We start from the raw sequence: 1153337 nt of genomic DNA on the forward strand, positions 1-1153337 counted from the left end.
AGGGCGCGGTGAGGTTATTGGGCAACTCAAGCCCGGGCGGCTGGGTTGGAGGCCGTGTTGTTAGCATAGGTCAAAGGTGGACAGCGAGGGCAATAGCCAATCCCTCGGCTCCTTGCCCCCAGCTCGCCGGCGCCCGGGGCCCCTCAAAGCGCACGCTCTGGGCTGGTCGCAGCGATGGGGGGAAGGGAGCAGGTGTATGATTCTCACCGTTCCTGAGGTTCCACGCCACGGAGATCCCGCGAGGCTTTGCCGCTCCAGTGGTCTGGTCATCGCTCCCTGCCCCTGCACCCCCAGCCTAGCCATTCTCGGTAATAAGTGCTTAAAGGAGCAAAGGAGGAAAATTCAAGAAATAGGATCCTCATGTAAATGCAAAACCCTTGTGTTAGTCTCTCCCATGCCCCAACTAGGCCTCCAAATGGCCCTTTAACCAGAATCACTGTTAGATAAATACTTTGACTACTTGTAGTTAAGAGCCAAATAAGTTAGGGCAAAGATAAAAAATGAAGTAGGGCCTCGACGGTCCGGGAAAGGAGAGCCGAGGAGGAGGTCAACAGGATTGGACCTCACAATGAAGGCTGCCCGCTTGCTGGAAAACCACAGTTCAAGATCACTACCGTTCCTATGCTGGTGAGTCAGTGTACATTTGAGGTCAAGGCCAAACTATTTTGCCCCTGAATAAGTATCTAATCATTACTGGGACGAACTGCCTCCAAACCTCTCATAACAGGATTTGAGGTCTTCATGATACAGTGATTTGGTCTTTGATTTGAGTGCCATTTCCATCTGTTCCAAATGGGTAGGCAAACAAGGGCATTGCCTTTAATCTGCTCCCTGATAGGTACAAATTTTATGTTTCTCTTACTTTAGAAATCTACCCTGAACAGATTCTGTTTCAAATAATAAATAAACATGGGGGGAAATAGGAAGGTATTTTAAAGTGCTTTTTCCCTCAATTTTTTCTGGAAATAATAAGCTTATGGAAACTGACTTATTCGTACTTATAATATTCCCCAAACACTGCTAGGCACTTTATATGTAGTTATCTTATTCAATCCGCACATCTACCTTATGTAAATTCCACCTTATTGATTAGAAAACTGGGGCTCAGATCAAGTAGTTGTCCCAGGGCCACACTATTAGGAGCAGGTCAATACTAGGTCAGTACTTTTGTTTAAAGCACATCACTGCCAATTAGAAGAACTAACGCAACTCATTTCTTTTAAGTTTTGTTTGTTTGTTTTGCTCCTGAAAAACTGTCCTAGAGGGACCTGGTTCCCACAATAGTGACTTCTTGAAACTGACTGCAGAAACACTTCTAAGAGTGAAGCATCACCCCTGCAATGTGTTAGGAGCAATTGTTAAGTCAGTTTTGCTCATACAGACGAGCTGTGATTTGATATTGATGGGAAGTATGTAAGTTTTCCCGGGGCTTAAGTCTAACTAGATTTTAATTGGTGTAGGAATCTTTTAAAGTAAACCGACAAAATAATATCACGGCCATAAGAGTTTAGTCCTAGAGGGAAAAAAAGGGGATGATAATCCAAAGCAGCTCTCTGAAGAGATTCATAAATGATGTTATGAGCTTGAATCAAACCTGGACGTATGCACTTACTGTAAGGTTGGGAGGGAGGAATATGTAGGAAGTGGTTTAGAGGGGAAGGAGAAGAAGAAAACTTTTCCCAAAGAAGCTATTTATAAAGACAAAATATAAATAAGCTAAAGGTTACAGATCAATACAAAGGTGCACACTAATTAACAGGTTATTGGTGTAGGCATTTAGGGTTACAGGTGCTTCTCATGTAATAAATAGTTAATAAGGGCCTAATATATGTTGGATGCTGTACTAGACTCTGGGGATATTCATTTCAATAAAGCCCATTTTCTGACCTCAATGAAGCACAGCTAGTTGAGAACACAAATCTGGATCAGGCTTGAAGACATCACTTTATAAACATAATTGCTAGTCTTCACAGCTACCCAGCATGATCTGTATTATCCCCATTCCACAGATGAGAAAACTCAGATGAGAAAGAACAGTAAGTCACTTGAGTTTTCCCAGTTAAGGAAAAGTCTTAATCCCAAATCCTTCTGACCCAGAAGCCCCCGTTGCGGCAGACCACCATGCTGCCTTCCTACCGGAAGAAGCTGTCTCTGCTGTCTCTCATAATCTGAACAGAAATGCACCCCTCTCTAAAATATATGATGCAATGCCTGTGAATTTTAAAATACTGAATTCAGTCAGTTTGTTTATCAAAGTACCCTACTTTTTCACTGGAACCAAGAAAATATAAAAGATGGTTCCTGCCATCCACTGTGGTTTACCTTTTCACCCCTCTACTGCCTTGCATGTGTTAAGTGATCTGCTTTGTTTAATTGAATCTCTGTCCTTCCCTGAGGTGGGCGATTTCAATGTGTGACCTAGAAAATCAAAAGATGTGTATAAAACTGAAGCAGAGAAAACACACACACACGCACACACACACACGCACACACATTTTGGTAGTTACATTTGGAATAACTCTAATCCGGGTTGGAAAAGAGATAGGATGTGGCCCGTGGCCCACCTTCCCATTGTGTGACCAGTCAGAAGCAAGGAGTTGCTTTTACCCAAGAGCTGATGCCAGGGAACAGGTTCTGTAGAACCTGTCAGGGAGAGACCAGCTTCAGTAAAAATAGGGACTAGACACTGAGTGAATTCTGGGAGTGTGAAGGGAAGACAGATAAGAAGAACACCCCGGTGAGTGTCCCAGGGGAATGGACTTTGCTCTCCCACAGAGAAGGACTAGGCTCTGACAGAATATGACAGCATAACACAAAATTCTAGAAATGGCCCAACGTTTAATCACACTCACGAGTTACATCCCCAGCTCAAATCACCTTAACCAACCTGGACCTCAGTGTATCATCTACCACGGATACAGGACGACAAAATTATCCCAGAACGCCTGCCACAGGACCACTACTGTTGATGTTCCTCTGCGTTCCTACTGAGCTAAATATATACATGCAAATCTCCAGGATAGATTTTTGTATTTATTTCAACCCTCAGAAAAACAGTCTGTGGGAGAGAAAGGCTGTTCACAGGAGACATTCAACATGAAACCAATGATCACATCCCTCTGAAATGTAGGACACTGGGAGCAAACCTAATCTCCAAGATGTTTCCACCTCATTTGCCCTCAGCTGTGTAATCAGCTTTTCATCTCAACGTCAGATGAATGCAACTTGCCTGCTGCCACATTTGTCCTAATATAGAGCTATCCTATCAATCAGGAGCTACTCCTCACCCACGAATTTCCTGAAAATACTTAGTGGCAAAATCCCGATCTCTGCAGCATATCCAGGGATCCAAGACACAGAGAAACAAGGCTCTGTGCTGCAACTTTGTCATTTATGTGGGCTCACAGCCTGGGAAAAGATAAATCAGGCCATGGAAAAGTCAGCACTTAAATAACAATGGAAAATACTTACTCAAGCCACCAAAATGGTACTTCTTCAGATGGAGGGGGCTCAGTCTCTTCTGAGGTACCACCCTTATTTATTTATTCCCCAACCCATTCCGAAAAAGGTTTTTAAATGACAAATCCTTGTGACATTACCACGTGTAGGTGAGCGTTGTGGAGGCTGGTAAAATGTTTGCAGACTGACAAGATTTTTTTTTTTAACTTGCCTACAGAAGTATTAAAAATATCTTAAATACCACCTGAAGCACCATATGGAGACATTACTCTCACTTAGCTACAACCATAATTGCATTTGTGCTGTCAGTTTATAGGAAGAAAGCAAGTACTTGAGTGTCAGGATGAAACCATTAACTCACTCATTAATTCCCTGAGAACGCTTAGGTTTGACTCAACAGGAAAAGTCATAATGACTACAGTTCTCTTGAATATAGGGGAGTGACTTGTGAGGGTTTCTTGCCAAGAGATCTTTCCTCCCACACAACAGCAGAACTCGAATTCAGGAAAATCCCACCGTCTTGTCATTAGCTGGCAAGGCAGGCTTGGCACGTAGCTTTGTCAAAGGGTCTTTTGCTGAGTCATGAAAGCCACCAGGATGTACCCCTTGGGGCAGGAGGGAGATAACAGCAGGAGTCAATCACCTGCTTTGTGGCGAATAACCCAAAGGTGATGGGCAGGGAAAAATTCTCCCATCTGGGGCAGAGTTTCAGACAATGCAGCCTAATCATGTTCCATGGCAGAAACTAGCCTAGGAAGGTAGCGGTCAGAAGATTCAGTGCCAAAGACAGCAAGCTCTGCAGAGAACAGCTGCAGCCTCAAAGGAAGGAAAAAAACCATTTTTTTTTTATGATTTTCTTTTTATTATAAGAGAATCACATGATCATTGTAAAGTGAAAAATACAAGAAAGGCACAGGAGAAAATAAAATTGACTGTAATCTCACCATTCATTTGTTTAATCAGCAAGTATTTCTTGTGCTTCTTTCAAATACCAGACCCATTTTTAGGCACTGGGAATGGAAAGGTGAACATACACTTGCTCTCTTTGAGCTTGTAGCGCACAAAGGGAGACAGATGAATACTACAATCACACAAAGGAGAATATCATAATTTACTAGGCTAAGCGCTCCATGGAAAGGAATGCAGCCCCTAAAAGCAGAGTATAAGGGAACCTGTCCAGACTTAGGAAGTGGGGGCAGAGGAGTAGTGGTCTAAGAAGACTTCTTGAGGAGGTGACATTTAAACTGAGATCTGAGAGTTGAGCAGAAATAGATTATTCAGAAGAGGGATGAAGAGTCACTGGAAAAAAAAAGGAACAGAAAGAACAACATTGTGCAGGCTCCCTGGCAGAAGAGAACATGGGGTGTGTTGAAGAACTGGGAGAAACCAGTGTGAATAGACTCAGAGCTAGAAGGAGAGGGTGGGACAGGAGACCGGGGAGGTAGGCAGGGCCAGCCTGCACAGGGCATTGTTGACCTTTATACAAGTCCTTCAAATATTTTATGTATATGTGTACATAATATGTGTGTATATATACAACGTGTGTATATATAAGGTGTGTGTGTGCGCGTGTGTGCACGTGTACATGCATAGTTTAATCATCGCCATCAAACTGTCACATTTCCCTCCAGAAAGTATGCACCAGTTTGTACCCTTGCACTATATGGGGGTCAGGTACACTTCATCTTCAACAACATTCATTATCCTTTTTTAAACTTCAGTGTTTGGCAAAAAGTATAGTATTTAAGTTTTCATTAAAGAGTGAACAAATATTTTTCACTTGCTTCATGGAGAGCATGACTGTCCTCTCAGTAAAATAAGTATGATATTTTTTTTTTTTCAACGTTTTTTTTTTTTTTTTTTTTTTAATTTTTATTTTTGGGACAGAGAGAGACAGCATGAACGGGGGAGGAGCAGAGAGAGAGGGAGACACAGAATCGGAAACAGGCTCCAGGCTCCGAGCCATCAGCCCAGAGCCTGACGCGGGGCTCGAACTCACGGACCGCGAGATCGTGACCTGGCTGAAGTCGGACGCTTAACCGACTGCGCCACCCAGGCGCCCCAAGTATGATATTTTTAATGTCAGTTAAAGGGAGCTGAAATAGCCCCTCCATTGGAGATACCTCTGTCAAAGATTCAACCTGGGTACCTACTGTTCCCTGCTCCTCATCCTTTTTAGCCATTAGTCTTAGTTTATATTAATGCATGAGATACATTTCCTATCTATGTGGCCAATCACATAGGACAGCCCCGAGGGAAAGAGAAAGTCAGCTAAGACTTGTTGAGAAGGGAGAAAAGGGTCGAGGTCTAGGGCTTGATGGAAAACGGGCCAATCTGAGGTAAGGAATAGTGGGACCCAAATCAAGGACCTCACGAGGAGGCTCCATGCCAAGAAGAAAAGGATGACGAGTGGGAAAGTGGGACATCAAACGATTTGAACACAGGTTTGACAGCTTCATTTGGCCTTGGGAGGGCTGTGTTCACTAGCCTGCATCATCTGCACAGAATTACTGGCCTCCCTTCTATCCTCATGTCTCTTCTGCACAAACAGATCTTGATCTCAGAAGATCAACACTGTGATTGAGGGTGTGTGAGGGCTTCAGGCATATGTGGTGTCCCCTGGGACCAAAATCTGCATCTGTGTGGAGGTCTGAGGAGGTGCACGAATGGGGCAGGGAGGTTGACCTATTTCCACCCAGTGGTGCACCAGGATCTGGATAGCAAGGGTGAGGAGAGAGTGCAGAGAGCTCGCTGCAACAACGCTGGAGTAGTTTAACTTGAGAACTTTAAGAAAGGATGAATCGAGAAAGATTGGAAGCACACTGTGCCTTGAATTCTACATACATTTCACTATATAATCTATCTGCCCATAGATTTGCACCATACAAACATGCTAAAGTGGGTTTCCTAGATAAGTTTCCGGTTCTGGCTGACCAAAGGGGTTGGGGAACCCAAACACATTCTCTCTTCTGGTCAACACTGGATTCCTCTTGTTTTGTCTGGCTCATGTTCTGTAAATGAACTTCTGTGGGTCTCAGCTCCATATTTAATGGCATGTCCTAGTCTACCTTCATGGGGGTAGAACCTGTGCAGTCTCTTAGGGCCCTGAGGGTGGAAGATCCCCACACTTTTTTTGCTGTTCTCCTGTCACTGTCTTGAAGTTCTTAACTTTTCAACAAGAGACCCAGCATTTTCATTTTGCAGCAGGTCCCATAAATCTTGTAGCTGATCCTAGCCATCTCCCGTTCCCAAGAGTTGTTTCCAATATTTGGAAATGTTTGGAACGTTTGGAAATATTTGGAAATGTTTGAGATTTCACAGTATAATATTTTGGTTAGGAGAATATATTTGAGCAAGACAGTCCAGGGTTCACAGCTTAGTTCTGCCACTTCCTAACCGTGTGATTTTCAAGATACAGAATTTCTCTAAACTTCAGTTTCCTCATCTGTGCCCACTTCCTAATTTCATTTTTCTGGTTTGTAAAAATTTCATTGTAGAGGCACCTGGGTGGCTCAGTTGGTTATGCATCCAACTTTAGCTCAGGTCACGATCTCGCAGTTTATGAGTTTGAGCCCCGCGTCAGGCTCTGTGCTGGCAGCTCAGAGCCTGGAGCCTGCTTCGGATTCTGTGTCTCCCTCTCTCTCTGTCCCTAACCCACTCACATTCTGTCTCTGTCTCTCTCAAAAAAAAAAATTAAAAAAAATTTTTAAATTTCATTGTAGCAAGCACTTAGCACTCTATTGGCACAATGCATGAGATACCACCAGTACATGATTATGCTGTGCCTATTTTACTTTTATTGTCTGTATTTTGCTATTTAATGAAGACTTTGCTTCTTCTCTCCAATATAAGCAGCAAAATACTTGCCGCTAATTACCATGGTAACAGCTAGTCTAATTGTGTGGTCCTTCAGATGACCATCTGTCTCTGTCTCCATACTCTGCATACCTTTTCATCTGGTCAGTGGTTGTTGAGTTTGTTCACATTGCCTTCTTCTCCTATAGCGTTTTGCAATCTCTTTGTGGCCATGGAATGATAGTTTTTATTCTGCTACTGTAGGTAGAAAGAATAACTCCCAGATTTGGATCTGGACAAAAAATGGCTTCTGAACTCCCAAATCACTCCTAATCCGCTTCATGCACACCCCATGACAGTTTCCATGTAACGCCATCAAGCATTTGTCTTACCCACAGCAGTGTAGCAGTATTTTAATTACCACTTCATATCCCAGAATATATAAGCTCAGATGTAGAAGCTTCATTTAAAACACACACATGGGTGTGCATGTACGCACGCACACACACACACACGCACAGGTAAATGAATAAAAATAGATCAAACTAGAAAGCAAAAAGGGCAGCCAGAGTGTCTTGGAGGTAGTATATTGATGTCTGAAACTCACACTACAATGCATTAAAATTAAGAGGGGCTCATGGATGGGTAGAGGGATAGATGGATAAATATGTGATAAAGCAAATAAGCCAAATGCTTCCTATAGAAACTAGCTGATGAGTATATAAGTATTCACTGTATAATTCTTTCTTCTTTTTTATACATTTAAATTTTTTTGAAAAAAAATTTTAATGTTTATTTTTGAGAGAGAGACAGAGACAGAGTGTGAGCAGGGGAGGGGCAGAGAGAAAGGAAGACATAGAATCTGAAGTGAGCTCCAGGCTCTGAGCCATTAGCACAGAGCCTGATGCAGGGCTTGAACTCATGGACCACGAGATCATGACCTAGAGCCGGAGTCAGACACTTAACCAACTGAACCACCAACACACCCCTGTACATTTAAAAAAAATTTTTAAAAGCGTTGTTGAGGAAAATCTAGTTTGCTAAAAATCGGGAAATGTAATAAAATCCAGATTTTTGCCTTCCTTTAGAAATCTAAATTCTGGCAATACTGAACCTACATTCCAACAAATGGTTGGGGCTAAGTAGCAGCTGCCTTTTCCATGGGCATGAGAACACTAGGCTCCATATCCCTACCATCTCCTGTTCTATTGCCCTAGGTGCCTCCTGAGTCACTCATTTCAGTTTCCTACCCAACTCTCACAGGCATTTGCATTGCAACCTCTTTTTTAAAATATGCATGTGTCAGTGGATTGATTATGGAATGATTCACTCTGTAAAAGTATTCTTCACAAATTCCTTATCCAGAGAATTTTTACATGAGGCTTTTAATGTTCTCCTTCAGCAGATCTATAAATCTCCTGAAATTAAATGTACATGAAAAAAAAAATTGTGCCTGTGTCCTTATGCTTATTTTTCTGGAAAGGTAGCCCATAGCCATCAAAATAATTAAGAACCAACCTAAGTTAAGGAGCTATAATATATAATATACTTTGTTGAGGAAAGGTTGGTCTGCTAAAAATCAGGAAATGTAATAAAATCCAGATTTTTGTCTTCCTTTAGCAATCTAAATTCTGGCAATACTGAACCTACATTCCAACAAATGGTTGGGGCTAAGTAGCAGCTGCCTTTTCCATGGGCATGAGACCACTAGGCTCCACATCCCTACCATCTCCTGTCCTATTGCCCCAGGTGTCCCCTGAGTTGGTTTCGTATATGTATATATACATATACATATACATATATACATATATACATATATACATATACATATATATAACATATATACATATATATATGTATATATATGTATATATATACATATACATATATAACATATATATATACATATACATATATGTATATATATATTGTATATATAATATATATATAAAATACATAAAATATGTTTTAAATTATTCAGATTAAAAACTTTTTTAACATTTATTTATTTTTGAGAGACAGAGCATGAGCAGGAGAGGAGCAGAGAAAGAGGGAGACACAGAATCTGAAGCAGACTCCACACTCCGACTTGTCAGCACAGAACCCAATGTGGGGCTCAAACTCACAAACCAAGAGATCCTGAGCTGAGCCGGAGTCAGATACTTAACTAACTGAGCCGCCCAGGGCCCCCTAAACTATTCAGATTTTTAAAAATTCCATATACACATAACCAGTCAGATACACTGTTACTTTGGGACCCACATTATTCTGGAAAATAAGATACCTGTGTACCTCTTCTTGAACCAGAACCACTCAGGGATCTGAATGTGTAAGCACAAGTGAGCGAGTAAGTGAGTGCATGTGTGTCTAGAAGGTGAGATTCACTGAAGATGAGGGACCAGCACATATAGAGTTCCAAGATGCTGTCTGTGATCCCAGCATTAGAAGTTTAGTTCATGTGCATACACAAGGGCTGGTGATCTCCAGGAAGCTCCACATCTTCTATGTACACGACTCCAGTAGAACAAAGTGATTTGGTGAATTATGTCTTGGACGCTAATGGTTTCAACACTGTCTCCCTCTCCACTTAAGCCCTGTCTCTAAAAACGGCCAATAGTATCTTGCTTCTCTCCAAAACTTGATCCCAGGATTTCCTGAATTTGTATAGATAGTGACAATTTATTATTCTGTCAGTGCTTGCTCACTTATCTTTCCCTCCCTTCAAGAATGTAAGAAGAGATAGTGGTTAAATTCAGTTAACTTTGCTTTTTTTTTTTTTTTTTAATATTTATTCATTTTTGAAAGGCAGAGAGAGACAGAGCGCGAATGGGGGAGGGGCAGAGAGAGAGGGAGACACAGAAACAGAAGCAGGCTCCAGGCTCTGAGCTGTCAGCACAGAGCCCGACGCGGGGCTCAAACTCATGGACCATGAGATCATGACCTGAGCCGAAGTCGACCGCTTAACAGACTGAGCCACCCAGGTGCCCCTTAACTTTGCTTTTTTTATAGGCAATTATTCTTCTATCAGTTTGCCTGACTTTTCCATAATTCTGAGTGAACACAAACACAAGTTAGAAATGGATTTAATTCAACAAACATGTACTGTGAACCTACCATGCTTTGTGCAATGTGCTAGTCTCTGGGGCTAAGCAAATATGACTCAGACCCTACATTCAAAGAACATTTGCTGTGGACACTATTGACTTGATATTTGTGTAAGGTACCCAAAAAAGTATTTAAGGTTATATAATTTTAGAAACCAATGGGGTGCCTGGCTGGCAGAGTCAAAATAGCATGTGACTCTTGATCTCGGGGTCATGAGTTTGAGCCCCATGTTGTGTGTAGAGATAAATAAGTAAAACCTTTAAAAAAAGAAAGAAAGAAACCAAAGTTTTTTTCTGGGAGTTCTTGTATGGATTAGGAAACCTTAATTTATTGGTCCTACGATTTTTGCCTTTCAGAAGTCTCCCTAATCTCTTTTCTCCAGAGTTAGCCACACTTAACTTGATCTCAGGAATATCCTTCCCAGCCAACAGGATGTTCAGGCAGCTGGGACCATAAGAATTTCTCTGACTTGGTGAGTGTGGGAGGCAAGGCACAGAACGAGGGGCATGTCCAGGGGCAAAGCAAACATCAGAGTCAAGTAGAGGTCTCCTGGAGGCATCAGTCAAAGGTCCTGGGCAGGAAGTAGAAAGTGATGAGGAATCAAGAGCAAGATGTAAAGTAGAGGTACCTGGATGGAGGGCTAAGTGGAAATCTAGAGAGATAGTTTTAGGTACTTCAGAAGCTACTCAGAAGGAAAAGAGAATTGTTAGGGTTTGTGGCACATTTATATGTAATTTTCTAGACCTTCAAGTACCCCCCCCCCCATCAATCATTAATATTTGCCATCTCTTCATTTCCAGAACATGAGTGCTTTAACATTAGTTATATCATTTGATCTTTATCACCTCCTTAAAACTCAGAGAGAAAATCTGAGATAAGGCCACAAAACTAAGACTAGGGTAGAGGTCTTTCATTTCAAGATCAGGGTTCAATCCACTATACTACAGCTATGCGCAAACAAGTACTAACATGCTTTGGGGCCAAGGCTCCTGGGATTTTTCTCTTTGGTGCTAATCCTGCTTTTTTAGGGACCAGAATACACATTAAAGTCCTTCCAGGTTGCCCTCTTCTTGTTTTTGCTTACTGCTTTAGTAACTCAACTTCACCTCAGATAACATCAACAGATACCACTTGTACTCAGTGGATTTTTGGATGGATTTCGCAACAGTCCTTCCTTAGGACAAGCTGCTCAGTTAAGTTTTTCTCATTTAACACAGAAGCATCTACTGCCTGGATACCGGAGTCATGTGAGGTGTGAGGATGCTCCTAGCCAGAAAGAAGACAATGCTACCTACTGAGCTGGACCTTATGATTCCCTGTGGAATAGGGAAAACAGGAGCAAGAGCAAGGCACACCTAATGGGAACCTGATTCTAGACCTTCCCATCTATACTTGTTACTGGGCACTGCCGCCTTTAAGCCAGCAGGTGGCTTCGCTCTCTGTTGCAGTCAGAGTGTGTTCCTAAAATGTTGACGGGCCAGCTGTTTTACTAAATGTGATCATTAACAAAAATGCAATTATTTTGTGGCATCATCTCTTAAGTACTATACCTCAAAGGACTAAAACAAGCTCACACCTGGCATGGAGGTAGGACTAAGGTGACCAGATGTCTCTGCTAATCACTGGATTTATTCTCTTACTTGGTCTACTCACCTGGCACCTGTGCTGGCAGACAGACTCATTGGCTCCTGGCCAGGGAGCACATGAACTGAACAACCCTATCTTAAACAATTCTAGTATATGAGAGGGAGAGAAGAGATTAATCCATAGGAAGACAGTCTTAACCCTTAGAATCTCCTTTCCTTTATTTTAGAGATTTGCATAACATTGGTTTAAGGTAGCTTTCTGCAATTTGTTTATCCTTATTATTTTAAACTATAAAACAAGGATAGAGACTTAAGACTCGATTTTGATATAAAATATATTTAAATTCAAGAAAACAGGAGAGGTGGAGAGGAAGCTCCTTGTTTTGTTTCATTCTTTCAATAATTTCCCTCAATAAGCTAATTAATTGGCTTATCTTTGGCCAATTAAAGAGATTAAGCTAATGTAAAAGGGTTTTACAACCTGAGTTCTTGGAAGAAATGACTGGGGAGGCTTATGAGTTTTTAAAAAAACCCACATTAACAAATGACATTTACATAGAGTTAATAGCAGGCTGAAATTTCCTAAAAATAAACCTCTTTTGTATATGTATAAAGTCCCATCACTGAGCTTTTACCACTAGGCAAAAATTTTTATTTTAATTTTTTTTATTATCTTTTTAAAGATTTTATTTTATTAAAAAAATTTTTTAATGTTTATTTTTGAGAGAAAGAGAGACAGAGTGCAAGTGGGGAAGGGGGCAGAGAGAGAGGGAGACACAGAATTCTAAGCAGGCTCCAGGCTCTGAGCTGTCAGCACAGAGCCTGACGCAGGGCTCGAACTCACAAACCGTGAGATCATGACCAGACGCTTATCAGACTGAGCCACCCAGGCACCCCTAAAGATTTTATTTTTGAGTAATCTCTACACCCAACATGGGGCTGGTACTCCCAACCCCAAGACCAAGGGTCATGTGCTCTACTGACTGAGCCAGCCAGACACCCCCAAGAGTTTTTATTCTGATGGTCAGGATCACTCCCTCTTCCTTTCCCTTTATCTTCATAATAATGTCTAAGGGGAGATGCTACCTTTTTGAGCTCTCAGGAGCCTGGGATCTGCCTAGAGATAAGCCTGACAAATGTGCACATTCAGCCCCAAGGCCTAGGGTTTAGACCACACCAACAATCCCTGATGGAGCTGATCTAGCAAATCCAGTTGAAATTTAAATCAGGTGGTCCAAATCCTTCACAAACCAGATTCTGGAGATGGCCCCAAATTGCTAATCTGAAATAAAGTCACTTGGGCCAGAATGATAAACTTCAGAGGACTCAAATTAGTGGAGCTGTGTTCAATTCTGTGTTGTTTTTGTGCTTGGTTTCCTTTTTTGAAAAATGTTTTTTTAATTGTAGTAAAAAGAAAAACCCTGAGGGGTGCCTGGATGGCTGAGCCACTTCAGCATCTGACTCTTGATTTTGGCTCAGGTCATGATCTCATGGGTTTGTGAGATCTGAACCCTGAGTCTGGCTCTGAGCTGATACCACGGAGCCTGCTTGTGATTCTCTCTCTCTCCCTGTCTTTCTCTGCCTTTCCCCTTCTCTCTCTCTCATTCTCTCTCTGTGTCAAAATAAATAAATAAACTTAAAAAAGAAAAGAACCCTGAATAATTTTAGATCAGTAATTATGGATTGTACTAAGGCATAGACCCTGAACATTGGTTTAAAGTGGGAAGAGGTTTAGGGAGGGACAATCTCACCGTGTCAACAAAAGCATTTCCCAGTACCCTCCAGAACCAATGTTCTCATCCAGAGAGCCTGAGAAAATGGCCTCTCAATTAAGATTAATATCAGAGCACATAAAGGATCATGGTTTCATTGAGTATTCAATTATAAGGAAACTCTCTGGTTGAGAATGCCTTCTCAATCGTATAAAGATGTTGACATTCAAGAGTAAGGGGCAAGAAAAAGTATGGACTAGATCAATTTATAAGAGCAGAGTGGAAAGGATCCCTATCATCTTGTGTGGTTGGAAAGGAAATCCAAGAAAAAGGAGCTGGTGGTTGGGTTTGAAAGTATTGTGTGTATGTTTTTATATAACCTTCAGATTAGATCATAGATCACAAAAGATCTCATTTTAGTTGTCGGGGGAAGTCAGTCAAAACGACTGACAGCCCATTCCCTTGACTTTGGAATCATGCTGGAAAATTTTTTTTCCAGTTTTGTTTATCCACTTGTTTCCCTTTGAATTTTTTGGTAAGCGGCATGTAATGAAGATTTACCTTCTTAGCCACATTTGTAATTCTTTCTCTGTACCTCACTCTTACACATTGTGTTTTCAGAAATGTGACTACATTTTGGTTCACTTTAGTCATTTCATCCTGTGTTCTACTGTCAGCAAGCCCTCTTGCTCAACTATAGACCCCCAAAATTAAAGCCAGAAATAGACAAGACTGCTTAACTCATGTTGTAGCTAAAACCCATTGTGCTCATTTCTTATTTCACTTTCTTGAGGCATTGACAAAGATGTTCTGCAATGACTGAAACATTCCAACCAGCAGACCATAAAAGCCCTAATAGCAACAGAATGCCTGGACCACCCCCTACACTTCCCCTTCCCTGCCCATGATCGTGGGCTGAACACAAACCGACCCCATGCATGATCAGTGTTTTCTGCCCGCTCACTTGCACATACCCACCTGAACCTCTCCCGTAACCTCTGGGTGTCCATCTTGTTGGTGGAGAAGTCGATTGTCAAGGCTTGACCCTGCCACCTCCCCCATCTGCTTGCACTGGAAATACATTTCTCCCTTTCTCTTTTCCAAACTCTCATCCATTGAGTTATTGTCTTCTCTTGTGACAAGTTTATCCGAGTTTTTTCAGCAACAGCGTTGGCACACCCAACCAAGGGCTATGCTCCAGACTTGTCCCCCACCTCAGGGTTCCTGGGTTTGAGTAGTTGGCCTCAGCAGCATCACAGCTTACCCATTCATTTCCTGACTTAGCAACTATGATAGATCATTCAGTAAGACTACTTTCATATTTCATACTTAGGCAGTATTAAAAAGAATAATTTTCTATAACAAATTTATTCAAAGACTTCTAGTTCTTATTTTCTTTACATTTGATCTACAAATAAGTCAAACACTCCAGAGTTTTCATTTTGCCAGAGCTTAATATCAAGTCTCTTAGTGCTAATGAAAGATCTATACCCCTGACTATAAATCTTTGTCTCCTCCATTTACCTTCCCTGAATTTTAACTGGGATTCAATTTAATCATGAATAAGAACATGATCACTAATTATGGCTAATGTTTGTTGAAAACCTACTATCTGCCAGACACTATACTTACTGGAAGAGGTGATCTGCTCTGCGCATGCCTGTGTGTTCTTGCTAAGTGTGGCAAGAACTCAAGGCTCTGCCTTGGGGGATGTAGACAACCAAGGCAAATGAGCAGGAGGCTCTGGCTACTGCTTTTGCCCTGGGTCATAAACTTCTTTGTTTCTGGCCTAGGAGCCCATGTCTTTTGCTAGCATCCTATGGCAGGCCAAACTGTTAGTTTGTAAGTAGAGTAAAATTACAGAGCCAGCCTGCAGAGTTCCTAACAGTGTTTTGTTTTGTTTTGTTTTGTTTTTCATTTTTTAATATATGAAATTTACTGTCAAATTGGTTTCCATACAACACCCAGTGCTCATCCCAAAAGGTGCCCTCCTCAATACCCATCACCCACCCTGCCCTCCCTCCCACCCCCCATCAACCCTCAGTTTGCCTAACAGTGTTTTGTATGTTGACTACCACATTTAATCTTCACAGAGCCCCTATGAAATTCTTACTCCACACCTTTCTGGTTACCATACTATCCTTCATCACTAAGTCACTAATTGACCCCACAGTCAATTCTCTTGTCAGAACCCCTACTCCATGTGCTTTCCCTGCAACCACCAGCCAAAACCCACAAAGCCAGACCAATCCCAGTTAACCCTCTCTATGCCTGTGCTGTTGAGAGCAGTCTCTTCATCTGTAGTCACTGAGATTCACAACATACAGCCTCAGCTGAGCCACCTTCACTCTGTCCTGAAAGCACCTCATCTGACTCGTTGACTTTGGTGTCCTACCTCACAGGAAGCATAGAAATTCCCGGGAAGTAACTCCATCAACTCCCCTACACACACACACCCTGAATGGTATGTTTATGGATATGGCCCCCTAACCTCTTTCCTTAAAAACCCAAACATTTCAAGTGAAATGCTTCCCCCCAAACCATGCCTTTGATCTAGTCTCTGTCCATCTACCAGCAGTGCAGTTATGCTTGAATTCTCCTCAGTCATCCTCAGTCATAAACATTCTCAAGTCTCTTTCCCCAAGACTCCCCCAGGATGTTGTACATCTGAAACTAATGTAACATGGGTCATTTGTACTTCAGTCAAAACAAACAAACAAAAAGACTCCCCTAGGATCTCTTCCTCCATTTCTCTCCTTTCCACAGCCAACCTTGCTCCTCCCTACCTCTACTCCTCCTCCGGGCTTCTCATCCATTGCATCACAGAAGTGCTCTGGCAAAATTCAACTACGATCTCCTAACTGCCTAGTCCAGTGGATCACTTTCATCTCCACACATCAAAGTGAGAGACAAAAATTTATCAGGACCAGGGAGGAGCAGGGCTGGGTTGTTTGATCCTGGTTGAGGGACAGCCAGGTACAAGTAACCTTTCAGGGAGTAGCCATGAGAATCAATATCCTGTTCTCACTTTCCTTGCTCTTTATGTCGTATAGGTGCTCATATTGGCTGGTCCTCACTTACTGGCCCAGCCAGCGCTACTGGTCCAGAAGAGCTCTACTGACACCATTCATACAAGCTAACTTCCAGAGCAGGTAGAAGAGGGTGATAGCTGACTGGGAGGGCAGGTAGATGACAAACAGTACAACCCAGTACTGCGTACTGTCTGAGACGATCTTAGTAAACCATAAACCACTTAATTTTTCTCTTGGAGACAAGAAAAGAGAAGGCAACATATATGGCAATCAAAACATGGCACATGGGGCACCTGGGTGGCTCAGTCGGTTACATGTCTAACTCTCGGTTTCAGCTCAGGACATGATCTCAGAGCTTATAAGTTCAAGCCCCACATCTGGCTGTGCGCTGACGGTATGGAGCCTCCTTGGGATTCCTTCTCTCCCTCTCTCTCTACCCCTCCCCCACTTGTTCTCTCTCTCTCTCTCTCTCTCTCTCTTTCTCTAAAATAGACAAATAAATAAACTTTAAAAAAAAACTCATGGCACAGAACCTAAAATTACAGATGAAATAAACAGCTTTAGGTTTTCTCCGTGAACACAGGCAAAACACTTTTTTATTTTTATTTTTTTACGATTTTTTTTTTAAGTAATCTCTACGCCCAATGCAGGGCTTGAACTCATGACCCTGAGATCAAGAATCACATATTCTACTAACTGAGCCAGCTAGAAGCCCCTCACCACTTAAATTTTTAAGATGATTTCAAACCAGGCAATAGCAATTTTATTCTCAAATGATCATATGATGCCAAATGTTAGCTCTAATAGGAATTTACATTTGAAGAGGCTAGTGAACTGATAGGTTCTTTATAAAAAATGACTGTCAAACAGGATTTGTTGGATAATTTTCTTTTTTTTTTTAATTTTTTTTTTAACATTTATTTATTTTTGAGACAGAGAGAGACAGAGCATGAACGGGGGAGGGGCAGAGAGAGAGGGAGACACAGAATTGGAAGCAGGCTCCAGGCTCTGGGCCATCAGCCCAGAGCCTGACGCGGGGCTCGAACTCACGGACCGCAAGATCGTGACCTGAGCTAAAGTCGGACGCTCAACCGACTGAGCCACCCAGGCGCCCCTGTTGGATAATTTTCTATGGAGGCGAGAGTAAAGCAAATTGTTTTCAGTTTGAGTTTAACTTACTTGGGTAATTTTGAGATACTTTGGGATATTTTCATTGTGTGCTTGTGTATGCTGGGTTGTATATAGATAGCATTGAAATCACTACTGTTTAATTTTGTTAAAAACTTATATATTTATATTAAAGTGTAAGGCTCAAATATTCCTTGGATCCATGACTTCCCTTGGCTGTACTCTGTATTTAATCATTTGGCAACCCCTTTCCCCATGTAGTCTGCCAAGGACAGACACCAAATGTAAGAGTGAAAGGTCCTTGAAGATTATTGAGTTTGACACCAAAATTTTACAGATAAGACTAAGATCCAAAGATGCCACAGGAATTACACAAGGCCAAGCAGCAGTTATTAGGAGAGACTAAACAAGAATTCAAGTTCCCATAACACTTAGTTTGCTGTCATTACTATGTCCCCAAATTTGCATGGGGCCACTCACAATGTGGACCAAAGTTTCCCTTGAATGCTTGCCCATTGCTCAGAGACCCATTCAGCTGGAAGCATCATAGACAGGTGCCCACAGCACAGTGCTGAGCATTCAGGCACCTGTGTCAGAACTGGTCTCAGACCCAACAGCATGTGAGCCCTTGGGCAAGCCCTTTTTTTCCATCTGGGCCTAAATTTCCCCTTCTGAAAAAAAAGTGGTTGGGAGGGGAGGAGAAGAGGAAAGTTAGAACAAAAGATTCCTAAGGTCTCATTCATACCTAATTGTGGATAAGTGCTAAACAAAAACTTGGGTTACTCCTGTGGAAATTTGTTTTATGAAAATAATGATGTGGTTGTCTTATATCTGGAGGGTTTTAAATCTCTGCAGATATTCGGGATGCCTGGGTGACTGAGTCAGTTAAGCATCCGACTCTTAGTGTTGGCTCAGATGATGATCTCACAGTTTGTGGGATTGAGCCCCATGTCAGGCTCTGTGCTCACAGCATGGAGCCTGCTTGGAATTCTCGCTCTCCTCTCTCTCTCTCTCTCTCTCTCTCTCTCCGCCCCTCCTTTTCTTGCTCTCTATCAAAATAAATAAACTTAAAAAAATAAATCTTTGCAAATATTCAAGGAGATTCCTAAGAATTACAATTTATCATCTAAGTAGATTATGTTCTTGTTTCTAAAAGAGAAACACTTATTGGACTTTAATAACATCAGATTAGGATCACCAAAGATACATCCTGCTTTCAAAGTAAACACATTTCCACCCAGATTTTAGTGACCTCCAGGACTAAGAGAGAAGGAACTGGCTTTGAATTAATTATGTCTATTTTCCCACATGGAGAAAAATGATAGAAAGAATTATGTGCCCAGGCCCTTCAAGAAGCAGATACTAAAATGTGATTAAACATGCAAAAATGTTATTAGGTGACATGCATATGAGAGAAAATGGGGAGGGAGCCAGAAAAAGTTGGGAGAACAATCAGACTATGACGTCAGTTTGACTACAACTAAAGGATGAGGGAAGGAAAGTTGGGTAAAAGCATCCTAGACTGCCAGGCAGTCCAAGAGAGGTTCTGCAAGGACATCAGGAGTGCTTGAACCAACCTTGGCCATCAGAACAGTCCTTTCTCCAGAAACAGACTTGCCTTAGTCTTATGTGTGCAGGACAAGAGGATAGAGTATGGAAATCCATTCAGAGCTTGCACCCTTGATTTATTAGGTTCTCGTTATTAAAGTCTTTGAGAAACATTCTCAAGGCCTCCATAAATTTCTATTCCTTTGACTTTTTAATATCTCAGGAAGTGTCAGCTCTAGGTCCCAGTTATTATTTTACTGGTCTTCTCTATAGGTGCACCCTAAAAAGAATATGAATTCTAATTCCATAATTCCCACTTAACCTTCTAGAATTAACTTTTTCCATATGTAATGTTGACTTTCTTCATTGGTCTATTTTTTTTTATTACTCTAAAACATGACTGAAAGAACTTTGTAGAAAAATGTATAAGAATGGGTGAGGCTACAGAAATTGTCACAAATATATTCTCACTTATTTGGTGAGTTAGAAGGGAGTAAGTATTAAGACAATATTTTCCTTCATGTCTTGAGAGGTGGGCCTGGCCTGATATTTGCTCACAGCCCCAAATTCTAGGAGCCACCAAGGGTATAAGATAGAGAAGACTCGTGGGAATGGTTGGAAAGAACACTGTCCGTACTTCCAGAACAGTTCACATGTCCACACTTGTGCCCGGCCCTCCCAAGTGTCAGTTTCAGTTCTCTTCGTACTAGAAACATTGTCGAAAGGGTGTTAGAGCCTCTTGTCTAAACTTCTACTATTCTTGTGCATACCCCTTCTGCTCTGGGATGGACTTTCCCTTATTTTGGAGAACTTCCTGCTAATTGCAGGAAATGTCCATGCTCTCATGCAGTTAGTTATGATCAAATTTGAAATCTAGAATCCTCTGTATTTAAAGAAAGTTGCTTCCTCCAGTTGTTCTCTGTTAAATGCCTGGTGCCAGTTTTTTGTCACTAGAGAAATGTGTTGCAAATGGATATAAGCCAATTTGGTCATGCAGACTCTCTTAGGTTCTTTTGTAGCAACAACAACAACAACAACAACAACAACAACAAATATAGTAGTCACTAAGAAGTTGGAAGTGGTCATGGATTAGCAATCCTCAGTGGCTGGAAACAGAACGAATTTGGAATCAAGCCTTAAGTTCCATACATATGGTATAGCCTGTATACCTCATTGGATTCCTATACTCTCTGTTCATGCATGAATAGGGAGTATATTAAAAATATTTTGGCCGGTCTGCCCAACTGCATACCCTTAATTTTACCAGTAAGAGCCAGTTTCCTAACATTCAGACATACTAACTAGCCATTAATTTTGTAGATACAACTCATTCTGAAATTCATTTCATCACCCAAGCTTCTAGTATCCATTGAGTGATAGATAAGAGAAGTGCATGTAGTTGTTGCCTTTAGAGCATAGCTTTCTGATTCGATGCTAGCTGACCCTCGAGGCCAGCTGCATTCATGTTTGGAGTACCAGCTGAAGCTGGACTACAGACGCATGATATCATACCACCCATGCTGAAGTATCCCAAGGATATTCACAGACATTGTATTCAGATGATTTCTCTTTCTCTTTATGGGACCCTAGGGCTCTTCTTTCTGTCAGCACCTCTGCCTGCTGCAGGGGTGTGAGTTGGCCTTAATATACTCAAGCTGTTGACAAGGGATGCTTCCCCTCCCTGGCCTCTCTGTCTCCCCCCACCTTATTCTCCTCCCAACACCACTCTGAGCAAAGCCAGTTAATTTGGCTTTGAGGCCTTGGCCCTTGCTCTTCTCTCTTCTTGGGAGTGCTTTTCTCTTGGCTCCTTGCATACCTAGCTCCTTTAGTTCTCAACATGAATGCCACCTCAACAGATCAACCTTTCCAGTGTACCCCATCTAATTCAGCTGACCCTTCTCCTGTTACCTTTTATGACATCACCCGGAGTGTTTCCTGTATATTGTCTTTCATATGTTTTAATTTTTTTGTTGTATATTGTCTTGTTACTAGTTTGTTGTTTTGTTCCATATCCATTGTCTTGTTTTAAGGGCCAAGAGGCCAGGCACTGCCTTGTTTACCACTGTTGCCTTGGTGACTAGAGTAGCACTTGCACATAGTAGATGTTCATTAAATGTTTGCTGAAGGAACATATATGGTGTCACCAGCACTGGGCATGAGATATGGACTGTATGATCTTTCTCAGGTAACAGTGTTAAACACTTGTCTTACTGGAGTCAGGGTTCTCCTATCCATTTCAGGTCCCAAAGGCATCTTTGGGGACTTCAAAAAACAAATATTCCTTTACATATCACTAGACATTTCATCCTTCAGTCCTAACAAACTCCCTCCCTTCCTGCCTGCTAGAGTAGGATTGCACAGCCTATCATGCTGGATAGGTCTTGCTCCACCATTCGTCTTAAGTTTTTGTGCCAGTTACAGACTACTGACTCTGAGCTTCAAATTCATCCTTTTTTGCCTGCTCTGTGAAAATGGATCATGGCTCCACAAATACTTTTCCTTTTTCCTTTGTCAGTTGGCCAAGTGTTAAGCTTTGTTAAGAGAGGACAGTGGAGAGACATTGCAGGGGGAAAGGCTTTTGCATCCTGGTTCCTGGTTTGCTATGCACAGATTCACTAGAGCCAAGTAATCTTGTAGAATGTCTACTTTCCAAAGGCTGTAGACAGGAGGCACTGGATAAATATTATAGCAGAATAGCCCTAAGTTCCTAAACTTAAATCCTATCACAAGAATTCAGGACCCAATAGAACTGTCATGTTAGGGAGACCTTATGACAAATTATTTGTTAACAAAGTTTCTTCTAACTTGTCAAAATATATTGACATTTTGGCAGAGAATGTGTGCTCCTGGTTTTTCTAAAAAATTGTTCAATTTGTAAATGGCTCAGTTCATTAAAAGGTATCTGTTAAGAGCCCCTATGCCAGAAGTCTTCCATTGGACAATTACAAAAGAAAATGAGATAAATCAGAGCTAAAGCCCTTCAACAAAAGTAGAACAATTATAAGTAACATAGCAAGTGCAAAGGGACACATTGCATCCAGGAACAGATGAATGGATAAACAAAATGTGGTATAAACATGTGATGAAATATTTTTCATCCTTAAAATGCATTTTTTAATTTTTTTTATTTTTGAGAGACAGCACATGAGCAGGGGACAGAGAGAGAATCTTAAGCAGGATCCACACTCAGCATGGAGCCTGACATGGGGCTTGATCCTACAACCCTAAGATCATGACCTGAGCTGAAATCAAGAGTTGGATGCTTAACCCTCTGAGCCACCCAGGTGCCCCTATTATTCATCCTTAAAAAGGAATGAATGAACTTGAGGACATTGTGCTAAGTGAAATAAGCCAGACACAAAAGGATCTGTATGATTCCACTTATGTCAGGTATCTAGAGTAGTCAAATTCAGAGAGACAAAAAGTAGAATGATGGTTGTCAGGGGCTGACAGGAGGAAAGAGTGGGAAATTATTGTTAAATGGGTACAGAGTTCAGTTGGGAAAGATGAAAACGTTCTGGAGATGAATAGGGTTGATGGTTGAAAAACACTGTGAATATATGTTTTAAATAATGTTTATTTATTTATTTTGAGAGAGAGAGAGAGGGAAGGGGAGAGAGAGAGAGAGAGACAGAGAGAGAACGAGCATGGGGGAGGGGCAGAGAGAGTGGGGGACAGAGGATCTGAAGCCGGCTGTGTGCTGACAGCAAAAACCCAATGCCAGGCTCCAACTCACAAACCGTGAGATCATGATCTGAGTCGAAGTCAGGTACTTAATCAACTGAGCCACCCAAGCGTCCCAACACTGTGAATATACTTAATGCCACTGAATTAATACACTTAAAAATGATTACAATAATAAACTTTATGTTATATATGTTTTAATGCAATAAATAAATTAAAAAGTGACATATTCCAAAGTGAATACATAAATGAGCATCTTGCCCTGACCCCTTCCACTTCCAATAACCCACATACACCCCACCCTGCCTGAACCTTATAGATCTTGTGCACATCATCCTTTCTGCTCTGAAACACACACACACACACACACACACACACACACACACAACTCCCATCATTCCAGAATTGTGCTATTTTACCAAATAGGCAGATTACCCACATGCTTTAAGGCGGTGTTGCCCGATAGCAATAGAACATGAGCCACATTGTAGTTTTAAATCTTTAGAAGCCACATTAAAAAGGAAAAAGAAAAAAGTAAAATTAATTTAATGTTATCCTATTTAATCCAACAAATCCAAACAATTATCACTTCAATGTGTAATCAATATAGAAATTTTTTCTATATTTAACTTTCTTTTATTGATCATACTAAGTCTAAGGTGTTCGACACCTCCTTCCCATCTCATTTTGGACTAGGCATATGTCACTAGTGGCTACCGTACTGGGCAGTGCGGCTTTAAGGGCTCCAGAGAAGAATTTTTTTAAAGTGAAACATGTTTTAAAGAATTTAACACTTGGGGCGCCTGGGTGGCCCAGTCGGTTAAGCGTCCGACTTCTGTTCAGGTCATGCTCTCACAGTTCGTGGGTTCAAGCCCCATGTCGGGCTCTGGGCTGATAGGCCAGAGCCTGGAGCCTTCTTCAAAAATTCTGTGTCTCCCTCTCTCTCTGCCCCTCCCCTGCTCTCACTTTGTCACTGAGTCTCTCAAAAATAAATAAACATTAAAAAAATTTAAAAAAAAGAATTTAACACTTGATTTTTCTACAAGGCAATATAGGAGTTATCATATGGAAGATTGTATCTCATTTTGTGATTTTTGACTTAGAATTAGAAATGGTGTGTGTTGATGATATGTTGTTTAATTTGCAGTGTCTTTTTTTCCACGTGGCACCTAATATAATGGCGCATGCTATAATTAGTGACATTCTAGATTCTAAGAAATATCAATCTTACCCCTCAGAGATTCTGGTTCTTCCTCCATGAAAGGGGTAATAAAGGACCTATAGAACAAGGATGTTGGGAGGACTAAGTAAGATAATGTGTGTAAAATGTTTAGCAGCTTTTAGAGGCTGTGTGTGTTTCTTGTCTCACAGCCCCCTTCCATCTTCCATTTCTTTGACTTCTGTGTCTGGCTTCATATCTCCTCCAACTCTGACTCCTTCCATTCTTGTTCACTTGTAACAACCCTTGTGATTACATTGGGCCCACTCAGAAAATACAGGATAATCTCTCCATCTCAAGATCTTTAACTTTATCACATTTACAGGCTTTCCTATGAGGTATATATTTACAGGCTCCAGAGATTAGGATGTGGATACCTTGGCAGGGCCATTCTTCTTCCTCCCACATCTGGAAAGGGGCAAGTTGTTGCTTTACCTGATCTCTATACTCTTTCCATGGAATAGAAAGGACCCAATATGCTAAAGAGACTTATCTTATCAAGGCAAAGGAGGTAAGAGCAAATGTAAACCCAAAGATTGGGAAATTTGCCAAAGCAGTTATAGATACAAAGAAAGGACAAGCAGAATGGGAGCTTTCTACTGAAGTGAAACTCTCTTCTTATGTAGAAATGTCCCTGCCTCTCCTCATTTATTTACCCAATTTGGAAATAAGCCCCCCCACCCATCTTTGCTCAAAGAGTCTGGAGGTTACTGTAAACACTTTTAGAGCTAGTTGTTCTCAGCCTTGGCTGTTTACTGGAATCATCTGTGGTGCGGAGTTGGGAGGAACCAGGGACATGTCAAAAACGTCAGTGCCCCTAAATGAAATCAATCTGGGATTAGGGCCCAGGCACCAAGATCTTCAAATATCCCCGGTGACTCTAATGTATTACTAAGACTGACACTCTCTGGTGTAAAGGAAATAACTGGATTCCTCTTCCACAGGCCCTCAAAATGTTCTTTCTCTTTTCACTTCCTTTACTAAATAATGTGTCACTTTGTTCTGAGTATTTCTGGGAATCACCGGCCTTGAATTTTAAATTTAGGAAGTTTAACCTAGGAGGGTGCTGGAGGAGGTCATCAAGAGGACTCGACCACTAATGACACATGTGCTGCACTGGGCAATGGGTGGCTCCTTGCTGCCCCGTCCTTGGAATGTGCTTTCCACCTGCTTTCCCTGAAGTAGAAGCTGCCTCAAGGACGTCACTTTGAAAGAGCCATGTGTTGTTAAGATCATCTGGATGTGGTATTTCACAGAACCTGCTTCAAATCTCTATACAAACTTTTAAGATTCTGGTTAGCAGTCACCTATGGATCTGGAGTGACTTGACTCTTCAGTCTTTCCTTGCCCTCTGTGTATGAGGGTCAATTTGCAAACCAATAAAGGGCCCTCAGGATTATCTGGTACACTCTTCTTCTAATCCCCAGAAATCTAATCCATTGGAGGTACAAATTTATTGAATCCATCTTGAACTTTCTTGTGTACCAAATGTAAGTGAATAATTAACAATGTCTCTTCAACAATCAGTAATCAAGGAAGCTGCTCTTAAGATTTTCTCTCCTGGGAGAATTTTCTTTCAATATTCAAAGGATTTGTGTAACTCTGTCCTCTCCCTGGGCAGTTTAGATTATGTAAAAGCCTGGGGGAGTTATGGGATTATCATTCCTCCCCTCCCTTCAGTTAGGAAGCTCTTCCTCCTGCATTCTTCACGGATTGAAATGCCATCTCTCTGTTAGTGTTTATATCAAGTGACACCTCCCCCATTAGCTCCTTCCTGTCCTTGATGTAATCTTTTTTGAGCCTCCTTGGCACTCTGTATCCTCTTATTGGTAGTACCTTCATTCTTTACATTAGAGTTACTGAGCACTTTCTTTTTCCCTTGCTAATAGGTTATAAACTCTTTCAAAGTAGGAATTATATAATGAAATGCACAATTGTGTTGTGTTGTGCCTATTTTTCCTAGCACAGTAGCGCAGGCAGGAGGGACATTAAAATTTGGTGAATTGAAATTTTTTTCTTGTAAGGTTGGTCTACAGTAATCTTCCCAGTAAGGCAAGGAGAAGAGATAGGTTTCCCATTTCACAGGAAGTCACTGGTGCATTAGGCTCCAGGCTCATGTAGACTCATCAGTTTCCTAGATCAGAGATACTCACACCATGCCTGGAGAGGTGGGTGGACGTTTCAGCACCTACTCTCAGATTTACCTCTTATTTCCAGACTGCAACACTGAGTGTGACCTGTAGAAAGTTTAAACTGCCATGTGGTTTTGTTTAAAGTTGAGTGCCAATGTAATTCTAGGTTAAACTGGCCTGGAAGGTAAGGAATCTCTTAGCCACCTACATTTGCAGCAGGAAAATTCTAGCAATATTTTCAATATGTGGAATGCGGGGAAAAGACCCACTATGAACATTTCAACTGAGCTTTACAGAAGAGCAACCTGCAGGGGACAGTGGCACCCCTGGGATGGGCTGGAGTCCCTCTAGGTCCAATTTTATAATGGTAACAGCTGTAACATGAGAGTGACATGGCTACATGTGAGAATTGAAGCTTTTACATAGGATTCTCAAGACCCCTTCAGGCAAAGCTGCTCTAATAATTACTTAAGTTTCCCTACTCCTCCCTCAATTCAACACCCTCACCCACCTGCAGGTGACTGTGGCCTTAATATTTCAGCAGCCCCCCAATAAAATCCAGTTCTCCCACCTTGTATTCATACGAAGGTATAAAAGACCCATAATGCCTTAAGGCATTATCCAAAGCATTTTTAATTTTAATTGGAATCATGAAACTAGAAATATAATTAAGCTCCAAAGTAAAATTTCACATAGTGAATGGAATGATACTTGATCTCTAGAGTAACTTTAGGAAAATACGTAGCTGATTACAATTAACTGATTCAATAGTTCAACTAATTAGGAAGACTAATATTGGATTGGGAGATGACTTTGAGGGTCTTTATTACATCTGAGACATGAAAGGCAACTGTCCTGGGGGAGTCAAGAGATGGCCCCTGAGCCCTGGCTCTGCGATTTGCTAACTGGATAATCCCAGGCCATTCACCAAACTATGAAATGAAGACCATATCTAGCAATGTCTGCAATATAGTAGATGATCAATATATGTTGTGCTATTGATAGTTCTGAGCTCCAGTTAAGTCAGCATTTATACTTCAGAGAAGCTTCAGAGTTACGTCTAACCTTGATGTTGAGTGCTAGAATCTGCCACAAAATCAAGAGTCTTTGAGAGCATCGTTCATTGCTTATTTCTTGAACTATTCCTCCTTCACCTCTGCCTTCCAGTACATTTATTGTGCAGTGCCTGGCACATACTAGGAACTCAGTAAATGTTTGTTGATTGAAGCCTTTAAACCAAACTTCTTTACACATTCTTAAGCAACATCTTAAGAAACCATCTGAAGATGGTAAGAATTACAGGAGTATCACCCACTGAGACTCCTGACAAGAAAAAGTGATGAAAGCACTTCCAGTTTCCAGATGGATGCCCTGGGAAAGAGGAAAGGCCAGGAAAGGGCTAAGATCGCTGTAAGGGCTGAAGCCTGACCAGCTTGGAGAAGGCTACTCAAGGGCTATTTCTCACTTATGCAAGGATGTGGGTGGAGTAGTCCATAGAATCAAAATATGTCAGCACAAATGATCTTAGAAAGCATGCAGAAATCAACTTTCAGCACAGAAAACATATGTGGCTTGTATAAAATTAGATAAGTAACAGAAAGACCAGGACCAGGGTCCAAGGCTTGACTCCATATTCAGTGCTTTCTTTCAAGACAACACTGGGGTTTGCAAAAAGATATTACAAAGTGCATTTTTTACAAAAGACATTTCCAATGCTGTGTTTGGAACAGGAGAAATGAAAGAGATAGGCCCCTCCTTAGGACATGGGGTATAATATTAATAGATAAGAGTACTGTTTCACATCAGCCCTCTCTATCAAGGAAATTGATCTTTCCCATGATAAAAAGGATAGCCTGAAACAGTTAATAGGTAATTAAGTTTTAAGATAGGTGAGAAGATATAAGGAGGGTACCTAATCCATTTAATTGAATTCAAGCCTCTAGACCCAAAGAAATTCCATTCAGAATACTGAAAGAACTTGCAGCTGTAGTAACAGGCTCCTGGGGGAGAGAATGATTAGCTACCTTAAAGGAAGGGTTAACTAGCTGCCTGGGGTCAACAATTATTACAAGGCCAAAGGAGATTTCACACCCAAGCCTCTCTGCTTCAGCAGTTTCTACTCTACCAGGTGTCTCTGGCATCTAAAGGGGCTAATCAATTCCTTCATAGAATCAGGGTTTGAATGAAGCAACCAAACCAAAAAAAAAAAAAAAAAAGTAATTGAGCACATGGTAAATCCTGCGTTTAGTATTATCTCTTAATCTGTACAAATACAAAACAAAGGCGATGTAGAGTAAGAATAATTCATATTCAAAAAGGTTAAGGATCTTGGTTGACTCCAAGTACATATCTTTGTTACAACTGCCAAAATGGCTAATGAACTCTCGGGAAGCAGTAACTGTTCAGAATAAATAGGGCCACCGTACTTTGTCAGTCAGACCTCATCTGTAGTATTCTATTCAGCTCGGTAGGTAGGTGTCCAGGGGAGGGTATCTGAGATAATACAATTCTAGAAGCCATGTCATGTGACTGCTTAAAGGACCTGGGAATGTTCTTTTGGAAAACAGAAGGCTGTTCAATTTTGGTGACTAAAATATGACAGAAACCGTATTTTTACTGTGTAGCTTTATAAGAACTAAGATGAACTACTAGGTAAAGACAAACTTTTCTCATATAAGGACAAGGAAACTCACATTAGTTAAATACCCACCATGCGCCCCTTGTTATAGTAGGTGCTTTGTATTATTTTGTTAAAATCTTTCAGAACTTGATGGCTATCTGGGAGGTGGTAAACTCCCAGTTGCTGGAAGTCAGACGTCCAGGCCACCACTGCTCACTTAAGGCAGCAGTAACCCCTTTTCTCCTTCCCAGATTTGGGAATGCCATCTAGGCCCTTCTGGAGCCAGTGTCCTGGTTGGAGGGAGGCTCTCTGGGTGGCAGAAAAGACCACTGGCACTTCTGCAACATAGATTTCTAACACAACTTCAAGGTTCCAAATCCCCACTGGATCGCTGACTGTAAGTATGGGCCTACTATGTCCTTATTTTCCCAAGTTCAGATTTCGTAGCCAGTCTTGAATATTAGGATGCTCCCAGGTCTCTCTAGGATGTATCTGTGGGAAGGACTTGGTGCTTGAGGAGAGCCTAGGAGTTCCATGAACTTATGAGGGATTGCGTGACTGGAGACTGCTCAGGAAGTAATACTCTGGCTATGCATTTCTTGGCCAATTGCAGCTATTTTCTTCACGTACACCTATAGTCATAGAATCATCCAAATACTGAAACCCTCCAGCCTAAGGAATCCTTCTGGCCAATAAATGGTATCAGCCAAGGTACTGGCAGGAACCAGAATTCAACTGGGAGGATTCCAATGAAGAGTTTAATGGAGGGACCATTACAAAGATATGAGCATGGAATCAGCAGAGGAACTTCAAATGCACACTCCAACCTCAAGGCTGTGTACTTGGCTGTCTCCCTGTCAGCCATGCTACACCACCACCCCTCCCCACTCTGGACATCCACACGGCTTCTTCATTTTGTTCAGGTCTTGGCCATTAATGGGACTTTCTCAAGTGAGCATTGCAGCTGCTGCTCCCCATAATTCCCTTCCTCCTCCCCCACCTAACTTTCTATAGCACCCAATATCTCATATTTCTATATTTTATATTATATATATTCTATATTATATATATATAAATATATATTTTTAAAAATATATAAAATTTTATATAAAATTATATAAATTTATATTTTATATAATTTATATATTATATAATTTTATATAAAATTATAAAATATATATTTTATATATTTATATATATTAAAATATATTCTATATTTTAATTGTTTATTATTTACCTCTACTCATTAGAATGGGGGCAGAGATTTTTGTATTTTATTCATTGCTATAACCCCAGTGCCTAGAGCACTACCTTGTCCAAGGAAGAAGCTCAATAAGTATTTGTTTAATTAAGGAATGCTAATTGGACTTACTAGACCTCATAAAGAGAATTGTCCCAAAGTGACAACTGATCCATCTTTCTGCTTCAACTCGCTGATCATGCTCCTGCCCTTTTTGGAGACGCCCGCTGAAATGCAAAGAGCTTTTATATGGCCACAAGAGGGTGCTGTTGATCAGTTTTTCATTTTTTAGGAGACAGTCTGAGACCATTCACCCTCTCCTCCCCAGACCTCAAAAAGAAAAGGTGGGACAGGGTCAGGTCTATAGTCAAAGCAAACATACAGTGTATCTCTTCCATCCCAACATTGCCCTGCAAATGAAGTTCAGTTAAAGCCTGTATCAAGAATGGTCTTGAAAGGACAAGCGGTCACCAAAAAGCAAGAGCCTGAGGACTGCATACAAGAAAGGAGATGCCAAAGGCATGAAAGGAACATGAGGAAGAAGGTAGGTGAAGATGTCTCAGGTCCGGAGGGATCGGAGGAGACATTATGGGTGAGATGGCATTTGAATGAGGATTTGAATGACAGGTAGGTACAAAATCGTGTTTGGCTGATTTTATACACTACTTTCATAGGTCACTTGAACTTTCGGGTAATTTTCTTCTCAATTGAGAATGAGTAACTGTGTGTGTACAGGAAAAAAAAAGAGGTCAGCTTTCCAGGACATCCCACTCCTATAATATATAGCATAGTATAAAAATAAAAGAGCTTTAGGAAGGACAATGTGTTGTTAAACTATGGAATGAAAGCAAGCCTTATATCCACCTCCTGATTTCTTGTTGAAGGGCCTTTGTGCCCACCCCAGAGGGAGTGAGTGTAGAATGTCACAAATGAAGGCATGATTTTTTTCTCTGTTTTCTTTAATATGGAGCAGAGAATGGAAGTACTGGTGGAGGGGAGTTTCTTAACTCTGAGTGCAACTTTTCTCAAAACGCCGGTGGAAACTGAATGTCTTAAGGAGGCCCCCAGACTCACAGACCAAATTCACAGACCCAACACAGTGAACTCTTGTCAAACATATTCTTTATTTGAAAGAGAGCCACTCCAAAGGGAAAGTAAGGGAAGAGAATGAAATGAAGAGGTCAGATGTCCAAGTCAAGGTTCCCACTTCCTTCTTGTCCCATCCTTGACACAGGACTGCAGCCATGTCCCCCTCTCCACTGGGTGTGGTGTGGAGCCCCCCACATCACTTCCGACTAATGTGGTAGAATTTCTTCCACCTCTAGAGTGAGGAAAGGAAGTAAGACCTCCCTCAGCCTCTTCAGGGTGTCCCTACTGATTACCATGGGTAGGACATCCACAAGAAGGTCTGGGTTCGTGTACTGCAGGTGGAAAAGCACATGGCCCAGCAGCCTAATGAAGATCATGACCATGAAGACACCACACCTGAAATGTCTGCAAAGAGACATTCTTGGTTAGTGTGGGGGAAAGAGACAGCCCACGATCCAACTATAGGAGGTGAAACTTACACTCATAAATAACTGGTGAGTTGCTTTCTTTGTAAACTTTTTTTTTTAATTTTTTTTTAATGTTTATTTTATTATTTTTGAGACAGAGAGAGACAGAGCATGAACGGGGGAGGGGCAGAGAGAGAGGGAGACACAGAATCGGAAGCAGGCTCCAGGCTCTGAGCCATCAGCCCAGAGCCCGACACGGGGCTCGAACTCACGGACTGCGAGATCGTGACCTGAGCCGAAGTCGGACGCTTAACCGACTGAGCCACCCAGGCGCCCCGAGTTGCTTTCTTTGGGAAAAACTGATGGGGAATGGAGACACAGAGGATGAGGGTAGAGGATAGGTGATGGCAGAAAAATATTGATGTAGCAGTTAGGAATTTCATATGGCTCTCCTGGTAAGTAAGCCCTCCAACAGAATAGATGTCCATATAGAAAAGCTGGAGATGCAAAAGGAGATTTTCCAGGTACTACATATGAGGCAGGCCTTTTGGGGTTGTCAGAAAATGTTCAGGACTGTCACACATGACCGGTGGCCTTCTTCAGGTCTACTATAGTAAGCCGTTCTAGAACTTGAAATGGGATTGGACATCTCTGACATTAACATCCAGGCAAAATCATTAGGACAGGTTTTTCTTTCAAGTGTCAAAAGAGACCAAGTTAAACAATACAAGATGTGCATGTGTGTGTGTTTTCTTATGTGCTCCCAAGAAAATTTTGCACTGAAATCTAAGGCCTTCAGTCTTCAACTACATTGAAATGTCATAAATTGAAGCTCTTCCTTAAAGTGTCACATGGAACATTTCAGAGTTAGTCTCCTTGTTTCAAAAATTAAAAAAGAAATGGCACAGAGGGTTCAGGTGACTTTTGTTTTCTAAAATTTTACAGTGTACAGTAAGAGAACTGAGAAAATTAATGCATCCTGAACTGTTGTTCCAGCAAAGAGTATAGCAGAGATTATCAGGTTCAGGACCTGAAAAATAGAAAGGAGTCATACCAAGGACCATAAGAACAGGAATTCAAAGTAAAATGCAACCTGCAGTCTTCATCTTGAAGAAATAGCTTCTTTTTCGACCCACCAAGTTCTGCATAACCTGGTACTGAGGAAGGAAGGAAGGGCTGGAAGAAATTTGGAACTGCCTGATGTTTTCTGGTTGGTGGGTGTATTTATCCTTGTTCCTTCTGTCCTGACCAAGTCACTCGCTTCTACAGAGTGAATGGAGCCTAGACTAGCTAAAAATCAAGATTCTACCACTTACCTGTACCAAAAGATTCTCTTCTGTTTCTTAATGATGGTCTTCTCCTATGGGAAGCAATAAAATCCACAGCTGTGCCTGTCCATGTAGTCACAGAGAGGCAGTGTAGTGGGGTGACTAAGAGCCACCCAGGAGTCAGGGGTCAGGCTACGTGGATCTGAGTCCTGACTGCCACTTCCTAGCTGCCATAAGTGCAGCACAAGGTACCAAGCTTCATTATGTCCTAACTCTAGGTTTATTAAAAAGGGGAAGGGATGTGGGGAGCAGGGAGAGAGAAGCCAGGAGAGGAAGGGATAAAATAAAACTCCAGTTTGGGACACGGAAGACATACCATGTTGCTTTGGATGGTCTCTACCAGAATTGACCCAGGTTTCAGTATTTGGGAGGAGTTGTTCTGGGCTTTGAATCTGGGCAAAAAAGATCAGACCCAGGAATGATATTATATAATCTGAGACTGGTGAAAGGTGCTTTTCTAAGTCATACGATATCTATGGTTTATTTCCTAGATTCTTGATAACATTCACAGTGTTCAACATTCAAAACTCATAACTGTTCAACATACAAAGAACCAGGGAAATGTGGTCCATTTTCAAGAAAAAAGATAATCAATGAAAAATAACCCTGTCATAACTCTGATGTTGGGTTGAAACTGCAAAGTCTCACACATGTATGGTTACCTGACTTATAAAACAAGGCACCACTGAAAATGATGTTCTCTGAAATAAATGGTGCTGGGTCATTTGGCTATCCACACAGAAAAATGTGATCTTGATCTCTACCCCACACTATAGATAAAAAACAAATTCCAGATGAATGCAAATCTAAGTGTAAAAGGTAAAATAGTAAAAAAATTCTAGGGCAAAGCATAGAAAAATAGTTTTATGACCTAAAGAAAGCACTAAGCAAAGAATAAAAACAACAACAAAAAACCACACACACACACACACACACACACACACACCCCAAAAACTGGCTTGAGAAACATTTTGCCCTTCAAAGACATCCTGGGGACTTATCAGGGACATCATTTTCTAAACTTACACTTCTTTTTCAAGAAGAAGCACCTCTTTTTCCTTTTCCATCTGTCTCAGAATTTCCTGGTATTTCTTCCCATGGAAATAAAAAAAAAATTGTTATAATGAAGAATTCCCCTATATTTCAGTGCAATGTCACTGACGATTCTCCTAAGACTAACTCCTAATATTCCAAATGGTGCATGCATGAGTGTACACACACAAGTAGGGAAATGTTCTAATAAAAGTTGGGAGATACTGTGATTAGATGGATATGGATATATTTATACATATATACATATATACATATATGTATATACACACACCATATACATATATATGTATATATGCACACACACATATACACATGTACATAACATACTGTAGCTAGATGGATATATATATATATATATATATACACACACACACACACAAACACACATACATACTGTGGCTAGATAGATATCTACAATATGTATATATATAATATATATATATATATGTATGTATATATGCACACACACACACATATACACATGTACATACATACTGTAGCTAGATGGATATATATATATACACACACACACACACACACACACACACAAACACACATACATACTGTGGCTAGATAGATATCTAGAAAATATATATATATATATATATATATATATATATATATATATTCTCTTTGGATTCTGCTTGTATTCAAATCCCATCTCTGATGGTTACTAGTTGTGTTTCCATAGCACATTACCTAACTCCTGTAAACCCGTGTCCTCTTGATCATAATAATATCATCCCCATAGTTTTACTGGACAAGTTACCGGAAAAAAATACCGTATGTGCCAATGCCTGACACAAAGTAAATCCTTAACATACACCTGTTTTGTTAGGGTTTCTATTGTATAAAAGGCATTCTTCCCTGTGGCAGATTTTATCCTAATGAGAAATTAAGGAGTCCACGGCTTTGGAGAAATTCTGCTTCTACTCTGACTTGCCCTTGCAGGTAGTGTACCTTTATGTAGAGGGCCTGGTCCTCACAGAGCTGATGCAAAGATTGGTAGTCGCCCTCTATCTAGAAAGAAAAGAACATTAACAAATCTCATCAGAACCAAGCCTAGGCTGCTCCCTGGGACCCTAACTGGTACACTGGACATTTGTTACCTAGCAACCTGTTCCTTTAAGGGAAAACAAGCACATCACAGAGCAGTGATCTCATCACTCATGAGCAGGAATGGTGTAATTTTGAGGGGAAAAAAATGGTTTGCCCAGGCTGTTGAATGCCTATCAGGTAAAACAGAAGTCTCAGGACACTTAGGTTTGGAATTCGACAATAGTATTCTGAGTATTAGAGGTAAAAGGATGTTTAAGAAATGGTAAAAGCAGTACTTCTAATATAAGCTCTCTTTCCCTTCACCTGCATGTGAATCAGAAATTCATCTGCTGGATGTTCTTATTCCTCCCCATCCTCTGCCTCAAGCTGTCCTATTTCTAAGATCTTTGGGTTTCTCTCCCATTTATATCCTGGACAAAAACTCAATGAGGAGACATTGCCTCTACCTTGAGCAATTCCTTCTCTTGCTTTGCACAGGATTCTGTTGACTTTTGTAGCCTCACCTGGAACACAGCAGAAAGTTAATAGCATTCTTTTATGGAAGGCAAGTGGGTAATGGTCACCCTCTATCCAAACCAGCAGAAAATATGATAAAAATGACTATCATATATTGAGGGATTGAGGACATATTATAGCAAACTAGAATGGACACTATCGTCAGCCCTATTTGACACATGAGGAGACAAAGTCAAGGAGAAATTAAGTGCTTAACTTTAATCATTTTAATTTTTTTAAGTTTTATTTTTTATTTATAGTGTGTGTGTGTCTGTGTGAGACAGAGAGAGAGAGAGAGACAGAGAGAGACAGAGAGAGAGAGAGAGAGAGCAAATAGGGGAGGGGCAGAGAGAGAGGGAGACAGAATACCAAGCAGGCTCTGTGGTATAAGCACAGAACCTGATGTGGGGCTCTAACTCATGAACAAATTGAGAGTCGAGTGCTTAACCGACTGAGCCACCCAGGAGCTCCAAATGCTTAACTTTAAAAGTCACCCAGTGACAGAGCTGACACTTAAGCATCGGTCATCTGACCACCCTGTCTCTGAGCCTTACCATCCTCCTTCCTCTAGCCCCACTGACCAAAGCTCCCTGGCCTCTTTCTCCTTCTCTTTCTCCATAGGGAGTACTCACATGCTGTCTGAATCATAGAGCAAAACAGAAAAACTGGGAAGTAGGGCTCTGGTATGGTGGTCTCAGCTAAATTGCCATATTTGCCACATAAATCTGCAGAAAGCTTCCCAATAGGGTTTCTGTCCTCTATTGGGCATCCACTTCATGCATTCACTCAACAAATATTGTGCATCCAATATGTGACAGGCACTGTTTGAGGAACTAGAGAAACAGGAGTGAATGACATAGACAAAAACTCTTGCCTTCATTGGGTTTATCCTCTAATAGAAGAGAAACATAAAGTGAATTTTAAAAATAAAACCTTTTTGGCCTATGAGCCATGGGTTGGAAAATGAAGATTATTGACAATCTCTATATAATTATGGAAGTCAGCATTCTTATCCTACTTGAACATCTATATCTGTGTGTCATTTAGATCCTAAACTTCTTGGGAGTCCTGATGTGCATTCAGAACATGTGCTCTGTTGACTGATGGGTGATGAGCTCTCTGGAGCAACTTCCTCTGCTTGGATGACATTGCAGTGAACTCTGCAGTTACTTGACTAATTATGTTGTGAATGTCCTATAAGCCATGAAATAAAGTAGAGGGGACAGAAGACATTGGCACCTCTGATAAGCACACAGACATACTTGGCCTGGGAGAGTCCTTGAAAGCAGTTCGGCCCCAAACCTAGAATTGACACACATCTCCCAGAAAATCCCTAGGTTTGTTTCTCTACTCACCTTCAGTTCTACCAACATCTGCTTTAGGGCTTCTTTATCAAGGCCAGTGTTCTTAACTCTCCTTGAAATCTGAAATACCATTCCCAAAATTGTGGACTGAGTGACACAGACCTAAAAATCTGGGATAGTGGCAGACTTTGGGGTCTCAGGGCTAGGGAATGGCGGTAAATTAACTTAGATCTCAGATAGAAGCTTGATAGAAGAGTGTCTCCTTCTTGCTATGGGAGCTGTCTGACTCCAGGCTACTTGGATATACCTTTCTGTTCCCATAAGCCATGAACATGGCCGCACAAGGAGGCAAGGAGGAAGAGAGGGAGGGGAAAGGGGGACAGAATCCTTTGGATATGGGGGAGGAGGGAAAAATCTTTTCTCCTTCCACAGTCCCTTAGCTCTCTCACCAGATCTGTAATCCCAGGGAACAAATGGGGCTGTGAATCAAAGAGACTCACTAAGAGATCCAGTATGTGGCAGAGGGGAGGGAACACACACATTTAGCTGGTTGCACCTTCTGGTCTTTCTGACTGAGGAGTTCAGGAGTTCAGATGATTCTGTCTGGATTCCTAAGAAATGAGCCTCTTTCAAGGGTGGCCCACCTTACCTTCTTCTGAAGCTCCACCACCTTCCTGCCTAGAACCTTGTTGCTTTTTTCCTGTGGAAAGGAAGAGGTAATGGGGATAAACCAGCTCTACTCTGGTACTTTCCCCTTCCCCCTTCTCTAAAATAGGGCTTAAGGATAAGTGCATGAAGGGGGAAAATTGCACTCTGGCCCCACTCAGAGGATCTGGGAACAAAGCCTGGGCCTGGGGCCCCCATGCCAAGCACTTCATTCTCAGAGCAAGAGCACTCTCTTAAACAGCTGTGATTTCTCCAGACACAGAAACAACCATAGATGATGATCCTCTGGGAAAGAGAGAGAGAGCAGTGGCAGACTGCAAGCGAAATGCATCACATGATCCTTTTCTAGACACCTCCTTACCAGCTTTGCTGTCTCTGATTTCAGGTTCCTCAGGGCTTCCTCCTTCTCAGATACAATATGGTTCAACTCCTCCCTCTCGTTGGCTTGTCCTAGTGACAGGGCAGTCTCTCTTTCCAGACTGAAAAAGTCACCCAAGTGTGGATCAGTCATAAGGAAGCTGCCAGCACCCTAGCCTAGGAGGCCACTGCCAAGGTCTCAGGGAACCAGAGAGATTGCCAAATGCACTGGCAATTCAACGTCAGCCTGATGTGGAAACATAATGCAAACATCTATACATAAAGGCTTCTGGGGGCGTCACAATTCATGCTTCAGAATTTAACACACCAAGATTTACCGAGAAAAAAGGAAACCTTCCTCCCACCTTCTTTATTCCAAGGGCCATTCAGTTGAGGAGAAGCCCTTGCCTCACCAACTGCAGAGCCTGACCTTTGAATAGCTTCTTCTTTCTCTTGAATTTTTCTGAGAAGAACCTGATTTGCCTCATCCAGTCTCTGCAGGTCCTTTTCAAGGTCTAAGTTCAGGTAGTCAAGGTTTTGTTTTGTGACTTTTAATTTCGGTATTTCCATCATCTCCTGCCTATAGGAAAATTGTCTTAATTACTGAACTCAGGACAGGAAAACAGAGGGGCCCTAAGAAGATTTCCCTGGTAATCTCATTTATCCTCCCATCTTCTGGTGTTACTATGTCTAAGCAGCCCTGTGTTGTAATTTTCCATGATAAATTGATTTCTACAGTGTTTTGCGTAAAATAAGTTCCTGGAGTCAAATCACAGTTTAATTTTAAATATTATAAATGGAACACATTTAAACACAACGCTTTTATAAGGCAGAAGAATTTTTTTTTTTCATACAGGTAACTATGCTCCAACTTATTAAAAAAAAAATCTTATTTAGAGTGTGCAGAATCTAAGATATACCTATAAAGCATTTAAATATCTGTGAGGGAGAGGAATTTCTTCAGTTCCCTTTTGTTACAGGGAGTTTATTTTCTACCCCAGTCAAGTAGGCACACGGACTGGGTGGGGGGCAGGGATGGGAGTGGATCCTTTCTCCAAATAAGACTGGTTTGCTTTTTGGGTCATTAACCATTTCTAAAAACCCCATCATAGTTTGAGGAAGTCCAAAGATCTGAAACCAAAGCCTTTTCTACCTAGGAAGCCCCCGCCCCATCTCCCTCCCTCCCATCCAGGTTTGAGGAGATAATGTCCTGCACAATGGAGGTTTTCTTCCTTACTGGATTGCTGCAGAGACCCTTCCAAATGCAGATCCCCTACTGAACGTTTTAAATTATTATTATTATTATCCTTATTACTTACACATCATCCAGTGGGTCCTGTCCAACTTCTTCCATTGTGGGTTTCCTAAAATGTTAACACAAACATTTATTACAGAAACATAGCCCCTAATGTTCAACATTGTAACATTGCCCCACACGGGCCCAGGAGGGAGCAGGCAAAAGTTTGACCAGGCAAGCCAGAGCCAAGAAGAGACCCATGCCTTCTAGACCCCTCTGTTTTCCGGGATTACTAAATTCCAGTAATTCAGATTGTGTTTTAACTTAAAATTGCCTAAACAAATCCCCCAAGAGCACAGAAATTTTTCTGTTTTCACAATTTTTCACATTTTGGCTACCTTTCCCTTTCTTGGACTACCTTTTTCCAGTCACAGGTAAAGCACTAAAAGTACTCAAGCCTAGATCTAATGGCAAATGCACTGAGAGTTTATTTCTAACCCAGAACTCCAGGAAAACTTGGAGGAAAGATAGAGAAGAGCCAGAGGGTGCCATAAAGCTGGCTGCCTGAAATTTGTCTATTGCCATCCTAGTTCTAACAAGCTCTAGATGTTACAGGCTGAGTTGATCTTAAAATAGCAGCAAAAACAGCAGCATGGACAACAGAATACTACTACCAGCAGGAAGAAACAAATATTGGGTTCTCAGGGATGGTGTCTCCTAACGATTGCCCCAAAAACGAAAGTTCAGGACTGAAACCAATCTAAGAAAAGTAGAGTTCCAAATTCCCCTCTCCTTTCATGCTCCATCTTCCCTTCCCTTCCCTTCCCTTCCCTTCTCTTCTCTTCTCTTCTCTTCCCTTCTCTTCTCTTCTCTCTAAAGCTTTTTGGCTTTAATTCTCTTTTTAATGCCTTCTCCTACCTCCTTCCCCTTTCATAGCCATCCTGCATTTTCATTTTTTTTAACTACTGTCTTGACACACAAGGCATGCCAGCCTTTGATGATGCCCTCTAAACTCACCGTTCTCTTCCCAAACGAGGTTTCTTCAGTTCCCACTGAGATCTCCAACTGATTGTCAGAACTTTCAGAAAAGGTATGTCCTTGCTGATTGGGTTCTCCCCATATCACCAGACCCATCCTCTCCAGTAGGGTGGGGCAGCATGTCATAGTGGGTAGGGATAGGGGGTGGCCATAGCTCAACATCACCCCTGTAGGCAGCATGGGAGCAGAGTTCAGAACTTCAGGGCAGTTTCAATCTCTTCCTACACAGCAATAAGTTCTAGGAACACGTTTCTGGACACGGGGTAAATCCCTGTGAAATGGGAATCAGCTCTATGGAACACATTTTTTTCCTTTCCCCAAACCCCTGGGCCTAGTGGAAGTTGAGATCACTCTCATTTCTTTTCCTTCACCAACTCCTTGTGATACATGTGAGGGCTGCTGCGCCCAAATCCAAATTATGCCTTTCTCTTTAATGCATCCAAGGGCTACGGGGTAGAAATGCTTGAGAGCAGGCCAGGAGGAATCAGAGATGTCTTATCTATGGGCCAGGAAAGCTCTCACTCCCACTGAATTGGATTTTTGGAGCTGCAAAACAAACTCCTTTATTTTCCCTCAACTGGCACTGCCAAGACATTGGGAACAAAAGGTCTGATGTTTCAAAGATGGAGTATAGGGAGGTAGAGCAGGACAAAGGAAAGAGGAGTGTTGGGTCTGGAGACTTGAGTCCACTGCCTACTCCTTCAGAATCCCCTCCTCATTTTCTGTAAGTTACTGGAGCCCTGGATGGGATTTCCCACACCAGTGTCACTCTACTAAGCAATTCTGGATTCTCTGAGAGAGAAGAGGCAGTGTACAGAATTGGAGGTCAGTGAAGGTGTGTACTTGCATTTCAGATCTGTCCGTTTCTGTCCCTTACACTCAATTCACTCCTCCATGATGTAAATGTAACCTTTTCCAGCTGAATCGTACTAATCTCCAGTCCCTGGAAAGGCCTTATAGAACAGAACATACCACCGTGTCTCCAAGAAATATCTCCCATGCAATATCTGTCATAATCTTATCTATCCTTCTCAGCTCGCTTCAAATGCTGCTTCTACACTTTCCCAGATACCAAGCCCCCAGTCCCATCAGAATTAATCCCTCCAACCTCTGTTCTCCTCTTTTGGTATTTTATATTGTTTCTAGGAATGTGCATTACTGGTGTTTATCCCACAATTAGGCTGTAAACCCCTTGAGAGAGTATATTTTAATCGGAGCCATTCTGATTTCCCTCCCCAGCTGAGCTCCAGGAGAACCATTTACACATAATTCAAAGGGAACGGTGCCGCTTGGAGTTGTTCAAGAAGAGGGCGGCTTAGAAAATGGAGAGTAGAAGGTAGGCTGAGTTAGGGACAGAAAGCACCTGAGTTTCATTCTGTCCTGGCACTTCACAGTTGTGTTACCTTAGGCAAGTTACTTGATCTCCCTGAGCCCAAGTCTTTTGACCTGTGAGATGGGCATTACTCCTACTTCACAAAGTTGTGGTGGAGATTAAATGAAATAATATACGTGAAGCTCTTAAACCAGTGTGGCACTCAGGAGCACTTAATTCTCATCTGTTCTCCAACACTGTGCATGCTCCATTTTTCTGTCTCATATTACCTTTGCACACAGAATGATGCCAAATGATTTTAGAATAAATGAATGAATGAAGGACTCATTGCACTCCCTTTATCTAGAACAGGTGTTATCCTCCCTTTTCTTACACCTGAGAGATTCTCAACTGTACATCCTGATTAGCACACTGTTATTAACAGCACAGTGCACCATAGCAGAATTCTCAACAGAGGGCCATGCCCCCCCATGAGGCTGATCTACAATCATCAGGGATGTAATTCGAAAGCTCCTGCCAAACGTCCCAGGGCAGTAGTTGCCTCGGCTGGAGAATCACTGATGAAGAACATATTCTCTACACCAAACTGCCACTCCCTTTTCCGTAAAGACTCTGCACAAATTCCCCCTCTCCATGATCTCTTCCAACATGAACCCTTCTTAGCTTATTGCTCTAAGTAGACCACATGCACTTTGGAAGTGACTGTGTTTGCCTTTTTGCTTTGACACTAAGAAGCGAAAACACGTTTGAAGCCCCAAATTTTCATGACTATACTAGTCATCGTGGCCTTAGTCCTATTCCCTTAGTCCTATTCTCCTATTCATTTTTCAAGTAGTGCTGATATTAAGTTATTTTCCACTGTTTTGTGTTAAATCTATAGTTCCAGATGATACAGATGTAAGTAAACATAAATACGGACTTAGGAATATAAATACTAGCAAATAGATAAAGATCTGAGAGGGCTAGTGTGTTTGGGTGGCATGGATAAGAACATTTGAAAAGGCGGGCCTACGCCGGCCGACTCCATCTTGTTCTCCATCTTGTTCTGTGTCCTTCACCTTGACCACACCTCCTCCCCTTGAGTAACCCCTCCCTTACCTGCCTAACAGGACTCGGACCCTTCCCCAGGACCCTTCCCCAGCCAATCGGCTGAGGCCATAGCCATTACCTCACCAACTGCCCCTAGGCCCCAATAAAACCTTTGTCCTTTTGAAACTCGCTCTCTTTCCCTGGTATCAATCCCCTGGTAGGGGATTGTGCTCGAGCTAGCTCGAATAAAGGCTCTTTGCTTTTGCATCGGACTCGGCTCCCTAGTGGTCTTTGGGGATCATGAATTCTGGGCATAACAATTGGCTATGGAATCAGACCGAATTGACTTTGAATACCTGCTCCACCACTTCCCAGATGTGAGGTCTTCTTGGACAAGTTACTCAACCCCTTGGACATCAAGTTTTGAATTAAGAAAGTGTATTTGGATCAGTCTGTGGCATATAAGATACTTTGAAAGTGTGGGTCTCCATAGATATAAACTCGTTTTTTTCTCCCACACCCCTAGATATAAACTTTTAAGAGTAGGCACCATGTTTCTTTTTCCTTGGCTAATCTCCATGCAGTGTATAATCCGTGTACGTGAAACACTCACTGTGAATATATACCTAAGTACTTTCTTCCTTGAGATAGTTCCATTCACGTTTTCCTAGCAAATAGAAAGAATAATATCATGTGTCAGGATGACAAAGACTTTTTAACACCTCTTGTTTTTAAAATAAGTCTAAAAACAATCACCTGTTTGGATTTCCTATGGCCCTCCCTTACACCTAGCAGTTACACTGGTAATGGCTCACCAGGGAGCTCTAAGCTTCAGGCTTAAGTAAACAAAGATTTGATGGCTTCTATTTACTGTTTTGAGTTCCGACTTTGTATTCTCAACAGCTTAGTTTTATTGAGAACAGCTCCTGTTTTCTTCCAGTACCTGAGGCTATAGAGGAGACCTATGCTAATTTACATGTCTGCAGAATTCAGTCTTAACCTTTTCATTAGAAATCCCACAAGTCAGAAGGGTTTGTGTTATTATGTTATTTTAGTTTTCTACAAATATCACATCATGGCAAGACAAATTGTTGCAGTGTCAGGAATTAACTCTTTTCTGATTAAGAAGAATTAGTTTTCAATCAGTGGGTTGTATATCTGGAAGAAGACCAAAAATTTAGATTTAATATGTGTTTTTAAAGACCTTACATTCTTTGCTTTCCATACAAATATGTAAAAAATTTAATCTTTTGAGACTTAAAAAATTTTTTTAAATTTATTTTTGGAAGAGAGAGAGTGCACGCACAAGTGCATGCACGCGAGCAGGGGAGAGGCAGAGAGAGGGGGATAGAGGATCTGAAGGGTGTTCTGCTCTGACAGCAGTGAGCCCAACAAGAGGCTCGAACTCAGGAGCCATGAGATCATGACCTGAGCTGAAGTCGGGCTCAACTGACCAAATCACCCGGGCGCCCCTAATCTTTTGAGACTTAGTTGAGAGCCATTTATTTTGCATTTTGTATAACATTAAGACTAAGTTGTCAATCAAAACTAATAGATAAAATAAAAATTTCCTACATCATAAGAGAGAGTTGTTTAGAAAGTAACAGAATTGTACAATCGGTCATCAAAGGTTGTAATACTTGGGTGGAAATATAATGAATGGCATCATCATCAAAAAAGAAAAATATCCCTTTCAACCCACCATGATAAAAAAAAACCTTTTCTCATGATATTCTTACTATCTGGGATAGGTATACCTACTAAGAATTCCTGGATTATTTGTAAGACACTGAGTCATTTAAGATAAAAATAATGACAACATAGGATTCTTGAAAACTCTAAAACCTGCTTTATACTCTGTAATGCAACCTATGATAGGGTGTGTTGAAAGTTTTGCTGGTGTACTGCTTTTTGTATTCAGTGGATTCACTGAAAAAATGAACAATTCAGTTAGTTTTAGGTGTGGTCTAGTAATTTATGTTCAGCAACAAGACCTTTTTAACAACAAAATAATTCATATGTAAGCAATAATCATATACACTGTCGGCGGGATGCAAACTGGCACAATAACCATGGAAAACAATTTAGAGAAAACATCCACTTTGGCAAAACCACTTTTGGAAAACTGTAAATGGCAGAACAGAACACGCACCCATCCTACTCGCCTGTAATCTCACTACACAACATACTCTAAAAGGAAAACCTCTTGCACATATACCCCAGGAGAGAATGTACAATAATTTTTACACAGCAGTGTTAATAGCAAAACACTAGAAGCAATCCAAATGTCCAACAACAGTAGAATGGAGAAATAAGTTGTGAGATACAGCAGAGGAAATAATTTACTATTATACTCAATAACATTGTTGAATCCCCTGAACATAATAGTATAGACTTTTTTTAGTTTATTTATTTTGAGAGACAAAGAGAGTGAGTGAGCAGGGGAGGGACAGAGAGAGAGAGGGAAAGAGAATCCCAAGCAGGCTCCTCGGGGCTTGAACTCACCAACCGCGAGACAGTGACCTGGGCTGAAACCAAGAGTCCAACACTTAACGGACTCAGCCACCCAGGCACCCCTAAACACAATATTGACCAAAAGAGGCAGAATGTATGCATTCTAAATTGAGATATATAAAGTTCAAGGTAGATTAGACTAAACAATGTATCTTAGAATACATATATAGGTAATAAATCTGTTAAGAGAAGCAAGGCAATAATTTTCATACAATTTTCAATAGTGGTTAATATTCTGGAGAAGAGAAGGGATGAGATCAGGATAGGGTACAGAAGGCTTTTGGAGTATATTTTGCTTTCTAGCCTGGGTACATGAGTGTTGACTAGTTATTAGTCCTTAAACCCTCCACATGTGTTTTTATATTATGCTTATGCGATGCTTCACAATAAAGCATACAAAGGAAAGACAGCTGGGTTTGGGGTCCTGATGTCTGAGGTCCCTATAGCCCCAGGGGATATTCACAGTTAACAGCTGAAAGAAGGAGGGTTAGCCCTTCAGCAAAAGGCAATCCCCTGACAGACTTTTCCCCTTAATCCAAATCTAGTGCTGTTCTGTTGAAGCAATCACTCTGGATTTGCCAAAATGGGAAGGTAATGGCAGGCATGGCTTTAAGCAGAAATAGGAAGGGGCACATTTCCAATGGGGGGATGAAATCCACTTGGTTCTGAGGTTTAGAATTTGCAAATTGCCAGTGAGGGGTCTCATATCTGCCAGAGACATGTTAGGCTTGACCCACACTTGTTTATAATTTTTTTTAAGTTTTTATTTATTTTGAGAGAGAGAGAGAGAGAGAGAGCGCATGAGCAAGCGGGGAAGGGGCAGAGAGAGAGGGAGAGATTGAGAATTCCAAGCTCCTCTGAGAGTGGAGCTCCAACTCACAAACCAGTGAGATCATGACCTGAGCCAAATCCAAGACTCGGACACTTAACTGATGGAACCACCCAGGCACCCCTATAATTTTTTTTGTTAGTTGCCAACAACTTTAAAACAGGAGATTGTGTGTGAAAATCTTGAATTTCAGTTCCTCTCGAAAGCTCAAATATGATAGCATTGGCTCTATTGTTAGATAGAATGTTCACTCTCCAGTTCAGGGCTGTCCCCATCAGTCCCTATTGGTTTATACTCAAGTTGCTCATTTACATTAATCCATCTCTGAAGGCTTGGACAACACCTGACTTGTGGGTTCTGTGAGCGACATGAAAATGGGGTCCTTTTGCTTCTAGAGCTCCAGAAATAAGACTGGGCATGGCAAAGGCCAAGGGAATGCCTGTGGAGACTGGGCCCTAAGTTACAAGTCCCTGAAGCAGCAGCGAGAGCCCCTAGGGCCAGCCTGCAAAGATCTGTTAGGGAGGGGCCGGGTCCAGTGGGTGTGGCCAGGGGAGCCCCATGGCTGTCTCTTGGGGCCTCACAGCAGCCTGTACCGGAAGAATGTTGGTAGGGTAAAGAACAACAGTTAACACTTCTCTCTGGCTTTTTCTGGATGGTGGAAGCTCAGGATCCTAGTGTAACACAGGAGGTGGATGGCAATGGGAGGAAGCCACAGAAATAAAGTGATAACTGGGCATCTCATTGCTCTTGAAAAGGTGAGTTCAGAAAGAGATCTGACTTGATAAAGAAAAAGAAATATCTGTTTTGCATTTTGATTACAGTGAAAATGTTCATTCCTGCCTTTTATGTGGTGTTTTACGACTTCCTATTTTGATGGGAGTGAAAAAAGTTAACATATAAACATGTCCCGTCTCTTTCTCTCCTCCCATTCAAGATAGTGACTCTTATGTTTGCTAATTCTCCTCGCTTTCCTCACCCTCCATTTCTTTTTAACAGCCCCTGTCCTTGCACATGTGTAGGAAATAAAGCAAACTGAGCTTATAACAAACAGCTGGGAGAGGGGAGGAGAGGAAAAGTGGCTGTGGCTAGGGTTGGTGGGGGAGACCAGGAGGCAGCAGGACTGGTGAGTCAGTGGGTTCTATCTTTCCTGGAGGGAGCCAGGGGTGAGTACGAACTTTGTGGACCACAGAAAGGTAGCAGTGGGGGTTGCTTGTCATGAAATAAGTAGGATGCCCTTAATATTTAAAATTTTTAGTATTTGGGGTTCCTGAGCGACTCAGTTGGTTAAGCGTCTGACTCTTGATCTCTACTCAGGTCAAGATCTCATGGTTCATGGGATGGAGCCTGCATTAGGCTCTGCGCTGACAGTGAGGAGCCTGCTTGGGATTGTCTCTATCTCCCTCCCTCCCTCTCTCAAAAAGATAAATGTAAAAAATAAAATTAGAGAATAATATTTTTAGAATTTATGACAGGATAAGATTGGAATGGCTGTTGGGTAGGTTGGGAGAGGAGAGACTGAAATCTCAACCTGATGCTGGTACTGAGAGGAAAAAGGATGATGAGGATTTTGGACTCAGGGTTGCCCGGTAGCCTGGACTCTCCAGAGTGAATGGGGGACTTAAGTTAGGTGGGAGGGGCCTGTCCAACTTTAGAACTGGGCAGGTGAAGGAACGGATTGTAATGGAACTGACAAGATTTGGGCAAAGGCCTGAATCCAAAGGGGGTCACAAGGATGCTCATTTCTATACTGCCTACAGGGGTGGGAGGCTCTCCTGGTTGGGAAGAAAATCAGATGAAGGCAGGGAAACCCTGTACTTCATTGCTGCTGGGATCACTAAAAGGTCCTCGCTATTTTAGGGAGGGTATTTCATTAAACGTTTTCCATTCATTTGCCTAACGTGACCATGCCTCACTGCTGAATGGTGGGGATGTATTTATAAAAACAAATGTTGATTTTTATGATTGCCATAATGTCCATGAAGCCACTCTAAGTATTGGAATTCAAATATATTCAAATTAAACTCATTTAAATTCAATGCATATTTGCATAATGCCTATTGTTTATATAGTATTTGAATCTTGCCAATGTGCCAACAGTGTTCTTTATAGCATTTTTCCTAACTCTAGGATCCATTCCAGGATCACACACGGCATTTAGTTGTCATACCTCTTTAGTTCTCTTTTACATGAAACAATTCTGCCTTCTTTTGTCTTTAATGACATCAGTGTTCTGAAAAGTATAAGTCAAGCGTTGCATGGAATGTTCTCCATAGTACCTAATATATACCCTACATATAATCTTCTTAAGACTAAGCTACAGAGAGAAAGAGTGACAATCTTAGTGTTCAAGGGACCTGTGAAATTATTTCCATAATGCTTAATTCTAAAAAAAGTAAACTAATCTACAGGCTAACTTAAAATTAATTTTTAAAAGAGCAAGTCAGACATTACATTTTCATTAGGCAGTTGCTTCCTAAAGAATGGTTTGGAGGGGGGCTGAAGTATATGTATTCAGAAGGTTCCATGAAAGAATCAGAAGCCTGAAGGCTGGGAGAACTTGGATAGAGAGAATTCAGGGTGTCAAGTACCTTATGAACAGGGTGCCTCTCAGTGGCAAATTACATTTTCCAAAGATGACCATAATAATCGCTCTTTATCAAGTGAGAAGTCCCAATCTCTTCTTCTTTGAATTTGGCTGAACTTGTGACTGTTTCCATAAATAGAATGCCATGGAAGTGACCCTGAGTGTCTTCCTAGGCTAGAAATGGCCATGCAGCTTCTTCCTGGTTCCCTTGGAATTCAGCCACCATGCTTTGAGGAAGCCCAAGCAACCCATGGAAAGGAATCAAAACATCGGGCCTCTGGGCCTGGCTGAGCTCCTTGGCAATAGCCAATACCAACTTTCCAGCTATGTGAGCAAGAAATCTTCAAGGTAAGTCCTCTGGCCCCCAGCTGTACAGCCCTAGTTAAACTATGGAGAACAGAGTTGCTACTCCCACTGGGCCCTGCCTAAGTTGTAGATTTGTGTGAAAAAATATATAACTGTTTTAATCATCTAAGTTTGGGATGTGGTTTGTTGTTACATAGCTATTGATAATCATAATGTTGTCAGTCAGTTGTCACATGAGGATGAAGCAAGAAACCAGGAGTGAGGTGCTCAGAATCCTTTTATTTATTTGTTTCCTTATGTATGTACGTATTTATTTACTTACATATTTATTTAATTATTTAATTTTTTAAGAAGTTTATTTATGTTGAAAGAGAGCGGAAGAGGGACAGAAAGAAAGGGAGGGAGAGAATCCCAAGCAGACTCCACACTGCCAGCGCGGAGCTCGAACCCACAAACCATGAGATCATGACCTGAGCCGAAGTCAAGAGTCAGACACTTAACCTACTGAGCCACCCAGGTGCCCCTCAGAATCCTTTTAGATACAAAACAAAAACAGTGTTCTAGTTCATGGATACCACAATAGAAGGGACCCAATCAGAAGAAGTTAAACAGAGGTCTCTTTACATATACTGACTGGATGGACCGCATAAACAAGAAAGAGCAGTCACACTTGAAAGGTTCCAGCTTAAAAACTGTCATAGTAGGCTCCAAGCATGGCTCCAAAGAGTTTTGCTGGATCAGCCCTTCAACTTCCTGCACTCTATCCTAGTCCTTCACAGTAAAGACCATATCCCACCTTTGTTCTGCTTCTCTGCTTTATAGTAACAATTATCAGGCCACTCCCTGCCTTGCCCTGAGTACTCAACTCCCAAGTAATTGAAACTAAGGCTTTTGAAAAGTGAAATGCACAGCAAGAGCCTCTACAGTATAGACCCAGGGTCAGCAAGGACAGTCATAGCCATTGTGCTTAAGACCAGCCCAACTCCACAAGAGTCACTGCGCAAAGAACCCAATCGTGAGTCTATCTCATGAAAATAAGAGCTACTATATAATAAAGACTTCCCAAACGTGGGTTAGGATTTTCTCCCATAGGTGGCTAGCAGTCCCTTGACAGCCATAGAAAGAGCCTAAAATTTGTTAGCAACTCTTTTTCCTTTTCTCAAGTACATGTAGGGTATAGTTGGAAGACTCAATTGCAGTTGATAAGCTGTAATTAGGGACTTATGATTTCCCTAGAGTTTAGGGCCAACAGCTACAGAATCTTATTGGAAAATTTAATTAATGTATTTCCATTAGATTTTCATTTACTGGGGGGGGGGGGGGGGGGGGACCAGAACAGTGATGAAAGGATTTTTATAGAAATGAAAAAAGTTAGGTAAATTACCATTTTTTAAGCCTCATTACAACAGAAAAACACACTTTTAATGCAATCTTGTTCAGTTGAATGAGTAAAAATGCTTCTCTGTACTTTTTCTAAAATTGCCTTTCCTCTTCCTAGGTTTAAAACAAATTAAGACTCAAAAAGATATTCCAGCTTTAGTGAAATTAGTTCATCATGGATTGGGAAAGATACAATCTTGATTATAAAGGGCAAATGGAACAAAGAATACCACGGCTAAGAGACAACATTAATGTCTGATTACTCAAAGGATGAATAATATCTCACATAATTTTGTCCATTATAATAGACATGACTGTACTAAAATATATCCCCACCATTCTACCAAAATGACAAAAATTCTACAAATAAAGATTCATCAATTTTCAGTAAACCTTTTTTGCAACCTGTTAAAATATTATTATTTCTGGGGAGAGTACCATATCAGTTATGATCAGTTATTACAGTTTTATCTCAGACCTTTTGAAATAAAGAATTGCTGCCTTGGAAAGCTGTGGCAAATGTCCTGGGTGAAGGAGGATGCAGGGCAGATACATTTTGATGTGAAAAGGAGTGTAATAGTTTTTCAGGAAAGTCGGTCTTTATGGGATGAAACAGGCATGAAAGTGGAAGTTGAAGAACAGTCTTAAATTACTTTCCAGGGTTAACCTTCATCTTTAACGATAGGAGGAGAATAAACTAGGTTATGATTTCTTAAAAATAATTACTGAGGGGCACCTGGGTGGTTCAGTCAGTTAAGCTTCTGACTTCAGCTCAGGTCATGATGTCACGGCTCATGAGTTCAGGCCCCCTGTTGGGCTCTGGGCTGACAGCTCAGAGCCTGGAACCTGCTTCCGATTCTGTCTCTGTCTCTCTGCCCTTCCCCCGCTCGTGCTCTGTCTCTGTCTCTCTCTCTCTTTCTCTCAAAAGTAATTAAACATTAAAAAAATAATAATTACTGAGCTGAACGTAATGAAAGTTCATCTCTTCTCTATCTCAAAGTCCTTCTGCACTTCTTTCCCTGACAAACAAACGTCTAATCTTGTCTCAAGGTTTCGCTCCTCAGTGAAGTCTTCCTTGAACCTCCAACCCCTAGAGCAATTACCCCATCTTTAATCGCACAGTATTTTGTACACACTTCCTCACAAATGTATAACCCCTGGTAGTACATGAGCCCCTAGAGTTTTGACAGTCTCTGAACAGAAGGGTGTCTAAAGGTTAAGAGATGAAAGAAGAATTGTCCCACCTGTAATTTCTGTGCAATGGGAGAATTCTTTTCCAATTCAAATGCAACCCGTATGTTATTTTTTCCTACAGAGGCTTCAGGAACATTCAGAATAGAGACGGATAGAAAGCATCAGCAGTATGCAGATCGAGCCCCTATTCCTAGTTAATGAGTATATATTGGCAAGCATTTTGCTAAACTTACTTAACAAAGCAAATCTCCTAAGAAGTACAATTGGTGGGGAACCTGTTACATAAAATCTGACCTACACATTTACAAATCAAAAATCAGAATCTCTGAAATTGGCAACAAGTACCCTGATACAAGGAAATAGACTTTAAGACCAGACCAGTATGGTCTGAGCATGGTCCCTGAGTAGGGAGAAGAAGAGTCCAGAGCGGAAGAGAAATAATTTACTAATTTGTAGTAAGGATATATTGAAATTTAATCCGTAAACACCATGAGATAGCATTTTAACTTTGTCCCTTTACTGATCTACTATGAAGCCATACTCAACTGAACAGTAAACTATTGTTTTTGTTCATCAGTGTGAGTTCAGGCAGTCTAGAGCCTTTAATTAATTTTTTTTTTTCAACGTTTTTTATTTATTTTTGGGACAGAGAGAGACAGAGCATGAACGGGGGAGGGGCAGAGAGAGAGGGAGACACAGAATCGGAAGCAGGCTCCAGGCTCCGAGCCATCAGCCCAGAGCCTGACGCGGGGCTCGAACTCACGGACCGCGAGATCGTGACCTGGCTGAAGTCGGACGCTTAACCGACTGCGCCACCCAGGCGCCCCGAGCCTTTAATTAATTTTACAAAAAGTAGAAATAATCTCTCAACTATTATCAGAAATAGCTATCGCAATCAATTCAACCTATTTAAAATTTTAAAGGTAATCAATATCCAGGTTATCAGAATGAGTCCACCAGGTAAGAATTTTTCCTTACAGAATTTCTTCTTAACAAGGCATATTTCTGTCTGAGTGTGCTGTATACCCTCTAAGCATGCATCCTCCCTAATTTTGTATTCTCAATTACTAATATGGTGACTGACATAATAGGCATTAAATAAGTATTTGTTGTAGGAATAAGTGGAAAGGGGTGGCCAAAGCTCCCTTCAGGTAAATCCCAAAGGCAAAATAGTTGAATTCTTTCATGGTGCGTACAAAATCTATCTTGCTCTTAATGAAAAATGTCATAAATAAAACTATTAGTATAAAAACGACTTATATTAAATAGAAGTGGGGGGTTCTTTGGGTTTTTTTTTTTTTTTGCTTTTTCTTTTGCTCATGTCCTCACATCAGTATGTGAACCAAACAATGTGAGTGCTATCTTTTTTTTTTTTTTATATAGCGAATAGGGTTTCTGTAAGTAAAAAAAAAAAAAAAAAAAAAGTGTTCTTTAAGAGAGATGGATCTAAATGGTGTCAGCTAAATTGCTTCCAATTTAGCTTGAAATCCAGAAAATAGATGGTAATGAAGAGAAAGGATATGGATTTTTAGTTCATGCAAAAGAACGCTCTTCTCCAAAGGTACATCAGGTCAAGTTGGCATGCCTTATTTATAAAAATTATGATCGTTGTATCTAGACCAAAGTGAGCCCAAAAAACCCACACCTTTTTCAAACCAAATTCAGGTTTCTTTGGGTTGATGTCTCAAAACTGGAATCTGAATGGGGGGGGGGGGCTCTTAGTGTCAGAACTGCTCTAAGCTATGGAGCACTACCTTTCCTCATGTATCCCTCCAGAACCAGAAAATAGATATTTCCTTTTCTGATAAAGACATATAAAGACATACACCAAAGTCATAGTTACTGCTCGAAATTGGGAAGATGGTACAAACATTATTTTAATTAACGCTTGGCAGCTATGTGTGGTTACACATATTTTTGATTAAAGTATTTGGAACTAGACTGAATGTCAACACAATCAGCAGCTGTCACCATTTATATTTACATCAAGGTAAAATTCTAAGTCTGGGACCACAGAAAAACAATAAATAGGGACAGAAAAGAAAATACTTTTTATTAATTGGTAAATTGAGTTGTACACAGAAATGTCTTCTCAAGTTAGAATCAGAGAAGTGGTTCGTGCAAACATGATCAGTTTAAAAGACCAAAATGCTAAATATCCCAATTTTCTTTAACTTGTTTAAAATAGCTTCTTTCTTTTTTTTTTTTTTTTTTCTAAAAAAAGGTCCCAGTCTCTACCACCATATTTGTCATTCTTATGCAATGCTTTTGGACAGTGATGCCAAATAATAAAATAGTTCTTGAGCTAGAACCAGAAGTATGCTAGCTTGGGGGAAGTCTAACTGGATTCAATCCAAGAGGCAAGAAGGGCCCAGAAATGGCCTGTTAGTTGTAGATGGAACGTCTGCCTCCTGCCATACCATCTGACCGGTGGAGAGAGGGCTGGGTCAACTTTCAGACCTTAATTTTAATACTGTGTTAACTGAGACTCTTTTTATTGCATGGAATGAAGTCTCTGATACTGAGTTAGGAGGACTAAGATGAATCATAAGGATACACAAAAATCAACCCTTGAAGGTCTTTGGAATCTAAGGTGAGTCTATTGGCCACATACTCCTTGCTTTTGCTCTCAGCTGGTGAGGCTTGCCTCTCATGATGTCTCACTTTACTGGGCATATCTATTTCATTTCATCAGATTGTCCCCTTATTTATAAATGAGGAGGCGGGTTTTATTGCACAGGGCTCTTATAAGGATTAATGAGTTAATGCAAGCACTTAGAGCAAGGGTGCACTGCTTTCATCCATCAATTCTTCTTCTCTCCTCATTGTGATCCCCTTTCTGTAAACCTCCTACACTCCCTGCCATCCTCACTCTCAGCTGATGACTTGTTTCCTCCTTCACTATGAACCCACAAGCAATCAGAGGACATCCATACGCTCCCACCACTGCCCCAACTCAGTAATCAGCGTCTGTGCCTCCCCTCCTGGCATCATGGACGTCTTTCTGTAAGCCCTCTCCTCTCTTCTGTACAGGGACACCACACCAGGATTGTTCCTCATTCTTCCCTGGTCCTTGTTTCTCTAGTGCATCGTGCCCATCAGCGTACAAACTGTAATTTCTCCTATCATGAACAAATAAAAAGACTGTCTCTTGACTCCACATCCATCTGGTTACTACCCCATTTACCTCTTTCCCTTTAGAGCAAAGCTTCTAGCAAGAATGGTCTATTGCAATTTTTTTAAGTTTATTTATTTATTTTTGAGAGAGAGAGAGAGAGAGAGAGAGCGAGCTTGAGCTGGGGAGGGGCAGAGAGAGAGAGATAGAGAGAGAAACACAGAATCCAACCAAAGCAGACTCCAGGCTCTGAGCTGTCAGCACGGAGCCTGATGCGGGGCTCGAACCCATGAACCAGGAGATCACGTCCTGAGCCAAAGTCAGACACTTCACCGAGTCACCCAGGTGCCCTGGTCTATTGCATTTTCAATTCTTCTCCTCCCTTCCTATCTTGAAACCATTCCCATCAAGCTCTCATTCCCCCAGCTCTCCGCCAAAGCTGCTGTTAATAATTTTGCAGCACCAAACGCAGTGGTCTCCCATGGCCTGTGTGTGTCATCCGGCATGGTCGACCCCTCTGCTTCTCCTTCACCTTGGCATCCCAGCCTCGGTTTGCTCCGCCTCACTGGGCTCTCATGCTGAGTTTCTGATGCGAGCTTTCCTTCATCTCCCAGCTCTCTGACCGCCTTCCATCTTATATGCTGGCAGTTCTCGATGTATGCCAGCAGGACAGTTATCTCCACTTTTACATCCAATAGGCACTGCAGATTTAATATATCCAAACTGAGCCCCCAAGCTTCCCCCACTGCCTGCTTCTCCCACAGTTTTCTTGTCACAGGAAAAGGCAACTTTATTCTTCTGCTTGCTCTATTGACCTTGACTCCTCTCTTTCTCTGAACCCCACTTCCAACCTGTCAGTAAATCCCAATAGCTCTGCTTTTAAAACATGTCCCAAACTTGCCAACCAATTTTCGCAATTTCCGTGACTACTGCTTCAGTCTGAGTCTCGATTGCCTTTAATCTAGAGTATGGCATTAGGTTCCCATCTGCCCAGGGCTCCTAGTGGTCTGAGCCAGAGGCACCTTGTTGAAAGGAAATCAGAACGTGTCACTCTTTTACTTCCCACACCCAGAGGCTTCCCATTTCACTGTAGAGTAAAAACTAAAGTCATTATAGTGACCTATAAAAAAAGACCCAACACCAACTGGCCCTTCCTTCCACCCATTACCCTCCGCCCTCCTCCTGTCCAGCCATTGTGGCTGCTCAGGGCCTTAGCACTTAATATTTCCTCTGCCCAGAATGCTCCCCCCAACCCAGATATCCATGTGGCTCACTCCCTGACCTTTCTGTGGTGTTTGTTCAAGTGTCACCTTTGCTCGGAGGCCTTCCTGGCTATTGTACTTAAAATCCTACTCTCCACTAGCCTAGCCCCCTTTCCTGCCTTGTTACTCTCCATATCATTGACTCCATATCATTGCTTCCACATAAGAATGGAAGTTTCATGAGAGCGGGTAGTTTGTTTGTTTGTTTATGTCTATGTCTCCAGTGTGTAGAAAAGTTCTTGGAACAACGTGGGCACTCAAATATTCAAACAGTGATTGATGACATATAGATAAATGGTCCCTAAATACCAGCAGTAATTATCACCTTGCTCTAGACCTTCCAGTTCTGCTTTCTTGAGCAGGAGACAGCTCATGAGGAATTTCCATTATAAGAGAACACAAGCTATGCAAACTCAAACTCACAGTTTTTGCCACGGTGGGACTTTTTTTCCTAATTTAAATTCAAGTTAGTTAGCATACAGTATGGTCTTGGCTTCAGGAGTAGAACCCAGTGATTCATCTCTTACATATGACACCCAGTGGTCATCCAGAAGAGTGCCCTCTTTAATGCCCATCACCCATTTAACCCATCCCTCCCACCAACCTCCCCTCCAGCAACCCTCAGTCTGTTTTTCTTGTGGAGCACACCTCAGGCTGCTCAGACTGTTGCTGTCCTATTTAGCACATCACAGTCTTCCCGAGAAGGTGTTGAACTACGTGCTCTGCTTTGCCTCTCTGCCCTGTCCCCGGTTCCTCTCCCACAGCTGGGACCTACCCCAGGTTGAGGATGGGGGGACTAGGGCTGCTGTGCTCAGAAAAGATCAGAGAAATTGATGAAGACAGAAGAGTCTGGAAGAATCACCAGTGTAGTAGTTGTCTCTAAGAGGGTATTTTTAATTTTATGTCTTTTGCTTGTATGAGTTTTCTGAATTAAGCAAATAGAAGGAGGGGCACCTGGGTGGCTCAGTCAGTGAAGCATCCAACTCTTGATTGCAGCTCAGGTCATGATCTCATGGTTTGTGGGTTCAAGCGCCACATCAGGCTCTGTGCAGAGCCTGCTTGGTATTCTCTCTCTCCCTCTCCCTCTGCCCCTTCCCTACTCTCTCTTTCAAAATAAATAAATAAACTTTAAAAAATTGAATTAAAAAAAAACAGAAGGAGAAGGGTTGAAACTTTGTTTTATAATAAATGAGAAAGAAAAGTTAGATTCAGAGATTATTTTTTTTTAATTTTTTCTAATGTTTATTTACTTTTGAGAGACAGAGACAGAACACGAGAAGGCGAGGGACAGAGAGAAAGGGAGACATAGAATCGGAAGCAGGCTCCAGGCTCTGAGCTGTCAGCACAGAGCCAGACGCAGGGCTTGAACCCACAAATCTTGAGATCATGACCTGAGCCGAAGACACACACTTAACTGACTCAGCCACCCGGGCGCCCCAGATACAGAGATTTGTATACCAGCAGTGTGTCTCCAAAATGTGCAGCATAGAAAGTGCCCCCCCCCCAAGAGTGGGCCCTACTGACCTGGAGGCAGCTGTGTCCCCAGAGAGGGGCTGAGATGCATCCATCACCAGTGGGCATTAGGTTCACCCGACTAGTTCCGCTTGCTGTAATGCCATGATTACCACGCAATATTTTGATAATAATGCAGTATCCCATGAAAATCGCCTGTAGGGAGAGGGTGCACTCAACAAACATGAGCATCCATCTTCCTGGTGCTTACATTTTCTTTGTTCAAAATTAATATGGTTCTGAAGATGATCTTTTTTTCAGATCTTGGCTGACCCTTAAAGTCATCCCATTCAAAAATCCACCTTCAGTCTGGCTAATGTGCTTGCGCTCACATGTCCTTGGGGGGATGCCCGCCCTGTGTCTCACCTGGTTGTGAGAAGCAGATCTGAATTTCATTAAACAACTGTAACCAATGACTGGGGTTCCTACAGAAAACCAAATATTTTGTTGAAAACTATGGTAGGCGATAGAAGGAAGACCCCACCAAAGGAAGCAAGCGTGCCTTGTATTGACAGTGTTGAAACCTCACTTTGGTGGATGGCTGCGTGTTAAACATTTATTCCGTGGCTCCAGCTGAAAATTTTAATCTTCTCCTTCTGGGAGAGTGAATGACACGATTTGTGCCTGGCAATGTCTCTGCAACTCTATTTGCATAAAACCCTCCTGGGGAGCTTATTTAAATCGGAATCCCAGGCCCCAGTCTCAGACTCTGATTTTGAGCATCCTCAGAGAGGGGCCCTAAGCAGACCTCGTTTGGTACTCTGTTGTGCACTTGCAAATCCAGGAAGGCTCAGCCCTTCCCCTTGTTCTGCTTTCCTCAGTACATTTCCGCTTTTCCCCCTCTGATCTCTGGCCTGTTTGTCCTGCAGCCTCCCCCGCTCTTAGGGGCTGTGTCTGCCAAGTCTTCTGCACTAAGCTCAGGCTACCTTCTTTGGTCCAGCCTTCCTCCTCAGAGCCCATAGTTTGTGATCATCCTGTCCTTACCTGAGGCCCCCACCAGAATGAGAATAGTGGTTGGGAGCCACTGACATAGGCGACTATATTCGCTTTCAGAGTCCAGAAAAGAAATTTTTTTTAAAAATCTGCGTTTTAAAATAAGAGCCCCAGGAGGTTATGATATACTGTTTGAGGAAAGAGAGTAGGAGCTCTTTGAGTCACACTTTGAGAAACCTTTTTAAGGGTAGTGTGTGCATTTTTCAAACTACAGTCCACTAGTGGATCATGGCATCAATTTAATGGGTCGCTACTAGCATTTAAAAAAAGAAAAAAATTAAAAATTAAAAAAGAGAAAAAACATAATGGACTATGACAAAACGGAATAGATCAAAGTAAAGTACATCACAGGAAATTTAAATGTATTTCTTATTACGGGTTGCAGTTAAAAAAATTAAAAAGACCCTGGTTTAAAAGATAGACTCATTGGGGCACCTGGGTGGTTCAATCAGTTGAGCATCTGACTTTGGCTCAGGTCACGATCTCACAGTTGATGAGTTTGAGCCCATATCAGGCTCTGTGCTAGCAGCTCGGAGCCTGGAGCCTGGTTTGGATTCTGTGTCTCCCTCTCTCTCTGCCCCTCCCCTGCTGATGCTCTGTCTCTGTCTCTCTCTCTCAAAAACAGAAACATTTAAAAATTAAAAATAAAAGATAGACTCAGAAATCAGCATGGACATTCATCATCAAATGCTGATTTTGCCTTCCATACTGAAAAAGTAGGGGCTTTTCCCTGTGTTATGACCATACACTCTGTTGGGCCAGTGGTATCTCAAGTTCAGTGCATGGTTTGCTGTTGCTGTGCTGATTTTGACAGTGGGTCTTTCCCATTGCAATTCCCCAACAAACATGGCCTTCTTATTTTCTAAGCTATGTGGAGATTTAATTAGATACGGCTATCAATCCCCCCTTCATTTAAATAGTATTTATTCAAAGATTATCTTGTAGCATTTTCGATTTAATTCCTTAATGTAACAGTGGAGAGAAATAAAAATCTGCCTAACTTTAACTATTTGTCAAATCATTCAGAAAGGATTTATAGGTGATCAAAAGGCCCAGATAACCTGCATTTCTTATCTCGGCATTGGGGCTGCAAAGGAGGGGTGAGAATGGGCAGTGTGTCTTACTAAGTAGCTAGTGTGATGGCCCCTTGCACCTGAGTGTCCCTGTTCATTCCCTAATATCAAGTGTGGTAATTAAATATATACATAAATTATGTGTTATATGATAGTGTATAGTAGATATATAATTACATAACTTTATCTAGACAAATTGATAGAATCGATTTATTGTCATTTTTTTTTTTAAGTCTGATACTCTATGGCCTCCTGCCTTTAAGCAACCTTGAGGTTCATTGTACCACATGAGAAAAAGATTAAAACTGCATTTTAAAAACTGGGCCAGTTGAATTTCAAATGTGGGGTGATTTGCTTAAGCAATTTAGTAAATTCAAAAGTCTTAAAAGCAAAATTTTATGGAAATAGAGAAGGGATTTCTAAATTCCAGAGTGCCCTTCTTTAACAGAGCAGTGGCTGCTGATCTTAGAGTCTTAGATGGGGAAGCCCTGTGAGACAAGATAGAGAAGTGATAAGCCTGTTTCAACATCTTCTTCAGGTTTGGGGAGGGATGAAAGGGAGTCAAGTCCAGAGGCATTTTCTTCTTTTCTGTAGCCCAAGCCTTGAGCAAGTGGGAGTGTGTGGTAACATTCAAGTAGCTACTGAGGCATCCACAATCCTGGGGTTTAGAGCTGCTTCCCAGGGAGAAGCCTAGAGGAGGCTGTTGGCTTCTTGGGGAGCCATGCCTCACTGCTTGGCTCTACACCCAACATGGCAGCAGAGTGATGGAGCAGAGTGAGCTGACTGGTCAGGCAAGCATGGGGCCGTGCTCAGGGCTCCCAGCTGGCCCCATCTTGCCTTCAGAGATGCCTACGTGCCCTGCTGAAGGGAGGGGAAATGCTGAGGGAGCCGGGGCATCAGCAGGACGAAGAACTCCTATGTGAGGGGTCTTCATGAAGCGTCTGGGACCACAGATTCCAGGGGATGGGTGCCAGGACATGACTTGAAAAGGCCTGGGATGGGCCACACCACAGTGATTCACAGTTAAGGGTGCAGATCAGACAAGCCACACTATAGCAGAAACCATCAAGCCCCCAGAGGACATCCACTGCAGGAACCCAGTAGGCTGTCTCACACAACCCTTAGGAAGGAGAAGAGGTGTAGAGAATCTCTCTGGAAGGCTGAGAGTTTATCCAGGGGGACTGCGTCATTCAAAATCCATGATCTATGCCAGCCATGCAAAGAAACTGAACTTTGAATAATCTGATAGTTTAACTAAAAGGAGATTGTTTAAACCGCAAGAGACAGAAACTTTAATTAGCAAGTTAATTAGTAAGTGTTTCCGGTACCTAGTGAGGGTTTAGGCTTATAGAAAATTAACTACACATTCTTTGTACGTAGAAGGATATAGTTTGTGTGATTTGTAACCCTGCTACATTAGCTGAATAAATACATCTGAAACCCCAAGGAAAGTTCTTTTCTTCAGTTATGCTTTGCTTACAAAGTATGCTTAGTCAGGGAGGCAAAAGGCTGGGTGGACCCAAACTACCCAAATCTCACTGCCTTCCCCATCCATAAGCTCAGGCATCACCATCACCCTTTAAGTTTATGCCATGTGGATGTACCCCTCACCCCTTAGTGAATCTTTCTGGACCTCTTTCTCTTTCCTAACTGCTAAGGATGAAACGATAAGGACATGTGCCATCTTCCATAACTAGAAGTCCAGAGGCTTCAAGCTTGTTGGTTTCAGTGGTTCAACCATGCTACTAGAGCCCTGGTTTTGTTTCATCTCTCTGATCTGTTATCATTAGTGTTCTCTTAATTTTCAGACTGGTAGAGATGACTGAGGCAACTCCAAGAGTGACATGCAGATATAACAATGTCTTGAAGAAGTGAGACAATTTCTTCCTGTGTTTTCCTGAAAGCCTTCAGCCGACTCCTTCGATTCTCATCCACACAATTTGGTCACTAGGCTATTCCTAGCGAAATGCTGGCAAGGGTGACAGAATTACAAAGATGAAGGTAGTTAAACTACCTTCAATAAAATTGGTGTTGCGGGATGAGCAACAAATATCCACTACCCCTTCCTCATTCTTCTGGCTCCAGCAATGGATGATTAATTTCTTCAATATCCCTTGTGGTCTTCGATGTATTCTTGGGGGAGAGGTCCCCCAGCCTCTTCTAAAGCCTTCCAGCTGTTAGTATCATACCACTGGCCTTGTTGAAGCTTCTGGAGCTGAGAAGAGAGAGGGAGGAGCATTAAGTTCTGAGGGTAGGGCAGGGAAGGAACGCCACTGAGGAGGTCAGACTCCAGGAAGCAGCTTGCCATGTTTGTTTGTTTGTTTGTTTGTTTGTTTGTTTCAATATCATAGTCTTTTAAAAAGAAAGAAAAAGGCGGGGTGCCTGGGTGGCTCAGTCGGTTAAGCGTCCGACTTCGGCTCAGGTCACAATCTCAGGGTCCGTGGGTTCGAGCCCCGCGTCGGGCTCTGTGCTGACAGCTCAGAGCCTGGACCCTGTTTCAGATTCTATGTCTCCCTCTCTCTCTGCCCTTCCCCTGTTCATGCTCTGTCTCTCTCTGTCTCAAAAATAAATAAACGTAAAAGAAGAAAGAAAGAAAAAGGCATCTCCCAATGTGGGTGCTATTCTTCCACTTTTGACGCTTCTCGTGCCAAAAGAGTGTCTGCCTCCTGGTCTGGATTCACATCACAAAGCTGTCTCCTCTTAACTTCCATTGTCCTGGCCCAATTTAGTTTCAAGTTTTGATTTTTCCTCACCAGCTTGGCTGACGCTGGTTGCTGATAGGGTCAAACTGTTCCACTAACTGTTCGATATTTACGTGCGTAGAAGATGCAAAGGCTGAAGCAATGGGCAGGAAGGAAGTGGGAGCTGCTGGCAAGTGAGGACTGCAGATCTCAGCTCAGGAGGAAGGAGACTCAGCAGTCAGTGCAGTTCCTAAGTTCCAGGCTGGGTGGGGCTTGCCTGAGGTCTCACTGGTGTTTGAACTCCAGTAATTTGGAATAGAATGGATCAGGCCTTTCATTTTATTTTCACAGAGTACGGCTCACTTTATAGCGACAAAGCTCCAATATAGTCAATTGGTCAACTATCATTTTAAAAGGTTTTTGTTTAATGTTTACTTATTTCTTTTGTGAGAGAGAGAGAGAGAGAGAGAGAGAATCCCAAGCACGCTTCTAACTCAGCACAGAACCCAATGTGGGGCTCGATCTCACAACCATAAGATCATGACCTGAGCCAAAATTAAGAGTCAGACACTTAACCAACTGAACCACCACATACCCCATTTTTTACTTTTTTTAAAATGTTTATTTATTTATTTTGACAGAGAGAGAGAGAGGGCAAGAGACCAAAAAGGGAAAGGGCAGAGAGAGAGTAACTATCATTTTAGTTCCAATGACATAGGTACAAAATAAGCTCCACAGAAGGTACATACATTAATGTAATGATCAGAAGAAAATATTCACAAAAATTATTTTTTTCTAGTTAATAATGTAAAACCTGTACTGTACTGAAAAATTGTAAAATACAACAACACTCCAAGAATAAAATAGCAGTAACTCCAGGGCCACCAGTGCTAATAAACTGCTTTGTCTTAGTCTGGTAATTTTTCTGTATGTGTAAATTTTCCCTTAATACCTACCTGCGCACACACACACACACACACACACACACACACACACACACATATGTATGAGTATTCTATGGATTGGGAACACACTACATACCATTTTATAAATTGCTTTTTTCCACTTAAAAGTATATCATGAACCCTTTCCCATTTCATTAAGTATTTCTCCAGACAAGTACTATTTTTTTTTTCTTAATAACTCTTAGTCATCATGATGAATACATTATACTGGGGAGAACTGCAGGGAAAGCCAGAGGGAACAACAGAGACCAAATCTTGCTTGCTTACCTTGCTTACAGATGAGGACATTATAACGTGATTTGTGTTAAGTACACACAGAAATTAGTGAAAAGGGGGCGCCTAGGTGGCTCAGTCCGATGTCAGCTCAGGTCATGATCTCACCATTAGTGGGTTTGAGCCCCACATCGGGCTCTGTGCTGACAGCTCAGAGCCTGGAGCCTGCTTCAGATTCTGTGTCTCCCTCTCTCTCTGTTCCTCCCCCCCTCCCTCTCACTCTCTCTCTCTCTCTCTCTCTCTCTCTCTCTCTCTCAAAAATAAACATACATTTAAAAAAAAAAAGAAAGAAAAGAAATTAGTGGGAAAAAAAAAAACAGACTAGAGCCTAGACCTGTAAGCTTCTAGTTTCCATTCTAACAAACTGTTAGGTCCGCCTACTCACATCTTCTCAAATTTTCTGACCTTTTATCCAAAATTAGAACCACTCACCTGCAATCAGCAATAGCTGTAGGCCATTTTGTTTTCCCAGGGAAACGGCCTTCGATTGGGTGTCTGATAGAGGATCCTCTTCACAAGTTTTTCTTTGTGGGAGGCTTTCGGTCCAATTATGTCTCCTAGACCCCCTGGGGATCACTGTGAATCCTGGGTGCATACAGGCCCCTTTCTGCCAGGCTTCACACCCAATGCCCAGCCCAACACGGGATTTGAACTCACGACCCTGAGATCAAGGCCTGAGCTGAGATCAAGAGTCAGATGCTCAATAGACTGAGCCACCCAGGCGCCCCTGAATCTGCACTGTCTTCATCCTTCTTTCTTCCCCAGGCCTTTGCTGCTATCCACTGCAATAGATGGGAAGAACCACCACACATACAAAGAGTCATCCTGTGACCAGGGAACACCAGTGAGAAAGACACATTTAGAGAACCCAAGATGAAGTCTGTGGCCATGCATGCGGAATTTGTCCAAAACCTTGACCTCACCTTTAAGAGCCGCCGACCATCTGACTTAAGGTAGTTCAATGTTCTTCCTTTCAGAATAATATATGACAAGTATTTTTATTTCGTAATCGTGGTTGTAATGCAGATTCCCTGATATAGATACCTAGCTGGAGTTACTCATTTAACAAATACACATGCCAGGCACAAAGGAGCCAGTGGTGCACCAGACAGACACGGCACCTGCCTTCATGGATTTGGAGCCAGTGAGTGACGGTTCCTCTTTCTAAACGGATGGGTACAAAGTAGCATCATAGAGGCCATGCATGACAGGAATGGGTAGAGGATGCTGTCACAGCACCAGAGAGGACACTAAAACCAAATTGGGGAGGAGGAGTTGGTGAGGGAAAGTCTCCCAGAGGATGGTTTCTAAGCTGAGACTAGAAGGACCAGAAGGAGTTGGCTAACAAAGAAAGCACAGGTTGGGGATATAGGGGAGATAGGACAGTGGGGAGAATGGCACATGCAAACTGATGAAAGTGGATGCTAAGCCAGTTTCCTGTGCTTAATGAGGCCATGGAGGACTGCTTTTGTGTTTACAAATGTTCACCGCAGCCCAGCCCTGCCCCCACCCTTTCTTTCTTTTTGCTTTCCTTTCTTTCTTTCTTTCTTTCTTTCTTTCTTTCTTTCTTTCTTTCTGTTTATTTTCGAGAGAGAGAGAGAGAGAGAGAGAGAGAACCAGTAGGGGAGGGGCAGAGAGAAAGGGAGATGGAGGATCTGAAGCAGGTTCCACCCTGACAGCAGAGAGCCTGATGTGGGGCTCGAATTCATGAACTGTGAGATCATGACCTGAGCCAAAGTTGGATGCTTAACCAACTGAGCCACCCAGGCGCCCCCACCCTTTTAAACCCTGATGTGAAACATGGAGGTCTTGTCACTTAGTAGACATTCAACTGAACAGAGTTTCAGTTTTGATATATTTTACCGCTAACATTCGGAATAAGCTTGGCTGTACGTTGACAATTAGATACCACTAACTTGAGACCTTTTTTCAATCGAGGTATATTTGACAGATGCTGTTAGTTTCAGGTGTACAATATAATGATTCAGTATTTGTACATATTATGAAATGATCACCACATTGAGTCTACTTAACATCCATCACCACATACAGTTATATACCTTTTTTGCTTGTGATTAGAACTTTTAAGATCTACTCTCTTAGCATCTTTCAAATGTACAATATATTACCAGCTATAGTCACCATGCTATACATTCTATCCCCATGACTTATTTATCTTATAATTGGAAGTTTCTACCTTTTACTCCCTTCATTCATTTCTCCTACCCCCACTGCCCCCCAATGGCAAGCACCAATCTGTTCTCTGTGTCTAGGAACTAGGGTGTTTATTTGTTTTTATTTCTTTTTAATTTCACATATAAGTGAGATCGTATGGTTGTCTTTCTCTAACTTATTTCACTTAGCATTATGCTCTCAAGGTCCATCCATGTTGTTGCAAATGGCAAGATTTCCTTTTTTATGGCCGAATAATATTTCATTGTATATATACCACTTCTTTATCCATTTATGCATCAGTGGACACTTAGACTAATGTTGACTATTGTAAATCATGCTGCAGTGAACTTGGGGGTGCATGTATCTCTTCAAGTTAGTGCTTCCATTTTGTTCAGATAAATATCCAGAAGTGGAATTGCTGGATCATATGGTAGTTCTATTTTTAATTTTTTGAGGAATCTCCATAATGTTTTCCAGTGTGGCTGCACCAATTTACACTCCCACCAACAGAGCACAAGTGTTCCTTTCACCACATCCTCATCAACAATTTTTATCTCTCATATTTTTTATAGTAGCCACTCTAACAGGAGTAGGGTGATATTTTGTGGTTTTGATTTGCATTTCCCATATGATTAGTGATGTTGAGCACCTTTTCATATATCTGTGGAACTATTTTTTCATAAAACAATTCTATTCAGATAGCCAAATGCAGATTTAAAAGAAAATTCCAGCAATTACTTTGATCTCTATCTACTACACTACTAAGATGTCCTATGGTGTACGGGAATACTTGCTACCAGGCTTTTTGTTTTTTTCTTCTATGTTCTTTTGTTTGTTTATTTATTTTGAGAGAGAGAGAGAGAGAGAGAGAGAGAGAGCAAGCACACAAGCAGGAGAAGAGCAGAGAAAGAGAGAATCCCAAGCAAGCTCTGTATTGTAAGTGCAGAGCCTGACATGGGGCTGGATCCTGTGAATCGTGAGATCGTGACCTGAGCTGAAATCAAGAGTCAGACGCTTAACCAACTGAACCACTCAGGTGCAGACTTTTGTCTCCTCTCTTCCCATCAATAGGTCAGCTGTTCCTTCTCACTACTCCTTTTCTCCTCCAATCAGGTGTATGCTTGAAAACCATATAACCATATTTGTTGCAAATGTATGCAATATCAAAGCATGCAGTTTTTGAGTGAGGAACTGTCCTCTGCATAATACATTTCTACTCTTAGGCGTAAACTGTGGGAAAATTTATGATCTTCACCATTTCCAATCATATTTCACTCCTTTTTAATTGTGTTGTAAAGAGGACAGCTTTCTAAATAACTGAATTTCACATAGATAAGAACCTTTGTGTTCTGAACACTGCCCACCTTGTGCCTATTTCCTAATCTGTGGGCCTGAAGACACCAGTGGGGATGCAAGTACAAGGGGATAGCCAATATGGGTCAGAGTTATAGGTAGGGTGACCAGAAACCATATGATCTATGGAGGAAAGGAGTATTGACAGTTCAGACAGTTCTTTTATTTCTAAATGCCTCACTGTACATTTTCCCAAAAGAAGAACATTCTCAAACATAACCATGATATATGGTTATATATAGGCCAGAGTCCAGAAAAGTCAGAGTTCAGTTCGGAAGAAGGCTCCAGAAGCATCAGACTCAACAGCAGAGAGAAAAGCTACAAACCAAACAGACAAGAGACAAATAATTATTCATCATTTTTGTTGTGGTTATGATGTGTAACAAATGGCCCCCAAACTTATTTACAACAATAAACCTCTATTTCTCTATCATATGTTTGTTGGGCCAACTGTGGCTCTGCTTTGGTTTGGCTGGGCTTGATAGGGCTTGTGTAGACTCGGGCGTGGGGTTTGGATCCACATGGAACAGGCTGAGAGAACAGTCATTATCTAAGGCATATGGTTCTGGCAGAGGATGGAAGGACAAGAAGCAAAAGCAGACACAGGTGATGCCTCTGCTTAGAACTTGCACACGTCATTTCCTCCACATGGCCCAGCCCAGAGTCAATGAGTGGGGAAGTCCACTTGGTGAACAAGGGTGAAGGAGGAATTGTAAACAAATAATATATTCTACCACAATAGTTGATAAGAGAAGAAATTGTTGGGAAGAGCAAAAAGGATGGATGCTTAACATTTCAGGATGTGAAAGCACAGACAAGAGGGCAGCTCCCGGAAGCTCCAGGCACATGCGTGACCTGATAATGACACAGAGCTGAGCAGGATTCCAAGCTCAATGAGAGGGCTGTGCATCCCAGCAGATAGGGCAGCCCAGCCCAGAGCCTGCAGTCTTGTGAAAGTGAATCTCACCACTACAGGGCTTGCTTTTTACCTTTCAGCATTCAGCACTTTTTCATCTTCATCAAGCACTAATGTGATTCTTTTCTGGCTGGTTGCACAAATAAAAATTTACCAGCTGGGCCACAATTAAATTTAATTAGATACTTCAACAACAACAAAAAATGTTCAACTTACCTATTACATGTTCAACCAGTCTATCTTAGTCCATGCTTTTCCATTCATGCTTCTTTCCTGAAATTATAGTTTTTTATTTTGCAATCTTATCAGTAATTCTCCACCATGATCATTAAGCAAACGTTTCCAACTATGAAGTTGATGTCATTCACTCTGGCACTTTGACTTGAAAACTCCAAGTAGTCTGAGCTCCTGTATCATACCTACTGAGTTGCCAAATACAGGAACCTTTACCTGTTGAATGCCTCTTCCTTCTTGCGTCTATTCCTGCCACCACCTGGTGCTTATCACCTCTCACCTAGACAATTGCATTACCACCTTGGGAGCCTCGTAAGCAGTTACTACACTCCATCACTACATTATGAGTTTTATTTTTTCTTTTAACTTTTGTCTTGACATAAATTTTGATCTGTAGAAAAGTTGTAAGAAAAATACAAAGAATTCCAGAATACCTTTCACCTGGGTTCCCCAAATATTAAAATTTAATCACATTTCTGTTTCATTCTCTCTCTCTAAATAGGTAGGTGGGAACACACACACACACACACACACACACACACACACACACACACACACACTATATATATATGTGTGTAGCAGTATACACATTACACGTACATGTACATGTCTATATATCCTCATTTCTGAACCGTTTGACAGTTCAGATATATGTCCTTTTATTTCTAAATGCCTCAGTGTACCTTTTCCCAAAAGAAGAACATTCTCAAGCATAACCATGATATAATTATTGAAATCTGGAATTACATTGACACAATACTATTTTCTAATGTATGGACCTTACTCAGATTTTTGCCAATTATCCCAACAATTCCCTTAGCGCTAAAAAAAAAAAAAAAATCCCCAAATCACCTGTTGCATTCAGTTGTCATGTTTATTTAGTTTACTTTGGAATAATTTGTCTTTGTCATTCATGGCAGTAATAATTTAAAGTATACAGGCCAGTTATTTTATACAGTACTCCTTACTTGGAGTTTGATGCTTTCTCACTATTAATATAACTCTTTTTAAATAAAGCTCCAACCTGGCCAGGAAAATACCTTTAGTCACTGCCTGTTACATCCCCAGGAAAGTTCATATTCTCTGGCCTCAAGGATCTGACTGCTCCTCTCTCCAATCTGACTTTTTATACCACAGCCAGACTGGACTACATAGTCTAATATCATCTCTGACTGTCTTTAAGATGTTCCTTCATACTGGATCGTTCTCTCCACTCCCATCTCCCCAGTTGATATGGACCCTTCACTGTTTCCCCAGAGTGAATGCAATTATCACCTGAAACTGTCCATATTTTCTCCCCAGTCATAGAACCATTGTCGCCCTTTATGGGACTTCTTTTGGCTTTCTTTGAGTTTTATGTTATCCCCAGCAAAATTAGGATGGATTATGAAACACAAGTCTATGAACACTTAGAAAAAAAAAAAAGGAAGGAAGCAATCACCAGAAGCGAGCCTCTCACAGTGAGGGCAAGCTCTGTCAGCATAATCTCATCCCCTTCTGTGATAAGGTCATAGGACTAAAGACTCAGGGAAATAATAGAGGCATCCCCAACTGAGCAAGGCATGTGACCAAGACTTACAGTGTGAGCAAGGTGTAGAAATATAAGCAGCTTATTACTGTTGACATACAGATTCCTGGCCTCTGGAGCTCTCCTCCCCCTAAATGTTGAACCACTGATCCCCCAACAACAGGTTCAGCCTTACTCGGAGGCTATCAGGGGATCTAGTCTGGGTCACACTTGTGGCCTGTCCAGCTCTGTATCTGCTGCCTTTTTAGTCCGCTTTCTTGCTTCTGAAACCAAGTCCCCACTAGGTGTCCAAGTTCTGGTAACTAGACCCAGTTCTTACTGGCCTTCTATACTGTACTACTTATCTTTGTTGCATTCTTGATCTTTTATTAACTCTAACACCATGCATCGATCCTACTATATCTTCCCCTGGGAATTGGAGTTCTGCCCATGAACTTGACCAACACTTTTCACGAGATCATAGATTGTTTTCCTGATGCTAAATGTTCCCCTGGATGTGCAAGTATCTGCCCTACCACTCTGCCCATTCACCTTTTAGATCAAGGCCATTCCATTATGTAGTTCTCATTTTTTGCCTTTCCCAGTTGATTACTTGATTAGTGTCTGTTAACATAATTTCCAGATACTGGCTGATACTTGACTGGGTTCTTTCTAGCATTGACGTGCAGATCTGCCTTCTGATGCCAGGCTTCCCCTTTGGCAGGTGTGCTTTTATATGTGGATCCTTTCCAAGTTATCCTAACCTGCCATTCCTGGCCATAAATAGCCATGCTAGCTCTCATTACTGCAGAATGTTAGCTAATTAAACAACCATATGTGTGGGCTATTGATTGCTGGATCAGTGTCAATTTGGCAGGACACCTCTAGAGAATACTGAGGGGCTCTGGATTTGGTGCTACATGTCAACCATTTATTTTAATTTTTTTCAATCAAGGACTAGGAGGAAGGTAGAAAAAACGTTCATCACATTTTGCAGTATCTGTAGCCTGGGGAAACACTGAATATAGACCTTTGATACTTTAAGAATATTCTAAGATTACTATAAAAGGGGAAAGCAAAGAATATAAATATTAAAACTGATCAATGTAAAGACCTTTACTTAGGTTCTAAACAAAATTTCTCAAGTACAGGACAGGAAAAATCTGGCTTACAGTGATTTATAGTTGACAGGCCAGCAACACAGAACTACAAGTAGCTCCTTTTTACACGAGCTGCTTCTCATCCTCTGGGGCTTCACCTGACTTTTCTCTCCTGTCTTAGAAAGTCCTTCCCCATTCCTTCCATCTGCTCAACTCTTTTGTATCCTATGAGACCACTGCCTTCCCTAGGGGCTTTGGTCCTCTTCTGTGGCCCCTGTGTGTTCTCCATCATTGTACTAACCACAGTATCTAAGAGGTAGATGGCCTATGTCCATCTCCCAAAGGAGCTGCGAGAACTCTGATATCTGGACATAGGTCTTCTTCATCTTTGATAGCTAGCGCTTGGCCCAGAGCATGGCACATAGTAAATGTTGATTAAGTAAAGATCCTGGAACAGGCTTTGTCCTCCTAATACTTTCCTCTTCTTCTTGGGGCTCACCCCTGGAAGACAAAAAATTGGTTCAAGTTACCTCTCTGGATTCCACCTCTGAAACTTTGTTTATCCTCGTCTGTTCCTTATGGAAGCCATTTCAATATGGATCTTGATTTTTATCTCAATTTACTCCTTAGATATTAAGTTTCTAAATTTCTCTTGCTTTCTGGCCTGCCCTCCTCTAGGACTTCTATTTTGATTTTATCCTTAGCCTGGGTTCCCAAACCCAGAACAGGAAGCAGCCTTGTTTACTCCTCTGCCCACATGCCCAGATTCTGTCTGGAGACCCATTAAGTGCAAGAGGCATTTCCTTAACTAGCGCTCCCTTGTCCCTGTCTCCCCACCATCACAGACCATGCTTCCCCTGGCCAGGATGATGGCTGGAACAGCAAGAACTAGGGCTTTAGTTGACTTTAAGTATAATATAGATGCTACAAAAGCACATACTTTTGTATAATTCATTAGTAGAAGTATAACAAATATCATGAGATAAAGTAGCCCCATTATACTCCAGATCCAATATGGTCATCATATATACAGATAATAAAAATATAATCCAAAGAAGGCAAACCAGAATGCAGAAAGATTTTCAGTGCCTCTCTGGGAGAACATACAACCTAGGGGAAGATTTATATATATATTATAATATATATACATATATATATATACATGTATATATATGTGTATATATACATATATATGTATATATATATATATAATGTGTATACACATCTCTATGATCTTAACACCCTTTATATAGTGTTATATACTCTGTGTGTGTATATTATATATATATATATATGTGTATATATATATATATATATATACACATATATATATATATAGTTTAATATATATGCTAAGTATTAAGAAAAGATCCTGGATACCAAATATTCTATTGAGCATTTATATACTAGGAGAGAAGTTGGACTACATAATTTCTAAGCTGTCTCTACTATCTGAAATTCCAATCCTATGAACTTCCAGAGTAGCCATTTCAGCCTGTTTTCTATATTTATACATGTAGTTTTCTGATTGGCTACTATACTGCAAACTGCTTGCATACAGGGATATTACGTCCTAATCACCGTTGCTACTCTTATGAGGTTAAATACTTAATATACAGATTTGCTCCATAGATATCTGATGAATAAATGGATGGGTGGATGGATGGGTGGAACAAACAAAAACCATGTGGGTTCTTTAAGGAGGTTTTCTGTGATCTTAAGAAATCCTTTGACTTTTTTCCTCTAATTAATAAAATGGACATTAACTAACAGTCCTACTGGTTTGCAATGCCAGAGGAAATAGCTAATGTATGAATTTAAAGATACCGGAAATACAAAAATATTAGGCAAAACATAGTAAGAGTACTCCATCAATGAATCTTTGTTCCTGTTTCAAATCTCATTAAAATTTGACTTTCTGGGACGCCTGGGTGGCTCAGTCGGTTAAGTGTCTGACTGCAGCTCAGGTCATGATCTTGTGGTTCATGAGTTCGAGCCCCGTGTCGGGCTCTATGCTGTCAGCTCAGAGCCTGGAGCCTGCTTCAGATTCTGTGTCTCCCTCTCTCTCTGCCCCCTCCCCCACTTGCGCTCTGTCTCTCTCTGTCTCTCAAAAATAAGTAAAAACTTCAAAAAAAAATTTTTTTAATGAAAAATGGTTAAAAATTAAAAACAGGTTTTTTTAAATCCCCCCCCCCAAATATAGAGTTTAATAGCAGACATTTAAGGCTTAGATGCATTTTTATCTTAGATTAATTTTTTTTTATACTATGCCACATTCCTTGTAAGAAATCTTTATAGGGCCATAAAACCTTTTTGTGGCATGGGTTAGAACATGTTAACTGAATAATATAGCTTTAGTTATATTACCTAAATTCAATGAGATAAATGAAAAATATGTACTTCATTAATTATCAACAACAATGGCATAAACACATTCTTATTAAGAGTCAAAGCAAGGGGTGCCTGAGTGGCTCAGTCGGTTAAGTGTCCTACTTCAGCTCAGGTCATGATCTCACTGTTGGTGGGTTCAGGCCCCACTTCGGGCTCTGTGCTGACAGCTCAGAGCCTGGAGCCTGCTTCATATTATATCTCCCTCTCTCTCTGCCCCTCCCCCACGTGCACTCTGTCTCTCTCTGTCTCTCAAAAATAAATGTTAAAAAATTCAAAAAAAAAAAAAGAGTCAAAGCAAGAGGTAATTCAATTTTTTAAGAGTGATATGAGTTTGTGCTTGTCCTGGACATCTTTTGAGTTATCTGCCCCCACCCCCATCCTATGCACCCTATTCACAGCTCCAGTTATATAGACCTGTGTGAGTCCCTGACCAAAACTGGATTCATTTCATCACAGACTCTTTCTCCAAAATCTGAGCTTGAAATTAGCTGTGAGGCTCTTTCCTCATAGCAGTGCCCATAACTTGTTAACCTCAATGCTTACTTCTGCCATATTTCCCAGTGTCTTCCAAATAATCAGAGGAAAATTTCCCTATGCATTTACTATTTTTATAATTATCTTTATATTGTGTATGTACATATTATTGAGTCTATGCTGATTACAGTCTCCTGGAGAGAATTAATATTGAGTTAATATTAATTTCATTAACATTTGGGTTGCAAGTTATGTTGGAGGTGGTTTAAGAAAAATAACAGGAAATTTGTTTTAAGACTATTGGGGTATCTAGTGAAATCCAAAAACACACAGCCAGATAATGACAGTATCAAGATTAGAATAATGTTTATTGATTAATCTTGTTGCTTGGACAATTACTGAAACTCTATTACTAAATTTTTTTCTTTTCTCTTGAACATAGTCGTTCAATTAATCTCAGTAATACAGAATCCCTATTAAAGACACCTCTTTTGATATAGTAGTGCAGTAAATATTCCTTAAGTTCTTCAAGATCCCAAATTGCTTTTTGAACTCTTTGCAAGAAATTAAACAGGAACCATAATTAGATGCTTACGATTTCTTCGTTCTGCAAAGTTGAGTTTGTATTTGTTCTATGTGAAACGCTGTAGAACAGAATACTGAACTTCTATCGTAGAGGTAACAGAAGATACACTTTGTGAGAAGAAAGATTAGCTCCATGCCACCAGAGGGCGACCTAACCTAATTTTGTAGAGGTGTGAATCTCAGGAAGGGCGATTTAGAATCTGGAGTGAGCTACAAATTGCTGAAAACATATACTTAGAACAAGAACATATACTTAGAAAATTAAAATAAGCATGCCCACAATCTCCCACTTTTTCCTGTTCGTACTTCATTGTTTCTAAAAATCCAGTTTCATTCATTAAGAACTTATTTACTGTTCACTACGCGCGTGACATTTTATTTCTCATCTTGATTATTTTTAATTCCCGCTATTGCCTCATTGCTGTCGGAGGTAATAACATAACAGAAGTGCTTCTTTAGGTAAAAAGATTATGTAGAAAATAACGCATGACAGTGTTTGAAACTCACTGCCTGGAATTGTAGATGGCCCTGCACCATTCCTAACATATAGGCCCCCAGGTGGGGAGCCTGTCTGTAGAGGCAGGCTTGATTTCAGGGTTGTGAGTTCAAGTCCCACATTGAGTGTAGAGCTTACTGGGGAAAAAAAATTCACTGAAGCACATGTTCCATTAGCTTCCCTGTCCCCCACCACCCCCCCCCCAACTGTTGTTACAGCAAGAGTTCTGATAGTCTTACCCAAATTCCTACCAGACAAGTAGAAAGCCATTTCCTCCTTCTTTGTCAGCTAGTAATGGAAACAGCCTATGAAACAAAACATTTTGTTATACCCTTTCCTGGGCATTTTGCTCTTCTGGTGACATAATCTGCATTCTTTTTAGCTTCTTTGCAGAAGAACTTTTCTAGCATTTTGGCACCATCTTCTAGAACAAGTGGATTGGTCCAAGACATTTTCAGCACCCTCTTGTCCCAACCCCCCGCATTAGTCTGCCTCTTGTGGTGCCAAGTGCATCACTGGTTAAGTGGCAGGTGTTTTCTTGTTTACTTTGGTTTTAATTCAAGCATACACCAGAGCCAACCATTCAATCAGAATTCATGCTGCTCTCTGTTCCTTCAGCGGCACATGAAAGCAGTCCCCAAGCCCTTCTCCAGACAAACATCCTATCACTCCCTGAAATCTGCCCTTTGATTCTCAAATGCAGCTACTGGGCAAGTCACAGTCCCCTCCCTGCTGAAAGATCTTTTTTGGGCCTATGGCTGGCACAGCCCAGCTTGCAGGGGCCTGAGAGGGGGGAGCCTTTGAAGTTAGGTGGCTACTGTCCTCAGTCGGTGCACATCGCACACAGCATTCATCCCTAATAATATCTCATGAAGACAATCTTTCCTGGGAAACAAATCAGGCGGCCGCTCCAGTCTATGTGATAGGCTTCCAAGCCATGTGTCACACTGCAAATATGTGCGCATCAAGGGGTATGTTTTCCTGGCTCCAGACCTGAAAACAAACTCTGTCCCAAGACTTAGTCAACAGCCCAAGGACCCATAGCAAACAGACATGCTGCCCAGTCAAACCCATGCCCTTTCTGCTCCAGCGAGAGGAGCGCCTGTTCAAGCACAAATTGGATCTTGCTGGAATGAAGGGGGATTGTTGCAAATTCATACACAGCAGGTCAAAGTGGAAGCACATTTTCTTTAGTAAATGAGTGGTCGACCTCCCCTTCCTCCCTTTTTCCTCCAACTTCGGGCTTTTTCTGAGAATGAAAAAGAAACAAAACTAGAGCTGTTTTTTCCTTTCCCATTCTCAGCAAGGACTGCGGGAAACGATAGGTCTCTCTAGTGCTTAGCATATTAAATATTAACTACCAAATAAGAACAGAAAGTCCCTTTCCCAGCCCGCTTTTCTGCCTAATACAAAGAAATATTAGCTATATAATAGTAGTTAGCCATATTTTGTAGGTCTTTTGTTGTGCTGGGCACCCATGATAAGGTCTTGCTATACATCACATCATTTAATTTTGACCACAACCATTTCAAGTCCTATTACTATTATTCCCATTATACAGATAGGGAAACTGAGGCTGACAGAGCAAATAGGAAATTTGCTCCAAATCTCACAGCCAGTAAGATGAGCTCTGACTCAGTGCTTGGAACCATACTCTAGTCTGCACTTAAAGGCTGTACTCAAATAGAACATGTGTACCAGTAGTACCTTGAGTTCTATACTGCCAGTCACTTATCCATTGTTCCTCTAAGATCCCAGGCTATAAAGCTGCAATCCTATCCTGCCTGTTTCTCTAACCAAAGGAAAACATCAGAATCTCCTGGACTCAGTGACTCCATGGGCTAATAAGGAAAGGCTCCAGGCTCCAAGTCTCCCAAACTGTTTGGGTTCTAGCCCTTGAGATTGACAGTACGCTTCTTGAGCGATGTGGCAGCTATCTCCTTATTCTAAATTAATACTTCTTGCAGAACTGAAGATTAATAAAAATCAGTCAATAAACTTTACAGAGTGTGTTTTGTGTGCTCATGGTCCTGCTGGGCTCTGTAGAAGATCATAAGGAATATGAAAATGACCTCTGATGTGGGTTTGGCGACTAGCAAATGGGACAGACTTGAGGTTGCATGTCACTCTAAATTGTTCCCAATTCCTAGGGCAACCAGTCACCCCTAGAGGGACATTGTGCTTCATGGTCCAGAAGAAACACAATCAGTGATCCTTAGCAACAGTTTCTTAAGCATTTTTAAGGTTTTAGGATTCCTTATACTTTTTTTTTAACTTTTTTTGATACTTTATTTATTTTTGAGAGAAACAGAGAGAAAGTGAGAGCAGGGTGGGGGGTGGGGAGCAGAGAGAGAAGGAGACACAGAATCTGAAACCTCTCCAGGCTCTAAGCTGTCAGCACAGAGACTGATGCGGGGCTCAAACTCACAAACTGCGAGATCATGACATCGGCTAAAGACAGACCCTTAACTGACTGAGCCACCCAGGTGCCCCAGATTCCTCCTCACACTCTTAAAAATTGAAGACACAAAGAGATTTTGTTTATGTAGATGATGTCTGATGATCATATTAGAAATTAAAACATAGAATTTTAAAGTTATTTATTAAATCTATAGTTATTTTGAAGTAACAATAATATCCTCATTGCATGTAGCATATTTTATGAAAAATAACTACATTTCCCCCCAAATTAGTGAGAAAAATGGCATTGTTTTACATTTTTTCAAATCTCTCTAATGGATGGATGACTTAATAGAAGAGAACATGATTCTTGTGTCTGCTTCTTCGTTTGTAATCTGTTGTGATATGTTGTCTTGATTGAAGTATATGAAGAAAATACAGTCTTATACAGCTATGTAGCTGGAAAAGGAGGACCTAGCAGACCCTGTGAAAGTATTTTGGGACCCTCTAGGGGTCCTCAGACCACACTTTGAGATCAGTGATCTTTATGTAGAGTATGGGCACAGGTGGCTTGCATGGCTTAGCATCTGTCTGAGACCACGTTTGGGTACAGACACAGAAATGTAGTATAACTGTGTAGCCAATTAGGCAGATACCCAAGTTATAGGATTTAAGAATCAAGTATAGGTGCTCCTGCCTCAAAGTATTTCCCTTTCACTAACCCTTCCTAGGCCAAGAGATTCAAATACACCTGAAACTAATATAACACTGCACACCAACCATGCTGGAATTAAAATAAAATTTTAAAATATAAATAAAGCAAAAAAAAAAAAAAAAAGACCTTGAATGCTCCTGTTTACATGTAAATTCATCAATCATCCTTAAAAAAAATTTTTTTAACGTTTATTTATTTTTGAGACAGAGAGAGACAGAGCATGAATGGGGGAGGGTCAGAGAGAGGGAGACACAGAATCTGAAACAGGCTCCAGGCTCTGAGCTGTCAGCACAGGGGCCCGATGCGGGGCTCGAACTCACGGACCGCGAGATCATGACCTGAGCCAAAGTCGCCCACTTAACCAACTGAGCCACCCAGGCGCCCCTCATCAATCATCCTTTAAATAAACCTATATTAAGTGGCATAAATGTGCAAGACTCAGAGCTAGGAACATAAATGTGAATCAAACAGAATAATAGAACACTTCTAGCAAATAGTGCCCTAAGAGAATGGAAAATATGACAAGTTTTGATGGGACAGGAAGAATGGCTGGAAAAGTCTGAAGAGGATATTATTGGCGACTATTTCAGACCAAAGTGGTGGCCAGCATGGTATTACTTGAGGGACATCCATAATTTTCATCTAGAAAAAAAAAAGTAGCTCTGAAAATTCATTTCTTAAAGTTACTCGATTCTTCTTTTAACATGAAAATTCACTTCTCTGAGCTATTCAATTCTTTTATGCTTCCCTCTCCCAAATGCTATAAAGATCGCTGTCAGAACTATTGGACATTCCCAACTATTGGACATTCCCATGTCATTCAGGATCCTGCCAGACAAAAAGAATCAGCATGTTCTGTATTTCTTTACATATCTAGATTTAGATCCAAATTTATACACACATACATGCATATACGCACACTCATATATATACACATATATATTTATATTAATAAAGATCATAGGGGTGCCTGGGTCACTCAGTTAGTTGAGCGTCCAACTCTTAATTTTGGCTCAGGTCATGATCCCAGGGTTGAGCCCCGAGTTGGGCTCCTTGCTGAGCATGAAGACTGCTTAAGATTCTCTCTCTCCTTCTCTCTCTCTCCCTGTGTCCTTCCCTTGCTTGTGCATGTGTGCATGCACTCAAATAAATAAATATACACATATTTATATAAATGCATTGAAAGATTGACTTATGTACTTGTGGGAGCTAGGCAAGTCCTAAATCTGTAGGGCACAATGTCAGGACAAGAAAGCTGGAAACTCTCAGACAAGAGCTAGTGTTACAGACCACAGGCAAAATTTCTTCTTCTGCTAGGAAATCTGTTTCAACGGATTGCATCAGACCTCAGATTATCCAGGATAATCTCCTTTACATACAGTCAACTGATTGTAGATCTCAGTCACATCTGCAAAATGCCTTCACAACAACACCCTGGATTAGTGTTTGATTAAACAACTGGGTACTATCACCTAGGCAAGTTGACACAAAAAATTGACCATCATACCACCTTATTGTGAATTTGTTTGATGGACTTTTCCTTCCTAAAAACTTTTTTGTAATTCTCTTATTAAAAAAAAATTTTTTTTAATCTTTATTTTAGAGAGAGACAGAGCGCAAGCAGGGGAGGAGCAAAGAAAGTGGGAGACAGAGAATCCAAAGAAGGCTCCAGGCTCTGAGCTGTCAGGACTGAGCCCAACGTGGAGCTCGAACCCATGGACTGGGAGATCATGACTTGAGCTGAAGTTGGACGCTTAACTGACTGAGCCACCCAGGGCTGCCCCCCCATCCTAAAATCTTTTTATAAATTAAAATATAAACGCAACCTAGAGACTGAGAAGGATCAAGGGTAGAGAGAAGTACAGAGCAATAAGAAGATAGGAAGAGAAAGCTGGTCCAGTGGGACAGGACTGGAGGAGAGACCAGTATGAAAGTGGAGACATACAAAACATACCACAGGGAGACATACAAAGTCATAGAGGGAAAGACAAAGGACAAGAGGCGGAGGAGGGAAGAGTGACTTCCTGAGGTAAGCTGTTCTCATTGCTAACTTTAAAGTAGGAATTAAAAAAAATTATTATGATTCACAACTCTCGTTTTCCTCACACTTAGAGTTAATGCCATAGCTATGAGAGATTTCCAGGGAAGGAAATATAACTCTAGAGGCTCAAGTGATTTGAAACCAATTAACTCTAGATCCTGGCTAGAGCTGGCCTCTGGGCTAGAACTTCCCCAGCCCTACACTCTTATACTCTTTGTTGAGATAGATTGAGGTCTTCTGAATTTAACCATAGAGAAAATGTGTGAGCTCTCTCCTCTCTTGGTTAAGGTCATATCGGACTGTGTGGGAGGCATCCTTTAAGATGGCCCCCAGTGATCCTGCCCTCTGCATTCACGACTTTTGTATTATCTACTCCTGAGTATGAGTTGGACTTGGTGAATCACTTTTAATTAACAGAATATGGCAGTGATGGGATGTCACTTCTGTGATTAGGTGATAAGAAACTGTGACTTCCATCTTGGTAGCACTTTTCAATCTCTCTCTGAATCTTTTTATGTACTTGTTCTAATGAGGCAAGCTATCATGTTATAAGCTTCCCTATGGAGAAGCCCATGTGCAAGGAACTCAGGGCAAGGAACTCCTCACAAAGGAGCTAAAGCATCAGTCTGACAACCCACCAAGAACTGAAACCTGTCAATAAATATATAAGAGATGTTGGGAGTGGAGCCTTCTCTCGTAAAGCCTCGGTACTAGCTGTCTTGCTTACATCCTGAATGCAGCCTGTGAGAGACCTTGAGTCAGAAGATCCTGCTAAGCCAAATTAGGATTCCCGCATCACAGAACTATGAGATAATAAGTATCGTTTTAGGTCACTAAGTTTTGGGATAATTTGTTATACTGTAACGGGTAACTAATATAGACGGCCTGAGTTTAAATGCTACCATTTATTAGCTTTGTGACCTTGGGCAAGTAACTTGAACTCTATGTCTCAGCTAACTGATTTGTAAAATGTAGACAATAAGAATAATACTGACCGCATAGAACTACTCTCAGTCTAAGTGATTTAATATATATAAACAGCCAAAGAGTGCCTAGCACACAGTAAGTGTTAGCTGGCTACTGCTACTTTTTCTATCATCATCATCATCATCATCATCATCATCATAAGTTTAGGGAAGGATCACTGTGTATATTCCTCTAGAGAAACATGCATTGTCACCATCAGGCAATTGAGACTAATTGCTGTCCCTTAGGGAGCTGGCCTTAAATTTTCAATGTTAACTTCCCAAGCTCCTGCTAGCTGCATGCACTTCTAAATTTGGAATAGCACGTCCACATACACAGGTGGTCCCAGGGAGCCCAGTGCCTCACCGAGCCCAGAATATCCTACAAGATCTGAAGTATTTGGGAAATGTCTTCCACAGCCTTCTTTTCATATTTGATCCCTTTCATTATGATGCGATATGACCCCAGGATTTTTAACACCTGGTCATGGAGTTATCTGCTGAAACGTGGAGAACACCTCTGGTTTCAGGGATTGGTGAGCCATCACTTAAAAAGAATCCTGAGCAAAGGCTGCATCTGCTGTGATCAATTCCAGAATCTTGGAGAGCCTTTTCTCTGAGGATGTTGACTGGGGTGGGTGGAGCGGGGTGTCTGCAAAAGGAAAGACCAAATTAAAGGGTCATTATTGATCATCTCCCTTTTCTTACATGTAGATGAAGGATAATATTTTACCCTCTCTACCTCTCTAAGCTGTCTTATTAGGAATGAATGAATGTATCTAACATACCTGTTATAGCAAAAGGAAGCTTCAAGTAATGAATACCTTTGATTTAAAAAAACCTGCCAAATGGGGACAGATGGAATGTTGGGTACTAAATAAGGGTTGCAATTTTGCAGAAATGGGGCTGAACTCCGATCTCAAGGAATTCTTCCACTCCTAGAGATCCAAGAATGCCACAAATGCACCATCTGTTGGCCACGGTAAGAAAGCTGTCACTCAAATGGATTTCAATTTATTCCCTTTTGTCCCTTCCCAATTTGTTTTCCATAAGCTTGCAGCAGCTGCTGGGATAAATGTAGCCTTAGAAAGAGTTCTTATAGCTGTGTTGACACTAAGGGAGACTAGACAGCCTATAAATACAAGTGCTTGGGATCAGTGTGCAAGATCTGATTTGATGACCCCAAATTTAAAGCAATTAAGAGCTCTTTTTCTTTGCTTGAACCGTAGGCATCAAAGCATAGTGATTTGGTCTAGATTTGAAATCAGATACACTAGGGTGCCAATCCAAGTTTAGCCTCCTCACCTCTAAAATGGTGACAAAAACACCTACCTCACAAAGTTGTTGTAGCTATTATTATGATATTAGACACAGTGTTTAAAATGCATGGTCAGTGAAGCCTTTGAGAGATTGAAAGCTGTATCTGCCTGGGAGTGGTAGTTTTAGGAGACCGGCATCACCACTAGCAAAATCACTTTGCAATTGCAGGATAACTGAGGGATTGTGTTAAGCAGGGGGCCTGGCCCCCAGGCCTTCACCATTGACAGCCAGCATCTAGATCAGGGAAACTCTTGGACCCAATCAGTTTATTGCTACCTCCTGGAAATTCTACCATGGCTGTGTTCTTTTAATTGAAAACTAATCATCCTATAAGGCTTAGTTTAATCCTATGTAATCCAATCAATGGAGCCTATTCTGATTGTCCCAGCCAATTGCAATCTCACTTCTCCAAACAACTTCCGCTCCAATTTACTGGACACTTAGTAAGTCCTAACCTCCTTTGCCAGTTACGTTATAGTCCTAAGCTTATAGTTTGTCTCTAAAACTAAGTTGCAGTTCCTTAAGGATAGAAGTGGATTTTTACCTTCTTCCATTCATTCCCAGTAGTAGGCTATGAACTGTGATCAAAAACTACTCTGTGGATCTCTGAGATTCCGTAGGGGTGATTCAGGTACGTCACCTAGGATGAGAGAACTGGCTTCCCAGTGCCAAATCCTGGACCCATAATCCCTTCTCCCTCCAGTAGGCTTCAGCCAGAAGAGCCTGGCTTTCATCTGTTTGGCCTTCTGACTTCAGTGATGATGATGATAGTATATTTATTAAGCACAGACAAGGTTCTCATGTATCTCCTTTGGCCCTACCACTGTGGGGTACTTGCCAGCCAGGTTTCCAAATGCCTGAGGGCTTTCTCTGGCAGCCAGAGCAGGTGGAAGGACCAGAGAAGTCGCACCCCTGTGAACAGCCTTCAGCCACTGACTAGAGATGGTATGAAAATACCCCAGCTTCCTTATCATTCTGGGGGTGACTCTGAGGTGGGTGTTCCTCACGGACCCCCAGAGTTCGCTTATTAGATCAGGCTCCACTTTCTCATAGTGGTAACTGGTTTGATAACTTACCTCTTGATGGCTTTCCCTTCCCTTCCCTGCCTCACTTCCCCATTATAAGTATTTCCAGGGATCATCTCCCAAATCCTTGTTTCAGGGTCTGCTTCTGGGGAAACCAGACATGAACTCAACATCTGTTCATTACCGATCATGATTCTAAAAGCTTTACAGATATTGACTCCTTCAATCCTTCAGCCACCCTATTAACTTTTTATTCATTTTTTCATTTTGCATATAAGGAACTGGAGGCAAGGCAACGTTAATTGTATTACCTGAGTTTACAAAGTTAATATGTGTCGGTGGCAGGACTCAAAGCACAGGTTTCCCTGATGAAGAGAGTGAAATTTGTTGATCCAGGTAGATATGCTGCCCATTGAGTAAGAATCATAGCTTCCTCCGGAAGTCCTTGGCAAAGCTTCTTTTCTTTCATTAACTCCTGAATCCTGTCTTTGCTTTTAAATGTTTTAAGTCTGGACAACTTAGAGGTGACTTTTTTTTTTTTTAATTTTTTTTTTTTTTAACGTTTATTTATTTTTGAGACAGAGACAGAGCATGAACGGGGGAGGGTCAGAGAGAGAGGGAGACACAGAATCCGAAACAGGCTCCAGGCTCTGCGAGGTCAGCACAGAGCCCAACGCGGGGCTCAAACTCACGGACAGTGAGATCATGACCTGAGCCGAAGTCGGCTGCCCAACCGACTGAGCCACCCAGGCGCCCCCTTAGAGGTGACTTTTTATTGGAGATGTTACTTGTTTCTTCCAATACCGAGCTCAGTTTGGAGGCCAGAGGAGGGGCAGTGCAACAGGGAGAAGCAGTGTGTCCTCGTATCTTGACCGAGTGGCACTCATCATTTCTGTTGGTTCCCTTGCTGGTATCGCTGTTCCCAGGAATTGCTCCTGAATGGTACCTATAACAGGGATGGGGGAGGGGGGAGGGCGAGATAGGGAGAGAGAGACAAGTCAGGAGAAGTCAGGTGGTGTGGAGAAGGAAGGTTAGTAGAGAAGGCCCTAACTTGTGTAATGAATTCTGTTCTAGTCATGTTGTGTTTGAAGAAATGGTGACACATAGTTGGAAATATTCAGCATGTAGTTAGGAAAGTGACTTTGGAACTTGGAAGAGTTGATAAAATGATGTGGGCTTAGAAGTGGTGGTGGCTGCGGTGGGAGTCATAGGAGAGGAGAAAAATTGAGTTGATGGAGAATGAAAGCCTAAGGACGGAATCTTAGGGAATGTCGATGTCTGATGTCCGAATGAGGAAGGGAAGTCGTCAAGGGAGGCAGAGACGTAGAAGGAGAGCCAGGATGGTACTCCCCAAGAATGGGCCCCAAGGATGTCAGTAGTCCCAAGCAATAGTGACTAATCGACAGGGCGAAATACCTCAAGGGTCAACTTGGAGAACAAGGACCAAAATGAAAATGCAGTGCTCAGGATGTGTCTCCTAACCTTTGAGGCCAGAGACTAGAATGTAGAGGTAGAAACTAAGAAGAAGAAGGGTATGGAAAATGAGAAATGCAGGGGGTAAGTCATGTAATTTAGTGAATCAATCTTTTACTTTTGTGAAGGGTATTCTAGAATCACCACAAAATATGGGCTCCACCAGTCCCCAAACCTCTGTTTAAATGTATAATAAATGTTTAATGAGGAATCTTTATGAGTGACCTCAATTTTAACTTTCTGGTTTCTTTTTTTTTTTTTTTTTATTTGTTTGTTGTTATTGGCTTTAAAGACTACTGAATAATCCCTTAGAGAACAAGTTCTTTTTTTTTTTTTTTAATTTTTTTTTTTTAACGTTTATTTATTTTTGAGACAGAGAGAGACAGAGCATGAACGGGGGAGGGTCAGAGAGAGAGGGAGACACAGAATCCGAAACAGGCTCCAGGCTCTGCGCGGTCAGCACAGAGCCCGACGCGGGGCTCAAACTCACGGACCGTGAGATCATGACCTGAGCCGAAGTCGGCCGCCCAACTGACTGAGCCACCCAGGCGCCCCAGGGAACAAGTTCTTTAACTAGTCACTAGAGAATCTCCTCACATGTATTGTTGCTTTTTAAAAGAATTAGACCATAGCACTTAATATCACAACTTGATAGAAGATAGCATAATTATATTTGATGATTAAGAAGATACTCCAGGATCTTGCTGTACCTCTGGGCCATTACCCTGAATTCCATTACAAAGAAGTCAGAGAAAATAAATACTAGATGAGGAGCCAGGAGATCTGGGCTTTAGTCCCAGCTTTCATTAATTTAGTTTACCTCAGAGAGCCTCAGTTTCCTCATCCTAAAATGAGATTGCCTTTATTGGTGATTCTCAAACCAGTACTGATCTCTGATGATGTTTTCATCTCCTTCAGAGCAAAGGAAGGAGGGAAGGAGAGAGAGAGACACACACATTATGTAGTGAGTTATTTAAAAAGTCAAATTTGGGGGCGCCTGGGTGGCGCAGTAGGTTAAGCGTCCGACTTCAGCCAGGTCACGATCTCGCGGTCTGTGAGTTCGAGCCCCGCGTCAGGCTCTGGGCTGATGGCTCGGAGCCTGGAGCCTGTTTCCGATTCTGTGTCTCCCTCTCTCTCTGCCCCTCCCCCGTTCATGCTCTGTCTCTCTCTGTCCCAAAAATAAATAAAAAACGTTGAAAAAAAAAAAATTAAAAAAAAAAAAAGTCAAATTTGTTTATTTTTAATTCTAAGACTTGTCCTTTCTACTGTTATGTTAAAATGGCCTTATCTTTTATAAAACAATGGTCATGGGCATTAGCAGGTGGATTTTTTTACATGTTTATTTATTTATTTATTTTTTTGAGAGAGATAGAGCACCAGCAGGGGAGGAGCAGAGAGTAAGGGAGAGAGAGGGAATCCAAAGCAGGCTCTGCCCTTTCGGTGCAGAGCCCATCTCTGGGCTTGAACTCACAAACCATGAGATCATGACCAGAGCTGAAGTCAAGAGGCAGATACTTAACTGACTGAGCCACCCAGGCACCCCAGCAGTTGGATTTTTAATGTGCTCAAACGGCAACATAAAAAACCAGCAATCTCCTGGTATTGCAGAACATTTTCTCTCAATTTTTACCGGTCCATGGACTCACTGGTCTCAAATGCTATTTCCTCTTCAATTCTAGATTGAACGTAGCAGGTCGAGTTTGGGATGAGCACCGGGTGTTGTATAGAAGCGATGATTCACGGGAATCTACCCCCCAAACCAAGAGCACACTGTATACACTGTATGTTAGCTAACTTGACAATAAATTATATTAAGAAAAAAAGTCTGACTTTTATTTGGATCTCAGGTGAGAGTAACAGGTTCCTCAGCAGCACTGCCTGTCTCCCCAGCTCTTATTAGAATCTGGGGGCGTCCTGCCGTACTTGTCAGCCGGAGTGACATATTGCACAGGGATTTCAAACGTAGAGCTCACATTCCAGGACAGTGGAGTTCTGAATGCCAACAGGAAATTGTGCATCCTGGCAGTGTAGTGAGAAAGAAGCTGGGCTTTGTTAAATTCCTTAAATCATTTTGAAGGAGATTTTACCAGCTCAGAGATACTGGAAATGAGATCTGCTCAGAACAGCCTGTAGAGACAAACTGAACCCAGGTTGGCCGTAGAAACATACTCGAGAACCAGAAGAAACATTTTTTACCTAAATTGTTACCTACGGAAATGTGGGTCTTACCCTGGCACCTGAAATAAATGACACCAATCTCCATTCATTTCCTTCCCACTATAAACCCGCCTATTTCAGCAGGACTATTAAAACTGTACAGCGGGTCAGAGCAAATTGTTGCTAGCAGCAGCTTCAATAAATCTGTGCCTCTGAACTGCAGGAAAAATTAAAATGCAGAAATTAGAAATCAAAGGCGTTGAGTTTAGTGTGAGAATTATCTGATTAACTATACTTTCATAATCCCCTAGATCTCAATCTCATAATGCCCTAGGGAAAACCTGAGGCAGGTGGGCACGGACAGTTCCACCTTCCAAAGGAAGGCATGAATTTCAATATGCCATAGCAACAGAATACATTTCTCATTAAAGATGCAGACATAATACAGCTCAGAATAAAACTTCCTAGGAAACAAACACCAAAAGGCAGTATTGGTGTTCACAGTTAACTTGCAATGCATGAGACATGCCTAAAATGTTTTCTTATTGGGGCAGGAAATTGTTTCCTGAAATCAGGGTCATTGTGGCTTTTTGGGGGGGAGTAAAGGCCTCAGGAAAAGTCAAATGAGAATGAAACTTTAAGAGAGGCAGGAGCATAGACAGACCCGAAGGGCAGGCATTGGAAACCAGTACAAAGGAGGAGGGGGAGGAAGGGACGATCTTCAAGAGCTATCTCAGGATTTTGCACTGAGCACTTTTACACTAAGTCATTTAATCACTATTTTATATCACTAAGTCATTTAATTCTTAAAATAACCTAGTGAAGCAGGTATTTTAACCCCCATTTTACAGAAGACGAAATAGGCTCTGAGAGTTGAGACCACTTGCTCGGGGTCAGGCAATCCTTGAATTGTAGAGTCTTATCTAGGACTCAAATCCTCATCTATCTCATGTTGACCTTTGCTCTATACAATAAGCTCGAGAGGTTAAACAGGCGTTGACCTGGAGGCAATTGCAAATGAGCCACCCTACTGCTTGGTGGCTTAATCTATTGTTTCAACAAACTGGTCCCTGTGGAGACACCCAGGAGATGAATCAGCTCCCTGTATGCACCTCGTGGAGAAGATCTGCCTCCCAGGCTTTTGCTAACACTCAGAAGCTGCCCCTCCTTCAGTGGTTTTGTTTCAGGAGCCTTTCACCAGGGTGTTGTATTAACTTTGACCTTATTATGTAATCTTCCAATCTTAAGGTGTCAGGAAAAAAAGAGACATTTCTATGTGTTTGGCTGCAGGAGATATATCCTTCGCTGTGGATCCTTGCCTGTGTTAAGTGTTGCTATGTCTGTGCCTTTTATGAGAGCTAAATGGATAACATCAAGAAAAGAAAAATGTTTTCTTGTACCTGTCCCCTCCCTAATGAAGAAAGGAATTCAAGGCTTTTTTGGTATGGCTTCCATTTCACTGGACCAAAGAGATACATCAATTTAGTAGTTTTATTGCAAAGATCTTGGGAACTAATGATAATGATTTCTTAACATTAAAAAAAAAAAAAGACTTCTGTAAGTGTGTATGCCATCCTTCCCTATTGGTACCAAATTAAAAGCAGGTGTCCTTTTAAGAATGATTTCTGGGGGCACCTGGGTGGCTCAGTCGGTTAAGCGTCCGACTTCGGCTCAGGTCATGATCTCGCGGTCTGTGAGTTCGAGCCCCGCGTCAGGCTCTGGGCTGACGGCTCAGAGCCTGGAGCCTGCTTCCAATTCTGTGTCTCCCTCTCTCTCTGCCCCTCCCCTGTTCATGCTCTGTCTCTCTCTGTCTCAAAAATAAATAAACGTTAAAAAAAAAAAAAAAAGAATGATTTCTGTTCATGAGCTTGGCTGGTGACAGTATTTTCTCACCCTATCACCAGTAACAGAGCTTACAATTTAAATGCTTGAATACTTGAAGAAAAGGAACAGAAAGGTGGGGTTTTATTTTCTAAAAATAAATCTTCAGTCAGTCTATGGATAGTACTTATGGATATGGTAATGTGTCAAAAAAGATGGCAGCTAGCAGAGGTCAGCTCCCTCACCTCTACAGTTCTTCCATCATTGCCTTTTATTCATTCATTTTTTAACATTTATTTATTTTTGAGACAGACAGAGCATGAATGGGGGAGGGTCAGAGAGAGGGAGACCCAGAATCTGAAACAGGCTCCAGGCTCTGAGCTGTCAGCACAGAGCCCGATGCGGGGCTCGAACTCACGGACCGCAAGATCACGACCTGAGCCAAAGTCAGACGCTTAACCGACTGAGCCACCCAGGCACCCCAATCATTGCCTTTTCTACTTCCCCTAAGTGGAGCCTAAGTCAAGGCAGACCAAAGTCATGAGTGCGATTAACCGAAGAAATGTGTTTTCAACAAACAGATGACTGCTGTTATTAGGAGGTGAAGCTGAAAGGGATATTGAAGACAGATTCAATGTTGTGTAGAGTCCAGCAAGATGGGTAAAGCTTATCTTGATCAGCTGTGGACTCTTAACTTCTGTGTCTCCAAGCATGGTAGATCTCAGTGAGTGACCAGGCTCAGGCTTGCCTTACAAATGGCTAAACCAGCAAAGATTTGAAATTCTTGGCCAGAGTGAAGGGGCCAGGGTCTTTGGCCAGCAAATAGAGTGAAGCTAACTGGCCCTCCTGGAATTGAGTCCACAACCCTAGCCTCATTAACACCGCTTGGGCAATTGACCACCATTAGAAAGCATAGCAAATGACATACTGAATTATGTGACCATGGCCTCTTTAGTATGTTTAAAACTGTATCAATCTTGCTGGTAAAAGACCTATAAGAAGCCCTGTTATGTGAGAAAATCCTCAGGACCAAATACTTCACTTGAGAATCTGCCAGAGGGGAAATAAACACATGAGTTTTATTTCAGTAATAAGGCTTCTGATTTTGTCAAGCCTTTAAGAATTATATATGGAAAAGGTATAGAAGTGCTGAAAAGATAAAAACGAAAAATTTCTAGTTTGGCCCCATAGGCATAAGGTTGTTACTATGTGCTTTCCAGCTGCTGTTGATATTGGCCGCACAGCACCCCGATGTTCAAACGCTGTTGGTTGGCAGGGCTGGCTTGGAACAGCTCAAGCATCTCAAAAGTATTGTATTGCTCTGTGGGCACCTCACTAAAGGTGATGGCTGATGGCTAATGGCTGATGTCTTTCTCTATCAGAGAAAGTGTTTGAAACCTGGGTGGCTCAGTCAGTTAAGCGTCCAACTTTGGCGCAGGTCATGATCTCACAGTTTGTGGGCTCAAGCCCCGCATCGGGCTCTGTGCTGACAGCTCTGAGCCTGGAGCCTGCTTTGGAGTCTGTGTCTCCCTCTCTCTCTGCCCCTCCCCTGCTCACACTCTCTGTCTCTCTGTCTCTCAAAAATAAATAAATGTTAAAAAAAAAATGCAGGGTATGGAGGAGTAAACTTCATATGTGGGGGACATAGGGTGGTGGGGAGGGGGTGTATGAATCTGACTTTCCCCCCGTACCGTCCTAGAAGCAAGGTGGTGCAGTGTAAAAAGTACTGAAAAGTATTAGGCTGGGAGTCAGGCAATCCAAGTCTGGATGCCAGCTCTGTCACTTACCAGATGTGTAAGTTTAGGCAAGTAACTTAACCTTAGTTTATTCTGTCCTAGACTTGATGGGAGAACTAATAAAAAAAACAAACATCAAAGTCTAGTGTCTGAAATCTGTCTACCAACCTACCTACCTGTCTTCTCTCTCTTTCCTTTCTTCACACTCCTTCAGCATTTAGCTATCTATCCCTGAGGTCAAGGATTTTGGCTGTCATAATCAATGTTTTATCTGCAGACCTGGATGAATTGAATCCTAAGGTGGTGAAATAATTTGATTACCCGACTACAGCATAATTATTGATGATTTTGGGGGGAATCTTAGAGAATGGAAGAGGATTTCACATAGAGGTGAATGTCAACTTTCGCCACACTTTAAACTGAAACCGTAGGGTGAGAAACTATAGGCTGAGCCCCAGAATAAATCCTGGACTGGGTAATTAAGCAGCTCCCTTTTGAGCACACCAAAGAAATGCAAGGATCACCAGGAATCCAAGTAGATGTATCATGGTGTTAGATGCTTCTGTTCCATTTCCTTTTTTGGTGGAGTTGTTTGACTGATAAAGCAAGTAGTATCCCATCTATGTATCTTGGTTTCAGTAGAGTATGTGAAAAAGGCTTTTGTAGTCTCCTCATGAACAAGAAGATATTTGAGCTGCAAAATAATATATTTAGAAAAGTTCTTTACCTCTTAAATAATCATAAACAAAAATATAAAATTACCGGAGATGGGATCTAGCGGTATGCCAAAAGTACACCACATCATAGTTTAGTGATAATTAGCACTCTGGATGGCATAATATAGATTCGAAAATATCTTTTTTTAAAAGTTTTTTATTTGGGGGCGCCTGGGTGGCTCAGTCAGTTAAGCGTCCGACTTCAGCTCAGGTCACAATCTCGTGGTCTGTGAGTTCGAGCCCCACGTCAGGCTCTGGGCTGATGGCTCGGAGCCTGGAGTCTGCTTCCGATTCTGTGTCTCCCTCTCTCTCTGCCCCTCCCCCATTCATGCTCTGTCTCTCTCTGTCCCAAAAATAAATAAACGTTAAAAAAATAAAATAAAATAAAAATAAAAGTTTATTATTTGTCTTGAGAGAACGAGAGAGAGAGTGAGCAGGGGAGGGAGGAAAAGAGGGAGAGAGAGGATCCCAAGCTGACATGGGGCTCGAACTCATGAACCGTGAGACCGTGACCTGAGCTGAATTCAAGAGTCAGACGCTTGACTGACTGAGCCACCCAGGTGGCCCTATATTCAAAAATATTTTAAAGGACCAGATAGGGGCAGGAGTTAATAAAATAAATTAAGAAGAAATTTTTTTTAAAGTTGGTACTTAAGTACTCGGACATGGCCAAGACAGGAAAGGTTTGCGTTAGGGGTTCATGTGGGAGAGAAAACAAAACAAAACACAAAAGTCTAGAAATTCTAGTTAAACATAATCCTAATAGGTACCATTGGTGCTGTTTCAAAGCCAGTCGGCTATGAGGCAGCGTGTACAGATTGTCCAAAAACAAGAGGAGAGCACTGCAATCTAGGAGGTAGAAGACAAACTGGAATGCTCATACATTAAAGATAACATGGGCTCTGAAAACCATGCCACAGGTAATGGTGAGGGGGAAGAGGGTGCAGCCAGAAGAAGGGAAGTGTGGATGGTAGGTTACAGAAGGGACCATGACATGTGCCCTCCCATAGGTGGAGGGCTACAGTGTGCAGAGGGTTTGAATGATTCTGGGCAGGCTTCAGGAGAGGTGTGAGGGCCAAGATGTAGCTCTAGAAGGAAGCAGTTTGGGTACAATTTAAGAAAAACATGATTTTTCTTAGCATTTCTTGGTTTTTTTGAAGATGTTAAAGAAATCTCTACACCCGACATGGGACTCGAACTCACAACCCCAACGTTAAGAGTCTCACGATCCACGGACTGAGTCAGTCCGGTGCCCCACCATTTCTGATGTCCAGTAGAAAATGTGGGACTGGAGCTCAGAAAAGGTCTTTTAGGCAGAACCAAAAGAGAGGTCATCCGCGAGGCAGCTGTGAAATCCGTTAGGGTTTCTAGTGTCCTCTGCTACCGTCAGCCCAGAATTGTCACCCATACATCTTCTGGTTACTCTTCATACTAGGTCTGGATCTCTTCCTAGAGCCCCTTCTCTTGAATACTTCCCTTACCCTGGAGCTTCCTGGCCAGCAGACAGAAAGTGGCACCCTGTACCCTCAGCTTTAGCCAGGATCAATCCTACAGCCCCCAACCCTGGAAAACCACCCAAGGCTGGGTGGCATGTCAGCAGCCCAAGGACCTGGAAGAGGCACATACTCCTGTATCCCTTTTAGAGTCCACAGGACTGCACCTAAAGTTTACATGAGGGCTTGGCAAAGAGGAAGGGTTCTGATGCCACCTGACCTCTGAATTTCGAATGGAATGGGGAGCCCCAGAAGCTTCCTGAGGTACAGGGAGCCCTTAATCTGTCGAGCAATAATAGGGGGTTAGTAAAATGTACTCATTAGATTTGAAGAGGAGAAGGGGCTCTCTCAAGGTGAGGAAAGGGCTATCCAAGGAGTTGCAAACTTTGTTATGAATGGGCAGCCACCCTCCATCCTCACTGCACCGGCTCTCTCCCTGCCTCTCTTTAGATTGTAGGCACACCTCTCTCTGCCGTCCTCGGTTGGGGGTCCGAACAACACACTGGGGTTGGAGCAACGCATTCGTGTCCCAAACACACACGCACACACGCGCACGCACACACACGCGAGGGCAAAGTGGGAATAGCGAGAGGGCTCTGACGCCCAGTCTCAGCATGCTGGAGCTAAGCAACTGGCCTTTGTTTGTGAATCGGAGCAGGGTAGGGGGCACCCTCTCGTCGCTGCGGAGCGCGCGCCTTGGCTGGGCGCGCGGCGCGGTGCGGCGGTGTGCGGGGGAGGCCCCACCGCACCCCACCCCCCGGGTCCCGGCGCCGCCCCCGCCCGCTCCGCGCGCTGGGCGCTGCGCTCTCCGCCCGGCCCGCGGCCGCCGCGCACTTGGCTGGGGCGAGAGGCGAAGAGGGGTAGGCGGGCTGCTTGGTTGGCGTTGGCGCTCTGCAGTGCAGTGGAGTGTTAGCCCAGCTCCCTATATGGTCGGGGATTAGCTCGGCGCTGCTGAGGCTGAGCCAGGAGCGGGAGGAGGAGGAGGAAGAGGAGGAGGAGGAGAAAGAGCGCAGCAGCAGCCAGCGCACGCCGAGCGGCTGCTGGGGGAAGCAGAGGCGCCGGAGGCTGGGGCACCGCCGACGCCTCGGGAGCCATGGCCGAAGGGGGAGAAGGAGGCGAGGACGAGATCCAGTTCCTGAGGACTGTGAGTCTCCGCGGCGGGGGCGAGCTGGCGGGCAGGTGGGGAGGAGCGCGGAGCGGGGCGAGGAGGGGCTGCGCTGCGCCGGGTGCCCTATGCCGGGTGCAGGTGCCCGGCGCGTTCTCCGCACCCGCTGGCTGCAGAGGCGGACCAGCCACCCACCCGCGGGGCCGGCAGCGTTAGTGTGGGAAGGGGCACCTTCTCTTGCCTGCCCCTACTTCCCCTACCGCCACCCCCACCCCAGACCTCCACCTCCACCTCTACTGCTGTCCAGGCAACTTGCTACTTGATCCGGAACCTTTGATGCCCAAACTTCCAGCCAGGGTTTGCTCGTGGTTGCCCTAACCTGGAGAATCAGAAGTGGAAGATCTCGCCCCAGAGTCGGTCCGCTCTTCCCCCCCACCCCCGCAACACTCCGCCCCAGCCCCCTGCCTCCTCCGAGGTGCCCCCACGCGCCCGGGAACCGCCAGAAAGATTCAGCGGGGTAGGGGCGAGCGTGGGGAGCCGAGTGCGAGAAGCAGGCGCAGGCGCTCGGTCCCACTCCTGGTATCACTCGGAAGGGAATTCACCCAGCGCTACCCCTGGCACGTTAAGCCCCGAACCGGCAGCTGCTGCTGGAGCGTTACTTGACTGCCCAGAGTGTAGGAGCCGCGGCTTCTGCTGCCTGCTCTCCCGAGCCCCGCAGGACGGGGAAACCCCGGTCTGTGGCTCCGCGTCACTCAGGTCCCCTTCCTGGCACCGGAGGGCGCTGCTCCGCCCCAGATTTTAGGGGAAGTGGCTGGGGGGCGGGGATCTATTGTAGCCACATCAACCTTGCCCCTTAGGAGTTAACTGAAAGCCTTTCGAGGCCGACTACAGCTGGGAGGTGTGGGGGGCATTGAGGTGCGTCCCAGCTCCGATTTAAGCCAGGTGACCTTGAGCAAGTCGCATAATCCGCCGTTCCTTGCCTCAGTTTCCTCTTGTGTAAAATGGAGAAAATATAACCAGCGTTTCAGGGTGATAAGGATTAAATGAGATACTGAATGTCATAATGTTTTGCAAACTGTAAATTGCTCCATAAGTGTTAGATCATTTTAAATGCGCTGTCTAGCTCTCAGGAATTACAATGAAATTCTTTCTTTCCCTCTCCCTCTCTCCTTCTCTTTAAGTGCCCCCCTTCTGACCTGGTCTCTGAAGATCATAGCTTAGGTCTTGTCCCTCTTTTGGACCATTCCCTCCCCTTTTCCAAAGCCCTTGACTTTCTCTTCCAAACATGGTTCCTCTATCAGGGCTGGGAGTCTCATTTGGGAGACTTAAAGGGACCCACCACGCTACTAATGCTACCTTCTGATATTACAGAATTATCCGTTTCTTCATCCTGGATCCAGACCCCCTCCTCATCTCTCACACTGCATTCAAGAGCTCAAGACGGCTTCACATTTGGCCGCTTCTCACAGCCCTTTTGTTGTAAAGCTGCCCGTTCCTTCCAAAACCCTGTGGAATCCCCAAGCTTTCCTTCTAACAGGTGTCCTTGATGTTAGCTGGGTGATACCTCCTGTACTCCGTGTATTGTGTCCTCCTCAATCAGTTGTTTCTTCTGCTTGCTATTAATGATCTTGTAGACGTTGCTGACTGAAGAAATCCCCTTCTGACAGATTGGGTCAGTGTGGAATAGAGGGCTGAGAGGGTCGAGGTGAAATCCTGGTGGTTTTCTTGAGATCTCCACCCTCTGTGTTTCTCGTGGCTTCTGTGGTCACCTTCCCTGACATTTCTTCTCCATCAGGTGGTGTAAGTGGGGGTTTTTTTTGGTATGCCTATAACCAAGACTTACTGTAGAGCAATGGTTCTTAAATTGTGTATGTCTTGGGTGTCCTGCCCCAGAGATGAGAGCAGTTGGGCTCTTTTTAATGCCTATTCGTGGCCTCCTGCAGGGTTCAAGGACCCAGGTTAAGAACCTCTATTGCAGATGTACTGCATGTCAGTTATGGCTTCCAGGGAGAGCTGGAAGTAACCATGGGAGTGAGTGACTTCACATGTGGCATTATTATTCCTCTTAGTAATCGCCTGGAGTGTTTTTTAGGCGTGTTCTTCAGTGACCCTGTGAACATCTTCATCTGTGGTTTATTGGGGGGGGGGGGTGGTGGGGAAATAGGCAATGAAACTGAGATACAGGAAATCAGGTAACTTGGCCATGGTTGCCCAGAGAGTTACTAATGCTCGTCATTACATAACGTTCACTTAAATCCCCACCAGAGCCTGGTGTTGAGCACTACTCCAGAGGCTGTGGTCTTCAGAATGTACTGCCACTGGAACTCCTGCTTTCTGACCTGTGACACTCTTCTCTATATATCCATGAATTAGACACAGTTATTTTTGCAAAACTGACCACCATCAGTTTTGATTCGCACAGAATTTTGACTGCTTTTAGGGGAGTCAGGAATCCCAGGGCTGAGCTAGAAGTAGGATTTTCTCACCTTTGAACATGCCTGGGTTTGAACTCCCCCACCTACCTTTACCTTAGAGTTTGCTGCGTTTCCCCAAACAATATCTTTTAAAGCATTTTGGCCACTTGTCAGTCATGTAATACCTCCTAACCTTCATGTTGTCCTGGACCAGAAGGTGGTTGATACTTGATGATGGAGAAGAATCCTATGTTTGCAACCAAGAACTTGAGGATTGCCATTCCAGACAGCAGAGGCTTTTAAACCTACTTTTAAAAAATAGACCATGGGGCGCCTGGGTGGCTCAGTTAGTTAAGCGTCCGACTTCAGCTCAGGTCATGATCTCACAGTTCATTAGTTTTAGCCCCACCTCGGGCTCTCTGCTGTCTGCAAAGAGGCCACTTCGGATTCTCTGTACCCTTCTCTCTGCCTCTCCCCGACTGGTTCTCTCTCTCTCTCTCTCTCAAAATAAATAAACTTAAAAAAATAGACCGAAGAATAGCACTGTGTTGAGGGTCTGTCAAGTTGTCGGTGGTTATGGTATCTTGTTTATTATGATAGTGACAAAAATAAAAGCAGCTGGAGCTATCAGTAACATGAAATGGGCCAGGATTACTGCAGTGATCACAATAGGTGTGTGTACTGGGGCTTTGGACACTTGCTAGGAGGTGATGTTCACGTTCGCTGCATCCTCTGGTACATCTGAAGCCCATTCTCTCCAAGGTAGGGACAGTCCCTACACAAGGGGTTTGGAAGTGCAAGCACATCACGTAAACTAAATGCTCTTGCACCCCAAACCTTAACCTGACTGTGTAAAACTACATATCCTCTCTGGCCTTCTAAAATCATTGGCAGTCATTCAAGTCAATGAGAGAGAGAGAGTCAGCCAGACAGATAGCCGAAGAATTTTCTTTAAGGCTAAAAATTTCCCTGCCGCTGCTGCTGGCAGTGGCATCATCCTGCCTTCCGATTGTTCTTGCTGACGTCGCCGGTGTCACTGACGTGGCTCCGAAGCTGCTCAGAAGGAGATAAACCTGCCAGCCACTCATCTGAAAGCAAGAAGTTACAGTGAGAGAGGAGTGACAATTACCGTATCTCCAGACGGTTGGAGCGGCTGGCTCTATACCAGGCTCAGAGAGTGCCAGGGAGTAGCTGTTCTCTGCTCCCCCACCTCCCTTTGGCTACAGTTTCCATTGAAAAAGAAAGAAAGAAAGAAAGACCTCCGAACCTCAGCTTGTTGTTTTAAAAACCCCACAGCTTCTCCTTGCTGGCCCCCTCGCCACCACAGAGTTAACTGAAACAGAACTCAAAGTGAGGGAGACAAGTGTTTCCCTGAGTTTCAATTAAAGATTGGTCATAGATGCCTCATTTAGCCCTCCTTGTAGAAAGTTGTCCTCTGTCTAAATTTGCAGCTCTCAAGGGACAGGAGAAGGCATTTGTGCTGAAGATCAAGACAGCTCATGTGGTCTGGGCTCCTCCCTACGGGGTGACTAGGACAGATCCCTGAATTTGAGCTGTGGCACCAAGTGTGAGCCCAAGTCCCTCCACAGCACCTTGTCCCAGGTTGGGAGGACTGTGAACCTGCGCTTGGTGGTTTATAGCTTCTGGCTTGTTTCTCCCCTCGGTGGAGTCCATTCCCGGGGCCACTGCGTGATGCCACTGTCTTGCTTTCGGGAGCTTTCTCTCGAGGAGGGAGGTAGACATGCATGACTTCTTCCTTCCAGCACAGCGTGTCAGGGTGACAGTGAGTAGTAATGGAGGGAGCGTTAGAATGCAGACCCAGATACCCAGGCCTATGCTGTTGGTGAACAGAGCTGGGCTCTCCTGCTGAGTTGGGTTTGATGTTTAAAATGACAGAATTCAGACTATCCTCACAGTCTGGGCCTTCTTGCGTCACTTCCCACATTCCCAGTCTCTTTCCCCTTGGCTCTGGAGAGCTGATCTTATTAAGGAGCTGTAGCGGAATGGCTGGACACCCAGTGTCACCTCCTTTCCAGGGAAATGCCCCAGGGCGGGGGGTGGTGTGTATGAAGAGGAAGCAAGGTCCTTCTCTCAAAGAAATGAACTTGCATCAGAAAGGCTGCATCCTCACCAAGGGGTGGCTCCCACCCACGAGGTACTGATTGCTCACAGCCAGGGGTTGTCCTGAGGGATCTGAAGCTGCCGAACTCCAGGGTCACGAGGTGATGGTGACCGTGAACTTGGAAATACTTGGAATGTGTTGCAGCCTGTGCAAGAGGAGTGAGACCAAGAACAGGTGTGCAGTTGAAGGTGTGACTGATGGAAGAAAGGTGTTTCTGACGTCTGTGCGTATTTTGTCTTATGCTGATATGATTGGTAACAGGATAAAGACACTTCAGTGCAATACGTTTTTCAAACAATTCATTCCTTTCCCATTATTAGTTTAGAGGAAAAACAAATATATTTCTCCCGTTCCTTAGGACTGATCTGAGGAAAAAAAAGTGTTGAAAAAAGGATGGGAGGAGTTTATCTGGAGAGTAAAATACTATGATAATTATTTTCGAAGGGTTTGTATCAAAGTAGATCTTATTATGTCTGTCTGTATTTATTTGTCTCTTTTGCTTGTTTTGTGATCATTTGTTTCCACTCCTTCCTGGGAAGGATTTTTTAATGTCCTAATTCGGTTTTTCCTTTACCTTACTACTTAAAGAGTTTTGAGTTCAGAAGCCACATTTTCTAATGACTTGGGATCCTTTTGAACGATTCTTACCAATATCATTGTGTAGGCAGAAGAGGTCCTGTGTCTTCAGAAACCAGTCCTTTAGCTCCTTTCCCACCCTTCCACAGCCTTGTAAACCCTTCTCGATTATAACTCGGTCTTTAAGCTACCCTTGATACAAGATTTATCCAGTAGGAGTGAAATGTAATAAAACATAAAAAAAAACTGAGCATAGAAGCAGGAATTCTTAATTCCAGACAAAGCTCACTGTGACCTTGAGTGAGTCATTTAAGAAAACAGGTTTCATTTCCACCACTGTATGGAGATAGAATCTGCTTTCATGGCTTCACAGAAGTGTAATGAAAGGCGTTGGTAATTCTAGCGATACCCCAAATGAGAGACAAGGGTGTGTTTTGTAGGATATCCTCATCGTGTGTCTCTTGCATAGGACATCAGCCCTACTTGTGACCGGATCTTGTTGTTGAAAAAGCAACTCATTTTCTCTTTCTCTACGATGCCCCTTGCCACAGGTCTCACCCTCTTCTCAGAGTTGTTACACTGTCTCCAGTGTTGGCTCAGCCCCGGTGTTGGGAAATTACCCCGCTAAAGCAAACACCAACTTACCTCAAGTTATTTGACTAAAAGGCTTGATTGAGAAGGCAAGTCATTTGGTGCAAGAGCCTTCAAAAGGCCAGGCAGGCCCCCAGGATTGCGGCCACCAGACAGAACACTCAGAGTTATTTTTTGCCCTCTCAGAAAATTACCAAAGCTACGACTTCCCACAGGACCACCTTTTATTATTGAATTCCATTTCTCTTCCTTTCAAAGCTACCTTCCTCCTTCTCCCCTCCCACTTCTTTTATGAGCCCCTTCTTCCTTTCCCCCAGAGCGTTGGGACCAGCTTTTCTATGAAGCCAGCCCTGCTTTTCCTCTGGATTTTGCTGCTTCAGTCACGTCTGTTTGGGGACTCAGGGCCGTTGGAAAGTTCCTTTTGGCCGCACCTGGATGAAGCAGATGCTTTTGTGGTGGGAGCCCAGCCAATGCTGAGGCTGCCAGGTACCACTTCTCCCCAGGGAGCCACGTCCAGTCTTCGGGGCTCTGGTGTCCTCTCAGCCATCTTCTTGTTCGGAAGCCGATGGGGTATTTTAGGGACAAAGACATTTCTAGCCACTGCAGTTTCCTTTGCTTCCGTGAGCTTTGCCATCCTAGCACCTCTTCAGTTCAGAGACAGGGAGGAAAAAGTGCTGGCACTTGGTCCTGACCCTGCTCCTGGGAGGAGCCCTGTGAGGTGCCAAGATTATTTTTCCCCCTCTTTATGTCATTTCTGATTCCCGATTGTTAGAAAACAAAGTTCAGATCGGCTCTGAGACTGATGATGCAGTATTCAAAAATAAAAGCTGTGCCTCCTCTCCTCACATGCACCTCTCCCCCTCTCTAGCCCGGAGCACATTGCTGACGCTACAGGAATACACCGGGCTGTTGTCCTCTTCGGCGGGTCGCAGCCCTGCAGGTAGGAGGCACTGAGACACAAGGCTTCCCCCTTTTTTCTTTCACCTTCTACCTCTTTAGGCAGTGGGCTCCTTCTTGATTTCCGGTCTCCCGGCCCCCACAGGGGCTTGTCTACTTGAGGAGGTCTTCTTTTTGTTGGATTCCATGCCCAAGAAGAAGGAAAGCAAGCATTGTATCTTCAAGTCAGATTACAGAGAGATTCAGAAATTTCGCTCAACATGAGCCATCCCCTCTGGGGTGACAGCTGCTTGCTGCTGCTTACTTGAGGAGTACAGAGGAGTCAGGAGAAAGCTCTGGAGACAGAGCAGCTGCTGCCTGTGCAGAATCTCGCAGGCCATCAACAGTTTTTCTACGGAGTTCCGTTTATGTGTGGTTTTATGCTGCAGGAACCAACCAGCGTGATGAGCAAGGCAGCACAGTTTTAGAGGAAGCGCGAGACTGAAAATCTGGGTTGGTGTCAGTGTGGACATGACCCACGTACAGAAGGCTTGCTTTCCTAGTCTGTCTTTGGAATGAGGCATTCACTCAAGAAATGCCCTCTATCAAAATACTGAAATGCAAAATTGTGAGCTCAGCGGGTGCCATTAATGATTAGCATCGTTAACAGCCAAGCAGAGCCAGTTCCTGAAGGAATGGGAATTGGATCAGTGAAAGATGAGAGCGTCTGGGAACATTACTGAGAGGGACAAGCCTGAGTGAACATGCACTGGGTCTTGGGAAGCCCTGAGTAGGCAGAGGAAGCATTAGGGCACAGGAGTCTGGACTCTGGGGCTGCTGGCACAGAAACGCTCCTCTTTATCCACTTATGGCTTCTGATCAGAGGAGAGGAAGCTTTGAGTTACAGGAGACAAAGTGACCAACCTCAGGCTAGGCATTGGAGAGAGCACTACTTGCAACCAGGACTGGTGTACGAAATACTTTGTTTTTCATAGTTCAGAATCAGAGGCAATGGTTAGAATAAGAAAGTCTCAGATTTTTATGAGGTGACTCTCCATCAAGGTGAGAGCTAAGGTGCTGCCAGCACAGAAACGCTCCTCTTTATCCACTTATGGCTTCTGATCAGAGGAGAGGAAGCTTTGAGTTACAGGAGACAAAGTGACCAACCTCAGGCTAGGCATTGGAGAGAGCACTACTTGCAACCAGGACTGGTGTACGAAATACTTTGTTTTTCATAGTTCAGAATCAGAGGCAATGGTTAGAATAAGAAAGTCTCAGATTTTTATGAGGTGACTCTCCATCAAGGTGAGAGCTAAGGTGCTGCCATCCTGAAGTAGAAAAGCATTCAAGGGACAAAAGTCCATTATCCATGATCGTGTTTGTTGATAGGTTGCTCATCATTATCCCAAGGAAATGCTGCAGAATTCCTGAAACCAACTTAGACCAGTTCCTACTGCAAAAAAGGGAGGATGCCAAGGAGAGCTGCCTGTCTCCCAGTAAGAGCAAATAGAAAAGGCTCTTCCTGGAAGGTCCATGCTTCTCAACAGACCAGTGGCAGGGCCTGGCATTTCGTCTCTGATAATTTCACAGTTGAGTTCTCTAATGGGCTTGAGCAGAGAGAGCTAGTCAATGGGACTACGGGAAGAAATGGAAAGTTCTCCATCCCTGGCACATAAATGTGCACGCTGTAAGAAGTATCAATTGGGACAGCTGTACTCTATGCTGTGGACCAGATCCAGACTTTAAATAATGCTAAAACAATGCAGGGGATCCAGTGGGCCACAACTGCACATTGAACCAAGAGCTGAATCCTGAAGGTCAAGTCAAAATAGAGCAGCTACTCCTGGAGGAGTGTAAGCCCCTTATGAGCCCTTGCATCTGTCTGTGATCATCATTGTCTGTCATTCAGGACACGTGGCTGTTGTTCTGAACTATAGCAGTGATCCACCCTCAAGTCGACCTCTCTTCTGTCTAGGCTGGCCAGAAAAGGGGAGTCCAAGAATAAACCATAGCAGTATCTTGAACGAATCTCATTTCTTTGCAAAAGGAATTTTAAGATGAAAAACATAACAGAGTACACCGCGGTCCAGTGGGTAAACTCAGAGCTAAAGCATTTGCTCTATTTGGTGGCATTTCTGTCACCAGATGCTGTAGGATTGTCTGCCCTTCCCTGGGTTTTAGTTCATCCATTTATCAAGGCATGGTGATAATGACTATATCTCAGGGATGCCTTGAAAATAGGATTGAAGGGACTCTGGGTCTCCTCTAGGAAAATGAGGTATGTATATATGGAGGGAGTGGCTTGGAATGAAAGTTGCCTTGTTGCCCAATTACCTTAAAAGGTTCCTATCAACCTAAAGTGGGAGCCATAGACTATACACTCCAGGAATACAAGGGCTTTAAATTCAGTCTGTTCTGAATCCCCAAGTATCTTAACATCACAAACTTAAACACTTTGGGGGCCAGGTAGGTAACTAAATATATGAATCAGGCTTTATTTGCAAAGAGAGGTGGGCCTGATGTACACATTCAGGTAAAAAATTCTTGAACACTTCCAGCCAAGCAAAATACCCCTGCAGCAGGATTGTGAGCTGCTCGCCAGCTTGCAGGCATGGATGAACCCTCACATTTTAAGTGCATAAGCTGCCCAGGATGCATGAATATTTTTATGAGTAGGATGAGGCTCACAATACACATCAAGGTCCTTGGATGAGAATGTCAACATAAAAGACAGTGTATCATTTATCACAGTGCATAAAAGACAGATGGGCAGGAAGATAAATTAAGAGGCTTAATAAATGATAGACTTGATCATCAAAATGAATTCAGATTGTGCTAGCCTTTAAAAACCCTTTAAAATGATCACATGGATATAGATATCATGAAATTTGAAGTAAGCAGGGTATCCCCTCGATGTTTATTGACCAGCTACTCACTGGCCCTGACCACGTTGCTGGCCTTTACATAGATGAATAAGAAAGATATCTTAACGTTTATTGCCTCCATTGCTGGAGGTCACGAGGGGGCTCAGTCTTGTTTTGAGGTAGCAAGGGTATCAGTCATTTCAGATCAATGTATAACAATTAATTTAAGTTTTCTGTAACTCCATGGTCCTAAAATAACTCTTACTAAAATGTGTGACCTTGGGGAGTTTCGTAACTTCTGTGCCTGTTTCCTCATGTGTTAAATGTGAGTGATAATAGTGTCTGTCCCAGACGGTTGTTGTGGGGATTAAATGTGTTAATCTGTGTTAGGTGCCTGGAAGAGTGCCCAGCATCTAATAAGTCCTCAACAAATATTAGCTACTAATACTGTCCCAACAAACAGCATCAGCATTGACATTAGGCATACTAGCTATTCCAAATGTCATTGCATGTTCATTTTATTAAAAAAAAATTTTTTTTAGGGGCGCCTGGGTGGCTCAGCCGGTTAAGCGTCCGACTTCGGCTCAGGTCATGATCTCACGGTCTGTGAGTTCGAGCCCCGCGTCGGGCTCTGTGCTGACAGCTCAGAGCCTGGAGCCTGTTTCGGATTCTGTGTCTCCCTCTCTCTCTGCCCCTGCCCTGTTCACGCTCTATCTCTCTCTGTCTCAAAAATAAATAAACGTTAAAAAAAAATAAAAAAAATTTTTTTTTAACGTTTATTCATTTTTGAGAGACGGAGACAGAGCACAAGTGGGGGAGGGGCAGAGAGAGAGGGAGACACAGAATCCGAAGCAGGCTCCAGGCTCTGAGCTGTCAGCCCAGAGCCCGATGTGGGGCTCAAACTCATGAACTGTGAGATCATGACCTGAGCTGAAGTCGGACGCTCAACCGACTGAGCCACTCAGGCTCCCATTGCACGTTCATCTTAGAGTTGAAAAGTACAAAAGGACAATGCCCTGTGATCATTCTGTGGTCTTGATTCCTGGCATTCTGCTTACCTATAATATGATCAGGCCTTGTGACTAGCAGTGAACCTGGAATGGACATGACCTCAGGAGCACAGATGGATGGGTCATTTCTTAAGTGCCCACTTTGCAAAGCCTCTTGTTACAAGTGAATGGGCAACATGATTTTTGGAGACTCCTAAACACAGACAACTCATCCTTGGTTTGGGGAGATTTTTTTCTTCAACGTATGTTTTAAATGTGGAAATACGCCTTTCTGAGAATTCACTGTATTTTTAGCAATACAAGGTCATCCCACTATAAGGATCTGGCTATGCACCTTCTCGATCCCTTCTCGTGACTAAGGATGCAAAGCATGAACCTAAAGTAAAGCTTGATTCTTATTACATCCTTTGGTGTCCTCTTCTCTGGAGGGTCCTGTTATGGGGAGTGGTCCAATCATCTGCTTCTCACCTTTCCTATCAAACATTATTCCCATCTTTTCTTTCTCTGCTTTCCATGGAATTAAATTGGATAATGTTGGCTATGTAATCCCTATTAACAGTTTTCCTGTCCCTGGATGAGAGTATATGTTTACCTGGTTAAAATACTCTACTTCTTGTCAGTGACAGGTGTATAGGATGTCTACGCACATGGGCTGGCTAATGGCACCTTCGTTTTGACTAGATAATATCACCCTAGTTGGCTCTTTGTTTTCACTCAAAAAGAAGATCTGAAAACTTAACTGAAAACAACTGGGCGAAGTAGTTGGGAAATTTAATTAAAAGAATTAAAGCAACATTTCCCCAAATAATAGAGAATGGTTGGGCTTTTGATTTCCTTAAAGTAAGGAAGCGATTGTTCTTGGTGTTTAATCATGGTGTTTGAACAGCAATATATTTCACTTTTTTAGTTGTGAATAAAAACTAAATTGTATGGATGATCTATTTCATATACTCCAGCCTCAGTTTTTTAATATATAGAATGGTAGAAATCATAACTAATTCTCAGGGAGGGGTCAGGATGAAATGACCAGACTCCAAGATTCTCCAGAGCAAGGCCATATTTTATTACTATTCGCTGCCTCCTTCCTTGTAAAATCTGATAATGTCTGGCACTTGACGATGTCCTCAGAAATCATACTTTATAAAATATAAAACGCTGTAAAGATGTTGCACGTGCATATTAAAAACTGGGCAACGGTGAAGTCTGATTATGTATATATAGAGCTCACTATTATAATCAAATAAATTTAAGATCAAAGTTGTGAATTATTTAATTTTATACATAAATATTATTGTACTGGCTCATAATTAGGCATAATTGTACAATTCACATAAATGACTATAATTAGTATAAATTGTGCCTAGCCAGATCAATCTTTTAAAAAAAAAAAGATTAAAAAAGAACTGAGTATCATAGTTCTTTCTTTCTTCTTACTGACCCTAAACTTGATGGTTTCTCTGGTACCACATACCATTTTTAGATTGCCACCTGTAGTGTCTGTTAAGAGAGTGGTTAAGAGCTCAGAGTGAGATCATGATGTGAATTCTATATTTGTCATTTATAAGCTATTAAACTGTCAGGACAGTTTCTTCATCTCTAAAATGGGGATATTACTAGCTTCTCACAGAGCTGTTGAGATAGTTAAATATGGTGATGTTTGTGGAACTGTCATGAGCACAGAACCTACTCATACTGTGCGTATTTTGTTTTCCGTGCTATACTCTGCGATTTGACATAGTGTGTATTTTAATGGTAGGTCCTACTGCCCAGTGGCTGGGACTCCCTTTGCCATGGCCCCGGCACCCGTGCTCAGCCACTGCTTCAACCAGCCACCTGGGATCCCGTAGCAGCTGCTCTTTCATGATAGGGGAATTGTTGGGGGGGTAGAAGATGCGCTTAAAACTGTTTGTTTACTACAATTTCTAACTCAATTAATTGGAAAAAATAGAAATAGCTCTTCCACCTGCTCTTCGGAAGACTTAGCCAAATGAAAACCTGTGGGTGTGCACGTGTTTCTGCTTGATTTTCTGAACACGTGAATGAAAAGGTTGCAGTCCCAAGTCTCGCTTTTAATGAAAAACAGGAACCTGCGCCTGACCCCCAGCTGTTCGGTAGATGATGGCAAATATGTTGACTGATCCCCAGGTTTTGCTCTGGTCTCAGGTTGTGCTAAGTGCATGGTATTCATGGTCATGTCCTGATGAGGCCTTCAGAATACACATAGGAAGGCAAATAACTCACAAAGCCAGGGAGGCTCCTAGGTCTAGTCTAAACTGCTAAAATCAAATGAAAATTAAAAAGCAGGTTCACTAGAGGCACCTGGGTGGCTCAGTTGGTTAAGTGTCTGACTCTCGGTTTTAGCTCAGGTCATGATCTCACAGTTCGTGGGTTCGAGCCTTGCGAAGGGCTCTGTGCTGACAGCATGGAGCCTGCTTGGGATTCTCTCTCCCTCTATCTCTGCCCCTCCCCTGTTCTCTCTCTCTCTCTCTCTCTCTCTCTCTCTCAAAATAAATATATAAATAGACTTAAAATTTTTTTAAAAAGCAGGTTTACTGGGGTTGTAGAGTCAAAGAAATTTAGGGTTAACCTCTCTCTAGCTCATAAGTTCGGTATATAATATGTCATTGGGGAAAATATGGTCCTTTTGCTCCAGACATCCTTCTCAACATATGACAAGGTACATGGAATCCCTGACATTCAAAATACTCCTGGAGATTAAGGCATTATCTCCAAGGCAAACATATTGTCTGGGGGTGGGGGAGTGGATTTAGATGTTGCTGTATGTGCTCCTGGATTATCAAGTTGTCCAGGAATAACACCTTGATCTGGTAATGTGGCATTCAGGGTTGAAAGATAAGCAATGGTCACCAGGGCACTGGCAGGTTCAGTACCCGGTAGGTAACTTTGGATTTCCTAGAGAAATAGAAAAAGGGAGGATACATTTAAAAAAAAAAAAAAGGCACCTAAAGGATAAATATAAGGAGAAAGAGGCTAAGCATCACTAATTTCATAAGTTTCACCCCATTGTTATTTTGTAGATGCCAGTATCTTAGATGGAACTCAGTGTGTTTCATTAAAGAGGAGTGATTCTACACTGATGTAGGCAAAATGTGTGTCATCATGAAAATAAACCCAATGTTACCATGGAATCATCCAGGCTTGGGGATACGGGGACTAATGTCTCAGTTTCTGACCTCAGTGGCTCATATGAAGTCAGCCCATGAACACTGAGAAATAAGAATGGCCCTGCCATCACACACATGTGTGCCTGACTCTCAGGACCAAACATACACATGGGACATTTCTAGGTCCTTCTGGAAATAGAAAGTGGATATGGGATGACGCCATACATGTGAAACACATATGTGCTCTATATATCTTTGATGCCAATTTGCTAATTATTGATATTTTTGTAGTTTTTGTGTTTCTAGATGTTTGCAAAATGATGCTTATTTGAGAAACAAGAGGTTATTTTGATGTTTTTCCACCTTAGGAAAGATTTGTTATGTTTTAAAATCTCTAATCTGTACCAGGTACAGACCAGTAACCACTCCATATGCCCCTTTATTTCTGTGAGATTCTTGAGTGCTATCAACAGCACATACCAGCTTCCTCTACTGGCATGTGAACCTGCAGATTTAAAGCAAAACTTAGCCAGTGTTAACATCTGCAGATGAAAGAAAGTCATTTTATTACTAGTTCAAATTACTGGATAACTCAAGATTGATTTTTGTTTGGCTTTGTACTTTATGACTTTCATGTCGCTCATCTTGTTTTTACTTTTTATTATCCCTGTTTCTTCTTAGTGCTTGTCCTCCTTTAAAACCTCCTTCTGGACCTTCTTTGGAAATTTCCTTCTGTAGGTCCCGAATAGGACTGTGATGAGGTTCCTCTTTCTTTCTTTATATGAGTGTATTGAGGACTATTTGTTTTGTTTTGTTTTGTTTTGTTTTTCAGTGTCTGAAATCTGAGCTAAATCAGAGCTAATCCCTTTCTAACAGAATCATGAGACATTTATAGCTAGATAGGGACCCGTGACAATCATCTATGAATTTTTGTTTTAGGAAACTGAGATCCTATGTGTTATCCATTCATTCCTTTACCCAACAGGCATTTGTTGAGTGCTTACTATGTGAAAGACACATGCTAGGGGCTGGAGAAGATTTAAGGTGAATTAAAGACACAGTCCTCTTCTCAAGGATCTTCAAGTGTAATAGGGCAGTTTGGACATCTAAAGAATTAACAGTAAAATAGGACAAAGGATGTGTTAAATAAAGGTAAAAGTTACAAACCCTGGAAGGGATAGTTAATTTTGACTAGGAGTCAAGGAAAATTTGAAAATAGGGAGCACTTGAACTGGGTGGGTTCTATAAGGTGTTGGTAGATGGGAAATGTAGTTAAAAGGGCATTTCAGATACAAGGATCATCATAAAGTAAAACCCAGTGTGTGAGAGTCTGTGACATGTTCAGGGAACTATAAAGGCTGGAACATAGGGGTTACATGGAAGGCTTTTGGGAGATGAGACTGGAAAACTTTCTTGGGAGCAAGTCAAGATGATCTGGCCTTTTTTCTTTAGGTAATGGAGAGCTAGCTAACGTACATATAATTTATCCTAAAGATTTCCAAAGATATGCTTATGTTAATTTAGTGCAGCAAGGTTTTGGTAAAGTAGGATATATAGGTTCTGTAAGGATGCTTTTGCATTGTTTTTTTTCAGTTCACAGTTGCATGTCTGATGATTTGAGAATCTAGGTGGCCCTTTAAGGACAAACACAGGCCACTTAAGCAACTGCATGTTTGCAGACTAGACCCCAGATGCGTGAGACCATTGGTGAGGCAGAACATCCACTGATGGGAAACGGGCCTGGCCCCAGAATGGAAATAAAGAAGGGTCTCATGTTGCACCTAAACCTGTCTTCATGGGATGAGGACTATTCCGCAGCTACAAAAGGTGATTTACTTTGCCTCAGGCCAGGTGGTTTGTGGTGACATTAAAAGAAATAGGTACTTCAGGAACATCTAGAAAATAGAAACTGATTAGCCCTGAAGGGCACTTAAAGGCTTTATGGAGGACTGTGGTTGTTAAGTATCAGCGGTGTCCCTTATACCTCAGACTGTTAAACTTTGGCCCCTGCATTCCTGCCAAAGGCCATGGCTTGTCCGTGGAGCACATAAGCCCCCTAAAGGCACAGTGGTAATATGGTGCAACGCTTTCTTGAATAGACATTACAGACCTTACTACCCTGGTTCTTGCCCTTTTGTGACTTACCATTTGGTCACATCCAATACTGAGGAGAAACAGAAGATAGAATTCAAATCAGCACATTTAGATTATTTGTTTAAAATTTTGCTAGAAGTTTAGTGAGGAGCATGACTGCAAAATAATTGATAATTATTGTGGTCTGAACTAAATAATCTGGTACTTGATCATATTGTGCAAATTTTGTTTTGTGGTACATAAATCTCCCTTTCTCCACAAGACTGAATAGCTCTCAGGGTGCAAGGTCTTCTTTATTTAGTTAGTTTGATTTCTCAGGATTCCAATCAGTGCTGCTTCACATACACAGTGGCACAGTGATTTCTTGAATGATTGTATATACACACACACACACATAACACACACCACATCTTTTTTATCCATTCATCTAGACAGTGTGAACTTCTGATGGAACTGAGTCTTTTTCCATAAACTCAGGGATTTGGGGTTTTTATTGTTATTTCTGGTGTATCTCTAATGGCCAACATAGCACAGCCTATGGCATGTTCTGAATAAACCTTTATAGAACAACCTAATAAAGCAGAATGGAGAAAACAGGAGGAAACCTAAGTTTATGTGAAATCTGATACCTTGTGTTTTAACTAAACTCCACCTCTGGTGTCCACCTGTGTGGTATCATCAATTTCCCTGTGTGGGGTGTGATCACAGCTCTGTCCACAACTGCACTTACCTTTCTAGGATGTTTCTTCTATCTCTTTTCAGACTTACCATTGTTCCCTTGTAGATCTGCTTAATGAAGAGGGCCATCCCCCATAGCATCTTTTTTGTTCCCAGTCCTCAGTTATCCCTTCTTACATTCCTTTCTTCAGATCTCAGGTCCTATACTTCACCTTCAGGTGAGCCCTCTCTCTCACTACTCTATATGGGGTCCTTGAAGTGAATGCCCCAGATAATATTCTCTTTGCTTTCATCAAGAGCTTCATTGTAGTTTTGGGGACATTGCATATATGTGGTTATGAGTAAACCTATTTCCCATGTTTCAGTTAAGATTAATCTGTAGCCTTCTTTTCCAGATGTTACAGAGGTGTAATTGTCATCTTGGACTTTGGTTTGTGGATCTAATGTTGCCATTCCAATGCCTGAATCGCTTTACAGCTTTTTATAAACTAAGATCTGGCATCCATTCAAATACATCTAACCCCATAAGACTGCTTTTTTTCCCTCCTCCTTCTCATGCTTACATATTCTCTCTCCCTTCATCCCTTGGTCGCTTATTTTACATTTTTTTCTCTCTCTCTCTCCCTTGTTTTCAGATGCTTCTCCCTCATTTCTAGCTTTCTTCTTCCAATCTTTCTCTGGAAATATCTGTAAGTACAGGTAGAGTTTAGCCCTGGAATAACCATGTAGGCCAGCAGGGCTCCATGAAAGGACACACAAGGTCAGAGCAGTCCCAGTTGTTCCCTGAATTGGCTTTGTGTAGCTGCCTACCAGATCTGCTCTACAAGCTCAGAGGTGGTCTCCTGCCTCCTCCTCTTTCCCATGCCCACTCCCTCCCCTTGACTTAGAGATTTCTGGAAGATGTGTCAAGCTCATGGGATGGTAAATTTTTTTTCTCTAGCGGTAAGAGCTGTTATATAATTCTAGACTCGATTTCCATGAATGGGTCAGCATCAAATATTGAACTTCACCCCCTAAGAAACTAACATTTTTATGTCCCCAGGGAAGTCACTCACTGAGGGACATGAGTGATGCTAATAAAAGTTCCAAAAGATTTATATAAAAACTACAAAGTCAGGCTTCAAATTTACCGGGAGAATGTACTTGGCTCAAACTATTATATATGCAGGGTTTTAAAATTCATTAAGCTGTTTGATGAGTGAAGAATTGATGATGACAAAAGGAAATTGATGTTTCTGAGAGGACATTTGCATCAGGCTCTTTCATTTTAGTGTAGAAGTATTCCACTTTGGTGCATTTTGATCAGAAGCAGAGCATGCATTGTATATTAGAAGCTGGAGCCACACTCATAAATGCTTGCTCTCCAGCTCTGAATATTCTCAATATTCCTTAACATCAAAATATTTTGCCATCACAACAGTATCTGTTTCTTACAGTTTGACAAATGGTAGTCTTTTTTTTTATTCTGATCTTCTGCCCTTCTTTAATCAGATTTTTTTTTCTGTCGAGTTGTGTGGGTTCTGTATATATTTTAGATATTAGCCCCTTATCAGATATGTGATTTATAAATATTTTCTGTCATTCTGCACGGTGCCTTTTCTTTTTGTTGATGATTTCCTTTGCTGTGTGGGAGCTTTTTAGTTTGATGTAGTCCCACTTGTTTATTTTTGCTTTTACTGCTTTTACTTTGTGTCAGATTCAGAAAATCATTGCCAAGACCTATGTCAAATAACTTACTGCCTGTGTTTTCTTCTAGGAGTTTTATGGCTTTAGGTATTAAGTTCAAGTCTTTAATCCATTTTGAGTTAATTTTTTTGTGTATGGTGTGAGACTGTGGTCCAGTTTCCTTCTTTTGCATGTGGTTGTCCAGTTTTCCAACACCATTTATCGAAGAGACTGTCCTTTCCCCATTATATAGTCTTGGCTCCTTTGTCATAAATTAATTGACTGTATATGTATGGGTTTTCTTCTGGGCCCTCCATTCTGTTCCATTGATCTGTGTGTTTGTTTTTTATGTTTTAATTACTGTAGCTTTGTAATGTAGGTTGAAAACAGAAAGCATGTTGCCTCCAGTTTTGTTCTTCTTTCTCAACATTGCTTTGGCTATTCAGGGTCTTTTATGGCATCTTTGTGCTTTAATATGCCTGTTTGGGTTTTGGCTTTATTTTGGGTAGAGGAGGGTACATTTGATTTAGTGCATTCAGATTCACCAGTCTTCTATAATGGCAGAGACCTCACCTCCGTTCCGGGCACCTGCCCTCCCAGGAGCAGAGCACTTAAGTGACAGAGACTTTTGAAGTTTTATGAGAAGAGTTGAGAGAACCTATTTTAAAGGTTGGTGTTTGGGGCGCCTGGGTGGCGCAGTCGGTTAAGAGTCCGACTTCAGCCAGGTCACGATCTCGCGGTCCGTGAGTTCGAGCCCCGCGTCAGGCTCTGGGCTGATGGCTCGGAGCCTGGAGCCTGTTTCCGATTCTGTGTCTCCCTCTCTCTCTGCCCCTCCCCCGTTCATGCTCTGTCTCTCTCTGTCCCAAAAATAAAATAAAAAAAAAAAAAACAAAAAAAAAAACAAAAAAAACGTTGAAAAAAAAAATAAAGGCTGGTGTTCAAGGTTTTCAGCCTCTTTATCCTACTGCATTTTTTTTTTAATACATTAGAGTTAATTTTTTTTTTCTAGACATACACACTTTGGAACCTTTGGAAGAATAATCTTTTAAAATTGATTCACTCTCCTTCAAATATGTTTTATAATGTTCTTGAGACTGGTGTCACATTGGGTTGTCCCCTAACTCAAATAAATAAAATGCAATAAAATGTTTACTGAAAATGCACATACACACAGATATTCTTGATGCTTAGGACCTTATGTACCTTCATACAGTTAAGGCAAAGTAACCTGTCCTGAAATTCATCTCACCTCTTATCTTATAGCTGTTTTAATTTGCTGATGTTCTTATAAAGTAGATCATTAGCTAATTCCACATTTAGGAAGATGTACTGAAGCATAGTCTGGTTTAATTAAGTAATTTTTGGTAGCAAATTAGAAATAGACTCTTAACTAGAAAATAAAATAGACTCTTAATAGTTTAACTAGTTGGTAGCAAATTAGAAACAGACTCGTAGTTTCCTTGATTCACCTAGTGATGACAATGCTTCTAGCTATTTTTCTGTTACAAAAAATACACACAGACAATATATATTTATACGTTAAATATAGTAATTATGTAATTTTGAATACCTATATACCTAAATAATTCTGCTATGAAAAAACACGTATACAACATACATTTATATTTACATATTGAGTGCCAAAAATAAGATGTCCGGTGAAGTGATCTTTCAAGAACAAAGACTAAATAAAAACCTCTATAGACAAAACAACTCTAAGAAAGTTTGCCACCAACAGGACTTAACTAAAGGATGTGTGGTATGAGAAATAAAAATGATTCCAGAAGGAGGGTCTGAGAAGAAAGAAGAAATGGTGAGAAAAACAAAATGAAACTAAAACAAAGAAAAATGGTGAGCAAGTCTGTGTGAAACAATAACATTAAGTTTTCTGATTCCAACTTGATATGTATCCAAAATTTTGAACAATAATAGCATATAAATCAGGAAGGAGGTGATTGATGATAAAGAATTCATCCTTTTATTCTTGTAGGAGGGTAAAGGTATTAATTTTACATTTTCAGTTAAATATGCAAGTTAAAATTCCTAAATTTGCCTCCAAATAAAGGAAAGAAAACCTCTGTGAAAGAAGAAAAAAAATATAGTGGGGAAAATGTCAGTCAATCTAAAAGAAGACAAATTAGAAATACAAAATCAGATGCTCAAAATAATCCAGATCTAGCAATAGTTACAATCAATCAAATGGCCTTACCATCCAGTTAAAGTCAGAGATTCTCAGAGAGATACATAATCAAAAACAAAAACTCAATTATATACAATTTATGAGAGACATACTTAAGACACAGAAACAGTTTAAACAAAAATATTATCAGAAATGAGGGGCACCTGAGTAGCTCCTTGAGTAAGTGTCCAACTCTTGATCTCTACTTAGATCATGATCTCAAGGTTTGTGATTTCGAGCCGTGTGTCAGGCTCTGCACTGACAGTGGGGGGTCTGCTTCAGATTCTGTCTCTCCTTTTCTCTACCCCTTCTTCCTCCCTCTCTCTCTCTCTCAAAATAAACTTTAAAAAATATTATACAAAATGAATAGTGACACTGCTTATCTTCATATGAAATCAGTTCACCTGGAAGTTGTAAAAGATTTCATTGGTGTATTAATAAAGCCAAAATGGTCTGACTACAGGGGAAACTGATAAATCTACTAGAAGACTTTAACACTTTTCTCGATAATTCATTGATTAAGCAATTAGTAAGAATCTAAAAGATTTGAAAGATACAAGTAATAAGACACTACATCCAACAACTACAGAATACATATTATTTTCAAGCACACGTTAAAAAATTTCAAAGGTGATCATGTACTAGACCAGGAGTAAAAATTTCTAAAAATTTTAGAAAATCAGTATCATACAAAGCTACTCTCTCATCAGAGAACAATTTGGATTAGAAATCAGTCACCAAAAGATGACCTTGAAAAAAACCCATATGTTTGGAAATTTAAGGAACACACTTTCTAAATGACCTGTGAATCAAAGAAATCATACTGGATCTGAGAAAACACTAAGTTCAGAAGAGTTATGAAAATACTAACAGCAAAATTCATGGGGTACAACTTAAGCAATGCTTAGAGAAGAATCTATATCCTTCAAGCAGAGGCTAGCAAACTTTTTCTGTAAAGGAATAGTAAAATGTCACTATTTACCATCACAACCGTGGCACCAAAACTCAGCTTTGCTCCTGTAGCACAAAAGCAGCCGTGGACAATATGAAAACGAATGGCTGTGACCGTGCTCTAATAAAACTTTACTTACAAAAAACTCTTGGGCCACTTTTGGTTTGCTGACCTCTGCCTTAATGACTGATACTAGAAGAAGAACATGGTTGTGATAAATGACTAATCATCTCACTTAAGAGCTTACAAAACAAAAAAGCAGAATAAACCTAGCAAAAGGAAGAGGAAGGAAATGATAAAGAGAAGAGCAGAAATAAATAATCTGTAAAACAAAGCCAAAATCTGATTATTTTAAAAGACTGTTTTAGTCTGGGTGCTCTGGAAAGCAGAACCTTGGGTAAGGTCTGAGGTCTCTAGTACTTTTGTATTTGGGAGGTACAAGCCCAGGGCCAGGAGAGATTAAAAAAGAGTAGCAGAAGCTCAGTGAACGGTCCAAGGGTGGAGCATGTTGCCCATCAGCACATTCGCTCGGCCGTCATCTGGGTTTGACAGGGGAGGGGGTTGGTATCCAGCATAGGTGGGCTGTGTGTAAGAGCCAGAGAGAGAAACCTGGTCAAGAGAATCTAAGAATGCACATGAAGCTTGTGTTGCAATACTGATAATGAGGCTTCTCACCATCCGGAAAGACTGTTGTAACACAGAAGAGAAGGCATGAGTAAACAATATGAGAAACATCACTACTGAATCTCTGATATGGCAGGATTTAAAAGATAAGAAATTATGAACCACTTTGTGCCAAGAATTTTGAAAACTTAGGTGCTAGGTCAAATTCTTAACAGAGTGTAAATTGTCCAAACTGATTCAAGAAGAAAAAGAAAATTCGGTTGCTTCTGTAAACTATTAAATGAAATGAATCAGTGTATTAAAAAATTTCTTCTAAAGACCCAGGGTTTAGGTAATTTTTGTAGGCAAATTCTACAACAATTACAAACAAATCAAACAACTAATTATTGTAATCTTGCAAAGTCTTTTAAAAGAGCATGAAGAGGGGCGCCTGGGTGGCTTACTCAGTTAAGTGTCCGACTTCAGCTCAGGTCATGATTTTGTGGTTTGTGAGTTTGAGCCTTGAGTCGGCCTCCATGCTGACACCTTGGAGCCTGGAGCCTGCTTCAGATTCTGTGTCTCCCTGTCTCTCTGTTCCTCCCCTGCTCACACTCTGTCTCTGTCTCTCTCTCTCTCTCAATAAATAAATAAATAAAATAAAATAAAAGAGCATGAAGAGTAGAAATGCTCCCCAGTGGATATATGAGGCCAGTACCACCTTTCCACCAAAATCAGTCAAAGATTATTTTTAACTGACAGTTTTTTTTTTTTTTTTTCCACGTTTTATTTTATTTTTTGGGACAGAGAGAGACAGAGCATGAACGGGGGAGGGACAGAGAGAGGGAGACACAGAATCGGAAACAGGCTCCAGGCTCTGAGCCATCAGCCCAGAGCCTGACGCGGGGCTCGAACTCACGGACCGTGAGATCGTGACCTGGCTGAAGTCGGACGCTTAACCGACTGCGCCACCCAGGCGCCCCAGTCAAAGATTATTTAAGAAAGGAAAACTACCAAGTTCACCTTTCAGTATAGATGCAAAATCCTAAGCAAAATATCTTCAGACTGAATTTATTGATCCATAAAAAAGTTAGCACATCATGACTGTCTGTTGGTATAGCTGCTTTGGAAAACAACCTAGCATTGCCTGTTAACATGGGACAGTTGAAAGTACACATACCCTGGGGCACAGCAGATCATCTAGGTACAGCCTCTGCACTCATGCGTGGACTCATGTGTCCAAGCATGTTCATAATACAAAGCAACTGCAAACAACCCACACATCCGTCAACAATAGAATGAAAACGTGTGCTTACCATATGTATATTCGTATACATTTGTAGAGAACAGTGAAATGAATTACCTATAGTTACCTGCAACAATGTGAGTAAATGTGAACATAATGGTGAAAAAAAGGAAGTCTTTAAAACCTACAAACATTTGGTTTCTCTTAAAAACAAGCAAAACTAAACAATATTATTTATGGGTACATATGCAGGTAGCACAACAATAAAGGAAAGCAAGAGACTGACTGGAACACCGGCAAAGTAAGGATGGCCACTACCTCTGGCAGATGGAGGAGGGGAGCTGGGGGAAGAGGGCTTCCTGGGTGAAGGAGCAGGCCAAGGCCAGGACTGGAGAAGCATGCTGCCGGTCAGTCTGTAGAGCTGCTGGGGTGTGGCCGAGGGCCAGACTGGAAGGGCAGATAAGACCAGGAAGAGCCTTGTCTGAGATCTTTGAAGGGAAGATTTATGACCGTATTTTGGAGAGGATTTTGCAAGAGTGAGGCCAGTGACCAGAGGACTGGTGATAAGCCTTCTGGTTTAGTCCAGGTAAGAGATGATACAAGTGTCATAGAAAATAGTGGCAATCAGGTAGAGAAGAGACAGAGGACTTGAAAGGTACCTTAGAGACCGAATGAACAGGACTGGGTTCTATCTGATGGATGGGAGATGAGGGAATAAAAGAAAGTCAAAGGTAGGTGGCTCAATCAGTTAAGCATCTGACTCTTGATTTCGGCTCAGGTCATGATCTCACAGTTTGTGAGATGGAGCCCCGCATCTGGCTCTGTGCTGACAGCCTGGAGCCTGCTTGGGATTCTCTGTCTCCCTCTCTCTCTGCTCCTCCCCAACTCTCTCTCTGTCTCTGTCAAAACTAAATAAATAAACATTAACAAAAACTTAAATAATAAAAGTCAAAGGTGACCTCAGGGATTCCAGGCAGCATAATCAGAGGGATTATCTGAGCCACAGAGCACCAGAGGTGGACTGTTTTTGTGGCCCAATGGAGAAGAGGAAAGAAAGATGACAGGTTGGGCTTGAGGTATGTTTGAAGCCCTTTTATCCAGAGTGGGTCTGTCCAGAGAGCATTTGGCCACTGCCCTTCCTAGAGACCCATCCCAGGACTACTGGCTGTTCTTCTGGAAAGACAAACAATACTCGCTCTGTGTTACTCAGTCTTCCTTAGCTTCCTCCCATTTAGTGGCTCATTTGAACCCTTATTATGAAGGCTCTCACATCACCATGGCAAAACCATTATACAAGCTGCAGCTTCAGAGAACTTACCTTCTGAGCGGTGTCTGACCTGTGCACGTCGTCAGGGGCTTGAGCCGACGGGACAGCCAGCCCCTCCTGGAGGTTCACTTGTTTCTTTAGGTGTTGGAGGCTTGTTTCAGAATTCGAAACTCACTTAATTAAAATAAAATATTCCTGTCCAGAGAGTCAGAAGATCTGATGTAATGGTCTGCCAGGGCTATAAAATACCACAGCCTGGGTGGCTGAAATGGCAAAAATTTATTTCTCACAGTTGTGGAGGCTAGAAGTGCAAGATCAGGGTGTCGACAGGTTTGGCTTCTCTGAGGCGTCTCTCCCGGGCTTGCAGATGGCCATCTCCTTCCTGTGTCCTCACATGGCCTTTCCTTTGTATGCACACATTCCTGGTGTCTCTTCCTCTTCTTATAAGGACACTAGGCATGTTGGATTAGGATCCCACCCCTATGATCTTATTTAATCTTAATGATGTCTTTAATGCTCTGTCTCCAAATACAGTCACATTGGGGGTTTGGTCTTCAGCATATGAATTTGAAGGGAGGAAATAATTCAGTCCATGACATCTGAGTTCTGTATTTTTTTAAAAAAATTTTTTAACGCTTATTTGTTTTTAAGAGAGAGAACACACATGTGAGTGGGGGAGGGACAGAGAGAGAGAGGGAGACACAGAATCTGAACCAGACTCCAGGCTCCCAGCTGTCAGCATGGGGCCCGATGCGGGGCTTGAACTCATGGACCCTGAGATCATGACCTGAGCCAAAGTCAGATGCCTAACTGACTGAGCCACCCAGGCACCCCCATGATGTCTGAGTTCTAATCAAGACACTAGAGGTCTGAGCTTGGGCAAGTGACTTTTCCTGCACTCCTGTAGTCCTCTACTGAAAATGAACGTGTAAGGGCTAGAACATCCATAAACAATAGGATGTATTAAAATCACTTGTGTGGCTTTTTGAACCAGATGCTGAGCCCCATCTCCAGAGTTTCTGATTCAGTGGATTGGGGTGAGTGAGACTTGGTATGCAAACAAGTTTCTAGGTGCTGCTGCTGCTCTGGGGACCACACTTTGAGAACCATTGGAAAAGCACGATCTAGTCAGCCCTTTTAGCTTTAACACTTTATGATGATCCTGTGGCAAAATCTTACAGCCTTTCTCAAATGGGGTTCCTCATCTGAACCATGCAACCTGGAAATTGATCTGAGTGGCTGTTTTCTCAATTCTAAAGGTGGTATATAACTAGTACCAACCTAGATGCATAGGAAGGGATGCATTTTCACAGGGAAGGGATGTCTTTAGGTCACTAAAGCTCACTTCTCTGTGGAAACCCTGTTGAAAAGGCTGATACTGGAAGCCCAAGCATGCTGAAAGGAATCCAGTGATGAATTTCACTTCCTCAGTGTGATGTCCACAGTCTGTAGGGGGGCCGTAACCCTGTCACTGCTTTCTCTCCAAAAAGGATTTTAAAAAATCAAAAGATGTTAGAGCCCTTAACTATAGAGAACAAACTGATGGTTACCAGTGGGGAGGTAGTAGGGGGGATGGATTAAATACGTGATGGGGGGCACCTGGCTGGCTCAGTCAGAAGAGCACGTGACTCTTGATCTTGGGGTTCTGAGTTTGAGCCCCACATTGGGTATAGAGATTACTTAGAAATCAAATCTTAAAAAACTACGTGATGGGGATTAAGGAGGGCACTTGTGATGAGCACCGGGTGTTGTATGAAGTGTTGAATCACTATATTGTACACCTGAAATTAAGTACTACACTGTATGTTAAGGTGGAATTTAAATAAAATCTTAAAAAAAAAGACGTTAGAGCTCAAAGGGATTGTAAGTCCTTTCTAGACCAGAGTCATAACTTTTTCGGAGGAGGAAACTGGAGTTTCAGGATGATCTGCCCAAAGCCACGCAGCAAATTAGTGGCAGTGCTGGAACAAGAATTTAGGTCTAAGACTCACTCACCTGGCCGGTCCAGGGGCTCTGTACCTCCTTAGCATGATAAACAACTGATTCAGCGGGGGAGGTAAGAGAATTGACAAGGGACTGGATGGGCAGGATGTTTGCTTTTCAGTGGAGCAGCAGGGCTGACCCCCACAGCTGCCAGGGGTGGATTACTTCAGCATTTAGAAAGGGCGGCATATGTTACATAAGCGCTCCTGCCCGGAGCCTTCACTGACTTCTGGCCCCTGCCGGCTGTAAGTTTCTCTGGTCTGGGGTTTAGAAAAGGATTTGTTGCATGGACTCAAAACTCAGGTTTTATGAATTGGGGGGAAAAAATACAAGACGATGCACGCTGCACCCATAAAAGAAATTTGTTTGCCTATTGAAAGTTGAGACGGGTTCATTCTTCTCAGCTGAATGGGGATTTAGTGTTAATTTCTTATAAGATCTCAGCCCTGGATGGCAGTTGTCCTTTGCATATCTGCTTTGAACCAGTTGATATCCACTGAGCAAGGAGTGAAAAATGTATTCACAGGTGAAGTTTCCATAACCTGCAATAGTTTAATAAGTCATTTTCAAGGAAAGCAGGTCTCTAGTTGCATGCACACTAGTGATCTTGTTTATTGTGGTTAAAGCCAGTTTGTATCATTTTCCTCTTTCAGAGTTTTCCTTCCCCAGGATTCAAAATCCAGAAACAAAGATGCTTTTCTTTAGAATTGCATGATATTTATTTGTTTGTTTGTTTGTTTGTTTATAGTTTGCTCCAGCTACCTGAGTTTATTTCTCGGATTTCTGGTTCACATTGCTATTGTAAACGAACTGTGAATTTCACAGCCATGTTCTGAGACTTAACCTCAAAATCATTTCTGAAGGAAAAAGGCATTTCTTATTGATATCAAGCTCATAGCTCAGGAGTTTTGTTCAAACTCTGTCCCCTAGGTCCTTCCTTATAGATAATGTTGGCGGACAAATTGCCATCTGTGATGAGGTTTCTAGGTACAGTCTCTCACCTCCTGACGTTCTAAAGGGGGAGAAGTAAATAAAAGGCCTTGAACAAAACAGAGTTGGTTGTTTTTAATGTTCTGTCTTGCTCCAGTTAATTAAGACAGAAATGAACGTTCACAGCAGAGCTCTTTTTGATAATTGAAATGAGAAATTGGAATCAGGGAGCATGATTTTCTTATCTTCTCACCACCAGAAAGCAGCCATGAGCCAATATATGGCCCTGTATTTACTAGGAGTACAGTATTTTGCAACATGGTAATGGGGTAAGTAAAGAGAATCTGTTTCCATAGGTCCTCTGAAAATTATGAGTTCCTTAAAAGCATAGAGGTGGCTCTTTGCTCCCCCCACAGGCTCCCAGTTTTCCTCAACTGCCCTCTGTTGTCAAATGCAAAATAAAAACCTTTATCTTTTATTCATTTTCTCTTTTACAGTCCTAAAAACACCCCCGTTTGTGTCTCTCTTTGTACTGTCTACTTTGTGGTACCTCCTGCTGAATCACACAAGAGAGTTTATTTATTGCTTCCCCCAATCCCTCATTTGACTTTCCAGATGTTCACACTTGCCCATCTTTTGAATTTTCCAGCCCTTTCCATCTCCAGAGTGATTTGTGATCACCCTTGCCTATTTTTCACTGTCTCAAAGAAAGAGATTGTTCCTATCAGTGGAAAAACATCTCTTTTCCTTTAGTATTATTTCCTATCTGCACATCTTGATATTTTCAGAATAGTTTGCCGTGCCTTATTATACTCAGTCCCCATTGTTTGGATTCCATTTTTCAGAACAAGTAAGTTAAGGACTGAGTGAGAGGTGATCCATTCCAGGAATGGAAGCAGGTTTTTGCTTGGGTCGCTGATTATCTAGCCCAATTGCAGACAGCTTGACCACTTAGTGATTCAGAAAGATGTTTTGGGTGCTTGCAGTTTTCCTATATAGTAGTAATTCTTGACCCTCTCTGGCTTTGGAGCGGTGATTAGTAGAATGGAGAAAGGTTAAGAATTCCAAAGATGGCGGCTTCTGGCAGTCTTATTTGAAGATTCAGAAACTTCCGCACTGGAGGAAAAGTCCTGAAATGCTGTTGCAAGCTTAAGTTCAAAATCGTACATTCACTTGCTGGAATTTTTGTTGTTGCTCTTTGCAAAGCAGCGTTACTGCAGAGTAACGAGAAGTTACCGGTCTGTGTGAGCCAAAGAACGCAAGCTCTTTGCTCTCAGCTCCAATTCATCCTATAAACCTGCATTGAAAAAGGAAACTCCCCTGTTGTCTTCATTGAACAGCTTTTACTTAGCACCAAAATCTGCCCGATGGTTGAACAAATGTGTTTTGGTAACACTGACTTGAGTAACGAAGGGTCATTTCTTACCGCAAAGTATTTTCCAGTATTGACCAGTTGACGGTTTAAGTCCATATCGCTGTATCCACACAGGCAGGTGTTCCCTAATAAAGCTTTCAGTTCATTTGCTTGTTTTCTGTATTAATTCTTAGCAAAGGACTTTTTTTTTTTTCCTGAAAGAAGTTTTGGAAACAGCCAGTTCATATAGAAAAAAACTGTGTTTATTTTCTCAGGCAGAGTGTTTTTTCTAGGTGGTTCTTAAGGCGACTGCCTACAGAATGTTTCTCAAATATTTCCATTTGACTGTTAGAGACTGGTTCTGGGTGAAAAAACTCTTGATGAATATAACAATATAAACATTTTGAAGATGGTTTCTTTTAGACAAAAGGATCTATTTTCAGCTCATTCTACTTTCAGTTGCATTATTGAATCTCCAGCCACTACAGACCTGAAGTGGTTGGGACAGAGATGTGAGTCGATATATAAAATAAGAGACCAAAACATAAAAGTCACTTAATAAGTATAATTGAAAAGCCCTGGGCTTAGGCACGAGTACTCATATGGGATGGCAGAAGTCCTGCTGCTCTAGCTTGTTCTCAGAATTTTATTGCTGCAATGTACCATCCTTTATTGGTCGGAAAGAGGAGTTCAAAGATGTGAAATAATTTTCCCAAATTTGCACAGCTGATAAACAGCACAAGTGGAAACAGCACTCGTGTATCTTGGTTTTGAATCCATCGCTTTTTCACAAGTTTATATGTGATACAAACTCAGGTAAAAGAGCAGGGCTGACTTCACCTACCTGCTCTCAGCAATCCATTCCAGCATTCGATGAATATTAATCGAGTAGCCACCCCACATGATACGCATTGTGCTAGGCACAGCATTAAAACGGCTATTTGGGATGTCGTTGAATGGCTATTCTGTACTTTTTAAGCAGCATTTAGAATTTCTTTTGGACGTATCAAAAAACTCCTAAGAATATAATGGCTGTCACGAGGCAATGCTGTCTCTGTGTCTAGGCCAGGCATAACCACCAGGGACTCAATGGAGCATTTCTACAATTAATGGAGGGCTAAGTGAGATGCCTCTAAGGTTCTTTGCAGCTCAGAAGTCCTGTGGTTCTTGGAAAAGTGAATGTTTTCATGACAGAGTGTTAGATATGGATTGAACACAGGAGAAAGTGGTGTGTAACTTAGGTCAATCATAGGGCTAAGGAGAGAGCCTCAGACTTCATTCTCTGTCCTGCATGGGCCCAGCCTGGGTCCTGGCAGAACTCGAAGGGGAAGGGAACACAACTCAGCCCTGAATTGCCAGCACCTTATTGCCTCAGGCCACATGATATTCAAGAGGAAATACACAATTTTTAGTATTGAAAATTTTTCTTTTTTAAAAAATATTTATTTGGGGCGCCTGGGTGGCTCAGTCGGTTAAGCGGCCGACTTCGGCTCAGGTCATGATCTCGCGGTCCGTGAGTTCGAGCCCCGCGTTGGGCTCTGTGCTGACAGCTCAGAGCCTGGAGCCTGTTTCAGATTCTGTGTCTCCCTCTCTCTGACCCTCCCCCATTCATGCTCTGTCTCTCTCTGTCTCAAAAATAAATAACCATAAAAAAAAATTTAAAAAAAAATAAATAAAATAAAAAATATTTATTTGTTTTTGAGGGAGAGAGAGCACATATGCACGCGTGCACACGAGAGGCAGAGAAAGAGGGAGAGACAGAATCCCAAGCAGGCTCTGCATTGTCAGCACAGAGCCCGACGCAGGGCTTGAACTCATGAACCGTGAGATCATGACCTGAACTGAGGTCAAGAGTCTATTGCTTAACCAACTGAGCCACCCAGGCCCCCCTGAAAAAATTTCAAATTGCGAAATTAATGTGCTATGTTTACAAAAGTTTAAACATTACAAAAATCCATATGTAAGAGTAAAAATCCTTTATCATACAACCCCTCCGTAGTTTGGATTTATATAGAAGTGCATTTTGGAGTACATTTCTCCGGTTTCCTTTGAATATATTAACATATGACATTTCTTAATAAAAATCCAATTATATTACACTCAGTTTGTAACTTTTTAAAACTTATGTTAGATATTTCTCATGTTAGTAGATTTATTTTAAAAAGACTATATAGCATTCTATTGAATGGGTTTATCATAATATTAAACTACTACATTTTTTCTATTTATTTTTTAAAAGTTGTGTTTATTTTTGAGAGAGAGAGAGAGAGAGAGAGTAAAATCATGGGAAGGGCAGAGAGAGAGAGAGGGAGAGAGAGAAAATCCCAAGCAGGCTCCACACTGTTAACACAGAGCCCTACATAGGGCTCGATCTCATGGAGGGTGAGATCATGACCTGAGCTGAAATCAAGAGTCGGACACTTAACTGACTGAGCCACCCAGGCGCCCCTTTTTTCTATTTCTAAAACAGTATTATACCAACCTCTAAAGGATATTGACCTTTCTGTTTAAGATAAAAGTGACAGGTGATTCTTGGAATATAAGAAATAAAAAAAAAAACAAAACCCTGTGTGTGTGTGTGTGTCGGGGTGAGGGAGGCGTAGCTGATCATTTGACATTCTATTGTCCTTATATACTGACTTCAGTGGTTTCACAACAATGCCATTGAAATGAAGGGGGAATATCCTCTCCTAATTATTTGCCTGAATCTTTATATATTTGTTAAGTTTATTTATTTAGTTTGAAAGAGAGAGAACACGAGTGGGGTGGGGCAGAGAGAGAAGGTGAGAGAATTCCAAGCAGGCTCCACAATGTCAACGCAGAGCCCACGTGGGGCTCAAAATCACAAGCTGTGAGATCATGACCTGAGCTGAGATCAGCAGTCAGAGGCTTAACTGACTGAGCCACCCAGGCACCCCCATTTGCCTGAATCTTTAAATGGCACTTGCACCGAAAGTGTGGCAGTAACCCATGGACCTCAAGACTGGGAACCCCAGAAGCATTTGTGGGGGAGTATAGTGGCTTCACCCCTTAACTTGAATAGCTGTAGCCAGGGAAATATGTCACATATTGATACCCACACATAAGAGTCTACTTGCTTTTAACTGCATTAGAACTCCAAAGTTCTTCCAAATGCCCTGTTTGCAGTGGTATCTGGCCGTAATGAGAAATCCTGTTGACATCAGAAAAATTGGTAAGCAAGGTTCTCCTGTGACCTTCTCTTTGTAGGACGCCAGAAAGAGCAAGAGGCAGCCAACATAATTGTGTTGCTTTCTTTGTGAAAGTGCTACAAAATAGCACATTAGAACACAAATCAGTGTTGTTGGTTTTTTGTTTGTATTGGTAAGCTTTATTTTTTGGAAGAGTTTTAGAATTACAAAACAAATTGAGCAGGTGGTAGTACAGTGTTCCCGTATGACTCCCTCCTCCTGGCCACGGTTTTCCCTCTTATTAACATCTTACATTACTATGGTCCATTTATCACAATTCATGAACCGATATGGATACATTATTATTTAAGAAAATTTGTTTTAATCTTTATTCATTTTTGAGAGAGATAGAGAGAGAGCATGAGTGGGGGAGGGGCAGAGAGAGAGAGGGAGACACAGAATCTGAAGCAGGCTCCAGGCTCCCAGCTGTCAGAGCTTGAACTCATGAACCGTGAAATCGTGACCTGAGTCAAAGTTGGGTGCCCCACTGACTGGGCCACCCAGGTGCTCCTGGATACATGATTATTAACTAATGTCCACAGTTTGTTTATATCTTCTTGGTTTTAAACTAATGTCCTCTTTCTGTACCAGGGTTCCATCTAGGAGCCCACATTGAATTTGGTTATCACGTCTCCTTAGGCTCCTCTGGGCTGTGACAGTTTCTCAGACTTACTCTGTTTTTGATGACCTTGACAATTTTGAAGAGTACTCATCAGGTATGCTGTGGAATGTCCCTCTCCTGGAATTTGGCTGATGTTTCTTTCATGATTAGGGTGAGGTTCTGGGTCTGGGGGAGGAGAATCAAAGAGGCAAAGTACCATTTTCATCACATTAGAACAAAGATACATGCTATCAATGTAATTTATGACTCTTGGTGCTGACCTTGATCACCGGGCTTATGGAGCGTTTGTCAGGTTTTCCACAGTAAACTATGCAGAGCCCACATTTAGGGAGTAGGGGGTTATGTTCTACCTCCTTGAGAGTAGAATAACTACATACATTATTTGGAAGTGTTCTGCACGAGAGTTGTCTCTTTTCACCCTTTATTAATTTAGTCAATCATTTATTTAACACAGTGCGGAATCATGGATATGTACTTTATACCTTGCATTATAATCTACTATGACTTTATTTTGTTGCTCATAGTGCTCCAGCTTTGGCCACTGGGGGCTCTTTCTTTTGGCTCCTGTATCTCTTTGACATATCTCCCTCATTTTTTTTTTCTAGCACTTCCTTATCTCCTGGCACCAGCAGGTGCTCCAAACTCATCTTATATCTTCCCTGGCCTAGTCCAAGAATCAGCCATTTCTCCTTGATTAGAGCATGGTGTTACAAACCAAGTTCTAGGTACTGGTTTGCCTGTTGCTACCAGCGTGGTGTTTATTTCAGGTCCTTTTTTACTGACAGAGCAAAAAAATATATATGTGTGTATACTAAGCTTTGGATGTACCTGTATCTCTAACCTGTATGTAGTAATCTATATTTATATTAATTTCAACATGAGTGCTTATTGATGTCTCCAAATCCATCACCACTTGGATCTTTCCAGGCTCTCCCCTTGCTTATCTTTAAATTTCACTCCCACAGTGAGAAACCTGCCTCCCACCACCCACCATCCATTGACTTAATGGTTCAGCTTCAGGTTCTGTCTTCAGTCTTCAGTCCAGTCTAGGGCAGTATCAGAGGTGTTAATCCATACCTTAAGCCACTTAATTAACTTAAACAATTTAATCAACTGGAGTACAGGGCGATGTGCAGTTCATTTTGCCTTTAGTCTTACAGACGTCATTCATTTCCAAGTTAAGTAGTTTAGTATCTTTTTCTCACTCCTTTCAGCGAGGTTGTTTCATACATTTGTAATACGCTTAGATTCTCTTGTCATTGTCTTCAGTCCTCCCTGATGTTTTCTGGTCTCCTAAATGACTTTTTTAATGTGTGTGCATTAAAGTTCACTTTTTGTGCTGTGAATTTCAGTGGGTTTTGACAGCTGCACCATGCCATATATCTACTATTATAGTCCCATGCAGAACAGGTTCATCATTCTAAAATTGCCACGGGCGTCATCCCTCTTCTTCTCCCTCTGAACCCCTGGCAATCAGTGATCTCAGTGGGTCCACAGTTTTGCCTTTTCCAGAAGGTTTTATAGTTAGAATCACACAGTACGTAGCCTTTTCATACTGGCTTCTCTCACTTAGCAATATGCATTTAAGAGTCCGCCATATCTTTTTGTGACTTGATAGCTTGTTTCTTTTTTCAGAGAATAACATGCCATGGGATGCATGTATCCCAGTTTGTTTATCCATCCATCCACTGAAGGACATCTTGGTTGCTTCTGGTTCTGGCAATTATGACCAAAGCTGCCATAAATAATATTCATGTGCAAGTTTTTGTGTAGACATAAAGCTTCAACTTAATTGGGTAAATACCTGAGAGTGTAAATGCTGGATCATATGGTAAAACTATGTTTATTTTGTAAGAAGCTGCCAAATGGTCTTCCAAAGTGGCCTCACCATGTTTGCCTTCCCAGCAGCAGTGAAGGAGTGTTCCCATTGCTCCACATCTTTGTCAGCATTTGGTATTGCCAGGGTTCTGGATGTTGGCCGTTTTAAAGGTTTGTAGTGCTATCTCATTGTTGTTTTAATTTGCATTTCCTATGGCTTGGCACTCTTGCCAGCATTTGGGGTGTGTGTGTGTGTGTGTGTGTGTGTTTTCTGGATTTAGCTATTCTAATAGGTGCAGGATGACATCTCATTATTGTTTTAATTTGCAGTTCTTTTTTGTTTGAGAGAGAGATAGAAAGTGTGTGTGTGTGTGTGTGTGTGTGTGTGTGCGCGCGCGCGCGTGCGCACATGCGCGCGTGTGGGGAAGGGGCAGAGGGAGAGGAAGAAAGAGAAGCTTAAGCAGGTTCTATCTCCCTGTGCAGAGCCCAGACTTGGGACTCTATCTCAGAACTGTGAGATCATGACCTGAGCTGAAATCAAGAGTTGGATGCTTAAGGATGCTTAACTGAGAGAGCCACCCAGGCACCCCAATGTGCAGTTCTTTTTTTTTAAGTTTATTTATTTTGAGAGACACGGGGGTGGGGGGTGGGGGGAGGGAGAGAGAGAGAGAATTCTAAGTAGGCCCCTCACTGTCAGCACAGAGCCTGATACTGGGTTCGATCCCACAACTCTGGGATCATGACCTGAGTCGAAATCAAGAGTTAGACGCTTAACCAACTGAGCCACTCAGGTACCCCCCAGTTTGTAATTCTTAACGACAAATGTTGTTGAGCATCTTTTCATATACTTTTTGCCATCCGTATATCTTCTTTAGATGACTATTCAGATTTTTCACCCATTTTTAATATGCTTGTTCTTATTATTGAGTTTTAAGAGTTCTAAAGTCTTAGGTGTTTTGCAAAATATTTCTACCATCCTGTGACTTGTTTTTTCATCCTAACAGTGTCTTTCATGTGTTGTTAGTTTTATCACGATTTTCTTTACTCTCAGTGAGTAGCTTTAGGGTTGAAACCTTCTGGTGGTAGACAAGATCCGTTGTTCTGATACGGCCAGTGCTTTCTTCTTCCCTTCCTATTTTGATAACTGTTGGTCTAGATTCTCACTGCTGCACACCACACTTTGGAGCCTCTCTTTGTTGACTTAACTAGATTGAAGCTGTGGGGAGGTACATGCATAAAATCTTTGGAGATTTGGGGCTTAGTTTTGGCTCTGTTTATTTTATTACAAACTATGTAGCTTTAAAAAGGTAGCGGTACTATATATCTCTGTGCCTTAGTTACTTTGGATCTTATACTCTTTAAGCTAATAGTGCATGAGATATTATTAAAGCAAAAGCTTTAATGTCAAAGTATTTGATTACTCTCAGTAAGTTCAAAGTTGGCTACTACAATTAGCTTTTAAAGCAGAAGCCTATTCCAGGGTGCTCAGTGGGTTAAGCGTCCAACTCTTGATCTCAGCTCACGTCATGATCTCACAGTTCGTGGGTTCCAGCCCCATATCGGGCTCTGTGCTCACTGTGCCGAGCCTGCTAGGGATTCTGTCTCTCCCTCTCTCTCTCTGCCCCTCCCCTGCTCATGTTCTCTCCCCCAACTCTCTCTCTCTCTCTCTCTCACATACACACACACAAAATCAATAAATAAACTTAAAACAAATTTTAAAGCAGAAGCCTATTCCCACTTCTGTTTATTCATGGTGGTGATTTAGAGAGTCAATGTTAAAGCTTTAACTGGATCATTTCTAGAAAATATGTAGAAGCAATTCCAGATGTCTCACTTATAATGTATCAGGAATTTGTGGGCCTGTTTGCTCTTCTCTTAGTATATGACATATACTATATAGGCTTTGAAATCTTCCCTAGACCTAACATAAGCTCTTCTTTTGAAAGTGCTTCCCCCAAATGAAGAACCTACTGTACGAGGCCTTCTTTTGGTATTTGTTACATCAAGTAGAAAGATTTAGAGCAGCACATCCAATGTTGTTTCATCTTTTTCACTCCCCTAAGGTATATGGGTGTATTTTTTATTTAGTCTAAATTTCAGTGAGAATGGCCTAAGTTGGCTGGAGGGAAATAGGAGTGTAGAACCAAGTCCCCTTTTTGCTGTGGTAAGATATTTCTGTTACTCTATTTGCCAAGGGAAGCAACCGAAAGATTTTAAGGATGATATTGATGTGATTTGATTCATTTTTTGAAGAGATTATTCTTGACAGTGGGTACAGGAGAAATTTTAGGGTGACAAGAGTGGAAACCAGGGAATGGTATTAGGGAGTTACTGACAGGAAAAGCTGGAAAATAGCTTGAACCAGGTGGTGGCAGTGGAGTTGAAGAGAAGGCATCAGAGCTAAAGCGTATTTGGGGGGCAGAGCTGAGTAGACTTGCTGATGGACTGAACCTGACTGGGGGGTAAGTCAGTGAACCACACTGGTTTGCCCAAGACTGTCCCTGTCTTAGGATGGGTCAGTCTGGTCAGGGATGATCCGCTCTTTAAAGTCAGGGATTGGATTCACGTAACATGAAGGTTCTCCGTAGTTCTAAAGTTCTTTGCTGCGGTGATTCTGTGTATAACTCCTGCACAGGAATTTTCTCCGCCATTAATAGAAGATCTAAGGCAAGCTTGGTGTTTTTTTTTCTGGCAGGACCAGGGTAGGCACCTCAGAAGAAGGCATCCCCTCTAGAATAACACATCCCATTCTTATAATGTCTATGTGGAAAAGAGTTCTTTCCTGGTAGGGGAGATTTAGCTTCTATAAAAGAAATACTTTTCTAACTTTATAGCCTTGGGAAATGGAAAGCAGTGACTCCTCCCTCTGAAAGGACTTTGAAAAGTAGGTTGGCTGTCCTTTCATCTGAAGGCTACCCAGAGTCAAAGGAAAGGTGGACATGACCTCCTGACTCCTGGCGTCCCCTTTATGACTCTGGCAAGTGGTTTGATTTCTACAACAAAAGGAGCTGGCATATGTAAAATTTAATGAGTGTTTGCTGTCACTGCCCAAGATAAATATTTACCCTCCGGTTTTCTCAGATACAGGTGGCCTCACTGAGAATGCCTTAGAGATGCATTTGACCTTGCAGCTGTTAAATTCAGCCTCTCTGCAGCATCTGCCAAGCAACCGTGTGCAAAGGAACCGTGTAATAAGATGCCCATTTGTTAGTGTTCCTATCCACTCAGTTCTGATTCTCTCTTTGGAATTGGGCCTGCCCCTCCCCACTTCTGATATAGCAGTTGCCTCCTATTTGCTTTGCGTTCTGCAAACTGTACACATTAGGTGCAAACATTTCGACTAATGTCACACATAAAGCCTTGAACCAACCCATGGAGAAATATCAAGAGTCTTTTCAAATCCTGTAAATGAGAGCATCTTTACAAAAAAGAAAAACCTGCTAAGTGTCAAGTATCAATTCATAATGCAGTTCTTGACTTCTTTTTATTCAGGAATTGCCAGTCCTTTCATCTCCTTTGCAAACTGCTCTGGGATTGATGTAATCAGCTTTATGAGCCTGGCGGGAGGTTGTGGCATAGGAGTAGGGGTAGGAAGTATAGCTTCCCTCTAGTTCTCTCATATACTCTCTATAAGAGAAGAAAATCTTTCTTGTAAGGAATTGTTTCTTAAGGCTTATCTGGAAGCATACCCTTTCCTGTGATCCCCAAGTTCCTTAGCAACTCGCAAATAAAGTAGTTGGACTTCATTGGCCAGTCTATGACAGAGCCACCTTTCAGAGCATTCACCGTGTACCCTGACAGCCAAGGTCATGTCATTAGCTGCTTTGGGCAGGCTTGTCATCCTTAGATCTTCCAAATGAAGCATGGCATTAGGGAAGATTGTGTTTTCAATATTTAATTACGAAGGTTTCTAACTTGCAATCATTCACTGGCAAGAAGAATAAGGCTTGTGGTTTTAATAATAGCTGATATTTATTTAGCATCATATGGTACCTCATTTACAAGCTTCCTACCAGTCCTATCAGGCACATATTCTCATATCTACTGAATAGATGAGGAAACTGAAGTTCAGAAACTTTAAGGTATTTGTGCAGGTTCACATTGCTGATAAGCATTGCTCCTGCAGTGGGTACCATAGGGCAATCAAAGCCATGATGTTTATCTTCAGGCTTCTCTTCTGGCATATTTTCTCATGGAATCGTTTTTAATGTTTATTTATTTTTGAGAGAGAGAGAGGGAGAGAGAGAATGAATGGGGGAGGGGAAGAGAGAGAGAGGGAGACAGAATCGGAAGCAGGCTCCAGGCTCCAAGCTGTCTGCAAAGAGCCAGGCGTGGGGCTCAACCTCATGACCTGGGCTGAAGTCAGGTGCTTAACTGACTGAAACACCCAGGTGCCCCTCCTCATGGAATCTTAAAGAACGAACCTTGAGTCCAGTTGTGGAACATCCAGGGTGTCTAAACCTCTCAGGCTGGTGTTGCTCCCACTGTGGCAGCCCTTTATCACTTGAGCTTCCAGGGGGAAATGGCTGCCTCCCACCCCTGGTCTCCTGGTCTGGGCTGCACTGACGCCAGTGACACTCATCTGTATGCAGAGGGGGAGAGCTTGGTGTCTCCCAGCCCCTACATTGTCCAACTCCCCGCTACATCACCTAGCACAGTTATTGGACTTTCTCCCCTTCTTTCTTTAAGATCCTTCATTTATTCAAAACTGTTACTAAGAGTCTACTTTATGCAGGACCCTGTTGTAGATACCATGAGGAAAACAAAAGGATAAGACCTTCAGCTCGGACATTCAGATGGAGATGCTCGGCAGATAGAGAGCAGAGCTGTATTTGAATTTGGAAGATAGATAAGGACCATGAGTATAGATTTCTGAGTCATGCATTTAATGAGGCTCGAGGAAGCTAAGTAAAGCAGCATGGTTTCTCAGAAAGAGCCTGGAATTTGAAGGGAGAAGGTCTGTGTTAAGAGTCTCATTTCTGCCTCCTACAAGATGCTTGACCTCTGGCAATCTATATAACCTCAACGAAACCCAAGATCCTTTATCTCATAAAACAGAAGAGCTCTCCTCCCTACTTTACAGCATTGTCACAAGGATAGCAATGAAGTATTCTGACATACTTTGTGATGTGCTATCAAAATTTCAGTTGTTATGATTGTTACTGTTGTATAAACAAGGGAGGAAAACAAAAGTAGGTGGGGGTGGATTCATGTTGAATTGACAACTGGTTTACTGGCCGCCACTTTGAAGGTAGGCTCAGAAGTCGGAATTTGAATCCGTCCTTTCCCTATAGACATAGGCAGTGGCACAGATGCAAGAAACAAATGATAGTTAAGAACATATCAAGATAAATAAAATTAGGTATAGAAAAGGGTTAAGTCACTTACTCTGAATCTTGGTTTCTTCCTCAGTAAAATGGAAATGATTATATATACACATCATAGTTTTATTTTGGGTATTAAGTGAGATTTAGAAAATACACACAAAGCTCCTCACCATAGGTGCCAGCACAGAATAACCATGCAAGAAGTCAGCCCCGTGGCTACTGAGAAGCAGCCTAGTATTATGGACTCAAGTTATCTACCCTCTTCTCCCTCTTTTATGTGTAGGTGGTTTATTCTGACAGTGGCTGCTGGCACACAGCATCCAATACATGGCAGGTATTATTGGCAAGAAGTTTGTATAACGAGTTAGTAGTGGAGTTGAAACCCAGGGAAGCTAAATATTTAGCTGGATGAGACCGAGTGGGAATTTTCTATCTGTTTTCTTCCATTAGTCGGGACCAGTTATCTAGACTGGTGGGGTGTTAGGGCCTGCTTCTCACCATGCTGATAGCCAGCAGAGCTGGAGACGAAGGACCTAGAGAAGACAGGTGAACCTGGAATTGCCATAGGTGAGCTATTTATAGGCAAAGGTGAGAAGGAGAAGCAAAAATCAGATAACTTTGCTGGACAACATTGTGTAGGGAAAAGGAGAGATCAGTTCATTTCACTCACTTGAAAGAATACAGGCATGCCTTGGAGATGCGATGGGTTCTAGACCACCACTGTAAAGCAAATATGGCAATGAAGTGAATATTGCAATAAAGCAAGCCAATAAAGTTTTTGGTTTTCCAGTGCATATGAACGTTATGTTGACACTATATTGTAGTCTGGTAAGTGTGCAATAACATTATGTCTAAAAGAAATGCATATAATTTAAAATACTTTATTGCTAAAAAATGCTAACCTGAGCTTTTGTAAAAATATTTTAAAAAATTTGTTAAAAGTTTTATTTATTTATTTATTTATTTAGAGGGAGAGAGAGAGAGAGAGAGAGAGAGAGAGAGAATGAGCAGGGTTAGGGCAGAGAGAGAGAGAGAGAGAGAGAGAGAGAATCCCAAGCAGGACTCTCAGTGCACTCTTAGTGTGGAGCCTGATTTGGGGCTCAAACTCACAAACTGTGGGATCATGACCTGAGTCGGAATCAAGAGTCAGATGCTTAACTGACTGAGCCACCCAGGTGCCCCCATCATGTGACCTTTTAGTGAGTCTTAATCTTTTTGCTGGTGGAGGGTCTTACCTCGATGTTGATGGCTATTGACTGATCAGGGCAATGGTTGCTGAAGGTTGAGGTGGCTGTGGCAATTTCTTAAAATAAGACAACCATAAAATATGCCACATCGACTGACTCTTCCTTTCATGAATAGTTCTCTGTAGCACGTGATGCTGTTTGATAGAACTTTATCCACAGTACAACTTCTTCCAAAATTGGAGTCAATCCTCCCAAGCCCTCCTGCTGCTTTATCAACTAAGTTTATGGAATATTCTAAACTCTTTGTTGTCATTTCAACAGTCTGCACAACATCTTCACCAGGAGTAGATAGATTCCATCTCAAAAAACCACGGGGGCTCCTGGGTGGCTCAGTTGGTTAAATGTCTGACTTCGGCTCAGGTCCTGATCTCACAGTCCGTGAGTTCGAGCCCCGCGTCGGGCTCTGTGCTGACAGCTCAGAGCCTGGAGCCTGTTTCAGATTCTGTGTCTCCCTCTCTCTCTCTGACCCTACCCTACTCATACTCTATCTCTCTCTGTCTCAAAAATAAATAAACGTTAAAAAAATTAAAAAAAGAAACCACTATCTTTGCTCATCTTTAAGAAGTAACTCCTCATCCATTAAAACTCGATCATGAGATTCCAGCAATTCAGTCCCATCTTCAGGCTCCACTTCTGATTATCTTGCTGTTTCCACCACATCTGCAGTTACTTCCTCCACTGATGTCTTGACCCCTCAAAGTCATCCATGAGAGTTGGAATCCACTTCTTCCAAACTTCTGTTATGTTGACATTTTGAGCTCTTCCTGTGAATCATAAATGTTCTTAATGCCATCTAGAATGGTGAATCCTTTCCAGAAGGTTTCAATTTACTTTGCCCAGATCCTCAGAGAAATCACTGTCTATGACATGTATAGCTTTATAAAATGTATTTGTTAACAAATAAGACTCGAAAGTTGAAATGACTCTTTGATCCTTGGGCTGCAGAATGGATGTGTATTGGCAGGCATTATAACAACATTCATGTCGTTGTATATCTCCGTCAGAGCTCTTGAGTGACCCGGTGCATTGTCAATGAGCAGTAACATTTTGAAAGGAATCTTTGTTTCTGAGCAGTAGGTCTCAACAGTGGGCTTAAAATATGCAGTAAATCATGCTGTAAACAGATGTGCCATCATCCAGGCTTTGTTGTTCCATTTATAGAATACAGGCGGAGTAGATTCAGCATAAATTTTCAGGGTCTTGGGATTACTCAGAATGGTAAAAGAACATTGGCTTCAACTGGAAGTCACTAGCTGCATTAGCTCCTAACAAGAAAGTCCACCTGTCCTTTGAGGCTTTGAAGCCAGACGTGGACTTCTCATCTCTAACTAGAAAAGTCGAGATGGCATCTTCTTCCAATATAAGGCTGCTTTTCTACATGGTCTGTTGTTTGGCATAGCCACCTTCATTACTGAGCTTAGCTAGCTCTTCTGGATGATGTGCTCTGGCTTCTGCATTAGCACTTGCTGCTTCACCTTGTACTTTTCTGTTATGGAGATGGCTTCTTTCCTTAAATCTCATGAACCAACCTCTACTAGCTTCAGAATTTTCTTCTGCAGGTTCCTCACCTCTCTCAGCCTTCATAGAATTGAAGACAGTTAAGACCTTGCTCTGAATTAGGCTTTGGCTTAAGGGAATGGCTTGATCTTCCATCCAGACCACTAAAACTCTCCTCATATTAGTGATGTTTTGCTTTCTTAACATTTGTGAGTTCATTTGAGGAGCACTTTTAATCTCCTCCAAGAACTTTTCCTTCGCAGTCACAACTTGGCTGTTTGGCACAAGAAGCTTAGCTTTTGGCCTGTCTTGGCCTTTGACATGTGTCCCTCACTAAGCTGAATCATTTCTAGCTTTTGATTTAACGTGAACGATGTGCGACTTTCCTTTTACTTGAACACTTAGAGGCCATTGTGGGGTTATGAATTGTCCAGATTTCAGTATTGTTGTGTCTCGCAGAATAGGGAGGCCCAAGGAGAGGGAGAGAGATGGGGGAACGGCCAGTCGGTGGAGCGGTCAGAACACACACACATTAAGTCTGCGGGCTTATATGGGCACGGTTTGTGGTGTCCAGAACAATGACAGTAGTACTATCAAAGATCACTGATCACAGATCACCATGATAAATATACTAGTAATGAAAAAGTTTGAAATATTGTAAGAATTCCCAAAGTGTAATGGATGCGTGAAGTGAGCCAGTGCTGTTGGAAAAACGGTGCCCATAGACTTCCTCAAGACAGAGTTGTCATAGACCTTCAGTTTGAAAAAAGAAAACAAAAAACAAAAACAAACACACACAAAAAACCCCACAATTATCTGCAAAGCTCAATAAAGTGAAGCACAAAGTAACGGGGTATGCCTGTGCAATCAAAATAATAATAAATTCATGGGCTTATGGATTCATTAACTTCAGTAAACGTTATAGTTAGGTTGTCGAACAACCAAAGTTTTAACTCCAAAGCAATAATTAGAATGATGGATTGTTGTAAGTCACAGTTCATCAAAAATAGTTTATAAAAGCTATTGTTACAAGTTTATGTAAGGAGTCTTTTGTGTTCATTATATAAGAAGCACTAGGATCTTTCTGGGGGGCTTACTATTAGCAAATCTGAGAATGTTTTTGTTAAAATCTGGTAACTGCTTATTTCTGAAATTTAAATGCATGCAATAGGCCACTGGACTTAAACTGAATAATAAATGATAAACATATCAATAATCTATAAACCTAGTCTGTTTCATTTTATTTTTATTTGAGAGAAAGGGAGGGAGAGAGCACACGAGCAGAGGAGGGAGAGAGAGAGAGAGAGAGAGAGAGGGAGAGAGAATCTAAGCAGGTTCCATGCTCCGTGTGAAACCTGAGATGGGGGCTCGATCCTGCGACCCTGGGATCTTGACCTGAGCCAAAAATCAAGAGTCAGATTCTTAACTGACTGAGTCACCCAGGCGCCCCTTATTTTATTTCATAATGTCTGCCTAAAAAGAGCATTCATATTTATAAATAAATTTAGAAAATTTTGGAAAATTCAGAATTCATTTATGAATACTTTAATAACCTCTCCTTTTACTAACTTTTAGTTGCCATTTTATTTTATTTTTATTTGTTATTATTTTCTTACTGTTCATTTATTTTTGAGAGAGAGAGCATAAGCAGGGGAGAGGCAGAAGAGAGGGGGACAGAGGCTCCAAAGCAGGCTCTGTGCTAACAGCAGAGAGCCCAGTTACAGGGCTCGAACTCCTGAACTGATCATGACCTGAACCAAAGTGGGACAGTTAACTGACTGAGCCACTCGCACAGCCTTTTTAATTACCGTTTAAGAACAAACATGCAGTGCTGTCCGCATCTCCACTCCTCCCTATCACCATTGAATCAGATAATGTTTTGGGTCTTCAGATGAGAAGTATCTTACAAGAAACTTGTGTTGGACCAGATGGGAAACTTCGCTGGAAAGAAGGCTGTGTCCAAGCTGTTTTTACACCAATGCAGCCAGTAAGCGATATTTGAAACTGCCAGGGGCAAAAGACTGCACAACATCAAGGGACACTTTGCTTCTGACTACTTCCTTTTATGCCCGCAGTTAAAGTAATGGAAAGAAGATGCAGTCAGGTTGGGTCCAGATCCTGGCTGAGTGACCACTGACAGCTTAGAAATCTGCTCTGAGCCCTGCTTTCTTCCTTGGTAAAATGCAGATGATAATGCTGACTTCATGGATTAACTCCACGGTGGATCGAGCTACCAGGCCCCCAGAAAGTGCCACGTGGGGCGCAAGCATGGCCCTTGTGCTGGGCACGCCAGGGGTTGGGGCACTACTGTGATCTGCTACCTGTGGTCTCCGTCTCTAGCAGCAGAAGGAAAACATGCCCAGGGTTTCTTTACTGGCAAAATCTCTCTGCTTCTATTTGGCATACTTAAAATTTGACAGTATCTCTAGCTGACCCATAAAGAGAAGGCTTTAGACAAGTTTGAAATGCATCAAATTCAGTCCTGTCTCCACAAATAAAACTCTTTGTTGTGCTAATGTGAAAAAAAAGGCAGCAGAAACGTGGTGACTTGCTTGATTCAGCCCGGGACTGAGATGGAGCTGAAGTCCTGAATTCCTGCCCCCAAGTAATATTCACAAGAATTTTTACCTAGTCTCCTTGTAATGACTTTTGAAGCAAGGGCAGTGGCATCATAGGGAAAGAGGAATTGTTTTAACTTAATTTTAACACTTTGGTAAATTTTGCTTCCCAGCCCCTTTGCAAGTAATTAAAGTTGTGAAAATAGGACCCACTCACAGCCCTTTGGCCAAAAAGAATGAAATGCTTCCTTCTCCCAAGGGATGAGGGCTGTTCTTTTACCACACAGCAGGGATAGGAGGGATAGTCGTAACTCACTGGCTGAGTACTTAATTATGGGCCAGGTGCTATTCTTAGCACTTCTCAGGGGCTTAGAATATTCTAAGCGCATTTCTATTTTCCATAGGATATTCTAAGTACTATTTATTCTAAGCGCTGTTTCAGGTGCTTCGAGGATCCTAAGTATTTTTCAGGTATTTTGAGTGTACGAGGCACTTTTCAGGTTTTTTTCTCAGAACTACCCTATGAAGTAGATACTCTCTGTTCCCCAAATTCACCCTGACCACCTTCACCGTCACACCTCAGTCCAGGTCACTGTCCCCTCTTGTTTGGTTACCACAGTCCTCATAACTGCTGTCTTTACTCACTCGTCTCTCTTCTACACAGAGTGAACAGCTTGATGCTTTTATTTTTATTTTTATTATTTATTTATTTATTTATTTATTTATTTATTTTTTTTTAACGTTTATTTATTTTTGAGACAGAGAGAGACAGAGCATGAACGGGGGAGGGTCAGAGAGAGGGAGACACAGAATCTGAAACAGGCTCCAGGCTCTGAGCTGTCAGCACAGAGCCCGACGCGGGACTTGAACTCATGGACCGCGAGATCATGACCTGAGCTGAAGTCGGCCGCTTAACCGACTGAGCCACCCAGGCGCCCCACACTTATTTATTTTGAGAGAGAGACGTGATGTGAGTGGGAGAGGGACAGAGAGAATGAGAGAGAGACTCCCAAGCAGAGCCCGATGTGGGGCTCGAAGTCACGGAACCAGGAGGTCATGACCCAAGCCGAAACCAAGAGTCAGAAGCTCAACCGACTGAGCCACCCAGGCCCCCAGCCTGATGCTTTTAAAACATAAATCAGATCATGTCACATCATTTTCCTTCTCAGTAAAAGAAGACAAAATAACAACAGCGAACAAAAGCCACCACTCAGGAAATGAAATGAACATATTTCATTCCAAATTCCTCACATAGTCCTCAAAGCCCCTGCAGGATCAAGTCTTCAGTCTTCCCCTCTCAGCCTTGCTCACTTGGCTTCAGCCACAGAACCTTCCCAGACACACTGCTCAACCACCCATCACAGCTCTGTACTTGGGATGCTGGTCCCCAGATGTCCTCCCTCTCCCCCGCTTCTCCTTCTTCTCCTCTCTCTCTTTATTTCCCTTCCTTGAAGGCTCTGCTCAAATGTCTCTTCAGAGAGGCCTTCTCTGACTCGCTATCTCAAATAGTGTCTCTGTCCCTCTCTATGCCTTTACCCTGCTTTATTTTGCTTATGGTGTTCATCACAATGAAGTGAATCTATTTTTATGCATTGATTATTTGTCTCCTCTCTTTAGAAAGTAAGCTTAACTTAATAAAACAGATGAACACAGGGGAAGGGAAGGAAAAGTAAGATAAAAACACAGAGGGAGGCAAACCATAAGAGACTCTTAAATACAGAAAAAAACCTGAGGCTTGCTGGAGGGGAGGTGTGTGGGAGGATGGATTAAATGGGTGATGGGCATTATAAGGAGGGCACTTGTTGGGATGAGCACTGGGTATTGTATATAAGAGATGAATCACTGGGTTCTATTCCTGAAGCCAAGACTATATTGTAAACTAACTTGAATTTAAATTTTTTAAAAAAGGCAGTAAGCTTAATGAGGGCAAGGACTTGGTTATGTTCATTATTGTATCTCAGTGCCTAGAACAGTACTTAGCACATGGCAGTGCTGCATGTAAATAAACTTCACTGAGATGTTATTTAAATACAATAAAAGGTACCCATTTATTTTTTATTTTTATTTTCTTTGTTTCATGTTGTTTTACAGTTCTTTTTTAAAAAAATATATAATTTATTATCAAATTGGCTAACATACAGTATGTAAAGTGTGCTCTTGGTTTTGGAGGTAGATTCCCATGGTTCATCGCTTACATACAACACCCAGTGCTCATCCCAACAAGTGCCCTCCTCAATGCCCATCACCCATTTTCCCCTCTTCCCCCCCCCCAACCCCAACAACCGTCAATTTGTTCTGTATTTAAGAGTCTCTTACGGTTTGCCTCCCTTCTTCTCTGTAACTATTTTCCCCTCTTTCCTTTCCCCCATGGTCTTCTGTTAAGTTTCTCAAGATCCACATATGAGTGAAAACATATGATATCTGTCCTTCTCTGACTGACTTATTTCACTCAGCATAATACCCTCAGTTCCATCCATGTGGCTGCAAATGGCATGATTTCATTCTTTCTGAAAATGTACCCATTTAAACGAATAGTTTGATGAGTTTTGACACATGTATAAACCTCTGTAACCACTATTACAATCATGAGATAAAACAGTTCTTCTTGCCCCTTTGCAGTAAATCCCTGCCCACTGCCCCACTCTAGCCCCAGTCGATCTCGATCTCTTTTCTATCATTATAGTTAAGGTTTGTCTTTTCTATAATTTCATATAAATAGAATCCTACAGTATGTACTCTTTTGTGTCTGGTTACTTTTCTCAGTGCAATGATACAAATGTAAACCACGGATTCACCTGTGTTATTGTGTGTCCCAGTAGTTTGTTTCTTTCTATTACTGAGAAGTATTGCATTAAATGGATGTACCATACTTTGTCAGCTCACCTGATGATGGATATATGGGCTGTTTACTGTCCTTGGCGGTGATGAATAAAGCTGTTATGAACATTGATGTACAAGTCTTCTTGAGGATATATATTTTCAGTTCTCTCTTGTAAATATCTAAGAGTGGCTTCACATGTACAGCAAAACCTTGGTTTGTGAGCATAATTAGTTCTGGAAGGAAACATGCTTGTAATCCAAAGCACTTGTGTATCAAAGTGAATTTCCCCGTAAGAAATAATGGAAACTCAGATGATTTGTTCCACAACCCAAAATATTCGTATTCAAAAATTATTATAATACTGTAGTATTATACAAAACAATAAAGAAAATACAAAATATAAAGAAAAATAACCAATTAACCTACACTTACCTTTGAAAATCTTTGTAGCTGGTGTGAGGGAGACAGGAGAGAGGAGGGTTACTGTGTAGGACGACTTTCACTGTCACTAACTGTATCATTGCTATCTGTTGGCTCAATGGAATTTTTTTCTCTATGGGGGCCACTGTATACGCTTGCATGGATGTTGGCTACAGTACAGTATTCATAAACTCTTGTCATATACCGTATTTAATGTAACTGGCAATAAGGCAGCAGAGGAAAGGGTCTGTATCTGCAGGCAGCTTGACCTAGAATGAAGCAAAGCATTCCTAAGCTTACTCTTATATGGAAAAGCAAAGGACTGTCCATAGGTACTGACAAAAAAATGCAATAGTGCCAGTTGGGGGCATCTTCCAACATTCTGAAAAATCACTGATTTCTGCCAAACATCTTGCCCTGAGACCGAGCATTGAACATGGGAGATCATCACCCACAATCCTGCAGCAAGAGAGAAAGTGAGACAGAGAGAGAGAGAGAGAGAGAGAGAGAGAGAAGAACCATTGGCTCAGTTGTGATCATGTGATGTTCCGTGTCACATATTATTCGTGATAACACAAGACATTCCTCATTTATCAAGTTAAAATTTATTAGAAATGCTTGCTCATCTTACAGAACACTCGAAGAACAAGTTTCTCACAATCTAAGGTTTTACTGTATTTGAATGAGTTTTACAAATGTGAATTGGAACCTTAGAGAAGATAAATGACCTTCCCAAGAACTCATACTCGGTGAGTGGTGGAGCTGGGGTTTGCGTGTGGGTTGTTCAACTCCAAAGTGCCTAAGTTTTGAGTCTTTCCTTGAAGGTTTCTATAGTTCAAGGCAGCTAAAGAGTCTCATACATGCCTCAGAGTGGCCAGCTCTCTGCTCTTGGGTACAGAACAGTAGAATGCGGTTGGGCCAGGGTTGGACACCCACTTTCCTCCTTGATTCCCTTCTTTCTCGACTCCCTTGCCTGCTTCTTGCCCCAGATTCTCTGAGCATAGAGCACTAGTGGTTGTACTGAGGGAAAAGCTGCTGTAGAGGATCTGTTCTACTTGGAGGACATGGCATGCTCCCCACGAGCTGGAGGCTTCTTAGCCTGCGCACACTTGGGGCCCACAGTGCTCACGGACTTGGCTGCAGGTCGTCAGCTGGGCTGGTGTAACTTTGCTACTGCACCTTGCATGTATGTGGTGAGAAATAGACACTAGATCCAGGTTCTCCTATTTGGTAAAGAAGCCATTTTCTTTCTCCCCTGGGACTCTCCCCTGGGTGCTTGCTAAACAAGTAACATGGAAGTATTATAGAGGATAGAATCCCTCAGCAAGCTACAGCCTAATTGGAAGGGGGACGAGCAAGTATACGCTAATGCAGTTTTTGCAAGAACATTACTGGAATAAAACCAGCCGCCCACGCATGGTTTTTCTCCATTCTAGTAGTGTGGGAATTACTTGGCGGAAGCAGCAGGCTAGAGTTCAGGGAAGAGGGTGAGGAAGAATGAATATTGAGCATGTTCATTGTTACGCCTTTTGAGGAGTGGAGCCAGAATGGAGAAAGGTGAAAGAAACTTTCTTCCGGCCGGTATATGAGCTGGTGGTACCCAGTTCCCAGTATGTGAGCAACAATCCTGGGGTGGATTAAAAACACAGATTTCCAAAACCTACCCTCAGTGATTTGGAGCAAATCAATCTGGGATGGGGCCCAGGAATCTGCATTGTAGCATTTCCCAGATGCTTTGAATGTTTGTTGTTAGGGAACCATGCTTTAGAGAAGGAGCATCTTCCTTGTGAGCAGTGTTCCGTGGAAGCCATGAGGTATCTACCTGCGAAGCCCAGCTGAGGCACGTTGGTTCCAGAGCGGGGGGCCATCTGGCCACTGCTATCTCTTCACAGCCAGGCCTGCCTTTCTTTGGGCCACCTCCACAGTATTCCATGGGAGGGGAACCCGACAGGTTAATGTTGTGTTATTTAGAACCTGTTACTCCTGCCTCTTGCGGTGTGTCACCTTTTATTTTTTGTACCGAATGCTCTAGAACTCTGGTAAGTGAGAACTCTCTTTGGCATGTGTTATTGGATTTCTTGTTTGGTGTTTTTGTCTTCTGTTCTCTCTAGTCTCACTGTGTTCCAAAATGAACAGCCTGATGTTTCCCTTCTCCTCTACGTCGTAGAGTTGTTGGAGGGATGAAATGAGATGATGCTTGTGAAGCTTTGAGAACAGAGCCTGGCACACATAACTGCTCAATAAATGCTAGTTGTCATCGTCATCATCATCATCATCAATCATTTCATGAGCATAAACCTGCGCATTTGTATAAATATGTACATATGTCTAAACCCTGTGTTCAAATGCCTTTGTGGGTCCCAGCATGCTTGTTAATGGAGCCTAACTCTTAGCCTGGCAGCCAAGGCTCACCTCAGCCTTCCTGGCCAATCTTAGTTGTCTCTTTCACCCATACAGTGTTTTAATTGAGTGGAATTTCTCAGTGTTCCCTCCACTGCTTTTCCATGTGTCTTCTTCCACTAGACTTCATGCCCTCCCTGGAACATCACACTCTGTGACCATCCTTCAGTGTCTAAGACCGGATACCAAAATCATCCCCTCCCCTCCAAATTTCCCCAACCAGTATTAATATTTTCTTCCTGTGAAATGTCAGGGTATTTCCTGTAGAGTTTATCTCACTTCCCTTATGCCATTGATACTTTCTACCTTGTGAGAGAATCAGAGAATAAAGGCCATGGCTTTAGGACAGGGTGTGAACTGGATACTTCTTTGTGTCCTCGTCCTGTCCTAGCTGCCCCTTCCCCAACACAATGATCCACAGGTGGTGGCATCTCCATGCACACTGGTTCAGTGAATAAATGGAAATATAGCGCACATTGTAAGGGTGCTGTGTTTATCAGTCAGCCTGAGGCAGCAGAGAGAAAGTGCGTAGCTTATGTAGTGACCATCGTCTGTGTTCATCTCTTTCTCTGTTGCAGGGAGGCTTGCTTAGCCAGTGGGGCCTCTGGTCCCAGGTTTCTCTTTTATTCCCCCTCCTTCCTTCCAATTAAAACGTCTTGGTTCTGTGTTAGATTATTGGCTTGCTAACGTTTGATAACTAATTGTTATGAGTATGCTAAAGGTGAATAACAGCTCGAGGGCTCTCTCTTGCATTTTAACCGATACAGATTTCGAGTGCCCCGTTTTAGGGTCCAGGAGATCTTTTGGCTGGTAGATTCTAGCTTGTGGCATGAGGGCCCCTGGGATATGGCAGCAGTTACTATGGTGAGTTTTCAAATCCACATGTGTACTAAGGTGTGTGTGCTGCTTTTATAAGAACAAATACATTCTCTTGAGATACTGGTATTGGTATTTTTTCAAATATATGTAGGCATTACTGTGATGCATAAAAGGACGTTGTTTATTTAAAAAAAAAAATTTTTTTAACGTTTTATTTATTTTTGAGGCAGAGAGAGATAGAGCATGAACGGGGGAGGGGCAGAGACAGAGGGAGACACAGAATCGGAAGCAGGCTCCAGGCTCTGAGCCATCAGCCCAGAGCCCGACTCGGGGCTCGAACTCACGGACCGCGAGATGGTGACCTGAGCTGAAGTCGGACGCTTAACCGACTGAGCCACCCAGGCGTCCCTAAAAGGACGTTGTTTAAAAGAATTGCTGAATACATCACTTTTTGTCAATTTGCATTTTCTAAATCATGAAATGTTAGCTTAAAAATTACTAGTACGTGTTGGGGCACCTGGGTGGCTCAGTCGGTTAAGCGCCGACTTTGGCTCAGGTCATGATCTCGCAGTTATTGAATTCGAGCCCCGCACTGGGCTCTGTGCTGGACAGCTTGAGGCCTGGAGCCTGTTTTGGATTCTGTGTCTCCCTCTGTCTCTCTGCCCCTCCCCCGCTTGCGGTCTCTGTCTCTCTCTCACAAAAATAAAATAAACATTCAAAAAATTAAAAATAATGACTAGTCCATGTTGAACCTAAGTAATTCTTGTTAAAAGAGAGGTTATTGCACTTAAAATCTCTACACTGTGTTGTCCAGTTTGGTAGCCACCAGCCACATACAGCTATTGGACACTTGGGAGTATGGCTGGTGCAATTAAGGAATGATATTCTAATTTTTTTTTTAAAGTTTATTTATTTTTGAGAGGTGGGGGGAGAGAGGCAGAGAGAGAGGGAGAGAGAGAATCCCAAGCTGATTCTTCTCTGTCATTGTGGAGCCTGATGCCGGGCTCAATCCCAGGACCGTGAGATCATGACCTGAGCCAAAACCAAGAGGCAGGCGCCCCAGGAATGGAATTTTAAATTTTATTTAATTAATTTATTTTTTTAAATAGAACTTATTGTCAATTTCGCTAACATACAGTGTATCCAGTGCGCTCTTGGTTTTGGGGGTAGATTCCCATGATTCATCGCTTCCATACAACACCCAGTGCTCAATCTGACAAGTGCCCTCCTCAATGCCCATCACCCATTTTCCCCTCTCTCCTGCCCCCCCACCATCAACCTTCAGTTTGTTCTCTGTATTTAAGGTTCTCTTATAGTTTGCCTCCCTCTCTGTTTAAAACTATTTTTTCCCCTTCCCTTCCCCTATGGTCTTCTGTTAAGTTTCTCAAATTCCACATATGAGTGAAAACATATGATATCTGTCTTTCTCTGACTGACTTATTTCATTTAGTATAATACCCTTCAGTTCCATCCAGGTTGTGCAAGTGGCAGGATTTCATTCTTTCTCATTGCTAAGTAGTATTCCATTGTATAAATAAACCACATCTTCTTTATCCATTTATCAGTTAATGGACAATTTGGGCTCTTTCCATAATCTGGCTAATTTTAAAACTAATACTGGATCCGGCCATTGGAAAAATTTTAAATTATGTTTGGAACAACTTGGATATAAGAGTCTACTTTTTCAACTGTAAATACAGATCACGTATTTCTGATGAAAATATAGCATCTGAATGAAAATATATGGTAAATGGGAATTGTACACCAGATTTCAAAGAATTAGTATAAAAATGTGTAGTATCTCACAGTAACTTCTTACATTGATCACATGCTGAAATGATAATATTTTGGATATATTGGGTGAAAATAAAATGTTATTGAAGTTAATTTCACCTGTCTCTTTCTACTTTTCTTAATGTGGCTACTAGAAAATTTACATGTATGGTTGCTGTCATATTTTTTTGGACAGTGCATCACTACACCATGTCTCTCAGTGGTTAACTGATTCTTCTCAGCATAAACCTGTTCCCTCTCCTTATTCTCTGTATTTCATATAGAGCAAAGGGGATCTATGATTACCTGAAAACAAATGATTAAGCAAAATTACTTCCTTCTCTGCACAACTCATGAGCACATCGTTGCAAGATCCCTGTGTTTCCCATCTGTATCTTTCCTCTAAATCTTCATTTTAACCAGATCATGATTTCTGTTAGCAGCTTGTGAAACCATGGGCATAAGACTGGGAGAAATGCAAGATAGAATAGCATTGGGAGACTTCAAATATTTGGCCCTGTATAGGCAGACTCATTCATCTAGAGAACAGAGTGCCAGCAGACAACGCATTGATGTGCTTTGCTGTAAAAGTCATTTCCTAAGATATAGAAGAAGTGATGAGGCAGACAGAATTCTGTCCAACAAGGAAGACCCAGAATGATGAGCTGGAGAAGAATGCATTACAGAAGAAAGTGAATCTATCCGTAGAGTTCATCAGAACAAAATTAAAGAAGACTAGGCAGAGGGACCCCTAGACTTGAGCACGGCAGACTTCAGAAACGTCAGAAAAAGCAGTAGATGTGACTCCATAGCATCCAACTCTAGCAGGAAAGAGGGTTCAGTAATGTTAGGGAGGTCTTAAAAAGTAACTCAAAAGGACAAAGCTGTAGGTATCCTGCTTTCTGATTTCAAATTATAATACTACCAAGAAAGTACACTATACTACAAACTACAGTCATCAAAATAGTATGGTACTGGCATAAAAACGGACACATACATCAGTGGAAGAGAACAGACAGCCCAGAAATAAACCCACACGTATGGTCAATTAATTTATGACAAAGAAGACAAGAATATACAATAGGGAATGGACAGTCTCTTCAATAAATGGTGTTGGGAAGACTGGACATTCATGCAAAACAATGAAACTGGACCACTGTCTTACACCATGCCCCAAAATTAACTCAAAGTGGATTAAAGACTTGAATGTAAGACCCAAAACCATAAAACTCCTAGAAGAACATGTAAATGGTAAGCTTCTTGACATTTGTGTTAGTAATGTTTTTTTTGTATCTGACCCCAAAGGCAAGGAAAACAAAGCAAAAATAAACAGACGGGACTACATGAAACCAAAAAGTTTCTGTACAACCTAGAAAACCACCCACAAAATGAAAAAGCGACTTATTGAATGGGAGAAAATTTTTGCAAATCATATATCTAGTAAAAGATTAATATGCAAACTATATAAAAAACTCATGCAATTCAATAACAAAAGATAATCTGATAAAAAAATGGGCAGAGGATCTGAATAAACACTTTTCCAAAGAAGATATACAAATGGCCAATAAGCACATGAAAAGATGTTCCGCATCACCAATCATCAAGGAAATGCAAATCAAAATCACACTGAGATCACCTCACAGTACTCAGAATGGCTGTTACCAAAAAGATAAGAAATAACGAGTGTTGGCACGGATATGAAGGGAAGGGAACCCTTGTGCACTGTTGGTGGGAATATAAATTGGTGCAACCATTATGGAAAACAGTATGAAAAGGGAAAAGTTAAAAGTAGAACTACCATATGATCCAGGAATTCCACTTATGTGTATCTATCTGAAGAACATGAAAACATTAATTTGAAAAGATACATGCACCCTCATGTTCATTAAAGCCTTATATAGAGTAGCCCAGGTATGCAAACAACCTGTGTCTATTGACACATGAATAGATAAAGAAGATGTGGTATACATATACAATGGAATACTACTTAGCCATAGCAAAGAATGAAATCTTGCCATTTGCAAAAATATGGATGGATCTTGAGGATATTATGTTAAGTAAAATAAGTCAGTTAGAGAAAGACAGATACTGAATCTAAAAAACAAAACAAACACACCAAACGAAACCCAGACTCATAGGTACATAGAGTAGTGCTCGCCAGAGGGGAGGGGATTGGGGGAGAGTGAAATGGGTGAAGGGGAGTCAAAAAGAACAAACATCCAGTTATAAAATAAATAAGTCATGGGGATGTAACGTACAGCATGGGGAAACAGTACTATTGTATTAACTTTGTATGGTGACAGATGGTAAGCAGACTTACTGTGGTGATGAGTTCCCAATGTATACAAATGTTGAATTGGGATGTTGTACACATGAAACAAATATAATATTGTGTATCAATCACACCTCAGTTAAAAAAAGTAATTCAGTCACCTGCAAATGAACTCAACAAGGAAGAAAAGGAAAATTTTAAGAAAAATTAAGAAATATATCTTCTTTATTTCATTATTGAGATCATTTGTAATTGAACTATGAATGCTTAGGGAGCTTTCTCAAGAGCTAAGAGACAAAGAGAGCACATACTGAAGATGGACAGAAGGACATGTATGACAGAGTAACAGCAATGTGTAAGAACGGTACCCAAAAGGCTGAGGGTTTAGGTCAGCTGATGCTGGTGAAAAATAATGGCAACCTTAGAAGCTATTTTAGTTAGGTTGGTGCAAAAGGAATAAGGAGGGACAGTCTGTATAGACCTCCTCCTTGGTGCCACGGTGCTTATCTTTGTCTTAAGACTGAGAGAATGAACATTAATTAATAACAGAAATTGAGAGTTCATGGATTCTAACCTGGATGAATTATATCCTATGTGATCAAGAAACAGTTGGTGAGATCACTGAATTTTCTATAGAATCTTAAGAGATTGGAAGGATAAGAAAGGCACCCAAGACTGGGGAAGAGAGGTAAGAGTTCCAGATGTACAAAAGAAGGAAGTAGATGATAAAGATTCTAGGTTAATGAGTTCTATATCAATTCCATGCAGTTCTTTAGTATAGATTATGAAAAGGTTGGTTTGTGAAAATTAGAAAGAGTTATCAGTGGTAAGTAAGAGCCAGTTTATGTTTACCCAAAATAAGTCATCTCAGAGAAGTTGATTTTCCTTAATTTTTTAATATTTGGGTAGTGTTTCACATATATATTTACAGTTTATAAAGCATTTACTAAGGTCTCTTATGAAAGTATTGTGAAGCAGACTGAGAAATGTATAGTGAATGATACCAGAATTGTGTTTGTAGCTAATGCCCATAAATAAAGGACATGGATCCTGGGCTGCAAACAGTTTGATCAATGAACTAGGTAAAGTTTTAAAAAGCATGCTTTTCAATTTGTAGATGTCATGAAACTTTCAGGAATAACTAATATATTGGATGGCAAAATTAAAAAAAAAAAGATCTTGGCAGTTGGGAATAATGGGCCTTATCTAAGAAGATAAATTTATATATGAATTAATGTGGGGCCCTGCACTTAGTTTCAAAAAACCTAAGAGAACCAGCAGCAGAAGTACATGTGAATAAGACTTAGTGGTTTTATTTTATTTTATTTTATTTTATTTTATTTTATTTTATTTTATTTTATTTTTATGTTTTTATTTTATTTTTAAGACAGAGAGAGAGCATGAGTGGGTATGGAGCAGAGAGAGAGGGAGACACAGAATCTGAAGCAGGCTCTAGGCTCTGAGCTCTCAGCACAGAGCCTGACACGGGGCTCAAACTCAGGAACTGTGAGATCATGACCTAACCCAAAGTTGGATGCTCAACCGACTGAGCCACCCAGGCGCCCCAAGACTTAGCAGTTTTAAATGGACAGTAAATTCAGTGAGTCAACATTGTGGTGTGTCTGATGAAGAGCTGATGTGAACAATTAGATAGACACAAACTGGGGGAGGGGTTGCTAGGAAAATGACTGGATGTTGAACAGCCTGAACACTGCGAGCTACAGGAAACCATTAGATCCATGGGAGTCTGGAGCCTGGAGCTACATAGTAGATGGTGTTAATGACTTAAAATATGAGAGAGTTTTGCTCTATGAGAGATTTGCTATACATGGTCCAAATGGGGAACAGTGGGGCTCATTGGTAGGAAATGAGGGAGATGAATTTGAACCCCCCCAAAGGAAGCATTTTTCTTTTTCTTTTCTTTTTAATTTTTTAAATATTTATTTTTGAGAGAGAGAGAAAGAGAGAGAGAGAGAGAGAGAGAGCGCAAACTGGGGAGGGGCAGAGAAAGGGAGACACAGAATCTGAAGCAGGCTCCAGGCTCTGAGCTGTCAGCACAGACACAGAGCCTGATGTAGCTTGAACCCAGGAACCGTGAGATCATGACCTGAGCCGAAGTTGGACGCCCAACCAGCTGAGCCACCCAGGCACCCCAGGAAGCATTTTTCGAATAGCTAAGATGGAGTGGATTATCATAGGAGGAAACAAGCCCCCAAAATCTTCAGAGGGATGCAAGGGTATCTGGATGACAATGGGTATATCTGATACCAGAGAGGTCATTCTAGCACTGGGAGTGTAACATTTTATTTCTTCATTCATTTGAATGCTACTGGAGACATTGCAGATAACCTAAGATCTGTGAAAAATAAATAACACACATGATTGTTATTTTTGTAAGTAAATTAGTTTCAGCAGCCAGAGGCTATCATACCTCCTAGTGGTGATCCTCATCAAATCAGAAAACATGTAGTTCATTTACTACCATATGTTAAATTCTGTCACAATGCATTTCTGAAGAAAGTTCAGAAAGTATACAGAAAATAAATAGCCACGAAAGAACTGTGGAAACTTTATCTTTATCTCCTTTGAATTCTCCCTTTTCCCATTCTCTTCCTTTTTACCTCTGTACTTCCTGGCCTCTGTTCTTTACCCCTGGATAATCTTTTTCTGACTCTGTTCACCTTCAGAACTTTTTGTACAGTTGATTTTAGTTTATTTTAAAAATTACTGGGGTGACTGGGTGGCCCAGAATGTTAAGCACCAAACTCTTGATTTCAGTTCTCATGGTTGGTGGGACTGAGCCCTGCGTCGGGCTCTGTGCTGAACAGCGTGGAGCCTGCTTAGGAATCTCTCTCTCTCTGCCCCTCCCCCTGTCTCTCAAAATAAATAAACATTAAAAAAAAGAAAAAAATTCTTTATTTTGAGCTCAAAAATTAAAAAAAATGTTTTTTAAAGTTTAAGGTGTACAACATGATGATTTTGATACATGTGTATATTGCAAAATGATTACCATAATAAGGTTAATTAACACCTCCATTTCCTCACATAACAACCATTTCTTTGTGGGTGCGTTGATAACACAAGCTATTCTGTTAACCGCTTTCAAAATGTAGTACAGTATTGTTCACCATAGTTTTAGGCTATACATTAGATCCCCAGAACTTATTCATCTTATAGCTGAAAGGTATAACCTTTGACCAACATCTCCCCATTATCCCCACCTCCTAGCCCCTGGTAACCACTATTCTACTATCTTTGTATAAGTTTGGCTTTTTTAGATTCCACATATAAGTGAATCTCATATATATATACACCACATTATGTTTTATCCATTTATCCATTGACTGACGCTGAGGTGGTTACCATAGCTTGGCTAGAGTGAATAATGCTGCAATAAACATGGGGGTGCAGATATCTCTTTGAGGCAGTGATTTCATCTTCTTTGGATATGTACTCAGAAGTGGGATTTCTGGATCATATGGTAGTTCTGGTTTTAATTTTCTGAGGAACCACCATACTGTTTTCCATAGTGACTCAGTCAATTTACATTCCTGCCAACGATTCATAAAAGTTCCCTGTTTTCCACATCCTCGCCTACACTTGCTATCTTGTCTCTCTTTTTTAAGAATTCCAGTATAGTTAACATAGAGTGTTACATTAGTTTCAGATATACAATATAGTGTCTTAGCAATTCCATATATCACCTTGTGCTCATCACAACAAGTGCCCTCCTTAATCCCCATCATTTATCTATCCCATCTCCTCACCTTTCTCCCCTCTGGTAACCATCAGTTTGTTCTCTGTAGTGAAGATCTGCTTCTTACAGGACACCTGGGTGACTCAGTTGGTTAAACTTCTGACTTTGGCTGCGGTCATGATTTCACGGTTTGTGATATCAAGCCCCACATCAGACTGTGCACCAACGGCACAGGGCCTGCCTGGAATTCTCTTTCTTCCCCTCCCCTACTCACACACATACATTTTCTTTCTCTCAAAATAAATAAACATTTTTTAAAAAGCATCTGTTTCTTGCTTTGCCTCTCTTTTTTTCCCCCCTATGTTCATTTGTTTGGTTTCTTAAATTCCACATATGAGTGAGATCCTATGTTATTTGTCTTTATCTGACTGACTTATTTTGCTTAACATTATATCCTCCAACTCCATCCATGTTACTGCAAATGGCAAGGTTTCATTCTTTTTTATGGCCAAATAATTTTCCATTATATATATATATATATATATATATATATATATATATATATATAAATATATATATATATGCGCCACTCTTCTTTATCCATTCATCTATTGATGGACACTTGGGCTGCTTCCATCGTTTGGCTATTGTAACTAATACTGCCATAAACATAAGAGTGCGTGTATTTCTTTGAATTAGTGTTTTTGTATTTGGGGGTTCAATACCCCATAGTACAATTACTGAATTGTAGGGTAGTTCTATCTTTAACTTTTTGAGGAACCTCCACAGAGGCTGCATCAGTTTGCATTGCCACCAACAGTGCAACAGGGTTCCTTTTTCTCCACATCCTTGCCAACATTTGTTGTTTCTTGTCTTTTTGGTAATAGCCATTCTGACAGGTGTGAGGTAATATCTCATTGTGGTTTTGATTTGTATTTCCCTGATGATTAATGATGTTGAGCACCTTTTCATGTTCCTGTTGGTCATTTGTTTGTCTTTGGAAAAATGTCTATTCAGATCTTCTGCCCATTTTTAAACAGATTATTATTATTATTAATATTACTTTGCTATTGAATTGAATGCATTTCTTATACATTTTGGATATTAACTCCTTATCAAGTAGATGCTTTGCAAATATTTTCTCCAGTCCATAGGTTTCCTTTCCATTTTGTTGATTGTTTCTTTTGTGGCCCAGAAGCTTTTTAGTTTGATATAGTCCCACTTGTTGATTTTTGCTTTTATTGCTTATGTTTTTGGTGTCATATCCAAATATCATTGCCAAGACAAATAACAAGGAAACCTTTCCCTGTGTTTTCTTCTAGTAGTTTTATAGTTTGGGATTTTACATTTAAGTCTTTAATCCATTTCAGGTTAATTATTATTAGTGGTGTAAGGTAGGGCCCCAATTTCATTCTTTTGCATATGTATATCCAGTTTTCCTAACACCTGTTTATTGAAGAGACTGTCCTTTCCCTCACTGAGTGTTGTATATCCCTTGCCAAATGTTAGTTGATTGTGTATGCAAGATTTTTAACCTGGGATCTTGATTATGTTCCATTGGTCTTTATGTCTGTTCTTATGCCAGTACCATACTGTTTTGATTACTATAACTTTGTAATATAACTTGAAATCAGGAATTGTGATGCCTCCATATTTGTTCTTATTTCTCAGTATTGTTTTGGCTATTCAGATCTTTTGTGGTTCTATACGAATTTTGGGATTTTCTATTTCTGTGAAAAATGTCATTAAAATTTTGGTAGGGATTGCATTGAATCTATAGATGGCTTTTGGATATGGGTATTTTACCAATATTCTTCTACCCATGCACACAGATATCTTTCCATTTATTTGTCTTCATGAATTTCTTTCATCCTTGTCTTGTAATTTTCAGTGTATAGATCTTTCATCTCCTTGGTTAAATTTATTTCTAAGAACTTTATTATTTTTGATGCTAATGTAAATGGGGTTGTTTTCTTTCTTTATTTTTCAGGTATTTCATTGTTAGTGTATACTAATACCACTGAGTTTTGCATATTGATTTTGTATCCTACAGCTCTACTGAATTCATTGATTAGTTCTAACAGTTTTTTGGTAGGGTCTTTAGGATTTTCTTTATATAAGATCATATCTGCAGTGACAGTTTTACTTCTTCCTATCCAGTTTGAATGGATTACATTTCTTTTTCTTGTCTAATTGCTCTGGATAGGACTTCTAGTAGTATGTTGAATAGAAATGGTGAGAATGGGCACTCTTGTCTTGTTTCTGATCTTAGCAGGAAAGCTTCAAACTTTTCAGTGTTGAGTTTGATGTTAGCTATGGATTTGTGGTATACAGCCTTTATTATGTTGGGGTACATTCTTTTTATACCCAATTTGTTGAGAATTTTAATCATGAAAGGATGTTGAATTTTATCAAATGCTTTTCCTTCATCTATTGAGACAATCATATTATTTTTATCTCTTATTTCATTAATGTGGTATATCACATTATTGATTTATGTATGTTCAATCTTCCTTGCACCCCAGGGATAAATACCACTTGATCATGGTGTTTGATTCTTTTAATGTATTATTAAATTTGATTTGATAGTATTTTGTTGAAAATTTGGGTATCTATATTCATCCAGGATATTGGCCTATAGTTTTCTTGTTCTTATCTGGCTTTACTATCAGTGTAATGTTAGCCTTGTAAAATGAGTTTGGGACTATTCTTCCTCTTTAACTTTTTGTAAGAGTTTGTTGGAGTCCTTGGGTGGGCAGGTCTGGTGTCTCAGCCAGCAGGTAGGTAGGCCTGATGCTTAGGTACATGGGGTCAGGCTTGGAGACTGTGATCACTGGAGTGTACTTGGCATTTGGGTTTCTAGTGATGGGCCCAGGTCTGCATGGGAAGACCTGAATCCTGGGTATCTAGAAGCTGATCTGATACTAGGACAGACCAGGAGCCAGTTTCCCAGGACCCAGTCTGCAGGGCTAGTCTGATGCTAGAGCAGACAGGGAGACTAGGTCCATGGAATCTAGTTGGAGTTCAGTTCTGTGGGGGCTAATCTGGCAGGAGCCTCGGGCCACAGTGGTAAGACCGGCACTTGGCCCATCTGGGAGCCTGTATTCATGGGTGCCCACTTGGAGCCTAGGTTTGTAGGAGCTGATTGGGAACCTGAAGCCATAAGAGCTGCCTGTGAAATCAGGCCAGTGCTGGGATGTGTGGGGGCCTGGATTCAAAGGAACATACTGGGAGCCACTTAGGGTCTCAAGAGTTAACCTGGCGGTAGGGTGGGCCAGTGCTGGGGTCTGCAGTGAAATCAGGCACCCACTTCATTTTCTTCTACAGAGAGGCTTCTCTCAGTGCTGGGCTGCCCAGGCATGGTGGAGGGTGTAATGTGAATCTATCTTTCCTACCCTCCTCAATGTGTTTTTTCTTATTTCTGTGCTTTATCCAAGTGCTCACCTGGAATCCTTAGATCTTGTGAAGATATTTTTGTTCAAATTAACGTTTCAGGGATGGGAGAGGTGTTTTAAATGCCTATACCACCATTTCGCTGATATTACTTAAGTTGAATTAATTTAAAGGGTGGGGAACTCTGAATTACTAAAACGATCTGAGCAATATGACATGCTACAACAAATACAGCTCTTCCAGTCATGAGAACATGTATGCAGAATAACCCTGTGGTAAGAAGAAAGAGAAAACAAAGCTTTGGCTGCATGAGGACCATCTTTGATGAACACAATTCCTGGTTTGGTACTAAGGTTGTCAGTAAAGGGGATTTGCTCTTAACAAGTTAAACAATGCCTGCGTACGCCATGATTTAAAAACAAAACAAAACTAAGCCCTTTCTTATGTCTAAGTACAATATTATCAAGTTCTGACTGCTTCCGTATCCCTGAAACCGTGTACCCAGTAGTGATGTCGGTAGATCTGAGGAAAACACAATCCCTTAAGTTCCTAGACTCTGTATGTTGTAAGCAACCCCGGGGATTTCCCAGTCAGGCTCACCATTTTGGAGATGGGAAAATCAAGGCTGACTTGTATAAAGTTGTGTGGCTTCTCTGCGGGGAATGATCTTCCACATTGGAAGCTTTCCTTCACTTTGTTGATAGGACATATTTTCCATAATACATGTATTCAAGGATCGTTAGGAGTATAGGTGGGAAGGGGAAAGATACATTGCTCTGTGCCAGATACTACTTTACACGCATGACTTGTATGAAGTTATTTAATTTTTAAACTGAACTCCAGTTACATTCATATTTTGTTTTCTGCCAACAAATCACAAAAACCCTTTAACTTTGCTCAGGCTGCCTAATCATCCCCTTTGGAGATCCAGCCTCGTTACCATTTCACAAAGATAAATCACAAAAAGACATGAGGAACTCAGCGTAAGGAACAAATTCCTACTGAGTTTGAATTACCTCAGCTCATCCAAATATATAAGTTGGTCTAGATTCTGGGTCATGTCCTGGTTTTGCAGCTTGAGAGTGAGAGTGTGGTCTCCCTTTTCCAATGTTCTTCCTCTCTCTCTCTTTCCCTGCCGGCTCTTTATCCTGAGGCCTGGCTGACCACTTTGCATCTCTCCCTTGAACCTCTGCAAGCCCTGTAGCTAAGAGGGGAGCCAGCCTCCACTTGCCATGGTCCCCATGTTTTCTGTGCAGCCCACATCTGCTGCCTGCTTGGTGTTTGAGGCATTCGTGAGGGCGTCTAGCTGTGACCACAGGAAGTGGTGAGATGGATAGATAAACTTCCTGGTCCCATGTTAGTGGTGTTCAGTTCAGAGATCTTGTTCAGTATAAAATGGCTGCACTACCCCAGTGAGAGACATCGCTCCCCGGAGAAACACAGTGTGTTTCCTGTTCTACCTCGCAGAACACTGTCTCCACAGCATTCTGCCCTCAGCAGTGGCTCAGCTCCTTTGGTATGGAGAGCAGTGGCAGGAAGCCTCTATCTGGTATTGGTGGGACTAGTGCCTGGAGACCTGAGACACAGGCCTTAAGGCCCAAACTTGGAGCAAGGTTGAATAGAGAAGATTTAAATCTGAAGGAATGCAGGGTCCTGAAAGCTTTACCTTCCTCGATCCACCTCGGAATAAGGGGCCTTTTAGTCATCATCAGGAACATTTCCCAAGGTTTGCACGGGGGTGGGGCTGAGTGAGCTCTTGCTTCCTACTGGCACTGTTAGAAGGTCCCTCCCCACTGTTAGCAACCATTTTCTGCTGAGTCGTAATATGTATTGCTCTGTTCCGATACTACTTTGCACATTGGAATTGTGTAAAATTGTTTAATCCTTAAAATAACTCTATAATCCCAAGTTTGCATAAAAGGAAACCGAATCATTGAAAAGTTAAGTCATTTGCCAAAGGAAGTGGCCAAACCAGGCAGTCTGGCTCCAGAACTGAGTCCTAACCACTGTATTCTGCTGTCCCAGCATAGACCTTGTTCATTTCCTCCTTCCAGTGTACTCCTTCCCATGCTCCAAACCCAGCCACTCTCCGGTCCATTAAGTACCACTGGTATGCTTCCACCTCTGTGTCTGTGTTCACTTTCTTGTCCTGGATGCCCTTCATTCTCTCCCTGTTTGTTAAAATGTGCTCATCATCCATGGCTGAGCTCACATGCTGCCTTCATCCATGAAGCCTACCCTTCTCCCTCCGACTGTAATACCTTTCCTACCTCGGTACTCAAGGAGGACCTATAGGACAGAATCCTATTTGTTACCTTCATGGCAAGCATCACTTTGTAATCCCTTATCTATCAGCCTATCGATCTATCTATTGATCAATCTATCAATTGATCTAGCGATCTATCATCTCCATCATCATTTATCTGTAATCTCTCATCTATTGCTCATGTGTCTTCCTACCCTAGTCTATAAAGGAAGGCATCCTGTTTATTTTTCTTATCACTGGATACTCAAAACTCCTTAAGAGAGCTTAGACTCAAATATTTTTTGGGTAAATAGGTAAAGAAATGAACAGACATTTGTACCTTTCCTTTAGTAGCTGTCACATTCTGCTTTATATATTAGCTCTCTTTGTGAAGTGTTTCTCTGCCAAACTTGACTATGAGCCCATTGAGCTCTAAGACAGTATCTTGTTCATCCCAGCATCCATCCCAAACCTGATGGAATGTGCCTAGCACAGAGAAAGGGCTCATCCGAGTATGTTTTTCACTTGGGTTGAAGGGGCCTCATGGCACTTTCAGCCATCACACTGCCATTTATTTGAGTATTTCCAACAGTGTTTGAAAATGCATCTTTTTTCCCCCCTTGTAGGAGCCTTGGTACCATGGCAACCAAATTGGTTTGACTTGGAAGTGTGTCTTAGGAGCTGAAGGCTTTTCCTTCTACCTGCTGCTATAAAAACCATGCACGGAGACACTTTCCAAAAATGGCTGTTGTTTCCATCTGAGCAGATTTGAGTAGGTAGAACCCTTCACTCTGCACCCTCTGACATGGTTTCCAACTGGTCTCTCCACCTCCACCTCTCACCCTGTTACTGATGAGCTATTTTGAGGCCTGTAATCATGATGTCAGAAAACCAATAGTGATCATTCCCATGGTACCCTCTTTGACTCAGAACTCCGAAGTCCAGAACCGTAATACCAGATGTGTTGAGAAAAGCAGCTGGCAAACTGTGCTGCTTGCCGACAGGACCCAGCTGGCCATAAAGAGTGCTCTCAGTTCTTGGCTGTGGTTCTCATCTTTCACATAGGTAATCACTAGTATGGTCCAGATGCAAAATAAACTTATTGGAGTTGTTACATGTGCCTGGTCTTCCATTTTCCAGTGGGGCATTTTATGGGAATTGTCATGCCAGGCTGTTGTTAAGCGAGACTGTGAGCCAGGATGGAGATAGTCAAGTAAAGCAAGTCACACAAAGCATCCAGAGGAACCAGAGGGGGATCTGGAGCCAAGGCCAAGTCTAGGTTCAAGGCAACTGTAGACAGGCAGGGAAGGTGGACGTCAGACGCTGGAAATGAAGATAACTCCTAACAAGAGTAGTAGCTTTTAGAGAGGGTGCTTTGCCGTACTGTCTACCATCTACATCCTATGGAATTATGGGCCCTAGCATACAAGGACCGTGAGGCAGGGATTTTGTTTTGCTTTGTCTCCTATTTGATCCCTAGCTCCAAGAACAGTTGCTGGCGCATGGAGGGTGCTCAGGAAATATTGGATCCACAAATAAATGAATCTAGGAGAGATAGTTTTCTTTTATTTAATATTATTTTGCAACTTCTTTATCAAAAACAATCACACACATTGTCTCACGTGGGATCCTGCAGCAGCTCTTTGGGGGAGTATATTGTCCTGTGTTATGAATGGGGGAACAGGCAGGGAGTTAAAAGGGCCGAGGCACAGAGGTTGCTCAGCTGGAAAGTGGCCTCGCGGGCGTTCAGTTTCAAGTCCAGAGCTCCTTCTGCTGCTTGGAGTCGGTTGCCTCTCGGCAGACAAGACACTGGGGACGTGGAGAGCAGAGACCTCGCTGCCATCGAGCAGGAGTACTCCTCCCCCCTCCCCGCCCGGGAACCAGTGATTGATCCTCCAACTCGGGCAGCACAAAGCTGGAAATGCGGCAACTCCTGAAACCTCAAGGGCTATGACTAGCTCCGTCTGGGTTCTAGATTCTGGCAATGAGTGTGCCGCCTGCAGTGAAGTGAGGTGGGGAGCTTGCGGAGGGTCAATGAGCTGAGCCAGCATGATGGTTGGCTCTCTGCAGCCCTCCTGAGCATTGGCCAGATTGTTTGCTGGGCATTTCTGCCAAGAAGCTGAGGCCTGGAGGGCTTCAGTCGAGGCTTACTCACCGTAGCCAACGAGGCACTGGCCTTCTCGAACCTTCTCTGCCAATGGCAGTCGACACTTGTTGATGTTCGTTCTGTGCCAGGCACTGTGTTCGCTGCTTCGCGTGAGTCATTCCCTTCCATCTTCACATCAATGCCGCGAAGAGATACCATTGCCGCTCCCAGTCTGAAGGTGTCGCTGCCTCTCGAGCGGGGCTTTGTCCGCTCTGCCCTGTACAGAATTTAAACAGGGTGAAGGTCCTCCCCTCATCACGAAGAACCTGCCTTTCACGTTGTGTCTGCTGCTTTTCCCCAGACACTGACGGGCCCAGGCAGTACCTCACACGCACCCTTTCGCTCTCTTCTTTTCCTCATCGCTAGGCCTGTGCTAGCCTCCCACCCATGAGGCTCTCTCCTTTTTGTCTCTTCTCATGATTTAAACCTCCGCTCAAGTTTCAACTCCTAATTGGCCTTCCCGACTACTCCAGTCTGTGTAAAATTGTGCCTTTTCCAAAATCATAAGAATTTTAACTTAACACATTAGATGCCCACGCCTTAGTCACCGTCCCTGTGTTTACATGGGCACCCCATCTGGATTATGCATCCTTTGCAGGACAGACGCTGGCTTGGTCTGCTCAGGCTGCCATAACAAAATGCCATAAATTGTGCAGCTTTAAAAATGGACCTTTTTTCACAAAGCTCTGGAGGCTGGAAGTTCGAGATCAGGGTGCCAGCATGGTTGGTTTCCAGGGAGAGCCTTCTTCCTGGCTTGCAGACAGACGTCTATGGCCACGTCCTCACATGATGGGCAGGGGATGGGGGTACAAGGGAGAAAGAGGGAGAGAGAGAGAGAGAGAGGGAGAGACAGAGCGCAAGCTCTTGGTGTCTCTTCTCGTAGGGACACAGATCTCATCAAAAGAGCCCTAGCCTCATGACTGCATCTAAACTTCCTTATACCTCCAAAGCCTCCTAATACCATCACACTGGGGAGTGAGGGCTTCCACATGAATTTTGGGGGACATTGTTGTCAATAGCAGACCTGACCTCATACTTCTCATGAAGGTCATAGTATCTTTCTGCCATTGCTCTTATCAGCGAATTTACTCAGTGACCCATTCACTTGCAGTTAGTTTCCCAGGGATCGTGGGTTTATGCCGATCATGGTGGTCTTCCCCTTCCTGGTCTCTTTTGAATTCACCAATCAGCATCTGCAGGTGGCTGACTGAGAGCGTCCTGTTCCTCCCCTTCTGTCTTAGGAATACGTCTCCACGTAGTGTTCTTAGATCCCTACTTGTTTCTTTTTCTGCTATCTCTGTATAAATGCCGGAGAAGATCCAGACCATGTGCTGTATTCATTCCTAGTTCACCTACCAGAGGACAGACTTTCAACAAGTGCTTTAACCTCTTTGAACCTTATTTCTGGGTCTGTACAATGGACTTACTACCTATTTCATAAGGCTGCTGTGAAGTCCAACTGAAATAAAGCATGCAAAGAGCCTGGTACAGTAAATGATCTCCCTTTTTTATTTTTTATCTTTTTTTATTGTGGAAAAATAACAGCAGTGGTGATGTACCATACTGAGTGGAATCTCAATATGTGTTTCTAGGCATTTGTCAGATTCTGATGCAATAGTTGCTCTGTGTTTTGTTTTGTTTTTTCCAGAATAAGTTTCCAGGAGCTGACTTGCTTTTTATATGCTTATATGTTTTAAATGACACAGAATCCAAGTAAGAGGCGTCACAGCGCTCAGTTCTGCGGCAGACCACAACAATTAAATCGCATGCCCTTGAATAGGTCCAGGATGATTAAACTGAGGGCCGTCAGTAGTGAACGTGGTGAGGAAAAGGCAGCGCACAGCTCTCGTGGCTCCGTGAAGGCGTAGTTGGCCTTGGGACTGGCACAGAGACTGAGACAGGGAACGGTGTTTTTCCGGACGGGGCGCCCACCCCTGTGAGCTGTGGGGTGCTACCTTCGCAGCAGCGGCCTTCACTCTCAGAGCAGAGTACATCCTGAAGTGCCCTATCAGCTTAATTGATAAGCAGCTTAAATGGTTTGAGAGGCTGAAAACAACATTTCTTTTAAAAATAGCTGAAAGTTCTGACATTACAACCTTTAAAATACAATACGCATCTCAGGGGGATTGAGCAAACAGCAAGGGATTTGGTCCTACTTAGTATCTGTTTCTGACTCCCCAGTACGGAGGGATTAACTCGACGCATGCCTTTTCCCTAACAGCTGCCAGTATTTATGATATTTTGTAAAAGTACAAGACAGATAAAATAGAAGTTAAAACCATTTTTTAAATATGCCAAAGTAGGAAAAGACAGAGACCAGCAACTATCAAGAGTAATTGAAATGTATAGAAAATTACAGAAATCTTATTTTACTTGATGCTGTAAACCACCTTCCTCTTGTACAATGCCTTGAATCAGATTCTGTCTGAAAACAAAATTGGCTGGTTTAATTTATCTTTGTATTTTCTCTGTTAACTCTCCAGTGGAGAAGCTGATCAGTAGCAAAATGTTGAAAACATAACTAGAGGGAAGAAGATAAGTAACAAAAAAAAAAAAAAAAAAAGAAGAGAGAAAACAGTTAATTTCAGATCCTGGGCCCCCAGTATCTGAATAATTGACTCTCAACTATGCTAGGTGCCCAGCTGACTGACATGTAACTAGTTCTAAGCTCATCCCTCATTTAGCCAGTGGCTTCCATAGCACCTGCCCTTCTCTATGATTATATATAGTATATATACTATATTATCACACACACAGCTGCATCCCATCCTTTATGAGTCATGGTCAGTGCTGTCTGTCTTCTTTGCTTCAAGCAGCCCCTAATAAAGAGAAGTGGAAAATATCCGCACATAATGGCATCAAGAAAGATTTCTCACGCACCAGCTCAAACATGCCCCTTTGGGACTCTTTGAATTTGTATCTGCTGGCCTGAATTGAATCTCACTGGGGTTTAAAAAAAATCCACAGCAAAATTGTACCAAATGAAATGGTAGTGTTATAATTGAGAGCAAGTGAAGTATATTACACTAAACAGCCAGTGAAGAGAAATGTAATGGTGATAGCATGTGTTCAGAGCATTTTGGAAGTGTTCCGGAGCCCTTGAGAATATTCAGCAGCTGCTCTCTGCTGCTCTATGGCCATGACCTGAGGTGGGCTTTACCCAGCCTAAATCAAAGCTTGCAGCTTGGGTGCCACTTGTTTCTAAACCAAACCAAAGCAAAACAACAACAAAAACCAACCCAAAAAACAAATGCTGCTTTTATTTTTAAAAAATATCTTGCATATTCATTATAATTATCACATTCTTAAAAGCACAGCTATTTTTTTTTATTCAAGTAAGAAATATTTTATCAAATACGTGTCAGAAGCCAATAGTGTCTATGGAGAGGATCCAGCCTTTGGAATCGGAGTTGGGTTTGACTCCTCGGTTTTTCACTTGTTGGCTCTATGAATGTGGATAATTTACAGAATTTCTGTTTGTTTTCTCATCTGTAAAATGTGGGTAGTAATACCTACTTTTAAGGGATTGTTATATTTAAGTGACATAATGTATATGCGGTAGACTGGATATGTGTTCGCCCAGAATTCCTGTGTCCCCACCTAACTCCCAGTGTGGATGGCGTGGGGAGGTGGAGCCTTTGGGAGCTGATTAGATGATGAGGGTGGGGTCATCGTGAATGGGATTGGTGCTCTTATAAAAGAGATCCCAGAGCGCTTTTTCCTTCCTTCCATTGTGTGAGGTTAACAGCAAGAACGATGTCGTCTGTGGACCAAGAAACGGGCTCTCATCAGCCACCAGGTCTGCCAGCCCCTTGATCTTAGATTTCCCAGCCTCCGGAACTGTGAGAAATAGATTTCTGTTGTTTAGTAGCCACCCAGTTGATGGTATTCTGTTATAGCATCCCAAACAAAGACTGCAAGCAAAGTATTTAGAATAGCGCTTGGCCCATGGTCAGCACTCAAGAAAGGGCTATTGTTGTTACTGCTGTTATCACTGTGAAGTCTTCCCTGGTCTGGGGCTGGAAGAGAGGTTGATTCCTTAGTTGTAAAACAGTGAGATGGAGAGTACACGAGGAAGGAAGCTCTCAAAGAACCTTAAAGCTCCTAAGAGGAAGGAAATTCAGCCAGGTAAAGTGCAGGGGAGAATGAAAGGAGAGGGGCAGAGTTCCAGGGGAAGCCAAGGAGGGAGGTCTCAGGGCTTGAGACTTGAAGACAGGAGTTGTGTTAATAACCACTCTTTGAATCCCCTGCAGTGGATTGACCATCTCGAGAGTCCTGCACACATGTGGGGGTGAGGGAACAAGCTCAGATGCAAGACAAACATTATTTTTTATTGAGATATCTTCGTGAAGTGAAAAGCACAGAGCTTTGGCGTATGGTTTGATGAGTTTTGATCACTGCCTATACCTATGTAACCACCATTCTAATGAGGATATGAAACATTTCTGTCTACCCAGAAAACTCATTTTTGCCACTTTTTTTTGGCAACTTCCCCCTCCCTGCCGCAGAGACCACAACTTTCCCATCTCTAGTATCAGAGTTTTACCAGATCTGGTATTTCATATAAATAGAATCTTGCCATATGCATTTTTACGTGTCTGGCTCCTTTGGCTCAACCTGATGGTTTTAAGATCAGCATCCACGGCATTGGATAGCTCAGTCGTTGGTTGCTTTTAGTTGCTGAGTAGTAGTCTTTGTATGATTATCTCGCAGTGTGTTCATTCTCTGGTGGACGTTTGGGTTTCAATTGTGGGGCTGTCAAGAATTTGTCTACTACACACACTTGTGACTAAATGTTTTTGTGAGCATATGTTTCATTTCTCATGGGATAACCCTTCATAGTTGTTCCAAACTGAGGCAGAGAGGGCGGGTCATTGTATCCCCAATCCAATGTTTCTCTGAGGGAAACATCTGAGGAGAGACTCAGCTGTGAGCCACAACTGTCAGCACCTGCAGCTGGGAGAATGAGGGTCTTGGTTTGATGTAGGGAACCCAGATGGTATACCACAGCATTTGCTCTCCTTATCTAAAAAATTCTCTTCTACTCCAATGTCCTGTTTTCTCCTAGAAGTTCTGTGGTTATTTTACATTTATGTCTATGATTCACCTCAGATTTATTTTTGTATATAGAGTGAGGAGTTGAAGTTTTTTTTTTTTTCTTACATGTAAGCAGTTTTAGCAGCATTGGTTGAAAAGACTTTCCCTATTGAATGTCTTGGTGCCTTTGTTGAAAATCAATTGACCACGTATGTGTGGGTCTATTTTTGGACGCTCTATTGTGTTTCATTGATCTATTTATCCTTACATGAGGTAGTGTTTTGAAAGAAATCTGGCAGAAACCACATTACCCTTTTAGATCAAGAAACTGATTTGGTAGTGTAGGGAGCCAAGGAAAGCAGTATGGAGCATGCAGGTTCATTTAGGCAGATGTAGACAATAAGGGGCCCTAATAATTAAAACCTGAAGTAAATTACATGGTATGTGCTCAGAACTGGCTAGGCTCCTTCATAGTTAAAAGCCAATCTTGAAATCTTACTGACTTGACCCTATAGAAGTTTATTTCTTCCTCACATCACCACCTGGTGTGAGTTGAGTAGCACTTCTGAGCAGCTCTTCTGAGCAATGACTAGGACACCTGGGCTGCTTCTATCTTAAAACTAAGCTATCTGGAACTTACACCTTCCAAGGTTCCCTGGACAGGGAAGAGGAAGCTGGAAGGACTGCACGAGATACTTAAGTGTCCAGCCTAGACGTGCTCACGTCATTTCCACGCCTATCTAATGGCCCCCATACAGTCACATGACCCAACCTAACTGCAGGGAAGGCTGGGACATGTAGTCTTTGGTTGATGAACATACTGTGTCTGCTGCGATGATCCTGGGCAGTGAGAAATTGGGACTGAGGGCAAGGTGGAGTTTGATGATGGTCATTGTGAGAGGCTTTATAGTAGAGCTATTAAATGTATGCTCTAGAGCTGGATTCCTCTAGGTTCAAACCCATCGCTGCCCCATTACTACATGAATGACCTTGAGCATGTCATATACATTACCTGACACCTCAGGTTCTTCATCTGTAAAATGTGATGGACAATAATACTTAAAGGGTTGCCGTGAGAATTTGAAGAATTCATATACATAAAATATAGCATATAGTTTTGCATACTGTTTGTCACAGAATAAGCATTTAATAAATTATGGTTATTATCATGTACATTCATAGAGAACTGTAGGAATTACTTGGAAGTATTTAGATCTAGGGGAGTGGTCTACCTCAGCTTCTCCCTCCTGCTACCTTTCAGTACTTTGCTCCGCAGATCCTGGGAATTCTTGGAGGAACCAGAACATCAAAACTGAGACAGCTCTGTGCCCCCTCTGCTTTATACTTGTAAGTGTTATTTCCTGTGAGAAATGTCAAGTGGTCAGAAGCCATCCATAGCAGACTTTTTAAAGGCTTTCTAGTCCCGGGCACCTTGGGTTGTAGGTATTTTAAAGCTTTCTCTTCATCTGTGACAGAGGATAAGTGGTTGGTGATACAGCTGGTTTGCAGTGACCTCTGATGAAACCCATTGTGTAAATGAGAAGCAGATGAGGAGGGAATACTTAGTGTTGCTTTATGGAATAAACTAGAAAGATGTTTTGTAACTAAGTAGTTGTTGGACTTGTCAGAAGCATTAGAACAGAAAGTAAAAGAAAATGTTTTACTATTACGTTTAATCCAAGTGCAAGTTTTGTCCTGGTTATGGCAAAGGTTTCCTTTTCTTCTGACTGTGGGTAAACTACCCCTGTGGAGGTCCATCTCTCCACACCCGTAAGAGAGAGATGGTAAAAGACAGCAAATCCTGACAGTCTTGTGGTCAGGAAAAAGAACAAGCTCTTCTAGTTACTGCTTGGTAATCAGATAAAACTGGAGAAATGCTTGCCTGTGTCCTTGTAAAACGCTATGGTTGTCAAGAATTTGAAAGATTGCATTATTCCAAAAATGGAAGTGACACGTGACTATTGATGACTAGTCTGTTCCTTATTAGAGTCTAAAAGGAATGGAATTGAAGGGCCATGCTGGGGGTATTGGACAGAACAGACACTAAAATCTGGTTTGAGGTCTGTTTATTAAAAACCTTGTCCTTATTTTAATTAAAAAATTTTTTTTAAGTTTATTTATTTTGAGAGAGAGCATGCAGGAGCTTGAGTGGGGGAGGTGCAGGGAGAGAGGGAGAATCCTAATCAGGCTCCAGACTGTCAGCACGGAGCCAGATGTGGGGCTCAAAGGAACCGTGAGATCATGACCTGAGCCGAAATCCAGAGTTGGAGGCTTAATCGAATGTGCCACCCAGATGCCCCAAGTTTTGTCATTATTCTGTTAGCGAAGTCCACTTGACTTAAACTGTCCTGCTGTTCTAGACTTCAGTGTGTTACTCACCCCATGGAACTTCTAAGTCAAGAAGAGTGGTACTGAGCTGGAGTCCTGGAGTTTTCCGATTTGCACACTGGTGACTTCTCTCCCTGAATACCTTCTATAATGGTAACCTAGCACCCCCAGGTTTGGCAGGGGGACTGACCAGAGTGTATGCTTTTGGAGGCAAGAGGTAGAACTTGAGATGGAGGTACTTAAGTAAGTGCCTATCACTCGTTCCAGGGAAATCCTCACAGCATTCTATTTTAAGGCATTTTCTGGCAGGGAGCATTTATCTTTGACTTCTAAAATTCGTTTAGGCACGGGAAGGCTGCACTAGAGAAGGCTGAGCGATTAACTACTAGGATGATAAGCACTATAGAATTTTCTAGGGAGAGGGCTCAAGATAGCATATGCCACATTGTATGGAGTATCAGAATGCTGGGGAGACCACTCCTGTTACTTGGGCTTCATTCATCTTGTGCAATGGGCCACCCACGTTTACATGCATTGTCGAGCCATACCCTGTGCAGTGTCTAACAGTTGGTACAGGCTGTATGGTATTCCTCTGGAAAACAGGGTATTTCTTTGGAGCCTGCGAAGTGGCACATGTACACTTAAGCTCAGTCTTACAGAGATCCAAAATTGTCTTGAGCCTGAAAGCTGTCTGTTGATCAGTTCTGCTCATCTTAGCATCATGCCAATGAAGACTTTATAGCCAGATGCTTAATAGAGCCAGTGTTTTAGGAAGAAGTGGCTTATTCATGGTTTATCAAATCTGTGCTATTGCCCATGATTTTGACCCTTAGGATTTATGTATGAGCCTTCCTCACCTTGTAAGGATCACATACCTCCTAAATTGTTTCCAGCTTCTGGTGTTTTCTTCAGCCTTCAGTTTATCAGACCAATCTTCCGAAACTTTGTGAACCTTGAGAGTGTTTGCTGTACACAGCTCAGCAGAGGTCCCTTACTGTCCAGATGGAGTCCACCTCCTTAGTTCACTAAGCTCACAATGCACCGACATGTCCAACCTCTTCCTATTAATCTTACAATACTAGAGAGACAAGTGATCGGAAAAATGTCCAAGGCCCATGTGTTACAGATCTAGGAGGCAGATGTATAGGAGTGATGTGATTTGCTCTGTGTTAGACTGGCAGTTGTCACTAGAACCCTGGGAATAGAAGCTCCAGGAGGTCAGAAATTTTTATTTTGCTTACTGCTTTGTCACCAGTGCCCAGAACAGCCAGAGGTTCAATAAATATTGATTGAATTAATTTATGAAGGAGCCAGGCTTAGACCACCAGTCACCAAAACCTTGGTCCAGCCCTCTTTCCACCTCCCTGCTCTCCTCTGCAGACCTCAGCTACCCTAGCTTGATTGGCCTCCAGATGTTTGCTCATAGCATTTTTTCTACCCTGATGGTTCCTCTCAGTGTAATTTCTCCTTCAAGGCTCAGGGCAATTCTGTCACTCCTCAATATCATTGAGAGCCCCAGACCTCAGCTTCTGTTTGTCAGTTGGCCTCCTGTAGTACCTGTAGAACTCATGGATCACTTAATTCAGGCTGCTGTGTGTTGATGTTTGTCTCCCATGAGCACACTCCTGCTTGCCCACCTCCGTACTCTCTGTCCTGTAGGAGCTCTGTTCATTGGTGGCGAGCGTGGCACTGCCATAGAGGGTCCTACTCCATGACTTTCCTTCAGGCTCTTAGAGGCCTCATTCCATTTTCTTTCCAAGTCTCTATTATTTTGCTTTGTTATAGGTCTTCCTTCATCTGTCTCATGTCTTGAGTGCTGGGGCAGGTATCACGATGATTTCCAGAATGCATGGAACACAACGTAGCACAGGAATCAAATGAGTTCAGAAGGGGGAAGGAGGAGCATCAGAATTAGAATGAAATTTGAGTACCTTTAAAAGAGGAGTTGGAGTTGGCCAGACGAAGAAGAGCAGAGAGGACATGACCGGAAGATGTAACCTAGCAGGACCATGTTTTTGGAAACTGCAAGTAGCTTGGTGTGGCCAGAAGGAAGACTACATACGGGGAAGTGGAGCAAATGAAACAAAATATGTAGGCAGCAGCCAGTACCTAAAGAACTTGTCTCCCAAGTATTTCGACTTGATTTTGCATTCATGGCAATTTTGAGAGTAAAAGACAAAAATTCAACATAAATCTCCACAGAAAGGTGCTAATTAAATACATCATAGTTTATATGCTCAGTTGAATACCATGCAAAGGAATATAGGTCTATATGTGTTTATAGGATATAATCTTCAACATAAATTAAGTAAAAACAGTAAAATTATATATGTATTATGTGTGCACACACATAGAAAAATTTTGTGATGCATAAAGTTTTAATAGTAGGAACTCAGGATCTAGAAAGAGTGAAAAACTGACTATTGTATATCTTTTGATAATACTTAAACATTTAAACTTGCATCTGTATTACCTTGACTTAAAAAAAAATTAGTTAAAACATGAGCAGATTTAAAAAATTTTTTTTAAATGTTTATTTCTGAGATAGAGACAGAGCATGAGTGGGTGAGGGGCAGAGAGAGAGGGAGACACAAAATCAGAAGCAGGCTACTGGCTCTGAGCTGTCAGCATAGAGCCCGACGCAGGGCTCGAAGTCACAAACCGGGAGATCATGACCTGTGCCGAAGTTGGTTGCTCAACTGAGCCACCCAGGCGCCCCAAACATGAGTGGATTTTTGAACCTAGAACCTAGAAGCACTTGCCACGTCCAAAAGATTTTCAGTAGGGCGGTGATGTGATCACATAATGAAAAGATGTCAGGACAATAGTGGGGAAAGGAGATGCAAGAAGTACCTGATGGAGGCAGGAGGACCAAGTAGTAGTTGGAAGATCTTGCAGGAATCCCAGGGGATGGGGATGCAGCCGCGGGGTCAAGATCAGGTAGGATGGAAAAAGAGAATATATGAGCACGTCTGAAACTCTAGGACATGCACAGAAGAGAAGAGATGAGTGTAGAGTGGCCACCAGGTTCATATTAAGGGAACTGGCTACTTGCTGTCGCTGGAGAGGGAACATAGGAAGATGAGCCCCCCTCCCCTGCCGCCAAATGGATGCAGTTTTGAGAGCTGTCACAGTTTTGGAATACGTCACATATCCTAACTAGTATTATTTGACTAAGAGGACTGATGGTCCCTGTTGGTGTTTTCCAAAGATTGCCCTCTAGATTTCACACCTGATACCATGGGTTAACAGGAAGCATTTTCATGGAATCTACTGTGTCTAAGTCTTGCCTTCCAAACTGTGCACATCTACCTAAGCCTCTAGTTGTGTGGCCCCAAATCAGAAAAACCAAAGCAACTTTTTCACTGAGCCCCTGTTGATGCAGAAGTAAGTTGTGTCTCCTATGTCTTAAATCATGGTCTTGCTTGACAATCTTCCATTGTGCATGCGTGGGATACAGTTTTTAGACCCGGACTGAAGAACGGTGGCTTGGCTGTTTGTACTTTTTTTTTTTTTTTTTTTAAACCTTCAGAGAGCCCACCAGCCTCCGTCATCTGCCTCTCTAGGCACTTGAAAAGGGTAGAGTGAGGGAAAGGCCCATTAGTATACCAAATAATGCAGGCCATGGGCATCAGGATGAGTTTTGCCTGAATTATGTGAATAATTCTCTGAATCCTGTGATTGTGGACACAAATTAACTACTTTGCATTTGTTTTGACTAATGATTTTCTAAAGGTTGATTGGGATTGATTTCTAGTAAGCATTTAAAGGTAAAGGGGAACTGTGGAAGCAATAGTAAACTATGACTATAATACATTAGCCTTTTCCCCCCCTCCCCACTTAGATGGTACCCACAGGCATAGAAAGAAGAAAGCTACATTGTTCTCTGGGAAATCTGATGTAAAACTAGTTGTTGAGCTATTTCCTTATTTCCCTTCCTTTTCCTCTGTGCTAAGGGTTGTTTATTTTCTGGATTTGTACAACACTTGCCATTTTACTCACAGAAGTGAGAGACTATGTGATTAGTTAATAAGTGTTTATTGATTACTTCTGGGCCTCTTGGCAGAATTGAGTTAGAGCCAGGTGCTCAATGGTAATTTTTTTTTCCTTGTAGAAGATGAAGAAATCTGTTCTCTTTGCTAACAGTGGCAATGGAAATATTCTTTTTTTTATCCCTATAAATGCCAGGATACTTAAGCTTGGCTGATGATTTGTAGCTGAATGATGAGCTGTGTGATTCAAGTCCTCTTGTTGTGTAGCTGCCTCTACTGCTACTTTTACGTATTCAGAGAGGAGACCTTGAAAGTAAAAAGTGCCTCCCTGTCTTCCCATATCCCAAACCAAACCTCAGTGTGAGTTTAAAATCTGAATGGCAAAGCAGAAATACTTAGCTTCTATGGTAATACTGATTGGGGGTAGGAATGACTTGCCTTTATGTCAACAATTTGCAAGAAATGTGGTGACACCAGTGCCCTCTTCTGTCTCTAAAAACGTCTGCTTTTGTAAAACAAAAAACCTATTTCTCCAGCAACAGAGAATTCATGGATTTAAAACAGAAATCCTTAGAAGAATCTTTGTACCTTCTATGTTAATTTTTCTAAGTCGGTGGCATTTCATTTTATTTACATATGAAATTCTGTCCCTTGCTACACCACCCCCCTTGCTTGCTTGATACCTTCCTAGAAGAAGATAGGAATAAAGAATCCTGATCAGTTTCTGCAACTCCTTGACCCTTCATTCCTTGCTGCCTTTGTTTTCCCGTGATTACAACCATTTCCAAATACAGAACGACTGGTAGGGTGTCAGGAAACCCATCCTCTTGGGGAGAAAGGTTTCTATGAATGCACAATATTAATATTGACTCTTGTCATATCTCAAACTGATAAAAGTGTCATGAACCGGTACACCCAAGTCCAGTTGGAATCCTACTAGCCTGGGCTGAGATGCTAATTACTAAAAAGGTAATGGGCAGGATCCTAGTGCTTCTGCTCCAGCTCGCTGTCAGGTTTTTGTTTTGTTGTTTGTTTAAATCATCTTAACCATTTTAAAAGATACAGATCAGTATTATTAAGTATATTCCCAGAGTTGTGCAACCATATCCTGAAAGTTTGCATCACGTAGAACTAAAACGCTATACCCATTAAACAACAGTCCTCATTTCTTCCTCCTCTCAGCCTCTAGCAACCAGTGTTCTACTTTGTTTCTGTGAATTTGACTCCCTACCTTATACAAGTGGAATCCTACAGGATGTCTTTGTAACTGGCTTATTTCACTTGTGTAATGCATCAGGATTCATTCATGTTGTAGCATGTGTCAGAATTTTCCTTTTTAAAGATTGAATAATACTCTGTGTGTATATATTCCACGTTTTGTGTATCCATTCATCCATCGATGGACACTTACATTGCTTCTACCTTTTGGCCATGGTGAATGCTATGAATATGAATGTACAGATAACTCTTCCAGACCCTGCTTTCAATTCTTCGGGTATATATCCAGAAATGGAATAGTTGGTTCATAAGATAAGTTTAATTTTTGAGGAATCACATACTGTTTTTCTTTTGACCTTTTTTTAAATTTAAAATTTTGTTTAATGTTTATTTTGAGAGAGAGTGAGTAAGTGAGCCTGGGAGGGGCAGGGGGGGGCGTGGAGAGAGAATCCCAAGCAGACTCTATGCTGTCAGCACAAAGCCCAGCATGGGACTCAATCCCACAAACTGAGATCATGACTGAAGCTGAAATCAAGAGTCAGAAGCTTAACTGACTAAGCCACCCAGGCGCCCTCCGCATACTGTTTTCCATGGGAGCTGTGCCATTTTACATTCCCACCGATAGCGCACGAGCATCTCAATTTCTCCCTATTTTTGCCAATACTTTTTATTTTCTGTTTGTTGATAGTAGACATCCTGAAGATTTGAAGTGACTGTAAGCTTCTTACTGCTTAGTTCTTATATGAGTAAGCAAGGATAACCAGATATTTGAAGAAAACCTGAGGGGAGAAAAAAGATGAATAGACAGGTAAAATGGCCTCATAGAAAACAGAAATAAAGAATGAGAGAGCAGGTATTTGTTTTTTTTCCCCAGTGATTCTCAGGAAAGTGGCAATAGATAATGCATCCATAAAACAAGACGATCTAACAAAAGGAACAAACAACATTTAACGTGACTTGATCTAAAAAAAATACTGAAAGTGTTAAAGATAATGTTAAGGTGATTTCTTATAAAATAAAGAGATACATTGGTGGAAAATAGGAGATAGAAAGATAAATCCTGGAGGATAAATCCAGCAGAATCAGGAAGAACAGAGACAAGAGAGGGGAGAAAACTATCAAAATATTTTCAGAAAGTTTGCTAAAATTGGAGAGCCAGAAGAAAAGGATTCACTGAATGTCCAGCACAAATGAATAAGACATGATTTACAGAGAAAATACACTGTTACTGAGAATTTTGAAAACCTGGAAGAGAAGTTTCTATGAGCCTCTTAAGGAAGAAAACAAAACATAAAAGCAGGCCACCCACAAAGGAACAAGAATCATAGCAACAAGGGATGTAATACTTTAATAGAATAAAATTTCAAGTGAAAATTATTTTCCATTTAGATTTCTCTGTTAGCAAAACTATCACGCAAGTGTAAATGTACAATGCAGATATTTTCAGATATGTTCTGAGAGGAAGAAAAAAAAGAAAAAGGTAGAATCTTGGAAATAATAATTTCAACCTAAGACTGTAATAAAGAGTCCTAGGATGACAGCTAGGTTGTACTGACTGGTAGCAGTTAGTCATTATTGGAGCAGGAGAAAATAGTGCTTTAGGAAGAAGGTATCCAAGTAGGGATAGTTAGAGGAATGAGTTTCCAGAGATATATTACTACTTTAGATTCCTTAGACAATATAAGAATGTGATACAATCGCAAGAGAGAAAACGAAAGACAACTAGAAATATAAAAAGCCTTACAGAAAGGAGATATAATCATGCTGTATCATTTAGCTCTAAGAGTGAACAGTATTTATGGAGTCATCATTATATAGATAACTGTATTGATTTCAACTTTTAGAATTATAGACAAAGCATGGAACACAGTCGTGGCTACAGAACCTCATGTGAAAGGTCTCAATCTTACACGTAGAAGCATACATATAAACAACAGCAGTTCAGAATCAGAAGCTGAGAGAAGTGGAGGGGGAGGATAAAGGTACTAGAACTGTTCATTCTCAGGAGAGCAAGTAAAGTATTACCTGTAACAGGTGGGCAATGAATGGAGAGACAAAGTGTCTCATGACACAGAAAAAATCTAAAATACTTAATAGATAATATCTAAAATGATATTTACTGAAATGGAGATCATCAGAAAAATTTAAAACAACACAAATAAAAATGGCTGCTACTGGGGAATTAAAAACAGCTGCGATATGATAAGGTAGGGGCTGTAACATTTTATTATAAATCCCTCCTTTATTTTTAGTTTATTTTTAATGTTTTTTTTTTTTGAGAGAGAGAAACAGAGCGTGAGCAGGGGAGGGGCAGAAAGAGAGGGAGACAGAGAATCTGAAGTAGGCTTTAGGCTTCAAGCTGTCCTCACAGAGCCCGATGTGGGGCTCGAACCCACGAGCTGTGAGATCCTGACCTAAGCTGAAGTTGGAGGCTTAACTGACTGAGCCACCCAGGTGCTCTTTGACTACTTGATTTTAACCAATGCATATAATTGTTTAAAATGAATAGTTTTTAACAGACATGTATTAGAACTATCCTACATATGTTTAAACATCTGAAAATAGATCTACAATAGGATTATAATTTTCATAAAATATACATAGAGGCCTAAAGGTACTATGCAGACAAAATAGGTATTTTGTGTGAAAATTGTGAATGATTCTCTTTGTAAAATTTTATTTAATGTTTATACATTGCTCTTTCAAGGATACAGTTTAGTATTTATGGGTTATTATCAGATGCAGCTGTTTTACCTTTCAGAAATATTTATGAAAATGTAATGTGACAATGAATTATATGAGAAAATAGGATCCTATAAATATACTGCCTTGGCATTAAGAAAGGTCACTTTGGCTATAAAAGAGTTACAATGAAGAGGGCCATTTATTTAGGGTTTGCTGATCAGTTTGCAGTTTCTCTCATTTCAGGTATGTAAGTTATTGCTGAAAACACAGTTTATGTTTGTGGTAAATGGATTTTATGTCACTAGATGAGTTGGCTTTATTGCTGGAAATCTGTACTTTTATTCCAAGCAAAGTCTCACTGTGAGAGCCCGAAGAGGTGATCTAATGTGCTTTTCAAAGGAAAACAGTCACTAAGTATAGCTTATTTGCACTGTCTGTTTGAAACTTACAAAATAGGGGCGCCTGGGTGGCGCAGTCGGTTAAGCGTCCGACTTCAGCCAGGTCACGATCTCGCGGTCTGTGAGTTCGAGCCCCGCGTCAGGCTCTGGGCTGATGGCTCGGAGCCTGGAGCCTGTTTCAGATTCTGTGTCTCCCTCTCTCTCTGCCCCTCCCCCGTTCATGCTCTGTCTCTCTCTGTCCCAAAAATAAATAAAAAATGTTGAAAAAAAAAAAATTAAAAAAAAAAAAAAAAAAAGAAACTTACAAAATAAGTTTTTTGGTGAGCTTGTTCTTCTGGCTGGGCCACGACTGGCTTCAATGTCTGCATAATTGGGGGTGCCTTAATCTGAGCTGCTTGTTTTTAATGTTTATTTTTGAGAGACAGAGAATGAATGTGAGCAGGGGAGGGGCAGAGAGAGAGGGAGACACAGAATCCAAAGCAGGCTCCAGGCTCTGAGCTGTCAGCACAGAGTCTGATGCGAGGCTCGAACTCACGAACCATGAGATCATGACCTGAGCCAAAGTCGGATGCTTAACTGATTGAGCCACCCAGGCACCCCTATCTGAACTACATAACACTGACTTCTCCAAACCATTCAAGGGACCAAGTTTCTGCAGAAGAGAATTTATATAAAACTTTCTACTAAGTTGCTTATCTTTATTTGTGGATCTTATGATAGTGAAAATAAAAGAAAATTTAGTCCATTCATCTTCACAACTTCTCATTCCCCCGGGGTGGTAGGTGTTCAGAAAAGAATGAACACAGCAGACCTCTGGCCTTCTTTAGAAGGACCTACTTGCAAGCCTGGCCTGGGGCTGGCATGTGAATTTGGCATTTAACATTCTCTAAGGGGTAAGAGTGGTCTGAGGTGTCTAGACTGCACAAACAACGTGATTATACAGAACACTTGTCTACTTCTGGGAATCTAGAATAGTACATGGCTAGGCAGAGGGTGCTGTGTGACCATACCCCAGTAAACACAGTGGGTACTGAGTCTCTACTGGGATCCCTGGGAAGAAGTTACACATATTATTGCACTGTTAGTTGCCCAAGAAAGAATCACACTCATGTGTATCCCCTCAGAAGAGGGAGAGATACAAGGAAGCCTGGCATTGATTTCTCTGCCTCTGTCTTTTCCTTTTATGATCCAACTGTGTGTTTTTACTGTGTGGCTGTAATAAATCCTGGACTAGAGTACAAGTATATGCTGAGTCCCATGAATCCTTCTAGTGAATTTCTCATTATGGGTGCGTGGTCATCTTTGGGACCAGAAGGAAAATAAGTTAATCATTCCCCTTGTCTCTCATCCCTCCTTAACCACCCATGTCTCTTTGCGACCACAGTATCAAAGATTTAAGAATAGTTCTCAAACAACTCTTCTAACAAAGCACTAGAAGTCCAACTGTTCTGACCTGGTATGCCTCCGCTGAGGGTACTTTTCATTAGCCAACTAATTTTACTTTCGAATAATGTCAACATTTCCTGTTTTTAAACTTTATTTTAGAGAGCAAGACAGCATGTTCTCAAGATTGGGGGAGAGGGGCAGAGGGGGAGAGAGGATGTGAGCAGGGGAGGGGGCAAGGGGGGTTGGGGAAAGAGAAACTTAAACAGGCTCCATGTTCAGTATGGAGCCCAATGTGAGGCTCGATCCCATGACCCTGGGATAATGATGTGAGCCAAAATCAAGAGTTGGGCACTCAACCAAGTGAGCCACGCAGGAGCCCTGAGATTTCCTGGTTCTAGATGCAATTTAAACTTTAAAAAGAATTGGTTACTTTTACTTATTTTGAGAGAGACAGGGACTGCATGAGCAGGGGACAGGTTGGGGGGGGGGGGGTGGTGGGAGAAAATCCCAAGTAGGCTCCACGCTGCCATCCCAGAGCCCGATGTGGGGCTTGAACTCACAAACAGCAAGATCATGACCTGAGCTGAAAACAAAGAGATTAACCGACTGAGTGGCTTAACCGACTGAGCCACCCAGGTGTCCCTAAATGTAACTAAATTTTTGAGGGCTGGACCAAACAGGTAGAATTGATTAGCCATTAAAGGAGTTAAGTAATAGTGTGTCAAGTTTTTCTTTTAACTCCCAGGTGGAATTACGTAGTCCTTTCAGTTTCTTAGGATCCTTGGAACAATTTGATGACTCATAAGGGATTAGAAGAGGGGGCCAGGCTTGTTGATAGTACTCTGGTCCCATTTGTTATCTCTGTGCAGCACTGTTTCTTTAAGCCTCAAGGCTTTTATAAATGCGGTTTCCTCTGCCTGGGACAGTATTTTGCGCACTCTTTACCTTGTTCACTCCTATCCACCCTTTAGCCTTTGGCTGAAAGCTGCTTCCCAAAGGGAACTCTTCTCACAGACGTAGATAGGTCTCCTTATACACTCTGGTTGTGTTCTGCACATGGTCTTGATAGCCTCCATCAATTAGATTCTAACTTGTTAGAGGACCATCTCCTCTGTTAGACTATAAATTTGATGAGAAAAAGGGTGTCTGCCTTGTTAACTGTTGCAGCTCTAGAACCTAGCACAGGGCCAGGCTCAAAAAACAGAACAAAACTAAAACCCTCTCTGTTGAATAAAGGAATGAAGACCCTTCGTCTCATTGCATTGGGGAACCTTTTTGGTCTCATTGCACGTGTCATTGTCTTAGGTTAGATTGACTCACAAGCATGTCTTGGCGAGGTTGGAGTACAAGTTGTTCCTTGGGAAGGTGATCGCAGGGAGTGTTGGCAGGGGGTGGGGAACTAGCATACATGGCCAGGAAGACAACCCAGGGAGAATGAACAGCAGGTTACCCCTGTGGGCAGCTGGGACTCTGTCCTGCTTAGGGCCTCAGATACTGCATAGCACAGGACTCAGGTATTCTGAGAGCTGAGGAATTGGATAATTATTCACTAATTTCCCTTCTGTCTTGTTGGAAGACTTCTCCCTGGATCATTAACTCCATGATACTCCTAGTCTTTTCCACATGAGGCCTTAGCAGGCTCCTGTGGCGAGGTGAGTTTCTTAGGCAAAATCTCAGCCTCCACTGGGATGGTGTTGAGGGGATAGGAGCCGGCTGCCGACAGCATCTGCTATAGTCAGAAACCCAACTGGATGAAAGTGAAGCAAAGAGAATTTATAATTGTGTCCTATGTTGAGAATAGAAGGAAAACATAAAACCATATATATAGATGCAGTTGTTGCCCAAGTATGTTTCAGGACTGTGCAAGAGCAGTGAATTGCACAACATGTAGCGGTGGTGGTGGGAAAAATGTTGCCTACAGTCAGAAACTGAAAACAGGCTCTTTTAAGGACCCTGGGTGGGTGGCTGGTAACACCTGACCTCTACCATAGGGAGCCATCTCCATCAAGAGGGGGGATCCTGGCGGCATTTGCCTCGGACTGTGTGGTTTTGCAGTTGCTTACGTGTTTTCAGGAAACGATTCTGCTAGGTGGGTATTAACAGGTAGAACCTAATAGCTGACCTGACTCAAGGGACTGAAACTCTCCAGGAACAAAAGAAAATGGGAATATTGTATCATAGTCATTTCTTGTTTTCAGAAGTTTAGCATAAATATCAAGTGAACTTTCTCCATACCCACTAACCTTCCCGTCAATGTGATGGTTTTCTTTCTGTGGCAGCATTGTTCTAAAGATGACAGGAACCATGATGAGAACCTGCATAGCACATGTGAAAATGCACCATTCTTTAAGCTGGTTCTGGGAAGAAGGAACCATATAATAAAAACAGAAGGAGAAAAGAAGAAAAATGTGTTGTTCATAGGGAGGGAAGCAGTTACATATTTTGAGAATTTAATAATGAGCCCATTCAAACCAATTACGGTTGAGGTACAATATGAGACCTTTAACATGAGGTGATTGGTAGGACTCAGGATTAGGAATTCTCCATTACATATTTTAGGTGTGGCACATTTCCAGTCTGGCTGTTCTCCGAGCCTCTGTTGGCCACTGGTACAGGATGATAAGCTTGAATTCCAAACCAGGCAAGCTCACTATCTTGGATCCTTGGAGCACACCATATGGCTTTTCCTTGATGGTTTCCTCATCTATCCCAGGGAAAGACACCACTACAGAGCAAGAGACATTGCTAAATGTGCTAGACATGTGCTAGAGACTATGTTAGGTGTTCAGTGTAGTATCTCCTACTACACATAGCAACCCCTAGCGATAGATGTTGCAATCCCCTTTTCAGATGAGGAAACTGAGACCCACAGATCAGCTCCTAGTAACTGGCAGGGCCAGACTCTTACTAATTCCAAAATTTGTGCCTTTGTCTTACTTCTTGTGGTGCAGGTTACCTCTCCATTTTCCTGTGACTTTGGAAAATCAGTTGAAGTGTTATTATCCTCCTTTGCCACGTTGGGAATGTGGAAGGCCACACGTTGAACACCGCAAGGCAGTATCCCCTACCCAGAGCAAAACATCCCTTTATGTGAGCACCGTGGCGACCCTACAATGGGCTGAGACTGTGGACAATAAACGCATTACAACACACACAGAGTTTTTACTGTTGTTCCACATTAAGATATTTTCTACAGAGCTCAAAAGAGACATGGGCACATCAGAGCACGTAGTAATCTGGGTCCAGTGGTCAGAGAGAGACACAATTGATTTTTATTTTCCAACTTCGCAGGCAGTTAAGGGGGCCCACATTACAGATTGTTTTTTTTAAGCCTGGGGTGCAGGGTGGGGGTTGGGAGAAACCTTGGTTTTTTTCCATCCTCACTTTGGCTGCTGAGCTGATTTTCTCTTTAGTGTCTCTTTGGGGTGTTATCCTGTGAAGCGAACTGTGATTTCAGCGGACGAATTCTTGTCTTCATTGCATGAGATCCTTAGCTGAAGCTGCAAACTAATTTGATCCTGAAACGATGCTGTATAGAAAAGCTCATCTTTGAATCTCTGGGGCTTGCACCAACCAAAGATGGGCTGATTCTGTGTTTTTGCAAGTCAAGCTAATTTCCAAATAATGTAGCAACCAGGTAGGGCAATAACATGAGGGAGAGAAATTGATTTTGAAAGCCAATTTTGAGAGATTAATGGAAATAAATTTGGAATTTGAAAGGGAGGGAGAGGCAGACTGCTAGTAGCCTGCTAGTCATGAGAAATTGTAGAAAATACTGTTGTCTGGGTCTCAGAAGCCCTGGTTTAACCGCTATGGTGTGGGGTGCAGCTTTGGCATTGGGATTTTCCAAGCTCCCCAGAGTTTCAGCACCCCTGGGCTAGAAAACAGGTGTTCTCCAAGGATTGTGTCATTGAGATAATTTTTGGAGGAAAAACAAGAAGTTTTGCTCAAATGCATAAAGCAGGGGGCTTTAAGTTCTGATGGTGAGAAACTACTGTTTACCCTCATAGCTGTGCACATATCAAGGTGTGACTTTTCATGTTGGTCACAAACATGAGGATCTAGCTCAAGCCCTTACCTCCAGCAGTGGATGGATAATGGGAAGGTACTTCTAATGCAGAGACGATATTTTTGTTTGTTTTTTTCTCAGATGTAGCTCCTGGAGCACTGCTGTGTTTGTGATAGTTTCTTTAAAAATGAAACTTCGAAATGGAACCCATCCGGGGCCCTTTTATCTCCAACAGCTGCTGCATAATGCAAAGCACAGAGGTAGTTCGACAGTGAGCATTTCTGAATGTCAGGCCGGGCTCTCTGCTGACTGACAGGCAAACCCAGAAAGACTGGAGGAGCATAAAATTTGAGCTGGTGATAGAATCCAGGCCGGGCTCAGTGACTGATGGGCTGCCAGTGACACAGGCAGGAGTTCTGCTAAGTCTTTCCTCTGTAGCTGGAGCCCCACGTTTGTCAGAGATCCTAGAAATCCTATCTGGCCGCTCTGTGTGGTGCCCAACACGGACGTGGTTCACTTGGAGGATCCTGCCTGTTGCATCTCCTCTGGTTAGCCGAGTGATTTATCTTGGGGACAGCTTGCCTTGCAGAGGAGTTCATATCTGTCCCACTGGGGCCTGTCCCCTGTGGCTGTCTGGCCTGAATGAGGGAAAGCGAGACTCTGTCCACCTGTGTTGTCATTCAGGGACTCAGACACGGAGCACTGAGGACTTTTCCAGGGACTCTGGAGGGATGCAGATGTGGTCTGAAGTGTTCTTCTAGTCTGCTCTTGACCCGCTTGAGTAATTCTGAAAGCTGGACTTACTCTGGTCCAGAGCAGTGCATGCACTTGAAACACCCTGCACGGGCCTTTTGGGGACCGCACTCATTCAGGTTAAAAGTCAGAAAGTAGCCAGGTGCGTGGGGAGTGGTGCACCTTCTAACCCCTTCCGTGTTCTGTGGCTGGCACCTTTTGTGGCATGTTCTGTCCCTCAGTGGGCACAGTCACGGTTTTCACCTCTAGGGTCTTCCTCTGGCTTCTGCCTCCCTGAGAGCCATTGCACTTGCTTGTTGGTAAAGCGGTGGGACTTTATCACAAGCTCTGCAACTCAACCCCTGAGCTCCTCTCCCTCCAGGGCAGAGGTCACATGGTCAGCTGGATGACACAGGAGTGAGACAGGCCAGTGTAAGAAACCCTAGGAGTGCAGTGGGGACCATAGGAAAATGGAAGACTGGTGACCCACCTACAGGGAACACTTGCCACTCTGCTCCAGATGGTTGTTGCTGAGAAGGCACTTGAGACCAGAGAGATTCAAGAGGCACTGTAAATGTAGAATATGACATGAAATCTTCTGATTTCCTATTTGTTGATCACAAACTCAGGTTTTTAAAACTCTGAGACAGACAGAAACTTCGGTGCATCACATGGGGTCTGGGACTGCCATTAGTGATCTCTCTCAGAAGCAGCTCTTTCTCTGCCTTTGGATATCTCTAGTCCCCAACCCCCACCCCTGCCTCTCTCCACCCCTCAGTTCTATACATGAACATGTATGAGGGATCTAGCCCCAGTGTTTGGGCTCACTGTTGTTAGTGAGATCACAGATGATCTGAGTCTAGAGTCCTAGGGAGATTTTTGCCTTTCACCAATAGATAACTCATCCCACAGGAAAGAACACTTAGGCACCTTCCTCCTTCAGTCCCTTTTATAGACTTGGAAACCCAGAAGAGTAATGCTTGCATGGCCAAAAACACAAACCAATCTCTTTTCTTTCCTTGGTGAAGAAACTAAGCCTGATACAGTGTATGAATACTATTGTAATAGGGGAAGGAATAGTATCTGCAGAAAAATTGGAGTTAATATATCAAGGGAAGGGAACATAATACGTTTGATTCTGTGATCTGTCAAGAGCCTGATATATCAAATATAATACTGTATAATTATCTCGATTCATTCTCTAGTGTCCCATCAAGATAAAATCCTCAACTTGGGACTTTAAAAAGAATGATCCTTTAAAAGATTAAAGTAGCTTTGAGTAGCAATAAAATTGAATCAGTGATCAAACTCCCAACAAACACAAGTTCAGTACCAGATGGCTTGACAGCTGAATTCTACCAAACATTGAAAGAAGAGTTAATACCTATTATTCTCCAACTATTCAAAAAAAACTGAAGAGGAAGGAAAGCTTCCAGATTCATTCCATGAGGCAGGCATTACCCTGATACCAAAAACCAGATAAAGACACTACAAGAAAAAGAGAACTATATGCTAATATCTCTGATGAGCATAGATGTGAAAATCCTCAACAAAATATTAGCAAACTGAATCCAGTAATACATTGAAAACAATCATTCACTGCGATCACGTGGATTTATTCCAGGGATGCAAGAGTGGTTCAGTATTGGCAAATCAATCGATGTGATACATCACATCAGTAAGAGAAAGGATAAGAATCATACGAACATCTCAATACATGCAGAAAAAGCATTTGACAAAAATGCAACATCTGTTCATGATAAAAACTCTCAACAAAGTAGGTTTAGAGGAAAAAAGTAGCCTTAATGAAAATGCGAGACAGTGTTTACAGAAACTGTTGAAATACCTTTTTTGAAAATACTTGTTTTTTCAGAGATGTATAGATCATTTAGGAGGGGTCAAAGCAAAGGTGACAGGTTTATGTAATTAGAAACTGTCATTCATCCACAGACTTGATGGCTGCCAAGGGTACTGTACCTTAGTGTAGCAGCAGTGAGAGGAACTTGTAACTCTGATAGCTTTACTGTTGAGAACATAAGTTGTCAACTCTGTGAATGGTGTTTGGCAATAGCACAGTCAGAAAATTGGGGCTTGGGGTCAAAGGGGTTAACAAGTAGGTCACTAAAGATTCGATAGTGCTAAAATGTGCTATCCTGGCCGAAGGACTTCAGGTGGTAGATTGATCTTTAGTAGTTCAACTTTGTGTTAAACAAGAGATTTCTCTGTGCATCGATTTCGGGGAGAGGGATTTTCTCCATGCGGTTCTCACGCAGGCAGCCGGGGCTTTGGTCGGCTTCTGTGGGAGTGAGGGGGTGACAGCATTAGGAGCCCTGAGAAGCACAGAGACCACAGAGCACAGTGGGCCTGGACCACCCGCTCTGGAGTGAGAGCCCCAGGGACCACCCCCTGGAGGGGGTCAGAGGTGGTGCAGACTTGACCCATATGCCTACTTCCAAGGACCGTGAAGCCTGGCCCAGAGGGGCCTTGCTCACACAGGCGGGTATAGGCGTCTCTGGTGGCCAAGGTACCTGGTGTCTGTGGGGACTGTCACCTGCCCACAGCATACTAAGAATAGACCTCCTAGGTTGTGCTGACCTCTCTTGGTTCTCTAGGTTGAAGGTTTAGTTTCCCGAACTGTAGCATTATATGTAAATCCAGAATCACGAGGCTTCATGGTAAAGAGCATAGGCTTAGAACCCATTATACCTGGTGCCAAATCCTGGTGTCACCTTTGACCGGGGACCTCCTCTTTCTAGGTCTTTCTTTGCCTGAGAAATAGAGCCACACTGTGGTGAGACTTATGTGACACTGTTTGTATTTGCTCATTAGTTAATTTACAGACATTTACAGTGCTATTAAGATCTGCGTTGTTAAAATGTAATAAATCAGTTGATCTGGAACCAAGCTCGCTCTCTGTGTGTTCAAAAGGATACCCTGAATTGATTCTGGGCCACAGCTGCTTTACCTGTCCCTTCCCAACCCCACAGGCAAGGAGAAAAGTGACATAGCAGATCCTAAAGTAAACCTGAAAGAAAGCTGTATCTATGGCGATTGCTGGTTACAACTGTAACTATAGGAATAGGTGTATATACACATATGTACACATTACATGTACAATCAAATCCGAAGGCTTCCTTTTAAATTTCTAAAATGAAGTAGGACAAACAGAAAAGTGCACATACCATAACAGCTCGATGAATTACCAAAGTCTATACCCCACCCAGTTTGAGAAATTGATGATCAGAATTACCAGAATCCCTCGTGTTACCCTTCCTTCCCCTCACCTTCTTATGCCATCCCCTAAGGAAAACTCTACCCTGCCTTGTTAACACCATGGAGAAGTTTTGCGTGTTTCTGAACTTTATTCAACTAGAATTGGGTATGTATTCTTTTGTGTCTGAATTCTTCCATACAAAGTTAAATTTGTGAGACTCAAACGCATGAAGGCAGGTCTTAACACTAAGGTAACCATAGGTAGTTGTTGATAGTTCACCTTTTCACTCTTGAAAGTGTGTTGATTTGAGCAATAAATTGAATGAGCAGCCCTACCTCCCACCAAGGCAAAGAGGTAAAACTTCCTCCCACACACCCTATGGGTTGCCCTTTTGTAACTTCTTTTCCTCTAAAGCTCACTCCTAGTGATGAAGGTAATTGATTGGTCCTCACAATGTTGTGTTCATCCGCTGGGGGAAAGCAGGTGAGGCTCTGAGACATTTCCCGTTCTGGAGGTCTGTGACAGCTATGGAGGGCTGAGTTCTGTCACTAATCAGACCTTCCTTCATGGAGACTGTTGGCTTTCCTGGGCATCTGTGCAGAACAAGGTAAGGGAAAGGGGCAATTTTGTAAGATGCTGGAGTAAGGGTGCTTGATTTTCTTAACCTTAAAAAAAGGCTTCCATAGTAAGGCTCCTGAATTGGCCTCCAATGGGGAGTGGTATTGCTAAGTTACCATTCAAAGGGTGTTCTTGGATTTTTCATATCCTTTTCTTACTTCTGATCTCTGAGCTACTCATTTGAGTCAATCATAATCACCTAAAGCAAAGGCACCGTGGGAAGGTACATTCTAAATAAATGATTTGCAAGGCCAGCAGCATGCCTTCAAAACTCACTGCCCTCTGGTTACCCTGAAATAACGGTTGGCTCTCCAAGAGATATTTTCTGGTTATCAGGACATGTTAAAGGTATTAAGAACCTCAGGCCAAATATGAACTAATGCTTTTCTTATCTGCACCATGTGAAAGGTATGTCCCTAGAGAATCTCATTTAACAAGTCGGTTGCTCAGCTATTATGAGGTTTTAAAAATAGTTTTGCCTTGTTGGGACAACCGTTTTCCACTGCCCCCACCCCCGTCTCTGGCAAACACCAATCTGTTCTCTATTTTTTTTAGATACTTTATGTAAGAGAGCTCATACAGTGTTTGTTTTTATGACTTACTTTATCTAACCTAATTCCCTCAAAGATCCATCATGTTATTGCAAATGGCAAGATTTCATTCTTTTTTATGGTTGCATAATATTTCATTGTGTATATATATATATCAATTTGATCCATTCATCTATTGATGGACACCTAGGAAAGTGCTTTCTATATTACATTCATAGAGCAGTTTTAACTCCTAAGGATCATTCAAAAAATTAATTTTATCTTTGCAATAATGTCCTTGGTTAGGATGAACATAACTTTCTTGTCTCAGGTGTCTGATTTCACAAGTGCACTAAACATATTGTATACATTTAAGCCATCTGGTAAAAATCCTACAACAGGCCTTCAAAAGATTGTATTTAGCTCTTTCTACCCCCCAAGCTGAACATTATATGGCCATTTAAATGATGCTGTAGAAATCCTGGAAATTCTAGAATTTCTGACCTGTAGCATAATTTTTTACATGGAAAAATGTTCATAACATTTAATTGAGAAAATGGGTTACAAAAGAGTTAGGTTCTGTGTGATGTTGTATGGAAAATAGGATTGACCTGTTTCTTTAAGACAAATTATTTTCCATTGTTAAATCTTTTTGACAAAAAGATACATCTTATGTGTTCCACTCTGATAATTTATTATAAGGATAAATCATATTTGATAGCATCTTGTAATTAATTATGATCTCTCTCTTCCTCTTTCTCAAAGCTATGTCTCAATCACTTAAAGAATGTCTACCAAAATGTTAACAGTGATTATCTCTGGGTTGGGGACTGTAGTGATTTAATTTTATTTTTTTATCCTTTGTGTTTTCCAAATTTTCTAAGTGAACATTAATTTCAACAGTGCCTTTTTAAAAAGATGCAAGGCCCAAGTTTATCCTCATAGAGAAAGATGAAGTTCTTTCCCATGATTATTATAAAGTAGTGGATGGAGAAACAAAACATCTACAAAAATGGTCTGCAGAAATGGTTAAAGCTATTTAGGAAGAGGTTGGCTTCAGGGACAGGGAATAGAAATTAGTTTAAATGTTGTATTTCAAGCATGTTTTCTTGGTTGGAGATACTTACGTATAGAATATCAGGAAAGAGCTTATAAGACCCTACTAAATTCATACTTGACTCTGTGGTTGATGGATTCACAAGTGTTACCGTAAGAGAACAAGGAGACCATAACAGTTTGCATTTTATAGATGAGTAACGGCAGTAAATAGCCCCAATGAAGTGGTACGATGAGTAAATGAAAATGGAATTTAGTTCCTAATTTGATTTTCATTCCCCAAAGCTTGAAGGTAAGTAGGAGGCCTTCATAAACCAGTTGCATCAAACCTGGGACAAGTGCGACCAGTTGTATGGTGTTGGTCATACTTGCCATGCATACTTGTAACTTCTTTTCTGTTTCTTTTCTGTACAGTCTGCCTTGGGTCAATACCCTTTATTCATCAGCTTCACCCAGACCTCTACTTTCGTGCCTGATTCATGTTGGAAATCTAGACAGACTGTTGTTTTTGTTAATACTAGGCTGAACTTGACATGTTAAACAGCTTTGCTAGACTTAGGCCGCCAGCTGTGAGGATGATCCATTCGGTATAAATCTTGCACAGACTAAGAGCAGTCAGTTAGAACTGCCTTTAGGTGGGGGGCGGGGGGCGGGCCTAGGGACAGCTACTCAAGGACTCAGAAGACTCACTGCTGAGATATCAAGTTTGTGTTCTGTCTTGGTAGGACTTGGTGCTGTTGGTTGGTATGAAATCATATGCCTGATAGGGCCAAGACTAATTAGGTTGACCATGGTGTCAGCTGCAGAGATGAGGGCAGTTGGTGAGCTTACCACAGATAGATATGGGTGGGCAGTGCTGGCCTCGGCCGTGAGCCTGCCATAAGTGAACAAGTCCACCATGAATGACAAGACCCAGGATTATTGAATGGCATTTCACTTTGGTGTTTTATTTTAGATTGTGTGTTTATTGTGCAGCAGTATAGAAATGAGTGAGTGGCCAGGATGGCTGATTTGGACATGAGGAATCTTAAAGACTTTGTTTCTGAACCAGGACTCTATAAAGAGGTTTGAAACCCAGTAACTGATGAAAGAGCTTTTTAGCATGTTTTAACTATTGATGTTGGTATATTCTTGATAACTGTGCATAGGTAGCCAATTAAACCAGTTTGTGATAGTGCGTTTTCTGTTTTTAAACTTGGAGCCAGTATCTTTAACAAAATATTTGGGTTTCTGAAAGTAAGCAAATTTAAACTCTAAATAGGATATATGTTTAAAACCATGAAGCTAACTCAAGACTGCACTGAGAAATGCTGACTTTTGTTTTGTTTTTTTTTTTTACTGTTGGTGGATGTCAGATGTTTTTAGCAATCAGAGATGAATTGAAATACTTTATAAGTGTCAACAGTACCTTCTATCTAGTAATGTATATGCCTGATATATATTAAATATAAACATCCTTAGTCTATGAATATGTATACATGTATGCAAGAAATGAAGATGTGAGTCTTTCAGTATGTGTAGGCTTGATGAAATCTCTGAAGATTCTTCTAGGTCAATTGTAAATTTCACCGTAGAATAAGAATTCTGTGACAACAGAACTCTCTGTAAACATGTATGCTACATTGTTTTAAATTAGTGTACTTTGATAAAATATAAAATGAATCATTTTTCTTAGCAAAGTAAATAGTTATAATTTTGTATCCCATCAGCTTTGTAGCTACTAATTCAAGATTGCTGTGTGTCCATAACCTACCAACGCTGAAAATAAATGGTTAAGTAGAAACTATCTATAATCAAGTCCATTGTTCCTCTGATTTCTTCAAAATACCTTTACCTATCATTCCGTTTGGCCAAGTTCTCTACATAAATTCTGGATGGTTTCCAAATTAAAACCAGAAGAGAGGCTCTTAGCCAGCCAAAATTTTAGAGGAGCTGTAAAAAAAAAAAAAAATGCAATTGCCAAAACACATATGGAATATCTTGTCAACTCAAGAGACAAGCAGTTATTTTGTATGGATATTCCTCCCTTGTAATAGCAGACCACATGTTCCTGTTTTTTCACAAGTGTTTGCCTTTCCCTTTCAGGGGTGATGTGGTAGTAAAATAACTGTTAGCTTGCATCTGGAGCTGTGCCTTTTATTAGTAGATATGATGACAGGATGTAAAATCAAAATATTGCTTGCGCTGTTGTTTGTCACATAGACTGTTGACTATAAATGATGAAACATATTGGTTATCTTCAAAGGGAAAGAACTCATTTGGGGTACCTGGGTGGCTGAGTCAGTTAAGCCTCCGTCTTTGGCTCAGGTTGTGTTCTTGCTGTTTGTGGATTTGAGCCCTGCGTGGGGCTCTGTGCTGACAGCTCAGAGCCTGGAGTCTGCCTTGGATTCTGTGTCTCCCTCTCTCTCTGCCCCTCCCCTGCTCATGCTCTCTGTCTGTCTCTGTCTCTCTCTTTCTCTCAAAAATAAACAGACATTAAAAAAAAGGGAAAGAACTCATTCGCTGAACATTTACATGTTTGTGTGCTCATTTAATTTTCATAGTAATTCTAAATGGTAAATATTTACCCATTCTTAATTAAAATAATGGGCCTCAGAGCTGCTAAGGAACTTGGCCAAGGTCACACAGATAGGGGTGGCTGTTATCTGAAACTATCTATAAGTGTATCTGATCTCAAAGCTCAGGTTCCTTGGGCTAGACCATTCTCTTTAGCCATCTGGTTGTTCCTGGCACAATTACTGTTACTGAAATAGTTAATTCGCACAATTAACATACTAACAAAATGGAAACTTACTTATGGAAGGTGTTAGCTACCATAACAAAGTCTTAACACAAATGGAAAATAATTAAAAGTTCATAATAAATTCATAATGTATGAACAGGACTGAAACTGATTTTTGAAAACTGTAGGCTAATTTTTGTTCTTTCTTAGAGTGTATACTTTTCATCTGCACTTCTAATTTATGTTGAAAATCTTTTTGCGTGTGTGTGTGTGTGTGTTTTGGGGGGGGGGGGGTTAAGCTTATTTTGAGAGAGACAGAGACAGTTTGAGTAGGGGAGGGGCAGAGAGAGAGGGAGACAGAGAATCCCAAGCAGGTTTTGCACGGTCATTGTGGAGCCTGATGTGGGGCTCAAACCCACGAAAACGTGAGATCACGACCTGATGCAAAACCAAGAGTTGTAACTGACTGAGCCACACAGGCACCCCTGGTTTTTGTGTTTTTTTTTATTTTTTGTTTTTTGATGTCTGGTACCCTAGGAGCTATCTCTTGGGAAAACTTGGAAGCAGAATGAGAGGAGTATGAATCCTTAAATTAAATTACCTGAGTTTATGTCCTGGGTCTGCCACTAGCTGTGTGATCTTTGTGCAAGTGGCAATGTTTCCACATGCCTCAGTTGTTTCATTTGGAAGGTAAGAGCAATATTACTTCCAGCTTGTTCAGAAAGCCCCAGTGAGATGATGTTTATGGACATACTTAAATACATAGTGTTCTCTGAATCAACGGTTGTTTTTCTTGTACATGTTTGACAAAAAATTTGGTCATCTTGGGTGAGTATTTTTAGGCTGGGAGGTAGCTTAGCACTCTGAGCAAGCAGCCATGGCTAGTTTTCATTCCTTAAGGCCACGGTCCTGGCATCGGGGACAGTGGCTCTAAACCACTCTCCTGATACACTAAGTATGTGGCATGGTTTAACTGGGTGAGATGTGACCTTATAAACTGTCTTGTGTCCACTCTCTAGGGATGTTTCTTAGGCTTTTTAGCTGAGTTATTTGGGTATGATTACGGACCAAAAATAAGATTCTGGGACTCTGGGAGGTTTATCTTGGTTTTCATTGTAGAAAGAAATAGGGCTGAGCAAATCTGGAGAGCCATGAAATCTCTTTGGTATGCAGATATATTCTTTTAACCTGTGTATATTATATGTTACGTACATTCTCTTGTAGACAGCATAGCAGTCAGCTCATTTGACAGACCAATGCTTCTCTGATACTGACAAATATGTGAGGCCTGTGGGTAGTAATGAGGTGTGTTAATGGTGTTCATTCAGTTTCAAATGCTAGAAACCCAACTCAAATAAGCCTACAAAGAGGGAAATTTATTTGCTCATGTAACCGAATAGTCTAGTTGACAGGGTTGGCTTCAGTCCGAGTTGATCTGAAGATTTAGATGATATCATCAGGACTTGGCTTCCCTTGGTTGGCTCTACTGTCCTCTGTTACACATTGAGGCAGATTCTCTCTTTGGGGGCAGGGAGGCCTACGAATGGCTCCAGGCCCATAGCATCCCTAACACTGTCCATCCTGGAGAAAAGAATGTGTGTCTCTCTTCTCAAGTATTCATAGTCTGAAAAGCACCCTTGGTGGCCTCGTTTAGGTCATGTGTTCACCCTTGAACTAAGCAGTGTACCTAGAAGGATATGTTACTCTGGCAGTTTACCCTGAGTTACCTGCTCACTCCTGTGGCTGGAAAGGGGATACAATGGTAGCAGGGGGTTGGGATGGAAAGAGCATCAGTGATTCATCAGAGCACATTCTGTGCTTTGTCATGGATATATGGAAATAATGTCATTGGATGCCAAAGAAATGCTTGCTTTTTTTTTTTTTTAAGTGTTTATTTTTGAGAGAATACAAGTGGGGGACGAGCAAAGAGAGGGAGAGAGAGGATCCCAGGCAGGCTTTGTGCTGACAGCAGCGAGCCTGATGTGGGGCTTGAACTCAGGAACAGCAAGTTGGTGACCTGAGCTGAAGTCAGATGCTCAACTGACTTTCTGCCCAGGTGCCCCCAAAGAAATGCTTCCTTATCACTACCTTCTCTGCTTGGATAGGTGATAGGGGAGGAAAGAGCTTCAAAGAGTGGATCAACTGGTGACAGACCACCTCCCTTTGGCCAGACACTGGGACCTTCGGACGTTCCGGTCCCTCTCAGGAATCCTCCAACTGTTTTTCCTCACCTCTGCCCTCATTCAGCTTCCGCAAAATCTCTGTGATCTGCTCATATCAGCCTGACACTGAAAGTGTTGAGAAAATGAGATTTAATTGCCTCCCAAGAACATGGACACTGGAGACTTTTTCAAAGAGAAGCTTTTAAGAGTCAAGGAATAAAAAATTACCATGAAACGGTGGACAGAGGCTCTCTATTTGGGGGTCAGGCAGCCCTGCCCTGCAAATCCTCAAATAATGCAGTCAGTGTAGCCACCTTGTCTGCTTCAGGCAATAGTCTCCAGCTCTGTGTTCTGACGAATCAATTTGGACATAGCTGAAAGTTTGCTGTCAGGTGGAGGGACTCCGGGTGCAATGGTGAATAACCTTGGGCCAATCCATTGATGCCCTCAACAAATGTTCATTCCAAATATATGTCAGGTTTGAGTCTAGGTTCTGAGGCTACATCAATGAACAAAGTAAAGTTTGTGCCCTATTATATATTCTAGGACAGGAAAGAGAATGATAATAAATAAGCCAGGAAATCTGTATGTCAGAAGAGGAATGGAACAAACTATTGAGGAGAGGCTGTGCATGAGGCCAAGAGGAAGCCTCCCAGGACAAAGAACTGATAGGAGAGAGAGAGAGAGGGTGCCTAGAGATACCTGCAGAGAGAATTTGAGATAGGAGAGAGAGAGAGAGGGTGCCTAGAGATACCTGCAGAGAGAATTTGAGATAGAAAGAACAGGAAGTACGAGGTCCTGAGCTGGGTTGTGTTTGGTGTGACAGAGGAACAGCAGGTATGGTAGTGGGTCTCAGAGGCCACCATGGGGACCTTGGCTGATACTCTGAGGGAGATGGGAAGGCACTGAAGAGGTGACCTGCCATTTCACCTGGTACCAATCCTGTTGGTTAACTCTGATTTTGTGTCATTAGATGAAGTTGGATAGCTTTAGAAACCTTGATCCAGGGAAGTGGAAGAGAGTAAGTAACATACAATTGGTGGAGTCTGTAGAAAACGAGCTTAGAATCTGGAGAAAGGCATTTACTCCTCATGTGGCCATTGGATGTCAGATGAGTCATGCATTGTTACATGGTTACCATCTGAGTTGTTCCTGCAGAGTGTGTATTCTTTTTCTTCCCTTTCATTTTTTTTAATGTTTATTAATTTCAAGAGAGTGAGAGAGAGAGAGAGAGAGAGAGAGAGAGAGAAAGCACATGTGCACAAGTGGGGAAGGGGCAGAGAGAGGTGTGGGGGGAGAGGGAGAAAATCCCAAGCGGGCTCCATACTGCCAGCACAGAGCCCCGATGAGGGACTGAGGGGCTCAAACTCATGAACCACAAGATGGTGACCTGAGCCAAAACCAAGAGTCAAACACTTAACCAACTGAACCACCCAGACGCCCCTTCTTTTTCCCCTTTCTTTGACTCAAGAGAGTCAAACCTGGTAGTGTTATTCTGTGTAGCGTTGTTTGAACTAGAATTGCCAGATTAAAAAAAAAGAAACCCAGTTAAGCTTGGATTTCAAAGAAACAACTTTTAAGTACATCCCAGATGCTGCCTCCCATCCTATATTTTATCCAGTGAGCCTACTGTGCAGAACATAAACTTTAATATTTCAGGTATGGACCTCAGTTGCTGCTTCTGTAGAATGAAAAATGGATTTTTAGGATTTTTAGTCATCTACTCAGTTATCTATGCCTGGAACAATGCTTCTTACAAATGTGACCAAAATCCACTCCTTGCATGGTTTAAAAAAAAAAAAAAGGTAAACATCACTTTTTCATAATGCAACTGTGGTTCACTTTCTGATTACTTTGATTACTAACCAGTGGCCTTTCTGTCTGTAAACACTGAGACAGGCAGAGAATTTCCAGTTACCCAGTTGACTTGGCCAATGGACCAGGTAACTGTATTCTACTTAGAAATACGGGACAGGCCTTCCTGTTCAGAACACCACGCAGTGTCCCCTTTTTGCATCTCTGTCCTCTCTGGCACTCTGTCCTTTGAACACTGCCACTGTGGTCTCTCCAGATTCTCAGCTCTGTCTCCTTTACTCAGACTCCCCTCCCCATGCTGTGGGCAGGAAGCTGGGCCAGCTGTATGGCTCTCTCTCTCTTCATTAACTGATGCCCTATGTCTTGAAAACCATTGTTTCATATATAGTATTTTGTCCTACTTTTCTGTTGCAGGCGGAAGGGAAAATCTGGTCCTTTAATTCCATCTTTATTTCCAAGTTAGGAGTTTCTCACTCCTGGAATTATAGTTATGGCTAAAAAAACAGATGAATTAAGACCCACCTCTGGGAGGAAATCAAGAATTTATCTTGTAGGTTGAAAAAGCCTGGAATGGAGAATTATAACCTGAGAGACTACTAAAAGAGCCAGGGCCCAGTGATCCTGGGATTCAAATCATGTCCCTGCTAGTTGAGACAGTCCAAAGAAGGTATAAACCCCCCAAATGCAGAAATCAAGTTAAAACAGATGGTCTTTCCTTTTTTCTTTTCCATTGTTTGACTTTGAACCTGGAAAAATTGTACATCTCGCCGCATAAACACAATCTGGGGCTCTGTGTACAGTGATAAATGATGCAAGAGGGACTGTCTCGTATAATGCAGTCACGTGGGGAATGCATGTCACAACACTGATTACGCAGATATTTGGGCCTGACCTGCTAGCTCATCAGACTCGGTGGCATTACGGCTCCTCATGTATTTTTAAATAAGTGAACCACCATGCTTTGCTTCTTCAAAACATTTGACTGGAGGGACTCAACGCTCCCTAATTTGGAATCCTTGGAGATGAATTGAAATGAACAGGCAGGTAACCTCCATGGTAGAAATTAATTATTCACTATGTGTCAAAATGTTGAAAATGATTTGTTACCAGTTTAGACAAATTTTGGTCACTGAAGTTCATCTTCGTTATTCAAACACAAGATCAGCTGTCTGTAATGGGTCCGAGAGGAAAAACTTATCAGGTGAAGAAAGCCCAGGACTCAGAAAGCAACGAGTAGTCTGTGTACTTGGCTGCCTTATTTTCGTCTAATTGTCAGGGAGAGTTGGAATTCAGTGTAGACCTCTCAGAGAAATTCTCCACTGTGAATTCTTTCAACTTGAGAGTGCTAGGAATGGCGTGGGCTCTGCACAGCATGGCCGTGGGTGGAGGGAGCAGTGGGACACCATTGCCACTCTCTGTCCCTGGCTTACAAGCTGGCTTCCTGTGGGTGCATCACTTCTCAGCCCCCTATGCCAGGGTTTTTCTTGCTCTGGCTGTTAGAAAGTGTGCTTCCCTAGAGCTGAAGTTGTCTAGCGGAGCCCCTGAGAAAAGCTACAAGATAAGCAGACGAAACTTAAATAATAGATCGTCATGGTGTCTACACAAAGCTCAGCCATCACCTTGGCCTCTTTGCAGTATTAAGGGATGCAGGCAAATATGTTGCCTGCCTTTAAGAGTTACGAAAGGAAGGGGTGCCTGGCTGGCTCAGTTGGAAGAGCACTCAACTCTTGATCTCGGGGTTGTAGGTTCGAGCCCCACGTTGCCTGTGGAGGTTACTTAAAAAGAATTAGGAAAGCAGGTGTTTGTAGCTGCAAGTATCCAAGCAAACAGATGTGTACATTGCATTCAGATGTACATAGCGAGAGAAGTTCGTGTGACCACATGCGACCATGAGAAGGAATGAGATAAAAGATTGGTTACACAGGATACATGCAGGGGGATGATGCAGCACCACCTGTTCTCTGGGCACGCTCTGTCATCAAAATGATTATTTTCTAGTTATTTACTAATTGGACAGAGCCGCCCAAATCTGAATCACATCAACTTTGCCTTAAGAGTGGATCTCCCTTACTGCTCACACACAAAAGACCTTGCGGGGGTAGCAGTGGTTCCATGCTTTCTGAGAGGCTGAGTCTTCACTCGAAAACCATGGTTTTGTGCAGGTCTCTTCCCTTTGTACAGTGAGGATTTTTCCATCACCTTGGCAATAAGCATTGAGAAATAGGGAGAAAACTATCAGAGGCTTGGCAAATGTATGGTCTGTCCTGTCTTTTGGATGTTTTCTGTAGTAATCAGCTCCACGAAGACATTTGAGGGCCAAATTAACCCCCAGGAAAGAATTTGTCACAGTTGCCTGCCAAGAAATCTCATATTACTGTGAATGGAATATCAAATTTATGTTTCCTGTGTGTCAGCTACACCTGCTGTTGCCACTCACTGGGCTCCTTAGTGGATAGTTTCAGAGTTACTAGAATAGTCACTTAGGCAAATAGATTATGAATGTGATTGTTGACATGAAATGGATCCATTTCCTTTCAGACACAGTTATGGGCTGGTGGAGAACGTGGTTTCTGGTGAAGGAATGCACCTTTTCCATTTAACAACCCCTTTGGCCAAGGCTGGGAAGGCCACGGGTGGTTCTGGGCACTGACTTGCTGGTGACCTCTTCCAAATGCCAGAGGTATGTTCCCAAGCTGGATCTGGTCTTTGATGCCATTCCTCCAAGGGGACTGAGCTGACAGCAGAACCCCCAGCTCTCTTTAGGGCTTTGGAAGAGGCAGCAGGTGGTGGTATGTGGGTTTTCATCAAATTACTTGGTTATCACCAGTAGGATCACTTTGTAGCCACCCCAACCAACTATCCACGTTTGTTGGCAGAAGTCTCCTTGCCCTCCAGGGAAAGGAGAGGAAAGCCTTCAGGGCCTAGAGTCTGTCACCAGGGCTCAAGAGGATGGGACTCAAGGCTTTTCTTGTGCTACAGTGGATGCCTGGGTTTGGTAGTATCTCTGAAGCTGAGCAGTGTGGCTAAATCCAGCTCCTGCTCCACAGATGCATTTTCAGAACTGTCCTCCGGCTTGCCTGTTTCACACCCTCCCACTTTGGCAGCTTCCTGTTTGCAAACAGATTTGCTTGTTAAATGGAGAAAACCAAGTGTGTATGCATTTGTGTCAGGAAAAGGAGGAGGAAAGCCAGTCTTCCTGGAGGAAGGCAGCTGGGGTTGTCTTGATCAGGAGAACAGGATTCTGTTCAAGGAAGGAAGATTCCTTGGGGCGCCTGGGTGGCTCAGTGGGTTAAGTGTCTGATTCTTGGTTTCTGCTCAGGTCATGATGTTGTGGTTTTGTGAATTCGATCCCCACATCGGGCTCCAAGCTGACAGTGTGGAGCCTGCTTGGGGTTCTCTGTGTCCCTCTCTGTCTGCCCCTCCCCCACTTGCTCTGTCTCTCTCAAAATAAATAAACTTTAAAAAATAGAAGATTCCATAGGCTGGTTTCTCCACCTTTTATTTTTTTAATTTTATTTTTTTTTTTAATTTAGAGAGCTGAGCAGGGGAGAGGGGCAGAGGGGGAAAGCAAGAATCCCAGGTAGGTTCCATGCTCAGCACGGAGCCCAACGTGGGGCTCAATCCAATGATGAGGCAGTTACGACCTGAGCTGAAATTTGAGAGTCAGACACTCAACCAACTAAGCCACTCAGACACCCCTGGTTTTTCCATCATTTAATTGCTGTGCTCTTTTGAGGATAGGAATCATCTGCCCATCTCTGAATCTGAAAGACAAGTGTAACGGCTTGATAATTAGGATTTTTCAATAGCAATGATGTTTTTTTTTTTTTTTTTGTATATAAAATGACTCTTTTGAAGAAAAAATGAGGCATTCTTGCAACCTCTTGAATTCTGGCATTTTTGCTTTTGGGAGCGGTCTTCATAAACCCTTTAAGAAAAGTAAGGTAGCTTGTTTTTCCCAGGAAACTTGGTTAAAGCACATTTGTATTGTCCACAATATCTTCTCACTGATGTAGAGGATTTGCAGAAGATTTATGTCTTGGGCGAGAGTTCATCGTATTTTAGCCATCTTCTCCAAGGATGAACATTAGATGCTATAGCAAGTGTGATTTCCAAATGCACATGAACTTTGAAACCAGAGTAGAGAACTGTTAATTCCTAGTGGAGGAGCCGTGCTATTTGATAGATGAGATAGTCTTCTATTAAAAATAATCATCACAGTGCAGTATGTTAAGTGCTGTAATAGAGGAGTGTACACATGCTTTGGAGGCACAGAAGATACAAGAGCGGGAATGACCACCTCAAGCCAGGGAGTGGGGAAGGCATTTGGACTAGACTTGAAAAGAAAAGCAAAAATAGAACAGGTGGAGAAAATGGGAACCACATATTCCAGGTATTGAGAAAAGTGTGAAGGAAGACAGACGTGAAAGAGCTGGGCAAAGAGGGTTCTAGCAGAGTTGAGTATGGCCAGGGGTGAAAACAAGGACAGAAAGATGATCCTGGAAAGATAGTTGGAGAAACCGGACTTGACCCTATAGGATATGGTTTATAAGATAAGCTAGTCTAGAGAAGTACTTCATGGAAGGTTTTTGAACAGAAGTGATGTCAAATTTGTGTTTTTTTAAGTTTATTTTATTTTGAGGGGGAGAGAACGTGAGAGTAGTGGGGAGGGGCGTGGAGAGAGAGGGAGAGAGAGAATCCCAAGCAGGTTCCATGTTGTCAGCACAGAGCCCAGTGGGGGACTCAAATTCATGAACTGTGAGATCACAACCTGAGCTGAAATCCAAAGTCAGATGCTCAACTGACTAAACCACCCGGGTACCCCAGATTTGTGTTTTAAAACAACTAGCTCTGGGAGTGCCTGGGTGGCTCACTTGGTTAAGTGTCTGACTTCAGCTCAGGACGTGATCTCACCGTTCATGGGTTCAAGCCTCCTGTTGGGCTCTGTGCTGATAGCTCAGAGCCTGGAGCTTGCTTTGGATTCTGTGTCTCCCTCTCTGTCTCCCCCTCCTCCACTTACACTCTGTCTCTTTCTCAAAAATAAACCTTAAAAAAAAAAACCTAGCTCTAAAAGCAGTATAACTTTCCAAGAAACACAAAGACAGAAGTTCTGCCCAGGAAAATCAGGCATAAGGTGATTGTCAAAAGACATGAGGGCCTTAACTTGAGACAATGGGAGTAGGGATCAGACAAGGGGACACATTCACCAAGTATCCAGATGGTACAAAAAATAAGGTCTGGAAATTGAGTTGCTTTTGGGGAATCTGGGGAATCTGCTGGCATAGGGAGGGCAGAAGCCAGAATGCAATGAGTGAATGGAAGTGTGTGAGTGAATGGAAATAAAGAAGAGGCAGCTGTCAGAATAGATGGCTATTTATTTACAGCAGCTTGAAAATGCAGGGAGACAGAAGGACGAGTAGCCTTTGGTGGGAGCGCATGGGGGTGGGACATAGTCATCCTGCTGCATGTGTTTCATAGCGAGGGAAACTCAGGCTTACGGTGGGCAGGAGGGAAGGATCAAGGAGAGAGAGAAGAGCAAGGGGATAATTAGTGGGGGAAGGTTCCTGAGGAGACATGAGCAGGGGCTGGAAATCTGCAGCTAAAGGAAAGAAGTCAAATTTGAAAAAGCCACCATGGAGAAATTGAGGTTGCTGAAACCTTCTGTTCTATCTCTTTTGGTAACAGGGCACGGCCAACTTGAAATTCTTCATCTTGGAACAAGCATCTTAGAGGTTTAAGTCTTGTTTCTGCTGGCTGTCCACTTTGCTAGACTAGGTGGGGAATCCATTTGAAGTAGGAAAGTTGGTATCGGCCATTGGAGGTGGGCTCTCCATCATGAAGCAAACTCCTGGATGCTGGAATCCACTGACTATAATTATAAACATGAAGCTCCTGTACTCCCCACCCCACTTTTTAAAAATCTGGGCTGTCCTTTAGACTTGTTGGAAAATCTGTAAGGAAATGAAATGTCTTGATGGAGAAGGGGTCTATCAAACTTAATGGAAAGAGTAGCTTTACCTGACAGTATGACCATGTAAAAGACAACCTTCTGGCTTGATTTACTTGCTCTCTAAAACTTAGGCATTAGAACTGATTATTGCCAAGGCTTCTTTTAATTTTAAGATTCCGTGGGGGCATGGTTCTAAGTTGAATTGGTGCCCATTCAATCAACGAGACGTGAAACAAAGAAAAAGTGATACAGCATGTGCTCACTGGTGAAGAAGCTGGTGTCGATGGACTACATATGTATAAAGTCCCCATGTCACTACTAGGCATCTGCAGCACAAGGACATTTTGCCTGCATAAGCAGTGTTATGCTTCAACTCAGAATATATGCCAAGCACACTTGAGAACTTTCATATTTTGCAGCTGAAGTACAACACAGCTGGCCTCCTAAATGATTGAAAGTCCTTCACTCCACCAGAAAAATTAAAATTAAAAGACTGTTATGGTGCCTCTAAGAGAACGGAGAAGCAACCTATAATTATGAATTTATCAGACAATAGGTGACTTTCCACAGTGATCCTTAATGTAGTACCCTAATCGTGCTTTCTCCTTTGGAGAATCCAGCCCTGTTCTCAAGAATTTGAGTAGCATGGAGGATGGAAAAGGAGAAACGGATGTGTTGCTCATCCATTAGGGCCAAAATAAGAAAATGTAATGGGTTTCTCTTACCTGCATCTGGGCAACCGATAGAAGAATCAGTGTCAGGGAGGTGGGTGTTCAGCAGGTGACCTGGGTGTCTCAAGCTCAGGGCCCAGTGTATATGTTTCCACAGGGCTTAATCCATTCCTGTGTGTAACATTACTTACTTGGTGTTGAGGTTGGGCTAATATTTTTATATTGACATAGAAGAACAAGGCAGATCTGTTGATTTCTTGTAGGTCATTCTTTTCGGAGTCATGGTACCTTCACATCTCTTCTTATTCTTGGAACATAATAAGGTGTGGTTTATCATCTTCATTTTATTTATAAGTGAAAACACAAAGAAGTCCATTTCAACAAAAATGATCAGGACAGGTGGAGTGCTGGAATCAGGACTCTGAATGGACAGCATGTTTTTATCCTTCTCTTTAGAAAGAAAGAAAAATCAAAAAAATTAAACTGATGTTTGAGCTGTTTACGTAGGTTTGTTTTTTTTGTTTTTTGTTTTTTGTTTTTGGCACCTTGTAAGAAAGGAATCTGGTTTTGGTGAGGCCCCATGATGAAATATTCCCAGATAGAAGAAATTTAAAAAGCAGATATATTCTGGATTGATTCCTACCATTGGTAAAATGGAATCCTACGCTGCCTATGGCCTATATGTTGCAAAATGGTAAGCTGTCATGCTCGGGGCATTTTTAAGTACCTGTATTGTGCCAGGAAGTTAGTGTGCTGGAGATTGAGGGTATCAGCTGAATAATATAATAAATGACCTATCCCCCTATCATGGTGAACAACAGATATAGCCCCTGTTGTCGCAGCTTACAGTTGAGTGGGAGACAGAAGAAAGTAAACAGAAGATTCAAATTCTATGAAATAAGCTATGATTGCAGTAGTATGTCATGGGAACAAAGGAGGAGTCCCTAACCTCTTGGGAGTAGTGCTTTGTTTTGGAGAATTGCCTTGAAAAGGAGACTAGAAGACTAATGGGTTAGCCAGGGAAAACAACACAAATGGGTTGGGGAGGTCGAGAGGAGGCACTCAGGTGCTGTTCCCTCTGTGTAGAACATAGATCTGGCAGTTAGCAAGATCCAAGTGAGCTGGAGGAGAAACAGTGAGAGCTGATGTTCCAGTGACCATGACTCCTGGTGAGATGGGGGTGAGGCAGAGGCTAGGTAGGGCCATGCTGTGTCAGGCATGCAGAAGGGCCTACGCATGGCAGTCTCTCTGAGCAGAGCTGCTCTGGGTCAGTCACTGTGGGTCTAATGATAGGTTGGAAGGAGATAAGACTAAAGGCTAAGAGACCAGCTTGGAGTTAGTTCACACTCCAGTTTAAAAATCAAGACATGGGGCGCCTGGGTGGCTCAGTCGGTTGAGCGTCCGACTTCGGCTTAGGTCATGATCTCACAGTCTGTGGGTTCGAGCCCCGCATTAGGCTCTGTGCTGACCGCTTGCTCAGAGCCTGGAGCCTGCTTTAGATTCTGTGTGTCCTCTCTCTGCCCCTCCCCCGCTCACACTTTGTCTCACTCTGTTTCTCAAAAATAAATAAATGTAAAAATCAAGACATGGGGGTTCCTGGGTGGTTCAGTCAGTTAAGGGTCCAACTCTTGGTTTTGGCTCAGGTCATGATCTTGTGGTTTTGTGGGTTCGAGTCCCGCATTGGGTTCTGCGTTGACAGTGTGGAGACTGCTTGGGATTCTCTCTCCCTCTGCCCACCACCCCCACCCCCACTCGCACGGTCTCTGCCTCCCTCAAATAAAAAACAAAACAAAAACAAAAAAACCTCAAGGCCTGACTAGGAGAATGGTGTTGAGGTAGAAGTAATCTGGGTGGTTTGGGAAATACTTACCAGGGCTTGGTCACCAGATATGGAGGCTAAGGAGGGGAGCTTTGAGGATGAGGTCTGAGTTTCTGGTTCTGCAAGCCAAGTAAGTGTGAGAGAAGAACTCTGGAGGAGTAGCTTTGAGGGATGACAGAAGACCATGAGTTGCTTTTTGACACCTCTGAATTGTCTGTGAGAAGTTGACAGATGCCAAGGAAGCTGTGGATGTAGGGACCAAAAGCCCAGTACAGCGATCTAGGCTTGAGATGAAGCTCTGAGCCTTCAGCTGAGGAATCCAAGCCTTTGGACTGAGGGGATGAAGTTCCCCAGACACAGAGTGGAGAGTGGATGGAGCAGAGGATGTAGGGGAGAACCCTAAGGCATGTACCAGACAAGGGAAGGGGAGAGGGAACAGGGCACCAGAGGAGATTGAAAAGGCGCTTCGAGGCCAGTCACAAAAGGACAAATCCTGTATGATTCCACTTACACGAAATGGCCACAGTAGGCGAATGCCCAGTGACAGCAGATAGGTTAGTGGTTGCCAGGGGCTGGGGAGAAGTGACTGCTAATAGACATGACGTTTCTTTGTGAGGTGATGAAACTCTTCTAAGAGTGGATGGTAGTGAGAGTTGCACAATTTCTGTGAACATACGGGAAAACGCTGAATTGTCCACTTGGAAAGGCTGACTGGTATGGCATGTGAATTATATCTCAATAAAGCTGACCTGTAAAAAAAGGAGCTTCCATAAATCCAACACCTTAATTACAGGAGAGCGAGGGCTGGAGCGGGGGTATTATAAATAGGTGTCAGCTTTCTCTTCCTTATTTCTAAGGTCTTCAGTGATCAGGCTGAGCCCATCCACTTGACAGAATTGCTGGTGCCCAGAAGATTATGCTTACAATTCAATAAATTAAAAACAGACCAACATGAGAAGGACATCTCATTTCGAAACCAGAAGGCTGTGAAAAGTCTTTTCCTTGGTACAATAAACACAATGCGGTGACCACGTAAAAGGACTTGGAGGCAAGCAAGGCTTTGAATTACCATCATTTTTCACATCCATCCTGAGAGAATAGTGTTATCTTTTTTCTTTTGTATTTACAGAATAAACAGAACCTATTCTTGCAAAAATGGCAATTTAAAAACTTTTAAGTCAAGGAGGTTTTTTTTGTTGTTGTTTTTTCCATAATTGCTTCTATGGGCTTGGCCTCACTCAGCCTTCAGTCTCTCTGGGACCCCACTGAGTTGCACTCTACTTGTTGTTTGTTTTTTTTTTTTTTTTTTTCAATCTCTCAGAGCTCCCCAGGGAGGTAACATGGATCAATTAAATGGAATGGATGCAAGGAGAATCCAGTCCAGCCAATAGAGCAGATATATGGACAGCAGATTTGGGAGAGCCAAACTTGTGACTCAATCTTAGTAATTAGTAAAGTAGGAGTTCCTAGCCCTTACATTAGTAAGGATTGTTTTTTAGTAGTACTATTTTTTTTTGGCAAACTTTTCAAATATAAAAGATTTGTATGAATGCTATGAGAACTGGGAACACAGAGGCTCAGAGGAATGAATAACAGTCCCAGGTTCACACATGGGATTAAGTCAGGGAGCCAGAGTTGAAATGCAGGACTTGAGCTCTCTTGGCCTCACCATCTTTTTTTTTCCCCCAAAGGGTCTGGCCTTTGGATGTGAGAGATGGGGAGCATCTGAGTGAGGACTTAGAAATTGGACTTGCTGAAGGGCATGTGTGAGCCTTAGGACTGGCCAAGCCACGTCCTTCTGAAATGAGCATGTTAAAAAGCCTCTTTGAGGTTGTGTTGAAATGTGACATGACCTTTAGGTAAAATTCTTAGCTAGGCCACTGGGGACTCAATCACAGCAGAGTCCAGCTTTTTTCTTTTTGGAATGCCTCTGAAGACCGGCAAGGTTCCTGCTGCAGTGTCAAGTGGTACCTTGATGAGAGAAGACCCAGAACTCCAGTCATTTCCAAGTGCTGGGCAGGGGCCTGGGTTGTCATAATGAAGCAATGGTGTAGGTTTCTCCTTAGCTTGTTGATAAAAAGACATTCCAGAAAGGCAGAAGGACAGCATTTTGATATTCATCCCTAATTCTCTGTTCTACAGTGGATCCAGCATGCTGGTAATAATAGAGTCTTGTTAGCAAGACAAGAGTAGCACAGGGGAGGTAGAAACTCAGTAAATCTATCTTCAGTAGTGAGTCCTGTCTAATCAGGCCAGGGGTACTAAGTAGACTCCAACTTACAAGTGGTCAGAAGTTTACTTTAAAGCTGGCTGTTAGAGATACGGAATGAGTTTTCCAAAAGAAATGATATAAATGGAAGTTGTAGATAATAAAAAATTGAATAGATCTGGAATTAGCTGAATGGCAAAAGGGGAAATCTGTGGAGTGCAGCAACCAGACAGTCTTGGAGGGGAGAAAGAAAGAGGTAGCTGTGAAGAGGTCTTCATATAACCACCATGCCAGCCATAAAGAAGTAAGCCTGGACAGTAGCATTCCTAATGTTGGAATTATCAGTCCCGAAGGACTAAATGCTCACTTTTAATTAAACTCATGAAGCCCTAATCATGCTGATCAAACTCATCAATCAGTATCAGTTGGCTAACCTTTTTTTTTTTTTTTTTTTTTTTTTAAGAAACCTATCCTTCTGGTGACAGGAAGATCCCATATTGATATCCATTACAGCAGTTAGGTAGAGCATTAGAATAACCCAGTTACCAGATGTATTCAGAAGCAGAACCAAAAATTTGGTAGATTTTAAAGGAGTTGTGTAGTTGCATAAAATGTGGAAGGTCTGCTTGAAAACAGATATATTTAGTGACAAAAACAATCAAAGTACCCACCACTTGAGGTTAGTAGTCGTGGGTGATGACTAACACTTTTTTTCTTCGCCTTTAGATTTTGTTTCCCTTCACTGCAATGCGTCTTCAGTGCATCTTTATGATGGGGCAATTCTGTTTCACTTGGAGCACATTTTCAATAAATTGATTTTCAGTTGCCTTCGCAGAAAACTTCCTCAGGTTCCAAATGGTGTGGACTTTGGACAGTCTCACGGGTATGGGTGGTCCTTTCCAGCTTTTCTGGTTTTGATTGTTTTATTTTTTACATAATACATGGTATTCATACTGAAATTTGGTGTCCATTGAAGGATATTAGAGAAGCACCGATGAGTGACTGACTGCTCCTTAGAATTTGGGGGATCAGAGTCTCTACTCCCTAGCTAAGTGCTGGACTCACTGTCTTTCCCATTTTTTAAAACACCACTTATGGAATACTAGTGCCTGCAGAGAGCAATAAACTGGCATATTTGTTGTCAACAGAATAATGGTAGAATATAGACATGCAGATAAGCAATTAGACTATTAAAATTGCTATTGCAGAAGGATAAATAGTTAATGGACCACGGGTGGAGGAGCCTCAGAAGTCTGGGGAAAGCTTCATGGAAATGAAATTTGAAGGGAGACTGATTAGACTTTGGATAGATGATGAAAGGTGAGTTGGGGGAGTGAGTCCTTTCGAAGCACATGGAACAGCATGGGAAAACAGGAATGGGAGAACTTGGCATGTTCTGGGGCTGAAGAATAAAGTTCTAGAGAGCAACAACAATGTGAGAGATGAGCTTGGGCTTGGACAGGTAAGTAGGAACCGGATCAGGAAAAAACCTTGTATTCTCTGTAAAATAGTTTAAATACTAGTCTGTACGTGGTAGGAAGCCACTGAATTATTTTGAATAGCACACTTGAAAAGCCTCTTGTTCTCCATTCATTTGTCTATGTTGTCATCCTTACCTAGGACAGGAATTAAGTTGGATATAGATCTTCTAGGTAAGAAAGGTTGCATTTATTCCCTCTGGCAATAGTAAAAGAAACTCTGAACATTAGTTTCCCCCGACCTTTGAGGGGAAATTGTTTATTGTGGGTGGGTGTGTGGGTGTGTATACACGCGTGTGTGTATCATAGAATTTATCGTTTTAACTATTTAAAAATTTTTTTAATGTTTATTTTTGAGAGAGATAGAATGTGAGTGGGTTGGGGCAGAGAGAGAGGGAGGCACAGAATCTGAAGCAGGCTTCAGGCTCTGAGCTGTCAGCACAGAGCCTGACATGGGGCTCGAACTCACGAGCTGTGAGATTATGACTTGAGCTGAAGTCCGATGCTCAACCAACTGAGCCACCCAGGTGCCCCTATCATTTTAACTGTTTCTAAGTATAAAAGTCTGTGGCATTAAGTACTTTGACAATATTGTATGACCATTCTCATTTTGTATTTTCAAAGCTTTTTTGTTACCCCAGATAGACTTTCTGTAACCATTAAGCAAAAACTCTCCCCACATCCCCATCCCCTGATAACCTATTTCCTGTATCTATGAATTCACCGCTTCTACATATTTCATACAAGTGGAATCATACAATCTTTGTCCTTTCGTGTATGGCTGATTTTACTTAGCAGAATTCTTCCAAGGTTCATCTGTGTTGGAGCATGTATTCTTTTTTATAACTGAATAATACTCCATTGTATGCATGTACCACGTTATGTCCATTCATCTGTTGAGAGATACCTGGGTTGTTTCTACCTTTTGCCTGTTGTGAATCATGCTAAAGTGAACATTGACCTACAAATATTTGTTTGAATTTTTGCTTTCATTTCTTGTGAGTATATACCTGAAAGGGGAATTGCTGGGTCATATAATAATCCCATGTTTAACATTTTGAGGAACGACCAAAAGGGTTTCCATAGTGGCTGTGCATTCTCACTAGTAATCTACAAGGGTTCTAATTTCTTCACGTTCTTGCTAACACCTGTTATTTTCCTTCTGTTGTTGCTGTTGTATTATTATAGCCATCCTAGTGGGTGGGAAGCAGAATCGTATTGTGGTTTCATGCACACTAGGTTTGGGATACACAAAAGTGTTTTTTAGTGCATAATACCAAGCTTTGAAGACCCTTTTGTTCATGAGGCTTCTTAAAATAAGTATTTCTGGTTTTTCCATACAAAATGATGTTTGATTGTAGACTTAGGTTTCCAAGGTAAGGCTTATACTTGCATTCTTTCAAGTTTTTAGAGTAAGCGAATCTTTGATTCTGCAATACTCTCTAATGAATTCAGGATCAATTTACTGAAACTGCAGTTCCCAGCTCTCTCAGTATGACTGGCTATGCAAGTTCCACTTTCCTTGCCCTGGTTCAGACCTTCCTTGTCTCTGGGCTGGTATAGGGCCATGGCTATGATCTCCCCTTCTCGTTCTAAGAGCGCACACATCACAATCAGACCCTGTTTGGAGTCCCAGCTTGCCACTACTAGCTATGACACTACTAGCTATGACATCTCAGACGAGTCCTTTTTTTTTTTTTTTTTTTTTTAAATTTTTCAACGTTTTTTTATTTATTTTTGGGACAGAGAGAGACAGAGCATGAACGGGGGAGGGGCAGAGAGAGAGGGAGACACAGAATCAGAAACAGGCTTCAGTCTCCGAGCCATCAGCCCAGAGCCTGACGCGGGGCTCAAACTCACGGACCGCGAGATCGTGACCTGGCTGAAGTCGGACGCTTAACCGACTGCGCCACCCAGGCGCCCCTCAGACGAGTCCTTTAATCTCACTAAACCCTTTGTCCCTGCCCGTAAAATAGTGCCTACTTGACTGGCCTATTGTAAGGACAACGCACATCGAGCCGTTAACACATTAGTACCATGCGTGGTACACAGAGCATGCTCAGTAATTATTAACTTGGGCTCGTATTATTCAGCCTACGGACTTACCGCTCCGAAAACTGGATGATGGAACTCCTCTTCTTGAACTACTCTGGAGTTTTACTTTACCAAAACCAAGTTCAGCTGTTTGGCAGTTAGTCCTTTGCAGTCCAAGTTACTAGTTTGATCCCTTACTATGCCTTACCCCTTCTCCTTGCCTGCCTGAGCCACCAGCCAGTATAGACCAGACACATTCATGTGACCAACTTCATGCCTGCTCTTTCCCTCTGCCTGATTGAACCTCATATAAGGAACTTGTCCTTGGCTTGAATGCCTATAGGAAAACCCCTTTCCTGTGAAGCCCTGCCTGGTATGCCAAGCTGGGTTGTGGCTCCCACATCACTGTTACAGCAATTGTCACAAGGATGACAGTCTGCTGTCACAAAGATGTTTTTGCATTGGTCCCCTCTTATCTCATTATCTATATCATACATACTGTGGGGGCTCAATCAAAATGTGAATAGGGAATTACTTAACCTACACACGTCAGTTACAGAAACCAGCCCTGCTCCTTGTTGTCTAGCTTAACGTGGCTGGTTAGGATTGTGGGTAGAATTTCTGCATCTTAAAAGTTCCCTGTCTTTTCATGTGATCATACGGTCATTGGAAGAGACGCCTTAACAGTGAACCATGGATGAATCTTACTTGCTGCTGTTGGTCTCGACAGTGTATTATTTATTCAACAACTCTGTTGAATACCCAGTTTCTGTAAGTCACTTAATAGTCCCCGTAAGGGAGATAGAGAATTGCTTGAGATGTTTCTGTTAATGAGGCTCTCAAGATGAATGTTCTTGCTTATCCTGTGGCTTTGAGGAATGTAAAATCTAGTAGGAGGAATTGTGGTCTCTATTTTCTGGAAAGGCCTTAGGAAACTGTGACTCCTCATACCATCATTTTATTTCCAAAATAACTCCTCCTCCTTGGTTTGTAGATGGGGCCACTGGTAGTCTTGAGTCAGCAACTTGAATTTCTGGTGAAATTTGAAACTAGAGAGACCAGAGAAATTCTGTTGCTTGCAAAGAAGTCCAGAGGGGGATCACAGTAGGAAGCAGTTCAGAAGGAAACATTCAACAGAATAACCCTGTGCTGGTGACAGTCTGCAAAGGGTTTTCTGACTCTCACTGTTTGGTCTCAAGTTGTGCTAGGTTGAGACGCACAATTTTGTCTTTTCTTTTTTTTTCCTCTTTAAAGAAAATGTGTTGCTGTGTTCCCTCATTGTTTATAACCTGCCTCCCCATCTCTCTGAATGTATAATAAAAGCTACAAATTCAGTAGCATTCTTCTGGAAGGGGGAAGAAGTGTGAGTCAGGAGAAAAGTTAAAGCAAAAAGCTTAGACTAAGCATTCTTTTTAAAATTAGACATAAAACTTTGTTCTGAGCTTCTTGACAGTTAAGGCAAAAGAGAATAATAAAGTAACAGGAACTGAATTAACATTTTGGAATACTATTTCCAATCTTTGAAATTACTTAGTTGAAATTTTTTCTTCTATCTTATGAAAATGTGGCAATTGTAGGCATCCACTGTGGACCTTTATATGCTTTAGCCTTGCTTCGAGATTTGAGGTGATGTTGGATGTTGGAAGTAAGGATGGGCTTTTTGTTCCTGAGTTTGAATGATAGTAGGCTACAGGCACTGTTCCACATTTTTTAGTCATTAAAAATGTTGCCCCTGGAGGTGCCTGGTTGCCTCAGTTGGTTAAGCATCTGATTCTTGCTTTCAGCTCAGGTCATGATCTCACGCTTCATGGGTTCAGGGTGGAGCCTGCTTGGAATTCTCTCTCTTCCTCTCTGTCTTCCCTCCTCCATTTGTTTATGAGCTCTTACTCTCATAAATAAATAAAACTTAAGAAAAAACAAAAGTTGCCCCTGGAAGTGGCACCTTGCCTGCCTCTTACTGTTAACAGTGCACTTTTTGTACTAAAGGCAGCTTAGTAGGTACAAAAATGACACAAAGGTTGCATGTTTATTAAAGGCTTTTATATGTATCTAATTGTATTCAACCATCCCAATGACCCTCTACTGTCTCCTTATCATCCACAATTAACAAGGATAAAACTGAGACTTGTAGGAGTTGAGTAAATTAGCAGCTGTCTGGTGGCAGAACCAGGATTGGAAACCCAGACCTGGGATCCTCAAGTCTCTCATTTTTTAAAAATGCATTTATTTAAATTCAAGTTAGTTAACATATAGTGTAGTATTGGTTTCAGGAGTAGAATTTAGTGATTGATTTCTTACATGTAACACCCAGTGCTCATGCCAACAAGTGCCCTACCTACCCTCCAGCAACCCTCAGTTTATTCTCTGTATTTAAGAGTCTCTTATGGTTTGCCTCCTTCTCTTGATTTTATCTTATTTTTCCTTCTGTCCTCCTATGTTCATCTGTTTTGTTTCTTAAATTCCACGCATGAGTGAAATCCTAGGATTTTTGTCTTTAACTGACTGGCTTATTTTGCTTAGCATAATACCCTCTAGTTCCATACATGTTGTTGCATATGGCAAGATGTCATTCTTTTTTATTGCCGAGTAATATTCCATCATGTGTATCTATACCACACCTTCTTTATTCATTCATCAGTAGATGGACATTTGCGCCCTTTCCATAATTTGGCTATTGTTGAGGGGCACATGTACCTCAATGTTTATTGTAGAGCTATCATTTTTAAAAATTCAGTCATGTTCAACAATTACTTGCTGGGTTCCATAGTTGCTAGCTAGATAGTGCCTCTGATGGATATAAGGGTCCAGAGGAAAATATCCAGCAAGTTACTGAACTTGAGTGTTTTTTTTTAATGTTTTTATTCTTTTTGAGACAGAGAGAGAGCATGAGCAGGGGAAGGGCAGGGAGAGAGGGAGAGAGAGCAGGCTCCAGGCTCTGAGCTGTCAGCACAGAGCCTGATGCAGGGCTTGAACTCACAGACCATGAGATCATGACCTGAGCTGAAGTCAGACGCTTAACCGACTGAGCCACCCAGGTGCCCCTAAACTTGAGTGTTTTAAGTGTATGGTTATGTGAGTCAGTAGGTGTCCATTATACAAGTGCAGTAGTATCAAAATTTAATATTATACTCTCTTGAATTTAGCCCTAATCTCATTTTACAGAGCAATATCATAAAATATTTCTGATTAAGGATTTTAAAACATTCAACTGTGATGATGAGTAGTTAGCAATAGAGAAATCCTGCTCATAGCTACAATTTTGTGTGTTTGAGTATTGTCTTTATATTTATGACTAGTATTCTTTTTTCCTTGAAAAATACATTTTGGGGTAAGGATGTAAAAAAAACCCTTATATTTTATTTTCTGAAACTGGATATTGCATGGTAGTGGGTCACTGAAAGTTTATTCATGGCTCTCTGAAATGAACGCTTAGCCATCAGCTACACATCTCCAGATGGGACCAGTCAGCAATCAGCAGCATCACAATGAAAGACAGAGGTAGAAAGGAAACAGGTCCGGATTCACTACTCTAAAACATGAAACTGCAGCCTGACATTAAATAAGTATCATGGCTGCATATCTGTCCCCTTTTCCTGATAGTCATTCTGGATGGGAGCTCTGATCCCAAGGAAGTAGCACAGGGCAGGTCTTGAGTAGACCAGAAATGCTCACGTAGGAAATACTGTCTTGGTGAAACCTTTCTGAAATCCCCTCCCCTTCTAGTCAAAGAGGTCTCTTCCTCACCACCTCTCCCTTGTCAGCCTCAGCCGTCAGCTGTAATATGCTGCTACATATCGTCCATTATCTTTGTAGAGTTTGTTGCTTGAGGGACAGATTGATGTCTTTGTCTTGCAGTAGTAGAAGACGATCTTGATATTCTTGAATAATGTGAAATTTCTAGGTGAGCCTGTTGTTCATCAGGCAGTCAGAACTGTGGTACGTTTCCTTCTTCCCATACATCTCTTTCCATCTCTTGCGCTGCATTAGAGTAAATAAGCTGGTTGCATATGAAATGACACTTAACACGTGAGCACTTGGTAATTAATAATGTTGGACACTATATCAGGTTTAACCAGCTCTGCTCCAAGAAAGATCCTACTTTCCCTTAACTTTATGAAAATTGTCTTTTTGTGTGTAGAAATGGAGATGTATATTTTGAAGCTTTTAATCCGTACCCAAATATCTTGAATGAACAAAAGCTTCTTTATTGCTGAATAAACACCAAAAACAAAACATCTCAAATCTATATATCTAGTCTTCATACATCCATTTTAAGGCAAAATACAATGCCCATGTGGAAGCAAAGCCTTTAAGTTTATTCAGGGATTTTTCTCCTTTCCTTGAGAGGAAGATGAACAGAAGAACTTCTCAGATACATTCCAGTTCTAAGACTATTTGATTTCTTACTGTTTTTTAGCATTCACCCAATCAGACCAAATTAAGTCATTTTTTTCCATGACTTGATTTTTAAACATGAATAATAATGAGTTGTAGATTAGAGGAAGTATTTTAATAAAAAAGTCAAGAGTTGTTAATATGATTCTGTAGCATACCATGTTAGGTTTTTAAGTTTTTTTAAATAGAGATATAATCAACATATATTACTTTCAAGTGTACCACGAGTCACTGTATGTATATATTATGAATTGATCACCAGAATACGTCAGTTTAATTGCCACACATAGTTAGAATGTTTTTCTTGGGTGATAACTGTTAAGAATTACCCTCCTGACAACTTTGATTTATACAATATAGTATCAACTATAACCACCATGTTGTATATTATCTCCTAGGACTTATTTGATAACTGGAAGTTGGTACCTTTTGACCACCTTTACTCGTTTTGCCCATACTTTTGCAACATCTATCAGTGCTTTTGTATTTATGAGTTTTGTTTAAGATGCCACATAGGAGTGAGATCATCCAGTATTTGTTTCTCTCCCTCTGATTTCACTTAGCATAATGCTAAGGTCCATCCATGTTTTTGCAACTGGAAAGATTTCCTTCTTTGTTAGGGCTAAATTGTATTCCATGGTATATATGTCACCTATTTTTTTTTTTTTTTTTTTAATTTTTTTTAACGTTTTATTTACTTTTGAGACAGAGAGAGCATGAACAGGGGAGGGGCAGAGAGAGAGGGAGACACAGAATCGGAAGCAGGCTCCAGGCTCTGAGCCATCAGCCCAGAGTCCGACTCGGGGCTCGAACTCACGGACCGCGAGATCGTGACCTGAGCTGAAGTCGGACGCTTAACCGACTGAGCTACCCAGGCGCCCCTGTCACCTATTCTTTATTCATCCATGATGCTTAGGTTGCTTCCTTGTCTTGGCTATTATAAATAATACTGCAGTAAGCATGGGGGTACAGGCAACATTTCAAATTAGTGTATTTGTTTCCTTTGGGTAAATATCCAGAAGTAGAATAACTGGATCGTATGGTAGTTCGAGTTTTTTTTTTTGTTGTTTTTTTTTAAATTTTTTTTTTTTAACGTTTATTTATTTTTGGGACAGAGAGAGACAGAGCATGAACGGGGGAGGGGCAGAGAGAGAGGGAGACACAGAATCTGAAACAGGCTCCAGGCTCTGAGCTGTCAGCCCAGAGCCTGACGCGGGGCTCAAACTCACGAACCGCGAGATCGTGACCTGAGCCGAAGTCGGACGCTCAACCGACTGAGCCACCCAGGCGCCCCGGTAGTTCGAGTTTTAAGTTGTTGAGGATCCTCCCTACTGTTTTCCATAGTGGCTCCACCAATTTACATTCCCACAAACGGTGCACCAGGGTTCTGTTTTCTTGACATCCTTGCCAACACATGTGATCTTTTGTCTTGTTGATAATAGCACCTCACACCTGTTAAAATGTCTATCTCATTATGGTTTTGATTTACATTACCCTGAGGATTACTGATGTCGAGCACCTTTCCATGAACCTGTTGACTTTCTGTATGTCTTCTTTGGAAAAATGTCTCTACCCATGTTATTAATTGGATTATTTGGGGGTTTTTGCTATTGAGTTGTCTGAGTTCTTTATATATTTCGGTTATTGAACCCCTTAAAAGATAGGATTTGCAAATATTTTCTCCCATTCATTGGGTTGTCTTTTCATTTTGTTAATGGTTTCTTTGCTGTGCAGAGTGTTTTAGTTTGGTACAGTTCCTCTTGGGTATTTTGTAAATTCTAGTGTCTTTGCTTTTGATGTTAGGTCCAAAAAATAATCACCAAGATGGATGTCAGGAAGCTTACCATTTATGTTTTCCAGGAGTTTGGTTTCATGTCTTATATGAAAGATTTTAATCCATTTTAAGTTAGTTTTTGTGTGTGGTATAAGAGATCTAGTTTGATCCATTTAACTGTGACTGTTCAGTTTTCTCAGGACCATTTATTGAAGAGACTCTCCTTTCCCCATAGTATAGTCTTGGCTTTTTAGTCATAAATTTAATTGATCATGTATGTGTGATTTTATTTCTGGATTCTCTATTCTCTGTTTTTATGCCAATACCCTACTTCTCTGATTACTATAGCTTTGTAATATAGTTGGAAGTCAGGAGACACGGTGCTTCCAGTTTTAGTCTTTCTCAGGATTGTTTTAGCTATTCAAGGTGTTTTGTGGTTCTGTATAAATTCTAGGATTATTTTTTCTATTTCTGTGAAAAATGCCATTGAGGTTTTGATAGGGATTGCATTGAATCTGTATTCTGTTTTGCTAGTATGGACATTTTAACAATATTCTTCCAATCGATTGAATACTGTATCTTTTAATTTGTGTTGTCTTCAGTTCTTTGATCAGTGTCTTAGGGTTTTCAGTGTACAGATCTTCTGTGTTCTTGGTGAAATTTATTCATGTGTATTTTTTTATGGAATTGTTTTCTAAATTTCTTTCTGATGGTTCATTATCAGCATATAGAAATTTAACTGATACTGTATATTAATTTTGTATCCTGCAACTTTATTAAATAGTGTTTTGGTGAAGTCTTGAGGGTTTTCTATATATAATATCATGTCATCTGCAAATATAACAGCTTCACTTCTGATCTGGATGCCTTTTATTTCTTTTTCTTGCCTAATTCCTCTTGCTAGGACTTCCAGTACTGTGTTGAATAAAAGTGACAAGAGTGTGCATCCTTTCCTTATTCCTGATCTTAAAGGAAAAGCTTTCAGCTTTTGACTGTTACATATGATGTTAGATATGGGTTTGTCATATACATATAGCCTTTATGATGTTGAGGTACCTTTCCTCTATACCTATGTTCTTGAGTTTTTTTAAAAAAAAACATAAATGGATGTTGAACCTTGGCAAATGCTTTTTCTGCATCTGCCGAGATGATTATACTTTTTATCCTTCATTTTTTTTAATGCTATCACATTGATAATTTGCAGATATTAAACCATCCTTCCATTCCTGGAATAAATCCCACTCACACGATCCTCTTTTTTTTTTTTAATTTTTAAAAATATTTATTTATTTTTTGAGAGAGTGAGAGAGAGGCAGCATGAGAAGGGAAGAGGTAGAGAGAGAAGGAGACACAGAATCCAAAGCAGGCTCCAGGCTGAGGCTATCAGCACAGAGCCGGACGCGGGGCCCCAACTCCCGAACCATGAGATCATGACCTGAGCTGAAGTTGGACGCTTACCCAACTGAGCCACCCAGGCGCCCCTCACACGATCCTCTTAATGTATTGTTGAATTCAGTTTGCTAATATTTTGAGAATTTTTACATCTGTATTCATCAGGAATATTGGCTTGTATTTTTTCTGTAGTGTCCTTGTCTGGTTTTGGCATTAGGGTAATGCTAGCCTTATAAAATAAGTTTGGAAATGTCTACCCTCTATTTTTTGGAAGAGTTTGGTAAGGATTGGCATTAATTTTTCTTTGAATACTTGTTAGAATTTATAGGTGAAGCCACCTGGTCCTGGGCTAAAGTCTTATAAATAACTGAGCTTATAGGGCCCCATAACTGACTGCAATTTGAATATCTGGTGACTTATATTCCCTTAAGCTGTTGAAATTCTTTTATTGTTGAACCTTGAGAATTTCAAGAGCATCATCTCTGTAAGAAGCTTGTCTTTCAGTCATCAGAACGGTCAGTGGCTCCACCATCTTGAGAAATAAACAATACTTTACATTTGGGGATGGGACACTGCAGGAGTTTGTTTTTCCTTTTCCCCCACTCTGATCCTTCTTGTTTTCTACATTACCATAGAATAATTGTTGAAACAGGTAATATAAGAGGCCTGGGAAGCTAATCTTTCAAAGTGACTAAGTGTTTCTAAGAGTTATACCACCAGGGACCCCAAAGAAGTTACAATTTTATTTATGCTCAGTTACTATGGATGAATGTGGAAGTTTGCAAGGAAGACAGAAAAAAACAAAGCTTTTTTTTCAGCCCAGTGAGTACACCATCTTAGTGAAGTATTGTAAGCACTAAGAGTTGTCATATAGCTCAGAAAGATTTAAATATTTTCTTGTAAACTACCTTCCTTGCAGTAATAAATCGAGCCTCTTCTGAGAAAGGTTTAAAAATCAGAGATAATAAATTGCAGGATGTAGTGCTACGGGATTAGCCTTTCTTCCTCTTAGCTTCTGGGAGCCAACCCTGATGATCAGTTTTGAGCTTTTAATGTTGCTCTCTAATTTACTGGTTAAAATGTGCCATTGATGTCACTAATGGTTTCATTGTGCTTTAATGAAGCTCTTTGAAGAGAAGAAACACTCCTCAGAACTATGAACGCTTTCCCAACACTCCATCCTCTCTCAAAACACTATTTTAAGGGACTTCCTCCTTTGTACATTTTCCTTAAATTGATTTATTGAGAACTTTTTGAGGATGTGTAGAAAAATCACAAAAATTCAATGAATAATTTAGAAAGCTATGTATTGACTGAGTAGCTATGACAGTTGGCTTTGGAAGGACAGAAAGCTCTGTTAAATATTGTATGACATAAATAAGATTGCTTTTCAAAAGATGGTTCATTATTAGGGTTTCCTTCAGGAAATAGAAATAGTAGCATGAGACAAAGACATTTCTGTGGCTCTCTACAACACCCTCGGCCAGAAGTTGTATGGAGCACATAAGGCCTTCAGGCTGGATACACCTAGGGTTGGTCTAAGAGAGGGGCACATGGGCAAATGAATGAGTGAGGTTTCCCACCAGTGTCAGGAAAAACAAGGAAGGGGGAGGCATAGATGTGTTGAGAGCTGTGCCTGCTAGAAAGCTCATCAACTGCTGGCAGCCTAAGAAGACAGTATAAATTACTTTCTTATGTCTTCATTTTCTTAGACCCACCTTCCCTATTCCTGCCTAGAAAAATGATTCAACTGAGAGGTTCAGAAAAGAGTAGGTCAAAGTGAGCTGCCTTAAATAAAACTGTTGGCGATGCCACTAGTAGGTGGGAATAGGGGTTCGCTGGGCCTTTCATGCATGGCTGGTAGGACTGAATTGCTGCAGCCCTTTAGAAGGTGAGCCGCAAGTATCTATCCAACCATGCGTTTCTACTTCAGTGTACTTGGCAGGAGGTAAGCATAAGAGTGTCCATTACCAGAGCACCTAGATGGCTCAGTTGGTTGAGCGTCTAGCTCTTGATTTCACCTCAGGTCATGATCTTGGTGTTGTGAGATCAAGTCCCATGTCAAACTCAGTGCTGAATGTGGAGCCTGCTTGAGATTCATTCATTCATTCATTTATTCATTCATTCTCTCTCTCTCTCTCCCCCCTACCCACCTCTCCCCTGCTCATGTGCATGCTCTCTTAAAAAAAAAAAGCCTATTACCAAATAACAGAGGTACTTAGAGGTACTTTAATACCTTCAGAGGTTAACTATGAAGCAGTGAAAGGGAATGAGCTATATCTGTTGCAGCCCAACACAGTAGAATCTCCAAGATGTGCTGAGTGTGTGTGGGGGGGGGATGGTGGGAGTTGACAAGTATGTCTTTTATGAGCTACCACATAGTTTCTGTATGTATACATATCATATATGATACATATATGACACATATATACATATAATAGATATCATATATGTGACACATATATCATATGATATATATCACATATATGACATCATATCATATATATCACATATGTATGTATATGTAAGTTTCATTTACGTATAGTCACACATAGATGGGAGCATATGTATATGTGTGTATAGGTATGTCTGAGAGGAAGCAAACCCATTTTTTACTTTTGGGAAGAGAGCGATAGGAATGGAAAATGACAGCGTTTTCTGAAATGCCAAAAAGACTTAAGTATGTGTTCATGTATCACTGATCTAATTTAAAGCTTAAAACAAAAAGCATTGCCCCTTTTGTGGTGGGACTGGGAAGTGTGCGGGGCCAGGGGAGGTTTTTGCATCATCAGTGGTCAGTCAGCATATTTTATTTATTTATTTATTTAAAAAAATTTTTTTTTTTAACGTTTATTTCTTTTTGAGACAGAGACAGAGCATGAACAGGGGAGGGTCAGAGAGAGGGAGATACAGAATCTGAAACAGGCTCCAGGCTCTGAGCGGTCAGCACAGAGGCCGACGCGGGGCTCGAACTCACGGACCGTGAGATCGTGACCTGAGCCGAAGTCGGCCGCTTAACCGACTGAGCCACCCAGGCGCCCCAGTCAGCATATTTTAGATAACAAACAACTTGACTTACTGCACATAGGATTTCTTTGTACTGCTAAGTACAAGTTACCCTCGCTCAGAATGCTTGTCCTTGCCTGCAGATCTGGCTCCTTGTAAAATGCTAATGTAACAGCTGGTTGTGGTTTACCTCATAGGTGCCTCACAAATATTAATTACGCAGTTTCAGATGAGCGTAAGTTCATGTTCACTTCGTGGCTGAATGAGTTTGTAGAGAAAACCAAGATGAGTGTCACAAGTAGTCGCCTTGAGGATCATAAAAATCATAGGTGCTGATGTAAAAAGAGGACTAGAACAGCCGAAAGAAAGCCAAATGTCTGCTTTTAGTTACGGAACAGCTTGATATCTTCAGAGCACAAAAGATATGATTGAACTACATAAATGTAGTTTTCAAAACAATACACCTACGTTTAACCTGCCAGCCCCCTTCCTGTCCTCACATCATCTGTTGGAGGAAAATTGCTGTTCCAAGATTTTTCTTCCCTCTGGGCTATTAAAGCTTCCTGTCACTTAAGATCATCCCTCCTGAGCTTTGTAACAATGCTGCATTTAAGTCGGGTTTTCAGGTGACTGTGGAACTAGTCTTACGATAGTCAACCATCTCGCCTCAGCTTTTCATCATGTGGGCCACTTATATTCTACTAGATGTGAAGCTCTTTATAGTTCTGATAATCCCACTTGGAACTAATTAGTTTTGCAGTGTCTAGCTTATATCAAGTGAAGATGAAAAATCCATAGAATTCCAACTCTTTGGCCTAAATTAATCTTGTCTTATAACCCTGGAAAAAATGCCTATCATGTTTGCTGCATCAGTTTATTGATCAACTCTTTCACTTGGTTTGTCTATTGCCCCAAACCTGTATTGACCTTTGTCTTCATCAGTCTTGGACCCATGCAAACACTGGGGAGGAAGAAGATAGGAGACCTTCTAAGTCCTTGCTATCTGCTGTATAGATTGGGGTTTTATGTTGTGTATACTCAGGTGTGTGTTCTGTTAGTGTGTATAGAGCATAAAACTGCCACTTGGGACTGGACCCAGGAGCCTCCCCACCACAACCACCACCACTACCCCCTCCCTCACCCCACACACACTGCTCATCTCGCTCTCTTCTATAGGGCATCCATTGTTACAGAAGAGCATCCTTGTGTAATTTTTTTTAAGACCCAAGTATCAGGTTCACCTGGGTGGCTCAGTTGATTAAGCATCTAACTCTTGATCTCAGCTTAGGTCTTGATCTCAGGCTTGTGAGTTCAAGCCCTGCATTGGGCTCTGTGTTGGGTTGTGAAGGCTACTTAAAAAACCTAAGTATCTAAGTCAGGCATGTCTTCCCCAAATCCTTCATTCCATTATTAAACCATGAGTGCACATTTGGAGTTACCTAAAGATTTTCATCCCTTATTTCACTTTATATATTAAGTGCCAAAGCTTGTCTCAGATACTATGTGCTGGACATAAAAGATGAAAAGGAAGTAAAGTTACTCTCAGAGAGTTTAAAAAACAACAGGGAAGATTGATGTGTAGAGAAATAAATGCAGTGATGAGTAAGGGCAAGAAGAGGTAAGAAGTTACTTTTATGTATTCTGTAGCATCTTTTGGAGTAATGAGTTTCACATGATTATAAAAAAATTCTTACATTTTAAAAATAAAATGAACATGGGTGAAAAAGCACCAAATTTAGTAGCTGAGTACATTGCAGGCTGTCCATCTATGTTGATTTCCCCCTCCTTCTCTCATGCTTTAAAATGTCTCATTCACACCTTTGGAGAAGTTGGTATATTTCAGTCATACTCCTTTTGAAATCTTAGTTTCCGGATGGGCAAACTCTTGTGTTTCATTATGAACACAACCACATCCCCTTGATCACTATACTTAATCTTCTTGAATCTTTTCCAGATGAATTCATTTTCAAGTGCAACAATTTTAACTGCACACAGTGTACCATATGTTATCCAAGCACCCTTGTTATCCAGAATTACTAGATAATACTTTGTGCCTTTCCTGATGATAGTTGACATTTTGTTGGCTATTTTTCTAGGCAATACCACACTGGGTCAATGTCTTTAGAAATAGTTTGTGTTGTCATCAAGTCCTCTTTTATTTTTTTTTTATTAAATTTTTTTTTTAACGTTTATCTATTTTTGAGACAGAGAGAGACACACCATAAACAGGGGAGGGGCAGAGAGAGAGGGAGACACAGCATCTGAAACAGGCTCCAGGCTCTGAGCTGTCAGCACAGAGCCCGACGCGGGGCTCGAACTCACGGACCGTGAGATCATGACCTGAGCCGAAGTCGGACGCTTAACCGACTGAGCCACCCAGGCGCCCCGTCATCAAGTCCTCTTTTAAAAAAATGTTTTTTAAATGCTAATTTGTTTTTGAGAGAGAGAGACAGAGTGTGAGCAGAGGAGGGCAGAGAGAGGGAGACACAGAATCCCGAAGCAGCCTCCAGGTTCGGAGCTGTCAACACAGAGCCTGATGCAGGGCTCAAACTCACAAACCAAGAGATCATGACCTGAGCTGAAGTCAGACACTTCACTGACAGAGCCACCCAGGCGCCCCATCAAGTCCTCTTTTCTAAGTTGTGCCAGAGAGAAAGCTCATCAGGCAGTTGGTCGAATATGGATTATTTTTTCAGTAAAAATACTGTCTTGTGCTCCCCCATGGTAAAATTCACTACTTGTTTGTTGATTGTTTGCCAGGCACAGCTTCAGAAGTTGGTTCTGCAAATCACCTCCGATGTATCGTAGATGCGGTGCTTAGAGCTTATTTTAGCTGGGGGAGCTCTCTGTCATCTGCACATAGAGATCTCAGAGTATACCTCAGAAGGTGTTGGAATTCGGTTGAATCCATTTATTCTTGATCATATTTCCATGTCCCTAAAGCCATCTCCTCTGATAACAGAAGAGCAGTGACCAATTTCATGGCAAGATTTTTGAAAACGGGATTTGATGTAGAACCTTGGCAATTTTACAAAACACTGTATTCGTATAAAAATAAATAGTACCTGTCTGTGAGGTACAAAAAATAAAAAGGAACACATGTCTTTGCTATTCAGCTAAAGCAACAAGACATTATAAATAACTGAGTGTCTCTTCCCAATTGTATTCCTCTCCCTTCTCTTTGGTGATAACCTCTGACCAAATAACTCTATTTGTCATTTCTCTTTAGGGTTTGCTACATATATATTTCTCTAAACACATTAGTGTTTATTAAAACATTATTTTTTTCCTTTTTAAAATTTTCATATAAATGGTATCACACTCCATACTCTACTGCAATTTTATTGAGTTTCATTTATGCTGAGATATATATATCATCGTTCCTATTAGTTATCAACTGTTCTGTGGTATTCCAATGCATACTTTTATCACAGTGATTTTATTCTGTCAGAGTTTGGGATTGTGTGTGCGCGTGCATGCACACACTCTAATTCAAAACTGTGCTACTATACACATGCTTGTATGTGGGTGAGAATTTCTACAGTGTTTATATTTAGAGGTGAGAATTGATGGGTCAAATAAGCTGTGTGCATCTTTTTTAATTTTTTTTTTTTTGACGTTTATTTATTTTTGAGACAGAGAGAGACAGAGCATGAACAGGGGAGGAGCAGAGAGAGAGGGAGACACAGAACTTGAAACAGGCTCCAGGCTCTGAGCTGTCAGCACAGAGCCCGACGCGGGGCCTGAACTCACGGACCGTGAGATCATGACCTGAGCCGAAGTCGGACGCTTAACCGACCAAGCCACCCAGGCGCCCCTAAGCTGTGTGCATCTTTATCGGTATCATATAATGCCAAATTGTATTGCAGAGTGGGGCTTATACCAATTTACATTTGCACCATCAATGTTTAAATCCTCCTTATTCTACGTCCTTGCTATACTGGTTTTCTTAGAGGTTTTTTTTTTTTTTTTTTTTTTTTTTTTCTCAAATCTGATAGAATGAAATGGTGTCACATTGTGTCCTTAATTTTTATTAGCATTGAGGTTGGGCATCTTTTTCGTATATATATCAGACATCTGTGTTCCCTTCTTCTTTGGAATTGCTGCTCATGGATTTTTCCTATTTTTATACTGGGTTACTTTAGTTTCTAAATAGTTTGTAAGAGTTCTTACTGAGTACATTATGATTGTTACGCTGTTGGTTATATGTTACAATGATCTCCCAATTTTTGGCTTGTCTTGTTATTTTATCTGTCTTTTGATGAAGCTGTATTTTTTAATTTTAATGCAATCTGATGTATTAGTCTTTCAAGATGTGTGATCTTTCAATTGTTCCTTACGTAAGTGATCATTACTTACATTGTGGTCGCTACATTATGGGCTTCCAGTTACATAATGAGTAAGTCACAGAAATAGAAGGCACGGCATAAGGAATATAGCCAATAGCATTTTAATAGCATTACGTGGTGACAAACAGTAGGGACACTTGGGGTGAGCATAGCATGACAGATAAACTTGTTGAATCACTGTGTTGTACACCTGAGACTAATGTAATGTGTGTCAACTAACTCAGTTTTTTTTAAGCTTAAAAAAATAACCCCTGGGATTGCTGTTGTTGAGTTCTGAAGTGAGGAATCTAGTCTGTTCAGGTGGCTAACCATTTGGCTTGGCATCACTGATTGTAATGATTGATACTTGGACCTCTGTCAATATCAAGATTGTGTGTATGTGTGAGTTAACGTTCTGTTTGATTATAAGGAATAGACTATATTACCTGTTAAACAGGATGTGTTTCATCTAGTAAGTAGTCTGGGGAAAGTAGTTGAGGCTGGCAAGCCATTTAACAGCATCGTCAAGGTCCTGAACGGCTTTTATATGACAACTCTGCCATGCTTAACTTTCCTTGTGGTTACAAGAGGGCTGCTGATGTCCAGGCATTGTATCTATGTTCAAGTCAGGAAGAAGAGAGGGAACTGTAAACCTGATCTTTTTAATTCATTCCCTTGTAATTTTTCAGGAAGAGAAAATTTCCCTGATGATTTATGCCTAAATCATACCATATAAAACTGTTAAATACGCCACCCTTAGCTAAAAGGAGGCTAGGGATTAGAGTGTTTGAGTAGCCTCCACTACGTACAAAAGCAAGAGGGATGGGGTTGAAATAAGTACTGAGTGAACCAACTCACGGGATCTGCCAGTGGTCTATTCCTGCACTGTACTTTTCCATTGGTCTAGATGCTTATCTCAGCCCCAGCACCACATTCCCTTAGTAGAAGTTTTTGTTTTGTCTTTTTTTAGAGAGCGTGCAAATTGGGGAGAGGGACAGAGGGAGAGAGAGAATCCCAAGAAGGCTCCACACTCAGCACGGAGCCCAACACAGGGCTTGATCCCCTGACCCTGAGATCATGACCTGAGCCAAAATCAAGAGCTGGACTCTCAACTGAGTAACCCAGGTGCCCCTACTAGAACTTCTTAAAAGAGTGTTTTTGTGTGGTAGGGCAAGTCTTCCTCCCTTATTCACTATTCTTCTTGTAAGTGTCTTAGCTATTACTCTTTTATCTTCCATACATATAATTTTTTGAATTAACTTATCAGGTTAAACACACACTTGCTGCTTATTGTTGCACTGTAGTGCATTTATAGATCAATTTGAGGACATTGACGTTTTTTACATTCTCTTTTTTATCTTTGATCATGGTCCATTTATTCAGGTCTTTTTTAATGTCTGTAAGGCTTATGATTTTCTTCTGAAATTGATAGATCTAAAAACATAACTAAAAGAATGGAATCGATAGCACATTACCCTTTATGTCAGATAAATATACACTCTTGCCCATAAAACAGTAAACTACAGTCTCCAAGGACTTACGCAAACAAAAGGATACAAATAAAACAAACTAGAAGGTCTTTTCTGTGGGTGCTCTGAAATTGAAGTAGGAATGCAAGTGATTGGGTCACGTGTTGATTTATGGTCAAGAAGTGAAGCTCAACGTTCAAAATTAAAATACAGCTCTTTTAATCTTTCGGTATTATATTCCCCTCTCCCCCTCTTATTATATCTTCTTGTTTTATTTATTTTTGATTTTTTGAATTTTTATTTTTGGAGAGAGAGCACACAAGCAGGGGAGGGGCAGAGAGAGAGGGAGACACAGAATCCAAAGCAGGTACCAGGCTCCTAGCTGTCAGCACAGAGCCCTACGCAGGGCTCGAACTCACAAACTGAAAGGTCATAACTTGAGCCAAAGTCAGATGCTTAACCGACGGAGCCACCTAGGCACCCCTCTTCTTGTTTTATTTAAATCTTCTTGGTTTTGTAACCCTTTACAACTGGGATGTAGGAATACTTTTTGCCTTCTTGGATGTTGATCTTAGAACTAGCTACCTTGTGAAATTCTCAATAGTTCTCTTTGGATTCATGTGGGATTTCTAGGCAAGAAGTTATATACACTGCAAATAATGGATTTTGTAAAGTTTTTATTTAAATTCTAATTAATACACAGTATAATATTAGTTTCAGGTGTACAGTATAGGGATTCAGCACTTCATACAACATCTGGTGCTCATCACAAGTGCATTCATTAATCCCCATCACCTATTTGACCCATCTCTCCATCCACCTGGTAACCATCAGTTCTCTATAGTTGAGAGTCTGTTTCCTGGTTTCCCTCTTTTTCTTTATTCCCCTTGGCTCCTTGGTTTTCTTTCATAAATTCCACATATGAGTGAAATGGTGTGGTCATTGTTTTTCTCTGACTTATTTCACTTAGAGTAATACTCTGTAGCTCCGCCCAGGTCATTGCAAATGGAAAGATTTCATTGTTTTTTTTTTATGGCTGAGTAATATTCCATTGTGTGATATATTTACCTCTTCTTTATCCATTCATTAGTCAGTAGACACTTGGGCTGTTTCCATAGTTTGGCCATTGTAGATAATGCTGGACAACTTTCTTATACACAAGAGTAAATTCAAAATGGATTAAAGACCTGGATATGAGATATGAAACTGTAAAAATCCTAGAGGAGAACACAGTCCTTAACCTCTTACAGTCAATGTCTCCTGAGGCAAGGGAAAACAAAAACAAAAATAAACTATTGGGACTTCATCAAAATAAAAAGCTTCTGCTCAGCGAAGGAAACAATCAACGAAACTTAAGTCAGCCTATGGAATAGAGAAGATATTTGCAAATGAAATATCTCATAAAAGGTTAGTATCCAAAACATATAAAGAACTTACAAATTCAACACCCAAAAACAAATAATCCAATTTAAAAATGGGCAACAGACATGAAGAGACATTTTTCTGAAGAAGGCATCCAGATGGCTAACACACACATGAAAAGATGCTCAACATCCTAGATTAGGAAAATATAAATCAAAACTACAATGAGGTATCACCTTACACGTGCCAGAATGGCTAAAATCACCCCCACCAGACACAGCAGGTGTTAGTGAGGATGTGCAGAAAGGAGAACCCTCTTGTACTATTGATGGGAATGCAAACTGGGGCAGTCAGTCTGGAAAACCTTTTTGTCTTTTGCTGTATTTTACTGCACAATGTTGAATAGTAATGATAGTGGTTATACAGGACTAGTTTTAATTTTCCTAAAGAAATCCTTTCAGTGTTTTATCATTGAATATGACTTAAGCAAGTTCCCTTCACTTCCTAGTCTACTAGAGGTTTTGTTTGTTTTTTGTGAGTTGACATTCCAATGCTTTTTCTACATCGGTTAAGATCATCATATGGTTTTTCTATTCCATTAATATGATCGAGTACATAAATATACTTTCTGATGTTATACCCAACTTAAAATTGTTGGAATGTGCTCGATTATTTTTATATATTTTTTTTATTTAAAAAAATTTTTTTTAACGTTTTTTTAAATTTTATTTTTGAGACAGAGAGAGACAGAGCATGAACGGGGGAGGGTCAGAGAGAGAGAGACACAGAATCTGAAACAGGCTCCAGGCTCTGAGCTGTCAGCACAGAGCCCGACACAGGGCTCGAACTCACGGACCGCGAGATCATGACCTGAGCCGAAGTCGGCCGCTTAACCGACTGAGCCACCCAGGCGCCCCAAGAATGTGCTCGATTATTATTATCATCATTTATCTTTTTCTCTACTGGATTCAGTTTGCAGTTATTCTTTTTTAATTTATGCTAATGAATGAGAGTAGTCTTTATCTTTTCCTATGTTCTTAAGTGGTTTTATTTATTTAGATTATTGAAGTATAATTGATAATGTTAGGTTCAGGTATACAATACAGTGATTTGGTAATTCTGTGCATTACTCAATGCTCACCACAGTAAGTGGAGCCACTATTTGTTACGTGCAATGTTCCCTATGCTATACTTTGAATCTCTGTGGCTTATTTTATAACTGGAAGTTTGGGCCTCTTAATCCACTTTATTTCACCAATCCCCCCACGTGGCTCCCCTCTGGCAACTACCAGTTTTCCATATGTAAGAGTCTGTTTTTTAGTTTGTTCATTTGTTTTTTAGATTTCACGTGTAAGTGAAATTATATGGTTTTGTCTTTCGTTGTCTGACTTACTTCATTTAGCATAACACCCTCTAGGTCCATCCATATTGTTGCACACGGAAAGATCTCATTGTTTTTTATGGCCGAGTGATATTCCTGTGTGTGTGTGTGTGTGTGTGTCTGAGGTTGGACTAGCTCAGTGGTTCTCAATCAGGGGTGGTTTTACCCACCAGGGGACAGTTGACAATGTCTGGAGGTGGTTTTGGTTGTTGCAGTGGGCATGTTGGTAGTGCTACTGACATCTGCTGTAGAAGCAGGCGAAGCTGGTGAACATCCTACAACACATAGGACAGCCCTGATAACAAAGAATTATCTGATCCTAAATATCATTCATGAGGACTTTAAAATGTGCGGGTATCAAAGTGATTCTCCAACATAGCCTCTCCATGTATCTTTTGGGTTTCTTTTTAAATATTCTAAAATTCCAGGTTCCATCCCTATTAGATTCTGTTTCAACTTGGCAGAGCCCTAAAATCTGAATTTTTCAACTTGTAGATGAATGTGATGTAGATGGTCCATGAAATTCACCTTGAGAAGTAGTACTGAATAGACCTAGTGAGAGCATTTTATTTTTTATTTTTTTGTATATGTTTATTTTTGAGAGAGAGAGAGAGAGAGAGAGACAGAGCATGAGTAGTGGGGGAGGGGCAGAGAGTGAGAGGGAGACACAGAATCCAAAGCAGGCTCCAGGCTCTGAGCTGTGCCCACAGAGCTTGACATGGGGCTCGAACCCATCAACCATGAGATCATAACCTGAGCTGAAGTCGGTTGCTTAACCGACAGAGCCACCCAGGCGCCCCCTAGTGAGAGCATTTTAATAAATGCACTTTACCAAGTACATAGAAGGCAAAAAAGGAAAGGAAGTTAGGAGAGCTGCAAACAAACAAGTGCCCAGAGCTCTGAATTCAGGGGCAGGCCGACTTGTCCCTGGCTTGTTCTGGTGGTGGTAACAAGGATTTCTCAAGTTACTTGCCCTTGTGTAGCAGTGGTTTCTTCCCCTTGTTACACGCGTTGCACAGCTGAATGGTTTCTGTCATTACCAAGCACTTTGTGCTCAGCCAGCCACATCTTCAGGGTCACTTCAGTGGTGAGGGTCTGCCATCATTCTGGGCAGGCTGTGAACAAAGCTGAGTGCTATGGATTAAATTTATAGTACTCTTCACCGAATTGATTTATTGCAGTCGTGCTACAGTTAGGGTTAAGAATACCTAGCGGAAATTGCACACCATTTTATTCTCTGTTTGGCACAGTGTTCATTCTGGCTTTCTGACCATCTGTTTCAGCAATGGCATTAACAAATGTCATTTGGACCGAAAATCCATTGGTAGGGATCATCTTTGTATAAAAGGTGTTTTAACTAGTACTTCTGTAGCACTTAATTTCCAGGAACATAGCAAATGATTTAATTTGTACAAAAAACTGATGAGTAGGTGCCATTACTATATTTTTTAGGTGAGGAAATAGAGGCAAAGGGAGAGAAGTAATTTTCCGATGGTCACACAAGCTCATACAAATGGAAACTCAAACCCACACATTTTGTTGGTTCCTGAGCCCATGCTCTCAGCCACTTGACCAAACCAGCTCTCTCATATCTTCTCAAAACTCTGTAATCATAGAATTAATTTTTCAAAAATGCCTTGCTATAGAAGTTCATTGTTTAAAGACTTTTGCTTTTGGGGCACTTGGGTGGCTCAGTTGGTTGAGCATCTGACTCTTGGCTTTGGGTAAGGTCATGATCTCCTGGTTCATGGGTTGTGAGCTCCACGTCAGGCTCTGTGCTGACAGGGCAGAGCCTGCTTGGGATTCTTTATCTTTTTTTTCTCTCTCTCTCTGTCTCTCCCCTGCTCACAGTCACTCTCTCTCTTTTTCTGTCAAAAATAAATAAACCTAAAAAACATAAAGACTTCCTCCGCCTTTGACCGTGCTGCTTTATACATTAGTGCTTTCATTGCTTCTAAAACTTCTTTTTTTTAGTTTCAAAGAAGAATTAGATTTAAGGATTTCAGTGTGAGATGGTATTCTGTGATGCTTCTGACTGAACTAAATAGGGCAGTGAGTTTACAAAGAAGTGACATTTGATAATAGTGATGCTGATAAGAAAGACAATTAGCACCAGAGGTTATAACCACCTGACTATATCAGCAGGTTGCACATGGCTTGGAAATGTCATATTTTACTTATTTCCTTTTCTTAAGCCAAATAGGTTTTAGATGAAAGTTTCAACCATAGTAATAATTTATCTGGAGGTCACGTATCCACTATCTGTGGACATTTAAAATGTAATAATTGGTAATCTAATAATAAGCAAAAGCCTCTGAACAGGCAAAATAGATGCCACAAAGCCAAAACACTAAATTCACATATTTATTCACTGAAAAGGGCCATAATCAAAGTGTATTTGTCCTTAAGTCAAAATTGTTCTGATTGTTTTGGTAGTTAGGATTTCTAGACCACAGCACATTGGAAGGTGGGAGAAAGGAGGGGAATTATAAGCTGTATAAACAAAAGCAAAATATTTCTAGTCAACAGCTAGAAAATGAACCACTCTGTAAGTCAGAAAAATTCAAAGGGTGATGCCCTTGAGCTGTTAAAATAGGCCACCAGACACATTAAGGGCACAAAATAATAATTTAACTTGATTACAGTGAGCCTTGTTATTAACAGTGGGCTAAATTATGTTCAGTATGGGCTGTTTAACAAAGCAAAAGTTTATAATTGACTTAAAAAGATATTAGCCCATTTTTTTTCCCCTGAGAAATTAGATAGAGACCAGCTCCTGATGATAATGAGACTATATCACATCAAAAGTGTTACTTACCTAAAGTGGGAAAGAAGGTTTGACATTAAGAGGAGTAATTGTCTGTCAAGTCCTTTATTGTTTTCAGAAGACCTGGAGACCCCAGACTCTGGAATTGATGGAGCAGACACAAAAGAAACATGTCCAGCTTACTCATTCATTCAGGAATTCACTGCATATGCCTCAACCATCTGCACACAGTAGTGGGATACTCTTAATTATATTTTCCTTAGGATTCCTTTTTTTTTCCTGCCTTCATTTAGCTCCTGTTATCATCTTTGGTGATTTCAGCATCTGTGTTGACAGTTCACCTGGGGTTCCACATAGGACGGCTTGAAAGATCTGTTCCATCCAACACACGACAGTTCCTGGAGGAGGCCCCCATCATATGCAATTGAGTTATGTTATACCCTGTGGGTTATATTGCAGTGATGATTGCAAGGTGCCCGGTGTGCCTGAAATGAATTTGAGGACTTTGTGGTTACCACTTCTTGAAATTAAATTTTTAGTCTGGAGAACCAACTTGGGATTCACAATAATAAAATTCTGGTGGGAGTTGTGTTCTATTTCATGAGCTACTAATGGGGTCTCTGCTCAAAGCTGAGTCCAGGAGGCAATCACAGACTCAGTATAGACAGCTAAGTGACACTGATTATTTGGCCATGTGAGTGGGAAGCTTGTTAGAACAGGAAGTTTTCTTAGCAGCCGCCCCTCAAATTAGCCCATCTGCATTTTAATTTGCTTTGTGAAAATCAGAAAAATTAAAAGTGATTCTTATTTTGCTAATTGCAATTTCAGAGCAGTAGGAGAGTACCTCATTATGCCGGGTTCAGTGTGAAACAGCCATGGTCCCCACTCCGAGGTCACGTTTGTTTGGGGACTACTTACAGAGCGTTGGCCATGTGCAGAGTGTGGTAGGAGGTGGAGGGATGAAGAAGACACCCCCCTGCCCTCACGGAACCGACTTTGCAATGGGGAAGAGCCAAATGAGAAGGCACGTGCATAGATGGACTGTGGCAGGTGCTCTGAAATACTGTTGGTGGGGGAGAGAGGGTAAAGGGGAGGGAGTCTCAGCACTTCGGTTCCAGCCTCATACCCAAGCGGTGGGTGAGCCAGCCACATGCAGGAGCTAGCAGAAGAGCCTTACAGGCAGAGAGAAGGGTCAGTTCAGAAGCCCTGAAAAGAGGAAAGGCTTGTCACTTTCAAGGACATAAGGCCATTGTGTGTGTCCCAGTGAATGACAGTTGAGGTAGAGATGAAGGCAGTGGATGGCTCACGTTGGACCTTGGAGAACAAGACAAGGGGTTTCCAGTTTTTCTCAGAATAAATCCAGAGTCTTGAAGGGTGGTTAGCAGAGAAGAGGGATGATCTTTTATGTCTTGAAAGGATTCCATTTGACTGCTGAGATGTCAACCAGGCTGGAGAGCAGAAGGGAGCAGGGAGGTGAATGAAGAAGCTGTTGACATGGTCAGAGCAGAGGTGGGAGAGCTTGGGCCTGAGTGGGCAGCGAGGGTGCCGTGACATGGGAAGACAGGGTGTGTTTGGAGGTGGCAGCGATAGGAGCTTCTGAGGGACTGATAGAGGGGTGAGGGGAAGGTGGAATCAAGAATGAACTTTGGAGGGGCACCTGGGTGGCCCAGTCAGTTAAGCATCTGACTTGGGCTCAGGTCAGGATCTCACAGTTGGTGGGTTCGAGCCCTGCGTTGGGCTCTGTGCTGTCACCTCAGAGCCTGGAGCCTGCTTCAGATTCTGTTTCCCTCTCTTTCTGCCCCTCCCCCACTCAAGCTCGCTCTCTCTCTCTCTCTCTCTCTCTCAAAAATAAACATTAAAATTTTTTAAAAGAAAAAATAAACCTTGCATAAAGAGGATTAAGAATATACTTATGAAGTGTGCTGAGTAATGTATAGAGTTACGGAATCACTATATTGTCACCTGAAACTAATATAGCACCGTTAATTATGCCCCAATTAAAAAAACTAGTATTAGGTTTGAGGTTTGAACAACTGGGTGAATGGTGTTATTTGCAGTATTGACAAAGACAGTAAGAAATGAAAAGGTTAGTCTTTGGCCTATTCACATTGAAATGCTTATTAGCCATCTGAGGAGAGAAATACATCTTATTTTTCCTGATTGAAGTCCCCTCTAGGGAAGGTAGCAGACACGTGGTGGGCCTAGGGTTTAGTAAACATCATTAAAGTACAGAGACCCTGCCTCTGTCTTTCGGTCTCAGATAATGTGAATTCCCGTCTTTGCATATCTCGTTTCACCACAAGAATAAATACACACACACACACACGTGCGCGGGCACACAGACAGGAAAGCCCTTTTGAGACTTAAGAAATTCAAGGGAAGAATTCAATGAGTATTGTCTTGATACGAGTTAAAAATCAACTTCATCCTTATTTGGTACTGGGATACTGGATTTATACATTTCACAGCCAAAGAAGAAATTTGGTGTATTTTTTGTGCTGTCATAAATGACATTATAAAGTGTTTTAGGTTATATAATGAAGATGAGCCTTGAGATTCTGAAGGTTCTAGGGCCCTGAGGCACCTTATTAGGAGATGTTGTAGATGTGTTTCCCTTAAGCCCGGTACACGAACTCTGAGGAGTGGCTTCAGTGTTGTTGTCCAGAGTAGGGTTTTTAGTGGAGCTAGTTTCTCAATATTCTCACTCGTAATTATTTTCTCTGTGAGAGCTTTCTAGAATGTGAACTAATAATCTTTTTCTGGAACCTGGAGAAAAATGCCTTTAACTTCTATTGGCCTCACTAACTTCTATTTTCCTGACTTGTTCAAATTCGTGTTCTCATGAGGACTGGGCGAAAGAGATTGGAGTAAAAAAAAAATTCTTTTTAAATTTAAGACCTAAGAAAACTCAAGCATTACTCTCCCAGATATGGAAGCTTTATAATAAAGGCCCATGTCACTTTATATGGGTGGAAATTGGTGTAAAGGTAGACATACTATGTTTGTATTAGTTTGCTACGGCTGCTGTAACAAAGGACTACTGACCCAGGTAGCTCAAAGAAAGTAAGTTACTTTCTCGTGGCTTGCAGGCTGGGGCTTTGAGATCAAAATGTCACCAAGGTTGGTTTCTAATGAGGTCTCTCTCCTTGGCTTATAGATGACTGTCTTCATCCAGTGCCTTCACCTGACTTCTCTGTGCTTGTCTGTGTCCTGATCTCCTCTTCTTACAAGGAGACCAGTCATATTAGATTGAGGGCCAACCTAATGACCCCATATTTAACCTCAGTAACCCCTTTAAAGGTTCTTTCTCATAGTGACATTCTGAGGTACTGGGGGTCAAGACTTAAACATGAATTTGGGGGGAACACAATTAAGCTCATCAAAGTATTTCAATCATATTAACCCCCCCCACCAAAACTCTAATGTGGAAGTTTCCAGCCTTTCTTTTAGTATCTTAATGTTGTTAACCACTGTTGACTCCCCTCCATCACACCCACCCCCTGTACTGGTGCATAGGTCTTGTGGTACATCCCCATGCCTCCTGTCCTGCCCTCCCTCTGATCTCCCACACAGCATCAGAGAGATCGGATCCCCAATCTCAATGTTCCTTTACTATTTGACATCCTTTAGTGGTGTCCCATTTTCTAGGAGATAAGATTTAAATTCTGTGGGATGGTCTTTTGTGTTCTAATCCCCACTGTTCTCTGTTCCTCCCAGATTTGCTTCCTAAGTGCCAATCATGAAGTGTTGATGCTTTTCAAAGATGCCTGGTTCCACATAGACTTCTTTGCCAGGAGCGCCCTTCCCTGTCTAACTCACTTTGGAGATGGCAAGTTGTGCGGTGCCTTCGTGACTCTGCTTTGCTGCCTCCTGCTCTGAGAAAGCTTTTCTGCTCTGTCTCCAACAAATGGAGTCGATCACACTCTTTAATCCACCTTATTTTACTTCTCACCCTGTACCATGTTCTTTACTTTTGTCTCTGTGACTAGAATGAGAGAAACGAGGTCAAGAATGGTGTTTTTTAACTTTGTACTCTGGTGTTTAGCCTAGCATGTAGTGAGTGCTCAATAAATAAGGAGATGAAGGATACATAGATGTTAATATTAGCTTGCAAACAACTTACATATTTCACATAGCATCAGTATAGGTAATCTGTTCATTGCTTGGAACTAGATACTATTTTAAATTCCCATATTCTTACTAGATTCACACAGAGAACCCCCTGAGTTCATCCAACCAGTAGCCACTAGGGTGACTAGGTGATGATAACAGGGTACAAATGATCAGTAGTCTTCAGAACTGGAACTGAATATCCTGTTAATTGTAGGTCAGATGCACTATCGTTGCCTGCAAGGACTTCCCTCTCCATCCCATGCCCATTTACAAGGGGCTTTCTTCAGAGCAATATTGGGCTCTTGGACTCCTTAAGACGTCAAGGTTATATTTTGTGGGGCTTTCTGGTCAATGCAGACAATCAAAAGTAAAGCTGCATTGTCCAATATGGTAGTTACTGGCCGTATGTAGGTATTTAAATTTAAATGAACTAAAATAAAATTAAGTCAGTTCCTCAGGCTAACCACATTTCAAGTACTCAGTAGCCACACATGTCTCCTGGTTGCTGTATTGAACACAGATTTTAGAACACTACCATCATCACAGAAAGTTCTTTTGTTCAACATGGCTCTAAAGCTCAGATCACAACTTTCTGTTGTTATTTACTTCAGTAGATAATAATCATAATAAGTACTGTTTCGTATGCACTCACCATGAGTTATACTCTCTATAAAATCTCACTTTGAGTATGTGGAAGCAAAGGCTCAGTGAATTAAGTTACTTGCTCAAGATCCCCAAATTAAAAAGTATCAAAGGTAAGGTAATTATGCAAATACGTTTTATTTCGTTTTATTTTTTTTTAGAGAAATTACTGACTTAATTGATGAAAATTGTCCTGCATTATAGTTTCAACTTGGATATCTTTGACAGAGGAATTAAATAGGACAGAGCTAATCCTGTGAAGAGGTTGTATCTCCTCCTAAGCTGGTTTCAGGTTCCTGCCTCCCATCTACTCTTGGTTCCCATTGCCTGGAGGTGGCTGAATCTTCCACGGAGGGACTCTCTGACTGTGGGCACCGCCTCTCAGGGAAGCAGAATTCTTCCCAGCTGCTAACCACAGGAGAAAGTGGAGCCAGTTTTCTATCCTGACATTTCTTTTAGAAGGAAAGGTTTGAATTTTAGCATTGCCTTTTGCCCCTCCTCCTTTTCCTTACCCAAGTCGTGTTTAATTGGGACTAAGAATAGATAAGACTCAACAGCAGACCCTTCCCTCTAGGCAACCCGGTGCACCATTGAAAAGATGCACCGGTTGAGCACGAAAAGAACCTTGAAAGACTTAAGGAGGCCAATCTTTTATTCATGTTTCTAGGTGAGTTATAAAACATCCTGACCAGGGGAGACTATTGTAGACTTTCTAGAGGAAGAGATGAATATTTTTGAAGAAGGGAACAAAGAAGGAACATTGCAAGTGAGATTTGAAAGTGGCTGAACAGTGATGAAATAAGGAATTTACATAAAATTCTGGTCACGGATAAGTATTTCCACAATGATAAAGTAATGAGGGATCTTTTGCCGAGAGAGCAAAGGTGAGGTTTATCTAGAAATCAAAACACAAATTTTTTTGTGTGTTCTTACTGCCCCAGTGTAGTTAGACTTTTAAAGTAAAGCAGAGAAGAGAGTAAGGGAGCCAAGGTCTTGAAGAAGCTGATTCTGGGCCTCATTAGTTGACAGAGGTGATGACACTTTTGTGACAGACCGGAGCCTGAGGACAAAGGGCTCTATCTTGGTTGCCCATTCCAGTTGATTGTAGGTGGCTGCCTGGAGTGTGAGGAGAGAAACACAAGGATGGATGATCCACACCTCCCACAGGTCCAGAAAGGGAAGTGGTGGGGGCACCTGGGTGGCTCAGTCACATCACGTCCAACTCTTGATTTTGGCTCAGGTGATGATCTCACGGTTTTTGAGTTCGAGTCCCGCATTGGGCTCCATGCTGCCAGTGCAGAGCCTGCTTGGGATATTCTCTCTCTCTCTCTCTCTCTCTCTCTCTCTCTCTCTGAAATAAACTTTTAAAAAAGGGGCGAGGAGGTAGTAGTGGTACAAATGTCAGATATTTGTGACTCTAGGGCCTGACATGAATGTCCTGAGGCATTTCAGTGCTCAGAACTTGTGATTCAGAGTAATGAGTTACCTCTTGATGTGTAATAAAGTACCCCAAACTTAGTGGTTTCAAACATCGGTTATGATCTCCCAATTTCTGTGGGTCAAGAATCTGGATGCAGCCTAGCGGAGTTTGCTGGTTCAGGGTCTCTCTCAAGCTGAGTCTAGGTGTCATCAGGGGCTGTAGTCATTTCAGTGTTGGACTGAAGGAGGATCACTTCCAAGGTGACTGACCTGGCTGTTAGCAGTGACTGGCCCTTGTGAACTGTTGGCAACAGATAGCGGTTCCTGACCACATGGATCTCTCTATATGGGGCAGCTGGTGTCCACCAGAAAGAACAAGGGAGGATGCATAACATGGAAGCTCCGGTCTCTTTGTGACCTAATCTTGGAAGTGACATCACACTGGGTTTTGCTGTATTCTTTTTGTCAGAATGAGGCCACTAGGTCTCGCCATGTTCAGGGGGCAGGCAGGGATTATACAGGGGTGTGAATCACTGGAGGCCATTGGAGAGGTTGTCTGTGGCATAACGTACCATGAGTGGGGGAAGGTTATTGAACACATGACAGAAATACATTTGTTTTCTTGGTAACCTATTTCAAATGTAGCAGTGCCATGTGTTGTAAAAATAACTCCCATGCCCTAATGAAACCTGGAAGAATCTCGACAGTTTCCTGAGGTTTAATCAGATTGCTTTTTGTGATAACACTGGAAGCATGGACGTTTTGACTGTGTGTGTAGGAGTAGATCCGTAACTCCAGAGCTCAAATCTTCGTTCCAAAGACTGGCTGTTCCTGCTGGAGTGAAGGGAAGGTATTCAGCCAGAGGGAAGCATCAAGACAAATTCTGGGAGGAGAGTGACAAAAGGGAGTTGAGGAAATGGAACAGGTTCTGAATGAGGTGGGAGAACATTCAGAAGTATGTTTAAAACTATTTTGAATTTTTGCTTGGGGCAGTTCTACCTGTCCCTCCTAGGGAGCAAATTATCCACAAATTAGTCATTTCCTTCCTCTCAATCCATATTCCACTGCCCTTATTGTGACTGAAGCATGGAGACCCAGAGAGAAGATAAGGCTGCAGCTCTGAGCTAGTTCTGTGGACATCTTAGCAGGAACACTCTTCAAAGGGAAGAATTCCAGGGGCATCACTTGCCGTGCCCCCACCCAAGCAGAGGCTAGTGAGTTCAGGTGTCTGATCATGAATCTGAGATTCTGAGACGCCCTTCTGCACAAAGAGCACGTCCTGGGAAATAATTAGTTCTTGAGTCCATTGGCTGTACTTGATTTGGGAAAACAAGAGCCTGATCGCGAGATTATAACGCATAATTGATTCCTAAGGCTAGATCAGAGGCAGAGAGGGGAGGGACTGGATGCCACCAAGCCCCAAGTCACGTTTGCTGTGGCTGTGCAGGCAGCAAAAACACTCCATCTCCTGCCCTCGTCTCAGGCTGCCCCATGTCAAATGTTTCTGCGGATCAGTGTACAGAGCCCGGGGTGCTGAGACAGAACCGTGGGGAGCAGGGTGGCATTGTCTACTAGTGGACAGAGCTCTCGTCCTCCCTAGTCTTTGTTTGAATACAGCATCCACTTACGGACTACATGTGTAGTCTTTATTCAGACTGCTGAGCCTGCAGGATCCTTATCTCTACAGAAGCACTCAGTCCAGGCTCCCTGATTGTCCTGCCAAGCAGAAATTTGGGTCATGCCCAGTTCACATGCACGTGTAGATGGCAGGAAGGAAAAGGATTCCAGAATGCATGCTCTGAACCACAGGAAACAGCAGTACTCAGCATCTCCTACTCCAGTCCTTCTTACTGCCCCAAGATAGAAGGCCTACTTAGTGACTCTCCAGCTTACAGCCTCCAGTACCTATTCCCATCCCCTCTGATGTTTGCAGTGGTCTCCAAAACAAGCAGAAATAAGATGCCCTGTGGCTCTTATTGGAGACACATGGAGGTGGCTGAAAGTAAAGATGAGGTGACTTTTCCCCTCCATCCATTCCAGCAGAACCTAATTCTCATTTCGTCTCCACCACTGTGTGACTTTGGATAAATGGCGTATGCTTTGAGCCTTCTTGATTTCTCATCTGTAATATGCATATGAGTTTATTGTCAGTATTGAATGACTTAGTATTTATAAAGTGCCTGACATAGAACTGGTACATATTAGACACTCAGTAAATAGGGCTTCATTTTTTTTTTTTGCCCCAGCAGATAGCAATGGCCATCAGTCATTACCTGTATTTAGTCTTGCACCCTCTCCTCCTCCTCTTGCTTCCTCCCCACCCTCATATACCAGCCCATTTGCCTGGTAGAGGCTTTAATATATAAACTGAATGGAGAGAGTGCCCACTGGCCGCATAGCTCTGTTGGAAGTTGTCAGGATTGTCAGAAAAGAGGAGCCCACGTTAAAAAAAAAAAGAAAAGAAAAGAAAAAAAAAAAACACTAGAGAAAAATGCACTGCACATCAGATTTGTTGAGGTGAACAAGCAGGTTATGTTAACTGCAGGATTATTAATGCATCTGCAGCATCTGCAGGGGCCTGCCAGCTTTTGGATGGAAGCGTTGAGAAGATCTAGAAGCCAGAGGTCAAGTGTGGAGAGGAACTGGAGGTGACACAGCAAGCATGATAGGGCCGGGAAAACTGGGAGATTAAAAAACAAAGGCCAAGATTTGGGATCATCAGTATTTGTTATGATTGTACTGTTTCACAGTTCATAGAATGCATGTACATGCACGATTGTGTTACTTCCAATAGCAGTCTCTGACTTGGACATTATTAACTTCGTTTTGTAAATAAGGCCCATAAAAGGAAGGATTTACCCAAAGCTGTGCAGCCAGTGAGGAATCTAATTAGTACTCACTGGGGACTTTGGAATTTGTTTTTGGTTCCTCTTCTGTTAAATAGCCACCACAGACTTAGGCTGTCCAGGGCGCTCAATGTCTGGTGGAAGGACAGGAAAGGACCTCTACTCCAGCAACCAACTAGAACTTGAGAGATGGGCAGAAGTTGGGGTCCTAGCTCATATTTATTTGCCTATTTCCCAGTACTAGAACTGGTTTCAAAGAATGGGAAAGATCCAGCCTTTAGGTGGAGTAAATAGGCAGGCTTGTTTGTGGGGTATGGGTCGGGGCAGAAGGTAAATGGAACAGTTTGTGTCTTTTCATTTGGGTCAGTCTTCGTGATCACCCAGCATGTTGACCATCTATTAAAGGACAGAAACAAGACATTTTCCTTTAACTTAAACCTTCCAAAAGTAGGGCTGATAGAATGGGTTTGGGTTAGTAATCTGTTGGAATTTTATATTGTTTAGGTTTAAAGGAGCATCTCATTTGTCACAAAAGCAACTAACATCACCCCCCTCCCCCCATTGAATCGGCTCAAGTTCTCTTTGTAAATCATAGCTGTAACTTTGGAGACATCAATGAAATATATGTGAAGATCAAACAATTCTATTGTTACAAGGAAACATAAGGAAGTGAATGCTGATTATTCTTAAAGGGCTTCTTAAATAATAGTATTTTGTTAATATTATAGTTATCTAGTGAATGTTATGTGCAACTATGGTTTCAGGGATTTTATATTTACTAACTCATTTAACCTCAAACAATGCATAAAAGAATTATTACTGTTCCCATTTCACAAGCAAAAAAAAAAAAAAAATTGAGGCAAGAAGTTAATAAAGCTTGTCAAAGACTACATAGCTAGATGCAGAGACAAGATTCCAACCCAGCCCATCTGATTTCAGAAACTGGTACTCTTCACCACTCTTCTGGAATGGATTTATATGAAAATTGAAATAGTGAAATCAATCAATGCACAAGACAGACTTAAAAAAAATCTTAATGCTTTAACCATAATTACATAAAAACCTCCAGCAATGGGTTAGTGCCAATAGAGGTTTTAGCTTTCCAAATGTGTAACTTGTAAGATAAAATCTCCATTGTAGCAAAGCCAACAGCACTCTATCTTCTCGCCCCTCTTCGAAGACTCCAGTGAGGTTGGCTGCTATTGAACCAACATTCTTAGGGGCTGCGACTTGAATTGTGGGTTATAGCTTCAAAAGAGAATATACTGAAGAAACAAGTTGTATTTCTAAGCTCTACATAAACTAAAACCTTTATTAGAACATCCATTTGTCAACTCAGATTGAGGCCTAAGAAGGTTAAGTGTCCCCTTAAAGCAAGATTTACAGAAAAACAAACTTAACTATGATTTATATAGCTTTTAGGCATTCTTTATCGATTTATCTCTGATCCTTGCCCAGATGCAGCTGATTCCATAAGATTTTTCCAGCTTTGCTAGTGGTTACCTTTAGCTATTTGGGGACTTTTATATATTGCTCCTCTAGAGCAATCTCCCCATGAAAATTCTGGCATGGCATGTGGTAGAAAGAGACAACATCTGCTTCCATAATTGCCTGGGTGAGAAAGTTCTCCATAGCTATTGCTTGTCCATAAAACAAAAGTCTAAAGTGGGACACAGGACACCTCTGTAGGTTTTATGCAAAAAGGGCCAAGTGGTATAGTATAAAGAGTAGCAATTTAGCTTCCCTAAAAATAAATATCTTATGCAGATGTTGACTAAGCTGTCATACCACAAATGCCATTGTACTTGGAAAACGAGCAGGTGCTGTTGCATTGTCTTTGTGTTCTGCAATAGTGAACACACGGGTTTCAGTTCATGACCTTTTTAATCAGAAAAAAAGAAATGTTGTCTCTAAAGGAAGTATCAGCCTCAGAGGAGCAAACATATGGTGAACCCAGACTACACAACAAATGGTTAACCCTTTGACTCAGTCGGAGAAGAACAGTGAGTCAGACACAGACTTCCATTTTCACCGGGTCCTTTCTGAGGATCCACACTTAAATGACTGGCTCATTTGGAAATGGGAGTGGCTGGGTTCATGTCAGGCTGAGACTTGGTGGGGGGGGGGGGGGGGGTGGCACGGAGAGGAGAGTGGAATTAACCCTGAAAATTGGCAAATGCTCAAAATCTGAACAGGCCTAGTGAGAATTGGACTGGAGGCCAGAGAACATCCCCCTTGGTCTATTCCCTCAGTTCTTTCTGAGGTTGAAAGTTCAGCTGGCAAAGAACTAAGAAGATACTGGAGTACTGGAAAACATGGCTCCCAACATCAAGGAGCTTCCAGTCAAGAGAAGACTTGAAGGCTAAGAAACAGGAGTTACGTGGTTGCTGAGAACTCTAAAATCAAATTATCCAGAGAAGGTTATTGAGGCACTTGCTGGTAAGACTTTGTTTAAGCCAGCCTGTTACTTCTTTACTTGTAAAGTTGGCCTTTTTTTCCCACCTGCTTTCCCATCCATTGTCCTGGCATAACAAATAAAAACTAGGATGTGGTGACTATACTTGTATAACACACCGAGTTTAACTTAAAATCTTGGGCCAGCTAAGCTCAGCCATCCACTGATAAGGCATTTCCTGGGTACCCCCTAGGTGCAAGGTTTTGCTCTAGGCACACAGATGGATCGGACATAGTCTCCATCTTCAGGAATCTTATAACCAGCAAAGGGAGGCAGACAAAACTACCATTGGGGTACAGGCTAGTAAATGTAGTGCCAGAGGCATGCAGGGAGTACTATGGAAGCATAGTGGGATAAGGGAGAGCTTTCCAGAGGAGATGACATGTGTGATGTCTTAGAAAATGAGGAGTGTGATAGAGAAAGGCACTCTAGGCCAACTAAAGGCTCAGATGTCAGTGTAAAACATGGTCCATGAGCAGGTAGCTCCAGGCAGCTGAAGTTTAGTGTTTGGGTGAAGGTTGGTGAGGGAAGGTAGGGACCAAGACTATAGAGAAGAGGGCAGATGAGGGGCGGGGGGGTGGGCCTTGAACTCCACAGAATCTGAAAGTTCTGGAGAGACCACTGGAGAGCTTTAAGGAACGGAGTGAACTGCTCAGAGCTCTTCTGGGGATGTCACTCTGAAAGCATGGAGGGTTAATGGAGAAGAGTGGCACAGAAGTCCAAGTGTGCTAAGCTACTATAGTAATCCTAGGGGTATGAACTGAGGCAAGAGCAGTGGAAATAGGAGGGAAGAAAAGAAAATTCTGAGTGGATATAGAAGGGAGAGGAACTGTGGATGGCTTCAAGGCTTCTGCCAGTGGGTGTGTGGGTGAATAATGGCACCTGTCCCCCATGCAGGGAATGCAGAAGGAATAAGTCTGAGAAAGGAGAAATAGCAAGATGAGTTTTAGATAGATTGCAGTGTGTCAGGGACATCCAAACAGAGGTGATGACCAGCAGCCGTCATTTTAACATAGGGGACTGGTCTCAGGAAAGACTGAGGAGTCACCAGTGAAAGAGGTATGGGTTGAAACCGATGAGTTGGATACAGTCACTTGGTGAATACTCTGAGCAGAGCAGAGGCCTGAGGACAGAGTCTGAGGACTGCCAACTCACAAGTCTTATGGGGGGCTGAATGACAGGTGAGAAGATTGGACATCAGCTGGGAGTGTGATGCCTTAGAAGCCCAAAGAGAAGATTGTTACCAGAAAAGTGAAGAGATTCGTGATATCCATTACCACACAAAGAGGTCAAGAAAGACAAGGTCGGAACATATTCCCTAGATATGACAAATTGGAGGTTGCTGGTGACCTAAAGTGAAAGCAGTTGGCTGCAGGAGCAGAGATAATATCATGCATCATTGATCAAATGGATGAACCCTTGTCACATTGTCACAGGGACAGACCCCGAGAATCCTGGGTATTGGTTCTAGAGAAAAGTAATAGGCAAAGCTATTTACCTTGTTAAAGAGCAGCAGAAATACTTTACTGCCTGTTTATTTGCACATAATGCCATGCTAAACAGTAGAAGGAGAATTAAACACAGTTTATGCATTCATGGAGCTCAAGCTCTTTAGTGCACAAGTATCAAGACTCTCACATTGGGTAAATTGACCAAAAATAATCTTTTTTTAAATGGCTATTTCCATAGAGCGTGTTCTTACAGAATTCTAATCACAAGATGCTTTCAACATCCCAGAGAAGATTGTTCTGTATTCTGTTTGTAAAGAAGCTATAATCCAATCTTGATAATTTATGGTGGTGGTTAACCCTTGGTTTTCTTAAGTTCTTTCTCATAGCTCATTTCAATTTCTGCTATATTTTTAGGGCTAGCCTGTCTCATTCCGACTTCAGTGGATAACAGATGGTTGCCATCTTCCATATATCAGCCCTTCTCATATTTGCAGATGAATAATAAATTTCCTTTCTTCTCGGAACTCCCCAGGCTACTTAGCTCTGATAAGGCCTAAAGAATTGATCTTGCAGAATACAAGAGGATTTCCTCATTAGTGGACAGACTGTTGATAAGCAGAGCAGGCAAGCACATGACAGAGGAGGTTTTTAATGAGAAAGAGAAGTGTGGAAAATACTAGTACATCATTTAGTTGGCTTTTATGGTATTTTTTGGTGCTTTCCATGTGAATTTCTGCCCTGATAAGGAGAGGGGTTTGAACTTCTGTCTTGATGTTTGCATGGATGAATTCCCAAGAGGTTTGGATTCAGTCACTCCCAAAGTGCTTTTCCCCCAAACTTTCTGTGATTCCATGTAGACCATTTTTCCTTCCCTTATCTTGGTTCAGAGGTGTATTTTGCACAGGAGAACCTGACAATGGCAATGCAGGAAGAGTGAGGTCATGAACCCTTGCTTTGGATTTTGCTGGTGGAGATGGATAGTGCTTTTGGTTATTGCTAGTGTGATCTGCTCTGTATGGTTTTAGTGAAGGCTGACTCAGAAATCATCAAAGCCACAATTAGGTGCAACTGTGGGATAAAATACAGGCCTTTCTGTATCATCGATCTGCTTTATACAAAAGGAACAGATACTGATGTTTAACTCTAAATTGACTCAGGTTACAACCTAAAGTTGTAAAAGGTAAGGCTCTTAATCCCCGAAGCCATAAATGTTACATAGTGACTCAAATTTTGCTCGTGTTCAACACCTGGGTGACTACCTATAGATTAGCATGATTTCAAATTTGTATTTGGAATACGTTTACTTGTAAGTCACATGAGTTATTTAACATTGTGGGATACCAACCATACCCATTCCCCACATTTTGGAAAGAAGACTACAGTTGCTTTCCCTGTTTCCAGCTAGAACATCTGTGCCAAGGATAAAGTCAGATTGAAACATAAGAACTTTGGGGCATTGTTTAGGGGTTCTGACTCCTCCCATTGAGAAGGAAATGTACTATTATAGAGATGGAAAGACTTTGATTTCCCACCACGATCTGCCTCTCCACAGCTATGAAAAGGTCCCTTGTACATTTTGAGACCTCTTTGTCTTGGCTGTGAAGCACTTCATGGAACATGAAAAGTGTTTCTCATTCAAAATAGCTTTACATGCTGTTCTTTGAAGTTACCAGAAAGTCATTGTCAGAAAACCTTGTCATGAAAAGGTTTGGGAGTGGGCTGGAGAAAGGAAAGGAAGGACCCACAAGTACTCTAACATAGATAGTGCTGGGTACATAGAGAACACTCAGTAACTTACTACTTGGCTAGTTTTGCGTTTTAAGATCAGATTCCCTAATTTTAGAGAAGTCTGTAAGATACTAGTTTTTCTTGGTGATTGATTTATAGCTGATAGATTGTCTTCTTAGTCCCTGTGTTCAAATCCCACAAGGCAATATTATAAAGGCCTAGAGAAAAAAAAAAGAAAAGAAAAAAGAATTGTGCCATGTTCTAGAGGAGCACACCTAGTGAGGGACCCACAGATGGCAGCCTTTGGTGATTGGAGGGTCTTGGATCAGCAGTGACTTAGTCTTTGGATCCTTGATTAAAAGAAAACGAGAACCACAACAATTGATCGTTCCCCACTTACTTACCCTCTGTTATATCTAAAACTCCATTCTTTTCTCTTGTGATTCCAGACCTGTATCAGAGTGTGTGTCAGCCTCCTCTGGCCCCCCAGCTATCCCCTCTGCCTGGAGTCTGTGGAGGTCTCCATCTTCACTGTGCATCAGTCACCCAGAGAGACCTTCCATACCTGCACCCAGCACCCTTCCCTAGACATTCCCATCATTTGGACTAGAGTAGGACTCAGGAATCAGTATATTTTATAAGTACTTCATATGATTCTTGTGTCATATATGGTTGAGCCCCACTGCTTTACAGCAGAGTTAGATTTGTTTTTTTTCCTATAGACTCCTCAAAATGAGAGATACCCAGGAAAAAATGGTAAATAAAAATGAGTTGTTTCCTCCTTTCTTTCTCACCAAGCCCAGCAGAACTTTGTGTCTTGGATATCTGGGGCTTCCTTTTGCCCTGAAGTGATCTAACACTTATTTCCCAAGTCTCTTGGAGGTGAAAATCTGGGTGGTCCTAGTTGGGGATGGGCCCTGAGGGTTGGACAGGATGAGGCTAAGAGACCAAACCTAGAAAAGTCTTATTTCAGAGGCAGCAGGGAAGGGCATTGTAGGGGGCTTCGTAGGTAGCAGAGATCTGCAACCCTGTCCATATACTTGTACCCAGGAGATGGTAGGATGATGAACGTCAAGATGCTGGACCTGAAACACCAAGATCTTGGGGACCACAGTCTCTGTGGGTAAGAAGGGTAAAAAGTAGAAGATATCTGCCATCAAATGGACCACACATGCTTGGATAATGAGCATATTAATAGCCATCTTGATGGGCTTGAAGACCAGCTGCTTTACTCCAAACTTTATGGACTATATAAATCTCCTTAGATTATTACACAGACCTGAGAAGGGGAAAACTTTCCTAGCTGTGACTGAGTTTGAAATGATTGTATATAGGGATTCAGAACCATTACTATATTTAGAAAAAAAGCCAATATGGAATTTTTTTCATCTAAGGGATATGGAATAAATTTTAGTCTCTCTAACAATAGGAATCAAGCAATCAGGCTCAAATAGATTGACTGACCCCATCTCCTGTGCTTTTAATTTTATTGGGTTTTCATTAGATTTTTTTTAAATTTTTTTTAACGTTTATTTATTTTTGAGACAGAGAGAGACAGAGCATGAACAGGGGAAGGTCGGAGAGAGAGGGAGACACAGAATCTGAAACAGGCTCCAGGCTCTGAGCTGTCAGCGCAGATCCCAACGCGGGGCTCGAACTCATGTACCGCGAGATCATGACCTGAGCCGAAGTCGGACGCCCAACCGACTGAGCCACCCAGGCACCCCTGGATTTTGGTTTGGCAAAGAACTCCGAGGGATTTTGCTGCAGGAGGGCATTGCATTTTATAGGCCTGTTCATAGAATGAGGGGGTTCTAGGATTTTTAGGACGGGGCTTAGGGGCAGCAGTGTGGTAGTGCAAGGAGGTGGGGGTAGTTAGTACCTGGTGGACAGAGAGAGTGGTCCTGGGGCTTGAAGTTGTATTTTCACTTGACAGAAGATCAAGAAACAGATGGTATTTTATTTAAGAAAGAGGCAACTACCCTTCAATTAAAGCCTTCCAGCTGTAACACCTACCCCTTTCCAGCCCCAATAAGGTGAGAAATTGAAAAAGCAGCACCGGTCAGCAGGAGTGGTGTCACCTATGAAGGTACTGAAATGCTTTCTTCACAAAGGAGCCTTGATACAGTGGGGGAAAACTTGGGTTTTGGAGACCTACAGAACTGGATTTAAATCCTCACTTAACTAGCTTTGATGCATTTTTGTATTCCCAGGACCTGGCAGTGCATGACATATAATAGACCAAAACAATGAATACTTAATAAATGAATGAATAATGGATGCCCAAAAGAAATAACTGTCTGGCTCTGGGCAGTTTCTTAACCTGTGTGCCTGCGCTTAAGTGTCATCACCTGTAGAATGGGTATACTGAGAGGTAGAGGAGATTTTTGAGGATTGTATGAACTACAAAGTATATAAACCAGTGCCTGGCGGAGCTTCCTTATATTTAAGTTGTCTTCTAGCCACACACCTTCCCTAGTGCTATAGTTTCACAGATTTGTGATAGGAAGAGCGTTGCTGAATTGAAATCCTGAAGTGTGGGAAATGGTTGCACACGGTAGCCAAATTTCACCTCAGATTTGACTCTGAGCAATAAAGGCTGAACCCTGCCACCAGGGGATGTGTCAAGGAGAATTCCCGTTTCGAGAAACAGGCTTTGCTTGGCTTTCACAGGTCCTCTGTCTCTTCGTGAAGTGAGTCTTAGGATCCCAAACAGTGTCTGGTTTTTGTTTTTGTTTTTAATTGAAGTATAATTAACATGCAGTGTTATATTAGTTTCAGGTGTACAATATGATTCAACACTTCTATTCATGACTCCATGCTTGCCATATTATAATATTATTGGCTATATTCTCTATGCTATACTTTTCATCTTCATGACTTAGGTGCTCTGGGGATTCGTACCTCTTAATCCCCTTTATTTCACTCATCCTCCCATCCACTTGCCCTCTGACAACCACCAATTTGTTCTCTGTATTTAAGTCTGGTTTTTGCTGGTTTCTTTGTGTGTTTTAGATTGTACATACAAGTGAAACCGTATGGTATTTGTCTTTCTCTGACTTATTTCACTTAGGACAGTACCTTCTAGATCCACCCATGTTCTTGTAAATGGCAAGATTTCATTATTTTTTATGGCTGCATAATATTCCATTGTGTAGATACACCACATCTTCTTTATTCATCTATCGATGGACATTTGGGCCTCTTCCATATCTTGGCTGTTGTAAATAATGCCGCGATAAATATAGGGGTGCATATATCTTTTTGAATCAGTGCTTTTGTTTTCTTTGGGTAAATACCCAGTAGTGGAATTCCTGGATCGTAGGGTATTTCTGTTTTTAAATTTTTGAGGAGCCTCCATATTGTTTTCTAGTGACTGTACCAATTTACATTCCCATCAACAGTGCATGGGGGTTCCTTTTTTCTCCACATCCTCACCAGCACTTACCTTTACTTGTTGATTCTAGCCATTCTGAGAGGTATGAGGTAATACCTCATTGTGGTTTCGATTTTCACTTCCCTGCCGATAAGTGATGTTGAGCATCTTTTCATGTGTCTGTTGGCCATCTGTATGTCTTTGGAAAACTGTCTGTTCAGGTTATCTATTCATTTTTAATTGGATTATTTGATTTTTGATGTTGAGTTGTAGAAGTTCTTTATATATTTTGGATATTAACGTTTTAACAGGTGTATCATTTGCAAATATCTTCTCCCAGTCGATAGACTGCCTTTTTGTTTTGTTGATGGTTTCTTTTACTGTGCAAAAGCTTTTGATTTTGATGTAGTCCCAATAGGAATTTTTGCTTTTGTTTCCCTTGCCTGAGGAGACCTATCTAGAAAAATGTTGCTAAGACTGATGTCAAACTATTGCCTATGTTTTCTGCTACCAGTTTTAAGTTTCAGATCTCACATTTAGGTCTTTAATCCACTTTAATCCACTTTGAGTTTATTTTTGTATATGACGTCAGAAAATGGTCCAGTTTCATTCTTTTGCATGTAGCTGTCCAGTTTTCCCAGCATTGTTTATAGAAAAGACTGTCTTTTCCCCATTGTGTATTCTTGCCTTCTTTTGACATAAATTAATTGACCGTATAAGTGTAGGTATCTTTCTGACAGTGTCTGGTTTTGATTCCTGACTGTTGGGTACTCTTGGTCTACAGCTTTTTACTCAGATTTGACCCAATGTTTTGATCCACTATTTGTCCTAAACTTCATTATTTTAACTTGACGCATTTGTGACATGTTTGCCCCACATGGTAGGTATTAAGTATACAACACAAACAAGATGGAGATGAGAAGGATGTAATTCTTGGCTTCAAAACAGAAAATTTCTGTTAAGGGGATTTAGATCAGAAATCCAAGTGTTACAGTGCAGAGAAGTAACTGATAGTTTCTGATAGAAACAAACACTAATCATGGGACAGAAAAAATATCAGGGAGGAAAGAGAAATAGCTCAAACATCCCTGAGTTCTTGTCTCTGTCTCACTCAGATTCTTCTGGTCCTGGATTATATCATGTCTGCAAACCACCGCCACTGAAAACCCATTTGAGTCAATGTATATTACAGGATAGTCATCCACTTAGGATGGGAACTCCAGAAAGGTAGATGTGTGGCCCGTCTTGTTCATCACTGTACCCCAGTCCATGAAACAGAGTCTGACACACTAATAGGCACACAAATATTTCTTGAGTGAATTTATGACTTAATCCTGAATGGAGCTGGGAGAAATTGATGGGTTCATTTCCTCTCTCTCTCTATGTCTCTTTCCCTTCCTTCCTCCCTCCCTCCCTCTCTTCCTGTCTTTCTGAAAGTAGTCCTGGATAGTTCATAGGGCTTTAGCACCATTAAATTATGAAAACACTTCTTTTGCTTTTAAGTGACCTATTTTCAAAGACTTATCTATCTAAATGTCAGCCCATAAATTTCATTACAATCTACTAACTTTATCAAGCATCCTTTCTGAAAAAGGCACAGTGTTCCCTAGCTATTAGATTTTGTATGGAAATTGCTAGATGCTTTGTCGTTGCTTTTGGATTTTACAACGTGTTCAGTAAATTGGATTGATTATGCACACAAGAGTGTTTGTGTCCTTCATGTTGGCTATTTTAGTGTCATTTACTTTTGCTAAAAATCTTAAAGGGGAAAATTCCAGAAAGTAGCATAAGAAAGCATTATGCTAGTAGAAACAATCTCCCTGTTTAGTTTATTTCCCTAAACCAAAAGCAGACAGTACTGTGGCCCTCACCCCTCATCCTAGATGCTATTAGAAGATCTAACAAGTGGTGGGCTACAAGTGGGTGGGCTGTCATGGGTGAGTTGCAAGACCCAGGGAAGGTGTTATACCTCAATTCAGAAGCTGAAGATCCAAGAATCAATGATTTAAAAAAAGGAAATTTACTTAAAGAATAGATCTAATAACATAAAAATGTGGCTTATCATTGCATGGTTTGTCCAGGTCTCAGTAGTGCCATGGTAGAATCAGAATTGGATGCCCTTTGCATGGTTCTCGGGTTACAGTGCTCAGACTGCATGAGGATGGAGACACAGAGCAAACTCATCAGCGTCCATAATGTAAACATGGGAAGTTGAAGTGTCCTGGTTAGATCCCCTTTTTAATATTAGGTTCAGATCAGTGTTGGTTCCAGAGACCTATACTTTCCTACAGTAACTGTATTACCAACCCTTGCTACACCTCTTAGGTTAGACGCTGAACACCATGTTTGCTTTAGTATTCTAGCTTGTTCCCATTCATATTTTACCCTGGCTGATGTGCCTAAAGAAGAAAAGAAACCAAAGAGGTAAGGGCATGCACCTGGGTATGGTTACTCACCCAGTGTGTTCTCACTGGGTGGGAGAGAAGTATTCAAAATACCAACATCGCACATAAAATTTTATAGAAAACCTCCCTGTGAAATTTCCTTGGTACCAACTAGATCATTATTTTTCTGTCCTATGAGAATAGGTAAGTGTTAATAATTGGCCATTATTTCTAGACAAACATGTCACAGGCCACTGCATTCTTCCATGTCTAATAGCAGCATGATCTGTCTGAGAGGGAATTAAATCCCTGTGTAAACCCTGGTGCCTGCTTGTCCCACTAATCAATGTAGAGAAAGGCTTCCCCCTTTGCCCTATTCCTGTAAGTTCCAGAGAGACCAACCCATGGGTGACACTGAATAGATTTTACAGTCAAGCTCCAAACTCTGCCTTCTCAGCAATGAGAAAAGTTATGAAGAGCAAGCAAAACATGCCTTCCAGTTGCTGGAGCAGAAAGGGCCCTGGAGGCTACAGGTGACTCTATGGCTTGTCAGTCCCCTACATAAGCAAACAATTCCAGCTGAGTCTGAGGACTGTTAGATCACTTCCTATAAAGCAACAGAAGGGTGCAATGAAGGTGTAAGTTCTTGTGTCTAATATGAAACAATATGACTAGGCTGTCATTCAGTGACCATTGGAGCGCCTACCATGTACTGGGCACTTTTCCAGGCACTGGAGATGCATTGAGGAGAAAAACTGTGTCTAAGAGGTACGGTTCATTACATTCTAACGAAGGAGGAGACAACTAAGAAATATATATTCTTAGGTAGGCAGTCCTCGCTGGCCAAGAAGGCAGATGAAGCAAGATGGGAAGCGCAGAGTGGGATTGAGGTTGTAATTATATATTGGGTAATTAGGGAAGGCCCCTCTGATGAGAAGACACTGAACAGACACCTGAAGGAAGTGAGGGTGGGAGGTCTGCAGACCTCTGGGAGAAGAGCATTCTGGGCAAAGGAAAGAGCAAGCACAAAGCGTGTGAGGGAAGGTCATGCTTCAAGAGTTGGGCCTCTTCCAAGGAGGCTCGTGTGGCTGAAAGTGAGCAAGCAAAGGGTGATAGAGAGGTTGTTGGAAGGTGTTAGCCCCCCATAGGCCACAGTAAGAATTCTGCCTTTTTCCTGAATAAGACAGTAAATCGCCGGAGGGTTTTGAGGAGTGGAGTGACATATCTCAGGTTTTAAAAACTTCTATCTGGGGGCAGAGAAGAGGTGTAGAGAAAAGATGGGAAACAGGAGTGGTGACTGCAATAATCATGACAAGAAATGATGGCCTGAGCCTGGTGGTCCAGTTGGATCCATCCTGAAGGTAGAATGGGTAGGATTAGTTGCTGATGTGGATGTGAGGTGAAAGAAGAAAAAAAAGGAATCAATAGGACTCCAAGATTTTTTATATATTTTTTTGAGAAGGGGGAGGGGCAGAAAGAGGGGACAGATGCTCTGAAGCAGGCTCTGTGCTTACAGTAGGGAGCCCAATGTGGGGTTTGAACTTATGAACCATGAGATCACGACTTGAGCTGGGACCAAGAGTCGGACACGCAACCTACTGAACCACCTGGGCACTCTGGACTCCGATATTTTTATTTTATTTTATTTTTTACATATAGTATGTTAAAAAGGCCTTTATTTTTATACTTCAAATGCTCTAAATTAATAAAAGTAGTAATTATCCTGTTTTATTTTTTTTTAATTTTCAAAATGCTGAGGAGAGCACCTCATGGTAGAAATACCCCTTTGTAGTAGTTAAGAATAGCTGTCATCTAGAAAGTGCAGATATTTTTGTTGACTTTAGCTACTGATTTATTTTCTTGCCTGAGACCCTAAAGAAGTTGCCATGTCCCGAGACAGACAAGACTTTGGGAAGGACATTCTCAGGGGAGATGATTAGGAGTTGGATTTTGGAGATACTAGAACAACTGGAGATATAAGCTAGAGTTCAGAGGAGAAGTCTAAGCTGGTGGTGATATGAACTTGGGAGTCATTCGTGTACTGATGGTTTTAAAAGCCATGTAATCAAATGGGATCACAAAGGAAGAGAGCGCAGGTAAAGAGGGAAACTCCAAGGAACACCCTGTGAGCCCTGCTGGTAGTGGCGGAGAGGGTAGGGCAGGATGCTAGCCCAGGAGACTGAGGAAGATCTGCTAGTGAGTATAGGAGAAAACCAAAAGAGAGTCTACCCTATGAACCAAATGAATAAAGTATTCCAAGAAGGAAGGAATGATAAACTATATCAACTTTCTCTCTTTGGATCCCAAGATTTCCATTTTACTGCATTTTGCAGCAATCGGTGAGTAGTAAGGAATGAGAGATGGGAACCATCCCTAATTTTGGAGAGATTGGAAAAACAATGGGGATTTTCAAAAGTGTAATCATACTACAACAAAAACAGACCACAGCAACAGAAAAACCCTAGAAGGGTTGTCTCTAGGGACACGATATAATGTCAGCTTCTGTGAGTTGGACATTGGACTAGTTAGCCTCCTCCCTCAGTCTATAACCTTTAGATCCATAATTTTTAAAATGGGATTAAAAATACTTGTATGTCTCATGGGGCCATTGTGGAAGCAGGATATCATAGTTCCTTCTATATGCTCCCCACTATTTCCTTGTTGGCATTCTAGACTATACAAGTAAAGAAATGCAGAAGGATTTTTATGTGAATTTTTTATGCATCAGCAATTTTGTTAATGCTGTTGTTTTCAAACTATGTGATTTGTTCACTAAATTCACAAATAATTGTACTTTTCTACTCTGTGCCAGGCACTATGAAGGGCACTGAGGATTCATAGGGAGATGAGACATTCCTGCCTTCAAGGAGGTTAGAATCTGAGGAAGTAAATAGAGTGATTGATGTTTAGGACATACAGTAGACCACCAGTGCCATTAATACTTGTGAAATAATTTAGGGATGGTCTCATCATTTCAAAAGCCTACTTATTTTTCACTGAAGAGATGCTGTAGGGGTAAATCCTGAGAATGAGCTCTCTCACCCATGTCTGCATATATTTAGTAGGTGGTTTGTTTCCTAACATAGTGTCTGATGTTCAAGATGAGTGGCTGGGACACATCTTCCTCTTTAAAGCATTGAATAAATGGTTATGGATTTTCCTCTGCAGTAATATCTGCGCTTAAATGTGGACCATGAAATCTGCTGGACTGCGCTCCGTCCCATGCGCTCTCTGCTCACGAGCTTCTTAGTATCAGTGATGTGCCCATCTAACTATAGGGCTGTCATCAGCTGCCTAATGATCTACCATAAATAGAGCTGTCAGCCATTTTGTTTTGTCCCAAAGAGTTCTCTGCAAATGACCCAGGGAGAAGAGGGAGAGCCAAGGTGCCCCCAGCCATCAACACAGAACTCCAAACAAGGTTGTCATGACCCTTGGACCAGGAGCCAAGGGTATAAGAAAGAAGCAGTAGAGATAGAATAGGCAAGCTCCATTCATTTTCAAATTCAAGGTTCTTTAGCTAGAGGAGTATAGAAAGAAACTTTGTCAGAGATGACCTGTGATAACATGAAATTTAAGCAAAGAGAGCCAAAGGCTGTATATCCTTGTTCAGGGACAATCACTCAACACCACCACAGACTGAATCTATGACAGGAATAGCTGGCGCTTATGAACTACATAGCTTGGAAGGATGCTGACATATGATATACCTTGGATTTTAATCATTCTTCCCCCTATGTTACAAGTTTGGGGATGACGTACACTCCTTCCAGTGTTAAGTCATGGAGCACAGAAAAATTTTGTTTTATTTGAATTTTAGGTCTCTGGCTATTCTCTATGGCATCGTGCTCTGTGATGTGGTTACTTGTCAACATTGTATGGCCATGTGAGAGGGCTGGTGGCTGGGAGTTACCTATTTTTATCAACAGGATCACCACGGGCCTTAGAGTCAGGGATAGGTGAATTCAGACCTGTTACTAAGGTCAGTCTCTTGGGAGACTGTTGGGCATTATGGTAAATAGGACAGCCTCCTGATTCAGATAATCCTAAGGTTCAAGGTCAAAATCTATTATTTACATGCTGTGTGGTATTAGGCAAATTAATTATCCTCTGTGTGCTTTAATATCGTTATCTACAAATAGAATATTAGTATCTTCTTTACAGGATGGTTGTAAGGACTTAACTGAGATGCTGTGACATGGTGGCACCTAATGACTGCTCCTTAAATATTCATTTCTTAAAATTGCCAGATTCCTCTGATCTTTGGTTTCCTCATTCTTAAAATGGTCGTGTTGTTGTTAATGTTAAATAATCTAGGGGGAAATCTCAGCAATGTGTCTGGTATGGAACGAATAGTTGATATTTTTATCAATAGAAAAGTGACCTTTTCTGGAATAATTATTGTTACATGGGTGAGAGTAGAGAAATCTTTTTTAAATCTGATTCCATATCTTGATCAGTCAACATGTTTTTACCAAACACATTATGTTCCCAGCCTATATGGGGAAACAGTTTTCTGTGCTTTTATAATTTAGATTACAAGGTAAAAAACACATACATTGAATAAATCCTAACTGGATGTATATTGTGCATAAGGCACTATGCTAGCAAGTATCCTGATAGATATAAATATGAACCAGACATGGACCTTGCCTTCAAGGGGTTCAGAGCCAGCTGTGAGAGAGATGGGAGAGAAAGCATGGATGCAGACTGCCTGGATTGGGTACCAGACTCTACCCCTCACCACCATGAGACCATAAGCAAGTTACTTGACTACCCTGTGTAGGGCTCCTCATTTGTGACATGCCGGTGAAAACAGTACCTACACCATAGTGTTGGGGTGAAGTAAGCTTTATTACTCATAAAACACAGTGCCAGTCATACAGTCCAATATCAGTAAATGTTAGCCATTTCAAAATATAGAGTCGGGGATAACTGTGCATGTAAACAAACATAAGGCAAGAGTATGGTGATATTGCTATGGCAATTTGGATGGAGGAGAGATTACTTAGGCTTCATAAAAGAATGTGGCACTTGAGCTAAACTTGGGAGAATAGGCAATATATGAACATGGAAAAATGGCAAATCAGGGCAGCTTTAGAGTTAGTGATTGTGTAAGAATATGAGGGTAGACAGGTGAAGGAACTCGACAGGGAAGAAGTTGGGGGGAAAAGGTCAGAAAGTGAAGGTCCTCATATGCTGGCTCAAGGAGTTTGTATTTGCTATGTGGACAGTGGAGAGAGAGAGCCATTATAGATTTTCAACAGACAAATGGTAAGGTCAGAGCTGTGCCTCTAGAAATAGATCAGAGGAAGAATGCTCTGAGTTGTCTTCATCTCTAGACCTCCAGTCTGTCCTTTCTCTGGCCCATTTGCTGTAGGACAGGCAGGAGGGAAGACTCAGACAGGAGGTGGTGATATTTGGGCCTGGGTTGCCAAGAGGTTGTATGTGTCACTAACAAACATGGACAACATAAAAGGATGCGTAGGCTGGAAATGTACCTTTTGGTTCATTGGGACATGTCGGTTTGCAGTGTTGAGCATGAGTATTTGGATAAAGTCAGGGATAAGTGGAGGTTTGGAACCTTAGAGTGCCACCAGGTTGGAGATACAGATGGTCCAACTACTAATCAGAATAAAACTGGAAGCCTGAAGAATGGATGGGATTGCTAAGCAAAGATGATGAGGACCAGTCCTTAGGTGATCCCTATGTGAAGGAATGCCAGGAGAAAGTGGACATAGGAAGGTTCCATCAGAAAGACAGGAGAACACAGTTGATTAAAGGAACAGAAGAGTTTCAAGGAGGAGAACTTCAGGGATGCTGGACAAGACTTACTTGAGAGATGGGAAGGCAGTAGGAATGGAGGGGAGATGAGGGTAGAGACAGAGGAAAGAACTTACCTGCGAGGGAAGGGAGCAGAGACCTTTTGACATAGTGAGTGGAAAACCAGAGATGCTTATGTGATCTTTGGTATTTCTTGGGGACTTAAGACAGGTGCACCCCTCATCCTTAAGTTGAGAGGGTAGGTCTAAAAAGTCTTTTCATTACTGATTATTGTGCCCTCTGACCTAACCCTTCTTTCCTCTTTATTTTATCTTTGTCTTATAGATGGCAGGGGGAGGAGGTGATTTGATCGTGACTGAGTTGAATCTGTTGTGAGTTCTACAAAGAGGGGAGATTTTATGATCTTGTTCCAGTGAAACCAGAGTTCAAACAAGCCAAAAATGTATTACTGGAAAAAGAATCCCATAAGTTGATAGTAGAACAAAACCCCAGAGTTGTGTTACTTTCTCTATCAAAAAATCCTTTCTCTTCCTGGTGAAGAGGAAGAGAAGGCAGGGCTCTCTAGGAATTGGGAATCAGAAGTTTTGGTGAGGGAAAGCAAGAACAATGAACATAAGAGAACGAGAAAGCAAGAAAGAGAGGCTTGGGTTCATAGAGCCAGATAGTCTGGTTCGGAGTAAGATAGTCTAGTTCTGGATTTTAGAATAGGAACTGTTGTAGGTTTTGACAAGGAGTGTTACGCATAGCGTGTTACTGAAACTGTGCAAGTAATTAGGTCAAGGTGTTCACTTGGAAGAGATTATCCACGTGAACCTTGAAATTAGTCGATATGATGGCTCAGGTGGCAGGGAGAAAGGCCAGGAGCTGGCCTTTCAGACATCAACTCCACTACTCCAGTATTAACTGATCTTGTCTTCTAAAACTAGGTATGCTCTGCAGTATCCTGGCAGAATGCTTTGTCATTGGATGGTAGTCAAAAATGTGTATTGAATTCATACCAAAATGATCAGACTTTGTGATGGTCGTTAAGAATCAGATAAAGGTGGGAGAATTAAGTAGGATGTTGGTAGATGACTTGAGAAGATGTGGAGATTGGCTGTCACATACCTCGAAATTGAAGAGTTTTGGACCTGAGTAGGAGAGCGATTATCTGAATTTGGCATTGAGGGATGGGAGGGGAGTTACAAGAAGATGGAAGAATTTGCAGCCTCCAGTGAGTGACAGGGAGTTCCTTGGAAATGGTACCTTCTGTAAATACCCAGATTTGATTTAAAGCAAAGGGACAAAGGGAGAGAGGTAATGGGAGAAGAGAATGTACATCAGTACAGGAAGGAGTCAACTAGGGAGGGCTGGTAACTGGAGGGGCTGTGGTCTGTGTTTAGGGCATAGAAGATGTGATGTGATGGGTTGGATTAACTTGTTCTGAATGAAACTTGGGTGCAAAGATGACAGTGTCGGGTACTCGAAGGCTCAGGATGTTGGTCTGATGGAGGTTTGTGGAGAATGGTAGGTGCCGCCTGGAATGAAGGCAGGTACAAGCCAGGTCAGCAAGGAGCATCCGGTTCCAGACAGCATGTGGGGAAAAAGGGAAAGCTTTGGGACAACAGTAAACTTGGCTCAGAGCCTCACACCCATCTGTGTGCCACCCAGAGTGTGGACCTAGGAAAATGTTTGTGCCAAGTGCTCCTCAGCAGACAGCTGTTGAGCTAGGGCAAGGTTTTTTTATTGCATTAGCTGACTGGCAGCCTAGCTTATGAGGATGTGAGTTATAGAACGGGGAAGTTTCAGAAGACAGAGAGGCAGCTAATGCCAAGTCAAGCTAAGGTGGTTTGGGCACGTTGGAGTGGAAAGGGCATGGGAAATAAGGTCATGCAGAGACGTACCTTCAACTCAAGTCGAAGAGAAAATTCTGTCGACTTTTACCAGCTCATGAAAAGTCTAGTCCTTAACACACACCTGTGATTTCTAAATGACTATTGTTTGGTTGGCAAATGGTATGTAGGTGGGACATATTTAAATATTTCTCAGTAGGGGGTCCTCTCAACATTTGGGACAGAAAAATTAGGTGTTTTGAGGACTGCTTCTTGAAGTACAGACCTCATAAGTCTCATGACCCATTTTGCAATGCGCATAGTGTCCCTCAGTGATTTTGACAATTAAGAGTACTCCCTTGTTGCCTGTGCCCTTGGGGAGGATGTGATCACCTCTTCCCCCCTGAGGATCTGTGGGAGACTCCAGCTGGGGGAAAACTTGTTTCTCTTCAGAAATTTCACCGAATCCACATTCTGAGAGTAGTGCCATCCTGGAGTTCTGTTCTGCTTCAATTCAAGTGAAGACCATGAATTCTGACTGCACTCTAAGCGGAGGCTTTTTATTAGTGACTCAATTTAATGACGAACAGTGACATTCCAGTGCCAGTAGAAGTGTGAAACTTTTTTTCCCCTCCATATTCTTTTCATATGTCTGTGATTTGTGGCTTCTTATAGTTTCCTATAGCTTCTGACCAATCTCTGGGCACCAGCAGACCTCTTTTGTGGGATCTCTTACTATTCGATCTCTTTATCTTCCCATCAGGTAGAAGGATTTTATTTTTCCACATGACTATGCACATCGCAGACCCCTTTTCAGAAAAGCTGTTTCTGTTTAATCTGACTGTCCAATACTCTGGGACAAACACTAAAATCGGGGGACATGGGGGTGAGACCGGGCAACTGGAGAGCAGTTGCTAAGGAGGAAGCTTCAAGTGGCCTTCCTCTGGTTACTCCTTTAACATAACCACACCTGCAAATCTTTTTGATGTTTGCAATCCAACATTGAGTGGTGGGAGAGAGTGGGTACATAGACTAACAGATTGGAGAAACTGTAAGGAAAATGATTTCCTCTCAGCCTCGGTCAGGACTGTGCGAGAGGTGAGCATGTTAGTGTAAATAGAGGTTGGCCTCATTTCTAGACGATCAACAAGAGGGATGCCATGCAAACAAGGCCTCTGAAATTTCAGCAGGGTTGCTTCTGAGAGTGATGCATAGGAAGGAGGTCCCCTCCTTAAGGAATTCAGAGTGGCTCCTCAACTTGACCTTCACCTCCTCCCTCCAATCTCAAGCTTCAAGGCTTCTCTTGAGCTTCCTTTCCCATATGTCTGAAACCCATTTCCTGTCACCCTCCACAGCTTCCTTCTGTCATCTCTGGCGAATGTGTTACCCACTACATGGGCCCCCGTCCCCCAACAACATGTCTCTTGCTTCCTCCAAGCCTCACACACAACGGACTTGCCCTGCACGAACCCCACCTCCGTCTGATCTCTGCTGTTGTCTCTGTTCCCCCTCAGTCTCGTCTCAATTTTCTGTTCTTATTATGTATTTGGAGATGGCTTAGATTTACTTTCATGTCCGCTCACGTGTTGGAATTGGCTGCTCAGCCGGATTGTGTGCATTTCCTGCACCTCAGAAGCGAGGCTCGTGCTCTAGAGGTGTGGGGTACATGCGTTCCACATACATGTACCTGCACCCACTGACCCCACCCCAGAGTTCAGAGTACTCAGGGGAGGTGTTCAGTACTGCCATATGTTCTCCTTTTCTGTATCATGCTCAAAAGTATGTGCCTCTCGGTGTACGTGATGACGATATAGCAGGGTGACTTGGGGACCTGGTTCCACATGGGAAGGCAGCCCCTCATTCACTTGCACGTGTGTCTCTGTTCTGCCGGCAGGAAGATGAAGTGGTTCTCCAGTGCATCGCAAACATTCACAAGGAGCAGAGGAAGTTCTGCCTGGCAGCCGAGGGCCTGGGAAACCGCCTGTGCTTCCTGGAACCCACTTCAGAAGCCAAGGTAGGATTGATTGCCTGCCCTGCACCTTCTCCCTTGACCCCCCAGGCAGTCATTGAGGGGAAGGAGCTGCAGGGAGAGGAGGTTGAGAGTGATAAGGAAGAAGGTAGAAAGAAAGGACGCATTTGTTTTTCAGATGGGAAGCAGATCGGAAGTAAAATGTGACTCTCCCCAGCCCAGGAACAGTAGGAATCCAGAGCAGCGAAGAATTAGTGGTGCCTTGTCTGTCTGTGTTCCCCAGGACACCAGTGATGCTTTGAGGTCACTGTCACAGAAGAGGTTGTTTTCATATTCCCAGAACACCTTTTTGTGTTGTTAATTCCTAAAGGTCCTCAGTGCGGGTTCTGTACTCTAAGCTGTCATTTATGGCTACCAGGACTCCCAGGTGCTTGGGCCTGAGCTTCACGGAAAGCCCACTGCTCTCAGTTCAGACCGTGCCGAGCTCCTGCGATCGTTACCCCTGCCTGCCCACTGTGACCTGGGGGCAGAGAGGAGTGTTTGCTCTAGTCCCTGCCTGCGTGGTGGCATGTAATGTCCTGTCTCTTCAGCCAAACCTTTTCTTCCTCCAGTTTCAGACTGTCTCTACTTTTCGTGATCTGTCAAGTGTATCCGTGTGCTCAGCAAGATCACCATACTTGGCGGTCCTGGCCAGACCTTTAGATCGGTCAGGGTTCTCCAGAGAAACAGAACCAGTGGGATCTCTCCCTTTCTCTCGATGGGTGGGTGGATGGGGAGATGATGGATTTAAGATATTGCCTCACGCAATTATTGGGTCTGGTAAGTCTAAAATCTATACGACAAGTCAGTAGGGTAGAAACTCAGGGAGAAGTTGATGCTGTCTTGAGGCAGAATATCTTTTCTCCAGGAAACCTCGGTTTTTATTTTTAAAGCCTTAAGGGGCGCCTGGGTGGCTCAGTCGGTTAAGCGTCCGACTTCGGCTCAGGTCACGATCTCGCGGTCCGCGAGTTCGAGCCCCGCGTCGGGCTCTGGGCTGATGGCTCGGAGCCTGGAGCCTGCTTCCAGTTCTGTGTCTCCCTCTCTCTCTGCCCCTCCCCTGTTCATGCTGTGTCTCTCTCTGTCTCAAAAATAAATAAATGTTTAAAAAAAAAACAAAAAAAAAACATGGCGTGAGGCCCACCCACATGATCAAGGGTCATCACCTTAACTTGAAGTCAACTGATTATAGATGTTAATCACATCTATCAAATACCTTCACATCAAAACCTGGATTGGTGTTTGGTTAAATAACAGAGTACTATGGTCGAGCCAAGCTGACATACAGCTAACCATCTTACCCTCCTCACAGAGCCATTTTTTTAAAACAGAAAATGGTTACTATATTTTCCAGTAGGCCCACCGGATTAGCATGCTGTTTCTCCACATGAACATCTACAACACAGACATGCTTGGTGTGGCTGAACACCAGATGTGCACTGTGAAGACAGCATGTCCCAGAAGCCCCTGTCCTCTCCTTCACTGTTGTGCCCTCCCAGGGAGGTCACCAATCCCTGAGTTCAAACATCGATCAGTGACATGTGTGACCAGTGCCAAAAGGACAGAGTCCCGTTAAAATAAGTGGCAGAGAGAAAAGGAAGATGTTTTTATCTTTTTTAAAGGCCTTAGACTTGATTTCCCTGAGGTCTTTTCTCAGTTGCTTTTGTCCTTAGCTAGATATTTTTCTTTTCATTCCCAGCCGTCTGGGATAATAGGAAGATGACTAGATTAGAAGTCAAGAAGTTAATCCTCAACCACTAGCTAGTCATGTGACTACGGGCAAGTCGCTCAACCTTGCTTTCTGTTTCCTCATCTGCCAGATGAGGTACATCCTGGTGCAGTGGAAAGAGCATTGGCCTAAACTGAAAACCAGTGGTCTCATTTTCTAGTCATCCACTGAGTGGGTCATGGGGCAGTGGTTTGGGGCACAGGTTCTGGAGCCAGACTGTCAGATTTGGAGTCCTGTCTCTCACCACATACCAGCTAAGCCGGGATCTTGGCCAAGGTACTTGACCTTTCTGTGCTTAGTTTCTGCACCTGCTTAATGAGAATTTAATAGTAACTACCTAAAGAGGTTTTTCTTAGGATTAAATGAGTTAATACCTAAGAAGTGCGTAGCACACTCTCTAACTATTGACTCCTCATTGACTATTATGATTGAACCTTGTCTAAACCAGATGAAAAACTATATATCCTAACCCGAGAATATTTTGTATTGCGCAGGAATAAAAATAACCCATACCACGCATAAATGCATTTGAGGATGAGAAAATGTCCTTCCTAACACCCACTTGACTAAGTGTCCTTATTTTAATTTTTCATTTTAAATTGAAAACAAGGTAATAAGACTGAAAAAGAGATGTAACATATCATAACTTACTCATCTTGTCACAACTATTTTCATGTGTTTTTCATTCAGCCTCTGTTCACATGCCACCTGTATGTTTTCAGAGTTGTACTCAGAGTTGACGTGTAAGCATTCCGCTTTTTTTTTCCTTTAACATTTTAGCCAGTTCCATAAAGCTATGTGGTCTCCGTGGTTTAAAAAAAAAAAAAAAAAAGTATGTGGTTTTGTTAGTTTTTTTGCTTTTTAGAGTAAATATCCAGGAGAAAAATTAATGGTGTTAGGAGGATGAGCAGTATTAAACTACTTTCCCCAAACGGTATACCAGTTGTCACAGTTGACATGCCCACTATCATAGCATGAATATGTGTCTCTTGTATATACACTATGAGGAAACTGCATCGTGAGTGCTTCTCAAAAAAACAGGGTCGAGTTCATGGAAAGGATAAAGTCTTTAGAACTTCATGTCACCATTCCTGGGAGGTGCCTGCTGGCCGCCATTTTCTGTGGCTTCAGTCTTTCCCACAGTCAGCTACAGCTGTGCACACTGCTTCTGACCTGTCCCCTCCCTTTTCACTAAATATTTCCTCTGATTCTCTACTACCCACTTTCACAACCACCTTTGCTATTCTTAGGTTCTCAGAAGCTAACATAGGTGGTGCAGTGAAATGAGAAGGTGTATTCCCAAGCCTGGCACTGAGCATGAGGCACACACCTCAAACAGCACTCTTATCACCAGCTACAGAGCACCAGTGACCTTGGCATTCCCAGTCAAGGGTATTTCAAGCTAGGTGAGCCACAGAGAGATAAAATTGAGATAAATTCTAAGGAGAAGATACACCTCTAAGAAAGAAGAGATGAGATAAGGTTCTCAAAAGGTATTCTTAATGTACAAGCCCTATGAAAAGGAGGTCACATTGAAACAAGGGGTGAGAGAGTAGAAGAATGGGAAGCAAAAGTACACCAACACTTGGTGTAGACATGGAGACTGTTGAACACTTGGGAGAGCGCTTGTGACTTTCTGTTTGCCGTGGCCCACGCTTCTTTGAAGGTCTCTTGAAACTGCAAATGTCAACAGATGGAAGCACTGTTAATCCACTTCCCTTTCAAAGATGCACAGCTCCAGGAATTAAAAGGTGTCCTCCCTGTTTTACAAGAAAGGTTTCAGAATTATAACCAGAAACCAGGAAACATGGAAAGGAAATGTTGCTTCTTTATTTGATCAGTAACAGCAATTGCTTATTGAGTGCTATTTTTAAGTGGAAAAAGTATTCCCAGGAATTTACTACTTTTCCTCTCATCCATATTATCTATTTTGTATCTACAGCATTAGCTGGGGAAAGGGGATCTTACTTGGTTTAACTTAACATCCAAACTCCTAAAACTCACACACTGCTTGGCACCAGTATGTGCATTAGGGCAGGAACCACTGCTTGCCTGCTGGGAAGTGTCAGGCACACCTGTGGGAATCCTTGCTGCTGAATCCCCCACCCAAGATGAGGCCAAGTGCAAAGAGATGAGGTCCACATCAGGCAGGTATGAGAGTTACCATGGCTCACAAGCCTCATGGACCACAGGAGCCAGTGTTTCTCGTAACAACTCCACAGGCATGGCTTTTGGGGGCCCCACAAAGGACACCACCTCCCAGCTATAAGTCTTTACACTTGGGGAATTGCAAAGATATAGCTTCCTACATCAGGTAATGGTGTCTTCCCAGTACAGACTCAGGCTGCCAGTCAGGGATCATTTTCACTGTAAGCAATGTTCCCTAGTGACGTAATTCACATATCAGTTTTACCAGGTTGTCCAAGAACAAAACTGGACAGTTAACTGAAGGTCAAATTCTCATGCATAAGGAAAAAACAATTTAATAAGCTTTATCCCATAGTATTCTTCATTGATGGCAGTTACTTCATGACTGTGGCCTTGTCGGATGTGTCTGGAACCCCAACACCTTTCCAAATCCTCACTTCGACCTTCCTTAAATATATAGGTCATCAAAAAATAAGAATGTGGGCACTTTTTGGTTAAGATCGATTTGAACACACCAAGCTTTGTTTCACAGATTTTAATGAGGATGAAACACAAATTGCTGAGGGGAAACTTACCCTAGCGCCTTTTAATTTTTTTTTTTTTTTTTTTTTACTTTTTTAGAGAATGAGCAGGGGAGGGGAAGAGGGGGAGAGAGAATCTTAAGCAGGCTTCACGCCCAGTGGGGCTCAAGCTCACAACCATTAGATCATGACCTGAGCCTGAATCAATAGTCCCATGCTTAACCAACTGAGCCGCCCAGGTGCCCCACCCTAGTGCCCTTTCAAAATCAGTGACCTAGCCAAAGTCTTCAGACACTCCGTGTCTCAGAATGAAGTTGTGCCTCTCTGTTGGGTAACAATGGTCTCTCTCACCATGGTTTATTCAAAATGAAAAATCCAATTTCAAATCCAATTTTCAAACTGAAAATTTCCAGGGGAAATTTTAAGCCTATTGTTTTCCACCCCCTCTTTTGAAAAGGAAGAATAGTCTGCTCTGGTTTCTGCAAAGTTGGATAGGCTCTAAAGACCCAGGATTAAACATCTGTGATTGTGCAAACATCATTATGTAGATGGCATAAATGAAGAGAGAATTCTAGGCTAAAAATAGTTTATTTTCTACTATTTTTATTATCTTTAGCTCAGAATAGATTTACTATTTACTTCTAAACAACTAAGCCTGTGCAAATTTGCAGAGAGTGAGGCTCACCCTGAGGTTGTACACTTTTCTTTGAACTTCTGATTGATATTTTAGAGGGTAGTATTCTCTATGGACTTAAGATCTTATGAAAAGCCAAACTATTATAAAACATGCTTAAAAAACTTTCTTGTTATGTAATAGATACTTATAGGTGAAAGATGTGATCTTTTTGTTTGTTTGACATTTATCAGGCATCATGTGCTATATGCCATGTACTACAATGGGCGCTTACATGCTCTCATTTAATTTTTATATCCCTATGGAGCAAATATTGATTTCATTTATGGAGAGGAAAGATACAAGAATTTAGACAAAGTTACGTAAATTCCTGAAGATGATTCATTCTAAACTTGAATCAATACTTCTGTAGTACTCAGCGATAAAGAATATCACAGATCCAACTTAAGGATAAAGAAGCCATATTTCTCCATGTGGTTAGATTTTAAGACTACCTGGGCAGATCTCCATACCCCCTCCCACAACCTTCATGCATCTGTCCTCTGAATGCCTGACATTCCAAAGTTAGAAATACATATTTTGTTTAAATCAAATAGGAACTATTAAAATGCAAATGTTCTGAGAGAGCACATGAAGCAATATTAGATTTCTAGAGGTAATTTTTTTTTAGTATAAATGGCATAATCAGATATTTTCTTGAAATTAAGTTGTTGGAGGAATAAAGCAGATGACTGAGTGCCTCTGTATTGGGATATAAGGCATAGAAACACTGTGAATGTGGAATCGAACATCTACAGCATTGAATTGCAATAGTTTACCTCCCCTCCACCAGGCTCTTAGCACTGAAGATTGTGGTTAAGACAGTGGTTAAGAAACATGACCTTGGACCATGGAGAAAGATTGCCTGGGCTGGTAATTCAGGCTCCACCGCTTAACAGCTGTCTGACTATGGTTCAATGAGTTTACCTTAACCTGCCTCAGTTTCCTCTGCTTGAAAACTATAATCATCTCATAGGATTGTTATGAGGATTCAGTTACATGGGTTCCCAATTGTAAGGTACTTGTAACAGTGCCTGACACACCCCCAAGTGCTTTTTAGGCAATAGCCTTTATTATCCCTAGTATAGATTCAGACATAAATTAGGTCCCCAAGAAGTATTGTTTGACTGAATTAAGTTACCCACATATTGAATTACTTAAATATTTCTTTTATTTTTATTTTAATTCCAGTATAGTGAACATACAGTATTGTATTTGTTCCAGGTGTACAATATAGTGATTTCGACAATTCTATAAATTACTTGGTGCCCATCTTAAGTGTACTCTTAATCTCCTTTACCCTCCGCCCCTGTAACTATCAATTTGTTGTCTATAGTTAAGAGTCTGCTTTTGGTTTGTTTTTTTAACTTCTTAAACTCCACATAGGAGTGAAATTGTATGTTTTTTGTCTTTCTCTGACTGACTTATTTAATTTAGCATTATACTCTTTAGCTCTATCCACATTGTTGCAAATGGCGAAGATTTCATTTTTTGTGTGTGTGGATGATATTCCTTTGTATATAAATACCACAGTGTCTTTACCCATTCATCTATTGATGAACACTTGGGCTGCTTCCATAACTGCCTATTGTAAATAAGGCTGCAGTAAACATAGGGGTGCACATAGCTTTTCGAATTAGTGTTATCATTTTCTTTGGGTAAACACCCAGTAGTGGAATTGCTGGATCATATGGTGATTCTATTTTTAATTTTTTGAGGAGCCTCCATACTGTTCTCCACAGTAGCTGTACCAATTTACATTCCTGCCAACAGTGCATAAGTGTTCCTTTTTCTCCACATCCTCCTAACACTTGTTGTTTCTTCTTGTGTTTTTGATTTTAGCCATTCTGACAGGTGTGAGTTCTATATCATGGTTTTGATTTGCATTTCCCTGCTGATGAGTTATGTTGAACATTTTTTCATATGTCTGTTGGCCATCTGTATGCCTTCGGAGAAATGTCTGTTCATTTCTTCTGCCCATTTTTACTGCATTTGGTGTTTTGGTATTGAGTTGTTGAAGTTCTTTATTTTTGGATAGTAACCCTTTACTGAATATGTCATTTGCAAACAACTTCTCCCATTCAGTAGGTTATCTTTTAATTTCATTGTTTGCTCTGCTGTGCAGAAGCTTTTTATTTTGATGTAGTTCCAATAGTTTATTTTTGCTTTGGTTTCCCTTGCCACAGGAGGCATATCTAGAAAAATGTTGCTACAGCTGATGTCAGAAAAGTTACTGCCTGTGTTCTCTTCTAGGATTTTTATGGTTTCAGGTCTCACATTTAGGTTTTTAATCCATTTTGAGTTTACTTTTGTGTATAGCATGAGAATAAATATTTCAAAGGCCTGGATTTGAGGATCAGCAGGACATTTATGACCATTAAAGTGAAATATTAATGAGAGTCAGCGTGAGTGAGATGAAAAGGATTAAGTAATGAGTGGTTAGTTTTTAAAAAAAATAAGGTGAATCAGTGAGATGTAGATTTTTATTGTTATTGACTTCTAATTTAATTCTGATATGATCAAAAAACATGTTCTGTAGATTTCAATTCTTGGAAATTTATTAGGACTGTTTTATGGCCTAGCATATGGTCTATCTTGCTTAATATTCTATTTGTTGTACTTTCAACAAGTGTGCTGGATAGTGTTTTATGAATGTTAAGATGGTTGACCATGGTGTTCAAATCTTCTGTATCCTTACTGAGTTGTATTTATAAGTTCTACCAATTACTGAGATAGAGGTGTTAAAAGCTATGAGAATTTGTCTATGTCTCCCTTTAGTTCTGTCAGTTTTGTTTCATATATTTTAAAGCTCTCTTAGGTGTGTGTGTGTGTGTGTGTGTGTGTGTGTGTGTGTGTATGATTTTTATTTTCTTGGTGAAATGATCATTTGTCATTATCAAATGTTCCTGTTTATCCTTTATCTAATTGTATACTTTGATATTAACATAGCCATAAGCTTTGTTATACTTACTATTTGTATGATCTATCTTTTTGTTTTCAATTCTTTTATGTCTTTATATCTTTATATTTGAGGCATGTCCCTTATAAATAGCATATAGTTAATATGCTGCTCCTCCCCCTTTCTGCAATCTCTGCTGTTTTATTGGAGTGTTCAGTTCACTTACATTTATTGGAATAATTGATAGTGTTGGGATTTGGTCTACCATCTTACTATTTGTTTCCTTTTGTTTTTTGTGTTTTTTATTCTTTTCATCTTTTTATGCCTTATTTAGGATAAATCAAATATTTTTGTTATCCTATTTTGTCTCCTCTCGGCTTTTTAGCTCTACTTCTATGTATTATTTTTTAGTCATTACTTTAAGGATTACAATATAAGTCCTCAGCTTCTTGGCGTCTCTTTTGATTAATATTATTCCACTTAACTTTTATCCTTTGTGCTATTATTGTCATGCATTTTATTTTTACAAGTTACATAATATGCACTACTTTATTTTTGTTTCAAAGAGTCAGTTGTCCCTTAAGGAAATTAAGGAAAGGAAAAAATAGTATTTTATATACTCATATATTTACCATTTTCAGTGCTTTTTTTTTTTTTTTCAGTCTTCTAGATCCAAATTCCCTTCTGGTAGCATTTTCCTGAAGCCTGAGGAATGTCCTTTATCATTTCTTGTAGTACAGGTCTGCTGATGACAAACTCTCTTCAGCTTTTTTTCACTGACAATGTCTTTATTTTGTCCCTATTTCTGAAGGATATTTTTCTCTGTGAAATCCTGGTTTGATTTTTTTTTTCTTTTATCACTAGTAAAGATGGTGTTTTACTGTCTTCCAATCTCCTTTGATTTTTAAATGAAAAGTTAGCTATTCTTCTTAGGATTCCTCCATTTGTAGTAAGTTTTTTTTCTGGCAGGTTTTAGTAATTTTATCTTTGATTTTAAGCATGTTGAATTCAAAAGCACTGTAAGACATCCAAGAAGAAATAGGCATCTGACTATATAAAACAGAAGTTCAGAAAAGAAGCTGGGATTAATCTTTACAAAAATTCAGAACATCTTTGTTTTTCATTTTGAATGGTTACGTATGAGGGTGGTTTTCTTTGCATTTGTCCTGCCTGGGTTTTGCTAACCTTGATAGATCTTTTGGTGGTGGTTTTATTTGTTTTTAATAATATTTGGAAATTTGGGGGGCATTCCTTCTTAAAATGTTTTTTCTGCCACATTTACTCTTTCTGGTATATTCCAATTACTTATAAATTAAACTGTTTCATGTTGTTCCATAGGTCACTAAAATGGCTGGTTTCCAACTATTTTCCTCCCTGTGCTTCACTTTGAATATTTCCTACTGGCATGTCTTTATTTTAACTGATACTCTCATTTAATAAAAATGTCCCATTGACTCCCTCCAGTGAATTTTTTTTCAGATAATGTATATTTTAATTATAAAATTTCTCTTCATTCATTTCTAAGTTTTAACATAATAACCAAAAATTCTCTTCTTCCATTGTTTCCGGTTTTGCCCTATAAATTAATGTATTTCTAATAGTTATTTTAAATACTAGACTACTAATGCCAGTATCTGGGTTCTCTGTGGGTCTATTCCTACTAACTGAGCTTTCTCTTGATTAGGAGTCACATTTTCCTATTTATTTTGATGCCTAGTAATTTTATTCTGAAGATTGTAGATGCTATTTTGTAGTTGTTACCATTTGTATTCTTCCCCTGAAGAGTATTGCATTTTATTCTAGCAGACAGTTAAATTACTGGTGGAGTTCCTTGATATTGTAGAGGCTTAGTCTATTTTGGTTTTGCTTTTAGTTCTAGAATATAGCCTTTGGTCTTGAGATGTAGCCCTTCTGGGTTTTCATGAAAATCCTGGAGTGTTTCCTAACCCCTTCTAAGTAGCAAGACTTGAACACCAAATTTTGAACTTTAAAACTGGGTAGCTGCTGAAACCTTCACCCATTTTTAGCATTCCAGCTGTTGCCTTCCCTTGGATACTTGAAATGCTGCCCTGTACAGTTGAGTTGGCCAAAAATCTGTATGCTGATTTTGGGTTTTCATCTATAGCAGTTCTGTTCTTTCCAGCATTCTTCTCGTCAATTTCTTTATATTCCGAGAGCCCAAACTCGGGCCTCTGGCTCCATAGCAGCTTTTTTTCCTGAGATCTGTCCCCCATGAAATCTATGAACAGGGGAGTACTCACAGGGGAAAATTTAATGAAATGTGGATATCACTTAATGGGCTTTCCATCTTTCAAGAGTCCTATTCCTTCCAGCTTTAGGTTGCTCTCCAGTGCCTTTAAGCAATTTTTTAAAATTGTTGTTCAGAATTTATAATAGCTATTGTTAGGAGGGTTATTCTGCTGTAAGCTTCTCCACTCTTACCTGAACCAGAACCTCATCATTTAGTGTTCACTACTCTTTGAGCAGTTGAATGTTAAAAAGAAGAAGAGAAAATAGTGTTAAAGCAGAATCTAGGATCCAGGGGTGTTTCCACACTGAGAAACACAAGCATGTTTCTAGTCAAAGAAGCAGGTGGCTCTAGAGAAAGAGACTGAGGTTGCAAAAGATGGAGAAGAGATGGCACTATTAGTGAGGGGATTAAATTGAGTGTAGCTTTGGTATATGCAAAAGAAAAGAGGAGGCAAGGGGATTTTGAAGTAGCAAGGACAGGAGATGAATGTGAAGGGGTCTCTTGTTAGACGAAAACATGAACTTATAAGGGCTGATAAAATTGAATTCAGGCTAACAGAATGCATAGGATGACTAAAGAATCAAGGTGGGAATAGTCAAGTGTCACTCCAGAGTTACTGGCTTTAGCTGCTTGTAGATGGCATGTTATTTAGTGAAAGAAATTTATGTGAAAAGGAATAAGTTAGGACAGAGGGTGGTGGTGGAGCTTATGAACTAAGGTTTGGACATGTTGAATTCAAAGGGCCAGTAAGAGACACAAAAAACTTTGATAGGCATCTGGACACATGGATCAGGACTTCAGAAGGGAGGTTGGGATGGAGATATTATTTAAGAGATACTGGCTTAAGGGGTGCCTGGGTGGCTCAGTCAGTTAAATGTCCAATTTCGGCTCAGGTCATGATCTTGCGGTTTGTGGGTTTGAGCCCCATATCAGGATCTGTGCTGCAAGCTCACACCCTGGAGTCTACTTCAGATTCTGTGTCTCCCTCTCTCTCTGCCACTTCCTTGCTCACACTCTATCTGTCTGTCTGTCTGTCTCTCTCTCTCTCTCAAAAATAAGCATTAAAAAAAAAGAGAGATACTGGCATACGGCTAGTAAACCAAGCTATAACAGTGAGTGGAAATTAGGTGGATTAAGAAGTGGGAAGGCCCAGAAAATGTCAATATTTAAAAGTGAGTAGAGAAAGAGTAACATCACATAGAATGAGAAGGAGCATCCTGTGAGCTCAGTGGAAAAACAGGCATATGTGATGTCTGTGCCACAGAAAACACTTGCAGTGTCAAGAAAGGGGCATAGTCAATAGGGTAGAATGCCACCTGGAGGTCAAGTAATATAAGGATGGAATGTGTCCATAAGATGTGACCTGGAGGCCAGCAGCAGTCTCTGTGAGAGTTCTTTCAATGTAGTGTTGAAGGCAGAAGCCAATTTAGAGGAAATGAAGAGTAAGATGGAAATTAGAAAACAAAGGCAGCTCATGCAGATTATCTTTAAAAGAGAGATAGTGATAGCTGGGGAGGGTTGGAGGATGGAGGGAGTTTTGTAATGGGAAAGACATAAGCGTGTATGAACTTCAGTGGAGAAGGAGGAGGGGATACAGGGGAGGGAGGGGTTGGTCTGCTGTGAAAATTGCTCGTATAGTGGAAAAGGCTGGTGTTAAGGACAGAGGAGGAACTCACTTTGAAGTAAAGGAAGAACTTCTGTGCCATTAAATAGGAAGGAAGAAGGCAGGGATGAGAGTAGATTTGTAGATTTTATGCATTTGGAAAGTGAGCTGCCTGGAGATGAGTGTAGGATTGCTGAGCAGTGTGTGGGCCTAGCATTGGGGGGCCAGTTGAAGTTGGTGAGCGTGAATTTTTGTTGCTATCGATATTCGTTATATGTCCTCTTCCGCAGTCCTTAGCAGTCCCAGCACAGGCATGAAAAAAAGAGGAGAGTTAATTCAGCCAGGGTCAAAGTGTTGCAGGTAAGTGTGATAAATGACAAAGGGATAAGAGAGTCTGGGAGGCTAGCCAATGAAATCTTGGAATTTAAGCTGAATGGTAGTGAAAAGAAATAAGAAATAAAGACTGTAATGAGAGCAGCTGAGTGAATAAGAAAGCACACTGGAAGATAAATGCTATGTTAGAGGTTTCAGAGCAGAGTGGTTTGGTTGAAAACATGATTCCTATGTCTGACCATGAGAGACAGTGGCTGAATTAGAGTATAGAAGATCATTGGTAAGAAGGAAGCAAAATAAATGAGAGGCCATAATAAATGATAGATTATTCATATAATACATTAGTTTTCTATGGCTGCTGTAGCAAATTACCACACAATAGGTGGTGTGAAATAACCGAATTGATTCCCTTTAGCTCTGGAGGCTCAAATCTGAAGTCAGGTTTTGGCAGAGCCATAAGCCCTCCAAAGCCTCTGTGGGAGCGTCCCTCTTTGCCCATTCCAGTTTCTGGTAGCCCCATGTATTCTGTGGTTGATAACCGCATAACCCAAATTTCTACCTTCATCTTCACATGGTCCTTTTCTCTGTGTATCTGTCTTCACATGGTATTTTCCTCTTCCTTATAAAGACATCAGTCATACTGGATTGGGTCTCACCCTACTGACCTCATCTTATTTTGATTACATCTTCCAAGACCCTGTTTCCAAATATAGTCATACTCACAGGTGCTGGGGGTTAGGTCTTCGTGTATTTTGAGAGGACACAATTCAACAAATAAAAATGTCAATGTTCAAATTACCAGTAGTAGGAATGAAAAGGGGCCAGAGAATTCAGTGAAGGGCAGGTCCAGGAAATACACAAACACCAGTCAGGGAGGGAGTGGAGGATGATGTTACCAGGAGTAGGAAGCTTAAAGAAGAGTAAGTTCTCTTCTTCTTAAGTTCTTTAAGAAGAGTAATGATCTAGAGACAGTCCTGGTGGGAAAGGACACAGAGCCTACCTCTTAATCTTCGGTCACCTGAGGTATCAGAGAATGAGCATCCTGTAATCGGGAACTCTCCAAGGGCAGTGGTGTCTTTTGGGAGTAGCTGGGTTTCATGTGTCCAGGCAGTATTCAGAGAGAAGGCAGAGGATGAATGATGGAACATGTTGATTGTGTAGTACACTTTCTAGAAGAGAGAAAGGGCTGAGTGAGGCGATTGGAGGGGTGAGAGCATTAAGGAAATGATCGTACAGAAGAAGAAAACTAACACAGAAGAGAATTTACACTGTGGCAGTTGTCCAAGAAAACAAAGGTGACAGCCTTTGTGGGCTTAGCCTACAGTCTTCTGGAGGATGGTGGCCATTCAGTGGCATGCAGGAAATGGAGGCTGGATACTCATTCTGTTAGATGAGACCTTCTTTTTCTCTTAGCTGTCAGAGGATCTGTTTTCATGGCCAAGCCTTGCTGTCTAACATGTGCAGGTGAACAGAATCGGTAGGAGTATTCTGTACAGTCATGCCTATGTGGTGAGCTGGCCCTCGGGTGGGGTCCTGGTGGGGAGCAGGGTAGGCTCTCTGCATTGGGTGGCTACTCTACATCAGGTTATTGCTGACATTGGGCCAGGCACTATTATTGTTTTGTGCAGGGAGGAAAACAAATTTCATTTCACATTGGGCCATCCATGAATTCACCCAGTTGAAGGGTTAGGGTAGAGGCCTAACTATGATCAGATTCTGAAAAACATGGCTCCAGTTCTTCTCAATTAGCAGCTAAACTATTTTCTTTGAGGAAGTTTTATTCTTACTTCTGTATCCACGTGGAGCCTCGTGCTCTGCTATTTCTAACTGTCAAGAGATGAGAAGGGAAACAGATATCCAAAGAAATAGCATCAAAGTCCTGTGTAACACAGGTCAGGTTTATTAATGCATTTGTCATTTGCTGCTCTGAGGACCTCGTTAAAAAGGAAAAAAAGAAGTCCAATCTTTTAACCCCAAGATCTTTCCTCATCTATATTGTTCACCTTCCCACTTGAGTTATTAATACTGTTGTGATAACTGCTTGTGGAAAAACAAGTCCCCTGTTTTTATTTAAAGACAGTCTGTACCTTAGTGGTGGGAATCTTCACAAGAAAATTTATTCGGTGTGTAAAGTGGCACCAGAGCTCTACTGTTCATTTGTCATTTACTTGTTCACAGTAGGCAAATGGCCCCAGGTGAATTAAGAATAGGTATTAGTCATACCCAGGCACCTCTGCAGTACTTAGTACTTTGCTCTTCAGACCTAATAGCTGCTATTTTGATCTCGATTAGCAGTATTTTTCTTCCTGCATCAACTCCTGAACTTGCTATAATCACAGGGGGGGGAAAAAGCAAGTCTTTGTGATATAATTAGTATCTCTTTTTCATTCATTGCTTTTATATGGAAGAAACATGATGCATTGCATTTGTGTTAGAACTTGAATCTTAAGAACCCAAGCCGTGTCTATGTATCATTTTTATTTCCCATGGGTATTGTAAAACTTGAGGATAAAACTTAAGTCATGATTATGACCTTTTGTGTAATCTTTTGAAGTTATGGACATCTTGATAGTTCACAGACTGAACCATTTCTAAAGAACACCGGATGGAGATTTGAGAGAAGTGGTTTTGTTCTCTCTCCAGCGTGCTGTAAGATGTTAAACAAGATAACCTCTCAGGTCTGATTTTTGACCATCCTATGAGGAGAGGTTTGTAAAGGAAATGTTTAAATTTGTTTTAGAAGTTAAGATTTCCAGGCATTTAAGTTGACATCTTCTCCTTTTCAACAATTTGTGCAACAAGTTTATTCTTTAAAGCTTCATTCTAAATTTTTAACAGTGACCCTGAACAAACAAGAGGAATGGAAAAAATTGTATGAATCCTTTGCAAACAACATTTTGTTGGTTATTCATTTCCTGACATGCAACAAATAGGTGACTTTAAATAATTAAAACACACTGGAGAGTGAGCGTATTTTTGTTCTTCCACGTTTTTTTCAGGGAAGGAGTACAAAGTGTCCCTAATTCAGCCATTCCAGGATTTAGCGGCTTTCTCTGTTAGGATGTTTTCAAATAATTTTCTTTCCTTTTCACTTAAACTCAACTGAGCTTTATCCAAAATCTTTAGAAGATGCAAACAGCTGGTGTAATAAAGCTGTTTGTAAGCCTCTCTCAAACAGTTGGGGTTTTTTGTTTATTTGTTTGTTTGTTTGGTTTTTTTTAGCTATGGAGTGGTTGACAAAAACTCTTTGACCTAATGATCCATTTCTTATTGAAGCACTTTCATCAAGGATTTTTGCCCCAAGCCCTACTTGAGCACTTCAGTCTATATCCTAAGATATTTCTACTTCACAGCAGAAGAGATTGTCATCTCTTTGTGGTGGATCAGGTTTACTCCTGCCTCAGAGCGAAGATCATCGGGGAATAATCTCTAGCCCACCTCTTTCATCCCAGGAGCGGTCACTGGAGACAGAAATTTGGATGCAATCTGGGTCCAAACCATTTAACTCCTTTTACCTAAACATGGGGAGGGTTTTTAGAAATTAATGAAAGCTCTGAAACTGAGTCAACAAAGAAGCCTTAGTGTTATCTATCATTCAAGAAAACCTCTAGTAAACAGCTAAAGATGAATTTTGGTGACAAATAAGCCAAGAAAGATGAGAACTTTTTGATGTGCATGAGAAGGTTTCTGCAGCCTCCTCTGATCACTGTGTAAGTTGAAAACTAAGCGCTGTGGTTTTGCTCACTACCTGGCTTCCCAAGTGAGTTATGTCAAGAATGTTTTATCTTCAAAGATGATAACCCTGGCCAGCATTCAGGGGGTTTGGCACAGACCTCACCCAGAAGGGCAATGCTTCTCAAACTTAAATGAGCATAGTCTTCCATCCCCATCCTTGTCTTGGGTAGGGCCAGAAATTCTGCTTTTATTTTTCTTAACTTCTGTATGATTCTTAGGCAAGTGGTCCTCAGACTACACTTTCAGAAATAGTGCCAGTTGCAGTCCTCAACGTTTAACTAAATGATGGTAAAGTAGCTAGCCAGCTTAGTGTGTAGATGTCATCACAAAATGAAGCAAATCCATGCCCTTGGTTTCATTGGCATCACATTCAAACTTCCCTACAGCCTGCTATGGAAAGTTCCCAGTTGCTATAGTAATGAATGAACTTACTTCTTTCCCAAAGTGTACAAGTTTAATAGGACGCCAAACATGACTTTCATCTCCATCTTACTCATGGAGAACATAAGGACAAATGCCCCTGGAGAGCAACTGGATAATTTGAAGCATTTATCTTTATAGGGTCTTGACAGGCCTTGCTTAGGTCACTGTGAGCCAAGACTTTGCTTTCTGAGGTGTGTCATTGCTCCGTCAGTTTCTATCAATGTGTTCATTGTCTCTAGTGGAGCCAAGTTAACTCAACCATTATGTAATGGAGGTAACTCCTGATTATCTAGTAGGGAAGGGGAAAGCAAAGGCCATAATCTTCCCTGGAACACCTATTCCCCATCCTCATCGTTGATGATGAATCTTAGTAACCTGGGTTAGTTACTGGGCAGAGCTGAGAGGAAGGGAACTCAAGTGATGGCACAGTCACGTGACCTTGAATGGTTGAGCAGAGGCAGTTGTGGACATGGTATTTCCTGGCCAGCTTTACTAGGTGCTGAGTGATGGGTTGGGCTCGGGTAGAAAGAGACCAAGTCTCTTAATGGTTTCTTTGTGTTGATCAGAGCTGGTTCATGCCCTGAGTGAAAGGGATTAGTGACTTCAGTGAGGGAACCTTTGGAGAGAATGAGATCCAATAGATCTTCACAGATCAGTAGCATTTTGTGATTGTCCAACTCATGCTTCCTGGTAGGAAGGACATTATCGAAGAAGACCTAACCCAAGGAGGTAATAGGCCTCTCTACTACCTCTCTAGTGAAGTAGTGCTTAGTTTTATTATTTATATCCCTGTGACTTACTCCATAACTGGAAGGCTGCATCTGCCATTTTGTCCATCTCTCCACTGCCCACCCCCCCCCCCTTTGGCAACTATCCGTTCTCTGTATTTACAGTATGTCTTGTTTGTTTTTAGATTTGACATATAAGTGAAATCATATGGTTTTTGTCTTTCTTTGTCTTATTTCACAATAAGACATAATATCATGATACCCTCTAGGTCCATCCATATTGTCGCAAATGGCACGATCTCATTCCTTTTTATGGCTGAGTAATAGTTGTGTGTGTGTGTGTGTGTGTGTGTGTGTGTGTGTGTGTGTGTGTGTCTGCATCACATATTCTTTATCCATCATCTGTCATTGGACACTTAGGCTGCTTCTGTATCTTGACTGTTGTAAATAATGCTGCAATAAACATAGGGGTACACGTATCATTTTGGATTAGTTTTTGTTTGTTTGTTTGTTTGTTTTCTTTGGGTAAATACCCAGTAGTGGAATTGCTGGGTCATATAGTAGTTCTGTTTTAAATTTTTTTGAGGAGCCCTCATATGATTTTCCACAGTAGCTGCACCAATTTACATTGCAACCTAGAGTGCACAAGGGTTCCTTGTTCTCCAAATCCTTGCCAACATTTACTTTTCATCTTTTTGATTCTAGCTATTCTGAGAGGTGGAAGGTGATCGCTCATTGTGGTTTTGGTTTGTATTTCCCTGATGATTAGTGATGTTGAGCATCTTTTCATGTATCTTGCCATTTGTATGTCATCTTTGGAAAATTTTCTCTTCACGTTTTCTGCCCATTTTTTAATCAGATTATATTTTTTAGTGTTGAATTGTATACTCTTCTTATATATTTTGTGTATTAGCCCCTTATTTGGATATACTATTTGAAAATATCTTCTCCCAATCAGTAGGTTGCCTTTTAATTTTATTGTTTGTTTCCTTTGCTGTGCAAGAGCTTTTTCTTTTGGTACAGTTCCAGTAGTTTATTTTTAATTGTTTTTTTTTAAAGCAGTGCTTATTATTAAGTGAATGTGTTTCTTGTTTATTTATTTATTTTGATCGAGAGTGGGGGAGGGACAGAGAGAGAGAGATTTCCAAGCAGGCTCTGTGTGTCAGCACAGAGCCTGAAGGGAGACTCGATCTCATGAACCATAAGATCATGACTTGAGCCGAGAATGAGAGCTGGACTCTCAAATGACTGAGCCACTCAGTGCCCTGTGAATGTTTTTAACTTACGCAGCCACTAACAGTGCTGACTCCCTGCTGTATGTACATGTTTTAAAATACCTGTGATGGGGCGCCTGGGTGGCTCAGTCATTTAAGCATCTGACTTCAGCTCAGTTCATGATCTCATGGTTTGTGAGTTTGAGCCCCACATCCGGCTCTGTACTGACAGCTTGGAGCTTAGAGCCTGCTTTGGATTCTGTGTCTTTCACTTTCTCTGCCCCTGCCCTGGTCATGCTGTCTGTCTCAAAAATAAATAAACATTAAAAAGAGTTTTTAATAAAAAAATAAATAAAATATCTGAGTACTACATGTCCCCTTGGAAGTGAGGGTATGTGGTACTAATCCTTGCATGTAGTGCTAATCTTTGTCAATGTGAGCATTTAATAGTAGTAGTTTAGCTCAGATGCTATGAGGCAGTTAGAATGGTTGGGGTCTTGGTCTCTATAAGGGGATAAAAGTACTTTTTCCATATTGGCAAAGAATATTTACCACTGTTACTTATCATCACAAACGCTTTTTATAACTGCAAATGTTACAAACATCTGTCCATATACTGCTGCCAAATTTTTTTTTAATTCAGAACTTAGTTTATAGTGATATGCTTATTTCTACCAAAGCAAAAACTTCGTGTCGTGGGTAAAACTAAAAGCTGCATTTCCACATTGGAATTTGGATTCAATTTGAGAGTGGGAAGGCGGCATTAGGAAAAAAAAAAAAGGCAAGCCATTTGAAAGCCAAGCTGTTGTCCTTGCCCCTCATCCATGAGCTCTGTGCCCACTTGAGATCTTGAGTCTATGAGCCTCATGGAGCTGATGCACCTTAGGGAACTGCGCTTCGAGCACCCAGTGTCTCTGTTCTCTCTGTCAGCCTTCAGGTCCAGCTTGGCATTTTCTCTACTCCCGTGGGTTCCTCATAATGCTTTTCTCAACTGTCCCCTTCCTCTTATGTAATGAAAAGGCCAAGAGACACAAATTCTGTTCTGCAGCTGTTGAATACCACTGCTTCGGTAATAAAGAGCAGCCTCATCATGATTTCTAAACTCTTTAGCAACCATGTCATCGTGCAAAAGGGAGGAAGGAGCAAGTGAAATACAGAGGAATGCATGGTTGATACGGTGCTGGTCCATGTTCCTTCCACCAACACTAAAGTAAATCAAGCTTGAGACTAGGCTTTTCTACCAGCCCGCCCCCTCGGCTTTTTACCTTATCCTTTGGTGTTTCTGCCCATCATCTCTCATTCTAACTCCATCATCCTGTACCCTGTGCTCCTCTTCTAGCTGATGTGTGTGCCCCTAACTTCTTCATGGAACATGGGACATGCACAGAGTTCATCTCCTTGCTGACAGGCTACCTGTCCTCTTTCCTGATCTCTACTATCTTTCTGATACACAAGCTCTTGAGAATAACAGTGTGTTTCTTTTGGTAGGCTCCCGCTGAAAACTAGAGATTTTAGAGTCTCTTTATTTATCCACAGACCTTGTTGTATTACCTGTCCCACTCATTAAGGAAGAGTTTTATTTATGGCCGTCTTTTTTAAGGACCATATAAAGAGTTGTTTTTTTGGTTATCTCTGTCCATAAACAGTAGGTATGTTTTGCTGTTCCTCTCCACAGCTTGTTTTTTCCCCCCAGATGCAAGTATTCCAAGTCTCCACCTTTTGGCACCTTTCCTAACATGCTGACCATGCCGGCCAGGGGGAAAAACTTGGCTCAATCAAGAACCAAACCAGCCATCCAGCCTGTCAGCTATGCTCTTTCCCAGCAGGCAGTTTTTATAAGCCAGCTGCCCAGCGTTTTGTCTCTGGTTCTTTGGCTGCCCCTTCTTCCTTATTTTAAAGAACACCAGCTTCACAGCACTAATTTTTGCCAAGCCCTTGGTAACATTCTTCCTAACTGTGCCAGAAACAACTGATTCTTGGCAGAAGATAGGTGTCCTGGACACCTAGATGTTACTTTTGGTTGGGGCCATATCAGGCAAGATTATAAAAACAACAGTCATGTGGATTTCAAATTACCGGGTTATGCATTTGAAAGAAAATTTGATGTTTTGATGAACTGAATTCTTTATGGAAGCATTTAGAATGAGAATCAGCTACTTTCTAGGGACCCGAATTTACTTCTTTGGCCCTGTTGCTCTGAAGTGTCTCTCAAACTGGGGTCAGAGACCTCCTGCTTCAAAGTCACCTGGAATATTCTTTTAAAGTACCCATCTGGAGAAGGGTCCCAGGAATCTGAAATGTTAGCACTCTTACCCGGGAGATTCTTGGGCCCACCATATTTCTGCATAAATTCTTCCAGAACAGGCTTATTTGTGTTAGCTCTTAAGAGAAATCTCTGAGTATTATCAAAAGGATAGTTGATGTTGAAGCTGTTGCTTTCACTAAACATTCTCCCTAAGAGAGGCTAGACTGTGTTGTGTCTGCTGGTCAGTGTCAGTTAAACAGCCAATATCTGGATTCTTCACAGATGGGGCATAGAAACAGTGGTTGTGGGTGTTTTTAGTTCTTCCACAGTTTGGATTGGCATTCTCAGCGAGATTTTTGTCAAAGGATATTTGTCCTGCAATTTAGATGTCCTGCTTCTAGGTGGCAGTGGCATCTCCTTGGCATAGAAGTCATTTCAATACGTGTTCTTTTTTTTTTTTTTTTAATGTTTGTTTATTTTTGAGAGAGAGAGACAGAGAGACAGACAGACAGAGTGTGAGTGAAGAAGGAGCGGAGAGAGAGGGAGACACAATCTGAAGCAGGCTCCAGGCTCTGAGCTGTCAGCACAGAGCCCGACATGGGGCTCGAACCCACGAACTGTGAGATCATGACCTGAGCCGAAGTCGAGCGCTTAACCGACTGAGCCACCCAGGCGCCTCAACAAGTGGTCTTCTTAAGTAAATATTTAGATCGCCAGTGGAAGGTTTTTGTTTTATTTTTTTTTTTTAAGTATCAACACCTTTTTTTTTTTAAATTTTTTTTTTAACGTTTATTTATTTTTGAGACAGAGACAGAGCATGAACGGGGGAGGGTCAGAGAGAGGGAGACACAGAATCTGAAACGGGCTCCAGGCTCTGAGCTGTCAGCACAGAGCCCGACGCGGGGCTACAACTCACGGACCGCAAGATCATGACCTGAGCCGAAGTCGGCCGCTTAACCGACTGAGCCACCCAGGCGCCCCAAGTATCAACACCTTTTTATAACTTGATAAACTTCTCCCTTTTCCTTGCACATTATCAACTTATTCCATGCCTTTTCATGCTCTTGTCTTGGAGTAAACCTTAGGCCAGCACAGCATCACACGCTGCCATTGCTCACCCATGGCTGTGGGTGTTTCTGCTTAGTAAGTCTCCTTCTGCTGCAGCAGTGATTTTCCATGGCTTTCAGTTCTTCCAGGGCAACTCCCTCATCTCTGCAATGAAGATGCACCTAGGGGCACCTGGCTGGCTCAGTCGATTTAGTGTCCAACTCTTGATTTTGGCTCAGGTCATGATCTTACAACTTGGGGAGTTGGAGCCCCATGTGGAGCTCTGCTCTGACAGTGCAGAGCCTGCTTGGGATTTTCTGTTTCTCTCTCTCTGCTCCTCCCGAACCTCTCTCAAAATAAACAAACACTAAAAAAAAGATGCATCTAGAAACAGGTGAATTCTGAGAGTGTCACATTCTTATAGTTGACTCCTCAGGCATCAGTCAGAAGGGAGCTTCTTGACTTCTTTTCAAAGATAATGACCTCTTCCTCCTCTTCCCAAAAAGAATTTTTTCCAATTGTATTATTCAATTTTTTCAGGGACACCTGGCTGGTTCAGTCACAAGAGGGTGTGATTCTTGATCTCGGGGTTGTGATTCCGAGCCCTGTGGTGGGTGTAGAGATTACTTAAAACTTTTAAAACAATGTGTGTACCTTACCACTTACATATAATGGCTTTTGTTGGCAAAAATATAAGCAAAAATTGGAACTTATCTGATTTAAATAGTCTGTGTCTATATTCAGAAAGACCTTCTATTCTTTTATCATAGCAAAGTATTAAAATAGAAGGAATTAAGTTTTGGGGTGCCTGGGTAGCTCAATCAGTTAAGCTTCCGACTTCAGCTCAGGTCATGATCTCATGGTTTGTGAGTTCAAGCCCCACATTGGGCTCTGTGCTGACAGCTTAGAGCCTGGAGCCTGCTTCAGATTCTGTGTCTCCCTCTCTCTCTGCCCCTCCCCAACTCACACTTTGTCTCTCTCCCTCTCTTTCTCAAAAATAAACATTAATTTTTTTTTGAGGAACCTCCACACTGTTTTCCAGAGTGGCTGCACCAATTTGCATTCCCACCAACATAGACCTACCCTATGACCTAGCAGTAGCAGTGCTAGGAATTTACCCAAGGGATACAGGAGTACTGATACATAGGGGCACTTGTATCCCAATGTTTATAGCAGCACTCTCAACAATAGCCAAATCGTGGAAAGAGCCTAAATGTCCATCAACTGATGAATGGATAAAGAAATTGTGGTTTATATACATAATGGAATACTACGTGACAATGAGAAAGAATGAAATATGGCCCTTTGTAGCAACATGGATGGAACTGGAGAGTGTGATGGTAAGTGAAATAAGCCATACAGAGAAAGACAGATACCATATGGTTTCACTCTTATGTGGATCCTGAGAAACTTAACAGAAACCCATGGGGTGGGGGAGGGGAAGGGAAAAAAAAAGAGGTTAGAGTGGAAGAGAGCCAAAGCATAAGAGACTCTTAAAAACTGAGAACAAACTGAGGGTTGATGGGGGGGGGGGGGGGGGAGGGTGATGGGTATTGAGGAGGGCACCTTTTGGGATGAGCACTGGGTGTTGTATGGAAACCAATTTGACAATAAACTTCATATATTGAAAAAAAATAAACATTAAAACAAAAGAAAAGAAAAAATTAAGTTTGTACACATTTTTAACCTTGTTTCATGAGAACAGTTCTTAACACAGACAGGCAAAGTCTGTTCCCTCAAAATATCTACAATCTGCATATGTACATGTTTTTATAATCTTCACATACATATCCTTGGTGGAAACCGGCCCCCTCATGGCCAGAATTGAATTGCCTTTTGGAAGACAGCACTTACATGGTCAGTCAGTCTGAGATTGTGGAACTATGTATGGTCTTTCTTGCCAGAAATCTCAGTTTTACAAAGCTCTTGAGCCCTGATTGTCTCCCTAACTGTAGTCATAGCCTTTGTATTCCCAGTGGCCGTTCTAAAATAGAGAATTCTTTCTGAGAGAGTCAAGAATCTAATATGAAGCCCTTAACTTCTTATTAAAGTATAAGAGTTGAGAGGAGGAAGCATAGGAAAATTCTGCAAGCTTGGTATAGGGATGGCATCTTCTCTTTACAGGAGAAGGGGCAAAGGATCAGTCAGAAAGAGTTGAGTTTGAAATTGGTAATTGAAAAGCCATTTCCAGGGTGTGATTGTGAGGAAGTGTTTTAGCCTTTCTGAGTCTGTTTTCTTATCTGTAAATTGGCTATAATCTTTTCCCTAAGGGTTGAAGTTAGAGTTAAGTGAGAGAATATATATATAAAGAATTCACAATTTCTGGTAAAATTATATAGATGAGTAAGTAGATATAGTTAAAATATATATACGGGTTCTATTTTTGTTTCTCCACTTACCCATGTAAGTTTTACCTAATTCCTTTGTATTGCAGTTGAGTTGCCTCTAAAATAATTGTAAAAACCATCTTCCATTTTCATAGAAATCCAGATACTAGGCAACATCTTCAGATTTAAACATTCACTGTATAACTTCTTTCATTATAATCTATCAAAAACTTAGCAGAGGTGGCAAAGATAGGTTTAAAAAGCACTTACCTGTGTAAATACTTAAACCTGTTTGGGACAAGATGTGGGTGTTAGTTTGGTTGGTGGCTAGTTCTGTCTTTGAAGCATAAACACAATACAAATAATTATGTGTTATCAATAGTAGAGAGGAAGTCCACAAATGAGCTCATGTCTGCTGTAGGTGGATGAGATCATGTCTGTGTAGTGCTTAAAACTCCTGAAATTCAAGCTTACGCATGCCATCTCTGGCTATCTTGATGCTATCCCATGGAGAATTGGTCTTATCCAATGCCACTCTGCACCCAACTGGAACATCTTCTAGAGGAGAGATTAATTTTCTATGCCAGGAGGCTAGGGATGCCTTCTCATTGATGGTCTTTGAGTTAGGACTATATCAAGCCATCATAGGGTGATGGTTATTAGTCTTTTTTTGAGGTGGTGCGGTGAAATGGAACAAACACAATAGACACCAGGCCACTGGGGACTGGCTCTACCTCTGCCTATTTCTAGCAGACATAGTGCGACTAAAGAAATAGACTTCCTTTGTATTCACACTTTTAAATCTACAGCTATGAGAATAACCACGAGCCATATTTATTCTTGGACTAGGCTACCTCAAGCAGCATGAGTAGAGCATGAAGGTAATAATTGAGATACCATCCTCATTAATAAAATTCGGAAGTTTCAAGTCTTCTGAATAGAAATGTCCTATTGGTGAGAGCTGGCTTATCAAGGACCCTCTGCTTTGCCCCCAGCTTTGCTTCTGTCTTGTGGTTCTCCTGTTTTATTGCCCCTATTACTGTCCCATTGACCATACTGAGGCACCTTGCTTTAATATTTTGGCTCATTTGTAGACCAAAATTCTTTGCTCAATTTATGTAATCAAGCCAAAACAGGCCAGAGCTTCAAAAAAATTGTTAAACACTAAGGAATAACAGAAGAAAAATTAAAATGGAAGGTCAAATACATTCCAACATTCTAGCTTAAAGTTTCAGATTCTTATGCAATTAATATACTCACTCTTTGGGCCCCATTTACATGGAATCCCAGAGGAAAGAATGAACTGTCTGGGTCCCTTACTTCCTACCTTAAGACCTATCGTTGGTTGGATGCTTCTGTACCATCTGCCCAAGAACTTCCCACTGGCTATGCTGATTTCTTCATAATGTGGATCAAAGAATGTGAGATGCACTTCGCTCAGCTACTTCAGCTCTGACTACTTAGTTTTGGCCTCTGTTTTTACAGTCCTTACTTCTCCTCCAGATAACTGGAATTAGTAATGGCCTATCCATTGCAGTGGGGCTGAGTCCATATAAACTCATCAGCACATAAGTATAATACAGCCTCAAGCTCATGCATCTAACTGCTCAGTCCTGGGACTGGAGTGGGAGGTATATGTAGAAAAACTAGTAAACAGAAGTTATTCTTTCTCTTTTCTCTGTGCCCTCCCTGTACTGACTCATGATACTTGCAAGTGCTTGACCTTTTCCTTTAAGGAGTTGGGTGAAAAAAGCAAAGTAAAGACAGAGGTTCTATGAAGCTCATAACTTAAAAATGCTGCTTTCATTAATGGAATTGTAAACAGAAGGGAGGAGGGCACCTGGGTGGCTCAGTCAGTTAAGCATCCGACTTCAACTCAGGTCATGATCTCACAGTTCGAGCTCCTTGTCGGGCTTTGTGCTGACAGCTCAGAGCCTAGAGCCTGCTTCAGATTCTGTGTCTCTCTCTCTCTGTTCTTACCCCGCTGGCGCTCGCGCTCTCTCTCTCTCTCTCTCTCTCTCTCTCTCTCTCAAAAATAAATAAAAAGATTTTTAAAAATTTAAAAAAACATAATGTTCTATAAACAGAAGAGAGGAATACACACAAGAAAATGGAAAAAATAACTCTCGCATCTTGTGCGTTGTTAAACAAAAATTTGTGTTTCTTTTTATGTGCCAGGAACTTCTTGTGCACAAAAACTTTCTTGAGGCCAACCTCCAGTCTGGGCTGGGCTTTCCTAATCACAACATTGCTAAGAAGGCTGTGTGTGTTCCAGGAAGTATCACTCATACCCCTCAGTTTAGCATTGAATATTCTCTTTTGCATTGTTTTATAAAGTTTCATGTACAGTAGATGTCTCTTCAAATAGGTTAAAAACTCCTTAAAGGACAGAAACACTGCCTTTTGTCTTTTCCCCACAGCAGCTAGTGCAGTACTGAATGTTGTTATGCTCTCCTAATACCGGCTGACGGCTTAAATGGACATGGGAAAGGAAAGTGAGGTTAATTGAGCTGACTGTGGTGGCTGGGTCTCGATGAATTCTCCTATGGAGAATATATGTTACTTTCGCATATTCCCACTCTTTTCCCAGATGAGCCTTACTCTGCTGACGTCTGTGGGCATACCCATACACAGCCACTCTCCCGTCATCATTCTGTTGGCCCAAAAGGGAGAGTCCAGTGGACAATTTGCCAAGTGTAACTACGGTCTCTGTGGTTCTTAGGATACTTGGTGTGGCTTATTCTTGCTGATTCCTACCCTTTTTACACTCTTTCTCATCCTAGAAACACCTGTTGTCTTCGCCTTTTTCATCTCCTATATCCAACTGATCATCAGGTCTTATCTCTCCTACTTTCTCAAGATTTTCCAAATTCATTCTCTTATTTTCATCTCCGGTGTGATTACTGTAAGTTGTGCTATTCTCACCTCATAACCAGTTTATGGCAACAACCTCGTAATTAGTTTCTCTGCCTTGGTCTAGCCTCCTTCAGACTAGATCCACAATGGTCTTTCAAAGCTGAAAGTTTGGTTAGATGACCTTCAGCATAACTTCCTTTAATGGTGTTCTGTTGCTCTGAAGATAAAGTCCAAACTCCTTGACAAGAGAACTCAGGATCCTCTTGGTCTAATGCTTACTTCTTCCTCAGCCTTACTTCTCACCTCCCTTTGTTTCCTTCCCTCTCCTTCCCCTTCCCCCACTCCTTCCCATCTTTCCACCTCAGTCACGTTAAATTCTGTATGCTTCCTCACTTGTTTTCTTACTCACCCTGGGCCTATCAAAACCTACTTTGGAAATTGTCCATTGGCTTCCCTGATACCCCCCTTGACCACACAACCTTGAAGGGTGGGGAATTTGCCTTATCCTTAAACAAAATAAGAACTTCAACTACACTAGATGTATAAATGAACATTTAAGTGAGTTATTGATGTTTTGATTTCACTGCTCTGTGATGGATAATATCTGACGTTATTTAAGTTTATTTTGAGCAAGTGCAAGGAAGACAGCAGGGGCTGGGCCAAGAGAGGGAAAGAGAATCCCAGGAAGGCTTCATGGTGTCAGTGCAGAGCCTGACACAGGGCTTGAACCCACGAACTGTGAGATCATGACCTGAGCTGAGATCAAGAGTTGGACACTTCACTGACTGAGCCACCCAGGCACCCCTGACATTTATTATTTCTATGTAGCAGACCCTATTTGAAGTTCTTTAAACAAAAAGTGTCATTCTGAGAAGTGGTTACTATAATGTCTCTATTTTATAGATAAGGAAACTGAGGCACAGAGAAACTAAGGTACCTGCTTATCCTCATTAAACCAATAAGCAGTTGAACAGTTACAGGACCTCAGGCATTCCTATGCTAGAGTATTCACTATTAACTAATAGGACCTGTATTTTAATTCAGAGCTATTGATAACATTTCTAGGGGGTATCATTAAGGCACGACCGTGTGAGAACTGGATAAACAGAGAAGTTGAACAAGAGCCGAGATAATGAAACAGTTGGGGAAAGGGTCCAGCCAGGCAGGTGAGTGCTCAGTACAGTTTGTATGAACCCACAGCCACCATGAGCCACATACTCTCAGGTAGTCTTCTAGGACACACTCAATTCAAGAAGACTGAAGTTGAGTACTTGCTCTTTTTTGTACTGGGGATACCAAAAATAGAAAAAGACACAGATTTTTCAAGATTCCCACAATCTAATGAAATAGACCGTACTGCATAAAGAATCCTGTAACCGGAACAGAGTGTGGTTAACAGTGTAGTAGAGGGGTGACAGCCCTCCTTGTAACTGACTCCCTTCTTCATATCCCCCAGAGCTTGGCTAGAACAAGCTAGCACGGTGCTGAGAGCATGTTGTGAGGTGCTAGGTAGAAAAATGCTATGTGAACTTAACAATGAGCTTATCAGATTGCCACCATCTTGGTTTTAGTGAGCCCCAGAAAAAAACATGTTGAGTGCAGTGAGGAAGATGTTACATAGATTTATGGAAAATGGGAAGTCCGTAGGCCTTCCCTTCTTTGACTTTCCATAGCAGAGCTAAATTAATACCTAGTTCCTGGCTTTCTCTGCGCCCTGGAATCTCAAGGTTTTCTGTAGGACATTTGAGAATGGAGTGCGTCTCCAGGCAAAGGACAGGGCTGGGAAGAGAGATGAAGAGCTATTTCAGAACAGATGTCAACAGAGCCCTTCTGTCCGTGCTGAGAATCTGTAAACACATGCCGCATGCCTGCCAGGCAGAGTGACTGAGGCACAGGCTCCAGAGCACAGAGACAATGAGCTGACCTCCTAGGAGACTTGCTCGCTGCAAACAAATTAGCTTTGATGGACGAGTGGCCTTTGCTCATTCTTAAAGAACGTGGAGGTGGGACCTGAGGCCTGTGTGGAGTTTAATTAAGGATGGCAGCTGAGGTAGCAGGTCAGATGGTTCTGTGCTCTGGACTCCGTTTATGTTACAAGTTACTACTTGCATTTTGTTTTCCTCCAGATACTCCTGTTGCCCCGTCTTCTCCCTTGCCACTGCCCACGTGTTGCTCTGTGTGCTGTTAGACCAGGGTGAACTTATCCCCAAGCGTAGGCTCCAGGAAGGGGCCACACTTGAGTGGTAGAGACACTGAACTGTAAGGAAACTGTGTAAGCCAGTGCAGGTACAGTGCTCTCATTTGAGGTGCTTTCTCCCTGTGCCCTCTCTGTCGCATTTCAGTGTGCCCATCTGTACCAGCAGTTAAGTCATGACCACCTTAGGGCTTTTAATATCTGGAAGGAAAAGAAAATCATAATTGGCATGTCTAGTCTCCGTATTATTGGTGGTCCTCCATCAGAATAGATGATGGCAGTGCTGGGGGAGTGCTCCTGTGGACCGGACGCAGGAGAGAAAGAAGGGGGACTTCGAATCCCCTGGTCTCCTGTCAGGGCGGGATCTCTAGCTCTGAGGACTGTGAAAGTTTTTGTCAAAGGAGAGTGGGCTAGATATGGTGGTTGTAAAAGTGAGAGTGAATGTTGAATTAGCCAAAAAGTGCCCTTTAAAGTACCAACCGTAACTGCAGACCTTCCTTAATAGAAAATCTCCAAACCACATGCTTTAGTGAAGAGGAATAAACACTTAAACTCCTTTTGCTTCCTATTCTGGTGACTTGAGATCCGGGTAGACAAAGTGGTGGAAAAAAAAAAAATCTCTGTAAAATTCTCTGCGATGGCACCATATTTGGGGAAACTGAGCTGAGCGATATGTTTATGGTGTAAGGCCTTTAGGGAAATGCTTTATCATACTGTATGCTGCTTAAAATGTTGCTCTCTGTGCTCCGGAAGCCCTTTGTGGACATGACGCTCTGCCCTGCATTAACAGTTGCTTGCTTGCTCAAGTCCCATACAGATGAGTTAATTACCTGCGGCAAGAACAGACTTTGAAAACAAAGCGAGGAATATATATATATTATATATACATATATATATATGTATATATATATATATATATATATATATATATATATATAAAAGCTGTAGTGTCCTGGTAGTTTCTCCTATCATAACTTTCATAAAAAGTTATGCATTAACTTTTTATGCATTAACATAAAAAGCCCTGCATTAACAGTTGCTTGCTTGCTCAAGTCCCATACAGATGAGTTAATTACCTGCGGCAAGAACAGACTTTGAAAACAAAGCGAGGAATATATATATATATATATATATATATATATATATATATATATATATATATTTGAAAACAAAGCGAGGAATATATTATATATATATAAAAGCTGTAGTGTCCTGGTAGTTTCTCCTATCATAACTTTCATAAAAAGAATTGGGCAATTTTGTGTAATACCATAATTCTAGGAAGACTAGGTTTTTAAGATTTCAGAATATGGGGACCCTGAGGAGAAACGTACTTAGTGGAAAAGTCCTCAAAATGGGATAGGGTTACACATTCTTGGCCTGGGGGTCTGCAAACTTTAATGAAGGGAGATAATAGGCCCAAGTAGAACATCATTTTATTTGAGGACATTGAGTTTGGGAAGAGGGCTGAAGAGTATACAAAATGCCTCCAATTAAAGGAAACTTAGAGATTACCATTTCATTATTTTAAAAAAGAAAATGTTGAAGTCAGAGAGGTTATCTGTGCTTTAGTAGCAGGCTGGCTTGATCTTTTAAATTGGAGCTCCATGGAAACAGCTCTACCTGTCTGACTGTTAGACATAAGCTGTTGGTGACTTCTGGCCCTCATTCCTCATTCCTGTTATCCTCTCCTAGTGTCAGTGTTCTCCAGTATCCCGTAGGAAACAAAGGCTTGGCGTGCAAAGTGATTATAAGCTATATTCCTAAGGAAGATGGTATATCATGAAACTGGATTGTAAGCTCCTACAGAGCAATGTCTTTGTATCCTTCTCAATACCCTGTACTGTGTTTTATATAAATGTAATACTTAAATATTTGCTGATTGAAAACATCCTAGTGGTGAAAAATGTCTTTAATATTTCCATCAGTGGCAAGAATCGTGTAGAGTTAAGTATATAGACTTTGGGGACAGACTGCCTGGATTTGAATCCAACTTTGCCAAATAGAAGCCATGACCTTAGGCATGTGACCTAACTTCTCTGTTCCTTAGTTTCCTTGGCTGTAAACTGGAATGTGAATAATTCCTATCATACAGGGTGGTTGTAAGGATTAAATGGGCTAATATATTCAAAGCACCTAAAACAGGGCCTGGCACAGAGAAAATAGTCCGTGAGCATTAGCTATTACTAGTCAGTATGCAGCAAAGGCTGTCTTTAACTATTGTTGAGAAATGTTCCAGAACAAGTACAAATATTAATATCACTGGAGCACATAATAAATTAGAATGATTGTTGTAGGGGCCATCAGTTCTTTTAGTTCTGGACATTTCTTGTTCAGAATTATATTTATATAGCTCTTAATCCCCCTAATGCCCCTTTTTATAGTGCAGCATCCAGGTTTTCTTTTTTCTTTTTCTTTTATTTATGTTGAGAGAGAGAGAGAGAGAGAGCAGGGGAAGGGTGGAGAGAGAGAGAACCCCATGCAGGCTCTGCACTGCCAGTGCACAGCCTGATGCAGGGCTAAAACCCACAAACTGTGGGACCATGACCCAAGATGAAACCAAGAGTCAGACACTCAACCCGCTGAGGCACCCAGGCACCCCAGTATCCAGGTTTTCTTAACAAGTAAATAGATTACCTATCGTGTCACTACTGTCTAGAGCCACACTGTGGTGTGTCCACTGTCCTCTTACAAATTATTGTGAATGATATCTCAGTGGCCCTCTTCCTTTGGTCCTACTCAGGCATCAGTATAGATCAGTATATCTTTACTTTGCCTTCTTCGGCAAGGCTGTATGTGTGTTCTTCTATTTGTACTACCAGCCTCACTGAAGTTGCTCCTGACATCTTGGTCACTGTTTCCTTGAGACTTAGACATTTTCTTCTCCTCATCCTTTAGAATTCAGCTTGAAACCCATCTTAACTTGAATAAGAGAAGGCTACCTTTTATATTCCTATTCATCCATCCACCCACCCACCCACCCACCTGTCACTTTGATTCATAGGCTTTTTGCCCTTGAGATGTTATTGTGTGATTGGTCCCCTACTGATATGAGTAGGTATCCTCATTCTGGTTTTATTCCCACAGTATGTTCCTCCAGATCTCTGCGTCTGCAATTTTGTGCTGGAACAGTCCCTCTCTGTGAGAGCTCTGCAGGAAATGCTTGCCAATACAGGTGAAAATGGCGGCGAAGGGGTGAGTACCTGATTTACATCCTAAATGGGGATTGGGACACACCGTAGCCCAAAAGTACATACTTCATTTCATTCCTCCAGTTTTGAACTGGAAAACCTTAGGACCTTGAGCTGATCCACATAAATCTTTCTGTGTTTGATTTCTTTTATTGATCACCCCTAATCCTGCTTCCTTTGGATTAACCAACGTCCACCAGAAAATGGAAGATATCACCATTTACGCTGCATATGCAGGCCATAGGACATTGAACCTACTCCTTTTTCCTAACCCATGATCCGCCAGAAAATGTGAGAAGGGCGTTGAGATGGAGGGTGCTTGTTGGGCAGTTCTTTTTTCTTGGGAAAGTCTCATCAGAGGTTTATGACTGCCCCAATGAAGTATCCTGTAGAATTCAGTCTTTGCCTTCCGGGACTCCACAGTTTCATTCATGATGAAAAAATATAGAGCTGTCTTGACTTTCTATTGTTAGAAGAATGGTCCCTGACTATAAAACTGAGGGACTGTACTCCATAGCTCCCGTGTCAGAAGGTCTTTGACCACAGACTTCAGAATAATTTTGATTCTTTCCCAAATGACCCACATCAATTTGTATCTATTTATCATCGGGTATTTTAATTCTGTGGCCTGAATATCTCAAATACAAATATCTATTTCCATCCCCCTCAGATATTGCACTAGATGACTATCCTGTCTTCCAGACTACACCAACAGCTTACTAACTGCTTTGGTTTCTTTTATACTTAACCACACATGCACCCCCGTGCTGCCATTCTATTTCATTGAGCTATCCTAATGTTCTTTCCAAAATGCAGATCTAATCATTTTACTTCCCTGTTTTAAAACTCTTTGTCTTCCCATTATCTTGAGAAAAAGTCTAAATTCCTTAACTAGGCAAAAAGGCTTTCTGGATTTGTTCACCCTGCTCACCTTTCCTGCCCTGTCCCTCACCACTTCCCCCCAGGCACTCAGTGTTCCAGCCATATTGAATTCCTTTCACTTCGTCTAACATAGCAGCACTCTTTTGCCTCTGATCCTGTGTGTCTGCTACCCCCTCCTGTTAGAACAGCTTCCTCCTCCTGTTTCTCTGCCCCTGTAAAATCTCTACTTTGCCTTCAAGGAACCAGTTTGAATATTAGATCTATTGAGAAGCCTTTATTGACCCCAGAAGTCTGGGATGGGTGCCCTTGCTTGAGCAACAGGGAGTAAATAGTTCTTATTCTGTACTGTAACTGCAAGTCCAATTTTCTGCATCCTGTACTGGGGAGTAAACTGCATGTAGATAGGAACAATTTGTAGTACCTAGCACAGTTTATTCTCACTTGACTCAAATGAACTCATACATAATAAGGAAATGTGTCCTTTATGGTAAAAGAGATGATGATCATAGACTCAATGGAATCAGTATTTACATGTGGGTCATCTTCCAGCATTTAATGTGATCTTACACAAGTCTTATCATCTCTTGGAGCCATAGTGTTGTCACCTATAAAATTAGAATGTTTAATTTGTTTCTTAGGGTCCTTAACACCAGTGTTTGTGATTCTTCACTCTTGTGGTTTAAAATAAGATGCTTTTGTCAGCCACCCGAGAATAGCTTTGTTTTGTACTGTAGAGCATTAACACAGGTGAGTTTTTGTTCTTTGGATGTTCACTGAAGTCTGTGTTTACTTCCCCCTCTCATTGACCTTAGTACCCATGCTTTCCTCCATAGACATATGCCCTTCAGCTCAGTGGAACAAATCAATTTTTAATTCCTCATTCTTTTTCCAAAACTAACAACTCATCATTTACAGACCTCTTTGGTGAGGAGGAGCTGGTTGATTTGGAGTAGTACCACTTTGAGTTTCAACCAAGATCAGCTAGACTCTGCCTACTTGTGGCCCAAGGATAGAAACTGGGAAGATAGATGCTATGTTAACTGGAGAATTATCTCTTGGGCATTCTTTTATCCAGATTTGGTCAAAAAGTGTATTTGAAAGGACTCTTTGATTTAGCATGACAAAGTACATTCAGAAGTTCTGGTTATAATCCTTCCTCTTCTTTATTGCCGTGCACCTAAGTTACAGTCTTAACTTGGTCTGTCTTAAAGAAGCATACATAGCAATTCATTTTCCGAAGAGAATGTGAAGACTCTTGATAACAGTGACTACTTAGTTTTGGAGCATACAAATAAGACCTACCTTAAAGACCAGCCATGTTGTAGGAGAAGTTTACTCAATAGAATTATATATTTCAGGGGCCATCTTTAATTTACTATATTCAAAAACCAGTACCTTAAATCTTACTGGGTGATTCATTCTCTTTGAAAACTTGAGTCCAAAATAAATGATACACAGTATTTATTACTAAATATTCGTTGATCCCCATGTTGGGTCAGACTCTGAAATTTCCTGTGTGTCATGTCACCTTTTTGTGCTGTTTTACCAAACAGAGACTATAATAGTTTTTTGTCATCTTGACACATTTATTATTATCCTCACCATCATCCTTGACTAGCAATTTTAGAGCTGGAAGGAAGGGACTTGAAAGGGGAGCTGGAGTACAGATAGATGGGAGATGGTACTCTTGAAATTATTAAGACGTTATTATTTGTTGGTGGTTCTTTTAATTAGTCACCTGGATAACAGCTTCAGCTCAGCTACTGTAACCCTCTTGGAATGTTGTCACAATTCCATCTGGGCTCTTGATCTTTACCATGAGAAAGAGTATTTTTATATAACCTCTTGAGTCTGATTGTTTTGCTTTCCTGAAGTGATTTCTGTGCACATTTACTATTAGTACTTAATTTGATTTTAGATGATGATACTCAGCAGGGGAAAAAAAAGAAAAAGAGGAGAGGGAAAAAAAAAAGGAAGTGAGTTAACATGACAGACCATAATGATTCTCTAGGAAGCCTGGGGATGCTTGAGTGGGATGACGCTTCCTTTGTATGCCAGTCCATTCTGTTTGGAAATAGGCATTTACTGCTTTTAAATAGATATTACTTTCACTAATGATCATGACTGCCACCAAATGGGATGCTTTGAAGAGTGTAATTTTTCCTTCTAGCCATAAATTGGTCCTTGTGTGGTGTGTCTGTTCACTGGTGTGCAGCAACTGAACATGTTTAAAAATGACTTTGGTTGTTTGTTTATTCACATGATGAGCGTACAGAAGTCTTTTTGCAAGGATTTATAATTCTGCAGCAATTCCCCTTGCTAATAAAGAAAACAAAGGTGTCCAGCTTTGTTTAACAATAGAGTTTGTTATTGAAGTGTCTGTAGCTATAGCAAGTAGCATGTGGGACCCAGCTTTATGTTGAAAAGGAGAATAAATGATGAGGATTTGGAGGCAGAGAATGTTTGGTGCCCCCAGAGTCCACCCTAGCTAAATTCATCTATGGGTCAATTTGACTGTGATTAAATCCTATCTGATTTTATTCAGGAGAAAATTACCAAGAGACACATGTTGGCCCTGTGGCCAACTAAATGACTGGAGTTTGAGATAGAATCCCTGCATACAAATATTAAAATGCTTTAACATTTTTGATTGATTGATTGGACCTACAGTATATGAAATACCCAGCCACTTTCAGCAGGACATGGCACTAAAAGAGATGTTACCATCTCCCTCTGAGCCCTCAATCCCACCATCCCTCAGAAATTTGCAGTGAGAACAAGTCAGTCTTTAGAATCTGGTAGATGTGTTTTCACATCTGTTTTCAGTCCAGGTGCTGATGAGAGGAGTTAGGAGCCCCTTGAGTAAAGTTTGAACTCAAGCTGTGCCCAGAGTTAGAAATCTTGAACTCATCCAGAATGAAGAAGGCTAGTAGGATCCTTACCCCTTTATTCCTGGGGCCATGAGTTCACACCATTTCTGTGTTATAGAAGGGAAGGGATACCCCGTCATCGAGATTTAGCCTCTCAGTCTGAGATTGTTGCCTTCCTTTCATACTTGTCAGAAAAGAGCCAGAATGAGAATGTATTTTGGTATATGTATGGAGAGGGAACAAGACGGAGGAATGATGTACCCAGTTCTAACTAAACCTCATCCCCATTGACCTTTCTTTAAAGACTACATTTTTTAAAAGAGAGAAATCATTTCATGAATCAAATCTAACAAGAGGCATTAATTGCACCTTTGCAATAGTGCATAAGCTTTCCTTTGGACAAAAACTACAGTCACTTCTGCGTGTATTATCCGGTAAGTCGTAGGATCTGCCCTCATATGCCATAAAGTCAGGGGAGCGAGGATACACCAAAACAGCCCCATTAGGTATTCAAGTATGACCTTCCTTTGCACGATTTGGTAAAAGCCACTACTTCAGGGTCCCCAGGGACCTCCTCGGTGCCCACCCTCGGGACTCTGACCCCACCCCCACCCCAGTGCCAGTGCCTGTCTGTTTCATCTTGGGAATGTTACCCCTGTCTACTGCCTCATTAGTGAGAACAGGATGCCACGGTATTACATTTTTACTTGGCTTGCCCCTGCTTTTTCTTTGGAAGTGAAGAAAAAATAACATTCTGATTTTGGATGCTTCCCTTTCTGTTTTCCCTTACAGCTGGTTGTCCATACCTTCTACAAAAATAATATTTTTGTATTTAAAAACATAACTACCTCTACTGGGCAGAATAACGCTTACATGCAAAAGCCCGGGGGAGGTTATATGTCAAAACTACTCTTCCAACTCTTAAAAACAGAACAAACTGAGGGTTGATGGGGGGTGGGAGGGAGGGGAGGGTGGGTGATGGGTATTGAGGAGGGCACCTTTTGGGATGAGCACTGGGTGTTGTATGGAAACCAATTTGACAATAAACTTCATATATTAAAAATAAAAACCAAAAAACTACTCTTTCAAATCTGTCCGGCATTAGAGTTCATTCAGATTTGCTCCCTAGAGGCAGCCTGTTTAGGGGAGGAACCTGGGAGGCAGGAAGTTTAGGCATCATCCTGGCTCTGCTAACCAACCGGAAGTCTGACTATGGTAAATCTCCTACCTCCTCTGGGCTTTGGTTTCACCAGCTCTTAACTATTTGACACCACCTGGATGCAAGAGACCTGTCCCTTGCCTACGGAGGTTGCCCTGCACCAAGGAAAAGCGTTGCCACTCACTTCATCTGGAGTGTCCTAGTGACTATATGTAGCCCATCACTGATGAGCTGTGGAAATATTAACCTGTTTGTGTTAGCCACTGCTTTTGAGACCCGGCTCCCATAATTTTAGGTAGATTTGAATCCATGTGCTCATTCTCTTTCTACCTTCATGTGAACAAAGGATGTTCGAAACTCTGCCTAAGACAGCACCCCTAAAGCATAAAGTGATGACTCTATAATTTTAATCTTTTTTTTTTTGAATCTCCTATAAATTTTCTTTTGGACGGATATGGGATGTAGTCTGTAGTTTTGACACAGTGTCTTTCTTCAAGGAGCCAGATGCTCTTTTCAGAAATTAAATAATAACGAGAGGCCTTCAAACTAAGGTTTTGAATATGTTTTTTCACAGACCAAATTGTCACGAAACGTATATCACCATTCTTGCTCCTTTTCTCCTCTTCTTACAATTCTCTCACATGTTACGCTATGATTTTAGGATTTTATGCTAATATAATGGATGTTAATGCTTCTCTGATAAGCTGATGGTTATGAAAAAGTATGCAGACAACTCATAATTCATTTTTGAACTGGCCTTTTGATAACATGGTATCCAGTTAAAATATGCCATCTACAAGACCTTAGTTGATGGCAAGAAAGTACCTCTTTGGTTTTAAAAGAAAGTCCAAATGCTTGTTTGCAGTATTTCAAAGAAAAAGAAGTTTGAAATTTGTCTGATGTGGGTACTGACCCTTTTGTTTGGGTGGATTTTTTCTTTTTTTCTTTTAACATTCATTTTTGAGAGATGGAGACAGAGCATGAACAGGGGAGGGGCAGAGAGAGAGAGGGAAACACAGACTCTGAAGCAGGCTCCAAGCTCTGAGCTGTTGGCACAGAGCCCAACACAGGGCTTGAACCCACAGACCATGAGATCATCACCTGAGCTGAAGTCGTATGCTTAACTGAGCCACCCAGGTGCCCCTGGATTTTCTTATATAAATGTAATTATGAAAAAGTGCTGCCCACAAAGTTTGGCTGTAGCATGCTGCTTGCTAGTTTCTTGAAGACACCAGCACTGTACCAGGGGGAAGAAGTGAACACAAACTTCTACATCTGATGCCACTGCTTAACTTCTAGCTCAAATAACCACATACTCACTAGGCGGGAAATCCACCCCCTTTATTCTCACTGTTTTTTTTTTTCTTTTTCCTACAGTAAACATCTGTTGACTCCTCAAATTGCTTGAAAGCTTTTGCAAGAATTTCATACACTAAAATATCCATTTACTGTTTTGTTTTTGATTTTTCTAGCTCAGTGACCTATCGGAATGGGTATGTTATTCACTCCTTTAAATTTTTTTTTTTTTTAACGTTTATTTATTTTTGAGACAGAGACAGAGCATGAACGGGGGAGGGGCAGAGAGAGAGGGAGGCACAGAATCGGAAGCAGGCTCCAGGCTCTGAGCTGTCAGCACAGAGCCCGACACAGGGCTCGAACTCACGGACCGTGAGATCGTGACCTGAGCTGAAGTCGGACGCTTAACCGACTGAGCCACCCAGGCGCCCCTTCACTCTTTTAATATACGTGTACTTTGAATGGACAACCGACGCCAGCTTATTTGTAATGAACTGAGCTTCTCACCGTGTGAGTGTTCAGAGCAATCTCCATTATTTGTGCCTCTGCAATTAAAACCAACCAACAAAAAAAAAAAACCACCCTGTGCACCACACACTTCAATCTTGTGGAATTAGACGTGGCTGCATACTTAAAAATTAATTGTCAAGCAGCTTGTTAAACTGCCACTCTGCAATTAGGAGAATGGGTCGCCTGCGGAGTCATTTACCTCCTTTAAGACGTTGAAAAGTTTTCCAAGTCTCCTTTTTTATTCTGCATGTGGTCTGGATAGCCTGTGGCCATAGGCTTGAACTTGGTGAAGTGACAGAAGTGTGCAGCCTTACCTCAATGCCAGCTTCTCGGTGCTTCCGCTCTCTTCTGGTGCCATGATGCGATTCTAGTTCTGCTTTTCCGTAGGGCTGGAATTCATCGTAAAAATGGAAAAAGCTAGTCGAATGGTCTCTCCCTTTTTCATCCAATCCCCAAAATGAACCAGCAGAAGAATGAAATGTTAATTTCAACAATTAGGAACAACCATTAAGGTTAACTAGCTTTTTACGTTTCTTCATATCCTGAATAGAAGCATTTTCAAGTGAAAGAACCCATAGAATGAATTTTTAAAGTTCCAGAGGATCAAATCCTCCTCCTCTTTCCCGAATATAGTGCTTCAGCTTTAGTGGAATTGCCTTTTCTTGGGGGAAATGTTTTCACTCTGAGTCGGGTGCCTCATATTTAAAATCGATATGGCTGTGCGATCCTGGTGGTGTTTTGCAAATGTGATAACATTCAGCCTTGCTAATGTCACACAAACCCTGGAGTTCTTGCCATTCTTGCTGTTGACATTTGACGCTCTGTTAGTCTAGTCTTGTCGTAATGACCTCAGTCATCTTAGAAAGCTTGAGCTTTTTCTCCATGGCTGAACCAAAGGTCATTTCTCGTGCCGTGTTGTGTTTTCTTACATTTTAATTTGCAATAAAAAATTAAACATTTTTATTAAAGTTTCTTAGAGGAGTGAGGAGGGATTGGGGCATCTAAGCTTTCTCTAGCCCATACTGTTAAGTGTATAGTTGCATTCTCGTGGGGGGTGTTGATGAAAGATTTTGTTGAAGGTTTTAAAAAATAACTGTTTAGTTGGGGGGCAGGGGTAGAGATGGGTTGTAAAAATGGATTTCAGCTGCATTTTTAGAAACGTGTTTTAATTCCAAATGACATTTGAATTGGGGCGCCTGGGTGGCTCAGTCAGTTGAGCGTCCGACTTCGGCTCAGGTCATTATCTTGCCGTTCGTGAGTTCAAGCCCTGCGTCGGCCTCTTGCTGACAGGTCAGAGCCTGGAGCCTGCTTCAGATTCTGTGTCCCCCTTTCTCTCTGCCCCACCCTTGCTTGTGCTGTCTTTCAAAATGAATAAACATAAAAAAAATTTTTTTTTAATGATATTTGAATTTAGGGGAAATGTTTTGGGTTAAAACCCTTGCTTACCTCTTAAAAATGAAGCACATTTGAAATTCAAGAAATCCTGGGAGAATAGAAACCTCTCAGTTTATTTATTAGACTTTTCCTTTGATCATGTAATTTACTTTTTAACAGCTACCAGCGTTTAAATTATATATTTGTAGGGGGAACCGAATGAACTAGAAAAGCCTCCAGCTTATTTCCCTTTCATGAAAGTTTAATGAAAGCACCTATGTAGATATTCTGGTGAAGAAAAATTGTCTTGGTTCCAGAGATCTCAACTGGCATTCCAGTCCTCAGTGGAGTAAAAAACCCTGTTGCTAGCACCCCCACCCTACCATTACAACGGTGTGGTTTTAGAATGGAAGAACCTGGCATTTTGATCAAGTGGAACCGATGGAAAGCAAGAATAAGAACTACAAGATGTAGGGGGCCCTTGGGATAAAAAGGCCCCTGCTCTGCAGAGGGCAGGAATGGCAGGATGCTTCTGGTTTTGCTGGTGCTTGCTGTGCCAATACCCAGGCTGGTGGGAGAGGGAAAAGTGCCCAGCCAGCACGAGCTGGGAGTTCTGGCCTGTGCACTGCCTCTCTCTGCTGGTGCTCTGTCCATCTGTCAGCAAAATGTGGCCTCAAAGCTACATGAGTGGCTCTTTAAAAAAAAAAAGTTTATTAATTTATTTTGAGAGGGATGGGGAGAGGGAAGGGTGGAGAGAGATAATCCCAAGCAGGCTCTGCGCTGTCAGTGCTGAGCCCTACCCAGGGCTTGATTCGGGGGATCACAACCTGAGCCAAAATCAAGAGTAGACACTTTATTGACTGATTCACCCCAGGCACCCGCCCCTTCAGTAGTGGCTCTTAAACATCATAGGGCACTGTGCCAGGACCCATGTCTGCCTAGGAAAAATGATTTGCAAGTCAGCAAGAAAATAACAATGTAGGGATTGTCTCATTAAGGTTACTTTATGAATGGAAAAGTCTACCTTTTTTATTTTCTGTGATTATGTCTTTGTGATGATGGTTATCAAGTGGGTTTATTTATTGATTTGTTGATTCATCGATTCATTCATTTTGTTGAAATTATAGTGATCATGTAGGTGATAGCTTTCTTCTTTAAAAAAAAAAAAAAAGTGCCCTTACTGGGCAAAATGTAAAACTAGCCACTATGTTTATTATCACTTTTGCTCCTGATGTTGAAATCATAGCAGCTTTTGAACTTTTTTAACCCATAAGACCTCTTCTTATGAACTCCAGGTTCTAAGTAGTTTTACTCAAACACCAGACACCTTTTTGGCTTGAAAGCTCTTGGCTTTACAAAACTTCTGTTCTGATGAAACCGAGAGGGTTGGTGCCCTTGCTGGTTGTAGTTCTCTTTCTTGGTGGATAGATAACTCCAGGTCTCACCTCTGTTGCAAGGGGGTGGGGGTGGGGGAGGGATTTTCTGAGTTTCTAGACACTGGTTATGTGCATCCTTTGTGTTTGTTATGGAGAGAAAGGTGGAAGAGGCGGGTTAATAGGAGTGGCCTGCTCCCTTGTCATTAATGATGTGTGGCTGGAGGCTGGGTTCTCTGCCCCCATTTTTCTGCTGCTTATCTACTTTGATGAGGTGGAGGGTGGCAGGCAGAAGAATGGAGATGTTGTTCTAAAGAATGAATTAAGGGCCATTCCCATGTCCGTGTGGCCAGCACCCAACAGGTTTTTGCTGAAGAACTGCCTTTTGGAGTTGGCATAAGAAGGTGCCTCCTCTGCCTTCTTCCCCTGAATCCTGCTGTCGGGGTGGTCTGGGACCAATGATGGGAACTCATGGGAGGACTGTTCCTGAAAATACCTGTTTCCATGGCTCTTGGTGAGATTTTAGAAAACTAAGTTGAATGCAGTACTTTAAAAAAAACTTCTGTGTATATATTTAAATAGTTTATTTTTTTGTAAGTTTATGACTTGGTATTAGGAATTTGTGATTTATTGCTGGGGTCCAGAAATCTTCAAATTTTATCTTACCAATGGGTGCAGGTACTGAAGTGCAATTACTGATGCACCTTTAATCAAGCTGAGAACGCGGTGGCACTGACTCTCTCAAAGTTAATGTAGCACTCTCTACTTGCCATTCTTGCCCAGTGACAGAGGGGAGAGAAGCAGGTATTTTGCCCCAGTAGTCTATAAAACTGTCTGCCCATGATATGACCCTGGCAACTTTATGACCTGCCCTCATGGGGTTTTCCCATAGCAGCTTGAGAAAGGGACATTGTTGCAAACCCTTATCCAGTTTTAGGATTCGTACAAATTTGGGAAATGATGACCTGGCATGGTATACTATCTCATACTCCTATTCTTTCTCTCAGCCTTGAAATGGATCCATTCGTGTGTTTCTAGAGATTTCCAATAATGGTGAGAATGGAGGGTGAATACTTAGCAAGATGCATTTCAGAATCTCTTGCTCTCCTCCAAGTTGTAAATTTTGTGGTGGTGTTGATTGCCTGTTCTCCTCCCACACCCCACCCAGGCAGGCCTGGCCCCCAGGGTGATGCAAAGGGCCTGGGGGCAAGTCTCAGTAGGAGGAGCCACACTTCTCTGACCTCAGGTGATTGACCTGGGTCACCAGGAGGATGAACAACTGCTATTTCCCTGTTTATTACTCCTTGCTGGCAGCCACTTGGATGTATGGAGGGTAAAGAGATAGAGATCTACAAATCCATGATTTTTGTCGAAGTTGGTAGGAGAAACAGTAGGATGGCAGTATTTCCAAGCCCTCTTAAGAAGGCAGTCTCAGGTTGACCTGTTGATAATGAACTTCATTTCCTAGTCTTATAACCCCAATCTTTACCTATGGCCCAGATCCCTCATAAACTCCTTGCTGTATCTCTCCCAAGTGGTGCTACGTAGGCCATGGTTGCTTCACCTCTAACATTATTTACTTCATTTGTAATTTTTTATTAGACTTTTTTAGATTGAGCTGTTCCTATGGCAACCAGGAATGGTGACTTCACTCTGCTGAATCCTGGTTCTGAGAGGTCCAGTTCCAACTGATTACTCCTTTCACCTAATTTTTTGTGCTCACAGGAATGCAAAATACTCCTCAGCCCTGCTGGTCCCTTTCCCTCATTTGTCTGTCTGTCCCTCAGCACTCATGGACTTGTACACTTCTAGAAATATATATTAAACTTAATTTTAATTCTGTTAATGAACCTTGGTATTTTTCTTTTTGCTGACATCACTCAGCATTTCCCCAACTTGCACTGGTCTTTCCAAACTTATCCTCTGTATGAGAAGAATCTATGTATCTGCCCTTCTTGATTTATTTTCCCCTGTAGTAATCTACTAAAATGTAATTCCAACAGAAGAAAAACAGACTTTATTTTCATTTCTTGTATTAAATTTTTCCAGTCTCTTCTTTTGAAGAGTGATATCGCAGTTGCAGTGTCCTGAGAAATGTGCCAAAGTAATCAAGACCTTTCCATCCTTGACATTTACCTATGTTTCATCCAATAAGAGCTACTTGTAATTTATCTTCAGGTTGTAGCACAAACACAGGTATATCCAGTCCCAAATAATCCAGTTTTTATCAAACGTGCATGTGTCTATCCCTCCAAGAGACTTAAGTGTTTATAAGATCTACTCTAAATGTAGTCACTTGATCTGGGAAAGGAGTCTTGGGCTGAATCCACCTTTTCCTCACACATCCCCTGCCCATCCAGAGCAGGGGCAGGCTGAGATGACACCCTACCCCCAGTGTCCCCAACCTCTCTGATGCTAGGGCCACCCGGCTCCTGAAAGTCCAGCTTATAGTCCATGAGACCTTGCACAGCATTCTGTCCCAGATGGAGCCCCTACAGTTTTTCAGAATGGATTTTTTTTAAAGGTAATCGCCATGGTAGTTCATCAGTAAGGGACAGCGGGGGTCACCATGTTAACAAATCAGTGGCAAGGGCCAAACACGTTATCCAGAGTTCTCCTACCACCTAAACAGTCTTTCTAATTTGTGTCCTTGTTTTATAATCTAGTCATTGAAAAATAACATCAATATAGGACTATCATAATTTGAACTGAGAAGACTTGAAGACTGTTGGAAACTCAACTGTACATTACAGTGACCTTTCCTCACAATGTATCATGGCTGTCCTTGTTTTAGTATCATCTTATTTTCCACGTCTCTCTCCAAATACCCTGCATATTCCAAAATACAGTCGTCATTTTCTCTGTGATGCCCAGATCCCTTCTGCTTGGTCAGAGGCCGCACACGTTAGCCTTTGGAATATTACAGCTGATGTTTTTGAGAATATCCTTGCTCCCACATGGCAACAAGGTGGCCCAGACCCATCTTAATTCTTTTGTCACACACATGAATTTGGACAACTGTGGTTCCATTTCATGGGGAATAAGTCAGAGACCAAACTCTGGTGTTGGGGAGGCATACTTCATAGCCTCTGCCATGGCTACTGGAGGAGATATTAGCGTGATACCAAAAGAGAGATTACTTCAAGCATCTTAATGGTACTTCCTGTTTTTGAAGACCATAAGGGTCACAATGGTATCTCCTATGTAATTCCAGCCTCTCAATTTTTCCTGCCTTACGTGAGCTCTTATTAAACTGGTTTTTTTCCCCTTTAAGGTAACAGATTTCCTATCGCCTGTACCTATATTGACTGCACTGTGCTTTCTATATTTAAAAAACACTGACGGAGTACCTAGTATATTCCTTTTCTGTCTTCTGGTTTCATGGCATTGTTGTCTAGGATATTAAAGAAGAACTTCCTTGATTCTTCAAGCTGCAGAAACAGTTATAGATGCATATTGATTAACAGGCAGGGAGAGGTCACCAGGAATTTTTATAGCTGCCTCGGTTCAAGTCAGTCAATCTGTCTCTCAGACTCTGCCTCTCACTTTGGACTTGACTTTCTTAGATAACTATCTGTTTGCTTCTTCTGATTTCTGAGGAACATTAGCTACAGTCTCTCCCAGTCTGTAAGATGTAAGAGTAATAAGCAGAGATCAGCTGCAATATTCTTTTTAAGTTTTATTGAGATAAAATGGGCATACAACACTGTATAAACTTAAGGTATACAGGATAATGACTTGACATACATATATTGTAACATTATTACCATGGTAAATTTAGTTAATATCTACTGTCTCATATAAATTAAAAATTGTTGTTTCCTTGTGATGAAAACTTTTAGGATTTACTCTCACAGCAACTTTCAAATATGCCATATAGCAGGATTACCTATAGTCATATTACACATTACATCCTCAATACTGACTTCTAACTGAAGTTGGTCCCTTTTGACCACCTTTACCTAATTCCCCGTTCCCCAACCCCCACTCTGGTAACCATAAATCTCATCTCTTTCTCTAGGAGTTTGCCTCTTGTTAGATTCCATTATATAGTTTTGTCTTTCTCTGTTTTATTTCACTTAGCATAATGCTCTCAGGGTCCATCTATGTTGTCACAAATGGCAGGATTTTCCTTTATTTTGTGACTGAATAGTATTCCATTGTATATAGACACCACAACTTTTTTAACTGTCAGTGGACACTTAGGTTGTTTTTATGTCTTGACTGTTATAAATAACATTGCAGTGAACATGGCAGTGCAGGTAACTCTTCAACATAGTAATTTCGTTTATTTTGGATAGATACCCTGATATGGCACTGATGGATCATATGGTAGTTCTATTTTTAATTTTTTGGGGAACCTCCATACTGTTTTCCATTGTGATTGCACTAATTTGCATTCCTACCAACAGTACATGAAGGGTACTGATTTTCTCTGCCTCCTCGCCAACATTTGATCTTTTTTTGGGGGTGCGCAGGGGGTACGGGGTGATGATAGACATTTCAACAGGTGTAAGATGACATCTTACTGTGGTTTTGATTTTCATTTCCTTGATGATGAATGATGTTGAACACCTTTCCATGTATCTCTTGGCCATTTTCATCTCTTCTTTGGAAAGATAACTGTGTCCCTTGCTTATTTTTAGTTGGATTATTTAGGGTTTTCTGCTACTGAGTTTGAGTTCCTTATTCATTTTGAACATTAACTCCTTATCAGATGCATGAGTTGTTAGTATTTTCTCCCATTCTGTAGGTTGCCTTTTCACTTTGTTGGTTATTTTGCTGTGCAATTTTTTGATGTAGTCCTGCTTATTTTTTCATTTTGTTGCGTGTGTTTTAGGTGTCCTATCAAAAAATCATTGACAAGATCTATATCAAGGAGCTTTTCTCTGTTTTCTTCTAGGAGTTTTATGGTTTCAGGTCTTACATTTAAGTCTTTAATCCATTTCAAGTTAATTTTTGTGAGTGGTTTAAGACAGGGGTCTAGTTCTGTTCTTTTACATTTAAATATCCAGTTTTTCCAGCATCATTTATTGAACAGGCTGTGTTTTCTCCATCAAGTATTCTTGGCTCCCTTGACAAATATTAGTTGACTGTATATGCGTAGGTTTGTTTTTGAGCTCTCCATTCTGTTCCATTGGTTTACGTATTTGTTTTTATGCCAGTACTATACTGTTGTGATTACTTTATCTTTATAATAAAGCTTGAAATCATGAAGTGTGTTGCCTACTGCTTTGTTTTTCTCTCCCAGTATTGCTTTAGCTATTTGGGGTCTTTTGTGGGTCTATATAAATTTTAAGTTGTTTTTTCTACTTTTGTGAAAAATGTCATTGGAACCTCAGTAGTGATTTCATTGAATCTATAGATAACTTTGGGTAGTGTAGACATTTTAACATGGATTATTCCAACCCATGAATACAGGGTATCATCTTTACATCTGGTTTGTGTCTTTTTTGGTTTCTTTCATCAATGTCATATGCTTCTCACTGTAAGTAACTTTCACCTCCTTGGTTAAACGTAACCCTAAATATTTTATTGTTTTTGATGCTATTGAAAATGAGATCTTTTTATTTTTTCTTTATTTGCTTTATTGTTTGTTGCTTGTCATGTTATTTTGAGTACCAAGCCAGCACATTAGGGTAACTACCAAACCCATTGGGAAATGATTGATTGATGGATTTTTCTCCAGCCATCAAAGGAGGCAAAGGTCAGCACAACTGAAGTTGGAGTTTTGTTTTTTGGTTATATTTTTCAAATTGTGAACCATATTCCATGTTTCTGAGCTGCTCCCCTCCTCCGACAAATGGCTGCTGCTAATTTTAATATCTCTCCTTTCCCTTGCCCATAGAGTTTCTCTTGCAGCTCAAGGGAAGTTGGGTTTTACTTGTCAGTCTTCGTAGGTTATCCTTCCAGTGTCAGTGTGATGAATTTACTCTCTGCACAATAGGGAGAAAAATAGATCCAGTGGTGCTTGTGCCATCCAATTTCTAGCTTTCATTCACAGATCAGCGGAGAAGACTTCTTTTTGTTCTCCTTGACAGAGAGCTACTTGGGGGCAGGAACACTTAGACCTCTGAAAAGTGGGCTTTTGACAGCAGCCATGTGAATAGTACTGCTCAAGTGTTACATGAGTCAGAACACCTCGAAGAGACTCTAACCTTGCAGACACAGAAAAGTAGCATGTTGTAAATAAGGATGCGGGATGCTGTGCACTCTTAAGGGCAGGGGACCGATGAAGCACAGAAGCCAGAGTAAAAACACAGCAGAGATGACTGACTAGGGAGAGGAGTGACCCAGTGGTAACAGCAGAAAAGTAAAAGAACTTCCCCCTAACCTGTCCTTTGCCATGAACTTGATCTTTTTCCAGGCCCAGTAGAGTCCAGGCTGGTGGGGAAGGAGGTCCAGAATGTGAGTGAGGCATATCAGGAAGAATCTAGCTGACCTGCAACATGGTGAAGATGGGTGGATCTGGGGGTGATGATAGTGGGACTCCCCAGAGAGATGTTATAGTAGAGATTTTTGTCTTTCCATCTGCCACATATATGGCAGCAGAGCTAAGAGGCAGAGAGGCAATTTTTAGTTTGATTAAAGCTATCAAGGACAAGGGGTAACAACGATATTTGTTCTTTGCTTCCGTGGGGTTCTAGAGAAATCTAACAGGCAAATCAGTCCCTCGTCCAGAAAGACAATTCAGAGAACAGGGAAGTACTTGCTGACTGTAAATACCATACAGATGACTCAGGAGAAGTCTCCAGTGTGACTGAGAAACCCCAGAAGGGTGACTCTCCAGGCTGGCCATGCATCAGAGCCACCTGAGAGCCCAGGCCATCACAGACCTACCGAATGAGAATCTTAGGGGATGGCCCAAACTTTTATGCTGTAGGGTTTTGGTTTGTTTGGCTTGCTTTGATTTCATTTTTAATGCTCTACCCGTGGTTCTGATTGATAGGTGGGACTGAGAACTACTTGTCTAGCATCAGTCTGTAAGATGTTGAGAAGAATTGTGCTGTGGTTCTCAGAGCAGAATATGGTCTGTGGGCAGATAGTATTAGGGGCAGCTAGTTTCCTATCTTCACACAGGTCCACACATACACAGAACTCTTAGGAATTGGCTTCTCCATCCAAGGCCACTTCATATACTTCAAGAACAGATCAGGCTGTGTGTTTGTTTTGCTTGGATATATGGCCCTGGGCTTGCTGTATGGATATAGAGAGCAGGATGGATTTGATCTCTGTCCAGCAAGATCAGATATGAGGCCAATATGAGGAATATGTGAAAGGGCATCCGAGAGAGGAAAAGAAATAGGTTGAGGAGTGCAGGAGAAAGGGAGGAGGATCAAAGAGCAAAATAGAATTGATTTCATCTTCTGTCTCATAGCCCTCATGGGTAGAAGTGTTTGCACACAGTAGGACTCAACAGTGGCTTTGTGAAAAAAACTTATTCCTATTTTTTCCCTAGAGAAATAGTAGATTAGAGACATATTCAATTTTTCATGCCAAGGTAATCTGACCTTTCAGATGTTAAACTCTTGGTGGAAAATACTCAGTATATGTTACCTTGGATGAAAGGCAATGATTGGACAGAGTGCTTAGTCTTGACCCTATGTGGCCGCTGGTCTGCCATTTCATCAGAGGCCTGATGAATGATGTGTAGGTGGTTGAAATAAAAAACCAGAGCAGTTACTGGAAAACAAATCCAACTGCTGGGGATCTTTTATGTAAAGAATGAGCTTGGCAATGTCAGATTCTTAGAACTGTGTTAGTCAGCTGTGGGATAGAGGGGGAAACATTAATTCAGAGAAAAAAATAATTGCTTCACCTCGTTCCAAAGTATACTTGCCATCAATCTAAATGTCAGTAATACCCTGACAGATACCTCCTGTCAATTTGCTCTCTTAAAAGACACCATAAAAATAAACACGTGTTAGAGCTGCCATTCTGGCTGTCTGGTTTCCCTGGACATCTATGTTCAAAGGAAAGCACGGGTGTATCTAGAATGACCCTGTGCTGAATTGGAGGCATCCCAACAACAGGCTCTTTCTCCTCCGTGGAGAATGGTTATCTTTCTGTTGCACAATCAGTGTTTGTAAAATCCTAGCCCTGGTGGGAACCTCACAGAGTAATTTGGTTTGTTTCCCAAACTCCTCAGATTGGGAGGGAGTGAGGGAAATGGTTATACACATCTACATAGGTTCTCATGGATCAAAAACTTATTTTTAGAGACTTAACAGGAGATTTCTCAGGTCTTTTCAGCCGTGTGTTCAGGGATTACGTGTACACCATGCAGGGACTCTTCTTTCTTAGAAGTTTAAAAATTCTCGTAGGAACTCATGAACTCCGGGTCACCACAGAAGCCCCACCACAGCCCGTGGGTCATGTGAGCCATCTCTCAGACTTCACTTACCAAACTATGTGCAAGATTTGGGCCAGATCTGTGTTGGAGGGGCTTTTTGCTGAAACAGAATAGCTCCCTGCTGTACAGGTTATTGCTGGAGAGGGCGCTCCTGACCCAGAACGTTCTCAAATCAGGCTGTGGCCCTTCATCTTTATGTCCTGAAACACTTCCATGTGGCTGGGAAATTAATGACCTGAACAAAAATGAGATTTCCAGAATCTTCTTACCCAAGAAAAATAATTCTGTGTGCTGCTAAGAGGAGGGCTTGGCTGAATTGAGTGAATTATAAACTGTGGGAATGGTAAATTTGGCATTCATGGTACATGGCTGGGGATGGATTGTGTTCTCCCTACTTGAAGAGTGAAGGAAAGGACGATAGCCTGATTTTATACAAAGCTTTTGGGACATTGCACTCTTCAGTCCTGTCACACGTGGTGATGGGAGGGGGAAGCAGTGAGGGTGTGGGAGGCGGAGCTCCCTGAAATCCCGTCCCCCTGCTTACCTTGCTGCAAGAGCATTAGCAGAAGGAGCAGTGACTCCCGTAGGCTTTCAGCCAACCGGAGTCAGCCTTTTCTCTGGGGGTCCTGTTGTGCCTCACAGCCTCTGACATGTGGGCCTGTGTTTTTGGAAAGGCAACTGGCGAGACTGCCATGATCACTGAACGTGGGGAAGTACGGCTGTCAGATGCCACACCCTCCTCCTCTTTTCTATACTTCATTAAAATTGTTGCATTATTTCAGTTTTTAACGGTGTCCCGAGAGGCCCACGAGCAATGCCAAGAGTATGGCTTCTTTTCAAGTACATTTACCTTAAAGGCCTGTGCTGTCTTGGTTGAGTTGCCCCAGACTCACTTGAAGGATTTCTTATGGGGGAAACCCCTTAGGGTGATTCTTTCCTGAAGGTGTGGCCTTCTGTAGCCAGTGGTTCAGCCTCCTCTGACTAGGAGTTTCGGGTGCATATGCACCATCCCATTATAAATAGAAAATCAAGTTGTCAAAATAAAAGAATGATCCCTTGGGGTGCCTGGGTGGCTCGGTCGGTTACGCCTCCTACTCTTGACTCTTCATTTCAGCTCAGGTCATAATCTCACAGTTTGTGATAACCTATGTAGATGTGTGTGAGAAATATAAAATCCCCTTTATATTTCTTTTGGTCAGCAAAAACATGTACCAATGTTGGTTTTTCTTTTTTAAAAAAAATTTTTTTTTTAATGTTTTTATCTATTTTTGAGACAGAGAGAGACAGAGCATGAACAGGGGAGGGGCAGAGAGAGAGGGAGACACAGAATCTGCAGCAGGCTCCAGGCTGTGAGTTGTCAGCACAGAGCCCAATACAGGCCTCGAACTCATGAACTGTGTGATCATGACCTGAGCTGAAGTCGGACACTTAACCAACTGAGCCACCCAGGTGCCCCCCTCCAACTCTGACTTTAAAACATAAGTCAAACTAATCTGTGCATGTGGCCTCCCATCCCCGGGTGACACTTTTTAAATTTTAATGGGCTACTTAACTTGTTAAAGAACAAAAGTTGTCCCTGTTACCAGCAGTTTACAATCTCAGACCTGTTTGGAAAATGCCCATCAGTTCCTTTGTTGTCCTTTGAGCTCTGGAAGTATTGCCCAGTCCTCTCTCCCCACCCCTTTTAGAAAAGTGAGGACTTGAGAGTTTGGTCAGAGGTGGGTAATGGGCTGGCCTATGACAATAGGGGAAGGTGGGCCTGGAATCTGATGCAGGGGAGGAGGCAGCCTTGGAAGCATGGAAGAGTGTAGGAAGCGAGTCTCCAGGAATCAGGATGGAATCCAAGGTGAAGGTTCCTCAAAGAGCAGTCAGAAGAACGAGTGTGTTTGGGATCCCAGCAGAAGTGACTTTCTGCAGTGAGAGATTTTTTTTCCTCTGGAGTCTGGACCTGGGCCTGAAGGAATGAGGAGGGAGTCAGAGGGGTCTTGGCTAAAGACTTCCTCCCTGGTGTTTCCACTTAACACCAGGGAACAGCTAGTCTCTGGTTTAGTGCCAAAAAGAAGGCCCCCTGCTGTGTGTTGCCATCAGCCCTTCAGGCAGGGAAAGTTCTGGCAAGCTAATGACATCCTTGAGCAACTTAAGTTGTCATGAGGAGACAAAGCACTTTTGTAGCATTCCACGTCTTTAAACACATGCAACGGTTTTTGCCCCCAACACAAATGCGTTTTTTTATTAAAATGTCAGGCTAGTAGGGTGAAAAATTTGGAAAAGTTCAAATGGTTCCGCAGCCAACCAAATGACTAGTTCATTTTTTTTAGATTCTTTATCGTTCTTGCAGATGCATAACAGTCGAAGGCATTTTGCATTATGCCTTTTTCACGGGCGGCATGTTGCACACATTTTTCTGTTTCTGGGAGCCTCTGTGATTGTCTTCTTTAATGGCTATGGATAGAACTTCCTAAAGAAGCCCATGACTTCGAGACACAATTTTTGTTTTGGATATTTAGGCTCTTTCCAGGTGTTTGGTTTGCCTCCATTATAATGCTCTTATCACAACAGGGTGCATACTTCTTTGCTCGTCTTGAATTACTCCCAGAAGTGGAATGACTACAGCAAAGGCTACAGACCTCTTTATGGCTCTTTTATGTATTACCACATTGCCATGCAAGAGTTGTGCTCCAGTGTCCCCTCGTACGGGATCACACCAGCTAAACTGCAGCTCAGACAGCATTGTGTTTTCCCCAGTTTCGCAAATTTAGTTGATATAAAATGATGTCTAAAAAATGCTTTCTTTAATTGTCACTCCTTTCATTACTAGAAGAGATAAAGTCCCTTCCATATATTTTAACTTTATTCCTGATATGAATCATTTATTCATCTCCTTTGCCTTTTTCTTTACTTGAGGCTTAGTTTTTTTCTTACATTTCAACAAGATGTTAACCCATTTGTCACAGTGATGCAAAGTATTCTGAAATCTATTCAGTGTTTGCAGTGTTCTGAAGTCCAGTGATCTTTGTACAATCTTATCTGGTTTTTGTTGCCTTTGAGCGCATCTGTTACTTCAAACATACATAAGTGTTAGCTCTGTAAAGGAATGCTGGACTATTCTATTATGTGCTAGTTCTAGAATTTAATTTTAAAATAAAATATTTAATTCTGTTATCCATCCAGAATCTTTTATATTTCCTGTGGATCTTACTGAATGCTTTTCTGATTTGCTGGTCACATATCACCGAGAAATTTGTTTAATAATCATGCCTCCCCCTGCCCATTGTACTAAAAATCTGTCTTATCACATGCTATACTTGATACTTGTTTATGGACTGCCTAGATTGTGCTACATTCTTCTTTTTGAACCATACCAGAATGAATTAATTTTACTTCACACATTTGCTAAAACTTAGCTCCTTTTCAGAATAAAAAATTTTTTTTAATATTCATTTTTGAGAGACAGAGTGTGAGTGGGGGAGGGGCAGAGAGAGAGGGAGACAGAATCTGAGACAGGCTCCAGGCTCTGAGCTGTCAGCAAAGAGCCTGACTCAGGGCTCAAGCCCACAGACCATGAGACTATGACCCGGGCTGAAGTTGGCTGCTTAACTGACTGAGCCACCCAGGTGCCCGAGAATAAAAATTTCTTACTGCTTCTATTTCCTGGTGAATTTTTAGCAACTCTGCTGAATTCCAAAATATTCCATTAGAATTATTAAAACTGCATTAAATCCGTAAATTAAGTTTAGAAGAACAGGCATTTACCAATATTGGTATTCTCATTGTACACCTTAATATTTCACCAAATCAAATTACATTTTATAGAATAAAGGTTTGTGGTTTCATTCTAAAGGTTTAACTCCTCTAAGTAAATTCCTGAAAAATTTATTACTTTTTTTTTTTTTATCAGTTATGAATAGAATCTTTAACGGTTTTCTTACTGAAAGTACTGAGTTACCTGCTTTTGTTTGTACTGTTAGGGGTACTGTTAGGTTAATGGGGTGTTCGGTTGGTTTGTTTTTACTTATATGGCATCATTATTAGTTGTCAGTTGTATCTGAGGAAATGTAATCGTCCTGGGCACTGTGGAGGGGCTCCAGCCTATCCGGAAACTATTGCTCTGTGACCTTCTAGAAAGGCTTCTTTCTTTATTTGATAGCCTAAAAGTAGAACAGAGTGGGATAGAGAAGAAAAGGAAAATGAAAGCGTGCACAGGCACATCCAACAGATGATCTCATGCCCTACAAACTTCCTAGGAAGGTGGCAACTGAAGCCTTCATGTGTTCTGTGACATTCACCAAGGAGCCTTCCCAGAGCCTGGGGTCCCCAAAGAGGAACTTGGGGTTCCAGATTGGAAAAGAAGATTGCTTAAAATATCTTGAAATACTTACGTGTGGCTAGAGAGAATCACTGTTCCCCCTCTGTGGCCATAACAGGTTTATCTTAGTGGGAGGCAGTGTTTTCTGGTGTCCACCAAAAGAAATGTCAGTAATGTAGTTAAGTTTAAAATTATAAGCAAGAGGGGCACCTGGGGGGTTCAGTTGCTTGAGCATCCAACTCTTAGTTTGGGCACAGTCATGACCTCACAGCTTCGTGGGTTTGAGCCCCGCATCGGGCTCTGCACTGGTAGTGTGGAGCCTGGTCGGGATTCTCTCTCTCCCTCTCTTTCAGCCCCCTCCCCCCGCCCCTCGACTTGCACTGTGTCTGTCTCTCTCAGAACAAATCAACAAACTTAAAAGAAATAAAATACAAGCAAGACAATTGAATTAATGATCCAGTGGAATATTTTTCCTCTGGATGTGGCATCAGGGCCCTTTCCCAGGTTTACCCTGCCCCACCCCCGTGCTGTGAGGTGGTACCACATAATCTCCTCCTGCCGTTTGGGGACAGCTAAGGCCACTCATGGAGGGACAGGACTGCCATCCCAATGCTGCCTCAGAGTCTTGCGGTCTGAATCCCCTGTGAGCAGGTTCATGCAGTCTTCAGTGTACCGTAATACATCCTTCCTGGAATGTTAGTCCAAAAGTAGAGTCAGACTGTGGAAAGAGTTAGTAGAGTTTGTAGTTTGATCCAAGTTCAAATCCCCACTCACCTCTTACAAGCCAGTAATGGGAAAGTTTATCTTTTCCCATCCATAAAAGGGAGACAAAAGGACCACTTGATGTAATTATTATTTATTTCTTCAGGAAATATGAACGAGTGCCTACTGTTTGCCCGGCACTGATAAAAGTGCTGTTGTGGCAGAGAATACAACAGACTCATGAAGCTTATATCCTGGGGAGTAGAGGAGGATAGATACATATCAGAAATAACATGAATTCATATCAGCTAATAAAACATGCCTCAAGAAATAAGATAGCAAACTATGACAGAATAAGGGTGATTTTTCCTTTAGGAAGGGTGATCAGAGAAGGATTCTCCAAATGAGAAATGTGAGCGCCGAACTGAATGAAGCCTGGGAATGAGCCACAGGAATATTAGAGGGAGAGCATTCTAGGCAGAGGGGAACACATGTGCCAAGGCCCTGTGGTAGGAGGGAGCAGCATACTTGTCTGAAGGACAGAGCGGGGGCCTGTGTGGTTAGAGCAGAGGGAGTGATGGAGAGCACGCTCGTGATGTCAGAGAGGTACAAAGGATCCAGATCAAGGACGGCAGGGATCAGCAACCAAGGCCAGCAGCCATATCCAGGCTGTGGCTTGTTTATGGGTAGCCCTCTAGGTAAGAATGGTTTCGGTTTTGAAAAAGTTGGTTGAAATTAAAAAGGACTATATGACAGAGACCATGTGTGTCCTGGAAAAGCCTAAAATATTTACTGTCTTGTCTTTTTTTTTCTTTAAAAAAAATGTTTATTTTTGACACAGAGAGGGGGTTGGCAGGCAGAGGAGGGAGGGGGATAGAAGATCCAAAGTGGGCTCTGAACTTAGTGCAGAGAACCCCATGAGGGATTGGAACCCACACACAGCAAGATCCTGACCTGAGCTGAAGATGGACGCTTAACCGACTGAGCCACCCAGGTGCCCCCTGTCTGGTCTTTTATAGGGAAGATTTGCCAAGTCCTGATGCAGGGTCTTGGAGACCATGGTGAGGACATTGCACTTGTAGGTGTGAAAAGGAGCCACAGTGGATGGGAGGGAGTGCCTGTGGGAAAGTTGAGCGAGAAAGTAACATGATGTAACAGAGTTTTAAAAGGATGGCTCCGGCTGCCATGTTGGCTCAGACTATAAAAGGGGGAGGGGGTGTGGCTGCAGCAGGAAACATAGTTAGGGCACCATTATTACCGTCCTGGTGTGTACCAGGCAGCCTGGCAGGAGGTGGATACTGCGTCCTTGGTGTTGGCAGCAGGGTATAGAACTTGGGTGTAGAATGTATTTCAGAGATGGCACCAGAGGTGGCTTGACTGTGGAGTATGAGAGGGAGAAGTGAGTAAAGGGTGACGCCCAGATGTTTGGTTCCACACTCTACTGTTGTCAAAGGAACTGAATGAATGAATGAATGAATGATCTTTTCTGTCCCAGGGTTTGACGCCTCCAGCTCTTCCACCACTGTGCAATCAGGGTTACCTTCCTAAGGTATGCTTTTGACAGTGACCCTCTGCTTTTAAAAACCTACACCAGTTAAAAAAAGAAAAACAAAAACGAAAAACTACACTAGCGTCCCGTTAGCAGTGGAACAATCATGGCTGTCCATAATCTGACTGCCCTGTACTTATGCCCTCATTTTTTTCCAGGTGTTCCCTTTCATTTCACCTGACCCCAAAACGAATCAGTGAATCATCTGTTGGTCCCCGTGTGTACTTCATACTTTCCACCAACAGGCCTCTGCTCGTGTGTGTGCCTCGTTCTTAGCCTCACTGGTTGTCAACACTCTGACCTGTTAGGGTCTCCCTTTTCAATAATGCTATCCCTCAACACCCTTCTTACCCTTCGAGTCTATTCCAATGCGCCTTGTCTTCACCTCTTTAAACAGGCAGCTTGTTTCCTATTTGCAACATGGTTTTGTTTTCTGGTTTTTTTTTTTACACGAGTCTTTCTAGACCAGACTACCAAGATGGAGACAACATGGCGTACGGTGAAATCCCAACTCTGTATTTGGAACCTGTATGACTTGGAGCACGTTACTTCACCTTTTTTTTTTTTTTTTTTTTTTTTTTAATTTTTTTTTCAACTTTTTTTATTTATTTTTGGGACAGAGAGAGAGACAGAGCATGAACGGGGGAGGGGCAGAGAGAGAGGGAGACACAGAATCGGAAACAGGCTCCAGGCTCCGAGCCATCAGCCCAGAGCCTGACGCGGGGCTCGAACTCACGGACCGTGAGATCGTGACCTGGCTGAAGTCGGACGCTTAACCGACTGCGCCAACCAGGCGCCCCTACTTCACCTTTTAAAGCCTGAGTTTGCATTGCTGAAAAATGGAGATAATGACTACAGTTACTCCACAGCACTAATTGCAAGTCTAAAATGAGATAGTTCACGTATAACACCTTGCATAGTTCTGTGCCTGCTGTATGCTCAGGGCTCCTTAAATCCCTGCTGTATCAATTCACCTTCCTTTAAGAGCTAAGGAAGTATCTTTCTCTCCTGCTTTCCTGGTTGCTTTTTACACTGGTTTTGTATACGGTAGGCAAATTAATATATTATAAAAACTAGAGCAAAACAGGCTCATGTTCTTGAATTGACCGTGAGGTCACTTCCCACCGCTACCACCACCATCCACATCCAGCCGTAGGATATATGGTCAAACTCCTCACATTGTCAGTGGGGGCAATCATTCCTCCCTGGAAAAATCCTGATGATAAGCCACGATGTTCTGGAAAGCACCTACCCATGGTGTGTACCCATAGGAGCTCTCACCGGGATGATGATTGACAAAGCCTCTGCCTCTACTCTGGCAAGCACTGAAGCTTGATCATTCCTTAAGCAGTGGCCCTCAAAATGTCATCCTCAGACCAGCAACATGAGGGTCCTGTCCCCTGGAGCTTGTTAGAAGCACCAGTTCCCGGGTTCCACCCCAGGCCTGGTAGAGCGAGCACAGAGGAATAGTGTCCAGCAGCTTCTGCTGTAACCCATCGATGATGCCCACCAGTGTAACGAGGCACTGCCGTGGCAGAGGGAGGCATCGGGATGCAAAGCCTCCTGTGTTCTTCATGGTGCTGCCCCATTCAGTCCCAGTGGGACACTTGTGCTTCATCTCTCTGCTTTTCTGTTGGTTCCATAATAAAGGCTATGAGGGCCAGGAGATGTTTGCAGCAGTGCCAGAGAAGAGGGGGAACACACGCTCTTGGGTGCCACTTTTTGTGGTCAGCGACGCTGGGCTCCTTTTAAGATGCTTCACTGAGTCGATGGGAACAAAGACAAAGGTGTGACCCACAGTTAACACCAGGACATGTCATTTCATCAGTAGTTCGGTTTGAGACATCGGACTGGTTCAGGAGGGAAAATAGGGAAAATAGCAGACGGACAGGCTGTGGAAATGATTGGGTGTGACTCCTTTTAACGTAGCTGTTGACGCATTTGGAAATACAGCAACTAAAGTTAGTTTGAATGATTTTGAGCAATTCGGAAATAGTACAAAGAACATTTCGTTGCTCCACCATATTAAGGTCTGGGGAGCCCTTAAATATCTCTGCAGTTGTGAGGAAAGTGCAGCCACCTTTTTATATACTTATCAGCTTTTTAAAAAACATGATACCCCGTCTATCATTTTTCTTTTCTTTAGGCTCCTGGTATGACATGAAAAGTTATCTCTTCAACAGAGCAATTCTTTTAATCCAAATAGAGTTGAAATAAAATTACTCCAGACCTTATTATTCAGACCTGTGCCTTCTCTCCATACCACCGGCTTTTGCCTTCTTTGCTCATTGCTCTGAGGGAGGGTAGGCACAGGAGATGACCACACCTCACACTAGCCCCTGTGGTTGCTGGTGTGCAGGTCTAAATAATATTCGGTGCCTAAGAGGTGCTCTTGGCATATAGAAGGAAAATGTTAGAATTTCTCGTTATGATTAACTTTCATCTCAGGCTTTGGATGTTTTTTGTGCATATTTAGGGATGGGGTCCTATGCTGAAACATCTTTTCCTAAGGGGTATGTGTGATCAAAATTATTTGACTGTGTCTCAGGGCAGGGTAATAGGATGGGGAAGGGATTTAGGCAAAAGGTCGAAAAAGCGGATACCAACAAATTCTAGGACTTCTTTGTGGATTTCAATGTTGTCATGTTACCAACTCAGGAATAACGACAATAAATAATAGTTTTGTCTCCTATCATGTACTGTTGGGTTCAGACCGTGGTGGGTGAATCAGACAGATGAAGGGAAAAAGAAGCAGACACAGCAGCTTTATGTTGAGTTGTCTCTTTGCTTGTGCCTCTCCCACTGGGTGGGTTGCCACTGAGTGAACAGCCAAAGTGGAGCTACCTGGGGTGGCAGAGAAGGTACCGAGATGGTCCTGCAGCTGATGGGTCCATTTCTGCACTGCTGGTTGCCCTTTGAAAGTCCTGCATTTCAGAGCTGTCTGCAATGGTGAGATCTGGGTAAATAGGACCCCTTTAAATGATTGGGCAGAAGGCCACATGCCTTGAAGGGAAAAGACCACAGGGCACAGAATGTGACCATATGCCTGTCCCCCAAGCTGCCTTTCTGTCGCTAGGCTATAGTTACATTTGTTTCTCTCTCTCACTCTCGAATGCTTCTGAGAAGTTTCAAAGGAAGGTAAGCAGTACCTATCTCATTTACACGCTTCTCTGGTAGAACAGCTCGGGTTTCTGCTCATCCTGGGCAGGGGACTTTTCTAAGAACAGATTTGGCCCTACACACCCTCTCCCAAGGATGTTGCATGGCTGTGGTCACCAGTCTCCCCCTCGCCCATAGGCTGGCCACTCGCTTCTAGAATGAATTCTTGGGGAGCTTTGCAGTGGGTCTTTCTTTGTAGTCTGTCTTTCAGAATTCTTGTCCTGCTTTGCTCTAGAGGGGGCCACAAGCGGCCCGTGCCGACATTTTTCCTTGTCCTTCCCCACAGGCAGCACAAGGGGGTGGCCACAGGACCCTGCTATATGGCCACGCGATTCTCCTGCGGCACTCCTTCAGCGGAATGGTAAGCACATCTGGATGTCCGCTTTCACCATTCGAGGAGGAGGAAAAAGATGAAGAGGGGAGGAAGTATAGGAAACCAACAAGCATCTAGATTATGTTAACACACAAGTAATTTGGAATGTAAATAATTAGAGCACACTATTGTTTTGCATTTTCTTCATATAACTTACTCATTTTGCAATTAGGTATTTGCCTAATGTCTAACCACTCTCCTCCCCACTCTGGGAAGAAAAAGGACCTTGTCTTTTCTTTTTTTAATTTAACTAAACCTAACCCTATCAAGGACAGTGCCTCATACTAGATGCTCAATAAATATTTGTTCAACTGATGAAGAAATAAACCATGAAATAATTCGTTAAGCATATAAGGGTAACCAACAGAGAAGAAAAATCAAATTAGATTTTTATGAAATTTCTACACTTCTGCTAGCTAACGGAAATGGGATGGTATCCATTGCCTTCAGTCCTGGAATAATTGGAAGGTATTATGTTAATCCAGAGGCTGTAGGAAGATAAGGAGCAAAGCCGTCACAGAAAGCTCATTGAGCTGTAACTAATTAGGGGTCTGGGACCGGAACTAACCAAAATGGTGCTAACTCAGTGTAACATGAGAAAAAGTGTTCAAGTTTTAAGTAAATATAATTAGAAAAATCTGGATACTGTAGAACTTTTGCAGGGCACGTTAAGGAGACTATGGTGATCTCAGTCGAATGTAACACGTGCCAGCTCTAATCCTGTTTGCTTCCATCCCTGTATTGCTCATCGTCACTTGTATCAGTGTAAGGGAGGCTCGTCTTCTTTCTCTGGCCCAAGTGGAAAATGTTACATTAATTCAAGACTTCGTTTTCACACATTTACACCTGCAGTATGCTCACAGTTCATCTCAAAGCTTGAACTGTCAGATTGGCAGCAGGAGCTGCAGCTGGCTCTTAAATAATTTATTTATGGCGGCTTTTTTTTTTTTCTTCCTGAGGAGCGGTAAGAAGTTGACCTTTTCAGCCTGAACATTCTTCTGTTGTAGTCTTTCATGGCAGAGGACAGAGAACAAAAGTGACCAAATGGAAGGTTATAGGAGCAGGAGATGGGGACATTTAGAGGGTGGGGAAACTTTGTATCCTGATGATGTCTAGAACTGAGATGGGATCATGTATCTTTCAGAATCTGGTGCTTATCCATAGGGTAAATAAAACCTTAATACCTCTCTTTTCCTACCTGAACAGACTAAACAAAACCTCAAACAGCACGCCTCTCATGGCTTTGACAACTTGGGCTAAAAGCATGGTAGAGATGTGAAGGATTATGTGATTTATTATTATATTTACTGTCCCCCAGGCCCAGAAAAATTTGGATTCACAGTTAACATAAACTCTCTACTAGCTAGTTCTTTTTAGGAGTAGCTCTGAGAATGAAGCCTGTGACAGAGGATTTTGGACAATGCAATGATTCTCCATTTATCTGTTGCAGAGAAGTAGAAGTAGAACTCAGAAACCACATTTCAAGTGCATATCTGCCAACCAGTTTGATTCTAAGATCAGCCACTGTGCCTGCCAGTAAAGGGGCAAGGAACAGGCCATGGCTTTTTTCCATTATTAAGTTATTTTAAATATCAATGTTAAGTTTTACATGCACATGCATTTTTATAATCGGTGGCAGGGGTTCGGGGCAGGGGGGGATCCCATACAGATTGAGAAGTTCTGAAGCTCATAGAAAGTTTGAAAACCAAAATAAATAGAAGTAGGAGAATCATCATGGTCCATCTCACTGTCCAAAGAGAACTTCAGATATCATTTTGGTGTAATTCCTTTTAGCCTGGTTGCCAGACATTTAAGTTTTGTGTACCTGTTACTTGTGCTGTTTTGCATATGTTCCATGCTATTACACACTCTGGATAAATACTCTTAATGGTAACATATTTCATAAAATGAAGGACCAAAGTTTATTAACTTTTCCGTTATTGTTGGTTGTAGACGTTCCATTTATATTGTCTCCAATTTAAAAGTTTCTCAGTATCTTTGAACTAAAGCATATTAAATATGTTTGAAATATTAATTTCAAACTTATATCTGTTGCATATAGTCCTATAAGTTAAATCACTGGGTCACCAGAGAAGAACATCTTTGAGATTTTAAATATACTATTAAAAGTATATCTCAAATGTGTTATACCATTGAATACAGTAAATGAGCCCTTTATACAGTAGTTCAGTATTGAAATTGACAACTGGAAGCCAACTAGTGGTGAGATGCCAAGACCTGATAGAAGAGTATGACTTCACTAGCATCTGCTCTTGTTTCACAGTATCTAACATGTTTGACCACATCAAGATCCCAGACAGATAAACTTGCCTTTGATGTAGGTCTACGGGAACATGCCACAGGTAAGTCAACGTTCCCAGATCTCCTGTTCACTTGGGTCTTGGGCTAAGGGCTTTTGAGAAGGATACTGAATAATAAGTTCTTCATTGGGGATTCCAAACCAAGCAACCAGTGGGGTCAAGAAATAGGTCTGATAAAATTTAGGGGAATAAGAAAGAAACAACGTGTGATGGAGACATAGTAACTAAGAATGAAGGACAACATAATGCTTTCGCCACAGTCACATACTTTGGGAAACATTGGCTTGTGTTTTGTTGTGTTTTGAGGTCAGTCAAAAATGCTGACAGTCAGGAGGTGGATGCTAAGAAAGGTGGTGACCATGATGCAGATTCTCCCTGGAAACCAGAAATGAAGAAGAGAGGACCAACATAACTATACATACTTAATAGTTACGGTGTCACAGAAGGGTCTGACTTGCTGTGGGTTATTCCATAGACCAGTGGAGCAGTGGGATAGAAGTTGAAAGGAAACACATTTCACCTCAATGAAAAAAACTACTTTGCCATATCTGCAATTATCCAGCAACATAGCAGCTGGCCCTGGGATGTAGGGTGCTCAGTGTGGCTGGAGATATTCATAGGTAATATGACCATCCTTCAAGGACAATGTATATGGAATATCTGCTCCACTTACAGGTTGGGCTATGTATCAATCAGGATTCTTGGTTGCAAATGGCAGAAATTACTTCAGGTTAGCTCAAACTGAATGAGAATTTGCTGGAAGAAGGTTGGGTAGAACCTGCTCTAAAGCAGAAACCCCAGGCCTGGAAAAAGGATAGGAACAAAGGCCAGAGAAGAGAAAACATCCTAGGTCACACTGCAGGAAGAGTCTAATTTGAATACAATCTTTCATACCATGACAGGAAGTTCCATTGTTGGGTAGCCAAAGGGCAAAATTACATGTTGTTCCAAAATTGTGTCAGTTCATAAGGGAATGATCCAGATTGTCTGATTTTACAGATCTAGGGGGAAAAAAATGAAGTTTTAACGATGTGTGCCTGCCATCTCTGCATTGTGCTCAGGGATATCTGAGAATTCCTGAGGAGAAGCCCTGCCTCTCCACTTCTTCTCATTTTTGTACAAAGCACAAGAGTGGGCTCCATGATGCTTTTTCTCTTAAAATGAGATTATACTTGCATTTGATTTGAGGTTGCTTTGTTTTCAGCTAAAGTGTTATTCTTAAAATATAATTTCCTCTAAGGTATTGTCCACCTTTGCTGATAATTACAAAATCAGTGAAATGCCACACTCACTGATTGTAAGTTGGCCACTATATATAAACCAGCTGTCAGTCTTAGAGCATGTAATGGGAAAAGTCCTATACGTTCATTCTGCTGACAGTGGTAGAATAACTTTAGGCTTTTTGAGAGAATCGTTTGCTTTATTTTCTGTGACCCAATCGCTCATTCATTTCAAACTGTTCTATAGAACTGAAACTTTCCCCTCATGGGATTCAATCATATTGGCTGTTCTATCAGTGTCCTCTTATAGAAACATCCACCGTCATCTAGGAGATGTCCTTGGCCTCTCTCCTAGATTCCATGTTTCCTGGATCTCATGTTTTTCTCCCTCATTGGTTTACCACGTCACTTTGGTGGAGCCCATTATCCAGTAGCTTTTACAGAAAAGATCCATGGGAGGTAAATCATCAACTAAGAAGTTTAAATCATGCTTCACAAGTAATTCATAGTATTCTACATTGGAAATAAATTTTTCCTCTGCATCTTGAAGGCTTTCTTCATTTTCTTCTAGCTTAAGGCCTGGCTACTGAGATACCTACATTCAGATTCTCAATCCTTTGTGTATGACCTGTTTATATTTTCTGAGCGCTACTTAAATCTTCTCTTTTGCCCTTCTGTCTAAAATTCCACAGTGATGTGTTTGGGCATGGATCCTTTTTGTTCCAAGTCTCACAAGAATGGACCCTTTTGTGAGTCTCTCTTCACTGTGGTAGGGACTCTGTGGGCTTTTTCAGTCTGAATGCTTGCCTTCCAGCTTTGGGGAATGTTTAATACTATTTCTTCATTAATTCCTCACTTTGTTTTCTCTGTTCCTGCTTTCTGAAAATCTGGTAGATTGGTTTTCTGATTATCTCTTTACTCCTATTTCTAATGTTTCTCTTCATTCTTTTTTTTAAAAACGTTCAAACATTTATTATTGAGAGACAGAGACAGAGCATGCACAGGGGAGGGGTAGAGAGGGGGAGACACAGAATCTGAAGCAGGCTCCAGACTCTGAGCAGTCAGCACAGAGCCCAACACGGGGCCCAAACTCGTGAACCACGAGATCATGACCTGAGCCAAAGTCGGATGCTTAACTGACTGAGCCACCCAGGTGCCCCTCTCTTCATTATTTTTGGGAGAGTTTTTCAACTTTATCCTAAAAGTCTCTTGTTTCTTTCTCTCTCTTTCAAGATACAAGGGTTTTTCTCCAAAGGGATCATTCCTGGACACTTTCATTGCCATTTCATGAATGACACTTTTTCTTATCTGATATGATTAATTATATGAATTTTTAAAAGTTTTCTTTGACTCTCCATAATCTTTGTTTTCTCCAAGTCCCTTTGCCCAGTGTTTATTTTGTTCTTCTCATTCATGTTAGTGACTTGGCTCAGATGTCAGGTGATCCTTGGTGTCCTTTCATGTTTAGGTCAAGGCAGTAAAGCTGACCGGAAGCCCTGAATGTGTGGCTGTGGCTTGCCATCTGTTAAGCCTTACTTTTGGGTAATTGGTCAAGGATTACGCATTTCACTGGAGATGCCCAGACAATAGTATTTTTTATCTTGGGTGGTTGGGCTTCCCTAAAGAGGAATCCTTGGATTTGAGGTGAGGAGAAGACTTAGGATCACAGCTGGTGTATGAGGAATAGAGGCCCAGGGAAAGGAGCTGGGGCTTTACTAATCAGGGCATAAAATGTTAACGATTCTCTATTTTTAGCAATAGTTTTTACTTTCTTGTTTGACAGTGCTTGATATTACAAAACCGTAACTTTGATGGTTGGTCATTGCATGGATTTAACTCTTAATCTTCTGTAGGGTAGAGAAGGAGGGGTCATCTGGCTGTGCTGGGTATAGAGAAGGATGCCAGGTGATAAAAGTTCCTTTATAGCTTTTAGCCAATTCTCCTGCTTTCAAGCCCATCTTCTGTTGCTACCTTCGCAAGTAACTTATCTCCCATTCCAGAGACTTCCTGAGAAATTCAAAGTAGGGATGACCTTATTTCTTGAGATCAACTTCTCCCTTTTCTTACTTAAGGACTTGGGTGTTAGCTTGTCTATGCTGAAAGCATCTGTCTGCTTTCCTTTTGCCAAATTGTCCATTTTCCTTCTTTGCTATGAACTTCTCACCTATTGTCTGAGTCTTTGTAGATTCAGGCCTTTTGAAAATCTCTGATGTTTTAAGTAGAATTACTCACGTTTCAGTAGAATTTCAGGGAGAGTATGGCAAAAAATAAAAGTGTGTAAGTAGCCAGTAGACCCATGAAGTCAGTTCTTAAAGATTTGTAAGTACCTATGATGAAAACATTTTTCTATATGTATTAAAAATACTCAAAAGCGGGGCGCCTGGGTGGCGCAGTCGGTTAAGCGTCCGACTTCAGCCAGGTCACGATCTCGCGGTCCGTGAGTTCGAGCCCCGCGTCAGGCTCTGGGCTGATGGCTCGGAGCCTGGAGCCTGTTTCCGATTCTGTGTCTCCCTCTCTCTCTGCCCCTCCCCCGTTCATGCTCTGTCTCTCTCTGTCCCAAAAATAAATAAAAAACGTTGAAAAAAAAATTAAAAAAAAAAAAAATACTCAAAAGCTTCTGTAGTTTCTGGATTCCAATACTCTCTCCCAAACTCTGTTTTCCTGTCACTGGAAAAAATGAAAATGATAAGACAGTCGAGCAGGTATGGGGCTAAATAGAAACTGAGGTCTGGAGTTTGCACATGTGTGCTTGAGGGATTGTTCTCAGGAGAAAGGAGAATGAGGGACTGACTTAGGGACACTGGTTTCCATGAAGCAATGACTAACTCAAGGAGCATTTATGTAGGAGAAGCCTGTTGGTGGACCATACATCCTGCTTCCAAACAGAGATCCGAGGGAGAGAAAGTTCGAATTGGTGATGACCTCATCCTCGTCAGCGTGTCCTCTGAAAGATACCTTGTAAGTACTTCCTACCAGGCATCTTTTCATTTCTAGAATATTTTCCTTTAGGAAGTAATGGCCAAGGCGAACTGAGCCACAATAGGATGGGTAGGTTAAACTTGTACGTGGTGTACTGGAGAGGTGGTTGGATTCTCTCCTTTGTCACATTCTCATGGGGCCTGGAATTTAACTGTTAGTTATCCTTTCAGAGTAAGATACTGGGCCCATCGAACTCTGCCAAAATGCCCTGAGCACTTTCTGAGAAAACCAACGTGAGCTACTATTACTCTGAATTTCTCACATGGTTTAGTTCTTGTCCAGTGAACCAGCCAAAAAGAATAGGATCTAGGAAAATAAGCTTATGTTGGAGGAATGGAGAATTTAAAATGCTTTCGGCAAATGGGATGTCACAGTGGTTGAAAGATGACGGTGAGATTTTGCACCTGGGGATGAGTGTTAGGCTCCCTCGGGTGTCTGAATATCAGAGAAGTGTCTAGAGATAAGTTTTTAAGCTTCTCAGCACCCGTCTTGCCAGCAGATTTTACTTTGCCTAGAACAAATGCTGGAGTAATTGTTCCCATTTGTGAATTCTCTTCTCCCAGCAAGAACAGACATTGTATGACTTCCTGTTGAATCGGGGATCCAGCTGAGGGGATGAAGTCAACACTTGTCTGCCTCCTCTGTGGCAGAAAACTTCCTCTTCCCTGAAGGAAGTGTCCCCCTTTGAAGCATGCTTCTGGATTGGGTGTAGCAGTCTCCCACAGGCTATGCAGAAAGAGCCTGATGACAGTGAGATTCTTTAACTCAATCCTTGCGGTTTTAGGTGAGCTGCTTCTGCCAGGACCAGGCCGGTTATTTAAAGGATGTCTCATTTCTGTTTCTGCTGCAGCATCTCTCCGTATCAAATGGGAACATACAAGTGGATGCCTCTTTTATGCAAACACTCTGGAATGTACATCCCACGTGCTCAGGAAGTAGCATCGAAGAAGGTGTGCTTTTTTTAATATGCATTCAGCCCTCAGCTTCCAGTCTGTCTTGAGCTGTATATATTGACATTTTCTGCTGCTTCCCAGCTCCTACCTAATGCCTTGCTGCACAGCTAGCATTATTTTAGTCCACCTGAATGTCTTTCTCTGATGTGGGTGTGGATTATTTTCTGTCCTGATTTCTGATTACATGGACATTCCTGACAACATCTTTTAATCCTTTAGAGCCCACCATTGTTTTAGTACTTATGCATGCAGGATTTGGATATGTACTTTTCCTCTCCTGCTGACTTCTCATTTTCATTTATGGTTACTAGTTATCAGTGTATAGGTCCCAGCCACTTCAGTCTTGGAAGAGATTATTTGCCAAGAAGGTGATACTGTTACTATCTCTCCAGACAGGTGGAAGAAGGACTTTCTCTATAATAAAAGTGTGTTTGGTCATTTGTTTCTACTTGTGTTTTTGCAGGGCCATTTCACAATAACAAAATGTTCTCAGTGTTTTATTCTTCCCTTGGAAGTAAGATCCTCAAAGTTTGTTCAACATATCCTATTTCTTGGAGCCGGCAAAGTCAATGCACCTTTCAAGTTACAGAATTAATATACTGGCCTTACCTTATCCATGGGTAGTATTGCAGCTGAGCAGAATAATCAAATGCCAGTGACCCTGTAGGTTATCATATTACATTTTGGCACCTTACAGCAAGATCAGAATTTTAAAGAGATACTCCTACCGTGGCTTTAATCCGATTTTTAATCTTGAGCCCAGTAGTTTCAAACTGGGAATGCCCTTCTATGATGACATGTTTGAAAATAGAGGGAAACCTAAGGGTGTCAAGGCAATGCTCCAGTTTTAGAAGGCATCGTGTTGTAGCCGAATAGTCAGGAAATGACAGATTTTTAACTCTGTCCGCAACTCGTGGAAGGCTTTAAAAAGGCAGGCTATGCTTAGCCCTCTTCTTTTACAACGAAACTAACTCACCACCCTGAGTCTGTTGTTAATGCCTTTCTGTAAGAAATCAAGAAACTGGGGTTCAGTCTTCTTGAAGGAAGAGTCTTGACTGACTCTTCTCCATATTTTTTGTTTTCACTGGAGGAATAAAATTATTTCCCGGTCCCAACAGACAACTTGTGGAGATTAATTAAGGAGTGTTTGCAAATCACATAATAAAGGTCCTTATCGAAGTTTTGAGTGCCCTTGTAATTTAGCCTGGAAAGCTCATCACCTGAGTCATCTGGCCCTGCAGAAAATGCCCTCTCAGCATCCCCTGGTGAGAAGCCCACTTCAGCCCTGAGAGCATAAGTGATCCTCCTCATGACCCTTCTTTCCTGAATATTGCCCTCATAGATTTCAATTAGGAAGAGCCATAATGCACCAGCACTTGGCGATTTTCTGTGTGAATAGAATATTGATTGGAGGAGCCTGAGGACTGCAAAGGATAGATCCAAATGGGGCGTGGCCTCACCATCATGAGATGACCGAGAGGTTAATCAAGAGCATGATCATGGAAGATTTTAATTTTTTGAAATAAATTGGCTGTTAAGATTTACCCTACAGTATATCATGAATCATTTTAATGCAAAAGAGGTTGTACAAGTAAAACTCTTAGTATAGTAAGGTAGAGGAAAATTGGGGAAGGATTTGTGAATATTCAAGGAAAGTTTAAGAAGAACTTGCCACGCCTGGTTAAAAAAAAGTTAACAATGGAATATCACACTGTCCCTGTACAAAATACGTTGATAAACAGCCCTTTCTCCTTTGGCATGTTTCTCTTTCTTACTGTTAATTCAACACCCAGAATACTTCGGTAGTCCCTAGATGATATAGCTGTGTGATTTTTTTTTTTGTAAGTCCTGATGCAGACATTGAACATATATTAAGTCCATATGTCTCCTGAGATCAGACTGGCCTAGAGAATTTTTTTTACCCAAAGTGATAACAAACTTACAAATTTTGCTTTCTTCGTACAAGTAGACCTCAGACTAGAGTCCTGCTCCTAGTATGTTTTTTGAATTAAGGCTCAGAATTTATTTGAACACTAATGGGTCATCATGCACTTGAAGCTCATTGTTTCCCATACATCTTGGAACTCTGTGGCTATTGAGATTCCTTATGCTGAAAGCTAAGTGCTTATCGGTAGTGGCTCACCCACTGTGGGATACTGGAATGTCATTTTGCCACCCCTTGGTGCTGTGGGATGGGCATCCAGATTTTATCTGTGTCTGTCAAATGCATTCGAAAGCCAGCTTCCCCTAAGACAGCTCTTTTTTTATATATATGTTTTTTTTAATATATGAAATTTATTGTCAAATTGGTTTCCATACAACACCCAGTGCTCATCCCAAACGATGCCCTCTTCAATACCCATCACCTACCCTCCCCTCCCTCCCACCCCCCCCCCCCCCCATCAACCCTCAGTTTGTTCTCAGTTTTTAAGAGTCTCTTATGCTTTGGCTCTCTCCCACTCTAACCTTTTTTTTTTTTCCTTCCCCTCCCCCATGGGTTTCTGTTAAGTTTCTCAGGATCCACATAAGAGTGAAACCATATGGTATCTGTCTTTCTCTGTATGGCTTATTTCACTTAGCATCACACTCTCCAGTTCCATCCACGTTGCTACAAAGGGCCATATTTCATTCTTTCTCATTGCCACGTAGTACTCCATTGTGTATATAAACCACAATTTCTTTATCCATTCATCAGTTGATGGACATTTAGGCTCTTTCCACAATTTGGCTATTGTTGAGAGTGCTGCTATAAATATTTGGTACAAGTGCTCCTATGCATCAGTATTCCTGTATCGCTTGGGTAAATTCCTAGCAGTGCTACTGCTGGGTCATAGGGTAGGTCTATTTTTAATTTTCTGAGGAACCTCCACACTGTTTTCCAAAGCGGCTGCACCAGTTTGCATTCCCACCAACAGTGCAAGAGGGTTCCCGTTTCTCCACATCCTCTCCAGCATCTATAGTCTCCTGATTTCTTCATTTTGGCCACTCTGACTGGTGTGAGGTGCTATCTGAGTGTGGTTTTGATTTGTATTTCCCTGATGAGGAGCGATGTTGAGCATCTTTTCATGTGCCTGTTGGCCATCTGGATGTCTTCTTTAGAGAAGACGACAGCTCTTAGTAACAGTTTGCTGATCTCCTTCCCAGCTTCCTCTTTATTCCCCATGGCTGCAATTTGATTGGGATTTTGCCACAAAACGGACACATCAAGATTGTAAGAGCTTATCCAGGAATTTTGTGTTGGATGTATTTTCATCCTAAGCAACTAGAAAATCCTTCCCTTCCTAATACTAGCAACATAATTTTCCTTGTAATGATGTGAATCGACACTTTTCACCCTACATTTTGATGTTGGACTTGCTCATCTCTGAAATTCTATTTAACTTTTGATGTTAGAATTGTTTTGACTTTCTTGGGGCGCCTGGGTGGCTCAGTTGGTTGAGCCTCCGACTCTCTTGATTTTGGCTTGGGTCATCATGCCAGGGTTGTGGGATCGAGCCCCACATGGGGTTCTGTGCTGTGTGTGGAGCCTATTTGGGAGTCTCTGTCTCTGTCTCTCTCTCTCTCTCTCTCTCTCTCTCTCTCTCTGTGTCTGTCTGTGTCTCTCTCTCTGTCTCTCTCTCTCTCTCAAATAAAACAAAGAATTTTGACTTTGTTGTCTTTCCTTCCTGAGGCCAGAATTCATGGAATCTGCCATTTTCCAAATGCTTCTTTCTTGGTGTTTTCTATAACTGACTCAATGCTGTGTGAATTTATCCTTTTTAAACCTGGTGTTCTCATTATTAAATTTCCCGTCAGCTCATAGTAGAATATAATTCTCTCACAGGTTACCTACTTGGTGGGCATGTAGTACGTCTCTTCCATGGTCATGATGAGTGTTTGACGATACCATCTACAGACCAGAATGACTCCCAGCACAGGTAAGCCGATAGCATCATCCTTTTCCTAGGTGTTTCAGTCTCGGGTGACTCAGACTAATCCACAGATGAATTCTGTAAGCCTTGGTCAGTGGACATCAACTGTACCCAGACGTGGTATTGTAAAACAGGAATGGCAGTGCCCTGGAGCTCAAGCACAGGAGTACCTGGCCACACCTGTTGCTTCTTAGGCAAGCAGTTCTGTAATGCTTCCCAGTGCCTTCATTTTCTTTAAGTGCTTCTCTGAGGAGTTTCTGGTAGCATTCGTTGTAGATTGAAGCACCCACTAATCTTTCTAGTGAGTTTGTGCGCTTAACTCATTCACTGGGCGCTTCAAAGGCAGATCATCTCTCTTTTTCCCCTCTCAGGTGCTAAGTAATTGAGGTGGAGTTTGGTGATTTCATTTTGCTTATTACTAAATAGGATTGGAGAAACCAAATAACAGTATCCAACAGGAGCTAGATTTAGCAGGGATGGTGCCAAGGGACACATGTAGATGACACTTCTGAGGGTGATGCTTTCTGTGATCCTCTGCTTAACTCCTCAACAAATTCTTTTCAAAAATTCAAAACCAGGAGATAGACGATACTAATCCAGGTCTTAAATTCATTCTGCAGTGTCCCTTGGTAGCCTGTTGATCACCAAAGGAACAGAGTCCAAAAAGCTTGACCCCTGTAACTATAGAAACGTGGTAAATAATTAAAAAATAAAATTGGATCCAAATTAGGTGGAATTTGTGACAGCAGTGGGTGATCTCCCAGTGGTAATACATTCTATGTTTTTGTGAATTGCCTGTGGGAACCTTGTTAACTGCATTTCTTTTACTTCATTTGACACATGGGATCAAGTCCTCACAACTAAGAGATCCTCTAGCTCAGGCTCCTGCCAAAGGTCACTTACCGGCTGCTTTCAGGTGGCAGCTTAGAAGCCAGGCTGCTGACACTCCCACCAGTGCTTGTTCCTGATCCGATGAACTATAAAAGGACCTTCAGGAGCAGAGCAGTGTGCTCAAACATGTTAATGTGTGTCTTAGAAACCATGCATTGGCAGTATGTATCCCTATTGTGCTGAATCCCTTCCTACTTGCTCTGTCCTCTGAATAGCTCTCCATGGGAACCAGATGTGACCCAGAACACTGTCTAGGACGCATAAAGTACAGACCTGTGGCAAGTGGCTAATTAATTCACTGACTTCCTCCCTGGCATTGGTCCAGTTAACTGACAGTTATCTCTGAGATACGGTGTTAGGCTGACCTAATTTCCTTAGAATTAAGGATTCCCTACCCTAAATAATGTCATGTGATTCTATGCAATGGTGATTTTCTTTTTCTTGATTTTAAATGGTAAAATGATGCAATAGCCCAGGTACTATCTTTTAAATATTCTGCACTAAAGGGAAGATTTGCAGGTGGGTAAAGACCTGAAATTTTAGGAATTTTGCAGTCAGCTACCTCTAAGGTGGAATACATCTGAACTCATTCTTTCTTCCTATTCCAGTTCTTCTTGAAAGGGAATTTGGAAAAAAAGAAATGATAACCTTGTGCATGACCCTTGACCTGCCCTCCCCCCCGCCCACCAACCCCCAACACACACACATTAAATTTGAACCAAATTAGTAGCAGCCTGGGCAGAAACTCTGCTTGGAGAAGCCCACCTTTTGGTGGCCATTCCTGGCGAGTACTTTAACAAGAGCCTGATGAAAAGGAAAGACTGTACAAATATTTGAAAGGAGGTGCTGGGAAGAGTGAAACAGATGGAGAGGAATTTCCCAAATGGCATCCTGAAGCAGGCATGCATGCCATCATTGAAATAAGACAAAGGTGACCTTCCCTTGGTTGAGGATTCTACAGGATCTAATACGTATTTGGGGGGGGGGGGGAGATTTTACAGGTAAAATAGCCTTATCCCTTTCCTTCATAAGGAAGCATGAAGGGGTGAGTAAGCAGCTATTCATTATACTACAACCTGAGATTCTGTGTCAGCGGGTCTCAATCAAAAGAGGATGCAACCTCGTCATTGTCTTGTGGTGTCAGGAAAATCCTCAGAACTGGCCAGGATGGCCAGGAATACTGAAATCTGGGAGACAACAAAGGAATAGGGAATCAAGAATTCACTAAAAGACACCAGCAGCCATGAAGGCGTGCAGGTGATTCCAGAGTGAGGGTGCTGACTTTAGAGAGGAAATCATTTCTATTCCTTCTAAAGCCTGAAAGCACCAGGCCGGGTAGAGTAACAATCTAGCATTCTGAGATCTGGTCTTTGGCTGTGCCTCTGGCTTGTCAAGCACCCTGGGGTAAGTCACTTAACCTGTTAAAGCTGAGGCTAAGCTGTCAGCCAAGCTTTCAAAGTGCCTCAGCTCACCACCCACTCTACACTTCTCCTTGGGTAATTGTCTTATAGAACAAGAACAGGTTGTTTCAACCTCTGTAACCTTACAAGATTAAATGGAGCAGGCTGCCCTCAAGTTTCCCAGGTGGGAGGGACTAACCTTCCAGAATTCTTCAGATGTCAGAGGGAGAGAATTCTGTAACCCTGTGACCTGGGGTGAGCTGCTCCCACCCTCTTCACCCGAGAGACACTTCCAGTCCTGAGTGGGGAGACACATAAATGAAAACCTCAGCAAGTGTGGGTGAGTAGGAGGTCAGCGCAATGCCATTACCATTCTAGGCTTGGCACAGAGACACCTGGGCAGTTAGAGCTCTCAAGTCACACAGGATTTCTTTCTTAATATTTACTGTGTGTTTCCTGATTCCATATACATTTGGACAAGGTTTAGAATGTGTTCTATAATCCCACCACCCAGAGGCAACCACTATTAACATAACATTTCAGTGTTTCTGTGCCATGTAATGTGTTATTCTATATTTGACATAAATATCTGTATTTAAAAAATTTTTTTAAGTTTATTTGAAGAGAGAGTACACAAGTGAGGGAGGAATGGAGAGAGAGGGAAAAAGAGAATTCCAAGCAGGCTCTGCACTGAAAGTGCAGAGCCCGAGGTGGGGTTCGAACTCACGAGTCATGAGATCATGACCTGAACCGAAATCAAGACTTGGATGCTTAACCGACTGAGCCACCCAGACACCCGTATAACATCTGTATTTAAACAAAATTTGGATGGGGCCGCCTGGGTGGCTCAGTCGGTTAAGCGTACAACTTCAGCTTAGGTCGTGATCTCACGGTTCGTGAGTTCAAGCCCCATGTTGGGCTCTGTGCTGACAGCTCAGAGCCTGGAGCCTGCTTCAGATTCTCTGTCTCTGTCTCTGTCTCTGTCTCTCTCTCTCTCTCTCTTTCCCTCTCCCCCTCATGCTCTATGTCTCTCTCAAAAATAAATAATTTTTTTTTAATTTTGGATAAATTCATCTATGAATATTTTTGTGCATGTCCTTTACTTTAAAAAACACATTACCTTTTCACAACCTTTCTGTGACTAAAGTCCTGAATCAGGCTCATTTTATAGATAACAAAGCTCCGTACAGAGCTGTGAAGGGACTTGACAAGGTCACACACCTAAGAGAGTCAGACGGAGGTCTGCCCAACTCCCAAGCCACTATTTTCAACCAACTCATAATGATGTTACTTATTCAGATAAAAAAATAATAATTGCCCATTTTCTCCTCATCTCTACTGATTACCTATTGTCTCAAAATCTAGATCAAGATCCTCGGGGAGCTTGAGTGATTCAGTTGTAGTATAGAGAAACCTTCTGTGGTGGAGGTGGGATTTTAAATTAGTGCAGTTAAATGCAATTAAACGACCAGTCTTGATCTAAGGTCACAAGATTCTCAAAAAGAGCCTGGATTCAGTATACCAGGTAATCTGGGACCACTATTCATGAGACATACTCTTCAACAAGGATAGTTAACTTAAATGGATAGGTTGGTCCCTATTGTATGGCTTGAAAAATAGAGTTTACTGATCATCAGATAAATATCAAGCAAACCCAAATCAAGGGACATTTTGCAGAATACCTGACCACTACTCCTCAAAATTGTCAAAGTCATGGAAAATAAGGAGGGACTAAGAACAGGCCAGAGGAAACAAGGGAGACAGGACAGCTAAATGCATTGTGGTATTCCTGGATTGGATCCTGGAACGGGAAAATAAATATTAATGGAAAAACTGCTGAAATCCAAGGCAAGCCTTGATTAGCTAGCGATGACATAGCAATGTTGGTTTGTTAGTTTTTACAAATGTAGCATATACATTTATGTGTAGTATAGATAACATTAGGAGACAGTGAAACTATACACCTCTTTCTACTGTCTTTGCAACTTTTGTAAACCTAAAATTGCTCCAAAATAAAAAACTTTATTTAAAAATACATCAAAAGATTATCTTTAATAGAGAAAAGGAGACAACAGCACAGTGATAAAATTATGGACACTATAGCAATTGAGCATAAAGCTTTGTTCTGGACTTCCTAGAATAATGGAAGTGAATTCATACTGTACTGTATATATGTTTTAAAAGTACAAATACATTTTTTAAGAGATGGAAAACTACATCAAAGAGCTTAACCTAAAAGAATTGGAGCATTTGGTATCTGTTCTGATGGTTATGTGAGTGATTAGGCTATTTTGACTGTGCAAATGGAGACGTTCCTTTTCATCATACCCCTGACGGTCCATGAGTGTCCATTATCTGCTGTGGTGAGCAGTTCCCTCCCCCATAGCACCTTTTTTCCCTCCTAAGAGGTTGAGACTGGGAAATTGTTCTTCTCTTTGACTCAGCTTTTAGTTTTGCTGACTCTACGAGGGCTTAGAAAAGCGGCAGGGTTTGAAAAATCTCTGCCGGAGCTGTCCCCTCCCCGGGTGCTGATCAGTGTCAAGCTCAGAGGAGCTAATCTCCAACTCTGCTCACAGGAGGATATTCTATGAAGCTGGGGGAGCTGGGACACGAGCCAGATCTCTGTGGAGAGTGGAACCCCTTCGGATAAGGTAATGGAGGGTTTGGGTGGTGCTCTTTTCGTGATTATTTTCTTTTCCTGTACTCTCCATTTTCTTAAATACTTCATTTGTTCCACATCACCTGGCAAACTCTCAAAAGTTCCTTGGCCCAGAGCTAAGTTTTGAAATTTTCCTGAGTTTGTTTTCAAACAACAGTAACACACACACACACACACACACACACACACACACTCTGAAGCCAGAGGACTTCGCTGCCCTGAACCCAGCCCCCAGGTCTTACTGCCCTTGCAGTGACCGGTTTATAAAAGGTGAGCTTGGATATGTCTGCTGAAAGTCATCAAAGTATTTCTCCCATTTGCTTTCTTGAACAGATTCTCTGAAACCCAGCTAGTGTTTCTCTTCTCAGTAGTATGGTTGGCTCCAGTGGAACATTAGCTTTAAATGACAGAAATAGTGGTTGTGATGGCAGGAGGTAGAGAAGACTAAAGCATCACTGCAAATGTAGCAGTGAGGAAAACCGTATTTACCTGACTTGTCAGAAACAATTTTGTACCTGGGGTGGAAAAAACAGGAGGCTGACACTTGAGCTGGGTGCCTGAGTAAAAACATGTGGTCTCCAAACATCAAAGTACAAAGCAGCATCCAGTAATCTCTGGGCTGTTATTTTGCTGAGAGGGATTGCAAGTTAGGCTAGAGATGAACTGCTTGGGATAACAGAGGAGGGAAAGGTGTTTGGTTTTCCTTGTCAGCCTTTCCCACTGGCTCCCTGCTCAGTCTCTCCCTGAATATATATTCATTGTGAAAGTCTCTCTTGTGAGGGTATATGCCTCCAAGGTAGTCTTCAAGCTAATCCGTAGAAATCAGAAGAAAATATTAGAACTTATGCACACAGATACATTTAAATTTTTTACTGAGAACAACTCTTTGGAAGTTTCTGGTTTAAAGAATACTGGTTCTAAGGATCACCCACTTGTTAGCTGGTTCAGGGCATTTGTATTCTCTCCCAGCCCTGTTAAGATGCTTGCAATAACATACTCACATTCTCAGGATATTAATTAAGCCTTGGTTCTTGCTTAATGGACTTCTTTAAAATGTCAAAATAGGTATGTATATATAGTTTCAGTTAAGGTTGTTTATTTCCCCAGAGGTATAACCATGAGATTTTATTCTAACTTAAAAGATAATGAGCTCAGTTGTTCAGTAGATAAGTGCTCCCCAAATACTTACGGTGACTTTTGTTGAATGCCAACATTTTGATGTAGGTCCATCGAAAGGTTTCCACTCAAACACGAGGTCTCTCTTACCTTAATCATCTAACCTTGCTTTATTTTTTTCCACAAAATGTATCCCCTTCTAACACAAATACATACACACACACACACACACACACGCACGCACGCTTCTTTATTCTCTGCCTCTCCCTGGCAAGTGTAAACTGCACAAATATTTTTACTATTTCTCTTAAAGATGGGATTCTTTGTGGTAGTAGAATGTTTGAGTTGAGATAGCACATCAGAGATGACTTTGTTTTCCCAGAAATGAGCTTTCCTTATAAGGTATTCTTTTCACGTGTTTTTATATATCAAGAAACTTCAGAGGAGTGAAGGAAAAATTGGAAGCCTCAGACTTCCAGTTGCATTAAATTGTTGTCTTGTCCCAAGATCATCATCATTGTTGGTGTTCTTTTTTTTTCCTTTTTTTCCCTTATTTTTATTGAAGTATAATTACCATACAATGTTATATTAGCTTCAGATGTACAATATGATTCAACAATTTTATACGTTACTGGATGCTCATTAAGGTAAGTGTATGCTTAATCCCCTTGATGTATTTTACCCATACCCACACCCACCTCCTCTCTAGGAACTACCAGTTTGTTCTGGATTTGAGAGTCTATTTTTGTCTCTTTGTTGTTGTTCATTTGTTTCTTCAATGTCACATATGAGTGAAATCATAAGGTATTTGTCTTTGGCTTATTTCACTTAGCGTTGCACCCTCTGGATCCATCCATGTTGTTGCATATGGCAAGACCTCATTTTATATAGCTAAATAATACTCCATCTTGTGTGTGTGTGTGTGTGTGTGTGTGTGTGTGTGTGTGTGTGTGTTATTAAAAAGGTATGGTGTGTGTATATATGTATGATTATAAGTACACATACTTATTCATCTGTGGATGGATACTTGGATTGCTTTCATGTCTTGGCTGTTGTAAATACTGCAATAAACATAGGGGTGCATGTATCTTTTTGAATTAGTATTTTTGTGCTCTTTGTGTTCTAGTACTTTTGTGTTCTAAGTACCCAGTAGTGTGATTACTGGATCATTGGGTAGTTCTACTTTTAATTTTCTGAGGAAACTCCATACTGTTTTCCACAGTGGTTGTACCAGTTTGCATTCCCACCAACGGTGCACAAGGATGCCTCCTCATTGGTGTTAAGAGAGGCCACAAGAGAAGTACCATGCTGAGTTGTCAGCAGACCTGAAATCCTAAAGCAAGCCAGGAGACGAGTGCTTTGTCCCTTAAGGAAGAGGGTTTAGAAGTCTGCTAGCATGTGGAAGAAAGCACAGGAGAAATATTGAAATAGACATAGTTTTGTGTAAATGCAGTTTCTTGTCTGTTTCATCTGCCCAGTTGGAGTGGCAGTAACATCAGATGGGGCCAGGCTTTCCGCCTCCGGCATCTCACCACAGGCCACTACCTGGCCTTGACAGAAGACCAAGGCCTTATACTGCAGGACCGGGCAAAGTCAGACACCAAGTCCACAGCCTTCTCTTTCCGGGCTTCCAAGGTAAGGTGTGATGAAGTCGACTTTGACATCATTTAAGAGTGAAAGCTCTGAAACTTCCAGAAAGCACTATGGCTGAAAAGAAAGTGGGCTGGAACAAGAAATTCAGCCTTCTGGTAAACACTTTCTTCTTCCATCTTTTGAATTGAGTGTATAGGGGAAGGATCACAGGAATGGGCACTATTGCTCAGAGGCTAATGAAAAATGTTGTTTAATATGTTCTAAGTTGTTTTTAATACTTGGAAACATATGCTTCAGTCCTATAAGGCAATAAGAACATGGAAGCATAAGTTTTAATGCTATATTTGTTTAAAGCAAGGCGGCAATCTCTTTCAGAAAGATGCAGAGAAGACATAATTCTGAACATGACCTCTTCTTGCAGTTATTTGTATTATACAAAGTCACCAGTACCTTCTTCATCTTTTTCCTAGGTTGTCTCTTCTCTCAGCTCTCACCCGTCCATCCCCAACCTCCATTAAAAGCAGACCCTCTGGTAGTTAGGTTAACTGCAACATGTAGCTTTGCCTTCTGATGTGTATATAGGCATCTGTTTTTTAAAGACTTCTTTCTATCCTTAACGTCTAGCTAGGTTTTAACTCTGCATAACTCAGAGCTGGATCCAGTTGGATGGTCAGAATTGCATGCTGAGCTAACTTCTGACAGAGAGTTGGATGCTCTGTCACTTTACGATTGTTCTGGAAAGATCACGCAAGCATCAGAAAGGCTGTGCACAGATGCATGCCTAGTTATCAGGGAGCCTACACCTCCTAATGAGACAGTTCAACATCTCTTTTGGGGGTTTCATCTCTAGTTTTGTTCTTTGCTCTTTTCCAGAAATAGATCTTGATTTGTGTTCCCAACATGATTCCAGGAAGGGGTGGTTGATGATTCTGTTCATGTAGGACTCGGTGTGAAGCTGACAGACGAATTTTCCATGGGCAGCTCAACTTCTCAATGAATCAAAGGAAGACAGTCTTCCACCATTGCCCTTCTTTGAAGCAGGGGGCTCAGACTCGTTTTTTCCTTCTTTTTTATGGTCCCAGAGTCTATATAGGCAGAGAACCTCTTTGGTATATAGGTTTTTCTCCCCAAATGGCCATGTATCAGAGTTAGGCTATTTCCACACCTTTATTTCAAACATTAAAATATATAAACTTCTTACCCTAAATTTTTCTCAGATATCACCTTCCATCTGCTTCTCCTTAAATGTTGTGTTGGCTCCTTGAACTTCATTCTGGTTTTCTGACCATATCTCCTTTATGTTACCTTTATTTAAGTTTTTTAGGGTTGCCAGCAAAAGAAAGATTTTAAATATAAACATATATCTATGTAGCAAAACATTTCAGGCTCCAGGAAGTTGTTTATGGCGGTGTAACTTGCTAAAAACTCAGTGAAACAAAGCAACAAAAAAAGTCCGAAGAATAGAGACAAGCGAGATCATATTCTTCCCTAAGACACAACTTGGACATGGGGTGTAGGGGGCAACAGCAGATGTGGGAAGTTAAAAAAAAAAAATCTGGGGGAAAAATGATTCATTATAGCGGATGACCAAGTAAATGCCTTTCTAAGAATGCCAGCTTGGCTTTTTCTCTCCTTGAGTGCTCTACCGTGATCCCCTCCGCCCATTCTAGATAGGCTGAGCTGGATGGATCTGTGACACTGAGGTCTTTACTGTTTCAGAAGGGGCTTTTCTTACTATAGCAGACATTCAGGTGGCCTTCCAGGCAGCTGGCAGAATCCTGTTCCAAGGGGACTCTTGCATTCCATTCCTTTCTAGGCTCAACCTTGTATAGGATGGCTTGGTGCTTTCCATGGTCTCTGGGGAGAGCCAGAAAAACTCAGAGCACCATAGAGACTCCTTCCACTTGGCACCACTTCTGGCCTGTGAGCACATTTATCCTCAAAAGGCCCATTTCTTATCTCCCCAAGTCCCTCCATTTCTCTGCACGTGGAGGCAAGCAGCTTATGGCTGAAAGTCATCGAGGTACCATGGGGACAGCCAGCCTAGCAGAGCTGGATGTAAAAGTCACCCATGAGTCACATTGTCCTATGCACTTGGCAATGTTGTTACATTTTGGTGGAGTCACTATGTTAAAGGTTTTAAATAACTCCCAGTGCAGCAGTATTTGGCCCAGCTATGTTCATTTTAACATGGAAGGAGCTGGAATTAAAATGACCTACGCTCCATGGCAGGCCAAGATACAGCTGTGCTCCTCCAGATCGGGGCTTCCTGAGGACATTGTGTGGGCAGAGCATCTGGCATCTTAGAATGTGAAGCTACACCATAAGCAGGAATGTATGGAGCACACATGGCTCTGCCATACACAATGTAAAGAACTCTTGGGAGAAGAACACTAGAAATCCCTTGATTGCTCTGGAGGCTCAATTCCTCCCTAGTAAACGTGGTTTTACCTTGCCTGGTGCAGGCTCTTCTCCCTTCAATGCACGCTCCAGTGTGCTTGCCCTCACTGGGGAGTAGTGAGGCTCCCCGCAGAAAGAGACTTTTGGCTCTGTTTCTGAATGGTGTGAGAGCCATTGAGCCATCTTGCCAGCTCTTGCCTGCTATAGGTGCTATGTGATGGAACAGATGGCAGATAGTAGTCTCAGATACCATTTCAGGATCTGGGTGGTGGCACAGGGGTTGGGGGAACTAAGTGGAAAGGCTGAGAGGTGGAGATTCTGTGTCCTTTGTGCCTTTGTGAATAGGATTAAGAGGGTAATCATCTGATCCCCTCTGTATGTTGGAGAATCTAGGAAACAGAAAAAGAGATTCCCAGGAGGGACACTCTGGGCTCATGTGTTCAGGGAAGCACTGGGTTAGCTGAGCTGTGAGTCATTTGGCACTGATGGGCTTCCCACCCCGTGTTCCTGTCTGGCTTCATTAGCCTGTGACAGCTATGACTCCTAAATTGGGGACCATGGAACAGCTGCAGGTGCATGTTAAAATCCTTAGCAGGCTGCCCTTAGGAGGAAGTGGCAGGTACCCTGTGCATCTTGTACACATGGATAGGACAGGGGTGTGACTGAGCCTTCGTGGAAGGTGCTCAAAACTAACACCTGCTGCAGTCATTGGCTCAGATGAAATCAAACCGAGGCCTTCGAGCAAGCCCTTTGAGGCATGGAGAATAATGAGCAGCATGTGATCTTGGTCAGTTTCTCTCCCTCTCCTTCAGCAGCGTGATCCAAATCAACCTGGAGGTCGGGGATGTATTGTTGCCCCTGAACTGCAGCATCACAACTTACTTTTTTTTTTTAACATTTATTTATTTTTTAACATTTATTTATTTTTGAGACAGCATGAACAGGGGAGGGTCAGAGAAAGAGGGAGACACAGAATCTGAAACAGGCTCCAGGCTCTGAGCTGTCAGCACAGAGCCCGACACGGGGCTTGAACCCATGGACCGTGAGATCATGACCTGAGCCGAAGTCGGACGCTTAACCGACTGAGCCACCCAGGCGCCCCAACAACTTACTTCTTTAATGTGGAAGTGGTGTAAGATGGAGGATGGCTTCCAGGTCACCGAGATCTGGCCTTGACTCCCATCTGCTCTCTGTGTGATCTTTGACACGGTCTTACTCTGGTTGCCCCTCATTTGAGGTCTGTCACAAAGGGTTAAGATCCAATCCCTGCCCTTCCATCTTATCTACATCACTTGGCTCACAGTTGCCTTGAGCGCTGGCATGCTAAATATTTACCAGTCCTTGAACATGTTACTTTTTCTCACTGCTAAACCTGGACCTAGAATGCCTTCTACTCCTCCTACACACCCCCGCTCATGAACTCCTTCTCACCCTTCCAGACCAGTGTCCCATGCCTTTTACAGAAGGAGGGCTGTTCCGTTGTCCTCCAGTAGGGCCCTGTTCATGCTTCTGTAACAGCCATCAGTCCCTGGACCGGGAGCCCCTAGATGACAAGGACCACATATGCCCCCCTTTTTGCACCCCAGCACCTGGCACAGTGTGTAGCATGTGGTAAGTGTGGAGATTGCTTCCTGAAGGCATACATGAATGTGGTCACACGCTAAGATAGGCTAAAATCCATTTCATTTTAACCCTCCTCATCTTCATAGAATTATCCTGCCATCACTGTGTAATCATTTTGGATCAGAATACTCTCCCTATAAACATTCAAGCAGACAGATTCATTATTTGGAACATCTAAGTCAAATTTCTGTGAACTTGATTTCACATCATTTCCCCATTGTCTTGACATTGCAAAGCCATTCCCCAAGGATTGCCAGATAATGTGATTTAATATTTTGTCTGGCATAGCAATACTGTCTATTTAGCTGTCATGTCTGCACATCAGTTTACAACACTTTATTCCTCTTGGGGAAGAAGGAATTAGTAATGTTAAAGCAAGGCTTATCACATGTAGCCATTTATTTTAGAGTTATTTTTAATGATTGTACTGTAAGTCTTGAATGGTCGAGATAGAATCTCAGAGTTTGCCTATTTTATTGCATAAGGAAACAAAACTACAATTGTCCCCGATTGGAGGAAATTTTTCCTCAGTGTATTAAACACTAAATTCAGTTTAGTCAGCAATGATCAAATATCTCCTAAGCACTGTGTTCTTGGCCAAACTTCCCTGTCTTTTATTTTTCTTTTAATTTTTTAATGTTTGTTTATTTTTGAGAGAGAAAAACAGAGCACAAGCAGGGGAGGGGCAGAGAGAGAGGGAAACACAGAATCCAAAGCAGGCTCCAGGCTCTGAGCTGTCAGCACAGAGCCCACGAACTGGGAGATTATGACCTGAGCCAAAGTCGGATGCTTAACCGACTGAGTCACCCGGGCTCTAAAAAATCCCTGTCTTTTAAAAACTGTACACTGTTCTCTCTGATGTGTATGGAAAGCATCTCTGTAGACTAGCCTCATGTGCCCTTTAACCTTGGCGGCCTGAATCAAGATGGCAGCTGGGCTCATGGCACATCCCTTAGGAAAACATTGACTCTGATTATTCCAGCCCCTTTGCTTGATCTCCTTCCTCACTGAGTTATCAGTAGGGGAAAGAGAGAAAAGGGCTAGGAGAAAACATCTACCTTAAGATTCAAATATCTAGAGACAACAGTTGTATTTCATTTCAAATAAACTACACATGTATTTTTAAAATTTAAACCAATGATTTCTCAAGTCTTTATTGTTCAAAGTGGACCAAGTAGAGAAGCAGTCAAGGAAAACAGTGGGTGTAAAAAACCTGAGTGTGAATCCTGGCTCTCCCGTTTGCTGTTCATCCTTAATGTCTTTTGTCTAGAAAATGGGGGTGAGGAAGTGTGGTTCAAACGGTTGTTGTGCGGATTCAGTGAGACAAGGAAAGTGGCCTGGGAGTGTTTCCTTATCCACGAAATGGCGGTAGTATTGACTCCCTCCTGGTGGTGGTGTAGGAATTAAAGGAGAAAGACAGGGAAGAGCCCCCAGGAGAAACGCACCTTCCCTAATGCAGCAGACGAGTCTGGTCCGCCCTCCACCCCCACCCAGCACACTGTAAAGTGGGAGTGAAGTCCTCCCACCCAGCCAGGTTCCAAGCGGTGTCTGAAAGTGTGTGATTTCTTTAAAGCCATTCTAAGACCTTATATTTTAGATTAGAAATTGAGAAAAGGACTCTGTTTGTGGACAAGTGAACCCAAAGGCTGTTTCTCAAAGTTTCTCCAGAGACGCCTAGGAAGGAGCCAGGCTAGCCAGGACTTTTTTGATGATATACCCCAGTATCCATGGATGGGTCTCCCCTTCCCACATTTGCTTTTCCTCTGAAACATTTTTGGGTGATTACAGTCTGTTGGAAAGGTACTTTCTTGTTGTCTGTGGACCCAGGCAGTTTAATTATGTCAAATAACAAATTTCACTCTAATTAAAAAACATGAATTAGGACCTTCTCTGTTCCAGATATGCTAAATACTGATGTCATAGCTTAAAAATCACCTGTCTCTAGCCTTGTTTCTTTTCAATCTATAATTCACACTGCTGCTGGAACAGTTATTCTAAGATGCAACCCTGTGTTATCCCCCCGCTTAAAATTCTCAGTGGCTTTCCATTGCCAACACTAGCTTTTCCCAAGAGGTGTTCCAAACAATAATTTTATGAATTTTTTTTTGAAAAGCAGTTTGGCTGCATTACACAGAGTTCAACAGATTTTTCTGTTGTTTGCTTTTTACTGTAAGACTCTTAACAGTCCATATTATGCAAGCACTAATGTTCCCTTTGACTCCTGGTGTAAGAATTAGAGCTTATCCAAAGTCCTCTCTTCCTAGAGAAAGTCTGTTAATTTTGTGAGTTTGAGAAACATGTACCTATGATAACAACGTTCAGAGTCCTTGTTGTTCAAGTCCCTTCCTGAACTTCAGCCACACTCCTTGCCACACTACACCCATTTTATTAGAATCCAGTCCCCTTATTTTCTTTCTCGCTTCTCACTCCTAGCCAAGCTCACTTCAAGTGTCATTCTTACATAAAATCGTCCCTAACTCTCAGGCAGAATGGATTGTTCTCTCTCCAAAACTCCAATTGCACCTTCACTATAGACCATATCCTCTTGCTATCATTATTGGTTTGTATGTATGACTTCTAAGTTGTATATGAGCCCAGAGCCACTTTTTCACAAAATAAATGCATATATTTTCAACCTTTCAACCTTTTCATTATAATTACCTTTAAACAAATGAAACAGTAATACAATTAATACTTAGCTGTGTTAATGGTAACCATTCAAAAACTAATGTGCAAATGAAAAATCGGCTTTGGAATTATACTTGATTTTAGATTCTTTTCTATTACTTACTAGCTATAGGACTTTGACCAAATTGCTCAAATTCTGTAAGCTTCAGTTTTATCATCTATAGAGTAGGAAAAAGGAAAACCAAAGGACGGCTGAAAGGTTTAGAGAAAATGTTTTTAAAGTGTCATGGATAATACGTATCACTGTGTAGATCCTTGGTAAATTCACATGATGGCATTGCCATTGTAGGGTACTTAGCAAAATACTTCGCTCTAAGTAGGTGCTAGACAAACTCTAGTTGCAATTCCCTTCCTTGTCCTTCTAGCAATCTTAAATCATTCTGGAGAGCAGCAACTTAATCATTTAAACCAGGTATTTATTCAACACTTGTGACGTGGTCATGACCATTTCATTAAGAAGTTCTCAGTGGAGACAGGAGAAGATGATGATCCATCAACACCTCTCAAGCCAAGTAACCTATTCCTTCTTAGAATCAGCTCATCATCTAACACCGGGAAGGTTGATGGAGATCAGCAAATTGATGTCCACAGACCAATAAAACAAAAGGAAATTATTTGCAACCTATTTTAAGCACAGCATAGTATGGAATACAAAGACAAGCAAATCCAAGTCTTGCCCTTGGAGAGTTTTCAGTCTGGTAGGGGACAGGAAGCATGCCAGCAAAGGATTCACAGAATATTGTAAAGAGCCTTGACAGGGGAGAAAAAGTGCCATGAGGTCAGAGAAAATGCAAAGGTGGATCTGGGAAAGGCTTGATGGATGAGATGTAAAGATGCAGAGATGAAACGGGGTTGCCAAGCAGAAAGTGTAATGTCCGTAAAGACCCAGAGGAAGGGAATCTTAATGTATCAAAGGAACATAGTCCAATTTGATTAAAGTATATGGTATATATGAACTTTAGAAATGAAAATTGTATCTTATAGGAATTAGGGAATTAATGCAAAGGAGTAATTGGATTAGCCCTGTCATTTAGGAAGAGTCCATTTGCAGCAGTAGATTAAGTGCATATGGGGCCATATTCCAGTGAAAACAGAGGGGAGCATTTGTGCATGCTCACATCAGAAGATCAGGAACCTGCTCTCAGCTGACTCAGGCGTCTCTACCATGGATCACTCTCCTTTCTTTATTATATCCTCAGTGGCATTTATGTTTGGCTTAGGTTGGCTTTTACATTTATTTATTTTTGAGAGACAGAGCACAAGTACAGAGGGGCAGAGAGAGAAGGAGACAGATTCAGAAGCAGGCTCCGGGCTCTGAGCTGTCAACACAGAGCCCGACGCAGGGCTCGAACTCACAAACCATGAGATCATGACCTGAGCTGAAGTCGGACGCTCAACCAGCTGAGCCACCCAGGTGCCCCTAGGTTTTCTTTATTGTTGGCTTGTCTCCATGTCTTAGTTTTTCTTGTTGTTTCTCTGGTTTTTCTTCTAATTTAGTAGTGGCCACTACAGTGACCACCATAGAACTCTGGAAGTAGATGCTGTTTTGTAAAACCAAAGATGCAGAGAGATACCCTATTCTATAAATAGTAATGATCCATTGATTTCAGGCTCTAGAAAAATTAGATCCCAGTATTGCTCTTCTTTTGACAAAGTCATATTTAAATAAACAAAAAGTGAGAAAATGAATGAAGTGACCATAGTCATTGATAGTTTGGGAACATGCACTATTTTAACTGTGAGCTCTTGGCAGTCAGCATAATTACTCATATTTAACAGTTGTAGTGTATATTATTTTATTATATTTTATTTTATTTTATTTATATATATTATTTTATTATATTTTATCCAAATTATCTATGCTTTAGGGAACAGACCAGAGAGGAGAACTTTGCATCAGAATTAGGAATATTTCTGGAATGAAAATAAAGTATCCACTGTTTTGTAAAATAAATGAATTCTTGACCCCCTGCCCATAAAGAAGTCTTAATATATCAGATTCTGTTTTCCCATTGTCTTTTGTTATAAAATCAAAGATAAGTTCCTTTAGAAATGTTCATTTTGAGAAATGTCATATTTAAAAATCCAGCCAGAGTTTCAACGTACCTTTAAAATAAGAGTTTCCTTGTAAAGTATTAACATTGCTGAAGATGATCCTGTAAAGGTATACAAAATAGTTAATTTTGCTGTTAGGAAGGTTTGAAGGAAGAGAAATCAGACCAAAATGAAAAAATATATTTGAACGAAAAATGACTTAGCAATATATATACGTATGTGTGTGTGTGTGTGTGTGTGTGTGTATGTGTGTGTATGTATATATTTTTTTTTTTTTAATTTTTTTTTTAACGTTTATTTATTTTTGAGACAGAGAGAGACAGAGCATGAACGGGGGAGGGGCAGAGAGAGAGGGAGACACAGAATCGGAAGCAGGCTCCAGGCTCTGAGCCATCAGCCCAGAGCCCGACGCGGGGCTCGAACTCACGGACCGTGACATCGTGACCTGAGCTGAAGTCGGACGCTTAACCGACTGAGCCACCCAGGCGCCCCTATATTTCTTTAATATATATTAATTAATTGATGGGTGCTGGATTCTCTGTATTGGGAATCCAAAAGTAATTGAAATCTGGCCATGCCCTTGATTGTTTTGTAGCCTGGCAAAAGTAAAGTGTCATATAAACAAGCATATTTACACTGTGATGGGCTTAAGTGCTCAGTAAAGAAATGAGGCTGTGCTGGGGGAAATACAGCAGGAGAAACTACCTGACCCTCACAGAGAAGGTGGCATCTGAACAGGGTGTTGAAGGATGAGTAGGAGTTTAGAACAGTGGGGAAGAACGGAGCCTCTGGAACTGAACCTCGTGGGTTAAATCTTGGCTGTTTTCAGGGTACCTGAGTGGCTCAGTTGGTTAAGCATCTGACTGGCTCAGGTCATGGTCTCGCAGTTCATTAGTTCAGGCTCCACGTCGGGCTCTGTGCTGAAGGCTCAGAGCCTGGAGCCTGTTTCGGATTCTGTGTCTCCTTCTCTCTCTGCTCTTCCACTGCTCATGCCCTGTCTCTCTCTGTCTCTCAAAAATAAATAAAACATTAAAAAAAAATCTTGGCTCTTTGACTAATTCTTGAGTGACCTTGGGAAAATTATTCAGCTCTCTGTATCTTCGTTTTTTCCTCTGAAAAACTGGGATAGTATTTGTAGCTACATCCAAAGCTGTTGGCAAGAATTCATACATGTAAAGAACTTAGAACACTGCCTTGCACTTGGTAAGAGCTCTGTACTTGTGTGCTATTTGTCCCTTCGTTAAGAAAGAGTAAAATTGTCACAAGCAGAGGGAACGGCATGCTGCATTTTTTATTTTGTAAAAAAATCCAAAATGCTGTCTAGCTAATGGCTTTTACAAATGAGCAATTTAACGCAAGATGTAGAGGAGAAATAGAAGTCGGGTAGAACCATCAAGAGGCCTTGATTAATGAGGAGGGGACAGAGTTACCATGCACCCCAGGTCTGCTTCCTGACTCCGTCTTTGACAGGCACCTCAGCTTGTCACCAGACAGATAACTGATGTGCAGCAACTCCTTTTTCCATACTGGAGAAAAGACTGTAGTGAAACAGAGGTAATTGAAGAATGAAACCCATTGCCTGCAACACACTACTGAGGAGGCCATAAGAGACAGATAATACTGGTTACAAGATTACAAGGACAGCATAGTAGCCACTACCTAATCCACGAATCTGCTTTCTCTGCTGATCTTTAGAAAAGACTTTTATATGTTGTTAACAGATACATTTAAAGCCCTGACTTTGGGAATTTATATCAGGTGACTATTGAAACTACAGAGGATACAACTTGCTGAAAATAAGTTAATTGGCCTGTAAAGTGTTGATTACTATTAAGGTGTCTAAGTCAGGATAAGAAAAGTAGAAAATAATAGTGGAGAATTCTATAAAATCAAAACCAAAGAGAGACCCTACCAGCTGCCTCCTTTCCCCATGGATTTAAGTAATTACTAAAGTGGCTGAAACTTGAAATCCGTTGACTTTACAGTTAACAGCAGCTAAGGGAAGCAAGCCTTTCCGAAATCCTGGCTTGGACAGGCACATCATGATGATCTTGGTAATGGGTTCCCTAGCTGACAAATTCTGCATAGGTGATGTGTTTCATATATTGCATTTCTATTTAATCAGACATGCCTTTGTTTCATTTTCTGTGAAATAGGAAATCAAGGAGAAATTGGATTCTAGTCACAAGCGGGATATAGAAGGCATGGGAGTTCCAGAAATCAAATACGGAGATTCCGTCTGCTTTGTCCAGCACATAGCCAGTGGTCTGTGGGTGACCTACAAAGCACAAGATGCCAAGACCTCCCGCCTTGGACCTCTGAAAAGAAAGGTGAGGCTCACGAAGGCTGTCCAGAATTATTTTCCACTGAACTGGAAGCAAGTAGGCAAGAGCAGCGATCAGGAGAATCAGGCGAACATGATGTTTGTTTACTTCACACTGTTTTTGCTATTCTGAAGAGTTATTCTGTGACAGATTGTACTTCCTAATTGGTTATTTTGACCCCATATTCAGTGCAAGGGGAAAAAAAAGTTAAATACATGGCAAATCTGTGATGAAGGGGGAGAGTTTGTTCAATGCTCTCTAAAAAACCTGAACTAAGTAACTCTTGGTGATATGCTGTTTGGGGATTACTCACACCATTGCTCTCTTCATTTAAGTGGATAATTGAGTTTCTGTGTGATTTTCATGATATAGAGACTAAATAGAATTGCTACAGAGAAAATGCAGATTGCATGATAACAAGCCCACAGGAACCAACATGCAGAAAGAAGAGATCGTGTGCACTGATAGGGTATCCACAGAGAGCACTCAGATTGGAGTGGCCCATCACAGCCGGCTGCATTGGGAAACTGGCTTGGATACGCACCACATCTTTGTCCCAAAAAGTTGTTGTAATAGTTTTCTTTTGATAGGAACCAGAGAATAGATGCCAAGGGCATGAGTTTTCTTGGAAAAAACTCTTTACCAAACACCCGTTTGGGTAGTCAAGGAACCCTAGAATGGGGTTCTAGGAGCCATTGTCCACTGTAGCTTGGGTTTATCAGCCAAAAGTGCAGGTAATGCAAAGCTTCCCAGAATGCAGGTTGTTGTAAGAGGGGAGGTTGGAAGCAAACCTTAAGGCAATAACTTACTTTGGTGTAAAGTAAAACATACCAAGAAGATATCCAGAAATGTGAAACTAAAATTATGAAGAAGAGAGAGAAAATTAAAAAATAACCAGCCACACTGAGTAGGTTATACTGACTAGGTTGTATAGCCCAACAACAACAACAACAAAACCATTTGAAGGCCTCAGCATCCAGGGCATGAGTGCTAAAGGTCCCAGATGGAATGTGGCTATGCCAAGTGAGCCACACCTTTGTCTCTACTTGCCCCTCAGCGTATTTTCTGAGTTGCGGCACCAAGGAGGTGGGGGCTTGTGTTGGCCTCATTGGGCTGGAGAAGACAGATGAGAGAGGAGGTCAGCCAGGGTCTCTGGGACTTAAGAGGCCAGTGTTCTAGGATGGAGGGAACTCTAGAAACATGAACCTGAAATTCTATGTGCAGTTTCCCCTGAAGCTGACCATGGATGGGCTGTGAAGCCAGGACAGTAATAGAAGTCTGCAGCTATGATGGACAAGAGAACAGCAGAGATGTCAACAGAATGACAGGACTAGGGAGGCCAAGGTTGGGGTTCAGGATCCCTCAGATTGGACCAGCCCTTGAAAATACAGTAGGCTTTCAGTTAAATCCCAAAAGGGCTCCACCTCAGGAGTATGAAACTACCCTTGGAGGAAGGGCACCTTGAAGACAGATGCCAAAAACCTATCTATCCTACCAGCCTATCAGAAGAAAATTAAATCCTCTGCAGAGTACAATAATATTATCTAGAGTCTCCACAATTTTTCACTCCTACTAAGGAAATGATGGCATTTAAAGAGGGTGGAATTTGTGGATCTTGGCAATAGCTCTGGATGGGAGGAGACATACTCAAAGGACCCTGCTAACCAGGAGAGATCCCACCTTGAGTTGGTGACTTATCGTGCCTCTCCTTGCATTTCTCTTCCAGGACCATAGTCTGTATATTTATTGAACTGCTGCAGTGTGCATGTGAATTTGGGAGGTCCCTTCAGAAACTCTCTAAAATGATGTCCTAATGTTCGGCCTCAGGCAGGGCTGCCCTGCTCTATTTTGTGAAGAGCAGGTTACATTTCTTTCCAAAAATACAAAGGATATTCAAATCTGTGTTAAGTATTTCATAAAACAAATCGGGAACCTAGAAAAACCAGTGGGAAACAGAGACAGTAAAAAAAAAAAACCTAGAGAATGGCAACTCACCTTAAAGGAAGCCACCTCCTTCCTATTCCCATCTTGGGCTTCTGCTGTCTGTTCTTGGGTCATGGGATTCCTCCGGGAGAAACTGGGCTGCGGTGATCAAAAGGGCACATAGTAAGAGTGTTCTAACAGCTGCATCCCCCCCATTTCTCATTACTTTCTTGTTTGGCTGGCCGTTTTGGATGTGGTATCTGAACAAGCAAAATCTAAGGATTTTGGTCTTTAGAGACCCGAATACTGGGACTGAGGCCAGAGTAAACCTAGTGGCAATATATTGCCGAATCGAAATGCTTAAACAGTTGCTGGGAAGCTCTGACAGGGTAGTTCTGAAACAGTTGGTGAATCCAATACTAAGAGTATCCTTTGCTAACACTTAAGCTAGATGCGGTGCTAAGTCTTGTGTCAAAACTGAACATAAACTTTTGTAAGCCAGTATTCTACTTCCTGTGTGAATTCATTCTATTAGGTAGGACACAATTTCAGAAGGACAAATAATGAGAGATTTTCACGTGGAAAGGAAAAGAAGTTGCTTTGAGCTAACAGTGAGAAAGACAGGGATGCCAGGGTGGCTCAGTTGGTTAAGTGTCCGACTCTTGATTTTGGCTCACAGGTCATGATCTCATGGTTCGTGAATTTGAGCCCCATGTTGGACTCAGTGCTGACGGTGCAGAGCCTGCTTGGGATTCTCTTCTGTCCCTCTCTCTCTCTGCCCCTCCCCACCTCTCCTGCTCTTTCTTTCTCTCTCAAAATAAATAAATAAACTTAAGAAAATAATAAAAATGAGACCAAAATGCTTTTACTAAAGATATTTTATAGAGCTACATGTTCTATTTAATTGACCCCACCCCACACCCCAGGACCTACAAATGGTCTCCCTTCACTTACATCAAGAGGAAACCATGTCAGGAAGTTGAATTAGGATTTAACTCTGCCCCACACCCTAAAACCTTATAAATGGTCTCTCTTCACTCACATCAAGAGGAAACCATGTCAGGAAGTTTAATTAGGATTTAACTCTGACTTGACTCAGACTCAAACCACCCCAGTTAATATCTGCATACACTTGATCCTTTCAAGGGAAAATGCCACTGACTTCCATCTTTAAAGCTGCTAGTCCTGCCCCAGAATTGTATCCTGATGTCACTGGTGATCAATATGTATATTTAGCTTTTAGATAACTGATTTGAAATCAGTAATACACTGCCCTTTATAACAAGTATTCATTGAGTACCTCTTAGATTCTAGGAAACATGCTACGTGATTTGCATGTAAATCATTTAGTCCTCAAAACAACCCTATAAGTCCATTTGATGGTGAAGTTGAAGCAAAGAGAAGTTAAGTGACTTGCTTAAGGTCACACAGCTGGGAAGTAGCAGAGTAGGACTGGAACTCACATCAACTAATACCAGAGCCTATGCTTTCAAACCCCCTCCTTAGCCTCCATGAGAAGCAAACTAAGACCTTGAGCTGCATCCCCATTTGTACAGTCAACTGTAGCTATCCTTCAGGAGGGGAATCTGAGCCTGATCCCAGTAGAGGATCTGTTAACCCAGTAGAGTTTTCTGTCTAACTTGTTATTCTTCCTCAATTTATCTCTGGACAAAAAGACTCTGAACAAAGTGACTTTTCCCGTTTCCAAGGGTAAGTTTTTGTGTTGATTTCAAGAGAAAAATCTATTATAAAATATGTTTTCACCTTTTCAAATTGGCCGTCCTAAGGAATTTACTGTAACTCATACCATAGTAGCACATAAAATTTTATTTTCCTCAAAGCACTGTGTCTCAGGAATGATTCATAGGTCAGTAATAGGGAGTATGGGCAAAATAACTTTGTTAATGTCCCATTTTCAAATGGACCCAGAGGAACCTGGTTGGGGGGAAGGAATACAAGGGATGAGGTAAATAAATACTGCAAGAAAAGTTGACTGTCCAGCTATGGAGTCACGTATAAACGGCCCTGGTTCTTTTGCTCTGCGGGTAGGTCATACTCCATCAGGAAGGCCACATGGATGACGGGCTAACACTGCAGAGATGCCAGTGCGAGGAGTCCCAGGCTGCTCGGATCATCCGGAACACGACAGCCTTATTCAGCCAGTTTGTAAGGTACATAAGCTCCTTCCCTTTATCTGAGAGTTTCTACTCTGTGGCCATCCAGTCCTACCTACCCCTACTCCCTTTTCAATACTTGAAGTTTTCAGGAAATTATTAAACACCAGCAAAGAGTTTTACCACAGAGAGCTTGGGACCGAATCTTATTTCCCAGCAAATGACCTCCTACCACCTTCGCCCTCTGCCCAACAGATGCTTGAGCCCCATTGGTTACTGAGGTTGGTGTCATGAATGCCCAAGGTCTCCTCCAGAAAATTAAGTGAAGACTGCCAAAGCACTTTAAATCCCTTCGGTATTAGTGTGTGAAGAGGGGAGAAACAGATCCACACCCTCCCGTGCTATTGAGAAAAGCTTTCTACATCATTCAGAATCGTTGCTATGGTTTTTGATCCAAGTAGATTTGCATTGAAAGCCTTGTGTTACCCACCTATGGCTGAGACCTAAATGGGAAAAGTAACTGAACTGCCTGCTTGGATCATAATCCCCTGGATGCCGAAACAATGCTGCCAATGCAGAACGCTGTGGATTGTGTTCACCAATTACCATGAGAAATGGATTCTTTTGTAAACAGTGCAGTGTTCCAAACTGTCCTTTTTTTGTAGGAGAATATCTCTAAAGCCAGGGGGGCTTAAATTGTGTGTGTGAATTTGCATGAAATAAGAAAAAAATTTTATGCCTTTACTTTTCCTGTTGGAATAATGTGATCCAAGCAATGTGTCAGTTAGGATATAGGCTAAGCTGCCGTTGTAATTCAAGATACACACTTATTTCTCTTTTAAGTAATAGTATAGGTTAGGCAAGGTCTGGCTCCAGGGGCTCAGGTTCCTTCTATCTTGCTGCCCTGAGATTTACAGGTTCTTAAAGTGCGTCCCTGACCCAGCACAGCAGCATCACCTGGGACTTGTTAAAAATGCACATTCTCAGGTTCCACCCCAGACGTATTGAATCAGACACCTGGGAAGCGGTACCCCCAGAAAATCATGTTTTGATAGGCCCTCTAGTTGATGCTGAAGCATAATAAAGTTTACAAACCACTGCCCTGGAATAGAGGTCTTACCCTTGGCCACATACTAGATTTCTCTGGAGAGCTTTTACCACCCTGATGCCAAGGTGGCATCTCATACCAATTGGATTAGAATCTCTGTGGTTGGATTCCACCTCTAGCTTTGCCTAAAGCTCCCCAGGTGATTCTAATATTCAACACCATTGAGACCAACTGTCCTGCTATATTTTCTTCATCTACATGATCAAAAAAAAGCTTGCTGGCACCATTTCTCAGGTTGCATACTGCCAAAAAAACCCCAAAAGAATGGAGGGTGTGGGGGAAGAAATTGGAAGTGGTGGAGGGCAAGAGGTTTTTTTTTAATATAGGACCCAGAAATAGATCACATTTTCTTGAACTCTACTAGTTAAAACTAGTCATGTGACCACACCTTGCTGCAGGGAGGCTGAGAAATAGAACCTCTGGTTGGTTGGCCATGTTCCCAGTACCACTCAGGGGGTCCTGTGACTAAAGCAGACAAAGGAAGGAAGACAGTTAGGTACTCCTACCGCCGAAGGGAGCTGAGGCCTTCAAGTCAGCCATTCTGTCTGCTTGTGGCCCTGCCACTGGTTTCCTGTGATCCCTGAGCAAAGTGGTTCCTCCCTTCTGTGCCATGCTGTGTCACCTCCCCTTCTTCATAGAAAGGGTATAATATGAATGAATAGCTTGGTATAGGCAGGAAAACATAGCTGTGTGCAAACAAGAGTTTTTTGTGTAGTCTGGACTGTCACCAGAACCATGACCCTAGAGGTTGGATGGCTTTATTTGGTTCTTGGTTCTCTCAAACCCTGCCCCTGTGTCTGTCTTAAAAGTCCCTGGCCGGCCTCATAGATATGCAAAAATTAATTCAGAATGAATCAAAGACCTAACTGTAAGACCTAAAACCATAAATACCGGGAGAAGAAAACAAAGGCTTGAATTTTTATGACCTTAGATTAGGCAGTGGTTTCTTCAATATGACACCAAAAACAAAAGCAACAAAATACAAAATACGAAGCAACAATACATACAAAAAGTATGTAAACTTTATCAAAATGAAAAACTTGTTTACTACAAAGGGCACCATCTAGAAAGTGGGGGGAAAAAGCCTACATAATGGGGAAGAATATTTCAAATCATACATCTGATAAAGGATTTGTATCTAGAATAAAGAACTCTTACAACTCAACCTTGAAAAGACAATTGGGCCAATTTACAAATGGGCAAAGATCTGAATAGACATTTCTGCAAGGAAGATACACAAATGGCCAATAAGCATATGAAAAGATGGCCAGAGCCATTAGCCAGGAGGAAAATGCAAATCAAAACCACAGTGAGAGAACAGTTTGCTCTCACAAGGATGACTATAATTAAAAAGTCTTAATAAGAAGTGTGAGACAGGATGTAGAGAAATCGGAACCTTCATACACTGTTGGTGGGAATGTAAAATGTTAAAGCCATTTTGGAATGCTGTCTGAAAATTCCTTAAAAGGTTAAACATAGAGTTACCATGTGACCCAACAGTTTCACTCCTGGGTATATACCTAAGATATATGAAGCACGTCTACTGAAAAACTTGGACACAGATGTTCAAAACAGCATTATTCATTATAGCCAAAAAGGGGAAACAACCCAAATGACGAACTGCTGAATGGATAAATAAAATGTGCCTTATGCATATCCGTACAATGGAATATTATTGGTCCGTAAAAAGGAATGAAGGACTGATACATGCTATTTGTGGTATGAGTCCATTTATACGAAATGTCCAGAATAGGCAGTTCTGTGGAGACAAAGTAGATCAGTGGTTGCCTAGAGCTAAGTTGGTTGTAAGGGTCAAGGGGAGTGCTGCTGACGGGTGTGGAGTTTTGGTCAAAGCTGATGAAAAAAGTTCTACAATTGATTGAGGCCATGGTTGCAAAACTCTATAAATACACTAAAAACCGTTAAACCACTGAGTTACACCCTTTAAATAGATGATTGTATAATATGTGAATTATATTTTAATAAAGCTATTACTTTAAAAAGTCAGTGGGAGTTACATACCTGACAGTGGGAAAATTATTTTTAAGCAGCTTTATTGGGCTATAATTTACATATCATAAAATTCATCCTTTTAAGTATGCAACTCAGTGAATTTTAATAAGTTTACAGAGCTGTGCAACCATCACCATAATTCACTTTTAAAACATTCCAGTCCCCCCAAAAGATTGCTTATGCCCATTGCAGTGTATATCAGTTCCCACCCCCAGCCTTAGGCAACCAGTCATCTGGTTTGGGTCTCAATTTAACACATTTATAAGTTAATGTATACGATATGTAGTCCTTGGATCCAGATTTTCCCTTAGCATTACATTTTTGAAGTTCATCCCTATTGTAGTACATAAGGGTGTTCTGTTCCTTCTTATTGCTGAAGAGTGTTCCTGTGTATGTGTATCTCATAATACACATCCACATATAAATGTCTGCGTATGTGTATGTATGATTGTGTATATACATACACGTGTGTATAGAGAGATCTATCTATAGGGAGAGATGAACAGACAGGTACAGATGCACCTCACTTTCTGTGTACCCTTTGAGGAACAGTGGATTTTTTTCTATTTTTGCTTATGATCAGTAATGGTTCCATGGATGTTTGTGTAAAAGTCTTTTGATATATATTTTAAATATCAGGAAATGGAATTGCAAAGTCATATGTAACTCATTTAAACATTTTAATATTTTTATGATAAAATATACAAAGCATAGAATTTACTTTTGTAACCATTTTTAAGTATACCATTTAGTGATGTTAACTAAATTCAAATAGTTGTGCAACAGTTACCGCCATCCGTCTCCAGAAATTTTACATCATTTCAAACAGAAATTCCATATGCATTAAGTAATACCTCCCTGGGGCGCTTGCGTGGATCAGTTGGTTAAGCATCCAACTTTGGCTCAGATCGTGATCTCGCAGTTCGGGAGTTCGAGCCCCACATTAGGCTCAGTGCTGACAGTTCTGAGTCTGGAGCCTGCTTAGGATTCTGGGTCTCCATCTCTTTCTGCCCTTCCCCAACCTGTGTGCATGATCTCCCTCCCTCTCTGTTTCTGTCTCTCTCAACAATGAATAAACATGAAAAAAACCTCCCCATTTCCTCCCTTCCCCTCCCCCCTCCGTAGCCCCCCCCCCCCCCACTCCAGCTCCTGGTAACCATTATTCAACCTTCCTGTGAATTTGACTGACTTAATTAGAATCCTACAATATTTATCTTTTTATGCCTTGCTTATTTCACTTAACAAAGTCTTCAAGATTCACTCATATTGTAGCATGTTAGAATTTCTTTCCTTTTTAAGGTTGAATAATATTACGTTGTATGCAAATACTACATTTGGTTTATCCATTCATCCATCAGTGGACATGTAGGTATGTTCAATTTTTTAAGAAACTGAAAACCTGCCTTCCAAAGTAGACACACCATTAGACACTCCACACAGAAATATATAAAGTTCCAGTTTCTCCACATCCTTATTGTCTGACTTTTGATTGTATATATTCTAGTGGATATGAAGTGGTATCCCATTATGGTTTTAATTTGCATTTCCAAAATGACTAATGATTTTTAACATCTTTTCATGTGCTTATTCCTATCTCTTCTTTAGTAAAATGTAATCAGGGCTTTTGCCTATTTTTTTAGTTGGGTGGTTTGTCCTCATGCTGACATTTGACAGTTTTTTGTATCTTCCGGATGCATGTTTTTTATTGATTCATGATTTGCAACTATTTTCTCTTAGTTTGTGGCTTTTCTTCTCATTTTCTTAATGATGTCTTTTGAAGCACAAAAGGTTTAATTTTGGTGAAGTCCTACATGACATAACTTTTTTTCTGGACTGTGCTTTTGGGTGTCCCCAGTCACCAAGACTTTCTCCTGTGTTTTCTTCTGAAAGTTATATAATTTTAGCTCTTATATTTAGGCCGAGGTTGCATGTTGGATCAATTTTTATACACGGTCTGAGGTAATACGAATTGAAATTTATTTTTTTAAGTGGATCCTGTAGATACCTCGTTGTCCCTGTACAATTTGCTGACAAGACCCATCCTTTCCCCATCACATTGCCTTGGCACCTTTGTCAAAAGTCAAGTGACCGTAAATATAAGGGTTTATTTTTGGACCCTCAGTTCTATTCCACTGGCTTTCATACCTGTGATTTGGCCAAAATGATGAACATAGCTTTGTAGTAAGTATTGAAATCAGATACAGTGAATCCTCCAGTTTTGTACCTTTTTTGCAAAATTCTATTGGCTCTTCTGAATCCTTTGAATTCCCATATAAATTTTAGGGTAAAGGTGTCAGTTTTTGCAAAACAGCCTGCCAGTATTTTTATAGAGAATGCTTTGAACCTTTAGACCAATTTTGGGAGAACTTTTATCTTAATTATCCTGAGGCTTTTGATTCATAAACATAGAATGTCTCTCCATTTATTTTTCTTGAATTCCTTTCAGCAAGGTATTGCAGTTTTCAGTGTTTAAGTCTTGGGCTGCTTTTGTAAAATTTGTTCCTAAGTATTTTTTTTTAATGTTTATTTATTTTTGAGACAGAGAGGCACAGAGTGTGAGTGGGGGAGGGGCAGAGAGAGAGGGAGACAGAATCCAAAGCAGGTTTCTGACTCTGAACTGTCAGCGCAGAGCCCCACGTGGGGCTTGAACTCCGTAACTATGAGATCATGACATGAGCTGTACTCAGACACCTAACCAACTGAGCCACCCAGGTGCCCCCTAAGTATTTATTTCTGATGCTACTACAAATGGAATTATTTTCTTAATTTCTTTTCAGATTTTTCACTGCATAAATAATACTGGCATATAGAAATTGAGTTTTTAAAATATCCATCATATATCCTGTGACTTAATTGAAATTTATTATTCTGGTGGATGTGTGTGTGTGTGCACACGCATGCTTTATCTACATAAAGGGTCATATCATCTGTGAATGAAGAAAGTTTTATTTTTTTCTTTCCAATATGGATGCCCTTTCTTCCCATCCACCCCCACCACCACCTCATGACTGCACTGACTAGAACATCCACTATGATGTGAAATCAAAGTGGAAGGAACAGACATCCTTGTTTTGTTCCTGATCTTAGCAGGAGAACATTCAGTCTTTGATTATTAAATATGAAGTTAACTGTAGGGTTTTTATAAATTCCCTTTATTGGGATGAGGAAGTTCTCTTTTTATTCCTAGTTTGTTGAGAGGTTTCTTTCATCTTGAATGAGTTAGATTTTGACAATCTTTTTTTCTTTGTCTATTGAGATGATCATATGGTTTTTGCCCTTCATTAATACAGTTCCATTAGAAGATGTTACATTAACTGAGAATAGGGTGTTTAATTTCTCACTGGTAAGTTGACTTGTCTGTTTCTCCCTCAATTCTCTCAACTTTTGCTTCATACATTGTGGTCTCTGTTGTTACGTGGTTATATGTTTATAATAGGTATATCTTCCTGATAAATTGACTCTTCCATAGTTACAGAACATTTCCCTTTTTTTTCTGTGAACATCTTTTATCTTCAAGTCTGTTTTGTAGAGCCACACCAGATGCCTCATATGCAGATTATGGTTACTGTTTGCATGGTGTAAGTTCTTCAGTCCTCTTACTTGCAGCCTGTATCTTTGAATCTATAAAGTGGTCTTATAGAGAGCATACACTGAATTTTTATTTTTATGTGCTCTGACAAGTGTCCTCCTTTTATTGGTGTGTGTAATCCATTTATAGATAATGTAGTTATTCAAATTGTTGGATTTATGCCTGCCATTTTGCTGATTTTTATAGATCTCGTGTTTTTTCCTCTCTTCCTCTCATTGCCTTCTTTTGTGTTACATAGATATTTTCTAGTTTACCATTTTAATTTCTTTAAGGTTTTTTGGTTTGTTTGTTTTTATTTGGCTACTTTTTTGAGTTATATTCCTAGTGGTTGCTCTAGGAAACTCACTCTGTTTTGGGCTTCTAACACTCCACCTCGGATTAATACTAACTTAAGTAAAATAAAGCAACTTTGCTCCAGTATTACTTTCCTCCTCCTTGTGATAATATTATCATGTATATTACATCTCCATATGTTATAAGCCCAGTTTTATCATTATTTTCTTATCCATTTGTGTTTTTTAAAATATAAGAACAAAAGAGAAATGAATATGTTTATACCATATTTTATATCTACCTGCACAATTACCTTTACCAGTGCTCTTTATTCCTAGATGTGGATTCTGCTAACTGTCTGGTGTCATTTTATTTCAGCCTGAAGGGCTTCCCTTAGTCTTTCTTAGAAGGCAAGCCTGGTTGTCTTGTAAATATTTCTTACAAGTATTTGCTGATGGAACTGCTTGTGGGCTAGATGACACATTCAGAGTTCAGGCAGTTTTAGGTCTGTCCTGGATTTTGCTTTCTGCTTGTACAAAACCTCATATTCGGCCAGAGATGAGTAGATAACTAGGTCCCTCTCCAGTACCTCCTGAGCACATGTGTGGCCTTGCTCATTGTCTACCCCACCTTGTTAGAACTTCTTTGGTCTGAAGCTGGAAGAAAGCATGGAAACAGCCTCAGACTGAAACACCATAGACTCCTACTGTTCTTACTGAGGCTCATTATTTAATAAATCAGTCAATCAGTCGATCAGTCTCAATTTATTGTATGGCTTTGGTCAATTTCCAGAGTCCTAAAACAATTGTTTGAGATGATTTACCCCAAGTTTATCATTATTTTGTGGGAGAGAGGATTTCCTGAGCTCCTCACTCAGCTGTTCTGGATGTTTCCCCTTCAATGCGGGACATTCTGGATTCTCCAAGCCCTAAGATTTTTTTTTTTTTTTTTGGAAGAAAGGAGGACTACTGAAAAACCCATGCAGCAGCGAAGGGGGCTGCAAAAGCCATAGCACTTGAAATTTTCAAGAGCTGGAAAATGAAGGATAAAAAATCATTTGTGAGTAAGTTTCTCCTCTCCTGTCTCTTTTGAGAAACCAACAGAACATGCTGTGTACAGTGGAAGCCAGAAGGACAGGGGGTGGCCTTCTGGGAAAAACACATTAAAGTTAAATTAATAGGGAAGGAAGAAGAAAGAACAATGAGGAAGAAAGGTTGGCGTTGGCTTGTGCTGTCTCATCATCCTCTGGTCAGTTGCTGGGAGCTGTCCAATAGGACAGATGAACAACGTGAGGGGTGAGGGAGTCTCAGAAATCCTGCTGACGAGAAGATATTGCCCAGCTGTCCTGAGTTTAACCTTATGATCGAAACAATACATAAATAGTTGTGTTATGGTAATAGTATGGTAAATATTCAGAATCCCTGGGATTGTACTTGAATTAAACAAAAGAAGTCCTTGGAAAGATCTGAGAAGGTAGTGGGGCAGTGGCTGAAGTAGGAAGTGAAAGATGGCTGGGATAAAGTAGGTACCATTGTAGTTAGTTCTGAATTGAGACATCATCTTGTCCCTATGTCCCTTCTTGGTACATCTGGGCCTCCTCCCTAAGGTTCTGGAGTAGAACATGAGCGCCCTGAAGCCATTCAGAGGTCATGTCTGTTTCCCCACTGCCAGGCATGTGGTATGTGCTCTGTTTTGAGGGAAGGGAGGGATCTGCCTTAGTCCAGCGGAAGACTATTATATTGAGGTGTCTCGAAAGGACAAGATAAAGCAATCGAACGTTGAGAACCCACCAAAAAAATTAGACCCAGAAGGACCCTGGCAATAGTAGATTGTACCTTTCCTATTTTCCAGGGGGAAAGTGAAGCCCAAGAGGCTTAAAAGCAGGCACTCCAGATAGCACATGTTCATGGCATTGACTATAACTTGGGTTTCCCAACCCCTGTAAGTTGCCCTTTCAAACTACAAAATGCCAGCAAACCTCTTGTATGTTTTCATCTTTATTTTAATCACACACTTTTTACTGAACTGGTGTCATTGTTTCTAGTAGAATTAAAATGTTTTTATAAAGGGGGGCAGGTGGGGCTAGGGGACTCTGCAACTGGACCAAACATACTGGGGAGACTATGTTCATTTTTCTCTGAATCTAGAACTGGGAAGTCATTCCCAATTAGGTTTTGTAGTCTCAAACCTTCACCTCATGTCCTCACAGCAGGTATACTATAATATCTCAGATAGTCATTAGCATTCCTTGAGCACCTCCACGGTCCAGAGCACACACTCATGAGAAGGATCTCCCTGCCTGTAATCCACTGGTGTTCTGTCCTTACTGCATGCATTTGTCATTTTTTTTTATGTTTGTTTGTTTTGAGACAGGGGGTGGCAGGCGGGGGGGGGGGGGGGACGGGGAAGAGAGAGAGAGAGAGAGAGCTAGAGAGAGAGAATATCCCAACCAAGCTCCATGATGTCAGTGTAGAGCCCAGTGTGGGGCTTGAACCCATGAACCATGAGATCATGACCTGAGCTGAAGTCAGATGCTTAGCCCACTGAGACACCCAGGCGCCCCAACACTTGTCATTTTTATGTACAAAATTGGAATTGTCACTTCATAAGCTGAGGGCTCTTAGGGCTTATTAAGCCTTTGCTTCAGGCCTAGATAACAGCCTTTTCTTAGCATGTGTCCAGGTTAATATATAACTAAGTTCACTGTAAATTCAAGGAGAAGTCCTTAGAAATTGACCCAAGGAAAAGCCATGACGTTATTTATACATTCCACCAATTCTCAGTCCCCTGGGGCCATGATGCATTTACACGGGGGCTGGCTCCATTTCCCCCTTCCTCTTTTTTAGCCTTTACCTTCCAGAAGGCTCGCCAGTGTACCTGCCAAGGACATGGGAAAATGAGGGCTTATTTTGCCATCTGTGGAGGTTTGTGGTCTCTCTGCATTGACAGGATTTAATAACAAGACTTTTTGAAAAATTATGACAGAGTCAGAAACACAGATTCAGGATAGAAGGATCACAACAGAGAAAGAGCGATGGTGGGGAGGGTAACACTGAGGAGGGAGAGGGACATGAAGACAGAAGGAGAGAAGGATGTCACAAGATGGGGGCGGGGTTGTTGAGAATGAGGACAGAGCGCACACAGAGGAAGTCCGAAGGAGATAACAAATGAGGAAGGGGGAGCTGGTGTGTGAGTGCACATGCATAAAACCTATAAGAGAAAAACACATGCAGAGTCATGAAAAATGTGCAGAAAGAGAGATACATGGAGAGAGAAGACAAAAATACAGATGGAGGGAGAGACCCAGTGATAGAAGCCCTTCCGCCCCTATGTTTAACCTATTCCAAGAAGAATCTGTGATAGTTCCAAACAACCATGAGTGAATAAGTTTATGATTTTTAAATCTGTTTTTACTTTTAAAAATGAAAAAGTGTGGCAGACGGCCACAGGTCATTTCCCTTTATTTATGAAATGGCCTGAAAATCGAAGCAGGTGTTTTCTTCCGTTGTCTGTTGGTTGGCAACCGCCAGTTTGTGGTCATTCCCTGAGTGACTGCTGCAGGAAGCCGTGCGCTGCGCCCCATGTGGGGCAGGTAAGAGCCAGGATCTGGCGGGTGCTTGTCAGGGACGCTGCCTGAAGGCCCGTGTCTGAGCCACGTCCATGTCCGTGTCCGTCTTGTGTTCTTTAGTGGAAACAATCGTACGGCGGCCCCCATCACCCTGCCGATAGAAGAGGTCCTGCAGACCTTACAGGACCTGATCGCCTACTTCCAGCCCCCGGAGGAGGAGATGCAACACGAAGACAAACAGAACAAGCTCCGCTCACTTAAGAACAGACAGAATCTTTTCAAGGAAGAAGTAAGTCTAGAAAATTGAACATCGCGATTCTCTTTGCGTCCGCCGCTAAAACATCCCTGTGATTGCACTTGAGCCTTGTGTGCATGCATGCACGTAGTTATGAAAGAACAAGAAAGGAAGGAAGCTGGGAAGAAAAGGATTAAATAGAAGCCAACCTTCCCTGTACACCCCACCGGGTTACACTACCAATGTACGTTGTAACCGTGCACATTGGCACACTCAAACCAAACTGTATTTGAGAGCTTTGTTGCCACAGTGCATGTGTGTATCCCAAATCTATTGTTACTAAATCTCAACTATTAGAGCATGCCATTGGCTGTGATTCCCAAATTTTGGAAGATGTCAGAATTACCTAGAAAACCTGTTTGAAAAAATACACATGGCCAGGTTCTGCCACTTTGGAAATGACTGAAGAGCTGGTTTGAAAGGTAACAAGTAAAGAGCCAGGTCTGACTTAGAACCTGAGCATCTGAGTCACCAGAGATGGGACCTGGATGCAAGGAAAAACAAACCTGGGACTTGGCGGGGGCTCTGGCTTGGGTTCTGCCTCTGTCCTTGGTTAGGCGGGACCTTAGGTCACATGCCTTCTTTGAACACTGACGTGATGATTTGACAGTAAGAGGTCATGGTCGCCCCCCTGAAGGGCCACCATTCCTGGGGACAGGGCTTATCCCTTGGGCATTTCCAAAGTCATTGGCCTGGAATATAAGACTGGCCCTGCTCAGTCTTCTGATCGAAGCAGACTGGCTTTGGGGACATTACGCCTGAAAGGCTACTGAAACTGTATGTCTTTAAGAACAACTAGGCACAGATGTTTTCACTGGGTGGCGTAGTATTGTAATGTAGAAGAAAAGTAGTTAAAAATCCACTTTGATTTTATTGTCTCTTAATCCTACCCTTTTGCCAGGGGGAGAGGGAGGAAGCAAGCTTGGTTTTCTTTGTGCATCTGAATGGAACTTCCTGAACTCACTTGACATTTGACAGGAAAATAAGAACTATATGTAGGGCTGTTTCTGGGTGAGTCAGAACCATTTCCCACCAGACACAGAGCAAGCTTTTGTGAGAGTCATTCACGCTCCCTCTTGTGATAGGTCCTTAGATTGAGATAATCACACGGGGGCAAACCCGCCATGAGGAAACCGCTAACTCATGCTCCAAATGGATGCCGCATGTGTCTCAGAGGCATAAGAATGTGTACATTGTGTTTTTAGGGGGAAAGAAAGATCGTGAAGGTCTGTTAGCACATTAGCATTACGAGCTTTAAAAGGTGAATGACGTGGGAGGGAAAAGAACAAAAGGCTCCTGCTTTCTCAGGGGCTTTCACTCTTTCCCCCACTCTCCTTCGCAGGGAATGTTGGCCCTTGTGTTAAACTGCATCGATCGCTTAAACATCTACAACAGCGTGGCGCACTTTGCAGGAATTGCAAGGGAGGAGAGTGGCATGGCTTGGAAAGAGATCCTGCGCCTGCTATACAAACTGCTGGGTAAGCACACCCCTGGAGCCTCTCCCTGGGAGGATTTCCAAGGGTGTCTGTGCAAGATCGCCGATCCGGCCTCACTCCTTGGACACCTTTTGTTAACCGGCTGATTCCAGCCCAGCACTGTTCATTCTGTTCGCCAGCAACTTAGTGTACTTTCCACACTTAGAGCAAGAAGGCAGCAGCGAGTGGAAGGGGATTGTGATCAGCCCAGCCTAAACTACCTGTACAACCTTTGACGGTCATTACTCTCTCCGAACCTCAGTCCCTCCTCTTTATTTTTTTTAATAGTTTATTTATTTATTTAGAGAGCACGCATGCACGGGAGGGGCAGAGAGAGAGAACACACATGTGCACACAGGCACATGGGAGGGAGAGAGGGAGGGAGAAAATCCCAAGCAGGCTGCTTGCTGTCAGTGCAGAACCTGACCTGGGGCTCAATCCTAGGAACTGTGAGATCATGATGTGAGCCAGAAACCAAGAGACACTTAACCGACTGAGCCACCCGGGTGCCCCCAGTCCTTCCTCTTTAAAATGAGGGGTTGCATCTATGTGGCTCAGTCGGTTAAGTGTCTGACTTCAGCTCAGGTCATGATCTTGTGGTTTGTGAGTTCAGGCCCTGCATCGGGCTCTGTGCTGACAGCTCAGAGCCTGGAGCCTGCTTCAGATTCTGTGTGTCCCTCTCTCTTTCTGCCTCTTCCCCACTCACACTCTGTCTCTCTCTCCTTCAAAAGTAAATAAACATTTAAAAATTTTTTTTTAACATTTTATTTATTTTTGAGACCGAGAGAGACAGAGCATGAACAGGGGAGGGCCAGAGAGAGGGAGACACAGAATCTGAAGCAGGCCCCGGGCTCCAAGCTGACAGCACAGAGCCCGACGCGGGGCTCGAACTCACAGACCGCGAGGTCATGACTTGAGCTGAAGGTGGCCGCTTAACCGACTGACCCACCCAGGGGCCCCTAAAAAAATTTTTTTAAATAAAATGAGGGAACAAGACTAGAATATGTTTGCAGTGCATTCCACTTTTAGACTCGGGCACTTGCACTTGAAGGACAGTCACTCTTTTCAGCTCCCTGACCTGTCCCTGGCCTCTTGTTGGTTGGTCGTGATTCCTGCCACTTTGGCCTGTTCATTATTTCATTTGGGTGAGTGGGGGGGAGGGGAGACAAAGGCGGGGAGTAAGGAGGTTCGGTGCCCAGCCTTTCCTGTCACAACACCAGTGGGGGTGATGTCCTGGGGCCTGCTCTAACCAGTGCCACCACAGGGCCCAGCCAGCAAGCTACAGGAGGAAGGCAGTGGAAGACAGTATCTGCCCGAATGGGAAGGTAGCCACCGGTAGTTGCTTGGAGATGGTGACAAGGCAGCATTTGGGGGTTTGCTCAGAAGTGTATGTCCCATTAGAGAAAGTCCATAGAAAGTTGAGCGGGCCAGAGGGGAACCAGCAACGTCAGATTGGACCCATTCTCGATGTCGAGGGTCAGGCTGATTGGACTACCACCATTCTGTGTGACGTTGTGAAGTCCCTTCCAACTCTCATACTTTGTACCGGTATGCTCAAACTCAACAGCAATTATACAAAAACAAGCAGTTATTGAGCTTTTCTGCCAAACAGTAGAATATCTTTTTGATCTGCCCAACAACACCTTCAGGGATAGGCACTGTTAACCGTTTAGTCATGAATCCGAAGAAACTGATGCTCACAAAGTCGTAACGTACCCAAGGTCATACATGTAGTATGGGAAGGAATTACGGTGTGAGGCCGCCTGACTCCAGCACCCTGTGCTTAACCCCTTTGCTGCTGCAGACCTGAAAGTGGTTTGGGGGGTCAGACTCAATCCAGCCCTCCTCTGACTGTGGAGGTACAAAGCAGAGGTCCTCAGGAAGACTTTTCCTTCATCCAGGTATCTTTGAAGCATCTGTGAAACCTGTCTTTGAAAACCAACAGCATGAAGAGCATGGGACCAGTGGTTTAGGTGGATTCATTGCAGAGGCCTGTGGAGGGAAGGTTGCTTGGTCTAGTTTGGTGAAAATCTCCTGGCAGCATATTCTCTCCCACCCTTACCAATGTTCTCTACCAGTGGTTCTCAAGTTGGAGCAGGCATCAGAATCAGCTGGAGGGCTGGTTAAAACAGTCTCATCCCCAGAGTTTCTGAATCCTTAGATCTGGGATAAGGCCAGAGAATTTGCATTTCTAACAAGTTCTCAGGTGAAGCATTCTGGCCTCCACAGACCATACTTTGGGAACCCTCGTCATATGCTGATGTGTTTTAGGTATTTTAGAGTTTCCTGTTTTGCAGTTATTGGCCTGTTCGTTTGTTTTTAAAATATTTTTTTAATGTTTATTTTTTGAGAGAGAGAGTGAGCAGGGGAGGGGCAGAGAGAGAGGGAGACACAAAATCCGAAGCAGGCTCCAGGCTCTGAGCTGTCAGCACAGTGCCCAAGGCGGGGCTCAAACTCACCAACGGTGAGATCATGACCTGAGCTGAAGTCGGACACTCAACGGACTGAGCCACCCAGGCACCCTTGCATGTTAGTTTCACCTACCTTTCCAGCTGTTTCACTGGGATGCCTCCCTTTAGCATTGAAAAATAGCAACTCTGTAGCTGGGTTTAAGAAGACAGTGCAAAGAATGGAGTTCTTAAACCAGTAACCAACCAGGTATCTGCTGCTGTGTTCCCACCGCTCTGTTCCCAGCAAGTAGACAGGTGCTTGGTACATAGATTCTCTGGAATAGTTGAGTGAATGGTAGATTTTCACTTTGCTAAGTATAGGAACAACTGTATCAAAGGGCTTGGAAGGGGAAGATGGTTACACACAGTTCCTTTCAGTTGCTAAGCAGATGCTGTGCTTAACAGTTTCCCAAGTTCTTATGCCCATCCTCCTGCCCTTTAACCTACATGTTCCAATGTGTCCTTGTTTGCAGCTGCTCTCATTCGTGGAAACAGAAACAACTGTGCTCAATTCTCTAATAACCTCGATTGGCTAATCAGCAAATTGGATAGACTAGAATCTTCCTCAGGTAAGTGTTCACAGGAAACCACTGAAGAAGGTGGGGTTTTTTCTTTCTGGAAAAAAAATAAATAAATAAAAGTTGTATCTTTGAATAATTCTGTTTTCCCACTGAGGTGTAAGCAATCCTCAAGTGATTACTTCGACAAAGAGAAGGTCCTGAATCTTCCTGGTGTTGCTGTGACTTTATTTAACCACTCTAATCCAGACTTCAGTGATTTCCTTTTCTGTTTCACTTTTCACTTTGTGTGTTTATCTCCATCCCCTGGATCCTTTCATTGCCCCCCACCCAGGCAGTGGTCTCCTACCTGCTGCATGCAGTTCTTTTTCCTTGGGTTTCTACACCCTCTCTGAACATGCTTATCCTGTTGTGGTTAGAAGCAGACTGAAGGATGACATGGGATAGGAGGAAATGATGGTCCTCTGTCCCGCTAAGTCACCCTTGACATCTATCTATAATGCTTCCTGATGACTCACAGAGAATTTGAGCCAAGAGAATGGTTGTTGTTGGTAAGTTAAGTAACTGGGCTGTGAAGCTCAACCATTGGCTTCCTCAGCGATGAGAGAACATGACAGCTGCAGACCCCTCTCTGAAAAGCTAAAAGGTTTTGAAGCTGTTTTCATTGTCCAGAGGTGGCCTGAACTTGGACAGGCCAAAGGAAGGCTCCCCTAAGGTCTATCCACCTACACCTATGTATTCTCAAGCCCCTGTTTTTTCTTCAGTGCCTCCTCCATGGGCCATGTTACATTTCATAATAATTTATGAAAACCTTGAGAAAACCGGAACCAAGGGGAGTGTTTTCAATAAAACCAATAAAGATACTGGCCAACTACTTCCCTTATATTTTCATCATGGTGTGTTACCCTTGTAGGTGCCAGGTTGCAGGGGCACCAGTCAGTGTTTCTTAAGCCTTCCCTTCACAGAGAAAACCATCCAGTGTGCTGAGTAAAGAGGCAAAGATAAACTTTATTTAGTGAGTTTATAGTTTGCTTGATACACCAGTACATCTAAAATGAAAATACTTTCTGGGGTGGTTCCTAGAAAAACTCTTAGGCGAGGAACACTCACAATATTTTCTTTCTTTCATTTATTTATTTATTTATTTATTTATTTATTTATTTAATATATGAAATTTATTGTCAAATTGGTTTCCATACAACACCCAGTGCTCATCCCAAAAGGTGCCCTCCTCAATACCCATCACCCACCCTCCCCTCCCTCCCACCCCCCATCAACCCTCAGTTTGTTCTCAGTTTTTAAGAGTCTCTTATGCTTTGGCTCTCTCCCACTCTAACCTCTTTTTTTTTTTTTCCTTCCCCTGCCCCATGGGTTTCTGTTAAGTTTCTCAGGATCCACATAAGAGTGAAACCATATGGTATCTGTCTTTCTCTGTATGGCTTATTTCACTTAGCATCACACTCTCCAGTTCCATCCACGTTGCTACAAAAGGCCATATTTCATTCTTTCTCATTGCCACATAGTACTCCATTGTGTCTATAAACCACAATTTCTTTATCCATTCATCAGTTGATGGACATTTAGGCTCTTTCCATAATTTGGCTATTGTTGAGAGTGCTGCCACAAACATTGAGTTACAAGTGCCCCTATGCATCAGTACTCCTGTATCCCTTGGATAAATTCCTAGCAGTGCTATTGCTGGGTCATAGGGTAGGTCTATTTTTAATTTTCTGAGGAACCTCCACACTGCTTTCCAGAGCGGCTGCACCAATTTGCATTCCCACCAACAGTGCAAGAGGGTTCCCGTTTCTCCACATCCTCTCCAGCATCTATAGTCTCCTGATTTGTTCATTTTGGCCACTCTGACTGACGTGGGGTGATATCTGAGTGTGGTTTTGATTTGTATTTCCCTGATATGGAGCGACGTTGAACATCTTTTCATGTGCCTGTTGGCCATCCGGATGTCTTCTTTAGAGAAGTGTCTATTCATGTTTTCTGCCCATTTCTTCACTGGGTTATTTGTTTTTCGGGTGTGGAGTTTGGCGAGCTCTTTATAGATTTTGGGTACTAGCCCTTTGTCCGATACGTCATTTGCAAATATCTTTTCCCATTCCGTTGGTTGCCTTTTAGTTTTGTTGGTTTCACAATATTTTCTAAATTACTTGAAGGACCTCTAGAATTGATACTAAACTGGGCATCCGCCATTTTAATTAAGTATTGCTTGGTCTGACCAAGTGAAGAATTCCATTTTACTGCTGCTCCTCTACAATTTTTTCTTTTTTTAACTGAAGTGTAACCAACATACAGTATTCTGTTAGTTTCAGGTGTACAATATAGTGATTCAGCAATTCTGTAAATTACCCAGTGTTCATCATAAGTGTGCTCTTAATCCCCTTGACCTGATTTCACCCATCCCCCACCCACCTCCCCTCTGGTAACCACCAGTTTGTTCTCTGTATTTGAGTCTGTTCTGTCTCTTGTTTTCTTTGTTTCATTTCTTAAATTCCACACATGGGTGCAATCATATAGTATTTGTCGTTCTCTGACGTACTTGCTGCTTCTCTATGTCTTGACGTAGAAGGATCATGTCTTTGTCTAAGAAAGAGGAAGGTGAGGTTAGTGCCTAAGGAAATATCCTCTCTAAATCACAGACTTCTTAGGCCCCAGAGGCTCCTGAAGTCTACCAGAGATGGCTGCAGTCTTTCTTCTGGCTGGAAATATTTAATACATTCAAGGAGCTGATAATATTCTGTCCCCTCAGGATGGTCCTTTCACTTATAATTCAGGTTTCCGAAGTACGGTCGGTTCTGCAGGTTTTTTAACATCCACATGATTTTTGTGGCATTTATACAGGTATCTTGGAAGTTTTGCACTGCATCTTGACTGAAAGCCCAGAAGCCTTAAATCTGATAGCAGAGGGTCACATCAAGTCTATCATCTCCCTGTTGGATAAGCATGGGCGGAATCACAAGGTGGGTGTCAGAAAGAAGAACCCAAACAGGGATGGACTTCTCCTGCTGCTTAATCACCAGTGTGTGTTACTGAGAGCATGTTAACTAGTCTCTTTCTTGGCTCTGATTTGAGGGTAGGGAAAAGAAAAACACCTTGGGAAACGGAGGTTCTGAAAGACACTTCCTGCCCTAGGAGCACACTCCAAGACAAACTGTCACACTGGGTTTTAGAGGTCCTCTCTCTCTTTCCACCAGCTTCACAAGCCCAGCTCATCCATCACCTTCAGCCCTGAACATGGAGCCGACTGCATAAGGTGCTGGGCTGGGGTGAGTGCAAGACCTACCCTGGGGTCTAGGAACTTAGTAGTGGAACAGCTAATACCAAGCTGTAGAAAGAAGATACACAAAAATCAGATCAAAATAGCATAGAAAGTCTTGGCAACTGGCTTGTTATTAACTGAAATCAGATTTACCCTGAGTCGCACCAAGCGAAGGAAGTGAATCTACTTTTTTGCTCATGAGCAAGCAAGAGCACAGATACAAAACAGCTGTGTGCTTTGGGGCCTCGTTTATATCATCTGCGCAATGGAGACAGTGCTACCTCATTTGCTAAGGTAGAAAGCTCCATCAGTTTTTTAGGGGTCTTAAAGTTCTGTCATCTCTGTTTTTACGGAATCATGTGTTGAAGACACCGATTTGCAGGGAAAGTCTATTAAAATATGTTTTTTCCCGACTCTTCAACATCAGCCCCGTGGTTGGGGAGCTCCTGCCCTAATTAGTGAGCAGGCAGGTACCCCAAGGCCGAGAGGGTGTATTTCAAGAGCAGATGACATGAGCTGCCGCGGTTGTGCTCCTGCAGCGACGAAAACTCAGCTTGGTCACTGGCCCTCTGTGTTCCCCATCATTGGGGGGCGCTGCTTATTTGAGACACGTTTCAGGGTGTCCAGGAGAATAAGCCTCTGCAGCATTGCTTAGCTGTGCCTTCCTTAGGAAGCAGAAAAGCCATGGTCCTTAGCATCTGTGAAATTGCTTGGCAAAGAAGAGAAAGAAATATGTGGGGCCTGGAATTGCTTTCCCAAATGGGGTAAATGAAAAGCAGGCATGAGGCTCCAGCATCAGACCAGCGTCTGTATGCTCCGACATGTTCTCTCCTGTCAGCAAAGCATAATAAGAGTAATTGATAAGCACCCAGGAAACACATGGTCTGGGCCATGAGCTACATGCAGATGTCAGGAAGAGCCCTTTGGCTAGAGAAAAGCTGCTGTTGTTTCGTTGCTCCTGGGTCATCTTTATGGTCAGACCACATAACAAACTTCACGAATAACCAGCTTTGTTATGGCTTCTTTCAGCCAAGAGCTACAGAGCATTTAATGGATGTCGCTTGGTGGCGAGTTGATGACTATGCTGCCCATTCCACAGTTGAGAAATCTGAGGCCAGTAAGCTGAAGGACTTTGCTACAAATCACTACCTGCTCTGATAGGTTACCTGAGTGTAGTAGCAGGGCGGTCTTTAATCTTTGGGAGCCAAGGCACTGAGAAATTCCGGCAATGTTGGAAAAGTTCAGGCAGTATGTTACCGGTACATAAAAGCCTCCTCAAGGATATCCCTTTTTTTGTCTCTCGATAGATTTTTGGATGAACGTTGGTTTGCCATGAATTCAGGCCTTCCCTTAGAAATTATCTGGATAACTTTTATTTCCAAAGAGAAATCTGTCTCAAATCATCAATAAAGCTATCACAAATAGAGCTATTTGTGGTAGCTTTATAAAGAATGTGCAGAGTGAAGGCCAGACTTCTGCTGTGACGTTTTCTTTTTGCTTGGAAAATGTCAAGGTAATGTTTTGCTCTCCATGCTGCTCTTTTTTCTCCAGTCGTGGGTTTTCACATGTCTCTGATCTATTCACTTAGTTTTCCGTGAAGATAGTGGCTGAAAATACATAGAAGTAAAAAAAAATGTTTTAATGTTTATTTATTTTTGAGAGAGACCATGTGAGCAGGGGAGGGGCAGAGAGAGAGGGAGACACAGAACCCAAAGCAGGGTCCAGGCTCTGAGCTGTCAGCACAGAGCGCGATGCGGGACCCAAACCCATGAACCGCGAGATCATGGCCCGAGCCAAAGATGGACACTTAACTGACTGAGCCACCCAAGTACTCGAGAAAATACATAGAATTTTAGAAGCACAAAGCACCTCGCAGCTCTCCCAATAATAGCAACAGCAATTATGACGACGACAATAGCTAACATTTGTGCATTTGACAAATGCAAGGTGCTGTCCTCCACATTCCCGTGCATTTTCTTTGTCCTCAGTATGACCCCATGACGTAGCATTGTTATTTCCACTTGTCGGTGGCAGAAACAAGGCTGAGACGTGGGCCCTGACATGTTAAGTCACGTGCCAGAGGCCACACAACTCGTTCACGACAGCCCAGGACCAGACTTTGAGTCTCCCCCCTCAGCATTTAATATTCTTTCCAGTGTTTCTCAAACTGCCGTCTGTGAACATGTTCTTTGGGGTCCACGTGTTCCGGGAGAATATTTTTAATTGCACGTTCTTATTTTTATAGTTCTCTAAAAACAAAACTGCACAGTGAAGAATTCATAATTAGAAGGCATTTTTAGACCAGTAAAGGTTTCTGAGACTGGAGTTTGCACTCCCCCGTGGGCCCATCTGTGGTCTTCAGGGTCGTGACATTTTTCTTTAAAAAAAAAAAAAGGTTTGTACATCTCATGGGTTTGATGAACCCCTTTTTGTACTGTTCCAGCTCTAATCACAGGTTTAGTACGGGAGTAGATACAGTGGTGGCAGTAATTAATGCAGCCTCTAAGATTTTTCACTTGTTAGCTCTCTCCCTGACGTGGAAAGCATTGCCACTCATCTAAAGCATGATCCAATGGAGGTCAGAAAGTTCGAGGGAAAGAACACAATCTCTGGAGTGAAAAGACCATTCTCCGAATGCTCTCTGCCCCTCGACCTCTCAGTGCCTTGACTCGTGCTGAAATCTCCACATCTCCTCACTTCTTGGTTTTCCAGCACCCATGAAAAATTCTGTCTGCCCTTCAAAACTTATTCAAATGCCACTCCTCCATGAAGTTTTCTTTTTTTTTTTTTTAATGTCTAGAGAGAGAGCAAGTGAGAGAATGTGAGCAGGGGAGGGGCAGAGAGACGAGGGGAGAGAGAGAGGGAAAGAGAGAGAGAATCCCAAGCAGACTCCACACTGTCAGTGCAGAGCCCGACGTGGTGCTCAAACCCACAAACCGTGAGATCGTGACCGGAGCCGGAATCGAGAGCCTGACGTTCCACCATCTGAGCCACTCAGGTGCCCCGAGGAAACTTTCTCTGATACCAGTTGGATGTGATCTCCTCTCCTCCATCCTACCACTAGCCCTCCATTCCTTGGTGGTTCTGCTTCACCTATCACTGTAGTCATGTTTGCACATAGATTGCTCTCACAGACTCTACATTCCTTCAGGGCAGGGACCAACTTTTCATTCCTCACAGTGCCAAGCTCATACATTACACATAGCAGGCACTTAATACGTGTTTGTTGAGGGTGTCCTAAATGAATAAAAGCAATGAATGGAGCCAGAATACATTCCCATCTCACCTTGGATGGAAGCTCACCCATATGGACGGGCCTTGTCTCATCCAACAGATGGCTGGCTTATCAGAGCTAAGAAACACACTATGTCAGTAGCACTGGTTTTCTTGTTTGGTGAAAAGAACAATTGGAACATTTTAAGTCGCCCTCTAATTTTCCCATCTAATAATAAAAATAAAATCTGCCCTTTTTACTTGCCCCCAAGCCTATCTTACTCCAAACCTCCTCAGTAGTCACAAATATGTTTTATTTTTATGAGGATTTCGAGCCCCCAATGAGAAAAATATATGGTAAAATGTAACAACTTTGGTCCCAAAAAAGTAGACACCAGAATTGGAGGTTTGGCCTGGGTTACGGGGAAGACAGAACACAGGGAAGCATACCATTAACTCCCACGTAGTTGCTATAGTAGCTCCATGAAATTATCTCTGAGCCCCCGGGCAGCCAAGGCAATAGAGAAGCCTTTCTAGAAACCCAGTTCGCCTCTGCAGCAAGAAAAAAAAAAAATCTGTTCCTCAGGGGCTTCAAAAATCTTCATTTTTCAAATACAGGGCTCAATAAGAAGAATCACAGAATAAGTACCATTAGCATTTTTACAGCTTTTATACAGAATAATTACATTTTAGCATGGAGCTGTTTTTATAGATATAAGCTGAAGGGCAAAATGCAACAGCCAACTGATGTTTCCATGGATATACGATAGGTGTTTATTTTTGAAGGAGAATTTCCACATAAGCCTCTGTTTGGGGGTAGAGACTAGTGGAAATAAAAAGCAGACAGAGAGGATCTTGAATGAAATGTGGGGTCTGAAAAGGAGGACAGCCAGAAGCCAATGACCTCCACAACACGAGCCAGGGACAGTCTCTAGTTGGGCCAGTGTATAGATTAGAGAAGCCTAACTCCTATGACAGCCCAGATTCTTACTAGGAAGATGTATCTTTGCTCCCATCACCACCCTAGGCCAGTCAGTGGGAGGGCTTCAGGCTGTGTGGCCACTCAGGGGAGACACGAGTTCCTTCCATCTCAAGGCTTTGCAGAAGGCAGTGTGCTTTACTCCTTGTGTTCAAATGAAGACTCTCAGCTGGTGAGTCTGGTGTGGGGAGCAGTGGAGGGGAGCAGAGGAAGTGGTCCTAAACACCTGCATTTCTGGCAAGTTGCTAGGTGATGTCCTTGTCATCTTCCCCGGGACCCCTACTTCTGGCTGGGAGGAGAGTGTGAGTGCGCAGAGGACTGTGTAGAAGATTTTTAGGGACCAGGCCTGAAAGCCATGTAGGTCATGTCCATCCGCTTTCCATTGCCCACAACTCAGTCACATGACCCCACAAACTGCCGGGTAGGCTGGGAAGTGGGGCCTCTGTGGGCTGTGGAGTAGAAGGAATTGGAGCTTGGTGAATGCTCGTTCGTGCCTGCCACATCTAGCCACATTTCTCAGAGGCCACGAAGATACTCCCTCTCCCTAAGTACAGATGACCCCCAGGCACAATGCTTGTGGGTCCCCTGTGGTGGGCTGGCCTTGTCTACGTTCCCGTCACCTTGACAGGAACCCACTTAAACCTTTTCAGATAGGCAGTCTGGCCACGTTGCCCTGTTTTACCCCAAGAAAGGCCTGCTAAAACAAAGCCTAAACAAGTCAGCCCCGTTGCTTTCTGGCATTGTTTATTTATAAGTGAGACATTATATTAGGCAGGTCCTTCTCACAGAGCCTTTTTTCTCCTTGCTCTTCCTGCTGGATGGGAATTAAGCTCTGCTGTCCCTCTAGCTATGACTGCAAGGCTCCCGCAGCCGTCACTCAAAGGCAAAACCGATGAAAATGTCTGATAGGCTGGATGATAAGTATTTAATTTCTTGGCCATCTGTGGCTCTTTCCTTAGAATGAGAAATTATCCTCTGGATTTCTAGTTCCACAGTCGATATGTTTCACAGAGTGGGAATGGTAAGAGTTCTCCATTAAACTGCCTTTGGGATTCTTTTCTGCTTGTCCCATAAATGTGCTTTGTATTTATCTGGAACGAAATTGACATTCAGGGAGTCAGGTAGAAAATTGGTTTGTGAGAATTATGGATACTAATGCCAACAACCTGAATTCATCCAACCCCACTAAGCATCGAGTCTTAGTGGCCACTTTGAAAGACTGAAATGTGGCTGCCACAATCTTGTCGGTTATTATTTATCAACTGCCGTTTGCACACACCTCCCTGTAGGGGAGACAGGGGAGAGCAGTGCCTGGCCCAGAACAGTTTCCTCTGTCGATCTAGGCACACAAAATCTGAATGAGAGAGGATGCGGCACAAGGAGACTGTGGCTAGGAAGCCAGGGGCTGGGTTCCCACTTCCCACGCAGCTGGAAAATGAAGAGGTGCAGAGGTGGCTTGGTGGCTGGTCTCATAGGTTCAGGGAACACTTGGGCTCTGGAAGGTTTGCTCTCACTCTAGGAGAGAAGGAGAGCGGGTGAAAGGTTGTTGAATACCATTAGTAGGAATAGAAGTGTCTCTTAACGAACTTTGAGGATATCACAGCAGGAGACCCAGGAACTGGAATCTGCCCTACTGTGTTCTCTACTGACCTATGTGAGGTTCCGCAAGCCTGCTGCCTGTGAGGGACCTTGGTCAAATGGAAAGCTGAGTGCTGTTAGATAACAAAAATTCAAGGAGATTTTAAAGACCTGATTAGCTTTGTTAATCGATTCATGAATCGGGCAGCAACCCATCTAGCAGTAGAGGGGAGCTCCAAAGGGCTGCAGGAAAGGAAAGTCTTTGAAAGGAAGAGAGGAGGTGGGGGGAAAAGGAAATTACTAGCAAAGAATCCATTGTTTTAGGCAAGGTCATCCTCCTGTTGGGAACAGAAGGGATCTATCAGTCAATTTCCTATTGCTGACCGGGAAATCCCCATACTGACTGGTTAAAGGTTACATTCCTAGGGGTTTGAAACTACAATTAGATTAGGTATTAAGTCTTGGCTTACTGACTTGGGACCTTAACCCAAGTGATGCCATTTGGGGCCTGTGGCTTTCTCTTTTTTTAATAAATTTTTTTTTTTAACGTTTATTTATTTTTGAGACAGAGAGAGACAGAGCATGAACAGAGGAGGGTCAGAGAGAGAGGGAGACACAGAATCCGAAACAGGCTCCAGGCTCTGAGCTGTCAGCACAGAGCCTGACACGGGGCTCGAACTCACGGACCGTGAAATCATGACCTGAGCCAAAGTTGGCCGCTTAACCGACTGAGCCAACCAGGCGCCCCTGTGGCTTTCTCTTTAACAGCACCTTTCATGAAGAGCTATGAGTCCCTACTGATCATAGTGCAGGGGGTTTCCAAGGCTGGGCGGGAGCATAAACTTAGCCTCGATGCCAATGAAGGACCTTCCAGGTCCTTCTGGGTCCATGCCCCATTCATGCACGACTCCCAAGAGGGTGTCAGGCCTGGATTTTGTGCTCCAGATGCCTCATCTGACCCTAGTCCTGCCATGGCTGGGATATTAACCCAGACAGTCTGTCTTCACAGCCCATACTCCCACCTGTTTTCACAGAACAGTGATCACAGGTCACATGCATAGTTGAGAGGGAAGGGGCCTAAGGTGAGGGCAGAGGGGCTAGAAGGAACCCAGCTTCGTGTCCCCCAGGGGCAGCAGGCTCCAGCATTGCTCACTGATTTTCTTGGTGAGGAAGGTGTGGTGGCCTTGACTCTGAATAGGTCCCCCCACCTGCCACCAGCCTCCCCTCGCCATTTCACAAGGCCCGCTTCCTTCCTATGTCTTGGCAATCAGGTCCTGCCCACTGTGCCCTCCAGGTGGTCCTAAGGCTTTGTGGGTTGTGTCCTGCTGCAGGTTCTGGATGTGCTGTGCTCCCTCTGTCTCTGCAATGGGGTCGCCGTGAGAGCCAACCAGAATCTGATTTGTGACAACTTGCTGCCCCGGAGAAACCTGCTCCTGCAGACGCGGCTGATTAACGACGTGACAAGGTGAGGCCACTCTCATCATTCCACAGTGTCCATCTTGTTTCCAGACAGGAAAGGAAGAGGGCTGATCTGAACTCCAGGGCTGCATCCCGACGGTTTCCATGGCGAAGTGGGTACATAAGATGACACTGGGCAGATGTGTGCTTTTTCAGGGCCCTGTACACCAGCCCTTTTCACAGGGTTTTAAACGTTTCCCCTGAAGTAGCTGACAGTGGAGAGTATGTGTTCCACCTGAGGGCCAGAGCATTTAACCCAAAGTGGTCTACCATGTTTCATGTTACAGTTAAGTACAGATCTTGTAACTTCTTCGTAACATACTCCCTTTTTTCTTTTAATTTTTTTTTAACGTTTATTTATTTTTGAGACAGAGACAGAGCATGAACAGGGGAGGAGCAGAGAGAGAAGGAGACACAGAATCTGAAACAGGCTCCAGGCCCTGAGCAGTCAGCACAGAGCCCGACGCGGGGCTCGAACTCACGGACCGTGAGATCATGACCTCAGCCGAAGTCGGACGCTTAACCGACCGAGCCACCCAGGCGCCCCTCACTTTTATTTTAATATACCACCTTTTATTTTTTTTAATCTTTTTTTTTTTTTTTTTTAACCTAGCTCAGCTCCTGGATACTTCCAGCACTATTGCGTTGGTCCTGCGTTTATTTTTTTTTAATTTTCTTTCTTTTATTTAATTTTATGTTTATTTTTGGGAGAGTGCAAGCAGGGGAGGGGCAGAGAGAGGGGGACAGAGGATCCGAAGCCGGCTCGCTCTGCCCTGACAGGCTGACAGCAGCGAACCTGATGTGGGGCTCACAAATCACAAGATCAAACCTGAGCCCAAGTCAGATGCGCAACTGACTGAGTCACCCAGGTGCCCCTCAAAATCTTGTAATAGAATGGATGCCCCATGTTGATACTATGGTTTCTTGCATCCTCTGGCACATGGCATTCGAGGTTATCTGTGAAGGCCACGATGAAGAGCATGGGCTCACACAGAATCCTAGCCTGCTGATCGACACGTGCAGCCACATGTGAGTCATGTGAACTCATGGGACTTACATTAGGCAGGCCTAAGTTATCGAGCTATCTTCTACCCAGGCCCACTCCCTAATCTACAAGGTGAGGAAAGAACTGTGGAGAGTAGAACAGAACTGAGCCATCCACACAGTTTCTTTTGGTACCAACCTGGTTTTTCCTGGCCCACCCAAAATGGGATGCAGCTCCAGCCCGGAACAGTAGATATTTAAGAATAGCACTCCAACCAGGAAAACTCTAAATCGTTTGTCCCAAGCTTTTAACCATCTTTCTGGATACATTAAGTCCTCTAGCCCTTATCAAAGTTGGCTAAGAGTGGCTTCTCTTCCCTTCTCCCTTTTTCTGCTGTCTTCAATTGAATTTTTTCAGCTTTATTCATTGAAGTATAATGGACAAACAGTTAAAGGATATTTAAAGTATGGAATATGATGATTTGATGTACATTGTGAAAGGATTTGCCCCATCAGATTAACACATCTGTCACCTCACATATTTATCCTTTTTGTGTGTGAGAGAGCCCTTAAGTTCTTCTCTCTTGGCACATTTCAATTATGCAATACAGTGTTACCAACTGTAGCTACCATGTTACACGTTGTATCCTCCTACGATATGCATCTTATAAGTGAAAGTTTGTACTTTTTTTCTAACCTCTGTTTTTGCCACCCCCTACCTCTGCCCCTGGCAACTGCTTTTCTGCTCTCGAGAAGTTTTGCGTTGTTTTTTTTTTTTTTTTAGATTCCACCTGTAAGTAGTTCCATGTCGTTTTCTTTGTTTGTCTTGCTTGCTTTCTTTAGAGAGGGAAAGAAAAGGAACACGAGTGGGGGAGGGGCAGAGAGAGAGGGAGAGTATCTTAAGTAGGCTCCTTGCTCAGCGCAGAGCCCGATGCAGGGCTTGATCCCACAAACCGTGAGATCATGACCTGAGCCAAAACCAGAGTTAGATGTTCAGCCAACTGCGCCACGCAGGTGCCCCTGGTCTGGCTTATTTCAAATAGAGGTTTCTTAATGCTTTCAAGAGGCCACTGTTACTAGTTATGCTTAGGTGACAAAGCTGCCACTGTGGGAATAGGGGGAGCTTGAACCAATTTCCCAGGAGATGGAACTTGATTAAGTTCCTTCTTCCACTTACAGAAAGACACAAGGATTTATGGTTATGCATTTCTATGACGTTTTCAGCATCTTTTACCCATGGTCGACACTCAGTAAATACTGCTTGCCTTGAATGGAACAAGGAGACGTTCTTTATATTTTTAAAAAGAATTAACATTGTCCTGACACCTCCCACTGAGAACTCGATCAAGTGTTAGAAGCTCTAAGCGTTTCCTATTTTAGAATCCTATGAAAAACACAAAAGTGCTCTTGCCTTCAGTTGACAGTGCATCCTGTGGCCCAGTTCAACCTGCTTGCTGTTGTTTATCTCCGTGCTTCCGAGTCTGTAGCTGCCACCTGTCCCGTGTTCAATTTCAGCATTCGGCCAAACATCTTCCTGGGAGTTGCTGAGGGCTCAGCACAGTACAAGAAGTGGTACTTTGAGCTGATCATAGACCAAGTGGACCCCTTCCTAACAGCTGAGCCCACACACCTACGGGTGGGCTGGGCCTCTTCCTCAGGCTATGCTCCGTACCCTGGAGGTGGAGAAGGATGGGGAGGCAACGGTGTTGGAGACGACCTGTATTCCTATGGCTTTGATGGCCTTCACCTTTGGTCAGGTGAGTACCTTGCCAGAGCTCTGGCCCCTTTTCCCTTGCTGGAGATGATCGAGGCTTGAATTGTTCAAGCTGCGGTGGTCACTTTCTGTCAAAAGGATGCAGACTCAAAAGTCTCAGCTAATTAGAGGGTTAAGTGGAAAGCACATCAGATCTGAAATGAGACTGTCCTGCTTTGCCACCATGACTCTGGCACTTACTTGCAGCTGCGTGATCTAGTGTGGCTCAGTTAACTGTTCCCAAGCTCAGTGACTGTATTTGTAGCATCACTATTGCCTAGGATGTTAAGGGTTATATAGTCAAACCGGGAAAGAGACTCAGCGTTTGTTTACTGGACCTTACAGTAAAGCTTACATACCTTTTGTTTACTGGACCTTACAGGAAGCTTACATACCTTTTGTACATTTTTCCCCTCACTTTATTTATATAATGACCCCTTAATGATAATAAGATATTATTATTAAACATATATAATAATATTATTATTATTAAAACAAGATAATATTGTTTTTAATGTGTACTTATTTTTGAGAGAGAGCGAGCGAGCAGGGAAGGGACAGAGAGAGGGAGACACAGAATCCAAAGCTGGCTCCAGGCTCTGAGCTGTCAGCACAGGGCCTGATGCGGGGCTCGAATTCACGAACCGTGAGATCATGATCTGAGCTGAAGTTGGATGCTTAACCGACTGAGCCACCCAGGCGCCCCAGTGTTCATAATATTGGCCTCATGTGACGCATGTGGAACCACCACAAAGATGTTTAAGTAGTTTATTTACAGTCATGCTGAGAGGGATCCAGATCTGACTACAAGTCCATCATTATGTCAGTGCAACATGTTGCTTCATGATACACTTTACAGAATGCCTGGATCGGTGCTGGGCACACCCTAAATGCCAATCGCTTAAAAAAAAATAAAAGAGTGCCACTTCCTTTTTAAAACTCCACTTATGCTTTCCCCAAGCATATCCATGGCCTGTGCCCGCAGGAATGGGTTAGCTTCTGCCTAGACGAAAATGCAAGGCTAACTTTTAGGCTTTCCCTCAGAACTAGAGCTTTACCTGTTCTTTCTGTTGTCCACAGCACATTGTACCTGTATCTTTTGTGAGACTGTATTTGGGGTCACTGTGTCCCTTATAGAAATCACTTATGTAAGCATGTCTCTTACGTAAGAAACGATGACACGCATTCTTCCCCAAATCCAGTACTACGGAAAAGCTTGTCTGTACAACACAAACCTATACATTTTCTTTTGTAACTGGGAACTATGTAACCTATCACATTTTCCTTTTTCCCTTCACTTTCGGGCCAAAACCGTCACCTGGGGCTCTGATTCCATATCTTACAGTTGGTATGTATTTTCAGCGGGTCGGCATGGGTTGGTTTTTTAATTTTTTGTGCTGTTGTATATTCAGTATAAACATTTAAAAACTTTTAGGAATGGTGTCCACTTACTTATTGATAAATGTATCCTGGATCATTTGTGGGAAGAAAAAAAAAAAATCTCTGTTTTGTGTGTCCCAGGGGACAGTGTGGTGCAGACAAAGGCAGGTGAAAAACGGCAGGATGATGGGTGATAGTGATGTGAAAGCCCTGTCTTGTCGTTCTCTTATCCTCCCAACTTCCCTTCGCCAGTGCCATCCTCATGGGGAGTGACCGTGGATCTTCCCTTCTTGGGTCACGGAGCCACTGTGTCTGTGGCTGTACAGACTGTGGCTGTGATGTGGGTTAGCCTCACATGTCATGAAGTGCTCAGAAAGCTGTCTCCGAGGAAGTGAGTGAAAAAGAAAGAGTTCTTATGCTTACCCACATCTACATCTCCTGAGTTTGGTAGGGTGGAATCTGTGAGGGGGCATGAGCGGGATTGGCTTGACAACATCATTCCCCTACTGCCTGCTGATAGCTGCTCCTCTCCTGCCATCTCGTCACCATCACCCAAGCTACAACTGCATCCCAGGTTACACCTGAAGGGAACTCTGCCTGGGGACTGGTTAAGGAAATCTGGAGGACACCTAGACTGTTGGATGAGGCAAACTGGACCCTTGTTCCAAAGAGAAACTAACCGTGCTCAGAGGAAAAGTGTTACTCAGTCCTTCCCAGATTTTGTAGCACTGTGTGGGGCACTTAGTGGATCCCTTCATAAAATTTGTGGAATGAATACATCGATGAGTCAAAAGACAGAGAAGCCAGGGCATCCGGGAAAGGTTGCCATTTGCATTTCAGAACTCGAACATCCATCTAATTGTGTACCGTTCCTGGAGCATGCCCCATGCTCGTCATCCCTCTTGTCCTTTCTCAGCAGAAGACTGGGAAGCCAGATGCGCCAAGCCCACACCAGTCATCACGAGCAGTGGCCCTTCTGATTGGTGATAGATGACAGGGGAAAGGGACTTGGGACTCAGCGTTTCAAGAGCTGATTGTGGCTCTCTGAACATGACCCACACTTAGTAATACAATGCCGTATAGGTACATTCAGAGAACCTCACCCCCTCAGTCCTCAGCATCTGATGAGATGTGGAGAGACCAGTGTCAACAAGATTGACACGTCTCGTGCTCATTAAAACACAAAGCTTCCTTGGGTTTGGCATCATTCTGAATTCCCCAGCCAGCGCACAGGGAACATATATCTGGCAGAAGGCACTGCGGGTAAATATGCCAACATGTGTTCCAGTTGAAGAAATAAGGTTTCTGTTAATGACTCCCACCAGGACACCACTGTATCTTGGACTATCTGATAATTGTTGGATGAAGAAATGAAATGGAAACAATACTCCAACTTACTGCAGGATGTAAGGGAGGGTGGCTAGGGAGACCTACTGGGAACTCCTCCTGACAAGTTTTCTCCTTTTCCTTGAGATATAAATGCCCAAGTCCATTAACTTTAAACTCATCTGTATGTATGAACTAAGCTACTGCCTCAAACTGATCTTTAATGTACTTATTAAAGCACAGTAGAGGGGTGCCTGGGTCGCTCAGTCCGTTAAGCAGCCGACTTTGGCTCAGGTCATGATCTCGCGGTCCGTGAGTTCTAGCCCCGTGTCGGGCTCTGTGCTGCCAGCTCAGAGCCTGGAGCCTGTTTCAGATTCTGTGTCTCCCTCTCTCTCTGACCCTCCCCCATTCATGCTCTGTCTCTCTCTGTCTCAAAAATAAATAAACGTTAAAAAAATTTTTTTTTAAATAAATAAATAAATCACAGTAGATACTGTCGTTATTGGTAGGAATTATAGTGCCCCTAACATGTAGTCGCTGGAAAGAGTCAAGAAGAAACAGCATGGCTTTGGAGTTGTGCCTGGGTTTGAATCCCAGAACTTCTGTTTACTGATGTTTTTTGATTCTGGGCTCAGAGACTTGGTTTCCTCAGATAAAATGAAGATATATAGGCTCTTATGAAATTTAAATGAGGTAAGGAACATGAAGTTCATGACACGTTAGCTACCCAGTAAATACAATTTCCCATCCCTCGTTGTCTGTGAGGTCCACTGCAATCATAAAGACCATGTCCAGAGTTGTGGGTACCTCACTGGAGACCAGGAGAGCAGCCCATTCTCAGGGGAACTACCTGAGTCCCATGCTGAATGGGAAAGGATGTTTCTTTTTTTTATTTTTAATGTCTATTTTTGAGAGACAGAGTGCACATTGGGGACGGGGGGGTGGGGGGTGCAGAGAGAGAGTGAGGGAGACACGGAATCCAAAGCAGGCTCCAGGCTCCGAGCCGTCAGCGCAGAGCCTGATGTGGGGCTTGAGCTCACAAACCGTAAGATCACGACCTGAGCCGAAGTCGGACGCTCAACCAACTGAGTCACCCAGGCACCACAGGAAGGGAAGTTTCAGGTGACCTCCTGGGATGATGAATGAGCTTTTTCTCTATGTAAGGAAAAAGCACTCCTCATGGGTCTTTTTAGCCACCAAAGTCTGTGAGGCCACTTTCAAGCATCAGCTGTAGATGTATCCCCCATCTTAACCCTCCTAACAGGCTCCTGAGTCAGCTTAGCCACTGGGAGTTTCCTTTGCGAGGATGGGTTCTTTTCTGGTCCTGGCATTGCTTTCCCTCTACTGACATAGCCTTCATGTAGCCTTTTGGGGCTGCCATTGGGATGAATTCGACTCAGAGCTGCCTGTAGTATGTTCCTGGCTGGGGGGACAGTTTCACAGAAAGAAATCTGTCTACGTTTCCCTTTTAATACCTTTTCCCCTTGTGCAGTTGGAATAAGCAGAGGAATCTACCTTCCCGAGTGATAAGTGATGCAGGAAATGAATGGGGTAAAATTGTGTTTCCTGATTTATTATGATGTCTGGCTTTTTAAACATTTAAATCATTTAGCTCAACAATCGCATTTGTATGAGCGGGTCTTTACCTGTCTCCCTCCTGAGATGAGTCCCAGCCCTGAGCTGTGGAGGCACACCCCACTGTGACTCAGACCCTTCCAGCCCTGCTGCTGCTCTGTGAAGAGGACCCAAGGATTGGCTAAAGAACACCAGCATTTCTACGTGTTTGGATCCTTTCTCCTTCCGAATGCCAGAGTGTTTGTGTTTGCATGATAGTGCCAAATTCTGCCGTGCCTGGGGCAGTGGAAATGCTGATGAGTTGCCTACATTACTCATCAGAAGAGGCTAAATCCTGCAGGAATGTGTCCTTGGGTCAATTTGAAGATGTGCAGCCTATGATAAAGTGAGATTTTCCTTTATCTTACAATGCTGCTTTGGAATGGCCTTTCTGATCTTCCCCGGGACCTTAAGGTAGGCCCAGGCCTCTGAGCCAGGGGCAGTTTATTCAGACAAAGAGAGGCTACAGGACTTCCCAGCCTGTTTGGGTGGGCTGTGGCTAGGATTATAGAGACAGACTTTGTAACTCCTTTGCTTTTCTTTCTATGGACTAGCCCTTCTGTTGGTTGTTCTAAAGGGTCACATACGTGAAACATACTTGAAAGTGACTATTTTTGAGCATTCTCTTCACAAAAGGGTCTTACTCATTTTTATTAACTCAATACAGTGACTTTTCGAGTCTCTTTCTGGACTCAGCCCTCAATGCCATGATTCTCCATAGTGTTATTTTTTCATCATAATACCAAAGACATTCCTACAGCATTCTGGCATTCTTCTCTACTGTTAGCCTAGTAATTAAAGTTTCTAGAGCTTCAGAAACAAAAGCAATAATAGTACTTAGTGTGGGTTATGATGTGTCAGGCACGCTTCTAATCCCTCTTTAGGGAATAATTCATCCAAAACTCAAACAACCTCATGACGCTATTCTCACTTGACAGATGAAGAAACTTGAGTTGACAAAGGTAAGTGATTTGCCCAAGGTCACACAGTAAGTGACAGAGCCAGGACTCTAGCCCAGAGAGTCTGGTTCTAGAAATGCCCAGTTATTGCTACATGCTAAACCTTTTGAGTGGCATACAGGACATCAGTCATTTGTTTCATTGAAGTCCTGGGAATAATTACGGTACCTTACAAACAACTCTTAACAACAATAGTGTGGGCAACACGGTACCCATTTTATAGAGGTGGAATCTGATTTTCTGGTAAAATTACATGCCCAGCTTCAGGTAACAAAGACTTGGTATTGAACTCAGCCCTCTGTGATCCGCTTCTGCTCCCTGCCACAATGCCACCTCACTACAGAGCAATTTAAAGGACAAGTATGTTGTTTAAATGTGGGGTACAGGACCCTTCTGAATCATTTGGAGCCTTGAAAGCCCTCATGGGGTTAGAGATTTCTTCTTGTAGATGAGAACAGATTTATAAAACAGTGTGTAAAAGCCATTGCACAATTCCCTTGTTTTCTAGTTTGAGAACCTTCACACTGCTCCCATTTTAAAACTAAATATTACCTTATCAGATGATATTTTATAACATGAATATTGTATGAAATGGGGTTTTTTTGTTCCAATAGACTTCCCAAACCATTGCGGTAAGTAATCACTAAGTACATGCTTCCTATCCAGTAATTATCCACTGTCTCCCTTTAGTTTCTGGATAGTATCAGTCCCAACTCTGTATTCTGCATATGTTTTAAAAATAGGCTCAAACGATGATTTCACTTGGCCTACTGATGATCTTCTACTCGGTGCCCATTCTTTTAGAATAAAGGAGTTTTGTAAAAGGCAGTGGTGTTTACCACAAGGGTATAATTGCTCATCCTGGTTGTGGTTTTCCACCAAGGGAGGGAACTAGACAGGAGAAATGCTCTCGGCTGCCATTCTTCGGGAAGGCACTTGGCAACTATGGCATCTTAAGGGCTAAATAAAGCTTGGAACTCAGCTTCCGATGGCATCAAAGCACTGCTGTAGATGAAGAGTATCCCTCGTGAAAGCTGCTCTCTTTCTTTACTGGCCGAGGCTCTGGCCGACAGGGAAGCCAACAGTGCACTTTGAGCAGCTAGGACGAGAGGGCGCTGGCATCACAATTCAACACTGTCAGTTTGTCCTAGTTTATGTGAGTCTCAGAACAGTAAAGGACCTTCTCATTTGTATTTTTAGCCAGCAAGGATCTGAATACCTTGAAAGTTAGTTGACCGGGGCGCCTGGGTGGCTCAGTTGGTTGGGCGTCCAACTTTGGCTCAGGTCATGATCTCGTGGTTCATGTGTTCAAGCCCTGTGTCGGGCTCTGTGCGGTCAGCTCGGAGACTGCATCCTGCTTCAGATTCCATGTCTGTCTGTCTGTCTGTCTGTCTGTCTCTCTCTCTCTGTGCACCCTCCCCCACTCACGCTCTGTCTCTGTCTCTCAAAAATAAACATTGAAAAAAATAAAGCTAGTTGACCAACCGAGCATTTCAGTGGCTTCTTGGTTTTCCCAAATTCACAGAAATCTCTCGGGATTTTTTTTTCAAATGACTACAGTGATATTATCCAGAAGTTAAACTAAAGGAGAAAGAAACAACTGAAGCAGAAAATATTGGTTTTTAATGTGAAAATAAGAAATACTGAGAATGAGACCGTTGTAGCAAGATTGGCTGAGTTTTAATATAGATTCCTTTCATAACAGACTTGATTATGATAAGGGAGAAAAGATAATTGGGACCTGGGATACCTCAACTCCATAAAAGGAACCAAGAGCCCTCGGTATCCTCAGAGAAATTGGAAAGGTGTCAAACCTCTGCAGTCTTAGAATTTGGCTTAGATTGCTGTGTTTTAAAGGAACCTGTTCCTCATTCTCAGGAATGAAGCAAGGTTACAAAAACCGAGTCTGGGGCTGTCTCAGGCTTATGTGCCTTGCGTACGTTATTTTGTGTCATTGCATCTGGTGTGGTGCAAACAGTCCAAGTTGTGTGTCCAGTCCGGCTGTGTTCTGCACCTACTCCCCAAGCTCCTATCCATCCCCACACCTGCCGCACACAGGTAGGTCTCCTCCATCCTTTTGTATAAACTATTCTTCTATAAGAAGTAGTCTTTTCTATATAGTGGATCTTTGACTCTTGTCCCATGCTCCTGGGCTGATTTGGCACCTTCCTGTATCTTAGAAGCATCACATTGTGTACACCTTCATTCCATTAACTAGACTGAATTGTAATTCTTTATTTGAATGTTTATTTCCCACCAGATTATGGATTTATTAGGAGCAGGAACTGGGTCTTCAGTCCTTGATCCCCAGCCTGGTATCTGGTACCACGTAGAGCCTCGTTCACGTTTGTACAAGGGTGGGGGGAAATACAATATGGTTTTGTCACTTGCCCACAGTAACCAGAAGGAGATACTTAGTATATATTTTTTTATTAAGGATAGTGTAGTAGTTTCACTATTTAAAAAAATTTTTTTTAATGTTTATTTATTTTTGAGAGAGACAGAGACAGTGACAGCTGGGGAGGGGCAGAGAGAGAGAGAGAGAGAGAGAGAGAGGGAGAGAGACAGACAGAATCCAAAACAGGCTCCAGGCTCTGAGCTGTCAGCACAGGGCCCGACGCGGGGCTCAAACTCAAAAGCTCTGAGATCATGACCTGAACCAAAGTCGGCTGCTTAACCAACTGAGCCACCCAGGTGCCCCTCGCTATTTTAAAATCCACCACTTAATTTAGAACCTACTAGAATAGCATTAACCACTGGAAACATTAAATAATTCATAGCTGAGATTATAAAGATTATATAGTATAGATGTGCATACAAAATTTATAAACAACTCACGTACCCATCATAAGGGGGTTTTTAATTACCTTATGGCATATGATGAAGCCATTAAAATGCAGTTTCTAGTGAATATTCCATTATACAATCAGATATTTACAATACAATAGGTAGAGAAAAGTCACAAAACCCACAGAATCCTAGTATGGATGAAAAGTGTGTATGTGTGTGTGAAAGTGGAAGCATTTTTTATTGAGTTACATTTTTTTCTTTGTTTATATTTTTGTATATAATGAACATTTATAATGAATATGTATTCTGTCATCAAAAAATAAGATACATTTTTATAATTTTTGTTGCCTGAAAGTCCATTTTAATACCTAAATTCTGCCTCTTCATTGCTCTCTTGCCAATAGAATTGTAACCGTGGTAGGGAGATGGGTGAGGGAGTTAGGATAATTTGCTTTTAGAACTTCCAGAATGAGATGGTGTGACACAAAAATCCCGAGAGGTGATTTTCTCATGACTGTAAGTTAGGTCAGGCAATGATAAATCATCCTATTAAAGAGATACACAGTAATGACGAAAATCATCAACACAGTGTACAACTGACCCTCTGTTTCACTGCTTATATGAACTAATAGAATTCTTTAAAACAAGTAAACTATGCTGCATAGTTTAATGGCTGGATGACCTTGCTGTTACTCACTTTGATGGCTCCTGCGTCCAGTGCCAGAGTGGCCATATCTTTTACAGGAAATGGAAGAGGGCAAGATCTTTGGGCATCTGAGAGTAAACCCACGCACACACGCGCCCTCACACTGCAGGACCCACAACCAGCAAAGCAATCTGTTCGTGAATTCAGACACCGGGCCAGAATCTGAACACACACTGAGGGGGTTGAATTCATGTTTGTTCTCATTCCTGGCAGTTTCAGTTTCCTCTGAGACTCCTCTCGTTTTGGACTGCCCACTCACAAGCTCCGGAAATCATTTCTCACTGCTCCCCTCACACTGGGAAAGCCAAGTTGAATTGCAAATGCAGAAGCATATCCAGACCTCCTGTGTGCCATCATACCTCCCCACCTCCCACTGTGAGAGCCTTCTCTAGAGTCCCACAACGCCTTCTTGTTCTTTGCTCACCAGGCCGCATACCCAGAGCCGTGGCCTCCATCAACCAGCACCTGCTGAGATCAGACGACGTGGTAAGCTGTTGCCTCGACCTCGGGGTGCCCAGCATCTCTTTCCGCATCAACGGGCAGCCTGTGCAGGGGATGTTTGAGAACTTCAACACAGATGGGCTCTTCTTCCCTGTGGTGAGCTTCTCAGCAGGTGTCAAGTAAGTGATGGCTGTGATTTCATGGGGAGTGGCTGTTAGCCCACCTCCCCACCACTCGTGTGAGCCAGGGAGCAAGGGAGTGTCCCTTACGACTTCCACACCATAAGCCAGACTGCCCCCCACACCCCCTCCCCCGCCAAAATGATGGTGAAAGCAGGAGAGCAATCCAGAATCACTGACTCCGTAGATAGTCATTGAATACCTACCTACCACCAAGGGTTTTGTAATGTCTTCAAATAAGAAGATGAATAACATCAATCTTATGTAGATGCTTGTTTTAATAATTGTTTTAAAAATGACATCCTCATTATTAAAAATTTATAAGATACAGTTCTAAATAAAACAACGTCACAATCCCAACGTGTAACTATAATCTCTGCTATTAGTTTCAAGTCTTTTATTCTACACATTTTGGGAGTTTTTTTTTTCTTTTTCTTTTTTTTTTTTTTTTTGAGAGAGAACGTGAGCAGGAGAGAGGGGCAGAGAGAGAATCTTAAGCATGCTACACGCTCAGCACGGAGCCCAACGTGGGGCTCAATCCCACAACTTTGGGATTGTTACCTGAGCCAAAATCAAGAGCTGGACGCTCAACTGACTGCGTCACCCAGGCACCCCATGAGGCTTTGTTAATTGACATCACACTCAATATGAAGTTTTATGTCTTCATTATTTTCCATTCAGCCATACATAATGAGCCTTTTCCTGACTCCTTAAGGATCCTCCTCAAAAACAATTTTTATAGCCATATGATATCCTTTTATTTGGTTGTCCCATAATATAGCCATTACTTTATTGTTAGACTTTTGTGCTAATTCCATTTTTATCTTTATAAATAAAATTATGATGGACATCCTTGAGCATAACTCTTTTGTCTGCATATCTGTTAAGTTCTTCCTAGAAGTAGGTCAAAAGCTATGAAGTTTTTAAAGTCTAAATTTGTAGGGGTGCCTGGGTGGCTCAGTTCTGAAACCCATGAATTTTTTCATAACTCATTTCACCACAGAGTCTGACCTAAACTCATTTTGTTGTCAAAACTGTCATCAACAGAAATGAGATTGCTTTTAATCTTTCATTTATTCCTCTTCTTTTGAATATTTACAAGCTTAACTCTAGAAATATTAATGTGTTTGATTAAGGGGTACAGCCCCTCACCTGTCTAGAGGTTGTATTTAATACATAATATGTATACTTTCTTTAAAATCTAAAGAATTCTGAAGTCTGAAACACAACTCCAGATTTCAGATAAAGGATTTGGGCCTTGTAGTATTATTTAAAGCAACATATGGGAAAGCCCAACTGATTGAGTCCTCATTAACTTTTACTGTTATGGGTTATTTTTAATCTTTGCTAATTTGAGAAAATTGTAACTTAAAGTTTTAATTTTCTATTTATTTGATTATTTGTGTGGTTAAGCATTTTTAATGCTTACGGTTCTTAGATAGTATTTCAACCCAATATTTTTTATGTTCTTTGCCTATCAGGTATGAATTTCAATGTTTTGTGTGTTAAGACTATTTAAAATACTGCCTTATTCGTTTCAAATCTTTTTTCCGAGTTTACGATTTACATTTTCACACTTAGCTTTATTTTCCTGTCGTTTCTTTGTTTTTCCCTTTTACAAAAATAATGTAAATCAAGGAAATAACTAAGAACCCAAAATTGCACAACCTGGAGACAACCCTATTACCTTTTTATTCATACATCCGAATATTTTTACACTAAATTGAATTTATACTATACAAGCTGTTTTCTACATACTATGGCTAACTAGTGTGTTTGTTGCTCTGCCCCTTTCCTTATACCAGTTGGATGCTGTATTAATTATTTTAGTCTGACAATATATTTTAATGTCAAGACAAGACAGACCCCATTGTGACTCTTCTTCCCCAAGATTTTCTTAATCATTCTCGATCCCTGCTTATTAAAGAGATTACAATAGAATGAGTGGAAAACTAGAATCAACACAGTTAGAATCAAACTGGTTTCCATTGAAGCCCTTGGAAAGGGCCATAAAAGGAGGGGAGTTGTAGAGAGCAGACACTTCGAGCTTGGACCACAAAGATGCCATCTCAGAGCTGCGAGCATCTGAGGGATGGATTTCCAAAGTGATAGCACTGTGATAGTCCTCAGCACCTCAGGTAGACGGATAAAGCAAGACATGCTGATATATTTTTCTAATAGAGGATGAAATTTCAGTTCTGTTTCAGTTAAATAATTTAGAAATAAAGAATTATCCTTTGGAAATGATATTGAACCTTGGGAATTTGACACAGATATGCAAATACACATGGTATGTATACACATATATAGATATGCAACATACACATAAGCTAATGTATGTTTGCACACATAGTGATACAGTATTCAGTACATATACATATTTATAAACATGTTGATGTCGATGGATATAATAAATTTAAATTAAACATTACCATTGTTTGAGATTCTTTTAACAAAAGGAGAACAATGATAGTAAAACCTTACTAGGGCTGCAAATCTACTCAGCACTGTTGCAAGCCAACGAATCTTGTGTCTGCCCCAGGGACTGTATTCTAGAGTTGTGAGTTCTTTATCTGTGTTTCTGTCTGCTGAGGACATACCCATTAGAATTTCATTCCAGTTCTCACGTTTTAAGCGTGGCATAACATCCCATTCTTCGTTGATATCCATAAGAAGCATTTAGAAAACCAGGAGCATTATTGAAAGACAGAGACACTGTAAGCCCAAAGAGAACTGATTGGAACAGAGACCCCTGGCAGTCGGGGGAGAACCAGCACATGTTCCACTGTACATCCTCCCCACTTGATTGCCCAGGAAGAAAGAGAATGAGCAGAAATCTACATATGATGTAACAGCGTTTGGGTCATCCACCTGTTGACTCAGTACCTTCTTCAGAGAAACAAGATCACTCTGAACAGTCACTTCTCAGGACCACACTGGCCTAGGTAGCTAATGGCCTTGGTCACCCAGCATCACTGCCCTTCCCTTCCCTTCTCTTCTCTGTTGGTTTTGACCACATCCCACTCGCTGGGTTTTACTTATTTTCAAGGCAAGTACACCTACTTCTCAAGCATCTCATCTGAGACAAGGGCTTAGCTAGAAGTCAGATCTCTGGAGAAAATGACCTTTTTTAGTGTGCCGGCTTAATGGTATCTAAGTAGTTTGTGTTTAGAGATCAGTACATCCAATCTTGTATGTTGCCTAATGATTTTTAATCATGAACTCATCCATCCAGTCTCCTTCAGAGAAATGAGATAGGATTGTTAAGTGTGTGAATTTATTTATTTATTTATTTTTTTGGTGAGGACTTAAACTGAAATCTCTTGGCAAAGAACTGCAGCTGGCAGGTAAAGAAATGGGCGACTCCACCGTATCCACATGTAGAAGATGGTTCTAGCATCTCCTGTCTGGGACAGCAGGGCATGCAGCCTTCTGAGTGCCCAGGAAAAAGAGAAGCAAAGTTCCAGGGTAGGAAAAATGAGTTGTCTAACCCATTTATAAGGCACAAAACTGGTAAGAGAATTTAAGAAACTGAAGGGTCCAGATGTGTTGATTTGAAAAGTTGTTACCTTAGCTATGAAAGCCTCTTGCTTAAAGCACCTGAATTAGTGGTAAGCTAATGACTGGGACTTGATGTCTTTCAGGCCTCCTTTCTCTCAGGAAAATGTCACCTCTGATATATTCCTGTCTTTGGTTCTCAGAACATAATATGATCTGAAGAGAGATGGAATTGCCTGCACATTTGGGAAATACATTTTACTGAAGTACATTCAGCCCCTTATATGATGTCTTCAGTCATTCCCAGTGCTGGTCTTGTGTTGAAGAGTAGCCAATGGACTGATTTTTATTTGTGAGCAAAGAGGATCAGTATACGAGTACTTACTCTTACATCAACTGGTAAACTAGGATTTGGTGCTGAAACCCAGAAGTCTCTCTATACTACTTTCACTCGGCTGTGCAGAAAGCGAGAGAGAAACCAAGATGTTAATTCCAAATTAACTAAAGTATCTCACTGAAATTAAATATGTTGAATAACACAGTTGATTAGGCGACTGAGTCCTCTGGTCCTCGGTCCTGTGCCAAGTTCCATCGTGAGTGGTCAAGGTGAGGAAGGCAGAACAGAAATGCTGAGACCCACTGAAAGCAGTGCTACATGTTGAAGGATCATACTACTCCCCACAATGTAAATTCAAAAACTACAAGAACAAAACTTTGTTTCTCCTATAAAATATGTGTGTGTGTGTGTGTTTATTTATGAAAATTGAAATTACTATTTTACCAATATAGTAAGTAGAATACTTGCTTGGTTGTATTGTGTCTCTTCCAGCAGGGTACAAGATTATGCCATTCTAGAAAGAGGTCCTTCTCCTGTCATAGAAGCATTCAGAATTGTCTCTCATGTTTATTTTCAACTTTGGTGTGGCTTCTAAATTCGATTTCTCTTTTACAGCCCCATTTCCTCCTATTCACTGGTCTTTACTGAGGTCACAGTCATGAATTTGTGACCCCATAATTATTTGTATAGTTACAAACTATGTTGTTAATAATACCTGATTAAGATGTCCCTGTAAGCAGTCACTGAAAAGCAAAAAATCTTTTTCAATTAGATTTATCCACAGTGAAGTCAAAGGCAGCATGAGTAATTACTAACAAAATCCACAAATCAATATGTGCTCTCTTTTCTAACTATTATGAATGTGCCTCCTTAGGTTTCTTCTCCGTGGGGTTTGTGTGTGGATACTATCCATGCAGTAGGCCCTTAGTGTGACAACACAGTTTGTTATAGGACAGAATTTAGGATGAGGCATGTGTACCTTGCAGACCACCCAAAAGGTTGACTTACTTAAATGCCAGGAAGCCCTCATTAAAAGGCAGTCTCTCCCTGCAATATGGCGTCATGGCGTGAAGCAAGTGGACAACATGACGCGGAAGCCATGACGTATAGTGAAACATATAGTGATATCGTGATTTGGGTGATACTTTCTGTTTCTCAGAAAATGGATGAGTTCATCGCTGTAGTAGAATATGTTTTATAGACATAGTTAAACTTCCCAGAGATCTATTTTAACGGTCTGACATAGCTCTGTTACCGGCCCTTGCTAATTTATAAAAGCAACAATATCCAAAGGTGGTTGGTATTTGTGGTTGCTGTTTGTTTTCTGTTGGTATCCACCAGCCTTGGCTAAAATTCAGGTAACCAACAGCTTAGCTATTTCCAGCTTGCTGTGGTCAATGCTGTGGAAATTATTACTGAGATAAATATACTTCTGTGGAGAACATGATGATTGCCCTGGGCTTTCATCAAACACTGGCCAGAAGGAAAGATGAATGTGGGAACATACATAACTCAGATTGTTTTCCCGTCTTAGCGAGAGGATGCGGTTATGAATCACGACTTACGAGTTGAATTCAGGTCAGCCAAAGCTCATTAATTCTTTGTCCTCTTAACCACAGCCTGTATCCTTTTCTTCTTTGGAACACCTTCCCCGCTGTCTGGGAGAGCTTCACTAGCAGATGAGAGTAATGAGATATTCAGGAAGAGAGACTCAAGTGACGTCACACGTTTGCTAGTAAGCCGTGGATAAGGAAACCTAGTCATCCTTCTGGAGCATAACAAAGCCGTGTCTTGATTTTTACTGTGTTGTTTTTATTTGTGGATCCGTCTTTCGAATCTGGGAACTTGTAATAGGTAGTCTGGTCCCTTCTGCAAATGGGAAAGCCACAATGTCTAAATCTCAAAAGGCTGAATTGAAAATGCTAGCAGGGATTTTTCAATACAATTTTCTCTGTTTTCAAAATCAGTCAAGTAAATAAAAAATTCCCCCACATCTCCCAAAAATCTCAGTACTCCCTGGAGACTCTTATGGAAGCTTTTGCTCATGTTGGAGGCAGAAGAATCTAAGGACCCGCTTACTCTAATCACTTTAGGAGGAAAACCGCCTTTAAGAGCTGATGGAATGTCCTGAGTTCTAGGAAGAATTCCAGAAGATAACAGGTGCTTTAGTCAAAGAGATTAAATTGATTAATTAAGTTGATTTGAAAATCCATTAATGTAGAGAAAAATCCAAGGATCAAGAAGAATGAATCTGAATGAACTCAATTCTCAAATTACCTTTTTTTTTTAAATTTAACATTTTCTGAGGCTGGGAGATTCCGTGGAACCCAAGAAGCAGGGAAGAATAACACCTAGAGAAGAGAGATTTACATCCTAATTGGAAAAAGGATTTAAATGATAAACCTTCAGCGCCAGATGCCAGATTTATGAAAAGAAATAGACTAGTTATTTGTCACTCTGTTGTTTTCTTGCTACCCTCTACATCCATGCTCTGGACTTCTGGCCCTGGATAAGCCCTTCTGCCCGTTCTGTAACCTTTATTGCCCCTTTTAAGAATAAGAACAGTCTTCTCGGCCATATGAAAATCCCATCTATTTGGCTAGAAGGTAACTCAGATTTGTATGCAGTTGATGTTTGAGGCCTTTGTGGTCTCCTTGGAGCCTCAGCCTGGAGCATCTCGAAGCATCTCCCTGCAGTTCTTTTTACACAGGCTTCACCACCTGTGCTGGCTGCTTGCTTCTGGCTGACCCCAAGCCCTATTCTACATACGTTTCCCTCCCCGCACACGGGGCCTCCCACCTCCCCTGCTCACCTCCTTTCTGATCTCTGATCAGTCATTTGCCTCTCGGGGCATACTTCCTTTTGAGATGGCTGACAGCTGACTCATTTGTGGAGTCTGGCCTTCCAGGAACACAGTCCTTGGCCCCGCCCTGAGCAGAAGGGAGCTCTTTCCCTTGAGGTCAACTCTTGCTCGCTCACTCTCCCGCTCGTGCTCTCTCTCACTCTCTGTCTCCCTCTCTGCCTGTCACCGGGCAAACATGTCCCTCACTAGATTCCAGGGGGGCACTTGAAAGCTTCTGAATAGTTCTTAAAGCACTCTTCATTTGACTTCAGATAGGAGAGAACTCCCTGCCTGTTCTCCCTGACAGTTCTCTCCAAATGAATTCTTTACCTTTCTTATCAGGGTGCAGGCACCTGGTAGACTACAGCTGCATTTGTTTCATAACTTTTTGGATGGATCTTCGTAGTGGATCCAGCATCTCACTTCAGGATGTGAAAATACTGGCATCCTCTGATTTATCTGCCTTTGGGACCTCTGCTAAAACTCTAAGAGGGGGAATCCCATTTTAATATCTTCAGATAATTAAAGTGGGTTGCAGGCATTTCTTTTGATTATCCCCTTCAACCCTGCATTTTATCTCTGGGTATTTCCTTTGACGTGGTCAGTCTGGATCTCGCGGAGAGAGGTATGAGGAGGACCACCACTGTTAGTGCTCGTTTGTTGGAGCCCTTCCCAGGCACTGCGGGTAGTGAGGGAAGGAGCCATGGACCGCGGGTGTACCTGGCACAGGTCTTGTCCAGTCCCTGCTGGAGAGCAGGGCTTCTGTCTGGCAGGTCTTTGGAAGCAACCCAGGACCACTCCTTCCACCCACTGATGACAGTGGAAATGACGTTTGGAGACAAATGCTTCAGTGAACAGTACACACTAATTTCTGGTTATGTACATTTTTCCTTTTACTGTTTTTGTGGCCATCAGAGGAGATGAGATGAAGATTTATAACCAAATTATTCTCTTTTTAATAACGGAGTATAAAACCAGAAATGATGGTTTTCCTTATGTTCTCTGTGCTTTCTTGATTTGCTCTCTATCCAGAAGATGATGGCAGATTTTAAAATGTAAGAGAAATTTTAACACTAAACAGAGCTGGCAAGACAGCTCATGAATAATTAAGTCCAGCCAGAAGACCTCATAGGAGATCATTTACTTGTTCTTGGAATCTATTCACTAGTGAGTAACAAAGAATACTCATACCCTTGCTGTACAAGCTCCTGGGCATTCAGCTTCTCACAGGAAGGATGCTCAAGGAGAAGAGGGAGGCAAAAAAAAAATGTCCTACACTCTCTTTTTTGCTCAAAAAGCTCTAGTTCTATCCCACAGTTTCAATATGTCAGTAACACAATCTGCTGTGTTTCAGTTGAATCGGGAAGTTCTCAACCAATAATTTCAAGGCTTAGTCATTATTTCCTGAAGGTTCACTAAATTAGTAACATTTCAGGCTAATGACTCAATTTTGTCTTAATGTCATCGTTCATATTCTTAATACCCATATAGCATGCCCTGTTACGTAACGTTTAATGTAGGAACATCCACAAGGGACAATTGTGGTTCTAATTCTATATCATTGTTTAGTACTTGAAAATGGGAAAGTGGGAGATGTCCTATGATTTCTATAATTAATTTTAAAACAGCATTGTTTAAAATGCTATTTGGATAAAGAATTTGTTTGTATTGGGAAGGAAAAAAAAACTTTAATGTCTCCCACTTGGAAAGAGTTTTATTTTCCAGTTTCATAATTAGGCTATTTCCACAGTCATGATTACTCAGCCAACACTGAGACTCTCTTGCAAGGCTGCCCTACCAGAACATTCTAGTTAAAGAAAGTGAGGCCTGGTGGAGAGTCTTGCTGTGAGGGCTTTGCTAGGTCATAACCCTTCGCCACATATCTCAGTCCCCTGCAAACATGCCCTCACTCCCTCAGCAGTCCCGAACTGTCCTCATTCCAAAGCAAAAATGGGATCTGGCTTTTGCTTTCCATTTTGTCCATCATCACATTGGCTCAACCGATTATCCTCACCTCCCACCATGACTAGTTGGGTGTCTGGTGCCTCCAAATACTCGCTAAATGGTCTGCTAACCTGTCCACATACAGCAGCTAGAAGAGTCTTGTATTTCTTCTTAAAGTCTTTCAGAAGTTTCCTGCCTGGAATACAATCTCATCTTCTTGCCATGACTCACAGACCCTACCTGATCTAGCACCGCACCCTCCCACCTCACCTCATGCCCCTTGGGCTCTGCACCCAAGCTCTTTCCTGCCTCAGGACCTTGGCACATGTCATGCCTCTGCCTAGAATGCTCTTCCAGATTTTAAACTCCTTAGCTCCTCTTTAGTCCACAGGGTTAACTCATGTTTCTTCCTCAGAGAGGCCTTCCTTGACTCCAGTCTAGGAGCCTCCCCTCTTTCCTGAGTTATTTCACATCGCCCTCTTTATTCCTTCCTCGATATCTCCCAATCAGTAATTATGACTGTTTTTCTAGTTGGATCCCTGTTCTGTGACACCAGGGACACTGTAGTCTTTGTTTGTTGCCAAGTCTCCAGTGCAAAGAACAGCAAGTCACATGGGTTCGATCACTCGTTGTTAAATGGAGGGAAGAGGGTGTGAGGGTTGCATGCAGAGGCTATGTGTATATACTGATTTTTCCTGTGTGATATTAGTGTTGACCCTGCAGGGCTACATATCTTTTCATGGTTTTTTTTTTTTAATTTTTTTTAACTTTTTATTTATTTTTGAGACAGGGAGAGACAGAGCATGAACAGGGGAGGGTCAGAGAGAGGGCGACACAGAATCTGAAACAGGCTCCAGGCTCTGAGCTGTCAGCACAGAGCCTGATGCAGGGCTCGAACTCACAGACCACGGGATCATGACCTGAGCCGAAGTCGGCCGCTTAACCGACTGAGCCACCCAGGCGCCCCATCATGTTTTAATTACTTAAAACTGTGGTCATATTTTCTCATTAAGTTAAAGTTGATCTGCAAAAGCTCTCTTTCTTGTTACAAACCGAGGAGAATATAAAGTATCGTTTTGAAATAGTTCACTTTCACCCTCTCCTCTTTGCAGGGATAGCTTTGGGGTGTACCTATAACCCTAACCGAATATATATATATATATATATATATATATATATATATGGCTGAAATGCAACCAGATGCTGAATTAACATATTGAAAGACTTCAGTATACTGGAAATTTAGTGCCTGCATCACTGTGAGCCCCCAAGTGCCTCTCCCCCTTCTGGGAGGTCTCTGTAGGCACTGCTGGAGTGGACTAGAGTGTCAGGCCTAGATGCCAGCAGGGTGGTGGTGCCCCTGAGAAAGGCACTGGTACCCTAGTGCACAAACACTTCATACCTATTTGGCTGCCTATGGCTATGACCGCCTGCTGTTGCTTCTTCAGAGTCGCCCTCGTATGGCTGTTTAGGGGAACTGCAGCCTCTGCAGGGTATCACTTGGCATATATACCATTTGTGCTTAATATTCTGGTATTCATCTTTTGCCTGCATCTTAAAAATTGATGTGTGAGTAATGTCCCTCAAGTAAAAAGATTTGAAGTCCTCATGCTGTAGTTTTAACATGATCTTGTCAGAGAATAATGTCCTTCTCATCACTGCTACTCTTTTCAATAGTCTAGTAATAATATTTATAATGATGATTTGTCTACTAGGGTAAAGAAAAACATTATTTATTTTAAAGAGTACATGAGCAGGGGCAGAGAGAGAGTGAGAAAGAGAATCTTCAGCAGACTCCATGCTCAGCTCAGTTTGGAGCCTGATGTAGGGCTCAGACCCATGACTGCAAGATCGTGACCTGAGCTGAAATCAAGAGTTGGATGCTTAACCGACTGAGCCACTCAGGCACTCCAGGAAAAACGTAATTTTTAAAGTCTAGTGATATTTATGTATGAATTAACTTTTTTAAGAACTTAGCTGACATGGGTCACCTGAGGATCATAGACTGAGAGTTTTCCCCAATGCTTTATTGCATACTTCAGGATGTTCGTTGTACTGAATCGGAGTTCAGGCACTTTCCCACAAAATAATTGCTGGGGGCGGGGGATGGGTAGTTCATCTTGAATGTTCTCTTATCGAGGCTGGGATTTCTCTTTTTAACCTCTCTCTTCCTGGTCTTTCCAAATGGTACAGAGTGCGTTTTTTGATGGGTGGACGTCATGGAGAATTTAAGTTCCTGCCTCCCTCTGGCTATGCCCCTTGCTATGAAGCCTTACTGCCAAAAGAAAAGATGAGATTGGAGCCCGTCAAAGAATATAAACGCGATGCTGAAGGAGTTAGAGATCTGTTGGGTACCACCCAGTTCCTCTCTCAAGCCTCTTTCATCCCATGCCCCATAGACACCAGTCAGGTAAGTTTGAGCAGGCAACCCAGGCAGATGAAATCCTAGGGCTAAATCCTTCTCTCTCTGTTGCCTCTGAACCATTCCTGTCATGCATTCAGTTTTATTATCATGTGATGTGAACAACTGTTGTTTTTCATGTTTCCACCATATGCATACGTTGAGCTCTTTCAGGATTTCCCAGACAAGTTGATCACTTGCTACATGCAAGGCCCTGTGAGGTACAGGTGCAAATATGCAGTATTCTTTGGGAATTCACAACCCACTTAAGGAGGTAAAAAGCAAATGTGCTATTTTTTAAGCCTGAATGTAATAAATGCAAAACGAACAGTATGCACAAGTAAGTGCTAGAGACACCTGTTAGGCTAGAATATTTCTAGAAGTCTAGTTAGTGAGGCTAGAATTCAACCAGGGCCTTTATTAAGCTTAAATGGGGAGGGATGCAGAGCTGAAGTAACAGGAATAGGGTAAGGGTCTAGAAGTAGAAACACAAAGTAGGGACAGGTGGAGAGCTACCCTACCACCCAGCAATTGCACTACTAGATATTTACCCAAAGGATGCCAAAATGCTAATTCAAAGGGGTACATGCACCCTGATGTTGATAGCAGCATTGTCTATAAGAGCCAAATTATGGGACATTACTCAGCCATAAAAATAATGAAATCTTGCCATTTGGACGGCTGGATGGAGCTAGAGAGTATTATGCTAAGGTAAATAAGTCAGAGAAAGACAAATACCGTATGATCTTACTCATACATGGAAATGAAGAAAACAAATGAGTGAAGGGGGAAAAAGAGAAAGGCAAACCAAGAACCAAATTCTTAACTACATAGAACAAACTGATGGTCACTAGAGGAGAGGTGGGTGCGGGATGGGTTAAATAGGTAATGGGGATTAAGGCTTACACTTGGGGTGAGCACCAGGTGTTGTGTGGAAGTGTTGAATCATTGTATTGTACACCTGAAACTAATATTATGCTGTTAACTGGAATTTAAACTTCAAAACAACAGAGGTGGTGATAAATATTCTCTTGTGGCTGGATACTTGGAGGAGGCGGAATGTGTAGGAGAAGAGTTGGAGATAAAACTGAAAGAAATGAGGTGGTATATATGAGGGGAAGGTGCTGATAAACGGACATTTTCTTTGCCTTTCCAGGGCCTCTTTTGAGAGGGACACACTCACAAGCTTATGACACGGGGCATAAACAACAGCTTAGAGTATTTCCTCCACACTGGTGCTATTCAAATCACTATTCTCATTGTTAGGGAAAAATAAATGCAATGGGGTCTTGTCTCTGAGGCACAAGGGGTTAGTAGTTTTTGGAAATATAGCTCTTTTGACCTGTAGAAGGTCTCCAGCATGTTATTTTCCCATAATAATTATGTGACCCTATTACATTCAGCTATGCGCACATGTTGGTGAATTTGCTTCTTAACTCCAGCAAATTCCCATGTGTGAATTCTCATAAAAATTACTGTAAAGCAGCATTTCTCTGCCTGCTTCACAGAGCCTGGTGCGGCACCTTGAAAGTAGTTGGCGTTGAGAAGGTTGATGGGAAACTGGGGAGGAGTTTGTGAGCCAGAGATGATCCTAGAAATCAGATCCTCTGGTGCCTATGTAATCTAGATACAAAGCCTGAGGGCCAAAGAACGAAACTAGCTTTTGCATGGATGCAAGGCCACTAGGGCCCAAGTGAGGAAAGAGCATGAACGTGGTACCTACTTGTCTGTGCCACCCCTCACTAAATAATCAGAAATGTGTGGTAGGAAGGGCTTCCTGGAAGAAGTGGGCCTCAAAAAAAAGGGGGGGGGGTGTTTTGATGAGGGTGGGAAGGAGGGCTTGACCAAAGAGTGGAAAGAGTGTCTAAACGTGCAGAACTGAAGATTTGAAAATTGAAGATCGCAGACAAATCAACAGGCCAGAAAAACCTTTGATGTCAGGACCCAAAATTGAATTTGTATGAACCTTGGAACTAGGGACTTGTTCCCAGGAAATCAAATAATAGGGAAGTTCTCTTTGGAAAGGTACAATTTATTATCTCGAAGGAGACCTTCTAATTTTTTAGAACCTACTATTCTATGAAATTATTATCAAAGGAGAAGTTAAACATATATATGGATAGTCAACTCCATTTTCCCTGGAGCATGGTAACCAGTTTGTAGACCAAATATTGCTGACTGGAGCCCTGTCCTGAGGCACTAACAGTACCCAGGGCTTGAAGCATCCCAGCCCCTGGCTGAACCCAGGCAAAAAGGAGACCAACTCCAGGCAGCCCAGCCCCAGACACCCTAAGGCAGTTAGCAAGCCAGCATTACTCTGCCCCAGGTAGTAACCAATTGAGGTCACTGAAACTATGATTTGGGGTTACTTGTGGAGGCCTTGTTCCACACTGTCTCCCACATTGGTTCCTCCCACATGGAAATCCCTTTGCAGTCCATGATCTCCTAAGGAAAACCTAGTTTAAACAGATTCTCTGGGTTTACCAACAAAGCCCAAATACAGTTATAATTTGCTGGCTAATAATTTTCCCCATTTTGTTCCTTATTGAAACATCATGCCACTTATTAATGTTGCCCTTTTTATAATTGCATTAAGTTGATTTTTTAATGGCTTTAGTTGAAAGCCAAATAGTGATTATAACACATAGTTTAAATATGTTCCTGCAATTTTCCTCCATGATCTCATATACATCACTTACTTGATACACGTTTTTTTTTTTTTTACCAAAAGCAATTTTTTTTTAATTTTTTTTTTTAACATTTATTTATTTTTGAGACAGAGAGAGACAGAGCATGAACGGGGGAGGGGCAGAGAGAGAGGGAGACACAGAATCGGAAGCAGGCTCCAGGCTCTGGGCCATCAGACCAGAGCCTGACGCGGGGCTCGAACTCACAGACCGCAAGATCGTGACCTGAGCTGAAGTCGGACGCTCAACGGACTGAGCCACCCAGGCGCCCCTACCAAAAGCAATTTTTATCCAGAAGCTACCATGCCTCAAAAGAAAAAAAAAAATCAGGATTTTTGTAAATAGTGGAAATACTAATAACCATTGTCATAGAGGGGGCATTGCAAGGGCCAGGCAGGTGATACAGAAGTGAAGTATGTCAAGTGCACAAGCCCTCAGAAACTGCTTCTCAGCTCCAGCTGATGGTTACCAGGCAAAAGTGTGGGTCCAGTGTTTGTGATCTTCCAAGCAAACTAGATATCTGAATTTTTATATGAAATCTCCCATTGCTTAAAAGTTGTCAATGGATTAACGTGGGAATAAGACCTATTATTGTTATTGTTGCAGAAGCAGTAATAATAAATTTTAAAACATAAGAGGAAGGAAAGGAGAAAAAACTTGGGCCCCCAGTTGTACGACCTTTGTGGAGAGATATGAGCAAAGTGCCAGGAAAATACGGAGAAACTCTCCGTGAAGGTAACTGGGGAAGACTTCCCAAAGGTGGGACGTTTGAGCTAAATTGAGAAGGATGGATATTGAGGGTGTGGGGATTAAAACCAGACCTGGACAGCGGTTACAGCAGTAAAAACAGATTTTAGTTAGGAGCTACATAAATAGGGGAAGAGGATCTCCAGTGTAGATCTGGGCTCGGTTCTGAATACAAGAACAACTGGGGCTTTAGAGCCAAGGAGAGCAAGATGGGGAGGTGGTGAAAGCCAATGGAAGAGAAATTACTAAGAGAAGCATCAGCGGTTGGGATGGATTCTTATTAAACTGACCTCCCGGGATTCTGTCTGTAGGCAGGCCAGAGTGATCTGATATCACCTGGAGGATGGTGAGGGAGAAGGAAATTCCATCAGACAAGGAAGTAGGTGGAGGGCTGTTCCATTATCAAGGGTGGTGGATTCTCACCAAACTGATTTAGCAGGATACTTTCTCCAACTGGGGTCTTGAGACCAAGGCCCAAGGATAGAGCCTAGCTGGAAAAAGGGCTCAGAGACCCCCATCTGGAGTCTGGTCTAGGAGAATGTCTTTGTCATCTGCTCTGTGGTGTAGAGGGGTGTGTGTGTGTGTGTGTGTGTGTGTGCACATTTTATGTGTATCATTGGGGAAATGGATAAAGGTGAAGACTGCATATGCAAAGACACAACTGTGAAACAGTGTGATCTTTTGCAGTAATTTCAAAGGTTGGCAAGGATGTGTTTGTGAGGACATGGTGGAAAAACTGAAGGAGGACACTCAATACTTGGTTAACACATCTAGTCTGTGTCTTAGGAGTTCAAGGAACACTTGCAGACACCCAGGAAGTGTTTTGATGTGATTTTATTGTTGTAGACTCTTCACTCTGGTCACAATGCGGAGGGTAGACTGGTCAGGAGTTGGGGGGACCAACTGTGAGGGTCTTGCAATGGTCCAAAGAGAAAATATGAGGTTGAGTGATTAGAGGTGGGAGGCTTTCAAAAAGATGCTTCAAAAATGAACACGATCAGAGGCATTTGTGTGGCTCAGTCAGCTAAGCGTCCTACTCTTGATTTCAGCTCAGGTCTTGATCTTCAGGGTCATGAGTTCACACCCTACATTGGACTCCATGCTGGGTGTGAAAACTACATTTAAAAAAATGAACATGATTGATTTTGTGATTGATCCAATGGGGCTGGGGGTCCAAGTAATACCCCAGAGGGAAGACACTAGGATGACTTCTAGACTCGAAGCAATGGTGGACCACTGAACAAAAAGAGAAAAACAGAAAGAGAAAAGGTTTTGAAGGAAAGAAATGATTTCAGTTTTGAATGGTATATTGGGTTTACTTAGTGGGAAAATCCTGCAGGCAGCTGGAACTGTAAGTGTGAACTTCAGGAGAGACCATGGCTGGAGACATACGCACTTAAGAGTGATCATCTGTGGCTGGGTGTGATCTCCCAAGGAAAGAGCATAGAGAGAGGGGAGGTGAGGCCCAGGGAAGCATTCACATGTCAAGAGCACACAACACAAATATCTCCAAAGAAGACTGAGAAGGGATGGACAAAGGAAGCCCAGAGAGGAAGGAATCTCTGGAAGCATCTGGGTCAAGCAGAGTGGTTTGGAATCGTACAGCCTCTCTTGGGAAGGAGCCTCTGCAAGCAGCCTCTCCTGGGGGACGTGTAGGGAATTCAACTGCGGCACCTCATCCACGTAGATTTTATGTTAGATTTCAGTACAGCCGGTTCGTATACTGCTGATTTCACACTTGTTCCTTTTCCTTTTAGGTGGTTTTGCCACCTCACCTAGAGAAGATCCGAGACAGACTGGCTGAAAACATCCACGAACTTTGGGGAATGAATAAAATAGAGCTTGGCTGGACTTTTGGCAAGGTATGCATTTCAGGGGCCAAGCTGGGGAGGAGGATTGGATTGCCTTGTCACCTGGGGAGGGTTCTCGAAAGACTCGAATGAGGAAGGGAACTGCATGAGCCCAAACTTGCTCCTTCTTACCGCCTTCTGTGTAGCTTTTGCTCCAAGCTTTACTCAGTTATCTAAGCACAGTCAAGGGTGTGGGGGAGGCCAGCTCTGAGAAGACAGAACTGGGGGTTCACTTCCCTTCTTACTTGAAAATGGCTTCCTTCATTCGGGGGATATCAGGCACTGTCAGGTACCTCCTTTAGAACCCTCACATCCCCTTTTCCTCTTCAGAAAAAAGCTGTCCTCTCTTCATCGGGGAGGGGGGGGTGGCGAAAAGAAGCTGATTCATTGTTTTGAATAAGAATTTATTTAATACTGTTTTCAGACATATCACTAAGATTAATAGGCACTCAGGTTACAGAATCTCTTGTGCTAGGAAGCATTTTTCAAAGAGGATGTAAACTGACTTTGTGTTGGGTGATTTGTGTAAGGTCATGTCTGAAGGCATAAGGATAGGTGAGTTCTGAAGCTGCCTATGACCCTGACACCCTCAAATTATGAACATTCCAGCTTAGTTACTGAAAGGGTCCCTGCACTCTAACACTGACTGGTATCGATATAGCTACCGTAAAATAGTCTCCTTCTAGATGACTACGTCTCTGCTGTGTGCTTTTATAACACCACAGACCTCTCCTTTAGAGAACTACTCACAGCTGCAATATTACATTTATTATTATGGTTATTTTATTACTATTCTCTACTCCGTTAGACTGTATTCTTCATGGGCCTGGGGCTATCCTGGCTCACCACTGAACTCCTAAGGTCTAGCTCAGTGCCTACCACATAGCAGACACTTGACAAATGTTTGTTGGATGACTTAATTAGTTAATGTCTGGATCTGTTCTATCCAATACTATAGTCGTGAGCCACAAATGCCTACTGAGCACTTGAAATGCGACTGGTCTGAATTGAAATGTGTTGTAGTTATAAAATACACTGGATTTTGAAGACTTGCTGTGAGAAACTCCTATAAACTGTCTCAGAAATGATTTCTTATACTGATGGCTTGCTAAAATGGTAATATTTTTTATCGTGGGTTAAATATTTTTCTAAGTTTGTTTATTTTGAGAGAGAGAAAGTGCACATTAGCAGGTGAGGGGAAGAGAGAGAGGGAGAGAGAGAATCCCAAGCAGGCTCTGCGCTGTCAGCAAGAGCCCAATGCAGGCTCGAAGTCACAACCCCATGAGATCATGACCTGAGCCAAAATCAAGGGTCAGATATTTAACTGATTGAGCCACGTAGGTGCTCCTAAAATATATCATTAGGATTAATTTCACCTGTTTATTTTTGCTCTTTTCATGTGGCTGCTAGACAACTTGAAATTATAAATGTGGTTCACATTTGTGGCTGACTTTATATTTCTGTTGGGGCAGTGGTGTCTCCTGGACAGATTGTGTAGTCCCTTATAAAGAATGCTGTCCTGCAGCGGCATTATGGTTCCATGAATTTGGGGTAGGCAGGAACATGGCTACCACGTGTAAAATTGTTTCTCTATGAGAGTATGTTCTGAACACAGACACTTGAGTAGAAACAATCCACAGGGCACAAGCCGCTGGCAACTTGGGGACGATGTGTGTCATTTGCTAGAGAGAGAGATGGTCTATTTGCCTATCAGCAAATAACTGTGTTTGTCTTGCCCTATATGGATTGCCTGGGCCATGTTTCAAAGTGTGTCCTTTTCTGTTTTCCGGGGCAGCGCCTGTTGTCAAAACTTAAATTATGTTTTTCTTATGTTGTCACCTAGACACGGGATGACAATAAAAGACAACACCCCTGTCTTGTGGAGTTTTCAAAGCTGCCTGAAACTGAGAAGAATTATAACCTACAAATGTCAACGGAAACCTTAAAGTGAGTGCTGAATCGAATTGAATGTGGACTAAACAGTGAGTGGGTGATTTAATGCCTTATAACTACACTGTAAAGGTATGTCTCTTGCCTTGAAAACATGACGCATTCTGATAAATGAGTGGAGATGGTGATTCTTCATGCCACTGAAGGACTCAGCATAGTAAATAACACATACACCATGGTTGTTGATCACCTCAGATGCAGGTTAGGGTTCTTGCTGTCTTTTAGCAAGTTGACCCTTCTCCTCTCCCTCTGCTACACCACAGAACCCTTCTGGCCCTGGGGTGCCACATTGCTCATGTTAATCCAGCTGCTGGGGAGGATCTCAAGAAAGTCAAGTTGCCCAAAAAGTAAGTGATTTTTTTAATGATCGAAAACTTTCATGCTTCAGTCTGAATTTTTTAGCTGGGAGGATGGGAGGCCCGTGGGCAAAGGCAGGTGATGGCCCCAGATCCATGCCTGCACTGGCAGGGCACGGTTCTCCCAGTTACTTCGACTGTACTGTAAACCCAGACAGAAGTCTGCTGAAATATGAGTGTTTCCAAGCTTTCCCGCTTTTTGCTCCTTCACCTGGGACCTACGCTACTATTGTTACTTCTAAGCCGGGAGGTGCGACACTCAGAAGGTTACCCAGCCTTTGGTCTGTAAGAATAGCAGTTGGCACAGGAGCTCAAAAATGGTTGGTAGCCACAGAAAAGACTCACTCCTCTGGCATGGGGCCAGCCTGATAATTCCTTTGTGGAAACGGTTGTCTCTGCCAAGATTTAACTCGGCCCCTAAATCTGTCTATGTCCTATGCTCTCTCTCACCCATACATTCCTGGAGAGTCACATGTTCTCACACATTCAGATACGCGCTCATGGCACATTCTCGCGCTCAACTGCTTGCTCACCCTCACGTGCACCAGCCTTGAGTGTGTGTGCATTCACACACAGGTGTCCCAGTTACTTAGGAGCCAAGGCAATGCCAGCTTTAATCAAATGCTTCTCTTCCCCGTCTTCCCTGTGAAACTCCCAAGCTGCCAAGCCTCCCTCTCAGAGGCAACTCCAGGTGCAGAGCCTGCCGACCAGACTGCTGGGGTCAGTGCTCAACAGCCAGCACATGTTGACTCTGCCCAAGATCGGGCATCCCAAGAAGGTAGATGAGGGGCAGTATTTAATGCCTGTAGCAGACCGTGCCTCTCACACTGCTCAGCAGTTACTGTGTAGAGGGAGTTCCTGGTCTTGAAGTCATCACATTCAGGTTCTGGCTTTGATCTGGGCATTCGGTGTCCCTGGGGCCTTCAGTGCCTCCAGACTCCCGTTCCTACGTGGCTATGATCAGCTGTTCTCCTTGAGAGTCACTCCATCGTGTACCCTGGTCCTCTCCATTCATGCCACACATCTACCGGGCCTCATACTCCACTTTTTCCCATCTTCACGTTATCTACCAAATTACAGACCATTGAGGCTGTGGCTCCCGGACCGAAGAGCAAACCATGAAGGTGACCTCAAGCTCTCACATTGTCTGATGTCCTGATTTTTTGTTTAATTCCCAAAGTAAAGGTTTAGCTTTCTAAGATGGAATGATCATTCTCTACTAATTTATAAGAAACCATTTGGCTCAAGGTCCTGTCCTTGCCAATCCAGTTGTAACCCTTTCTGTTTTGGAAGTGAGTTGAAGGAGCTGTCGGTAACACCACGGCACACTCAATGTGCCCCTCATTTGTCAGGCATTTGTAGCCCCTCATTTGTAGCTTTCTTAGAAATAAGGCTGGGTTTGCACTGACGATCCACTTTGCCCAGCAGTTTGTGTCATCTGTGACGTGCATTGGCAAAAAGGGTGGTGGATTAGGGGCTTCATCTAAGGACTTGCAATAGAGCTGGACAATTCATTCTACCAAAGGGTAGAACCTGAGACTGTAGCCTTATTTTCATAGCATTCTTACCATGTGTTGCTGGTCTAAAATCTGGTATGGGTCTAAGATCTGGAATATACACACATGTGTATGTATATATAGAAGTATATGTTTTGTTTTGTTTACTTATAGCTATATGATGTCCAATGGCTACAAGCCAGCCCCTTTGGATTTGTCTGATGTGAAGCTATTACCTCCTCAAGAAATTTTGGTGGATAAGCTTGCAGAAAATGCACATAATGTTTGGGCCAAAGACAGAATAAAACAAGGATGGACCTATGGCATCCAACAGGTGAGAAGTACTAAGTAAGCCTGCTGGAAAAACTAGGGGATGTGATCATCCATCAAAATGCCATTTTGCGTTGGTGGGTATTAGATTGGAAGATGGAAGTTGCCCTTGCACTCTGTCCGTCATGCCTCAGTGCATTCGTTATTTATAGAATCACGGGACTGGATGGGATTTGTAATGGTCACACTGACATTAACTCCAGGCATAATTCCAATTTTGTAGAAATGAATAGGCTTACCTTTCCTTTGTTAATCTGGCTCACTTGCGATCATGTTCCCTGTGTGTGTGCCCACTGGCTGCATCTTGCCTCATTCCCTATCTTTTTTGTTGGCATTGTGGAGAGCTGAGCTTTTATGCCACTCTCCAAGGCCAAGGTAAGCTTTCCACAATTCAGCATTACAGCTCAGAAGTGTTTCTGGGTCAGTCCCAGGCATCTACCACTGAAAGTGAAAAGGAGGGGAGCCCAGCTCAGGAGAGGGGCAAACCAGCCTGCCAAGAAGCCTATGCCCCTTACCTTAGCCTCTGCCCACAATTTGTGGGCAGAGTCCTTGGCTTGCACAGGAGACAGCCCCAGAACCAGGGCCTGGCAAGGAATTAGATGGAGTTTAGAGACAAACCAACTCTCCTTTAGTGTTCTTTCATTTCCTTAAATATCCAGGGTACCATCAGGGAAGGTCAGGGGTGGTTGTATGTACACTTGTTTATTTATGCCTGAGTCTCCAACTCTGCACATGTCTGGAAGCCAAGAAGACAACAACTATGGAAACCATGGCAGAATGGGGTAAGGGAGACTCAAAACAGCATGGCAGGCATATTTGTTGATGATGACTTATCACTGCAGTCATTGGCCGTTGTGTTCTTAGTACTCCCTAAGGAACTGAGGAGGTCTCCAATACAAATGTGTGCCTTCTATAATGGACCCACTGTGGCACTGCCACCTTTTCTGATGCTTCTCTGTGAACATAGGTGTTTATCTATCTTGTTTCTCTGTTAAGAGACTGTTGTGAGGAGACTCTAATGGTTTGAATCACGGCATGATCTTCCACAGGGGAATAACTAGGTGAATCCCCACCTGCCTTGCCTTGGGAGTAGAGGTTTCTAACCAATTTCAGGATACTTCACTTTATTCACAGGCTGGCATTATTAAAATGTGTTTTTAATAGCAGACACTTGCCATTTATATTCATTTAATCCTGAAGAGAAGTAGTAAATGAGTATATTGCTAAATATCAAGGTGCTGGGGGAAGGGCTGGTGGATGGATATGAGGAAGCCGGGATGGTGGCTCAGAACATATAAGGTGGACAAGCTCTTGGTAAAGACGAAATGTATTTTCTCAGAACCTCTTTTGTCTGGCTTCATGTAGGATTTGAAGAACAAAAGAAATCCCCGGCTGGTGCCGTACGCATTACTGGATGAGCGTACGAAGAAGTCCAATAGGGACAGCCTTCGTGAAGCTGTTCGCACATTTGTTGGTTATGGCTATAACATTGAGCCGTCAGACCAAGAACTAGGTAACGAGTTGAGATTGTTCATTCTGGTCCCAGACGACTGAAATGTTACTTCTGCAGATATGCTGACTTTGAACAAGTCTAACATGTACTCTTAGAAATGATATTGGTACCAAAGAGCACTAAACAGAATGGTGTATTTTAACAAGAGAGGGGAGGAGGAAGGAGAAAGAACCATGTTTAAACTGTGTGATGAGTTTGTATGGTGAGCACTTCTGTGACCCAGTCCCAGAGGGAATAAGCGATCCTCCAGCATGGCTGAGCTTTTGGGGGTATTTAGTCACAAAACCGAGAAATCTTTATTTCTCTTATTTACCAAACATGTGACTCTCAGCTTACTTTTGGGCCAGGTCATCTCATCTCTAAATTGACTTCTACAACTCATTAAAATCACCAGCCCACAACTGATGAACATGTCATTGGCATCCCAAACCCAATGAGGGACTAGAGGCAAATTAGGTCACTATTATAAGTAATGAAGAGGATGGGTTTGGAGTAAGACAGACCTGGGTTCATATCCTTACTTTCCTCCGTTTATTGGTTCTGTGACTTTGAACAAGTAAACCTTTCTAAGCCTCAGTTTTTCATCTGTGGAATGAAGACCGTATTAACTGACCTCATAGAATTGTTGCTGGATATCATTTCTAAAATATCTACCAGAAAGTAGTCACTCAGTGAATGTACCTTGTATTCTGATTAAGATATGATGATCATGGTGATGATTGTATTATGAACAAAATGCCATGTTGGGTAGCAGGAGGTCTGTCAGTCTTTGTTGTTGTGCAATTCTTGTAAGGAATGCTACCTAATTATTAAAGGCCTGTGTTCTCTATTTACTTCCTGTCCCCTCTGCTCCTTTCCTTCTTACAATAGCTGACCCAGCTGTGGAGAAAGTCAGCATAGATAAAATTCGATTTTTCCGGGTAGAGCGGTCTTACGCAGTGAGATCTGGAAAGTGGTATTTTGAGTTTGAGGTGGTGACCGGAGGAGACATGCGCGTTGGCTGGGCCAGGCCGGGCTGTCGGCCCGACGTTGAGCTGGGAGCCGATGATCAAGCCTTTGTGTTTGAAGGCAGCAGGGTGAGTCTGGGTCGTGTCCACATGTCCCCAGAGTTTTTCTTCTCCAAACATTTCCATAGCAATTGGAAGTTCTGAGTGTCTGAATCTCTGGCTTCCAAGTGAGTCACCACCGTCACTGGCTAATTTAGGTCATTGAGTGATCATTACCTAGTGATTGTCACTTTGCTTTTTGCTCTGGTATAGGGGAAGACTATACACCCAAGTCCTTTCTGTAACTTCCATACCTGCCCTTGAACTTGAGCCCATTGCCTCCATTCTGAAGGAGGTTCCCAGAACACACTGCAGCTAGTATGTAAGGAAATCTTACCACTTTGTCCTCAAGAGAGTTCTGTTTGCTGTCATAGCTGATTGGGTGTTGGGAGACTGTGGCTACCTTTTCTGATGAGCCTATGTAACTCAGTTTCATTTATTTGTAAGACAGATCATTCCTCCCTGTGAGTTGTCCCTGGTAGAGAGGTGAGTACTTTGTAGAGACCAGGTACCAGTTAGGAGAAATTCCTCATGGAGGCATTTCTTTAGCTGCATGGGAGCTTTTAGGACCTCCAGTTCTCTAAGCTCTGGAGTCTTATTTCCTAGGGCCAGCGTTGGCATCAAGGCAGTGGGTATTTTGGACGTACGTGGCAGCCAGGAGATGTGGTTGGATGTATGATTAACCTTGATGATGCTTCAATGATCTTCACACTGAATGGGGAGCTGCTGATTACCAACAAAGGCTCTGAACTTGCCTTCGCTGATTATGAGATTGAGAATGGTAAGTCTACCATCCCCCCCGCCCCCTCGTTCCAGCTCCATGAGTTCAGGGAAAATCCAGGGAGAGCTGGGTGAGCTCATCTGCCTCCTTATTTAGGGTGGGCCATCCTTTACATATTTAAAACCCTGGTGGTGAAGACTAACCCATTTACTGTCATTTTTGAAGAGTCAAGAGCATGGCAATAGTTGGTATAAATGTCAGTTCTGAACTTCCAGATTAACTAAGAAGCTCTCCTGTGATTCCCTGTCCTGCGGCATGGCATGTTAAAGTTTCCCAGCATTACAAATGAAATGCTAATTGCGTGTGGACTCATGTCCCTGGCAGAATAGAAAACACAATGAATTAAAGAATTGTCCTTTCATTCTGATTTGAAATGTCAGTCTGCATGTTTGTGTAATTGAACTTGATGCTTTGATGAGAACCATTGAAACACAAAAGTTGGGCGTAGCTGTTCCCTGGAATGAAATATAATTTATTCTGAAATTCAAACATGCTCTGAAACCCAAGCACAGTTGCACTTATTAAAGGCCCTGAATAGACGTCAGTCAGAACGGTGCTTCCAGCTACATGAAGGAGCAATTGGCGCTTACTTCCTGTCTGTTTCACTACGTTATATGCAAACGTTGGCTGCATATAGGAGAAGGAGCACTGGACTCTGAGTCAGCTGACTCGCTCCTAACAAGCTGTGGCTCCCAGAGAGTCTCGGCTTGACGTCTCTGGGCTTCGCTGCCTTCGTCTATACCAGACAAATAGACGGTAAGAAGTTCCAACATCCTTCCTGGATATAAAACTCTCCAGCAGTGACTTAGTGCCCGCTGTACGTACATCCCTATGCTTGACGCTGTGTCACTGCCATCTTCATGACAGATGGGGATGAGGCAGAGTAGTCGAGAAGGTGGGAGGCCACTCTCCTCCTGTCTCTACTGCTCTCCACTTAGGACATCTTGGGTGGACTTAAACTTCATCTCTCTCTCTCTAAATGATGAGGGCTCTGGCTGGCTCTAAATTTCCAACACTATACAAAAAGAAACCTTTTCCACCAAGAAAGCTAAAAAGAATAGAACTACATAGGTGAGAGCAGCAGAAATACGTGTCACTGTATATATATATAATAAATAAATATTCTCTACTTGCAGAGTTTTTAACAATCTCTACTAAGAGTTTTTTTTAAACAATTCTCTACTAACAGAGTTTCTATAAGTCACTTTCATGATTTTTATGGACACCTCTTTTCTGTATATAACTGTACTCTAAGAGAACTTCAAAGATTTTTCTAAGAGCCAAGTATTTAGGGAAACAGAAAGCTTGCAATTGAGTGTATTTTCCTAGAAAGACAGGATGACTAAAGCCAGGTGGGGTCACATTTTAATGCCTGCCAAAAAGGTTTAAAATCAAGGCCTTAAAGATTCGTGGTTTTGGAGACATTTGGGAAAGAGGTCACCAGCAGAAAGAAATGTTTCTGTGCTGGTTCAGAGGCAAAGCAGAGGAAATGGGGACGTGGACCTGAGGGCAGCGTAGAAGATCCGCCTTCTGACATGGTTCTTAGAAAACAGATACCTGCCTGGTACCCACTACATGCAGTGCTCTCTTCTTGAGGCCAGGAGGAAAAGGAAGAACTAGAAGATTGAGACTCATCCCCTAGGAAAGTAGCTCCCTAAGGTAGAAAGAGTCCAAGGAGGAGGAAACTTGTCCTGGCTCTACTGTGTACGAACTAGGGGAGTTGACTTACCTATGAGGCTTTGGCTCCACATAAGGAAGGGATAAGAATCTTGTGTATTGTGCAGTTAGACGTGAAGTTCAAAGCCTTGCCACTCAAAGTGTGGCCCACTTGTTAGATATGCAGGATCTCAAGTCCCATACCAGACCTAGTGGACCAGAAACTGGTGGCAACAGACCCCAGGGGTTTGCATACAAATGAAAGCATGAAAAGCAGTGGTCCAAAATATATAAAAATACAAGCCATAGCAGTGTTAAGGGGCTCATTTTCTTTTTTTTTTTTTTTAATTTTTTTTTTAACGTTTATTTATTTTTGAGACAGAGAGAGAGCATGAACAGGGGAGGGTCACAGAGAGAGGGAGACACAGAATCTGAAACAGGCTCCGGGCTCTGAGCTGTCAGCACAGAGCCCGACGCGGGGCTCGAACCCACGGACCGTGAGATCATGACCTGAGCCGAAGTCGGACGCTTAACCGACCGAGCCACCCAGGCGCCCCATAAGGGGCTCATTTTCTAGTTGTAACAATAAATAACACATAACTCTGAAAAGGTAATAATTCAAGGCAGTAGGTTAGAAATGGCAAACGACTAATACAGATGGCAATTCCATAAATGCGGTATTAAAACTGGATGTTAAATAAAGAATATGACAGATGCCCACCTCAAAGGAGCCAGGGTGTTCCCCTCTGGGAATATAACTGCAGTAATAATACTAGTGTATGAGTAGTGTGAGTAATAGTGTGGGATCAGGAAACTTCAGGAAAGGGTGGGAGAGTTTGGAAGATTTGTGTCTGGAATTTATAAAAGACGAAACTGGAAAGATAGAGAAGGTACAGAGGACAGTCTCAAATACCAAGACTTGGTATTTACATTCAAGAAATTTGTGCTGTCTAATCTGGGCCAAGCACCCTTGGACTTCACTCTCTGGGGCATGGGAGCTGTTGGAGGCTTTCAGCAGAGGAATACTGTAAAGAAGAGGGATGTTTGAGGGTAACTTTGCTTTTAGAGATCATCTGTGTTGTATTGAAAAAAATGCCTCCTGGACCCTTTGTGTACAGGGACATGATCTGACCTTCAGAATAACAAAGTCTATTATTAGCGAGCTATTTTATAATAGAATTGTACATATTCACATATTATGCTGTAATATTGTATTGCACTTTAATAACACAGAGACAAGGTTAATTGGAAGGCTCTTTCACTTCTGTGATGGCTCAGGAGTCTGAAGAAGGACAGTTGAAAGGAAGTCGCCATGCCATTCTTTGATAATAATAGTCCAGAGGCCTAGAATAGCCCTTATAGCATCTCTCTGCTCTCTGCATAAAGGGGAAAGAGGCAGCGATTCTTGCCTGGAGCTGTTAGGAAAAGCATCTGTTGAAAACAAAGCATTTTGTACACAGTATCTCTCCATAAAGCAAAATCCCCTATGTGCTTCTATTCTGGTCACCAGCATCCCAGCCTTGATTCAGGCCCTTCCTGAAGTGAGAGTTGTGCTGGTGGGAAGTTTCCAGTCCTTTGGTGAAAGAGTGGGGACAAGCATTCTAATTCATGGCTGTTTTCCGCTGGCTTATTTATAAATTGTTACCTCTGTCCTCTTCTGCATCCTGAGTTGATATACTCTTATCTGCCTCATTAGAATTGTCCTCATCATTGTTCCCTACTCTGATCCCTGCCTTGGACCATTACAGCTTTCAGCATTGTCACCTAATAGCATCTGAAAGCTCAGAAGCTTCCCTGGTGAAACCTTTGCGATCAGTCTTCTCTTTTATTCCATTTAGAGGAGAAGAAAATACGATTCTGAGCATCCTGTTAGACCTCAGAATGTGGCGTCTGAATGAGGCTTTACTGCCGGTCCCCTGTGCTGCCTCTCTGCCAGGCACTCCCCTGAGGGACAAACTGCTCCATTAGAGCTTCGGTGTCTGCAGGGACAGCCTCCCGGGCTGTTCCTGCCATTGGCCCATCAGGATTTAACAGATCCCCCAGCTCTGCTGGCAGCTCTTTCCGTAGGTGGCTGATGAAACCTACCTGCGGGAGGCGTCACTGCCATCCACATGCAAGCCACATTGGTGCCAAGGGGTCCCTGCCGTTCTCTCTCCAGATGGGTGCTATGGTTCTGAAAGTGGTTGGAGCAGGGAACATGCAGCATTTGCTGCAAGTCTCGTGACTACCTCCGGGCTGTCCTTGGACTCCATCTTTAGGAGGCTTAGCAAGAAATGAAAACGAATGGGTAAAACACATGCTACTGTGGTGAGACTCTCAGAAACACCAAGGAGGGGCCTGGGCACTCATCTAACCAGCTCTTTCCACGATTTCGTTTTTCCTTTACTGTTAGTGAGCTGCTCTCGTGTCTTTCCACAGCTTTAAAATGGATTGACACCGGGGCCATGGTTTAGATTTTCTAGGGAACCAGTTTCTTTCCAGGGTCCTGAATAATTGAAACATGCCCCCCTGGCTCTCCCTCTTTTTAATCACAGAACTAGTCAGGAGGCCTCGTGATACAAAACTTACTGGAACCTGGAGTCCTCGGCAGGATGTAAATGTCTGTGTTCTGGCATTCCTCTCCTGGAACAAGAACTCCATGCATATCCTGGTTCAAGATAAGGCTATGTGCAAGTCTTCTCCTCCGACCTTTTCAAAAACGTTACCACATTGCATCTATGATGCTGCATATGTGGAGGGGCATTTCTTTTCCCCTTTATTTTTCTGTCCACTTACTTCTCCAGTCTCATTTGAAGCTAGGGGTTAACCGATTTGTGTGCAAAGTACAAACCCCTGTTTGTGAGAGTCATTGCTCACTTGAACGCCATGTGGCCTTACCAAATGGACCTTGTTATCCAGATTTACTCCAGGAAGCCATGTGGCTGCTTGAGAGGTAGCCCTTTTCGTGTAAGGAGCCTACAGTGGTTGGTGGTTGTGGGTCTGCAGTTGCTTTATCTAGAGGCAAACTGCTCAACTAATTAACACTTAGGAAAAGTAAAGAAAAAGTCACAAAGCAAGTTACTATAGATAAGAATTAGCAAGCCAGGCATCCTGGCCTCAGTCCCAGTTACTTGCTCTGGACCGCTTCTCTGGCAGCTTTTTTCACATGCTGGCTCTGCATGCTTACCAGGTGACAGACCTCGAGCAAGTTACCCAGTTCGCTAAGCCTCAGTTTCCTGTTCTGCAAAATGGGCATAACAGTGAGCCGAATCAGCAGAGCGCTAAGCCCAGTGCCCAACACCTAGAAAGTATTTGATAAACATTAGCTGTTGTGGTTTATCATCGTCCCCCCGCCCCCCACCGTGATCTACCAGGCAGAATTAGAAAGTTACATGACATTTTAATGCCTCATGAAAAGGACTTTTCAGGAATGGAAAGATCATCAGCTAGAGCCTCTCAGCCAGGTGGAGGGAACTGATTCACTGGGTTCAGTTATCAGCTGAATATATCAAGTATTCTTCCCCTGGAGAAAGTGCTGGCACCTTATGAGGATTTATCTTTGCTCTTGGTCCTTTCTCGGTTTTCTGTTTTCTGACCCAAACCTTGGACTTAGCTTCTTTTCTGCTGTGTTGCAGAGCTGTCGTGGCTATGCCCACTTGGTCCCATGAAGGTGCCCAACAGTCTTTCCCCACTGCTGTCACATCCATGACCACTGTGGCCATGCCTTCTCTTGTGCTCTGTTTAGCTGGACCCTGTGTAGAGGGCTGTTGCCCTGGAGGGATGGGACTCTGCCCTGGGATATGGCTGCTATTTAAAGCTGGGGCACTCATCCCTTGGAACATTCCCCCCCCCTTCTCTTGCACACTGACTGGCAGCTGACCTATGAGTCAGAGTGTGTGGGATCTTGTCCCATTTTGTCACTTGCCCTTCTCATGACCTTGGTCATGTCCATTAGCTCCTCAAGTCTCCAGTTCTGTCCTCAGTAAAGTGCTGTCTGCTTTGCTGGTAGCTTAGGAATGGGGAGAAGCCCAAGCCCCACAGAAAAAAAGGCCTCATGCAAACATTACCTGTTTTCCTTCTGCATGTATCTCCCGTTGCCAGTGGGTCTGTGACTAGGAAGTTACTCCTGTGACTTGAGTTATTCCGAAGTACTCACTCAGCCCCGCTTCTTCCCACTTAGGCTTGTGTGACTACTGCTCGTACGTTCCACCACTCAAGTCAGTAGAGAAGACAGGTTTTCTTGAGATGCCCTTTCTCTGCTTACCTCAGGGCTGTGCTGCTTCATGATCATGGCTCCAAGACCGCTATAGTGATGGTTTTCTGGGTTATGTTACCCGTTTTAGCAGAAACCAAAGTGCGGTCATGGGAGCAGCGGTGTTTTACAGCAGAACATTCACTGCTCTCTAGTCCAGTTTTGTCCTGTTTGTATACGCACCTTGGGATCAGGATAGTTTCCTTCCTTTACATCTTCTCATAGTGCAAACCAGAGCCCTCTGTCTCAGTGGGGACCCAAGAAATGTTGCTAATAAGCAATGCTCATTCCACACTGGAATCAGATTTCCAAGGGTTCCTTAATTATAGACATCCCCGTCTGCAGAAAGGAGATGGTTTCCTGTCGCAAAAATGCCAGAAGCATAGAACCTGTTGTGGAGGTTGCATGAGTGGGTGCTTATCTGACCTGCCCATCTACCTTCCTAGGGGCCAGGCCACTGGTGTATTCTCAGTCCTCCGTGTGTTGGAGCAGAGGCTTTCTGTATAAACATCACCCTTATTCTGCTAGCATTATGTTAAAGCTCTTTTATTTGAAATGATATTAGATGGTATCAAATAGTGTCCTAAATGAGTTAGTAGTTTCTTAGCTTGTGCAGGATTCACTTTTCACGTATGTGGCTCGTCTACATAGACACTTTGTGACTTAGGTAATGATACATAAGCATGGACTCTAGGAGTGAATTTTGTCCTTGATGTCTATGGACAAAACCTCTTATTGTGGAATGTAAATTCTCCCAAAGTTGGCCTTTAAATTTCCCCTGAAATAAACACTCCTGTCTTAGGAGTGACATCAGTTTTCTTTGTGGGGGCTCCAGTCCCTGTGTTAGCCACCGGCCTCAGAGCCCTTCCTCCCTTGCCGAGTGCTCTAGGGATAATTAGTGCTTTCCCAGCCCTGCTGATTTGTTGGTCCACAATTATGATTTATAAATAGCCCACAAACAAGAACAGCAAACAGTTTGAACCTCTGCTTTGGAATATTCTGCATGGCAGTTTTTTAACATGATGGGATGCAGGAGTGAGCTTGGAAAGAGACCGTAGCCATAGGAGGGGAGGAAGGAACTTCCCATGGCTCCTGCTGGAAGTGTCACCTCCTGCTCGGGTGAGGGCCACAACAGCAGGCTGGGGGTATGGCAGTTTGTAAATAGTATTTTGTAAACCAACAGAGTCCTTGTTAGCATGTAAAACTTCTCAGACTCAAAACGGGAAGAACTGTTAGACTCCTCATTTCACTGGAAGGCACTGAGACGTTAGGCTATTTGCACCAAGTCCTTTAAAAAAAATTTTTTTTTAATGTTTTTATTTTTCTGAGAGAAAGAGAGAGACAGCATATGAGCAGGGAGGGGCAGAGAGAGAGGGAGACACAGCATCTGAAGCAGGCTCCAGGCTCTGAGCAGAGCCCAATGCAGGGCTCGAACCCATGAACTGCGAGCTTATGACCTGAGCCCAAGTCGGACGCTCGACCAACAGAGCCACCCACGCACCCCTGGGTACTAAGTCCTTCTTGAGGCTTCTCGTGTTGTTTTGTTTGGGGCAGTGTTTAAAATTTCCCATGGCCTAATCTCACTTTTAACTAAAGCATAGGTAAAGAATTTTACTTATCCTCTTACTGGTTTTACTTTTCCAGCTGATATTTATTAACACCTTAAGAATAATCTTAAGGCTGTGTGGCTCAGTCGGTTAAGCGGCCGACTTCAGCTCAGGTCATGATTTTGCAGTCTGTGGGTTCCAGCCCTGTGTCTGGCTCTTTGCTAGAAGCTCAGAGCCTGGAGCCTGCTTCCAATTCTGTCTCCCTCTCTCTCTGCCCCTCCCCTGCTTGCTCTCTGACTCTGTCTCTCTCTCTCTCAAATAATAAACATTAAAAAAAAAAGTTTAAAAAAAAAAAAAAGAATAATCTAGGCTGAATGATGGTTCCCCCCACCCAAATAATTTTGAACCAAATTCAGGTATCTTCCCCATACACCAGCAGCAGCCACAGACTCCGTGTGACCTCCTGTTGTTGGAGTCTGTGTGCCAGGAAGAAAGACCAAGGATGGTGTCCCTTGTTTCCTACTGGGACTCAGAGCTGTTGAAGAAGCCAGGGTCTGACTCCCTCACAGCTTCCGGGCTGGTCCCGTGGGCTGAAGCAGGCTCTCCCCCGCCATTCTGCAGGCTTCGTGCCCATCTGCTCTCTGGGACTGTCTCAGATCGGCCGCATGAATCTTGGGATGGATGCCAGTACCTTCAAGTTTTATACCATGTGCGGCCTCCAAGAGGGCTTTGAGCCTTTTGCTGTCAACATGAACCGAGACGTGGCGATGTGGTTCAGCAAGCGCCTCCCGACATTTGTCAACGTGCCAAAGGATCATCCGCACATAGAGGTAATGTTACACGTTGTGGCTGGCCCCGGCAGGGCAGGTGGGCCAAGGCCCTAAGCTCCTGCTAATGCTTGTGTCAACAGGCAGCTGCTTACCTAAGTCCATGCCCTGGCAGCCTCCCAGCCACCTCCTCGGCTGGCGCTCAGGGCTGTAATCGTGGCCACCTTCACCGGGGCAGCCCAGTGGCACCTTACAAATGGCGCCCACCTCGCACGTCCATCCTTGCAGATCAGTCCCCAAGCCTTTGGGCTACTGTGTATCCTCCAGATGTTCCTGCATTGCTGTGGCAAAATCCATACAGTATCCAAAGACCTTAATTGTTGTTTTCCTGAGAGCGTTTGTTACTGATACTCGAGACGATATGTCCTAGACAGAATTCTTGCTCCTAATGTAATGTCTTTTAGACCCAGATAGTTTCTGCTTCCAGCATTTCAGACCGACATGTAGTAGTTGATTACGATGCCCCCATCTTGTAGGAGGGAGTAGGGAAGAGCCAGAGGTTGTAAGAAGCCTGATGAAGGTGCTGGGTGAACATCTACGTGGCTCCGTTTGCCTGTGCCCACAGTGGTTTTTTCATGGGGGGTGAGGAGATGGGTGAGGGGGCTGATGCAAAGTCAGATAGATCAGCTCCATTGAGGCAAGATGCAGTGGCTTGCTTCCACCTGGCGGTAAGTTCTCCTAACTGACCTTCCAATGCAAACCCAATAGGCACCAACACTTAGTCCTCTACTTGTCCCCATAGTCTTAAATAGCAGAGACTTTGATTTCTCTGATTCTTACCTGATGATCAGCACCTTAGAAAGCTGGCTCATAAACTTTTGGAACTAATGAACCTGTTTGACAAACGGATGGAGTCTAGAGACCCTATTAGAACCATCTACAAACCACACGAAAATATGTAAGCACACTCACCCCAGGATAGGAACTATTCTCTAGAATGCTTAGACCATAAGAAAAATATTATTACTATTATTGTTATTGTTGTTGTTGTTGTTGTTATTTTTATTATTTCTTAGTTTATTTCCTCTGCACCCCCTATCACACATTTTAAAAAACCCAGTTTTGATCATTCCTCCTCCAACCCCACCCCTTGAGATGCTGTGCCCCAGTGCTGGGAATTTCCCCAGTATTTTTTTAATTATTATTGTCACTTAAAAAAATGTTTTTAACATTTATTTATTTTTGAGAGACAGAGCATGAGGAGGGAAAGAGCAGAGAGAGAGGGAGACACAGAATCTGAAGCAGGCTCCATGCTCCAAGCTGTCAGCACAGAGCCCGACGTGGGGCTCAAACTCAGAAATTGCAAGATCATGACCTAGGCTGAAGTCAGACGCTTAACTGACTCAGCCATCCAGGCACCCTGGGAATTTCCCCAGTATTTACAGGCACTTCAACCCTTAGGCTGTGATTGGGGCAGGGCTGAGAAATGCACAGGGTGGGAGACAACCCCTCCAAGGGAGCTGTGATGTGTCTTGTCAAGCTTTGGGCTTTCTGCTTTTTCCTTAAATAGCCACTTGCCCACTGACAAAGGAAATCTTTGGAAGCATCTTCTTCTTGAGCTACTTACCCCCTGACCTGAAAGGTCATCCCCAGCAGATGCCATGCTGCATCATTCAGATACCACCACCTCTGTTATACCTGTTCGCCACCCTTGATCTTGCAGAAAACCCAATGAGCGTGTTTTTAAATCTTTAATTTCTCTAGCCAGAGGCAGATCTGTTATTTTGTATGGAGCAGGATCCGAGGAACAGTGAGAATAAGGTTTGGTTATCACTGGTGACAACTTTTATAGTTCACAGAAAGCCATGACATATGAAATATCAATGAAGGAAGGAGGGACAAGGTCAAGGTCGGGCCATCAGGTGTGTCAGGTAAGGACCCATGGTGTTTCCAGGTTGTGAGGATAGATGGCACTATGGACAGCCCTCCATGCCTCAAGGTGACTCACAAGACATTCGGCACACAGAATAGCAATGCCAACATGATCTACCTACGCCTGAGCATGCCCGTCGAATGCCACTCCTCCTTCAGCCACAGCCCCTGCTTGGACAGTGACGCATTCCAGAAAAGGTGAGGGCAAGTCCTCCCACTCTCAGAGGTGCTCATCGTGTGTGCTGTAAAGTTGGCTTTCCATTTTTCTGTTTCTTCTCTTTCTTTTTTTTTTTTTTTAATGTTTATTTTTGAAGGAGACAGAGACAGGGCATGAACAGGGGAGGGGCCAAGAGAGGTAGACATAGAATCTGAAGTAGGCTCCAGGCTCTGAGCTGTCAGAGCCCTATACGGGGCTCAAACTCACGAACCATGAGATCACGACCTGAGCCAAAATTGGGTACTTAACCAACTGAGCCACCCAGGCGCCCTCTTTTTTTTTTTTAATGTTTACTTATTTATTTTTGCAAGAGAGTGAGAGAGGAGGGGCAGGAGAGAGAGCAAAGAGAGAGGGAGAGAGAATTCCAAGCAGGCTCCATGGTCAGTGTGGAGCCCAATGTGAGGCTCGATCGCACAGCCATAGAATCATAACCTGAGCTGAAATCAAGAGTTGGCCACTTAACCAGCTGAGCCTCTCAGGTGTCCCCTATTTCACCCGGGTACAACTGGAACACGTGGGTAGGGTTCTCTCCACTTTCAGTCAGGTATGCATGTGTGTGTTTGTGCAGTGCATAATTAGAGGACCAGTCAAGCTAAACAGGGTCACATCGAGGGGAAAAGTTTGCACTCTTGCTGAGCCCTCTGGGTCCTTAGCCTCCTTGCAGCCTACAAATCCTATGTTTTTGGAATAGAAGGTGCATAAGAGGGTGCAATTGTTGCCTTTGTGAAATTAAAAGCTTCTCAAGGCAAATACTACTGTCTTTGTATAACTGTGGCCAGTGTCCAGCCCAGCAGCTATGTGACTTAGGAGTACTAAGACTTCTTCCCTCCTGATAAGGAATATATATGTTCCTTGCTGTATTTCTTTCCTTTAATGTCTGTTTCTAATCATCGATGTATGTCTGCCTATCTAGAGCTGTCTTGTCTGGGTTGCCTCTAGGGTTTCAGTATCTACCCAACTTTAAACAAGTACAGCTGCTTGAAAGAACAGGACAAGGTATTGAGAGGTATCCCTGCCTATGTTATTTCAGTCTCTTCAACCGCTCCCTAGCTCTCACTTACCATCTGGGCTGAGAGACAAGAGTAACAAGTCACAGTCCTGGCTTATGGTAGCAGATTACAAATGCACAAGTCCCAAGACCAGTTGGGATCACTCGTGTATAGAAAATAGTTTTCTAACCTTGCCTTCATCATTAAAGGTAGATTAATTGCCTGTCTGAATTGTGGAATTCTCTGTACAGCTGAATAACTAAAACATGGATTATCTCCTCCCCCTGCCCCCACCCCAGGAAACAGATGCAAGAAATACTCTCTCATACAACAACAGTAAGTAAATGTTCTCAATTATGGTTTTCATGATTCGATTCTTTGTTGTGCCTGGGAATATGCCCCTTACAGCAAAGATCTATCTAGAGATCCTCCTTAATTGCCAATTACAGTGCCTTTTAATATCCATCTTGATGCTTCCAGAACACAACTCCAACATTTCTCAAATGGGGAAAAGAAAGACAGTTGTTTAGTACAAAGGAGAAGCTCCACCTGGAGCTCTAATTGTGCATCATGGTGTACTTGTGTCCAGTTGCCACCAGGGACCAGTACTGCCTTTCTGATTGAAATGAAAAAGGGGGGGGGGGGCTCCTTAATTTAATCCTCTTGTTTGCTCTTGTGTGTAAACTTCTGTGAATCAACTCTCCCATGTCTCTGAGCAGTGCCAGCAATAATGTTGAAAGCAATCAAGTGAGAAGTATGAGCAGGGAATGGTCCAGATGATGGAAACTGATGTTGGTCTCTTTTCTATATAGCTAGACAGTAGTCAGAAAGCAACACTTGATAATGTCTTTCTTTCTCTCATCCTTCTTTAGCACCTGACAAAAAACGTTTCTTTGCAAGAAATGCATGTCACCTCTTCTAAAAACTTTTTTTAATGTTTGTTTATTTTGGGGGGAGAGAGAGACAGAATGTGAGTGGGGGAGAGGCAGAGAGAGGGAGACACAGAACGTGAAGCAGGCTCCAAGCTCTGAGCTGTCAGCACAGATCCCAACATGGGTCTCAAACTCACAAACTGCGAGATCATGACCTGAGCCAAAGTCGGATGCTTAGCCGACTAAGCCACCCAGGCACCCCCCATGGCATCCCTTCTATAAACTTATCCTGCAACCACAAGCTTGTAGGTTAACTATCATCAGGAAGTCACGGGAAGTGCAGGGTACTACACTGTGTGCATTGAGTCACCTTCCCACTTAATTCCCACGGCATCCCCACAAGAGGGACCATATTATGCACTCTGAAACACATAGAGGACAAATGGCTTGCCCAAGGCACACAGTTAATAGCTGCTGGCGGTGAGATTCAAGCCCCCGTTTGACTGGCTGACCCTTTTGTCTCCTAATCAAAAAAAAAAAAAAAAAAAAAATACAACAGGCTCCAAATAAAAGTAACTTCATTAAGAATAAATGTGTTCAATTTCACAAGGCACGTGATGAAGCAGTCACTTACCTCGTGGTTTAGCTAGTGTCATAGCGTGGTGTTTCAGATAGCGATGCCAGCCAATAACTGCTGTAATTCTCAATACTGCCTGTCGTTGAGCCTGATGGCCACACAGGGCGCCTTCGGCCACCATGTGAGCTGCTGCTTTTACAGCATCTTTTTTAAGACGTTCAAAACAACCACAAAAAATACTTTGGACGTCCCTGTGGAAGTGGAAAGGGCAGCAGAAGTTGTCAACTATTCTCTTCTGAGGGCAAGGGCAGTGCCCAGGAGAGGGTGAGGGTTCTGTGCTGGCCATTCTGAACGGCTGCCCCTGATAGGTTAAATGCTCGATTGTCTCCATGCTAAAGCACACACAAAAGGGAAAAATAGGGAAGGCAGATTCTCTAGTTAGCCTGTCGTAAGTCTGGAGTGTAGTGCAGTCCAGCTCTAGAGCAGTGTGTGCCTTTTAAGGAAGGAGGGCCACGTGGGCTCCTGCATTTGTTCTGTCATGTCTGGCCCCCCCACCAGGGGCCACTCACTCCCCTCTGTGGTCTCTCCCCAGCAGTGCTACTATGCAATCCGCATCTTCGCTGGACAGGACCCCTCCTGCGTCTGGGTCGGATGGGTCACTCCGGACTATCACTTGTACAGCGAAAAGTTTGACCTGAGTAAAAACTGCACAGTGACTGTTACTCTAGGGGATGAAAGAGGCCGGGTCCATGAAAGGTAAGGGGGCTTCCAAGCGGGCAGGGTCAGCCACCAGGCTCCTCACTCTCTCCCTGCAGCTGTCTTCTTTTCCCTTCCACCCAACACCCCAAAAGAAGGAAACATCCCAGTATCTATGAAAAAGGAAAAGTGAAGCACAGGCTTAAAATCCTTCACTAAATAGGCAATACTATGGCAGAAGTGTATTAGTGAAAATGGAGGATAATTCCATCACGGTATCAAACATGACCCATGGAGGCACCTGCGTGGCTCAGTCGGTTAAGCGTCCGACTCTTGATTCTGGCTCGGGTCACAATTTCATAGTTGGTGAGTTCAAGCCCCGTGTTGGGATCTGCGCTGACAGTGCAAAGCCTGCTTGGGATTCTCAACCTCCCCTCTCTCTTCTCTCTCTCTCTCTGCCCTTCCCTCACTCGCACATGCTCGCCTGCTTGCTTTCTCTCATTCCCTCAAAATAAATGAATAAACTTAAAAAAAAAATGACCCAGGAGTAGGAGATACAAATGGACAGCTGGAAGTCTGTGCCCCCTCTCAAACACTTCTCTTCTGTGCGTTCTGGGCAAGCCCCAATTTCGGCAACATCAGAACAAGACAGAGAAAAACCTCTGGGTGCTTGAAAGAAGTCAATTCAGAAGAAATACAAAGATGCACCACATCACATAGCAACTGATAGACTCAGAACTCCTCATCCTAAGAATGTGAAGTGTCTGAAAACATAAAGAACATAAAAGAGATACAGCAAGTTCACGAACAATAACGTAAAGATCTTTTGGGAAAGCAGGTTTTAGGTACACTCAGGCCTTCCCCTGGTCCATTGAGGGGGGAGAGGAGGGTTGAGGGTTGATTGCCACCAGGGAAAGAATCTCCAGCCAGCAGTGCCCCAGAGGTGACCCAGGAGACCATGCCTTACTTCCACCCAAGTGAGACTTAATAGAGTCTTTGCCAAACAGACATGTTTAGAGATATAATAGGTTGTTTTGCAAGCTGACCTTTATCCTTACCAAGTCAGGAACATTTTGCAGGCAGTGTTCTTTAGATGCTACCGGGTCATCAAACACTGGTGACCAGAAAGTTCACTTATAATCACTGTATCGTGCAGGACCATTGTGGGTAGGTGGTTAAGAGCACAGACTCTGGAAGCAAACTGCCTGGGTTTTAAACTGAGTTCCAGGACGTCCTGGGCCATTTAGCCTTCCAGGGCCTCAACTTCCTCACCTATAAAATGAGGATAATAGTTTCAGTCTCATGGAGTGATAGGAGGATTAAATGAAGAAATAACTGGAAAAATGCCTAAAACAATGTCTTGACCCAGGGACTGAATAAACACATTACATTACTACTATTACTAAATGTCCTTTATACATTACAAGACCCAGAATAGACGCTACAAACAGCATCCAATATCTTGTTGGGTTGGTAAGGAAAGCACTTGAAAGCAGTTGACTGAAGTCAGAAGACTTTGCTCTTGAGCCAGGAGAACAAAAAGCTGACGTGTCCATCCCAACTGGGTTTATTACTCGAGTTTGCTGATGGTGCCACACCAGACAGATGACTTCACTTATCTGAGCCTCAGTGACAACATTTATTTTGAAAAGTGACTCGTTAGCATCTGGAACAAGACCCAGTAGATAGTTGGTGCTCAGTAATTCTTAGTTTTTTGTCTTGCACAATAAGAAGTAAATACAGGAACAATGTCTGATGTTTTGAGGAATTTCAAATTTGGCCCCTTTAAAATATGACCGAAGCATGTCACTTCACGTTCCCACCACTTCAGTATGTTAGCAATGGACTTCTGCAGTAAGCATCAATGTACTTGGGACTCTAATCACTGAACGGCAGTAATAGCATGGCTTAAGTTTAACCTGTATGGAAATCTCGCTGTGGCTGTCACTTGTTGGAAGGGGCAGTTTGCACTGGCTCTGCCTGAGGGTCATTCACACTGAGAAACTGTCCCCACTGGTCCCCCAAAGGAGAGGGAGTAGGAGAGGAGGTGAGCGTATGTTGACAAAGGGTCTCAGGGGAGGAAATTATATACTTCTAGAGCTGGAAAGAACCTTGGAGAATTCTAATCAAAGCTTTAACTTCCCAGGGTCAAATCAGGTTGACCCTAGGTGTTTAAAGGAACTGCATTAAAGCAACAGGTAGAGAGTCATGCTCTTGTTTAGCCTGAGAAAAAGCACTTTATGGTACTTCAAACAACTGATTCCTCAGGCATTGTACATCAGGGCTGGGCTTAGTAGAAGGAGACCAAATCATCTGTCTCTTGCCCACAGCCACGTTGACGGGCTCTGAGAATCACCTCTGCCACTAATTTCTCCAAAGCCTACCCAGGATTTGAAATCTCTTAATTAAGGAATCAGGCTTTGGAGCCTTAGTGCCTTTCTTTGGTTATTACTATTGGCTTTTGAATGTAAATGCCTATGATGGAGTCTACACGGTGGGGGTAGGTAGACAGCCAGCTAAGAAAGGCATCCAAGCTGGTATTTGGTGAAGAGTTCAGGGAGAAGAACTCTAGGGTAGGGCCAGGTTGTGTAGGTCAAGGACGTAGTTGGGCATCAGACCACTTGTGACCTAGTTTGCAAGCAAGCCTGGGTCTGCCATCCTAAGGAATGCGGGCCTGAGTTTTCAAGTGCGTTACAGCCTTTTTCACTGACACTGCAGAGTTTTGTTTGTGCCTCTTATACCAAATCCCTGTATAAATCTTTCCGTGGTGGTCACCTTCCCTGTGCCCCCATCTCCGATCTCTGAGTTGGGAATACTACCATCCCCATGATCCATTTCAGAAAGGTGAATTGACGTTGAGCCGGGAGACAGTTACCAAAACATCGTGCTCTCTGGACCAAAGTATTCTGATAGGTTGCCACATCCTTAAATTGAGTGGTCATGTCTGAGAAAATTAGGATGAAGCTGGATGAATGTGTTTAAGAAAAAAAAAAATTGCTGGGTGCTGACTGGAAAACTTCTTTGGAAGGTTTCTGGGGCATTTCGTTCCTGAGCCTTGATTGCACACTGCCCCAGTCCAGATTCTGTGCTTTTTCCTCTCTCTCTGGTTTCCAGCGTGAAACGCAGCAACTGCTACATGGTCTGGGGCGGGGATATTGTGGCCACTTCGCAAAGATCAAGCCGGAGCAACGTGGACCTGGAGATCGGCTGCCTCGTGGATCTGGCGATGGGCATGTTGTCTTTCTCAGCCAATGGGAGAGAGCTCGGTACCTGCTATCAGGTAAGGGTGGCTCTGTGGCCAAGAGAGCAGCATCCCCAGCCTGCGTGCTTGTGGCTCTGCTCCTCGTTCTTCTCCATCAGCATCCCGACCACAGCAGATGGGGTTGAGGAGCCCACGTGGTTCACAAGCCATCGAGGGAAAGAAACAAGAACAAAATGGCTTGGTTTTCTACAGAGGGGAAAATAGGGGAAAGTATTGTTCTTTATTGGTTGATCAGATGTCCTGGTCATCTTTCTACAAGCTAAGAAGGATTTTCTTTGGTGATGGTCTCTAAAAGGGTATTCATCTATTCCATGAACATTTCTTTTTTTTTTTTTTTTTTTTTTTTTTTTTTTTTTTTTTTTTTTTCAACGTTTTTTATTTATTTTTGGGACAGAGAGAGACAGAGCATGAACGGGGGAGGGGCAGAGAGAGAGGGAGACACAGAATCGGAAACAGGCTCCAGGCTCCGAGCCATCAGCCCAGAGCCTGACGCGGGGCTCGAACTCACAGACCGCGAGATCGTGACCTGGCTGAAGTCGGACGCTTAACCGACTGCGCCACCCAGGCGCCCCTCCATGAACATTTCTTGTGCAACTTTTATGTTACCTGTGCTCTATAAGATGCAAAATCTGAAAGGGGAGCAGAGATACTCCTTGCTTTAGGAAACTTCTGTGCTCAAAATACAGACTCCTAAAAACAGACTCGTTTGCCAAGGTGTATTCCTTTTGCAAAAAGGCTATTCTCATTCCTTATGAATTCCTTACAGGATCTTTTAAAACTGCATTTATATGAGTAATGTGTTTCTCTGCTTCATTGACTGTAAGCTCTGATAGAACTATGGGGAAAACCCTCAGTTACACACAAGTAGATTTACCTGTCATTAACAAGAAGCCCTATCTCTCTTAAGCAGGATCTTCATCCTTGATGGCCAGGTAAGCTTGGGAAATGCCACATATCATATCCTGCTTCTGACATTGGCAATGAACATTTGTGCAGGACAACTTGAAAAAATACTTCAGAAAGAAACCTGTCTAACCAGGCATTTCTCATATTACATAACCAAAAGCATTTTTGGCTTGTTTTGTTTTACTTTAACATACATAGTAGTTTTCTAGAAGTCTGGAGTTCTACAAAGCATATCTGGAAAAGGCTAACTTCAGGCGTTAAATTTCTCTGTTAAACCTATTTGATACTCCAAGGTAGAATAGAGATGTGTGGACAAAGAGTGTCATCTGAGTTCAGAGAAGGAAGAGCTTCTCTCCATTGAGAGTGGTCAGAGAAATATTCGTTTCAGAGAAACCTTGATTTAAAGAATGGCACAGGAGATATCCTTATGGAGATAGGGAATCATAAGGTACGTTTTAGGAACAATGGCCACCATAGTATGGGCCTCTGCGGTTATTGGGGAGAAATTCATTTGGAGCTACTTTTTTTTTTTTTTTTTTTTGGGGGGGGGGGGGGAGAAATTCATTTGGAAAAACCGGGAGGTATTGATAGGAATTGAGGAGCTTTTGAAGGTTTCTGACCAGAACAGTAACATGCACAGTGTTTAAGGACCTTTAGCTAATAACTACAGCAGATGAAAAGCATCCCACTACTGTGTAAATGGCTAAAACCCCAGATTCCACAGTCAGCCCCATGTTATAGCCTCCAGGCTGGAAAGCCTCTTGGCAGCCATTTGTCTGCCTTGTGCTTGAAGAGATGGCATCTGGCGGGGAGAGACGGAGTAGCCCCAAGTCTGAATTGTTTGGTGACCAAGAACGGATGGACCAAACCCTTTCTGGGTTTGGTGGGATCTGCCACCTCCCCTTCTGCATCTCCTGCAATGCATGCCAGTCTGTGTGCCTCCCTGTCCTCCTGGGAAAAAGTAAGAACATCACTCGACAGCCTGGCTGGGCAGCCGGAGGGACCTGTCTTTCCAGCAAGAGGCCTTTGCAAAACCAGGCTTTGAGGCAGAAAGTAACCTATTATTCTTCCGGTGCTTTCTCATGATTCCACTCCCCACTCCCCAGCCCCCTGAGAAAATGCTTATATACATTACTGCCGTCCTTCAGAATCCATTAGCTTTTTCCCATTAACTTTTGAAATGAGTTTGACTGAAGGGTCCTCCCTGAGCTGCAGAGAGCTCTAAAGCATCTAATAACTCTGAAGGCTAGTCGGGCTTCGGCGGTCCCTAAATAAATAAATAAACAGCCCCTGGCCTTCACAGCAGCAGTGACTTGCCTGCCTCTGGGAAGAGCCCATAATGCAGGAGGAAATGTCACAACAGACAACAGGACGCCGTGGCTGTTGGTATCCTGACTTGCCCAGTAGTTCCTAGGTCACTTTGGGCTGGTCCGTTGTCTTCTCCCAGCTGCGCGCTGGCACCAACCCACCTCCTGAGATGCCTTCCTCCACTCCGTGCGTACGAATCCTGATTTCCCTGCTCAGTGGCCCCAGTCCTGCGTCCCGCCCAGAGGCATGTTGTCGTGAATGGGATGGTGCCAGGGCTCAGCACAGGAGCCCTCAGGTGTCTCACACCCGGCCAACCCCTTTTTCATTCCAGACAAGACACCAGCGTGTCCAGCCATGCATCTGGTCTCCCGGCAGTGGGATGATTATTATTCTGCAGCCATAGCCATTTTCATTTTTCAATTATCTCAAGAAGAACAGGGCAGCAATATTTATATACTGGCTTTCTATTCAGAAAGGACCAGTGACCAAAATAATGAGAGGAGGATTCTCTCAGACCATGTTTCTAGACTTCCCCATTAAATACTGCTGTGCAGTTTGAAAATCTCTTTCTGCCGCACTTAATTTACGTAATCATGGGAGAAATGAGAAATAAAATGTATGTTCAAGAGATACTCGGTTATTGCCACCCCAGCCACACTGCTCTGAGAACAGAGTCAGCTACAAGACTCAGATTTACGAGAGGGGTTAGCTTTCAATTCAGGCCAGTTCCTATGCCCTGACCTTCACACGTGATCAGAAATAAAATGTCTATTATTGCAAGGATAAAAGAGATCAGCCAGAGATAAAAGGTACCTTAAATAGAAAAAAGGTTCATGGCACTCCACGGCAGCCTCAAATCTGGGCTCACTGCTCCTAACATTAGAATGGAAGCTCCCCTTGGGGCGCCTGGGTAGCTCAGTCGGTTAAGCGTCCGACTTCGGCTCAGATCATGATCTCACGGTCTGTGGGTTCGAGCCCTGCGTCGGGCTCTGTGCTGACAGCTCAGAGCCTGGAGCCCGCTTCAGATTCTGTGTCTCCTCTCTCTCTGCCCCTCCCCTGCTCATGCTATGTCTCTCTCTGTCTCAAAAATAAATTTAAAAAAAAAATGGAAGCTCCCCATCCAGAATGTCACCTCCTAGAGGACAGAGGCCATCTGTCATGCCTGTTGCTGTCCCCGTGCTTGACATAGGACCTGGCACCTAGTAAGTGCTTGCTAAGTTTTTGTTATCAAACCGACCAACTTGGCTGCGAAGCCACTGTTTCAGTTTTTTAATTGCTTCTTAACAAGTGACCGCAGAATTAATAGCTTAAAACCACATACATTTATTATTTCCCAGTTCTGTAAGTTTGGGTTCTCTGCTCAGGTTCTCACAAGGCCAAAGTCAAGGCATGAGCTGGGCTGAGCTGCCTCTGTCTGGAGGCTGTGGGAGGAATCCACTCTAAGCTCATTCAGGTTGTCATCAGGATCCATTGTGGTTATAGGCCAAGGTTCTGAGGTCCGTTCTTCTTTGCTTTCTTTTCTCCTTTCCTCCCCTTCCTTCCCAGAGGTGTCCATATTCCTTCTCACGTGGCCTCTTCCATCTTCAATGCCGACAAGGCATGTCCTATCCTTGTTGGCAGAATTTAGGTGCTTGTGTTTGTAGGTTTCAGGGTCCCTTTCTTGATGGCTGCATCCAGGGGCACTCCCAGTCCCATGAACCCCCCTGAAATCTCCTGTCATGTAGCCTTTCACAGGCTCTGTTACACCATGGTAGCTTCTTTCTCCAACACCAGGTAGAGAACCTTCTCTCCAGTCTACCGAAACACAGTCTTACAAAACGTAACCAAATCAAGGGAGTAGCAATCTCTACACCCTTTTGCTATATTCTATTTGTTAGAAACAAGATACAGGTTCTGGGGACGGGATTGTAGGAGAGAGTGTCTCCCTGGGGGCCACCTTAGAGTGTGTCCAGGATACTCAACATTCCCTAACTGCAAGAGAGTTGCAAGAATTTCCTAATGTCTGAATTTACTTAAAGGCAAAGGACTTTAGTTGATAGAATTAAAGTCACCTTTCTGTTTCCATGGTCTCCAAGTCTCATCAGTGGTCCTACATCAGGGGTGTCTGGGTGGCTCAGTCGGTTGACCATCCTACTCTTGATTTCTACTCAGGTCATGATCTCACAGTTGTGAAATTGATCCATGCTGAGAGTAGAGCCTGCTTGGGATTCTCTCTCTCTCTCTCTCTCTCTCTCTCTCTCAACAAATAAACATTTTTTAAAAAGCTCATCAACATGGGCAGATGATAAGTGGAGCCCCTACTGTCATAAATAAATTCACACACTTCATCTAAGTGGCAGCTGGAAGACAGTGAATCCTACACTATTTAAGGTGAGCTCTAGAGTCATAAAGAGAAGGGGGTTACAGAGAAGTCCAGAGGAACCAAGAAAAAGGAGAGGTTCTAAGAAAAGGAGATAGGTTCTGGAAGCAGCCTCTTTATGTTATCTCAAGGAAGCCCTTGCCTATAAAACAGCAGTTCTCATCTGGGGGTGCTTTTCCCTCATGGGACATCTGGCAATCAACAGAGACTTTTTTAGTTGTCATGACTATGCTGGGGGTGGAGAGTAGTACTGACATGTGGGTGGAGGCCAGGGATGCTGCTATCTGTCCTACAACACACAGGACAGCCCTACAACAAAGAGTTACCCACCCAGCCGAAAGAGTCAGTAGTGCCAAGGTTGAAAAGCCCTGTCCTATGACGCCCTTTGGGCTTGCCTCCCCAAAGTCCTTTTTGCCTTCAGAAATAACACTGAAGTCCTTGCACCACCCTCAGTGATGACTTCCTGAGGGCAGGAGTGACGAATGATGGTGCCACCTGCATGCCAGGTGTCTCCCTGCTCTATGACGAGCCAGGAATCACATCATTCCGTGAATAAAAGCAGGCATTACCCTTGGTGGTATGTTAATAGCTCCCCACGTGTGACTGTCCTGAGTACTGGAGGAAGATTTTGGCTACTGTTATCAGCGAGAGAAAATGAAAGACTGTGGGATTGTTCAGCCCCAAGTCGCGGTGGGGGGGGGGGGGGGCGCGGAGGGGGGGCGGGGGGCAGGAATAAGGTGGAGAGCAGTGACTGCACTCCCAGAAGCACCAGGTCTCAGAATTTCTGAGGAGTAGAGAATGACCCGCCAGGGAGTTGTCCTGTTTCAGCTAGGGTTAGAATGAGGGTGTTGATGAATGCACCCAATGACTTAGCCATCTGTGATTTTGTAATTCTGAGCAAACCTCCATTTGTTTTGGTTTCCAGGTGGAGCCCAATACCAAAGTGTTTCCAGCAGTCTTCCTGCAGCCCACGAGCACTTCATTGTTTCAGTTTGAACTTGGGAAGCTGAAGGTATTGGTCAGCCTCCTCATCCAATGGCTATGATAAAAGAAGGCAGCATTGACCATTAGGGGAAAATTTTCTAAGCCCCAGAAAACAAGGGAATCCGTTCTCACCCAGGCCCTGTACTGGGTGCTGAAAGAATTACTTAATGTTAATATAACCCATCACGCAAGGTTTTAATTAAGGCTGGCAAAGCCTTAAAGGTCTCCGGATTGATTTGTCTCTCTTTAGTTCATACTCACCATATTGGTTATCGTGGGCCATGTTGCATTATCCAGCAACTGAGCATCTCTGTAGTACACCTGTCTTTCCCTTTGAATGCCTTTTCTGCCTTGCCCCAGAATGCGATGCCCTTGTCGGCGGCCATATTTAAGAGTGAAGAGAAGAACCCAGTTCCGCAGTGTCCACCTCGGCTGGACGTCCAAACCATCCAGCCCGTGCTCTGGAGCCGCATGCCCAGCAGCTTCCTGAAGGTGGAGACGGAACGGGTGAGCGAGCGCCATGGCTGGGTGGTGCAGTGCCTGGAGCCCCTGCAGATGATGGCACTCCACATCCCTGAGGAGAACAGGTAGTAGAGGGACCCACAGAGGAGGGGGCAGGCCTGGGAGGCAGGCAGGAGAAGGGGAGGAGCAGCATCCCCCTTGGCCAGGGGCCCTGCTCTCTTCCCAAAAACCTCAGTGTCTCTTTTCCTTCCTCACTTACATTATTCACTTAGAAACAGCAGAATATCCACTACGATATGCCTCCCACAGGGCCTTCTCTCTGAGTGTCCGAAGTCAGGAGTGTTTCTATCCCTTTAATTAAAAGGTGTAACGTGACCCTGAAATATATGTCATTAATGACAAGAAGGGAGAAAATGAGGCATGCCTAGTTTGCCTAGAGAACCAAGAATGGGCTCCTGGGCTCCTCTTGGTAAGAAGTACTCCTGGATTATGGCCTGGGTTTAATCCCAGCACTATCACTTTCTGGCCTTGTGGCCTTGGGTAAATGACTCCTATAACTTACCTGTGTTTCCTCATGATACATAAAATACATGACCGCCCAGAGGACTGCAGGGAGAAATAAATGGAATTGTGTAGGTGAATCTACACTGGCATAGTTTCTTTTTTTTTTTTTTTAATTTTTTTTTTAACATTTATTTATTTTTGAGACAGAGACAGAGCATGAACGGGGGAGGGGCAGAGAGAGAGGGAGACACAGAATCGGAAGCAGGCTCCAGGCTCTGAGCCATCGGCCCAGAGCCCGACGTGGGGCTCGAACTCACGGACCGTGAGATTGTGACCTGAGCTGAAGTCGGACGCTTAACCGACTGAGCCACCCAGGCGCCCCTACACTAGCATAGTTTCTATATGTAGAAAGAAAGAAATTTTATCGTTAGCCTATTATCACCCCTTGATCTGTTGGACTAAAAACATACAGTAATGGGGGAGCAGGGGGAAGGATTTGATAGCTGCACAGCTCCCATTTAGGTATTCTGCTGGGTCATGGACAGCGGCAAGACAGGCTGGTATAGGGAAGGAGCAAGAAACAAATAGGAGTCCAGCCAAGTATGCCAATTGCAAAGGATCCTCAGATCCATGGTGAGGAGCAAGACAAAACAGAAAATCTAAGCAAGGATCAGAGGCTGTGCCCTGAGCCACCCCCCCCCCCCAAAAAAATGAGGGAGCAAGACAGACTTGTAAATGGGCTTCTAAAGTCAGGAAGGAGAAAGTGAATTGATTTTGCCAACTGAACTCAAATTGGAAAGTGTTTTCTCTCAGGACAAGAGTGCAGGTGTGTTTGTTTTCAGGGGAGGGAAGGCCCTGTGGATGACGGTAGATTTGGAGATTTTACAGATGATGTGGGTGGTGGATTGACAGAGGGCTTCGGCTACATTTTTTTTTTCTGATTTTTTTTAATGTTTATTCATTCTTGAAAGACAGAGACAGAGCACAAGCGGGTGTGGGACAGAGAGAGAGGGAGACACAGAATCCAAACCAGGCTCCAGGCTCTGAACTGTCAGCACAGAGCCCAGCGAGGGGCTCAAACTTATGAACCGTGAGATCATGACCTGAGCCAAAGTCAGACGCTTAACTAACTGAGCCACCCAGGTGCCCCTTCAGCTATGCCTGAGGCTCTTGTATTGGGGAGCAGAGGATCCCCTTCTACCCACAAATAAGAGGACCAAGTCACCTCTGTCACACACCTGAATGTTTTTCAGTTTTCCATTTGGGAGGGTTTTCCTTAATAAGGAGCACTTTCATATTTGGGAATCCATGTCTTTAAGTCTTTCAGACTTTTGAGACTCGTTGAGTTAGGGAGGATTATCAGGAACTGGGATAAGGACCAGAACTGAGAGAGGAATGATAACCTGTACGGGAGGAGGGGGCAGAGGCTCCTTTATCCTTCTATGCCCTCTGCCCTCATTGAGTTGGGTGCAATCCCTGGGGATTCAAAGAGAAGAACTCTGCTGAGCTCTGGCGTATTCTTTTCCAACCGTGGAGTGGTTGATGGCTTGTCCTATCCGCAGGTGTGTGGATGTCCTGGAGCTCTGTGAGCAGGAGGACCTGATGCAGTTCCATTACCACACGCTGCGACTCTACAGTGCAGTGTGTGCCCTGGGAAACAGCCGCGTGGCCTACGCCCTATGCGGCCACGTGGATCTCTCCCAGCTGTTCTACGCCATTGACAACAAGTACCTCCCTGGCCTCCTTCGTTCTGGTTTCTATGACCTGCTCATCAGCATCCATCTGGCCAATGCTAAGGAGAGGAAGCTAATGATGAAGAATGAGTACATCATCCCCATCACCAGCACCACCAGAAAAATCCGCCTGTATCCAGATGAGTCCAAGAGGCACGGGCTGCCTGGGGTGGGCCTGAGAACGTGCCTCAAGCCAGGGTTCAGGTTCTCCACCCCTTGCTTTGTCGTGACCAGTGAGGAGCACCAGAAGCAGAGCCCTGAGATCCCCTTGGAGATTCTCAAGACGAAGGCACTGAGCATGCTGACGGAGGCAGTGCAGCACAGCGGGGCTCACATCCGGGACCCTGTCGGTGGGTCTGTAGAGTTCCAGTTTGTGCCTGTGCTGAAACTCATCGGGACCCTGCTGGTCATGGGGGTGTTTGATGACGATGACGTCAGGCAGATCCTCCTCCTGATCGATCCCTCTGTGTTTGGGGAGCACAGTGGGGAGACTGAGAACAGAGCAGAGAAGGAGGAAGTGACCCAGGTGGAAGAGAAGGCAGTGGAGGCCGGAGAAAAGGCCGGCAAGGAGGCTCCAGTCAAAGGCTTACTGCAGACCCGACTGCCAGAGTCCGTCAAGCTGCAGGTAACTCAGGGCAGCAAAGATCCTGTCTTTGCAAAGTGCGGGGGGAGGGTGACAGTGCAGCCTGGAGCTAAGGCTGGGACTGAGGGTGCTGGCCTAAACCTGGAGTGTAGTGGAAATACAGATAGAGAGCATTCACTGCTCATGATTTTCTCTGGCATGAAATGTACTCCCAAAGTCAAGAGAAAAGTGCTAACCCTTATCAATAAGGCACGTGCCTTAGAATTGTTTTTACGGAACTAGTGATGGATTGGCCCTCATCTTACCTCTTACCCTTTGGGACTAAATGGCTGCTCTGTGAGCCCCTGTCGGGAAAGGAGGAGGAAGAGCCTTTGGCTGTGGAAAAGACCACACTGGTTCATACGGTGGCCATGCTCATCACTTGGGCTCATTTGTTGCCATGTACTGATCACCAAGCCTGTGTAGACGTGCTGTCCTGGCATGCAAACAAACTGCCGTCTGAGCTGAGGAGAAGAGGCATGCTCGCTTCGAGCTGCCCCCTTGGCATCACCTAGGAAGCCGCAACGTTTCCTAAGACATAGTCTTACCAGAGGGAAGCTGGCAGCAGCGATACGCTGAAGATGATAACTATTGTCTTCTGGGCACTGAGAAAAGAGAAATGAAAGTGGACAGAGCAGTACAGTCTGTTCCACAAAGTCAGCCTGGCTCGGGCATCCCTCGACCACATAGCAGCTCTACAGGCTTGCCAAGTCAGTAGCCTCCCAAAGCCTTCGCTTCACAATATGTAAAATGTGGATGATAATTGAATAAAACGTAATATTCACTTTTATCATTAAAATACGGTATGAAATATATTTTATCATAAACCGTGTTAGAATCTCCAAATGAAGCTCTCTTACCTAATGTGGTGGGATTGGTAGCTGTCAGTTCATCAAAATGTTGTATGTAGAGGAGATACGTAACAAATTTTACATAGATACCTTAAACATTTTTATTAAAACATGAATGTGCTCTTCGGATGTGGAGCTGAGACTTTTTCTTCCATGTGAGTCCCTGCTTGGCATGTAGAGTCCTTTCTTTTGCATAAATGACACCTGTCACATACAGTGTGATGTGCCTGATGGCCAGTTTTGGGGGTATCTTGAAGATAGACTGTGGATTTAGAGGTAATTGGAAAGCAACCTGAGTGCAGAACACTTGTAGATTTTAATGATTTTCCCCCAATTTTTTGTAGTTGTCTAACTCACACCCAACTTTGAGTATTTTTTTTAAAAAAACAACTAGCCTTTTGCGAATGTTCCCTAGTCTTTCAATTTAGTTTTCCTATTTCATTGGCACATACAGCTTCTAATCAGATGTGATAACTGTAATCACAAGTGTGATGGGCATGTGCTCTGGGTCCTAGGTCACCTGCAGATACGCCAGAGACTAGCCTGCTAGGTAAGAGCACACCAGGGGCATTATTGTCTCTGCCCAGACAGACTGGAGAGTGTCTGTTAGTCATGCAAGGGGTTACGTGGAGATGGGTTCGTAGAACTTATGCCTGAATACAAGTATCGGGAACACACTGAGGTTTGAAGGAACAGGTCTGGCAAGTGGCTAACACAGAGCCGGGTGATTAGAGCTCAATAAGTTCTGGCTGCTGTTTTTCTTATTAGCGAAAAGTGCAAGTAGTGATAAGATCAGGACTAGTAACAGTCCGAAAGAACTGGTGGCAGACAAAGCAGTTCCAACAAACAAACAAGAAAGAAAGAGAGGGGAACAGAAGTCTCTGGTTCCCATCATCTGGAGCCAGAAGATGTCAGGAAGGAACCAGAGCTCTCCCGTGCAGTTGAGTGCTGGTTTCCATGGGGAGCTTAGAGCCAGGGAAGAATTCTCTTAGGAATGCCGTTCTCACACGGGCAGGTTTATTCTCTTTGGGGAGCTCGTTTTCCTGTTGTTCTCCTGTCCTTAGGATAAAGGGCTGGTGGCTGGGTTCAAACTGACTTGGATCCAAGTAACGGCTCTGTGGTCACTGTGTGACATTGGGCAAGTCACTTAGAGTGCCTAAGTCTTAGTGTTAGCCTCTGTAAAATGGGGATACTAGCTGCTTCACCAATGTCTATGAAGTGTTGTTAAATGAGCATAAATATACGCTCTGGTTGCAGATGTGTGAGCTCCTCAGCTATCTCTGTGACTGTGAGCTGCAGCATCGAGTAGAGGCCATTGTGGCATTTGGCGACATTTATGTCTCTAAGCTCCAGGCAAATCAGAAGTTCCGCTACAACGAGCTCATGCAGGCCTTGAACATGTCTGCAGCCCTGACTGCCCGGAAAACCAGGGAGTTCCGCTCACCCCCCCAGGAGCAGGTGAGAAACTCTTCCTGAGCCTCCATGCCAGTGGGGTGAACTTGAACCTTACAGAGCAGGGCCCGTGAAACCTTTATGTGCCTGGGGCACCCTTGAGAGGTGTGGGCCATTCAGTGACCCAGCACAGTGCCAGGGGACAGGCCTGGTCTGATGCTAATGGCAGCGAGGAGTATCTGCCAATCATCTCAGATGGGAAAATAACCCATCCAGAAGTGCACATGGGGCGGGGCTTCCTCTCCTCCCTTGCTTGCTCCTACCGGTGCCCTGTCACTGAGTCAAAGACCAGATCACTGTCACGACCCAGCTTCCACACCAGCAAGGATCCACCATTAGAAGAATGTCTGTCCACTCCTTGCAGAAGTCACTCCTTTGTATTAGAGATCAAGAGAGCATGGTCGACGTTTCCTGACTTACAAGAGCAGGTGCACAGGCTTCCTTGGCTAAGTGCCCGAAGCCCCTTACCCTGTGACCAAGACCCTCACAAAGCCTCCCAGCCCCCAGAAGTGAGGAAAACAGGACTGGGCAAGTGAGGTCCCTTCTGTGAGGGATTGTCTTCATTTTTTGTACAGTACCCCCACCTTGCAGTCAGCCTTGCCCATATGGGAAGACTCTTTGAAAAGACTCAAAATCCCGGTGAGTAACTGGCAGATAGGGGCAGGACACCTTGCAGAACATAGTTGGCATTTGTCCCCCTGTTCCCATGTACATCCTGCAGGCAGCTTGGCCACAGCTCCCTAAGTGTTCAAAACAGACAATCTTTCAGTGAAGAAATTTGCTTTCTGTCTCTGAAACCAGATCTTTGCATCTTCTCTATATTTAATAAGCAGTCTATCCATAAACTGTTGTCAGGTATAATTACCACCATTTGATATTAATGGTACAACTTGGTCCAATTACTTTCCTAACCTATTTGGTAGAACATAGATATTTATATTGACTTAAAAGTGAACCACATATCTTGGCTTTTAAAAGATTCACTTGAATGATGCTGGCCTTGTAAAGACTAGGCAAAGTTTATCATCGCTTTGCTGGAGGCAAACTGAGAAGGCCCTTTGAATTGATGGGAGGAGGTAATTCATACCATACTGAGGGAAGCGCAGTGAGCCTGGATTACTCTTAAAGGCTTTCCAAATGTTGTCAGGCTGCTTTTGGACTGGCAACCTGTGCAAACATTTCCCAATTCATTGGGCAGATGCTGACTCCTATTTGTGAATAATGGGCAGGAAGAACAATGTGATGCATGGCTCCTTTTCTGGCTCCCCCTTCTCTCGCTGTGTGGCCTTAGGCAATTGCCTTTCTGTGTCTCCCTTGCTTCAGCTGCAAAATGAGGATGTTTGTATGTCCCTCCCTCCCTTCTAGGGAGGACCCCAGGAGATAATTTTTTAGATTGCTTAGTGGGATACTGTCATATGGTAAACATTCTGTAAGTGGAATCATTAGTTTCAGTGTTGGAAGGTTCTTTTGCCTTCTGCCAGTGACCTGGTGAGTAGAATTTATGTATGTTTTCTGAGACATCTGCTTAACCTAGCTAGACCTGCACTGTTTATCTAACACTGTCCTCATGGACACAGCTACTGATCCTATCCTGGCTCCTGGAAGGGCCATGCTGGCTCCTACCTCACCTGCTACCTCCTTACCTTCTCTTCTGCTGTCCCCAGGGCCTGCTATCACTTCCTCCTTTAGCCCTCCCAGTACTCCTCTGGGCAATCATTTCAGACTGGTTTCAGATGGAACTTGAGAAATTCTTCCCTAATGTGTTAGACTAAATGATTCTTGAGCGGATATTAGAATCACCAGAAAGGCTTAATAAAACAGACTGGTGATCTGGGGCTTCTAATTCAGTAGCTGTAGTGTGAGGCCCAGTAATTTTTACTTTTAGCAAGTTTCCAGGTAATACTGATGATGTTGGTCTAGGAATGAAATGAAAGAAAAGACACTAATTCCTATCAAATTCAGCTGTCTCACCTACCACCCCTCACAGAATGTTCATTTCTAGAAGGAACCGACCAATAGAGCTCTCTAAATAATTCGAAATTGAGTATGGACAAAGGAGGATTCAGATCAATTTCAGGGGATAGCAATGCAAAATCACGTGGAAAATTGGGTGTATAAGAATTAGAATTTTAAAACAATGATACGATTATCTCATCCTTCTGTAACCTTTGAGGAGAAAGTAAAGGTTTTCAGCCTTGTATCTATATAAGATCAGAGATATGAAAAAAACATATACTTGGGGGATGTAACCAAGTACTAAAGTAGGTAAAACTAAGATTAGTCCAGTGGTCATTGGCATATTAGCCAGGCACAGTCAGTAAGCCTTTGACTTTAAAAAGGGCATCATTGGGGCGCCTGGGTGGCTCAGTCGGTTGAGTGGCCGACTTCGGCTCAGGTCATGATCTCGTGGTCCGTGAGTTCGAGCCCCGCGTCGGTCTCTGTGCTGACAGCTCAGAGCCTGGAGCCTGTTTCAGATTCTGTGTCTCCCTCTCTCTGACCCTCTCCTGTTCATGCTCTGTCTCTCCCTGTCTCAAAAATAAATAAAACGTTAAATAAATAAATAAATAAATAAATAAATAAATAAATAAATAAAATAAAAAGGGCATCATTGGGGTACCTGGGTAGCTCATTTGGTTAGGCTACCAACTCTTGATTTTTCCTCAGGTCATGGTCTCGTGGTTCCTGAGTTTGAGCCCCACCACACTGGGCTTTGCACTGACAGTATGGAACCTGCTTGGGCTTGGGAGTCTCTGTGTCTCTCTCTCTGTCTCTGTCTCTCTCTCCCTCCCTCCCTCTCTCTCTCCCCTCCTCCCTCTCCCCTTCTGCCCCTCCTTGCCTCTCTCTCAAAATGAGTAAACTTAAAAGATAAACAGGCAAGTAGTAGGTAGGTAAAAAAGGCATCATTAAAGGGTATGCCCTGTGCAGCAGAAAGTTCAGCTCACTCCACTTTTTTTTTTAATGTTTATTTTTGAGAGAGAGAGTGTAAGCAGAGGAGGGGCAGAGAGAGAGGGAGATCCAGAATCTGAAGCAGGCTCCAGGGTCTGACCTGTATACACAGAGCCCAATGTGGGGCTCGAACTCAGAACAGTGAGATCATGACCTGAGCCAAAGTCAGACAGGAAACTGACTGAGCCACCTAGGTGCCCCACTCCTCTTTTGGTTTTCTGACCTGCTGGCTGGTGGGCCAGTGCTTCCCAAGTATTCCACCTACGGCAAGATCTTTCAGCAAAGAATTCAATTTTCTGACTCTGAAACTAGATCCTCAGATCTTGTTTTTATTTCATAAACAACCTATCAATCTATGTTGATGTAACTACCATAATTTAACATTGGGGAACAACCACAAAAATTACTTTCCTAACCTATTTTATGGATATTATTTTATTACAGGCAACACTTCCACCAACTTCCAAAAAAACTGTTTGCAGTAGAAGCTTTAAATAAGCGTCTTCCTACCAACATTAAACACGGTTTTTCCGTGGTTTAATAAAAGAGATGGTGACGTTTTTTAATGTAGAAATTCTAAACAGAAGGAGAAAGTATCTTTACCTGGTGTTCAGGTTACGCTGCCTGAGGCGAGCAAAGTGGAGAACATCACCCCTAGTTATTGTTTCAGTCCCTCCCAATATTCACTGCCTTGGGGTCGTGGGTCTTTGGAAAGAATTGAGACATCCTGGAATCTGACCAGGAAATGAATGACCACATCCTTACCAACTTTTCATTAATCTCTGATAGCATTTCTTTGAATTGTTAATCCTGCCGAGCACATACTAATGCTGACTTTGCCAGCAACAACAGAAATAGCACATTTTCTCATACTGTGTCACAATGAGTATCATACCTTGAAATATCATTTACTTCATCACTACTTCAAGATCACAGTGGATATGAGACTGCCACTAGATCTTTTTGTCCAATAGGTTAATAAACAAGTACATGTTACTATATCACAGATTTCTTTTTTATGGTTTTTGATAACTAAATTTCAATATAATGGTTTCTGTATGTAATTTTCTATATTTTATGTTACGTATTCAAAATACTAATTTAAGCAGTAATCAGGTGGGTTTTAACAGACCGTCAGAGTGGTCCATGGCATTAAAACAGTTAAGACTCCCTGAGACAAAACTAAAGGAAAAGATGAGTGTTTAACTACCTTTTAAAACCTGCATGTCAAAAAAAAAATTTTTTTTGTAGGTAAAGTTAAAAGCTCACTAAAACCTGGGAAATATATTTAGAGAACATGTTACAAAGAGTTAATAGTCTAGGGATGTGCAAAATACTGATTAATTTTTTATTGTTTATTCAGTTTTGAGGGACAGTGATAGAGTGTGAGCACAGGAGGGGCAGAGAGAGAGGGAGATACAGAATCTGAAGCAGGCTTCAGGATCTGAGCTGTCAGCACAGAGCCTGACGCTGGGCTTAAACTCACAAACCGTGAGATCATGATCTGAGCCAAAGTCAGCGGCTTACCGGACTAAGCCACCCAGACACCTCCTGATTAATTTTTAAAAAGAAAATTACCCAACAGAAAAAGGGAGAAAGAACATGAATGGGAAATTTATAAAATACTGCAATGAAAATGGTTCGTACGTGTGGAAAAACAAAATTCAACCTCACCAATTAAATGCAAATTAAAGCAACAGGGATGTGACATTTTTTACCCATTAAATTGGAAAATATTTGAAAATGTGTTAACTCTCATTACTGTAATGGAGATGGCAAAGTAATACACACTCTTGAATAAATTTGGTTAAAATGCAAATTGTTGTAAGCCTTCTGGAGGGTGATTTGGCAATTCCTATCGAAAGCCGTTAAAATGTGCAAACCTTTTGATCCAGTCATGTTGCTTCTAGGAGTTTATCCTTAAAAAAAAAAAAAAAAAAAAAAAAGATCAGAGATGTGAACAAAAATTAGTTATAAGGAAATTCCAACAAACTTTATTTATTTATTTATAAGAACAAAAAAATGGAAACAATTTAAATATTTCTTAACATGTGATTAATTTTACACCAATTGCTATTCATCTTATGATGAAATGCAGTGTACCTGTTAACAATCAATAAAAAAAGAAAATGCTCAAGATAAATTGTTAAGTGGGAAATCTGACCTCAGAAATGTTTATCTAGAGTATGCATGCTCTCAGTCTATATACATAAAGCCTGGAAGTTATGAACTAAGTATCATTAAATATGGTTATCTTTGGGTAGTGGGATCACAGTAAGTTTTCTTTAGGTATTTCCAAATTTTGTGCAGTTAATAAATTACCATTATAATCAGAGAAAAGGTGAAAGCTACTTTTAAACATGGTCATCTTTACAAAAAAGTTTGAGGTAGATAAAATTTGCAAAGAATGTTAGGTGTCTAAGGCAGGATCTGAGTTCTTTGGCCAACACCGAGAACCACTTACCCATTCTTCTTTGTCCCTCAAAGATCAACATGCTTCTTAACTTTCAACTGGGAGAGAATTGCCCCTGCCCAGAAGAGATCCGAGAGGAGCTATATGACTTCCATGAGGACCTTCTCATTCACTGTGGTGAGCTTCTGAGATGAAAGCTTTATCAAAGACAAGTCTGTTCCCTATTCCTTCATTAGAAGCTAGTGGGGGTTGGGAAGACAGTTTTGTATTTAAAAGTGCGGTTGACCCTTTTTTAATATTATTTTTGCTTCCCTTCCCTTATGTTCATCTGTTTTGTATCTTAAATTCCACATATGAGTGAAGTCATATGATGTTTGTCTTCCTCTGACTAATTTTGCTTAGCATAATGCCCTCTAGTTCCATCCGCGTTGTTGCAAATGGCAAGATTTCATTCTTTTTGATTGTTGAGTAATAGGGGTTTGAGCTATGTGAGTCCATTTGTAATGCGGGATTTTGTTTCCATAAATAGAGTGCAGTACTTGAAGTGTATTTTCTCTTCCTTATGATTTTCTTAATAATATTTTCTTTCTGTGGTTTAATTTATTATAAGAATATATGATACATATCACATTTAAAAATGCGTGTTAGTTGACTGTTTATGTTATCAGTAAGGCTTCCCATCAGGAGTATGCTATTCATAGTTAAGTTGTAGAGGGTCAGAGTTATATGTGGATTTTCTACTGTGTGGGTGAATGGTGCCCCTAACCCCTGCATTGTTCGAGGGTTAACTGTACAATTCTAACTGCTCAAGAAATGATTCTGCCTGGACTACTGGGGTCAGAGAAGATACAGAAAATAATTCTGGCATATATGCCATATCCATATATGGTGGAAACTCCTTCTACCAAGAAGAAATTTTGTTGAAATAGAAGAGAGTGAACAGGGTCTCTGAAGAAGGAAAATAACTGATAACTTGTGTAAACTTCACCCAGTTTACTTAGATGGTTGGACTCTGCTCCCAGGTGAACCAAGATTCTGATCTCCTTTGCTTCTTATCTTTTGCAGTGATATAAATATGATAACGTATGCCCTTAACAATTCTAAACCACAGTCCCTACTTTAATACATAACTATTTTAAATAACAATTGTAAGCCTGCAGTCCCTCCTTTGATACGTAACTGCTGATTTTAAATTGTTCTCAGCATTTGTGCTGCTTGTACATGGATGGATTGAATAATATATGGAAAATAAGTGGTATTTGCATAGGAAATGACTCAATGTTAACTCTTTCTAGATGCTTTAGAGCCCTTTTAGGGTACAGGTTAGAATAAGTTAAATTTAGGGGCACCTGGGTAGCTCAGTCAATTAAAGCATCCAGCTAACTCTTGGTTTTGACTCAGGTCATAAACTCATGGTTCATGGGATTAAGCCCTGCATCAGTCTCCGTGCTGACAGCACAGAGCCAGCTTGTTCCTTCTCTCTCTCTCTCTCTCTCTCTCAAAATAAATAAATAAACTTCAAAAAAAAAAAAAAGAGTTGATTTTAGGGTTTGAAATTACTTGGTGTTTTTCTATGTAAGGAATTATCTTTTTAAAATACTTTCCAAAAAGACATCCTGTAGGTAAATAATTATGGGAGGCTGCCTATAGCATCTTGAGAAAGTTCCAGAAGGGTAGGAAGCAGAGATTTATGTTCTTTCAATCTTATGGTGGTTATTTTTATGTACTGTTCAAGATTTTCACTCTGTTCTGTGACTTGATAGGTGTTCCCCTGGAGGAGGAAGAAGAGGAGGAGGAAGACACATCCTGGGCTGGGAAACTCCGTGCCTTGGTGTATAAAATCAAAGGCCCTCCCAAGCCTGCGAAGGAACAGCCAACAGAGGAGGAAGAGAGATGCCCTAGTAAGTGACCATGCCTTTCAATCCTCCTGACACAGTGCTCTTCTTTGACATAATGAAGAGAATTGGCTTTCTGACAAATGCTGTGTAAGAGGTGGACTGTCTAAGCTTCAAAGGAGACATCTGGGCATTCTTTTATAATTGGTGGTGGTTACTGTGTATTTGGAGCTATGCTTTTCTAATTTAAAGACCTTACTTTCAGAGCCTTTTGAAACCTGAGGGATCTGTTACTTTGGCTCTGCTCTTGTCTGTCTGCTTAAAAATGCCTATAAACAGATTTCTGTTCTTTCTTTTAGGTTTCCATGGTCTCTGTCCTTCAATCATTGTTGTTTCAATCATTTGCAATGTTTCCTTAGAATTGCAAATTGCCCCAGTGAGGAAAAATAATAATATGAGGGGAGTAAAGGAAATAGGATGTGGGCTTTGGGGGTTGTTTTTGGGGTTTTGGCAATGATTGTCATAATGTAGCATCCTAGAGGACTTTGACCTTCCATTTTTCAACAATCCCAAACCTTGTCCAAATTCATTTCTCTAAGCCTTAGAGTAGATGTGACTCCTACCGTTGTGACTCATGTTGAAACAAGATTATAATTTGTTCTGTAGGGAAGTGTACTGTCCATAAACCATTAACGTTTTAAGAAGAAGACTGTGTATTATATATAATCAATATGCTCTTCCATCCAAAATTCTGCAAATATTTCATTTGTCTAAAGAAGAAGGAACTTCTGAGGTTTAACATAATTGCCTTTTATCTTGTTCCTATTCCTATCCATTTTAAGTTTATTTATTTATTTTGAGGGGGACAGAGAGCACAGGGGAGGGGCAGAGAGAGAATTCCAAGCAGGCTCTGTGCTGTCAGTGTAGAGCCCAATCCAGGGCTCAAACTCATGAACCATGAGATCATGACCTGAGCCAAAATCAAGAGTTGGATGCTTAACCGACTGAGCCACCCAGGCATCCCTATTCTTAACCATTTTAAAACATGCTTTCAAATCATAGACTAGAGCAATAGACTGTCAAGCTGTGATTGGTTTATCTGAGAACTCTACTTTGGGGTTCATACATCTTATTGCCCTTTCTATTGACCTTTCATCTTTGTCAGAATATCTCTGAAGGGAAAGAATCCTCACCATTTTTTCAGCACAAGTGTTAAAACCTCTGGAAAAGAGTATAGGATACTTGGCAGTCATACTGCCAACCCTTAATCAGTGCTCTCCATCACCATATTTCTATGGGTGGGACTTTGATAAGGGCATGCCAGCAGGATTCTAAAAGCACAAAAATGAGTTTAGATTCCCTTTGTGGTTACTGCCAAAGCAGAACTAAAAATAGGCTGAGCTGACCCATATTACCTGCTGTGAGTCTATTTTGGAAGCGGATGCTTCTAATATAATGTGTCACCACTAGGGGTCCCACAAGGTGACCATTTCATGTGAGGTAAGTGGAGTCAGTCAGATGAAATCACTTGGCTGTGTGAAGTCTCCCTAACTCTAAGAATGGTGTCCAGGCTCCACAGATTGCTACCTCGGGACTCAGGCTGGAAGACCATATTCTGCCTGTTCTGATAGAATGTGCAAACAAGGTCGCTCCAGTGTGAGAGTTCACGCCTTCTCCTCATGCTGCTTCCCTTCCAGAAGGAGAGTTGTGAGGGGCTCGCATATTGTGTCCTAAGTGTCCTATCCTGGATTTCGAGAAATAGATATGAAGGTGGTCAAGCGTGTCTAGTTGTCACCATGTGGGTCCTCTTCCAAATGTTCCAGAGACATAAAGCCTCTCACACAGGCCTGACATATGAGGAGAAAATCTTGGGAATGGTTTAACTGCCACACCACTGAAATTGGAGACAGTGTTTCTGAATACATAGCCAGTTGCGATAAAAGGGTCAAAATACTTTCCAGTATTAGTAACTTTGTCCACGTTATTACGTGACTGTTCTTACCCTTACATTTGGTAAAATCCTGAAATTACAGAGAATAGCAGGGGATAGGGAATTGACAATTCCTCAAGTACTTCACATGTTATTAGTTTATTACTGGAGTTTTTTTTTCATTCTTCTATTGTGTAGTTGATGAAAATAGGGCTCTGAAGAATGAAGGGATACTTGTTCATTCATTTACTCTTGCCACCACTCCCTGGTTCCAGAAAACTTTCCAGGTGACTGAATGTCACTGGCACAAGGTAACTGAGCTGAGTAAAGCCGTGGCTTGCTTCACGTTTTCTGGCTCCGGTTCCGTGCTCTTTCCATTGTCCCGTGAAGCCTCCGACATAGCTATGGCATACCCAATGGCTTTTTAAAGCCATCATCTTTTTATCTGGTTACTGCACCTCTGAGGTAACTCATGCTTGTGACCTAGCAGAAGTCAGAATTCTAACATGCCCAAGTTGACCAAGCCAAAGATCTGCACTCGGAGGGTTCAGGGTAGGTGGTACTCTTCCTCCTCTACGAGCGGTTGGTGTTGGCCAACTGACCTGCAGGAAAACCTCACTTTTTCTAGAAAAGAGGAATCAACAGGGTCCTGAGCTTCATGAGAATCCTGCTAGCTGGCTCAGAGTTCCAAGGATCTGCTTAAACTAACTCTAAGCCATATTGTTGATGAAAGCTGTTACAATCTTTATTAAAAGATCATATGATAATGAAGAAGTAAAAAAGACCCAACAGTAGCAGCCTGCCATACTAAGTCACATTTCTCTGGCATATCCTAATCCAGCAAATTCCCGAGAAAATCTTTTGCCTGTTCTGAGCCAGGGCTTCTCACACATGACAGTTTAAGCAAGGTTTCTTGAATATAAATGTGTTGCCACTGAGTTACTCCTCCAGAAGAGACCAACCCGCTGTTTCCGCTAAATTCTGAAATTAACAAAATGAAGATCACCTGTCACTTTCCTGCTCCAAGTTGGTGCGTTCCTCTCTCTCTCATTCACTGAATGCCTTCCCGAAGCATGGAGGTTTTTCCATTATCTTCTCTCTACAAAGAAAGCTGCTACTTGTGTCCACTCTTGCCCCATTACCGAACAGCCTAAGAACCCAAACCGAAATTCTCTCCTGCCTAAATGCTGCACCTTACTGAGTGCTGAGGAAGGGAAAATCCTACTGTTCACTACAAAAATAAGTCCTGGAGCCCAGCACAAATACGCAAAGTGAGATAATTCAGTGATAGATGCATCTGTGGCACTCAGGTAATATTTGTAAGCCTGTTCAGATTCTGTCCCACAAGCCTCTCCCCATGATGTACATGCACAGACACCTCCTCTGTGAAGTCTTTCTTTCAACCTCATCCTCCGTCCTTCTGCCCCAGCCATTCCATAGAACTTCTCACGGGGCCTGTATGACCTTCTGCCTTACGTGGAATGTCTGTGTCCCTGTTTGTTTTCTTCACCGGGTCTTTGTGCCACATTTAATTCATTGTCACAAATCTTTCCTTTCCGACCTCCAGTATATGTTAGTCATAGGCTCGTAAAGATGATGAAAATGAGGACCTTCTGAACGAAGGAGGAAATGGGTGTGGGCAGGAAACTCAATGTAATCATGAGTGTGGCTATGGTAGAATAAAAGTGCAGATAAAATACAGGAGGTGGCCAGAGGAGGAATTGGGAAAATGTCCATAAAGAACATAGATAAGTAGAGAAGATCAGGGACAGACATTTTTTAAAAGAATTTTTAAATTTTTGTTTGTTTTTGAGAGAGAGAGACGAGAGTGTGGACCAAGAAAGGGCAGAGAGAATGAGGGAGACACAGACTCCGAAGCAGGCTCCAGGCGCTAGCTGTCACCACAGAGCCCGACACGGGGCTCGAACCCACGAACCGTGAGGTTATGACCTGAGCCGAAGTCTAGTGCTTAACTGACTGAGCCACCCAGGTGCCCCAAGAAGGGACAGACATCTTTGATGAAAAGATCAGCTTCAGTGAAGGTCCCCACAAGAAAAGTTCAGGTCATATTCCAGGGGCAGCAACCAGTTGAGGTTGGTTGAATTCTAAAAGGAAAAGAATGGGGTAGAGGGTAGTAGAGTGGTGTTAGGACAGAGTGGCTTGAAAATCCAATCACTCAACTACAGTTAGCCTTAGAGTGTGACCTATCACTTGTATCCAGTTGCAGGGAGGGAGGGGTTAACATTTACATGGTACCCGCTGTGTCCTGAGCCTTGGGTGAAGCAGTTCTCTGTTACCTCATGTAATTCTCACAATAGGCAGTAGCTGAAGTAGATGATTTTATTCCTATTTTCTAATTGAAGAAACTGAAGAGTGAAGTTTCTTAATCTTCTTAAAACTGAAATTCCTTAATCCTAAGCAACTTTATAGGGTCACACAGTAGTGGCATAAAAGTTCAAACCATTGTCACCTGAGTCTAGTTGCCATCCATATTATTTATATAATAATATCCTGTGCCCCCCCCCCCGACCCCCCACCAGGCAGTGGCTATGAAAGGTCTTTGAGGACTAAATTATTCATTTACTCAACAGTAGTGAGGTACTTAGGAGCATAGGGCTCTAGACTTAGGCCACCTGGTCTTAAATTCTTGCTCTGCCACACAATCTCGATAAGACTGAGCATGTGATGGCCTCTCTGTGCCTCAGTTGTCTCATCTGTAAAACGGACACGGCACTAATACCTTACTTAGTTGACATGAAGATTAAATTAGTTAAAAATTCAAAGTATTTTTAAGTGTGACCGGCATAGAGTATGCACTTAATTTTAACTATATTTGGCATTAAAACGTTTGGGGATGCCTGGGTGGCCGGTCAGTTAAGCGTCTGACTCTTGATTTCAGCTCGGGTCATGATCTCACAGTTGGTGAGATCAAGCCCCACGTCGGGCTCTGTGCTTACAACACAGAGCCTGCTTGGGATTCTCTCTCTCTCCCTCTCTCTCTGCCCCTCCCCTGCTTCTGTGCTCACTAGCACACGCTCCCTCTCTCTCTCTCAAAAATAAATTTAAAAAATGGTAATCACTTACCATTTCTCAGGCACTGTATCACATACTAGTTAATTCTGCTTTAGCAGGATAGGAATCTAAAGGATTGCAGTGCAGGGTCACTGGAGGCATGGAGCCCATGAGATGTCATTGCAGTGCTCTAGATGAGAAGCTCCAAGGACTTGAATTAAGGATGGTGTGGTGGGTAGGATAATGGCCCCAACAATGTCCCCGTCCTAATTCCTGGAGCCTATGGATTAAATGGTAAAGGAAAATTTAGGGTGCAGACACAGTTAAGGCTGTTAATTAGCTGACCTTAAAATGAAGAAATCTCCTGGATTACTGAAGTAGACCTAAAATAATCACAAGGCATTGTGGTAGACACTTCACGTTAGCTCACCTGATTTACCCCTTGCAGCAAACAATTAGGCTCAGTGACAGCCAGGTTCCCATTTTGCATGTCAGGCAATGGAGAGTGAAGCAAAATAATTTGGACAAGGTTTCTACACCAAGTTAGAACTGGCCCAGACTGGGATCATGTTCCATGCTCAGGGCCCACACTCTTTCAGAGCACCGTGTAGGGGTGCCTGGGACGGGGCCGTGGGGGTGGCAGGACAGGGGTGGGGAGCACAGACCTTGAGGACGTGTGGTCTATAGCTCACCTCATCCTCGGTCTATTCTCCAGACTGAATACACACAGGAACTGAAATAAAAATGATTCGATTGCTTTTCTAGAAGAGTCAAGACAGAGACCTCAGGGCCCCGAGCCCTTCGCTGTCCGGTTTCCGCCCCATCTTCGTGTCAGGGATTTCCTTCCCAAACACGTGAGCAGCCGCAGCTGTTCTCTGTGCTCTTCTCCCCGGCGTCGTCATTGGTCATTTAATCTCTGGAATGTTTTTGAGAAAGTGATTATGAGACTGGTTGACTGATTCCAAAAACAACAGGCTAATTATCTCCGTATGATGGATGAGACCCCAGGGGGCAGCAGAGATGGAGTGGCAGCAGCCAGCCGCGCCGCTCAAGCCCAGTGCGCTGGCGGCTGGCGGGGCGGCCTCGGGTGCCGACAGCATGTCCGGCTGGCTGGGGAAACGGTCCTGGGGGTGCAGCACTTTGCTTCCACGCTTGTCTCCACTCTCCCCGATGGGAGGCTCTGGCCAAGGCAGAAAACCGTTGAGGAGGGAAATTTAGAAACGGGTTTAGCAGAAATATACATCAGCCATGTGGCCATCCACGCACAGCCTTCCCTGAGAGCCACGTTCAAGGGCAGCCAGGCCAGCCTGACTGGGGGGGATTGTGGGGTTCACACCAGTTGTGCCTAGAGGCACGAGGCGCTATCTCCAGTGCTGCTCGTCCCGTGCAGCACGCCCTGCCATGGCCGCCTCGGCGGACCCCCTAGTTACAGGAATCCTGTAACTAGTAGTTACAGGTTTGTTTCTTGAATTGAACTGCTTCTTTGCCTAAAGAAGGGATAGAGTGAGGATCAGGCTAACATGGCCCTCACTGTGGGGGAAACTTGGTCCCTGCCACATCTGTCTTCTCTTACACAGTGGTTGTAAGGAATAAATGACGGGGCGCCTGGGTGGCTCAGTTCATTGAGTGTCTGGCTCTTGATTTCAGCTCGGGTCATGATCCCAGGGTGGTGGGATGGAGCCTGGTGTCAGGCTTGAGATTCTCTTTCTCCCTCTGTCCCTCTCCCTCTCTGTCCCTCCCCTGCTCATGCATGCCAAATCAATCAATCAATCAACCAAATGTCTACCTTAACCAAAAAGGAATAAATGATAACTCAGGTACAGCATTTAGCACAGGGTCTGATGCACAGGAAGCTCTTAGTGAACATTGGCTATAATTTCTGTGCTAAGAACATGTTTTAGCAGGCAGCTTGAACTTGTACCCTATTCCCCTGCCAATAGAGAAGACAGGTGTACACATCCAAAAATTAAATACAGAGCTCGGATGAAGGGAGGCTGGGTGCCCTCACGGGTTGTCTGGGGCTGGCCTTGGACCATCGCACGCCGTTCGCTGGGTCTCTGGCAGTAGTGTCCTGATGAGTAAATGGAGAAAGGAGCAGCTCCAAGAACAGTGCTCCAGACTGTCTTTACAGGCTTCTCCCTTTCAGGTTTCCAGAAAGCCTCGTCGTCTTGTCCTCCACGATCCCGGTAATACTCTCGTTCCAGTGAAACTAAGCAAAAGTGGCACTGACTGTACCTCCTGGGCCAGGGAGGCCCCAGGAAGGCACAGAGAAATTAGCGTGATGAATTTTCCAAGTCTCCTCAGAGTCCATGGGTTTAACTTTCTCCCTGACCTTCGCTGCTAATAAATAGTAGGTGTTTGGCCACTTTGTGAAGCAGACCAGACTTTCAGCCCAGAGGGAAGCTCTGGGGCACAGAGCACAGAGGGCATGAGACCTTCATATTCAGTCTTACCCACTAAATCAAGAGGGTGTTACTGTGCTCTCGGAGCCCTGACGGGGGAAAGGTGCTTTCTCTGTCAGCATTCAAGACAGCCGTCAAAAGAGCCATCAAGCTCCCACCGCTCATCTCCCCCATGTGAGTGATTCATGGTATACGGTGATGCCTCGGCCCCTGGCCATTTGCTATGGTCAGTGACCGCTGGATTTTAAGATTTTGTTTTATTTCTTTGATCTCCAGTTTTATTATTAATAAAAGCAAGCTGGGTGACATCCTGATATGACAGGTGGGCACTAGAAGATGGGGGTAACAGCAATAGCACTGCTAGGAATTTATCCAAGGGATACAGGAGTACTGATGCATAGGGGCACCTGTACCCCAATGTTTATAGCGGCACTCTCAACAATAGCCAAATTATGGAAAGAGCCTAAATGTCCATCAACTGATGAATGGATAAAGAAATTGTGGTTTATATACACAATGGAATACTACGTGGCAATGAGAAAAAATGAAATATGGCCTTTTGTAGCAACATGGATGGAACTGGAGAGTGTGATGCTAAGTGAAATAAGCCATACAGAGAAAGACAGATACCATATGGTTTCACTCTTATGTGGATCCTGAGAAACATAACAGAAACCCATGGGGGAGGGGAAGGAAAAAAAAAAAAAAAAAGAGGTTAGAGTGGGAGAGAGCCAAAGCATTAGAGACTGTTAAAAACTGAGAACAAACTGAGGGTTGATGGGGGGTGGGAGGGAGGGCAGGGTGGGAGGGAGGGCAGGGTGGGTGATGGGTATTGAGGAGGGCACCTTTTGGGATGAGCACTGGGTGTTGTATGGAAACCAATTTGACAGTAAATTTCATATATTAAAAAATAAAAAAATAAATAAAAATAAAAATAAATAAAAAAAAAGAAGATGGGGGTAAAATTCTTGGTGCTCATTGCTTTAACCCAGTGAACCCGGTAAAATTTGCCATTTTAATAAATTAGTACAACCCTTTCCAATAGCTCAACAGGTCAGGTAAACATAGAGTTCTAGAGTATTAAGCCACCTGTGACTTGGTAGAAATGCATAGGGATGCAGAGAGGTAAAGTGACTTGACCAAGGTAACACAGCCAGAGCCGGAACAAAGAAGCCAGCACTCTTGTCACTACATCAGCTGTCCGTTCATTTCCTTCAGCATGAACTTTCTTTTGTTAACTTGATTTTATTGGTGAAGAGATCAAAGCTCTGGGAATGTGAATAATCTTCCTAGCTCAGCATCAGCTACAAAAAGACCCAAAGCTTTATAATTTTATTTATTTCTGAATCCACATCATTGTTTAAAAGAGCATCTAGGCAGTATAATATAAATTTAAAGCAGTAATAAGGATAGGTATTTTTCCGGATTTTGTGAAGCTATAGAAAGTAAGCAGCTCTCAGCCAGAAAAGTAGATGAGTTTAGATTCCAGCAGCCGAGGTTTGGATCCCAGCTCTGTCATTTACTAAGTGTGATGTTGGGCCAGTTTCTAAACCTCCATATGTTTCCATTTCCTTGTCTGCAAAATGAGAATAATGATGTCCCTACCTCATGGGGGCAGGGAGATAAGGATTCCGTGAAATACCGCTCAGTGTAATGTTCCAGTACTTAGAGGTTGGTATGCCTCCCAGCTTCTGAAGCGGATATACAAAGTGTGAGTCCTAAGAACTTGGTCTCCACATTTATTATTTCAGATGTTTGCAGCAAAACAGAACAGAAAATCCAACTCCGGTAGAGTAGCTGGTAAAAGACTTCCTGGACTGGTGTACCTGGAAGGTAGAGATGGAGCCAGCCAGCGGGTTGAGTGAAACCCGTGGCTTTGCTCCTTCTTCCCACAGCTGCTCCTGTTTTAGCTCTGCCCTCGGGCTGGCAGCAGGGTGGGGGCTGCAACTCTCGGCCTCATATCCATGTGCCTCAGTGTCCAAGGGCAAAGCAAGACCATTTCTCCTGCCCAGGTATTGGAAGCAAGGATTCTGAGATTACCTTTGATTGGAGAACTTGGTCGCAGGCCAGCTTACGAACCATTGAGCATGACCTAGAAAATAAAATGTGCTGGATGATGGATGTCAGCAGAGCCTACCTGTGGAGTGGGATTGGGTCAGTGTTCATGGGCCCTAAGAGGGAGAGGCAGATAGCTATGCAAAATCAAGTTCTGTTAAGAAGAAAGAAGGAGATGGGGTGCCTGGGTGGCTCAGTCGGTTAAGCATCCGACTTCTGCTCAAGTCATAATCTCACGATTCATGGGTTCCAGCCCCACATCGGGCTCTGTGCTGACAGCTGGGAGCCTAGAGCCTGCTTCAGATTCTGTGTCTCCCTCTCTCTCTCTGCCTACCCCCCCGCTCGCTCTCTCTCTCTCTCTCTCTCTCTCTCTGCCCCTCTCTCATGTGCTGTCTCTCTTTAAAAATAAACGTTAAAAAAAATTTTTTTTAAAGAAAGGAGCAAATGGATTCTTGATACATGGTTAGGAATATTCATGATGCTATGATGGCTGTCATCTTCCATTACTCAGTGGTTAGTGCTGGAATGCAGGTGGTTCTAGCTCTTGACGTCCAGAGGGAGAGTAGAGGCCACAAAGCTGTGTTACAGGAACTAAGGAACGTGCCCTGTGCACTCTGTGTATATTATCTGATGGGCCATAGCAGTTGTGCAATTGGTGCTTTCTGCATTTTTTTTTAAACGTTTATTTATTTTTGAGACAGAGAGAGACAGAGCATGAATGGGGGAGGGTCAGAGAGAGGGAGACACAGAATCTGAAACAGGCTCCGGGCTCTGAGCTGTCAGCACAGGGGCCCGACGCGGGGCTCGAACTCACGTACCGCGAGATCGTGACCTGAGCCGAAGTCGGCGCTCAACCTACTGAGCCACCCAGGCGCCCCTGGTGCTTTCTGCATTTAATGTTGTTCTGGTTTGACGCAAGCTCTGGGCAAGACCCAGGCAGACCTCAAGGTGTTGGTAGCCCTGTCACTCTGGTTCCCTCAGCAAAAACAGAACTGGATCTCTCTCAGGACCCAGCTTCTGTGAGCTCTTCTGTAGCAGCTTGGTCACTGAGCCTCTCCAGTCTGATCTGGAGAGCTTCAAGTATTCTCAACCAGGACTTTGTACCAGTGGGAGTATATTAGTTCTCTAATATACGGCAATGAATTACCGTGAACTTAATGGCTTCACACAATCCGAATTTATTATCACGCAGTTCCGGAGGTCACGAGTCTAAAATGGGTTAGTAGTATCGCATTCCTTCTGGATGCTCTAGGAGAAGATTCATTTCTTGAATTTGCCATATCGCAAAGGCTACCTGCATTGACTAGTGGCTCTTTCCAGCAATGGTACCAGTGCAATCTCTTCTGTCATCACAGCTCCTTCTAGGAATTTGACCCTCCTGCCTCCTTCTTGGAAGAACCCTTGTGATTATCCTGAGCCCACCTGAGTAATAATTCAGGATAATCTCCCCATCTCAAGGCCCTTAATTTAATCACAAACGCAAAGTGCCTTTTGCCATCTAAGGTAATATATTCACAGGTTCTGAGAATTAGGAGGTGAACGTTTTGGGGAGGTCATTCTTCAGCCCACCACAGGGGAAGAAAGCAGAGGTCAAAATACACGCATTCTTTATGCTTGGAAATGATCTACCACCTGTTAATGCCTCCAGAGCATTTACAGCATAGCACAAGCTGACTTTTAATCACCTAGAATTTAAAAATAAGTGCACGTAATTTAGATTCACATAATTATTTTTCTTTTCCCATTGTAAGCACGAGTATTATAAATTGCTTTCTAAGTTGAAACTAAGTACAGTGCAATTGTGTTTGCTCCCTCTTGTCAACATAATTGGAAGATTTTTTCTTCCAAACTGACCCAGATGGAAAAACACACTCACAGAAATGTAACACCAGCTTAGGTTTGGGATCCGTAAGCTTCAGGGATTTGCTTTGCCAGTGGCCAACATCTGCTCTTTGATAATAAGCATGTATTTCAGGACACGATGGCCACTTGGACTGTGATCTAAATTTAGAGATGAAAAGGAAAGATTCTTTCCAGACCTCAGTAGCCTAAAAACTTAAACCTGTACCATGAGAATAGATGATCTTTTTCTCATTGGAATTGGAATTGCAATTGTGAAGCTGGTAATTTGATCATTTAGAGAAGCGTTTCGCCAAATATAGTGGGTAACTCTGGGGAACCTTCTTGTAAGAATCACAGAACGTAGGCTTGGGGTTTGAGGATCAATAGTAGGTTACAGAATGACAAGTGGAGACCAGTAAACAACCTAACAATAAATCATAGCTGAGCCTCTGCACTGATGTACTAAGACTAGCTCTAATTTAAGGCCACTTGTAATCCTTTTTTCTTGTAAGTAATGTCTGGCTAGTCCAGAAATCAAGTAGCAGAGTAGCTATTTTTCTTTGAAAGTGTCTTTCAGGCATCAAGTTTCCCCTAAACAATACAGTACCTTAGAAATATTTCATTTTTGAGTTAGCCTAAACAATTATTTAAAATGCAGTTTCTAGATTGTGTATCTGATATAATTGCCTAACTGTGACTATCCCTAATTACACTAATTACAAAAGTGGGGCAAGTTAGAATGTTAATAATTTCTTAAATGAAGCCATTTATAATTATCAAGGGAACTATATGTACATGACTAGCTTCATTAAGACATTCTGTTTGGTAGGATTCACATCTCATCACAAAACAAATGTTTGGTTACACTTGTGTTTTCTTTTTGAAAAGAACACTGTAGCTGTTTAAAAACCTCATGAGCTTGGGGCGTCTCAGTGGCTCAGTCGGTTGAGTGTCTGACTCTTCGTTTTGGCTCAGATTATGACCCCGGAGTCATGGGATCATGCCCTATGTTAGGAGCCTGCTTAAGGTTCTCTTTCTCCTCTCTCTCTCTTCCTCCCTCCCTCTGCCCCTGTCTACCACTTGTTCTCTCTCGTGCGCTCGTGCTTTCTCGCGCTCTGTCTCTCTCTCTCTCTCTCTCTCTGAAATAAGAACAAAGAACCTCCTAAGCTAAACCATCTAGTGCATTTGACAAGGCCTTTTTGAAACAGGTAAGTCAGTGAATGAAAAATCCTAGAATGGTAGCAAAGACTGTGGAAGCAACTTTATTACATCTGGCGGGGGTTCTTTTTTTATTTTTTAAAGTAGGTTTCACACCCAGTGCAGAGTCCAACACAGGGCTTGAACTCACAACCCTGACATCAAGACCTGAGCTGAGATGAAGAGTCAGACATTTAGGGGCGCCTGGGTGGCTCAGTCAGGTAAGTGTCTGACTTTGGCTCAGGTCATGATCTCATGGTTTGTGAGTTCGAGCCCCACATCGGGTTCTGGGCTGACAGCTGAGAGCCTGGAGCCTGCTTCGGATTCTGTGTCTCCCTCTCTGTCCCTCTCCTGTTCATGCTCTGTCTCTCTCTCTCTCTCAAAAATAAATGAACATTAAAAAAAAAAAAAAGACACTTAACTGACTGAGCCACCCAGACACCCCTGTGGTAGGGGTTCTGAGTAGAGTTATGAGGCACATGTACTTGGGGGTGTGTGCATGTGTCAGGGAATAAAATGAGGCCGTACATAATAGCAAACAGTAGAGTTAACTTCCCCACTTCACCCTTACCTTTCTCCTGGAGTCTTTCCTCCTCAGGAGTCATGTTTCTTATGCATACTGAAATGTCTTTTTAGTTATTAAAGGCCAGCATTTCCAAAGATGAGCTTAGAAAAGCAGCAGAAATGAAATCAGTATTTAGTTGCAACTGCTGTTAATATATTTGTGGTTATGAAAGAGGTTTAAATATATCTCAAGCATTGACTCCCTTTGCTGTTTGAAGGTCCTACCAAATTTGTTGGCATTCCACCACTGATAGAAAAACATACAAGTATTTACTACAGGGACTACTTGTATGGATCAGCTCTTGAAAGACCGCATTCCAAAATAGCCATAGCCAAGGGTGGTGTCTTTCCCATCAGATCACTTCATGCATCCCTGGGAGGGGCCCTCTTTATGTTAGAACTCTTTCTTCCCTGCTTCTTTAGTCGTTGTGTAATGTGACCTCTTCAAGAAGTGGGAAGAGCTTTAGATGAAGGATTCATTGGGGAAAAAAGTAAGAGAGGAAGATCTGATCATGTTTTTAATTTCTTTTGAGTTTTTGTATTACTAGAGAAATTGTGGCTTTCTACGAATTGTCTGGTTTCCTAAATGTCTTGGACAATGCAGTTTTACCCATTATCTTGCTCGTTACTCCTCATTAAATGCCTCACACATGTATTTAGTTTCCCCAACTAAGAGACTTCCTGTAATCCCTGTGTCTCAAAATAGTTTCATACAGACTACTTAGTGTTGGGCACTTAACAGAAAACAGCGCTCAATTAGTTAGCTCGTTAGGAGTTGATACAATTGGAGTTAACTCCACTGCTAAGATGAGGACAGCAAGAACTTGCAAATGAGCCATGTCCTGAGGCCCAGGTACACAGTGACTCCAGAGCAGAGCTTTTTTTTTCTTTTTTCTTTTTTTCTTTTTTTTGAGAGAGAGAGAGTGAGTGAGCAGGAGAAGGGTGGAGAGAGGTGGGGAGACAGGATCTGAAGCAGACTCCATGCTGACAGCAGTTTTAAATTGTAACTCAGTAACATTGGTAGATATATTCCACATAAACTAAAGTTTTTTGAGGGATTTGATGATTTTTAAAGAGTGTAAAAGGGGTCTTGAGACCAGAAAGTTGGGAAAGCATTGATTTGTACAGAAGGGTCTATGTTGAGGTGATGGCCATGATCAGAAAGCAAAGCTTTCTGTCCAGTTATGATGGAGCCCTGTTCCGTTAGGCTGTGTGATTGTAATCAAATATCTCAGGTCTGAACTGGGAAAGCGACAGCTTAGGAAGCCGTCCATATTTATTTCTGGATGGGAGGTAGATGAAATATGAGAATAAGGTGAGTGAGACACCTCATACTGAGAAATAAATGAGGGTTAAGGAACCATTTGAATCTTGGCAGTTAGGAAGGATTCTGGCCATTGTTCCTCCATCACCGAGGGGCTCCCTGCCAGCCTGAAGGGCTCTAGGTGCTTCCCTCTTTATATCGATTTGGGTTCAAGATCCGTCATCTCCAGAGCAAGGAGCGGGGTGGGTGGCTTTCACATCGAGGCCACAGGGCCTTGGTTGGCCTGCTTGTAGCCAGGACAGTTGGGCACATAGAGAAATGGGCTGTAGGATAGGGAGGCATTTAATTCTTAGCCCCACATTAGCTGACCCTTCAGCAATGACATTACTCTCACTAATACTGGAAATCCAGGCTGTTACCTACAGAAAGCTTTGCTCTACAGGCGCCTGGGTGGCTCAGTGGGTTAAGCAGCTGACTTCAGCTCAGGTCATGATGTCACTGTTTGTGAGTTCGAGCCCCACATTGGTCTATGCACTGATAGCGTGGAGCCTACTTGGGATTCTCTCTCTTTGCCCCTCCCCTATGCATGCGTGCGTGCTCTCTCTCTCTCTCAAAATAAACGTTTTTAAACAACCCATTACATGTTATGTAAATAATATATTTCTGTGAGAAATGATTTAATTTTTCAAAACAAGAATAAGGAGAAGAGTGACATTGTGCATTTTTGTAAATCTCTAATGAAGATTAATAATAGAAGATGAGCTGGGTTCTTATACCTGGTTAAAAAATAGGGAGAAAACTGGCCTCAAAGAGATATATAGCTGGAAAGGGGGAGAGTATTTTAATAACCTTCTCAGATAATTGCGCATAGTCTTCTTCGATACTACATCAAAACTCAACAAGTAGTAGGTTCTCAAAAGTTCACTGCCATGTAGAACCTGCAACCTCATTAAGGAAATGTTTGTACTTGGTTATATGAAAACTCAGTGGTGTGTCTTTGATCTTGAAAGGATCTTTTACCCCTGAATGTTTTCGTAACGTCATGGTTTGGTCATAGGGAAATTATTGCCTCACCAAGTTATGCAGAACTTCCAAGTGTTGACATACTTCATTATAAAATATTTTAGAAATCATATTTGTTAACATCAACGATGTAATGAGAAGGCCTTTAAGTACTGGGAAGCTGTCACACTCACTGTGCAGATAAACGTTTTCTAAAATTCTGGTTTTTACTTGAAAGCTCAGATTATATTACTGGCAAAAGATACCATCCGTTGTTTTCCTTGAAGTGATGAGCTTACTTCCTTCATTTGTAAAGACATGTCTGTCATTTCACCCAAGTCTGATTAACCAGCCCAGTTTGTCTGCCGTTCTTTTCATTAAAAATAGCCTTCCACGAAATGAGCAGCCAGTTTAGCTCATAACTCAAGCCACCACACAAGTGCTTCTCCTCACGAAATCCTCTGACCTTTCATTTGGGGATGTGCTGTGCACATACTTCCCTTTTTGTCCCGCAGGAGGTTGGAAAGATGTACATCGAAATTGTTATTAATGAAATATAAATTTTTTATATTCCCTATAGGACACTCTTACGTGAAACTGAGCATCTTTCTGGGGATGTGTTGGTAAAGGTTGATGTGTGGTGCTATTGCGTAGATCCCCGCTAAGGCACCACCCCTTTTTACCCACCATGCTTCTCCACCATCAGGGCAGCTGTCAACACAGTGAAAAAGGCAAAAAACATCTTAGAGTTATTATGAAAATCCATCTGGCCTTGCAAACCACCTAAAGGGCCTTGGGATCCCTAAGAGTCTGTGGCCCACACTTTTACAAAGACTGATATCGATAGAATAGTTAACCTTTATTAAGCTCACGTATGTGCCAGACATGGTTATACGCATTAGTTATTTTAATCTTCAGCTGTATATGGAGAGCATACCACATGCTAGAAAGTGTATTCTTTTTAAACTCTGGACCCTGGTACATTTGTGCTACTCTGCAGCTAGTTCATGGGAGCTAATTAAAATCTGAGGAATTTTCAATAGCATCACTGCCAGGGGTGCCAACTCCATTTTCTCAGGCCCAGAAGTGTTCAGAGGACTAGAAAGTCCTCAATTCAGCCAAGTTTGCTTGGTGGCTGCTGGGTCTCTAGCATATGTCAGGCCACCAAAGATGCTATGCTTCCAGGGCTCTTGTGGGGATATTTCCTCCCCCGCCACCTCTCCCAAGTTTTCTTTCTTCTTGTAGTTACTCTTCCTCTCCCTTCCTGGACCTCGGTCTCACAATTGGAAACCCCGTCCTACAAGAATGGTCTTCAATGTCATGCCTTCCACTAAATGACATCTGTCCATCCAAAACATGACCATGAGTCTTGCTTTTTCTTTCAGGGTCTTGGGGCCACGTTTTGTTTTGTTATTTGTTGTTGTTTTTTGTTGGCTCTTTTTGTTTTGTTTTGTTTTTGTATTTTAACCGAGCTTCCGCTTGGTCACACACACATAATGGCTTATCCCGTTCTCTCATACGTACTGGAAGGCTGACCTGGACAGAGAACCCGTGGGGTGCTTTCTGCTCTACTCTTTGAAGTAAACAGCTGTCTCCTTTCTCATTTGCCCTCTAGAGAGGTGTTTGGCTATGAATGTTCCATTCTGTATAAACGTTGATTTGAATTATTAAATCAGTGTGTGGCTAAGCACTCACCAGAATCCTGAAATGAATCTGAAAGCCAGGTCAAGGGAAAGCTAATCCTTACTTGGTTTCCTTATGACTCTGTAACCCTCCCTGTTGAAACGAGGATGGTCCTTGAGCTGATTAACGTTTCTGGTTGCTGTTTTTCGTGTGTGGCAGGGACTGTGATTATTATCCCAGCAGAGAATTTGGTTATTAGTGGAGAGAAAACCATGATCACAATGTAGGCTTAAGGAGGAATTAGACTTACAGGACTGGAAAAACTTGAAGTGTCTATGGTTTTGTCATGCTTTGATTTTTACTGTGACTATTAACTAGAAGAAGCAGGACCTCTTACATTTGGCCAGCAAGGAAACAAGTTCCTGACACGAGCCCATCCAGGCCCATAAATAACTTATTTTTCCCCAGAGGATAGAGATATTACCTAACCTAACAGGTATTAGTCAGCAATCCCTGCCTAGTGAGATCTCTTAGGAACATCTTTTAACTTTGCTTCTCCCTGCTCTGGGTATCCTTTTTTAAGTTTTTCAGCCTGTCTCTCGTCTGAACCTGAAACACCCACAGGGTTGATAGACCCAGCAGTAAGTTAAATTCATCCTTTACATCTCCATCTCTTGTGAAGCTTTGGTAACCAAGTTCTATTTTTATATCCTTATGATGAGCCAAGACTGTATGTAGAGCAGACATCTGCCATATATAATGACATGGAGGTAAGAACCTTGACTATTAGAAGTGGTGCAGGCTACCAAAGGCAGCCCTCTGAGCTTGTTCCCAATGCCTCCACTGATGGACCGAGTAACCTTTATGGTCCCCTGAGCTCTGCCTTTATCACCAGGTCCAAATGAAGGATCTTGATGCCATCTATACCTTTCTGGAATGTGATAGGCAGAGCCAGACTTGGAGGCGATTGTTATTTCAGAGCAGCATTTCTCACTCCTCTCATGGCATTTTCTGGAAGTGTGTATGTGTGTGAGACACAGTGAGGGGACAGCAGTGCCCTCCTAGCCATTCTGGCAGGCCCTCTTTCATCCTGTCCTCCACCTCAGATCTGCCTCTCCCTTCTTACCTTTTTTTAAGTTTATTTATTTTGAGAAAGAGGGAGGGAGAAGAGAGAATCCCAAACAGGATCTGTGATGTCATCACAGAGCCTGATGCGGGGCTCAAACTCACGAACCTTTAGATTGTGACCTGTGCTGAAATGACGAGTCAGACGCTTAACTGACGGAGCCACCCTGGTACCCCTACATGTCCCTGCTGACTATGCTCCCTCACAGTGCCAGCCAGCACTTTTCAGAAGCCACTCACTTCAACCTCTGAAGGTCCCACAGTTGGTTCAAGTCTCACTTCAGTGACTTCTCCTTTACCTGTGAAGCCAGTGGTTTTTCTTTGTAACCAGTGTGAGCTTCTAAACTCAACGCCATACTGGCCTTTCTCCTGATGCTTCCCAAAGTAGTCACGATGCCTTGTTAGCTGACCCCCTGCCAAAGATCCAGGGCAACACAGTCACAACAAGGAGGTGATAGTCATATATCCAAGTGCAGTCTTCAGACGTAACCAAACGCTCTTCATCTGTTTCTTTGCATCTCCTAACGTAGCTCTATGTGTATGTCAGCCAAAATATCTTCTCAAGGTCTAGAATCAACGGCATGGTTTATTCAGTTTGTGGTATGTGGTATTTTTAAAGTGCTTGGAGAATAATATCCATGGTAGAGAAAATCCAATGCTTAATATCACTTGACTCTAAAGATGCAGTGACCAGTGTCATCTTCTCATGCCTTTGCCCCCCCACTCCCGCAGCTCTGTCCCATGGCATTTGCACATTGTAGTATTTCTTACGTTGCATTATAAAATAAAGGTAAAAGTTGTTTTTCATAAAATCAAAATGAAAATGTAAAGAGCTGATTTGTGAGCACTCTAAAAACAAGGACAGTGTCTTACTGAGTCTTTTATTTCCAATATCGATTCAAACTTCATTTAATTAAAATATTTAGCACCCTGAATTCAAAATGGAGATACCTTTTTCTTGGAGTATGGCTCACATATATGTTTTTTGATGATATATTTCATTTCTCTGCATGCCGTGTTCCACCCTTAGAAAAAGAATGTTTTAACCTTGACCCCTGATGTTGTCTTAGTGTTGAATGGAGTGGCTGAGCTACCCAGCTCTCCCGGAGCCGTGACAGTCACAGTACCGGTCCTCTGTGTTGTCCCTCTAGCGACCTTGAAGGAGCTCATCTCACAGACCATGATCCGCTGGGCTCAGGAGGACCAGATCCAGGATGCGGAGTTGGTCCGGATGATGTTCAACCTCCTCCGGAGGCAGTACGACAGCATCGGGGAGCTGCTGCAGGCGCTGCGGAAGACCTACACCATCAGTCAGGCCTCCGTGAGCGACACCATCAGCCTGCTGGCTGCCCTGGGCCAGATCCGCTGCCTCCTCAGTGTCAGGATGGGCAAGGAAGAGGAGCTGCTCATGATCAATGGGCTGGGGTAGGTCATTCATAGTTCAGTGCGAGTCTTTCCAAAGAACTTCAAGAGGAAAAGCTGGTTTACCTTGCTCTGCAGGTGTTCTGGAATCAAACCGCATAAACACCCCCGCCCCCCCCCCCCCCCCCCCCACCGGCCATCCTGATCTCACTTCTCGTGGAAAACCATTCTCGGTGTCTCGGTCCCCTTTGGTAACCTGAGAGATCTGACTGTGTGCCCCAGGTGAAGGGACATTGTCAGAAGCAGTGGGGAGGAGTCTTAGAGAAAGGCAGTTACTTCATTTGTGTCTGAAGAAAATCGCTCCAGGGTGGCAGTGAAAAAAAATTCAGCGGAAGGGAGAGCGTTCAAATCAACAAGAGAGAAAGGTTTTGAGCAGCTGGGCTTTTGACTGGAATTCTTCTGAGACTTCCCTCTGAGGTATTGCGGGTGGATCCCTCCCTTTGCTTGGGACTGACCCAGGGAGTCAGTTTTGTCAGTTGTATGAGACACCTTTCACCCTAACAGTAGCTCGTGGCTCTTAGAAGCTATGCTATCTAAAAGATAGCATTTTAGACATCAAAAAGATCTCCTTTAATTTAATTCAATGGCGTAGTTCCATTTTGGGGATGAGAAAACCAAAGCCCAAAAAAGTTACCTGACCAGCCTATGATGTTACTTGATTAAAATCAAGAACTCATTAGGGCACCTGGGTGGCTCAGTCGGTTGAGTGTCTGACTTCGGCCAGGTCATGATTGCACTGTTGGTGAGTTCGAGCCCCAGGTCCAGCTCTGTGCTGACAGTTCAGAGCCTGGAGCCTGCTTCAGATGCTGGGTCTCCCTCTCTCTCTGCCCCTCCCCCCCTTCAAAAATAAACATTAAAAAAATTTCAGGGGGCGCCTGGGTGGCTCAGTCAGTTAAGTGTCCGACTTCAGCTCGGGTCGTGATCTCGCGGTCCGTGAGTTCGAGCCCCGCGTCGGGCTCTGTGCTGACAGCTCAGAACCTGGAGCCTGCTTCTGATTCTGTGTCTCCCTCTCTCTCTGACCCTCCCGCCATTCATGCTCTGTCTCTCTCTGTCTCAAAAATAAATAAATGTTAAAAAAAATTAAAAAAAATGTTTTTGAAATCAAGAACCTGATATTCCATTCCACCACCCTGGAGCCAGCAAACTAAAGGAACATCACTGAGGCCCAGAAGAGAGACTGAAGATCCCCGGGTTGGGGCATGGGTGGGATGCATGCATTCTTCAAATTCCTTTCCAAGGCTGAATCATGTAATAGAAACAAAGAGAATTTTATGGCAAAAGAAAACCATAGAATTAGCTTCTCCCCTGACTCTCGCAGTAGACATAGCAGCAAGTAAAACCTAGTGGTGTCTCCTCTCGACAGCTGCAACACTCAAGGGAAAGGGTACAGGCAGAGAGAAACCACCCCGTAAGGGATTACACAGCCACATCACAGGCTGCCTATGTATTTTGATTTGCCTGCAGCATTATTATGTGAATTTATAGTGACCGATTTAAACATAAATTTTTTTATATTTCATTGTTAATTTCATTTTTTTTTTTTTGAAGACTGCGGTCCAGAAATGTCATGGGTACCTAACGTACAATTACCTTTAAGAGAGGGGTACAGCCCTATCATTAAGAAAACTGAAGTCCGGTATCCCTTGGGTAAATTCCTAGCAGTGCTATTGCTGGGTCATAGGGTAGATCTATTTTTAATTTTTTGAGGAAACTCCACACTGTTTTTCAGAGCAGCTGCACCAGTTTGCATTCTCACCAACAGTGCAAGAGGGTTCCCATTTCTCCACATCCTCTCCAGCATATATAGTCTCCTGATTTGTTCATTTTAGCCACTCTTGCTGGCTTGAGGTGATAGCTCAGTGTGGTTTTGATTTGTATTTTCCTGATGAGGAGTGATGTTGAGCATCTTTTCATGTGCCTGTTGGCCATCTGGATGTCTTCTTTAGGAAGTGTCTATTCATTTTTTCTGCCCATTTCTTCACTGGACTATTTGTTTTTCGGGTGTGGAGTTTGGTGAGCTCTTTATAGATTTTGGATACTAGCCCTTTGCCCGATATGTCATTTGCAAATATCTTTTCTCATTCCATTGGTTGCACTTTAGTTTTGTTGGTTGTTTCCTTTGCAGTGCAGAAGCTGGTTATCTTCATGAGGTCCCAATAGTTCATTTTTGCTTTTAATTCCCTTGCCTTTGGGGATGGGCATAGGGGCACTTGTACCCCCCAATGTTTATAGCAGCACTTTCAACAATACCCAAATTATGGAAAGAGCCTAAATGTCCATCAACTGATGAATGGATAAAGAAATTATGGTTTATAGACACAATGGAGTACTACATGGCAATGAGAAAGAATGAAATATGGCCTTTTGTAGCAACATGGATGGAACTGGAGAGTGTGATGCTAAGTGAAATAAGCCATACAGAGAAAGACAGATACCATATGTTTTCACTCTTATGTGGATCCTGAGAAACTTACCAGAACACCATGGGGGAGGGGAAGGAAAAAAAAAAAGGTTAGAGAGGGAGGGAGCCAAACCCTAAGAGACTGTTAAAAACTGAGAACAAACTGAGGGTTGATGGGGGGTGGAAGGGAGAGGAGGGTGGGTGATGGGTATTGAGGAGGGCATCTATTGGGATGAGCACTGGGTGTTATATGGAAACCAATTTGACAATAAATTTCATATTTAAAAAAAAAACTGAAGTCCATAGAGACATAGATATAAGGACGAGAGGGGGGAAAAAAGACACTGAGCACATGGAGGAAGAGAAATCCAGTGATTCAGGCTCTCTGAAGCTATGACAAGCAAAAAGACAAAAGGACAACTGTGTAATGTCATTAGAAGGAAATGTTTCAAAATAAAGTACTTAATGGAAGTAAAAGAGTACAATATACTCCTATCAGCTAAAAAAAAAAAAAAGGAATTCTACTTCTATTCCACCTGGCTGGTACCTTCTTACTACCTTTCAGCTTGCATCACTCCACCCCCGGTGTGTTTGTGCATGTGTGTTTTCTCCTGCCTGCATTTTCATACCACTGATAGAAGCAAGTGCTGAAGACTGTCCAATCTTTACCCTAGAGACATTATGAACAACAAGGTGTTCTACCAGCATCCCAACCTCATGCGAGTCCTTGGCATGCACGAGACAGTGATGGAGGTGATGGTGAACGTGTTGGGGACAGAGAAGTCTCAGGTAATGCTACCAGGAGAACTTAGGCCAGAACTTGACTTGGGCAGGTGCATGTGGTGACTTGTTCACATACAAATAGCTGGTGTCCATTGTCTCAGTTCCTCTTCCCAGGGAGAGGGAGGGATGTGCATAAAGCCAGGAAACAGCCAAGGGATGGGACAGAGCTGCTGAATGGAATCCAGCCAGTGTAGGCGCTCTGGCTCCTGAAGCTTAGAGCTTTCCCCGCTCATTCTACGAGGCTGCTCACCTGCTAAGTTTACTTCCCGTACATACTCTGCAGCCCTGCTCCTTCCAACATGGAGTTCCTGTGGGTTCCACTTAGAAACCTGCTATGTTTTGTGCTGTGTCAGGAGAATGCTGTTCTAAAGGAGAACAAGATCTTAATAACAATCCTGGCAGTGTTCCCTCAGGGGTGCGTGTGTTTCCTCACTGTGCCAAGCTCCTGAGGATGTCGGCTCTCCTTCCCAGTCCCCCATAACAAGCCTGCTGTCAGGGGGAGCCCCCTGGACATTTATTCTAGCTTATGTGGGGTCGTCAGAGATAGGGTCCTAAGACAGTAGATGGGGGATGTTTTCAAATGTTGGAAATTCCAGAGGGCCAGGGTCCTAGGAATGAATGATTCCCAAAGCAGTTCCACCAGTATGGACAGTTGGGGGTATGAAGGAAGAACAAAAGCCAAACTCACATTCCTTCTCACTCACTTCCTTCTGGTCCCTTGGAAAAGCAGACTCTCCAGAAGAGCCCTGAGAAAATGCCTGCATGCCTCAGCAAGCAGGTAGCATATAGGTTTTGGGCCCTTACTTGTGAGAGCACCCCACCCCCATGATTCTAAAAGGGGAAATCAAGGGCTTTCTAGGATCCAGAGCTAGGTTAAACGTAGACACCATTTATTGAGCATTATTGGATCAAAACTAAGATGTGGCCAGGCTCTAGAGATGCTAATTACTTTGTTAAGGAGAGAAGCCAAGTACAATCAGCAGTAACATAAGATGGCATCTCAGTGCTAAATTGTATGAATCAGATTACAAGTGCTATGGGAGCCCGTAGGAGAGCAGTAGTCAAGGACAGAAGTAACTAGGGAAGAAAAAAGCAATTGGGGAAGGCTCACATTCGGAGAGGGAAATGCTTATCAGGCTCCCACAACTCTGGGGGGACCAGCCTTTACCCAGAGGACCCAGGTTTGATTTAATGCTGGGCATTATTTGTCAGGATCACTCATCTCCCTTTCTGGACCTTCTCATCATGATCGCTCCTCTCCCTTTCTGGAACTGCTCATCACAGTTCTGTCTGCTCCCTTCCCGGATGGAAACAATAGTGTGATGTAGGGTTGTGCAATTTCATGTGACATCGGAGGGTGTCTGGGTTTCTTGTTTGACCTCTTTTTCCTTTGAAAGGAAGATACTTCAGGAACTATAATTAGCTCTCAATATTTTTGGAAGCCTCCTCTCAGGTGTGTCCCCTCTCTGTCCCTCCTGTGAATAAGTCTTAGAAAAAACTAGAAGCAAGGACGAAATGCATTTTGCAAACTGTTCATAGCTTATACACCCGTATTGACAGGTGGGGGTCAGTGGATGGCCTACCGTAAGACTCTTCGAAGTCAGACTTCTCAGAAAGGACTCATGATAGATTCTTTTCCTTGACATTTCCTTTTTCTCCCTACAGATTGCCTTTCCAAAAATGGTTGCTAGCTGTTGCCGCTTCCTCTGCTACTTCTGTCGAATTAGCCGGCAAAATCAGAAGGCCATGTTTGAGCATCTGAGTTACCTGTTGGAGAACAGCAGTGTTGGCCTAGGTATGTCATGTTATCACTTCCACATTTGGGCTTGGAGGTGACACTCCTCCTGGCCACTTAGGAGGTAAAGCGAAAGAAGTGACATACCTGCTAAGGTATTTTTAAATAGAAGAAGGAAGCTGCCTGATCTAAAAATAAATGAAATAATGATACCATGCCTCTGCTGTCCAACCTAAGTAGAGATGTTGCTGCCACCCAGAACTGGTGACAGATTTGCGTTGGCATAGTCACACAGTTTTTCCCTTGTCTTCCTTGGGACCGGCGGCCCATGGCTCATGAAATGCTGCCTGAAATTATAGATATAGTCTGGGGACACCGCTCCCCCACCCCCAGCCCACTCCACTGACCAAGGAGGTGCTAATGAGACCAAGGTCAGAGACCCAACCCCTTCTTGGAGGGCTGGCTGAAGGCTGCATCCCTCTCTCCTAAGCTTTGAGGTGGACTGGCCAAGAGCAACTGTGGACAGTGTAAATCCATCACCACCACCACTAGAAAAGCAACACGGTGCATATGCCTTACTCACTGTCCTGGATGTAAACCAAATGAGTTTGTGAAAGACACAAAACCACTCATACATGCATGTGAAATCTGAAAGCTGGAGTTTCCAATTTATCAGATGCAACCTCGGACTCCCAACCTTTTATAAAAAAGTTTTTCTGAATTCTAGCATAATAACCAAAGGAAAATCAAAGACAACGTTGGTGACCTGATGTAACTGTATGAGCTAATGCTGTTTGAGGCTATTCTCAAACTCTGGTTGGTGGCTCTAGAAATGACCAACTCGTTTGAGATTAGTTGGTTAAGTGACATCACTACCGTTTGATTGATCACCACAGCAGAGCTCCAAGAAGTATCATGTTAGAAAAATACTTGAAAATACATGGTCCCTGCTAATTACATGCACTGATTTTCTGACTTAATCCATAGTCAAAATTAATAATGAGTATGGGGACCGGGATAACAAATTCTGTTCTTGGGCAGGCAGCCCCCTCAGAATGGTGATGGGAGTTTAATGTGCTTGCTGCCCTCTCCTGGCCATGAATGTGCACTGCACCCTCAGCTCAGCGCTGGACGGCCTCTGTCCCTTTTCTCTCTCCTTCTCTGTTCCTTCCTCAGCTTCCCCTTCGATGAGGGGATCTACCCCGCTGGATGTGGCAGCTTCCTCCGTGATGGACAACAACGAGTTAGCCCTGGGCTTAGAGGAACCAGACCTTGAGAAGGTAACTGGCCCTGGGGAGGCAATGTGCTTGCCCTCTCCTGCCTTATAGCACAGCCAGGACAAGGAAATGCAGACCAAAGGCTGGGTCTCCATCAGAACCTCTCAATGCTCCATGAAAATGTGGTAGAAAGTGAGTAACCAGCAGCAGTATGATAATTAGGAGCAGAGAATCTCCCATGGGCAGGGATAGTCAACTTCTTAGACATAGATATCTGGATATGTGTGCTGTCTGTATGTGGAGGCCCAGCCTCATTGGTCTCCATGGAACACTACCAGAGACCTAGATCCTAATAAAGTTCTATGTCATCGAATTTTTAAGTTCACACACTAAAGAAAGAAACATGACAGAAAACTGTATTATCCATATATGGACAAGGAACACCCACATGTCCTATCCTTGTACAAATGAGGCAAAACTGAGCTGCCCCACATTGGGATTGTGAAGTGTGCTCCCACTGGTGGTGATAACTGGAGGCTGATTCACCTACCATCTTTTCCCCATTCCATCTCGGGGCTATTTCCTTGACTGAGTGGCTGCCAAGATTTACAGTACGAAGACTGGTCTGGTGAGGGGGGAGGGGAACAAGTTAAAGGTCATCCGTTGAGTAGTGGGTCTGGAAGTGCATGGAAGAAGAGTTCCTAATCCTGACCAGGGGATCAGGAAGGTCACTCAGGAAAGTGACAAGCTGAGGTGGGAGTAGGAAGCCAGAAGCCTCACCATCGGGAAAAGCGTGTCAAGAATGTGTGAGGTTCAGTGAGGAAAGCATGGTATGCTTGGGAATCGGGAAGGCGGGTGTGACGGATCATGGGGTGTGTGGAGGGAGTGGTGAACAGTGAGGGGAGACAGGAATTGGGCTTGATGCTACCATAATGGTTACCATAGAAGTTCATACTCCTATAGGATCACTGTGGGCCAGGTCCCACTCTGAATTAACTCACATAACCCTTAGAACATGCCTTTTTGTTAGTGCCTCCAGTTATAGGAGAGAAAACTAAGGCCTAGTTGATGTGCTCAGTGTCATGGGGTTTGTAAGTGTCGGAGCCAGGAGCCACAGGGGTCTGGCTCCAGAGGCCGTGCTCTCAGCTGTCATATTACAGGACCTCTCTGTAGAGCCAAGAGCAACGGAAACCATCAGAGGGCTTTAAACAGGGAATGACACAACATGACTTGTATTTTAGAACGCACATCTTGGTTTTAGCAAGAAGAACTGATGAGAACAGAGACAAGACACACCCCCTCCCATACACACCCGGACTCACGCTCTGCCACCCAGCAGTACGTTGTGTGATAGCTGTTCCACAAATGCCACGAATATTCCTAGTCTGCTTCTGGTGAGACAGACTTTAGTCAAACTCTGCTCTGCATACATTGCAACACCAGTCAAGAACTCCACGTTTGAGGTGGTGAGATGGTAACTGAACCCTGGATAAGAAAGTGGCTGACGGTTCTCTTAGACTAGGACAGTGCCACCTTACACTGATGGGGACTCAGTGCCCATCCTCAGCTGTAGCTCAGCTTTGGAAATGACAGCACTTGACAAAGACCCTAAGTCTCCCCTGGAAGGTGGAAGATGGGCTAAGGAGAGCCCAGGAGGCTGGGAAAGGGAAGAAATGGGGACCTAGGGACATCTGTGAGGGGGAGGCTTCTTCAGGTGGTCCCGGTGGCTCAGCACAGGGCCACAGACTTTGTTGGGACCCGTGTCAGGAAATCACCCAAGTGTGGTTCCTAGGAGAGAGGGGAAAGGACAAGTAAATGCCACAGTTCTTCCTTGCCATTGATCACAACAGAAATTAGGTCCCTTAAGATTGAGCAACAGCCCCGCCACCAACACACGTCGTGCACGCGCGCACACAGACACGCAAGGGTGCTTATTTCAGCGGCCAGTGAAATGTCCTGCACCTGTAACCTTGAAAACACTGCCGAATTCTTGCCTTTATTGATGTTTTTCTCACATCTTAAAGGCCAAATCAAATCTAAGCTCCAAGCAGAATAGTATCCTTACTGGTTTAAGAAGGAAACGGTGTGATGATTGTTTCTTACTGAATTTTGACTTAGATCCATTGTTCTTACAAAACAACTTGGAGTATATGACCTCAGCAAATACATGATTCATTTGAAAAACATTGATTGACCATCTGCTATGTGCTGAGCCCTGGGAATCATAAAATGAAAAAGATACAAATTCCTGACTGAGGAGTTTACAGCCCAGTGGATTCTCCCCTTCTCCTTGTACACATAAAATAATAAAGGCTAAATTAGAATAGCAACTGCATTTCAAGCAAAGGTCTATTTGCTAGGCACTTTTTCTTGCCTGACATCTTCTAAAAAGTAGGCAAGTCATAAAACACTCTACAAGATCACAGCGCTGATATCCAGTGACCCAGGAAGTGAAGAGAACACTACCAATCCCAGGTCTTAACTGGCCACAGCCCCTCACTCACCACCCCAACCTTAACATTTGGCTTGTGACTTGAGACAACAGTTGTTAATGCATAACTTGAGTAGGGAGCCCCAATTAGTCAAGGGCCCACGCAGAGTCAACCAGTGACTCAATATTTTGATCTTGAAATACCATGGCCAAATGAACATGGCCCACCTGGACCCATTATCTCCCCAGAGACCCCCTAGTTAGGCCTATGTTTAAATAGTAGTCCCCTCTTGGGGCACCTGGGTGGCTCAGTGTGTTGAGTGTCCAGCTCTTGATCTTGGCTCAGGTCATGATCTCCCAGTTTGTGGGTTCAAGCCCCACGTCGGGTTCTGTGCCAGGAGCGTGGAGCCTGCTTGGGATTCTCTCTCTCCCTCTCTCTCTACCCCTCCCTCCCTCCCTCTCTCTCCCTCTCTCTCTCTCTCTCTCTCTCTCTCTCTCTCTCTCTCAAAATAAATACATAAAACTTTTTTTAAAATATGTCCGTTCCCTCTTGCCAGAACTGGAAAATCCAGGGAACTGAGCTCATGGCATATTCCTACATAACAGTGACAATCTGTCTTGGCTATTTGGAAACAATGAACTGGAAGTTCTGATTTCAAACTTAATTATTAAAAGTTTGGGGCTCTCTCTAGCTTCTAGGCAAACGAAAGCCCTTCTGTTCCCAGAATTCTGTAGGCCTCACAGCTGTCTCGTAAAAACTGAGACACTTACTTTTGTATTGTTGTTGGCAGGTGGTGACCTATTTGGCAGGCTGTGGCCTGCAGAGCTGCCCCATGCTTCTAGCCAAAGGGTACCCTGACGTCGGCTGGAACCCCATCGAAGGGGAGCGCTACCTGTCCTTCCTGAGGTTTGCCGTCTTTGTGAACAGTGAGTCCCAAAATTTTCATGCCTTTCAGACCTAGGATAGCATAAACTTGGGTACATACAAGGAAAGAGAGATCCTTTGCATTTCTTCCTACCTGTAAGTAGGATAGATTCTACAGGTAGTGGGGGACAGGACAATCTCAGGCCAGACAAGGACCAAGAGCAGCATCTGGTGGACAGTGTGTTGAGCTCTCGCACCAGATCCAGAAAGAAAATAAAGGCGAAGGCTAGAGCTTCTCACTGCTTTGTACCTCTTCTATCAGTAAAACAGGGGATTGTTAATAGCTTCATCTCACTTATTCACAAAGCTAACCTCAGGTGTGCCCTCAGATCCTCAGACTATTGGATGAATGGATGCATACATGCATAAAAATTAAAAATAACTGAGTAACTATAAAAGGTAGCTCAACTCCCAGGAGAAAAAATATTTCTGTGGCAACCCTAAATACTATTCTTCTCATACAAGTCACTTCCCACTTATAATGAATTCCAAGTGGACAAAACCTCTTTAGTTGCCCAAGTAAAATGTACTGAATCTTGTGTAAAATTTAAGTGGGCTACTTTCTTGAAAATGTGCCCTGTCTCCCAAGATTGTGTTCTAATATCAATTCGCGTATATTCACATCAGAATTGTGATCCTTCTCCCTTCTCCAAGTTTGGAGTTCCAGGCTAACAAATCCAGCTTGGCTAGTTACACGATTGCAAAGAGGGATTACAGCTAATAAGCAATCATGCCAAGTGTTCTAGGTATAAGAGTTTATCTCGGAATATATTGACATAATGTGATCACTGATTTCCTGTGTGCTTTTCTCATCTCCCTTCATCCCCGCACTACTTCTTGTCTTCCTAGACTCCACTCTTAATATTTGAAGGATTTCCATTGTCCTGGTTTCTCCCCCTGGGTCTCATCCAGTCAGATGCTTGATCACCTGTCTTCTGCCACTCTCTGAGTGCTCTTTAGTGTCCCTAACTGTTCCTCACCATCATTGCTGAATTCTATTTTCTCTGAGGCCAGTGTCAGCGTGTCCTCTAATAATCTCTTCCACTTTCTATCCAAATCTATCTGATTCTGGACCACGTGTCCAGAAATAATTCAGAGGTACTATGGTAATAGGGACATTTTTTAAGTGTATTTTAAGGATTCATAAGTCTCCCTAAATTATCTCAGTAGACTATATGACACAAACCAAATCAAGGCAGGACTCGTTTATTCATCTTGGCCACCTTTTCAAGATCAAGAGCTTTATGAGTCATTTAGAGGGATTGTCTACATAGGTTATGAAGGTAAAGGAATCCACTGGCTATGCACCTATCTAGATTGCCCACATTCCAACACTGATGTATGCTAGTTTCATATGACCAGATTGGGACTGAATAGACTTGCAGATCTGTAGTTGAAACGGTGGGAGTAGACTGTCACAGGGGAAAGCATGAAAAACAGAGAGATGGAAAAAGTTAGAATCTTATTGAAGCCTTAAAGAAGGAGCAAGAGTGCTTTAAAAACAGCTGAGTGTTATGGAAGACTTTGGGCCCGAGAATGGAGTGTCTGAGGAGCAAATATAGTGCACAACACTTACTGCTTTGTAAATTTAGGCACATTACTAAAACTTTCCTAGCCTCAGTTTTTTTATGTATGTTAAGTAGAGATAACCGTAGTATATACCTCACAGAGCTGTCTTAAGACTTAAATGAAATAATCTGTGGAAAACTTAGCACAGTGCCAGAAACATAGTAAGCCTGCAGTCATGTTAGTTGTCATTGTTGTTTATGATCCTTACAAGAGTATTAGGGCATTTGAAATGGAAAGACTTTCATAAATGGATTATTTGGGAGTCTCAAAGCCCTCTGTAAGTTTTTATGTCTAAAAGGTGATTAGAAAGGACTTCCCAGCCCTTTTGTGGCATCTACACAGCAGTGAAAGATAAAGGTGTTATAGGTGATCATGGTAGATGATAAGAGTGGTCATGATGGGTAATGGTGGGTGGTGACAGGTGGTGATGTTGGATGATGGTGAGGGGTAATATTGATGGGGGAGATGAGGGTTGAGTAGTGGTCATAGCAGGTTTTGGGGTGATTGAGGTGGGTGGTGGTTAGTGATGAGAAGTGCGGTGATGGTTGTGGGGGGTGATGAGTGATGGTGGGTGGTCACAGTGGGTGATGATGGGATGTGATGGTTGGGTGGTGGATTGCCATAGTGGGGGTAGGGGTTACTGTGGTGAGTGGTAGTGAGTGATGATAGAGTTAGTGAGGATGATGGTGGTGATGAGAGCAGCTGACATTTACTGAGCATTTACCATGTGCCAGGCACTGTTCAAAACGCTTTGGGATTGGGGGCACCTAGGTAGCTCAGTTGGTTAAGCGTCTGACTTCAGCTTAGGTCATGATCTCATGGTTCTGGAGTCTGAGCCCCACATTGGGCTGTCTGCTGTCAGCATAGAGCCTGCTTCCGATTCTCTGTCCCCCTCTCTCTCTGCCCTCCCACCCTTCCCCCATATTTGCATGCTTGCTCTCTGTTTCTCAAAATAAATAACTTTAAAAAATTGGGATGTGTTAACTTACATAATACAGAAATCCTAGGTATAGTTATCTTCCTCATTTTATAGAGAAAGACCCAGGTGCTTAGAAGGATTAAGTGCCTTGCCCAGAATCACACAGCTAGTAGGATGTAAAGCAGGATTTGAAGTAGGATTTGAAATAGAACAATTTGGCCCAAGAGTCCAAACATTACTCAACTATTGTGCAGTATTGTCTTGGTAGTGTAGTCTAATGAATGAATAAGGAGAAACAGTGTTTTCTCCTTTGAGATGTTCAAAAATTGTGGCATTATTTAATTACTGTTTGGCACTAATGTTTTGTTTTTTTTTTAAATTAAGCCAAATCAAAAGCTCTTGCCATATCAAAATAATAGAATTGGAAAATTCTAGCATTATTTTCCTAGTCTCTCTTAATGTTTGATTTAAATCTTGTTAAACAAGATTTGTCTTTAAAAGAACTTCTTGAGGCTATAATTTTCTCCGTTTTTTTATTAGGTTGCTCAGAAGCCTTGAGTTGTGTTTTACTGTGGGAGTAATGAAGTTGAGAGGTTTATATTTACCCAGCAGTTGTAAACTTTATAACCAGTCTAGACACAGCTCTGTCTAGGTATCTGATTAATCCCTTCCTAATGTAGATTCCAAGAAGGAAGATGTCTTACCAATCCACAAGAAGAAGGGACAGTTATTTTGTGCTTTTTTTTTTGAGTCCTTGGAGTATTTTAGTGATATCTTCCCCAGGCTATAAACTTAGTTGTGAGGGACACACTATTCCTAGCTTTGCTGAATATTTCCCTAGGAAGATTTGTCATCAGTGGACATAACTTGGGGATCCATTATGTGACACGTGAAGCGTATGTGAGGGGGCTATGAGATGTAATAAGAGACATGACCTAAAAGCCCTGACGTCATAAAGCAGGAAACAGAGCAAACCTAAGTGGAATTATCGGAAACGTACATGGAATAATTACTAAAAACCTTGTAATCAACCATACCTGCCTACAGAGTGACACATGGGTCTACTGACATGCCAAAAGTGACAGTGCATATTGGAATCTGGTAGAGTGAATCTACGAATACCTGGGGAAAAAGGCAAGTGTTGAACAACATCTTGGAGAAACAAATGGACATAGTATAACAGAGTAGTGTGGTGAGAGCATACTGATTGGCTTGAACTAGGAAACATTAATCTTTTATTATATATCAATTTTATCTCAAGCTGGAAAAAAATTTTAAAGTCAAAAGCACCAAGTAGCATGGTACCTTTGAAGGGCACAGTAGATAAAGATGCTTTAAAAAATCAGCCGGTTCATTTCCATCCATGTATTTATTAGAGTCAGAAAGGATGTAATAACCACTCTTAGGTGTGATTGGTACTAAACACGAGGGATGATTAGGATTAAAATGTGTTAGACATTGTTCTTATGCTCACATTTATAATACAGTTGGAGGGGCGCCTGGGTGGCTCAGTCGGTTAAGCGTCCGACTTCAGCTCAGGTCACGATCTCACGGTCCGTGAGTTCGAGCCCCATGTCGGGCTCTGGGCTGATGGCTCAGAGCCTGGAGCCTGCTTCCGATTCTGTGTCTCCCTCTCTCTCTGACCCTCCCCCGTTCATGCTCTGTCTCTGTCTCAAAAATAAATAAACGTTAAAAAAAAAAATTAAAAAAAAAAAATAATACAGTTGGAAAGAGTCAGCAAACTTTTGAAAAACTGACCAATAGTAAAAGATTTACATAACAGTTGAAGACGATTATAAACAACATCACAGTGTTCTACTCAGGAGACACTTCAGGCTGTTGTGGTGAGAGAAGATACAATATGGGTTACAAATGAGATATGGCTACTGGGGGTTGGGTACTTAACGTCTGAGTTATAGCTTCTATCCAATTACAAGACATGTAGAATCTCTTCTACCCCACCTTCCTCATTCTCGCAATGGACCTTCTTGAATCTCTGTGCCTCAGAAGAAAGAAACTGGTCATTGGGGTCAGGACAGGCTCATAGTGACAAAGACAAGGAAATGTGGCTCCATCTATAGAAACTCAAAGTGAAACTATAAACGCCCAGAGATAGATGGTCAAAACAGCACAAATAATAGAAAATAAATTACTCACATAAAGAAGCCAATGGCAAACAAATGCCCAGAGCACCAAAATGAGGAAATCTGACTGGGGTGAAAAGCTGTTTGGCCTTGTTATTTTCATGCTAAGTAAATTATTCAGCATTTCTCCCCCACTGCTGCTTGTGGGATCCCAGCAGTGGTGCTGGCTGAGCATTTTGGCATGAGCCCAAATGTCCTGAATCCATAGGTATATGGATTCTTTATCAATCATTTTCTTAATAACGATGGTAAATGAAGTTTGATACCTACATAATGTAGATTTTAACTGAAATAGTAAAACCAGGCTAAAGCTGCTTCATCAACATTATTCCCACAAAATGGCAGTATAATGATCCTACCCATCACAAATTGATTTTCATTAACTCAGTGAGAATGCTCATATTTAAAAGGTGGACTCTACCCTATTAGAACACACCTCAATTCTGACTCCAGGTTTCAGTCTTAGGCAAATTTTATTTAACATATTTCATGAAAAAGCCATGTGGATCCAAACTCTAGATGCATGGGCAACATTTTAGCATGATTCTAGCATTAAATACCAGTCTCTAAAATTTCTGGACTACTATACCAGTCCACCCTGCAAGGTTTTCATTCAGTCCCTTGGCTTTAAATTCCACATGTTTGCTCGTGATCCCCCCAATGTACATTCCCATCCTTTTTTCTCTTCCCTGAGCCCCGGACTTGTGTAACCTGCTGCCTACTTGATGTTTCTACTTGAAGGATGAATAGGCATTTCAAATTTTGAACATCTTAAGGATTAATTTGTATATCTACCCTAAACTTGTTCTCTTAGATTCCCCATCCCCCTAGCTAGCACTACTGACTTTGCAAAACTCTTAGGTGGCATCTTTATTTCAGACTTTTTCCTTATCCCCACATTCAATCCACTTAAAATTCTGTAGATTCAATGTCTAAAAGTTACCTGAAAGCCATCGACTGATTTTTCTCCATCTTCACTGGCCACATCCTACCTCAAGCTATCATTATCTTCCACCTGGACCACTTCAGCTGCATAGAAACTGATTTCCCGGTTTCTACTCTTAGAAAGGCATTAATTGGCCTCTGCTGCACTATCTGCAAGATATTTGAGAAGCTCTGCTGCAGGTATATAGACCAGGTAGAGTTCCTCTGTTCCACTTATCTCATTCCAGGGTCTAGGCTTGACCATCTTCTACAATACTTGTCCACTGGTCCTGGATCAGTGACTAGCAAGTAATGTGGGCTTACTGAATGGTTGAATTAATGACCAAATGGGCAAACAGTTCCTCATTTGCTCTCTGGCTGCCATAGTAGTTTATTGACCTATCCCTAGGTCCTCCCTCCACAGATTAGAAAGCCCTAAGGAGGAGATCGTATATCTTAAACACTTGCAATGACTTGGTTCATGCAAATTGCCGACAACCGTATTAAAGTTGGCACTTAACAATTAAAAGGTATTGGGTCTTGCTCATCGCCCCTACCTTGTGATACTATAAGTTAAGACACTCTAGATGCATTCATGCTAGGCCTCCAGTGTTCGTTCTTCCTACAGTATGACTTGATGAAGGATATGTTCTTTTTCTTAAGACTAATTGAAATCTGGGGCGCCTGGGTGGCTTGGTCGGTTAAGCGTCCGACTTCAGCTCAGGTCATGATCTCACAGTCCGTGAGTTCGAGCCCCGCGTCAGGCTCTGTGCTGACAGCTCAGAGCCTGGAGCCTGTTTCAGATTCTGTGTCTCCCTCTCTCTCTGCCCCTCCCCTGTTCATGCTCTGTCTCTCTCTGTCTCAAAAATAAATAAACGTTAAAAAAAAAAAAAAATTAAAAAAAAAAAAAAAAAGACTAATTGAAATCTGAAGAAATGAACAACCCAGGTGCTTGTAAACAAAGGCTGACAGTTGATCTAGTAATATAGTAATGGATAGTGACTGTCAAACTTTCCATCCAGTCATTTCAAGTCTCTGCCTTGAGTCTCAATGGAGTCTGTTCATTTATTCAAAAATATTTTTGAATGCCTATTATGTGTCAGATGTTAACAAGATGCTTGAGCATACAGGGTTAGATAATGCAGACATAAGGCTCTGTTCTTATTACATAGACAATCTGGTGACAAAAACAGACACAAACTAATACAAACAATTTATTAATTATACTTGTGTTCAATGATTACAGGAAGAGGGCAGGGTGTTTGAGAAGACCAGGTCATCTAGGGCTTCCAAGGATGAATGGGAGCTACCTAGGTCAAGGGTTTATGTTAGGGTAATGAGAAGGAAGAAGGCATTCCAGGCAAAGGAATTTGAAACAAGGACTGTAGTTAGAATATTGAGAGTAAGAAAATCTATGGACTGTAGATAAAATCATTGCATTAATACTAATCATCCCTGTGGTGAGAATGACTGCTTCAGGGTCAGATAGGGGGAGAATCACAGCCATTTCCATCTGACTTCTCAGGAATGTTGAAAAGAAGGTAGCAATGTAAAGATAGGTTGAGAGCCTTTGAAGAAAGGCACTGAGAACATTCACACAGTTATTAAGCTCATTATTCATTTTGGAACTCAAGTAAAAACATTGTTTAAGCCCCTGGGCAAAACTAGTTTACCTCAGATCTCTTGCTCCCTTAAAAAAATGCCCTCAAGGTCAGTATTCAGCTTCCCCACAGTGGATTTGTTTGACAGTCTGGTTTGCTGAGCTACAGGTAATTAGGAATAGAATGTACTCTCTCCTAATTATGCCATCTCCTCTACCTTCTGAAGCCATTGGAAATTCTCTTCCTTGGTCCTCTCTCCAATTAGCAACAATGGTTGCTTACAGTTCCTTCCTCTTGCAGGTTGCTCTCTGCATCCCCCACAGACGTCTACGATTTAGTAATCAAGAGATGGCTTTCTGGGTCAGTTGTAGCAGCTCACTCAATTAGCTTAGATTTGAAGCCCTGAGATTCAGATAAAATAAGGTTAATTTGGTGAATGAATTTCAATAGCAAGCTCAATATAGAACCCACGGTCTTAGTTTTTCACATTTGCTTGCACATGGTGGTCCATGTTCCATCTAACTCCATGATGCTGATCGCTGTGGCAAGAAGAGCTAGGTTGATTTCAGCATGCCGGTAAAGATCATGGCTGATCCACAAGTGTTTCCACCCTGAGAACTGAAAGAATCGGAGTATGATATTTAAATAAGTTTGAATAACAGGATGGGAGGTTTTTGGCCATTTTTGACACTTAAAATTTTACAGTTTTAGCTTCGTTATTCTTACAATGAAAAATGACAACTGGGAGTGTGGATATAAGTGACACCTGGTAAATTATAGAGGCCAACAACATTTGAAAGTAGTGAGCTGTGAGTTGTATCTATAACTAAGATTATTTGCTCTCAAATATGTTGATTTTCCTGGTGCTTTTCTTTAAGTGTCCCTCCTGTATCCTGTATTAAACTGTGTCAAATATAAATGCTAGGTTTGACTCATAGTTGACTCATAGGAAAACATGGCCTTAGGATTTGGCATCATTGTTGTATCTTCCACAGGTTGCTCAACGTTGTTGAACATCTCCTTGGTTTCTCTCCTTCAATGATTCTTTCCACCATACCATTACTGTGATTATTGTGCCCTTTTGCCATCTCCTAAGAATTTTCTTCACATGGATTCTGTTTTAATAAGATCAAATTCTTTTTTATATATTAGATGGAACTTGGAGGAAAGCCTCTTTTTTAAAATATAATTTATTGTTAAATTGGTTTCCATACAACACCCAGTGCTCATCACCCACTTTCCCCTCCCCCCCCCATCTACCCTTAGTTTGTTCTCAGTCCTTAAGAGTCTCTTATGGTTTCCCTCCCTCCCTCTCTGTAACTTTTGTTTTTTCCCCTTCCCCTCTCCCATGGTCTTCAGTTAGGTTTCTCAAGATCCACATATGAGTGAAAACATATGATATCTGTCTTTCTCTGCCTGGCTTATTTCACTTAGCATAATACCCTCCAGTTCCATCCACATTGCTGCAAATGGTCAGATTTCATTCTTTCTCACTGCCAAGTAGTATTCCATTGTATATATAAACCACATCTTTATCCATTCGTCAGTTGATGGACATTTAGTCCCTTTCCATAATCTGGCTAGAGGAAAGCCTCTTTATAAGAATTTTAGTCTTGTGAAGGATTGAGCTATAAAACAGTAAATGCATGCCAGCGGACTATTTAAATTCAGTGTAATGGAAACTTTTCTGAATCCAGTTACACAGTTCTAAAACTTACATGGTGTATATTTATAATCTTGAATTTTACTTGTACTTTAGACAGTTGGATGAGAAGAGGATGTCAGCAGGCTGAGCTCTAGGCCAGGACCACATCTGGGTTGTACTGTATGCTCTCTGGAGCCATGAGTCAAATCAAGTGTGTTCAGGTGTGAGTTCACGTGAGAGCTGAGTACAAGCTAATCTGAAGCCCTGGGACAGCAAGCTCAGCCCCTTTGATTCTCTGGACATGAGGGAGAAATTTCTGTATGAGGTTACACTAATAGATTGACTCCAAAAAACTAGAAGTTGCATGAGTATCTCAACAGGGACGTGAGACCCAAGGAGATTGTGCACCATGCATACTTGCACACTGATTTGCTAAAAAGCTGGAATGAAAGCCAGGGCTTCTGAGTTCCCATTCTAATGCTCTGCTCTGCTTACAACACGCCTCTAAGTTGATTCTTAAAAGTTTTCATTAAACAGAACTCCTGTGATAGTTTTAAAATATGTCTCTAAATTCTTCAGTGCATCTCCCTCCGAAAGATGGATGTTTCTCCCTTTGAGTGAGAGCTGGACTCAGTGAGTCACTTCCAATGAATAGGATATGGCAGAAGTGACAGTATGTGACAAGGTTGTAAAAGGCATTGCGGCTTCTGCCTTACTCTCTCCAATCATTTCCTCTGTGGGAAGCCAGCTGGCATGTGGTGAGAACACTCAAGCAGCCCCACAGAGAGGTCACATGGTGAGGAGCTGAGGCCTCCTGCCAACAGCTGTGTGTGTGTGTGTGTGTGTGTGTGTGTGTGTGTGTGTGCGCGCGTGCGCGCGCACAGAAGCCAGTACTCCATGCCCAGTCAAGCCTTCGCGGGACTGCAGTGCTGGCTGACATTTTGGTAGCATCCTCATGGGAGATCCCATGCCAGGACCACTTAGCTCAATCACTCCCAAACTCCTGATCTACAGAAACTTTGTGGTAGCAAATAGTTATTGACTTAGCCTGCTAGGATTTGAAGTACTTTGATGCGAGAATAAATAATTAACACAGCAGTGTATCAAGAGACAACCTCTGTTCTAGAACTCAGTCCTCCGAGAATATCTGATGATCTCATGGAAAAATTTTTCGTCAGCCTTCATCCAATACACAACATCAAAAAAGTCTTTGCTCAGAGCCTTAGCCCAAAGAGAATTTCTCAACACAAATTAAGATTTCATCTGAGACCGGAAGTGTGTTTCATGAAGCTGTTGGAACAAGCTGCAAAAACCGCTTTTGGTACCAAGTATTCTCTCTGAGGGGCGCTGGCTGGACCCCTCCCTTAAGTTTTCCACTTCCCCTGCTTAATCACTGCCTCAGGAAATTAACCCTGTCTCAGTGGTCCATGTTCTTCCAAAGAGAAATGCCAGCAGAATACAGTTCTTCAACCTGCAGCTTCCCACAGAGGTACTTAGGAACAACCAAGACCGTTTTATCAAGTTGGATAAAGCTGGATAAATAATTTCAGAAAGGTCTGTCGTCCATCCACACAGACTTGGTTGTTCTGAAGTACGTGTTAATAGTCCGTGAGAATACAGTTCATGGGCTACCATGTTATTTCCCTGGATGTTAATTGAAGCATGTCAGCTTAAGTTAACATTTTACCTCTTCTGGAGGAAGGAAGGAGATACGTTTTAGCAGCTTCTCATGGAGGTAGTAAACATGTCAGGTTCTTTGTCCTCTAAGTCAGTTGTGACTGAATCAGTAATCTGTGGAAGACTTGCTTTCTGAGGATCAAAATAGTAGTGAAAGAATCACAGTACAAAAATCCAAAACTTAAAACTCAGATTCTGTTCTATGATGGTTAATCTTAATGCTTCAGAAAACAGATTTTGACCGAATTTATCAAAGCTCCCCTTTCTCTCCATCAGTATTACCTCCTAATTTTAAGAATAAGTGACACACTCAATCCAATACTGTTCTTCTCACCTCATCAGTTAGAAATAATTGGGGGTGTCCCTTCCAATGAAAAGGAAATAATGCCCCTTTTCCTTAGGTGAAAGTGTGGAAGAAAATGCTAGCGTCGTGGTCAAGCTGCTCATCAGACGCCCAGAGTGCTTCGGCCCAGCCTTGCGAGGTGAAGGAGGAAACGGTCTATTGGCAGCCATGCAGGGTGCCATTAAGATCTCTGAGAACCCAGCTCTCGACCTCCCCTCTCAGGGATATAAGAGAGAAGTGTAAGTGAATGGAATTGCCTTCTGGGCCTGATACAATTGGTGAGCTCCCAAATATTGTCAGTAAATGGATTATTAAGGAAGTGTCCATAGCTTCTCCCTAGTGGGGAAAGCACAGGTTCTTTACAGTTGTAGTTAAAACCTTTTAAATCACTTTGTCAAGCACACTGCCATCTTGACTCTCCCAAGTAAGGCTAGTGATCAGGATCACCTTCCCCCCACCCCTTGCATGTCTCCTCTTCCATTCTCTCTCTTACACCAACTGGCAGATCGAGCCATCTAAAAGCTCTTTCAGCCCCCACTGTGCCTCCCTTATGGCATCACTACAGGAGGAAGCTGCAGAGACGAAGGGCTGGACCGGCCAAGGTTACGGCCACTGTCTCCCTCCAGCCCATTCCCTTTAGTGCTTAAACCTCAGTGCCTCATCCCTTACCTCACTTTTGCAGAGAGGTAGTACTCTCCGCTTTCCCTCCCAAAAGTGTTTTGATTTGATTCCTCAGGTAAAAAAAGAGAGCTGCACGGGGCCCCGGCATGACTCAGTCAGTTAAGTGTCCGACTCTTGGTGTCGACTCAGGTCATAATCTCACAGTTCATGAATTCGAGCCCCGCGTCAGGCTCTGTGCTGACAGCAGGAAACCTGTTTGGGATTCTCTCTTCCTCTCTCTCTGTCCCTCCCCCCACTTCACTCTCTCAAAATAAATACATAAATTTTTAAAAAAGAGAGAGAAAAAGAGAGCTGTAGAATGTGAAAAATCACAGCATCAATAATCCCAGTATTTAAGGGTTCAGGATGTAGTTGGTGGGTTGGTGGACTGTCTTGTCCTTGTGTATTGACCAGTTCCCTTTCCTTTATTATAGCCTCTATATTAGACCCCAGAATCTAGAGAGTGGGTATAACCCCATAGGGGTACCTGTCTAGGCAGTTGGGGTTCATTTGCTTATTATTTGTTCTGGTAGGTGATCTGGTAGAATTAGAAAAAACCCAAAACATCAGCTGCTCCACCTTCCTCATGTAGCATGAGAAGAAACAGAGGCCAGGGTCGTACAGCTTGTTACCAACAGAGCCAGGGCATGGACTTACTCCAATATGCTTTCCACGCACGTTCAGGGTGGAAAATGGAATGAAGAGTTGGTGGGAACTTTGGGAAATCCTGCTCCACTCCACGGGTCTGCAGGATCAGCTCATGTCAGTACTTAGGCCTTGAAGTTCAGAGGACCTAGGAATTCCGTGGACAAACATTTGGGTCCTTTGAGCTTACTGAGTAAAACCACGTTGTTGGGAGGGAGGGTGTCCAAGGGAAAGGATATGTGACCCTTAGGATGAGCAGAGGGTTTCATTGTCCTGCAGTTCATGTCCAATAACATGGCCACACCTGCCAGGCTTCCTCACACCTTCCCCATGTTGGTTCTTTTTCCGCAGCACGGAGGACGGTGAATATGAAGAAGAGATCGTGCACATGGGCAATGCAATTATGTCTTTCTATTCAGCCCTTATAGATCTCCTGGGCCGCTGTGCTCCTGAAATGCATGTGAGTTCCCACTGGGCAACTTTGAGGGGCTTGAGCGAAAGAACACTGGAGATTTCCTGAACGAAATTTCTTCTTCAGTCTCTGGCATTTCTCTCAGTTCCTTTTAGCTAATAGAGTAGTTTCCACCTCTCATAGCTGATGCCACAGCCTTCTAAGGAATGATTCCTGAGCAAGTCCCTGTGTTGTGTGATTTCTCTGTGGCGCTAGTTGGGCACATCCTCCACATATTCCGTCTTAGAAGCCCCCCCAAAATTATGTTTCCATTCCATCAATTTGTCCAGAATGTGACCAACTTGATTCTTGACTGTGGCCACTGGTGCACTCCACATGGAAAATCATCTTTTCCCAATGCCCCATGGTGTTAGGCACCAGGAAGGCAGTCTCTTTCCCTGGCTCATGTGTGATTATTTCCCAGAGGTAAACTTTGCAGGCAAAAGGAAAAAAAAAAATAGATGCTTCTATTTTTATGGGATGACTTCTCATGCTTCCAGTTCTGTCCTAAAAAGTTATGTTCCTCCTCTTCCCTTTTCACCTCTGCTCAGGGATGAGCGAGAGTGACCTTATTTCACATAAGGCCTCACATGATTAGGAAAGGAGGAAATAATTCCATTTTCTATTAAAATAGAAAAGTTTAAAAAGTTTTTCATTAAAAAATGTACTTGGTCATTTCTTAAAAGAACTGTTTGATTTGCTCATTCAAGCCTCCGGTGCCTGCCTGCCTCTTCCTGCACTGCTCACCGCATTTGGGTTAAGCCAGGTTATCTCTCAAACGTGGTTTGCAATGCAGATTGGGTTAATATAAACAGTGGTATCTAGTGTTGATGAGACTGTGTATTTGGTCATTGACAGGTTAACAATAGATATGTTGTATTTTTTTTTTAATTCTTACAAAAGACAGAACTCATTAAAATAGTGGCTTTCAAACTTTTTGACCAAAAAAAAAAATTGTTGTAGCCATAGTAAGAAATTTAATTTACCTTGCAACCCACCATATATATGTATATATGCATATATATATATATATATATATATATATATATATATTCCAGAAACTAAATTTACCATTCCTACAGACACTGCACGCTAACATTTTCTTTTCTATACTAATCTACTTCATGCTTTTTAATGCAGGTCACAACCCCCTAATGTGATTTCACAGCCCACTAATTGGTCACAACCTATAGGTTAGGACACTGCACTAAAGTATCCAGTCTTCTCTTTCTTCCAGTATGTCATGGGCCTGCCTAAAACACAGTCTAGCCCATTTGCAAATCCATCTACAAGTGGGTAGGGAAACTATCCCAATGTGGAAGAATCCAGGTTAAAAGTACTGTGCATAGAAGAAAGTCTAAATCTTGCTAAGGGAGCCTGATCAGAGTTCTTAACTGAGGATTCCGGTTCCTACTGTGATAAATCAGCCTCGTCCACATAAGCCCATCTTTCCATTTTTGTGCCTTTCAACAACTGAAGCTTTAAAGGGAGGAAGGGAAAAACTAGCATGTTCTACAGTCTTGGGGCAGGATGAGGCAGGTGTCAGTTCCCTCATCACTGGCCATCACTTGAGAAAGCAAGTTACACATTTGGCTTATTCTCACGAAGACGGCATTGTGGGACAGGTAAGCCATCAGAGCTGTTCCATCTGGGAAGGAGTTCCTTCCTTCCTTACTGCCCCTCTGGCTTGACAGTTGACACATAACCCTTCTCAGCACCCTTCCCTCAGGCTCCTACTCTATAAGTGGTGGTTGGAGGGGAGGAGCCATCATCACCCGTGCAGATTCCATCCTGAGCTCGTAACAGTTCAGTTTGCAGCAGAGAGCCTGTTCTCAGAAGCTTACCCACTGTCCTCATGTTCTGGATATGCACCTGTACACACTGGTTGGCTCATTCATGATCGTATGGATCAGGTTATCCATCTCAGGATACCTCTGCTTAGACACTCACATTCTCTAGGACATTCTCTATCAATACCTCTTACCCACCCCCAGCCCCAGCATTAATCAAACTTTTAGGAAGGCGAAATTCATAAGTAACTTCTATATTTTAGCTGAATTCTAAAGTCTGGAATTGTGGCCACAATGTCAACACTTCTGTCATGGCCACTGAGAATTCCGTGTATTGCAGTCACACTGAAAATCCCCAGCAGCCTGCACATTTACTGCAGAGACTTGATCCCATAACTGCATAACCACTGTAATCACAGCAAAGGAATCGAGTGACCTCCTTGTTCAGAGTTATTCCCTCAGTAGCACCTCCTCGAGAAAATCAAAAGAGAAAGCTCCCTTCTTTCCCCATGGCCATAAGTATCTATGGCAATTAGAGAAATACAGGAGTGTACCGACCCCTTAAGGAGAACTATTTCACTGCCAGAGGTTTGGAGGTGGGGTGGTGAGGGGTGTGGGAACTTCCTTTATGTCATTCTCCAACCCTGCGTTGCAGCTTATCCAGACAGGAAAGGGGGAAGCCATCCGGATCAGGTCAATCCTGCGCTCCCTGGTCCCCACTGAGGACCTGGTTGGGATCATCAGCATCCCCTTGAAGCTGCCTTCCCTGAACAAAGGTAAGAGAAGCAGCTGAAGGCTGAGTTCTGCCAGTCTCCCAGGGGGCCACTCGCTCAGGGGCTGGACTGTGTACTGGTAGGTAGCCTGTCTTTCCAGGCTCCTACTCATGGGACAGGCAGCACTGGGAAAGGTTGCTCTTTTTCTGGCAATGAGGAATTCTCTCCTCCTGGCTCCAGCTAGCTGCTGTCTCCTCTGGTCTGCTGTCAGAGACTCCTGTACCCTTTTCCCCATGGGGAGGGCCAGTCTAGACCTCACAGTCCTCTGAGTGCTCTAACCCTCTGGAAGGAAGCTGATGGAATGGAACCAATGAAAGCTCTCACCTCAGCCTTCTTTCTCCTTTGCCTCAGTGTCCCCGGATTGTGCAGCCAGGTGGGCAGCAGACGGCTAGGGCCTGACTTAGGCTCCCTTCCACCACAGCCCCGTGAACCTCATGTCCATGGACATAAAGAGGTTTTCACCCAGTGCTACTTGCCAGATGACCTTTGGCATCGATCAATGTTAGCTTTGCAAAACCTATGCTTTCCCAAAAGGATTCAATTTCTCCATGTCACTGCACTTGCCATCCAGGCAGTTTCCTCCTGGCAGTTGGAGGAATTGAAAAGATAACATGACTCTGACTATTACAGTGTTTCCCAAACTGGTGTTACACAGAACATTTTTGTAGAAAACCTTAATTGCTGTATGTGTTAAGAAGTTTGGAGTAATATAAGTTTGGGAAATGCCTTGGGATATATCACATTTTTTCCAGCATAATTGAGCTACAATATATAATATTATGTAAGTTTAAGGTATACAGTGTGATTTTGTGTGTGTGTGTATTTTGCAGGTGCTTACCACAATAAGTTTAGTTAACACATCCTTGACCTTACATAATTACCTTTTTTGTTGTTCTCTTGAGAGTATTAAAGCTCTACTCTCACAGCAACTTTCAAGGATATAATACAGTATTGTTAACTTAGTCACCATGCTATATATACCATTAGATCCCCGACTTACTCATCTTATAACTGAAAGTTTGTGCTCTTGGACCAGCATCTGCTCATTTACCCTCCCTCCCCCATGACCTGGTAATTATCATTCTACTCCATGTTTCTATAATTTGAGTGTTTTTAGATTATACATATAAGTGAGACCATACAATACTTGTCTTTCTCTGACTTATTTCACTTACCATAATGTCCTCAAGGTCCATTCATGTTACTGCCAATGGCAAGATTTCCTTCTTTGTTATAGCTGACTAATATTCCTGTGTGTGTGTGTGTGTGTGTGTGTGTGTGTGTGTGTGTGCGCATTTTCTTTATCCATTCATCCATCAACAGACACTTAGACTGTTGCCATGTCTTGGCTCTGATGAATAATGCCACAATGAACATACAGATGCAGATATCTCTTTGAGATGATGATTTTGTTTCCTTGGGGAATATACCCAGAAGGGGGATTGCTGGGTCATATGATAGTTCGATTTTTAATTATTTTGAGGCATCTTCATACTGTTTGCCATGGCACCTGCACCAGTTTACATTCCTACCAACAGTGCACCCGAGTTTCCTTTACTCCAAATCCTTGCCAGTATTTGCTATCCCCTGTCTTTTTGAAAATAGCAATTCTAATAGGTATGAGGTGATAGCTCATTGTGGTTTTGATTTGCATTTCCCTGATGATGAGTAATGTTGAGCACCTTCTTGAGCGCCTGTTGGTCATTTTCATGTCTTTAGAAAAATGTCTTTTCAAGCCCTTTGCCCATTTTTTTAAAGTGTGTTTGTTTAGAGAGAGACAGAGACAGTGCAAGAGGAGAGGGGCAGAGAAAGAGGGAGAAAGAAACCCAAGCAGGCTCTGTGCTGCCAGAGCAGAGTCCAACATGGGGCTCAAACTCATGAAACTGAGATCATGACCTAAGCCGAAACCAAGAGTCTGATGCTCAACCGGCTGAACCACCCAGGCACCCCTCAAGTCCTTTGCCCATTTTTAATTGGGTTTAGGGTCTTTTTCTTGTGAATTCTCTGAGTTCCTTATGTCTTTTGGATTTTAACTCCCTGTTGGATGGTTTGCAAGTATTTTCTCCTATTGTGTAGGTTGCTATTTCGCTTCATTGTTGGTTTTCTTTGCTGTGCAGGAGTTTTTTCTTTTAGGTAGTCCCACCTATTAATTCTTGGTTTTGTTGCCTGTGCTGCTAGTGTCATATACAAAAAAAAATATTTCCAAGACTGAAGTCAAGGAGTTTACCTTTTATGTTTTCTTCTAGGAGTTTTACAGTTTCAGGTCTTCCATTTCCTTAGTCCATTTTGAGGTAATTTTTGTGAGTGGTGTAACTATGGGTCCAGTTTCATTCTTTTGAGTATGAATATGTAGTTTCCCCCACCATTTTTTGAAGAGACTGTCCTTTCCCCATTGAATATTTTTGGCTTCTTTGTCAAATATTAGTTGACCATATATGCATAGGTTTATTTCTGCCTCTCAACTGTATTCCATTGGTCTGTGTGTCTGGAATTTATCCATTTTTTCTGGGTTGTCCAATTTGTTGGTGCATAATTAAGCATAATAGTCTCTTGTGATTTTTTTATATTTGTGTGGTATCCATTATAACATCTCTTTTGTTTATAATTTTCTTTATTTCAGCCCTCTTGGTAATTCTAGCTAAATCTTTATCAACTTTATCTTTCAAAAGTCAGGTATTAGTTTTGTTGATCATTTTAGTGTCTTTTCCATTCCTTATTTATTTCTGTTCTTTTTTTTTTTTTTCCTTCCTTATGTATGGGAGTATTCTGGATCTAACTATATATTTATCCATATTACCAGTGTGTTTTATATTTTCATGTTATTGTTTAGTATCCTTTTATTTAAGCTTGAAGAACTCCTTTCAGGGGTACCTGGGTTGCTCAGTCAGTTAAGTGTCTGACTTTTAATTTTGGTTCAGGTCATGATCTCATGGTTTGTGGGATAAAGTCCCACATCAGGCTATGTGCTGACAGTATGGAGTCTCCTTGGGACTCTCTCTTTCTCCCTCTCTCTCTGCCCCTCCCCTTATTGTACTCCCTCTCCCTTTAAATAAGTAAATAAATAAATAAATGGGGGGGAAAAAGAACTCCTTTCTGCATTTCTTTTTTTTTTATTTATTGTTTTTTAACACTTATTTATTTCTGAGAGATCGCAAGCAAGGGTGGGGCAGAAAGAGAAGGAGACAAAGAATCTGAAGCAGGCTCCAGTCTCTGAGCAAGCTGGCGGCACAGAGCCTGATGTGGGGCTCAGGACCATGAACTGTGAAATCATGACCTGAGCCAGAGTCAGATGCTCAACCGACTGAGCCACCCAGGCGCCACTCTGTCAGCATTTCTTGTAAGGCAGGTCTAGTGGTGATGAATTTCCCAGCTTTTGTTTGTTTGGGAAGGTATTTCTCTCACCTCCACTTATGAAAGACAACTTCACTAGGTAAAGTATTCTTGGTTGGCGTTTTTTTCATTTAGCGCTTCGCATGTATCATCCCATCTCTCCTAGCTTGTTGCAGAGTTTTTCTGCTGAGAAACATACCGATAGCCTAATGGGGGTTCGCTGGTGTCGGTGAAATTTTTTCTTTTGCTGCTTTTACAATTCTTTTTGCCTTTGATTTAGACAGTTTTAGTATAATGGGTCTTGGAAAAGATCATTTCAGATTGAAATTAAAAGGTGAAATTATTAGCTTCATGAACTTGGATGTTCACAGATCTCTCTGGGTTTGGGAAGATCTCAATGGTATTTAAATAAGCTTTCTCCTTCTTTGCCCTCTCTTCTCCTTGTGGGACTTGAATGATGCGTAGATTGTTCCTCTTAATGGTGTCCCATAAATCCTATAGGCTTTCTTCATTTTCATCCTTTTTTCTTTTTGTTCCCCTTAATGGGAAATGTCAAATGATCCTTTAATTTCATGGATTCTTCTGCTTGGGCCAGGGTGGTGTTGAAGTGCTCTACACAATGAATTCTTTCATTCAGTCACTGTATTCTTGAGCTGCGAAATTTGTGTTTGTTTCTTTATGTTTTTGACCTCTGAGCACCTTGAGAATAATTCTTTTGAATTCTTTGCCAAGTAATTCATGTGTCTCCATTGTCTTTGGGGTCGATTACTAGAAGTTTACTGTGTTCCTTTTGTGGTGTCCTGTTTCCCTTCTTTATTGTGATACCTATAGCCTTGCACAGATACCTGCACCCTGGGAGAAGCAGTCGCCCCTTCACACTTCATGGACTGACTTTGGTAAGGAAAGACCCTCACCTGCAGGTGGGGGCGTGTTAGAGTGTGCTGTGACCCCAGATCTCGTGGGACAGGGCACCAAGCACAGATGTGTGCTTTGGCTTTAGATCTGGGGCTTGGGGGGCATGACGTCTTGGCAGCTCAGGCCACTGCGGTCCACCACACTGATAATTATGCGGTCCTTGGCAAGTCCTGCTGGAGATCCTCAGTAGCTGCAAGGGCTATTGGGATCCTCGGCAGTGAAGTCCATATCTAACAACTAGGAAGAAGGTAGGCAGTGGTGGTAGCTGGAGCCGGTGATGTGTACACTCTGCTGCAGGGACCAACTGCAGGTGCCTGTGTAGTGGCACAGGCCAATTGCAGACACACGTGGAGTGGCAGGAGCCAGGGTGAGCAGCAAGTATCAGGGTGAACTGTATGGAGGCACTAGCACCTGCGGGGACCCTGGCTGTCAGCATGCATGCCTGTGGCTGCAGGGTCTCACCACAGGTGCACAGCAGTGGTAGCCAGTGACAAGACTCAGGCCAGTGAGATGCAAGTTCACAGTTGAAGGTGCCAGCTGAGATGAGCCCAGCAGTGCAGGCCACTGACCGGAGGCAAGGCCAGAGCTGGGCCCACAAGCAGCTGGTTGTCTGCACGGGGCCCCGGTTGTCTGCATGTACTCCCGTGGCCGCAGGATCTTACCACGGGTGTACGCATGGAAACAGAGGCCAGTGATGGAAGTCTTCCCAAGTGTGCCCACGATGGTGGGTATCAGCTGCAAGGGTCTGGGCTGGCATCTTGAATCAGTACAGCTGCAGAGCCCAGGACTGACTGCCAATGCAGATCAGGGTTCTGGCATTGAGAGAGATGGGAGTGAGAAAAGACCCAGGTGGCTGGGCATCTGCAAACACAAAACCTGGGAAACCTGCCAGGGTTTCACGGTGGCTAATGCTGGATGTTGGTTTCTTCACTGGCAAGAGCTGCTGGGGTCCTCTGCAGAGCAGGTCACCGGTGACCACAGTGACTCCCACTGCCTGGTTGATACAAGTGGCCCTTGCCCTTCTTTCTTTTCCTGAGACCTCTCCCTTCACTGGGCTCTAGCTGGGGTGAGACAGAAGGTATCCTTCATGTAGCTCCCCAAAAGGTAAAGGAGATGATTTTTCACCCCATTCTCTTTACCCAGTGAAGGGAACTCTTTCTAGATGAGCAGCTCCTGCTTGGCCCTGAACAGTGCCAGCCTGGGATAATGCCGGCAAAATGTATCCTTACTTTCTTGTGCAGTGATTCTCAGGTTTTTTGTTCCACTGTGTTACTGAAGTTTCTCACGTTGACTCCTGGCTTCTCCCAGTGCTGTTTTTGTTCATGGATAGCTAATTGTTGATCTTTGTGGGTCTCTTACTTCTCAGTCTTGGTAATATCAATCTCGAAAATGTTGTGCTTATCATGAAGAACAAAAATTGTAGAGCCTTTGAAAAAACATATGATAAAAGAAATGTCAAACTCAGAATTACCCAAACTTTTTGAGCACAAAACACTTAGTAGTATCCTATAAAATGAATGTTCCTCAGAACATGAGTCTCAGAGATTAATTCAGCCTCGCCATTCAGATCTGGTTCCCCCTGGTGTTCAGCAGAGGCAGATAGCTTCTTGTTGGGAAGGTCCCCTTCTCTCCTTGCTTGACCAGAGCCCTGCACTGATCCCTGCGCTGAATGAGGCTCTGGGCTGGATAGGACTAAACCTTTGTGGCTCTCAAGGTAATTTATGAAGTACAGTATGTAAATATGCTCTGATTTAGCTTGATCATTTAGGGGCTCTTTTTCCTATTTTTTGATGTTAACAAACTTTCAAACTCCTGTCTTTATTCTCTAAGTCAAGCAGTTTTGTTTTCTTCATGGTATTCCTCACTTCACCTTTGAACTTTTGTATTAAAGTAAGATTAGAATTATTGGAAGATCTGTCCTCAATTTCACCTAAATCAGATAATAGTTTCCAAATACTAAGAGAATATTTCCTCAGTTATGTGCTATTTATGATGTAATGGCTACAAACAAGACATCCTCTTAATCTCCCTTACATTTTCTCCCTTCATTTCTTCTGTCTTCAGTCAACAAAGCAAAAAAACCAAGCCCCGATTCCTGGCATTTGCCCATTTTGTGTGGTGTAAGTACTCTCACCATGGTCCATTTCAAGCTCTCAATGTGTGTCACTGAGCCACGGAGTTGGAAAGAGAATGCACATAGCACACCACTGTATTGTATTTCCAACATGCAAATAAAACCGATATAAATAACCTCAAGAATATAGTTGATAGCAAAGTCATTAGGAGGTGATGCGTTTTGAGTATTTGTCACCTTTCTAAATATAATTTACTTAATTGTAAATTTTAGTTGTTGATAATGAGTATGTCTAACAACTGGCTCAAGAAAATTCCTGAAATGTAAGCAAGCGGCTGTTCCAAGCGAGTATCCGCTGGCTGCCGCACGATACTGTATTCCTGTTGCTTGTTAGGAGAACAAGGCGTGTAGACAGACACACTCTGTGTGGCCTTTGAGTCTGTGGAGATAGAAAAGGGGCCATGACGTTCTCTGTGTGTCTTTCAGATGGGTCGGTCAGCGAGCCAGATATGGCAGCCAACTTCTGCCCTGACCACAAGGCACCCATGGTGCTGTTCTTGGATCGTGTTTATGGCATTAAGGATCAAACTTTCCTGCTCCACTTGCTAGAGGTTGGATTTTTACCTGACTTAAGAGCCTCTGCCTCTCTAGATACAGTAAGTGGCTAAAATAAGGAAAACTATCTTTTTCCATCATTGTATGTTAGTAACATTGGATTTCAAAGTGATTATTTTCTATCTCCTCACTGATTACATGTTAGCAGTCGGCTTTAAAGGTAAGAAAATAGAAGTACCAAGAAATGGAAGGTCTTAATTTGTTGGGCCAGAGAATTAAATGTAGGTAAACTCGACCTCACATATTCAATCCAGATTCCTCTGTTGCAAGTTTCTCAACCTTGGCACTATCTGGTGTGGGGGTACATCCTGTGTATTATAGGATATTTAGCACCATCCCTTGACCTCTACCCACTAGATACCAGTAGCACACCCATAAAACCAATTCTGATAGCATCAAATGTCCCCTAGGGGACAGAATCTCCCTTGGTTGAGAACCAGGGCTTGTTGCTTATGAAAAGGTCTGGCTGGCAGCATTATAGGCTGGAAATACTCTTCCCACTCTCCTTAAGTTTCATGCACTGACCATCAGGAAAGATGATCTCCAAGCCAAGCAGTTTTGGAGCTTTGGGCACGGCAAGGTCAAGACCAGAGGCCAAGTCAAACCCAAGTTTGAAAGTCAAGGGTGAAGTATAGTAATCCAACATCAACAGACATCAAGACAGGAGGCCCCAGGAGTTATAAAGCGTAGAAGCATGATTGTCCAAGTCAGAAACAGTGCACCAGAAGTCCTGGATCCAAGAAGAAAAGAACAATTCAATCAGCATAAGTCTAAAAACATCTTGCCAATGTAGGGTTACTTTTTTGGAGAGCCAGAAGATGCAGGTCTTCTTAATCATAAAGTCTCTCAAAGGCTCCACCTAGTGTCCAACAGAGATAGAAGTCTGAGCTCTGTGATGGGTGGTCAGCTAGCCAGTACCTTAAATGGGATGGATTTCGTTTGAATGGGTTACTCACAAATGTATAGGATCACCCAGAAATGGGAAGCAATACAAGTCCCAATCTGAATGGAAGATCCATTCTTATTTTTGGCATGGTGTTAAGAAATGACATATTCCTGAAGGTGTTTGGGACATATGATCATTTTGGATAATTAAAACATTGCTTCCACATCTACTTTTGTTTGGAGTTTTTTCTATAAATTACTTGATAAAAAAAAATGGTAATTGTTTTCACTTTGGGGACATTCCCAAGGTTCCTGATCAAAGCATTTGGGTTTTTTATAGGTCAAATAAACAGCAAATTCTGTTCTTCCATTTGGTGTTCAAATCATATGCTTGTCTAGGCACAATCTGCAGCAAAATAAGCTAAACGTTCAGTTCCTTAACACATGCATTTTTATGCATTCTCTTTTGAAAACTTTTAAGCCACTGGAATCAAAGCTCTGTCCTTCCCCATTGTGACAACTCTATTTACCAAAATGATAAATGTGAAAGATTTGCTATTTCTTTCAGTAGGATTACTAAATCTTATCAAAGACAAACTTTTGATAATTAATAGGAATACCCAGAAATGTGTACAGTTCAAGACAGTTTATCATGTCCTAACTTACAGAAAATGTGTTACAGATACAATGGCTCTGATAATCACAGGAAATAACGATAAGATTTTATTTTTGTGGATCTCAAGGTTTCTTCTGAAGTTGCCTAGTTTTCAAAGATGGTAGCTAAGAATGCTTTGATTAAATGTCAGTAACTGGGCCTGCCTTGTGTCCAGCCTAAGTGAATGAGAAAGAACACTGAGTGAGAATTAAAGCAGAGTTTTTGAGTGAGTCCTAAGTTTATGTTCCTTGTACCCTTTTCCCATCAAAGGTAGGTTCTCTTTAGTGAATTCTACCCTCGTGCCATTTATCAGATAGTGAATTGCTCACAATGCTCATAAATTAAGTGATAAGGTCACAGCTCCACTTTCTCTCTGTAAACCTGTCACAAAACCAGTGGTTTGATGGCTCGCTTGGCCAGTAGCCACTTACTAATCTCAAAATCACCTCAGGACAAGTGAGGTGACACCTTCTCAGCACAAGGTGAGAAAAAAGAGCTAAGACAGAATAATAACATAGTAGCTTGGCAGTTGGACTTTGCAAACATGAAGAATGTTGGGTTAGACTGGTCATCGGCTGATTTTAATAGGTTTTAGGATCCCTTTTTGAGGGGAACAGATGCTCGTGGGTCATTTGGAATGAGTTAGGACCAGCCAGCCTTTGCTTTCCTTCTGTTTATTTTTTTCTTTTAACCTGTTTTTTTTTTTCCATTTAAAATGCAAAAGAGAAGTAGGTCTGCTGACAAGGTAGGGAGTTGTTCACTCTGTTACTGTGAAACACTGTGATGTGTAAGCTTTCCAACCGGCTAGACAGGATCTCCATACGCAGGGTAAGCTGTGCTCTGTCTTTCCCAAGGAGATTAACCAGTGTCCCAATTCCCTTTCCTAGGTTTCCCTAAGCACCACAGAGGCCGCACTCGCGCTAAATAGGTATCTATGTTCTGCTGTGCTTCCGCTCCTCACAAGATGTGCCCCTCTCTTTGCCGGAGCAGAACACTACACCTCTTTGATCGATTCTACACTCCAGACAATATATAGGCTTTCCAAGGGACGTTCCCTCACCAAAGCCCAGAGGGACACCATAGAAGAATGTTTGCTTGCCATTTGCAAGTAAGTACCCTGGCCTGTGGTTTTCACCTCCATGTGTGCATCCGTGTCAGCTGCATTTAATTGTGTAATTGAAAAACTGGTGACTCCAGCTTAAGGAAGTTTCCAGGCCTTAGCCATACACCAACGTCTCCCCAGACATCTCCTCTTAGGTTATGCGGGGACTCCCACTTACCTCAAGTTTGCTGATCACCTCTGCATGGAGTCTCATCTCTCACTATGGAGAAATGGGGGGCACAGCTCAGACTCTTGCCCTGAGGGTTGGTGGAACAGAAGATGAAACTGTCTTTCAGGCCTTAAGTATTCAGATTAAGAACTAATGTTTTGGTTCCTAAAAGCCAGAAACCAGGTTTTTCCTTCTCTAAGTGAGTGGACCTTTACACAGAGACCAGATGTAAGAGTGTGAATCAAAGCAGCCTACCTGTAAGCCTCAAAGAACCTGGAGCAAAGATAAGAAGGAATCTCCAGTCCCAGTGGGGAATTAAGGGCAGTAGTTTTCACCACTGCAGATAGGTATCAGAGCAACCAAGGACAAAGGGTAAAGTCAACCCAAGAGACTTGGATCCTCAGAAAACTGTCAAGTCTGATAGGGTCAAAGGAAGAAGGCCCCTTCCAATAGCAGGTCTCAGCAATATGGTCCAGATGCTGATTTGCTGTGTTAAGCCAGTGTTTTCTGCCTTGGAATCATATAGGGAGCTACAAAATAAATATCCAGTGTCCATGCCATACCTCAACCCCCAAAATCAAACCTTTAGTAATGGGACCCAGGCTTACAATTTTTGAAGCTCCCCGGGTGCCTCCATAATACAGCCAAGATTGAGACCCACTGCTCTGGGATGTCCAGGAGATAGGCCCAGCAGGTGTCCCTGTAGTGGCCCGCTGGATATGGTCCTTATTCTTGTTGAATGAATGGTTTCCTAATCACACAAGGGATGACTATGTACTGGGGGGGGGGGGGGGGGGGGACAACTAGGGCTACCTAGAAAAAAAAGCAATAATTAGTAATGAATTTTATATTATAATTCCAAGATTTAGAGACAAGGCCATTTACTTGCTGTATATTTCACTTTTTACTCCAGGACTTTTTATCACAAGGCCGGCTCTTGGAAAAGTTGTCAGCCAGATGAGTTCTCTTGTCCATCTCCATTCACATCCATTCTCCTTGTAGGATTTCTTTCCTGAAATTCCAACATTTAACATCAGTCATTAACTTGGCCTCCATGGCTCCTTGTGCATCCGTGGTTGGAAGTCAGTAGGTCTTGAACTGAACATACATGCTAAATTATGTATATGGGCACTTTTCTGTGCAGAGAATTTGGAGATTCCATTCAGTTTTTAAAAGCCTTGGTAATCTAAAAATAAAAGTGAATCAGTGTTGTTTATCTCTCCTTTCTCTATTTCAGAATTGTACCAACTACCAACGCCATGAACTCTTCGATAATTTGATAAATTGTTTGCTAATTGATTATAGTATTTGCCTGTTTAAGGAGGGTTGTTTTGTTTTGTTTTTTTTGAGGACAGAGCCTTAACCTAAAGAAATGATTCCAATAATGAGGATTTCAGAGATTGGATAGTAACTCAGAGGGTCTTAAACTCCCTTGCAGTCACACCAGTAGGTGGCCTCAGATTCCACCTATGCACTGGTCAACTCCATCATCCTTTGCAGAGTTCAAGGAGACAGTTGGCCCTTAGAGATGGCTGTAAAAATCAACTGCACCTTCTTTCTATTATATTCTTTGTACATAATCCGTAACTATATTTTGATGGTGCATAGACTCTAGGACATCTTATCACCTGGTGATTAGACTTTACCTTAGGTATCTCACTTCGTTAGCCACACATTCCCCTTTTATATTTTAAATATACAGTTGACCTTTGAACGACACGGGTTTGAATTGTACAGGTCCACTTGTATGTGGATTTTTTTCAATTAATACAATACTATAAATATATTTCTCTTATAATTTTGTTAACATTTTCTCTAGCTGCCTTTATTGTAAGAGTACAGTATATAATACATATAACACAAAATACCTGTTAATCAATTGTTTGTGTTACTGGTAAGGCTTCCAGTCAATAGTAGGTTATTAGTAAGGTTTTGGAGGGGGTCAAAAGTTATATGCTGGAGGGGTTAGCACCCCTAGCTGCCATGTTGTGAAAGGATCACCTGTACTTACTTTGAAAGTGTGTTATCATTGACCGTGATTTACCCAAGATCTTGTTTTAGGAGCTAATTATTCTGAGGCTTAGTTCTGGTATATGGTGTTTCTTCTTTCTTCCTTCTTTCATCATTTTCTTACCTTTCTATTCTTTCTTATTTCTTACTGCAGTCACTTGAGGCCTTCGATGTTACAGCAACTCTTGCGACGTCTTGTCTTTGATGTGCCGCAGCTCAACGAATACTGCAAAATGCCTCTTAAGGTAAACCTCTTTATTGCTGCAGAAATACAGTCCACGGCACAGAAACTTGCCTTGAAAAACATGAGGGCTTCACAATTGGAGAAAAATATACATTCAATGAGTTTTACTTTTTTGAGGGCTAAAAAGATACAACCCACCCTATCACACCCCTATCTGAATGTCCAGGTTGCAGAGAGTAGATCATTAACTGCTCCAATTTTCTTTAATTGCTTTCCACTGGCTACATGTTATTTAGCAGAAGTTAATGAGGGGGACTTGGATTGTGCAGTTTCCTGCCTTAATTACGTTTTCAGAATGTATCCAATCTCAAAAAGCTTTGAAGGCCTTGTGATTATTCATTCAAGTACAGAAACTAAATTGTCCTTTTTCTATTCCATACTGTTTTGTGCCTTTTTTTTCCCGTTGAACAAACCCTCTTTTGTGTTTGTTTTTAACTCTTACCTGCTTTCCTTTATGAATGTAAAGTAGAAAGAGCCATAGAGCTATTTGTTGTCTCATTCATGATTTTCTCATAAATTACAATAATTTTATCACTGGCACAGGGAGCATCTGGGCCTGGGTGGGAGGGCACCACAATCAACTGCCCACCCAAGAGAAAAATGTTTTTTTAACTTTCACCTATGAGGTACCTGCCGTATTTGCATATTCATTGTGTCGGCAGTGGCTAGCCACACCTGAAAATTCTGCCTGGTGACTTTAACAGAACTTTTCCTTTTTCTCAGAATTTGGCAAAGCCAAGGATTTCCAGAAGCATTTTACTGGGATAAACAGAATTCCCAGAAGCCTTCAGTTCAGTCCTCTGTCTCCATGCCAGGCAGAAAGCAGCTTGTATATCGTCAGAGATTCCACTGCCCTCCAAGGGCTATTCTTCTAATCTTAATCCCAGTAAGCATTTTAGCTGAAAACTATGGTTTTCATAGTCCAACCTGGCATTGCTTCCTCAGCAGGCCTGTACTGCCAGCTGGATTCTGGTCCCTGAGGAAGCAGCATCAGTAGCACTCAGTAAACTCGCTTTTACTTCTTAGACCAGCGGGATTTTTCTTAGAGGGTGTGGATTCCACCTGTTGGGATAGGAACTTTGGCGCTGTGCTTCTGCCCTCTCCTGGCCACATGTGGAACTGTTGTAACACGGCTGGGCCATCAGAAGGCTCAAGAGAAAAGCAAGGAAGCCATGGGCAGTAATCAGTATAGAGAAAATCTTCAGACCCCTCGGGGTGCTTCCTCACCATCTCCATATCAGCATCACTCAGAGTCTTCTAGATTTATAAGCAAATGTCTCAGAAGAAATTATTCCCACCTTTGAGTGGCTGCAGTGTTAGATAGCAACTACTTCATTTGAAGCAGAAAGAGTTCCTCTCCATTTTCCAGCAACTGCTGGGGGCACATTAGGAGGCACAAGAGTTAATCAGGTGGATTCAGCTCCGGCTAGAGCTCATTAGGCAGGAAAGCAGACCATTCCCAGTGGTGTCTGAGGGCCTCTCTGTAGATAACCCAACTGTTTCAACTGTTGGTTTCACTCTCATGTCTGCCCCCTGCTGTTGTGTTCTCCCCTGCATGTTGCGGATGCCTGTGGATCTTCCGTACCCCACCCACTGGTGCAATCCTGTTCAAACCTCCCAGCTTCTGACAAATCACTATGAACAGTGCTGGAAGTATTACTGTCTGCCTTCAGGATGGGGGAGCTACGGGCTAGCTGTGGAGGAGGAATTGCACCTGACGGAGAAGCTCTTCTGGGGGATTTTCGACTCCCTCTCCCATAAGGTAATGGCAGTACTTCTGAACAAAGAGGGAGCACCTTGATAACCAATGAGTAATAAATGCCTGTGAATAATAATAGCTAATGTTTTTAGCCTTTGCCACGTGCTAGGAACAGAGCCGGTTGCTTCCCAAGTGTATATCACACCATCCTTACCCAAGTCTGTGAAACAGGAGCTATGCTAATCATCATTTCACAGACGAGGATAAGTCTCAGAGCAGTTGAATAACCTGTCAGACTCACAAAGCTAAAACACAGGAGAAGGACTTCCAGAGCAAATTAGAAAAATATTTCCTAGTTTCAGTCTTGATGACTTACCCTCACTGTCATTCCTTTCCTCCTGACATTGTGTGGGCCCCTGTTAGCCAGTCTTTACCAAGCTCAGTTGTAGAGGAGAATCCCCAACAGCTGCTCTGATGTTGAGATGTGGGATTTTCAAAAGACCACATACCATTCTGAGGAAGGTTCTTCACAGCCACTTGCTTGAGGAGAAAATTGAGTAAGAGGCCTCTGTACAGTCTGACTGAAATACAGTTCAAACTGTCAAACTTGCCTCCACTCCCCTTAGCCCAATTTATTTAGATTTTTGAGGTCGCCATCTTTAAAGGTGGAAAATGAGTAAGTCTGGCTTTCTTACCACAGTCTGAAGCTTGTGGATAGCTCCAGTTGGTGTTCACCTGCACTTAAATTTTATTTATTCCAGTGTTCCTTTGGTCTAGTAGGAGTAGATCAAAAACTGTTCCTAACCCCATATTATTTGACTGAAATTTCTTCCGGGCCCCATTCAAGAGAGAACAGATGTGATATTGAGCCGTCTGCTGAGGATACCAACATAAGACCCATATCAGCTGCAGAGAGGACTGTCAGAGCTTCTCCTGTCCTCTCCAGTCACAGGTTGGGTCTATAACCATCTGTGGTAGGCAAGTTTATAGACCACCGTAATCCTTAGATATTCTTGCAATTAACTATTTGGGAGATACTGATTTAAACTTTGATTAAAGGATTTTCACCTTAAAGCAAATGGAGACTTGAGGGCTTTACGGGTTGTCGTTTGATCTTCCAAGGATCCTTAAGTTTCCACCAGAAAGCATCAAAGGATATAGATGTTCCCCATTTTGGTGAATCTGGACAAATGCAAGCATTTTATTTTTTTCAGCTAATTGATGAGTTGTTCCCTGTGGGCGGCACTAGTTCTTATCTCTGTGCTATCATGGTCTTTGTCTTTCCTCACAGAAGTATGACCCAGACCTTTTCCGAATGGCCCTTCCTTGTCTCAGTGCTATAGCTGGGGCGCTACCACCGGATTACTTAGATACCAGAATCTCAGCCACGTTGGAGAAACAGATCTCAGTGGATGCAGATGGCAACTTTGACCCCAAACCCATCAACACCATGAAGTGAGTCCAGAATCATCTCTAAGCCAGTCGACATTTTGGCCAGTGGCTGGTGTTTCTCTTTCAGAAGGTAGCGAGGATTATGAACTTTTCTTCCTTCTGTCCTGCTAATCCTGCGGATCATTTTCTTTGACACGCTACAAGTCAAGTTAGGCACTGGGTTTGGTCAGCTTCTGAAGGTCTAATCCATCCATATCTGATTATGTGCTGTATTATTATATTCTGGGCTTTCCTTTCGGGGGTTGGTTTATTTATTATAAGAGACTAATGCTTTCCACAAATAAATGTCATCCGAGGCATTGTTAAGAACCACGCTGACAAATGATGCAATTAATTTATTAATGAATTTTTTGACAAAAATCGTCATTCTTTGTGAATTAGGCCTCTATAGTTCTAATAGCATTATACATCAAAATAACTCTATAAATAACACTCAGCTGAACTCCAGTAAGGCCTCAGGGTGTGAGTGACAGAACAGGATGGGGTCCTTATTTGAAAGACTGGACCCACTCTTTGCCATGCCAAGGGATGCTGGAATTTTAGAATCACCCTACAATAGTGTCTTTTACTTCCTCCGTCTGGTTCCCCAGCATTCCTCTCTAGCGATGATTAGGCCACAGATAAAATATTGGGCAACATATGCCCAATTTTGTCTTCTGGCAGTTCTTTCCTAGTTATGATTATGTGTTGTGGGTCATATAGTCTTCATGTCCGGGTGCATTTTAAATGAAGAGCTCTAAAAATGCTTTAGATTGAACAGGGAAATCAAGACATCCTGTAAGAGCCCCTTAGACTTGTGGTTTGCGGCAGTAGCTCCCATAGGAGAGGCATAGCTTGAGCCATTCCTAGGGGCCGTCAGCTTTGATAATGTATAAAATTCACCTTCGGGAAAATTATGTACACATCCTATCACATGGAGCCTTGAGCGAGTGGATGGCAGGAAATAGAATTGAACCTGCTGTAAAAAAGAGGTAAGGGGTGTGATAAAGTACCAAGCTAGAGCCCAAGAGACGCAGGTGTTGACTTCAGAGAACTTTACCTTGTGAAAACGTAAACATACTGAAGGAATGACAGATGGTGTAATCACTTGGATGCCTTTATAAACATTTTGAGATATACACTAACAATTGTTTGCTAGCGATGAGTGGGGTTCCATGTTATCTTGAGAGTTCTGATTTCTTCACATATACCTCTGGCATCAGTATGGTTCTCCAAAAAATATAAGTAACAGGAGCTAGAAGTTAAGCAGAAAAGCACATGATTGCAAGGATACAGGGTTATAATTAAAACCTAGTGCAAAGCTGACCAACCAGGCCTCAGGAAGCACAGGAACCAAGGCACGGTGACGACATGAACAACCTTCAATGTAGTATCCCCATTAGATGAATCAGCTCAAAGACTTTGCTGCCCTGGCCTCAAACAACTCAAGACTCAAATTCCAGGGAGAGTGAGTCTGATTGGCCTACTCAGATGTCCATTCTTGGTGACTGTTCACATAAGACTCCATGCAATTCAAGACTTGTTCCTCAAAGGAAAATGGGGGTGCTTTTTGTTTGTTTTGTTTTGTTTTTTGTTTTTGTTTTTTACCACTAGATGGGACAGAAGCTGCCAGGCTAACAGAAACAAGTGTCTGCTCTCCTAACCAAATTCTAATATTTAAACATGAGTCTCTGAATCCAAAAAAGTAGACAGTCTTTTGTAACATTTGGTTCTCTGTCTATCCATTTCTGGCATTCCCAGATTGGAGTTGGTGAGGTTACAGGCAGTGTCTTTGGATAAGGGGATTTTCACTGTCTAACCCAGGTCAGATCTGGCACAGGAGCCAATGGAATCTTGAGCAGCTGGAAGGAGGTCACCTGTGCAGCAGAGGCTCCTACAGTGATGTCCTCCAATAAGACCTGGTGTGTGTCTGTGACCCAGCATGGACAGGCCATGAAGTTCACAGCTGGGAATCCAGCTTCAGCCTTGGGTTAGCTGGTCCCTCCCGTCCAACTTCTGCCAGCTGATCGTTGGTTCTGGCCATCTTTTCAGTACATCCAGCTGAAGTGCTTGGGGAGGTTGTAATTTTTTTTTTCTCATTTCAGTTTTTCCTTGCCTGAAAAATGGGAGTACATCGTCACCAAGTACGCGGAGCATTCACATGATAAATGGGCCTGTGACAAGGTAGGGATTATCATCCAACTGACAATTGTCAGGGGGAAAAAAAAACAGCCCAAGAACATTAAAGGGTCCAATCCTGGAAATCTGCCTGATTTGTCTAAGTGACAGACTGGCCATGCCAAGAGAATTCATTATTTCTGAGCAGCAATTTCCCAGGGATGGTGGAGGTCGGAGAAATAGGCAGCAGCAGTGGCTGGTGCTGCTTTTTGTATTTCTCAGGAAAATGATTGATTCTGGGAGTGTTAACTCTTTTCTAAACATTGCATTTTCTGGAGTTTGCACCGAGCATGTGATTTTGACATAAATGCATAGTATGGGGCAGGAGGCATTCGTGAAATTCTTTCTTTGAATGTAGCATTGGAAAAAGGGAAGTGCAGTTGAAAGCCTTACCCTTGTATTTTGTCGGCAAGCTGCATTTCATTCTATGGAGGACCCGCATCTTCCCATGGTAGGCAGCCGTAGAACTTCCAGACACTCCCTTATTAATAAGCCTGTCCATCTGGTGTTTAAAATTCCTCACCACATGAGGTCAGGCTGCTTAATGAGTTTAATTGCTCTGTCAGCCCTTTAATGCTGGCAGGCAAAGTGGGAAGAATGTGCCAAAGACATCCAGGATTCCTGTGGGCCGCCAGTTGAGGACTGGGGCCATTGCTCAGCTGCGGCTTCGAGCATGTAGCAGTGAACCCATCTCCCCTGCAGAGCCACAGAAAACCACCTCCGAGCAGTGTGCCCTAGAGAGGGGGCACATTTAGCCGCTCTCTCAGCCTCTGCATTGATCTGGGGTCAGTTTTTTTTCCTTTGATCAGTTTCTGTTTGGGGCTGGTGATAACAACAACCCTCGTAACCATAGAGTGGGCTAATACGTCATGATTTTAGAGCAAAGGTTGGCAAACCTTTTCTGTAAAGAGCCAGATTGAGGGACGTCTGGGTGGCTCAGTCAGTTAAGCATCCAGCTCTGGCTTAGGTCATGATCTCACGGTTCTATGAGTTCAAGCCTCACATTAGGCTCTCTGCTGTCAGAATGAAGCCTGCTTTGGATCCTGTCTCCCTCTCTCTGCCCTTTCCCTGCTTGCACCTGTGCGTTCTCGTTCTCTCTCTCTCTCTCTCTCTCTCAAAACTAAATAAACATTAAAAAACTTTTCAAAATAATAAAATAAAGGGCCAGATAGTCAACATTTTAGGTTTTACGGGCCAAGCAGTCTCTGTTACAACTGCTCATCACTTTTGTGGCAACACAAAAGTAGCCAGAGGTAACACATAAATGAAAGAGTGTGTTCCGATAAAACTGTATTTAGCAAGTGGGGTTGGGTGGATTGGCTAAAGGGCTCCAGTTTGCTGACCCTTGCTCTAGAAGGTCTTCACGTATGCCCATTTGGCCAGCCTATGAATTAGGGGAAAGGGACACCTCCATGAATCCAAAGTAGTATCCAATCCATTACTAATCCATGTGGATTTTACCTCCTTAGTCTCTCTTGAATTTGTGTATGTCTGTCTATGCCTGGCTTTAGTCCAAGCTACAGTCATCTTTTGCCCAGATGATGGTGGTAACATCCTAACTAGTCTGCCCACGTGCATTTTCTCCACTCTGTCCTTTACGCTGCTGGCAAGTGCTAGTTTCAGTATGTAAATTTAGTCATATTCTACCGCTGTTTTCCAGTCCAGCCCTCCTCCTTGTTAAAATCCCTTAATAGCCTAACCATTTTTAATACAAAGGCCAAAATCCCAGACATCGCCCAATAGCGGACACTATCTAATCTGGCTTCTGCTGCCATCTCCAGCCTCCTCTCTCCCTTTGCCCTCTGCTCTCCAACCTCATCCCCTCCTTTTAGCATGTCTGTCTTTCTCTCTCTCTCTCTCTCTCTCTCTCTCTCTCTCACACACACACACACACACACACACACACACACACACACACACACCACACACACACACACACACACACGCACACTCTACATAAGCCTGAAACCCCTTTCATTCTGAGCCAGGTCCCCATCTGCACCCACACAAACAAACACCAGTTACCAATTCATCCTTCAAATATCCATCCCCATGTGAGTTCTTCCTAGGACACTTCTTTCCCAGATTTCTCAGATAAAGGCCCTCTTAGCATCTTGTTCTTTTCCTTCATGGTTTTCATAGCAGCTTATATATTTATATTAATATTTATATTTATAACAATTAAACAGTTTCACCAGTTATTGACTACATGTTTACTGGTGTGGAATTTGATGAATCTCTCTCTCGGTCTCCCACTGGACTATAAGCACGTTTATAAGGAAACATGTTTGCTCACCATTGCCAAGTGGGCATTGATCATCTAACAAAGAAAAGAGAATTTTTCCCCTGCTTTCAAGAACTTCACACTCTTGTGGGATAAAGAAAATAGGCCAGCCATTATACAGGTTGTGGGAATGATCACAGGGTTAGAGCACATAACCCATAAGGGGAGTCCCTAAGTCAACAGTGGGGGTCCAGGAATGCTTCCTTGAGCTGGTGACATCTCTGCTATATGATAAGGGACAGGTAGTTGTTCAGGCACAGGGTAACAAGTGCAGTGCAGTCCATGGGAGCAGCAGATGGGAGCAGAGAAGCAAGAGAGAATCTGGTGGCTTTAAGGAACCATAGTTCAATATGGTGGGATCACAGAGTAGAGCAGATGAAGAAGGGTGAGACATGCGTCTAGAAGGGTCAACAAGATCTCGCCGTAGCTTTAGAGTCCACAAAGAGTTTGGGTTTTACCATGATGACAGATCGGGGTCAGAAAATCTTAAAGCAGTAGAGTGCCCTGATCTCGGTGATTTTATAAATATTGCCTGACAGTGGCGTAGAAAATGGAGTCCACAGAGAGGTGGCAAAACTGGAGGCAGGGAGACCACATGGAAGCTATTGTAATACTCCAGGTGAGAGCCAATGGTGGCCTGAACTAAAATACTGGCAGGGAAGCTAGGGAGAGGCAGACAAATGAATATGTCTGGGAAGTTGAACATAATATGAGCTGGTACAGAGAAGAAGGGGGCATCGAGGAAGATTCTCACACTTCTGGCTTGGAAAGTGAGTGTAGCTGGTGCCATTCACTGAGATCCAGGGAACCAAGAGGAGAGGCCCCCTAGAAGAGTAAAATGCTGGGTTCTGTTTCAGGCATGTGAGGAGGTACCTGTGGACATCCAAATAGAACTTAAATATGTTTGAAAATTAGGGAAGAGATCTGGGCTGCAATCCTGATTTGAGATTAGGCCACCTATGGACCGTGGGCCTGGATTACATCTACCAGGGAGGGTGTACCTTTGAGAAGGGACAGAAACTTGAGAAACATACACATTAATGCATGGGCTGAGGCAGAGCCTGAGAAAGAACATCCAGGAGTCTATGAACTGTGAGGTTACAACAATTCAGGGGCTCTTACTTTCCTCTGTATCCCCAGTGCCAGGGACAGAGTCTGGCACCTAATGTAGTAGGCATTCAGCTGATGTTTGTTGAATGGATTTTGAAATTCTTAAACTTCTTTGATGCTAGAAGACCTGCCTTGCTACAATTGTTCCCTAGGGTTGGCAGACAAGCAATGCAAGTCAGGTCAGCCTCCTCCAAGCAGTGGGCAGTGGGACCAGTCCTCAGATGCCTTTAGCCTTGACTTCTTTCCTTGCCTGTGAACATGACACACTGACCTGAGAAGCGTTGTTCTCGGGTCTTTTGAAACATCCTTCTATCTGAAACACAAGCGAGTAAGCAGCGAGGACAGCTGCTGAAACAAGAAGAAATAAAGGGGGCAGAGTTCAAAATCCAGGGGGGCAGAGAGCTTAATGGCCTTAAAGGATCAATTAGACATTTTGGAGGGGAATTTTCAAGCTCTGTCACATCCCATTATTCCATTTGTTCAGTGAAAATAGAAGCTGGGATTTGGGTCATATAGGAGGGCTCTTTGGATGCCAAGGATATTTGAACTGAGAACATTTCTACAGAGTCAGAATGGATGGAAATATGGAATTTCCCTGGATGAAAATGTGAAGACCCATCCACTGATAAGGCCTTTCAAGACATTAACAGAAAAGGTAGGAAACTCGCCTCTGGTAGCACTGAGTGGCCATGCTGATTGTCCTTACTTGAGAATTGTATCAGGTGGTCAGAGGAATTCAGGGCACATTCATTCTCAAGTTTACATAAACTCCTCAGAAACTCACCAGTGGGCAAGACCCTCAAGGACCGATTTCCAGGAGCCCATCCTCACATTCTGTTCTTTGGCCCTGAGCACCCACCGGATGGAGAAGCACTGTTCAGCCCTTGAAGGCTGAGCCAAAATGCATCCGTAATTCACTTGCAACAGGACTAGGAAGGGCTTTTGTCAGACTGTTGACGTGGGGGATTTGGGGTTGGGGAAGCATTGAATTGCTGGAGAAAACTAAGGTAGAAATAACTTCCAGTTGTGACAGATGAAGGGAGTAGAGAAAAGGACCCCTAGGGAAGTATGGACAGGTGTCTTTGAGATGATATTATTATTATTATTATTATTATTATTATTATTATTAAATCTGGTTCAACTCAATTCCGAATTCCTATCTTGGTATCAATAAGAGTTCTTCGTAAGCTTTCAGCTTTATGTCACACATAAAGGATGGCATATGTATCTCTGTAGGTGTACTGGCCATTTGTAAAATGGTGCAGAGCTCAAGAGAATTCTAAATCTAAGAAACTCTACTTCCCAAGCACAAAGGAGAGTTTTGTGCAGATGGATTCCCTCATGTCCCAACTGAAACAGTGACTAGAGCATGAGGAGTCACTCTCCTATTCTTGCTCCTCTTTATCCATAAACTGTGGATAATGTCTGGTACGTTTCCTCCAGAGGCAGGAGACTATAGGGTCTTGCACTTGCAAACGTTAGAAAGACTGACAATGGCATGTTTCAGGTGAGATGCCGCAGAGGGTGTTTGGACCTAGTGAGAGAGGAGGCTGGAGCCAGCTGCAACCACGTCCACCGTGGGGGCAACTTTCCAGGGAGTCAGGCCTGTCATAGTGCAGGGGCGTGCTCTGCAAAGCTCTTCTGCCTGGATTTTCTTCCAGGAGAAGGAAATTTACCGCTGGCCTGCTAGAGAGTCCCTGAAAACCATGTTGGCTGTGGGCTGGTCTGTGGAGAGGACCAAAGAGGGAGAGGCCCTGGTGCAACAGCGGGAAAATGAGAAGCTTCGGAGCGTGTCCCAGGCCAGCCAGGTATGACAGCGTGCCCGGGGCCGACACTGGGCCAGTGAGGAACCCCCAGAGAATCTGGAAAATCTGTCCCTGGTGTGTCAGGGGCGAGGACTACCAACAATGAAACCTGGGGATCTTTCGGGGATACATCTTTGGTAGCTGAAGTCAGGATACTGATAAGAGTAAGGAAAATAATGGCAAACCCAGTGATTCTGTCTTTGCTTTCCCAGGGCAACAGCTACAGTCCTGCTCCCCTGGACCTCTCCAACGTTGTGCTCTCCAGGGAGCTCCAGGTCAGTGTTGGTGTTTCCAGAACAGTTTGCTTTCTAAAGCCTCCAAGTGCAGGACATATTACCCTCCAAAGAGTTTTGTTCAAAAGGAGTGAGGAGGCACCTGGGTGGCTCAGTCGGTTGAGCATCCAACTCTTGATTTCGGCTCAGGTCATGATCTCATGGTTCGTGAGACCGAGCCCCACATCAGGCTCTCTGCTGACGGCATGGAGCCTCCTTTGGATTCTCTCTCTCCTTCTGTCTCTGCTTCTCCCTTGCTTGTGCTCTCTATCTCAAAATAAATAAATAAACTTAAAAAGAATCTTTAAAAAAAAAAATAATGACCCTAGGGAGAGAAGGGCTCTTTAAAAAATTAAAATAAATGAAAAAGGAGTGAAGAGAGGGGAGAAAACCTAGAACATGTCACCACTGAAATATCAGAATTGAAAAGAACCAGACTGGGCAAGGGCCACAGGGCAAGTCTCGGGTAGAATAAACCGGTTATCTAAGCAGGCCAGGCTTTGTACTTCTTCCAGGGCCATCATCACAGGTAATGACTCACTAAAAGGAGGAAGAAACTGCAAATTACTGTATCAACACACAGAACTAACAGCTAGGAGGAAAAAAAACTTGGAACAAAACTAATAAGAGCTAGGAGAAAGCCTGTGGAGCAGCCCCCACTGGGGTGAGGGTGACTTCCTGGTCCCAGCAGGTGCCGACAGCTGCAAGGGCACTTGCATATCTCATGTCCTGTGGAAGATTCACTTGAGTGCCCCGTGTTGGTGCAGAATTCAGGGGCGTACAACCAAGAGGATGAAATTAAAAGCCCCAAGCTGCCTCCTCCCATCCCTCCCCTCCCGCATACATCGGTGGCCAGGATTGGCCCCAACCCAGGGCAGATACTCCCCAGACAGTCTGTCAGACCAGCCCTTTGGACCTTAGAGAAAGTGTCTTTCCAACGTACACCCTTGATTCCAGGTCACTATTTTCTGAGCCTTAGAAAGATGAACTCTCTTTGAACAATTGTATTTGCAGCCATTTCTCTAAGATGTGATTATTTTTAGCCTGCTAAGGTAAGGGTTTTGGGGGGATCCTGACACCCACTGCCATCTCCCTGTTTCAGGTCAGGAGTAAAATGTTCAAGTCCTGCCAGAATGCAGTTTCAGGTGGAAATGTGTGTGTCTCATAAATGCATCAGACTGCCAGGATAATAAGTTATAAGGGAAGGACAGAATTAGAAGCTGTTTTCTGTATGGAGGGGAAGCTATAAAAACTAATGAGGTGCATAAACACAGACTAATTAATGATGGGAGACACTTCGCGATGTGCTGTTAGCATTTGGTGGTGCTCAGTTCCCGAGGCTGCCTGAAACAGCCCAGCAGATATGGACCCATTTTTCTTCTTTGCTTTTGCTCTGACTGTTGTCTCTTTGGTGGGACACAGGGAATGGTGGAGGTCGTGGCCGAGAACTATCACAACATCTGGGCCAAGAAGAAGAAGCTGGAGCTGGAGAGCAAAGGTGAGCCAGGTTCCCGGTGCCCCCTGCAGGAGGGGAGCTGGGGGTGCGGCAGGTACATTTTCCCGGAAGTGCAAAGGAAGGGCCAAAGAGTTGGTCATCTCTCACTTTCTTGTCCCCAGGTGGCGGCAGTCACCCTCTGTTGGTACCATATGACACCTTGACAGCCAAGGAGAAGTTCAGGGACCGAGAAAAGGCACAGGACCTGTTTAAATTCCTCCAGGTGAACGGCATCGTGGTTTCTAGGTAAGTCATCTTCCAGGTGATGTTAGGGGGGCAGGGAGGACTTGTGGATGTGGTCTCTCCTTCCCCAGGTATTTAATCACCTGTCTGCAAAACAGACAGGAGACAGGATAATGGTCAGTATTCTGAAATGAGAAAACTTTTATTGGGGAGCATGAAGCCATCTTTTCTGACCTAAACAGGACCAGTCAATATCAATTTTTAAAGCTCAGTTATAGCAAAGAATCATGACAAATTATACATGTACACCTTAAACATTTAATTTGAAATTGAAACATATAAACATTCATTCATTCACAAATCTTGTGCTATAGGCCCCCGAAGCTTCTCTTTGTATATTGTTTTATCGATTGGCCTTCTAAAGCATATCCATAGGGCATCATCAGACCTTTGGGACTTGGGCTTCTTTGCAGAACGGCAAGAATTACGGCATATACAAAACCATAGAAGTGCAGTATCTTCTAGATTTTTAAAAATGTCTATTTTGGGGAGAGAGAGCATGTGCACACACAAGCTGGAGAGGGGCAGAGAGAGCAAGAGAGAGAGAGAGAGGGACAGAGACAAAGAATCCCAAGCAGGCTGTCGGCGCAGAGCCCAACGCAGGGTTCGAACTCCTGAACTGTGAGATCATGACCTGAGACAAAATCAAGGGTCAGACACTTACCCGACTGAGCCACCCAGGTGCCCCCTTATAGATTTTTTTTTCAATTTCCTCTCTTGTCTTCTACAGCTAGTTATCTCGCTCATACCTATTTCAGAAACGTATTTGGAAACACAGTTTCATGTCTTTCCAAAATGTGCAGCCTAGTTCTCACAGAATCAGCAATTGTCTTCAAATTTCTATTTTGTTTTTGTTTTAGACAATATTTGATTAAATTACATAAGAGCAATAGTGAGCAAAATGGACATAAACAGTCTTTGAACACAGAGAACAGATTCTTTGAAGACACAGCACCACTGAGGAGACTGAATGCATCAAGATTTCCTGAGTTTTTATTGCAAACTTGTGCTTGTCAGAATGATCTAGATGAGGATGATATATGAATAGGGTCTTAGCTGCTTGTACCTAGAACCTGTTTCCTCACTGGTCAGATGTCACTGATGGGCTTTGCTCCTTAAGTCATGCTCGCTGAGTCCCTTGAAGAGAGACAAAACAAGCCAGGGTTCCTATCTGATATAGCCATTCCTTCTGAAAGAAACGTTTGCTGAGCCAACTGCTGTTTCTTGTTTTAGTCTCCTACAGAATTTTGCCACAGAGTGGCCAAAAAAAAAGAATAATAATAAATAAAATAAAAAATAAAAACCCATACAAATATTTCTCTCGTAGCGCCTGTGAAAAAATAGCAAAACTTATTTGCCATATTGTGAAGCAGGAAAGGTCAGACAGCAGGAGACCACCTCTGGGGAAGCATTTGAGAAACGCTCCCTTCGTCGTTTTAATCCTCTTCTTAACACCCAGAGGAACGTGCGCTGTGGTTTGCTGATAAATAACTTGCTTACAGAAATGAAAAATTCCTGTTTACCAGAACTAAAAAGGAAATCAAGGAAATAAGGGGGGAAATGAAAAGGATGGTTGAACTCAGCAGACATAGCCTAGTAGCTGTTTACCATGCGCCAGCCCCTACGGAGGACACTTGGGTGTGCAGGCAAGGAAGCCAGAGCCCCGTCAGTAAGGAGAACTCGTTTCCCGCTATCCGTATCTCTGAACTGCTCCATCCTCAGCTTCCCCATCACGCCACGGCAGCCCATTCTTCCTGGTGCTCAACCCAAAAGCCTTGACTCCTCTTTTTCCCCCAACCCACATCCAGTCCTTCAGGACATCCTGATAGTTCTGCTTTAAACGATATCCAGAATGTGACCATTCTCGCCCCTTCCATGCTGTTACCATCATTCCTGTAAGAGCCTCCTATCCAGGCACCTGCTTCAACCCTTGCCCCCCACCATCAGTTTTAAACCTAGCAATTAAAGTAATTTGTAATGTAAGTCATTCCTCTATCCAGAACTTTCAGTAGCTTCTCATCTCAGAGCTAAAGCAAAATTCTAAGGATGGCCCGTAGGGCCCTAATGATTTATTAACCACCTCCTGTTTCTCTGCTTGCCTGCTCACATCCATTCCATCCACACTAGCATCTGCCATATTCCTTCAGCTCGGCGTGCATGTTCCTGCCTCAGGACCTTTGCACCACCAGTCCATATGCCTGGAAAACTCCTTCCCCAGATGTCTATATGGCTCACCTCCTCACCTCCCTCAAGCCTTTACCCCAATGTCATCTCCCAATGAAGCCAGCACTGATGGCCCCATGTAACACTACAGTCTGCTTGCCCCCCCACCTTGGGCCTTTTCATACTGCTTTAATCTTTCTTTTTTCACAAAACTTACTAGCTTCTAGCATTCCACGTAATTTATATTTTGTGCTATATATTATTTGTGTCCATTTACAGCTAGTCTGTACGTTCCATGGAGGCAGGGATCTTGTTTGCTTCTCCGATTTATCCCCAGCTCGATATTTGTTGAATGAATGATAAAGATATTTTGAAAAATCTTTTCAGACGTTAGCATAGTGCAGGTATTGGGTGCTCATAAACTCAGGTTCCAATTGCAAGGGGAATCAGTCAAATGACAAAGCAGGTCACTAGGCCAGAATAACCATTAACGTTTGGAAAGTAAAGTCAACACAGATAGGATTGCTGATGCTCCGAAGTCACATAGTCATCTCTGTTACTTCCTGGGATTTACCCATTTCCAACCTAGAGGTATGAAGGATATGGAGCTGGATGCCTCCTCCATGGAAAAGAGGTTTGCCTATAAATTTTTGAAGAAGATCCTGAAATATGTTGATTCCGCCCAAGAGTTTATTGCCCATTTGGGTAAGTATCATTGTGAAATATCCCCCAAATGTGTGCTTCCCTTAATATTTCATAATCTCAAAAAGAATGTGGTATTCCTTTATCAAGGGATGATGCTTTCATACTGTAGCTGTTCGTAATTCATTGAGACATCATAGGTTTTGGGGGGAAACGGTGGCTGAGATTTTTGTCCCCCTCTTTAAAAAAAATCCGTTTCATCCTTGGTTTCAGGGTTTGAGCCACTTGTCATTTTTTTCATATAATTCATCCTATTTTAACTTTTCCATTATTTTGCTTTGTGACTGTGGGCATATGACTCAACCTCTCTGAAGCTGCTTTCTCATCAACAAAGTAGAGGAAAGGGCACTAAAACAGCTTAGAGAACTGACAGAAGAAACACCTAGCCAACACAGCTATAAAGTACTTTGTAAAATACGAGATATTTTGTAAAAATGAAATGGCCTTTCCATGACCCTGAGGAAAGTTGCTCTGTGTCTAAAATGCTGTGGTTGTTTTTGTGTTTGTTTTAACTATGGCCAACTTTGTGTTATTTTTGTCTTTGTAGAAGCCATTGTCAGCAGTGGGAAAACTGAAAAGTCTCCCCATGACCAGGAGATCAAATTCTTTGCCAAAGTAAGTGATTCCCTGCATTTAACCAAATTACTGTCTTCTTAGAATCTGTACAATGTAGGGTGTCCGCTAAGCTAATCTAACAAAGATAGGCAAAACTCCATTGGCTTTGATGAGCTGGACATGTATTTCTCTGTTGTGGAACAGTCCGGGGGCAGGTAGGTCGACTGAGGTGCTAGGAAGCCTGGTCTTCTCCATGCCATCATCCAGGGACTCTGGTACTGTCCTCTCCTGGTGCTACACCATCACCTCAAGTGTGATGTACGTCAATGGGGTCCAGATGGGCTCACCTATGTCACATCAGTGGGAAAGGGGAGGACAGGCCCCTTCTCTCTTAAAGATCTGTCCCATTGACTAGAACTCAGCTGTTCTAGCTTCACCCAGCCACCATGGAATCTGGGTGATGCATTCTGTAGCTGGGCGACCCCATGCCCACCTAAAACATGGGGGTTTCTATTGCTAAAAGAAGAGAAGGATGAATTTGGGTACCAGTGATGAGCAGTCTCTTCCAAACAACCCTACTCAGAGGCCTGTATGCACATGAGGCCTTGGGATAACTGTGCCCGAGAAACAGAGACATAAAGGCTCAAGGCTGAAAGTGGTAGGCCCTTCCCCAAGTGTCCCTGTTGGATGCCGTGCCCAAGAAGTACCATGACCTACCAGACTATCCTGAAAATACTGGCTCAGGGCCATATGCATATTTCTCTGGACCCTCAGTCAGTCAGTGACCTTCTCCATTCCCATATCCCCAAGGCCTCTGGTTTGAGGTGTACAAGAGGAAAATGGGTTGGAAACTGCAATTCACTGGGTAGAGATTCCTGGAAATTCCAGGACCTGTGTTCAGAGGCTTTTTGCTCCCTGAAAATGAACTTTTTCAAAGGAACTGAAGGAGGGGCTTTGATGAACTTTCTAGAAGTTCATTTATGGTGGATTTTCTAGGTTCTCCTCCCGCTGGTTGACCAGTACTTCACCAATCACCGCCTCTACTTCCTGTCATCCCCTCTAAAACCCCTCAGCAGCAGTGGCTATGCCTCCCATAAGGAGAAAGAAATGGTGGCCAGGTGAGTCTACAAATGACAAGGTCATGGTGCTGACGTGACCTATGTAAAACCCCAGATTCCTGGAGACTAAATGGCGAATCCTTCGGAGAAATGAACTGTGATCTGATGATTGGCAGCACAGAGGTTTTGGTTATCCTCCTGGTTTTGAAAGTAATTATATTCATACTTATCTGTGTATTATTTTGGCAACCAAGAGAAATGCACTGTTTGGATGTATCAGTAGGGCTTGGGAAAATTTTATATACTCAGATCAACTTTCATCCTGAAATAACATTTAGAAAAAGGCAAAGTCAATTCTGAAGCTTGGACAAGCAAACACACAACGTTGAGAAGAAACAAGATTAATGCTGGCTTCCATCCCATTCTTACAGGCTTTTTAAGTTTAAATTTGTTTTAAAGAATCAGATCTTACAAGTCTTATTGTGGATGATCTGATATTTGAAATCTAGAGCAACATAATTCAATTTAAATTCCTAATAGGAAAAAAAAATGCATCTGGAACACCAGCCTTCGTCCTCATTCCGCTAGGCGTAACGTGTGGATACCTCAAGGGAGAGGAGAGCAAAGGGAGTGCTTTATGAGCAGGCTAAAAGATGAATTCCACCGTGCCTCCGGTTTTCTCCATATGTGATTTAGGATGACAAGGAATGGGTTAGACTTCTAAACGGCAGAGTTAAGAACTGTAACGGAAGCAGTCAACTCTTTCCCTAGCAGCCGTTGATGGTGAACAGCATACAATATACTTTAGAAAGGCCCAGCTGTTAAATACCATCATCCTTGTGAGGATATTCAACCTTAGGATTTAGCTAACATTTATTAAACACAAGGCTAAGCAGTGAGATCATTTTTCATACTTACACAAATGGGCTATAACTCTTGCAAATATCATTGTGAAACCTCACAGTGTTCTAAGAACTGCCTGTATATGCTCTCCAATTTGCAGATAGGGACTCTGAGGTTTGGTCAGGTTCACGCTGGTGCCTGAAGTGACCCAGGGAGTAAGTGAGGGCAAGAATGAGAGTCGTCTCTATCCACGTTGAGTGCCATTTTTTCTGCACAGTCATTACTTAATTTCACTTAGTAAGAAAGAAGAAGCCCACGCTTTCAAAATGAGATACCCGTAGCGTCAGTTACCGACCAAAGACTTCGTAAATTTTTTCAGGATTAGCTGGTGTATTTTGTAAGAAGGTAGAGAAATGAGAGGCAGAGTGAGATACTCTGATAATCCAACAGAGGGCAGGTGTGTCTGTCTTCTTCATCTATTTTTGTTAGATTATTAATTCATGGAAATGTAACATTTGTTCAGCCAGGCACCATTTGTCATGGCTGGAATGCAACCTGGATCTGATCAGCCTCGCAAATAGCTTCCAAATCCATCGTGTGCTCGCTCCCCTCCCACAGAAGCGCTTGTGTCTGCACCAAATGCTTTCCACCTCCAGACCCCTCGTGTCCGCATCCTTCACCTCTGCCTCACCTCTTCTGCATCTGGTGCCCTTCGCCAGTGCTACCACACTCTCTCCCTGTGGTCCCTCTAATTTATCACTTGCAAATTCTGAGATGGGCAAGCACCTGGGGACTCTGGCCCCTCATAACACTGGCCTAAGAACTTCTGCTTAAATTATGGGCCCCCTAGGGGACAAGAGGGGGCCTTTGAAAACTTAACTGGCCTTGGTATGCCTGGGCAAGTGCTTCTGACTTGCCCAGGGGAGCCAGGTTAGTATTAGGATCAAACGACCTAACCGTCTGGTTTAGTTTGAAAAATGTTGTTTTGGGGCACCTGGGTGGCTCAGTCAATTAAGCGGCCAACTCTTGATTTCAGCTCAGGTCATGATCTCACGGGTTCGTGAGTTCAAAGCCTGTGCTGACAGCCTGCTTGGAATTCTGGCTCTCTGCCCCTCCCCAGCTCGTGCACATAGGTGCACACGTGCGTGCGAGCTCGCTCTGTCTCTCTAAAAATGCACTTTTTAAAAATAATGTTACTTCGTACTGAGCATGCGTCCACTTTGAAGCTTTTCACCAGAAATATCTGAGTTTATCAGCCCCTAATTCTAATTCTAAAAAGAGGATCTTGTGATACCTGTCTACTTACAGGTGAGAAAAGTGATACCCAGAGCAGCTAAGTGGCTTCACCAGGACAGCCCAGCTAGTCAGAGTAGAGCCACGGAACTCATGTTCCTCCAGGCTATCCCCCTCCCCCAACTCCATGATTTTTTTTTTTTTTTTTTTTTTTATCAAATGCATGTCTTTTAAAAATGGACACAATGAGGGGAGCCTGGGTGGCTCAGGTGCTTAAGCATCAGCCTTCGACTCAGGTCATGATCTCACAGTTTGTGTGTGTGAGCCCCATGCTGGGCTCTATGCTGCCAGCTCAGAGCCTGGAGCCTCCTTCAGATTCTGTGTCTGCCTGCCTCTCTCTCTCTCTCTCTCTCTCTCTCTCTCTCTCTCAAAAATAAATAAACATTAAATTTTTTTTTAAATGGGCACAATGAGGGGTGCCTGAATGGCTCAGTCAGTTGAGTGCCCGGCACTTAGTTTCAGCTCAGATCATGATCTGATGGTTCCTGAGTTTGAACCTCGGGTCAGGCTTTCTGCTGTCCACACAGAGTCTGCTTGGGATTCTCTGTTTCCCTCTCTCTCTCTGCCTCTCCCTCTCTTGCACACATGTGCCCTCTCTCTCTCTCTCTCAAAAATAAACATTAAATTTATTTTTAAGTGGACACAGTGAGGGGCACTTGGGTGTCTCTGTCTATTAAGCATCAGGCTCTTGATTTCAGCTCAGGTCATTATCTCATGGTTGGTGAGATCGAGCCCCACATCTGTACTGACAGCATGGAGCCTGCTTCGGAATCTCTGGCTCTCCCTCTCTCTCTTCTCTCTCTCTCTCTCTCTCTCTCTCTCTCTCTCTCTCTCTCTCTCAAAAATAAACTTTTTTTTTAAACAAGTACACACGATGAGAAACACAAAAAAGCAGTCCGTTATTTAATTTCGTATTAGCAGTCTGTCAGATTTCTATTAACTTACTCTGAGTTCTCTGAAGCACTAGGCCAGGGTTTCCAAATTATTCCCACTGCAAAAACAGATGACTAACCACAGGGCAACTTTGGCTGCGATTTTCTAGTCAACAGCCCAGTAGACTCAGGGCATTAATTGAAAGCCACTTAAAAGTGAGCAAGTCTGTGTTATTTTTTTTTTTTAAGTTTTTATTTAAATTCCGGTTAGTGAACATACGTGATTCAGCACTTCAGTACATAAAGGCGAGCAAGTTTTGATCTCCACCAACACTCAGGATGTGTTTCTTCTCAGTTTGAGCTGTCCCCGAAAAGACTTCTGCCCCTGTTGTGGGTCAGAGAGCCCGTGACAAGCTATGAGTGAGAGGTTGGGAAGGACTTCAGCTCAATCTCGCCTTGGAAGCCCTTGGCCTGTATCAGGTGTTTTTATGCTAACTTCCCTTTTCTGTTCCACCAGGAAGGACTGCTTTCTCAAGGGACTACAAAGTTCTTGTCTAGCTGTGCCACTGTCACATAGTGTCAGAGTTCTGAGCATTCTCTCCCCAAGAACTACTGGCAGTTCAGGCCAAATTATGGCTGTAGTGGGCAAGGGTCCATCCATGGCACATTCACATACGTTTATGGAGCTCTTTTCTAACTGCACAGGGCTCTCTGCTAGATACCATGGAAAGTAAAATGATAAGATACAGCTGGACCTCCAAGGGGTTCTGGGGTAGAAAAGATGGGTGAAAGGGTGGAGTAGGGTCAGAAAGCACAAAAGCATAGCAGATGGGCTTTCCTAACTTCCCGGGGCACAGTGAGGACAGCTACTCGGTCAGGCCCACAGACTGATAGGAAATGACACAGGAAAGCAATATCCTAAAATGTTTTTATTCAACATCATATCCCCCTGTGCCTGAACCATTAATTTTCTTCTGTTCCCACCTTCTTCCCCACCTCCCAACTAAAGCCTCACACCCCCAGAGAAGGCTGCAAAATGGTTTGCAATCCATTGCAACAGTGGGAAAAGCATGATCCCTTTCAGAACCCTCATTTACTCCTGGATGTCCTACAAATGGATGTTTCAGCACATGGGACTGTATAGCAAGAGGTTGTTGGCAGTAACCTTGTTACTGCAAAATACTCTAGTTGTTGCAGATTATTTTCTTTGGGGTGGGGGCTGCCTCCAAGGTGCCTTCATGACTGTCCCACAAGACAGTGGGAAGCATACATTTTTCTTTTTTTTATATATAATTTATTGTCAAATTGGTTTCCATACAACACCCAGTGCTCATCCCAACAAGTGCCCTCCTCAATTCCCATCACCCACTTTTCCCTCTCCCCCACCCCCCATCAATCCTCAGTTTGTTCTCTGTATTTTAGAGTCTCTTATGGTTTGCCTCCTTCCCTCCCTGTAACTTTTTTCCCCCTTCCCCTCCCCCATGGTCTTCTGTTGAGCTTCTCAGGACCCACATATGAGTGAAAATACATGGTATCTGTCTTTTTCTGCCTGACTTATTTCACTTAGCATAACACTCTACCCTATGATCCACCAATAGCACTGCTAGGAATTTACCCAAAGGATACAGGAGTGCTGATGCACAGGGGCACTTTTACCCCAATGTTTATAGCAGCACTTTCAACAATAGCCAAATTATGGAAAGAGCCTAAATGTCCATCAACTGACAAATGGATAAAGAAGATGTGGTTTACATGTACAATGGAATACTATTTGGCAACGAGAAAGAATGAAATCTGGCCATTTGCAGCAACATGGATGGAACTGGAAAGCATATGTTTTTCTAATGTGGTCCAGAGGATCCTTTGAGAGGAACACAGTGCATCTTGCTCAAGGGTCATTCTGTGCTCTTTGTTTTAAAGTGTGGGGGCCTGGGGTAGGGAGGGTACGAGTAAGACCTTGGATTTCTGTGCCTTTCCTACTCGCCTTCTTTTCTGCTTCAGCCTGTTCTGCAAACTCGCTGCTCTTGTCCGACACAGGATTTCCCTCTTTGGTAAGTGAAGAGGAGTATTTCTCAAAGCCTCACTCCTCCCTGTAATTATCCTTCACTTGCATTTTGCCTTTATTTCTGGTGCCTACAGACAACCTGAGCCTTAGGACTAAGGTGTCACCTAAATTTGCCATAGAAAATTGATCTGAAGTATGATAAATGACCTCTCTACCCCTACAACAGCTCAAATTTTCCACACTGATGAATGTTTTAAGCTCTGCCTCTAACATCCATCAAACAGTGTATGTGTCAGGTCAAAGATAAATGCATTGTCCCAGCACATAGGTCTGGCACTCTTAGTGTTGATGGTTAATTATGCCGGGATGTGGTTGGTGCATATGAGAAGATTGCATTTAAAAGATAGGCTGGGGGCACCTGTGTAGCTCAGTAGGTTGAGCGTCTGACTTTGGCTCAGGTCATGATCTCATGGCTCGTGATTTCGAGCGGTGCATCGGGCTCACTGCTGTCAGCACAGAGCCCGCTTTGGATCCTCTGCCCCTCTCCTGCTTACGCTCTCCCCCAAAATAAATAAACATTAAAAAAAAGACAGGCTGAAGGGTTTGGGGAGTCACCAGTGATATTTTTTTGTTCTAGGAAGTGATTCTACTACAATGGTGAGCTGTCTTCACATCTTAGCTCAGACACTTGACACAAGGTAAGTCTGCCCAGTTTTTTCCAGTAGTTTCTCAAGACTCCCTCTGTGACCCTCTCTTCTCACTTATTGTACAGAAGAGGAGATGTGCCACAGCTCTGCAGGAGCTGGGGAGAGGGAGGGGAGACAGGGAAGAGATGAATCTTCACCTGACATTAGCACTCTCCATCTTTCAGTTCACATGATGGAGGGCCACTGTCAGGGTGTGTACCGCACGCTGAAAGCTGAGCATTTGATCAATTCTTGTCTTCTCTTCCTGAGAAGTTCATCTTTCAGAAGATAAAGTATATAATATAGCAAAGTGCCACTTTATACCTCATTATCCACAAAAAGGGAAGAGCTGCCTGATAGGTGGTGAGGCCACAAGCATCCTGGGAGAAGGGAACCATAACATTCTGAATCCAAAGCAGCCAAGCAGGGGAATGCAGGGGATGTGTGATAAAAAGATCAGAGGCAAAGACAGGTTTAAACCCATGACCTGAGGGTCTTGCAGGAAAGATGGCTGAAAGGGAAAGGAAATTTTAACAAACGTACATGTTAAGTTCTGGTAATATAAACATAAATGATCTAGCGGCGTCTGGGTGGCTCAGTCGGTTAAGCATCTGACTTGGGCTCAGGTCATGATCTCAGTCTGTGAGTTCGAGCCCCATGTCGGGCTCTGTACTGACAGCATGGAGGCTGGAGCCTGCTTCCGATTCTGTGTCTCCCTCTCTCTGCCCCTCCCCCGCTCATGCTCTGTCTCTCTCTCAAAAGTAAAACATTAAAAAAATTTTTTAAACATAAATGATCTGATGAGATGAAAACGAGAAGTAGTGGGAAAGACAGGGAACTTTCTTGAACACACTCTTTGAGTAGAGCCCTTGTCAAAGTTGGGAGGATGACGCACTTCCCAAAACGATATGAGGAAGAGAGAAACCAACTAAGAGAGTGGCCACAAGATGAAAATCTACTACAAACTAAGACTGGTTATCAAAAAAACGTTAAGCTGGGGCGCCTGGGTAGCTCAGTCGGTTGGGCGTCCGAATTCGGCTCAGGTCATGATCTCGCAGTCCGTGAGTTCGAGCCCCGCATTGGGCTCTGGGCTGACAGCTCAGAGCCTAGAGCCTGTTTCAGATTCTGTGTCTCCCTCTCTCTCTGACCCTCCCCCATTCATGCTCTGTCTCTCTCTGTCTCAAAAATAAATAAAACGTTAAAAAAATTAAAAAAAAAACGTTAAGCATAATTAAAAGAGATTTTAGGGGTCTAAACCCTAGAAACAAACATGGAGGTATTAGGACAGTGCAAGTTTGCAGATCAGACCAAGGCACCCCAGGGGACTCAAATTCTGTGCACCTGAGATGAGGAATCTTAATTTCCAGAAGCATGTGGACTGCCTTTGGGAGAGTACCCCCCCCCCTTTTTCTCAATGCAGGTCAGCGTGTTTGATAATCATTCCTGACAAAAACCCAAGACTAGAAAGTTAGAAAGATAGCTCGTTAATCCTTACAGTCCAGGAGCAAGCCTCACTTACCTCATTTCTTTCTTCTTCTTTTTCTGGTTAGCGGTGGGGGAGCAGGGGGCTAGGACAGATGATGATCTTGAAAATTCTGGAGATAAAAAGCATCTGTCCTTGAAGCAAGCCTGTCATAATCTTGTGAATAAGATGCTGAAATACGGAGGGGCACCTGGGTGGCTCAGTCGCTTAAGCATCCAACTTAGGTTATGATCTCACAGTTGTAGGTTCAGGTCCCATGTCGGACTCTGTGCTGACAGCTCAGAGCCTGGAGCTTGCTTCAGATTCTGTGTCTCCCTCTCTCTCTCTCTCTGCCTGTCCCCCACTCATGCTCTGTCTCTCTCCCTCTGAAAAATTGGGAAGCATTTTGCTCACTGTCATGCCCAAGTATTAACAGGACAGGAGCAGGATAATCGATGCCAAAGGAGATGGTGACACCCTTTCTACTGTAGTTGCTGTCATAACCTTGACGTCCTTAAGCTAATGGCCATTTGCGTCTGTGTCCCCAAACAGCTCCTGGTACAACCATTTTCTCCTGTTCGCTTCTGGGGTGACGTAGTGCAGGATTCTACAAATAAGGTGTCGCTGTCCAAGTGCACTGTACCAGCATAGAGAACACTGCTTTGTTTTCCACAGTTGTAGAGAAAACTAGGGGGAACTTTATTTTTCAATAAACTTTTGTTGTGTGGGAAACAAAAAATGTCCTTCTCCAAGCTAGGACATCCCTGCTAGCTAATAGAAACGTAAGCTTAAGCTGAGTTATTTCTTTGTTCTGAGAGGTCCTGCATCATGGGAGAGCCAATATTTCTTTCCTTAAAGAAGTTACTCATCCCATAGTGAACTGTAAGAAAAACTCACCTCTCCTTCCTTACAATTAGAAACTTACAGAGGAATATAGCCTGCTGGGACATTCTATTAATAGCAAGTGACCAAAATCGGTTTCTTTCTAAACTCTCCACATCTTCCTGAAGAGTCGAGTGCCAACTCCCTCCAACAGACAACACTGTCCAGTTGCTAGCCCCCTTTGGGATTGTGTGACCCAGCTTGCTTCCTGGATGCTAACTGCTCTCTCCTCTTCCCCTGACTCCATGTCAGTCAGGTGACTAGGGTGTCAAATGTCTGCCCAGGTTAAACTACAAGTCACCCGTTTCAAGAAGGGGGTCGGCCAGAGGTTAGGATTGTGCTTTTGGTTTTGAACATCGTTTGCTTACAGGACTGTCATGAAGTCAGGCTCAGAGCTGGTGAAGGCTGGGTTACGAGCTTTCTTTGAAAATGCGGCGGAAGACTTAGAGAAGACTTCGGAAAATCTGAAGCTCGGGAAGTTTACGCATTCCAGAACACAGATTAAAGGCGTGTCTCAGAATATTAACTATACCACGGTGGCTCTGCTCCCCATCCTGACGTCCATCTTTGAGCATGTTGCTCAGCATCAGTTCGGGGTGGATTTACTCTGTAAGTCAGATTGCCATCTATTGTGGATTTATATGCATATGGCTCCAGATAAAAAGGGTGTGTGACTCATTTGCTTGAATTAACCTTAAAAGCGGAATCGAGGGGCGCCAGGATGGCTCAGTCGGTTAAGCGTTCAGCTCTTGATTTCAGTGCATGTCATGATCTCACAGTTTGTGGGTTTGAGCCCTGCATTGGACTCTGCTCTGCTTGGGTGTCTCTCCTCTCTCTGCCTCTCCCCACTTGCGCACATGCTCGTTCGCTCTCTTTCTGTATCTCTCAAAATAAATAATCTTCAAAAAAAAAAAAAAGAAAGTGGAATAGAGATAATTATTCCATACTTTCTCCTTCTTAGGTTTAAAAATGGAGTAATAGGTACTTACAGGGGCAGAAATCCCCCAATTTGAGTATATAATATTTCATCTTTTTCCACTGTTATTGAGGACCAGAATTTTCCACCCACTAGCTTAGCTGTCAGCTGTTGTGTTCCCACTTAATTTGAAAAGGTTATCTGAGTAATCCAGTAGGGGATATAGGTTTGCTCCCAGGGTTTTTCAGATACCAAATTTCCTGTTAAGAAGCCCTAATTTATTCATTGGATACCAGGAGCAAAGGAAAGCTGCTAACATTTCATTATCTGAGCCTTCAGAAGAGACCATAGTCGGTTGGTTTTATTTCAGTTTGCATTTAGTACCACATATAGCCCCTTAGTGCAAATACTCTGCCACCGAGCTTCAGTTTCACACTTTAAATGTTGGCGCATGATTTAATTCAATTTAAACAGTTGTCCATAGCCAAGGCTATGACTTCTATATCCCTGAACAACTAAAAATCAGTTATTTCCATGGAGGAGGGCAAAGGAATAGGGGAACATCCAAACTCATTATTTCACATCATGGAAACAATGCATTTACTTGTTGAAAATTTTAAATTAAATTAGTTCTCATTGTGTTCATTTAATCCCTGCCTTATTATGAGTTCCAGGCGTTAAAGGAGCATGTAGCCTATAGATTAAATTCTGTGGATTCCTAAGTGGAACATACCCTTCCCTCAGGAAACCTGGCGAAATCGTGATGTGATTGAACCGTTTTGTGAAAAATGTCCGTCAGAGAACTTACGCAGGTGGACATGAGAAACGTTGCTCTGTCTCTAAAGAGGTCAGGATGTTCTGCCTACCTTCCTAGGAAATTGACAAAAGGCTCATTCAAACTTCAGACTTCTTGCATTCTTCCTTTCCAAGAAAGGAAATATTGTTATGTGTAAAATTTAACCATAGTGTCCTCCTCTTTTGGGGAAAAAAAAAACCCTTGTGGATCTCCTTGGTCAAATGATTTCTTTCCCTGGAAGCAGTGTGATTCATATCAAAAGTCCCCAAAGGAAGTGGGATGGCTCATTGGAGGGTGTTCTTCCTGTCAGTGGGTTCTCTCTCTGTTCAGTAGCTACCATTTGGTAGAAAGGGCTCTATCATCTGTTGGGGGGGGGGGCGAGGGCCGGGGGTGGGGGGCACACGTGCATGTGCTTTAGCTCTTGGGTGATGCCAGCACATTCTTTCTGTTGGTGGACCCTTTCCATGTGCTGGAGGTGAAGAGCTGGGACTGAAGCCTAGAAGTGACTGCTCGTGTTTGTTCTTTTCAGTAGGTGATGTGCAGATTTCATGCTACCACATACTCTGCAGCCTCTACTCCCTTGGGACCGGAAAGAACATCTACGTTGAAAGGTAATTAGTGAACAGAAGAGGATGACACATTTCAGGGCTTAGAAAAATGTTACTTACGGGCTTGAAACCCTTAGTAACATCTTTTTAATACGGCAAAGTCAAAATGCTCACTGAAACAGGATGGAGATTTTGAGCCCAGGCCATTCAGTGTTTATGGCTATATTAAGAAACATGGGAAGGCTTTTGAGATTTATGACCTCTGTGAAGATTTGTTAAAAAAGAGAACCACAGGCCAAAATTGGTATTAATTGGGCCAAGCCAAAGCACCAAAAAGGGCTTACTGCCTAACCTAATTGCAATTTCAACGTCCCACAGAAATATATATCTTAACTTGTAAGTCAGGAGTTTCTTTTTTTCTTTTTTTTTTTTTTCTTTTTTGATTATTCAGTTTATTCATCTATAAATGAGAAAGATCCTTACAGTTTTGCTTTTAAATAACAGAATACATGGAGTGTCCTTAGACCGCCTACGGTCAGGTAGGGTCCGCCCTCTACTATGGAGGCCAGGAGGTAAGGTATGTGTCCACAGCCTCTTGGCAATTTGTTATGACTGACAAGCCTCAATTTGTTCTACTTTGGTAGTTAGGGTTATCCACCCGAGTTCGAGACGCATATGCTGTTTTCAGTCCTCTGGCTCTGAAATACTCTGCCACAGCTCATCAGTAGCGTGCATTGTTTGTGCCTTTACTGTCTTCACCCCTGCGTACAGTTTTCTTAGGCAGCTCAGCATTCCAGGGTGTACCAAGAGAGGGGTTTAAACCTCTCTTGCCACCCTTTTGTAAGTCAGGAATTTCTGATAGGTGCCAATGAGGTAATCAGTCACAGGGGCCCTCTCCATACCCTAAAGGAAGATGAGGTAAACTGTGTGGTAAGACCCCTTCTCTTCCCCTTAAGGGAAAGTTTCTAGCCTGGAACAGTCTTTTTTTTTTTTTTTTGCTTCTAACTTTGTTGTCCCATCCTTCTTCCTTCTTATAAAAACTCTCCATTTTGTACCATCTCCTCCAAGCACCCCCCAGCACTTGCTAGCTAGGATGTTGCTAGCTAGGATGATTCACTTAAGCCAAGGAGATCTTCAGATTTACTCAGTTGAATTCTGTTTGTTTTTGGTTTTGGGTTTTTTTTTTTTTTTGTAACAGATAGCTAGTCAGTGTATGTGACTGGAGACGCAATAGTGTATAGCCAAGCTAAATCATGTGCTAGTGACCAAAAAACATTGAAGAAATGTCTCTTTCTTCATACTCACAGCTTCCAAATAGCTTCCAGAGTTCCTGTGGTTAAAGCTTGCAGAAAAGCTCAAGGGACAGGAGGCTGTTACTTTCGTGTTGAATGAGTTTCTCTGTGATACAACCGTGGACCTTTACTGTTCACGGCTGCCAGATTAGCTATACTTTTAAACAAGGGCACATTTTGGTAGCAGAAATGCTATTCAGAAATCTTGAACAAGCTGATCTGCAGAGATGCTGGGGTTCCAGCTTTGCTTGCCCAAATATGCCCAGAGCAGTGGAGGCCTTTGGTGACCCCCTGGTTTTTAGCATTAAATGCTCCGTGTTGTGTTGTTCCGTTTCAATCCACGGAGATTAGAAGCATCAACACAGTATTAACCAAATTCTCGACTTAGTCTTATCCTTAGAAGACTTTTTTCCTTTCAAACATGCTCTGTCACATCATGCACTAGTGACAAAAAAAAAAAAAAATGTTGAAGAAATGTCTATCTTCATAATCACAGCTTTCTTTTTTTTTTTAATTTTTTTTTAATGTTTATTCATTCTTGAGAGAGCATGAGTGGGGGGTGGAACAGAGAGAGAGAGAGAGAGAGAGAGAGAGAGAGAGAGAGAGAAAGACACAGAATCCGAAGCAGGCTCCGAGGTTTCAGCACAGAGCCCAACGTGGGGCTTAAACCCACAAACCGTGAGATCATGACCTGAGCTGTATTTGGACGCTCAACCGACCGAGCTACCCAGGTGCCCTAAGATCACAGCTTTCAAATAGAGTCCAGAGTTCAAGAAATTAATTGAAGAACTAACAACCACTTATTTTCATTATGATTTTCATCCCCAGTTACGTAGCTTTCCTTATGGATTTAGAGAAGACATGCATAGTTTTGTTAGTTAGGAATAAGACCTAGGAAGACAAAACTTTTAACTGTATTTTATATCTCATTAACAAGAGAATAAAAAAATACACTTAATACTGAATTTCACCTTAAGGAAGGTATCCTTAATTTCTTGTGTTGAGGATTTGTAAATATTTTCTCAATACTTTTTCTTACTCTCTCCAATGATATGTGTGTGCATACATACATCTGTCTGCATTCATGTTTCTTGGTACACCTTTTTGAAAAGCTTATGCATTATTCTCTTGCAAAAAGTCAACTCTGAAATGTCAGGCCAGAAAAAGGCTGCTTTTCATGATGTTTTATACTTGATCTGTTACAGTCTTACTGCATATCTGCTGGCTCCAGCATTGTGAATATCGGTGCCGGACTTTTATACTCCATGTTAGTAGAAGCCATTTCTAGAGGAAGACCCTAGATGAAAGTGGACCCCCTTCCTCTCAGCAGAGCAGCTGAGGAATTGAACATTTAAAATCCTAGAGTTGTGATGCCATCACTACGAATGACTGTTATTTACTTTCTTATATTGTGAAAGTAAGACATACTTGTTAAAAAAAATCGAACAGTACTGAGTATATAAAGGTAAAAGTCTACTGTTTTTCTTACCCCAGACCACCTCCCCTAATACACACGTACACGCACAGGTCACAGGTAAAATTTTTAGTGCATCCTGTAGACATAGGACTTTTGTGTAGTCATTTAATGTATAACACCTACTATGTACAGTAGCAGACTTGGGTCAGCAGCTACAGAACAGGTTACTTCTCACTCTTCCACTCTACTTCCCCGCCAGTGGCTTTTCCAGGCTAGGAGCCCAGGTCACAGGAATGGCAAGTGGCATGTACACACTTCTTTCCTACTCTGCCCTGCATCACTCTGCAGTACGAACCTGGCCCAACACACCCAGCAGGTGTCCCAGGGCTTGCTCAACCCCTTAATCCTAATTGTTTCAAGCACAAGTTCATATTCTGGACTCCTCAGAATCCCCATATTTACTTCCAGAGACTTCTATACTCTGTTGTTAGTCCAGAAAGTATGTTTCAGTTTCAGTGTCCTCACCTGATTTGGTCCCTACTTTGTGACTTGACGTTAATCACACATTTTCTAATCTCAGCGTGGATTCAGATTTCTTCCCATTTCTCTGCCACCTTTTGCTGAAGTTTCCTTGGCTAATGAACGTGGCAGGGTTGCAAGGGAACCATTAAATATTTGGTTTCCAGCTATAGCTTGAGTGTACATTGTGGATGGAAGATTCTAGGCACCTCAGTGATAGTTTGATTGTAAAGAGGAAAAAGGCATTGAAACACAATAGAGACCTTTCTTTTCGAATAGTTTCTAATTGAGACAATATGAGGTCACTGACAAGCCGTCTTCAACAAATTTTCAGCAAAGGGCCAAGGCTCTTCTGCTTTTAACTGTGGAGAATATTTGCCTTCTTTGATGTGGAGATACTTTGACTAATCACAGAACATTGGAGGGGGGTTGGTCAAGAAAGGAAACTTGGAAATCAATTTAAGCATCGCATCTCCATTTTATTTCAAATGAAAACTGTGTTTTTTCCCTTCACACTTGAGAGAGATTTTTTCCTTCCTGCCCTTCCCCATTTGACCAGTTGGTTCTGACCAAACACTGAACACCTTCCCTAAACCTCTGAGGAGACTAGTATTGCTGTTCTAGAACTGTGGCCTGCCTCCATGTTCTGTCCCTCTGCTACATATCATTTCCTCTCCTTAGCACCCTTGGGAACATACACGAAGGAACTTTCGAAACTGTAAAGCTCCAGATATGTGCAAGGCATAATTCTTATTACCGTGATAACTGTGGCTCTGCCTGGATCCCTAACAATAGACATTTGAGAGGCAAGATCTGGACCCATGGAAAATAAAATCAAGAGATTGACGAGGAGAGCCTGCAACTTAACAAATTAGAAAGTAACGAACATTGAAATACAAATTGCGCTCTGTTTAATCTGACACCATTGACCAAGTTCTATATGAAAAATACTGTACTGGGCAGTAAGAACTGAAGGGGAAAGGGAAAGTAGGTTCCATATCCAGTGAACAAATTCTTCAAGTATACCCTTTGGTTGCTCTGTAGATGCTTCCATAGCTCTTGCTCTGCTTGGTCCATACCCACCCTTCCCCCTGGGTGGGGGGGGGGCACTAATGACTAGAGAAGCATTATAACAGCAGGACTTTGCTCAGTCCCTCTAGGAGTCTGGGGACCAAGGTCATTCACTCTGTTATTTCAAAGCCTGCAGCATTAATTGGCCAACTTCTGGGCTTTACGTTTACAGAACTTTTAACAGCTGACACAGGAGACCTGGTGTTTATCCTCCCTGTTAGCTGAATGGCTAATTAGCATCATTGTGTGCCCTAGACTAGAAAATGCCCTGTTGTGAGCCTTGTTGAGGCTCAGGCTTGTCAGTAATTAATATCAGAGAACACAGGGAATGCATGTCCCCGAGGCAGCACAACACTGGAAAACTGTCTTTTGCCCCAAGGGTTCCTTTGCCAACAGGCTAACTTTCTAGAAATCTATTTTTGTGAGATCAGGACTTTTTTGATGAGAGAAAGAGAAAAGAGAAGAATGATGGGTCAAGTTATCACCGGGGCAGCTGAGGACCAGCTGTTTTCCGAGGTTCATCTTGCTGGGCCAAGTAGACTTTGTGCTCAGATTCGACTTTACCCCTTGTCATCCTGATGCTCGCCCAGATTTTCTTTCATCACCGCTCTCCCTGTGGTGTTTCTTTCACCTTCATGGTTTGTCACCTTATGTCCTCCTCCTCCTCCTCGAAAGGCAAGACTGAGGAAATCGAGTATTTCTCCTCAGTGGCCACTGTGGTTGGTAGAAACAGTGAGGCTTTTAATTGAAAAGAACGGCCACCACTTGCATATCCTCATAGTTGATATACCCAGGCCCTCGCTCCCCTCAGTTATCACTCAGGGTGCTGGTCATTGAAGCCTGAAGGTAAAATGATGCCCTTCTTCTTGGGCCTGTCCACCATCTTGAGCTCAGCAAAGAAGAGAAATAATGGGGGAAGAAGTGGTAGTGAGAGGGAGTGCAGGCTGAGGGAAGAGGACTGGCCTGAGGCTTGCTCAGAAGTGAAGCGAAGCGCCCCACAGAGAAGCCCAGTTCTCACTCCCTCCCCTTTCAGCAGGGTTGTGGCCTCCCACTGGAGCCTCGCAGCTCCAGACACAGGACACAGAGGACCTGTTCTGTCTGAGGGCTGCTGTTCTGTCTCCAGAGCGGCCCTGGATGGGGGCATTTCACAGTCGGACCTCCAGCAAAAGGATAAGTCTGTGCCATCACCTAAAGTGATTGCCTGACTGAGGACATTCTTGCTTGCTTGCGGGAGGCTGACTTTAAAGTTACCTGCTCAAACACTTCGGAGCTAATAAGCAAGCTGTCAGGTAATCCCCTAAAAGCTGAGCCTAAGAAGAAGGTAGAAGACAAGGATTAAAACCACATATATTGTCTTTTAAGTTAATCAAAAGATGACTTTTTTCCCTAAGTTTGGTAACTTGATGGAAGTTGGAGGGTGGGTTCCAAGACTGCTTTCTCCCCTTCACTCACCCACCCTCCCCCTCCTCTCTCTCTTCCCTTCTCCCTCCAGTCCAACAGGTTCCCCATTGCATCTAGGCAGTTCTTGGCCCCTCACGCTTGCCCCTTGCAGACTCTGACTGTACCCCAGATAGCCATGACAAGTTATTTTTTTTATGAACAATTAAGATCACATTTTTAATCCAATAATCCAATTCAAGTGGGTCTCTTTCTCTGCTTTAATTAGTTGGTCCTAATTCTAATAATCAGACCATAAATATATGTTATTTTATCACATTGCTTTAGGTTCTAAGGAGAAGGACTTTCACTATCTGGAAGACAAAGGTTAAGGTTCAAACTATGTGGCTTACTCCTCAGTGAGCAATGGTTTCCCTAACCATCCCCCACCCCATAGTAAATGCTTGTTGTACTCATCCGGAGAGCCTACACTTTTGACATTCTGGCTTCTTGGTGCTGTTGGAATTGTCGGCTGTTATCACAGTCAAGGGCAATTAACATGGCCTTCGATTCTGGTTTTGTTGGGGAGCTGAAGGGAACCCTGAGCTGAATGCCTTTCTGTTTCCACAGAACTGCAATAGTGCGGGGTTAGCATTTGCCCCTGACTCCAAGTGCACCCTCTCTAGCTGACAGTTTTCCCCCATGATGGTTCTAGAACCTCCCCCAAGATACAGATGGATAACTTCAGCTCCCAGGGATTCTGCTAGTGGGCTTCATATACACAGCATCAGCGCTCACTTTGGTCAGATGCAAAGGAAGGCAAACAAGATACGTTGGAGCACTGTAAGCCCCATCCAATCCTTAATTAAAGACCTATTGTCTGCATCTCCCACTAATTATCTGTGTCATGGTCTAACAAAGGACTCATAGTATTACTTTGTTTGAAGAAATATTTCAAATTTTCTCCTTATTTGGGAACTGACATCACATGTGTAACTCACATAACAGGTTTGTAGTCTGACTGTCATCCAATGCCAGTAATTGACAGAAGATACTGACGACTAAAAAACAGATGGTCCTGGTCTCTCATTCATTAGAAAGCAACAGGTGTCTGTGCCCATACAGGACCCTTCAAGACAGCACTGTAACTGTATTGTCTCACTAGCAGGACCTGCAAGGCTAGCCAGGACAACTCCAAGACTAAGCCCAGGCCTGGGAAAGGGAAGCACTATCTCAGTACCAGCCCTGCTTTGACCAGCCAGTGGCTAGTTCTCATCACTTAGGCTTGCAGACTTGGTTAGCAGGCAGGCAAGGGCAAGTTCTTTCAGTTGGAGAACTAGAAATCTGAACAAGGAATCCTAAGCACTTTTTGTTTGGGTGCTTGTTTCACAGAAAGACTTGAGACCCAGAGCTTTATACATGGTGGACCCTCACATATTTGTATAGAGTATTTGTGAGAAGGAACAGGTATTAGAGGTCTCTCCTCTAAATCAAGCAATGAGCTTTAGGATCTGACGTTTCTCTTGCAAAGCAGGTTTTTCTTTTGTGTCTTATTGTTGCTTTTGGCCCATTGTCTACTGTTCCTTCTGCTGGACACTGGCTCCATCCAAAGCAGGGAATAGACAAAGAGAACTTACACAGATGATTTCAAAACATTCTGAGTACAAAGAGAGGATCAAATTCAGCTTGGATGCCTGCAAAACTTGGTCTCAGAAATGCTGGGAGAGAAGAACAAAGCTACATAGTGTGTTATTATATTGCCTCAGCCACTTAAGAACCAGTTTCCAGGTGGTGAGACTATGCCATTGATCAGTGTCCAGAGAAAGATGGGGAGGGAAAAGTGTATGTAATCTTGCTGACCCCAGGACCCAAGGATGTCCAGTAGAGTAATCTATGAGACATCTTGGGAAAGGGGCCTGGCCCACAGTGCATGGGGCCAGCATATGGTGGTACCACTTCTAAATGGACTTCTTTGTTTCCAGGCAACGTCCTGCCCTTGGAGAATGTCTGGCCTCACTGGCAGCTGCCATACCGGTGGCATTCTTGGAGCCCACTCTTAACCGCTACAATCCACTCTCAGTCTTCAACACCAAAACCCCCAGAGAGAGGTCTAGTAAGTATCATCCCTCAGGGGTCATCAATCCATATGTTGAGAGGAGAGCATCCAAGAAGGAAGGCCACCCAGGCAGGGAACAGCAGCCTTGTAGAACTTTGGGGTTATGTGGTCTGAGAGGAGAGAGGAGGTCAAAGACATGTGGCATGTCTCCATCTTACTAGAAAAATGGGCTTGGGCAAGTACGTATAACAAAGTACGCTGGACTTTGGCTTCCTCTTCCATACAATGTGGTTGGATTCTAAATCCCTTCCATCCTAAAACCTTAGGCTTTCTAGTCTACCCTGGGTCTCAAGTGCCCTTCTGCACCTGGGGATATGACCACTTTATCACGGTTCCTCTCCAGATCCTCATCAGAAGAAGCATATGTGCACTAGTAACCTAATTATACTTTCCAAGTCCAGGGAGAGGCTGTGTTTCTAAAGAGGATGACCCCATGCTATCTATCATCATAGAAAATCATAGAAAAACACCAGAGGGGATTGAGATTGTACAAGAAAGAGAAATTAACGGGAATACTGACACACTAAGTTCTAGAACAGCAGTAGGCAAACTATGGCTATGGGCCTAATCTGGCCCTGCTGCCTATTGTTGTAAATAGTGTTTTAATGGGACATGCTCACACCTCATTTACATACTGTCTGTGGCCACTTTAGCACCATGTGGGGGAGAGGAAAATAATTTTTTCTCTATTCTTTTTTTTTTTTTTTTTTAATGTTTATTTTTGAGAGAGACAGAACACGAGAGGGGGTGGGCAGAGTGAAAGGGAAACACAGGTTCTGAGCTGTCAGCACAAAGCCGCATGTGGTGGTCAAACTCATGAGCAGTGAGATCATGACCTGAGCCGAAGTTGCATGCTCAACCGACCCAGCCACCCAGGTGCCCCTCTATTCTTTATTAAAAAAATTTTTTTAATGTTTATTTGTGAGCAAGACAGAGCATGAGTGGTGGAGGGGCAGAGAGAGAGGGACACACAGAATCTGAAGCAGGCTCCAGGCGCTGAGCTGTCAGCACAGAGCCTGACGCAGGACTTGAACCCACAAACTGTGAGATCACAACCTGAGCCCAAGTCGAATGCTCAAGCAACTAAGCCACCCAGGCACCCCATTTTCACTCTACTGTTAATTGTTCTTGGCTGAGGCCCCCACCCATAAAACAGAGATTAACAGAAAAAAAATTAATTATATACATACGAGTACTTACAGGAGCCCCACAAAGACATGAGACTCCAAATGCAGCCAAACAATTGAGAATTATAGACACCCCATTCAGAGCTAAGGAAAGGGATAGGGCTCTGGGAGTTCAAAAGGAGGAAGACAATTCATAGAAAGGGAAAAAGTAGAAACATTTGGTAAACGTGTGCCCTGCCCTGTAGTTGAGTCTCTCAGATGAAAAGGTGATCTCTGGTAAATAGCTCACTTCCTGGTACACGCCCCCATTCTAATGTAAATTTCCTTTATAAAATTTAGATTTCTCTTACACAAGGATAACTTCTCTCTTTTCAGAGCTTCTTCCTGTGTTTGTAGATTCTTAAAAAAAATCAGCCCAAACAATCCTTACGCCAAAGAGGCATATTTTTGAGTGGCACATTCTGCTTCAGTTCAACCATAGGCGCAGAGTTAACTCATAGTGGAAAAAACTGTCTGGCTTGCAGATATTTACTATCCGGCCCTTTACAGAAAAAGTTCCCCACCTCCCACCCCCCCATATTCTAAAACACCCTGAAACTGGAATCCAAGGCAGGTTATACACCTGCTGCTGGGGAGTTAGGATCGAGAGTCCTCATATATGGATGAACTGTGATCCTACTAGAAGTCAGTGGAATAGAACAAAGGAACTCCAAGGGAGCTTGAATGAAACTTGGACTCCAACTAGAAAGAACTATGATAATTTGATGTAACATGAAGCAAAAATTACCACACCTATGGTCCTAATCAATATTGCTGAAGAAAAAAACATAGCCATTTCAGACCAGAGCCTATCTTATTAAGAACCAATATTTTCTTAAAATATTGATTTACAGTATCAGTAGATGACTAAACTGTGTAGCAATTCATCATAGTCAAGCCCCCTTTTCAAACTGATATGAGATCCTGAGGAAGAGAGTTTGGAGAGTAAGCATTCATGTTACACTCCTTTGTCACTCTCTTCTCTGCATGTAAGAATACAGAGTACTAAGCCACAGTGGCTTTATTCCCACTTGTTCTTGATACTTCAGATAAAAGAAGCACATCGTCCCCAGAAATGACAACCAGGCCAGTTTAGACAAGGCCACTTAATAAAGTTCTGGTCCTGAGCTAGAATACAGGGGAGAGGAGTGTTTCCAGATTGAGTCAAGAGAAAACCTTGCCCAGATGCTTCAGCTTGCCAAAGTCTCATGTGAAATCTCTAATTTCCCAACCCTCTCAGCCTCACCTTACCCTTTTTCCCCTTTCTAAGACTAGCAAAAATAGATCTCTAACCTTGTTTTTCTCCACCCTCTGCTGATACCAAATGAGTCACATCTTGCAACTAACATAGGAGCTCAACCACTAAGCAGGCTTTGGTAATGTTGAGAAAGAGCTGTGACCTTCTGTGCTTCTTTTATCTGAAGTATCAAGAACAAGTGGGAATAAAGCCACTGTGGCTTAGTACTCTGTATTCTTACATGCAGAGAAGAGAGTGACAAAGGAGTGTAACATGAATGCTTACTCTCCAAACTCTCTTCCTCAGGACCTCTAGGCAGGTGCCAGGTAAAGTGTTCCTCCCCGGCTCCAAAGGGATATGGGCCCACTCATGAGAGTGCTAGGTGTTTGATCTGCCCCAACTGTGATTCAGGAAGTCCTGTGTCTCTGTTTGACCAGGGTGTAGAGCTATGCCTCGGGAAATAGGCCTTCTCCGCTCTTCAGCTCATAGACGTACAGTAGAGGGTAAAATCAGAACTTGACAAAGATGGGGGAAACCCTGAATGGGCTCTGGTAAGCAAGGGAATGACTCTGTCCCGTTGTTCTTCTCAAGGGCAATTAGAAACCTGTTCCTTCTTATTTTAAATACTTGACCTTTATTTAGTAAGACATATCCATAAATAAAAAATAAATATAAATCATTGCATACTCCACAGGGAGAAAAAGAGAGAAGGGTGTGATTAGAGATGACACAGTTTTTCATCCATCAGTGACACACTGTGGGATGTGTCCCAGTCCCCTGAGTCCATGTTTTCCATCATTCAGTTAATCAACAGAGGGAATGCTGACCAGTGCGGCTCTTGAAAAGTAGAGCATACATGAATATGTATTCTGGGATAATCAGGTTAGCCTGGAGCGAGAGAATGACTGAAGGCTTGATGGACCCTAAGAAAGCAGACTTCATTCATTATACAAAGTGAGTGGCCCCGAGGGACCAAGGTGGGGGAGGAATGTATAGGGTGACAAACGATGTGAGCCTTTGGTTTAGAAATATGAGCTGATTTTTCAAGGCTTCAGTCAATGGGACATCTCTATTGATGGACAGTTGGTGTTTTGCCAGCACTTCCTCATATTAGTAACTCTTCTGTAAGACCCTGGAGCATTTTCTGATTCATCCAGAAATTAAGATAGGCCTAGAAAAGGTGAATACTAGTATCTTCTAGGTATTCAAAGTTAGATAAACCTTTGGTTATGGGCGGCAGTGGTCCATTAATCAGATTATCAAACAAGATACCCTAGTCACCAGCCAGTTTATTTCCATGCCCTTATTGGAGCAGTCGTCCAGAGAGAGCGGTGGCCCAGGTCCCGTGTGAGATGTCTGTTTACACAAAGAGGTGGTGCTCTCCCATGCCGCCTTATGAAAGAGCTGCCTGGTGGAGAAAATCTGACTTGAGAAGCTAACTCAGAATGCTTAGTAAAACAAAGATTGCTGGATGCTACCCCTAAAGTTTCTAACTCAGGAGATCGGGACTGACAAGTTTCCAGATGCTGCTGGTGGGACAATCCCACTTTGAGAACCACTGATCTAGAGATGAAAGGGAAGTATATTCTAATGATAACTCCAACAGTCTCGTGCCTGATTCTTTTTTTCCTAAGTTTATTTATTCATTTTGAGAGAGACAAAGACGGTGTGGGTTGGGAGGGGCAGAGAGAGAGGAAGACGGAGAATCCCAAGCATGCTCCAGGCTGTCGGCACGGAACCCAATGTGGGCTTGAACTCACAAACCGTGAGGTCATGACCTGAGCCAAAACCAAGAGTCAGTCGGACACTTGGCCAACTGAGCCACCCAGGCACCCCTTGTGTCTGATTCTAATAGGACCGAGCCGAGGCTGTTTTTCAGCAGCGTTCATTCTTTGGGTTTGTTATGTGGCATTAGGAGTATAAAACACCATCTGAGTCAGAAACGTTTCTTTCACTCAAGGGCCAATTACATATAAATAACTTTTAAAGGTCATTATAATGATGCCAGTGCAGCACCCTCAAGCAACTCTTTTCTTAGGTAGGGGAAGAAAGTGTCCATGGTGATGTATTGTCTGTGTGACATTTAAACACAAACCCTGAGCTGCCTTAATTATAATGTTACGGCCAATAGTTGTAAACTTCACTTGCATCTGTGGCAGTTGGCACTGTTCTACGTGCAGAGTTTCAAGATAAAAAGCTTGACTTCCCGGTCTCTAACTTTTTGTGTATGTAAAATTACAACTTGACTTCCCGGTCTCTAACTTCTTGTATGTGTAAAATTACTTTGTGAGGCTCCTCCAGACCCCCATGTTGATGTCGCCCCTGGTGGCTGTTCTGCTGCAGTGTCCACAGACTAGACTTCTTCTCTGCACATGACCACCACTGGCAGTAAGCCATGTCTGACCCTTATAATTCCCTTCCCTTGCAAATCACAGGAGTGTCACATTCTCTGGCTCTCATGCTACTAATCCTTTTGAAGTGTCTGGATTTTTTTTTTAATTTTTTTAATTATTTATTTATTTATTTTGAGAGAGCGAGCAGGCAAGTGCAAGTGGGGGAGAGAGAGGCAGAGAGAGAGGCAGAGAGAGGATCCCAAGCCGGCTCTGCACTGTCAGCACACAGCCCGACCCCAGGCTCCATCCCAGGAACCATGGGACCATGACCTGAGCCAAAATCAAGAGTCAGAGGCTTAACCACTGAGCCACCCAGGGGCCCAGAATTGTCTGGATTTTAAAGGACATTGGTCCCCTTAGGACTTTCAAGGAAGAGAGATGTTTAGCCACAGTGATAGCAGCAAAAAGTCGTCACTAAGCAAAGAGTGCTAGGAACTCATGGGGCCTCCTCCATAGCAGGGAGGCTCCTGCGTATCATTTGCTTTGCAACAGTCCATGCATCCAATAGACTCACTTGTCTCAGGTGCAGATTTAGTGTCTCCAACGATGGCCAGCATTGTCCTATATCTCTGCTCCGAAAAGTACAATCAAGGAAGAAATCAAAACGGTTCCTTTCAACTGACCAGTATTTCTAAAGGCCACAGAATTTGTCTGACTTCTCTTACTCATTAACCCTTCAGTTCCTATATACCTAAATGATAGAGAAGGGAGACTTCCACCAGCAGTAACCGCAATGGCAAAGGGCCTGCAGGCATAACTCAATTCACAAAAGATAAGACTTTATTTGAAGTCTTCCACTTTGTCCTTTGAAATTCATGAGAACGTCGCATTTTTCTCCAAGCATCAAAAATAATTTCCTCGACTCATCTAGTGGGACTGATGTTCCAGAAAAGTGCTCCCAGTTTTCCTGTGGCTTCTCAGATTCCCTCGCCCCTGTGGTGCCTGATGCTTTGGCCGCAGTGTGAGAAGTTTGGCTTGTGGGTGGAGTCTGCATAGGATGTGTGTCCTGGGTCCAGGTGAAGTAGGCAGATGGGGGGCAGGGGAGGAGACAGAGCTGTGGGCTTGCTCTGCTTTCAGAGTCCCTGCTAATCTTCTCACCCTTTAAGAACCTCAGGATGCTTCCAGTCTCTCCTTGTCTGCCCTGTAGAACAGGATGGATATCCCCTGGCTGCTTCTGTTTTTGATTCTTGTATCTGACAGCCTTCCTCAATTTCACATTGAACTCCATCTGTTGCCACATCATCCTGTCTGTCCGCATTCAGTGAAGTGACCTCAGTCTTCAGTGTGAGGAAAAGGTGGGGCTTAATCACTCTTCCTCACATAGAAGCCTTCAGAAACAAAAAGGTTTAAGCATGACAGGAAGTCTTGGCACAGGTCATCAATAACTTCTGTTGGAAATGCAGAAATTAATTCAAATACAATCTCCCCCACCACCACCACCAAATTTCAACCTATGGAAGGTAATGTTATCTCTGGTCCAGCTGAAGGAATATTTGATGAGAGGGGTTTCTTTTCCTTTTCTAACCAGTACAGAGATCCAGATGACTGAACTCTACATGTTTTCAACTAAACACAGATTAGTTGCTTTTCTCCTTCTAGTATTGTCTTTTGTGCTATGCATGCAGTAGGGCAGAGAGGGAGATGTCAAGAGACTGGCTTTATCTCAGAGAAGTCTTAGGAAATGTCCCTCATCTGTCTGTGATGCTCCTTTGGCATTAAGTTGAAGTGTTCTATCCTGAGTATGGCATCTGGGAAGATAATCCAGCCTCTGGAGGCCACCATCTTTACACAAACACCTGAGGACAGAAACTCCCCCATATCCAGTGCTCACTCATCTGGAGCTCGAGGGTGGAAACTTAATGTCTCAAGACCAAAGGAAGGGTGGGGAAGACAGGGAAGTTTGCATTATTTGTGCTTTTGAATTACTGTCCCTGTATTCTTCCTGTACCCTCTTGGTCAGTTCTGGGGATGCCAGACACAGTGGAAGAGATGTGTCCTGACATCCCTCAGCTGGAAGGCCTGATGAAGGAAATCAGCGACCTGGCCGAGTCAGGGGCCCGGTACACGGAGATGCCCCACGTCATCGAGGTGATCTTGCCCATGCTGTGCAACTACCTGTCCTACTGGTGGGAGCGGGGGCCAGAGCACCTGCCCCCCAGCACGGGGCCCTGGTGTACCAAGGTCACCTCTGAACACCTCAGTGTCATCCTGGGAAACATTCTGAAAATCATCAACAACAACCTGGGCATCGACGAGGCATCCTGGATGAAGCGCATCGCAGGTACCACAAATGCCTCTTTTCCCCAGCACAAGGCCAGGGTGCCTGTGTTTTCTTTTCATCTTAGTCCATCTTTAAACTAGTCTCCCTCCCCATCTTAGCTATTTAACAGTAAAAAGGTTTTCCCCTGGAGAGCTTCCTTGAGGAAATGCCTCTTGCCCACTCCTCACCTAAGCCAAGTCCCTCGAATCTCCAGGAAGCCCTTCTCGATACACTCTGCCTGACTCAGATGTTCATTGCTTTATTTGCTTTTGGTACTTAAGACTCCCGTTTGCTCTTACAGTAATAATTGTGGATATTTTCCTGGTAAGTGATTCTGTGTGTTTTGTACATGTAGAAAACTCACTCCCATCTGAGCTGTACTCAGATTGCTAGCATTTGTATTTCACGTTATGCTTTCTAAGACACTCTCTAATTTAGCTTCACAGCAGCATCACTTTGGGATTTTTGTTTATTATATCTGTGTCCCCCTAGAACTGCTTGCATGCAATAGGCTTTTAATGAATTTTGTTAGCTGATTTTCTGTTCCTAAAGCAAGCTCAAAAAAAAAAAGGAAAGGCTTGGAAAATGAATAACCATACTTCCCACAGTCAGGAAACCATGAATATTTAGTGTCCTCTTGTCAAAGCAAAGTCTGAGGAGACAGAAGCCAAGGGGAAGCCAATGCCTTTCATCAACCTACAGTGTAGACAGCTCCATGGTGGCATTTTCACCCATGCCATCCCCTGGATCAGGAGACACAGTGACTGGGCCAAAGGGAGCTATTAACCCAACCTTAGATATTTATCTTCCCAGGCAAATGAGAAGGTATTCCTCTGCAAGACCAAGGAAGAAAAGTTCCTACCCCCTTCCTGTCTCTGAAATGAACCGAGACTGGAATTATCAATATTATAGGTGCCCATAGCTACTAGATGGTGCAGGGTTCTGTGAACAATATAAGTAAATAAAGTTGAGGTTCCTTTCTGACCCATTAGCCCAAGAGCATTGTCAACCCCAAGGCAATTTGTTGAGAAGCTCTAATTTGTAATTCATGAGCAATTCAGGGACAGAAGCAGGCGGAAGGACAGGCTCCTTCAGCTCCCTAGAGGTGCAGAGAGGAAAGATGTCACAGCACAAGGGGTGCTGGTGGCAGTTGAACTTGACTTGTTACTCCACAGGGGTATCCATATCTCAGGCCACTTAATTGCTGGCACCAAAAAAAAAGTGATTTTAAGTTGTAACCCCATCTCACCCACATCTGGAATAGCCATTCTGATTACGGGTCCAAAGCAGAAGTAACCCTCCGGGCAGGGCAACGTATAGAATGTGAATGGCTCTCAAAGCGCTGAGTTTCAGCTTCTCGGTTGATGCATCTCAGCAAAAGCTGCCTTCGTCTCCTTTTTCTGTAATGATCATTTTTGTGAAAGTGAAAAATAAGGCAGATTTAAAAGAAAAAGTGCCAGAATGTAGGTTATTTCCGGTTGAAATGCCCCAAGCTAAAGAAACCTTGAAATGCACAAAACGTACACCATGCACATTGGCATTGATTCTTGACTCTTATTAATTTTATTTCACTTATTTCTTTTATAATTACTCTGATTCTGATCTTTATAATGAATTGGACCAAGAGGATATTCCATTTAAGGAAAAGGGTACGACACATAAGTTTTATCTTGCTCTTTAAGAGGCCCAGAATCACAGTCCCAAGTTCCACTGATTACTGTATCTGCTCTTTGACTTCTGGTGGCCACCCCAACCTCTCCCTCCATTCATTATACCAGATAATTAGTTGATCTAGCTTCCTCAGGACCCAGAGGAGCCCCCCAGGCAGAGAGTTGGCAGTTTTCAAACATTGGAGAGTGAGAACTGTGGGTGGGTTAATATATTTTTAACAGGAGTTTCTTCTATAAAATAACCAGAAAGCATAGCACTGAGTGCCTACTTTTGGCTCAGCACAGAGCTGGTTATTAGGGGGAAAAGGCTCCATTCAAGGAATTGGTAATATTGTTAGTAAGCCCAAACCAGGATGAATGTGCTAAGACTATGATAAGGAGCTAAGAGGTGTGGCAAACAGCAGGCATGCCTGAGAAGGTCAAGGGTGGCAGGGGCTCCCTGTGGCCTGGACAAGCAGAACAGGAATAGGGACCTTGTCCTGTGGCTCCATTCCCCACCTGTGGCTTCCTGAGAGCAAGCGGGCCACTAAGGAAGGGAACAAGAGTCAGGGGCTATCTTGAGTTGATGGATTGTCACAGCCTCACCTTTCAGGATCACCTCTTTCCTTTTATTAATTGTTGTAATGTGTGAAATGAGGGGGAGGCTTTTTGTTTGCAAACACAGTGTATGCCCAGCCAATCATCAGCAAAGCCAGGCCGGACCTGCTGAAAAGCCACTTCATCCCAACTCTGGAGAACCTGAAGAAAAAGGCTGTGAAGACTGTGCAGGAGGAGGAGCAGCTGAAGGCCGACACCAAAGGAGACACTCAGGAGGCGGAGCTCCTCATCCTGGATGAGTTTGCAGTCCTCTGCAGAGACCTCTACGCCTTCTACCCCATGCTCATCCGCTACGTGGACAACAACAGGTATGTGGGAGACCTGGGGCAGCCTGTCCACAGAGTAGAAAGGTGGTGTGGGGTTGTGTTACAGATGAGAGAGGGAGTCACGGCTCCTACCCCCACCCACCCCAGCCCCTCCAAGAGAAAATTCCGGGTGTAGGACCTCTGGATTGCGCTTTCCTTGGGCAGCGACTCCATATGGTCAATGACATGGCCACCCCTTCCATCCTCACATGCTACTGTAGCTAAGAAGGAATTGGTCAGATTGGGGCAGAAGTAACTCACTTCTTCCCCTCCGCTGTTCTGTCACATATTCATTCAACAGATATTACTGTATGTCAGGTGCTGTTCTAGGCATTGGCAGACAAGAGTGAACAAAACAAAGATGTCTGGCCTAAGGGCTTTCATTGTGGTAGGAAAGTAAGGCACACAGACAATAAACAAAATAAGTACTTACATACTTAATGATATACTTTACTTAGATAAGTAAATTCTACAAAGCAAGGTTAAGGAGAATTAAGAGTGCCCCAGGTGGGTGGAGTCACAGTTTTAAATAGAATGTTACTGGGGCACTTGGGTAGCTCAGTCAGTTAAGCATCCACCTCTTGATTTCAGCTCAGGTCATGATCTCACAGTTCCTGGGATCAAGCCCCACGTCAGGCTCTGCACTGACAGCATGGAGCCTGCTTGGGATTCTCTCTCTCCCTCTCTGCTCCTCCCCTGCTCACTGATGTGTTCTCTCTTGCTCGTTCTCAAAATAAATAAACATTTTAAACAGAGGATGGATGGATGGATGGATGGATAGATAGATATACTGTTACTGAGAAAGCAATACTTGAGCAAAGAGATGAAGTGGGAAACCATGCAGGTCTGAGAAGGGTTATATTCCTAGGAAGAGGGAACATGTGGAGTAAGTCCTGAGGAAGGAGTATGTTGGGGTGGAGGAGAGTAAGGAGTAGGGAGGAAGGGAAGAGAGGTCAGAAAAGCAATATGGGGCCAAGAGTGTAGGCCCTTAGAGGCCACTGTGAAGACTCTGGCTTTTATTCTGAGAAGGGAAGTTGGTGGATGCTTTAAGCTACTCTGTGATGTGATCAGATTCACTTTTTGAGCACAGCATAGAGGCAAATAGGGGGATGAGGAGACCAGTTGGGAGGTTCACAATGATCCAGTCAAGAGCTGATGGGGGATCCTTAGAGACAGAGCCAGCTACTGGTTGCCAGGTCCTGGGGGGAGGGGGGACCAGGAAGCACCTGCTTAATGGGATTGGGGTTTCCTTTTGGAGTCCTGAAAATGTTCAGAAACTAGATAATGATAGTGGCTGCCCAACCTTATGAATGTACTAAATGTCACTAATGGCAAATTTTGTATTTTACCACAATAAAAAAAGTTTGATGGTTGGAGCCAGGGTTGTAGCAATAAAGGTTGATAGAAGATGGCAGATTCTGAGTCTATTTTGAAGTTAGAGCCCTTAGGACTTCCAAATTGGGAATGAGAGAAGAAAGGAGGGTCAAAGATTATTCTTGCAAATGGAAGAATGGAAGGTCCAGCAGTTGAGTAGGAGAAGATTGTGGGTACAGACATTTTTTAAGGGGAATATCTGGAAATCACTTTTGGATATGTTACACTTAGGTTGCCTATTCAATATAAAAATGAAAATGTTGAGTGGGCAGTTGAATATATGTGTCCAGAGTTCAGGAGAGAGTTCTGTTGTAGCCATTGGAATTTGGAAGTCATTAACATATTGGAGAACATGAGACTGGATGAGAGAAAGAATTGTGGGGGGAGAGAAGAGTTCCAAGGACTGAGCCCTTGTGCTCTCCAACATCAAGAGGTCAGGCAGAAGAGGAGGAACTGATGGCAGAGGCTGAGGAGGAACAACCCATGAGACAGGAGGAAACCCAACAGAATGGTATGTCCTGGGTGCCAACTTCACAGACCGTCTCCAGGAGGGAAGAATGATGAGTGAAGGTCATTGGTGATCTTGACAAGAGCAGTTGGAATGGAGAGATGAAGTAAAGCCTCTTTGGAGTAAGTTGGAAGAAAATGGGAGAAAAAGACTTGGAGAGAGAAGTACAGACAATTTGTTCAAAGAATTGTACTACAAAGAGGAGCAGAAAAACAGGATGCTAACTAGAGGTAGAAGTAAGGTCAAAAGAAGAGTTTTTAAGATGGGAGACTTGTCAGCTTGTTTCTTCATTAGTGGGAATGATCTAGTAGAGAAGGGGAAATTTATCTTGTAAGAGTGAGAGAGATAATTTCTAACGCAACGTTCTCTACACAGGCAAGGGTCAGCATTAGATGGTTTATCCACAACAACAAGCGGGGGGGCAGGGAGTGTAGGTGCTGATGCTGGCAGATACACACACACACACACACACACACACACACACACACACACACACACACTATGTCTGGGGTCTGTAGGAGTCCTTTCCTGATAGCTTCCATTTTCTCAGTGAAGTAGGAAGCAGGATCATCAGCTGATATTGAGGATGGGGAGAAGATGTTTGGAGGTTTGAGGAGTAAAGAGAAAGTGTGTGGTGATAGCCAGTGAGAGGGAGAGAGAGTAGATGGGTCAGAACAGTGTCATGTGATTACCAGGCAGCATTAAGGGCCCCACCTGAGATCTGTGGTCATGAACTTAAAGTGAGACCCATCACCAGGTTGTCTTTTTCTCCAGCCAGTTCATCCCAGAGCCAGGCCCAGAGTAGGAAAAGCGTTGGATGTAACCAAGGTCGGGGTTTTGCAGTGTGAGTATGACAAAGAGAAATAGGTTAGGGAGTTGAGAGTGTATAGAAGAGAATATTCGTAACGATTGACCATGGAATTTCAGCAGCATGTTGAGGAAGGTGAGGACATGGTGGGGGCTAATGTCTGTGAGCAAGCAGAAGAACAAAGGATTATTAGTCCTAGGGGAGAGCAAGGACCAAATGGATTTTTATTATACTGCGCCCTCTTTAAAGTCGTTAACACGTAAATTTGAAAAGGTTTAATTTTAAAATACTCTGTTGTAGATATTGAAAGGACTTAGGACTATTTGGGGGAGCATAGCTAACTTTTGGGTTGGAAGCCATTCTGTCATGGGCAGGCAATAGGTCTGGATATGCCCATTTAGCATTTATTTTAGAAGGCAAATTGTGCTTATTGTTTAAAATAATTAATTATATTTAGCCTTTCGAAATAAATGCTTTACATTTACTATATACATAATAAAATCCCTTAACTGTCTGTGGGAAACCTTACTCTCGCAAAACAAACTCTGGTTTGAGGATCATCGTTTTCGTCATTTCCGATGGTATAATGACATTAGCAGTTTAGAGAGGGAATTTGTCAGAGTGTGAGGTAAAAACAAAAATGAAAGCAGAGTAAGGTTGCTCCTGGAATAGCTCTTTAATTGCATTTGTCACTGTTGACAATCAAACTCAAGATAGAGTGTGTTCTCCTTACACACTGTTTGACAGTTGCTAAAAATGGCAATGTCAGAGAGTCTTTGAGATCATCATTAATTCATTCATCCCGATTTTTCAGCCCGTTCTTCACGGAGCACCAGAGAACGTTATGGCCACTGGAGCCTAGCTTAGAAATACTTCCTTCTTAGGTGTATGCCTTTACCTTCTTTGAGTACTTTCTTCACCAGTAGAATTGCTGGCTTGGAATTATGGGAGTGTGGAGTTGGCAGGAAGAAGAGGGGTCACTTCATCTTACCTGTAACTGGATGAATAAATACCCCCTTTCTTTTCTCACAAAACTGTTCCAGTCTCTCATGGCACCTCTTTAAATATTGAAGAGAGCCATCTTGTCCTGTCCTCCTCCCTGTTCTTCCTGGTCACATTAAACCTTTCTACTTTCTTCGGCCCAGTCATGGCCATGTTTCAAGTTTCTTTGCCATTTGGAACACTGTTCTGAACAGAAGCTTCTGTTCATTAATCTTCAGTCCAAAGCTGATACAGAATAAGCAAGAACTCCAGGTATAGTGTGGTCAGAGCTGGGCAAAATAGCTGGCTATCTCCTTGTGCAGGACATATGTCAGCACAGGTTAAACATATCTCTCCACCAGAGTCAATGGCTTCTCAGCCTCCTTTCTGGCAATCAGGAACACTCGGAACACAAAAATGAACACTTTTAAACGTGCAGCTTGGGGTGAAAAACCATCTCTCAGACTACAGAAGGGAATCTGAGTAAATGCTGTGCGGTGACTGCCTTGGGCTGTGTCCTCTGCAGGAGGCTTAGGAATAAAGTTGAGATAAGCCCTCAGCTCTAACTCCGACAACCTGACCATGGACATAGGAGCATGGCTTTACTTTCTTTGAAAGCTTGATAACTGGCTTTACTTTCTTCGAAAACCTGATAACTTGTCAGTTTGAAAGTGAAAATCTCACTCTCTTTACTCTTGAAGTCATCCAAGATTTTATTCTGTTCTTCTTGTTTTCTGTTAACATGCTCGGTAATTTCATCCATTGGGGTTGCTTCAGCCATCGCCCCCATTGCCTCTAAAACCAATCTTCTTCCCCACCTACAGCCTAGAATGTTCCACCTGCCTTTTGGCAGCACACAGTGCAGATGATTAAAAAAAACAAAACAAAACCTATATATCAGTTCGGTACCTCCAAAAGGACAGGTGTCTGGATATTGAGAGAGATCTGGATTCTGGGAGACTGGGAGCAGGCAGGAGATGAGCCCTGTTGCCTCATCTGGGGGCAGAAAGGAGAAGGGCAAATAGGAGGAGTGAGGTCAGGATCTTCTATTCACCTGCCAATACCATTTTCCTCTGATTTGAGAGAGGTAGAGAGTTTGTGTGCCTGGGGAAACATGTAATGAGGTATTCTTCATTCACACCTAGCACTCTAAACCTGAGAGAAGGACCTCACTAGAAATAGAGAGTGAAGATTTGCCTCCTAGAAGAAGAAGGGTATTGAAAACAAAATGTATTCACTTGAAACTGCATTCCTATATGAAGGCGAAGGGATCAGAATCCTTTTCTGTCTCCTGTGAGGGAATATTGACCTCACCTGTTTGCAGAGCCCCTGCTGCCCATACGCCCTGTGGCTGTCCTTTTCCGTGGCAGGATGGTATGTGACCCCTCACCTCTTCCCACTCAGGGCATAGTGCACACTTACAAAGCTCATTTCAAGCTAAACACTGAGGAATGAATGGCTGGCAGTTGTGACCAAAGTTGACGTTTGATCCAGAAAAAGCACTCCTGAAAAATCATATGAATGAAATCAGAAAGCATTACCAATCTCAAGCCTCAAGTTTGGATTGCATTTGGCTGCTAATAATGGATACCTGATTACAGTGGCTTAGAGAAATGAGAAGTTAAATCTCTACACATAAAAGAAATCTAAAGGTTTCCAGGGCCAGTATGATTGCTCCTCATCAGAGAGCCTAACTCCTCTGTCTTTCCATACTTAACATTGGCTTCCATCTTTGAAGTTACTTTATGATGCACTGTGCCAATTAGAGTTCAAGCCATCATATTTTCATTCCAGACAGGAAGCATGAAAGCAACAGGGGAAAGGCACAGGCATCCTCAGCTATCCGAGGCATTTTTAGAGAGCTTTTCCAGAAGGTCCATCCAGCAGTTTCCACTTCCATGTCTTTGTTCAGAACTTAGTTACATAGTAGCTATCCCTCAAGGGAGGCTGGGTAATGTGGTCTTCAGCAGGGCACAATGCCACCCTGAATAAAATGGGCTTTTGCTCCTAAGAAGAGGAGGATGAGTTTTGGGTAGGCAACCTATAATGTCTGCCATGTACGGGAAAGACTAGTGAAATAGAACCCAAGAAAGATGAGACAAGAATGTCTATTAGGCTGAAACTCAGCCTCAGCAGTAAGGCATTGAGAGAGGGGTCCAAAGACAGTCTTGGCCTCATGAGTCTTCACCTTTCTTCTTTATCCTGTTGCTCTCCACGAATGGGCAGAAGGTATAGGCTGCCCACGGCAATTCAGAGCAATGTCCCAAGGCTTAGGGAACTGGCTTTTGATAGCTGTTACTCTGCATGCACTAATAAGGGACATTGGATTTTTCAGAGCATTCATGAGAACCAGTTTTCTTTAACCAAAGAAAGATGGTAGACAGTTTAACTTGTACTGTGTTACTCTGCACCGATATTTGAAAACGGCAATATCTAGCCCTTTCAAAATATAATTAAACTCAAATATGTAAGATACTTAGGGATACACCAACTTGTAAGAAGTGACTGAATTCTTCTGCAATTTTGCCTTCTTGCCACCACTGTGAAATTCTTAACCTGGGCTGGTTTATAATTAAAAAAGAAAAAGAAAAAAAATGAAATGACTATATATAAATTTCATATATATAAATATATATATTACGTATTACAAATTTTATATTACATATTATATAAATAGGGAATTTCTAAACCATTTCAGAGGACATAGGAAATGTTTGGTTTCTGCCTATATACTTAAAATAGCAGTGGAAAATCTATTGCCTTACAAATTTCATTCATAAAATTGGCTTTGAGAAGAAAGGGTGTGAGGCCTTAACTGGTTTTAGAGTGCTCCATATTTCAGAGGCTTGACAATGTCAAGTGTCAATGACAAGATTAGGTGTTATAGTGACCAAGTCTAGTCTTGCTAGCCTTAGGGATTAAAGGAGGCCTGTCCCAAAACAGAGTGTAACCTTAATCACCTCATCTGTTTAAAAAAAGAAAAAAAAAAACTACCCTTGACAAAATTGAAATGTTCTCTGACATCTGTTTGCTAAGATAACCCTTGAATCCTTTGGTAAGGATGGAAATGATTATTGTAGGTCCTTCAGCAGTATCTACAATTAATTACATGCCTACAAGCATGTAAGGAGTGTACTGATATTTAGTCTCTCTGAAGTTTGCCTCTGGGTGGGAATGTAGTTTTATCTGGATAAGTGTACACACCCAAAGTTGATAGAATTTTTAGTGTGACTCTTTTAATCATTGCTGAATTTCATATGCATATCAATTTACTTTTTACTTCAGATCGAACTGGCTCAAAAGTCCCGATGCTGATTCTGACCAGCTCTTCCGCATGGTGGCAGAGGTCTTCATCCTGTGGTGCAAATCTCACGTAAGGAACATGTGGGCCCTGGATTTAGAGATGGCTGTGAAAGGTACAGACCTCAGAAAACATTCTTGTAATGTTGGCTTTTTTATTTCTCCCCCGCCCCCCACTTAGAACTTCAAGAGGGAAGAGCAAAATTTTGTGATTCAGAATGAAATTAATAATTTGGCATTTTTAACTGGAGACAGCAAAAGCAAGATGTCGAAAGTAAGTCCATAGAAATCAATTCCAAAGACTCTTCAATCTTGACCCTAAGCTATGTATCTTGGGTGTATGAAGCGATTAGTTCCATACTGCATTTAGGTCAAACCACAAAAACCAACAGTCTCTACTGTTGTTTCTTTGAGAATGAGCCAGAAGGAACTGCTCCAAAATAAGCATGGTCATCACATTTTATGAATAAATAGCTGCTTGTGTGTCAAAAAGTTTAAGTTTCAAGACTTGCCTAAGGCATTCGAGAGGTCTCCAAAACCGAAGCTGCTGTTAGTTGTTTGAAAATAGAACTACTTCTTGTGTGGTGAAGCTGCCAAACTGCACATGCCTAGAGCCACCTTTTGATTAGGTACGAGGAAATTACCTTGCTTTGAAGATTTCCGGAGCATTTGTTCTCACAGTAAGCTTGTTTTCCTCCTCTCTGGAACGTCCAGCGGCTGTTTGATTTCAGTTGTGCTGACCTCTTAATGCCTTCTGTTTATTTTCCATGTGGGTTGCATTCAGAAACCCAAACATTTGTCCATTCCCCGCAGGAAATGTTTAAAAGAGGGCATACCAGATATCTGAGAAAAAGAGTCACTTCTAGGGAGGTGTGTAGCAGGAATACACGATGGGGACCTGCACTCCCAGCTCCTCTTGAGTCAGCTCTGCAAAGGGAGGCTTTGCTGTTGTGTTTGTAAAGAATTCTCAGACAGACTCGTTCAGGTGTAAATACATACATGCAATGTGATGTTTTGTTACCAGCTGTTATGGCTTACTCTTGACTCTGTTCCCTAGAGAAGTGTGCCTCAATGAGGGCTGATTGTATATGTCAAGTATGAGTGACATACCTGAGATTACGTCTCTCTCATTGCTGGTACAGTACTGCCTTTGAGGAACATGAAGGTGGAGTGTGCATGGGGACCCTCAGAAGTGAAAATCGGTTCTGGAAAGATGACAGTCTTGGGTTTGTAGCAAAGCCTTTGGAGCATCTTTCCAAATAACCTTTTGGGATGAAGACCTGTGTATGTGAAACTGCAGACAAGGGGCCAGTATAACAACGAAAAATGACAACTTCACCCAAAACTTCACCATGTTTGCCTAGCTCTGGTTAGCTGAAGTCTCTCTGAACTTTCCAAACCTTCTATCTTTTAGCTACGCTGACACTCACACTTCTTCCAGCATCCAAAAATTGACCCTTAGAGTTTAGAATCTGGTATACACTGCTGAATAAAGTTTGACAAATAAAATTGTGCATATACAAAGTAGAGAGATCAGAAGTATATGTTCATATTCAAGAGGAATCTTTGCTGCACAGGAACTTTATATAAGGTGGATCCTTTTGTGCTTTAGATGATTTTTATTTGATTTTCCAAAATTCATTTTGCATTCAACTTCTGACAAACGTGTCTGCTGCTCATGTGAGATACACAAAGATAAGATTGTTCAGACTCCTGATCCTTGGACATTTATGTTAAATTCCCTCTGAAGAGCCTTCTTACAGCCATCACTGGCTCTCCTTTGGCTCCACCCATCTACAGAAAGTCAATAAACCCCAGATAGATTTTATGGTACCTTCACCTTGGGTTAGATCCACGGGCTCAGCACTGAACCAGCTAGCACCCATTGTTATTGTCAGCGGATGGCAGCAAAGCAATGGAAATGACTCTGGTATAAGGATTTGGATCCCAGATGAGCAGAAATGGCAAAGACATCTCAATGCTCCGGTGTTGAGTGGTTACTTAGAGTCCTTAGGTTTACACTTGGAAAGAGATGAGGTGACAGAGGATGACATTTCAAAACTAACCTACTAACAAACTAACTGGAAATTCTGTTCATTCATATTGCTGAATAAGGAAAAGGGCATGTTTGTCTTGTCAGAGGATGGTCATATTCAGAATCTGTGCATCTTTGATAAGGTTCCTTTGTAGGAGCAAACACTTTCATTTAATTCCCCTTGACCTTGGATGCCAGTTTTTCCTGAGCTACGTGGAAAAGGGTCAACGTTACAGTGTGATGAATGTGAGGACAGGCCACAGGTGTTAAATAACATTTACCATGCTCCTTAGGGTGACAAATATGCCTGTTGATCTTGTTGCCTCAGTTGAGACACAAAGTATAGTAGTAAGTAGGACTAGAGACTGAAAGGAAGCTAAGTCCTACCCTTGGCCCAGCTGTTGACTAAAGGTATTGGCCTTGCATCGTCCACGTAACTCTTCTGGACCCCGGTTTACCAATCTATAGAACGGGCTTGAGCTTACTATCTGCCTCCTCCGAGCTCTACCAGGATGCTATGTTTACAAGTCAGCTTTAAACTGCATCTCTAGGATAGAGATAAATGCAGCACGTTCATTCAGATGGAGAGATACCATGCCTCCAATAAATAGCAACTCATAGGCATTTCTGGTATTCTTTGGACGTAGAACTACATATTGAGAGAATGAGGAAGAAGTATTCTTACTATGAGTTCAATCTCCACTGCCTTTTCCTCCCTGAAATTAGATGTTCTCTCTGCTACCTAATCTGAATGGTCACCTGTGCTTGCTTTTATCTCCACTCTTAACTGAATTCTGGTGTTGTATAAATGAACTTGGCCTCAGTGCATATGGCGGTTGTTGGCAGAGATCTGTGTATTCGAATGCTGCATGCCTACACACACTGCACATGCCATTGCAAATGGAAAAGAGGCAGAAACAAAATATACGGTGGGCCACACTATTTATACTTGATTCATTGAAGATTGGTTCAAAGATGTGTTCCTTTTCTGGCAGCGAAAGCAGGTTGTTTTGGAGAGCTCATTGTATATTTTCTTTATATAACACCAGTTTGCAAATATGTGTTAAGCTAAATGTAACTAAGCTGAGCAAGTGTTTTTTGTTTTGTTTTGTTTTGTTTTTAAACTTGTTTTGTTTTCTGTAAAAATGGCAGCAGCTTCCTTGGAGGGGAATGGTAAGTTAGAACATGTTTAGCCCAAGAAATGTGGGTCTCTTGCCCAAGATTATGAGTAAAAAAGGGTTGGAAGGCAGGAAATATTAGAGTGCCTCATTGTTTAAAGCCTCTCCACCCATGAGTGTGAATTTGGTGTATTGAAAAAGGACAGAGAAGAGTTGTGAGCTCATCTTTGAGGTTTTCAAGGGTATTCAGACTTATCTTACTCCAGTCTCTCCTCCTTCCCTCCAGTGCCCACCTTTCTCACTTAGTCTCTGTTCCCCTTGCTCTTGTGCAGCTCCCGTTTTCTCCCCTTCTCCCTACCTGTCCCCCTTTCTATCTCTCTCCAGCTCTCTGTCTCCCCCTGGGGGTGGGGGAGGGCTTCCCCTCCCTCTCTCACTCTTTTCTACCCTACCCACCTCCCCCCTCCTCCATCCTCCTCCCTCCTCTCATTGCCTTCCCTCCTTCGCTTTCTCTCTCTTGATTTCTCATTCTCAGACTGGCTTGCAGAAATTCACCTTTCCCCCTAATACCTAATGTTGGGTTGACTTGCCTTCATTTAACCTTTTAGTGGGGATAAGAACTTCACATGGTGCAGGCTTGCCTATTTTTATTTTATTTTTTTAAACGTTTTCTCTTTTTTTTAATGTTTGCTTCTTTTGAGAGAAAGAGTGCGTGTGTGCAAGCAGGAAAGGGGCAGAGAGCGAGGGGAGAGTGAATCCCAAGCAGGCTCTGACCTGAACTGAAATCAAGAGTCGGACGCTTAAGTAACTGAGCCACCCAGGTGCCCCTAGAGGACTTCTTGTTAGCAAACCTCCTTTTCATGGAAGCACACACATTGCCCCTTAGCCCAGTTCTTCCTTCTCTTTTCCCAACCACAGATCTGCTGAAGGTGATAATGTGGGTGGGTGGAAGGAAGAAAGAAAATGGGGTCTTTGGTTACATGACAGATTATCTACAGCCCACCCAGGTGAAAGGAGGGAGGAAGGGGAGGGGAAAGGCTCTAGATCTAAAAGGTTCGTGTGGGCGGCCAGACCAGAAGCCCACGTGGGTCTGAGTGGCACACGCTCAGGGAGGTTAATCTTCAAGGTGAACTTGACTCAGGGTGTTTTGCTTGATTTGGGTATAAGTCCTCTTGACCAAATTAACCTCCATACTAACCTCCCACTCACTTTTCATGCCATGCTCGACTGGCTTCCAGAACTGTTGAGTTTCGGTTGTGCTGGCTGACAAATGGGGGCTAAGAAGCTATGACTAACATGTGCTACCTTATGCCTTGGACCCCTGCTTTTTACTGACTGACTCTTCTCCTTGTTTCTTTTCTTTTGTCTTCCCACACAGGCCATGCAAGTAAAGGTACAGGTCAAATGCATGACGTGTCTTTTCTGTCGTAGTATTAGAGGTGCCAGGCTCTGGCCACCCTCTGCACTGTGATCACCATGGGGGTGGTACAGAATGGATCTTCCCACCTGGAGGTCCCCCAGGCCTGCTCCAGGGAAGACACCTGCCCGTCAAAGAGTGAATGTAGGCCTACCCACCCTTGGAATGGGGAAGCCGGGGAAGCCAGCCAAGCCTCACCCTAACCGAGGTCTCCTTGCTATCTCTGCTCCCTTCCCCAGCTGCCCACTCTGCAGCCAGCACACTGACAGAGATAGGGATGCCGACAGGGCATAGAGCCCAGGAGGCTCACTCCTCTGCTGTGCCATGCAGGGGCAGAGTCCTCTGTGCTGTCAGTGGCCCCAGGTTTTTCACACTGTATACCTCTGCCTCTTATGCAAGGCTCCCTTGACCCAAAGAGTTTTCCAATGACTCACCTTCAAGATCTGAAATCAGATAACCATGTGTTTTTGCACGAAGTGTGCATATGGTGGAATAAACCCTGGGACGACTTTCCAGTGACCCATACAGATGAGAACCTGGAAATATTTCTCTCTGTTCATTAATGTGTGTCTGCTGCCATTGTCACAAGCTCCCTGCCCTAGGCTGTGTGACAGAGAAAAGGAGACGTGCAAGAGCTAGGTCACTAGCCCTTAGTTAGAGAGGGAAAATGGAGCCATGGCCAGGTAGACTTGGGTCTGGATGTTGACTCAGATGCTCACCTGCTGTATGACCTTGGAAAAATCCTTTACCTTCCCTGAGCATCATGTTCTCACTTATATAACGGACTTGTTTGTGTATCAGAGTTATTGGGAAGATTAGAAATGTTTTATTTAAGTAGCAGGCACATTGGAGTCACATCACACATGCAGCATTTATAACAAGAACACCATGAGATTGGCGAAATAAAATAGAGCGAGCAAGAAATTATTTGACTCAGGTATCAAATCCGCCTCATTACATTTTGCATATTTACTTGATTGCATACTGCATGTTACTATTTACCTTTTACATTTATATGTACAGGGCACCTCGTAGTACAGGACACAAAACCAGGTTCTGTCCTTTATGGATGATGTTCAAGGGGAATGTAGACCGTAAAGGAGTTTTGCCTTAGGCACGACCTTTAGAATTCTATGCCTGATGGTAGAACATGTGAGGAACCTAGCAAGCACTCAGTAAATGATAGAACTCTTCACGGTCTTTGCGGGAGCCAGCTTTCACTTTCCACCATGTTCTGGAACACACGAAGCTGCCTTCTCTTAGGCTCCTTTCTTACCCACTGCTCATTATTTCTGACCACCCCCTCCCCCTGCTGTCCCGGGCCTGACCTGCTGTTTTGGAGCACCCAGCACAAGGTGCCCTGCAACCAGCAGAATTGGTGGTGTTTGGCCGGCCTCAGTTTTGCTGGCCAGGAGCTTCGCTGTGGTTGCTGTCATGTAACCACCTGAAGGTACAGTCACCACAGGCTGGGTGAAGGCAATCACATCCATTTTAAGAGTGTCCATTAATAATGACGATCCTCTTTCATACTTTAAAGGTAATTTAAAGTAATTGAAGAGATCAGTCCCAAGGCAGTGTTAATTCTCACCCTCCTCTTCTCTCAGAAAACCTGTGCCTCCTAAGATGAATTCTGCTCCAGCTCAGGGTCCCAAGTCTCACACTGCCAGTTCCGGGAGAGGCCCCTGGCCTCCCGCTGCTCCCAGAGCCCTGTGTCTATATGTCGTCATAAACCACAGTACTGCCCCCTGATTCCTGCAAACATTTCACAGGCACCTCATAAAGCCAGGCTTCACTGGGCTCCATGTGTCTTTCCCTCCACAGCCCCTGCTTCTGGCTCTCCGACATTCCCACACTTCCATTAAGCACCTGCCCAACTGACGCAAAGTCTAGCAAGTGAGGTAGCAGGTGGACAGTGTGCTCCTTCAGAGGCTGACCTCACAAAAATCCAGTCGCTGCAGGGCTTGTGTCCTTGAGTCTACCCATAGGCCATGTGTCAGGGACACTGAGGGTTCTCAATTGAGAGCCTCAGTGCAGAACCTTGAACTCTTCTGAAACCTACTACTCCGGTGGGTGGACTTCACTGGGTAGATTCAGTTTAAGCAAAAGAAGGGTGGACTCTCGCAGACTGGGGGAGTTCTATTCAGTGTTTCTCCGAGCTTTCCCCTGCCAGATCCCAAAGCAGCCCTACTTTGGGACTTGTGTTTTCCGGTGAGAATTTGCACTGCCTCGGGGTAGAGGTTGAGCGGGATGCGGTGCTCCAAAACACTGGCTTCAGCCTTGGCAACAGAGCAGTTCAACATAGAACGTCTTCAGTGTGTTTACTGATGCCCCAGCATCAGGATTCTCAGTTCTTTCCTGGAGTCATCTCATCAGTTATCAAACCATTCTTTTGGAAAGACACCAGTTTATTTGTTCATTTGGGCCCGGAAACGAGTGAGCCAAGACTGCAGGTGTCCGTGGTGTGTGTCCACTTACGTGGTTCTGTGAGCATGTGCACAGGGAGAGGGCACAGGACCAGTGCTGGTCCTTTATGGCCACCCGGTTGTGTTTCACACACTCCTCTCACTGTGCTTTGACATGTACTGAGCCCCCCGCTCCCCCTGTACTGACAGGGCCACAAGGAGGGAGGCTGCCTCCAAGAGGAGGCCGTTCCTCTCAGAATCACTGAGCCCCTCTGTTTATTTCAACCTCATCTCCTAGTCTGGAGGACAGGACCAGGAACGGAAGAAGACCAAGCGGAGGGGAGACTTGTACTCCATCCAGACCTCTCTCATCGTGGCTGCGCTCAAGAAAATGCTGCCCATTGGTTTGAATATGTGCACGCCAGGCGATCAGGAGCTAATCTCCCTTGCAAAGTCACGATACAGCTATGTAAGTCCCCCGTCTGCTCTGGCTGAGTGTGGAATACTGGTGGTGGCAGCTCCTCAGAGCCTGAAGGGCTAGTTCTCCTTCCCAGGGCGACAGATGAACAGAAACCAAGGTGCACACAGGCGATACACTCTCACCTTTACTGGTTTGGGGGTGCCTGGATGGCTTAGTGGGTTGCGCATCTGACTCTTGATTCCAGCTCTTGTCATGATCCCAGGGTTGTGGGATTGAGCCCCACCTCAGGCTCTGTGCTGAGCATGGAGCCTATTTAAGATTCTCGCGCTCTCTCCCTCCCTCCCTCCCTTCCACTTGCTCTCTCTCTGTCCCTAAAAATAAAAATAAAATAATAAATTAAAAAAAAAAAACTGGTTTAGGGCGCCTGGGTGGCTCAGTCAGTTAAGCGTCGGACTTTGGCTCAGGTCATGATCTCACGGTCTGTGAGTTCGAGCCCCGCATCGGGCTCTGTGCTGACAGCTCAGAGTCTGGAGCCTGCTTCAGATTCTGTGTCTCCCTCTCTCTCTGACCCTCCCCCATTCATGCTCTGTCTCTCTCTCTGTCTCAAAAATAAACATTAAAAAAAATTTTTAAAAAAACTGGTTTGAGAGCACATGCCCTTAGGACAAGTCTATAATTTTTCTTCTTTTGTTCTTATAATAAACATTGCAGCTGGGCTCCTGGATGGCTCAGTCAGTTAAGCATCCGACTGTTGGCTTCCGATTGGGTCGTGATCACATAGTTCTTGAGTTTGAGTCCCGTGTCGGGCTCCAAGCTGACAGTGCAGAGCCTGCTTGGGATTTTCTCTCTCTCTCTCTCTCTCTGCTGCTTCCCCTGCTCACTCTTGTCTCTCTCTCAAAATAAATAAACTTAAAAAAAAAAGATCTCAGGAAAACTGCCCATATGCTGCCCATACATCCCTGCACCTTACTTTATATTTCCATAGTGACCTCTAGGAATAAAACTGAACGTCTCTTTCCACAGAGGGATACCGATGAAGAGGTGAAAGAACATGTGCGGAATAACTTGCACCTGCAGGAAAAGGTGATGGGGCAGGAAGACGGAACTCATGCAGGCTTCCCTCTGGCTGTAGGGGGCCCTCCTCCCATTTAGTTTACTCCTGTTCTCTCTAACGTGTTCTAAAAAATGTCTCCCAGTACTGATGTTTAAGTGGTAGGACTAGCTCTCTGCCTTTAGTTTTTGTTGTTGTTGGGGGGAGGGGCGGGGGGTGTAGGGTTCGCCCTTCATTTTTGTTCTTTCCTTTGCTATTACAAAGAGGATGCAAAGAGGCATTTAATGAAGCATGCCTTCCCACCTGCCATGTATAAACATCCAGCCATAGCAGGGGGGTTAGATCAGGTCTCAAAATTTACTGACTGTGAGGCTTCTTCAACAGTGAAATGGACACGTGGGGGGTGGGGGAGTTTTAGCACAGCCTGATCTAGAGATTTGGAGTCGGTACAAACCGGGGGTGGGGGGGGGGGGGCGGGGAGGACCACTTGGATTTTAAAGGCTGTCTGAGATTTTTTTTTCCAGGCCTGTGAATCTGAACAACTCTTTCCTCAGGCAGAATACGCCCTAAGATGCGGGATTAGGCTGACACAAAGAGCCACTTCTTTCTACCCCAAACATATGGGTATAGTGGGGAAAATACGCTACACAAAAAGGCAGTAAAAAGATATCCCAAGTGCCAGGATAAACAAGACACTGTAAATCACAGGAATGAGGAGAAGTTGATGCAGCTGGGAAAATTAATAGAGCTTTCTGAACCATATATGTATCTTAGACGCTGGGGTTGTTAATAGCCTTCAACGAAGAAGAGTGTGGGACCTAATTACCCATGCTGTGCACAAATGCAGAGCAAGAAACTTACATAAAATTAGCCTTAAACCTTACCTATAAATCTCCTATAGAGACAACCCTAAAACCACTTGGAGACTCTCCACCTCTTAGAATACAGGCTAACATGCCAATAAATAAAACTCCACCTGAAGACAAGGTCATGTTTAAACAACAACAAAAAAAACATGAAAGAAAATCCACCATCATTAGAGAATCAGAAGATGTAACCAAGAGAAGAATTCAAGCTTGAGGAACTGTAGAAAGAAATTTAAAAATTAGTGTGGTTGATAAATATTTAAAGAGCTAAAGATAGCTATGGTAGCCATAAAGCAACACTTGCTCTTTCATTTTTTTTAAGGAGAGTAGATATGGGATTGACAAAAACCACGTAGTGATTACAAAAGTTAAAAGCATTCATTAAAATTAAAAATCCAATTTGTAGGTCAAAAAACAGGCTAGGCACAGCTGAAAAGAAAATTTATGAATTGGAAGGTTGATTTCAGGAAATTAGAATGCAGTACAGATAGAAAGGGATGGAAATAGGACCAGTTAAGAGATACAGGCTAGAATACAAAGTTTCTATGTAGCATCTTCAATGTTCCGGTGAAGATGATAGAGAAAATGAGAAAGAAGCAGTAACAGAAGAGTCTCAGGTGCTCTGAAACCACGTGAGGAGTCAAGGCTTTTTCAGTGCAAGAGGTGCTGCTCACCTCCTGTGTGCTTTAATTTGCAGTCGGATGACCCAGCAGTAAAGTGGCAGCTGAACCTCTACAAAGATGTTTTGAAGAGTGAAGAACCTTCCAATCCAGAAAAGACCGTAGAGCGTGTACAGAGAATTTCCGCAGCTGTCTTCCATCTGGAGCAGGTAAGGCACATCTGCCCTGAGGACTGAGGAAGCTAGACTGCCCTGGAGACTAGAAAGCTGATCTCTACACTCAGCTCTTAGTTAAGTGTTCTTGGGGCACCTGGATGGCTCAGTCTAAGGGTAAGCATCCGACTTCAGGCCAGGTCATGATCCCGCTTCATGGGTTCGAGCCCTGTGTTGGGCTCTGTGCTGACGGCTCGGAGCCTGGAGCCTGCTTCAGATTCTGTATCTCTTCCTCTCTCTCTCTCTGCCCCTCTCCTGCTTGCACTCTGTCTCTCTGTCTCCCAAAAATAAGTAAATAGTAAAAAAAAAAAATTTTTTTAATGTTATCATAAGACCCAAAACCAGGAACAAGTATCATCCCAGCTCACCTCCAGATGTCATCTTGGTGCCTGGTGGTAGCAGATTCCTCAATGCTTTTCCCTCAGAGGTTTTCTTTCTTTATTTTCTTTCTTTCCTTTTTTTTTTTTTTTTTTTTTTTACAAATTTTTGCCTTTAGATCAATGACCCCTTCAAATCCCCCTACCCATTTGTAAACCTTCTATTAGGCAATAAACATACAAAAACAGGAGAAGGCAGAAAACCTAAGACCTCCACAAACTGAATCATTTGCTCCTGAGGGGCGCCTGGGTGGCTCTGTTGGGTAAGCGTCTGACTTGAGCTCAGGTCTTGATCTCACGGTCCGTGAGTTCAAGCCCCACGTCAGGCTGTATGCTGACAGCTCAGAGCCTGGAGCCTACTTTGGGTTCTGTGTCTCCCTCTCTCTCTGCCCCTCCCCCACTCGCACTCTGTCTCTCTCTCTCTCTCTCTCTCTCTCTCTCTCTCTCAAAAATAAACAATAAAAAAAATTGAATAATTTGCTGCTGGGTACCTTTGGCTGGCTGTGGTTGAGAAATCAGAACTCTTGCAGGGTTGTGAAGCCTTAGCTGCAGGTGACTCCCTCCTGCCACCCAGTTAGCCTGGTGTGCACCTACCCTTGTGGTGTCTTCTCAGGTCGAACAGCCTTTGAGGTCCAAGAAGGCAGTCTGGCACAAACTGTTATCAAAGCAGCGGAAACGGGCAGTGGTGGCCTGTTTCAGGATGGCCCCTCTGTACAACTTGCCCAGGTAAGTATTCTGTCATATTCTTCTGGCATGGGAGCCAGTAATGGGAATTAAGGTTTCCTCCCTCAGCTGTGCTCCCTTGTGGCACGAACACCCATGATCCAAGTTTTCCAATGGAGTTTTCCATAAATGGCGCCCTTACAGTCTGCATGTAGTATCATGGGCTATTAAGGCAGTCAAGGTAAGCAGAAAAACTGAAAACACATGTGATTCCCTAGTGCCCCATGCCTGCCTTAACTCCCCATTTTACACCTTAAAGTCAGCCCAGTTAGCATATGGAAGCTCTTAGTTTTACTGAGGTGGGATTCTTTGTGAGGATGTAAAGGAACCCTGGGAAAAGGAGGGTCTCGAAAATGCTTTACTCAGAATCCATCAACAGATCAAACAATGTATCTATACTGAGGTACTTGGATGGCCCCAAAATTACTTTGTTTCCTCATCAGCTACAGAAATGTAACTTGAGAATCCCTGCACACAGTGTCATCACCCTCAAGATGAAGAAAGGGCACTGGCTAAAGATGTCGTAAGAGGCCAGTTATGGGCATATTGCCTTATCTATGTGGTCAGTCTATACTCTGCAGTCAAAAATATGTGAAGGCTTTTCTGAAATGTACTCCCTCAACACAGGGCAGAGTATCAGTGCAGATTGGATAAACGTTGACCACTAACACTTGACTCGGTGTCATTGGCCATGTGGCGGTTCTCCCATCCTCAGACTGATTGCAGAGTCAACAAGGTCGGGCCTGTGACCAGTAAACAAAGCTGGTGATAGAATATCAGCCTCTGCTTCATCAGCTTGCAAATCAGTATGAACCATCCTCACCTGGTCAGGAAAAATAAACTGACTTGGAAAGGCATTTTCTGAGTGTAAATAAATGTTCCCTTGGACTATGAGCTAACAGACGATTCCTAGGCTTGACACTTGCTTTCAGCAGATTGTGTTTCTTGGCCATCATTCATTCTGTGACCCTGTGTTGAGCCAATTGGCCTCCTGAGCTTTCCCATTGGGGTCTTTGAAGATAGTGAAGATTGATGACCTCTGAGGCACACACCTGGTCCTCCAGGACTCTTGAGAAAACAGACTAGTGTCTTCGGAAGTAGAATTCATGAACGAGAAGCCAAAATTTTAAGTCAAATAGTCGTGGGTATGAAGGCCACTAAAGTCCTGGCAGAAAAGTGAAATTCATAGCCCAGCAGAGAAGGCAAAAATGCACAGGATTTTTGTCTGTTTCCTAGAAGTGGTGAAGTATCCAAAGGCATCGGCTTTCCTCTGTGGTAGAGGCCCATGCCTCATGTGCTAACTGGGTCTCCGGGAGGACTCTGTTCTCAGCCCATGTCTCCAGGGCCAGCCAGGCAGAAATGAAATCTCACGAAACAAGCATTTTTTTTCCTAAATCCTTTGAAAATGTTAGTAGCATCCTCTTATGTTTTGGTTGCTCCTTCAGCAACCCTCTCTACCCCTGTACAGGGAACAGTTAAGTCCAGGAATTCACTGTGTCTTTGATGAAATGTGGCCAGGCCCGCCTGTAACCCAGCCTTTTAGAGAGTTTGCCTTGGATTTCTCCCCAGCATGGAGGATTGTAGGTATATTTTATAACAACAATAATAAAAACGGAGAGGCTGGTGGTGGAGACCACTTCTTTCTCCACCTTGTCATGATGTAAACTGCATGGAGTCTTCCAGATGGAAGGGCTAAAGGGATTTATTTTATTATGTGAAAACTGTTTCTCTGATGTTAGTTTTTAAAAGACAACCTGTGTGCTTTTCTCCAGACACAAAATTAACAATTTCTTCCTGACCACCTTTCAACGGGTTTGGCTGGAAAAGGTTAATGAAAAAACTCAGTATGACAGGCTTATACCCATTTTAATGGTAATGTAACCTGTGGAGAGACCCACTCACTTTCTGCACACTCCTCCTTTCTTGATTCATGATTTAACATTACCATAAACACACAAATTTGTACAATTTTTAAGAAGACCTCTGATTGGTCAGAATTCGAAGAAAGACGGCAAGGGTTGTGTTCTTCCAGAAACCAAGGTCAGGTCTTAGATGACTCTGATGTTGACCTGCATCTTATTTTTTTACTCCTTCCCTCTCACCACTATCCTCACCTCTGGGAATCAGTTAACCACGATTCAGTGCCATATTCCCAGGAGTCAGTCCTGGCTTTTAGAGAGTAGGTGGCTCTTGACAGTTACTCAGTGTTCCAGGGCCACCACTGGAGTCCATGCGGCATACAGAAGTGGTGCTCGAAGCATAGCACACCCAAGTCTTGCCTTCCTAACAAAAGCCGGAGCACCTTGGAGGTGTCGTTCCTTGGAGACACTGCAAAGGACCCATGCTTTGCTGCTTTCGATATATCTGCGGCTACACCACTCGCCGTCGGCATTACTTAAATGGGATTACCTGGACAGGTTATTGGCCAAAAGGGATAACCACATTGCCATATTAACCAGATACTTCAGGATTGTGTCTTGGCCCAATGAATCATTTCTCATTAGAGGAGAAATGTGATAAAGACCCCTCGTGACCAGAGTAGGAATTCAGTTACCACCAGCTCCCCCCACTAACCATGATTAGTTCATTCAGAAGGTGTTCCAGACATTCGGGAACTGGCATGTTAGAGGGTTCTGGTTTCTTTGAAATTAATGCTTCTGGTGTACTTCCGGCTGCCCTGACCAATCAGAAGGCAAGAATTGTACAAAAGTCTGTCCTGCTTACTAACCGTTAACCACCCAAACTAAAACAAGGTGTGCCATGGATCCCTCTTGACCTCACTCTCACCCCTTCCGCTCAGGCACCGCTCCATTAACCTCTTCCTCCATGGCTATCAGAGATTTTGGATAGAAACAGAGGAGTATTCCTTTGAAGAGAAACTAGTACAGGACTTGGCTGTAAGTACTGACTCAGCTGGAAGCAGATATGGGTGTGAATGAATTTGACTTTTGTATTCATGTGTGTGTGTTGTAACAGTTAAACATTCACAAAGAATCGGATGTATCCGTTGGGAAGGAACTAACTGTGTAAATTCTCAGAGGAGGCCCTGCTAATGGTCGTAGGAGCCAGAGGATGAATTTCACTTGGAGGTGCTACTGTTACCATCCTCATCATCATTATTAACAACTAATATTTCTCGGGATGCACAGCCATGCGATGAAAAGTTCACGCTAAGTGAAGTTTTGAGCACCATTGGTTGCAGGAGGCCACCCCGTCCTAGCCGAGGCTCTGCATTTCTGGCCAGTAGCTCTGCTTTAGGGAAGGCACATCCAAATCCCCTTCCTGCATTTCACATTCCTGTATCTGGCCCTTCAGAAAACGTGTCATGCCCCGTCTCTAACAGACTTCATGCTCTAAAACTACTTAAAACGACATGCAAGGGGAAAAAAGCTGACTGCAGAAGCACCACAGAGCCTCGTCCTGGTTCAGACAAAAAATAAACCCTCCATTCCATTGACCAACCCATGGTTCTTTTTTTCTCTTTCCCCTTACTTCCCCCGCTTATTTTTTCTCTCATCCCTTAGTCTCTCTGTTAATCTTGTTCTGTGTTTCTCGTATCCAGTCTTTTGTTTCTCTTTCCCTGTCTCCCTTCGTTTCTTTTCCTTCTCCTCTCTTTTTTGCTTTTAATCCTTTCTCTCCCATTTTTCTCCCATTTGTCTTTATGCCCTTCATTCTTTTCCTCTACTCCCATCAGTGAGAATGACGGCTCTTAAGTTTTCCCAGCTTCTTGATGAGGGTGAACTTGACAGTGAGCCCTGCCCTTCAGAACCATTCACGCAGCCTTTGTAGCTCTCACAATTTACTGAATATGGTATGCCCTGCGGGCTCTGCCGCTGCTAGAAACTCCCACCTCTTGCATCAGCTGCTATTTCCTTTTCCATAAGAGGAGATTGAGAAGAGTTAAAGAGGAGAAACTGCCAGGCTTGGAGCTCCAGGATGACATCATTCAGGAAGAAGATTTTAGAATCAGCAGTGAAGTTAGGAGAGAAATGGATAGTTAGCAGACCCCAAATGGCCCCGGTGTTTTATAACTCCTGCCCCACCCCTAGTTCCAGCCCACCTCTCCAGGAGAACTTTCAAGTGTTGACCGAGAGGTCCAGCCTCTCGGGGAGCTGTCCAGAGCCTCCCTCCTGAACTCAGGTGCCCAGAGCTTGCATGAGACTTCTGCTCACTGGAGTCTGTAGCTCCTCCCTTGTGGTCAGGCTTTTGCTTTTCCTTTCATTTGGTTGGAATTGAGAATTGCAATGTTTCTTTGGCTGGAAATATATATATATATATATTTACGTCCCAAACCTTGCATCCTTAAGGGCTTCTCGTCCAGTGATAAACATACGACATAGTGGTTTCTCTCTGTGCTTTGATCTGACGCACTGTGTGCCTTGCGCTTTCCCTTCTCTTTGTTCGCATGTGGTTGTGTGGCTTGTGCTGAGGTCCATGCCTAACACGTGTCTGCGTTGGTTTGTGTAGAAATGCCCCAAGGTGGAAGAGGAGGAGGAGGAGGAGACAGACAAGCACCCAGACCCACTTCATCAGATCATTCTCCATTTTAGCCGCAATGCTCTCACGGAGAGGAGGTCAGCACCAGCAGAGCGTCCTGCTTCTCAGAAGCACCGGGAGTGACTGTACCAGCCCCACACCTCCATCCCACAGACGGCACTGCCTGGAAAAGGGGTGCCAGATTCAAACAGTTCTTCCTGGCTGCCCTGTTGTTGGCCATCAAGAACCATCCGGGGAAACTACATAAGCCACAGCCCTCTCGTCATAACGTGAGACACTGAGGCTGAAGAGAAGCCTGCAACTGTAACCTTGATCCCTGTAACCATCAGCCAATGCTGGTGCAGATTTTCAGAGCGGTTTCTAAGAATCCGGGTGGGGGAAGGGGTTTGTTCATTCACTCACTAGTACATATAGTTTAAGATTTCTGTGGCTCTTAGTCTTTTCTGCTGAGTCCAAAAAAGAGCCTGCTAAATATTTCCTCCATTCTTTCCAGCAAATTGGAAGACGACCTCTTGTACACCTCCTATTCCAGCATGATGGCCAAGGTACACCTGAGTTTTCTGCTCTCATCGTCTCAGTCTTTCTCTCTTCCCTTTTGCCTCTTCAGACACACGAAAACTGTCATTTTGAACAGCAGGGCATAGGACTTGGTCATGACATGGACTCCAGGCACTGCACAATTCATGTGCCATAGGGGTGACATTAGCAAACCATTCCACCATCCCCCTCAGGAAACTCGGAAGCATTGGGGAAACAGTGGGTGCCAATGGCTCAGTTCACCCGGCAGTTCCAAGCCAGCTATATGGAGTTTAGGTGTATAGACTGTCTTTGCATTTTCAGTCAATGTTCAGAACATATCCAAAAACTCAAACACATCTGTAGGTGAAGGAAGTTCAGTACATTTGGAAACAGGCTTTAGACACTGGAATGAGAGCCTGTGCTCTGGCAGAGGCAGAGTGACATTGTTCCTATGTCACGTAGAGTGACCGTGGCCTCCAGAATGCTGAGTGGTAAGGGAATTGCTCCTTCTCAAATGTGAAACCTTCACATCAGGCAGAAAGAGGGATAAGTTGGGGTACAGGAGCACCTGTTCCTTTAGCTGCTGCACCACAGGGTCATGATGAGAAGGAGCACTTTGGGATTCGCATCCTAGGTGTCTCCAGTCTTCTTGCCAAGCCCCGAGCTCTTGTTTGGAAAGGGACAGCTCCCTGCACTCTTGCCTCCCTTTACACCAGAACTTTATATGGTGGAAGAGTTCAGGTCTGTGGTTAAACCAGGTAGGTCCCTGCTGGCTCTGTGAGCTTGGTGTTCCCATTTCTCATTTCTGAACCCCTTGGTAGCTGCAAAGATGACATTTCGAGTAGAATGTTGCCCTGCAGTGGTCAAAATGTTCTTGGCTTACAAAGTGCTGAGGTCCTGAGGTGCGTGTGAATTACATCCTGTCCCCTGCCCTTGCACAGTAGAACAGTCTTGTTTATTAGGCTTATCTTTAACTTGTTTCCTCCTTTCCCTGTTCCACGGAATCCAGAGTTGTCAGAGTGGGGAGGACGAAGAAGAAGAGGAAGACAAGGAAAAGACATTTGAAGTAAGTTTTTACTAAGATTGAAGACAGGGCCACCCTCCAAAGCCAAAAGCAACAATCAGACCTTCAGAGGTGGGTGCTGACATTAACCATGTGGCTCGCCCACCACGTGTATCTGGTGACAAGCACACAGGTCTGCGTGCATGGAGCGCATGCGTTAGCCATGGTTCTGTTGTCTCTCTTCCAGCCTAAGGAAAAGTAGCAGGCACCCAGTCAGTCCACAAACCCCCCCACGGGTTTGGTCTTCTGGGAAATTTTGTACTCCTACTCAAATATGGTAGCAACAGGAGCGAGAGAAGGACAAATTCAAACGTCTAAACATGAAAGCTGAAACCAATGGAGACACTAGGGTGATTTTTGCACTATTATTCTATAAATGTAATTACTAGCAATTTTGATTTTGAGGCATGCAGGACTCAGAGTCTCCCAAGATAAAAACCCTATTAGTTTACTGGTACCCTTTTTATAGACACAGTAGACAACAGTGAAAGTAACTATAATTATAGTTCTGGAAGGCCTTGACATTCTAGGATTCCATATTTGGTAAAGTCTCTGTTAATGGTGGCCTGAGCATTCTAAAAAAAACTTTTTTTAATGTTTATTTATTTTTGAGACAGAGAGAGAGCATGAATGGAGGAGGGTCAGAGAGAGAGGAGACACGGAATCTGAAACAGGCTCCGGGCTCTGAGCGGTCAGCACAGAGCCCGACATGGGGCTCGAACTCACAGACTGTGAGATCATGACTCGAGCTGAAGTTGCACGCTCAACCGACTGAGCCACCCAGGCGCCCCGGCCTGAGCATTCTAGATAAATGGGTGTTCTCTACATTCAGGCAGATTTGCTTCACCTGAGCCCTCAGCAGTTTTCACTGTATGTTGGAACATTGAAAACAAACACATTTTCACCAGGGGTCACTTCCTATAATTATAGTATTACAGGGGAATGGGCTATGTTTCCTACCAGTGCAGAAAGTGGGAAATTCATCATCACCATAGGAGTGAATTGTGGATGGGCAGTTTTGGAAAGCTGAATAGTGTCTGAAAACCAACCTCAGATGTCTCCTCTGTTCAAAATTACATGTGTTGCCTTCCTTAAGCAGATTCTCTCCCTCAGTGTACCTTACCATGGCAGATTGCCTGAGGATTAATAAATCTTCCCTTGCTTTGTTTTTTGTGGTTGTTTTTTCTTTCCAGGAGAAGGAAATGGAAAAGCAGAAAACCCTCTACCAACAAGCTCGACTGCATGAGCGTGGGGCTGCAGAGATGGTCCTCCAGATGATAAGTGCCAGCAAAGGTGATTCTGTGATTTATGGATGGGCCCTGTAGCTACCACAGTGATAGCACACTGTGCCACAAAGTCATTATTAAAGAGTCCCAACAAAGCCCAGTAGATGTGATTTACCCTCTGTTTCCTTGGTAATTCAATCGAATCTTCACCATGGCAGGTGAGATGAGCCCCATGGTGGTTGAGACTCTGAAGCTGGGGATCGCCATTCTGAATGGGGGCAACGCTGGTGTACAACAGGTACTGGGGACTCGCAGTTGGTAGTGCACACTTCCCAGGGTATCCCCAGTTGGCAGCTGTCACACTTCAGGCGAGAGGTGTTGGCTCTGCTACAGCGGGAGCCACCCAGAATCACCTGTGCTGGTGTTTTGCCCTTAGTGGCCAATTATATCAGAGTAGCTGGGAACATAGATAAAACTGGAGCTAGGAGGCTACAGATAAATGTATGCTTGATAAAGAGGGTTTATCCATGGTTCAAAGAGAAAAACATTTAATTTTTTCATCATCAGATGATTTATTTCTTGTACAAACAGGCTCTGAAGGAAGTTCTCTAAGCCTTAGGTTTTTATTTTAATCATTTTACGTATTAGCTGTCTTCCCATGAGCAAGGAGCCCAGTCGGTTAAGTGGAGTTCATAAACCTCACACACCTGTTTGTCCATTCATTCATTTGTTTATTCGTTCATTCAGTAACTGTATTGTGATTGCTGACAACACTAAGGTCAGCCTCTGTTCTGGGATGAAGGGTACGGCAGTGAATGAAGCAACTACAAACTCTTGCCACCACGCATTAAATGAGAACACACGGAAGCCTAATGGGGAGCTCCTGGCACATGGAACTCATTCAACAATCTGAGTTGAAACTGGTCGAAGGAGACAGGAAGATTCTGGTGTCTCCAGGACCCTCCAGGCTCTGCCTGAAATCATCTGTGTGCCCAGGAATGTGACATTTCAAAGACTCTTGGCATTCGTGAGGGTTACATCACAGAGAGATGTAGCCTGTGAGCACTTCCAGATTTATAACTACCATTATTGTACAGAATTTTTCCCAGCCTTTCATTCTTCCCAAACCAATTTGTCACGAAAGAACTTCCATTTTCTAAGACACCCTTCACTTTCTCTTCTCTTCCGTCACCACCCCATCAGTTGATTTTCTTTTTTCTTTTCTTTTCTTTTCTTTTCTTTTCTTTTCTTTTCTTTTCTTTTCTTTTCTTTCTTTCTTTTTTACATTTTTATGATGTTCAGACAAAGTTACTGCCTTCCCAGTAACAGAGAACAGAGGTAACAAAGTCTGATTGTGAAAGACAGTGAACTCTCAACTGGGTTCATTACTGGCTAAGCTCCTTGCTCCAGGGTACCATACTGAGCACATGAGTTTTTCATATTCTATATGAGCAACATTTAACTAGATCACAGTCCTGGTGCTTGTTCCCAAATGGGAGAGACTTTAAACAGTAAATCTGTGAATGCCCATGGTCTCCTATACTGCCCTAGCACAAATGCCAGTGGATCTTTATAAAATAAAATGTCCATCCAAAGAGATTCTGGTTCCATAACAAGAGGGTGGGGCTCAGGCACATGGAAAGGTTTGTGTGGTTCTAATGCTTACCCAAGATTACAAACCACCTGGATATGACTCTATGTGACTGGGCTTGGCATTTCTCCACAACATTTGGGAGGGTCAGTATTTGTGGCATAATTTACATGGCTTTTCCTTTTAAAATGTGTCTCCCTTATAGAAAATGCTAGATTACCTAAAGGAGAAAAAGGATGCTGGATTCTTTCAAAGCCTTTCCGGCCTTATGCAGTCTTGCAGGTAAATATGGGGAAACCACCTATAGCGTTTTTTTTCTGTTCAGAAGAAAGAAGAATGGGGTGAGGAGGAGCACAAAATAGAATAGTTTGTCAAGGAATTGTTGAGGAAAGACCTACCTGCCTTAGAAAGCTAAAAGGATGGGGATTGTTCCTCCAGTCTGTAAGATTACGTTCAAAGAGCATACAGAAGGGAAAATGTAATCTCCATTGCACACACACACACCTGGTTCGGTTTTTTAATTACCTTTACCTCCTTTTTGGGGGTATGTTGTTTTTCTCAGAGCTGAGTGTTTCGCCTAAACATAAATCCTCATAAAAGTCAATCCAGAAAAGAATGAAAAAGAGGAGGAATACTTCACTAGCACTCTAATGCTGTGTTTTCATTAGACCCATTAGGCACTTTGTTAATCTTCATCCTTAACAATTCTTGGAGCCTGAGTAAGTATGGGGTGGGTACATATTTTGACAGATCCGTTTCGACAGAGGGACATCCTAACCCAGGAATGTTTTGCCATAGCCTAAAAACCAAAGCATTAAACTTCACACTTTTATTACCATGTGTGTAAGCGTCACCTCATGGCTGACCCCCTGACGAATGAACAATGTGTAGCCAAAGGTCATAAGGTTACCATACTTGCTCATTTTGGAAACAAGCTAGCAATCTTTCCAAGGAAAGTGTCAGTTTATCCTCTAAAATTCATATGTATTGTCTACAACTCGTTCTGAAAGAAATCAAGGTTGGGACACCTGGTGGCTCAGTTGATTAAGCGTCCAAGTCTTGGCTTAGGCTCAGGCCATGAACTTACAATTAGTGAGTTCAAGACCCACATCAGGCTCTGCATTGATGGTGTGGAGCCTGCTTGAAATTCTCCCTCTCCCTCTCCACCTCCCTCTCTCTCTCTCTGCCTCCCTCTTTCTCTCTCCCTCCCTCCCTCTCTCTCTCCCTCTCTGCCCCTCCCCAACTCATTCTCTCATGTGCTCTCAGAATAAATAGGTAAGCTTTAAAAAAAAAGAAGGGTGCCTGGGTGGCTCATTGGTTAAGCCTCCGACTTCAGCTCAGGTCATGATCTCATGGTTTGTAGGTTTGAGCACCCCCCCCCCCCCACATCAGACTGTGCTGACAGTTCAGAGCCTGGAGCCTGCTTCGAATTCTGTGTCTCCCTCTCTCTCTGCCCCTCCCCTGTTAACTTTCTGTCTCTTTCTTTCTCTCTCCCTCTCTCAAAAATTAACAAACATTAAAAATTTTAAATAAAAAAAAAGAAAGCAAAGTTATAATTATCTAGCTCATTTTCCTCTAATTAATATTCTTAAAAATAGAGCATTAGGCTTTGCACTTAAAAATTTGCAGGATGGACATTCTTTTGGTGGAGTTCATAATTTTGCTAATCTTCTTTGATGGAGTAAATATCGCACCCAGGGGTTGTAGGGAGCATATTTGAGCTGCAGTACAATCCCTTATACTGAGCTCCATTTTTCCCCCACCAATAACCAACCCATTTATTACCTCTCTCAGGAAAAGAAAATGTGATAGTGTCCGACCTGACCCACTCAGTGTAAAATAGTACATGTGGACTCAGAGATGCCAAAAATCAAGGCAGTCCAGTTCCATATTGCCCATGAAATTCTCAATTAAATTTCTGAGTGTTCTCTTAGTAGTCTGTAATACTTCCTATTACTAAACTCATTTATAATGATGGCTTGGAGAGACAAGTGACATACCTTTAGAAGCCAACTGAGTTCTCACAGAAGTTTTAGGATATTTTTATGCTTTTCTACTGATTATAAAAATAATACGTATTTGTAAAATATTGAAACAGAGAAGTTAAAACATTTGAAATGGGTGGCTTGGAACACTGTAAGGGTCAGAAATGTCTCCAGATTGTCTGCTGAATCAGAACTGCTGCTTTAAAGCAGCTATGTCCAAAGGCCCTGTTTCCCTTGACAGCAAAACCCAAATAGAAGGATGGTTTTATGTTATTGAGAAGACCCTGTTTACAGCAGGATCTGAGAAAAACCAACAATATGGCAGTAGGAATTTTCACTGTTTTCTCTTTATTTATTTATTTTTTTAACGTTTATTTATTTTTGAGACAGAGAGAGACAGAGCATGAATGGGGAGGGGCAGAGAGAGAGGGAGACACAGAATCGGAAGCAGGCTCCAGGCTCTGAGCCATCAGCCCAGAGCCCGACGCGGGGGTTGAACTCGCGGACTGCGAGATCGTGACCTGAGCTGAAGTCGGACACTTAACCGACTGAGCCACCCAGGCGCCCCACTGTTTTCTCTTTAAAATGTATCTAAGTTGCAGAAGATCTGTGGCTCCCTAAAAGGGGGAAGAAATGCTGGATTTTTCCCTAATGTCTTTCCAATCCAACGGTCATTTCCTTTGCCCAGTGGTAAAAGGAAGGCAAAGTTTTGTGGACTCTTAAAGGACTCAGCCACAAGCTACCCTAACAGCTAGATTTTTGTGAGACCTTATATGATGTTCTGTAAAGTCTTTCAGAGTCGGGAAGGAGTTAGAGCCTGTCACAGAACTAGAATGAGTCCTAATTGGAAATAATATGATTATACATTGTCCTCTTTATCAAGTTCTGTGGTGGTGCTCGTGGCTCCTGGCTAAGTAGGATTTGGTGGTGGCTGTGACTGAGAAATTTGGAGAAAGTGTGGGAACAAGAAAAAAAAAGGGCCAGCTTATTACAGGTTCAGGAATACTACGGACACCGTTGCCCCCCGAAAGCTTCATCCAGCTACTGTTGGCTTCTGAATGATGCAACAATTCTAAAAGGGTGTGACCCTTTGAAATCTGGAATTTGTCGCCCTTTCCATCAATGTTCATTCTGAGCACTAAAAACTACCGTTCCTTGTGATTCTCAGAATAGGTAAATGCAGGAGGTGAGAATTAATTAGTGCAATTTAAAGTCAACTTTCTTTTGGGAGCTCTTAGAAGCAGATTATTCCAACTCTACTTGAGAAACCTTTCTAAATTTTCACGCGTAAGAAAGGGCTCAAACTGGACAAACAAGGGCAGTTGTAACTCTTTCTGACCATTCTCCGTGCATGTCTGTGAGCTGTGGGCGTCCTTGGACAACACCGCTTGGCACAAATCCAGGGAACTGTCACACTTTCAACCACACTGTAATGTGTTAGGCCATTTATGGTAATATAATGACAAGATTCTTAGTCAATAGGTACAAGTGACGTTAGAAATCCATTTTCCCGGCGTGCGTAGCCCTGAACCTTGTTTCCTCTTGTCTGTTACAAGTGTCCTTGATTTGAATGCATTTGAGAGGCAGAATAAAGCTGAAGGCCTGGGGATGGTTACTGAGGAAGGAACACGTAAGTAACGAATGAATGTGAAGGCCATTCTCTTCCTTATTTCTTCGTTAACTATTTCTGGTTAGAGCCCCTGCTCGGTGCATCTAAACGTGCAAGGGTGTGCTCACTTTCAGCACAATATTTCCACCGGTAGCTTTGATAAAGGCTGGATGTGTCCATAGAGCCAATCTTAACTAGACACAGTTTATCATGGTCCTTATGATTTTTCTTACTTTTCATTCTTCTGTTTTTCTCTTATCCCCAGTCATTGTCCGTGAGCGTGGTAAGTCTGAGTTTCTGGCCCAAGTTGTGTACCATGTGTGTGTGAGTCCCCAGGGACCTTACTTAGTTGCTGCAGTGCGGACACATTTTAGGCTTGGTGGTTGCATGTGAAGCTTAACTCAGCAGTTCAATGCCTAATGAAGGAACTGTCTTCCATCTGTAAAGCATGGGTGTGGACTGTGAACCGTTACTGCCCTTAGCCTAGCTGTTTTCCTCACAAATGCATGGGGGGTGGGGGCTGAACATTTTAGCTTTGTTGGTCATTGCATTTTGCGGCCTCAGCTCCAGGTTAATCGGGTTTTTCCCCCCTGCAGTTAAAGTTCCCTTTCTGAACTGTTCTGACACAGGCCCTGTATCAATTTTGCTGCTGTTTTGCATCAGAAAGTGTTCTGTGTTGAGAAGCCAAACAAATGCTCACCAGTATTCTGTTTTCAAGGTGAAAAAGTACTCCAGAATGACGAGTTCACACGAGATCTCTTTAGATTCCTGCAGTTACTTTGTGAAGGACATAACAGTGGTAAGTGGAACAGATTGATTTGTCAAAGGAAAACAACATTCAGGTGCCAAATTATGATTCAGCTCAGGATGCCACATTTAATACAACCAGCTGTTGGCTGAAGGACGACAGCTAATCCATTCCTAAAAAAAAAAAAAAAAAAAAAAAAAAACCACCTTATGTAAAAGGAACTTTAACGTCAGGGCTGATGTTATTTAGTGCCACCCAGGCTAAGTTGCTTCCAGAAGCTTCAGATGGTGAATCTAAACACCCTCCCCTTTCTGTCAAGTCCCTCGGGGCTCATTAAGTCCACTTTCTGGCATCACCAGGGTGGGGGGGCTCAGGGCAGAACTCTGTCCTGCAGGACCTGCCAGGACCCAAACAGGATGGCCTTGTGTAAGGCTTTTCACGTAGCACGTCTCTTCTGAGTTCAGCCGAGGGGACTTGCCCAGCTCCCTCGGCATGCTGGGAACAGGCTCTGACCCAGCCCTGGTGTTCTCAGACTTCCAGAACTTCCTGCGGACTCAGATGGGCAACACCACCACTGTCAATGTCATCATCAGTACCGTGGACTACCTCCTGCGTCTGCAGGTGAGTGGGTCTAGGATGGTGGCATAGGGCTCACGTACGTCTCCAGAAGCTGAACACAGTTACCATGGGGTCAGGGAAGGCCCCGCGTACAGTCAAGCCCCAATAAGAAAGGGATTATAATTTATGTCCACACACTTAGGGGAAGTCAAACACCTAAATATGTGTGTTTGAAGACTGAAATAGGGAACTTGGTTAAATATCAAATCATCTGTTATAAAATGCTGGTTTACTTCAGTTTTGCCGGTGAAAACCTCACCGCAGTGCCCTAGAGCCACAATGCATGGATGCATTGAATGCATGAATGAAATGCATGAATGAAAACAGATTTTTTTACTAGGAAACAGAGGTACAGACGAGGGTGGGAATGAGTCTTAAGAAGTCGCTTTGTGCTTAGGAAGTCACTCGGTTCAACTGTTGGAAAGAATTCCAAATAATATCAGGAAAATCTACACAACCATAAAAAGATTCTCTCTTCTCTCTGCTGACTCTTCACCCTGGTTCCGCAGCTTACAGTTGTGACCTGGAGCCATCTGTTTAACCTCCGTGTGTTCTAATTTTCTCATCTGTAAAATGGGTAGCACCCATCTCCTAGGACCGTAAAGATGGAGAGGTTAAACGTATGCAGTGAGTCAGAACGATACGTGGCTCCTAACAGTGTCAGCTGATGTGTTGCCTCCATTGTGCCCATTTTTTGGATGATAATCATTATTGCCTTTAATGTATGTTTTTCATTGTGAGTAAGTTGTCCTACATCATGGTCACCAACGTCCAGCTGAACACTATCCTCTTTCCTATCTGTTCTTTTTTAAAGGGGTATATGTACATAAAAGACGCTAAGGATGAGATATGTCTGCGCTTTCTCAGAGTCCTGAGTCTCTCTTTTTCTTAATTTTTTTTAATGTGTATTTATTTTTGAGAGACACAAACAGAGCATGAGTCGGGGAGGGACAGAGAGAGAGGGAGACACAGACTCGGAAGCAGGCTCCCGGGTCTGAGCTGTCAGCACAGAGTCCAATACTGAGCTCAAGCTCATGAACCATGAGATCATGACCTGAGCAGAAGTCGGATGCTTAACTGACTGAGCCACCCAGGTGGCCCGAGTCCTGGGTTTCTATCTCTACAAAGAGGTCATGGAAATGTAGGATTCTCTTGTACTCTTCCTGAACATTGGGTTTAGCATCACGGACTGAAATTTGAGAAATACTAAACTCTACTTCTTTATTCTTAGGAATCAATCAGTGATTTCTACTGGTATTATTCAGGGAAGGACATCATTGATGAATCTGGACAGCACAACTTTTCCAAAGCTCTGGCAGTCACGAAGCAGATTTTCAATTCTCTTACAGAATACATCCAGGTATGTGCTATAGAATGGATGCCTGAAAACAGAACATTTTTAACATTCTCATGTTCTGTATCCCATACAGAATATTTGGATGCATATATGGACTGCGCATCTGGCCCTAGCACTGACAATATTTATCGACAGATAGGAGCCAGTTGTACGAGAGAACTCCCAACAGCACTACCCTCTATGAGAAGCTATAGTTAATCTCCCTCTCCGTGACCTAGTCATAGCGTTGTCCTACTCTGCATTTATCTAGTTACGTTTTCCTTTCCCTTCTGGACTGAAAACTTGGTGCAGGCAGAAAATTTCTCATTCAATCTAAAATTCTTCATTTCTAGCACAAGCAGCACATCCTAGGTGTTCAGTAAGCATGGAGAATGGAGTGGAGTAATTGATAGAATGAAGGAATAAAGGTATAAATGGGGTTATCCTGAGTCTTTAGATCAAAAACAGAATTTATGACAGCCTACTAGTTTCTCAGAAATTCACTCTGTGGAAAAGGTAACTTAGCACATAAACTCTGTCCAGTGGCAGTCAAGTCTAGAAATGAATTTCAAGTTGAACATTCAGATCTTGCAGTGCTCTTTCTCTGTTTACAACAGCCTGTGGTCATTGCCTACAGTGGTCTAACAACTGTAAAAACAGGGTGTACTCCGGCATAATTTTCTATGATATCAGTAGCCATATCATAGTCCTCTGGGATGTAATACAAGATATATTTTATTTTATTTTATTTTATTTTATTTTATTTTATTTTATTTTATTTTTACATTTTTTTTTAACATTTATTTATTTTTGAGACAGAGAGAGGCAGAGCATGAACGGGGGAGGGTCAGAGAGAGGGAGACACAGAATCTGAAACAAGCTCTGGGCTCTGAGCCGTCAGCACAGAGCCCGACGTGGGGCTCGAATTCACGGACCGCGAGATCATGACCTGAGCTGAAGTTGGCCGCTTAACCAACTGAGCCGCCCAGGCGCCCCACAAGATATATTTTAAAAACCATCTCATGAGCCAACCAGCACACTCCAATTATATTTGCTTATTAAACTACATACAGAACTATCAACTTGAAAAGGAATATTTTAAGGGAGAGATCAGCCCTTGTTTTACTCAAGGATTGTAAGAACATGGCGAGAGAAACGTAGAAGCAGGTGACTGATCTGAAGGGTGACAGAATGTGAAATACCTGTGAAGGGCATTGAACAGATTTGACAGGCATTTGATTTGCTCTCTGTGGAACCCATTCTAATCTTCAGAATTTCCCTTGGAGCACTTAACCCAAAAGGGAAAAAAAAAGCTTATTTTTGGTGAATGTAAGTTTCTTACAACAGCTGGTTTTGTTCCAAAAATAATCTAGGGGCTTCTACGGATCAGACACCAAATGCACACGAACAATGATTTTTTCAACAAGCTTAGATGACTTAGGAAGGCAGGCAATATCTCTTGTGCTGCCCTCTCCCCTGGACATTCTGCCAAGGCTTTTCTAGAACTTTAGATGCTACATGTGTTCTTTTTGGAAATTTATTTTGAAGAGTGATTTGGAGATGAGTTAAAGGATAAAAACGAAATAAACTATAAGGAAGAGTGAATAATGAGAAACGAAGGCAGAAAATGACAGAAGAATCTAAGTGTATAAAAAAATGTAAAAAATGATCTCCCTGAAGGGGTGGGGAATAAGATACTGACCTAAGAAACTTTGGAAATGAATACAGACTGTAAGACCAAAGGCAAAAGGAACTGTACATGAACACTTTAGTTGCTAAAGTTTTTCTTGTGTTAATAATTCTGTACCCATTCTACATATATAATGGAAGTGAGCAGTCATTAAATGGCAGGGGCAAGGTTTCCCCCTGGTGAATGGAAGGTTACAGATACACAAGGAGAAGCAGCTAGATGACCCCAGTGGAAATGCATTAGAGTTGGCTACATCAGTATGCTAAGTTCATGCTCAACTTAATACTAATGCAGATAGAAACATTTCTATATATTTTGTATACACAAATACCTGCTGCTCTGTCAGCTGAGAGGGCCTTAAAGTAATGACATCACAGTAGAAGCAAGCACAACTAGCTGGTTTCTAATGGCTTCTAATACCATTCTCCAGTGAGAGGAACCAGGCTTCTTAGAGAAAGGGCTGGTCCAAGTGCTGGGGCAAGAAATCTATCGGATGAGACTGGAGAATCCTATAGTGCAAGGAAATGCAAAAAAAAAAAAAAAAAAAAAAAAAAAAAAGATGGGATTATGTCCAAGGGACACAGGAGCCAACTGAAAGAGCTCCCAGTGGCCAAAACTGGAAAAATTTGAGTGACAAAATAAATAAAGTAGTATTGGATGATAACCCAAAGCAGAAGATGAAGATGTGAAGTCCATATTAATGTGAATAAATGACTAAATATATAAGAAAGAATAGACAAATCTCCCATGTGGAAGAATTCCAAACAGTTTATTTTTTTAAGTGTTGATTCAATAATGTAAAAAGAGGAAAGGTTATTAACGGAAAATGCAAACTGGGAATGAAGTCATCCCTCTATGTTTGGCTTTCAGAAAAGGTAGAGATGATATTCCATCTAAAGTTTACGTTAATGATATGAAGACCCTAAAGGCAGTTGAACATTAGCAATATTATCCACATTTTTTTTTTACCTGATAGCTATGTGATCATGCATTTTATGTATAGCTTTGACTGAAAACAGTAGGGCTTGCTTTTCAAATTGTGGAAGCCTGAAGTTCCTCAGAATCCCTCTTAGGCCAAGGCGTAGGTGAGAGGTGGGCAGGACGGGTTTTCAGTCCTGTATCAACCAGAGCATTTAACTCTTAAATCATGTTCTTTGTTGTAGTATTTTATTTGAAGAACGCATTCTGAAGCTAACACAAAAATATCTGAAAATCACTGCACTGTGAAATTCCTAGTGGTGTTTTGTAGGTCTAGGTTCCTACAATAGGGGGCAAAAAGGAATACCTTGGGAAAATACTGACCCACAAAATAGATGTCTTTTGGAAAGAGCTATCTGCTAATAGAAGCAGGTGTCATATGCGCTTACTAGGGCAAGTTGCAGAGCGGCTCATAATGTTTAAGTGAAATAAGCATGCCCTCCTTTCCATAGGGCCCTTGCATTGGGAACCAACAGAGCCTGGCTCACAGCAGGCTGTGGGATGCAGTGGTCGGCTTCCTGCACGTATTTGCTAATATGCAGATGAAACTCTCTCAGGTACTGTGGCCCTTCCCTGCTGTGTCATTGGTGTGAAATGTGAAATCAGTCCCCACCCCTTGGTATTCCCCCCCGTGTGGATGTGGCTGCTTGATCAAATGGCTAGAAAAGCCTTGCAGATTAGATCTCACTTTTAAAACTGAGGGCTTCAATGGGAGACAGGAAGGAATGCCTGGGGAGTTGGGGGGGGGGGGGTGGTGGGGAGCCCAGACAGGTTTTGCATGGATGCAGCTTCCTTCCTTGTGTCCCACCAAACTGTCCTTTCATAATTGCCTCAACACTTGCTTTTTATGATGCTAATCCTTTATGCTTCCTTGTCACTGTTTTGTCAATTTATGACAATCTATCAGCCCTGTCTGGGTCTGTCAAATGTCTGCATGTCTCTGTAATTCATACATCCCTTCTCTCTTACCTTGGCTTCCCCTCCCTCCCCCTCTCTGCCTTTCCTTCTCACTCCCCATCTCTCTGGCAAGATGAATCAGAATCGCTCAGAGCATTTATTATGAACAAATAAATGTAGTGTATGTGGTTGTCGATCACTTCTCTCCATGGCAACCCATGAGGGAGAACTTCAGGATATGTTTCAGGCTGATTAGAGTAACATTTGCAGCATTAATTTAAGTAATGTGTATCTAAAATTTTCAAGGCTGTCACATCTGCCTCCTCTCTTCTGGAATGTGCTATTTAACCCTTTCATTTTTCCCCTTTTGACTCTGGCCTTAATGGGAGGAGAGAGCTCTTGGGAGCGCTGCTAATTTGGCAGTAATAGGTCCACTCCTGTCAGCCCAGCCAGGGCAGTGCAGTGCAGAGGCTCTGGAGATGGGAGCCTGGCCCTGCAACCTCCTCACTGGTGACTTTCAGGAAGTCACTCCCCCTTCCTGGTGTTTGGTTCCATCATCTATGAAATGTTGGGAATTAGAACAGATGATGTGAGGTCTCTTCCAGCTCTTAATATTCCACACTTCTGTGATATTCTGTGTATGGCTATGACCCACACCAAAGAGGGGGCAATCCTTCTGATTGAAAGACTAGACAAAGAACTGTGTATTTGGGAGAGAGAGAGTCTGTACAAGAAGTGTGGCCCAGAATGCATTTTTTAATCTCACCCTGAGACTACTCACCTCCTATCTTCCAAGGATTATTTTCCTTCTGTGACATAGAGTTGAAAACAGAGGGGTAACTTGGCAATGCCCCGTCTGCAATGCTGAAGTGAAAACCAAACAGACTAGTATCAAAACCATCCAGAGGAATAGCCTCAATTATATAACATTTTAAGGGACCAGTGGCAGCCAGATCACCACCAATTAGAATCAGGAGACCCTAAATTAATCCAGAAAGAAAGGAGAACCCACTTGGTGTTTATAACCTTGACACCTTAATTGGACTGCAATAGTATTCCCCAAAAGCTCACCTGATAATTCGCCAGTATAAAGAACAACATGCACTCGTAGAGATAACTGATGCCTCTTCAGTGGATTGGGTTGTTCCATAGTTTTGGACAACAAGTGGTGTCTCTGCCACACTGTGCTGATAAAAGGGAAACTAAAAGAGCTCTATTGGATGAGTCCTGCAGCAGTGAGCCTCCCCATTGCTCCAAACAGTGGATGATACGACGTCCACATTCACAATGGACGCAACCTTCACCTAACCTTTCCAGAGCAGGCTCTTGCTCACTGCCCTGTACTTTGCTGAGGGATCAGATAGCTCAGGGGTATCTCCTGTTTCTGTTCTAGGATTCCAATCAGATCGAGCTGCTGAAGGAACTCTTGGATCTCCTTCAGGACATGGTGGTGATGCTTCTGTCCCTCCTGGAAGGTTGGGCTGTTTGGTATAACTAGGCATTCACACAACTGTAATTGGTCTGAGCACTAACCATACTAATCACGCAGATTGTCCTTCTGGCAGGTCATTGATGCCGTATGACGTTGGTTAGAAAGCCAAATTTTCAGAAACAAAAAAAATGAGTGAGGGGCACATGGTCTGATGGACAGAGCCTGAAACCAACTCATTTTATATCAATAGGAAAGCCAGAATGAACTGGGGAAAACCTCCAAGCTTTGCTCTTCCCTATCCTCTCCCTCTCCCCATTGCTTTTCAGTACATCTGGCTGCCAGTGTGTATGCCAGCCATCTAGTTGGGCACCCTCCTAGGTCTAAGGGGATAAGGGGGCACCACTTATCCCTATGTGTCCCCAATAATCTGATAATGAAACCACTTCCCAGGCCCCAGGCCAGATAAAAGGCACTGGCGTGGCCATCTCCTTCTTCCCTTTGTTTCTTCCCCCTTGGCTCCTAGTGGTGTAGTCTTTATGGCTTGCTGCTCCGTCCTACCCATTTCTAAACCATCACGGTCAGAAAAGAGCCGACTCATTGGACATACAACTCTTCTAGAGGTAGCTACCTGACCAGTTACATGATGACTTGGGTTTATTTATATATTTGTATGTCTTTTTGAACCTGCCTCACAGGGAATGTGGTAAATGGAACTATTGGCAAGCAGATGGTTGACACGCTGGTAGAGTCATCTACCAATGTAGAAATGATCTTGAAATTCTTTGACATGTTCTTGAAACTTAAAGACCTAACCAGCTCAGACACCTTCAAAGAATATGACCCAGATGGTAAAGGGATTATCTCCAAAAAAGAATTCCAGAAGGCCATGGAAGGGCAAAAACAGTACACACAGTCAGAGATCGACTTTCTCCTTTCATGTGCAGAAGCTGATGAGAATGATATGTTTAATTACATTGATTTTGTAGACCGGTTTCATGAGCCGGCCAAGGACATAGGGTTTAATGTGGCAGTGTTATTGACAAATCTCTCCGAACACATGCCAAATGATTCTCGCCTTAAGTGCCTATTGGACCCAGCAGAAAGTGTACTAAATTACTTCGAACCCTACCTAGGACGTATTGAGATCATGGGCGGGGCCAAGAAAATTGAGCGCGTTTATTTTGAGATCAGTGAATCCAGTCGAACCCAGTGGGAGAAGCCCCAGGTGAAGGAATCTAAGCGGCAGTTCATCTTTGATGTGGTCAATGAAGGTGGAGAGCAAGAAAAGATGGAACTGTTTGTGAACTTCTGTGAGGATACCATCTTTGAAATGCAGTTAGCGTCTCAGATCTCTGAATCTGACTCAGCCGAAAGGCCAGAAGAGGAGGAGGAAGATGAAGATTCTTCTTACACGTTAGAAATTGAGGGGGAAGAGGAGGATGACAAGTCTTTTGAGTCTGCCTCTGCATTTGCCATGGCCTGTGCCTCAGTGAAGAAAAACGTTGCCAACTTCCTGAAGAAGGCAACCCTGAAGAACTTCAGGAAGCAGTACAGGAAGGTGAAGAAGATGACCGTGAAGGAGCTGGTGAAGGTGTTCTTCTCTTTCTTCTGGATGTTATTTGTGGGGCTATTCCAGTTGTTCTTCACCATATTGGGAGGAATCTTTCAGATCCTCTGGAGCACAGTGTTTGGAGGGGGCCTAGTGGAAGGGGCAAAGAACATCAGAGTGACCAAGATCCTGGGTGACATGCCTGACCCAACCCAGTTTGGTATCCATGACGATGCCATGGAGGCTGAGCGGGCAGAGGTGACTGAGCCAGGTATTACACCGGAACTAGTCCACTTCGTCAAGGGTGAGAAAGGAGATGCAGATATCATGTCAGATCTCTTTGGATTCCGCTCAAAGAAAGAAGGTGGCTTAAAGCATGGGCCTGAAGTGGGTTTGGGTGATCTCTCTGAGATTATTGGCAAGGATGAACCCCCTACACTAGAGAGTACTGTACAGAAGAAAAGGAGAGCACAGGTAAGCATAAGTTGTTCTGTCCTCTTTATTTATGCCCAGAAATAGACTTGCAGTCAGGTCTGATACCAATTCCCCAGGAAAACATCGTGCAGATACCAGCTCTCCCATATCCTGATCTTGCAGTTTCCAGCTCTGGGGAAAGCAAGACTCAGATGGTTGTCTCAGGGTCTTGCTGCTGAGTGGTCTTCAGCTGACATTGTAGAGTTCACACCTGATGGCCTTCCACATCTTTGTTAGAAGGTTAGTTCTTAGGCATACAGGTTTCTTCAGTGAGCCGAAAGCATAGAAAACTAGGTGTAGGTTTCCTTCACTATCCAAATCAGAGCGTTCCTGTAAAAACCTTTTGTAAGCGGAAATGGCATAAAGCAAAGAAAAGTTTATCATTTCATAAAAGCAAAAATCCTTTCTGGATTTCTTTCACTTAGCATCAACAGGTACTGATGGAGGTCTTTCATAAAAGTGAAGTATAAAGCAAACATTCGGATACTGGGAGAAACCTACAAGCATAAGGAGAGACCTTTCTTTTGAGACAATACTTCTGCCGTGTCCCAAAAGGTCCAGATGATATCATATGATTTAGCATCATTTTTATTTTTGAGATGCACCCACTATCCAATTTGTACTTTGATCATTTGACTAGATTAAGGGAATAACAGTAATTCAGAGTCCCCTTGGTCATGGAAGGCTCTGGGTGTTCCCCTCCACTGCAGCATCCAACTCACAGCACCATTCTGGCCCTAAAAACAATGTGGAGAGAAGTACAAAGACATCAGAGCCCAAAGACAACATTTATTCATTCATTTCGTTAGTATTTATTAAATAGTTAGTATGTGCTTCTCACTGTTTTGGACTCTGAGGATACAATGGTGAATGAGAAGTGCATCATCCCTATAATTTAGTGGGGAAAAAAGGACATTGTGGAAGTCAGTACAAGCATGAAAAATGTTAGGAAGGAGGAGTGCCAGGTAAAGAAAATGTATAGGGGAAAACTGGAAAACTGGCACCTAATTTTGGAGAGTCAGGGATGGAAGCATCAGAGCCATAGGCCTTGGTGCAAAATTATTTACTGTGTTGTGGTCCCTGATGTAGCCCCAGGCCCCAGACAGAGTTTGATACATAATAGAGATTCATTCTTGGCTTACTACATGCCAGGCTGTATTCTTAGTATATGGGTATCCATTGGTTAACAAGAGAGACAAAATTTTTGCTTTAAAACATTTTTTTAAATTTTGTTAACATTTATTTATTTTTGAGACAGAGGGAGTCAGAGCATGAACGGGGGAGGGTCAGAGAGAGAGGGAGACACAGAATCCGAAACAGGCTCCAGGCTCTGAGCTGTCAGCACAGAGCCCGATGCGGGGCTTGAACTCACGGACTGCGAGATCATGACCTGAGCTGAAGTCGGACGCTTAACCAACTGAGCCACCCAGGCGCCCCAAAATTTTTGCTTTAAAACAGCTTAACTTCTAGTGGAAGAAGACAACAAATCAATAAAATAATTATTGCTTGTGACACATGCTGAAAGATAGGAACAAAGTCATGTGTTACAAAGTGAATGTGGGCCCTAGTATGAATAGGATGGCCAAGGGACTTCTGAAAATACATCATCTGAACCAAGTCCTGAAGGGTGACAGGCACAGGAAAGACGAGGGTAGTCATACTTCAGGCAGAGGATATGGCTTGTGTAAAGGCCTTGGTGCAGGGAAGGATTTGGAATGTACCAAGAAAGAAAATGAGGTCCGGGTGCTTGGGTGTAGTAAACAACAAGTCAAGTGGTACAAGACAAGGATGGAGAGAAAGGCCATGATCACATAGGCCTTGCAGGCCTCAGTGAGGAGCTTAAATTTTATTCTAAGTGCAATGGTCACCATTCAGAGGGATTGTGGTGGTTAAAAGGATTGAAAACAAGGCAGGAACCTGGGGGAAGCAGGTTCTGGATTGGACCCGGTGTGATCTGTGTCCCATCTCACCCTGACCACGTGGGGCAGTAGGACCAGGGCCATGGGGTCCTAACACAGGTTTTCTCTCTGAGTTGAATAATAAGGACGACTGAGTTGTTAAGTTTGAAGTCTTTGTGTTGGCATTTCTCCAGAGTAGCTTGATACGGAGCAGGACACTTATGTCCTGTGATCCTGAGAAGAGCAGAGACATTCTGAAGAGAGAAAGCCATGAGGACTTGTGACCAAGGAGATGAAAATGGCCAATGCCATTTATGGCTCATTACCATGATCTCTTTAATTTGAGGAAAACTTACCTGATTGTTATTTTTGTCTAGGCAGCAGAAATGAAAGCATCACATGAAGCAGAAGGAAAAGTGGAGCCTGAGAAGACAGAGTAAGTTCTTGGTAGCTTCGTCTACTTGAGGTGCTACAGCACATAGCTCTTGATAGCACCTACTGTTCTGTTGCAATGGTAGGTAGAAAACTTAATTTCCCTTAATGCAGGAAACACATACTGTACAAGTCCTGGACATACTTCTTTTTACCCCAGCTATACAAGAAACACATTCTGTTGGTCTCGTTAACTTTGTGATTGCACTAATAGACCAGAATTTCACCATCGCGCCAAACAAATTATTGAATACCCACACTTAGCAACTTTGTATAATGCTGATGGTGGTGCTAAGATACTGAATACGTATTACATGCCATGGTCTGTGCTAAGATCTCTTATACAGCATCTCACTTAATTCCTACCACAAGCTTAGAAGAAAGGTACTATTACTAATTCCAGCAGTCTAAGAAAGTAAAGGACTCGGGGCACCTGGGTGGCTCAGTCGGTTAAGTGTCCGACATCAGCTCAGGTCATAATATTATGGTTCGTGAGTTCAAGCCCTGCATCAGGCTCTGTGCTGACAGTTCAGAGCCTGGAGCCTGCTTCGGATTCTGTGTCTCTCTCTTTCTGTCTGTTCCTCCTCTACGCATGCTCTGTCTGTCTCTCTCTAAAAAATAAACATTTAAAAAATTTTTAAAGACAACTTTTCTGAAGGTTAAAAAAAAATGTTTAGCTGAATTTAAGAAGACTACAAACATATTTACAACTGACACATGCCCATGATTATGACTCATCCAAGTGGGCACAGCTCATTAAATGCAAAGTTGACATCCAGGCACTGTGGAATGATACAGACCTGAGGTTGCCACCCTCAAGGAGTAATTACAAGATTTCTTTTTAATGTAGTCTCCCTATCTGGGCCAGGCCCCCTGCTGCCCTTCTGTGCTGAGTGGGCTTCTTGTTCGTACAGCATGGAAGATGGGGAGAAGGAGGGTACGGCCAAGGAGGAAGAGCAAGCTGACGCCCTGTGGGCAGAAGTGACAAAGAAGAAGAAGCGGCGACGGGGCCAGAAAGTTGAGAAGCCTGAAGCCTTCATGGCTAATTTCTTCAAAGGGCTGGAAATCTATCAGACCAAGTTACTGGTAAGCACTCTAGCCTGGCCACGCTCCCGGTGCAGACCTCAGACGAGTGGTCACTGATTCTGTTTCACTGTTTGCTTAGTTATGCTTCCTTGTCTTTCTCATTCCTTTTCTTCTCTCATTCATCTGTTGTTTCCTTTTGTGTTGGAGGAAAAGGAAAAGAGGCTAGCCTGGGGAAAGCCAAGTGCTCCAGCCCCTCTGCCCAGCACTGGATGCCCTGTGCTCTCTGCCAGTGAGCTCTCGTGTGTTATGTGCTCACTTAGCCTGTCATAGTCCAGAGCTCAGAAGCGGCCAGACCATTTGGGATGCAGAAAGAATATTCTTATGTTAGGTTCTCCTGTTACTCCTTGGAAGCTTTGTTATTCCACCTGCATTCAGCCCTCAGCATAGCTTGTAATGTCCTTTCTCTGACAAATTGCCCACTGAGGTACAGCTGCTGATGGTCAGGATAACACCTTCCCCAACACCATTGGTGAGAGCCTCCTACACAGAGAGACTGAGAGCTTTTCCCAAACTGCTATCATTCCAGTCCTCAAGTGCTGATTTTTCTTTTTTTTTTTGTTTTAATTTTTTAAAATTTTTATTTGTTTTTAAGGCAGAGACAGAGCATGAATGGGGGAGGGTCAGAAAGAGAGGGAGACACAGAATCTGAAGCAGGCTCCAGGCTCCAAACTGTCAGCACAGAGCCCAACGCAGGGCTTGAACTCACAGACCGTGAGATCATGACCTGAGCCAAAGTCAGAAGCTCAACTGACTGAGCCACCCAGGTGCCCCCAAGTGCTGATTTTTCTAGGGAAGATGGCAATGGGAATGCTACCTTGAGGGGGAGAGGCAGAGGGAGAGGCAGTGACTTGCAAGGGGACAAAGACTTTAGGCCACAGACTGGCTACATCCAGGGTGGGAGCTGCAGGGCTCTTCTCTGGGCGTAGAAAACTCATCATTTGTAAACAGACTTACTGTCTGCATAGAGCGCGCATGCACTCACGCACCCTAACAGCAGCATTTCGGTTCTCTGCTAGTGACCTGTTTAGGCTTTTGATTCCCTGAGGGGTAAACCAGGGCAGAGTTCCTTTTAGCATTATTCTGAGCCACTTTTCTAAATCAATGGCTCCTGTTTCTCCCCAAATAAGTCATAAGAAGTCCAGCACTGTCTTAGTACAGTGGTTATCAAGGAGTAGGGCCAGTCCTGTGTAAATTTCTAACCAGAAAAGGTCTCCTGTTGGAGGGAAGGAAGGTCTCTTTCCCTTCCAGAACTCTTCTACTTCTGCCTGTCCTTTCCTTTTCAGCATTACCTGGCCAGGAATTTCTACAACCTGAGGTTCCTCGCTCTGTTTGTAGCCTTCGCTATCAACTTCATCCTGCTCTTTTACAAGGTGATACTGCATTTGGGGGTTATTTGCTCACTATACTGTATACTTTTTAAAAATCAGAATAGAACTTATGCCCTTAATTAGAGCAGAAATTGTAATATCTAAGGAAATCTCTAAGTCCCTGGCTTCCAAAAAGGATATACTCTTTAACATTTGGAAGAATGGAGACACTGCTTGCAAGGAAGGCCAGTTAGGGCGTCATTTCCATAGTTTAGGCTTGTTCTAGTCATTACTTAATAAATTCTCCAAATATTTGTTGGGTACCTACTATATTCTAGACCCTGTATTAGGCACTATAATGCATTTCAAAATGAATAGTAAATACAAGTCTTTTTCCTTAAAGGATAAGGTAACAGAAAGCCATTATAATTGGTCCATATGTTAGAACTATTATGAAGGAAGAATTAACAGTAGTTGGTTTGGGGATATGGGAAAAGAGACTAATCAAGATAAATAAAGATTTTGAACATTGCTAAGTGGGTCTTGTAGACCATAGGCACATAATAAATGTTAGTGGAATGAATAAATGAATGCTAGGTCCTGAATTCCTGACATAGCCTTTAACTGGCTATTCTAACTTTTGCCTCTGTCCCTCCTTATCTAAAACCATCAATCTGATTTGTATAAATCTTGCTTTAATCTACATCAACCTGCCACTAGATTGAACTAATAATGGCTTTCCTTTGCCTATGGTCCGGCACTTTGCCTGTGGAGGAAAAATGGAAGTCTGTAGAGGGGCATGTAGCAAAGCTTGGCTTTAAACATACTGAGGTTGAAGTGACCGCAGACAGTCATCCAGGTGAAGGTAGCCAGCAGGCAATGGAAATGCAGGTGGAAAGCCTCACAGGTGTACATTTGGAAGCCATCTGTGTAAGAATGGCAGTTGAAGGCATGCATGTCAAAGGCATCTAAAAAAAGAATGAAAAAATGTCGACTATGTGCAAGCACATGCGCATGCAGTTGTGCACGTGCACGTTCGTGTCTTCGCCTCCTCCCAGGCCACGGCATTTCAGAAATTACCTCCTGTGGTATAGGGATCATAGCACATGTAGTAAAGCTCTCCTCTTCCTTTTTAAAGTAGGTTCCGCGCTGGGCACGGAGCCCAATGCGGGACTTGAACTCACCACCCTGAGACCAAGACCTGAACTGAGATCAAGAGTCGGGCATTTAACCGACTGAGCCACCCAGGCACCCCAGCTCTTGTAATTTTTTTTGTTTTTCAAGAGATAGTATTTCTCTCTCGGAAATTTTCTTTGTAGTTATGATAGACATTGGAGATTCCTAGGAATAAGTTACCTAAAACCTCATTCCCTCAGCAAATAATGCTGCATTACTACCATGTGTATAGCATATGCTAGCAGTCTGAAAAAATGGGGGGAGAGCCCACTGGCAGAGGTACTTTCTGATGTTTGTAAGAAAGTGTGTGTCTTGGGCCAGGTCACTGAAGAGCCTTTGGAAGAAGAGACAGAGGACATTGCAAACCTGTGGAATTCCTTTAATGATGAGGAAGAGGAAGAAGCGATGGTGTTCTTCGTCCTACAGGAGAGCACTGGGTATATGGCACCAGCACTGCGGGCCTTGGCCATTATCCACACCATCATCTCTTTGGTCTGTGTGGTGGGCTATTACTGCCTGAAGGTGAGTTGCTGGCTACTCTGAATCTAATCTGACTCCTTGGGGAAGATGCATCATTTTGAACCCAGCGAGCCCTTTATTCTCCAGGACTTGGCTTGTAGCCTGAGGTTCAGAGAGTGGTGGCAGTGCCATCACCGGGGAGCTGGTTAGAACTGCAGAATCTTGCCCCACCCCTGGCCTTTTACCTCAGAAGCTACGACTCAACATGCCCTCCTGGGTGATCTGTATTCACACCCTACTGTAAGAAGCCTTACTCCGGGAGTCCCTTTTCAGATACTTCCTGTTGAATTTCATAGGATTAGAGTCATCATGCTAAGTCACACATGCAGCTAGTAATGAGAGCTGCTTCTGATCTTGGAACTTATGTTGGAATTTTATAAAAATGCTTTTCACCTTTCAAAATTTATTGGTTTTTAACTACTTCAGATGTCAGAAGTAAACTTACTGATGGATTACTGTCTCAGCTATCTAGTGCTGTGCAACAAATCCTCCCGAGACCTTAGTCGTTTAAAATAACAATCACTTTTTAAGATTCTGTGACTTGGCTGGGCACATTTGAGCAATCCCTCTGCTCTGTGTGAAGGCAGCTGTGCCAGCAACCATCTGTCAGCTCAGCTGGGCTGGACTGTCCATGATGGCACACTCTCACACCTGGAGTGTTGTCAAGGGAACAGCTGGAAGGCTGGGCTCAGCTGGGGCAGCTGGACTTCTCTCTCCGTATAGACTCAGAGCATTCCCCCTTCCGTTTGGCCTCTCTGTATGCTCTTTCCGGCAAGGTAGCTGGACTTCTTGCATATGACGGCTTGGGGTTTTCCAAAAAGAGCACAGTAACGGAAGCTGCTAGCCTTTTTAAAGCTTAGGCCTAGAACTGTCACAGTGTCACTTTACTGCCTTCTGGTGGTTACAGAAAGTCACAGGGTCAGCCCAGATTCATTGTTGCACAGGAGATGAGGGGGAGCCACACAAGGGCGTGAATATGAGGAGACATAGTTCACGGGAGCCATCTTCAGACACTACTATAGTTATATGAATCTTTATATATTCATGTGAATCATAGTATTTTTGGCTTTCTAAGTCTGGTTCTGTTGCTACTATACCACATCTTTTTTCTCATTACATTTTGTTTCGTAAGTAGGAAGTCTCCTTGGCCATACACTAAGCCATCTTCTCCTGGGAAGAGTCCCAAACATATATTCCTATCTCTGTGGCCCTCTCTTCGTCCCCAGGAACTGTAGTATCATGTGGGAAGTCTAGCTACCCCGGTGGGGAGACCACTTGCTCTAATCCACGCTAAGGACTCTTTTGTAATGATGAGAGCACACATTCTGGAGGCTGCCTGGGTGGGACTTACAGTTCTGCCACTTAACCTCACCATTCCTATCTCCTCCTCTGTACATATGAGTGTTAATAATAATAGCACAACCCCTAAAAGTAGCTGGGAGTATTAAATGAATTAAAATGTATAGAGGGACCCAGAACACAAACATAGTAACCACTAGAGTGTTAGTGGTTTACCTTAGTTTACCATCCTAGGGCTCAGCTTGTTGGATTCAGTGCAGGTATACCAGTGACCTAGAGAAAACACAAGGTAAACACTAGGGAATAAAGATGTGGAAGTCCTACTTACAAGGATATACAAATCCTTAGAAGACTGAAGGGGGGAATGCTTCGAATTCCAGAGATGAGTACTGCTCTAAAACTTGGTAGTATTATGATTATGATTATGATGATGATGATGATGACTATTCAGAGTCATTTCACAATATAGCAGGTATTAGTCAGAGTAGCTTTATCTTTGCTTTCCCTCCCACATCATCCATTAACTAGCAAGCGATCATCAGTTCCTCACAGGGTGCAATGCCTATTATTAGCCTTTGCCACCTTCCTGTCATTAGTCTTTTCTTTCCGTGGTGTTGTTTTGTTACGTTAAAGATAAAAAGGGCAAAGAGTAACTCTTTACAAATCACTGTCTAAATTTTGTCTTTTTTTTTCCCTTGGAAATAAAGGAATAGCATGGGTATTTATAGATACCGTGAGCTTTGAGAAAGAGTTATTGGAAGAACCCGTTTGGAGACCAAAGCCTGAGGGATGTTGCCAAGTAACCAGTGGCTTTCCAGCTGAATGAGAAGCCTTGGCTCTGTCTGCATTAAGCTTTCCTGGCTACAGGAGCCCTGGCTATTCTGAATTCTCATTTCCCAGGATTTCAGTAGCACCCTCTGACCTCACTAACTCTGTCCCTTATTTGAATTATTGTATGTCCGTTGATGGTTGAAGCAAGTTTCCCCTCCTTCTCTACTTTTTTTTGTGGTAGGCCACCATAGCCATGCCACCATCTCTAGGCTAAACTCAAAGTTCCAAATGTAAGAGAATGGGGAGTGATAATAGGAAACCAATAACTGTGTTCCTCTCAGGAAGAAAACTTCAATAACAGCCCAGTGAATCCTCTCATCCCTGCTAGCAAACCCCCATGTTTCATTAACCAAACGTCAGTGCCATGAGATCAGTATGACCCTAGCCATTGAAGGGGGCTGGAACATTCCATGGTATTCTGTGGCTGAGCAATCCATTCTAGAATAGTTCATTTTCTTTCTAAGTCATGTTTCAACTCCAGCCTAGGAGTCCTAGGGTACCTAACTCATTTGGCCCAGGGACTGGTCTAAATATGGCCTTCTCCCCAGGATGGGTCAAGGAGTCCAGTTTGTATTACTACAAGCTATTTAACCCAAACCTTAAAGGGTGGCCCAAGATGAGGGTGGCTCCAGATTTTTGGAGAAGGAAACATATTAGCCAAAGGAGTGAGAAGAGATTTGACTTTGGACCCACAACTAGGCACCCTGAGAATCCTACTACAAAGAGATTACTGCCCCCAGGCTGCCTGGCTGGCTCAGTTGGTAGAGCATGAGACTCTTGATCTCAGAGTTGTGAGTTTGAGCCCCAGGTTGGGTGTAGAGATTACTAAAAAGAATAAACTTCAAAAATAAGAGATTACTGCCCCCTCAAATGGGAAAGGTTAATTTGCGAGAAATGCTTGGGAGAGGGTGCTTGAATTAGAAAGCCTGCATTGAGTAAGCAGTGTCTTCCCACTCGTAGGTCCCTTTGGTGGTGTTCAAAAGAGAAAAAGAAATTGCCAGGAAGCTGGAGTTCGATGGCCTGTATATCACTGAACAGCCATCTGAAGATGACATCAAGGGGCAGTGGGACCGCTTGGTAATCAACACACCGTAAGTGTCCCTTCACCTCCATCCCAAAAAGGGAAAGGCGTCTGTCCTGTAAACAGAATGGCATGTTCTTAACCAGCCTTGGAGACTGATTAATAGAAGCCTTTTTTTTTTTTTGGTTTCTAGGACGTGTTTTCTCTACCGCCTTCCTAGTAAATAGCCCATTGCCCGTCAAACGCTGGTGTTGTATCCCTATGCATTCAGTGGGGGATTGGAGGCTGTCGGGGAGTGATGAGCATATTTAACTAAGAACAGATGGTCCAGTGCAGTGTTAAGTAGTTTTCATGTTCGAGTCATACAGAATGCTTCCCTGACCCAGAGGTTCTGAGATCATCTGATCTGTTTCCAGAGCACCTATGCTGCACAGCAGTCCTGCCTCGGCACCAGCTCTGAAGTTGTCTCAAAAAAGTAGCCTGGATAGTATTAGAGCTCCTTCCAATGTCGATGGATAGGCAGTTCCTTGGGCAGTTAGAATAGGGCCATCAGGGGGCACCTGGGTGACTCATTTGGTTAAGTGTCTGACTCTAGATTTCAGCTCAGGGCATGATCCCAGGGTCGTGGGATGGAGCCCTATGTCAGGCTCCACACTGAGCATGGAACCTGCCTAGGATTGTCTCTCTCCTTGTGCACCTCTCTCTCTCTCTGTCTCTTAAATAATTAAAAAAAGAGCCATCTGGCTGGGGGTGCTACTACCTGTGTCATTAAGCCTGTCTTGATGGGCATGTATGTGATTAGTACTGTGATGGGAAAGACCATTGATTCTACAGGCAGAGGCGGGTTACCAGGTCAGCTCTGTAACTTAGTTGCCTGTGAAAGGGACAAGGTAATGAAGCCTTTTAGACCCTGATTTCCTCTTCATTAACGGAGCCATGAGAATACCTACGACCTCCTGCAGTCTGGGAGGATCAATGAGTGTATGTCACATGCTTGGTACAATACACCTGGCACGTGGTAGGCATCAAGCTGTTGGTCATTCCCTCTCCCTACCTGTTCAGAAAATGGCTGCCATCATTAGCGAAGGTAACGCCAGTGTGTTCCCAACTGGGAAAATGAGAGTTTGAAGATAAATTAATGTGTTGAAGGAAAAGAGATACGTAAACAGAGGGGACTGTTGAAACCCTTAGCTGTGCCAATTAAAATATGCATGTCTGCAAACAGCAACTCTGACCCTGGGAGAAGAAAATTGCTCCTTATCCAAAGAGGGTCAGGCACACTGAGGGAGGCAGCTCTGTAAAGGCCCAGCTGAGCTTTTTAAAATAGTCTCTAGAAAGGGGAAGAAAAGAAGTGAGCATGCAAATCAAAAGCCTGTCCCCTGCTCCATGTCTGTGCCAGTCAGCTCGAATAAAGAAAAAAAAGGAAAACACGAGGCCTAATTTCTGACCCTTTGTCATCACATCACAGAAATTTTGTATACTCTTAAATAATATGATTCTTTGGTCAGCTTTCTGCAGTTATCAGTAATGCTTGTATATGTGACACAGGTGATGTGGCCTAAAAGTCTCAGTAAAAAGGCAGTTCAGCTTCTATGAATGGATCTAAGGAGATAATAAGACAATTACACTAAAACGTTCCAACAAGGATATTTGTTGATTTTTTTTTTTCATTTGAAGTGGCTTCAGTGCCCATGAGTAGAGAAATGTGTAGATAGCATTTTTAAAAATTTTAGATGGATGAATCTTTGTTTCCACAGTAATGGCACCACAATACACGTAACCTACTTTTTACAGTTAACTATATGTCAGAGAGCAATCTTATTTTTATATTGTTAATGAACTACAAACTTTAAAAAATGGAGCACTGCTGATAGCTTCAAAGTCCGGGATGTTCTCTCTGATCGTATTCTCCCCAACCCCCACTTAACTACTCTCCTGGCTTCAGTGATATTCATTCTTGTGCTTTAGTATATAGTTTACCTCTTAGGTATGTGTCCCTGGAACCATTGTTTCATGTCAACTGATTTTGAACTTTATGTAAAGGGAATTATGCTACATGCATTATACTGTCATTGAAATCTTTCATTCAGGAGTGCATCTGGAGCTTGCCCAGGTTGATGTGTGTAGCCATAGTTTGGTCATTTTCAAAGCTGTAGCATTTTCCATTATATAAGTACCTGTCATGTGTGTATCATGTATTTATACATTTTCCTGACAGTGGATACTTCAACTGTTTCTAGTCTCTGGCTCTTATAAACAGTGGGACAATGAATACTTTTATACCCGATGCTCAAGTAAAAGAGTTTCTCTAGAATGGAAATCAGGAAAGGAATTTCCTGAATAGTAAGGTATGCAAGTGTTTGTCTTGATTAACATTCCAACCAGCACTGTATGAGAGTTCCTGCTTCTCTGCCTTTTTGCTACACTTGTTAAGAAACTCAAATAATTTTGCTAATTCAGTAGGTGTGTAATAGCATCTCACTGTGCATTTTTTTGATTTCTAAAGAGGTTGAGCATCTTGTATTATTTTTTGACCATTCATATATAGAAGTAGCACTTATTTATGCATTTCCCTTCTGAAGGCCCTGTCATCTACCTGACATTTAAAAAATTTTTTTATGTTTATTTGAGAGAGAGAGACAGTATGAGAAGGGGAGGGACAGAGAGAGAGGGAGACACAGAATCCGAAGTAGCCTCCAAGCTGTCAGCACAGAGCCTGACATGGGGCTCAAACTCACGAACCAAACCGCGAGATCATGACCTGAGCTGAAGTCAGATGCTTAACCAACTGAGCCACCCAGGCGCCCCCATCTACCTCAGATTTTAAGTAAAGGATATTATTTAAAAATACGTATATTATCAAGTAAAACTATGTTTTCTACCTTCAAGGAGCTTACATACCTAGTCAGGGGACAAGAATACCCAGACCAAGGTAAGATCATGTCTGTGAAAGGGTCTTGCCTGGAACCTTCAGTCAGCATCTCTGTGGCATCACTTGTGGAATTTTACCCTTAGGACCACATATGACCAGGGCCAAGTTGTATGTTAAGGACCAAATGTGACCAAGGCCAAGTTGTATGTTATCCATTTGGATAAAGGATTTAAGAGAAAGGAGATATTGGTGTGGACAGAGGAAGCCTGGATTGATTTTTATTTGCTTTGGTTATTTTAGGCTCTAAATGTAATACGTGAAAAAAATTAAGTAGAAAAATGTACAAAGAAGAAAATGAAAATAATCACTTGCATGCCTCCAGAGATAAAACCTATTACCAGTTTACTTTGTAACCCCAGCATCTGTTTTTGCTTTTAAGTGGCATTTGGATGTTTGAAACAAAGAAATTGCTTTTGCTTCCCCTTTCCCCCCTCCCTACAGAAAAAAATGTTTAAAGATTGTCAGCTTGTTTGTTGAGGGAGAAGTGGCATTTGCTCACAGTTGTTCTTCTGAGAGGCCCATGAAGAGAGGGATGTCCTCACTTCCTTATCACCAGTTTGGGTGGTCTTTATAAAAAAAGAGACTGTTATGTTCCACAGGCAATAAGAAGGACTCAGATTAAGGAAAACAGAAGTAAGAATGCCTGCACCAAGGGTCAGAGGTTCCTTGGCTGCAATCTAGACTCACAATGAACTCTCCCAGGAAAGATCGATTTCAGGATGGAAAGGAGAAAAGTATCTTAAATGGTTTTTGCCAACCTACCCAAAAGTGACAGTCCTTCCTTAATTTGACCAATGACAATTTGCAGTGGAGCTGGTATGAGTTCCTAGGCTCAGGGCAGAAATTGCCTCTGAGGGGTTAGGGATGGTATGGTAGAGGGGACCACGTCCAAAAGACAAGAGGGGTCTAATTCCCTGAGAAAAGCAGACCCCACAGGAGTTACATGGGAATGGAAAATAGAGTGGATGAGCGCTCTGGTTAAGAAAAACCCCACATACATGAACAAAAGATGATTCCCATACTGGAAACTTCATGAAGTTAGGGACCTTGTCTACACTTTCCACCACTATATCCCTATCAGCTACCCCAGGTACCAACATGAAGTTAGGCACTCAGTGAAGGAAGGTTGAATGCATGTGTTTTCCTATAGGCTTTTGTTTGCAGTTATACTGGGATCAGGAGGCATGGATCTGCTTCTGTCTAGTCTGATGCCACAATTTCTGGCTCTTTACCATACTTTTGAAGGAGAAAATGCAGAGTGGCTCTCCAGTATTCCAGAAGTCAACACAAAGAAGCAAAACCATAAATCTGACCTGTGGGGACTCTGACTTTCAATCAGTCTGAATTCTCGAATGAGCAGGACAAAACCCAAGGAGATCCTAGATCCAGACACAGATTGCAAAGCTTCTTGATGTGCTTGCCTTGATGCTAAGAATCTCCCTTTTTTATTCTGTTTTTCAGATCTTTTCCTAGTAACTACTGGGACAAGTTTGTAAAGAGAAAGGTAGGCCTTGTCAGTTGGGAGTGGGGGGTAGGGATGGGGAGAGTTCCATGACCACCAAAGAAATGTAGGGGTTTTTTTTGTTGTTGTTTTGTTTTTTTAAGTTCTTCATCTACAGGGGCGCCTGGGTGGCTCAGTCAGTTAAGCATCTGACTTCAGCTCAGGTCATGATCTCGCAGTTGACGATTTCGAGCCCGGCATCAGGCTCTGTGTTGACAGCTTGGAGCCTAGAGCCTACTTCAGATTCTCTCTCTCTGTCCCTCCCCTGCTCGCACTCTGTCTCTCTCTCTGTCAAAAATAAAGAAACATTAAAAAAAAATTTTTTAAAGTTCTTCATCTACAAACATGAATAAATTTGATGTTGTTTTTATGATGGTATCTCAAAAAGAGTAAGTCACAGAAGGGTTTTTTATGAGCATATGTAGGTTTTGGCTCCATTGCTATAATCAGCTGCCCTAAACAGCTTAATACAATCACTGCTTTCTGCATACTAGTTTCTTTCTCTGCTCCAAAAAGATACCAGCTTGAAAAAAACGTTTTTCACCTATCTCTGTCACTTCTGTTTTCTCCGGGGGGGGGGGGGGAATGTTATTTTATTTATTTTATTTTTTCCTGTTGCATTTTGAATCATGTCTTTATCAGTCACTTGAAAGAGCCCAGAGTGTAGCAAAGCTCCGAAGACCTCGGGGCCAGAGAAAACACTGATGGTGTTGAGTGGCCCAAACCCACCCTGTTGTCTTCTCTCTTTAGGTGATTAACAAGTATGGTGATCTCTACGGAGCAGAACGCATTGCTGAACTCCTAGGTTTGGACAAAAATGCCCTTGATTTCAGCCCAGTAGAAGAAAGCAAAGCAGAGGCGGCCTCTCTGGTGTCATGGTACAGAGCTTAGGAGTTTAAATCCAAAGTCTGGCCGTAGTGGATCCTTTGATTTTCCAGCCCTCTTCTGCATGCCAGAGGAAGGAACTGCAGAATGTCTGTGTGGTCTCAGGCTCTGGTCTGGCTTAGGAGTTTCTTCTAGGTTCTAACATATTGGGAGAATGCTGCCTTAAAAAATGGAAAGGCCTATCAGCTTTTATGCCTCAAAGAGCTGAAAGAGAAAGACTAATTAAAATTTCAGGATGTATGATTCAACCATTCTTGGTCTCATGGGGAACACATACAGCTTGCAAAACTCAGAGCTGTATTTAGATTATTAAACCTGAGAGGAAAAAAACTGAATTTTTCCCCTTATTAAACACTTAACTGCATTCTGACATTTATAAGTTTTAAAATTACTTGTCCCCCTTTAGGCTGAGTTCCATCGACATGAAGTACCATATCTGGAAGCTGGGAGTTGTTTTTACTGATAACGTGAGTATGGCATCTGGAAAAACGAGATTCTGTGCCACAGGGCCAGGGATGTCATTAGATGCCATCGGGTGACACGCTAGGGGGTGCCAGGAAAGATTCAGTGATTGCTTATGAAAGATGGAGGGCCTTCACCATACCTGGGGAACAGTAGTGTAAGGCAGACAGGCTTTCACTCGCTCTGTTCCCAAAGATGAGAAAAAAAAAAAGGGGGGGGGGTGGTTAATGGGCCCATCATGAGGCCGGAATGCCTGAAAAGTTACTAAATTGCCTCTGTTTCCACAGTCCTTTCTCTACCTTGCCTGGTATACAACCATGTCGATCCTGGGCCACTACAACAACTTCTTCTTTGCTGCCCATCTGCTAGACATTGCAATGGGCTTCAAGACGCTGAGGACTATTCTGTCATCTGTAACTCACAACGGCAAACAGGTATTGGGTTTATCCTGATGCAGAACAGGAGGGGCCTCGATACAGATTGGGGAGGGGAGCCAACAACAGGTAGTATGCTAGTGGACAACTGTGGGTCATAGAGTATGGTACACATTTCTTGGCCAAACACGTGAACTACTAGATTGTTTTTGCAAACTTGTGGCCATCACTTAAGAGCCCTAAGACCTTGGTTTAGAAACCCTGAACATTTAATCAAATGTTCAGGAAAGGGGGGAGGAAAGCAGGTGATGGGCATCTCAGAATCACTTTGGAGACTCTTTTTAGGTTTACCCTTTCCTCCATGAATCTGATACATTCCCTGGGGATTGGTAAGTAGGCTATGTATTTAGAAAACTTCCCAGGAAACTACATGCTTCTGATTATGAAGCAATGACTTCTACATATATATATACACATATATGTCTATATCTATATCTGTCTATAGTCATGGCTATGTCCAGTCTCATCAGTGTCTAGTCTGTCTTCTACAGTGCTGTCAGGGTCATTCCCTTGATTAAAATCCTCTAATGGCTCTTTCTGTCAACAAATTCAAACTCTTTAGCATTTCATTCCTCATTAAGTGCAACTTCCTAAGTGAGGCAGGAGTTCCCTCACGTCTCTAAACCTTTGTGTAGGAGAGGGAGAAAAGAATGAACTTAAAACGTGCCCAGCTTTGTACAGCCATTGGGAAAACCATACGAAAATTCCTCAAAAAATTAGATGAAGAGCTACCCCATGATCCACCAATCCTACTTAGGGGTATGAGATCACTATCTCAAAGAGATGTCTGCATTCCATGTTCATTGAAGCATTATTCATAATAGTCAAGATATGGAAAAAACCGGAGTGTCCATCAATAGACGAAAGGATAAAGAAAATGTGGTATGTATATATAATGGCATATTAATCAGCCATAAAAAAAAAAAGGAAACCATAGCACTCAAGACAACATAGATGGACCCTGATGGCATTAATGCTAAGTCAGATAACCTAGACACAGAAATACAAATACTGTATGATCTCACTTATATGTGGAATCGAAAGAAATTGAACTCCTAGAACCAAAGAGTAGAATGATGGTTGCCAGGGGCTGGAGGAAATGGAAGTGTTGCTCAGAGAGTACAGACTTTCAGTTATAAGACAAATAGATGTGGGGGATCTAATATAAAACATGGTGCTTATAGTTAACTGTCTCATATACTTGAAATTTGCTAAGACAGTAGATCAGAAGTGTTCTTACCACCCTCCCCGCCCCGCCACACACAGATAATAATGGTAACTGTGTGAGGTGACAGATCTGTCAATTAACCTGTGTCATTTTACAATGTGTACACCTATTAAATCATCTTGTGTGCCTTAAAAAAAAAATAGGGATTCCAACCAGAAAAAACTAAAGTCAAATTGACCTTTAATTGTTCTGCAGTGAAAGGTGATAGAAGCAGATCTACAAATACAGAGAACCAGTGGTTTGCCAGAGGGAAGGGAGTTGTGGGTCCAGGCTCCCAGTTATGGGATGAATGAGCCGTGGTCATAAGAGGCTCAGGATAGGGAATGTAGTCAATGGTATTGTCACAGCATTACATGGTGACAGATGGTAGCTACATTTATGTATCCGAGATGTCGAATCACTATGTTGTACACCTGCACCTAGTGTTCCATTGTCAACGATACTCAAAAAATTTTCTGAAAGATAAAAGGTGCTAGGTCATCAAGTATTAGGGTGGTTTGTTTCTTCTAGGTTTCTGGCACTAGCAGCAGTCAATGTTTCTCGATTTAGTTGAAGATAAAAAGAACAGAGAAAAGCTAGAGGTAGAAATTTGCCGCCGCACTCAAACAACTCAAGTTTGGGGAGGTTATGACGGACTGTGATGTAGGTATTTGCTTAGCGTGCTAAATGCTTCCCTATAGGTTCCTGGGAGAAAGGCCATTGTGTATTTTTACGTGTGTGTCTTGGGAAGTTTGATCCTATAAAGGCAGTGTTTCCTAAAGGGTGATCTGTGGAAAACCAGTATTACAATATGCTCTTTTAGAATTCGTTTCTTCCCCTTTACTCAGATATTGAAACTTCAGTTTTTATTGATTCGGCTTAATGGCATTACGCAAAACTGTACCTTAAATGGAAAGGGGAAACAATGAATTTTTTATATGGGCTTGCTGAATAAACTCTGGCAAGATTGTAAAAAACAAACAAAACAACATGCCCAGCTTTGGGTGCCATCAGCCAAGTACTATGACAGGCTCACAACTACCTTGTAAGGTAGACGTTATGTTCACTTGACAGATGAGTGAACTGACGTTTAGAGAGGCTGTCTCACCCAAGACCACACAGCTGCTAAGTGGCAGAACTAGCCCATTTCTTCCTTGGTGCAAAGCCCAGGTTCTTTGTCTGTTTCTAAAACGAATTGCATTCTGTGAGGTCTGCGGTTTGCTAAGTTACTATTTACCATTCAAAGGAGCCTCTGAATATGTTTCTTGTATTCATAAAGACTGTGATCTTCCTAGCTCCGGCTCAGCCTCCAGTCTGTCAAATGGGCCAGATGAGCAGGTCTTGCCTAGTCCTCATTTGTGGTACTTCTTGAAGCCTGGAAATAAGCATGCCCTGTGCCCTTGCAAAGGTTTTAGGCAGATTTGTTGATGATGAGAAATGTCACTTTGCTAAACCATCATAAATAATTCTTATACTAACTTCAAAGCTATCACTTTTCCACTCATGGTTATTTATGAAAACGTGTAATGTAGGGACACCCACCAGTCCAAAGAATGTTTAATTTATTTAAAAAATTTAAGATTTATTCATTTTTTGAGAGACAGAGAGAGAGCCCCAACCTTTAATTTCTTTAGAAGCAGCGTTGGAGTGGAAGCCAGATCGTGAAGCCTCAGCTCCCTGCTCTCTCTGTAAAAAACCTAGGGAACCTCCTCCTAGCACAGTTTCTATTCAGTCCTAACTGCCTTCGTAGATTATTTAGCCCAGTCCCATCCCCAGGTATGTGTCTGCCAGGGCTGCTGTAACAGAACCAGGCCGTGGCCCAAACGATGGAAGGAAACTACGGACGTGTATCTTTTCTCCATTCTGGAGGCTGGGAGTCTAAGATCAAGGTGGGGGTAGACTCGGAGGGCTCTGTCCTCAGTTTACACTTGGCTGGCCTCTTACTTTGTCACTTGCTCTTCCCTCTGTGCCTGCAGCTCCTGCTGTCTCTTTGTGTCCTAACGTCCTCCTCTTGTAAGAACTCCAGTTAGATCAGAGTGGGGCTGATTCTAAATGCCTCATTCTCATTTACCTCTTTACGGGCCTGACCTCCAAATTCAGTCATGTTCTGAGATGCTGGAGGTGATGAATTTAGTCCACAAGCCCTCAGCGTTACTGTCTTCTCCCCATAGCCCGTTTTCTCCACCTGCAGTAGAGCAACCTTCGCTCCTACCCCCTCCTCTGTCCCCTTTCTTGTTTCCTTGGGGTCTCCAAGAACCTCCGAGGGTGGAGAAGACCCACCGCCTTTCTCCTGTCTCTTTCCTGCTCGCAGCTGGTTCTGACTGTGGGTCTCCTGGCTGTGGTGGTTTACCTCTACACCGTGGTGGCCTTCAACTTCTTCCGCAAGTTCTACAACAAAAGTGAAGATGACGATGAGCCTGATATGAAGTGTGACGACATGATGACGGTGAGACCCCCCCCTCCGCAGGCCAGCTGGTCACTGTCCTCCCTGGGTAGGGAGGAACTGGAGAGTCACAGCGACAACAGAGACTAGAGCAGAATCCACATCTCTGAAAGGGAGAAGTGTCCAGGAAAGACAGAGGGATGGAAAGAAACAGGGTTTGGGAGCACTCACCTACACCTAGGTGGAAAGAGCACACTGCAGAGAGGGTCTCTGTCACCTACATTTGTGGTAAAGATGCGAATTACCTGTATCTGAATGTGGACAGACACACATCTAAATTTCTTGGAAGTCAAGCTTTGGTTCTTTGTCTCGGAAATCTAGGGGTGTAGTCCCATGAATCTGGTGCCCAATTTATTTCCGGAAGCCCCAGGGGATTTTTTTTTTCCAGAACAGCTGCTATAGTCTGACAAAATGCGAGTGGCAGGCTGGCGGGGCAGAAGGTTCCTGTCAGGCCAGCCACTAGTGGGCAAGAAGAACACAGCTCCCAGGGAGCTGGCAGAGCGACACTTGCATCTGTAGATGTTCCTAATGATGAGATTTCAGGCAAACACTGTGTGTCAGGGACACGTGACATTGAACTACCCTACCTTGTGATTTAATACAGGTAACATTCTGGCCAAAGACTCACCTTAGGCTTTCTTGGAACAGGTACCCCTATCAGACAGCAATGTAACAGTCACTAGAGCATCACTGTGACCAGCATGCATCTATCTCCATGCTTTTCCCTCTGAACCTCACCCCTCTAGGCAGGACTGATGGTGGGGGGGGCGGCGCCCTGCTCTAGGATCTGGCACGCAGATCCCTGCCCTGGATGACCCATGCAGCACAGGAGCAGAAGTCGCCTTCTCTCAGAAGCTGTAGGAATCCCTGCCCTCCTGGGTGCACAGAGGATGTGGAAGTAGGAGGAGGCCTTTTCCGGAGGCTGCAACTTTAAAGGAGGGAAAATGAGCATCTGGCAAAAGCATGCTCATCAGGGTCCAAAGGTGTTTTAACTTAGACGTTTCCTACATGAATTCTCTTACAGGTGTCAAATAGTTTAAAACTTATTATCTGCTCATTTAAAAAAAATCTTTTAAAGGCTACACGTACCCACAGTCTTTCCACCTTTGGACACCCCACACTGACCAGAGGGTGCAGAGGACAGCAGCTGGCAGCAGAATACTGACATCACTGGAGAGGGCTCTGTCCTGCCTCACGCAGGTGAAGGTTCGGACCATCTTGCTAAAGACAGAGCTCCGTGACTTTTACCTGAATTGCCACTGTTGTTCTTCTCTAGTGTTACCTATTCCACATGTATGTGGGAGTAAGAGCAGGAGGCGGCATTGGCGACGAAATTGAAGACCCTGCTGGTGATCCTTACGAAATGTACCGCATTGTCTTTGACATCACGTTCTTCTTCTTTGTCATTGTCATCTTGCTGGCCATCATTCAAGGTAGGGTTGCCAGTTAAATATGAACAGGGCTTATTAGATCTAGTTCTTTCTTGCTCTGTGTCTGTGACATTTTGTATAGAGGTTTGGACATTTATTTACTTGTTAATTCAGTAAATATTTATTGACTATCTCCTGTATGCAAGGATTTGGCTGTACATAGAGCCAAAGATAGGGGCACTGACATAAGAAACTTGAGAATGCCACGGGAGGACTCCCCCTCCCCCCTATTATCCCCCACTCTGGTTGTTTCCTTCTCCTTCTGCTTCCTAGATCCCTCCTGTGGCTAGTCTTGTCCCATAGCCTCATGGTTCCTGCCCTTATTTTTCTTCCCAGGCATTAGGGTGGGGAAGGAGCAGAGAAAGGAGCTATGAGAGAGTGACGTGTTTGTTTTGTTTTGTTTTTTTATCTTTTGCGGGGAGGGGTACTGCTATTGTAGTCAACAACTTGTCAGGAATTAGAGGAAGATGATGAATTTAGTTGGAGTCACACCAAGTTGAGGTACCTATAAACATGCGGGTGTTGAGGGCTAATAAGCGGGTAACTGTAGTAAGTCTTTCAAGAGACCTGTCAGGAATGGAATAGGATAGAAATAATGAATAATAAGCACACATAAAATAAACACGAATGCAACAGTACAAATGGGATACATCAGTGCTGGTGGTGGTGATCAAAGATGTGAATGGAGAGGAGATGCTCCGGAAGCAAAAGCAAAGAACCTGAAGAGGAATCCTGATTTACATCACTCCCTAAGGGGCTAGAGAAGAGGAAGAGCCCACAGGACTGGAAACGGAATGGCCAAGCAACATAGAACAGGGAAGGACTAGGGGAGAGCCAAGTGGGTCACGAAGTCTGTGGTTAGCATCCAATACTGCAGCAAGGTGGAGGAAGAGGAACAATGAGAAATGGTTAGCCTGGATGCAACACTTGAAAACCCAACTATTTTTTCTGATTTTGCTTTAATCAGCCTTGATAATTCACTTTTTGTCAAAACACTGTGGCCTCAACAATTGAACCACTGCCCTGAGCCACTAAACAGAGTATTCTAAACACTTTATCTGTCTTTGTATTTAAAATGCCAGGTCTTATTATTGATGCTTTTGGAGAGCTAAGAGACCAGCAGGAACAGGTGCGAGAAGATATGGAGGTAATGTTCGACTAGTTCCAACTCTATTTTTGTAGCTTATAGTAAAACATTAAAAAAAAAAAAAAACAACACCTTTATTTTTGAGAGAGCGCAAGAGGGGGAGGGGCAGAAAGAGGGGACAGAGGATCCGAAGTGGGCTCTGAGCTGACAGCAGTGAGCCCAATGTGGGGCTTGAACTCGCGAACCACAAGATCATGACCTGAGCCGAAGCCTGACCCTCAACCGAGCCACCCAGGTGCCCCGTAAAGGGACTTTTTAAATAATAGGGTCTGCTATTACCAAGGGCCAGACAAATTTTAGGCAAATTACCAATAAAGTTTTGTTTGCCTTCCCTGCCCTGTTCCCTCCCTGCACCTGTCTGCCAGCTCTGGGCATTTCTTCTGTGCCACCCTCTCTCCTCTGCACCGTACCCTATCCATCCCCAGCCTGCCCCCCTGGTGCCTTCACCACGTCCCCCGCTTGGGCAGGAGCAAGGTATGGGACCCTGTGAAGTAGACGACTAATAGCCCGACACATTAAGGAGAGAAGTATCCTTCATTGGCTATCAGTTCAGTCAGAGATCATCACCCCTTTCTTTCCTCCCACCTGTAATGTCATGTTTGCTAATGCCTTCACTGCTTCTCTTATTCTTCTTAGACTAAATGTTTCATCTGCGGGATTGGCAATGACTACTTTGACACGACCCCTCATGGTTTTGAAACACACACCTTACAGGAGCACAACTTAGCCAACTATTTGTGAGTACCCTTGATCAACGGAGGGGCCAGTGGCCGGGGGAAGGAGTGGCAGATTAAAATAAACAGTTGTGTCCTCAGTGTCCCCTCTGTGGGTGCCATTTCTGCCTATTCCTCTGAAAAAGGAGAGGTGATTAGGAAAAAACTTCAAGGAGCCCCCAAGAGCCTGCACCTTTGTCTCTATTCTCTGCCTCTCCCGGGTGTTGACAGATGGGGGCTGTGGGCCGTTCCTACTGATAGCCACGGTCAGCCCCTCCACCCAGGATCAGACCCCATACATCGCTACAGCCATTTCTCTTTCTCTACTGGACTTTTCCTATCACCATACATGCATTCTCTTTGAAAATCCTAAACAAAGCAAAAAGGCTACAGCCCTACTTTTACTTCCAGCTATTATTGCCCTGCTTCTTTCTTTCCTTTCCAGCAAAACTTAAAATGTCTGTGTTTACCGCCTCCGTTTTTTTCTCTTCCCATTCTCCGGTGATCCCATTCTGGTCAGGCCTTCCTCCCCACCACGCCACAGGGGCCTCCATCAGGGCGGTTGGCGCCCTGCGTGTTGCTGGATTCCATGGTCAGTTTGCAGGCCTCACCCTGCCCGTCCTCTCCTTGAACATATGAGCTCTGCAAGCATGGGATAGTTGTGGGTGTGGGTGTCCCAGCACCTAGAGCTTGGCCCCCTGGAAGCTCCAGTAAGTATGTACTTGTTCTGAGGCAGAGCATTCACTCAAGAACAAGTTATTCAGAGCCTGTTGTGTGCCATGCACTGTGTACGAATCCTGTACCTTAGAGAATATAGAGTACCTGACGATACAGCTTCTCTCCGTGATCATTTTCAAGAAAAGAAAAAAAGCGGCTCCCTGGCTTAGCTCTTCCCCCTGAGTCAACATTTTATTGTTGCGGAAAAACTAACCTCTCTTTAGGATGGAACAGCCCTAGCCTTTGGGAAAGGTGTTATTGTTAAAGAGAAGTAGCAAAGACATATTTTTTTCCCCTAGAATGTGAGTTCAAGACGAAAACACAAATTAAAAAAAATCCTAACGAGAACAAAAACTAAAAAAACTTTAGCATACCCTTCAAGTCGTGAGTATTCATGATTGTTCATTCTCAGTAAGAGTTTTCGTCTCAATGGAGGTGACTGGGATGGATGTCCTTCTATAAAAGGGGAGCATTTGTGAGGACTCGTGAATAGAGGAATGTCAAATGGTGCTATGCGGCCCGCTTGTACGTCTTCCCAGAGCACTATGTATTGTAACAATGTCCCTTCTGGCTCTGTGCAGCTCTAGCAGCAAGCTTGAGAGAACCCCCTTATTCATGTTTGAAACTCCCCCTAGAAACAGTGCTTTGTCAAATAAGTGTGCGAGGAAAGGAGTAATGTCCTACATGCCCGGGTATCAGACCTCATAAAGCTACTGGCCATACCTTCTTCTTAGTCTGATCAAGGAAAAGGGAGAAAGGAACCAAATCTGTTCATAGCTTCTGAAGCTATAACCCTAAGGACACCCCCAAGGATGTGAAATCTGGGGCCCGGGTCCTCCCCGCCTCCAGCCTCACAGTCCTATACTCAGAGGGCAAGAGACTGGCTCGTTTGGAAGTGGTCTCTGAGATCATGCACTGTGAGCTGAATGATCAGCCCCCGCCTCCATGGATCCTTGTGTGTTCCAGAAAAACAGACCCAAACCTCAGACCCATCACAGTTAGAACACGTGAGACTACGTGGACTTTTCTCGGGTATCCATAATACAAACAAAACTATTTCTGGAAGAGTTGCAGCAACTTAAGGAGGTTAAATACTTTCCACCTTTTCCATGACCTATCCTTACACACACACACACGTCATTTCAGTTCTACGTTCACCTATTAAGAGCGTTTTAGTCACCATTTGGTTGGTTAGGGCTTTTTAAGAAGAGGGCCAAAATGCTTCCTCATAAGTTGTCTTAGCTCAAGGTTTAGGGACAAAAGAATTTCTCCTCACAAAGAGTAACCAAACTAATGTCTTTTTCTCACTTATACCTTTTTTCTCTTGTTCCAGGTTCTTCCTGATGTATCTGATTAACAAAGATGAAACAGAACACACGGGTCAGGTGAGAAATAAAATATCTTAAGAATCATAGCCCTGCAGTCTAGAGTTTTCTGCACTTAGAATTAGATTGACTAAATATATTACGTTGGATTAGAAAACATGTGACAAAACATCACTCTTCCCCCGCTACCTGAACTCATAGCCAGTGAGGAAAATGGTCTGAAAGTCTTGTCACAGAAGTGTTAGCAATGCTTGTCTCTCTGGCTGGTGGGTTATGAGTGTTGTTTCTTTTTTGTTTGGCTATGTTTTCTGACTTTTGGTCATGATTCAAATTGCTTTTGTAATAACAAAAAGAAAATGGCATGAGCTTAAAACAAAAGAAATAATAAAATATTTTTTTGATTTAAAAAAAAAAAATCATAGCCCTGCATTGAGTTTCCTTTTCAGAAGCCTTGAGACTCACCAGAGCATCGAATGTCTGAAGTAGACCGATGATTCCCTTAGCGTCTCACATGTGTTCTTCCTCTGTGTTATTCCGCCATCTCTTTGTGACCTGAGAAACCCCACATCCTAAGGCAACTCCCATCTATTCCTCAAGACTTTCTGGTTATCCTTCCCAGCTAACACTGACATTTTCTAAACCCTTATGGTTACTGCTTCAGAGTAGAATAGCTGGAGGTGGGGAGAACATTACAGAGAAAAAGACAAGGAGAAGCTGAGTGGGCGGCTTAACAAAGAGAGTAAAATGGTGTGAGAGACAGCCTGAGAAAGATAACCACCTCATGTGTGGGTGACGCAGGGAATGTGGAGGTGTGGATAGTATGAGTGAAAGTATGTGTCAAAAGGGATTCTGTGACTAGGATAAAGAAATGCAAAGATAGAGAACAAGGGAAGAGAAGGTAGGTTATCAAGTATTCCAACATCATCAGGGTTGTAGGAAAACTTCACAGCTCACACACTTGTGAGGCACTTGGTTCTGGATCTGCCTTCAGTGCCCCAGGTGTCTGCCCGAGCTAGCACTCACTGTCCCCTCATTGTGCATTATTCTGCCTACTACCAAGTACCAGTGGCATAGAATGAGCTTATTTCTAGATCTTTAAGCAATTTACTGGCAATCATTGCATGGTGTTCAGTGTTGTGAGTTTTGCGGGGGAAGGAAGGAGGAGTCGGGTAGGGAATGACGTTTTGCTCTCAAAATAGTCTAGGCTGGGAACAGAGCAAGGAAGAAGGTTCTAGTTGGGCCTCATATAAATGAAACCCCCTCACCATTCCCAAAGGGATACCTACAGAGTAAAAACAATGCAGGTTTTAGCTTACTGTGGTTTCAAAAGAAGTACCCTTTGTTCCCATTGTTTCAGGAATCTTATGTCTGGAAGATGTACCAAGAAAGGTGTTGGGATTTCTTCCCAGCTGGTGACTGCTTTCGGAAACAATATGAAGATCAGCTTGGATAAATCAGAAAGAAACTCCACAGTTCTGGACAACTTCCAGTGGAATAAATCCTTTTACAGTTCTGCAAAATAATTGAAATGTGACATATTCTAAATGCCTCCCTTATGAGAAAGTGTTTGTTAAAAATATGTGAGATCGTGGAATTGATTTGGCTTTTTGTGCCTAATGGACATAGCCCTGTGGGAGACAACCTCTCAAAATGTGAAAAGAGGGCAAAGAAGCCAGGAAACTATAATTGAATACCTTCAAGTTTTTCAGTTGTAATGGAACTGGTTTGTCACAATGGCAGTCACTGAGGAAAGGACTAGAAATATGAAGTCTTCAACAGACTGTACCTGAAATTTTACGCACTTGAATGTCACATGACAGTATCCACTAGTGACTCATGATCTGAACTACAAAAATCATTTTAACTGCAAATTTCTCCCATGGTACTTGCTAGTGAATGTATTCAGAATCAGCTTGAAAAGCTTTAAGCAGTTACAGAAATAGAAAAAAAAAAAAAACACACTTTGTCGACACTGAAATATCGATTAAGTGCCTTAAAAAATCTCTTTAGATATAGCTATGCAAATTTTTTATGTTTATGTCCCAGATGGACATAGTTCCATTAATTAGTTGTGATCTTCTGTCTTTATGAAACTGCACTTGAAGGTTATTCATATAATTTTTTTTTTCCAGTAACAGCTTGTCAACTGCTGTTATTAGAAGTACTGTACTGAAAATCCAGAAAAAGTTCAATCTTATGCCAAATTGAGTACTGCTTTCTGGTCCCCTTGTAAGTAGTGGAGCTGCTGTGTTTAGGTGAATCTCCTTAAATCAAAGGAAGTGCCCACTGCAATAAAGTAATACACCCCACTCTCTGGTGTTGGCGTCTTGCGTTGCACCTCTTGCGGCTGACTCCGCAGCCGCACTGGGACAGCTGGGAAGAGGGACACGACACAAATGGCCTAAAACCCCACCCAGGAAAGAAAGGAAGTCCACACACCAGCGTTCATTTATTTGGGCCAAATGCATGCCTTGTTGCTTGTGTCTATCAGCAGCACCTGTTCTGCCATAAACATTGAAAGGAAGGAGGCTGGAAACAAGAGCCCTAACATCCCCTGCCCTTAAGGGATCTACTAGATCACTAAGCCAGAGAACAAATGCAAGGAGCCTCTTAAAGGTATAGTCTCATGTTGTGGAACACAGAGGTAGGCTGTACCGCGGCAAGCGTTGACGGCGTGGGGCATGCTTGTAAACCAGCTGTTCTGGAAGGACAGCCTTGGGCCCGCCCTTGCTGACAAGGCCACCAAAATTTGCTTCAGGCACTTTTTTTCATTTTTCTTTCTATACGTTAGGAAATCATGCTGTCCAACCAGTCTTCAAGCTCTTCCTCGGTAACAGTTTTTGATGTACTTGCTTGCTCCGGTTCCACGTTCTTTTCTTCCACCACAGAGGGCTCTGCAGGAGCTGGGGAAATAAAAGCAGTGTTAACAACTGCACGTTGGTCCCCAGAGTGAGGGTTAAGGCTGCCTTGGGGCTTGTTCCATGACAGAAGTCAGCCCTACCTGTTTGCTTACAACAAGGGGAAATGTTCTGTTATTCAATCAGTTACAGTAATATCCTCACAATAAATGGTGTAGAGATTTGCCCCTCTAGTTATTCTGAAGTTGCCTTTTACCGTTCACTAGTTTCTTAAAAAAGACCAACAGCTCAGTTTTCTTTTGACTATTGTAGCACTCCTGGAAAGTCTTCAAAGGTTCTCAAAGGCAGTGTGTGGATGCAGCAGTCACCCTCGGCCTCTCCCTATCAGACGGGCCACTGTCTTGCAGAGCGCACACAAGGGAGGGAGTGCTCTTTTGTAAAAAATAAGATCGAAATAGCAAGCAAGAAGTCTGGAGAGTTGGTTAACTGGCCTGTTCAGATAGTCGATTAAAAGGCCTGCTGATGCACAGCTGAGGACCAGAAGCTTAATGCCTTTTTATAGCGCGAGTTCAATCTGCAGCCTCGGGTTTAATATTGCAGTCAGGCAGGTAGCAGCTTTGGAAGCCGGGTGTATCGAGTGAGAGGAAGGGTGTCAGAAAGGTCAGCTCAGGGGGAAGTGGGGATATGAGCACAGAAATAGATGTCCACGGACCACAGCAGATCGATGTCAGACGCTGATGGAGATGTGTATGGATGGGACGCAGGTGGGGCTGTTTGCAGAAAAACAGGAAGAGGGATAGGGAATCAAATGGAAGCCATACCTTTTTCTTCTGGGGCCACCTCCCCATCTTTCTCAGATCCTCGGTCCTGAGATGTCTGGTCTGGTAAGATGTTCTCTCCCTCTTTTATAGGTGCATCTAAACTCAGCAGCAGATCTAACTCTTCCTCCAAGGGGCCTGCTGCTGACTGCAGTGGGCCAGTGGGTTCCCGGGAACCCTTTGTGGGACCTGGGCTATCTTTACCCAGGTACATGGGGCAGCCAGCAGCAACAGACTTCAGCTCAGCAGACCCCCTTCCTCCAGGCCCCAAGGGCCCTTTTAACTGCATCCCTCGTCCCTTGCCTTCATCATTTCTCTTTGGTTTCACCTGAGGAAGCTCTAAAGGAAGGGTGGTCTGAAAGAGAAGCATAAAGAGTTAAAAAAATCTTGAGTCCTGCCACATTTGCTTAAGCAGAAACAAAAACAAAGGAAGCCAAACTTTGGGCAATGGCTAATTCTATCCAGACAGCAAGTCCACAAAGGGTCTCGAATTCAGGCCCTGCCCCAGCACCCTTCCTTACTGATGGGGGCTAAAACATGGGAGACCTCACTGAAACACAACAGGGCTGGGCCTCCCCCTCTGCCCCACCTCCACTGTGTGCTAACTCAGAGTTGAAATCAAAAGGGCCATGTCTTTCTATAACTGCCCTGAGAGCTGGCAGCACCACAGGTCTATATGAATGTATGTATACTTCCATCTGTGAGGACATAAACATCTGTAAAAGGCACCGAGAAGCAATCAGCCAATCAATGTGTGAATAAGAAAGGTGAAGGGACAAGCTCCCCAAGATAAGAGGGACGCTTGCTAACATTTGAGTAAAAAATGCCAGACAGGAAAGAAAACATACTCGATTACATTCGTAAAAAGTACAAAAATGGGCAAAACTAATCTTTAGTATTAGGAATCAGGATAGTAGTTTTTAGGGCAGTAGTGACTCGAGGGAGGGGTGGCTTCTGGGGTGCTGGCAATATTCTGATTCTTGCTCTGGATGCAGATTCCATGGTTATACATACTTATGCGTGCACCTTTCTGTAATGACTTAACAAAAGTTAACTCTTCAGGGGACTGTAATGTGGAGCGAAGACTGAGAAGCTCCGTTCTGGTGGGGAGGCGGGGAGGTATGGGGTGACCAGCATGGCAGCAGGGTGGGTAGATGGAGAATGAGGTTCAACTACTGTTGGCAAACCTGTCCCTGCATTTAAGCATCCTGAGCAGATCCAGCTTGCTAATGACCCCTCAGGGCTTTCAGAGCACTATGGCTTGACACATAAATATTCATCATTCTCAGTGTGCAAGATAAAGCTGGGATGTGGTCTTTCATTATAATCCTGGAGTCCTTGAATTTGTTCTGGATTGGGTGTCTGGTGTTGCTTTTTAAACTCTCCCAGTAATTCAAATGTGCACACACAGTTTGCTCTACATCACTGGGTGGGGTGGGGTGAGATTTAAAACTAGGACCCGGGTTTTCAAAGTTCCTGTGATTGTTTCATACCTTTCTTCTAAGGCCTCCACTGATACGACACCCTCACTTTCAAATGCTCACAGCGCTTCCTGTTTCTCCCTAAGTCCTGAGGCCCCATCACCTTCATCTCAGTGCTACCCTGATGTGTAGTGCTAACAACCATTTCTCATTCTGGGGGACCCAACGATGCATGGCGGGACTTGGAACATCTCTGGACACCCAGCAGAGACAGCAGTGGTTTCCCAATCCATAAGAAAACCCCAAACACTTCTAAAGCTCCATGGCGATTCCCCCTTAGAGGCAAATGCCGTCCTCTCTACTTCTCTGCCCTGCCCTTAACTGTCCTCCAGCCCTGAATTCAACCCGCGTGGGTAACCAATTTGTGCATCTGCTCCAGCGTAGCATCACATTCAGGTGCAGAATGAAGCTGATCATTTTAGTTGCCGCGATTCTATTCACAATTAGGACTGCTCAGGGTTTCGCTTTTTAAAAAATTCAGTGGAGCCACAATTAACATTTTCAAGTTCCTCTAGTATCATCCACTGGGCCTCCTCGTCTCAGTTCATTATTCAACTGCTGTCTTACGCTGGTGTCTCCTACATTTATGTTTTGAGCCCTTAATTCTGCACCATCAATTTCTCTATCCAACTACTGTTTGCACTTTGCTATCTCAGAGGCACAAACCCGTAATGTCCCAACCTCGCCTTTCCTGATGCTGCCCCACCGTCTAGGTGCACAAGCTGCAGAGCCTAGAACAATTCTTCGCTTGCTCTCCATTTCCAGTACTTGACCAAGTCCTGCCAGTTTTACCCACAGGTGCTCAAAAGTAAAGTCAAGCTCTCTGTCACCTCCACCATCATCACCCTAGCCCCAGCAACACGATCACACAGGGATCCCATGGGACCCGTGCAGCGGCCTCCTGTTTTGCTTCCCCTCCTCCACTCTCCTCCACCACGTGCCCGCACACACACATTTACCAGACACTTCTGCCTATTCCCCTAGTCCACTCTCCACTATCCTGCAGCCAGAATGGCCCTTGCTATTATCATTATGAGCAGTATTGCCAAGGTAGATCCGGTTGGGTCACTCTTCTTTAAATTCCAACTCAGACGTTGTTCTACTTTGGATCTCAGCTAATCAGACACTCCTGCAGGAAAGGCATTCTTAAGCACACCAAAGTAGATCGGGTTCGTTATTACGTATGCTCACAGCACACTAGGCTTCTCCTTCGTAGGACTTAACGCAATTGGGTCACTTGCTTGATACTCCAATTTCCCAACAGATTAAGCTCCAAAGAGCAGGAACGATGTCTGTCTGATCACCCCTTAGTGCTAACAAAGAGTCTGGCACATAAGTTTGTGAGTAAAATACCAGCTAGACTTTATCTTTTTACATTTCATTCAGTTCCATTACCTTTGATCCTTCAAAATGTTTCAAATGTAAAATGTTAAAAAAAAAAAAAAAGAAAGAAAGAAAAGAAAAAAAAACTCTAAAAATTACTTAATTCTCCCTTAAAACTTTTCAAAATGCTACCTTGATACAAAACCCTCAGATTTACGAAAGGAAAAGCTCACTGAGAGACATTCTGCAGAGGGATATTTTTCACTCGTTTTTTCTTCTGCTGCCCTAACCCACACTGGCTGGAAGACGCTATCGGGGTTTTTACCTGGACCAATTCAGCAGCGACATTGAGTCGGAGCGAAAGAGGCAGTTCTTGAAGGGCACGAACCAATGACTCACAGTCCACATAAAATGCCGAATTCTATCAACAAACAAAAAATTACAGATATATCAGGTGATGATTACAAATGACCTTTTAGAAAAAGGCAGAAGATGATAGAAATAAACCATCATTATAACCCCAAGTTATATCCTATTATTAGTTCCATTTGACAGATGAGAACACAAGAGAAGGAAACAAGTCAGCCCAAGTCCTAGAACGAAGATACACCCACCTTCAGGCGTGTCTCTCCAAGGTCTGTGCTCTTACCCACATGCTAAACTTCCCCCCAGAAGAAAATGAACATCAAACTGCTGGTACTAACTGGCCCAGGACAACCCCTGAAGCCCCCTCCTCTGGGAACACTGCACCCCAATGACATCCTGACTCTCAGCACGGCCGGTCTTTCAGCTCTCCTCCCTTGACAGGACCCCCCAGAATCACACTCCTCCGCCGAGACGCAGCCACCGATCTCTTTCCCCGGGTGCTGCTCTCCATCCCTGCCAGCCCAAAGTGGTCCCCACCGTATTATCTTCATTCACTGATGACACCACTTATTTTATGTCACGCTTTTTCGTTCATTACAAAAATATTTACTGATCATCTACTTTAGGTCAGCCACCGTGCTAAGGCCAATGCACGAGCACGGTCTCTGGCTGGTTCACCTTTGAACAGGCTGCATCTAATAAAATATCTAGTAAAGAACAAGTTCTCAGTGTTCTGATGAATGAAGAAGTTTAGGATTATTTGAAACCCTCGGGATAACTGAAACATTCTCTGAGAGTCAACACGGCCCAAAAGGAGTTGAAATGTGAGAGGTTATCTGTTTGCAATTTGTCCTAGAATGCTAAACTGCACCTCAGGCATCTGCCCACACCGACTCAAGCAGACAAATAGTTTTAATTCCCTACTTTCTCCATGGGGTAATACATACCCTATGTAAAGTGACAGGCAGTCACTTTATAAGTAACACCCCCCGCCGCACAGTGTGGTAAATCAATGCCCATCCCAAACAAGTAGACATCACACCAGTCCAGGGGTAAAATGAACCACTTACAGTGTGCATGTGTGCAGAGCTAACAGCAGAATGGGGAGGAGGGTGCCCGACCCTTGGGCTTCAGGTCTGCTATTCAGCCACCTGCCTGAAGCTGTGGACAGATTGTGTAATCATTGTACCAGACAGTATGCCCTAGCCATGGAGTCAGGGAGCCCATGACAAGCCACCACTCATTCTCTGTGCTTTGTAAAAGGCTAAGAACACCTGTCATCTCTCATATGGAAACAATCAGTCAAATCCCACTTGGAAAAGAATCGAAACTCCTTGGGATGGAAGTATGGCACGAACACAAAGCGAATGAGGTGGTTGGCCTTTCTGGATTCGCTGAAAGGCTTCTGTGATATTTGTCATTATTTTTATAGCTTTATTCTTCTAATTATAGATAAAGAGTTATCTAAAGCTATAAACTTGAGGATTTTTTTCACCTGATACCAAAAGCAGTATGAGGGGGAAAAAATTACTTTTCAACTCCAAGGGGAAGTTTCACAGAAAGGGAAAGAAGAGAGGCCCAATGGCAGAGCAATCCACACAAAAATCATGACTATAAACTCACTACCTTGCAGCCCAGTCTATGTGAGGAATTCACACAGATGGCCAGGTGTAAAGGTCAACTCTAGCTTCAAAGACCTGTATAATTTAAGCTTCCCAGACATTTTCTGAACGGTTTCTGTAACGGAGACTAAACTGTACATGAATGACTACTCTTTTCTACACGGAGACTCTATCTCAACAATAATGTAAGGATGTTAGTCTCCAGCCTTGAGCAGAGCCAACCCGCATTCGAGACAAACCATCTTACCTGTTTTGGACACGACGCTTCACCATCCCACTCCTTCTCCTCGACAAAGCGGAACTGAGAGAATGAGTCCCCTAGAGATAGAAGAAAAAAAAAACCCACAATTTTATGCAAAAGCCAAAGGAAAAGGCTCAGTTCTCTATATTTCCCCTCTGGCATAAAAGTGCCACTTCTAAAGAGCTAACTGTCCTGAATTCGGCGACATCATTCAGTTGAAGTTCTTGGCTTCCACATCCTTACACAGCAATCTGTGTGTGCCCTTGAAAATATTGTTGGTGCCATCATTCACCGTTTCACCCAGTTCTCAGTAAGCCACCATCTCCATGCTATTCGAGAGGCAACAAAATAGTTCAGGCCTGCAGACATGGCCATCTACTCGTATTTAGCACATTTTCATCTCATCTGCTTAATGTATGCAAGGAAACAGAGATTTATGATTTGGGGAGCAGGTGCAGCTGAAAAGGCAGAAGAAACGAATTGAAGGAAAGAAATTCTAGACTTACCCACGATATGACAGACTTTTACTATCTCTCTCAGGTGAGGTGACCGTCCTCAACCATCACTCTAAAACTCACCTGGTTAGAATGTCACATGCAAAGTAAAACTCAAAGAAGGTGCACAAAATTAGTTCATGTGAGTCCTGGTGCGCTGCTCTGAGCTCGTGGAATAAAGGAAAATGAACACGTAAGATCAGCATAAACAAGCGTGAAAGATGATCCTGGACAGCAAGCTTTGACACAGGGCTTATTTTGTAAATGCATACTTATTTGGTTATCTGCATTAAGAACATCTAATTTATACATGAAGAATTCTTTCTCTCCCTAGCTTTCAGGATTCTCCAAAATGTGATCCTCCCTCAATAACCCATGTTTGCTTCCTATTTCTTCAGACTTTCTGCTCGAGTCGACCTCTTTTCACGTTCCAAACATACTTCATATTCTATCCTAGGCTCTTTCATTTTCAATCCTCCCCCCTTGTCTAGAAGACCCACACACTTCTACCCATTCATATCATATTTATACTCTTTTGTGATACCTCTCAGGTGACTTAACCATAGAATCCATTCTTCTAAATTAAAAGAGGAAAAAGGAAGTGAAGAATTCAAAATTAAAGAGACAAAGATAAAATTAGACCCTATACTACCCCCATCATTTCCAAAACACATGGGTCAGAAATATGAACATTTGGGAAGATCAAATTAAAAGCAAAAAGGACCAAGAACACCACTATTAGAAGGGGTAAAGTTAATACTCTTAGTCATCAGCAAATCAATTTGATCCCTCAAAAATTATGACAATAAAGGATCTGAATGATATAATAAGGTTTTTTATGTATATATAGATATGAGTATGTGCACATATATATTATGATTGTATCTGTGTACTCTCTTTATAAATATCTGTGTGACATTAGTTTTTAAAAAGAGCTATAAAAAGGCCACCAAAAACCTCAATAAATCTGAAATGTAGCAGTATTTGCTAATGATAAACATTTATAGCACATATAAGCAAAGGGTTAATATCTCTTACATACAAAGAGCTTCTGCAAATCAACCAGAATAAACCACCTAGTAGAAAAAGAGGAAAAGGAGTGAAAATAAGAAATACCATTTGCTAATATATATAAATATATATTATACATATAATTATATATATACACATATATGAATAAATTAAAAATCAATCTGGTAGATTTTTTAAAACTTGACCAAATATCTGAATGCCATATTCACTGTTATTTTTGGCATTCCTGAACTTATATATTATAAATAATGCTATATAATATATAATAATGCTATATAATAATGCTATTATAAATAATGCTATAATCATTATAAATGATGCTAAGACTGCATAGAATAATATATAACCAGCACAAGGTATCAGTAATACAAACAAGGCATGCTAGACTGTCTAATATTTGAATATTCACTTTCAAATACAGGTAAGTTTCCAACAATGGCTAAATAGCTTGATGTAAACCAATCCTCTTACTGAGAACAGCTTAGGAACACTAGGCCAAAAAGAGCCACTTAGCACACAAGCGACAAAGGTCTCAGAAAGAAGAGAAGCTAAGGAGGTAAGCCTGACATTTAGAACTGCTTTTCCCTTTGAGGCATTTATTCATTCCCACAGGTGGTCCTGAGAAACTGAAGAACTGAGCATAAAGTAACAACCAGGGAATGCAGAGCGCTTTTGCTAGTTTTATGGTACAGGGCAGACAAAAATTGGAATTCAGGGCCCAAGGATGAGGAAGAATCTTGGAAAACCCAAGACATTCACATGGGAGCCCTGATGAGTACATATTAGAAGTGGGAGTTGGGGGGCATCTGGGTGGCTCAGTTGGTTGAGTGTCCAGCTTTTTATTTTGACTCAGGTCACAGTTGTGAGATTGAACCCCATCAGGCTCTGTGCATGGAGCCTGCTTGGGATTCTCTCCCCTCCACCATTTGCATGCTTTCTCTCAAAAATAAATAAATAAACATTAAAAGGAAGAAGGAGGAGGGGGAGGAGGAGGGGGGAGGAAGAGAAGGGGGAGGAAGAGAAGGAGGAGGAGGAGGAGGAGGAGGAGGAGGAGAAGGAGAAGGAGAAGGAGAAGGAGAAGGAGGTGGAGGAGAAGGAGAAGGAGGAGGGGGAAGGGGAGGGGGAGAAGGAGGAGAAGGAGGAGAAGGAAGAGAAGGAGGAGAAGGAGGAGAAGGAGGAGAAGGAGGAGAAGGAGAAGGAGAAGGAGAAGGAGAAGGAGAAGGGAAAGGAGAAGGAGAAGGAGAAGGAGAAGGAGAAGGAGAAGGAGAAGAAGGGAAAGGAGAAGGAGAAGGAGAAGGAGAAGGAGAAGGAGAAGGAGAAGGAGAAGGAGAAGGAGAAGGAGAAGGAGAAGGAGTAATGGTGGGGATGAAGTAGGAATAAGCCAGACCTCCCACAATCTGAGGCAAAGCTATAAATCATCTCAGTCTCTGATTCTGCCCATAAGAAGCAAAAGTAAATCCTTTTTGGAGGAAAATGACATTATCAATAGCCTAAAACTATCTCTACTATTTTTCATAACCAGTGTCCAGAGTTCATTAAAAACCATCAAGCATATCAGGAGAGGAGACCAAGGTAACAAAAAACTAAGGTGACGGGGGGAGGGGGGGATAAAACCCTAAAAAGATCCACAGAGGTTAAGATATTTGACTTATCAGACATGGATTTTATAATTGAGCAATGTAAACATTTTAAGAATAGGAAAATCTACAAAATCACAATGACATCCACGAAGTCATCATGATTCATATAAAATGTACACATAAAAAATACAAAGAAGAAAATGCTTGAGGAAAATGAGATGCTGAAAACACAATTTGCTTACAGTAATCAAACTTCAAAAAACACATTTTTAAAATTATAATAAATAAATCGTAGAGAGGCCAACATTGAAAAATAAGCTTGTTCAAATGCCTCCAAAAGAATGCCAACCCCTCTGATCCTGTCACTGAAGGTGAAAGAGTATCCAGACTTGTGGAAATCATGAATCTTAGCATTTCAAGAGTGCTTCTGGAAGAGGTGTTACCGAAATTCTTCTTCCTCAATTATACTGCAACATGCACAAAAACAATGGTGATAGTACCAAATGTGCTACTCCTCTACCCTGTGCATCAGACATTTGGACATGTAGACCTCCTTTAAGTAAAACAGCACAGGGGCACCTGGTGGCTCAATCAGTTGAGCGTCTGACTCTACGTTTCGGCTCAGGCCGTGATCTCCCGATTTGTGGGATCAAGCCCCATGTCCAGCTCTTCGCACTAGGTATGGAGCCTGCTTCAGATTGATATTCTCTCTCTCTCTCTCTCTCTCTCTCTCTCTCTCTCTCTCTCTCTCCCTCCCTCCCTCCCTCCCTCCCTCCCTCCCCCCCCTACCTCCCCCCCCCAACCCTGGCCCCTCAGCCCCTCCCCTGCTCACACTCTCTCAAACAGACAGCACAGTTCCTTAACAATCTATTCAATCCTGCTCCTGCTTTACTCTCTTGTTGGAAGAGTTCCTGGTCTCACACTCACATGGTGAGTCCAGATGGAGAAGTATAAAGTAGAAACCAATGAACAGTGACAGCTAACTGTGGTTGACAATGAACAAACATGGGTGTCTCAAGAGCTGTAAGCATTCAAAGTTTCGGTCACACTGTATGTTCAGATGGTAATTAAGGCACAGTGTAATGGACAGAACTAGAAAGCATAAAAGGAGTGCTGTTCGTTCTTTCTTCCTTCCTTCCTTCCTTCCTTCCTTCCTTCCTTCCTTCCTTCCTTCTTCCTTCTTCTCCTTCTCCTCCTCCTCCTCCTCCTTCTCCTTCAGCCAAAGACTAATTTCATGAGTTACAAGAGGTTGTGGGCCTGCCTTGTTGTGTACTTACACAAAACCCTAAAACAAGATGGAGGAAGAGCCAGTACCTGTTACACAGGCTGCTTGAGCAACAAAAGCCCCCTAATATTCTACTTTGATAAGAATGCCAAAATCACAGGCCTGCTAAATCCAATGATAGCTTATTAAGAACATGATTTATTCACTAGAATTTGCTAAATAAGGCAGGGGGCAGATTTAAACGAAACTGATATACTTTGAGAATACACATTTTTCTAACGTATAAGTCTCGTATCATTCTATCGCAGAAATCATGGGGAAGCTGGTGTATATGCAAGGAAGGCAAGATACAGATACACGTGATGTTGAAACAATTCTGTTACATCTTGAAAGTCAACCACATTAATTTACTGCCACAATTTTAGAGCCAAAGTTAATGACAGATTTTTTTCAAATAACTAATTGTATGAGGCAACAAAAATATTAGAAAGTTGGATATATGTGTTGGCAGCAATCTTAAGTATGCTCCTAAAAACATCGAGAGAGTATGTTTCTGGCAGTGCACAATGCTTCAATTTCTGAGATTCCTTCCATTAAACTCTTGATCGTCACACAAATCTCCAAGGCCAGTGGTTAATGAGGTTGTAAGTCTTTACCTAGACTATTACCTAGTTATTATTGGAGAGGACGAGGTTAGTTGCTGAGGGACAACATTAATATCAGCGGTACTATACTCTGTGTAGTATATTATAGTGACTGCAGGAATAACCCAACACCAGGTAAAAAGGAGAATATATATTGTCAAAATTAAATCTGACTACTATAACCTTTTATTAAAAAATTTTAAGTTCTGTTAAGTTTTCAGATTTTTTTTTTGTATTCCAGACATCCATTCTATGACAGTGATATTTAGCTTTAGTTTCAGCTAAATATGACGTACCACTTGACCATTTGGCCAAAATATGATTTTGGTGTGCCTCCAATATTCAGTTAGTGACACTGTACGAGGCATTTGAAAAATAAGGTAGCTTATGTAACGTACAGCACGGTGACTATGGTTAATCCTACTGTATTGCATAATTGAAAGTTACTGAGAGTAGATCTTAAAAGTTCTCATCACAAGAAAAGAAAATTGTAACTATGTAACAGATGTTAAGTAGATTTGTGGGTATCATTTTACAATACATGCAAATGTTGAATCATTATGGTGTACACTTAAAGCTAACATAGTATTACATGTCAATCACACCTCAATTAAAAAAATAAGGTAACTATATGTACTGACGTGCAAAGATATTATTTCAACTGCTACCTGAAAAAATCAAGTTTTAGTACAGCATAAATAAGATATATATGCATGCAATATGCATATGCACACATGCTATATACACATATGTATATATCACAAAAATACTAATATATGCATAGAAATAAGCCAAGATAATTATATACCTATTTTAAGAATGATTCTCTCTCAGAGGTTGGGATTAAAGGAGACTTTCCTTTCTGCATAATACATTTTCCAGTTGAATTTTCCTTTGTAAACAACAAGCACATGTTACTTTTGGAACCTAGCCACTAGCCACAAAGAAGGAAATCTTAAAAAAAAAAAAAAAGCTAAAATTTCTTGAGGGCGAAGACCTTCTCAGAACGCATTTAAGACAAAATATGCATAGATCTCATAGGCTGGGACCACGGAACCATAGGTGTCATTCATTATAACCCTCCCTTTGTAGAAGAATAGAGAAACCTTAGGTCTAGACAGGCTCAGTGGTCTAACCAAAGCCAGATGGTCAGTTAATGGCTGAACACCAACACCTCTTGAGTCCTACCATTTGTTATTACACCTATAATTAATAAAATTATTTCCACTAGGCTTCTTGGCTGTCTGAGTTTCCTAGAACAAAAACAGGTAACAAATATTTATGACATTTGATATACTAACATTAGACAAGCTGACATGTTGGAAGATATGAAAATTCAAACTCAAAAGTAAATAATTCTTCACTTTAGGAAAGGGATTACTTCAGGGGTTCCTTTAAATAACCACAATACGACTTTTAAAAATAAAAGTTTCACAGAACTCTGTTAATGGTAGTATTCTGCTAATGATAGCATTGGAGAAATAAAGGTGATGACCAACTCCGTCACTGTATTTACAATACCCAGGATTCTCACTCTGCCTTCCTTCCCAAATTGGTCTAACACAAGTCTTAGAATCAGTAACAAAGCGGACACTACACTTGTTAGAATTCCACAGTACCATATTAATATGCTTTCAAAAAGCTTACCATCTAGTCATAGATAACACAGCTTTGGATTATAAGCTTACCCTTTCAGCCCCACCAGCAAAAAAATTGAAAGCACTTAATACAACCATGAAGCTCTCCAGAGGAAGTTCAGGTGGGATAACAAGGAACGACCTTTATGTGGGCAATAAGAACCCACTAAGATTCCCAGTTCCAACAATATACATCAGGTGTACATGAAGAGTGAGCGCAAAAGACAGAAGATGTGCCCAAGCCTAGTAATACCTACTAATTCAGTAGTGGCAGCCAATTCCCATAACTGACATCTGTCCTACGTATTTGGAGCTCTTTCTCATAAAACTGGCCCAAGTGGCCGAGTTGCAGTGCATCCTTTCAGAAACCAAGTCTAGAAAGCAAGAGGAATATATCACTAGTTCTGAATGAATACTTAGTTTAAGCTCCATTTTCCTGGCTCTTTATCGTGATCACATTTGCCATACAGCCCTGAGAATATGCCCTCAACCAGGACATAGGTCTCTGGGAAATCACAAATGAACTCCATAGGCTGACAAGTTCACAATCTTCATAGAAAGAGAGTAAGTCCAAATAGTCATCACGATGGCTGCTATAGGAAAATGAAATATACCCTTTTATTCTCTCTGAATTTCTCTATTCTCATCTATGAGATATTTGGGAAGTCAAGGTGGATCCTAAATCCACAGGCTGACACAGATCACACCAGAGATGACCCACAGTTTAGCTTAAAGGACATAAAAAAATCTTTGCCACCCAATGTCTAGACTAGCTCCCATGGATGAACTTTTCTAGATGTAGATGTCAAACACTTTGATATTTACCCAAAACAAAGCAACAGCTAACTCTTTGTGAGAAATATTATACAAGCCACTACAGTGATTAATAAAAAAGTTAGGCTGAGCCAAAATAACAGGAGAGGTAAGAAAAATCTCTCCTCCTGCTCAACAGTGACCTATAATTAGCTTTCTCACCAGATGTGGGGCCCCAAAAGCCCCTGAGCATCAAATATCCACATTGAGCACTACATAGTAAGATGTGCCTATCTTTCCAATGCCCCTAAAATGTGGCTTTCCCATCTGCGTGGATTATGTTGAAGGAAAAGCCAAATACACTCAAGTACCCTAAGAGGGTTCTAGGCTTTATGAGAGAAGGATGATGCAGACATTCTGGAATTTAGAATCTAGCTGTTTTCCACAAAATAGTTGGTGAATATCCTGTATTAACCCTGTACCATTGTAGACAATCTCGTAAAATCTGTCAGATCAATTCTTTTTTTTTTCTTAAGTTTGTTTGTTTGTTTGTTTGTTTAGAGACTGTGGGAATGGGGACAGGCAGAGAGAGAGGGAGAGAATTCCAAGCAGGCTCCACACTGTCAGCACAGAGCCTGATGCAGGTCTAGAACCCACGAACCATGAGATCATGACCTGAGCTGAAATCAAGAGTTGGATGCTCAACTGACTGAGCCACCTAGGCGCCTCAAGATCAATTATTTTCTGAAACAAGGCCAACATCAAACCCTGGCACAGAATTCCAAGACGGAAGCAAATGATTAGACAAGGCAGAATAAGTAAGAGAAATGAAGGACCAATCCTCAGCCAAACAATGGAATCTTAAGACGTTACAATGACCTGTAGTAAAATAGTGCGTCCCTTAGGATTAGGTCTGGCTGTGTGTAATGAAGACCTACGAATTTATGGCTTAAACAAGATAAGAAGTTATATCTCTATCAACCAAATGAAGTTAACACTTAGGCAGTCAAATGCTGGCATGGTGGCCCAGGTTCCTTCCAGTTCATTGCTCTGCCATTCCTATGAAGACTCTTCTCGCCATGATTTAAGATGATTACCAGGGCTCCCGCTATCCCATTAAAATTCCAGACAGCAAGATCCAAGAAGACTTGAAGAAAAACGGGCAAAAGGCATGCACCATCTGTCAGTTATGTTTTCCCAGAAACCACCACAGAACATTTCCACTTATTTCTCTTTTGGCAGTAGCATATTGTTTTATTAAGCTACAAGGAATGTGGGATAATTGATTTCTTCCCAGGTGGCTGTTGGCCCAGATGAGAATCAGGGGTTTGAAGAGAAAGAGAATGAGTATGGGATGGGGAAGCAAGCACAGTTGACTTTGAATAACACAGTTTTGAACTGCACATGTTCATTTATGATTTTTTTCAATAAATACAATACTGTAAATATTTTCTCATGACTTTGACATTTTTTCTCTAGCTTACTGTGCTGTAAGTATATGATATATAATATACATAACATACAGAATATGTATTAATGGTTTACATAATCAGTAAGGCTTCCAGTCAACAGTAGCCAGTAGTAGTTAAATTGGGGAGGGGAGTCAAATGTTATACATGGACCTTTAGCTGCACGGGAGGTTGGCACCCAAACCCTGTGATGGTCAAGGGTCAATTGTACCCTCTTTGGCAAATTATCAGAAGGTCCTACTCAAGGGGTAGTTAGTAAGGGTCAATTTCTAGGGTAGTGATTGTGCTCACTGAAGTGTGAGTTGTCTCTATTTCAGTGAAATGCTTGTAACATCCAAACTTCTCAAACTGTAGTTAAAATTAACTTTAGAGAATACATGCCTTTCAGCTTTTTTCTCCAATTCTGATCTGAGGTAAGTGTAGGATAAATTTCTAGTTTCCGGCATAATGTAAGAATTTTACCGAAATAGTTTACTACCTTTCTCAGGGGAAATGGGCATATGTGAAGTTAACAACTTTAGGAGTAACAATTCATTTATTTAGTAACTTCTTCAACTTCAAGAGTAACAATTCACTTACTTAGTAACTTTTTCATTCTTTCATACAATTTTCAGCACAACTATGTGCCAAACACTATTGGGTGTTAATAATATAAATATATAAGACACGCTCCCTGCTCTCCTGGCTCTCAGATCTGGAGTTGAACAAGTCAAGAAGGGGCTACACAAAACACACACACACACACACACACACACACACACACACACACACACAAAAGGAGGGTTAAATTCCTTCCCTAAACCTTTAGAAGGGTTTGTGCTGTCCCTTTCTTGTTTGATGCCTATATACACATAATGATATGCTTATGGTGTTGATTTACTTAACATATTCAGCCCAGGGATGCCTGAGTGGTTCAGTCGGTCAAGCATCCAACTCTTGCTTCCGGCTCAAGCCATGATCTCACAGTTCACAAGTTCAAGCCCCACGTCAGGCTCAGTGCTAACAGTGTAGAGCCTGGTTGGGATTCTCTCTCTTTCCCTTTTTCTGCTCCTCCTATGCTTTGTCAAAATAAATAAACTTAAGGGGAAAAAAGATTAAGTCCACCTAACAGCTTATTTGTACTTTATTTATAGCCTTTCTGACACCCAAAAGTTGGCAAAAACCATCATACAAATAATCAAAGGTTCCATGACTAATACCTCAAGTAGACTGCCCTCTAATGCCATCAGTAATCTTATAGTGACACACAATTCACTTCCAGAGAGAGATGAGAAAGAAGAACAAGGCCAACGTCAAACTGTCATTACCTGGAAAATAGCCTGACACCTGTAGAATGATGCTTAGGTACACACACACACACACACACACACACACACACACACACACACTTCAGTGCAGTAATACAGAAAAAAGCACAATCCCACTAGTACTACAGTACTCTCCAAAGCTCACTTTGAAACTCAGCAATGTGGTCTCCTAGCAGAGTCAAACCTTGCCTGAATTCCGTGGCCTATCATCCGTTGCTCCTTATTGTTTCATTTTCCTGTCTCTATACTGAGTACTATTTTGAAAATCAATCTACCCTTATTATTACTTATGTCTCTCAAACATGGTTATTTTCTACCTTAATCTGCCCAAGTTTTCTTCTTGCAATGAAGAGTTCTCCATCAAGGTTAATGTCAAATAATCAAAAGCACCAAAGACTGCAATCCGACGATGGAACAGAGGGCTCAAAGCACACCCTCAGAGGACACTGTTTGCTGTTTGCTGGAGAAAATGTCTGAACACTCATTTCTATCAGGAATATGAGATTGCTTTCAATTTGTTGTTTACCTGCTAAACGTATGCCAGAGTCTCATAAGTGAAGAATTAACAAGTCTTCCTATTGTCTTATCTTTGACTTGTCTGATTATTTTCTTACTGTACCTCAGTTCACTGAAACCATCTCTCTGGTACTAATTCACATCTTAGTATAAAATCCAAACTCACACCTTTTAACTGCTGACAGCTCTTCCTCCAGCTTCTATTCTCATTTGTAAGATTCTATAAAGCCTCTTTTGAAAATCATATAAGGATTTTCCTAGTCAAATTCATTTCTCAGAAACATAATATTCTCCATAAAATCTTCAGTTGAGCATCTCTAGCAAGCACTAGTAATACCCAAGCTGAAGAGAAGAGACTGTAAGCCAACTGCTTTTACTGACGTCAACTCATGTAGGCGACACAGAACCTGTGAAAGGGACTCTGAACTTCTTCTTCCTCTTGGTTTTCTTTTTTAAACTTTCCCAATTCTGGTTTTTGAGGACACCTGGAATGAGTTTGGCAGGGCAACATGTCCCCAGAGAAACAACATGAGCAGAGGCCTCAAAGACAGAAGGGAGTTTGGCCATTCGAGAAGCAGAAGAAAGGCCAGGATGGCTCAAGTGTGGTGAGGGGTGAAGAGGTAAGACATGACTGAAGAGAAGGTGGGTCATATTCTTCACGTGACTCAACACTTGCAACCAGTTACTAAGGTTTACTGCTCAGCGCTGTAGTCCACAATAATAGCCAGGCTTATTAGCAAAACTCAATTCGTCCTACGTATCCGTTAAGCACATTTTACATGAATACCTAAACACATACTAACTCTCAAGTGATGATTATCCTTAAGCTGTTTACAGAGTAAATGAGACAACACCAAACCAAACCCAAACCCAAACAAACCGAAACAAAACAAAAACACAGAAACAGAAACAGAATAACATAACATAACATAACATAAAATAAAACAGCAGGGCCAAATTGTCACCTTCAAAACATAGAGGGTAGAAGATACAAAAGTTCTCTTTGTCCACATAGGATAATAGCTCATTCTAATTAACATTACCGTGGCTATATGCCATCTCTCCAAGCCATTCTTGAGAACCTAGAACCCAAACATGAAGCTAAGGAATTGGAGGAGCTATCCTGACTGGTAATTAACTCAGGGAAAAATGTTGTGGGACCTCTATGAAATGTTTGGGAACAGACAAATCTCCATGCCTACGAGCATGCCATTTCCTCCTAATTAATATCCAGAGTCGCTAATCTGGAGAGCGACAGACTTTTAAATAGTTAGTGACAGAAGGGAAAAGGAAACACAGTGGGACAGAACGAAACCGGGGAGAAGTATACACCTCACCTAATAACATGGTGAATCCCTGTCACCTGTCCAGATTAGCAGAGAGGGAGTTAGTGTTAAGTCTCTTGGGTCTCTGTTCTTACTCACTGGCCCACAGATTCTAACCCTGGTATCTGGCACTGAGTACTGAACCCTGTCTCCTAGACTTTAGCTATTTAAGACCACAGTTATTTTGAACAGCACCTTTCCAGAACCAATCCCTAACTATGAACCTTGGCCTAGGCCGGCACTCCCAGGCCTGCTGGGATCCATTTCATGGCTATTTTTTTTCTTCACATAGATGCCAGTATTTATTTTGATGATAAGAGTGTTCAACACTTAAGTGCAGCACTACGAAGAAGAAATGCAAACAACATGTTCAGAAGCCTTGGTATTTGCTATTACTGAACATATTTTGATGGGCACTTTTTGGGTCCTGGAATTATTTATATAAATGATATACATTACTTTTATCAGAAAGTCACAAGTTGCCTTGGTAGATCTGTTTAAGGCTATCAGTAGTAAGGATGTTGATTCTCATTATGTAAGTGCCTTACAGTGCACTTGGCTTTCTTTAACTTAAAGTTTACATTCCACATCTCGAATACGGAGTCTTTTTAAAAATCTGATACACAAAAAACACAAAACTATATGGCAGTAACTTGATAAACTGAGTAACTTGCGGATTATACCAAAGGATTCGTGAGCTCACATAAATACAGGTATCCTTCACTCTCCAGAATTCCACGCTATGTCACTCCACATTTACGAAAGACCTACGATAGTATGGTAATCGCTTTTTTTTTGTAAAGGCAAAAATCCTCTTCCAATTTCTTTCAGTGAGAACAGGGACTAATGTAGGTCATTCATAAAAATGAAAGGGCGTAAAGCAAACTTTAAGAAAGTAGAAATGCTCATCGCTTGACAACATTTTGGCTTCAAAGAGTTTTCATAGGAACACTCTGCTTTCAGATAGCAGAGGAAATCTGTACTGAGATCCCTTGACATCCTTAAAATGTGACTGACTTTCTAAAAGCTTTACTTAACACTTTTCAGAATACACTTATGGTTAAATTAAAGGAACATCAGTGGATTATCTATAAAAAACACCTGTTGTTTGGATGCCAACTCCAGTGTTTTCAGTTTGATGATCAGGTTTGTGTTTTATTGTATACTCAAAATAATCATTTTGCTTTTCACGGGTATTATCAAAAGTAGTAACACTTCTTCAAAGTTTCAAAGCTCAACGTAGAATTTATACAAGTGCACTATCAGAGGAATAGCTCTAAACCATTGGTGTATTTCTTATGTTTTAGGAGTAGAATGAGGGTAATAAATGTTGGGTTTACTGCTGCTTTTTTAAACGAAGAATTATCTTCTCTTTTTTCTACGACTATAGGAGAAACTTTGGCTAGGCAAGGAACCAGTGGAATCTGTTTACCAAATTCCATTTGACAAGTTTTAGCAATCATTGTGACATAATTAACCAGCTTTTCTCCATTTCATGTTTACTGCATTTCCAAGAGATGCCACTGGGCAGAATTCAGCAAGTTAAGGGCCTAATTTATCTTAAGCATGTACGTATGCAAATTTAGCCCCATCTGGAGCCTGGTATCAACCAGATAATATGTCTTTTTTTAAATTTTGGCATCTACCCCTAAAGTATAAGGTGTCTTTTTTTTTTTTTTAATTTTTTTTTAACGTTTATTTATTTTTGAGACAGAGAGAGACAGAGCATGAACGGGGGAGGGTCAGAGAGAGGGAGACCCAGAATCTGAAACAGGCTCCAGGCTCTGAGCTGTCAGCACAGAGCCCGACGCGGGGCTCGAACTCACGGACTGCAAGATCATGACCTGAGCCGAAGTCGGCCGCTTAACCGACTGAGCCATCCAGGCGCCCCTAAGGTGTCTTTTTAATAACAACAATAATATTACAATATGTAAAATGGCAGTGATTACATAATAAATTAATACTATTAAATATGCACATAATATTTAAATATCTCCATAAAATGCATAGGTTTCTCTGGTGGACTGGGGAGGGATGGTGAGGAGATTGTTTTTATTTTGTTTTTTTTTTACATTTATTTATTTTGAGAGAGAGAGCGAGGGAGAGAGAGAATCCCAAGCGGGCTCTGCACCATCAGCACAGAGCCCAGTGTGGGGCTCGAACCCACAAACCATGAGATCATGACCTGAGCCAAAATCAAAAGTCCGGACGCCCAACCAAGATGCCCCAGGAGATTGTTTTTTGTATCTGATGTACTGGTGTATTCAAATCATAATCCAAATAAATACCCATAAGACATTTAGTTGATGTGTCCCTTAAATATCTTTAGCATTCATAATTTATTTGTTGAAGAAACCAGACCATTTGACCTGTCAGTTTTTTTCACTTCCTGGATTTTACGGATTTGTACTTTCATACTATCTAATCTGTTCTTTTATTCCTTATATTTCCTATAAACTGGGTGTTAGAATTAGAGGCTTGATCAGATTACAACTGAATTTTCTGGAAGGATGCTTTTAAAATCAGAAAATTAATTAAAATTTATAAGGACAGAATCCAACTTTAGATAAGGGTGTAATGTGTTTTCGAGTTATCTGGACAGGAGGAAAGTATCCCAGATATTGGGATACTTTTTGCCTACTACTCTTTGCCTGAAATATTTAGGAGATGAGCAGATCCTAAAATTGCTCATCAGTAACATCATTTAGTGGTGAAATTAACATAAGTAATAACACAGGAAAGTTTTTTTAAAAAGTGATTAATACACAACCTGTTGTCATCAATAATGACATCATATAACATCCAAAATGTTAATTGACAATAAGCTTTTCTTCAGATGAGAACAGATTAGTTCATGATCACCCACGGAAATGGTTGGATGTTTGTATCCCCTTTTGAACTTTTGTTTTCCAAGGAAAAGGGGTAGCAAGTAAAAGAGAAGACAGTCACTTTCCATGCCGCTTTCCCATCTCTGTAATTTAGAGATGGGACACAAACAGAAGCAGATTTGTGTACAAAGTAAATTCAGAACTCCGTCCTAAGAAATTTCAAAAAGCGGTGCATAATTAGAGATTTCTAAAGAAAGAATTATAATGCTCCGGGCTGGCTGCTTTGTGGGGCTTATGGAATAACTCTTTTTATTTTTTTTAATCCTTATTTATTTTTGAGAGAGAGACAGCGCAAGCACGAGCAGGGGAGGGGCAGAGAGAGAGGGAGACACAGAATCAGAAGCAGGCTCCGGGCTCCGAGCTGTCAGCACAGAGCCTGACGCAGGACTCGAACTCACGGACCGCGAGATCCTGACCTGAACCAAAGTCGGACGCTTAACCTACTGAGCCACCCAGGTGCCCCGGGATGACTCTTGCCCCAGCGAGTTTCACATATTGAAGGGAAGGAAAGGGTTCATGCATTCACCACACATGGGTCCCCCACCGCAGTACCTACAGCATCCCAATGTCTACAGGCTTGGTCCTTTCATTTCCTCTGCTGAATATGGCAAATGGGCAGCCCTCTTTCTTCCCACTAATGCAGGGCTTCTAACTCTAAGGGACGGGAACCTAAACTCCTTTCTGCTGCTCCACATGCCTATGTCCAGTCAATTGTACTCGGGTTCTCACGTTAAAATTTAGTGAGTGATCCATATTATGCTCATTTATTTATAACTATCATTGTGAAAATGTATTATTGCTAAAATGGTCTTTATGTCAGAATTGTAACTGAATTGTAAAGTGGTATTTTGTTACAGAATATAATGTCAATTTTTATCACCCTTTTTTATAGGAGATGTTAAAAGATTTTCTCTTTTCTGGTGGTAAATGAGGGGAAAAAACAGCTATTTGAAATGTCAATGTTTCTAAACCCATTATATTTTTAAAGCTGTTCAAATGTAATAAATTCTGGCATTGCTTTCCTTTGGTTTCTTTCTGAAGAGGTCCATCCGGCTGCCAAATGGGAAGTAGATTTTTTTCTTGAACAGTTATATGTGACATTTAAAAGCTGATAGTTCTATTTATAGATGTAGTCTTTCAAGGTAACTTAACTGTCTTTAGAGAAAGCTTTGATTATGTAGTTTACATATTTTTTTCAAACTTTAAAAGGTTTTGATAGCTTGTATAATACACAGTTAACTTTCCCCCTTTCTTGGTTTGGTTGCTGGGCCTATGATCACCTAATGGCATAAAGGCCATAGAAGACTGGTTTCACAATGAGATACTTAAGCAATGAATAACCAAAAACCACAGCAAAATATACACTATCCACCTATGTGAAGAAAAAAATCGCCACGAAATGGACACCAGAATAAAATGGCAGACAGAGATCAGCCTTATGCAGAGGGTCATCAACATAAAGGGAGACATCTCACATGTAGTGAGATGACTTCCTCAAGTTCTCAAAGCAGCTCCACTTATCAAGGACTATGAACCATGATGTGTGTGTGGCATGAGAGGCCACATGACCTTAAACAAGTAAGATCCAAAATGACCTGATGACTCTGACTCAAGACGATCAACCCAAGCCCAGAGCTCTCTCTCAACTGCTCCTGCCACCGGTGCCCAGTCAGGACTCCACAGGGGTCAGGGTAAATGTTCAGCCTGGGACAGAGTTTTCACCAACACCATGAACAACAGGTAACCATTTACACATAAAAACTGTATCTGATTCAAGAGTGTCAGATCCAGCAATCATAAAAGGCCACCCTTCGTGTCAAGGGGTATATGTAACTAGACACCATGGGAATGGGGGTGGGCACAGAGAGAGAGGCAGACACAAAATCTGAAGCAGGCTTCAGGCTCTGAGCTGTCAGCACAGAGCCCAGCATGGGGCTTGAACCTATGAACCATGAAATCATGACCTGAGCAAAAGTTGGATACTGATCCACACAGGCGCCCCCAGAAAGGAATAGTTTTATTATCTTAGAATGGGGTAGTGCTTTTCAAAGCAAGACTTGATATTCAGAAAACCCATAAAGGAAAAGATGAACAGAGTTTACTACTCAAAACTGAAAACTTCTGTTAGGCAAAAGACACTACAAACATTAGAAAAAGACTGACTTGAATATAAAAAAAAAAAAAAAATTAGCAACATAAAAAAGACAAAATGCTGAAATCCTTAGTACAACAACAGCACCTGTAAATCAACTCAGAAAAGACACTCAACAGAACTGAGAACAAAACATAAAAATAGACAGATTAAGCTCACATAGGAAAAGATGCTCAAAATTGCTAGTTGTTAGAAAATTCAAATTTAAACAACCATAGGAGGCCATTTCACTTTTTGACCATGAGACATAAAAATTTAAAAGAGTAACAGGGTTAGTAAGATACCATATGTTTTCACTCTTATGTGGATCCTGAGAAACTTAACAGAAGACCATGGGAAAGGGGAAGGGGGAAAAAAAAACTTAGAGAGGGAGACAGCCAAACCATAAGAGACTCTTAAAAACTGAAAATAAACTGAGGGTTGATGGGGGGGTAAAGAGGGAGGGGAAAGTGGGTGATGGGCACTGAGGAGGGCACCTGTTGGGATGAGCACTTGGTGTTTGTATGGAAACCAATCTGACAGTAAATTTCATATTAAAAAAAAAAAGAATGTGGAGACATGGGGCGTTTACATTGTTAGTGGAAATGTACATTGGAACAGCCTTTTAAAAAGATAATTGGACATGGCACAAGAACAGACACTCAGATCAATGGAACAGAATAGAGAACCCAGAAAATGGACCCACAAATATATGGCCAACTAATCTTTGACAAAGCAGGAAAGAATATCCAATGGCATAAAGACAGTCTCTTCAGCAAGTGGTGCTGGGAAAACTGGACAGCGACATGCAGAAGAATGAACCTGGACCACTTTCTTATACCATACACAGAAATAAACTCAAAATGGATGAAAGACCTCAGTGTTAGGCAGGAAGCCATCAAAATCCTCGATGTGAAAGCAGGCAAAACCTCTTTGATCTTCGTTGCAGCAGCTTCTTACTCAACATGTCTCCAGAGGCAAGGGAAACAAAAGCAAAAATGAACCATTGGGACCTCATCAAAATAAAAATCTTCTGCACAGTGAAGGAAACAATCAGCAAAACTAAAAGGCAACCAACAAAATGGAAGAAGATATTTGCAAATGACATATCAGATAAAGGGTTAGTATCCAAAATCTATAAAGAGCTCATCAAACTCAACACCCAAAATACAAATAATCCAGTGAAGAAATGGGCAAAAGACATGAATAGACACTTCTCCAAAGAAGACATCCAGATGACCAACCAACACATGAAAAAATGCTCAACATCTCATCAGAGAAATACAAATCAAAACCACAATGAGATACCACCTCACACCTGTCAGAATGGCTAACATTAACAACTCAGGCAACAACAGATGTTGGCGAGGATGTGGAGAAAGAGGATGTCTTTTGCACTGCTGGTGGGAATGCAAGCTGGTGTAGCTGCTCTGGAAAACAGTATGGAGGTTCCTCAAAAAATTAAAAATAGAGCTAGAACTATCCTACAGCCCAGCAATAGCACCAGTAGGTATTTATCCAAGGGATACAGGTATGCTGTTTCAAAGGGGCACATGCACCCCAATGTTTACACCAGCACTATCAACAGTAGTCAAAGTATGGCATGAGCCCAAATGTCCATCGATGGATGACATCAATGGATAAAGAAGATGTGGTCTATATATACAATGGAGTATTACTTGGCAATCAAAAAGAATGAAATCTTGCCATTTGCAACAATGTGGATTAACTAGAGAATAATATGCTAAGCGAAATTAGTCAGGGAAAGACAAATATCATATGACTTCACTCACATGAGGACTTTAAGACACAGAACAGATGAACATAAGGGAAGGGAAGCAAAAATAATATAAAAACATGGAGGGGGCAAAACACAAAAGACTCTTAAATATGGAGAACAAACAGGGTTACTGGAGGGTTGTAGGAGGGCATATGGGCTAAATGGCTAAGAGGCATTAAGGAATCTACTCCCGAAATCATTGTTGCACTATATGCTCACTAATTTGGATGTAAATTTAAAAAATAAAATAAAAAAATAAATAAATAAAAAGAAACAAGCAGATCTCACACACACGCAAAAAAAAAAGATAATGGGGCAGGGGCTCCTGGGTGGCTCAGTTGGTTAAGCATCCAATTTTGGCTCAGGTCATGATCTCACAGTTTGTGGGTTCGAGCCCCGTGTCGGGCTCTGTGCTGACAGCTCAGAGCCTGGAGTCTGCTCTGTCTCTCCCATTCTCTGCCCTCCCTCACTTGTACTCTGTTTCTTTCTCTCTCTCAAAAATAAAAATAAACATTCAAAAAAAATTAAAAAGATAATTGGGCAGTACCTATCAAAATGGACAAAAGCGTATCTACTTTTAGAACCCAGTGTATGTGTACAAGCACTATTTATAAACGTGAAAAACCAGAATCATTCTGAATATTCATTAACAGAACGGTTAAATAACTCACAGCATGTTCCTAATATAGCACACTACACAGCCATTAAAAAGATTGAGACAGGCTTGTATAACTAACACGGAAGGATGTCTGTAATCCACTGATGAGCCAAAAGAGCATGCTAAGCAACACCATTGTGTCAGGGGGCCCCGAGACAACCTCCAGACTCAGTAATTTGTTAGAAGGACTTCACAGGATGCAACATATAGTTGTACTTGTGGCTATGATTTATTACAGCAAAAAAGCACAAAGCAAAATCAGGCAAGGGAAAAAGTGCATCGGGGAAAGTCCAGAGGCACAAGCAGCCAAGAGTCCTCTCCCAGTGGAGTCCCACTGGAAGTGCTTACCTCCTCCAGCAATGAGATATGACAACACGTGTAATGTATTACCCACCAGGGAAGACTCATTAAAGACTTGGTACCGGGGTTCTTACTGGGAACTGAGCACATAAGCACTCTCTCCATACCCCTGCTCCAAAATTCCAGATATGCAAAAGGAAAGCAGGTGTCCAACATAAACTATACAGCCTGTATGAACAATCTAGGCATGGTGAGCCACTCTGATTGGTTCGGAGAATGGTAAGAATCCTCCCAAATTCCAAGTTCCCAGACACCAACCAACCTTGCAAGCAGGACTTTCTTTTGGATAAGCAGCCTCAAGCCTGCTGTGTTGTCTTTTTCTGTACAACCATGAAGAGTAAAAGCAAATCACATAATAGAAATAAGATATATTTAACGTTGGGAGAGGTGCCTGGGTGGCTCAGTCAGTTAAGCATCCAACTCTTGATTTCAGCTCAGGTCACGGTATCACGGTTCCTGAGCTGGAGCCCGCATGAGGCTCCGCACTGAGAGCACAGAGCCTGCTTGGGTTCCCTCTCTCCTTCTCTCTCTGCCCCTCCCCCGACTCACGGGTGTGCACACTCTCATGCACACTCTCTCTCTCAAAAATAAACGTAAGGGGCACCTGGGTAGCTCAGTCAGTTAAGCATCCAACTTCGGCTCAGGTCATGATCTCACAGTTCCTGAGTTTGAGCCCCACGTCGGGCTCTGTGCTAACAGCTCAGAGCCTGGAGCCTGCTTCAGATTCTACATCTCCCTCTCTCGACCCCTCCACCACTCGCTCACTCTCCTTCTCTCTCTCTCTCTCTCAAAAATAAACATTAAAAATAAAGAAAGAAACTTAAAAAAAATAAAAGTAATTAAAGTTGGGACGACTAGGTTCTAGTTTCATCTTAGATAACTCCATTTTCTCAGCTGTCAATTTCATTCATTCTTTCATACACTGGCTGAACATTTATTGACCACCTATCCTACCGTCCCAGATGTGGGTGATACAGTGGTGAATAAAACAAAGTCTGTGCCGTCTTGGAGCTTGTATCCTATCTGATGAAGTTTTGGGGTGATGGTGGGTTGGTCCAGAGCCAATGGCCAAGAAAGAATCCTTGAAGACTTCTTTGATGCAAAAAGGTGATTAATAAACAAAATAAATAAAAGCACAGGGATAGGACCTGTGGGCAGAAAGGGCTGCAGTCAGTAGGGCCTGCAACTCTTGATCTCAGGGTCGTGACTTGGAGCCACCCACTGGGCATGGAATTCTTTTTTCCTATTCCAGTAGCTCAAGTAAGATGTACTCTTACACATATTTAAAAAAAAAATTATCTTCATTTGTACGTACTTGAAAATATATCTTTCAGAAAATATTTAGGGATCATGTTTTATATTTAAAACATTTTGTAATTTTCTAAATTTCTAAATTTTCTAAATTTCTAAATTTCTAATTTCTAATTTTCCAATTTTCTAAATTTCTAATTTAAAAAAATCTATTTTATTAACAAACTATAAAAATGGGCATCTTTTGTCTGTTGCAATACAAACACTTCACATGATAACTATATAAGATCTCACTATCCAAATAACGATGGCCTTTTAATCTAAATCAGTATAATGAAACCATTTCTAACCAATACCAAGATCATTACTGTTAGCATCCAGCAGATTTCTGGCTTTTATTGCCCTCTCCATTCTTGGCTTACGAAGTCTGTTTTATTTTATTTTGTTGTTTTTACACACATTATGATCTCAGCTGAAAACTCTAAAATAATATTAGGCTCATTAAGAACATCATGTTGTCCCTCAGAGTCTCCCTCTCACATTCTAATCAGTGTAAACCTCAAATGATCTGTTTCTCTGCCTCTCCTTCATCCTATTCAACCCAGTGAGTATGAAATGTGTTTCTGCATGGAAAACAAAACAAAACAAAAACATCAGCATCCATCACGCCTTCTTCTCCCATGACATTGTCTTTCCTTTTTTATTTTTATTTTTGAAAAACACTCAAGTATCATTCTACTGAGCTACGATTTAAAGAGCCAAATGATAGGCAGAGTAATTCGAATTTTACAAGTTTTTTGCTTTGCCTTCCCATCACAAATTAAAGCGAATATGTGCAAACTGTGGTTTTAATCTTCTTTGGGTCATGACCTTTGAGGCCTACAGAGCAACTACAGCCCCTTTTCACCACCTATGTATATAGAGCATCTGGCATACAATATTACTGGGGGCAGGTGTGGGGGGTGGTCACAAAGCCTGGCTGTGAAAATGACATACAAAAAAAAAGGGGTGGCTTTCTACTCGTAGCACAGTAGCGTGGCAAGGCGACTACCTACACACCCAGTGTTCTGCAACATCAAACTTCACAGAATCCACCTTGCCACATGTATCCACCCAAGTGCCCTTCACGTTGGACTACGCTGATCTTAATCCGGTGGTGGTGCTGCCTCACTGATAGAGCCTAGGGTCCTGTTCCTCGATACTGCAAGTGTTTTCCACTTCCTTGAGGGGAACAAAAGGAGTCACAACAGAGTATGTGTTCAGTGGTTTGACTGAGGTACACAGCGATCTCATCTTCGTGGAGGATCCACACCACCTTGCTCCACACAAAGCCAAAATCACGTCTGCATTTCACAGACAGCTTCGCTAACATGATTATCTCAAGTACTGTACCTGTCAGAGCCAGATCTCTTCACTGTCACATACTTCCGGGACTAGTGCAGTTTCTGGCACACAGTAAACAGCAAATGTGTCTTCACTGTATGAATAATGTGTACATCTATGCATTCGAGAAGGAATAAGCAGATGAGTGAACGTACAAAAAATATATCAGCAAATAAATATAAGTGGTCTAGGTGTGCCCGGCTGGCTCAGTCGGGAGAGCACGCAATGCTTGATCTCAGGGTCATGAGTTCAAGCCCTATGTTGGGTGTACAGATTACTTAAATAAGATGGAAAAAACTTTAATATACATATTACTTAATATATATAGGATATATAATGTATTTTATATTTATATATTACCTATATTTATTATAATATACAATGTATATTTATGTGAATAATATATATTTAATATATATTTATAGACCATATAAATATGGTCTATAGAACATAAAGGGGGTAGAGGATAAAGAAATAAAGAAAAGTATTAAACATGTTATTTTCATGAAGCTTGCCAAAAATACAGGGCAGAAACATAAAATAGAGAATTATGTTTGCACTCAGAACTTATGGTAAATCACAGACATCGACTAAAAACAAGTGGGCAAGACAGGGCACCTGGGTGGCTCAGTCAGTTAAGCACCCGATGTCGGCTCAGGTCATGATCTCACGGTTTGTGAGTTCGAGCCCACGTCAGGCTCTGTGCTGACAGCTCAAAGCCTGGAGCCCACTTTGGATTCTCTGTCTCCCTCTCTCTCTGCCTCTCCTCCTCTCACACTCTGTCTCTCTCTCTCTCTCTCAAAAATAAATGAATACTAAAAAATTAAATAAATAAGTAAATAAATAAATAACAAGTGGGCAAGAGAAGACACAGAGACCATCAACTGGAATTTCTCTCACACTGCCCTCAAAACTGGAGAAAAATGAAAAGGAACTTTCTCAAATGGATCTCAAAATGAAACATTTTAATAATTACCACTACCCAAGGAAAGTGGATGGTGCAAATTTATGACCTGATGACTATGAACATGATTGCTAAAAAGGAAAAAATGTGTGTAGGCAACTAATTTTAGACAAGGGCACTAAGAACACACAATGGAAAAAAGGGAAGTCTCTTCAAAGAATGATATTGGGGAGACCGGATAGCCACATGCAAAAAAAGAAAAAGAAAAAAACAAAGAAACTGGACCCTATCTTACACCACTCACAAAAATTAACTTGAAAATGGATTAAAGATCTAAATGTAATACCAGCAACCATAAAACTAGAAGAAAAGAAAGGGGAAAGGCTCTCTGACATCAGTCTTGGCAAAGATGTTTGTGGGTAAGACCTTAAAAACACAGGCAACAAAAGCAGGTGGGACCACATCAAACTAACGAGTTTCTGCACAGAAAAGGAAACAATCAACAAACTGAAAAGGCAGCCTAGGGAATGTGAGAATATATTTGCAAATCATATATTTGATAAGGGGTTAAAATCTAAAACTTATTAAAGAACCCATACAACTCAACAGCTAAAAAGCAAATGATTCCGTTTAAAACGGGCAAAGGACCAGAATACACATCTTTCCAAAGAAGACAAACAAATGGCCATTGTGCACACAAAAGTGTTCAACATCACTCATCATCAGGGAAATGCGAATCAAAACCACCATGAGCTATCACCTCACACCTGTCAGAAGGGCTAGTATCAAAAGACAAGAGATAACAAATGTTGGCGAGGATGTGGAGAAAAGGGAGCCCTTCTACATTGTTGGTGGGAGTATAAATTGGTGCAGCCACTATAGAAAACAGCATGGCGGTCCCTCAGAAAATTAAAAATAGCACTACCATATGATCCAGGAATCCCGTTCCCGGATACACAGCCAAAGGAAATGAAATTAGGATCTCATAGACATATTGGTACACCCATGTTCAGTGCAGCTTTATTCACAATAGTCAAAATATAGGAACGATCTGAAAGTCCTTAACGGACGAATGTATAAAGAAGATCTCACACACAAACACACACACACACACACACACACACACACGGAATATTCAGCCATTAAAAAGCAAAAAATCCTGCTATTTGCAACCATATGGATGAACCTGGAGGGCATTATGCTAAGTATAATAAGCCAGATAGAGAAATACTAACACTTCATGATCTCACTTACACGTGGAACGTATATAAGAAACTCACAGAAGCAGAAAGTAGAATGTTGGTTCAGGGGTTGGGGGGAAGATGGAAATGAGACAAACTTCCAATATACAAAGAATAAATTCTGGGGACCTAACGTACAGCATGGTAGCTATGGTTAATAACACTGTATTGTATCTAGAAGTCAGGCATTATGTGAGGTGAAGGAAATTGGCACTGTCGTGTGGTCACTCACTGGAGAAACTGAGGTTCACCTCAGCTTACGGTTTTCTGACACGGGCACTCAGCTCCTCATTGTGCTTAGAACGATGCTGAGAACACAGTAAATAAACGCACATTAAATAATACAAAGACATTCCCACAGACTACCAGTAAGATAAAACTTTGAGGCTTTAATAAAAAAAAAATTATAAGATTGGGGCGCTTGTGGCTCAGTCGGTTGAGCATCCGACTTCAGCTCAGGTCATGATCTCATGGCTTGTGAGTTCGAGCCCCACGTCGGGCTCTGTGCTGACAGCTCAGAGCCTGGAGCCTGCTTCAGATTCTGTCTCCTGCTCTCTCTCTCTCTCTCTCTCTCTCTGCCCCTCCCCTGCTGGTGCACTGTCTCTCTCCCTCTCTCAAATATAAATAAACATTAAGAAAAATTATAAGGTAATTGGGAAAAGGTGAGCTTTGACTAAATATTTGATATGGTTTATTGTTACTATTCTTAGGTGTGATAATGGTACTGTGTTTATGTTAAAAAAAAAAAAGTCTTTGTGTTCTGGACAGTGGCCCACTCCCCTGCTCCCCTCCCCCGCAACATCCATATATTGAAACCCTAACTTCCATGAGACTATATTTGGAGAGAGGACCTTTAAGGAGGTAATTAAGATTAAATGAGGTCATAAGGGCAGGGTCCTAATAAGACTGGTGGGCCTGTAAGAGGAGGAAGAGAGGGGCACCTGGCTGGCTCAGTCAGTACAGCATGTGACCCTTGATCTCACCCTACCTTGGGGATAAAGGAAGAGGAAGAGGCACCAGGAGTGTAAGAAAGGAAAGGCTGCATGAGGGCACAGTGAGAAGGTAGGCAACTATCTGCAAGTCAGAAAGGAAAGTCTCATCAGAAACTGGCATCCTGACCTTGGACTTTTAGCCTCCAGAACTATGAGGAAATAAATTTTTGTTGCATACTTGTAAGTTGCAGAAAGCAGATCTTAAGTGTTCTCACAGCAAACAAATCATTCCACAATGCAACTGTGTCTCAAATCATAGCACTGTATACTTTAAATATATATATTTGTCAATTCTCAACAAACTTGGAAAAAATAATACAAAATAAAAAGGGAAGAAGTCCTAAAATATTTACTAGAAAACATCGCTTTAAAAGATTTCCTTTGTGGGGTGCCTGAGTGGCTCAGTCGGTTGAGCATCTGACTTCGGCTCAGGTCATGATCTCACGGTTTGTGGGTTCAAGCCTCACGTCAGGCTCTGTGCTGTCAGTTCAGAGCCTGGAACCTGCTTCGGATTCTGTGTCTCCCTCTCTCTCTGCCCCTCCCCCGCTCACACTGTGTCTCTGTCTCTCAAAAATGAATAAACGTTAAAAACAATAAATTTTAAAGATGTCCTTTGTTATGAGGAAGCAAGTTTTAGAAATTGATCCCCAGGGGAAATTTTATTTACTGGACGAGATGCACACAAAGTTGCCTTGCTTGTATTAGAAAGCAGTATTTCTCTGAGAATTCTCTGCTTTTACGCCAGTTTTCCTAACACATAAAGACTTCGTATAAATCCTTTAGAAACTTACTTTTGTTCTTTTTGTGCTTTATCTTTCCTGAGTAAAAATTGTGGTCACTACTACTAGGAAAACAGAGATGGCCTGAGATGTCTTGGAACAGCAGGAAGAAGTCTGCACCCCACGGGAGCCTTTCTTTGCTTAAACAGCACCTCTGATCAGCAACTTCTGGCTCACACCAAATGTGCAATACATCAATGAAGCAGTTGGAAGAGGGTATGATCACAGTGTTCCATCAGTGATACCGAGTTCCTTCTCAAGGTTTCTCAAACAGAAAAGAGTGGGAAGACGGAACAACCCTGAAGCCAAGAATTTTAAATAGCTCTTCTCAGAGCTCAGATCCCCAGAAGGAGCCTGCTCTGGAGAGTGTGGTTACAGAACATGAAGGCACCGACAGGCCTTTCTCAGGATCTTACTCCTCATTTTTGGTAAGAGATGCCGCTTCAGGAAAGACTGCAGGCAAGCAACTGAACTGCTATCCTTCCACTGGCAGCGAATACCAAAAATCTAACTAAAAGTTGGGGTGCCTGGGTGGCTCAGTCGATTGGGCGCCCGTCCGACTTCAGCTCAGGTCATGATCTCACAGTCCATGGGTTCGAGCCCCGCATCAGGCTCTGTGCTGAGAGCTCAGAGCCTGGAGCCTGCTTCAGATTCTGTGTCTCCCTCTCTCTCTGCCCCTCCCCTGCTCATACTCTGTCTCTGTCTCAAAAATAAATAAAAACATTAAAAAGAAATCTAACTAAAAGTGAAACAACACGCATAGTTGGAATAATGGGGTCTGTATCTCTTTAAAAAAAATTTTTTTTAAATCTGTCAAATGCATATTTCATCCCACAGCTAATTCTTCAAGGTTCATACTTCAACGTAATGCTAAGGTTTTTGGCATTTTTAATTCTTGACAGATATTTTTGGAAACTGCAATTATTGGGTCCAAAGATAAAATATACTTTGAAACTAGTTTTGTATGTTGCTCTCCTCATCTACTGAATACAACCTGAATACACTTAAAATGTATTCATCCACTTACACATGTATTTAAGTACCTGCTATCATGCCAGACTAGAAGCTGGAGATACGAAGGTTAAATAGAGTCCCTGCTCTCTTGGAATTTATATTATACTTATATGTCTACTAAAAGGCAGAAGACATTTTAAATTAATTCACTTCTTTCCCCAAAGCCTTATCAATAACTTCTGTACTTATGTTCACAATTATAATAAGTATAAGGTTTCTTATTTCGTATATTCATGAAGTATACGAAGTAAGGTTTCTTGTTTAATTTATATTTAATTGATTATTAAACTATCCATTTTTCCACATAATTTTTCCAGGCTAATTGTTATGCCCAATCTATGTGATTAAAAGTGGTATCTGGACACTAAACCAGGCCACGTTTTGGATGCCGCAATTCTATAGCATCGCAAGATCTGAGAATGTTCCTTTCCTGAAAGCATTTTTTTCTTCAACTTTCCTCAAGGGCTTAATGTCACTGTTTCTTCATATCCATACTCAGGTTTCTGGATTTGACCTCTGGTGGGCATCCTCTCTGAATTCATACTTACTCTGCCTCTGCAGTATGCCATATCTTTTATTTTATTAATCAGATCCGACCGAGTTTTAATAGATTTGTTGTCGCTGAAACTTACCCTACTATTTTTCCATTGTTATGGTTCCTGTTTGGTTCACATTTTCTACCTCACAGATACCTCTCCCATGTGTACATTGTTGTTAATCCATATTGACGATTCCCTAGTTTCAGTGACCACTATCTCTTTTTTTAATTTGTGTTAATATTTATTTATTTTTGAGAGAGAGACAGAGTGCACAAGCAGGGGAGGGGCAGAGAGAGAGAGGGAGACACAGAATCCGAAGCAGCCTCCAGGCTCTGAGCTGTCAGCACAGAGCCCGACACGGGACTCGAACTCACGAACCACGAGATCCTGACCTGAGCCAAAGTTGGGACGCTTAACCAACTGCGCCACCCAGGCACCCCAGTCACCACTGTCTCTTAACTGAATTATTGCGCTACCACTGTAGCTGGTTTACCTAACTCCAAAATTTTTTTTTCAGGTCCCCAGCAACCCCAACAGGTAAGCAAAACAATCTGTTTATTTTTTTTTTAATGTTTATTTATTTTTTGAGAGGGAGAGAGACACAGAGTAGGCGGAGAGGGGGAAGGGCAGAGGGAGACAGAATCCAAAGCAGACTCCAGGCTCCAAGCTGTCAACATGGAGCCCAAGGCGGAGCTCGAACTCATGGACCGCAAGATCATGACCTGAGCTGAAGTCAGATGCTTAACCGACTGAGCCACCCAGGCACCCTCAATCTATTTCTATATTACATTCCAACTGAATGTAATTACATTCAGTTTGAATTACATTCAAACTGCTTTTTAAAAAAGCAAATCTGATCCCACCAGCCCCCATGTAAACCTCTCTTTAATTGCCCTCCACTGATATTAGGTCCAGCCAATGATTTTATTGATTGATTGATTGATTGATTGAGCTACTATTTAGCTGTAATAAAATCAATGATTTTATTGATTTATTTAATATTGATTTTATTTCAGTTCTGCAGAAACACCAGGAACCCAACTTATCCTTCACCTGAAATAGCCTAAAAATCTAGGGGGGATTAGGCAGAGTCAGGCAGACTCCCTGAAATTAGAACATGGAAGTAAGAATCCAGGGAAATGAGGTAAATAGAGTCTTCAGGAGAGAATTGCAGCAGAGACAATGCTTGAGAGAGAAAACTCTCGGGAGCTCGAGACGGTCCCCCTCAAATGTTGACCAGAATGTGATCACTGCAAACGTGTGAGGAACTGTTCAAGGTCAAGAAAAAAATGACCCAGGATTTACAGGAACCAGTCAGTACCTACCTGATACTCAAACAGGGCCAAGGAATAGTGCTTGTTCCCACCAGTCAGACTAGAAAACTTAATAATTCATGGGCATCCAGTAGAGAATTCAAAGGGTCTTAGCTCCAACAGTAGGAAGAATTAACTCTCCACTAAACATGGCTCTGGTCCCAAGCAAAGAATCTTACACAAATGACCGAAATGATCAAACTGTGTCCAAGTAAAACTTACCTGTGTCCCAGAACAAAACTACCCAAGATTTACAGGAATACAGAAGGCAAAACTCGCAGTTTCTGATGTACAATCAAAAACTGCCTGGCATGTAAAGCAGGAGAATAATTCTCCCCAGTGAGAATAATCAATCGATTGAAACCAAGCCAGAACTGACACAGATGTTAAAATAAGAAAATGACATCATGGCTTATTAATACGGCTTACCTCCCCCAATACGATCTGCCCCCACCTAATTCTCTAGCTGTCAGTTCTCCCCTCAACACTCTACACTTAAGCCCTACTGATTTTATTTCAGTTCTGCAGAAACACCATGCTCCTTCTTGCTTTCACAGTTAACAATCTCCCCTGACTATAATGCTTGTCCATCCAGTGTGGTGTGCAAGGAGACTGTCTAAAGAAGAAAACAACTTCCCAATTCGAGGTATTTAACAATATCAGTGGTATAAATACTCTCACCATGACCAATGTCAAGCTATCAGTGATTCAACAACCAGCTTGCAAAGCTCCTGAATTTTTCACCACCAACTCTCATGAGCTGGTACAGGTCTGAATTCATCCCTCCCATCACCTGCTTGCAGCCCAATCACTCATCCTTAGGTCTCGAGTTCAGCAGCAGCTCCCCTGGGAAGCTTCCATGATCCTTCAAATGTGAGTTAAATATTCTTGCTCTGTGCTCCCATGATACACTGCACTTGCACCATTGCAGCACTAATGATACTCTTTCTTTTTGTACTTGTCTGATCCACAAACTCCGAGATGGTAGGGATAGTGCCCACCTTATTCATTACTGTATCGGCGGAGCATTCGCACAACAGCTAATGCATAACAACACTCAATAAAAATTAGCTCGATGAGCAATAAAAAGGAGCATACTCATACCTGCAAGAACACAGATGAGTCTCAAATGCATTATGCACTGGGAAAGAAGCCAGACACAAAAAGGCCACATGCTATAAGATTCCATTGATATGGCATTCTGAAAATGACAAAACCCACAAATCAGAGGCGGCCAGGGGCTGGGAGAACGGAGAGGGGATTGCAGTGGGTTACAAGGAACGTTTCTGGGTCGATGGAAAAGTACTGCATGTTGGTACTGTGGTGGTGGCCACAGACCACACATTTGTAAAAACTGACCAGAAAAGGGTAAATTTTACTGTATACAAATTATATCTCAAAAATAGGAACTGAACTATTTCCTTGGACTGTCCACATCACACAGGTAGCAATTACTGATCCAGAAAACATATAATACCAAAACTAGAAACAGCTAGAGGGGCCCAAACATCTTGCTACGATGTGTAATCTATTTCATTCATGTGCTAAAATATGGTTCCCTTTGGAAAAGGGAACTCAAATTGTTTATATTTATTCACTTCAGTAAAGGTCTTTTCTATTGTTAACTTGCAAGCTAGCATACAAAATTTTGTAAGATTTCTAATTTGTAGAGAAACTGTTCTCTTAATCTTGGTAATTCTTCTTCCCCAAGAAAGCGTTCCCCGAGTACAAACCAACTCATTCTTTTAGGTGACAAAGCTGAAGATCCTTGAACCATACTGAGATTATCTTTCACATACAAGAAGAAAGTCATGTGCAAACAAGTACACAGAATAGAGAACGTAACTGACAGCAACTGTGCAGACATTCACAGCGAGAATGCCAAGGTCACAATTACTGCATGTATTCTCATCCTAGCATCTGGGTCTGTATTTAAGAATCTTTCCTCCTTTTCTTCTAAAGCCCTTTTCTAGGACTATGCAATTTTAATTGCTCTACAGAAATGAGTCCTTGAAACCCTTTGGGATCTAGAAGGTCACCTCTCCCACAAAGCTACATTGTGCCTACATGTTCTCAACTGTCTGACATTTCAGCGCCTCTAGTGTGGAAAAGTGGATAGCGTTTCTGAAAAACAATTTTTTTTTTTTTATTTTAAATACAAAACATCTGAGTGCATAGCCAGATAAGTCAATTAAAATATCAGGTTGGTGTCCTATTTCTTTCAATCACAGTATAATTTCTTTAAGGTCTAAAACTTGACATTCAGCTACAGTTAACAAGTTTAAATCAAATTCTAACTTCTAATTGTTCAGTTTCATAAATGGCAACACCGGCCAACTATTAATTACCAGTGACAAGCCTACTGTTTCCCTATCATCAGGAATCATGAGACACCTCTCCTTCCTTCCCCTCAGAGATTTCCCAGGGTTCGGGCTACAACGAGTCTCAGTGTAGTCCCTCGAACTAGATTTCAAAAAGTAAATAGAGATCATGGAAGGTAAGCCACGATTTATATTTTCGGTGCCTTTCCTGCCCCTCAATTGACAGCCTTGTTTCCTAAAGTTTCCTGCTTCACTTTATTTCTTTAATGACAGCTTTACTGAGATATAATTCACATCCATACAATTCACTCGCTTATACTAGATATTTCAATGGTCTTTAGTATATTCACACAGTTGTGCAGCCATTGCCACGATCAATTTGAGAACATTTCACCACCCTGAAAGGAAACCTGTACCCATATGTATTGGTACTTCATTTCTTTCTATTCGAGATATCCCACTGTATGGATATATTTATAACATTTTATTTTTCCATTCATCAGTCAATATCATTTTACTTTCTTTAAACCCAAATTGTGCTTGTTTTTTTTACTTTAGGTAAAATAATTCCTGCCTAAATCTTATGTGTTTATCTTTAGCATTCTGTCTTATGGTTTGATGATCAATTTGCTGCCAACAACCTCCCAGAATTGCTAAAGCAACCGTCACCTACAGGAGCCATTTATCATTCTCTTGGCCACCAGATCTGAATCCCCTTTCTTATGAAGTAGAGTCCTCTTCCTACTACCAAAGAGAAAATGGCAGATATTCCCTTTCCAATTTTCTTGCTCTAGGACATGGGTACACACACACACACACACACACACACACACACACACAATGGCCATGTTGATCATGAATACTCATGTCTAGTTTCTGAGTCAAAAACCAATGACAAGAATAAGGGAGCATGCAAATTCCATTGTTAGTGTTGGGTGGGAGCAACTATAACCGACTTCTAAAAGGTCGGTAACGTTGGAGGGGTTGGTACAAACCGCAGTGTCCTGGGCAGAGCACCAGCAGCAAGCCCTCACGGGGTCAGCTCTTCAACAGAACGGGAGGCCTGTTCCAAGCCCTCAAGCTTGAACCTGGTTCTCAGATGCTTCCAGAGAGGCTGTGAGCAACCCAATGCATTTCTTTTAAAAAAAATTTTATATATATATATATATATATATATATATATATATATATATATATATATATATATGTATTAGAGAAAGAGAGAAAGAGAATGAGCAGGGGAGGGGCAGAGAGAGGGAGACACAGAATCCAAAGCAGGCTCCAGGCTCTGAGCTGTCAGCACAGAGCCCGACATGGGGCTCAAACTCATGAACCATCAGATCATGACCCGGGCCGAAGTCGGACGCTTAACCGACTGAGCCACCCAAGCACCTAACCCAATGTATTTCTAATACATTCCCCTTCTGCTTAAATTAGCCGAAATCAGTTTCTTATAACTTCTTATCAGTTGCTTATGACTAAGACCTTGATTGATACGGTATCTTGATCCACTTAACTTGGCCAAATTTTGGCATTAGATAACCTCATTAACTATAAATCTCCTCAAAGCACAGATGGGATCCAATGTAAAAAGACACATTTAGTAAAAATATATGTAATATTGAGATTGTATATTTTCAGTGATTCTAAAAGAATGAAAAACAGCATGATATATAGAAAAACCATGGACCTTGAGGTCAGAGATCACTGCTTTTCATTGCTTACTTGCTGTGAAAACCTGAGGAGGTTACCCAAACTCTCTGGGCCTCAGTTTTCTCATTGGAAAATGGAAAAATGAGGATAGTAGCACTCTTTCCGTAGGGCTGTTTCCAGAATGAAATAATATGTAAAACACCTACCCCGTGTCTGACATGAATTCAGTGTTAAGTAAACGTCTGTAGTACCACCCACACAACTTAACCGTCTCTCAGTGTCAAATCCAAACTCACCTCCTCCAGGAATTCTTTCTTTCAAAGTCAGGAAAAAGAGAATGAAATTTCACTCCTGGACCCGATCCAACCAAGTGCACACTGACCCCAGTGAAACAACAACACCCTTCGTTATATTTGGCATATAATTTAGCATGTTCTCTTTCCTCTATTTCTAGTACACTGTCTTCCTTGCATGTATGTCTAGATTCTCAGCACTTCTTATATATGAATTACTCTCTATACATCCATGAAGACACACAGTAAGTTGTTACGTTTGATTTTATTAACCCAAGTGCCCAAACCAAAAGAAAATGACTAAGGGCAAAACGCAAAGCCACTCAGCTCCCTAAGGGTAGGTCCGAGTTTCCAGGGACCGCTCCGCCAGAAAGCATGGGTGTGCCTGCTCTCTTGTGTCTGCATGATGGGTGGGGCTGAGCAGGGGCAGGAACACACTGATGAGGAAACGGAACCTACACCACGGGACGGGACGCAGAAGCCCTCTGGGCCAGCGCACCACACGGACTGTTGGAGCTATCTGAGGGGCTGTACTGTATCTGATTCAACTGCCTCATTTTACACACACAAAAAGTGAGGCCTAAAGTGGTTAGCTGACTTTCCGGTGTCAAACAACTAGTGAGCGGTAGAGCGGGGATTAGGACCCAGTTCTTCCTGTCGATGTCCACACACTTTTCCAGCAAACCATGGGTGAAAAGAAAAATGATTACAGACTTGGGGTGTCCTCCCATTTCGGCCTCTGGACGGCTTCCGATCCAGAATCAAAATTCCAGATGCCACCAGGATGTGTCCCTGCCCGTCCAGCTCCAGCTCTCGGCTGGCACCTGCGAGGCACTAAGTTCACCAGGCCTCTCCTCGGAGCGGAGACCTCAGATGATGGAAAATGAAGCCGCCTGCTTTCCTCTCCACTCGGAAGGGCAGCCACCTGAGGCCGGCAACCACGACATGCCTTAGGAATATTTCAGAGGAAAGCCTGGGGTACCAACGTCAGTTATTTTGCTTCCAAACTGAATTATGCTTTCTTTTTTTTTTTAATATTTTATTTTTTATTTATTTTTGAGAGACAGCACGAGTGGGGGAAGAGACAGAGAGAGGGAGAGGGAGACAGGGAATCTGAAGCTGGCTCCAGGCTCCGAGATGTCAGCACAGAGCCCAACGCGGGGCTTGATCTCGCAAATCGCGAGATCATGACCTGAGCTGAAGTCGGACACTCAACTGACTGAGCCACCCAGGAGCCCCTGGATTATGCTTTTTAAATGAGATGTTGTCTCTTAAGGGACTTTATTAACCTCTCTGCTCCATATTTTTCACATAAAAAAAAATGCTAAGTCAGCTTGTCAAAAAGGAAGGAAATGTGACTTTGCTTTAGGCCAGCATGTTATAAAAGTCCTCATAATTCATTCATCAAGTAGCACAGAGTTCATGTCTTTTATTCCCCTCACCTCTCCATTCCAACAACCATACAAGTTAAAATTCAACAGTTCCTAAGCCTCAGGGAACAAAAATTGCTTTTCTGAAGTCCTAATAAACCTTGAAAATAATAAAGCCTTGGTAATATCCCTGCCACGCTGTCTTAAACCACAAAATTCCCAACACCAAAAAATGAATTCTATATGGAGCAAAGACTTAAACATTAAAAAAAAAAGTGTAAGTGCTAGAAGAAAACATAGGTAGATCTTGTTGTATTTTACACCCTTAGAAGTGAGGAAGACCTTTATAAACATACTACAAAATGCGTATGACTCCAAAAGTGTAAAGTGTCTGTAGAGTCAGAAACTTTGGCGTCAAAAGACAAATGACAGTGTGGGAGAAATATTTGCAACACAGCAGATAAAAGACTTCTTCCCCTGCTACAATGTACACTTTACAAATCAATCTTAAAATTTTCTGTGGTAAAATACACCACAAAAGTGATTTTTGTGGTAAAATATGCCACAAAAAATATTTTTAATCTAAGTGTACCCTTCAGTGGCATTAAGTATATTCACCTCGTTTGGCAACGATCAATGCCACCCATCTCCAGAACTTTCTACCTTCCCATGCCAAAACTGTGGACCCAGTAAACAGAAACCCCCATTCTATTTTCTGCCTCCGGGAACTGACTACTCTATGAACCTCATAGAAATGGAATTATACAGTATTTGTCCTCTTTTGTGACTGGCTCATTCCACTCAGCATAAGGTCTTCAGGGTTCATCTATCCTGTAGCATGTGTCAGAATTTCCTTCCTTTTGAAGCTGAACAATATTCCTTTGTGTGTCTATACATGTTCATTCATTCATGGATGAATGGATTTTAGAATGTTTCCATCTTCTGTGCAAATCGTTTTTTTTTTTTAATTTAAGACAAATAATCCAGTTAGTGGACCAACACGGGAGGTCTGCGTCTTGGTTCACAAAGGGGGCTGCTGGAGGGGAGAAGAGAAGCCGGCCCAGACTGCAGCAGTCTGTGGGTCTGGGGTGACACCACCACAGATCTGAAGCATGACCAGCTTCCCTCACGTAATTCTTGTTCAATTCTGAAGCTGCTTCAGAGACCAAAGGGTTTCGTACATTTTTAATAGCCCCTGCGGCAGCCTTCTGCCACTCGGAGTACCTGCCTGGGCTGCCCCTCAAATTATCTCCCCAAGTACTAGTTATTTTCTTGGTGCTTGAGTTTGTGAGTGATCTGGTTACAAAGCTGCATAGGCTCTGGGGGGCTGCTCCCACCCCTATTTCTCCTGTTACTTTAGTGCAATTTTGCAGGATCCCAGGGTCCTCAGAAAGGTATACAACAGAAACATCTTTACCTCCACATCCAAGAAGGAAGAAGGCATTTTGTGTTTACTACCTTAGACAGAGGAAGAAAGCTAGGTAATAATAGGCTGGCAATTCAGGGAGAAAGACAAAATTAAAATATGCAGAGGGAAAAAAAAAAAACATAATACTGTCATGTGAAACCTGCCCATTTGGGATAATAAAGTGATTTTATACTATTTATGCTATTAAGGCACTAGTAGTAACATGAATAAACACTGACATATTACCAGTTCAGGGTCTGAATAAGAAAGCAGGAATCTTTTCTTCCCGTTAACAATAATGCTTGCTATAAGATACAAAACTACTGTATATAAAGGTGAGAGCTCCTTAATTGTAGGTACTACGAGCACACTGTTCCTTAGAGTTAGCAACTTGGCTTTAGAAGGAAAAAGAACTTCAGTTAGATGATAAAATTGTCGGCTGTTCCTACCCTCATCAAGCCACGAGTTAAAAATCATCTAAATATTGGGGTGCCTGGGTGGGTCAGTCAGTTATGCATCGGGCTTCGGCTGAGGTCATGATCTCACAGAGTTTATGAGTTTGAGCCGCACGTCGGGCTCTGTACTGACCGTTCAGAGCCTGGAGCCTGCTTCAGATTCTGTGTCTCCCTCTCTCTCTGCCCTTCCCCCACTCACGCTCTGTCTCTTTCAAAAATAAACATTAAAAAGTTTTGCTTACAAAAATCATCCAAGTATTTCACCTTTCAACTGAAACAATTTTAGAATGACTAAAATTACTGTAATCTTATCAGGTATACAAAATTATAAACACCACATATATCTAGAGCTTTTTTCTTTTTTCGTTTTAGCATTAAAAACGTCTGCTGTTAGAATGAGTCTCTTTCAGGGGTCCCCTTGGCATCTGTGAAGGGTGCCCATTCCTTTCCTTTCTCGGAGATCTGTCAGTGGGGAGCTAGAGGGAGTGTTAAAAACAGACGAGGTGAGAAGCTGTGAGGTGGCTGTGAACCTTGCTGGACAACAATTAAAGTGTCTACTCAGACATCACCGGCAGGAGAGAACAAAAGAGAAATCCAAATAATACGAAGCGAACACATTTACTACACACCCACTATCTATCCGCAAGGCGTTGTCCCTGGTGCCGTAAGCACACTGGCCACAGAGGCGAAAACTGTGCAGACGTAACTGGGGCCTGAAGCCAGTGTCACCACGCGTGTGTGTTCAATTACCCCACGGCTAACGTGGTGCTGAGCACGGGCTTCCTCTCTCATGAGGCACTGGCAGGAATCTCTGCTCTAGGGTACTACAAAGTGACACAGAGAGAATGTGCCTCCTAAAACGCCCAACTCACGCAAGGGAGCCTTACTCACCAGGCCAGGAGGAGATGTGCCTAACTGGACATACTGGTGAGGCTGGAATCACAAGAACATTCTGCAGATGGGCCGGAGCCTTTACTCCTCGGGAGACAGATCTGGAAAGATGGAGTGCTCTGGGGTCTAGCCAAGAGGAACGGCCACCCTAACCAGGTGGGAGGAGACCCATCCCTTCTTCTGCCCCTACCCACTGGTCATCACTTCAGCTCTCCACTTGCCCACTTCAGGGCAGATACCAGGAGCAGAAATTGCCTGTTAAAGTGTTTTGAGCTCTTTGGGAAGAGAAGCAGCTTTAAACCAATGAATCATCATGACAACACGGAGTCAGGGGAGAAGCCAAAACAGTGAGAACAGTTCCCAAAACTGAACTGCTCTGAATCTAACCCATGAAAATTTCCCCTCAGAGATATTTCCAGATGTGAAATAAAGGTTCCTTACTCTTCCCGGGACAAAGCCTGGTCCCAGCATCGAAATCACCCCTGTGCCACTGCCGTGTTAGGTGTCAGGCAAAGCACATGGTTAAAACATGCTCTGCTGACCAGACAGCACCATAAGGGCAGCGGACAAAAGCTGGAGCTGACGCCTCTTGAGGAACAAGGGAGAAGAGCCAGAACCCACACAAAAACCTAACAGCATCCCTAGCTATTTTCATCTATGCTTGTAGTTTTCTTTTTGTTTGTTTATTTGAGTGAGAGAGAGAGAGAGAGCATGTGCATGAAAGGGGGAGGGACACAGACAGAGGGAGAGGATCCCAAGCAGGCTCCATGCTGTCAGGGTGGAGCCCAACTGGGGCTACAACTCACTGACCAGAGATCATAACCCGAGCCAAGATCAACAGTTGGATGCTTAACCGACTGAGCCACCCAGGAGTCCCCATTTTCTTTTTGATGAGATACATGTAATTGGTAAAATATTTTACAGAGCCTTTCACACAGCACTATGCCTGGGTGGCTCAGTGGGTTGAGCATCTGACTTCGGCCCAGGTCATGATCTCATGGTCCGTGAGTTCGAGCCCTGCGTCGGGCTCTGTGCTGACAGCTCAAAGCCTGGAGCCTGCTTCAGATTCTGTGTCTCCCTCTCTCTCTGCCCCTCCCCTGCTTGTGCTTGTGCGCTCTCTCTCTCTCTCTCTCAAAAATAAATAAAAATGTTTTAAATTTTTCTTTTAAAAAGAGAGAGACACATTTTATTCAGTACACCAAGGCCACATGGGAGAGCATCTCTTTGTTAAAAGCATCAACTACATTTGAAATCTAAGGCACCCTCCGGACAAGAGTTTTAAAATAAGAATTTCTGAGCCACAAATTGAGACCGTTAAAGAGCTCAACACAATGGTCAATAATATAGAGCTCTGAAAACAAAGGCATGTATTATTTAAACACGGAAAAGTCACTGTATATTCATCTACCTGGCAATATGAAAAGATGGACACCTTGTCATTATAAATTACAGAAAACTGGAAGAGCAGTTAAGAATCATCTTAGCAAGCTTCCCATTACTTAAAGGCTGACAACTAGCCAGTGATGCACATAGTTCCTTTGCTCCTGTTCAGTTATATAGCAAGAGAGGTACAGACAGAAAGACACAAGAGAAAGACAAGAGTTGAAATGTAAGCCAGTTCACTATTCTTCTGCTGGATCTTCCAAGAACTGGATTTGATGAGGGGAAAGGGAAGGAACTCGAGGCTTCAGTAAAGATTTGTGCCACTTATAGGTGCCCAGCAATCCATAAACTGTGTGGGTCTTTGGAAGCAGCCTGAAGTGATAGAAATCAAAGAAACAGGTGTCTCAGGCTTAGCCCCACAAGCCAGAGGCTCTGTGACCTTAATTAAGTTAATTAATGCCTCTTAACTTCCTCATTTGTAAAACAAGATTTTACACTATCTACTTCATGGACCTACTGTTAAGTTTGAGTGAAGGAATACATGCCGGTCTTTTAGAAGAGAGACCGTATCAGTGTCCTCTACATCTGCTCCCTGTTTACCACTTACAAACTTAACTGACCATAGTTGGAAAGTGTCCTATGTAGTGTGATGGTTCTTGCTTCCTATTTAAAAAATTCTCGGTTATGGAGCAGTAATCATTAGAATTAGGTTTATTTAAAAAAAAACAACTCTTTTAAAAAAAATTGGAGAAATGTTAAATATTCACAGAACAAGTTATTTAAATATGGGCATCTAAATGAGATCCTCACAAAATCATCATCTAGAATATTAAGGGCAATATTTGGTAAAAGGGCAAAAGTACAATATAAAACATTACCAAGCACGTGTTGCCATACATGTAATCTAATCTCTCTCTAAGAGGGCACCTTAGTTGAAGTTCTGCCCATCTGAAGTGCTTAGCTGTTCTAATCTTAGCTCTCTCATGTTCTCTTTCAAGGGATAAGCTTGTCTTCCACTCCTAATTGAACAAATCCATCAACGCAACCAGACCTGTGACACGCAACAGCATGTGTACCACACTCCCACTGATGGCTGAAGGAAAGAATGGACTCCCTACAGGCCAGGGACTAAAGTCCATATTGGGCAGGAAATTTCTAAAATTCAGTAGTAAACATTATTCTAGCACCTATTTTCAGACAGACTGGATATGCTGGTTTAGAGATCACCATGTAAATGACATAAGAGGAAAAAAAAAAAAACAAAAAAAAAACGAGCAGCCATGCCTACTTTTAAAGGCTGAAACCAAATGTTAAACTTTTAAAATGGATTGGTTTTAAGGAGAGTAGAAATATTCATACTCATCCCAAGTAATACTAATTCTCAAGGAGTTAACACTACAATTTTCTATTAATGAAGAAGATAATAGAGCCAACCGAAACATCATTAATTTGGGACCGAACAGCACATTACACAACATAAGGGGCTTTGGGCAGATTTACATTCCTAATTATGTTTTGCTTAATCTAATATTAAAATTACCTGCAGTATCTCCTACGCCTCATGGTGGGGTGACTTGCAATGTGCGAAGTGGCAAGCATGGGGATTCTGGGACGAGATCTAATTCGGTAACTCCCTCCTCTACCAATTACCTTAAGTCATGAAAGTTTGCACATTTCTCGTAAAGCTGAAAATCAGCCCACTGAGTCATAAGAAATGATCACAAATATAACCGGTCTCAGTTTTCTTGAGTGCTTTCCTCATAAGATCAGAAACAAGGCAAGAATGTCCTCTCCCACCACTTCAAGAACATGAAAGCAGGCTTGAAATGAAAGCTAGCCCTTGCTCTTGGTAAGGACATGTCAAAATCATGCAGGGTACCAGATGGAGATTCGGATCCACAGAAATCAGTAAAGAGCACTGGAAATGGGGAGTATGTGAATGATGTAAAAGACCATTTTTCTTCTTCTCTCTTCTTTCCTGACCAGACAACTGATATTTAAGGCAAAAATAACAACACTGTAAGGCGGGGTGCATTAGCATCTGTAGCAGTAAACAGCAGCACAAAGAGTAGCAAGGAGGGGAAGGGAATTACACTTACAGACAAGTAGTGGGAAGGCAAAATCTCTGCTCTCCTGAAGTTATTGTATGTATTTAATGAAATCCCCCCAAGACAGGATTGAGCTCTTTTATAAGTGGTAGATTGATTCTTTACAAAGTTCGAATATAAAAATAAACACAAAAGAAGAGCTAAGAACACACTCTAAAGAGCCGTGAGAAGAATCAAAACACATTTAAAAGCCTCTGATTAAAACAGTGCATAGCACACGCATACAGACATGCCAATGGAATACAAAGTCCAGAAATAGACCCATGTGATAGAGAGATACCTCAAACCACTGAGGCAAAGACTGCCTTTTTAACAAACAGGATTGGTACCACTGGATAGTTATTTGGAAAAAGGTTAAATCCATCCCTCAAACTGTATAGGAGAATAAACTCCAAAGCATCAGACATCTAAATATAAAATATGAAACAAGTTCTAGAAGAAAATGTAGGTAAATCCCTCTATAGCATGAGTACAGAGAAAGGCTTTCCAGCTATGATTTAAAGTCCAGGGGTACCTGGGTGACTTAGTCAGTTGGGCATCCTGCTTTTGATCTCAACTCAGGTCTTCATCTCAGCGTTATGAGTTCAAGCCCCACATTGGACCCCATACTGGGTGTGGAGCTCACTTTAAAAAAAAAAAAAAATCAAGGCGCCTGGGTGGCTCAGTCAGTTAAGCATCTGACTTCAGCTCAGGTCATGATCTCACCGTTTGTGAGTTCAAGCCCCAAATCGGGTTCTGTGCTGACAGCTGCTGACAGCTCAGAACCTAGAGCCTGCTTCAGATTCTGTTTCCCTCTCTGCTCCTCCCCACTCATGCTCTGTCTCTCTCGCGCGCAAAAATGAACAAATATTAAAAAAAATCAAATCAAATCCAGATACAAAATATATACACATACATATGTGTATGGTTACATAAAAATAAAAGCTTTTTGGGTAAATATTTTTCTAGATATGTCTCCTAAGGCAAGGGAAACAACAGCAAAATTAACTCTTGGGACTACACCAAAATAAAAAGCTTTTGCACGGTGAAGGAAACCATTGACAAAAAGAAAGGCAATGTACTGAATGGGAGAAGATATTTGCAAATGATATATCTACAAAGAGGTTAATATCCAAAATACATAAAGAATTTAAACAACTCAATACCAAAAAAAAAAAAAAACCCAAATAATCTGATTTAAAAATGGGCAGACGGCCTGAATAGACATTTTTCCAAAGAATACATACAAATGGCCAACAGACATGAAAAGATGCTCAACATCACTGATCATCAGGGAAATTCACATCAAAACCACAATGAGATATGACCTCACATCTATCAGAATGGCTAAAATCTTACAAGTGTTGGTGAGGATATGGAGAAAAAAGAACCCTCATGCACTGTTGGTAGGAATGCAAAGTGGTACAGCTACTGTGGAAGATAGTATGGAGGTTCCTCAAAAAATTAAAAATAGAATTGCCATATGTTCCAGTAATTACACTACTGGGCATTTACCCAAAGAAAATGAAAACACTAATTCAAAAAGATACGTGCACCTGTATGTTTATTGCAGCATCATTTACAATAGCACACATATAGAAGAAGCCCAAGTGCCCATTGATAGATCAATAGACAAAGAAGATGTGGTATATATACACAATGGAATATTATACAGCCATAAAAAAGAATGAGATCTAGCCATTTCCAAAACATGGATGGACCTAGAGAGTATAATGCTAAGTAAAAAGTCAGAGAGAGGCAAATACTATACGATGTCACTCATATGTGGAATTTAAGAAGCAAAACAAATGAACAAAGAAAAAGACAAACCAACAACAACGACAGCAAAAACACTCTTGAAGACACAACAGCAACAACAACAAAAAACAGACTCTTAAATACAGAGAACAAACCGGTGGTTGCCAGAGAGGAGACGGGTGGGGTGGGGGATAGGTGAAATAAATAAAGGGGATTAAGAGGAATGGATAAAATTAAAACTTGTACATATGCAAAACAAACTGGGAGAAAATATTTGTAACATACAACAGAAATAAAGGGTTAATACCTCTAATATGCAAAGAGTTTTTTAAAATGGAGGAAGAACAAGAATAAAAATCTTACAGAAAAATGAAAAGACAATTCACAAAAAGATTATAAAGATGGCCCTTAAAATATGAAGAGATATTCAACTTGACTGATAAGAGAAATGCTAATTTGAATCACAAGGAGATACTAGCCATCATTTGGCAAATTTCCAGCCTTCCTATTGGCTAAAATCGAAAAGCTTGATAATGAAGGCTGTTGCCAAGGCTATGGGAGGACACAATCATTCATTGCTGGTGGGAATGCGAAATGGAACAGGCTCAATAAAGAACTGGGTTTATGTTATAAATTAGCTGTGACTGACCAAATGCAGTCATGCCTTTAAAAGTAGTGAAAACTTAGAATGGTGAGTGCCAGGGACATGGAGGGAGGGAAAAATGGGGGAGTTGCTGTTCAACAGGTATAAAGTCTCAGTCATGCAAGATGAGAAAGTTCTAGATCTGCTCTATGACAATACAATTGTATAGTTAACAATACTTAACTATACACTTGAAAAGTTAAGAGAGTAGATGTCACAGTATGTTTTCTTAACACAATAATCAAAAAGGGAGGGATGTCGGTGGAAAATTTGGTAAAATCCCAGTGAAATCTATAATGTAGTCAATAATATTGTATTAATGTTAATTTCTTAGTTTTGACAAAAGGATAATGGTTATGTAAGACGTTAGCATTCAGGGAAACTGGCTGAAGGGTATATACACTAATTCTCTGTACTATCTTTGCAATGCTTCTGTAAGTCTAAAATTATTCCAAAGTAAAAAGTGTATTTTTTTTAAGTAATGAAAAAAAGAGAGAGAGAGAAATGGCATTATCTAGTAACCACATGTGCATTTTCCCTTTGATCCTGTTTCTAGGGATGTACTCTGAAGTCTCCAATAGCATGAGCGTATGTTTATTCACTGCAGTACTAGTTATCATTGAAGAAGACTTAAAGCCACTTAAATGTCCAAGAACAGAAGAAGAGCTGAATAAACTATGTACACACAACAGAGTACTAAGCAGCTATTATTCAAAACAGTAAAGATCTCTATGAACTGATGTGAAGTGATTCCCAGGAGACACGGCTGAAGGTAAAATAAGCAAAGTGCAAGAAGAGTACATAGAACATGCTACCTTTAAAAAAAAGAACACAACAGGGGCGCCTGGGTGGCTCAGTCGGTTGAGCGTCCGACTTCGGCTCAGGTCATGATCTCGCAGTCCGTGAGTTCGAGCCCCACGTCGGGCTCTGTGCTGACAGCTCAGAGCCTGGAGCCTGCTTCAGATTCTGTGTCTCCCTCTCTCTCTCTCTGACCCTCCCCCGTTCATGCTCTCTCTCTGTCTCAAAAATAAATAAACGTTAAAAAAAAAAATTAAAAAAAAAAAAAAAAAAGAAAAGAACACAACATCTGGGGCACCTGGGTGGCTCAGTCAATTGGGCGTCAGACTTTTGCTCAGGTCACAATCTCACGGTTTATGAGTTCGGGATCTGTGCTGACAGCTCGGAGCCTGAAGTCTGCTTCAGATTCTGTGACTCCTCCCTTTCTGCCCCTTCCCCCACTCATACTCTGTCTCTCTCTCTCTCTCTCTCTCTCTCTCTCAAAAATAAACATTAAAAAAATGTTTTTAGGTATTAAAACACACAACATCTTTACTGAGATATAATTCACATGCTATACATACCCATTTAAACTTCACAATTCAATGCTGTTTAGTAACTTTAGAGCTGTGCGACCATTACCACAGTTTTAGAACAGTTTCATCATCCCAGAAAGAAACCCTGTACCTATCAGCAGACACTCCTCATTTGCCCCCAGTCTCCCAGCCCCAGACAAACACATATGTACCTTCTGTCTCTATAGATTTTCCTGTTCTGGATATAGTATGTGAGAAGGAAGAGAAAATAAGAAAGCATATATATGCCCATCATGACAACATGAAATGTATGAAAGATAAGCTAGAAAACGGTTATGGAAGTTACCTACAAGGGGTGGTGGAAGCCGAGTGTAAGAGATATAGGAGGAAGGGACACTTCTCTGGGTACCTCTTACATAGTGTCAACTTTCGGAAGATGGCACTGTTATACATATAATTAAATCAGCAACGGTGGGTAGGAGAGGAAATACCTAAAACTGAAAACAAACAAACATACTCCTTTGGATTTCAAGTGAATACCATAACCCTGCTAAAGGGGGAGGGAGGAAGAACTAATTCAAGAAATTTATAAATGCCGTATGTGACTATATACTCTGAATTGTGGGTGAAAACAGCAAATAAATCCTCAGCTCTTTCTAGGAAGTTTGGGTTTTTTGCAGTGGTAAATGGGATAAGCAGAGTGGAAACTCCATCAGATGAGTTATACTGCTGAGTTCCAGCATTCTCACTGTGAAAGAAGGAACATACAAATATGTATGGAAGAGGAGAAGGCAAGAAAGAAACCTGTGGGGATAGACTGGAATTGGAAGTACTGGTGTGAATGCATGACTACTATATTTAAAAAAGTATGTAGAGATGTATACATGAACCTGTGTGCATGCTTCTATGTGTATGTATCAGTCTACGCATACACATGTACACACACATGCATGTGTCCCCTAGCTTTGACCACCTAGCAAAGGCACCCCAGGAGCAACACACATACCCAGCACCCGTATCTTAGTTTGTTAAACCACTCCCTTTAAAAGGGACCTGGGCTCGTGAGAGAAATGGCCGATTTGGGGTTGGGACAGGGCAGGTACAAGAGGAGTTTGGAAAATCCTGAATGTTACAAAGTAAGGAAGTATCCAAAAAAAGGGGTAGCACAAGTTACAAGTACAGAGGAGCCAGCTAAAAGGGGCTTCCAACCGGCCAAATCCAGTATAATTTAAGATGTGCTGTAAGTGTAAAACACACACCAGATTTCAAACATTTAGTACCCCTCCCAGAAAAAAGAATGTAAAATATCTCCACAATTTGTATATTGATTACATGTTGAAATTGTAACAGTTTGGATATATTTAGTTAAATAAAATATATTAATACTAACTCCACTTGTTTGTACTACTAGAAATTTTGAAATTGCATATGTGGCTCCCATTATTGAACAGTGTTGCCCTAGATTAAAAGATTTTACAAAGAGATCAATTTTTTTTTAATTAGCTAACCTATAGTGTCTAGAGCTACATTTACATGATAAAACTATTTTTTAAAAACACAGGAAATAGGGTGGGAGGGAGAGGAGGGTGGGTGATGGGTACTGAGGAGGGCACCTTTTGGGATGAGCACTGGGTGTTGTATGGAAACCAATTTGACAATAAACTTCATATACTGAAAAAAATAAAAAAATAAAAACACAGGAAATAATTACTACAAACTCAGTACAAAGAAGGACCCGAAGATATAACGTTTTATTTCTTGACACAGGTGGTAAATTACAATGGTATTTGCCTTCTTTAAACTATATATTTGTTTGGTATGGTTTTCTGTACCTGTATTTTATTTTACAATAAAATCACGCAACAACAACAACAAAAAGAATGAATATGTTTCATTTTAACCTTTCTGACATAAAAGCAAATTCTTACACATATCTAAGAAAATAAAAGCAAATGCTATTGGCAGTCCTGGAAAACATTAATCAATTTTTTAAAGCTTCTTGAAATTTTTTTTAAATGACCATAAAATTTAAGCTCATTTGGCTCGTACTCTGTACTTGTAAAATCCAAATAATGATATAAATCTAGCAACTTTTTTCTACATCTTGTTTATTAAATAATTTAGACAATACAGGCCAAACATTGCTATAATTTGTGTCAAAGAAAAAGCATTTCACAAAATTTAATGAAGCATGTTATGTCTTCACAGTCTTTTAAATTATAGCATCCTTTTCATAATTAAGCTTTTCTTATAAATAACATGGTTTCAAATGACTAACTATTTCCTCAATGTGGAGAAAATTAATCTACACTTTTAAAGGGAGGTTAATGCTGTTGACTTCTCATCTAACACATGAAATAGCGCATACCTTTGCTTTGTTTGCATTTTTAAGAAAAAAGGCCCATATTAGTATCCTGCTGACATGCATTTTCATAGTAAAAGAAGAAAATGAATTCCAGACTCTACTCCAAACTTCTCTGGGTACCTCTGACATAGTTTTAACTAGTCTAGCAACTTTGGGTAATGGTTTACATAGCAAAGGCAAATACAGCAAGGTCATTCTGACGTTAGAAAGACAAAATTGGTATTTCCCAAGTAGTAGTTGTGCAAGTCTGGGGTGAATCAGAATCACCCCAGGAGTTTGCTTAAAATAGAAATGCCCAACTCCTACCCAAAAGCCATTAATTAAGTCAGAAGCTACAGGATGCAGTCAACATCCGTAATATTTCCCCTAAATCTCAGTGGAATACCAGTTCCCCTTAGACAGAAAACAAGAAGGGATGGGAATGGACCATATGAATTCTGAGCCTACTTGGCAAACACCTCAGCAATCTGGGGCTCAGAGTAAGACCACAGAAGGAAAAGACGGGCAGGCAAAAAGCATTTTTGATGTGTGGGATGCAACTTCCAAATATGTGAGACTCAATATACACACATTCTTCAACTGATAAAGAATTTTATTGAGCATATTTGGTCAATATTTAGTCGCATTCCCTCCACTATTACAAAGTACAAATACGAGTAATTCCAGACAGCCTCTAAAGAGTTTCCTTTCTAACAGGAGAATTGGATTTACAATGAACGTAACTAAGTCTCACTTCCACAGAATGTATTTCAACTTCTATTTCCTATTCTCTGATTACAAACTCATCTCTGGTTGCAAACTCAGCATCTTCCCAACATACCTACTCTTCAAGGGCCCCTTCTAACCTCTTATTCCTTCCCTATCTATCCCCTATCCCAGAACTAACTGACCATGTAAATCACTCTTACCAGCACCCCCCACTACCTTTCTACACTGGCCAGCAAAACCCTACCCCTGGATTCATGATGTATCTCTGCTTCTATATGCAGCAGTATTCCAGAGATAACCATAAAATGAAGGTTTGTCCTGCATTTTAAAAAAAAATTCTTTTTAACTTTATTTATTTATTTTGAGGGAGAGAAAGCACGAGCGGAAGAGGGGCAGAGAGAGAGGGGAACAGAGAGAACCTCAATGAGGGGGCTCAAACCCATGAACCCGTGAGATCATGACCTGAGCAGAAATTGGATGTTTAACCCACTGGGCCACCCAGGTGTCCCTGTCACACATTTTTTTAAATTATGGTAAAATACACATAACCTAATTTACCATCTTAACCATTTTTAAATGTACAGTCCAGAAGTATTAAGTATATTCCTATTTTTGTGCAACCAAAACTTTTTCATCTTGCAAAACTGGAACTCCTTATGCATTAAACAACTCCCCACTTCCCCCCCACCCCCAGCCTCGGCAAGCACCATTCTACTGCTGTCTGAGTTTGATTACTCTAAATATCTTACATGAGTAGAATCGAGCAGTATTGGTCCCTTTGTGATTGCCGCATTTCACTTATTTTTTGTCAATACTTTATGGTATTCCTTTTTATAGCAGTCTCATCCCTAAACCCGACTTATCTTAACCCCAGTACTCTCTTTTATCTTTCTCCTACTGTTCTTAAAAGGACATGCTCCTTTTCTGATTATAAAAGTAATCCGTGTTCAAAGCAAAATACATGAAGAAAAAAAGGCATTGGTTCCTGAATTCCTACAACCTAAAAAGAATCACTATTAACATCAGTGATGTTAGAGTCTTAACAAGTCCTTACAGTCGTGATTTTCTATGTGCCTTTGTCTATACGAGGCAAAAAAAAATTCTTTTAACAAACTGGTATTAAAACATACTGGATTTTCCTTCCTACTTTTATCGATCCCACTATCGGTCTTCGTCCTTCTTCCTGTCCTGTTCCCTTCATGTTTTAGGTCAACTCCTGCAACAGCCATTAACTGGTTCCTCTTCCTGCCTTTACATTCATACCTATAAGCCACATGCCTTACACTGTAGCCAAGTGTCTTCCTAATTTGCAAATTTCATGGTGACTCTCTGCTTTTTTTTTTAAATATGAAATTTATTGTCAAATTGGTTTCCATACAACACTCAGTGCTCATCCCAACAGGTGCCCTCCTCAATACCCTTCACCCACCCTCCCCTCCCTCCCACCCCCCCATCAACCCTCAGTTTGTTCTCAGTTTTTAAGAGTCTCTTATGTTTTGGCTCCCTCCCTCTCTAACCTCTTTTTTTTTTTTCCTTCCCCTCCCCCACGGATCTGTTAAGTTTCTAAGGATCCACATAAGAGTGAAAACATATGGTATCTGTCTTTCTCTGTACGACTTATTTCACTTAGCATAACACTCTCCAGTTCCATCCACGTTGCTACAGAAGGCCATATTTCATTCTTTCTCATTGCCACGTAGTATTCCATTATGTATATAAACCACAGTTTCTTTATCCATTCATCCATTGATGGACATTTAGGCTCTTTCCATAATTTGGCTATTGTTAAGAGTGCTGCTATAAACATTGGGGTACAAGTGCCCCTATGCATCAGCACTCCTGTATCCCTTGGGTAAATTCCTAGCAGTGTTATTGCTGGGACTCTCTGCTTTAAAGCCCGTGAATGGCCATTGAGTAAAAAATAAAGTCTAAGATCCTTAGGATACCACTGAGGGCACTATTGATTGCTCCATACCTATATCATCAGCCTGACCCCTACCACTCTCTGCCTCTACACTCCAGTAACTGGCACTCCCTCACCCCTCTCTATGGGGATGGGTCTTTACTCTATGCCTTGGCTCTTGCTTTTCCTTCTCTCTGGAATAATCATTCCCTTTCTCCTTCATCTAGTTCACTCATACTGATTTAAAATTAACAACGAGGGGCGCCTGGGTGATTCAGTCAGTTAAGTCACTGACTCTTGATTTTGGCTCAGATCATGAACTCACAGTTGTGGGATCAGGTCCAGATTCAGGCTCTGTGTTGGGTGTAGAGTCTACTTAAGGTTCTCTCTCTCTCTCCCTCTCTCTCTCTTTGTCTCTCTCTCTCTCCCTCCCTCCCTCCCTCCCTTTTTCTGCCCCGCTCCCTCCCCTCCTCTCTCCTCATTCTCTCTCAAAAACAAAACAAAACAAAACAAAACAAAACGAAAACAAAAAACACTTAACAATCATAGGGACAGCTGGCTGGCTCAGTCCATAGAACATGCGACTCTTGATCTCAAGTTTATGAGTTTTCAAGCCCCACAATGGGAGTAGAGTTTACTTTAAAAAAGGTTTTTTAATAATAAAATAAAATTAACAATCTTCTCTTCATCATCCCCTTCCAGACAGAGTTCCTTTTACTCATTCCAGCCTCAATCAACGTCCCTCTTCTGGTCACCATAACAACCTGGACATTCCTCTGCTACTGGACTTACCATACGGTCTCCTAATGACTCACGCATGTGTATGTCTCTTAGCACTAGACTCTGAGCTTGAGGGCAAGGGCCATATCTGACTCATCTTTGGATCTCTAGCACAGTGCCAAGTACATAAAAGACATTCAATAAATGTTTGATGATTAATTCCTAAATACATGTCATTTTTCAATTTTCAACAGCTATATTCATGTTTGCCCTTGATAATTTTTTAATGCTTTTCTACAAAGTCTAACTTCCACCACTTATTGTGACCATAATTCCTCCCATTGAATTTTAGCTTTCTTTTATTTTTTTCTTTCTCTTTCAAGTCTGCTTGATTAGCCCCATATTTAAAATAAAAGAGTATAACAGTCCCCAATCCACTGCACTTGAATCCTGCTCTTAAAAGACAAATACTTTTATCAATTGTAATGCTATTACTTATCCTTTTAGGCAGTTACTTTCATATTTCTGAACATTTTGTCCTTATTATTTCTTAATTGGTCAGTTTTAGACATGCACTTCTGCCTACTCTTCCACCTCCCTTTCTCATTTTCCCAATAAAGTTTTAATATTTTTATAGGAAATTATCAGTATTTATATCATAATGCCTGAAGAATCAAGGGATATGCAATTTTAAGTCCTTTGTTATGTGGCTTGTTTGTCCTAGAGATTCTACTGAATTATTTTTTTAATGTCTCATTTGCTATCAACATTGCATTTCTCTTTTCGAGGTATTCCAACATGTCTATTCTTTTCAGTCTCATCATTTCCTTTTTTTTCTTTTTTTAATTTACATCCAAGTTAGTTAGCATACAATAATGATTTCAGGAGTAGGATCAAAAGACTCATCCCCTACACATAACACCCAGTGCTCATCCCAACAAGTGTCCTCATTAATGCCACTTGACCATTTAGCCCATCCTCCCACCCACAACCCCTCCAAGCAACCCTCAGTTTGTTCTCTGTATTTAAGGGTCTCTTATGTTTTGTCCCCCTCCCTGTTTTTATATTATTTTTGCTTCCCTTCCCATATGTTCATCTGTTTTGTATCTTAAATTCCTCATATGAGTAAAGTCATATGATATTTGTCTTTCTCTGAATGACTTATTTCGCTTAGCATAATACACTCTAGTTCTATCCACATTGTTGCAAATGGCAAGATTTCATTCTTTTTGATTGCTGAGTAATAGTTCATCATGTATGTGTATATATATATACACACACCATTTCTTTATCCATTCATCAGTCAATGGACATTTGGTTCTTTCCATACTTTAGCTACTGTCGATAGTGCTGCTAAATAAACATTGGGGTGCATGTGCCCCTTCAAAACAGCACTCCTGTATCCTTTGAATAAATACCTAGTAGTGCAATTGCTGGATTATAGGGTAGTTCTATTTTTTGAGGAACCTCCATATTGTTTTCCAGAGTGGCTGCACCAGTTTGCATTCCCACCAGCTGTGCAAAAGGGTTCCTCTTTCTCTGCATCCTCATCAACATCTGTCATTGCCTGAGCTGTTAAGTTTAGCTATTCTGACAGGTGTGAGGTGGTATCTCATTGTGGTTTTGATTTGTATTTCCCTGATGATGAGTGATGTTGAGCATTTTTTTCATGTGTCTATTAGCCATCTGGATGTCTTCTTTGAAAAAGTGTCTATTCATGTCTCTTGCCCATTTCTTCACTGGGTTATTTGGGTTTTGGGTGTTGACTTTGATAAATTCTTTATAGATTTTGGATACTAACTTTTTATCTGATATGTCCTTCACAAATATCTTCTCCCATTCTGTCAGTTGCTTTTTAGTTTCGCTGATTGTTTCCTCCACTGTGCAGAAGCTTTTTATCTTGATGAGGTCAATAGTTCATTTTTGCTTTTATTTCCCTTGCCTCCAGAGACATGTAGAGTAAGAAGCTGTTGTGGCAGAGGTCAAAGAGGTTTTTGCCTGTTTTCTCCTCGAGAATTCTGATGGTTTCCTATCTTACGTTTAGGTCTTTCATGCATTTTGAGTTCATTTTTGTGTATGGTATAAGAAACTGGTCCAGGTTCATTCTTCTGCATGTCACTGTCCAGTTTTCCCAGCACCATTTGCTGAAGAGACTGTCTTTATGCCATTGAATATTCTTTCTGCTTTGTCAAAGATGAGTTGGCCATATGTTTGTTGGTCCATTTCTGTGTTCTCTATTCTGTTCCATTTGTAACACATCTTGAAATCCAGAATTGTGATGTCTCCAGCTTTTGTTTTCTTTTTCAGGATTGCTTTGGCTATTCAGGGTCTTTTATGGTTCCATACAAATTTTAGGATGGTTTGTTCTAGCTCTGTGAAGAATGCTGGTGTTATTTTGACAGGGATTGCATTGAATATGTAGATTGCTTTGGGTAGTATCAATATTTTAACACTCTTTGTTCTTCCAATCCACAAACATGGAATATTTTTCCATTTTGTGTGTGTGTGTGTGTGTGTGTGTGTGTGTGTTCTTCAATTTCTTTCATAAGCTTTCTATAGTTTTCAGTATATAGATTTTTCACCTCTTCAGTTAGTTTTATTCCTAGGTATTTTATGGTTTTTTGGTGCAATTGTAAATGGGACTGATTCCTTGATTTCTCTTTCTGCTGTTTCATTATTGGTATATAGAAATGCAACCGATTTCTATGCACTGATTATATAGACTGCGACTTTGCTGAATTCATGGATCAGTTCTAGAAGTTTTTTGAAGGAATCTTTTGGGTTTTCCATATAGATTATCATATCATCTGCAAAGAGTGAAAGTTTGACTTCCTCGTTGCCAATTTGGATGCCTTTTATTTCTTTGTGTTGTCTGATTGCTGAGGCCAGGACTTTCAATACTATGCTGTATTGGAATGTATGGGAAGAGGGAACATCCTTGTCATGTTCCTCACCTTAGGGGGAAAGCTCTCAGTTTCTCCCTATTAAGGATGATATTAGCCATGAGTCTTTCATATATGGCTTTCATGATCATGAGGTATGATCCTTCTATCCCTACTTTCTTGAAGGTTTTTATCAAGAAAGGATGCTGTATTTTGTCAAATGTTTTCTGCATCTATGGAGAGGATCATATGGTTCTTGTCCTTTCTTTTATTGATGTGATGTATCACATTGATTGATTTGCAGATATTGAACCAGACCTGCATCCCAGGTATAAATCCCACTTGATCATGGTGAATAATTCTTTTAGTGTATTGTGAGATCTGGTTGACTAGTATCTTGTTGAGAGTTTTTGCATCCATGTTCATCACAGAAATTGCTCTGTAATTCTCCTTTATAGTGGGGTCTTTGTCTGGTTTTGGAATCAAGGTAATGCTGGCCTCGTAGAATGTGTTTGGAAGTTCCTTCCACTTCTATTTTTGGGAATAGCTTCAAAAGAATAGGTGCTAACTCTTCCTTAAATGTTTGGTAGAATCCCCTGGAAAGCCATTCGGCACTGGACTCTTGTTTCTTGGGAGACTTTTGATTACTGATTCAATTTCTTTACTGGTTATGGGTCTGTTCAAATTTTCTATTTCTTTGTGTTTCAGTTTTGGTAGTTTTTATGTTTCTAGGAATTTTTCCATTTCTTCTAGATTGCCCAATTTATTGGCATATAATTGTTCATAATAATTTATTATTGTTTGTATTTCTGCAGTATTGGTTGTGATCTCTTCCCTTTCATTCTTGATTTTACTTATTTCAGTTCTTTCCTTTTTTTCTGATCAATCTGGCTAGGTGTCTATCAATTTTTTTAATTCTTTCAAAGAACCAGCTCCTGGTTTCATTGATCTGTTCTGTTTTTTATTTTGATATCAATGATAAAAAGATATAAATATATAATGATATAAAGATTTCTAATCTTTATTATTTCCTGTCTTCTGCTGGTTTGGGCTTTATTTGCTGTTCATTTTCCAGCTCTTTAAGGTGTAAAGTTAGGTTGTGTATCTGAGACCTTTCTTCCTTCTTTAGGAAGGCCTGGATTGCTATAAACTTTTCTCTTATGACCGCCTTTGCTGCATCCCAGAGGTTTTGGGGTGTTGTGTTATCATTTTCATTGGCTTCCATGTACTTTTTAATTTCCTCTTTAATTTCTTGGTTAACCCATTTATTCTTTAGTAGGATGTTTAATCCTTTCCAAATTTTTCTCATGACTGATTTTGAGTTTCATAGCATTGTGGTCTGAAAATATGCATGGTATGATCTTGATCTTTTTGTACTTGTTGAGGGCTAATTTGTGTCCCAGTATGTGATCTATTCTGGGAGAATGTTTCGTGTTTACCCAAGAAGAATGTGTATTCTGCTGCTTTAGGATAAAATGTTCTGAATGTGTCTGTGAAGTCCATCTGGCCAGTGTGTCATTCAAAGCCATTGCTTCCTTGTTGATTTTCTGCTTAGATGATCTGTCCATTGTTGTAAGTGGAGAGTTGAAGTCCCCCACTATTATGGTATTATTAACAATGAGTTTCTTGATTTATATATTTGGGTACATTCACATTGGGGGCATAAATGTTTACAATTGCTAGATCTTCTTGGTGGATAGAACCCTTAATTATGATATAATGTCCTTCTTCATCTCTTATTACAGTCTTTACTTTAAAATCTACCTTACCTGATATAAGTATGGCTACTCCAGCTTTCTTTTGGTGACCATTAGCATAAAAATGGTTCTCCATTCCCTTACTTTCAATCTGAAGGTGTCTTTAGGTCTAAAGTGGGTCTCTTGTAAACAGCATATAGATGAATCTTGTTTTCTTATCCAGTCTATTACCCTATGTCTTTTGATTGGAGTGTTTAGTCCATTGACATTTAGAGCAAGTACTGAAATATATGAATTTATTGCCATTATGTTGCTGGTAGAGTTGGAGTTTCTGGTGGTCCTTTCTAGTCTTTGCTGCTTTTGGTCTGTTTTGTTTTGTTTTGTTTTGTCTTTTCTCCCCTCAGAGAGTCCGCCTTAAAATTACTTGCAGGGCTAGTTTAGTGGTCACGAACTCCTTTAGTTTTCGTCTGAGAAACTCTATTTCTCCTTCTATTTTGAATGATAGCCTCACTGGATAAAGAATTCTTGGCTGCATATTTTTCTGATTCAGCACATTGAATATATCCTGCCACTCCTTTCTGGCCTTTTGAATTTTGTCCTGACTAGATTTTATTTCTTTTATCTCTGCAGAAAGGGATTCTATGCTTTTCTCAACTCCAGCTAGTATTCATATCATCATGATTCTAAATTCTAGTTCAGAAAACTTGCTTATATCTGTGTTAATTAAGTCCCTGGCTGTCATTTCTTCCTATTCTTTCTTTTGGGATGAATTCCTTCATTTTGTCATTTTGGAGGAAGAGAAACAATTAATAAAATAAAATTAAAATTAAAAAATTAAAAACACAAAAAAATCAAATAAAGGAAGCTAAATCCTAGGCATGTTTTGGTCTGGTTGTTGAAAGAAGCTTAACAGAATAGAGAAAAAAGGCAAAGAAAAAAAAAGTAAGAAAAAGTTAAAAAAATTTAAAAACATATACAATAAAATAAAATGAAGAAAGTGAAAGAATACAAAATTTACAAAAAATTAAAAAGAGTGAGAAGAATTAAAAAAAACTTTTTAAAGGAAAATAAAAATAAAATTTTCTTTTTCTGTATCCAAGAAAAAGAAAAGAAGAAAAAACAATTTAAACAAAAGCAAAGAAAAAGAAAGAAAACGAATAGATGAACCAGCAAACAGGATGAAACCCGAATGAAGTTACATCTCATGTCTCCTAGAACTCAAACTATGAAGCACTCTCTAGTCCGTACACTAAGCAGGTAGAGAGACTTGTGGTGGTCTAGGACATGTTCTTGGAAGGCGCAGTTGGGTGGGGCTTGGTGTAAAGTCTCTGTTCTCCACTAGGCAGCGCTGCTTAGCTTACCAGGGTGGATCGGTCCGGCGTGCATTGCGTGCATACATGCGTTCCCAGAAGAGGTGATAATGGTGTCACCCAGCTTCCTAGTTTCTGGCACAGGAACTCTGTACTCTTAACCACTCATAATCAAGCATCCCTCCTCTGCCTCAGGCTTCTGTCCATTGCCCATTTTTACATTGTCCATGTCTAAGTTGCCAGCCTGCCAGGCGGTACCTCCCTCCTGAATTCTATCTCAGATGGGGCTGTGTTTCCAAACCCCTCATTTCTGAGGACCGTGCTGCTTGGACCCACTCTGACCCTCGGGGGAAGGGTCTCACTGAGCCTTGGTCAGGTGCCCCAGAAAAAGTCTGTACCACTGCACAACGGCAAAGGTTCAGAGATTGGGAACAATCACAACACAGAGCTGGTGCCAGGGTTCAACACACTGTGGCATCTTTGTCCCAATACCAGCAAACGTGGCTGTTCTCCAGGGTCTGCTGGGACCTTTGGCATGGGGAGGCCATATGGCTTCTACCAAATGCCCTCCAAGCAGGGGAACAGCTTCTCCCTGTGTGCCCCATGAACCCCTGAGACCTCGCTGCCTGCTCCTGGGGATTCACCCTGGGGATTCACCCTTCCTCCACACCAGAGCACTGCCAGGTATTGAGCTCCAGAATTTCCGACTCTGTGCTCTCCCATAGAGTCCTAATGGTATTGAAACCCTCTCCTTTCTCTCCATCAACGGTGTTGGGGAGCACATTTCTTGTTCAGTCCCTTGTGAGTGTTTCCACTCTTTCTCTTTCTCTCCAGTTACTTTCAGGGGGAGTGCTTTTCCTGTACTCTCCTCATGGGCCACACTCTCCCCCCTTTCTCTGTCCTCTCTCCACAAAATCAGTTCCCTACCCTCTGCAGCTTCTCTCTCCACCAGTTCACCTCCCTGCACCACTTATCTATCGAGTTCTGTGCCTCAAGTTAGGCAGATTATTGTGTTAATCCTCAGATCAATTTCCTAGGTGTGCAAAAAGGTTTGGTGCTGATCGAGCTGTGTTTCAGGGATGAAAGAAGCTGAGAACTTCCATGCTGCTCTGCCATCTTAGTCCCCTCTGAATGTTAGCTTAAAAAAATAAAAGGACACAGGGCAGGGTGACTCAATCCGTTAAGCGTCTGACTCTTTGTTCTGCCTACAGTCATGATCTCACAGCTCATGAGATCGAGATCCCTGCACGAGGCTCAGTGCTGATAATGCCGAGCTTGCTTAGGATTCTCTCTCTCTGTCCCTGTCCTGTCCATGGGAGTGCACATGTGTTCTCTCTCTCTCTCTCTCTCTCAATAAATAAATAAACAAATAAATAAATAAATAAATAAATAAATAAACAAACAAACATTAAAAAAAATAAAGTGACACTCTTGGGGCTCCTGGGTGGCTCAGTCAGTCCAGCATCTGACTCTTGATTTCGACTCAGGTCATGATCTCAGGGTCGTGGGATTGAGCCCCACATCAGGTTCCACACTAAGCATGGAGGCTGCTTAGGATTCTCTAAAACTAAAATTTTTTTAAAAAAGTAACACTCTCTATTACGATTCTTATTTTTTTTGGTTGCTGACAGAGAAAGGCAAAATCATTAGGTCCAACCTTCCTAGAGATGAATTCTAAATCAAGGGACATTTATAGAACACCTGTCTCATGGCAGGCTAGACTTAGTGCTGGCATTGCCTTTGTTAGATTACACGGACATTGGGCCATTAGAGAGCCCTAAAATGGGGGGGCTCAGGTGACATGAGAAAATAGCTGTTCATTATCTAATAACATTTCTTTCTAATTATAGAAGTAACACATTTTTAGGGCGCCTGTGGTTCAGTCGGTTAAGCATCCAACTTCGGCTCAGGTCATGATCTCATGATTTGTGGGTTTGAGCCCCATGTGGGGCTCTGTGCTGATGGCTCAGAGCCTGGAGCCTGCTTCAGATTCTGTGTGTGTGTCTCTCTCTGCCTGTCCCCCGTTCACTCACTCACTCGCTCTCTCTCTCTCTCAAAAATAAACATTAAAAATTTTTTAAGTATAAAAAAAGTAATACAGTTTTTTAAAAAATTCAATAATGTATATATAGCAATCTAAAATTACGCATTATTCAACCAGATTGAGATAACCCCTCATTGTATTTTCACCCAGTCATGGCCTGTGCTTATAACTTTGTATGAATTATATACACATTCTAAGTATACCATTTTAAAGTCAATATTAAATCACCAGTGTGTCCAAACTTACTATATATTCTTCTCCAATCCAAACTCAGTAGCTGTATAATATTCCCTTTTATGGTTACCACACAACTTAGTAATTCTAATATTGGTGGAAATTTTGATGGTTTCCATCTTTTCATAACAAATGATGATTCAATTAACTTTCTTATGTATAATTATTTATCTGATCTTCTGTGTCTCTTAATTTTATTTTTATTTTAATTCCAGTATAATTAACATACAGTGTTATTTTTCAGGTGTACAATATAGTGATTCAACAATCCTGTGTATTACTCAGTGCTCATCAAGAGAATCATACTCTTGGGGCACCTGGGTGGCTCAGTCGGTTAAGCGTCCGACTTCAGCTCAGGTCATGATTTCACACTCTGTGAGTCTGAGCCCCGTGTCAGGCTCTGTGCTAACAGCTCAGAGCCTGGAGCGTGCTTCGGATTCTATGTCTCCCTCTCTCTCTGCCCCTCCCCTGCTCCTGCTCTGTCTCTCTCTGTCTCAAAAATAAATAAAAACATTTAAAAATTTTTTAAAAAAAGAGAGAGAAGCATACTCTCAATCCCCTTCACCTATTTCTCCCATCCCCCCCTCACCTCCCCTCTGATAACCCTCTGTTTGTTCTCTGTAGTTAAGAGTCTATTTCTTCGGTTGTTTTGTCCCTTTTCTTGTTTGTTTTGTTTCTTAAATTCCACATACGAGTGAGATCATATGGTATTTGTCTTTCTCTGACTGACTTGTTTCACTTACCATTATATTCTCTAGCTCTATCCATGTTGTTGCAAAGATTTCATTTTTTTTTTTATGGCTGAGTACACACACACACACACACACACACACACATCTTCTTTATCCATTCATCTGTTGATGGACACTTGGGCTGCTTCCATATCTTGGTTATTGTAAATAATGTTGCAATAAACAAACGGATGCATGTATGCTTTCAAATTAGTGCTTTTGTATTCTTTGGGTAAATACCAAGTAGTGTGATTGCTGGGTCATAGGGTAGTTCTATTTTTTAATTTTCTGAGGAACCTCCACACTATTTTGCATGGCGGCTGCACCCATTTGCATTCCCACCAACAGTGTACAAGTGTTCCTTTTTCTCCACATCCTCACCAATACCTGCTTGTTGTGGTTTTGATTTTAGCCATTCTGACAAGTGTGATGATCCTCTATTTCTCTCGTAGATTCAAAATAGTAAATTCATTAGAAGGGAGAGCAAGGGTTTGTTTTGTTTTGTTTTGTTTTTCTTTTACATCTAAAAACACATTGCTATCATGCTTTAACTAAAGGTTTTATCAATTCACTTTGCCATTAACCACATAATCAGAGTGCCTCTTACACTGCATGCTGAACATTATCTTCTCATCTGGATTTGCTGATTTGATAGGAAAACAGGATCTTACTTTTAACCACTTATGTCTGTGTTCCTCTCACAACTACACGAAAGTAACATTCCATCTCACTAGTTAATACGCATTTCTATTCCTAAGAGTCACAGTTTCAAAATCTGGCTCTTAAAAGACTAATCAGAAAAGTCTCGTTGAATTAATTGACCTGGTAGCACCTATCCTCCTTACCACATTCTGCATTTATAAAGTGACTGTTACTGAATTCCTAGAAGTTTACAGAATGATAAATACACTTTATAAGCTCTGAGACACTCCCCTCCTTTACCACTTCTCCTTACCTAAAGTGAATATAGATCCATTACCCACATGCCTCTTTCCTTCCCCTATTTATTACTCTCTACACTAGGTCTTTTTACCGGTAAAAAAAAAAAAGAAAAAGAAAAAGAAAAAAGCCAAGAGCCTGTTACTTTGTACTTATCCTTCTTCTTTTGAAGTTACTCATTATTATTGCAAGAGCCAAGCTAGCATCAGCAATTTCCCTCATTACCACCTCTGGGCTCTGATAGCTTAATGGAGGGAAAACTTGTCCTAGTCAGACAAGATCTCGGTGATAGAAAATATGGCTGATCTGGAAATAAGTGCACCCTGAGATTTCCTACATTTAGGTAGCACAAATTTCCTGGCATCAGAATTCATCCTCAAATAGTCAACATCTCTTGAGGACATAGCTAGCTTCCCCAAAAAACTTAACAACCTGTCTTTCAGATGGACTTTCACTTTAGGACATTTAAAGGAAAACGTTCGTTTTCCTACTTCAACAATGACAGTAACAGCAAAAAGCAGCAGCAGTTCTGCTCTGTGCCAGGCTCTGTTCTATGTACTGCACACATTAGTCAGTTAATTTTCACAACAACCACATGCAGTAAATACAATTATTACCCCCACTTTACAGAAGAGGAAATTGAGGAATTGATTATGTAACTTGCTGAGGGCCAGATATGTGTGATTCTGGTGCCCCCTCGTGTCTGTACTGGCTAGAGTCCTCACCCTAACCCACTGTGCTGCTGAGTGCTGGCCTCACACAGGATTGATAGGTATGATTTTAAAAACAAAACCACATACTGAAAACAAGTATCTCACCAACTTGAAAAAGATGACCTTGCCCATATTTGTATTATTATTATTGTTAGAGTAGTCTCTTGACACATGGATCAACTCCTAGTAGATGCAGACTCATTTTGGCAGTACTGTACCTAAGCACCTTCTGTACCTGAGACAGCACCCATCCTTCAGAGCTCACAATCTAATTAGGGAGAAAGACAAGCAAGTTTCAGGTGACAAACACAAACAGTAACTACTTGTATTTCAGAAAAGAGCCTACTAGGTATCCACTTATGGAATAAGTAAGTCACCGGGATGAAAGGTACAGCATAAGGAATGTAGCCAATGATTTTGCAACAACCTCGTATGGTGACAGGTGGTAGCTACAGTTGTGGTGAGCACAGCATAATGGATAGAGTTGTTGAATCACTGTTGTACGCGTGAAACTAACATAACATTATGTGTTACTTATACTCAAACATTTTTTTAAAAGTAAAAGAAAAGAGCCTGCTATAAACTGATAGCCAAAAACAGTTTGGCAAAACAGGTGAGATTTAATTTGGAGTGGAGAGAGGAGTTACATTCAGATAGACTGGGTGATAAGAGCAAGCAAGAAAGAAGTCACCCAAAGGTACAGGAAGGATAGATGTCTTGAAGGTAAGGGTGGTTCCACCTTGTTGTCAAGGAGGATTCTTTAGTAAAATTAAAACCAAGAGAGTTGTAAAGAATAAGTTGGGACCAGACTGTGAATTGCCTTGAAAGGGTGGGTTAAGATATTTAGACTACACCCCAAGGAATGGCACCAGGAATACTGAAAAAGCAATGACATAATGAGGACTGAAATTCAGAAAGATTCACTTGGACACTTCTGTTCCTTTTCTGAAAATATAAGTACAAGAATCACACTCAATTTAGGCACATCCACAAATCTCAATAAACATTAGGAAAAAAGAACAAACGAAAAACTCAGGACACAGGCTAACTGACATGGCTGTATTGTCTGCCTCCCTCTCCACCTTCCACAGCATGAGAGTCTCTAAGGGGTGGAGGGGGGAAGAGGGGTGTGGTGGTGGGTAGTGGGGGAAGTGGGGAAGTGGGGAAGAGGGGAAGGCGAAGGAGAGAGAGACTAGGAAGAAATGGTTGGCAGTAAGCCTACAATTCATTTTCTCTTTTTGCAAAGCAGGAAGGACTGGGGTGTGAAAATGTTCCTAGGGAAGAAAGAGGTCAGTTCTAGCCTGGTCAATGCTCCTTATAAACAACTAGTGTCAGATTGCTTGACAAAAAAAATCTAACGGTGTTTATTAGCAGAAGAGTCCTTACCTATGGAATCATTTTAGCAGGATATACCTAATATGTCTAGAATTAGTTATGGTTAATACATCTGGAATCTTTGGGGCACCTGGTGGCTCAGTCAGTTAAGCATCCAACTTCAGCTCAGGTCATGGTCTCACAGTTCATGAGTTCAAACCCCACAGTGGGTTCTGTGCTGACAGCTCAGAGCCTGGAGCCTGCTTCAGATTCTGTATCCCTCTCACTCTGCCCCTCCCCCATTCACGCTCTGTCTCTCTCTGTCCCTCAAAAATAAATAAATGTAAAAAAAATTTTAACAATAATAATAAATAAACAAATCTGGAATCCTTGACTTTAGGGAGTACAGCCCCTTGGGAAATAAGTGACATAAATTGTTTATGCTACCAGAATACAAATGGAAAAGCTTCCTAAGAGAAGCAGCATCCTAATGTACCACAGGCATTCCTTAGAGACTTTGTACCTTAACCTGGACCACAGCATCCTAATGCAGCCAGAGAGGACCCGGGGAGTGGGACCACAGTCCTGTCCGCACCATGTTTTGTGACGTCTCAGGACCATTTGTTGGTCATTATGGTCAAGGCTGATGAGGAATAAGACTGGATTCTTGTGAATCTGATTTCATAGTCTTACCCTCCGTGTTTTCAGAGACTTCTTCTGAACTGCTTATTTCACGAAATGTGATTCTGCTTTACTCCTGATACTTTAATTTTTTGTTACTGGTCTGTGGCCAAATCCTTAAGATACAATTCTCTGTACAAAGCTCAATCAAAGTTTTGTTAGGGATGAATGTTGGGGCACCCGGGCGGCTCAGCCAATTAAGCGTCCAACTCTTGATTTCAGCTCAGATCTCATGGTTTGTGAGATTGAGCTCCGTGTCAGGCTTGGTGCTGACAGCATGGAGCCTGCTTGAGATTCTCTCTCCCTCTCTCTCTCTGCCCCTCCCCCACTCACGCTCTGTCTCTCTCTGTATCAAAAATAAATAAAACATTTAAAAAAATTTTTTTAGGTAAAACAAAATACTTAAAAAAGAATGAATGAATGTTGAATTTGAATTTATAGGTATTCTAATCAGTATCATATATGTTTAATAAATATTAATTTAAATAAATCTGATGCTTTGAGTTAACCTAAGAACACATATTTTAAGGATGCAAATTTTATACTATGATTAGAATGTTTTTACAAGATCAAGGCAAATACACTAAAAAGAGATAAGCTAAAAAGAAGGGAATATAAGGTTGGTAATTACCATGCTTTGTTCCATCTCAATGAAACAACCTTATTAGGCAGAAAAAACAATTAGTAATGTAAGATTTAGTCAAACATTGTTTTACCAATTGAAGGAATGAGCACTTGGAAATTTATTCCATCCCTGAAACATGTGTTTAACTCCCATAATGTTAATGATAATTATATGCAACCTTATAATAATACTCAAGCAGATGCATTAATGAAGAGTAATCACAGTTACTTCACTTAGGCATATTAATTGATTTTTTCTGTGACTTCCAAGTTCTAAGACATGCGGTTGTGAAAGCCTGAAGTGTTGCAAATGTAGAGCAGAGAAAGGAAAATCTTTTCTGGTGGAGGGCTGAACAGTAAATATTTTAGGCTTTGCCAGTCACCTGGTCTCTGCTATAACTTCTCAGTATCACAATGCAAAAGCAATCATAGGCAATAAGTAAGTAACTGGGTGTGGCTGCATTTCAATAAAACTTTATTTACAAAAGCAGGGAATGGGCCAGATTTGGCCTTTCTTCAGGTGGCAATTTGTCCACCTGTGATGCGGACCATCTTCATGTCCACTAAGCATTTATTGAATGCAAAAGCGTATTCAGAGAACCAGGGATCGGTCTGGTCCCTGTTTTCCAAAAAGTTAACAAAAAGCTGCTCAATAGTATAAAGCAGCATATACGGAGCATAAGTAAGTTGAAATGAGGTATGATTTAGACAGGTGGCAAGAGGGCTCACAGTAGAGTGCTTTCAGATAGGGGAAGACAGTGGAGTGAAAATGCAGACAAGTTTTAAAGTGATTATGAAAGTCTGACACCAAGTTTGGAAGAAATGCAGGACTGATGTAGGAATTCAGGTTGGATGCCAGCTCTACATAAAGGAGGGGACAGAGTCATTTTCAAACCCTAGAGACCCATATGTGATTATTAAGTAGTCAACAGAGGCTGTTAGATCTAACGTAACTCCTAAGAGCAGTGCTGTCCCGCAGAACTTTCTGCAGATAAAAACATGTTACATGGTACATGTCACTGTCCAGGACTAAGTCTGAAGACTTTAGTGGATTCCTTGAGAATCTTCCAATTAAAAAAAAAAAAAAAAAAAAAAAAAGTGTATAGTCCCATTTACATCCAAGCGTCTCTCAAATTATGCCTTTGATGGCACGTCATTAGAAGAAATGGGTAAAAGAATGAGACTGCCCCACAGTCATTAATTTCTCTGGTGTTCCAGCCCTTGCAGTGACAGGGCTGTGATAGTTCTGGGGCCGTCAGATTAGAAGGCAGTGCATTCAACATCGGCGTGGAGGTTAATGGTGTTAACTACGTAAGATACTTAAGGGGTGCCTGGGTGGCTCAGTCGGTTGGGCGGCCAACTTCGGCTCACGTCATGATCTCACGGTCTGTGAGTTCGAGCCCCGCGTTGGGCTCTGTGCTGACAGCTCAGAGCCTGGAGCCTGTTTCAGATTCTGTGTCTCCCTCTCTCTGACCCTCCCCCATTCATGCTCTGTCTCTCTCTGTCTCAAAAATAAATAAACGTTAAAAAAAAAATTTAAAATAAAAAAAAAGATACTTAAGAGTAAGGCCTGTGCAAACACGCCGGGTGAGAGCTGAATAATATAAACTAGTAAGATGGCAGTGCATGAGGGACATAATTAAGGAGATTTTTGTCTACAAGGTACTATAGCAAAGTTCATTCTATTCTGAGTCTTTCTTAAGTGAAAGGAAGAATTCCAAACCATGGCGAGAGTTCAACTCCCAGTGTATTTAAAATGAAAAGCTCTTAGTCATATTTTATACAGCTTCAGAGACTGAAATTCTATACCTCCTTTTGGTGCACTGTTCTAATATTATCATTAAGAAAGCACTCCTGGGGTCTCAAGCTCTCCTGTATTATTTAACCCATTTTCTCTAAATTATTCCTTTTTTAGCAAATGAAGATAGTGAACAATAGTCGTTCTGTAGGAAGACTTTATGTGCAAGACACCGTTTTCATTTGTATCATCTGTTCTTTTTTTAAGTTTATTTATTTTGAGAGAGAGAGAGAGGGAGGGAGCATGCACAAGCAAAGGAGGGGCAGAGAGAGAGAGGGAAAGAGAGAATCCCAAGCAGGCTCCTCACTGTCAGTGCAGAGCCCCATGTGAGGCTTGAACCCAGGAACCATGAGATCATAACCTGAACTGAGATCAAGAGCTGAACACTTAACTGACTGAGCCACCCAGGTTCCTGTGTATTACTAGTTTTAAAATAACTTTTCAGTGGAACCTGCTTAAGATTCTCTCCCTCTTTCTCTCTCTCTCTCTCTCTCTCTCTCTCTCTCGGAACCTGCTTAAGATTCTCTCCCTCTTTCTCTCTCTCTCTCTCTCTCTGCCCCTCTGTCCCATTCATATTCTCTCTAAAATTAAAAAAATAAATTAACTAAAGCATATAAATTAAATTAAAATAAAATAAAATAAATTTTCAGAGGGGAGGAAGAGGGAAACACTACAACCTTGCCTATATACATCTGTGAAGTGTACATTGACCAAAAACATTTAAAATGTGAAAAGAAGTACTTCTTGGAATCTAGAAAACCCAGTAAAATTAAGTACTTCTAAATACCTGTCCTCTGTCTGGCTAAACAGTCTGAACTCTCGTGTTTTCTTAGGAACCCTATTTATCACCCCCTTTCATTTTAGCTTCCCTTCTATGAATCTTTTTTTTTTTCCACAGCTTTCCTACAATAGGAAAAACAAAAGACATCCATACTGAGCATACTGGAAAGGTTCCTTCCATGCATTACTTGTAACTGCACTCAGATAGGACCCAGAGATCTTTTTCTACCATGGAAGGTAAGACATCACCTGAGACACTGTACGAAGCAAATGAAACTTATGCTCAGGTCTCCTCTCTTGCACAGGCTCCTTCCAAGGTCCTGGGAGGTCTAGCAATGTGTTCACATGGTCATAGGGTTTTCTAGAACTTGCAAAAGATATTTTAACTACCATCTGTTAAGAGCAGTCTTCCCACTTGGACTTCACACTTTCCCTTCAATGGGGTAGCTCTGGTGGGCCTTTGGGAGATCTAGATAAAGGGAATTTGTGCTGGGGACATGGTTGATTTGGGTTTAGTGGGACATATGTATGCAGTCACTTCTGTCATGCTAGCCATCAAGGCATATGACCTTTTGGGAATACTCCTACTGCATCCACTTACTCAGCATCAGGACACAAATACACAGGGCTGGAGCTCTATGTGTCCTGCTAGACCCGGTGATGATGTTTGTGGGAAGTGGAGAAGAGACAAGGTTCAAAATGTATCAAGGCAGAAGCAAATCCATACAAAACTCTTCAGACGATCACAAGTAAAACAGTAGGCTCAAGCTTCAGTTCTCTGCAACACTTAGTCAAAATGGAAGATCTCTCTGTTCAATAATGTAGCAGAACTATTATTAAAGACTATCCCAGGGGTGCCTGGGTGGCTCAGTCGGTTGAGTGTTCGACTTCGGCTCAGGTCATGATCTCACAGTTCATGAGTTCGAGCCCCACGTTGGGTTCTGTGCTGACAGCTCAGAGCCTGGAGGCTGCTTTGGATTCTGTGTCTCCCTCTCTCTCTACCCCTCCCCTGCTCAAGCTCTCTCTCTCTCTCACAGAATAATAAATAAACATTAAAAAAAAATTTTTTTTGTTTTAAAAGACTATCCCATAAAACTCACGGTAAGCCACTGCCACTAAAACAAGAACATCGATTCCAAGATGAGCCTCTACACAAGAAAACTTGAGAGCTCTGAAATCCTACAACTCTTATTATGAAAGAAACTGGAGAGATGTCCCTAAGTTTGACAACAGACACAAAGACACAAGGGTAAAGTGGGACATCAGACTGAGGCAGGAGGAGTGTCGAACTGGCAGGGAAGGTGGCCCAGAGAGAATCCTAGGCCCGGACTATGGTGGCCAGCAGATCTGGGCTGAAGGGTACATACACTAAACAGCCCAAGAGTTCGAAGCTGAATGATGGGGAATGGTAAACCTGGTCAGAACTCTCCAAGAAGCAACTGATTGGGGAAGAGAGAAGCCTTGCTCTTGGTGGGGCTTTAGAAGCACAGAGGGGCAGAATGGGATGCCTGACCCAGAATCATCACTTATGCTCAGCATATAAATGTGCATGTTCTATCAGCTTAGCACCAGAGTCTTACCTGTCCTTTGATGCAGTCTGCTTCCCACACACATTTTGTTCCCTCCCAGGACTTCGTGTTGACTGTTAGTCACTGAGGCACAGAAACGTCAATCCTGGTCTCAAGTCACACTGCCAATGCCCTGACTTTGTATCGTGAGTGCTGATTTCAACTGAGTGGCCCAAACCTCAGAGCTGTAGACAGTCCTTCTACTGACAGGGTTGAGCCCAACCTCTGGGTCAAAGGAAGAATAGAAAAACACTGTGTAGGACTGGAGCTGGTGCCAGCCCTGGGAGCTACCAATGAAAAGGCGGCTAGTTTTCACGGCTGCTAAATTTACAAATGCTTCAAGGATTCGTCAGATTTTTTTTTTTTTTATTTCTTGATGTTTATTTAGTTTTGAGAGAGAGAGAGACCGACCATGAGCGGGGGAGGGGCAGAGAGAGAGAGGGAGACACAGAATCCCAAGCATGCTCCAGGCTCTGTGCTGTTGGCACAGAGCCCGACCCGGGGCTCGAACTCACGAACCCGTGAGATCAGGATTCATCAGACTTTCAAGTGTTTAAACAAACCATGAAACTAAGGAAAGAATTTTCTACCACCATTACAACATTAGAATCTGTTTCAGCAACCTAAATTTGCACACAAAATGAAAATAAAAAGCCATTACTGTGACTAATTACTCTTTACTACCCTTTTCAAAGATAGATCAAAACACCCTTTAACAAATGTCAATCCAATTTTACTGCTAAAGATTAGCAGCCGGTGATAAATGGGAAACACAGTGTCCCTAAATACACAGTGAAGCAGATCAGTTTAATCTTTACATATCTGAGAAGGGAAATTTATTCAGAACAAATAGGAACATAAGGCATGAAACTACTGGGGAGGTGAATAAGAAGTATATGATAACAGACTGATGAGTACAAATATGCTCCGTTATCACTCGCGGAACTGCTGCTAAAAACCACCACCCCATCCAGTCCGTTCTTCCCAAGTGCTCAAATCAGTTGTCTGCCTGAGACCAAAGGAGTTCTGTAAATGCACCAGCAGCTTGAGGATCAGATTAGAAAAGTGTCCTAATGTGACACAGTAAGTCCACAGGGAAAAAAAAAAAAAAAAAAAAACCTAACCGATACCTTCCATCATTTTACAAATAAGCTTCTACTATCTTTCTCTGTTCCTCTGTCTGTGGCTTCCTGATCTTTTCAGCATGAGCAACACTATGTTCCAAAGTTGAGAAGGTCAGACATCTTGACACAGAGCCACTCAAGACAAGAAAGCACAGCATGACACCAGTACTATTTTGGGTCCATCCAACAAAGAACCTACTTTAGTAATTTGTCAAGACAGCTTATTCACTAAAAACTAATTTTAAGCCCAGTTTAATTAAGCCAAGTAAAAGTCATGTCCTGGACACAGAGAGACTTTCCTGCAAGAGAATGTTAGCATGAATAAAATATGCATAAATTACAATCCATAAATCTTTGCTCAAAGACTGAGCCAAATATTCCCTCTTCCTTTTGCATGAAGCAGCCTACAAATACTTTCTTGCTAACTGTAAAGTGCTGTAAGAATAGTCACTATGGACGGACCCCAAAGCAAGATTATCACATTAAATATAAAATTCTCAGAAAAAAGTAATCTGTTACCATTTAAGAAGTGCCGAGGGCTGATTGCATGATAATCGTGATAACCGTGGTTTCATGATTTTTAAACATCCCTTGTCTTCTCAAGGCAAATCCTGTAGTTTAGGGGCATAAGCCACCCACCTACTCCTTAAGAATAAAAAGAAGTTACAACTTCCCATGCTTTTCTTTCAGAATGACTACCAACGACAGGTAGGTATAAACAATGAGTGCATTATCTATAGCCTGAATCATAAACCATTATCCCTCTTCACTTACAGAGAAGCAGCTCTCCAAAACCTTCCAAAGTTGAAATATTTAATTCCATATATAGGACCATCTGTATGGGTTTATTTTTGCAGCTATTTCAATCAGCACATAACCATCAAATTAAGAAACCTTTTAAAAGGTCCCCTTCACTTTCATATTTAGTGAAAATATTCAGCACAGTTTATTTTTGCAAATAAAATAAACAGTATTATAGCAAAACCAAGTATTCCATTTCAAATATTTTCAATTTCATCTTTCTTTTCTTAATAAAGAGCTCGATCATTAGAATTCACGTAGTAAGCAGAATACGAAATCCAATTGGTTCAAAGTTATCTTTCTCACCGCTAGAAGTAGAGCTAATTTGCAACAGAGAAAACAGTGCTTCATAGTCAAAATAATTCCACTAACCAAAGAGAGACACAGAGATCACAGAAAGAATAAAATGTCCAGAATATTCACACTCACTTGCATAGGACTGATTCTGAGACGGCAATGATCTCCAGGGAAATAGATCACAAAGAGAAGTATTACCCAGCATCCTGTAAAGTTAGCTTAAACGCACTCCCGGCGTGTACAAATTAGAAAATTGTCCAGTTGGTTAAGTACATCTTACCAGGTCAAGATGCACACCATTAAGAGTAGCATTAGGTGTTACAAATAAGCTACATCTACTGATCCCAATGAGCAGAAATCTGAAGAAAAACAACACATTTTCAGAACTTCGGGCCCTTCTGGAAATATATGCTACTTAATAAAATATACCCAATTTGGCAAGGTTTTAACTATATTTCCAAATCAACAAAATACTTTGGAGTCTGCGTTTCTACCAGTGAATACACATGCTGAAAAGTCATACAGTAACCTCGTCAGTTACGTGTGTGCACAGGGAAGACACAGTTCCCAGGACAACTTGATACACAATGAGATTACACTGTACACATTTTTAGAAGATTACTTCTATAAGAAAGTTAAACCGTAAAAGGAGTAATAGGCAACTATGAAGAAAAATGATAGTCTCCTTAATCCAGAACTATTTTTCAATTGCAACTCTCCACACATTAGTGGTTTGTTAAATCAATTTAATGGGCATCAGTGTTTTCCAATGAAATAAATAATAAAATATATCCAAGCCACTGCATATAGTGAATGAAAGGTTTATTTCATGAATCTTTTATTTCTGGAGAGGGTAGCAAAATGAACTATTTTTTACTTGGATCTTGTATGAAAAGTTTGAAAGCCACCACCTCAAACGTTGCCTTTACAAGACAGAACATGAGTAATCAGTGCTTGAGATGAAGGAAAATGTAGAATAATCATGTTCCTTCTCATAACCTGGCAGCTCCAGAATCACAAAGGTTCCTCTAACCAAGTCCCAACCTATTATTCTGACACCCAATCAATGTAGAGGTTTTTTGCAAAGCACCAACCAATTTTCTGACACCAGCTTGGTGTCCTAAAGTCAGCTCACCTCTGACACCATCTACCCAGAGACAACATTAGATTCCACAGGTTAGGGGTGCCTGGGTGGCTCAGTCGGTTAAACATCCGACTTCGGCTCAGGTCACGATCTCGCTGTCCGTGAGTTCGAGCCCCGCGTCAGGCTCTGGGCTGATGGCTCAGAGCCTGGAGCCTGCTTCCGATTCTGTGTCTCCCTCTCTCTACCCCTCCCCCGTTCATGCTCTGTCTCTCTCTGTCTCAAAAATAAATAAAACGTTAAAAAAAAAATTAAAAAAAAAAAAAAAAGATTCCACAGGTTAAGGGCTCAGTCCCACAAGACTGTCCTCCACATCAGATGCCGATCACAAGTCCAGGTTATCACCTGTCCTTCTGACAGACTGGCTATAAATCTGAGTTCCCAGGTTGCCCCCCACCCCGGGCTAGATTAATTCACTAGAACAGCTTACTGAACTCAGCAAAGTTTTCTCTCTAGATCACCAGTCAATTACAAAGCACATCACACAGGAAGAGCAAGATGAAAGAAATGCACAGGGCAAGGTATGGAAAGGGCACAGAACTTCGGTGCTCTCTCAACATGCCTGTCTCCCCAAATCTCCCCACATGTCACCTACCAGGGAGCTCTCCAAACCCGGTCCTTCTGGGTTTTTATGGAGGTTTCTGTATATAGACAAGACTGATGAAATCACTGGCCACTGGCAATCAATTCAACCTCTAGGCTTTCTCCTCTCCCCAGAGGTAGGTCCCAGCCCTCAAATCACACAGTTGATTCTCCAGGCAACCAGCCCCTATCCTTAGGTGTGGTCCAAAAGTCACCTTATTAACATAATAAAAGACACTTTTACAGTTCATAGCACTTAGGAAATTCCAAGGCTTTTAGGAGCTCTATACCAGAAATGGGGACAAAGATCAAATGCATGTATCTCTTTTTATGAATCACAACATCACACAACCACTCTGTGTCTCTGAAGAGGAGTGGAACACATTCACAGCCCTTGTCTCTGCTCTACACACTGCTGGAGTAGAATGATCTTTCAGAAGCAGCCACAGCTTGTGAAGTTCAGAAAGAACTGAGAGACGGTGGTTAGGTCTGAGTGATCTGCCCAGCTTCCTGTGGAGCTGCAGAGAAATCTTTCAGCCATCCCAGGACAACTAAACAGTGGCCACCAACAAAGCCTTCAGTATTTCAATCATCATTACAAGATGGAGAGCTCCAACGAGGAAGCCAGTTATCACTAGGGCACAAAGGAACATCCTATCCAGATCTCCAGCAAATGGCTGTAAACCTGGCAAGTCTGAAACACAGAATAAAAAAAAAGAAAAAAAAATCCATCTTTTTTTCTCAACTGTAAGATTCAATCTGTTAAAATGACTATTTCCTCCCCCCAGATTCGCCCCATTGTCCAGTTATCTTTATACTGATGAGATGTTACCTACAATTTAGTCACTGTTTAGCATGACTACGTTGTACATTAACACTGGCTGTGATGAAGGTCTCCTTGAGAAACCGTCCTTTTTTAAAAGCTAAAAGAAATCAAAAAACAGTTCACTACAACTAAATTATGTAAAGACACTACCTATTTTAGGGTTCAGGCATCTATAAAAGGGGAAATCTTTACTCTTAATGAATCACATGACTCCATCTCCAAAATAACCTCAAAGATCCAAACTTGCTGAGCTATTTATGAGATGATTTCTCTTTTCTTAAAATAAAAATAATAACAATCATAAGACAGAACAAACACAATAATAAGTACACAGTACTATTAAATGTGTATAGCCAATACACTCTCATGGCCACACATAACTTTTAACTTTAAATCCCCCCACGATGCCAGAAAAGATTCAAAAAGTATTAGAGGGGCACCTGGGTGGCTCAGTCGGTTAAGCGTCTGACTTTGGCTCAGGTCATGATCTCATGGTTCATGAGTTCAAGCCTGCATTGAGCCCTGTGCTGACAGTGCAGAGTCTGCTTGGGATTCATTCATTCCCCACCCCCACCCCGTGTCTTTCTCTCTCTCTCTCTCTCTCTGCCCCTCCCTCACTCGTGCCTTCTCTCTCTCAAAATAAATAAACTTTTTTTAAAAAAAAGTATTTGAAAGAAATGGCAGTGAAGCCTCCTTCAAAATGCTATTTGATTAAAAAAAAAAAAAAAAACACAAAACACAAAACCACCAAGTCAGATTTCCACTTTCAACAGAGACTTGGGTCACAAGTTATTAAGACAGACCTACCAGCTTAGATCCCAGTTATCAAACATGTTTAAAATTAAAAATCAGCATAAGCAAAAAGAGAGGACAAACACATAATGCTAAAAGATTGGTGTAAGAACGGGCATTTTCATTACTAAAGAAATCCCTCTTTTCTCATGGTTGAGACTCAATCTATTACTTACCCAAAATACCTAGTGAAATTCAAACAACAGGATTAAAAAAATCTTCAGGAGCTCTATGTCAAACAATTCTTTTAGAAACCCAAAGAAATAGAAAAGAACTTGTGGGAGGGAAGCCACTATCTCCAGGTTAGTTTGGTTTTGTTTTTTAGATGGATCGATCTCAAAATGACCTTGGACAGCCACATAGGGGCAACAAGTATCAGCTGGTTCCCTTCACTGCAACCTCTTTGTTAAGTAGACTCTCAGCAACATATTAACATCCACACTAAGAAGGAAGACTAACTGGTAAATTATGGATGTATTTCACTCTGCATTGTGAAGTCAATACACCACAGAAACAATCTGAATATGATGCACTTACCTAACATCTTGGTTATGCGGTAGCTCAGAAAGGAAGTAACTTAGTGGAAATAACACAGGCCCTAGTATCAGAAAGTTGAGGTTCCAAACTCCAGCTATACTACTTTGTGATTATATAACTCGGAAGTTACTCACCTAAACCTTAAACCTCAGTTTCCTCAGACTGCAAAGGGTAAAGGAAAAAACCTGCTTAACAGGGTTAGGTAAGAATTAGGTAAAATCACACACATAAAGCAGATTGTACACTGCCTGGCACATTATAGGTTTCAAATTTTACTTTGACAATAATCACGCCCATCTCAAATCCCAGAAAGTACTTTTGATTTTCAACTTGCTCACCTATAAAGAAAGGGAACTGAAGCAGAGGTCACAAAGGCCCCTTTCAGAAGTGAGGGGACCTACTAAAATGCTATGATTTCATGGTAATATTTACAGACATGGTTATTGTATTTTGATGGCGACATTTTCTCCTATTTTGAACCAGAGATTTACAAACTGAAAGTTCTGAAACACTTAAAGTGAAAAAAAGCACTCTGTCATAATTTCCAAGACATGGGAAGTCTGAGGCATAGCAATTCTTTTCTGAGAATTTATCACACAAAAAAGCTCACACAAGTAAGTGAGGATGTATATACACAAGGTCACAGTCGATTACTGTGATAGGAAAGAACCTCCTTCATAGGAGAATGTTTGAATTATGGTATATTCATCTAACGGCACTCTAAGAAGCCTTATTATAAGATCTGGGAAGATTTTGATTAAATATTGTTGCATTGGAAAAGTTGCAAAATATATTGGGGCTCCTGGGTAGCTCAGCTGGTTGAGCATCTGACTCTTGATTTCAGCTCAGGTCATGATCTCACGATTCAGGAGATCAAGCCCTACATGGGGCGCTATGCTAACAGTGCAGAGCCTGCCTGGGATTCTTCTCTTTCCCTCTCTCTCTGCCCCTCCCCCTCCTTCTCTCTCTTTCTCTCCTCTCTCAAAATAAATAAATGAACTTTAAAAAAGCTACTCTCACTGAATCACGTGTTCACACATTTAGTTTTGTAATACTACAGGCCAGAAATGTGTTAAAGAGTAAGTACTTAATTTCCTGAAAACAGAATCATAAAATGAAGCACCTTCACAATTAAAAAAAAGTAAGAGTAGAACTTTCTTAAGCGAGTAAGTTATCAAAAATCTACGGCAAACATTATGCATCATGGAGAAACTTTATAATTATTCCCACTAAAGTAAAAAACAAAAAAGGATCCCCTCCATCCCTGCCTCTTTTTAACATCATGCAAAAGCCAGTGTGATCAGAAAAAGCAGTCAATGGGGCAGGAAGTAGATAGCAAGAAACAAGACTGGCCTTCTGCACAGACGGCATGGAGAATGCAAAAGTATTAAGAATTGATGAGAATTCACCAAGGCTCCTGAATCAAATGTGTTCCACTGATAACGAGCAAATATAATTGACAAAAAAATCCTATGTACCATATAAACAAAACTATAAGTCACCTAAGAATAAATATATTAGAGTACATCAAAGGCTATTGTGGAAAAGAATTATAACATCTCATTCAGGAATATATAAGTACTGAATAAATGGAGTAATGTGCCATCATCATGGATAAGAAAACTTACTATCATAAAGAAGTCAGTTCTCAGGGCGCCTGGTTGGCTCAGTGGGTTAAGTGTCAACTTTTGCTCAGGTCATGATCTTGCAGTTGGTGAGTTTGAGCCCCACGTGGGGCTTGGTGCTGACAGCTCAGAGCCTGGAGCCTGCTTCTTATTCTGTGTCTCCTCTCTGCCCCTCCCCTGTTCACATTCTTTCTTTCTCTGTCTCTCTCTCTCTCTCAAAAATAAAGACATTAAAAAAAATTTTTTTTTTAAAAGAAGTCAGTTCTCCCCATATCACCTGTAAATACAATGTAAATCCAAACAAAATCCTTAAGTCTAGGGTTGTTAGTGTGCGTGTATTATTTAACAAACTATTCCTGAAATCCACATGGTAGAATAGTCAAAAAGAGCCAAGACAGTTTTAAAGAATAACAAATTGGGAGTCTTGCTTTCTCACATATTAAGTCTTCTATTATAAGGTGGCCTGTGTGGTTCAGTTGGTTGAGTGTCCAACTTTGGCTCAGGTCATGATCTCGTGGTTCCTGAGTTTGAGCCTCGTGTCAGGCTCTATGCTGACAGCTCAGAGCCTGGAGCCTGCTTCACATTCTGTGTTTCCCTCTCTCTCTGCCCCTCCCCTGCTCACGCTCTATGTCTGTCTGTCTCTCTCTCTCTCTCTCTCTCTCAAAAACTAAATAAACATTTAAAAAAGGCTTCTATTGTATAACTATAATAATTAAGAGTGTGGTATTAGTGAAATTAAAGATAAGGCAGGGATTAAAAAAATGAATACTCTGGAAATAGACCCTATGTCATTATTAAATCCGTTGGAAAAGGATAGCTAATTCAGTAAGTGATGCTGGGGTAACTGGTTAGCCATATAGAAAAAAAATGTAAAATAAAATCCTGCTATGGACTGAATTGTATTCTTCTGAAATTCTTATGTTGAAGCCCTAACCCTCAATGTGATAGTGTGTGGAGATGAAGGCTTTCGGAGGTAACTAGACTTAGATGAGGTCATAGGGCCCCCATGATGGGATTAGTACCCTCATAAGAAGAGATACCATACAGCCTGCACATGTTTTCTTCCCCATTCCCTGCCATGTGAGGACACAGAGAGGGGACTTCCTGCAATCCAAGGAAAGAGTTCTCACCAGAAACCTATGATCCCGGCTGGCACCTTGATCTGGGAATTGTAATCTTAGAACTGTGAGAAAATAAGTTTGTTGTATCAACTACCCAATCTACGGTATTCTGTTATGGTATCCTGAACTAATATATATGTCTACTTTATCCAAAAAAAAAAAATCAAGTGAATTAAATAACTAAATATGAAAATCAAGAAATCTAGGTGCATCTGGGTGGCTCAGTCGGTTAAGTGTCTGACTTCAGCTCAGGTCATGATCTCGCGGTCCGTGAGTTCAAGCCCCGCATCGAGCTCTGTGCTGACAGCTCAGAGCTTGGAGCCTGTTTCGGATTCTGTGTCTCCCTCTCTCTCTGACCCTCCCCCATTCATGCTCTGTCTCTCTCTGTCTCAAAAATAAATAAATGTTAAAAAAAAAAAGAAAATCAAGAAATTTAAAGAAAAGAAAGTAAACATATTTATAAGATCTTAGGAGAAAATAGGACTTCTTAAAACAATCTACTTGAAACAATAAAGGAAATGCTGGTAAATTTGCTTACTATAAAATTTACATGTTGTGTTCAACAAAAGACACATGACCCAAGTAAAATACAGGCCATTCTCTTTCTGCCATGGGAGGATACAATGAGAAGTCAGAGGTCTGCAGCCTGGGAGAGAACTCTCACCAGAACTGACAGTGCTGGAACACCGATCTTAGATTTGCCAGCTTCCAGAAATGCAAGAGAGAAAGTCCTCTTGTTAAAAGCCACCCAGTCTGTGGTGCTTTGCCATAGCAGCCTGATCAAACTAAGACAGATGAGGACCGATTTATTACTATTTTTTCTTTTATTGTTTGTTCATGTTGAGTCCTATCCTTAAAACACTTAACCCAACTCAGGATCTTTGAGATCCATTTTGCTTTATTTTATTAAATTGTACATGGTAAAAACAAAACAAAACAAACACGTCTTTTTAAATAGGCCATTTCAAGGGAGAAAATATTTTCACGGCACCTGGCTGGCTCAGTCGGTAAAGCGTACAACTCTCGATCTTGAGGCTGTGAGTTCAAGCCCCACATTGGGCATAGAGCTTATATTAAAGAACAAAATTTAAAAAAAGGTAAAAAAATTAAAATTAACCTCTAGTTCTAGAATATACAAAGAACTCACACAAATCAAAAGTGCTTGCAAGCTATTTATACAGAACCTCTTAACAGCACTTTATTATTTATAATTGAGAATGTATAAATTACATATTCAGAATAAATGACAAATTATAATTTAAAACAGGCTCTGATGTCTAACCAAAAACATCATGTTTCCTGTCAAACCCACAGCACTATATATGGCTGCTTCTTATAATGGTACCATCACTGTCCCAGGCACTAACCCCTTGGGCCTCCTGGCAGTCTTCCACTGTTCCGTGTTCTTCACTTAAGTGTCACTGAATTTACAATGTGGTCATCAGAATTTGGTCAAATTTTAATAATCAATTATCATTCATATATTGCCAGAGTTTAAAATGGCATCATTTTAGGGAGTGTGATCACAGACTAGAAATCAATATCAGTTGTCATCTATGGAGTAACATGTACAAGTGAATAAACAAGATAAATAAAATAAAGACAAAGTCCCCTACAGAGGCAAACTCTAAAACCAGAGAGAGACAGACAGAGATCACTACCACACTGGAAAGGTACAAAATGCATGGTAAAGAATTTCAAACTGGAAATCAGGGAATCTGTATTCCAATATAAACCCTGCCATCAACTGTTAATTAAAAAGTATCCCTAATCTTCAGCTTTCTCATCCTTAAAAAGAAGATGAAAGGATTTTTTTTTTAAGTTCTGGAAGCTCTTAAGTTCAATGTACAAACCCTTTTCTACAGATGGGGAAAATGTGGTACAGTGAACAAAAAATGATTTGGACTTAACAGGTAATATAAATCTGCATCTCAATTTCCTTTCAGCAAGTTCAAAAAACCATTAAGGCAATTATTACCTCTTCAAAATCAAGTTAATACCAAGCACTTCAACAAAACAACCTCCTCTTATTTTTCCTCCTATCAATCAACCTTCTAGTTCCTCCCTACATTCTGACGTGCAAATACAATGCTACAAGTTACTGATTGCCAGGACAACTCAGTGCTCAGTGTCCGCAAAGTAAACTTCAGTCCAGGAGAGATGCACCTGGACCAGTGAGGGAGGAAGGGGACACCCACCTAGCCAGCCTAATCATCCAGTCAACCCTGGCAATCACTGGGGTGACAGATGTCACATCCAGATGGCCCTCACATCCTTCCGACAATTTGTTCTACAGAATATTAGCCCTGCAAGATGCTCTAAGAAAAAAGAATACCACAAATGTTTCAGAAATGCTGCCTGCTGTACCTCATTCTTGAGCAATTCACAAGGAACGTGCAAATATTAAAGGCTCTGAAAAGCTCTAAAAAAATCTGATTTGGGGGACCTGGGTGCTTAAGTGTCTGACTCGTGATTTCAGCTCAGGTCATGATCCCCCTACTCATATTCTCTCCCTCTCTCTCTTTCTCTATCCTCCCTCCTTCCCTCCCTCTCAAAATAGATAAATAAAATGTAAAGAAAATTTTATTCTGATTTGTATTATCTAATCTAGGGTGTCTCAACCCAAGTAACTACAAAACCCTTTCTTCATAGATTATCCACTAACACTCTATAAACCTCATGCTCCAAAGAAGCCACTTTGGAATGTGCTTACACAAGCTTACACGTAATATTTAATTCACCCACTGCTAAAAACTGAAACTGATTTGATTGTTGTTTGCTTCATTATGTTTTGTTGTTTGCTTCTGATATTCTATATCACTCGGGCAATCATTTACTAGGTTAAACACTAAATTAATCTTCCAACACCCAACTGTTCAAAATTAAACGAACTGTAAAGCTTTCCCTCTGACATGGGCACCTGAAACGTACCACCCAAAGAATATGGTCAAGACTATCCCAAGCTCTCTGGTCCAAATTCACACATCACTAATTACCCGTCAGTCCATAACTTGCATCCATTCTTGTCTGGTTGTTTTAGTTTTAGTTTTGGTCATGGTACAGTTTACATTAAAAAAAAAACACACACTGCTTCAGATTCTGTGTCTCCCTCTCTCTCTCTGACCCTCCCCCGTTCATGCTCTGTCTCTGTCTCAAAAATAAACAAACATTAAAAAAAATTAAGAAAAAAAAAAGGGGGGGCACCTGGGTGGCTCAGCCGGTTAAGCTTCCGACTTCAGCTCAGGTCATGATCTTACGGTCCGTGAGTTCGAGCCCCGCATCGGGCTCTGTGCTGACGGCTCGGAGCCTGGAGCCTGCTTCGGATTCTGTGTCTCCCTTTCTCTCTGACCCTCCCCCATTCATGCTCTGTCTCTCTCTGTCTCAAAAAAAAATAAACATTAAAAAAAATTTTTTTAAAACACAAAACTTTAAAGCAAAAAGGTAATTAAAATACAGCCAAAGTGATAATAATTTAAATTACCAGAAGGGAGATTTAAAAACTGACAATGGACAAGTCTGAAGATACTCCTTACAAAAGAAGAAAACCCATTATAAAAAAAATAAATAAATAAAAATTTACTTGACATTTTTATTGAAAATATAAATCATCATTTGAATTAAGATTGATTTAGGGGTGCCTGGGTGGCTCAGTCGGTTAAGCATCCGACTTCAGCTCAGGTCATGATCTCAGTTCATGAATTCAAGCCCCCCATCTGGCTCTGTGCTGAAAGCTCAGAGCCTGGAGCCTGCTTCAGATTCTGTCTCCCTCTCCCTTTACCCCTCCCCCACTCGCTAGCTCTCTCTCTCTCTCTCTCTCTCTCTCTCTCAAAAATAAACATTTTTTTAAAAAGATTGACTTAGATTCACACAATATGGGGTGATACTTGCAAAAAGTTTCAGACTTTGTTACCATCTATACACTTCAGTTTTTCAATATTTGTTTGCTTGACAGTAAGTGTTCTTTCTTCTAGCCACGAGAAAGAAGGAGGGAGGGAGGGGGAGGAGGAGGAGGAGAAACAGCTTACCCTAAATCACCATCATCAAAAAACACTTGGTCCTAGGAGACTAGCTAACAAAACGGTGTTTTCATCAAGTAGGCTTCCAAATCCATTCTAGGAATTTTGTGACACATATCATTACGGCATTTGAAGACTTATGGTCAGATCTTGAGAAAAATCACAATAAAAACACTGAAACTGTCCTCATTAAATGAGCTCACAGTTACTACATCCACTTACAGCTATTACTAAATATGGGGGTGGGGGGTGGGGAAAGCACTCTGTATGAGCTCCCAAAATCAAACTCCATGATTATTTAATTATGAGATCACATTTTCCTTTACATTAATGCATTTTTTATTGTTATAAGTATGTATTTTATTATTATAAGTGTATCGTATAACAGTATATTTTATTTATTTTTTTTAAATTTTTTAACGTTTATTTATTTTTGAGACAGAGAGAGACAGAGCATGAACGGGGGAGGGTCAGAGAGAAGGAGGCACAGATTCTGAAACAGGCTCCAGGCTCTGGGCTGTCAGCACAGAGCCTGACGCGGGGCTCGAACCCACGGACCGCAAGATCACGACCTGAGCCGAAGTCGGCCGCTCAACCGACTGAGCCACCCAGGCGCCCCATATTTTATTTATTTTTTAATTAAATTTTTTTCAATGTTTATTTATTTTTGAGAGAAAGAGACAGAGTATGAGTGGGAAAGGGGCAGAGAGAGGGAGACACAGAATCCGAAGCAGGCTCCAGGCTCTGAGCTGTCAGCACAGAGCCCAATGCGGGGCTCAAACTCACAAGCCATGAGATCATGACCTGAGCTGAAGTCGAATGCTCAACCGACTGAGCCACACAGGAGCTCCTATTTTTTAATTTAAATCCAAGTTAGTTAACATATAGTGTAACAATAATTTCAGGAATAGAATTTAGTGACTCATCACTTATATATAACACCCACTGCTCATCCCAACAAGTGTCCTCCTAATGCCCATCACCCATTTAGCCCATCCCCCCACCCACAACCCCTCCAGCAACCCTCTGTTCTCTGTATTTAAGAGTCTCTTATGGTTTGTCTCCCTCTTTTTGTATTATTTTTGCTTCCCTTCCCTTACATTCATGTTTTGTTTCTTAAATTCCACATATGAGAGAAATCATATATTTCTCTTTCTCTGACTTATTTTGCTTAGCATAATACACTCTAGTTCCATCCACGTTGTTGCAAATAGCAAGATTTCATTCTTTTTTGATCACCGAATAATATTCCATTGTGTGTGTGTGTGTGTGTGTGTGTGTGTGTGTGTGTATCACATACACTTCATCCATTCTTTATCCATTCATCAGTCAATGGACATTTGGGCTCTTTCCATACTTTGACTATTGTCGATAGCACTGCTATAAACATTGGGGTGCATGTGCCCCTTCGAAACAGGACTTTTGTATCCTTTGGATAAATACCTAGTAGTGCAATTGCTGGGTTGTAGGGTAGGTCTAATTTTAATTTCTTGAGGAACCTCTACACTGTTTTCCAGAGTGGCTATACCAGTTTGCATTCCCACCAGCAGCGCAGAAGGGTTTCTCTTTCTCCACATCCTCACCAACATCTGTTGCTGCCTGAGTTAACATTAGCCATTCTGACAGGTGTGAGGTGGTATCTCATTGTGGTTTTGATTTCTATTTCCCTGATGATGACTGATGTTGAGCATCTTTTCATGTGTATGTTAGCCATTTGGATATCTTCTTTGGAAAAGTGTCTATTCATGTCTTTTGCCCATTTCTTCACTGGATTATTTGGTTTTTGGGTGTTGAGTTTGATAAGTTCTTTATAGATTTTGGATACTAACCCTGTATCCAATATGTCATTTGCAAATATTTTCTCCCATTCTGTCAGTTGCCTTTTAGTTTTGCTGATTTTTTCCTTCGCTTTTTACTTTGATGAGGTCCCAATAGTTCATTTTTGCTTTTGTTTCCCTTGCCTCCAGAGATTTATCAAGTAAGAAGTTGCTGCAGCTGAGATCAAAGAGATTGCTGTCTGTTTCCTCCTCTAGGATTTTGATGGCTTCCTGTCTTACGTTTAGGTCTTTCATGCATTTTGAGTTTATTTTTGTGTATGGTGTAAGAAACTGGTCCAGGTTCATTCTTCTGCATGTCGCTGTCCAGTTTCCCCAGCACCATTGTTGAAAAGAGTGTCTTTTTTTTTTCCTTTGGATATTCTTTCCTGCTTTGTTAAAGATTAGTTGGCCGTGTGTTTGTGGGTCCATTTCTGGGTTCTCTATTCTGTTCCACCGATCTATGTTTTTTTGACAGTACAACACTGTCTTGATGAATACAGCTTTGTCATACAGTGTGAAGTCTGGAATTTACATTAACGCTCATTCCTCTTGCTGTCAATTCACATTTCCCATCCTCCTTCAAGTTCCCATTCCAAATGTATCACTTTCAGTAAGATTTTGCTCCCCTACTAAATGCCTGTGGTTTTAAGTGTTTAAAGATCAAACTGTACTTTGTAACTGCTGCTCTGGGAAGATGTTCTTCATCTTCATGGATGTGCATGAATTGTTCTCAGCTGCACCATCCTGACGACTCCTGTTAGAATTCACGGCTTCTCAAATGCTTCCACCAAAAGTACTCCTTTTGTTAAAGGATCTACCATAAAATCAAAATTTACTTGAGGGCTTCTGTTTTCCTTTTAAAATTCATTCAAAATGTAAGACTCAATACCATTATACATTTGTTTTAACATAAAAATGTTTTTGTGTTGGCGAGGATGTGGAGAAATTGGAACTCCTGTGTGCTGTTGCTGGGACTGTAAAATGTTGTGGCTGCTATGGGAAATGGTATGGAGGCTCCTCAAAAAACTAAAAATAGAATGACTATATGATCCAGCAATCCCACTCCTGGGTGTTTATCCAAAAGAACTGAAAGCAGAAACTGGAAGAAGTATTTGCATGCCCATGTTCATGAGAGATGAGTGGATACATAAATGTGATGTAGACATACAGTGGAATATTATTCAGCCTTAAGAAAGAAGGAAATCTGTCCCATGCTGTATAGATGAACCTTGAGGGCATTAAGTGAAATAAGTCAGTCACCAATAGACAAATACTGTATGAGTCTTTTTTGTTTTAATTTTTTAATGTTTATTTATTTTTGACAGAAAGAGAGAGACAGAGCACGAGCAGTGGAGGGGCAGAGAGAGAGGGAGACACAGAATCTGAAGCAGGCTCCAGGCTCCCAGCTGTCAGCACAGAGCCCGATGCGGGGCTCAAACTCACAAACCTCGAGATTATGACCTGAGCCAAAGTTGGACACACAACCCACTGAACCACCCGGGCGCCCCTGTATGAGTCTTCTTATATGCAGTATCTAAAGTAATCAAATTCATAGAAACAGAAGGTAGAATTGTGATTACCAGGGGCCGGAGACAAGGGAGGAGAAGGGAGTGTTTTTCAGTAAGAATAAAGTTTAGATTTGCAAGATGAAAAAGTTCTGGAGAGCTGTTTCACTCATAATGTAAACATACTTAGAACTACTCAATCATACACTTAAAATGACTAAGATGGCAAATTTTATGTTATGTGCTTTTGCCACAATTGTTAAAAATGTTTTTAATCACTCTATTTGTTCTACAGCTGACACAGACAGGCACATCCTGAATGCGGTTGCCTCAAAGTCCCGTGCAGCTCTGAATGCGGTTCCCAGAACAAAACCTCCCACTTCTGTCATATCCTCTGCTTAGTTCAACAGTTACCAAGCAACTAAACTGCGGTAAGTGCAAGGGAATATCAGGATTAATGAAGCCATGATCCCTGCCCCTGAGCAGATCAGAGAAACCCCCTGCACTTACTTAGTTAGCTCAGTGCTGGGAACCTATTATCTATGCAGTGAATTGACCAGTTCCATAGTTGCGCTCAATTACCTGCTAAATTATAGGAGAAAAGAGAGGCTTTCTCTAGACCACAGTTCCTCTGGACAAAGTTCCCATAATCATAGCCACAAAGGACAATACCCACACGAGGGACGGAAGTCAACGTAAATTTGCAAACATTCAATTAGCCAAAAGTCCTAGTGTTAAAAGAGAAAACACTTGACTTGAAAACGACAGAAATGCCCTTCCACTAAAGCAGATATATGGACAATGTTTAAGGCGCTTATTAGCCTAGCGTAGCAGGGACAGACTCTCCATAGCAACAACAAGGAGCAAAAGCTGAAGAATGAAATAAAAATATGCAAGCCGGTAAGATAGAAAATTCATGGCTAAGGTAACCAGAAAGAAATTTTTTAGTACAAATTCTAATGTTGTATCCACCAGACCAGAGGAGTTCAGTTCTGGGCAATGTCCCGTAATCAGTTGCCTGTCTCAACAGCAATCATTCGTGTTACTTTCTGGTAGGTCTTTCTGTATCCTGCAGTGTCAATTTTGTCATAAATGCTAGTACTTCGCCTCTGGGAACAGCCACAAGAGGCACATAGTCTATAAGAACAAGCTTACTTCCTTTAATAATGGCGTATTGGTGGCTTATGTTACCACAGAAACAGCTCTGCCTCCAAGGGAAACTGATAAAGTGGGCATTATGGGAAAAGCTGCTTCTCTGAACCCTCGGTGTCTCCTCTTAGGCCTCCGTCACTTTTGGCTTACTGCAAAGCCTCCCTCCCTCCAATCTTGCATGCCTCACACCCACCCACCCTAGCTGGCAGTCAGCGTTAATCGAAGTTCCAAAACTTACCGCGACACTCCCCTGCTCAAACTTACAGAAATGTTACAAGCACGGTAAAAAGAACCCCTTACCCTTTTCATGCAAATCTACCACTTCCTAACAACCCTAGGACACAACCTCAGTGAGAGCAGGAACTGTATATGTTATTCATATATGCCTGGCACAGAGGTGGTAGTCAGTAAATTCATGGAAGAAATTAATCTGTAAGTGAATAAGGCAGGAATTAATGAAGGGCCCAACTTCTGGTGAAACAGAGTGGGCTGAATGCAAATGTTACCTCTGCTCCCTCCTGCACTCTCACAAAAATAACTGTTAAAGACATTTTCTTCAGCATAAATCCATACAAAGAGAAGAGATGACAGCAGCCAAATCAGGGGTGGGGGGCAGAAGGGGAAACTAATCAGGCAGCCGTCGGAATGTGAGCCTTAGAAGGGCAGCCCAGAAGAAAGGCATAGGAATGAGGCAAGGGTATCTCTGAATAGCGGGCTGCAGGGAGGGCCGCAAGGAGAAAGGATGCTGAACAGATCTTAGAGCAATTAGACTCCCCAGATCTGCTGCCCAACACGGTGCCCTCACATAACGGACCCTCCCACCAACACCAGCAAGTAACTTACCTAGGGAAATTAATTGACTGGTAGTAAGCAGCTATTCTGTGCCAGGTGCAGTCCTTACAGTCAGAGGAATCTTGAGGAAACAAAACTAAGGCTGGTCCCCATGGGGCCTCCCTTCTAGTGGGGGAGAATCAGCAAGTACCTCATTGACAGATCAGACGCTGCTATGGAGCAAGGGCAGAGGAGAGGAAGGGGGTGTGGTTCTTGCTAAAGAGGAGAAATCAGAGAAAGAAAGAAGTGAGCTATGCAGACATCCAGGGAAAGAGTATTCCAGACAGATGGGGGTGGGTGCACCAGCCTCAAGGTGGAAGCGAACTCCAAGCGTGAACAGTGTGGCAGCTGACGTGATGAGGCAGGTGAAGGTGAAAGGGGGTAGGGGGCCTGAGATGTACTGAGGGGCCAGGTTATATAGAAGGAACCGTCAAAGCAACAATGTCCCTACCTACCCGGCCGCACATTTTAATTATCTGGAGAGCTTTAAAAAAAAACTTACATGAGTCCCACCAGAGTTTCTGATCTGAATTTTCACGGATATGGGGTGTGGCTGGTTGTGAATCTGGTTCAAAATCTCTGGAGGTGGTCCTAATATGCAGATGAGGTTAGAACCACAGAACTGGAAGCATCCTGGCCTCAGGGATCTAGCTGTAGCTAGGGAAGGGGGTGGAGGGGCTCCACTGAAAACAGGAAGATTAAGTAAAAGGCTATAAACTCAAGATCCAAACTCTCAACCCCTCCAGCCTAATTTTCCCATCTAATCCAAGAAACCATGGATAGAAAATACAGGCAGTCAGACACATGTCCACCAGATGAGGCTGGCCTGGGCAACAGCAAACAAATGCTCCCAGTGTGAGGCAGGGCAAAGCCTAACAGCTGGGGCGCTCCAAGCGCTTTCGTTTCTAGAAAACTGAGAGGTATACCCCAACTAAGGGACAGAAAAAGTAAAAAACCATCATGAGAGGTTGAGAGAAAAAGATAAAGAAAATAGAAATACCTGGCATGGGGACTGCAAAATTAAATAATTTAACCATCAAGTGTAATTGCTTAGACTACCTTGGAAACAATCATTTGGAACAAAAATGATAGCTAAGTTCTGTGATGGATGGCAAATATTGCAATAATGAGTTTCTGCTAGGTGGAAAATCCATGAAAATTCCACCCATTTTAAAAAGGTTTTTCATTTTCGAGAATGACAAAAACATCTTCTGCAACTATACATGTAAACATACTCAAGCATATATACAGTTAGATATTAACATAAGAGACCACATGCTATTTCTAAACATATCCCATATGCTTATGAGAATATCAAATAATGTCTCTTAATTGCCTATATCAGCTGTCTCAGTTGCTATGCAAACTGATATAAAGAATCAAGAACTAAACTAATAATTTGCTTTACAAATTATCATAAAGAAAGTAATCATGCTTCTAAGTAACACTTTCCCAGCTCTTAATAAATACCTAAAGAATCTGACAATGTAAGGGGAAAAAACCCCATCACTAAACTCATGGATACAATGGCAGGAGTTTGAGCCCCCAAGAATGTGTCTAAAATGAAGTACAGTTTTGGGGCACCTGGGTGGCTCAGTTGGTTAAGTGTCCAACTTCAACTCAGGTCATGATCTCATGGTTCATGGATACCAGCCCTGTGTTGAGCTCTGTGCTGACAGCTCAGAGCCTGGAGCCTGCTTCAGATTCTGTGTCTCCCTTTCTCTCTGCCCCTCCTCTGCTTGCTCTCTGTGTCTCTCCCTTTCTCAAAAATAAATAAACATTAAAAAATAAAATAAAATGAAGTACAGTTTTTGAAGATTATTTAAATATGACAATTCAACTCAATTCATTTCAACAAACATTTATTGATGCTAGGTGCTGAACCTCAAAGACAAAAGGCACTGCCTCTGCCCTCGAATAGCTCAAAGGTTGTAAGGGAGACAGACACCCAAACAAGTCATTACAACCATTGTGAAAACATGGTTCCAAGGTAGAGAGACACCACAAAGGACTGACCAACCACACTAGAGCATCGGGGGAAGTTTCAGAAAGGGAATGAGGATTAGTGAGTTTTTAAGGCAAAGGGAAAAGTTGATTAGGGGTATAATCAGATAAGACAACTGGTAAAAGGGTAGAGCGCATGGTATGTTCTGGAAACTACAAGTAGGCTTGCTATTAGTAAATACAGGATGAACTTGGGACAGAGGAGGCAAGACCCTGGCCGAGGCCACATCTGGAGACATCTTGTGTGGCATTCCTGCCTTGAGCCCCAAACCTTTCTCAAGGCCTCCAGGCCGGAGGGAAACAAATACATTCAGCCTCCCAGGTTCCATTCGCTTCACAGCATTCCGAAAACAATGTAACAATTAATACTTTGACCATGTCAATCTAATACTTTACAGCCATTAGTCTCTGAACCACAAGTTAAATAAACACTAAGCAAGCCTTCAAGTCCCTTCATTAGTTCCCTTTTTCCTCTTCACAGGGTCTCTCTCTCATCTCACTATTCTCGAGCCCGCCCTCCCAGCACACCTGCCTCCTGGAAGGCAGTAAGCATTTTGCCCAAATGACTCCACACATACAGGAAACAAATTTCCTTCCTAATCTACCTGAATAAACACAAATTCTGAAATAGCCCTGCATTCATCTACTGCTCTGTGTTTTCTCTACATAACCTCAATAATTCCATAGGTTCTAGGCACAGTTTCCAACTCACTCTGTCTCAGAACTCACCTGCTCATACTGAACGTAACAGCGGACACTTGTTGAGAATGACAGCTACTGATTTTATGTTCTACTGTGTCTCCAGTTTGTGGTGAGCATAACATTGTTCTCTACGGTTCCAGAAGAACAAAGAGTGGAGATACAAACACAACAAAATGACCTATAGGATTATTAATATTCTCTTTCCTCTCCTGCTTCCTCTCAGACTCAGACCTACAAACTATTAACCCTTTTTTTCTTTTATTTCAATCTCATCTTTTATAATTCCTTTTCAACTCACCAACAAGCTCAAGTCTCCTCGACTTTAAGGAGTTTTAAATATCCTACGAGCCATGCACAACTTTCCCATGGTCTTGCCCCTCCCTCAAACTCTGCCTCTTCCCCAATGAACTTCCTAAAGCAAGCTGCCCTTAGGCTCCCTCCATTTTCTTCTTGCTCATTCATCAACCCCCTCGTCCCTGCCCTGCTCTGGATTCTACCCTCTCCACTCCACTGGATCTGCCCTCCTCACAGTGACTCCTATGCCAAAATTACTGGCACTTTATTATTATTTTTTAATGTTTATTTATTTATTTTTGAGACAGAGAGCACAAGCAGGGGAGGGGCAGAGAGAGAGAGGGAGAACACAGCATGTGAAGCAGGCTCCAGGCTCTGAGCAAGCCCGACACAGGGCTCGAACCCACGGACTATGAGATCATGACCTGAGCCAAGGTCCAACGCCCAACTGACTGAGCCACCCAGGTGCCCCACAACTGGCACTTTAAAACCTCTTTTTACTCATTGATCACTCCTTCCTTTAAATATTTGCCTTCTCCTTTCCCAGTCTTTCCTTACTCTTTCCTAGTCTCCACCCTTCTCTCTCCCCAACAAGGCCTCTGCACATCACTTAAATACCAGCACTCCTAGTACAGATGTCCCCCAGCAGACTACTCACTCTTCTTGTGTTCTCCGCTTTCTAGGTACTTCCATCAGGTGTTGGTCACATAAATGCAGATCCACCCACTCCCCTAGCCGGAAAGCTCAAGGGAGGAACCAAGACTTTTCTTCTCTTCACCTTCACCAACGCCCCCCTCACTCCTAGCACAGTGCCCCAACACACAGTGCTGCCCAGCAGATGTTTCTAGAATGAATAAATCAGTAACCAAACGCTACTGCAAATTATCTGTATTAACGAATGAGACTTAATTTGTAATCTCTCTCTCATCAGCAGATGCTACAGGTGCTATCTGTAGCACCTGTACAGAATGAAGAGTCTGTATTATAAATATACACACATGTAATATTAATTACACACATATTAATATATTATATTAATTATATTATATATATATTTTATTTATATTTTTTATTTATATTATATTTATTTATTTATATAATATATATAATATATACTAATTATATTATATATATAATTATATTAATAAATAAAATTACACACATGTAATATAATTCTGTGTGGGGTGCCTAGGTGGCTCAGTCAGTTAAGCATCCGACTTCAGCTCAGGTCATGATCTCGTGGTCTGTGAGTTTGAGCCCCGCATCGGGCTCTGTGCTGACAGTTCAGGACCTGGAGCCTGCTTGGGATTCTGTGTCTTCCTCTCTCTCTGCCCTCCCCTGCCAGCACTCTGTATCTCTCTCTCCCAAAAATAAACATTAAAAAAAATTTTTTTAAGATAATTCTGTATTTCCTTCAAGTGAAATTTTACATATTTAGCCACATAATAAAACTTACAGTTTTTATAGTTGATTATTGTTACCATTACAGCATCGAGTTCACCCAGGCTCAAAAGCTATAAAAAGTTCTAAGGTGCTCCTTCAGCTAAAGGAGCCATGGTGACCTCAAAAATTAAATCCACTGAATGAAGATGTGGTATATACCTAACAATGGAGTATTACTCGGCAATCAAAAAGAATGAAATCTTGCCATTAGCAGCTATGTGCATGGGACTAGAGGATATTATACTAAGCGAAATTAGTCAGACAAAGACAAATATCATATGACTTCACTCACATGAGGACTCTAAGATACAGAACAGATGAACACAAGGGAAGGGAAGCAAACATAATATAAAAACAAGGAGGGGGACAAAACATAAGAGACTCTTAAATATGGAGAACAAACAGAGCATCACTGGAGGGATTGTGGAAGGGGAAATGGGCTAAATGGGTAAGGGGCATTAAGGAATCTACTCCTCAAATCATTGTTGCACCATGTGCTAACTAACTTGGATGTAAATTAAAAAGATTAAATTCAAAAAAAATTAAATCCACTCCATGCTATATGACAAACGTCTCCATAATAGGAATAAAGAAAATTGTATTACTTAGCTACTCCCAGATAAGAGGGAAAAGGTACCTACCTACCCAGTTAGGGTCACCCCAGAAAAAGCCAACCAAACAAATAAGGTGGAAGAAAAATTAAGATGAAGGTTACTTCCTGAGTCCTAGGACCATGTCTGTTAGTAAAGTACCACACATACAATTAATATAAAATCATTATGAGAAGAAATTGTTTAAGAAAGACCATGATAGCACAGGAGGATACATTGATAGACTTCAAAGTAAAAAAAAAAAAAAAAAAAAAAAAAAAAAAAAAAAAGGCGTCTTCACTGAGAAGGATGCTTCTATCCTTCAGGGAAATCACTCTCAATTCCATCTATAAAGCTGGATAAGACAAATGCCAAATAGTAATTTCCTAAATACCTGCCACACACAATTCACTGTTCTTCATCCAAATAAGCACAGCTCTGTAGCTCAAAACCCCATTCAATTTCAACTGCAAGATCTCTAGATCACCTGGGGTTTATGCAGCTCTAGCAACAAAAGATGTATGTTAGAAACAAATTCACTCCATCTGGCCCAGCTTTTGAAGAGTCTGTATCAAGGTGGCTATAGAGATAACAGCAGCTCACAAATGAGGGGGCAGAAATATTAATATTGCCTTCATTGAGAAAAATAAGTCAGTTGTTTTCCACATCAAAAAAAAAAAAAGCAAAAAACAGGGGCAGCCAGCTGGCTCAGTCAGTAAAGCATGCAACTCTTTTCATCTCAGGGTCCCGAGTTCAAGCCCCACATCGGGAGTGACGCCTTTAAATTTTTAATTTAAAAATTAAAAAAGCAAAAAAAGAAAAAGAAAAAGTTCACTCTAGGTTTTTGGGGGTACAGGTGGAGGGAGCTGCAACACGGCAAAGCACCAAGAAAACACACTACACCTTGCAACCCACTGCAAGACCTATTAGAGGAGGACTCCTACATGTATCCTACGTCCCCATCTGTAGATGCTTCTCTATAATTGATAGCACCTGTAGCATCTGCTGATGAGAGAGAGATTACAAATTAAGTCTCATTCGTTACAATTTCAGCCTTCTCTGAGTCAGACATCAATGCATTCCATGGCAAAAAAATTATAATGAATGTCTGAAAAGATACAAAATTGCATAAATGATGAAATACTATTCACTCTTTTAAAAAAAAAAAAAGAAATGGCTCCCAGAACAGCGTCAATGGAAAAACAGATTAAACAAGCATTAGGTTTTTGTGCAACAATTCAACCTCATCTTATTTTCGGAGATGGTTGAACTAGATGTGGAAATGACACTGTCCCACCGAGGAAAATGATGCAGGCCAAAGTCTGTCAATCAACCAGTAACTGTATTTGAGTGCCTAACATAGTACCTTAGGAAGAAAGCTGCCCACACGGACACCGAGTTTGACAGGACCCTTGTTCACATGGAGCTAAAAAGGAAACGACTCAGGGGTGTCTGGGTGGCTCAGTCACAGTTGAGCTTCCAACTTCTGCTCAGGTCATCATCTCCCGGTTCTTGGGTTCAGGGCCCACATTGGGCTCTCTGCTGTCAGCGAGCAGTCTGCCTGGGATTCTCTCTCTCTCCCTATCTCTCTGCCCCTCCCTGACTCACACCTTCTCTCTCTTTCAAAATAAATAAACTTAAGTAAAAATTTTAATTATTAAAAAAAAAGAATTATTTTGTTTTGCTTTGTTTCCAAGGACATATAGGTTCCCAGTATTAGTAAAACAGACTTCTCCATCTACTTCTAGTCTCACACACTCAACTGTTGAGAGGAATGATACCTGAATTATCAGTATCTATATTTCTCAGTCATTAGGTTTTCTTTTTTTCTTTTTTAGGCTTCATTTTTTTAAATGCTTATTTATTTATTTTTGAGAGACAGCATGCATGTGCATGTGAGGGAGGGGCAGAGAGAGAGAGATGATTCCAAGCAGGCTCCACTTGCTAGAACAGAGTCTGACATGGGGCCCAATCCCATGGGACCGAGAGATCATGACCTGAGCTGAAACCAAGAGTCAATGCTCAACTGACTGAGCCACCCAGGCTCCCCAGTCATTACGTTTTCTAATGGACAATGACTACCTGTCCAAGAATCCAATACAAAATGATACCCTTAATTTTCAGACAACATAGAAGATACTTATTTATCACAGGTTTTTTTTTTTAACAACACCTGCAGTCTTGCCTATCAGAAAATCCTGTAGGATCTATACTGATCAGCATTAGAAGTACTCTCTTAGTTTATCTTTCTGCTTCAGCTTTTGCCTTAGTGACTGAGAAGGACTACTGAAATATACTTGGGCACAGGATTAGTTGGTTTGGTTTTTTGTTGTTTTTTTTTTAACTCTAGATAGCAATCAAATTGTGAGAAGGAAAATGTAAATGAAGGTAACTTTTTGGTTTGAGCATATAATTGTATTCTTTGTTAGGAATGTAAGCAGACAGGAAACTCATTAAATATTTGGTGCCCTATTTGCCCCTAATACTTATCAAATCTGAAGGCATAATCCACAATGTACAATGCTTAAAACCATGGAGTGCTGCAGAGAATGATAACATCCCAGACCAGAAGGTATCGCAAATAGTTATCTGGGCTAACCTTTTGCCTCCGATGCTGAAGTAGTCATGAAAAGTGATACAGCATCATGAATTCTAGGTTTCTGAGAGTCAAACGGGCAATGAAGCAGGAGTGATAAAAGAAGGATAAGAAATATGAGGAGGGGGGAAAAAGAAATATGACGGGAGGGAAGGGAAAGGGAATTAAAAATAAAAAGCACCGGGGTGCCTGGGTGGCTCAGTCGGTTGAGTGTCTGACTATAGCTCAGGTCATGATCTGGCCATCTGTGAGTTCGGCCCAGCATCGGGCTCTGTGCTGACAGCTCAGAGCCTGGAGCTTGCTTCAGATTTTGTGTTTCCCTCTCTCTCTCTGTCCCTCCCCCACTCACACTCTGTCTCTCTGTCTCTGAAAAATGAATAAACCTTAAAAAAAAATTTAATAAAAAATTTTAAAAAATAATAAAAAAATAAAAAGCACCATTCTGTTCATTTAATGCCTATTACTTGCTTTTCCAAAATCAAGCAGTAGTATTTCATCTGTCTCCCAGTCAGTAACTATGTTAGCTGTTCCCTGGCAAGCAAAGAGAGACAACGGGGTCTCTCACTGGCCACTATCGTCCTAAACATCCAGTGATGTAGCATAACTCACCGTAAGAGAATCTGACAATGGCAATAAGCAACTAAAATAGTAAGAGACGTACTTCATTTATTCAGCATCTTCAAATACAAAGTATTCTCTAAAACTTACATTTGAGGTAACTGGGAAAGAAATCCCTTTAAATGATCATTTATTGGGTGTGTGACATCTGTTTCATTTAAAATTCCATTTTAATGTTTGGGCATAATGTAACCTCTTGTGGTGACCCTGGGTCAGTCATTTCAAGTGCCACTCTGGGGTGCTGGTCCCTGCAGGGCTGTTTGCTTCCACACAGATGAGCACTTCCAGTTCTCGCCTGGACGTGTCTGGTTTCCCTGTCTTCTCCCCTGACGTCGGTTTCCTGCTGTCGCTCCGTGCTACTGGCAACAGGCTTGCCTCTACGTTCCCTGCCCCCTTTGAACTTGCAGACCCTACTTTTGAGCCCCCACCTCCTGCTCCTGTTATTCCTTCGACCCGAACACGTGTCTCCAAGACCACGCATCCTCACCTTTGCCAACGCGGTATCTCACCAAACTTTCTGATTTGTCAGTCTGAGAGCTGAAAATACGTCTTCTGGTTTAACGTAATTTGCATTTTCTTATCATGAGTGGGTTGAGCATCTTCTCACATGTTTAAGAGCCATTTGAATTTCATGTGCTGTGAACAGTCTGCTCATAGCCTTGGCCCATGTTCAACAAGGTTTTTAAAACTCATTATACATACATTGGCAATTGGTTCTCTATCACAGGAGCTACAATCCTCTCTCCAACCCCCACCCCATGTACGTAGTCATTTGTCTTTCGGCATGGCTTTGCCAGGCAAAAATTCTTAATTTTTATGTAATCACATTTAATGGTCTTTTCTTTTATGGTTTCTGGGTTTTGTGAAATATTCAGAAAGACTCTCCCCATTCTGACATTACAAAACAATTTGGCAGTGATTGTTCTAAGACTTTTATGGTTTTTTTTGTTTTACACTAAAATTTTGACCCTCGTGGACTCGATCCTGTGACATGGTATGAGTTTTGAATCCCACTCTTTTTCCAGTTGGTGACTCCACCAGTGCTAACATCACTGATTAACAAATCCATCTTTATCCCAATGATTTGAAATGCTTTGGAGTTTTTTGCTTATGTCATGATCCCCTGGTGCTTAGGATTTCTGGTGTAATGGTATTGAAATAAACTAGAATTAAGAGCAGTTGAGAGCTAAGGCATTGCCTTACAGCTTCTGAAAGGACAGAAATTTCCTTTATCTGTGAGCTCTTTGGGGCAGGTATTGGGGACCCAAGTACCCTTATGTGACTAGCAAACAATAAATGCTTAATAAATGTTCTTTGAATGAATACTAATCCACATTTTTTAAGACCAACCACAGATTTAAGTTGTGTTCAGGTTTGAGAAAGTTGCATCACTGTTGATTAACTATGTGTGTGCCCCAAAGGTTAAGTCTGTCAAACTTCCCTGCCCAACCTGACCCTTCCTTCTTTTTTTAAAAAATTTTTAAATGTTTATTTATTTTTGAGAGACAGAGACAGAGACAGAGCACAAGCAGGGGAGGGGCAGGGAGAGAGGGAGACACAGAATCCAAAGCAGGCTCCAGGCCCTGAGCTGTCAGCACAGAGCCTGACACGGGGCTCAAACCCACAGACCATGATATCATGACCTGAACTGAAGTCGGATGCCCAACTGACTGAGCCACCCAGGCGTCCCATAACCTTTTCTTCTTTGACAAAAGTCCTTCAGTCTAGTCAATATCTAGCAACCTCACAAGAGTCAATGAACATTTAATCACAACTCAACTAGTTACATCATAACCAGTATGGAAAATAATTTGGCAGCTTCTTAGAAAACCCAACAGAAATCTACCCTATGACCCAGCATGTCCACTCCTAGAGAAATGAAAGCATACAGCCACCAAAAGACTTGTACATAGTGTTCATAGAAATTGTCTTCATAATAGCCCAAAATTGGAACTAGGGAAATATCCGTGGACAGGAGAACTGATGAACAAATTGTGCTATATTCATATGATCAAAACTAGTCTGCAATAAAAAGGAATAAACTACATGCAATAATATGAGTGAATCTCAAAACCATTACATTGTGTGGAAAAAATCAGACATAAAAGAATACATATTGCCTAATCCTATTTGCTTGCCTTTAAAGACCAGTCAAACTAATCATGGTGACAGAAAGCAAGCCAGGTTCCCTGGGGAGTGGAGGGCGACAGGGAGTGGAGGGCAGGTGGGGCGGGGGGGGGGGGGGGGGGGGCGGGGGCGGGGGAGGCCTTTCTGGAGTGATGATGGTAATGTTTCATAGCAGCTATTTTCAAGGTGCTGTCCCTGAACCAGCAGCATCTGGAAATTGTTAGAAATGTAAATTCTCAAGTTCCTGCCCCAGACCTACTGAATCTGAAACTCTGGGGGTGGGGGGGAGGGGTGGCAGGGAGGGACACAGCAACCTGTGCCTGACAAGCCACCCTCCTGTATCTGATGCATACTCAAGGTCAAGCACCACTATTCTATTTGTTTGCGGTGGTGACTACACAGGTGTATACAATTGTCAACACTTGTCAAAATGTTGGCTTAGGACCTGAGCATTTTGTAAGTAAATTACACATTATTTTGTTAATTTAGATACAATTCTTTAAATACTATCTTTAACCCCCCCAAAAAAATAAAATAATAAACAAATATTATCTTTAACCCAAATGGGTCTCCTCTTCCTATTTTCCTAACCTTGATAAATGGCAAAATAATCCACCCAGGAGCTTGAATGGGAAAGCTCCCTTTCCACTCCCTCCCTGCCTTTGCTCCATGCTGGCAATTCCCACCTTGTCCGACTCAGTCTCTACACTGCCAGAGCTATTTCTCTATGTCAGCTCAATGTCTTCTTGCTGCTTTAAAAACAAACAAACAAACAAACAAAACAAAACAAAACAAAACAAAACAAAAAAACAACATGGCTCCCTTCTATCCATCTGGAGCATAAAGTCTCTAGTCCTTAGCAGGGCATCAAAACTTCTGGCAACCTGGTCTCAGCCCAACACATCCAATCTGATCTCAAGCCATGGGCCCCTTTGGAGCTCACACTGTACCAACAATGGCACAGTCAGGGTATTGCTAACATACCCAGCGTGTTCTTGCCTCCAATCCTTTGTTTGAACAAAGGCTGCTTCTCATCTCTCAAATGCCATCTCCCCCACGTCCCCACCTGGTGTAATCCTAGCTACCCACTAAAATCCAGCTGCAATATCACCTCTTTTGTACAAGTTCCCTGTCATCACACCCCAGGCAGCAATAATTGCTCTCTCCTCTGTGCTCACATTTTCCTACTTCAGAGAATGTATATCTACCTGTGCCTCTCTTTTTTTCCATGCATAGTTCAGTCTCCAAGACTCTTCATTTTTAGGTAATCTCTTCATATCAATCCCCTACTTAAGACCTTTTAATAGGTCCCTATTACCTACCAGATGAAGTTCAAATTCCTTAGTAGGAAGTCCAGTCCAAGCCTACCTTTAGTAGCCTGGACAGCTCTAACGTCTTTCCCACCTCTCCCTGTACTTTATTCAAAGCCCACAGCCCTCCAAGCACCAAGCTCTCTGGTGTTTCCAGATGTTTCCATGTGCTTCTCCCTCCACCTAGAACACCCCCCTCCGTCCCCCTCACTACATCCTCTGTCCTCATCTTCTGTGCTCCCCTGTGGACCTGAGTCCTAGAGTCAGACTACAACAGCCAGTAATAGGTCATTAGGAGTAGGAACAGACAACAAAGATTAGAAGCCAGGTGAACTGGAGTCAGAGCAAGAAAGAAGAAGAGGAGGAGCTGATCCTTCCCAGCAAATTCTGGAGAAATCATGGTAAGTACAGTGCAGCGTCCGACCCTGAGAAGCTCAGCTTGGTGGAGATTGGACAGACATACAAACAAGTTTACACACCTCAGTGTGTAACACAAAAGGATGTTACTAGACAAGACAGGACACACATCAAATACACAGAGACACATATTTACATGAGTTGTGAGATTTAACCAAAGCTCAGAGAGCTCACTAAGAACAAGATGCTGCTGAACTCCAATACCATCAGAGCTGTAGTGGATGAACTACTAAATTACTGGTGAACTGTGTTCCCATAGGGAAGTCATTTAACCCTTCAGAGCCTCAATTTCCAAATTACAAACTAAGATAACTTGATCAGATACGGAGATTTCCTTTAGCAATAAAATATTCACAACCAGAAGCAGAATCCTAGACACTGAACAAACAAATGGACTTTTTCGACATGACCAGAGAGGAGAATGACTTTTAATATTCAATTATAAGGGTAAACAAAGCCAATCAGCAGATGGAATTTTATATGTCATGTCAGTGAATAGGATGTTGAATTTTCAAATCCTGAAAACTGCAGCTTACAATGGAACCTGCTGACACAATGTCCACCACAGTAGCAAATGCACTACACAATCAGGTTGTTATGGCAACTAGAATACCTGGGTTAAAGAGAGGAAGAGAGAGTCGGTGTGTGTGTGGCCGATTTTCTTGCCACTTCCATTAGAAATATTTTTAATGCTTTACAGATAATAATCCCAAACTTATATTCTTCACTTAGCATACAACAAGGCTCTTGTTAATGTTTTGGGATCAACAAGAAAAATAAAATTAGCTCCCAGGGCAGGGGGGTCAGGGTAGTTCAAAGAGTACATAGCCAATGTCTACCCCCAACTCAGCTTAACACAATTCCTCCAAGGAAGCCACCCTGATCTCTCCCAGTGAAATTAGCTATTTCCCCGCTATGTGGAAGCCCCATGTTCCCTCTTATTCTACAAATGCTCTAATAACTATCACACTAAGGGCGATGTTTTTCATTTGTATGTTTGTCTCTCTCACTCCATCAGCTGCTTGGGAACAGTTTGTCCTTAGTTACCTTTATACATCCAGTGCCTAGAACAATGCAGATACTTTTAGGTGTTAAACTGCTCGACTAAGGACTCAAGAATCAACCCTGTATCAAATTGTAAACGTAAAATCTCTCTACAGGGACAATATAATTTTTTACCTTACCAAATGTATTTCTTATAAAACATACTTCATTTTTGTATTATTCATAAGAATTTCTCCTATGAGAGAAATTGAGAATTCAAGAGCATGTGTCATGGAAAGAATTATAGGCTGGGATTCTGATTCCTGGAGTTCTACTATTCAACATACCTCCTGTTAACCAGCCACAACATCTGCATTCTTAAGTAAATGCCAACCTCTCAGATGCTTAGTATTCTCACCTAGAAAATGGAGGTGCCCAGACCATCTGAGAGCCCCTCCCACCTATGAACCAGTGTGGCCAATACATTTTTTAAAGCATTTAAAGAAATGTGAACATGTCAAAAGCCATTCACAGAAGATTTTAAGGAAATGATTCTCAAGCAGGTTTGGGGAAGAGGTGGAAGAGTACATGATACTCATTCCTACAGTGCTTTTTCCAATCACACCACATGCAGGGAAACTGACTTATCAGTTCTTTTCCTACCTCCCTGAAATACCTGCAGGGAGAGCAGTTATGATGAGTATGTGTTACATGTAAATAGTGGAGACAAAAAAAAAAAAAAAGGCGAGGTTAAAAACCATTATGTGAAACACAGAAAAAGATCTCTTTACAAAAGTAACACTTAAGAGTATATTGATGCTCATATATAAAGATTGTGTTCTTTCACATGCCTCAAGTTTTTGAGAAGATAAGAATTATCAGATCCATAAAGACCTAAATGTGAGACAGGAAACCATCAGAATCCTAGAGGAGAACATAAGCAGCAACCTCTTTGACCTCAGCCAGACCAACTTCTTACTAGACACGTTGCCAGAGGCAAAGGAAACAAAAGCCAAAATGAACTACTGGGACTTCATCACCATAAAAGGCTTTGGCACAGTGAAAGAAACAATCAACAAATCTAAAAGGCAGCCTACAGAATGGGGGAAGATATTTGCAAATGACCTATCTTATAAAGGGATAGTATCCAAAAATCAATAAGGAACGGATCAAACTCAACACCCAAAAAACAAACAATCCAGTGAAGAAATGGGCAAAAGATATGAATAGACACTTTTCTCAAAGACATCCAGGTGGCTAACAGACACATAAAAAGATTCCCAACATCACTTATTATCAGGGAAATACAAATCAAAGCCATGATGAGATACCACCTTATACCTGTCAGAATTGCTAAAATTAAACAACACAAGAAACAACAGGTGTAGGGTGTCTGGGTCACTCAGTGGGTTAAGCATCCAACTCTTGATGTCAGCTCAGGATCTCAGAGTAATGAGTTCAAGCCCTACACTGGGGTTCATGCTGAGCGTGTAACCTATTTAAAAAGGAAGAGAAGGGGCGCCTGGGTGGCTCAGTCAGTTAAGCATCCGACTTCAGTTCAGGTCACGATCTCGCGGTCCGTGAGTTCGAGCCCCACGTCGGGCTCTGGGCTGATGGCTCAGAGCCTGGAGCCTGCTTCCGATTCTGTGTCTCCCCCTCTCTCTGCCCCTCCCCCGTTCATGCTCTGTCTCTCTCTGTCTCAAAAATAAATAAACGTTAAAAAAAAAATTAAAAATAAATAAATAAATAAAAAGGAAGAGAAGGGGAAGGGGAAGGGGAAATGGAAGGGGAAGAAAAGAAAAGAGAAAAAAAAAGAAAAGAAAAGAAAAGAGAAAAAAGAGAAAAGACAAGACAAGACAAGACAAGACAACTGCAGGAGGAATGCAAACTGGAGAAGCCACTCTGGAAAACAATGTGGAGGTCTCTCAAAAAGTTAAAAATAGAACTACCCTATGACCCAGCAATTGCACTACTAGGTATTTATCCAAAGGGTACAAAAATACAGATTAAGAAAGGTACATGCACCCTAATGTTTATAGCAGCATTATCAACAATAACCCAACTATGGAGAGAGCCCAAATGTCCATCAACTGATGAATAATGGATAAGGAAGATGTGGTATATATAAACAACAGAAAATTACTCAGCCATCAAAAAGAATAAAATCTTGCCATTTGCAACAATGTGGATGGAGCTAGAGTGTATTATGCTAAGTGAAATAAGTCAGAGAAAGACAAATACCATGATTTCACTCATATGTAGAATTTAAGAAACAAAACAATAATAAATAAACAAACATGGGGGGGGGGGGAGACAGAGAGGGAAACAAACCATAAGAGACTCTTAAGGGTTGATGGAGGGAGGTGAGGGATGGGCTAGATGGGTGATGGGTATTAATGATGAGCAGTGGGTGTTATATGGAAGTGATGAATCACTGAATTCTACTCCTGAAACTAGTAATGCACTGTATGTTAACTAACTAGAATTTAAATAAAAATTTTAAAAGAAAAAAAAATTATCAGATCCACAGCTCATCCTATTCAATATTCTCTCTCTCAATCTTCCCTTTCCCAAAGCTGCTCCTCATCTGGCTTCCTCCATTTCAGCAAATGGCATCTCCACCCACTTACTTCATCCTCTTACTGAAGCAGACTTTTGAGAGTCATTCTCAACCCTTCATTCTCCATCAAATCCAGACACCGAATTCATCAGCAAGTTCTACCTTTTACACCTCCAAAATTTTCCTCTATTCTGTCCACTCTGTTACTTTTCCATTGTTACTACCTTAGTCTAGGTCACAGACTGTTTCTGCACCACCAAAATTCTTATGTTGAGTCCCTAACCCCACAGTGTGATAAGCGTAGGAGGTAGAGCCTGGGGAAGGGGTAGGTTATGACACTGGAGACCCCAGAAGAAACCTGAACATCCTTCTCTCTGCTATGTGAGGACATAGCAAGAAGGCAGACATCGGCAAGCCAGGAAGAGAGTCCTCACCAGAACCGGACCATGCTGGCACCCTGATCTTGGACTTCCCAGCCTCCAGGACTATGATTAACAAATGCCTGTTGATTAAACCACCAGTTTATGGTATTTTGGTATAGCAGCCCAAGCTAAGATAGGAACCATCATATTTTGCCTAGACCATTACAATAATCTCCTTACTACTCTACCAATTTCTTAATTTCTTACCATGGCACACAGGACTCAAGAAAGATGTTTTAAAAACATAGCAAATCAGGGGCACCTGGGTGGCCTAGACGGTTAAGCATTCACCTTCAGCTCAGGTCATGATCTTGCAGTTTGAGTTCAAGCCCTGCATCCAGCTCTGTGCTAACAGTTCAGAGCCTGGAGCCTGCTTCAAATTCCGTGTCTTCCTCTCTCTCTCTGCCCCTCCCCTGCTCATTCTCTCTCTCTCTCTCTCTCTCTGTCTCTCTCTCTCTCTCAAAAATAAATAAACATATAAAAAAAATTTTAAACATAGCAAATCATGGCATGCCCTTGCTTAAAACCTTTAATTTCCCCCTTAGCTTTCTGCATAACATCACATAGTCATGATCGAGATTATTTTCACTTATTCATGACTACATTAAAAGGCATCTACCACTTCTAACTCATAGAGCTCTAAACTAGAATTTATCCCAGGCAGTTTTATATATTATTACCCAGTCCTGGGACCCATCTTTTACCTCTGTCTTTCAAATAATTAAAAAACAAACAAACAAACATTGCATGAAAATGGTCTCAACTTGTAGAGAATGCCCAAAGTTCCTCCATTCCAAGAAATGATATCTATTCCTATAGTTTTGTTATTGGCTCAGACAAATGACCTATTCACATAAAGGTCCCCAAGATTACTTATATAGTTAGTGTTTATTCAGGTTTTTAAAATAGAATTTAAGGTGTAAACTTTGTCGAAATATATTTTTAAATCTAATAAAATATAACCCACTTGTTACTAGTCATCCATATAGTTATTTATGTCTAAAATCAAGCTACCTTCTCTTCTATAATTGTTCACCTAAGTATTCAAGTATTCTACACTTAAAAAAAAATAGATCTGCCATCCAGAAGGTCACTAATCTATAATGTTCACAACTCCCTCTGGAACACTGTTACAGAAGAAAGGCTAACAAATTGCCAGGATTTTATTTTGTTTAACGCTTCTCCAATTTCACCCTTAACTTCTTTTAAAATTCACAATTGCTATTTAGTTCAAAATACCCACATAAAAATCATTATGAACTAGTATAGCCATTAAGCTGATAACGACTGAACCAAAATTTGGGTCTTCCTAATATAAAACAGATAGCACTACGTAAGAGAAAACCACTCCAAACAGCTCCACTGTTTTGTATGAAAAAGAAAATAGCACTAAAACTTACTGTGTAAAATGGGTGGTTGGACTACATTATCTTCGAAGTCCCCTCCAGCACTAAAATTAAATTAAGTTCCATAATAATAATAATGACAACTGCCGACATTTATTTAACACTTGCCAGCGATGTCCCAGGCACTTTGCTAGGAGTTTTTCATGGATCATTCACAATATGTCTATAAGCATATTACTAGTAAGCACGTTACTATGAGACACTTCTCTATTTAAATATCCCTAACATACCAGGGATGAAAATGGGACACAGACCCTTTCTAAAAAATTTCTCTAGTAAAGGAAAATGGATACAGAAGGCTCTAAGTTATGGGGCTTGCTTTGTTCCCTGGGATTGGGAGAAGTGGACTGTTGTATGAAATTGTTCCCTAAAGATCAGATGCATAGAGCTGCTGAGAAGGGCATCAGAAAACACAAACCAGAGCCTACCCAAATAATCCTGCTGTCCCAGAGAATGGCTCCCTGCCATATTGATGAAGACACATCATCGGGCTTGATCAAGAAAGCAGAAGTGATCTCAGTATAGATGAAGAGCTACAGGAAAGTTCAAGAGCATTAGTGGCACTTTGATAAACCTAGAAATCTGAAGGATTCTGGTAATAGGGATCTAAAAGTATGTGATGTGGCCATGCCTAACACGCAGTTTTGTGGCCGTTATGTTCACACTTCAGTGTCCCCAGTAGACTGCAGGGTTCTCCAGGGGGGAGACCTTACCATTTTCTTAATCTACCCTCAGAACATAGCATAATCTAGAACCTAGAACATAGAAGCACTTAATTAGTATTTAAGGGAAATACCAGTAACTAATCTCCCAGGGAACATATTTATTCCACTTACTGGGTTGTGCCTATAAAATCAGAGATTTCTTTTTTTTTTTTTTAACTTTTGGGGAGTTTTATTTTTTATTTTTATTTATTTTTGAAACATTTTAATTTATTTATTGTTTAATTTACAAAATCAGAGCTTTCTAAAGTGAGGTATGGAGACCTCTAGTGGTGGTCTGCAGTTCATTAGGAGAAGTCAAAATCTGAAGGACAGACTGGAAAGGGCCAAACTAGGACACAGGTGAAGGCCTTAGCTGAGTGAAACAGGGGAATGCTCTGGTAAAGCAATGAACTAAAGAAGTTTAAAAAGGAGACATTTTTAAAAGTCCAAATAAGAAGATAAAAATGGAGGGGCGCCTGGGTGGCTCAGTTGGTTAAGCATCCGACTTCAGCTCAAGTCATGATCTCTCAGTTCCTGAGTTCGAGCTCCGCATCATGCTGTTGTCAGCATGCAGCCTGCTTCGGATCCTCTGTCCCCCCTCTCTCTTTGCCCCTCCTTTTCTCAAAGGTAAATAAACATTTTTTTTTAAATAAAATAAAAGAAGATAAAAATGGAATCCATTTATCTGGATGAGATACATCTGAAGAAAGCAATGGTTTCCTAATAATTTTATAGTAGAGTACCAACAAGTCTGGTTCACATCCTCCCCTAACATCACATGTACTTAACATTTTTTTTAATTTAAACTTAAATGACTAGTATTCTAAAGCATATCTACTTGAGAGACTACGAAAGAACAGAATGAAAGAAAATACCACCCCTTTATAAACTCTTAGCATGGAAGAAAAGAAGGAAACATTGATTCTATATTAAACTCAGTATCTTTTTCTCAAAGATAGTCAATTTGTAGGATCATCTGCCAGTCATCAGGTACCCCTGAATCTGCAGATCTCATTGTGGTAGAAGGTTGGTGATGCCAGAGCCACCACTCTTTCAAAATTCTGCTAGGAGTCTCACACTCGAAGGGAAGAGCTCCATCATCTTTTTTTCTCAGTTTGGAATCTCTCTGGATTCTGGGCTCTGGAACCACCTTGCCTGGATTCATATCACAGTTCAACATATTACTAGCTAAGTCAACTTAAGTTACTTAAGCTCTCCACATCTCAGTTTTCTCCTTTATAAAACAAACAACAGTCTGCATCAAAGCTGTGAAAGTAGGTACACTGAACATTCTAAGGACCTAGAGCACTGTCATGTATCCAGTAACGAACTAGGAAGTAGTTGTTAGTTTTTACAGGCTAGAATGATCTAGAATGATCCAGGTAAGCCAACAAAGACTTGATGTCTTTCACTAAAGCAACAAGAAAATATATGTATTCTAGAAAGAGCTTGCATGATTCTACAATACTCCCTTAAAGTGCAACTTTTTTTCTTGGTTTATTAACTGAAAAATAATCACACTCAGTTGAGATTATGAATATTTAAACTGCCCTAAAAATAGGTAGTTGCTACAGAAGAAATCTTTAACCACAACTCCCACTCACTTAAGAACTGGAGAACATAAAGAGGGGACTGTTTTTTCTTTTTCCTTACAAAAGCTGTTATAGTTTTGTGAAGGCTCAAGATCACCTATGACCACACTTCTAGGTGTGGACCAAATGTTCATGCAAGGAAGAATTTTGAGGAGGAAAATAATCATTAATCTTATTATACATAAAGTGTTTTAAAAATCTATAAAGCCTATGAAACTTCTAAATTGTCTGGTCAACTTTATAACAGAAATGGGAGTTTAGATCAAATATGACAATAAAGGCAGTTGCAAAATGGGAGATGGGAATTGAGACATCTGAATGACAACAACAAAACCTGTGCTTTATTATATGCATCAGAAAGAACGTCAAGTTCATTTTTCTGTGACTTTCCCTCCTTCCCCTCATATGGGGGTGGGGGACAATGAGAGACAAGCCACCTGCCCAACTAGCTACTTGACAAATTAGATCTCTGAATAATACTATTCACAGGAACAACTCCATGCTTTTGGAAAAAATGATTCACACAATGGCTGAGGTGCACCTATTTCTTTGGTTCGGAACTCTACAGGGTCACTGCCTGAGTCACTGTTTTCCTATTAATTCAGTTTATAGTTAGTGCACTGGGAAATAATGATTGGAAATAGAGTGAAGACTTATACCCAAAATATACTCCTTATCTATTAGTCTAGTTCCCTCTATAGCCACTCTGTCACCAATTATACAGCGTTCTATAGTAAAAACTGCATATTTGCAAAATGCCACCTAATATTGGTATTGCATTATAAATGATCAAGGGGGAAAATTACAGAAATGGCTTAGGAAAAAGAAGCCTTTTTCCTTTAGTTTATTTGTATATAATGGTCATAGTAACTCTTTCACAAACTTTCAATAAAGCACATAGGTAGGTAATAAAGCACGTACACTGCTTGTTCAGCAACATTTAAGTAAGCACAAGGCTTTCAAAGGGATTGTTTGAGAATATAAGAAAGTGCTACACAAAGCTACCAAACAATCATGTCGTAACATGATATGCAGCAGGAGACAGAGCCTTTGGAGAGCAGTATTATTCTATAGGCTTCCACAGAACTGGAAGCATGGTCCTCAATAGTGACTTTGAGCCTAGGTAGAAGTTCCATCCACGCCCATTCAATGGCTCCCCATATTTCACCTTCCCCATTCTCATTCATCTAGCCAATTTAAAAGATGGAGACAGAGGAAGAATGGGTGGGATCAGAGAGAAACAGAGAATCCGAATGAGAACCAATTTCAGTGGGGTCCAGTGCCCCACACAGTTATTTCAGGAACTTACGTTACTACATTCCAGGAAAACACAAGTAGACTGCCAAATGCTCTGCGTTTTCAAAAAGGAGCTGGGAGTTCCAGTCTTACAGGAAAATAAAAATTCACACTAAAGGAAAAACCTGATATTATGAGAAAAATTATAAAACAATTTATATAATTATGTATAATTATATAATATTAGAGTCACTGGTTCTCATCAACACAATGGCCCATTTGATTTTTACTTCTCTATTTTTAGATCTTCACAGAACTCTAAGTCACATTCAAACGTTGAAACTTGGTTTAATAATCAATGGTTTGAAACTTGGGAGTATTTATTACAACAATGTTCTACTGTGTTTGATAAGGTAAATAAGCAAGATGGTCTTTTTCAGCAATTAAGTAGAACTGACCCTGGAATTTGATTGAATTTGCCCAGCCTAAAAGTAGACTCAATAGCTTGGGGCAGAATTTTAGACCTCATACTCCAGAACAAATCATGAAAAACTTGCAGAGTAATGAACCTAACCAACAGCTAGTCATAACCACAGAAAATTACATTCCTTTTCAGCTATCATTACTGTGCATAATGTTAAGTGGGCAAGAGTTCAAGAAAATATTCTGAAGATATGTTCTCTTCTTATCTAGATATTCCTATTATAAATGTGCATAGAAGACTGCTAAAACTAAATTTTATTTCTTCATTACATGTGATCTAAATTAGTGTTTAAAATTCTAATGCCTAACAACTAAATATATGAACCCTGCCTAGATTCTAATTCAAAAAAAAAAGAAAAAAAAAACCTGGTCAAGACACCATCTCTGAGACAGGAGAAATCTGAAACAGGCCAGATATCATATGACCCCGAAGAATTATTAACAATTAACCTCATTATTAACTACTGTTCATTATAATTACTATTAGGTGTGATAACAGAACAGTGGTTATGTGAGGTGTCCATACATGCTAATGTATGTAAGGATGGAATGAGATTTGCTTTAAAATGTTTCAACTAAGAAAAAAAGTTAAACGAAGCTAACATGGCAAGAACTTGGTAATTGTTGAATCCAGGTAATGGGTTGATGGAAGTTCATACATTATTTTTTCACAGTTTTGTGTAAGGTGAAGTTTTTAATAATTTTAAAAAACATTTAAAAAGCATTTATTGTCCCGAAACACCCCTGAAAGGACTCTATGAAAAGGTAAGGAAAGGAAAAAAATCCTGTTTTATTTAAAAAATGAAGTACAAAAATTATAAAATTGACACTTTTTAGATCTATTCTTTTATACAGCTCCTCAGAATTCCCTATAATATTTTTAAATAAACACCCTGCTAAAATTTTATACTAAGTGATGACTCATAATGTTCTATTCCAAAGCAACAAAATGCATGTGCCCAAAAGACATGTAAAAACAGGTGTGCCTTTTCACAAAAAAGCAGCCTTTTCCCTGCTACAAATTTTTAAAACTCACAATATATTTTTCTATCCCATGGGATTTTTTAAAATTATGTTCCTTCTTTAGAGAAAACTAGATTATGAGAAAACAGCTCAGCGGAATTTCTGCAAATAATGCAAAGGTAAAATACAGAGTACTTTCTTCCAGCCAAAAGGATGAACAGGAGGAAAACAATGAACATTTTCACCAGCATTTTGGAACCTTATTCCAGCTCCCTCTTTGCTCAGCTCTTTTTTTCCTCCCCAAATTCGTCACTTAACTGCCTGTCAAAACAACTCTTGCCCATTCTACCTGATCACATTCCAGAGCTGCAGCTCTTCCTGGATTCTCTTCACAATGACAGGCTGCTCAGAGAGCACCTATCAAACTGAATATGATCATCGGCTCCTTCCTCTTTTCCTTTCAGGGCATACTGCTGTCCATCAGGAGAAGTAATTAATGGGTTTATTATGTATGAAAGCGTCATCCCATCAGTTTGCTGTCTGGTTTGAATAGCTCCTATCAGCTCTTCATTCATGCCAAGTATGCTCACTGTCCGGAGGGATGATAAAGCCATACCTTCTTTGGATTTTCCCCTAGCTATTCACAAAACAGTGTCCCAGAACTATGTGTTGCAGAGGCACAAGGAAGACAGAAGAGACCCCCTTATCCTCTACAAAAAGGAAGCCAGTGGACTGAAAAGTTGGTAAAGGGGAACACAAGGAGAGCAAGACAGTGCAAGAGAAGATCCGAGAGAGATCCAGTCCAAGTGATTTTTTTAAAGCAACTTGATCCGGGGGCACGTGTAATGCTGAAATATGGACAGCAGAACTTTTCCAGAAGGTAAAAACATCTATACAAGGACCCTGGATTTCTCACTGCTGAAACATTCAATGAATTTTTAATAAGTTCTGAACGCTCAAGTTGTCTGTGGTCAGATCAACTGCTGTTACCGGATAAAGAAAGGCAAAACTCACCCCCTTTCTCTATAATCCTATTCAAGTGGAATCTTCATCTATTGCGTGCTGCCCTAATGCTACAGGATTACCGGGAATACAGACAGACAGACACTGCATGAAATAAAACACAGTGGTGAACGAAAACACGCAAGCCAAGTAGAGAAGGCATTTCAGGTACCGAAGCTTACTATTTCCAGCCAGAATTAGATTATTGGGCTTCACACACACCACTGCCAGGTAAGATCTAATTTTATAACATTACTTTCTATCCTGACTACTGAAACTGAACCTGCTGAATGCTGTGCACGAGCCACTAGATTTGAATTTCATGCGACCTTCCCTTAAGCTTTATGCAGATTTAAGCCTTGTGAGGTAAACACTTGCTTTTACTTATGCTGCATAAAAACTACTCATTCGTAACTAGATAAAAACATCCCCAAAATCTCATTCATTTTTCATTGGATATGTCCCATCTTTGTCTTCATTTTTAAAATCCCAATTTTGTTTTATTTAATAGCTTGAAAAACATGCATGAAGAGAACCCTGAATGGGGCACGAGAGCCATTCACAGATGCTATATACCAAATATATTCAAATGAAATTTGATTCCCAGGGCACTTGGTAAAACAAAAATTAACGCATTTTTAATATTTCTATTAATGCAAAAGAAGAAAGCTCAAGAACTGATTTTTACCATTACAAAAAAAAAAAAAAAAGCTGTGATGTCACTCTCATTCACCCTCAAGAAAAACAATCTCTGGCAAACTAAAAGGCAGCACCACAGTAGAATGATATTCATACCCTAACAGTAACAGTACTGGGCATATTTGTGTTAACAGACTAAATGAGGACATTTTTATGATTTAACAACAGAACAAAAAGATGTCTGGTATCTTAGTACCACAAAAGCTCTACCTCAGATCAATGGTCCAAACAGCAAAATGTAAAGAACTACTGGAGCCCAAGAATTTTAAAAGGTCCAAGTGCCTTTTAGAAATTCCCTAGAAATCACTCCATAATGAGACTTCTAGAGAGACTATCATATATATATATATATATATATATATATATATATATATATATATATATATATTTTTTTTTTTTTTTTTTTTTTTTTAAAGACACACACACACACGCACACGCACACACAAAACAGGACAGTCAGAATTTTAATTCCCTACATAGATTTTTAGGCAAAATTCAACTATATTGGTTTGCATATAAATTCAATAGGAAAAGTTCAAAGCTTAATCTTTTCATAAAGAAACCCTAAAATAAATAATACATTTCTATTATCTTAGAAGACAAGAGATAAGGGAAACAATAAAAGCAAATCACACCTAACAATAGAAATGATCTGATGATACAAGGAAAGTTATCAGAGGTAATTATGCAGTACCTGCCAAAAAATTTTTTTTAAGTCAAATTTGAATTTCTCTTCCATTTCACTAAATTCTTTCCTTTTTTCAAAGCTTTAATTAGTAGAGTGAATTACATGATACTTTCACTCTTTTCAAAACAGTCTTTAAAGAACCTTAAGTATCATCATTTGCATCTGAAGTCATTACAGAAATTTACTTATCATTTTCTAGCACCAAAGGAAAGCAGCAACTTATGTACAAGCAGTCATGGTATAATGCACCAATTTATCTCAGAGAAAAATCTTTATTTTAGAAATTTCAAATGACTTCCTTTGTATACCAGCCCTAACTAAAAATATTGTTTTTTACCTACATCCAGACTTACCTGAATCCTTAAGGATTCTTTGCATCTTTTTTCTCCTTATTATAATATCCTATTTTGCAAGCTGACATGCTTGAAAATATGCCTACCTTTTGTAAATGAAAAATATCATTAGTTCAACTCATAAATAAGGTTTTGGGCGTTTTTTAATTAACTTGGGCAAAATATAAGATTAACACTACTATGCTCAAACAATTTGCTTCCAATAAACAGAACTGAATAGGGCATAAAATTATTCTTGTGAAGTTTCCTAGATTTTATTTACTCATTATTGATGTACACCAGTTCAGGGACTTTTTGCTTCCATGACTTTGATGATGGTGATGGGTGAACAGACATGACCCTCGTCCTCTGTAGCCCTTGTAAGCATCTGTCCCAATTTCTCTTCATTTTCTTTCCCATCTAAATCAAGGGTTTTTTTTCCCCAATAATGATTCATTCTGAATAATAATTACTGAGGTTTAAATAACAGCTTTCAAAAAAAATCTACAGCAATTTGGAATAATCTACATTTTCCTCTTCATTTTAGTGAAAAAGTGAATAAAAAACATTAATTACCTTTTAACACATCATTTGTAACAATGAAAATTGCTTCCACTTCAGTATCTCATGAGTACAGATGGACAAGGAATTTTATGTTAGTACCTGAAGATTTGGTTTATTTATGGGAGTTTTTCCCTTGTGTTGATACATTTAAGACTTAAAGAGATTTTGAACATTCTTGGGAAGTATTCAGTGGTTGCCTACTTGCGTCTGTGTAATTCAGAATGTATTTTATGTCCACGTATTATATAAAAGTATCATAAAAGTAATATGATTATGTAATATTGGATTCTTTCATAGAAATGAAGCAAATATTCTGGCTACCATATCCTTACAATGATATCTACCGCTATACCCATAGATTCTGCTCATTTCAAATCATCCAAAAGTTATAAACTTTTTGCTTAAACCATGAGAAAATAAAAGTAGGTACATATGTCAAAATAAAGTATATCTATTTAGTGCCTTGGTTGGCTTTTTTTAGACTGGTATGTCATTTTTGCCTGAAACAATAAGCAATATAATTTTGCATCTGAAATTAGAAACATACTTAAAATTCATTTTCACATGTCAACATCTAACTCAAAGGGTCTGGCACTACATAACATTTTTTAAACTCCATAAAAAGGTATTTACAGATACCTGCATTATTGTAACTCCCAAATTTTTACTTAGAATTTTTGAAAGAATTTCTCTCATTCCAGTATAATGGTGAAGTTTTTCAAGCTTAAGGCAAAAGGATAATTCAACTAGCCAGTATATTTGCTCCTCATTGTGGTTAATTTTATGAAATGACCGAATTTGAATAAGGATGATGGTTCATCATGGAGATTCATCTCCTCTCCAGCTTCTTCCTGCTGAGAGAGAATAATCTTTGGTTTGTGACATCACAGTCTGTAGCTGGAGAAGTGGCTGTGATATCAAACAGAAGATTATATCCTTTCAGTGTGAACTAGCTGCAAAAGAGACACGAGCAGTGTCATTTCAAGTCATGTCACAGAGACACTAAAGAGACACACGACAGGAACTGAATGAGAGAAGGATGCTTTCATTGCATTTGTCACTTGTACAGCATCAACTATTAAAGATAAAAGCGCCATTTCACAGTTTACTTCATTAATAATTTAAAAGAGGGAGTAAACACCGTGTTAATAAAACTCACAGATGACAAAACGGAAGGGAAGAAAGTACCAGTCAACAGTCAGACAATAATGGAAAAAGAACATAGAGGAATTGGTGCAAAATTTCACCCTGGTCCCAAGAGAAATACTGATACTACTCAGGAAATTGAGAACATTATCAATACTCCCAAAATAGGAATGAATTTCTCCAAATGAGAAAGGGACTCCTAAATTATACAGTGATCCCATGACTTAAATTAATGAGTGTATAGCATATGAACTAACATGATAACATGGGGGCTCCTTAAGAACATTAAGAAAATATTAACTCGGGGCGCCTGGGTGGCTCAGTCGGTTGAGCATCCGACTTCAGCTCAGGTCACGATCTCACACTCTGTGAGTTCAAGCCCTACGTCGGGCTCTGTGCTGACAGCTCAGAGCCTGGAGCCCGCTTCGGATTCTGTGTCTCCCTCTCTCTCTGCCCCTCCCCTGGCTCATGCTCTCTCTCTGTCTCAAAAATAAAAACATTTAAAAAAAATTTTTTAAAGAAAATATTAACTCATAAAATAAAAGGAATATCTCTTTAATAAGGAGAATGACTGTGTTCTATCAAAGTCGTCACCAAATATTTGCAAAAATAAGTTGGGACTTAGGGTTCAACAAAGAAGAAACATGAGAGCTCCTCTTACGAACACACACACATATACAGACCATCTCTCCTGTATCTCTTAGGCAGCTCTAGCTGCAAAGGACAAAGCACAACTCACTGAACACACGTAGTTTATCCTTTGATGAGTTGCAATAGCCCTGGTGCAAAATATCAGTCACGTGTGTCTTAGACGCCTAGATTCAGAGCCTATATAAAGATTCTATGTTAAAAATAATAAGAACTCCATAAATAATTACAAGGCAAACTGACATTTGTTACCTACGGTTACAGTTTGCTTGAAACAATGGTGTATTCGAGAATTATTAAAGCATTTATCCAGTCCTATATACTGGCTAATTACTACCAGTTTATTATCAACAGTTGTTTGACGATCCTGCCATCCTCCATGTTTCACGTGGCACTGGAGGCATTAGCAAAATAACTCAAGAATCCAGACCAATCAGAAAACATTACTTTTATAAACCTCATAGTTTGAGGTTACACTGTTGTCATCAGAATACACCAGGCCTTCCAGTTTATTGTTCATCACTATATACAGGTTGCATTAAATAATGTGCTTTGAGTAGTAAAAGTCAGCTTCCAGTTCAATTATTCCAATAAAGACGTTTAGCTGTCTACAGAATTTTCTTGGTGCAACAGCCCAAATATGCTGGTTGGTGCAAAATCTCCATCTATCAGGCTTAGAATATAACATGGTTCTAGTCCAAGCCTTCATCCACTACAGGTCTTCCTTCATCTGTGCCATAAGGACACAGTCCTCTGCATGCACTAATTGTGGGTAACCTGTGGTAATACCTACAGAAGAGCTGTCCAGGAACTTCCACAGCACTTCTGGTAACACCTCTTTTATAATACCCTGTTACATTGCATTGAAAATCTATATAGGGGCGCGTGGGTGGCTCAGTTGGTTAAGTGTCTGACTTCAGCTCAGGTCATGATCTCACAGTGTGCGAGTTCGAGCCCCGCGTCAGGCTCTGTGCTGACAGCTCAGAGCCTGGAGCCTGCTTCAGATTCTGTGTCTCGCTCTCACCCTGCCCCTCCCCCACTCGTGCTCTGTCTCTCTCTCAAAAATAAAGAAACATTTTTTTTTAAATCGATGTATATATTTATCTTGCCTACTAAGTCTGCACCCTCCTGGGTGACGACCTCAGGAATGAGGACCACATCTCATACATTTCATTTTTCCCAAGGAAAGCACAGAACTCGTTACTCAATAGCTTTGTTAAATGAATGTGAAAATGTACCTTAATACATCCTCAAGTATAATTTCATCAAAAAGGGGGATGAATGATGATTCTAAAATATACCGCAGCTTCACTGGTAATGAGAAAATAGGACAAATACAGAAAAGTCTCCATGTTGGGAACATTTTGGAGCAGTGATTCTGAAATAATAGCTACAAACAGATCTGGTCTGTTACGTATACTATATGAGACCATGAGGTGTACAAATACAGGATTGTGAATTTATCCCCTATACTTTTTCTGGGAAATTAAATTTGCCATACCATGCTATGATCTAGAACTTCATCAATTGTTCAAAAGGATCTAAATTGGCTTTGCTATCAAAAAGTGATTACAGAAGAATCTGGATAAGCACTTTGCAAGAGAAATTCAAGAGATACAGTCAGTTTTCTGATTCATTCAAAGATGAGAGTGGAGGAAGTGACATACTTAAATATCTTTCGTCTATTTTGCGTTCTCTGGGCATGAGGAATAAATCTATACAAGTATCTCAGTCAAATTTTCTTCAAGTTTGAGAGCCATGGTATCATCATGATTGATCTGTTAAATCTATGTCAACAATGGTGATCTCTTCCAAAGCATGCTGCACATTATCCTCTATGAGAGAAATCAAAGTAAGAAGGTATTCAGGTAGGCCAGCATTGTTCTAGAATTCATCACCATGCGTGTTGGGGTGGAATCAGCTACAGTCTCTAGAAATGCTCAGGGCATGTGGACAAACGCCTTTATTACATCCAGTTTGATGTTGGGTACACAACTCAAGATATTTTTGAGTTTTGACATCCCATCATTTTCTTTAGCAGTGTTACATTGTTTCAAACAAGATCTTAGATAAAACATCAAGACATAAAGCACATAAAAAGCAAGACCTAGAGCATGTAAAAACCTCGTCGGGTCCAGATAGAAAGCACAGAGCCCTGCTAGCTGAAAGACCCCTTCTCATCCCATGTCTCCTATACTCTCCCCTCCCCACACTTCTTAGAGCAGCTCCTGAGGTATATTTGTTGTAATTGTTCTGCCATCTAGAGGATCTTCAAAGGTATTCTCCAATTTAACACATGTATTTGATTCCATACAGACACTGCCCAATACTCTAAAACTCCTCATTTGAGTTATGTCAAGCAATAGCTTTTTCTAGCCCAACTGGGCACAGGTTGCAAAACAAATGCTACTCAATCATTCTGTTGTCTCAACAATGATCAAGCAACCAAGACCTAGGATTCAAATAAATTACAAGTAGATAAACAAGGATTAAACATCATCTATAATTTGGGGCACCTGGCTGGCTCAGCCGGCATAGTATGTGACTCTTGATCTCACGGTCGTGAGTTTCACCCCCACCCCCACCCCCGCAATGGGCATAAAGTTTATTTAAAAAATTAATTAAATAAATGAAAAACAAAAAAATGCATTCTCCTGTTCTTTGTAAAATAAACATCTATAATTTGGGTTAAGATATCCCAGAAACAACTAAAATTAACAAAATCTCAGAAAATTATATCATTTGCAGTCAAGAAGTAAGGCATGGAAATGAAACAATGAGAATTTGTCATAATAGGAATCACAATTCAGTGTGAGAAATCAACAGACTTTAATTGTTGGAAATACCAAGAGGCCCCCTTCATAATATTCTTTCACCTATAACATTGTGCTAAACATCTTAGTTTCCTTTAGTTAAATTCCAGGTTTGTGGGCTCTTGTAATTTACTTGACTTTGAGAGTGAGACAGAGCTCAAGTATTTAAACTGGAAACCATGTATAACTAAATGTTACGTCTAACAGGGTATATTGGACAAAGCAACCTTTCCTTTTCGAGAGGAAATATTTTCCATCCCCCAAAAAACATGCAATTATGGTGACCCACCGGTTATGTTATTGGTTTCTATTCATTGATCATCTCCAAAACTATTTCTTATTTACTAAGGAATTCTATAACTATTATTCCAAAATCTCAAATGATTCTTATTCTGAAGCCAATATCCCAAGTGAGCAATGTCTCTTTTCCCCCTAAAATGCTTCAAAATATTTTGAAATATATTCTTGAGATTCTATTTATTTTAAAATATTTCATTACGAATTATTTCAAGCAGTTGACCAATAGCCATGTACTTACCACCTAGTTTTAACAAATATCAATTTTTGCCATTTTTGCATCAGATTATTTTTATGGTTCCTCTATAAAAAAAGAAGAAAAGCTCCAGTAGAAAATACAACCTTACAACTTTATGCTTTGAGATAACTATGTCAGGAGCCAGTTATCATTTATACATCTTTATTAAGATTTTTAAGTGAAGAGAGGGGACTTTTGTAGCCATAATTATACAACCAACTTCCTGATAAAAATTTTACATTAGTGTAAATACCAAGACAGAGACAACGACATTTTTTTGAAATATGTACCCTTCCCACCTCAGATACCCAGATACCATTTTGAAGCAAATGTCCTAGAGGATAGACCCATAGACTAATTTCTTTTTCCATACCCTCCCCACCCCCTCTCTGTGCCAGGCTCCTGTGGTGTAGTGATATCCTGGATAGAAGTACTATTATCAATGTTACATGGTTCCTTGAGAAGGAAACCAGTTCTCACCAGTGATTTCTTGTGTTGCAAAGACCTACCTAACTCACAAAGACATAAACTATAGCGAAGTTAACATCTTGTAAAAAGTAAATAAACAAATAAAAATGTATTTTTGGCTCAAGTTGGTACCAAAGAGCTAAGAAGGTTGAAAATGTGCATCTCCTCACTCTAAGGACAGCCAGAAAAATTCACCCACTCTCCTTTTTAGAAACAAAAATCAACAAAAAACACAATAATAACTACATACAAAGGGAACCCAGAGGCTGGACTCCTTACAGTGAAGACAGGGAAGCAGTGCCTTCACTTTAAAAGAGGCTCACTTTAAAAGAGACTGTTGCTCACATACTGCTACCACAGAAAGATCATCTGAGTGACATTTCAACAAATGCTGAAGATCCAACAGATTCCAATAAATCACCTCTTCCTACTCTCCCTTTATCTTTGTTTATAAGCAAATAAACCACTGCGTATCACAATAAATTCCAACTTCACGTTCTTTCATTCAGGACGATGTGACTGAAGACTGACAGTCAGGCTGCTGTAGCCCAACCCAGTGGCCTCGCGGAGCACAATTCCCGTGTGCTCTCCCTCCTCAAGGATGCTTTGAGAGAAACAAGGGTCCAGGCATATTTTCCTTCTCGTTACCTCTCTAGATCTATGTCTGTGAAATTCTCACCACTGAAACTCTTCAACTATTTCTACAAATGGAGAATCACAGGTTCTCTATTATACTCTAAGTTTCCAATAATACGATCTTGGGGTAACCTAGTCCTCCCTGTTAAAGTAGCCAGGCTTAAATTAGAAAGATAATTTCAAAAATCACCACTCCTATTTAAGGCTATAAACGAACTGATCCAGAAAAACCTAGGGATCAGAGTTACGATGAGAGAAGGAAATTTTTCTGGAGGCAGAGACCCAATGCAGACTGGCCATGCCAAAAAAAGTGGTATATACATATTAATAGTATTTCCTAAACACCCCCTGAACAAGTTGTGGTACTAGACTATGGCAGATCCTTTGTGGACAGAGGAGGTATCTAAAGGCATTTAAAAGAAAAGGAAAACATGGGGCACCTGGGTGGCTCAGTCGGGTGGGCGTCTGACTTCAGCTCAGGTCATCATCAGCAGTTCGTGAGTTGGAGCCCCCAGTCAGGCTCTGTGGTGACCGCTCAGAGCTGGGAGCCTGCTTCAGGTTCTGTGTCTCCCTCTCTCTCTGCTTGTCCCCCATTCATGCTCTGTCTCTCTCAAAAATAAACGTTAAAAAGCTTTTAAAAGAAAAATCTATTTTAAAATTGGAAACAAAAATACTGAAGTGAAAATTAAATTATACTGATTGGTTCCTACAGTGTCTGAGAAAAACAGCCATCAGCCTGTTTTTTTCCTTTCCCATGGGTCCTACACTCAAGAAACATTAGAAGGATTTAAATCACAAACAGAAAACCCAGTGGAGTAATATTCACTTTTACCCTGAAGTCCCAAGTCCCAACTCTATCAAGAGCAAATGAGGAGGAAGAGGAAGAAAGAAGAGGAAGAAAGGAGAAGGAGGAGGAGGAGGAGAAAGAAATGTCCATGTCAGGTCACAGTAGGGAGTAAGGGTAGCAGAACAAGATGGGCCAAAAAGCAGATGATAGGTGGGAACTTTTGGCTTATACAACCCTCCAGGTTTTTCATCCTACATGAACCTGTTTAGGAAGGTCTATATACTTGAGAATATCCACAATTTTAAACTCTGAAAAAGTCACTTCTACTTCCACTCTACATACCACTCTGATTAAAGTTTGCCCCAAAGGACACAACACCGAGGGAATCAACTCTTCAATCCCCTTCGGAAATAAAAACTGAATTCAGTGGATGACCCAAGCACTACACTATCTGTGAACATATGGAAAAGACACTTATCTGAGCAATTCATCTCCAAGTACCTACAGCCTTAGGTTAAAACCCAATCTATACAAGCCTCAGCTTTCCCATCGGAAAAGTGAAAGATTTGGACCAAATACTATGTAAGATTGTTTTCATAGTGTGCATTATACACTGTGTTCTGAAGAATGAGGGAAAAAGACACCAACTTCACTCAACTGACAGTAATTTGGCACCCTAGGGAATCTTGCCTGACACCATAGTAAACTATGATGGCTCATAGCAACCAGGCACAGTAGAGAGAAGGTGCAAGCTTATCAAACATGTAGATATGTGATTTAAAGTGACATCAGGAGCAGCACATTCTTATTTAGAAATGATACTGTATAGCTGACAGACAGGCACACTCCTACACAGAAGGGATTTAATAATACCTTTTTGTTAGCAACCTACCCTTCAAGTACCAGTGCACTGGGAATGCTGTGGCTTGACAAGACCTTACCAAGCAGCCCGTTCTAAAATGATCTCACTTTACCTGTTGCTTTACATATACAAAGGTGTCCTGGTATAGTCCCACGCACGAACACTCCAATGGACTCCTCCCAAGCAACATTCCCTCCCATTTCTCCAGCTGTGGCCTGAAGGCCATATACAACGTGATTACCAGGTACAAACACTAAATATGCATGTACGGGTTTCCTGGGAGCTGTACCAGGAGAACAGGAAAAGCATAAATGAGTACATAAAAGCCTTGGGCATTGTAATAGTCAAGTACCTAAGTGGAAAAAAGAAAAGAAAAGGAAAAAAAAGAGGCAGAGGTCTCAAGATAAACTTGCTCCGCAACCTGGCCCATTTCTCATTATCTCTGTACACAGAGAGAGCCCAAAACTACTTCCTCCTCTCAGTCAAGATATGGGCAATTTCCTCAGCTAGTTCCCAAATCCCATTTACACCATATGCCAATGAAATCAGCAAGGAGAGTATGAAAATTACTAACTTGCAATACATCCCATATAGTTAAATCTACCCAACACTGGACACCTGGGTCAATCAATTGTTAAGCATCTGACTTCTTCTCAGGTCATGATTTCACAGTTCATGAGTTCGAATCCCACATCAAGTGAGCTCAAGCCCTGCTTTAGGTGAACACGAGCCCCATTTCTGGTAAAAACACGAGCCCTGGGTGAGCCCTACTTCTCTCTCTCATTCTTTCTTTCTTTCTCTCTCTTTCTCTCTCTTTCTCTCTCTTCCTCTCTCTTCCTCTCTCTTCCTCTCTCTTCCTCTCTCTTCCTCTCTCTTCCTCTCTCTCTCTCTCTTCCTCTGTCCCTAACTCACTTGCACCCTCTTTCTATAAAAAAAAAAAAAAAAGAAATCTAGTCAACCCCAAAAATGACCACTAGAGCCTCCAATCAAAGCTCAAAAAAGACCAACCAGGGATTCAGAAACACTTTGCAAATAAGTACTCTCTATGTTAAAATCAGAATCATCAAGTTCCAAAAATGCTCAAAAGCGTTCTTAGGTTAAACTGGGTGTATGGATGATCATATGATCACAACTTATTCCAGGGCTCCTCCAAGCCCTGGCAGCAATCCCTCATGGTTTTCTCTCAGAATTATGGAGAGAAGCTATCTAAATAAGCAATCCAACAGGTAATATGAAAAATATTAACATTAGTGATGCCTTGTCACGTTTCCTAATATAAACCAGATGAATTTCATTTACGCATACACAGCATATACAGCTTAACACAAATTATCTTTTTTGCTTGAGCTAATAATTACCAGCTGTCAAGGAAAATTAATTTCCATACTAGAGTTCCTGAGTACCTCTGTCATAATACATGTCAGATAGGTGAAATGAATCCATATTTGTTTTCCAGATTTTTCAGGTTAAATGACACAAGGAGCTAGTAATAAGAGTAACGTTCCCCCTGTCATGACCAGATCAAAGGGTGCCAAACTATCCAAGATAATTTTTTTTAAGTAGCCAAAAGGGTGTGTGTGTGTGTGTGTGTGTGTGTGTGTGTGTGTGTGTGTGTCTATCTCTGTGTGTGTGGTTCTTCATTTGTTTGCTTTACTACAAAGTGGCGGCAGGGGGAAATAACTATTCCCAAACTACGAAACAACTCATTTTCCACGTAATCTACCAATCGAGCCTGCTGCTGCACAGCCAGCTGTGTGCACACAACAGACTGAACAGCAACAGTTCAGTACAAAGAGTAATAATGGGTTTGGGGATCAGACTGATAGAAATTCATATTACAGTTCTGTCATATACTAATTATGTGGCATTAGGCAAGATATCTAAGTTCCTTGAACATAATTTGCCTCATCTGCAAAATTGTTTAATACCGACCTTGCAAATTTACCTTGAAATTAAAATGTTGTATATAAAGCACCAAATACCCAGCCAGGGGCTCTATAAATAAGAACAACTGTAACACATTTGTTTATGCCTACACCTCATCTACCCCTATGCCCCAAATTAAGACAGTGACTGTTGCTCAACCTAATATAAAAGTTGGCCCCCAATACATTTCACAACAATGTTGCCTTCTCCATTGCAAATCACTGCAAGATCTCTCCCTCTCCCTTCAACCCATCCCTTCCACACCCAAACCTTACTCTGATAACCCCAAGAATTAGAAATGCTGTGCTCTGCAAAAAAAATCAAACCAAAACAAAACAAAACCAAAAAAAACAAAGGAAAAAAAGAAAAAAGAAGAAAGAAAGAAAGAAAGAAAGAAAGAAAGAAAGAAAACAAAACAAAAACAAAGGAGGAAATCAATGAAAATATTTCTGAGAATAGCTCATTACTAAAATCTGTTCTGGAGCAAAGCAATGACATAGTTAAAATAAATAGCCAAATCTCAGTCCCAATGGTCCAATGCAATTTGACTACTAAACCACTAGCAAATCTTGATCATATATATTTTTTAAGATTTTACAAATTTTTTCCAGCGCTACATATCCTTAGCCATATCTAGCGCCACACTAACTACTACTCTAGACTTTGTATTACCAAACTCAAATATCTAAACAAAGATACATTTAGATTACAGAGCTGCTGAGATCAGCAGTAAGAAATAAATGATTACGTCACCCATCAAAATCTCATGATGCTTCTCCCCTTATGAATCATAAAAACACATCTCTCTGGACCAGCACCTGTTTGGACAACACTCCTGCCCTAATGGCTGCCCTAGAATTATCCCAACTTCCAAGAGAGATAAAATAAATAGTTGCTATGTACCAAGGATGCAGGCTCACTAAAACATACCTCCTTCTCCTCTATCAACCCCTACGGGGGTACCTTTTGGATGGCTGCAACACCTGATTGCATGGGACACTGTGACACTGCATAAAAACACAACTTTAAATGAGGCTGTTCTGATCAGTGGATTTTAGACATGTGCATAGAAGTCACTTGGAATGTAGCTAAGCATACACACACACACACACACACACACACACACACACACACACACACGTCTTACTTGGTAGCCAACAAATGCTATGAGATAAAGTAAGCATTTTGTAACCGATTTATGAGGCAGAAATTGAAGTCAATTACTGATGTTTTACCTTGTTTCACAAATGTACTACCTTCATTAACCTTATTTAATATAAATGCATCTACTCTTCAAAGAAACGGACAAAAGGGTCAATGACACAGATACAGCAAAACTTATACATTTGCACATACATTTATAGCTCTGCAATAAAACATAAATAAAAAGGGTCAACTATTTGGTCATTATAGCTTTACCTCTTGTCTCACGCAATTCTTGGCCTCATTCTTAGAGAACAGGTTCCCCTGAAGCTTTAAGTAAAAATAAGATATTTTCATAGCCCCAAAGTATCTCCCCTAAGTATTTATTATTTACTGTCATTGTTTTCACTTTATATCTAAAATCTCTTGATACTCCTCCCTCTTGTAGGTGAAGCTTAATTCCTACCCCCTTGAGTATGAGTAGGACCTACTCACTCACTTCTAGTGAGGACAATGGGAAGGAATTTTACACTGGAGAAACCTGGAGGGTATCATCTTAATCAGGTGATCAAACTTAATATTGTCAGTAATAAGTCATGTCGATGTCATGTGTCCACTGATGTGATCCAACAAGAAAGGCACATCATCCCCAAAATCTGTAACTTCCATCTAACCATAAGAAAACATCAGAAAAACCCAAATTGAGGGATGTTCTACCAAATACCTAACCACTATTCTTAAAATTATCAAGTCCAGAAAAGACTGAGAGACTGTTACAAATTAGTGGAAACTAAGCAGGTAAATAAATGCAGTGTGGTATCCTAAGTTGAAACAGAAAAAGAACACCAGGAGGGGAAAAAAAATGGGGTAAGTCAAATAAAGTCTGTAGTATAACAATGTTAATTTCTAATTTTTGATAAATGTACCATGGTTATGTAAGATGTTAACATTAAGGGAAGCTAGGTGAAGGGTATATGGTAACTCTGTACTATCTTTGTCACTTCTGAAAAATCTAAAACGTTTTAGAAAATAAAAAGTTCAAAAAATAAATAATTGGTCCTTAAGGTCACATAGTAGTAAATAAATCCACATGCAAGATATTCTGTAACTGACCACTTTCCTCATTTGTTTAAATAGATTCATGTCAGGGGGCACCTGGGTGACTAAGTCAGTTGAGCATCTGACTTCAGCTTGGGTCATGATCTCATGGTTCATGAGTTCGAGCCCCACATCAGGCTCTGCATTGACAGCGTGGAACCTGCTCTGGATCCTGTCTCCCTCTCTCCCTCTCTCTCTCTGACCCTCCCCTGCGGCCTCTCTATCTCTTAAAAATAAACATAAAAAAAAATAAATAGATTCACATCAGGCTACAAAGTGAGCTGCTGTTCATTGAGGACTATCTTCCCAGGACTTTAGGTCTTAAAAAGGAGACAACTCTAATAGCAAACAAACGGACCACCGATGCACTACATCACACCCCAAAACCACAAAGAATAGCTTATTCATCCATTCTGCAAGCTTTATTAGTTGTGAACCATATGCTATGCCCTGTGCTACCCTCTAAGGATAAAAAGATCTACCTTCAACAGACATACAATCAAGTACGATCGATTTAAGAGCAAGGTGCTCAGAAAAGCCTCCCTGACCTTTCCAAGCTGAACTGGGTGCTCTCCCTTGATTGTCCCGCAGCACTCTGTGCCTCCTATGTTGAATTGTTGTAATTGAATATATTGTAATTGTTCATTTCTCTATCTATATCACCTCACAAGTGGTATTTGCCAAGAACTATGCAGGGGCTGAGATTTTATCCTGTCTGAAAGATAAGTTAGCCTATTACTGTTGCATGGATGCTGGCAAAAGACTGGAAACTACTGGATCACAGACCAAGGCCTTGATAACTCTTGGCAAAAGTAGTAGCCAAAGCCCCATGTTTGTTTGCACTGGTTCCTCTTGCCCTCTCCAGCTCAGAGGATGATGTCAAAAAGCCCCTCGTGGAAGTACTGTAATACATGCTATGGATTATGTTACAAGAAAGGAACACCAACCTTGGAGATTCACTGCTCTTAAAGTAACTGGAAGCGAGCCTGATCTTTGATGGAGGCGGGAGGGACATTATCCCAGCTCACATGACTGCTTCCTGCCCCAGGTAGGCAGTGATCAGGGTCCTACATTCCTGGCACGTCCATCAGGCAGGAATGCTCAGGACCTGTGACAGGTTGCCTCTTCCAATAATATTCTTAATGGCAGGGAGTATGTTTTAGGCACTTCTGTACTCTGAGCACCTGGCATGATATACGACACACCGGAGGGTCTGCTAAATGCAAGCCTGCTAAAATAAGCTGAGTTTGAAGCCAAAGACAACTGCACTATACTGTGACCATATACACAGACAATCTCTTTTCAGTTTCATTCTCTTAACTTCTAGGACAATACTAGAAACTCAAGAAATATTCAGTGAATGAATTATCCCCTAGGATTATTCTATCTCTAAAACTGAAAGTTTCTACAATTCTCTAAAGAGCAGAATGCAAGAAAGCTCAGGTGCATGATTGTCTCTGACAGATGGGACTCATGTAATACTCCCTCCGTGGAGGTAGAAATTCATGATAACAAACTCAGAATTCTATTAATTTGGGTTATTCAAAGTTATTCATGACTGGGGTGCCTGAGTGGCTCAGTTGGTTAAGTGTCCAACTCCTGATCATCGTTCATGAGTTCAAGCCCTGCATCTGGCTGTGCACTGAACGTGAGGAGCCTGCTTGGGATTCTCTCTCTCTCTCTCTCTCTCTCTCTCTCTGCCCCTCCTCTGCTCATGCTCGCTCTCAAAATAAATAAAACTTAAAAAAATCATTTTTAAGTTATTCATGATCACCTCAAATTTCACTATAAATTTGTATCAAGATTAAACTCTCAGGGCACCCGGGTGGCTCAGTCGGTTAAGCATCTGACTCTTGGTTTTGGCTTAGGTCATGACCTCACGGTTTCATGGGTTTGAGCCCTGTGTCCAGCTCTGTGCTGACAGCACAGAGCCTGCTTGGGATTCTCTCTCTCCCTCTCTCTCTCTGCCCCTCTCACACTCTGCTATCTCTGTCTCAAACTTAAAAAAATGTTTAAAACAAAGATTAAACTCTATAAACAGAAGGCAGAAAACTATCACCACAGAACTCTAAAAGTAAATTTGAAAACCACATAAATGATCTACTTAGCTAGCAACTCATAGATGAAGAGATGAAGAAAACAATCAAACTTTCTAAAACTTTATGATTTTTAAATATGAAATTTATTGTCAAACTGATTTCCATACAATGCCCAGTGCTCATTCCAACAGGTGCCCTCCTCAATACCCATCACCTACCCTCCCCACCTTCCCACCCCCCCATCAACCCTCAGTTTGTTCTCAGTTTTTAAGAGTCTCTTATGTTTTGGCTCCCTCCCTCTCTAACCTTTTTTTCTCCTCCCCCATGGTCTTCTGTTAAGTTTCTCAGAATCCACAAAAGAGTGAAAACATATGGTATCTGTCTTTCTCTGTATGGCTTATTTCACTTAGCATCACACTCTCCAGGTCCATCCACGTTGCTACAAAAGGCCGTATTTCATTCTTGCTCATAGCCACATAGTACTCCATTGTGTATATAAACCACAGTTTCTTTATGTATTCATCAGTTGATGGACATTTAGGCTCTTTCCATAATTTGGGTATTGTTGAGAGTGCTGCTATAAACATTAGGGTACAAGTGCCCCTATGTATCAGCACTCCTGTATCCCTTGGGTAAATTCCTAGCAGTACTATTGCTGGGTCATAGGGTAGATCTATTTTTAATTTTTTGAGGAACCTCCACACTGTCTTCCAGAGCGGCTGCACCAGTTTGCATTCCCACCAACAGTGCAAGAGGGTTCCCGTTTCTCCACATCCTCGCCAGCATCTAGTCTCCTGATTTGTTCATTTTAGTCACTCTGACAGGCGTGAGGTGGTATCTGAGTGTGGGTTTGATTTGTATTTCCCTGATGAGGAGCGACGTTGAGCATCTTTTCATGTGCACATAGACCAATGGAATAGAATAGAAACCCCAGAGTTAGACCCACAAAAGTATGGCCAACTAATCTTTGACAAAGCAGGAAATAATATCCAATGGAAAAAAAGACCGTCTCTTTAACAAATGGTGTGGGAGAACTGGACAGCAACATGCAGAAGGATCAAACTAGACCACTTTCTGACACCATTCACAAAAATAAACTCAAAATGGATAAATGACCTGAATGAGACAGGAAACCATCAAAATCCTAGAGAAAAAAGCAGGAAAAAACCTCTCTGACCTCAGCCGCAGCAATTTCTTACTTGACACATCCCCAAAGGCAAGGGAATTAAAAGCAAAATGAACTATTGGGACCTCATGAAGATAAAAAACTTCTGCACTGCAAAGGAAATAATCAACAAAACTAAAAGGCAAACAATGGAATTGGAAAAGATATTTGTAAATGACATATTGGACAAAGGGCTAGTATCCAAAATCTATAAAGAGCTCACCAAACTCCACACCCGAAAAACAAATAACCCTGTGAAGAAATGGGAAGAAACCATGAATAGACACTTCTCTAAAGAAGACATCCAGATGACCAACAGGCACATGAAAAGATGTAAAACTTGATGATTTTAAAAGACCAGCAGCGTTATTATTAAAGATGGAATGTTTCCCTTCGTGTACAATACACAGGGATGCAACACTGAAGGGATAATAATGACTGAGAGGCTCTCCATCAAGTTCCTTTTGCAAGTGCCAAGTACACATTTAAGAGGCAGATTTAATTTCCAGGAAGAATGCTCACCACAAATTATGAAAAGCAACATGTTGACATCATCAGCTACTCTTTTGGAAATGTATACCACATTCAGTCATTAAATTAGTAGTACATAATGGTATTTCATGAACATCATTCCATTCTTAGCTGAAAATGCTGAGACTACTATAGTATTCTCATAACAAATCATATGAAGGCGTCCTTTCCTTTCCATTTCGGGCATGACAGTACACTAGAAATACATGATGAAGGATCCTACAGGCGTATTAATCTTTTGAGTATACCACATTTCCATTAGAAAAGGTACATTTAAAGGCTTTTTTCCATCTAAAATATCTCAAATTAGTTTATCATATTGGCTTTTCTCTTGCTTCAGCAATGTTGGGTGGAATAGACCTGAGGATTTCCCCCACTCCAGCCTCTGATCACCCTCCAATTTCCTCTCTAGTTATAGCTTCCAGGACCCATCTCTTGGCCCATCCCTTGCTTCCCAGACCAGTTAATACCATTTTTTGTGGTTAGCTCTTTGTCTCCAATCAACTATGAGCCCCCAGAGTCACCAAAATTATTCTACCAAGGTAAGGGCCGCCATTACCTGCCCAGTCTACCAGCACCTATGAGTTTCCTATACCTCTCTCTCTTTGGGCTTCTATCACAACTGCAAGAGTGTGGCCTGGGAAGGCAGGGTCCACTTCTTCCACAAGTTGGCAGGGAGATCCAAGGGCACCAACCATGTCTAGACTACACAAAACCAGAACTGCAGCTGAGTCCTCTTCTAGGACATGCAGAAGCTGACACAAGATGAGTGGGGTCACACCCTGGGTGTCAAGGAAGCAGCCCTAGAGGAAATCCTGAACCAGTTCCTGCCCTCACAGATTCCCATCTCTGTGACTTCCTGGACAGATACTTTCCGGAGGAAGAGGAAACTTATCCAGCAGGACAAATCACCAACCTCCTGAGCCCAGTCCCAGCAGGGCTGGGTGAGGCCTCATTGGAAGGCTTACCTTCAACAGGACTAGGAACCCCAAAGGGCAGTACCCTCAAGGCCCAGAGGCAGCTCCCAAGCCTCCAGACTTCTGCCTGGGTCTCTGCTTCCAACCCAAAGGCAGTTTCTTAACCAACCGCAAACTTTCTCCCAAGCTACAGACCATGTGTAAATAAAGCTTCCTTTTGCAGAAAAAAAATATAGAAGAAAAGTATGTCTTAGATAATAATATATTTGTAGATTTTAATGGATAGTATCAAGTGGGACAAATATCAACTTTGAAGCCAGGTATACTTACATTGATTCCTTATTCTGTTTATTAGATACGCACATACGTGAATTTTGTACAAATTATTTACCGTTGGTTTTAAGACTTTGTTTCAACATGTATCAAGATAATGAAATCTACCCTGTGGTTACAGTCACAAGTCAATGACATAGAAAAAAGGACACATGACACACCTTATACAGAGCCTACATATGGTAGGTATTCAGGCAGTGGTAGCTCTTACTGCCGTCAGCTTGTCAGCTTCAGGCCCATCTGCTGTCACAGAGTCACTAACGGCCACAGGACTCCATTCACACACACATCACTTGCCCATCTGTTTTAAGCCTAACCCTTCTGAGAACACTAGATGTGCTAACTTAACACATTGGGGTAAAATGCTATAGAACTACTGAGAAATTACAAGAAGCCCAGAGAACAGAATTATAAGGTTGAAAAAGCCTTGAGAAATCACCTTGCCCATCCCTATGCAGCAGTAAGGAATATTGCTGAACTCATTCTAGTTAAAGGAGACCAAATCTATTTTGAAAGATTTCCAATCAAGATGATCCCCAACTCTCCCTTAGATGCCCAGTTAACATCTCATGTACTAAATGCACAGCAATATCTTATCTAAATCTTCAGCATTTTAGTTAAGCACATTTGTTTTCTTCCATTGTCTTGGGTATGGAACACATATGACATAATTATTAAATCATTTCTCAGACTTCTTTTCCTTAGTATCATGAACCTTTCATCACAGGTCCTGCTTTTCCCATTTTTAATCATCTTTCAACTTCCCTGCGTCACCTCTATAGTTGCAGAAACTGAAATAGGTCAACACATATTACAAAGAAACTAAGAAAAAATGAGCTAATTATCATTGTGTGCTATATTCTAGTTATATATATCAATACAATGTTTGGATATTTTAATGACAGCCCCAGTTAAAGGCCTGATTTCAGGGGCACCTGGGTGGCTCAGTCAGTTAAATGTCCTACTTTTGATTTTGGCTCAGGTCATGATCTCATGGTTTGTGGGTTTGAGCCCCATGTCAGGCTCTGCACTGACAATGTGCAGCCTGCTGGGGATTCTCTCTCTCTCTCTCTCTCTCTCTCTCTCTCTCTGCCCCTCCCCCTCCCGCACTCTCTCTCCATCACACTTACCTAGCATATTCTACCCCAACAGTTTGCTTTCCTTGCCTATACAATAATGATTGACTTTTGTGTAGCACTCTAATTTTTCCAGTAATTCTCCATGATCCTCAGAAGCACCCTGTACTAAAGCAAGGCAGGTATTATTTCTAGTTCGCAGCTTTAAAAAAGACCTTCCGGGAGTTTCACTCCTCCAAGAGCACGTACTTAGTAATGACAACCAGAATCAAGACTGGGATCAGCTGACATCCGTCAGTCAAGGGTGGTTTCCACTCTACTGCCTGAATACAGTCACTACACTTCACTTACACTTACCGGAATAGATGACTTTACTATCACAATCTTAAGGATTATTAATCTTAATTCTAAATTCATAGCCTCTGAATTCATGTGTTTCATGCTTTTTAGATTACAAGGAGTTCTCCACGGACCTTCATTCAAGGCTTTGCCAAAATAACTTTTATTCTCTTTTTTTATTAGTATTATAGGGTCCTTTATTATAAGGCTTGGACTTTCCCCATTCTGCCTTTCAGTATTCTTTACACAAAGAATTGCATTAATAATCAGGCTTAATCTTATTGACATGACAAAACCTTACATATCAGCTTTATGTCAAATTTCACCATTAATTAATATAAATATATTAATTATTACTATCGTATCAATTATAGTTAGGAGAATGAGGAGGGTATTCTCTCTAGAGCCAGCAAAGAGAACTTACCAATTTCCACTTAAATAGGACATTGATCATGAGCATTTATTTGCTCTGCTTCTCAAAACCTCCCTTTCAATGATGATATTTCATGGGGCGCCAGGGTGACTCAGTCAATGGAGCATCTGACTCTTGATTTCAGCTTGGGTCATGATCACAGGGTCATGGGATCAAGCCCTATATCAGGTTCCACGCTGAGCATGGAGCCTGCTTGAGATATTCTCTCTCTCTCCCCCCCGCCCCAAACTGTCCCTCTCCCATGCTCTCTAAAAGAAAAAAGAAAAAAGAAAAATAATGGTATTTCTCTTTTTAAAGTAAGTATGACTCCATGAGAATAAACAGAGAGGAGACAGCAGCAGTTGAGAGGAATATAGTAGATGCTATCAGAACGTGGCATGCAAATTCGATGACGCAGCTAGTTAGACACTGAACAACAAGAACTGTATCTGGAATACAAGTCACATTCAAAAAAATTCACTAATATTCTTTCATTAAGATATTTCTAGTAAGGGGGTGCCTGGGCAGCTCAGTCAGTTAAGCGTGGGACTCTTGACTTCAGCTCAGGTCATGATCTCACGGCTTCATGGGTTCGAGCCCCACATCAGGCTCTGCGCTGATGGGACAGGGCCTGCTTGGGACTCTCTCTCTCTCTCTCTCTCTCTCTCTCTCTCTGCCCCTCCCCCACTTGCGCTATCTCCATCTCTCTCAAAATAAATAAACTTTAAAAAAAGATATTTCCAGGGGCGCCTGGGTGGCTCAGTTGGTTGAGTGACCAACTTTGGCTCAGGTCATGATCTCACAGTTTGTGAGTTCAAGCCCCGCGTCAGGCTCCATGCTGACAGCTTGGAGTCTGGAGCCTGCTTCAAATTCTGTGTCTCTCCCTCTCTCTGCCCCTTCCCTGCTCATGCTCTGTGTGTCTCTCTCTCAATAATAAGTAAACGTTAAAAAAAATTTTTTTAAATAAAAAAAGATATTTCCAGTAAAAATAATCTAAATTATCTAATATGCTAAACATTCAGTTCTTAAAAATGAACTGGAGACCCTATCATCACTGCTGGTGATCCTATGGCCCAGCTTAGTGGGACAAGGACCAGAAAGACAGCTCCAAGTGCCAAAAATGGTGATTGTGACAAAATGGCTACTCTGGGACCAAAATCTGTCATCAAATCAAGTACTATTGTAGTGACTTTAATTTTCCATGAGACAAGTTTTTGAAGGGGACAGATCACACTGGATGAAAGGCCGATCCCCCTGGAGATACTAAAATCCGATAGGTAGAAGCGCCTAACAACAGATTTTAATATAATGGAAGCACTGAGCAAACCCAACACAAAACTTGAGGAAATAAAGATAAAGCCAACATCAGAAGCTCCCCACACAAACCTCTCTCTGATGAGTACAAAACATCTCTCCAATGACCAATGAGTATTAAAAATGATGTAAAAACAGATCCATGTATATGAAAGCCTTTCCAGCTGATGCAATCCTTAGTGACATAAAGGATTAGAAGATAAAGGTCAAGCACAAAATATTCAAACGAAAACAACATTTCACAAAGCATGGAACGATCAATGTTTGCAGGGTCTGATTGTATTGAATTTGCCCAAGTTTATAGAGACACTGGTTAAAAGCATAAAGACCTTCTAATACTTTTCAAGGAGTATTATTTTACAAACAAGAAAAAAAAAAAAGATTAAAATGAGGTGTAAGCTAAATTCAGATGCCAAACAAGAACGAGAAGAAAACCAGAAGTGCTCCAGGTGCTGACATGAATCCTCTGGAAAAACTGAATGCTGAAACTTTGGGATGACTTAGATGGTCAGACCCATTGGAAAGATCCACACTTCTTTTTCTCAAATCGTGGGGAAATGAAATGGATAGACTTCATAATGCTATTTAAAGAAAAGGCTAAGCAGCACTAGATAAAGCCAAAGAAGCCTTAATTTACAATTAAGGAACAGAGAAGAGAGGTGGGAGGTACTAGGAGAGGCAGGGGGGAAAAACAGCACTGAAAAAAATCATGGAGGATCAACAAGAATCCCTAAACAAATGAACTTGAAAAGGTCACAGATTTAAAGGAAGGGGGAGAGGAATTAAAGCTGTCCAGGAAAAGTACAGTTTCACGGCTAGAAAGTGAACATGGATGGTGATGAGGAACATGATCAAATGGATGCAGCTGGACCAGTAAAAGCAGACAAAGGAGAATCGGCATGGAAACAACGACAGCAAAAACACAAAATGGTGCAGAGACCAGGAATTTAGCCAACAAACTTCTAGGTATTCAAGCTGCTTTTATCTCTGGAGGCTTGAAAAAAAGAAAATCAAATTAAGCCCATTTCCTCGTCTGGCTACGAGAAAGGAAAGATTTATTTATTTTGTGTGTGTGTGGTTTAACCTCTTTTTGTTGTTGTTACCCAAATGAAGGTTGTTTTTTTTTTAATGCATACATAGTTCTGTTTCTGTTATTTCAAATGATTCAAATACTAAAGGGAAGGTTCTTCCACTACACTGTTTTGTAACAAGAATAGATTAGTAAAAACTGACAAAATGCACACCCATGGGAAAAGAGAAAAAAAATGAACTGAGTCAATGGGGACAAATGCAGCTGTCCGGCTGCTTCGTGGGCTGCTAGAGTGATAGGCTTTCTTTTCCCGTTCAGTCTACTTGCTGGCAAAAGGATACCAAGGGTGGGGAGGAAAATCAAATATCATTATAATTAAAATCTCCCCCCCAATCAATTTTTCATAAAATGTCATTGAAGAAAGATCTACAATAGCTTTAAATGAAAATATGCATGGGCAACTATACTGACCCAACTGTAGTCTAATCATTTCATTTTTTTTTCTATTTGCTCCACTGAAAATAAACAGAGCTTATAGACTTGCACAGAAACATGTGGGGGGAAAAAAAAAAAAAAACCTTTTCTCTTCAATATTGCCCCAGTGCACTCTTGCTCACACTGTACACATTTTTCTAACTAGTTATCTGTGACTTCTTGAAAGGAGTAGATAAAGCATATGGCATGAATTCAATGACTCACCACTTGGGGAAAAAAAATAAAGGTAGGGGGTGGAAAACTTCCTTAAAGATCTAACATTCTTATGCCTGAATATAAGTGAGAGTATGGTACCATTCTCCAAGCTTGTGAAACATAACTTAGAACTGCAAGAACATTGTTCAAAAAGAAAAGCTGTAGGCACGATCGTCTGTTTCAGAGGCTTACAGAAAGACTCCTAAAAAGATGTCTGAAGATTCCCAATCCTACCAGAAAGAGTGTGACCTCAAACAAACTAATGGCCTCTCCCCATTTCCTCAGTAAAACAAGATGCCTTGACCTTCAGCCAGAGACTGAAACAAAGCAGGCGGCACCTGTGTGTTGAAGACCTCGGGATGCCAAAAAGGAATGCCTCTCCCAAAATGTTCCCCATGGTCTGTGGTGGTAACTGAAATCCTCTCATTAGAAATCCATTTTTAGACTTTTTTTTTTCCTTGTGTAGAGAGACACATAAAAGAATGGGTAAGATTTAAAGAATAATTATTCAGGGTGCCTGGGTGGCTCAGTCGGGTGAGCATCTCACTTTTGATTTTGGCTCAGGTCATGATTTCAGGGTTTGTGAGACTGAGCCTTGTGTGGGGCTCTGTCAGAGACTGCTTGGGATTCTCTTTCCCCCTCTAAAAATGAATAAATTAATGGAGAAGGAAGAGGAGGAGGAGGAGAAGGATGATTATTATTATTATTATCCAATGAATATAAGTAAACATTATTCAGGTCAAAAAATAGATCAGCATCAACATCAGGAAGTGCCCCCAACACCGACACCTGCTGCATGCCCCTACCCAATCATTACCCCTCACCCCTCTACTAGAGGGGAACACGATCCTGATTTGTACCATAACCGTTTCCTTGGTTTCCATTTTACCATTCAAATATGCATCCCTAAATAACAGCTTGCTTTTTTCTTGCGTGTGAACTTTATGTAAGTAGAATCGTACGGAGGTATTTTGTGGCTATGTAGTGTTCCTTTTACTTCACAGTATGTTTCAGCGGCTCATCCACTGACTTATGTATTCATTCCACCATTAGTAGACAGTTGAGTTGCTTTCACGTGGCTCTTCTGACCAGCACTGCTAGGAATGCGCACACACGTCTCCCGGTGTGTGCATCGGCGCCATAGCTTCTCGAGAGTGCCTTCCCAGGGTACAAGTGCCAGATCTTCAACTTTACAGAAAAATGACAAACCACCTTCCTAAATGAATATACCAACATGCACACACACCAACTGTGTGTGCAGTAGAAATTCACTCTTGGGATTTAATTACTGGTCCCCAAAGATTCACTGTTGAGACGTAAATCCTACTGGGTGAGTAACAACACATTAAGCTAGAGGTACTCTTAGCAAAAGGTCCATCTCAAAATGGCATTTGAGAATTGGAGCAGAGGTGTATGCACCACACAGCTGATTCTAGAATAAAAAAGGATGCATAAAGAACAGTTCAAAGTTCAGAGAAATGAAGTCTGTCATCTGTCGCAGGGACAACAAGGGCCATCCTTCAGGGCATGTGGCAGACACAGATATGCAGGAGAAAAACAAATGAGCAACTATAGGTTGCAAACTGGAGGAAAAGGGGGAAATTTTATTTTAGGACTTAACCTGAAACCTAAAATCACCAACTTTTAAATGTTCAGAGGCTAAGACCACCACCATTGGTTATTCAACAAGCAGACTCAATAATCAGCTCTACCACACCCAAAACCTTTTAATTTCTCAGAAAAAGGATCTTCAAATTCTATTGGCAACCACTGCCATTATGTCTAACATTCAAGGAAAACAAGAAATTAGACTTTGACTTTACTGAAGGTAGTTAATTAAGCTTCTATGGACAAAAAATTCTGATACATACTAATTCTAGGCACACGGTTACTCATTGAGCAGAACTAAAACCAGCACCCAATTTGGGATAAGATGTTGACAGCATCAAATTAGGCACTGTTGCATCTAACTATTCTTGCACGGGATACTAAGAGAAATAGTATTCCTAATGTTAGACAGAACCATGATAGACTAGGATTCAAATCCACATCTGTTCAACTTAGGGGTCTGTGCTCCTTATATTCAACAACACTGACAAAGGAAAGACTGTAACATCATCAACTGAACTTAAATGTCCAATGTTAAGATAATCAAATTTTCAAAGTTGATAAGTTATTTCTAATTTGGGTTACTTTGGTAGTTAGTAAAGAAATTATATACTAAATACATCTTTAATATATATATTTAGTATATATAAATATATTTAGTATATATGTATTTAGTATATATATATATATATTTTTTATATATTTTATATATATTTATATATGTATATATATTATGATCACAGAATGTACTCCATCTCTCAAAAGTAAACTAATATAGCCCTACTCCTACAATGAAGAAAGCATGGCAGCTCTTCTCAGGCTTATGACATGGTGAAAAGAAAATGATCCATCAGCAGCACAGTGGGGAAAAGCTAGAAGCACATGTCAGAAGATGGGACAATTGTGATCTCCCGAGAAACCAATCACACATAAACAAGCTACTTGGAAAGAAATCAGTAAGCAAAGACAGACTACAAGAAAAATACATAGGAGAGCCAAATCATGCCAGGCTTTAAGTTATAAATAAAATGCTAACATAAACAGTCAAAATCATAAGCCACTGGGCATAGCCGCCGGGTTAGACTAGAACTGTGAAACGCCTTCCGACATTCAGGCAGTATCTTTCACTTCCCAGATACTGTCCTAGTAACCGAGTATACTTTTAATTCAATTAAAACCAGGTAGTCCACACTGCACTACTTCCATTCCACCCCCTCCCCCCGTCCTTTAGCAGAACAGCTAACACAAATTAAAACTAAGCAGCCCACCTTTTACCTTTCTCTCACCTTGAAGAAAGGTGCTTATAAACCTGCAAGGGGCCAAAATGCAGGTGACAAGAGGGCAGTACTCATCTGACTGGCAAAAAGAGGAGTCAATGGCCCCTAAACAGTCAATGAGTTGGATGCCGTCAGCAAACCTCTCCTGAGAGGGTGACACTGTGGGGAGCGTACAACAGAAGGACACCAGTCTGAACCTCGCTCTGCTGACCCACACTCACCCTACTCTCTCCACGTGTTAATTTTTTTCTACTCAAGAGGTTTATTCTATTAAGCTCAAAGAGAATTCATCACTTTATGATTCTTAGTCTGGCATGGGCATTCAAGAATATAGGCAAGATGAGAAAAAAGAAAGGTGGAACTCAACAGCAACGTAAAAGTTGGAGGCAAGAGGGAATTCAAAGCAAATTGTCTGAAAATATTATTTTCATTTTATTTCTCTGCTTCTCAATTCTTTATATTTTTTTAACCTGGCAATATTATGCTGTTTGTTGTTGTCGAGGTCATTGTAGACTCACATACAAATTTAAGAAATAATACAGAGAGGGGCGCCTGGGTGGCTCAGTCAGTTGAGCGTCCGACTTCAGCTCAGGTCATGATCTCGCAGCTTGTGAGTTTGAGCCCTGCGTCGGGCTCTGTGCTGCCAGCTCGGAGCCTGGAGCCTGCTTCAGATTCTGTGTCTCCCTCTCTCTCTGCCCCTTTCCCACTCATGCTCTATCTCTCTCTGTCTCTCAAAAATGAATAAAGTTAAAAAAAAAATTTTTTTAAAAAGAAACACACAGAGATCTCCCATGTACTTGGCCCAGTTTCCCCCAAAGATAACAGTTTGCGAAACTGTATTATAATATCACAACCGGAAATACGGACATACTGACATTGATATAAGCACCAATCCTCTTCAGATTTCCTCAGTTTTATTTGTAGTCACTCATGTGCATGTGTATTAAGTTCTAAACAATGTTACCATTTGTGTAGGTCTGTCTACCTACTACCACAAGACAAAAGATTGTACCAGCACTATAAAGAACCTTCACGTTGCCGTTTTATAACCGCATCCACTTCCCACCCTCCCATCCCAAACCCCTGAAAACCACTAATCCATCCTCCTTTCGTCCTTCCAATTCTCACGCCACACTCTAGTAGAGAGCAGCCATCTCTCCAGCCAGCTCTGTTGCATCACTCTCTGTAACTACTCTCCTACTCCACCTTCACACTGCTGCACATCGCTCAGGGTAGAGTCAATCTTAAAACAACAGCTGGGCATAGAAGGAATGAGCATTTCACCTTATTGATAGAGAAGACTGTCCAAAAACAAAACAGAAAAGTTTTCGTGTTCAGGTACACAGGACTCTAATACGTGCATATCCACGAATATGCATATTCCTGGCTATAAAAGGGAAAAGAACACATACTCTAGAAGCTTGGTAAAGCTTTGTATAAACATAAGCATTGATTCCTCTGATATCAAAGAAAACACTTCTGTTTTCGGACTACCCAACTTAGAGGGGCATGGTTCAGCATTTTCATTTCTATAAAGCCTTTTATCCATTTCAACCAGGCCTTAAGTCCTTCTACATCAGTACATGGAATCCCTGGCTTCCACTTAATGAAACATCTTTTTTCCTTGCAAACCATTAGACACACTGTCCTTTACTTGAATTTAAAACCCAAAGGACAAAAGGATGAATTGCTAGTTACTAAAATGCAGCTTTATGGGGCGCCTGGGCGGCTCAGTCGGTTGAGCATCCAACTTCTGCTCAGGTCATGATCTCGCAGTTCATGAGTTCGAGCCCTGCGTTGGGCTCTGTGCTGACAGCTCAGAGCCTGGAGCCTGCTTCAGATTCTGTGTCTCCCTCTCTCTCTGCCCCTGACCCATTCGCGTTCTGTCTCTGTCTCTCTCAAAAATAAATAAACAATAAAAAAAAATTTTTAATGCAGCTTTAAAGGGAATATAAATAAGAGGTTTATGCAACTTTCAGAGCACTAAACCATAGGCAAGCAACCGGAATTCATACCTGCAGAGCTGAGGAGGACACTGAAGTCCGTCCCCCGTTGTGATTCTCCACTTTCATTATTGACCTCTTTTTCAATATCTTGATATCGATCCCAGTTAGAGACTATCTTTCTTTTAGAATAATTTCCCTGTTCCTCATTCTCTTCTCCAAAGGTCTCTGCATCACTGTCATCTTCAACCTGCAATCATTACAAACAAATCAATACACAGGCAGTGGAAATTTCAACCATAACAGCCTTAGCAGTAAAGTAAAACAAAACAAAAAATAGTATACAAGTATCATGACAAAGAGCATTTTATAGATCAAGCTGAGGATACAAAATTATATTTCAAAAGGACCCCAATGTACCACGGTCCTGAATTCATTTTCAGGGTAAATTTTTCCTTTCACTTTGCAAAGGAAATCTGGCAAGTTCCTGTCTAAAAATTTGTGTAACTGATAGGGCTAATGCCTACTACCCCAATGTATCCTTTCCCATTAGTTGTTTCATCTTATTGAAACAATCAAGGCTATACAGGTCTTTTTTTTTTTTTTTTAGGCTTATTTTTATTTATTTTGAGAGAGGTATTTATTTTGGGAGGGCAGACAGAGAGGGGGAGAGTCCCAAGCAGGTTCCACACTGTCAGCACAGAGCCCAGTGAGTGGCTCGAACTCACAAACCATGAAATGACCTGAGCTGAAATCAAGAGCCAGATGCTCAACGGACTGAGCCACCCAGGCACCCCAAGGCTATATGAGTCTTAAACTTAGAGGACTTTAGGATAGAAATCAACCATTTCCACTTACAGATTTTACAAACACAGTAAATAAGTTTTGTAAGTTTTAAATGGGACCTCTGCTCAGGTGCATTCAAGAGTACAACTTCCAGTCTTGAGTATTAAAAAAAGAGCATGCAGAAAAATACAGAAGTTGAGGAATTATAAAAGATGAAGGGCCTAGTTTCTTCAACAAATAATTTTCAAGGGAAAAAATGCTGGGGGAGGAGGGAGATACCTACAGATTGAAAGAGCTTAATGGACACATAACCATTTGTAATGTCAGAAACTTATTTTTTCTAAAGAGACGAAGCTTTTACTATTCTTTAAGTGAATTTACTTATTTTGAGAGACAGAGAGACAGAGAATCCCAAGCAGGCTCCACACTGTCAGTGCAGAGTCTGATGCAGGGTTCGAACCCACAAACTGTGAGATTATGACCTGAGCTGAAATCCAGAGTCAGACACTTAACCAATTGAGCCACGGAGGCTCCCAGGAGCTTATTTGAAGTCAGATTCTAACAATATAACTATAGATAAAAATCACTTATGAGACAGGGAAATGTGAATGACTGGATATTTGATTATATTGAAGGAATACAATTATTTCATATATTTATTGTTTGCAGTGATACCATACCATGTTTTTTTTTAATGTTCTTATTTTTTAGGAAAAAACATTGACTATTTATAGATGAAAAGACAAGAATGTGGGATTTCCTTCAAAATAATGGGTGGAGGGGCACCTGGGTGGCTCAGTCGGTTGAGCATCCGACTTTGGCTCAGGTCATGATCTCATGGTTTGTGAGTTCAAGACCCACGTCAGGCTCTGTGCTGTCGGCTCGGAGCCTGGACCCTGCTTCAATTCTGTGTCTCCCTCTCTCTCTGCCCCTTCCCCGCTCATGACCTGTCCCTCTCTCTCAAAAATGGATAAACGTTTTTAAAAAATTTAAAAAAATAATAATGGGTGGAGAGGAATGGTGGGTACAGAGGAAATAAGCTGGGCACAATTGATAATTATATAATCCTATCTACTTTTGTATGTATTTGAAATTGTCCTATTATAATAAAAAATTAAACTTTAAACAAGAAAGATGCATGTAGAATCTAAAGTCATGGTTCAAAGAAGCATCCCAAAGATTATAAAATCCTCATCAAGAAAAACCTTGTGAAATATATTATAACAATCTACCTGTAGATAGCTTTCGTTAACACAAAAATGAGGCATGTGCACTGCAGAAAAGTAAGAGGAGAGACAAGCAAAGAGATAAATAAAAACCCCACATTCCTATCACTGGAGAGTAGGAGTTCCACTATTAACACCTTAGAAAGACATCTAGAAGTATATGCGCTATTTATATATACATTTTTTTGTAACAAGAATTTTTTCATCAAAATTCTGTATCCCTCCATCTCAGAAAATATCATTTCATATAACATCCAGACTATTTCCAAATTTGTCTGACTCCAAAAATTTGCTTTAGAGCTGGTTTTGTCCAAGCTGGTATCCTACTCAAGATCATGCCCTGTATCTCACTGTCCCTTAAATCCCTTTGATTCTAGTTCCATCTCTATCTTTAAGACATTGATTTATTGAAGAGACCAGTACACGTAGGGTGCAGAAGGACCCATCCTTTATTCGGCTGCTTCCTTGCGGTATGGTTTATGGAAATAATGGATTAAAAAAAAAAAGCCCTAAAAATCTGAATAGCCCAATGGGGTCAAGTTAAATATTTTTTAGTTAAAATACAGCATAGATGGTGCTCTGAACCTTATGTTACACCACATGAAAGGACAGGTGATAAATGTCTGACCCAACATAAGTAATGCTAAGATTACCCAACGAGTTTGGACGAAGTCTGATCCACCCACTGTACACATAGGTTTTCCCCCCTTCCATCTAGGAACTCGACTGCGTGGTATTATTTTGTCCACTACAAATTTCTAATTCCCCAAACAGATTTAACGCTAGTCAGTAATTCTCACCTGGATCAAATTTAGTAAGCTTTCATGCAAGGATACAGTATTGACCTTTCAAGATTACTCACAGCCCTCAAATATCATCAGAAGCCTCCTTGATGGCACAAAGAGATGGCAAACTACATCATAATCTAGGGATTGCAAAGATGCCCTGAAACCTCCAGAACCTGCCATTCCTGAGAAATTCTCAGAACTAAAAGATGGTAGCAGATTCAAGGTATGTGCTTGAGTAAGATCTCCTGTTTAGATAATAAATACCAGGAAGGTTCTAAAGAAAACAGCTTCATAACTGATGAGAACTGGGGAGGACTGAACTAGAGCTGAAAATACTAGCAGGGTTTAATCTGGGAAAATCCAATTTTCCTTTGTTGGTCCACTGGGTACACAGAGTTCAGAAAGACTTATCCAGTTAGCACAAAACTTGTGAACATCGCCCTAATACATGGCAAAAATGTAAGCCTGGGCAGAGTAATTAGCTTGATGCTAAAGAGGATGATGATCTGAAACACCTGAGGAACTACTAACAGTGACATAAGCCCTGAAACGGGAGGCAGGGGACCTAGGAAAAATGAACGGCCCTGCCCTCACCATCATTTAGTATTTACAACGTGTGTATAATAGGCTGGGGCCTCCAACAGCTAAATGACTCACCAATCCCCAACTTCCAAGAATCACTGAATAATGATCTCATTACCCCCCGACCCAACTGCAGAGATGAGAAGAGGTGTCATTAGCCTCCATCACAAGAGGGTAGTAAAGAGTAATAAAGCTTAGAAGACATCTGATGTAACTTAGAGAAAGGTGTACCTTCAAAACTCCCATAGATTTTATGTTTGGTTCATTTTGCAACAATCTGGGCCAAAACATGCAAAATCTCAAGACAGAAGAAACAGAACAAACAGGAAAATACTGATGAAAGCGATGTGAAAACTATAAAGCCATCATTATTATGTTAACAACATCATTACAAAATTAGTAAGCTAATTTTGTATACTGAAATATAAGATCCTGATGAAAAAGATTAAAGAAGACACAAATGGAAAGATACACTATATCACAGATTAAAAGACTGTTGTTAAAAATATCCATACTACCAAAAGCAATCTACAGATTCAATGCAATCCCTATCAAAATTCCAATGACATTTTCCACAGAAATAAAACAAACAATCTGAAAATTTGTATGGAACCACAAAGGACCTTGAATAGCCAAAGCAATCTTAAGAAAGAACAACAAAGCTGGAGGCATCCTGCTTCCTGGTATCAAACTGTATTACAAAGCTATAGTAATCAAAACAGTATGGTAATGGCATAAAAACAGACATATAGATCAATGAAACAGAATAGAGAGCCCTGAAATAAACCCATACATATATGGTCATTTATGACAAACAGTACACCATGGGGAAAGGACAGTCTCTTCAATAAATGGTGCTGGGAAAACTGGACAGCTGCATGCAAAAGAATGAAACTAGACCACTTTCTTATCCTTACACAAAAGTCAACTCAAAATGGATTCAATACTTGAGGGGGCATTCACTTTCAAGTGTCCCCTCTCTGTAAAGAGAGCTTTCCTACTATTCTTCCTTTCTAATTCTAATAAATTCTAATAAACTTTGGCCTGCTGCTGCTCAAAAAAAAAAAAAAAAAAAAGTGGAATAAATACTTGAGTGTAAGACCTGAAACCATAAAACTTCTAGAAGAAAAATATAGGTGGTAAGCTCCTTGACATCAGTCTAGGCAATTTTTTGGATTAGACACCAAAGCAAAGGCAACAGAACAAAAGTAAACCAGTGAGAATACATCAAACTAAAAAGCCTCTGTACAGCAAAGGAGACCATCAACAGAATGAAAAGGCATCAACATCATTTATCAACAGGGAAATGCAAATCAAAACTACAATGAGATATCACCTCACACCTGTCAGAATGGCTAGAATCAACAATACAAGAAACAACAAGTGTTGGGGCGGATGTGGAGAAAAAGGAGCCCTCATGCACTATTGGTGGAAATGCAAACTGGTGCAGCTACTCTAGAAAACATGGCAAAAAAATTAAAAATAGAACTACCCTACAATCCAACAATCACACTTCTGGATATTTACCCAAAAAATACACAAATATTAATTCAAAGGGATACATGCACCTCTGTGTTTATCGCAGCATTATTTACAATAGTCAAATTATGGAAGCAGCCCAAGTGTCCATCAATAGAGAAATACATAAATATGTGGTGTATGTGTGTATGCCTATATCTAAATATAAATATAGGTAAATTAGATATAGCTGTAGATATAGATAGATATAGATACAGATGATGGAATATTACTCAGCCATAAAAAGGAATGAAATCTTGCCATTTGCAATGACATGGATGGAGCTAGAAAGTATTATGCTAAGTGAAATAAGCCAGTCAGAGAAAAAAAAATACCATACAATTTCACTCATATGTGGAATTTAGGAAACAAAAAAATGAGCAGAGGAAAAAAAATAAGACAGAGAGAGAGACAAACCAATAAACACATGCCTAGCCATAGAGAACAAACTGATGGTTACCAGAGGTGACATGGATGAGGGATGGGGGAAATAGGTGATGGGGATTAAAGAGTACACTTCTCATGATGAGCACTGAGCGATGTATAAAATTATTGAATCACCGTATTGTACACCTGAAACTAATATAACACTGTATGTTAACTATACTGGAATTAAAATTAAAAACTTAATTGAAAAATGAGAAAGCAACTTACGGAATAGGAGAAAATATTTACAAATCGTATCTAATACAGCCTCTCCTCCCATAACTGACTTTAAAAGCAATTTAAAACAATATGTGCTTAATTATGTTTCCATATGTTATGGGCCCAACAATATATTTGCCAATAATAGCACAAAGGAGGTGGGTGGGAGCAAAACTGTATTGCAGTAAGGACAGGACTTTGTACAGGAACACGAATATCAGAAACAAATGTACAAAACTAGCAATAGGAAATAAGAAGCTAATATAACAAAAGTTATAAATACATGCTTATGCTTCTTCTTTCTTCTCTCATTCTTTAAAAGGTAAAATTATAGGGGCATCTGGGTGGCTCAGTCAGGTGAGCATCCGACTTCGGCTCAAGTCATGATCTCACAGTTCATGGATTCATGCCCTGTATCAGGCTCTCTGCTTACCATACATGCAGCAAACACTGACTGAATTAACGAGGGGAATTGTTCAACATTAATAGGTAGAGGCATCAATACCCCACTTTCGATGATGGATAGAAGAACGAGAAAAAAGGTACCATATGCACAACGGAGTCAATAAAAGCTTTACTCACCGCAGCTATACTGCTATTTAATTTACAACTATAATTTACATTAAATTACAATATGCTTAATTTAACTGGACTGAGCAGTATGTTTGGGCAACGCTGTTTTTTAAATATCCTCTTACCTTTTCTTTCAAAAGGGCGACCATTGGCCAAGAGAATATTTAAAGATTATCTTTATTATGAAGAGCCCTTGGATAAGCCAATAAAACTTGGGAAGTTACTAGCAACACATAACAACAAGAGCCTATGGAAAGCCTTTTATACTTAGGATTCTTTTTGTAAAAAAAAAATAAATAAATGTTTATCTATCTTTGAGAGACAGAGAGAGACAGACCATGAGTGGGGAGGGAGCAAAGAGAGGGAGACACAGAATCCGAAGCAGGCTCCAGGCTCTGAGCTGTCAGTACAGAGCCTGATGTGGGGCTTGAACTCACGAACTGCAAGATCATGACCTGAGCCGAAGTCTGCACTTAAGCAACTGGGCCACCCAGGCGCCCCAGAAACCTAACTTTTGAAGGTCCTTATTTTACTTTCTGCTGGAGTAAGGGATATGGAAATGGCTTTCCTAATAAGGAGGTTGAACACAGTCAATCACACATTTTTCAACTACCTCCTATGTTTCTCACAAGATGTAATTATATCATAAAAGGCAACAGGATAGAAAGATATACAAGAGAAAATTTAAGGAAACTCTTGAACAGAAAGTCACTGGGAACTGATTTCAATAATTAGGTAATAATGTCAAATATATTCAACCAAAAATGTTACAATGTATAAAATTGGAAAATTATATTAATTCACCTTAACTTTAAAATTTTTAAATGTTACCAAGCTTTAAAATAGATTACTTAAAAGTCTAATTGCCAACTTTTATATTTATGACCCTATTAAGGTCATTTGTTTTATCTTCTATACTCATTTTGTGAAACAGCTGATGCTTCACCACTTTAAATATTCTTAACAACAGAAAAATGTATAAATCATAATTGAAGAGTTCACTGACAGCTTTTGGTATTAGAGAAGTGTGCTAGCAAAAATAATTTTTCTGTAGGGGCGCCTGGGTGGCTCAGTCGGTTAGGCGTCCAACTTCGGCTCAGGTCACAATCTTACAGTCCGTGAGTTTGAGCCCTGCGTCAGGCTCTGTGCTGACAGCTCACAGCCTGGAACCTGCTTCAGATTCTGTGTCTCCCACTCTCTCTGCCCCTCCCCTGCTCATGCTCTGTCTCTCTCTCAAAAACAAAATAAAAACATTAAATTTTTTCAATAATAATTTTATGTAGTATTTCAAGAAGCCAAATTTCAGCTAAAAATTAAATTAAAAAAACATATATATATATATACTATATAACTAGTATACAAGTAAACTAATAAGTTTGTCGTTGTGTATTACATAAAAATATGCATTAGAGCATGATCATACTTGAAAAAAAAAACAATAAATGCAATATGGCACATATATCTACATTACCTATCGAGCCCAGAACAATGTTCACAGTATTTGAGCTCCAAAATTCTCTAGCCCAGTATGAATGGAGACAAAGTCATCCAGACCATAATCAAATTCAGGTGTTTCTCTAACAAGAGAATTATCTACAGCTTCTTTTCTTGTCCTTCCTTGTGATCAGTATATGGGAAGGAAGAGGAGACAGAGGAATCTGAGAACAGAAAAAGTGGTACCCCCATCCTCAAAACAGCTACTCAGTGACACTTCTACCAGGCCTCTTCACTCATCCCCAGTCCTTATCTTTCTTTCTCCAAGTCCTTGTATCTTATCTTTCTCACCTGTGTTATTTTGTTTCGGAGAGTTGGCTAAAAAGAGGAGACACAGAAAGGAAATTACCATTTGCCGGCAGTCCATAGAAGGGCTAGACTATGGGATAGCACAAAGACCCTGAGAGTTTATGCTGCCTTAATTTAAGGGTAGTTTGGAAATTAGACTGCAGTAACTTTCATTGGACTAAATGGCAATTTTAAACTATACTTAGTGAAGGTCCCTTTACGAGGTCCTTGTGGAAAGGTGAGGTAAGTGGCAATAGAATCAGTTTCATTTTATCTGCTTTACAACTTGAACTTCATGTAAGAATTCAGACTAAAAAAGGTTTTAAAAACGACCAAATTACTCAACCTTGCAAGTCCCAACCTCCAGGTAAAATTCTGTGAATTAGGTCAATGTCAACAACGTTTCTAGTAAAGAAGGTACCAAATGGAACCATAAAGACCGTCTGCTTCTCGGTGTGGTTCTGATCTAAGAAAAAAGTCAGCATTTTGCTCTGCCAATCTATTGACACGCACAATAGAGAGACGTACGATAACCAGAGATACAACTAAGAGGCCTTCAAGCAAAAACTTTTCTTTGTTAAATCATTTAATTAAAAGATTTTGTATACACGAAATTATCTGGGGTGCCTGGGTGGCTCAGTCAGTTAAGCATCTGAGTCTTGATTTCGGCTCAGGTCATGCTCCCAGGGTTGTGGGATCAAGCCCTGTATCTCAAAGCCTGTTTAGGATTCTCTCTCTCTCTCTCTCTCTGCCCGTCTCCTATGCGCGCACACACGCGCGCGCGCGCGCGCGCGCGCGCGCGCACACACACACACACACACACACACACACACACACACACACACACCAATGTTGATAGGAGGGCTGCATGTAGACTCTGAGCATTCCTGGGCAAGCTTAGTGTACAAACCACACTCAACTTGACCACAGCCCCTGACAGTTCACTTTCTCTTAAGGGGGCAAGTGATACATCAGGGACATGTGCCTCTGCCCCATCTTCCCTGGGATTTCACTGCCTGGGCTTAATGCTGGAAATGGCCAGATTTTCTTTTGACGGCCTCAGTTAAATTTCCACTCCTCTCGTCCACCAGCACAGGACTGGTTTCCTTGGTTACTGAGGTTTTAACACCATCACCTTCCACTTTCCAGAAAACTCACAGACCATTAAATGGCTGTTGGTTATTTGGCCGACTTTAAAACACTCCCCAAACTCACAAGTCACCAGAGGGAGAGAACTCAATTAACAGGGAAACAATTATTGAACAGGAAGGAACCTGAGTAGCCCAGGTCCACCCTCTGCCCTCAAGTGAGATGTGGAAATCACACTGGGCCAGTCTACCCTATGCCAGAGACTGCGATAATGTCTTCTACCCAAATTAACCATATTGCATCCTTCATGAGCACAAACGTCCAATTCCTTAAACATTATTGCTTACTCTACATTTCTTAAATGCCAGTAATCTTTTTTAGTTATACTCAAAATGAACTTGCTGAGAGAGACTAAGCCTGTGCCACCTCCTCCACACCATAAATTTTGAAAATAAAATTAAAAATTAAAAAGCACCTTTATTTTTAGTTCCTTCTCTGGACACATTTCTTTCTATAAATATAATTTTTGTTTATTTATTTATTTTGAGAGAGAGAGAGAACATGCACGCAAAGGAGGGGGAGAGACAGAGAGACAGAGGGACAGAATTCCAAGCAGGCTGCGCGCTCATCCCATAGCCCAACGCAGGGCTCGATCTCATACTGTGAGATCATGACCTGAGCTGAGATCAGGAGTTGGACGCTAAACCAACAGGCCACCCAGGCTCCCCTCCTTAAATGGCACTGATCTTTCATCTGTCTGTCCTACAATATATGTGAAGGGGACAGGACTGCTTTTGTTCCCTGCTAACATTCCTACACTGTTGCCAAGATTTCTTCAGCAACTAATTCTTGAGTAGCTACAGAGTGTCAGTCACCAGTTCAGGTACTGAGGAGTACAAAAACAAACAAGACAAGGCCCCTCACCTTATGAAGCCAGAGTCCTAAGAACAAACAGAGAAGCAAACATATACTTTAAAAAGTGTGATATGTGTGCATGTGCATTCATAAGATGTCACAGGAGCACAGGAAAAGCACCAGCAATGGAGAGAGAGAGGGAGGGTATCTGTGAGCCAGAGATAAGGAGGAAGATAGCATTTCGAGTTGAGGGAATATATCATTCAGCTCTAGCCATGGGCATGGGACCTGAGATCAGCCTAGCGAAACAGGAGCTGCCATCTCCTGCTGGAAGGCAGCTCCCAGGCTCCCAAGAGAGTGAGCAAAGGACATGCTTATAACCAGGGGATGGCAGCTGTTCAAAACAAAACCCAGGGAGGTCACCGGGAAGATGGTAGCCATAGTGGCATGGTTTTTTAGTCTTCCCAATTTCCCCATAAAAAACACACACAGAGCAATTTAGGACGGCATGATCAAAACTCCAGGGAACACACCCACAAAAGCCTAGGGGGTGAGCTATCTCCACAAAGCCCCCAACATGGGCAAGAATCTCAAGAATTAGGATAGGATAGGAACACAGTAAGAATCATAAGTCCTGAATGGTACCAGCACCTAGGAGAGGAAGCAGAGGGAGTCAGCAGGGCACCTGACAGACCTGAGCATCCCAAAACAAAGAGCAGGTGCTCGTGAAGTGGGCAAGGCCCACTGAGAGCAGCTGCCAGAAATGTTGGGTCTTAGGCACACCGACAGCTATCAGGTACAGGAAGTTCACGGAAAAGCTTGAAGGGGCAAGTACGTCTGGACCCCACAAACTCTCAGAAGTAACTGGGCAAAGCTCCTCACAGGACACAACTCCACTCTGAAGAGAAATTGCCGGAGGCAGAATCCAAACCATGCAGAACAGAGACAGTGAAGACAGGCGGGGATAAAAAGGCGAGATTAGGGGAGGGGTGTAGAGTGAGGAGGCAGGGACTCACTGCAAGTGAAAAGGTCCATATTTTGGCACTTTAAAATAACAGAAGAGGGTGCCCCAGAGCCATGAACCTTGAAAATTATCCTTAAGAGTGTCCCTCTTTTACAAGCTTGGGATAACGGATTCCACATGAAAATCACAAACAATAAAGGACCGTGGTCAAATCCCATAAAAAGTTGTCATTATAAGGACAAAGATACTAAGGACAGGAGCATTTATATAATAAATAATTATATAAAAACAAACCACCCAAAATTCCTTATTGTAATACAATTTCACTGTTTTAAGTATGTAACTAGAAATCCCACCATAGGTTTTGATGGGCAAAGGATTTTTTTTTTCTTACGTTAATTTATTTTGAGAGATAGCAAGGAGCAGGGAAGGGGCAGAGACAGAGAGGGAGAGAGAGAATCCCAAGCAAGTTCTGAGCTGTCAGCACAGAGCCGGACTCAGGGCTCGATCCCATGAGCCATGAGATCATGACCTGAGCCAAAGTCAGATGTTTAACCGACTGAGCCACCCAGGCACCCCTAGGAGTGAAGGATGAAAGAACAAAAGAACGAAAGAACGAAAGAACGAAAGAACGAAAGAGATTTCCAGTCTCAGTCTTGATCAGACAGACTTCGACACATGAAGAAGAAAAAAAAAAAAAAAAAAAAAAGGAAGGTTGAAGAGAATCTGAGAACAGAGGAAAAACAGAAACCAACCCACAAAGCAGTTGTTAGTAACAACCCACAGAATCCTTCACTCCATCCTTTCCCTTCTCCAGGTTCTTATCTTGTCCTCATCGGTGTTATTTTGTCTCAGAGGCATGAAAAAGTCATTCCCATTTGTTACCAGAATCGAGAATCGGGGTCAGAACAACTCTTCTCTCCATTCCCAGCTCCTCAGATGCCCTTAACTCCCCTTCAAACAATACACCTTCACATCTCAACAGTAACCTTTACATGGACACAAAACTGGGGAAATTTTTCTGTTTCCTAGCTTTTTGTCAGATTGAAGTTCACGGTGCTGTCAGATCAACACGACTTTTTTTTTTTTTTGTTAACTTCTGTAAGAAACTCAACATAATAAAAACAGGCACTGAGTTCAGCTCTGATGGGCATTTGCATATCCATCTCATACGGTCACTTCTCTCCTCAGTAACCTGCTTGTGGCAGTCCGTTTGCTCTCACAGGTTTCCCCTCTTTTCCTTCGTAGGATACTTGGGTCAAAAGTATCTCAGCCAGATTTCTCTCTTGAGCTGTGAAATGTAACCAAATCTTTTGTAAGATTTTTTTTAAGTTTATTTATTTTGAGAGACAGAGACAGAGAGCGTGAGCAGGGGAGGGGTAGAGAGAGAGAGTGAGAGAAAGAATCCCACATGGGCTCCATGCCATCGGCACAGAGCACCATGAGGGCTCAAACACATGAAGTGGGAGATCATAACCTGAGCCGAATTCAAGAGTCAGACGCTTAACGGACTGAGCCACCCAGGTGCCCCTAAAATATTTCTAACAGGAGTTTTTGATCCAGCCAAGACACTTTTCTCCATCAAACCTGCAAATCCACTATCATCTAAAGCTGAGTGTCTCCACGTGCTTGAATGCTATACAGCCTGTAAGGATGAACGATGGAAATACTTAAAGAATTCCCTCCTCTTGTGAGCTGCTTCATTTCTTTAAAAAAATGGCTATTTTGACAGACAAAACACTTGTTTCTTCTTTATACTGAGTTCTAAACCACCAACTTCTAAATAATCTCCCAAATTCACCTCCTTGGTCCATTTGTTAACATCAAAAAGCAGACAATGTATGCTCAGCTTGCCCTATAAACGAGACAAAGTTACCACCACCACATGCCACTTGCTTTTGTTTTTAATTTTTTTGATGTTTATGTATTTTTGAGAGACAGAGACAGAGCGTGAGCAGGGGAGGGGCAGAGAGAGGGAGACACAGAATCTGAAACAGTCTCCAGGCTCTGAGCTGTCAGCACAGAACCCAACACAGGGCTCAAACTCACCAACTGTGAGATCATGACCTGAGCTGAAGTCAGACGCTTAACCAACTGAGCCACCCAGGGGCCCCGGCCACATGCCACTTTCAACACCATGGAGATACATACCGTCTTTCTGTCTAAAAAGTTAAGCAGCTTCCTCAAAGAAGTCCCTTCTCACCAGCTATTTTGGGACGTTTACAACTGAAGTTTTTTCATGCAATGTTCCTGTTACCATGTAGCTACCAATTGTAATAGGTCAATCATCAAGGTAAGTGACCTCAGTAAGCCTCATTCAAAAGTTCTAAAAGGACTGGAAGTTCGGCTACCTGACCACTATTTACTCTAGCAACACTTACAAAGATTGTGTTGTCATATGCAATTCTTTCGCTTGCTATTTACTTCATCTAATACACACAACAGAGTCGATAGATTCTTTTTTTTTTTTTTTCCTTAAGAAATTCAGTCTTTCCGGGGCGCCTGGGTGGCTCAGTCAGTTAAGCGTCTGACTTCAGCTCAGGTCATGATCTCGCCGTCTGTGAGTTCGAGCCCCACGTCGGGCTCTGTTCTGACTTCTCAGAGCCTGGAGCCTGTTTTGGATTCTGTGTCTCCCTCTCTCTCTGACTCTCCCCCATTCATGCTCTCTCTCTGCCTCAAAAATAAATAAACATTAAAAAAAAAAAAGAAATTCGGTCTTTTAAGTTTTATTTAGTTTCTGTAGTAATCTCTACACCCAACACAGGACTCCAACCCATGACGCCAAGATCAAGAGTCACACGTTCTTCCAACCGAGTCAGTCCAGTGCCTCTCAGGTCAACAGATTCTTGATTTTTTTTAAAAAATGAAATCATCTGGGGTGCCTGCATGGCTCATTCTGTTGAGCATCTGACTCTTGATTTGGACTCAGGTCATGATCTAGCAGTTCATGAAATCAAGCCCCTCAAGAAGCCTGCTTGGGATTCCCTCCCCCTTGCTCTCTGTCTCTACTCCCCCCCCCCCCCAAATAAATAAATAAACTTAAAAAAAAAAACAGAAATCATCTAGTCTTTTTCTATGCCTCCAAATAGAGGTTTTACTACTAGACAATGTCTTTTTCTACCTTTAAAATAGAACTTCTTTCTAATACCTTTGCATGCTTGCTCTATGACGTCAATCTATGGAGGCAAATGGAAAATTTGGTTGAAACAATACTATCTCTCTCAAAGTATTGTGTAGATCATCTGGTTTAAGCCCGGAGGCTTTAAGAGAGGAGAGAAGGTTCAGAAAAGGACTTGTCCAAGGTCTCACTTAACAGCAAAAGCAGAATCACAATCTGCCTAGAATGCAACCCAGTGCTTTTGCAAACATGTCTCCTGACTAAGCAAAATCTTAGTAAAATAAATGATTCTCTATAATGTTTTAAGTTTCTTCATTTCTAAAGCCTTTGTGAAGGTTCTATTCAAAACTCCTGACTACCATTAGAAAAAAACAATGACACTGTTTAAATGGCAAAAGAAATACAGCAAGCCAGCGATCAATGATTCCAGAATCATCCTCTGATGTGTGAAGCTACCTTTCTTACCTCAATAGCACTCTCTTGATCTCTCAAAACTTCATTCTCATTCATTTATCTTAATTTCAAGGAAGTCCTGGAAGATAGGCTATGACCTTATACGTAATTATATATACACAGATGAAATACAGTTGAAACAGGTCATGTACCCACTCCAAAAATTTAGCATCCATACGAAAAAGCAAATCTCTGACACAAAAGCTTATTCAACTGCAACCGATTCATACTCGTCATTTAAAACAGCAAGGTTCACAGAATGAGGAAATGGCTTGATAGTAAGAAGTCACTTACAGTGAAAAGCAATAAATATGGCCAGAGATTGGGAGGAGAGGGACACACATAGTCATTAACAATAAAAAAAAGACAGAATTTGAAAAGAGTTGATGAGCATTTGCAAAAATTATCGCAAGTACCTTAGAGCAAAACGAAAACAGAAGAGGATGTCAACTCGTGATAAATTGGTAAAATGTGAAAAAAGGAAACTGTACAAAACAGGTGCGATCTAAACCTTAATCTATGCTTAATTAAAAGATTAATGCCACCATCTGGCAGAAAACCCTTCTCCTACCACCTCACAACTCAGTCAAATGGACTGCCAATCTCACTACTGCTTCATTAGTGACGGATCTAAGATACAGATGTGCAGCTAGAAATTTGTGTGCCTACACTGAAGTTTCACACATTACAGCATTCAGGTCCCTTGACCAAATTACAATCTTCTCCCTCCTTGTGACAAAAAAGCTCGGAGTTTAACTGACTAGGTCAAATTTCAGAAGATACAAGACCTAATCTCCACGTAACTTTCATCATCCTGTCTTTAGACAAGGGCCAAACTCAAGCCCTAACCAGTAAAAGCTGTTGGATTTGCCAATTCACATTAGAGAACAATGGATCTACCAGAATTCCCTCCTTTTTTAAGCATGTGGTTCACGTGAGACCGACCACATACACAGACTGACCAAAGGATGAGGAATGACGCCACTAGACCAACCGTCTGTCAAGCCTTGTTTTGTACATGTGGTTGACCTGACACTCCTGAAATAATGCGTGTGCTTCCCCTTCTCTAGCCTTCTACCATTTGAAGCTCCTCCTTTGAATTTCTCCTCCTTTTCACTTCTTCCCTTAGGAATTGTGCAAAATGCCCAACACTTCTTTTCCGGGGACTGGTCGGATTTTTCTGTGTGTTGAGCTCTTTTCTTTATTTTCAAGAGCACTTGCACACAACCACATGAACACGAAGAGAAAAGTCAGAAGGCACTCACAGCACTCCTGTGAGCAGGCTCCCTGGAAAGAGAAGCCAACAGAAATCAAATGACAGCTACTGCAAAAATTGTATTTAGAGATTTCAAGTGCAAACATTTTGCAGGTGGAATAAGATGGCATTGTTTGCAAAGAAGATGAGTGCACATATTAATCGTGAAACGTACTTTTGCCACACAATGCATGACATTTGAAAGGCGCTTGGCTGGCACACTCTTTTCTGGCTACACCGCGTGGTCTTGTGCCTCCGCCATCAAGGGAATGACATCATGGCTACACACGAGCAAAAACTCCTTCCGGTCCACGCTACTTTAGAGAAATTGAGAAACAAGAGAAAGAAAATGCGCTTTTCACAGGCAGACAGATTCGACAGACCATTTCTCCCGTGTCAGGACAGAATTCTTCAATCTGCATTTCCCTTCTGCAGCTCTTCTCAAGTGTGACCTTTAAGAGGCTCTTCCGACATTGGGGAGGCAAAAACTTTAATTAAAAGAAAGGGCAGCAAAGAGACCTAAGGAAGGAAGAAGGCTTTTTTACCTTGCATTAGACAAAGGTGGATTTTCTCAAAGCTCCCAACTGCCAGGACAAAATGCAAATCCCAGGATCAGGATTATATCGAGCACACAAGCTAAGGGCCTTGAAGCAGGGACACGGCACGGTGGGCCTAACTGACCACACGCTGGTGAAACTCCCTCGGAGCTGGCAACACTAACATCACATGTGCCCTATCTGTTATACAAGTGTGACACTACTTACCTCCCTTCTAGAAGTTTAAAGCAACCCCTCATTGCACCTTCTTGAGATCCCCCACCACATCATCCAATACTCTTTTGTGGAGGAAGCACAAATTAAATTTTAGTATTGCTTTTTTCTAACAAGGAGGCCTGCGGATTTAAAACCGTAATCGAAACCTTCAAGGGGAATAAACTTGAAAAAGCTAAAGCTTATTAGGACCCGGGCTCTAGTTGTGGCAGAGTGAAAACGCTGTGCGTCCCTGTATAGCATTCACACAATTTGTGGTGCTTCACACAAGAAGGTTCATCTGCCTGCAAACAGCAGCCCCACTGGGATTTCTGTGGAGGCAACACTGAGTAGATTCAAGTCATGTGAAATTCAGAGCCCTTGCCTCCAAGTGACGCACCATCATTATCACAACTTTGACAAGGGGAGAAAAAAAGAAAATGTCTAGAGTGTGATATATCATTAAGATAGTTCTGAATGGGCTACGTCTCAGAGACAGCCCTAGGGAATAAAAAGGGACACGATGAGGGCCCTGAGAAACAGAGGGTCTGTCCCAAAGAAAATGTCACAATCACCAGCAAGATAAACCTTGCTTCCTTCAATACAACCCCAAGACCAGTCTTCAGGCTTTATTCACAGCAATTCGGTGTATTAAGGGAAAAAAGAATAAGGGAAACTGTTTTTATTCTTCTAAGGGTCCTGAAGCCCCTCACAGAGCAGCAAGAGTGAGATTCTATAAGAACGGGGTCCTGATCCAGATGCGTAGATTCCATTAGCTCAAGCACAGAACTCGCTTGAAAAAAGAAATCCTATATTTACAACTCTGCTGAGCAGACAGGCTCTCTCTTTCAGCTCTGTGGAGGGCTGAAGACCTACTTCCTCACTGACAAAAGATTTCACATGAAAAATAATAGTCCTCTTGGTCTGGAGTACTTATCTTTTTAAGATTTGACAAAAATTTTAAGTAGGTGGCTCTTCAGCAATTATTTCCTTTTTTCCATTTCCACAGGGTAAAATACAAAGTTCTATGAATTTAGATAAATGTAGTCACGTAGGGGCACCTGGGTGACTCAGTCCGTTAAGCTGACTCTTGATTTTGGCTCAGATCATAACCTCATGGTTTGTGGGATCGAGTCTTGTGCTGGGCTCTGTGCTGTCAGCGCAGAGCCTGCTTGGGATTCTCTCTCTTCCTGTCTCTCCACCCCTCCACCTGAGTGAGCACACACATTCTCTCTTGCTCTCTCCCAAAATAAATAAGCTTTTAAAAAAATGTAGTCATGTAACCACCACCACAATCAAGACATAGAACAGTCCCATCACCCCCAAAATTTTCCATCAGGCCAACTCTCCAAGACTTCCTTCACTGAAAGTACATTCATAGTAGACCCATCCTTGTGGATGACACTGGTTCATGCCGTTTTATTGCTAAGTTGAGACACATCTTATAATGTACCACAGTTTGAGTATCCATCCGTTCACCAGTTCCAGAATTTGGGTGGTCGTTTCTAGCCTTTGGCAATGATAAAAAAGCCACCACAAGCATTCACAAACCTGAATTTTCATTTCTTTTCAGTAAATAATACCTAAGAGTGGAACTGCCACATCATATAAGGGCATGTCTAACTTGATAAGAAGCTGCTGGGATTTGGTACCGCCATTTTTCTAAGCCATGCTAATAGTCATACAGCAATTTCTCGTTGTGGTTTTAGTTTGCGTTTCCCTAAAGACAAATGTTGTTGAACACCCTGGTGCCAGTTCCTTCCCATTGATATATCTTCTTTAGCGAGCTGTCTAAATCTTTTCCCCATTTAATGGATTATTTCTTATTGGGTTTTGGGAATGCTATATATTTTCTGGATACAAGTCCTTTGTTGGATATGTGACTTGAACATATTTGTCCCAGTCTGTGGTGTTTTTGTTTTTGTTTTATTGAGTAGAATTTATTCCTTAGGTAGTTTGCATTCAGTTTTGCTGTGAGCCTCAAAGTCCAGAGATCGCCCACATATCCTCTATGTGGTTTATCTTTTCATGAAAAGTCCAAATTTATCAATTTTTTTTTAATTTTGCAGATCATGTTTTTGGTACTATATCTAATAATTTTTTGCCTAATCCAAGGTCACATTTTCTATTTGTCTCCTAGAAGAATAGCTATTCATTCCAAGACAGTTTAACTCATGGGACATGTGTTAACTGCTTCAAAGTCTCTATCTCATAATCCCAGGATCTGGATCATCCTGTGGTTAGCGTTTGTGGACTGTCTTTTGTCTCAAGAAATGGTCACATTTTTCTGGATTATTGTGAAATTTTAAACGCAGAATAACATCCTGAATATGAAGTTGTGCAGACAATGGGTCCTGTTACAAATCCTCTGGAGAGCATTAGGATTTTGTTTGTTCCTTTTTATCAGACAACCAATCTGCTTAGGCTCAGATGGGCCATGGTTCCAATGTCACCCCAGTGCTCAAGGCTTTTGCTCCCCCATGTGCAGCTCAGGGTGAGTCCCAGCTTCAGGTCAGTCCGGACACAGAGAAGACCCTCCCCCCCCCCTTCCAGCTCTTTCCTCTTAGGAGTCTCCCAATCTGCTGGCCCAGAGGTGGGATTTCTCTTGGGGTCCTAGCTGCCCACATTGCTCCTCTAAGGGCAAAGCAGAGAGAGAAAAAAAGGGAAATAAAAACGGGCATTCTCTTACATGTTTTGGACCACAGGGGCCCCTTATCCTGGTTCCCCTGACCAGAACAAAAGGATTTCCAAAGGCATTTTAGGTGCCAGCACCACCAGCCACGTGAGCTCCCCCAAGGGGTCTGCTCCAGGATTCAAAAGGAGGGAGAGACACGTATACACTTTCCAGCCTACATTTCCCTACTCTTCTGGCAGGAAAGATCAGATTTTTTCTTGGATTTTAGCGCCCTCTGCACATCTGCTGCAGCTCTGAGAGCCTCTGGCTCATGGCCAAAGAGAAAAGAAAAATGAGAAATTCACCCCACTGGTCCCCAGCATAGGTGGTTTCTCCCCCGCTTTCACTCCCTTCCCAATTTGTCAATTTTTCTTTACTTTCCCGAGTCCTCAGGTAATCAATCTGTCCATAGTTTTCCATCGCAATGCACAGGAGAAACAAGACCTAGTGGGCTGACTTCACCTCGGTCCTGTCCTCCAGTAACTTCCATTTCCCGTTACCTGCTAAGGCAGCACCTCTCTTCCCATTTCGCGTTCCAGCAGCTTCCACGCCTTAGCTGAGGCACTAGCTCGCCTCTCACCTTCTGCTTGAGGGTATAGTCAGCATGGAGAAAATCCGATCCCTGATTCTCATAAAACCAGGACGTACAGTGCACATGTTTTATCCTGGTCTTAGCTGTCACTCTTTATTTCATATCCTTACAAAAGACATGGGAGCCTGGGTGGCTCAGTTGGTTAAGCGTCCGATTCTTGACTTCGGCTCAGGTCATGATTTCACGGTTCACGGGTTTGAGCCCCCAGTAGGGTTCTGTGCTGACAGTGCAGAGCCTGCTTGGGATTCTCTCTCTCCCTCTCTCTGCTCCTCCCACTTGCAGGCGTTCATTCTCCCACTCTCTCTCTCTCTCAAAAAAACAGACTTAAAAAAAAGACAGAGGGAAAGAAAAAACCTACCTGACCTCTGGCACACTGTCCTCTCCTAGTTCCTGCTCGCTGGAAGCCTCAGTCTCTTGTCTTCCTTCCCAACCACACCAGGCTTAAGAAGCCAGGTGGGAGGTTCACTATTTATTGTAAACAGCTGCTCATCAGGTATGCCGATAGGGACCAAGAAAAACTAACCTACACAGGTTCAGGCTGTTAAGGGCATCAAAGAAAGAATGTGTGTCAGAGGCTTCTTTCTTTGGCAGACATTTAAACTCATTCTGGCTCTTTTCACTGGTGGCAAACTAGAGGACTATATCCAGAGAGGAACCCAGTGACTGGGTTTAGTTTCAGATACACAGCTAAACCTAGCTCCCCTGCACTGCTTTGAGCTGTAATAGGAAAATCAAAGCTGCTAACAGAAAATGAATGTGGATGTTTCCAGAATGTTGGAAGTAATGCCATGCTTAAACACAAAATCCACTCCTCAGTCACATAACAAATATCTCTGAAAAACCTACACTACACCAGGCACTGTTTCATGTACATAGAATACAGAGGTAAACAAGACAAATTCCCTGCCCTCATGGAGTCATCACACAACAACAAAATGAATATACAATGTTACACAAATATAAAACACAGTTGTTTCGGGTAGTAACAAATACTATACAGATAAAGTACGATAAGGGGTTGGAGAACAATGAGAGCACTATCTGATATAGAAGAGTCAGGAAAATCTCTTCAGAGATAACATTTAAGCAGAGAACCTGAACGGATAAGGGAGTAAACCATGTCAGGATGTGGGGATAGAAAGGCAGAATGTTCCAGGCAGCAGGTGCACAAGCCCTCAGGAGAGAACAATCCTGCCCCACCCAAGGATCAGAAATAAAGCCAATGTCATTATACTGGCTATGCTGGATTGAACTTGGAGGAAAGAGTGTAGTAATGAGGCCTAAGAAGTAAGCAGGCATCAGATCATGAAGGGCCTTACATGGCATGGTAAGGAATTTGGATTTTATCCTAAATGTGATGGGAAAGCAGACCTATAGAGATGTGAACAATGCAAGGTTTAATCTAACCATCCTTCTCACCCTCACTCTCAACCAAAAAAATTACTTTCAGACTCAGAGCTAAACCGAATGTTCCAATCCACTTCACAATCAGTCTTTTTTTTTTTTTTTTTAATCCTAGTTAACATATAGTGTAATAATGGTTTCAGGAGAATTTAGTGATTCATCACTTACATATAATACAGAGTGCTCATCCCAATAAGGGCCTTCCTTAATGCCTATCCCTCATTTAGCCCATCCCCCAACCCAACACACTTAATAGTCTTAACAGATCACAAAGTTAATACAAAATCACATCACAACCTTAAAGACGAATGAAGCACACTTAATCCATCCCCAAAACAATACTCATATATCATAAATACCTTCAAATGCCAAATCACTTCTTTTCTACTAAAGAAAAGAAACTGAAAGACTACATTAAGCTTTTGAACTTGTGTTTTTATTATAAAACTCTTCAAACACAGTACACTAAATCCCCAAGTACCCATAACCCAGCTTCAACAACTGCACATAATTTGCCAGTCTTGATTTTATCTATCACGCCCTGCTTCCTCAAATACACACATGTGTACACACACACTTTTTAGTGTATTTTTTTCTGGATTTAAAAAAATTTTTTTAATGTTTATTTATCTTAGAGAGAGAGAGAGAGAGAGAGAAACAGAACACAAGCAGGGGAGGTGTAGAGAGAGAGGGAGACACAGAATCCGAAGCAGGCTCCAGGCTCTGAGCTGTCAGCACAGAGCCCGACGCGGGGCTCAAACTCACAAACTGCGAGATCATGACCTGAGCTGAAGTGAGATGCTCAACCGACTGAGCCACCCAGGCGCCCCTTGAATATTTTTAAATAGAGCTAACACATCTGTCATTTCACCCATATTATTTCATTATGTCTCTTTTATTAAAAACTTTAAATATAAACACAGTGCTTTTGTCATAGCTAACAAGAGAAACAATAATCCCTTAACATTACCTGGTCCATGTTCAAATATCCTCCAACTACCTCAAGTCTTTCCTTTTATATTTGGTTTTAAGAATGAAGATCCAAACGAGGCCAACACAGCGCCCATGTTTAGTATGCCTCTGTAAGTTTCCTGTAATCTATATTGATCCCACAGAATTTCCCACATTTTGGATTTGACTGTTGCTTCTTTATATTGTCCTTTAACTTGTTCTTCTATCCCACTTATCTCCATAAACTAGTAACGGGATCTAGTGGCCTGATTACAGTCCAGTTTAGCATCCATTAGTGATTACTGTTTAGATTTACTAGTTCAGTAGGAGCTGGAAAATGGCAATTTTCTAATTCTAGCATTTCTTCTGCATTAGATGCAATGTATATTTTGGGGGAAAAAAAACAACTTTCATCATCAACTGTTTGGTTATCCTAAAATATATAGTTCATTCAGGAAAGAATAATTGCTAAATCTCTTCCCTTACTTTATCAATGTTCAGAATTGTGCACTGTCACCTACCAGCCTCCAAAGATAGAAGGCTGGGGCAGGGGGTGGAGGGCTGGGGGGTGGTTAGTATCATTAAAAACTCACATTTGCTCTCTCTCCATCCACTGCATTTATTATTTCTTATTGATGCTCAAATAGCCCCAACCAGTGGAAGTTCCTGGGAACCTTTGATAACATTCTTGCTTTCTGCCCCATACCTGGAATCAGCCTTTTCTCAAATATGTCTGTTTTTTTTTTTTTTAAGTGGGGAATGCTATTTAGAAACTATAATCCAAGTGCTAAGAATGTTCACTGTAACAGGATTGTTTTTGTTTCTACCTTTTTCAGTGGAAAACACATACTTAAAAAAATCAAAGTAGGAGAACGTGGGTGGCTCAGTGGACCAGCTCTTGATTTCAGCTCAGGTCATGATCTCATGATCAAGAGATCAAGGCTCACACTGGGCTCTGTGTTCAGTGTGGAGCCTGCTTGGGATTCTCTCTCTCTCTCTCTCTCTCTCTCTCTCTCTCTGGCCTTCCCCTGCCTCTCTCTCCCTCTCAAAATAAATAAACAAATGTATAAAAATAAATAAATAAAAGTAAACCTAAGTTCATACAGACATTTCAAGTTTAAGATTACAGGGTTTTTACTTAATTGCTGCGATTTTTATATTAGTTTCTCTTTTCTCTTACTCTGAAAATCTTAGTTACTAACAACATTAATATAATTACTTGTTTCCTTTACCTTGTAATATATATTTAATATTTTCAACATAATGATACTAACAGCACTACTAAGAATACTGAATGTAGTTAAAGAGTTCTCTTAGGTACCTTTGTTCTTAGGACTTATCCAACTGGGGATATACAGACAAAATATGATTTTAGAGTCACTTGAAATAATTCTTTGACTAAGTCATACTCAATAGATTCATGAGAGAGCTTTCAGTTATTTTGTTTTGTTTTCAGTTATTTGACATTCAGCTTTAAAATGAGGATTTACGTACCTGCTCACACTCTCGTTTGTACTCGCTCACTCTCTCTCTCTCTCTCTCTCTCACCACACATTACTACATATAAGCAGTAGGTTGATGCTATTTTCAGTGTCTATAATACTAGATACAATGAACTGGTCAAACTGTTTACAGGACTGATCATCAAAGACACCGGATCCAGTATAAAATATAGCCCTGTATTCTTAGAAAAATGGCAGATTCCAGGACTGGGCAGAAAATATACATGATAACCTAAAGCATCTAGTATGTAGTAGTACCAGAAGGTAGAGGGTCACACACACACACACACACACACACCCCTGATGAGGGTGGGGCAAAGAAGCACAGAAGTCAACCGAGAGACCTCCTAATGGTCAAAGCTGAACAATTTGAGCAACAAAATAAATTAAGTAGTATGGGATTATTGGATTATAGCCCACAGTATAAAATAAACATCCTGGAGTCCACACCAGCATAAATAAATGATGGAGTAGATCAGTGGGGTAGATCAATCTCCCACGCAGAAGAATTTCAAGTAATTTACATAGATTCTGCATCTCCAAGGGCTACAGAGAGTGACTTCCTTCCAGAAAACAGTGTAGAAGACAGATGGGCATAACTTTAAAGAAACCTGACAATTACCAACTCAGCTAGATGACCAAGGTCAGCCATCAACAATCATGATAGTATGTGCACTTGATATGTTAGGGTGACGGTACTCAACCTCCCAAAACCCATAACCTCAGTCTAATCATGAAAGAAACATCAGACAAATTCCAATAAAGGAACATTCCTCTACTGGCATGGAGAGTTAATAGCGTATCAACAGTGGTTCATTAATTGTAACACATGTACTATAATAATGAGATGTTAATCACAGGGAAAACTAAGCATGGGATATATGGAAACTGTCTATACTACTCTTTCAATTTCTCTGTAAATCTAAAGCTCTTCTAAAAAGTCTATAAAGTCTATTTTTTAAACCATATAGAGAGATAGACCTATAGAGATAGAAAGAAAGGTAGATAGAAAGATATAGATCGATCTCCCTCTGTATAAACCTGCAGGATACGTGCCTGGAGACCACATATCAACAAAAAGCAATCACCTTGTCCTATTGCTTTGAGTTTTTTCAGTTGATAGAACGAGACTGAAAATTAACTTCTAATCAACTAAGTAATTGAGATTGTAGGTCTTTTACTTTTTCTGAATAAGCACTATCCACACGCTACCTAGTACTTAAGTATGTGGACATGTTTACAAAAGATTTGCTAGGCCTCTTTAAGTAAGTTCACAATAGCAAGATCGAATAATTACTATTATGGGGGAAATGGAGTTGGTGATAAGAATAAAGCAAACACTACACAGATTTTAAATCTGAACGGAAGTGTGAACACTATATCCCAGAGCCTATCCCAGTGGCCCAGACATAGGGGAAGTATAGGTGTGACAAACTATAGTTAGCTCTCACGATGGGGGGGCGAGAGTTTGGGTATGTGAATATCTTAGGTGGAGAAAAACCTAATGTTTGTATTGACCATCGACTACACGAGATTTTTTGTTTTTCAAAAGAGGGCGTGGGTTTAAACAATTGAGAAACACTCACAGAGCATGGTTCCTCCAGAAAAAGATAAGCTGACGGACATGAACTCCCAAAATTTTCAAAACCAAGTTTTCTTGTGCTGTCTTAAGTAGATCCCTTTCTGCCTGTGAAAGGCAGAATAAAGGCTTTCCCCCAGATCTATCCATGTCCTAATGTTCTGAACCTGTGACTCTTCTGGGACCACAGAGAAGGGAAATTAAGGTTGTAGATGGGAATTAAAGTGGCTAATCAGCTGACCTTAAAATAAGGGAATTACCCTGGATTATCCAGGTGGGCCCGTAATCACAGGTGTCCTTAAAAGTGGAAGAGGGAGGTGGAAAAAGAGAGCGAGGGAAAGTGTTGTGACCACAGAAGTCAGAGGGATGATAGGCTGCTGACTTTAAATTTAAAGGAGCCCAGTCATAAGGAGTGTGGCAGCCTCTAGAAGCTGGAAAGGCAAGGAAACACATTCTCTGTAGAGCCTCCAGGAAAAAACACAGCCCTGTCAACACCTTGATTTTAGCCCAGGGGACAGACCCACATACTCCCAAACTATAAGATAGTTCCAAAACTATAAAACAGACTCCAGAACTATAATAAGTGTCTATTGCTTTAAGCCTCTAAGTATGTGGCAATACAATACATTACAGCAATGGCAGGGAGGAATACAATGCCTGCAGAAAGAATTCTCCTGCTTTGAGCGGGAGAGCCCTTTTAACCCAGTATCAGGTGGTGTTTCTACCACGTGCTAATTAAAGGAAAAGGGGGCAAAAATGTTATTCATATATGTGGAGTAAACAATCATGAATAAGAAGAGAATCAAAAGATCAGGAACCAAAGAATTGAAAGATATAAGCTACAGCCAAAGGCAGGCTGGGCTATTCATTTCAGTAATACTTGGCCTTAGCATTAAAATTCCTGTTGGTTTTCTTATTTTACTTCATCTGAAATCTTCATATTAACCATTGTTAAAAAAAAAATTTATTTATGGCTAGAGAATTAGCTAATATGTATTAGTCACGACAAAATGCCACAGACGGGGGGGGGGGGGGGCACTTAACAGAAATTTATCGCTCACAATTCTGGAGGCTGGAAGGTACAAGATCAAGGTGCCAGCAGATTTGGTGCTTCCTGGCTTACAGACAGCCGTCTTCCTGCTATATCTCCTTCACACGTCAAAGAGAGAGCGAGACGGCACTCTGGTCTCTCTTCCCCTTCTTATAAGGGCACCAACGTATCAGATTAGGGCCCCACCCATATAACCTCATTTAAACTTTATTACCTCCACACAAGCCCAAATACAGTCACCTGGGGGTTAGGGCTTCAACATGTGAATTTGGGGATGGGAGAGGTCACAAACATTCAGTCCATAACACCATAAGTAATTATTATTTATGTCAAAAAACAATAAAAGAAAGTTATTTTGCCTAGTGAATATTCATTAAAGGAAACCATTAAGTCATATAAAGTACCATAAACAAAAAGGAAAATCTGGGAATATAAGGAGCTTCCAAGTAGGATATTAATATACAACTTACATGTTCATTAATATATTAATATATGTGCAGATATAGAGGGACATGAGCCAACTGTCTATGTTTATACAACGTATACAGTGAGCTCCTACACTAAAAAAAAAAGATGGCTCTTCAATTTGTTCTTTTAAAATAAATGTGTATTTAAAGACATACTAGTTTTGAAAGCAGGGAGATACAGATGGCTATGGTACCAACAGGTCTCTACATACATAAATTGCAACTGTAAACTCAGTTTTTTACAATCCAGAATATTAAGAACATAGTGCAAACAAAAGTCAGTATATCAAAAGGGGCCAGTAACTCAAAAGAAAAGAACAACTTCCACAGTTTGCTATTCATTCCCCAAAATTGATTCTATATGTATAGTTCTCCCTGGACTCTAAGCCATTAATGCTCAGTAACAAATGAAACTGTATTGAGATTTCACAAACACGATAATACATAACCAGATCTGGAGTTTATACAAGGCAGTTTCAGGGGCGCCTGGGTGTCTCAGTCAGTTAAGCATCCAACTTCGGCTCAGGTCATGATCTCACAGTTTGTGGGTTCAAGCCTCGCATCGGGTTCTGTGCTAACAGCTCAGAGCCTGGAGACTGCTTCAGATTCTATCTCCCTCTGTCTCTGCCCTTCCTCCTCCCCCCACTGGCACTCTGTCTGTTTCTCTCTCAAAAAAAAAAAAAAAAAAAAAAAAAAACCACAAAACAAAACAACTTTATACAAGTCAGTTTCAGTCAACAGTTTCATCTAGAAATTCCTGGGTCAAGGATAAAATATGTAACACCATATTAAACTCATACATTTGCTGGGGTGGTGAGTGGCTCAGTCAGGCAATCACTACGAAGATTTTGCTACTGTTGTAGTTTTAGTCTGCTCAGCTAAGGGCTGAACATACTGAGCTATGCATGCATTCCATGGTCCTCTGATTAAATGGCTAGAGCAGGAAATGAATGTTGTTACCCCCACTGGAAAAATGTTAGACTGCTTACCCCCCCTGCTGTTCACTAGTAAAACTGCTTGGTTGCTGGTTTCATTTCGGCTGCAAGCAGACACAGGCTCTGTGCTGCAAGTGATGCCTCGGAGGGGCCTGAAATTTTGTCATGGTTTTGGAGCTGGACAAGGGCCTAGGAGTGAATACATCTAGTTCAAACTTCATTTGACATTGGTTGTCCTCTATTTGATTAGGCCAAAAAGCACTTACACATTTGCTTTTAAAAATTCATTTCTTGGGACACCTGGGTGGCTCAGTTGGTTAAGTGTCTGACTCTCAATTTCAGCTCAGGTCATGATCTTGTGGTTTCAGGAGTTCGAGCCCCATGTCAGGCTCTGTGCTGACAGTGGTGAGCCTGCTTGAGATTCTCTCTCCCTCTCTGTCTCTCTGCCCCTCCCCCACTCACACTGTCTCTGTGTCTCTCAAAATAAATAAATAAAACCTAAAAAATGTTTTTTTTAATTTGCTTATTTTAAAAAATCCTTTAATCACAACTTCTAAGCAATTTGCACTTCCAGAAGGTGTATACTTAACACAGCACTGTGAACACTTTTTTTTTTCCTCCATAGGATGATTTAATTGATTATCAATTATAATGATGGCATTCTAATACCAAGTGCTCTCTTACAGGCTTTTCAAATTTAAATGTTTTATAAGTGAGAAAGAGTGGGAATGAGAATGAATTAATACTGTTTGCTACAGATGTCCCAAATTTAGAGAAAAAAATAAGAAATTGAGAAGGCAGATGGATGCAAAAAGTGCAGTACAGGCAGAGAGAGAAGGAGACACAGAATCCAAAGCAGGCTCCAGGCTCCGACCTGTCACTACAGAGCCCGGTGTGGGGCTCGAACTCATGAACTGCAAGATCATGACCTGAGCCGAAGTCGGCACTTAACCGACTGAGCCCCCCAGGCACCTCTCCCAGTCTTTTTAATATCACACATCACAGCCCACTAGGAACCTCTTCTGTTTAAAGAACTATAATTTGGGGCTGGAAGTATGGTTTTCACAGCTTGGGGAGAAGAGTGTGGGAGAGCCACACACCTAGACTTCAGGATACCAGGCAGAAACCTCAGTTTCTTCTTTTTTCTTAGTTGAAGTATAGTTGAGACCCAGTGTCACATTAGTTTCAGGTGTGCAACATAGTGACTGGACAAGTCTATATGTGATACTGTGCTCACCACAAGTGTAGCTGCCCTCTGTCACCATACAATGCTATTACAGTATCATTGACTCTACTCCCTATGCTGTGCCTTTTATTTCTGTGGCTTATTCATTCCACGACCAGAAGCCTGTACTTCCCACTCCCCTTCACCCATTTTGTTCATTCCCCTACTCCTCTCCCCTCGGGCATCCACCAGTTTGTTCTCTGTGAGAAATCTCAATTTCTAAGCCATTTGGTGGAAAACCTTAAATTTCCATCTTCATATCTTACTACTCCACCTTTTGCTATCTCAAAGAATAAGGAGATATATATTGAGTAAACTAGAAAGCTTTAGGTTACATAGATCAAAGGGATGAGCTACAATTAAATACAGCCTAACCATTTGCTATATTAAAAAGAAAGACATTAATGCCTGATGGGAAAACATGAAAAGTACTTAATTGTTCTGGGAGGGAAAAGAAAACAGTTCATTGTGTCATCTGTTTTGATCACTCAGAACACAATATTAAATCTCCTCCTAGAAATCAGAAACCTCAAGTTCAAGTATCAATCCCACCACTCGGCTGTATTCTTAAAAAGGCCTAACTCAACCCAATGACTATTTCTTTACCTGGAAAACTACATTTACCACTGCCTACCTCTTTCCCAGGGAGATTCTGATAATCATTTAAATGTCAGGATTTCTCTGGGGCGCCTGGGTGGCTCAGTCTGTTAAATGTACAACTCTTGGTTTCGGCTCAGGTCATGATCTCACAATTCATGGGATTGAGCCCCGAGTCAGGCTCCTGGATGGCTCCGTGCTGACAGCGTGGAACCAGCGTGGAACCCCAGATTCTCTCTCTACCTCTCTTTCTGCCCCTCCCCTGCTTGTGCTCACACACACACTCTCTCTTTCTCTCAAAAAGAAAGAAAGAAAGAAAGAAAGAAAGGTAAGGATTTCTTTTAGAGGCTACTCTGAAGAAACAATGTTTTCATTTAAATTTTATTGGTTTTTTATTTCCATGTTCATATGAGTGATGCACGCTCATGGTAACAAAATCAAAATTAAAATAGTACAGAAAGACATAATCCTCATTAATCCTCAATTCTCATCCTCTTTAATCTCCTAGTCTCATTCCCCAAAGGTAACTACTACATATGTTTCCCATCTAGCCTTCCAGAAATATCTTCTGCATATAGATACCTATCTTCTTTTTACACAACGGAAAGATATTATACTGACTTTCTTTAAGTAACTGTACTCCTCGATGCGGGACATTTTACATATTTATCCCATTCTTCAACAGCTACATGGCATTCCTCCATAGACATACCATAACATATGAACCAATCCTTCTTAATAGAGATTTGGAAGTTGTTTCCAGCTCTTCCTTAATTTAAACACTGTTGCGACGAATAATTGCTCCCATACATTTGCTAAGGTGTTCAGACATATCTGCAAAATAAATTGCCAACTACAGAACTGCAGGGCCACCAGCTAAATTTCAATGTCTAAGTGCTTCATTTATGGTTTCTATCAACTTCTACCAAGAGAAGAGTATCAGCCAATACGGAATGTGCTCAACTCTGTTTTTTTAAAAACATAGTCTTAAAGGGCTATTTCTACACCTAGTTGCATTAGGAAGTTTATCTCCAAGGAAATTAGCATGGATTTTTGAACATTTGTAAGCAATCTATGTTTCCACCTTCTCTTTGACGCAAATTTGTGAAGAACCCACAATTTGCATTTTTCGGAAAAACAAAATTAATAATAATAACTTAAAAGTTGACGCACAAGACATTCCAAAAAAGAGAGCATTGGCTGAGACACATTGAATACACTTAGCCATCATCAATATGAAAGGCCTTTGCATTGTTACTGTTATTACACTGCAGTTTTACCACTATCCTAAAAAGGTAAATGTCTCTAAATACTGGATACTTGTCTATGTTCCCCATGTTGTTTTTTTTTTTAAGTTTATTTACTTATTTTGAGAGAGACAGAGAGAGAGAGAGAGAAAGTACACAAGCACGGGCAGAGACAAAGAGAAAGAGAAAGAATCCCAAGCAGACTCCACACTGTCAGCAGGGAGCCAGATGCCAGGCTCAAATCCACAAACCGCAAGATCATGACCTGAGCCAAAATTAAGAGTCGGATGCTTAAACGACTGAGCCACCCAGGTGCCCCTTCCCCATGGTTTTAAAAATGTTGCTATGATGCTAGTATCTTTTACCTAGAATGATGTGTGTAACAACTTAAAAATCATTCATGAGAAAACCAAAATTGAGGCACAAGAACGCTCAGCCCTGGGTTAGGTCCTGACCTAACTCAGCATAAAGGAATGTTAAAAAAAAGTGGGGGCGGGGGAGCACCTGGGTGGCTAAGTTGGTTGAGCATCCGACTTCGGCTCAGGTCATGATCTCATGGTTTGTGAGTTCGAGCCCCGCATCAGGCTCTGTGCTGACAGCTCAGAGCCTGGAGCCTGCTTCAGATTCTGTGTCCCCCACTCTTCCCTGCTCACACTCTATCTCTCTTACTCTCTCAAAAATAAATGAACATTAAAAAAATAAAATAAAATAAAATAAAATAGTAATGGGAATGTTAATAAAATGCTGGTGTGCTTTAATTCCTCCCTGCTAGGTCAAAAAAAGATCTCTCTTACCCCATTATTCTATACATAAAATAAACAGCACACTCTTACAAATAAATTTTAGTTTAAATTTAACAAATATGTACTCTTGTCAATTCATCACTAATAGTGTAAGAAATAGTTAAGGAAAAAACACAAAAATAAGCACAAAATTTCTTACGAAATCTGACATTTCAAATATCAGAATAAAAATACAGGAATATATAATTAGTTTTTTAAAAAATCCTTTCTAGTTCATAATTGACCTCGAAAACGGCAAAGGTAAAAGTGGCAAGGAATCCAAAGTACAGACAAAGAATAAAACTTGAAAAATATATGTAACAAATTGAGTTTACAAAGATAAAAAGGAACTGAAGGGTGAAAAGGGGTTCTCTAGATAACAGATCTCTGGGGGAGCCTGGTTGGCTAAGTTGGTAGAGCGTGCAACTCTTGAATTCAGGGACATGAGTTTGAGCCCCATGCTGGGTGTAGACAACTTAAAAAAAAAAAAAATCTCTGGATACTATAATTCCTGTTTCAGTCTCACAGTTAAAAGATCTACTGTTTGCATTGAATTGTAAAGTTTAATAGACCTAGAACTAGGAGAATATAAAATCCAATGTGAATTCATGTTTGTGTATAAATCTGGCCCTGGGGAGAGCAATCTCTTTTTAGCTACTGACCTTTCAACTACCCAAAGAAGCTACTTCAAATAGTGTAACAAACAAATGAAACATAAAGGTTCTCCTGACCTGAACTCCCAAAATGACTCTACCTAAAAACACACTCTCTCTAGGGGCACCTGGGTGTCTTAGTTGGTTGAGCTCAGGTCATGATGTCGCAGTGGAGCCCCACATTGGGCTCACTGCTGTCAGCACAGAGCCCTCTTCAGATCCTCTGTCCCCCTCTCTCTCTGCCCCTCCCCTGCTCACACTTTCTCTCTCAAAAATAAAAATAAACATTAAAAAAAAAAGACACACTCTCTCTAGCTTGCACCATTTACCTTCTAAACTACCTTCTCAACGCTATTCGTCCAAACATTAATGGAACTCTTCCTGAAAATCACAGTGCTGCGTCATGTACAGGCCTTCATGTAGCTTATAATTAATGAAGCAAACACATGACAAGTAAATAATTAACTGTAATCAAATGAGGATTGAAAATAAGTACTATGTTTACAAAGTACAACATTACTAACTGAGGAAAACCAGAAGCTTCACAGAGAAAAGTGACATTTGAACAGAACATGTAAGGGGGAGTAAGACTTTGAAAAATGTAAAGTGTGAAAAATATAGAATGGTAGAATTTGGGTTCAAAACTACAGAATTCTGGCTAATTTAGGCAAAAGAGGAATTTCCTGAAAGAATTTCCTAATTTTAATTTTTTTAATTTTTTAATTTTTTTTATTGTATTTATTTATTTTAACATTTATTCATTTTTGAGAGACAGAGAGACAGAGTGTGAACAGGGGAGGGGCAGACAGAGGGAGACACAGAATCAGAAGCAGGCTGCAGGCTCTGAGCTGTCAGCACAGAGCCCAACATGGGGCTCAAACCCACAAACTATGAGATCATGATCCGAGCCAAAGTCGGACAGACTTTGCCACCCAGGCACCCCAATGTTTATTTTATTTTTAAGAGAGAGAGAGAGAGCGTGAGTGGGAAAGGGGCAGAGAGAGAGGGAGACACAGAATCGAGAGCAGGCTCCAGGCTCTAAGATGTCAGCACAGAGCCCGACTAGGGGCCCAAACCAACATATTGAGAGATCATGACCTAAGCTGAAGTCGGAGGTTCAACTGATTGAGCCACCCTGGCGCCCCATGGAATTTCCTCATTTTAAAGTAGCTCCTAAAATTCATGAGAAATCTAGAGGCTGGAGAAAAAAAAAAAAAAATCAGGCAACAGGCTGTTGAGAACTAAGATACAGTAACATAACAGAAACAGACTAGACAGGATGCCATGGTAACTGCCATAGGGAATAATCTCTAATTGTCATACATCTGTATGTCATTGCTTTAAGATTCAAAACCTGATGAAGGACAGTAATGAGTCAACTGGCAAAATCTCAATAAGGTTAGATAACAGTATTCTACCAATGTTAATTTCCTGATTTCAATCATTGTTCTATGGTTGTATGAAATTTCCTTGCCTTTAGGAAATATATACTGAAGTGTTTAGGGGGTAAAACGGCATCATGTCTACCATTTACTCTTTTTTTTTTTTTTTTTTTTTTAAGCTTGTTTTGTGTTTAATGTTCATTTATATGTTTTGAAAGAGAGTGCGTATGCACAAGTTGGGGAGGGGCAGTGAAAGAGGGAGAGAGAGAATCCCAAGCAAGCTCCGAGCTGTCTGCACAGAGTCCGACATGGGGCTCAATCCCACAAACTGTGAGATCATGACCTGAGCCAAGATCAAGACTCAGACGCTTAACCAACTGAACCAACCAGGTGCCCCACTACCATTTACTCTTAAAGATTAAAAAAATCTTTAAGAAAAAAAAATAGCGTGTGTGTTTGTGGACAGAGAGAAATGGACAGGTATCAAGCCTGTCCAAACTAAAGTAATCATCTTTCCCCAGAAAACCTGTTTGTACTGACCACACTGCATGATACCACATGGTCCCATCACCTAGAGATAATCCCTGTTATTTTTATATGCATCATCTTCCTGCCTGTCTCACCTTATTTTATAACCAATGTATATCCAGAGAATCCTCTTTCCAATGGGGAACATATTATTTTTCTATAACATAAACATTTAAATTTTTGAATTAAAAAAGAAGATTAGGATCCACATAAGAGTGAAAACATATGGTATCTTTCTCTGTAGGACTTATTTCACTTAGCATCACACTCTCCAGTTCCATCCACGTTGCTACAAAAGGCCACATGTCATTCTTTCTCATTGCCACATAGTATTCCATTGTGTGTATAAACCATAATTTCTTTATCCATTCATCAGTTGATGGAAATTTAAGCTCTTTCCATAACTTGGCTATTGGTGAAAGTGCTGCTCTTATGTGGATCCTGAGAAACTTAACAGAAGACCAAGGGGGAGGGGAAGGGAAAAAAAAAAAAAAAAAGGTTAGAGAAGGAGGGAGCCAAAACATAAGAGACTCTTAAAAACTGAGAACAAACTGAGGGTTTATGGGGGGTGGGAGGACGGGGTGGGTGGGTGATGGGTATCGAGGAGGGCACCTGTTGGGATGAGCACTGGGTGTTGTATGGAAACCAATTTGACAGTAAGTTTCATATTAAAAAAAAAAAAAAGATTAAAAAGTTCCACATAATCCCTGTATTTTTCCCACTCCAAACACAGTTAATAGTTTGATACGTATTTATATCCTTTTAGGATCCTAATGCATGCATAGCTCTTATAATATTTACATAAGTACAATATTGTCTTTTTTCCCTTTAAAGTCTTATCATGACCTGTTTCCAGTTTTATATGGAAAACAAATGTACATCATAATGTTAACAGTGGTTATTTATAGGTGGTAATATTATAGGTAATTTTTATTTTCTTCTTGGTATTTTTCTATCATTTAACAGGAGAGTAGGTAAAACTTTTTGTTTGTTTGTTTTTGAGAGAGAGACAGAGCATGAGCAGGGGAGGGGCAGAGAGAGAGGGAGACACAGAATCCTAAGCAGGCTCCAGGCTCTGAGCTGTCAGCACAGAGTTCGACACAGGCCTTAGACCCACGAGCTGTGACATCATGACCTGAGCCGAAGTTGGATGCTTAACCAACTGAGCCACCCAGGCGCCCCAGAATAGGTAAAACTTTTATAGATTTAGGAGATACGTGTATCACTGATACAAAAGGGGAGGAATGGAAACAAAGATTAACTTTCATAACAAAGCAAGGCATGTTGAGAGAGGTCATACTTTAGATAAGTTTGAAATTAAAGAAATCACATAGTGAAAATCATGATGTGGTACGTATCAATCATATATAAGTAGATGTCACCCAGAAAGTAATAAAGAATGTAAACTATAAATTAGGTGCCAAAATCTTCAGAGAAATGATGAAAAGAGTCTTACAAAATGATGGAATATCAAATTTGCCTAAATAATTAAATCATTAGTTTTTGCCTTCTTAATATACTCTTACTATATGTGATCCATTCCAAGTTGACAGTTTCAGAAAACAAAAAAAAATCTCTCATATTAAACACTGAAACCACCCCCCATGACCTTTTCAGGCTTAAGAGAATTCTGTGTTTTGGCTCAATCAAAAATTCTGTTGTTCCAGAGAACAAAACTCTGGCTGGCCTACACATAAAAGAGGAAGGGGAGATACGATTTGTCTCAAACAAAGGGAGAAGTTTCTAGCAATTAGAAACAGCAGCAATGGCTGCATCAAAATAAAGGAGAACAGGGGCACCTGGGTGGCTCAGTCCGTTGAGTGTTGGACTTTGGCTCAGGTCATGATCTCATGGTTTTTGAGTTCGAGCCCCACATCGGGCTCTGTGCTGACAGCTCAGAGCCTGGAGCCTGCTTCGGATTCTGTGTCTCCCTCTCTCTCTGCCTGCTTGCTTGCTCGCTCTTTCTCCATCTCTCTCTATCAAAAATAAAACATTAAAAAAGATTTCTAAAATAAATAAAATAAAGGAGAACAGAAATACTCCCAGAATGGCAGAGTAAGGACCCCTGAAAATCCACTCTACTGCAAAAGCAACAAGAACACTGACAAAAACTGCCAAAACCAAGAACTCTGGAAATTAACCAAAGACTTACAACAATCCAAGGAGAGTTTATGGAAGAAAAACAGCTAAATCTCTAAGAACTGCAACTTGTCCCATTCTCATCTCTGCAGTAACAAACTTTGCATTTGCTTTGAAAACCGACAGGCTCACAACTATGGTGACATGAAAAACAGCAGCCTTATAACCACTGAAGAGGGAAGAAAAGCTTGCTGAAAGTCCCCTCCACAGGGACCTGTCACTATTTGACCTCTCTGGCAGCTCTGTGAAAAATTCCATTCTTGGGTCTTGTCTTCATTCAACCAGGTTCAGAGCTCACTCCGTGTGAACAGTCCTATCATCAGGGAATTCGTGAGAGACAATTAGCAGCAAAAGTTTAAAACCACGACTGCCTGAGGCAGTGATAACAGGTGGGCCTCAAAAGAGACTGAAAAAATAAATAAACAAACAAACACCTTATAAACTAAAACTGGGGAACGAGATGTCCAAGAGGTCTTTGTAAAACTGCGGCATATCCCTGGGACTCTAGAAGGCCATGCAATTTGTGCGTCACTGTGGGCATGCCCAGAAAAGATCTGAGAAGTCCCTAATGACCTCTTACCTCTGGCTAACCTTGAGTCTCTACACAAGCAGGAAGGAAAGGTTAAGGCAGAGTTACAAGTTTCCTGCCAGAGCATGAACACATGCCCCAATACACACACACAGCAGCCCCTCAGTAAAGGCTGGGAGATTTCGGGGCGCCTGGGTGGCGCAGTCGGTTAAGCGTCCAACTTCAGCCAGGTCACGATCTCGCGGTCCGTGAGTTCGAGCCCCGCGTCAGGCTCTGGGCTGATGGCTCAGAGCCTGGAGCCTGTTTCTGATTCTGTGTCTCCCTCTCTCTCTGACCCTCCCCCGTTCATGCTCTGTCTCTCTCTGTCCCAAAAATAAATAAAAAAACGTTGAAAAAAAAATTATAAAAAAAAAAAAAAAGGCTGGGAGACTTCATGCTTCAAGGCTTTTAAGGAAATTTTAAATGAATAAAAGATATTCATAAGTAATATAAATTCTAAATATTCTATATATGTGTGTGCGTGTGTTCATGTGTTACATGTGAATGAGTGTATAGTTTTGCATTTGACCTTCGCACTCTGAGAAGACCCCGAATGAGGGAGGGCGGCAGAGTGGCATGATAAGTATAAAAACTGCCTTTTATTGTGTTCACCTAATTCACTCTTTACAACAACTGTGTGAGGTGAACACTCTTAATCATCTTTACAGGTGATGAAACTGAGGTTTCAGGAAGCTTAAGCAACTTTTCAGATATAACTAGTAACTGGGGGGTTGGAGAGTAGGATTCTAACCAGTTTCTGTTAGACTCCGAAACATACATTACTGGCCACCATGTGATTTCTCTCCATAACAACACAGGGCACCTGGTGGGCTCAGTTATTAGAACCCGTGACCCTTGATCTCTGAGTGTGAAGCTTACTAAATAAACCAACAAACAAACAAATGCAACACTAGTGGGGGGAAAAGATAAAGAGAGGAGAAAAAGGAAAAGAGAGCTAAAAAAAAAAAAAAAAAAGGCAGAATACTGAGTAGGTTTTGAGGAGGTATACCCTACTCATTCATGCGTCTGTAAACTTATACTAGTATCTTGAAATAATAATCACTCTCTGTCTGTAATTCTTCAATTCTAACACTTAGGCTTTCAGAGATCCCATTCTGTATGAAATCACTGTGGTGCCATCCACCAGAGCAAACATTCATCCTCAAGCTTCAACAGCCCTTTCCCACCCCTCCCCTACCTGACTGCCAGAAGCCAACCGGAATACAGATGAGGCACAAACCTGAGACCCCATCCCTGCCAACTCTGTCTAAAAACCATCCCTTTGAAGTCTACTTCCATATTATAAAATGAAAAATCAACTTGTCTACTTAATTTCTCCTTCCAGTGAATATAAAATACATGCTCTTTTTTTAAAATGTTTATTCATTTATTTTGAGAGAAAGAGAGAAAGAGAGCATGAGCAAGCAGAGGAGGGATAGAGAGAGAGGGAGAGAGAATCCCAAGCAGGCTCCATGCTGTCAGCGTAGAGCCCAATGCTGGCTTGATCCCATAAACCGTGAGATCATGACCAGAGCCAAAACCAAGAGTCTGACACTCAACTGACTGAGCCACACAGACACCCCAAAATACATGCTCTTAAATAACATTTTCTGGTCACCTCTTAATTTAATGATTCTCTTGGCTGTAAAGAGGAGAAAAATACTTTTTAAAAAAAAAATGTGTATTTATTTATTAGAAAGAGAGCTGGGGAGGGGTAGAGAGAGCGAGAGAGAGAATCCCAAACAGGCACCGCACTCTCAGTGCGAAGCCAGACGTGGGGCTCAGTCTCACGAACCCTGAGATCATGACCTGAGCCAAAATCAACAGTCGGTCACTTAACTGACTGAGCCACCCAGCTGCTCCAAGAAAAATGTTTTTTAAAACTTAACAGGAATTGTTCTGCAAATTCATACTGGCATAATAAAGAAGCAGCCAACCAAAACACAACTTGAAAATGAAGTGAAGATTAGTTAAGGGAAAATAGGAAGCCGAGCTTTGTCTTCAGAAAAACATTCATTTGTCATCAAGCTTTGCTCCCAGAAAACTCATAACCTCTTTGGAAGGATTTGAGATTTATATACCTGTGACAGGGATTAAGCCCTTTTCAGTAAGACTAAGCTTTAATGAACCCAAATATTACACAAAGACATGTTATTTTATTATCAGCCTTGTAGAAAAATGAAAAAGTGGGGATGAAATATCCTAGTACTCAATATCATGAAGCCAGCTACTGGGATGTGACCTTTAGATGAACAACAGAGCCACAGACTCCAAATCTACCACTTAAATGACACCTGCACTGCATTACACTGTGATAGTGAATACTAGCTATTTTAAATTTTCCCAAAATGTAACTGTTAATGATCCTTTCAAGCCAGAGATTATAGAAACCTAAATATGGTGACTAATTATTTCACAGAATATACACACATGAATCACATTTGTCAACATTAGTAACTTCCCACAGGTAAATAAATGGAGGAATCACGGCACTGATAATCCAAGAATATATGTGACTTTTTGGTAACAGTCCTGTCATCTCAATGATGCCTTGCTTAAATTAATATTAAAATGTGCTTGCTATCTTTCAACACAAGTTTGACTGGGTACTAAAGAAGATGGGTCAGCGGCACCTGGGTGGCTCAGTCGCCTGAGCGTCCGACTCTTGATTTCGGCTTGGGTCACGATCTCAGTCATGGGATTGAGCCCTGTGTTGGGCTCTGTACTGGGAATGGAGCCTGTTTGAGATTCTCTCCCTCTCTCTCTCTCCCTCTCTCTCACTCTCTCCTCCCCCGCCCCCACTCAACGCACACATGCATGTGCACTCACTCCCCCTATCTCTCACACAACAAAAGTATAGATCAGACACACCTGTATCAGTCCTTCACAGAAAGAGGACCCAAAGAGAGGATTAAATATGTACAACAGGGAATTCATTCTCTCAATCTCCCACATGTTTTTTTAATTTTCCTACTGTTTGCATATACCAATGACATGATATGGATTGCAGGAAACAGTATCCCTGGGAGTGCTGTTTTTACAGAAATTGTCTTTTAAGCAAATTTAAGGCTCATGGACATCAGGTTGGTCAAATTCTAAAACAGCCTCCTAGCAACATCGGGATAAAATTAAACACATCGATTTGTATTTCTTGTCAACATCCTTCGACACCCACTCAAAAGTGAAAGATTATCTATATCAATTTTCCACGCACTGCCCCATGACACCTTTATAAAAAATTCTGAGACCAACAAAACTGTTGACATTATTTCCATCCCAAAAGAAAAAATATTAACAGCATTAAAGCATTTGTTCTTGGTACTTCAACACACACACACACACACACACACACACACACACACGCAAATGGCTTCTAACAAAAGAAAATAAAATTTCAAAAAGAATGAATCTAATGTCTATAAAATACAAATAAGTATCTATAGTGTCTATAAAATAGAAATAAGTATGTGTCAGTATGGTCCTTATTTCTCCTTTTGATATTTCAAAGCACATCAGGAAACAGTGACATCTGAATAGAAAATCTATTTTCAACCACTTAATTTCTTTTTTAAAAAAGTCTTTGTGGGGGGGCGCCTGACTGGCTCAGTTGGTAGAGCATGCAACTCTGTCTTGGGGTCATGAGTTTGAGCCACATGTCTGGGGTACAGTTTACTGTAAAAAGTAAAACAAAAACAAAAACAAAAACAAAAACAAAAACCAAGTCTAGAAAGTCATGCTGTGGTGTGGGTAGGACCAAAAGACCTAACCAGGCCTCTGGAAACCTCACTTTCCCAGAATCATGGAAAATAATCACTACTTTTCTGGAGAAAACAGTGAAAGCCCAATGGCTTAGCACCTAATTCCCCAGAAAACAGATCCTGGTAGTCTAGAGTTATGAGCTTGCCATTTTCCATCTGAGCATCAGTTAAAACAAAGACAGAAACACCATTAAGAATGACAACAATTGGAAACTATACTCCACAAGTGGTGCATCGTCCCCCGCCAATAAATAAATAAATAAATAGATAGATAGATAAATAAATCCCTCTGGGTAAATACATGTAAATAACTATCATCCTTAAAATAATAATAATAATAATAATAATAATAATAATAATAATATAATAATAAAAGAGTAAGTAATGTGTTCTTAGTCAACAATCCCAAAATGGAGTATCTATACACCTGGGGGTTCAGGAAGATTTCTCAAAAGGTATATGAGCAAGGAGTTCTTAAGGGAATTAAGTTTCAGATCTTCAGTGTCCATACTCTCAACCGAAAACAGTCTTAGAAAGCGCTTGAGGACGGGCGACCCCTGCTCAGCCATTCTCACTCTGGCTGTCGTGCGTTCCCTGAGGCCCCAAGCAAAGGGATAATTTTCAATAGAGGTATAGATGTTGAGAGAGTATAACTCTAAAGACTGAGTAACAAGTCCCGCAAACCAGGAAGGTTCCAATTCCTTGCTTTAGACAAAACTGAAGGAGAACCTAATCCAATTGTCAAATGACAGATCATTAAAAAAAAATTTTTTTTATAATAATGATTTTGATATAGAATTAGAAAGGTATTCAAAGAATTGAGTGACACATATGATGAAGCTCCAACCATTACCTCATGCTTACATGTATAAAAACCTAATTGGGAAGAGAACTGACACTGAATCCTATTTCGTTCAGGCAATAAGCCACATTTATCCATGGATACCTAATCAAACTCATTAGGGAAAATGAGATGCATTTACAGTAAAATTTTACCTTTACGGGTAACAACTGCTAATCAAAATAAGTTGTATATTAATCAGTATAATCGCAATTTAACCTAAAAGAAAAAAATTTACATCCAAGCCCTTAAGGTTATGAGACTTTTTTTTAAAAAATCAAAATTCATTACAGGGAAGCAGAAGAAGTGATTGCTAAAAGCTTTTCAAGTTTGAAGATATATTAGATGAAGTTCTAGGAAGATGTGGACTCAAAACATAAAATAAGGTGCACCTGGGTGGCTCAGTAGGTTGAGGGTCCGACTCTTGGTTTCAGCTCAGGTCACAATCTCAGGGCTTTGTGGGTTCGAGCCCCTTATTGGGCTCTGCACTGACAGTGCAGAGCCTGCTTAGGATTCTCTCTCTCTTGCCCCTCTCCTACTTGTGCTGCCTCTGTCTCTCTCAAAATAAATAAAGAAACTTTAAAATAAAATAAAACACAAAATAAAAAGAATAAGAAATAATGTAAATCTTCTCACTGCTGAAAAGTTTATTAATGTGAGATTCTTAAATGGATGATGGTGAATATCAAACCACTATAGTATTTGGACTCCATCCAGGTATAAGAATGATGCGACAGTTCTATTTAAAATGTCAAATATACAATTAATTAAAATGTCAAATCAACAATATGCTGGAAACTTTACATTCTGAAACTATATGAACCAATGATCAAAAGTATTAACTGTAAATGTTAAAGTACAATGTCATAGATAATTTATCAAAAAAAACTTTAAGCAGAATACCAGCAGAAAGTGTCAATAATGTAAATATTGTAATGTAAAAAATATGTAAGTGATAGAATGATCAGTGAGAAAAACAGATCTCAAAACAGTATATGTTATTAGCAAAGTAGTTACCGTGTTTGAGGAGTGGTCTACAGCAGAGGAAAGGGCCAATTTCATGGATTACCAAGAACTAATCTTTTTTTTCTTCTTTTAAAGACTTTATTTTTAGCTAATCTCAAACTTACAACCCCGAGATCAAGAGATGTATGCTCCACCATCTGAGCCAGCCAGGCACCCCTTACCAAGAGCTATTCTGAAAGCAATTTTCTTTTAGGACACTTGAGCACATTCAGTGTCTAAGTGAATTTACGTCAGGCTTTGTGAAAAGGGAAGAAATACAGCCTAGAGGCTATCAAGTGTGAGCTTTAACGGACTCTCCATCTCTGTCTGGCTGGCACAATGAGGGGCACTCCTTTCAGCAACAATGAAGGAGCAAATGCTATAGAAACCTGTCAGCAACTTGGATTTGACATCTTTTCTTCCTCCAGGTTCACGGTAAACTTGAATATCAAAGTCAGAGATATCCCTTTTACTGAAATAGTAGCAATGAAAATGTCAAGGGCATCTAGGATTAATTACTATTCAGGCAAAGCATTTATATTTTTGTTTGCAAAGCAAAAGTTTGGTCAGAAAAAAAAAGTTACCTCCAAGTTCTTACTCTCCTTAATGTGGCTATAAACAGCTGCCTTATCTTTAATTGGACATAAATAATTTAAAAATGATTAAAAGCAGCTGCCATTTGAACATGAAGCAAGAAAGCAAAGATCTGCCGACATCCACAATAACCAAATACGGCATCAGTGTTACCTTCAATCCTGATCACCATTTTGGAACATCAGAAAAACAAAGGTGTGTGAAAGAATCATACAACAGTCCGCCACACTTGACCTTTCAAATCTCATATCACTCTAGAAACAGCTTAGGGACACAGTGGAAAAAACAGTTCTGGAACGAAAATGCTTGGGTTGAATCCAGGCTCTGTAATTTTCTGGTTGCATGATAATGGATAAGTTAGTTAACCTCTCCTAATTGTGAGTTATCCAAGGACTACCGATAGGCCTTGAGTTCCTCTCTGCTAGTAGCTCATCAGAAAGATAAGTATATGGGATGCCTGGGTGGCCCAGTTGGTTAAGTACCAACTTCCGCTCAGGTCATGATCTCACAGTTCCTGAGTTCCAGCCCAGCGTTGGACTCTGTGCTAACAGCTCAGAGCCTGGAGCCTGCTTCAGATTCTGTGTCTCCCTCTCTCTCTGCCCCTCCCCTGCTCACACTCTGTCTCTCTTAAAACTAAAATAAAACAGGGGCACCTGGGTGGCTCAGTCAGTTAAGCATCCGACTTCGGCTCAGGTCATGATCTCGCGGTCCATGAGTTCGAGCCCCGCGTCAGGCTCTGTGCTGACAGCTCAGAGCCCGGAACCTGTTTCAGATTCTGTGTCTCCCTCTCTCTGACCCTCCCCCATTCATGCTGTCTCTCCCTGTCTCAAAAATAAATAAACGTTAAAAAAAAAAAAAAATTAAAAAAAAAACTAAAATAAAACATTAAAAAAAACTAATAAAAAAAAGATAAGGGGTGCCTGGGTGGCTCAGTCGGTTAAGCGTCCGACTTCAGCTCAGGTCACGATCTCACGGTCTGTGAGTTCGAGCCCGATGGGGCTCTGGGCTGATGGCTCAGAGCCTGGAGCCTGCTTCCGATTCTGTGTCTCCCTCTCTCTTCTGTGTCTCCCTCTCTCTCTGCCCCTCCCCCATTCATGCTCTGTCTCAAAAATAAAAAAATAAAAAGATAAGTATAATACTAACAAATCCTAGTATGCTTTAAGTTAATGACTACATCCAGTGCAATGTCATGCTTCAAGTAGATAGATATTCAATGGAGATAATTAGCTTTATGATATGCTTACCCAAACTCCGTAAACTTAGGGTTCATGTGATCTACACAGGGAATGATTTAAGTGCAAGAGACTAGCAGACCCAATGTGTTCAGTAAAGTTCCCTTGGAGAATTACTTGTCTGGTACTTGTTTAGTCTTATTTTGTCCTGATTTTCATTAACAAGCCACGTGTATGTAGTGGTCGAAAATAGAAAACAGGGGTGCCTGGGTGGCTCAATTGGTTAAACTTAGGACTCTTGACTTTGCCTCATGTCCTGATCTCACAATTTGTGAGTTTGGGCCCCGCAAGGGGCTCTGAGCTAACAGCCCAGAATCTGCTTGTGATTCTCCATCTCCTCTCTCTCTCTGCCCCTCCCCCAGTTGTGTTCGCGCACATGCGCACGCTCTCTCTCTCTCTCTCTCTCTCTCTCTCTCAAAAATAAACTTAAAAAAATAAAGTAGAAAGCGAAAGGTGTAAACAACATTAAGTTATGGAATTAGGTAACTAACTGATCCTCACACAGCTAAACCTCTATCATGAATTTCTTTCTTTCTGATCATTTCAATTACTCTCCATTTGGGGCACAAATCAACATGCAATAGGAGAGCAAGGAGGCCTCAGGCAGGGCAATCAATCTTGTCCCCCTTAATCTTTACACACCAAGAATGGTATTCCTAGCAAGCCTAAAGATGAATAGTACTTCAGAATCTAAGAAGTGCAAGGACTTAGAGATCACAAACCAAACCAAAAGGAAGAAATCCTTCCAACATCTCTTTATCCAGGTTTGACTCAAAATAGGATGATAGTGGGAACAGTGGCAGAAGTGGTGATGGCTGCAGGGATCAGTGATGTCCCAAGCTCTGTGCCACACATTTACATATGCTGACACACTGAATCATTAAACTATGCAGGGAAAAAAAAAATCCCAAAAGAATATATAAGATGGGATTTTTTTTATTAATTTTTTTAACGTTTATTTATTTTTGAGACAGAGAGAGACAGAGCATGAACGGGGGAGCGTCAGAGAGAGAGGGAGACACAGAATCTGAAACAGGCTCCAGGCTCTGAGTGGTCAGCACAGAGCCCGACACGGGGCTCGAACTCACGGACCGTGAGATCATGACCTGAGCCGAAGTCGGACACTTAACCGACTGAGCCACCCAGGTGCCCCTAAGATGGGATTTTTAAGACGATCCCAAAAAGGGATCAAAGCCCAAAATTTTAATAGGTTACAATATTAACATAAATCAAAAAATATATTATTCATTCTCAAAACAATATACCATCATTTTACTCAATTTAGTTCCATAGAGATGAGTAAGATAGAAGCACCTTCATTCACTCAATTTATCAGGTTAAAGACACTTGTTATGAAACGCCTATGTGTCAGACACTGTAGTAAGTACCAAAGGTACCATTACTACAATTACTATTAAAACATGATCCCTGCAGCCAAAGGAGCATCTATCTACCTTGCTCTCAGTTAAGAGGTGACTGGTTCACAAAAATGTAAGAGATAAGACAGAGTTGAGTCAAGAGCAGCTTAGTATAAATTCCAGCTCTGCCACTAGCTATAAAAGCTTGGGCAAGTCAATTAAAAATGAAGATTTTTAATTGGTAATACTGAAGATTTTATATATACAATAGATACAAAATGAAGTTGTTATAAAGTTAAAAAATAAAGTTGTGGGGTGCCAAGGTAGCTCAGTCGGTTGAACATCCAACTTTTGATTTCGGCTCAGGTCATGATCCCAGGGTTGTGGGATGGAGCCCCACGTTGGGCTCTGTGCTGAGGGTGGAGCCTCTCTCTCTCCTTCTGTCCCTCTTCCCCACTCGTGTGCACTCTGTCTCTCTCTCTCTCTCTCTCTAAAAAATAAAAAATAAAAATTTAAGAAAAATAAAGTTGTAATAAATACATAAGTTATGGAGCACCTGGCTGGCTCGGTCTGTTGAGCGTCCGACTTCAGCTCAGGTCATGATCTCACTGTCAGTGGATTCAAGCCCCGCATCAGGCTCTGTGCTGACAGCTGGGAGCCTGGAGCCTGCTTCAGATTCTGTCTCTCCCTCTCTCTCTGCCCCTCCCCCACTCACGCTCTTTCTCAAAAATGAAAGTTAAAAAAAAATGTTTTTAATTAAAAAAATAAGTTGTAACAAAGTTATACTACATATATATATATATATATATATATATATATATATATATATATATATATGCAACATATATACAGTTGATTCTTATACATATCCTAGGATAGGGGTGCTGTGGAAAATTCCACATATAATTTTTGATTCCCCCAGAACTTAATCACTAATAGCCTACTGTTGTAATCCTTACCTACTGACTGGAATCCTTACCAATAATGTAAACAATTAACACACAACTCGTATGTTATATGTATTAGATAATGTATTCTTACAATAAAATAAGCTAGAGAAAAGAAAACGTTAAGAAAATAATGAAAAGAATACATTAACAGGACTATACTGGTTTATAAAAGAAAAAGAATCCCCATGTAAGTGGACCCACAAGCCTGTGTTGTTCAAGAGTCCACGGTATACAGTTGTTATGAGGACAAAATGTGTTGCCAGTGTGCACTAGATTGATCATTTCCTGCCAACTGAACCTAAGAATTTCTTCATACCTCAAATTTTACTTATTTCCTACTTTAATCCTAACCAGGTTAAGTATGTTACACTTAATTTTAAGTTTTCTAATTTTTTTTCAAGCTCTGTATTTCGGTATACAATTACTACCTTTAGGGACATCTTAACCTTCTATGCCCTTAAAATACTCCAAACATTTCAGTAACAAGAAATTTTGCCTCAACCAAAATTTTGTTTTAATCTATGCACACAATAATTAAAAATACACAGTTTTGGGCTGAAAATATGATAGTGGTAACAGTGGCAGAAGTGGTGGTGGCTCCAAGGATCAGTGATGCCCCAAGCACTGTGCCGCTCAGGTACGTTTTGCAGTACAAATGTTAAAATACCAGCTCCTAAGAGACCGTACTCAAACCCCTTTAGCTGGGAGATAAGTGAAGTTTGCCCCCTATCATGCCCTGCTCCAAGCTGTTAAGTGCTCTTCTATGAACGTGTGAATAAGGTCGATCACATTGCTATTAAAATTCAGACCCGACTGCAGAAACATTTCCTGATTAAAAAGTTTTAAATACGAAGGCCAGTGACCCCTGATTCCGACACTTGTGTAATAAAAGAACTATGCTATTAAAAGAAGAGAGACAACTATGTATCTGATCCTGTTCCCAAATCCTATAGAGTCCATTCCGTGGTGGGCATTCTTTCAGGAAACCTTTATTATCCTACCGTGTGTTAGACCTTGCACAGTGAACACAACAGATCAAAAAAAAAAAAAAAAAAAAAAAAATCCCTGCCCTCCTAGTAACAGGAACATCTGCCCATACTGTAAGGCTGCCCAAGTCTCAGTTCCTCCAGACCAAGCGCTGGCCGCACCCCCACACCACAACGATCAATACCGGTGACACTCCACCCGAAACCAACAAGCCAGCTAGCCTTGCAACCCTGACACACAGCCTCGGCCCCGGCGTTCTTAGCCATTCCGGCCCGGACCACTTGGGCAGGGTGGGGAAGCCCTCCGAGCGGCCACTCCCGCGCCACCCCGGCGGGGAGACAACCGGCGGCTCAGCCCCAGACGCGCCACGTGCGCACCCTGCGTGCGCCCCCGCCGCCCTCCGCCCGTCCCGCGCAGGCGCAGGTGCCGCCGCCGCCGCCCTGCTCGCGAGCGGCCAGCAAGCCGCTCGCGGCTCCTGACTCGCGGCGGGGCCTCATCAGACCCAGTCCCACGAAATCGCGGCCCGGACCCCACAAGCCGCCGCCTCTTACCGGCGCTCTGGCCCAGGCGCCCCGGCCTCCTGGCTCCCGGCGGCCGCCTCGCGGGGCGCCTCCTCCTCGCCCTCCGCGGCCGCCGCGGAAGCCCCGACCGCGACCCCGGCGGCCGCCTCCGTCCCCGCCGCCTCTCGCCACCGCCGCTGCGGCTCCCGCCCGCTCGCGGTCGCGGTCCCCGCCCGGCCGGTCGCGGCCCGGCCGGCGTCCGCGGCCGCCCCGAGCTCCTCGCTCCGCCTGCATCTGGCCGCCGCCGGCGATGCTGAGCGCGCCGGAGCTGGGCCGCGGCGGAGACGCCCTTGCCCCACCGGAAACAGGTCGCTCGCAGGAGCCGCGAGCGACAGGCCCCCGGTGGCGGCGAGCGCGGGGTGCGGGGCCGGGGATGGAAGCCGGCCGCGGCGGGGGCGGGGCGGCCCGGGGCCTGGCAGGTGGGGCCGGAACCGGGGCCCCGGGAAGGCTGGGGCTTCAGAGGAAAGGCCCACTGGTGGGAGCGGGAAGTGGGGGACTCGGTGGGTCTGGCGAAGGGACCGTGGCTCAAGGACGGGTTATAAAGTAAAGTAAATGGATGGGTTAAATTGTTTGTATAATTGGAACTCGTTTTTGTTAAAAAAAAAAAAAAATTGTGAATATGAGTGTAATTGCATTAGAAAAAAATCTAAAAAGTATATACCAGAATGTAAGCAGAGGTTAATTAACGGTAAGGTGGGACTCCCAGTGAGTTAATTTTTCCTTTTTTCCCCCGTTTAATCTCTTAATTATCAAGCATGAATGTGTATAATTATTAAAAGTACTCTGAACTCAGGGTTCAGGAGGAGGTATGGAGGAGAAGGCGGGGGGGGGGGGGGGGGGGGGATTGTCTCGGGTGAGAGGTGTGGACTGCAGCAGGCAGGTGGGATAGCACAGTGCAAAACTGGTGATGAGTGGAAGGGCTCTGAAGTCCTTGCGAGAACTTCTGTAATAATGACTACTTTAGCCCACACCTATTGAGCACCTGAGTGTTTAATTCTCCTGGCAGCCCTTTTAGGTAGATACTAGCGTCACTCTTATTTTGCAGATGAGAAGCAACCCTAGAGGTTAAACAATTTGCCTTATGTGGTACAACTGGCATTTTAACTCAGGTGGACTCACTACATTCTATTCAGTGTGTGTGTGTGTCATCACTTCTTTAGTAGAAACTTGTGCGACTTACCCATGATTGAGTAATTATATTCCTTTTTATTGCTAAGTGGTAGTCCATTTTATTTATCCAGTCTACTTTTTTAACCAGGAGAAGAAGGGCAATTGGTCATGTGGATACATGGGAGCCATTTTTAACTTTGTATTACAGAAACCACATAGCATAAACAAGGGCTAACTAAAACTCCCATCATCCAATCAGCATAGCAAAACAATTGGGTTTTTTTTCCCCTCTTCTCAGTCCTTTTTTATATCCATATGTACTTAACACTGTTCATTGCTTCTAATCGTCTTCCCTATGCCAGCCACACTGCTTTTGTCCTGGAGATTTACAAAAAAACAAACAAAAAAAGCAATCCCTGCCCTCAAGAAGCTCTTTTATTTTTTTTTTTTTTTATGTTTATTTAATTTCGAGAGAGGGAGACAGAGTGCAAGCAAGGGAGGGGCGGAGAGAGAAGGAGACAGAATCTGAAGCAGGCTCCAGGATTTGAGCTGTCAGCACAGAGCCAGATGAGAGGCTCAAACTCATGAACCATGAGATCATGACCTGAGCCAAAGTCAGACACTTAACTGACTGAGCCACCCAGGCTCCCTGAATAGCTTGCTTTCTGTAAGGATAACCTCTAAACAGATGATTGCTCTGGAGTGCTGAGTGCAGTGGGAGGTTCAAGGTGAAGGCCCAAAGGAAGAAAGAAACTAGGCCTAAATGAATAGCCCAAGGCCTCATGAGAAATACGACCTTGAACAAAGGCCTGATGGCTAAGCAGGAGTTTGCCTCATTGGTAAGTGGGATCTGGGAGCTTTCTAAACAGAAGGAACCACTGAAGGATTGGAAAGAAAAAATCTTAAACATAGTGATGCATAGTTCAGAGTACAGTTCTGAGTACATCCTACATAGCACCTGATGTAAACCTCACAGCAGCATTAGGAGGTTGTACTAGTGTTGGCCCGGTTTTACAGATCAAGAATCTAAGTAACATCCAAGACTACACAGCTAGTACATAATTGAAGGATTGGAACCTAGGGCAGTCTGAGCCTATGTTGTTAACCACTACACTCAGAAAATCATTCTGTAGAGGAGCATTCAAACTCTAGGCAGAGCCATTAGGAAGCTACTAGAATAGTCCCAGCCACAAATGATTAGGGCCTAAATTAAGTTGAGAGCTGAGGAGGCAGATAATGAGAAAATTGATAGGACCCCTTGTCCAATTGTAACTGGGCTGGGGGGCGAGAAGTTGGAGGTGATGCCCAGGTTTCTTTCTTGGTAGTTAATGATGCCTTTAGTCAAGAGAGAATACAGTGGAGGGAGATGTGTCAGGGAAGGTTGTCAGCATAACAGTATTTTTTAACATCATATTCTATATTTTTCTGTGTTAATTTGTTGTCTCCATAGTTAACATTTTTTGTTAGTGGACACTATTATGTCTTACACAGTACATCAACTTTTTCTTTTCCTTGTCCACTGATCTCCAGCCTTTCCCCCTTTTTTTTATTCCCCCATACCCTATTTTCCTCATTTTCTTCCATGTCTCTGTGAAATTAGGACTGTCAGCACCCAGGATTAAGTTATTCATCCCCATGCTAAACTCTCAAATTCAATAGTCCCACCTCTGAACACTAAACAGGAAGATGAGAATAGTAACAACAAATGTATCCTTTTCCCTGTGCACCAAAGAGGAGCTAACAGAAGATACAAACAGATAAGAAAGGCTTGTTTTAAGACTACATTGGTCAGCCTGGACCCCCATCTTCTGTGTAGCCAAGAATTACAATGTTTTGGTACATTATCTCATCCTAATTCTACATTCAGTGACAAAGTTGGTAACTTGAAATGGGTCACAGTTTCAAGCACACCACAGAAATTGGCAAAGTTTTGTAAACAATTTGCTCAAACTTATACATGACAGAACTGGGATTTATACCCATTCAGTCTGGTTGCAGAATCTGTGTTCTTAAGTCTATGCCGCGGATGCCACCAGAGGTCCAGAGCCTATATTACTCCCCTTCCCCTTCTGTCCTTTTGAGTTTTGTTTTTTGTTTTTTTTTTTTTAATTTAGCCAGGAGTATTTAGATATGGAAAATTCTTGTATTTTAATGTTTATTTATCTTTTTGGGAGACAGAGAGAAAGGCGGGGAGGGTCAAGAGGGAGGGAGAGAGAAATCCCAAGAATGCTCCACGACACTATCAGCGAAGAGCCCCCGACGCTGGGCTGGAACTCATGAACCAAATGGAGATCGTGACCTGAGCGGAAACCAAGAGTCATATGCTTCACCAACTGAGCCACCCGGGCGCCCCTAGATGTGGAGAATTCTGAGATCTCCCTGCTAACCCCTCCTAACTGGAAGGACACCTCTAGCTGAAGTTCTTCTAAGATGTTGAGTACGCTGTCCTCATTTGATTCTGATCCACGTGGTAAAGAGATCATCAAGGATAAAAAAAAAAAAATTTCTTGCATTGCAAGAACCCAGAGACCTTTTGATTTTATAAATAACAAAAGGAAGGAAGGTTTTTCCTGCTATTGCTTTCACTTGATACTCCTGATTTTAAATGTATGCCGTTGCATGAATAAAAAATTCAGTTTTCCCTTAGGTAGTATTCATGAGATATCAAAAAGAAAATGCTGAATTACATAGGTGGCTCTTTAAGAAAATAAACTGCACTATTTGCATATTTTTTAATATACATGACTTGATTTATTACAAAAAAAAAAAAAAAAGGCAGTTAATTGCTTAAGGCAATAGTTTTCAAAATGTGGACCAGCAGCATAGCATTACCTGGGAACTTGTTAGACATGCAAATCTGCAGGCCTAACCCCAGAATCAGAAACTGGAGATGAGGCCCAGCAATCAGTGGTTTAACAACCATCCCCATCAGGGGTTCAGATGCATGGTCAAATTTGAGAACCACTGAATCAAGGTAGTATTTCAGCCTTCAAATATCACCCAGAAACCTAATTCCTAGCCCGAGCTTACATATTCTCACTGTTTGATAAAAGTGGATGTTATGATAGGACTTAAAACTCTTTTTTAATAATAAATTAAAGGGGCGCCTGGGTGGCTCAGTCAGTTGAGTGACTTCGACTCAGGTCATGATCTCGAGGTCTGTGAGTTTGAGCCCCGTGTCGGGCTCTGTGCTGACAGCTCAGAGCCTGGAGCCTGCTTCAGATTCTGTGTCTCCCTCTCTTTCTGCCCCTCCCTCGCTCATGCTCTGTCTCTCTCTCTGTCAAAAATAAATAAAAACATTAAATAACAATAATAATAAATTAAAAAACACTGTCCCTTTGCAAATAAATGTTCAAGGGATATGCATCTTCCTGATTCTTCTCTTCATAGGCAGATTTTCTAGTTTTGTTGATTTCTGATGCTTAGTATATAAACAGTATAAACTGGAGAACATTGATAAGGTCTCTCCAAAAGCGGTCTCTGTATCTAGTAGATGTTTTTGAACAGCCACAGCCACTATGGAAAGTGCTCCAGGACTGCAGGGGGAGGAATCTGACCAGGAACTCTCCTTTCAGCCCAGAATCCTCAGCCTGGAACCTGGTAAAAAGATAAGAGCAAGTGAACTGCCTGTAAGGTCACAACAGTGCCCAGTCCTCTAAAGCTAGTCGCAGAACAAGCGAAAATGGGGCAAACTGCCAACATACAGGATTCACGACTTGCTCCCTCCCTCTCTCTTCCTCCATCCCCACTCTCAGCTGCTGACCTTGCTTTCTACTTCACAGAGAAATGAAAGCAATCAGGAAAGAATTTCCACTGCCATTACTCACAGACTATCTACATCAGTGCCCATCTGCCCTGCCGTGTCCTCTCCAGGTTACTACAAAGGGGTCTCTGCTCCCGTGTGAAGCCCGGGGCCTCTATTACTGCACTAAGTCCAATCCCTGCTCACCTCCTCGAGGACATCTCTCCAGCAACTGCCCCCACTCTGTCCTGCTCGGCAGTTTTTACCTTCCAGTGGATCATGCACATTAGCGTGCAAATATGCTATCCCTCTGCCTCTCTAAAACAAAACAAAAACAAGAAAACTCTTGGCCCCATATCCTATTCCATTTTCATAATGGATTTCTATAGCAAAGCTCCTCAGAAGAGTCCTCTGCAGCACTGTCTCCAGCGTCCTCCGTTCACTAATCCGCTCCACGAGGCCTTCACCATTACCATCTCACCAAATGACCTCCCAGGGTTGTCCCGGATCCCCATGTAAGTAAGTCCAATCGTCAGGCCCCGGTCCTAGGCTCTTGTTCCATGCACCTCATCTGATACAGTTCATAACTCCATCCTCCACGGACTGTCTTGCTGCCGCTTCCAGAACAACACACTACCCTCAGAACGCAAAAATAAATACATTCGCCATGCCTTTAAGTCTGTCAGGGGAAGACTTGGACAATACCATCCAGAGCTCCCGGACTTCCAGATTCTCACATAAACCCGTCTGGGCAGCACCTCCCAGCCCGTTTCATGTCATGGCACACACAGGAAATGATATTATCCAGCACACTGGGATAACAACAAGACAAGGCTGGTCTCAGCAGGAGGAGCTCCGACCCGCAGAGGCAACCCCAAGGCGTGGTGGGGCACAGGCACGCACCGAATGGCTCCAGCTGATGCTGTCTTGTAAAGCAGTCCCACCCGTCTTCCTGTCTTACTCTGAAAACACAGTCATTTGATGTGCTCCGTAAGACTTCTGTCACGTTGTCGTGGTATAAAGGCACGACTTCACTCTTCTATCCTCTTTTTCTTAGAACTATAGATGTCTAACTCCTTTACTGCAAGGACTACTGTATATCTCTTTTATATGCCCCCCTGGAATCTAGCACAGTGGTGAACACAGAATATGTTTTTAAAAACTTATTACGGGGGTGGGGGGAAGGCGCCTGGCTAACTCAGTCGGAAGAGCATCTGACTCTTGATCTCAGGGTCATGAGTTCAAGCCCTACATTAGGTATAGAGATTACTAAAATAATAAGTAAAACTTAAAAACAAAAAATAAAAATAAAAAATTAGAACTTACTGTGTTATTAATAATATTGTAATAACTTTGTATGGTGACAGACGGTAACTATGCTCATCATGGTGAGCATTTCAGAAAATATAGAACTTTCAGATCACTATGTTGTATACCTGAAATTAATATAATATTGTATGTCACCTATACTTCAAGTAAAAATAATAAATACATAGGGCACCTGGGTAGCTCAGTCTGTTGAGGATCCGACTTCTGATTTCAGCTCAGGTCATGATCTCATGGATCGTGGGATCGAGCCCAGCATCAGGCTCTGTGCGGACATCACGGAACCTGCTTGGGATTCTTTCCCTCTCTCTCCCACCCCCCCCCCCCCATTGTATACACACATGCTCTCTCGCACTCTCTCTCTCAAAAATATTCTTAAATATTATTTTTTTCATATTTAAAAAATGTTTATTTATTTACAGAGCGCCTAGGTGGCTCAGTTGGTTAAGAATCCAACTTCAGCTGAGGTCAGGATCTACAGTTCATGAGATAGAGCCCCGCATGGGACTTAGCACGGAGGGCAGAGGCTACTAGGCATTCTCTCTCTCTCTCTCTCTCTCTCCCCTGCCCCTGCTCATTTTCTCTCCCTCTCCTTCTGCTCCTCCCCTATTCATTTTCTCTCTCTCTCTCTCTCAAAATAAGTAAACTGAAAAAAAAATTTTTTAAGTGTGTTTATTTTGAGAGAGAAAGATCAGGGGAGGGGCAGAGAGAAAAAGAGAGAGAGAATCCCAGGCAAGCTCTGCACTGTCAGCTCAGAGCCCGACCTCATGAACTGTGGTACCATGACCTGAGCCAAAATCAAGAGACAGACACTTAACCAACTGACTCACCGAGGCACCCTAAGAAAAGAAATTTTAAAAGAGTATGCATTGCATTAAAATTCAGGCCCAGATATTGCTTCAACAACATTAAGAAGTCATTTCTTAATCACCAGAAATCTTTGGACAGCATTCTATTAATTGAAAGAGGTTAGATACACCTACTTTAAAATACAAACAAAAAAGGTAAGTTCAGAACCTCTTTTACTCCTACATTCCATCACTGGAAGTTCTTCCTGACATCTAACCCAATGTTGTCATCTGTATTTAAGCTTACTTTCTCTCAATTTATCCTTGAAAAGGAAGGGGTTGGGAGAAGATCAGCTCATGAATACTCTGCATAACAACCTGAGCTGGTTGTGATGATGTCCTGATATCACTAGATTGTAGATGCTATTGACATTTTCCACTGCAGTTGCTATAGAAACAGTAAAGCATAGTTCAGACATAAAGCTTCTCAGAGAAAACGTATGTCAGAAAAGCAAGGTCTAAGCATATCTCATGCAAAACCTCAGAAGTCATCAAGGCCACCAGCAAGGAAAAGAATTAATTTGACACATTGTGTTACCTCTTTTGGTATTTATGTTGGTTTCCTTCCTTTGTAACTTATTGATAGCAAAGAAGCAAGAAGCAATGTGCCAGAGTTGGGAACAAGGAGACTTTCATTGTTCTGGGTTTGTCTTCTATTTGGGGGTGGAAAATAAACCAGGGGTGACTGCTCTCTGCCTATGCTAGCACCCTAGAAATAAACATACTCTCCATAAAGTTGCGGAAAATGGGAACTTTTAAAATTTGAGTAACCAAAAAAGAGCTCAGAAGAATTCTCACCCCCTCCCCCAGTAACCACCACAACCCCCCAAAACAAGAATTACTCCTCCATAAACATAATCTTTTACTCAAAAACCTTTTAAAGGTTCAAATGTTTATTTTGGAAGACTGTTACGCTTGAAACTCAGTTTTCACACTCAACTATCACCCACACAAAAAAATCAGTCCTTCAAGTCATGGAACCTACCTCATGTCCCTACCTTATATGCCTTTGACTGTGACAAGATCTGTCCATTCCCACCAACTTAGGAATCAGGAAAGATCACCCTTTCAAACATGAGGCAGGGGTGGGGGTGGGGGGGGAATGGAAAGAACAGAGAGAAGCAAACCTGGTAAGGAAGTATGTATTAATTTCAAACAGGAGAAATAAAAATAACTCAAATGTCCTTGGAAGGCAGAGGGGGATCCAAATGTTATTGCACATTTCAGTTAGAAAATTCCAATTTTAATAGCACCTGTATAAAGCTATGGTTGCCCTTTTCTAGGAAGATCAGCAATTATCCTCTGTCTGGCTATTCATAGTACAGTTCAGGAACGCCTCTGACTTCAGTCAGTTAAGCCTCTGACTTCGGCTCAGGTCATGATCTTGCAGTTCATGAGTTCGAGCCCAGCATCAGGCTCTGTGCTGATGGCTCGGAGCCTGGAGCCTGCTACGGATTCTGTGTCTCCCCTCTCTCTCTCTGCCCTTTCCCTGCTCATGCTCTGTCTCTCTCTTGCTCTCTCAAAAATAAATGAACATTAAAAATAATAATAATAATAAATAAATAGGGGCGCCTGGGTGGCTCAGTCGGTTGGGCGTCCGACTTCGGCTCAGGTCACGATCTCACGGTCCGTGAGTTCGAGCCCCGCGTCGGGCTCTGGGCTGATGGCTCAGAGTCTGGAGCCTGCTTCCGATTCTGTGTCTCCCTCTCTCTCTGCCCCTCCCCCGTTCATGCTCTGTCTCTCTCTGTCTCAAAAATAAATAAACATTAAAAATTTAAAAATAATAATAATAATAATAAATAAATAAAGTACATCTCATGGGTCAGCAGCATAGACAGAATGCTCAGGAGCTGTTGATATGGGGATGATGAAATGTAGGATTTTAAACTTTGCTCTTCTGCAGATTAACTAGATCCTCCAGGTAATGCACAAGCATGTTACATTTTGAGAAGCACTGATTCTAGTCCTGGGGACTTTTTCATTTCCAGCGTGCTCCAGGTGCTGCCTGGCCATCAATCGACTGCACCTTGAGTAGCAAGGATCTAGAGAGGCCACTAGTGTTCCACCCCGGCTTCAGGGGAGAATCACCTCAGGAATTTCAAAACGACATCATGTCCAAGTCTCTCCCACATAGACACCTGTTAACGGGGCTGGGGTGGGGTCTAGACATTAGTAGTTTCCAAAAGCTCCCAGGTGGTTCTAATGAGCTGCCGGTGGATGAGATCCACTTACCTAGACTAACCCTTCATTTTATAATAATTACAACCCCAAACCGACATCAGAATAGGACGTGGTGGTTTCCCTACATTACCTCATTTGGGAGTCCTCAAAACATATCTGTAAGATAAGAGAGAACAGATACTGTTACCCTAGCTTAACAGATGAGAAGCCTGAGGACTCCAAATTCGCTGAGAGCTGCTTACACTGCACTAACTTCCAGACGGCGGCTGACTGCTGTTTCTCTGGCTGACAGTAGAGGGAAGCGGAGGTCTAAAATTCCTATACTGTCCAGTATTTCCCACAGCGAGTCTATAGGGAGAGCTTGAAAGCATTTTAGACGGCAAATCATTCATTCCAATCTCTTAATTTTATATGTAGGGAAACTGAGGCCCAGAGATTTGTGTCAAATCACAAGATTTTAGCTGAAATGTGAACTCAGATCTCCATACTCTTGGTTCAGCCTGTTTCCCACTAACATGCATCTCCCAGCTGTGCTCCACGGATGCCACAGGATGCTAACAGTTGTTCCTCTGAAAAAATCTTACACTCGAAGCCACCTCTGTGTTAAATCAAATTCAATACTGTCCTTGACTTCAGGACCTCCCAGCCTTCTCTGGGCTCATGTGTCTTCTGAATCTCTGTGAGATTTATATACTATAGTGTATTTTCTCAGCTTCTTTGACTATGCAATCATATATTTTTTTAAATCAAGTATCTAATGAGCAGACTTTGAAGAAGACTGTTAACTTGGCTCTCTTCAAGGTTATTCTGCTTTAGTGGATGGGAACAATTCGTTCTGTCCCTAAAGGTGGAGCACAACTACCAAAACTAAAGGGGAAAGTATCATTAGCACCATGAAGCATCTAAAACAGCCACTTCAAGGTTGTGAGAGTATTGTCTTGTCATTTTATACCACTTTGTCCCTTAGTAGACCATGCCTCAGACCCTCTCCCACAAAAGGAAAAGTCATTTTGATGTCCTTCTGCGGGATGGCTACTTTGTAATGAACATTCCCCTGTGTCAGGCTCTATGTGAAACACTTATTGAGGATTATCTCGTTTAATCCTTAAACAACCCAATGAGGTAATAAGGACTCTTAGTATCCCCACTTCTAAGTTTAAAAATATGAGACCTAAAGAGGTTAAGTAACATGTCCAAAGCCATACAGTAAATAGTGGAACTAGGGGTTTTTTTGTTTTAAAGATTTTATTTTTTAAGTAATCTCTACACCCAACATGGGGTTCAAACTCACAACTCCAAGATTAAGAGTTGCATGTTCTCCCAACGGAGCCAGTCAGGCACCCCTGGAGGTAGGTTTTGAACCTGACACTGCCCACTGCCAGATTCAGTTGTATGATTAAGAGACCACGTTGCCACTATAAATGATCTTTACCCCATTTATCAAAGTGTTTATTTCTTTTATGAGAGAGAGAGACAGGGAGAGACTTTTTTTAATTTTTAAGGATTGTGGGGTTTAGCAAGTCTAAAATGTGCAGTGCAGGTTAAAAGACTAGAAATTCCAGCAGGAGTCAGTGTTGTAGTCTTGTATCCAAAGGTAATCTGGAGACAGAAGGAACTCGGCCATTAGCTGATTAGATGAGCCCCACCCACATTATGGAGGATAATCTGCTTTACTCAAAGTCTACTGACTTAAATGTTAGTCACATCTAAAAAATACCTTCACAGCAACAGCTAGTCTCAGGTGTTTGACCAAACAACTGGGAACTGTAGCACAGCCAAGATGGCACATAAAATTAACCATCACACTGTATAATATACAAAATCATGAAAATGTATCTTGCATCCCATTAGTCAAACTTCCTTATTTTTACAAATGAGGAAACACATGGGAGAGCATGAGCCCCTAGTTATACACATGCGTTCACAGGAGAACATGCACTCCCAAATTCCCAGAACTCTTCATAAATTGCTCACTACCTTCCAATAAAATTAGGTGGAAAAATTAAATCCTTCCAAAACACCATTTATTTCTATTTTGAAGACTTGACTAGAAAAAAAATCATCAGTCAGTTCATTTTATTACTTCTCTCCAGACTATCTCCCTCAACACCCTGGATGTTGGGACTACTTTCAGAGCAGATGGGGAGTCTGGAAATAGAAATAGCTGACACAGCTCTCCCAGAAGGTGGACTTCTTTGATCTGAAGTCCACTCCTGTCCCTCCTACCCCACCCCCTCAACCTCTCTAGTCTCACTTCTCATGTCTCTGGCTTCCTCCAGCTTGATGCCTCCTGTCTTTTTAAGTTTTTACTTAAATTCCAGTTAGTTAACATACAGTGTAATGTTAATTTCCGGTGTACAATATAGCGATTAAACACTTCCATTCAACAGCCGGTGCTCATGACAAGTGCACTCCTCAATCCCCATCACCTATTTAACCCATTCCCCTGCTCAGCTCCATTAACCATCAGTTCTCTATAGTTAAGAGTCTGTTTCTTAGTTTGCCTCTCTCTTTTCTTCCCTTTGTTCATTTGTCTTGTTTTTTAAATTCCCCATATGAGTGAAATCATATGGTATTTGTCTTTCTCTGACTTATTAGCATAATGCACTCTAGCTCCAACAATGTCATTGGAAATGGCAAGATTTCATTCTTTTTTATGGCTGAGTAATATTCCATTGTGTGTGTGTGTGTGTGTGTGTGTGTGTGTGTGTGTGTATGTGTACATTTACATATATATATATATATATATATATACACACACCACCTCTTCTTTATCCATTCATCAGCCAATGTACATTTGGGCTCCTTCCATAATTTGGCTATTGTTGGTAATGCTTCTATAAACATCGGGGTGCATCAGAATTTTTGCATCTTTGGGTAAATACCTACTAGTGCAATTGCTGGATCATAGGATAGTTCTATTTTTAAACTTTTTTTTAAGTTTATTTATTTATTTTAAGAGAGAGAGACAGAGAGAGCTAGCATACGTGGGGGACAGAGAACCAGAGCCCGACACAGGGCTCAAATCCATGAATCGTGAGATCATGAGCTGAGCTGAAATCAGGAGTCTGAGGTTCAACTGACTGAGCCACTCGGGCATCCCAATTCTATTTTAACTTTTTGAGGAACCTCCATACTGTTTTCCAGAGTGGCTGTACCAGTTTGCATTGCCACCAGCAGTGCAAGAGGGTTCCCCTTTCTCCACATCCTTGCCAACATCTGTTTTTGTGTGTGTGTTGTTTTTAGCCATGCTGACAGGCATGAGATGGTATCTCATTGTAGTTTTGATTTGCATTTCCCTGACGACCAGTGATACTGAGCTTGGAATCTCCTTTTGCCTCTGGGCTTACTACAAATAAGCTTGTCCCCTCCGAGACTGAAACACTCTTTCCCCTGCCCACCCCTACATATCCCCCTTGCCTAGCCAAAGCCCATTCATGCTTCAAGTCTCAGCTTAGACATCTTTTCCTCAAGAAGTGTTTCCCCCACCCTCACGGGATTGGGTTGCATGTCCTTCCATGTACCCTGTGGCATGCAGTGCCGCCCCCTTACATTTATTACCTGCTTCTTTATCTACAGCCCCACCAGTGTCTTGTTCCACGGTACTCCCACCATTGGAGTCTGTCACAGAAAAGACATTCAATGCATATTTATTGGGGGAAGGAAAAAAGATAGAATGAAGGAGACCAGAAGGAATTTCTGTGGGTCCTTTCTTGCACTGTAAGACTTAGATCTGCCAACTAGAGACAGCCTGGGATGGAATTTGCTCAGAGAATTGTACAGTGTAGAGCAACTTTCAGGTTGTGCCTTTCAGGTGTTAGGGAGTCGGTCTAGTGACCTGGCATCTGACATGCTTTGCCCTCTTTGGAATGTGAATAACAGCAAGGGGTTATCAGTAGAAGGTAACACAAGGCTAAGCCTGGGTGATAGAAGCAGGAACGTAAAGGGACCCATATGAGGGATATTTCATGGGTAAATTGTACTGCATCCGTTCGAATGTGAAGGAAAAGGGTACAAGATCAAAAAGTCAGAAGAATCTAGTTTATGGCACAAGACAATGTCATCAATTCAATTCCATATGGAATTTGAGGCATTAGAAAAACATCCAAACATGCAGTTGAAAATATAAAACAAAGCCAAGAAAATCCAGAACGGTTCACAAATTTGTCATCTTTATAAAAATAGAAGTGTCAGGACTGGTCAGTAGGCAGAGCAGTGATTGCCCACATGGCATGCTTTGAAGGGGTCATCAAGAAGATTCTCCCTTCATCATATCACGCTGCCTGGAATTTTGCAATTAAAATAGTATTTTTCAGGGGCACCTGGCTGGCTCAGTTGGTGGATCATGCGACTCTTGATCTCAGGGTCTTGATCTCAGGGGCTCTCTTATTGAGCCCCACACTGGGAGTAGAGATTACTTAATAAAAAAAATTAATGGTATTTTTCCTATATCATCAAATATATATTGCACATATTATATCTCTGGAAGGAATGATAAGAAATCTTGGTAACAGTAGTTATCTCCACAAAAGGAGGATTAGAAGCTTGGAGGTCAGAGATGGGAAGAAGACCTATCTTTTACCATTTACATTTTTATACCCATTGAAGATTTTTATCATGTACATAGATGTTCAATCTGGAAAAGAAAATTTTCCTTTTACTTTTAAAAGTTGGAATTTGTCAGTGAGTGTTGATTAAATTATATTACATCCATTAAGTGGGATAATGTGCAGTCATTAAAATGAAAAAAGAGCTTTGATCCAATAGACATACTGATACAAGAGATCTCCATTTGGGTACCTGGCTAGCTTGGTCAGAGGGACATGCATGCAACTCTTGATCTTGGGGTCGTGAGTTCAAGCCCCATTTCAGGTGGAGAGATTACTTAAAAAACAATAAATCTTAAAAAAAAAATGTCCATGATGAATTGTTAGGTAAAAAACAAAATTCAGAGTGTAAACATTAAGAAGTCACCCATTTAGGGGCCCGGTTGGTTAATCCTCCAACTTTTGATTTCACCTCAGGTCATGATCTCTTGGTTTGTGAGACGGAGCCCCGAGCTGGGCTCTGTGCTGACGGCACGGAGCCTGCTTGAGATTTTCTTTCTTTCTCGCTCTCTCTCTCTCTGCCCCTCCCCCACGCTCATGCACTCTCTTTCTCTCTCTCCCAAAAATAAATAAATAAACTTTTTAAAAAGTCACCCACTTAAAAATAATTGTATTTAACTGTTCGTTAATATGTGCAAAGGAGAAAGCATTGGTTACCTTTGCAAGATGGAGTCAGAGGAAGCTTGTTTCCAAGCTATACATTTTGACATTGCTTGAAATTTTACAAGAAAATATTACTTTGTAATCAGAAAATAAGATAAGTTAAACCATTTCTATTACATCACAAATAGCTCAAGAATAGATGGGGGGTGGGGGGGGTCAACATCAGCAGGTGGGTCCAATTTCAAACCCTCTAGATGAAAACCAGGTGCATGCAAGGAGAGTTTGTACATTAAGTCAGGGAGGAGTGTCATAATACAGTCTCGGCTCACAGCAGTACCTCAATAATGTTTAATAATTGAATTTGTAATTAAACTCAATAATGTTTAGTAATCAGACTATAGAGTAGATAATACCTGTCTCTTTCCCCAGCGCATGACAGAATAGGTACTTACCACTGGGAACCTGAAAACGAGTTTCTGGCCTCGAAGCTGTTGCAATATAAAGTAACTTCACATCACCTGCTTTCTTCTCTTTATTGTTCCCAAATTACCCAATTTCCTTTCCCTTCCCCCTTGTCTTCCCAGCCCTCTTCTTTAAACTGCCTATTGCAACCACAAGAGGGCAACAGCCTCAAGCACCAAAAAAGCTCTCAGGCACTGGTACTTGTAACAAGCAAAGGGATGATGTGGTTACAAAAATGTTATAAAAACTTTAGGGATTTCAGCATCTTGCTCTGGATATGTGTGTGACAACATTTAATATTCCATTTCAAATGATAAACAATGGGTGGGGAGAAAAATCTGTGCTGGTGAACGGAGCTAATATACTTCCCTCTCTTCCAGATGCTGGCCAAGAAGAGGTGAGATAGAAAAGAGACGGTCTAGAACCCAAGACTTAATCCTAATGTAAATTCTTGCACCAGGATGGAAGGAGAATCTCACCACAATACAACCATTGTCAATGACACCCCAGTAAATCACCAGCCTTTGGAACGCCATGGGTTGTGGGAAGTCATCACCATCGCAGCTGTGACTGCTGTGGTAAGCCTGATCACCATTGTGGGCAACGTCTTAGTCATGATCTCCTTCAAAGTCAATAGTCAACTGAAGACAGTGAACAACTATTACCTGCTCAGCTTAGCCTGCGCAGATCTCATCATTGGGATCTTCTCCATGAACCTCTACACTACCTACATCCTCATGGGACGCTGGGTGCTTGGGAGTCTGGCTTGTGACCTCTGGCTTGCACTGGACTATGTGGCCAGCAATGCTTCCGTCATGAACCTTCTGGTGATCAGTTTTGACCGTTACTTTTCTATCACAAGACCTCTGACATATCGGGCCAAGCGTACCCCAAAAAGGGCTGGCATCATGATTGGCCTGGCCTGGCTAATCTCCTTCATCCTTTGGGCCCCGGCAATCCTCTGCTGGCAATACCTGGTTGGGGAGCGGACAGTGCCACCGGATGAGTGCCAGATCCAGTTCCTCTCTGAGCCCACCATCACTTTCGGCACTGCCATCGCTGCCTTCTACATCCCTGTTTCGGTCATGACGATCCTCTACTGCCGAATCTACCGGGAAACAGAGAAGCGAACCAAGGACCTGGCTGACCTCCAGGGCTCTGACTCCATGGCTGAAGCTGAGCCAAGAAAGCCAGCTCATAAGGCTCTGCTGAGGTCCTGCTTTAGCTGCCCTCGACCCACACTGGCCCAGAGGGAAAGGAACCAAGCCTCCTGGTCATCCTCCCGCAGGAGCACTTCCACCACTGGGAAGCCATCCCAAGTCACTGGTCCAAGCACCGAGTGGGCCAAAGTCGAGCAGCTCACTACCTGTAGTAGCTACCCTTCCTCAGAGGATGAGGACAAGCCCACCAGTGACCCTGTCTTCCAAGTAGTCTACAAGAGTCAGGCCAAGGAAAGCCCAAGGGAGGAATTCAGTGCTGAAGAGCCCAAGGAAACTTTTGTGAAAGCTCACACTGAGAAAAAGGACTATGACACCCAAAAATACTTCTTGTCCCCAGGTGCTGCTCATAGACCCAGGAGTCACAAATGTATGGCCTATAAATTCCGATTGGTGGTAAAAGCTGATGGGACCCAGGAGACCAACAACGGCTGTCACAAGTTGAAAATCATGCCCTGCTCCTTCCCAGTGTCCAAGGACCCTTCAGCGAAAGGCCTGGATCCCAACCTCAGCCACCAAATGACCAAACGAAAGAGAATGGTCCTTGTCAAGGAGAGGAAAGCAGCCCAGACCTTGAGTGCCATCCTACTGGCCTTCATCATCACCTGGACCCCTTATAACATCATGGTCCTGGTTTCCACCTTCTGTGACAAGTGTGTCCCAGTCACCCTGTGGCACCTGGGCTACTGGCTGTGCTATGTCAACAGCACTGTCAACCCCATTTGCTACGCCCTCTGCAACAGAACCTTCAGGAAGACCTTTAAGATGCTGCTTCTCTGCCGATGGAAAAAGAAAAAAGTAGAAGAGAAGCCGTACTGGCAGGGGAACAGCAAGCTCTCCTGAAAAGTAACAACTCCTCTCAAAAGAGTGACCATGGTCAGTTTCTTCTGAGGACGGGTGGGCTGATTCTGGCTTATTTGTTTTCAAAAAAGACATATATCATTTTGAGCACCTGAGGACTTTGTAAAGGCTTCAGATCTGTCACCAAAAAGGAGGAGTCACAGCTGCCACAAGTGCTGCCATATTGAATGATTCTTGTCTATGACCAAGGTCTCCTGATGCCACTGGAGTTTGCTGTTGAAGTGAGGAGACAGACTTGTGTCCCTCCACAGCGGGAGGAACACTGGATCACAATGAACAGTGACTTAGGGAACTTCAGTCCCCTAACCTCTGCAGAGCAGCAGGGACTGGGTGGAAACCTTCCCTGTGGAAACCTGTATTCAGGTTTTGTGCAATATGTGTGTGTCTGTGGGGTTGGCTCCTGTCAGTGAGAATCGGGAGACTGTAAGTCAGTGTTACCTGTTAAGAAGAGTGATATTCAACTGGCGTCTAAGACTCCATTTCTTTATAAACTGATCAGTATCATGCCGATGTTATGTGTTCTGTACTGTGGTACGTTCTTCTGTCCCTACATCTGAGTGAAGCTTTCACAACCGATGCCAATTCCTGGTACCCACTGAAACCCTGCTGGTCTCCATGGAACCATCCTTTCCCCAAGAATCCTGGGTCTGGACTGAAACCTGATCCCACCCAGTCAGATAGAGGGGCCTCTACTCTACTAATAAAGAAAATCAAGCCTCTGCAGCTGTTTTAGTTTCTACCAATGGGATTTTTTTTTTCCTTTCATCTAAACAGATATTGTATATTCTATTTTGTGACTATTTGGGCCTATTTATTCATGCTCTGTTCATGCATAAAGGTCTTCTCTGGGCTATTTCATCACAATTCTTTTAATTGTTTTCAGAGGCCTTGCTTTCTAATCTCTTCACAAGGCAAACCTGAGGCAAACTGTAGAAAACAAATTTGGTTTCACTCCATGCTTTTGAGCTTCTTCCAAAACTCTTTTACCAGCCCCCAATTTCCCTCATCCAGAGGCAATTCACAGCCAGGCTCAAGCAGGTCACCGTGCAGCCTCCAGCCAGAAGTGCTATTTGGAGGACAGCAGGGGAAATACTTTTTTTCTTTCTTTTTTATTTTTATAGGTCTTTCAAATCATGGCTCAGAAATGACTTATTCATTCATCTCCAAATTCACCATCAAAGATGAGAAGCTCAGAAAAGTACAGTTAAGGTCCAGCGAAGCTGGTGACAGTCATTAAAAATGAAAGCCTCTTGGGGCGCCCGGGTGGCTCAGTTAGATAAGCGTCTGACTTCGGGTCATGATCTCACACTCCGTGAGTTCGAGCCCCACATCGGGCTCTGTCCTGACAGCTCAGAGCCTGGAGCCTGCTTCGGATTCTGTGTCTCCCTCTCTGCCCCTCCCCTGCTCATGCTCTGTCTCTCTCTGTCTCAAAAATAAATAAAAACATTAAAAAAAATGTTTTAAATGAAAGCCTCATCTTTAAGAACAAAATGTATATCATAGTAATAAATAAAAATAGAAGTTATCAACATAACACATTAGAGTATCAAAATGATCAAAAACCAAATTTGATTGGAATTTCTCTTCTATGTATATAAACAGTGTATATAAACAATTTTTTTTGAAAATTCTGAGAATTAACCAATGTGCAAGAAATGGAAACTATAAAACTGCATACAATTAATAAAGTGTCAGTGTAGTAACACAGGGTTTTAGAGATGAAGTTCTCCTGTCAGACAGAACCCCATTATCTAACCTGTTGACAACATCTGCAGTTGTGTTTTAACACCTCCAGACTTCACTTAACGTAGGCCAGTCGTGATTCAATCTCATTTGCTAAGGGGATGTATAAGTAGCTGCTTTAGTTGTCCTGGGAATTACATATGTACTTGAGTATAAAAGAACTTCCCCCTACCACAGAAGAAGCAATCAGTCTGTTAAACCAGATCCCAAGAAGGCTTCAGGGCGGGACACACAGGTTCACCCAGGTCTCTCCCCCACCCTTATGGGGACTTGACGTTGAGATGAAACATTTTAGAAGCAATGTAGCTGCTGAGACTTTGTGAAGGGCAGGTTGACACCCGCCAAGAATTTCATAAAGAATATTAATTAATTGGCTCAGTTCTCCAGGAGAGAGGCTCCCAGGCCTACATGATGCTAACAGGGTGTGACTTCATAAGCAAACCTGTTCTACCAGCTCTAGATAGACAGTAGATTCTTTTAGTTTAAGACTTTCATTCCTGACAAAATCGCAAGTCCCTCCAAGAGCACTTTGAGCCAACACCGGGCATTTACTGTTCACAGCAGAGAGAGACATGAGCTAATTCAAGCAAAAGAATGCAGAGGTGGGGGAGGGGAGGAACACTGGGGCACATTTTTCATATGCCACAATTGCCTAGGACTTAGCCTTTTGGGTTTATCTTTTGTGAAACTGAGAGGGCTATGCTTTCCTTTATTTGTCATTGGATTTGGGAGGCAGCCCATTTTACAGACTACCAACACCCCTTGACATAGACAAAAAAACAAAACAAAACAATCTAGGAGAAACTATTCTTTAGAATAGGGCCTATGGTAGGGCCCTTGGAATGAACAGATCCAATTGTAAAGTACAGGGACCTGGCGGGTGGGTGGGTTGGTGAGGTGCGGGCTCACTTCGGATCTTAGGCTTTTTATGCCCCCAGTCTCCCAAGCTCTGTCTATGGTAAACTGTGTACAGCTTTGACTCGTCACCTATTGAATGCTGCTATGTTGCTAACATTGTGGCTTGTTTCTCCTTGACTGTGAATTTGATAGCTTGTCGAGGAATCTGTTTTCACTCTGCTGTGCTCCTTTAGGGAAATGTCCTTTGACAGCAATGCTGATGTTTGCCTCTTTGTAACTGTGAAATCTGTACCTAATCTCTGGATGGGAATATCCACTTGTCTACTGTAAATACTGGAATTACAACTAACGATGTGGGGACTAGGCTGCTTTTTCTGTATCGTGCTAGTATTACTCTGGATATTAAAGAAATTTAACCGTACACTAGTCTAATGGAAAGTGTTTAAATAAGAAAACGTGGGGCAACTGCCTAGCTCAGTCGGAAGAGCATGTGACTCATGGGGTCTGGGTGGCCCAGTTGGTTAAGTGTCCAACTTTGGTTCAGGTCATGATCTCACTGTTCCTGAGTTCCAGCCACGAGTCAGGCTCTGTGCTGACAGCTCAGAACCTGGAGCCTGCTTCAGATTCTGTCTCCCTCTCTCTTCCCCTCCCCCTTTTGTGCTCTCTCTCTCTCTCTCTCACACACACACACACACAAATAAATAAACATTAAGAAAAAAAAAAAGGAAGAGCATGCAACTCTTGATCTCAGAGTCATGAGTTCGAGCCCATAATGGGTGTAGAGATTACTAAAAAAATAAATATACATACATAGGAAAATGGTCTTCGTGCCTGGCTGGCTCAGTCGGTAGGGCATGTAAGTCTTGATCTCAGGGTCTTGAGTCTGAGTTCCACACTGGGTGTAGAGATTACTAAAAATAAATAGATAAAAATGAAAAGTGTTTTTTTAAAAAAGAAAGAAAATGGTCTCAAATTAGCTTGATAGATCCATCTATATGAGAGATCCTACACACATTTGCACATTCTGGTCTTTTAAGAAGGGAGGGTCTAGAGACTCTTTTTTTTTTCTTCTTAAATTTTATTTATTTTTATTAAAAATTTTTTTTTAATTTATATCCAAGTTAGCATGTAGTGCAATAATGATTTCAGGAGTAGATTCCAGTGATTCATTGTATAACACCCAGTGCTCATCCCAGCAAGTGTCTTCCTTAATGCCCCTTACCCATTTAGCCCATCCCCCCACCCACAATGCCTCCAGCGACCCTCAGTTTGTTCTCTGTATTTAAGAGTTTCTTATGTTTTGTCCCCCTTCCATTTTTATATTATTTTTGCTTCCCTTCCCTTATGTTCATCTATTTTGTGTCTTAAATTCCACATATGAGTGAAATATGATGTTTGATATTTGTCTTTCTCTAATTTTGCTTAGCATTATCCCCTCTAGTTCCATCCACGTTGTTGCAAATCTTTTTTTAAATTTTAAATGTTTATTTTTGAGAGGGAAAGAGAGCACGAGCATAAGTGGGGTAGGGGCAGAGAGAGGAGCACAGAGGATCTGAAGCGGTAGAAAGCTCAACTGACTGAGCCACCCAGGTGCCCCTGGTGACAGGTTAGAGACTCTTAAAGACAGAACTGAGGGCTGATGGAGGGAGGTGGGTGGCGGATGGGATAGATGGATGATGGGTACCAAGGAGGGCACTTGTGATAAACACTGGGTGTTGTATGTAAGTAATGAATCACTGAATTCTACTCCTGAAACTAATATCGCACTGTATGTTAACTAAAATTTAAATAAAAACTTGAAAAAAAAGAAGCAGGGGGGGTTGATAGACAGTGTGGATACAGGTCCTTCTTGCTACCTTTATGATTTCCCCCTTTCCTCTCAGCTACCAATGACTAAACGAAGTTGAAATAATGATGACAAGATTCCTGTGACTAAAATTCTTCCCTTTCTCTCCAGGACACGGGAGGTAGGGCAGACCCTGCAACAGAACAGAACAGCAGCATTTCCTCTGCAGCTACTCAGAGCTGGTGCCCCAGTCATTCATTTCCATCATAAATGGTTCTAATTTCCATCTCCCCCACACCATTTCACCAGGAAAGTTTGAGAATATGTGCACTCTTGCCCAATAAGGAATCCAGATTGTGAGTGGGAGGAGAAAGGGAAAAATTTTTTTAAGTATCAGGGAAGGAGCCAGAAGGAACTTTAAAAGAAAAACAAAAATTTTTTTCGAAATAATTTTAAACTTAAAGAAAAACTGCAAGAACAGTACAAAAAACTCCTTAAACTCCTTATTTTTCACCCACATTCCCCAATTTTTAACACTTTGTTACATTTGTGCTGTGTGTGTGTGTGTGTGTGTGTGTGTGTGTGTGTGTGTGTGTACACATGTATTTTTTCCTCAACCATTTGGAGGAAGTTGCAGACACCATGTCTGTTGACTTCTAAATACTTCATTGGCGGGTGGGGCGTGGGGGGCAGGTAGCTGCTTGAGTGGCTCAGTTGGTTGAGCGTCCAACTTCAGCTCAAGTCCTGATCTCAGTTCGTGGATTCGAGCCCCTCCATCAGGCTCTGTGCTGACAGCTCAGAGCCTGGAGCCTGCTTTAGATTCTGTCTCCCTCTCTCTCTGCCCCTCTCCTGCTCGTGCTCTGTCTCTCTCTCTCAAAAATAAATAAATGTTAAACAACAAACAAATAAATAAATACTTCAGTGGCTATTTCTTAAGAAGAAGATTATCTTATATAACCACAACACAAATATTGAAAAATCAGGAAATTTAACATTGCTACAATATTTTTATGTAATACATAATTACATAACTGTGTAATACATTGCATACTCAAATTTTGGCTGTTGTCCAAAATAATGTTCTTTATAAGAATTTCTTTTCCAGTTCAATATTACACATTGCATTTTGTTCTCATCTCTTTAAACTCTTCTAATCTGGAAATGGTCCTCAGCTTTCCATTGTCATTCATGACATGGTCATTTATGAGTGCATTCAATCCAATAAAAAAAAATCATCATTTCCATCGATGTGGGGTTGTCTGGTATCTCCATATTAGATTCGTTTTAATTTGTCTGCTACTTTTGATCTGGGCAAGAATATCACAAATGGATATTGTGTCCTCAGTGTATCACATCAGGAGGACGTGATCTTTTATCCCATCATTGGTGATGTTAACATTGGTTACTTGGTTAAAGTGCTCCCCACTGCCTACCCACCCGTTTTCTCTACTATAGATGTACTATTTTTCCCTCTGCAATTAAAATTTTTTAAGGAAGAGACTGATTCTATGTAAATTTCTTATGGGTTTTCACCCAATAATGGCAGCATCTACTTATTATTCTCACCCAAATAAATTATTTCTATAATAATAGCCAAATGGATGGCATTCTACTATAAGGAAGACTTTTTCCATTTATTTATTTATTTGCTTACTTACTTATTAATACTATGGACTCCTGAACTCATTTTAGTAATTGGTTAAAATCCATTACTGTCATTATTTCAGTGCTCAAATTGTCACAAATGTAAGCACTGAGAGCCCCTTCCAGATGACTCCTGTGACCCTTTGACATACCCATATTTATTTTCCAGAGACAGGGAAAGAGAGCCCCAAGCAGGCTCCATGCCATCAGCACAGAGCCTGTGTGAGGCTCCATGTCACTAACCATCAAGGGCATCTGGTGGTATGAGGCTTATTCAAGTATAAGAAGATGAGGACTTTTTGGAGAAATAGACTGCCATTAGGCACACTAATGTAGACAAGTCTGGATGATGGTCAAGCCCAGTAAGCAGAGCTAGACCTTGCCTTTCTTTGCCTAATCACAAATAAACTTAAGGTTGTAGCACCTCCCCCGCACCCACATTAATTCATCAAAGGAGATGGGGACAAGACAGTTCACTGGGAGGGTAATTTACCCTGCTGGATGTGTCCTCTTTGACTTTAATGTGAATATTTAAGTGTCAGTCTTTTGCCTGTTATTACTTAATGTCTCTAGACATTAATGCCCTTATGTTCCTGCTAAGGGCAGTTCTCCAAAGTTTCACTCCCAGGCGTTGGCAATGATTTTCTACGGAGACTATCTTGCATAAATGTATCTGCAATGGTGTCCTCATTAAAGGAATGGGGACTCTTATCTTCAGCAAAGAGCAACTCATACTCAACCCACTTATTGCCAATATCAGTAGCTGGGAGCTTGTGCTTATTTTTTAGTAGTCCCACATATACCCAAGGATAAGTTTACAGTGCAGCCACTTTCCATTACAATCCATGAAGCTATTGACCATGATATGCTAACTACAGCCAAGTCCTCCTACTATATGGTACAATAGGCTGCAGAACAAAAAGCCACCAGCCAGAAGACGGCAAAGAAGAAACAGTACAGATTACACCTGGGATGTGGAGAACCATTCTTCTCCCTAAAAAACTAGATCACCATGGTTGAACACCTTTTGACAGGTCCTTTATACCCAGAAGTAGGGCCTATGCAGGAGAGTCTGAAACAAAAAATAAGATACTAGGTTGTTGGGTTTGTTTTTTAGGCTTATTTATTTATATTGAGAGAGAGAGAGAGAACAAGCAGGGGAGGGGCAGAGAGAGAAACCCAAGCAGTCTCTGTGCTGTCAGCAGAGCCCCAGTGGGGGCTCGAGCAGAGAGATCATGATCTGAGCCAAAATCCAGGCTGACGCTTAACCAACTGAGCTACCCAGGCGCCCTCCAGGTTTTGTTTTATCATTATTATATTTAATAATATAGTGACTAATAAAATAATACATATTTTCATGGAAAACTTGGAAAATAAATAAGCAAGTAACAAAAAACTACCATCAATTCTATAACCTCTGCTAGGTATCTCAGTGTCTGTCCTTACAGTCTTTTCTTCCAAGTATAGACATACACTTTTTAAAACTCACAGAACTGCTACGTATGGTCCAGCAATTTTCATGATCAGATCTTGCAGAAAATATCTGGCGACTCAAGCTTTTCCTAAGCAGAAAATCTCAAGGTTTCAATTAACATGGGGAGCTCCCATCCATAACTAGATTAGAAAGAGGTTACTTCTGTTCTTTTTCATCTTTGATAGATGCACACAATACAGCTTAGTCCTCTACAGTTCTGAACTTTGAGATGAACCAGTCATTATCCAGAGATATTTTTCTCTAACTTATAAAGTCTAATTTTTTAAATAACTATATTTGTTTCCTAGGGCTGCAGTTCGACAAACTAAGTAGCATAAAACAATGGAAATGTGTTATCTCAGTTCTGGAGGCCAGAGATCCAATCGATACCCAGGTGTCAGCAGGGCCATGCTGCTAGGGAAGGCCCCAAGGAAAGATCTGTTCTGGGCCTGGTAACTTCTGGCCTTCCCTGGCTTGTAGGTAGCCATTTTTCTCCCGGTGTCTCTTCAATGTCATCTTCCCTCTGTGTCTAGCTGTCTCTGGGTCCAAATTTCCCCTTTTATAGGCACACCAGCCACACTAGGTTAGGGCACACTAAAGATCTCATTTTAACTTGATTACCTCTAGAAAGATCCCATTTCCAAATAAGGTTACATTCTGAGGTACTGGGGGTTAGGGCTCCAATATTCTGAGGGGACACAATTCAACCCACACAATAACCAAGTGAGAAAAACACTTTCCTATTTTATAGATGGGCAAACTATAGACCAGTGCTGGGTAGTATCAAATGGGAAGGATTTCAGGGTCACTACTGAGAAGATACGTGGCGTCCTCAACTGCCTCAAAGAGGCCTGGCAGGACAAAGTGGTCTTGACTGGCATAGGATAGTTTACCAGTATTTATCTATCTATCTATCTATCTATCTATCTTCCCAGACGTATTTTTTTATTTTTATTTTTTTTTAATGTTTATTTATTTTTGAGAGAGACAGAGACAGAATGTGAGTGGGTTAGGGGCAGAGAGAGAGGGAGACACAGAAGCAGAAGTAGGCTCCAGGCTATGAGCTGTCAGCACAGAGCCCGACGCGGGGCTTGAACTCATGAGCTGTGAGATCATGACCTGAGCCGAAGTCGGACGCTCAACCGACCGAGCCACCCAGGCGCCCCTATTTTTCTTCTTTTTAAAATTATTTATTTAGGGCAGCCTGGATGGCTCAGTCGGTTAAGCATCCGATTTCGGCTCAGGTCACAATCTCACAGTTTGTGAGTTCAAACTTGGGATACATGGGAACCCTGCTCCCCAAGAACACGGACTAACAGAGTGGGTTACAGAACAACTACAGTACAGAGAATCAGCCCAGTGATGGCTGAAGGCTCTTCTCCTTCCCAAGCACCAAAGTTTCCCTTCTCCAGGCTTCTTCGTCCCTACTCTTTGGCACAAAAGGGGAAGCTTGCACCTGAACTGCACAGGTTAGACCTTTATATGATTGAAGAGAGATGATAAGTGAAGAATGAGAAGATGAATGTGGATTATATCCAGTATTCTACTTAGAAGCTCTCAGGAGCACAATCCTCTGGTCTCTTTTTCCAATGTGGTTCCCAGTTCCTGGGCTACATGCCGAGATTATATGCCTTCTAGAAAGGAGCCTTGCCCTGTTTGGATATAGCCCAATCCTCCTCTTCCATAATCCAACCTCTTCTCAAGGGCAGAGGTCAGGTAAGAATGCACAAATTAGAGTAGTCAGTAGGATCCTGCAAAACCAAATACGTACAATCACACATCTATTTACATACATACAACTTGAAGTAGGGAGGACAGAAAAGAGCCTGAAATTCAAGGTGGGGGCAGCTAGTTCAGAGTGGGAGGGCTAAAAGCCTACCAGGAACTAAGAGCCCTCTGAGATCTTGAAGAAGAGCAGCAACCTCCTTCCCAACCAATCCCCATCAGCTCCAAAAAGGATGAAGGGGAAAGAGAAGTCATCTTCATGCCAGCCTCTGCTGGACTACATCATTTAAAGATTAGAGGTAGGGCCAAATGTGGGCAGGGAGCAAGGCAGGAGGGAAGACCAGGCTTCTTTTCTTCCAATTAACATACTATCTCAATATTTGGGAGACCCTGACATTTCAACTAAATAGTTTGGGGCGATGATTTTCATGTACCTCAGTTTGCTCAGACTGATTATCAGTAATAAGTCATAGCCAGGTGACTGTGGAACTCCGCACATGGGCCTCTCCCTCATGATCTGTCCCGAGAGGAGCAAGCATGTCCAAGGGAAGATAAGGCAAATTCAGGCCTGTGACACCTCCAGGCGGCCTCTGCCTACCCAAGTGTCCAGGTGCTCTCCCCTCCTCTGGAAGTGCTTTATCTACATTGTTCTTTCAGTTCCTTCTGGAGCCTACCTCCCTTCTACTTCAGCTCAGGCTGGGAAGCTCCTCACTCTTATCCCCCTTCTTCTCAGCCTCAGCCTACTTAATTCCCACCTAGTCTTTCATCTTACCTCACAGGTCACTGCATTTGCCTTCTACCCTCCCATCCAGGTGCCCATGTTATAAGTTTTTCTGGCAGCTTGGATTTTCCTTGGAGTACCTATCAAGGTTTTCATTACACATCAGTATGTGTTTTGATTAGTGTCAATTTCTCCCACTAAACTCTTAATTTCTGAAACCAGAGATCATGCTATTTTGTCCATAACTAACACAGTTACTCTCACCCAGTAACCCTTGGCACATTCAATAGTATAGATGCTTCGCATATATTCTTGACTAAATAAGAATGTGCAGACCTTAACATAGGAAATAGTTGCAAGACAAAGTTTCTGGATTTTGGAGGGGGAACCATCTTTGTGGTTCCCTAAGAAGCTTAATTCACCATGAGTCTCTGATCTCTATCTTTGCCTAATGATTTGAGTTGTGATCCCAACAATGCAAGTTGAAGCTATGTTCAGTTGCAAATGGCAGCCACCGCAGAATTATTTTAGAAGAGAAGTTAAGATTCCTTCTACCTTTCCTTGAGGACAGGACTATTACTAATGCCTTACAAGCAGCTTAGGGTCCAGAGAGGGAACACAGAGAAGTAAAAAGACAATCCAATAAATTGAGGTGCTCTAATGGCTTAAGCACAGGCAGGAAGGGGGGGGGGACAGAAAAGAGACTCTTATCTAAGCTTTGGGGGCATCTGGAAGATTTCTGTCAAACGTAATTTCTACACTAAGTCCTGAAGAAGATGTAAGAGGTAGACAAGAGAATGGGATAGGGGTGGGGCATCGAGTTGAGATGAAGAAATACTTGAAAAGGCCCAGATCAGAGGTGAAAGGGAGTATAAAGCATCCAGTAAACTGTGGGAAAACTTAAGATGTATGCAGGAAGGAAGTGCAAGAGGTGAGTCTGGAGAAAATGTGACTGGGGGTGGGGGGTTACCTAAAATCCATAGAGTCCACAAAGGATTTTAATAGGGGGGTGACCCTTAAGATTTGCCTTTTAGAAAGATCTTTAGGCTCATGGTGTTGGAAGCTCTAGGCACCAGAGACTAGGACTAGAACCACTTTCTCTTGGAAGTCAATTTCTCTTAACTACACCACGCTTCTCTCTGAGAAGTGTTTGGAAGGAGAAAGGCAAGTCCCTAGATGATGCCAATAAACGCAGGCAGAGGGTGGCAAGTTGGAATAGATGTATATCTACGTGTTGGTTATGGGTATAGAAATATTTAGTTTTTTAGTTTAGCTTGTGAGAAGCCCTAGAGGAAATAGCAGGATTCACACCAGGGGACCAGTTGGTGAGCCTGGGAAATTTTTAACTTCTGTTTCCTCATCTGAAATATGAAAATACTAATAATTACAAACTTTTACTGAGGACTTATGCATAGGGTTGGTGTGGATATTAAATAATACCTGCGAAGTTTTCTGAAAAGTTCTACTCATGAAGCAGTTATTTCCCCCATTTTACAGTTGAAGCTTTTGACCTATTTTACACATGATAAAACTGAGGTTCAGAAAGGTTAAGTAACTCTCCCAAGGTCCAAAAATTAGCAATAGGACCCATTCATTCAAGACGGACGTGGAGGCAACACGGTCAATTTGGCACTGACTGAGGGAAAAGGAGGGGCTTTCAGCAGGCTGGAGATCATTTTGGTCAGTTCTGGAAAAGTGTGTAAATGAGGACACTTGGATTCAAGTGACAGAAACCTACTGTACAACTTCTGAAACAGTAAAACACAGAAACACTACATTATAAGATCCAGCAGAGCTCCGTGGAACCCGGGGACAAGAACGCAGGCATCTCAGGAAAGAGTTTGAACAAAGGTTCGGTTCTCAAAATTCATCTTGCATTTCAGCTCCTCTCTGTGCATCTGTTCCTTTCTATTTTTTTCTCTTTGGAACTGTTTTCCCTTTCTGTGTGTGTGGTTTGCATGATAGAATACATAGCCATGAATACCTTGCAAGTTTATACGTTGCCATTCTTCTCTAGTCTCTTCGATTTTAATTTCAAATTCTCAAGGAACAGCCGTCGGCCTAATCTGGGTGAGACGCTCTTCCTAGAAAAATCAGCAATACCCATAAAAGCAGGGCCACCTGCCACAAACGCAGCTGCTGAGAGAATACTCCTGTGGGCTGCACCCAGTGCTCAGGGGAGAGCCAGTTACAAGGGGCAAAATGGATGACAACCCTACAGATAGATGTACATTAAAGAAAAGAAATTGCTTATTTTCAGTTTTTCCTCTCCCTTCTCCACACAGCCCAATTTTGCTGGTATGTCTCATTTCCTTCTCCATTAAAATATCTATCTTACCGTCCTTCACATTCTGGGGAAAAAGAATTCACTTTTTGGGATAGGGAACTGTCAGGTGGGTATAGATATAAGCCATCCTCAGAGGTGACTTTTTGCCCAGTGTGTTAACTCCAAGAAAAGCAAATCTCATAGTCACTAGCATTTCACAATTTCGTTTGCTGTGCCAAGAAATTCTTCACAACAAATTCCTTCTGCTGCGATTTAAGTCCATTTCCTTTCTCAGACCGCATGGAGTGGTACACAGCTGATTAGCATTGGCTTTAAAGGGATTAACAGGCACTTGAGAACCCCTCAGCATTCTCTTTACCAAACTGCAAAAATTACAGACCCTTCAATACTTCCCAAATTAGATCTAATTGATATAGTCATGAGGTTAGTAGAACCAATATATGAGTATCACTCACTGGCACGTTTTCTCTCAGCCTTCTTTGAGTATCCTATTATAGAGGATAAAACTGCACACAGGACTCACCTCGTCAGGATAGTTGATAAGTAAGGGGTTAGGGCAGAGGCAGTGAGGGAAGGGATTCAAGAGGCCTTCACAGAATCCACTGCAAGAAGACCAAGTGTGCCTCCATGCACCTGAAAGGTTATCCAGCAGCTACTCTCTCCATCCCTCCCTGGGGGTCACCATGGTCTCCTACCTGGGCATTTGCTATCCTCTTTGTGGGTCAGATTCCTTACTTTGGTAGATTCCACTGTTGATTCTGCTTACCTGTGGCTCAGGGTCAACATACTACTTTCTCTGATCCAGTACCACCCAACTGATTGGCCAAGTCCCACCCTCAGTCCAACCAGCTGTGGGTGGGAAGGCAGGTCCATCCAGTCCTGTGGAGAGATGAGCGCAAAATGGTATTTCTCCTTCTTTCTTATGTGTAATGCACAAGACTCCATGATACCAGTTTTTTGCAAGGAAGCTTTCCTTATACATCTTCTCACGGTCCTTTATGGATCATCTCATAACACTTCTGAATGATTCCATTTCTCACTCTGCATGCTGAATTTTCATGATCATTTAATTCTAAATATTTTCTAATTTTTTTAGAAAAGAATTAGTTATTTAGAAGTGTTTTTAAAATACTCAAATATATGTAGTAGGAGCTCATTAAAAGTGAGTACATTACATTCATATATATGGAAAACTTGATTTCAAAATTACCTGAGGAGGTACACTTATGAATCTTCAAAGTTACTAGTTTACTAAATTTTAATGGAATTACATGCCCTATCAAACGCTCTCTGTTGGAAATGCTGTGCACAGCTAGTTTTTATGCCTTTACTCATTCCTCTTATTTACTACTTGACCTTCTTAATTTACTCCTCCCTGTTCTCAGGCATGCTAGCCTGGCTGGCTCAATCCTACTGGACTGTAGCCATCATGAATGGCTTCAGTTCCCCTACACTCCTGTAATAAAGTTGTGTTACAAAGAAAAAAGAGATAAGCTAATATTTGAGGCTATTTGAGGAGGGATTTTTTTTTTTTTAACCTTTTTTTACTTTTTTAACCTTTTTAACCTTTATTTACTTTTGAGAGACAGAGTGTGAATAGGAGAGGAGCAGAGAGAGAGGGAGACACAGAATCCAAAGCAGTGTCCAGGCTCTGAGCTGTCAGCACAGAGCCCAATGCGGGGCTCGAACCTATGAACCATGAGATCATGACCTGAGCTAAAGTTCAACACTTAACCAACTGAGCCACCCAGGGGCCCCTAGGAGGATTTTTTTTTCTAAAATAGTTCTTTTATTCTCACATACCTTACAAACTAAAAAAAATCTGATGCTAAATGATGACAACAATCATATATACAATGCTAAAAGAGCACAGTACAACTAGGTCCTGTTTCAACATACTCCTTAAACTGAACTAAAGGATTTAGCCACTAGTTTCTATTGTATTCCCTTGAGATTAGTACTTAGAATTTTTGTTGGGTTTAAATACAAAGTGGCACATAAATAATTATAAACATGCAAAAGCAGGTCTATACATAACCTGGAAGCCAATAAACAAAAATAAAAATAGTTGGATTAATTTTCTAAGATATTCAATAAAAATATTTTCAATAGATTTTTTGAGCACTTCCTGAAAGTTTGAGTGACCACTTAAATGACATTATTGACATTGCTCATCGGGACCTTGAAAGCTTTCCAATTACTGAAAAGTATGGTGAATGGTTGCTTCTTCTCTCCCATTAGAGGAAACATAAGAGAGAAATAAGATATTTTGCTACTCTGGGCAAGCTAGGTAAAATCCTGAATCTTTTCAAAATGTTAACCAGACTCAAGGTGAGTCCTGAGGTTTTGACTCCTAAAACACTGCTTGAAAACTTAGGAGGTATGGATCCTCCCTGGAAGTTATTCCGGGCACTCAGGACTTCCTGGCAAGAAACGACAACAAAGATCTGTTTTGCATAAAGTCACTACTCAGGTTTAACTTAGTAGATGTGAAAAATTTTAAAACACAAAGCTTATATTTAGGAGATATATGTAAACTGAATCTAAGAAAGGCCCTAAAGAAGAGCAAAATATTACTTTGCCTCCAAATGATGAATAACAGCAAAAAGAATCAAAGGAAGTGGGGAAAAAAAAAATTTGGCACTGATATATGGTTTTTGTGGATAGGAAATAATAGGACCAGGTTAGAACTACAGTGGATTTTTAGATCTTGAAAAGGAATTTACAGGTTTAATCCAAATCCTTCAATTTACAGATGAGGAAACTTAAGGCCCATTATTTTATTCATTCAACAAACATTTATTGTGTGCCTATATATACGCTCAATGCTGGAAATACAACAATGAACAAGATAAAATATGGTTCAAAGAGGGAAGTGACTTGCCCAAAGTCACAAAATGCAAGTTAGCAGCTAAACAGTCTCTTTGCACTGAACCCAATATTGTCCAATAAAATACAATAATTTCTTCACCTGTAAGCACAATAAGCATTTGACGAAGGTTCCATGCAAAGATAAGATGTTCATATACAACTGATATAATAATATTCCACAATATAAGGGATGTATATATATTATATTCAGATGGTTTTAGAATCTATGTAAAATAACCACAAACTTTCTTAATTAAGATATGAAATAATTTCCTTGAAAGTTCTTTTTAATTTTTTGGTCATTAGATATTCTATGTGCAAATTTTGACACCCCAAATTTTCAAATTTTTCCAAGATGATTTCCAGTCATATAACTATGACTCTCACTATATCCTGTCTCCTTTAAATTGCAACTTTCATTCAACTAGCATTCTAATATTTAAGTTATTTTCAATAAATGACTCCATTTCCAAAGACCTACCTAGTTCTACCATTGCCCAGTTTCCCCCCTTAATCATTCATAGCTTAACCAGTTTGGTAACTTTAGCATATAATAATACAAACACTATATGAGCTAATAAAATGTCCTGTATCAAAGCTTATGTCTTTAAAAGAAAACCTATGAACCTCATTTCAAAATGAACAATTGTACCTACTACAAAAGGGTAAATAAGAGTTTGGAATATTTTTTTGTCATTCTGGCAGACTTAATAACCTTAAGAAAGCAATAGGGGAGTTCTTTATCATAGAAGAGAATAGGAGACCTTTACTACAGTAATACTATAATAGTCTGAGTTCCTTTTTAATTAAAAACAAAAGGTATGAAATTTTTATAACTTATTGACATAAAGTTTTTGAGATAATCCTGATTGGAAAGTAATATTTACATTCCAACAACTCTGAAAATCAATGATGAGAGAGATGAGAGGATTTAAAAGGTACCTGTGCTACACTACCAACGTTACAACATGGAGCTCTAAGGTTGATTTTCCATCCTTAGTCTCCAAAAGGCTCTCCTACTGCTGCACTTCCTTCCCCTGGCTACACATTCCCTGTTACTATTTGGGCTTCCTCTTTCCATAATAAGCTCTGTTGAGGACAGCCACTGACATTCTCCATCTCTGAATCCCTCCTTGAAGTACAGCACATAGCTGATACTCAATGAATCCCAATGATGGCAACAAAAACTTAAAAACTGGTAACATCTACTCTAATTCATATATCCATACTCTGAAACTAACTGTAATAACACAAATTAAGACATCAGAATTTGGTTCGACCTCAAACATCAGGAAATGTTAAATGCAGGGCAGGGCTGATAATCTTCAAGGTCTGGCCATTAAAAAACCCAATGGTTCATGCTGCTCTAAAAATAGCAACCACTTCTTTTTAGATAGGAAAGATCAATTTCAAGCTTCATATAATGAAAGAACAAAGCTGTCTGGAATAAAAGAAACATCAAGTAAAGAAGAAATGACAAGATAATTCTATCTCTGGATTAAGACATTTTAATATACATAATGTATAGAACTTCATATAATTTATTAATGTCATTTTCTATAGGACACTGTAATTAATTCAGTGACATCAATATTGACCTTATACAGACACAAGATGAAAGCTGGGTTTTCTTGTGTACCAAGTACAAAACACGTGCTAAAGAATTACCACACACAACAGTTATAAGAGATCAACTTTAAGGATGACTCAAGTTTACAGTAGTTGCTTCACGGTTTTCCCTCAAGGCTTGGATGTCACCCAGTGTGGCCATGTCTGTGCAAATGCTATCTCTGGACTGTCCCAACTACCTCCTTTTGCCAGCCCCACTTTTGCCTGTTTTACTGCTGCCGCTGCTCGACTTGCCAGATGATTTTGAAGAGAAGAGTCTTGTCATGAACTCAGAAACATCAGGCAGTTCATGGTTGGAATTCAGCATATTCATTGACTGTTCCATCTCCTGCAAGAAGACAAAGTACAATAATACAAAAGGCACTGGGATCCTTCAAGTCATTTAACAACTAATATTTCCATCAAGGAAGAAGAGGAATAGAACAAGTAGGAGCTACTGGTTCTCAGCAATGTTATACCCAATAGGACTTCAGAAACCATGTTTCTTTCTTTTCTTCTTTCTTTCTTTCTTTCTTTCTTTTTCTTTCTTCCTTTTCTCTTTCTTTCATTCACCTAATTTATTGTCAAGTTAACATACAGTGTACATAGTGTGTTCCTGGCTTTGGGAGTAGATTCCCATGATTCTTCATTTACATACAACACCTAGTGCTCATCCCAACAAATGCCTTCCTCAATGCCCATCACTCATCTTCCCCACCTCCCCAAGCCCTGCCCGCCCCCACTCCCCCCATCAACCCTCGGTTTGTTCTCTGTATTTAAGAGTCTCTTATGGTTGGCCACCCTCTCTGTTTGAAACTATTTTTCCCCTTTCCCTTCCCCCATGGTCTTCTGTTAAGTTTCTCAGGATCCACATATGAGTGAAAACATATATCTGTCTTTCTCTGACTGACTTATTTCACTTAGCATAATACCCTCTAGTTCGATCCACGTTGTTGCAAATGGCATGATTTCATTCTTTCTCATTGCTGAGTGGCATTCCATTGTGTATATAAATCACATCTTTTTGATTCATTCATTCATCAGTTGATGGACATTTGGGCTCTTTTGATAATTTGGCTATTGTTGATAGCACTGCTATAAATATAAACATTGGGGTACATGTGCCCCTATGAATCAGCACTCCTGTATCCTTTTAGAAACCATGTTTCATACCTCCTTTATACTACTAAGCATTGTGATCCTTTAATAAATGTCCAATAAATCTTGCCTAGGGTTTGATTTGGCTTATGTTTTCATAAACAGTACTTTCTATTATTATATGTGACCATATTCCTGTCATCTCATTTTATGCTTTTCTTTTTTTAATTTTAGAAAGAGAAAGAGAGAGAGAGAGAGAGAGACAGAGAGAGAGAGAGAGAGAGAGAGACACCATGAAGTGGGGAGAGGGGCAAAGGAAGAGAGAATCCTAAGCAGGTCCCATAAGTTCCATGCTCAGTGCTGAGCCTGAAATGGGGCTCAATCACATGACCCTAGGATTATGACCTGAGCCAAAATTGAGAGGTGGACACTCAACCGAGCCACCCAGGTGCCCGTTATTTTATGTTTTCTGATTAAAATGCTTTCTGGGGCGCCTGGGTGGCTCAGTTGGTTAAGCAGCCGAATTTGGCTCAGGTCATGATTTCACAGTCCATGAGTTCAAGCCCCATGTTGGGCTCTGTGCTGACAGCTCAGAGCCTGGACCCTGCTTTGGATTCTGTGTCTCCCTCTCTCTCTGCCCCTCCTCTGCTCACTCGCTCTCTCTCTCTCTCAAAAATAAACATTAAATAATAATAAATAAATAAATAAATAAATAAATAAATAAATAAAAATGCTTTCTTACTGTTTTAATGGGTGTTTTCTTTCCTTTTTAAATTTTTTTTTTTACCTTTTGAGAGAGAGAGAGAGACAGTGTGAGCACAACCAGGGGAGAGGCAAAGGGAGAGACTCTTAAGGGGGCTCGATCTCATGACTGTGAAATCATGACCTGAGCCGAAATCAAGAGCTGGACACTTAACCTACTGGGCCACCCAGGTGCCCCTAAATGAGTGTTTTCTTAAACTCATGCTTTCTTTAAATGCATATAAATAAGAATATCAGAGGTGCCTGGGGGGTTCGGTCAGTTAAGTGGTCAACTGTTGATTTTAGCTCAGATCATGATCTCATGGTTTGTGAGTCTGAGCCCTGTGTGGGGCTCTGTGCTAATAGCACGAAAGCGTGCTTGGGATTTTCTCTCTGTCCCTCCCCTGCTCGCACTCTCTCTCTCAAATAAATAAAAAATCATTTAAAAAAAGAGTATCAATCTTTAATTATATATCAAGGCTATTAGAAAAGTTCGGAAAATAACTACAGCATTTCCAACACTTAATTCCTAAGGCCCTTAGTAGTAAATCTATGAATACTACTATGGACCTTAACAGCATCTAAAGCCAGCAATAAAAATGTTACAAACAAGTCACTGGCAGGACCTCATAAGGATCTGGCACTTTTATTTTGAGGTTTTGTCCTCTCTCTATTTAGCCAACAATCAATAAAGTATTGTTCTACCTTCAACAATATTGATGTAATATATGCTACATATGAATTTTATGTAACATTCCAAAAATGAACTTAAAATAGTATTAGTTCACACATGGAAAAAATAGCAAATATTATATTATCTCTCATGTAAAGTTGGACACCACTAGGATATTAGCTTAGGCTTTCTCTCCAAAGGTAGAATTTATACATGGGTTCTCAAGGAGAATGTGCTTTTACAGATATGGACAGGAAAAGAAACATTATAAGCATAAATCAAAAATGTTAACATGCTCCCCCCGAAAAAAAAGTTAACATGCCCTCATAATCAAATATATATTGTAACAAGTCTTGAGACCCTGCAAAAATATATCATCAAATCTATGTTTTAATCTGTTCAATTCTGAAGCTCTTGAATAAAGAACTTTTTATACTGCTTACTATGTGCAAAGCACTTTGCAAGGAATGAACTTTTAATCCAATGTGACCTCTAATGTTTCCTTCTATTGATGCCACAGAGAGTTACCTGGCTTAACAGATACCAGGATTACATAGGATGTATACTTTCTGACCAACACTGAAGCAAAGATGTCAAATTTGGCAATGAGACATTATGAAATATCTTAAAACTTTCTTTAATCATGAAGCTTTTTCTGCTGTTCCAGCTTGGAATAAAATGCCTTGCCTTCTACAGAACTTAATCACCTACTACCTCAGCAAGTATTTTTATTTATTTTATGCATATCTTATTTTCCCATTTAAAACACAAATACACTCCCTCACCCATACACCCACAATCCTCTGACAGCAAGAGAAAGTATTTTATAAAGCCATGCTATTTCCTACTCTTGACTCTGAACTCATTGGCAACAGGGATGATATACAATTCATTTTTGTATCCCAGTATCCATAACCTAAACATTGATTAATAAATGCTCATTCAGCAAAAATAAGGTGTCAACACATCAATATATTACATACAGTGGAAAAACTTAGAACTCAGGAGGTATTTGTTAATCATTTCCAGGTGGAAGAAAAACAATGGTTTAAAAAAAATTCTGAAGATTTTATGGAAGCCAGTATTTCAGAGACACAAAGTAGTGGCACTAAATTTGAAGCATCTTATTTGGCAATCCTCTGCCCATTGCCAAACCAGTATAATTTGGGGGTAAAGAGTCTGGAAGTCGCTATTCTATTTTCTTCCCTTGGTTATCCAAATTTGTGTGCGTGTGTGTCTGAACACATAAACTAAATGTGTACTCTGAAGAGTTTTGTAAAGTAAAGGTAAATTGTAAGAAGCTATCATTTTGCAAACTATTTGGATTGGACTACCAGGATTATTATGCATTTCAACTATTTAACAAGTGAGGCACAAAGAGAGCAGTACTAGGCAGTGTTTTAGCTGTACGAAGAGACCCAGGCTTTTATCAGGCAGAACCAACTGAATTTATCTGGTCCAATGGAAACAACTAACTAATACCAGGAACATAATACTGTATTAATACAACCTCTGAATGAATTTGGCTTGGGAATTAGGATAAAGCTAAAAAACCAAAGCCATTCAGCCACAGTGAATGATTCAGGCATTGGAATATGGTTCAAAAATTCACAGTGGGGGCAATCACCTTACCCGTCTCATGTCAGGATCACTTGTGTTGACCACTTTGGGCAGAAGCACAAATATCAATAATGGAAGAACCATCATCATAACCTATGGAAGAAAAAAAGAAATCCAGAAAATGTTTTTCCCCTTTAACGGCAGAATAAAATCTGCATTTAACAACCCATGATGAAATTAAAGATTCATATGTTATATATAGAATAAACCTAGCAGCACCACCTCAAATCTACTCATTCAGCCTGTATGATACAGGCGCTAATCAATGTCTGACTACTGTAGAGAAGAGCCTTATCTATGTGGATTTGGAATTTATAGACACCTCGCTTTATATTTGTGCTTACAGTTTTAACACAAACCGTTTGGAAACGTAACTATCTATTCACTTTCTTCAATTTGCAGTCTGGCATTGGGAATAGCGACCCAGCTGGTCTCTTTCCAGATGACTTTATGGTTCTTGAAGAAAATATTATATTGCCCGTTTAATGTACATTCTCTCAAGACTGCAATATAGTACTAGATGACTAGTTTTGAAAAATGACCTAGAAGCTTCAGCACTGTATATGTTTCCATGAATTTCAGAAATGAGAACATGGAATCTATTTCTCAATAAACTTTGGAACCTCATTGCTGGTTTCTCCTATTCACTCTACCTTCCTGCTTCTTTACTCCTGATAGCAGATTCTAGGTACTATTTATTCCTCTCAAAAAATGTACAGTCCCCAAATATTCCTGTTTGTGATCTAAATAGCCATCAGCAAGGACTATGATCACCACTTAGACAATTACAAGATAATAATTCAACTTCCAGAAGCAGGAAAAAAAAGTCAATTTGTTTCTAAAGAATGTATTCTATTAGTGATTTATTATTAATGGATACCATAACATCATTTTCATACCAGGGATTTAGTATATGTGCTGCCGAAGCGAGCACTTCATACCAGGGATTTAAATTACCACAGAAAAAATTCTCTGTTTACCACACATGTGAAAAAAGGAGAAAGACCCTTACTCAAACCATCAATAGTAGCTGATTAATAAATGATGGCACATTCATCAGTGGACTTACATGCAGGTAGTATGAAGGATGAGACTGCTAACTCCATGGGACTTACCACATACTCTTATTCCATTTAAATTTTAAAACATTTCATCATAAATAAGTATTTATCCCATTTCTGTTGCACATTTCAATATCAAATCTATTGTGCAATTCTCACCATATTCTTTTCATTAGTATTCCTAAAGCTACTATTTTTATGAAATCAATAAACTTCACAATTATCCTTTCATCTAACAATCTGACCTCAGCTTTCTTTCTCAGAGGGGCTAGAAATTTTCAAATTCCTAGATTCAAATTAGAGATTTGTAAAGATGTTTAACTGTAGCCTGATACATACCATTGGGTTCATTAGAAAGTCTGTCCAGCCCCACGATTCCCTTTTAATAAAGTAAGAAGGTGGGCCTGAAGATTTCATTTGGAGAGGATAGGGAAGTCTGACCACTTCTGATGTTTTGATGTAATTCACATATCTTGCTCTGATGAAGCAACATGAAAAAAGCATCAGTAATTTTATCAAAAACATTACTAGTTAAAAGAACTGCTTATATTAACAATGCCTTATAATTACCTTTAAAATTACCATTTTTCTAAAATGCTTTGGCATCTAAACTTTTGATCTTAAAAATTGGATTAAAGTAGCTTTATCTGTATTTCTAAAATATTTAGCAAAATGTAGAGAGAGAGAGAGACTTAGTTTCTAGCTGTAACTCTTGTTATTACCTAGTCCTGTGGGGCTAGACAAGTTCTTCTCTGGATATATCAAAAGCTCTTTTAGAATTCTTCTAACTCTAAAGCTCTTTGATTATATTTAATAATAAATTAATTTTGTTATAAATATACAAAAATGTTGTATTTTATTTCTTTGGCTGTCTGAGATATGCATTAATGAGCACACCCAATTTTTAAGTCTAAAATTTTGCAGAAAAAAATTATGATTTAAGAAAGTCCTGCAAAAGTACCATAGGTAACACTACATTTTCACCAGAGATGTCACTAATTTTCAACGTTTTTTATTTATTTTTGGGACAGAGAGAGACAGAGCATGAACGGGGGAGGGGCAGAGAGAGAGGGAGACACAGAATCTGAAACAGGCTCCAGGCTCCAAGCTACCAGCCCAGAGCCTGACGCGGGGCTCGAACTCACGGACCGCGAGATCGTGACCTGGCTGAAGTCGGACGCTTAGCTGACTGCGCCACCCAGGCGCCCCCGAGATGTCACTAATTTTAATCGAAACTCTCAACATGTTCATACATGTTCCAGTCTACTTTTTGAAAACTACCTCCTCTTTTCTCTCTCATTTCCTCCCTGAACTTCTATTTGACACCAGTTAGAACTTTTTCTTTCTTTCTTTTTTTAAATTTTTGGCAGAGCACAAGCAGGGGAGGGGAGGGGGGAGACCAGATCCAAAGCCAGCTCTGAGCTGACAGGCTGACAGCCTGACAGCAGCAAGCCCAATGTGGAGCTCAAACTCACGAACCGTGAGTTCATGACCTGAGCCAAAGTCGGACACTCAACTGAGCCACCTAGGTGCCTCTAGACCTTTTCATTTTTTACTCTGCATCTTGTTAAATTCTTTCACAGTGCCCATTCCTTTATGTGTACTGTATTCTGGGTAACTTTTTTCCTATCTGTCTTCCAGTTCACCAAACCTCTGTTCAGTTGTTTAACATATGCATTGAATTTTGTATTCCAAAGCCTGTATTTATTGTAGAAGTTCTATTTTATTCTTTTTCAAATATCAATGGTCTGTTTTTGTAGTATCTTACTCTTACAACAATAGATCTTTTATTTGTTTAGGCATTTTAAATATACTTTAAACTATTTCATAGTCCATATCCAATAATCCTATTATATAAGGTTCTTATATATCTAATTCATCTGCTGACTCAATGTACATTGTTTTCTTGGGTATTTGATAATTTTATTTATGTGTGGGCCTGAAAAGAGAATATCTCCCTACAGAGAGTTTATGCATTTGTCTTCACCAGGAGTTCAGGATTATGACCAGGGATGATCTTGTTAATTGCACAGCTTGAGAGTTTCTGGATCATGCAGGAAGTAATAAGTTCACACCGCAAATTTCAGTGAGGGAGGACTGTGACTATCAAATTTCAGGAGAGATTTTCCCCTTCAAAAGGCCAGGGCTAGATTGGGAGACTAGTGGATTTTAATGCCAAGAGTCAAAGGGGGAATCGAGTCTTAGATCTAATTCTCGCCCAAAGCAAGCCTAAGGCTTACCTCTTACCTACATACTGCTAATAAAATCTAAGCATTTTGGTTAGAATATCAAAACCCCCAGGTAGGAAAGTGGTTTATGGTTTGTCCCCCAGGGATTTCCCTTGCTCTTCTGGGAGCTATATATTTAAAAGGAAATGTCTGTCATGTTACCATGCATGCTTACAAAATATTGGTCAAGAATATGAGGATTTTATATGAATCCCACTCTGCTCTCTATTTTGTTCCACCCCCAATTATTAAAATGATAAGAGCCTCGTTTTTTTACCTATGCTTCAGGCATCCAATCATCAGGAATGGAACTGAGAATATGAATCCCACTGCTGCAACCAGTCCTTAAATGCTAAAGCAGGAAGTACTCTTTACCCAAAGCAAAAAGCAAAAAACTTTATATACAGAAAAATATTTCTATTTGCTTAAACTACTTAATGCAAAATTCAGAGCAAAAGTAAATAAAAATTATAGGTGTTAACAGACAAATATCCCCTTTTAACAACTCATTTCCTCCAGTACTGTTTTCAATATTAAAAAAAAAAACTTAAATGTGCATATAAGTATAGTGCAATCAACACACCCACCCATCTCCAAGCTTCCAATTCTAAAATATATACAAAGTCATAAGTCCTTTAAAGTTTAAATTTAACATTAGAATTTTACCTATATATTTCCTTAAAAATCTTTATGCCTTTAAGACATGAGAAATTTGATACCTAATAAGGTTCATCTACTCTGAAACAATTCATTTATTCTATCAAAAAATATTTATAAACATATTTACAAGACATTACCTTCAGTTCAAGCTTCACCCTTGCTCTAAATAGCCAACAGCAAGAAATACAATTAGAATTTGGACAAACTAGACTATTCTAAGACAACAATTTAACTTCAAATGGGGGGAAAGTAATTTGTTTTTAAAGAATGTATTCTTAGTGGCATCATTAGTTTCATGATAATGTCAAGAATTTAAATTACTACCAAATAATCATCTCTGTTCACCACACATGTTAAAAGAGGAGAAAAAAAACCCTACCTGTCCATTAATGGGCATCAGCATCAATGGACTAATATTCAGCTGATATAAAGGATGAGACAGTTCTACGTGTGGCTCACTCTATGTGAACTATACCATATTTACATATTATACTTTTCAAACTTTCAATGTCCATAAAAAACCAAAAAAGGCAAAGAAAGAAGAAAACATTTTAGGCATAAACATTAATGCCAATGTAAATATTATGGTACTAACTGAACATATCTCTATTAGATCAGCTCAACTTGGAGTCTCTACAAATCAACCTAAATATTTTTGGAACATATACCAAAAAGGTCAGTCATAAAACAGAGTTCCTCGAACCCCAAAATTATTTTTGCCTTTGCGAGACCTGTGCTTTATTACTGCAACAAAGAGTTATTTTGCAAAGAAGAGACATAACCACTCAAAATTCTTTCATATTTGCCATCATACTTCAATAAAGCTAGAAAAAAAAAGCAAATAAATAAAATTGTTTCATATATTTCCTGGTCATTAGGCCAAAGAGACAACTACTGGCATGGGACAATAAAAAAAAAATAAATCAATAAACTGGAGTTACAACAGAAGGAATCTGAACACTATGGACATCTATACAACGGATTCCAACTGCAAATGGATTTGTGGTATTCCACACACAGCCTGAATTTGTCCAGCATTCTTTTCTCCTCAACTTCAAAGCATGTGTTCATCTACTTAGAAATTCTGAAATTTTTTCCTAGTCTGCCAGCCTCTGATACTGCCCTTTCTTCTCTTCTTATCATGATCCTCACATAGATATAAACTTACAATATAATCAGTTTTCTCAAATAAAACCAAATTTCCACTGCACACTAAATATTTCAGAAAGAACGAACTGTAGAAATTTCTAGATCAATACAACTATTACATAGGTATTAAGGGTATTATGAAAATATCCCAATGAGAAACAGGGGACGATTAATATTTCTAATTTAGAAAAGTTAAATTATTTCCCACTTTAGGAATCCCATTTCAATTACAACTTCTATAGGGCTTTTGCTCTCATAGTAGGTAATCTTGCCTCTTCTCTATATACTCATATAAAGGAGCTTTAAAATAAATTTTAAAGCAGAGAAGGAGGAAGTTCAACTTTATAATATTATCAATGCACAGATTAAAACAATATAAGGAGGGCACCTGGGTGGCTCAGTCGTTAAGTATCTGACTTCATTCAGCTCAGGTCACGATCTCATAGTTTGTGAGTTTGAGTCCCAATCAGGTGAGCCTGCTTCAGGTGAACACCAGCCCTGCTTTGGGTAAAAGCCGCTTTTCTCTCTCTCTCTCCCCCACCCCTCTCTCTGCCCCCTCATGGGATTCTCTCTCTCTCTCTCTGCCTCTTGCTCACTTGCATCCTCTCTCTCAAAACACACACACACACACACACACACACACACACACACACACACACACGCACACACACATCAATATAAGGATATTTTAGGGGGAACAGAGTGAGAAAAATTTTTTAATTAAAAACAATATAAGGATATTTTAATTGTTTTAAGGAATACCTGTAGTTTAAATGAGAAAACTTTTCAATCCTAACTATAAAATCCAAAAGGAATATAGGAGGTATTCAGTAGTCTATCCTTTAGTAAAAACTACATCAGGTACCCTTACCTCATTTTTCCTTTTGAAGTGATATCCACTCGGACAGGATCAAACCTGTAAGCTGGAGATATAACTTCTACTACATAAGATCCAGAAGGTATATCATGAACCACAAAACTCCCATCTGTCCTAGAAAAATGAAAATCGTATTTAGACACTTTGGATCAATAGCTTGTATTCTTCTTTTAAATCATGTTAACTCCTAAATCAACTCCCCCCAAAATGACGTTCAGAGCAATTAGCAAAAGAAAAAACAAACAAACAAAACCCCACAAAAAACTGGCAAGAATTGTCCCTACACTTCAGCTTCCATAATCACACTGCCAGACTTCTGAAAATAGCCCAGAGCACTCCACAGGAGCAGAGAATCCTGACATAGAAAATACTTCTAATTCCTTCTATGTGACAGTGATATAACAGGAACACAGTTCCAATTCTGAAGCCATATCTTCATTCAAGGGAAATTACCACTTTACATTATTACTACAGTATTAGGGTTCCCATTTTGCAATACCCTGCAACAACTTCTTAATTAAAAAAAAAAATGGCTGGCACAAAAACAGATACTCAGATCAAAGGAACAGAATAGAAAACCCAGAAATGGACCCACAAACTAATCTTTGACAAACCAGGAAACAATAGCCAATGGAATAAAGACAGTCTCTTCCAGCAACTGGTGTTGGGAAAACTGGACACAGACATGCAGAAAAATGAACGTGAACCACTTTCTTACAGCACACACAAAAATAAACTCAAAATGGATGAGAGACCTAAATGTAAGACAGGAAGCCATCAAAATCCTCGAGGAGAAAGCAGGCAAAAATCTCTTTGACCTCAGCCGCAGCAACTTTACTCAACACGTCTCCAGAGGCAAGGGAAACAAAAGCAAAAATGAACTACTGGGACCTCATCAAAATAAGAAAGCTTCTGCACAGCAAAGGAAACAATCTGCAAAACTAAAAGGCAACTGACGGAATGGAAGATATTTTCAAATGACACATCAGATGAAGGGTTAGTATCCAAAATCTATAAAGAACTTATCAAACTCAACACCCAAAACCCAAATAATCCAGTGAAGAAATGGGCAAAAGACATGTATAGACACTTCTCCAAAGAAGACATCCAGATGGCCAACCGACACACGAAAAAATGTTCAACATCACTCATCATCAGGGAAATAGAAATCAAAACCACAATGAGATACCACTTCACACCTGTCAGAATGGCAAACATTATCAACTCAGTCAACAACAGATGTTGGTGAGGATGCAGAGAAAGAGGATCTCTTTTGCATTGCTGGTGGGAATGCAAGCTGGTGCAGCCACTCTGGAAAACGGTATGGAGGTTCCTCAAAAAATTAAAATAGAACTACCCTACGACCCAGCAATTGCACTACTAGGTATTTACCCAAGGGATACATGTGTGCTGTTTTGAAGGGGCACATGCACCCCAATGTTTACAGCAGCACTATCAACAATAGTCAAAGTATGGAAAGAGCCCAAATGTCCATTGATAGATGAATGGACAAAGAAGATATGGTATATATATACATATACAATGGAGTATTACTCAACAATCAAAAAGAATGAAATCTTGCTATCTGCAACTACGTGGATGGAACTAGAGGGTATTATGCTAAGCGAAATTAGCCAGTGAGAGAAAGATAAATATCATAGGACTTCATTCATATGAGAAATTTAAGATATAAAACAGATGAACATAAGGGAAAGAAGCAAAAACAATACGAAAACAGGGAGGGGGACAAAACATAAAAGACTCTTAAATATGGAGAACAGAGAGTTACTGGAGGGGTTGTGGGAGGCGGGGTAGGCTAAATGGGTAAGGGGCATTAAGGAATCTACTCCTGAAATCACTGTTGCACTATATGCTAACTTGGACGTATATTAAACAATAAATTAATTGATTTTTAAAAATAAATGGCTTTTTTTTCTAGTTTTTGTTTGCATTTTGTTGTCTTTCTTTCTAAAAAATGGGGTATTAAGTACCATTTGTTCCACTTGTTACAAATAGCTCCCATCTACTTTGGTTACTTTAGTTTGGATATATAAAAGTCTAACAGGGGCGCCTGGGTGCCTCAGTTGGTTAAGCGGCCGACTTCAGCTCAGGTCATGATCTCGCAGTCCGTGAGTTCGAGCCCCGCATTGGGCTCTGTGCTGACAGCTCAGAGCCTGGAGCCTGTTTCAGATTCTGTGTCTCCCTCTCTCTGACCCTCCCCTGTTCATGCTCTGTCTCTCCCTGTCTCAAAAATAAATAAAACGTTAAAAAAAAAATTTTTTTTTTTAAAAGTCTAACATGTTTATGTAGTTAAAACCACCTGCCTTTTCCTTAATGATTTCTTCTAAGTCTTCTAGACTTAGAAAACCATCCCATCAAGAGCTGATAATTTCAGGTTCATAGATCAAAATTAATTTGTTTTGATAATGAAAACTGACATTCTGAGGAAAAAGAAGTTTCTGTTTTAGGAAACAAATGATCCTAAAAGGATTGGCTTTATCAGATAATTCTCAGCATAATATATTAAATAATCTTTCTTAAATCATTAGACTCTCTCAAAGCTAAAGCAGTAATTGATTCTGCAACATGCACAATATTTACTAAAATGTAAGAGGAAAACATATTCCTTGCTACTTCAAAATACAAACTAAACTAAAACAGAATCGAAATAAAGACACCAGCGTGCCTGGGAATCTCAGTCGGTTAAGCGTCCAACTCTTGATTTCAGTTCATGTCATGATCTCACAGTTTGTGGGATCAAGCCCCTCGTCGGGCTCTGTGCTGATATTGTGGAGCCTGCTTGGGATTCTCTTTCTCTCTGCCCCTCCCCCACTCTCTCTCAAATAAATAAACATAAAAAAAAAAGTAAAACATCAAGTTCACTTATTACTGGGCTGGATGTCTTTCATTTGCCCTTCGGACCCACTCTCCACCCTTCTCTTTGCAGACTGGAGGAAGGAAAGAAAGAACATGAGCTTAGCATATTTTTCCCCACCTTTCTCCCTGAGAAGCCACCTGTGACTTGTTTTGTCAAGTGACACTGCTCCTCTCAAGGCAGTCCTTTCTTCTACGTCCCAGTAAACTTTACTTCCCCTACATCCTTCAAGCTCAGAGGTGATAATAGCCTTGAGGCTGTAAACTCTAGAGTACTGTAAAATCTGGTTTCCCTACACCACGACTATACTGTTTAATCCTTTATTTCGACTTTCCTGGAATTATTCTAATTTGAGTGTATCTTCTGCTTCTTCACAGGACCCTCAGTGAACAAAATTTCAAAGCATTTTTCTAGGTCCAGAAAAAATTAATTAAAGCAATGACTGTGCAATGCAAATAACAGAACTGCCCAAAGGAAAAAGCAAATCTATTTTTCAACCTACAGTAAATATTTTACTTTAGAAAGATAATATACAAATTTTATAATGAAATTTTAAAACTTGGTTTTACAAATGGACTCTGCAATATGTAAGCCTTGTTGGATCCTGATTTAAATACATAAAAGCATTTTTCAGATAAATGAACGAGGTATTAGATGAAGTTATAGCACTATTATTTACTTTATTAAATCAGTAATAGTATTGTGGGGGTTTTTTCAAGCCCTTATCTTTTAGAGACACATAATTATGTTTTTTCACGTGAAATTATATGGTGTTTAGGGTCATATTTAAATATTCCAGAGAAAAAAATTAAGTACAGAGGAGACACTAAAAAAAAAATGGTAGACTGGGATGTGTACCTAAGTATTCACTAAACTACTGTTTATTTTAGCGTATGCCTCCAATTTTCCATAATAAAAAGTTCCAAAAAAGTATCGTGCAGAATTTTACTATGTCAAAAAACTGAAAACTACCTAAATGACCCCAAAAAGAAGATGTCTAAATAGATTATGATTTATGTACACAGTGATGAGAGCAAGAAGTGGCACGAAGCATCCTCAGTCAAAACTCCCCTCATCTCCATTAGCCAAGACCGATGCCACCTCCAACAAACATAAAACTGCATGCTAGTTATGCATAACATGTACAAGAAAAATTACCTATCCCTCTTTGGACAAGTTTCCCACCATAAGCTCCTCACATTAATTTTAAGCTTTCTACATACAAATGGAAGAACATGAAATGGTATCAGAAGCTGCTCACAAAATATTAACCGGAAAAAAAAAAAAACAGGTTACAAAGTACTATATATTTTACTATTAAAAACAGGTCATATGATTACAAAAAGACTGCAAAATATACAACAAAATGTTAAGGCTTGCTACCCCTAACTTGTTATGTTTTCTTCAATAAACAGAATATTTATACATATTTTAATTTTTTTTAAGTAGGTTTCAAGCCCAGTGTGAAGCCCAATGCCAGGCTTGAACTAAAAAAACATAAGATCAAGACCTGAGCTGAGATCAAGAGTCCAAGGCTTAACCAACTGAGCCACCCAGGTGCCCCAGCATACACATTATTTTAAAATTAAAAAAATTTTTTATGGTTTTTAAAGTAATTATATACTGCAGAAAAGAGAAGCCAAATGGTCAACTTAGGCTAGTTTTCCAAGGCTTAAGAGAGTTTTTTCATTAAAACATCATTACTTAGGGCAAACTCTAAAGAATACCAGATTCGCAAAGACAAATAGCATCAAAATACTGATTGTAACCTTGTTGTCATTATCTATTAATCTGGGATTCAAATTCTCATTCAACAGCACCTGGATGATCTGAATATCTGCAAATCAGATTTAGAAGTGTCCACATTTAAGTTGTCTGGGTTTCAAATATCATTTGCTGGTGGACAAACCTATCAGAGAAACATTTCCTTTCCTAAATATTTTCTTTCAGTTTGTAGTTTCACCTCCCAAGAAGCGATTGAAAGATACAAAACATCACATTTGTGCCTAAACATCTGAAAAGCAGGCTGCTGCAAAACTGGAGTGCTAATAAATTCACCAGGTCCTTTAATATAGGCTGAAATCCTATTCTGCTAATAGCTAGAAAAGACAGAAGCTTATAAGCAAATGTAGAGAAACCCCAGTCTCACATAAATACCAGCAAGTGTAATGTTGCAAATCCCTCGATGAATTCAACTGTAAAAAAAAGAACAACAATCCCACCTCCAGGCAAAAAAAAACGGTGCTTTGATTAGGGACTTCAGGGCCCATTAATTTGAGAAGCGGCAACGTTAGCCTCCCATCTTTGCCATCATAGAAGTCCCTTTGGGCTTTGAGAATTCCCACTTGTTTTTAGCATCTTTCTACACAAATCAAGCTGCCAAAAGACTGAAACGAATGCAAAAAAAAAAAAAAAAAAAAAAAAAAAAAGGCCAGATTCCAGGGAAGCTAGATGAGATGCAAAGAATTCAGCATGAGACAAACAAGGGGCCCACCTGTCCCCAGTGCCCAAGAGAGGTCGACCCCGTATGTGGCAAAAATGGAATTGAAGAAAACTGACCCCACTGCGCTGGCCCGGGGGCAAGCACCTGCCATCCTCATTTCCGAGGTCCAGGGAGTGGAGTGAGGGGGAAACGGGGGGGAAAAGCGTCGGGCTGCCCCCCCCCCCCAAGGTCTCCCAGCACACACCGCTAACGGCGCCCGCCCCTTCACCCTCCGACAGCGACGTCGTCAGCTTCTGACACCTGGCTCTCCTAGAGGGAATTCCCTTCCGGCTTCCACGCCAACCTCTTTCCCGCTGCCCACAGGATGCTCACTTAAGGAACCCGACGTGCTCTTCTCCGTCTACCAGCACTCGGGCTGCCGAGATCCAATCCTGGGGCTTCACCCCTGGAACAACCGCACGTCCCTCAATCTTGAAGCGATCTCCTATGCCGACCCCAATCCCTCCTGACCCATCGGCCGTAGCCCCAGGCAGCTCCGAGCTCTGGGTATCCCCTGATAGCAACAGCAGAAGGACGAAAAAGAAGCCCCACAGAATGGCCGCCATGACAGCGGCTCTCAGCGGCCAGACCGGCCCCGGAAGCCTTCCCAGTCTCCCAGTCGTCGCCGCCGCGGCCCGATGTCGTCATCACTGCGCGCCGGGTCTTGGCGCGAGCTGTGGGCTCAAACCCGAGGGAAGGACTCTTGGGCCAATCGCTTTGCGAGGCGGAAATGAGGCAAGGTACTTCCGCGAACTCCCCGCGCTCGAGATTGGAATGCGGTCTGAGGAAAGTGTCAAGTGCCTCGGAAAGGGGGGCCCCCCCACAAAGTGAAAGTGGTGAAGTGTGTTGCTGTGGCAGCCGGGGTTGCGCTGGAGTAAAAGACGTTAAGACTGAAAGCGACGACGATCTGAAGTAGTGTCTGCAAATGAGGCCCTGGCTCTGGAGAAACAGGCCCAGAAGAGAGCGTTTAAAAAAGTTCTAAAAAGGGGCGCCTGGGTGGCTCAGTCAGTTAAGCATCCAACTTTGGCTCAGGTCTTGATCTCAGAGTTCCTGAGTTTGAGCCCTGCCTCCGACTCTATGTTGTCAGCTCAGAGGCTGAACATGATTGGACTTCTGTGTCTCCCTCTCTCTCTGCCCCTCCCCTGCTCGCGCTCTCTCTCCCTCAAAACTCAATAAACATTTAAAATATATACATATTAAAAAATATTTTTTAAAAAGTTCTAAAAAAAAAAAGAAATTCTAGAGATTCCCTAAGACGTGTGAGATGAAGTCTCCCATTTGTATGTTTAAAGGAGATAATGTTTCGGCATAGAAAACAGCTAGAAAAATACGTGAACTATTTGCTAAGGGTTGCCTCTGGTGAAAAAGCAAGAGTTGAGGGACCTTTATCAGGTACTACATCCTTCGTTCTGATTTGAATGCTTTACCGTAAACATAACAGCGTTGGGGGTGAGGGACTGCCAATGTTGATCCTGGGGGCTAAACCGAGATTTCAGAGATCATCCGCTCCAATCTTTTCCATTTTCTTGATGGTACAAAGGGAAGGAACTTGCCCCCGGTTTCTCTTGGCCATAAACGTTGCCTTCTCTTACAAATCTCTGTTGAAGATTATCGAAGGGAGTGCATGTTTTTGCCCTGTGAACTCTTTAGACTTGGCCTCCCAAAGAAAAATAAAAATTGGGGAAAGGGATACAAGAGATGAGTCTCTACCTGGCAAGAGATAGAGAGGCAGCAGCTGGGGCCAAGCATACTCTGTAGTGTCCTGAGCATCAGCAACCGCCAATTGGAGGCACTTTCCCTCTGAATGTAGCCATTTCTTCACATTTGACCGTTGGAAGAAGCAGGGCTACTGTAAAAAGGTTATCCTGTGCTACAACGCTATCCACTACCACGACGCCTCAAAAATACACTAAACTATGAAATAAAATTTCACTTTTCTAAAATGACACAAAAATTACAAATATGCTGAAATAAAAATAGCTTCATCCCCAAATTTTCTGATAATTCACATATTTTTGGTGACCCTGCTTTGTTGGTGTCTTAGACACATGTTCAATTTGATTAATAAGTAATCCGTGTTGGTCTTCACACCTCAAGTAGGAACCGGGGAGTTTCCTTTTTACAGGGAGCAAAGAGTGGAAGAGGACCAGCTGCAAACAGCAACTAAGCTCGCTGCATCCCTTTTCTCTTTTCCCCTACCTTATTGTCACTCTAATACCAAACAATCCAGTGATTTGAACCCCTCAAATGCAAGGCTGATATTTTTACAGCATAGATGAAGTAGAGAAGCCTAAACAATGCTTTCTGGCGGTGTGAAATTCTATGACCTCTGGTGTTTTCCAGGTAGACCACAGGAACTACATAGGTATTCAACTGTATACAAGAGTTATTCCATAATGTATCCCTTGGACTGATGCCTAATAAAAGAAACTATACTTATAATGAAATATTTCAAAAAGATTTTGCACTGGACTTGCTCTGTTTGCCCAGCCAGATCCACTTTCTAGCCTCTACTCTGCTTTGTGCCTTGGAAGGCTGGATCTTGAAGGATTGCAAAAACTTGGTTCCTTTGACCTCTGGGAGCTTCCAGTTGGGTTCGCCAATAGGAGGTATATGGAGGACACCTTATTATTCAGTTTCCCTTACTCCTGCCCATACTTGCAAGAAACTTTAATGAAGGGATCATTTACAATAACCCCTTCAAGCCTTGCATCTATTTCCTGCCAATATCTTGGCCAATATAGATTTCAGGCAGACCTACTTATCTCAATTATGGAAAATACTGTTAAAGTGAGGTCATCAGTTTATTATCCAGTCCCTTTGCTTTTCTCTCTTCCTTTTTTGTTGCCCGGCTCTTGGCTTCTTCATAGCGTGGCCACAAGGGGGTGAACAAGGATAAGGACAGACACAAAACTCAAAAACTACACAAAGCGTTTTTATAAATAGGGGATTGTACCAGCAGAGGTTAAGTCTGGGTTTTACAGGTGGTATGTATTTTCTTTTTTAAAAAAGTGTTATGTTTCTGATTTTTGGCAATATTTTTGTAATATAAGTGTTTCATCAATATAAATATAAATTACAAAAATATAAACCTATTTTTAAAAATAAAGGGAGAAACTAGCTAACATTACTATAAATATATAATAGAATTTTCTTTGAATTCTTAATGAATAAGCCAAAAAAAACCTGTTGCCATCCTTATCTAGAGTTTTCATAATCACTTAAAGTGGCATCTTTGACGGTGGTTTTGATCTCTTCCTCCCTCTCAGTAATCTGCTTGTCAGCATCTTTCAGTGTCAAGGTGCTTTTTCAAACAATTCTTTATACATTGATTGTTATAGAAGAGGTAATAGGTTATAAGTTGTGACTACAAAGTAATGAGGATCATACCCTTTGCTGCTTCTCTCATATTTAAGCCAATGCGTATTTATTTATTTATTTATTTTCAACAGGTTTATTTTTAAAACATAGAGTAATAGTAGCCGAATGCTTGGAAAACATCAGCTGTGCTGATCCCCAAACACCCTGCTATTTTACTTTAAGTGATTTTTGTCCTTTGAGTTCTCAAACTTCATTTACCTCAAGTAGATCAGCTAATGTTTTTCACTCAAGTAAACTGGAGCCAATTTCCTTAATATTTAAAAATGCCTATCATCCACTGGGACTCCAGGTTTGGCTTTCTGAAGTTGCCTGTAGAGTCGTCTGAAATGGGATGTGTCATCCACCATTCTCAGAGGGAGTCCCAGAAGCATCTAACTTGCCTTCATGTCCTGCAAAAATAAATCACAACGGAGAGATGTCACTTTCCATTTTACTCTAAATTCTCATCCCTTCCCCCAAATTCTGTAAAAAACCATAAGTAAAATAAATTGGAGCAGTGTGAAGATAATGCTAAACAACTTACAAGCATGAGGAGGAAACAATTATCTTTAATATTAAGAAAAAAAGGCAAAATTCTCAACATCCCAAGAACTTCTAGGGAAACTACTTTGTTGTGTTTTTCTTTAACTTTTTTTTTTTTTAACATTTATTTATTATTGAGAAACAGAGAGAGACAGAGCATGAGCATGGGAGGGGCAGAGAGAAGGGGAGACACAGAATCTGAAGCAGGCTCCAGGCTCTGAGCTCTCAGCACAGAGCCTGATGCAGGGATTCAAACTCACAAACCATGAGATCATGACCTGAGCAGAAGTCAGACACTTAACCAACTGAGCCACCCAGGCGCCCCTAGAGAAACTGCTTTGTAAACACGAAAACATAAATATTGTTAGTTGTTGTGTTTGAACACCAGTGAATAAGAAGCTAAAGTGTTAGAATGAAGGAGTTATGTAACACTACCCTCTGTGCATTTGGGCTCTCTAGGCCTGAGGGACCCAGCTTCTCACTGGCCTGTGGCTGCAGAATAGCAATGTTCAATGCACCACAGGGACCTAGGCTAAAGGACTGGCTCCAAAACCAGTCACAGAACTTGAGAAGTACAGTAGTTGAACTCCAGTTTCACACAAGGTATCTCTAAACCCTCTTTGCAACATCCCTGTTCTGTCTGACATACGCACCAGCGTTTATAAAAGCAATAGCCCTCTAAGTACATCTGTGCATAATGTGTAAAAACTGGATCTTCTTGATTTGAATCTTACCGTCTTTTAAAAAAAGTTGTGGTAGGGCCACTTGGGTGGCTCAGTCAGTTAAGCATCTGACTTCAGCTCAGGTCATAATCTCACCGTTGGTGAGTTCAAGCCCACGTTGGGCTCTGCGCTGACAGCTTGGAGCCTGGAGCCTGCTTTGGATTCTTTCTGTGTCTTTCTCTCTGCCACACCCTCCTCCCCCACTCATGCTCTGGCTGTCTGTCTGTCTGTCTGTCTCTCTCTCTCTCAAAAATAAATAAATAAACATTTTTAAAAATGTGGTAAAATACACAGAACACGAAATATACCATCTTAAACATTTTCAAGTGCACAGTTAAGTAATGTTAAGTAAGTTCACATTATTGTACAACGAATCTCCAGAACGTTCTCATCATGCAAAATTGAACTCTATACTCATTAAACAAATTCCCATTTCCCTCTGCCCCCAGCCCCTGGGAACCACCATTCTACCTTCAGTTTCTATTAATTTGACTACTCTAGCTAGCTCACAAAAGTGGAATCATACAGTATACATCTTGTTGTAGCTGGGTTATTTTACTTACTATACTGTCCTCAAGGTTCCCCCCAGTTGTAACATATGTCACAATGTCACAGTCTTCTTTTTTCAGACTGAATAATACTCCATTGCATATTTATACTATTGTTTTTGTGCATTCGTCCACTGATGGACATTTGGGTTGCTTCCACCTTTTAGTTCTCGTGAATAGCACTGCTAATACTGCATGGGTGTATAAACATCTGTTCGAATCCCTGCTTTCCCTTCTTTTGAGTATGTACCCAGAAGTGGGATTGCTGGATCATATGATATTTCTATGTTTAATTTTTTGAGCAATCTCCATACTGTTTTCCACAGCAGCTGCATTTTACTTACATTCCTACCAGCAATGGACGAGCGTTCTAGTTTCTCTATATTCATGAAACACTTGTTAATTTTTTTTAATAATAGCCTTCCTAATAGATGAGAAGCAGTATTTTATTGTGGTTTTGATTTGTATATCCCTAATAACCAGTGCTATGATCTGAATGTTTGTGTCCCCTCAAGATTCATAGGTCGAAATCCTAACTCTTAGATGGTACTAAGAGGTGGGGACTTTGGGAGGTGGTTAGGTCATGAAGGTAGAGCCATCATGAATGGGATCTGTGTACTTATAAAAGAGACTCCATAGAGATCTCTAGCCCTTTCCACCACACGAGGACACAAGACAATGGCCATCTATGAACCAGGAAGTAGGCCCACACCAGAATGAGACCATGCTGGTGGCTTGATCTTGAACTTCCTAGTCTCCAGAAGTGTAAGAAATCAATTTCTGTTGAATATAGACTATCCAGTCTGTGATATTTTGGTAATAGCAGCCCAAATGGACTATGACTACTACTGAGCATCTTTTCATATGCTTATTATCCATTTGCATATTGTCTTTGGAGAAATGTCTATTCAAGTCCTTTGCCCATTTTTTAAGATAGTTGTTATTGTTGAGTTATAGGACTTTTTATATATTTTGAATATTAACTCTTTATTGAATATATGATTTACGAATATTTTCTCCCATTGTGTGGGTTGCCTTTTTCACTCTGTTGATATGTCCTTTGTTGTACAAAAGGGTTTTTTTTTTCGATTTTTATCTAGTACATTCATAAACATCAATGCAATAAAATTGAGAGTACAGAAATAAGCCCTCACATTTACATTCACATTATTTTTGACAAGGGTACCAAGACAAATCAATGGGGAAAGAAAAGAAATGGTGCTTGGGCAACTAGATATCCACATACAAAAGAATGAATTTGGACCCTTACCACACACCATATACAAAAATTAACCCAAAATGGATCAAATACTTAAATATAAGAGTTAAAACTATAAAAATCTTAGAAGAATATATAAAAATCTTCAAGACCTTGGGGTAGGCAATGGCTTCTTAGATATGACACCAAAAGGACAAATAGCCAAACAAAAAAATAGATAACTTGAATATCATCAAAATTAAAAACTACTTTGCTTCAAAGGGCACCAACAAGGAAGTATAAAGATAATTCAAATAACGGGAGAAACATTTTGCCAACTATATATCTGATAAGGGACTTGTATCTAGAATATATAAAGTAGTCATACAATTAACGATGAAAAGACAAATAATCCAATTTAAAAATGGGCAAAGGATTTAAATAGACATTTCTCCAAAGAAGAAATACATCTAGTCAATAAGCACATGAAAAGATTCTCAGCATCAGTAACCACCAGGGAAAATGCAAATCAAAACCACAATGTGATGCTACTTCACAAATACTAGGCTATAATCAGTGTCAGGTAATAACAAGCATTGGTTAAAAATGTAAAGAAGTTGAAACCTTTATATATTGCTGATAGGAATATAAAGTGGTGTGGCCGCTTTGAAAATAGTCTGCCAGTTCCTTGAAATGTTAAACCTAGAGTTGCCATAAGACTCAGCAATCCTACCCCTGAGTATATACCCAAAAGGAATGAAAACATATGTCCAAATAAAAACTTGTACACAAGCGTTCATAGCACCATAATTTTTAATCGTCAAAAAGTGAACACACTCAAAGTACATCTACTGATGAATGGATAAGCAAATGTGGCATAGCCATACAATGAAATATTATTTGGCGATAAAAAGGAATGAACTACTGACACATGCTCTAATATGAATGGACTTTGGAAACATTATGCTAAGAGAAAGAAATTAGTCAAAACGGACCACTGATTATATGATTTCACTTATATAAAACATCCACAGTAGGGGGCGCCTGGGTGGCTCAGTCGGTTAAGCGTCCGATTTCAACTCAGGTCATGATCTCACAGCTTGTGAGTACGAGCCCCACATCGGGCTCTGTGCTGACAGCTCAGAGCCTGGAGCCTGCTTCGGATTCTGTGTCTCCTCCTCTCTCTCTGCCCTTCTCCTGCTCATGCTCTGTCTCTCTCTCTCTCAAGAATAAACTTAAAAAAAAATTTTTTTTTAAGAAATTAAGGGGGGGGTAAAAAAAAATAAAAGAAATTAAGATATTTTTGTGGGCTCCTAAAAGTATCCTGGGCCCTAGGCATTGTGCCTACCTTGCTTAATCCATAAGTTGGCGTTTGGTTTGCCAAAGACTCTAAATCAGAATTCCATGAGGACTCCTGGCAGTCATACAATACTTGGCAGGCGGCTGAGCTCCCACAGTTAATGAGCAGTCAGATAGTTAGAATTCCTACAATTTCCAGACAGGATGCTGTCTGAAACAGTGCATCAGCAGTGCTGTGAGTTGGTCATAATTTTCAACTGCTGCTCTTCTTTTTAATTATAAATCACTGCCAGTGTAGTTTATCTGTTAATTTGTGTGAGACTTAACCCTAGGAAGTTCAGTGGTACAAATCCATGCATGTTTTCCAAAAACCAGACTTTAAGACACGCATTATTGTAGTTCCAAATGTCATTCAGTCCCTTTTGCTGAAACAGATATGTAATTTCCCACAGTGTAACTTTCAGTTGTCAGGGAATGTCTACACGTTCATATTGTTCTCTTATAAAATAAAGACAAATGACCCAGAAGTGGGTTTCTGTTATTGTTGTTCTTTGTTTTACATCTGCAGAATCAACTTGCATGTCGAAGAGGTCATCGATGATGATAGGAGTGTGGGTACAACCAGATGCTAAAGAGGGGGTGGCAAAATATCTCAGCTGGCTAAGAGCCACAAAAAGAGATCACAGTGATTTCAGGAAAGGAGATCTATGCTAGAAGGTCAAAAGTCTGGAAGTATCAGGAGAGACAGAGGAGAACGGTGGCCTCTCATTCTGGCCCCAGGAAAAGGATACTGGAAAAATGACGGTCTCAAGTTCTGGTTTGTAGAAAGGATGAGGAAAAGGAAACATGCACCTCAAAGGAATGTTAGAGGCAGAAGTTCTTGGGTACTACACACACATAAATGTTCTTTTCCTTTCAAGCTTCAAAGGAGCAAAGCAATCACAGGAAGCTGGAGTACATTATATTTCTCATTTAGAGGAGACCTATTAACACCCACCAGCTTTTTAGAAGATCCTGAACATCTCACAGAGAAAGTAAACAACATCTTAAGCTTCAATTCTGGTGGCTACATCTAACATATCATACTAGAGATATTAATATAAAATGAAACACTTAGAATGCTTTGAGAAAATGTAAGATCACATTCCTTTTTCTGTCCTTTGGACCTCTATATTTAAATAGCCCCCATGAATTTCTCTATATAGAATTACAAAAATTTATTTGTTTGTTTGTTTATATTTGCAGAGGAAAAAATTAGGTTTTTTTTTTTGTTTTTTTTTTTTTTAATTCTCAAGTTAGTTAACATACAGTGTAGTTTTGGCTTTAATAGAACCCAGTGATTTATCTTTTACATACGACACCCAGTGCTCATCCTGAAGAGTGCCTAAAATTTATTATTTTTTAAATAATATGAATCATTAATTTAGTCTAAGTCCTATAATTCTAAGAGCCTCTATCAGAAAATAGCCTGACAGAGAAACTGGCCATGGAACAACAACTCATGTCAAACAGTAAAGACATCCTGTGAACTTCTAGAAAACAGCAATCAGCAACCTTTGCTTTCTTGAGCAAAGGTTTTGGCTGATTTGGGTGAAACATTCTGATAGACGGGTTAGAACTAGGACAAAGTATGAAAGCTCTCGTGAAATATATTTCACCCAATTAAAGGGAAGAATTTCTAAGTCAGAAGGAATAGACTGTTCCCAGGAAGTCCCAGCTCTGTAGCGGGAATAGGCCACTTAGCCACTTGGTAGAGATGCCGTAAAGGAGAATTCAAGTAACATATGGCTGCACATGCTGACTTTAATCTTGGGGTTTTGTGATTCTTTATTTAGAGTCTGCACAGTTGTTGTGTTAAACTGCTTGAGATTTTATTCATAGTGGTTACCCGAACACACACAAAACAGAGTGTTAGCTATTATTACCAAACAATTTTTCAGCAGGGAAAAGAAAAATGAGGTGACAATCAGTTCCATTGTGATGGGTCATATCATAGAGGTTGCCAATTGACAATTAGTCTATAAACTTAGACAGGATGATGGTTTGAAACTTATGTATTATAATTTAGCCATTCCCAAGCTTCCTGTAAAGCCCTCAGTAACACTATGAACCTGGGAATGATCCTTCCTGAAGAAAGCCCTCCTACCATTCACAGACCTCAGTGATTCTCAATCTTCTATGTGTCAGAAATCAGCTGGGAAGCTTATTAAACGTCAGATGCCTGGTTTCCGCCCATGAGGATTCTGACTCAGTAGGTCTGGGATGGGGCCCTGGGTATCTCCAGGTTTATAAGCTCCCCACGTGATTCTGATGCACCCCAAGTCTGACCTAGCTCAGGAGAAAGCATTTGCATTAAATAAGTAGTCTAGTAAAGCTTTCAGAAAACCAAGTATAATGTAAATGCCAAGCTCTATTTTTTTTTTTTTTTTCTGGATAGGAATGATTTATTTCCCTTGTGTTTTATTTTTTTTTATTTATTTATTTATTTTTTTAATTTTTTAATATATGAAATTTACTGTCAAATTGGTTTCCATACAACACCCAGTGCTCATCCCAAAAGGTGCCCTCCTCAATACCCATCACCCACCCTGCCCTCCCTCCCACCCCCCATCAACCCTCAGTTTGTTCTCAGTTTTTAACAGTCTCTTATGGCCAAGCTCTATTTTTAAGCAGAATACTTCCTGTGTGGCTGTTAGCAAATACCCAGAAGCCGAATTATGATGTCCATACATCAGGTTAGTAACAAATTTCTCTTTAGCTCCAACTCAACCCTTAAAAGTATAGCGGTGCAGAATTCACAAACAGGCTTTGGAGTGAAACCATGGTTTGAATCTTGGTGGCGTCAATTACTAACAGTGAGACCCTGGCCAAGTGGTTTCACTTTGCCAAGCTTCAATTTCCTCAGGTGGAAAAAAAAAAATGGAATTAGAGTACTTATTTCACAGGGTTGTTATCAGGATTAAATGAGCTAATATGGGTAGTGCCTGGGTGGTTCAGTCGGTTGAGCTTCCAACTTCGTCTCAGGTTGCGATCTAAGGGTCTGTGAGTTCGAGCCCCGCGTCGGGCTCTGTGCTGACAGCTCAGAGCCTGGAGCCTGCTTCGGATTCTGTGTCTCCCTCTCTCTCTGCCCCTTCCCCAGCTTACACTCTGTCTCCCTCTCTCCCTCAAAAATAAATAAACATTAAAAAAATTAAAATAAATAGAATAAATGAGCTAATATGAGTGAGCATGTAGCACAGCTACAGGTATGTGGAAAGCACCCAATAAATGGAAGCACTATTATTATGACTAATCAGTAGATGATTTTAGTGTGACCCTACTGTGATTAATGCAGGATTAGAAATAGGATCGATTTGGGGCGCCTGGGTGGCGCAGTCGGTTAAGCGTCCGACTTCAGCCAGGTCACGATCTCGCGGTCTGTGAGTTCGAGCCCCGCGTCGGGCTCTGGGCTGATGGCTCGGAGCCTGGAGCCTGTTTCCGATTCTGTGTCTCTCTCTCTCTCTACCCCTCCCCCGTTCATGCTCTGTCTCTCTCTGTCCCAAAAATAAATAAAAAACGTTGAAAAAAAAAAAAAAAAAAAAAAAAAAAAAAAGAAATAGGATCGATTTAATGAGCTTTCTGTGACCATAGATTAGTTCCATGGGAGGATGAAACATACATGTTTCCATTATATACACATTACAATCAATGTTTTATCTATTTTAAAGTCGGTCATTTTATCTAGTCCTTTTCATTCTTCATTTGTTTATATCATTTCGAAGTTAACTCCCCTATTATCACAGGGATATGATTTTAAAGAAAGAAATTACTGCCCTATACGGGCTGCCTGTGTCATATTCCAGACCACACAGCAGACACAAGCTATGGAAATCCAAGATTTGGATGACTGTTTTCATACTCCACACCATAGCTTTCCCTCAAAACGGGATGCTTTTCTAAAACAAAAAATAAATTAGTTTTTCAGTAGTGAGAAGCGTATGTCCTAACACCAGGCAGAAAAGCGGTAACATAATCAGTAAACAACACTAACCATTGTTCTTTTTGCTGGAGTTCTCTGACCCATTAAATTACAATGAATATGAATAGTTTTCAGATAAATAATCTTCAACAACTCTATTTCCAATAGAGCAGTTCAATCTCCGTATCCCAGACTTACCCAACTCTTATTCTCAAATATCCCTAATCTTTTTCCTTTTAATTTTTTTAATATGTACTTATTTTTGAAGGAGAAAGAGACAGAGCGTGAGTGGGGGAGGGGCAGAGGGAGAGGGAGACAGAATCTGAAGCAGGCTGTAGGCTCTAGGCTGTCAGCACAGAACCCATGAGCTGTGAGATCATGACCTGAGCCGAAGTCAGATGCTTAACTGACGGAGCCACACAGGCGCCCCTCCCTAATCTTTTTCTATAGGAATAACTTTTCATTTCCAGATACTATGATTTTCTATGGGTAGGGGTGGGGGTGAGGAAAGGGCAGAAGAAGGCTCAGAAGCTGACGGTGAAGTCCCTGAACAGAGGCAGACAGTGCTGGCAGCAACATCGCTAAGCTCTGTACTCACATTCCTCTCTGGGAACCAGTCAGAGGAGCAACCAGTGCGGTGAGGGAATAACTTTCACACCAGATCCTGATCAGCTGCTGCCAGCCCCCTGGGTTTTATCGTAATGATCAGCACATATCTATCAAACAATGAAACTGTAAAAGGCACTGTGTTGGGTACCTTATTGAGCAACCACCTGCCATTAAATCTGCAACAAAATAGGCAGTCTCACAATCAATGATCCATGTGTAAGGCAGCAAATCCCAGGCAGTAACAGAGGGTTTGCAGATGTGCTCATTGACAGCACAGCTAGGTCCTGTTACAGGCGCTCTGTTGCTGAGTGAATTGTCTCTTGATAGAAAAACAGGTGTTACCTGGTGGCTACAGCCAAGAATGAATGCCTGATAAACACAGGCACCTGGGTCTTATCTGAATATTCTAGTTTAATAAAAACACCCAGTAGCCCTTTGTTCCTCTGTTTACTCGTTTACTCGACAAATGTGTTATCGACCCTTTCTTCTCTCTCTTTTTTTAAGATTTTATTTTTAAGTAATCTCTACACCCAACGTGGGGCTTGAAGTCACAGCACCGAGATCAAGAGTTGCACGCTCTTCTGGCTCAGCCAGCCAGATGCCCTTGTATCATACGTTTCTTATTTAGGACATACAAAGCTGGGAGGTGGGGATAAATGTTACACTGATCCTGCCTGAGAAGCTGCTGACAAGTAAATAGGTAAAAATTCAGTACACTCAATTATTCTATGTCCCACGACAGGGGAAATACGGAGTACCCTGACGTAAACCAAACTGGAGGACTCAAAGATTCGAGGGAGAATTATTTTAAGAGAAGTTGGGGAGGGTGACTGGACAGAAAAGGCAAAGAGGGATGGAGGCGAGTTCTTCGCAGAGGGAACAGAATGTTTGAAAGCTTGGAATTGAAAATGCAAGTGGTTTGGACATACTGGCTGAAGAGTGCACTGGCTCCCAGGGGTGGAGTGTGCATGTGTAAGTATGTGTGTGTGATGGCAAGATGAGATGAGGCTGGAGAGGAAAGCAAAGCCAAGAACACGAGGAGTCAAGCAAGTCAAGGCACTTTATCCTGAGACGATAGACAACTACTAAAGAATTTCACATCAAGAAATGAATGGTGGCATGTTGGAAAGATCCCTCTAGTTTTTGGTTACAAGAGATAAGGGAGAAGATTTAGTCATTCTCTTAAACCCCGCCTCAAAGACAACCTGGCAAGTAGGTTCATAAAGTTTTGCCATCCACAAAGAAGTCAAACTTTCAGTCTTTGCAGATGACATGATATGCTACGTGGAAAACCTGGAAGACTCCACCCAAAACTGCTAGAGCTGATCCATGAATTCAGCAAAATCGCAGGATATAAAATCAATGCACAGAAATGATCGCACTTCTGTACACCAATAATGAAGCTACGGAAAGAGACATCAAGGATTCGATCCCATCCACAATCACACCAAGAACCACAAAATACTTAGGAATAAACCTAACCAAAGAGGCAAAAGTTCCATACGCTGAAAACTATAGAAAGCTTATGAAGGAAATTGAAGAAGACACACAAAAAAATGGAAAACTATTCCATGTTCATGGTTTGGAAGAACAAGTATTGTTAAAATGTCAATAATACCCAAAGGAATCTACACATCCAAAGCAATTTCAATCAAAATAGCACCAGCATTCTTCCAGAGCTAGGACAAACAATCTTAAAATTTGTATGGAACCACAAAAAAACCCAAATAGCCAAAGGAATGTTGAAAAAGAAAACCAAAGCTGAAGGCATCATAATCCTGGGCTTTAGCTTGTACTACAAAGCTGTAATCATCAAGACAGTATGGTACTGGCACAAGAACAGACACAAAGACCAATGGAATAGAATAGAGAACCCAGAATTGGACCCACAAACGTATGGCCAACTAATCTTCAACAAAGCAGGAAAGAGTATCCAATGGAAAAAAGTCTCTTCAGCAAATGGTGCTAGGAGAACTGGACAGCAACATGCAGAAGCCTGAAATGGATCACTTTTTAACACCGCACCCAAAAATAAATTCAAAATGGATGAAAGACCTAAATGTGAGACAGGAAACCATCAAAACCCTAGAGGAGAAAACAGGCAGCAACCTCTTCGACCTCGGCCACAGCAACTTCTTACTTGACATGTGTCCGAAGGCAATGGAAACAAAAGCAAAAATGAACTATTGGGACCTCATCAAGATAAAAAGCTTCTGGGGCGCCTGGGTGGCTCAGTCGGTTGAGCGTCCGACTTCGGCTCAGGTCATGATCTTGCGGTCCGTGAGTTCGAGCCCTGCATCAGGCTCTGGGCTGACAGCTCAGAGCCTGAAGCCTGTTTCGGATTCTGTGTCTCCCTCTCTCTCTGACCCTCCCCTGCTCATGCTCTGTCTCTCTCTTTCTCAAAAATAAATAAAACGTTAAAAAAAAAATAAAAAAAAAAGCTAAAAAGCTTCTGCACAGTAAAGGAAACAATCAACAAAACTAAAAGGCAACCAACAGAATAGGAGAAGATATTTGACGAGACCAGTGCTCTAACCCCTGAGGTACGGAGCCTGGGAGAAGATATTTGAAAATGACATATCAGATAAAGGGTTAGTATCCAAAATCTATAAAGAACTTACCAAACTCAACACCCCCAAAACAAACAATCCAGTGAAGAAATAGGCAGAGGACATAAATAGACAACTTTTCCAGAGAAGACATCCAGCTGGCCAACAGACACATGAAAATATGCTCAACGTCACTCCTCATCAGGGAAATACGAATAGAAATCCCATTGAGATACCACCTGACACCTGTCAGAGTGGCTAAAATTAACTCAGGAAACAATAGATGTTGGTGAGGATAGAGAAAGGGGAACCCTCTTGCACTGTTGGTGGGAATGCAAACTGGTGCAGCCGCTCTGGAAAACAGTGTGGAGGTTGCTCAAAAAATTAAAAATAAAACTACCCAATGACCCAGCAATAGCACTACTAGGAATTTATCCAAAGAATACAGGAGTGCTGATTGATAGGGACACATGGACCCTAATGTTTATAGCAGCACTATCAACAATAGCCAAATTAGGGAAAGAGCCCGAATGTCTGTCAACTGACAAATGGATAAAGATGTGGTATATACATGCAATGGAATACTACTCAGCAATGAAAAAGAATGAAATCTTGCCATTTGCAACAACATGGATGGAACTGAAGAGTAATATGCTAAGTGAAATAAGTCAGAGAAAGACAGACATCATATGTGTTCACTCATATGTGGAAGTTGAAAAACTTAACAGAAGACCATGGGGGAAGGGAAACGAATAAAAAATAGTTATAAACAGAGAGGAAGGCAAACCATAAGAGACTCTTAACAATTTTTTTTTACATTTATTTATTTTTGAGAGACAGAGCACAAGTGGGGGAGGGGCAGAGAGAGAAGGAGACAGAGAATCCAAAGCAGGCTCCAGGCTCTGAGCTGTCAGCACGGAGCCCGACGCGGGGCCCGGATTCACGAGCTGTGAGCTCATGACCTGAGTTGAAGTCGGATGCTCAACCGACTGAGCCACCCAGGCGCCCCAAGAGACTCTTAAATACAGAGAAAAACTGAGGGTTGATGGTGGGGGGGGCAGGAGAGAGGGAAAAATGGGTGATGGGCATTGAGGAGGGCACTTATGATGAGCACTGGGTGTTGTATGTAAGTGATGAGTCATGGGAATCTACCCCTGAAGCCAAGAGCACACGGTATATGCTGTATGTTAGCTAACTTGACAATAAATTATATATATATATAAACAAATAAAAATTAAAAAGTATAAAAGTTTTACCATCCCAAATAGTAGCCGGTGGTATTTTCTAAATTTGCTAAAACCACACTGAGGTTGCAAGGTCTAATTGGGTCACTAGCAGCAGTGGGGTAAACTGATTAAATCTGAGCAGGTTCTGAGTCAAATTAAAGAGGATTAGGCTCTTTCTGTTTGTACTGCAGGTGTTGGTGCTTTCACTCCATGTCTTTCTAAAGCCTATCTAATCCCAATTAACTGTAAAATTGAAGAGCACATTACTTTGGTTTATGTCAGTAATAAAACTATTCCAATTAGAAGACAAAGGTGAAGACATTCTATCCACAATAAGCTTACAAAGTATTTGAACAAATTTGGCATTTGATATATACTGCCTGAAATCGCTAATTTGACTGCAGACTGAGATTCCCAGATTCCCTCAGGCTAAAGTAACCAATGTCTATCCAACCGCATCCACCAAAAAGAAAAATATAAACAAAAACAGTAACACACACAACCACGCCCCTCCCTCCATATGCTTTATGCTACTTATTTAGATTTTTCTCCTGTGTGCTTCCTTCTAGAGTCCGCAAAACCTTGTACACAGCAGGTACATACAACAGGGTGTTTTTCAATGAAGATATGTTTTTACACCTGTGCATTTATGTGCATAACACTCTGTTGGTCACAACACACCTGAAAACATAATTCAGAGTTCATACTCTCCCAAACTTTGGTGTTGAATTGGACAGGAAAAGTAAAGCAGTAGGAACTTCTAAACAGATCAACCCAAAAGATTTCATTCCCAACATGAACAAGAGTATGGCCAAAGGGACCCAGCTGTGCTGATTTCATATACCCCTCCCATTGGAAAAACTGTACATTTAAAATATTTGAAATTACAATTGCTGTCCTTGAAGGGTAAATGTCAGATTCCTGTGCTTTTCATGGTGCTCTGTGGTACTATAGACCTTTACTTTTCTGAAATAGAGGGTTGATGCAGGCTGGCTGGGTCCGAGGACCCAGAGGGGTCCTGTTGGACCAGCCAAAAGGGTTCTTGACTTCTCACAGGATAGAAATCAAATGCAAGTGGAGAGGAAGTGAGAGCAGAGTTCACTGAAGACACAGAGAGAGTACCACACAGAGACAGCATTTGGAAGAGTTGGAAAGAAAAGGAGAGTGAGTCTCATCTTTGCTTTGGGGCTGGGGTTTTAATGAGGACTGTGGTCTGGTGTACATGTCTTCTCAGGCATCCAGGGACTGGTTAAAACAAAGACAGGTACTTAGCTGTCCTCCATAAGTCACTGATGCCCTGGAACCAGGGGGGCTTATGAGTCAGTGGTCTGAAAAACGTACACGATGACCTTGCCAGGTCTCTCCTTAGATGGTACCTATTGTGCTGGACTCCAGAGAAATCATTGACTCCTTGACCTATACAAGGAGGACGTACGTTATCTTAAATATAAGGCGTGTATAAGGTGGAGGTGGAGGTCCTAGCAAGAATAGAGGCAGCAAAAAAAGCAGTCTTCCATGGAGTCCTTTCAGTTTCCCTGTCTCAGGGTCACATGGCAATGTCACATGGAAAACCCATGATGCAGGCTGCTAGAGGGCTGCCTTACTGCTCTATGAGAATGTGCTAGTCTTAATTTTCATTCTGCCCTTTTAGGGAGAGACACACGTTAACAGCTTATCCCTTAGGTTAAAACCTCAGTTAAAACCAGACAAACAACAAAGCACGAATCAACTGGTGGCTTCTTTTAGAAAGGCTTCTGTTGCCGTTTTGTTTCATTTTTCTTTGTTACCTTGCTCCAATACCAGAATCAAGAAATGTTGATTTATAGCATTTTCCAGGGTCTGTGGTGTAAATATTTCCACCAGGACTGATAAAAATTATCACGTCATGCCACGGAAGGCAGAGTTGGGATGTGCACAGCTGTTTTTCCAAGAAGTTGATGCAGGCTGGTTTCAGCACATCAGTGCCTATGACCACAGTTGAACCATACTGGACAACGCTAGCCAGTCAGGTCATTCCAGCTTAGGATCCAGTCATAGCGGAGTAGATATGAGCTGTTCCTGCTGTGCTTTGCCCAAATTCCTGACTCCCAAAATTGTGAGCAGCATAATAAAAGTTGGTTTTTTTTTTAATGCCACCAAGTTGTTGTTTTTTTTAAAAAACAGTTTTATTGAGATATAATTCACATACCATGTAATTCACCCCATTTAAAGTGTATAGTTCAGTGGCTTTTAGTATATTTGTATGGTCATGTGTCCATCACCATAATCAATTTCAGAACATTTTCATTACCACCACCCTTCAAATATTAACTCCTTTAGCTATCACTTCCCAATCCTCCCACTCAACCTTCCACCCCTAGGCAACCAATAATCTGTTTTATGTCTCCAGATTTGCCTGTTCTAGACATTTCATATAAATGGGATCATACAACGTGGTCTTCTGTGACTGGCCTCATTCACTTGGCATACTGCGTCCAAGGTTCATCCGTGTTGTGGCATACATCAATACTTCATTCCTTTTTTTTTTTTTATCAAGTAATATTCCACTATATGGATATACCACATTTTATTTATCCATTTATCATTTGATGGGATTTGGATTGTTTACTCAAAAATACCATAGACTGGGTTGTTTTTTTTTTTTTAACATTTATTTATTTTTGAGACAGAGAGAGAAAGAGAGCATGAACAGGGGAGGGTTAGAGGAAGAGGGAGGCACAGAATCTCAAACAGGCTCCAGGCTCTGAGCTGTCAGCACAGAGACCGACGCGGGGCTCGAACTCACGGATCGCGAGATCATGACCTGAGCCGAAGTCGGACGCTCAACCGACTGAGCCACCCAGGCGCCCCTAGACTGGGTTGTTTAAACAACAAACATGTATGTCTCACAGTTTGGGAGGCTGGGAAAGTCCAAGATCAATGCCATAACAGATTTGATGTCTGGTGAGAGCCTGCTTCCTGATTCGTAGATAGCTGTCTTTTTACTGTGTCCTCACGTTGTGGGAAGGGGTAAGAGAGCTCTCCAGGGTCTCTTTTATAAGCCCACTAATCCCATTTATGACGGCTCCCGCCTCCGGCCCCAATCACCTCCTAAAGGCCCCACCTTCTAATACCGTCATCTTTGGGTCTTAGGATTTCAACATATGAATTTGTGGGAGGATAACATTCAGTCCACAACACACTTTTTTGTTATTATGAAAAATGTTACTATGAACTTTTATGTACAGGTATTTTTGTTGACATATATTTTCATTTCTTTTGCATGTAACTAGGAGCAGAAATGCTACATCCTACGGTATCTCTGGTTAATTGTTTGAAAAACTACCACACTGTTCCATAGTGGCCCCACTGTTTTGCATTCCCACCAGCAGTGTACAAAGGGCTTTAATTTCTCTATATCCTCACCAACATTTGTTATCATCTGTTTTTTTTTTTTTAATTTACATCCAAATTAGTTAGCATATAGTGCAACAATGACCTCAGGAGTAGATTCCTCAGTGCTCTTCACCCATCCAGCTCTTCCCTCCTCCTCCACCACTCCCCCAGCACCCCCCTGTCCGTTCTCCACATTCACAAGTCTCCCATGTTTTGTCCCCCTCCCCGCTTCCACATTACTTTTGTTTCCCTTCCCCTATGTTCATCCGCCCTGTCTCTCAAAGTCCTCATATGAGTGAAGTCATACATACCTGTCCTCCTCTGACTGACCAATCTCACCCAGCACAACACCCTCCAGTTCCGTCCGCGAGGCCGCAAATGGCAAGATATCATTCCCTTTGATTGCCAAGCAACACTCCACTGTATATACACACCACATCTTCCCCATCCATTCATCCATAGATGAACATCTGGGCTCCCTCCATACTTTGGCCACTGTTGATAGTGCTGCTATAAACATTGGGGTGCATGCGTCCCCCCAAAACAGCACACCTGTATCCCCTGGATAAATGCCTACCTAGTACTGCAATTGCTGGGTCGTAGGGCAGTTCCATTTCTAGTATTTTGAGGAACCTCCATACTGTTCTCCAGAGTGGCTGCATCAGCCTGCATTCCCATATCTGTGTTTTTGATTATAGCTGTCCTGGTGAGTATAAAGTGATACCTCATTGTGAATTCAATTTGCGTTCCTCTGGTAGCTAATGATTTGAGCAACTTTTCTTGTGCTTGTTCACCATGTATATCTTCTTTGGAGAACAGTCTATTCAGATCATTTGCCCATATTCTAATTCGGTAGTCTTTTATTATTGAGTTGTAATAGTTCTTTATATAGTCTAGATACAAGTTCCTTATCAGATACCTGATTTGCAAAAGTTTTTTTTTTTTTCCATTTGGTGGGTTACTTTTCACTCTTTTGCTAGTGTTCCTTGAAGCACAAGTTTTGATTTTGATAAAGTTCAATTTGTCCGATTTTTTTTTTTCTTTTGTTGCTTATGCTTTTGGTGTCATAGCTAAGAAACTACTTACTAATCTAAGACCAATGATTTATACCTATGTTTTCTTCCAGGAGTTTTATAGCTTTGCACTTATATTTTATAGTTTTTGTTCTTATATTTTTAGACTTTGATTCATTTTATTTATTTACTTACTTGTTTTTTAAGGTTTATTTAAGAGAGAGAGAGGGAGGGAGAGAGAATGTGAGTGTGGAAGGGGCAGAGAGGAAGAAAGAGAGAATCCCAAGTGGGCGCTGTGCACCATCAGTGCAGAGCCCGATGTAGGGCTTGCATTCATGAACTGTGAGATCATGACCTGAACTGAAATCAATAGTCAGACGCCTAACCAACTGAATTACCCAGGTGCCCTTCTTTGATCCATTAAATTAATTTTTGTAGGTGATATGAAGTGTTCAAATTCATTTTTTTTGCATGTAGATACCTGATTGTCCCAGCAGCATCTATTGAAGAGACTATTCTTTCCCCATTTGTTTTGGTACCCTTGTGGAAGACCAACTGACCATAAATGTGAGGGCTTTTTTTCCTGGAGCCTGAATTCCATTTCATTGATCTCTATTGTCTATTCTTATGCCAGCACCACCTGTCTTTTTATTTTTATTTTTTAAATTAATTTTTTTTAAATGTACACCCAAATTAGTTAGCATATAGTGCAACAATGATTTCAGGAGGAGATTCCTTAGTGCCCCTTACCCATTTAGCCCATCCCCCCTCCCACAACACCTCCAGTAACCCTGTTTGTTCTCCATATTTATGAGTCTCTTCTGTTTTGTCCCCCTCCCTGTTTTTATTTTTATTTCCCTTCCCGTATGTTCATCTGTTTTGTCTCTTAAAGTCCTCATATGAGTGAAGTCATATGATTTTTGTCTTTCTCTAATTTCACTTAGCATAATACCCGCCAGTTCCATCCACGTAGTTGCAAATGGCAAGATTCCATTCTTTTTGGTTGCCTAGTAACACTCCATTGTATATATATACCACATCTTCTTTATGCATTCATCCATCGATGGGCATTTGGGCTCTTTCCATACTTTGGCTACTGTTGATAGTGCTGCTATAAACATGGAGGTGCATGTGTCCCTTTGAAACAGCACACCTGTATCCCTTGGATAAATGCCTAGTAGTGCAATTGCTGGGTTGTAGCGTAGTTCTATTTTTAGTTTTTTGAGGAACCTCCATACTGTTTTCCAGAGTGGCTGCACCAGCTTGCATTCCCAACCACCTATCTTTTTTTTTTTAATTTTAAGTTTTATTTAATCTCTACACTGAACGTGGGCCTTGAACTCACAACTCTGAGATCAAAAGTCATGTGCTTCTCTGATTGACCCAGCCAGGTGCCCCAAAACCTGTCTTGATTACTGTAGTTTTGTGGTAAGTTTTGAAATTACAAAGTGTGAGTCCTCCAATTTTATTTTATTTTTCTCAAGATTGTTTTGGCTCTTGCCAAATTCCATATGAATGGAATTCTCTTGCAATTCCATATGAATTTTAGAATCAGCTTATCAATTTCTTCAAACTTAGCTGGGATTCTGAGAGTGATTGCATTGAATCTGTAGATCAACTTCAAGAGAATGGCTATCTTAACAATATGTATTCCAAACCATTAACATGGGACATCTTTCCATTTTTCTAGGTCTTCTTTAATTTCTTTCAACAATGTTTTGTAGTTTTCAGAGTATATTTGTTAGGTTACATTTATTTTTTCTTTTTTTAGTTTATTTATTTATTTCTGAGAGAGACAGAGACTGAGTGAGCAGGAGAGGAGCAAAGAGAGAGAGAGAGAGAGAGAGAGAGAGGGAGAGAGAAAATCCCAAGCAGGCTCTGCACTGTCAGCACAGAGCCTGATGTGGGATTTGAACTCATGAAACCATGAGATCATGACCTGAGCTGAAACCAGGAATCAGACACTTAACCCACTGAGCCACCCAGGAGCCCCAGGTTTCATTTCTTTCTTAGTGTTTTATTCTTTTTGTGTTTTGTAAATGGAGTTTTCATAATTTCAATTTTTTTCATTGCTGCTGTATATTGATCTTGTATTCTGCAACCTTGTTGATAATGCCAATGTTTCAGGGCAATGGATAACTGGAACACCAGTCATTTACTTATTTCTACAATGTCCATGTTAATCTCGCTCTCATTCTGTTCTTAGTCCATTACCTCTGCTTTAGTTCAGGGTCTCTCCCTTACAGGCCTGGGTCATTCCCTAGTCTTCTCATAGAGCTTCCTGCTTCTGTTGAGCCCCCTGCAACTTTACATCATTGCCAGAATAAATTGCCTGAAACATAAACTTGTATGCATTTACTTGCTTCGAATCATGAACATTAACCCAAATCTAGGGACTTGGAATGTTATTCTCAGAGCTCACAAAACCTTTGATCTGATCCCTCATATAACTCTCCTGTCACCTTCCACAGTATACCTTTTGCTTCAAATCACAATGCCTTCAAACACACTGCTTCTTTTGCCCAGACTGCCTTTCTTCAGCTAAGCTAGCTAGTTACCCCTACCCCTCTTCCTTCAACTTGGGATAGCTATTTCTATGATTTTTTTTTCTTTTTTTTAGAGAGTGAGAGGAGGAGAGGGGGAGGAGAGAGAGAAAATCTTAAGCAGACTCCAACCTCAGTGTGGAGCCCAACTTGGGCCTTGATCCTACCGTGGGTTCATGATCCAAGCTGAAAGCGAGTCGGGTCCTCAACTGGTTGAACTACCCAGGTGCCCCTAAATCTCTTAAGGTCTCCTTTACCAAAGTCTGTTTAGATGTTCTTCCTCTGTGAGCCCATAAAGTCCTAGATTTCTAAATTAACACACTGCTGAAGTTGGAAACTGCTTTGAGGGCAGAGAGCAAGTCTGATTAACACCTAGCATACCAGTAAATAGTGTCCAAATGAAGGAGAAGACAGTAATAAATTGACTCTTGAAAATGGTTGTTTAACTTCAGAATTCAGTCTCCAGATTCACTTTTGGGGGGGAGAGGCAGAAAATGGAATGATTGATTCCTCATCCTGGGGCTTTCTGTGATCAAAAGATGGAGCCTTTTGTGAAACTGATTTTCACTCGTGAAACATGTGTACTTGGCAATAGATTTCCCAGGGAAATTAGCTTCCTGTTTATTGTAAGGATACTATGGGGGTTGGGGAGAGGAGAGGAGATGTAAGCAGTCAGTTACATTCTTTGTAGTTCCATTCCCTCATAAGAACTATAGTACCCACCATGCTGTTGAGGACGAATTGAGTTGATACCTATAAAGTACTCAGATCACTGCTTGGCACACAATTAGTATTCAGTAAATGTTAGCTATCATCATCACCATTAGAAACTTTCTCTTCTGAGGGCCTTCAATTACAGCAAGGACTTCTAAAGAGTTAAATATTTGTGTTATCATTATCTTTGATCTTCAATAACACACAGATATGTTCAATGTCAACAAGAAGTCAAATGATTAGAAAATGTTTATTAAAGTAAAACTGCCAACACTAATAACTCTTGGGAGAAAAACTTGGAGGCAGGAAGGAGAAAAAAAATCACCAGATTTTTATAAATCTCTGACTTGGGCAAATAGTCTTTGGTAAATAGGTAAAATACGTTGGAGTAGCTCATGAGTGGGCGTCAAGATTTAAATGTAGGAGTCAAAAATGTTCCTGTGGGATATGATTACAGCTTTGCTGGTGCTTCACAGGAATGTTTATGTTCCTTAAAAGTACTGTAGAAATCACATACTGAATCAAGTGACCTGGCTAATCCTGTTAGAAGGCAATGAATTTACTGAGTCCTGTTCAAATAAAGTGTTATATTTGTATAGTTATAGAAACTCAAAGCTTATAACCAACTAGCTGTTGTATATTTATTGACACCTTTAATATCTTAAGTATACAAAAAATGGGTAGGTCAGACTATGGTGAAAGAGCTAAGCTTATTAAGGATGTAGCTTAGCTTTCGGCCCAGCCTTCACAAATATAAAAAGGTCTAGTTTGAAATACTGCCTAAATCTTACCTTCCAAGCCGAATTTGACATAGCTTTATCAAGATACTCTTTCTCTGTAGTGTCAAAGCAGAAGTTGTATAGTATGCTGAGGACTTATTACCATGGACGAATTATTATTTTGGGGTACTGAGCTGAAGTCAGACTCATTTATCCTAATCCACATGAGTAAAACCTACTTCACCCGGTCATCTCTCTGAGCTTGTTTTTAGGAGTTTAAAACTCAAGATTCCCTGGTTGTAGTCCTCTCTTTCCCTCTGTCACACTACTTGTGACTCAGCCTGTGCTAAGGAACAGCTTCCTTCTGAATTCTTAAAAGGAAAAACTCAAATTACCAGAACATATGCAACTTTGGAATTAGAAGTTCAGCAATTTCATTTGAGAAAGTTCAGGGATTGTGTTTATTTTGGGCTAACCACACCCCTAGAAGGGCATGCTTTTGACATATGGTTTTATCTCTGCATTAGGAATGTAATCTGCAGGCATTGCATATCCGCTGTACAATGCCAGTTTCGCCAGGAAATGGTATTTTAGCTAAAATGGTATCACAGGGAGAAGGCATATTTAAAGGCTATGATTTTACATAATTTATCATTTTTTTCTATAAAAGATAATGGCATCAGAAACCCAAAAGGGATCTACAGTTTTGCTTTTGCATAGAACTTACAATTAAACTGTGACTTTGCCCTGGAAAGCCAAAAGTAGCAATTCAGAATGTTGCTTTAACAATTCAGAAAAGAAAAAATGAAAAACAAATACTTAGAATTTATCAAACAGCCATTTACTCAGTATGGTTCAGGACATGAGAATTGAGGGCGTGTGTTGTCTAGCAGACTTACAATCTAAATTAAATACAAACAAGCGTGTATGTGGCACATAGAAGAAAATAAAGAGGCAAAGTATCATAAAGGAAGGTGAAAAAAATCCCAATTTTACTATTAGTAAACATGTATATTTGTTTCTTTAATGGAGCATTCACCTTGACTTCCAAAGGTATTGATGGTTTAACAAGGTATTATTATGAACCATAGGCACTATGTTGTACAGCAGGTCTCTAAAACTCACTCATCTTGTATAAATGTAACTTTCTATATATCCATTGAACAACTCCCTGGTTTCCCCCTCCCCACATCCCCGGCAACCATCATGCTATTATCTACTTCTATAAACGTATTTTAGATATCTCAAGAAAGTGGAATCATGTAGTGTCTGTCCTTCTGTGACTTATTTCACTTAACGTGTCTCCCAAAGACATCCATGTTGTCACAAATGGTAAGACTTCTTTTTTCCCCAAGACTTAATAATATTCCACTGTATGTATATAAAACATTTTTAAAAATCCACTCTTCTGTCAATGGACATTTGGGTTGCTTTCTTATCTTGGTTATTGTGAATAATGCTATATTAAACTAAAATTTTGATGTGTAGACATGGCAAGTGTTCTTACCACACATACACAGAAAAGGACACAAGAAAACCTTGGAGGTGATGGATACGTGTATTGCTTTGTGGTCATGGTATCACGGGTAAACATCTGTGTATATACCCAAACGCATCAAAATGTATGCATTAAAGATGTGTTTTTATCATTTATACCTCAATAAAGCTGTAAAAAAACATTAAAACAAGCTTACGATGATCTGGAAATGGTGTAATCAGAATTCTTCTGGCTCAAGGTCTTGTAAGGAAAACTTCCTAGCAGCTACCCATTATGTAAGTCATAATATGCAGGAAAAGCATGGAAAGAGCAAATGTCCTTGAAAATTGTACCTTAACCCACTTGATGCCACTATTCTCAAAAGACATCAGTGTGGATAATAAGGTAGTATGTAAGTATGAATATCGTGTATTTAATTTAAAAATAAACAGGGTATACAAAACTGCCTATTAAGTTTATTGAGTTTTGATTATAAAGGCTGGAGTGACTTAACACCAGGGCAAAGAGACTCCCTCTTTTGCAACCAATTATCTAGTAAATAGAATAACGTGCGGTACAGAAAGAAAAAAAAAAAAAAACCTTTAAAATGTTTAGTGTAGCACCTTATGCATTTGACTATGAGATTGCTTAGATCTCAGTCTTCCTAAAAGTATAAATAAGAACTCTGGGCTTCCAAAGTCTTTCCCAATAGTATGGTTTTATTTTTTATTTTTTTTAATAGTATGGCTTTAGAATTGTAGTACATTTAGTATCTTACAACAATTCTTTTGAAGACTGTACCTAACCTTTGTGCATAGGATCAACAAGCATATAGCAAGTAATCTATTATGGACAGTCTCCCTAACTCAACCAGTTAACACCTTATAACCCACTGGGTATCTAGTAGCTTAATGTCTCCGTTTAGCAGGAAATAATGACATGCCATAAACAGAGAACTTTAGACAGAGTCTCAATCATACCTGTTAGCATTCATTGGGGCACAAAACCACCTCCTTAATTTTCCAATAAAAGTTTTGGGAAACTTAACTTGAAATATGACTTTTAGAGAGCTGTATAATCAGAATGATTAACAGGACAAATTTCTACCAGTCTCACTTGAAAAAGAGGGAAAGAATCCATAGATTCAACTTTTAATTTTGAGGCTCTGTTTTTACAATATACCTGCTAATGACCTAATTGTTAAATATTGAATCTAATATTTCTTTGGGATCTGTCAACATTTGGCTGTATACATTTATTTCTAAACTATCAGTGTTAGAGAATTCTTTTACTTAGATCACCGCTAATAAATATAACTAGGATGTAACTGAGGAAGCTCTTCCTTCTATATAGTCAGCTGTCACTTTTTTCTACAAAGATTGATCAAGAGATACAAGTAGCAGACATGAAACTCACACCACACGTGGTATAACAAATGGGAGTGTACCAGCTGCTACAAGCAGCTCATGGAGGCCGTGTATATTTTATAAATATCTTTTAATTGAAGTATTTGATTTCAAGGATACAATGCAGTTCCTCAAATATCACACTGGTCGACAGCTGAATTAAAAGAAAAAGCACTAAGTTTTATGTCATTTAAACACAAAACTTGTAACTGACTCCTCCCAAAGCAATTTATATTTTCAGAGAATTATTAGGTCCCACTACCTAATAACGGTAACAGAAAAAGTCATGTTATTTTCATTTAGTTCAAATTACAAAAGTATATCATTTGCCCAAGAAAACTTTAAGATAAACAGTGTAATACCGCTATTCTAAAACACTGGTTACTCTTTTGAAAACTACAGCAAACACACATCAGTTATCGTAACTGCTATGACTTTCATTATTTAATTCCCAACTTATGTCAGTATTTAAATAATTTATAGAAAAATACTTCAGATGAATAATTTTACCAAAGTATAGTTTCTAATTATCATCAAAAGCTTTTTAATTAAAGCAAACTTTTGCTATTTCATATTTTGAAGATTTGTAGGATGAAGTCATTACACACATTAATTACATAAATTCTGAAAAGCAGAAATGGTTGAATTATTAGACTAAGGCAACAATTGTTCATGGCCCTGGATCAATACTATCAGATGTTCTTAAAAGCCTAACATGTTAGGTTTATTTTGTTTCAACTGCTACATAGTCACTTGTAATTAAATTTATCTTTAAAGTTTATAAATAACCAAATAAATCATTTTAAAATCATTAATTAGAAGGGTGCTAACAATTTTTGTTGATCTGTTTAACTGTTAATTGTCTAAGTAAGTTCAAACAAAACTATACCTGGACAAATCACCAATAGTTTTTACAGATAATGTGGAGAATAAAGTTTTGTTGTTCTTTAAAACAAATATTTAGGGGTGCCTGGGCGGCTCAGTTGGTTAAGTGTCTGACTCCTGGTTTTGACTCAGGTCATGATCTCAAGGTTTGTGTGTCCAAGCCCACATCGGGTGCTGTGGAGTCTGCATAGAATTCATTCATTCATTCATTCATTCATTCTCTCTCCCCCTCTCCTTCTCTCTCTGCCCCTCCCCCACTTGTGTGTGCATGTGCTTTTTCTCAAAAAAAAAAAAAATTAAAAATAAAACAAACATTTAAATGGTTGTAAAAGCAAGCCAATGTAAAGTGCGATCTTAGAATTAACAAAGACCAAGGAACTTTACCTAGTTAGTAGTATAAAAACACTAATATGCTATAGAATTCAGCAAAAATCATTAATACACCCATTTATAAGAAAATCCACCTCCTTTTATTCCATATAAAGATATAATAATCTTTATGGTTGATTATAGCATTGGATAATAGGTTGATCCCAGGCATAGGAGAATTTCACATTTTTAATACATACGAGTATGTGTATAATTATTAGCTTTACCTACCTCTCTTCCTATTATTCACCTGTTATTTACCATTTTTCTCTATTTCTAGCATTATGTGACTTTCCTCCACAACACTATGCAATGATTACTTTTTAATTAAGAATATAGAATCTTAAAAAAATTAGTCACTAGGAAAATTATTCAGTTAGAAGCACTTCATTAGAGTCTAGAAAATATTTTGAGAGTCAGTTTATTAGGAATTGATTTATTCGGAAAAGGGCTGAATCTTAAAAATTATATCTTAGTTCTATACTGACTCAATAGTCCTAGTATTAACATTATCAGTTCCAGAAATAAAGGGTGACCTCATTTAGAAAATTGTTTGATGGCTAGAAGAAATACACTACAACGGAAGTTGAAATTTTGTTCCTAATTACTTAAAATCATTTATTTATTTACTTTTTTAAATGTTTATTTATTTTTGAGACAGAGAGAGACAGAGCATGAACAGGGGAGGGGAAGAGAGAGAGGGAGACACAGAATCTGAAACAGGCTCCAGGCTCTGAGCTGTCAGCACAGAGCCCAACGCGGGGCTCAAACTCATGAACTGTGAGATCATGACCTGAGCCAAAGTTGGACGCTTAACCGACTGAGCCACCCAGGCGCCCCTACTTAAAATCATTTAAACACACCTATTCCTTTTCAAAATAGAGAAATTGTTTTTTCTTATAAGCCCTCTTGCTAGCATTTTTTAAATGTTAGCATTTTTAAAATGTTAAATGTTTTAAAAATTAGGTAATAATTAGCAATGGTCAAAGAAAACAGAATCCTATACTAAGAATGCTTCAAAAGTAATTCTCAAAATTCTTTGACTACTTCCAATTTCTCTACAGAAATTAACTGCTCAGAACATATAGCTTAAACAGGCAAAAAAGTTTTTCAGTTACCTTCAAGCTTTTTCAGTGTATGGAAAGTAGAAAACAAGATGCCAAATATCAGTATATAATGTTTAAATATGTGCACTAAAAATATACATGCACACAGAATATGGAAGGACAGATACATTGGTTCTTCTATGTGGATGACATTATGGATATGGATATTTTTAAAAATAAGTATGAACTTCTTTTGTAATTTAAAAAAGAAACTTATAGGAGAAAAATACTGTACCTCACATGATTCTCAATTATTTTAAGATAAAAGCTGAAGAGAAACACAAAACCCCAAAGAGACGCCCTAAATTCCAAGAAAATGTATGTTTTTACACATTACACGAAAATACCTTCACTATGCACTTTATAGATGGTCCTCTCCCTTTTAAACATTAAATTTATTTGAGAGACAGAGAGAGCGTGCATGAAAGGGACGAGTGGCAGAGAGATGGGGAGACAATGCCAAGCGGGTTCCATGTTGTCAGCACAGAGCCGGCCAGGGGGCCTGACCCATGAACTGTGAGATCATGACCTGAGGCAAAATCAAGAGAACCGATCGAGCCCCCCATAGATGGTCCCACAGGCACCCCATAGATGGCCTTCTCTTCCATGGATCTTGTGTGAAAATGCAGAAACCATACAATAGAAAAACAAATGTTACAACCTTTAGGAATCAAACACATTTTAGCTAAGGTTTTATTCTATTGTAGCATGAACATATATAAAGCAATTTCCTAAAACAAAAAGTGAGAGAAGAAAACTGGATATTTTTCTTCTAAAATTATGTTTAGCTGCTACCACAAATAGCTTTGGATTATTCAATTACTCCCTCATACAATGTATGCCCAAAGGTGCCACATCCTTGCATTTATTCATAAGAATTAATGCCTACTGCTTGCCAGGCTTTATGTTCGGTACTGGAGAGGCGACAGAGAACACAGTCTCTGGCCTCATTAAGTTATCAATATAGCTGGGAAGACTTAGCAATCAGAAAACACTGATACATTAGTAGTGTTAGGAGAAGAGGGTTAAGATGAGTGTGTAGCAGATACCTTTAACAGTTTTAAGAGGTGTTTAAACTGTTTCAGCTGAGACCTGAAGGTTAAGAAATGAGAAATGGGTGAATTTGGGGAAGAATGTTCAGGCAAACCATGCATTTGCAAAAAACGTTTTTAGCATTTACAGTTTTCCCAGAAACTCAAACAAGTTCATTCTACCTGGAGGTGTGGTCAACAGATTGTAAATCATACCATTTGGACTAAGAGGCCTTTAAGGTATAAAATTTGTGCTTTATAGACTATTCTGGGGCAGAGTGTGTGGAGGATAGCATATAGACATATGGTACCAATGCAAGAGACCAGTCAGGAGGCTGTTGGAATAATACAGACTAAGATAATGGCAGGAGAGGTGGAGAGCGAGAGAAAAATGAAATTGAGGGGGTTGCACCAACAGGATTTAAGGAGTGATCTGCAGATGATTCGGAGTTCTGTGGCTTGAGAATTGTTGATATTAGGGCTATTCAATGAGAATGGAAACCCAGGACCCAAGTAGAATAACTTGTGTCCCTGGAGAGGAGTTGAGGATGAGTAGGGAGAAGGGAGGGGAGTGGAAGTAGAGAATGAGGTCAATTCTGGATATACTGAATTTAATATGCTTAAAAGATGTCCCAATGGATGTTCCCAGTAGGCAGCTGCATATATAATTTATGAGCTGAGAGATTAGGGCAAGATATGTATTTCAGAATAATAAATACACAGTTCAGTGTTTTCACAACCTTAAAAAAAAACATGTCCATTTGACCAAAAAATTGTCTCCCTTCTACCCCTACAGTGAGAATACTTAATGTAGATAGTAAAGGAAGCCATGGCAATAAAAATGTTTTTCAGGGAACTGGTAGAGTGAGAAGAGACCTTAAAACAAAACCTTGAACACCAACCAATGCCTAAAGGACAGGCAGAGGAGCCTTCAAAAGAAGAAACTGAAAAGTGAGTTGGTTGTACCCTTTACTGATTTCTTATCTAAGTAGAGGAAAAGGAATCTGGATGGCTACGGGGAAAGATAGGCCTCTTCTAAGCCTTTTTGTAAGCTTCAGAATTTGCCTAAAGGAAAAATATCAACCTTCACTTCTCTTGCTGTTGAGCCTAAGATACAATTATATACAAAGGAACTGATGAGTGTACTTCAGGGCAATTGAGAGGGGAGTTAGGTCCTCATTCACCTAGTTTAACTAATTTTATACAAAGGGCTAATGAAATTTTTTCTTTTCTCTTGCTCTTTTAAAATCAAAGCAGAAAAGTAAATGAATGCCAACTCTCCTCCTGACGTCTGGAAGGTAAGGTCTAATTCTGATCCAGGCTCCATGCTGCAGGTTTGGTTGATAAATACAACACAGTTAATTCTAGAAGCAAGTAATTCTGGCAATTCAGTGTATTCCAGGAGTCCCACTGACAACTCTTTCTTATCCTAGAAAATATTTTGATAACTACTCTCAGACTTGGTATAAATTTGTAGTGACAAAAGTCTTGGCCAGGTTCAGAACATTAAAAAAAAAAAAAATCTGGTTTAAATCTGAATGAAAATACAGAATATTGTAAAGGATAAGTAAAAATCAATACTAGTTCAAGTGTACTTGGGGCTGGATCCTCATCTAGACTGCTGGCATCTATCATTTGAAAACTTTGCAGTTTAGGTAACAGTAATTCTGTTTATCAAAGAAATAATATATAACAAGCTTTGCTACAAAAAATACTGGCAGTCTGGGGCTGCCCTTTCATACAACTATTGGTACACAGTAATTGTGTTTTACAATTAATTACAGTCTATTAGAGAAAATACTGTGGTATATACTACATTTCGTTTGTTGTACTTAATTTTTACTGAAGTTTGATTTTAGCAGATGCTGTTAGGTCAATGCTCTGACCCAGAGAACAATATGAGTATAATTTATATATATTTTAACATTTATTTACTTTTGAGAGAGAAAGAGAAAGGGAGGGAGGGAGGGAAGAGGAAGGAGAGAGAGGGAGACACAGAATCCGAATCAGGCTCCAGGCTCTGAGCTGTCTACACAGAGTCCCACACAGGGCTTGAACTCACAGACTGCAACATCATAACCTGAAGTTGGACATTTAATTGACTGAGACACCCAGGTGCCCCATGACTACAATATTTTAAATATTATTTTAAGGACTGCCTGGGTGGCTCAGTTGGTTAAGCATCTGACTTCGGCTCAGGTCATGAACTCACAGCTTGTGAGTTTGAGCCCCACATCAGGCTCTGTGCTGAAGCTCAGAGCCTAGAGGCCTGCTTTGGAATCTGTGTCTCCCTCTCTCTCTGCCCCTCTCCTGTTCACGTTCTGTCTCTCTCTCAAAAATAAATAAACATTTAAAAAATTTTTAAATATAATTTTAAGTACAGCACTGGAAAATATACTCATGATACTGCGCATATAATATGCAGCGTTTGTTTTTATTGTTATACTTGGTGCTGTTACTGAATCAATCAAGCTATCTTACAAATTAGAAATACAGTGTTCAGGGATGAACTTTTTATTCTATATTCTTGTTACAGGATAAGAAATGAGTGGGAATAGCTGGTCACAAATTTTATGACAGTTTTCATAGTCAGACTTAGAAATTAAGGGAGGAAGAATAAGAGTAAATACCTGCCAACAAATGTCCAGCAATACTATTTCCATTTGAAGTAACAAGAAAGTAAACGTACTGAAAGATAAGTAATGCATCCAAATGTATCAATCAAGTCAGCTGCTTGTGATTTTTTTTTCTTTCTTTAAATCAACAAAGGCAACTGACATTACCATCTTGTTCTTAAACAGGAAGATAACTAGGAATGATGGCTAAAATATTAACTTAAATTTTGCTTTGTCAAACTCTTTAACTTATTTAAGAAACTAAATATTTAAATATGATTCCTATTATCAGCATTTAATAGCTAATAATCATTACTCAAATTAGTTTTCCATTAATGTTAGTTAAATTAACAACTTGCCAAAAAAAGAAATGTTCTAAGTTTGAGAAAATTACTATTTCAAGGACAGAAAGGTAGCTCTGAATCCACATGACCATTTTTAAGATTAGGACATAGTAAGTAGCAAGAATGTTTAAAGGCATTAATTCCTCAGTAGCCCTGAGGGTTTAGTGCTAATATTATTGATTCCCCAAAGTGGATACAGTATTTATGTTCAAATCCTCACATCTCAGGATTCAAGTAAATAATCTGTGTCAATTACTTTTGAAATTACTGCCAAAAGATTAATTAAAAAAAAATCTGATTAAGCTTGCTTCCTAACTTTTAACCCTTATTCTGATCATGACCATTCATTACAAAATCCATTCACTTTATCCCTAGTGGAAGCAAATTATTTGATTATAACCCTCTATCACCTAAATACACTTCCTGTCCTTAGACCTGCAAAGTTAGCAACATCAAGTACAGAACACCTAAGAAGGTAGAAGAGGTAAAAAGGCATAGAGACCTTGGGTAGTCCCTCGGTTCTGTATAATTCTTAGCAGCACAATAACAAATGAGCAATGACAGACACCAATTGTCCTAATCTAGGTCAATACAACAGCCAAAATACTTTGTAAACACTTTCTTTGGCTCTTTCTGGAGATCAACACTGTTCTGATTAAATAGCATGAGAAAAACTTAACAGCAACCAAAGTGTTCAACAATATTTACTTATTTAACATCTTTTACCCAAAAATCTAAAAACTGTAGTAAAAATAATACTAATCATAACTCAGTAACTGAGAAGGGTAGGTACTAACAAAAACTGCAAAGGCCAAGAACAGAAATTAGGGGTGTGTGCTACTGAATATTTGTGAGCTAAAGACTCTGTTGCCTTATATAGCTCCGAGTACATAAAATGAAGTGTTCTCTATTCTCCTTTAACAAACCCAAACTTAGACACAAGAACTCACTGTTAACAGGATATTACCTACTCTATGTTTTAATTTGTTAAAATTTGATTTTTACAAGATAGTGTTTAGAAAACGATCCTACCCACAGAAAATTATAGTGACATAATTACAGTATTAATATTACATGATTAATATTGTTTATTTTAAATATTAGAAGTGTATACTATCACATATACCAATTATTTGAGTTGTCTTTCCATTTGAGGTGAAAGGTTGATGCTAAGCTATACACCCCATCTTCCTTGTGACTAAAACCTGAATTTGAAAGACATATACCTAAGGAAGTTGCAATATGTAGCCACGAATCTGTGTAAGTGTGCCAAGTTAGTGAACCTATGAAAGGACTGAACTCCTGTCTTTAGCCTCCTTAGCACCATGCTCCAACTGAGTTAACTGGTTCAAACTGTTAGATAAGACAGTGGTAACTAAAGGAATAGGAACAAAGAAAGGTTATATTTCATCATCTTAAGGTTTTACAGAGATGACGCAGGTTTACGATTCAAATTCCCACCTCCTGAAAAACAATATGCTTAAATAACTCAGCTCTCAAATCACAGAAATGCAGTAATCTTAAATTATTCTAAAGACTTAAGAAAATAACCAAAAATGGATGTTCACTGTGAGGAATGCATAGCTATATGAAATACAGCTACACAAAAAATAGAGAATTCAGTAAAACATAACATTTTTAAAGCAAAAAAGTTATTTGTTTGGAATTCACATCAGTAGTGGCTAACTGGATAAATGCTAAAGATTTACATTCAAGTGCTTGAAAGATTACTGCAGAGAAATTCGATTACTAAAAATCTGCTCAGATGCCTCTCAGGCTTATAAAGATGAGATGATGCATGAACCACCAATAGTGGTATTTAAACCCCAATCACTTTCAAGATGCGATATATAGCTGTTAAGACATTCCAGAAGTGGGTTCATGGACACTAAAAATGGTAGATATATACTTAAAAAAAGAAAAAAAAGACCTCACACAGTCTGCTGGCATTTCATACCAACCATTGGAGGAGGTAGTAATGTAAAGTGTTGGAATTTAAAACACAAGGTCAGCACTAACTGTAAACATTTCTAAAGCACTGTATGTAATTCTTTAAAACATGAGTAGTGAAAAAGAACTAGAAGTCATATAAAAGAATTTAAAAAAGCAAAAAATAGAAATATTTAGTGAATTTACTCAAATGAAGAAAGCTTAAATGATACAGAACTGAAAATATTAGAAATCTATATACAATAAAAAGTGAATATAAATTAGCTAACTCCACGGACATTTCTAGTTAAGCATTCATACAAATACATATTCACCTTTTCTTTTATATAGGAATAACACATACATACATGACACAATGATTCTGGCAAAGAAAAATCAGAGATACTAAAAATATTCTCAAGTTTTAAAAATGGTATGGAGTAAGTTTTAGCAACAACGTTCTACATGAATGGAAACCCCTGATTTAATTCCATGATTTTATCATGCCAGAGCATGTTTGATGTTAATTTTTTAAACAGATATTCATATCATACACATTGGCTTATTAATAATTAAGGCATCTTGTATACACAGTATCTCAGTGTGGACAACAAATTTCTAGTACTGATTATTTTCTATGACGTTTTAAACTTGCAAAGTCTTTTCGAAATAAGAAAATAGCTGCACACACTTAAGTGTTTTCTTATAAAACACAATCTTCAAAAAAGTAACGATGATTGGTCTTTGTGATTCCTAGTGATAAGTACTGTCTTCTTTCTGACATAGTATAAATTATATTCTTATGCAGTATTGCATTAAGACCCAGTAGTTCTTAAACAATGTTACCAAATAACCATATAAGTCCCAAATGCAGCAAAGGGGAACAATCTTCATAGTGCACTTTCACCTCATTGAAGTTGAAGCGGCTCCTTTTGTACATTTTTCCACTTCAATGTGAAGCAGATTGTTAGGGTTTCATTAGTGGTTTCACGTGTGGCTTTTTAAGAAAAAAAAAAAGTTTTGATTTCTTCCACAGTTCACAGTTCTCAAAGGAGACTTTTTTTTTTTTTTTTTGGAAATCTTAGTCTGGGGACGTTTTGAATAATCAAATGCTCTTTTTAGTAGATAGTCTCTCAATGCAACTGCAATAAATAAGCATCTACATCCTTAGGGAAAAAAAACAAAACATTCCATTAGCAGGTACAGTAAATATACATAAACACATCCAATTCTCTTTTTTTTGTCACTTGATTTGCTTAAGCTTCCTTTCGTGATCTTTTGAGGGTAAAAAAATGGGTCTTATTCAACTTTTAGCTGCATTTGCTTAGCACAGGGCCTGGCACACAGTACATACTCAGTAAGTGTCTATTAAGTGCTGAGTGTTTGGTTCCTGTGATCAAACAACTCTGCTTTTATAGCTACGCAAGATCATTAAATCATTCCCAGCAATTCCTTCAGCACCATATAAACCACAGGCCAGCGTGATGACAGCCTTTCTGATTCCCACCCTTGACAAATTACAGTGGAGAGCTTAATATTGTAAAAGGTTTTATCATAGGGTAAGGAAATTCACAGAGCTTTCAATCACTCAATATTGTCTTCAATAATAAATACAGTATTGTAAAGTTATATTTACAATAAAGCTTCTCTCTTTATAAAAAATTCTAATTGAAAGCAAATTTCTAAGGAGGTAATATTTTTTCAGTACTACTACCAAGAATGCAAGGTGCCTCCAGAACAAGGTGATATATGATGTATGTTCTGTAACTACTCCATTTTCTATCAACTTTTACTTCATTTTTCCATTATCAAAAGAACAACAAACTAAAACAACCAAAAACTGGAAAACTGATTTTTATGAGATTTTCATCATTAAGAATTCTACAGAGTAAAATTATACACAGTGGTAACACACTTGTTTGATACATCATTTTGCTTCTTTTCTGAGGGTATCCAAGGAGAATTTTACAGGTAAATCCACAACATAATTCCTCTTATTTAGAATACTGTATTTTTTTTTAACTAAAGAATAACTATATTTTTGACTAATGCCCATTTATGATAGCACTATGCCCAGTAAAAGGTGCAAATATTTCTTAACAGTGACTTCTTTTTTGCACTTATATTTTAATTACTAATGGTTTCTGGAGTTTAAATGTTAAAATCCAAACTAGCAACATATCTTTCCCTTTAAGAGACAAGCAAATAAAAAAAAAAAAAAAGAGACAAGCAAATAAATAACAATGTCAAATTAATTGTGATTGGAACATTTACTTCCCCAAAAGCAGGACACTTGCAAAAACCAAGTAAAAAATAAGCCTGAAATCATATGATTACATTCCTCACCCCTTGCTTCCTGTGTGTGACTATCTTTTCAGATGTCTTGCTAACTTGGGTTCTTAACTTTTTCTCTAATTGGAACTAGTTCATTAAATTCCCTCTAGCGCATCATTTCCATAGCTGTATCTGAAACACACTGAAAGGCTAATTCCTGTGTCCCTTGTCAAAGTTATATTCATATCCAGATGACCTTAAGCATTTACAAATATGAAATTAACTTTAGACCTTATTTGAATAGTATTGTATTGGATATTTGAAAGACATCATTTATGAATGCATAATACTAGTACATCATTTCTAATGTTTAATTAAGATTAAATACAGATTTTTAAGCTTAACTTTTTTTTAAGTTTATCCATCTTGACAGAGAGAGAGCTCAAGCAGGGGAGGGGGCAGAGAGGAAGGGAGAGGATCCCAAGCAGGTTCTGCACTGCCAGTGCAGAACCTGATGTGGGGCTTGAACCCACAAACTGTGAGATCATAACCTGAGCTGAAATCAAGAGTTGGAGGCTGAACTGGCTGAGCCACCCAGCCTCCCCAAACTTAACTTTATAAGCTTAAATGTTGATTACCTTGGCTATGTTACCAGTATATCCTGGAACCAAAGTAAGATGATTTTCCTGTTCCCATAATCCACTTAATTGCTGCTTTAAAATCTGAATATTTCTATGAGGAAAAAAAGAGAGAAAATGCAAATATAAGAATACGTATTTAGTAAATATACTTAATGAACACAGGTTTTTAAGATTTCAAGTATTTATCGGAGAAAATTGTACCGTTTGAAGCCAAGCAACTCTTTACAATGATACTTGTTAGTTATGGAAATTAAAAGATTACTTATTTGTTAAAGCAGGAAATAAAACTAGGTACTTGGAGCATTTGGACAACCTCTTCCTGGGTATAAAGTGGGAAATTTTTGAGAGCCTAAAGAGAAAATTATGGACTTTAATCAAACTGTTGGGGGGATATTTTTTTGCAGCTTCATGATAATCTGGCTCATTTGGTAGAACACCCACAGAATTTTACATCAAGGCAATATTCAAATTATGATAATTATAGTACATAATCATCCAACTGAATTTTCAGGTTAATGTCTAGGTAGTCAAAAGACGCTACAGGATGCTTCCATCTCTGTGCCTCAATACTTAATCCACCAAAAGTCCTCTCTCTCTTCCTCCCTTACTCATTATAACAGATATGAGGGTTAAATCACTGCTTTGCTTTTTCCTCCTAAAATCACATGTAAGGTTCTGCCAGAAAAGGAGATACATGGGGTTACTAGGCTCTGGAATTCAACTTCCATATGTAATTTTCACATGTGAACACTATTCCAATTTATTATTTCTCTGAAAATGAAGAAAATAAATTATTATTTAATGGTGATCATGGAATAGAATTATCACCTAGCTTAATCAAACCGCTTTTCTGAAAAAATTTTTAGTAGCCAGAATTTATTTTTAAAGATATACTCACCCATCATTTATAATTTCTGTTTTGGATGATAGTTCTGACCACCACCTTTTTATGACTGCTTGAAGCCAGTTTAAACCAACTATTATATATCTGAAATGACATTTTGTTACAAAATTCAAGTGCTTTCACCCAAGAAGCTTTTACCAAAAAAGATACACTCCTCCCACTTCAAAACACACACACACACACACACACACACACACACACACACACACACACACACACACACTTTCCCCTTTAAAAAATTTATTTTGCTGCTTTCAAAAGCTGTATTTTATGTAAGTTGTTTATAGATGCTTTTGTAATTATTCTTCAGTCATCTCATGTTCTTTTCCTAATTGGATTAAAAGCTCTCTGAAAACAGACACCATTCATGTCTCATGTAGCTCAATCTATCACTATATACACGCAAGAAACAAAATCAAGGATGTTGAAAGAGAAAAGTGAATTGAGAGATTAGCACTTACTCTTCGAATTTGCTTTTAAGTAAGGACTTGACTAGAGGCAACAAATCTACACAGCAGCCAAGTGAGATGTACTGTTTTTCCTCCTGTAAACTAAAATAAATACTAAGTTGTAAAAATATCAACAGGTCATCTGCCCTTCTATTTAAACTTACTTTTTTTCTGAAAAATATTATTTTTACCTATTGGTGAGCACAGGAAGGCAATCCACGACAACTCCAAGATCTTCTATCCTGTGGGTACAAAACTGCTTAGAGAACAGATTTCCTTGTTTATACCCTTCACACTGCTTTTGAGAAATTTACTCATTCAACAAATGATCTGAGTCTCTCTGATGAGCCAGGTGCTGGGGATACAGCAGTAAACAAAGAGAAAGGACATGTATTTCAGAGTAGGATGTGGGAGAGGGCAGAAACAGACAATAAACAAACAAGTAAAATATATACAGCATGTTGATAGTAGTAAGTGCTATGGAAAAAAAATAAAACCAGAAAGATTGGGAGTGAAGAAATGTATATATTTTTAATGTTTATTTATTTTTGAGAGAGAGAGAGAGAGAGAGCGAGAGCGGGGGAGGGGCAGAGAGAGAGGGAAACACAGAATTCAAAGCAGGCTCTAGGCTCCAAGCTGTCAGCCCTGAGTCCAATGAGGGGCTTGAACCCTTGAGCTGTGAGATCATGACCTGAGCTGAAGTCGGACACTCAACCAACTAAGCCATCCAGACGCCCCAAGAAATGTTTTTTAATAAGCTGGTCAGGGATGGCCTCATTAAGGTACTGTTTGAGAAGAGACTTGAATACACTGAAAAAGGCCATGATTAAAGTTTTCGCTCAAAGGGGATTTTTTTTTTTTTAATTTTTTGAAGTTTTTATTTATTTTTGAGAGACAGAGACAGAGTGCAAGCAGGGAAGGGGCAGAGAGAGAGGGAGACACGGAATCAGAAGCAGGCTCCAGGCTCAGAGCTGACAGCACAGAGCCTGACACGGGGCTCGAACTCATGAACCGCGAGATCATGACCTGAGCTGAAGTCAGACGCTTAACTGACTGAGCCACCCAGGTGCCCTGCTCAAAGGGGATTTTTAAAAGGTTATTCTCCCCATACTGGTATCTCTTAGTTTTATATTGTAAAAATTTTAGAGAAGGTAATAGTTTTGTTCAATATGATGAAACCAATGGTTTTCTGTATTTTGTTTACTCTTAGATTGGTGATAAATGTAATTTAAACTATATTGTTACTAGTGAAGCTAAATATAAGAAGTTTAAAATTTTAGCCAGTATAACATAAGAAAGAGGCACTTCAAGACAAAACACTGGAAATTGCTTTAACTGAACAAAAGCATAAAAGGTCACACTTACCTCACCAAATAGGCTACAAGTTCACTTATACTTCTCTTTCTCCAGAACGTTAAAGCTACATTCAATCTCAAATTCCTGCTGAACAAAACCTGTGCCATTGTTTCATGGTCCTGAGAAACCTGAAAGGCAGTAATCTAATTTGTTAAAAAGCTCATTGAAACATGACATGAAACCATTTTTTTTCAATTAAATGATTCTGGTAGACATAGTTTTAAATTATGCCGAGGTGACTCCTTTTACAGCCCCCTGCCAAAGCAATGTTACAGTTAAACATAGTAAACAAATGATCTGAATAAATTTAGGACCTGTACGTTTTTTATCAATACTTTTTATTTGCTACCATTTTCTTTTTAAATCTCACCAATTTATAAAATAAATTATATTTAGCTCACCTATAAGCCTGGGATTTAATCTATAATGTGGATTAAAGGAAAAAGTGAATATGTATAGGCTAGTCACTATCAACTGAATAACATGAGAAGGAAACCACAAAAATTCAGTCATGACCAATATTTAAATTCATTTTTTCTTATATAATAAATTAATACATTCCTGTTGTAAAAAGTTCAAATAGCACAGGACTGTATCAAATAAAAAGTGAATAATCTCTATCTGCCCACAAAAAATCTAGTATCACTCTCTAGAAATGTTAACTCTTAATCACAATTAACAGACTGGTATGTATCTTTAAAAAACCATTTTCTAGACAGAGACAAATTAGATATACAAAATTAAAATATTACAATATCGTGTTTTTGAAAACCTTGTTTTTCACTTATATGCACTTGTACAAATATTTCTGTAAGATTAATTTTAGAACTGGAACAACTAGATCCATTTTTAAAAAATAACAGATTAAGATATAATTCACATACCATAAAACTTAACCACTTAAAATGTACAATTCAGTAGATTTTAGTACATGCATGGAGTTGTGCAACTGTTATCACGGTCAGTTTTTTTTTTTAATTTTTTTAAACGTTTATTTATTATTGAGAGACAGAGTGTGAACAGGGGAGGGTCAGAGAGAGGGAGACACAGAATCCGAAGCAGCTCCAGGCTCTGAGCTGTCAGCATAGAGCCCGACGCGGGGCTCGAACTCACGGACCATGAGATCATGCCCTGAGCCGAAGTTGGACGCTCAACCGACTGAGCCACCCAGGCGCCCCTATCATGATCAGTTTTAATCAACATTTTCATCATGTCTAGAAGAAACCCTGGACTCCATTCTTCCTTCTTGCCAGCCCCTGACAACCATTAATCAACTTTCTGACTCCATGACTTTACCTAGACAGTTCATATAAATTGAATTATACAACAGTTAGCCTTTTTGATATGGCTTCTTTCACACAGTATAATGTTTTCAAGGTTTATATATAGTGTAGTATATATATTGGTACTTCACTCCTTTATAATGGTCAAATAACATTCCACTGTATGGTTTTACTTAACAATGTTTAATTTTCCATCTTTCTTTTATCTTATCATTATTTTCTACTTGAGAAAGAGCATGTGTGTGTGAGCAGAGGAGAGGGAGAGAGAAGGAGAGAGAGGGAGAGGGAGGGAGAGAGAGGGAAAGGGGGAGAGAGAGGGAAAGGGGGAGAAAGAGGGAAAGGGAGGGAGAGAGAGAGATAGGGAGAGGGAGAGGGGGAGAGGGGGAGAGGGGGAGAGGGGGAGGGGGAGAGGGAGAGGGAGAGGGAGAGGGAGAGGGAGAGGGAGAGGGGGAGAGGGAGAGGGAGAGGGGGAGAGGGAGAGGGAGAGGGAGAGGGGGAGAGGGAGAGAGGGAGAGGGAGAGAGGGAGAGGGGGAGAGGGAGAGAGGGAGAGGGAGAGGGAGAGAGGGAGAGGGAGAGGGAGAGAGGGAGAGGGAGAGGGAGAGAGGGAGAGGGAGAGGGAGAGGGAGAGAGGGAGAGGGAGAGGGAGAGGGAGAGGGAGAGGGAGAGAGGGAGAGGGAGAGGGAGAGAGGGGGGGGGAGGGGGAGGGGGAGGGGGAGAGGGGAGAGGGGGGGGGGGGGGGGAGGGGGGGGGGAGAGGGGGAGAGGGGGAGAGGGGGAGAGGGGGAGGGAGAGAGAGAAACAGGCTCCATGCTCAGCACAGACCCTGATGCAGGGCTTGATCCCACAACCGTGGGATCATGACCCAAGCTGAAATCAACCGACTGAGCCACCTAGGCATCCCTCTTCTTATTTACCTGTATTTATTATCCTAAATGCAATGTTCATTTTCATTTACCTACATGCTTAAGATCATTTTAATCTAAAAAGATTTTCTGCTTGTATGCCACAGAAAATGTTTTTCAAGTTGTCATGCCAGATAGAACAATACTAAGTGTACCAACTCATAGTAAAAGAAGTTAATGTTACGTATCCATCAAAAAATTGGAGAACCATTATTTAATTACATGGAAAAAAATCCAAATTTATTAAACTTAAAAATCAAGTAATCAAGCAACACGTATAACACGAAGAGAAAAAGATACATCAAAAATTTAACGTGATTATTTCCAAATGTTGAGATTATGAATAAGTTTTTCCTTTGAGTTTATTTTCTACAACATATACAATACACATGCGATAATAATTATAAACTCATGTTTATAAATTTTATCAAACTATTCCTTCAAATGACTATTTTTTAAGAACTTATTTGTGAAATTTTCTTTTTTTTTTTGTTAAGCCTATTTTGAGAGAGAGACAGCAAGCACACCAGCAGGGGACAGACAGAAAGAGAGGGGGAGAGAGAGAATCCTAAGCAGGCTCTGCACTGTCATTGTGGAGCCTGATGCAGGGCTCAAGCTCACAAACCGTAAGATTATGACCTGAGCAGAAACCAAGAATCGAATGCTCAACTGATTGAGCCACCTAGGTGCGCCTCAAATGATCATTTTTATTTTTTATTTTATTTTTTTCAGTGTTTATTTATTTTTGAAGACAGAGACAGAGCATGAGTGGGGGAGGGGCAGAGAGAGAGGGAGACACAGAATCCAAAGCAGGCTCCAGGCTCTGAGCTGTCAGCACAGAGCCCAACGTGGGGCATTAACCCACGAACCATGAGACCATGCCCTAAGCAAAGTCAGGCACTTAACCAACTGAGCCACCCAGGTGCCCCGCAAATGATGATTTTTAAAAGAAAGCTGCTTTGTTTTTGTTTTTGAGGTGGTTTTTCATAAAACTCAAGTACTGAAAGTATGTAATACAATACAATTTGTAATAAATTTATAAAATTATACAATCATCATCACAATCCAATTTTAGAGTATTTCTATCACCCAATATTCCCTTGAACCTGTTCAAACAACTAACTTTACCTGAGCTAGAAAAGCAGCAAATCTCAGGGGGTTTGCCTGAATGAAGCTTCCAATGGTAATTTTGAGAGTCAAACAAAATGTTCCTGGATAACTGACTTTGGTGGTCCACTGTTGAGGCAAGATTTCTTCTTTTCCTTTCCTTTAAATCTCTACTGGTCAACTTGCCATTTTGAATATTTATTGAAGCTTGTCAATCATTTCATTCTATCTCAGATATCATGACTTAATGAAATGGAATAACTACTGATTCATATTTGATTAATCTAGAAAACTGGCTCAGGGAGTTACAATTACTCAAGTCCAAATTCAATGCGCAGTGAATTACTCTGCTAGCAGAATATGACAAAGGAAAAAGCCAATAGTATAATAGGATAAAGTTAGCCTCATATAAATGACTTACCTCAGAAAAAAACCCACTATATTTTGATGATGGGCTTTCTGTCTGTGAAGAACCAGAATCACTGGAGTTAAGCAAATATGTTCGACTATCATGGCGTAATTTTTCAGGCAGGTGACCTGCACAAGCCAGTTCGTTTTCTTTATTTGCCATGTCACAGCCCCCACTTCTAGGGGACTGTTTTTTTCTATAACAAGGATTTGGAAAAGGATGATGCGCTTTCTTTCTGCGATAGATCACTTTACGTAGTTTATCTGGGCTTTTCACAGCTTGTCCAACTGTTCTGTAAAAAGAATTGATTTTTTTAAAATGAAAAAGAACCACATGAAAACCTTTACAACTTTTTAAGCAGAAAGATTCAATAGGCCACATTTTGTGATTACAATCCACTGAAATTAGAAGAAAATAGAATTAAAAAAAAATCTTCTTAGATTGACGAGGAAAATAAAAAGGAAATTACAAACCATCTAGAAAGCGATGAAAAAAATAATACTTTATACCAAATGAAACTGAAAAGGCATAATAACTAGATGCTTTTAAAATGAAATATTACAGGGGTGCCTGGGTGGCTCAGTTGGTTAAGCGTCCGACTTTGGCTCAGGTCTCGTGGTTCTTGAGTTCGAGCCCTCTGTGGGGCTCTGTGCTGACAGGTCAGAGCCTGGAGCCTGCTTTGGATTCTGTGTCCCCTCTCTCTCTGCCCCTCCCTGACTCACGCTCTGTCCTCTCTCTCTCTCAAAAATAAATAACATTAAAAAAAAAGGTTTTTTTTAATGGAATATTACAAAGAAAAATAATAAAATGAAATATTAGTTTGAATTGTGCAAATCTGAAATATATTTTAATGTATTATACAAAAGAATACTCTGATTAGACTTAAGTATATTTAATTTGTTTAAATAAGATGAAACACAATACAGCAAATCTCACAGTTTTGCATGGTGATTCTCAAACGTTTTGGCCTTGGGATGCCTTCCAACTCTTAAAATTATTGAAGTTTCAAAAGAATGTTTTTATGTGGCCAATATCTACTGATATTTACTGTATCAGACTTTAAAATTGAGAATACTTATTGATTCATTTAAGAAATAATAAGCTTGTCACATGTTAACACAGAGTATTTTGCAAAAGAAAAATCCTATCTTTTCCAAAACAAAACAAAATATAGTAAGAAGAATGGCACTGTTCTTTCTATTTGCTCAAAATCGTTAATATCTGGACTAACAGAAGACAGCTGGATTCTCATATCCGACTCTGCATTCAGTCTCCAGTGGTATCAAATATGAAAACCACTGTACACTGGTAAGAGTGTAAAAATGAAAACGATGAATTAATGTTATTGTTATGAATATAGTTTTGACTTCACAAATTCCCTCAAAGGGCTTCAGGGAACCCCACTGTTATCGGATCACATTTGAGAACCAGTAGTTTAGTAGAAAGTGCCTTTAGAGAATGAATGCCATTTTCACTACTTTCTGCTATATGACCCTGAACTAATCACAAATCTTTAGTTTTTCTCATCAACTGTTAGGGGCAATGATACCTCTCTAGTAGGATTGTTGTAAGGATTAGAGATATTACTGATGTGTTTTGCACAGTGACTGGCACAAAGGAGCTGTTTGACAATAGTTACTTATAACAATATTAGAGAATAATTAATGTTTTCCCTATTTTCACTATTACCCAGCTTTCAACATTTCTGTTTCCCACAAACTTTAAAGAAGCTCTTACCTATTTATGTAAGCAGCCAACTGTTTTGGAGATTTCTTAACCTGAAAAATAAAAGTAGATATAGTTATTAACAGCATATTAAAGTTCTTTTGTGAAGCTATGTAAACTTTGTGATTGATATCAACAAATCTGAAATCTAATAGTTAAATTTTCCAGATTAAAGTTGTAGTCTCAATCTTTAGTTACAATACTCTATGTAGGTATATTTGACAAAGCAACATACTCATCTCCCTATTTTCTAGGTCACTAGTCATATATTTGCATGGTACTTAAAGTACACTGACTTTTAATATCATTTAAAAGAAATTCTATCAGCATGAATGAGCCTTGCAGTGGTGAACCAAAAGCACCTCTGGGATTCCTCTTTAAAATTAAACTACCATATTTAAATGATATCTTATCAAAAATAGCATACTGTCCATAAAGTTTTTACAGCTTTTGGAATATAAACAATTTTCAGTATTTCATTAATTCTACCTAATTCTGGGAGACTAAGCAAATGGTCACCTTCCTTTTGTTTAAATAGTTTAATCAAAACTATCCATAGACTTAACAGTGTAAACTATCTGATGTACTGAATGACAAAGTCTCCCCAGAATTCATGTTGAAATCCTAATGCCCAAAATGAATGATATTAGGAGGTGGGGCCTTTGGGAGGCGATTAAGGTCATGAGGTGTCATCCTAATGAATGGGATTAGAGGCCTTGTAAAAGAGACCCCCGAGAGCTCTTTTGCCCCTTCTACCATGTGAAGACAGCAGACAAGATAGACAACTATGAACCAGGAAATGAGTTCTAACCAGATGCCAAATCAGCCAGGGCCTTTGTCTTGGAATTCCCAGTCTCCACAACTGTGAAAAATAACTTTCCACTGTTTATAAGTCATCTCGTCTATGGCATTATGCTATAGCACCATGAACAGATTAAGATACTCTCTCACCCATTTCCTAGAAACCATGCACTTACCTCCTTCATGTTCTTATTAGTAAAATTAGAGATCCTTTTTCTAGGAAGATCAGTGGAATGATCCTCAATATTATTACAAAAGGTTCGTTTTTTAACATTGTGGGCCTCAGTTGCCATAATCTCTTAAATACCTAAACAACAAAACAAAAATAATAAATAGAAAATACAAAAAGCAAAAGAGCCTGATCATTTCCTTAACAGACACATAAAAATACAACACTATGTAAAAGAGGTTTATGAGTAAAGCAGAGGACATGGTTCTAATTTATACACTTTTTAACCTTAAACAGAGGAAACACAAGGCAGGGCATTCCAGGAAATTAGGCTCTTTCTGTTCTCATTCTTTAGTTGCAGCCAGTAAACAATAATATGGCATATATTTTTTGCCAATGCAACATGTCAATCTCCACATTTGCCCTATCACTAGTCATATATTAAATTTAAATTTATAGGTTATGAAATCAGGTCTATATAGTAAGTATCAATGACATCCAAATGTATAGATGTCTAGTTTTAGAATCAAAATCAGTGGGTCAAATACAACTATAAGCAGCCAGAGGAATAAAAATCAAACTATATATATATCCATATCTATATCTATATCTATATCTATATCTATATCTATATCTATATCTATATCTATATCTATATCTATATCTGACTTGTTTTATGTCTAATCCTTAAATTTTTCTTTCATTCTTACAGTTAGGTCTCCAGAGCTTTCCTCTCCCTTTGGAAAGCCATTCCACTATTTTTCAGTTCTTCAATTATATCCAAAGAGGGGGAGGAAATAGAGGCTATTACTTCCTATATGTAACAGAATAAATTACTGATTTCCTGACTTGCACCCAGGTTTCACATAAGAAATTTATTTCAGCCCATGACCTGAATACAAGTTCCTCCCTCGTTCCTTTTTTCAACATTTACTGAGCATTCACTATATATGCCAGGCCCTGGAATTAATGTAGATGATGGACCAGAGATGCTGTTCTCAAGGATCACTTGGGAAGCTTTTAGAAAACATATCTTTCTGGGCCTTAATTTCAGACTGTAACTCAGCAGATCTCTGGAGTAAAGCCCAAAGCAATTATATTTCTAAAAAAGCTCCACAGCATTTCTGATGCACCTCTTAGAAGAAAATCTGCCTTAGACAATTTTCCAAAAATACGCACAAACACACAAAAATGTGCAAATAATTTCAGGGTATTCTATGATCTCCTGCCACTAATCCCTGGGCATCCTTTCTACCTGTAACCTCAGATTAAAAAACCTCTAGGATGTGAGGCGCCTGGGTGCCTCAGTTGGCTGAGCGTCCAACTTCGGCTCAGGTCATGATCTCACAGTTTGTGGTTTTGAGCCCCGCGTCAGGCTCTGTGCTGACGGCTCAGAGCCTGGAGCCTGCTTCGAATTCTGTGTCTCCTCCTCTCTCTGCCCCTCCCCTGCTTGCGCTCTCTCTCTCAATAATAAATAAACATTTAAAAAAATGTTTTAAAAAACCTCTACGATGAGACTTTTTAAAAAAATAAATAATTGCAGTAACACGATAAACACCCTGACAGGACACTCATGTGAGGCAGCAAAGCTTCCCTGAGGAGAGACTTAAAGGATAAATAGCACATTGAAAAAATAGCATGAACAGAACTGAAAGGCATGAAGCAACACGGTTTGTTTGGCAATCTCTTAAGTAGATGCATGTGACTGGAGCTTAGGCTGGAGGTGGGTTGCAGCAGAGTGAAAAATGAGGCTGGAGAGATAGAAGCTAGATCATAAAGGATCTTTCGTACAAGGTAGAGATACTTATTAAAGATAATGACTAAACATAGGCAATTATTTCTACCCTTCCCTGAAACCCCATTACAGTGATAGTAAAGGATTTTTAAAGGCATAAAACTCATAATGACAAAGAGGAGTCGAGTCAATGGCAACAACATTTTGAAAACTGCAAAGCAGTTTTCAGACCTGACAAAGCCAAACCCTAAATCAGCAATGAGTAAAGGTTTAAAGCAGAATCCCCCAAAGGTTTAGGAGTTGGCAATATTGAGGACCTCAAGAAGTGAGGATAAATGCAGGCTTAAGAATAAGTAGATTCTTATTCTTATTCTTATTCTTAGCAATCATTAATCAATGATTGAATATCCATTTAAGAAACATTTAGATCCCTAGACCCCTTTCCCCATTCCAATAAACGTTTTACAGTACAGAAAATTTAAACCAGAGTCCCTGGGATAGGAAATACCAAGCAGAAATGAAGGAGAAGAATATATTCTAATAGGGAATCAAGTGAAAGTTTACATACTAAATACTGAGATCTAACGTTTCCACCATTTGCCTCTCGCAGCCAGCCTTATACACTCCAGGAGGAGTGCAGAAAATCCTTCTTTGGGAAACTCTCATCAAGCCCAGAGGAAAACATACATACCTACACATTCACACATCTAAAAATACTGACATCAGTTTTGGTCAAAGTCCCCAAAGAACTGTTTTACATCTTGATTATGGTGGTAGTTACCTGCCAAAACTAACAGAACTATGCACTAAAAAGGATGAATTTTTATCTTATGTAAATTATATCAACAAACTCAACTATCAGAAACCCTCAAGAGACAAGAACAAACTGCATACATGAAACACAAATGAGACAGAAAACAAACCAACAAAGAAATTAAAATTTAATTTGGAAATTTAAAATAGGGTAAAATAAGATAGCAAAAAAAAAAAAAAATCAACAGAAAGTTGGAAAAGAAACTTGAGGGTATCTCCTGGAATATAGGAAAAACATAGGTAAGATTGGCTTAGAGGAAGCAACACCCAAATAAATGGAATTTTAGAAAGAGTACAGAGAAAACAAAGAAGAAATCAAAGATATAACTGAAAATTGTATAGAATTGAAGGACATGAATTTCCACATTGAAAAACACAATGAGGTCCATCATGGTCCATGAAAATAGACCTACAAGGCACATAACTGTCACATTTCATGGCACTAGAAAAGCTGAAAACATGAAGCAAGTAAGCAAACAAACAAACAAACAGTAAACCCTAAAACCCCAATCAGGTCACACATTATTATGACATAAAACAATGCCTTCAAAATTCTTAAGGAACCTAAGATTTATAACTAGCCAAATTACCAATTTAGTATAACAGAGATATCTTCAGACATTCAGAATTCCAAAAACATTCTTTGCAGTAGCAATCAGAGAAGTGAAAAACAAAAATTAGAAATATAAGAAATGGAAATCCAACAGGAAAGAGGAGAAGGGAATTCCCAGGATGGTTATGAAGGAAGATTCCAGGATGAGTGAAGTCTGTGCACAAGGAGTAGAGGACAACCACTGAAGCAGGAGAGCAGGCTAAGGGAAGACGTTTCTACATAAACGAAATAAAACGTGGTGCTCATGAGAGAAGAGATGGAGGTAACTGAAGGAGAGTCACAAGGCAATGGCACATTTGCCAAGTTAAAAGAATTGTCAACCCAGCATCCTATGTGCAGAGGAAATCCTTCAGGAATGAAGGGGAAACCAAGACATTCTCGGGTAAAAGGAAGTTAAAGAAGAAATCTTAGAACATCAGAAAGACAAAAAGAAAATGGTAAACATGTTTGATGGTTGAAGCAAAAATTATAACACAATCTGATGTGGTTCAAAATACACAGAGAGGAAATATTTAAGATAATTAAACTGTAAGGGGTGTCTGGGTTCCTTAGTCAGTTGGGCGTCCAACTTTAGCTCAGGGCATGATCTCACGGTTTGTGAGTTTGAGCCCTACATCATGCTCTACAGCTGGCAGTGTGGAGCCTGCTTGGGATTCTCTTTCTCTGCCCTTCCCCTGCTCTTGCTGTCTCTGTCTCTCTCTCAATAAATAAACTTAAAAATAAATAAATAAATGGCCTGCTTCAAAAAATAAATAAAGATAAATTCAAAAAAATTTTAGGGGCTCCTGGGTGGCTCAGTAGGCTCAGGTCATGATCTCAAGGTTTGTGAGTTCGAGCCCTGCGTCGGGCTCTGTGCTGACAGCTCAGAGCCTGGAGCCTGCTTTGGATTCTGGCTTTCCCTCTCTCTCTGCCCCTCCCCCACTCGTGCTCTGTCTCTCTCTATCAAAAACAAATAAATGTAAAAAAACAAAAAAAAAAAATTTTTTAATCTTAAGAAAGAAAAAAAAAGAAATCTTAAATATGTGTGTACCAAAGAAGACAGCTGAAAAATACATGAAGCAAAAACTGAAAGGGGCTGAAAGGAGAAACAGGAAATTCCACAATAATCTTAGAGATTTCAATATCTCCTCCAGATAACTGATGGAACAAACAGACAAATTCAACAAGGCTGTAAGACAAAACCATCAACCAACAGGATAAAATCAACAATGACAAAAAACTCCACCCAACAACAGCAGAACAAGGACATGCCATTTTAACTAATGATGCAAGTTACAACCACAATGACATACTATTTCACAACTATGAGAAGGGCTATAATAAAAATGACATATAATAACAAATGTTGAGAAGGATATGGAGAAACTGGAACCCTTACATTATTGTAGGAATGTAAAATGGTATAGTGACTCTGGAAAATAGTTTGGCAGTTTCTTGAAATGTTAAATATGGATTTACCATATGATCCAGCAAATCTACTCCTACATATTTACTCATGAAAAACGAAAGTTTATGTCTACACAAAGACCTGTATGCAAATGTTGATAAAAACATTATTCAGAATAGCTAAAAAGTAGAAACAACCCATGGGGCACCTGGGTGGCTAATTTGGTTAAGTGTCTGACTCTTGATTTTGGCTTACATCATGACCTCACGGTTTGTGAGTTTGACCCCACGTCAGGCTCTGTGCTAACACAGCATGGAGCCTGCTTGGGATTCTCTCCCCCTCTCTCTGCTCCTCCCCAGGTTATGCACCCACACACAGCCTCTCTCTCTCTCTCTCTCTCAAAATAAATAAATTTTTAAAAATGTTTTTAAAGACTGGAAACAATCCAAATGTCTACCAACTGGTGAATGGAAAAACAAAATGTGCTCTATCTGTTGGGAATACTACTCAACAATAAAAATGAAAATAATACATGCTATACAATATGTATGAACATCACAGTTAAGTGAAAGAAGACAAACACAAGAGATATTATGTAATTTCATTGATATGAAATATCCATAAAAATAAAGAGCACAGACAGAAAGTAGATTAATGGTTGCCTAGGGCTGAGGTAGGAGTGAGAATAACTGCAAATGGACACAATGCTTCTTTGGGAGTGACGGTGACAATGGAATGTTCTAAAAATAGACTGTGGTCGATAACTAAAATTCTGCATATACTCAAAATCAGTGAACTCTACATTTAAAACAGGTGCATTTTATGGTATATAAGTTATAGTTCAATAAAGCTTTAACAAGTAAATTATCAAGGGGCGCCTAGGTGGTTCGGTTGCTTAAGCATCCCACTTCAGCTCAGGTCATGATCTTGTGGTTCACGAGTTCAAGCCCCGCATTGGGCTCTGTGCTGACAGCTCAGAGCCTGGAACCTGCTTCGGATTCTGTGTCTCACCCTCTCTGCCCCTCCCCTGCTCATGCTCTGTCTTTCTCTCTCAATAATAAATAAACGTTAAAAAAAATTAAAAAAAAATACACTATCAAAAGTGTAATTGGTAAAGTTTTGTTACAAAGGATTTTTACACTACAGAGTCCATTTTGCTTTACATCGGATACATTTGCTATTACCCTTCTTGGGCAATAATGTAAGATTATCCTTTCCCCTCCAGAGCATTTCATAGTGCTACTAAACAGTTTAAAGTGGGGCGCCTGGGTGGCTCAGTCAGTTAAGTGTCTGACTTTGGCTCAGGTCATTATCTCACAGTTTGTGAGTTCGAGTGCCACGTCAGGCTCTGTGCTGACAGCCTGGGATTCTGTGTCTCCCTCTCTCTCTCTCTGCCCCTCCCCTGCTCACACTCTGCCTCTGTCTTTCAAAAAATAAATGCATGTTAAGAATTTTTTTTCAGATAAAAAGACGGTTTAAAGCAATTGTTGAGGCTCCTAGGTGTTTCCACAGTGCTATTTGCTAATATACAAAAAGAATAATCTGAAATAAAATTAAGAGTGGATGAAGACCATGATTACAGAAACCAGAAAGGATAATCTTTTAATTCAAAAGGAATAAAATGAAACAAGGCCTAAAGGGAATGAAAGCAAGGGTTAGAAGATACTGAGACTGAAATACTAACTTTACCCATAATTGTTCTGAACATTGGATATGGCGCATATTTTCTTAAATAAAGATAAAACAGTGACTGTTATGGGTATTTTCTTGAGAAGATAGAACAAACTCTGGTAGAAGGAGTTGGAGGGTTGAATTCCCCTCATACAGTAGTTATCTCTTATCGGAAAGATGAAAAGGGATCTATTCATCTACAATGGCTGCCAAATTAAGAGATTAAACAGCTCTACGTGTTCACATACTCCCTACCTACTCACAACGAAGAGAAAAACTCATCATACAGGAATGAAACGTGAGAAAAACTCATCATACAAGAATGAAACAAGTCTGGACTTTTGACTCTAATAACTTCTTACAGCTCAAGATCAAATTAATTCAAGCTTTCTTTTTACATCAATACACCACAGTATATCAATTACTTACAATGTATTTAACTCTGCAATATCACTAGGCAATTTCATTCCTCTTCTTAAAAAGCGAAGCATGGTTGTGAACAAAGAATTACAATAATTAATATTCTTGGTATCAAGTATTCTCCTCCAATCACTACCACAGACTTCCTCTCACAAAGGGCTTGACTTCAACCCCAAGTCATGAGGTTGAAAACTGTTTATAACCATTATCATATAATAATAAGATACACAAATAAAAAATAGAGGTTTTAGAATTTAAAGCTTCAGCCTAACTTTTTTTTTTTTTAAACCCAGGAGATCAAGTAACCCAAAGACGCTAGGCTAGTGACAGAATGTAGGGCATAAAATCCATGCCATTCCACATCTTTATTTTCATTAACTGAATGCAACGCATTCCTACCCACATGAGAGTCAACACTTTCAATCTTGAACAGGCAAACAAGCAAATAAGATGGTAGTACTAATTCTTCTGAGGAGACAAGAGAGAGACAAATGAACATAAACCAAAACGGGAGTCTTACTTCCCATCCTTTCCTTACCCTATAAGGGTAAGCTTTTCTTCTCTCTTCTAAGTCCCACCAGGGGATTTACAGGGCTCAAAGAAAACTCACACGTTTCTTAATAAGACAGCAGCCACACATAAAAATGAACGGGAAGGATGAACATGGGCTTTTTTCTTCAAAATTTCAACGAAGGGGAGAGGAATAGAAGGTAAAGATGAGATTTTTCTGGTACAATCTTAAGGACCTGGGGATGTAGATTCCCTCCACCTAAATTCAGCTACCGGGCACTCAATAACTGCTTTGGTATATGCAGCACAAACATTTAAAAATGAAATCTGGATCAGGTTTAAAAACAAGGTTTAAAAAGGGAATTGATAATGCTAAGGTTGATCCAAATGGGATCAGGGTCTACAATGGAATATTAAAAACACTACTTTCGAAGAATGTTTTGTGAGTGGAAGAAGGTTAAAAAAATAATGGCATTGGGGTGCCTGGGTGGCTCAGTCAGTTCAGTGTCCAACTTCGGCCCAGTTTGTAATCTTGCGTTTCATGAGTTCGAGCCCCATATCAGGCTCTGTGCTGAGAGGTTAGGGAGCATAGCCTGCTTCAGATTCTCTGTCTCCCTCTCTCTGCCACTCCCCAACTCAAGCTCTCTCTCTCTCAAAAATAAATAAAAACATTAAAAAAATTGAAGAAAAAAAGACAAAAAAGGAATGGCATTACAAAAAGCAGGTTAAAAAAAAATAAACGTGTAGTGTAATCCTGTTTTTTTTTTAAATTTATTTATTTTAATTAAGTTATTTTTTTGTAGTTTCATTTTTTATTTAAAAAAATTTACATCCAAATTAGTTAGGATACAGTGCAACAATGATTTCAGGAGTATATTCCTTAGTGCCCCTTACCCATCTAATCCACCCCCCCCTCCAGTAACCCGCAGTTTGTTCTCCATATTTATGAGTCTTCTGTTTTGTCCCCCTCCCTGTTTTTATATTATTTTTACTTCTCTTCCCTTATGTTCATGTGTTTTGTCTCTTAAAGTCCTCATATGAGTGAAGTCATATGATTTTTGTCTTTCTCTAACTAATTTTGCTTAGCATAATACCCTCCAGTTCCATCCACGTAGTTGCAAATGGCAAGATTTCATTCTTTTTGATTGCCGAGTAATACTCCATTGTATATATATACCACATCTTCTTTATCCATTCATCCATTGATGGACATTTGGGCGGTTTCCATATTTTGGCTATTGTTGATAGCGTTGCTATAAACATGGGGGTGCACGTGTCCCTTGGAAACAGCACACCTGTATCCTGTGGATAAATGCCTAATAGTGTAATTACTGGGTCGTAGGGTAGTTCTATTTTTAGTTTTTTGAGGAACCTCCATCCTGTTTTCCAGAGTGACTGCACCATCTTGCATTCTCATAATCCTGGTTTTTCAAAAGCTATATGTGTGTGTGTGTGTGTGTGTGTGTGTGTGTTTAAATGATCAATGTATTCATAAGAACTCTACCAAACCACTAACAAAAGTTACTTATTGCTAGTGAAATTACAGGTGATTTTTCCCCTTCATTTACAGGGTTCTCTACTTTCTTCAAGGAACATGAATTATTTCATAATTTGAATAAATATTTTAACTTAATGAGGTCACTGTCTTATAAAAGCAGCTTAATTGTACAACTCCCTTATAGTAAAAGAGTGAAAAAGGTATAAATACCAAAACAGAGAGGTAACATTCCATCGGAAAGATCTATTTTAACTTCTCCAAAATTAGGGCAATGCTATCTAATTTTCTCAGTTCTTGCTTTCTCACCTCATTTGGGACTTAGCTTCCCCCCCTCCCCACCCCCCATATCTTCAGTTTCTCCCTTTGAACTGATTCCTCCCCTTCTGCTTTCAAACATGCTCAGGTTTCCTCTATCAACTCCTATACCCTTTCTCTACTTCTCTTTCCTGCCAAATTTCTACAATGAGTGCTTTTTAGTTTCCATTTTCTCTTTAACCCTTTATAACCTTGATTTTGTCCTCTCATTTGAAAAAAATTACATCTTCAAAGTCACTTGAAGCTTATAAGGGAGCCTTTTATAATATAACACTGATGACGCTCATATCAAGGTCAGCCCAGCCAAGTCTAAAGACTTCTGCTCATTCTTCCTCACCATTTAGCTTCTTCATCCCTTCACTGTACCCCCAATACATACACACACACATACACACACACACACACACACACACACACACACACACACACACAATTTTTCTATTCATAGGACAAAGCACTACAGTACCTTGACTCTCCTTGCTCCCTTATTAACCCTTTTGGTTCCTTTTCCTTCAACAACTCTTTTATCTCTACACTAAAATTGGAAAGGAAAAAAAAAAAAAAAAGAAAAAAACCATGTTTTCACGGCTTCAGCTATTTCTCTAAACCCAGTCTCTCTTTTGACTCCTATTTATTTGGCTTCCTGATCTGGCATTGATTGGTCCACGTCAACACATCTAAAACAAACCTCTTCAGTCTCTTCCAATGTCAAACCAACTAACTGCCCTGCCTAGCTACCACATGCCTAGCTGGCATCAAACTTCTCCCAAATAAAAACCTAGGATTTATTTTGATTCTCTCTCCTTTCTTCTAACGGATTACTAAGTCTTCTTGAATCTTTCTTCAAAATATTTCATGGATCCATTCTGACCTTACTTTGTCCACTGTCAGCCCTATCACTTCAAGCCCAAATTACTATAACAATTATTTGACTTTCCTGTCACCCTCCCTTCCTGGTCCCTGCAAATCATTCTTTACAACCTACAGTGTTCATGGCAAAATCCCCATATCTCCAGTAGTTCCTTACTGTTTACTACAGGATTTCCTGAATTATGTTTAGAGTATCCACATAGATTTAATAGACGTTTTACTCTGTTCACATAAGTCTGGATAAGCTGCATATTAAATTATTTCTGGGAATTACTTAAATACATTAACAAGGCTCTGAGAAGCCTGTATAATCTTATTTCACTCTGCTTCCCAAACTTGGCCACCATCCTACTTTTTAAAATGTTGATACATATAAAATTTGAAAGATGCAGATGTTCCAAGGAACATAATTTGTGGAATTGATTTACTACACCCAAAACTAAACTATTTATCTAAATGTTGAAGACTTTCATAATTGGGTACCATATTATTAAAGATTAATAATTTATTTTTAATTAGAAAGAGAAAAGAGCAAAATGCTCCCCACTTTTTTTTTTTTAATATGGTGGGAACAGAGGTTTTTGTTGAGGGACAGAAGTTCCATTGCAATGGTGTTAATCAAATAACAATATCATTAAAAAATAATAGGTAGCCTTTAGTACAAATTTACCATATGCTACCCATAGACATTGCAGATATCATATTATGCCCTTTTAATAAATGATGAAACTGAGGCACAAGAAGATTACATAATTTGTCCAAAGTCAAACAGCAAAAAAATGGTAAGAGTTGGGACTGGAATTGAGGCCTTCTGTCACCACTGCCTCCATTCTTAACTAACACACTCTACTGCACCTCAAGTAACAGGAGAGATTAATGGTGAATATGTAGATAAGACAATGCAGGTTTTATCACTTTCTAGCTCATGATTTTTGGCAGGTCATTTATTCTATTCTGAATCTGTTTTTTCAAATGCAAAATGGGGATGCTGTTGAAATCAAAATGAGATTACATGTAAGTAATTACTGCTATTATCACAATAGTTCTAATAAATATAAATATATACAATTCTGGTATTTTGGAAGGCAAATCTGACAACACTGCAGAGCAAGTAAACTATGATCGTATCATATCAACCATATAATTTATCAACCAAACCAGGACATATTTGAGAATGAAAGGAAATACTATTAAAAATTATGCTGGGTCTTTCATCCATTTTGAATTTATTTTTGTGTATGGTATAAAAAGTGGTCCAGTTTCATTTTTCTGCATGTCACCGTCCAGTTTTCCAGCACCATTTGCTAAAGAGACTGCCTTTTTTCCACTGGATACTCTTTCCTGCTTCATCAAAGATTAGTTGGCAGGTGGGTCCACTTCTGGGTTCTCTATTCCACTGATCTATGTGTCTACTTTTGTGCCAATACCATACTGTCTTGATGATTACAGCTTTGTAATACAGTTTAAAGTCCGCAATTGTGATGCCTCCAGCTTTGGTTTTCTTTTTCAACATTACTTTGGCTATGTGAGGTCTTTTCTCGTTCCATACAAATTTCAGGATTGTTTGTTCTAGCTCTGTGAAGAATGCTGGATGACCCAGCAATTGCACTACAAAGAATATATCCAAAGGATACAAAAATGCTGATTTGACGGGGCATATGTACCCCAATGTTTATAGCAGCACTATCAACAATAGCCACATTATGAAAAGAGCCCAAATGTCCATCGACTGATGAATGGACAAAGAGATGTGGTATATACATACAATGGAATACTACTCGGTGATGAAAAAGAATGAAATCTTGACATTTGAAACAATGTGGATAGAACCAGAGTGCATTATGCTAAGTGAAATAAGTCAGTCAGAAAAAGGCAGATATCATATGATTTCACTCATGTGTGGAATCTGAAAAACACAACAGATGAACATAAGGGAAGGGAAGGAAAAATGTGATAAAAAGAGAGAGGAAGGCAAACCATAAGAGACTTTATGTACAGAGAACAAACTGAGGGTTGCTGGAGGTGAGGTGGTTGGGGGGAAGGTTTAAATGGGTGATGGGCATTAAAGAGGGCACTTTTCAGGATGAGCAGTGGGTGTCATATAACAGATGAATCACTGGATTCTATTCCTGAAGCCAAGACTATACTATATGTTAACTAACTTGAAAATAAATTTAGAAAAAATTATGCTGGGTCAATAGGCATAAACCAAGTTTGTCAAGCAAATTGGGATATATGGTCACCCGCCTTAGTTAAAAGGTTTACATTCCTAGACTGGATTTTCTGTAGTTCCATAAAAATTATCAACTACTCAGCAATAAAAAGAAACAGGTTACTAATACACATGACAACATGAATATGTCTCAATCCCATTATGCTAAATGAGAGACGTGAGACTCCAAACAGCATACACCATACAACTTCATTTTATGATATTCTCGAAAAGGCAAAATGATAGGGAAAGAAAAATAGCAACTGTTGCCAGAGTCTCGAAGAAGGGAGAAGTTGACCACAAAAGGACAAGAGGGAACTTTCTGTAGGGAGGGACATGTTCTATTTCTTTTTTTCTTTTTTTTTTTTTTTTGTTTATTTTGAGACGGGGGGGGGGTGGAGATGGAGAGAGAGAATCACAAGCAGGTTTCACACTGGCAGCACAGTGCCCAATGGAGGGACTGAACTCATGAACTGTGAGATCCTGACCTGAGCCGAAATCGAGTTGGATTCTTAACTGACTGAGCCACTCAGGCACCCTACGTGTTCTATTCCTTGACTGTGGTAGTAACTAAACACATTTAACTCTGCAAACGTCAAAACTCATGTCAATGACACCTCAATAACCTGACTTTAAAAAAACTGGGGTGGGGGTGCCTGGGAGTCTCAGTCGGGTGAGTGTCTGAGTTCAGCTCAGGTTCCTGAGTTCAAGTCCTGCATTGGGCTTGCTGCTGTCAGTGCAGAGCCCATTTCAGATCCTCTGTCTCCCTCTCTCTCTCTGTCTCTCCCCCCCACACCCACTCTCTCTCAAAAATAAACATTAAAAAAAATAAGAAAATAAAAAATTGGGGTGCAGAGCGCAAGTCATTCATAGCTTTTCATTAGGCTCCTTGGACACTTGACACTCACTTGACAAAAGTGAGAAATGTGGTTTCACTAGGCCCATATCCATTCTTTTTTTTTTTTAAGCTTATTTATTTATCTATCTATTTATTTATTTAGAGAGCACACGTGTGCAAACAGGGGAGGGGCAGAGAGAGAGGAAGAGAGAGAGACAGTCACAAGCAGGCTGCCAGGGCAGATCCCGATGTGGGGCTCGAACCCACAAGCCCTGAGATCATGACCCAAGCTGAACCAGAGTCAGACACTTAACCGCTTAATGGACTGAGCCACCCAGGAGCCCCCATCCGTTTTTTTTTCCTCCAGGAAATTGGTCCATATTTCAGTGGTGAACGTTCTAGAAACATTGCTCTGCTCCAAGTATCTGAAATATGTACTGTTCTGATTGGTGATTACTAAGGCTCACTTTTCTGGCTCTCTCCATGTTCTACTCATCTATGTGGGTTGTCTGGCCCTGAGTATGGGAGATGCCTTCAGTGTCCTCTGTGTGCAATGATGAAGGGTGAGTGCTCTCATTTGGAGGCCAGTGGGAGCTAAAAGCTTAATCTGCAAAGACTTCCAGGCTTCTCTGGTCTCTCCTAGCTCTCTGGAAGCTTTTTTGCTCACCATGCAGTAGTTATCAAAACTCACTAACTGGGTGAAAAATTAAAGACTCAACCAACCTTAAAGTTTAGTGTAGCTAAAAGATTAGGTCAAATAGTCCCATGTTCAAATCTCTAGCTTTCCTATTTAACTAGCTATGTGACCTTAGAAATAACTAAGTCTCATTTTCCTCATCTTTAAAAACAAAGATGTTTGCATATTTATCCTGCCCCACTCCAAAAGTAAAAGAAAACCTGCAGACAATAAAACAGTTTGGTGGCTTTTTTTTTTTTAACATTTATATATTTTTGAGAAACAGAGAGAGACAGAGCGTGAGCGGGGGAGGGGTAGTGAGAGGGAGACAGAATCCGAAGCATTCTCCAGGCTCTGAGCTGTCAGCATGGAGCCTGACGTGAGGCTCAAACTCACGAACCAAGAGATCATGACCTGAGCCGAAGTCACACGATTAACCGACTGAGCCACCCAGGCACTCCGGTTTTGTTTTTAAATAAAGGAAGAACTAGGATAAAGAGAATGGGGGGTAAATAAGTTAGTTACCTAACTGTCAAAACTTAAGAAAAGAATATTTTAACTGACTAAAGTGATTTCAAAGCAGTAGGCCAACTTTGAAGACAGAAAGCAGAGAACTAACATTGGAACTTTACAGAAGGATCAAGGGCTGTTAAGTGTATGAGAAAATGATGAAAATGTAAGAAACTAACCACATTAAAGCTTTCACAAAAGGAGGGGCACCTGGATGGCTCAGTAGGCTAAGCATCCGACTTCAGCTCAGGTCATGATCTCACAGTTTGTGAGCTGGAGTCCCATGTCAGGCTCTGTGTTGACAACTCAGAGCCTGGAGCTTGCTTCAGATTCTGTGTCTCCCTCTTTGTCTCTCCCTACTCACATTCTCTCTCTCTCTCTCTCTCTCAAAAATAAAGAAACATTAAAAAAAAAATGAAAAAAAAAAGCTTTCACAAAAGGAAATGAGAAAAGGGTATGCACTTCTAAACTCATTGTAAGCATCCTTAAACACAGAAAACACTTTATAACATTAAGTCTCATTTGTTTTGCTATTAATACTTCCTGCCTCCTCAAAAATAAATAAACGTTAAAAAAAAAAGATTAAAAAAAAAAATTAAAAAGGGGCGCCTGGGTGGCTCAGTCGGTTAAGTGGCCGACTTCAGCTCAGGTCACGATCTCACCGTCCGTGAGTTCGAGCCCCGCGTCGGGCTCTGGGCTGATGGCTCAGAGCCTGGAGCCTGCTTCCAATTCTGTGTCTCCCTCTCTCTCTGCCCCTCCCCCGTTCATGCTCTGTCTCTCTCTGTCTCAAAAATAAATAAACGTTAAAAAAAAAAATTTTAAAAATACTTCCTGCCTCCCCTGATGTTTCATTTTTATGGAAGTGAAATGTTTCTTCTTTTATGGAAACAGAAATGTCCCTTTCCATTCCATCATGGCCTCTGACCATAAATGACTGAATTCAAAGTTTCCTCTCCGTATTATTTCTTGATTCCTATCTTCATTGATCTCTTCCTTCACCACTTTTTTATGGCACTTAGTAAATTAACATCACATAGTTTAGGACTTTAACAATTAATAAATAATTGAGGGTTTAAATGTAAGACATGACTGAAAACTAACTGATCCAGGTGTGTCTCCTCTTGCCAACTAGACTGAAAAATGAGATTCTCCTGATCAGGGGCTGCATTTCACACCTTTAGATACACATCTAAAAAAAAAAAAATTTTTAAATAAAAAAAATGTTTATTCATTTTTTGAAAGAAAGAGACACAGAACGCAGGTGGGGGAACGGCAGAGAGCATGGGGGACACAGAATCTGCAGCAGGGTCCAGGCTCTGAGCTGTCAGCACAGAGCCCAAAGCAGGGCTTGGACTCACAAACCACAAGATCATGACCTGAGCTGAAGTTGGATACTTAACCAACTGAGCCACCCAGGCGCCTCTTAGTTACACAATCTAAAAGGTAATTCAACAACTCTTAATTTAAATATATACACAGACGTGTATGTGTGTGTGTATATATGCGTATATCCTCCAGAACAAATATCATCACAAAGTACTAGTATTTTAAAGTTCATTTTTTAAATGATTAAAGAAAGCACATGTATTCAATTCAACATGCATTTATTGAGCGCCTATATGTGTCAAGAGATGAGTAAGAAGTACACATCTTACTTCTCAAGAAGATCATGGCCTAGTGGGGAAGAAAAGAAAAAGTCAACAAATATAAAATAAGTGCTATAAAAGAGAAATATATACACAGGTTGCTAAAAGAGCAGCAGCAGTGACTCTAATCTGAGAGTAAAGTATCCAGAAATATATCTTATGTCATACCTGATCTGATCCCTGAAGACACAAAGGAAATTGTACAAATGAAATGAGGGAAAGCTCGCTAAGCAACCACAGCAAAAACTCTTAGGTACTCAAAAATCAGAATCTAGAGCTTTCCTGTTTACTATATTTTCAGTTCTTCTCCAGAAATCGTTGTTCAATTTGAGCACAAATACAAAGCAAAAACATACAGATGGTGATGGGGAACTGTATAAAGAACAGATCAGACTGACAACATCCAAACCACTTATCAACTTTAGCATCACAAACAAGGAGAAAATCAGGTATTACATGCCTCCTGGTGTGATACAACAGGAAATACACTTCACAACACTATTATTAAGTATTCTTGCCAAAAAATCTAGCCTGAACATAATCAAGTTTCAACTGTCTGTTACAAACTATCAGTTTAAAGGAAATACAGAAGACAAAGAGGGCCTATTAAGCACTATCGTGGGGGATATAGTTTTAAAAATCCAGAAAACACAAATTCTTTGGGACACAAAATTCAGTTTCCTCAACAAATACTTCACAAGAAAGAAAAATAAAGAAGAGAAAACTATATATTAAAAGACACTGCATCAACTAAATACAACGTATGGACATTGCTTAAGATTCTAGTTTAAAAAAACTGGTAAAATGTGTAATTAGGGAAATTTGAGTATTGACTGAATATGTGATATTAAGGAATTGTTTACAACTCTAAAGTATAACAAATAATATACTGTACATATTTAAAGTGTACTTCTGTACACATACATACATATATACCCATTAAACCGTTACCACAATCAATATAGGGAACCCATCCATAATCTTAAGAAATTTCCTGGGCCTCTTTATAATTCCTCCCTAACCACTTGATCTGTTTTCCGTCACTATACATTAGTTTGCAATTTCTAGTATTTTACATAAATAGAATCATATAGTATATTCTCCTTTTTTGAGGGAGGTAGGATTTCTTTCACTCAACATAATTATTTTGGTAATCGTCTATGCTGTTACATGTATCAATAGTCCATTCCTTTTTACTGCAGAACAGTATTCTATTCTGTGAATATATCAAAATTTCTTTATCCATTCATCTGTTGATGAACATTTGGGTTGCTTCCAATTTGGGCTATTACTAATAAAGCTGCTAAGAATAGTCCTGTACGAGTCTTAGCATGAGCAGATACTTTCATTTCTCTTGGATAAATACTTAGGAGTGGGATGATGGTAAGTATATGTTTAACTTTTCAAGAAAGCTGTCAAACTTTTAAAAAATTGTACCATTTTGCATTTCTATCAGCAATAATATGAGAGTAAGGAAGTATTATTAATCATTGTTAATTACTTCTAGTTGAATGGTATTTTATCTTTCTTTGTTATTTTCTTAAGAGTCTTTTAGAGATACATCTACATACATACATCATACAGATGAAAAGAGATATTTAGGATTTGCACAGAGTACAGGAAAATCACTGAAACAAGAAACGCTGATAATGGCTGAAGCTGGGTAATTGGGATGTTCATTATACCATCCTCTCTGTTTCTCTATATGGTTAAATATTTCCATAAGTTAAAAGAAATAGATAAGATACTAGAGTACTTCAATGAGTAAAGCTTATTTGTGGGCTATATATAAATATATATAGCAATGTTCTGCAATAATATAGTTTAAATGGCATGTCCTTGCTCTTTGGGCTAGAGGTAGTGTTCCCCTCAATGACTGTAGATGCAGTGAACTTTGTCTCAACAAGAGTAATGTGAAAGTAAGGGGAGGGGGGAAAAGAGAGAAACAAAACAGATGTGGGCAGGAAGTCTGGGTCCTGTCCCTCTCTAACTCCATATCCCTGGATTTGGGAACAGAAGAAGTGTGTTGCATAAAAGGGAGAAATAAACATGAATAAAAGTTATCTCTCTCACATTAAAATATCCCAAGAAACACTGAATGCTTCTACAAAGGTGAACCACAAAGGTGGAGAACAGTAAAGAAATTTTTTACTTTATGCTCTCTTTATACAAAATTTTGCATTTCACACAAGTATTACTTTTAAAATAAGTCAAGTTTAAAAAATCACCAGTAATTCAACCACCAATATTATTCTGGTGCTTTTCCTGCCAAGCAGCTTAGTTTTATATACTGCATTGTGTCATCAACATTATATTTTCCTACATATTAGAAAGTCTTTTGAAAAGTATTTAAATGCATATTATTTTATCACATGAATTTTATTTTTGCTTTTACAGAAAATACTTTGGTGGATATAAATATATTTGTACAAAATAGATTACTTCCTCTAGATAAGCAAATAAGTGGGTCAAAAAATACGATTATAGAGCTCTTGAAATATATGATAAAAATATTTCATATAATGTGACTGGGATAGTGGTTACTCAAAAAATCATTTAAAATGAGATTCAAAAGAGAGATGTACACATGTACCTTAAAATGATGCATACGCATCAATGATTCCTACTTTGGGTTTCTTTCAAGTGGCCCAAGAACTAATGACACTCACAAAGCATTATCAGTACAAAATTCTAAATTGTGATGGTTTTACTTCATTTATCTTTAGCTTTCTAACCTACACCCAAGTTGATATGAAGTTTTTGAGTCACTTGCCTTCATGTAGTCTATCTAAACCATTCCAATTAGTTTTCACAGAAACAATGTTTTTAAACTCCTGTTTTAAATTTCAGCATATTTACTAAGCTGGGCAACTGTGTAAGCCTGGCAAATGGGCAGATGGACAATCGGCACCACTGATGACAGAAGATTCTGTATTATCAATTTCTGCCTTTACAAATTTGGCAGATGTTACAGAAGATCATGTTTTAGTTTGCATGTGAAAGCAGTAGTATGCACTTGTACTTTTCTTAGGTGATTAAACTGAAAGGACGAGGCAGTATGTCATAACAGGGAAACACAAGTCCTAGAGTCAGACTTCCTGGGTTTGAGTCCTGCCTGAACCACTTATTAGTTACACGATCTTAGGCAAATTACTTAGCCTCCTATTTTCGGAGTGGTGCTGTGAGGATGAAATAAAATAATCCACTTGCCACGATGTCTGGCACATGGTTAATCGCTCTATAAATGTTAGCTATCATTAAGTTATATATACATAGACATCACCGATGAAGCAAGTTGTCTTTCGTATAAGAAACATGCTTTATGGTGTCAGCAAACTTTAATACCAGTTCCTACTTGTGTTATAGGTTTCTGTGTATGCGTACATGTAGCATAGGAAAAAAATAAACACGAGACCAAAAGGACAAAAATTCTTTATTAAGAGTGGTATTACAGTTGAATCCTTTTTTCCTGTTTATTTTTTTACGGTATTAAGGTTGAATCATTTTCTTCAGCTTATTTTTCTGTATCAATTTTCTACAGTAAAAAACTGTATATTTTATTTTATTTTGTTTATTTATTTATTTATTTTTTAAGTTTATTTATTTTTGACAGAGACAGAGTGTGAGCATGAGCTGGGGAGGGGCAGAGAGAGAGGGAGACACAGAATCCGAAGCAGGCTCCAGGCTCCAAGCTGTCAGCACAGAGCCTGATGCGGGGCTTGAACTCATGAACTGTGAGATCATGACCTGGGCCAAAGTCGGACGGTTAACTGACTGAGCCACACAGGTGCCCCTAAAGATCTGTATATTTTAAATAAAAGAATTAAGTTTATTTATTTTTTTTTTTAATTTTTTTTTTTTCAACGTTTTTTATTTATTTTTGGGACAGAGAGAGACAGAGCATGAACGGGGGAGGGGCAGAGAGAGAGGGAGACACAGAATCGGAAACAGGCTCCAGGCTCCGAGCCATCAGCCCAGAGCCTGACGCGGGGCTCGAACTCACGGACCATGAGATCGTGACCTGGCTGAAGTCGGACGCTTAACCGACTGCGCCACCCAGGCGCCCCTTAAGTTTATTTTTTAACATAAGACAATACCTTAATAAGAAGTGATAAATTAGTTTCTTAAGCCTTAAAACACATGTCTTTGTTATGTAAAGGAACACAAAAGAATTGTAAAATTATAAAACTCAGTGACCTGAATCACTTCAAAGTTGATGAATTTTGGTGTTATATATAGCTACATTATGGCAACTAGTTTCCTGCCTCATTTCTGCTCATACCCTTAAACTTCCCAACTTTTCCTCTTATAAAATTCTCACCTTCACAATATTCATAGTGGGAGAAACACAGAAAAGCCATTATAATAAAATATATTAAGCATGGCAATTATGTCCAATGACTTACCAAATAGTTTAAGGGGAAAAACTGCTGAGCTAAATTATTAAATAGAAAAAAGTGGCTTAGGGGAGCCTGGGTGGATCAGCAGTTAAGGATCTGACTTCAGCTCAGGTAATTATCTCACAGTTCATGGGTTCGAGTCCTCTCTCTCTCACTCTGCCTCTTCTCCGTGTGTGCACTAAGTATTTTTTTATTTTGAGAGAGCGAGAGAGCGAGCACACAGCTGGAAAGGGTCAGAAAGAAGGAGGGACAGAATCCCAAGCAGGCTCTGTGCCATCAGCGCAGAGCCCAATGCAGGGCTTGAACTCATGAACTGTGGGATCATGACCTGAGCTGAGATCAAGAGTCTGAGGCTTAAGTGACTGTGCCATCCAGCTGCCCCTTAAAGCAAGTATGTTTAAAGAATCATTTTAGGGGCGCCTGGGTGGCTCAGTCGGTTAAGCATCCGACTTCAGCTCAGGTCATGATCTCAAGGTTCATGAGTTTGAGCCCTGCATTGGGCTCTGTGCTGACAGCTCAGAGCCTGCAGCCTGCTAAGGATTCTGTGTACAGCCTGCCTCTCTGCCCCTCCCCACTCGCACTCTGTATCTCTCTCAAAAATAAATAACATTAAAAAAAATTTTTTTTAAAAAAGAAAAAAGAATCATTTTATAGAGTAACAACAGCTTCTAGTCCAACAGGACTCACCCAATGATTCTCAATGAAGAGTTTCACTAAATTTTAATGTGTAAAATTTATTTTCATAACTATTACAGGGGTGTCCAAAACAAATGTTGGGCTGAACAGATTATGTGACCTAGTGTAGAGCAGTCACAACTTATCATAAGAAGTAAACACATGTACTTTAATATCAAGCCAGATTCCAAAAAAAAAATTCCATGATTTCTTAAAGGCACATTTGGACAAGGGGGGTGGAGTGGCTTATAAAGACTGCAGACACTTGTACTCAAAAAGTGACAAAGTGAATGGCATGTTCACTAGTACACTGGTAGAAAAATGATACATTCTGTTGATTAGTTTTGTTTGGAGCCTTTTAATCCCTTCTAGATTTTAATCTGATTGAGGGTTAACATTTTGAAAGAATGTCTCAATTACATAGGGCATGGATTGGTGGGTAGGAGGTGAAGAACAATGGAGAAGAAGAAAAAGCAGCACAGAAATAAACATAGGCAGTACTTATTTATGCACCACCCAGGGAAATGGTGCCCCATCAAATTACCTGGATGTCTAATGTACTTGCTAGGTTTATTCCTATTGAGGAAATGGATTTACCAAGTTATCAGAGCCTGATATTAAATACTCAAATCATGAAACTAAGTACCCTTGTTCTGATTCCATGTTCAGAACAACACAAAACCCCTAGGACCCAGAATAAATCCTAAGGGCTTTTTACTTGCTGCATTGATGATTTATCACACCATCTTCTATTAACTCAGTCTGCCATGCATGGAAGGTTGGTTTGAGAAATAATATCAAATTCAGGAAGGCAGATCAAGCATGAAAATACAGATTTCTGCAGATTCAATGGATACAAGATGATAATATATCATTTCAGTCAATCAGACCAAACTGAATTCCAGTTCTCTTATGACTGAGTTACCCTGAAACGAAAATTTAAAAATTGATGCTAAGTGGGAATTACCATTCCCACCACCTCATCCTTATTTTTAATAATTAAGTCCACTGAGTAGTCTACATTAAGGGATTGGTATTAATAATGAGAAAAGGAAGTTAGCTAAATTCTGATTACTTGGTGGCTATTTATCATCATCTTTACCAATAGTTCTGGACCCACAGACTTATTTTTTTCAATGCCTTATAACTGGAAAGTGGGCATGTGGGGGGAGGTAGGTGCAGAAAAGTATGCTACCACTTACATAAAGACTAAATGTGTCGGGGTGCCTGGGTAGCTCAGTTGGTTAAGCTTCCAACTTCGGCTCAGGTCATGATCTCACTGTTCGTGAGTTCGATCCCCGCGTCTGGTCCTGTGTTGACAACTCAGAGCCTGGAGCCTGCTTCAGATTCTGTGTCTCCCTCTCTCTCGGCCCCTCCCCTGCTCACACTGTGTCTGTCTCTCTGTCAAAAATAAATAAACATTAAAAAATTAAAAAACAAAAAGACTAAATGTGTACATGAGTGATTGCCTGTATATTCCTTGAACTTCCTTTGAAAGGATACACAAGAAAATGGGGACAAAAGTCACTTCTAGAGAGAGGATAGGTGTAGCTGGGGGATGAAGTGAGAAGGAGACTTTTTCCTTTCAGGCTTTTGGATTTTGTATCAAATGTAAGTTTTGTTTTGTTTTGTTTTTTTTTAAGTTTATTTATTTTTGAGAGAGAGGGAGGGAGGGAGGGAGGGAGGGAGGGAGGGAGGGAAAGGGGAAGGGACAGGCAGGGAGAGAAAGGATCCCAACCAGGTTCCATGTTGTCAGAGCTGAACCCGATGTGGGGCTCGAACTCATAAACAATGAGATCATGACCTGAGAAGAAACCAAGAGTCTGCTGCTTAACTAACTGAGCCACCCAGGTGCCCCAAAGGCAAGTATTATTTTTTAACTAAGTTAAAATGTATTGTTAATGGGACTCCTGGCTGGCTCAGTCGATAGAGCATGTGACTCTTGATCTCAGGGTTGAGTTTGAGGCCCACGTTGAGGGTAGACATTACTTAAAAATAAAATCTTTATCCACCTCCCCTCCCCATAGACTCTTAACTACAGAGAACAAACTGAGGGTTGCTGGAGGGCAGGTGGGTGAGGGGATGGGTTAAATGGGTGATGGGCATTAAGGAGGGCACTTGTGATGAGCACTGGGTGTTGTATGTAAGTGAAGAATCACTAAATTCTATACCTGAAACTAATATTACATTGTATGTTAACTGTAATTTAAATAAAAACATGAAAAGAAAATATTTTTAAAAAACAATAAAATGTATTGATAATATAATATACATCTCTTCTTCAATGGCTACACAAACACATGAATCTTTAGGAAGACTTAGGGTTTCCAAAGCCAAGTAGATGATTATCTTAGCATGTTTTGGTGAATAGCTCTCTTCTCCCTCTTAGAATATTCCAGCTTTTTCTGGAAATATTCATAGGGAAGAAAAATAATCCTTTCTAATTGTCTTTTTAAACTCAGAAATTTTTATAAACATATATAAAACAATGTCACCTTAAGGATCCTTTCTGACCCCTTGTTTAGCTACTAAATGTATTTCTGATGCTTTCAAGATAGACTATGTATGAAAAGATATTGCAATAAGATCTACAACTCCAAAAAAGACCAGCTAACATAAGCTAACTTTAATGTTCTATCTTCATGATTTGGACTAAGGTTACAAATCTGTAACACTTGTGCCTAATTTTGAAGTAAACAGGGTAAGTACTCCCTAAGACTTTACAAATAAGGGTAGACTGCCCTTTAAGAATTAAACAAAGAAATCAACAAAAGATGATGCTAGAGCCCTTTTATAACAATGGTTCTTAATCTTTCTTACACTCCAACATGTGCAAGGATTACCACACATCCCTCCCTGCCCATTACAGTGGTTTGTTATCACTATGTCTCCTGGGCTGAAATTAGAATATATACTGAAATCTGAAAATGCCCCCATCTCTTAGAGAGCACCCTTCTCCAGCATAAAAATCCCACACTGCCTTAATGAGGTATAATGAAACTCAGGTCCAAAACTGAACTGTAACCAAATTTAATGTATTAACCGCATTAAAAAAAAAAAAAAATCGCTCCTCTCAATGATTCTCAACTCTGAACTCAAACCTCCAACTGCCTGTGAGCAGCTCCATATGGATGTCAATTCTATAGTCAACTATTCTTGAACTTAACATATTGAAAATAGAGCCCTTAATATCCACCCTCTCAAATCTGATCCTCTCAACTCTTCCTTTTATTTTCTTTTTACAAATTTTTATTTAAATTCTAATTAGTTAATATATAGTGTAATATTGGTTTCAGGAGAATTTAGTGATTCCTCTCTTACATATACAACAACATACAACAAGTGCCCTCCGTAATGCCCATCACATTCAACTGTTCCTAATCAAATAAAATGAACCATCATCATCCTCCCAGTTGCTGAAAGCCCCAAAGACTCATTCTTATTTTCTCTTTCATAAATTCCCTACTTCGAATCCACTGATTCTGCTTTATAACATATTCCCAAACTATTTCATTTCTCTTCATTTTTGGAAGCATTATCCTAGACAAAACCACCATCATCTCTCCCTTGGACTATATCTGTTTGCTCCTAAATGCTCCAGCCACATTGGCCTTTTGTCCTTAAACATGCCAAGGTCATTTCCATCTTGTGGCCAAACCATTCCCTCTGCTTAAAATATGCCTCCCATATACTCTCAGGGCTACTGCCTCTCAAATCAAATGTTACTCACCCAAAAGGATTTCCTGACCACCCAATCAAAAATAACACCAACTTGGGGTCTATTCTCTATGCCAGTACCTTGTATCTGTCCCTCTCCATAGCACTCATCACTATTTGAAGCAAGCTTATTTGCTTATTGTCCACATCCTCCCACTAAACTGTGAGCTCCATGAAAGCAGGAATCATGTTCACTATCTAGAATAGTGCCTGGCATATAGTGAATTGGTGCTTAATGAACAGCTGCTGAATGAAGGAACCTATCTAAAAAAAGACCATGAAAGATAATGGTAGGCTGGGAGGAGTCACAAAATATTTAAAAATGTCAAGGGGAGAGTGCCTAACTGTGGTAAACATTAAAACCGTGCCATGACATTCCAATTCTCCTTTCAGATACATGATTGGTTTACACTTGCCCATCATCTTGAAGTTAGGTAATGGTCATATGACTTGCTCTTGCCAGTGAAATAAGGAGCCACTTTGTGTGATTCACTTCTATTACCATCCCTCTATTATGGCAAGCAGCAACAGGACAGAGAGTAAAGTTCCATCTGTCCATATTCCTTAACAAGGACAACATAGAGCAGAGCCCCCAGATAACTCACATGTAAGATGAATCAAGGAGAAGTAAACCTTTGTTATTTGAAGCCACTGAGATTTGGGGGTTGTTACTGTAAAACAGCCCATCCAGACTGACAAACCATCTAAAAAATGCTGTGGGCACAGAATAATGTAGTCAGTCACACTAAGTAGTCAAGTGATGCCACTAAATATACATAAATAATTTCCTTCTAATTATTACTTAGTTTCCAAATAGGTCTGCCAACAAGAAGAGAAAAAAATATTTATGTGGAGTTTAAGAATTCTTGTTTCGGGGCACCTGGGTGGCTCAGTTGGTTGAGCGTCCAACTTCGGCTCAGGTCATGATCTCCCCGTTTGTGAGTTCGAGCCCCACGTCGGGCTTTGTGCTGACAGCTCAGAGCCTGAAGCCTGCTTCAGATTCTGTCTCCCTCTCTCTCTGCCCCTCCCCACTTGTGCTCTGTCTGTCTCTCAAAAAATGAATAAATGTAAAAAAAATTAAAAAAAAAAAAAAAGAATTCTTGTTCCTGATACTATTTTTCAGTAAATATTCCCCCAAATAATGAATGTCACCCTGTACAGGCATACCTACCAGCCTTTTCTTACCTGGAAACATACTTCCTAGGTGAGAATAACCCGGCTTGTTGTTTCATTATTATCTACCCCAACTATTCAAATAACTAAATAGTTACTCAGTCCAGGTCACTGTGGAGGAAACAGACTAGAAAGTAGATTGGATAAAATGCAGAAGTCCCTCGATACTGGGTTAGGAACCTGGACTTAATTTTGTAGACAAAACAGACTTACTGAGAAGCTGTGTGTACGAATCACATAATTAAAAACTATTCTTGGGGAACCTGGCTGGCTCAGTCAGTACAGCATGCAGCTCTTGATCTTGGGGTCATGAGTTTGAGCCCCACGATGGTGTAGCGATTACTTAAACTTAAAATTCTTTTAACTTTTCTTCAAGATTATTAAAATTTTTAAAAATTGTTTATTCATTTTGAGAGAGAGAGAGACAGAGAGAGAAAGAGACAGAGACAGGCATGAGCCAGGGAGGGGCAGAGAGAGAGGGAGACAGAATCTGAAGCAGACTCCAGGCTCTGCATGGTCAGCACAGAGCCCAACGCAGGGCTCAGACCTACGAACTGTGAGATTATGACCTGAGCCAAAGTTGGACGCTTAACCCACCCCTCTTGAAGATTATTCTATATGAGTAAGAATTAAGATGACTGGAACAGGAATGCCAAGAGTACTAATTTCCAACAGCTGTGCCATGAATCCTCTATGGATGAGAGGACAAATTTTAATCAATCTATTGATTTATTTTGGCTACAACATTAAACATACTGTTACTGGTGATATTAAGTGGTGTAAGGAATAAGCAAGGCATAGGTTTTTGCAAATAAGAGTAAAAGGCACACTCAAAAGTCAAGCTGGCACTAAAGTAAGATCTGGTAATGGATAAAACTGCATTTATTGAGTATGAAGGGCAATCAGGGCAGTAATTACTTAGTAGTTCTGAAAGGTAACCAAGTGAACAGTGGATGCTTTACCACCACTTGTAGGTTATTTTTACATTCTAGGAAAGACTAGGTTGTAATCCTGTTGGTTTGTATTCCAAGTTCTTTCAAGATACTCAGAATATCTGTGCAGTCCTCCTCAACACCAGTCCATTCCTTCCTTCCTTCAGCAAATACTAAGTACATGTTACAGGCTAATTACCATTCTTGGCACTGAGGAAACATCAGTGAACAATGATCCCTGCCCTCCTGAAGCTTATATGCTAGTGGCACTTAAATTCCGTTCTAAAATTTCTTCCCCAATCCTATTACATGGGAGTAGCTTTTACAAATGCCTTTGGGAGGTATCATCTAATTAATGCACACTAAGATGTGAAAGACATCTTAGAATGTCTTTAGAATAGTCTCAGCAGAGGCAATTACCCTTGAAAAGTAAATACTTCACAGATTCACAGACTCTTAGAGCTGGAAAGGACCTTGGAGATAATTTCAATTTACAAATGAGATTACAGGATCTGCCCAAGAACACTCAGTCACCAGCAGGAGAGAGAAGCTTAGAACTGTGACTTGCAGTGTTAATGCCTTTCCCATATAACACCAAGCTGCCTGTTTTAAGATTAGTGAGAAGAGATGCTAGCATGGGCATTCCTGGATGACTGTTCAAGGCAAAAAGAATTTGAGGCAGTGTGTAAAATTGAAAGAGAGAGGGGTGCTTGGGTGCCTCAGTTGGTTAAGTGTCTGATTTCGGCTCAGGTCATGATCTTGCAGTTCGTGAGTGAGTTCGAGCCCCGCGTCGGCCTCTGTGCTGACAGCTCAGAGCCTGGAGCCTGCTTCGGATTCTGTATCTCCCTTTCTCTCTGACCCTCGCTCATTCACACAGTCTCTGTCTCTCTCTCTCTCAAGAGTAAGCATAAACAGAGGCGCCTGGGTAGCTCAGTTAAGCATCTGACTTCAGCTCAGGTCATGATCTCATGGTTCATGAGTTTGAGCCTGCATTGGGCTCTGTGCTGACAGCTCAGAGCCTGGAGCCTGCTTCAGATTCTGTGTCTCCCTCTCTCTCTGCCCCTCTCCCACTCTCATTCTGTCTCTCTCTCTCAAAAATAAATAAACATTAAAAAAAAAGTAAAAATAAACATTAAAAAATTATTCTTAAAAATTGAAAGAGAGTGAGGTGGTCAAGGGGAAGCAAACTAAGGGTACTTTCAGAAGACTCTTTCTCCCATCTCTACCTTCATTATGTCCCAAGAACAAAGATGGGAACACAAAACTAATGGGTATTAGAGAAGATACTCGGACATAAGCACAGAGTAGTAAACACAGCATTTGAATCCAGCAAAGTCAAACTATATCTTATCCAATTTGAAAAGTGTATGTTGCCAGTAAAGGCACCATTTGTATTAGTTTTAAGCTTTTTAAAAAAAATTATTTCCCTAAAATACATTTTCCAGAAAGCACTAAACTGATATAGATCAACAAGTATAATGACTCATAAAACAGTAATGTAATATTGAGTGGGTTGATGTTATCAGGCACTGGGCAAGCATTTTTTAAAAATTTTTTATTTTATTTTGAGAGAGAGAGGGACAGAGAGTATCCCAAGCAGGTTCCACACTTCTCAGCACAGAGCCCAATGCAGGGCATGATCTCAAGACTGAGAGATCATGACTTAAGCCAAAATCAAGAGTTGGACACTTAACCAAGCCACCTGGGCACCTCTAGGCAAGCATTTTTTAAAATTAATTAATTAATTAATTTATTTATTTATTTATTTATTTATGTTTTGTCTTTTATATTTGAGAGAGAGAGAGAGAGAGAGAGAGCGAGCGAGCGAGCAGGGGAGGGGCAGAGAGATGGAGACAGAATCTGAAGCAGGCTCTTGACCTGAGCTGAAGTCGGATGCCTAACTGACTGAGCCACCCAGGTGCCCCTGGGCAAGCATAAAAAATATATATATATAACTATGTATATTTATATATAAATATATAAATACACACACATATATATATATATATATATATTTTTTTTTTTTTTTTTTTTTTTTTTGTGAGAGAGAGAGCAAGAGCTAGAGCAGGGGAGGGGCAGAGAGAGGGAGACATATAATCCAAAGCAGGCTCCAGGATTGCAGCTGTCGGCACAGAGCCTGATGTGGGGCTCGAATTCATGAGCCGTGAGATCATGACCTGAGCGGGAGCCAGAAGTCAGACCTCAACTGACTGAGCCACCCAGGTGCCCCTTGGCAAGCATTTTTAAAGATAATTCCTCCTCCTCCAGAAAAGAGTTATACTCACCTCTTGCTTATAAACTGTACCAATCTATACATTCAAAAAACCCAAGTAGTCCTTTAATCTCTCAAAGACTCATGACCAACAAACCTGAGCCTTATTTAGTATTCTAATAGAAAGTAAATTATTAAAAAACTTTTCAAGAAGAGGAAAAAGGAAAACTTGCTAGGAACTGAAAAATAAGCTTAGCACAAAAAAACAAAAGGTAAAAAAAACAAAAACAAAGATAACAAAAAAAAAACACAAAGACTATTATTGTTAAGAGTTTTAGGAAGAATGTAAGCTGATAGGCAGCAAAGGTCCTTATTAAAATCTCTTTATGGGTCTCTGTGATGGCAGTTTACATACCTAAGATGGATATTATTATGAGAATCCCCTGCCCCTCCCCCCCAAATTATTATGAGAAACCGATTTATTTCAGTAGCCCTGCCATTCTTTTAGCTTCCTAGGTTTAAAACCTTGGAAGATACCATTGACTTTTACCCCTATTGATTTCTATAGTTAATCAGTCATCATATTCTATTTCTTCCTTCAAAGTGTCTCTTTGGAATATAAGCAAAATTCCCAATTTCAAAAGAACACACACACCAAAAAAGATTGTGACCATTAAAAAGAGCATTTTTTCAAGGAATGGGAAATACTCATGACATGCTGAGTCAAACAAATAAACACACCAAACAATAAAAACCCACAGGGAGAAAAATGTATAGTCCTACTTTTTAAAAGATTTGAAAAAAAGATTTGAGAAAAATCACCACATGAAAATGTTTAACAGTTGTTGTTTCTGCCTGGGGTAGGGAGTGGGAGGGTTATAAATGCTTTTAATTTTTCACTCTCTACATGTCCAAAATTTCCTATAATGAACATGCATTATTTTCAGTGAACACACATTATTTTCAAACTTAGGAAAAATTGTTATTTAAATAATTGTCTCATTTTATCAGTGCTTGTCATTCTCATTGCCCTCATCCTATTTCCTTACAATCTCCCCCTTCTTCGAGGACTCCAACAAGAGCCTCCTTCTTGAGGTCTCTGAGCCAGCTTCCCCCAGCTTTAATATTGTTTGTACTCATGCTCCTAAAATTCATCATTCATACTTATTTTACAGCACATGGAAGCAGAAGCTGGCCATATAAACAACCAACTCACAACAGGGTCTCAACCTCAGCACCACTGACATTTTGACATTTGGGGTAATTATTTCTAATGGAGGGGCTGTCCTATCGTAAGATGCTTAGCAGCAGAACTCACGGCCTCTGTCAACTAGATACTAGTTAGCATCTCTCCCCATTCCAGCCATGACACTGCCAAATGTCCCAAAGCAGGCAAAATTGTCCCCAGTTGAGAGCCACTGATATAAGTTTCAAAACTTCCAAAATCATCTCTCTGTGTATATACATATACATTAAACTTAAACTTCTCTGCCATATGTGTCTTATACAACACTCCTCAGTCCTGCCCACATAATCTCATTTTTCTCAATAGGAACTTTCCAAATAGATCAGGTTCGCTGTTCTCTAGAAAAATCATTTTTATTCTCACTTCCAAGTCTTTTTTTTTTTCCTCCCAAGATTTTATTTAAATTCAAGTTAGTTAACATATAGTTTAACACTGGTTTCAGGAGCAGAATTTAGTGATTCACCACTTACATACAACACCCAGTGCTCATCACAAGTGCCCTCCTTTATACTCATCATCACCCATTATCCCATTCCCTCACCAACTCTCACTTTGTTCTCTATGGTTAAAAGTCTCTTATGGTTTGCCTCCCTCTCTGATTTTCATCTTATTTTATTTTTCCTTCCCTTCCCTCATGTTCATCTGCTTTCTTAAATTCCACATGAGTGAAATCACATGGTATTGGTCTTTCTTGGACTTATTTCTCTTAGCATTATACACTCTAGCTCTATCCACATGGTTGCAAATTTGCCATCATTCTTTTTGATGGCTGAGTAATATTCCATTATATAAATAGATAGATGAGATACAGATATATAGATAGATATATGATATAGATATATATCGATTTATCAGTCAATGGACATCCTCTTTATCCATTCATCAGTCAATGGACATTTGGACTCTTTCCATAATTTGGCCATTGTCGATAATGTTGCTATAAACATTGGGGTGCATGTGCCCCTTTGAATCAGTATTTTTTTTATCCTTTTCACTTCCAAGTCCTTGAACACACTGTTTCCTCAGTAAAATTCCCCATTCACACTTCTATTCAATGCCCTAGATCCATCCTTTATGTGTTGGTTCTCTGCAGAAGCATTACCGATCAGCCCAGTTCAGTTCACCATACACCCTCTGTACTAAAGAAGAGTATTTTATATTGTTGTTGTTAATCTCACATCCCAACTAAGGTTTGTTGCCCTGGCACATTTCTTTTGTATAACCAACTGTACCTAACACTGCTGGGCATAGAGACAATCAAAAGCTTGATAACTGATGAATGAAATTTAACTGCTCTGCTGTAAATCACCACAAACTGCTGATTTCTTATGAAATGATTTTTTTTTTTGAACCTTTATTTCTTGTCATGGAGCTGAAAGTATAATCATTCCAAGAACAGAGTAACCACTCAATTAAATTCTCAGAATAAAAATATATAAAGGTATATTTTAAAGAGTATGTAGGTTTCAAACTGTTGTTCTCTACACTTTCAGGACATGATACAAAGGAACTAACATTATAAACTACGACACAAACATGAACTTTATGAACTCCATTTATCTTAAAATATCCAACAGAATTTTTGCTCAGTACGCAAAACTTACGTATGGTCAACAAAAGCAGAGAGCTCAATTTAATAGTGTGTGAATGCATATATACACAAACACACTTCACATATTTTATATCCCCAGTTAAGAGAAGTAAATGAAAGAGCTTTGTAAACTAAAAAAAGCCACATATAAAGGAGGCAGCATAGGTAAAAGCACAAAGCTTTTTTTTTACCCCTGCTTGGGTCCCAAATGTATTAGCTGTGTAACCTAGTACAAGTTGCTCAACTTTTCTGTGTCTCAGTTTCCTCTTTGTCAAAATGGGGATAATAATAGTACCCATCACAAAGCAAAGCTCTCAAACAGTGCTTAACACCCAGAAGGCCCAAAATAAATATTTATCATCGCTAACACTACAGTGCTAGTTATTAGCCCAGTAAAAGCCTCAACGTATAAAATTCTGATTCAAGTCTGAAGCAGGTTCAAACAAAAACAAACAAAAAAACCCAGAATCAACTATTTACACAAGTTGAAGCTATTAGGTGGTCTAGTTTCTCAGATTTTTTGCTAGTGCTAAACTGGTAATTACACATCTAATTTTTGTTACTGTTTTTTTTTTTTTTCCTTTTAATCTGTAAAGAAACTGACATAGACACCTCTGTTTTCAAAGAACTTTACAAGCCACAAAAAAACAACTGAACTCTTTGTTATCTCCATATTTACGCCAATTTAAGAGCGTGGTAAAAGCCTAGGTACTGTTACAGAACAACTTTTCAGCAAGTACAATGAGGTTTTTAAACTTGCAATCAGCAATTCGTATGCAGTTATGTCAAGTTTCTGTCCTGCTAAACAAAAGCTTATCTGTCAGGGAACCAAGGACCCGTCAGAATATAAGGAAATACCAAGGCCCGGCCTAGGCGGCTCGGGAAAACCAGCCCTCAAACAGATCGCCGCAGACGCGTTCCGTCCTTCCCCCTCCCCGGCGTGCAGATGTCGGCTCCACCCGCAGATAAATAAGTGACAGCTGGTCGCGTCCACGCCTCTCCCGGCCCGGCCCCGCGGCGACCCCCAGCCGGCCTCCCGCGCCCGCGGTCCGGACCCTTCCCGCAGCGGCCGGGCAGGGGCTACTCGCGGGAAACGGAGGTCTCGCCGCCCCGCCCTTCCCCACGCTCCGACCCCGCAGCCCCGCCGCCGGGCTCCGCCGAGCGGAGGCCGCCGCGGGGCCTGCAGGTGGGCCCAGGGCGCGGCCGGACCGGAGGAGACGCGCGGCCTCGGCACGGCAGCTTCGGGCGCCGGGCTCGCACAGTCCCGGCCATCACTTACCGGCGCCTCATGGTACCGTGGCACCTCAGCCCTGCCCCGGCGCTGACGAGCTGCGCCCGGCAGCCTAGACCGTCCCTCGGCTCCCGGGCCGAGCCCCACTCTGAGCCATTCAAACGCGGCCGCGCGCGCGGCCCGCCGGGATAGCTCCCCCTTGACGCTTCTCCCAGGCTCCGCCCAACGCTGGCTCGGCCCCCCCTCAGGTCGCGCAGGACTGGAGGGAGGAGGGAAGAGGACGTGTGCCCATAGTGCCCCCTGGTGGCCACGCGCACGCCCGGTAGTCCTGCTATGGCGCGGCAAGCAGTCAAGCTCTAGGAACTGAGGGTGGACAAAAGTCAAAGAATGACCCTGAGCTAGTGACAGTCTGGTGGGGGAGACTGCCTTAAGTGGTGTCCCAGGAGAGGAAAACATCTGCTATAAAAGTATGGTGCAGGGAGAGATTTATTCCTTCACTCGCATTTAAAGGTACTAAGGCAAAGTATTTAAAAAGCATGGACTCTGGAGCTATGTGACCTTGCACAAGTCATAAAAATTCTCGTGTGCTTTGGTTTGCCCATCTGTAAAATGGGGATTATAATAGTATCTGTCTCATAGTTGTGAGGATTAAATGAGTTCATACATATAAAATGCTTAGAGGAATGTGTCTACCATATGGTAAGCACTCTATAATTATTAGCTATTATGTTTCAATTCCTAATATGTGTCAGACTCTGTGTTAGACTCTTAAGAACACAAGAAATATGTCTGATGCAAACCCTAACCCAGAAAGCAAATTCAGTCTCTCTGGGACTGGAAACACTAGAATATGAGGTTAGGGTTGGGTCTGTCCCTCACCTGCTTTTAATTACTGAGGAAATTCTATTCATCTTAGTAGACACAGAGTGTACCCATCTTCAAAGGTAAGCCACTGGTCAAGGTTAATCAAATTGTGATGGGAGCCCTTGCAGAAGCCAATCAAGTGGTGTATTTGAAAAAACATTTTCTCACTGCAAGACTACATTCCTCCACTCTTGGGGGGGGGGGGGGTGGGGTGGGGTGGGGCTCTTTTTTCCAGAACTCTCCAGGGCTTGCCTAAGGCATGGGTTGCTTACGTTTGGTTCAGCAATATTTTTGAGGGCCTACCATGTACAAGGCTGACATTGCATCAGCTGCTACAGATAGTCCAGAGGAGCTCCTAGGGGGTTGGATAAACAGGGAAAGAGATCATTCGAATAAACTGTGGTGAGTGCAATGACAAAAGGTATATCCTAAATGCTGTGGGAGCTCAGAGCAATGAGAGGCCTCACAGATAAACTAATCAGAACTAAGATGTCATTAGATGATAAAAGCAATATATTTTTCCTCCCTGGTAACTGGGTCCTTACCTACTTAATACAAAAAATTAAGTAATGGTGAGTGGGTCACTACTTTAGGTTGGTGGTAGAAATATTTTAAGATATATTTTGCATTGGCAATGCCTTTAAGAGCCAAGCACAAGCAGGCACATGCCTATGTGTGTGGCCACACCTGTAACAGGTGGGACTGTTGAGAGAGGCCAGTGTGGTGAGTGAGGGGAGGGAGCAGGACCCCTGGGCTCTAGGGGTGTTGCAACATAGAACATTCCTTGCGTATGACCTCCACTAAGTAGGTGTGCTATTTTAAAGAAAAAAAAAATTCAACGCACATGGATGAAGTCACTTTCTTTCAAGCTGTTTCTTCATCACTACCATCATAAACAGGAATTTCCTGATAACCCACAAAAGGCATCGGTGGGGCCCTCATCGGAAGAGGATGAAGAGTGTAAGACATGGGACTTTATCTCAAGGGAGGCTGGATGTTGAGAGAAGACAAATAACGGAGTCCTAGGACTCAAGGAATGTGCTGCGTTAACACAGAGAGATGTCAGCCAAAACAAGGCCTCGGGTTGTCTGAAGGCCAGAGGCGAATCCCGATATTCTCATTTCTAGGTCTTCTTAGGGCACAGTGTCTCAGGCAGTCCATCCCCAGACTCAGGTTCTAAAGTTATACCAGTGAAGAGCAGCCCTGGCCTATAGATCTCATGTCGCTGCCTGGTGTCGACATAATTTAAAGTGAAAATAAAGAGATTTGCCTTCATGTTGCAACTTTCGAAATATATACATTTTAGCGATGAGACTGCAGGTTCATCTTCTTCATTGACACTTTTGAGTCAACCAAAATTGAATTTTTTTCACTTGGCGCTCAATCAAGCTTTTCTCTTTTTATGGATTTTAAAAAAAAGAGGGACTCTTGGTTGGCTCAGTCACTAGTAGAGCATGTGGCTTTTGATCTCAGGGTTGTGAGTTCAAGCCCCATGTTGGGTGTAAAGATTACTTACATAAATAAATAAATAAATAAATAAAGGTCATCCCATACATGTTTTTATTATCCCTGCACGAGTCCTTGTGCATAGAAAGGTGGTTCATGGCTAGCCCTCCCAGTGAGCAGTGTCTGAGGGAAGTACTCCTCTGGTCATTCTCTTATTCCTTCCTTCTGAATACCTTATATTCCTTCTATCTGAATGAACAGGCAGCTGAGTTAGCATTTCTGCCCCCACCCCATCTGCTTAAGGGTATGGATGTCATTCAGGGACAGTGCATAGCATACACCCTGAACATAAGCACCCGCGTGAGAAAAGAACACTCATGCAAAGTCTTATGTACACTTCTAACTGGACAGCTGGGGTGGGGGTGGGGGTGGGGGTGTCATGGAGGAAGATTTGAACCAGGCCTGACAAGCTGAAGAGGATTTTTGACAAGCAGGGTAGCAAGAGCAAAGCCTAAAAACGTATGTGGTCACTTGACAGGTTGTGAAAATCTGGAGCGATGAAGCAAAGGTTTTGGGGAAAGAAAAAAATCACTAGAAACACTTAGAAGTCTATTACTCATGAATAAGCACTATTTCCATCTTGAATATATGGGGTTTTTTTCCTATGCAAATGTAACTATATCTAGGAACAGAGGTGAGATTATATCCTACCTACAACTCTGTAAACTGTTTTTTATAATAAATGTCATATAAGTCAATCCATGCCAATTAATATAAATGCGCATAATAAAAATGTCAGTTAAAAAAAATGCATAGACATGGAGCCAGGAAGCTCGATGGTTAAATCAGTACTTCAGGAGGATTAGGCCCTCACCAGGATACAAGATGGCTGGTGGGAGGGAGGGGGGACTGCTGGCAAGAACCTTAGGTATGAAAGTGCTGTAGTTCACGCCAGCGGTTCAGGGAGCCACAGCTTTTACTGTGGTGTGTGTCATTCTCATCAGTGCAGACTGACGAAGGGCAATGCCTAAAGAGACCTAAATACAAGACAGCAATAGCTCATCCATTCCATAAATAACTGCATCCACTGCTCAGCCTTCACAGCCTTTGGAAAATTCCAGGCACTTGACTTTGGCAGTCCAAGTGGGAAGTCAATCCCTTTTTTTTTCTGCTCCTCCCTTCCCCACCTTCCTGTGTAGACTGTGGAAGGAAGGAATGGCATTAGGGAACATTTCAGATAAGGCAGTAGCAGTGGAAAAGAGATTTCGCTCCCAGTTTACAAGGTTTATGATTATTTCAATCACCACCGCTGTACCAATGCCCTCCGTGGTTCAGAAGCAGCAAAGTTTGTGTGTGTGTGTGGCAAGGGGGTGGGGTAGGGGAGAGGGGGGTTTGAGGGCTGCTGGACGGTGGAAGTGGTGGGGACTGTAGGGTAGTAGGAGATCCTCCTGTTAAGACAGTTTCTGGGGGCACCTTGGTGGCTCAGTCGGTTGAGCATCTGGCTTCAGGTCATGATCTCGCAGTTCATGAGTTTGAGCCCTGCGTTTAGCTCTGTGCTGACAGCTCGGGGCCTGGAGCCAGCTTCAGATTCTGTATCTCCCTCTCTCTCTGCCCTCCCCTACTCGCGCTCTCTCTCTCTCAAAAATAAACATTAAAAAAATTTAAAAAACAAAACCAAAAAGACAGTCTCTGATGCAACTCTCTGTTACAACTCAAGAGCTGGACAGCAGGTAACATTTGTTATTTATAGATTTTCAACTCTGAATCCCAAGAGACTATTTCCCTCCTTCCCCAAGTAGATTTCCAGCAACTAGGGTACACTGTTACCAACTGGAAGATGGTAGACAGCAGCATCCTAGAGTGGAAAGAACACTAGCCTTGGAGCAAAGCTCATCTCTATCAGAAGCCTGGATCACTGCTTTTGGACCCTTTCTGCTCTATTTTTACCTTAACTGCACAGTGGAGATAATAATATTCTTCCCTGGGGGATGCTGGGAAGTAGGGTAACCTATGTAAAACACTTCAGTAGTGCCTAGTGCACTGATTGTGTATCTCTTTGCAGAATATCCCCCAACTCCGAACTTTACCTGTTCAGTGATCTTTCCAAGAGAACACAGTATGGTTGAGTGCTGCCTTGGAAAGCAGAGTCCTGGAATTACACCAGCTCTAGCAGCGGGACCAGTGGTGGGAAGACAGACCTGTTGTGGTGCTGATGGCCTGGTAATCGGTACATGGCATCTGAAAGCTATGCCATATGCAACACACACCCAGCCATGACGTTGTTTAGGGGGCTCAACACTGCTGGTGCCTCATAACAAACAGACCTTGTAGAGGGGAGTTCAAGGGCAGGGTGGCAGGCAGGAAGGCAACAAAATGGGCAGGACAGCAATAATCAGAAGCAGGATAATGTCCATGGAAAGGAGACGTGAAAGAGGAAAGCAGATCCCCAGCCTCAGGAGATGGAGGCAGTAGGAAGATTGCAAGACTGAAGTCCACCTCTCGGAGCTGGATGCAAAGGCAAAACTACTCCTACAGTGACAAAATTGAGTCTGAACCTAAACTGGCTCAAGTTCCTACCCCAAATTAGCTCTGTTCTTCACAATACCAGTTCTATAAGCTGTTGGTAGATTGAACAAAGAGGAAAAAAGAAAAAGAAAAAGTCTTCCTTGGCCACAAAGTTTGGCAACTTTGGATTAAACAAATATTAAATAAGTTATTTCTTTACTATAGCACTTTTCAGTCTTTAAAATACTAACATTAACAGATGAACACAGGGGAAGGGAAGCAAAAATAAGATAAAAACAGAGAGGGAGGCAAACCATAAAAGACTCTCTCTCTCTCTTTTTTTTAGAGACTCTTAAATACAGAGAACAAACTGAGTGTTGCTGGAGGGGAGGGGAGCGGGGGATGGGCTAAATGGGTGATGGGCATTAAGGAGGGCATGCATTGGGATGAGCCCTGGATGGTATATGTAAATGATGAATCACTAAATTCTATTCCTGAAACCATTATTACACTATACGTTAACTAACTTGGATTTAAATTTAAAAAAATACTAACATGAATTGTAAATCTCTAAAAGAAAGATATATGCAGTGCTGCCCAAACTTACCTGAACTCTGAATCCTTTAAGGGAGAGAAAGCCAATATTCTAAAAAAATTACTCTTATCTAGAAAGAGTAGCAGTACCAGCATAAGTCCTGGGAGATGGGGTGTGGCTCCAGCTACAGGCTGGGTGGAGAGGAGTGTGGAAGTCTGGTGGGTGCCTCGTGATCTTGGTCAGGGTGGCATGGGAGCAACAGAGCCTGAACATCTGGCAAGAGCTATCAGAGACATTAAAAAACATTGATTAAGCCATACTTTTTTCTTTGCCTTTTTAAAAGATGAAAGCATGGCTCTTCATGAAACAGCATGTTATAAAACCGTATAGTCTTAGTAAGTGTAAATATAAATCAAAAAAGTCTGGAAGAGTTGAACTCAAAATGTCTATGGGAAAAAATTTTTTTTGTTTCCATGGTATGATTTATTACCTTTTTTGGGTTAGTTGCATTTTCCATTTTATACAATAATTGTCCTTCTTTTGTAATTAATTTCTAAAAATCACTTTATTACAGGAACTAATCATAAGCAAGTAGGAAATTGAATAAAACTTCTCATGCAAATTTCTGAAAGTTTAGAATTTAATTTGGCAGCTTTGGCAATACTGTTTTATTACTTGTTATATTTTTTTCCCACTGAAGCTAGCTAGCCCTGGTTGTTAGCTGGATTCATTTGAATGGACCTCTTTTAGAAAGAAACTTGTATCCATTTCCTAGGGCTCCTGTAATGAAGTATCAGAATCTGGGTGGCTTAAAACAACAGAAATAGAGTCTCCCTTAATTCTGGAGACCACAAGCCCAAAATCAAGGTGTTGCCAAAGACCATGCTCTCTGCAGGCTCTAGGGAGGAATCCTTCCTTGCCTCTTCTGAGCTTCCAGTGGCTCTGGCAATCATTGGCTTGTAGCTGCATTACTCCAGTCTCTGTCTCCATTATCACATGGACTTCTTCCCTGTTTATCTGTGTGTCTTCCTCTCTTTTTATGAGAACACGAGTCATTGGATTTAGGGCCCACCGTCATCCAATATGACCTCACCTTAACTAACTAAATCTGTGAAGACCTTATTTCCAAAAAAAGTCATGTTCTGAGTTTCCATCTAGATGGATGTGAATTTTGGGGGGACGCTATTCAATTTACTACAAGACTATAGACATAATTTAGTCCACAAACCTCCTATAGAACCATGTTGACAAGGTCCCTAGGGATGTTCAGAGCAACATGTTTTGTAATAGTGACAAAAGGGAACCTAAATGTCCATCAACTGGAGACTGGTTAACTAAATTATCATACATCCTATCCTATGTATACTCTATAGCCTTTAAAAAAATGAGGCAAAACTGAGTGACACATATGGAAGATATCCAAGATAAGGTGAAAAAAAAAAAGTCAGTGGACAGTGTTGAGTATGTTTACATTTACACAATAAGCTCCTACAAATTAAACACCCCTCCATTTATGTTTATGTTTCAGGGGATGACTTTGCCTCCAAGTACCAAAAGGTACTTATTCAATTTTTCTGAATCCTACTTAATCCTCACATTAATTTGCTCAGGCTGCCATAATGAAATACCACAGATTGGGTGGCTTATACAACAGAAATAGATTTTCTCACAGTTCTGGAGGCTGGTCTGAGATCAAGGTGCTGGCTGATTCAATTACTGAAGACAGCCCTCTTCCTGGCCTGTAGACAGCCACCTTTTCACTATGTCTTGATATGGTGGAGTGAGATAGTGAGCTCTCTTGGGTTTCTTCTAAGGACACTAATCCCATTATGAGAGCCCCACCTTCATGACCTCATCTAACCCTAATTACCTCCCAAAGGCCCCATCTCCAAATACTATCATGTCGGTGTTAGGGCTTCAACACATGAGTTTAGGGGAAACATAAACATTCAGTGCACAATAATCTTCCTTCCAAAAAATTCAGGCCATAAAGCAGTGCTTATATCTGAACCAATTGAGGCTTTTAAAAATTAGCACATAGGAAAAAGTGCCATAAAGGACCTGCATTGGTCATTCAGATACCTGATGTAGAGACAAGTTAGCCCACATCCAAGATACCTGAAATTAATCACCAGAATGAATCCAAAGTAATCATGCTTGAAGAAGCATCCTGGGCCATCAGTAATGTATCATCATGACTCATGCTATGGTTGTCATTCTTATCCTTTAATAAGATCTGTGGGAATGGCAATCCTCCCAGTTTCCTAAGCAAGTGCTGGAGGGAAGTGCTATAATGGGAACTTGTTAAAATGTGAATTGCACAACAGCTCTCCTGAAATGAAAAAAAGGTAATTGTTAGGGAAGAATGGTATTACTAGCCAACATCTCCCAGCACTGTCTAGTTCATGTCACTGCTGACAGCGGTATTTCATGACACCCGCAGAGCCATAAACCAGAAATTAAAAAAAAAAAAAAAAAAATGTAATCCACATAGAAATGACGCAGAAACCCAACTAGGAAGGTAGTATTTTACCGCTCACCACTCCCCACCAAATTGTTTTTACACTAAAGGGGTTTGAAATTGCAAACAGACAAAATGGAGGAAAAAAGTTTCCTCTCATTAAGACTCTTACTGACACGGAATAAATTGCATCTTGAATAAAATAGTGTGAGGTGGTCCTTTTCAGAAGTGATGGATGATAGGAGAGTTAAATAACACAAATAAACTGGGGATTTGCAATTGAAACCCATTTTATGGAAGCTACCAAAAGTCTTAGGACCTTTTAGAACAGCATACTAGGGAAGCTGGTTGGACCACGGAAGAGAGCAGAACAATTATTGTACAGACATTGTTAAGTGGCATACCCCAGAATGTAAGACATTATCTATGAAAGCTTTTTTTTTTTTTCCCTTTAGAGAGATCCATTCTTGCAAATCTGGTTGTTTGAATAGAAAATTTTCAGGGTGCCTGAATGGGTCAGTCGGTTAAGTGTCTTACTTAGTTTCAGCTCAGGTCATGATCTCGCAGCTTCCTGGGTTCCAGCCCCGAATCGGGCTCTGTACTGGCAGCTCGGAGCCTGCTTGAGATCATCTCTCTCCCTCTCTCTCTGCCATTCCCCCACTCGTGCTGTCTCTTTCTCTCTCAAAATAAATAAATAAACTTAGAAAAAAATTTTTTTCTTCGGGGCACCGCCCTGGTAAAGCATGTGACTCCTGGACTGCAGGTCGTGAGTTTTGAGCCCTATGTTGGGCATGGGGCCTACTTAAAATTAAAAAAATAAATAAACAAAAATAAATAAATAAAAATATCCTTTTCAAGTTTCAATCCAAATGCAACTGCTCAGAAAATGGCATATAGTATTAGAAACAGATAGCATCTTAGACGCCTAAAGTGGTGGTGGGGGGGCGGTGAGATTCAAAAACAAATACAAAAACTGTGTAGATAGCCCAAATATAAAGTCACTTGAGGCAACTCACAAGACCTATGGAATCATGGTGTGGGTCTTCTCAGTTTCTTTAATTAAAATCGTATTTGCTCAAAGTCACAAAAGAAGTTTAAGATTTATTTTTACAAATTGAGTATTTCCATTATTGTCTTATTCAAGGTTAGTCCAGTGGGAGGCATACAAGGAGGCTCTCAGAAACCACTGACTGTTTGCTTAAATTACTGTGTTAAGTTCAAACCTTTTAGAGCAGCAAAATGCTCTGGGTCAGTGATTCTTAGTACTTGCTACACAGTAGACCCATGCTCTACCCTAAGCAAATGAATTAGAATCTCTGGCGTGTGGCCCAGGCATCAATATTTTTAAAGAGATTCCAAGGTGATTCTCCTGTGAATCCGGGACAGAGAACCATTATGCTTCTAGGTTTGGAAATGTGTCATATTATTAACATTTATACTTTTTCTAAATCCAAAAATGGTACCTGCACAATGCAGGTAACTAGGAAGAGTATGGGAAAGCACAATTTAAAAAAATTATCTGAAATCCCATTACTCCTTTATGTGTTCATCATTTTTTCTACGTCTATGAAAGAATAATATGCAAAGTGTTTTTTTAAATGTTTTTATTTATTTTTGAAGGAGAGAGAGAGACAGCATGAGTGGGGGAGGAGCAGAGAGAGGGAGACACAGAATCCAAAGCAGGCTCCAGGCCCTGAGCTGTCAGCACAGAGCCAGACACGGGGCTCAAACTCAGGAACCGTGAGATCATGACCTGAGCCAAAGTCGGACGCTCAACCAACCGAGCCACCCAGGCGCCACATATGCAAAATGTTTTTGAAAAAAAAAATGTATTTTAGAATTAGAAGTTACCCTTAGAAGTCATCTAGAAGTCCCTTATTTTAGAGATGAAGAAATTAAAGCCAAGAGTTCCTAACTCAAAGTGGAGTTCATTTGGAGTCAGGATCAGAATTTAGGTTTCCCTTGACTTTTCTTGCAAAACATAATTAGTAAAAACAAACAAACAAACAAACAAACAAACAAAAAAACCCTGAGTCCTCAAGTTTAAATTCAACTTGAAATTCCATTTCTATAAAGGATCTATTACTTCTCATGGTATTCTAATAATCTTAAAAAACAACAACAACAAGCAGAGCTTGTCAGGGAGTACCTTCATCTTTCTCAAGACTTCTAAAGTATTCTATGGAACAATGACTCCATAGGAAGTTAATAGGTGTGATAAGGAAAAAAAGGGGGGGCTTCTTATTTAGGTGGATGGGAAATGAAGATTCATTACTGAATCATTTCTCATGGTTTTAATATGTTATATTCATCACTCTGAGACCCTCTAGGGTGTGTGTGCAGAATATCATCTACAGTTTTCCTCAAGTGTATTTGACCTTGGAACACTTTCTCAGTTCAGTCTCATTGTTCACCTCAGTCTTCATGTTCTTTGGAGCATGTTTTAGCAAATTACACTATGAGGATTCCTAGGATAAAGGAATAAATGACCTGGACTAACCTACTGAGGCCAAAGCAACCTCGATTTGGGTTCCAGTTTAAACATTTTTATAGTAAGTGGGGGAGTACTTTAAAAGGGACGGAATATATGATTCGAATGACTAACAATGTTTTCAAAAGTGCTCCTTTACAATTTATTAAAGAAACTTGAACTCAAAAAAAGAAAAAAAATCCATGAAAACCATTAATTGGATACAATAGATAACGTTCTAAAACGTATTCCCTTCTAGTTTTTACATTTTTTCACATAAATGTAATTATAGTATATTCAGTTCTGTATTATATTTACTTTCAATTAATTTACTCACATTCACTAAACAGTTATTCAATACATCATGTTCTAGGCAGTGGAATCAAATATAATTAACACATACCTCCTACCTTTAAGGAATTTAGGGCAGGGTGCAGCAAGAGAGGGGGTAGATATGTGCTCAGGGGATGTCAACAAACATAAATGCAATGCAGTAAGTGCTGTTACGCAGATTACAGTGGGGACAAAGAAGATTGCCCAATAGGGCCAAGACCCTTGTGAAGTCTGAGATGAATCTCAAAGGTTTATCAGAGATAAGAGATAAAGGCAGAAAAGTAGAAAAAAAGCAGGAAAGCAATCCACAAGTTGAGTCTTCCTAAGATCAGATAAATATTTTAGAATGAATTGGAAGGGGAAAAGTGTTTCTTGTTACTACCTTATTCAAACAGTCTATGAACACACGATACTTTTAAAATCAGAAAACGAAGTGGGGATGGAAATCTTCAGCGACTCTGGATCAGCATCATCTTCAAGGGTCCAAACTCTTTAATTGGCCCTTTTCAATCTTAGCTCTTGATTATATTCTCACCTCATTCCTCCTCCTCCCTCACCCCTAAGCCAACTATATCAAGTAACTTGGGAGTCAAAGAAAAAAAAGTTTAAAAATACAGTACCATTTTCAAACCACCAATTAAAACACATTATAAAGCTGGTGGAATGCAAATGGGTGCGATTTTGCTAGTGAGCATTTAAAATGAAAATTCCTTAAAAATGTGCATAGTCTTTGATCCAGCAACTGTGCTTCTAGGTATTCAACTTAAGGAAATACAACACACACAAGAATGTTCACATTCAATGGTTATAAAAGGGGTAGAAACGGGAAACAACTTAAATATCGAACATCAGGTTAAATTATATAAGTATACAACTGAACACAAAATCCAATCACTATTGTGTTTTTTTTTTTTTTAATTAAAAAAAATGATGCATACGTAGCAGGCACTCCATTTAACCTCAGAACCCTGGAAAGTAGGCAGATTATCCAACTTCTACATATGAAAAGGTTGAAACACAAAAGATTTAACTTGTCCAAAGTCACATAAGTAAAGAAGCCAGGATTCAAAAGAAGGCCATCTGTATCTCAGGCCCACGAGCCTTCCCACTTCTACACTGCCTCCTAGCATTGGGCGGAATGAGCATAGGACTATTTACCGCGCAGGGTTAACGTGACTTCTTCAACACAAAGCTCCTGGGACATGGCGGGGATTTTCAATACTCGGAAGCTACTAAATAACTTGCTCAAGGTCACTCAACCCGTGGTGAATACAGGTTTTAACGCAGATTTGAATCTTGTCTTCCCGGGAGAGCGTAGGAGCTCAAGAAGGATTTCTAGGCTTCAATTCCTAACAGGGTCAGTAAGGACTTTCCCTCTGCAAAGCGCACCTCAGAGGTCAGGGAACACACAAAAGGCCTCTTCAGAGAGGAGGAAGCGCTCGGGGGTCGTTTTACGGAGCTAAGTACGGTCTGACCTTCACGACACCCACCTTCTGCACTTCCAAGGACTCTCTCTTCCACCCTCCGTCCGCCAATTTCCGGGTGGAAGTGACGTTTACGTTACGCGCCGGAAGCGGGCTTGAAGAGTAAGACAGAGAAGTAGCGGGTGTCGGTGGGCTTGGGTCCCGGCCCGCTTTACAGTGAGGAGCTTTGCAGCCTTGGTAGGTGGCCGTTGCCATGACGGCCCAGGGGAGCCTGGTGGCTAACCGAGGCCGGCGCTTCAAGTGGGCCATTGAACTGAGCGGGCCTGGAGGAGGCAGCAGGTGAGGAGCAGCGGCCAAGCTAGGTAACAGAGCCTTCACCCCAGTACTGCCGCAGAGGAATAGGGACTGATCTCTGAGGCACAACTCTCTGAAAAGGACGGGTGGCATAAAGACGACTCCTGGGGAGCTAGTGGCTTCTCTGCCGCGGAAGTTTCTAATGTTCAAAGGATGTTTATATGTAATAAAACATATTACATATATATGTAATATAACAAATAAACATCAAAGGATGTTTATATGTAGTAGACAGAGGTCTGACTAACCCACGAGAGGGCTTGGTCTAATCTGGGTAGGTGTATCTGAGGCTCTTTGTTCCTATGATTAATAGAACAGGAAATGTGGGATTTGAAGTGTGGAAGGCTGCAGCCTTAGTTTCCTGCTTTGGTTCTTTAGGAGCCGAAGTGACCGGGGCGGTGGCCAGGGAGACTCGCTGTACCCTGTTGGCTACCTGGACAAGCAAGTGCCTGATACCAGCGTGCAGGAGACAGACCGGATTCTGGTGGAGAAGGTACAGAGGTATAGATGTCACAGTAGTTCTTAGGCCAGTCCTGACCTACACACGCACCCTCCTCTCCTAGGCAGCATATGACTGACTTACTGTAGGAGTCTTAACCCCAATATTGGTAGATAAGCTGATTGAGATTAACTTACAGTAGTAAAAGTGCTTAATAGTTGGAAAAACAAAAGGCGTTTGAACGATGTAAGAAAGTAGGTGGAAATTATCTACTGGTGCCTGTGCCTAACAGCTGAAGCCCTCCTTTTACTCTAGTTCCCTTACAACCACAACTCTAGTTCCCTGACACAACCAATGTGTCAGATATCCTTTTGGCTTTATCCTCACAACAGATGAGAAAGTTTGTTACTTATTACTATTTATTACCTTACCTATCATTCGAGTCTGAGCGACTTCATCTTCTGTCACTTTCCCCTTTGTTCTTCATTCCACTCTAGTCAGAATGGCCTCCTTGCTGCTTCTTGAATATACCTGGCAGGCTTCCATCTCAGACTTTCCTACATTTCCTGGAATACTCTTCCCCCAGATACTTTTATGGCTTGCTCTCCCATCTCCTTTAGGTCTCTCAAATATTACCTTCTTAGTAGGGGCGCCTGGGTGGCTCAGTCGGTTAAGCGTCCGGCTTCGGCTCAGGTCATGATCTCACGGTCCGTGAGTTTGAGCCCTGCGTCGGGCTCTGTACTGACAGCTCAGAGCCTGGAGCCTGTTTCAGATTCTGTGTCTCCCTCTCTCTGACCCTCCCCTGTTCATGCTCTGTCTCTCCCTGTCTCAAAAATAAATAAAAACATTAAAAAAAAAATTAAAAAAAAAATTACCTTCTTAGTGAAGCCTACTCATGGCACTCCCTATACTGTTTTCCTACTTATCCTTTCCTAATTCCTATATTTTTCCCGTATCATTCATGTATATGATATAGTTACTTTATCAACTGTCTTTTTTATGTTGGTAAGCTCCAGGAGAGCAGATTTTTGTTTCCTGACAGCTAGAACACAACCTGGCACTTTTTTTCATCTCAGCCTTAATATTGCTCAATACCAAATGATCTTCATTTCATGAAATGCAGTGATTTTTACAACATGAAAATGACAGTTGGTATCAGTGCCTTTCTTGATAAGTATATCACTTTTCATCTTGGTACATCAAATTGTAGTATTATGAGTAACATGAAAGTATTAAAATGGCCTGATTTTGCAGGTAGATTATTATACTTTAGAACACTTCTGTGGTATGGATGGTTTGATCTTTAAACTCCAAGATAAGTGATCTTTTATGTAAGTGACACATCAGGAACTGCTTACAAATATGGCCATTTATTCTTTTAACACGAATAAGCTCAATGCATAGTGATAATATTCTTCTATTACTAGATTTACTTAATATTTTGTTTAGGATTTTTACATTTAGTTTCAGGAGTAATATCAATCTATAAACTTTTCTCATAATGTCCTTGTCAGGTTTTGGTATTTATGGGGCCCCATTTAATGAGTTGCAGAATGATCATTTTTTATTTTCTGAGAGTGTGTATAAGATTGGCTTAATTTTTTCCTAAAATGTTTAGAATTTTCCAAGGAAAACCAGCTGGGCTTAATTAAAGATTCAGTTTCTTAAACAATTTGAGGACTATTTAAAATTTCAATCTAATATATTATGCTGTTAGGTAGTTCTTCTAGGAATTTATCCATTTCCCAAAATTCATAATATGATCACTTTAATACACTGCAAGAACTATAGAGATGTTCCTCTTTTATTCACAATGTAAAATATCTCTTTTTCCTTCGTCAGGCTCTCCAGTATTGATTTTATTAATCTTCAAAAAAAAATGCCTTCAGCTTTGTTTACTTAAAGAAAATTTCATTAATTTCTTTTCTCATTTTTATTTCCTTCTCATTTCTGTGGGCTTTATTCCTTTCTCTAACTTCTTGAAATAGATGCCGAGCACAATGTGGATGGAGCTAAGGAGTATTATCCTAAGAGAAATAAGTCAGAGAAAGACAAATACCATATGATTTCACTCATATATGAGATTTAAGAAACAAATGAGCAAAAGGCGGGGAGAGAGAGGTGCAAACCAAGAAACAGACTCAGAGGGGAGGTGGGTGGAGGCATGGGTTAAATAGGTGATGGGGATTTGGGTGCACTTGTGATGAGCATCTTGTATGAAGTGTTGAATCACTATAATGTACATCTGAAACTAATGTTACACTGTATGTTCACTGGAATTTAAAATAAAAGCTTTTTAAAATTTTTAAAAGAGAAATAGTTTTCTAATACGTATTTAATTTCTTCTTTGATTTGTTGATTATTTAGAATACATTTGTTAATTCTAACATGTAGGGAGTTTTGTTTTCTTTTTGTTACTGATTTTTAGCTTAATTGCATCATAAGCAAAGAACATGCTTTGTAGGATTTGGGTTCTTGTGAGCTGACACTTTCTTCATGGCTCTGCAAGTGGTCAGCTTTTCTAAGTGTCTCAAGTGTGTTTGAAAAGAAAGTGAATTCTACAGGTGTTGGGTGCAATGTTCTGTATATGTCAGTTGGGTTAAGTTAATGTCATTCAGGTCTTCTGTATCTTTTTTTCCCTCTTTTTTATGTTTATTTTTGAGAGAGAGCATGTGAGCAGGGGAGGGGCTGAGGGAGAGGGGGACAGAGGATCTGAAGCGGGCTCCGCACTGACAGTAGAGAGCCTAGTGCGAGGCTTGAACCCATGAACCGTGAGATCATGACCCAAGCCAAAGCTGGACTCTCAACTAACTGAGCCACTTAGGCACCCCCAGGACTTCAATATCTTGATTTGTCAGTTTGTTTTTTTAGTTATTGATTGTGATGTGCTAACTCCCATCTTGTGGATTTACCTATTTCTTCAGTTGTAGATGGGACAATGATAGATGCAGAAGTACAAGAACCAAAGTAGGGAAGTCTTTCTTTTTAGTTAGATCATGGGGGAAAATAACATCTGGAAAACCAATGGGGAAAAATATTACAAATGTTGAGGATGCCTTATCTTTAGTGGAAGAGAAAGCTTCTTGTGGCAACATGGAGAAGGGCAAAAGTGGTGGAACTGAGGAGTCGGTTCAGAAGCACAGAATTGGGAATTGTGTTCACTTCACCTTAACATCAGTGATCTGACAAATGTGGGACGGAGGATACAGATCATCAGTTAAAACTGTGTTTGTTTTGGGGCGCCTGGGTGGCTCAGTCGGTTAGGCGGCCGACTTCGGCTCAGGTCATGATTTCACGGTCCGTGAGTTCAAGCCCTGCATCGGGCTCTGTGCTGACAGCTCGGAGCCTGGAGCCTGTTTCGGATTCTGTGTCTCCCTCTCTCTGACCCTCCCCCGTTCATGCTCTGTCTCTCTCTGTCTCAAAAATAAACGTTAAAAAAAAAAAAAAAAAACAAAACTGTGTTTGTTTTAGCGCTGCTGGGATATCGCCTTGGGTCCCCTCAAACAGATTCCCATGAACCTCTTCATCATGTACATGGCAGGCAATACTATCTCCATCTTCCCTACTATGATGGTGTGTATGATGGCTTGGCGGCCCATTCAGGCACTTATGGCCATTTCAGCCAGTAAGTATTCTTGATATAACAACCCTTCCTTAAGTTTTAAGAATTGGAGACATATTCTTAGGTGAAACTCATGAAAATCTTTAGTACTGCTGTTGGCTAGTTGCCAGTGGGGTGGAGGGGGGCGTACAGGGAGGTGATGATAATGGTGGCAGCATGGAGGGGAGGGAACTTATCATGGTTTTTTATTCACCTTCAGTGGTCCTATTTGCTCTCTTACTTTGGGTCTATATTGTTTTAATAAATGACCTGATTCATATTGGGGAAAAAAAACTTGGTTTGTTCTCTCAACAGCTTTCAAGATGCTAGAAAGTTCAAGTCAGAAGTTTCTGCAGGGTTTGGTATATCTCATTGGAAACCTCATGGGTTTGGCACTGGCTGTTTATAAGTGCCAGTCAATGGGACTGTTGCCTACACATGCATCAGATTGGTTAGCCTTCATTGAGCCCCCTGAGGTAAGCCAAAAGAAAAGTTAAATTTGGGGCAGTTGTAAATAGTTGACCCATTTGAGGGTGGAGGATTTGAGTTGGTACTAGAGCTTATTTTTTAAGAAATAAGATTCCTTGGGAGTTTGGAAGTTGTTATTTTTTAAGGATAAAGTGAAATAGAGCCTGTGACTAAATAAAGTAACTGTACTTGATTCCAGGAGTTAGTTCAACAACCCTTCACCTTTTCTTGTTTCAGAGGATGGAGTTCAGTGGTGGTGGACTGCTTCTGTGAACCTGAGAAAGAAGTACCTGGTGCCTTTGTATCAGGATCCCATTTACAACCTTTTCATGTCCAGTGGCTCCTCCTTCACATACTAACTCTTCACATGATCACTCATGCCAACAAGAACCCAAAGCTCTCTTTTCTCCATGGTGAGGCCCAGAAAGACAAGTATGTATCACTACACACACAAAGAAACCATACTACAACCCTTGACTGAAAATAATGTAGAAAACTTTATTTATGTTTCCAGTACAGAGCAAAACAACAAATAAAACTGTAACTCTATGTAAACAAAAGAATGGCCGCTGCTAAATCGAGAACCACAGCAGCAGCTCCTTTCAATAAATTAAATGGTCGAGAACAATGCTTAAAAAAAAGTTGTACAAGTTTCCCTTAAATCTATTTTCCTTAATATTTCACTTCTATTTAACACAAGCTGGAACATAAAAATTCTGTTGGAGACATTTGTGGAAGATGTAAGAAACTAATGCTGGATTCAGATTATACATGATGAAAAGAAAAATAAACCAGACAAAAAGGGCACGTAAATATGCTTACAGTGTAATCGCTACTTTAATATCCACAATAATGGATTTTTAACACATGTAGGGGGCGTGAGGATTGGCGGGATAGTCGGGGCCACAGCCATCTGAGGCAAAGGAAGATACACAGTAATGATCTTTCCCCTGCCAAGAGGAACCTGGCATCTGTCAAGCAGATGCTGCAATTCAAGCCTCAGCTTTTAGGATAGCTTTAGAAGGCAGAGGGCCAGCATCTGGAGAATGGATATTGTCATAATCTGCCCTGGTAAATCATAGCTGAGACTTAAAAGCTGACTCTTACTCAAAAGGCAGGAAGAGGTCTTTCCTTTCTCTTCCTTCTTGAAACATAAAAGCCCCTTCCCCTAAGGTGCATTCTCTTATCAAGTTTTCAGTATTGCTTTATTTGCAGTGATTAGAAGAGACAAGACACTTTGCAGACAAACAACATAAGCAACACACGGACATGAAATGCTCTAGACGGAGATGAGTTTAAATCTGGCCTAATAACCATTTTCCCACATAATGGTGATTGTATGTTTTAAGGGCTGAAGTAGCGGCTGTATTAGTAGCCACTAACTCCGTTATCCCTTTTAAAAGATTCTTATAGAGCTCCAACCACAAAAAGCTCTTCTAAAACCTTGTTTTCTGCCCATATTTTTTCTATATGGAAAAAAAAAGATCAACTACTTTGGCCAGAGGATGTGTGTAAATGTAGAGGAATTCCTGGGTAGGCTGACCTTTAAAGACTGGGGTGTCAATATCTTGGGTCCTAAGGAACCTATTCCACTACTGTGGACTCAATTCAACAATGGAGTATTACGGTGGAAACTGTAAACAATGCTTCTACCCTCTGCAGAAAGGAGCAGGAAAAAGACTTAAAGATTGTGTCTGCTTTGCTACCCTGACTGGGTCTTGAGGTTGAAAAAAGAGCAAAGGGAACAAAATGACTCAATTTCTGAAGCCATACTGAAGAGTTTTCCTCTGCCCCGTAACAGTCAAATGAATAGTCTGCTGATACCTAGGTTTGCTTCCTCCAAATCCTATTGGGTAATCAAAAAAGAGTGGCACTATTTATCATTAATAAAGTGATTCAAAATCAGTCATGAATACAGTTAGGATAGTTTCTCTAAATACTTATCCTATAAAAGAAATGAACATTTCACATATTTGCAATTACTACTCAAGGTGGTTTCCCTATGCTTGAAAGCCAGGTGTTTTAATGACCAGTAAACGAGCAAATAAAAAGCTAAGCTTGCACAAGTATTTCCTTGACACATTTAGAGCTTTCTGAAAACAACTGTTATAGCAGAGGACTGTTGGCTTGGATACTCTTAGTTCAGAGCCAAGTTTCTGCAGTCACAAGAATAGAATTGAGAAAAGAAAACTGCTCATATTGTGGGCATTTAGGTGAGTGCCTCAAGTCTTTGCTATGGCTTTGGAAATGAGTCCACAGGATTCTTAGTCAAAGAGAAGCTTCTTGAATCAGGCCAATGCCAATCATATGCCACTTTAGTGAAGAAGGTAGGGAGAGGAGCAGCAGCTCAATCTTTGGCACTATGGAAGGAGTATGGCTCTGGAACTTCAAATCCCATTGCTAGATTCCCCCTTTAAAAGACAGTCCAACGCTTTTAGGGAAGGATTTCAGCCAGTCTTCCTAGTGTTTGTTCCTGATTTTTGACCTATGCCTGCCTACCAACCCAGAGGGCATAAAAAAAAGGGAGAGGAGAAACTGTTGGGCACTATGCATCATCATCTAGGTTTCCTAGATAACAACTTTAATGTTTGCCCTTGTCGCATAGGTAACCACAGACTGTGTTTCAGTAGATCTTAACAGCTACCATTTGGAGTTACCTTAATTTGGCCATTTGAACACAACCTGAAAGAAAATTTTCCACTCCAACTTTAAAAAACAATTTCCAGGATAATAATGCCTGTATTACACTCTTAACCACAGAATCGATTTTGAGAATCAGCTGATATATATATGTGTGTGTGTGTACGTGTATATATACACACATATACGTATATATATACACACACACATATATATACATATATATACACCTACATATATGTGTGTGTATACACACACACACACATATATATATACACCAACATAGTATATGTACTTAAACCCGGTATTTGGGGAGAATCTTATTTTGGAGGAAGAAGTAAAGGCTGCAGCCATGTGTCAGTTTTTGTATATTAGTACCCTAACAGAAAATCAGAGTCCTGGAGAACAGTGGATTCAGTAAAGAAAATTAGCTAAAAAAGGTTTTCATCTTGGTTTGCCACAGGTTATCTCCACAAGGATGTTAGGTCCCCATATACTTGGCTGTGATTTCTTTAGTATGATGAAGCTGTGTCCTCTGGCTGTTACCCCCATGGTGTCATCACTGGACCATGACTTCTGAGACTTCCCTTTAATGTTGGACCTGTACTTGCTTTCGGTCTTCAGTTGAATTTCTAGCATCCCTTTTGCCAATTCATTTTTATTGGTTTAGCTTGTTAATTCTAACTTGACTTCAACTGGGACAGACATGGCTTTTAGGACTTGACCAGTGTTCCAATGTTGAGGGAATATTTGCTTCTTCTGTAAGGATGGCAGATCATATGACAGCAAAGAGCAGAACTATTTGTACTTTTTTTGCACAAGTACTTGAGGCTCAGCCTGTCAAGAGTTCAGTGTGATGTGTACAGAACCCAGGCCTACTTGATGGGAGTAGTAGTAAAGAGCTGGCACTTCCACGAAGGATGGAAGCCTTTTAGGAAAGGTGAGGCCAAGCAGAGTCACTCAGGAGTAGATTATGAATAAATGGTGATCACTTCACTGCCACCACCTCGGACAAGGAGGACTCGCTCTAGTCCCTCGGTGAGCACTTCTAGGAACTCCATGTCTTCAGAATTTGTCAAGGAGACAAACAGGTGGGAGAAAAGCACATTTTTATAACCTGACATGATAATCTGGGTTTATCTGACTACAAACTTGCAAAATCAACATGCTTGTTTTACTTACTATATACTAAGAATTGGAGAGATCTGAACTCTGGAGTCCATTTAACCCTGTGAAATAATCCAGGAATCTAGTCCCTTTGCATATATAATACAAGATCTCTATTTGTTAGATTTTTTTCTAAACGTTACTTAAAAAAATGGAGGAAAACCACAAATAACATGTTCATACCACATAGCAAAATAAGCCAAAAAAGAAGAAAAAGTCACAACAGGGCAGCTTAGAAGACTGCTAGAGAGAACCCAAGTAATTTCTAAGTGAAGCTGCTCAAGTCAGATTTTTCTGCCAATTCTTTTTTTCTTAATCTTTTTTTGCTTAGTGGTACTGGTGCAAACGGGCCAGTCTACACCATTGCCGTTCTGAAGGGGCCCCATGAAAACAATCCTGGGATGAGGGTCTGAGGAAAAACCCTTATCTCTTTTTTCCCCTTGGAGGAGGTTCCACTCCACTGCTTCTCCCCTAACTCCATCCACAGGAGCTTTGCAAAGTGGGTAGAGCTTGAAAAGGAGAAAGGATGTGGGTACTCTGTCTCTAGGACTGTCAGAAAGGGTTCTATACCATGAAATATTAGAAGTCATGATGCAAATTTACCACCTATAAAGTCTCTTTAGGGTTCAGAGAGAACATATACACCCACCTCCCCAAAAGGAGATTACTCTCACTACTTTGTAAGAATCCTTGCCTACGACTTTTAACAGCCTTCCCTCCTCAAGAGGGAAATGTGGGCACAGACAATGACTTTTAAGGTTACCTAGTGGTCTCATCTAAGAAACAGGCTAAGATTTTCCTTACTGATAACTCCACTCTTGGAAAGGATACAGTTTTCATCACCCTCAGGGTTTCGAGGTGGCCCTGGCATATTCAACAAAACAAGCTTTGCTTCATGGGACTTGTTAACTATAACCTCATTGAGTTTCACTGCTGTATGCATCCTCCTCACATTGGACTGGTCCCTGGGCAGGTGGAAGGGAGAAATAGAGGTGGTTAAGGCAAAGAGAAAGCTAGACATACAGTTAACTTTAAAAACCTTGAGACACAGAGCTTTTTTGCAACGACTATGAATAATGCAATGAACAAATGATTTCTTTATTTTAATATTCTGGCCTGGGTTTTCTCATTCAACGTTTGCTTGTTTTATGCCGGGAACAGAACATGGTGAGGAAGAAGGGTGGTTAGCTTGTGTACAATGTTAACTGGTAGCTGGTATGCACAGGGAAATAACAGAGATGGCTGGATTTGGTGTGGAATGAACAGACTTTATCCTGTGTATCCAGGCAAAGTCACATGTGTGCCACTGACTGGGATACCATGTTATGTGAAAAGCTTGTGAGTTGGAAAACTTACGGACGCATGTTAAGCAGGTCCTGGAATCCTTCCATCGACTTGGCCTTTTGTCCCCGGGATGCCATGTACTTGTCTTTTGTCCAAGTCATGTGCACCTTCTCCTGATAGGTTTCTGTCTCTTCATCCTCATCAGAGCCAATGCTGGTCAATCGCAGCATTGAGTTCCGGTCTTTCACCAACTGTGCCTGAGGAGGGCCCAACACAGCTATGACCTCTATACCCAAATCTCTCTCATGCTTCAGCTTCACTTATTTTCAAACAATAATGTAGGGTTACAGTGGAAGAACTGATAAAGTGGGAAGGAAAGAATCTGTCATCCTAGGAGAACAATAGAGGATCATCCCTTTCAGTGACAGACTTCACAGGGCCAGGATTCAATGAATCCAGGAAGGTCTCACCTCTCTGTCCCGCTCGGTTTTGGACAGTCGCATGTGCCGGAGCATCTGGGATCTCTGCTCCATCATCAGGGTGCGCTCATAAGTATAAGCTGAAATGTCACTGTCATGCTGCCACGCATCACACGCAGCATAGGCAATAAGCACAAAGGAGAAACAAGGATCAGCCATACGTTTTCTTTTCCACTCACTAAACCAGAGAAAGTATCACAACATCAACCTAAGTTTCACTCCTGTTTTGTCCAGGCACTGAGCTATGTAATTTTATGGACTGTAGATCAAATATAGAAGCCCTGAGAGTCTTCCATAAGCTAACCATTACATATGTTTCCAAAGCACAAACTCCACTTTAAAAAAATTTTTTTTTACTGCCAGGTTATTAAAACAAAACAAAACAAAAAGCTATGTGTGACTTTACCACGCGTATATAAATTAAAATTAAAAAAAACCTGTATTAAGCAGACAAGAATCTGGCCAAAATACAAAGAATGTGTCACAACCAAGAAAGCAAAAATTAAAACACCACCAAATACACATCACATACATAGTCTACTTCTCTCGATCACTATATTAGGGGTTTGTTGGAACTAAGGGATTAATTCACATTTGCAGCTGAACAAGTTCCCAAACCAGAAAAAGCTCTAGGAAGACAGGGTAGGAAGTGGGGGAAGGGTGGTCTTTGTGATCTCAAACCCTTTCTCACCATCTCCACCACCTCCACCTCTGCCTCAATGCGCAGGTGATAGAGGAAGGTGGCCAGGTCCTTCTTCATCTGAATACTATTGTCTTCTAACTGGGCTACTGTGAAGATCCGTATGCTGCATTTTCGCCACACCTGAGAAATTACCGTACAGAAATGGAAAGTGAGAGGCAAGAAGGCAAAAAAAAAAGAATTATTTCCTAAAATGCAAGCCATTTTTTGTTTTAGACAACCTTGCTGTAGTATCAGGGTATTTGTTTCCAGTTTCTTACTTGCTAAATTATGGTACTGGGGCAAAAGCTTGACTAAGAAACACATTTAAAACATTTTAAAGAAGTTCTTAATTTCCTAACAAGAAAAAAACTGGCAAAAGATGATATATGATACCTTAAGAGGGTGCTGTATTCAGGTAGAATACTGATGGTACCACAGAGACTATAATAGCTAACTATTTTTTTTTAGGTTTTTTTTTTTTTTGAATGTTTATTTTTGAAGGGGGGAGAGAGAGAGAGAGAGAGAGAGAGAGAGAGAGCGCGCGAGCATGAGCAGGGGAGGAGCAGAGAGAAAGGGAGACACAGAATCCATAGTGGGCTCCAGGCTCTGAGCTGTTAGCATCAAGCCTGACGCAGGGCTCGAACTCTCCGTGAAATCATGACCTGGGCCAAAGTTGGACGCTTAACTGACTGAACCACTCAGGCGCCCCTTACTATTTTTAATTTCAGTTTAATTAGTCTTAGCAAAGGATGAGCATATCTATAATGTTTATTTTTTTATTTTTGAGAGAGAGAAAAAAAGTGCAAGTGGGGGAAGGGCAGAGAGAGGGGGACAGAGGATCCGAAGCGGGCTCCGCACTGACAGCAGAGAGCCCCATGTGGGCCCCCAACTCACAGTGAGATCGTGACCTAAGCCGAAGTTGGATGCTTAACTGCCTGAGCCACCCAGTCTCCCTGAGCATGTATATGAGATACACACACACCCATACACCTGTATGTAGGTTTCCAGTATTTGAGAGACTTTGGTATTTTTTTTTTTTTTTTTTTTAACAGATGTGTTCATTTGTTAATGTTTTTCCGGCGGCTCATATGGAACTTTATTAATTTGCTAATTTCATGTGGAAATAGGTAGGTACCAACTACAAAACCATTTCTCATAAGGTTGAAACTGGGATCGTGGGAAAGCTAAGAATAATCCCCAGCTCTTCTGATCCTAAGCCCCAACACTATAGGATCAAAGAGGAAGGATCTGTCTAGTGAACCAGGACAAAACTTAATTAAGGGAGATAGACTTTTTTCAAAAAGTGTCTAAAATACCTTGTGCTGTTTAAGGAGGAATGGTAAGAGCATGAGCATCCCCCCATCATGCACAATCCACCACACATCAATGTTGCCCTCAGAAAACTGCTCCACGTTGCTGGGAAAGAAGGAGATGTTTTTAGCTACCAGCAGGGCCAGATGGGCAGCAGTTGTCACTCGAACTGTGCCTAGGGAGAAAACAGAATCAGGATCAACAGAGAGGCCTGCCTTGCTTCCCACCATGTCAGATTGCCTATTTATTTTGAGAGAGAGAGAGAGCAAGAGAGAGAGCACAGGGGAGGGGCAGAGAGGGAGAGAGAGAATCCTAAGCAGGCTTTGAGCTACCAGTGCAGAGCCTGACATGGGGCCTGATCTAATGAACTATGAGATCATGACCTGAGCCAAAATCAAGAGTCAGCTGCTTAACTGACTGAGCCACCCAAGTGCCCCAAGGATAATGCTTTTTTTACACTTTTTTTTTAAGTTTATTTATTTTGAGAGAGAAAGAGCACGAGTGGGGGAGGGGCAGAGAGAGAGGGAGAGAGAGAATCCCAAGCAGGCTCCGAACTCTCAGCACAAAGCCTGACATGGGGCTTGATCCCACGAACCATGAGATCATGACCTGAACTGCAACCAAGAGGTGGACACTTAACTGACTAAGCGAAGCAGGTGCCCTTACTTTTTTTTTTTTTTACACTTCTTTAAGCAAGGTGTTCTGTTTACATAGTAGGTTATACCTCATTGAGCAACAAGAATCATTGAGAAAAACCTGAATAACACAATTAGATTCAGAACCATGATTTATGTTACTAGATATATTCTGATCACTACATTTCTGGGGAGGAGGCAGGATATGTGAATTTTGGAGATTTTGATTAAAGACGATCCTTCCAATTCCTGTGAGAATGTCAATGACAGGAGATCGTAAGTGAAAATATGGCAATTTCAGTAATAACTCCTAACATAATACATGACAGAGATAAACAATTCATGAACATAAGGTAAAGGTGGAGGGGTGAGTAGCGTAAGGTTATTACTGTTAGCAGTCATTTACGTGCCCTTATAATACTCTGCTTCAACAATGGCACAGTCTCCACTTTAGGAGGCTATGGGGTGGGGTTAAGGTAACAGGGATATAGGTCTATCCCCTCCTTTGGGCCCTCAGGATAAAATGAAAAGTGTTCTGTACCAATAAAAGTCTTCCAAGCTCGAGCGTCTTCACTCTGGCGCCAGCCATTAGGCCATCCCATCACCACGGTGTTGTGCTTCATGCCCCCAAGGCCACATGACTGGATGAGGTGGGAAATGCCCTCTCTCAGCTTGGCCGCCACCACCAGCTGGCAGAACCCTTTCACCTTCTCTGCCTCCATTAGATGTTTTATGGTCTGGAAAAGAGAACCTCAACACTGAATTGCTTCACGCTGAACCTTTTTTTTTTTAATTACTCTTCTCCTTATTATATTCTCCTCCTCTTTAACAAACTCTGCATCAGACCATATCTCCTACAGAAAAGTCCAAAAAGTTAAAATTAATACGATGGAATTTCATTATCCTTTGCCTTTTTCTCTAAATGCTTACTACATATACTGCTGGTTGACTATAGGGAGTTTCTGCTTTTTCCTTCTCCGTAACATACAAGACAAATCAAGAACAGGGGTCTTCACAAAGCGAATATTCAATATTATTTCTTAACCGACTAGGGTGAGTGTAAACATGATCTCCTTCTTTCCTCAATTGCCATGATACCCTGACTCATATTACTAGAAATTCAATCTGATGATTCAGTTTCACTTAAGAATTTTGTTTTCTTTTCAGGTATGTTTTCTTTTTGGTTTCTCCTATTTCTGTATCTTTTTTGATATTTTAAAAATGATTATTGATGACACTTGTCTTTGCTTTACTATTATTTATTCAGGCCAATTTGGAGATAATATTTCATTTACTTTTACTCTGCTCTCCCGGTGGAAAGGTGAAGGGAATAATGGTGCAGAAAGAAGAAATGATTTTCCCAAAGGCACAGATTACATCAGTGGTGTAGCTAGCTAGGGTAATATAAGCAAGGTCTCTTGATTTCCAATCCTGTGCTTTTTATTTATATTTATCATCCTGGACTAATGCTTCTTCATTATTTCTAGTTTTTAGGGTTTCCAAGTATTCCAAAATGCAACCCAGTAAAATTTTTGAAATGTAATTGAACATCTGATCTGTCCGAACAGGGTTGGTTCTATCAATTATAATAAGCATTAGAGTGAAAACTGCTTTCTTCTTTAAGGAGAGCTAATACTTGGCAGTTAATCAGAAGTAAAGCAAAGGAATCTTGCTCACAATACCATGTAGACTGCTAAGGAGGAAAAAAAGTTGTTTACCGCTCTTCGTTGTCACCAGAACCATCTCCACAGTTCAAGGGACAGACTTATTTAAAGGACCTCTCTGAGGCCTAACTCAACCAATGTTTGGAAACAGTGCTCAGCCTTAATAATCTTAAGAGTTTAGTAGTGCTTTTTATTTTTAAATGTTTGTTTATTTTGAAGGGGGGAGGGGCAGAGAGAGAGAAAGAGGGAGAGAGAGAATCCTAAGCAGGCTCCATGCTGTCAGCACAGAGCCCGATGATCTCATGAACCCTGAGATCACGACCTGAGCCAAAATCAAGAGCTGGATGCTTAACTGACTGAACCACCAGGCGCCCCAGTAGTGCTCTCTAAATGGAAAGAATAAATTACTGTTTTCTGGTTCATCTTATTATTTGGGAGAATATGATTGTTCGAAAGCAAGCACCAAGAAGGAAACAACCTGGATCACTCAGGAAAGGGATTAATTTAGAAATACAACATCTTATAACTTTACATCACAAAACCATAAGCTACATTCCACTAAGTCAGTAGGCCTTGACTCTTTCTTACCTGCTCAGCAGCTAGAGCTTCCCCGTAGTTCTCCAGGAAGTTCCCCACGATAACAGAGCCCACAATAGTGAGGCCCTTTCCTGCTTTAAGCTGTGAAGCAAAGGTGAGGAGGCGAGGATGCTTGACGTGTAAGTCTTCATCTAGTTTCAGCAATACAAGCAACTGAGGCCTGTAAAGAGGTTGGCAGGAGGGGGGTGGGGAAGGAGAAAAGACTTTCGGTTTGGGGAACAGAATGAGGATTCTAGCATTTACTTGAGGAGATCTGGATAAAACATGTAACTGGGCAGAAGGGAGAGATTAAAGGAAAGGAAAGGACAGGATGAGGGTATAGTGATTTTGAATCCTCCCAGTATCACTGCAGATTGATCAATCTGCAACAAACAATAAAAATGGTAGAAGTCTAGATCAGACACAAGAAGAAAAGGGAATCAAGATGAAGGATTTGGAATTGTTCAAAACAGATATATTACACCAGTTCTCTGAGCCGCCTCAATTCCTTTTCCTGTCATCCTGAAGCACACGGTTGGGTGTGTTAACCATGTGCCAAACACCGCACCACTAGGCTCTGTTGATTTCTTTACCTCCAGTTTTTAGTGTGTGGAGGTCCTTCCTCCAGCCGAAGCAAAGCAAATCGGGCTGCACTGAGGGACAGCCCACGGATTCCATCACCCCATTCTTTCTCCGCTCTGGGAGAAAAAAAGAAAAGAGTAGAGACAGATTTAGACTACAGGAAGTACAATTTCAAAACATAAAGTTTATTTTTTCTTTATCTAAAAGTAACATATGCACAAGACAGAAAATTAAAACTCATATTAACTAAATGCTCTTTATTAACATAATGAACCCGCTATAAGCAGATCCGCACTGCCCTTCAGTGATGGACTGCACTGCACAATAAATAGTTCAAAATAAAGGCTGGAAGGATCACTCATTTGTCCTTCTATGTACCTGTTAAAAGCAATAATGTAAAACAGCAATTTGGAGAATAAAATGACTGCAGACCCAAAGTTCAATTTACTCTGAAAATAATGGAGAGAAAGCGAAACTCAATGTAATCTTCTGAACCAGAGTGTTATTTACTCCTAATTTTTGGAAACTGTTACTGAAGTCTTAGTTGTTACAGTTTTTCAGAATTAACTTCTTTTTCATTTCAAAAACAATACCTTGACTGAGGCGATAAGCAAAAATATTTATATTTGTGTTATACTTTCATACTTATCATTATTATTTCGACATGTCCTTTTAGTCATTTTTTTTCACTGATCTGTTCATATTTTCTCAATAGGTTCCCCTTGTTGTATCTGTAAGCTTGTGTCTTGTAAGACGGCTAGGAGAGTCGGGGATACAAAATTTAGTTACAGACGAATGAGGTTATCTGGATCCTTAACGCAATTTCCATTGGGCTGGCTCTAACCAAACTAGTTGGTGTGGATACTTTTATCAGTAATCAAGGTCACATTCACAAACTCACCCTTGGTACTCGATGTACTTGTAGATCATACCAGCTATCACCATAGCTACAATAGCGTAATACCAGGAAGAAATGAACATCAGAGCCAGACAGATACTCATTCCCATGAAAGAGAGGGCCCTAGAAAATTAAAAACAAAAACACAAACGAAAAAAGTGCTTTCCTAAGCAACTAAAAAAGAAGCCTATGCTAGAGGTGCTTCTCAAACTGGTGAGAAATTGTTATTAATTTTTTAATTCTAATATATTGCAGAGTGAACTTTTGTAAAATCCAATAAAAAGGATTTGTTAGAAAAATTACTATATGCCTGGATGCTATGACAATGTCAAATTGCTATAAAAGTTTCTAAATGATTTTTCTCAATTTTTATAGTTGTTTTATCGTGGCCTGTGCTGAGGCCCAAACCATCCTTTGTGCTGATGTGTCCCATTGCTGGAAAAACATATAAATAACCATGATTCAACAAAAGTTATCTGTAGTTGTGAGGATAATTAATACCTAGTAGGTGAAACAGGGAGGGGCATATAGTCAGAATTATTAACGTGATGATCTCTAAAAAAAGTATTTCATGTAGATATTTCATGTGGATATTGATCTTTACCTTATGAATGTTTATTAGCATACGTGTAGAACCCACTGAAGGAAAGCTGGTGTTAGTTTTCTTACTTTACGTAAGAGAAACATGGCAGAGAATGATAAAATGCTTGTTTTAAGCAAATAGATTAGGTGAACAATCATGTTTATTGCAGTTCTTCTGTGTATAGAATGAACTTCTTAGCTCTATGATGAATCTCAAAGAATGAGCAGGAGAGCTCAATCTGGAAAGATTAGGCTCCAGTAAAAACAGGATAAAGAGAAAACAAAAGCAAAATAGCAACACAAAAAAGTTCACAGTGAACTTTTGATTAAGGTTAAAGCTAGAAATCGGATTAGAGGCGATAAAATCAGTGAGGATCTAATTTTCTGCCAGATAAAGGTCACATTACTGCTCATCACTGGTAAGTAAAGCCAGGAAAGGGTCAAAGAAAAAGCAAAGAGGAATGTAGCAACAGGTCCATATGGGACCTATTAGAGAACCTTTAGCCATGACAGAAAACAAATGAGGAAGAGATGGGATGGCAGCGAAAAGCGTAATGACTCCTTTAGGACTGAGGAGATGCCAACACAGCAGTAGCGGCTGTAGTGACGTTTCCACTGAGAGTTTCACCACGTAGCAGGCACTGTGCTGAGCACTTCAGATCATCTCAAAGCAACCCTGTGGGATACGTAATACCATCAGTCCCATTCTACAAATGAATAAACTTGAATTCTGTGTGGTTATGTGCTTTGTTAAAAGTTACAAAGCTATGAAACAGTAGAGCTGACATTAAGCTAAGGTCATCTGACTCTACAGCTCGTGCTCTTACCTGCTAAATGAAACTGTCAAAAGAGAGTTTGAGAATGAAAATGGATGACAGTATGAGAATAAAGATAGAAAGGGATGAAGTCCAGTGCTTAGCTAAGAGGTAAACAGAAAACAGATCTGCAAAGGGTAGGTTGGTTTAACCTGAAGAATGCAGCAGGCTGGAAATATTTATTTCATAGTTTTGATCTTTATCCTCAAGTGGGTGTTAGAAGTTATAAAGTGACCTATGAAGAAAACATGGTAGGATGGTGGAAATTCAGGTAAGCACTGCAAGTCGCAACAGTATGGAATGGCTGACCAAGAAAAATTATATTGACAACCCAGAATCTCCTAGTTTCCTAGTTCAATGATGGGTTCTCTCCAAATGTGGGAAAGAAGAAGAAAAAGAGCAGACTTACCAGTGGTAGTAGCGAAACCGGGGTCTCCAGTTGGGTGTTCGAAGTAATGTTTGCAAGGCACATGCCAAGTTCACAAAGAGGTAACACATGAGGAAAAACCTGGCAGATTAAACAAAGTAAGAGGCATGAATATTACTGTAAAATGATTCTTCAAGGGTTATTTTACTTTTTTGAGTTTATTTATTAATTTTTGAGACAGAGAGGGAGACAAGAGAATCCCAAGAAGGCTCCATGCTGTCAGCATGAAGCCCAATGTGGGGCTGGAACCTATGAACTGTGAGATCAGAACCTAAGCCAAAACCAAGAGTCAGATGCTCAAATGACGAAGCCACTGGGCGTTATTTTAAATGGAGACCTGTGTTGTATTTAAGCCTCTGTTCTAGCCCACTAACCCCTGATTAAGACTAGGATGTAGAGAAACTTAAACTTCTCCCCACAAACTTGCTCATTTTCCTGTGTTCTCCTTCAGTGAAGACACAACCACTCTTTACCCAGTTGTTCTTGGAAAAATCCCAGTGTCCTCTTTGTTACGCATCCTTGTTCCAAATTGACTTATCAAGTCCTGTGGATTCTACCTATTTACACATTTCTAAACCTTTTCCCTCCTTCCCATCTCTATTACTATTATCTCTGTTCAGGCTCTCATTTATTCCTTGCTGGATTAGTTAAATAAGCTTCCAGTTAGCATTCATTCCCAGCTCAATTTTAGCCTCCTTTACACTTATCTTTTATACCAAATTGATCATTTTAAACCATAAATAAAAATTGATCCTTCTCAAAGGATCACTCCCTCCCTCCAGGTAAAAGTTCTGGGTCTTTTGTGACCTGGCTCTACCTACTTCTCTGCTCAGCTAGCTCACAACAGGCACCCTCCATTCTATTAAGCCAAACTACTTTCAATCCTCAGATGTGCTACATTATCTCATTCCTCAGTTCCTTCACACACATTCCATGCCTGGGACATCTCACTATCCAGTTGCTGAGTTAATCACCAGTCCTCCTTCAAGATGCAGGTAGTAAACCTTTCTTGAGTCTCAGTCCATTTAGGTGCCTCCCTTTAGAGTTCTTATGACGCTGTTCACCTTTACCACAGTTCTCATCACACTGTACAAAGATCACTGGTCTCTTTATCTATCATCAGTTTCTTAGGATTGTGTCATTCACCTCTGTATTCCTAGCATGCTGCCCAGTGCCAGGTAGGTATTAAGTCATCACTAAGTCCCAGCTAAAGGATCCAACCTAACAGTAGCAGTAAAAACTACAACCAGTTGATGATGAATCACAAAGGAAGGCAAAGAACTTTTCAAGTTATGCAGGTAGGAAGAAACCATGACAATTTATAAAAGCCTTACACAAAACTTCTTAGCAATATATACTATTTAGGTGAAGTTATACCAGTACTTGGCTCACTCTTTTACCACAACTGTTATACACCTGATGGAAATCAACATGTATTATTATCATTTAAGCAAGAAAAAGTGAAGAGAGGAACTAGCTCTTACATAGAAAGAATTGGGGCCACAAGATCCAGGGAGGCGATAAGGATTCCCAGCTCTGCAATGGCGGCAGTTAGAAGTAAAGCCCAGGTAGGTTCCCCATTGGCTTTGCTGTGACCAAAAACCTGTACAGAGAAGGGAAATATCAGACAGAGGAATGTGGGGAGTGTTTGAGTCAATGCTCCCTGACTCTTCCATGTTACAGTTTCAGATATATGAAAGATGATGGTGTTAACAACTGTTGATATTTCGGGGTGCCTGGGTGGCTCAGTCGGTTGAGCATCCTACTTTGGCTTGCTGCTGTCAGCACGCAGAGCCTGATTTGGATCCTCTGTTCCCCATTCCCCTCTCCCTGTCCCTCTCCTGCTTACGCTCTCTCTCTCAAAAAAACAAAAACAAAAAACAAAAACCCCAAACCCAAACTCCAACTGTGATATTTTTAAAAATACCTTTACCCACTCACATATAAACTCACCCCTCATAGAGATTTAGAGGGTTTTGTACTAAAAACCCAGGTCTTTGTATTATATGATCTAATAATTCCTAAGCATATGAAGATGACACTGTTTCTCATAAAATCTGAGAAAAAAAGAAGAGGGCATGGGAAAGATTACTCACCCTCAGAAAGGGTATGATGTTATCCTTGGCTATAGCCTGGAGCAGCCTTGGTGCACCTGTGAGACTCTGAAGTCCAGCCCCACATGTGGAGAAGAAGGAGCCAATAACAATCACCCATGGGGATGGCCAAGATAAGGTACCCACCACAAGATTACCTTTCACAGCATCCCCAAACCTGGGAGAGAAATCAGAGTGGGGAAATTTAACTGGGAAGTAATTACAGACTGAAAGCCTAGAAAAATATCACCCAATTTTTTTCTATTTATAATTTTTAGAGAACTGAATTGAGATAGACATGAAAATTAAGAAACGTAAAGGTGGGCAGATTTGATCAAAAGGCTAATTATTAACCTATATTAAAAAAATAACCTGAAGAGCCAGAAAATAAGCTAAGCTTCAATTATAGCTTTTCCCTTCAAAATATCAAAATATCTGCTCTTTGCAGAAAAGTTGGAAAAATACAAAAAATAAAAAGCAGGGAGGAAATCCATCATGATAACATAACTGGTAATATTTAGCACACTTTGTACATTGCAGTCTCTTTACTATGTTTTTTAAAATATAGAGGAGATCACACTATACCTATAATTCCATATTCTTTTTAAACTTACATTTTCCTATGTCATGAAAAGCTCTTTATGAATGAAAATCTTAGTGGTTTTAATAATATTGCATCATAATTTACACAGTCTATTCCTCTAGTGGTTATTTTGTATTATAGAAAATAATGTGATTAACATCTTTGTGCACATATCTACATTCTCACTTCAGGTTTTTTTTCCTTATGGCAGATTTCTAAGAGGTAGTCATCGCAATAAAAAGGATGAAATCGCATTTCAATATCTTAAAATATTTCAAAATCACTACCTAACTGCTTTCCAGAAAGGTTATAATAAATTTTATTCCCACTGGAAGTATATGAAGGTTTAAGTTTTATAGTATGTATCTATTTCACACCAGCCTTATATTAAAATTTTAAAAGTCAATGCTAATTTGATGGGTGAAACATGGCATCTCATCTGTTTATTTTTGGTTTCAACCATTTTTATTAAGAATCACACACAAAAAGTAATGTGCAAAAAACAAATGTACATTTCAATAAATTTTCACAAACCATCTATGTAGCTACTAGCTAGTCAAGAAATAGAAAACTGCCAGAACCCCAGTCTCTCTTATGCCCACTTGCTATCACTAGCCCTTCCCCCATCACTATCCTGTTAATACTATGTAGTTTTACCTGTTTTTAAACTTTAAATAAATTAAACACAATATAGGTGTTTTGTGCTTGGTTTCTTTCACTTAACTTTCTGAAATTCATCCTTTTGTGTGGGTGTATATATAGCTGTGTCTTATTTATTTTCATTGCTCTGATTTCCCATTGCATGAATACATAACTTATCCATTCTACTACTGATGACGTGTGAACTATATCCAGATTTTGACTATTAGTAATAATACTGCTGTGAGAATTCTTGTGCATGATTCTTAACGCACATGTGCATGAATTTCTGTTGGATCTACCTAGCAGTGGAAGTGCCAGGTCATAAGGTATATGCATGTTCAACTTTAGGAGACAATGACCAACAGTTTTCCAAAGTGGTATTCCAGCTTACACTTTCAATACTTTTTATATTATGGTGTAATTTACCAAACCTCTATGAACCCATATATTTTCAGTGACAATAGTATAGTAATAGTAAACTGTGCTACTTATTTTTGTCAGCAATATGTATATATTATTTACTGGGGTTCCTGTCCTAAAAGAACTCAATCTAGTCAGGGAGAGTGATATCAAAAGCTACAATACATATATATGGTAAGTGTAATACTGTAGCGGCTAAACAAGGAGGGGAGTGGGTATCTCTGCTGGGTAAGTATGGGAAAGCTTCACAGGACAGAAGACATTTAGTCTAGTCTTCAAAGATTCATGTGGCTGCCAGGTGGGAGTTACCCATTCTAAGCAAAGGAAACTGCACAGACAAATGTGTGGCTGGATGGGAATCTGAAACAAGGCATATTTGACTTCAAGTTATGGCTAGAGCATGTGGACTTTATGAGGGAATGATGGGAGATGACATGAGAAAAAGGTAAACAGGGCCGGACTGAAGTAATGGGCTTGGCAGGCTGTGAAGCAGGAAGGTTTGTATGATCTCATTTTGTGTTGTAGAAAAATCATTCTGGTGGCAGCATGGAAGAAGGATTAGAAGGTGATAAAACTGAAAGAGAGGTAATTACAATAATCCAGGAAAAAGATCCTGAAGGTCTGTGCAAAGGGATGGGGATAAATAGCGAAAAGGAGATCTATTAAGATGAAAGGTGGAATTCACAGGGCTTAGAAACCAACTGGATGAGGGAACTGGGGAAAGTCTAGGATGGCACCTACATTTCTGTTTTGAGAAAGGGTGAATGGTGAGGCTTGTAATTCCTCCAGACGGGGAAAATGGGAAGAGATCTAGCAGATTTAGGGGAAAGATTTTTCTAAGAATCTCTTACAAAAACTTGTTTTTTGCTCATAGGTGTGAGGAAAGGAAAAACACCCAGCAGCCTTCATAAACAAAATGAAGAAAATTCCAAGATTTTATTTAGAATGCTAAACAGACACATACTTATATCTCATAGAAGAGATGCTAGAAAGAGATGCTAGAGACACTTCAAAGTTTTTGTTTTGTTTGTTTTTTTAACGTGCTCTCCTCTACTTTTGGTCTTAGTTTTCCAACAGCTTTTAATGTACTACAGACAAGTCCTTGTTATTCAGACAAATTCACTACTTCATGAAAGAGCTATATTCATGGCATCTCACTTATTTATAACAATGTAACTAGTACTTATTATTCACTAACCTTTTGGGGAACTATATACATATATTTTCTAATTGTTAGTCACGATATAAACCTCAGGTTAGGTTTTGAGTTTATGACCATCTTGGGGGCAGTGATCTGATATACTGGAAGACAGACACACAAATATTACAAAGAAATCAACTACTCACTTGTCTCTGAGAACAACACCTTCAATACAGGCACCAAAAAGGACAACATTGCTTAAATCTACCACACTGAGAGTCAAGGAAACTGACCTCTAACCCTCTGAAATAGAAAGCAGACACATAGGATATTTCTTCTATCAGTAAAATTAGTTGGCAGATTCACTATTGTAAATTTTTCCTTGAATTTTAGAGATGAGGTGGGTAGATTATCTAGTGAGAAGTGAGCTGATAGAAAGCAGACATCTTTATTACTAGGATAAAAATATTGATGGCCCTCATTCCACAGATGCGCCTATGACTAAAACTCAAATTGGAGTCATGACAAGGATACAGACAAAGGAGGTGGTCAGGATGGCGAGGATAGTGCCAATGGGAATAGACTTTTGAGCATCTTTCAGATCTCCAGATCTGTTTGATCCAGCCATGATACCTTTAGAGAAGGAAAAAAGAACAAGTTAATTTCTTAGTTCCTGGACACTTTGATACTCATACTGATACCAAAGACTGGTATCTGAGAAGCCTGTGTCTTAAGAAAAATCACTCTCTGGGTCTGATAACTTCTAAAATAGATAACAGCCCTTCTGCTTACCTGTGACAGAAGGAAAGAAGATCCCCACCAGAAGAGTAAAAGAGGTGGTGATGTCAACAAGGACATACTCATGATTTAAGCTGCCCAAGACATCAGAAGATTTGGCTGAGGGCTTTTCAATGATCTCTCCCTTTGGTAGGTAATTACTCCAAAGATTCTCTGTAGTGGGAAGAAAAAGGTATATAAGCAACAGAAGTATGGAAAGAAGGTAATTAATTTTCTACCTAAACAACATTCTAAATCAGATTCCTCATTTCTAGTGTTTGAAGGTACGTTTGTTTTTCCATGAGCACATGTATATATTACATAATAAAGCACACATAAAAACCTAATGCTCTTTCTCAAATGGTTCAAATGTAATTTTACAAAAGGCTTTGGTACATACAAATGCAGTTAAATTTACAAATGCAAATTAGTAAAAGTTAATCAGACTAAATATGGGTGCCCCGCAAAGCCTATTTTCTAAAAATTAATAATCAATGCTATTTCTAAAACCTTAGGGTAAACCTGCTTACATGCAAAGAAATTGTGGACCAAACATTTAAGAAAAAAGTCACTTAAGCAAAGAGCTTCAGAAATCGGGCTGAGTTAGGAAAACACACATGTGCATGTGGGGACACTGAAATAGTTCCATTCTAGCTGTCACTATGGGAAGAACATTGGCAACTTTACAGTAACACAGAATATTTTATTACTTTATCCCAGTTGAAAAAGCGATTGGCTTAGCTCTGCTCTCTAAAGGTGGCAAATTTTAACAGAAAACACTGCAAGGAGTCCTGAAAATGGAGAAGTTCACTAACAGAAAAGCAGAAAGAAGCTGAATTAAGAGCTGTGTGCTGAGCTTAAGCAGGGAAGTGATACAATGGCGGTGAGGCGTCATGGACAATAGAAGAGTCTAAGATTGAAAGGCCCACTTTCCTCAGAAACAAATAAAAAACTTGTTCAAACACCTCCTAACTTACCTGTAATGACACCACTAGCCAATCCAGGAATGCCCTGGATTGAAGTGACATTATTGTGAACAAAGTATTCATCACAGGTGGCATTGAAAAACTGACTTGAGTTACAGAAGAAGCCCCATAACCTTGATGGTACTGTCATGTTGTTAATTTCCTTGGTCTTAGAGCAAGTATCAATGTGTCTTGATGAAAGGGTGCGGTTACCCAGCATGCAGACCCTAAGTGAAAAGAGAGGGAAAGATGAAGCAAGGGGGAAAAAACGTTTAAGAAAAGAAGACAGGTTAGAAATAGGTTAGTAAATTAGATTAGCAAAGTTAAAAAAAAAAAAAAACCACCTCATCTCTAAGAGCTTTTACTGTCATGGATGGGAAAAGAACTAACATTTACTGACTCATTCTGTAAATGGGGATTTAAATTTTCTGCAATTTAATCCTCACAGCCATCTCACAAAATATGCATGAGTATTTCCATGTTGTGGATGGAGGAACTGAAGTTTAGGGAGATAAAGTAGTCTGCTCGAGTGGTAGTGACAGAATTCAAATACAAAAACTATCTGAAGACACAGTACTTACTCATCTTCCAAATTTTCTAGGTTATTAACCAATTGTTAGGCCTAAAAGAATCTCAGAGTCCTTTTGTTCTTCTGACAAAAAAAATTTTCCCCTATTTTTTTGGCCTAGAAAAGCCTTATGTTCCTAAAAACCCCTTTGAAAATGTTCTGCTAAAGGTCAAACTTTCTGGCTACCGTTTTGAGAAAAACAGCTTGGCTGAAATGGAAGGCACATCCCACTATGGCCTAAGAGAAAACTATTTTTGAACGTAAGCCTAGACCCAGTGGGAGTGAGGGTATTTAAGGATATTACAAATAATAACTGCTGATTTTATTTTTTTCTTTAACCCGGAGCTATAAATATGAACAAAAGAACAATACACCCACAGTTAAAGTAACTCTCAAGAGGAACAAAGCAACTTTCCAAATCTGCAAAATGACAGCATACGTGCATAATGAGCCATGTACCCATTACTCAGCTTTGATAACTCAACACTGCACAGTCTTGTTTAGTGTTCCTCTAGGGAATTCTGTCTTGTTTTGCTGGAATATTTTAAAGAAAATACCACACATCGTGACCTTTTCCCCACCAAAAGAGAGAAGAATCAAAGAAGAACTTAAGGCAAAGTGGAATTTCTCAAGTGAAGACATCCAGTAGCCTTCAGTACTTTCGGCTAGTTGTAGCCCATAAATGAGCAGACTAAAAACTGATGATGGAATTTATCACTGACATCATTTAGCATAGTAGAAGAAATACTGCACCAGGAGTTAGGAAATCAGTGTTCGTGTTTGTGCTCTGCCATTAACTAACTTTTGGGCAAGTCATTAATCTCTATGGATCTGTCTTTTCATCTTGAAAAAACTATTTTTCTGTAATCAGGTTTAATGAACATAGGACTGATAAGTTTGATACCTGATAATCCAGATGCTTCTTAAAGACAATCTCTGTAGCAAGATTACAAACACTCAGTGGTGGTTAGTCCCTATGCCACTAGTCAAACAGAGAACAGGTGACCTGGGAGTCACCTATCTGTACAAATCCATTGCTACTTCAAAAAATATACTTTAATGTACTTGTACTACTTATGGTAAGGAATACAATCTCTCTAGAGAGATATATATGCAAATGTGACATGTATTCCTCTTTATTTTATAAGTAGAAAGTCTGCTATGATATTCACAGCAAAATAAAAAGGGTAATTACAAATATTTAAATAGGAGCTAAGGTTTCTTTGACTCTCTTGATATTTCATTAATAACAGGAATCCAACTTCTGAATACTTTACAAAGCTTGCCGGTAATAACTATATTCTTTGTAAAGCTCTTCATGAATAGTTTAAGCAAGCACAACCTTTATAAGGAGGTTTTAAAACAAAACTCAGTATCTACATCCAAATGATGGTTACAGCTGCCAGTTCTATGCCTGGGACATAAGGAAGAGGACTGACATGACATAGTTTGCGGGGAGGCTTCCTGCCTAGATGCTAACCGAGCTTATCCACAAGTGAAATCTCAGGGACACTGTGAAATTGTACTTGAAGTGGTCACATCACCAGATATTGTCAATGACTACCCAGTAATGATGGCCGGTAAGAGGCAGACACGTACGGGAAGTGTGGAGGGGCAAAAGAAGACTTGATGGCTCCAGCATAGATGGCCAAGATGGACACAATGACACAGGCCAGGAAAAGTGAGGCAAACTTGTTCACATAGCGTACACCGATGAATACCACCAATACCATGAGAACCAAGAACGCGGTGCCATAGACACGCATGTTATTTAGCATAGCTGCTGATTCCTTGAGTGCATCATCGCTACGAAAGATGGCAGCTCGGGGCACAATATATACCTGTTAAGTGAAAGAAGTAGAAAATGAGGTCATTTTATAGTCATCAAGTAAAAGGGCTGTTGTAGTTTGCATTTATTTTCACAAAGTAAAGAAAGGCTAAGACAGAAAATGACTGGAGACTTAACCTATTCCTGCAAAAACTGGATAGCATTGATTTTTTTTTTTTTAAGGCTACATGTTGTTCTGAATATCTGCCTTTCCCAAAGGAAACAGCAAAGAATGCATTAATAATTTATTCAAAGGGTTATGTAAAATAATTATAATGATTATCTTAAGTCCTACCTTATTATTCCTACTTACCTATCATTTTAAACAGTAAAAAAATAATAATAATAATAATCCAGCGAATAAAGAAATGAAAAACATTTTATTTTGGGGGGATAAAGATATGACAAAAGATAAACTTTACTTTTTCTCTGTTAGTGTGTCTTGCCTCACAACTTTCACTTCTTGGTGAGGTGGGTAGAGTGTTAGTAAATGGGTGGAAGGGAAGCAGTAGGCAGGCAGTGGATACTTTCAACCGTTCTGACTTATACTCACAACAGGAAGTCAATGACAAGTTAACAGTGAATCACTTGTTTGATTCTACAGCGGATCTCTCAGAAGTTTTGCTACCAAACAACAAAATAAATCCAAATCTCTATCTTTTCTACACTGTAGACCACAATTAAGCCATTACTCACCAGAAAAATTTCAATGGCACCAAGGATATACATGGCTGCTGCAAATGTGGTACCAAGATAAAAGCAGAGGCCAACAGCCCCACCAAACTCTGGGCCCAGGGCCCGGGAAATCATAAAGTATGAGCCTCCAGCTAAAAGACAAAACAGAATGTAAGCAGGATAAAGAAAGTACACCGGTAAGAAGAATGTAAACAAAGTCATAAATAAGAAGAATAAATGCTTCAAGCTTTTGAAAACTCTCAATGTTTTGATAAAAAGTATATTTGCTAACAGGAAATAAAGGATAAAACCTTTCTAATATACTGCATAGCTAATGCTCCACACCAACTAGTTCAACTTGTCAGTATTACTTAGATAAATATCAAGGAATATTTACTACAGGCATGAGATAGCCCCATAATATATACCCTAACTAAAAGAAGATAGGAATGTGATACAAATTAAGACTTCTAGCTTAGAACATGATGAGATTTTTTTCCTTTTTATTTTAATTGAAGTATGGTTGACTTTAATAAATGGTATAGTACAACATCATAGTGGTTCGACAATTCTGTACATTAAGCACACCATAGTAAGTGCAGTTACCATCTGTCAACATATAACGTTACTGCAATATTATTGAGTGTATTCCCTATGCTGTATTTTTCATCCCCATGACTTATTTATTTTATAACCGGAAGTCTGTAACTCTTATTCCCTCCCTCTCACTTATTTTGCTCATCCCTCTACTCTTCTTTTCCTGGACAACCACTAGTTTGTTCTTTGTATTTATGAGTCTCTGTTTTTGTTTGTCTGTTTATTTATTTATTTGGATTCCACATATAAGTAAAATCATACGGCATTTGTCTTTCTCGGACTTATTTCATTTGCATGAGTGGATCTCTAGGTCCACCTGTGTTGTTGCAAATGGCAAGATTTCATTCTTTTTGATGGATGAGTAATATTCTATTTTGTGTGTATGTGTCCACAACTTCTGTATTCATTCATCTATTGATGAACACTTTGGTTGCTTCCATATCTTGGTTATTGTAAATAATACAGCACTATACATAAGGGCACCTATATCTTTTTGATCTAGTGTTTTCATTTTCTTTGGGTAAATACCCAGAAATGAAATTACTGGATTATATGGTATTTCTACTTTTACTTTTTGAAGAACTTCCATACTGTTTTCCAAAGTGGCTGTATCAGATTCTATTCCCACCAACAGTGAGTGAGGTTCCCCTAGTTTAGGACATAAAGAGACTTAAAGAATGTATTCTAAAGTCAAAGAGTGTGAATACCTATGACCAACAGACTAAATAGTATTCTGTTCCTTGGAAGTTTGCACCTCTGGCTTCACAGCATAAACATACAGTAATTGTTGACAATCCCTGAAATGCAATCTTAGCCAACTGACCTGGCACCACTCCATTAGTGGCAATGGCACTCATGGAGATAGCAGTCAACATTGTCTGTAAAGGAAGTGAAAGGAGAAGACTGTTACTGTTATAAAGATGACATTTCTGTACTATCTTCCCATCTGTGGAATTCAGAGCACTGTTTGAATAATTAACTCTACATACTTTATGGACGGAGTTGGATGTCATACCTAATAGCATGGAAATATGATGTGGTTCAACTCATTGCACTAGTCAAATTACTATCATCTTGAGTATTCTGTTAAAATGGTTCTATGTCATAATCAGTAGGTTAGGTGCTAGTAGAAACCCCTGATCTCACCCTGGTCTCCTAGTTAACTTGGAAAACAGACTGGAAACTGACTAAGGACTAGATATTACAAGAACAATATTCAGTAAGGAAGGGAACCACTGAAGACTTCTGAACTAATAAAAACTATATTTTGAAAACATTGCCTGGGAGCAACAGAGTATAGAATGGACTGCAGACAGGGAGCAGATGAAGACAGAGTGACTTGTTAATAGGCTATTACAGTTCAGTGAAAAAACAGGAATATAAAGGAAGGGTTGTAGGTAAGAGATTTCAGAGGGAGACTTGATTGACACTGGTAGCTGATTAGATGTGAGAGGTAACCAAGGAGCCAAACATGACCTTGAAGTTTTAAGACTAAGAAAACAAAAAGGCGGGGGGGGGGGAGGTAGTACTGTTAATTTTAATTTATTAATGATAGGAACTATCTCTGCTTATCCTGCTTTGTATGTACTCAGTGAGCCTAATGCACAAGGAGGGTATAATAATGATAGTAATAAAAGAGGTCAGCAGGTAACAGAACAAAAAAATACATTTTTTATAATAATCAACTTATAATGCATAAGAGGAGTTTAAATTCAAGGAAGATCAGAATGTTCTCAGTACAGTGGGGAGAGGACCTGGAAAACACACCTGAATTTCTAGGGAAGGGAGAACAGATGAGACTTGAAAACAAAACAAACGCCCCTCACCCTAACAACAATCCGTTTTGTTCCTCCATACTATACTGGAGTAGTGTGGCATCATTTTCTATCACAACTTTGGTGCCATCAATACAAGTGGTTTGTATTCTGAATTCTTTGAAGTCAAGGACTACATCTCCTACTCCCTCCAGAAAGAAGTCTTCCTTTGTAATTTGTAGTACATCATATTATAGATCTAAGCAGTGAAGAGTGGGCCCTAAATAACTGAAAATACTTCAGATTTTAATATCAAAATAATCTCTCCTTTTGAGATCATGATTCTTCCCCTACTAGCCTTTGTTTTATTCTCAAACAGGTCAAGTGCATATAATCTTGAGCTCTTGCGACGTTCCAGGTGATTTCTTTTTTTTTTTTTTTTTTTTTATTTAAAAAAAATTTTTTTTTTCAACATTTATTTATTTTTGGGACAGAGAGAGACAGAGCATGAACGGGGGAGGGGCAGAGAGAGAGGGAGACACAGAATCGGAAACAGGCTCCAGGCTCTGAGCCATCAGCCCAGAGCCTGACGCGGGGCTCGAACTCACGGACTGCGAGATCGTGACCTGGCTGAAGTCGGACGCCCAACCGACTGCGCCACCCAGGCGCCCCCCAGGTGATTTCTAAGAGCCAACTCAGGACTTACACAGCAGCAGCAGATAAGGACGATTGCGAAGGCCTGAAGAACGCCAGCCGTGCCCACAACCCATGTAAGGCGTAGAAACAAGATCACTCCAAAAATATTTTGTAGACAGGGGAGGTAGACACCCATGAAAGTACCCATTTGAGGGGTCTGGAAAGAAAGTTGACAAAAGAAAAATTATATAGTCATCTAGAAGCCATGCTTTTATCCCTTTACTTGTGTATAAAAACTTGCTCCCAACTACCATATTAATTATTAGGCAGAGATAATCAGAATATCCTAGAAGAGGCACATATAAAATCTCCATCTAATAAATGTCAATCACCATACTTTTTAATAGTCCTAGAACTATACATTTTTACTTTACACAGGTCCCCATATGTTTTTACATAAGTATTTGACCACAATCCCCCCCTTTTAAAATGTTCTGTAGTTTGAAGCTATCAGCTTTCCCTTTTCATCTAAACTGAATAATGACTTGATGGAATTCCTTTAGAATGTGGTATAAATCTTTCATAGTAGCTGGTAAATACAGTTGGTAAAATGAAGATCTGAGGGTCATTTCATTCCTGAACAACCAGGAAGCTACCTTGTTCCGTATTTTCATTTTGAGAAAAACTGAAATGTAGTCTTTGAAAAACCCAACCACTTGACCACAGAGAGATGGCATCAGCAGATGGGCATGGACACTCCTCTTCTGAAGTGCTATTTCCTCTCCCTGCAACGGTCTTCTCCCAACCAGGCTCACTGTCTCACATTGGTTAGGTCTCTGCTCAAATATCACCGTCAGAAGGGCTTTTCCTGACTAACCTCTCTCCAACAGCAACCCCTTCTGCCCTGGCTTTCTTGCTGGCCAGTTGCAGTCTCTTTAGCCTGCCTTAAAAAAAATTAATTACTGAAGTATAGTTGACACACAATGTTACACTGGTTCAGGCGTACAACATGGTGATCTGACAAGTCTCTGCCTATGATATGCCACAAGTGTAGCTACTATCTGTCCCTGCTTATATTTTTGTTAGAGCATTTATCAACATGTAATATACAGTTTAACAACTATCTCTTCATACCAGAATTCAGACTGCATGAGAGCAGGACATTGTATGTTCTCTTTTTGCTATGGCCCCGGTGCCCAGAACAGTGCCTGGCTTAAAGCAAGCATTCAATAGTTACGGAGCACAGAGTGATGCCCTGGATAGTTCCTCCTTTCTTATATATGGGACTCTTTTTATTTATCATTGTTATCCTAAGGCCTCACCTTGGTGGGCTTCTTTTTCCCCTCAGTGATGTTCTCTGCCTCTTCATGTTCCTTCGCTCCTTGTGTCAGATTAGTATAATTGGCCATACGGTTGAGGAGAGAAGATACCTTTGGTCTTGTGTCCATTTCTTCCTATAAAGTCGTAAACATGGAAGAAATGAGTAATGAAGAACACTGGAAGCATAAGCACCAAAATGGCCCATGTATCAGAAAACTGCAAATTAAATAAGAAAATATTTCACAGATAAATATTTTACGACAATTCATCAGTGAGGCTTTATTTTCCTCCCAAGGTAAAATATCACTTAATCAGGGATACATGAATCCTTATAAGATTCTTAAGTGAAAAAGCTTTAGGATTCTTTCTAATAGCTTAACTTTACAGTAAAAATAAAATCACACTGGCCCCTACAGACAGCTGTAACCTTGTAAAAAATGTTGGTAATATTATCTTTAACTACAGTGCCCCTTTCTTTAGGCTACCAACATTCTAACAAAATTTATGGCTATTATTTACTGCAGCACATACGGATAGCTCAATAAAAAACTTTTGTGACTGAGGGGCACCTGGGTGGCTCAGTGAGTTAAGGGTCCGGCTCTTGATTTCAGCTCAGGTCATAATCTCGTGGTTTGTGAGATCGAGCCCTACATCGAACCTGCTTGAGATTCTCTCTCCCTCTCTCTCTGCCCCTCCCTGTCTCGTGCGCACAGCTGTGTTCTCTTTCAAAAATAAATAAACATTAAAAGAAAAAAACCTTTTGTGACTGAAGTAAATATTCACCACAGATCTTTTCTTCAAGTAAGCTGAAAGAAAATATCATTTAAGAGATAAGTATGCTGAGAGAACTAACATTCACATCACTGTCCAAAGCCAGAAACAAAGGCAGTGCGGGACTAAAGTAGGTTCCTTTCAAGAACCTGCCTGCAGATGCCGTCAGAGTCCGTAGGGTCTCAGGTTTAGACCTACAAGGTCCTCTTAATCTAGCAGCCTACTTCCCACACTGATTTTTGATTTAGTAGTTCTAAGGTAAGTGATAGTCCTCCCAAACACAGATTGAAAAACTCACTATTTTACACTTTGTAGATAATGCAATATTCACATCCTAGCTGAATTAGATAGCAAGGTCCCCCATATTGAGGAAGAATGTTGACATTCTTCCTCAATACTCAGAAATTTGATTTAATGGTACTTATAAGTGATCATTAGATTACATAAATAAATCAACTATAATGACAAGTTATAATAAGTATTATACTTTAACAATTAATTCTTAAAATTATCCAGGCTGTACTGTTTTAAAACTAAATGGGATAGAAAACAGCGATCTTGAAATCTCTATTCCTGAAATCTCTGCCCTAGTCTTCTCCCAAATATTACCTCAAAGAGTGCCAGGTTTTTATCAAAATATTCATCTCCTTCTTCATAATTGGAATTATTGAGATAAGCATTTCGAGCTTTCTTATTATGCCCATCATCTGGAAAAAAAAAAAAAAAGTAAACCAAGTCAGTTTCTCAGTGGTATTAAAGAAGTATCAGCACCAAATAACTTCATGTTGCCTCTGTATCAACAGAACCCATTTTCATATTCAAACTACTTTAAGTTTATTTTTTTATTTTGAGAGACAGCGTAAGTAGAGCAGGGAAGGAGCAGGGGTGAGGGTGGGGGTGGAACAAAGGATATGAAGAGGGCTCTGTGCTGACAGCGGAGAGCCCAGTGCAGGGCTTAAACTCACAAACTGTGAGATCATGACCTAAGCCAAAGTGAGACGCTCAAATGACTGAGCCACCTAAGCACCCCTCATATTCAAACTTTAATCTGAGAGTGGGAGAACTCAATTAGCGTTGCTTGGAGAATGTGGTTCCCTCTAGAAAAGGAGCAAAAATAAATTTCTAAGAGGTAAACATAGGTCATTGCTTTTCTTAATACAAAGGCCTCTGGATACACTATTCTTTTAGGATTCTAACCTACAGAGACCCTACACTTAAAGTCACCCAAATCTAGAATAAAATTTTTTTAAAAAGTACTTATTGAGTCCTTAGTATATAATACCTTTATACACTATTGCTGTTGAACAATGGCAGCAAAAGCCCTCTACTTACAGATGTCCAACCTTTTATAAATGATATTAGGTAAAAAAACAAAAAAACAAAAAAAAATGACATTAGGTCATGTAACCAAGAATTATTTTTGTACAAACTCCTGCCACATATTTTTTTTCATCCCACAAACATTTGGTGAACTAGCTATAAAGAAAAAAAAAGAGAGAGAGAGAGAGAGAGAGAGATAAAGAGACTGGGTTCCCTAACACAGTAAAGTTTGTGTTGTATCCTTAGCTTTGGTTCTGTATTGTGTAAGAGTTATATAATTTTAATCACCTTGTAGGAAAGAGAGAAAATAAAAAAAATATATAAATGTCATTAAGAACTAACACTTTAAATATCGATAAAATAGACACCAATATAAAATTTAAAGAAATTAATTTAAAGTCCTATAACCTTAAATGTAAGTTTGGGAAACAGTCAACAAGCTATGAAAATAACTGGATCATGTCAAAGGACAGAAAAGCCAACCTGATGGGATCCCTAATGGCTAAAAATGGGATAATATGAGCACTAAAAATAAATAATGCAATGAATTGAAAAGTAAGTATGTGAAATATCCAATATATTAAAAAAAAACAACTAGTCACCTTTTGCAAGTTACTAAGAAAACAACATATATGAAAAACAATAAATGGAAAGAATCAAGCAATTATCCTGTCTTTCCTGTACCAACTATATTTCTAGGTAATGAAAAAGTTAAAGAAAATTTCTTCATTATAGAAACATTCTAGCTAATCAATGTGGAATTTAAAAAACAAAACAAACAAGCATAGGGAAAAAAGAGACAGACAAACCAAGAAACAGACTCTTAACTACAGAGAATTGGTGGTTACCACAGGGGAGTTGGGTAGGGGGATGGGTGAAAACAGATGAAGGGGATTAAGAGTACACTCATCATGGGGCGCCTCAGTGGCTCAGTCCATTAAGGGTCCAACTCTTGATCTCAGCTCAGGTCATGATCTCATGGTTTGTGAGATCAAGCCCTGCACTGGGCTCTGCGTTGACGGAGTCTTTTCTCTCTCTCTCTCTCAAAATAAACAAACAGACTTAACAATTAAAAAAAAAGTACACTCATCATGATGAGAATTGAGTAATGCACAGAACTGCTGAATCACTATACTGATTCACCTGAATCTAATATAACACTGTATGCTAACTGAAATTTAAATTAAAAAAATTTTTAAATGTAGATGGATTGGGAAAAAAACCCACCAATTTTCAACCCCTAATGAAATAATGCATCTAGGCAATCATCATCAATGGTTGCTAAAACCTTTAGATGAAAGGCTAAGACATAACTTTATAATGGATGGATCGGGGTGATCTGGAACTCAATGATCAATGTTAACACTGCTTGTTAAAAGTGGACGACACAAACCCCTACTGTAATACAATAAAAAGTACCCTGTGCAACCTATGACGTATTCTTACCAAAAGACTGGAAGTTGAATCTAATCAAGCTTCTTAAATCTATCAGTTCACAAAAACAAAACAAACAAAACAAACAAAACAAAGCAGAGGAGGAACATGCTAAACATCACCACAAAGATGCTGCAATCACCAAATTCAGAATGTGAGAAATTCTACATGACAAATAATCTGACTTATTCAATAAATAAATGGCATAAACTAAGAAAGCAGAATTCATAATTTGAGACTTAAAATGACATACCAACCAAGTACAAGGTGTGAAACTTGTTAGAATCCTGACTCTAATCAAATGTAGAAAACAAAAACAAAAACAACAAAAAAAACCCAAAAAACCCCACTTTTGAAACAGATAAATTTAAACTTTTTTTTTTTAAGTAAATAAAATCATGTGATGTCTGGAATTTTAAGATATTCCAGGAAAAAATTAAGTGGGGATTGAAAACAGATTCTCAACATTGTTGAAACTGAGTGATGGCTTCATGGAGGTTCACTATCCTATTCTATTTACTTTTCAATATCGTTGGAAATTTCCACAATAAAAAGTTACTAAAAAAACAACAACAAAACAAAACAGGAAAATGATAGCATGGAGCCTGCTTCGGATTCTCTGTCTCCCTCTCTCTCCATTCCTTCTCTGTTGTGCACGTGGTTTTTTTCTCTCAAAATAAACATGAAGGAAAAAAAAAAAAAGAAAATGTAATTCTTTTCCTCTAATGGTTCCGGAAAATTCTAAAGAGAGAATGACACAGCTTAAAATTATCACCGCTTTTAAGTAATCCATTTATTCAGTTAATTCAGTAAGCATTTATTAGGTTTTTAAAAAAATATTTATTTTGGGAGACAGATAGTGTACATGAGTGGGGAAAGGGCAGAGAGAGAGGGAGAGAATCCCAAGCAGGTTTTGCACTGAGGGCATAGCCCGATGTGGGGTTCAAACTCATGAAGCCTGAGATCATGACCTGAGCCGAAATCAAGAGTTGGACGTTCAACCGACTTGTACCACCCAGGCACCCCACATTTATTAAGTTCTTATGATGTGCTGGGCACTGTTCTAGGTCCTGGTGATACAGCAATAGACAGAGCAGTTAAAGATGTTGCTTTCATTGTGTGTATATGAAGTCACAGAAGACAGTTAAAAACATATACACACACACATAAAACTGATTTATAGTGGTTGTCCATTTCCACAGTGTAAATACTCACACATGCCAATTTGAAACTACTAACGTGTTGGGGTGTCTGGGTGGCTCAGTTGGTTGAGCATCTGACTCTTGATTTCAGCTCAGGTCATGATCTCGCTGTTGTGAGAAAGAGCTCCATGCTGGCAGTGGAGCCAGCTTAAAATTCTCTCTCTCCCTCTCAAAAAAAAAAAAAAAAAATCTCCTTCTTTCTCTCCCTCTGCCCCTCTCTCCTGCTCGCATGCTCTCTCAGATAAAAAAATAAAATAAACTACTAATGCGAAGTCACTGAGAATGGTTTTGGGAAGAGATGCATACAATTGGTTCTCAGGAGTTGGTATGAGCTGGCTGTAGCACACCCTTGACATAAAATGTTCAGGAAAAGCCTGCATTTCAAGCAGAGGGAACAGTAATTTTAAAAAATCCTAAAGCAGAAACAATCTTAATGCAGTCATAAAACAGAATGAGTAACATGGCTGAAACAGAGAGGAAAGGAGAGAGCGACTGGAAAGATAGGATTTTAAAATTTCTATTTGGTCTTTTTTTATGATTCATTCTCATTTTCTCTCTCTGGGATTTCTCTCTCTTTTAATGTTCATTTATTTATGTTTTAGAGAGAGAGAGAGAGCAAGAGCGCGTGCCTGCACAAGCTGAGGAGGGGCAGAGGGAGAGACAGAAACAGAATGCAAAGCAGGCTCCAGGCTGTGAACTGTCAGCGCAGAGCCCTACTCAGGGCTCGAACTCATGAACTGTGAGATCATGACCTGAGCCAAAATCAGACGCTTAACCGACTGAGCCACCCAGATGCCCCTCTCCCTGGATTTTTTTTGGTTTGTTTTTCCCTTATTCCATTTGTTCTCCTTCCTCTTTTGGAGTTTCCACATTCTATTTTTTTCAGTAATTACTTTTGAAATTTTACCACATGTTACTTAAACTGTTAAGTGAGTTTAATCAATAATCTGTCATCCTCACAAACAACACACTTGAACACTTCAGTTTCAACTGTCCTCTGATTCACATAATATTACTGTTCTGTCCAATATTTCTAGTAGTTAATTTTACTACACAGTAAGACACTAAAAATATTTCAGAGACAAACAGTGACTTGGGTCAAGGTCAAGGTCACTGTTCTTCTGGGATCATTTCCCTTTTACTTGAGGTCCCTTCTTTACAATTCCTTTAGAGTTTCTCAAACTCAGCACCATGAAATTTCAAGGCCACATAAGTATTTGTTGTAGTACATCATACAGTTACATCATAGGACGTTTAAGAGCATCCCTAGCTGCTAGTCACTAGAGGCCAGTAGCATCTCCCGCAGTGACAATCATGAAAGTCTTCAAACATTTCCAAATGTCCCCTCGGGGACAAAATTGTCCTCAGCTGTAAACCACTAGCTTGGAGCAAGTCTTGCGGTGAGAAACGTTCTTGGCTTTTATTTAGCAACAGTTGCCTGTATTTTGTCCTAATTATTACTGAGTATCTTGCCAAGCACAATTCTAGGATAATAAAAGCTTTGCAAACACTTTAAGACATCATTTGCTATATGTTTCGCTATGGAGAATTCTGTCATTCTGCTGTTCCGGGGAGGATCTGTACCTCTGGTGGATCTCAAGATCTTTTCTTAGGTGTTCTGCAGCATCATTAAAGATATGTCTAGGTGTAATTTTCCTTTTGTTCTGTTCACAAACCCCTTTTACCTGTTTATAACCCGTTAATTTTATTTTTTGTATCAATAACTATTTTTTTTTTTTCCTACAAGTTCCATTTGTTCTCCTCTCTAAACAGTCTTTCATTTCTGGGTAATATGCTCATCTAACTGCACCTTTTACTGATGAAAACATTTGATAGTTTTGTATCCCAGACTCAGAACCACTTTATCCCTCTTAAGGGTTATGTGACTAGGAATCCCAGATCCAACATCCTACTTTCCTGCTGGTTCAAGAGTCTCACAATACTGTTGCTATAAAAATCTGGCTTCAGAACAATCCTGCCCCATCCTGCTGCCTACTGGTCCAAGCCACATCCTAAAAGCTCTGGCTCCCCTTGCTGCAGCCATGGCACCTCTTTCAGGGCCTCTGTATTCTCAAGTTTCAGGTGCAACCACCTTAACTTTTAGACACTCTGGTCGTGGATGTTTCTGGTCCAACTTCCATTTGCTTGTTTATTTCGAGATGGAAGAAATATCCCTGGAAACATTGCCTACATTTACAAGACCAATGATGCCTCCAAGATTATATCTTATTAGGGTCTACCTGTGGTGGTGGTAGGAGTGGGAGGGTCCCGTAGAGATCCTGGTCAATCATGAAAGATCAAGGCCTTCCAGGCAAGGAACAAAGTTCTCATCAGGAGTGGTTAACTGAAAGGCATGGATCAATTCTCAATCTCAGTTTCTTGGTGGGAAATCATGCGGTTTCAAAAGTACAGCCTTCAGAAGTCTGGGTCATTACTGTAACCTCAGGAAATCCCAAATGGAATGGAAATTCTAGAGTTTCTGAATAACAAGTAAGTTTTACTCTGCAGGAACTAAGAACCAAATGCATGTCCTAGGGCTGTTTTATGATTATCCAGAATCCTAAGAGGATTCCTTTGAAGGATACCTACTGACACTATCAATTAAACAGCCCAACAGATCACTATGTTTTGTTTTTCCCCATTTTACTATCCAGATAATGCTAACATTACTGGGAACTTACTGGTGTTTCACTGCACAAGTCAAACAGAAACTGATAAGTGCCATTGATTCTACTACAAATTTCAGATTTCCATTTTTTATGGCATACTTTTTTTGGTAAACATAAAATGGTATATCAGATGTCTTGCTCTTTATAAAAACTTTATTCTTGTGGTGCAATTACCTCCATATTGTTGCTTTTATAATTTGTCACTATACTACAATTGGGGGCTAAGATAAATAAATCTCACATTCCTCCCTTAGTCTCCTGATCTCGTCAAATGATGTTTGCTGGTCTGAGCTAGGCAGAACAAGAGCAGTAAACGTACTTAATTTCCTCTGTCACAGGCTTGGGTCTGAACTATGCACTGTGTGAACATGAAAGGTTGTCTCAAATGTTACAAATTATGTTTCTGATTTTATAGTTTGCTTCAATCAGTAGCCAAATAAAAGGCATGCAGTATGATTGACTGCTGTATCTCCTAAGTCAAGCGTCTACTCTCTTTTTCTTCACTATTTACTTGTTGAAGAAACCATGTCCTGTGTTCAGTAGGGTATCTGATTTTGATGATGACATCCATACGATGTTGTTTAAATGTTGTTCTATTTTTGTAGTTCCTATAAATTGCTAATTAGGTCTAGAGGCTTAACCACATCCAGTATTTTTTTTTTCAACGTTTTTTTTTTTTTTTATTTATTTTTGGGACAGAGAGAGACAGAGCATGAACGGGGGAGGGGCAGAGAGAGAGGGAGACACAGAATCGGAAGCAGGCTCCAGGCTCCGAGCCATCAGCCCAGAGCCTGACGCGGGGCTCGAACTCACGGACCGCGAGATCGTGACCTGGCTGAAGTCGGACGCTTAACCGACTGCGCCACCCAGGCGCCCCCACATCCAGTATTTTTAAGGAAGAGGTAGGAAAACTCCTTCACAGTGGTATTTTGATCTTCTGTCAGGAGGTTTTCTTTCTGAGATACTAGCAACTGTTGGTGATTAATGCCTAAATCCTTTAATTTATGAGAGCTTACAAAATGGTGATATTCTTAACTTACTAGCTGAAATACTTTTATAAAGAGATATTCCCTCTAATATACTGTTTGGTTACCCATTAATATAGTTAAAAGCAAGGCAAATACTTCATTCTTTCCCTTTATTAACCAACTTCGTTCACCAGAATACTCCAATGGTGACTAATTAGCTTTTTAAAGTCTCAATATGAACTCATGAATTTAAATATTGGATATATTTCAAAAGAAATTCTTTTTCTGCGTCAGTTAAGATGATTAATCCTTTAATCTCTTTTTGTTAATACGCTGAATTATATAAATTGATCTTTGGGGTGCCTGGGTGGCTCAGTCGGTCGGGTGTCTGACTTCGGCTCAGGTCATGATCTCACAGTCTGTGAGTTCGAGCCCCGTGTCGGGCTCTGTGCTGACAGCTCAGAGCCTGGAGCCTGTTTCGGATTCTGTGTCTCCCTCTCTCTCTGACCTTCCCCCATTCATGCTCTGTCTCTCTCTGTCTCAAAAAATGAATAAACGTTAAAAAAAAATTTTTTTTTTAAAAATTGATCTTTAATGGTAAACCAACAATGTATTTCTAGCAGAAACCCAGTCTGGTCAGGAGTAACTTAGAAAAATATATTGCTTGATTTAGATGGCAAATATTTCATTTAGGACATCTGTATCTGTATTCATAAGTAAAACTGGCCCATACTTGTTTCACACTGGCATTGTTAAGTTTTGGTATCAAAGTTATGCAATCCTCAAACTGAGTTGGGGAGTATTTACTTGTTTTTCTATTCCTTGGGAGAAACTGTAGAAGAGGAATTACTGTTCCTTGGGTGTTTGGTAAAAATTGCTGTAAAAATGCCAGGGCCCACTGCTCATTTGCTTACTTGTTTACTAAAATGTTTTAAATTAAAAATTACACACACATATACACAGCAAAATTCATTACAGCTTAATTATTTCTCACAACAGCAGTTTTACTCTTTCATCCATCTCCTCAGCCTAACCCTAAGTTTTGTAAGAGATCTGATGAGTCAGTGCCAACAATAGATACATTAAAATAACTGCCCCCTACTGACAGGAAGAAACTTAAAAGGTCTGAAAGATACTATTATAAATTCCACTCAGCAGGCAAAGCAATTGAAGTAGTTTTTAACGTACTAGGCCTAATTATCCTAAGCAAGATTATTTTTTTTAAGTTTTTAAGTAATTTCTACATATATGGTGGAGCTCAAACTGACAACCCTGAGATCAAGAGTTACATGCTCCACTGAGCCCTCCAGGTGCCCCTAACCAAGATTTTTATAGAGAGCTGGTAAGATTTTAATTCAAACTACCAATGCCCTCTCTGAGGAACTATAAGATGGTTAGAAAATATAACCCAAAAAAATCACCTTTCCGTCTTCTGCAAACTTCTTTAAAAAATGTTTTTTAATACTTATTTATTTTTGAGAGAGAGAGAGAGACACACAGTGTGAGTAGGGGAGGGTCAGAGAGAGAGGGAGACACAGAATCTGAAGCAGGCTCCAGGCTCTGGGCTGTCAGCACAGAGCCCGACGCAGGGCTCGAACCCACACACCGTGAGATCGTACCCAAGCCGAAGTCAGCTGCTTAACCGACTGAACCACTCAGGCACCCCAACTTCTTCTTTTTTTAAAATAAACCAGGCTTTGAGGGATTTTGAGGCTGTAGCTTAAACAAAGATACTCAAAGGGGCACCTGGCTGGCTCAATCAGTAGAGCATGTAACTCCTGATCTCAGAGTCATAAGTTCAAGCCTCACATTAGGTGTAGAGCTTACAAAAAGGAAAGGAAAGGAAAAAAAGAAAACAAAGAAGCTAACTCAGGATGGGGCACACAAGATGTAGTTATTAAGAGCATGAGAAGGAAGAACATAATCTTATCTAATGAACCTCGGAGGGAGAACCCAGGGTAGCAGGATGAACTCACCTGAGAATCTAGCGAAAAGACTCTGGACACATTCCCAGGTTTGTTTAAAAGTGAATGCAAATGTAGGTTGCCAAACGAGAGTAATGTCTGTAGTAGTCTCTTAGCAGATATTAGGGTTTTCAGCTAATAATACTAAGAGAAGTCTTTTTCACAATCATATACTATTTCTTTTTGCCCACAATTTGTTTACTATCTTTTACTTAAAGTGCTTCATTGGAAACAAAATCCAGCTTACACTGGAATGATACCAACTCCCCTGACTGCCCACTTCATTAGCTAAGTCCTTCCCTACCTCTATTACATACATGTTCCTGGCCAGAAGATAAACTACCCTCAAACTCCTCTACCTGTCGGCACGTATCAGAGACAGAATTCTTTTAATAGTTTAGGGGGAAAATTTACTTTTCATGGTCTGCCTAAATATTTCAATGAAATCTTAACCATTCCCGATCCAAATATGAAATTTTTGTACAGAGAAGAATAATTTTGAACAGTCTAAATAAACTATCCAATATAAAAGTCTAAAAAAAAGAGAAGAGTGACAACCCCAATATCACAAGGCTAGGACCCTTGTGATCAGATTTCTAGCTATATGTTTATGTCAAACCATTTACCTAAAAAATATTTATGGAGCGCTTAGGGTGTCAGTTACTCTTCCTGCACATAAACTCTCTCAAACAAATGAGAATTATCACCAGAAACTTAGGTTCTTAACAGAGAAAGATCAGAAAAGGAGTATCCCAGTTTCTTCAATACTCTGAACCTGTAATGAGCAAACAAGTCAAGTACTTTCCTTACTGTCAACTTTTTGATACCTTATATTTTACATAGCTGCTCTGCACTATTCAAAGAGCTAAAAGTTCAGCAATGTAAAAATCAAAATAAGCCTCAAATCAAACCTCATGCACTGTTAGTGGGAATGTAAATTGGAGCAACCACTGAGTAAAACAGTACAGAGGTTCCTCAATATATTAAAAATAGCATTACCATATGATCAAACAATTCTATTACTGGGTATTTACCCAAGGAAAATGAATTTGAAAAGATATACTCACCCGTGTTTACTGCAACATTATTTATAAAAATTTTTTAATGTTTTTATTTATTTTTGAGACAGAGAGAGACAGAGCATGAGCAGGGGAGGGGCAGAGAGAGAGGGAGACACAGAATCTGAAGTAGGCTCCAGGCTTGGAGCTGTCAGCACAGAGCCCGACGTGGGGCTCGAACTAACGAACTGTGAGATCATGACCTGAGCTGAAGTCAGACGCTTAACTGACTGAGACACCCAGGTGCCCCTATTGCAACATTATTTATAACAGCCAAACTACAGAAGCAACCCAAGTTTCTAATGATAAGTGAATGGATGAGGATGTGCTATACATATATAATGGAATAGTCAGCCATAAAAAAGAATGAGATCTTGCCATGTGCAACAACATGGGTGGACCTACAGGACGTTAGGCTAAGGCTAAGTAAAATCAGGCAAAGAAAAACAAATACCACATGATTTCACTTACAAGTTGTATATAAAAAGAAAACAAACAAACAAAAGACCTTTAAAAACAAAGAACAAATGTTGACACAGAGGAGGTGGGTGGGGGGATGGGTGAGATAAAGGGGATTAATAGCATAAAGTATAGAGAAGCAGAATCACTATGTTGTACAGCTGAAACTAATGTAACATTGCATATCAACTATATGCAAATTTAAAAAAGATTTAAAATTCTTTTGACATTTAAAAAGATTTATTTATTTTGAGAAAGAATGCAAATGAGAGGCAGGAGCCGGGGCAGAGAGAAAAGGGGACAGAGAATCCAAAATGGATTCTGTGCTAAAAGCAGACAGCCCGACAGAAGGCTTGAACTCACGAACCATGAGATCATGGCCTGACCTGAAGTTGGACACTTAACTGACTGAGCCACCCAGGTGCCTCTAAATTCAATAGGAAAAAAAAAAAAAGAGGCTGATACAAACTTCCAGTTATAAAACAAGTAAGTCATGGATATCAGTAGTATAGCATAGGAAATATAGTCAATAATACTGTAATAACGTTGTATGGTGACAGATGGTGACTACACTTATGGTGGCAAGTACTGAGCAATGTATAGCATCGTCCAGTCAATACGGTATATGCCTGAAATTAATGTAACACTGTATGTTAATTATACTTCAACAAAAACAAAACAAAAAACAAACAAAAATTCTAACAACAAAAAGTAAGCCTCAAATCAAGACACACACATATACAAAATGGCTGTCAGTGTATTTAAAAAGCACTTAACCTCATTCATAATTCAAGAAGTACAAATAAAAACTAGACATGCCATCTTCATCTAGAGAAAAAAAATTTTTTTAAGATTGGTTATCTACTTTTTATGATAGGGAGCCCAAGTATGCTTCCACACTCCTAATTGGTAGAAGTCTAAGTTGATGTATCCTTTTGAAGACAGGTATTCCTTTTGATCAAAGAATTCTACTGTTAGGAATTTTTCTTTCAAATATACTGGCAATGAGATTACAAGAGTATATGTACAAGATGTTCACTGTAACATAATTTTTAACAGTAACACACCTGGGAATAAATGGTCCAGAATAGGGAACTGGCTGTGTAAAATTAAAGTACAGGAATACAATGGAATACTATTCTAAAACAGAGGAATAAGGCAAATCTTTATGTACTGAAATGTCACAAGGTAAAATGTTAAGTCAAAGAAAGGAAGTCATAGTCTGTAGAGTATAACTCCATGGAGAAAAAAGGAAAAAAGATAGTCATAGATGGTAAGAAAATGTGTAATTAAAAATTTCTAGAGAATTTCCAAGAATAAGTACCTCAGGGGATAGAGGTAAGGTATGAGGAGAAGAGATAATTTAGAGGACTCTACTTTCTGTACATATACTCTTTATTGTCTGAATCCTCACCAGAGTATGATTCCTTTCTTTATTTTAATTTTTTATCAGTCTTGTGATGCTGTGAAATACCTATTAAATTACAAGCTTACTGAAATTTAAATATGTGATAACTAGAAGAAATAAATTTATTTCCAAAACTTATTTAATAGATAAAGAACTGGAGCATCAACTTCTACAGCTTAAGGTCATGCTATTTATGAAGTACTTTCAGCAATTAAAATGAGGGTGATTAAAGACCAAGAAAAATAATAAAAAGGGCAAAGTAGCTGCAAAGCCCAAGCTTATAGAATATTATAGTTATCTTCTTGACAAAATTATCTTGGAAAAAAGATCTAATTTTTACAGATTAAAAAAAAATTTTTGTTTTTAATGTTTGTTTATTTTTGAGAGAAAGAGACAGAGTGTGAGTGGAGGAGGGTAGAGAGAGAGGGAGACACAGAATCCGAAGCAGGCTCCAGGCTCTGATCTGTCAGCACAAAGCCTGATGTGGGGCTTGAACTCACAAACTGTGAGATCATGACCTGAGACGAAGTCAGACGCTTAACTGACGGAGCCACCCAGGTGCCCCTACAGATTTTTTTTTTTTTTTTTTTTTTTTTTTTTATTATTTATTTTTGGGACAGAGAGAGACAGAGCATGAACGGGGGAGGGGCAGAGAGAGAGGGAGACACAGAATCGGAAACAGGCTCCAGGCTCCGAGCCATCAGCCCAGAGCCTGACGCGGGGCTCGAACTCACGGACCGCGAGATCGTGACCTGGCTGAAGTCGGACGCTTAACCGACTGCGCCACCCAGGCGCCCCAGATTTTTTTTTTTTTTAACACAGAACCATGTAAATTACTTTTATATGTGACTACATTGAGGCTCAACAATCAATTGTACAAGTAGTTTCCTAAAACTTATCAAGTTAGGACCAGAAATACCAGGAAAAAATGTTGAGAAGTGAAAAGCAGAAGAGGGGATAGAAAATAGAATTAGAAGTGGGAGTAATGTCTGTTAGTATAAGCAGGAAAAGGGTGACTGTAGAGAAAGTCAATCCCATAGTAATACTATACCTAACAGCTGGCTGTGTTCCCCTGTGATGGAGTTCTGACTCGGGTCTGAAAAACAAACAATTGAAAAGAAAAGAAAAAAATGAATGACCAAAACAAATAATTTCTTAAAAATCAGCAACAAAAGTCAACCAAGGAAATAAGCAAAAAAAAACCCCAAAAACCAAAAACCAAAAGTTTTTTAGTGATCAAAATACATTAATGAATGGATAATAAAAACAGAATAAACTATTTTAAAAAATAATCACACAGCTTCTTTGAAAAGTTAACTAACAGAATTACCATGAGACCCAGCAATTCCACTCTTAGGCATATACTCAAAAGAACTTAAAACAGGGACTCAAAAGGATATTTATATGACAACGTGTATAGGAGCATTGTTTACATTAGTCAAAGTGGAAACAACCCAGTGTCCTTCAACAGATAAATGGATAAACAAAAATGTGGTATATCATACAATGGGATATTATTCAGCCATAAAGAGGAAACGAAATTCGGATACGTGCTACAACATGGACAAACCTTGAAAATATGCTAAGGGAAATGAGCTAAAAGCAGAAGGACAAATATTGTATAATTCCATTTAAAAAGAAATAACCAGAAAAAAGTAAACTAACAAAACAATCACACAAATTTGACCAAGCAAAAATAGTTCCGTAAAGTAGAAGGATGATTCGGGGCTTACGACATGGGCTACATTTTCTCTTTAATGACAAAGGAACATAATGGCCATAGTAGCTCAAAGTCAAGACATAAGTAAAGCACTCATTACTAGATATGTCCTGATTCGACTTCATGATAAAATAACTAAACAAGCTTTTAGAAATATGTTTCTTCAGTAATCTATAATAGAACTAGTGGCAATAAGCCAAGTTCCTAATGCAAGAGATATTGACAATCACCATTTAACAACTAACCACTTGCTTATTTTAAAGGCTTGAAAAGCATTAAGGGCTAAATATGGAAGACTTTGAGCTCCAGTTTCCTCAAAGATTAAGTGTCTTGAGATATGAGGATTATATCTGGCTTCCCTGTGTCTGGGAAACAGAAATAATTTTAGGTGAAGGGTGTCTGTGAATTATGGGGGGAAAGTTAGTACTTTCTCCAAGTATGATGTCAGCAACAAACTACATAAAAGTACCTGTGATTTTTGTTAACAATAAATATCTGATATTTTCATATCACATTATAATTGTTGCATGTATCTCATAATATGATTTAGGTGCAATACTACTTTGAAATTATGGTAGTTATTAAATGGCTTCTAGATCTTTTTCGATGCATTGATAAAAAAGCACTTATATTAGATCATGAATTTAATATTTTGATAATTGTATTTGAATATAATAGGGTTCTTTAAAAAAAATCTATTCTTGAGAAAGGGAGAGAATGTATGTGTGAATGGGGGAAGGGCAGGGAGAGAGGGGGGTAGAAAGAATCCCAAGCAGGCTCCGCACTGTCAGTGCAGAGCCCGATGCGGGGCTCAAACTTCTGAACTGTGCTATCACGACCTGAGACGAAATCAAGAGGCAGATGCTCAACCAAGTGAACCACCCAGGGGTCCCTAACAGGGTTCTTTTTAATGCTATACCTATATATTTATATGTGTGTATAATCCTTTACACATTAAAAAAGGTTACTCTGAAAAGGAATGTGTAGACTTCAGACTGCCAAAAAGGTCCCAGATACAAAAAAGATTTAGAATTACTGTTTTAAACAAAATTCAAATAATATTTTCAATGGTGCTCATAAATGTTTTTTACATATAATTAAATATAACACTTTAAGCATCCCAGACAGAAAGAATCACTCAGAATCCTTAACAAATTCTGGTCTGATGAACAGCACATACTCTGATCGAGGAGGAAAGAAACCTGATTGATACAACTGAAGTTTCAAATGCTATATGAACATTTTAAAATATATTTTTAGATTTTCTTCCTTAATTTGGTTTTGAAAAAGAGATATTCTCAGATATTTTCCCCAACATACCATCAAGTGGGTTGCCAAGTTTTTAAATTTAAACTCATCTTATTTCCCATATACATAAACAATATGGGTTTGCACATAAGACAAAGCAGGAATAACAGTTCTATAGTACATTAGTGTATTAGATTGATCCTGTTTCTCCCTCTCTCATACATGCACACATAACACACACACATATAACTGATAAATTAGGCCCTGTCAATACAGAGAAGCAGGTGTATAGGTAGCAAAGAAAGAAGAACAGAGAAAGAATCACAGAATTTTAGAACCAGAAGAACTATGGTCATCATCTAGATCTATTCTAGTGATTCCAAAGGAAAAGTTGGAGAGGAGCTAACAGCATCATTTATTTTTCTCCTTAAAACCATACCAACAACCCTTCTCAAGATTCTGATTCCCAGGGGTGCCTGGGTTGGCTCAGTCAGTTAAGCCTCTGACTTCAACTCAGGTGATGATCTCATGGTTTATGGGTTCAAGCCCTGCAGGGGGCTCTGTGCTGACAGCTCAGAGCCTGGGGCCCGCCTTGGATCCTCTGTCTCCCTCTCTCTCTCTGCCCGTCCCCTGCTTTCTCTTTCTCTCTCTCTCTCTCTCTCTCCCTCTCTCCCTCCCTCCCTCTCTCTCTCTCCCCCCTAAAAACACACATTAAAAAATAAATAAAAAAACAAAATCACCAAAAACTATTTATTTATTTAATTATTTTTTTCAGTGTTTATTTATTTTCCACAGAGAAAAAGACAGTGTGAGCTGGGGAGGGTCAGAGAGGGAGATACAGAATCCAAGGCATGCTCCAGGTTCTCAGCTGTCAGCACACAGCCTGATGTGGGGCTCGAACTCACAAACTGTGAGATCATGACCTGAGCTGAAGTTGGACGCCCAACCGACTGAGCCACCCAGGCGCCCCAAAAGAGTATTTAAAAAAAAAAAAGATTCTGATTCCCAGATGCTGTCATTAATGGGAATGCCTTTTTGTATGCCAGGATGGAGCAAAGGTGAGAACCTCTTAATACTTATAGTCGAGAAGATGAGTGGTTGGTTAGTAAGTGGCCAAAGACATGGCACACTATTGCCAAAAGAGAAAGGTCACAGAGACAGTCTTGATCTTTTGGGAACTTATGTTCATGCTTCTTGATACTCTGTAATTCTAACTTTTTTTGTCCGAAAATGAAGCATAATAGCCTAAAACAAGTAATTTGAAATTGCCAGGGAATCTATGAATAGAAGAACAACTCAGATAACTCAGGCAGAATAGGTATGATTTTAGATGGGGGAAACAAATGATTTTCTTCTTAAACATTACCTCCTTCTACACTATCTACTTCCTTGCCTTCTGAGCTGTGCACACATGCCGTATGTACGCTTTCTAGTGAAGCCAGGACTCTTCCTTTGAACACCCTCTTGTATTTGAGATGAATAGAAATGAGTGTTTTGTTTAGTTCTTTATTCAACTTAGATTTTTGTTTTTAATTTTTTATAATTGAAGGAATGCAGGGCAACCTTTACTTGATACTTACTTGGTAATTTGAAGACTAACCTCCAAGAACCTGCAAATACTTCACTGATACATGTAAAACTTGAAACAAGGGCAAATCTACGAGTAAACAGGTTCATGAACCTACTAGAATGAAACTAGCCATGCATGTAAAAATCAGAACTAGTAAATGGGTTTAAGTTGAGGGGTGTTTCTGAGTGTGTAATCCAAATTGTGTAATCAATCTGGTAACACTGCTCTGAGATATGTCTAGGCATCTTTCTATTGTCTTATGTCTGAACTCTCCCATTTGATATTTTTCCTGCCTACGTCTGGTGAGGGCACACCTAAGTTTGCCGAAGACTGGGAGTTGTCCTATATGTTACTCAAAATGACATTTATTTTAAAACTGAATTACTTCCTGCAATAGAAACAACTTGCCAATAATGTAACTATTTTTACATTTGATGGCCTTCATAAACTAAGCTATTCATAGGTTATAACTCAAAAGGTTATACACCACATTATACTCAAAAGCCTATGATACTCTACCAGTCAAAATGGCAGTTGAAATAGAAACATGTACCTTTTCACAAGTAAATGCAATCAGAAAAATGACCTCAAAGTATTTCCTTGTAACAGTAATGATATAGTAGTTTTACAAATGGGCACTTGCTCAATATATTTTATCCTGGGTAAATGGTAAAGAGTGGAGATTTTATTTAGGTTCTTACCATATGCCTTAAAGAATAGAGAGAAAAATGATTGTGGGTGGTACTCACTTGCAAAACTGCCTCTGTAAATAGTTTTTCTGAAGAGCCTAATTATCTCCCTTGGTTTGCCCATAGCAATAGCCTTTAATCACTTCATCTACCATTCTTGGTAGAGAATTTGAAGCAAATAAAAGCTAGCTTGTATCTTGCATCTAAAACTCAGTGTAGGCTTTAGTCTTTACTAAAGATAGAATTAGTAATTTCATTAAAAAACACAATCAATAATGGGAACTGTTAGGCCTAATTATTTTAGAAAAAGAAGTGGGCATGACCAAGTGAATACACATGAGGACAATTAGCTTATTATGCTACTGTCTATATTATCTAGACACACTTCAAAAACCTATTTCAGGATACAAAATATCTGAAAGCACCAGTCTTAACACATTCTTTAATTTTCTGGACTCCAACTTTCAAAAAACCAAAGTTTCTTAGCACCAAGAAAAACTATTTTGACTCAGGATTAGGCAAAGCTGATTAAAAACAGAACACTTACTCTAACATTTCACACTTAGATTCTGCCTGTCTATATGGTTACTTATTGTGGTGGGGAACCCAAGAATGAAAACAAGTTGAAATAAGGTAAAATCTGAAGAAGCATATCCTCCTTATATACATTTTGAACTTACTGCAATGAGACCAGAGTGACATAGAAAAATTTACATGTGATTAACTGGGCTTAAATAAATAGATGGGTGAAAAACATAAAACAATCTTGGTGAAATAATTTAGCTGTAAGGTGGAAATGTAAAGTAATGCATACAAAAGTTAATAAATCATTAGTTCTTTATGTTTCTAGTCTATCCAACAGTCAAAAGATCCTTACCTGAATTTTTATTATAATAAGAACATAATTTTAAGAAGATATTTAGAATATAGTTCTGCCAAAATAGATAATTTCTGCTAGGACTTACAGTTTTGTCCAAACTATCAGTCATGCAAGTGAACTGTGTCGACAGCTAGCCATGGAGAGAATAAGCTATGGTAGCAGGGAACCAAGGACTGTACTTCTTGTACTGTGTATATTTCTTAGTATATTAATACAGATTTGGTGACAAAATGATTGGGGGCAGGGATGGTAAATAACTTGGCAAATATATCTAACAGTCAAGTAGCTTCCTATAATGTTTAATTTCTCAGACGCTTCAATACGCTAATGACTGCCTACCTAATCTCCAAAAGAAGAATATTTGGCATTCTTAAATACATCAGAAAACCAAAACTCATTTTTCATCAAACATCTTATGTAATTAGTTTTCTATTGTATACACTTTGGGAAACATTCAACTCACTCATATCAATATACTAAGGTTAAAAGATAACTCCCTGAATTATCATTCTCATGTATTCATTCATTTACTTAGCAATAGTTCTGTTAAAGCAGTATCCTCCAAATTTGCCCAGTCCAAAGAATCATCTGGAGTTATTTGCTAAATTGGGTCACATAAGTAACCCTAATAACTTGATCTTATGGGAAAAACCTGAGATTCTGCATTTTTATGAAGTGCCCAGATGACCATTACAAATCTTCATTCACTGATTTTAAGTATATGACTAATTAAGTCCTAGGCATGGTTCTATGTGCTGAAGATTAAGCAGTAAATAAGAAAGACAAATTTTCTGTTCTCATGCAGACATGAGAAGATAAAGAACAAAAGAAAATTAATAATCAAAATTATTTTCTTTATAACATTTATCAAAAGCCAAAAAGTAAATAGAGGACCACCTGGGTGGCTCAGTTGGTTGAGCATCCAACTCTTGATTTTGGCTCAGATCATGATCCCAGGGCTATGGAATCGAGCCCTGTGTTGGGCTCTGTGCTGAGCATGGAGCCTCCTTAAGATTCATTCATTCACTCTCTCTCTTTCTTCCCTGCTTGTGTATTCTCTCTCTAAAATAAAAATAAATAAATAAAACAAAAGTGAATAGAGAGGCTATTTTGGATCGGCTGGACAGTAATGGCCTGAGGCCTCACTTTCTGAGGAGTTAACCTTTACGATGAGATCTACATGTAAAGGAGACAGACATGTGAGGATCTTGAAGAAGACTGACCAGGGCAGAGAAGCAGCCATGCAAACGCCCAAGATGGGAATAAGCTTGGCATGTTTGCAAAACATTAATGTAGCTAAAGCACAATGAGTAAGAAAGTGGTTTAAAAAAAAAAAAAAAAAAAGTCTTCAAACTAGGTAGCAGATACATGCCAGAGTATCACAGACCGTGGTAAAGAGTGTAAATTTTACTCTAAAGTGAGGTAAAACAATGGGAAGGTTTTATTTATTTTATTTTTTTTTTAGTAAGACAGGGTTTTTTTTTTTTTTTTTTAACGTTTTATTTATTTTTGAGACAGAGAGAGACAGAGCATGAGCAGGGGAGGGTGAGAGAGAGAGGGAGACACAGAATCTGAAACAGGCTCCAGGCTCTGAGCCGTCAGCACAGAGCCCGATGCGGGGCTCGAACTCACGGACTGCGAGATCATGACCTGAGCCGAAGTCGGATGCTTAACCGACTGAGCCACCCAGGCGCCCCATTGGGAAGGTTTTAAATAGCAGCAAGACAAGTCTGGTTAAATTAAAAGATGCAGGCTGCTGCTTGAAGAATGGATTGTGGAAGGAACAAGAGCAAAAATGGGGGAAGTAACTGGGAGTCTACTGCAGAAATCTTAGGAAGACATGGTAATGGCTGTACTCAAGATGGTGAAATCCATGGTGAGAGAGTGATGTTATCTTCCAGAAGAACTCTTAAGTTAGTCTTTAGAGACAATGTCCATGTTACTCTAAATCTACAGTTCATCTTTTACTCAATAAAATTTTTTGAGCACCTTCTACATATGAAACATTATTCTAATTACTAGAAATGCAGTAGCAAAATCCCTGCCATCAAGAGCTTACATGATCAAAGAGCAACATATATGTCAAGAGTGAGGAGTTATAAAACAAACCAAAAAAGCAGAGTAAGAGAATGCAAAAGATCAGCAGGGGGGATGGTTTGTGTACTAGTTTAGATACTGAGTCTAAAAAGGTATTTCATGGGGCACCTGGGTGGCTCAGTCAGTTAAGTGTCCGACTTTGGCTCAGATCATGATCTCATGGCTCATGAGTTTGAGCCCTGTGTGGGGCTCTGTGCTGACAGTGCAGGGTCTGCTTGGGATTCTCTCTCTCTGCCCCACCCACTTGCTCTCTCTCTCAAAATAAATACACTTAAAAAAAAAACTTAAGAAAATTAAAAATGTATTTCAGGGGGCGCCTGGGTGGCTCAGTTGGTTGAGGATCCATCTCCTGATTTTGACTCAGGTCATGGTCTCACAGTTCATAAGGCTGAGCCCTCTGGTAGTGGACTCTGCACTGACAGTGTCAAGTTGGCTTGGGATTCTCTCCCCACCCCCCGCCCTTACTCGTGCTCGCTCATGTGCACACTTTCTCTCAAATAAACATTAAAAAAAAAAATAAAAAATTCACATTTGGCCAGCAACTTGAAGTGAGGCATCTAGGCATACACGTATCTGTAGGAAGAACACTCCAGGCAGAGGAAATAGTGCAAAAACCCTGAAGCAGGTGATGTTAGCATGTTCAATGAACAGCAAGGTGGCAGGGTAAAAGTGATAGGACACGGGATAAGAGATGGACGTGTGTGGTGGAGAAGGAGGCATACATCGCATGGGGCCTTGTAGGACACATTAAGGACTTTGGGTTTTACTTTGCGTGAGCTAGGAAACCATTGGGAGGTTTTGATTTATGCTTTAACACAATCACTCTAGCTGTTGTCTGGAGAACAGATTGCAGGAGGCAAGTGAGGAAGAGGAAATAGAAGGCTTTTGCAATGGTCCAAGAAAGATAATGGTAGCCTGGATCAGGTCAGAATTATCAGAGCTGCTGAGAAGTGGTCAGAGGCTGGGTATGTTTTAAAGGAAGGGTTCACAAGGTTAACATACTGATGGACTGGAGATGGTCGGGACTGGGGGCAGAGGGGAGAAAGGAGTCGAAGATTTTTCTAAGAGCAAGGAGACGAAAAGAGATGCCATTTCCTGAGTTGTGGGAGACTGGGAGAAGAGCGATCTTGAGTGGAGTGGGTCAGAGGAGGCATAATGTGACAGCTGTGCAGCTATTCAGGAGCAAATAACAAGGCACAGTGAAAAGAGAACATAGGATCTGGAAGCAGATAAAGCTCAGGTGCAATCCTAGCTCTGTATACGCTATTCATGTAATTGCCAAAATGATTTAGTATTCCTTAGCTGTAATTTACTATCTATGCAACAGGAATACTACGCTACATAAAATTACCGTGAGGACTACAGAGTGTAGACGCTCATTAAATGGTAACTATTAAGAAAAGTGAGATGATGGGACTCCTGGGTGGCTCAGTTGGTTGAGTGTCCGACTCGTGATTTTGGCTCAGGTCATGATCCCAGGGTTGTGGGATCGAACCCTGCATTGAACTCTATGCTGGGCATGGAGCCTGCTTGAGATTCTGTCTCTCTCTCCCTCTGTTCCTCTCCCACACTTGCACTCTCTCTCTAAAGTAAAAAAAATAATAATAATCAAAAAAAGGAAATTGAGATGAGCCATGGAATGACCCTTAAGAGAAATAACTGTGATTAAATTAGAATTTAGGTAGCTGGGGATATTTCTTAGAACTTTAAACATTTTGCAGTACAGCAGTACTTAGAAAAATGCAAAAGTTAATACAGGTGAATCCTTGGACTGATCTACACACTGACTTAAAAATTGTGATACTAATAGTTTGAGTCATTTGTCTTATTTCAAAACTTAATACATTTATAGTTTGGACTAAATATGCATTAACATAGGATTTGGAATTTTTTGATAAAATAATTACAATGGTAATTGTCCAGGAGCGTCTGTGTTACATTCCCAGTACAAGTTTACTAATATGACTCCTATTCGAATAAATAATGTAACTCAGTAAGTTTTAAACACACCTAAAACTGTGTTTGGATACTGTGAGGAATAAAAGAATGAGTGTACGGTATTTCCTGACATGAAGCAGCTCACAACTCACAATCTAGTTGAAGGGTCAAGTTCAAAATAAGAAACTAAAGAAAGAATGGTAGTAGTACTTCACATTTAGTAACATCTAACAGCTTTTAAAATGTCTTCCCATATTTCATTGGATTCCCATGATGATTCTGTGAAACAAACAAAGAAGCAAAAGCTAAGTTGTGCTCAACAGTTTGGCCAAGGTATATACTGAGTGTACATTTCAAAGACTGGCTTGAACCTGGATTCTGATTTTTCTATTACATGATACTGGCCATAAAATGTAGCTACAAGAATGAGTATTAATAATATAGTCAACCCTTCATTATCCAGAAAAATATATTAGGAATAAAATAAGGTAAAAGAAATCATAACAAGGTATTTATGCAATAATTACAAATCAGAAAAATAGGTATCTAATGTGTGGCACAGTGATCATTAAAAAACATAACTTATCCCAGTAAGATGAAACTCTCTCCTTGATCTCTTTTTTTGACAGGCTGAGAGCCTCTGCTTGGCAACAGTATCTAGCAAGATTACTGCCATTTATATTATACCTATTTTTAGTTTATTCTCTATTTATAGAGTGGCAAGCACTCTGGTATTTCATTTAATGATAAAGTTCCTTTTGTAAAGGAAACTAGAAAATCAGTCACTCAATTTAAGAAAAAACATTAAATAAATGCAAAGATGATACATAAAATTGGAAACATTATAAAGGCAATCTCTAAATGACGCCATTTAAGGGAACATTTTCTACTCTCATCACACCAAATCACAGCAACCCTCTGAGGAAAAATTATTCCCATGTTCCACAAGAAACTAGCTCAGAGAAAGCTGGAATGATTTGCCCAAGGAGGTAAAGCCAATAACCTGTGGTATAGCCTTTAGTGCTGTTAAGGTTCCAAAGAAGTAGAGGAGCAACATAGACTGAGGAAGTATCAGCTTTAAGTAGATCTTTTAAAACCTTTAAAGATCATGGAGAACTCTGGGCGCCTGGGTGGCTCAGTTGGTTAAGCATCCGACTCTCGATCGCGGCTCAGGTCATGATCTTGTGGTTTTGTGGGTTCGAGCCCCACATCAGGCTCTGCACTACTAGTGCAGATTCTCTCTCTGCACCTCCCCCAACTTATGCTGTCTCTGTCTCTCTCAAAATAAATAAATAAACTTTAAAAAACAATCATGGAGAACTCAAAATCACAGGAGGAGAATAAATATGGCACATGTCTGGGATGGTCTGCTTTGGGTTGGGTCATATTAGCAAGTCTTGGGAGTCTAAAGCAGATGGAAAACAACTGAAATTCTCTACATAGAAGTCTCAAAATGAAAGCAGTGTTTTAGACAAGGAAATAAATGCAATATGCAAAATGAAATGGATGCTAAATTATTAGAGACAGGCAGGCATAATTGTTATCAGACCACTGTAATATATCCATGTGCTAACAACCATCTCTAACATGGTCTCTAGGATAGCATAAGGAGGGGTGCCTGGGTGGCTCAGTGGGCAAAGCATCTGACTTCAGCTCAGGTCATCATCTCACAGTTCATGGGTTCAAGCTCTGCATTGGGCCCTGTGCTGACAGCTAAGAGCCTGGAGCCTGCTTCAGATTCTGTGTCTCCCTCTCTCTGCGCCTCCTCCACTTGTGTGCACACGCTCTCTTTCTCTCTCAAAAGTAAATAAACATTAAAATTTTTTTTTAAAAAAGGATAGCAATAATGAATAGCTGTTATTATTAATTCAACCAATACTCTGAAATTTGCCTACCATATATTAGGTACTGTGCTAGGCACTACAGATACCAAAAGAGTGATGACCCTTTCTTGTCAAGAAGTTTGGAGAGGAGTTGTGCAAACAATTATGAAACAATAAAAATAATTGTTCAAGTGTAGGTACAAATACTGTGGGAATCAAAAAGGAAAGAAAACAAAATAAAGCAGTCAGGGATGGTGTCAAGGAAATACGTGAGCTAAATCTTGAAGAATGGATAGTTTATCAAAAAGCAAAAGGGTGAGAAAAATGGAGCAGAGACATTCTAGACAGAGGGATTAGCAGGTAGGACACAGATAATGGAGAAGTTCTAGAAATATAATAGGAACTATTATACCTAATAATATATCTTTATATAATATTAAGTGTATAATAAAACACATAATGATACAGAATATATTAGTCTATAATATCATACATACAAATATAGTGTACCGAATATATAACATCCATGTAAATTGACAGGAAAGAAGAATGCTGTTGTCATTGACCACCCCCTCCCCCCCAAAAAAAAAACAAATGGGTAAGAAGAACTGGTCAGCATATGTGTTACCAACTTTTGATTCTTCCCCTTCCCTCATTAGCCAAAAATCCAGTCAATTGTGGCTTCTATACCAATCTCTTCCACTGCACTGCCATCATTTAAATTCTCATCCTTTCCAGTCCAGACCACTGAAATAGCTTATTTCGATGATCAATTATTCCCCCTGCCACCAATTCTCCCATCTTCAAACAATCCTGCATTTTCCTTCATATTAATAATCCTAAAATTCTGCCTTTATCAGGTTGCTTCATTGCTTTAAAACCAAAACACTTTCAAAGTTCTCCTAATGACTGTGCCAGGTGTCCCCAACCATTCTGTTAAGAAATGATCATTCTCACTTATTTATATTGAGACATAATGTGAGCGGTACTGGTTCAAGTCCCTCCAAGAAAAGGAAAGGGGCGCCTTTGGAGGTTCTGCCTCTATTCCTACTGTGAATTCTCAGCCCAGGCATGAGGGTGGTGATGGCAGAAGCTACTGGTTTAAATACCAATACATAGACACTGGTTTACTTGTTTGGATTCCTTGGCTTACAGGATGAGCTCCAAAAACCTCACCCTAGCTTTCAGGTCTGTTTATAATCTAACACTGTCTTACTTCTCTCTAACTTTATCATTTGCTGTTCTTAGTCATGAACCCTCTGCTCCACACTCTGGAATGCTTTGTGAGCCCTGATTCTAGAAATACACATCTCTGATTAAACCAATTTCCATTGAAAATTTCCTTTTCTTTCTTTTCTACTTACCTGACTTCTACATCCTTCAAAGGGCCAACTCAAGAGCTTCTTGGCATAGGCCTACCCTGAGGTTTAATTTTCTATCAGGTTTAACTCTCTTCTGAACTGTTGGGCATATACTGTCTCGTATGATCTTTTCATTAACCAACTATTAATTCAAAGAATATTTACTAAGCGCTTGTAAGTGTCAAGACTGTATGACAGGCACCGGGGATACACAAACAACAGAACATAGTAGCTACCCTTAAGGATTTATAGCACATATGGTAAAACAATTATATAACGGCGATTAAAACATTATATAATAGAGGCACAAAGAGATATGAGAGTGTATACAATACATTACATTCTCTGAAGAATGTAATGGAGAAGCCATTAAGGAAGGAGTGAAGTTTGAACTCAGTCTTAAGGAGGCTGTTAAGTTGGAATGTTCTAGGGGCGTCTGGGTGGCTCAGTCAGTTAAAAGTGTCCAAGTTCAGCTCAGGTCATGATCTTGCAGTCTGTGAATTTGAGCCCCGCATCTCCCAAATATTTCTTTCTTGAGAAAGAACTTGAGAGAAAGGAGGCTAACTAGGATTACTTAGAAGAATTTCTGAATAGTGTTAACAGTACGGTTGAAGTTGGAAATGGTAATGTTTGGTGGCACCAATTTTTTTTTCTTTTTTTTTTTTTTTAACATTTATTTGAGAGACAGAGAGACAGAGCATGAGCGGGGGAGGGGCAGAGAGAGAGGAGACACAGAATCTGAAGCAGGCTCCAGGCTCTGAGCTGTCAGCACAGAGCCTGATGCGGGGCTCGAACCCAAAAACTGTGAGATCATGACCTGAGCCAAAGTCGGATGCTTAACTGACTGAGCCACCAGTCGCCCCTATGGTGGCACCAATTTTCATAGCTGTGAGATAACCATCCCCGTGTCCCCACCCCAGCAACACAGCTGCCAAGACTGAGAGTAAAAACTCAATGAAAAAAAATGTTTTTAAGGAAAAGAGAATGAGAGGAGGCCCAGTGAGTCAATCCAGGGTTGAGGGTTGAGGGTTGAGCACTGGGAGGGGTGGGGGATGGGCAGGGGCAGGGTCCTATCTACCCCATTTTAAGTGCTTTGAGGGCAAGAACTTTGTTTTGATGTTGCTGTGACGATTAGAGCTTTTTGTAACATAGAGCTTGGTACATGCTATAAAATACTCAATGTATGTTAATTGATGATGAGCTGATTTCAAAGAAAAATATCTAGAGATAGAAATTCAGGACTAGTTTCAGTAAAAGTCAATGATGGAAATAAAAATTTTAAAGTCATCATAAAAACACAGAGTTGAAGATAAAGGATATGTTTTCCTAAAAGTCAATGTAAAGAGAGAGGAACTGAGATCAGGTCCTGGAAATAACAGTGAACACGACAAAGTGCAACCAAAGAAGGAAACAGAGAAAAAAAAAAAAATCGTTGAAAGAACTATGGCTGCAATGCTGTAATGCAGTCTTCCCCAACCAATCTAGACACTAGGGAAAGAAAGGGAAGGAAGATGGGAAGTAGTAAAAATGCAGAGTCAATGGGAGCAGAGAACACCATACCCAAGCCCTGAGAAAATGTATGATAATTCATTTAGCAATCCTCCCTCTGACCCATCAGACTTGGTTTAAAGAGAGGTGGCAAGACCACAGCAGCCTGCAGGCAAGTAGCTGAGGCTGGAGGAGACCAAGAACCAGGCCCAGTCAAGTCTCATCCTGACTTGAGGCCACGCAAGCCCAACTCTTGGAGCAGGGGCCTGCTGTGGTGCAGGGACAGGGACAATCGGATGCTGGCAGCGGAAAAACTGATGGCACTGGGGGGCAATGGGCTCTAAGAGGCAGAAGATGTGGCAGGAGACACTAGGTTAGACAGGCAGATCTGCCGCCAGTGCTGGATGCTCATCAGCAACATCCTTCAAATTCTGATGTGTATGCTAAGCATAAGCATTAGATTAATAGAGACCCTTGAGGAAATATATTTATAGGAGTAAACCCACCAAAAGTTAAAGAACTCATCTATGAAGAAGAGAGTTGTGATTTTAACACCCAGTAAAATTTGGGAGACAACAAGCACAATAGCAGAAAGCAGATTTAGTAAAAGCCCACAGTATCATATAAAGATGATTTCCCGAGCCAAATCCACAAAGAAGAGGGCAGAACTTACACAGTTAATAAAACAGAAAAATCTCACCAAGAAATAATTCTTACTTAGGATTTGGGGATTGTTGCGAACATTCAAGACTCTTGATACCTTATATCCTTCTTTGGCATTGTGGGTGACCCAAATTATTTCACCCTAGAAAAACATATTTCATGTTTCCTTCATTTTAATAGATGGTATTCGAAGACCAAGCCTATCCATATAGACTACCTCTTTAACAAGGAGGGTAGGAAATTGACACAAACACTCAAATTCTAAGGAGCTAAAGAGCTAAGAACTAAGGAGCTAAAAATTCGTGTTATGTGGACTAAGAGGATACAGTAAACGTTTCTGATATTTTAAGACCCTGTACTGATTTCATGTCACAAAGGTTAACTGCTTAATGCAAGCTAAATTTAACATTTTCTAAATTTTCAAACATAAAGAGAAGTTAAAATGGAAACAACTGCTGTAAATGTTGTATATTGAAATTTTAAGAAACATTGTTTTTATAGTATGTATGTGAATAAACACATGCACACAAACATGTTTTGATTAATAAATGTGTCATGATCTTCCATAATTAAAAAGTACATAAATGTAATCTTATAGTATATAACCTTTTGAGACTGGCTTCTTTCATTCAGCACAAGGCCTTGGAGATTCCTGCAAGTTTCGCACATATTGGTACTTCGTCCTTTAATTTAAAAAGTTTTATTGAGGAGGGGGGGCTGGGTGACTCAGTCGGTTAAGTGTCGACTTCAGCTCAGGTCATGATCTCACGGTTTGTGGGTTGAGCCCTGCATCCGGCTCTGTGCTGACAGCGAGGAGCCTGGAGCCTGCTTCAGATTCTGTGTACCCCTTGCTCTCTGCTCCTCCCGCTCATGCTCTTGCTTCCTCTCTCAAAAATAAACATTTAAAAACATTAAAAAAAAAAAAAAAGTATTGAGATATGATTTACATGCCATGAAATTCACGCATTAAGTGTTCAATTCAATGTTAATATGTTCACACTGTTGTGCAAGTATCATCACAACCTAATTGCATATTTTGGTCCCCATACCCATGAGTAATCTCCACTTCATTCCCCCACATTATTCAGTCCACAGCTACCACTTTGGTAGCTACTACTTTCTGTTTCCTAAATTTGCCTATTCTGGACATCTCATATAAATGGAATATGTAAAATGTGGTCTTTTGTGACTGGCTTCTTTCACTTTGCGTAACGTTTTCAAGGTTCACCCATACTATGGGATGTATCAGTACTTAACCTGATTTTTATTGCCAAATAATATTCCATTTTGTGGATATACCACATTTTATTTATCTATTAATTAGTGAACATTTGGGTTATTTCTCTCTTTTTGGCTATTGTGAATAATGCTGCTATGAACGTTCCCATACAAGTTTCTGGGTAGATACATACTCTCATTTCTTTGGGGGTACATATTTAGGAGTAGAATCACTGGGCCATATGGTAACTATTTCTTTTTGTGGAACTGGCAATCTGTTTTCCAAAGTGGTTATACCATTTTATGTTCCCACCATAAGTATATGAACGCTTCAATTTTTTCACATCTTTGTCAACACTTGTTATTGTCCACCTTCTTATTAGAGCCATCCTTGTGGATGTGCAGTGGTATCTCATTGTGGTTTTGATGTGCATTTCCCGATGACTAATGATGTTGAACAGCTTTACATGTGCCTACTGGTATTTGTTCCTCTCCTCATCTCCCTTTGGAAAGCTTTTGCCCCTTTACCCCACCCCCCACACACAATTTTGAGGTTTTGCTTTGACTCATTTAGTACTTCTACATTGTAATTATTGTTCCCTGAAGCATGTCCCTTTTGGTTAGCATTTACACAACACATTCCCAGGAGAGTCTGTCATTCTACTATTTCTATTCCTTTCACCCTGTGATCTCTGTTCTGGCTCATTTATTTGGTTAAAAACCTTTCCTAAATATTCTCAGAGAAGTTAAAGTGGTAACATATTCTCTAAATTTTCTCATACTATGTAACTCATTTCCCCCTTATAGTGGGGATATCTTCACTGGAAATAGGGGTTGGGGATTAACAGTCTTTTTTTCTTGGTGATCTGTGGACACTCTTCCACTGTCTCCTAATTTCCAGTTCTGTGGATTAGAATTATGATGCCAGTCTGACAATTCATAGGTATACCATCCTTTTTATCTGGAAGCCTCTAAGATGAATCCGTAGATATCAAAAAATTTATCAGGATAACCCTAAGTATGTTTTTTATCACTCGTCTTCCCTGGAACTACTTTCTGCATGTTGAAGTCTTTAACTCAGGAAGTTTTTTTCTATTTGTTTAATTAGTGCTTCTCCATTCGTTCCTTTTTCTCAAACTAATATAAACCACATTAGGTGCTCTGAATCTACCCTCCAAATTTCTTATCTTTTTTTTCAATCTTTTGTATTTTTGTGCTATGAAATATCTCTTCTATTTGATCTTCCAGGCCAATAAATGATCATATTCACTTACTCCTTTATTCAGTGATTATGCACTGTGTGCTTACTATGTGCAAGACAGTGTTCTAGGCATTGGGTGTTGACAACAGATTAGCAATGTATGCAAGAGAAAAAGTTCCTGCGCTTACAATGCTTACATTTTAGTGAAGATAGTTAGATAAAAAAGTATCTGTGCATGGATTGAGAGCCAGATGATAATAAGTATTTAGCTGCGAAATCACATATTTTGCTCTGTGAAGTCTTTTTTTGTATTTCACTTGAACTTCCTTAAATACTATTATTTTCATATTCAAGTTACCGTCTCCCCCAGCATTTCTCTTTAGCTAGTCTACCACATTGTTTATTCTAAGTGATTTTTCTCTTTCTGGTTGCCTGGCTTCCCTACATGGGTTCTTTTCCTTTATGATCTCAGAAGAGCTTAGGTTTCGTTGTTGGAGGACCACAAGTAAGTGGTAGCAGTCTCAAGAGAATGGACAGACAAAGCAGGCTCTATGCCTGTAGGGGACAGTCCAGAGGGCAAGATGACAGCCTTGCGGAGGCCCAGGAGGAAGCCTCCCAGCTCTCCAGTATCCTTACATCTCCCAGTCTCGGAGACAGAGAGATATCAGTCCCCTGGTTCTGTCCCTTTCTTCTCGCCTCCAGGAGTCCATGGATCTCTACCAAACCAAGCTCTTTCCTGGAGCTGCCATTGTTATCCTCACCCCAAGGCTCTTGACCAGCCCTTGAGGAACAAGTCCTTTGCCACCCCTCCCTGATAGAGCTCCCACAAAGCCCAGGCCTCACTTGCACCTAACTGTTCATTGGATCCAGGGGCCATTTGGCTCAAATAAGGCAGACACAGGCTGGAATCAGGAACAGAGGGATAGCGAGATTTCACCTTCCCAGAACCCACTCTGAAAAGGAAGGTCTGTTTACAGACTAATACTAAAAACGTTCAAATCCTGACAAATAGGTCAAAATTTTTAAAAAGACTCTGTTAAGTCCAAACATCTGTGGGTTCTATCATTTTCAACTACTGCCCTAACGTTAAGCTCTGAGAAATAAGGAAGATCTTAATGTTACTTGGACTTGAAGGATATTGACTAGGTGGATGAATTGTAAAAGTAACTGTTACGTAAAAGTCAAAAGAGAGTACATACTGTATGATTCCATTCATAGAAAATTCTAGGAAATGCAAACTAATGTACAGTGACAGAAAGCAGATCAGTGGTTGCCTGGGGACCAGGCACAGAATTAGGTAAGTGGCTTACAAAAGGATACAAGGAAATTTTTGGAGGCAACAGAAATGTTTATTATCTTGGTTATGATAACTGTTTCAGAGGTATATACAGATGTCAAAAGTCACCAAAATGTACACTTTAAATATGTGCAGTGTATTTTACATCAATTATACCTCAATAAACTTTTACAAGAGGGGTGCCTGGGTGCCTCAAATGGTTAAGCATCTGACTCTTGATTTCAGCTCAGGTGACCATCTCAGGTTGTGAGATCAAGCCCTGCGTTGGGTTCTGTGCTGAGCATGGAACCTGCCTGGGATTCTATTTTCTCTCTCCCTCTAAATGAATAAATATTAAAAAAAAAAAAAAAAAAAAAAAAAAACTTTAGAAGAAATATTGGCTGGGAAAAATATTTGTAATTTATATCACAAAGAGATGACATTCCTAAATATAAAGAACATCTAAAAGTAAAGTAAAACACCAACAGGGAAGAGGTATGAACAGAAAGTCACTGAGCTTTTGTATGTTTGAAATTTTCCATAATAAAATAAAAATATATAATTTTCAAAATATATTAAACACTATCCCTAGCCCTCATATAATTCACAATACAGCTGAAGATACAATTATAAAGCAAGTTTGGGCCACACTGCAAAGTATATGTGCTGATCAATGTGGATTGATGCAATAATCAAAGTTGGGATAGAAAATCAGGCAATTCATCTTGGAGGAAATGAGTATGAGCCTGGTCTTGAGATGATGTGGGTTTGCAAAATTTTTGTGGTAGACAGGGAGCAGAAGGCAGAGGAGAAGAGTTCAGATGAAAAACATATGAACAAAGGCAGTAAGATGGGAAAAGAGAAAGACAGCTTTGTAAAAGGACTCTTATTATAGGTTCACCATTCTTTTTTTAAGTTTATTTTTATTTATTTTTTGAGAAAGAGCAAGCCAGGGAGAGGAGAGAGAGAGGGAGACAGAATTTTAAGCAGGCTCTGTGCTGTAGTGCAGAGCCTGAAGTGGAGCTCAAACTCACAAACTGTGAGATCATGAGCTGAGCCAAAGTTGGATGCTCAACTGACTCAACCACCGAGGCACCCCTCAGTATTCTCACAATCACCATCAAAATCTCCTGGGTGGCTCAGTCCACTAAGCCTATGGTTTCATCTCAGGTCATGATCTCACGGTTCCTGAGTTCAAGCCGAGTCAGGCTCCACACGGACGGTGGGGAGTCTGCTTGGGATTCCCTCTGTCCCTCTCCCTCTGCATCTCCCCTGCTCTTGCTTGCTTTCCCTCTCTCTGTCTCTCTCCCAAAAAAAAAAAAAAAAAAAAAAAAAAAATCTCGTCACCAAAAGGTTAGAGGTCACATTGGAAAGAACCCATGGGAAAAGAAAGGATATCTAATTCACTATATGAGGGCTTGGAATAGATTAAAATCATTTACACTATTCATGCAACCATAGTCAATCTTTACTATGTTCTACCTATGTTAGTATTTTTCTCTAAATAGAATTGTGTTTTCACCTGGCTTCATTCTAAGAATAAGATCCATTAAAAGAAATATAACTTTTTCTTTTTTTGTTTTTAATGTTTATTTAAAAAAAATTTTTTTTATACATTTATTTTTGATAGACAGAGAGAGCACAGTGGAGGAGGGGCAGAGAGAGAAGGAGACACAGAATCTGAAGCAAGCTCCAGGCTCTGAGCTGTCAGCAGAGCCCGATACGGTGGCTCGAACTCACGAACCATGAAATCATGACCTGAGCCGAAGTCGGACACTTAACCAACTGAGCCACCCATCTGCCCCAATGTTTATTTACTTTTGAGAGCAAGAGACAGACAAAGTGTGAGCAGGGGAGGGGCAGAGAGAGAGGGAGATACAGAACTGGAAGCAGACTCCAGGCTCTGAGCTGTCTGTACAGAGCCTGACATGAGCTTGAACTCATGAGCCATAAGAACATGAGTCGGAATTTAAACTGACTGAGCCACCCAAGCGTCCCAAAATGTAACTTTTTCTAATACACTAAAATAAACACATCTTTCATACGTTCAGTATATTCTTAAAAGTTATATTAAAATTATTTCACTAACTCCCTATGCCCACCATTAACATTTGGTTTTTAATGAAGCCTTTATTCCTATCTCACTGATAAATGTACATCTCCTTAGAAATCTGAGGAGCGGGGTGCCTGGGTGGCTCAGTCGGTTGAGCGTCCAACTTCGGCTCCGGTCATGGTCTCACGGTCCGTGAGTTCGAGCCCTGCGTCGGGCTCTGTGCTGACAGTTCAGAGCCTGGAGCCTGCTTCAGATTCTGTGTCTCCCTCTCTCTCTGACCCTCCCCCCCGTTCATGCTCTGTCTCTCCCCCGTTCATGCTCTGTCTCTCTCTGTCTCAAAAAAATAAACATTAAAAAAAAAAAAATTAAAAAAAAAAGAAATCTGAGGAGCGGAGGACTAGTAAAGGATTGTTAGAGTAAACCAGGTTCATTGCTTGTTCAGACTTCTCAATTTTTAGCATCATTTGTAAGAGTATTCTACATTTGGAAATATTCTACACAAAATTAAAAAAAAAAAAAAATCCAGCACATGAAAACGTAGAAGCAGCAAGTAACTTTCCATTAATTTTGAGAACTACACACAGAAAAGATTTAGAACCTAACAGGAATTAGGAACTACTGAGAAAATAGAACAGCCTAGTTGAGAAAACAAATAATGTGTCTGTTTAGAGGGATAATGTGGTGTGGTGAAAAGAAAAAAGGCTTTAGAGTCACAGAGATTCTAGTCTGAATTCTCCATCTATCACTTCAACAGCCTATCTAATTTCTTGGCGCCTAAATTCCCTCACCTGTACAATGGTGATAATGATTGCCTGTCTTGGCTGTTGTCAGGATTCAATAAGCCAATATTTGTAACACACTTAGCATACAATAGATACTCAACAATTACTACTGTAATGTTGATGACATTTTGTAGTGTAAAATCATTGCCACTTTCAACCTGGCAAAACCAAGAAATGCTAAAGTCTTTAAAGTTTATCAGCTTACAATCTATTTTTGTAACGTATGCCAAATATCCAAATTCAGTCAGAAATTTGAAAACTTTGAGTATTTTACAATATGCTACAACTACACTTAACATTTTTATAATCCTAAACTAAATGCTGCTTTGAGTATAGATTATAAGAATATTAAGCAGTAAGAATGTATATATCTTTTGGAGAAATTTTATCTTTACAGAATCACATCAGTTCCAATCTGGTATATCCCCTGTTGGGCAAAAGCAGCAGATGGTATACAGAGGATTGCACACTAAGCAAGGAAAAATTGGGGAAAGACTCTAAAAAACTGGTGATAAGAATACTGAAATAGGGAATGAAAGAGTTCAATATTGCCAGAGTGTAATATAAAGGTTAGCAATCTAAACAAAGTTTTAAGATGTAAAAAAACTGAAAAGACTCAGAATCAAATTTGTATTCTTGTATTAAGGTCTCAGGTACAGCATAAAAATACATAGTAAAAAGAACTGGCAAAGTATTTCAGGGAGGTGTTCTTTCTGACGATGATGGAATATAAGGGGGTAGGAAGGGAGGCAGAAAAACATGTCTCACTGAGTCACCTTTAAGGATAAACTTTTGAGGGGTGCATAGGTGGCTCAGTCAGTTAAGCATCCAACTCTTGATTTCGGCTAAGGTAATCTCAAGATGATGAGATCAAGCCCCATATTAGGCTCTGTGCTGGGTGTGGAGCTTGCTGAAGATTCTCTCTCTCTCTGTGCCCCTCCCCTGCTCCCGCACTCTCTTTCAAAAACAACAAAAAATTTTTTTTTAAATAAAAAGGATAAACTTTTGAACTTAAACTTAATAAACTTTTAAACTTAATATCTGAGGATATGAAGACAGCAGATGTGAATTTTTGTTATTTGGCTTTGTAAAAGCCCCACGTGAATAGTTAAAAGGACACACAAAAAAAGCTTTAAATCTTTACTACAGAAAAGGTTTTTTTAATTTTTTATTATAAGCAGGCTCCACACAGACACAGGGCTTGAACTCACAACCCTGAGATCAAGAGTCACAGGCTCTACTGGCTGAGCCAGCCAGGTTCCCTAGAAAAGATTTTTTTTTTTAATCAATACAAAGAAATTCTTCAGTTGTCTATTTCAACTTATTTCAGTGTTAGTCAGTAAAGAAAGTACTAATAGCACTAATAGCAGAACTAATAGCAATCTAACTTCTTGTGGGTTAATAAAATTTAAATTCTATATAACACAATCTCTCTCATAGTATGCTCGCATACCATCTGGATTACTTGACAGTTAATATCTGGACATGCTATTCAATGCCAATATAGGTTCCTTTCTTTTCTGTTACAAGTGTGTTTCTGAACATTTCCTTAGAATCCTATTTCAAAGAAAGGAGAAATCTTCAATCTGCTATCTGTGTATATCAAGTGAAAGTAAATTCAGTAGCTGAAGTCTGCCTAATCTGTAGACACTATAAGAAGATCTGAGGAGTGAGGGGAAGAACAATTATTTCAGAGAAACACTTTAACAAACTCAATAAACATTTAAATACATAATGAATGAAACATTTACACCTGATTAAGTAAATGTAATAAATAGTAAAATTCAATTGCGTTGTTCCTATAAAACCCATCACAGATCTGATGACATATGAAATCCTGTGGACACATGAACATGAAGATATAAAGTAACTTACTCTTAAAAAACTAGCACATAAAATTTACAAGTTTGAATACTGCCTCTGCTACTACTCCCATGTTGCTCGAGGCAAGTACTTACTGTCCACAGACAGCCTGGTGTAGCTCTAAAAAGGCATTAACACCCACTATTCCCACAGAGTGAGGAGAAGATGAAACTGATAATCCTTCATTAAGTAGTCTCATCTCTTAGCCCTCTTCACCTTATGTCCAATGTGCTAACTGCCTTAAACTTTTGTTTTGCACAGGCTCTCTACCTTCCTCTCATACCTGCTATTGTTTTACTCTTGTAATCTTCTCTAGATCTCCCTTCAAGAATCAGTGGTGTTCTCATCCTCTGAGATACCCATCTAGGGTCCCCTGTAGGCAGTATTATTATTCTCCCCATCTGGTACCCAAAGCTGTTTCTTTTTGCTCTTATTAAACGACTAAATCACAGTAAGTAAAAGATGGCTCTTATTTTTGAATGCTGTGTCACTCATGGAGTAAGCGCTTTATATTCATTTTCCCATGTAATTCACAACCACCATGTAAAGTAGGTACTGTTATTCCTACTATATCCTTTTGTTTTATCAAAGAGCAAAGTAAGGCTTTGAGAAGTTAAATAACTTGCCCAAAAGTCACTCAAGTAATAATTAATACAAATTATCACTACTTTTAATTAGTAATAATTAGTAGGACTGGGATTCAAAGCCAGGTCTCTGGCTCCAAAGCCATTCTGCTGCCTTTGGTGGGGATCTTAAGGCATTTGTAGCCTTAAAAAGAAGGTAAAACACCTGGCATGATATTTGCACTGAACAGGTGTTTAGTGAATTAAAAAGGCAGGAAAAAGGTCTATTCACTCAATAGGCTCTTGTGTGCAATTCACCTGGATCCGGAGATATAAAAATGTCTGACAAAGTCTCTATCCTCAAGAACTACAGTTAGCCTACTGGGGGAAGAGAGACAAGTGTAACAGGTGATTGTAATATGGATTGTAATACGGATGGTTCATACAATTCCTATGGACAGGTTGCTGAGAAAACATAGGATGGGGCACCTAAACTCGATAGGGAAAGAGGAAAGCAGTCAAGAAAGATGTTAGTTGGGAAAGTCTGAGTTTCTGCTTTTCCTTTCAAAACCAATTAAGCAGCGGCGCCTGGGTGGCTTACGTGACATCAGCTCAGGTCATGATCTCACGGCTCATGAGTTTGAACCCCGCATTGGGCTCAGTGCTGACAGCTCAGAGCCTGGAGCCTGCTTCGGATTCTGTGCCTCCCTGTCCTGCTCCCACTCTCTTTCTCTCAAAAATAAATAAACCTTAAAAAACAAAAATTAAAAAAAAAAAAAAAACAAAATTAAGCAGGTTCTACTAGATTGGTAGCCAGCATGCCAAGGATTAATGTATTTCTTAGAATTAGTTTAGATTATATCTATACTCATATTTCTATTTTATCTCAAATTATATGCCTAGTTCAAATAAATCTCACCTCTGAATAAACACATCGTAAAGAATGATTTGCTTTCTAAATATGTTCCATTTATATGAAACTACGTATTTTTCTCTCCTCACAGATACAGACAGAAAAACATTAAAAAAGTGACTGGTTATACAACTGGCTAGTGTTAGCTTGCCACAAAACCACAATCAATTTAAGAGACTTAACTCAGAAGACCAAGGGGCTAAAACTTACTAAATTTCAAGCAACTGCTCCCAAAACACCATCTATCATCAAGAATGTTAGAATCCAAAAACAAAACAAAACCCAAAACAAAAAAACCCTTCTAATTAAGTTTTTCCCATATGTTTCCCTCCTTCCCCTCTAATTTAACCCTACAATAAAGAAAATACAGTTTAGGTAATATATTCCCATCAGTTGTTCACTTACCAAACAATAGTTCATTCAAGTGGACACTTTCGGGCTGTCATGGAAAACGCCAAAATAAAAAGCCTTATTAAATTCAAGTTAGATTATATCTGTAACTTCTTTGCCCAAAGCAATAACTATGAAAAACATAAATTAAACCTATCAATGTCATTTTATTACAAAGTTGGCTGCTATCAAAATTTTTACAGCTCTTCTAGGTGGTTGCTAATAGTTTAAATGATTTCAACGCTGCTGTAATCCGAGGAAAGCAGATTTCACCAAACATGATGGGACCAGTAAGGATGAAATAATAGAGGTGGTGAAGAAAGGAAATAAAAAACAATGAGAAGTCAAATGAGGTACAGATAGACTTCACTTGTTTACATCTTGTGAAATTAATTAAGACAAAAGCAAAGCCAAAAGCCTAAAGGGATTAAAATCTGACGGCAGCAAACGTAAACAACTAAGAAAGTGTAACTTCAAACACACACAATCCAGGGAAGAAAACCTAACTTCTTTGAGCTAAAGTTGCGGAGAATCAAGTTCAAAGTAGGCTAAACTTACTTTCAATTTACCACCCTTGACTATTCAGCAAAATGAAAACAACCTGGCAGTTTCCATAAAATCGTATCTCCCCCAAGTAAATTTTCTCACTAAAAGGAAAAAATAAACAAGAAGAATGTTTTTCGTAGTCCTTTGTTTTTACGTTAGAGATTCTTAAAAATTCATACAGGCGTGGTAAGACAGAAGACAGTAAACAGTTTACAGAAAGGAATTATGATGTCTTACTTGCTATAGGAAAAATTAGATTCATGGAATTTTGAGAGATTATTTATTCCCTTAGCCTTTATTCATATATTAGAGAAGGGTTTTTTTTTTGACAATTTGTGAAATTTATAGACTTAAAAAAATAAAGGGCTTCAAACTACTTCTATCTTTAATATAGTATTAACTAACATTTTAATTGCATGTTTAAAAATTCAAAACCACAATCCCGCCAGCAATTCTAACTGTTACCATTTAGAGAAAATAATAGGGATAATGACATTCATCAAATTTACTAAACCTGATGTTATGCTAGTCACCATAATGACCTACTGTACTTCTTTTATTAAAGAATTCTTAGACCATTTGCTACTGAATTAATGTTTAACTGGTAAACTGAGGCAAAATACTGGATAATCTGAGAAGGCACAAGTGCAGAGTCCACTGTACAAAACTACTGAGCCATGCTTTCCCCCTTTATGTGCTTTTCCAGATATATTTTAAACTCAGCAAAAGGTAAAATTTAAATTTGGCATAATTAACTTTTACTGTGCCTTTCTTTTTGCTTGAAAACTCTTCTCATACACTGCCACCGATTCAATTTCACCTGTAGGTAATGAACACAGAACTCATTGTGGGGAAAATAAACCAGAATGGGAAAAAAAGAGAAGTTATCAGATACACAAAGGAGTGAAACAGCTGACTGAAAAACACCTTAACCACAATACTTTCCCTCCATCCTTAAGGAGATATTTTTAGTATTTTAGTCACCATTTCTTTCATGAAAGACCCCACAGGTTCCAGAAGCTCCCAAGTTGAGTACTCACCTAGTTCATCTGAATGCTGAATCAGGGCTTTTATTTCTGCTAAGCTGGTCGCCCCCTCTTGGGAGACCGAAGCTGCTGCCCCCTCCTCTGGGTCCTCCACCTTAGTCACGGTAAAGTGTGGCATTGTTACACGTAGAAATCCCGTGCTCGTTCTGTAGTTACACTGCCCTCCACTCTACTTTCCTTACCTACCTCTTCCTTACTGTGCCCCTTTCGCACTCAAATCACTGCCTACGGGAGACGAAGGCTGGGAAGAGGGAAGTACTTTCTGCTCACGTGACCTACAGCCCCAAGGGAGTGGAACGCTGGAAGACACGCCTTCCACAGTGTTTATCATTCACTCGAAAGGATTAGGCACTCCACCCCTTGCTTATGGTTGTTAAGCTCAAGAATCCCAAGAACTTCTTAGGCCGCCTTTCCAGAGCTGCCAAAAGCTGCGAGTGGGCAGAATTCATGACCTGCCGCCCCCTGTGTGCTCACCCGCTCGTTCCCTTCACTTAAGTTATTTCCATCCCTATGTGCACGTCGTGATCTCAACCTCTGCCCTCACATTTCACACGAGAAAGATTAGGGAACAGTTCATTGTACAAACTTTCCTCTTTAAAGAGAAACTGGCACCACATAAATTTAGGAAATGAAACAAACTATTTGTAAGCTTCTGTTGTTGCTTTATTTCAAAGCATATGAAAAATAGTAATTGCTTATGGTTCCGATGAGAACACTCATTCAGCAAGTATTCAATGAATGCCTACATATTTTATACAAGGCATAGTTGTAGATACTGTAGTGTATACCACAACTTCCAAGAAAAGACATTAATATTCCCCGAAGTCCAAGTTTGTTTAAAAGAGCAAAATATTTTTAAAGAGTTCAGACTTTTTTTTTGTACAGAGTTTAAACATCGTGTTTTAAAGAAAAAAAATTCAAGATAATCCCTCTGATTAGGTGGTGTATGGTTCCTTCAACACATGTAACATATTTAAATCTTGGTATATTTTATCAGATAACTGTGTCCAGTGCTCAATTGATGGCTTTAACTATAGAGTATGAGGTCTATCTCTGCACTGATAAGGGACTTCAGTACATTAAGCCCTGTGGTAACTTCTATGTTGATGATAGAATATAAGGGCTTTGTTGTTAGTAACACCTGACATATAAGGCTGCACTAAATTTAACAAAGAAGGAATGATAGTTTATAATCCTCATTTATTCCTATACCATTTCTAAAAGAAAAGGAAACCAATAGTTGTTAAAGATCTACTTTGTACTCTGCATTGCACTAAAAACTTTTCATTATGATTTCATTTAATCATCACAGAAACATTAGGCTAAGCAACTTGCCCAAAGTCACAGAGTTTGTAAACAGCAAAGCCCAACCTAAAAACCTGTAATACCCTTGTTAGTAAGCAACATAGAAGTTTCACAGAAAGAAAACTCACACACACGCCCCTAAATTTTATTTCATGGGTTCCCATGTAGCACTGATTTGTAATCTTAGCTGCACACTGGAATCACCTGGGAAAATTTACAAAATACTGATGCCTGGCTCCTATCCCAGATACTGTAATTTAATTGCTCTGGAGTAGAGCCTGGGCAATAAGGATTTTAAAAGCTCCCCTATTTCTCACTCTCAGATGGTTCAAACAAGCAGCCAAGATTGCAAATTACTACTATATGGGGGAAAAAAAAGTTTATCACCTAAGAAGTCTTCGTAACTATTTTATTTTTGAAAGAAAATTAAGTGTGGTAGTGCCTTGGGTGATTTTCCCGTACTTACAACTCAGGAAGCTACTCTACTAATTTATTCAAAGGAACTTAACTACCAAATTGTCAAAAATTTCAATAGTAGATTCTGGGTTCCAAATTCTTCACTGCCACTGGATATTTCCAATAGGATCTTGCCTTTCATATTTATTATAAAAAGAGAGTTGAACTAGGGCTAATCTACAGTTGATGGATAAGAACATTGACTTGTGTTATACATCTGTGTACAGCTTGTGCATATAAGTCTATGTAAAAATATTATCCTGTCACCTCTCCCCTCTAAAAATATCTGCAAACCAAACAAGTAGGAAGGCAAAACATTCCTGTTGACCTATGATAGGCGTATTTATTTACCAAACTCGATGATTTGATACCACAGTGCTCAGCAATTTTAAAATAGTTCTCTCCTAGAGTGGCCTATAGATAAAAGTGCAATGGCAAAAAAAATTGAAGGCAAAGTTAAAGTAATACAGAAAAAGCTGGGGAGGGGGTGCGGTTCTGGTAAAGCTGAGGGCAGTGCTGTGTAGACAGTGATTAGATAGGGAAGGTAGGATATAAGAAAACGCTATTTAACATATAATAAACTACCACAATGGAGGCACCTGGCTGGTTTAGTTGGAAGAGCCTGTAACTCTTGATCTTGGGGCTGTAATTTGGAGTCCCCCATTGGGCATAGTGACTACTTAAAAAATAAATAAGATAAAAACATCAATAAACTACCACAGTGAAGTACCACTGCATATCCACACTAATGGCTAAAACTGGTAAGACTGGAAACACCAAATCTGGTGAGAATGTTAAACAAAAGATACTTTTATATATTGGCGTAAATTGGTTCACCCAATTTAGGGAAAAGTCTAGTACTCTCCCCTATAACTCAGCAATTGCACTTCTAGGTATTTATCCTCCCAAAATGAAAACATATTCCCACAAAAAGACTTGTCCAAGAATATTCATAACAGCTTATTAACAATAACCAAAAACTGGAAACAACCCAGATGTATATCCATAGCAGAATGGGTAAACCAACTATGATGTATTCATACAAAAGATTACTATTCAGATAAAAAAAGGAATGACTCAGTGATACAAGCAACAATCTGAATGTATATCAAAACATCACGCTACATGAAAGTAGCCTTAAGAGTGCACAATAGGGGCGCCTGAGTGGCTCAGTCGGTTAAGCGTCCGACTTCAGCTCAGGTCACGATCTCCCGGTCCGCGAGTTCGAGCCCCGCGTCGGGCTCTGGGCTGATGGCTCAGAGCCTGGAGCTTGCTTCCGATTCTGTGTCTCCCTCTCTCTCTGCCCCTCCCCCGTTCATGCTGTGTCTCTCTCTGTCTCAAAAATAAATAAACGTTAAAAAAAATTTTTTTTAAAAAAGAGTGCACAATATATGAACCCACTATATGAGGTTTTACAACAGGCAAAACTAATCTATGGTGCAAAAACAAACCAGGACAAGGGCTGCCTCTGGGGGAAGGGGGACACAGGAAAACTTCCCAGAGTGATAGTAATATTCTACATCTTGTTAGAGTTTAGGATTCCATAGGTGTATGCATTCATCAAAAGCTGATGTTCACTTAAAATTAGTGTTATTCATTGTATGAAAACTTCACCTAAAAAAAAAAAAAAAAAAAAAGCTACAGGGGTGCCTGGGTGGCTCAGTTGGTTAAGTGGCCGACTCCTGATTTCAGCTCAGGTCATAAGCTCCAGATCATGAGATCAAGCCCCACATCAGACTCTGTGATGACAGTGCTGAGCCTGCTTGGGACTCTCTCTTCCTCTCTCTCTGCCCCTCCCCTGCTCTCTCTCTCTCTCTCTCTCTCAATCAATCAATCAATAAGTGTATTTTTAAAAAAGCTACAAACAAATACTGAATTCTAATAATATGCATTTTGAAGTATCTGGGAGAGGTGAGCTGATATCTGTAATTTACCACGAAATGCAATAAGATAGATGGATAAATAGGTGTTAGGAAAAGTACAATAAAATGTTAATGATAGATTCTGAGTGGTAGGTGTAAAGGTGTTCACTTATATAAAAGCCTTCCAACTTTCTGTATGTTTGAAAATTTTCATAATAAAACACTGGAAAAAATACAAACAACTGACACCATTATGAAAATAAACATATAAGTCAGAGACTGGGAGAAAATATTCATAAAACATGTACTTGACAAAGGACTTATATCTTAAATATATAAAAATCCTCTACAACTCAATAATAAGAAAAAAAACTCAATACAAAATAAAAAAAAGATTTAAATAGACAATTCACAAATGAAGTTATATAAATGGCTAATAAGCACTGGAAAAAGTGTTCAACATCATTGGCTTTCAGGAAATGCAAATTAAAATCACCATTAAAACTGTTGGCAAGGATGTAGAGCAAATGTTGGTGGGAATATAAAATAATACAACCACTTTGGAAAAAGGTCTGGCAGCTTTTTATAAATTTTGTCTTTTTTTTTTCATTTGAGAGAAAGAGAGAGAGAGAAAGAGCAAGGAAGAGGAGCAGAGGGAGAGGGGAAGAGAGAGAGGGAGAGAGAGAGAGAGAGAGAGAGAGAGAGAGAGAGAGAGAGAATTTTAAGCAGGCTCCATGACCACAGGGCTCAATTCCATAACCTTGGGATCATGACCTAAGTTGAAATCAAGGGTTGGACAGATGCTCAACCAACTGAGACACCCAGGTGCCCCTTTTACAAATTTCAAACAAGTATGTTTATAAACCTTTATTCATAACAGCCCAAATAGGAAACAGACAAGTTATCCATCAATAAGATAAACAACCTGTAGTATATTCATACAAAAGAGTATTACTCAACAATAACCAGGAACAAACTACTGATACATTCAACAACATGGATGAATCTCAAAAACATTTTAAGTTATATATTACATATTAATCATATGCATACAAAAGTGTTTAGAGTTGAAGCATAACTGATGCCCGCAACTTAATTTGAAATGCTTTAAAAATAGATGGATCCAACGGAAGGGATAAATATGTGGTAAAACAAATAGAGCATAATGTTAATTGTAGCATCTGGAGGATAAAGATGGTTGTTTACCAAAAATCTTACAATTTTTCTTTATGTTTGAAAATTTTCTTAATAAAATGTTGGAAAAAATACAATGAACTGAAGTTCACTGAAATCTTTATAAAGATCTTTAGGTGTGAGTATAAAGCAAAGCACTTATGGGTCAAATTCCATTTCACGTAAAATTTAAGCAGTTACATAAATGCTAGTCCTGTACTTTGATTTTACAGTGTTGAATGCTGTTTGAAATGAATCATACAGGTTTGAAATATTTAGTTTTACATTTAAAAAAAACTATAGTTTTTTTCAAATATATATTTTTTTAAGTTTATTTCTTTAGAGATAGAGACATCATGAGCAGGGGAGGAGCAGAGAGAGAGGGAGAAGAGAGAGAATCCCAAGCAGACTCTGCACCGTGAGCACAGAGCCTGACGTGGGCTTGAACCACGAAACTTCGAGATCATGACCTGAGCCGAAACAGAGAGTTGGAAGCTTAACCGACTGAGCCACCCAGGCGCCCCTATGGTATTTTTTAGTAGTAAGACATAGCCCAGGCTAGGGCAAAAGCACATTTATAATGGCATTACTCCCATAGTGCTTTGTACATTAGGCCAAATATTATACATTATTTATATTACTAGTTTCAGTAAAACTTTTTTGTGACATTATGTTTTTTTTTTTTAAAAGCATGCCCATTCTTTAGAAGAATGGATCTACCATGGGTAATATTTTGGAAGTACAATTTACTGTTCTACACTATCCAATTACTTATTTTTAATCAGAGCTAACAACTCATGACAACCAGCATTTTGTTTTATTCAACCCATTTATTAAAAAAACAAAGACAAATTAGATTTAGTGAAAAGACTTGAACAATTAAGGGAAAGTAAGTGGGAAATTATTTTCAACATAAGGATTCTCTTCCAGGTTGTACTATACTGTTATACTACATCACTCAATTTTAGAGCAAATCATATATGCATTTCCTCTTCATTCTCAGAACCTGAGAACTGTATTGTACAAAAGCCACTCACAAATAACCTAGAACCACACTACATCCTGCTGAAGTGATTCTTAAGAATCTAGTAATGCATGCTAAACATGAATTCATGATGCAAGAAAACTTCTATAAGTAAGCAGCAAGTAAAATCCCTGGAATTAAAAAGCCACATACATTTTGAATACATGAGTTTTACCAAATGTCATTCTGTCCATTCCTGAGAGCAGTTTTTAGATATGATGTTAAGGATTTAGTAACATATTAAATAGTATTCTTTCAAAAAACTTAAAAATGCAACTAGAGCTTGATCAAAGGTACCAGCATGCTATTAAAAAGCTGGAAAAATATAAAATAGAACAATAGCTCCCATGACACACACAATGTAGACTTAACTCATCTGTCTACACCTTTTTACAGAATTCTTTCACAGACACATAGACACACACACACACACACACACACACACACACACACAAATTTGATGGGGATGGTGTGGAAAGAAAAGAGGATTCTGATTTGGAAAACAGCTTCAAATCTTATGAATCTCTCCTAAACTCTTGTAGTTTGAAGATACCATTCAGAGTGCTTTATCTACTATTGAGATCCAGCCACACTTGAGAGAGCCTTTAAAATTGTAACCAATTAAAAAAAAAAAAAAATTGTAACCAATTGACAGTTTTGTGCTTACAGCATTTGTTTTATTACAAATGGTGTTTTTACAACAAATAGTAAAGAAAGTGGAATCTGGGGCGCCTGGGTGACTTCAGCCAGGTCACGATCTCGCGGTCTGTGAGTTCGAGCCCCGCGTCAGGCTCTGGGCTGATGGCTCGGAGCCTGGAGCCTGTTTCAGATTCTGTGTCTCCCTCTCTCTCTGCCCCTCCCCCGTTCATGCTCTGTCTCTCTCTGTCCCAAAAATAAATAAAAAACGTTGAAAAAAAAAAAAATTAAAAAAATAAAAATAAAAAAAAATAAAAAAAAAAAAAAAAAAAAAAAGAAAGTGGAATCTACTTCCAAGTAGTTGCTTTTTTCCCCCCAAGCAGTTGCTTCTAATGTAGTAAGTTGTTACTTCAAAATATTTAGGATAGACATTCTCATCAAATCGTTGTAACTGCCAGCCAGCAACTAAATATAAATAGAAAATGGCATTATGCTTTAATTTTCTTGATTAAGGTAAATTTATGATGAACTTTGAGCAACAAAGGTTAATTATGTTTTATCCTCGTAAATTCTTCATGAAGTTTACATAGAAGTAAACCCTTCATACTCTTCATTCTATAAATCTTTCTAACAATAAATTCATCTTATTAAGAGATGTTGTTTGACAGGAAAAAGATCTGAATTATAGGATTTCATTAAAATGTCTGAATTACAGAACTTCTAAAAAAGCACAGAATTTCCAAAAATTTTAACTTACCTTCAAATATTAAGAAAAGAAAGAGGTCATGTGTTAGAGCAGGCATTCTTAAGGAAAATATCAGACTTGCATAAAGGACTAACCTACTCCATGACCCCATTCAGTTACTCAGGCTTTAAAGGGCCACTGGTAGGGAAACACTACCTCATGAGGTATCATTCAGAAGGTCAGGCAAACATTCAAAAGAACAGTGCTTTGCAAATGATTGCTGGTAAAGGAATATTTTTCTTTATATTCAGAATTCATTGAGGGCTAAAAATCTTATGAATTACTAGAAAAATATACAAAACACAAGTTCTAATTTTTAGTATTAGATTTGAGATAAAATTGCTCTATCAAACTGCTAAGCAAGTTTTTTAAAACTTTCAATTTCTGAACTTACCTCCTCACACAGGTTAGGTAGACAGCTGATGGACCAGCACCATTTACATACTACACTCCATGGCTGTGTTACAGAATACTGTAAACATTTTACTGGCAGTTCACTACTTAAATTTAGAGCTATAGCTGGAAAAGTATACAGACTCTCATTCTTAAGTAGAAAATATATATATACATTTTTCCTTAATATATCAGCAAACCCTCTTTCCTCTTCAGACACTGGAAATAGTGGTTTAAAATATTGAAATGATCCCAAATTCTAAATATTGCCTTATGTAGACAAGTACAGAAAGAATTATAGAGTTAATCAATTACTCTGGTGAAGACACCTACAATGGATAGTAAGAACTTAAAACCCCTAAATCTCAGAATTACATAAAATTGTCTATGAAAATGGGTTTTTATTAAATGGCATCAGTGATTAATATATAACATGTTGGGGCTAACAACTGAAAGATAATAAATACCTCAGACATTATTTTCTGATGGATTCATAATATTGCATTGTAAGAAAGACAGAGACTTCTCCAAATCAAAATGTCAGGAAAATCTCATGCTTTATTGAAGCTGAAGAAATCATGCATTATTCAATACATATTTGAGTGACCATTATGTGCCAGGAAATAGGAATACAATGGAGAACAAGACACTGTTCCTGCCCTCAAGGAGCTCACAATCATGTTATCTACCTCACTATATAATAAAAGGCAACATCAGACCAGTTCTGTAAGTACAATATAGTGTAAACATAGAACCTTGAGGGCACAACGCACTACTACCTTGCCCAGTTACTTCTTCAAGGACCTACAGGTGTGAATCTTCACTAAAGAAAAGAACGAAGTAGGAGGATAGTTGATGGCTGGCCAATTTGACAGCTACATCACCCATTTTGGCTGATATTAAAGAAGGCATTATCAAAAGCCTTTGCGTACCCAAGAGTCCTCAGCTTCCACTGTTTCCTTCTTCACGATATTACAACTCCCTGTATAAGGCTGCCCATCTCTTTCATTAGTCTAATGTGATTATAGCCTAGATACTGTAAGACCCACGAATCACCAACCAAAAACGTAGCACTGGCACTATGAACATAGACCACTCAGTAACTCACTCAGAATTTCATTTCTGATGTAGGACATTCCATTCTATATTATGAAATAATTGCTAGATAGGTTTCTAGTCAACACTACGAACAGTGCATAGAAAATGAAACTGCAACATATTGTCAAAACTTAAGACATATTTCTAAAAATATAAAGAAAAATGAAAATACAATTCAAAACAAAATTTTATTGTTAATTTCACCTCAGAGAACAAGTTTTTGTTTTTAAAGAAGTTACTGCTTCCTTCCTTCCAACAAAACTCCCATGAGAGAGAGAAAGCGCATATGTACAAGTGGGAGAGAGGGGCAGAAGACGGGGGGGGGGGGGGGGGGGGGGGTGGAGAGAGAGGGAGGGAGAGAGAGAGAGAGAGAGAGAGAGAGAGAGAGAATGAATCTCAAGCAGACTCCACGTTCAGCACGGAGTCTGATGCAGGGCTCCATCCCATAATCCTGGGACCATGACCTGAGCCAAAATCAGGAGTTGGATGCTCAACTGACTGAGCCACCCAAGCACCCCCAAAACTCCATTTTAAAATAGATATACCACGAGGTGCCTGGGTGGCTCAGTTGGTAGAACATGTGATTACCAATTTCAGGGCTGTGATCTAGCCCCACGTTGGGGGTAGAGATTACTAAAAACCAAAACCAAAACCAAAAAACAAGTAGATCTACTGAAACTAGAAATACGAATATTAACTTTCAGGAAGATGAACTAACATGCCTAATAACTGTATAATTCAGCACTACCAAATTGCCCTGGGTATTTGCAAGCCATTTATTTAAAAGACACTGAAATAAGGGCACCTGGCTGGCTCAGGTGGTAGAACATGTGACTCTTGATCTCAGGGCTGTAGGTTTGAGCCCCATGTTGGGTGTAGAGATTACTTAAAAATAAAATCTTAAAAAAAAAAATACATACTTTTAGGCCAGATTTCCTTTTAGGAACACAGAACCTTAAAATTACTCAGGAAACATGTCATTTTACTAACTTCTTTTGAAAAAACAAAAACCCCTATTTCCTTTCATGCCCCCAATCCAGACAAAAAACTGCAAAAATGTACACTGAACATAAAAATTCTATTTCTTTTATACTTCTTCTACTCTACCTTTGCTGCTTACTAAATGCTTCAATACAGCCAACTAATGTTAGTAGAGGAAGTGTAATAACAGGGATACTGATACTAAAATCACACACACCTGGGTTTAAGTTACTAATCTTCAATTTATTACTTGTATGACCTTGGGCAGGTTACTTAACCTTATCAGTTTCAATTTTCTCCTGGATGAGAAATCCCATCATAGCTCTGAAGAAAATGACTTCATTTTAAATGAAAAATATCAAAACACGATTTTTCATTTAATAGGGAAGAATGTTTTCTATTTCCTAATAATTCTTAGAATTCTATTGGAAATGAGTACACTGCAAAACTAAGAAACAAAATTTTTATTTAAAAAAAATGTTTATTTTGAGAGACAGAGTGTGAGAGTGTGCACGACCAAGTGGGGGATGGGCAGAGAACAAGGGAGAGGGAGAATGCCAAGCAGGGTCTGATGCAGGGCTTGATGTCACCAACTGTGAGATCATGACCTGAGATGAAATCAAGAGTCTGATACTGAACCAACTGAACCACCTGGGAGCCCCTAAAACATTTTTAAAATTAAAAAATTTTTTTTTAAATAATTTAGGATGTAAACTAGCCAGTTGTGAAAGTAAGTATTCTTTCTGGATATATATATATATAAAAGCTTGGATGTTAAATGAAAATGTTCTCAAATAAGATAAATTTCAGTTTGGTTCAATTTCTCATAGCTCCTCAAAGTGATAATGTACATATTTATACAAGAGTTTTAAAAAGTTTTTTAAGTTTATTTATTTATTTTTAAATAATTTAGAGAGAGAGAGAGAGAGACTGAATCCCAAGCAGGCTCTGCACTGCCAATGCAGAGGCCGATCGATGCAGGGCTCAAACTCCCAAACCGTGAGATCATGACTTGAGCAGAAATTAAGAGTTGGACACTCAAACTGACTAAGCCACCCAGGTGCCCCAAAATATAAGAGTTTTTAAACTTACTGTTTTCTTGTTTTTAAACTAGCTGTATAAAAACGGAATAGTTTTACCCCTAAGTAAAAGTAGATTTGTCTGGTGAAATGGAAAAAATTAGGAAATTCAGGTGCCACTTGGGCAAAAATTAAAACTATTAACCAAATGGTTCTGACTGTAAAAAGAGGAATGCTGTGGTGCTTGGGTGGCCCAGTTAATTGAGGGTCCGACTCTTGATTTCAGCTTGGGTCATGATCCCAGGGTCATGGGATCGAGCCCTGCATCGGGCACTGTGCTGAGGTCGGAGTCTACTTGATATTCTTTCTCCCTCTCTCCCTCTGCGCCACTTGCACGTGCTCTCTCTAAAATAAAAAAAGAAATAACATAAAACAGAGGAATGCTACCAATTGAATATCTTGCATGGATTTCTCAAGACCATTAGAAAAGCATAAGGCTGAGCAATGCAGTAATAAAAATGCAAAGCCAAAGATGCCACTGACTAATTTAGTAGAGAAACTGGAGACTGAAACACAGTTCTAAAAGAACGGGAAATTTTAAAGTGAAAAACACAAACAAACAAACAAAAATACAACAACTAAAGTTAGGATTAAAACCCAAACCCAAACACACCTCTTATCTCTTAATTACTTATACACACTTTTTGTTTTCTATCTCTGGCTTTTCAACTACAAAAACTTCCATTTTAAGACTAAAAAAAAGCTTCAGCCCTCACATTTTTTCAGTAGACATCCAAAGGTAACTTCAAAATTTCAGATTGTGGACAGCCTTTCAGATTGATTTCACAATAGTGACTTGATTCTGAAATTTTGTTAACTGTAAGTTCCACCAATGATTTAACAGTAGCTTAAAATTCTTCAAAAGTAAAATGCACCTAAATGTCAGAAATGTTAAAAAGATGACAAGTGTATGCCTTAGAACTGAGCAAATATGGTAATAATATTTATTATTCATCAACCATGGAACTTCTGCATTTAAAGCAAGGTGCCTTGTGTGTCTGCTTGTGTGTGTGCTGTATGTTCTGCAGTTTTGTGCTCACACCTTCATTTATAATTGCTGGGCTTCTACACAATACACCAAAGCACTAATCACAGGATTGTAATGAGGAAAATCTTCTTATTTCCCTATTTACTTACAAAACTTCATTAAAATAACACGCTGTTTTATACATTCACAAAATAAAATGCTTTCATAATTCCTACAATATACCCCTCCAAAGTTTCGTATGTGCTAAGAAACCCATCAGCATACTCTGGTTTCTCTTCATATCACATAAATCTTTCACCTTTCTTTACAAAAAATAAAAAGAAAACAACAACAACAAGAGACCTCGCCAAGAACTCAAACACATATAATTTGCATTATTCTGATTCAGCAAACCCACCAGGTGCAGCTGCTGTGCAGACTGTGTCACGCCAAAAGGGCAGGGGTTGGGGGTTGAAATCCAGTTTGTCCTTCTCTAGTGAAGCCTGGAAGGGCTGTCTTTTTTACAATTTACATAAAGGTTGGGGCGCTTGAGTGGCTCAGTCAGTTAAGTGTCTGACTCTTGATTTCAGCTCAGGTCATGATCTCATGGTTTGTGAGTTTGGGCCCTGTGTAGGACTCCACACTGACAGCACGAAGCCTGATTGGGATTCTCTTTTCCCTTTCTTGTCTGCCTGTCCCCCACTTTTGCTCTCTCTCTCTTGCTCTCTCTCAAAATAAATAAAGTTAAAAAAAAAAAAGAATTTGCACAAAGGTCTTGCTATTTCAGAGTGCAGGCAGAGGGGACAAAAAGAGAGGCAGCTACAATCCAAAAGTTCATAGCAAGACATCATCCGCATAGGTCATTAAAAATTATCTTAAATGTCAGCGTTAGAAACATTACTCTTATTCTAACAGTCTTGAAATGGGAAGTATAACTTTTAAAGGTGCCCAGGAGTGTCCTTTTCCTTCTTTTCCATTCCAGTAGAGACAATATCAAAGCAAGGTTTATGAGAATCTGGAAGCAAGAAATATGCCACTGACAGGCAAAGAATAAGGCCTTTGGTAGAAAAGAATTAGTGAGGACACAGAAGATATTACCAAAAATAAAAGACACGAAGTTGAAGCATCACTTTACCAACTGCTGAGTCAAAACATAGAGTATGCTAGGACAGACTCTAAAAGAAAGTCCTTTCTATCAAAGCAGCTTTCTTACACACAGTTCAACCTTTTGAAAGTTTTTATTATAGATATTTTCAAATATACACAAAAGCAGAGAAAATAGTAAAATGAATCCCCATGCACTTTTTACTCCAATTCAAAATATAAACATTTGCCAATATTCTCAACTTTTTTTGGGGGGGGGCTGGGTGGTGGAGTACATTTCATTTCACTTGTAGATACTTCAATATGTAGCTTTACAGACAAGGACTTTACCACAATGTCTTAAATATACCTAAGAAAATTCACAATAATTCATTAAAATCATTTAATACCAAGTACATTGTCACATTTCCCTGATTACCCCAAAGGTATCTTTTACTCTTGTTTACATCAGGATCCAAATAAAGCCCACACCTTGCATTTGGTTGGTCTGCTTTTTGTCTGTAACAGCTTTCCCTCTCTTCCCATCACTCCTCCTCTCCACCCCATGCCATTTATTTTTTGAAGAATCTGGTTATTCAGTAAAATTTCCCATATTCTGGATTTGGCTGATTGCTTCCTGTGGTGTAAAGTAGCATATTATAAAGTTTAATCATTGGCTGTAGAGTATGGAAAAGTGGACCAAAACAGATGTGGTCTGTGACCAAAATGTTCATAATGTTTCAGAGAATACTGGAAACCCTTAAAAAATACATATATATATAAAATCAGAGGATGATATCAGATGAGCTAAGAAGGTACCAAATCCATGTATTTTTATGAAACTATCCATCTTACTACCTTCTACAATGTCATAGCTCACAGAGTGCCAAAGTAAAATGAACAATATTCAAGAACCACATACACTTGACCCTTGAACAACACAGGTTTGAACTGCATGTGTCCACTTACACTTGGATTTTTTTCTATAAATAATACAGAATAGTAAAGACATTTTCTATCCCTTATGATTTTCTTAATAACATTTTATTTTCTCTAGCTTACTTGATTGTAAGAATACAGTCTATAATATGTACAAAAAAGGTTAACTGACTGTTTATATTATTGGTAAGGCTTCTTCTGGTCAACAGTAGGCTATTAGCAGTTAAAGTCTGGTGGAGTCAAAAGTTACATTCAAATTTTCTATTGCATGAGGGTTGGTACCCCTAACCGCTGGGTTTTTCAAGGGCCAAGTATAATATGAAAAATATATTTAAAATAAGGGTAATAGTCATTGATTGGCAATACAATGTAATTCACTTATTTTGGTTTGGGGCAAAAACTTAGAAGTTTTTTGGAAAAGTACAGAAAAGTACTTGGTACTTTGAAGTATGTTCTTATGGGACAAGAAAAAACCAACTAGCTAGTTCTCCAAGTTGCTTAGTCAATCATTATTCTGATGTAACCCTAGATCAGCTGAATACACTAAACATAAGTGTGTAGTGTAATGGCTCCATGGGCAGATAAATATTCTACTCTATAAGACCTCCTGATATTTAAGGAAAGGCCTGCTGTGCCTATCTGCTCACAGTGAAGTCCTAATCAGGTGGGAAAGTTCTTCTCAAATGCACAGCATTAATCACGCTTCTCTTCCGGGCTATGGTCTTCAATGTGGGCTTTACATTAGAATCATCTGAAAAGCTTTTAAAAACTACTGATGCAATTAAATCAGAATCCCTGGGAAAGGGGCAGAAGTATTTTCTAAAAAGATCTCTAGATCATTCCAATATGCAACCAGACGAAGCATCACTGCTCTAGTGGGTACATTTCATTTGCCTTTACCATACTATGTTTTTAATTTTTGTTTATATTTCTATCCTTTTTTTTTAAGTTTATTTATTTATTTTGAGAGAGACAGACAGCACAAGTGGGGGAGGGGCAGAGAGAGAGGGAGAGAAAGAGAATGCCAAGTAGGCTCTGCCAGTGCAGAGTCCAATGTGGGACTCAAACTCACGAGATCATGACCTGAGCTGAAACCAAGAGTTGGACGCTTAATTGACTGGGCCACCCAGGCGTCCCTATTTCTAGATCTTTTTTTTTGGCTTAGAAGATCTTCAACTCAATATGTATTTTATTGAGTGCAAATTATATGTGGCATCACACACTATACTAGGTGCTGATGATACAAAGACAACTTTGTGTTCCTGTCCCAAGAACTTTACTGCCTAGGTGAGAAAGATAACATACAAAATCAACAAAATTAAGTGAAATAGGTATTATAGTAACAGTCTGCATAAGGGATACAGGGACATAAAGAACTTATCTATTTTATCTGGGGGTGGGGGTAAATCAGAGAAAGTTTCAGACAGAAGGTGACTCTTTGAAGGAGGGACTTATCTAAATTACTTTTGCATCTCTACCACCTAATGCCCCCCAATAAAACTTGTTGGCAGTCACCCTTGGAATTGGTATATTTAGAGCTCCTTGACTTAATGGATTTTAGTTTTACTCCACTTCAGAAACCCACTCCCAAGGCTGCATATTAGATCATCTTAACACTGGACCTGCCCCACCTCTGAAACAATTAACTCCAACATTCAACTCTCTGAACACAGTCTTTAATCCTTCTACATCTTTCACTACAACTTTACTCCATCAGGACCTCCAGTCTCTAAATGTCTCCATTTTTATCTCAGTTCATCATTTTCCTTTGCTAAACTTTTCTATTGTATTATTCTAAAATTTGCTGTATTTTTCTTTTTTTGGTGTTTTGCTGTATCTTCATTTTGGTATTTATCACACAGCATTACAATTTATAGGAACATTTGTTTGTTTTCTCTGTTAGATCATAACTTTCCTTATAACAGTAATTGGGATTCTTTTTCTTGGTCCTCCTGCATCCTTAACACCCAGGACAGGGCCTGACTCCTAAGAAGTGTTCAGTAAATGTTTGGTGAAGAAATGGATGAAGTGTTCTGGTCATTTTCACCACTAAACTATAAGCTCTCCAAAGGCAGAGACTGTCTCATATGTATATTTCCTATAATTCCTACTGGAGTGCCTTATACATAGCAGAGCCTCAGGGAGCATTTGTTCAATTGTAAAAGGGTGAAATGTATCAGAACCTGTGTAAGACATATAAAAATATGTCCCTTGCCCTTTTTGGGTATTATTATTTTAACAATCGTTTAAGATAACAAAATAGTTACGAGGCAAATGTAAATAATGTTCATCATGACAGAGACAAAATGATATAAGCACTGGATATAAGTCAGGAGGCCTGCACTTTTCAGTCTTGGCTTTCCCACTCTGATCTACAAATAACCATCTCTGTAAGCCTTAGTTTCCCCATTTTTATTTTAATGCTTATTTATTTTTGAGGGAGAGAGAAAGACAGATCATGAATGGGGAAGGGGCAGAAAGGAGGAGACACAGAATCCGAAGCAGGCTCCAGGCTCTGAGCTGTCAGCAGAGTCTGACGCGGGGCTTGAACCCAAGAACCATGAGATCATGACCTGAGCTGAAGTCTGATGCTTAACCGACTGAGCCACTCAGGTGCACTCCCCTCCCATTTTTTAAAATAGAGTTTGACCAGAATTCAATTCTTGTTCTTCTTCAGAATTCAATTCTTGGTCATCTGAGGTTCCCTAACATGCTATGCCTCTTAAAATTTTTATTATTAAAGTGATAACATCCTCAATCTAAAAAATTGTACATGCCCTTCTGAATTGTTTAGGTAAAGGAAAGTTCCCATTTTCCACCCTATTTTCATAACCCACCAGAGGTATCCACTCTCAACAGTTCCTTCTGTATCTTTAAGGCATTCTTCATGTAAAAGCAAGTACAGTCTAAGATTCTTGTTTTTATTTACCAACTGCACAATCCTATAAACTCTAATGGAACCTTAACAAAATGAAAGGAAAATTATAAATACTTTGATAGCAGAAAGAATTACCTACTCAAAAGGCCGACAGGAGAAAAACTTAAAACACAGACAGAAATATAAAACTTCGTGTTTCACCCCTGCCCCCCTTGGTTGTACAATGTAATGTGAATAAAAAGTGTATGATGAGAAAAGAAATTTAAGGTGGGAAGCTAATATATGGAAGAAATGTGAGAGGCATGGGAATTGTGGAGAAAAGAGAGATAATCATACCAATGTCACAACCACAGAAGGATGTATATATAAAAGGCCAAAAAAAAAAAAATCACAGAATTCTAAATATTAAAATAGCAAACACAATTCTGAAGTATAGTATAAGCTTAAGGACAGAATCACTTGCGGAAAACGCAGTGTTGTTTTCCAATACTGATTCCAGCCCAGAGACAAATGTAGATTAGTATGTCCTTGATTTTCTTGACAACAGGATCCTGTGAAGATCTATATCTAAGTCTAACAAGGGCATCCGCGTATTAAGAAGCCAAAGATGAAATAATTGTATTTTTGATCAGTCCCTCTAATAGTGGGGAAAATATATCATAGGATTCTGGTTGTCATAATTTTTTAGAAGACAGAGAAAAAAATAGGTCATTAGTAAAATAGAGAACTAGTTTCCTGAGAATATAGTGGAAATTGCAATCTAATGGCTGGACTGTTAATTTCTTTCATTTGGTACCATAATATTTACACATTAAGGAGTATGTTAGATAAAGAGCCAAGCTTTAACTTGTATACCCATCTAAACAACATAGATTTCACCTAGATAGGTCCCCAGTTTTACCTCTGTAGTGTAAAACGATACCATTCCATACTGTAAATAATGCTTGTAAATAAGGGAAGAACAGCCTGGATAAGGATCCCGTTCCACAAGGCTAACACATTACAGAAATAAGCTCACTTTTTAAACAGAATAAAAATACAATTCCAAAATATATAAGTACAAGACTAATAGCAGTTAGCTGTAAACTGCCTAACAACAATTACAGCATTAAAAAAATTAACACTGTTATAGTCTTTATCTGGTATTTTTACAACCTAAATATAGTATGATGGATACAGACTAAAACTACAATTTAGAACTAATTTGGAGGAAGAGAAAATGATAAATTATTTTTTATTCCATTCCATGGTATAAAGTGTGTCAAGAAATTGAAAATAGTTAAGTCCATATCTCCATAAAATAGTCAAGGATAAGTGAATTCTAAGACTACAAACTTTACCAAATCTACCTTGTTTCCAGACATTCAGAAACACAAACACAAATAAGGAACTAAAATCATTCTGGTTTCCTGCACCCTTTCGGTTAAGAGGAACAATACTTCCTGACACCGGAAAATGTCAAGTCAGTAGCTGAAGCTATGGTTTTCAAATTTGGGTAGAATACCATTTTAAGAATCTTTAAGAGTTTTAAGAGAAATTTTCATTACTAGACATACCTACGTTATAATCTAGCACAAAACTAAACATATAAAGCAGTACAGCAATTCTCAAACTTTTGTACTTCAGAGTCTGAAAAATGTTATGACCTCTCATCTCCTTTCTCTCTTTTCATCACCTCTTCCCACTAAATCCTGTAAAAACTTACAAACCAGCTAACACAAATTAGTGTAGGCAGCTTAAGGTCTGTAGTGGTCAAGGTAAGTCAGAAAGTGGCTTGTGTACTACTATTTCCTGACTACAAAGACTCAACACATTCCATCTAATGTTCAAAGTAAATAAATTATGTAGAAATCAGACCTTAAAAGCCTCTCTACAAAATTATATGGGACTGAGGCCCTAAAAGCCTCTTTACAATTTCTCCATTCGATAGCAAGGACAATAGATCCACCAGCCTCATCCTGAGTAAGCTAAGCTTCTTGAACTGCTGTCTCTGTAAAATATAATTTTTTACAAAGAATTCGGTGACATAATATCTGAAATCTTTGTGCGAAAACGGTAACTAAGAGATGATCGATAACTACTCCTGGTAACTAGCCTTAAAAGCCAACTGTAATATTCTGACCCCAAAGCTCTCCACTGAATTTCACCATTTAGGATTCTCTGTGCTGAAAAAGTATTAAATTCTTTGATATTTGCCCTAAACCAAAACACTCATTTCAATTCTAAGGAGGCAAAATGAAGAAGTCGAAATATAAATTTGCTTTCCTTCTTTCCATATACCTTCCCACATGCCAAATTATTGCTGCCGAGAGCCACTGTGCTGACCATTATTCCAAAGGGTTCCTTAGGCATCTCAAAAAGAGGTACCTTGGTTTCTGATGATTACTGTATAATGGAAAAGTGACTTTCCAGTAGACAACCAGATAAATAAGCCAGTAATGAAAGTATCCTGTCATCTGTTTCTACTTACCCTCCGTGACATCCTGGGGGTTAGAAGTCCGGTCACTAGCCGGATCCAGTGCAACAGTTGCCAGTGAAGTGGTGGCTCCGGACATCTCACTCATGGGCTCACTCCGGCTTGTTTCCGGCACACTTTCCCGTGAGCTAAATCTTACTCGGGAACTGGACCGGGAGCTGAGGTCCGGGCTGGTATCTGACAAACCAGGAATGTCATCGATCTTTGTTGGTGTCACCATGAACCGAACTGAAGCCATCTTGGTGGTGGTTTCTGGAGGATGCATTATTCTTTTTCTTTTCCTTTATAAGAACAAAGAAAAAAGGAAACCCCCGCAAAATCCTTCCTCCTACGCTAGCTACTTTTGATTGCAAAATAGAAAAGATAACTTAAAAAAAAACCTTCAATAACCTTGATTTACACCACAAAAAGTTCCTTCTCAGAATTCAAACAGACTATCCCAGAAAGTGCACTACCATTAAATATTTAAGGAGGAAAAAAGACAAAACGATGCCAAACTCGTGTAACTTCCTTTCTTCAGGGGGGAAAAAAAGTTATCTAGCTATCTCCCCTGGTCCAGCACTGCGGCCCCAGCGCCATGGTCTCAAGAGAAGCTGGTGAAGCGTTTCTCCCCTCGACCCCCAGGTTTCCGCCGAGGTAGTTAAGTCTTTTTTATCTGGTAAATGTCCCACGGTTCTAGTTGAGCAAAGTGCGCGCAGGCCCACCCTTATCAGGCGAATACAGCACAGATCAGATTGCGAAATGGTGTACACCCGGCCACCTGTTGTGTATCAGGTGAATACCCCACAGGTTTGGCTGGGAGGTGTGTGGAGAGTCACCCGATGTTTTTGAGGCCAATAATCCACTTGGGTCTGGTGGGAGAGATGAGCATGCATAACGAGAAAAATACCCCACACTACTGGATACAGGAGAATGAGGAGAAAAGGGTGAGCAGAGGATGCAGGGGCAGAGCGGATTCTCGTCTCCAAGAGGTCTGCGGGGGTGGCCCGCCCGCTCTTCGGGCAGAACGGCCCCTCGGATCTGGGAGGGGGCGGCTAGCGAGCGGATCGAGACCCCTCGGACTGCAGCTCAGGGTCGTGGCAGGTCGTTGCTAGTCCATCGAGCCCACGGTCTACTCGCTGGGTTTCTCCTGCGTGTGACAGGACGGGCCACCCCTTTGCCGGAGGACGCCTTCTCCCCGACCAGGGCCGCGGCGCAGGTCAGGCCCTCGCCGTTCTTCCTTCGGGTCTTAGCAAGAGAGGAGACGGCCCCGTAGGCTGGCCCGGGCTGAACAGGAGGGGGCAGCGGGGATGAGGGGAAGAGGAGGTCGCAGGTGCTGAATCCCGGCGCCAGCTGATGCGGGTGCGCGCGCAGCTGTTGTTTACGAGCCGGTAACTGTTTCGGAGCCGCTCGCAGGAGGGCTCCGGCTGCCGGGGAGGGCGCCCCCTCCCCAGGCAGACGCCAGAGCAGCCGTTACGTGACCTCGCCGCCCCCGGCCCCGGGCCCGGCGGGCTGTGCCAGCGCCGCCGCAGCCCCTCCCTTCCCTCTCCGCTCGTTCCTCATTCGAGGTTAACGGTCCGAAGAGAAGCCTGGGGGAGCGGTCGGAGGGCGGTACCGTCCCGCGAGTGCCGAGGAGCCCCGCCCAGCCTCTGCAGTCTGCGAGGCGACGTTAAGGGCTGCGCGCATGCGCTGCTGGAGTCGCAGCGGGACTGAGGGGCCACACGTGGGAGTCCCGGAGGACGATGGGAATTGTAGTTGCGTGTTGGGGCCTGAGCAACGAGCACAGGAGAAAAATCCTTTTCCTTTTCAGTCCTGCTGTGTTGCACAAACTCAGGTCTGGAGGCGTTCGGGGGAGCAGACAATGCCGTTTGCCCTCAGAACCTGAAAACCCATCTCTTTTTAATAAAAGCGTCTCTGAGAATACCGTTCATAATTTCTTTAAAAAAATCACAAACCTCCCATACCATACACCTACATATGACCCTTACTCAAATTTTTGAGATGTGTTTTTACAGCACTGTATCCTCACATCTATATATATTTTGTGCTACATTTTCCCCCCATCCTTAAAATGTCTTTTACCACATGCATAGTTAATGCCATCGTGTACACAATGTATACAATTTGGTCAATTATACCTCAATAAAGGTGAGCGGAAATGCTATTTTTCGCTTTCTAGTTAGACCGAAAGCTCCATTAAATAAAATGTCTTCATAATTTTTTAAATGTATTTGAGAGAGAGCGAGAGAGAGCAAGACGGTGAGAGAGAGAATCCCAAGCAGCTCTATACTCAGCGCAGAGCACAACACAGTTCTCCATCCCACAGACCTGGTATCATCTCCTGAGCCGAAATGAAGAGTCAGATGCTTAACCAACTGAGCCACCCAGGCACCCCTATATAAAATGTCTTTAATTTTAAACCTGGGGAAAATAAGAGATACTTTTTTGTTCCAATCCCAGTGTTTTCCCTACTACTGCCACCAGAATATTTTTCTTAGCCTGTTTATTTAATACCTGAATAGAGTGTTCAGTAAGTTTTGACTTATCAATGCTTTTGTTTGAAAGTTACTTCCTATAGCTTTAACAAGACATTTAAATTTAACAATCTGTGCCCTGGCTTTGCCTGGGTCCTTATACCTCCCAGGGTAAATGTTTAAGCATCATTCTTAGCACTAGGTCAGAACTATACTGAAAACCTAAGCCAGGAAATCCCTTTTTAGCAAATGACACACAAAGTCCAAAGTCTGGTTAAAATGAACCAGGTTATAAAAAAATAAAACAAAACCACAAAATAAAAAATATCCAGGTAACAAAATGAGAATTCCCATTTAAAATGTAAACCTCCTTAAAGCTTGATTCTTTCAAGCTTGATTCTTGCTCTTCAAAGCCTGTGATTAACTCAGGTTCACAGCTTTCCTGAGGAAGAAATTCACTTCCTGAGGGATGTCTTTCTCAGGCAGGCCTGCTAAGTTATTCAAATCTCATAGACTTTCTCTTTATAAAGAAATGGTGGATTTCTGCAACATCCAATTTTGTTTCATACCACAGTGTATTTTCATTCACTTATATATACTACCTATTACCAATAGACTATAACTTTTAAAATTCTCCAGTTTTTGAGCACATCTCAGAAGATATTAATATCTAGAGGCTCTCTTAAGGAAAAAGCCCTGGGTATTCAAACCAGTCTGCCTTTTCTCCTCTGCTTCAATTAGGAATATTTCCAGGTCAAAGTCTTTTCATTTCAGTTTACAGAGCAGGTAGCATGGAACAATGGTAATCCTTTTGGGGGGCGGGGGGTGGGTAGTGGGTTACTTATAAAAACAAAATTACAGTCAGTATTATAAAACATTGGTAGAATTCATTTACTGACTTTGGTGCTTAAGAAGGTTCCATAGCAGATCCTTTTTCTAGTTATTTGCAGAATTAACATTTCTTCCATCATTATCCCCTTAACAGGATAACACTTTAAATGTTTTTATTTATTTTGAGAGAGGAGAGAGAGCGCACATGCAATTGGGCAGAGAGAGAGAGAGAGAAAATTCCAAGCAGGCTCTGAGCTATCAGCGCAGAGCCCCATGAGGGGCTCCACGATCATCACAATCAGATCATGACCTGACACCCAGGAACCCCAGGATAGGGTAACACTTTAAAGTCCCTCAGATCCAATGCTAAGACCCCGGAAGTGAACAGGCTAAGAAATTAAAAATTGCTCGACAGGAAACGAGTATCTCATTTTACCATTCCTATAAGTAATTGATTCAACAATCATCTGTCTTCTATTAACTATGACCCAAGTAGAAAGATTTTCTTTTTCTAGGCACTCAACAATTATCCCTAACTTTTTTACTGAGATCGTCAGACATCACAGTCCAAGAGAAACATAATTATTCCTTTCCAGGACCAGTGATGATAAATCAAATTTATGCTGATTTAAGTTACATCTGCTTCTAGAGTCTAGAATCTTGATGCAGTAGAAAAAGATTGTATAATTAGAACACAATCTCCATAAATCAGTTTTAAAATCAGGGGCACTAAGTATTCAAATCCAATGTCAAAAGCCACAAATGGGAAAATTGGGAAATAATGAGTTGATTAACTTGACAAAGACAAGAAGAAGCAAGCTAGCATTTCTTGAAAGCTTAAATACAGCATTTTCCCTCATCATCCCTTTACTATGAATTGGCTGAAAAATTTACGGTTGCCCCATAAGAGCAGCTTAAGTCCTAAGAAATCTTGCATTTTTTTTAATTAACCCCAAAAGTAGCTTAAAAAACCAGCAAAACCCTGCTTGAATCTCTCATACCTGATTTTCTAAATTAAGATCCATGTAGAATTCCACAAAGTAGCTGCCTGCCAAGGAGAAAATAAAGTTAGGTGTATGTGAGAAGGCAATTCCTTGATGGAGAAAATGAAAAACCTGGGAATATTTTCAGAGGGCCAGTAAATATGCATTCACTGATGCATACTATTCATTTAATGAATAAAGGCATTCATACTCACAACGGTTCTATTTATAACACACTGTCGCTATATTAAGATCCACCACTGAACTCTATCAAATTTAGAGTTGGAAGAGAATTTAGAAATGAGAAAAGTGAGACTAAACAAGTGACTTTCTCAAAGGCACGCAGAGGGGAAAATCCGGGTCTCCCGACTTCCAATTCACAGCATCCCCTCTACAATATAGCTGCTGTTATTTTTCAAGCAACTCCTCCGAGTCAAAAGTCACTTCAAGGGGCAAGGAATTACTTAAGTGACAAGAGGGGTACTTTTCAGTGAATGCTGACGGTTGTGGAAGAGTCCCAACCATTCTTCCCGTTCCCCGACACCCCATCGCGCGCAGCACTACCGCTCCTGCAGTGACTGAAGTTTTTCTTCCAAGTACCACTTGTTGTACCCCTCAGGTGCTCTTCCCTCTCATCTCCCTCCTTTCTTCCCACAACGTACAAAACAAGAGCTCTTTCAAATCAATTTAATAACCTGGCAGCGATTCAAAACATGGAAAGATTCAAACTTGTTCCCTTAAGAGGTATGCTACCATGACTGTTTCACACAAGCATGAACAAGGGCAACGATGAAACCGATTCCAAAGAGCAAGGATGATAAGAAGGCTTCTAGGCTCACACACTGAAGAGCTTGGTTTCAGAAAGTCTCTTGAGGGGTAGCAGAGGAGACATGAAATTTAAGGGGCCCTCAGAGGACAGGGCGCGGTTGCTGGGTCATGAGCACCTTGAAGCGTTTCTTGATGGTGATTCGGTGTCGAGAGTATTTGTCATCTGGGGAGAACCGAGCAGGATGAGCCGAGCAGGTCTGTTGTCCCATAGGGTCAAGCTTCTGCTCGAGGAAGAAAGAGAACATAAGCTCAGCACAGGAGTGGTGGGAAAACTCAATCCCTGGAGTCATAAGGGAGACAGAGGCTGGGATGGGGAGGAGGCTGCGCGAAAAAAAAAAAAGATTAACAGGAAGTCAAGAGACGCGACAGTTAGATCAACAAGTCATACACTCCTGCCTCCATCACTCCTGGTTTCTGGGCTTTCTACTTCCCCTCACCCACCTAGGCAATTCGGTGGCTGGTCTCAACCGCTCCCCCACCCATGTTTCTCGCCCTAACCGTTTCCAACCTGTTTTCTTTTCTCACCTTCAGCGTATAGACCCGGTCTCCCTGATCGTTGAGGTAATACTGGAGAAACATGACCACACCGAAGCCAGAAGTTCCAATTCCGTCTGCACCTCTTCCTAACCGCCGCCAGTCTCACGTGTTTGTCAATTTCCTTCCCCTGGAGCCGGAAGAGTCTCTCTCTTTCTCTTTCTCTCTCAAGGCATGCCGGGAAATGTAGTCCATTTAGGTCTTTCTCCAGCTGGCCAGAAGGGGGCGAACTATTGCAGGATCTGGCCCAGTTGCAACCCAGTTGCAACCTTGCAGGAGTTGGCTTCCAGTTGCAACTTTGCAGGAGTTCTGAGATAGGTGGAGTGTGCCCACTGTGTGCAAGACACTGCTAGGAATTAGAGGGGGGTAGGAATGGATATGGCTTGAACACTGATTAATAGAATCCTGTCTTTATATCGAGATGTACACCCATTTCACAGGCAGTGGGTTTCTAGTGCCTGGAGAAACAAAGGCTCCAGGATTCAGAGCCCCTTTACCTTATGGTAGAAGAAGAAAGTTTTCTTCTCTCCCCTCTTTTACATCCGGTTCCTCCGCCCTATTTCAAAGTATTGGCGGTAAAGAGTGCATGACGGGTATTCGATATTATGTACAGCGAAGAGAGCGTGAAGTTATTTTATGAAACTGGTGAAGTAGATTTTAGTGGTCAAACCAAGATTTAAACTCAGGTGTCTACCACAAATTCAACGCTCTTTCTAATAGTGGTGAGTAGCTAATAATAGCATAATAAGATGCACCTCATAGGGTTATTTCGAATTTTTAAAAGAACATAGAAATTGTATTCATAGGAACCTGGTTTTTAAAAAATGATAGTGGAACCCAGATATCATTACAAAGATGATAATTGCAGTATTATTTATAATGGCAAAGACATTGGAACATAGGTTAATTTTATAATCGAGAAAAACCTGAAGGCTTTCTTCTTTTTTTTAAGAATATAGTTTGTATTTAATTGTAGTTGCATAAAATGCAAAATTTCACAAGAAGCATACTATTGGTTTCCTCTGAGATAAAGAACTTGCTTCTAAAAACAAAAGAAAGAAAGAAAGAGAAAGAAAGAGAAGAAACAGAGAAAGAGAGAGAAAGAACTCAGTTCCAGAGGAAAGGGGAGAGAAGGAGACTTGCTGTATATTACATTTGGCATAATTTGACTTTTGAAACATGCAGATGTATTACCCATTTCAAAAATTAAAATTAACAAAAATTTAAACAAAATAACAAAAAGAAGGACTTTTTGCTTTTGGAATTTTAGGCTGAATGGCAGTTTCTGATAGGGTGGTGCTTTTCAGCCAAGGGTAAGGCTGAACCTTCTGTGCTGCAGACCTGATGGTACTGGACTGTTAGGGAACTGCAGGACAGCTTTTTAAGGAAATGATATGCATATAGCCGATCAAACCCGGATTTTCTGAGACACCCTGATTTCAAACATTCTGTTTCTTTGATCCTTAAGTACACCGACTATAATGCTCTGAATTTGGTTTAAAAAATATAGCCAACATTGAATTAAGTCAAGCGTATGCCACAACCTGCTATTAATAGGAAGTCAGTTACAGAACTGGATGGGATTGAAGGGCACAAAACTATATATATTGGTGAAGAAATGTACAGGTAACCGAGATGTAAAACTTGTAGTATTGGGAATCAGAATTTACAAATTGCCCTAAAAAGATACTCAAAAATTGTGTTGTGGTACTTTGGTTTGGAGGGGATTCCTGGTTACCGCCTACTTACTAGAGCCCGTTGGAATCTCTCTGTACCTCTACTCCAGCTCCTCTCCCCTCCCCCACTGCAGAATGCCTCGAGTCCTAGATTCTAGTTCTGTTTTGATCTGATCTTTGTCTTCCCTTCCTTGGATCCCTGTGTATCTGCTGGGGCCAGGTTGCTCTCTGGGTCCTGGACCTGACTGGCCATTCTGGAGGCTTCCACAGAGCCACAGTTGGAGCCCAAACCTGAGAGGATGGCTTCAGATGGAGGTAAGTCTGAAAGTGGTGGGGAAGGTCCTGGCTACCTGCCCACATCCTTGGGGATTCAAATTTGACGTTTTACCTGGGGACCAGCTTTTGGGGTTCACCTAGAGGGATGTGAGAGCACTAGACCCCAGCAAAGTCATCCGTCTTGGGGAGGCTGGGGAAGGAGATTGTGCTGTTAACACCAGGCTTAGGGGATGAAGAGAGCTTCCTGGGAGGTAAATAAATCAGAGCCCCTCAGCGGAAAGTTAGCAACTCATTTCTCTGGAACAGGGACCGCCTTCAACATGTGTTTGTGTGGCCAGGTTATGTGTGGTGCGAATAGCTCAGAGAGGGCTCAAGGGGAAGGTCCAAATTCCTGTGTCTTCTTCATGCGATTGGAGCCTGCTCTAGAATTTTGCCCTGAGAGAACCAGGCTGGAGCCACTCCCCATCTTATTGAGTGAGGTGAATGGAGGGAGACCTTAGCTGGAAAACTGTTCCGCTGGGTTATCTGTTGCCTCGTCTGTAAAGAAATGTTCTCCCCAAAGCCAGACTGGAAGGTACTATATAAGTGCCTCTGCTCAGAGCCTTATGACTCCTTTTTGCCCGAGAGGTGGCCTCTCTTCCAGTTCAGGGAAGCAGTTTTCCTTGATTTCCCAGGGCCAGGGGAGGTGGGTAACTCCAACCAGAATGAGAGCTGGGGCTTCCCTGAGTTGCTCTCAGTTTTTCTATGTTTTGTGGAACTCAGGCCTTCAGACACATTTCACTGTCCACACTTGATGGAAGACTCCTGGCCTTCTGCTGTGTAGTTGAGATGAGGGGTTTGCTCATATTCCATGTCTCCTTCATGGTCAGGAAGCGGAAGCTGAGTGCCGTTAATTTGCCACTGGAAACTATTTATTAGAGGGGGAGGAGAGTCGTGTGAAATCAGGAAAATGATCTTCTATCATTATAACGAAAAATCCTAAGAAACACATGTCCTGATTAATTAAGTACATATTGTATGTATTTTCCTTGGTCCCTTTGACTAGACTCCACATAGCTTCTCATCAGCAGGTACTGTGTTTCCGACTTCACTGTCTGTGCCTTGTCCCTAGTGGACCCTAAATGTCTGCTATTAGGAGTTCCAAGCAGGACCGCGGATAGTCTACATCACCAAATTTTAGCATGTGCAGCAGCTACTCTGGGAACCTCTCTTCTTGCACAGCCCTCCGCTCACCCACTTCCTGGCCCTTATCTCTAGTCATTCCTAGCTGTTACATAACAAGATTTCTGGAAACGAGACATCTAATCCACACACCCTCTCCTGGAAACAGTGCTTCTGTGAGCGGTGGCAGGGACCACAGAGTAGCTGGGAGCAGGGCTCAGGTGGTTTGAATGTGTTTGGAGTGGGTGAGAATAAGAGATGTATGCTGGGTGGCACATGTTATGGAATATGAGTTATGGGCCCAAGGGTCATTGCACCTCTTATGGTGCGAGAATTCTCAAATCAAAATCACTTGGGGGACATTTGCAGACTATGCGAGTTCCCCACCATAGCCCCTCTCTCACCTGTTGAGAATCAGTCCTCTGATGGTTCAGGGACTAAATGAAGCTCTGATGACCTACTTCTGACCTCCCTTTCTCCTACTCCATTCCCTCTTTTTCTTTGTCTCAACAGCATCTCCATTGCCAGGACCGGATATAACCTTGACACCTGGTGCCACCGCCACCCTGTCTCCTTTCACTGCACTTCCCTTTCCCCCACCTGCTTCTGGCCCACCAGACCAGCCACCCTGGGAGCTGCCTCCACAGCCTCCCATGCCTTCAGCATTCTCTCCAGACAACCCTCTGCTGCTCTCTGCTCTCCCCAGCCCGTTGTTGGTGACAGGGGACGGGGGCCCTGGCCCCACTGGGGCTGGAGTCATTGTCAAAGTCAAGACAGAAGTGGGGCTGGCTGAGTCCTCTCAGACTCAGAACTTTATCCTTACTCAGCCAGCCCTCAACTGGATTGCCTCAGGCAGTCCCTGCGGGGCCCCTGAGGGTCCTCCCCCGCGATTCATGACAGCCACTAACATGAAGACTCTTCTGCCCACTAAGGCCGTTGGGGTCAGCCAGGAGGGTCTCCCGGGCCTTCCTGCTCGGGCTCCACCACCAGCTGCCCAACTGGCCCCCATTGTGTCCCCGGAAAAGGCTTGGCCAGGGCCACATGGGGCAACTGGAGAAGGAGGTCCTTTGTCCACCCAATCCAAGCCTTCACTGGGTGACCTCTCCTGTACCTCCAAGGGTGTGTATGAGAACTTCCGACGTTGGCAGCGCTACAAAGTCTTGGCTCGGAGGCATTTATCTCAAAGTCCTGATGCAGAAGCCCTTTCCTGCTTTCTTATGTAAGTGGGGAGATCTGACATGGATTATCCTAGCGCTTTTCAACAGGGAGGACTTTGGGGTGGGCGAGAGGTTAGGCTATTCGGGAATGCTTGAGGGCAGGTCATGAGGGTGCTAGAGATGCTGTGAGAATGAAAAAGCATAAGGAGGATGATGATACACCTCTTTATGCGCTTTCCAGAGTATAACAAGCTTTCAGGTGTCTTCTCTGAAGTGATCCTCACAACCTGTGGGTTGAGGCAGGCATTTTTATGTGGTCCTCATTTATAGATGAGAAGACTGGAGCTCAGAGGTTCCTTGTCATAGAGCGAGGAGCCATGGGTGGAGCTGAGGTCTCTGACACTAAGTACAGGGGCCTCCATTCTGTTTTATTACCACCCGACATCGAGTTGGGCCGTTCAAACCAGCAGGATGAGTGCTGGGCCCTGAGCCTTCCTGGAGGAGTGGAGCATGATGTGGGGCCTGGCAAAGGACCTTGTGTGTGCCACCCCCACCCCCACTAGTCCCTATTTTAGCCACAGTTCAAGTTGAACTAGGGAGTTGGTAGAGCTTGCCTAGTGACCAGTGGCCTAGGCTCCACCGCTTGCTAGATTGGTGATCCTGGGCCCAACGTTTGCTATCTTTGCCCTCAGTTTTCTCACCTAGAAAGGGGATGATTATACCTACTTCAAAAGGTTGCTGAGAAGATGAATTCATATCTGTGAAGTACCTAGCAGTGTGCCGGGCACAGAGAATGCTTCATTAAGTGGTAGCTGCTGTTGTCATTACTATTGTTATAAAAAAAAAAGGCAGTCTAGTAGAGGAAAAGAATTCACAAAAGGCCAGAATGTTTACGTGAGGGGACGCTTAGCCAAGGACCCCAGGTGTCATAGGCTGTCTGTTGTGTTTATCAAGCAGAGTCATTAGCCAGCCATCTGGGGAATTTTCTCTTCTTCCCACCCAGACCCACAGCTGCTCCTAACTGTACTGCACTCTCAACATCTTGTGTAAACCACTATGTAACACATACCACATTTTACTGGACTTAAAATACAGGTACATTGTTCTCGCCATCATTGAACACCTAAAGGAATCTCCCTTTCCACCCTGACCTTGGAGTGAATAAATCAAGAGCCTTCCCCCAAGTCCTTGGTGTAGATCAGCTTACCAGCTCCCTGCTTTCTCCAGACGGCTCTGAGTTCTCTTGGAGCCTGGCAGGCTGGATTTCTAACTCCTGGCCTCTTCCTGCTCTCCATGCTCAGGGGCTCTGGGCAGGGTCTCCTCCACAATGCAGTTCAGACCCTCTGCAACAGTCACCCAGGAATCTAGTCCCTAGATCCTGGGGCACTGGAATCCATAATTATAACAAGCTTCACCAGGTGATTCTAGGCACAGTGCTTGAGCACTCCGGCAAGTCAGAAAGGCAAAAATGAATCATAAAGAGCTTAAAGAGTATTGATATTTGACTGACTGTGAAGGGTGTCCTGGAGGCAAAAAGCACTTAAAAACCAACAAATAAAAACACCACACAACCTTTAATTAGAGATTCATTTGGGTTAGGTAGTGCCTTTCTCCAAAAGCAAGAGCCTTCAGGCAGGGGTAAGCCTGCCTACTTTATAACAAATCCATTAATTTAATAACATGAGTGCTTTCTTCCTAATGTTTAGTTGAGGACAGCACTGTGAGAATTAAAGGTGGCTGATTTCAAAAGGTGGGGAGCAGAGCCAATCATCTGATTTTGCATGCGATTTGAACATTTCAGTGGGAAGTCCAGTGTGGTAGAGGATGGATGGAAAGTTGGGGGTCTGGAAGTCTAACTGGAAGTTGGGATGTGACAAGGATTGGGGGGCAAGTTACATCTGCTGAGGGGACAAGGGGTATGTGTTGAGGTGTCTGTCAGAACAGGTGGATGAGTGGGGCATGCACTGTAGACCATGACTGACCCAGTGGGGGTTTTAGCCCTGTGCTTCGCTCTCTGGCTCGGCTGAAGCCCACGATGACCCTGGAGGAGGGACTGCCAAGGGCTGTGCAGGAGTGGGAGCATACCAGCAACTTTGACCGGATGATCTTCTATGAGATGGCAGAAAAGTGAGTCTGACCACCCCTCATTCTCCTGAGGGGCACTGTTTTCAGCTGAGGGATGGGGTCAGGTCTGAACATCGTGAGTCTGGGTGTGGGGGGAATTATTATTCAAAGGGGTGCTAGGAGGAGTGTGGACTAGAATGGGGTCTCCTGGATTCTCACTGCTTCCACCACCTTGACTCTTGGGTTTTCCTGTCCCTTGGAAGCTCTCCCTCCTCCAGATTCTGAATTATATAGGTCCTTGATACTGAAGTTCTTAGAATGGGGTTGGAACCCAATGGGTGTAAAAATTCCTTGCTAAAGGGACCTAGCAATGGGGAGGTAAGCCCTACTAGGCGGGTTCTTTCCTATCTCACTGACCAGGTAGCAGCAAGTGGCTATTGATGCAGACTTTGAGACCATGCCTCTTCTGGAAAGAGTATATATCTGTGAAAGACTTATCACAGAAATCATTTACCCTGTTATCCCAGGGAGGGCCTGGTGCTTGCATAGGTTGGTCAGAGGAGGGTCCTGGGTGCCCAGAGTTGTCTCCTGGCTCATATTCCCCATTTTTCCATGATAATCTCCTTGGTTAAAGAAGTAACTCTTAAGGAAGATGAACTCTTTCCTCCAAAGCTTAGCTTCCATTTCCAACCCCCAAATTTTCTGGACCTGTATCTCCCAGAATTACTCTTGTAGGGTCCCACTGCAAGGCTGAGGACTCGGATCTCAGTACTGCCTCCTGGTAGGAACTGCCTTAAATTGCAACCCCAGGCCCTATGGGCTGGCTGGTGGGGTCCTGCTAGGCTTTGGCAGAGGCCTGACTGGCTTCAACAAGCCTGAATTAATTGCTGCCGTATACCCTCCATGATGCTGGGCGAGATAGGGTATGAAATAGAAGTGAAAGCCATGGTTCTGTTCTGGAGAAGCTTTACAAGTTCTAGACCATTCATTTTCTTTTTATTTATTTATTTATGTATGTATTTTTTACTTAATTTTTTTTAACATTTATTTATTTTTGAGACAGAGAGAGAGCATGAACAGGGGAGGGGCAGAGAGAGAGGGAGACACAGAATCCGAAACAGGCTCCAGGGTCCGCACAGAGCCCTGTCAGCACAGAGCCCGACTTGGGGCTCGAACTCACGGACCGTGAGATCATGACCTGAGCTGAAGTCGGACGCTTAACTGACCGAGCCACCTAGGCGCCCCTAGACCATTCATTTTCTTAACAAGCTTCCTAAGTGATGATTGCACATAAGGGACTTTGTGGAGACCTTGTGATGTTTCTCCAGAATTGTTATCTGGCCATCTGTGAGCAACCCCCTCCCAGTGTCTGACCTTCTGAGAACTTTCCAGGCCTTCCTCACCCTCTGCAGGTTCATGGAGTTTGAGGCCGAGGAGGAGATGCAGATTCAGAACACGCAGCTGATGAACGGGTCCCAGGGCCTGCCTCCGGCAGCCTCTCTGAAACTTGATCCTCCAGGGCTCTTGGCCCCTGAGGCTAGCCAGCAGCCAGGTAAGGCTACCCAATTCCAAATAGGAGCCTTGGGCCAAAGGCTCAAAGGGAGGCGTACACAGAGCCAGTCATGGACTAGGGAAGGCATTGCCCTTGCTTCTGTCACTTTCCCTCCAGGGAGTGCCATTGATGTTCCAAACAGGACATACATAGGAGGCTGGGTTCTCCGTTTCCCTTTGTCCCAAACTTTGATCTTGGCCAAGGAGACCAACTAGTCTCTAATTGAGACTGTCCATGAATGAGGCACATAATACTTCATCTGCCTAAGAAATGGGGGCTGGATGAGAGGACTTCTTGGAATTTCAGAGGTTTCCAGATGCCTCATACAGTGATCCTCTTAGACCTTCTAGCTCCACAGTCTTCTCCTTTGGGCTGGTACCGTTTCAGGCCTCATCTAGCCTGTAACCATTTCAGTGTACCCAGGTTGCTGCCCTTTACAAACACAAGGTCGGGAGGCAGAAGCCACAGTCTCTGTGCCACCTTGTGTTCCTCCTTTCCGTCTCTTCCCTTAGCGTACATTCCCAAAAAGGTGGCTTCCAAGGCCCGGGCCCCCCGTCGGAGGCAGCGCAAAACCCAGAGGCCTCCGCTTCCTGAGGTACCCAAGGAAATCCCACCAGAAGCTGTGAAAGAGTATACTGACATCATGGAAGGGCTGGTGGGGAGTCACTTGGCCAGCGGGGGGTCAGATGGAAAACAAGAAGAGGAAGAAGAGCAGCAGCAGGAGGAGGAAGGGATGTATCCAGATCCAGGCCTCCTAGGCTACATCGAGGAGCTTTGTTCTCAGGAGGTCTTTGTCTCCAAGGTGGGTCGGACCTGGGTGTCTGGTTTCTAACAGATCCTGGGGTGGAAACACCAGGGCACCAAAGACCTAGGGTTTTGCCCGAGGCAGTTAGGAGCTAGGCTGTCTTCCTACTGTCTTCCTAGGTTGTGAATGTGCATAGCTGGTGGTGGTCGCGGTTAATAACAACCCCAGGGGAGGAGGGGTGGAGACATGGCTTCTTCTCCAGAGCTTCTTGGTTCACAGGTTACTTTCTGTCAAGGACTCAGATCACTTTTCCTTCTGTTCTCCAGGTGGAGGCCGTCATTCATCCTCAATTTCTGGCAGATCTGCTGTCCCCAGAGCAGCAGAGGGATCCATTGGCCTTAATTGAGGAACTAGAGCAAGAAGAGGGGCTCAGTCTTGCCCAGGTAAACCTGGGAGGTAGGGAATAACAGAATAAAAAGCTTGTATAATTTTATCGAACTCTACACGGTCTTGGATGGTATGGCTTCTGGAGACAGCTTCAGGATTGAGGTTTGGGTGCAGAACAAGTAGGCAAGGGATTGTGGAAACATAGGAGAAGGGGAGCGAGCATAAGGGGTCAAAGCATGGAAGGAAGGCCCGAGAAGGGAGAAAAGAGCGACGGTATCTGTTTTTGATACTGTGACTTATGCCACCTGTTTCCATTCCCTGCCCTAAGTACCATCTCTTCACCACCCCCTCAGCTACTCCTTCTCACAACCATTTACAGAACAATGCTTGTCCATTCTGCTTCCAGCTGGTCCAGAAGCGACTCCTGGCCTTGGAAGAGGAGGCTGCAGAGGCATCTCCGGGTTGTAGCGGAGCTCAATCGGACTCCAGTCCTTCCGTTTCTGATGAGGATGAAGATGGAGGTGGGCGGCTTCGGCCCTCAGCTGGGCCTCGGGTGGCGGGGGACAGCACCGTTTGCCTTGGAAAGGCTGTTTTCCCCAGGAAAACGGGCTCCGGATGGCCGGAGGGGGATGCGCAGAGATGGGAATGCTCTGCCATCTCCCAGCAGCTGGGACCTGCAGCCAGAACTTACAGCTGCGCAGGGATTTCGAGGGTCCCTAAATATGGGGAGGAGAGGGTCTGGGAAGGTGACAGATCAAATATGCCCACATCAGGATGGCCACCTGGGAGGTGCTAGGTCTCCTGGGCACTCCCTGGTATCGGACAGCACTTCAGAGACTCCGCCCCTTTGTTGGCAGGAAGGCCCCCTGCTGGAGATGGTTCCCAGTTTGGATGTCGGATTTGCAGGGCTGGCCCTTCTGCAAGGACAGGGGTTAGAAAAGCGGGTTGTGGGGTTGCAGACGGGACAGCAGCTAGAGGGGCTCCGAGCGCTTCCTCAAGGGGAGGAGCTGTTAGCAGAGTCCCAGGAAATGACAGAGTGGGGAGACGACAAAGGTCCTCCTGTAGTTCAGAGTTATGATCAGAGCCCTTCCCCTAAAGAAACTGGGGACGGGGATGGGGACAGAGCCTCTCTCAGTCCAGGACTTTGGCTGAGCAGTGAGCTGGATGCTGTGGGCTTGGAGCTGCCCTTAGAGATTGAGGAGGTTATAGAGAACTTCCATGTGAACTCCACTTCCAGGGAATGTGTCACTGAGCATCAGGGTGACTGCCAGGCACTGGGCTCCAGAGGCAACATTTCTCTGGGTCCTGGAGAAACCACAGCACCTGGGGAAGGGGGGAGCACTGCAGTTCCCCATGGAGGCACAGACGGCACAGCAGCTGTGCACAAGAGAAACTATAGCAGCCTGCCCAGACCTCTGAGGGCCAAGAGCCCATCCTTGGGGTCTAAAGGAAATAGAGAACAGAGCCCTGAGGCTACAGGGGATCCCAGTGAGTTGTGGGCTAAAGGCTGCCCCCCAATGCTGGAGAGTAGTATCAGCACCCCCACACTGGGGGCTCCCAAAGAAACCCTTCAGCCTGCATGTCAAGGCAATATCTTTATGCTGGGGACCCAGGGGATCTCCTCCTTCCCTGAGGTCAGCCTAGAGGCGGGGAGCAGTGGCAATTCCCTCTCTCCTCTGTTGGAAACCATAGAACAGGTCGACATACTAGATATTGGAGATGCCTGTGGCCTCCATCTAGGGGTCATTCAGGATACCTGCCTGCCAAATGTTAATTCTTATGACCCCCAAGGAGAGCACAGGGAGGATACTGACGTATCCAAGCCCCAAGACCTTGCTCCCTTACCAGGGAATCAAGACTCTTATGCACATGGGACTCCCAAATCAATGTCTCCTCACCAGGGCCTTGAAAGCATGTTCTCTAGATGGGTAGCCAGGGATGCCTTAGTTCTGAGAGATGCTTCTCCTGTCAGTGAAACATGCAGCTCAACAGATGGGGCCAAAGGAAAGGAGGAGGAAGAGCAGAAGGAGGAGAGGGAAGATGAGGAACTTGCCAGATTTGCCTACCTCTTGGCTTCTAAACTTAGCCTGTCTCCCAGGGGGCCTCCCTTCAGTCCTCACTCTGTCTCAGGCCCACTGCCCTCCACGGGAGGACAGGGGGTCCAGAGAGCATCCAGCTCCCTCTCCGCTGAGGTGAGGGGCCTTGGCCAGCCTCCATATCCTGTGACCAAGTCTGGGAAGAGAACACTCAGTGGAAGTTCAGCTCCTGCTGACAAGAGGCCCTATAAGACAACTACTGATCTTGGTGTCTCTGGAGAGAAACCCCTGGCTCTGGAGGTGGTTCGGGCCTCACAGCCCCGTAAAAGGCGGCGTGATACTTTTGTTACTGGCAGAAGGAAGAAAAGACGGCGCAGCCACTAGGGGACAGCAGGACCAAACGATCCCACCTGCTGATCCCTTGAAGGTGGGGGCCCCAGAGTAGATTTCACCCTGGCTGCGTACCAATAGACTGGTTCTCAACCCCATGTTATTTCGTTGTTCTGCAAAAGTAGTGAGTGTGGGAAGGGAGGCCACACTGGCTAGGTTGAAGGTGGTCCCCTTGGTGGGAGGTGAAGTACCTTTGAAAGGAGTTGTATGGGGAAAAAGAATAAAGATTTTCCGGTTGTTGGAAAATGCTTGCAGTGTGTCCTTGTGTATTTGCGTGTTCCCTGCTAGATGGGGTGTGGTGCTGAAAAGAAGAAAGAAGGTGGAGGTGGCTCCAGATTCACCGGATCTAGATACCACTCCCGCCTCCAGCCTTATCTAGGCTCCCTGACAAGCTCCAGGAGTGAGAAGTCCCAGTGATCACTTTATCCCCCTACTCATGAAAAGCCTAGACTTGAAGCTGGCAGTTCTTCCCAGGACAGGCCATCATTATCCATCTCCCTTTAAAAATCTGTAAGATGGAAAGATTTTTTTTTTTTTTTTTAAACCTGTCAGGTCTCTGGGTTAGATATCTAATTTTCTGAATCTAATTAATTTTCCACACCATCTTTTTAAGGGGCGTGGGGGTTGCTTATTGTTCCCTCGCCTCAAAAAGGGGCTGGAAGGAAGAGACTTAACTGTTTATCCTCTGGCATAAAACACCCTCCTAAGGCTAGTCTCAGCTGCAGGGTGGAGGCTTGGCTGCTACTGACACAGCTCTCTGCTCCCACCACGGGAGGGGGCATCATTCTCAGTAGGATTATTAAATGTAAAATGGTAGTCAGCTATTTTTTAATTTCTAATGAGGACAGAACAAGAGGGAATAGGCTGAAAAGAGGTTCATGAGGAAGCCTGTTAAAATGTGCATATGTAAGGTTTGACAGCAGGAGAGGAGGATGTGAGATTTGCAGGATTTCTGTGCAGGAAAAAGCTCCGTCCAGTCCAACTGGAAGTGAGGATTCATTCAGCAGTGGCCAAGAGGACTGACCCTGGGAACCTTTGGGATCTTCCAACGGGTAGCCTACAACCATTAATCCCTTTCGTTCCCAGCTGTTATCACCAATGTAACGGCCTTACTTTTTTTTTTTAAATAGATATAGATATATATTTATATTTATATATAAAATAGTTTCTTACAAAAAAAAAAAACCAAACAAACAAAAAAAATGAAAATCAAATTAAAAAAAACAACAATAACAAAAAAATCAAGCAGGAGCAAATGGGCTTGAGGCACAGGGTAGGCCGGAGGCAAGCTGGGGAGGTCGAGGCGCTCAGTCGCCCTTCTGCTTGGGAGCTTGCACAGTCCCGTTGGCCAGAGCAGTGGGGGTGCCTGGGGATGAGGCATGTGGTTTCTGGGAGGGGCGCAGGTAGGTGCTGAAGAGCTTCCCGTGGAGCGGATCGTGGAGGGAGAAGTCCTGGAACTGACCTGAACGGGTAAGAAAGAGTGAGAAGGGCAAAGGTGGAAAGGTAAAACCATCCAGGAAGGAGAGGAAGAGGGAGGCCAGCTCGTTTTGGGAATTGGTATGTCTTGTCCCTCTCCTTTCTGCTTCACTTCTCAAGTCCCAGCTTATGTCTTCTCTGCCTTCCCAGCCTCACCTCTTGTACGAGGATCCCCAGCACCCTCTCCCAGCCTGTGCTGATGATGGCCCGAGCCGTCCTGGCAGAGGAGGCAGTGACTCACAGAGGGAGAGGCCCTGGTGGGGTCCCCCCTGGCACAGCTCAGCATGCAAAGTCGCAGCAGCAGGGCGGGGTGACCCTAGCAGCAGGTGCAGGATGGTGCTGAAGCCGTCTTGGTACAGCAGGCGGTCGGGTGCTTCTACTTGCTCCTCGGCAAAGAGCTGGGACAGAAAGGGACAGCAAGTCAAGCACTGTCCTCAGGCCATAGCCCCACACCGCCCTGCAGGTCTGCCTGACAGGCTCCCCCGTCTCCCCTGCCACCCTCACCCTGGCCCGTTCTGCAGAACTGTAAACTTCACAGCTGTTGCCCTTGCCCTGTTCCCAGCAAGGCTGCGACACAGAGGCACTGGGGCTCTGTAGGTGAGACAGGGAGGCACTGCGGTGCATAGCCAGCACCTACTATCTAGAAGGTACTGGGAGCAGCAGTGCATACAGGCCTTTGGGTGGGGTAGGCATGGCCACCACACGTCCCTCCACCTTCCTGATACCTCAAAGGCCAGGCGAGTCAGCTCCTCCAGGCTCCTGCCCCCATCCAGAGCTGCCAGTGCCAAGGCCACATCTCTAAAGTCCACCAAACCCTTGGCATCCTAGATGGTGAAAGAGAAACCAGGGCAGTATGAGGACCAACCCTGTGTCCTCCCTCTTGCCCTGGGTTTTGGCTCCTCCCTCTTCTCAGCAGGAACAGGGATGATGATCTTCTGTCTGCTTCCCTCAAAACCCGAAGCCCTAAACTCACCAGGATTCCCAGCATTTCTCTTGGTCATGCTCAAGCCACCCCCAAGTCACCTGGTGACAAAACTCTCCTCTAGGGAATCTCCTACGAACGTGAGGGAATCCCTCAGGAATGCTGAAGTTACCACCAAGTTTCTGACATATGCTAAGCTGGAATAACTGGTTCTCTTCTGACTCAGCCAATGCTGGAGAACTGGTCTGACAGACTGACAGGGGGCCACCGGCATAAAAAACCCCAAGGAGGATGCTGCCCCAGCGGAGCCATGCTATTCAGCTATGCTAGAGACTAAGCAGAGAAGCTCCTTTCAGGGAAAGTCTGCCCCAGTCTAAGCAATCAACACACCTGGGTCACTCTGTCCCTCTCTAGAGGGTGTTGAGAGCCACAGTTTGCACCAAAAAGAGCTCTTTGGGGCCAGTGGTGGCTGTTTGCAAACCTTAAGAATCTTTTGGAATTATTATAATTCAACAGGAAAACCTAGTTAAGTCCCAGGAAATATACAGAGTGCCAAAATTCTTGAGATAGTTCAGGAATCCCCTAAGCAGCCACGGGCTATCTTTAAAAAGTATCGCTGAGATCTGAGGCTCCCACTCGTCTCTGTCTAACCTGTCCCATGTTGTCTCCTCCATAGGTCACCTTCCCATCCAACCTTCATGACTCTTCCCTGAAACTCACACAGGTACCCCACAAGGTCATCTGGTCCTCCATCTTGGCCAATCCCTAAAGTGGCTTAAAAAACTTATGGACCTCACTGACCGATTAGTTCTCCACTGCTCCTTTCCACAATGATTAAAACATTGTTCCTCAATGCACTGGATACTCTATAAAAAACGAATCCCCCAGCAGACCTCAGGAGATGGCCATCCAACAGTGCAGATTCCAAACTGGCCACCCATGGGGCCAACTGGATAGTGTCCTGAAGTCCTGAGCACATCAGCCTGGAGGGCAGTGCCCAGGCTCTGGCCTCTGTGTCCCAGCTCCTTTACCTGCTGAAAGTAGCTAAAGGCTCCAGCCACCGTCTGGGGGTCAGAGAGCTGTAGCTGCCTGGCAAACTCCTCCTGGCTGATCATTCGACTCCGGCCTGGCTCTGCCCCAGCGTCCACATGGCCAGGGGACAGCCTACAACAGAATTGTTGAAGGCAGACAGCTTACTCAGCTTCTTCCTGGACACACGACCTTGGCCGCAGCTCTCCCACCACAGACATATTTGGTGTTTTTCTAAGATGTACTCTCACTCACAGTCCCTTGAGAGCCATTCCTCCTTTCCTCACTGGGGTTATTAAATATCTTTCCCTTACTTTTTACCAATTCTTTTACTCCATTATCTTAAAAAAAATTCTTCTACCTTCCCTCTTATTTATTATTATTTTTTAAAAGATTTTCCTTCCTTGGGCGCCTGGGTGGCCCTTTTGGTTGAGCATCTGATTCTTGATTTTGGCTCAGGTCATGATCTCATGGTTGTGGGAATGAGCCCCGAGTCAGGCTGAGTGTGGAGCCTGCTTGGGATTCTCTCTCTCTCTCACTCTCAAAATAAATAAATAAACAAAACAAAACAAAACAAAACAAAACAAAACTTTCCTTCCTTCTTCCCATTTCTCCCTCTTCTTTTTTTTTCTATGTATAAGTGACACTGACCATACTCTTATGTTCAAGGTCACTTACCCAGCCTTCCGAAGCACCTTTCCCAGTTCCCAGAGCTGTGGCTCCAGTGCTACCTTCAGCCGGCCCACCACGATCACAGGCAAGCTCCCTACAAACTCACACTCAGTGGCTGGAATGCCCAGGGCCCTAGAGGATGAAGAGTGATGGAATGGAGGGGGAGCAAGGAAGAAGACTCTTCTGAGGGGTCACTACCGAGTCTGGGCTGCTGAACAGGGAGAGGAGACCAGGCCCCTTTAACCGCCCCCCACCCCAAGTATCAACCGTTCAGAGTCCATCCCACTGCCCACTCCCCTATCTTTGCCTTGGAACCTCAGCCCTCCACCCCTCTTGTGGTTCCTATGCCCTGTGTATCTGCTCCAGGAAATATTTTGTGGTAACTCACTGTGCCATAACCCTCTGGACATTGTTGGCATAGAGGGTAGGGTTCCTGCTCTCCTCTGGGCTGGGGTGGTACACAGGGAGGAACTGAAACACACCACATACACACACACATCAGGACTTCAAAGCTATGGGTGACCACTCCCACTCTCATCCCCTTCGGCCGATGCCCATTCCCCTATCCCACCCATGGTGGTAGTAGGGGGGGTAGGGGATGTCATACCTCCACGTCCACGATGCTGCAGGGCTGAGAGGCTGTGAGCCAGAGGACTTTAAGTCTAAGAGAAGAGAGACCTCAGATGCTCACCAATCTCTAACTAGGGGTCTTCCCACCCTGAGGAGGGGAGTGGGAAAGTTCTGCCTATTCATATAAAAACAGACTCCTAACCACATAGTCAGATGGATGAATATGCAGTAGGGAGACAGAGGAAAGGGCCAGAAGGTGGTAGGGAAAGAGAGAGCGAGCGCCAGCAGGCATATGCCTGAGGAAGAGCTGCTGGAAGAGGTGTGAGTGACTGCACAAAAGGTGAGGCACACCTGCTGGTTTTCAGGAAGGGATGGCTGATGGAGAAGATCACTTAGAAACATGGGACAGGAAGTTAAAAGGAGCTGTAATCACAGCAGGAATGATTAGGTGGGATGGCTGAAAGCACTTCCAGGTTATACCTGGAGATCAGAACAAAACAGGGAAATGGGCACGCCCTTCTCTAGAGTTCTCTCAATCTGAGAATGAAGAAGGTCCATTGGCCTTGTCTGGAGATTGGAAGGCGGGCCAGGAATTCTCTGATGGGCCCTGCTCCCCACCCTCACCCCAGGAACCAACACCAAGACTTACACTCCAGGGCCCCTCCATGCCCAGCTGGTGGTGTCCTACAGGAGAAGCAGAGGTGAGGGGAGAAAGGCATTCCTTTTCTTCCCTGGGAGCTGGCCCATTCTCTTTGGGCAGAGGCCCCGCCCCAGCCCCACATGCACATCCCACCATGACACTCGGAAGTTTTCACTGATTCCCATTTAGGGTGGATTTGTGCACCCCACCCTCCATTCTTAGACTCAGACTCACCAGACTGTTGGGGTATCGGATGAGGACAGGTTGCACAGGAACCCCTGCGATGAAGGCTCCTGAATCCCATTTCCACCCCCCACCCCCCCAGGCAGAGGTTAGTTCATTCAGATAGCTAGAAGGCATGAAGTGTTGGGGTCTGGGACAGGTCTGAAATAACACCTGGCCTTGCTCCATTTCATTGATAAGTTTCTTTCTGACTCCTGGAGACTTTTCAGGGTTAGCTAGGAAGTCTCCCATCTCTCTTCCCTGCCATCCCACTCCACTTCTTGGGTTGGTCCAGACTCTCTAAATCTGGGGCTCCTTTTTTCCTACCACCCTATCACCCACTATCATTTATTCACCTGGTTTGAATTTAAGCAAAGCCTTCTTGTTGGAACAGGTGCCCTCAGGAAAGAATAGTACCTGGGGGAAAAAAACAAGGGATCAGAATGAGGAGGGGTAGCTTGAAGGGGCGAGAGGAGAGAGAAGTCTCTTTGGGAGTATATAAAAGGCCAGAAGCTCTTCAGACCCTTACCCACCTGGGGCCACTTGCCTCCTGAGGTAGCCCGCCTTCGGACCTCCTCCACTACTCTGCGCCGAGAAGCCGGGTCGTGCCGGGATACTAGGATGGCTTGGTTGAAGCGAAGAAGGGCTGGGATCCAGACAGGATACAAGGAATCATTTGGTTCCTTCCCAGGGGCATTTACACCTGTACCCTCCACTCCCTCAACAGTATGGAGATGCTTCTCAGTTGTCTCTTTGCCACAGGGACACTCCTTTTATTGCATATTGTCCTTAGGGAACTGATCAGAGATCCCTCCAACCCTCTAAGCACCAGCCCTCAGCATCTAAGAGGTTGGTTCACAAAAGGTGTCCATTTGAATCTCATTGGCTTTTATTGTATATTGTCCTTAGGGAACTGATCAGAGATCCCTCCAACCCTCTAAGCACCAGCCCTCAGCATCTAAGAGGTTGGTTCACAAAAGGTGTCCATATGAATCTCATTGGCCAGCATCAGTCCGTATCCCTTCTAACTTCTCCCTTCCCCCTGGAGGCCAGTTCTCTCCACAGCATCTCTGATTCTTGCCTTTTTTGCTCAGAGTGGTCATCTCTCCCCTTTACCCCTCTTATTAAACTCTCTCACCTCCAATGACAGGCACAGAAAGGTTCTCAGCACGGGACACAACCTTGGGCAGGTCACAGGGCAGCAGGACAATGGGGTCGAAGAAAGTAGAGTGGGGAGCGGCAACAAGGACGGGGGCTTGAAGGCGAGAGGCCCGCTGGCCCCGAACTCGAATTCGAAGGAAGCCCAGCAGGAAAAAGAGCAGGCGGCTGAGACCCAGCACCCCATTGTGGCACACGGTCCTGTGGGGCAAGGCTGGCCATGAGCAGCGGCAGTGATTCCGTCCCTTCCCTCACTCTCTCCCAGGCTTGGGCACCCAGAAAAGCAGCTGCCCTTCTTTTGTCCTCTATCCTCTGCCAAGGGCTGAAGTCTGCCTCCTCTGGGACACATCAGGGTGCCTCACTTAGAGCTGCGGTCCTGGGGACCAGGTGTGAGCCTGGCTGACTCATCTTGCCTACCTAAGATGGGTAGCAGAGCTTCAGAACCCTCCCTCCTTTTCTTCTCAAAGAGGGAGCAGAATGGGTAACAGGGAAGAGAAGTGAGAAGTAGGGTCTCTGGGGGCTGATGCTCCACTTACTTCCGCCATCCTGTAATTGGTTCCTGAAGCTGCTCCTCGGTGAGACCAGCTACTTGCAGCCAGGCAAAGGGCCAGAGGAGAAAGAGGACGATAAAGGCTAGAAGCACTCGGATGGGGGCCAGCAGTGCCCCCAGGAGGCAGAACTGCAAAGGGTGGGAGAGAATGCCACTTCAGGACTGGGAGACTCGCTCCCCACTGCTTCCCTTCTCCCACAAGGATGGAATAGAGAGCTGTCACCGCCTGCAGATCAGGAGACAGGTGGTGTGGGAACAGAAGATGGATTGGAATCCAAGATGAGATGAAGATACCAGTAAGGGGCAAAAGGGTAACAGATAGGATTAAGGGCCTCATTAATAGGATCGGACCTAAATGTTTTATATCTTTCGGTTGGTCCCCACCCTACCTAAAAGTCATAAAATGCACCTGGCACTTGGTAAGGCTGTTAAGAGCATTTAATGATAACCCCTATGGAAGGGCCCAGCACAGTGCTTGATGTAGCGTAGGCTGGAGACAGTCCCTCCCCCCCACGTCGCATTCCATAAATAGCTACTCTGTCCAACAGAAGCCAGGTGCACAGTTCTTTCTACTTTGGCCCTGGGAGGTGTAGAGTTGGAACACACAGAGGTCCATTTTTTAGGCCCAGGCCAGACTACTGCAACTCACCAGCACTCCCCCAGGGCTGGAGGATGGGGGAAACAAGAGCTTGGCCCTATTCCGCAGGGTAGGGGTTGCCAGGAGCCAGGGTGACTCCTTGGGCTGCCCTAGGGAGAGCGCAGGTAAACAAACCGAGCCCCAGGAGCCAGCCTTGGGGCGGTGAGGGCAGCAGAAACCTTGGACACTCCCTTCCCACACCCTTCCCCAGTTCCCCCTAGGCTGGTGCGGCCCTCCACTTCCTGTAGCCTGCCCCTTTCGAAGCCGCCCTACCCCCCACCAGGAGGTGCTGCAGTGCAGGGGTGGGGGGAGTGGGAAAGGGGGGGGGGGTGTTGGATGGCCAAAGGGGCGCAGGCTCTGGGTCTAGAAACCTCTTCCCTCTAATTCCGAGCCTCCGAGAAGCACTCAGTACGCCCCCACCCCCACCGCCGGCTTTCCGTAGCCGCCACCTCCATCCTAGTTCATCGGCCTCCGCAGGATGTAAACCGCATTCCCAGTATCTTCCGTCTCCCCTTCCCCCGGGTCCTCTGCAGTTCTCCGTCCTCGCCCTGTCCATTCTTCCACACCTTCGAGCTATCCATCGCCCCATCCCGCGCCCTCTCCAAGGACTCCTCGCCCATCCACTGCCGCCCCCACGTGTGCTCCCCCGAACTCCCGCCCCCCACGCTTCTCACCCACCTCTTTTCTGGATCCCCATCCCCATCTTTTCCTGGGCTTTAAACAACCTCCTTTTCCTACCTCCACGAGTCCTCCCGACGCCCACCGCTCACACTTTACCTTAACCCTCTGGAGGCGGGAGAGATGTAACTCATGCACGAAGGGGTTGGGGGGCGTCGGGGGTCCCGGGGTAGGGTCGAGGGGGGCCCAGTCCCCCGGACTTCCCTGGCTCATAGCGGCGGGAGAAAAGTGGGAACGAGGGCTCCCCGGCCCCGACCCCGGGCCCCGCTCTGCAGAGCAGCAGCTGCGGCTGCAGCGCTCCCACCGGGGCCCCGCCTGGTGCCGGGCGCCGAGGGGCGGGGAGCAGGCGGCGCGGCCCGGCCCGCGTTGTCAGGGAGCCGGCGGAGGGGCGGGGCTTCCAGCTCCCCGGCGCCCGGGCTCCTCGGCGCCCGCCGCAGCCCCTCCGGCCATTGTTCCGCGGCGGCCGGATGCTGGGGTATGCTGACCCCCGGCCTGGCCTCCGGGCGTTCCTCTCGGAACACGGGGCCACCGCCACCTCCTCGCAGGCCTCCGGCTCGGAGAGGGCTTGGGATCGCGAGATGGGCGCGGAGCTGACAGCGTCCTCCGACCCCGCCCGGGAGTCGAGGTCACCCTCCGAGCGCAGATCGGGGCCCTCGGGCGGCTAGGAATGGAGGAACTGTGTGCGGTGCGCCGAGGCCCGCAGCTCGGGGGCGGGTGGGGCCCCGCTCTCCCCGCGGGCTCGCTGGCGGACCACCTTCCCTGCCTGGTGGTGGCGACGCCATCGCGGGAGGACTTGAGGCGCCCGTGCCCTCTGGCGGCTGCGTTGTGCCTCACACCTCTCCGCACCCGCGTCCTGCCTGCGCTAAGCGGGGCCTCCTGTTCCGCGGGGTGGACCCCTTGTGTCCACCAGACGCCCGCGAGCTCTTAAAAGGCTGGCCCGTGTGCTTCCCGTGAGTCCGCAAGGCCCGGCTGGGGAGGGGCAGTAGGAACCGGGAAGGCTGGACGACCCCAGCAGCAGCTTTCTTTTTCCATCCTTGTCTCTTTTTCTCCGTTTGCCCCCCTTCTGCCTCTCTGCCCTTAACGCCCAAGCCCCAGATCATCCTAGAAAACTCAATGGTGAGATCAGAAAATGGGGTGGACTTTGAGATCCACAGCGAGTAACAAAATCAGAGTGGTAATACGATAAAAAGGGAAAGGGGACCTCCCTGCTTGTGGAAAGAAGCAGCCTTGGGTTCAGCTTGTTTTCTCCCTTCTGCATTCCTATCAGTCACCATTTCCTGAGGGCAATGGGGACAAGTGGCAGGTCATTGAACACCATTAATCTTTCATTGGAAGGGGGACCAGGCAAAAGCCAGAAGACTACTGTCTAGATCCCCTTCTCTCCCTCCTTGCCCCATAATTTACTCACTTAATTTCTACCTGTATTCTTCAGAGCGTCACCATTCTCAGGGAAACAAAGGGATATTCTAGTCAAGATTTATTTCTTAAACGTTCTTAAGATTGAATAGCTCACTTTTACCTATTAAAAAAATTTAAAAACCGTTTTCAGATTTATCGAGATGACACTGACATCAGTGTTTAAGGTGTACAATGTGATTGATGTGGGGAAACAAAGGCAAAGAAATGCAGATAAATTTCCTTCTAACCTGCACCCCATTGACAAATACTTGAGACAAGGAGAGTAAGACATTCTTCCAGGAACTCCCTACTGTCTTAAAATTAATGCTTTGTTAGAGCGGAAAACAACCTTAACTTGACAATAGCTAGGCTTCCAGGATGCTCTGAGCCTTCTTCAGCATGGTGAAAATCCCTTTGGAAAGTTCCCCTTACCTTTACCTCCCCCAACTCCCAAGTATATAATCAGTAACCCCTCACAATCCCAGTGCAGCTCTTCAGTCTACAGTCCTGTCCCCTGCTTTAATAAAGCCACCTTCGTGCATGAAGATGTCTAAAAATTTACTTTTTTTTTTTTTTTTTTTAGAGAGAGAGAGAGAGAAGGAGGGGGAGGGGCAGAGGGAGAAGGAGAGAGAAAATCTCAAGCAGGCTCCCTGGCCAGTGCAGAGTCAGAGCCTGACATGGGGCTTCATCCCTTTATGGTGAGACCATGACCTGAGCCAAAATCAAGAGTTGGATGCTTAACAGGCTAAGCCACCCAGGTGCCCATAAGAATTATTCTTGGCTGTTGGCTCTGCACCTCAACATTTCCACATCGCGATGATAAGATACAGGTGTATCTTCTACCTCCTATTTAAGGGAGAGCAGGTTTCTATATATCTTGTGTTTTCCAGAATAGTTAAAATATTTTTGCAATTTCTTGTTCTTCAATTCAGGCAATTCATTAAATGTATAGTTACATATAATTTACTTTTTATGCCTTTAATATTTTATCATAAATTATCTGTAACCATACCAGAAGGAGTTATGAAGCTTGGGACACAGACCTATATAGCAATAATAATTGTATGCAAATTACTATGTCATTAAATTGTACATATAATCAGTGATGTGCAAAGTTTTGATACGAATTTCTTTTTTTTTTTTTAATGTTTATTTCTGAGAGAGAGAGAGAGAGAGAGAGAGAGACAGAGCATGAGCAGGGGAGGGGCAGAGAGAGAGGGAGACACAGAATCCGAAGCAGGTTCCAGGCTCTGAGTTGTCAACACAGAGCCCGATGCAGGGCTTGAACCCATGAACTGTGAGATCATGACCTGAGCCAAAGTCACATACTCAACTAACTGAGCCACCCAGGCGCCCTGATACTAATTTCTAATTCTATGGAATTGATGGAAAACCCTTAGGCAATGGGTCTGGTGTGGATATCTCTTCTCTCATCATTTGTTTTGTTCACCTTGTATGTCTCTTGCAATGTTCTTGCTCCTTGCTGCTCTCCGACATGTTATTACTTCATTGTCTCTGATTTCTTATCACTGATTGCAGAGCAATCTCAGTGTTTGTGGACATTTCATACTTCTGTCCTTTTTTTGTAAACTCTTTGATTAAAGGGTTGTAGTGGACATGTTAGTCTTTTCTCCCCATTTCTCCTAGTCCTTTTCACCCAGTCAGTGACTGATTTGGAATGGGCATGTGGCTGTGGACAATGAGACAGGAATGAAAATCTGAGGAGCTTCTGGGAAGTTTCCTTACTCTTTCTGAAAATGCCTTACAAATTAACACTCTTTTTTTATCCTCTGGATGTTTCTGAATGTGACACCTATATGACTACTGGAGCCATCTTGCAACTATCTGAAGATCAAACATCACTTAGGGTAACACAGTGGTGGGATGCAAAGAATCTGGATCTTTGATGACAGAATGCAGCCTCTGAACAAACCAAATTGAAGTCTGAAGTACTTCTGGACTTCCTGTTATATGAGAAAATAAATTTCTTTGCTCATTAAGCCAGTTGAAGTCAGAGATTCTGCTGTGTACAAAAAACTGCTGTTACTGGTTTTCTGTTGCTGTATAACACATTGCCTTAAAATTAGCAGCTTATAACAGCCTCTGTTGTCACAGTTTATCCAGGTCAGAAGTCAGAATTTCCAAATGAATGGGAATAGCTACTGAGTCCCCTTAGCTAGGTCCTCTGCTTTGGGTCTCACAAGGCTGAAGTCAACGAGTTGCAAGGGCCATGTTCTCTTCTGGTGGCTTGACTAGGCAAAGATCTGCTTCCAAGCCCCCTCAGTTGTTGGCAGAATTCATTTCCTTGAGGCTGGAGAATTTATGGTAATTTGATTTTTACTGCCAGCACCAGAGAGAGCCTAACTTCCAGACTCTCTTTTACAGGGCTCAGTTGATTGGGTCAGGCCCATCCAGGATGATACTACTTTTGATTAACTCGAAGTCAACTAATTAGGGACCAGGCATGTGGCTACATATATATAATGTGAGTTGTATTATTTATTAATACAGATAACATTTGCAGATATTTGCAGGTATTTGCAAATACATATGCTTGCAGATAACATTTGGCGTTTGTGTTGATTTCTCAATCCCTTGGAATTACTTCATGCATAGTATACTTAGCATATTTGACCCTTGGGTGGGGACTTCATGCCAAAGAACTTGTGGTCTTTCTCTCTGACATGTGAGGGCACAGTGAGAAGGCTGACATCTGCAAGCCAGGAAGAAAGCCCTCACTGTAAACGGACCATGATCTCAGACTTCCAGCCTTCAAAGCTGTGAGAAAATAAATTTCTGTTTTTCAAGCCACCCATGGTATTTTGTCAGCTGACTGAGACACTATCACTATGCTATCATTGTTTAGGTCAAATCTGTTTAAATGTAGAAATACAGAGTACCACAGAGGCCAGAGATATGAAGGGTGCCTGAAGTAGTCTGGAATGATTCTGGACCTTTGCAAACTTTCTAAATGGCGGGTAAAAGCTACTGAATCTGCTTGTGTCTGGGGGCAATTGTACAACTGAGAGTCCTTTGAGTTAAATTCCATGCAGATTACAATGTTTATTAAAGGCAAGTAATAAAAATGTCCAACTTGAAGCTTAAATAAATATTACCAAAACTCGAAAGTAACCACAGCAATTGTTTAAAACTTGGATTCATTGGATATTTTTTTTGGAGGAGTATTTCATCACTGGCATTGTTCAGAATTGCTGATGCATTGTGATAGTGAAACGCTGACTGATTTCGAGGCACTTTTAGTGCCCTGCACCTGGCTGGGGCTGACCCCATCATTAACTTGCACTTGGTACCCTGCTGACTCCATGATCTGTTAGGTGCTTGTTTCATAGGTTGGAAACCACTGGTCTAGCTTGGGAGACCAGGAAGATTTGGGGTTGACATATTTATTGGGAGGCACCATCCAGATCCAGGCATTGTCTAGTGGGCTTTTAAAAATGTGGATTTGGAGCTCAGGGATGGAGATAAAGATTTTGGAGAAGTCTGTGCATGTGGTAGAGAAATCAAAATCAGGAGTGTGTTTCCTATATACTTTTGGGATGTATTTCTATTTGTTTCAGAGGTGCCTTAAATCAGGAGGGAATTCTCCTGACAAACCATCATGTCTGCTTTCAATTTAATGAAAAAATGTTTATTGATAATCCCTTTATACCAGACACCATACGAGGTGCTGGAAACACACACACACACACACACACACACAGAGGCATTGACGCGCACATGTGTGCATGCACACACACACAAGGTGAGTTGGGCACAGTCTCTATTATGGTTGTGGAACTTGAATTCCACCTTCTTCATTCCATCTTATTCTTGAGTCAGGACCATTGGTCCATTTTATCAAATCTCAATAGGCAAGGAGCTCATTTAATACCAAGCCAGATTCTTTTTTTGGGAGCCGAGAGACCAGACTTCTCCTTGGTAGGGATAGCACAGTTTTTACGCCTTCATTCTAGGTTCACCCAGGATGTCCTTGGGGGAATTAGAGATTGGGGGGGGGGGGAAATCACAGTTAAACTTCAGCATATTCAAAAATACTCAAGATAAGATTGAGATGAGAAAAAAAGTTTTGTTTGCTTTTTTTTAAAGTTTATGTTGAGAGAGACTGAGAGCCAGGGAGGGACAGAGAGAGGGAGAGAAAGAATCCCAAGCAGGTTCCACACTGTCAGTGCAGAGCCTGACGTGAGGCATTTGACTCATGAACCACGAGATCATGACCTGAGCCAAAACCAAGAGTAGGAAGCTAAAACCAACTGGGTCACCCAGACTCCCTGAGAAAAAAAAAGGGGGGGGGGGGAGTTTACTGCATAAGGGCACGTGTGAGCAAAGGGAAAAGGCAATTTCATCTCTGTGGCCCTGAGCATACCATAGTGCTGAATACACCTAAGTTTAATAAGTATTTTCTGGTGTTGGAGAGTCTCAGATTTAAAAAAAAAGCTCACACAATAGCTGATACAGATCTCAGATGTCCTCTTTTCCTCTGTGAGTCCCTCACATCTAGGGGCCTGGAATAATGGCTATTGATCACTGTATCTGAGCGACTGCTCTGAGATCTGCATTCACAGTGCACTTCACAGAATGGTAGGCTGCTAAATAAAAGAATGTCTTTGGTATTTACAAAGACAACACTACTGTCTGAGCTATCTTTTACAGCTTGGGTATTAGATTTGTGCTGATCCTTCTTAGGAATAATGGTAGGGATCTGAGTTGCCAGAGTGAGATCAGCACAGAATAAACAGCCTTGAATTTGGCACCACAATATAGTTTATGGGACTGTTGTTCAGTAAGTCCTTTGCTTGGGACACACGCCCACCCACTGTTCCCATATCCCCTGTCTAAATTTTAGTTTCTCTGCAGTCATTCCCTCCTCCCTCTTTGTCCTGAGCCTTCCTCCTTTCTGGGGGCAACCAAAGAGTTCTGCTTCCTGCCTTTTTCTGTTCCTCTCAGAAATTCCATTTAAGTTCTGATGAAAGATCCAAGAACAAGCAATGAAGTGTGGGAGAGAACTAGCTTAGGGACTGTGTGTGGAGGCAGGGAGGCGTGGGGGTGCAAAGAGGCAAAGCAGAGCATGTGTTCAGGTATTAGTCATGTCCACAGGGCCTCACACAGTGCCTGGGGCTTTGTCATTGTTGGCTAAATGCAAAGTCACACTTACTGCGTTTTCATGCCATATTTCACAAATTCGCTTTTGGGCTCACAATCAGAACACACAGAATAGGGTCTAAACAAGATAAAAGAATCAGAACCAGGGAAAAGATAAGTGAGATTAACAAGATACGATATTCATTTCCTCTTGTCAGTTTTAAAACAGACTTTATTGAGGTGTATTTTACACTGTAATTTTTTTCTTATCTTTTTATTTTGAAACAATTATCAAGTCACTTGAAGTTTCAAAAACATTACAGAGAAGTCCACATACCCTTCTCTCAGTTTCCCCCAGGGGTTACAACTTATGTGACTAGAGTACAATATCAAAATTAGGGAATTGGCATTGATAGAATGTGTGTGTGTAGTTCTATGCCATTATATCCCATGTGTACATTGGGGTAGCAGTCACAACAATCAAGATGCAGAACTACTCTGTCATCACAAAGATCTCTGTTGTTTACTTTTGTCCCTTTTTTTTTTTTTTTTTTTAATTTTAGAATGAGAGAGAGACAGACAATCTTAAGCAGTTTCTATGCTCACTGTGGAGCCTGACGTGGGCCTCCCACGGCCCTGGGATCATGACCCGAGCTGAAATCAAGAGTCAGACACTCAACCCACTGGGCCACCCAGCTGCCCCTCCCTTCTGTTACTTCTCTAGAGTTACACCTACCCCTCTCCTCCCCACCATCTCTCATTCTTGGCAACCACTAATCTGTTTTCCATCACTGCAATTTTGTCACACTGAGAATGTTATATAAGTGGAATCCTACAGCATGTGACTTTTTTAAAAAAACTTTTCAGATTCACATTTTTTACTTAGCATAGTGCTCTTGTGATCCATCCAAGTTATGTGTTTCACTATTTCATTCCTATTTATTGCTGATTAGTATCCTTGCAGTGGAAGTAGCACAGTTTATTGTACCATTCACCTATTGAGGGACATTTTGGGTGTTTCCAGCCTTTGGGTATTACAAATAAAGCTGCAATGACCATTCATGTACAGATTTTTGTGTAGAAGTCAAATTTCACTTCTCTGGCATAAATGCCTAGGAGTGTGATTGCTGGGTTGTATGGTAATTGCATGTTTAGTTTTTTAAGAAACTGGCAAACTATGGCCACCCATTTTACAGTTATACAAACAACGTATGGGAGATTCAGATATCCCACATTCTGAATAGCATTTGGTGTTGTCACTACTTTAAAATTTTTAGCTCTTTTAATAGGTGTGTGATTACATCTCATTTTGGTTTTAATTTGCATTCCTATAGTGGCTAATGATGCTGAACATCATTTTTGTCATTGGTTTTTAATCTTTCTTCAAAGACTTCTTCTTAACCATGGTACCAACTGAGACCACATGTTAGTGTTCATGTTTGGTCCTAATTAATATCCTTCCTCCTTTTACTCTCTGTGGGAGGGTGCTTGTTTTTTTGTAAAAGTCTCTGTGTTCCCCTGTGCTCTAGCATTACCCAGGGTGAACACTAATAAGGCTGTACAGGGCAAAGTGTTTTGTTTAAAACATTTTTTTTTTTTAACATTTATTTATTATTGAGAGACAGAGAGACACAGAGCATGAGCATGGGAGGGGCAGAGAGAGAGGGAGACACAGAATCCAAAGCAGGCTCCAGGCTCTGAGCTGTCAGCACAGAGCCCGACGCGGGGCTTGAACCCACAAACTGCAAGATCATGACTTGAGCCGAAGTCATGACGCGCAACCGACTGAGCCACCCAGGTGCCCCAGGACAAAGTGTTTTTTTTTTTTTTTTTTTTTTTTTTAAAGCCCTGGGTTTGGAGATGTTGTCTGTAGGTGACAAAAATGCTACAGTAAAGTCATTTGTTCATGTTCTGAATACATTATCTGTAGGAATGTTTTTACTCTATAACTGAATATCTAGGGCATAAATTGGCCTTGGTCAGAAACTTTGTCATATAATACTTAGGAGTCAGGCTCTAGAATCAAACCAATATAGATTTTATTTATTTTATTTAATTAAAATTTTTTTAATTTAAAAATTTTATTTATTTATTTATTTAGAGAGCAAGCAAGACTGGGAGGGGCAGAGAGAGAGAGGGAGAGAGAATCCCAAGCAGGCACCATGCTGTCAGTGCAAAGCCCAATGCAGGGCTTGATCTCACAAACTGTGAGATCATGATCTGAGCCAAAACAAAGATCAGGATGCTTAACTGACTGAGCCACCCAGATGCTCCAAACCAGTGTAGATTTTAATTCCTGGTTTTGCTACCTCTGAACTTTGTAATCTTGGACAAGTTATTTAAACTACCTAAGCATTAGTTTTCTCTTATACAATATGAGGATAATAATGGCAATTACCTTACAGGGTTTTTATGAAGACCATATGGTTTCAGTTATCCGTTGTTGTGTTATATGTTATCCCAAAGCTTAGTGGTTTCAAATGAGAATTATTTAATACTTCTCATGAGTCTGTGGGTTGACTGGTGCTATAGACTGAATGTTTGTGTTCTTCCCAAAATTCATATGTTGAAGCTCTGAAGCCCAATGTAATGGTGTTAGGAGATGGGGCCTTTGAAAGGTGATTGGGTCATGAGGGTGGAACCTTCAGGAGTGGGATCAATGCCCTCGTAAACGAGGACCCGAAGAGCTCTCTTGCCCACCCCCCCCACCCCACTATGTGAGGACACAGTGAGAAGATGGCTGTCTGGGACCCAGGGAGCAGGTTTCCTCCAGACACCGAAACTGCCAGTGATTTGATCTTGGACTTCCCAGCCTCCAGAACTGTTCCATCACTTTAGCTTTCCTTTTTTTATGACATATTTTTTCTTTCCTAAAAAGTCCAGGCCAATTATCTCTTATTTATTTATTGATTGATTGATTGATTGATTTGAGAGAGAGAGTGAGTGAGAATGAGAGAGAGCCCATGTGCACATACACATGCACACATGTGAGCTGGGGCGTGGCAGAAGGAGAGAGAATCCTAAGCAGGCTCTGGGCACAGTGCCCAGGTGCCCTCAGGCCAATCATCTTATAAAATACTTATTTCTTCATGCTGCCATATCACTGTTTTTCTTTCTCCTGTTTTCCCTATATGCATGACTGGTGGTTTAGAGACCTGGTTAGATTCAGCTTAAACAATTTTGGCAAGAATAAATTATACTTGATGTATTTGATATTGCATTGCCTATGGAAACAATAATGCTAGCTTGTTCTATCTACCACCAGTGAGAGTTAAGGTGGTCAACACCAGATCACTCCACTGAATGGCACATATTTTCACCTTTGCAATTAGTAACAAATCTATGTGGTTTTATATTATTGTTGCATGACAAAACAACTCAAAACTGAGTGGCTTAAAATAATGATTTGTTTAGCTCAAGATTCTGAGGGTTGGCAAATATTTATTTATTTATTATTTAAAAACATTTACATCCAACTTAGTTAGCATATGGTGCAATAATGATTTCCGGAGTATAATCCAGTGATTCATCCCCTACACATAACCCCTAGTGCTCATCCCAGCAAGTGTCCTCCTTAATGTTCCTTGCCCATTTAGCCCATCTCCCCACCCACAACCACTCCAGCAACCCTCAGTATTGTTCTCAGTATTTAAGAGTCTCTTATGTTTTGTCTCCGTCCCTGTTTTTATATTGTTTTTGCTTCCCTTCCTTTATTTTCATCTCTTTTGTATCTTAAATTCCACATATGAGGGAAGTCATATGATATTTGTCTTTCTCTGACTGACTAATTTCACTTAGCATAATACCCTCCAGTTCCAGTCACATAGTTGCAAATGGCAAGATTTCATTCTTTTTGATTGCCGAGTAATATTCCATTGTATATATTTACCACATCTTCTTTATCCATTCATCCATCAATGGACATTGGGCTCTTTCCATACTTTGGCTATTGTTGATAGTGCTGCTATAAACATGGGGGTGCATATGTCCCTTCGAAACATCACATCTGTATCCTGTGGATAAATGCCTAGTAGTGCAATTGCTGGGTAGTAGGGTAGTTCTATTTTTAGTTTTTTGAGGAACCTCCATACTGTTTTCCAGAGTGGCTGCACCAGTTTGCATTCTGAGGGTTGGCAATTTAAGCTGAGTTTACAGGGTGGTTCTGCATTCAGCTGGACTTCCTCATGCATCTGCGGTCAACTGTGGATTGGCTAGGTGGCTTTGCTCCTGAGTGTTGATTCACTGTTGCCTGTGGCACGTTGAATCTCCTCAGCAGGCTAGTCTGGGCTTATTCTCATGATGATAGTAGGGTTCTAAGAGAGCAAGTAGAAGTGAGTGACATCTAGGTTAGGAACTGACACTGTCCCTTCTTCCGTATTCCATAGGTCAAAACAAATCACAAGGCCAGTTGAGATTCATAGGGTAGAGAAAAATAGGCTCCATCTCTTGAGAGGGGAGCTATAAAATCACGTTGTAAGAGACATGGCTAGAGAGGGGAGGAGAATTGAGACCATTATTTACAATCAGACTATCACAGGCATCATGTTTCCTACCAATCTTTCCTGATGATTTTGGCATCCATTGATGATTCCCACCTGCGTCAATTATCCCATTGTGGTGACAAAAGGGTGATTTCTTTTTCTTTTTTTTCTCTCTCTCTTTTTATTTTATTTATTAATTTTTTTAATGTTTATTTATTTTTGAGAGAGAGAGGCAGACTGCAAGCAGGGAAGGGGCAGAGAGAGAGGGAGAGATGGACTCAGAAGCAGGCTCTAGGCTCTGAGCTGTCAGCACAGCCTGATGAGGGGCCCGAACCCATGAACTGTGAGATCATGACCGGAGGCAAAATCAGATGCTTAACCGACTGAGCCAGCCAGGTGTCCCATCTCTCTCTTTTTATTGAAGTATAGTTGGAACACAATGCTACAAAAAGGGTGATTTCTTAATTCAGTCATTTGTCTATATTTCCAGGTAGCATTCATCTGTAAAAAGAAACTTCCTCAACACCAAAAAACAAAAACAAAAACAACAATGGGCAGAGGACCTGAATAAACATTATTTCCAAAGAAGACATACAGATGGCCAACAGACACATGGAGAGATGCTCAACATCAGGGAAATGCAAATCAAAACCATAATGAGATATCACCTCATACCTGTTAGAATGCCTCGTATCAAAAAGGTAAGAGGGGGGCCTGGGTGGCTCAGCTGGTTAAATGACTAACTCTTGATTTTGGCTCAGGTCAGGATCTCATGGTTTGTGGGTTCGAGATCTGTCTTGGGCTCTGCACTGACAGCCAGGAGTCTGCTTGAGATTCTCTCTGTCTACCCCTCCCTTGCTCTCTCTCTCAAAATAAATAAATAAACATTAGCAAAAAAGAAATAACAGGTGTTGGTAAGGATGTGGGAAAAAAAGGAACACTTGTGCACTGCTGGTGGGAATGTACATTGGTGCAGTCGCTGTGGAAAACTGTATGGAGGTTCCTTAAAAAACTAAAAATAGGAATACCATATAATCCAGTACTTTCACTACTGGGTATTTACCCAAAGAAAGTTAAAACACTAATTGGGAAAGGTTTATGTGTCCCTATGTTTATTGCAGCATTATTTACAATAGCCAAGATATGGAAACAACCTAAGTATCCACTGATAGGTGAATGGATAAAGATGTCTCTCTCTCTCTCTGTCTCTCTCTCTGTCTCTCTCTCTGTCTCTCTCTCTGTCTCTCTCTCTCTCTCTCACACACACACACACACATACATATATACACCCCACTGGAATATTATGCAGCTATAAAAAGGATGAGATTATCCTATTTGTGACAACATAGATGGATAGAGAGCATTATACTAAGTAAAATAAGTTAGGCTGATAAAGACAAATACCTTGTGATTTCACTTCTATGTAGAATCTAAAAAAAACAAAAAACAAAAAACAAAAAAAGAAAGAAATGATGAACAAAGAAACAAACAAAAAATAAACAAAAAACAAAAAACCCCCAGATTCTTAAATACAGTGAACAAAATGATGGTTGCTAGAGGGGAGGGATGGGGGAGATGGGCAAAATAGGTGAAGGAGATTGGAAGATACAGGTTTCCAGTCATGGAATGAATAAGTCATGGGAATAAAAGGCACAACATACGAAATATAGTCAATGATATTGTAGTAGTGTTGTGTGTGACAGGTGATAGTTACACTCGTGACCATAGCATAATGTATAAAATTGCTAAATTACTATTGTACACCTAAAATTAATGTAACATTGTGTCAACTATACTCAAATAAAAAGATTTTAAAAAAAGAGTAACTACAACATGCACACACACACACAATCTTCCTTTATTCTTATTTTCTTTTTTATTATAGGCAACATTTTCATAATTGTATAAAAATATATGCTCATAAAAACTCAGTGCAGAAATGTGCAAAATAGGAACAAAAAATCTGCAGTCCTACTTTCTAGAGGGACCCATTATTACAATTTTGTACATATTGCCTCATATATACAAAAATACATATAATATATATAATATATAATATATACATTATGTACATAATATATATTTGCATAACACTTAGATTTCAGATGTTTTTGAAATAGCATAATAAATACCTTACACTAGTAAAAATACTAATATTTGAAAACAGAATGAAGTGGCAAAACACTTTCCCAAAACTTTTCTTCCTCTTATAATCTTAGTTTTCCTTAGAAATATGTATTATAAATCCAGCATGACCAATCACCACTTCCATATCCAGTTAGCCAAATCCTATTTAAATCTTGTCACTGTCCTTGGATTACAGTATATCATCCTGAATTTGGCCTCTAGTTACTACTCAATTTGCTCACTCCTATCATCCCCAACCCATTCTTTCTGCCTCAGTTATGCCAATTTCTTTCAGTTCCTTGAATTCACTACACCCTTCTTGGCTCCTGGTCTCTGAACATCTGGTTGCCTCTCCTGAAGCACTTCCCTCCTCACCAACCCCCCCAGCCCAGTCTATGTCCGACAACAACTTGTTCACGCTTCAGCATCAGCTCAGATAGTACTTTCTCAGAGAAGCCTCTGACTCCCAAACTGGCTTATGTTCTCTGTATTGTGTCCTATAGTGCTTGAGAGTAATTTAATGCTTCTTTTCATTGTCAGACTATAAGTGCCAAGAGGACACAATAACTGTGTCCCCATTGCCCATCATTGGATCCTCAGGGCTGGCATAGCATTTGGCACATTATGGGTACTCAATAAATGGTTACTTAATGAAAAAAAAATGGGTTTTAGAATACTAGAAACCTATCACAATCCTATTTCTAGCCATTCCCTCTGCCCCTTCCTAGCCATTTAGTTCCTAAACACACTGCAGTGGACCCTGTCGGTGCTCTGCCTAGATCCTCTTGGACTCCTTAGTGAAACATTTTTAAATGTTTTTTAATAGCCAGCACCGGCAACTCTCTTAGAAGGACTGTCTTGGGCTATTACAACTGCTTCCCCCCCACCCCCAGCCTTTTATTTTCACAATAAAAACCCTCTCTATATAGTGTATACAAAGGGATGATTCTATATATATATATATATATATATATATATATATATATATATATATATATATACACATTGTGAAATGGCTACTTGATTACCGCAATCAAATCAATTAACATATCCATTATCTCACAAAGTTAGCTTATTTTTTAAAGGATTTTTTTAAAACTTTTTTTTTAACATTTATTTATTTTTGAGACGGAGAGAGACAGAGCTTGAGCAGGGGAGGGTCAAAGAGAGAGGGAGACACAGAATCTGAAACAGGTTCTGGGCTCTGAGCTGTCAGCACAGAGCCCGACGTGGGGCTCGAACTCACTGACTACAAGATCATGACCTGAGCCGAAGTCAGATGCTTAACCGACTGAGCCACCCAGGCACCCCTAAAGGATTTTATTTTAAATAATCTCTACACCCAACATGGGGCTCCAACTCACAATCCTGAGATCAAGAATCACATGCTCTACTGAGCCAGCCAGGCACCCCCAGCTTTTCTTTTTGTAGCAAATTTCAAGTATATAATATAGTACTATTAACTATAGCCACCGTGCTGTACATTATATCCCCAGAACTTATTCATCTTAAAAATTTTTTAACGTTTATTATTTTTTGAGATATGTAGAGAGACAAAGCATGAGTGGGGGAAGGGCAGAGACTGAGACACACACACATACAGAATCTGAAGCAGGCTCCAGGCTCTGAGCTGTGAGCACAGAGCCCAATGCAGGCCTGGAACCCCTGGACCGCAAGATCATGACCTGAGCCGAAGTAGGACGATTAACCGACTAAGCCACCCAGGCACCCCAACTTATTCATCTTATAAATGAAATTTTGTACCCTTGACCAACCTCTTCCCATCTCTCTGGTCTCCAAACCTTAGCAACCACCATTCTATTCTCTGGTTCTATGAATTCAGCTTTTTTAAGTTTCACATATAAGTGAGATTTCACAGCATTTGCCTTTCTGTATCTGGCTTATTTCACTTAGTGTAACTTCTGGGTATACAGCCAAAGGAAATGAGATCAGTATTAGAGCTGCTTTGCTCAGGCAAAGGCCAAAGGAAGTGACTGGGGGTTTACATTCTTCCTCACCAACGCCCCCAGTTCTTAGTCACTGCAGAAGTATGAGAACTCAACTCCTTTGACTCCAGTTGGGAAAGAGTCTAAACTGTGAGCAATCATCTACATTCCAGAAGTCCCCTGCAGGATCTGGCTGGACTTTGCATGAGATTGCACTCTTTCTTGGCTTTCTCCCCGCCTTGTCCAGCTTCCCCTGACTAGTTTTGGGAATATTTCTTTCTTTTCTTTTTCTTTCTCTTTTTTTTTTTTTTTTTTTTTGCAGGAACTCAGGAAATACTGCTCCAGTGAGTCATTTTTTTTTGAAATTTAACTTTCTGAGAAACTGACATATAACATTGTGTTAGTTTTAAATGTACAACATAATTTAATTGTATTTTTAAGCAGTTGAGGTATAATTGGCATATAACATTAGTTTCAGGGGTACAACATCATGATTTGATATTTGTATATATTATGAAATGATCACCATGATAAGCTTAGTTGACATCCATCAACGCACGTAGTTACAAGGTTTTTTTCTTGTGATGAGATCTACTTTTTTTAAAGACCTCTTTTAAGATTTACCCTCTTAGCAATATTCAAATATACACCATGGTATAGTAAACTATAGTCACCATGCTGTACATTATATTCCCAGGACTTATTTTTATTTTTTTAATGTTTATTTATTTATTTTTGAAAGAGAGAGAGAGAGAGAGAGAGAGCAAGAAGCTAGGGGCAGAGAGAAAGGGAGAGAGAGAGTATTCCAAGCAGTGTCACAGTCAGCGCAGAGCCTCTCACGAGGCTCGAACCCATGAACTGAGATCAAGAGTCAAACACTTGTCTGACTGAGCCACCAAGGTGCCTGAAGACTTTTTAATCTTATAACCAGAAGTTTGAACTTTTTGACCACCCTCGCCCATTTTCCCACCCCTCCTTTCCTCTAGCAACCAATAACATGTTGTCTATATCAATGAGTCCTATTTTTTTTTGATATTCCACATATAAATAAGATCATACAGTATTTATTTTTCTGTCAGACTCATTTCACTTAGCAAAATGCCCTTGAAGTCCATCCATGTTGTCAACTAGTGGTAAGATTTCCTCTTTCTCCTTCTCCTTCTTCTTTTTTAAAAATAGGCTCCATGCCCAGCGTGGACCCCAACATGGGGCTTGAACTCACAACTCTACGATCAAGAACTGAGCTGAGATCAAGAGTTGGATGCTCAACTGATGGAGCCATTCAGGTGCCCCCAAATTTTCTTCTTTTTTAATAGCTGAATAATATTCCTGTGTGTGTGTGTGTGTGTGTGTGTGTGTGTGTGTGTCTATATATGTCACATTTTCTTTATTCATTCATCCATCAGTGGACACAGGTTGTTTTCATGTCTTGGATATTGTAAACTGTGCTGCAGTGGACACCAAGTGTGGATATCTTTTTGAGATAGTGATTTCTTTTCCTTCAGATAAGTATCTAGAAGGGGAATTGCTGGATCCTATGATAATTCTGTTTTTAATCTCTTGAGGAAACTTTATACTATTTTCCATAATGATTGCGCTAATTTACACTCCCACCATGAGTGCATAAGAATTCCCTTTACATCCTCGTTAACACTTGGGGAGCATTTTCTCGATAAATCACCTGAATATGAATCTTTATCTCAGTCTGCTGCTATAAATCCTGACCTAAGACTCACAACAAACTTGCTTCTGACTCAGGGCACTTATCTTTGCTTTGACTACCTTCCTTCCTTTACTAGGTCTCTACTTATTTTATTTTATTAAAAATGTTTTTTTATTTTTGAAAGTTTATTTTATTTTTTTAACCTTTATTTGTGTGTGTGTGTGTGTGTGTGTGAGAGAGAGAGAGAGAGAGAGAGAGAGACTGAGAGTGAGTGGGGGAGGGGCAGAGAGAGAGGGAGACACAGAATCCAAAGCAGCCTCCAGGCACTGAGCTGTCAGTACAGAGTCGGATGCGGGGCTGGAACTCGTGAACTGTGAGATCATGACCTGAGCCGAATTCAGATGCTTAACTGACAGAGCCACCCAGGAATTCAGAAAGTTTATTTATTTCGAGAGAGAGAGAGAGAGAGAGAGAGAGACGGGGTGAGTGGGTGGGGGGAGGGGGTCGAGAGAGAGGGGTCGAGAGCGGTCCCAAGCAGGTTCAGCACTGTCAGTGCAGAGCCCAATGCAGGGCTCAAACTCATGAAATGTGAGATCATAACCTGAGCTGAAAGCAAGAGTCAGATGCTTAACCAGTTCAGCCACCCAGGTACCCATCACTAGATCTCTATTTAAATGCTATCCCCTCAAAGAGGCCTGCCTGAACCCCAGATATAAAATAGCACCACTCCTTCCTTCCCATCCTGCCCCTCTTGCCTTCCTTCTGCCCCTCCCCTGCTCACGCGCTCTCTGTCTCTCAGAAATAAACATAAAAAAAAAAAAAAAAAGAATATAGTCTGTATACCATACTTACAGAAAACTGGGGGAAATCCTCCTTTATTATGTCAATCATTCCACAAGCTTTTTAAAAAATGTTTATTTTTGAGAGAGAGAGAGAGAGCGAGAGAGCGAGCGAGCATGTGCCTGCACAGGTCAGGGAGGAGCAAAGAGAAAGGGAGACAGGGGATCCAAAGCAGCCACAGTGTGCTGTCACAGCAGAGCCTGATATGGGGTTTGAGCTCACAAACTGTGAAATCATGACCTAAGCCAAAATGAAGAGTCAGTCACTTAGCCGGCTGAGTCACCCGGGTGCCCCACATTCCACAAACTTTTATTGGGCATCTACTATGTACTCTGCTGTGTGTTGTAGATTCTGGAGATACAACCATGAAAAAAGAAGACTAATCTCTGCTCTCCTGGAGAAGAGAGAGAGAAAGAGAGAGAGGCCATGAATGAGAGGAGACACAGACAAAAACCATAAAAAAATGTATCTGGGGCATCTGGGTGGCTCAGTCGGTTGAGTGTCAGACCGACACTCAGGTCATGATCCCAGGGTGTGGAATTGAATCAGGCTCCATGCTGAGTGTGGTATCTCCTTAGGATTCTCTCTCTCTCCCCCACCCCAACTCTGCCACTCTTCCCCACTCATGCTCTCTCTGTCTCTGAAAACAATTTAATATATATGTGTGTGTGTGTGTGTGTGTGTGTGTGTGTGTGTGTGTGTGATATGTTATATGTTATATATGTGTGTATGTGTGTGTGTGTATATATATATATATATATACATGCACTAAAGAGAAAACAAGTGAAGATGGGGCATAGAGTGCTCAACAGGTTGGGGTGGTGGTGACTGGGGTTATAATCAGGCAAGACCCACTGAGATGGTGACGTTTGAGGAGAGGGAGTTAATGATGTTGTTATCTGGGAGAAGGGCATTCCAAATAGAGGGAAGTGCAGGTGTAAAAGGCTCTGACGAGGGAGGCTACCTGCATGCTGGAGGGGGGCAAGGAGTGCAGCGATGGGGGGAGTAATAGGAAATGTGGTGGGGGAGATCCTGAAAGGTCAGGTCACATAGGGCCTTGCAGGTCATTTAATAGTCTTAAGTTTTACTCTGAGCAGAATCAGAAGCCAATGGACGGTTTTAGGTAGAGAAGAGACATTGTTTGTTCTACTCTTAAAAAAAATTCAGTCCACAACGGGGGTGAGGGTGGAAATAGGCAGGTGCTAAGTACTTTATATTTTAGCTACTTGAACTCTCATGACAAAGAGCTTTTAAAAAAGTTTTTATTTTAAAGTTTATTTATTTATTTTTAGAGAGAGCACAAGTGGGGAAGAGACAGAGAGAGAGGGAGAGAGAAAAATCCCAAGCAACGTGGGGCTTGAATTTTGGAACCTCAAGATCATGATCTGAGCCTTAGTTGGACACTTAACCGACTGAGCCACTCAGGATCCCCAAATATGATTTTCTTTTATTAAAAATTTTAAAAAAAAACTTAAAAAATGTTTATTTAATTTGAGAGACAGAGAGAGAAAGAGAGAGAGAGGCAGAGAGAGGAGAGAGAGAATTCTAAGCAGGCTCCACATCATTAGCACAGATCCTAACTTGGGGCTTGAACTCAAAAACCATGAGATCATTATTTTGGCCAAAATCAACAGTCAGATGCTCAACTGACTAAGCCACCCAGGCGCCCCTCACAACAAAGAGCTTTTAACATTCTATTACCCATGGGTTGTCTGACTCAGTGAAATATTTACAAATTAATTTTATTCAGTTCTTTGTCCTTCCTACTATTACTGTTTATGTAACTTATTCATTCTCAAACATTTATAATTTTCTTGCCTTTTTAAGGTAGGGAGTGTGGTAGGATGGGAGGTGGGAGGGTCATTCCTTCTTCCCTCCTGACATCTCCTTCCTTGTGGATGGACATATACTCACCCAACATTGTGGGGGTGGGAGATATTGTACCCTATCTGCTGGGTGAATTTGGAGGGGGAAAGTGGACATGCCTCTCTGTCTGTCCTCAGGCAGCTTTTGTTCCTCTAAGTTCCTCTAGGTGCTAAATTACAGAAGGACAGGCTTCCACTTGGGAAGGGTTGTGGTGGTTCAGCACTGCTTGTATCTGGCTGAGTCTAATCTGGGGTTCAGCACTGGAAGCTTATGTAGCTCTCATATCTCTCATACAACATCTTCTGATACCAGCTTTATCACTAACACAAGTGATATCTGTCCTCCAACCACCTTGTTTATTGTCTCTATTCTTATTGGTGATGAGGTAGAAAAGGGCTTAATTCTGAGGCCATCTCAAACACTAGCAATATTTTTTGCAGCACTTTCTTATAGTTCTTAGAACAGTGTTAATGGAGTTTTATTCCAAGTTTTTCTTAGGTACAAGCACCTTGTTGGCTGGTCATTCATAAAAATTACAGTAGGTGGCAGACACACTCTATCAAAATCAACCTCCATCACAATAGTTCTATTAAGGAACTGGCCAATTTTTTGCAATGTCCCGTTAGAAACCACAGTGTCTTTGTTTAAACTTCTGTAACAGAGTACCACAGACTGGGTGGTTTTTAAATAACAGAAATTTATTTCTGCCAGGTTTGGAGGCTGGAAGTGCAAGATCAGGGGGCTAGCATGGTTAAATTCTGGTGAGGACCCTCTTCTGGTTTGCAGACTGCTGACTGCTCACTGTATCCTCACATGGTGGAAAGAGAATGAAAAACATTCTCTGGCTTATTTTAAGGACACTAATCCCATTCATGAGAGCTCTACAATGGTGACTTAACCACCTCCTAAAAATCCCACCTCCAAATAGCATCCTGTTGGCATTAGGGTTTCAACACACGAATTTTGGGGGGGAACACAAATGATCAGTCTATAACACAGATCCACTTGGTAAAGCATCTAGGTTAGGCTATTTAAGAACAAGTCCTGTTGGTTCTTATCTTGGAGTTGGCAGTCTTTTGTTTGTAAAAGATGTTGAAAGGATTAATTTAAAATAGTCAAAAGGTGTTCAGAGCCAAGTCTTTCAAATAAGAAAAGCTATTACATTGAATTGTTTGATGTGTAGCAGGATAATTTTTTGGAAGTATTAATTTGTTTTTTGCCATACATTTATTTCTTTAAAAATTCTTTTTATGTTTATTTTTTTGTTTTATTTTTAATTTTTAAAACATTTTTATTTATTTATTTTGAGAGAAAGATAGAAAGCGAGCAGGGGAGGGGCAGAGAGGGAGAGAGAGAATCCCAAGCAGGCTCCTCAGCTGTCAGCACAGAGCCTGACATGGGGCTTGAACTCATGAACCATGAGATCATGACCTGAGCCAAAACCAAGGGTCAGACTGAGCCTTCCAGGGATGCCTTTGATTTTTGTTTGTTTGTTTGTTTGTTTGGGGGGGGAGGGGCAGAGAGAGAGGGGGAGAGAGAGAGAGAGAGAGAGAGAAAGAGAGAGAGAGAGAGAGAGAGAGAGAGAAAGAGAGAATCTTAAGCAGGCTCCCTGCTCAGTGTGGACCCAGATGTGGGACTGGATCCCATGACCCTGGGATCATGACCTGAGCCCAAATCAAGAGTTGGATGCTCAGCTGACTGAGCCACCTAGGCACTCCACCATATATTTATTTCTGCTTCTCCAATTCAAGTGCTTAGCTAGGCCCTTGAGAAATTCCTTGTTTCAGATATTTTTGTAGGATATAAATACAAAATTTGATGTCTATAAATCTTTTTTGATTTTGATAAGATATTACCTTCACTGAATATAATTTATGTCCTGAGTGGGTAAGAAAAAGAAAAGAATAGACAAATGAAGAGAGATAAAAGATACTATAGACCGGGAAGGAGATAAAAGTCAATGGGACTTGTGCTTGTTAGAAACCTGGGCCTGAGGCACAGGACCCCCAGCCTAAGACTTCAATGCTCTGAGTATGCACGGAAGAGGTGAAATGCTGGACAGGAAGGGATCACAATTCACTGGGGCAACTGACTTCTTGGCAGTCTGGATAGATGACTGACCCTCTCATGCTTCAGTGCCAAAAGATCCCACAATCTTGGCACAACTTGGAATTGGGAACCCAAATAATGGGTGGAAGTGCATATCTCCAGTAGCATGGCAGAATGGGGTTCAAAGTCAGATTTAAGATGATTAGAAGAAAATAAGGCAACACATTATTTCTTGTATCCCTGAATTTGTGAACCTAGAGTCATAACTGCTACAGATATTTTTGGTAAATGTGGATATAACCTGTAAAATAACCAAATTTACTTTTCATCTCTAATGTTTTATAGGTCTGTGAGTACCCACATTTTCTGAACAAGGAAAAAGTATAAAATATTCTACATGGCCATTTGAAGGTCAGTTTTCTTTTGCCTCTATAGATTAAAAAAATTGAAATATAACTGACATAGGCCTGTATACATTATTAATAGATAAAACTGTTTCATTACTTTTAATTATTTTGTTTTCTTACTTTGAATTCCTTTGTCTGTTATGACAGATTCTTGGGGAAAGCTAGAAATTAGGTTTGAGATCCTGTAGTATCTCCATGTAATGATATTTATTTCTTATAGATATGGATGAGACTGATAGGTTATGAGGCAGTTAGCTTGGCCAAGATCATATTGGTATAATAATATTAGCAATGATAGTGTTGATGATGCTTATTATAATGATAAACTAATTGAAATGATAGAGACAAATTAAAAGGCTACTTAAGAAAGTCAAAGAAATATAGTATTTTTGGATTTGTTATTGTCATTTAACTATGCAATGAACACTTTTATAGAACTTAATATAGGTGCTGTGTACTTTTTGAAGCATTTTCCAATATTAACTCAACTTAAGACATATTAACTCAATGTAAGACATATAAGAGTCTTTTTAGGTAGACATTAGTATCTTCTCTATTTTATTTTTAGTTTTTTAAAAGTTTTTTTTTTTTTTTAAAAATGTATATATTTGAGAGAGATAGAGCATGAGTGGGGGGGTGGGCAGAGAGAGAGAGACAGGGAGACAGAATCCCAAGCAGCCTCTGCACTGTTAGCATGGAGCCTGACGCAGGACTTGAACTCACTAATTGTGAGATCATGACCTGAGCTGAAATCAAGAGTTGGACGCTTAACTGACTAAGCCACCTAGGCACCCCTCTTCTCTATTTTAAAGATGAGGAAATTGAGGCATTGAGAGCTTAGGTAACTTGTTTAAGGTTATGCAACTTGTGATGGAGTCATAGTTTCAGTGCAGGCAGGCTAACTCTAGAGTCTGTGTTCTAAACCACTGTGCTACACTACCCCTCTCTAACAGGGTCTAATGAGCAGCTGAGAGCTTCTTTATAGTATAGAAATAAAAAGGCATGGGTGATCTGTGGCAATAGGAAGAAACAGCTCATTCATTTATTCATTTGGTTCCTAGGCTTAATTGGTTATTTTCTCAAGCTCAATTGCTATTCCATATAGTTCATGAAATCAATTCGATTTTCTTACTTTCTAACCAATTGTCCCAATTTAGTACTTAGATGATGGCTCTGTTCATTAACTCTGTAGTCAGTTTACGGCTTCATTGGTATTACTGAATGATTTTCCTTCGTCACATAAAGAACAAGAGTGGTATTTCTGTCTATGGATTTACTATGCAGTGAGCAAGATAGAGACCATCTTTACTCACAAGAGAATCTGTATCTTCACTCACAAGAGAATCTCCTCAAAGATCGCATACTAAACACCTGAAATGTTCTGTTACCTAATCAAGGCTAGGAAAATCACATCAACCATGTGCTATTTTGCTACGAACTGAAATTGCTTCCATTGACACAAGTATTCAACTTGCTATAAACTCTAGAACCTCCTAACTTTTCTATGGTTTGATACTTATTTCTGGTTGGTTGTTTATCTGTAGGTAAATGTAGAGTACAATGGACGTTCCTAAAGACATAGTTTTGCTTAAGTCTCAAGTTCCTAATTAAGTACTTGCTCTTTTTGAAGACATCTTGAAACAAAGGAGAGGCTTGATGTACCATGGAGACCCATAGTCTCTTGGGATGCTCAAATCAGGAAAACAGGAGAGGACAGCTCTAGTCAGAGGCCGGGGACAGCCGGAAAGGGGTAAACTAGGCACACAGAGGGTCTTGGGGCTATTCTCTACTAGACAGTTTATTTTTCTGTGAGTATATATGAGGTTGACATGAACTGTTAGTGATTGCAAGGAGGTCTCCATCCAGTCTCTACCATTGTAAGCAAATGTGCTGCACATTGTCCCTTTCTTGATAGCCAGGGAAGTACCTATCTCATCTCAGACACAGAAGGTGTTTGTTCTCTGTGTACTTCATTCCCAAGTAAATAAAAACCTCGGATGATGACATGACATAATGTAGTCTCTGTAGAATATATTATTACTTATATCCAGAACTGTTAATTAACAACTTTACCTACCAGAATAGAAACTTTTGCAGCGATTAATGTCCAGGACAATTGTGACATTTGGTTAAATTTGGGATTTCTAAGATCAACGTATATATTATGCATATCTTGGCTATCCCTTATATCATTTTTATTTTTATCTCCTTTTCAACTTTCTTAGGGTTCTTTTCCTTATAATTTCGCTCTTTCCCTGTCTCCTCTTTTCCCCATTTTTCTTATTTAAAAATACTTCATGTTTTGAAATTCTCCTTGAGTCAGGTCTCAGCTTAAATGAGTTTCCCAGGGAAACTTTCTAATGCCCAGATTAGATTAGGTAGCCCTATTCAAAGTATTCATAGGTCATACAGTCAGTTTACTCATTAACTAATGGTGTGAATGGAATCATGTTTATTGTTTAATGTTTGTCCTCCTCTCTGCCATTAAAGTTGATGAGGGCAGGGACATATTTGCTTCTTTCATTGCTAAATCCCCAGGGCTGGCACTCAGTAGTAGGTGTCAATAGTTAATTGTTACCTTTCTGAAGATTTAAAAAAAAAACTCTTGCTTTTTTTTTTCTATTTCATCAGATACCTCAAATATATTTATGTACAATACAGAATGTTAAACCTGAAAGAGACTGTCAATGGATATGTGAATATGTCATCTAATTTTCTACCCTTTCCCCTTAATTGAAACATGAGAGACCTAAGGCTCAGGTACATGAAATGACTTCCACATGGTTACATCAGATACAGGTGACAAAATTAGGACCCTCAGTCCAAATCTCCTTCCCTATATTACATTGATTCCCCTCCCGCATTCTCCTTTTTGTTAATCCAAGTATCTAATAAGTAAAGAGAAAATCTGTCCAAGATAAAGGAAATGTTTCTCTTCTATTTAGTTCAGTCCAAATATCTTAAGTTTTCAAAGCATCATTTGGGGATGATTTAAAGATATTTTTTGGGGGGCCTGGGTGGCTCAGTCGGTTAAGTGTCCGACTTTGGCTCAGGTCATGATCTCATGGTTTGTGAGTTTGAGGTCCTGCATTTGCGGCCCTGCGTTGACAGCACTTGAGCTTGCTTTGGATTCTCTGTTTCCCTCTCTCTCTGCCCCTCCCCTGCTTTCTCTCTCTCTCTCTCTCTCTCTCTCAAAAATAAATAAATAAAAATTTAAAAAATGAAAGTATTTTTGAAGTATAGGAAACAGTTAAGTGATAAAGTTGTTTTTTTTTTTTTTTTTTTTTTTTTTATCATTTAACATTAGTGGGCCAGGTATATATAAAGACATCAACCTTGAAGGTGCACTTTTCCTTGGACTCACACTGTTATGATGGAAAGGAGGAAAAGGGAGGACAAGGATAGTACCTGGGATGCTAGAATAATCCGATATGGCATTCATAATCCCATAGATCTCTGAGGTAGATCTGGTTAGCAGGCAAATAGTCTTCTCTTCCCTTAACAATACATGAACCTTCCTAAGACAATACAACTTGCTTAGAGAAAAACCCTTCACCCAGAGAAGGAAGAAGGGATTTGAAAAAGCCATCTTGAGCAGGAAGAATTATGAGGGGTAGTAGGACCATAGGTATTTCAGAGAGGTATTAGCTTTATAGCCAAGGGTGTTGCTATTAAAAAAGTTCTCATTCTCAGATGCAAATGAGTAGTTAGTGGAGAGTGCTTGTATGGGATTGTGATGTCTTAATAGGATATCACTTGCAAGAACCAGGGAGGAATCATTTTTTATTCAGTCCTAGCTTTTACATTAATAGACTGCTGCTTTGTATTCTTCTTTTTAAAAAAGAATGTGGTTAAAAAAAAGAATGTGGTTTAGAAAGTATATGGAGAATAAGTAGAGATGTGCAATGCAATAACAGAAAAGATGAAAACAGGTTTTAAAATGTTTTGTTTATTCAAATGGAAGAGTTGAAGCTAAAGAGTGAACAAGAGACATTTAAACAGAACTGATCCCTTGTTCTCAATGTATACATAACACAAGTGAGACAGTCAGTTTGTTACATAAATGGAAAACCAATTACGTGGTATAAAAAGATTTGGTCTTGATATGATTTTAAAAGCACTAACTAGCTACTTGAATTTAATGTTTCAGGGACTGACTTTTCTGGAAGGAAAAGACTGGTTGCATGACAATAGGCAGCCCTTGAAACGTGAAAGATTTAATCTCTTGTTTTGTTAATAACCATGGCTGGAATATATTTTGAGGGGACTCTGTAGAACGCAATTCTAAAACAAGAAAAAAAATCTGTTTATTATTTTAGCTTTTAAGAGCTCCTGTGTGTTTCAGGAAATAGAATCAATCATTTACTTAAAGAAAATAGTGAACAAAGAGGCTCTTCTCCTCCAAGTAACCTAAGAACACCCCAAAAGTCATTTTAGCTTTCTATATTTCTCCCATCCAAATACTAACCAGGCCTGACCCTGCTTAACTTCTGAGATCTGATGACATCTGGCACGTTCAGGGTGGTGTGGCTATAGACAGCTTTCCATATTTCTTACAAAATCGTAGTTCTAGGTTGGACTGAATCAGTCAACGTAGATTTGCTTTCCTTCTGTCTTGCTTATGCTTTGTAATCATTGTTTAGAGAATATCTCACCAAATCTTAGATGTTTAAAAAGCTGAGTGGAAGATTCTAATGACCTAAATTCTAAGACAAATTCCAACACTATTTAAAGGAATATAGGGGCGCCTGGGTGGCTTAGTTGGTTAAGAGTCCAACTCTTGATTTTGGCTCAGGTCATGATCTTAGTTTGTGAGATTGAGCCCTGTGTCAGGCTCTGTGCCGTCAGCCTGGAGCCTGCTTGGGATTCTCTCTCTCCCTTTCTCTCTGCCCCTCCCCTGCTCTTTCTCTCTCTCGAAATAAATAAGTAAACTTAAAAACATAAAGGAATACAATAAAATGCAATAATAAACAATATAAAAATCAAAACAACTAGCATCCAAGCAAAAAATTCTCAGGCATAGGCAACGATGTGGATGGAACTAGAGAGTATTATGCTAAGTGAAATAAGTCAGAGAAAGACAAACACCATATGATTTCGCTCATGTGGAATTTAAGAAACAAAACAAATGATTGTAGGGGAGAAAAAAAAAAGACAAACCAAGAAACAGACTCTTAACTATAGAGAATAAACTGATGGTTAATAGAGGGGAGGTGGGTAGGGGGATGGGTTAAATAGGTGATGGTGATTAAGGATTGTATTTTGTGTGGTGAGCACTGGATGTTGAATGGAAGTGTTGGATCGCTATATTGTACACTTGAAACTAACTGAAATTTAAATAAAAACTAACTAACTAAATAAATAAAAGAAAAAAGTAAAAATAAACAATAAAGTAAGTATTAGGGGTTAGTGGTTAAAGATTTGGGGTTAGGGTTAGGATTAGGGTTAGGGTTAGGATTAGGGTTAAAGTTAGGGATTAGGGTTATGGTTATGGTTAGGGTTAGGGTGTGTGACTGGAATTTTATAATTCAGAGACCTCTCCAGAGGGTTAGTGTTATGTTTATGGTCAATTTTAGCAACTAGGATTAGAGGCTAGTGGTTAGGCATTAAGGGTTATGGTTAGGGGTTAGGGTTATTGTTAGTTTTAGGGTTTTGATTAGGGTTGGGTTTAGGGTTAGCACTGGGTCTGGGTCAGTGTTAGGGTTAGGGCTACAGTTAGGGTAATCACTAATCAATATGTAGCCAAGGATGTAAGAATATGCAATGGAAAAAAGAATATCTCATTAACAAACTGTGTTGAGAAAACCGGACACCTACATACCAAAGAATGAAACCAGATCACTTTCTTAACACCATTCACAAAAATATATCTAAAATGGATTAAAGACCTAAATGTAAGAGCTGAAACCATAAAACTCTTGGAAAAAGCATAGGCAGTAATCTCTTGCATATTGGTTTTAGTAACATTTTCCTAGATGGCTTTCCAGGCAAGAGAAACAAATGAAAATTAAACTATTAGGACTAAACCAAAAGAAAAAGTTTTGCCCAGCAAAGGAAACATTAACAAAACAAAAAGGCAGCCTAATGAGTGGGAGAATATATTTGCAAATAATATAGCTGATAAAGGGTTAATATCCAAGCTATATAAAGAACTTATACAATTTAACTCAAAAATCACAAATAATCTGATTAAAAATGGGTAAAAGGGGCACCTGGCTGGCTCAGTTGGAAGAGTGTGTGACTCTTGATCTCAGAGTTGTAAGTTCAATTCCCACACTGAGAGTAGAGATTACTTAAATAAATGAATAAGTTAGGGAAAAAAATGGGCAGAAGATCTGAACAGACATTTTTCCAGAGAAGACATATAGATGGCCAACGGACACATGAAAAGGTGCTCAACATCACTAATATTAAGGGAAATAAAAATCAAAACCACGATGAAATATATCACCTTACACCTGTCAGAATGACTAGTATCAAAAAGGCAAGAAATAACAAGTGTTGGTGAGGATGTGGAGAAAAGGAAAGTCTTGTGCCTTGTTGGTGGGAATGTATATTGATTGGTCCAGCCATAGAAAACATTATGGAGGTTCCTCAAAAAACTAAAAATAGAAATACCATACCATCCAGTAATTTCACTACTGGGTGTTTACCCAAAGAAAATGGAAACACTAATTCAAAAAGATATATGCACCCTATGTTTACTGCACCACTATTTACATTAGCCAAGATACGGAAGAAACCCAAATGTCCATCAACAGATGAATGGATAAAGAAGATGTGTTATATATGGATAGATATAAAGGGCATTATGCTAAGTGAAATAAGTCAGACAGAGAAAGACAAACACCATATAATTTCACTTATATATGGAATCTAAAAAATAAAACAAATGAACAAGCAAGAAACAAAGAAACAAACAAAAGTCCAGACTCTTAAATATAGAGAACAAACTGGTTGTTGCCAGAGGAGTGGCAGGTGAGGGGGGTGGATGAAATAGATAAAGGGCATTGAGAGGTAAAAACTTCCATTTATGAAATAAATAAGTCACGGAGAAAAAAATTACAGCATAGGGCATAAAGTCAATAGCACTGTAACAATGTTGTTTGGTGACAGATGGTGACTACACTTATCTTGGTGAGCACTGAGTAATGTGTAGAACTGTTGAATCAATATGTTGTACACCTGAAACTAATAAAACATTGCATGTTAATTATATGTCAATGAAAAATGTTTATTTTTGTTTTTCTTTAAAAAAAAGCCACAACGGGAATCACAATCCCATTTGGCTATGGGCTTGTGGCCATATCTCCCCCCCGTATTCACCTTCTGAGCTCTTAGACAAGAAACTGATCTGTGCATTTTGGTCATGTCATCTCTCATTAACCCACGGTGCCCACAGTTATTTCTAAGAATCCTCAGCTCTCTTCACAAACCACAGCCTACCATGCATAAATTGCTGTTTCCGGTTTCCATATCTTTACCTGTGCTCCTTCCTCTGTCATTGCTTGAAGTGAAGCTATCACACAACTATTACCTTTTTGATAAAGCCTTTTCATACTTCCTGCTCATATCTTATTATCTTCTATGTGGAGTTTTTAATACCATACTTATCCTCTATTTAAAATATCTCTTCACATTTCTCTCACTTCCAGACTATGAATTCTTCGAGGGAGATTCCATGTCTCCTCCTCCTCCTTCTTTCTTCTGCATAATTATCATCTATAACAGAACTTGGTATATGAGACACTGAATTAGTGTTTTTAGCTGTTTTGAACTCCATGATATTTTCACCCTTTTCTCTACCAGTCTGATCAATGGTCTTTGAACATGTAAAGAAAAATATTTTGTCACGAGCAATAATTAGACACTGCAAAAGCCACAAGTGAGACAGAAAATATAACTGTATCTCATAAAAATCCTATAAATATTTATTTGGCAGAGCAATGGGCATTTAGAGGCAAGAATATTTATGAATTCCTTAGGTAGATGAATAGGTAGATTCAAGATGGTGTCAAGAACAAGGAGTCTTTAAGTTTTTGGTGGCTCTCTTTCTTGGATTGTCGTATTTTCTAAACCCCAGGGTATATGCTTTTCTTTTTTCAACCCGTCCAAATGCATGTATCTAGAAAATAAATATCCGGTTGTGTGTTTGTGTCTGTCTTATATGTATGCATATAGGAGAACAGTAAAGATGATTTTCATTAAAAGGTAATTAAATATTTTTTCATGAACTTTAGGACTTCACCTAAGACCTGAGGTAAAACAAAGACAAAAACAAAAACCAACTAAAAACAACCTGATCAAACTTATTCATGAGGGAGCTCTTCCCCTAGGTGACTCATTAACTGTCTCCTTTTACATTGCTCTGGGAAAATTAGTCTTATTCTGAGACCATTCCCAGCACAGATTGAAAGCATATTGGTCTTCCCTGTGCTGTTTGGTACCATTTTTGACTACCTTCTGTATTGCTAATTAGCTATCTCTTTTCCACTCTGGGGGAATTTCAAATAGCTCCATATGTTAGATGTGATTTTTCTGATGCTGCTATTTCAGGTCTTCTAGAAAACAGGTGGGTGAGAAAGATGAGCAGAACAGATTCAATCAGATTGTTGTTGGCTGAGACATTTTCTGGTAACTAAATCAGAGTTTGAAATCTCCAGTGGTAACTAAATCAGAGTTTGAAATACCCAGTTGTGGTCCAGGAGAAGAGGACACCCAGAAGAGAAAGAGTTGAGAAGAGTAACTGAGTCAACAGGCAGGGTTTGAAAAATATTCTGCAGGGAATCTATATTGGTCTTTAAACAGGGATAGAGAGGTATTCAGTGTCACGTATCCAAGGGTAAGAAACATGATGTGAAAGAGTCAGGTGCGATCCAGGAGGCACACAGGAGTGTAAATGACATTAGGATGTGCATGGAATATTTAGATTTAGCTCCCGAGTCAGATTAGTTTGGTAGCAGACATCCACTCCAGAGTTGGTACTAATGTCTGGTTTTGGTTGTAGAACACAACTTCTGAGTGGATCATGCAAAGAGAATTATTCAGTTTAGTCAAGCATTTGCCAAAGAAGCAGGAATTGCATGTTCTTTCCTCCTACACTGACCATTTAATTAGTTACTACAAGAAATGACTGACAAGAAAAAATCTGAAGTAATTGCTGAGGTCAAACATTCTATTTAATTTAAAAGGACCACGGTCTTCCTGAACGATTCATAAAACCTTGATATCTGGGTGTTTTGTATATCCATTTTTTTTCATTCAACAAAAATATACTTCTTCAACTTCTGTTATGTTTTCAACATTAACCAGAGTGCTGGGCTTACAGAGAAAAATACACAATTTCTTACCCCCATGAGCTGGACTCCATGGGAATAGAAGATAGAAAGTTACATTGCATTACTGTGCCTGGAGCAGGAAGAGCTGAGAGGTGGAGAGGTAAGTAAGGGAAGAATATTATTTAGGGAAATGTCTCATTAGAAAAGAAGTGGGAACAAGGGGGAAAATTTGGTTTCAATTAAAGATCAGCCATTCTCTATGGCAGATGAGGCCTTCTGTCAAATATTTTCTTTTTATTTTCTTAATGTTTATTTTATTTTTTGAGACCGAGAGAGACAGAGCGGGGGAGGGGCAGAGAGAGAGAGGGAGACAGAAAATCCGGAGCAGACTCCAGGCTCCGAGCTGTGAGCACAGAGCCCGACGTGGGGCTCGAACCCACAAACAGTGAGATCATGACCTGAGCTGAAGTCGGATGCTCAACCGACTGAGCCACCCAGGCGCCCCTCAAATATTTTTTGAGAGGAAAAACTCAGGTCCTTGTGTTTGTGAGATTAGCTTGTCTTTCTAAAGCTTTTTACTGGGTGTGTGGCTAGGGTTCCTTGGAATTTTAAATATGTAAACTAGTTTTTCATTCTTTCCTGTATTTTTCCATCTAGTCTCAGAACTTGAGGGAAGCGTCATTCTTTGTCCTTTTCTCTCTCTCCTACGTGATTCTTTTCATCGCTCTTTCTCTATTTCTTACTCCTTTGCTTCATTTTTGTTTTATCATTAAATCCTTTTTTTCTCTCTATCCCTCACCATTGTTCAAGTTCTTCTCTTTGTATGCTTTCTAAATCTTCATCTTCTAAGTTATCTTATTTTAAACAATTAAGTTGACATTGCAAAGGAATTAACTCAAATTAATTTAGCAAACACTGACTTCCTAGAAGTGACAATTCTGCCCTCTGAAACTGCTAGGATGATGACAGAGATGAATAATGCAGAGGTCCTGCTCTCTGGGGCTTGGGAACACAGGAAACGAGTCATGTACAGTAACTATACTGCAGGGCAAAAGGTACTATGAGAAGTATGAAGTGCTATGGGAAAGAGAGGGAATGAGGTTTCTTTTCCTGCTAGGATAAGTGGGGAGGTTTCATGAAATGGGTGGCATTTAAACTGGGCTGTGAAAAACGAGCAACATTTCAAGACAGATGAGGCAGGGTGTTTTATTGAGGGGATAGTTTGAAGAAAAGGAGGAAAAGATAGTTTCAGACATGGTGAAGGGTCTGATTTAGCAGAACACAGGGTGAGTTAGTGCTGGAGCCAAAACACAGAGGCCCTAGAATACCAGGATTGTTCTTTAGTCAATGGGAAGTCTCCAATTTGGAGTAGTAGAGAGGCATAGCTAGTGTTTCCAGAGTATTAATTTGCTGTAGAATGGGCAGGGGTGGGCAGAGATTGGGGACCAGGAACACTTAGAATTTTGTAGGACCCTTGTATTTTTTGATCTTTGGCTGGTTAATCCTCACTACTGTATCATCTTGAAGCTCTGGTCTACTGGTTCATTTCCTATTTCTTATTTGGTTTTTCTGCCCTGCTTCCCTGGATCCCACTCCATTCCAACCAGATTCTAGGTAAATCATGGAAAATTTGGATTTTTTTCTTCTTCAAGTAATAAAACTGCAGGATGTTGGACGATTTTTTCCTTGGTTTGGGGCTTTTCTTTTTTTTATTTGATGGTGATATGATCAAATGAAAAAAGGGACAGTAATAGGCAGAAATTATTTTATACATCTGTGTGAAAATCTAAAGTTCATGTAACTTATTGACAGTATAGCCACTAAAAGGCAGACCTTCTGATTCTAGTACAGTCCAAATTCACCTGTTTCTACTGCAGTGTTCTTTTCACTATAACAAAAAGACTTATTATAATTTTTCTTTGTATCTTTACAAATTCTTTTCCTTTTCCCTTCCTGACTCAGAACAATACATGGCCTTTTTATTTTGCAAGGCTAAGCCTCCTTATTTTTATTTTTTATTTCATCCATTTCTGCTACTCCAGAGCCTATGGCCAATTACCTCTGGTGGTTAGGCACTTTGATATTCTTCCCCATTTGTTCCTATGAAACTCTCATTTCTGCTGTTTATTTAATCATTAAAAAGTCCTTTCATTTTGGGCTCTCTCCATGTATTCTTCTCCTTTGTTAATTTTTAAATTGTATACTCTCAATAGACTAACTTTATTAACAACCTGATTTTACCTTAATCCTGGGCAATTTGAGTTCCTCCTTCTAATATTCATTCATTCCATAATTATTTATTGAGCATAACTAATGTGTTACATTCTAGGCACTGGAAATACATTAGTGAAGAATTCCTAGAAGGGTCTTGCCTCAAATACCAATTTTCTTATTTTTGATCCCAGAAACACTGAATTAATTCCTATTCTTCTTGATTCCACTGCAACACTATTCACCTTCTGGAATAATCTCATTTCTTGACTTCTAGAGCCTTGAGCCCTCTGGTTTTCTGGAAATTTTCTTTCTCTGTTTTTGGTTCTTTTTTCCAGACTTTAAATCTTGGGCTTTTCTCATATCGTATTTGACCCTTCCTCTAGATACATATATATCTTGTGGCTTCAATGATCATATTCATGCAAATGATTTCTAAGTCACCTCCCTAGCCTTGGCTTCTTTAAAAAAACACTACTTTACATATATAACATTTCTCAACTTAAATCCCCCAAATGATTCCTTCTCCATCATGGAGTATTTCATCCTCCATAGCCTGGCTTTCCAGGACCTCTGCAATCTGTTTCCCATGTATCTTTACCTTTTATCTCTTATGTTTCTCCTACACAGCTTGCATTGAAGCCAAAAAAGTCATTGCTTTCCCCCCAAAACTGCTTGCTTACTCTCACTTCTGTACCTTTCCATATGCTGTTTCCTCTCTGGAATATCCCTACCCATCTCTTTTGGTTATTTTTTAAAAAGTGTGAAATATTCTACATACAAAAGAGTATATAAACATATGTATACTAAAAATAATAAGGTGAACTCCCGTGCACTTATCACTCAGGTTAAAAGATAGTTTTTTAAGTACCTTATAAAGCTCCTGTGTTTCTCTATTTTTGTTCCCCTACAGTTAACCTCCAGCTGATTTTTGTGTTAAGAATCCCTTGCTTTTTCTTCTCTTTTTTTTTTTTTTACCATTTATGTATGCAAATTAGGCAAAAGCAAAAAAAGATCCACATTGTTTAAACATGAATACTACTGGATACTTAAACCTGGATGTCCACCTTTCATTTCACACTTGGCATGTCTAGACTAGAATCCATCATCTCCTGCCCTCCCTGCCACCTGGGTTTCCCTTTAGGGAGGGACTTGCTGCCCAGCTGTGGGGAGTGCCATCAGCAGGCGGCCCTGAGGTCGCACCAGAGCAGCCCACATGTGGTGGATGACTGAGCGAAGGGAGGTACAAGTGCTCAGCTATTTTCACCCCACATGGGGCAATCTGAGCTCACTCCAGAGCTCTCTGTGGTGGGGATTTGTTGGGTCTGCATCATAGTTAGATTTCATTCTTTGCCCAATCCTGCCTTCTCTGACTTCCCTTTAAAGGTGTTAACCACCCATGAGCAACTTGTACCCTAAACTCCACCTCAGCGCTTGCTTTTGGGAACCCAGACTGCTTTACTGCCCTCCTCCCACTTTTCCTCTTTATAGCAAACTATTTTTATCTATTTTGTATCTAAATCCATGGGTGACGTTGTCCTAAAGAATTTTTTTTCTCATACTGCCCTGGTCAAATTTTAGTATCGACATTATATTAGTGTCATAAAATAAGGTAGGGAAGAAAGTTTTCTCACTTTCTATGCAATGTCAGTAGAATTACAATTATTGGTTCCTTGAAGTTTTGGTAGATTTTGCCATTAAAACCAGTGTTATATTTCTGGGAAGATTTTTAAAATTGGATTTAAATTCCTTAATCTCTTTAATGCAGTTGTAGGATTATTTATGTTTCCGATTTTATCATTTGTTCCCACAGAAAACAGCACACTCAAGTAGAATAATAGAGGGAAGATGAACAATGAACAGACTATTTAGAAAGGTGAGGATAAGAGACTCTTCAACACTGAGAACAAACTAAGGGTTGATGGGGGGTGGGAGGGAGGGGAGGGTGGGTGAGGGGTATTAAGGGCACCTGTTGGGATGAGCACTGGGTGTTGTATGGAAACCAATTTGACAATAAATTTCATATTAAAAAAATTAAAAAAAATCCTATTAAAGAAAAAAAAAAAAAGAAAGATGAGGATAGGATTAAAGGAGACCAGTAAGGAGCTGGTGAAGCATCCCAGTTGCTGGGATCTGTAAAGGAAATTATGCTTGTGGGAGAGAGCTGGCCCCATTAAAAAGAAAGGCAGACATTGCAAGCACAAGGTTTGGAGGGGATGGTCAGGAGATTGATATCCTTATCTTTCACTCACTCTTCCTGGCCTCTTGTTTCTTGTTAGTGCCTCTAATTGACCAAAACTAGCCATCAGTGAGAGCAAGGGAGCCCAGTTTATGCAGTCCTTAAAAATCCTTCCCAGAGGTACAGAGCAGGGTGGATGGAGAAGAGGGACAATGAATCTAGAATGTCCAGCATAGTGAATTTTGGTAAGTTATGTTTTACTAGATATTTGCTGATATGATTAAAATTTTGGAATATGTTGGCCTAAAGTTGTTTATTATAGGCTCTTATTGGGCTTTTAACGTCTGTAACATCTCTACTTATAGTCCTCTTTTGTTCTTGATATTAGTCCTATGTGCCATCTCTCTTTTTTCCTTGATTACTTTCAGCAGAGGCTTATCAATTTTACTTGTCTTATTAAAGAATAGCCCTTTTTTTGGTAGATTTTGTAGATTTTTTGTTTTCTATTTCATTAATTTATACTATATGATTTCCTTTCTTATTCTTTTTGTATGGTGGTTGTATTATCTAGTTTTTAAAGATGGATACTTAGCTCATTAAATTTTAAATTAATTTCAAACCTTTTTTCTTTATCTAACATTAGCAGTTAGACAATGTGTTTCCTTCTAAATACTGCTTTAGCTGTATCTTACAGGATTTGGTATAAAATATTTTATAACTCAGTTTAAAACATTTTCTAATTTCCATTGTGATTTCATCTTTGACCCAAGAGTTATTTAAAAATGCATTACCTAATTTCCAAACATATGAAGATTTTCTAGCTGTATTTTGGTTAGTGGTTCCACCTTCATTGCTTTGGGCTAGAATATTATTTTCATGGTAGCAATCTTGAATTTGTTAAGATTTGCTTTATAATATAGCATTTGGTAAAATTTTGTAATATTTTATAAATGCTTGAGTATTCTGCATACATCAGGGACAGGGATCTATATAATTCAATTAGATTAATCATGTTTTTAAACCTTCATATGCTGTCCAACATTTTGTCAGTTTGCCCTATTATTCACTGAAAGAAGTGTATTTCATTCTCCCACTATTGTCACAAATATACAGAATTTCTCTATTTTCGTGCTTGCTTTGGCAGCACATATACTAAAGTTGGAACAGAATTTTTCTATTTCCTTCTGTAGTTCTGAAAGTTTTGTTTTTCTTCATATGTTTTTGGGCATTTTGAAAGTCCTATGGGCTAGAAGAAGCAACAGTTTATTGGCATATAATACTTAGCATCTTCGTTTTCCTTTCACCAAAACTCTATTTAAAGTCTTTTACAGTTCTCTCTTGAAGTGGCTTACTGACATCAGAAGAGAGCCCATGGTGAAATTTTAAATGGAGTCAGTAATAATGAGGAAAATTGGTGGGAGATGGAGTGAGATTAGGACCAATGGATTTAGAGCCTTTTTCATATCTGCTTAGGTGCCACTGTGATCATGATTTGACCAAATGATTAGAGGTGACAGATAATTTTCAAAATTTGTACATTCTTTTAAGTAGGCAACGTGGTGGCTTTGTATTGTGTCAGCTTGGCTAGATTGAGCTACGTCCTCTAGAATTCCTTTTTCTGTATGTTTGCAACTACAATAGGTTATAAGAGAAATTCTTTTGCAATATTTTGAGGTCAAAGTGAAACAGCAGCCATATTTGCCACTCGCACACATTGTCATTTCTTTGCTGGCTTATCTCATTGGTATGAGGCAGGGGCCAGACTGCAACTGCCACTTGGGATCCTTCTTGGGCTTCTCTGACTTGTGGGCCAGCTGTGTGTTCAGCTCTGTGGTGAAGGCCTTGGTTTCTCAATACATCCACACCATTGAGGTTAGCGGCAAAGAACATTGACACTCATTTTCGTCTGACCTTGGGAACTTTAGCTCTTGCTTGTGGGTTCCAGTTTATTTTTGTTTTACTCCATTTTACACCCATCTTTTCTTCCTGGCTGCGTGTCCCATGGACTTCAAGCTACAGCAGCAGATGGAAAGACAACAGACTTCCAGAGATTGCCGATTCACCTTTCATGATTATGTAAGGTCAAATCACTAACAAATCCCTTAGTATTTTATTTCCTAGTGGTTCTGCTTCTCTAATGGAACCTTGACTGATATGGCCAATAATCCCAATTTCTTATTTTTTCCTGTTCTTTCAGGCAAATTTGGAGCCCAAAGTGACTGAAACCATGGGGGGAGGAAATAATTCGGTGGTGTCTGAGATTGTGTTGGTGGGACTCACCAATTCTTTGAAGATGCAGCTTGTCTTATTTCTAGTTTTCTCTGTGTTCTATGTCACAGGTATTTTAGGAAACCTCCTCATTGTGCTCACAGTGATTTCTGACTCCCATTTACACTCCCCTATGTACTTCCTGCTGGCCAACCTCTCTTTTATTGACATGTGGGTTTCCTCCATTGCAGCTCCCAAGATGATTTCTGATCTTTTCAAGGAGAGAAAAGTAATCTCTTTCCAAGGCTGCATTGCTCAGATGTTCTTCATTCATGTTATTGGAGGAACTGAGATGGTTTTGCTCATTGCCATGGCCCTTGACCGTTATGTTGCTATATGCAGGCCTCTTCACTACCTGACCATCATGAACTTCAGAACTTGTATTTTACTCTTGGTGGTGGCCTGGACCATTGGGATCATCCACTCACTGATCCAACTTGTGTTTGTTGTAAACCTGCCACTCTGTGGCCCCAACGAACTGGACAGCTTTTACTGTGATCTTCCTCGATTTATTAGGCTTGCCTGCACAGACACTTACAGATTGGAGCTCATGGTCACTGCCAATAGTGGTTTCATCTCTCTGGGGACTTTTTTCATTTTGGTTATTTCCTATATCTTCACCTTGGTCATTGTTTGGCAACGTTCTTCAGGTGGCTTGTCCAAGGCCCTCTCTACTCTGTCAGCTCACATCACAGTGGTAGTCTTGTTTTTTGGTCCATGTATTTTTGTGTACTCATGGCCATTTCCCACAGTGCCAGTGGATAAGTTCCTTGCCATTTTTGATGTAATTATTACCCCATTTCTGAACCCTGCCATCTATACTTTTAGGAATAAAGAGGTGAAAGTGGCAATGAGGAGAATATTCAGTCAGGTGTCGAGTTTCAGGAAGATGTTTTAAGTAATTTTGATATCAAGAAAGACAAGCATCTCTAACATTCCCTGACTGTACTACAGACATGAATCTGATGAAACACAGCACCATGGATATTCTACTTACTAGTTTAATTAACTCCAGAATTCCTTAATGTATTTTCTGCTCACAACCAAGGAGGATATGATGTGCTTTCTTATGCAATGTGATGGAATAAAAGTATTAATATATGACTATTTCCACATTTTCTTGTCCCTCCTTTATAAAAGAGATTCTGTACTGGCCTCTTATATCTCTTTTCCAGCTTTGTGTGCTAAGCAGAATCTTCCCTTATCATATTGAGTTTTGGGGTTTGTAATGCAGAATCTGAAGAAAAGTGCTTTGGAAATTTGACAAAATTGAAATTATTAGGGATAGCGTTTTTCTTTTTTTTCTTTTGAGGTCCTATAGTGAGATGTGTGGGAGTAGCTGTAGTGTGTGAAACAAATAGATAAAAGATAAAAAGAGGATTTTAAAGAGATACTGTTGTCTATCTCTTACCTTTTTTTAATTTAATTTTTTTTACTTTTTAAAATACCTCCTTTTTCAGAGAAAGAAGACCATTTCAGTTTTTAAAAATGTTTGCTTATTTATTTTTGAGAGAGAGAGAGAGAGAGAACATGAGCAGGGGAGGGAGAGAGAGACACACACAGAATCCAAAGCAGGCTCCAGGCTCTGAGCTCTCAGTGGGGCTTGAACCCATGAACTATGAGATCATGACCCAAGCCGAAGTCAAACACCTAAGCAACTGAGCCACCCAGGTGCCCCTCTTATCTTTTTTTTTTTTTTAATGTTTATGTATTTATTCTGAGAAAGGGAGAGAGAGCACGTACGAATGGGGGAGGGGCAGAGAAAGGGAGAGAGCACTGTCAGTGTGGAGCCAATGTGGGACTTGAACTCGAGATCATGACCTGAGCTGAAAATCGAGAGTCTGATGCTTAACCCACTGAGACACCCAGGTGCCCCTATCTCTTACCTTTCAAACTATACTGCCCTTCATTAAATGAAAACAAAGAGCTAAAGTTATTTTGAATTATTTTTGTGTTTTTTAGAAATCTTATCAGCCTGAAATTGGATCACTGGATTACGGCTTCTTAGGCTTTTCAAATATTGCACGTGGCAACTATGAACTAAGCCTTATAATTACTTCAGTTCTTTCAAAAACTGTGTTCCTGTATGTTAGGAGATTTAAATGATGGGGGCCAGATAAGGGACAAAGACAATGACCTATTTAATAATTCTGTCCTGAGTAGTGCTAATTCTTGCCCTAATTATACTGAAATCATCAGTGATTCCTCAGAGTTAGGTAAACTCTTTTCTTTTTCAGTGACATGGTTACAAGCACACACTCTTGAGCCAGACTGCCTGACTTCAAAACTTAGCTTTGCTTTTTACTAATATACAAATTGCTTTAGCTCTTTATGTCTAAATTCTGTCATCGGTAAAATAGAGGTTAAGTTGAACCCTCTGAGATTTCTGATATTTTTTTGACCTACCAAAATGGCAGTTCCTTATGGCTAAAGGTATCTTCCTCATAAGTTATAAAGATTGAACAAATTAATATTTGTAAAGTGCTTTAAACAATTCTTGGTCTATAGTGTTATATATGTGCCTATTCAATAAAAGGAATTAAAACATTAAAACCACTTCTCAGTTTTGATGACCTTCTTTCATGCTGTCCAGAAATTATTTCCTTTCCTCCATTCATCAGACTTTGGTCAAGAAGGTACTCTTTTCCTGGGCTGTCTGGCTGGCTCAGTCGTGGAGCATGCAACTGTTGGTCTTGGGGTTGTAAGCTCGAGCCCCATTCTAGGTGTAGAGATTACTTAAAAAAAAAAAAAGAATGTACTCTTTTCCTAACAAGACTCTTTTAAATGATAAAATTCCTTGATACTTCAACATGCCACAATTCAATTTACTTTCTACACTTCCTTTTAGATTCAAATTGCCTTCTTAAGAGCTATGCAATAGTTCTATGAAGCTTGTTTTGGTTATCTGAGGTGCTTTTTAATGTGCCAGAAGAAGTTACCAAGCTGACTAGGTTATGAAAAAATTACATGAATAGAAATGTAATTAATCAAAAAAGGTATTGAATACTTACTATGTTCTAAATCCCATGCTAGGAACTGTAGAAAATTGTGTTAGGAGTATGCAACTTAATTGTAGAGAGGGATGATCCATCTCTGAGGCAAAAAATTATGGTGAGAAAGCGGTGTGGTAGGTTGGGCAGACTCAACAAAAGGGTTTGAGTAGAGGGAATTCGTGAATTTGTGAATGTTATGGATGGGGCTAGATCCCATGCTGACCAGTCTTCTGAGGTAAGTGCATGCCCTGGGAAGAAGAGAAGCTCATGGAAAGCTCTGGACCCTTTGGGCAGGTTGACACCACAGCATGATGGGGATGGATACCTACTCCACCTCACTGCCTAACCAGGATTGGTAAAACTTGACAAGATTTGGTTTTGCCAACTTCATTGACCCGTTTTTGCTCTTCTTAGCCATTTTGGACTTTCTGTTGTTTGAATACACCAAGCTCATGGTCTGAGATGTGTACACTGGCCTTTTCTTCCACTTGCAGAGAGCTTTGCCTGGGTATAGGCAGGGCTGGCTCCTTCTCATCATTCAAGTTTCAGCCTGAGTGTCAACCCCAAGAGAAGACTTCCTATCTAAAGTTCCCTCTTGCCTTTCTACTCCAGTCATTCTCTATTAAATGTGCTGTTGAACATCTCCATTTGAATGATTGCTTTCTATTGTTTTATTAATTATTTTTTGTTTCTTAAAAAAATTTTTTGAGAGACAGTGCGTGCACACAAGTGGGGGAGGGGTAGAGGGAGAAAGAATCCTGAGCTCAGGGCCCAGCGCTGAGCCCTATGTAGAGCTTGATGAGGGGCTGCATCTCACGACTGTGAAATCATAACCTGAGTCAAAATCAAGAGTTGGACGCTTAATTGATTGAGACACTCAGGTGCCCCAATTATTTTTTGTTTCTGTCCACAGGGAAGGAAGGTCCATAAAACAGAAAACATGGTGTTTTGATCTTTGTACCTGGACGGATTCCTGGCCTACAGTGGGAAGTAAATAATTATTTGTTTCTGTCCAAAGAGCAAATGGCAAATAAAAGCTGAGAGAGAAACAACTGTTTCTTTCTAAATTGCAAGGAATGGAAAGAAATGAGAGAAATCTAGTAGATTTAGCACAAATGTTAAACTTATTCAGGATAATAAACTTGTGGAATCTAAAGTACATTTGTGTACTTTACATTACGTAAGCGTAAGGAAGAAAAGAAAAAAAAATCACCAAAAATCATTTCACTCAAATATAACTGTCAAAATTCTGCTATATATTTTTTAGGATTTTCCTTTATGCATGTGAAAAAATTATACAAAATAGGATCACATTGTTCTATAATCCATTTAACAATACCAATATGATGTATAATTTTTTTCATGCTGATAAATCTACTTCTAGCATGTAGTTCTTGGTTACTATATGATAATCTATTGTATCCATAGATCAATAGATCTAACAATAGATCAATAGCCATATTGTTTTAGTCAGTACTTCATTGCTGACGTTTAAGTCATTTCCAAGTTTTAGCTTTCAACAACTCTGCTATGAAAGATGATGTACCTTTTTATATACACACAGCTTGGATTACGTCTCCATAATAACTTAATAGAAATGAAATTGCTGGGCCAAAATGTATTTGTAAGGCTTGATTAAATATGGCAAAAGCGCCCTATAAAATGATTAGGTTGATTTAAAATTCCATCAGCAGCAGAGGGGTGCCTGGGTGGCTCAGTTGCTTAAGCGTCTGACTTGGGCTCAGGTCGTGATCTCAAGGTTTGTGTTTGAACCCCACGTTGGGCTCTGTGCTGACAGCTCAGAGCCTGGAGCCTGCTTGGGAGTCTGTGTCTCCCTTTCTCTCTGCCCCTCCTCTGCTTGCACTCTCTCTCTCTCTAAAATAAATAAACCTTAAAAAATAAATAAATAAAGTTCCGTCAGCAACAGTGAATTAGAGCACGAGTTGCTCCTATCTTTGCAAACAGTGAATATATAACTAATTTGAATAATTGCAAATCTGAAAGAAAAAAAATATTATCTACTAATCTAATTTTTTTCTATTTTTTGTTATAAAATACTACATATTTATAAAATATGTAACATATATTTGAGTTAAAAAGCACAATAAAATAAATACCTGTGAGCCTATCTATCATTACACCTATTCTCCCAACCCCTATTCCTTTATCTTGTTTTTCATCCAGAAACAATAACTATTTCTTTTTTGTTTATATTTTTTTTTGCTTTTTTTGAAAAATAATTTTATTAAAGAAGTATAAATCCACAATGTTGTTTAATTTTGCTCAATTTAAAAGTTTCTATACATTCTTCTTTAAAAATATATATAACTTATTAGAACTCACTCAAGAAAAAAATATGAATATACATATATATATATATATATTTTTAAAATGTTTATTTATTTTTGAGAGAGAGAGAAAGAGTGTGAGCAGGGAGGGGTAGAGAGAGGAGACACAGAATCTGAAGCAGGCTCCAGGCTCTGAGCTGTCAGCACAGAGCCTGATGCGGGGCTTGAACCCATGAACCACGGGGTCATGACCTGAGCCGAAGTCAGACGCTTAACTGACTGAGCCACCCAGATATCCCAAAGTATGAGTATATTTTTTAAAGAATTTGTCTATTTCATCTTTACAGTTTTAAAATTCATTGGCATAAAGTTTTTTTATAGTAGTTTCATTATTTTTTTTTATGTTTATTTTTTGTTTACTTATTTTGGAAAGACACAGAGCGAGCACAAGTGGGGAGGGGCAGAGAGAGAGAGAGGGACGGAGGATCTGAATCAGGCTCTGTGCAGACAACAGAGAGCCTTATGTGGGGCTCGAACTCACAAATTATGAGATCATGACCTAAGCTGAAGTCAGATGCTCAACCAACTGAGCCACCCAGGCGCCCCTAAGCATTTTCATTATTAAAAAAAAAAAATGATAGGGGCACCTGGGTGGCTCAGTTCATTGAGCATCTGACTTCAGCTCAGGTCACCATCTGTGGTTTGTGAGTTTGAGCTCCACGTCGGGCTCTGTGCTGACAGCTCAGAGCCTGAAGCCTGCTTTGGAATCTGTGTTTCCCTCTCTTTCTGCTCCTCCCCCACTCATGCTCTGTCTCTCTCTCTCTCTCTCTCTCTCTTTCTTGCTCTCTCTCAAAAACAAATAAACATTAAAAAAATTTTTTTTTAAAGCAACGGCGCCTGGGTGGCTCAGTCAGTTAAGCGGCCGACTTCAGCTCAGGTCATGATCTGGCGGTCATGAGTTCGAGCCCCGCGTCAGGCTCTGTGCTGACTGCTCAGAGCCTGGAGCCTGTTTCGGATTCTGTGTCTCCCTCTCTCTCTGACCCTCCCCCATTCATGCTCTGTCTCTCTCTGTCTCAAAAATAAATAAACGTTAAAAAAAAAAATTAAAAAAAAAATAAAGCAACGGATTAAAAAAAAATTAAAAAATGATATATCTGTATCATGTCGATATATTCTACTTGATTTTCTCTATCTGTCTCTGTCTCTGTCTCTCCCTCTGTTCCTCTCTCTGTGTATTAAGTGTATTATTGAGGTATAATTGATATACAAAGAAGTGCACATATTTAATGTGTACAATTTTATCAGTTTGGATATATCCAAATACCCATGATACCATCACTACAATTAAAGTAACAGACATTTGGGGCGCCTGAGTGGCTCAGTCGGTTAAGTGTCCGACTTCAGCTCAGGTCACCATCTCACGGTTGGTGAGTTGAGCCCCGCGTCAGGCTCTGGGCTGATGGCTCAGAGCCTGGAGCCTGCTTCCGATTCTGTGTCTCCCTCTCTCTCTGCCCCTCCCCCGTTCATGCTCTGTCTCTCTCTGTCCCAAAAATAAATAAACGTTAAAAAATTTTTTTTGAAAGTAACAGACATTTAATATCTTCCAAAGTTTCCTTGTGTCCTTTAGTTTTCCTTTTTTTGATGGTAAAACACTTAAGATTTCTATCCTTTTAACACATTTTGAATCATACAATACCATATTGTTAACTTTAGGCACTATGTGGCACAATAGATGTCTAGAACTTATTCATCTAATATAACTGAAATTTTATAACCAATGGAAAACATCTCTATTTCCTAGCTCCTGGCAATCACCATTGTATTCTCTGCTTCTATGAGTTTAACTATTTCATTTTGTTTTATTTTAATTAATTTAATTAAATTAATTCACTTTTAAAATTTATTTATGTTTGAGAGAAAGAGAGAGAGTGGGGGAAGGACAAAGAGAGAGGGGGACAGATGATTTGAAGCAGGCTCTGATCTGACAGCAGAGAGCCTGATGTGGGGCTCAAACTCATGAACCTTGAGATCATGATCGGAGCCAAAGTCAGACGCTTATCTGACTGAGCCACCCAGGCACCCCAAGTTTGACTATTTCAGACACTTCATATAAGTGGAATCCTGTAGTATTTGTCCTGTGAATGGCTATTTCACTAGCATAATATCCTCCAGTATCATTCATGTTGTCAAAATGGCAAGATTTCCTTCCTTTTCAAGGCTGAATAATATTCCATTGAATATGAATATCAGATTTTCTTTACCCACTTATCTGTTGGTGGATACTTGGTGGATACTTGTTTCCATATCTTGGCTATTGTGAATAATGCTGCAATAAATGTGGGACTACAGATACTCTTTGAGATACTGATATGGTAATTCTATTCTTAATTTTTTGAGGAAACACTATACTGCTCTGCATAATGAATGCACCAATTTACATTTCTACCAATCATTCTTAAGGGTTGCAATTTCTCCACACCTCACCACTTGTTATCTTTTTTCTTCTTTTGATAATAGCCATATTAATAGGTGTGAAGTGATATCTCATTGTAGTTTTGATTTGCGTTTCCCTAGTAGTTAATGATATTGAACATATTTTCATGTGCCTGTTGGCAATTTATGTGATCTTGGGAAAGAAGAAGGAGTTGGAGGCATCACACTTCCTATTTCAAATGATACTACAAAGCTACAATAATTAAAACAGTATGGTACTGGCAACTGGCATAAAGACAGGCATACAGACCAAGGGAACAGACTATAGAGCCAAGATATAAAACCATGTGTGTATATGGTCAACTGATCTTTGATTAAGAATGGCAAGATTAGGGGCGCCTGGGTGGCTCAGTCGGTTAAGTGGCCGACTTCGGCTCAGGTCATGATTTCACGGTCCGTGGGTTCGAGCCCCGCGTCGAGCTCTGTGCTGACAGCTCAGAGCCTGGAGCCTGTTTCAGATTCTGTGTCTCCCTCTCTGTGACCCTCCCCTGTTCATGCTCTGTCTCTCTCTGTCTCAAAAATAAATAAACGTTAAAAAATTAAAAAAATATATTTAAAAAAAAGAAAAAAAAAGAATGGCAAGATTACACAATGGGGGAATGGATAGTCTCTTTAACAAATGATATTGGGAAAACTGAATATCCATATGCAAAATGTGAAAATTAATGGAGGGAAACCTCACTAAAATGGAGTGGGAAGGCCAGTAGGTGGAGCTCTCATATCCTACCACTTTTTGCCAATTGCAAATATAACAGGAAGAGAAGTATCTTGCATTAGATAGTACTTTACTATCCTAGTAGAAGGAGGGAATGTTTCTTCTTCCCCTGCCAATAGCCCAGCAAATAAGATACTGTCACAAGTCAGCCAACGAGAAGCCACTATGCTTTGAACTCCCAGTTTACGCTTTTGTTTATAACAGCCATTCCCAACTCCCTCCTTTCCTATGAAAAAAAGTATTTCTCTCCTTGTACTGTTGACTTGTCTATGGTTTTGCTATAGCTTGCTTGTCTCTGATTGTAAGTCTCTGCTATTCCTAAATAAACCCATCTTTTTGCTGGTAAAATAACTGGCAGTTTTAGTATTAAGGTTAACAATAACAAAAATGGATTCCTAACTTACACCATACACAAATATCAACTCACAATGGTTAAAAGCTTAAATGTAAATCTGAAACTATAAACTTCTAGGAGAAGACATAGGGGAAAAAATTCTTGACATTGTTTTTGGCAATGATTTCTTGGATATAAAATCAACAGCACACAGATAACAAAAACAGCAATAAACAGGTGGGACTATCTCAAACTAAAAATCTTATGTCCAGCAAAGGCAACAATCAACAGAGTCAGAAGGCAGCCTCTGGAATGGGAGAAAATACTTGCAAACCATGTATCTCATAAGAGGTTATTTATTTATTTATTTAAAAAACATTTTTTTAAATGTTTATTTATTTTTGAGAGACAGAGTGTGAGCAGGGGAAGGAGCAGAGAGAGAGAGAAAGACACAGAATCTGAAGAGGCTCCAGGCTCTGAGCTGTCAGCACAGAGCCCAACGCAGGGCTTGAACTCACAAGCCATGAGATCATGACCTGAGCCAAAGTCAGATGCTCAACTGACTGAGCCACACAGGCTCCCCCAAAACATTTTTTAATGTTTATTTATTTTTGATAGAGAGATAGAGTGCAATTTGGGGAGGAGCAGAGAGAGAGAGAGAGAGGGAGACACAGAATCCAAAGCAGACTCCAGGCTCTGAAGCTGTCAGCACAGAGCCTGACGTGGGGCTTGAACTCATGAGCTTTGCCAAAGCCAAAGCCAAAGCTCAGAGCTGTGTCTGAGCCACAGTCGGACGCCCGACCAACTGAGCCACCCAGGTGCCCCTCATAAGAGGTTATTTATAGATATATTAGGAACTCAAACAACTCAACAGCAAAAACCAAATAACCCAATTAAACAATGGGCAAATAACTTGAGCAGACATTTCTTCAAAGAAGGTACATAAATATATAATTTTGTTTTGCTTGATCAAGTTAACAAGAGTTGTGTATAGTTATAAGTCTTTTGAAGGAACCAACTTCTGGCTTTTTCTTGTCTATTTTGTATCTATTCTACTTTCTCTGAATTTATTATATTCATTTTCTAACTTCTCATGTTGGAAAATGGGATATTTAATTTTTTGGCTTTCTTCTTTTCTCATATATGCATTTCCATTGAGGCACATGTAGGCTTTCACACTCACAAATTTAGTTCTCTGTATTTGAAAATTTCCACAAAATTTTCATGGAAACACAAATTATTTAGAAGTTTTAAAATTTGAAAATGTACGAGAATTCGAAAAAGCTCTCTATAAACTTTAATTTAAAAAATTTTTAAATTATTTATTTTTGTTTCAAGTTTTTATTTAAATTCTAGTTAGTTAACAAATAGTGTAATATTGGTTTCAGGAATAGAATTTAGTAATTCAGCACTTACATATAACACCCGGTGCTCATCACAAGTGCTCCTCTTAATACCCATCATCCATTTAGCCCATTCCCCACCCACCTCCTGTTCCTCAAACCTCAGTTTGTTCTTTACAGTTAGAGTCTCTTATTTTCTCTTCTTGTCTTGTTTTTCTCCCTTCCCCTGTTTATCTGTTTTGTTTCGTAAATTACAGATATAACTGAAATCATATGGTTTTGTCTTTCTCTGACTGACTTATTTCACTTAGCATAATACACTCTAGCTCTATCCATGCCACTGCAAATGGCAGGATTTCATTCTTTTTGATGGTTGAGTAAAATTTCATTGTATATATACACCACCTCTTCTTTATCCATTCATCACTCAATGGACATTTGGGCTCTCTCCATTATTTGGCTATTGTTGATAGTGCTGCTATGAACATTTTGGGGTGCATGTACCCCTTTTGAATCAGTATTTTTGTATCCTTTTGGTAAATATCTAGTAGTGCAATTGCTGGATCATAGGGTAGTTCTATTTTTAACTTAAAAAAAGTTTATTTATTTTTGAGAGAGAGACAGTGCATGTGTGCATGTGTGCATGCAAGTGAGGGAGGGGCAGAGAGAGAGAGGGAGATAGAATCGAAACAGGATCTAGGCTCTGATCTGTAAGCCTAGACCTCAACATGGGGCTCGAACTCACGAGCCATGAGATCATGACTTGAGCTGAAATTAGATGCTTAACTGACTGAGCTTCCCAGACACCCCTGTTTTTAACTTTCTGAGGAACTTCCATACTGTTTTCCAGAGTGGCTGCACCAGTTTGCATTCCCACCAGCAGTGTAAGAGAGTTCCCCTTTATCTGCATCCTTGCCAACATCTGTTGTTTCTTGAGTTGTTAATTTTAGCCATTATGACAGATGTGAGGTGGTATCTCATTGTGGTTTTGATTTGTATCTCCCTGATGATGAGTGATGGATGTTGAGCATCTTTTCATGTGTCTGTTAGCCATCTGGATGTCTTCTTTGGAAAAGCGTCTATTTGGGTTTTCTGCCCATTTCTTCATTGGATTATTTGGGTTTTGGGTGTTGAGCTTGATAAGTTCTTTATAGATTTTGGATACTGACCGTTTGTCAGATATGTCATTTGCAAATATCTTCTCCCATTCCATAGGTTTCCTTTTCACTTTGTTGATTGTTTTCTTCACTGTGCAAAAGGTTTTTATTTTGATAAAGTCCCAATAGTTCATTTTTGCTTTTGTTTCTCTTGCCTCTGGAGACGTGTTGAGTAAGAAGTTTCTATGGCCAAGGTCAAAGAGGATGCTGCTTGTGTTCTCCTCCAGGATTTTGATGGTTTCTTGTCTCACATTTAGGTCTTTCATCCGTTTTGAATTTACTTTTGTGTATGGTCTAAGAAAGTGATCCAATTTCATTCTTTCACATGTACCATCTAGTTTTCCCAACACCATTTGTTGAAGAGACTGTCTTTTTTCCTGCTTTGTTGAAGATTAGTTGACCATATAGTTGTTGAGTCCATTTCTGGGTTTTTTATTCTGTTCCATTGATCTATGTGTCTGTTTTTGTGCCAGTACCATACTGTCTTGATGACTACAGTTTTTAATAAGGCTTGAAGTTTGGAATTGTGATGCCTCCAGCTTTGCATTTGTTTTCCAAGATTTCTTTGGCTATTCAGGGTCTTTTGTAGTTCCATACAAGTTTTAGGATTATTGTTCTAGCTCTGTGAAAAATGCTGGTGGTATTTTGGTAAGGATTGCATTAAATGTGTAGATTGCTTTGGGTAGTATAGACATTTTAATAATATTTGTTCTTCTAATCTATGAGCATGGAATGTTTTTCCATTTCATTGTGTCCTCTTCAATTTCTTTCTTAAATGTTCTATGGTTTTCAGAGTACAGGTCTTTTACCTCTTTGGTTTGGTTGTTTCCTAGGTATCTTATGGTTTTTGATGCAATTGTAAATGGGATCAATTCCTTTATTTCTCTTTCTGCTGCTTCACTGTTGGTTTATAGAAATGCAACTTATTTCTGTACATTGATTTTATATTCTGTGATTTTGCTGAATTTGTGTATCAGTTCTAGCAATTTTTTGGTGGAGTCCTTTTGGTTTTCTACATAGAGTACCATGTTGTCTGCAAATAAACAAAGTTTGACTTCTTTCTTGCTGATTTGTTGTCTGATTGCTGAGGCTAGGACTTCCAGTACTATGTTAAATAATAATGACGAGAGTGGACATCCCTGTCTTATTCCTGATTGTAGAGGAAAAACTCTTGGTTTTTCCCCATCGAAGATATTAGCTGTGGTTCTTTCATATTCAGTCTTTAAGATGTTGAGGTAAGTTTTGGGGCAGCTGGGTGGCTCAGTTGGTTGGGTGACCAACTTGGGCTCAGGTCATGATCTCACAGTTTGTGAGTTTGAGCCCTGCGTTGGGCTCTGTGCTGACAGCTCAGAGCCTGGAGCCTGCTTCAGATTCTGTGTCTCCCTCTCTCTCTGCTCCTTCCATGCTCACGCTCTGTCTCTCTCTCTCCTTCAAAAATAAATTAAAAAATACATAAATAAATAAAATATAGTTTGTCTGATACAAGTATGGCTACTTCAGCTTTATTTTGACATGCATTAGCATGATAAATGGCTCTCCATCCCCTCACTTTTAATCTGCAGGTGTCTTTAGGTCTAAAATGAGTCTCTTGTAGGCAGCATATAGATGTCTTGTTTTTTTATCCATTCTGATACCCTATGTCTTTTGGTTGGAGCATTTACTCCGTTTACATTCAGAATGATTATTTATAGATAAGAATTTAGTACCACTGTATTACTTGTAAAGTTGGTGTTTCTGGAGATTTTCTTTGTTCCTCTCTAATCTTTGTTGCTTTTGGTCCTTCTTTCCTACTCAAAGAGTCTCTTTTAACTTTTCTTGCAGGGCTGATTTAGTGGTGACAAACTCCTTTAGTTTTTATTTGTCTGGCAAACTCTACTTTCTTTTCTTTTCTTTTCTTTTCTTTCTTTCTTTCTTTCTTTCTTTCTTTCTTTCTTTCTTTCTTTCTTTCTTTCTTTCTTTCTTTTATAATGTTTATTTACTTTTGAGAGAGAGAGAAAGAGAGAGACAGAGCACAAGTGGCAGAGGGGCAGAGAGAGAGGAAGAGACAGAATCCAAAGCAGGCTCCAGGCTGTGAGTTTTTAGCACAGAGCCCAATGTGGGGCTCGAACTCACCAACTGTGAGATTGTGACCTGAGCTGAAGTTGGACGCTTAACTGACTGAACCACCCAGACACCCCTGTCTGGCAAACTCTTGATCTCTCCTTCTATTCTGAATGACAGCCTACCTGGATGAAGTATTCTTGGCTGTATATTTTCCTCCTTCAGCCCATTGAATATATCATGCCCCTCCCTTCTGGTCTGCCAAGTTTCTTTGTAGAGATCTGCTACCAACTTTATTTCTTTTCCCTTGTAGTTTAGGGGTTTCTTTTCACTTGCTGCTTTCAGGATTCTTTCCTTATCTCTGTATTTTGCAAATTTTACTACAAAATGGTGTTAGTGTTGGCCTGCTTTGGTTGATTTTGATGGGAGTTTTCTGTACCTCGTGGATTTGGATGTCTGTTTCTATCCCCAGATTAGGGAAGTTTTCAGCTATAATTTTCTCAAATAAACCTTCTGTCCCTTTCCCCCTCTCTTCTTTTTCTGGGACTTCTATGATACAAATGTTTATGCTTTTTGGAGTCACTGAGTTCTCTGTCTACATTTGTGATCCAGTACTTTCCTTCCCCTTTGGTTTTCAGCTTCATTATTTTCCATAGTTTTATTTTCTGTATCACTTACTTATTCCTCTGCCTCTTCCATGCTTGTGGTCATTACACTAGTCAGTTTTGCAACTTGGTTATAGCATTTTTTATTTCAGTCTGACTAGTTTTTAGGCCTTTTATCTCTGCAGTAAGGGATTTTCTAGTGTCTTCTGTGCTTTTCTAAAGCCCAGCTAGTATCCTTATGATTGTTGTTTTATTTCATTTCATTTTAATTTTTAACGTTTATTTATTTTTGAGAGAAAGAGAGTGAGCAGAGGAAGGGCAGAGAGAGAGAGGAAGACAGAATCTGAAGCAGATTCTGGCGCGAGGTCGAACTCACAAACTGTGAGATCATGACCTGAGTCTAAGTTGGACGCTTAAGCAACTGAGCCACTCAGGTGCCCCATGATTATTGTTTTAAATTATGGCTCAGGCATATTACTTATATCTGTTTTGATTAGATCCCTGGTCATTACTTCTACTTCCTGTTCTTTCTTTAGGGAAGAATTCAAATTTCCTCATCTCGGCATTTTGTTAGGTCTCTGTCTTCTGTGTGTTGGGAAAGCCTGTTATGTTTCCTACTCCTGAGAGTAACGGCTTTATTAAGATGAGGTCCTACACTGTCCAGGTTCTCGCATTTCAAGAAGTGTTCCCGGTAAACCCTCTTGCACTGTTGGTGGGAATGCAAATTGGTGCAGCCGCTCTGGAAAGCAGTGTGGAGGTTCCTCAGAAAATTAAAAATAGACCTACCCTATGACCCAGCAATAGCACTGCTAGGAATTTATCCAAGGGATACAGGAGTACTGATGCATAGGGGCACCTGTACCCCAATGTTTATAGCGGCACTCTCAACAATAGCCAAATTATGGAAAGAGCCTAAATGTCCATCAACTGATGAATGGATAAAGAAATTGTGGTTTATATACACAATGGAATACTACGTGGCAATGAGAAAAAATGAAATATGGCCTTTTGTAGCAACATGGATGGAACTGGAGAGTGTGATACTAAGTGAAATAAGCCATACAGAGAAAGACAGATACCATATGGTTTCACTCTTATGTGGATCCTGAGAAACATAACAGAAACCCATGGGGGAGGGGAAGGAAAAAAAAAAAAAAAAAAAAAAAAGAGGTTAGAGTGGGAGAGAGCCAAAGCATAGGAGACTGTTAAAGACTGAGAACAAACTGAGGGTTGATGGGGGGTGGGAGGGAGGGCAGGGTGGGTGATGGGTATTGAGGAGGGCACCTTTTGGGATGAGCACTGGGTGTTGTATGGAAACCAATTTGACAGTAAATTTCATATATTAAAAAATAAAAAAAAAAAAAAAAAATAAAAAAAAAAAAAAGAAGTGTTCCCGGTATATGCTATGTGCTCTCTTCTGTTGTGTTTTGGCTGATCTTTCCCTCAGGTCAGTCATCTGCAGACTTTCTCCTTGTCTTTAGTGGGGAGCTGGACCCCGTCCACTGTGTTGCAAGTTTTAACTAGGTGTGTTCTTGTCTGCTTGTTCAAAGAGGCTGGATCCTGGGCATCTGGGTGGCTCAGCTGGTTAAGCGTTCACCTCATGATTTCAGCTTCAGGTCATGATCTCATGGTTCATGAATTCAAGCCCTGCATCAGGCTCTGTGCTGACAGTGTGGAGCCTGCTTGGGATTCTCTCTCCTTCCCTCTCTCTCTCTCTCTCTCTCTGCCCCTCTCTTGCTTGCACAAATGCACACCCTCTCTCTCAAATAAATAAGTAAATAAATGAAGAAATAAACAGACTTTTAAAAAAATAAAGAAAAGAGGCTAGATCCCATTTCCTCTAGAGCAGAAGCTTTGCAGCACTCTATGGTCAGTAGACTTGGTGTGTGCTGTGAGTTTGTGCTCATCTTCTGGGGGAGGGATCTGCTGCTCTGACTCTTAGGCATGCTTGCCTTAGTTCAGAAGCACCTGCGAGGGAGCAGAGAGGTAAGACTTGGTGTAGGTGGCTCAAGCCTTCACTGTGGGTGCTGATCTGCTCTCACCGACGGCTGTCCATACTGGAGGGCTGGGGTAAAAATGCTGTCAGCTGGCTCTCTCATCCCTGGTGAGGGGAGTTCACACCTGCTGCTGTTCAGGAAGCCCTCAGAGAAGAGTGAACAATCTCCTCTTGTTTGTCCCTGGCTACCCTCAGATCCTTGCCTTCACCTTGTCTGTGGCTGAGCCGTCTGCCCACCTGGCAGTGCAGTGCTCCTGTGTTCTATCTGAGGCATGTCATCTGGGTTTAAAATTCCAAATTTTAGTGACCCAGCATGGCACAGACCCACACTGATCTTATGCAGGAGGATCTCACATCACTGTGGCCGGTGCCAGTTTGTCCCAGAAGGGCAGTCCCACGAATGCAGAGGGGCTTAGAGTTTAAGGTAAAGCACAGCACAAGGTCAGCATCTAGGTCAGCTGTGCTTAGCAGCTGCCTCTGATACTATGCTAACAAACAGGGCAGCTCAATGGTGCTCGGTGGCTCTTTTTTCCCTGGTGAGGCAGTGCTACCTCTCCCAAAATACTCTAAGAAGGGGAACTATCTTTCCCAGCGCCACCCAGGGGATCCTCAGACCACACTGTCCACTCCCAGGCCTCTGTCCTCCTTCTTTATCTCTATGCCTGCCAGGCTCCACCTGGTGATGGCACAGACTGCTAAAACTTTAGTCTTTGAGCTCTGTTGCTCATAAAAACTTGTGATAATTAGTGTTTCTCATTTTCCCAGTCAACGGTTTTGGGGAAGTGTTTTTCTTGTGCAGTGCCCTGCTCTCTATAACCTTTAACTTGATAGTATTATGGTCAGAGATTCAGGTCTACCTGATAGCGATTCTTTGAAACACGATAAAACTTACTTATGTCCTCTTTGTAATTGCTCCATGTGTGTTTAAAAAAACATGTGTCTTAATTGTTGGATACAGATTTCCATATATTTCAACTAGATCCATAGCATTGCTATTTTTTTTGTCTACTTGACTTATAGATGGTGTAAGAAAGGTATTGAAGTTTTCTATTATGTTGGAAAAATGTATCTAATGGAATTTTGATTCATATATTTTGAGACTATTATATTAATTGTGTACAAGTTTAGAATGTTTCTGGTGAATTGAAACTTTTATTATGCAGTAGCACCCTCTGCTCCTAATAATGCCAGGATCTTAGACTACATCAATTTTTCAGCAGAGTGCTGTCAAGTTATAAAGTGTTAATTACTGAAGCATAAAGGGAATTATGTCAGAAAGTTTTAAAATACATACAGCTTTTGCAGGAAAGCCTTCCTTGAACACATTAAAAAATTTTTTTTAATTACTTTTCTTTATTTTTGAGAGGCAGAGAGAGAGACAGAATGCGAGTGGGGGAGGGGCAGAGAGAGAGGGAGACACAGAATTCGAAGCAGGCTCCAGGCTCTGAGCTGTCAGCACAGAGTCCCATGTGGGGCCAACTCATGGACCGAGAGATCATGACCTGAGCTGAAGTCGGATGCTCAACCAACTGAGCCACCCAGGCGCCCCATTCCTTGAACACATTTAAGAGGTTCTTATACTTTCCTTTCATTGTCCTATAATCTTTTCGTCTGCTTCTATTATTAGCATCTTTCGGTATTCTTGTTCCGGTATTATTGCCTAATATTAACTCTTACAAGAATTACAATTGATTGGCTCCAACAACACCACCACACTGACATAATCTGATAAGTAAGACAAGCAAGAAGAGGTACATGGTGCAGAATATATAGTCAATATTTACCAGGTTTTTTTTTTTAATGTTCATTTATTTTTGAAAGAGAGAGAGACAGAGCATGAGCTGGCAAGGAGCAGAGAGAGGGAGACACAGAATCTTAGGCAGTATCCAGGCTCCCAGCTGTCAACACAGAGCCCAACGCGGGGCTCGAACTGGTGAATTTCGGGATTATGACCTGAGCCGAAGTGGGACGCCCAACCAACTGAGCCACTGAGGCGCCCCTATATAGTCAATATTTATCAACGTTTTTATTTATTTATTTATTTATTTATTTATTTATTTATTTATTTATTTATGGGACAGAGAGAGACAGAGCATGAATGGGGGAGGGGCAGAGAGAGAGGAAGACACAGAATCGGAAACAGGCTCCAGGCTCCGAGCCATCAGCCCAGAGCCTGACGCGGGGCTCGAACTCACGGACCGCGAGATCGTGACCTGGCTGAAGTCGGACGCTTAACCGACTGCGCCACCCAGGCGCCCCTATAGTCAATATTTAATAAATAGGACACCTGGGTGGCTCAGTCGGTTTAGCATCCTCCTCTTGACTTCAGCTTAGCTCAATATCTCACGGTTTGTGGGTTCAAGCCCAGCTTTGGGCATTGCACTGACAGCGTGGAGCCTCCTTGTGATTCTGTTTCCCTCTCTCTCTGTCTCTCCCCTGCTCATGCTCTATTTTTCTTTCTCTTTCTTTCTTTCTTTCTTTCTTTCTTTCTTTCTTTCTTTCTTTCTTTCTTTCTTTCTTTCTCTAATAAAATAACATTTAAAAATATATTTAATAAATTTACAATTAATCAATGTATTCAAATGGCTCATCCCTCATAGACATAACCTCTATCAACGATCAGCTGTTAAAAAAAAATGAATGAATGAAAACTATTGTCTGGGTTTTACATATTTGTAAAGAATATGTAGAGAATTTGTAGAGAAAATAGACTTTAAAAATCCATCTATATGTTATTTACAAGACATATTTTTAAAGACATAAAGGTACAGAAACCACATATATCTTAATGAAAGAAGACATTACTTGAACAACAGTTTACACACAGTGAAACATACAGCTAGTCCATTATGCTTCTACACATACATTTACAAACATTTATATTTTAATGAAAAAAGATGTTAACTGAAGGGCACATTATACACAGTGTAGTTTCAATGGGTTAAATATATGGCTATGCCCATATGCCTCTACCCATAGGTTGTGAACCCCTGTTTTATTTTATTTTTATTTTTATGTTTATTTACCTTTGAGACAGAGAGAGACAGAGTGCGAGCAGGGAGGGGTAGAGAGAGAGGGAGACACAGAATCTGAAGCAGGCTCCAGGCTCTGAGCTGACAGCACAGAGCCTGACACAGGGCTCGAACCCATGAGCTGTGAGATCATGACCTGAGCTGAAGTCGGCTGCCCAACTGACTGAGCCACACAGGCGTCCCTATTTGATTTTACTATTTAAAAAATGTTTGTTTATTTATGTAATCAGTACACCCAAAGTGGGCCTGGAACTCATGAACCCGAGACCAAGAGTTGCACACTCTTCTGACTGAGCCAGACAGGTGTCCCTCTATTGATTCATTTTAAAGCAAAAATATTTCTGTGCATCTACCTAAAGTACTACTAAATTTGGCACCCAGAAGCTACTTTTCTTCTTCAGTTCTTTTTGTCCTTTTTTAATTCCCCAGGGGGAAAATCATTGTGGAATCCAAGGTATAATTTCCAGGAAAATCTAATCAGGGAAAGGTTGGCTATTCCCAAGACTCACACCATCATTTGGTCACCAGTATTCAAGGTTGCTAATTAGAATCTTTTTTACTTGAGAAAAACAATATTAAGCTCTTTGTTTTTGAAAAGTTTACAGTCTCAGTCAGAATGTGAAATTATCCTCCCCTGAACCTAGAAAAATGCTCCTACTTCAAGTACTATCCTGTAAAATGTATGTAAAACAAATGTATAGTTTAGCAGACTGAACATTAATCCAACCTATCCTTGGGTCTCTGTCCACTGATTGCTCAGTAATTATTTCCTCTCTTAACTTAATATATAGTTTAATTGTTATTCCACATATTTGTCATACATGTATTCTGGGCAAGGCATGGGAGGAGTATCAAGATGAATGAGCTATGGCTCTTGCTAAGGGTATTGGGAAAGGTATTGCTGAGGGTATTTGGAGGGTAATAAGCTGGATCATGAATCAAGGGTGGGATTTTGACTAGAAGAAGATGTTCCGAGAGGAGGAAACAGTATATTTTCATCTTTTTTCTTATTCTTTTCTATTCCATTCTGCATTTTCTTTTAGCTTTTTTTATCCTAGATAATTTCCTAAGTGATATTTTCAGATTCTATGTTTATAAACTCCCAACTTTTGTCATTTGGTTCTCAGCATCCATTAAACTAATTCTTATTTTTCTCTTTTAGAAATTATAGTTCTTACATAATGGAAGCTTTCTATCTTATCATAAAATTTGGAGGGAATTGATCTACTATTTGAGAAAAATAGATTGTTTGGTCTAACTCAGGTAAGAGAGAGTCTGGTTCTCACTGACTTTCTTTGCAAATAAGATTAATGACATTTTCAGCATCGAGTGTGAGCCACTTCTAGGGCTGAGAGAAGATTAATCTGTGTGTGTGTGTGTGTGTGTGTGTGTGTGTGTGTGTGTTACTCAACATAGATGAAGCAGACAGTGGAATGCAGTAAACTACAATTCCCATGTGAAAACTTCACCATAGGGAGCTAAAATCAGGTATAGGCAATGTTTTAGGAGTTCAATGTCAAGTTGTTGATGACTCTTTCTGGTGTGCAAGGAGGGCAGGTTGAGAGTGGAAGAGTTGGAGTAGCCTGGAATAGTCAGGAAGCTCAGCACAGTTAGGGACATGTATAACTAAAATGAAAATATTATGAGAGTTAAATTTATCTACATCCAGGAAACTATTGATTTCCTTCTAACACCTTATGTAGATGTGGCTCAGCATGTAAATGGTACAATTGAAAAGGGTCTGGAAAGGATAACACTGGAGGCTAGGAACTCAGAAGAGACTAGATATGGGTGAGAATGACATAGTGAAGATCTTGGACAGCCAGAAGACAGCATGAGGGTACTACAGAACTGAGCAGGTGTAGAAGGCAGTATGACAATAGATAGCAGAAGATCTGGAGATGAGGAGATAGGCACTAAAGACCCACACTGCCTTCTATGAACTTCTGTCAAGTACTTTGGTAGTAGAAGCTACTTCCTCATGCCCTTGAAGTTATTCGTATCTATAGTTTGTCTGTGACTGAAGAAATCCTGGACTCTGGAGTCAACTTGTTTTTTTAAATTAATATTAAAAAAAGAGAAAAATAGATGTGCAAAATAGAAAATTTATGAAAGTATAAAGAAAAAAGTCACAGCCTCTTCATAGGAAGATAGCAACTGTTAAAATGTTGGCATTTTCTTCAAGTACTTCTTGTATTCATTTGCATCTTTACAACAATTCCAAGAATTGGGCTTGAATTTGACACTTAGCTGTGCAAAATTAGGCAATCCATTTAATCTCTTTGAGTTCTTATTTTCTCATCTATGAAATAAGGATAATATTCTCTTTCTTACACTCTTTCCTATTTTACAACAAAAGATATGAAAGGTTTTTATCTTTTAGCTTTTAAAAAAATGTTTATTCATTTTTGAGAGAGCAGGGGAGGGACAGAGAGAGGGAGACCAAGAATCTGAAGTGGGCTCCATGCTGACAGCAGAGAGCATAACGTGGGGCTCCAACTCACAAACTGTGAGATCATGACCTGAGCTGAAGTTGGATGCTCAACCGACTGAGCCACCCAGGTGCCCCGTGAAAGGTTTTTAGAGGCTGTAAACTTTTAGAAATAACCAAATTGATGTTACAAATTTTGGTATTCATATCCTGTAGGAAATGATTAATGAAACAAGATTAAAAACAGCAGCGTTCATGGTAGGACAGAAATTGTCTTAGTTGTAATTTTGTGAGAGAATAGGAACATTCTCAATTCATATGAGTTTATAACTCATACGGTTAATCATGAGGACTAACGATATTCTAACACACAGCATCTTTATTTCCAGAGGATGTAATACAGTTATTATATATAACATTAATATAATATATACTATTAATGTTTTCCAAAGCCAATATGAAATCAGAATTAACGGAAGTCTCACTTGTAAGAGTTAGGGAAAAATGTACTATATTTATAGATAGACTCTTACCAATGTTTTATAACCAAGATTCATTAGCGCATTAAGGAAATGGAAATGATATATAGAGCATGAAGAGCCTCAGAGAACTAATATGTTAAAGAGAGTTGAGAAAAAAAGACACCATTAATAATAAAAAGTATTTATGTAACACTGTGTGTCAACTACACTCAAAAAAAATTTAAAGTATTCATTCTGGATATCATAAGATTAAGAAGAGGTGTAAGAGTTAAAAAAAAATTATATGGCTGACTCATTGATCAGTAGATATAATTGATGGCCCCTTTGGCATTTTTACACGTATAAAAAAGATCAACATCTGGTGGGCACTAATAGTTTCCATCTATACTAAGGATTCACCAAAAGTAATTGCTCTTAAGTTAATTATCCTAAGAAGAAATTTATATCTGAGGGTTTGAAGAGGAGTGAAGAAAACCATTTAGGAAACACTCAAAAGGATGCCCAAAGTGGATTTTAGAATTTAGATATTTGCATATATTTAAAGTTAAGTTGTGTACTGTGTATGTAGGCATGTTCTGTCCTTTGGCCTCTAAGCTATGACATTCAAGTCCTTTAATATGTTAACGACTCTAGTTAGAATTCTCTTTTTTCAATTGTGTCTCCATAAGAATGCTCACAGAAGGGGAAAATTAAATAAGACGATCTTCCTAACTTTCTAGAAGTGAATCATTTGAAACAATATTGCATTAGTATCAGAGATTCTATTGTTTACATTCTTGGATCACTTACTTTTCCCTTCTGAATCTTTTTGTATGTTCAATGAACAGAAGTGTCTCTGGCCCATATACTGGGAATAACTTTTGATCTTTCACTTCAACTATAAACCAGGTGGAAAAAAAAATTAACCCATTTTTCCCCTTTGAAGTGACAATTGAATGCTCCAGTAATGTTTGCCCTGTTCCTCATCTACTACCTCCAGTTCTTTTCTCTCCTTTGTCTAAATATTCCTCTTTTGGCTAATCTTTTTTGTCTTTTTTAAAAATTAAAGTATAATTGACATATAACACTATATTAGTTTCAGGTGTACAACCTAATGGGATGTAAATCCATAAGAATTTAAGTCGTTCCCTATGTTAATGATTCTAGTTAAAATTTTTGCTTGAGGAATTATCTTATTGTTAGGTCCAGCCTATAGAAAATACATTACCAACAGGGAAAAAAAGGCAAAGTCTCTGTACGTCTCACTATTTATTTCTCAGAAAGTAGGCAATGGTGAACACTATGAAATGATGCAGTGAGATCATAAGGATGAAGATTTAGCTATTGTGAGGTATTTAGTGATCTTCATGATGATGGGAGGTTGGGGACAAAGGCAAGAGAATTGTAGCTAGAATGAAGTCTCCTTACAACTTGCAGCCCACTGATCCCTGAGACATATAGGGTGTAACACTCCTGCAACTCTCCCAAGGATTTTCTTTAACGTTTGACCAAGGTAGCCTTGCTCTGGTTAATGTAACTTCACTCTGATAACCACAAACCTCCAGGATACGATAACAATAATCTTTCCACATGTGATCCACTCAGACACATCTAAAAGATCTTATGATTAATACTTTACTAAAACAATAAAGAATAAGCTTATCTGGATAATAGCTAGTCCTCCAAAGTTTTGGAGACTCTGTTTCAGCATACATAAATTCTTGAGAGACTTACGTTGTCTCTAACCCACAATAACTGAAAAGTGTATAATCAGTTACTTCTCACAATCCCAGTGAAGCTCTTTCTGCCCGTGGGTCCTATCCTTGTGCTGTAATAAAAGCACCTTTTGCACCAAAGATGACTCAAGAATTCTTCCTTGACCATTTGCTTTCTGGCTCCACATCAGTGAGACCAGTATAAAGGTCAAGGGGACAGCTGCCAGAATGCAGGGAGTTAAAGAGGAAGTCATCAATAGGCCATAGAGCAGATAATATTAAGGCAGAATAAATATTTCTTGAAAATAGAAGCATAGAGGGAGATCATCTTGGAAAGATGGTATGGAGCCAAAGTATAGCAACACATTCTAAGTTAGGAATTTGTACTTTCAGAGGCAATGAGAACCACTGAAAGTTTTGTGGTGGTGCTAGTCATATCATCAGAGTGCTACTTAGCAAGAGTAATCTGATGTCCATATTCAGGTTAGATAGGGAGAGGTCACTTGTCCTGTATGGTAGATTTTCGGTAATGATTAGTGAAAACAAGTGGAGGATTTGAGAAGAACAGGTAGATAAGATGCCTGTAAGGCTATACTAGATCTGAAAGAAAAGCTGTATGGGGAGAAGAGAGATGATTATTAGCTTTATTGCAGTCATGTGAAATTCCACATGCAGGAGACTGATTTTTAAGCATCTAGGTGATAGTGTTTAGTAGACTATGGGAAATATGACTATATTATTTAGGATAGAATTAGGGAATGAGTGATAGACCTATTCAGATTCAACTGACATTTGTATGCTAATGAAATTATTAGACCCTTTCATACATATTGCCTTTCCCACAGTGGTCAAGCTTTTGGGGAAGGTATAATTATAATACAAAACAAGCCCCTTAGGAGGAGAACAAGGCAAGATCTTAAATAACGTATATAGTGAACAAAGGACAAAAAATGAGGGAATGACAAAAACAGGAGTCTGAAGATTAGGACCACCAGGAGAGCTTAGTGAACTAAGGATTGTTTACAATAACATCATTATAGCTAATAGTTATTGAATTCTTGCTATGTGTCCAATACTGTTCTAGGCTCTTTATTTATAGCAATTTTTGAGTCCAGACTATTATTATTCCAATTTAACAGATGAGTAAATAAATTTAGATACAATAAGATTAAGTAACTTGTCTGAGATCAGGGTATTAACTGGGGCACTGGGATGCAAGAGCATCTGGCTCCAGAGGTCTCATTCAGACCAGATTCGGCCACTCACTGCTGACAAAATTTAAAGGCAGAGAGATGATGGTGAAACCAGAAAGGGATTTATTTCAGCAAGACCAACACCAGGAAGACAGAAGACTAGTGTCTCAAAGACTGTCTCCATAGTGCTGAAAATACTCCCAGGTTTTATAAGGGAAGTGTGGGACAAAGGTGGGTGGGTACATGCAGGAGGCAGTAAAGGTCAGGTCGATCATTGTCGTGGGGTCAGTCACAAGGGGTCATGCTGGCTGAGGGCTGTCTCTGTTGCTTGAGGGGGTAGTTTTGGTTCTTTCAGGGTCTTTTGCCTGAGTTAAGAGATAAGATGGAAGAACTTAATTAGAAAGTTTGAGGTCAAAATAGAGCTAGTTGAAGCCCTATTTGAAGGGTTAGTGGTAGGGCAAGTGGTTAAGGCAAGTTTAAACCCAGGAGTATGGTTTGTGATTCTTTACTTTTAACCAACATTTTACATCTATCCCTCCAGAACAATAAACATAGAAAGAAAATGAATGAACCCATTTAAATAAACTACATAATATCCAAATTTGGAAAGATTAATAGGATTGGATTTCTATTTTAAATGCTAGTTGTGTTATCTTGTAGAGAAAATTTCACTTGTCTTCAAGATCACCCATCGCTGTGACAGAAAATATTTGGGATGAGATTAATTCTTAGTTTGGAGCCTTAAAAAAAATCAAACTCTCAGGTTGGCTGTTCTTTATCACTTAATCATAAAGTAACACATAAGAATATTGTAATTAAGAGCTATAGTTTACTTCAAACCCCAATGCAATGGTATTTACTTATTTCACAGATTTTTTTAGGCACTTTTCTATTGTCAAGCTGTTATTCCAACAACACTTAACAAGGACTCTAACACTAGTATTAGGTGGCATTTACATCCCTGAGAGATTAGAGAAGTAAAGCCAGTATCAGACTAGACTGGATATATTGAATAAATCTTAAAATTAGATAGACTGATATAGATGATTTCTGAAATTTCATCTCAGGTATTAGAATTTATTAAGTATTAAGTATACATATTAAGTATAAGTGCTATTAGGCTGAAGTTGGGACACAAGACTTCTGGAAGAAGCAGATGCTAATTTCAATGAAAAGTTATATTAGCATGCAAAGGGATTCATGAGCAATATAAACAAAACCCTTTAGAACCGAACAATTCAGATGAATTTAAACAAAGGATGATTATTCTTGAAATCTGAATTTGAGGCTAGAAGGTTAGGTGTAATGGATATCTTGAAGCACATAGGATAAAGATAATGAGATGGAAATCACAAAAGGAAACACAATAGGGAGGATAGACTCAGGAAACATACTATATAAAACAATTAGAAGTTCCAGAAAGAAAAAGGAGCTGATTTAATTTAAATGGGGGTGGGAGGTGAGGGGTGAGATGATGGGGAGAAAAGTACTTTTGAGGTTTTATCTTAATTGGTGATAAGGGAAGGCAGGGAGGAAAAAGAACACATTGGTAGGGAAAATAATTGGCATCTTATTTTAAAATAAGAATAGAGGGGCGCCTGAGTGGTTCAGTTGGTTAAGCGTCTGACTTCAGCTCAGGTCATGATCTCACAGTGTGTGGTGAGTCCCGTGTTGGACTCCGTGCTGACAGCTCAGAGCCTGGAGCCTGCTTCAGACTGTGTCTCCCCCTTTCTGCTCCTCCCCCACTCTGTCTCTGTCTCCCTGTCAAAAATAAATAAACATTAGAAAAAAAATTTTTTAATAAGAATAGACAAATGTGGGGTGCCTGGGTGGCTCAGTTGGTCAAGTGTCCAACTCTTGGTTTCAGCTCAGGTCATGATCTCGTGGTTGGTGAGTTGGAGCACTGGGTTCCGGGCTGACAGTGTGGAGTCTGCTTAGGATTCATTCTCTCTCTCTCTCTCTCTCTCTTTCTCTGTCGTTCCCCTGGTTGTGCTCTCTCTCTCTCTCTCTCTTTGAATAAATAAACTTAAAAAAAAAGAATAGAGAAATGTATCACTGGATAAGGGACAATAAATATGAAAAAAATAGGAAAGTACAGTAGGACTTTCATGTTAATAAGGGGCTGATGAATACTATCTTAACCAAACCAGCAAAAATCAAATATGAAAAAGTTGTCTTTTTTTGCTGATGACATTATTGGCAACCTAGAAAACCCAAGATATTTCAGTAAAAAACTATTCACCCAGTAATAATTAAGGTGCCTACATGTAACAGATAAAAAGAAGTAACTTTTGTCCATTCTAGCAAAACGAATCTAAAAATGGAAATGAGAAAAATATTTCATTCATAATGCCAAGAAAAAAAGGTATAAAATACGTAGGAATAACTTTAACAAAGAAATCATAGAACATATATAAAAAATGGCAAAATCTTGTTGAAGGACATGAAACAAGGTTTGAACAAATAGATGGATGTACAATGTTCTTGAGTGGAAGACACTGTCATAACCATGCTACTTCATTCAAAGTTAATATATAAATTTACTGAAATTCGAATCAGAAGTTCAATGGAATTCTTGGGGAGATTGGATAAAACGAATTTATATGCTATCATATATGCTCATCAATAGCCAAAAAAAAATATGAAAAATAAGGACAGTGAAGGAGGGACTTGCTTTATCAGAAATAGTGACATAGTATAAAGTTACTGCTTTGAAATACCCTGATATTTCTACAGAAATAGACAAATATATCAGAATAAAGAATTCAGAAACATATCCCAAAATCTCTGAGAATTTAGCATAATGCAAAAATGGTAGTTAAATTCAAAGAGGAAAGAATGGGTCATTTAACAAACAGTGCCATTACAATTCTATTCACCTGGAAGAAATTAAAGGTGGACTTATATTTTGAAACATATAGAAAATAATAGAGCACAGTCCCAAATAGAAAACAAAACAAAACAAAACAAAACAAAGTCTTGAAAGAAAATCTAAGAATGTACATGTATGCTTCAGATGCAAGGGAGATCTTAAAAATAGTAGCTATAAAAAAGTAATAGATGTATTTAATCATTTAAGAATTAAAAACTTGGGTGTAACAAAAGAAACCATAAATAAAATTAATAGATAACTGATTTAGAAAACTTAAAACAAATGACAAATGCTTAATATCTGTAATATAAAAAGATCTCTTACAAATTGGGGAAAAAAAAGCACAGTAGTAAATAGGAAAAGGCATGAATAGGCAATGCACAAAAGGGCAGACCCAAACTACAAGAATGTTCAAATTTATTGGTTGTCAGGGAAATGAAAATTAGAGTAAAAGGGCTACCTGGATGGCTCAGTTGGTTAAGTGTCCAACTCTTGATTTTGGCTTGGTCGTGATCTCATGGTTCGTGAGTTCAAGCCCCACCTTGGGCTCTGTGCTGAGAGCGTGGAGCCTGCTTGGGATTCCCTCTCTCTCCCTCTCTTTCTGACCTTCCCCTGCTCATGCTCACTCTCTCTCTCTCTCTCTCTCAAAATAAATATTTCAAAAAAATTAGAGTAACAGTGAGCTATCACTATTCTGGCAACAGTTTACAAAAGTGGTAACATTTATTTTTGTAGATATGTGTTGTTCCAGCTTTTTTGGAAAGCTATTGGGCAACACCACTGACATTAAAAAATATGTGCACTTTGATCTAGTGATCTCACTTCTGGGAACCTATGACACAGCATTAATATGTAAGGATGTATATATAAATATAATAATTTGTAGCATTGTCTGTAGGGGTCAAAAACTAGAAACAAGGTAAATGTTTATTAATTGGGAAATTAGTAAATAGATTATGGTCCATCCACATTGTGACTATTGGACAGCCATTAAAAAGAATAAATTAGAGGAGTGCCTGGGTGGCTCAGCCAGTTGAGTGTCTGACTCATGATTTTGGTTTAGGTCATGATCTCACAGTTGTGAGATCAAGCCCTGTGTTGGTCTCTCCATTGACAGCACAGAGCCTGTTTGAGATTCTCTCTCTCGTCCCCTCTCTTAGCCCCTTCCCTGCTCATGTGCTTTCTCTCTCTCTCTCTCTCTCTCTCTCTCTCTTTCAAAATAAATAAATAAACTTAATAAAAAAAGAACAAATTAGAACACATCTCCAGATAGTTCTCTGTGCCTTTTTGCATATTTCTATTCTGTGGCATATTTCAGTGTAGAAATGAGAAAATAAAAGCCTATTTCCTGATGTATTTCTCCTAAAATTCTTAGGTGACCTTGTCTACATTTCCCTTCTTCATTATACACTAAAGACGAAACTAAATTTGAGGCACATGATTAAATGATACCAAAGAACTAGGCATGGAAAAAATTCTGGTGTTGGCTCTCTGTGAGTCTTGTACCATGTAAACTCTATGTAACTGTGTACAATGGCTAAGTGATCTTTAGTTTCCCTTTCAGCTTAAAAATCATGTTTTTCTCCCTCTTATGCTCTTCAGGTAACTTCAGGATCAGCCTAGCACATGAAGTTGATGGATGGAGGAAATCACTCAGTGGTGTCTGAATTTTTGTTGCTGGGACTCACCAATTCTTGGGAGATTCAGATTCTTCTTTTTTTGTTTTTTACTATATTTTATATAGCAAGTATGTTAGGAAACCTTCTCATTGTGCTCACGATCATTTCAGACCGTCACTTACATTCCCCCATGTACTTTTTGCTGGCAAATCTTTCTATCATTGACACTGGTGTTTCCAGCATTGCAAGCCCAAAGGTGATTTACGACCTTTTCAGAAAACATAAAGTCATCTCGTTGGCAGGGTGCATTACTCAGATGTTCTTTATTCACACTGTTGGGGGTACGGAGATGGTGCTGCTCATAGTTATGGCCTATGACCGATACATTGCTATCTGTAAGCCTCTCCACTACCTGACCATCATGAGCAAAAGAATGTGCATTTCCCTTTTGGCTGTTGCCTGGACCATTGGACTCATCCACTCCGTGGCCCAACTGGCTTTTGTTATCAACTTGCCCTTTTGTGGTCCCAACAAAATGGATAGTTTTTATTGTGATTTTCCTCGGTTCATCAAACTTGCATGTACAGACACATACAGACTGGAGTTTCTGGTCACTGCCAACAGTGGTTTCATCTCCATGGGCACCTTCTTCATCTTGATTGTGTCTTACATCTTCATCCTGGTCACAGTTCGCAAACACTCTTCAGGTGGTTCATCCAAGGCTCTCTCCACTCTCTCTGCTCACATCACCGTGGTGGTCTTTTTCTTTGGTCCTTGCATTATTGTGTATGTGTGGCCATTCCCTACCTTACCAATCGATAAATTTTTAGCCATCTTTGATGCCCTTATCACTCCTTTTATGAATCCTATTATCTATACATTCAGAAATAAGGAGATGAAAGTGGCAATAAAGAGACTGTTTGGTAAGGTTTTAAGTGTCAGGAAGAGTTCTTTCATGAACGATCAAAGCCATTTGGATTCATCTTGACTATTTTTGGAAATTAATCTCTTTAAACTTTTCATAAATCTTTTCAGTTTAGTTAGTAATTTCAATATCTACTTGAAAATCGTCCTCAGGACTCTGTTCTGATCTGGTCAGTTTTTTATAGGGACCCTTACCCTGTGGATCCTGAAACTATTGAGGAAGAATTAATTCAGCCTTGGAACATAGTGTCTTTCTTGTTATAGAAGAATATGAAATCTCACATACTGGGCACATTTTCCATTAAGACAAAATATTGGATACTCCTCTTTGGTAATGATTCTCAAAGACACATCTCTTCTATCTACATATGTACTGATATTCATACCCTCTGAGTTTCTTTTGTCTATATACTTGGAGGAATAAACAAAATGAAGATAGGTGCCTAGGTAGCTCTCAGAATTTGAGGCTTCTAACATCTGGATTTGACTGTACACACTCAGATTTAGCCAATAATGAGGTTTTTAGATTTAATGGGAATTTGAAGGCAAAATTTGGGATAAATCATAGAATGACAACCTAGGATACTTTAATATTATTATTTAATCAAATGTTTTGAGACCAGAGATGTAAAGTCCTACACCACTCAGTGTGTATCATAATTATATTTTACCCCAATTATTTCCTAAACAATTTTTATATGGTAAAGAAAGCTATGTGAATATTAAAAGATTATAAATGGATTGAATATTTTGGAGCTAAGGATAGGTAGCACTGGCTTATGAATAAATAAATAAAATGCAAAAGATTTCTATGTTATATGTATCAAGTTTATAAGTAAATAAATAGCAAATTCAAAGTATAGACATTACAAAAGAAAATATATTATAAAGCTGTCTACAAATGATGAGATGTATTAATGAATCATCTATAATGAAGAAATGTATTATACTTTCCATGTGATAAAATATATATAATTATTAAAAAATAAATATGCTGTTTTGAAGTGGTATAAATAACTATTCAAAGAGTATCTCACTACTTTTTTTAAGCTAGCAAATAAATAGGAGCAGGTGTTGAGTGAAGGTCATTATCATTCACATGTAGGTTAGGCAACTTGTTATGAAACTGGCCGGCTATTCATGAGCACCAAGATGATCATCAGCAGCAACAGATTATTTGTAAAAGATGGGAAGAATCATGTTCAAGGCTAAAATTGATGCTTTTTTTTTTCTTTCTTTCTTTTTTTTTTTTTTAAGGTTTATTTATTCCTGAGAGAGAGAGACACAGAGTGTGAGCAGGAGAAGGGCAGAGTGAGAGGGAGACAGAATCCGAAGCAGGCGCCAGGCTCTGAGCTGTCAGCATAGAGCCTGACGTGGGGCTCCAACTCACAAACTGTGAGATCATGACCTGAGCCGAAGTGTGACACTCAACCAACTGAGCCACCCAGGTGCCCCTAAAATTAGTGTTTCTGACAAATCTTTACCCTCTTCCCTGCCCAGATTTGCCAGTGAATCTCAGCTGCCAGATGAGATACTCTCAAACTTGAGGAAAGATATATTGGTACTCTTTGTAATTCCTGCATTTATGTATTGAGATTTTTTATTCTTTTAAATATTGAGGTATGATTGACATATAACATTTTATTAGTTTCAGTGTACAACATGAAGATTCAATATTTATATATATTGCAAAATGATCACCACAAGATGGTAGTTTAATACCCATCATCACACATATCTACAAATTTGTTTTCTTATGATGAAAACTTTTAAGATCTAGTTATTCTCTTAGCAATTTTCAAAATGCAAAAACAGTATTATTAACTATAGTAACCATGCTGTGCATTACATCCCCAGGACTTATTTTATATCTAGAAGTTTGTACCATATTTTTTTTAACCAGCCTTCCTCTGATGTATATATAATTAGGCATCACATTTTGCTAGTAGAAAGCATGCTATAATACATCTTTGTGCACTTTTTTTTAATGTTTATTTATTTTTGAAGGAGAGAGACAGAACGTGAGTGGGGGAGGGGCAGAGAAAGAGGGAGACACAAAATCCGCAGCGGACTCCAGGCTCTGAGCTGTTTGCACAGAGCCTGATGTGGGGCTCAAACTCATGAATTGTGAGATCACGACCTGAGCCAAAGTCAGATGCTTAACCGACCGAGCCATCAAGGCACCCTGTGCACTTTTTTTTATTATTTTCTTAGAATAAGATCTTAGATATGTAATTACTGGTCAAAGAGTACCCATATTCTTGGGTAGTGGGGAGGATTTTGTTTAAAGATTTAGACACTGAATTAAATGTTTTCATTTTCATTTAAATAAATATATATGCAAAATTTCCTTTATTAATAAGTCTCAAGCTCAATAGCGTTATACCTCTTTACAATTTAGGCCACCTGGTTTGCTGAGTTTTTGTTAAGAAAATGTGTTGCATTCGGTCAAATTATTTTTCTGCATCTATTGTGAGGATAAAAATGATTTTTCTTTTCTAGTTTTGATACAGTGAATGACACTGATTATTGAATCATCTTTGATTTGGGAATAAAACCATTTGATCATGATGTATTTGCTTTGATATACTTTTGTATTTGCTCTGCTAGTATTTTATTAATAATTCTGCTTCTGTGTTCATGGGAGTCTGTCCTTTTAAAAAAATGTTTTTGGTTTTGGTGTCAAAGTAATGCTAGCTCTATAAAATGGATTGGGACATGTTTCCTTTTTCATTTTCTGAGAAATCTGTGCAGCAAATTTATGGCATTATTTCTTCATTAAGTACTTGGTGGAGTTTAATAGTGATGCCATTGGGGCCTTGATTCTTTTTTGTGGGAGTTTCTTTTTTCTTTACTACAAATTCAAGTTTTTTAGTAAATAGAAGGTCACTCAGATTATTTCTTCTTCAGTGAGACTTGGTAGTTTTGAATCTTTCAAACTTTTTTTAAGTTTATTTATTTTGAGAGAGAGAATGAGCGATGTAAGTGGGGGAGCGGCAGAGAGAGAGGGAGAGAGAGAATCTTAGGCAGGTTCCTCACTGTCAGCACAGAGCCCCCAAGAGAGGCTTGGTCTCACAAACCATGGGACCATGACCTGAGATCGAGAGTCAGATGCCCAACTGACTGAGCCACCCAGGTGTCTGCCCCTCAGATACTTTTTATATTAAGTTTTTAATTTTAATTCCAGTATAGTTAACATACAGAGTTAAATTAGTTTCAGGTGTACAATATAGTGATTCAATAACTTTATATATTACTCTGTATCCTTTAATCCTCATCATCTATTTCACCCATTCCAACCCCCCCCCCCCCCCCCCCCCCCCCCCCCCCCCGGTAACCATCTGTTTGTTATCTGTAGTTAAGAGTCTGTTTCTTGGTTTGTCTTTCTCTTTCAAACATTTTGTCTATTTCATCTAAATGGTTGAGTTCCCTGGCATAGAGTTGTCCATAATATTCCCTATCCTTCTAAAGCCTGTAGGATCTTCAGTGATGTTGAGATTGGTAATTTTCGTTCTTGACATTGGTAATTTCAATTACTTAAATAATTCATGATGCTTAAATGATTCAATGATTTTTTCAAGAACTTTTTCTTTTTCCAATATAAATATTTAGTGCTATAAATTTCCCTGTAAGTAAGCAAGGCTTGATCTGCATCACAAATTCCTTGAGATATCTATTTTGAGCCACAGTTTGTTCATCTTCTTTTTAAGGTTTAATTTAAATTCTAGCTAGTTAACATACAGTGCAATACTAGTTTCTGGTGTAGAAGTAAGTGATTCATTACTTACATACAACACTCAGTGCTCATCAAAAATGCCCTCCTTAATACCCATCAACCATGTAACCCATTCTCCCACTCATGTCCCCAGTAATCCTCCCCTCCAGTAACCCTCAGTTTGTTCTCTATAGTTATGAGTCTGTTTGGAACGGCTTCATGGCTCAGTTGGTTAAGTGTCTGATTCCTGATTTCGGCTCAGGTCATGATCTCACGATTGTGAGATTGAGCCCCACATTAGGCTCTGTGCTGAGTGTGGGCCTGCTTGGGATTCTCTCTTTTCCCACCTCTCTGCTCCTCCCCTATGCATGCGTGCACACTCTCTCAAAGTAAATAAACATTAAGAGTCTGTTTTTCGGTTTACCTTTCTTTTTCCCCTTTGCTCATTTGTTTTGTTTCTTAAATTCCACTTCTGAGTGAAACTCTATGATATTTATCTTGTCTAACTGGCTTATTTTGCTTAGCATAATACTCTCTAGCTCCATCCACATCATTGCAAATGGCAAAATTTCATTTTTTTTAATGGCTGAATAATAATCCCCTGTATATATCAGTTGATAGACATTTGGGCTCTTTCCATAATTTGGCTAGTGTTGAAAATGCTGCTATAAACATCAAGGTACATGTGCCCCTTTGAATAGTATTTTTGTATCCTTTGGGTAACCACCTAGTAGTGCAATTGCTGAATAATAGGCTATTTCTATTTTTAACTTTTTGGGGAAACTCCATACTGTTTTCTAGAGTGGGTGCTCCAGTTTGCATTCCCATCAGCAGTATAAGAGGGTTCCCCTTTCTCTGACTTTTTGCCAACATCAGTTGTTTCCTGTGTTGATAATTTTAGCCATTTGGATAGATGTAAGGTGATATCTCACTGTAGTTATGATTTGTATTTTCCTGATGATGAGTGATGTTGAGCATCTTTTCATGTGTCTGTTAGCCATCTGGATGTCTTCTTTGGAAACGTGTCTATTTGCGTCTTTTGCACATTTCTTTCTTTTTAAAAAAATTTTTTAAAAAATGTTTATTTATTTTTGATAGACAGAGCACGAGCAGGGAAGGGGCAGTGAGAGAGAGGGGAAGAGGGAGACACAGAATCAAAAGCAGGCTCCAGGCTCTGAGCTGTCAGCACAGACCTGGATGCGGGGCTCATACCCACAAACTGTGAGATCATGACTTGAGCCGAAGTCGGACGCTTAACTGACTGAGCCGCCCAGGAGCCCCGTATTTAAAAGTAGGTTCCTTATTGTAAACACATTGGAGATTTTACAGATATTTTTCTGTTATTAATTTCTTACATATTTTCATTGTTATCAAAGAACACGCTTTGCATGGATCTCAGTCATCTGATACTATTTAGACACGGTTTACAGTCCAGGATATGGTTTATTTTTTATGATATTTCATTCAAAGAATGTACGTTCTGCTGTTATTGGTGGAATACTCTATCAATATCAATTAGATTAATAGTGTTCTTCAGGTCTTCTATATATTTCCCGATTTTTCATCTACTTGTTCTAGCATTATAATTTTTAAGTATAATTTTGGATTCACCTATTTATCCTTTGGCTTTTGGTTTTGGTTCATGTATTTTGAAAGTCTGTGTTCAGTGCATACACATTTAGTATTGTTATGTTCCTAAGGAATTAAGTCCTTTATTATTAAAACAATTAGTATGAAATTGAGTTTTCATTTTTAATGTACAAGTTTCAATTTTAATTTTAAGGATTCCATCCCTTCACTATTGTCTTATTAGCTATATATCATTATTTTTAGTGTTTGCTTTAGGATTTACAATAAACCTCTTTAGCTCATAATACTCACACTTCAAATAATATTAGACCACTTCTCATGTAGTGTAACAACTTTACAACAGTCATCCCTTGTACTGTTGCCATACGTTTTATACCTACATATGCTATAATCATTGTAGCCCATTATTATTTTTTGTTTTAAAATTTTAATCCTCTCAGCTTTGTCTGAACATGTCTTTATTTTGACTTCAGTTTTGAAAGACATTTTTGTTGTGTAAATATTTTTATTTGTCATATTTGTCTTTCTTTATTGTACTTTTAAGATGTCTCTCCATTGTCTTCTGGCTTACATAGTTTCTCATTAGAAATCTGCTTTAATTCTTTGTTTTCTGTATGTGATGTGAATTTTTCTTTGGGTCTTCAAAATTTTTTTCTTTATCACTGGTTATCACCAATTTTATTATGCTCTGTTTGGGCTGAATTTTCTTTATTTTTATCCTGCTTGGAGTTAGGTAAACTTAGGTTTGATTATAGTTTGTACAAAACGTGGAAAAATTTCACGCATTACTTTTTCTGTCCTATTCCCTTACTTTCCCTCTAGGCATCCAACTACATGTATGTTAGGCTCCTTGATATAGCCTCACAGGTTCCTGATGCTCTGAATTTTCTTTTTCACTTATTTTATGCTCTGTGCTCCATTTGGATAATTTCATTGCTATGTCACTAAGTTCACTGATAATATCTTCTTAAATATTTAATCTGCTGTCCATTCCACTTAGTGAAAGTTTCATTTCAGGTCTATTTTTTATTTTTCAGAGTCAATATACAAAATCCTCTTGCATTTCTATGCACTACTAATGAAATAGTAGAAAGGGAAATTAAGAAAAAAATCCCATTTACAATTGCATCAGAAAGGCTAAAATACCTAAGAATAAATTTAGCCAAAGAGGTAAAATACCTGTATTCTGGAAACTTATAAGACAATGATGAAAGAGATCAGAGATGATACAAACTAATGGAAAAATATGCCATGCTCATGTATTGGAAAAATTAATGTTGAAATGGCCATACTACCCAAAACAATCTACAAATTCAATGAAATCTCTATCAAAATATCAATAGTACTCTTATCAGGAGTAGAACAAAAAAGTCCTAAAATTTGTATGAAACCACAAAAGATCCTGAATAGTCAAAACAATCCTGAGAAAGAGGAACAAAGCTGGAGGTATCACAATTCCAGATTTCAAGATACACTACAAAGCTGTAGTAATCAAAACAGTATGGTGCTGGAACAAAAATAGACATATAGATCAATGGAACAAAATTGAAAGCCCAAGAATAAACTCATACATTATATGGTCAAATAATCTATGACAAAGGAGGAAAAAAATATAGAATGGTGAAAAGACAGTCTTTTGAATAAATGGTGTGGGAAAAGCTGGACAGCTACACACAAAACAATGAAACTGGACCATTTTACATTGTACCTAAATGTACAAAATGGATTAAAGCCCTAAATGTGAGATCTGAAACTATTAAAGTCCTAAAAAATTGGTAATAATCTCTTGGACATCAATCTTAGAAATATTTTTCTGGATCTGTCTCCTTAGGCAAAGGATACAAAAGCAAAAATGAACTATTGGGACTTCATCAAGATAAAAAGCTTCTGCACGGTGAAGGAAACAACAAAGTGAAAAGGCAACCTACAGAATGGGAGAAGATATTTGCAAATGACATATCTGATAAAGTGTTAGTAAACAAAATCTAGAAAGAACTTATCAAACTCAACACCCAAAGCCCCAATAATCCAGTGAAGAAATGGGCAGAAGACACGAATAGATGTGTTTCCAAAGAAGACATCCAGATGGCTAACAAACACATGAAAAGATGCTCAACATCATTCATCATCAGGGAAATACAAATCAAAACCATGAGATATCACCTCACACCTGTCCAAATGGCTAAAATTAACAACACAGGAAACAACAGATATTGGTGAGAAGGCAGAGAAAGGGGAACCCTCTTACACTGCTGGTGGGAATACAAACTAGTGCAGCCACTCCGGAAAACAGTATGGAAGTTCCTCAAAAAGTTAAAAATAGAAGTTCCCTACTATTCAGCAAATGCACTACGAGGTAGTTAACCAAAGGATACAAAAATACTGATTCAAAGGGGGTATATGCACCTTGATGTTTATAGCAGCATTATCAACAATAGTTGGAAAGAGCCCAAATGTTCATCGGCTGGTGAATGGATAAATAATATGTGGGGTGTGTGTGTGTGTGTGTGTGTGTGTGTGTGTGTGTGTAATGGAATATTACTCAGCAATCAAAAAGAATTAAATCTTTCTTTCTTTTTTTTTTCCAATATATGAAATGTATTGTCAAATTGGTTTCCATACAACACCCAGTGCTCATCCCAGAATGTGCCCTCCTCAATACCCATCCCCCACCCTCTTCTTCCTCCCACCCCCCATCAACCCTCAGTTTGTTCTCAGTTTTTAAGTCTCTTATGCTTTGGCTCTCTCCCACTCTAACCTCTTTTTTTTTTTTTCCTTCCCCTCCCCCATGGGTTTCTGTTAAGTTTCTCAGGATCCACATAAGAGTGAAACCATATGGTATCTGTCTTTCTCTGTATGGCTTATTTCACTTAGCATCACACTCTCCAGTTCCATCCACGTTGCTACAAAAGGCCATATTAAGAATGAAATCTTTCTATTTGAAATGATGTGGATGAAGTTAAAGTGTATTATGTTAAGTGAAATAAATCAGTCAGGAAATAAGTCAGTGTGGAATTTAGGAAACAACAGGTGAACACAAAAGAAGAAAGAAGAAAAAAAGAGGGAGGCAAACTATAAGAGACTATTAACTATAGGGAACAAATTGAGGATTGCTGGAGAGGAGGTGGGCAGGAGATGAGCTAAATGGGTGATGAATATTAAGGAAGGCAGTTGTGATGAGTACTGGTTGTTATATGTAAGTGATGAGTCACTAAATTTTACACCTGAAACCAATATTACACTATATGTTAACCAACTAGAATTTAAATAAAAACTTGAAACAAAAGTCCATATATTTTCCATTGATTTGAGAGGCCATCTTTATTGAATACTGAATTTCCAATTTGCATTTGGGGATGTCCATATTTTCTATTTGGTCCAATTAATCTATCTGTTTATTCCTACAGTTTTTATTTACAAAGGCTTTTAATATATTTTAATATCTGTTAGAGAGTTCTTCCTCCTCCTCCTTCCCATGATTTCCCCTTTCAAGATTACCTAACTATCCTTGTTCATTTGGTCTTTCAAATGAAATTGATAATTTATCTAGCTCCTGAAAAAAGTCTTGATGATAACTGTATTGAGATCACATTATATTTAGGGATTTACTTTGGGAAAATTGACATTCTTGTGTTTTTATTTTAATTCTTTCATTTTAGATATATATATATATATTTTTTGGTCTAAGTGTTTCCTGCTTTAAAATTAGTCTTAAATCTCACAGACTTTTCTGGTCTCCTCCCAGCCTCTACTATCTATTAGAGATTTAGAGGAAATGTGAAAATCAAATAGTAATGCCTCTAGAGCTGGTTAGAGGGAATGATTTAATAAAATAAACTTTGTTTTTTAAAGCAAATTAAAAAATTTAATGTTTATTTTTGAGAGAGAGACAGACAGCATGAGTGGGAGAGGGGCAGAGAGAGAGGGAGACACAGAATCTGAAGCAGGCACCAGGCTCTGAGCTGTCAGCACAGAGCCTAATAGGGGGCTCGAACTCACGAACCCCGAGATCATGACTCAAGCTGAAGTTGGATGCCCGACTGAGCCACCCAGGTGCCCCTCTTCTTATTTTTTAAATAAAAATTCTTGAATAGGAAATTTATATCCAAAAATTAGATAAGGTTATTCAGATAGCTACTTCCTCTTGCTAGAGTTAAGAAAATTCACCTTTTTCTTTTGTATTCACTTGTAAGTACTAATATAAGGTATTATCTCTCATCCCCTCTTCCTTGGTTTGAACATTAACGGTTTCCTACTAAACCTACTATCTTGCACCTTGCTGTTTGAAGGCATTTTATATCCCCACAGGTAGAATGTCCCCAGTCTTTTCTTGTGGCTTCATAATATTCTGTTTTATGGATGTTCCACAATTTATTTAGCTACTCTTCTATTGATGAACATTCTCCCCAATCTTGTACAATTACAAATATCAAAATTTTTTTTAACATTTATTTATTTTTGATACAGTGAGAGAGAGAGAGATAGAGAGAGAAAGGTGGGGGGAGGAACAGAGAGAAGGAGACACAGAATCCGAAGCAGGCTCCAGGCTCTGAGCTGTCCGCACAGAGCCCGACACATGGCTTGAACTCACCAACCACGAGGTCATGACCTGAGTGGAAGTCAGACACCTAACTGACTGAGCTACCCAGGCGCCTGTAGTATAGTTTTTTCTGACTTAAAAGTATTATTTTTAATGTGAAGTTGTAGATCATGTAATAGAATCTATAGATAAACGGTTTATGTTATGGATATGGTAGCTTTTGATTATAGAGCAGAAGAATGAATTTACAAAGAATTAACACACACACACACACACACACACTATCCTGGGAATTTCTATGAAGGTTCCTGTTTTAAGTATCAGGGTTCTTTTTTTTTTTTTTTTTTTTCAACGTTTTTTTTTTTTATTTTTTTATTTTTGGGACAGAGAGAGACAGAGCATGAACGGGGGAGGGGCAAAGAGAGAGGGAGACACAGAATCGGAAACAGGCTCCAGGCTCCGAGCCATCAGCCCAGAGCCTGACGTGGGGCTCGAACTCACGGACCGCGAGATCGTGACCTGGCTGAAGTCGGACGCTTAACCGACTGCGCCACCCAGGCGCCCCAGTATCAGGGTTCTTTAGCAGAGTTGATTTTAATATAAATATAAGACAGTTTATATTCACATGTTTGTTGGAGATTCTTCTTTAACCTTATGTATGAAATAAATATCTCCAATTAAGTGAAGAAATGGCGATTTATTTATTTATTTATTTATTTATCTTTTTCCTCTTTGGTGACTTATTAATAGCTTCCTCTGATGGTTGTCCAGGATTCGGAATGACAATTCCCGTGAATAAATGAACTCATACTGGTGATCCCAAGCCACTGCAGTGTCATTTGGTCGGTATTCTCCTGTGTGCCAATTATCCATATCTCTGAAGATAATAACATTTTTATAGTTGCCTGTGCATGAAGTAATCCTAGTTTCAACCAGGGAAAGTTGGATATGCTTAACTCTTTGGAAACAGTCACATGTTAGGTCTTTAAATGAGTGGGTGGGTGACAAACACAGCAACAGTTAAGGAATACTGGTGTAGAATGTTGAAGTCCCCAAAGGCCAGCATTGAATAGATGATTCTGGTGACAGGATTGTTTTGTATAGAGATCAATAATATGTTATCTTGTACAACAGAAGCAGCTTCAGTTGAGCTTAATGAGCAAGAACCAATACAAATGAGAAGAAAAAGGACATGCAGTCAGAAACTGAAGTTACTTTTTCCCCCTCCATTGCTGTCCCAGTTGGAGAACCAAAAAAGGGATTTTCAACCATTAGGAGATGGTCTTGTAAGAGGGAATGAAATCTGACTTGGTTTAGTTCTGGGCTTTATTTCATTTGTTGACATGGAGATAGAGCACCTTTGTTTTCTCTGTTAATTAGAGAGTTGCGAGAGCTGAGTCTCTTCTATGGGAAGCTAAAGGAGTTCATGTGGATTGAGAAAATATTGGTCTGGGAACTCAACCAGAATGCTCTGAGATGCAGGTATCATATGGATTTTCCTTCTCCTACCATGGTTCTTTAAATACCCTGGATGGATTATAGATGGGTGAGAAGTAGTTTAAGAAACTCAAATGTTTGTGAACACTTCAGGACAAAACTTCATTTTCTTTCACTTAGATCTGGCTAGGATGTTGAAAGTGCAACATGGGGCATCCAGAAAGGGACTAAGGTGTGTCATACAATCAGAAAGTCATGAGAAAAGAGAAGTCTTCTCTATATACTCGTTGAGAGGCAGATCAGAGAATCAATATCAGTTCTATCACTTATTGTTGTAATCTGTTGCTTTCCCTCTCTTGGTTTGGATTTGCTTCTTTGCAAAAGAAGCTAATAATACCAACTTTTGTGGTTTCTGTATATATCAAACAACATGTATTTAAAGAAGTTATTGTGGTGTTTTGTACATGGTGGTCACTTTTTTGTTTTGATTATCATTATTTCCATAAATAGCTCATCAAACACTGCTACAGCCTAGGAGATAGTTCTTTTTTTTAAAGTTTATTTATTTATTTTGAGAGAGTAAGAGGGAGAGAGAGAGAGACAGAGAGAGAGAGAGACAGAGAGACAGAGAGAGAAAGAATTCCAAGCTGGCCATGAGCTATTAATGCAGGGCTCTATCTCATGAACTGTGAGATCATGACCACCAGAGCCAAGGTCAAGAGTTGGACACTTTACTGACTGAGCCACTTAGGTGCGCCAATATTTCTTAATTATACATATTATCCTGATTGTATTTCTTGATTATATTAGGTATTACAAAAATTCTTTAAGCTCATCTATGAAGTTGCATATTCAAATAAATTATATCCACATCTTAAAATGCAACAGAGGTCTTGGTTTCTTTCTGAAGAAAGCCCTGATCACTCTGGCACTCTGGGTATCTTCTTTGCTTCACAAATTTTATGATCATACTACTTATTAGACATTTTTTAAATATAGTATGTCTTTAAATATTGTTTATATTTTTGTATATGTGCTGAAATGTAAAAGCATTAAGGGGTAGTGGGTATTTTAACATTTCAGTAGGTCCACAGTGTCCTGTAACAATGCATTGTGCTTAGCAGGCATCTAGTAAATGTTTGTTGATTGATTACAGATGATTATGAGAAACGGCAAAATAAATCATATAGCAAACTTAACAATAATATGCTAATTGAGTCATGTAAGTAGTGCAAAAGGAATTAGAGAAGAGGGAGATATGAGGAGAGGGATTTCTATGGGATATGGGACATAACCAACTGTAGACGAGGAAATAGGTGGTGAATATGGTAGTAGTCCAATGCAAAGAATACCATCATTATGGTGAGCTTCATTACGTACTGAGGAGGCACTGTATTATAAACTCATAGAAATGTTAGACTTGAAAAAATTACTTACCATCACTCACCTCAGCCCCTTTATTTTACAGATGGTGAAACTGAGTTCAAGAAGTGAGTCAAGTTGTAGAAGGGATGCGAGAAAAAATTTAAGTTCCTGTAGTTTAGGGCTAGGATCTAATCACAGTTCTGATTCCAAGCGCTGTGTTCTTTTTGCCCTTCCATGAACCATGAAAAGTGAATATGGAATGGACAGTGATCTACAAATACCAATCACATAGCATTTTTTTTTTGCTACATTGTATTACTTCAACCATGTTTAGATTCTGCAGGAAAGACATCTCTTGGCTTGTCCTTACTTTATCATATGGTCTTACAGCTCAAACCCTGTGATCACTTCCACTCCATGAGCTGTGCAACAACAGCTGGATACCTTTAGGTTTTCTACATGATCTTTTCTCTTGGAGAGGAAAAGGTGAACATGATTTGGTAAAATGCAATAGCATGAGGCCAAACATAAGAGAGTAGTAATGAGACTGATAGCATTGCATATGGAAGGTAATCAAAGGGGTGAGGAACATGAAGATCATCAGAAGTTGCCTGAATTTTGGGGGACTCCATGGGCAGGAGTAACACACTGAGGGAGAAATCAATGAGCTAGCTTCCATTTCTTCCTTCTTCTTTCATGTTATTCTAGGCATTCCTGGCCTGCCACTCATGACCCTTAGGATTTAGCAGAAGATTTTGCTTAATCTTCTCTTACCAAAAC

At 41.3% G+C, this 1153337-nt stretch overlaps 13 protein-coding genes and 4 long non-coding RNA genes across 28 annotated transcripts; 7 read left to right on the forward strand and 10 right to left on the reverse strand.

Annotated features, from left to right (window-relative positions):
• Positions 1 to 31365: 31365 nt before the first annotated feature.
• Positions 31366 to 40375, reverse strand: LOC122222229 (transmembrane and coiled-coil domain-containing protein 5B-like). Of its 3 annotated transcripts, none has more exons than XM_042942516.1 (12): positions 40273 to 40375; positions 39338 to 39382; positions 38449 to 38598; positions 38023 to 38140; positions 37645 to 37695; positions 37047 to 37115; positions 35643 to 35699; positions 35098 to 35157; positions 34111 to 34175; positions 33401 to 33476; positions 33073 to 33116; positions 31366 to 31754 (listed from the first exon to the last, which is right to left on the reverse strand). In XM_042942516.1, exons 2-12 carry the CDS (start codon positions 39370 to 39372, stop codon positions 31556 to 31558), a joined length of 924 nt encoding a protein of 307 aa, XP_042798450.1. In that variant the 5' UTR covers positions 39373 to 39382; positions 40273 to 40375; the 3' UTR covers positions 31366 to 31555. The 3 variants fall into 3 exon arrangements, with proteins under 3 accessions (XP_042798450.1, XP_042798449.1, XP_042798451.1); XM_042942515.1 differs by having other exon boundaries at positions 40174 to 40370; XM_042942517.1 differs by lacking the exons at positions 33073 to 33116; positions 33401 to 33476 and having other exon boundaries at positions 40174 to 40373.
• Positions 35321 to 50628, forward strand: LOC122222230. 2 transcript variants are annotated; one of them, XR_006203666.1, is made up of 4 exons: positions 35321 to 35373; positions 41533 to 41629; positions 48756 to 48930; positions 50387 to 50628. It is a non-coding gene; the product is annotated as an uncharacterized LOC122222230 (long non-coding RNA). The 2 variants fall into 2 exon arrangements; XR_006203667.1 differs by lacking the exon at positions 35321 to 35373 and adding an exon at positions 40483 to 41128.
• A 42889-nt stretch (positions 50629 to 93517) lies between these two features.
• Positions 93518 to 619565, forward strand: RYR3 (ryanodine receptor 3). The gene is made up of 103 exons (XM_042942518.1): positions 93518 to 93573; positions 260165 to 260284; positions 292289 to 292396; positions 320212 to 320286; positions 322583 to 322661; positions 326685 to 326797; positions 327669 to 327768; positions 331595 to 331688; positions 336550 to 336624; positions 339227 to 339383; positions 350264 to 350437; positions 354404 to 354525; positions 365140 to 365308; positions 366657 to 366792; positions 369713 to 369808; positions 372611 to 372729; positions 380130 to 380263; positions 382756 to 382997; positions 392196 to 392388; positions 403203 to 403419; positions 408602 to 408706; positions 410538 to 410641; positions 410908 to 410991; positions 412671 to 412830; positions 414192 to 414339; positions 415210 to 415415; positions 415992 to 416166; positions 424222 to 424430; positions 426322 to 426497; positions 427805 to 427841; positions 429547 to 429710; positions 432765 to 432930; positions 438411 to 438497; positions 438830 to 439056; positions 440998 to 441793; positions 443899 to 444099; positions 449527 to 449629; positions 451216 to 451353; positions 470455 to 470728; positions 473801 to 473915; positions 475575 to 475704; positions 476821 to 476924; positions 480084 to 480219; positions 491098 to 491278; positions 492696 to 492804; positions 495241 to 495361; positions 502164 to 502333; positions 504720 to 504940; positions 507268 to 507358; positions 508979 to 509119; positions 510348 to 510511; positions 512593 to 512671; positions 516625 to 516714; positions 517721 to 517867; positions 518077 to 518139; positions 519559 to 519634; positions 519754 to 519877; positions 522627 to 522742; positions 523287 to 523354; positions 524291 to 524412; positions 529362 to 529411; positions 530003 to 530063; positions 532766 to 533004; positions 534637 to 534718; positions 542314 to 542444; positions 549204 to 549524; positions 551838 to 552078; positions 559032 to 559119; positions 559228 to 559320; positions 563575 to 563589; positions 566314 to 566484; positions 567460 to 567519; positions 569051 to 569182; positions 570176 to 570288; positions 573086 to 573182; positions 574753 to 574859; positions 575276 to 575327; positions 576311 to 576367; positions 577558 to 577657; positions 577809 to 577888; positions 579387 to 579463; positions 582723 to 582796; positions 583494 to 583574; positions 584056 to 584144; positions 585373 to 585501; positions 588598 to 588702; positions 590436 to 590517; positions 591170 to 592497; positions 594773 to 594831; positions 595742 to 595913; positions 597197 to 597283; positions 598718 to 598918; positions 602006 to 602136; positions 606460 to 606502; positions 607250 to 607377; positions 607791 to 607851; positions 608134 to 608280; positions 611799 to 611933; positions 613207 to 613363; positions 614443 to 614507; positions 615144 to 615244; positions 617271 to 617322; positions 618620 to 619565. The coding sequence occupies exons 1-103, from the start codon at positions 93523 to 93525 to the stop codon at positions 618713 to 618715; spliced, it is 14592 nt and encodes a 4863-aa protein (XP_042798452.1). The 5' UTR covers positions 93518 to 93522; the 3' UTR covers positions 618716 to 619565.
• On the reverse strand, positions 235651 to 236834 carry LOC122222233. Its single transcript, XR_006203668.1, has 2 exons — positions 236503 to 236834; positions 235651 to 236132 (listed from the first exon to the last, which is right to left on the reverse strand). It is a non-coding gene; the product is annotated as an uncharacterized LOC122222233 (long non-coding RNA).
• A 133-nt stretch (positions 619566 to 619698) lies between the features above and the next one.
• AVEN (apoptosis and caspase activation inhibitor) lies at positions 619699 to 817494 on the reverse strand. The gene is made up of 7 exons (XM_042943129.1): positions 817415 to 817494; positions 812347 to 812809; positions 764484 to 764661; positions 625978 to 626048; positions 624068 to 624163; positions 620942 to 621293; positions 619699 to 620165 (listed from the first exon to the last, which is right to left on the reverse strand). Exons 1-7 carry the CDS (start codon positions 817492 to 817494, stop codon positions 620050 to 620052), a joined length of 1356 nt encoding a protein of 451 aa, XP_042799063.1. The 3' UTR covers positions 619699 to 620049.
• Positions 817495 to 827684: 10190 nt separating this feature from the next.
• CHRM5 (cholinergic receptor muscarinic 5) lies at positions 827685 to 829773 on the forward strand. The gene has a single exon (XM_042942519.1). The coding sequence runs from the start codon at positions 827696 to 827698 to the stop codon at positions 829292 to 829294; it is 1599 nt and encodes a 532-aa protein (XP_042798453.1). The 5' UTR covers positions 827685 to 827695; the 3' UTR covers positions 829295 to 829773.
• A 3011-nt stretch (positions 829774 to 832784) lies between these two features.
• LOC122222235 lies at positions 832785 to 842651 on the reverse strand. The gene is made up of 3 exons (XR_006203669.1): positions 842317 to 842651; positions 841248 to 841347; positions 832785 to 832824 (listed from the first exon to the last, which is right to left on the reverse strand). It is a non-coding gene; the product is annotated as an uncharacterized LOC122222235 (long non-coding RNA).
• A 3255-nt stretch (positions 842652 to 845906) lies between these two features.
• On the reverse strand, positions 845907 to 862148 carry EMC7 (ER membrane protein complex subunit 7). The gene is made up of 5 exons (XM_042942520.1): positions 861827 to 862148; positions 856131 to 856250; positions 851562 to 851700; positions 850174 to 850254; positions 845907 to 846378 (listed from the first exon to the last, which is right to left on the reverse strand). The coding sequence occupies exons 1-5, from the start codon at positions 862057 to 862059 to the stop codon at positions 846226 to 846228; spliced, it is 726 nt and encodes a 241-aa protein (XP_042798454.1). The 5' UTR covers positions 862060 to 862148; the 3' UTR covers positions 845907 to 846225.
• A 35068-nt stretch (positions 862149 to 897216) lies between these two features.
• Positions 897217 to 942086, reverse strand: KATNBL1 (katanin regulatory subunit B1 like 1). Of its 2 annotated transcripts, none has more exons than XM_042942521.1 (10): positions 941991 to 942086; positions 909059 to 909189; positions 908094 to 908134; positions 906369 to 906648; positions 902665 to 902783; positions 901491 to 901541; positions 901312 to 901401; positions 900845 to 900934; positions 899944 to 900037; positions 897217 to 898197 (listed from the first exon to the last, which is right to left on the reverse strand). In XM_042942521.1, the coding sequence occupies exons 2-10, from the start codon at positions 909173 to 909175 to the stop codon at positions 898165 to 898167; spliced, it is 915 nt and encodes a 304-aa protein (XP_042798455.1). In that variant the 5' UTR covers positions 909176 to 909189; positions 941991 to 942086; the 3' UTR covers positions 897217 to 898164. The 2 variants fall into 2 exon arrangements, with proteins under 2 accessions (XP_042798455.1, XP_042798456.1); XM_042942522.1 differs by lacking the exon at positions 941991 to 942086 and adding an exon at positions 915700 to 915729.
• Positions 942087 to 954127: 12041 nt separating this feature from the next.
• On the forward strand, positions 954128 to 959659 carry EMC4 (ER membrane protein complex subunit 4). 4 transcript variants are annotated; one of them, XM_042942527.1, is made up of 5 exons: positions 954128 to 954319; positions 954713 to 954827; positions 958245 to 958398; positions 958690 to 958850; positions 959080 to 959659. In XM_042942527.1, the coding sequence occupies exons 1-5, from the start codon at positions 954234 to 954236 to the stop codon at positions 959113 to 959115; spliced, it is 552 nt and encodes a 183-aa protein (XP_042798461.1). In that variant the 5' UTR covers positions 954128 to 954233; the 3' UTR covers positions 959116 to 959659. The 4 variants fall into 4 exon arrangements, with proteins under 4 accessions (XP_042798461.1, XP_042798464.1, XP_042798463.1 ...); XM_042942529.1 differs by having other exon boundaries at positions 954252 to 954342; positions 954713 to 954835; XM_042942528.1 differs by having other exon boundaries at positions 954252 to 954342.
• A 2113-nt stretch (positions 959660 to 961772) lies between these two features.
• On the reverse strand, positions 961773 to 1047847 carry SLC12A6 (solute carrier family 12 member 6). 4 transcript variants are annotated; one of them, XM_042942524.1, is made up of 26 exons: positions 1046650 to 1047847; positions 1046254 to 1046540; positions 1000888 to 1000932; positions 987964 to 988061; positions 986586 to 986717; positions 985334 to 985480; positions 983697 to 983751; positions 982298 to 982428; positions 981373 to 981614; positions 979218 to 979432; positions 978256 to 978414; positions 977998 to 978096; positions 977670 to 977727; positions 974681 to 974855; positions 974069 to 974187; positions 972567 to 972665; positions 970764 to 970883; positions 969874 to 969978; positions 969293 to 969461; positions 967582 to 967777; positions 966411 to 966580; positions 965104 to 965235; positions 964404 to 964511; positions 964006 to 964190; positions 963481 to 963614; positions 961773 to 962545 (listed from the first exon to the last, which is right to left on the reverse strand). In XM_042942524.1, the coding sequence occupies exons 2-26, from the start codon at positions 1046522 to 1046524 to the stop codon at positions 962454 to 962456; spliced, it is 3456 nt and encodes a 1151-aa protein (XP_042798458.1). In that variant the 5' UTR covers positions 1046525 to 1046540; positions 1046650 to 1047847; the 3' UTR covers positions 961773 to 962453. The 4 variants fall into 4 exon arrangements, with proteins under 4 accessions (XP_042798458.1, XP_042798457.1, XP_042798460.1 ...); XM_042942523.1 differs by having other exon boundaries at positions 1046254 to 1047847; XM_042942526.1 differs by lacking the exons at positions 1046254 to 1046540; positions 1046650 to 1047847 and adding an exon at positions 1027159 to 1030115.
• On the reverse strand, positions 1025584 to 1027152 carry LOC122222241. The gene is made up of 2 exons (XR_006203672.1): positions 1026131 to 1027152; positions 1025584 to 1025621 (listed from the first exon to the last, which is right to left on the reverse strand). It is a non-coding gene; the product is annotated as an uncharacterized LOC122222241 (long non-coding RNA).
• Positions 1047848 to 1051199: 3352 nt separating the features above from the next.
• NOP10 (NOP10 ribonucleoprotein) lies at positions 1051200 to 1052040 on the reverse strand. Its single transcript, XM_042942532.1, has 2 exons — positions 1051880 to 1052040; positions 1051200 to 1051575 (listed from the first exon to the last, which is right to left on the reverse strand). Exons 1-2 carry the CDS (start codon positions 1051931 to 1051933, stop codon positions 1051435 to 1051437), a joined length of 195 nt encoding a protein of 64 aa, XP_042798466.1. The 5' UTR covers positions 1051934 to 1052040; the 3' UTR covers positions 1051200 to 1051434.
• Positions 1052041 to 1053762: 1722 nt separating this feature from the next.
• Positions 1053763 to 1063580, forward strand: NUTM1 (NUT midline carcinoma family member 1). Its single transcript, XM_042942531.1, is given in 8 exon segments — positions 1053763 to 1053879; positions 1055515 to 1056220; positions 1058157 to 1058285; positions 1059635 to 1059774; positions 1060287 to 1060576; positions 1060846 to 1060962; positions 1061313 to 1061492; positions 1061494 to 1063580. Coding segments are annotated over 8 exon segments (3411 nt in total). The 5' UTR covers positions 1053763 to 1053863; the 3' UTR covers positions 1063327 to 1063580.
• Positions 1063581 to 1064552: 972 nt separating this feature from the next.
• LPCAT4 (lysophosphatidylcholine acyltransferase 4) lies at positions 1064553 to 1072186 on the reverse strand. 2 transcript variants are annotated; one of them, XM_042942534.1, is made up of 14 exons: positions 1071986 to 1072186; positions 1070558 to 1070700; positions 1070002 to 1070222; positions 1069397 to 1069509; positions 1069220 to 1069280; positions 1068876 to 1068919; positions 1068651 to 1068685; positions 1068039 to 1068093; positions 1067820 to 1067902; positions 1067438 to 1067563; positions 1066762 to 1066894; positions 1065534 to 1065632; positions 1065050 to 1065206; positions 1064553 to 1064794 (listed from the first exon to the last, which is right to left on the reverse strand). In XM_042942534.1, the coding sequence occupies exons 1-14, from the start codon at positions 1072097 to 1072099 to the stop codon at positions 1064640 to 1064642; spliced, it is 1539 nt and encodes a 512-aa protein (XP_042798468.1). In that variant the 5' UTR covers positions 1072100 to 1072186; the 3' UTR covers positions 1064553 to 1064639. The 2 variants fall into 2 exon arrangements, with proteins under 2 accessions (XP_042798468.1, XP_042798467.1); XM_042942533.1 differs by having other exon boundaries at positions 1068876 to 1068934.
• A 37472-nt stretch (positions 1072187 to 1109658) lies between these two features.
• LOC122221220 (olfactory receptor 4F3/4F16/4F29-like) lies at positions 1109659 to 1110597 on the forward strand. The gene has a single exon (XM_042940533.1). It carries the CDS (start codon positions 1109659 to 1109661, stop codon positions 1110595 to 1110597), a length of 939 nt encoding a protein of 312 aa, XP_042796467.1.
• A 28405-nt stretch (positions 1110598 to 1139002) lies between these two features.
• Positions 1139003 to 1139974, forward strand: LOC122221222 (olfactory receptor 4F3/4F16/4F29-like). The gene has a single exon (XM_042940534.1). The coding sequence runs from the start codon at positions 1139003 to 1139005 to the stop codon at positions 1139972 to 1139974; it is 972 nt and encodes a 323-aa protein (XP_042796468.1).
• The last annotated feature ends 13363 nt before the right edge of the window (positions 1139975 to 1153337 follow it).

The sequence above is a fragment of the Panthera leo genome, chromosome B3, assembly GCF_018350215.1.
Source record: "Panthera leo isolate Ple1 chromosome B3, P.leo_Ple1_pat1.1, whole genome shotgun sequence".
Classification (NCBI taxonomy): Eukaryota; Metazoa; Chordata; class Mammalia; order Carnivora; family Felidae; genus Panthera; species Panthera leo.

Coding starts and splice junctions, on each gene's coding strand:
- LPCAT4 (XM_042942533.1), bottom strand. CDS start 1,072,099: ATGAGCCAGGGAAGTCCGGGGGACTGGGCCCCCCTCGACCCTACCCCG. Junction 1,069,281..1,069,396: donor CAGGAGGCAAGTGGCCCCAG/GTGGGTAAGGGT, acceptor TTTTTCCCCCAG/GTACTATTCTTTCCTGAGGG. Junction 1,064,795..1,065,049: donor CCACCAGGGCCTCTCCCTCT/GTGAGTCACTGC, acceptor TTACCCGTTCAG/GTCAGTTCCAGGACTTCTCC.
- KATNBL1 (XM_042942521.1), bottom strand. CDS start 909,175: ATGGCAACTGAGGCCCACAATGTTAAAAAACGAACCTTTTGTAATAAT. Junction 902,784..906,368: donor ATAGTGGGTTTTTTTCTGAG/GTAAGTCATTTA, acceptor ACTGCCTTTCAG/GTTTCTCAGGACCATGAAAC. Junction 900,935..901,311: donor CTTAAAAGCAAATTCGAAGA/GTAAGTGCTAAT, acceptor ATGTCATTTCAG/ATATATAATAGTTGGTTTAA.
- NOP10 (XM_042942532.1), bottom strand. CDS start 1,051,933: ATGTTTCTCCAGTATTACCTCAACGATCAGGGAGACCGGGTCTATACG. Junction 1,051,576..1,051,879: donor ACCGGGTCTATACGCTGAAG/GTGAGAAAAGAA, acceptor TTCCTCGAGCAG/AAGCTTGACCCTATGGGACA.
- SLC12A6 (XM_042942524.1), bottom strand. CDS start 1,046,524: ATGCATCCTCCAGAAACCACCACCAAGATGGCTTCAGTTCGGTTCATG. Junction 988,062..1,000,887: donor GGAACACAGCCAGCTGTTAG/GTATAGTATTAC, acceptor TTTTTTTTCCAG/ATGATGGGCATAATAAGAAA. Junction 977,728..977,997: donor CCTGACCACCTCCTTTGTCT/GTATCCTTGTCA, acceptor TCAGTGTGGTAG/ATTTAAGCAATGTTGTCCTT.
- LOC122221220 (XM_042940533.1), top strand. CDS start 1,109,659: ATGGGGGGAGGAAATAATTCGGTGGTGTCTGAGATTGTGTTGGTGGGA.
- AVEN (XM_042943129.1), bottom strand. CDS start 817,494: ATGTGCATGATCCACTGGAAGGTAAAAACTGCCGAGCAGGACAGAGTG. Junction 764,662..812,346: donor GCGCCTGGGCCAGAGCGCCG/GTAAGAGGCGGC, acceptor TAATGATTGCAG/GTTGAAGATGACAGTGATGC. Junction 626,049..764,483: donor TGTCCTCCTCAGCTCTGCAG/GTATGAATTCCG, acceptor TTCTATCTCTAG/GGGACTCATTCTCTCAGTTC.
- CHRM5 (XM_042942519.1), top strand. CDS start 827,696: ATGGAAGGAGAATCTCACCACAATACAACCATTGTCAATGACACCCCA.
- LOC122221222 (XM_042940534.1), top strand. CDS start 1,139,003: ATGGATGGAGGAAATCACTCAGTGGTGTCTGAATTTTTGTTGCTGGGA.
- RYR3 (XM_042942518.1), top strand. CDS start 93,523: ATGGCCGAAGGGGGAGAAGGAGGCGAGGACGAGATCCAGTTCCTGAGG. Junction 426,498..427,804: donor AGTGACGCATTCCAGAAAAG/GTGAGGGCAAGT, acceptor CCCCCACCCCAG/GAAACAGATGCAAGAAATAC. Junction 592,498..594,772: donor AGAAGAAAAGGAGAGCACAG/GTAAGCATAAGT, acceptor ATTTTTGTCTAG/GCAGCAGAAATGAAAGCATC.
- LOC122222229 (XM_042942515.1), bottom strand. CDS start 40,208: ATGAAAATGCAGGATGGCTATGAAAGGGGAAGGAG. Junction 38,599..39,337: donor CAGGACCCACTGGATGATGT/GTAAGTAATAAG, acceptor ATTTTCCTATAG/GCAGGAGATGATGGAAATAC. Junction 37,116..37,644: donor TGGTGGAGCTTCAGAAGAAG/GTAAGGTGGGCC, acceptor ATGGTATTTCAG/ATTTCAAGGAGAGTTAAGAA.
- EMC7 (XM_042942520.1), bottom strand. CDS start 862,059: ATGGCGGCCATTCTGTGGGGCTTCTTTTTCGTCCTTCTGCTGTTGCTA. Junction 856,251..861,826: donor GAGCACGTCGGGTTCCTTAA/GTGAGCATCCTG, acceptor TCATTTTTCTAG/GACAGATGGGAGTTTTGTGG. Junction 850,255..851,561: donor ACTTTCTAATGAACCCAATG/GTATGTATCAGG, acceptor TTTCTTCCATAG/GTTATGATGATGGTTCTTCC.
- EMC4 (XM_042942527.1), top strand. CDS start 954,234: ATGACGGCCCAGGGGAGCCTGGTGGCTAACCGAGGCCGGCGCTTCAAG. Junction 954,320..954,712: donor GGGCCTGGAGGAGGCAGCAG/GTGAGGAGCAGC, acceptor TTGGTTCTTTAG/GAGCCGAAGTGACCGGGGCG. Junction 954,828..958,244: donor ACCGGATTCTGGTGGAGAAG/GTACAGAGGTAT, acceptor TGTTTGTTTTAG/CGCTGCTGGGATATCGCCTT.